Source organism: Mirounga angustirostris, unplaced genomic scaffold (assembly GCF_029215605.1).
Source record: "Mirounga angustirostris isolate CCGP_5_RB_7025 unplaced genomic scaffold, mMirAng1.0.hap1 SCAF_12, whole genome shotgun sequence".
Classification (NCBI taxonomy): Eukaryota; Metazoa; Chordata; class Mammalia; order Carnivora; family Phocidae; genus Mirounga; species Mirounga angustirostris.
In genome coordinates, this window is record NW_026991720.1 from 5,033,438 (window position 1) to 6,045,193 (window position 1,011,756).

A 1,011,756-nucleotide genomic window follows, 5' to 3' on the forward strand; every position below is an offset into this window, starting at 1 on the left:
GCGGTGAGGTCAGCGGCGGCGGCGCGTCCGCGGGCGGCGCATGCGCGGAGCGAGCCCTGTGAGTGGCAGCGGCGGCGCGCGGGGGGCGGTGGGGCCGAGGAGTGGGGGAGGGGGCGGGGGCGTCGCGGCGGCCGTGTGTGGGCGAGACGGCGGCGAGTTTGAGAGGTCTGTGGTGCGGGGCGCCCGGGGGAGACCCGGCGCGGCCCTCGCGCGACGGCCACGGTCGTGTGTGTGTGTCTGTGTGTGGCACACGCACACCCGCAAAACTTCCTCCTCCCCGGCCCGGGAGGGCGGGCGCGGGCGCTGAGGGGCCGGCGCTCGCGCAGCCCGGAACCCACAACAACAACTGGAGCAGCTGTCAAAACTTCGCCGCGGCCGCCCGGCCTGACGCGGCCCGCGCGGGGGAGGGGCGGCCGGCGGGGCCGCGACCCCCCGCCCGCCCGCCGCCGCCGCCGGCGGGCCCGCCGCCCCCCGCGCCGCGGCCGCTCTCTCCTCCCGCCCGCGGGCGCTGGGGGAGGGGCGCGGGCGCAGCCCCGGCCGGCGCCCCCCGCGCCCCCTCAGTCGCCCCGCCCCGCCCCGCCCGCCCGCACCGCCCGGCCCCCGCCCGCGCCCCGCGCCCCGCCCGCCGCCGCCGCCGCCGCCGCCCGCACCTCCCGCCCGGCCGGCCCCTCCCTCCCTCCCGTCCGCGCCCCGCCCGCCGCCCCCCGCCCCCCCGCCCCCCGCCCGGCCCCTGCGCGCCGAGGTGCGCGCGCCCGCGCGTATGTGTGTGAGTGCGTGTCCTGCTCGCTCCATGTTGCCGCCTCTCCCGGTACCTGCTGCTGCTCCCGGGGCTGCGGGAAATGCGAGAGGCTGAGCCGGGGAGGAGGAACCCGAGCAGCAGCGGCGGCGGCGGCCGCGGCGGCGGCGGCGGCGGCGGGAGGAGCCCCCCAGGAGGAGGACCGGGATCCATGTGTCTTTCCTGGTGACTAGGATGTCGTCGGAGGAGGACAGGAGCGCGGAGCAGCCGCAGCCGCCGCCACCACCCCCCGAGGAGCCCGGAGCCCCGGCCCCGAGCCCCGCAGCCGCAGACAAAAGACCTCGGGGCCGGCCTCGCAAAGATGGCGCTTCCCCTTTCCAGAGAGCCAGAAAGAAGTAAGTTGAGTGTGAGGGAGCCAGGCCGGGAGCCAGCCGCGGCGCCGGGCCGGAGCTGTCACCGGCGCGCCCGGCCCCCTGCCCCCGCGCGCCCCCGGCCGCCCCCGCGGGGTGGGGGTGGGGCCCGCCGGCCGCGCGGCTGCGGCCCGGGGCGCCCGCCCGCCCCGCGCCCCGCGCCCCCTGCGCGGCCGCCCGGCCCGGCCTCCCGCGGGCGCCCGCACCCCACTCGGCCCAGCGGGCTCCGACGGCCCGCGCCGCCGCCGCCACACTTTACTTTCTAGTTTGGCCCTTGCGCCGGCTTTCCTGGTGCTTCTGTCTTTGGAGAGATTTCCCGTAGATTCTCCGCGGCCGAGCTGGGTCACTGCAGAAGCCCCCAGCGGGGCACACCTAGGTCGTCCCCGCACGAGCGCCTTGTCAACTACCAAGCAGTCCGCGGCGGGACACTCGCGGAGCTGTCAAAGCGCCGGGGCCAGGTGGTCGCCCCGCCGGCGTCGCTGGGGGAGGAGGGCACGGGAGGAACTCGCGCTGCCTCCCTTTGTCAGCCGGCTGCCCCCTTAACTTTCCGTGCTCCCAAACCTGCGCTTGCCTCCTGTAACGACACGTTAGGAAGTCGTTCGACTTCCTCCTGTCCCCCTCCCCCACCGCCGAACCGCACTGCCCAGCGCGGGGGAGCTCGGCTCCTGTGGGATCGCGCAGCTGAGGCCAGAGCGTGCAGAAGTTTTGGAGGCGTAGCCAGGATTCCCACACCAGGCCGAGCGGCGAGAGCACATTTATTCAGAGAGAGGACAGATGCGAATGTTGCCCAACTTCTCTCCGAGTCGCCGCTCTGAGCCGGGACCGGCTCGGGAGGGGCTTTCGTTTGGTTTCCAGCGCGCACGAGGACTTGGGCTCGGGCTATTCGAGGACTGGCAGTGCCTCTTTGCAAAATGGCCATTCGGCAACTTTGCCTGGGAATTAAGAAACGCGAGTCGCTCAGCTCTCGTGGCTCTGGAGGGTGCTCTGGAGGAGCTGTGAATGTCTTCGAAGTTGTAGAATGGCGTGTATTGCTTACTCATTTCGCTATATGATCGTCTCATTGAACTGTCGGCGGTGGCAGGGGCACCGGGACGCGCAGGAAAGCGGCACGTTTACGGAGAGTCTGCTGTTGTGCTGTTGTCGTTCGGGCGCGTTCGTTTAGTCCTGTTAGTGTCACGTTTGGGGAGGCACAGTAAAGAAAACAGTAGTGTTCACTGAGGCAGAGCAGAGCAGGGTAGTGGGAAACCCACGAAGCCCCGGCTGGGTGTTCTCTTTTTCTGCTTTGCTCTCCTGTTACTATGAAAATGATTCAGGCCCTTTAACCTGCCTCCATGTTTTATTTCCAGCTCTTACCTGTGACCAATCGTGAGAGAAACAAGGACAGGATATGTATACGTTATTGCATTGGCCTCTTTGTGATACAAAGTTAGGGTTTATTATGCCACTGGCAAGCATTGTAATGAAGTGTCTGCTGTAAAAATGCCATTATTATTCCCCTATTACGTGGAATTTGGAGGAGGAAGGTGGAGTTTTAAGTAACTTTAAACTTTGTCACTTTTTTGTATCCTTTAGAGCAACGCATATCAAGCCCTACCCGGGTTTTAACTTAATTGCTTCCCATTTTGACTATTTCTTCTTGGTTTCTTTCTGAATATTAATTTGGGATTATTGTATGTTTTAGATTGGCTTTTAAATTATTACTCTAGGAAGAGTGGACCCATCTGTTGTCACGCCCCTCACCCATACACATGCAAGTGCACGCGCACACACACAAGCAAACACACACACACAGGCACAAACACATGCACAGCTCCCCTGAGATCGAAGGGAGTTCATTTGTATTAGTGCATCTCCTGGGTGTACCGGAGGGAAGGTTGGATTAGGGTATTACCACTGTATTATTTTAATTTTTATCTCAGTTTATGAATAAAGAAAAAGTGGCCCTTTGAGAAATTTGCAGATTTCTACAGAGTGATGCTAACATTATAAAAACAACACTTTGGGAAATGTTTAGTACAATTCTAAGTCTTAGGAAACTTTTCTCTCTTGGATTTGAGAACTGGTACAGCATTCCTCACACGAAATTTAGTGGTAACTTTGATGATTCCAAACTTTTTAGTGAATTTTAAAAAATTTGGTGTGTCTTTTGAAGGGAATGGAGTCTCTACTTGTTTTAGAAACATACAAGTGGAAACTAATATGTGAGCTGGAAAGCAAAAGGAAGCATTTTCAATTGTGTATCTCAGTACAGTGTTGGGATACACTGTAGAAAAGACTGCAGTTGGGTAGTGAAGATCCTGAAAGTGAAACTGCAGTGTAACAAATGTAAATTAGGTTTGTAAATGCTAAAATTACAGGGGATTGCAAATAATTATCTAAGAAATGAAAAATAATGTTTTCTTTTTTTTTTTTTGTGAAATGCAGTGGAGATACAAGTTTTTAAATTGTCCATGTTATTTAGATGGTCACTAAGTGGGTTGTTTTACGCTAGAGAAGATGTCTTACGACACTATTTTTTTTTTTTAAGTGTGATTGTGTTTTTGTCTTTGGATTTAGAAAAAGAGGGTGGCCATGCACTGCTAATTACACTTTTTTTTGAGTTTGAATTTTTGAATGTTTAATAATTAGGTAAGTAAACTTAGCATTTTCTTGTTTTATACTGTTAGATAATTTTTGTTTTATCACATTTAGAAAGTCTAGGCTATATAGTTAACTAGTTTTAATTAACTATTGTTATCTTAAAGTTGTTTACTAAAATCAAGAATTTTGAACTGTAGCTATTGATCTTAGAGGCAGAGTTTGAAAAGTAGGTATATAAATTAGGATTTCCTGTTGCACAAACGTGAAGTGGGACAGTGAAGTTTACATTTGTTTAGAAGTTCTCCTTGGCAATAAGGACTATCTAATTGGTTATTTGGAATAGCTTATAATCTTTATCAGAGATACAGGTCTTTCCATTGGTGAAGAAGCTCCTGCCACAGAGTAGGCACATACTAGAGGTCTAATTTTCTGTTAATATTTGGGAAACTTTTCCCAAAGCTTTGATTTTATTTTTCCTTCTTGGGAATATATATTCACATTACTAAATTGGGAAGACAACCATTCTACCATATTTTTTACCAAGTCAACAAAGTTAATGTTAGGGATGGGGTGGGTGGGTGTGGGGGTGGGGGTGGTGGAGAAGCAGGTGGTGAGGATAGGATTTCTGAGGCACTATCCTTGACTCTTTTTGAAAAACAAAAAAAAAACAAAAAAAAACCAAACTATATTCTGAACCACTTTCTTTTCAGAGAGCAATTACTGTTATTAGAAAGCCACCTTGAGCCTTATTGTTGTAGAAAATTGGGCACAACCAGTGATGTCATACAAGGGACAGCAAAAAAATGGCTCTGCAGCAGATGACTGTTGCTATTCTTTTTTTTTTTTTTTTTTTTTTTTTAAAGATTTTATTTATTTATTTGAGACAGAATGAGAGAGAGAGAGCACATGAGAGGGGGGAGGGTCAGAGGGAGAAGCAGGCTCCCTGCCGAGCAGGGAGCCCGATGCGGGACTCGATCCCGGGACTCCAGGATCATGACCTGAGCCGAAGGCAGTCGCTTAACCAACTGAGCCACCCAGGCGCCCGACTGTTGCTATTCTATATTTGTAAGACCCCTCCCCCAACAAAATCTCATTTCCATAGCTGTGAACTTGAAATAAGTAATAAAAAGGTGTATTGCATTGTAATATATGCAGTTTCATAAAGCAACAATTTATAGTTGGAAGATACCACTATTATTCATGCTTCTTGAGATAATGCAAATTTGTATGATAGTAATTCTTTTTCTTATTTTTCAAGAAATTAGATACATGGAAATTTTGGCAGCTACTGGTTTCTGGCACTTAATAGGCATTGAAATGTTTTAATGTACTTGAAAAGCTGGTCCAGGAATGGCAGCCTCTCATCTGTTAAGCGGTTGTTCTCTAACCTGACCTCATTGTAGTTTGCTCTTGTCCTGTTGGTCTTGTTCATGGAATTTCTAGTCTTTGAGAATATGTTATTAGTGTAATGTACAATTTTATGTTCAGTATATTGGTTATTATTATGTAAATTTGATAAACAAGGGTTTCCATGTAAATTTAAAAGTATCAGAATAGTTTCTTTTCCTGGGGCGCCTGGGTGGCTCAGTCGTTAGCGTCTGCCTTCAGCTCTGATCATGATCCCAGGGTCCTGGGATCGAGCCCCACATTGGGCTCCCTGCTCTGTGGGAAGCCTGCTTCTCCCTCTCCCACTCCCCCTGCTTGTGTTCCCTCTCTCGCTGTGTCTCTCTCTCTCAAATAAATAAAATCTTTAAAAAAAAAAAAAAGAATAGTTTCTTTTCCCATTCTGAAAACAGTGATTTAATACATTTTCTTACTATCAGTTAATTCTGCCACGCCAGGTTTGTAGTCCATTTGCAGGGTGACAAACAAACTGCTCTACCCTTCCTCTCTCCCCCACCTTTTTGCAAAACTTCATGGTATTCCCCAGGCCACAATCAGATTTCCTTTGGGCAGGTAGTGATTGTCCAACCTTGTTTCCTTAAGCCTCTTGCAGATATGACTGAGGGGCTTCCATGAAACCTCATTTCCAAAATGAAAATGGTCAGTGTGGGGCGTCTGGGTGGCTCAGTCTTTAAGCGTCTGCCTTCAGCTCAGGTCATGATCCCAGAGTCATGGGATCAAGCCCTGCATTGGGCTCCTCGCTCAGCAAGGAGCCTCCTTCTCCCTTTCCCTCTGCCTGCTCCCCCTACCTGTGCTCGCTCTTTGTCAAATAAATAAATAAATAAATAAATAAATAAATAAATAAAATCTTAAAAAAAAAGGTCAGTTTTTAGTTATAGATAATATTAGATGCTCTCTGTGCTCTTGCCTGGTGGGGAGGTGTGAGATACCTTGGGTAGGATTTGATACAGTTTTTAATCCATGAGATGGTTGGACTGAACGTAGTTTTTAGCTGATATAGAATAAATTTACCAGTCTCTGTGTGTTGTGTGTATTTCCCTTTCTTTTTTCTTTATTGTTTTGTCCCATCTTTTAATTTCAGCAAGCTGATTAATCCCTTCCTCCTCTTTTTAAAAATTGTCTTTATCATGTTTGTGCTACAGTGTCTATTTTCAGAACTTCTTGGCAGTATGAGTTGCAAAAGTTATGGAGTGAAATAGGGACAATTTCTTTTTCTTTTTCTTTTTCTCTTTCTCTCTCTCTCTTTTTTTTTTTTTTTGGCGATGGCCTGCATATAAATGTATGCTTGTGGTTAGTGTGAAAATTTAGTAGAAAGACCAATTCTGAATTTGTGATGGGAAGTGTCAGTCTCTCTCTTTGCAGAATTCGAAGGACTTAACACAAGAGAAACAGGAATGACACAGCTCTTTTCGCACTTGTCTAGAGAAAAATCTCATGTAAAAGATGGGAAAATTGTTTGACTTTGCTTTTGCTGTTAATTTTGTGATAGCAGTAACTATGTCTGATACACAAATGCTGAAATTGTTTAAGAAGCCCGGGAAGTACTCTTCTATAACTTTTTAGATCTTTCATTTGGCACGTGTTATTCAAGGAGCATGTAAGTGTTAAGTGTATGTTGGGGTGAGCAGTCAACTCTGGAAGAAGGTTCTTGTGGCCAAGAGGGGTCTCTGCAAAGATTTGGAGGAAGCAGTACTTGAGTTAGAACTTGAAGGATTGATAGGATTTAGCCAAGCACAGTGAGAAAGTTAGAGAGTGTTCTGGGGTAGCAATGTAACTGAAATTATTGAGGCGGGAAGTGTAAAATGTGTTTTCTTGGTGGAGTGTGACTAGAACAGAGGCTTAATGTGGGAGTTGGGGCCGTGCCATGATGGTCCTTGAATACCAGGCTAATGAGTTTGGGCTTTGTAGTCCAGGGGTTATAAACTGTTTACAGGGACCAGGTAGGTAATTTAAATGATTGCATGTAGCTTGTAAGATCCTGAATGACAGCTGACATAACTTAAGGCCTTGAGTTGGGGAAAAAATGGTGAGTAAAAACTGCCTGAGGGGTTCTAGGAATCTATGCCTTGCTTAGGTGCAACTGATAGACAGTTCTGGCTGATGGTTGCCATGTGAGACTATCAGATGTTGTTTTTAGATACTCTGGTTTTTCCGCAGAGACTGGGGACTTGGAATTTTATGTGAAATCTCTTTTTAAGTATCTTTTTAAGTATCTTCCATTAAGATCTAAAACACTATTTGGGACTACACCTTGTGGGTTAGGTTTAATCTATGGACCGCCAGCGGGTTCTTTTATTTATTTTTTTAAAGATTTTATTTATTTGACAGAGAGAGACACAGCGAGAGAGGGAACACAAGCAGGAGGAGTGGGAGAGGGAGAAGCAGGCTCCCGCGGAGCGGGGAGCCTGATGCGGGACTCGATCCCGAGACCTTGGGATCATGACTTGAGCCGAAGGCAGACCCTTAACGACTGAACCACCCAGGTGCCCCCAGGTTCTTTTCTTTTATTTATTTTATTTTTATTTATTTTTATTTTTATTTTAAAGATTTTATTTATTTGACAGAGGGAGACACAGTGAGAGAGGGAACACAAGGGGAGTGGGAGAGGGAGAAGAAGGCTTCCCGCGGAGCAGGGAGCCCGATGTGGGGCCCGATCCCAAGACCCTGGGATCATGACCTGAGCCGAAGGCAGACGCCCAATGGCTGAGCCACCCAGGCGCCCCTCTTTTATTTTATAAATTAAAGTTTTAAAAGCAGATATTTGCAGTTTTCCAGAGGACAGGAACATTATTAAATTACTTTGTATTCTGTGTGCGTTTTATACAGTTGAATGTAGGTATTCTAGTACTTGGTGATTTGCTGGCAGTTATTTTAGGAAAGCCACACTGGTAATAATATGAAGAGAGGAGTTACCTGGAGGCAGAGATTAACAGCCTGTTGTAATAGTCATGGTGTGAGGTGATCAAGGCAGACAGTATATTGTTGGTAATGTGGATGGAAAGGAAGAGAGATTTCAGTCAATGCAGAGGAGGAGTTTTGAAGTTTCTGGCATAGATGTCGAGGAGATAGAAACGTCTGGGAGTATTTGGGGGTGTAGCATTGAAGCTTAGGAGCTTGATTAGGATAGGTGATTAAAGATGTGACTTCCTTGAAGTCACTGAGAATATGGAGGGTGTGTGGAATTTAGTAAAAGAATTAGGATGCTTACTTCTCTTAGGACATGGTGGTGGGGTGGGAAGGGAGGGACCAAGAAAGTCCATAGAAATGAGGAAGGAAATCAGAATATGCTCCTACAAAATGGGCAAGTATATACATGCAAAGATGCTCATGGCAGCAGAGAAAAGTAGAAAACAAGTAGAGAAAAATTGGCTACAGCAAAATACCCATCAGTGCACCACCATGCAGTTTTTCTCAGGACAGAGAGGTGGACCTGTGGGTACCAAAGTGGGAGAATGTCTATGATACATTTGTAAACTTGAGGAAAAGTTTTCTAAAAGTTGCAAAGCAGTAAGTTTAGTACTATTTTGTAAAGAACACACAACCCCAAACTATGCATGTATTTTGTGTATAGAAAATTATTTGGAATTGGAGGGAGAGATGAACCATGAGAGACTATGGACTCTGAGAAACATACAGGGTTTTAGAGGGGAGGGGGGAGGGGGGATTGGTTAGCCCGGTGATGGGTAATAAGGAGGGCACGAACTGCATGGAGCACTGGGTGTTATACGAAAACAATGGATCGTGGATCACCACATCAAAAACCAATGATGTATTGTATGGTGACTAACATAACATGATAAAATTAAAAAAAAGAAAATTATTTGGAAGAATACATAGCATCATTAATACTTCTGTGGAGTATATAATCTTGTATGTACATCTATGCACTTTTTATTTATTTTAGAGAGCTAGCAGGGGCAAAGGGAGAGAATCCCAAGCGGACTCTGTGCTGAGCATGGACCCGGATACGGGGCTTGATCTCACGACCCTGAGATCATGACCCAAGCCAAGATCAAGAGTTGGACACTTAACTGACTGAGCCACCCAGGTGCTCTCTATGCAGTTTTTAAAAAGCCAATAGCTTAAAACCATAATCTTGTTTTAGGAATGAGAAAACCAAGTTCTGGGGGACATCACAGATTCTAGCACCAAGATTGCCTGGGTTCAAATCCAGTTTCTGCTACTTATTAACTGTTTGATATTGGGAAGTTGCTGGACTTTTTGCTGCCTTGGTTGCCTCATCTGCAAAGTAAACATACTAGCACACCTAGTTTAGGATTGTTGTGAATTTATGTATGTGTAGAATTTAGAACAGTGTCTGGCACAAACTAAGTGCTATTAAGAGGTACTATTACAAGAATTTGCTAATATTTGTTATTGCCACTACCATGAGTTATCAATCAATCATTTGCCTGATATCCTAGAACTTGTTAGTTACAGACGTGATGAGATGCCAGACTTACTCTAAAAATGTCATGGCATAAAATAATGTAGTAGTTATTAGGGGTGGGAAAGGACAATAAAGATTTCCTTTCTGTACAGATGTCCCTAATAAAGACAAAAAGAAGAAAGATAAAAAAGCTAGGTCAGCAGAAATCTCTATAGAATGTTTCTTATTATGAGGAACACATGAAGAACAACAAAAAGCAATTCCCTCAGAACCGTGTATATAGTACTGTTAGTACAGAATTATTAAAATTTTTTCATTATCCAAACTTGTGAATGTGGTCATAGTGATCTTTTTATATTACAACTGTGCCAGCTGTTTTTATTAGTAGTTCTTCCTAAATGAGACTTCCTATCAGGTGGTTTTAAAATGATTTATGTCTTTCATACTGGGTCGTTTTTACTCTTTGCATCTCAGTGTAATCATTTGCATGAGAAGCAGTATAGCCAGTGGTCATAGGAAGTCTTTGTGATTTTGTGGATTCCATCTTTTAGTGGAGCCTACCAACAAATGAACAAACAACTTCCTTGATTTCCTGATCTTGGGGATCCTAGTGGCGTATACCACATGTCTGGATTAGCTTCCAGTTGCATTATAAAATAACAATATGAAACATATTAAAGAATTAATTGTATTTTTTACCTTAAAGCTTCATCATCTAATTGTTCTACCAAGGTTGAAGTATTTGGTTAGTATGGCCAAGTTTTTCTCATATCAGACGTACATACTTAGAGACTCATAAAATGTTAAAACCAGATGAGCATTTTAAGAACATTTCATCTAGTCCCTCATTTGCAGACAGCTGAGCCTCAGAGAGGTGATCGCATGCCATAGATCATCCATCAAGGTCTTAACCTGCATAGTAAATAAAGGGGGAAAAGGTAGTCTGTTATGTTGGTGACCCCCAATGAACCATGCCTGCTGGGATTTATGCTATTGTATGGTCACCACCCCATGTATCTTGTCTAGCCCAGTGACTCACTTTAACCAGTAGAAGGCAGCAAAAATGGCACTGTGCTAGTGTGGGGCCAAAGCTTTAAGAAGGCCAGGAACTTCCACTCTTGCATACTTGGGAGCCCTCGTCACCATGAAAGAAGGTAGGTCCTACCCTGCTGGAGAGACCATGTGCACAGGGAGGGATTCTGGACTACAATGAAAAAGAGAGGCCCAGTTATCCCAGTGTCCCAACTGAGTTCAGCCTATTGTCAAATTCCTTGTTGAATGCAGCTACGAAAGTGACCACTGGTAAAACTAGCAGAGGAACCAGCCAGCTGAGTGTTGTTTTAATCTGTTCGATTTTGTGGTGGTTTGTTATAAAATGGAAGCAGATGGTTTTGTGAATTAAGGCATTGTAAGAACAAAAACTATTCGAGATACAAATGATAAAATGATAAAAATCATTATTGTTTTCCAACTTCTTTTACTGAGATAGTTAAATGAGGCTGCCCCCTAACCTTTGCCCCTCATTTCACTAAGGTATTTTGGGATTTTTATTATTGGGGAATTTAAATCGTATTTAAAAATTTAGCTGTCACAGTGTAGATCAGACTATAATTAGATAATATGTAATGGAAAGGAAATAATTATGGTTATCAGCTTTCAAAAGATACGATTTTACTTTTTTTTTTTTAAGATTTTATTTATTTATTTGAGACAGAGAGAATGAGAGACAGAGAGCATGAGAGGGAGGAGGGTCAGAGGGAGAAGCAGACTCCCTGCCGAGCAGGGAGCCCGATGGGGGACTCGATCCAGGGACTCCCGGATCATGACCTGAGCCGAAGGCAGTCGCTTAACCAACTGAGCCACCCAGGTGCCCCGATTTTACTTTTTTGACTTTTACAGATATCTTCTACATATCTGGAGGTTTATGGACTCTGTGTCGGGATACCTGGGTTCTGTTCCTGGGCCTAGATTAGGTTTGTCTTTATGTGACACTTTATGTGTCACTTTAAGTAACAGTGACTTGACTAGGAATGTTTATTTCTCTCACATCAAAGTCTGGAGGGTGGGCGCTAGTTCTGGTTTGGTGTCTCTGCACTGCAGAATCATCAGGGACTTGGTTCCTTTTCTCTCTCTGCTCAGATGTTTCTAGGATATGGCCTTTGCCCTCAGACTCCATGATGGCTCCTAGAGGACTACTCATTACACCCATGTCCGTTGAAGTAGACTGGAGGAAGAGTAGACCAAGGGTGCAATTCCTGTCTTTAAAACACCCTTCTGAGAAGTACCATATGCTTCAGCTTGTTTGTAATTGGTTGGAGCCTAGTCATATGGCCATGTGTGGCTGCAGAGGAGCCTGGGAACATAGTCCTTTAGCTGAGTGCATTGCTGCCTAGAATAGATTTAGAGTGTTGTTGCTAAGGGAGGGAGTGGACACTGCAGAAACAGACAGTAGTCTCCACCACTGTGAGCAACCAGTTTAACTCTAGAGACTTCTCGAGTGTGAGAATGATGATACAGAACCGCTTGAGATGGCAGATAGATTTCATACTGAGGGCCAGCCTCAGTTGATTGGTAGTGACTACTTGCAGTGTTCTGTGGAACCCCGCCTGAGTCCTAGTTGTTGCCCTCAGCAGGGTGAGGAAGTAGAGGAAGGATTTATTTTGGGTAAATAGGGGAATGATAGCATGCTGTCGTGTTTATGCTATGCTACATACTTTAGCCTTTTTTATGTGTAGCTACTTCAATTTTTAAAATCTTTTCATTGAAAATATTTGCTTATTTTGCTAACCTTTGGACTGTCTTTTTTTTCTTCCTCTTAAAGACATCCTAAAATTCATTCCGTATGTAAAAATTTTGCTAATAAACCTGAGTCCCAACTTTGTGCAGAACATTCTCAAAACTGGAGATTGGGATGATGTAGAGAAATACTAAACTTTTTTATATAGTGTATATCAGAATAGCTAGAATATGTGGGAGTAACAAACAGCCTCAAGTCTTAGTTGCTTCAGTCAGCAACAGTTGATTTCTTGCTTGTGCTATGAGTTCCTCATGGGCTGGCTTGGAAGCTTTGCTCTACAACATCTGTACCAGGCTGAGGGGGACCCCATCTCTGTCCTCCACTGTTGCCAAGGCAGGAAAAGGAGAACATCGTAGGTTGTGCTCTGGCTCTTTTTTTTTTTTTCTTTAAAGATTTTATTTATTTGACAGAGAGAGTGACAATGAGAGAGGGAACACAAGCAGGGGGATTGGGAGGGGGAGAAGCAGGCCTCCGGCTGAGCAGGGAGCCCGATGTGGGGCTTGATCCCAGGACCCTGGGATCATGACCTGAGCCAAAGGCAGACGCTTAATGACTGAGCCACCCAGGCGCCCCTGTGCTCTGGCTCTTAAAGACTTAAATCAATGGCATATGTTGGTTCTGTTTACCTTTCATTGACCTGAGAAAGTCACATGGTAGCACCTAACATCATGAGGGCACAGAAGCGAACTCCTATCATATTTCTGGAGGGAGAACTAGAGATATTTGGTGAAGAGCACTAGTAAACACCACACAGGGTAACATTTATTTTCATGCAAAAATTCGTATTTCACTTTGGAGTATGTTACCTATATGGAGGTTTGTTATGTTTTGTTTTTATCTATAATTGAATATGACCATCTGGTAGACTGCTATACTACAACATATTGATTAAGGTGATGTGTTTAATAATGCTGTTAAATATACAAAACATTTTCCAGAGGTAGAAATAATACAGGAATCCTAGGGCTTGGGTTCTTGATTCTTTCTCTACTGTACTTCATGCTTGTTTCCTTTCTTCTGCCCACCTGAAAGGAGGAAAGGCATCAAATGTTAAAATTGGTATTTAATGTTAGTAAGATTATAGATGATTTAAAATCTGTTTTTTTCAAAGTAAGTTTTTACAACATGTTTTATTTTCAGTCTGGGTTACTTTGTCCATTTGTTTTCTATTAATTACCCAAGGAAGATGTTACTGAGCATCTAGTATGCACTGTGCACTGGAGAAACCAAAATAAGACAATCCCCCTACCCTCAGTTTCTACCAGTTCAGTGCACACTATTAGAAAGTGACCAGTCCTGTGATGGAACATTGTGCAGAGTGCTAGGGAGCTCGAGAAGGAAGAACTTACGGCAGGGGAATGAAGACATGAAAACATCTGAGTTGGGGGCGCCTGGGTGGCTCAGATGGTTAGGCGTCTGCCTTTGGCTCGGGTCATGGTCCCAGGGTCCTGGGATCGAGCCCCGCATCGGGTTCCCTGCTGAGCGGGGAGCCTGCTTCAACCTCTCCCTCTGCCTGCTGCTTCCCCTGCTTGTACACTCTCTGCGTGTGACAAAAAATAAATAAAATCTTAAAAAACAAAACAAAACAAACCACATCTGAGTTGAGTCCTGAAGAATGAAAACAAACTTTACTGAAGAGAGGAGGGGGGTAATACTGTTTCACAGGCGAAGGAGCTGTTCAGGAAGATCACATAGTTGGTAAGTGATGCAGTCAGGATTTGGGTCCAGGTGTGTCTGACTCTGGTCTTTGCTTTTTAAGAAACTCCAATCTAACTTTCAGCTGTGAATTAAGTTTGAGGGTCTAACGTATAACATGGTGACTATAGTTGATAACAGTGTACTATAGAATTGGAATTTGTTGTGAGAGTAGAACTTAAATGTTTTCACACACAAAAAGAGGATAAATATGTGAGGTGATGTATTAACTAGATGGGAGGAACCCTTTCACAGTGTATATGTATATCAAATCATGATGTACACTTGGAATATCTTACAGTTTTGTCAGTTATACCACAATAAAGTAAAAAAAAAACACTAACCAAACAAACAAAACCCAGGTTAGTATGTGAGAAAATGAGGAGGGAAAGTAAATTGGGAATTTTGAATATTTACTGCAGGCAGTAGGGAGCCATTGAAGATTTTAAACAGAAGAGTGACAATGTAACTTGGTTAGAAAATAGCCTTGGCAACAACAGGGAAGATGGTACAGAGGGAGTATATATCCCATGTGTCATGGTACAGGGACCAGAATGAGAACCCAAAGTGATTTTCCATACTCTTTTTCATCAAGAAATAATACTTGCCTAACTTTTGTTTTCAAATTATCCAACCTCAGAACTAGAAAGACCTTCACTGTCATCAATTCCAGTGTCTTCAATTTATGGATTAGGAAATGGAGCACCGACAGCCAGGTTTGACATTTGAGATTACACTTTAAGATCCAGAGATGATGGTCTTTTTTGTTAATAACTAGTACTTATCCTAGATTCCATTAGCTAACAACGAAATGTAGACCTATGCCTGGAAAAATGTCTTTGAGGTCCATTCATGTTGTGCATTTATTAATAGTTTGTTTCTTTATGTTGAGTGGTATTCCACTGTATGGATGGACCACATTTTATCAGTTCACCAGTTGATGGACATTTGGATTGTTTCCAGCTTTTTGTCTCCTGTGAACAATGCTGGAAAATGTTTTGGACAAATAGTTTCATTTCTCTGGGTAGGTACTTAGGAATAGAAATTGCTTGCTTATATGGTTAGTGTATATTTAACTTTTTTAGAAACTTCTATACTTTTCCAAAGTTCCTGTACCATTTTATATTCTCATTAACATTGTATAAAGGTTCATATCCTTGCTGATGCTTGGAATTGTAAATCCTTTTGATTTTAGCTGTTCTAGTGGGTGTGTAGTGATATCTCATTGTGGTTTTAATTTGCATTTCTCTAATGATTTATGATGTTGAGCATCTTTTCAAAGGCTTATTTGCCATTTCTATGATAAAGTATCGATTCTATTGGTGAAGTATGAATTTAAATATTTATCCCATTTTGGGTGTGTATGTGTCTTAGTTTTGAGTCATAAAAGTTCATTATATATATGTATACATATCAGACTTTATTTTTTTAGAGCAGTTTTAGGTTCACAGCAAAACTGAGAGGAAGATACAGAGATTTCTCATAGAAATCCCTACTCCCACACATACACAGCTTCCCCCATTATCAACACCCTCTGTTAGAGAGGTACATTTGTTAGGGTTGATGAACCTGCCTCGACACATCATTATCATCCAGAGTCTATAGTTGACATTAGGGTTCACTCTTGGTGTTGTACATTCTATGGGTTTTGACAAATGTGTAATGACATGTATCTACCGTTAATATACAGAATAGTTTCACTGCCCAAAAAATCCTTCGTTCTGCCTATTTCACCCTTCCCTTCCTTCCCCTGGCAACTACTGCCATTTTTTTAAACTATAGCCATAGTTTGCCTTCTTTTTATATATTTTTTAAAGATTTTTATTTATTTATTTATTTAACAGAGATAGAGAGAGAGCACAAGTAGGCAGAGCGGCAGACAGAGGGAGAAGGAGAAGCAGGCTCTCCGCCGAGCAGGGAGCCCGATGCGGGGCTCGATCCCAGGACCCTGGGATCATGACCCGAGCTGAAGGCAGCCGCTTAACCGACTGAGCCACTCAGGCGCCCCCCCCCTTTTTTTTTTTTTATATTTTTATTTATTTATTTATTTAACAGAGATAGAGAGAGAGCACAAGTAGGCAGAGCGGCAGACAGAGGGAGAAGGAGAAGCAGTTCTTTTTATATTTTTAATACAAGTCCTTTATGAGTTATATGCTTTACAGATATTTTCTTCCAGTCTGAGGCTTATTCTTTTTTTTTTTTTTAAAGATTTTATTTATTTATTCATGAGAGACAGAGAGAGAGACAGAGGCAGAGGGAGAAGCAGGCTCCCCGCAGAGCAGGGAGCCCGACGCGGGACTCGATCCCAGGACCCTGGGATCATGACCTGAGCCGAAGGCAGATGCTTAACCGACTGAGCCACCCAGGCGTCCCTCTGAGGCTTATTCTTAATCAATTTTTATTTTATTTTATTTATTTATTTTTTAAAGATTTTATTTATTTATTTGACAGAGAGAGACACAGCGAGAGAGGGAACACAAGCAGGGGGAGTGGGAGAGGGAGAAGCAAGCTCCCCGCAGAGCAGGGAGCCCGATGCGGGACTCGATCCCAGGACCTTGGGATCATGACCTGAGCTGAAGGCAGTCGCTTAACCAACTGAGCCACCCAGGCGCCCCTCTTAATCAATTTTTAATGATGTCTTTTGAAATGCTAAGGTTTCTAATTTTGATGAAGTCCAGTTTATCAGTTTTTTTCCCTTATGGAATTATGATTTTTGTGAGGCCTAAGATTGAAAAGATCTATGTTTACTTCTAGAATCTTTTATAGTGTTAGGTTTTACATTAAGGTCAGTGATATGTTGAGTTAATTTTGTATATGGTGTGAGGTAAGGTCTAAGTGTATTATTTTGTGTATGGATGTTCAGTCATTCCAGCACCATTTTTTTTTTTTTTTAAGATTTTATTTATTTATTTGACAGAGAGACAGCGAGAGCAGGAACACAAGCAGGGGGAGTGGGAGAGGGAGAAGCAGGCTTCCTTCCGAGCAGGGAGCCCGATGTGGGACTCGATCCCAGGACCCTGGGATCATGACCTGAGCCGAAGGCAGACGCTTAATGACTGAGCCACCCAGGCGCCCATCCAGCACCATTTGTTGAAAACTGTTCTTTCCTCATTGAATTGTCTTGGCATCTTTGTTGAAAATCACTTGATCATAAATGTGTGGGTTTATTTCTGGACTCTTCCATTGATTTGTATGTTTATCCTTATGGTAATATTATATTATCTTGATTAATATAGCTTTATTGTAAATTTGAAATCAGGTAGTCTAATTCCCCCAACTTTGGTGGTGGTCTCCAAAATTGTTTGCCTGTTATAGGTCTTTTGCATTTTCATGTAAATTTTATGGTTAGCCCGCCAGTTTCTACAAAAAATGTATTGGGATTTTAACAGGGATTGTATTGAATCTGTAGGTCACTCTTGAGAGAATTGATACCTTACTATTTCTTTTAAAAATTTTATTAAGTAATCTCTACATCCCACGTGGGGCTCGAACTCATGACCCTGAGATCAAGAGTTGGCATGCTTTTCTGACTGAGCCAGCCAGGTGCCCCGATACCTTTCTATATCAATACATGAGATTACATTGAATCTGTAAATCAATCTTTTTTTTTAATTTAATTTTAATTTATTTGATAGAGGGAGAGAGCAAGCACAATGGGGGAGGGGGTGAGAGAGAAGGCTCCCTGCCATTGCGGGGCTCAATCCCAGGACCCTGAGATCATGACCTGAACCCAAGTCAGGTGCTTAACATACTAAGCCACCCAGGTGCCCCTTACTTTTAAGGTCTTTCTCAAATTGAATAGTTCACCTGCATGATTGGCAGCCTAGCAGAGATGAGTCTTTGACAACAAAATCATTTCATTTTCTCTGACTCAGGTGAGGGTTAAACAGAAAGATATATTACCTAAGAGAAGAAGGAAATGTGCACACAGCAAATAGCCATTTCTCATTTTGAGAAGTTTTACAATTTTCAAACAGAACAGCTCTGTGACACTTGGCAAATGACTTCTTGGGCTTTCAGTTGCTTGATCTAAGTGGGATAATAATTGTACCTACTTCATAGGGTTGTTGTGAAAATTAAATAAATTAATGTGTGTAAAGCACTTATACTGTAAGCACTTTATTCGATTTGTTAATTTTATTAACATTAAATAGGAGGAATTAAGCAGGAAGCTTAAGAAAGGAAAACTGCCTAACTGATCAGATCATCATAGTGTGAGTTAAATCTTGGGGGGGTTCTTAATCTTTTTTGGAGTTACAGATCCTTTTGGATATATCCTCACATTCTCAGAAGAAAGCATGCATGGATATAGATATACAAATTTGTATAATTTAAGGGGGAGGTTTTAGTGAAGCTTATTCTAAAAGTTTTGTAGAAGTTCATAGCCTCCAGAATAAGAAACTGTCTTCTGGGGCGCATGGCTGTCTTAGTTGGTAGAGCATGTGACTCTTGATCTCAGGGTGGTTAGTTCAAGCCCCACATTGGGTGTGGAGCCTACTTACTAAAAAAAAAAAAAAAAGAAAAAAAGAAAAGAAACTTTCTTCTAAAGATAGTGTACCATCTGAAGGAAACTGCCTTGGTTCCAGAAAGAGATGGAGGTTTTTATCTCCTCAAAACGGAGTCCTTGGGGCACCTGGGTGGCTCAGTCAGTTAAGCATCTGACTTTTGACTTAGGCTCAGGTCATGATCTCAGGGTTGTAGGATGGAGCTCCACATCCGGGCTCTGCACTGGGTGTGGAGCCTGCTTAAGATTCTCTCCCTCCCTCCGCCTGCCCCCTCTAAAACAAAACAAAACAAAACAAAACAAAACTTTGAAAAAAACCCTGAGTCCTTGAACGGAACAGTTTAAGTAAGAAGTAAACACAGCATCAGTGCTTTATTCTTTTAGGAAATCATTTGACAGATGATGTTCAAGGGAAGGTGCTCTTGTATGAGTATTAACAGATTTTGATAGATTGTGGGTAATGTGCATTTCAGAGTATATATTATGATTATACCCAAGAAAGCATGTTAAAATACGAGTGGGAGTGAGTTTCTTACAGGGATAACCCTAACTGCTCTAATTTATTTTAAAGTAAATTTTCACAAACTTCAGTACTTCAAATATAAATAATAAAGTACTTGTGGCAAACCTTATGTTGCAATATCTAGACTGAGAACTGTTACTCTAAGCTTCAGGATTTTTGCAGGTAAGCTAAGACACAGTTGAAGGAAATAATAGATCAGACTGAGCTTCTTGAAGATGGTGCCTATGATTTTCAACATTGTGTCCCCAGTAAACAGTGTGCAAAGTTTTTGATATCCTTATGTTTACACATTTGTTGGATTTGGTTTTTGTAAGGGTAATGAAGGTTGGGAATAAACCAGAGTGTAGATTTTTTTCCCCTGAAAGTAACTAATTTAAATCAGGAATTATTTTCCCTTTCTACTGTTGGCCTAACTTCCCTGCTTTTATTTTTCCTTTGTCTTTTTTTTTTTTTAATATTTTATTTATTTGACAGAGAGAAACACAGCGAGAGAGGGAACACAAGCAGGGGGAGCAGGAGAGGGAGAAGCAGGCTTCCCGCAGAGCAGGGAGCCCAATGTGGGGCTCGATCCCAGGACCCTGGGATCATGACCTGAGCCAAAGGCAGACGCTTAACGACTGAGCCACCCAGGCGCCCCACCTTTGTCTTTACCATATAACCCACGTACTATCCTCTTTAGTGACCCTTTACTCCTCCAACTAACCCTTGTTTAGCTTCTTCATGTTCTGGTTCATTGTTCCTGGGGCAGGAGGAACTGTTCGTGAGGAGTAGCTGGGCTCTGGCAACACTGCGTTAGCGGGTGACAAGTATCCTGAGATTCTGGGTATTTGCCAGTGCTGCCATTGGAAAATGATGCCGGGTGAAGAACTTAATGATCATTTCAAATTTTAAAAATTATTTTTAGGCTCTGCTTATCGCCAGAATTCTATATCGAATCTCTGTTTATGAGATCTATTTATATTCTTCCCAGTCCTAGTACTTTTGAATCCTAATCCAGTTCAGGGTAACTTTTAACCTACCTGTGTTAAGAGGCTATTGTCAAATGTAGGCCTTTTCTTTCAGGGTCTTTGGGAGAATAGTGATGGGTTGGCATTAATTTGAACTTAGGTTAAAATAGAATTCATTTAGTTTAAAATTACCATGATTGAGATTATAATTCTTTTCTAAAATTTTAAAAATATAACTAGGTTATCCTTTTGTTTACTAAAACATGTCAAAACACTTGTCCTTTTCAGTTTGAATCTGAATTTCTTCTATCATCATAGAACCTGTGCATTTCTAATCATAGGAGTCTTATTTCAAATATTTTTCCATATAAAAAATTGGTTTTTTGTTATAGAAAATGTGGAACATGAAGAAAAAGAAATAAAAATTTAGCCCTTTTCATTCCACTCTAACAAAGACACTGTTATTTTGACCTGTTTTCTTTCCAACTTTTTTCATATGCATATTTTGTTTTTGTTGTATTAATGATGGTATATATAGAATTTTGTAACCTACTTTCTGCCTTGACATGTGGAAGAAAATTTCCATGTTGTTAATCTCCATAACATTTTTGAAAGGTGCTTAATTTTCCACTGAGTAAACTGATGTAAACACCCCTCAGTCACCTCTATTTCTCTACTTAATATTATTATTTTGTTTATTATTATACCATGTAAAGTGCTTTGGCAGACTTTTTTGTAGATAAAATCCTTTGCGTATTTTTGGATTATTTTTTTAACTTTTTTTTTTTTTTTTTAAGATTTTATTTATTTGAGAGAGAGAGAGATAGCGAGAGCAGGAACACAAGGCAGCGGGAGTGGGAGAGGGAGAAGCAGGCTTCCCGCCAAGCAGGGCTCGATCCCAGGACCCCGGGATTATGACCTGAGCCAAAGGCAGACGCTTCACGTACTGAGCCACCCAGGCCCCCTGGATTATTTTTATAGGACAGATTTCCATGGGCAGGATCACTAGCTTAAAAGAAAGAAGCTTTTTGTGATTCTTGATCCATAAAGGTGAGTGCTCTAATGTCCAATTGGTGGGTCTGAAATTCTGGCACTGTTATTTTCTGCTTGTGGGACTTGGTATAAAAAAATTGAATCTCTCTGTATTAGTTTACTCACCTATAAAATGGGGAGGATGATAAAATCCCTGCCATAGGGTTATTGAGAGAATTCAAGAGGGTACATGTTCTGAAAACTTTGCAACAGTGTCTGTTACTCAGTAAGTTCCTACTAAATAACTATTTTTATTAAAATTTTAAAATGCTCCCCCAAAAGGGCTGTATCAGATTTTAATGTCACCAGCAGTGTGTGTTAGGACCAGTTTCACTGAACCTTGGTCATATATAGTACATTAAAAACCTTTATCTTCTTAGTTTAGTAATTGAAAACTATATATTTCAGTTTTAATTTTTTACTTATTTGATTAGTAGGAGTATTGAACATTCTTGAAATTCACTACTTATATTTCTTGAGAATTGCTCAGTCATGTTTTGTGCATAGTTTGTTGGAGGAGGAGAATTCTTAATGTTTTTCCTATTAATTTAAGCTCTTTATATAACATTTTAAGACATTGGATGTAAGTAGTTTGCCTCCTTTGGCTATATAGAAAATTACCTTTTGTGTAAGTTATTCAGTTTTATTCACCTCTTAGTAGAAGAGAATTAAGAAAAATCTTTGTAGATTAGGATAACAATGCCATTAGGATTTCTGTTTTTTTGGAAAGGTAGAACATTTCATTTAATGTCCTTTTTGTTCAATCCCATTCTCAATTAGTAGTGTACAACAGGAGAAACTCCTTTACGTTTTAATCATGGTATTGTTCCTTTTTTTTTTTTTTAATAACTTAAGACTAGTAATGAACCTTCTATCAGTGTATATATTGAGAAGTTAACTTATTTCAGTGTTAATGAAAAATAGTTAAATACTTCGAGAGTCACAAATAAACGTGTTACCTAGGGATGCCTGGGTGGCTCAGTTGGTTAAGCGTCTGCCTTCGGCTCAGGTCATGATCCCAGGGTCCTGGGATCGAGTCCCGCATCGGGCTCCCTGCACCGCAGGGAGCCTGCTTCTCCCTCTGCCTCTCTCTGTCTCTCATGAATAGATAAATAAAATCTTAAAAAAAAAAAAACACAAAAAAGTGTTACCTAAACTCATAGTGGTTCTATTTATTTACCACCACATATTTCCTTTCTTTAACTCTTACTGCTTTTATCGCTTAATATTTATAGTGGTAGCTATATGCTCCCACAAGGTACCTGACTGCACTGTGCTTATGTTTTTTGTAGCTTGCTTTTGCATGTGATATTTAGGATTGTGGGGGAAGTTGTGGGGGAAGTGAGGGGAACCATGGAGTGGATGAGGGGAAGTGATAAGTTAATTAAAGCCATGGTAGTTGATTAATCTTTCTGTTGCTGACAAGATTCCATTACACAGAGTAAGCCATTGTGTAGCATCTTAGTTTTTGCTTCAAGACCAAAATGATTAAGTGAAGGCAGTCTGTTAATTGATGATAATAAAAATGATTTCTCCAAATACAGCATTTTTGTTAAATCTTACTGAGTAGTTTTTACCCTTGGCAAATTTTTGTCTGTCGCATACATTTTCTAAAAGACTTTTGTAAAAGTTAATTTAATTAGAATAAAAATCTTGGAATTGAACTGGGTAGAATTTTATTCATGTTTGCAACCTATTATGTTACAGTGGAAATAAAAACTAGAAACTGTTTTGCACTGTGTCTTCTAAAACCATTTAAAATAATTTCACAGTTCATTATAGATTTATTGGAATTGTTTGACTTTGTTATAATAAAAGAATAGATTATTTTTCAGTGGTTTGTTTCTGACCAAAAAACTTGGGTTTCTGTGCAGTCTGTCCATCTGCACACACATATTGGTCAAGCAGTCAGCATCTTTATAGAAGGGCTGTTTTCTTGGTTACAGTTTAAATCTTAACTCCTTCACTTTCATTCTGAAGTTTAGCAGGATTACTATAACTTTAGATTTGAAGAATAGTACATGAAAGATGATGATCTATTATCTGAGTTGGTAATATTTTATAGGATACCAGATCTGAAAAAGGAGATTTCTTGACCTGGCCTTTGTGGAAACAAAGTCAAGAACTTGGATCCCATTTACCCTGCTACCCACCCCCCCCCATTGATAGTCTTTAAAATATTCTTTGGTAACCAATACCCCTGTTAAATCATCATTTAAGCTAGTTTATTAGAACAACAGAGGTAGACAACAGTTACATAATATTTCTATTTGTTCAGTGCCAGGAGTACAAAACACTTGGCCAGCTTTATAGAGGATTAGAAAGTTTGAGGAGGAAAAGTGGAATTGTTTGTTTATTGAGCAGGAGGGTAATTGTCCATAATTACAGATGCTTGTTTTGAGGTTTGGAAAGGGTGGTTAAAAAGAAACAAAACCATATATTTAAAAAAAAAGATAAACATCTATAAATAAAAAGAGGAAGAAAAAATTGACAAAAATGGTCGCACCATGTTAAGTAGGATTGTTTCAGGAAAAATTCTTGTTAAATGGGGAAAAAAGGATGTGGTTTTGGAGAGTGAGACCTGAGTAGGAAATTTTTGGTAGACATTGAAGACCGTTTTAGGTGGTTAATATTTCAATTTTGTCCTTCTTACTCCAGGGATATTAGATTAGAAAGGATTTGGAGACTTACTGGTAGGGTTAACGTAAGGTCTTAACCATTTTGATGCAAAATGATTCGAAAGGTGTTTGTTTCCCTTTGTTTTATATTCTTGGCTCCTAACAAAATTCATTAAATAGCATAAAACAATAACATGGACTTACTTGAAATTAAGCCTCAGAGGGGAGAGTTCCTGTAAACGGTTAGCAGAGAGTTAACTTTGAGGGCTTTCTGTTGGTTGTCTGTAGCAAGGTTCCCGATCTGGGCTTTGGAGAAATCCATCCCACCTTTTTGAGGCGCCCGCTACACACGGATCTACTTTCTCTAGACGTGCTTTTTCCTCCACCTACCTTCCCCCTCCTCTTTCTTGTAAGCTCCCTCAAGTGTGTCTGTATATGTGTTTGGTGGTGGGTGTGTGTGGCGGGAGATTCTCAGAGCCGTGGGAGAAGTTGCAAGGAAGAATCTTAATGCTCATTTGTTTTGTCTTGTATGGGTGCTGCCGTGGGATCAGGTTGGCAGGACTTGGTTGGGAGCCATGGAGCCTGCCTTTTTGAATCGAGCTGCCGGAGGTTGGATGGTGAGGCTGAAAGTGTTCCTATCAAGTGGCATTGGCTCTGGCAGGGTAATATGGCTGATCCAAGTCTTGGTAGCAAAATGTAAAATGACAATAAAAAGCCAGAACTCCAAATGCCCTAAAGGTGAAAAGTTTTCGTTTCTTTTCAGAGGATCATAGTTTTGCATCTAATTCCGGAGGGTGGCTTGGCTTGTTACCCTTAAAAATAAACAAAAAACTATTTTATTTCTCTGTTATGTATTAAAGCATTACCTGTGAAGGCAGTGGATATTGAGATGTGTGTTTTTGTCACGGAATCAAATTTAGGTTTGAAAATAAGGAGAGAACACAGTCTTAAAAGTTTTATATTCTGGATTTGGAAGTTAATTGATAGAGTAATGGTAATATCTTTGCCTCCTTGGTTCTCAAGATTTTTCACTTAGTTTCTTAAGTAGTAGTATTAGTTATTCTAGAATAATTCAGCATTTTGATTCCAGTTCTGTATAAATTGTGTGTATGTACCTAAGAATAGGTATATTTCTGTAAAATTTTTAAGGGGTAATACGGATTTAACACATTTTGAAATATTTATATAATTTGAAAACTCTGAAAACATTTTGATTGAAGTATTTCATTACAGGTTTGAGGATTTCCACCTATTTCTTCATGGGTGTTTAATTCCCAGTTAGAAAAGAAAAAAAGGAGAAGTACGACCTTTGGTTTCTTAACCAGCATTTTAATCTCTCTCTTCTGGTAATCCACTAGAATTTAATAAGAAATTTTAAAAAGCCCCAAACTATAATGTAGCTAAAGTGCTTTAGAGAACTTGTTTCAAGCTGAGAGAAAAAGTTTGATGAGTTAAATACAAGTTCTCTTTTTGTTAAGTAAGACTGTGATAGTAGAGGATTAACTGCATTGTGTGCACAACTAAACTATCACCTTACTTAATCTAAAATATTTAATATTTAAATGTATTTAATGTGTTTTAATATATTTAACCTCAGGTGGCATTAATTACATCTTTTTTTCTTATAGAACCTTGTAGTATATGTTAAGTGTGATGAACTACCTCTTCTAGAATAATTTTTATTATATAGTGAAGCAGCAGTATCTAATTCACAAGTAGAAATCTTTTTCTTTTTTTTTAATTAAAAAAATTAATAGGCTCCACATCCATAGTGCAGCCCAACACAATTGAGACCTGAGCTGAGATCAAGAAGAGTTGGAGGCCTAATGGACTGAGCCACCCATGCTCCGCCCCACCCCCCTGCCCCCTCTCCCCCACTTTTTTTTTTTTTTTAATGGCATCAAGTCTTGCCTGGCCACTTTTCTTTTCTTTCTTTTTTAAAAATATTTATTTATTTATTTGACAGAGACACAGCGAGAGAGGGAACACAAGCAGGGGAGTGGGAGAGGGAAAAGCAGGCTTCCTGTGGAGCAGGGAGCCCGGTGCGGGGCTCAATCCCAGAACTCTGGGATCATGACCTGAGCCGAAGGCAGACGCTTAACGACTGAGCCACCCAGGCGCCCCTCTTGGCCACTTTTCTAAAGGTTAAATAATAGTGAAGTATTTGTTTTAATTTTTGTAAGGACCATTGATTTGGAAACAGTGTATTCTAACAAGATAAGTTTGAATTTTAACTTTCTGATACTGTATAATTTAGAATAAACAGTTGCTGCTTCCAGTGTAAGGTGTCATACTTGTTAAAAAATTATTGTTCTACTTGTAGTTTTCTCATGCACATGTTTTTACCATTTAGACCTATGCAAAATGTAAAATAAAAGATTAATGTGATACAAGTGTGTTCTTTCTAAGCTACCCAATGCCTTATTAAAGAGCACTGAACCATTTTTTCTTTGATTCATTTTAATGACAATAAAAATGTAAATTCTCTAAAGTCTCAAAATATGCAATAGCTTCCTGTATTTTGGTTTGAGAGGAGTTTGGTAAATTACTTTTTAGTGTTTCTTAGTCTTATGTTGCATGGATAATGGAAAAGTGGGTCTGTGACTTGACTGAATTGTGATATGTGACATGTGCATTTTGTGGGCTGCCACGGACATTTGGCTCCTAATGGGGAAGTGGACCCTCATCTGTTCTTCTTGGGAACAATTCCACAAATGTATGGTTTAACTGGTATTGATGACACACTGCGATGTTAAAGAAAAATGTTGTCATCATATGAGGATTCATCACAATGTAATTTATATTTTGAGCAATAAATCCCAGTTTGTTTTTATTTGTTTTATGTAGAGGCAAAGCTTCTGTTTTTTGAGAATATTTTAAACACCACAAACCGTAATGCCGCAGGCCTCCCCTTCAGCTGCTTTACTCCCTACAAAAAGAATCCACCACCATCTCTATCAACAGAAAAAAAGTCAAAAACCTTTTTTTATCTGGGAAAACAAATGGCGTATTTAAGATTTTCCTATTGCCATTTTTGATACTTCACTTGAATCTTCCATGATAGGTTGAAATCGGGTATATTTCTCCTAGAATTTGGTCTTATTTTACAATATTTGGTCCTGCTACCAATCTATTCTGTAGTTTTGCATCTCCTTCTTTGTTTTAACTAAATTGTTTTGAATAGTAATAAATAAATTGCTCCTTTTTGCATCTTGTGTTATATATAAACTTTAAGAAATATCTTTCCTCTTCAAGTTCTAACACATTAAAAAATAAATAATGAAAAAATTTTATATTACTTAAAAATTTGTAAAAAGCACAAAGGAAAAGATGGTATGACAACTGAAGTAAATTTAGATTTGTTGAATTCAAAATACTGTTGCATATGCCACTTACAGCAATAAAATCTAAAGCAATCTAGAAAAAAGGTGTTAAAGACACATTTCCATATTTTTGGTAAAATAAGTACTAAAATTGAGAGACCACAGATATGGATGATTTGGCTTGGTTTGAAGTGCTGTGAATTAAATTTAAGTTACATTTTACTTAGATACGGAGTATTGGTCCAATAATTTTTATAATGGTAATATATACATTTTGTAATTTGACTTATTTTTCTATTATAAATACCTATAAAGATGATTGTAAAACTTCAGAAATTATTTAGCCTGGCACCTAGGAATATTAGGAAAAAGAGGAAATTTCATCCATTATATCATCGAGATAAATTAGGCAGGATGTGTGTGTTACACATTGTGTTTTTCATGAGATCAGTATTTCTTGAGGCTTTTTCTTAAATCCATTTAAAAATTTTACAAAGTAATATGTGTATAGTTGAAAGAAGTTAGATAGACCAGGGCACCTGGGTGGGCCTGGGTGGTGCAGTCGGGTGAGCGTCTGCCTTTGGCTCAGGTCACTGCTCTGCTCTGCTCAGTGGGCAGTCTGCTTCTTCCTCTCCCTCTGCCCCTCCCCCGCCTGTGCTTGCTGTCACTCACTCATTCTCTCTTTCAAATTAATAAGTAAATCTTCAAAAAAAGAAAAAAAAGTCAGGTGGACCAGAATGATTATAATAAAGGTCAACAACCTTTCTCATCCTTAGTAACACTCTCCAAAGGAAATTTTTAAATTGTTTCATTCTGTGATATTATTGTATCTAAATAAGCTTATTTTATGATTTATCAATTTCAGGTTGATTTTTGCTTTGATAACTGTGGATTTGGCTCCCTCATACTTTTTCCTCAATAGATACTCTGTTATCCTTAATTTATGTGATATAATAGACTTTTCTTCTTGTTAATATGGATTGTCTGTCTTGATTTCCCAAGTAGTAAAACGGAGGATATTAGCACTTCTACTTTTCACCTTTTTCTCCCCCTTTAAGCCCTTGCGTCTGTCATTTCTACTTTGGCGTTATCAAGGTTGAGAACATTTATACTCTGTCTTGTATTCCTTTATACTTTGCCAATGACTTGGTTTTAGTAGTTGAAAATCAATGAGTAGTGTCTACCTTGTTGCGGTGATACAGTATTATTCATAGCAGAGGCGAGGAGAATATGATTACATTTCCTGCATTGTTTCTTGGTTTTTAATTGGTAATTGCCTTTTTGTTGCCTGTCAGTTTTTTTTTCTGTGTTATCAGCTTTATAAGCCATTTGTATTTAATCACTGCTATTTTATGTATATGAGTACTTTCCCCCTGAGAAAAGGTTCTCCCAGTTCTTTTCATTTTTTGACTAGCTGTTACCTCCATGTGTTGCATACTGCTTCTAGTGTTGAACTTCGCTTCACTGCCTTTGCATTTTGGTGGTTCTGTTAACTGGACCTTTTTTCTTTCCTGAGTTACTTCCTTGTTTTAATGCAGTGCACCCCTCACATAAATTTCTTGGGAAGAATATGTGGGAGATAAGTTTTTTAATCCTGGCATATCTGAAAAAGTCTTCATTAGCCCTTATAGTTGACTGGGTATTATTTTGTTCAAGCCAAACTCAGTTGAAGATTATTTTCCTTCGGAGGTTTTGAAGACTGCTCAAAGGTATTCTAGTACCCATTGTTGTTGCTGAGGAGAAGTCTGATACGTTGTGATTCTTGTTCCTTTGTGAATAATGTTTTTGTCATCCTTCATGGAAGCTCTTTAGAGCCTTATTTTGTCCTTTTTATTTTTTTTATTTTTTTGTTTTTTAATTTATTTTTTTTTTTAAGATTTTTATTTATTTGACAGAGGAGAGACACAGCGAGAGAGGGAACACAAGCAGGGGGAGTGGGAGAGGGAGAAGCAGGCTTCCCGTGGAGCAGGGAGCCCGATGTGGGGCTTGATCCCAGGACCCTGGGACCATGACCTGAGCCGAAGGCAGACACTTAACGACTGAGCCACCCAGGCACCCCATTTTGTCCTTTTTAAATTGAAATTGCTCAAAGATGTCTGGATGTGGTTCTTTCGATTATTATTAAACTAATGACTGATGTTTTGTAGTTCTTGGAAATTCTCTTATTATTGCTTTAATTATCTCTCCATTCTCTCTTTCTGTTACTTCTTTTATTTTTAACTGATATTTTAAAATTCAGGTATAATTAACATACAGTGTTATATTAGTTTCAGGTATACAGTGTAATGATTTAACAATTCTGTGCATTACTCAGTGCTCATCATGATAAATGTACTCTTAATCCCTTTCACCTATTTTACTCATGCCTCCTTTCCCCAACCTGTCTCCCCTCTGGGAGTTTGTTCTCTGTATTTAAGAGTCTGTTTTGTTTCATTTTTTTTTTTGGTCTCCTTTTTTTATTTGTTTAGTTTCTTAAATTCCACATATGAGTGAAATCATAACGTATTTGTCTTTCCCTGACTTATTTCAGTTACTGTTATACCCCCAGATCCATCCGTGTTGCAAATGGCAAGATTTCATTCTTTTTTTTTTTTTATGGATGAGTAATATTCTCTTGTATATATATGCCACATCTTTTTTATCCATTCATCTATGGATGGATACTTGGGTTGCTTCTATGTCTTGGCTATCATAAATAATGCTGCAGTATAAGGGGTGCATGTATTTTTTCAAATTAGTGTTTTTGTTTTCTATGGATAAATATTCAGTAGTGAAATTATGGAATCTTATGCTAATTTTGTTTTTAATTTTTTTGAGGAACCTCCATACTATTTTCCACAGTGGATGCACCAGTTTGCATTCTTCCCAGCTGTGCATGAGGGTTCCTTTTTTCCCACATCCTCACCAACACTTGTTTCTTATATTTTTGATTTTAACCATTTTGATAGGTGTGGGGTGCTACTTCATTGCGGTTTTGATTTGCATTTCCCTGATGATGAGTGATGTTTAATATCTTTTCATGTGTCTATTGGTCTTCTGTATGTCTCCTTTGAAAAAATGTCTATTCGTATGTTCTGCCTGTTTTTAAATTGGATTTGTTATTATTATTATTACTTGGTCTTGAATTGTATAAGTTCTTTATATATTTTGGATATTAACCTATTATCAGATATATCACTTACAAATATCGTCTCCCATTTGATGGGTTGTCTTTTTGTTGTATTGGTGGTTTCCTTCACTGTGCAAAAGTTTTATATTCTGGTGTAGTCCCAGTAGTTTGTTTTGGTTTCCCTTGCTCCAGGAGATGTGTCTAGAAAAATTATTCTACAGCTAGTAAGTATCCAAGAGATTACTGCCTATGTTTTCTTCTAGGAATTTCATGGTTTCAGGTCTCACATTTAGGTCTCTATCCATTTTGAGTTTACTTTTGTTTATGGTATAAGAAAGTGGTCCAGTTTCATTCTTTTACATGTAGCTGTCCAGTTTTCCCAATAGCATTTGTTGAAAAGACTGTCTTTTTCCCATTGCATATTCTTGCCTCCTTTGTCATAGATTAATTGACTGTATAATCATGGGTTTATTTCTGGGCTCTCTATTCTGTTCCATTCATCAATGTGTCTGTTTTTATGCCAGTACCATACTGTTTTGATTACTACAGCTTTGTAGTATATCTTGAAATCTGGGATTGAGAAACCTCCAGTTTTGTTCTTTTTCAGTATTGCTTTGGCTCGTTGGGGTCTTTTGTGGTTCCATAGACATTTTAGGATTATTTGTTTTAGTTCTGTGAAAACTGCTTTTGATAGGGATTGCATTAAATCTATCGATTGCTTTGGGTAGTATGGACATTTTGACAATATTTGTTCTCCCAATCCATCAGCATAGAATCGATCTTTCCATTTGTGTCATCTTCAATTTCTTTCATCAGTGTTTTACAGCTTTTGGAGTACAGGTCTTTTACCTCCTTGGTTAAGTTTATTCCTAGGTATTTTGTTATTTTTGGTGCAATTGTAAATGAGATTCTTTTCTTAATTTCTCTTTCTGATGCTTCATTATTAGTATATAGACATGTAACAGATTCCTGTATATTGATTATGTATCCTGTGACTTTATGAATTCATTGATCAGTTCAAGTAGTTTTTTTGTGGAATCTTCAGGGTTTTCTATATGTAGTATCATGCTATGTGCAAGTAGTGAAAGTTCTTCCTTACCAATTTGGATACCTTTTATTTCTTTCTATAACTCCTTTTAGTTGGTTGTTGGACTTCCTGAAGTAACTCCTGCCCCCTTCCCCCTTCCTTTTGTCTTTTTGTTCTGTTCCTCTGGGTATTTCCTCTATTCTTAGACTCTCTAATTTTAGTTTGGCAGTTATATTTTAAATTTTCAAGAATTCTCTCTCTCTGCACCCCCACACCAGCAATTCTTTTCTCATTTTTTGGGTTCAGAATCTTCTTGAATCTCTTTGAAATGTTAATAAGAGTTTTCTTTAAGGTTGTCACCCTCCCCTTATCTGTTTTAGGGTAATGTTGTTGTTGTTGTTGTTGTTTATCTTGATCTCATTTATATGGTGGCTTTTTACCAAACAGTTGCTGATTCTTGGTATCACTCAGACTTTTTTTTTTTTTTAAAGATTTTATTTATTTATTTGAGAGAGAGAATGAGAGAGAGAGAGCACATGAGAGGGAGGAGGGTCAGAGGGAGAAGCAGACTCCCTGGTGAGCAGGGAGCCCAATGCGGGACTCGATCTTGGGACTCCAGGATCATGACCTGCGCCGAAGGCAGTCGCTTAAACAACTGAGCCACCCAGGCGCCCGGTATCACTCAGACTTAAGAGTTAGTGGAAGGGCTTGCTATGAGATCTTGGTGACAGTTAATGATGGGTAAGCTTTTTACTTTAGGGGTAAGCTGATAATTCTGCTTTTTTTTTTTTTTTTAAAGATTATTTGTTAGAGAGCACGAGGGGGGGGCGGTGGGCAGGCAGAGGGAGAAGTAGACTCCCCACTGAGTAGGCAGCCCAATGCAGGACTCAACCCCAGGGCCCTGGGATCATGACCTGAGCCAAAGGCGGATGCTTAGGCGACTGAGCCGCAGGTGTCCCACCGCTCTTGTATTCTGACGTTTAGGAGTCTGTTGTTTTATCCCAAAGTGCTGACCCCCACACTAGACCACTAGTTCCCTCTCCCCAGCCCATTGATTTCTTTTCTTTGGAAAAAAAAATTCTCCATTTAAAAAAAAATTTTTAAGCAACAATATTTCTTTCTTTTTTTTTTTTAAAGATTTTATTTATTTATTTGAGAGAGAATGAGAGACAGAGAGCTCGAAAGGGAAGAGGGCAGAGGGAGAAGCAGACCCCCTGCTGAGCAGGGAGCCCGATGCGGGACTCGATCCAGGGACTCCAGGATCATGACCTGAGCTGAAGGCAGTCGCTTAAGCAACTGAGCCACCCAGGCGCCCTAAGCAACAATATTTCTTAAAGTTTTTTAAGTTACTGTTTAAATAATCTTCTATTGAAGGGAGGTAAGTGTGTATGTTTGAACTGCTATTTGAACCAGAGATTCTCCTTCAGCTCTTAGACTGGACTAGAGCAAAAACTAATAAGATTCAGATACTTATTTATACAGTATTTCAGAATGTGCTAGGTTGTAGAAATGTAATAGAAACTCTAAGTTGTGTGTGGTGTTCTGGCTGTTTAGGAAAGAAAGTACCCACTGTGTGTGTTGGACTTTTTACAACAGTTGGAGGATTAGGAAAGGTGTCCCAAAAAACTTATGAATGTGATACACGCTGGTAAAAATATTTAAATAGCTCAGGAGAGCATGACTTAGGTGAAAGGCCCCTTCCTCTCTTCTTCAGCCCCAGTTTTCCGAAATAACTACTTTTAACTTACTTTGTGTCCTTGACTTTTGCTATGCATATATGTTTGTTTTTGTATATAATGTGCTCATATTCATTTTATACAGATGGATCACTTTGTGTATATTGCTTTGTGATTTGTTTTTGTCACTTACCAGTGTATCTTGGACATTTTTCTGTTTTAGCATATACATATCACTCTTTTTTTTTTCCCCCCAAAACTGCATAATATTCATGAGCCAATATGAGTAAAGTGCTTGCTTATGCCAAGGAGTATTCTGGATTCAGGGGTGAACAAGAGGGACCAAGCCCTTGCCTTCATGGACCAGTATTTCAATGGTGAGAGATACAAAATAAGTGCATTCCTTGTAACTAATTTCAGACAGTGGGAAATATTATAAAGAAAATAAATTATAGTCATGGTATGGACAGTATCTGCTGATGGCTCTGGGAGACAATGATGTATGTGGCTGGGATAGTTAGGAAGGTCTCTCTGAAGTGATGACATTGAAGTAGATCTGAATGATGAGGAGCCAGTTAAGAAAATTTAGGAAGAATATGGTTCATTGTGAAGGCTCTTCAACAAGAATGAGCGTGTCATACTCAAGGGACCATCCTGCCTCCTAAAATAAAAGGCTGGTGTTATTGGATAGTAAAGAGAACTTAGAGGAGATCCCATCTGATACGTAAGCAGGGGCCTGATCATACAGTGCTCTTCATGCCATGGTGAGGGACAGGGATTTTGTTCTCAGTGCAGTGGATGCCATTGGAGGGTTTATACTGACCAAATGCCCTCCAAAAATGAGGTCCCACAATAGAGAGGGTCTTTTCCCCAATAGCATGTGCAGGCCGGGCATGCATTTCTGAACGTGGACATGGTGGTTCTAATGGAATTGTTTCTTTACTAAGTCACTTAAGCACTTTGTTCACAGGATGAAAATCAGCACAGTCCTTTCCCTTTCAGTGTCCAGAAGTCAAAGCCTAGAGTCTCTGGCGGAAGTTTCCTCTAGCTGCTAGTCTCACAGCAGGTGGCCAGTCCTTCCAGCTTTAGGAAGCCCTTCCGCACTATTATGGTTATAGTGACAGTAAAAGCTATTGATTGTGTGACATGTGCCAGGCAGTGAGTGTCCTAAGTGCTTCACATGTGTAAGTGCCGTATTAATTTATGTAATCCTCACAACAATCTAAAAAGTAAATACTATTATTATCTTCATTTTTTTTTTAAGTTGAGAAAACTGAGACAAAGGACTTCCACCAATCTTTGATTGTCTTTTCATTTTATCTTTTTCTGTCAAAGGGTTTCCTTCTGGTAAGTTTGGCACAGTCATTTGAATATCTTTTGTTAGTTGTTATGAGTCAGAACGCAAACATAATATAAATGGCAGGGAAAAAAGGCACTGGTGGAGTAAATGTGTTGCTCAGTTTGGGAGAGTGCTCTGCTCATTGGCTGATACTATTGCAGAGATCTTGGTGGACAAAACCACCGGGGTTCAAACTCTAGTCTCCTAACTTAGTAGCTGCTTGAGTTGTGGCTGGTCCTTGATCTTTCTGTAGCTGTTTCATCAGCTTTAAAATGGGATAACAGTAGTGCCTATCTTGTAGGGTGGTTGTGAGCAATAAGTAATGCATGTAAAGGTGGATAGCATGAGACTGAGTTTAGAGGAAATACTGCATCAGTTAACTATTGTTTTTACACTGTTGGCTAAGAGCACTCAAAGTATGGGGAAAAATACAGGCAATGGAATATCACACTCTTTCAAGTTATATTTGTATATAAAATTTTAAAAGTACTAAATTTAGTGTTTTAGTGAGTCATGTTGAATGGGATATGTATGTATTAAGCTTTTATGTTTTTGCTGCATGACATTATTTTGCGGTTTAAATTGCATGTCTTATGAATGAATTAAATTGAATATATTTGTCACTAGCATTTCTTCTTTTGCAACTGTCCACCTGTATTCTGTATCAGTACCTTTTGGCTTCAAATAACAAAAATCTTAATTTAAAATGCCTTAAACAGTGAGTAAAATTTTATCTCACGTGACCAGAAGTCCAGATGTAATTAAGTACTCAGTGAAATTTTCAAGGACCCAGATGCTTTCCCTTTTCCTGTTTTTTAATCTTCAGCTTGTTATTGATGGTTGATCGATTAAGTCACTTAAATCATTATTCAGTACCTACAGGGTACCAGGCAGTAGTTTAAAGTATGGGAGGTATACTTATGATGAGCACTGAGCAATGTATGGAATGGTTGAATCACTATATTGTATACTTGACACTTATATAATACTGTATGTTAACTATACTGGAATTAAAATAAAAAACTTAATAAAAAGTAAAGTATGGGAAGTATAGCAGTGAACAAACAGACCCCTCAGGGAGCTTATGTTTTGGTGGGGGCAAAGAAGGGATACACAAGTAGGTAAAATAAATCGTTTTTAAGAAGATATTAAGTGTTAAGGAGAAAAACAAAGTCAAAAAATAAAGTAATAAAAATAAAGTAAATAAAGTAATAAACAGACCAGGCTGAATTGGGTTATTTTAAGTGGAGTGATCAGGGAGGGCTTCAGTGAGGTGATGTGAGTCTAGTCTTATAGGTAGTCAGAGTGCAGGGGCAGGGGTGTGGGGGAAGAGCATGTCAGAGGGAATGATGTGTGCACAGGCCCTGAGGCAGGAGTGTGCTGGCCTGTTCAAAGAACTGACAGGAGAGCCAGGGGCAGAGCTGAGCACTGGAGGGAGAGAGAAGCAGTGAGTCAGAGCATGCGAGGCCTTGTAGACCATTGTGAGATCTTTTTGGCTTTTATTCTGCCTGAGATAAGATACCCTTGGGGGTTTGGGGCAGAGCACTGACCTTATCTGACTGTGACTCTAGGAGGTTCATGCTGGCTGCTGTGTTGAGAAGAGAATGAAGGGGATAAAGGTTGAAGCAGGAATGGCAGTCACAAGAGCATTGCAAGCAGACAGGTGAGAGATGATTTGGAAAACGATAGGAGACAGAGAAGTAATTCTGTATGTTTTGAAGGTCGAGCTGAAAGGATCTGTTGAGGAGTTAGAGGTGAGAAGTAGAGAGGAGTCATAGTTCACATATCCAGTAGTCCCCATGACCACAGCCCGTGCAAACGAAGTCTGTTTGTTCATGCACTACTCTTTTATTTACAACAAAAACCTACCTGGAAGCCCTCAGCAGATTTTTCCTCAGATCCTATGGCTGTGGTTGGTCATGTACCCACGTCAAAGGTATGCATGAGTCCAGGAAAGCAAAAACCTTTTCCTTTCAAGGCCTTATGATGGGCAATGGACTCTGACAGCAAGAACAGTTGTGAGGGGGGTGACTGTTGGTTGTGTAGCCAACAGTGACTTCTGTATGTCATTGCCCATTTTCTGTTGTGTTGGTCATCTTTTTTTTTTTTTTAAGTGACTTGTAATGCTCTTTGGGTGTTAAGAAAATAAACGCTTATTGCAGTAGATTCTAAGTATTTCTAAACCATATATTTTAATGAGTTTTTTACTCTGAGACCAGTTTTCTAATTTTGAAATAAATGAATCCTTTCAAAGTTACGAATAGGGACAGGTGAATGTAGAGTCTGATGCATAATTTATAGTTTTTCCTACTAAGGGTTTGTCATTTTAATCCAAATGCTGGCTAGTCATTCATTATAAAGCTATTGTGGTGGTATTATAAGGGGCAGCAGTGGAGTGGATGGGAAAACCCTAAGTGCCTTGATTCCTCTGTACCCCCTAGATCTCTCTGTTGTTACTGCTTCCTGCCACTGAAGATGTGCACTTTCATCCAAGGCAAGTTCTTCAGTAGGGTTTGCTTTTCAGTTTCTTGCTTGTCTCTTCAGTAGTCCTTACCTATTGACTCTACTCCTGATCCCCTTTTCTCTCTTTACCAGCAAGGCTGATAACTGGGTTATTTATAACAAGATATTTTTGTTTTACTGTATGATTAATTGTTCATCCTTCAATTTCAAGATGGGAGGTGGTATAGCTTTAAACTTGTGTGTTCTTTCTCATCAGATCTGGCAGAGTTTTTGAGCTTTAACTCCGCTACTTATTAGCTTGTGACCCAGACCAGTTCATTCATTGCACAGCTCCACTCATGTTGTGCTGGGGATGCCATTCATATGAAATACAATGCAAATGCTGCTTCTTGGAGTTACAATTTGGTACTTCTGATTGACTTTAGGCAAGTTAATTAAACCACGAGCTTTCAGTGAGATAATGTGTGCTGAATGCTAAACACTGTGCCTTTAAGACACTTAAGGGGAAGTGCTCCTTTTTGCTTTTTTTTTTTTTTTTAAAGATTTTTATTTATTTATTTGAGACAGAGCACATGAGAGGGGGGAGGGTCAGAGGGAGAAGCAGGCTCCCTGCCGAGCAGGGAGCCCGATGGGGGACTCGATCCAGGGACTCCCGGATCATGACCTGAGCCGAAGGCAGTCGCTTAACCAACTGAGTCACCCAGGCGCCCTCCTTTTGGCTTTTGACTAAGGGTTGATTACCAGTAACTACCTAGGTGAGTTATAAGTGGGGGGGGGGGGGGGGGGAAGTAGAGTCATTTGAAGTAGCTGTGAGCTGTTATAGGAGATATTTTTAATTTTTAATTTAATTTATTTTTTTAAAAGATTATTTGAGAGAGAGAGAGGGAAGGAGAGTACAGAGAGAAAATGAGAGGGAGAAGCAGACTCCCTGCTGAGCAGAGAGCCCGATGCGCAGGGCTCGATCCCAGGACCCTGGGATCATGACCTGAGCCGAAGGCAGACGCCTAACGACTGAGCCACCCAGGCGCCCAGGAGATACTTTTTAAAAAGCTGTATTTTCCCCCTTCTAACTATATATCACTTCATTGTTCAAGACAAAATTGTGAGTATATGAATTTGAGCCATTTCCACAGTTACGCAGGTGTTCTGAGACCTTCCCAATTTTCCATCATATTGAAGATAGACAGGGCTGTGGGAGCACAGATGGGTGAGATACATCTACATCTTTTGCATATGGTAATTTAGGCACAGCTGAAAGAGAATTCAGTGCAGGCCAGTAAAAATATATTTAGTTCTTTGTTTTCAGAGTGTTCACTTTAATATACTTTTGGTAGGATATTAGAATAATTTCTAAATTCCAAGTTCTGTACTTAAAACAACAGATTCTCTGAGGAAGTCACCTGGTTTACTTTCTACCATAATGTGAATAGTTACCACACTGTTAAAGCAGTTGTTGGGTGTCTAGTGTGTTAGGGCTCAAAAATAAATACACATTCACTTACATCTTTTTCGTGAGGAATATTTTTTACTGGAAGATTTAAGTGTAGATTTACAAGGAAAAAATCAGTTTAGTATGTATTATATACAGTGTATTCTATCTGATCAAGATTTGCCCAGAGGAATGTTTTTCCAGAAGGTACAGAGGGGAGTGTAATGATAAACAATATCATTTTCTTTAATGAAGTTATATCTTAGGGGAAGAGAAAGGTACCTGCATTATTCCTTATATTAGCCCTATATTATGATTTGACTTATAAACTCATAGCTGTAGATTTATAGGGTTGTTACTAACTGCCTCTCACTATGCACACAACTGGAAAGGCTACATGGTAAGTGAATGGATATTTGCTGAGAAGGGTAGGAATTATGTGTTCGTGGGTGCCCAGACAGAAGGAACAACTTAAGGATAGGTGGCATAGAAGTGGGAAATTGCTAGGCCTATTTGTAGTGTTTAGTGTTGATAAAAATACAATACACTCTATGTCACAGTTCCCAAATGGAACTTAACCATAACTAATGATATAATTGTGGCTTTAAAGCAGTTGTTTCCAAGCTTATATTTGAATAATTCCCCCATTATTAAAAATTTGAATCCATAAACCCAGCATTTATATCTTTTTTTTTTTTTTTTTTTTTAGTAGGTTCCACACCCAACATGGGGCTTAAACTCATGACCCTGAGATCAAGAGTTGCACGCTCCACTGAATGAGCCAGCCAGGCACCCCATTTTTCTTTTTGAAATAAGTTGTATACATGTATTATAAACAGTCCATACATTAAGTAGTAGAGTTAAATTTTATATTCCTTATTATTATTAGTCTTAAGTTCTAGCATTTTCAGGCCTGTGATTAGGACATGTGTTTTGTGTGCATTTCACTTTGGAGACCATTATTCTAAAAGACTATGTTATAAAGAAGCTTCAGTGTTAAGTAGTTAAGTAGGTTTGAGTGTTAAGTAGTATGTCTTTTTTTTTTTAAAGATTTTATTTGAGAGCGAGAATGAGAGACAGCATGAGAGGGGGGAGGGTCAGAGGGAGAAGCAGACTCCCTGCCAAGCAGGGAGCCCGATGTGGGACTCGATCCCGGGACTCCAGGATCATGACCTGAGCCGAAGGCAGTCGCTTAACCAACTGAGCCACCCAGGCGCCCCCTTAAGTAGTATGTCTTGTAGAAGAACGGAATAGAGTGATAGGTGAGTGGAATCTTTGAATACTGCTGAGGCCATTGGAGAAATCTCAACACTAATGAAATAGAAAGTTTGAGTTCTGGGTCTGCTTGTCTAGAAGGTTGTAAATGAATATTCGTATTTGATGAACGTTTATTTAGTGTGCACTGTGTGTCAGGCACTCTTCTAAGCACTTTCATGTATATTACTTAATCCATAACCGTTTACTATGAGGAATCCAGTTTGTTAATTTATGTAGGTGAAAAAGCCAGAACTTTTTCAGGTTTCTAACTCAAAGGTCTCTGTTTTCCCTTTTATGTTACAGCTCTTTAGAGGAACTTTAAAACCTAGTTACAGAGGTAGGAAAAACACACATGCAACAGAATGTTAGGGAGGAGATTCTAAGTCCTTGAGAATAGTGACTATGTTTCTTGAGTCATGGCTCTGTCTTACATACCTGGCAAAGTGCATAGAGCAGGTGTTTAATAAATATTTGTTAAGCATTCAAGGGCTCTTAGTATCAAGCAGCATGGGAGTTTAAGACCTAGAGACTTGGGTTTGAGTCTTAGCTCTTCAACTTCCTAACTGTATGACCCTGGCCAGTGACTTAATCTCTCTGTGCCCGAGTTTCCTTACCTAAAAAATGGGGGAATTTTCATCTCTGCTGCTCTGTCTGGGTTGTTATGTGAATTAAGTGATAATGTATGTAAGAGGCCTAACTCACAAGATCTAATACGTGGTGCCTAGTTGCTACAGTGACTATTTACCGCAGTACAAGAAGGATTCAGTCATGCGGCTGTTCTATACTTTATAACTGTTGGTTCTCTCATCTCCAGGGATGTATGTATGTGTGTATGTTTGTTTATTAGAGATTTTATTTATTTGAGGGAGAGAGCACGAGCAGGAGGGGTAGAGGGAGAGGGAAAAGCAGACTCCCTGCTGAGCAGGGAGCCCAATGCGGGAGCTCAGTCCCAGGACCCCCGAGATCATGACCTGAGCCAAACGCAGATGCTTAACTGACTGAGCCATCCAGGCACCTCCAGGGATATGTTTACAGTAGTGCTCTTCTCCAGTGTCTACCTCACCAGTTCCTTTGTGGAGCTGGTAAAAATTAGAAAATACCTTATTTTAACAACATTATATATTATTTTGTTTCAAATGAAAAATAGTAAGATAAAAATGTGGCTTTTGTGGTCAGAGTATGGTCAACTCTGATGTCTAGGATATTCAGTTATGCCATTTAATTTGATAACATTTTGTTAGGTTTTTAGTTTTTACTATTCTTTTTTTTTTTTAAATATTTATCTGATAGAGAGACAGCGAGAGAGGGAACACAAGCAGGGGGAGTAGGAGAGGGAGAAGCAGGCTTTCCGCTGAGCAGGGATCGGGCGATGCGGGGCTTGATCCCAGGATCCCAGGATCATGACCTGAGCCGAAGGCAGACGCTTAACGACAATTCCCCTATTTTTTAATATTCTTTAAAGATTTATTTATTTTAGAGAGCACGTGCATACAAGTGGGGGGAGGGGCAGAGGGAGAGGAATAGTCTCAAGCAGACTCCGCACTGAGCTTGGAGCCCAAAGTGGGGCACAATCTCACCACCCTGAGATCATGACCTGAGCTGAAACCAGGAGTCGGATGCTTAGCCAGCTGTGCCACCCAGGTGCACCTTGTTAGGTTTTTAAATACAAAGCAACATAAAGAAGAAGGTGAAAATGTCCATAATCCCACTGCTCATTCACATATTCTTGTTGGCTTAGAAAAAATTCCATGTACTTGATGAGGAAATTAATTAAAAATTTTTTAGAGGAAATCTAAGTATTATAAACCAGAAGCCCCCTCTGTTATTGAGCTCGGGCTGTCATGACAAAGTATCACAGGCTGGGTGGCTTCAGCAGCAGAACCTACTTTCTCACGGGTCCGAGGGCCGGAAGTCCAAGAGGAAGGTGCCGGCAGGTTTAGTTTCTCCCCAGGCCTCTCTCTTTGGCTTGCAGATGGCTGCCTTCTCTCTGTGTCCTCACATGGCCCTCCCTCCGTCTGTGCCTGTGTCCTAATCTTCTAAGTTAGGTTTAACATAACCCCTGTCATTTGGGGTTATGGCCCAACCTAATAACCCCATTTTAACTAATTACCTCTTAAAAAGGCCCCATCTCCAAATACAGTTACATTCTGGGGCTTTGGGGTTAAGACTTAAACATAAGAATTTGGAGGAGGGGGGCAATTCAGCCTATAACACTGCCCTACTCCAAAACCACTAGCAACTTTTATTTATATATTTCCAGAAAAGTCTCCTGTCCTTGTATCTGTGGGCATATGAATTTATATGATTATGGGTAATTAGTTTCTTTGAACTCAGTGTGAGCAGTACACATAGCAGCAAAGAATTACTGTCGGGTTGTATTAGGTTGGGGAAGTGAACTTGTTATATGGGACCAGACATGATCTATTTATGGGGGGTGTGTTTGTGAAGCATCTATGTGTTTGTATATGTCTGTGTACATCCCAGTATATTAAAGCCTCTTCAATATAAATTGATTTTGTATTTGTCTTAAGTGCTTGATGCACTAAAACCTTTTATGCGTGTATGTCAGCCTGTGAGTTTATTTACGTGGTACTTCTTGAGTATCGACTCCTTTGTGAGGTGCTACAAATGCCAGGTGTTGGAAGCATACGTGGTCCCTGACTTGGGTGGTTTGACTTACGAGGGTTCCATTTACAGTGGTTCCACGTAGGATTTCGTAACTTCACAGAGGTGCAAAAGTAGTATGCATTCAGTAGAAACCACACTTTGAATTTGGAATTTGGATCTTTTCCCAGGCTGCTGGTACGTGGTGTGATTCTGTGTGGTGATGCTGGGCGGCAGCAGCAGCCGCAGAACCCCGATCAGCCACGTGATCAGGAGGGTGAATAACCCGTACGCTGACATCCATCCTGTACCCGTAACACCATTCTGCTTTTCACTTGCTGTACAGTATTTAATAAGTTACATGAGATATTCCGACACTTTATTGTAAAACAGGCTTGGTATTAGATGATTTTGCGCAACTGTAAGCTAATTTAAGTGTTTGTGTTTAAGGTAGGTCAGGCTAAGCTGTGATGTTTGGTAGGTCTGTGGTATTAAATGCATTTTTTACTTAAAATACTTTCAACTCATGATGCGTTTATCAGGTTAAGATTTGTATGCAGAATAAGATGAGACCCCTGCCCATAAATTCTAAATGAAGGGCAGGAGTAGAGGTCCATTTGGAGAGGAGTCTGCGTACTGCACTGACGCCCCCTGAGGCTTACACGAAGTTTTCCTGGGAGAGGTAACGCTTCACCTGAAGCTTGTGAGGACTGCCCCAAATGTATTTTAGGCAGAGGGAATAATAGCACATGTAAAGGCACAGAGGTTTGTTTTTTTTTTTTTTTTTTAAAGATTTTATTTATTTATTTGAGACAGAGAGAATGAGAGACAGAGAGCATGAGAGGGAGGAGGGTCAGAGGGAGAAGCAGACTCCCCGCTGAGCAGGGAGCCCGATGCGGGACTCGATCCAGGGACTCCAGGATCATGACCTGAGCCAAAGGCAGTCGCTCAACCAACTGAGCCACACAGGCGCCCCAAGGCACAGAGTTTTGAGGGGGATGATAAAAGGTGGAATATGATGAAAGTAGAACATGTAGGGAAGTGACGGCAACTGAGGCTGAGTGTGTCGGCCAAGGTGGCATCGCGGAGGGTTTTTTATGTTGTCGTAAGAGGTTTATATTTCTGTCTCTAAGGCTCGGAGTATGTGACCATTGAAAGACGAAGAAAGGAGAGTGCCAGCATATTTGCATTTTCAAAATATCTGTCTAGCATTAGTATGGGGATAAACGGAGGGAGATTGGAAGTAGTTGGTGTTGGCAGGTGTGAGAGGAATGAGTACCTGAAGTAGCTTTGTGGATGAGGGAGAGGCAACAGATTGAAAAGAGGTTTTAGAGGGAGGATTAATAGGAGGTATTTAGGAAGAGGAGGACACCACAATGATTTAAGTTTCTAGGTGGATGGAACAAATTGGGTAGATGCTAGATGATGACGATTCAGTTTGGGATTTGCTGGAGTTACGGTGCGTGTATTACATTCACGTGAAGATGGTCACTGGGTGTTTGGATATGTGGCTGGTGGGTGTGAACTGGAGAGCCAGGAGTCCATGTAAAGGTGGATGTTGAGGAGAGAGGAGAGAGATTTGGAACTGTATTTCACGGGTGGTCAGAAGGAAACATTGTAGAGGCTGTGAGGGAACAGCCAGACAAGCCAGGAGATTGTGTGTAATGTACAGTGTCAGTTGTTCTAGAGATAAGTGTGGGGGAAGGTAAGGACAACTCCTTGAGGGTCTGATAGATCTGACAGTCTGTCTAATATCCATGAAATAGTGGGTTTGTTAACCAGACTGCAGGAGTTTTGGTGGTAAATTAAAGAGGAAGTATAGGCATAAATGATGAGACTTTCTAAAGAACCTTGGCTCTGAATGTAAAGTATATGGTGTCTAGAGAAGCAGGAACAAGTTCAGGAATTAATAGACATTTAGCGGTAGGTAAGGCTGTGGCTCATTTCTAGATTTAGGAGATGGGACAGTGGTGGGGAGAGGCTAAAGACACACATGTAGAGCTCTCTCCTTTTCTCTGTCATTGTGGTGTGTGCTTTTGACTGTTCCTGGCCATGTCTTCTCACAAGACTTTCAGGACCGGCCAAGAAACAAAAGCAGAATCATCCCATTGCCCAGTGGATTCAGATGAAAACTGGTAATAAAATCAGGTACCACTCCAAGAGGAGGCATTGGAGAAGAACCAAGCTGGGTCTGAAAGGAATGGCACATGAGATGGCACACATACTTAGGCTATGTGAAGGTCAAACATCACTACCACCTGAACAATACACACGTTTTATTGGGGAAATGATTTTTCTCTGTTACTGTTCTTCTGCACCAGTAGGTTGGTCCAGTAATAAGTATGTGAGACCTTTTGTTTGGGGGGAAAAAGAAAAGACAAACATATAATTTATACTATTTTGCAGATTCATCTTTTCATAGTGTGGCTTTATTTTTAGTCAACTTTGATTTAGAATTTTCAAACTATCAGGAAGTTTCTCATACTTAAATAAATGGGTTAAAAAGACACTTTAAAGCCAAATAAAATTTATTTTGAATGCTTGCTATTTTTGGATTATTTTTGCCATAATCTCTCCCTCCCCAGTTCCATTAACACAGATAATAATAATTTGTTCCCTGTCTCACTATTGTACAGTTGCATAAAATTCTAGATTAAGGAACATTTATCTAAACACATTTTAATTACAATAATAATAAACCCTGGGCTCTACACAAATACTGTTTTGATGAATGTGATATAATTTTACATTAATCTATAACAGTGCTTAGGACGCAGGTCCTTGAAAAATGAGATTTGATTCTGAATCGCTCTTTTCTCTTTGAAGGGTCTGAAACATTTGAAGAAAGCCTAAAGACTAAAATAGTCTCCAGACATCTAGTTTGGACCCCAAAAGAGAACTGTTTTTAAAATTCTAATATATTGTTTGTCCTGATATAATCCCAGATATTCTTCAGGTTAGAACAAAATTTCATTAAAAGAAATGTGCTTGGTTAACTGTTGTCAAAATCCCCTGATTAGAATATACTTAGAGTGTGTGTGTGTGTGTGTGTGTGTACTTAAGTGTTTTATAATAGATTTACTTGGGGCGCCTGGCTGGCTCAGTTTGTAGTACATGCGACTCCTGATCTCTGGGTCATGAGTTCAAGCCCCACATTGGGCATAGAGCTTACTTAAAAAAAATTAGATTTACTTGTAGATGTCTACATATATATCTCCATATAAGTGCAGCTGATCAAATGATATATTCATTATGAAGGGCTACAGTTTTTTCCTAACTATTAAAATGTTTTAAAATAGATTTACTTATAGATGTGTCAACATATGTATTCATATAGATGAGTGAAATTGATAAAATGATATATTCATTATAAAGGGCTATAATTTTTTTTCTCCCAACCTATGTGTTTCCCTTCATATCATGGTAATTTGGGATTTTGGGAATTTGATAACTTTACATTACTGTAAATCATAGATATATCTTTTAAAAAGTATTTCTTATTCTAAAAGTATATGTGTTCATCATAAATTCAGACTCTAACTAAAGGTATAAATCATGGGCTTAGTTCTACTCCCTCCCCAGCGGTAATTACTGGAAACTTTCTTATATTTCTTTCCAGATACTTTTCAATTGTAGATAAGAGATGTATGTCCATAGAAAAGAAAAAAACAGATGTAGATGGAATTATGCTGTAAACACTGTTACATAATTTCTTTTGCTTAATAGTATATCTTGTACATCTTTTGTAGGTGCATCTTGATTAATGATGTAAATCCAGTTCAGTGATGATTGAAATAAAATGATTTTTCCATTTATTAAATCCTATTTAAAAATTACTAAGGTTATAAAATCATGTTACATAATTCTCAATAAATAGGGATGGCTCAGGTAAAATCAAGTGGGAAAAGTTGGATTAAAATATTAAAACTTGGGGGCGCCTGGGTGGCTCAGTTGGTTGGGCGACTGCCTTCAGCTCAGATCATGATCCTGGAGTCCCGGGATCGAGTCCCGCATCGGGCTCCCTGCTCGGCGGGGAGTCTGCTTCTCCCTCTCCCACTCCCCGTTTGTGTTCCCTCTCTTGCTGTGTCTTTCTCTGTCAAATAAATAAATGGAATCTTTAAAAAAAAAAAAATTAAAACTTGGGGCACCTGGGTGGCTCAGTTGGTTAGGCGGCGGCCTTCAGCTCAGGTCATGATCTCATGGGTCCTGGGATCAAGTCCACACTGGGCTTCTTACTCGGTGGGGGTCTGCTTTTCTTTTCTCTCTCTGCCTTGCTCCCCACCCCACTCATGCTCACGCTCTCTCTCTCTCAAATAAATAAAATCTTTTAAAAAATAAAAATAAATAAAATACTAAAAATGGGCTATTTGTTGGGGCGCCTGGGTGGCTCATTTGGTTAAGCGGCTGCCTTCAGCTCAGGTCATGATCCTGGGGTCCTGAGATTGAGCCCCATGTCGGGCTCCCTATTCATCAGGGAGTCTGCTTCTCCCTCTGCCTGCCTCTCTGCTTACTTGTGCTCTCCCTCTCTCTCTCTGTCAAATAAAATAAATAAAATCTTTTAAAAAAGGGGGGGGCTATTTGCAAGGATAAGGAAGCGTGGTCTCTTTAATGTACATGGTTTTTTTTTTTTTTGGTATATGGTGTTTTTAAAATATCTTATTCCGATGTGTTTCTTGTTTGTTGTAAAGTCTTTCTGCTTTAAGATAACTACACTGTCCTGTAGTTACTCTTTTTTTAAATTTTTTTTTTTTTAAGGTTTTTACTTATTTATCTGAGAGAGAGAATGGGAGACAGAGAGCATGAGAGGGGGAGGGTCAGAGGGAGAAGCAGACTCCCTACCGAGCAGTGAGCCCGATGCGGGACTCGATCCCGGGACTCCAGGATCATGACCTGAGCCGAAGGCAGTCGCTTAACCGACTGAGCCACCCAGGCGCCCCCTGTAGTTACTCTTCTGAGAGATTAAAGTGAGTGTTTTAGGAATGCATAACAAAATTTTTTTTTTTTTAAAGATTTTTTTTTTATTTTTATTTATTTGAGACAGAGAGAATGAGAGACAGAGAGCATGAGAGGGAGGAGGGTCAGAGGGAGAAGCAGACTCCCTGCTGAGCAGGGAGCCTGATGCGGGACTCGATCCCGGGACTCCAGGATCATGACCTGAGCCGAAGGCAGTCGCTTAACCAACTGAGCCACCCAGGCGCCCAGGAATGCATAACAAAATTATATATTAAACATATCTATTGTAAAATAGAAATCCTGGTGCCACTTACTGGTCTTATGACATTTAAGAGCCTGGGGTCTGTATTAAGCCATTGCTGATTCAAATCCTGGATGCACCACTTAATAATTGTGTGACCATGGCCCTTTTTAAGCTTCAGTTTTCCTGTCTGTAAAATGAGGAGTAATAATTGTTGTGATGGGTCTATAAAAAGTATGTTAATTGAAGTTATGTCAGCTGCTATAACAGATAAACCCTGAAATCTCAGGGGTTTAGGACAGTAACAGTTTATTCTACTGGGACTGTACGCTAATCTGTTCTCTGCTGTCTTCAACACTTGACTTCCAGGATTGCCTTGGGCATTGATACCCACCTGGTGGATGGGGGAAATATGGGGTGTGGGAGATTTGGGGGCAGGGCCTGGGAACGATGAGGAGGTATCCAGTCACTTTGCCTACACTTCATTGTTTGGAAGTCATACACATAGAAGGGAAGTTGGGAAATGTAGTCTAGCCACATGTCCTGCAGGAAAGGGAAATGTGTTTGGTGACTAGCCAGCCAATCTGCAGTGAGTACTCAGTCTAGGAGATGGTTGTGAGGTTGTTCTTGAGCAAGTCACTTTTTACCTCTTGGGGGTCTGTGTTTCCATCTGTACAGTGGGGAGGGTGGTGACAAGGCAGGGGACAGTTAACATGTATCACGAGCTTCTGTGAAATACTGTTTTAGGACAACTGTATTAATTCATTTAATTCTACAGAAGTCCTCAGAAGTAAAGACTATTATTGTCCATTTTTAAAATCTTTTTTTTTTTTTTTGAGATTTTATTTATTTATTTGACAGAGCAAGAGAGCACAGGCACAGGGAGCGACAGGCAGAGGAGAGGGACAAGCAGACTCCCCGCTGAGCAGGGAGCCCAATGCGGGGCTCCATCGCAGGACCCTGGGATCATGACCTGAGCTGAAGGCAGACGCTCAACCAGCTGAGCCACGCAGGCGCCCCTAAAATCTTTTATTAACTTCTGAGGAAACAGAGGCACAGAGTGAGTTGTAGAGTTAGGATTTGAACTCAGGCAGTGTTCACTGCAGGGTCTGTGCTTTTAATGCTCTGCTGAAAGTCTTGTGCACACACGCTTCAGTTAACCTGCACTCTACTGTGTCCCCAATGTTTCTTATCTTGGTGTCTTTTCTTTAGCAAAGGTATTTGTGCTAAAATAATTTCTTTCAAATTGCTGTCACCTCCATCTGTGATCATTTTTCCTTCCCTGCACTTGCCCTGGTATTCAGTAGACTTATGTTCACTTCTTTTCCCTTTGTTTTTTTTTTTTTTTTTTTTTTTTAAGATTTTTAAAATTTATTTGACAGAGAGAGATCACAAGTAGGCAGACAGGCAGGCAGAGGGAGAGGGAGAAGCAGGCTACCCGCTGAGCAGGGAGCCAGATGTGGGGCTCCATCCCAGGATGCTGGGATCATGACCCGAGCTGAAGGCAGACGCTTAACGACTGAGCCACCCAGGCGCCCCGTTTTTTTGTTTTTTTTTTAAATTATTTTAGAAAATTTGCCCATATACAAATGTGTACAGAATGGTATAAGGAAGCCCTGAGTACCCGACACCTCTTTTAAACAATTATCAACACATGGCTAATCTTGTTTCATTTATACTGTTACCTACTTCTCATGTTATTTTGAAACAGATTGCAGGCATAATGTAATTGCATTTATAAATGTTTGACCATGTATTTCTAAAAAGCAAAGATAAAAAAAAAATAATACCACTGTCATTCCTAACAGTTAAATCCATAATGTCATCAAATATTCAGTGTTCAGCTTAAGCAGGTCTCTCTCTCTCTCTCCTTTAATAGTTTGTTGAATCAGGATCTGCATAGGCCCACACATTGTGATTCAGTCTCTTCTTAAACTATAGGCTACTCCCCTCCTTTTCTTGCAGTTTATTTACCCCATAGAGTTTCCCACCATCTGGATTTTGCTGATTGTATCCCTGAGGTTTAACATGTTTCTCTGGTTCTGTGTATTATTTCCAAATGAGTAGGTAGAACTTGGTCAGATTCCGATTCAATTTTATTTTTCGTGATTGCTTCTTAGGTGGTGGTGCATTCTTTCCCAGGGGCACATAATGTCTGGTTGTCTCTTTGTGATATCAGCAGCTATTGATGACCAGTACCCAGATCTATTGATTTGTCAGGGATTGTAAAATAATGATGTACTAATTCTGCTATTCCTTCAGTTTATTTGCTGGAATACTTTTATTTATTTATTTATTTATTTATAAAGATTTTATTTATTTGAGACAGAGAGAATGAGAGACAGAGAGCACGAGAGGGAGGAGGGTCAGAGGGAGAAGCAGACTCCCCGCTGAGCAGGGAGCCTGATGCGGGACTCGATCCAGGGACTCCAGGATCATGACCTGAGCCGAAGGCAGTCGCTTAACCAACTGAGCCACCCAGGCGCCCTGCTGGAATACTTTTATAAAGAGAAAAATCCTAGCACAACAGTTTGTATAGGAAAGGCAGGATAAATGTTTGATTTTTTCTCTTTCTTTACCAGTCTGCAGTCTAATCAGTTGGTTCATGAACATTTCCCAGCTGTGATTAATAAGTTTTTCTTATTCTTATTTTCTTATGTATTAGTCACTATGCAGGAAAGTATCTGAGAATTAACAGATAAAGACAAGATCCCTCGATGGAGTCACTGGCTAGTAGTGACCAGTACAGTGTGACAGAGCAATATGATTTATAAGAAATACATGTTTGGTCATTCAGATGACCAAAATATATTTTTCAGATATATTTGGTCTTCATCCACAGTTCCTAAAAATATTTCAGGGCCATAAAGGTGAATTGGGGGTCTTGTTATTAATGGTTACTTTTGGACTCCACCCAAGGGTGGGGGCTGGTTGCCAGAGGACCGTGTGAGTAGAGGGTTGGAACTTTCAGTAGCCCTTCCCCCCCAATAGGAGGGGAAGCTGGAGGATGAATCAGCCAATGGCCAGTGACTTAGTTAATCATGACTATGTAATGAAGCTTTTATAAAAATCTAAGAGAATAGCTTTTAGGCCTTTTTTTTTTTGAGAGGTTCCATGTTTGGGGAACCAGAATGCTTCCACATGCCACTGAACTGGGCCCCAAGCTCTTGAAGGACAGAAGCTCCTTTGTTTGGGACCTTGCCCTGTCTATCTCTTCATCTGGCTGTTGATTTGTATCGCTTATCATGTACTTTAATAAAGTGGTAAATGTAAGTAAGTGTTTCCCTGAGTTCTGTGAGCTGCTCTAGCAAATTAATCAAACCTAAGGAGAAGATCATTGGAACTTCCAAGCTGTAGCCAGTAGGCTAGAAGCATAGGCCACAGCCTGGGGTTTGTTCACTGGCATCTGAAGGGGGTAGAGGGACACCCTGCTGGCGTCCGAGAATTGCTTTGTTTCCCCCCTTCCACACACACACGTTGGAATTAGGTCAAGGAGCCTTAAAAGAGGCAGAAATAGTGTTGTGCATATAGTGGGGAGCACACAGCAGAGGTACTTAGCTTTTGAAGGTCAGGAAAGGGCTCTGGAGTTGATCTTGAGCTGTGTTTTGCAGGAGGAATAGCAGTTTGCTTCTGTTGGAGGAGTTGGAGATTACTTTCCAGGCAGAGGAGGCAGCACATGCAAAGGCTGAGAAGTGAGTGAGTTTGTAACTAAGGAAATTTAGTATGGCTAGAAGCTGGGTGTGCTTGTGGAAGGGAGTCAAGAGATGAGGCTGCAGAGGTAGTATGGATTTTAAGTCAGTTTAAGGAATAGTTTTGATTCAACTCCACAAAGTCCATGGAGAGACCAGGAAAGATTTTATCCAGGTGAAGGACGTAAGAAACACGTTTTATGAAGATCACTGAGGCAGCATTGTGGGGAGTGACTCATGGTGCCCTTTTCCTGAACTGCTTATACAGACTTGGTTTTCTTTCTTGATATACTCCCTGCTCCTGTCCCCCCCACCCCCCCACCCCAATGCCCCCTACTCCCCCGTGTCAGACCTCCTTCTAGAGTCCTGGCTCAGGTTCTTTTCCAAGTGTGGGCCACTGGCAAGGAGAGGAAGTAGGCTAAGAAAGTGCAAAAGCACAGCAGCAGTGCCTCTCAACCACCAATCACTGGTTGCTGTTTGCTTCCTATCATCAGGGGGTGATGGATGTACTAGCTGTAGTAGATGAATAGGTGCCCTCGACTGCAGTGGCAGTCACTGCTCTTGACATGCTGTTGTCCCCATTATACGGGGGAGCAAACACGCAGGGGAAGTTAAGTGACTTGCTCAAGGTTACACGTCAGGTAGGACGCAGGGGTGACATTGAGCCTAAGCATTTGGCCTCTGGAAGTCATGCCCACAGCGTTCCACTATATTGCCTTTCGGGTCTGATGACACCGTTCTCATCTCCATTTGTTTATGCTTTGTGCCCAACACACACAAACCATTCCACATAGCATGTGTCATTTGATCCCTCCGTCCCAGGCTTTCCAGGCCTCTGTCCTCCCCTTGGTCTTAAATCACCAGATTCTTTCCTAGGGCTTCTGGTCGATTCGCCACCTAGCTTATGTCAGGGTGAGAACGCCTAGTGTAGCTGATGACACCGGGTGACTTTGAACTGTAGGGGTGTGTTTTAGTGTTCTTACTGAAAATGTTTTTGTCACAGATACATTAAGCCGAGCTTTCTTAGGTTTTGTAAGATTATGGTTTAAGTATAAATAGGCCTTAGAAATGTTTATTGTATCCATAAAATTTAATACAGCCAAAATATAAATATTCATTAACAAAAGAAAATGAAGATATTTGTCCTATTTTAAGGTTTACATACACTTATTAATATACATTTTGACACATAAATTACATATGTATATATACATATGTATAAAAATTTTAGAAAAAATAGGACACACATAATATATAAAAATATAAAATAAGATATATGGGTCATATTATTTATATTTTTTCACTTAAGAGGATAATCATAAAAAGATTCCATGTCAATTCCCATAGTACTATAGGCTTTTAGTAGCTGCAGAGTCTTACATTGCTTAAATAAATGATTCATCTGAATAGTCTTTTCTTGTTGGACAAGGAAGTTTTGTTTTGTTTTGCTTTTTCAATCTCTGAGAATTAGAAACAACATGCAAATGAATATCCTTATAGCTAACCCTTTGTGCACTTTATTATTTACTGATGATAGATGATAAATTCCCAAGTGAAATTCCTGCACCAAAAGGGTATACAGATTTTAAACTTTCAGTATTAACAAATATCAGTATAGCATAATTGTACCAATTTATATTCTTACCACTAATATGTGAATGTACCCTGTTCTCTTGCCAGTCCTGGGAATTGTGATTTAAAAAAATTCTTCTAAAGAACATTGAAGATTGGTTTGGAAATGTGAATTCCCCACTTATCCCCCATTCGGCTTATGAATGAATCAGTCATAATTTTAGCTGTCTGGATACAAAAGAGAAGTAGTAAAAATGAAGTGATATTTCATTGCCAAATACATAAAATGACCTGAGAGCCACAGGTATGGGATGTGCTGGGTGGGCAGATGGTGGTGGTAGAGATGACTCTGCTGTGAGAATTTCTTGAAAAGGTGGGAAATTTGAAGAGGAAGATGAGTTCAGAGAGGTGGAAAGGCAAATAGGGGATGTTCTAAGTAAGGACAGTGAGCCAAGGGGGTTAGGGTTATCTTTCATTAAAAAAGAGCTGTGGAGGGGCGCCTGGGTGGCTCAGTCATTAAGCGTCTGCCTTCGGCTCAGGTCATGATCCCAGCGTCCTGGGATCGAGCCCCGCATCGGGCTCCCTGCTCCGCGGGAAGTCTGCTTCTCCTTCTCCCACTCCCCCTGCTTGTGTTCCCTCTCTCGCTGTGTCTCTCTCTGTCAAATAAATAAAATCTTAAAAAAAAAAAAAAAAAAAAGCTGTGGGTAGATCAGGATTCCCTATAAGTTGATCCCTTATTGCTATCCTGAGAGTTAAAAGCCTATCTTTTATCTGAATGAAGCCTGAGTGGCTTTTGATTTCTCTGATGTGGAAAGGTGGTTTCTGTGCCCCAGAATAACTCATTTTGCTGAGAGAGGATATTCCCCAAGGAGACCATTGGGAAAAAGAATTGGAGAGGTGGATTGTGGCCAGATGAAAAAAGACCTTGAATGCTGAGTATCAGGAATTAGGTTTTTATTTGGTAGGTTGTAGGCAACCTTATGGAATTTTGAGCGAGTGAAAAATGCAGTGCTAGTGAGTAGGGTAGCTTGGGAGGGAGGAAGATAGAAAGGGAGGGAGGGAGACACACCAAGAGCTCCAGGGAAAACAGTGAAGTATTTTAGCTGATGGCACTGGGAATAGAAAGTTGAGATATGAGGCATTACATGGAAAGAAGTGGCAGAATGTGGTGATTAACTGCTGTAGGGACACAAAAGGAAAAGGAATAATCAAACATTACTTGAAGCTTTTAGCTTAAGTTTTTGAGAACAGTAGATGTCAGAAGAGGAAGATAATTTTATTTCCAAAAGTTAATGTAAAATAAATGTAGCTTATAAATTTTTTTAAGCCAAATCTCAAAATTCTTGGTATGTTTGGTTCCACTTGCCCAATTATTAAAATGTGTTGTGCATTTCTTAGGTTATCATAAGACCTTTATTTTGGAATAGAAATAGAAGATGGAAGGGGTGCCTGGGTGGCTCAGTCGTTAAGCGTCTGCCTTCGGCTCAGATCATGATCCCAGACTCCTGGGATCGAGCCCCGCATCGGGCTCCCTGCTCAGTGGGGAGTCTGCTTCTCCCTCTCCCACTCCCCCTGCTTGCTTGTGTTCCCTCTCTCATTGTATCTCTCTCTGTTAAATGAATAAATAAAATCTTAAAAAAAAAAAAAATAGAAGATGGAAGTAACATGCATTAAATGGTTGTCTAGGGAAAGGGAATGGAATGTGCTTCTCTCCAGCAGGGTTTCCCCTCCCTGGCACTGTTGACATTTGGGGCTGGCTAATTCCTGATTGTGGTGGGCTGTGCTGTGTACTGAGGGATGTTTAACAGCATCCCTAGATCCACTAGATGTCTCTAGACATTGCCAGTTGTCCTGGTGGGGAGCAGCAATTGCTCCCTTTCCACTTGCCAAGTTGAGAACCACTGTTCTAGAGTATACAGCCAGGACTACTAGATAGAAGTTATTGGCATGCCTAAAACAGTGCCCAGTGCATAACCAGAATTCAAATATTTTTTGAATAAATGAATAACCAGATTTTGGCTCTGAATAAACAACAGAACAAAACTTGGTGAGTGTTCAAGCTGCCGAAGAGCAGAATGGGGTGTCCATCGAGCAGTTCTTTCAGATCTCATTTTCTCATCTGGATTATTAAACTGATGAGGTTATTTTTTCCAATGTATAATTGGTTCTGATTTTTTTTTTTGCTGTAAAACGTCCTTTCCCTATCCTGGGTCTGTTTTACTTGTCAACACTTACTTGTTCTCTTGTGAACATGGCTGATTTCTAGCCTTGCCTCTGTCTACTCACGCCATTCTTGCTACCTGAATCACTTTCCTCTCCTCCCCTCCCATTTTCCTTCCTGTTTTCTGGTCTGAAGCCCTAAGCATTCTTCTTGGTGAAGTCTTTACTGATCATAGAGTGGTTTCTCTCCTCTCAACTGATCTGTTTGCTTTCCTTGCACTTACGACGTTCTGTTATTTCCCATGTACACATGCCGTTAGTTTGATGAATGTCTCTCATTCAGACTTGTATCTCCAGCAGATGCAAAGTATTGTTACATGCTGTGTATTGATAGAAGTAGAGGCTGGACGTCTTGCCTGGGATGTTGTAGTAGTTCATTCGTTCATTGGGTAATAAGTTGAATAAGCCCTGCTAATACGAAGATTTTATGACATTACTTCAGATACACTTTTAGTCATACAGTTGAGATCAAGTAGTAAATGAGTATTTCTAAAACTTTTTGTTATGGAATTTGAAACGTATATAACAGTTATAGAGTTTTTATTGAACCTCCCGTGTTTCCATCACCTACTTTTAATGGTTTAACAGTTACCTCCTTCTGGGCAATCTGGCATGTTTCATCCCCTGTCCCCTCCCTGGTTATTTTGAAACAAGTTCTAGGTTTCAATTATCAATAAATATTTCAGGATGTATCTAGGTATTTGTTTATAAGACTTCTTCAAAATGCTTTGGGAAAACTGGTTCAACTGAAAGAATGGCAAGATGGAGATTAGAAAATGCTCAAAAAGTGATCTTGAAAGCACTCTCATTGGTGTTGGGAGGTCCTTGGATTGGGGGTGAATGGGAGCTGAGGAAGTGGACGAAAGCAGCGTATGGATTCTTTTTGGAAGCGAGGCTATGATAGGAAGAGTTCAGGAGAGCTTTCTTTGAAGATGGGAAAACTAAACAACTTTTATATATTTGATTCCTTGCAAGTCTTTAAAGGCAGTAAGAGTGCTTGTATCCTTATTTTACTGGAGTTAAAAATAGAGCATAGGAGATGCCTGGGTGGCTGAATCAGTTAAGCGTCTGCCTTTGGCTCAAGTCATGATCCCAGGATCCTGGGATCAAGTTCTGCATTGGGCTCCCTGCTCAGTGGGGAGCCTGCTTCTCTGCCTCCCTCTGCAGCTCCCCCTGGTTGTGCTCTCTCTCTTGCTCAAGTAAATAAACAAAATCTTAAAAAAAAAAAAAAAAAAAAGGGGAAGAAAAAGAAAATAGAGCACAGAAAAGGTAAGATGCAGTGCCCCCAAAACCCAGGACTTCTGACAATATACTGAAGAGAATATGTTTCAGAGTGAGGAAACAGGAACTGGAGTTTGTTGTTTACTGGAACTTGAATTTGTTAATTGGGTTGCATGCTTCATAATTATTGTTTCATATTAACAGGTTAAGGAACACGCACGCAGCTGGCAAGTAAATATCTAGGTGTATATGCAGATGTAAATCTAGAATTGGGTATAAAATGAATAAATATCAGAATATCTACCTTGTACAAACCTGCAGTTTCTGTGCAGGGTGGGAAGCCCAAAAGAAGTATGTCTGCCTTAGAGAGCTTACAGTCTAGAAAGGAAACAATAAGTAAAAAGAAAAGAAAAAAATCCATTGCTTGAATAGTTAACAAATCACAGTTTAAATGATAATGAAAGGCATCTGTAAAAGATGTCAAGATAGGACATAATTAATAATAGTAATTAATTGAATAGGCCTTGAGAGAAGAAGAGGAGATGTGTAGGCAAGGATATTTTAGAAGTCTGTAATTAAGGATTGGAAGAATCCGGGATATTTGGAGAGGAGGAGATTGCTTTTTAAGTTAACCCTTTTTTTTTTAAGATTTATTTTTTATTTTAGAATGAGAGCATGAGTGCGGGGAGGGGCAGAGGAAGAGGGAGAGAATCTCAAGCAGACTCCCTGCTAAGTGCGGAACCTGATGGGGGGGGGGCTTGATCTCACAACCTTGAGATCACAACCTGAGTCAAAACCAAGAATCAGACGCTTAACCAACTGAGCCACCCAGGTGCCCCTTAAGTTTTTAAATTTAGTGAAATTTCATATTCCTTTCTTGTATATGTAATTCTGCATATAATTATATATAGTTTAAAGAATAACACACTTTTGTGTAACTGCCTTATAGTTTAAGAAATAGAGTATTCTTAGAAGTTCCCTAAAATGCCTTTCCATGATCATACCACTTCTTTTTCTTCGGAGTAATAACTCTGAAGTTTGAGTTTAACATTTTCTTGGTTCTTATTATAGTTTCTAAAAACCACATATGTATCTATCCCTATACAATGTATGTTTAGATTTGTGTGCTTTTTACATTTCTCTTAATGGAGTCATATATTGTATTTACCGTATACAGTCTTGTACAACTTGCTTTTCTCATTTTTGTGTGATTTGTCAGTGTTTATGTACATAACTGCAGTTTATTCATTTTCACTTCTGCATTGAGACTTTTTCCCCATATTTCATCTCATGTTCATATTTCCACTTTGGTAGTTACACATTTTATGTGTATTGTTTTTGTCTCTACCCTAGAAATATTAACATACATATTTATCTAAAATGTAACATGAGTCAATAATTCACCTTACTCCTGAGCAGCAACAACTTTAAAATGCTTTACCTCTGATTACCCTGCCTCCTGACACACATGCTCTTGTTGTCCATCATCTGAGTCCTTATTGTATCCCATATACCAGACCTTACTGTCATCTTCTTTCTTGAAATCAGTTTTGTTTAGAAATAGTAACAAGTTCAACTCTTCTTTCCTTACTATTCCCTCTTTCATCTCAGATTTTCCTTGTGGGAAAGTTTTTCTTCTTCCTGAAACTTGAGGAAATTGGTTGGCGTCTTTTGAGGGCACAAAAATCTCTTATGTTTTTCTAAAAACTTGCCCTCCTCTTTGAAAGATAGTTTTACTTCTGTATAGTACTTTATTTATGTACTTGGTCACAACTTAAAATATATTTCTTACTCTCAATTGTGGTTACAAAACATGTCAGTGCATCTAAGGTATGTACATAGGTGAACTTTCCTGGGTAATAGTGAGTGCTTTTCAGAATGATCATACCAGTTCACATTTTGCCATCAATTAGAGGCTGACAGTCCCTGTTGCTTTAGTTTCTTACTAGCTCTTGATATTATCAGATGTAAAACATTTCCAAGGACATAGGTAAGATATATCTTAATACTGTTTCAGATTTCATTTTTCTCATTTTCTGTGAGATTCATCACCTTTTCCATCTTTTTCTCTTCACTTTGTTTTTCAGTTGCTCTTTGTCTTTATGTTTAGATGTTTTTATAGGTCAGAACTATTTTGTTCATAAATCTACTCTGGTCATGTTTGTCTTTTTGCTGAGGAGTTTAGTTCATTTGCATGTTTTGTAATTATTGGTACATGTGTGGATTTATTTTTATCATCTTATTTTATACTCATTATTTATACTTATTTCTGTCTGCTTCGTGTTTGTTTTTATTTTGAGTTGTTTTCTACTTACAATATTTGTGTTGAGAAATTTGGTGGCTTTGATTCTTGATCCTTTGTAAATATATTTCCCTTCCTCACAATAATTTTAGTACTTTTCTTTATCCTGTCTTTTTATATTTTGCAACAAAACATGGTTTTGAAAATAATTTATTTGGAACACAAGAAGATTTTTTAAAAAATGGGTTAATACTTTTTAAAAAATAGACCTGATTTTTTTAGGGCAGTTTTAGATTTATAGAATTGCACAGAAAGTAGTTTCCACATACCCCTCTCCTCAAGAAGATTTATTTATTTATTTATTTATTTATTTATTTAAATTTTTTTTTAAAAGATTTTATTTATTTATTTGTGAGAGAGAGAATGAGAGAGAGAGAGCACATGAGAGGGGGGAGGGTCAGAGGGAGAAGCAGACTCCCCGCTGAGCAGGGAGCCCCATGCGGGACTCGATCCAGAGACTCCAGGATCATGACCTGAGCCGAAGGCAGACGCTTAACCAACTGAGCCACCCAGGCGCCCCTCAAGAAGATTTAAAAGGAAATTTCAGGCAAACAAAGTAGATGTTAATTTTAAAGTTTGTCATTATTTTTATTTTTTAAAGATTTTATTTATTTATTTGACAGAGAGAGACACAGCGAGAGAGGGAACACAAGCAGGGGGAGTGGGAGAGGGAGAAGCGGGCTTCCCACTGAGCAGGGAGCGCAATGCAGGGCTCGATCCCAGGACCCCGGGATCATGACCCGAGCTGAAGGCAGATGCCTAATTACTGAGCCACCCAGGCGCCCCATGTTTGTCATTATTTTTAATTCAGGGACCTTCTGAAAAATTGTCCTTGTGGGTTTTTTTTTTTTTTAATTTTTGAACTGTCATTCTTAACAAATGCTCAAACTTCACAACTATCTATCATTGGAAAATTTTCTGTGAATTACTGTGAACTCTTTCATTGTAAAGTGTTAAAATAACAGTAAAAAATTATCTTTTAGGTATTTCTTAGGAAGTTTTTAATTTATGATAACTATGATACATACTTATTCACTCCAAATGTTTTAGTCTTTGTGAAACCTAAACCTAGCTAAACAGTCACACATGTAGACACTATTGTATGTAATTATCATCTATAAGTACACCTGGTATAAAGATCTCACATTGATTATATAGGAGGGATGATGCCATTTTAAAAGATTATGCCTATTTTGAGCTGCTGTGATGTTTACTGGCTATTTAATGGGAATATGTTTACTCTTGATTTTTCTTTGCTTTAGCTTTAATGCCCTTTTTGCTACATAAATTTGCCTTGGCAGTGCCTTGGCACTTGTATGGTGTTTTAGTTTTTATAATTATCAAAAGATTTTTCTCTCAAACCTTTTGACACAAGAGACTGAGAGCTATATTCTATGCTCTGTATTTAGGATATTTTTAGTTGGTCATCCAGTTTACACTCTTCATAGTGTCTGTGTTTCTGTAACTTGCCCAGCTGAAGGTGTTCTCACTCTTTGCTAATTTGATATGTAAAATGATATCTCCTTGCTTCAATTTCCATTTTTAAAATTGTGAGGTTGAATGTCTTGTGTTTAAAGACCATTTCATTCTCTTTTTCAGTTGCTGGTCATATTCTTTGTTTTTCTACTGAGAATTTTTTTCTCTTTTAAAAATATTACTGTATTCCTAATATATATATTTTTTAAGATTTTATTTATTTATTTGACAGAGAGAGAGAGAGACAGCGAGAGAGGGAACACAAGCAGGGGGAGTGGGAGAGGGAGAAGCAGGCTTCCTGTCGAGCAGAGAGCTCAATGTGGGGCTCGATCCAGGACCCCGGGATCATGACCCGAGCCAAAGGCAGGCGCTTAACGACTGAGCCACCCTGGCGCCCCAGTATTCCTAATATTTTTAAGAGAAATTATTTAATATCCAGTAAGTGACATATGTTAGGTGGAATAAAGTTCAGATTATACTTTGACCATAGAATGGTAATGCTGTGACTTGTGTTTCATTGTCTGTGTGTATATACTCATACGTAGATATAAGTCAAATTATTGAAGAAAATAGTTACACGTTTTTTTTGCATCTTATAATCCAAATAATAGTGGGTACAAATTTTTAGTTTCCAGGTGGTTTTTGGCATTATATGGTTTCAGTAATGGTTAAAAGTATTAGATTCAGTAATGGTTAAAAGTATTAGAGGTTGAAAATTAGGCCATAGGCTTTGGTCACAGAGGCATTTCTAACTATCATTATAAACAACCCCAGAAACCTTAAACTATTCCTTTATTTTTGCATATGACTCCTAAGAAGTACCATTAGATGAATGCTGTATGATTTTGGGAGGTTTGCTGTATATATAGAGTGGGATAAGAAATGACCCCTGAACTACTAGAGCATAAAAGATGAAACACTTTTCCAGTGGTTCCCAAGGAAAAACATCATCTTTTAACTCCAGCCCATTTATTAAACTGTGGATGAATGTGTACTCTTTATAAAAAACTCATGAGGAGTAAGAAATGAAAGGCCCTTCCTTGGCCCCCCGTTTTCCTCCATACCTCTAGAGAAAGTCATTGTTACAGGGGGCATATTCTAGATATTTTGCTGTGTATTTGTATGTGTGTACACATATACAAATGTACACACATAAAACATGTGCACGTTTATGCATTTGTATACACTTATAAAACACTCCTGAAATTGTATTTTCTGTAATGTACTCTTTTGCATGAGACTGTCATAGAGATCCTCCTAAATTAGTATAAATACATGTCTCATTGTTTTGATGACTAGAGATGGAAAACCATTGAATGGATAGAGCATACTTTGTTCCCTTTGACCAGTTTTTATGTTTGTACTATAGTGAACATCCTTACATGTATCTCTGTCTGTTATCTCAATATGCACGTGAGGTAATATACATTTCTATATATGAAATTGATAAATGGTGTACATCTTTTATATTTTAATAGATATTGCTGAATTGCCTTCCAGTATATGCTGTTCCATTTACATCTTTGCCAGGTGTTATGTGTGAGTCTTTGTGTCTCCTGTATTCCCACTACTACTGAATATTATCGGTATTTTTCATTTTTCATTTCATTGTTTGATTTCCCTGATTACTTGGTCACAGATTGAACAGTGTCATTTTTTACAGGTCCATTCATTTTGTCTCTGAATTGCTTGTTTGTATTCTTTGTCTTGTTTTCTGTTAGGTTTCTCTCTTAATTTGCTTGGTTCTTTCTTTGTGTTCTTGAGTAAAGTTATACTATTTCTTATTAAAATTATTCTGAGAAACTTAATTTTTGTATGTCTTTTCAGGTCAGTTTGCATTTGAATTGATTATTGTTGCTGTTCAGCATGATGTATAGGAAGGCTATTGTGTTACATGTTCTATGTTGATCTGACAGTCTTAACTCAGCTTTTCATTTGATTAACTTTTCTCTTTCTCTTTTAAAGATTTATTTATTTTACAGAAAGAGAGAGCATGAGTGGGGGCTGCAGAGGGAGAGGGAGAGAGAATCCTTAATCAGACTCCTCGCTGAGTGCGGGGCTTGACTCAGGGCTCAATCTCATGACTCTGAGATATCGACCTGAGCTGAAACCAAGAGTCCAGTGTCCAGGCACCCATCTCTTTCTCTCTTTTTTTAGTATAGTTGACACACAATGTTATATTAGTTTCAGGTGTACAGCTTAGTGATTTGATAAGTTTATACATCATGCTACATTCACCACAAGTGTGGCTACTGTTCATCTGGTTACATTGCTATTACAGTATTGTTGGCTGTTTTCCTTATGCTCTGCCTTTTATTCCTGTGACTTATTCATCCCATAACTGGAGGCTGTGTCTCCCTCTCCCCCGCATCCATTTGGCCCAACTCTTCATCTGCCTCCCCTCTGGCAACCATCAGTTTGTTCTCTGTATTTATAGGTCTTGGTCTGCTTTTTGTTTGTGACTTGTATTTTTAAACTAGATGCTGGTGATGTTATCTGCCAACAAAGACAGTTTTGTTTATTCCTGAGTGATATTAAACTTTTAAAAAAAATTTATCTTAATGATACAACATTCAGTATTATGTTACATAGCTTTCTTTTAAAGTTTGACTCCATATGAAACTTTCTGTTGAACAGGAAGCAGAAGTATAACTTGCTTGTCTTCAGAATGGTTAGGTAATAATCTCAATTCTAGTTATTAGAGTTATAAAACCATTGCATTCATTCAACAAAACACGTATTCAGTGCCTGTGTTATGTCAAGTGCTGTTAGGAGTACAGTAGTGAAAAGAACTTCCAGCCCTCATGGAGATTACATTCTAGTTTAAGACACAGATTAATAAAATGACAAGAAAATATAATGTAATGTTGGACATGAACACGAATGAAGCAGGGAAATGGATGGTGAGTGACAGGCTCTATTTTGTGGATTTGCTAGTAAAAAAAGTCCTCTCTGAGGATGGGACATTTCAGTAGAAACCTAATTGAAGGAAGAGTAGTATGTGAGTATCTGGAGAAGGGTGTTCTGTGTAGAGGAATCCGTAAGTGTAAGGCCCTGAAGTGGAACATATTAGGTATGTTTGTGAAAGAGCAAGTTTGCCAGTATAGCAGGATGGTAGTTTAGAGGAGAATGTTTGCCTATGAGGTAAGAAGGACAAGCACATCACGTAAACCCTTGTAAGACATACAGACTTTGGGTTTTATTCTAGGTATGATGAGAAATAATTGGAGGGTTGAGAGGAAGGGAGTGACCTGATTGATGTAAGGTTTAAAAAGGTCATTCAGAATTGTCTGGGGAGCCTCTGGGCCACAGAGAAAACAGGGGGGCCATTAATTGCAATATAGCCAGTGGCTAAGAATGTTGGTTATGGAACCAGCCCTGTTAAATTTGGGCATATTCCTTATCTTCTCTGAGCTTCATATGACTCATGTGTAGAATAAAGATGGTAATAGAAGAGTGCCTCTTACATACTAAATTCCCAGTAAAGGTTAATTGTATAATTCCCAATTAAACAGTAATAAAAAAAAATGATGATGACGTTAGGCTGTTAGCAGTGTAATGGTGAGAAATTTTATATTTGGACTATATCTTGAAGGTAGAGCTGACAGGATTTGCTGATAAGATATATGGGGTATGAGAGAGGAATCTGAAGTATGAAACTGAGCTACTTGGGTGGCTCCAGTTGCGATGGGAAACACTGGAAAAAGAGCAAATTGCAGAGGTATGGTGTGGTGTGAAAGTTGTTTTTTTGCATGCTAACTTTGAGATGCTTGTTTGACTCCAAGTGGAGATGTTGAATAGACAGTTAAATATGAGCTGTAATTCATTGGAGAGGTAGAGGACTGAGGAATTTGAGGATTATCAGCATATATGAAAAGGGACTGGGTGAAATTACTGAGGGAATGAGCCTGTTGGATAAAGAGAAGAGGTCAAATGACTGAGTCCTGGACACTCTACTTTTCCTGGTTTAAATAACCAGAAAAGAAAGTGAGGTGGAGCAGTCAGTGTGGTAGAAAAATGGGGGAGAGTTTTGTCCAAGAAGCCAAGGAGAAAATGATCCCTTGTATCATGAGCATTTGACAGATTGAGAATTGCCCATTGGAATTGGTAAGCTGTAAGTCCTTGGTAGAGTAATTGACCAAACCAAGAAATCTTTGAATGTGACAGGAACACAATCATTATGCCAGATGACAGGCCTAAACTGGAACTGTCCAGGCAAACCCAGTTGTATGGTCACCTTAGTGACCCCGATTACAGACATTTTAGTGGAATGTGGGGAAGGACACTGAGTTGGAGAGGCATAGACCTGAAGAGGAGAACATGGTACAGAACTTTTTCAAGGACTTTGCTGTAAGGAAGGTGCAGAGAAGTGGAACAGTAGCTAGGGGAGGTTGTGGAGTCCAGAGAGGATTTTCTTTTCTTGGAAGGTCATTGTTAATTGCAGTAACTTTATATGCTGATGGGACTGATTTTCAGAGTAGGAAAAACTGATAAAGCAGGGGAAGAAGAGAATAGCTATAGATGGAAAGTTCATGAAAAGGAGTATGTGATCCAGAACACATGTAGAGGGATTGGTGTTAGCTAGGAACATAGATAGTGTGTTTAATAGGAAAGAAGGTAGGGTATATATACGGGAAAAGAATTCAGGACAATTGGAGGATTTGGTAGGAAGAGGATATGGAAGCTTTTTTGACTACCTCTGTTTTGCCATTGAAGTTCTATCAACTGAAGGGTGAAGAATGGAGTCTTAAATGTTTGAAGACAGAAAGGTATGAAACAATTCTGTAAGGTAATAGTAAACTGACCAAAGTAGAAAGACTGCTGGGTGGTGGTGAGTGGCTGCTTGAGGTGTGGGGTTAGAAGTACAAAGTTAAAGTAGTAGCCCCAGTTGTGTCTTTGTTCCTCAGCTTGAATTCAGGGCCAGAGTAAAAGAAGGGTTTGATTTAGTCAGGATTGACTTTGCCAGGCAAATATAACTGAATGAAATGAAGGCAGAAATTACTGAGGATATTTGGAACTAAACTACTGACATGGGATCCAAGACGGGGAAAGAGGTTATAAAGATAAGGGGAACAGGAGAGGGTCACAGTGATGATAGCTACTGATCAGTGCCTACCAGGTAACTGGCATTGTAAATACTTTGCATTAAACAAATTTCTTTTTATTACTGAAGTACAGTTGACATACAATGTTATATTAGTTTTAGGTGCACAGTGTAGTGATTCGACAATTCTACATATTACGCGGTGCTCACCATGATAAATGTAGTTACCGTCACTGTGCAATATTATTACAATGTCATTGGCTGTATTTCCTATGCTGTATTTTTCATCTCTGTGACTTATTTTATAACTGGAAGTTTGTACCTCTTAATCCCCTTCACCTATTTCACCCATATCCTTGGAGTAATTCTGTGGGGGTAGTGCTATTATTACCATTTTAAAGTTGAGGAAATTGAGGGCGCCTGGGTGGCTCAGATGGTTAGGCGTCTGCCTTCGGCTCAGGTCATGATCCCGGGGTCCTGGGATCGAGTCCCGCATCAGGCTCCCTGCTCCTTGGGAGCCTGCTTCTCCCTCTGCCTCTCTCTCTCTCTGTCTCTCATGAATAAATAAATAAAATCTTTAAAAAAAAAAAAAAGATGAGGAAATTGAGGCACAGAGTTTCAGCAGCTTGCACAGGGTCATATAATTGATAGTTAGCTTTTTTAACCCAGGCAAACTCCAGAGTCCATGCTTGTAACTGCTACATTACAGTTGCTTCTTAGTTGGACTGTGGGAAGCTGGTAGGGTGGATGAACTGGCAGATCCTGTAAAGCTGAAGGATTATTGGAGGGAGGTTCTGGAAGGAATATACTGCCGTGAAAATAGATGTACAATTATCTGTTTAGGTCCCTACTTTTAACTTCTTTTTTGAGAATATGTGGGTTAATGTGTCCCAGACCAGTGTAGTCAAATTCTAAAACACTTAGAGGAGAGGTGGACTCTGAGCTTATAAGATCTTTTCCTTACCCATTTGATGTGTGAAGGCCTGAATAGTGGAGTTCTGAATTAAACCTACGGCTTTGGTAGTAAATATGGGCACTTGCCCTAGGTAGCTAGCTACCCCACTTCTAGCAAATTGTTTTTAATTAGGTTTTGGAGGAACCAGTAGTTTTATAGACCTCAGCAGGAGGAGTTCATGGATCTCTCTCCAGTATGTCACCCTCACTGCTGTTTAGCTTCAGCCAGTTAAGTGACTTCCAGTAACTTATTTAACCTTTGTGAATTTGAATGTGCTTATCTGTAAAATGGGAACAGTAGTACCTACTTCAGCAGGATAGTTAAGAGGATTCAGTGAGAACAATGTAGTGGTGTATTGTTGTTGTTGTTGTTTTGTTTTTTAAGTAAATTCTGCCCCCAACATGGGACTAGAACCCACAACCCCAAGATCAAGAGTCACATGCTCTACCAACTCAAGTCAGCCTGGTGCCCCGGTAGTTTTTTTTTTTTTTTTTGTGTGTGTGTGTGTGTGTTTTGTTTTTTTTTGGCGGGGGGGGGGGGTCATGTATTTTGAAGTTCTCTTGTTACGTGCATACACATTCATAATTATGTGTTGTTGGTGAATTGACCCTTTTAATTTTTAAAAGGTATTTATTGAGAGAGAGACAGAGTGTGAGTGAGGGAGGAAGGACAGAGGGAGAGGGAGAAGCAGATTCCCTGCTGAGCAGAGAGCCGGAGGCGGGCTTGATCCTAGGACCCTGAGACCATGACCTGAGCCAAAGGCAGACGCTTAACCTACTGAACCACCCAGTCCCTTGGCCCTATTATTAATAAGTCATGTCCCGGGGTGCCTGGGTGGCTCAGTTGTTAAGCGTCTGCCTTCGGCTCAGGTCATGGTCCCAGGTCCTGGGATCAGCCCCGCATCAGGCTCCCTGCTCCGCGGGAAGCCTGCTTCTCCTTCTGCCACTCCCCCTGCTTGTGTTCCCTCACTCACTGTGTCTCTCTCTGTCAAATAAATAAATAAAATCTTAAAAAAAAAAAAAGTAATGTCCCTCTTTATCCCTGGTACCTTAAATTTTTTTTTTATTTGAGTATAGTTGATGCATCTGGTAATTTTTTTGTTTTGCTTTGAAGTCTGCTTTGTATGATATTAGGATAGCCACTCCTGCTTAATTTGGATTAGTGTTGCATGGTATGTTTCCTTAAATATGTCATTAAATTTGAATTGAGTTTCATGTAGATAGAATATAGTTAGGTCATTTTTTTTTAGTCGAGTCTGACAATCTTTGTATTTTAATTGGAATAGTTAGTCCACTTACATTTCGTGTAATTATTGTTTCAGTTTAGACCTGTCATTTATTGTTTGTTTCTAAGAATAGTTTATTATTTGTTTTGATTTTTGTAATTTTTATTTCTAAAATTTCCAGTTGATTCTTCTTTATATCTTCTATTTCTTTGCAGATATCTTTTTTTAAATTTTTTTATTTTTTAAAAGATTTTATTTATTTATTTGACAGAGAGAGAGCACAAGCAGGGGGAGCAGCAGGCAGAGGGAGAGGGAGAAACAGGCTCTCCGAGGAACAGGGAGCCCGACGTGGGGCTCGATCCCAGGACCCTGGGATTGTGACCTGAGCTGAAGGCAGCTGCTTAACCGACTGAACCACCCAGGCACCCCAAGATATCTATTTTAAATTTTGTCTTCAGAGTTTTCAAAATTGTTCATTTGAACATTTAATAATAGCAGCCTTAAAGTGCTCATCATTTTAATTCCAACCTCTCTGTGTCATTTTATCATTGGCCTTTATTCATTGTATTTTTTCATGTGATTTGACATTTTGTGTATCAAGTAATTTTGGATTGTTTTCTGAGCATTTTGAATCTTTTGTTACAAGACTGTGGGTTTTAAAGACACCTTATGGAGAATGTTGATATTTTTAATTTAGTGGGCACTTGGCCTGGGTATGCAAGGCTACAGGTTTGAACCATCCTTTTGTGGGCTGTGGTAAGTTCAGTTTAGCTTTCAGAACTTCTGCAGTGCTTTCTGTCTGCACTGTGTGTTGCAGTACCAAGTGGTCAGTCTGCAACCTGGCCAGAGGTCTGTTAGCTCAGCCCTGAAAGTCTTTGTTGTACTTATTAGGATCAGGTCCACTGTGAGTAGGTTGTGGGTTAGCTCAGTCAGGCTCTCTCTTTCTGCATCTCAGCACTCACTTCTGGGTGTCAGACTGTGCTGAGCTCAGGCCAGGGGATAGGTAGAGGTAAAAACTGGAGAGGTAAAATAGTAAATTCACTGATACTTTGGCAGTTCTTTGAATTCTGGTGTCTGTTTCTGATCATCCTGCTGTTCTATATTTTTAAGGAAACTCAAATAGTTGTTCCATGCATTATGTGTGTGTGTGTGTGTGTGTGTGTGTGTATGGTGGGCAGCAAAGCAAGGTTTATTGAGTGACAGCAAAGTGATAGTACAAAGCTCCTGAGGAGGGAGGGGACCTGAGAGGGTTGCCCTATATCCATGTTTTGTAGTTGCATTCAGTGGCAGTAAAAGTTTGGCACATATTCCTCCATCTTATCTAGAACTGGAACCCCTTGATAATCTTTTGTCATTTTTATATGTGTATTTAAAGCGAAAAACGGGTTATAATTTCATTTTCTTGCATTATCTTTATTTTGATTTGGTATGGCAGTTGTAATATATGTAAAAAATTGATGGTGGAGTGTTGTGGTTTTCATTCTATGGAACAGGTGTTTATGATGGATATTGGTTTTATGTATAATGTCTTTGATTTTGCTGTCAATGTAATGCCAACCTCAAAGAGTTGGGAAGTGTTCCTTCCTTCATTATTTCCTGGAGATATAGTGTAGGATTAGTATTATTTCTCAAACATTTGATAGAATTTGTCAATAAAGACATCTGGGATTAGAATTTTCTTTGTGGGAAGATTTATACTTACAAATTCAGTTTTAAAAATAAACATTGGGTTATTCAAATTTTCCATTTCTAGTCTTGAGTCTTTGGTAATTTGTGCTTTCCAAGGATTGTGACCATTTAAGTTATTGATTTATTGACGTAAAATTATTTATATTTTCTCATTCTCTTTCTAATGGGTATTGTCTTTCTAGTGATAACCCTTCTTTCAATTTTTTCTGTTGGTAGTTTATTTTTTTCTCTCTTCATAATTTTTGCTGGCAAATCACCTATTTTATTTTTTCAAAGAACCATCTTTGAATTTCCTTGATTTTTTTGGGGGGGGTGATTTCATTAATTTTTAAAAATTCTCTATTGTGTTTTTATGTCAGTGATTTTGATTTTTATTATTTCTTTCCTTATTATGGTTTTGATTTGATTTTTGTTTTCTAATTTCTTTTTTTAAGATTTTATTTATTTATTTGACAGAGAGAGCCTCTCTGCCTAGCAGGCAGCCCCATGTGGGTCTCAATCCCAGAACCCTGGGATCATGACCCAAGTTGAAGGCAGATGCTTAATCGACTGAGCCACCAGGCGCCCCTGTTTTTGAATGTTTTAAAGTGGAGGCTTATGTTATTATTATAGTTGAGATCTTATTTTCTGATACAACTATTTAAAACTATAAATTTCCCTTTACTCACTGCTACCTGAATCTTATAAATTTTGAAATGCTGTATTTTCATCTTCATTTAGTTCAAGCTGTTTTCCAATTTCCTTCATTTCTTTCTTGCCTAGTGGGTTATTTAGAATTGTGTGTGTGTTTACCAGATGTTTGAAGATATTGCTTATATCTTTTTTGTTTGTTTCCAATTTAATTCCATTAGGGCCAGATAATATGTTTGGTATGATTTCAGTCTTTTTAAATTTGTTGAACTTTGTGTAAAGGGCTACAGTTTGGATTATTCTGGGGGTTGTATACTTGAAAAGAGTAGGTATTCAGTTGTTATTAGGTAGGGTGTTCTGTAATGGTCAATTTAGGTCTACTTGGTTGATAGTAGTCTTAAGTATTCTTTTATTGAATTTTCTGTGTACTTATACCAATTACTGAGCAGTGTTGTAGTATACAAGTATAATTGTGGATTTAAACATTTTGAAGCATTGGGTGCATACATATTTAGGATTATTGTCTCATTAATTGGCATTTTTATCATCATGTAACGTCTGTCTCTAGTTCTTATAATATTCCTTGTTTGAAGTCTGCTTTGTTTAATAATATAGCCCCTGTAGCTTTCTTTTGATTAGTATTATCACATTATATTTTTCTGTCTCTTTGTTCTTTTATCCTATAAGTGTCTTTCTAAAGTTTGTGTCTTATAGACTGCATATAATTGGGTCTTGCTTTTTAAATTTAAACTGATAATTTCTGCTTTTAAATTTAATATAATTTTTTCATCATGCTAAGTGTAGTCTTTAATTCCCATCACCTATTTTGGCCATCGCCCCGTCTGCCCTCTGATAACCCTCAGTTTGCTCTCTATAGTTAGGAGTCTGTTTCTTGGTTTGTCTCTCTCTCTCTCTCTCTTTTTTTCCTTTGTTCATTTGTTTGTTTCTTAAATTCCACATATGTATGAGATCATCTGGGATTTGTCTTTGACTGACTTATTTTGCTTAGGCCCTATACTCTCTAGCTCTATCCATGTTGTTGCAGATGACAAGATTTCATTCCTTTCTATGGCTGAATAATAGTCTATTGTAAATGTATACCTCATATTCTTTATCCATTCGTCTATCAGTGGACACTTGGGCTGCTTTCATAGTCTGGCTATTGTAAATAATGCTACTATAAGCTTAGGGGTTCATGTATCCCTTTGAATTAGTGTTTTTGTATTTTTTGGGGTAAATACCCAGTATTGTGATTACTGGATCATAGGGTAGTTCTATTTCTAACTTTTGAGGAACCTTCGTACTGTTCTCCACAGTGGCTGCATCAGTTTGCATTCCCCCCAGTAGTGCATGAGTGTTCCTTGGTCTCCATATCCTGGCCAACACCTGTTATTTATTTTTGATTTTAGCCATCTGACAAGTGTGAGGTGATACCTAATTGTAGTTTGGATTAGTATTTCCCTGATGATGAGTGATGTTGATCATCTTTTCATGTGTCTGTTGACCATCTGGATGTCTTCTTTGGAAAAATGTCTGTTCATGTCTTCTGCCCATTTTTTAATTGGATTATTTTTTCGGTGTTGAGTTGTTTAAGTTCTTTATATATTTTAGATACTAATCCTTTATCTGATATGTCATTTGTAAATATCTTCTCCCATTCTGTAGGTTGCCTTTTAGTTTTGTTGATTCTTTCCTTCGCTGTGCAGAGCTTTTTGTTTTGATGTAGTCCTAATAGTTTATTTTTGCTTTTATTTCCTTTACCTCAGAAGGCATGTCTAAAAAAATGTTGCCGTGGCTGATATCAGAGAAATTACTGACTGTGCTGTCTTCAAGGATTTTTATGGTTTCTAGTCTCACATTTAGGTCTTTAGATCATTTTGACTTTATTTTTGTGTATCATGAAAGGAAATGGTCCAGTTTCATTCGTTTGCCTGTAGCTGTACATTTTTCCCAACACATTTGTTGAAGAGACTGTCTTTTTCCCATTGTATCTTCTTTCCTCCTTTGTCATAGATTGACCATATAATTGTGGGTTTATTTCTGGGTTTTCTGTTCTGTTCCATTGATCTGTGTGTGTTTTTATGTCAGTATCATACTGTTTCAATTACTACTGTCTTACAATATAATATGAAATTGGGAATTGTGATACCTCCAGTTTTGTTTTTCTTTTTCAGGATTGCTGGCTATTGAGGTCTTTTTGGTTCCATACAAATTTTAGGATTGTTCTAGTTCTGTGAAAAATGCTATTGGTATTTTGATAGGGATTCTATTAAATCTGTAAATTCCTTTGGGTAGTATAGACATTTTAACAAGATTTGGTAATTTCTGCTTTTTAATTGTAGTGTTAAGCCTGTTGACACTTAACAAAATTATTGATGTGAATGCACTTAAATCTACTTGTTTTGTATTTTATCTCTGTCCCATTTTTTTCTTCATTCCCTTTTATTCTTTTCCTCCCCTTTTTGGGTTAATGGAATATATTTTTTTTAGGATTCTAGTCTATCTGTATTTGACTAACAAGGTGTGCATGTGTGTGTTTTCATAAGGAGTTGCTCTAGGGTTTATGTTATTTTTAATTTATATGAGTCTTCCTCCAAGTAACATTTTATCACTGCAAATGTACTATAAGATCTGCATACCGGTATACTTTCGTTTTTACTCTCCTGTGTTTTGAACTATTGTTGCCATACACTTTAATTTTTATTTATTTTATTTTTTTTAAAGGTTTTACTTCTTTATTTGAGACAGAGAGAGAGCAAGTGTGCACAAGGCAGGGGGAGAGGTAGAAGGAGAGAGAAAGGGAGAAGCAGACTTTCTGCTGAGCAGGGAGCCCGATGAAGGGCTCGATCCCAGGTCCCTGGGATCATGACCTGAGCTGAAGGCAGATGCTTAGCCAACTGAGCCACCTAGGCACCACCTGTTGCCATACAACTTAATTATATATATTATGTACTCTGGAATAAATTGTAGTTTTTGCTTTAAATGGTGATTTAACTTTTAAGGAGATTAAAAATGAGAAAAAGGTCTTTTATATTTACATACTTAACCATTTCCACCACTTTTTATTCCTTTGCATACAGATATCTTTTTTTTTTTTTTTTAAGATTTTATTTATTTGACAGAGAGAGAGAAACAGCGAGAGCAGGAACACAAGCAGGGGGAGTGGGAGAGGGAGAAGCAGGCTCCCCGCTGAGCAGGGAGCCCGATGTGGGACTCAATCCCAGGACCCTGGGATCATGACCTGAGCTGAAGGCAGACGCTTAACGACTGAGCCACCCAGGCGCCCTGCATACAGATATCTTGATCTAGATTCTTATTAACTGTCATTTTCCTTTTGTCTGAAGACTTTCCTTAACTTGCCTTATAATGAAGGTTTGTTGAAGAATTTGTTTGAAAAGCTTTTACATTACTTTTGTTTTTGAAGGATGCATTTTGCTGCATGTTTTATTTAAGATTTATGGTTTTTTTTCCTTTAATTTTTTCTCCAAGCACTTCAATTATGTTATTTCACTGTCTTCTGGCTTACATAGTTTCACATGAGAAGTTTGTAGTTACTCTTATTTTTCTTACTCTGTAAGTAATACATCTTGCTTTTTTTTTTTTTTTTTTTTAAGATTTTATTTATTTATTTGACAGAGAAAGACACAGCGAGAGAGGGAACACAAACGGGGAGTGGGAGAGGGAGAAGCAGACTCCCTGCCGAGCAGGGAGCCCGATGCGGGACTCGATCCCGGGACTCCAGGATCATGACCTGAGCCGAAGGCAGTCGCTTAACCAACTGAGCCACCCAGGCGCCCAATACATCTTGCTTTTAAGATTTTCTTTTAGTACTCTATTTCAGCAAATTGACTATAAAGTTACTGGTGTGTGTGTGTGTGTGTGTGAGAGAGAGAGAGAGATTTTGTTGTGCTTCTTGAATCTGTAGGTTTATAATTACACAGTTTGCAAGATTTACAGCCAGTATTTTACTAAATATGTATATTTTTTTGTCTGCTTCCCTCCAACTTCAACCTCACACATTAGATTGGTTGCTATCATCCCACAGGGCTCTGTAGCTATGTTTGTCTTTTTTCACTTGTCTTTTATGTTGGGTAGGTATTATTTGCCATATCTTTAAGGTCAGTCATCTTTTCTTTTGCCATTTCTGTCAGATGTTAATCAGTCAAAGTGAAAGTTTTATTTGTTTTTTTTGTTACCTGTGAGTTCCATTTTTAGTATTTTTTACTATCTTCCATTTCTCTTCTCTCATTCATTTTCCATTACATTCTTAAACATATGAGACATATTGATAATAGCTGATTTAATGTCCATGCTTGTCTCTTCTATCATTTCTTTTGTTTTCTTGTTTTATTCCTTGATTTTTTCCCTGGTCATTGCTTACATTTTCCTCCTTTTCTGTATAGTTTGTAAATTTTCATTGGATGCCATACTTTGTGATTTTTTTGTTGAGAGCTAGATTTTGTTGTAGTACACAAATGCTGTGTGTGTGTGTGTGTGTGTGTGTGTGTGTTTGCCTGTTAAGTTAGTTGTGGAAAATTTTGATTCTGTTGAGGCTTATTTGTGAACTCCTTTAGGGATGGTCTAGAAGATAAGTTGTTGTAGGTTTCATTTAGCCTACTTTTAAAGTCATGTTCTATTCTAGTCTCTACTGAATGTGTTAACATAGTCAATGAGGTCTTGGCACTCTGGGTAGAGGGAACACGACTGATTCCTGGCTCTGGGAGCTTTGGGACTTGTTTGTATTGCAGCTGTGCTGTAATTGTTCTTTCCTTGGAACTTGTTCTTGTTTAGCCTTTTGGGGTTTTATACCACTTTTATACAGATTGGTATTCAGAGAAAAACTTAAGGGTACCTTTATGCAGATGTCTGGATCTGCTTCCCTGTACAACTCCCTTCCCTTGTGTACTCTCTCCCACAGTTTCTAGCCTGAACTGATGATTTCTGTGTCCTCATTTCAGTACAGTTGCCAGTCTTTGAGTTCCCCTCTCTGTGCTACAGTTTGCAAATTAATCCATGCAGAAAGCCTTTGTGATGGTAGGGTTCACCTTGTTTGTTTCCTATTGTCCAGGGATTACAGTCCTGTCCCTGCCTTTTGTTTAATGTTTAATAATTCCCCCCTCCCCCCCCATATTTTGTCTGGCTTTCTAGTTGTTTATGGCTGGAGGGTAATTTGAACCTCCTCCTTACTCTCATGTGGCTTTAAATAGGAGTCTACTATATTATTTTAGGAACTCAAATTAGCTTTAATTTATAGTATTAATATGGAACATTGGATTTTTGATGGAAAAGTTTCTCAAGTTGTTAGTGGTATTATTTTACTTCAAATTTCCTTGCAGCAGAATGAATCAAAATTAAAATGAAAGGTTAAGAGATACAAAAGAAAAAGAGAAGGAAGAAAAGCCGAAGAAAGATTGGAATAAATAATTGTTAGGTTGCCATTTGTAATGAGACTTCAAAGTTCTATTAAAAACCCAAACTGGGAACATCTGAATGCAATATGGAAATGTAAAATGTATACATCTATTTTTACTGATACGGATTTGACAAAGTATGACCATTATCTGTTGCATTCAGAAAAAAATAAATTCAGCATTTGATTAATCAGAACAATCACATACCAGAAGCCAGTGATCAGCAATAAAAAGATGTGAATGAAATATGGGAAATTTAAAAATGACATGATGTTGGGGCACCTGGGTGGCTCAGATGGTTAAGCGTCTGCCTTCGGCTCAGGTCACGATCCCAGGGTCCTGGGATCAAGCCCTGCATTGGGCTCCCTGCTCAGTGGGGAGCCTGATTCTCCCCCTCCTTCTGCCTCTCCCCCCACTCATGCTCTCTCTCTCTCTATCTCTGTGAATTGAATGAATAAATAAAAAAATCTTTTAAAAAATAAATAAAAATAAAAATCACACGATGTTGATAAGTTGGTCCATTGAGCAAAAGGAAAAAAAATTCTGATGGATTGATGAATGTAAAAAGCATGCCTTATTGGTGCCAAAACCAGGAATTAAGAGGAATAAGAAGGAAAAGAAGCAAAGCAAAAATTAAAAATTTCTTTTTGAGGAATACAGACAAGTGATACACATGCACACACTCCCTGCTCCCACCTTTAGATAAAATAAGTTTGAAATAAAGCCAGTTGTGCCAAAAAAACAATAACTTTGCAAGGGTCAGGATAGTGGAGGAAAAAAACATAAAACAGAGCAACAAACACTGGCTTGAAAGATTAAATGGCAAAGACAGCTAAGTCATACATGTTTTCCTTTCTTCAGCAGTGAGTGTTCATAATCATGAAGAATCATAAAGAAAAGATTAAAAGTAAATTCTGTCTCCATAATATCTCTTGAATTAATTCCTTATTCTCAATTCCACTGTAGCAGTCATGTTAGGATTATTTCAAGAATTTCCAGTCTCTTTGTACATAGTCCTTATATTGGTGTATAGGTTTCTAAAAAAGGTCATCCCTTTTAAAAAAAAATTTCTTTGGCCTCATATCTCCCTACTGCCCCTCTCACTCACTCTGTTCCAGCCACACTGTATTTTTCAACACTGGAAACACTGTTCTTCCAACTCTCACATACTCATAACTTTGCATTTGCTGTTTCTTCTACTGTAGTGCTCCTTTGCCAGATATCTGCATGGTTTGGTTTCTGTTGTACTTCATATCTCTACTGAAATGTCTCCTTACTCATATTAAATTTTAATTCATAAATTTTATAAGTATCTTATTTTAAATGGTAGGCTGTCATACTTCTTTTTTTTTTTCATTTGTATTTTCTTGATGTGTGTTTTGTTTACAAGAGTAACAGATATTTCTTTTCACTAGAATGTAGTTTAGTGAAGGCAGAGATTTTGTTGTTTAACGCTGTATCTGGTGTTTTAACAGAGCCAGACACAGGAGGATTGTTCGAGTTGTCCAATGATGCTTGTTAAATATGTTGTCCAAGTAATTGCTTAAAATGTTTCTAACTATATTTCATCTCAGTTTCTGAGAGTGAGATGTGAAAATTTCTCATGATTGTGAATCTATCAATTCCTCATTGTTCTGTAAATGTTGCTTTATACAATGTGAGTAGTTCTGTTTTGTTTTCCTGGTAAATTAATCTTTTAATGATTAAATAATGACAGCCAAGTTTAAGCCACTTATATTTACTGTGATAACTCATATTTTTATTTAAATTTTTATTTTATTTTCTATGTATTATGTATTTTTTATTTTCCTTTTTGCCTCCTGTTGGATTGGTCAGACTTTCCTCATCCCATCTGTTCTTCCCCCTTTGATTACTTTTTTTCTTTTTTAATTTATTTATTTGACAGAGAGAGAGACAGCGAGAGAGGGAACATAAGCAGGGGGAGTGGGAGTGGGAGAGGGAGAAGCGGGCTTCCTGCCGAGCAGGGAGCCTGATGCGGGGCTCGATCCCAGGACCCTGGGATCATGACCTGAGCCGAAGGCAGACGCTTAACCGACTGAGCCACTCAGGCGCCCCTAACGTTTTCTTTTAAATTTAACATAACTGGGGCACCTGGGTGGCTCAGATGGTTAAGCGTCTGCCTTCGGCTCAGGTCATGATCCCAGGGTCCTGGGATCGAGCCCCACATCGGGCTCCTGGCTCAGTGAGGAGCCTGCTTCTCCCTCTGCCTCTGCCTCTCTCCCTCTGCTCATGCTTTCTCTCTCTCTCTCTGTATCTCTGTGTCTCAAATGAATAAATAAAATCTCTAAAAAAAAAAATTTAACATAACTATTTAATAAATCTTGAAGATAATTATCCTCTCCCTTTTTTCATGTGTAGAACAATCAACCTTGGAATCCTTCAGCCCCAGTAAGTCAGTTTAGACTCTTACTCAGTTCTGTCTCTTTCCCCTTTGCTCATGAAGTTTGAAACAATGCTGTTTTGGCTCTTTGATCTACTCTGTTATATTGACTAATTTCTAATATTAAATCATACTTGAATGTTGATAATATTTACTAGTATTTTACTTAGGTTTTGTTTTTTCAACATAGATTTTTTTTTTTTCAACCATAGTTTTTGGATATATTTGTTAGGATTTTGGTTCAGGTGTTTTCTTTTAAAGTTTTTTTGGGGTAAGGATGACTTTCTGACAATTTGCGATAATTCATGTATAAAACTACTTAGACTCTGTTTGCTTCAGCTTCAAAAAATTCTTATGTTACATCTCCTTTTTTGGTTTTGATTAATATCATTTAAAGGAAAGACTTAAATAGATTTTCAATTGCTTAAAAAAGCTTTTTAATTTTTTCATATTATTATTCCTTTATTTTCTGCCCTTAGTGTTTTTCAACTTAAATTACAGAGTTTGTGTCTTTTTAAGTAATGAAATAATTTAAAGCTCTGAAATTATCTGAGTATTACCGTCAGTTTCTGAATTTTTAAAATATGTGATTTCCTGCTTTTTCTTATTTTATGTGTTCAAAAAATTTTTTTTTAACTCCTATCCTTAAGTTCTGAGATTTCACAAAATTTAAAGGCATTAGTGTGTTTTGTTTTGTTTTTTAAATTGGATTGAGTCAAAGAATCTCACCTTACCATGACTCTTACTTTACTGAAGTGAGTTTTATAAATTAAATTGCATTACATTTGTAAGATGTGTGATTAGATTATGTTCAGTATTTACAAAATTTTTTTTTGAGTGGTTTGCAAGGATGTGCATCACTTTCATGTATGGAAGTGTCTTAAAAAATACACTTGTCTGGGCATCATTCTTCAGTTTCACTAGATATAGAGGTATAACTTGGTGCATGAATTTTGCAGATAACCCAGGTGGTTTCTAACCACCACTGTAGACAGAGGGTCATCTCAAGGTCAGCTCAAAAGAGGGACAAAGCCTAATATAAAGAATACTTAAAGAAGTAAGTTATAATGACAAAATATATTAATCTGGGCCTATCCTCACATTTATGTATAAGGAAGGGCTGGGTTTGAGGGAAAAATGACTCTTAAATGTGATATTTACTATTTGATTTGGTAACATGTAGTAAAAATTGCCAAAATTATTTTATTATGTATACCTTCAACTTCCTTATGTTAAATACAATTGTAATCTTTAAAATTTAACTTTTAACTCTATGTCCTTACTTCTATGTAGGCCTCGAAGTAGAGGAAAAACTACAGTGGAAGATGAGGACAGCATGGATGGCCTGGAGACAACAGAAACAGAAAATATTGTGGAAACAGGTATCAAACTTAAGAGATTTTTAAAAATCTACATCATAATTTGCACAGTTAGCATTTGTCTATATACTGAGTTCTAAACTCTCCATGTGCTGAAATAGTTTGATAGGCCATGACAGTGAAAAAATTTAGTTCTCTCTCTCTCTCTCTCTGTTTCCTACAGCCCTGATTTAGTGGAAAGTATATAATATCTGTAGACAAATATCTTATTAAAGTAAAATTAAAACTGGAATAAACAGTAATTCCAGGCTGTTAATGTGATAATTTATAGTATATTTCTGCTTTTGAACCATCCAGCATTTGTTTGAAGCTGATTGTGTTAGTATATGTGTGAGGGAAAAAAAAATATGTTCCATTAAAGAATAATATTGTGAAATGCTGGGTTAAACCAGACCAAATGCTTTCTGGTCTGCTGGACATTTAGGTACCTTAAATAAGCTAATGTGTATTATGTATCTGCAAAAGGAAGATAGAGTAGGTTGCCCAAAGTAATTTCCACAATTTATAAAGTTAATGATTTAAGTTGTCAAAGGGATGAGGTTTCATATTATATTCAGAGACGATCTGTGTGAGATGGTCTCTCATGGGCAATGTTTTTTTTTTTTTAACAATTGTTGGATAGAGTTTAGGCACAGTGATAGGCTTTTTCTCTGAAGTTGATTGTCCTTTTCTTGTTGTTTACAGAGTATCATACAGTTTTTAGAGAAGAGTTAGAAATTGCTGTATCTTGAAATACAATTTTCCATAAAATACTTTTGGTTGTCAGTGTGTTGCAGCTAGATGGCTGTAATTCTTGGAAAGTCTTCAAATGTTCTGTAGTTCTCATCCATCTTTTCAGTAGGGTCTTACTAGGTAGAGTGATGACTGAAGGTTGGAATGCAGAATTCTACCTTTTGCTGTTTTGCTGCAAATTCCTTACCACATTGTTTTAAACTTGAATTTATGTAAATTCTCCACTAGTTATTTTTCATGATTTCTTTTCCATAAATTTTTTCTGTACCATATACTATTACTTTCTAGTGAAAGGGTTTTTTTTTTTTTTTCCAAGTTTTAAGTGACATTTTTCAACATAATGATTACTTACAGGTTGCTTTAAACCAGTGCTGCCAGACTGTACGCCAGGCCCCCTTTTCTGCATTTAACAACAGTCTTCCTGAGTAATTTCCCTCTTTCTCTGAAGATTTAACACCTGCCTTTCTATTTCCCTCTGCTTCTCCCATTGTGATGTTAATAATCTATTCAGTACCCAGGCCTCTTTCTCCTTGATTTCTCAACATTGTGATTCTCCAGCCTACCTTAGCCTGTCTGTCTTCTGGTCATATGTGATCAACCTGTGTCATTCATTGTCTCACTTGCTATGACAATTGCTGTTTCACTTCCAGAATCTCGACATCAGCTGTTCTACCCTCTGACTACTACCTCTTCTTTTTCCAGCTCATTTTCTCCTAGTATAGCACCATAATAATTCTTGAACCATACTGAGTCCTCCAATCCAGTGATCTTAGTGATGGGGTTGTTACCCTCCTGTGCTAGCTTAGAGTCTGATCCACTGTTGGAGTCCTTCTCTTATTCACCTTTGACGCCTTTACCATTGTTCCACTGTTTTGTTTTTATTACAGAACCCAAATTCTGCAGCTGATAATGGCTGTTGAAAATCATAACCTTGCTGACTGGTTTCATTTTAAATTTATGACCTCAAATCTCAAGTGGGTATGATTGCTACTCTGCACTCATTCTACTTTTATATAGAAATTTCCTCTCCCATTATCAATGATGGTTATTTCACCACCTTCTCTTCTCTCTTCAAATTTCCAACACCTCCTCCTGTTTTTCATTCTTCAGATATGATGATCTTGCTTATTTCAATGAAAAAAAGAAAAAATAGAAGTAACCAGGAAAGAAATTCTACACTCACCCACATTTCCTGCTTGTAGCTCCTCCCATATATTTTACCTTCCCTACTGTTAAAATGGGATGAAAAGTCTCTGGTTATCAAAGGCCAGCTCTTCTGCTTGTGTCCTCTATTCTAACTCTTCATCTCTTAGGGACTTTACGCCTTCAGTTTTCCTGGGTTTCTTGCATCATGCATTTCCTGTCTCAGTGAATGATTTCCATTAGCATTTGAACATGCAGTATTACCTTTCTTGAACATGAACACCTTCTCTTGATCAGATATCCCTTTTCAGCTACTTTATTGCTTTTTTGCTCACCTTTATAGGAAAAATCCTTGAAAGAGTTGTCTATACTTATGGCTGTAGCTTATTTTTGCCAAGATGTCATTTTCTCATGAACCTCATGAGAGGTTCTCATGAATCTACTCCAAGTTGGGCTTTCTTCCTCCCACTCCACTAAAATCATTCTTGTCAGTGTCACCCATGATCTCATCTTGCCAGAGCCAGCTTTTAGTCTTTGTTGCCCTTAACTATTCAGTATTGTTTCACACAGCTAACCACTTTCAGTAGTGACAATTTATTTTTTTTACTTGATTTTCAGGACACCACATTCTCTTGTTTTTTTTCCTACATCACTGGTGTCTCTTCATTCTCTTTTGCTCATCTTCAGTTTAGTTGCTTTAAATATTACCTATGTGGGGGCGCCTGGGGGGCTCAGTCGTTGAGTGTCTGCCTTCGGCTCAGGTCATGGTCCCAGAGTCCTGGGATTGAGCCCCGCATCAGGCTCCCTGTTCAGCCGGAAGCCTGCTTCTAGTTCTCCCCCTCCCTCTGCTTGTGTTCCCTCTCTTGCTGTGTCTCTCTCTGTCAAATAAATAAAAATCTTTAAAAAAAAAAAAAAAAATTACCTATGTGCTGTGACTCCAAAAAGTATATTACTAGCTCTTTTCTTGCTTTGAGCACAACCTATATCTTTAGGTTTCTTCTTAACATTTACTTTTACATGTCTAAAGAGGATCTCAAACTTAATGTGTTTTCTGTGGCACTATTTTTTGTTATCCTGAACCTTCTTTTCCAGTGTTTCCACCTCATTAAATGACATCATTATTTTTCAGGCTGAAAATATGGAGCCCATTGGAAAATCTTTTGGGCTTTACTTTCACAATATATCCTATTTCAAACACTTTTCGTCTCCTTTACTAATCTCATTCCACTACTTTCCACCACCACTCCTTGTGTGGACTACTGTAAGAGCTTCCTGTCTTCATGCATTTGCTCTTTATTCTGGTCTTATTGTCCCCATAGTAGTCAAGGATCTTTTTGAACCAAACTAAGAGTCTTATTTCCCTCTGTCAACCATCCAGAGTCTCCAGTGATACTTAAAATCCAAAGCCCATACCATGATCTTCAGAGTGTATTAATCTGACCTTGGCTGCCTGTCCAACCACATCTCCTACTCTTCCCCTTGCTCACTGGGCTCCAGCCATACTGGCCTATTTGCTATTCATAGAGTCCACTAATCACATTCTTTTATAAGGCTTTTGCACTTTTCATATGCCTTGTTTAGAACCCCTGTTCCCAGATACTCATATTACTTATTCTCTTAATTCATTCAGGTCCTCGCTCATTTGCTGTCTCCTCAGGCCTTTCTTGACCAACTTGTCTAACACTTGTCACTCTATCCTTTTCTCCTTTGTTCCTAGTATTTAAACAGATAAGACATCGTATGACATATTTGTTTATTACGTGCCTTCCACCCTAGACTGCAAGTTTCATGAGGTTAGGGATTTGTCTTCTTCATTGATTTATTCCCAGTGCCTAGAATACTTCTAGACACATGGTAGGCTTCAGTTCACTAACTGAAGAAGTATTACATTCTTACAGTTTTTTTTGTTTTGTATTTTCTAAGCTACTGCTGTTCTTGGAACATCACCACAAAACTAAAGTTCTGACATTTAATTTTTCCTTATGTGATGAGTACTAAGCCCCACAAATGGACTGTCCTCTCATACTATCTCTTAAGAGGTATCAAGGCAAATAAAGTTTAGTGAAAGGTTTTAACAGGAGCAGGATATTTTTCTTATTCTGGCCTTTTATACTAAAATTAAATAAAATCAAGTGAGTTAGTCTTTGCTCTTTGTCCTTGGAAAGACCTTCATCCAGTTGTTTTAGTGAACATGGAGGGCAAGGAGAATAGTAAAGAAAAGAATAGAGAACAGTTGTTAAAAACTAAGCTACAGGGGCGCTTGGTGGGCTCTGTCAGAGGAGCATGTGACTCTTGATCTCGAGGTCCTATGTTCAAGCACCATGTTGGGTGTAGAGATTATTTAAATGTGAAACTTAAAAAAAAAAAATCTATTAAGCTATAAATAAACCCAAGCAAAGAGAAGAGTTCCATACATTTCTAGTCAGTTTAAAAGCACATTTGAGTTGGCTGCAAGGTTTTAACATGTGCATGTCTCAAGGCCCAAGGTTTATTGGAAGGTCTCTTATATCTGTAAATTTTGTGTCTTGGTACATTTGTTTAATGACTTATAGTAATGTAAGAGAGTATTTATTAAAATGAGTATAGGGGGTTTGTGTGTGTCGGGGGGTGGTAAGTGGTGGGAATGAGTATCCTGTAAGTGGCCATTGGGAAAATCACAAGAAATTTCACAAATCAGTTTTTTTTTTTAATTTAAATTCATTTAATTAACATATAATGTATTATTAGTTTCAGAGGTAGAGGTCAGTGCAGTTTGTTATGTTTTTATGGTAAGAAAATCCTATGGGTTTTTTGGAGGTGGTGGCTGTTACTACTCTGTTTTTTCCCATATAAATTAAATCAACTCGAATGAAGTGCAAGTTAAGAAGAGAAATTCCACTTTTCTTTCAGAATCATTATATAATCAGGGCTTTGCAAACTTGTTTTAGTTAATTATAATTGGTTAATTATGATTTAGCTAATTATAATTAAAATTTTATTTTGACTGTTGTGGTAGTTTGGCCAGTAGGAGTCTCTTTTCAGCTGGCTTCTAAGTCCTTTTTATTATCATCTCAAAAGGACTTCTAAGTCCTTATTATCATCTCAAAATGTTTCAAAGCTCAACAATATTTTTCAGGCCCATCTTTAATTTTCTCTACCCCAGGATATGAAGTAGACTATTCTCTAAGAACTCTTAGTTCTTTTTAGCTGAAAATAGTATTAGAGATAAAAAAGTGGGCTCTAAGGATGCGTATTATATTGTTTTTATTGAGAATTAATTATGTTAGTCCATTTTAGTGATATATTAGTTATTGCATAGATGTGAGAGTGTATTCATCTGCTTATAAATACTTGTTCACATTAATACTTTCAGTTACCTCTAGTATAATTTTTTTAATAGAATTTATTTTTTAGAGCAGTTTTAGGTTCACAGCAAAATTGAGTGGAAGGCCCAGATACTTCCTATATGCCTCCTGCCCTTACATATGCATAGCTTTCCCCATTGTCAACATCCCCCACAGCATGGTATATTTGTTATAATTGACGAAACTTCAGTGACACGTCATTATCGCCCTAAGTCCATCGTTTACATTTTGGTTCACTCTTGGTGTTGTATATTCTCTGAGTTTGGACAAGTGTGAAATGATATGTATTCATCATTGTAGTATCACACAGTATTCTCACTCTCCTAAATCCTCTGTGTTCCACCTATTCATCCCTCCCTCCCCTTTAATCCAAGGCAACCACTGATCTTTTTACCATCTCCATAATTTTGCCTTTTCCACTATGTCATACAGTTGGAGTCATACAGTAAATAGCTCTTTCAGATGGACATCCTTCACTTAGCAGTAGGCCTTTAAATTTTCTCCATGTCTTTTCATAACTTGAGAACTTTCTTTTTAGCACTAAATAATATTCCATTTTTGGGATGGACCACAGTTTATCCATTCGTCTGCTGAAGGACACCTTGGTTGCTTCCAAGTGTTGGCAATTATGAATGAAACTCCTGTAAACATCCACATGCAGGTTTTGTGTGTACGTAAGTTTTCAAGTCCATAAGTTTCAACTCCTTTGGATAAATACCAAGGAGCATGATTGCTGGGTCATATGTTAAGAGCATATTTAGTTTAATAAGAAAGTGCCAAACTGTCTTCCAAAGTGGCCGTACCATTTTGCATCGCCACCAGCAATGACTGAGAGTTCTTTTGGCTCCAAGTTCTTACCAGCATTTGGTATTGTCAGTGTTCCTGATTTTGGCCATTCTAGTAAGTGTGTAGTAGTAGTATATCATTATTTTAGATTACATTTCCTTGATAACATATCATGTGGAACATCTTTTTGTCTGGTTATTTGCCATCTGTGTATCTTTGGTGACCTCTCTGTTATATTTATTAGCCCATTTTAAAATCAGGTTGTTAGTTTTCTTATTGTTGAGTTTTAAGAGTTCTTTGTATATTTTGGATAACAGTCCTTTATCAGATATGTCTTTTGCAAATATTTTCTCCTAGTCTATGGCTTATGTTTTTATTCTGTTGACAGTGTTTTAAGCAGAGTAGAAATTTAAAAAAAAATTTTTTTATTTATTTGACAGAAAGAGACAGCAAGAGAGGGAACACAAGCAGGGGGAGTGGGAGAGGGAGAAGCAGGCTTCCCGCTGAGCAGGGAGCCCGATGCGGGGCCCTATCCCAGGACTGTGGGATCATGACCTGAGCCAAAAGCAGACGCTTAATGACTGAGCCACCCAGGTGCCCCTAGAGTAGAAATTTTTCATTTTAATGAAGTCCAGTTTATCATTTGTTTCTTTCATGTATCATGACTGTGGTGTTATATCTAAAAAGTCACTGCTAAACCCAGGGTCATCTAGATTTTCTCCTAAGTTCTAAGAATTTTATAATTTTGCATTTCACACTTACTTTTTTAACTTCAGTAAGGACGTATGGTCTGTGTCTAGATGGATTTGTGTGTGCGCATGTTCAGTTCCAGCATCATTTGTTCAAAAATACTATTTCTTCTACATTGTATTGCCTTTGTGTCTTGTTTCAGTGACCAGTTAAATATTTATTTGGGTTTATTTCTGGCTTCTCCATCCCATACTATTGATCTATTTATTCTTCTGCCAAAATTACACAGTCTTGATTGCTGTAGCTATATAGTAAATCTTGAAGGCAGTTCTTCAACTTTGTTCTTCTCCTTCAATATTTTGTTAACTAGTTTGGGTCTTTTGTTTCTCCATAAAGTTTTTAAAATCAGTTTGTTGATATCCACAAAATAACTTACTGAGATTTTGATTAGAATTGCATTGAATCTATAATTAAAATTGGCAGGAACAAATGTCTTGGAAATATTGAGTCTTCCAATCCATGAACATGAAATATCTCTACATTTATTAATTCTTCTTTGATTTCTTTCATCAGGGTTTTGTAGTTTTTATCAGACAGATTTTATGTGTGTTTTGTTAGACTTATACGTGTTTGATTTTTGGGAAATGCTAATTTTAAATGGTATTTAAAAAAATTCATATTCCACTTGTTCATTGCAGGTATATAGGAAAATGATGGACTTTGTATATTAACCTTGTTATCTTGCAACTTTGCTATAATTGTTTATTAGTTCCAGGGCTTTTTTTTTGGTCTTTGTTTGTGTTTTTGTATATCCTTTTGGATTTTCTACATAGATGATCATTTATATCTGTGAACAAAGACAGTTTTATTACTTCCTTCCCAATCAGTATACCTTTTATTTCCTGTTCTGGTCTTATTACAATAACTGGAAGAACTTCTTTTACAAGGTTGGAAAGGACTGGTGAAAGGGTGACATCCTTGCCTTAGTGGGAAAGCTTTTAGTTTCTCACCATTAAATATGTTGTTGCTGGGCGCCTGGGTGGCTCAGTTGGTTAAGCGACTGCCTTCGGCTCAGGTCATGATCCTGGAGTCCCGGGATCGAGTCCCGCATTGGGCTCCCTGCTCAGCAGGGAGTCTGCTTCTCCCTCTGACCCTCCTCCCTCTCATGCTCTCTGTCTCTCATTCTCTCTGTCTCAAATAAATAAATAAAATCTTTTTTTTTAAAAAAATATGTTGTTGCTTGTAGGGGCTCTTTTGTAGATATTCTTTATCAAGTTAAGGAAGTTCTAGTTTACCGAGAGTAGTTTTTATCATGAATGGGTGTTGGATTTTGTCAGTACTTTTTTTGTATCTACAGATAGGATTATGTGATTTTTCTTTTTTAGCCTATCAATGCAATGGATTACATTAATTAATTTTCAAATGTTGAACAAGTCTTGCATACTTGGGATAAATCCTACTTGGTCCTGGTGTATAATTTTTTTTTATACATTTTTGGATTCACTTTGCTGATATTTTGTTGAGGATTTTTAAAATTTATTTTTATTTTTTATTTTTTTTAAAGATTTTATTTATTCATTTGACAGAGACACACAGAGAGAGGGAGGGAACACAAGCAGGGGGAGTGGGAGAGAGGGAAACAGATGTCCCGCGGAGCAGGGAGCCCAATGCGGGGCTCGATCCCAGGACCTTGGGATCACGACCTGAGCTGAAGGCAGATGGTTAATGACTGTGCTGCCCAGGCACCCCTTGTTGAGGATTTTTGCATTTATGTTCTTGAGAGATACTTGTCTGTAGTTTTTGTTGTTGTTTTATTTTGTTTTCTTGTATAATGTCTTTGTTTTTTGGCATTAGGGTAATGCTGCTCTCATAGAGTGAGTTAGGTTCCTTCTGCTTCTGTCTTCCAGAAGAGATTATTGAGAATTAATATAGTATCTTCCTTAAGTGTTTGGTAGAATTCACCAATGAAGCCATCTGGGCTAGGAGTTTTCTGTTTTAAAAGGTTATTAATTATTGATTCAACTTCTTTAATAGGTATAGGTGTATTCAGATTGAATCTTTCTACTTGTGGTGAGTGTTGTCAAATTGTGTCTTCTTTTCATTTTAATTAAAAAAAATTTTTTTGAGAGAGTGAGTCGAGCAGCGGGGGAGGGGCAGAGGGGGAGAGAGAGAAAATCTCAAGCAGGCTCCATACTCAACATGGAGCCTGATGTGGGCTTGATCTTACAACCCTGAAATCATGACCTGAGCCAAAATCGAGAGTTGGACCCTTAATCAACTGAGCTACCCAGGTGCTCTGCAAATTGTGTGAAGTTTATCTAGGTTATCAAATTTGTGGGTATAGAATTATTAATTGTATTTCTTTATTGTCCTTTTAATGTCCATAGGACCTGTAGTGATGTCCCTTCTTTAATTGCTATTATTAATAATGTGTTCTCTACCCTTTTTTCTTTCAGTAAACCTGGCTAGAGGCTGATTGATTTTATTGATCTTTTCAAAGAAGCAGCTTTTGGTTTCATTATTTTTCTCCATTGATTTCCTGTTTTAAATTTCATTGATTTCTGCTGTAATTTTTGTTATTTCTTTTTTTCTGCTTACTTTGGATTTAATTAGCTTTTTTTTCCTAGTTTGATTGATTGCTTTTAGATCTTCTTTTCCAATATATACATTCAGTGGTATAAATTTCTCTCAAAGCACTGTTTTCACTGCATCTCACAAATTTTGATAAGTTGTGTTTTCATTATTATTTAGCTCAAAATATTTAAAAATTTCTCTTGAAATTTCTTATTTGATCCATATGTTATTTAGAATTATGGTGTAGGGGAGCCTGGGTGGCTTAGTTGGTTAAGCATCTGCCTTTGGCTCAGGTCATGATCCCAGGGTCCTGGGATTCCTGCATTGGGCTCCATGCTTATCGGGAAGCCTGTTTCTCCCTCTCCCTGTCTCTCCCCTTGCTTGTGCGCACACGCACTCTATCTCTCTCTCTTTGGGGGGGGGGGGGAAGTGTGTTGTTTAGGGGGTGCTTGGCTGGCTCAGTTGGTAGAGCATGTGAGTCTTGATCTCGGGGTTATGGGCATGGAGACTATTTAATAAATAAAATTTAAAAAATTAAAAAGAAAAATGTTGTTTAACCTCCAAATATTTTGGAATTTTCAAACTATCTTTCTATTCCTGATTTCTAGTTTAATTCCTTTGTGGTTTGAGGGCAGACATTGTATGATTTCTATTATTTTAAATTTGTTTTGTGGCCCAGAATGTGGTCTGTTGGTGAATATTCCATGTGATCTGGAGAAGAATGTATATTCTGCTGTTGTTGGATGAAGTAGTCTATAGATGTCCATTTTATCCAGTTGATTGATGGTGGTGTTGGGTTCAACCATGTCGTTAGTAATTGTCTGCTTGCTGGATCTATATTTTTGATAAATGGGTGTTAACATCCCCATATGTAATAGTGGAGTCATATATTTTTCTCTGCAGTTCCGTCAGTTTTGCCTCATGTATTTTGACACTCTTGTTAGGTGCATATGTGTAAAGGATTATTATGTCTTCATGGAGAATTGACCCCTTTTTCGCTAGGTAATGGCACTGTTTGTCCCTGATAACTTTACTTGCTATGAAGTCCGCTGCATCTGAAATTAATATAACTTTGCTTTCTTTTGATCTGCAGTCTACTCTCAGCAAATTTCTACTATTCAGTTCAGTATTATTAACTATAGTCATCATGTTGTTACATTAGCTCTTTAGACTTATTTATCCTATGTAACTGCAACTTTGTGTGTTTTGGCCAATATTTCCCTATCTCCACCCACCCCCCCCCTCCCCCAGCCCCTGGTAGGTACCATTGTACTCTGCCAATTTTACATTTTTTTATTAGAATTTTGACTTGATTTGTTAGTCTCTCTAGGCTATACAGACTTTTCAATGTTTGACTGGAAGGAACTTTTCTCAGATTATCCCTGATAACATCAGTTTCACTCTCAAGAATCTAAAGGGTCAGTGAGCATTTGCTTGAATCCTTCCTTCCATATTTCAATTAACATTACACTATGTGACACCTTTAGACTACATTGTCAACAGTTTTATCCAGAGTTCTTACTTCATACTAGACTTGAGGCTTGCCCAGGGGACCTCATTTCTCACAAACGAAGTTCAACATATTCAGACTGAGTGCATGCTTGTGTCTTTGCTTTCACTTTGTGTAGATCAGTCTCTCAATTACCCAAGTATTTTTATAAGAATCACCTCTTCTTTGTGAATGCCTACCCTGCCCCCCTTTTCAGAAATTCTGCTTTGGTCATTAGACTTCACTAAGCCTATTTTTCTAGAGCTTTTACATATCCGGAAGTGTTTGTACCTTACTTCAATGGGGAGAGGTTTTTAGTGGATATTGCATTTTACCTGTAACTCTAGACATGATATTTAAATTTTATTTCTGAACAAGTCTAGTAGATCTGGAAGCAAAGCTTATTACTAAAAACCCTGAGCAGTTTTTGTTTGTTTGGCTTTTTTTCATTACCTCCAAAACTCCTTTGTGCTGTTTTTTTTTTGTTTTTTGTTTTTTTAAAGATTTTATTTATTTATTTGAGAGAGAGAGAATGAGAGACAGAGAGCATGAGAGAGAGGAGGGCCGAGCAGGGAGCCCGATGCGGGACTCGATCCCGGGACTCAAGGATTATGACCTGAGCTGAAGGCAGTCGCTTAACCAACTGAGCCACCCAGGCGCCCTGTTTTCTTTAATTTTTTCACTTCAACTCACACTCTTCACACACTTTAGCTAAGCAATGGTTAGCAGTTTTAGCTCTGGAACCAGACTGCCTGTGTTGGAATCCAGGCTCCTCTGCTAATTGAATTTTTTTTTTAAGTTTTATTTTTAAGAAATCTCAACACCCATTGTGAGGCTCAAACTTACAACCCTGAGATCAAGCGTTGCATGCTCTACCGACTGAGCCAACCAGGCGCCCCTCTACTTAATTATTCTTGAGCAAAGTTCCTTAATCTCTTACCTTGCTTTCTTATCGGTAACATGGAGATGTTCATAGTAGCTACTGTTGGTAGATACTCCTCCATGGTCTCTTGCACTTGACATATCTTGTTGTGTATCCCAAGAATGTAAGGCCTTGACTGTCCCTTATCTGGCCATTTCTCAGGGTTCTGTTCACAGTGAGTAGTCTTGAAGAAGAGGCAATGTCTCCCTCTGGGACAAAGAGCAGGCATGTTTAATGCTTACTATAAAAGCAGTGGGTTCCCTATGCTCTTTGTTCCTTCTTTGTGATGCATTTCACTGCAAGGACAGGCATTTATTTGGGCCATGGTGTGACCCCCATAAGACTTGGGGGCCAAAAGGGAACTGACAGCAATATCCTCATGTTTGTGCTGCTTGCTGTGCAGTGAGTAATGAAGTCCTTGGTCTTTGATCCAGGAGTCTGTGTTTTCTGCAGCATCTATGGAACAGTAACAGACTAACTTATTAGCTTGTGTAAAATCCCAGACTTAGAAGCTATCTTCATATGGTTGTTGTAAAGTTTAAATGAGTTAACACATGTTAATCACTTACAGCATTGCCTCGGACATAGTGAGCATTTACTGAAAGTTAGCCATGAAGGTTTTAAGTATTTTCGTATTCTCTGCATTGAATTTTTAGGCCTAAGTAAAGATAAGGCTCAGAAGATTAAGATTGCTGTACATAACGATTATATGGTGAAGATGTATATTGTAATTTATTGGTTTTATTTTAGTTTCTTGTTTTTTTTTTTAAGATTGATTTATTTGAGAGAGTGAGAGCACACATGGAGGAGAGGGGCACAGGGAGAGGGAGAGAGAGTCCCAAGCAGATTCTGTGCTGAGCGCAGGGCCAGATGCAGGGCTTGATCCTGTGACCCTGAGATTACTACCTGAACTGAAACCAAGAGTTGATTGCTTAACCAGCTGTGCCACCCAGGTGCCGCTAGTTTCTTGTATTAATTGCAAACCATGAATATCCATTAATAACACACTTTAAAAAAGTCATACAGAAAACTAAACAAAATACTTTTATAACTAAATAAAACATCCAGAGAGCAGTTGAATTTTAACAATTACTATTTTAATTAACATCAGTGTATTCTTTGGCTCTTGATAACTGTTGGACTCTTATTCTTAATGTTTTTGTACTGCATTTCTAAAAATCACATTAAAATTATAACAGTGATGTGTATTAGTGAAAATTTATAGAACTGTGGATAAGTATAAAGAGACTAAGTTAGCCGTAGAAGTGTTAACTCCAAGAGAAAACCAGTATTTCACATTTTTGTGTATTTTTGGTTGCTTACATGTTAAATCTTTACATGGCTCTGTGAAAGTAGTGACTATCTTCATGTTATTAGTGTCAATATTTTAAGTAGTTTAGTGAATAAATATAGGGTAACTGTTTCTAAAGAGTGCTAATTCTTCCGCTGTACAACACATTTTGGATGTAGTGGATACACTAGATTCAGTAAGATACAAACAGAATGTAAAATAGAACTGTCAGAATGCAGGCTTATTTTGACCACTGCTGTTCAAAAGAAGGAAAGGGTGTGATTACACAATTTCTTAGATACGTTTTATTCTGTAGTCTTAGTATAAAGAAAGCATGAAAGGCATCACCATTCTGTGGAGGTAAAGGAAGTTAGGAGAGAGAAAAAATTTTTATTCTATTTAATGTTTGACTAAAGCACCAGCAGCAAGGCATGTTGTTTGGATAAGAAGTAGACAGTGAGTGCTGGTGTTCGTTAACATAATTAGTAAATACTAGCATGTTTAAAATATTTTGTATGTTTTTCTCTGTGCTTTTTGTGATTCTTTATGTACATGTATACAGTAAGATTTTTCTGCTTGCTTGATATTAATTACACCACATGTAATTAATCAGTTATTGGGTATCATCCAGATTTTGCTCTGAATGGTTTGTAAAACAGATACATTGCCTGTTTCTATAGAGTGCATCATCTGGTAGGGTGTCATTGACACCTTTGCCAGGCTATTTTCCAAATAATGTTTTTAAATGAATAAAATAAAATACATACGTTTGCAAAGATAAATGATTATATTGAAATATTGTCAAAATAGTAAAAAGCCAAATTTGTAATTTCATAATGTGTTTTTAAAAATTTATACTTAAATTATAAATCCTAATTTAATTTTAATAATTACCATAATTTTCAAGTAGTGATGAAGGTAAATGATATTGTGGGATATCTGCAAACACTGAATGTGATAAGAAATTACCTGCTTTCTGTTGGTGACAGAGATATAGTTGCTCTATCACTCTACTTGTGCATATATTCATAATGAAAGGAGTTTTTAGGATTCTAAATTTCAAAGGTTAGTAAAAAATTTTTCCCTCCTAATATCCTAGAACCCCTGATTAAGTAAATACATTTAAAAAATTTTTTTATTTTACTTTTTAATTTTTTGAGTGGGGGGCGGGTAGAGGGAGAAAGCAAATGAATCTCAGGCAGACTCCATGCTGAGCGCAGAGCCTGATGCTGGGCTTGATCTCAGCACCCTGAGATCACGACCTGAGCCTAAACCAAGAGTTGGATGCTTAACTGACTGAGCCACCCAGGTTGCCCCTAAATAAATACAATCTTTAAAATTCATTCAAAGATAGGGTGCTTTGAAAGAATGTGTTATGTATCAGTAAGGGAGGCCATACGTAGACGCTGGAATAGTTTTGACATTGACAGTCTAATCTGTCAGGTCGGTGAGTTTACTGCATATATTTTTAGGATACATACAGAGAATTACTTAACCTTTGAGGGAAATAATTTCCTAATTGTCCAAAATCAGAATGTATTATTTCCATGAAGTTGGCTGGGAGGTAAATGCTCTCTTTACTCAATAATTTTACTCAGCACGGCTTTAAAAATAAACAGAAATACACTGTATTTTCAGTTTTCATTTCATATTCTTCATATTCAACAAATGCTTCCTCAGTAACATGGTGCTAGTAAAATATTAACATTTCCCTTTAACGTTAATCTATTCATAAAACCTCTGGGCTCTGTGAGAGACTGCCGGGAGCACACGGCAGTTAAGTGAGCAGGGGTGAGCATCCCTGTGCCTTGGAAGCCCATTTTGCTTCATATTAGCTATGTGATCTCTGGCTTGTTGTTTAACTTCCTGACTTTAGTTTCCTTACCTTGTAAATGAGGATAATATGTCAGATATTACTGTTGTTTTTTAAAAGAGAAGAATTAAATGAGAGAACTATTAGGTGCACACCTCTATTTGTCTTTTCAGTTTTAGCTGGCTTTTAATGCCTTTTTGAAGCCTTTCTAAGCTGTACTCCCACCTCTTCCATTGACTCTCATCACACCTGTACCTCCATCCTGACAAGTGTGCTATCCTATTATTATTTATTATTCACTGTCTCTCCTGACTAGATCCATTGAGGGTAGAAATCCTGACTCTGTTATAGAAACTGGCTACTATTTGAATAGAATATATGGTACACAGTAGTTACTCAAAGTTTTGTTTGGTAAAAATCATTCTAAAGTAATGATTTATTAACTTCTCAGCAGAGAGCCAGAAGCTGCCTAAATAAATGTTCTCTTTATTCTTATCACTTCCCACAATATAATGTAATCATGTGTGATCTGGCATCGAGAGTTTGGTATCTTAGGGAGTGATACCTAACTAGATGGGGAAGTAAATAGATAGTTAAAATATCATGTGTGAATGTCGATAATCAGAATAGCAACCACATACCTACCCTTACCATATACTTAAGGCATTGGGCTGAGTGCTTTACGTGTAATATCTATTTTACTCCTAAAGGGAGTTTTATACTAGGTGGTATTAGCTATCTTTTAAGTGATTGACGAACTGAAATTGAGATGAGCTAACTTGCCAAGGGCACATGGCTTGCAAATGCAGATTCTGGACCATTTGATTCCAAGCCTTTGATTTTAACTAATACCTCAGACTAAACAGCCTTTGCTATTCATTCACAGAAGCAACTGTTTGGGACTATAAGTAAGAGTCATGGGAGGACTGGCATTGTTTAGGGGCAGGGGTTGGATCTGATTTACTGGTGCATCCCCAGAGATTTGCACAGCACTTCGGCCATGCCACTGAATGAAGTACACAGGCCGTCCAGGTTCTCTCCGAACTTCCTCACACATGATTGGGTTCTTTAGGATTGTTACCTCTGCACATACGCCACCTAGTGGTTCAAGATTGCACACAGGTAGGGGCTGCCGATAAAATCCTCTCTCTGTCATCCCTGTGGTCAGTGTGGACTCTTCTGGCTTTAAAACATTTTGTGACCAAGTAGCATTGCCTTTATTTTAGGTCAAGTTCAGAGTAAGGAGAAAGATACACCAAATATTTTATATCAAAGAAAAATATAACATGGAAAATTTTAAAATGTAAAAAGTGCCTGCTTACTCCCATTTCATAGTTTTAGACTGTTAGGCATTTGAACGAATAGAATGCCATGAAAGGCAAAAACTCTGCAAAGTAGCCGAGCCTGGGCTCTTTTACTAGTTGAATGGCTAGCTTTTGTGGTTTTGGCACAGGCCCAGGATGGTGTTCAAGAGTGCATTTTTGGTAGTGAACTGTGGATAAGCAAGTACTGGCATCAGAACTCTTCCTTCAGTTGTCATTGAGTTTACAGTCATTTCACCAGAGCATTTCTGGTTGATATCTCTGGTTGGATATTTGGATGGCATCATTTTCAGCCAGAGCAATCTGTTTCAGGAGAAGAGAGAGACATAAACATTAGTTTAATTGTCCTGGCTTGACTTTGACAGATAGTAAGATCTAATTTTTTCTACTAAACGAAGAGTGACAATTAAAAAAGATAGGTTCGATCTTTATGTATAGTTTCACATATTTAGGGATACTTTTTCCTGTTTCTGTTTTGTGGCTGGAACTGCTCCCTAGGAAGCAGTCATAAGATTCCTCTTTATTTCTCCTTATTCCTTAAAAAACAAATGACTAAAACAACAAAATCCAAACCAAAAACCCAGCCCAAACCCATCAATCTCTAGTATGTCTTCAGCAGATCCAGGGTAGGATCATGGGGCAGACCCAGTAATAGCTGGAAGCAAAAGGAGAACAGGATGAACTCGTGAAGCCTGCCTTACTATTATCCTCTTTGTGGATCAGGCCAGTTCCAGATCCCATTAGGGGAAAAAAACTCCCTCTAGTCTGAATCTGTTTTTTGCTCCTCTGAAATGCAAGGAGCCTAATTTCTAAAGGTTGTGTACCTGAATACCTACCAGCCTACCATTAACATTTATGCTTAAGGGCGCCTGGGTGGCTCAGTTGGTTAAGCGACTGCCTTCGACTCAGGTCATGATCCTGGAGTCCCGGGATTGAGTCCCACATCGGGCTCCCTGCTCAGCAGGGGGTCTGCTTCTCCCTCTGCCCTCTTCCCTCTTGTGCTGTCTCTCATTCTCTCTCTCTCAAATAAATAAATAAAATTAAAAAAAAAAAACAAACCAAAAAACCATTTATGTTTAACCTTGCCATCTCTTTCTGATCTAATTTGAGAGAAGGAGAGGGAGAGAGAGACAGAGCAGACAGACACTGAGAGATTGACACTGAAACCTACTGGTTTCCCCTTAGTTATAAGCAACAAAAAAGCTCCTAAACATACTGAAAGTGTTCTGTATTTTCTTTCTGAAGGAGAGCAAAATAAGGAAGTAGTTGGGATTGTGCTAGTTTGCCTGGAGAAGAATTTTGACGAGAGGCCATACGTGGTAGATAGCAGCATATATCAGAGAGCAGACAGGCTGCACCCTGTTGGAGGGAATGCAGTTTAGGGATGGAGGCTAGGAGAGCTAGCTGGCCCTTAGGAGAAAAGTCTCCCAGGGCAATATAATGGCACATGACTCTGGTCCATGTGGCTCAGGATCTATGAGCTTCTGAGGTACTCTTGTTATTACTCCTCTTATCTTGACTCTTACCCTTCCTTATCACCTAGTAATAGGAATCGTACAAAAAGAGCATATCCCACATGTGCTCAGGGCATCTCTGGGTAGAAATGAAATGCTTCCTTAAAGGCATTTTTATATATGGTCATTTTATAGTATTTTGAATATAATAGGCAGAGGACTCTGTCTCGTGGAACCATGTTACTTTCTGTCTTTGGTTATAAAAGCACATAGAGGGCAGGCAACACAAAATAACTTTTGGGTCTTTCCACATGCTTTCCCTAGACCTATAGGCTCTGGAGGCACCTGGTCTGCTTTCCAAGTTATTGCAGGTCACAGATCTACCAAATATTTTGATACAGCATAAAAAGGGTCAGTTGGTTTCCAAACTCTAGTATCACTGTTCTCATTGCCTGATCACCAACCCACATTTTAAGTGTTTGTTACTGCAGTTCCCCACTCTTGTGTTAATTGGGGCATGGGCTAAAATGCTGTAAACAGAGACCCCAAAATACAGCAGTGGCGTAAATAAAACAAATTAATTTTTTTTTCATGCAGAATTTCTGAAAGTGAGAGGTTCAGGCATCTTTGCTCCCTGTGGTTGTTTATGGACCTAGACTCCTTTCATCTTGTTCTTCTGCCCTTCGTGAGAGTGTTGTTCTCATCGGCAGCATTGCATCTGGGTTGCTGATGTGTCTGTGTTCCTGTCCATAGGAAAGAGGGAACATAATTTAGTCTAGAGCAAATCCCTGCCTGTTAGGTGACGTAGAAATTGCACGGTCACTTTCGGTCATACTGTATTGGTGAGAATTTGCCACAATTAGCTACAAAGAAGGTTGAGAAATAGTAGCTAAGAAGTTATGTGCCCTTTTGAAATTTGGGTGTAAAAGAAATCCTCTGTCCATTTTTCTGTAGGGTAATGTGCCTTGTTCATCTTTCATGATGCAAAGTTCTTTACATATTCTAGATTTGAATGCCTATTTGTGGATACAAATCACATGTATTTTCTTTCAATCTATGATGTACTTTTTCATTTTGTTCATGATATCTTTTGTTATATAGAAGTTTAGTATTTTAATGTAGTAAAGTTTGCAAATCTTTTTATAATCCTTTGATACAAATATACTTTGTAGATTTGATTCTAGGTACTCTCTCAGTTTTGTGGCTAGGGGTAGACAGGACAGACAACATGATTGATCGGCCAGAAGCACTTGATTTATGGTCAACTTTACTATTTCAATTTAAGAAAGAACAATTATTATTATTATTTTTTTAAGATTTTATTTATTTGACAGAGAGACATAGCGAGAGAGGAAACACAAGCAGGAGGAGTGGGAGAGGGAGAAGCAGGCTTCCTGCTGAGCAGGGAGCCGGATGTGGGGCTCAGTCCCAGGACCCTGGGATCATGACCTGAGCCAAAGGCAGACGCTTAACTACTGAGCCACCCAGGCGCCCCAGAACAATGTTATTTTATTTTTTAAATATTTTATTTATTTATTTGAGAGAGAGAATGAGAGATAAGAGAGAGCATGAGAGGGGGCAGGGTCAGAGGGAGAAGCAGACTCCCTGCTGAGCAGGGAGCCGGATGTGGGACTCGATCCTGGGACTCCAGGATCATGACCTGAGCCAAAGGCAGTCGCTTAACCACCTGAGCCACCCAGGCGCTCAGAACAATGTTATTTTAAATAGAACCAAAACTGTCTGAAGCATGTTTGATGCTTTATTTCATCATTCATTTCATGATTTGACAAGACTTATAATTATTTGTAGTTTTTCTAACTGAACAATTAATAGTTCTCAAAGTTATTTGTCAAAACACTTACCTAAACTTCCTTATGAATTTAGGAGACTTTGATAGTTATAAAAATAGGAAAGTCAGATTGAAGAGCTGATCTGAGAGATGTGAGATCAAAATTGGTGTGGAATTTAGTGTTCAACTGCTGGATATGTCCAGAATGCAGTTCAAGTGTGGTCTCAAACTCAAGAGAGGAGCCAGGCCTGCAGATGTCAGCTGATGACCAGGAAGTCCAGAGGAGACCGTTGAAACCTGGATAATCATTAAGTTCTTCAAGAAGAAAGAGCAAATAAGGACATCCTAAGGGCTATTCCCACATGTAGAGGTTGAAAAGAAACCAGATGAAGAGACAGATATTAGGTCATTTAATTTTCGTTAGCAACCATGTGAGATACATGGTAGCGTTTTGGTTTTGCAGGTGAGATGTGGAGAATTTGGGAGATGACTTTATATAAATTGTATAGACAATAGCTGGTAGAACTGGTACTTGAGAGCCTTGATGATTCTGAAGCCTGTAGGAATCCATTACATCTCCTGCTTATAGAAGGTGGGAGAGCCTTTCACTGAGGAGGAGGTTGTCCTTGGTGCCAGATGAATTTCTGGGAAGTTGAAAGGCTTGCAAGGAACCCCTGGATTGTGAGTTCTGTTGCTGTCGGTCGTGGTGGGGAGAACAGCATTGCAGTGGGAGGATGCCCATTAGGAAGGTAATGGAGTGCGGCCCCTCCAAAGTCCCATTTCCTGAATTTTACTGGGAGAAGGAAAGAAAGAGAGGAGGAGTTTGAAGGACTATAAGTGCTTGGTATTTGTTTCTTTGGTTTGGGGTGGTGGTGCGGAAAGGTCTAAGTAAATTTCGGGTTAGGAAAGAAGGACCGACTGGAGCGTGGGATTGCATCAGGAGCACTGGTGGAGGGACAGCGCCTGTTCATGTCTGGTGATGCAGTCTCCAAGAGTGGATAGATCGTTTTTATTTAAAGAGACACATGATATTATGGGTGATAGTGTTTGTTAACTTGCCTCCTACGATAGTATGTGTGAAGTGTTTGGGGTTGGAGTCTTGAGGGTAAATGAAAAAGGCAATGGAGTCAAGATGTGTTCTCTTCAATTATTTACCTTTAGAATGGCTATTAATTAGGCTGTAATGATTGTTTTAAATGAATGATAATTTTGTTTATAAATTGTGAAGAACCTTCTTTTAAGTGTGTCACTTTGAAATACATTTGTTCTGTAGATGAACTGCTATAATCCTACAAATAAAGTTCTTAACAGTTATTACTAAGATGAAACTCCACTGAGTCAGTTGTAAAGTGCACACAAAAAAGTGTGCTATGTTTCACATTATTTCAATGATCATGTTGCAATAGAGAGTAAATATAAACCATGCCATTACATACATAAACTTTTCCTGTATTAGTGAAGTGCTGCCATTGCTCTTTGAATCTTCTTCCCATGCCATGTATGCTTTACAGATAAATTCACCAAAGATTGATTTAAATGCAAAAATGACTTTTTTAATCCTCTTGTTCACTATTAAGCAGAAATCAAAGAACAGTCTGCAGAAGAAGATGCTGAAGCAGAAGTGGACAACAGCAAACGGCCGATCCCAGTCCTTCAGCGTTCTGTGTCTGAGGAATCTGCGAGCTCCCTGGTCTCTGTTGGTGTAGAAGCCAAAATCAGGTTAGAGAATGAATGCAGCTGGATTGGGGATTAGTGACAGGTGGGGAGCTGCTATAGAGAGAATTCAGAGAGTACAAGCTTAGATGGGATTTTATTATTTAATAGTTTTAGATTTATGGCTGATGCCTCTGTGTGTTGTTGGGGTAAAGTGTCTGTGGGCTTAGGTGATTATAGAACAGACCAGTAGACTAGCATGTACCCCTCCACAGACCAGAACAGAGAATCACCAGCACGCTAGTCCTAGCCAAAGAAATAACTCCAAGCTTTTAGTGTAAGGATTGATTTTTGATATTTACCTGTAAACTTTTATACTCTTGTTCCTTACTCTTTCTTCATTCTTTAAAAAAAGATAGAGGACATTATAACCTATCTGTGTATACTTCAGCTTTGAAGTCTTGGAGTTTTTTAGACCTTATTTGAAAGGCATGAATAAAACTATAAAATCATTTATCAGTTGAATACTCCCATCTTCTTGAAATGTTTTTTTTCTTTTGCTTTCGACACCCCTGCCTCCTCATTTTTTGCTGGCTTTTGCAGAGACTCCCTGCTTTTAAAAGGTTGGGTCCTCAGTGGAGTCTTCAGCATGCATACTTTTATCTCTACTCGCACTCTGGGAATGCTCATTCAGTGTGATGATGAACCCCATATTTATATTTCCAGGACTGACCTTTCTCCAAACTGCAGACCTTCCTATCCGTCTGTTTGACATCTCCATTTGGAGGTGTATACTAGATACCTCATCCATACATGGTTTGTTCCCCACTTTGCGGAAGGTTTGAAAATTCTCAAAAGAGTAGGCTGAAAAATAAAACAATCCCCAACAGACTTTACCCATTAATCCTGCTTTCTTTTTCTTTTCTTCTTCTTCTTTTTTTTTTTTAAAGGTTTTATTTATTTATTTGAGAGACAGAACATGAGCATGAGCAGTGGGGAGGGGCAGAGGGAGAGAGAGAAGTAGAATCCCCGCTGAGCAGGGAGCCTGATGTGAGACTTGATCCCAGGACCCTGGGAACATGATCTGAGCTGAAGGCAGATGCTTAACCAGCTGAGCCACCCAGGGGTCCCCACTGCTTTATTTTTCTTAGTAGCACTTGTTATTTCTCAACAGTTCATTTGATTATTTAATTATCAATATCATGTGAGTTCTGTGAAGGCAGTACTTTTTTCTGTTTTCTATTGGATTGATAATTATTTTCTATTGATTATACATTATATTTTGTTTTTTAAGATAGTTTCCCTTAAAAGTCAAACCTCATCTCTTTACCCTATTGAATTTAATTTTGAAAGAATTCAAACTTACCATTCCAATTGGTTTCTTAGTCTTAACAGTGTAAGTGCTTTATCATATTTTCATCTTTTTGCATCTCTCATCTAGCATCTCATGCTATAGTTATTTTATTTTTATTTTATTTTAGATTTTTTAATTTATTTGAGAGAGAGAGCAACAGAGATACTGAGAGAGAATACGAGCAGGGAGGAGAGGGAGAAGCAGGCTCCCCACTGAGCAGGGATCCTGATGCAGGACTTGATCCCAGGACTCTGGGATCATGATCTGAGCTGAAGACAGATGCTTAACCCACTGGGCCACCCAGGCGCCCTCATGCTGTAGTTATTTTAGATTACATTCTTCCTTATTTCTGTTTCCCTTGTCTTGACCCCCTAATTTCCCCCCCAGTTTTAAAAATTGCTTGACCCCCTAATTTCCCCCCCAGTTTTAAAAATTGAGGTTTAATTTATATACAGTGAAATTCACCCATTTCGTGAGTTGACAGTTGTGTACAATGACATAACCACTACCACCACGAGATGAAGAACAGCCCATCATACTGAAAAAGCCCCTGAAGCCTGTTTGTTGCCAACCCTGACTCCAGCTTCCACCCTTGGCAGCTGCTTGTCTTCTGTAGGTCCCTGTCGTTTTGCCTTTGCAATAACATAGAAATGGAATTGTAGAGTATGTGTTCTTTTGATTTTGGCCTTTTTTACTTAGCTAAAGCCTTTTTTACTCTTTTTCTGGCCTTTTTACTCATCTGTGTTATTGTATGTATCAGTAGTTGCCTCCTTTTTATTGCCGAACAGGATTCTTTTTTATGGAGGCTCCTACCACAGTTTATCCATTTCCTAGTTTAGGAATATTTGGGTAGTTTCCAGTTTTGGGCAATTATGAATACCATTGGTATAAATATTCACTCACAGGTTTTGGTGTGAACATAGGGTTTTTATTTCACTTAGATAAATACGTAGGCTAGGAGAAAGGTAATTTGAAAACGCCAACGTGTCTTCCATGTGTGGCCCTGCTGTTTTGCGTTCTCACTAATGATGTATGAGAGTTGCAATGAGAACACGGATTACAAGAACCATTTTTTTTCCCTTTCAACCTTATTTTTCTAAAAGTAGACCACATTTAAGTGTGTGTATGTATATGTGTGTCTTTCCGTCTATTTCAGTGGACAACACAGTTTATCATGAAATTGAAAAACGTAAATAGGTAATTAGTTGAGGGGCACAATTTGAATTTAACTTAAGATAAAAAAAAAAGTTCCCTAAAAATATTATAGTTTATCACCTGTAATGTAAGACATTATGAAAGTTCATGGAGTAGATAGTACGAGGTTATGGTGCAAACTTCAGTGCCTGAGAAGTAAGGTTTGGGTGCAGCAGCTGTAAATATAGTCATGAAGAGAAAATATATCCAAGAGGAGCAGTCCTTTTATTCTCTTTATTATAATTTTTAAATATTTTTTCATTTTTATGGTGACAAAAATTTAAGTAATACTTTAAAACAATTTATTTTTTTAAAGATTTTATTTACTTGAGAGTAGAGGGAGGGGCAGAGGGAGAGCCAGAATCTCAAGCAGACTTCCCACTGAGTGCAGAGCCCAATCTCACATGACCCTGAGATTATGACCTGAGCTGAAATCAAGAGTCAGATGCTTAACTGACTGAGCTACCCAGATGCACCTAAAACAATATTTTAAAAAATTTAACATCAATGCAAAAAAATCCATAATGAATGAAATATATTTTTTTTTAAAGCTAAGAAATACTGTTTTTCTTTATTCTGGTATTTTTTTAAAGTTTTTATTTAAATTCCAGTTCGTTAAAATACAGTGTAATGTGGGGCACCCGGGTGGCTCAGTTGCTGGGCGGCTGCCTTCGGTTCAGGTCATGATCCTAGGGTCCTGGGATCGAGCCCCACATCGGGCTCCCTGCTCGGCGGGAAGCCTGCTTCTTCCTCTCCCGCTCCCCCTGCTTGTGTTCCTGCTCTTTCTGTGTCTGTCAAATAAATAAAATCTTAAAAAGAAAATACAGTGTAATGTTAGTTTCAGGTGTACAGTAGTGATTCAACACTTCCACACATCACCCAGCGCTCATCACAACAAGTGCACTCCTTTTTTTTTTAAAAAAGATTTTATTTATTTATTGACAGAGAGAGACACAGCGAGAGAGGGAACACATGCAGGGGGAGTGGGAGAGGGAGAAGCAGGCTTCCTGCCAAGCAGGGAGCCCGATGTGGGGCATGATCCCAGGACCCTGGGATCATGACCTGAGCCGAAGGCAGCCGCCCAGGCACCCCACAACAAGTGCACTCCTTAATCCCCATCACCTGTTTCTCCCGTCCTCCCACCCACCTCCCCTCTCCCAACCAGCAGTATGTTCTCTGTAGTTAAGAATCTGTTTTCTGTTTTGCTGCTCCCCCCGCCATTGTTCTTCTGTTTTGTTTCTTAAATTCCACATATCAGCAAAAGGAAAAGAAAAAGTAAAAGAGAGTGACACAAACCATGAAACAGACTCCTAACTCTAGAGAACAAACTGAGGGTTACGCAGGGAAGGTATGTTTCTGGGGAATGGATGAAATAGGTGACGGGGATTATAAGGAGGGCACTAGTCCTGATGAGCACCTGGTGTTGTATGGAAGTGAAGAATCACTAGGTTCTGCACCTGAAACTAATTAACTGCACTGTGTTAACTAATGGGAATTTAAACAAAAACTGGAATAAAATAAAATACTCCATCATAAATAAAAATAAAATAAGGGGTGGATGGATAAAATGAGAAAAACAAAATACTGCTAACAGGTAAAGCTGATTGATGGGTTCATGAGCATTTGTGAACTATTATTCTACTTTTATATCTTTGTTCAAAAGTTTCTGTAATAAAAAGTCAAAGATGTACGTGATCTTTAAAAAACAAAACCCCCAAAACAACAACAAAATTCCACATGAGTGAAATCATATTGTATTTGTCTTTCTCTGACTTATTTCGCTTAGCATAGTAGTCTCTAGCTCCATCCATGTTGTTGCAGATGGGAAGATTTCATTCTTTTTTATGGTTAATATTCCATTGTATGTATACCACATCTTATCCATTCATCAGTCAGCGGACACTTGGGCTGTGTCCATATCGTGGCTATTGTAAATAATGCCGCAGTAAACGTAGGGAGTGCATGCGTACCTTTGAGTTTGTGTTTTTGTATTCGGGTAAATACCCAGGAGTGTGATTGCTGGATCATAGAATAGTTCTATTTTTTACTTTTTGAGGACCCTCCATACTGTTTTCCACAGTGGCTGCACCAGTTTACATTCCTACCAGCAGTGCAAGAGGGTTCTCCTTTCAAGGAGCAGTCTTTGAATTCTATTCTTTCTAAGGTCCCTTATTAAGCATCTATTCCATAAGCATATATTGTTTTTGTCTTTTAACTTTTTAATTTTATTGTAGTTAGTAGATGTTATTGTTTAGAATAAATTTACGTTTTCAGAAAAATTGAGCAGATGGTACAGAGTTCCCATTCCCAGCCCACCCTCCTTCCCTGAGTTTCCCCTTTATTAGCATTGTGCCTTAGTGTGGTACATTTGTTACAATTGATAAACCAGTATTGATACATTACTAATAACTAAACACCATAGTTTACATTAGGGTTCATTCTTTATCTTATATAGTTCTATCAGTCTTGACAAATGCCTGATGTCATGCATTTGCCATTACAGTGTATCATGGGAAATAGTTTCACTGCCCTAAAATCGCCTGTGCCCTACCTATTTATCCCTTTTCCACTCCTATTGAACTCTTTCACACACACCCCTCATCACTGACTACTTACCCCAGTAAGCCCTTAAATCTACATTTTTATGTCTCTATGTTCGCGTGTGTTTTGTATCTGTGTCATGCATAAAGAATGGTCCATCAGGTGCTTCAATAAAACTTTGTCATCACAGGTTTTCCAGCTGGTATGTTGTCCAGTGGCCATTAAACTCTTCCCTCTTTCCCAGTCTCAGCTTTACCTTCTTTATTCTTCTTTATTACTTCCATTTTTCTTGAATTAGATTAAAATAAAATTGTTCTTTTAAGTACAAGCTGGAATTTTTTGATTTGGTAGGTCTACTTTAAAAAGTCATGCTATGAATTGCTAATGTATAATTGATTATTAAACTTAATTGTTCTTATAGCCTATACATACTCAAGCTTAGCTTGCGCTAACGTCGTAATATTTAATTTTAAAGCACAAGTACCTATGGTCTGTCACTTTACAAATAGTTGAATAAAACTACTTTCTCCTTCTCTGTCTTTCTTACTTTTCATTTCAACCAGTGAACAGCTCTGCGCTTTTTGTTACTGTGGTGAAAAAAGTTCCTTAGGACAAGGAGACTTAAAACAATTTAGAGTAACGCCTGGGTTTATGTTGCCGTGGAAAAGCCAGCCTTCTAGCAAGAAGGACATTGATGACAACAGCAATGGAACCTGTGAGAAAATACAAAACTCAGCACCACGAAAACAAAGAGGACAGAGAAAGTAAGCAATTTTGAATAAATGGTTGGACTGCAGTAAGGCTATCTATAATGTATTTTCATCTCAGCGAATAGATAAATGGGGTTGTTACTGAATCATTTCTCATGTTTTTCAACATTCGTAGGATGCTTTATGCCTCACCATTACCACCATAAAACACTCCATTTCTCAAAATTTCTTGTGTAAAAAAGTGTGTTATCTTAATCGTATTTTAAAATCAGTGTGATCACAAAAGTTAACCTTTAGAAGAAATCTTTAAAGAACATAACATAAACCTAGAAGGAGTTTATGGAAGGAAGGTAAAATAGATCAGTGAAGTCTTTCTTTTGTTCTTTGAATAAGTTTTTGATTGTAAGAATATAACCTAACAGAATGAGAAAACCAAGATGGTTTTCTCTACCCATGTTCTTTTTTTTTTTTCCTTTACCCATGTTCTTAATTTGTCATTTAAGTTATTTTTATGGTTCAGAGAATATTGAGCTGTCCTATAATCTGTTATAATACAGGGTTAACTTTCTAAGTAATTGTATGCTCAGAATGCCCTTTCTAAAGTTAAAGAAGAAGCTCTTTTCTTTTTTAATGAAATAATTTACTAAAGTATTTGTATAACTATACATGTGTGTCTGTATTCATCAACATTATAGTTACCTAAAACTTCTCTCTGATATGTTTAATTTTGGAGTTAAAAAAATTTTTTTTTGTATGTTGCTAAGTTTTGTTTAAAGGCTATCTTAATATGTGGATTTGGCTCTGGTAGTTAAGGGAGTAGAAGTTTCTGTAGTCCATGAGAAAGTGTAAAATTAATTTAGCTTGGAAGGCCAACCAGCTCTGCCCCTTGAGGGTGATGATGTAATCATCCAAGTGCTTATCTGGCTTCTATCCAAATTTAGGTACTAAGGCATTGTTGTGCTGTCCTTATGTGATTGGCTCCTTCTTTTGGACTGCTGCCAATGCCTTGAAGACCTGAAGTAGGAAATGAAACAATAACAAGAAAGAATCTTTTAAAAAATTTAAGGTGGAACAGCTTAAGGAAGTTTAGAAGTCCTATGTTTAGTGTCTTGATGTTTGAAAGGCCAGAGCTAGATCATACAGAAGAGCTTTTCCTTTTGGAATCAATTGAGTGCTCACATCCTAATAAAATACATCAAAAGTCTAGCAAACTTGTAATGTCCATCAGTAATTAGCAAATCTAATGGACCGAACCAGCTTATATCTCATATCCTCATGTTCTGCCTTTGAATAATGGCAATTACATAAACATTTATTCTGGGAAATACAGTTGGGCTTCGTTTACTTATTTTATAAGCTGAGTTAATTTTTGGTGAAAACTTTTGTGGGCTAAGATAAGTATGTAAAAAGGATCCTTGGTTTAGTCTTTATATACACTTAGTGTTTACCAATGTATTAAGTAATGATAACAAGACAGTTAATGGACTTTAGGAATAAAACACATTTATAAAATTTGGAATTCATTTAGGGGTAGACAATTTGGTAATGATTTTAAATAGTTATAAAATATATTACTGATGAATAGAAACCACATAAGTTTGTTTTTGTTTGTAATATGAAAAGGAGGTTTTAAAAAGAATTTTTCTCTCTTGATGGCATTAAATTGTAAGAATATGTAATTGGGGGTTCTTTTTCTCTTTTGTTTTAGACTTAAATTTTGGGGGTATGTGTTTCAGCTGTCTTCTCCTGATGGTCTTTCCTAAGTTGGGCTGCTGTCATCCTTAGGGTTGACATCAGCATCTTACTGATATGGTATATCCATAAAAACTGGTTGCAGAACCTAAAGATGAAATATGATTAAGCTAGTGGTTAGGAATTGGTTAGTAATAGACTGATTAGTCATTTCATTAGTTTTTATACCCATCTCCCCCATCAAATACTGGTACAAAGGAAATATCTTAGAACAGTACATTAATCTTTATAGATGAACTGTTCGTCTTTTTCCCCTCTCCCAACAAAAGAACAATGATTAGTAATGAAGAATCTATTTGTAGGAATGGAGATCATATTTATAGGAAAGAGTTTGTTCTCATTATATTGGGGGCATTTATAAGAATGAGAATTTAAAGTTAGAATAGCATGCTAAAAAAGTGAGTCTATGCATTTCTAATGCTGAACATAAAAAATACTGGTTATTTTTATATGGTTTGATATTTAAATGTACTTATTGAAATATGTTAATACTTTTTTTCTTTCAATGATTCCAGGTATAAAAATGTTTAGTACCCTGGTCATTGTGCTGATTTTCTCTTAATAGGAATCATGATAAATATCCAGCATACAGAAGTGCAGTGAGTTATGATCTATATTCAATAGTGATTTAATCCAGAATTATGATCAGGTTAAATACTATGATATCAGGAGAAGATTAAAGTTTTAGTGCCAGTCATCTGATTTCCCATATTTAATGTTTACTCAATTAGTAGCTGAAGTTTGAAGGCTTTGAAAGTCTGAAATCGCCCATGTGTTGTATGCTTTATTATTCAGTGTTCATTTCTATACTGCTGTTTTTACTGTTACATTGTCTTCTTTATTCCCCACGCCACTAGTAGCTATTTTGTTTTTGCATTTTACTTCTGACTTGTGAGGTCAAGTCTTACTAGAGAGTACTTGCAACATCATGCCACAGACCAGCTGTCGAGATTTGTTGAGAGGCCTGTAAGAAAGCTACAGCTGACACGTCTGCTCCCACCACCTCCCTCTTCACACTTTGTAGTGGGTTTTCATTTCCCCTGGGAAATAACCTTTCTTCACATAACGTTAACTGCCAGCTCCGTTATGCTAGTGCTCACAATAAAGCAAATTAAGATTTCTGATCCAGTTATGTTTCATAAGCGTTTAAGTAAGGCTGAAGGGAATATTTATTTTATGTGATAAAATATAGTTCCTGGTTAGAATATTAGAGTGTCATTAAAAAAATTATAGAATGGCAAAATAAATTTGTAACTGTAATTTTTAACACTTCCTTATGGATTTGGTACTTTCTTTTTAGTTGTTGCTTACATGATAAAATATAGCAACCCAGTTTTATATTACACTATGAATAATAACAGTTGTATTCTACAAGTTGTTTTATGACAGTTTATGCCTAATAAATTAAAATTGATTTGGCAATACATTATATTAAGTTGTTATAAACAAAATAATTATCTACTTGTTACCACTTTCACATTTGTTTTGTTTTATTTTATTTTTCCAGAGAACGGTCTCCTCTGCAGAATACAGTATCTTGTGTAAGTGTAAGCACGCAGACCACTTCAGATGATCAGGCTGGTAAATTATGGGATGAACTCAGTCTGGTTGGCCTTCCAGATGCTATTGATATCCAAGCCTTATTTGATCCTACAGGTAGGAGCTGGTCTTCAGTGGATAACTGTCTCTTGATTCTGTAGACATTTTTTATTTATTTATTTTTATTTTATTATGTTAATCACCATACATTACATCATTAGTTTTTGATGATTCTGTAGACATTTTAATTTTAGTGAGTTATCAACTTAATAGTAATTACCTTTTATCTAGAAATAATTATGATCACATTGTAAAAAATGTCATTGTTTAAGTATGCTTGCTTAGGTAAAATAAATTGTCTAATTGTGTATATGTAATTTATTTAGTATCTGCACAGGGCCAATGCTGAGCTGGATGCTTTTATAAATCTTTGTGTTTATTCTTATGTAGACAGTAGGGCCATGGAGGTTTGATAATTGAGGAAAGAAAATTTTTAAAAGGAACTGTGAGAAGTTGGGGAACTTGGATGTCTGGGCCTATTTAATGCAGGGTGAAAGACAGTAGATCTTAGCCGTGTGGCTATCTTATAACCCATAATCATGATATGGTGCTTTTGGGATTTTGAGTTAATTTCAGTTGAACTACATATTGATTGTTAGTGGTTCAAGTGTTGTGTGGTAGAGAATTGAAAGACTGAACTGTTTTTAGTGATTGATGTGGGCTCTTGGTGTGGGATGAAGCAGACTGGAGGTGTATATGTAGCTTATTTGCCATTCATCCTTTTTGTCATAAAGTATTATATAATGTCCTTTATTTTTTATGTAAAGATACCAAATAAAATATAGTAATATTTAAATAAAATGACTAAGAACTCATTTTTTGTTGAAATAATCACTCCTTCAGTGATTGTCAAACTTGTGTGCATCAGAATCACCTAGAGGGCTTGTTAAAACATAGATTTCTGGGCGCCACTACAAAACTTTTTGATTCAGTGGGTCTTGGTTGTGATATGATATTTTGCATTTTTAAAAAAATTTTTTTTTTTTTTTTTTTTTTTTTTTAAAGATTTTATTTATTTATTTGAGAGAGAGAATGAGATAGAGAGAGCATGAGAGGGAGGAGGGTCAGAGGGAGAAGCAGACTCCCTGCCAAGCAGGGAGCCCGATGCGGGACTCGATCCCGGGACTCCAGGATCATGACCTGAGCCGAAGGCAGTCGCTTAACCGACTGAGCCACCCAGGCGCCCTAAAAAAATTTTTTAAATATTAGAGAGCACGACTGTGCGCAAGAGCATGGAGGGAGGGCCAGAGGGAGAGGGAGAGGGGGAGAGAGAATCCTCAAGCAGACTCCCTGCTGAGCACAGAGCCTGATGCGGGGCTCGATCCTGGGACCCTGAGATCATGACCTGAGCCAAAATCAAGAGTCAGATGCTTAACTGACTGAGCCACCCAGGCACTCTGATATTTTGCATTTCTAACAAGTTCCCAGATGATACATTTGGGAAGGGCTGACTGCTTTAGTGTGATCACAAATACAGGGTGCCATTGTGTGTCTACATGTCAGAGTTAGTTTGGGGGCTTTACATCTTATTAGCATTAATATGCTTCATGTTTATTCATTTGCTTCTTTTCACTTCAACCATTTTAGGCACTTGTTGGGCCCATCACCGTTGTGTGGAGTGGTCACTGGGAGTGTGCCAGATGGAGGAACCATCATTAGTGAACGTGGACAAAGCTGTTGTCTCAGGGAGCACAGAAGTAAGTAGAAGTAACAAATATTTAATTAAGCCACAGTTTCATAACATTTACTCTAGTCAACATAAAGGTTCACTTGCAGGAATTGTTTATTAAATGATTACTATAATGTAAAAACCCTTAAAATAGGAATTTTTAATTTTATATCCAAGCGTAGTTTGTGCATACCAGTAGAATATATATATTAAGCTGTGCAATAAATGTAGATCTTAAAAACAAATATTTTACATTTAAATCAGAAGTTAAAAATTTTAGAAATGAGAATTTCTAACTATATTTATATATCTGTGTGGTTACTCTTTAAGACAAAACGATTCGATTAAGATTTAACATTAAGAGACAGCATTTGACAGGTCTTTAGTCCACAATGTGCGTTAGCTCTGTTAGTTGTTTTAAAAATTGATCCAGATCTTTCTTTACAGTCAAGTTGGCAGTTCAGTTCATCTTTTTGGCACCATCCCAAAGTAATACCATGTACACAGTCTACTGTTTTTTAAAGTTTTCACTGAGATTTGCATGTGGTTTTGAAACGAGCACAAAAATAAATGCAACATTTACCTTCCATCTATAAAGGAAACAAACCCTATGAAGTGAAATTGCTAGCTGCCTACAAATTCCCTTTGATTTTTGACAGTTATATTTGAGAGACGTGAAACAGCCTTTCCAAAGGAATGTTAAAAATGGAATTTGATCGTAGAAATTATGTGGGCTTTAGCAGATGGAGTATAGGTAAAACTTTTCAAAGTGTAGTCAAGATAGGGACTTAGATTCAAATAATTATTCAATTGGTATAATATTAGCTTTACTCAGATTATTAAAATGACCTAAATTTCATGGATGAGTAACTCCCACCTTAAGCTTAGTCAAATTAGAGTGCTTGTTTTGGAAATGTGACATTACATTGAAATGCTTATGTCATGAAATTGTGAACAGTATAATGCGTAATAATAAATTCTGCAATCTGGACATACTTAGATGGCCAGATCAAGACTGTGATAGATCAGTGAGCACCCTTTTTGTCACAGACTACTTCAGAAGTAGTGTTAGATTATTTTGTGGAAGTGAAAAATATTATAGCAAAGGCAATGAACAAAGGCTAAAATGAACTTTGTGGTGTTTGGAATCAGGGAGTCCATGTAAACTCCTGGTTTTTAATATTTATACAAATACAGAAATATAGATGTGTGTATACATGTGAGTTAGTATGTATACATCTATTTCCTGGCTCTGTTCACTAAGACGGTAGTTAAAAGCTTGCCTCCCCCTGTCCTTTTTGGATAGAAGATACCATCTTTGTGTTTTAGATACTTACTGATAAATATTTAAATGGGATTTAGAGACGAAGTCTGTGCCCTACTGCTGGCAGAGGAATCAAGGGCCGTGGGAGACCTGCACTCCATATCTTTATGGAGGCATTGGTATGGAGTGGGCAGGAGTGGTGGAAGAGGAGCCCGTGTAGACGGAGCGGTGGGGCCCCAGGGCGACTGTTGGCACATCGTCAAACCATCACATCTTCACTCAGTTAAGTCAGTCCAGACTTAGGGTAGCATCAGTCTTCTGTTGCCATTTCTACAGTTTTTTGTTTGTTTTGTCTTTTGGTTTTCTCCATTATCAAATAGGCACAGGCCTTAGCTAGAACTTTTCTCATTTGCTTGTCCCTAGAAGAGTTTGTCTCACTGACAGAAATTCAAACCCATAACAACACATTTGTTAATAAATCTGTGGGGAAATAGGCACTCTTTTTTATTCCTTGCTGATAGGATGCAAATTGGTATAAATCTTCTGGAGAACAATTTGGTGATATCTAAAAACTACTAATTTTGACCTTTCTAGGATTCTGTCCTGAAAATATGCCTCCAATAATGCAAAATACTTGTGGTATTAAAAGTTAATAATTGCAGCATTGTTTAACTTGCAAAATACTGGAACCGCATAATAGAATGATTGAATAAACTATGGTATGGTTCGTACGGTGAAATATTGTGTGTGTAAAAATACAGTGAGGAGTATCTCTATGAAATGATGTGAAGTTGGTTCCAACATGTATTTTTAAGTGAAAAAAGAGTACAAAAGACCATTTATGATGTGCATCCTTTTATGTAAGAAAGGATGAAATATAAGAAAATATATGTGCATATGGTCATTTTGGAAAAGAAATACAGGAAGGATAAACAAGAAACTGAAGAGATTGGTTACCTATGGCAGGTGAGTAGGAAAGAGGTGGAGAAGAAATGGGAAAGGGTCTGATGTAGTATGGGTGAGGTGTGACAGACACTCTGAGATATCTCTCTTTGTATAGCTCCTCTGACTCTTAGAACCATAGGAGTGTTTCACATACCCCCTAAATAATCAATTACAACTATCTAGGATATGGGGGAATCCAAAAAGGAATATCAGAATTCACAGTAAAGGGAATAGGGACGAAAAGAACTAACCTGAGTAACTGGCAAACAGTATCTTGACTGGTTAGCCGGAAAGCAAAGGACAAAAAGCACAGCATGTATGTGCTGTAATCCAGTGAGTAAATGTGTTTCTCACAAGGGTATGGGTTTGCAATTCTGAAACTACTTTATGTGTATACTGTAAGTGAACAAATTAGTTAAATATATGGTTGATAATGAGAACTAGGTTTTTCAGTGTTGGAGAAAGGAGCTACAAATAAGGAAAAGCTAAAATGAATTTTGTGTTGAAATGGAATCACAAGTATCAGTATAAACTCACGGTTCTTAATATTTATGTAGACAGATACAGAAATATAGATGTGTAGATGTGTGTATACACATGAGGCAGTATGCTTTCATATAATTCCTAGTTCTGTCCTCTGTGAAGGCCTAGACATAGTGACCCTCAGTAGCTGTGAACACACCTGGTGCCCAGATCTTGGTTCCTAACCACTATTCGCCAATAAAAGGAACCGGGTTCCTTGAGAAGTAGTTCATGGTACGGGGAAAATACAGCCTGAGGTGCCAGAAAGTAAGGAAGTGCTCAGAAAGGTGAAGACTTGTTGAAGACACACAGGAGCCAACCTGAAGGAGCTCCTACGAGCTAGACCAATTTGAGCCACAACAAAAAATACAGTATTGGGTTTTCATTCACAGAATAAATTAAGTACACATGAGTCCATACTGATATGAATGAATGAATGAATGAATGAATGAATAGCGTAAGTCAGTCATACCACTCTTCTACCTACCACACTTCAGTACTGGACTTCCTGTTTCATTCAGAGAAAGAGAGAGAAAAAAAAAAAACAGTGCTTGCTACCTGACAGGGCTCTTCGTGATCTTCACCAACCCTATAAGTACTTCTAAGATGTCACTCACTCACTATGACTCTGCCCCTCATTTGCTTCCCTCAACCATACCAGCTCCCTTCGTCTTCCTCAAATGCGCCGGACATCTCTTCCCTCAGGGCCTTGGCACTTCCGGTTCCCTCTCTGTTGACTATTCTTCTTGGATATATGATGGCTTGCTTCCTCATGTCCTTTAGGAGTTTATTCAAGAGTTGCCTTGTCGGCTAGGGCTTTGCTCGGCTCCCTATTGAGAGTTTCAAGGGTCTCAGCCTCAAATAACATCCCTGTTCTGTGGTTTTCTCCTTTGTACTTGTTGCCATCTAACATAGTATATAATTACTTAATGATCTTGTTAATCTTTCCTTACTAGAGTGATACTGCCAAGGATCTTTTTCTGTTTTGGTTATTTCTCAATAGATTATTTGTAGCCTAAATGAATAGCACTAGAGGTCATTCATGGAATCACTCATAGTTACAGGAAAGATCCAAAGTGCCAGAGTGTTAATGGAGGTCACTAATGTAGTTAATTTTATAAAAATGTATGAATACATAATTGTCAAAGAAACCTCTAAAATAGAGTAAAGCTTTACAATTCTACCTAAGTGATGTGGGGTGGAGAGCAATGACAATGAAAATCTTTGCTATCTCAAAATGTTCTCTATGGGTCAAATTATGTAGAAGTGCTGTTGAACTTGGAATACATTTTTATTTTACCAGAAGACAGATGTTCTAAATTTGTTGACCTTTATTTTGATGACATGTGGCTGAATGTATTATGATACCTACCTCAAAGAAAATAAACATTTCATCTGCCTCTTCAAAATAAAGGTGACATTTCAGCAATGAGAATGTAATGACTTCAAAGGAACATGTGCTGGGGGTTGAGCATTTTGAAAATGGATGTTTGTAACAATTTCTGTTTGATATTTTATCACTAGGATAGCAGTAAAATTGTTTTACAAACAATGAAAGTTTGTAAAAAACAAAAATTCTCACATTTGTCAAAAAATTTTGGACACAGAATTTTCTGTTCTGTTTAAAATATTCTGAAGTGGGCGCCTGGGTGGCTCAGTTGGTTGGGCGACTGTCTTCGGCTCAGGTCATGATCCTGGAGTCCCAGGATTGAGTCCCACATCAGGCTCCCTGCTCAGCAGGGGGTCTGCTTCTCCCTTTGACCCTCCCCCCTCTCATGTGCTTTTTCTCATTCTCTCTCTCTCAAATAAATAAATAAAAAATCTTAAAAAAAAATACTCTGAAGAGTTTTAGTATGTTTCAAACCCATTTGTTAAAAATAAAAAAATTAATACTTGATTATGGAAGGTGAAAATTTAACTACATTTTGATAATTTTGGTTGGGATTGAAAAACAGTTTTAGAAATGATGCACGATTTCTGTTTAGATCTTATTTTTGTTAGAATCATTTGTTTTTAACTCATGACGGATAGTGAAATAAACTCGTTAGAATCAGGCCTTTCAACCTAAGAAGACAGAGGAGAACAAGATACAAAGGTCAGATGGAGCGGTTGTAGTGCTCTGTAAACTTTTTGATTGTCAATATCTTTTAATAAGAAGTATTTGAGCCTGCATCATTATTATACATTCTTACTGGAATATGTATCTCTCATTTATGACACTTTACCAACATTTGTAAGTTTACACTGTTGGTGTGAGTCTTTTATTAATTTCAGTTGCCCCCCGCCCCCAGGGCTGTACGCACCATGAGCACATGGATAATATCTGTTTTGGTTTATCATTTTATCTCCAGTGCTTAGCACAGTACCTGGAACACAAGCGAGTTATTGATCGGATAAATGTATGCATGAATGAAATCTACCAAGGAAGGGCAGTTAGCTGAACTGAGCGGGAAGTGTTTACCTGCACCTAATGGCTGCCGCTGAAGCCCCAGCCGCATGCAGGCCAGTTTCCCATGGCAAAGACCTAGCCAGTCTTGCTGAGGTTGAGAGATTCTGGTTTAATTAATATTATTCCTATTTAAAAATTAACATTTAATATAATTCAGTTTTTGGTTTTATTTATTTATTTTCTTTCTGAATTATTCAAGAAGGTGGGGAGGACACATAGGGTACTGAGCTGAGGCCTGAGTCCCTTATGATTTCCTCAGTTGTTTTTTTTTTTTTTAAGATTTTATTTATTTATTTGACAGAGAGAGGCACAGCGAGAGAGGGAACACAAGCAGGGGGAGTGGGAGAGGGAGAAGCAGGCTTCCCGCAGAGCAGGGAGCCCGACGCGGGGCTCGATCCCAGGACCCTGGGACCATGACCTGAGCTGGAGACAGATGCTTAACGACTGAGCCATCCTGGTGCCCCTGATTTCCTCAGTTTTTAAATGGCATTCTATATCAGATTGTTTAGTTTTTCTGTAATTTCCTTCAGATTGTTTTCAGTTTTTCCAGGGGGACCTTTATCTTTTGCTAGATTGAAGAATATGCTATACTGTGAACCTATGTTTCAGGAAAGGTAATGGTGTTTTTCTTTTAAATTCCTCTTTGGAGCCCTGGGGTGCTACCAACATCTTGGAGATCTGGATAATTTGGATATTATTGATGGAATAGTTTGATTCTGAATGCTACAGATGTTTGATCATTTATTTACCTGAAGCCCGCATTTCCTGCACTCTGCTCATTGCCCTCCAAAAGATATTACCAGTAATCTTCCAACACATACTTCTGTTCTTTTGACTAGTTCTGAATCAGATGTTCAGTGTATTACTCTATAAATAAAACATTAAAAATTAATAATATTATCTCCCTACTTAGAATTGATAATTTCTTATGTTTTCTCCCTCACCTCCTGCCACAACTCCATATTGAAATTCCATTGTATTATACTGATTTTCGGCCAGGTGTTTTGTATAAAACCAATTTAGTTCTGTGAGAAGAGTCGTAAGTTTTTTATATTTTTGATTCTTTTTGTAGATTGCAAAAAGAACAAAAATAGCTTCTCTATCATGAGGTGGGTGGCAGTACACATTGAGAATGTAGATAAGCAATGTAATGTAATTTTGGTAAAAAAACCCATTTTTTTTTAAACAGTATATGGTGGAAGTCTCTCCACACCCATCCTCTAAGCAACTGGGAGTAGGTTTATATAAGATTATTTAAATATTGGACTGCATCTTTATGTAAGGTGATTTGCAGGCACCTATTTTATCAAAATGATGTCCAATACTGTTATTTTTTATATAATCCTAGTAATGTAAGTGTAAAGAAAGCATCAAGTTATGTATTCTTCATTTTGCCCTATAGTTTTTTAAGAGGAAGGGCAAACATTCACAGATCTGAATTCTGTGTTTGCTGGGGGTCCATGAGAATGCCTTCACATTGGAGAATCACTAGGAAAACTAATGTCATGCACCATAAAGTTGTAATTGTGGCTAAGATTTACTGCCGTGATATAGTGAGGATATATAATGGAAGGATCTCAGTGGAAGAAAAATATTGACAGGGTCTGGAGGAAATCACATACAGCCTTCCTTAGGTGTTCACCCTCCTATGAGGGGTTACACAGAGCACCCTCTTGTCTTTGCAGTGAAAATGTAGCAGTATGTGTGTGATGCTCCTGCCCTGAGAAGCTCAAGGTCTTTGCTGGTGGCTAGTCACATAGGCACCCTTTGCCTAGCACACACCAGAAGGGAAGTCACATTGTTTGCACAGTTAGTATAGGCACAGTAAACTGCTCTTTACACTGAGGGAGTCATGGCAACCCTCCCAAAATTCAGGTTCGCAGGGACCAGCTGTGCAGACAGGCCTTTCTAAGGAGAGTAGTCTCAAGACAGCTGTGTTAACCCTTTTTAGCACAGAACTAAAACTGTATATCAACGGTAACATGTCTGTTCTCTGGACTGTAGTAGGTACACATCATTGAGTATTCCCCATCATAGAGAGGCTGTGTTAAGTGCTCTAGTGGTTATATAGAACTTTGTAACTTTGATCAGAGAAAGATCCTGATAAAGATACTTTTGACTCTAACAGAGAAATACTGTGTTTAATTCTGAAATCTACTTTGTCTTATATTAATGTATCCACTGCAGCTTTCTTCTGACTAGTTTAAGCATGGTATATCTTAGTCCATCCTTTTATTTTAATTCTTTGTGTCTTTATATTTAATGTATGTTTTTTGTAGGCAGTGGTTTTGCTTTTTAAAAGCTAACCTGACAATCTCTGCTTTTGTAATGGGAGTATTTAGGACATGTATATTTAATGTGATTAAATTTTCCTTTTTTTTTTTTAATCCTATTCTTTGTTTCCTTTTCTTGCCTTCTTTTAGATTGAATATTTTTTATGATTCCATTTTATCTCCTTTTTGGATTATTACCTATAACTGCTTTGTTATTTTATTGGTTGCTTTAGGGTTTATAGTATACATCTTTTATTATCAGTCTACCTTCCAGTGATATTATAATTTCATATATAATAAAAATGTGCTTTTGTTTCCTTCCATTTTTCCTCTCCTGGAATTTGTGCTATTGCTCTCATGCATTTGACTTTTACATGTGTTATAAATGCCATAAAGTATTGTTATTTTTTTAAAGATTTGTTTATTTGAGAGAGAGAGCAAGCACATGGTGGGTGGAGAGGCAGAGGGAGAGGAAGAGAAAGTCTCAAGCAGACTCTGTACTGAGCCTGGAGCCCAACACAGGGCTTGATCTCATGACCCTGAGATCACAACTTGAGCTGAAACCAAGAGTCAGATGCCCAACTGACTGCACCACCCAGGCACCCCAAGATAATGTTATTTTGATTAAGCTGTCAGATATCTCCTAAAGAGACTTAAAAAAAAAAATAGAGTTACCCCTGTTGTTACCAGTTCTGATGTTCTTCATTGCTTTGTGTAGATGCAGATTTTCACCTTCTGTCATTTTCTTTGTGTCTGAAGATGTCCTTTAACATTTCTTGCAGTACAGGTCTGCAGGTGATGGATTCCTTTAGTAGTTACACTTCCAAAGTGCTTTTATCTTACCTTCATATTTGAAACATATTTTTGGCAGGTACAGAATTCTAGTTGACTCCCTGCCCCCCCCCCCCCCCACTACTTTAAAGATATCGTACCACGGTCTTCTTGCTTGCACTGTTTCTCATGAACTGTCTGGTATCATCCTTATCTTTGTTCCTCTGTACATGTCTTCTTTTTTTTTTTTGAGATTTTATTTATTTGAGAGAGACACAGCGAGAGAGGGAACACAGGCAGGGGGAGTGGGAGAGGGAGAGGCAGGCTTCCCGCTGAACAGGGAGCCCTATGTGGGACTCGATCCCAGGACCCTGAGATCATGACCTGAGCCGAAGGCAGACACTTAATGACTGAGCCACCCAGGCGCCCCCGTACATGTCTTTTTATCTGTGTACTCATTACTGTGTTACCAGTTTTGGACAGTTTGATTATGTTATGCCTTGGTGTGATTTTTTTCATGTTTCTTGTGGTTGGGTTTGTTGAATTTCTTGAATCTGTGAGTTTACAGTTCTCATTATGGTTAGAAAGTTTTTGCCAATTATTTCTTCAAATATTTCTTCTGTTCCCCCATCTTTCCTCTCTTTTGGGGACTCCAGTTACCTTAAAATTAGGCCATTTGAAGTTTTCCCATTGCTTATTAACGCCCTTTTTTTTCTTCATTTTTTAATATATTTTTTTCCTTTTTATGTTTCATTTTAGTTTCTGGTTTTTTTTCTTCAATTCAGTAATCTTTTCTTCTGTAATTTCTGATCTTTTAATCATATCCAATGTAATTTTCATATCAGATGTTATTTTTATCTTAAGTTTGATTTGAGTCTTTTTATATCTTCTATATCTCTATTTAGCTTTTTGAACATATTGAATACACTTATAGAACTATTTTAATGTCTTATCTCGTAACTGGTAATTTTTATTTGGATACCAGGCTTTGTGAATTCTACCTTGTTGGGTGCTGGGTTTTTCACAGTAGGAAATCAGGACTTAGGGTCATGGCTAAGTTCAGTGGCATTGTGATGCCAAGTTTCCAGGTTCTTACTATCTCTACATTGTGCATCCACAGTGTATTGGATTCTTCCATGGTCCAGTTCCTCTCATAGTCCAAAGAGAGTGGGCAGGAACTTTAAGTATCATACCTTCATGATAACCTTCAGAGATGGTGGGGGACATCTTTTCTTCATTATAATTATTATTTTAATTAAGGAAAAACCCTTTTCAAATGGTTTCCTCTACCCTAGCAGATTTCTTCTAACATTTCGTTAGTTAGAATTACCTCCCATGTTTACATCTTAAACCAATAATCAGTAAGTGTTGGGGCAACCACCATTTGATTAAACTGTGATTGTCCTTTGGGACCATGGATGGTGCCTGCTTCCTCTGAAGCACACTGTTAATTAACTACAAAACATTCATTCCACCTTCTTCCTTCCTAAGGATCTCAATTTTGTTCAGATATCTACTCTTAACCCTCCTAGCCTTTTGTAGTTAAATTGGAGAGGTTTACTTGAAGACAAAAATATTTAGGATTACTGTTGTAATTTAAGGTCAATGAATGTAAGTTTCTGAATTTAGGTATTATGTGTAAAATGTAAAGACCGAATGTTGTTGGGATAGAATGAGTTATATTTGATGTAAGAGGAGTTGCAAATGTCTCTAGTTTCAAGCCTGAGCATGTGGGAGAATCAGGAGTTTTGTTTTGACTAGGTTGAGCCTTAAACTCCATGAAACATCTTTGGGACTAAATGTCAGGGTTGGACTCATAGATGGTTTTCCTAACTAGTAGTGACAGCAAAGCAAACTGCTAAACAAGAGGAGAAAAGAAGGTGGAAGATTGGACCCTCTGGTCAATGTTCAGAGGAAGAAGTCCTGTGAAAAGATGGATGTGACATAGAATAAAAGTTATAGGAAGTTTACCAGGAATTACTGAGTCTGGATTAATATATTTAAGGACATGTGGCCAATGATTTCGAGTGTGTTTTTGTATTATAATGTTTTCTAAAAATATTTTCTAAATAAAACATTATTATTATATTTAAAGGGTAAGAATCAGGAATGTCTTGTGACATCTTTACCAAGTCATGCTACCTATTTCTACCCAGTTTCTTCATTTTGCTTAGTAAGAAATTACATTATCTCTTCAGTCTAAAATGCAAAGCTATATCATCAAAGATCTATTATGGATGATTTTGTTAGAATACTAAGTACAAAGTATGGATACAGCAAAAAATTTCTAAGATTTGACCTTGGAATGCTGTTAGGTATACCTATACCTAAAAATTGATGTATTTGTTTCCTTATACCTTGGCAACTTGATTCTTAATTTTTTTTTTAAGGAATAAAGTTGGGTAGAGCTGAGAGGAAACTGGAAATTTCTGTTTTAGAAAATTAAGAGTTTGATATGCCTGTTGGTAAAAGACAAATTTGGATGGCCCATTTAGTGAAGATGTCCTTGGCCTTAGTTTTTTTCTCAGTAAAAGTCATAATTTATTTGTAATCTTTTTTTTTAGTTTTAATTAAGCTTGATTTAAAGAAATTAATTTACCTTTCTGATAAGGTGAGTGGTAGGTATTCTTTGATACAATAAAGAGCCCCTTTGACGTGGGGGTGGAAAATGACCTGAACTTATATAAACACAAAATATATTTTGAAGGCTACATAGGAAACTGGTAAAATTCTTTGGCTCTGTGGAATTTCTCCTGTGTGGCTCTGTACAGGGCCACTTTCCATTTTATTATACCCCTTTAGAAAGTTTTGAATTTTGAACTTTGATTATTTATTTCAAAAATTAAAATGCTTACGTAGTTTCTTTTTTTTTTAAATATTTTATTTATTCATGAGAGAGAGAGGCAGAGGGAGAAGCAGGCTCCCCAAGGAGTAGGGAGCCCGATGCGGGACTCGATCCCAGGACTCCGGGATCACAACCCGAGCCAAAGGCAGATGCTCAACCATCTGAGCCACCCAGGCACCCTGCTTACAGTAGTTTCTAATGTGTCCTTAAAAAATATATTTCAGAAGTTCATTTCTGTAGTTTTTCCCTAACATTTAGGTATTTTTGATTTTTATGTATTGTGTCATATAGGAGTCCAGTGTCCTTTTCTCATATATGGAGAGCCAGTTGTTAGTACGTTATCTATTGAAACCGCTTTTTTCCCCCCCACATATTTGAAAGATAACTTCTGTCACCTAGCACATGTTCAGTGTATGTGTGGATTGTTCTTAAGCTCTCTGTTTTAATTCATTTGCATGCTTATGTCACCCTGGTGACAGTATCACACCACCATGGTTCCTATAGCTTCCCAATAAGTTTCAGTATCTGGTAGGGCAAATACTGCTTCCACCTCCATGTATAGCAGAGAAACTTGTATTACATCAGCTTTCCCACTGAGAACAACTAGAAGAGTTGGGTAAAATAGCTTTTCAAAGAAATATTTAAAGGCATCAGAGGACTGTCAGAGAGATGAGGACTTGAGGCATGGAGAGCCCAGAGGGAAGGATTAAGCCTTGAGGTCAGCCTGATGTTAACTTTCCTTTTCCCCTTGAGGCATTTATCCAGTTCATAAAAGACCGGCTGAGAGGCTGGAAAACTGAGAAGAGCTTCTGGTAGTCTATAGAGTTAGGAAAACAAAAATAGGATTTAGGTACCATTAATTCTGTAGACTTCCATTTGGGATGCCCGAAGGCTACATCAGAGGTTAGCAAATTATGGCCTGTGGGTCAAATCCAGTCCACTACCTGTGTTTATAAGGCCCACAAGCCAAGATAGTTTTTACTTTTTATTTATTTTTATTTTTTAAGTAGGCTGCACCCCCAGTGTGGAGCCCAGTCACGACCTTGAGATTGAGACCTGAGCTTTGATCAAGAGTCAGACACTTGGGACGCCTGGGTGGTTCAGTCGGTTAAGCTTCTGCCTTTGGCTCAGGTCATGATCCCAGGGTCCTGGGATCAAGCCCCACGTCGTCAGGCTCTCTGCTCAGTGGGGAACCTGTTTCCCCCTCTCCCCTCTGCTTGTGTTCTCTCTTGCTATCTCTCTCTGCCTCTCTTTCTTTCTCTGTCTCTCAAATAAATAAAATCTTAAAAAGAAAAAAAGAGATGCTTAACTGACTGAGCCATGCAGGTGTCCCAGTTTAGTTAAAAAAATTCAAAGAATATCTTTTATAACACATGAAAGTCATCTGAAATTCAAAGTTTTGTGTTTGTAAATAGTTTTATTGGAACGAAAGTCACACATTAATTTGCATATTACCTATGGCTTCTGTTGTGCTGCCTTGACAGATCTGAGTTGTTGCTGCAGAGACCACACGTGCTTTGCACTGGTCTGGGCATGCTACAGATCACAGTGCCACAATGACAGTTCATCAGTGTTTGATTGACACATGTATTGTCTCAGCAGCTTACTGATTTCTTTTATTACTGGTGCATACTTAGCATGTTAAAACAAGAGAAGAAGAAAAAGTGGACTTCATATGTAGTACTTTTGAGGCATAATGGAATAAATTCTATTGTTATCAAATTAGATGGCAAAGCATTATATTTATTATGCTGGGACAATGTAGTTGGGGAAAAGAATACAATATATGTCAACGTTACCAGACTGAGCACTCATCATACTTTTCCAAACTCACAAAAAGGTAATGATCAGAAAAAAATAGTAAATGAAAATGGACTATCTCATCACAGCAGAAATTCTTTACAAAAGTGAAAAATGAAAATGATACTAAAACTAAAATAAGTTTCTGAGTGGCTCATTTGTTAGCCAACCACAGAAAGCCATTTATTCAGATGAGTTAATTAAATCATGTTTGACTACAGCAGTCAAAGAAATGTGTGCACAGAAAATAAACTCAGCCTTTGAGCAAGAATAGTTTTAAAAGTGAGGACATTATGAGCAATATCAATAGTCATTTTAAAAATGGGTCAAATGATTTCTAGTGGTTTTCCTAGGCTGTTGATGTATCAGTAGATATTGCAGTACTGTTCAGTTGTTTATTCTAGAGGTTGATGCTGAGTTTGAAGTCACTGAAGATTTAGGTTTTATGAATTATCTGCATGAAACAATTATAGACAAAATATTTTCAAGGAAGTTGAGAAAAAACTAATTCACTATAACCTGAAGTGGAATCTGCTAAGATGTGTTAAAATTAATAGTGGTAAAAATAAGTATGGAGCAGTATGGTTTAGTTGGACAAATTTATGAACTTCTTAAAACATAATGGTGTTTAGAAGCCTGTGCGTATTCATTATATTTATTCATCAGCAGGTACTTTGCAGAAAACACTTAATCTCTTGTGGTTTATTAAACTAATGGTGTTAATAATGAATTTCATTGGCTCTTGTGGATGTTGGTATCTCAGGTCTAGGAATTTTTGTTAAAAATAGAAGCTGAAAGTACTGAACTGCCCTACCATGCAGCAGTTTGATGATTTTAGCAGTGGTAAAGTTTTATTGCACAATTTTGAATTTAGGGTTGAGATTAATTTTTTTCTGAGTAAGAAGATTGCCCTCAACCTCTAATGAAATACCTAATGGATCTGGAAGTTAACTTTTGCTGCAAAATTGATAGCCTAAAATTACAAGACAAATACTGCTTTTATGTGAAACTTAAATTGTGGTAAAGTCATTCTACAACAGTTAGTGGTGTTCGAATCAGAAGTAATGTCAAGCTGCTTTATACACTTTTTCATGCCATCACAATTTAAAATAAAAAGCATCTCCATTCCCACATAAATTTAGTATGGAAATTTTTCCAAGCTCAAACTACGGTTTAGTAACAGTTTTTGGACCTCGAGGAAGGAAATTTTCAAATTTCAAAATCCATTTAACTGTAATTGAGGAGCTTCGACCTCTCCTTTAATTGAAAGTGATTATTCTGAAATATAATGGCATGCTAAAAGCAAAGATCAAAAGATTTTAATAAAATTTTATAAATGCTTTTCAAAGACGAGTATGCTCAGATAAAATTATGCTTCTGTATTGATATCAGTATTTGGCAGTACCTCTGTGTGAAAAGATATTTTCAAAGATTGATATGTAGGGGCGCCTGGGTGGCTCAGTCGTTAAGCATCTTCCTTTGGCTCAGGCCATGATCTCAGGATCCTGGGATTGAGTCCCACATCAGGCTCCCTGCTCAGCGGGAAGCCTGCTTCTCCCTCTCCCACTCCCCCCTGCTTGTGTTCCTGCTCTCACTATCTCGCTCTCTGTGAAATAAATAAATAAAATCTTAAGAAAAAAGATTGATATGTAAAATTTCATTGTATATCATAATGAATAGATGAATATTTTGCTATCAGTTTCGATAGAAAAGAGTAGCTTTTTGAACTTTAGTTAAGTAAAATGTTATCCTCCTTCCAAATTCCGTTCTTTTCACAAGCAGCCTGTATTACCAAAAAAGAAAAACATGCTCAATTGTTACCATATTCTTAAAAAAAGATTTTATTTATTTATTTGTTTATTTATTTATTTGGAGAGTGTACAAATGGGGGGAGGGGTCAGAGAGAGAGAATCCCAGGCAGACTCCGCGCCAAGTGTAGAGCCCAACACAGGGCTTGATCCTGTGACCCTGAGATCACGACCTGAGGTGAAATTAAGAGTTGGACGCTTAACTGACTGAGCCACCAAGGCACCCCAATTGTTAACATATTTTGAATAATAACAATAGTTATAAAATTTTTGTGAAAATTTATTTTCTTTCTTGGTAGATAAGTACTCACAGAATATCCTTGATTTTGCCTCTTGTCCCACAAAGATGTCCCTAAAATATTTACTATCTGGCCCTTTTTAGAAAAAGTTTTCTGATCCCTGAGCTACACGATTAGAATAAGGGAAAACTGGGGAGGGGGGTCAGGGGAGTGAAAATCTGTCTTCACAAAGACTTGAAAACCAGCTTCAGGGGCACCTGGGTGGCTCAGTTGTGAAGCCTCTGCCTTCGGCTCAGGTCATGATCCCAGGGTCCTGGGATCGAGCCCTGCATCGGGCTCCCTGCTTGGTGGGAAGCCTGCTTCTCCCTCTCCCACTCCCCCTGCTTGTGTTCCCTCTCTTGCTGTGTCTCTCTCTGTCAAATAAATAAATAAAAAATCTTAAAAAAGAAGTAAAACCAGCTTCAAATCAGCTCATCTGCAGATTGAATTAAAGTGATCCTCTCTAGCCTAAGTGCTGGTTTGAAGGAAAAAAATAAATCCTCTCTGGTTGAAAATAGCATAATTTAGTGTCTCCAGATATCTCTATAGTTTAAAAAAAAAAGTCAACAATAAGTCAAATTGCCAGGTATATTAGAAAATAAGGGGCACCTGAGTGGCTCAGTCTTTGAGCCCCGCATTGGGCTCCCTGCTCAGCGGGAAGCCTGCTTCTCCCACTCTCACTTCCCCTGCTTGTATTCCCTCTCTCGCTGTGTCTCTCTCTGTCAAATAAATAAATAAAATCTTTAAAAAAAAAAAAACAAACTTAAAGAAAGTAAGACCAAATCACTGAAAAACTAGAGAAGGAACAAATAATAGGAAAATGTCCTTGAGTTATTTTTTTGTCCTTTGCATTTCCACGTAAAATTATAAAATTTTGAAAAGATAATACAGGAGAATATGTTTACAAAGTAAGTCTTAAGATACAGAAAGCACTGGCTATAGAGCAACAAGTATGGCCAATGAAAGGAATCATTTCTAGAATACATAAAATAACTACAGTAAGAAAAACAAAGACAACCCAGTAGAGAAATGGGCAGAGGATTTAAATAGGCTATTTACAAAAGACATAATCCAAATGTCCGGTAAGCATATGAAAAGGTGTACAATCCCATTCATAATCATGAAATGCAAATTGAAACTGCCCTGAGATAGCCTTACATTCCTATCAGATCAGCAGAATTGAAGTCTGAGTGTAGTCAGCGTTGGCCTGGATTCAGATCAGTGGGAACTCTAATGCTCTACTGGTGAGGGAGAGTGAAAACTCCAACAGTCATTTGGGAAAATAGAGTATAACAACTAGTAAAGCTGAAGAGACAGCAGTTTCACTCCTACTTATACACCTTTATGACAAAGTTCTCAAACTTTTTGGTCTCAGCACACCTTTATACTCTTATTTTGAAACATTGATGTCTAGCTTCATAGAAGACAGCTGAATTCTTTTTTTTTTTTTTTTTTTTGAAGACAGCTGAATTCTCATATCTGCTTCTGCATTCCATGTTGAAATATGTTATTTTGGTTGAAATACATGAAGAAAATCCAGCCACAAAAAGATACGTAGTAGGAAAAGGGAAACTTACTTTAACAGCCACTTTAGATAATTATAAGTATTTCTGGTTGATATTGTACAAAACTTGAGAAGTAGTTAGATTCTTTAAGATTTGGTCCAAAGTGGAATCTGAAGCCTGATCAATGAACATTTCTTTACTCTTTAATATTATAATCTATTATCTTGCAATTTCAACGGGTTTCTTCCTCATGTATGATTTTATAACATTATTAATTGGTATTTTGGGAAATACAGGTTCATTGATGCAGATATTCTAAATATTGACGCATTTTAATAAATAACAAAATACACATTTGTTATAATAACCCTGATCTCATCAGAAAGGTCTAAGTATTGGGAAGCAGTCAAGCTCACTGTGGTAGATACATGTTTGTTTAGTGTTGTCATTGGCTGTAAGTGGTCTCAGTTGTTTTCCTTGGAGTGATAGGCTCACTGTATTCATTTTTGAAGAAATAGTTTTCAAATAAGCCTGAATAGTCATTTGTCAGTTTTTCTTCGAGGTACAATTTATGTATCATAAAGTTATTTCAGCTTACCGATCAAATGAGCACAGAAGTGCCTTTCTTCCAGAAAGCCTTCATACTTTGGTGCAGCACAATTACTTGATGCTCGGGGCGCCTGGGTGGCTCAGTCGTTAAGCGTCTGCCTTCGGCTCGGGTCATGCTCCCAGGGTCCTGGGATCGAGCCTCGCATTGGGCTCCCTGCTCGGCGGAGAGCCTGCTTCTCCCTCTCCCTCTGCCTGCCGCTCTGCCTACTTGTGCTCTCTCTAGCTCTCTCTGTTAAATAAATAAATTAAAAAAAAAAATCTTAAAAAAAAAAAAACCAATTACTTGATGCTTTCCCATTTTGTCATACAAATATTAAAAGGATGTGTGCTTATGGATTGAGATTTTGAAAGCTAATAACTGTACTGCTTCATCAGTGATACTCTTCAATGAAACTAGCGTTATTTACGTTTACTGCAGTTGCAGAGCGAGTTGCGATGTCGTGGCTGCTAGTTTGGCTACTGAAAAGGCAGCAGCACTTGTACCCACCACTGCGTTTGCACCACATGAAAATAGCAGCACAGTGGAAATGGTAAATAATGTCTTACCAGGAGCAGAGCTTTGGCCTCACGGGTCCCTTGAAAAGGTCTGAGATACATTCACCTCCCAGGTCTGTGGACCATACTGTGAGAACTCCTCCACAGAAAAATACCTGCACATGTGTGTCAGGATATATGTTTGAGAATGTCTAGTGTATATTTAAAAAAAATTTTTTAATGATAGCTGCAAACTGGAAGCAATGTGAATTTCTTGGTGATTAAATTAGGATATATGCATCCAAAGGAATACTATCTAGCAATGAAAATGCATGATCTACAGCTACAAAAATCAGATGGTTGAATTCCACAAATGCACGCTGAGTTGAAGCTAAGTCACAAAAAAATCTTATAGTATGTTTATATTTAAATGCAGTTCAAAATAAGCAAACCTAAATTATATTGTTTGGAGATATACATGTAGCTAGTAAGACATCCAAAGAAAAGCAGAAGGTTAATTACTACAAAACCCATAATAGTCTGTACCTATGAGGAGGGGTTTGGAATAATCATATAAATGGTTTCACTGACAGGATTCCTGATGTTATCCTATGTGTTGATATACAGATACTCTCTTAATAATTCCTTAAATTACAAAAATACACTTTTCTCTATGTGATACGTTTCTCAGTAAAAGATGGAAGCAAAGAGAATAAAAGCACAATATGTCCCCTAACTTAATGTATAAACTTAATGTAATTTTTATGAGATTTAAATTTCAATAGAAAAAAAAAACCAGCTGTAAACATCCTTAAAATAAAGAAAAATGAAGAGGTAGCAGCCCTTACAGATGTTAAAAACATATTAGAAAGCTACAGTTACAACTGTGGCATTAGATTCATAAGTAGATTGCTGGAACAGAATAGAAAGTCCAGATGTAGACCAAATATATAATAAAAAGTTACTTCATGGTAAAGATATCATTTTAAATCATTATCAGTCCAGTTTTTCTCACTTCTTCAAGTTGGGTAATTTCTCCATTCCATTGATAAGCCCTTTCAGTTCTTTATTTTTGTTAGTGTATTTTTCACTTCTAAAGTTGCATTTGTTTCTTCATGATATCTTATATTTCTTTGCCAAGACTTTGTTTCTTTGCTGAAACTTTGTATTTCTTTAAAAATTTGCATCAAGCTTGTTCATAATTTCTTAGTAAAGCATTTTTATAACGTATACTTTGAAGTATTTGGGAAATAACTAATATGTATGCCTTCACATATATGCTCACATTTACTGATTGTCTTTTCTTATTTTAATTGAAATGGTTTTTATTATTATGGTATGATAAGTTATTTTTGATGAAATCCTTTATATTTGTAGTATTGTGTTATAAAACTATATATTATTTAATACCCCCCCTTTTATCTGAAGCAGATTTTATCTGAAACTGCTTTTGGGGTGAAAACCAAAAGGGGCAGCACACAGTGTTATTCCTGAGTGTGTGGAAATTCCAGTTCCATAATCGACCTCCACTGATTGTTGGGGAGGAGCCTCTAGTGGATGTTGCCGAAGAGTGAAAGTTTAGACTCTCCTCTGTGCTTTGCTGATACCACCCTGGCTTAGAAGTTTCTTGCTTTTCAGCTGGTCCCCAGTGACACTGCAGTGGGAGTGGAGGGGGGCATGTTAGCTCTGGGCAGTGGTTTAAGTTCTGATTCTCCAGTAGGTGTCCCCTGCCACCACCCCAATGAGGAGGTATAGGGTTAGGGACACCTTATGATCACTGTGTGGATGTTCAACTCCGGGCTTCCCTCTTTCTCTCCACTGACATGGTGGAGGAAGGAGGCCTTATTCCTGTCCAGTGGGTATGAGTGTCCTGGCTCCCAACCTAGCCTTCTGTATATCACCCTGTCCGTGGGGCGAGGGGGTGTCTGGGTTCTCTTTGGCCTTTGCTGTGGGGTGTGGGATTTGTGTTCAAGAGGTTGGTTATCATCTAACAGTTTTCTGTCTTGCTAGCCTGCCACTTTCCAGCTCTTTTGGTTAGAGACAGCAGGCATTTCTTGGGCTCTTTTTGTTGTGTACCTGTTAGTGTTTCTGGATTGTTGGCTTCTTTAGCACCTCTTCTGTATACGAATCAGAAAGCAAACCTAGGGAATTTATGCTTTTTTAATTCTTCAGCGCCTGAGGCTCTAGTTGTTCTGCCACTTCTGTTCTACCTTTTAATGTCTTCTTGTGTTTGTCTTATGTGTCGTGTTCAAGGTTTATAGCTATACTGAGTTAAAATGTAGGGAAAGGTTCATCTCTCCTCCATTGTGTCTGGAGGTAGAAGCCTGCATTTGGTTTTGAAGATTTTTTTCCCCCTGAATATATAGTTCTGGGTTGATTTGTTTTTCTTTTTTTTTTTTTTAAGATTTTATTTATTTATTTGAGAGAGAGAGAGAGGAGCATGAGCAGGGTGAGGGGCAGAGAGAGCAGCAGACTCTCCACTGAGCAGGGAGCCCGATGTGGGGCTCCATCCTGGGACTCCAGGATCATGACCTGAGCCAAAGGCAGGTGCTTAACCAACTGAGCCACCCAGGTGCCCCTTGATGTGTTTTTCTGTGAATATTTAAAAGAGGTTCTTGCATTGTTTCCTGTCTTCCATCGTTTCTGATGAGAAGTCAGGTGTATTAGTATCATTATTCCTATGTGTATAATGTTTTGATTATTCTCTGGGTGCTTTCAGGATTTTCTTTTTATCTTTGGTTTTCAGCAGTCTATGATGTGCCTAGGTGTGATTTTCTTTGTATTCTTCCTGCTTGGGGTTTGCAGAGCTTCTTAAAACTGTAAGTTGATTTTTTTCACCAAGTTTGTATGAAGTTTGACCTTTATTTCTTATTCTTTTTCTGTCCCATTTTCTCTTTCCTCTGCAACTCCAATTACATTCATGTTAATACATTTGGTATTGTCCCACAGGTTACTGAGGCTCTGTTAATTTTTTTCAATAATTTAATTTCTCAGAATGGATAAATGATTCATTTATTTTCAACATCACTGACCTTTTTTCTGTCCAATCTCTTGTTAAACTTATCAATTGACATTTTTATTTAAATTATTTTAATTCATAGTTGCAGAATTTCCATTAGGTTTTCACGTTGTAATTTTTATGTCTCTTTTATTATGCTACTCTTTGTTGTGACCAGCTTTTTCTGTACATTGTTGAACATGTTTCTGATAATTGCTTTAAAGTCTTTGTGCATCTTGTCATTTTTTTATTTGAGTAATTTTTTCTTCCTTCTGGGTCCCATTTTCTTGTTTTGGTTTTTCACATGTCTAGGAATTTTTATTGTGTACTGCACATTTTAGGGGGTAGATTATAGATTCTGGATTCTCTTACCTTATCCTGTTCAATGGCAGATTTTGTTCTGGGAGGCTTTTATGATGGCTGGACTTATACTCCAATCTACATCATCTCAGCCGTCAGCATGATGAATCTCTGCTGGGTTTCTTCAGCAGTTCAGGTGTTGCTTTTCCTGAGCTGCTCAGAGTCCTTCTGTGAAGGTACACGTTAGGGGTATAAGGAAAATTTGAGAGTTTATTCTCATCTGGGGGCTCCCTTCCCTGTGGCTCCCTCCTTTCAAGGTTTCCCTTCAGTTTCCAATCTCCATAGCCCTGAGAACTTCATCTGTCTTTTCACATCAGTATACTGAAGCTTATGTGAGGTCTGGTTCCAGTCTCCCCCTTTCCATGCACATGAGGAAATGTCCGTAGCTAAACATTTGTTTCAACACAGATCTTAGCCAGCAGTGTTTTCTTCCAAGCATCAAATGTCCTTCCATTCCCATCTTGCTTTTGGTTATTCACAAGTGACTTCTAGTAGTTAGGCTTTATGTTTTATTCAGATTTTACAAATTTTATTTTCAAAAAAGTTACTCTGATATTAGTCTGTCTGCCATTCACTACCCAGTAAATAAATTTGGAGGTTTTTTTCTGCGTGAGAGTTGTTCTTTTAAGGTATATTTTACATACAATGTAAGTCCTTCTAAAGACAGGTACAGTTGAATGTTTTGAGAAGTATGTACAGTCATGTATATAACTATAATCCATAATCAAAATATAGGATGTTTCCTTCATCCCAGAATGTTCTCTCATGACCCTTTATGTTCTGTCCCCTCCTAACACTCTAGTTCCTGGCAGTCACTAATCTGTTGTTCTTCTTGTAGTTTTGCCTTTTCTAGATTGATATATAAATGGAATCATAGAGTATGAAATCTTTTCTGTCTGGCTTTTGTACTTAGCATAATGGTTTTGAGATTCATCCATTCAGCAGCTGAAAGTTTTCTTCCTCTGTGTGGCTATTATTTATAAAGCTGCTATGAACATTTATGCAACATGATACATCTTTTTATGTTTCTTGTGGAAATAATTAGAACTGAAATTGCTGATTTCTTGGAAAGTGTGTGTCTAACTTTGGAAGACAGTTTGACAGTTTCTTCAAAAGGGTCTGCATACTTTTCCATTTCTACCGCTAAGATTCCATTTGTTCTCCATTTTTCTAGGACTGGTTATTGTCAGTGTTTCTAAATTTCAGCCATTCTGGTTGGTGTTTAATGATATTTCATTGTGAGTTTGATTTTGTATTTCCTGATGACTAGTGAAATTGAACATCTTTATGTACTTACTTGCCATTTTATATCCTCTGTGAGTTGTCTGCTCAAATCTTTTGCGTCTACCCCCCCTTTTCCAATCGATTTGTCTTCTCATTACTATTGAGTGAAAAGTTTTTTATATATTCTACATAGAAATCATTTATTAGAGATGAATTTTTTAAGTATTTTTGCCTAGTTGCTTCTTGCTTTCATTTTTTTTAGTGCTTTTTGATGAGCAGACAGTTTAATTTTTTTTCTTTTTTTAGATTTTATTTATTTGACAGCGAGAGAGGGAACACAGCAGGGGGAGTGGGAGAGGGAGAAGCGGGCTTCCCGCTGAGCAGGGAGCCCGATGTGGGGCACAGAGGGTTTAATTTTGATGAAGTATGTCATTTGTCAATTTTCAAATATTTTCTTTTAAGGATTATGCTTGGTATGCCTTATATAAAAATATTATTGCATATTCCAAGGTTACCTTAAGGTTATTTATTCATTTTATAGTTAAATTATGTGTATGGTGTGAGAATACAAGATATAAGGTTCAAGGTTCTTTGATTTCCATGTGGATATTCAGTTGTTCCAGCATCATTCTAAAAGGCTATTGTTCCCCTGAATTATCTTGAGTACTGGTCAAAAATAAATCACATAAAGAAAAGATATTTTTCAGGGCTCCTGGGTGGCTCAGTTGGTTAAGCGACTGCCCTCGGCTCAGGTCATGATCCTGGAGTCCCGGGATCGAGTCCCGCATCGGGCTCCCTGCTCAGCAGGGAGTCTGCTTCTCCCTCTGACCCTCCCCCCTCTCATGTGCTCTCTCTCTCATTCTCTCTCTCAAATAAATAAATAAAATTAAAAAAAAAAAAAAGAAAAGATTTTTTCAAAATCATGAGTTCATATTGATATTTTTCTATTTAATTCAGTAGTTCTTTATATCTTTAAAAATTTTTATTCCCTTATCCAATCTATAATTGTATCTTTTCTTTTAAATTTAGTTAATTTTTCCTGTGATTGAAAAGTTACTAAAAGAAAAAGGAAAATTATTGTTTATTTTGTGCATCATATGACTCTTGGTCTCGGGATCATGGGTTGGACATAGAGATTTCTTTTTTAAAGATTTTATTTATTTATTTGAGAGAGCGAATGAGAGACAGAGAGCATGAGAGGGAGGAGGGTCAGAGGGAGAAGCAGACTCCCCGCCGAGCAGGGAGCCCGATGTGGGACTCGATCCCGGGACTCCAGGATCATGACCTGAGCCGAAGGCAGTCGCTTAACCGACTGAGCCACCCGGGCGCCCCGGACATAGAGATTTCTAAAAAAAAAAAAAATTAAAAAAATTAAAAAATCGAAATAAACACCCAAAGGTAGTAGATCAGTAATGAGATTTAATATTTTCATTGCTTTTTGCTATCATCCTTTGAACCCATGAGTGGCGTACAACACATTTGAGTTATTTGCTATGATTATATAAATACTCGATATATAATTCAGCTGCTACAAGCATTTTAGTTTGTTAATATTTTTACTGATATTTATGTGATCCTAATGTTTGCCAGCGTGCTTACTTGCTGAGTAGCATTTTGTCAGTGGACAGTAATGGAAGTCTGCTCTGTCACTTCTCTGTGAGATAGGTGGGAAACACAGTTTGGTCTCCAAAGTCAGGTATGAGAGTTTTATTCATCCAGAATCTGGTTCACCTATATTGACTGTGTGGATATATTTACTAGCTTTTTATAAATATAACTTCTGTTTGGATGACCTTATTCTATTAGTTTATTGTTTGTAAGAATAAACGGTTCTTATACTACTGTTGGAATCTTTTATGAAGGTGGGCATCCTCCTTGTAAAGGTTTTAAATGTGGGCTAGGGGCACCTGGGTTGCTCAGTCGGTTCAGTGGCAGACTCAAGTGATTTTGGCTCAGGTCATGATCTCAGCTGACTGAGGTCCTGGGATTGAGCCCCACATTGGGCTCTGTACTCAGTGGGGAGTTCTGCTTGAGTTTTCTCTTTCTCCCCCTTCCCCACCAACCACGCACTCATGCACCCTTTTTCTCTCTCTCAAATAAATAAATCTTTAAAAAAGATAAATGTGGGCTAAATCTACTAATTGACATCAAAATTTGGACCAAATGGCATGCAAATATAGCTGTTCTTAAGTTTTTAAAGGACATGATTTAAATGCATCCAGTTAACTGTAATCATATTATGTTTGTGTTTACCTGTACTGACATAAAAGCTTTTAAATTCTTTTAGAAGTTTTAAACTCTTCTATGCAGTGTTGTCTTGCTAACTCTAGTATCATGTTAAACTTATGTTTAAATTAAAATGTTTCAGTTTTCAAATACTCTAATTTTCAAACAATCATTGTTATAATGTGATTGATAATGTGTACTACTTCATTCTGTGCTCTTAGTAATAACCAAATAATAGATGGTTTATGTGGTAGTTATATGTATTCCTTTCCTTCCTCCTTTCTTTCCTTTTTTTTTGGCTAGGGACGAATATCTTAGAATTAGATTTACAGTGCATTCATCCATATTATTCTCTGAGGTAATATCTTAATATACTGCAGGTTACTGGAGATGAATAAGAAATTTTAATCCACTGGGGTGCCTGGGTGGCTCAGTTATTAAGTGTCTGCCTTCAGCTCAGGTCATGATCCCAGGGTCCTAGGATCGAGCCCCTCATCCGTCTCCCTGCTCGGCGGGAAGCCTGCTTCTCCCTCTCCCCCTGCTTGTGTTCCCTCTCTCGCTGTCTCTCTCTCTGTCATATAAATAAATAAAATCTTAAAAAAAAATTTTTTAATCCACTGATAGAAACACATCAGGGGGAATAGTGTATTTATGTCGAATTTCATATGAGAAATAAAAGGGCAAATATTATCCCTTACCAGTTTAGTTTTCACCTTAAATTCTCTAAATTTTCTTTTCTTTTCTTTTTTTTTTAAGATTGTATTTATTTATTTGACAGAGAGAGATAGCGAGAGCAGGAACATAAGTAGGAGGAGTGGAAGAGGGAGAAGCAGGCTTCCCGTCGAGCAGGGAGCCTGATGAGGGACTCAATCCCAGGACCCTGGGATCATGACCTGAGCCAAAGGCAGATGCTTAACGACTGAGCCACCCAGCCACCCCTAAAATTCTCTTAATTTTCTAAAAAACTTTTTATTGAAGTATGATACATACACAGCAAAATGTACTTATTACAGGTGTACATTTCTTTTTCTTTTCTTTTTTTTTTTTAAAGATTTTATTTATTTGAGAGAGAGAGAATGAGAGAGAGCACATGAGAGGGGGGAGGGGCAGAGGGAGAAGCAGACTCCCCGCTGAGCAGGGAGCCCGATGCGGGACTCGATCCCGGGACTCCAGGATCATGACCTGAGCCGAAGGCAGTCGCTTAACCAACTGAGCCACCCAGGCGCCCTATAGGTGTACATTTCTGTGAACACCCTTAAATAAGATCAATGTGCATAAACTGAGATTAGTTCAAGAAATGAATAATAGCACCCCAGGATTCTGTTCCTTTTGGTCACTACTTTTAACTCCCTAGAGGCAAGCATTATCATTATTACTAACCTCATAAATTAGTCTTGTCTGTTTTTGTACTTTATATAATTGGACTCATACAAGTACTGTTTTCTCTTTTCACATGCCATTCTGTTGGTGAGATTCACCAAATGCTAATTGTAATTGTCATTCATTTATTCTCATTGATTGTAGTATTCTGTTGTCAGAATACTGTAATTTACCCGTTTTACTGTTGGGCATTGGGGCTTTTCAATTTGAAAGTATTATGAATTGTGTTTTATGAACATTATAGTGTATTTCTTTTGGTAGTCAGTGAGGATTAGTATTTTATGGAATTCACATCCCAAAGTGGCTACCTTCTCCTGAGAGTGAGGATATAAGTGAGACAAACTATTCAGTGTGTTAATGGAATTTGCATTAATTACCCATATCTAACTAATTATGAACTCCTCCAGTTCAATTCCTCTTTCACTTCCTGGCTTTGTAAGGGAGGGCAAGGAATTCAGTCTCTCTGTGCCTCATTTGTAAAATGAGAAGTAATGGTATCCACCTAAAATGGTGGTTTGTTAGACTTGAATAAGGTCATTCTTGTAAAGTGGTTGACCTGGTTGCTCGGAAATAATGTTCACTAAATCCTGCATGTTAAATATGTTTTATTGGCCCACTTTATGTCTTCCCTAAATTATGTGCTTCTATAAAGTGTCATTGTCTATTTTTAAGTTGTACTCATTTTTATAATTTCTAAACTTTTATATATTCAAGATACTAGACATTTGTAATTCAAATTGCAGGTTATTTAAAAAAATTTTTTTTGTCATTTGATTTTCTCTGAGATATGCATGGTTTTTAACCATATAAAAGTTGAAAAGTTTTATGTAGTCAAATTTATTCATGTTTTTATTTATGGTTATGTTAAAGATTATAGCGATTATGGTTATTTAGGGTTTCTGATTTATGTATGTTGTTATCAACTAGAGAATTTACTATTTCCTTGATGCAATAGATAGAGGGCACATTTGTGTACTCGGAATGCTTGACTCAGAAATGGTTATGTTAGGAAAGTTTCTCTTAGGTTTTGCTGCTTCATTACTAGGATGGAGTTTAAAATATTTACCCTATTTACTTAATAGTTTTGCATAAAGAAGACACTGTGTAATGTAAGTATAATAGAAAAATTTTCTTAAAAATACAAATAGTGATTTGGCAGAGAAAAACCACTATGTGAAATGGGGTAAATGTGAGCTATTGCTATATAATAAATTACCATAAATTTAATGGCTTAAAGCAGCCCCCATTTATGAGGTCATACTTCTCTCGGTCAGAGGTTTGGGCAGGCTCAACTGTGTTCTTTGTTTAGGGTCTTAAAGATGTCTACCAGCCTGGGTGCTTATCCAAAGGCCCTGGGGGAGAATTCTCTTCTAAGTTCATTTAGGTGAGGGTAGAATTCTGTTCTGTGCAGTTGCAATACTGAGCTCACCATTTCTTTATTGGCCATTTGCCAGTTGGCCAGTCTTACTTGAGGTTGCTGTCAGCTCCTAGAGGCCACTCCTGGACCTTGCATGTGGCTCCTTTTGTCTTCAAAGATAGCAGTGATGTATTGAATCCTTCCCTTGTTTTGAATTTCTCTGACTTTCCTTTCTCCTACCAGCTGGAGAAAACTTTCTGCTTTTAAAGGAATTGTGTAATTTGAGTAGACTAATCTCTCCCTTGATTAATTCAGCATCAGTTGAATAGCAGCTTTAATCACATCTGCAAAAAATCCATTTGCCATGTAATATAATCTGTGGCATGATATTTCATCATATATATATATATTTTTTTTTTTTACAAGTCTCTGGATTAGGGGTGGACATGTTGGGGGTAAAAGTGGGGAGTACAGGCATTTTAGGAGTCTACCTGCCATAGTCCCATATTGAGGAGATTGGACCTGATCCAGAAGTATCTGGGACTCCCTTAGAAAGACCGTTGTGTCAAAGAGGTTACTGTCTATGTTCTCCTCTAGGATTTTGATGGATTTCTGTCTTACATTGAGGTCTTTCATCCATTTAGAGTTTATCTTTGTGTATGGTGTAAGAGAATAGTTGAGTTTCATTCTTCTGTATATAGCTGTCCAATTTTCCCAGCACCATTTATTGAAGAGACTGTCTTTTTTCCATTGCATGTTTTTTTCCTGCTTTGTCGAAGATTAGTTGACCATAGAGTTGAAGGTCCATATCTGGGCTCTCTGTTCTGTTCCATTGATCTATGTGTCTGTTTTTGTGCAGGTACCATGCTGTCTTGGTGATCACAGCTTTGTAACATAGCTTGAAATCGGGCAACGTGATGGCCCCAGCTTTGTTTTTCTTTTTCAACATTTCCTTGGTGGTTCGGGTCTTTTCTGGGTCCATACAAATTTTAGGATTGTTTGTTCCAGCTATTTGAAAAATGTTGTTGGTATTTTGATAGGGATTGCATTGAAAGTGTAGATTGCTCTGGGCAGCATAGACATTTTTATAATGTTTATTCTTCCAAACCATGAGCATGGAATATTTTTCCATCTTTTTGTGTCTTCAGTTTCTTTCATAAGTGTTCTGTAGTTTCTAGAGTATAGATCTTTTACCTCTTTGGTTAGGTTTATTCCGAGGTATCTTATGGTTTTTGGTGCTATTGTAAATGGAATCAACTCCCTAATTTCTCTTTCTACAGTTACATTGTTAGTGTATAGTTCTAGTAATCGGCCACAGCAACTTCTTTCAAGACACGTCTCCAAAGGCAAGGGAAACAAAGGCGAAAATGAACTTTTGGGACTTCATCAAGATAAAAAGCTTCTGCACAGCAAAGGAAACAGTCAACAACACTAAGAGGCAGCCCATGGAATGGGAGAAGATATTTGCAAATGACACTACAGATGAAGGGCTGGTATCCAAGATCTATAAAGGACTTCTCAAACTCAACACCCAAAAAACAAATAATCAAATCAAAAAATGGGCAGAAGACACGAACAGACACTTCTCTAAAGAAGACATACGAATGGCTAACAGACACATGAAGAAATATTCAGCATCACCCAAAAAACAAATAATCAAATCAGAAAATGGGCAGAAGACATGAACAGACACTTCTCTAAAGAAGACATACGAATGGCTAACAGACACATGAAAAAATGTTCAGCATCATTAGCCATCAGGGAAATTCAAATCAAAACCACCTTACACCAGTTAGAATGGCAAAAATGAACAAGGCAGGAAACAACAAATGTTGAAGAGGATGTGGAGAAAGGGGAACCCTCTTACACTGTTTGTGGGAATGCACTTGGTACAGTCACTATGGAAAACAGTTTGGAGGGTCCTCAAAAAGTTAGAAATAGAACTGCCCTATGACCCAGCAATCGCAGTACTGGGTATTTACCCCAAAGACACAGATGTAGTGAAAAGAAGGGGCACATGCACCCCAATGTTCATAGCAGCAATGTCCACAATAGCCAAACTGTGGAAGGAGCCGAGATGCCCCTCAACAGATGAATGGATAAAGAAGATGTCCATTTATACAATGGAATATTACTCAGCCATCAGAAAGGATGAATACCCAACTTTTACATCAACATGGATGGGACTGGAGGAGATTATGCTAAGTGAAATAAGTCAAGCAGAGAAAGACAATTATCATATGATTTCACTTATATGTGGAACATAAGGAATAGTACTGAGGACATTAGGAGAAAGAAGGGAAAAATGAAGAGGGGGAGTCAGAGGGGAAGACGAACCATGAGAAACTGTGGACTCCAGGAAACAAACTGAGGGGTTCAGAGGGAAGGGGGGTGGGGGGATGAGTTAGCCTGGTGATGGGTATTAAGGAGGGCACGTATTGCATGGAGCCTTGGGTGTTAAACGCAGATAATGAATCATGGAACACTACATCAAAAACGAATGAAGTATTGTATGGTGACTAACATAACATAATTAAAAAAAAATTTTTTTTTAATTAAAAAATTAGTAAAAAAAAAAAACACCTTTGTGACAGCAGTGAGGAAGATGGGTCAGAAAGGGAAGATACTAGCGGGAAAAAAATCTCATTCACAGCACTGTCCATTTTGATTTTGTAATGTTATTTAATTTTTTTTGTTTGTTTGTTTTAGCAGATGTTTCGGTCAGAAATGTATGTTTGTTAGTGTACAAACCAGAATAATTAACTGGGCCAGAACAGCAACAACAAATCACTCATCAAGATATTCATGACTAAGACAATTTATATATAAAATTTTTTGGTAGCTTTTTATTTATTTATTTATTTATTTATTTAAAAGATTTTATTTTATTTATTTGACAGAGCAAGAGAGGGAACACAAGCAGGAGGAGTGGGAGAGGGAGAAGCAGGCTTTCTGCAGAGCAGGGAGCCCAATGCGGGGCTCGATCCCAGGACCCTGGGATCATGACCTGAGCCGAAGGCAGACACTTAATGACTGAGCCACCCAGGCGCCCTTGATTTTTATTTCAGTCCGTTCTATTTTAAGCATATTTTTTTCTAAAGCAAACACTAATTCTTTTGATAGAGACTTTAACACCCGAATCTCATGAATGACATCTTCTTAAACACAATTTTAGGGTGGGTTTACTTCCTGAGATGTCTAATCTCATGCAGTATCTGTTGGTTCTTACTTGCTTCAGTTTTTAAATCTAGCTTCATTTATTTTTATCCTTTGGTCTTGAGTTTTGCATTTTTCAAGCTGAATTTTTTTCATAACCAAATTTGCCACATCAAAGATTTTGACATGTTTCTTATTCAATCGTTTAAAAAATAATGTTTTTTCTTTAGATTTAAAAGAAATCTGCTTTTTTTGAGTTTGTTGTAAATTCATAATTATTAATGTATCCGGTATAGGAAATACCTGCTTTTTTGAATATGGGCTAGGAAATATTTGATTCTTTGAATTTGTGGACTTTTTTTATGGTTATATGTATAGTGAGTTAAAAATAATTCTGAAAAATAAAAGAATTCTCTGTACGTTTGAATAGGATATATATTCTCTGGTTTTGGATTATGGAGATCTGTGTATGTGTAAGTTTGAATCAAACTTGATCACTGTTATTATTTATTTCATATCTGTATCTTTATTTCTGAGAGCTGTATTAAAGTCTGACTTATTCATGTACATATTTCTACTCAGTTTTACTTTATATGTCAAGGAAATTCATACGAGGTATGTAAACTTTAATGACTGTTTCTTGTTCTGTTGGAATTTTTTAACATAAGACTTATTTTAATGTGAACTTTATCTTTGCCCTATTCACCACTTTTTGGTTTGGATCCAATTTTCTTTGCTATAGCTGCTTTCTTTTTGATAGCATTTGTTGGTGCTTTTCCCTTCAGCTCTTATTTTTGAATTTGCTGTGTCACTGTGCCTCATGCACATATATGTACCTATACATACATACATACGTGTATATATGTACAAACATACATAAATAAAATGTGTGTATATATATTTAGCATGTGTGTGTGTGTGACATGTATAAAGTATATTTTGTACATTTTGAAAGTTACTGTTTTTTTAATAGGGAATTTAACCTGTTTATGTTTATTATCCATGGACTTGAATGTAAACTTAGCAGGTATTAAAATTTTAGCTTCAAATAATTTTTTTGTCGACCTCGGATGATTTTTTTTTGTTTTTTTTGCATTGAATATTGCTAATGAGAAGTAATGACTGATTCTTTCTTTGTAGCTGGCCTGTTTTCTTTTGTGAGGCTACTGGAATTTTTCCTTTTCTTCGTTATCTTAAAATTTTGCCAGTGTTTCTAGGTGTGAGACATTTTAATCTGAAGTGGGTATTTTCCGATTAGAGAGGCAATGTGGCAGATACTAAGCTTAGGTGCTTTTATAGTGATACAAAGATCAGTGAACAGAGAGAAAGACTCCTCTGGCTCCCCCACCTGTTCAATGAAATTATGCTTAGTACTTGTTAGCTTTTATTATTAGATACTTTCATAATTTTTTTTAGAATAATTTCTCTGGTTATAATCCTTCTATTTTCTCTCCTTTTGGTACTCTTGCTTAAAGAGACACTGGATTTTGTGGATCAGTTTTCCATGTCATTTTTCTTGTTTTTCTTACTTTCTGTCCTTATTCTTTATTCTGCCTTCAGCATTCTGTGAGAATCCCAGCTGACTGATAAGAAAAGTTCGGGAAAGGTTAAAAAGTTTGGTATATGGAAAACCTATAATATTATCTGATGTCTCCTCGAGCACTTAGCCCATAGCCATAGTTGATACAGAATAAATACTTCATAATTAATTGGACGAACTTTGGAATAGCCTCAAACTTTTTGTTATTGTTTCATAACTCATCTTTAACCTTAATCTCTGAAATTTTGTTGATTCTGCTTTGTTTTGTATTGCAGATTTATTTTGAGAGAACCTTCCTTATTTCAGTCTAGTGAAATAAAAGTTTTTGGAAGTTCCTCAAACTTATTCTTTTTTTTTAAAGATTTTATTTATTTATTTGACAGAGCGAAAGAGCACAAGCAGGGGGAGCAGCAGAGGGAGAAGAAGAAGCAGGCCCCCTTCCGAGCAGGGAGCCTGATGCGGGACTCGATCCCAGGACCCTGGGATCATGACCTGAGCTGAAGGCAGATGCTTAACCATCTGAGCCACCCAGGCACTCCCCTCAAACTTATTCTTAACAGTAGTTGGCAATACGAACTCTAATTGAGAGTTTTTTCTTGGATGTGCTCTTGGACAGTTGTCAAGATATTATAACACTTTTTTTCCTCTATCTCTCTTTTTCTTTTTTTAATGATTAAAAAAAGAAAAAATAAAATGCTATTTAGGGGTTTTAAATACTGATTCAAATAAATTGTTTAGTTGGTAAACGATTTAAGAGCTATTTACTTTACTTCCCTCTCCCCAAATGTTAATTAGCTTTGTAATTGTTACTTAGTTTATAATTTGTTTCATTTCTAATATGTGTTGTACAGGAATGCTAATGTTAGAGAAGTTCCCTGTGGAAATCTATTCTTTCATAATTTCCACAATTTTACAAATGTTTTTATTTTGTTCAGAAAGATCTATTCCAGTCTATATATCAAGGATACATTTTCTTTCAATGCCAAATGTCTTTCATTAGCTATGTAATTATAACAGATGGGCTTGAAACGTTCACTTAAATGCAGTTAGTATTTTATTTCCCTTCCTTTATTCCCTGTATCTTTATATATTATTGTAAATTAGTATGTTGGATACATTCCAGGACTTCTCATAGTAGTTTAGCTAATGTCACGTAATATTTTCCATTGCAAATGTGATTAAGAGAACATGTTGATGTTTTTAAAATGATATAGACATTGGGAAAAGGATCAATTTAAATTATTTTGTTTCCTTGTTATGCACTTAAATAAAAGTCATATTTTATTTGCCAAAATTATTTTTAGTGCAAAAGGCTTCTGTACAACTTGCCATATGCTAAAAAATAACGGAGATTCTAGATTTTAACAGTTTAGCTGAAATTATTTTGTTATGTTAATGAGTTAATGTAAAAACTTTTTAGTGATCACTTGGACATACAAATGCACTTTCCTCCTTCAGCATTTTCTTGGTCTTTCCAGTATGACTCAAGGATACTCAGACTACTTAGATGTTACACATGTTGTTAATTCTGGGTTGTGTTACTGTTGGTGGGAATGCAAGCTGGTGCAGCCACTCTGGAAAACAGTATGGAGGTTCCTCAAAAAGTTGGAAATAGAGCTACCATACGATCCAGCAATTGCACTACTGGGCATTTACCCCAAAGATACAAATGTGGTGATCTGAAGGGGTATGTGCACTCTGATGTTTATAGCAGCAATGTCCACAATAGCCAAACTGTGGAAAGAGCCAACATGTCCATCGACAGATGAATGGATAAAGAAGTATATATACACAATGGAATATTATGCAGCCATCAAATGGAATGAAATCTTGCCATTTGCAACGACGTGGATGGAACTGGAGGGTATTCTGAGCGAAATAAGTCAACCAGAGAAAGACATGTATCATATGACCTCACCTCACTGACATGAGGAATTCTTAATCTCAGGAAACAAACTGAGGGTTGCAGGAGTGGTGGTGGGTGGGAGGGATGGGGTGGTTGGGTGATAGACATTGGGGAGGGTATGTGCTATGGTGAGCGCTGTGAATTGTGTAAGACTGTTGAATCACAGACCTGTACCTCTGAAACGAATAATACATTATATGTTAAAAAAAAAAAAGATAGCAGGAGGGGAAGAATGAAGGGGGTGAAATTGGAGGGGGAGACGAACCATGAGAGACGATGGACTCTGAAAAACAAACTGAAGGTTCTAGAGGGGAGGGGGGTGGGAGGATGGGTTAGCCTGGTGATGGGTGTTAAGGAGGGCACGTTCTGCATGGAGCACTGGGTGTTATACGCAAACAATGAATCATGGAACATTACATCAAAAACTAATGATGTAATGTATGGTGATTAACATAACAATAAAAAAATAAATTCTGGGTTGTGTTAATACACTAAACATATTTAGAGACCCTGAGACGTCATAACATAAAAATAATAATCAGAAAAAGCTGGTTATTACACTTTAGAAAGAGAAATAAAGCTTGCTTTTCTTGTCTTTTTAATGATGTAGCACCCATAAGTACAAAAAGAGAAGTGAAGTGTTTATTAGTCTTTGAACTTGTGGACATTATAGACAACAGAAATGCCACTATCAGATATAACTAGTGTTTATGAGTCACCTAGATGCTATAGTGGTCTATTGACAGTACTCAAAATGTGTAGAAGACTCATCAAGAGATACTAAACTTTGTTACATTGGTTCAATGCCATGGACTGATGGAAGAATTTGATGGCTCCTTATATAAAATGCTGGAATGAATTATAATTTAAAAACTATTGTAGGGGCGCCTGGGTGGCTCAGTCGTTCAGCCTCTGCCTTCGGCTCGGGTCATGATCCCGGGGTCCTGGGATCGAGCACCACATCAGGCTCCCTGCTCAGAGGGGAGTCTGCTTCTCCCTCTCCCACTCCCCCTGCTTGTGTTCCCTCTCTCGCTGTGTCTCTCTCTGTCAAATAAATAAATAGATAATAAAATAAAACTATTGTATTCTCTGATAGACTAGCAGAATATAGAGTAAGTATGTTAGCATGTGAAGATCTTCTTGGGGCGCCTGGGTGGCTCAGTCTGTTAAGCCTCTGCCTTTGGCTCAGGTCATGATCTCAGCGTCCTGGGATTGAGTTCTGCATCGGGCTCTCTGCTCAGTGGGGAGTCTGCTTCTCTGTCTCTCCCTCTTCCTCCTCTCTGCGCCACCCCCCCCCCATGCTCTCTCTCTCTTCTAATAAATGAATAAAATCTTTAAAAAAAAAGATCTTCTTAGTAATGTTAGCAACTTCTTTTAGGAGGGCCAGTTTTACCACAGATTGTCCCATTTGGCTTCTGTTGTTTCAATTATGCTTTCATGAACCACACTTAACAATGAGATTACCAACAGTGAAGTCCATTTAGTACATATAAATATGAACACCTGTTTATTAGGGCTTTCTGTGTCAAGTGGCATTCACCGTGCTACAGATACAAAGATAGCAAAATATGTGCCTCTCCTCAAGGATCCAGGACTAGGATGAAAAGACAAGTAAATAATTCTCATGCAATGGCATGAATGCTAAAACAGAAGCCTATACAAGATAGACAGCTAGGCATCTGCAGAAGAGAGATTTTATAATGTACGATGCAGGCTATCTGGCAAAAGACCCACAAAGAAAGTGATACCCAGAATTACCTTGGGAGGATGAGGGAGAGTTTATTAATCATTCTTAGGGAAAGCTGAGTAAGTACAGGTCACATTGTAGGCAATTTGTATTGACTTCTTACACCTTTAGTTGCCCTGCACTTCCCCTGTGTTTGTATTGGAGCTTCCTTCTCTGCTTTTACCACTAGCAAGAGAGTAGAGGCAGGTTGAAATAGGGAAAGGAGATACTCAGATGATACAATTTTTCTTCCCATTCCCAGTTTTTATTAAGAAACTTGAAACTAATTGCTACAGGGAAATGTGTAGATTTGTAGGTATACCTTTAATCCTAGGATCGTCCCTTATTAACGTATTCTATGATTGAGTGTGGTTTATTTCACACTTATTATTAGGTAGGGTGAAAATAGTAAGAGGTTTTGTAAACAGTATAGATTCATTTTAAATAGTTTGTTGGTGGGATTTAAAATGTGTTGAAATAACCCACAACTAGACACACCTGCCTTTTCAACCGTATTACTAATTTAAAAAGTTTTTAGTTGTTTTTGGCAAAAGTCAGTAGAAAAAAGTGAAATGCTCACTTTCTAAACTTGAATGGATGAACCTGTATTATAGCAAGCATTCAACTGAGTACTTTAGATTTTCTCATTTTTGATGGATCCTTTATTTAGTATTACGGAGGTTTACATTATTTTACTAGTAGTGAACGCAAGACTTTTTTTAAATACCTTCCTAGCCCCACATTTGAATGCTCCTTCTCCAGGTCTTATAAAGAGATTTCTTTCCCGTTTGCCCCCTTTCAGCGATGTGCATTTTGTAAGCACCTTGGAGCCAGTATTAAATGCTGTGAAGAGAAATGCACCCAGATGTACCATTATCCTTGTGCTGCGGGAGCTGGTACCTTTCAGGACTTTCGGAACTTCTTCCTTCTGTGTCCAGAGCACATCGACCAAGCTCCCGAAAGATGTAAGTTTACTATAGACCTACTTTTTAAACATTTATCAGTGTACTTACTTCAAATAACTAATATTGTAAACTCCCTAATTGTTATTTTGCTTGTATTAAAAGGTAATATTATATAATCTTGATAATCTAAGGGATCTTTGCCAGAGATCCTCGGGGTGGGGGGGGAATCTGTTATCACCAGTATCACTGAAAAATACCAAAGGTATTTCCTTGAAATTTCAAAGACAATTTGCATGTTTTAAATTCTTATTAAAAAAAATTTTTTTAAACCACTGTAGAAAGAAATACTGAGTATAAAGTATTTTAGTATGTACTATAAAGTCATTTAAAAAGTTAAACAGTATTCAGTGTCTTCTACACCAAACTACCATCCAGTTAGAGAATTAGAAGATGATTCACTCAGGTGTTATTTCAGGGTGTACATTAATAGGCTCAGCAAACACTTTTGAAATTCTTGGTAATTGTATAGCCCTAATAATCATAATAGAAATCTCTGTTAGTGCTTCTTCTTGATTTATCTATCTTGGTTACCTGTAATCCTCAGTTGTGCTTTTTTCCTTTCTTTTCTAAACAGTATTTTATAACTACATGAAAATATTTAAATGTTTGAAATTTGTTGTACAGAAAATTATAACTCTTTCCTATCTTTATTGTTAAACAGAGATCTTGCCTTTTTCTTAGTATATGGATTTCCAATGAACATGTATACTTTGGGATTTTTTCCCCCCTGGAAAATTGAATTTCCAGTCTCATTGTAAAATCTCTGTGATGTTTTATTCAGTCTTTTTTATGTTACCTGTTAGTTACCTTAGTGTTAGCTTTTATCTGTATCTTAGCAATATTGATGAAAGCTTTTTTAAAAAAATCTTTTCCAGGTCTGTGAAACATAAATATAGCTACCTCGGGCTTAAACTTAAATAGTCTCAAATACAGTTAGATTGTATAATCTCAGGAACATAATTTCATCTTCAGTTAAAATTATTTTTGTTTACGTGTATAATCATGTTGTCCTTAATCACTATACAGACAGAAATTACAGGTAGGGCAAACTGAAATGTGAGATTGTATTTAGGTGAATAAGGGATTTAAAATTTAAAATATGTTCATGATTACATATTTAAATCCGGGAGAAAAAGAATATTCATGCACAGTAGCTGTCATGGGTGTTATTTATTTTAAGACCTCATGTAGTGAATTACTTCACACAGGTGCACCAACTGTGATGTTGGTGATCAGAGTTGATTATGTTCCGGGTGGTATAATGCCCTTTGCCAGTCAAATAAAACAACTGTATGTGTGTTTAAGAATCTGAATTTTATTCAGTGTTTTGTACTTAGTCATACTTCAGACCTCAGTAAACAATATACAGACTTTCCTGGGACCACATTTCTAATATTAAATGTTTTGTTAGTTAATGGCCATCCTACTTTCTACTGCAGACTGTGTTCTGATAGTCTCATTTATTGTTCGAGGCCATAGTAGACATTGTGTAAAGTCATGAAGTGTAAGGACTGAGAGGAGATGAGCTGCTCTCACCACACATACAATGAGAGGTCTGTGTTGGCACACAGAGCTAAAAGATACCCTGAAATTATTGGCACTGTGCCTTGTTCCAAAACAGATTTATGGAGACTCATAAAAATACACGAATAGTAGGATAAAATAAAACTAAAAATATGGAAGGAAATTTGGCCATGGGAAAATAAGGATAGTATAAATATGAAGATAACAGTGACACTAGTATTTTGGGAAATAAATGCATACTTTCTAGACCTAAGCCACAAACTTGGCTCCAGAGCTTTCCAGTAATCAACACAAAGAAGGGAGTATGAACAGTGACGTGATTCATAGTAATGGCAAAAGAATTCACTTTATACTAAGACTATATATACATTATATACTGTAGCAAAACAAATCCCACAGGGCAATTTCTTATAACAGCCCTCAAAATAAGCCAGTGATATGAAACCAAAGCCCAGTTGAGTAAATTCTATTCCTCGAGGATCTTAACCAGTGCAGTATATATACACAGCTTTCTGACCGCCTGTCTTAATCCAAGGATATAGAGAATTTTGCAGGTAGAATGTATTGTAGTAATTTACAAGATGATGCAATAGTCTTCATAAAATCTTTCCTAAGTATTTTTAGCTGATCTAATTGTGTGTCAGAGCACAAGGTACTTATTATTTTTAAAAAATGGGGCTTAAATACCAACGTTACTATGAGGGTTAAATAACAATTAAGGGAAACCATGTAGCATTTTACTTTGTGTATATGAATTGCTTTACAAAATGGTAGCTATTCCAGCTCTTATCTAAGACCCAAATTATATGTATACATTGCATGTAATTCTTTATGCTGCTGGCTAAGTGTAGAGCAATATGCTTGATAGTTAGCTGAGTTAGGAGTTAGATTGACATCTTTTCATGAGAGTTGAATAAAAAAATAGACCTCATTAGAAAGAAATCCCAGCAAAGAGAGAACCTATAAGCAAGGCCAAGATTTTCATCAGAAAACAATTTTAGGGTGCTTTGTCATAGGTAAATGCTGGTCCTGGCTTCATCATTACTTTCATGATGATGCAAATAATACACTAACCTTGTCTAGGAATTTTACACTAAATACCATCTTGGAGACATAGCCAGATACACTTACCGAGTAGTATTTTGCCTCTCAGGGAAAGCCAAATGGCAAGGAGCCAACCATGTAAGATCAGAGGAAAGCACATTCCAGAAAGAGTGAACAACTGCTGTACAGGTCTTGAGGAATGGGCCTGGCAAGATTGTGGAATGACAGCTAGTCACTGTGCCTGGAATATAGTGTCTCCTAGGTGGACAGTAGAGACAACATCAGAGTGAACAAAGCCTAGATCACCTAGGTCTTGTGAACAAGGGAAGGGTTTAGATATTCTGTCTGCAGTGAGAAGTTTTGGAAGGGTTCAAACGTGAGAGTGGTGTATCTCTTCATTCCCTCCTCTTCCCAGTGTATTCACTCATCACTCAGGTTTAACTTCTCTTACTTCATTTTCTTGGGTGCCTTTGTATCTCTTGATACCAAGTCCTGCTACTTTTCTATTACCCTAAATTCTGTCAGTCCCTGAACTTTCTTACCTACCTGCTTGCTCTGTGGGCCAGCCTCTCTGGACAACATCCATGATTTAGTTTTTCTTGCTAGTGATTCCATTTAGTTCAGTGCAGTGTCCTGCCAGGAATGGAAGCAGAGATGATAGGTGCTGTGATGTTGATGGAAGTTACAAAGCTGTGAGGATGGAGTCTGGCAGCAATGTGACTTCTCTTGTTCTTCACCAGGGTTTATATTCTCCTGCGTAAGCAGTAGTCTCACCTTCCAGCTTGACCAAGTGTCTCTGACACGGTCCCTTCTCATTTAGGCTCAGTGTTCTTGTCTTTTCCTCCATCTCTTCTCTTGTCGCAGCTGCCACAGGATGTGACCTCGTTCACAGCTGATCCTTCTGTTTTTCCTGCTCTTTTCTTGCTCCTCCTCCATCATTTAGCTTCTTCATTCTATGCCTCTGCTGGCACTTTCCTTCTTCCTTCTGTACACGTGCAGATACTCTTCACCTTATTTGCCCTTCCAGTGGGAGTAAATATCGATTTGTAAAGAGCATGATCTTTGGAGCCAAATTGGCCTGGATGTAACTCCTGTCTTCTCTTAAGTTAGCTTTAGCTTTAGTCTTCTACTCAATCTCTTCTACCTTTTCAACCGCTTAAAGAAAAATTTCACTTCATTGATTATTGCTTCAAACTTAATATCTCTGTGGGGCATATATGTATGTATATGTTCATATGCTTATTTCTGACACAACACTTAAGCTATGTAGTAATATTTTTTGCATGACCTCCAAAAGGCTGTTTTGGTATTTCTATACTTATCTTCTTCCTGATTGGGGAAATGGTTGGAACCAACCTCATTTCTTGATGTAGTGCTTTTTTTCTATTATTATTTTTACATAATGCACAGGAAATGTTTTTAGACTGAATGTATCATGTGGATGTTTTTCTTTGTCTAACTTATTACCAGTGATCCATACTAATCGAACAACATGACAGTATTGCCATTAAGGAATTGTTGCAAACTATCATAGAGGAAGAAGTAATCTCTGCCACAGTGATATACACAGTTATCTTATTGTAGAATGGGCTTTGCTGTATAAAACAGTGCTGTGCAACAGAAATACGATGTGAACAATAGGAGTAATTTAAATCTTTCTAGTAGTCATGTTAAAAACTTTTAAAAATTACAATTAATTTAAAAAATACATATTTAACCCAGTATATCCAGAATATTAGTATTTCAGCATGTAAGCAATAAAATTTTTGAGATATTTGATGTTATTTTTTTCCTAGTAAAGTTTGGATAATCACCTTTCAGTTGCCCAGTAGCCACATGTGACTAGTAGCTGCTACGGCAAGTTAAGTGGCAGAATAGTAAACCCTGGAAGATTTCACAGAAGCATTTAGACAGTGTTCCCTGCAAATTACAGTAGAAAGATGAACTGAGTATCTGATAATCAGAGCACAGTATTTGCTTCAATTTCTGTAAGTTTTGAGGAGAGGCAAAAAATCAAGGGTTAGTTTTTAAATGTACATAGTTTGAGTAAATACTGGCACTGTCTCTTAGTATTAAAAAAATTCACCCTATTGTGTTATTTCTACTTTTTTTTTTAAGATTGTATTTATTTATTTGACAGAGACAGACACAGCGAGAGAGAGAACACAAGCAGGGGGAGTGGAAGAGGGAGAAGCAGACTCCCCTCTGAGCAGGGAGCCCTATGCGGGGCTCGATTCCAGGACCCTGGGATCATGACCTGAGCCGAAGGCAGACACTTAACAACTGAGCCACCCAGGCGCCCTGTTGTGTTATTTCTATCAAAAATGAACTAATTTATGACATTTCCATTTTTAAATTAATGCTTTATTTTAAATGCTGCTCAGAGAATCATTAAAAGTGATTTTAGAAGTTCTTCATTTAAGATATTTAATAAGACTTGATTTGTGCTAGGAAATTGAGGATACAAAGTTGAACAAAACAAGGTCCCTACCCTTTAAGGGTTCCGAGTATTATGTTATAATTACTTGATTATATAACAGTGTATTCTCAGTATATGGGGAAAAGGAATATTCAACAAATGGATGGATCTTTAGGTGTGGTGATGTTAGATATTCAGGAATGTGTATGAGCAGAGTTTTGAAGGCTTCTTTGGAAAGAGCTAGGGGCACAGCACAGCAAAGGAACAATATTTCAAGCAGTGGGGAGCAATGTGTATGAGCACTGAGGAGCATGTTGTGTGAATGTGCATTGCAAACTTCTTGGTATCACCAGGAATACTGAGTGGCCATGAGATTCTGTTGGAAAGGGAGGTAAAGGGCTTTTTTTTCCCCCTTTCCCTTATGCTAGAAAATTTTGATCTTTTTTTCACGTGAAAAAGGAGTTATTGGTAAACAAAAGCAGGGCATAACAGTTAGATTCACAATTTTGAAAACTTGCTCTAGATGTGTAGAAGATGATTAGGGAAAGGTCAACAAGCAGGAATTCCTTTTAGAAGACAGTATAATTACAAGGCAGAATGGACTGAACTGAACTGTACAAATAGAAGGAAAAAGGATATATAGGAAGTTGACTCAGTCAGAATTGGTGTCTGGCTGGATGTGTTGGGTCAGGGAAGAGTAATAGTGATAGTAGAGTTTCTGCCTTTACCCAGCTGGTTGAGAAAAAAGGGAGAGGTTTAGGTTTTAAAAATGTTTTATTTTAGAGGTGTTGAGTTTTGAGTATTTTTTAGAACATCTGGCTGTTGAGGTCCCATGAGACTTGAAAATACATCTTGTAGTTTAGAAAGAAGTTTGGGGCTGGTGATACAGATTTGGGAATCATGGTGGTATTTTATAACATGGGGGTTGGTGTGATCACAAAGGGAAACCGTGCGGAATTTTAAAAGAAGGAACAGGATAAAATCCCAAGACACTCCAGCATGTAGAGGAATTGTAGGGGTACAAAGCCAACACAGAGTGACAGGGAGGCATGAGCGACCTAAGGAGAAATCAGGAGAAAGCTGCCATTACAGAAGCCAAGGTACTGTCATATGGGAGTGGAGAGGAATGGAAATGCTGCAGAGTGCAAATAAGATAAGGTCAAAAGGTAACCTTTGGATTTCGTAGATCATTGGTAGCCTCATGAAGGTAGCGCCAGGTGAATGGTGGGTGCGCAGCCCCCAGGGTTCCAGCTGGCCATCCAGATAAATTCTGGGACTTGGTTTTGTACTGCCTTCAAACCATGAATTGTTTTTACCATTTTAAAAGGACTTTAAAATAAAAACAAAAAGTCTCTGTGCCAGAAATTCTATCCTGTAAAACTGGTTTGCCAAGTAAAAGGAATAGATTATTAGTCTGTTTCAAGATGCTTGACTGAGGAAAAAAAAAGAAGGTAGAAAGGGCTTACAGCCAGAGGGGACTGACCAAACCTTCAAAAAATAAAAGAGAAAAAAAGGTTCGTATATACAATTTAAAACAGTCTTTAGATAATCAGCTAATCAAACCATTTAGTTGAGAACATCAATGTCAGATACACATATATATCATCAAATCGGTGTGATTTTAGACACATTGTTTTTCTTATGTACATGAGTTTAACTGTGTAGTTGGCAAGGCAGGTTATTCTTACATTTATTTTTTGTTTTAGGTGGTAAAAGAACTTAAAAAGTGCTCTTTTAATCCACATTTAGGGATAGATGATATCCATAATTATATAGATTTTAATACCTTTTTACAGACTGGCAATTAATATAGATGAATATAGAATTAGTAATGAAGTTTTGTATTTGTGTATGAATATGTAGTTTCCATCTTTAATGTTCTCCTTCATACGATGTTTTCCAGGATTAAAAAAAATATATATTTGCTATGAATAAAAATTAGTGTGTTTATGCTTAAGAAGCATTTAATTTAATTGATCTTAACATTCTTAATTTTGTCTCGACTTACCTTGTTAATTTTAAAATATATTTAACATCCAAATAAAATGGTTATTTTTGCACCTGAAGGCATTTCTCAGTTGATATTTTCCTGTTTGGTTCTTTTCAGCAAGTGTATGTTGAGCATTAAGTAGGTGCCCAGCATCAATATTGGTACCAGGGATATAAAATTAGATAAGAACTGCTTATGGTCTCAGGTAGATGGAGGGACAAATATGCAAAACTCTATGATTAACAGTGGTTTTCCTGAGACCTTCTTCTGATTGGATATCAGTTCAATGTGCATAACCTCCAGTGTCTGAAAGATTGACCATGCAAATTCCCTTCAAGTGATTTTTAAATTGTAAAGTCAGAAAAATATTAAACTCTTATACAACAATTTCATTGTTTTACTGTTAATTATAGCAAAGGAAGATGCAAACTGTGCAGTGTGCGACAGCCCGGGAGACCTCTTAGATCAGTTCTTTTGTACTACTTGTGGTCAGCACTATCATGGAATGTGCCTGGATATAGCGGTTACTCCATTAAAACGTGCAGGTTGGCAATGTCCTGAGTGCAAAGTGTGCCAGAACTGCAAGTAAGTTTTAATTTCAACTCAAAGGTGTGTATTGAGATTAAGAGAGACCCTATTACTAGGTGCTAAAGGTTTGTGTAATATGATAAAGATTGCTCGTACTGCAGCTCCATTCATTCCCACTGACTTCGTCATGTTTTAAAAAATTACTAGGTATTTATTAACATTATTTTGAAACAAGTCTAAACAGAAACTAATTTTAATAATTTTAAATTCCTCTGGTTGCCTAAAAAGCTAATTTCAGTTTGCCAAACATTTTAAATGAATGATACTAACAATTTAAAAGAAATAAGCATTGGAAAATAAAGCAACTGTTTTTGAGAGAGACTGGGGTGGAGATTTAATAGGAAAATAAACCTCCAGTTGCAGAAAGTAGTTATGAGAGTGAGTGAAAGAATCAGTGATATGTTTGAATTTCCATTCCAGGAAGAACAATTTATGCTAAGACTACTTAAGGAAAAAAAAACAACCCTATATCTATCTGAAAAACAGTTACCTTCAGTCGATCCTAGTTTGTAATGGGTTTATCCTTTCCTATTTGTTGTATTCCATCCTTTGGTTATTTCTCCAATCTTTTCTGTGATTTTTTTTTTTCTCCTGCTACTAATTAGCATGATAATTTGGAGAAGTTATCTGCATCTATAGCAGTCTTCAAATTGTTTACAAGCTGAGGACTTTTGTAACAGGAGAAATTATGCCCACCACTGCCATGATCAGTCTGTTTTATTTGTAATTTAATTTGATAACAATAAGCATCAATATCTTACAATTATGTGGAATAAATAGGACAATATGCTTTTATATTTTGGCAAAAATTAAAATACCAGCAAACACTTATTTGATATCTTATATCTGTGCCTACTTTCTTGGGAAGGAATAAGAGAACTTGAAGAAAGATTACCTTTCCTCTAAGATCTTTCCATGTAGCTAAAGAGATAAAACATGCAATTTTATATGTAGAATTTGTTTAAACTGAGTAAGAAAGAACTGGCGGCCAACTAACCCATCTTCCTTTTTACTTCTATTTGTCCCCAGGTTTTACGCAGGGCTCCTCTCTCAGCTCTTCTTCTTGCATTCCCCAGTTTTTCTTTTCCCCTCCTCTTGAATTAAATTCTTAGTCTCTGAGAGTGGTTGATAGCCAAGAATCAAGGCAGAGCTCATGCTGTAGGCCAGGGGCCCAATCTTTGGGGCACAGGAATGTTCAGGGAAAGAGTTTAGGTTTTTGACTATTCTTAATAATTATTACAATTCTTAATAATTATTCTTAATAATTATTACAAGATGATTCTTACACCTGTTTATTTAGCACTAATGTTTACAGAATATTCTAAGCTCTTCAACCAGAATTATATTTAATTCTCAGTGTCTTTATTGTTCACATTTTATTCCTGAAATGAGGACTAAGCTTATTTTGTTCAGAAATCACACAACTAGAAAAACAGCAGTCTGAATACAAATATAGGTCTGATGCCAAATTCGATCCTCTTTATTGTATGACAGTGTCTTTCCAATTCCCGATGACAAGATTTGTTCCTTCCCATGCAGCGTCACCTATCAGTTACAGCTCCTTACCCTAGAAAGGATATTTACTGAGATATTTAAAAAGTAAAGGTCAGAGTCATTCATCTTGTTGCCCCTCCTTCTCTGCAGGAATCGTAACATGGCTAAAGCAGGTTCACCATAGGTGAGCATTCAGTTAAGATAATCCTGTAGGGACCTTAGGAAGATGTCTGTCTCGTCCTTTAGGGGTTACCTCTATCATTATCTGGGCATAGACAAAACAGACACTGAGGTATTGATGAACTGGGCAGTTCCTAGGATTGATTCTTCTCATGATTACTTATGTTATAAACATAAGTTTAAAGATAAGGCATCATTAATGCTATCTTATTTTTTAGACAATCGGGAGAAGATAGCAAGATGCTAGTGTGTGATACGTGTGACAAAGGGTATCATACTTTTTGTCTTCAACCAGTTATGAAATCAGTACCAACCAATGGCTGGAAATGCAAAGTAAGTTGTTTGTTTTTTCAAGAAAAATATCATCTGTATGCTTTTTATATAGAGCAGACAAATCGGATACCTATTCAAATCTATACAGTATCATCAACTTGTTAAAAAACAGCTTTATTGATGTATAATTGATACTCAGTAAACCGCAAGTATTTAAAGTTTGCAATTTAACTTGACACGTGTACATTTATGAAACCATCATCACCTTCAAGATAACAACCAAATTCATCACCCCTAAAAGTTTCATGGTGCTCTTTGGGAATCCCTCTTTTCCAACTGTTCACCCATTCCCACCTCCCCGCCCCTTGTCTTCCAGGCAGTCTGCTTTCATTCACCATCAATTAATTTGTGTTTCCTAGAGTTTTATATAAATGACATCATATAGTATATACTCTTTTTTGGGGGGGAGAGGTCTAGCTTTTTAAACTCTGCATGATTATTTTGAGAATCAGCCATATTTTTGTGCATACCGTGAGTGATTCCTTTTTATTGCCAAGTAGTGGCCATACCACAAATTGTTTATCAAATAACTTGTTGGTGAACATTTGGATCATTTACATTTTAGGCTATTATGAAAAATGTTGTTATGAAGATGTAAACATATGTATGGTGCTTAATGGCTTAGAAATTGTTTTTGAATGATTTATCTTTAATCTCAGAAACTCTCAGAAGTGTAGTGGTCCCATGAGGATACCAAAACACAGAGCAATAGTTTTAAAATCCATTAATTTAAAATCCAGAACTAAAATACACTACATTTTGATGATTATGTAGTGATTTTATATGTACATCACATTTTTTATGTGTATAAATACACTTGTATTAAATATTTGGAATCCTACTATATATGCATATGTATATTGCCCCTCCCCTGTGGTAGTTTTAATGATTATTTACTTAGATATTTATTTTATAGATGCTGTTTAAAGATTCTCTTGGTTTTGAGAGTTAGAGGTCTGTAGACATTTTTCCATTTTTTTCATTGCTTAGGATACCAATCTTTGGTGTGACACTTTTAAGATGTATTTTCAATTATTTTTAATTTTTTCTGGATACTCTTTTAGTCAGTGATTCTCCCTTCTTTCATCTATTTTGTTATTTGCATCTTTATGACCTTATGTTCTATGCTGCTCTCTTTACGCTTCCTGAGGAATTTACTGAGGCTGTCATCTGTATCTCTAAACCCTGTAGGTTGGCTGACAACTTTACCTACTGGGCAGAGTTATTTGTACACCACCAGGTGAACAGCAACACATTTTAGAAGTGTTTTCCATGGAAGCACAAAATATTTAAACTCTTAAAGTGAAAGTAGAAGAATAAAACAGATTTATCTTTAATTCTCAACCGACTGAATAAAACTAATTTTTTTTTTTCCTGTTTGGAAGATATTTACAAACTATTTACTATGACTTTTCTTTAAATGTTCTCTATGATGGATCCGTCTTAAAAGTAGTTCATGTGCTTCCTTTGAAATCTATATAGGCAAACTTAATAAATTGTAGATGAGAGCTGGTGAGGCCCTAGTGGTTAATTGTCCAACTTTACTTATTTATAGAAGCAGAAAAGGGACTAAAACTCAGGTTTCCTGTCTTATAATGTTTTGTTCTATATATGATGCTCTCTCCCTATGCTGTCATACTTATTGAGTAGCAGGGCTTTTCTTTCTTTTTTTTTTTTTTTAAAGATTTTATTTATTTATTTATTTGAGAGAGAGAGAGAGCACATGAGAAGGGGGAAGGTCAGAGGGAGAAGCAGACTCCCTGCCGAGCAGGGAGCCCTATGCGGGACTCGATCCCGGGACTCCAGGATCATGACCTGAGCCGAAGGCAGTCGCCCAACCAACTGAGCCACCCAGGCGCCCAGGGCTTTTCTCTTTAATTAAGAAATATTTCTTTAAAAAAAAGAAAAAATATTTCTTGATCTAATTTTTTTTTTTTTTTTTGTATTAGGGTGTAGACCTAAGGACTCTAGATCCATAGGCTATCTCTATACATCCCCCAGGTTGAGCTGGTTGTTTTTCTGTTTTTTGTTTTTTTTAATATCTAAATTTTATAGAACAGACATGAAACTAGGCATAAACTTTATCTTCAATAATTACACGGACTTTTAAAAAATAAAACTAAATAGAATTTATAAAGTAATTACTAATTTCATCTGACATTAAGTTGCCAAGATTGGGGTTTAATAGAAAGATATTTTCTCATGCCCAGTTCAGTGTGTAAGCTTTTCCTTTGGCTTTAATAATGTCAATACAGAGAATGCCTTTTGTATTTATATAAAAATAGTATTGATAATGCTATGACCCTGTTTACTAGTTCAGAATAATGAGAGACCTCAAAGTGCCAGCAGGCAGTCCTTCAGCATTAGATGTAATGAAGTGTCACTCAGTAAGTATCAAGTTTTTTGTTCATGAGTGCACCATCGTGGTACAATTGAAATCTGTACTAAGTGGGGGAATCAATCCAGTTATTTCTAAAATATGGAACATTAGTTCTTTATTTTAAGTTACTGGTATGTTGTTTGTCCTTTACCTGTTGTCAGTTGATGTGTATGAAGATGAGAATCCTCTCTGCTGGCTCCGTGGATGCCGCATTGTTCCTGTGTCATCCCAGCAGCTCATTCTTTTTTTTTTTTTTTTTTTAAGATTTTATTTATTTATTTGACAGAGAGAGACACAGTGAGAGAGGAACACAAGCAGGGGGAGTGGAGGGGGGAGAGGCAGGCTTCCCGCCGAGCGGGGAGCCCGATGCGGGGCTTGATCCCAGAACGCTAGGATCATGACCTGAGCCGAAGGCAGGCGGTTAACGACTGAGCCACCCAGGCGCCCCCCCCCCCAGCAGCTCATTCTTTTTACCATAATTTTACTGTGTAAAAATCTTGCATCTTTTGTACGCCCTTGACGGCACTTGGGACTAACATGATAATAAATACAAATGCTAAATGCAGGCATTAAAATCTGCATTGTGGTAACCTTGAAGGTCAGTTAATTTTTTTTTTATGTTAGCATTTCTATGAAAACTTCCCACTTTTCAGAAAACAGCCCTCCCAGGCTGCATCTGTGATTTCTCTGCATCCTCACACTCTTGTCCCAGCGGCACAGAAACGCGCTCCTGTTACCTTCGCTCGGCTCTTCTGTTGACTTGGGCGGGGTGGGCTTCAGAGGGCTGGGGTGGAGCGGGTGCCCGAAATGGTCCCTGGAACCCGAGGGTAGGGGTCACTCTCCAGGGGAGGCTTCGTGGGCTGCTGGGATTGCAGGCCGTGAGGTGGCGCCAGCGGAGGCTTCCTCCGAAGCTGGAAAGGCGTTCCGGCCGCGGGAGGGAAGCGCTGGCCGAGTCGGGGTTGGGGGCCGTTTGCCGTCCTAGGAAGGCCCTGGAAAGGGGGGCGAGCTCGCCTGGGGGGCCCCGAGGATGGGGTCCGGGTGCGGGGTGGCGAGAGGAGACGCGGAGGAGCCGAGCACCTGCGCCGCGGCCCGCCATCGCGGCTGGGGGGCACCTGGACCTTGCGGCGCGACCCCTGGTGCTAGGGCGGCGGGCGGGGGTGCGGGGCGGCCGCGGCGGGAGGGTGGGGCCTGCAGGGGAGGGGCCCTCTGCCCTGGGAACGGGAGCCTGCGGTAACTGCCCTCCGGGGTGGCTCCGGGAAGGCGGGGCCTGCGGGCGGGCGAGGTGCGAGCTGCCGCCGGCCGCCCCGCGGTTCCGGTTCTTCCCTGTGTGCGGGGCCGGTGCTTCCAGCGTGTCCTCGCGGCGTCGTTATCGGGCCCTGAAAAGCCGGCTGTCGGCAGATCTGTATGTTTATGCTTTCGTCTCCTCCGCACACCTTTACTGGCCTTGTTTCTTTTCTGAAATAGGGAGCTGAATTCGCAATTCGTTTTCTTTACTTTCTTAAGGAAAAAGGTGTATTTTTTAAAGACTATAAATTTACCTTTGATTATAGCTTTGGCTGCAACCAGATACGTTGTATTTGTAACTATCTCTGTGTACATCTGACCTAAGCACTGTATCTTTTGGTTTTTCAGTTGTGCTTAAGCATGTTAACTTCTGCTTTAATTGTATTTAACCCAATAATTAACCAGCGTGGTTTTCTTTTTCACAAATATTTTTATACTTGAAGTAGTGACTTTAAGGCTTAATATTTGTGTTTATTAATTTTATTTAGATAGATGAAGTCATTTTTATTTTTTGACTAGTTGGTTGGACAACATATTAGGATGTAGATGAAATTGACCACTGCAGATTTCCTCAGTTTCTCCTTGTATTTTACTTTTTCTTTTGTAAACAATACTAATTATTTTTTGGTTGTGATTTACCAGGTAGGTCAGGTCAGTGTTGATTTTACTTTTTATTAGTGTAAAGCTACTCTATTGTGTAATGCCTTTTTTTTTTTTTTTTTTGAACCAGCTCTTTTTGTCCGACAATATGGCCTCCTAGGGCTTTAGTTTTCCAGTTGAATGTGATCTATTCACATCTTTTTTATTTTGGGTCCCTTTGTGTCATTTTATTTAGGTTAATGGTTGCAACTGAAATGTTTGGCTGTTTTAAGACAAACTAGTTCTTTTGATTTCCTTTCTGTTTTTCTGTTCCTTTTATTTTCTGCAGTGACTTGCAATTAAGAATTTTATTTTGTGAGTATTGTTATAAATGTTGAAAGTATAAATGTTTTCTTCCCCCACTTACCAGTGAAAATGGAGAAATGAGCAATTTTCTTTTCCTTTCTCTCCCCTCTGTTTTAAATCAACTGAGACTGTAAACCTTGTCACTTTTTCCTTGCAAAAAAAAATATATATTTTCTATATAAATTCCAATCTCATTAAACCCCAGTCTTTTGGATTCTTGGTTATGCTCCATTAAGGTATAGCAATTTTTCTGAAATCCTACATATCTGAAAGAGACTGTTGTCTTCAGACTATGATAAGAACTTGGTTTGGTATCATTTCATTTTACAATTTTTTCTTTTTTAAGCTGTAGAAACTCCCCCCCCCCCCCCAGTTTTCCCAGTTTGTGGTATCACAGAAGAAAAGTCTTACCCCCCCACTTTTTTTAAATGTTCACTTAACTATAATCCTTTTTTCTACTTAAGAGCTTTGGGATCTTTATTTTTGCCAGTTCTTTGAATTTGCTTCCAGGTTGTATCTGATTGTGGTTCTACATTAATTAGTGTTGCCTGGAACATGTTGACCACTGTCAGTCTCTAGTCAGGCCCAAGAAAAGGTCTAAAGAAGTGTTGGTTAACTTTGGTTTTTTTTTTATAAATATTTGCCATCTTTACAGTCTCTTAAATAATGTTTAGTAACATCTAGATAATTTTGTTTCCTGCTTTTAATTCATTATCTTCTTTGTTAGGTTTTTCATTATCTTGGAAAACGTTTTCAGAATTCTGGGTTTATTTCTCAACCTTCTCTTTTATCTTTGTCTTGCTCTCTTACTAATTTGCTCTCTATCATAGTCTGCTGTGCTCTTTCACAGTGACTGAATCATGTATAATATTGCTAAAAAGACAACTGGATAGTTTTTTTTGTTTGTTTGTTTTTTAATCTGTTCTGTGGAGGTATATAATGTTGGTAAAAGATTAGGCTGTAGAGTCAGATCTCCACTTTTCCAGTTACTAAATACAGGATCTTTGGCAAATTATTTGACTTCCTTAAGCCAATTTTTCCCCTGTAGAGAATGTTATTAGAACTTACCTCACAGGGGTGTTAGATTTAGTGAGGTGATGCCTATAAAGTGTCCATCGTAATGTCTATATTATGTATGCAATGAATTATCCTGGAGTTTTTCATAGGAAGCCTTATCCACTGAGTAATTTGAAGAATGATCCTTTTCCTCTACTGTTAAATTCTTTCATAGATGTCTATAGTCTTTAGTCATAATTCGTTCATTTATTTAACATTTGAAGGCCTACTGTGTGTCAAACACTGTGGAGGGGCCAGAGATGAACCTGGGCAAATAGGTCTGCCTTCATGTGGGGTGTCAGACTAGTGAGGCTGTTCACACTGAAGTAAGGGTAATCTTTTCAGGAACTTTGTTTTATACCAGTCATTGTCAGGTAGGTTTCTTTTTCCTGTTTCTCTGTCAAGAATGCTTGTGTGTTGGTATATCATGAATTTTTAAAAAATAATTTCAAACTTTAGAAGTTGGAAAAATAAAAATATCCGTATGCCATTTACCTTTGTTAGGATTTCCATATCATTGCATGTACCCTTTTTCTCTCTTCTTCTTCCCTCTGATCTCTGTTTTTTTGCCCTGAACCATTTGAGTGTAAGTTACATGTACTGTGCCCTCTTTACCCTTAAACACTTCAGTGTGTATTTCCTAATCATAGGGATATTCTTACATAATCACAGTGCTGTTATCAACTTCATATGTTTACATCAGTGTAAGTATTTTCATCTAATCTATTATCCATATTTCAGTTTTGTCACTTGATCTAACATCCCATATAGCATCTCCCCCAGTGTAGGTTCCAAGATCTACTCTAGGGTAGGCTTTTATATTTAGTTCTCACTTTGGACTCTTTTCATCTGGAAAATTTCCTGAGTCCTACTCTGTCTTTTTGATACTGACATTTTTTTGAAGAATAGAGTTCTTCCCCACATATCTGGGGTTTTTTCTGCCAAATAGAACTTTTCTCACTTTGTCTTTGTCTGCTACTTCTTCACAGTTATATGGAGTTTTGCATTGTTGGCCAGAATACTGCCAAAGTGATGTTGTGCCCTTGTCTGGGTGCCTCTGCTAAAGCACCTGGTGCTCATCTCGACCTCATGGGTGATGCGCATTCTAATAATTCGGTCACCCTGCTGTCAAATTGCTCCAGTTTTTTTTTCTCTCATAATTAATAAAACATTATATGAGAAGATATGTAAGACCATGTGAATATCTTGCCCCTCAAAATTTTGATTTTACTTTCACAGTTTCAGACTCCAAGTCATTTGGAGTGGGTCATGATAGTTCTTCAGTTTGAATTCTTGCTTTTAGTTCCTAAGCTACCTACAAGCAAATGAAATGGTTAAGAAGCATCAGTTTGTTTTCACAATCCAGAGTCAAATAGACTTATTCCACATAAGCTACTTTGCACATAAGCTACTTCCTGATTCTGGGATATGTTTCTTATTTGTTCTTGGTTTTCTTCCTTCCCTATTTATGTTTTCTTGGATGTCTCTCGCCCCTATTTACATTTTCCTGGAGGTTTCAGTGCAAATTGAATGATGTCACATCAGACGTTCAAAACACACTGCTTTTTCAAAACCATATACCCTAAATTAGTGTCATGAAAATTAAAGCTTAATGTATAATGTACAAATGTTCCATTGATTTCAGAAAGGTTCACACCAGAACTGCAATACAAATGCATAACAAACTGTTTTTGTTTTCATTTTTTTCTGGTGTTTAGAATTGCAGAATATGTGTAGAGTGTGGCACACGATCTAGTTCTCAGTGGCACCACAATTGCTTGGTATGTGACAGTTGTTATCAACAACAGGATAACTTATGTCCTTTCTGTGGGAAGTGGAACCATCCAGAATTGCAGAAAGACATGCTTCATTGTAATATGTGCAAAAGGTAAGAAGGTACAATTTTTCCATTGAGTTTTTGGTCAGTTTTCTTATCCATGTGATCATTTGTGCTACCATGTATCTTTGAGTTCCAAACTTTTATCACTAATGATCCTCTGGGTACTGAGTGCTGTTAAAGATGAAATTAAATTACATATTTATGAGTCTGAAAGGCATAAGGAAGTGAATGGGCGAAAGACCAGAAATGAGCATTAAGAGGGAAATGTAAGGAGGAAATGGTTTAAAAATAAGGAAGTAAAAATACGTGAACACCTTTAATGACCTCTGAAAATGCCAATTTCTTTTCTAGAACCTTCACCAGTTGCCAACCTCTATAACCTCTCTTCTGTCATCCTTAACCCTTCCTATACCCAGTTTTCAGCAGTTGCCTCTTTTTTCCCTGGATAGTAAATTGTCTTTAAATTAGAAAATTTTATTTAAATATATTTGTCACTGCAGATGGGTTCACTTAGAATGTGACAAACCAGCAGATCATGAGCTGGATTCTCAGTTCAAAGAAGAGTATATCTGCATGTATTGTAAACACGTAGCAGCTGAGATGGACCCATTACAGGCAGGTGATGAAGTGGAGATGGCTGAAGTCACTGCAGGTAATCTTGAGAATTTTGGGTTTTTGTTTTTGTTTTTTTTTGATGTTGTGCCAACCAGTCTCCAATAAATAATTTTATTAATGATGAGGGAATCCTGTGTATCAGGTCCCATCTTATTCTTAATTTCTCAACCTTTAAGTATACATGTGATTGGGTCATCTCTGAATCTGATGGCGGACATCTTTGAGCAGCAGTGCAAGTTGTCAGTGTTTGGCTGTATGACCTGGTTTCTGCTTTATAACCTGGGTTCTTTCACTCCAAACAAATTTTAGTTTTATAATGTCCTTCTTAAATGTTAGTTCATATCTTTTGAGCCCAAAATTTTGTTTAGGTAATTTTAGTAGTATATTCTTGGTTGAAACATAATAACAAGTTTTTTGGTGGTAAAGAAAACAGACGTTCTTACAGATAGTTTTTCCTTTTCATCAATATGAATGGCAACTTTTAAAAGTCCTGTGTTATCATCTGTGAGAGGTTTAAGTAGACACATCTTAATTACTAATGCTTTGTTTCCAGGATGCCATCAGTATACAGTTGTGGAATGTCCTTTTAAAATAATATGTCAGTAACCTTTTAATTCTTAATTTAGATGTTTTTCCATCTACATCTAAAATGTAGATATATTTATGGTTGAAAATTTAAAAATGTGAAGAATATGGCATTTTGGGTGATAATTTACCCTCACTATAGCAAAATAATAACTATTTACATAGTTAACAAAGACAGAAAAACTTATTCTAAGCTAAAGAATAAATAATATTCTGTTTAGATTATAACAACGAGATGGAAGTTGAAGGACCTGAGGACCATATGGTATTTCCAGAGCAAGCAATTAATAAAGACGTCAATGGTCAGGAGTCCACACCTGGAATTGTTCCAGATGGTAAGAATATTTTTGGTAATGGATATAGTTTATTTTCCGAAGAAAACGTGTATATACAGTGAATATGTGAAATTTACTATATGTTTACTATTCTAAATAAAATGAGCCACAACGTGTAGTCACTTAGGAAATTGTTTAGAGAGGAGCTTTCTAGTAAAATAACATTAGAAATTAATAGGGGAAAGGGCATATATATATTTATAGTTCAGTTGTAATCTAGACCCCAATCATAAATACATACTTTGGGGGCCAAGTGATTTTCATTAAAAAGCAATTTATTATTTTCTCTTTCTTTAGTTATACTTGTAATTACTAACTAGAGCTGTTACTGATTGTGAGATGTTTCATGCTGAGATAATGAAAAATTTATTGTTTTAGATCGTCTCAGTGGTTCTCTTGAGGGTATTTCAGTTATTTCAGTGATATTTCAATTAAGCTTTTTGCAATGTTGATAATAGCTATTACTGTACTTGAGGATGTGGAATTAGATAAGGTTGGGGAAAAACTACTTATTAAATTTAATCTTGGGCTCATCTGACAGTATGGGATTTTATGTGAAATTTTATATAGATTGAGTGTATACACACAAAGCCTCAGATTGTCTGAGTTTCAGTTTTGTATTTAACAACTTTCACTAAAAGGTGTATTGCATAAGATGTAAAGTGAAGAAAAATAAGACAAAGCTAACTGTAACAATAAATCTTGTCATAGTGCATAATCAGATTCCTAATTTCATCTCCATACACTGCTTACTAATAAATAGTAACAGTGTGTTTTGTACTTACATTGAGAATTGACATTTGGTAGTAGGATAAAAATCTTCCTCAACTTACTATTGAGAGAGCAGTGTTAGAGAAATTTTGAGTCCTTGCTAGAGATTCCATAAATGTGTCATTCACAGCAGTTCACATCCACACAGAAGAGCAGCAGAAGAGTAATCCACCAGAAAGTCTTGATACACATGGTCTTCTCATTTCTGGTAAGCATACTATCTAATTTGATGGAATTACAGCATAATGCTTTTATGACTGCTTTGCAGATTTGAGCCACGATCTATTAAGTTAATTTTTCAAATGAATTATCCCAAAGAATTATTTACTATTGCCATATACACATTACAGTAATGAAATCTTTTAGTTAAGTGATCCTTTTCTTAAAGAGAATTGGCATTGGATTTCTAAAGGAGGTTACAGTCTCTGTAGAGTTGCTAAATCAAATGTTCATTATTAAGTTAAAATCAGGGGTGCCTGGGTAGCTCAGTTGGTTAAGTGGCTACCTTCAACTCATGTCATTATCTCGGGGTCCTGGGATCAAGCCCCACGTCAGGCTCCCTGCTCCGCGGGGAGTCTGCTTCTCCCTCTGCCTCACCCCCTCTTTGTGTGCATGTGCACGCACTCTCAAATAAATAAATAAAATCTTTGAAAAAAATAAGTTAAAATCATTATAGAAGACTAGTAGTGGAACATAATAGAACTGCTTGTGATGAAGAGCATGTTTACGTTTGTATTTTAATACTTCCTGCCTAGTGTACAAAAATAATATACTTGTGGTCTGCATGGGTGTTGCATATTTTCTTCTTTTCAGTGAGACTTGAGGTAATGGTCTTCTATTAACCACAGTTTAGGCTTCATGTGGCATCAGGATAAGTTTTTTCACTTGAGTCACTCAAATGATGGCACTCATTATTTATGTGTAATTTTCTGTTTTAAAAGTGTGTTTTTTAATCATTTATTTATTTGAGAGAGAGAGAATGAGAGACAAAGCATGAGAGGGAGGAGGATCAGAGGGAGAAGAAGACTCCTGCTGAGCAGGGAGCCCCATGAGGAACTCTATCCCAGGACTCTGGGATCATGACCTGAGCCACCCAGGCTCCCTTTAATCATTCCTTTTTAATGTTAAGCTTTTTAAAGCATTTTTGTGTGTAAAAATATTTGGTATGATCAGATCTGTTATTTGATGGTTTTTTCTTTATCCTGAACTGCAGTCTTTCATGGAGTAGGAATGAAAGTTGGATTTCATTTTGATATCAGAACATAGATTAAGTGCAGTCACCACAGTAAATAGTAAATGAGGAAATTAATACCTCTGTCAACGTAACTTAGAAATTACCTTGATAGTATTTGAAATAAGTGTTTTTTATCTAGTGATCTTTCCTGATAGAGCCATGTAGAACTCATGTAAATTGGATCTCTGACTTTTGTTTTCAGGCATGATTGGGTTAAAGGCTTAACACACTAGCACCCTGACTTAAAATTTACCGATTAGTGACTTTTGATATTTCTGATACCTAATTATGTGTATTGACTTGCTAAGATTTGACTGTTTAATTATCGATGATGAGGAAATACAAAGTTTATATCCAAAAAATGTATTGTGTATGTTAGCAGGTACAGCTAATAAGTAAAATAAGTCTTCTATCTGTGATGTTACTCATCTGAGTCTGCAGAATGAGTTTCAGTTATTTCAATGATACTTCATTTGAGTTGTTTACATCTGAGTGCCTCCTGTTGCAAAATTGCTTTATATTCAAGACTAGTCTTTTTTACTTTTTAACTTGGATACCTCATGTAAGATCACTGAGCCTCCTTTTTGTAGCTGTTGAAAGAGTATAACTTTGCCTGCAAAATTGTAAATCTTTTTGTAAATGTTCAAATTGTAAAACATCATATATGTTCAATAGAATTATATTAGAAATTCTCTTTTAATATTTTTACCAGAAACCACCTTAAACTCTGGGGATCTTATTAAGGCGATGTTTTTATAGCTTTTCTGGCTTGATCTGTGACCAGTTCTAATTCATGAATCCTGGTATATTTTGGCCTTTATTAACTTGATAATTGTTCTTTTTTGATAAATACCTTCTGTTTTAAGTCAGGATTTAACCATAAGTGTGCTTTGGAAATCCCTTGTCTCCCTTCTCCCTGCCCAAGCCTATTATTTTTAAGTCAGAAAATTAAAAAATTTTTAATCTATAAGTACATTAACGTAACAAATATTCCAAATTTTGTAGAACCAGCCCAAGATAAAATGAATCCTGAAATGGAAAATCAGATTTCTCATGAAGTTGATAGTGAAAAGATGGAAATGTCTTCTACAGTGATGCATATTTGTGAAGATCAAAATGAAAACAAAATGGAAGTGACAGAAAACGTTGAAGTCCGTACACACCAGATCATTGTGCAGCACAAGGACCTGCAGTTAGAGGAACCCAAAATGTTGGCGTCCACAGAAGAATCACGGCCTCCAAAATTCACCATTGAATCTGCCTCTGTTCCACCAGAAACCGTAGTGTCCCCGTGTAAGGAAAGTACTTCTTTATGTTCTAAGGAACAGTTGGCTGTAGAAAGGGTACAAGAACAAATGGAACAGAAAGCAAGTTCTGAATCTTCCACTGCATTTATGGACTTTGAAATGACCCCTACAATGGAGAGCTGTGTGAAAGGTGGTTTGTGCCGAGAAGACAAATCTGTAAAATCACCCTCTGAGATGGAGTTCTCATTTCTGTCAGCAGCAGACGTAAGCAAGGCACGTGTGTCTTCCCCTCCACTTTCTGCAGACTTGCCTTCCCAGGACATACTGCACACTTACCCTTCAACCCTCAGTGCTTCTGTTGGAAACACTATGCCAACAACCTATATCTCAGTCACTCCAAAAATCGGCATGGGTAAACCAGCTATTACCAAAAGAAAATTTTCTCCTGGTAGACCTCGGTCCAAACAGGTAGGGTGATTTTAATGATATAGACAGAAAAATCTGTTGGAGCAATTATATAAAATAAGGCGTACGTGGAACTTTGGAGAATAATTTTTCCTGTTTTCAGGTAGAACTTAAATGTAATGTTGACCAAAGTGTTTTGGCCAGTTTTTTTTTTTTAAAGCTGTAATGAAGACTAATTTATTAAACTTAAAGTGATCTTATAATTTCCACTTAGTTGGAACATACAAATGCAACCTATTTGATTACAGTTTCTAATAGAAAACACTTAAATTTTAAAATTCTATGCCACAGAAACAATAGAGCCTTAAACAGTGAAGTTTTAGGTATATTGTAACTGATGTTTATTTTTTCCCCTCTACGATATTTGTTTATTGATATTATTCTTTGTCTATATTTTTAACTGTTTAAGCATCAAAATTTACTAAGGGAGTTTTTCATGGTGGGTTTTTCTCAGTTTGATTTTTCTATTAATTGCTAACTTCTTTGTGATCCCCCCAACCTAGGACTTATTTCAGTGTTCTTATGGAAAAGTCTTAGAATTGCATTGTTGATCTTTAGGAAGTGAGGGGAATTCTTCCCATGACCTAAGTAGTGTGGATTCTACCCTTTAAGGGTAAGTTCCAGTTCTTTTTAGTGGGATTTAAACTAACCAGAAGACAAAGTGAGATGCTGTAGCTAATATTTATTCTACAAAATTTCTATTTTCTGAAGTTCTTATAAAATGGCAAGATATCCAACAGTGTAGTGTTTAGTCACAGTGGTAATCTGAAGTTTCACGTCTCATGATTTAAATTGCTTCCAGTGATTAAAGTTTGACTTTATAGGAGTAGTATCATCTTGATCTTGATCATCCAATTTTGGAATCCGAAGATAAGTAGAAAAATAGAATTTTATTTTAATGTGAGAATTAGTTTCCTCTAAATTCCAGATATATTTTATTCTCTGAAGACAGGAAGTTACACACCAGAGGCAAAGTAATTGCCTCATGGAAGAGAACTATTTCTGTGTGGCAAAGACATATGCAGTAAACTAAGACACTCCTTCCTATATGCCTTTCTCTAAGTATTTCCCGTGATACTTATTTTATGTTCTACCAAGAGAGGGTATTCTTCTCAAACCAGTTCTCCTCCTCCCTACTCTTGTTTTCTTTTTTTAAAATAATTGTTAAGTAACAGTTACGTGGTTTTGGCTCTGAAAAAACTTTAGCAATAGAAATTTGAACCTCAAATTTAATTTTGGTTAGATATTTACATTCTTTTAAAGATACTGCTTCATAAATATTCCTGTCAAATTTTACTATATAGAGACTTCTACTCCAACTGAGAAACCATTAGGATTATTTTTCTGTTGACTTAATGTTCTAAGATTTATGTGCATGTGAGTCTGAGTGTGTGTTAATGTATGTGTGTGAGAGTGTCTTCCAGGTTTATCCCATTTTATGTGACCCATGTCCTAATATTTGTTATTGCTTCTGCTGTATTCTCTTTTAGTTCCCAATTCTGGTAGTATTCTGTTTTCTGTTGCCATTGTCTCATTACTGCTTCATAACTGCTGCTAATCTCATAAACAGTTCATAGGCATGTTTAACCTTTTAGCTTGGTTTTAGTTGTGTAGCAAACAGCCTTCACTTGGTGATGCATAGCTTGCTGATGTACTGCTGTTTTTGTGGAGAGTATGAATTGGATAGAACAAGACAGCTCTTTTACTTTTTATCATTGCTGAGGTGCTGAGGTCATAACTTCCAGGGAATATTCCAGTGTATATCTTTATGTTGGAAATCCTGAAGTCTGTTACTCTGTTATATGAGTTTCTTTGATGTCAAGAATTCCTGTGTTATATCTTTAGGTTTGTGTTTATTTTGCATATTCTTGGTAGTGGGGACTGGGTATAAAATGAGATGGATGTTCATGGCAATGATTGTGATATAAGCAAGATTCTTTGGTGTTCAGCTGTGTTTTGATGGTTAACAGTAGTGTTTCCATATTTTGTTGAAGGTTCTCTGGTCTTTACCAGTATAGTGAAGACTCTCCTAACCAAAGAACTGCATATTTCATTGATTAAATTCTTTTTCACAGTTGTCAAATCTTTATGTTCATCTCAACCATTTTCTAATATGTGAGCTTTTCTAAAGAATTCACTTGGAAATTAAATGAATAATTAGAAACAGAAAATCTGGAAGCTTAAATTTGAGGTGTCAGCTAATGATTGGATTATTGAATGTTTTTTGGAGAAAGGAGTTAGCCAGTAGAAGGGTAAGCCTGTGCTGTCTAAGAGAAATATAAGGCAAGCCTCATAGATCTAATTTAGAAATTTCTAGTAGTCCCACTTAAAAATAAAAATAAGCAGGTGAAATAAATTTTAATGTTTTAACTTAATATCTTAAAAATGTTAGTATTTAATCTTTTATATATAATAAATTATATAATAAATATATGTAGTATAACTATAAATTGTATTATATATAAATTATAATAACTATAACATAACATATATAAACAGACATGTATATAATAAAATTATTAATGAGATCTTTTACATTCACTTTTCATGCTAAGTGTTCAAGATCTGGTTTCCCACCACATACATTAGAAGTACTTTGTAGTCTCATGACTAATGGCTACCTTATTGGACAATGCAAGGGCAAGCATTTTTTTTTTTTTTTTTTAGCTTTAATTTATTTTTGACAGAGAGAGAGACAGCAAGAGACGGAGCACAAGCAGGGGGAGTGGGAGAGGGAGAAGCAGGCTTCTCTCGGAGCAGGGAGCCTGATGCCGGGCTCGATCCCAGGACCCCAGAATCATGACCCAAACCGAAGGCAGACGCTTAATGACTGAGCCACCCAGGCGCCCCAAGGGCAAGCATTTTTAAAAACAGGAAGATTTTAGTTCCAGAAGGAACTACATTTGGAAAGAAATACCAACTGAATTTAAGAGTGATAAATTAAGAATGGTGCTCTATTTTCACTACTTTTAAGTACTGAAGTAGAAATAGTCTACAACACATTTTATTTTATTTTATTTTATTTTATTTTATTTTTTTAAAGATTTTATTTATTTGCTTGACAGAGACACAGCGAGAGAGGGAACACAAGCAGGGGGAGTGGGAGAGGGAGAAGCAGGCCTCCGGCTGAGCAGGGAGCCCGATGCGGGGCTCGATCCCAGGACCCTGGGATCATGACCTGAGCCGAAGGCAGACGCTTAACGACTGAGCCACCCAGGTGCCCCTACAACACATTTTAAAATGAATGATAAAAACGATTTGTTGTAGCAACAATTCACTGTGTATTTTCAATGTGTAATAGATTATCAATATAGAAGTCATATATATGTGCCCATATATGTTCATATTCTCTTGTATATACACATATAAGTACATATATATGAGTATGTGTGTATTGATACTGGAGTATGGATGGGTATATAAATCACTATTCTGAGTCAGAGATATCAGGACACAGACCGGGGAATCTGTACAGGATTATTTTCCCTTTAGAAGAGATTAATCATTCAAGTTTAGTGTTTTATATTACACTTTTTATATGGAAGGTTTAGGTGTTATTTGTACTATATTCTTCATGAGATGTTTTAAGTATATCTCAGATATATGCTTCATCCTTCTTAATATAGGAACACTAATGTAAGTTTTTCTGATGGTTGTGGATAGAAAAAGTTTATTTTTCTTGTTTTCTTCCTCATTTCAGACACAGGATTTCACAAAGATAAAGAGGAAGAGTATAGACATGATAGGTAGTAGGAGAAGAAAATTGGTGGAGCAATGACAGGGAGCCAGCCAGTTGGTCATGGTTTCATATAAATTGTCCCAGTGAACAGTTGAGATTTCTTTCTTTCATCCTTTATTGAAGTTATTCATTTGTATATATTTTAGTGTTTCATTTTTTTAGTATTTTTATGGGTATATCCACTTTGGACCTTCTATATTGATAATCTGTTACACATTTAGGTATAGAAAAGTCATTATTGGCCAACTGCATGTTATAATTGCCTGGAGAGCCTTAAAAACATATCAGTGCAATGACCCCACCCTACAATTAAAACAGCCCTACAGTCTTCTTTCATTTTAGCCCTGGAAGTAGAGTCCTGAATTAGGGAAATGTGCTACTCATTGTTACTTGTATGCATACAACTTACTATAGGAAATGATTCTTAAAAAGCAGTGGAAAATAGGATGGAAACATTTTTTATTTCAGCATATCAAATAACAATGTGTTTTTCATTTTCTACTTACTTCTCTCATTCCACAGTTGTATTTATCCATTTTAATTTGGAAATTCTGAAATAATAGTAATCTCAGCCCATCTTCTGTTATTTATCCTATTTGTATCACTTTATTTTATGGAAAAATATTTCATATAATCACATGACTGTGCTCTGCTTTAGACACTCATGTACTAAGTGCTTTCATGATAGTATTGAAAGAGGTTTATTAAACCTATGAAATAGGCTTTATTGAAATATTAAATATTTCAATGAAATTTCATAAAAATAAACTTAAGTACTTAACTGTATTTTGAAAACTTCCAATTCTAGGAATTTTTTCATTTTTATTTTTACCTTTCCATCATTTTTTGTTGCTAAAATCATATATATGGAAACCTTAGAAATTTCCATTAAGTTCTAAGACTGAAATTTATTGAGGGGTTCTCAGACAAAGTGAAATTTCTTCAATATAGTAGGTTTCCAGGATAGTACTTCATTAGATCATAACCACTTTTCCATTACATTGTGAAGTGGATATTTATTAATTTAACTAATTTTATTATGAACCATAGAACTTTATGACATACTTGCCTACTGCAATAGCATTTTGAATGAAGTGTTTTGAGTTAACAAATCAGTTTCATAGTCTATTCTTGTGAGAGAAAAACAAATCTCCAAGGTGGTGAGCTGTAGAGGATTGTAGTTTTATTAACCATTAATTACAAGTAAGCACTTTCTTTTTTAAAATAGTAGACACCATTTCTAGTTTGTAAATAAAAATCCTTTAGTAAGAAGCACTGTTGATTTTTTAAATTTTTGTTTTGTTTTGTTTTTAAGGTTTAAAAAAAAAAGGCATATCTATAAATCATACTGTCCAAATAAGGAGAGGTTTAGTTCTTGTTAAATTACTTCACATCCAGCTTTTAATTAAAATGTTTGAATTTTGAAGCATTACTTGATATAACTTATACACGGTGATATTCACTAAAAGGAAAGAAATTACCCTGTGTAGTTTTAATTGTCCCTTCTTGGATACCTATTAGGTAAGGTAAAACCTACATTTGTGATACTTTGTCTTAGAGTCTATTAAAGGTTTCATGAGTAAACAGATAACACATTTCTGTATTCTTTATGGAGAATAAAAGATGCACTGTAGTTGCCCAGAGTGATTTTCCACTTATAGTCTAGTCTAAATACTATGCTGCCTTTTTAAAAAGTGACTTTTAAGAAGTATTTTGTATTGTTTACATCAGGTTTTACTGTAACTGATACCAGGAAAGATTGGTTACTATAAATTCAGCATGCGCATTTCCATAGTGCAATTATTTGGATTCAGATCCTTATTTTCCATTATTGTCTGTGTGACACTAAGCACGTTACCTTGCCAACTGTCTTGTTTCTTCATCTGTAAAACTACCTCATACGGTTGATGTTGGAATTTAACAATAACACATATACAGCATCTGACATGTAGCAAGTGGTAGTGCTGCCCTGCTTGCTTTCTTGAATTACAGAGTAATGCATATATTCTGTGAAAATGACGACTTGAGATAATAATCCTGTATTAAATGTAGCTCTGGAGAACCAATCAGATCGACTGATATTTATACTGAAATGTGCCAATGAAAATAACTGTAGGCCTTGAGTGAGTCAAATACTGGACACAGTAAATACAGTGTGTAGTAGGTTTCTTGAGTTCAAAGCCAAGTAATGGCTGCACAGATTTTGGAACTGAACAGCCTATTAATTATACTGTGTGTGATATGTCCTGCAGGAGAGGAAACCCAGGGTACTATGGAAAAGCAGAGGGGGTGAGAGGAAACTCAACTCAGACTTGCATGCTGTGCAGCTAAAGTCCAAGAAACACTGCTCTAAATCCCTGAAAAACTGTAGTTTTAAACTTAAAAAGTGTCTAGCCCTCCGGGGTGGCAAGCTGCATACACATACAGATCAGAAACATCCCTTTTCTCTTGGTTTCCTTGTGCCTATTGTGATATTTCCGAAGTTGTCACCAAAACCATTGCTAGCACCAGCCATATTCACATTCCTAAATTATTGAAGGCTAAAGCTGGTAACAGCTGTTTTTGTATTTTTATAGCATCTTATCAAAGCACTATCAGGACTAAATTTCTTGTTCCATTTGATGTTGAACTCAGTTTTGTATATGAGACTTATTTATGTGAAAAGAATTCTCTAAGTCATAAAAGTGAGTCGTTTGCTGCTGTGGCTGTAATGTACGTGAGTGAATGTATATACCAAAAAGGAATTATAAATGCTTAGGTTTTCTGTTTCTCTTGCTGATTGTCCTTTCTGCTCTCTCTTCATCGTTTTCGCTTTCTCTGAGTCAGACTTCCCCTTCAGTAGCAACCTTGGTTTCACAGAGCATGGTGGGAGGGGCTGGACCTGAGTGAGGATGACTTGCAGGTGCTAAGTCTGCGCAGGAGACACCAAACCTCTGGCTGCTCTTGAAACTTTTTCAGTAGATTGGGATACTATTGGGCTCTAATTATGACATTGATCATGTTAACAGCCAGCAACCAACAGGATTAGGCTTCTAATAATAGAAAGTTGACCTTAATAATCCTTTTCTCCGCTTGCCATTATTGTTTCCATTTTCCTATCCCACAGCCCTTGTAACAGCTGTATAATTTACCAGGTTGATAAATTTACCTGAAAAGTTGGCCTCCGGTAGAAAGAAGCTTAATACCAACTTTAAGCAGGTTTTGGGTTCAATAATTATTGTTAGAATCTAACTGAATCTCAACCTAGTAGTATTTTTTTTAAGTTTCTCTAGGATTTGATAGCAAGTTGCTTCTCTTTAGCTCTCTTTACAGCTTAATTTCTTGATGGCTACATTTTGAACCCTTTTGCTTTTAATTCATTATAGTTTAAGAGTAGCACTGCATTGGATGGGTTGGTAATTTTTTTTTAAGGTGAGGAAATTCAGGAATGTAGGCTATATCTGATGGGGGAATTAGTATGTTTCAAAGTACAATGCTTATTGATGCATTTACTCATCTGAAAAAACATGCCCAGTGGAAAAAAATAGGCATTCAATAAGCACTGAATAGAATGCTTAACGTAGCAGTGAACAAAAAGAATGGTCTTTTCTCATCAAGCTTCTAGTCCAATGGCAACAAATAAATACAAATGTAGTAAGTATAAATTCAAGTGTAACAGCAGTGTAAACCATGTTTCAGTAGACAGGGCAGCTGACCTCTGAATTGTCTGTGTAAATTCTTTTCCATCAAAGCTGAGATCTGTAGGATAATTTTTAACTAAAGTTGATAATTACAGCTGTATATTAGTTTTAAGGTCTAAAGAATATATTAGGTAATTTTTTCATTGTCAAAACATCTAAGTATAATCATAATTTTTCTCCAGTTCCTATAAAATTGCACACAGTCTATCTTCCAATGTCTTATGATAATATAGTTATTAAAATTCATAATGTAATTACCCAAGCTTTTATTATATAAGTTCTTCATAGCAGTTGAATGGTTTTCTAATTATTCCTGAAATGGCATCCAAACATTCTTGATCTATGGAGCCCTTCATTTTGTTCATCCGTGTTCTATGAAGTGTAAATGTTTTTAAAATTAGACACAATTTTGGCATCAAAGCTAACTTTTAAATTATGGTGAATAATATATTATCTGAGAGTATGACTTTTTATAATATGTTTTAAGAGTTTTGTACTAACATTAATTATCCACCAAAAGGAATTTTATCAGAGAAAATATTATCAGAGAAAAACCAATGGAAACCTTGAGAGAACTAAATTTAGATATCTCTTGCCCCCATTCTCTACCAGTAGATAATCAGAAACAGTAAAACATAAGACCCCAAATTTCAGTCAGTGAGAAGATGCAAAACATGTTGTAAGGTAGAGGATAGTTCAGCTGGAGCGCTGAAGAAAGGCATCTTTGATGAGGAAATGTCTGAGCCCATACGTGAAGAATCAGAAGAAGAAGCCATCCATTGGAGAGTTGCAGTTGTTCTGAGTCAGTTAGCCCCCAAGTGGTGAAGAGCTTGGCATGTTTGAAGGAAACCAGGGTAGCTGGGGCATAACAATCATGAGAGAGGGCCACAGGATGAGGTTGGAAAGGTTTGAAGTAAACTAAGTGCGCCGGGGAGCTGTTGGAAGGGTTTGAAACAGGGTAGTGTTACGTTTTTGCCAAGTCCCTCTGGCTGCTGTGTAGAGGAGGGCTTGAGGGGGTTGCGGGGTAGGGAGATTGAATATACTGATTTACTGATGGTTTGGATTGAAGGAGTGGCAGGGGAGAATGATGAGGGAAGAGAACAGATCAGATGATTCCCCATTTTCTGACCTGAGGTCTGGAATCCGTTTCTGAAGAGAGGGAAGATTGTGAGACGGAACTGGGTAAGGGAGAGATTTTAGATGTGGTTAAGTTGAGAGGTTTGGTGTGACAGAATGGACGTGCTAAGGAGGAAGTTGAAAACCATACTAACTTCTGCAAGAACATGTTGGAACTAGAAATGTGAATTTGGGAGACAACAACAGTCAGGATGGTGTTTACAGCCCTCATGATAGATCATACCATTTAGGAAGAGACTACACAGAAAGGAACATTGTCCCGGCCTCAGCCCTGGGAAACACTGGAGCTTTGGAGGTCTTGTGGAGGCAGAGCATGCATGGGGGACTAAAGGTCAGCAAGGAATGGCAGAGAAACATTCACAGGTGTGCTGCATTGAACCCAGCAGAACTGAATGGTGATATTGACAGTTGGAGTACAATGAGAATAGAGAAATGACTTCTGGCAGCAATACAGGTTACCCGGAGACCCTGGATGCAGCAAGAAAGAAGACATAGGTGTAGATGCAAGTTGATCTGATACTGGGAAAGCGAGGTAATTTACCTGTCAGTAAAATCAGGATAGCCATTCACTGAGCTTGAGGGTAGGTTAATTAAAAGTGAAACCAGTCTCTTCCTTGTGTGGTTTTTCTCAAAATACTGTTATTGCATTAATTATCTGCAATATAAAGGGTAGTCAAACTCTAATTTTGGTTATTTAAATTCCTGGTGGTAGTTTTATGTGATTCATAGGCCACTACTTGTTAGTTTGATAATATTCTAGAAACCTGGTAAGTACTGTGTTTCTTAAGTTTGGGTCATTTAAGTGGTAAAAGTTATAGCATATGGTATGGAATTGCCTAATTCAAAATAGGTTCTTTATTGTTTGACATTTGTTCTGTGTTTTTCTTTAAAATATTATCTTTGTGAAGTAGACCTTTTTATTTATGCTGCTTAGCATCTTCATCAGATTAGTTCAGGTTAATGCTGAATGTGGTTATTAAGAAGTAAAATGTCTTACTTTCATTTTAACTATTTGAATAAGATACTATTTCTTGTATAAATAACCAAGTTTAGGCATTTTAATTTGCAAATTTAGGACAATTTGCTTTAACGTTTTTCACTGTACAAATTAGTCCCTTGGATATAATCTAAGGATAATAGTCCCCTAAATAAAAATAAAAACTGAAACTACAACTAGTGGTCACTGGAAGGAAGAGTAGTTAAATGCTAGGATTATAACTGATATCTACATCTTAAGATTGCAAACTAACTTTCCACAATTTAAAGTGAATGTGTCTATCAGTTACTCATGTTTCTGATTGCATTTGTTTGCCTACTGCTTTGGTTGTTTATAGCAGTAGGTGTACGTAACATTCTTTAAGGTTATTTCTCTCTTCCAGGAGAGTGATAGTTGTTAGAAGAAAATAATCCCCAAATAGTTTCTTACATAAAGTGTTAATTCTTAGAGTTTAATTGACTTTTATTTATGTTTTGGTTCTATAATTGCAGTTCATGAGTCAGTGTTGATGTCCTATAAAGCCTAATTCCCAGTATGTTTCATTGTACTGATGTTTCCATCTGAATAAAATACTTAATGTAAATTGTAGCTGCAAACATTTAAGTATAAAGTCATTGTAAGCCATAAGCTTCGTGTCCCTATCTTGAAGCAATTTGTCCTAAATTTCCATATGTCTGCATTTGTTTTTGCTGTTCTAAAATTCCTCAGTTGCTGGCTTTGACCTTTTACGTTGCTGAGTTTTATACATCTATTTTCTCACCTGCCATATCCTAGGGGGCTTGGAGTACCCATAATACAGTGAGCCCACCTTCCTGGTCCCCAGACATTTCAGAAGGTCGGGAAATTTTTAAACCCCGGCAGCTTCCTGGCAGTGCCATTTGGAGCATCAAAGTGGTAAATAAAATTGCATTTACATTCATATATCATTTCTTTCTAGTTGGTTTTGTCCAAGTAGAAGTTAAGAATTAAGCCTTTCTTTTCTAGATAAATAGTTCAGATTCCAGAACCACTTTTTTAATCTAAAAATTTTAGTATGAAGAGTCAACATGGTTGCACTTAAAGATCTGGATTAGAAGGAGATTATATTGCAATTTTACATGACTGATTTTAAGTGTGAATTTTTAATAACTTCTTTTTATGGTTGCTTTTTTTATGTTGTAATTACCAGTGTTTCTATGGGGGAAAATCCTTGTCGCATAGGCTATAAAGTAATTTAGGACTTGCTCATTCACGATAATCATAAAATTTTGTTGCTTAGAAAAGAACAAAAGAAAACTACACTAATCTATTATGTGCTAATGGAGAAGAAATACCAGAATCACAGCAGATTTCACTGTCTGTGTTAATAAGCTCACAATTATAGGGCCTCTCTCTCATGTCATTGATGGAGGACTCTGCTAGTCCTTGAAGTAAGTTATGTAGTCTGATGCATTTTAGAAGGTAAAAAATTAATGTGAAAAGCATTAATTGTCTGAGATGTTAAAATATTTTACTACCTAGAGAAGATAATTTTCTTCATCTTCCGTATTTTATATTCTGGAATAAGGCTGTTTATTTTAGACTAATCAGGGATTTCAAAGGAGTTCTCAATTCTACTTTCTTATTTCTATCACTATTAGAACTTTTTCAGCTCACTCTGATATGCAAGGTGTTGAAAGTAGAGATAAATCTTTCATACTTATCAATGGGAAAACTATTCAGTTCAATCCTCCCTATCCTTTGTTCAAAAAAGCACAAGAGATCTAAAAGAAGAGCAGTTTAAGAGAACAAGGAGATGCAATTTGTAATTATCAACACTGAAGGGAAACAAAGATTACCCCCTTCCTTTTTGTTCATGTGTATTTGTTTTATGCTCACATTATAACCATAAATTATCAACTTGGAAACTGTTGTGCTAAATAGGTAACGAGTTCAGCATTTCAGACTACAATAAAAATGGTATCAGTTGAAAACGTGACATTATTATTTAACTTACTGTGGAAAAAACATCAGGATTTTCCTGATTATTTTAATAATTTTAGATATACAGAATATTATAAATATGTGTTGATGTCAGGCTTTTTCAGAAAGTAATACATAAGTCGGAGTATAAACAAGAAAATGACAATAACAAGTAACCCTAGTATTTATTTGTTAGAATATCAGAGAATTTAACCTGTTTTCCTGTAGAATATTTTTGTGTGTTGGGTAAAAATTCAGATCAGTTATTTGCATTTCAAGTAATTATTATCCAGATGAGTTAAAGCAAGCTGTTTACTTTCTTATCAGCTTTCCTATAAACTTTAAATACATTATCCTCTAAATACTGTGGTAGAGTGAGGTACACCTGTTCAGTTCATACAGATAGCTATTGAATAGTAGGGAAATTGACAAATTTAGTGACAGGAAAAATACTGTTGTACACTAGCAAAAATTAGCTTTCATGCAGTGTATTAGCATTGCAGAATACTGGTTAAGAATGTGGACACGAGCCAGAGTTGTTAGCTCTAGACTTTGGACAAGTTACTTTTTTTTTTTTTTTTTTTAAAGATTTTATTTATTTGACAAAGACACAGTGAGAGAGGGAACACAGTGGGAGAGGGAGAAGCAGGCTTCCCGCAGTGCAGGGAGCCCAGTGCGGGGCTAGATCCCAGGACCCTGGGACCATGACCTGAGCCGAAGGCAGACGCTTAACGACTGAGCCATCCAGGCGCCCCTGGACAAGTTACTTTTTTATCCTTCAGTGCTTTTATCTCTAAAATGGGGATAATAAAATAGTACTGACCTTATGAGATAGTTGCGAGTAAAACGTGCTTAGACCAGTATACCGTCAGTACTCAATATATGTCCGCTATTGCCATAATTACTGAGAGAGCAGTTAGTGAGTCTTTCCTTATACTTGCTCTATATTGAATACAAATTGGATGGAGTTAGTGGCTGTTGAGCCACCTAGAATGTAGGATTAGGAAGTGGAAAAATAAGGCCAAAGCTTGCTAGTACAGGGCATTCACAAAACAGACCTAACATTTGATTCGAAGGTCATAGGCATTTTATGTTTATACTTTTTAAGTTGCATAATACGTGTTGAAAGATAAAAATAATAAGCCTGGTCTCTTTAATATTTATCATCTAATCAGAATAAGAGAGAAGCAAGTATTTGTGTAACCTTTAATAAAATGTTTTATCTCACATTGGATTTTAAAATTTTTTTGGACTTTTGCAGAATGCTGATTTTTCCTTATCTGTTACGTAGGGCCGTGGGTCGGGATTTCCCGGGAAGCGGAGACCCCGTGGTGCAGGATTGTCAGGACGAGGTGGCAGAGGCAGGTCAAAATTGAAAAGTGGAATTGGGGCAGTTGTGTTACCTGGGGTAAGGCTCATTTCTCATATCCTTTATCTTTGCTATAATCCTTAATTTGTTGACTGATGATGATAATCTCATTTGTAAAATTGTTAGATTGTAAGAGTCACATAAATAAGCCAGAATTTTTATTTTACTCTACTTCTGCCTTCTTTTTAACTTTTAAACTTTTCTTAATATTTTGTTTCCCATCCTCTCTTTTCTTACCTTCCTTTTTGACTCTGATCTTTCTATAGCAACCATTGCCAAAAGTATATATGTAATATATTTGCTCCTTTATTTTTTATAAAAGCAAACTCCTGTTATATTATTGAGCTTATTTGAAAAACTTAAGTTGATGTTTTAAGTTTTTTATTATAATACAGCTGACAGAAGAAACTAGAAATATTGCAGATTACTACATACTCTAAAGATGTTGATTTTATGACTATCTTTGATATATTTTAATGCAAGATTGATAAATATTTGCTCATTGGCATGTGTATGAGGCTTTAAGTGTGTATTGAAAAAAGTCTGTATTTGGCAAACAGTGGCAAATATTTCATGTGGTAACTATATTATTTTATCAAAATCTTGTTTTTCAAAGTCTAATCGTCATTTTAAGTTCAGGAGACTAGTGGATTGTTTCGTTTGTGCCACAATTTGTATATCTGTTCACCTATTAAAGGATATTGTGGTTGCTTCCATTTTTTGGCTGTTAAAAACAAAACTGCAAAAAAACGCCTGCTATGAACTTTTATGTTTAAGTCTATGTGGACATATGCTTTGTTTTCCATGAATAAATATCTAGGAGTGGAATGACTGGAAACATGGTAGGTGTATGTTTAGCTTTTTAAGAGGAGTCTGCTTTCTAAGTTGGGTGTGACATTGTATGTTTGCAAAGTACATGAGATTCCTGTTTCCTTCATATACTCACCTGTACTTGCTGTGGTTAGTCTTCTTCATTTCAGCCACTGTAGCAGGTATGTTAATAATATTGCATTTGCATTTGTCTCATGACTAATGATGTTCGCACATTTTTAGGTGCTTATTTGTATATTTCTTTGATAAAGTCACTCTTCAAATCTTTAGTACATTTTAAAAAATTTGAACAGTTTTTTAACTTACTGAGTTTTGTATTTTCTTTATGTATTCTGGACATGGTAAAGAACTTGTTTGGAACAGCAAATGTTTTAATTTTGATGAAGTCCCATTTATTAATTTTTTTTTTTTTTAAGATTTTATTTATTTATTTGAGACCGAGAGAATGAGAGAGACAGAGAGCACATGAGACGGGGGAGGGTCAGAGGGAGAAGCAGGCTCCCTGCCGAGCAGGGAGCCCGATGCGGGACTCGATCCCGGGACTCCAGGATCATGACCTGAGCCGAAGGCAGTCGCTTAACCAACTGAGCCACCCAGGCGCCCTGTTAATTTTTTTTTTTTATGATTGTGCTTTTGGTGTCAGAGATAATTGCATAACCCAAATTTACAAACATATTCTGTGACTTCTTCTAGAAGTTTTATGGTTTTAGGTGTTACTTTTAGCTGTATGATCCAATTTGAGCTAATTTTTATGTATGATATGAATATAGATTGAAGATCATATTTTGAATATCCAATTGTTTGAGCACCATTTCTCTGAATTGCCTTTGTATCATTCTTAAAAATTAGCTATCTATGTATTTGTGAATCTAATTTTGGAATCTCTATGCTATATTGATCCATTTCTCCATCTTTAGGCCAATACTATACTGTATTGACTATTTTTACTTTATAACTACTATTGAAATCAGACAATTAGTTTTCCTTTTTTTTTTTTTACCTTTTCAAAGTTGTTTTGGCTATCCTAAATCCTTCATGTTTCTATATGAATATTACCATTGGCTTGTCAAGTTCTGCAAATAAGCCTGCTAGGATCTTGATTGGGTTTGCATTCAAACTATAGATGAATTTGGGGGAAGTTGATGTTTTAACTGTGAAGAGTCTTTCAACCCATAAACATTGTGTATCTCTGTTTCTTTGGGTCTTTTTAAATTGTCTCAGTGATATTCTTTAGTTTACAATATAAATGTCTTTTGCATTATTTCTCAGATTTATCTCTAAGTTTTCTACATTTTTTATGCTCTTGTAAATGGCAGTGTTATCTCAGTTTCAAATTATAGTTGTCTGTTGCTAGTATCTAGAAATAATCATTTTTGTGTATTGATTTTTGTATCCTACAGCCTTACTAAACTCCTGTATTACTTGTACTTGTTTATTTGTAGAACCCATTGAGTTTTCTACACTATGACACTTATGATCATGTTGTTTGCAAATAAAGTTTTCTGTCTCTTTAATCTGGAGGGTTTTCATTTCTGTTCCTTATTGCATTTGCTATAACCTTCATACAGTGTTGGTTAGAGGTGATACGATAACCTTGTCTTTTCAATCTTGAGGAGAGAAGACATTTAGTCTTTCGTCATTGAATATGGTGTTAGCTCTAGTTTTGTTTTATTTTTAATTTTTTTAAAGATTAATTTGTTCTAGAGAGCGCAAGAGAGAGTGTTGCACGAGTGTGTGGGGGGGTGGCAGAGGAAGATGGAGAGAGAGAATCTCAAGCAGATTCCCTGCTGAGCCTGGAGCCCAGTATGGGTGATCTCGTGACTGTGAGATCATGACCTGAGCCAGAATCAAGAGTCAGTCGACCCATTAAGCCACCCAGGTGCCCCTTGTTTAATTTTTTTAATAGACATCCTAAATCAGTTTGAGGAAGCTCCTTTCTATTCATAAGTTGCTGAGATGTTTTTCTTTTAATCAGGTGTAGATGTTGGATTTTGTCAAACGCTTTTTCTGCACTTATGGCTTGTTTATTGATATGAAGTATATTGATTGGCTTTTTTTGTATGCCAACGCATCCCATGTTCTTGCGATAAACTGCACTTAGTCATGATGTTTTTTTCTTTTTCATACATTGTTGGATTCAAATGGCTAAAAATTTTAGACTTCTTAAGTCTATGTTCATGAGGGTATTGGTTGGTCTATAGTCTTATTTTCTTTTAATTTCTTTGATTTTGGTATTGGCATAATGCTGGCTTCCTTGAGTGAATTGGGAAATAGAATCTTCTCTTCAATTTTCTGGAAGAGTTCTGTGGTATTGGAAACATTCTTCCTTACAGTATTTATAGAATCATTAGTGAAGCCATTTTGGCCTGGAGTTTTCTTTGTGAAAAGGTTTTTAAAAAGTTTTTATTTTAATCACCCAGTGCTTATCGTGACAAGTGCATTCCTTAATATCCATCACCCATATCACCCATCCTCCCACTCCCCTCCCATCTGGTAACCATCAATTTGTTTTCTATAGTTAAGAGTCTATTTCTTACTTTGTTTGTCTCTCTTTTTTTCCCCCTTTGCTCATTTGTTTTATTTCTTAAATTTCACATACGAGTGGAACCATATGGGAGTTGTCTTTGTCTGACTTATTTCACTTAGCATTATACTCTCTAGCTCCATCCATGTCTTTGCAAATGGCAAGATTTCATTCCTTTTTATGCCTGAACACTATTCCATTGTGTGTGTGTGTGTGTATCTTCTTTATCCATTCATCAGTCAGTGGACACTGGGGCTGTTCCTATATCTTGACTATTGTAAATAATGCTGCAGTAAACATAGGGGTGCACGTATCCCTTTTAATTAGTATTTTTGTATTGTTTGGGTAAATACCCAGTAGTGTGATTGCTGGATTGTAGGGTAGTTCTATTTTTAACTTGTTTGAGGAACCTCCATACTGTTTTTCACAGTGACTGTACCAGTTTGCATTCCTACCAACAGTGCAAGAGGGTTCCTTTTTCTATATCCTTACCAACACCTGTTGGTTGTTGTGTTTTTGATGTTAACCATTCTGACAGATGTGAAGTGATCCCTCATTGTAGTTTTGATTTGCATTTCCTTGATGATAAGCTATGTTGAGCATCTTTTCATGTATCTGTTGGCCATCTGGATGTCTTTGGAGAAATGTCTGTACATGTCCTCTGCCCATTTTTTAATTTGATTATTTGTTTTTTTTGGTGTTGAATTCTATCAGTTCTTTATTTATTTAGGATACTAATCCTTTATTGGGTATGTTATATGCAAATATCTGCTTCCATTCTGTAGGTTGCTTTTAGTTTTGTTGATTGTTTCCTTTGCTGTGCAGAAGCTTTTTATTTTGATGTAGTCCCAATCATTTATTTTTGCTTTTGTTTCCTTTGTCTCAGGGGACCTATCTAGAAAAATGTTGCTACGGCCGGTGTCAGAGAAATTACTACCTATGCTCTTTTCTAGGATCTTTATGGTTTCAGGGGTCACATTTAGATCCATTTTGAATTTATTTTTATGTATGGCGTAAGAAAGTGGTCCAGTTTCATTCTTTTGCATGTTGCTGTCTAGTTTTCCCAAAAAGATATGTTGAAGAGGCTGTCTCTTTCCCTCTTCATGGGAGGATTTTTAACTATATATTCAGTTTCCTTGGTAGGTATAGGGCTTTTTAGGTTATCTATTTATTCTTACATGAATTTGTCTTTCAAGGAGTTTATCCATTTCATGTAAGGTGACAAATCTGTTGGCCTGTTATCCTTTTAATATCTGTAGAATATGTAGTGATGTCACCTTCCTCATTCCCAGTGTTGGTGATTTGTTTCTTCTCTCTTTTTTCCTGATTGGTCTTGCTGCAGGTTTATCAATTTTATTGATCTTGAGCCAGCCTTTGCTCTTATTAATTTTTCTCTGTTTTTTTCTGTTTTTCATTTCATTGATATCTACTCTGATCTTTACTATTTTCTTCCTCTCACTTTGAGTTTAATTTGCTCTTCTTTTTTTGTTTACTTATTATGTCCTTGCTTGGAAATCCCCCACTTGTGAGGTTTAGCTTAGAGACTTCTGTCACCTTTAGGATAAATCAGAGTAATATGTATGTAGGCAATACTAGGACACTCTCTCAAAGATTGTCTTCTTTACCTTTGAGGTAGGTTTTATATATCTCGTAGTTTAAAGGTCATGAAATGAAGTATAAAAAAAAAACAGTGGGTCATTAAGCTACCTGATACTGTTTTCCTTCTTACATGTACAGTTGCTGTTCAAAATCCTTGATTTTTTTAGCACTTATAATTGAAATATGCTCTTTGAATCTAGGTGATATTGCAGCTTTCTGTACAGACTTTGTTTCTGGTTTGTACTGGGAATACTGTAGTCCATCCTTGTTTTTTATTTCAAATAAAAGTGTTCTCTGATTTCTCTAAATTTGTCTTTGAAAATAAGATTTTATCATTTCTTTGAGCCTATTCACTAGGTATCATCCAATTATAAAACCGGTTTTGTTTTCTGTGTTGCAGATGGGGATATAGAAATGGATACTTTTTATTTTTGTTAGCTATATTTTATCTATTGTCATAGTTTTCATATTTTAATAAGCTTTCAGTGCATCTTTAGTCCTTTGGGTGAATTACTGGTAACTTCACTTTTGGTAGACACTTAATTATTATGAATGAAATGATATTTTACTTTATGAATCATCTTGTTCAACTTGCTAAAATCTTAAAATGCTAATTTTGAGATACACATTTTTTTAAATTTTATTTTGTTAAGAGAGTGAGGGAGAGAGACACGGAAGGAGGGGCAAAGGGAGAGAGAGAATCTTAAGTGGGTTCCATGCCCGGTGCAGAGCCCATTGTGGGGCTTGATCTCACAACGCTGAGATCATGACCGAGCTGAAATCAAGAGTCAGACCCTCAACCTACTGAGCCACCTGTGCACCCCAAGATGAACATTTTGGAATATATTTCCTAAAAAAAAAAAGTACAAAATACTGTTAGATCAACAGTACCGCTGCTGCCTCTTGAATCTTGATTTTTCTTCCTTTTACCAGTTTGGTGTCTTTACATATTAGGTTGATCCATATGAAGTTGCCAGCCTTCAACCATTTTTGACCTGGAAAAACAGCAATTTCTTATTATTCAACTTGTTATATGTGCCAGTAGACTACGTATAATTGCTTTGCATGTTTTTGTACCATAGTGTTCTACCTCACATATGATTCTGCAGCTTATTTTTCTACTCAGCTAAGTGGCTTGGTGATTTTTTTTTTTTTTTTTTGATGGAAATCAAAACAAATTTCTACCACTGCTTTTTAAATGCTGCATAATTTTCCAGTTTGGATTTACCATGGTTTTAGTAACTCCCTAGTGATGACTATGTAGGTTGCTTACAGTTTCCCCTTGTAGTCTTTAGACTTATTATGACTGTAAATTGCTTTTATGGTTGATTCTATAATAGTAGTACTGGCCATTAAAACTGCTTTTAAACTTACTTGCAATGAAAAATATTATTTCTGTAATATATTCCTTCTTTTTAGTTATTCTTTCAGTCATTCCTCAAGAACAACAATACTATTACTTTTTATTTTGAACTCAACCTATTATGTTTCATGTCTGTCCTTCCAGGCTAGATTGTAAGGGAAGAGGATCGTATTTTAAAATTTTGGCATTGGTCTCCCTGTTCTCTTTTTTAGCAACTAATTTAGAGCTTTTTTCATGATAATCATTCTGGAAATAATTATTAACAAGCCAGTAGGTACTTAGTTGATTGGTAAAATTTAGCCATGTCCAGAAATGAATATCTGTGGTTGGTAATCTTTTGGCTAAGACTGAAATTTTGATAAGTTATTCAAAATAATATTTTAAAGCAGTGCTGTCCAACAGAAATATATGTATATCACATATGCAATTTAAAACTTTATAGTAGCTACATTAAAAAAGAAAAGAACAGGTGTAATTTAACTTTATACCTTTTGACCCGACATATCCAAAATACTACTATTTCAACATGTAGTGTATAAAATAGGCAAAATTATTTATGAGCTATGTTTATGTTCTTTTTTGTTTGATACTTAAGTCTTTAAGACCTCGTAGGTATTTTATACTTACAGCACATCTCAGTTTTGACTAGCCAGATTGCAGGTTTTAGAGTCTCTAAAACAGAGTGATACATATCTATGTGAGTATATGTATGTATAGATACATAGGATATACACATACACAAATATAATACAGTTTCTTTTGTTTCCTCATTAAAATTTCTGACTAATTAAGTCTTACTAAAGATAGTTTATATTTTCTCACTGCTCCTGATCTATGGGACTTGTAGTTCTAAAGAGACCATTAGGTAATAAAGTGTCAGGACTTACACCTTTATGGTATTATCTTGGTAATAATAATAATAATCTAATTTGGAATTGTTATTCTGGGCCTTGGCAAAAATTGTATTTTGAATATGAATCTTCTCACGCTTTTCATTTAAGTGTGCTACAGGTTTAAAGTATGACTGTGCACTCTGTATTTTGCTTTTTATAGGTGTCTGCTGCAGATATTTCATCGAATAAGGATGAAGAAGAAAACTCCATGCACAACACAGTGGTGCTGTTTTCTAGTAGTGACAAGTTCACCTTGCACCAGGTTTGAGCTCAGTTATGGTCTTCCACTCTTGAGTTCCTCTTTCCCCCTTTCTGCTTTATCCTGTATGCACTGAAGTCATTTACTATTTAGCTTTAGAGCTATAATAGCTAAGAAGGTAATTTAAAAAATAAAACTAGTACATTCTTAGCTGAGTCTCCAACCTAAATTATTATGTTCATGTGTTTTTAATTTCAGGATATGTGTGTAGTTTGTGGCAGTTTTGGCCAAGGAGCAGAGGGAAGATTACTTGCCTGTTCTCAGTGTGGTCAGTGTTACCATCCATATTGTGTCAGTATTAAGGTAAATATACTTGAATTTAAATCAGTTAAAACTATATTGAAATTTGATATGAGTAGTATCATGCTGTTTCCATTTCTTATAATTAGTTATTGTTTGTTAGTATCATTAGACATACGTGACAGTATTTAAGTATGTAATATTTAAATACTGCCTTTCAATGTTACCTGAAAAAATTAACTCCTATAAATCTGTGGTCTTAAATTGTAGTGGTTATCCTGCTGTCTCAAAAAACTAAAAATAAAAATGCATGTCTTTAAAAGATACTTTATACTTTTATTTGCTAAGGCATGAAGTTTAATTGATCCATTCTGTCTACTGATAATAAAAAGTTGACACCAACCACGGAACTTAATAAAAATCCATTCATTCACCTGGTCTCTTCCCCATGTTCATTCTTCTCAACTCTCACCTGTATATGAAGGACATTTTCTGTTAGGCTTCTTGGATCAGTGGGTTGGTGTTTTTAAATCAGTTTTGGAGCAATTTTGGCCATTTCTTCATATTTCTTTTTCTGTTCCCCACACCCTCCTTCTGAAATTTTAGTTGTATGTGTACAAAATTGTATGATATTGTCCCCAGATTGCTCTCACTTTGATTTTTCTGCAGTTGCTTTTCTTCCTGCTACTTTAGTTTGTATAGTTTCTGTTACATTCCCCAAATTCACTTAAAAAAAAAAAAAAGCTTTATTTATTTATTTGAGAGAAAGAGAGTGACCATGCTCGAGCATGAGCAGGAAGGGCAGATGGAGAGGGAGAAAGAATCTCAAGCTGACTGTGCCCTGAGCGTGGAGCCTGATGTGGGGCTAGATCAGTATCAAGACCGTGAGATCATTCCCCAAACTCACCATTTATTTATTTATTTATTTATTTATTTATTTATTTATTTATTTATTTATGTTAATCACCATAAATTACATCATTAGTTTTTGATGTAGTGTTCCATGATTCATTGTTTGCATTCCAAACTCACTTTTATTATGCAGTGTCTAATCTATTTTTAAACCCATCCAGTGGATTTTTCAGAGATGATTGTATTTTTTAATCACAGTTTTATAGTTTATCTTGTAGTTTAAATTTTTTTCTTCATTGAGATTTTTTTTCTTTCAAGTCCTTGTATTTGTTGTTAATTCTACCATGTCTGACATTTCTCATTATTAGTTTATTATTACTAGTATTAGCTTACTTCCTCCTTACAAGGATGTATATTTTTTTTTTATTTAGTAATCTTTGATTGTGGCAGTTGTACATTTTGGTATTGTTGGCAGTTTGGATTTTGTTCCTTTAAAAAGTATGGAGTTTTTGCAGGCAGTTATTGTAGACATTTGAAGCTTCTCTAGGCTTTCTGGGGTAGGTCTAGAGAACCTTCACTTTGAGGTGGCTGTTCTCAGACTTTTTGGTCTTAGAACCATTAACAGTCTAAAATTATTAAGGACCCCATAGAGTTTGTGTTTATGAGAATAATAACTTGAATATTTACCATTTTATTAAATTAACTGGGAATATTTTAAAACCTAAATATACAAGCATGTTTGTTATGATGTCATGCAATGATGTTTTCTATTTTATATATCATGTAGCCCCTGCAAAACATCACTGTGAGTGGATTAAAGTGAAAAAGGCAAATAACATCTTAACATCATTATGAAAATAGTTTTGACCTCACAGACCCACTAGGGTTTCCTAGACCACACTGTGGTAACTGCTTTTCTAGCTCGAGTTTAATCTGAGACATGAGGTGTGGCCTTTATGACCTCTCTATTGAATTCTCCCCATATCCTTCCCGCACTAGCTCCCCATGACCCCCCTCGCTAGTATCTCTTTACTTTGACTGGTTGAGATTCAAATGTCTTCAGCATTGTGGGAGCTGTTAGTTGTTCAACTTAGAAATCCCCAGTAGCTGTTCTTGTCCCAGTTGTGTCCTTGTTTGGCCTCCTATACATGCAGCTTGGTGTTTGGCCAAACACTTGAGGGAAATTCTGTGTAGGTTTCTAGAGCTCTTTCTCTTTATTGCTCCTTCCTTTCCAGGACTCTGTCCTGCCAGTTGCAACTGCTTCAGCCTCCCAGAACTCACTCCATCATGTGTCCTAAACTCAGTGAGCCCATTGTACTCTGCTGGAGTTCTCCCTCTCTGGGCAGCATTCCGGAAACTGTCTACAGCAGGATGTTGTAGGACTCACCTCACTTGTTCTCTCTTCTCAGAAACCACAGTCCTGTACTGCCTTTTGTTCAGTATCTGAAACAAGTGTTTCATACATTTTGCCCTGTTTGTTAGTATTTTGTGGTGGGAGAAAGGTCTCATCCCAGGTACTCCATCGTAGTTGAAGCAGATAATCTCACAGACTATTAAGCACATCTATCAGAACTTTAGACCTGGTGCCATGAATGAAACCCTGGATAATTCCTTTCTTGAAAGAGCTTTTGAAAATAAAGACTAAACCAGTTCAGTGGGAGGAAAAAAAAAAAAGTTGATGTTAGCGTTCCACAAACTCTGCCAGGAGCTGGGAGGGCCTTTCCATGGCTGGGGGAGGGGGGCGCTGTCCAGACGGGGCAGTGCTCCAGAGAGCTCAGAGAATGGGACACAAGCATGGCGGCAGCCCAGGGTTGGGAGGGAGGAGGTCTGGACTGACTGACTTGAGGGGTTTGAATGGTGGTGGGCATAGTAACCAGACTGAGGTGTGTTGAAGAGTGAATATTGCTGAGTAACTTGAGAATTTGGCCGTAAAGGGCCACAGGGTAGGTGTCTATGAAATAGGAAAACTTAGTAGGAATGAAGATACATGATGGCATGGATCTGTCTCCTACTTTATCTTCATCTTACTGTTCCTCTCAGTCAGAGATCGGTCAGTCGCACCACACAGGCCAAATATGGCGTACTACCTGTTTTTATAAATGAAATTTTATTGAAACATAGCCGTGTTCTTATGTTGACGTAGTCTGTTGTGGGCTTCACACCATAGTGGTTACACGTGTGTAGTTCAGGGCCCATGTGCCCCACAAAGCTCAGAGTATTTACTATCTGACCCTTTATAAAAATAAGTTTGCTGGTTACTGCTCTAAGTCACCCTGCTCCTTCTGTCCTAAGCTCTTTCCTCCATTTCGGTAAATAACATATAACTTGATAATCTGTGACTAATTTAAAAGAATCAGTAGGCTAATCAAAGTAATAAATATACATACTTACAAATCAAATAGCTTTAAAAGGCTTATGATGATTGGCCAGCCTCTGTCCTACTCTGCCTCCATGTTTCAGTCTTGTCCCCCAGGCAGCCACTACTGATCCTTGCAGGTCCTTCTTAGAGTTACCTTGAAAGCTCTAAATAATACGCTGCTGCTTCTGCTGTGTCTGTGTTCGATTTTCTTGACTTTCTGCTATGAATAAATAAATGCCGATTTAGGTCTTAAAAATATACCCCCTTCATTCTCCAGCATCCTCCCAATGTAGTTGTTTTACTACATTTAGTTAATAAACAGTGTTGGTTATGACTCAGTACGTGTTCACTGGAGACCTAAATAGTTTACTATGGCTTTGTCTTGGAATTTTTAGTAGCAAAAAGAAAAAAATCATTCATGATTCTTCATTAGTTTTTGTTGTTGTTTATTTTTACCTACTATAGAAGCATGATCATATTAAATTATTTTGGCAAGTAACTTTTTCTGGAAAAAGTCCTACCACCTCCTGACACTCCCATTTTCTCTCTCCCCATCTGTGCTGGTAGCTTCTAGGTCTGTTACTCAGCTCTCATTCTTCAACTTCCCTGGGCTGAGGTCCTTTGTTGGGTTCATTGTTTCCTGCATCGCATGTCTTCCTTGTTCTTGGTATCGCCCTTGTTTTATTCCTCATGTCTCAAACTTCATTAGAAGAGTTATTTGGGAGCTGAAGTTTGAGTCCTTGTATCCCAAAAAGGTATTCTGCTTTCACACTTAATTTGCTTGTTTACTTGGTTAAGATTTGTATCTTGAAAAGTGTATTCCTGTAGAATTGGAAACTATTATCCTATTTTAGTATCCAGAGTTGGAAAGTTTGATGCCATTTTGATAGTTGTTCTTTAGTTAGCTCTTTTTTTTTTGACTTTCTTATTCCTCATGATCTCAATTTTTATTCTGTGTTTTTAACTGCTTGCTATTTCATTATAACACAACTACTTTGTTGTCCTATCTTATAGATTCTAGTTTTTTGAGAGTTTTCTTTTGGTTCCAAATTCATAATTGTACATGGTGTGGCTGCTTTGAGGAGTTTATCAGAAGTATAGAGATTCTCAAACTTTCCTGCTAACTTAGACCCTGTGGCAGAGGAGAATCAACAGAGGGGTGATGAAATTCAGAAGTCCCAGCTTCATGGCCTAAAATCCTCCAAGATTGTGAAGTGTCCTTGGGATGTATTTTCTTGGGAATTCATGTTTTACTGTAATTTTTTTAGGTTTTTAAATATTGATTTTAATATACAGATCCTTTTGCAATGTACACAAGTTTCAAAAGTATGAATTCGTGAAACATCACAGATGGAAACTAGGCCAATACATTTTCAGAACTTGTATTAACGGGAAAGGGGCGGTATACTCGATTTCTTCAAAATCTAGTCATCACATCTGTAAGTGGACATGAAGTCCAGAGGACGAGGTAGTTAACGTGGTCTGACAAGGGGCATTAAAGTGTGTACTGCTTTCTGTTATTCTGTCCAGCCGGGGAACTAGTGACAGTACGTGCTCGCAAGCCAGGGTGGGACCACGGTTGGTCCTCAGTGTAACGTGTTGCTTGCTTGCCTTTCCTCTGCTTTCTGGTACGTAAGCCCCACCTACTCGTTTATATGGCATATGTGATCATGCAAAATGAGGAGTGGGTCAGTGTGAATCACTTGGATCGGTGGTTTCTTTTACAGATCACTAAAGTCGTTCTCAGCAAAGGTTGGAGGTGCCTGGAGTGCACCGTGTGTGAGGCCTGTGGGAAGGCGAGTGACCCCGGAAGACTCCTGCTCTGTGATGACTGTGACATAAGCTACCACACCTACTGCCTCGCGCCTCCTCTGCAGACCGTGCCCAAGGGGGGCTGGAAGTGCAAATGGTACTCCAGGACTTCCCCCCTCCTCAGCCTCTCAGGCGCACAGTGTTCCCACAGTTGTTCTTAAACACTAGCCACAGCCACTTCATTGCACAATAACCTGTTGAGCGGGAGAGTATCATGCCACTACCCAGAAGAATGTTCAGATACGCACCAAATAATTTCCCCCCGTTCTGTTCTCCTGTAGCTCCTTGAATGCTAGTAACTACATAAACCACATAAATAAAACGGCGTCTTGTTGGGGGGGTGTTGGATTTCAGGTGTGTTTGGTGCAGACACTGTGGAGCGACATCTGCAGGTCTGCGATGCGAATGGCAGAACAATTACACACAGTGTGCTCCCTGTGCAAGCTTGTCTTCCTGCCCAGTCTGCTATCGGAACTATCGAGAAGAAGACCTTATTCTGCAGTGTAGACAGTGTGATAGGTATTGTGCTACTTTTTAAATTCTTTTATCTCTTGCAAGCTTTTCTCTTTGAAATATAGCAAAAGGAAATTGGAAAATAACTTCCTTCCATCTCAAATTTAAGAAACAAGACTTTTTGCTTTCCAGATTTTCTGTCAGTTAGAAACTTACACAGGTTTCCTGTTTTATATCCACAATTCCAGACAAAGATTTTTTACTTGGGGCTTTTAAGGGTTTATGAATCCCTTGAAATTAGATGCAGAATTATTGCCTGCATATATGCACTTTTCTGTGCAGTGTTTTTGAATCTTTCATTAGATTCTACAAATGATCTCACACATTTTATTTTCCTTAAACTATTTTTTCTTAAAGCTCTAGCTACTCAATGTCTAGATACTGTACATGAGCTCCCACCCTCTTTCAGTAGTATGTGAGCAGCTTCAAAATCAAGAATGTTTTCTTTGGTTTCAGTGGTATATTATTGTGCTCTGTTAATAGTTAGCAATGTACGTGTAACATTAGCAATGGTATTATTTCATCAGTAATACAGGATTCTCAGGACTCTGCCTGTCAATTCTTTGTTCAAAGGCAAGATAACTCCTTTTATTCCCAGTTAACATTCAGCCTCAAATACATTAGCTCTATCAGCTCCACAGTAGATGCACATCACATGGAGCACATACGTGCTAAACCGTTCACAGACTTCTGAATTCCTTCATACTTGCCCCAACTAGCCTCCTTGCTGTCTCTGATATTTTCACTGTATTATCTTAAAACAGTTATCCTATCCTCCATGTGCTTTTGCTTCCTTCCTAGTACTTGATCTCATTCCTTTTTCTTTGCTTATTCTCGGCTCTGATAGTTTTTGTGGGTCAGTAGGCATGGTTAGGAGAAAGAGCAACATGGGCAACATAGGCACGTCCGAACCTTAGGGGCTTTCAGTGTGGCAACTGTCAACTCCTGCGGTTTTGTTTTAATGTACAAAATATGGTCTTTTTAGATGGATGCATGCAGTTTGTCAAAACTTAAATACTGAAGAGGAAGTGGAAAATGTAGCAGACATTGGTTTTGATTGTAGCATGTGCAGACCCTATATGCCTACATCAAATGGTAAGAAAAGACTGTCAACAGTGGGTCTGTGCTCCTATAACTCCCTTATGCCGTGCTGTCCATGCCCAGTGAGTGGGCTTGCCTCTTTTTTTCTTTTTGTGAAACAGTTATTTGGACAAGTATTTTGTGAAAAATAAGTTATTTTAGTTATATATAAATTAACTCTTTTTATCCCAACTTTAATATGTTAAAACCATTGGCTTACATAAAGAAAATAAATTAAGCATGTATTATAGATATACAATGTAATTTTCCCTTCATGACTCATCATCTTGTAGTTATTAGGAATGTGTAGAAATCCAGTGTGCTGGTTCTTATCTTGGCCATTTCTGCCTCCATGATGTGTGTTTCTTCCACTACTTCTCGGTGTTTTTAAAGGCAGCCTTTAACTCTATTTAGTGTTTTAAGTATTTACTTTCATAAAATGGGTACAGAAATAGAAAATTTAATTATATGTAAATCCTTAAATATTCCTTTTCTAAAAAAAATTACACAATTTTTTTTTTCTTTTCTATTTCAGTGCCTTCCTCAGACTGCTGTGAATCTTCCCTTGTAGCACAGATTGTCACAAAAGTGAAAGAGCTAGGTAAAACCTGAAGCACTTTACTTGACTGTCCTTTACAGAGAGCATGTAAATGCAGAATTATTTATACACCCGACCTGTCACATGTTCCACAAAACCCGCCTTTGTCATATGAGTGTTCAGCCCGAGTTCCCTAATGTTGTAAATCATATCTGTGATTGACACGTATAATGTTCGTCTTTTTTTTTTTTTTTTTTAATGTTTTATTTATTTATTCATGAGAGAGAGAGAGAGGCAGAGGCAGAGGGAGAAGCAGGCTCCCCACCTAGCAGGGAGCCCGATGCGGGACTTGATCCAGGACCCCGGGATCATGACCTGAGCCGAAGGCAGACGCTTAACCATCTGAGCCACCCAGGCGCCCTAATGTTCGTCTTATCCAGCTTTCGTGTGACACTATTCCTATCAATCTCAGCAAAATAGCAGTGAAGTAACCACTCAAAATAATTGTTGACTCCATGCTTGCTTTGGTTTTATTGATATATTACTGTGCTTAGTAATCACTTAGCAGAAAATAAGGCTGGGTTAGCAGACAGTGATTTTCCTTTTTTATTTTTATTTTTTAAATAATTAACTCAATTTCTTACTGTTTTTTTCTGTAATGGATCAGCTAGAGTGGTGATTAATAGGATACTTTTATTAAATTATCGTTCTTTTGTCTAATTCTATTTGATATCATTGGATAAAAAAACATTTGGATAGTACAGAAATTGTCCTAGTGGATAGCAGTTTTGTACATTTAAAAATTTGCAGGATTTCTGCTTATTCATCACCTCTCCCCGTCACTGATTATATTGATACTTGGCTCTCCAAATGGGCTTCAGTAGTATTCTTGTTTCTCTTATATAAATTGATCCTCACCTTTTAGTCTGAGAAGATGCTCTGGGAAAAGGCTCATAGTCGAGTAGCTGAAGCATTGCTTTTAGTTTCAGTGCTCTCTTTCTAAATCCTTAATTTGTTAGGTGAGAAAAAAATGCCAGGTAGACCTTTGTAACCTTTCTGCTTATAATCCAAGGAAGTTCGACCAGTTTTCTTAGTTTCAGTTGAGTACTGTTAATTATTTGTGCATTTCACAATCGCTTTATAGTCACATTCCCTTCACATGGTATTTTGGAACACCAGTCAACTTATCAATTCAAATTAAGGTGAGAATTTTAATGTGTATCCTTGGGATATTGTAATTTTAGATCCACCCAAGACGTACACCCAGGATGGTGTGTGTTTGACTGAATCAGGGATGACTCAGTTACAGAGCCTCACAGTTACAGTTCCACGAAGAAAACGGTCAAAACCAAAGTTGAAGTTGAAGATTATAAATCAGAATAGCGTGGCTGTCCTTCAGACCCCTCCAGACATCCAATCAGAGCATTCAAGGGATGGAGAAATGGATGATAGTCGAGGTAATACTGATTTATTTTCCATTCAATACGTTCACAAGAATTAAATCATATAAAATAGCTTTTAGAATACTTACATGTTTTATCTCAGGGTAAGTTCTACTGACTTAGGTAACCCTTGATATGACCCTTGGCCTTTCTAAGTGAGTTGTCTCCTTGGACTTTTTAGATTCTCTTCCTTCACATATTCTCTAGAACAGGCTTATTTACATTATAGAAATCTCCAGGAATACCATATCTTTGAGGATCACAGATAGGAAAGTTCAGAGGGCTGGACTCGAGGTTGCTAGGTGGCAGCATGAACTTCAGATGCTGTGAGCTCAAATGCCATGGCTCAGTTGAAGTAGAGCTTGATCCATGCAATCCTACATGGAAAAACCATTATTAATGTTCAAGTGCAAATTTATAGTCATAGGTGTTTATCATAAACTTAACTTTTTATAACTATTTTCTTGATCACAGTAGATATTAAGGATTTTCTAGCTGAGTCCTTGAGATGACAAAATAATTTTAGTAGTATTAAATTCAACGAGTTATAATTTTGCTTATCTCTGAAGAAGATTACCACAGTGACTTGTGTTTCTTTTAGGTTGGCTGGTTCTTTTCAGTTGACTCAGAAACAAAGTAAAAAATACTTTTGTTCCATCACATTATCCAACAGTATTGAATCCTACTCTGTGCTGGATGTTGGAAGTAATGTCAATGAACAAAGCAGATGAAATTCTCTGCTCATGGAACTTATTTTTAGTGTTAGAAAAGATTACTTAAAAAAAACATGTAATAAATGAGTTGATTATAATGTGTTTGGCAAGTGCTGTAGAAAAACTAGCATTGGAGTAAGAGGAATTGGCAGTGCTTATGGTGGTGTGAGGCATCAAGTGAACTGGAAACAGTATGTGAGCACAGACGTGAAAGAGGTGAGTGAGTGAGCCTTGGATTATCTGAGGGAAGAGCATCCCAGACAGCAAGAAGTGCACAGGCTGTGGGCAGGAGTGTGCCTAGCTAGCATGTTTGAGGAACGTCATGAAGACCAGTGTGTCCAGCAGTGGACAGAGGTGACAGCAAGAGATGCCGAGATCAGAGGTATAAGGAGAGAGAAGGCATGACTCAATAGGTAACACAGAACCATAAGGCTATGCTTAAGGAATTTACATTTCCTGTGGATGGACTAGGAGGTAATTGGAGGTTTCTGAGTGAATAGTGGCTTAGTCTTACTCATTTTTAAAAGGCACACTCGGCTGTAATGTGCCTAGACTACTGAGCCCAGGAGTTGTGGCGCGTGGATCAGATAGGGGGCTGTTGGAGGAGGCAGGTGAGAGGTCATTCTGGCTGAGAGTGGATGTCTTTTACCAGTTAGTCCTCACATTTCCTTCACAGTGGTGTGTTTTTGGGTCTGTGTGGTTGGGAGAAAAACTTTCTGATGCTTATGTATAACTGATGTTCAAATACTGTTAAACAGGGAGTTTGATTTTAAAGTTTTGGTAATTTGTGGCTTGTGAAGAAATAGTCTATATCTGGGAGGAATTGATCAGATTACCATCAACCAGAGCACAGTGAAGAATTCTAGTTTCTATGGACAGTAGATGTCTGAAAAATGATTCCATATTTACCCAGATCTGGGAAATGCTGCATTTCACAAAATTTGGAACATTTCTTGACAGTACACATTGATTCCCAAAGTATGAGATTATAGAACCTTTTAAAAACTTGGCAAAACAACAACAAAAAGGCCTGAGAAGGATTTCCCTTTGACTACTGTTTTGTACCACGATTTCGATGGATGTTTCTTCAACTGGGCAGTTTCCAGATGGAGGCAGTCTGAAGGTACATCCCCATAAAAATAACAAGTAACGTCACACGTGATATTATATGTAAATACATAGTGGATTCCACAGGAGTCTATAAAGGCCAAATGAACTTGGGATGTTCCTGAAATATTCTAACAGTGCCCCTTTGTTGTTGCTTTTGCTAACTGTTGACTCTTCTGATAAATGTTTCTTCAGGAAAATAAGTTAAAAACAGTCACCTTAGCATATCAGAAACAAATTCTTTGTGCAACAGAAGCAGGCTTTTTTCTAACTCACTTACTATGATCTGGGATCTGGAAACCTTGTTAGTACAAAAAAAAAAAAAATCCCAAATCTAAAGCAAACAGAAACACTGTGTGTGTCTCAAGAGTGGGAACACCGTGCCTCCCCACTCTAGGTGGCTCCCTCAGCGTGGACCCTCCCAGTGTGAGGGGGACACCTGGAGATGTGGGCTTAGGGTTGCCTTCAGGCTCTAGCAGGCAAGGGGGGAGGGTAGGTAGCATGGAGCCAGGAATGGTATTTAGTGGGAGGAGAAGAGAGGAAGCAGCCAGGTAGGTAGGTTATTACTGCCTGTGACGTTAACACTAATTCTCTCAAATTCTTAAATTTGATTTGTGGACGAGTAATACATTCACATGGTGTAAAACTAAAAAAGAATACGGGTAAGTAGTGAAAAGTGTCACTCTCTCCCCTGTCCTCAATATTGGGTAGAGAGGTTTTGGTAACTAGGTGATAATCACAGCTATAGTTGGACTTCAGGAGAGGGTTCTAGGCTAGAGAGAGAGACAGCCTTAGGGTCCTGAACCTGAATATGTAATTGAAGGTAAGGGAATGACTTGTTAACTGCAAAATGATTTATAATTGTCTTTCTGAGCATTCTGTGTGTGTTTCCCCTTCCCTGATGCTGATCTTTCATTTCCTGAGAACAGTGCATTAAGCAGCATGAGTTCTACAACCATCTGGGGCCTTTTCCATCTTTTTCTATATTTTCCCCACCTACTGGGATGCACAGTTAGAATGGCTCAGTGGCCACTTTGACTTGCATTTCCTATTACACAGGAATTCTATATTTGATAGATTTTTCTGATTTTATCTGTACATTTACTTTTTTTTTTTTTTTTCCCCAGAAGGAGAACTTCTGGATTGTGATGGGAAATCAGAATCTAGTCCTGAACGGGAAGCTGTGGATGATGAAACTAAGGGAGTAGAAGGAACAGAAGGTGTAAAAAAGAGAAAAAGGAAACCGTACAGACCAGGTATAGTCCTGAGCTAGACATTTTAATATATTCAAAACTTAGTTAATTTAAGAAAAATATAATATTGGGCGCCTGGGTGGCTCAGTTGGTTGGGCGACTGCCTTCATGATCCTGGAGTCCCAGGATCGAGTCCCGCATCGGGCTCCCTGCTCAGCAGGGAGCAGGAGTCTGCTTCTCCCTCTGACCCTCCCCCCTTTCATGTGCTCTCTCTCTCTCTCTCTCTTATTCTCTCTCTCAAATAAATAAAATCTTTAAAAAATATATATATATAATATTGAGGGCTTCAATTTTAATTAAATACTCAAGATGAAATGTAGCTCCTTAACAACTCTCTAAACTAAAACTTGAATGTAGAAATTGAAAGACTGAACTATTTCAATATGCTTTTAAGGTGGAAATTCCTTAGGTTGAGTATGTGAATACTTCACAATAAATCATTATTTTAATGCCTTATTCCAAATGCTGTCCATTATATTAAATGCTTTACTACATTGGCTATTATTTGTACTTGGACTTTTAAAGCCACTTATTTATTTTTCCCTTGATGTGTACTTCTGTAATTCTTTTAATTTTCAACATCCGTTCTTAATATTCTCTGTTTTTGAAACTTAATTCTGTGTTTGTGCAGGAGCCAGTAAGTGTACAATTAGGTAAACAGGGTTCTTGTGCCTCCTAAAATACATAGTTCAGTTAATATATGACTGATAAAATTCTCTCTTATTTCCCCACTGCCTCAGAGGCAGAGGAAGAAGCTGTCTTGTTTGTCAAATTTTATTTGCCTTACTAGAAAAAATTACTGAACTGGTCACAATGCAGAATGTGTAGGCTTTCTTTAGGCAGTTTATTAATGTCTATTTACCAGTCAATGAGACATTAGATGGAATCAGTTCGGTCTTTATCCTTCTGACTGCTTATATTTTATTGATAAGAGTGTCCTAAATATCTTTTGATGTGCATGGAAAAACTTTCTCACTGTTGTTTGTATTCTGCAAGACCTTAAAGGTAACCTTCCATAAGACGGGCCATATCTGTAACATGGACCTAGATTAGCTTCGTCCAAGTCACTGTATGAAAATCATTTCATCTCTTCCTAATTAGGAGGCTTACAACTACACAAACTTTTTTAGACTGCAAACTCCTTCTAGGAGCTTATATTTATTGTGTTTTTTTTCCTCTCTGTTTCTGCCTCCTTTGGAAGTCATCCTTGTGACTGAGGGACCCATTAGGTCGGAAAGTGTATTAGATGGCTGTATCCTGTGACGAAAACTGTTAGTGTTTGACTAAGTATATGTATGAGGAGGTGAGGTGCTAGACGCTATCCCTGTTATTATAACAGTGAGGGAACTGAAGCACTAAAAAGTTAGATAACTTGCCCAGAGTCAGGTAGTAACTAGAATTTCCCAGAGTCAGGTAGTAACTAGAAGTAACTAGAACCAGATTCTGTGCTTTTGACTACAGAGCTGTTTGTGTCTCATGTCCAAGAGCCTTAACTAGACATGTTACCCCTGAAGTCATAATGATTTTGTTTGGATCATTTAGTTTCATTTATCTCTTGTGTATCTATTCTCCCACAGCTAATGTACAAGTAATTTGAATGATAATATGAGTTACTTAATATTTGTTAAACAAGTACAATTTACTCTACTATTTACTTTGACACTGTTGAGAAGAGGAAATGCATGCATTCTTTCTCTACTATAATAATGTATTTTTATACCTGTTTGGTTCGTGATAAGGTAACAGTCAGTAGCTTTGACGTCTTTTAATTTGCTTATTTCCAAACCCTATTGATTTAAATTAGCCCATATTGAATTTGGGAAATGCCTCCAAGCAATTTCACCCTACTTTGAAAATACAAGGAGAAATCAATTATTTACAAAGTTACCCAATTTCTTTTTTGGATAGGTATTGGTGGATTTATGGTACGGCAAAGAAGTCGAACTGGTCAAGGAAAAACAAAAAGATCTGTCATCAGAAAAGATTCCTCAGGCTCTATTTCTGAGCAGTTACCTAACAGAGATGATGGTATGGTACTGATTTTGTTGGATTTAACCCCCTTTTCTTGCTATCCCTATTGAAAAGAACCATCCTAAATAATGCTGCAGTCACAACCTTATTGCTTCTTATTGATCAAAGGATGTGAGTGCCTGTAGAGTTCATACCTATAATACAGAAATTAGGTTTGATAAGGAAAAGGTTTAAGTCCAGTAAAGTATATTCCTCTGAGATTTTTTTTTTTAACAACTTTTTGTTTTTCTTAAGTTAAATACAAACAGTGTAGGGACTGGATCACTTAGTTATACTAGGTGCTTCCCATTCATCTCACAAAAGGCATTTCTTTGCCTGTCTTAGCTCCTTGGTATAAAATTGGAGACTTTAGACTATTTTGTTGAAAGTCACAGGCTACTCCAACAATTTTTAACAAAGTTGTATAATATTTTAGAAATATGTCTTCCAATTAATATTCTGTCATCTTCACATAGATCTTCAAAGAAAGCTAAATCATTGCTTAAGTCATAGCTTGAGAATTGGTTCTAATGAACACATTGTGTGGGTATGGTCACAATCTGTATACTTTACGTATTTTAAACGCTTTCTGTAGGATGTGAAGGAAAGAGATGTTTTCAGCATGTGCTCTGATTAGAGTTCTTCCATTATTATGGGGTGGGGTTTTGACCTGTGAATTAATGAAAATTACAAATTGTGTTTTTGAAAGGAAGCACCAGATGGTTTTAAAGGAATTTCTAATATGATTTATTATGGCTGTAAGAAGCCCAAAGAAATGTGACCCGTTCAATGAGACTGGTTTTGTGTTTTCCATCTTTCTCTGTTGTCCTCTAATTTTAGTTCTGTTAGGTCAGTATTTTACCCTTCATCTGTGGCATCTGGAGTCATCTGTTGAGTGTTTATTGTATTATGCATTGTTTCCTTTTCTGAGTTGCCTTTTTAGTATTTTAACACTTTCTAGTTTCTCCTTACAGCTCACTCCCCCTCGTCTCAGCGCTCTGTTACTTCTGTGTGTCTAAGTGATGCACAGTATGAAGTATTAACACCTTTGCACATGTGATTCTCTTGTGTGTCTCTCCTGGCCCCTTCTCCTAGTGACTCATTTCATTGTATTTATTGTCTGAGATACATACATACACATAATATATTAAATTTTTTTTTTTTAAACCATGAGCTCATATTCTGTAGAACATTCTCTGAACTTTTTTGAGGACTGAACTGTAGGTGGCTTCTTTCAGAGAATATCTGCATCTGTTAACGCCAGGAACATGAGGAGCTGCTACCCCAGAACTTCTTTAGCTTAAAGGATTTAGCTTAAATTCTTGCTAAACTCTTGAAGTTTTTTGGTCCACCTGTGTTATAAATTCAGGTTTCTTACACATTAGGGCTATACTGAGTTTATGAACTCTCAGGGGAGATTTTCACTTTTTGCCTTTCTACCCAGCTCCAAATTCCATGACAAGATGACAAACAGTTTTCTTTGCTGTTGGTGGGGGGGGGGGGGAGGGGGAGGTGAGTGATGTATGGGGGAGGTGGGGGTTGGGAGGGTGTATTTCTTGTTAAACCAGCTCCGAGCATGGAATCCTTCAGGATCTCACCTTTATAGGAGGCACCTCTGGTTAATCTCTCTGCCTTGAGGGGAGAGGCTTTAAACTTTGTCTTCTAGTCCCCATTCCTCATGACGCTCTGAAAATTGGAGCTCAAGGTCACTGGATTTTAGCAAAATTTCAGAGAACTTTACTTAGTTTTTTGCTTATTTCTTTCTGTGGTTCCTGTTTTACTTAATTTTTGGTCTTTGAGGATTCTTTATTTTCTGGTAGATTACATTTAAAAAGATTGTTTAAAGAATGTTTATCCACCATTTGTAGTTTTCAGAAGAGTCAGTCCGCTTACATATTCTGGCAACAAAAGTGCCTGCATTGATTTTCAGAAGGGGTGTGCTATTTGCCTTGGGAATATGAGCCTGTCGTTTGATGGCTCACCTATCTGCTTTAAATAGTGTACTTACTTCTTTGCTAATTTCATAGATCAAAATTTTGTTTTCTTTCCATTTCTCTGATTGATTTTAAGATTGGGTATTCATAGCATGTTTATGAGTATATTTGTAGATAGTAATATATGTTTACAATATATATGTACTATAAAAACCTAATTTGCAATAAATCCCTGAACTTGGAATTGCTTAATTGAAGAACACACATTTTTGAAAAGACTTTTGTTGGCTATGCCCGAGGAACTCTCCAAAAGGTTGTTCCTGCTAAATTGCCTTTAGTAATATATATGAGTAGCCATTTCCCCCAGACTCATGAGCATTGTATATTTTCATTATTTTAATTTTTAACACAATGTTGATGTTAAAACAATTTGCTGCTTTGCGAGTAAGGAAATGCTCATTAAGAGACAATAGTAAATGGATATTGATACTAGATAGACATGCAGTGTATTTTTATGATAATTAAAGCTTGCTAGTAAACTTGCTTTGACATCTTTTTGTGAAAAACTTGTTTGTCAAGTCCTGCTGTACACGTTAAATTTACACAGTATTGTATGTCAGTTATATCTCAATAAAACTGGAGAGAAAAAAAGAAAAACCCCTTGTTTGTTTATATGGATCTGATTATATGTTGATAAGCTATAAAGTTACTTTGGGTGGATTTGTCTGAAAATTTTAAATACCACATACTTATAAATGTGATTACTTTTTCAGGCTGGAGTGAGCACTTACCAGATACTCTAGTTGATGAATCTGTTTCTGTTACTGAAAACACTGAAAAAATAAAGAAGAGATACCGAAAACGGAAAAATAAGCTTGAAGAAACTTTCCCTGCCTATTTACAAGTAATGCTTTGCTTTACATTGTATTGTGTAGTTGATTAACAAAAGAAATGTAATGTATTGAGTTTTTGAAAATGGTTTTGTTATTTTTGTTAATGTTTTACTTGTTTTAATTCGTGCTTTTACCTTTCAGAGGCCCACAAAAATTAACATTTACCTTTTTTGTGCCTTGATACTTTTCATAAAGTTCTTTTTTATCCCAGTTTTTCACTTCCAAATATTTCATAAGACATACAAGGACATTTTGAACTGGGGAAAGCTCATTCTTGTAAACCATTTGCACCTGTGTGCTCCCCAAACCCATGTCCCATGGACAGCTCCCTTTGCCAATACAGGTCAGGGTAATTATATTCACTGAATAAAGATCCTTTTTAGCAGCCAAGTTATAGCTTTAATAATTGTTTACCACTTTTAGAGGCCAGTGACCAAAGCTTTAAGTAGAATTGTTTTTGTTTTCTAAAATATACATCAGAAAAACATCCCTCAACATGAAGACATTGTTTACTAGGTATAGGCTGCATGAAAATAGAAATCTTTCTAGCTCATCTGTAAGCATGAAGTCACAGAAGAGTTCCAAACCCCATGATGTTGTACTGGAGAAGACCCGATATTAGAGATAGGACTGGGCTAGTCCTCTCTCTTCAGGTGTGGAAGTGGGTTTGGAGCGGACCATTATGGAGTGTCCATCTGGTCTGTTCCTTCTACAGTATAATGGCCTACAGAGTTACTGCTTTATTGCTTGAATCGTAGTTATTTTTTTTACCCTAATTTTTCCAGTTGGCTCTTACTGGTTTAAAAATACATTTCTGGGGCGCCTGGGTGGCTCAGTCGTTAAGCATCTGCCTTCGGCTCAGGTCATGGTCCCAGGGTCCTGGGATCGAGCCCCGCATCAGGCTCCCTGCTCGGCGGGAAGTGTGCTTCTCCCTCCTCCACTCCCCCTGCTTGTGTTCCCTCCCTTGCTGTCACTCTCTCTCTCTCTCTCTCTCTGTGTCACATAAATAAAAAAAAAATAAAATCTTTAAAAATAAATAAATAAAAATACATTTCCATTTAGCTAACATCCAGCTTCTTCAGTTTTCTCTTTTGATAATTAGAAGTATAAAAATCAAATGCTCATTTGAGTAACAAGTCATCTGTGTTTAATAAAACTTTTAAGTGTAGTTGTATGTAGTAATGTACATGAGTATAAATTTTTATTAGACAGCTAATACCTTAAGGGCAGTGTCCATTTTAGAGTTGAGTCTTTAAGGCTGGAGTCCTGGGTTTGAATACCACTCTGCTACCAGTTAGCGATGTGATCTCATTCTGCTCACCATCTCTGTGCCCCAGAAACGTTGAGAGATTGAACAGGAACTATGTGTGTAAATCACTTAACTTGTGCCATACATGTTGTCTTTCTTTAATAAATGTTTTATTTTCCCTGGGTTCCCTTCAAATACCCACTCAACTGTACCCCCTTTTTAACATTAATAATAGTCATTTTATTGGTCAGGAGATAACCCCCCTTGTTTAGATTATCTTTCATTGCATCCTTTTTGGTTCCTCTCATCCCCTCCCCCTCTCTTTTAATAATCCTTTCTTGGGAATATCTAACATGCTTCTCCACCTCCGCCTCCTCCTATTGAACCTTCTGTAAAGTGCAATATGTATTTAGGAAGCCTTTTTTAGCTGTTTATGAATATATGAAAACTGACCATTTTATACTTTGGAAAAGAGCTTTAAAAGTAGTGGATCTGATTTCCTAATTACCGCTATAATCTTAATCTGTTGAGCTGGATTGTTTCCTCTGGTGTACATCAGTAATACCTAACCTTTCTTTGGGCAGGGGGGTGTGAAGGAAACCTTTGTAATGCTCCTGTTTCTTGGGCATCTTGTGGTAGCCGTTGTATTTTCCCCCACTGATTGATGGAATACATAGTGATGAAAGCCCACAGGAATTCAGTAGCCATTTTCCAGTTTTTCTTTATTAATCTTAACAGTGTCAGGATAAACTATAAATAATTGTATAATCTACCCAATATTTATGTGGTCTCCTAAGGCCTAGTGCTGCTATGTGACCTTAGGAACCCTGGTAGTACATTTAAAATCCCCAGTTTGTTCTGGGAGTCACATTATCAAATCTGAAGCCATGTGGAGCCATTCCTTTATATAAAGTTAATAAAAAGCTATCAAATTAATAAGAATGTTACAGTTTTTTATAAATAGCATTAAAGTCTTCATGAGTCAAAGAAAAAGTGTCTTGCTAATCATGGTCTCAGACTTATACCAAAGGCATGAAATAAATGATCTCTAAAGTTCTAAGATGCTCTGCTATTCAGTATCTTTCCTAATGATAAAACCATCGCTCTTAAGAAGCAGACCATACTTTACCCGGTGCTCTAACTTCGCTGATTTTCAAATTTCTTTTTTGTAGTGAAACAGCTTGTTCATTTAAAAAATGTGAAAATTTCAAATCAAATATATCATACCTCTGTCGGACTTCACATACCTCCTTCCCCATCCCTTTGCAGAAGTTAGCATTGTTCACAGTTCGGTATTTATCTTTTCAGAACTTGTTTTATAATTTATTTTTGCATCGTGAGAGTAGTCTCGGTTTGTTTTTGATGTTTTGTTGGACACTCAACTTGCTTTCTTTTAATACTGTATTTTAAAGCTTTGCTTTGACAGCATAGCTCTAGATCCTTTTAAACAATTGATATGTTTTATAGTTTGGGTATCAGTAATTTGTTTAGTCATAATGCCTTTTGACAGACATTGAAGCTGCTTTCACTTGGTATTATAAAAATATATAAGGTGAACCTTTTCTGTATAGGTATCTTTGGCAAGAGTATATTAAATGTTGAGTTTCTGCAAAATTGTCCTCTGCAAAGGATCCTTTTTCTAGACAGAACCACCATACAGAAAATAGACTAGAACTTCTGCTCTGGTTGTTGGGTTGGGGGTGGGGGGTGGGGTCTCAAGGGCTTCCTTTTGTCCTCCTTATTGATCCTTGAGAAGTTTTGGAGAGATCCTCCAGTTGTAAGCAACTCAGCTTGAAACACTGGTCTCTAGGGTAGAGGAAATATATTGAAATAGAGAAATGTTAATATGAGTAAATGAATAAAAAGCCAAAAGTCTTTAATAGTAGTAAATTTTGTACACGTAGTATGGTTCAAATGACTATAAAAACCCTCTTTCAGATTTATATCATGTTAAGTCTTTAATGTGGTTATGTGAATCAATAGGAGGTTACTAAATCTACCTGAAGTATGTAAATATTAAAGCTGTAGATCAAACCCTTGTGCTATTCTCTGCAAGTAATCTATAAATATTAATAATATTCATGAAGCCTTAGTTTTTCTTATAATACGTATTAAAGTGCCAATAGTATTATAAATTTATCAGTTTTTAAATTTAATTGTTGCCTAATCTGGAATTACTGGATTATTATATTGCAGTTCCTAGAAACACATTTGACATAATTATGTGGTTTTATTTGCATAATTTGTCTCTAGTAAAATGACAAAAAGATCTTTTAAAATAAGGGGAAATCTGTATAAAGCAATTGACAGGTTATTTCTATATTGTTCATATAGTTCTGTATTCAATTTCTGTATTCTTGAATACCAAGATTAGCAAGACACTTTCTTTGACTCATGAAGACTTTAATGCTATTTATAAAAAACTGTAACATTCTTATGTTTTTGTGTTATTTCTGCCTTCTTGTCAGAAATGGCAGAATTACCTGTTAGCATTTTAGAGTTTTATAACTAAATCAATCATTTTCATATGTGCTTATCTTTATCTAGGAAGCTTTCTTCGGAAAGGATCTTCTAGATACAAGTAGACAAAACAAGCTAAGTTTAGATAATCTATCAGAAGATACAGCTCAGCTTTCATATAAAACAAACATGAACACAACTTTCTTGGATCCTTCCTTAGATCCACTACTTAGTTCATCCTCAACTCCAGCAAAACCTGGAACTCACGGTATGTGGAATAATTTACAGATACCTTCTTTATCACATGACATTTGTATTGCTTGTAATTAAACTTTTGAAATGCTTTAGTTTGGCCTCATGCATTTTAAATGTTAGCCTCTTTGAAGTATAATATGCATTCAGTAAATGCAACTATTTTGAGTGGATAGGTTTATAGGATTTGGCAAATAAATTTATCTATGTAACTGCCACCAAAATTAAGGGTTGCAGAGGAGAATGTTCAGTTTATAATATGCTAAGGATAATGTAAGGAGGTGTAATTTTGCCATAGTCGGTGAGTAATAAATGTAATAATCTTTGACTTAAGTGAGATAGATTTTTGTTAATTACATGACCCAAAGAAATTCAAAAGAGGGGGGAAAAGAATGCTGTAGCTGGGAACTTGCTGACAGACTGTGTTAATTCAATGAAATATATTGTGTTAGATCACAGTTTCTTACTACTTACAGTTTGGGCCAGATGCACCTTTGTTGGAGGGAGGCCCTGTGGTGCATTGTGGGATACTTGGCAGCATCTCTCTCAAGAGCATCTCCAGATACTGCCAATTGTCCCTTGCAAAACCGCCCCTGATTGAGAACCACTACCTAGGTATAGTGAATGTGGGAACTGTTTAGAATCAGGGAAAGGTATGAGAACTTAATACATTTATAAAGTGATATTAATGTCAACAAGGCTCTAGGAGTTTAACTAGTTCAGTATGTAGGAGTTGTGATCACAGAGTTTCTTCCCCACGTCTAGATTTTTATCTACTATCAGTTATAAATTAATGTTTTTCTGACAAGCTTCCTTTTTACCATTGATTACTTTTTTTTAACTCAGTGAGTTTTATAAACTCAATTTGTAAAATAATCTTAAGGTGACTTTTTACTGAGAGATGACTTTTGATATATTACAGCTCCATTTATTTGGCATTACCCTGGATTGACATATAGGCTTTTATTTTAACTTCTCAAAATAATTAGAAGCAGTCTTACCCGCTCTTATACACATGCAAGATGTCTAGTCTTTGTTATTGTTGGCAATGGGGAAAACACTGATCTAAAGGCCATGCTTTTTGTTTATCTTAGCAGATGATTTTACTTTTACTTAAATTCTGTTGCTTTAAGTGCTTACCTCCTCTTATCCATGTCAATATATTGTTAATATATAGCAAAAGACTTGTGGATCCTTCAAACAGTATCTTACTGTGAAGAATATCTTACTGTGAAAATTTTGACTAGCCATTTAAAAACTTAACTAGAACTTATTTGCACTTGAGTTTTTATAAGGAAGAGAACTGAGGTTGGACAGAAGGCATATTGTGGCAGGAAAAACATTGATAAATTCACAAAACTGCAGAGAATGGTTCAGTGGTGAAGCCAGAATGTGGAGGACTAGAACAGCACCTGTTCCAATACCCAGGCTAAATGGGACATTCTCTGCAGCCGAACTACTCTGGCCTTTCTAACGGGGAAACTTTCAAGTAGCAGCTTGTTGTTGTATTTCATTCAGTATAATCTATCACATCAGTTCTAATGATTTGTTGGTAAGATAGAAAAATCCCTTTCTTCAGGTAGGGGTGAACTTTTAAAACATTTTTGAAAAAATGTTAGTTGTAATTTATGTAGTAGAATTCCATTGGTTTCATACACACACACACACACACACGCACGCACTAAGTGCCTGAAAGAATTCAGATTTTTTTTCCCCTTAAAGTGTCTAGAGATATACTATTGAAGTAATTTTATTTCCCTAAAAACTTTACAAATATTTGGCACTTAATTTACATTAGTGTTTGGTTTGAAAAATTATAGTATTCTTTTTTTTTTTTTTTTAAAGATTTTATTTATTTATTTGACAGAGAGATAGAGAGCACAAGTAGGCAGAGAGAGAGGGAGAAGCAGACTCTCCACTGAGCAGGGAACCTGACGCGGGGCTCGATCCCAGGACCCCGGGATCATGACCTGAGCCGAAGGCAGCCGCTTAACTGACTGAGCCACCCAGGCGCCCCAAATTATAGTATTCTTATGTATGGATTCTGTTTGAGAAGTATATGTTTAATGGGACAAGACTATTTGTGTCTTATAGGGATATTTGATCTAGGATCTTACGAGTATTTTATGTCTCCCCCCCCTTTAAAGTAAAAACACAGTTGACATAGATTAAAAAATGCAGATGTTTCTTAAGTGACTAATATAATTATTAAAGCTAGCCTATTGTCTTACTGATGAGTCCAGAAGTCAACTTTGGAGTCCTCCTTGACTCTTTATTATCTCACACTTCACAGTGGATACATCCACAAATTTGTCTCTGTCTTCAAAATGTAGCCCAAAGTCAACCATGTCTTACCTCCGCTCTCCCGCCTGCCCCAGAGTGCTCGCTGTCGCCCCCTCTTAGACAGCAGCGGCTTCTGGAACTGATCTCCAGGCCTCCCCTGCTGCCAACACTCCCTACGCCCACCTCCCCCAGTCTGTTCTACACCTGGAAGCCAGCGCTTTCCCTTTCAGATATCACTCCTATCCCTTCTAGCCATCAGCCTTCCAACAAGTTCCCATGCTGCTTCATATTTCAGTATAAAGCTCAGTCTTCACCACGACTTGTAAAACCATACATAATCTCACTTAGCTGCCTTTTATTTCCAGCACTCCTTCCCTTCATTACTGCAGTCAACCACACTGACCACACTTGGCAAAACCCTAACTGCTCCCGTCTTTCCATCTGCTTTTCCCTTTGCCTGGAGTGTTCTCTCCATCTTTATGCATATTACTCCCTTATTTCATTTACATTTATCCTTGGTCATGTCCTTTAAAAGGTCTTCCCTGACGACTCTATCTAATACTTTATCATCTCCACCTCTTATTCTTAATCCTTTGTCTTTACTGTTACCTTTCTAGCACTTACACTGCAATCATTTATTTGCTAACCTCTCTGAGAAAGTAAACAAAGTAGGCATGCACTTTGTTATAGTTATTCTGAATTCCCAGTGGCTGGAACAATGCCTGTTAACATAATCCATAGACATAATTCTGTGGGTACTGAAATATTTTTTGAATAAGTTGAGTGAATGATTAATCAGTATTAAGATCAAAGTTGGAACTGGGCATCTAACTAGATGGTACCTACTTTATATTTTACAAGGAATTTCTAAATAATGCATTTGACTTTGATATTTATCTTCTGTATTTTATTTTCTAGATGTCACTTTTAGAGATGCCACTTTCTTAATGCATTTTTTTTTTTGCTTTCTTATAGCATTCTATTTCACTTTTATTGCCTTTATTTCTCTTATTGGTCTTTATTTTAAATTTTATTTTATTGTTAATGAACAGTCACAAAACAAAAATAGTCTTAATTTTTAATGTTTTGTTATTCAAAACATTGGTGTGTGTTTTCTTTGAAAAATTCCTTACTTTAGAAGTAATAATCTTATGATTCTAGCACTTAACTCAGCATCTCCGGTAGTCTAGATGTTTAGTGAATGGTTGAATGAGTGAGTGTGTTTTAGAACTTAATGTCTAGGACAATATTGAGACTTTAAAAATATACTTGCTATGCTTAGGTACGACTGATGACCCCTTAGCTGATATTTCTGAAGTCTTAAACACAGATGATGACATTCTTGGAATAATTTCAGATGACCTTGCAAAATCAGTTGATCATTCAGGTATATATGTCTATATTTGTCTAGTGTCTGTTTTATGATAACGATGAGGTGTGTGTGTGTGTGTGTGTGTGTGTGTAACAAGTTTAGTCTTTTCTCTGAAACGGAAAGAAAGTTTGTTTTGGCTTTGTCAAAGAACTCATCATTTTATTTGATCTACCTCAACTTTTCTGCTTTAGGAGAGGAAATAGCAAGTTAATTTCTGTTGTCTTTCTAATTGCATCAAACTTAAGGCTTGTTGCCCTACAGTCTTGCTGTATCTTGTTTCTTCTTTTGTTTGCATTGCTCCTCACTTCCCACCCCTGTGGTAATCATCCATTTTATTTGGTTTGGGTCTTGTAGGTCTTGATTTATGCACTTTCCAGGTTGAGAGCTCACCTTTTCCATTTGGTAAGAAACTGAGCAATGGATGACGGCTGACTAGAAGTAGTCTTTTTTTATAGTGATTTCAGCTGAAACAACCTGTAGGTGCATGCATATTGTTATAGCGCTAATTTGTCACTAATCCATACTTGCTTTTCCCTTTGTGCGTGCAGCTAAAGCATGGTACAGCTGTGCTGTGCTTTGGATGACTTTATCAGTAGTTTTTTTTTTTAAGTGATGATTTTATTCTTCTTAATATGTAATTTATAATATTACCCACATGTTATAGAGTTAGTTCCTAATACAAGATCATATAAGGGCAGACTAAATTTTAGTTTTTAATAGTAGTAATTTTGAGAGAGCATGATAAAGTAGATGGTAGACCACTTTTAAATGTGATTTTTGCCTGAAAACCAATTTGTATGAAATAAACCATGTTACATTATAAACATAATCTGTATCTTGTTTTGTGACTACAGAGTATTTCCAAAATATGATCTGTAGTTGAAATTATTCACAAAAGGACAATGTTTACTAAACATTGAGAATTTTACAGCATTTCATTAATTTATGTGAAAGTCTATCCCTCCTTTGTCACACACCATAGGTGATAGTTGAACTGTACATTGGAAACCACTGTTTTTCAAGCTAAGGCAATCACTTACACCTTAAATACTGTATATTGAATCTTCTTATAGATTACTATATTAATGATGTAGTGCTTATTTTTGTGGAAGTTTAGAACCAGGTGTGTTCTTCTATTCCTCAGGAAATGTATTTACTTCGATTAAAATATAACTTTAAGTGGCACCTAAGTTTACAAATACATTGTGCCTGATTTTTACTGATTGACTATTCAAATTGATATAAGAACCATGATTAATTTATAATTACAAACTTTTCATTGCTCTATTTTAATCATATTGTTGTGTATTAATGAGAGTAAATAGTGCTGTGCATTTTACGTGAATATTCAGAATTTACTTGTAATCTGTTTACTTTGCTCCTCTAGCTGGAATAGATATTGGTCCTGTCGCTGATGATCCGTCCTCTTTGCCTCAGCCAAGTGTCAATCCGAGTTCACGACCATTAAGTGAAGAGCAGCTAGATGGAATCCTCAGTCCTGAGCTAGACAAAATGGTCACAGATGGTAAAATATTTGCCCTACATCTAGGCTTTCTAAAAGACATGAGTAAATATGATTTTCAAAGATTTTTGCATGCTTCTTAATAATTTAACTTCTCTTCTGATCATTTCTGTGTCAAATGCTATTTTGTGTCAGTACGCTGAAATGGTAGTTGTTAATATTTGTGTTTCTTTATTTTATCCTAGGAGCAATTCTTGGAAAGTTATATAAAATTCCAGGTATTTGTGTTCTTTCTGTATTTCGAGTTTATGAAAATGGCATTCCATCTACTTTGGCTCTGATAGTCTTTTATTTTAATCTTACTATCACTGTAATTCTGTCTCACAGAGCTTGGAGGGAAGGATGTCGAAGACTTGTTTACTGCTGTGCTTAGTCCTGCGACCACTCAGCCGGCTGCGTTACCACAGCCTCCCCCACCCCCAGTGCCTCAGCTGGTGCCCATACACAGTCAGGGTATGTCACCTCTAGAAAAGTTTTGTAAGTACGCTCATGCAGCATATGTGCCTTCGCTAAAGCAAATTAGCCTTGTCCCTTAGAAACAATGTATATAAACTGATAGGAGAAAACCCTCTTTTATGGCAGTGGAACAATACTTCGTCTGAATTTATCTCATTCACCTATCTCCGTGAACTTCCCCAGCCCTCTGTGATCCTTTGTCACCAGAGTTCTTTCGCTCTCTTTACTGGCAGTGGGGAGAACAGTGCCTCCCTGCTTCCCTTCACCAGTCTGGCTCCCCTTCACTCAGCCCTTCCTGCACACACGTTTGGAGAATGACCCCCCTCCCGCCCCTCCCCACACCTGACTGCCTGGTCTTGGCTTCCCTTTCCTTTCCTGAGTCAGTAGATCACCACCTGCACACCCAGCCCCGTCTTTCCACTGCGGCAGGGAGCACAGATATGATGCCTGTTTGGGTAGTTACAGTTTTTCCTTCAGACTGTGAGGTCCTTGAAGGCTAGGGTCATGTCCTCCCCATCACTGTCTACTCTGCCATGGAGTGTGTGTACAGCACATCCTTTCAGAGTAAATCTGCCACCTTTCTCCACTGTCAACTTCAAATCTCTAATTTTGTGGAAATCTGCCTTCTTTGTTTGATGAGTTTTCTTCTACCTACTTGTAACTAGTTGCCAGATAAGTTTAAGGCTTTAATTTCTCTGTGTTTCTGGAGAGCTGAAATTGGACAACCTAGACTTAAAATTTGTGGAGGTAGGTGAGGAGAGCGCCACGGGGGTGGGAATCCCCCGTCGGGGTGGTTGGAGTCCTGTGGGGTGGTGTGGGTCTTTGGCGATTCGAGCATAGAGTCATGTCTCTATATCCTGTTGTCACTGCTTCATGATATACTGAATTAAGTAATTTAATGATACTTTTATAAACCCTTACACTGTTTTTGTATAAGTGCTGAAATATGCAAATAATTTAATGTTATCTTTACTACCAATTTTATGTATACATGAAAAATGTCATAATGCACATAATTAAGATATTTTCATTTCTGCCAGTTTAGCCTCTAAACATAAATTTACCTTGATTTTTGCTAGACTAAACATGTGATTTACATTTGGATAAAACAGACTCATCATAAGTGCTTCTTGTCTTAATTGTTCCCGTATGTTTTCTTAATGATTAAGAATGCAACACTTCAGTATTTCTCTTCTCAACATATTAACCAAAAACCCCTATCTTCATGTTTTCTGAAATGGAAAGTATATATTTTAGAAATCAAATCAGTTAAAGATGCATTTTTTTTTTTTTTTTTTTTTTTTGAGAGAGAGAGAGAGCGCATGCACGGGCAGGGGGTTAGGGTAGGAGCAGAGGGAAAGGGGGAGAGAGAGAGAATCTTAAGCAGGCTGTACACCCAGAGCATAGCCTGGTGTGGGGCTCAGTCTCATGACCCTGAGATCATGACCTGAGCTGAAATCAAGAATCGGATGCTTAACCGACTGAGCCACCCAAGGCACCCCAAAGATTCAATTTTTTAAAAAGATTTATTTGGGCGCCTGGGTGGCTCAGTTGGTTAAGCGACTGCCCTCGGCTCAGGTCATGATCCTGGAGTCCCAGGATCGAGTCCCGCATCAGGCTCCCTGCTAGGCAGGGAGTCTGCTTCTCCCGCTGACCCTCCCCCCTCTCATGCTCTCTCTATCTCATTCTCTCTCAAATAAATGAATAAAATCTTTAAAATAAAAATAAAAATAAAATAAAACAATAAATAAATAAAAAGATTTATTTATTTTAGAGAGCAAGTGAGAGAGAGAAGGGGCAGAGGGAGAGAGAGAGAATCCTAAGCAGGCTCCATGCCCAGTGCGGAGCCCGATGCAAGGCTTGATCTTACAACCCTGAGATCAGGACCCAAGCCGAAATCAAGAGGCAGAGACTCAACCAATTACACCACCCAGGTGCCCCAAGATACGTTTTTTAATAAACGATCTTATTATCATTATTTAAATCCTTTCACAGTGTAGGCTCATTTTTGAAAGGTTTTGAAGGAATGCCTTTGTCTTGTTAGATGCTTATGTGTAATACAAAGATGAGTGAGACTGCCGACCCAAAGGAGTTTATAATCCTAGTATTGTAGACTTTCAGGTATATAGCTAATTTATATCATAGTTGACCATGATTCAAGTAGAACCTTAAGAGTCATTAAGATTTCAAGTCATGTTTCAAAGAATAATAATTCTTTCTTAAGAACAAAGCGTGATCAGGCCACATACACAGTGGCACATAGATACTCAATAATGGCAACTTGAACATTTTCCAGAGCAAAGGAGAAGAGTAAGTGGGTGGTGTTTAAGGAGCAAAAGTAGAAAATGCACATTGGGTCGAGATTGTATGTAAATGGCTGTGAAAATAGACAGTGGCAGTTGGCCTTTTCTTCTGCAGATTTTTTGCTTAGAGCCATCCAAGATCTCCCACCAGTGAAATGACCTGATGGGTCACACATTTTGGCAAGGTCCCACTGCTGTCAGTATTGGAAATGAATTTGAGACAACAAGGGTTGTACTAATGAGTTTATTGTGGTTGGGACTAAGTGAAAGTTCGGGTTCCATGCATGTAAATATATATGCAGTGCTAAGTGAAAGAAGCAATGGATATGAGAGACAGTGATGTTAGAATACGTAGGACTCTGCTACTGAATGGCTGTAAGATACAGGGAAAGGTGGGACACAAAGTGAATTAGACTGTATGTGAGCCAGGCTTGCCTACAGATAATCAGGCTATAAACTAGAAACACGGAACAGAGAGGAGAGAGAGAGAGAGAGTGTGTGTGTGTGTGTATTAGAGGGCAGTGGAAATGTAACATTTAGTTTTAGACCATCGTTAGTTTGTTAGAAATGGGACATATACATTGTTCTGACTTACAGGCAGACTTACTTGCAGTTGTTCAAGGCTATATATAGGTGGAAATTTATAAATTGTGTGTGGGGTGGCACTAGTTGGAGTTGTGGGAAGGGTGAGATTTCTTAAGAGAGCACACTGCTGTAGAGTATAGAATCTTGAAGGACTCTTTAATTAAATGTGATGAGTTACATGCTTAACTCACTGGTTTATCTTAGATAATGCAATTATATGTTCCTTTTCTTTTTCCTTTTTAAGGGTTAGGTGAAAGTGAAAAAACAGTGATGGAGACTGCATGAGAGGCATAGGATCTTAGAGATGAGGATCGTTAGAGATAGGTTATAAAGTCAGGTAGGATGAGTGCTTGAAAGATGTTTCATTGGACAGTAAAATTGTTGGAAATCTTCCATAGAGTAACTTCAGTAAGAGTGGTTAAGGAAGGATGCCAGAATGTAATGTCAGCAGTAATACAGAAGGTCAGAAAGTGGAGAAGGGAAATTTCAAGATTGAGATAGAGTAACTTGAAATCACTTTAGCTGAAGGTTAAGTGAAGTAACTTTTCTGTCATTAGTATGATTCATGCCTTGAGAAAGATTACTTTTATAAGCTGGTAACATCAGGTTGAGTTGTATGGTAGACGAGAGAGAGAGACAGAGACAGAGAGAGACACCACTTCTTAATTAAAATAGTAATAAAGGAAAAATGCTTTGCATTTACTTCTGTGTCCTTGCACAAGTGATTTAACCTCTGGGTCTTTGCTTCAAAGGAGCTACATGTAATAACCCATTTCCCAGGTGGTTGTGAGGATCAAAGAGTTAATACATATAAAGCTTTCAGAACAGTGCCTGGTATATAGTGAAGTGCTTAATAGGCTATTATTATGAACGGTTTTGATATGGTCATGTTGTGGTTAAGATAGTGCTGATGTGGATCACATTGTCATTACCAATAAAGAAGCTTTTGTTTATCTTAATTACATGAAGGACATTTGACATTCTTCAGTCAAACCTCATATTCCTTAATGGAAACTACTTTCCATTGAAACTGAAAATAGAGGTAACATTCTACTTGGAAGAAAAGCAGAAATGTTGCTTCCTAATCTCATCCTTGAAGTGAACATAGATGTCCTGAGACACTTGTCACTGTAGTATTCTGATCCAGTGGGCCCAGCTCTGCCATTTAGTAGAATAAGCCCTAATTTGGAAGTCAGATAGCTCTTAGAAGTCCTTGAGACAAAATCCTGAAAACAGACCTCCTGGTAGTCAGCCCCAGTATCCTCACATAGGAACTGGAGCTGTCTATCCTCAGAGTTGTTCCAGTTAGAGGGTCTGGTTCAGGTGATAGGACAGATGCAGTACAAAACATGTGGGTGAGACGCTGCTGCTGGTTATGCTTTTTTCTGATGGCATGGCAAAGTCATTGTTAGGAGTTCTCTGTCATTACACCAGTTGGGCCAGTATTAGCCACCTCTGTAACTGTATTTCCATTTGTATCATTGATTGGTGATGTGGATGTGGTCTCCTAGTGTTGTTCTGGGTGTTGCAACAGAGGCCATGCATTTATTACTTCAGAGTAGGTCTCTAAATTGGGAGGAGGTTTTTGAAGGTGCAGAAAACTGTGCAGATAAGGACAGTTGGCTATTCCTCAATAATTCAGACCAGAAGAAGGTCTTATTAATCAAGGTTGGAGTTAATAAGCTTGAGGAGAGTTAGGGGAAGCACAAGGTGGTCTTGTTTGGTTTGACAAATGGCTGTTTAGAAAGATGATGATCAGGGATTTGAAGCTTGTGAATAAGCTGGAATGAGAGTTAAAAAAGGGGGGGGGGTGCTGAAACTGTAAGCACAGTAAAGAAAACTAGGCCCAAAACAGAATGTATGTATTTTTAACAATAATCATCTATTTGATATGGTAGATGAAATATTGCTTGTTCCAAACAATTTTAGACCATGTACCAATTTAAGAATCATGGATAGTTATTTGTATTAATAGCAACAAGAGTAAAATGTAAAGAACCATCTGTTTGTAAATTTTGAATGAAGAAGAGAAAGAATATTTGATAAAATGTACTAGCATTTGCTGTGAGATCATTCTTTTTGTGGAGCTAATATGTATTGAATAGCTCACTGCATGCCCAGGCACTATGCTGAGAACTCCACGCACATTGTGTCAGTAACATTACAGAGTACCTTCATGTTATAGAAATAGTAATTGACGGGCGCCTGGGTGGCTCAGTTGTTAAGCGTCTGCCTTTGGCTCAGGTCATGATCCCAGGGTTCCGGGATCGAGCCCTGCATTGGGCTTCCTGCTCGGCAGGAAGTCTGCTTCTCCTTTTCCCACTCTTCCTGCTTGTGTTCCCACTCTCGCTTTCTCTTTCTCTCTGTCAAATAAATAAAATCTTCAAAAAAAAAATAGTAATTGACTCTCTGTTAACAGGTAGCAAAAATTAAGCTTCAAGCCCAAGGCTATCAGACTCCAACAAAACACATGCTATCTGCAGTATACCATGATGAAGTAGAGAGAAGTACAGAGACCATATTGCAGAATATCATAACCAAAAATTACTCTTTATGCAGTATTTTAGTTAAATATTGGAATAAAAATCCTACTTTTAAAGAGTGTTAGAAGTTTTTATTTAGAAATATTACTTATAAATAAGCTACTTTTTTATTATTTATGAATAACATGCACACTGAATTGTTTTCTTCTTTAAAGATGTTTTTTCCCGGATACCACTCATGAACGGCCTTATCGGACCCAGTCCTCATCTTCCACACAATTCTTTGCCTCCTGGAAATGGATTGGGAGCTTTCTCTGCCATACAATCTCCTTACACTGACACCAGGTAGCATAGGCTTCATTTTCCATGGAAACTTAAGTTACACTAATTTTTATCATATAAATGTTAATTGGTCTGTTTTAAGTTGCTGTGTACTATATAAGTGCATGTTATGTATATTGGGATTTTGGCTAAAAGTTATCTAACATTTTAGCTACTTTGTAATAAGAAGAGGTCTTAATGAAATTGTACTTGACTACAGTATTTAGAAAGTAATTTTATGTGTATGAAGTCAAGTTATTTATTATTTCCCAGGGATAAAAATCCAGCATTTACTGCAATGGCAAGTGATCCTAACAGCTCTTGGACATCATCCACTCCCGCGGGGGAAGGAGAAAACGATACAATGTCAAACGCCCAGAGAAGTACACTGAAGTGGGAGAAAGAGGAGGCTCTGGGTGAAATGGCCACAGTGGCCCCTGTTCTCTACACAAACATTAATTTCCCCAGCCTAAAGGAAGAATTCCCTGGTAATTCACGGATATTGTATTGCTCTTTGTGTTGCCAGCTTTCCTGCATGTGTAATACCTGTTTGTTGTTTTGTTACGATAGTAGAAATCCATGCATCAACACTAAATTTCATCAGGTATGACTGTGTACAGTGTGAAGGTTCCATAAATGTCTGGAAACATCTTGCACTTTCTCAGTCCTAGACCCTATATCCATTTCTGTATTTCCTAAAAGTTAACTTCAGTTAATGAAATAATCTATTTTCCAGCTCTTAGCAGTCTTCCTAAACGTGGAACTCAGTGTTGTCTTACGTGTGTAACTCGACCAAAAAAAAATTCCTAGAACAGAAACTTAACATTTAGTCAAAAGTATTGTTAGGCTAAATCAGACTCCATTCTAGGAGTCTGTTCCCAACCAAGCTAACGCAACAGTATTTCCCCTACTCCCCATCTGTCCAGTCTGTTTGAAGAAGTCAGATGGTATAATGGTGCCATTTTTGAAAATTCTGATTAACCAGAGGATGAACTATTTGGATTAGTGGAATGTCATTTATAGAATATTTGTAACCAAACATTGTGTAACTATGGTGAGTTCACATTGCCAGACAGACCAGGACGGAAAAGGTCATTCACACTCTGTCTTATAGTAGTTTCCCTGCTGTCAGCACATAGCTGTTTTAAATTACCAGGGGTTACCCAGAAGTGGATTTTCTTACAGATGACACCTGTCTTTTGGGTGCCTCTTTGTGATACTCTATTCATTATATATAGAAATAAATGCTACCTTATCCAACAATAAAAATCAGTGGTCTAGTACAGGGTCGTCTGTTAAAGGAATGTACATACTCTTCAAATACGGTTTTATCCCACTTTTATTTGCTGTTTACAGATGAGCATATCTGGCTCTATTAAGTCACTTGGTATCAATATAAATTATCCTCAGAGTAGAGCTATGATTTTTTTTAAAGTGATTTTCTTTAATAATTTTACTATGTGATCTAGAACCTCCTGAGATGCCATGTTAAGGCTGTTCGTATGTCACCATTTTCATTTCCATTTCCATTGGCTTTCTTGAAGCTTTTTTTTTTAATGGCTAAATCACTTCTACACTTATCATTGTTGATTTCACCCATATTTCATTTTGTTTACTGTCCTGACACTGTGAATTTCATAGAAATGGCTTGAAATTGTTAGTTTTCCATGTCTTTGTTGTCCACAAATGCTGGTGAGATGCTTATTTATAATTATGATTACTTCTTTTGGTCAGGTTGATAGACTTCTCTTGAGTACAGATGTTTTACAAAACTCTTAGCTTTGGTTCTGGTAGCGTCTTACATGGTTGAGGGAACTTGTTATGTTTGGCTTAACTTTATTTTGGCTGCTTAGCCCCTTTGATTTAAAAGCTTCCCCACTCTACATCAAAAACTAATAATGTAATGTATGGTGATTAACATAACATAATAAAATAAAAATAATAATAAATTAAAGCTTCCCCACTCTACAAGTGAGATGGTTAATAAGGCAATACTTCATTTGGCAAATATTTGTTTGGCCTACTGTGTGCCTGGGATTTTATGCTATACAAAGAACTGGACTTAGGGCTACTCATTTTATGAGAACACAGCCAGACTAAGTTGAGCTGTCAGCACCACGTGGCGATGTATCCTGACCTCAGCTCTGTAAATGTGTGCACCATGCTTTTGTGTTGCAGACTGGACTACTAGAGTGAAGCAGATTGCCAAGCTGTGGAGAAAAGCGAGCTCCCAGGAAAGAGCACCTTACGTGGTATTTACCGAAACTCCCATGTGTCATACTCTTAAATACAATACCTAAATCTTACTTTTATTGTCTTAGGTCAATAAAAAGATTTACCGTTGCACAAAATACATATTAATACTTGCACAGCTAATAAACAACTTTGTTTTTATAGTGATTTCCTAATTCATTATATCTTAAGGTAGAATCTGGTGTTTTCATAAGCTAGTTAATAGAACCAGGATATTGAAGGTTGAAATCAGTTATTTCAGGGGCATGTTTAATTCATTTCACTTTTTTTAAAAAACGGTTTCATTTATTTATTTGAGAGAGGGAGAGCGCACACAGAGGGACAAGCAGACTCCCTGCTGAGCGGGGAGCCGGTTGCAGGGCTCAATCCCAGGACCCTGAGATCATGACCTGAGCCGAAGGCAGATGCTTAACCACCTGAGCCACCCAGGTGCCCCTCATTTCACTTTAAAATTCTTTTATCTCTTCAAAAGAGAAATTTTTGAGGCTGCATTAGTGTGCCTCAGTTTCTTCCATAATAAGCTCTTTTTGTGTTAGGTTTAGTGAAGAATCTTTGTGTATCTTGAAAGAGACGTACCTAGACACCTTTACACACTCTGTCTTATAGTAGTTTCCCTGCTATCAGCACATAGCTCTTTTGAATTTTGTGAGGAATAGTCAGGATATTTTATAATAAGAGTTACAGTTTAGATGGTGAATTATTTTCTCCCAAAAAGCCAAGTTAAGATTGTCAGCTGGATCCAAATCCTTGCTTCCATTTTAAGGCATATTAAATGGACAGTATAGTTTTGAAAAATATATGCATTTATTTTCCAACTTGGCCTTCAGTGCATATATTGTCAGAGATAATGATTGCTTGGGTAAAGCAAAATCATGTTTTTCATGTGTTGATAATGCCTTGTTTCGTTTCACCTTGACGGTAGTAAGGTGATGGCAGGATATTTTTAGTTGTTTCTCAGTTGTTTTCTTTAATGCTAAGCTTCAAATTCCAGATTTTAGATTTAGAGGATTGATTTGATATTTTCCCTTTCTCTCAATTAGGGGAGAGGTTGATTTTCCCATTTTTTAATTTTATGAAGATTGGGACTGAAAGTAGTGGGTTACTGGGTTCTCTAGCCTGGTACAGACAGAGGTGGAAGCCCATCCTCCGCTGAGGTGTGACGTGCATTAAAAACGGGGCAGATGGGCTCGTGTCCAGAGGCTTTCACATGAGAGTCGGGAAGCTCGTGTCGACTGCTTAAGCCACCTTCTTCATTCGCATTCATTTTACTTTGTTTTGTTTCTTGAAACGTGTTACCTCTGCTGGGAGATAGCTTTCTTCTCCTTTTTCCAAAGCAAAAGGCCAGGGATAACAGAGCTGCTTTACGCATTAATAAAGTGCAGATGTGCAGTGACCCCCTGAAGAGACAGCAGCAGCAGGACAGCATCGATCCCGGTTCCCGGATGGACTCGGAGCTCTTTAAGGACCCGTCAAAGCAAAGAGAGTCGGAACATGAGCAGGAGTGGAAGTTTAGACAGGTACGGGTTTTCCGTTCTTAAGTAAGTAGCCTCCAAATTGCATGTTTACCCTTTGAGGGGAGAGCATTGTTCCAGGAGCGAGCTCCCACCAGAGTATGTAAAGACGAGATTAGAAGTAGACTTCCCCTCCGCAGGAGGCTGCACTTGGTTGACGTGGGACGCGCGCTGGGCCAGGGCAGCGAGGTCCTGCCGGCTCGAGGGAGGTGCGCGGTGACGGGCGGCCATGTCTGCCCTTCGGGAGCCGGTACCCTGACGTCAGAGCACAGATTGGTTCGAGGACGTCAGACAGACTCCCCTTTGTCGCTTTTTCCTCGCGTGACTGTCGCGTTCTTTTCTCGACCACTGATGGCTTTCTCCCCCGTGTCACAGCAAATGCGGCAGAAGAGCAAGCAGCAGGCCAAAATTGAAGCCACGCAGAAGCTGGAGCAGGTCAAGAACGAGCAGCAGCAGCAGCAGCTCGGGGCCCAGCCTGTCCTGGCCCAGCCCGGCTCGGACGCACCCGGTGCTGGGATGCAGAGCCCCCTGGCCCCTCAGCCGGGCAATGGGAATGCGTCTCCTGCGCAGTCCTTCCAAAAAGACCTGCTGGCGAAGCAGCTGCCCGGCACCCCCACCTCTGCGTCGTCGGATGACGTGTTCCTAAAACCACAGGCTCCCCCTCCTGCGGCAACCCCATCCCGCGTGCCCGCCCAGGAGGGCCTGCCGCAGCCTCAGGCTTGCCAGCCAGCCTCCCCGCAGGTGTTCTCACCAGGACCTTCTCACTCCCGACCTCCATCTCCAGTGGATCCTTACGCGAAAATGGTTGGCACCCCAAGGCCACCTCCTGGGGGCCATAGCTTTCCCAGAAGAAATCCTGCTGCGCTGGGGGACAGCTGTGCCCCACCGCCTTCAGTAGCGAGGCCGGCTCAGATGAGTGAAACAACAGCGAATAGGCCGTCCCCAGTCAGAGATTTATGTTCCTCCTCCACAACGAATAGTGACCCCTATGCAAAGCCTCCAGACACACCTAGACCTGTGATGACAGATCAGTTTCCCAAACCCTTGGGCCTCCCCCGGTCTCCTGTAGTTTCCGAACAAACTGCAAAAGGTCCTCTAGCAGCTGGAACCAACGATCACTTTACTAAACCATCTCCTAGGACAGATGTGTTTCAAAGACAACGGATACCTGACCCATACACACGACCCTTGTTGACCCCTGCCCCTCTCGATGGTGGTCCTGGACCTTTTAAGACTCCAATGCAGCCCCCTCCATCTTCCCAGGATCCCTATGGATCAGTGTCGCAACCACCAAGGCGATTGTCTGTTGATCCTTATGAAAGGCCTGCTCTGACACCAAGACCTGTAGATAACTTTTCTCATAACCAGTCAAGTGACCCATATAGCCAGCCTCCCCTAACCCCACATCCGGCAATGAATGAATCTTTTGCCCATCCTTCAAGGGCTTTTTCCCAGCCTGGAACCATATCAAGGCCAACATCTCAGGACCCATATTCCCAACCCCCAGGAACTCCACGACCTATTGTAGATTCTTATTCCCAGCCCTCAGGAACATCTCGCTCCAATCCAGACCCTTACTCTCAACCTCCTGGAACTCCCCGGCCCACCACGATTGATCCTTATAGTCAGCAGCCACCAACCCCAAGGCCGTCTACACAGGCAGACTTGTTTGTTACCTCTGCCACTAATCAGAGGCATTCGGATCCATATGCCCATCCCCCTGGAACACCAAGACCTGGAATTTCTGTTCCTTACTCTCAGCCACCAGCAACACCAAGGCCAAGGATTTCGGAGGGTTTTACTAGGTCCTCAATGACAAGACCAGTCCTCATGCCAAATCAGGATCCTTTCCTGCAAGCAGCACAAAATCGAGGAGCAGCTTTATCTGGCCCATTGATAAGGACACCTGATGCATGTTCCCAGACGCCTAGGCCACCTGGACCTGGTATTTCAGACACGTTTAACCGAGTCTCTCCATCTGCTTCTCGTGATCCCTATGATCAGCCTCCAATGACGCCAAGATCTCAGTCTGACTCTTTTGGAACAAGTCAGGTTGCTCATGATATTGTTGATCAGTCAAGGCCTGGATCAGAAGGGAGCTTCAGTGCACCTTCAAACTCTCCAATGAGTTCTCAGAGCCAGCAGTTTTCCGGTGTCTCCCATCTTCCTGGACCTGTACCAACTTCAGGAGTCACTGATACACAGAATACCGTAAATATGTCACAAGCAGATACAGAGAAATTGAGACAGGTAAAAACACATCATATCTTCACGGATGTTTTAAATGTATTATTTGAGAATGCTGTTCATTTCATCAAACTTGAGTAATTTCTACACAGATGTTAAAGTTTATCTTACTCTGTAGAATTTGTCATACTGCAAAGAAGAAAAAGGAAATTGGTAAAATTAATACAATTGAATTTGATTTATTCTGTGTCTCATTTTTGATCTTCATGAATTTGTATGGGAATTCTTCAGTATGAAAACATTTATCATTCTTGTGTGGCAAGGAAAAGGACCCAAATTATTACTTTGTTTTTATAACCTGCTGAATAGTTAAGTGTAACTGGTGTTATCAAACTTGTAAACATTGGGATATTTTAAGCGTTACCATAGTCACATGTTGGAAGTATTCAGACTTAAAAAGCCATCAGCTCATTATCAGAAGTCCCCATGATTTTCGTTTCTTTCCATCCAGCGGCAGAAGTTACGGGAAATCATTCTCCAGCAGCAGCAGCAGAAGAAGATGGCAGGTCGACAGGAGAAAGGGTCGCAGGATCCAGCGGCAGTGCCTCATGGGGCCCCCCTGCAACACTGGCAGCCCGAGGGCATCGGCCAGGCCTTTAGCAGGCCTCCACCCCCCTATCCTGGGAACATCAGATCGCCTGTTGTCCCTCCTCTAGGACCTAGATACACAGTTTTCCCGAAAGATCCACGTGGACCTTACCCTCCTGACGTTACTGGTATGGGGATGAGACCTCACGGATTTAGGTAATGCTTTTAATTTCACGCCAGATTTAAACTGGTGGGAGGGAATAGAAAAATGAAGTTACTCTTTATTTTTTTGTTTATTTTTTATTTTTTATTTATGATGTTAGTCACCATACGGTACTTCATTAGTTTTTGATGTAGTGTTCCATGATTCGTTGTTTGCATATAACACCCAGTGCTCATCTTAAGACCCTGTTAGTGCTTTTTACTTTTTGATTCCTTTGAGATATAGTCAGTGTTATTTTCCACTTATGAGAGGTCATGGATTTTTCTTTTTTTAACCTCTGAGAACTCTACAGACTCTTAAAACCTTCCTTCTGTCATTAAGTATTGACTGTATTAGGTTTACATTGCAGCCACAGGGAAGTAGTTTATCAACCAGTCAGATCTCTAGCATGTAACTGCCACATTCTGTGAAAGCTTTCTATGATGTGATGGGTGAATATTGTCCTTGCCCCAAATTTTCCATTTTAATTTACATTGTAAATAACTGTGGAGATTTCCAAATTGATGGGGTGTTTTCCTCTAGGAGCTTTTTTCTTGATGAGAGAGGGCTGTAAAGTTAGTGGTATTATTTGTTTATTTTTGTGTGTGAAATGGCTGGTACAGGGTCAAAGCCAAACATGTTATAATAAAGAGAGTTCTTTAGGATATGCTTTGGTTTTGTCATGTATGTTTTTTTAGTCTAATACCTATCTCCATGTTACAGTCTTAACTTGATTTTCCTTTTTTCTTCCTCAATTATAATTTATGCCTGTTCTGTTTTATATTTATTTATAAATTACCTTTAATTCTTTCTAGAATGAGGTACAGTATAAATAATAAAAATAGTCCTGTAATTTATTCATCTAAGTTTTTACAGGTGATGCCTGGCATTCTTTATCTCTTGCTGCTTCCTTTCCTCATTCCCTTTAAGCAAATAGATTAGTCTATCCAGTCATCATACCTGTGCCTTTGTCTTCTCAAGGACAGACCTAGAAGTCTCTCTAGTATAATTTGTTAGACCACCTGCCTTCTTCAAGCATCCCCCCCATATCAGCCTTCCCTTACAGCCAGCCTCCCTAAATAAAGAAAAAAGAGACTTACTCAACTCCAGTAGTATTACACTTATTTCTAAACATTTGATTCCATCTGCTTATTGGCAGTTAGATTATATGCCTTTAGAGCTCAGATATGGTGAGCATTATAGGGTACTTAGTAAAAGTTACTTGCATATAGATACTTTGTAAGTGTTTTCTAATGGTAATAATTTTGTTTTGCTAAGTTGTTGTATTTGGCAACATTAATTTTGTATATGAGTTAAACCTCAAGCTCTTCCTTTTTCAACCTAACTCTAAAATCAACATGATTCTTAATGATCTGCTTTTTTTTTTAGATTTGGATTTCCAGGAGGTAGTCATGGTACCCTGTCAAGTCAGGAACGCTTCCTTGTACCTCCTCAACAAATACAAGGATCTGGGGTTCCTCCACAACTGAGAAGATCAATATCTGTAGATATGCCGAGGCCTTTAAATAACTCACAAATGAATAATCCAGTTGGCCTTCCTCAGCATTTTCCACCACAGAGTCTGACGGTTCAGCAGCATAACATACTGGGCCAAGCATTTATTGAATTGAGGCATCGGGCCCCTGATGGAAGGCCACGGCTGCCCTTCACTGCTTCTCCTGGCAGCGTTATAGAGGCACCTTCTCATCCAAGACATGGAAACTTCATTCCCCGGCCCGACTTTCCAGGCCCTAGACACACAGAGCCTTTGAGACGACCTTCTCAAGGTCTACCAACTCAGCTACCTTTGCATCCAAGTTTGGAACAAGTGCCACCATCTCAGCAAGACCAAGGTCATCCTGCTCATTCATCTTCTATGGTCATGAGGTCTCTAACCCATCCCTTAGGTGGTGAATTTTCAGAGGCCTCTTTGTCAACATCTACACCAGCTGAAACAACACCTGATAATTTACAGATAACCACCCAATCTTCTGATGGTCTCGAAGAAAAACTTGATTCTGATGACCCATCTGTAAAGGAACTAGATGTTAAAGATCTTGAGGGGGTTGAGGTCAAAGACTTGGATGATGAAGATCTTGAAAATTTAAATCTAGATACAGAGGATGGCAAGGGAGATGAATTGGATACTTTAGGTAATTTGGAAACTAATGATCCCAACCTGGATGACCTCTTAAAGTCGGGAGAATTTGATCTCATTGCATATACAGATCCAGAACTTGACCTAGGAGATAAGAAAAGCATGTTTAATGAGGAACTAGACCTTAGTGTTCCGATTGATGATAAGATAGATAATCAATGTGTATCTATTGAACCAAAAAAAAAGGAGCAAGAGGACAAAACTGTGGTTCCTCCTGATAAACATTCTCCGTGGAAAAAATCCGCGGGTACCGGTGAGATAAAAATAGAAGTACCATCTCCAAATTCTAAAGGGGAAACCAAATGCGGAAGGGAGAAAAGTGATGAGAGTAAGGATAATGTTGACACTCCCTGCTCACAGGCTTCTGCTCACACAGACATAAATGATGGAGAGAAGGCTTCCTTGCAGTCCTGTGGTACAGATCTACTTGAGAAAAGAACTAATCGAGAAACTGCTGGCTCCAACACCAGTGGTGTTCGTGGCTCCGCTCCTCCGCTGCCCGCTGAGGATGTAATAAACTCTTGTGGCATAACTGGAGCAACTCCAGTTCTCTCGAGTTTACTTGCTCATGAAAAATCCGATAATGCAGACATTAGGCCGTTGGGATCTCCACCACCAGCGTTGCCAGCCTCACCATCCAATCACGTGTCGAGTTTGCCACCTCCTTTGATGACACCGCCTGGTCACGTTTTGGATAGTACCGTGAATTCTAATGTGGCAGTAGTCTCTAGAGTAAACCATACTTTTCCTCAGGGTGTGCAGGTAAATCCAGGATTCATTCAGGGGCAGTCAGCAGTTAATCACGGTTTTGGGACAGGAAAACCTACAAATCAAACTGTGCCTCTAACAAACCAGGCTGGTACCAGTGGCATGTCTGGACCCCAGCAGCTAATGATCCCTCAAACATTAGCCCAGCAGAATAGAGAGAGGCCCCTCCTTCTAGAGGAACAGCCTCTACTTCTACAGGATCTTCTGGATCAAGAGAGACAAGAACAACAACAGCAGAGACAGATGCAAGCCATGATTCGTCAGCGGTCAGAGCCATTCTTCCCTAATATCGGTAGGAATTCCCTTGGATTTCAGTAATTGCTGTGGGCATTAGGGTGGCATGCAGTAAGTTTCCAAGATTTCGGTATTAAAATTACATGTGGACCAGAGCAGTGAGGGTCATATTTTTGTTCCTCATTCAGCTTTACAATGAAAGCAATAAAGTCCTCCCAGGGATCAAGAGATTCAAAGCTCTGAGTTTCAGACCTTCTCACTTCTATTACTTACGGTATTGTTTAACAGAAATCAGACTCATCTCCTTTAGTTCCCTCTAACCATTATTACCATGTATTTTCAGAGTCATTGAAAAATGAATTTAAAGAAGTCATGATAGAAATAAACGTCTTGCTGTCTTTGGTGTATGATAAATGCTTGGCAAAATTTTTCATATAAAGCTCTTTAACTTATATCCAGTACCTTATTAATTTGAAAAAAAACAAAAACAAAAACCATAAAATAGCAATGGAATTAAAATACTGGAGTGCCTCCAGTAGTAAGAATTTGCAGTCAAAGCGCATGTGTCAAAGGAATGCTTTCTTCTAAACAGTAAAACTGACGTTCTGTCCTATAGGCATTACCAATTTTATCATGGGGGGGGGCATTTCTTTTTCATCTATATGCAAAGAGGTCTTTTTTCCAGTAGTCTATCCTTATTGCAAAGGTATACCCTCAAGAAATAGATACATTTTTCTTTTAAAAAGCGACAACTAGGCTTAGTGGAATTCCTTAGTATTGGAAATAATGGTAATTGCTTGTTTATGATGTTGCATTACTAAAGAAGCCATTCTGATCAGCATTGCAAAATTTTGGATGGAAAGGAATCGCATTGCTTTATATCATTGCTACCGTCTCCCTTAAATGTGGCAAGCTTCTTGCTCTGATTTTTGCATGACTGAGGTATGCAAGCATTATGCAAGTATGGATTAGTGAGATGAGCTTAGATTCAGGATGAGGTTTTTATTATCTCATAATTCCTTAGTACAGAAACCTATAACAGCAATTATTATAATAAGGAATAAGAGTCTATAAATTACACGATGTTTGTGATAGTTAAATTACCTCTTAGTGTTAACTTGAACCAAGTACTATGAAATAAGTAACTTCAAAATATTTCTTCTTTAGATTTTGATGCAATTACAGATCCTATAATGAAAGCCAAAATGGTGGCCCTTAAAGGCATAAATAAAGTAATGGCACAAAACAATATGGGCATGCCACCCATGGTTATGAACAGGTAGGTGAAGACATTTCTCATTTTTACTGTGCATCAAGAAGTACATGAATTATTACTAGTTTCTGGAAAAAACATACAGTAACTCAAAAACCTGTGTTCTAGGAATGAACAGTAAATACTTAAATTGGTTGTGATGTCAGCTGGATATGATCAAATGTAAAATGTTTTACAAGTGTAAGGATTTAATTTCTATTAGTTTCAAGGTAAAAGATCAGGGAATGATTGGAAGGTTGACTTCATTAATCAGGAAATCAGGGTATTTAAGTGTGTTTTTTTAAGTAGTTTTAGAATAGTTAATCTAACTAAAGGCTTCTTGAGACAGAGATCTTTCATCCAAAATAGAGGAAGATGAGAAAATGAAACAGGAAAATAGAAATTTAACTGCTCTTTTGAGAAAAGAAGATAGCTTATTTAAGCCTGTGAGTATTTTTTATTCCATCAAAGGAACAATGCAGAGAAAAAAGTGGGACATTTCAGTAAAGATCCCCAGTGGTTAAGGCAACTGTGAATTTATTTCTAAAATAAAATGTCCCCAGACTGAATTTGAATCAGGAAAGGAAAAGTCAAGAGGATGGTTGAAAGTTAGCAGTTGGAGAATTTGTAAGTCTTTTCACTGTTAGCAGAGAAGTGGAAATTATGCATTAAACAGGACTATAAGAATTATTAGATTCTGGATTTCTGAAATTAGAGTATGCCCCTGAAGGTATATTAGATAGCTGCTGGGCAGTCTGTCTTAAGTTTTGATTATGGACCGCCATCAGAATTATGTGGTAGTTGTTTAAAAGTTCAGGTTCATTGACTCACCTGCAGATCTCCTGAATCTCAGAGTATCTGGAAATGGTGCTGGTGTATATGTATTTTTGATGAGCACCATGAATTATTCTGATGTGTGTTGCGGTTGAGAATCTGTCAAGAGAGTAAGCATGGAGCCTCAGTTTAACCTAATTACCTTGTTGAAGAACTTTTTTTCACAAAAAGGATTATGGGTAATTATGGAATTGAATATAAAATCTACATGAATTTAAGATAAACGTGTTTACTTCAGGTAAATTGGGAAGCCTTAAAGGTATATTTCTTCGTAGTTGTTGAGATACTTTGGAAATGGTCCAGAAGCATTGTTGAGATCAAAGTAGAGATAGTAGTCTCTAATGATTTTCATTATTACATGGCATCTATTACCACAATTTCTCTGTCACAGGGGTTTTTAACTTTTTTGTCATGAACATTATTGACAATCCAGTGAAACCTTTGAATTACCTCTCAACATTTTGTATGCAAAACCAAAAGATGTAGCATTACAGGGAAATCAATTATATTTGAAATAGTTATTTAAATTTAAAATTACGATATATGTGCTTCTTAATGCATTAACAAATTTAGCAGTAAGTCTAATAACTACCATTATTTCATAGTATGTAATGATGAACCTAAGTGACCAAATCAGGTATGTGCAGCAACTTTTGTTATGAATGTGAATTCTGGTGATAAAGTCATGGTACTGCTAATAATAGTGTAGTTTGCTGCCATAGTCAAAATAGAAGGAAAAGCCAATTTCATTCGCACTTAAAGTAGGGACCTCAAGTTTAAAAAAAAAAAAAAAAAGCCTCAGAATCAGACCCCTGATCTTTCAGCATTGACACCTCAACCAGTGAGAGACACATTGGTACATTAGTTATGTCTTAGGATGTTGTTTACTCTTCTGCTGAGTGCTTTGAAGAAGTGGTGATGGTCCCTCCTTCAAGCAGTGTCCTGTGTTGACTGAGGATGATAGACTGTGGTATTTGCATCCAGAGATCATTCCAGATGAGGGTTGTTGTAGGGGGGACAGGGGGTTGATAAATAAATTAAAAAAAAAAAAAAACCTGAGTAAAAAAATTTAAAAGCATATGCTCTAAATTGTAATAGTATAATACTAATGTATAATATTTTATACATAATTTGGAAATTATGCTTGTTATATTAAAGCATTTGGTAACTCTGGAGGAAGTGTTTTCATTAAAGCAGTAATGTTTCTATGAAGTTTTTATAGCTGTAATTAGAATAAGTCACATTTTGCCGAACATTTTTATTTATTTATTTATTTAGAGAGAGAGAGGGCGTGCACTTATGGCGGGGTGTGGCGTGGGGCAGAGGGAGAGGAGAGAGAGCATCATAAGCAGGCTCTAAGCCCAGCGCCGGGCTCCATTTCACGACCCTGAGATCATGACCTGAGCCAAAATCAAGAGTTGGACACTTAACCAACTGAGCCACTCAGGCGCCCCTGCCGGACATTTTTAACCATATAGATTTGTTCTTGGTCAGTGACAAATTTTTGATTTGCCTTAACATTAGATATAGAAATGTACAAAAATGTATGAAACTTTTAAATTGAGATACATCTTTTGTTTTAGAATACAAAATAAGCTACCAATTATTTTTTTATTAAAGAATAATTGACTTTGAGTATTGTATTAGTTTTAGAAGCACAACCATACTGATTTGATATTTATCTACATTATGAAATGGTCACCACAATAAGTCTAGTTACCATCTGTCACCATACAAAGTTGTTAAAGTGTTATTGACTATATTCCCTCGGCTTACATTCTCACCTCCCTGTTCCTTATTTTTATTTTATAACTGGAAGACTGTACCTCTTAATTGCCTTCACCAATTTGTCCATTCCCCCCCACTCTCCGCCAGTAATAATTGAAACAAGAAATAATTTTCTAAGAATGTATGTAGTAAATGAAGACTTGAATTAATTTTATTTTAAGGCATAGCGAGACCTGTAATAGAGAGTGAAGCCCCGGGAGCAGCCTAGTTGGCTTCTTATCCCAGCCGCTTGGTTCTTGTGGTAGAAGTTAAGTAATCTCTGAGTCTTCCTCTCATCATAAATGAAACGGGAGTAGAAAGAGTCCACACCTCAGAGCTGCAGGGTGAGGATTAAACATGGGCAGACACCACAAAATGGGGCTTTTGTACATAGTTTTGATGCCATTGCTCTTTCTCCCCGGAAGAGGAAATTATTAAACACTTAAAATAATTATCATTCCAAATGCTCCTCATTTTGATACTTGGAACTTTCTTTTCACAGGTTCCCCTTTATGGGCCAGTCGGTGACGGGAGCTCAGGCTGGTGAAGGGCAGAGTCTGCTCCCACAGGCCCTCGTGCAGGTACTGCTGCTTGTCGCTAGTCACCCGAGAGGGGGCGCTGTCCTGTGTGTCTCACCAAACCCTACTCTTTAGAGGGAGGCCACTTGTAGAGAGCGGTAGAAACCTTAAAATCCTGCCGAGTGCATTCTCGGCTCAGCATAAATGAAGACGTTTTATTACTTTTTTTAAAGGAAAGCCAAACTGAGGTTAAAAAAATTGACAGTTTCTGAAAAGGACCCCTATATTTACGAGTTAGAAAGTCACTTGGAGGGAAACCAAATGCTTAGGGTTTTGGGTTTTGCTTTTATTTACTTTCAACTCCACAAGAACATTTTCATGTCCTGCATTTTGGAATTAATCCATAACATGTGAAACTGCAAAATAATGACTGTAATCATTCGACTTGGCTGTCGATAGTCATGTTCTGCTATTTATTCCTTGGAATAATTTAGCTTTTTAAGATATTTTCCATTCATAATAATCAGCTTTAAGTGTAATATTTAAATGTCTAGTGTCAAGCAGTGTCCAGGAAAGTAGAACTGTTCATTTCATAAGGTGTTTTTTTAATTTTATTTTATTATGTTATATTAATCACCATACATTACATCATTAGTTTTTGATGTAGTGTTCCATGATTCATTGTTTGCGTATAATACCCAGTGCTCCATGCAGAATGTGCCCTCCTCAATACCCACCACCAGGCTAACCCATCCCCCCACCCCCCTCCCCTCTAGAACCCTCAGTTTGTTTCTCAGAGTCCATAGTCTCTCATGGTTCGTCTCCCCCTCCGATTTCCGCCCCCTTCATTTTTCCCTTCCTACTATCTTCTTTTTTTTTAAACATACATTATTTGTTTCAGAGGTACAGGTCTGTGATTCATCAGTCTTACATAAAAATTCACAGTGCTCGCCATAGCACATATAAGGTGCTTGTTTGTTTTTTTTTTTAAGTTACCTGCCTAGGAAAAAAAAAGAGAAAGCTACTTACTATATGTCTTTGAAATTTTCTTTTTTGCCATGAGAGTTGTGCCTTAGATTTACTATGCTGATAATTATATTCTTTTCATTATTAAAAGAAGAGAGCACCATCTGATACAGTGGAAAAAGCATAGACTTCATAGTGGAGTTAAAAAAAAAAATCTCAGTTCCACTATGAATTTACTGTGCAACATTGGGCAAGGTCTTTAACCCCTGTTTTCTGATCTTGCAAATGTTACACCACTTCTTTGCAGTATTATAAGGATTACAAGAAGTATTCTGGCTGCTAGGAACGTTGATAATTGTTACCTTGTGTGCAGCTCATGTCTAACAGAACTTGAAACAGCTGAGTAAATGTTTTTTTTCAAAGTTAATTTTATTTATCAGAGTATTGCCAGGGAATTTTTAGGTTAATAACTATTTAGTCAGTCTCCCTGGAAGAAACAAGATATTTAATTAGAAAATAAGACTAATATTTTTAGTAAGTGTATATTTTATTATTTGTGCATGTTAGGGACAGTAGTTCTTGTTTGTGAATAACTTTGTGTTATAGAGTGGATTTTAGTAAATCTGGAACCCATATTTATGTCTTAATTGCAGAAAAAGCCAGGTAGACTTCATCAAAAAGTGGGATTTTATGTGGATCTCTAGCTAAGGACTAATGATATTTGACTTGCCCTGATACTATATTTCTGATGAGTAATCCCTTACCTCAAACATAATTGTTTTTCAACTAAAATCTAGAAAATAAAACAGTTCAGAGATAGTTTTAAATTTTCAGAAATTAGTTTGTCACCACAAAATTCATCCTACTTTTTATAAAAATCAAAGCTTTAAAAATGTCTTAGGAAATTAAGGGGTTTTTTCCTTCCATTTCTTTTTTTCTTTTTTTCTGTTTCTTTTTTTAAGTTTTCCCCCCTTTAACTGAAATGTGGAATAAACCTATTTGTAAATTTTACTTATTTTAGGATGGCAGTATAACACATCAGATTTCTAGGCCTAATCCTCCAAATTTTGGTCCAGGCTTTGTCAGTAAGTATGAATCTAATAAGTTATGTGTTCTCTGGGGATTGCTTGTTTGCGCTATATTTGTGTTCTTCTAAACAAACAAACAAAATTGGAGTTAGTGTAGATGTGTTATTTTAAGTCTAAGTGCCCTCATCTTTTATGGAACATCCCTGCCCTATTAGAAATCTGTTTCTGAAGGCATGTGTTTTCATTGCTCTTTTTCTCTGTGCATGAAGAATTCTAGTTAGAGATCGATATTTTAATACAGAAAAACCGTCTTCCCCATTCTCTTCAATACTGTTGTTGCTATTTTTATGTATAGATTGGGCACTTTACAATCTGTAGAATTAAACCACTTCTTGTTCTAATGACTGTCTGCCTAAGTGACAAGGACACTAAATGGGAACAACGAAGGGAATAGGCTTAGAAATAAGTTGGGTTAGCAGCATGGTGTGAAGGTCAAGGATGCAGGATGCCACGGAATCCTTTCTAGTTATCTTCAGGGGTCCCAAGGTGGTTCAGGATAGTGTTTAAAGTTCTCCCCAAACTGAACCTTTCTGAAATCTTCAGACTGTTTAGCTAACTTTTTTTTCACCATTATTTTTCATTTTGCTCACCTCTGCTCTCCTGGTTCCAGAAACCAGAAAGGCTTTCCTTGCGGTAGGTCTCATTCTACCAGAAGCAGAACTTCTGAAATCTTGTGAAAAAGCCTGTTCTTGAAAAATGCCCTTCAAATTTAGTAGACTAGATTTCAAGTTCATACATGTACTGGAACTTCTGGGTTTAGGAACAAACCCAAAGTCTGGCCTTTTGAAATTAACCCCTGCATTTAATCATAATTATAATTTGAGTACATATATGCATTAAAAACAAGTATACTGCTATAACCAACTGGCTTTTTCTGGCTTTACTGTGCCCATTGGCTTTGGTTGGATTCTTACTGTATGACAATATTCTGTTATCATTGATGTAATTTTTCAGCTAATGTCCTTCTTGGAATTGTATTTATTCATTTCTTTGTCTTATAGTGAGTCAAAAGGTATATTTTGAATTTTACTACCATAAGATGACTTTTTTTTTTGTTTTTGGGATTTGGCATCAGTGACGTAAAGTGCCCTTAAAGAATAAAGAAGGAATATTGGTACAAAATGAAGAGATATAACTATTTGGGGAGATATTTATGACAGTCATAAAAGTAGAAAAGATTTTACCTGGTTAATAATTATTCCATACCTTTGCTTATTTATAGAAATATAAATTACAAAATTCATAAAAGTTAGCAATGTTTTTAACTTACGTATTTCCTTTATGAAACATAGACTTCATGTTGGTCCCCTCTGAAAGAGTTTAGGTTCCCTTCCGCAAAGTTTAGGGTATTTTTTCACTTTTAAGAAATAAGAAAACCTTATAAGCTTAGGAAAATTAGCATGGGAAATGATACCTAATCCATGCTCTGGTGATAATGTATACCCAACTTTGTTTCTTCAAAACAAAACATTTCTAAAAAATGTCTTTAAAAAAACCAAAATTATTTACATTCTGTAAAGTTGAATTAATAACAATACATATATAACTTAATAGATAGTATGGCATGTGGGTTAGAGAAAAGCATTCCATTAGATAAAAGTCTTCTGTTTTTCAAAGATTGGATTTATAGTATTTCTGAGTATGAAGTTAACGCTGTACTAGGAACATGCATATTTCGCTTTCCTCAAATAAATGTTTTTCTAAAGTCTCCTATTTGATAAAGTTAAATTATGGTCTAATATTTAGTATTATGTTTTAATGACACCTATTACAAGACAAGGTCATGGTAAAACTGCATTTCCTTACAAAATGGATTTGTATAACTTTTACATTGTTGGATCCTTTAGAAAATTAACACAGATGAATTTTTCATTTTTTCCTTAGATGATTCACAGCGTAAGCAGTATGAAGAATGGCTTCAGGAGACCCAACAGCTTCTTCAGATGCAGCAGAAGTATCTTGAAGAACAAATTGGTGCACACAGAAAATCTAAGAAAGCCCTTTCAGCAAAACAACGTACTGCCAAGAAAGCTGGGCGTGAATTTCCAGAAGAGGATGCAGAACAACTCAAGCATGTTACCGAACAGCAAAGCATGGTTCAGAAACAGCTAGAACAGGTAATGTGAAGTATTCTGGTTATTCTTTTTCATATGGGGTGTTTTTATTATTTCTTCTCAATATTTTGGTTTTATTTTATTTTATTTTATTTTTAAAGATTTTATTTATTTATTTATTTGAGAGAGAGAGAAACAGCATGAGAGGGGATAGGGTCAGAGGGAGAAGCAGGCTCCCCGCCGAGCCGGGAGCTTGATGCGGGACTCGATCCCAGGACTCCAGGATCATGACCTGAGCCGAAGGCAGTCGCTTAACCAACTGAGCCACCCAGGCGCCCCTCAATATTTTGTTTTAAAATACATTGGTATATCTTATGTAAAAGACACATTCCTGAAAAATGAAACCTTTTTTTTTTTTTTTTAAGATTTTATTTATTTATTAGAGAGAGAGAGAGAGTGCACGAGCACAAGCGGGGTGGGAGGGAAGGGTAAAGGGAAAGGGAGAAGCAGAATCCCCGCTGAGCAGGGAGCTTGGCGCTGGGCTTAATCCTAGGACCCCGAGATCATGACCTGAGCTGAAGGCAGATGCTTAACCCTCTGAACCACCCAGGTGTCCCAAATGAAACCATTTTGCTATTACCTTCCATTATAAACCAGATGTTTCTCAAAATGCTTATACTGAAATAATAATTATACTTAAAAAGAAGTAAAATTTAAACTTTTATTTAAAGTAAAACATTAGAAGTGTTCAAAATGGGTTAAGAGCCCACTCCTAGTAATTACCCAAGTGAATTAAAAACTTAGGTTCACATACAAACCTGTATACAAATATTTATAGCCACTCTACTCATATAGTCACCAAAAACTGGGAACACTCAGGTATCCTTCAGTGATGAATAGTTAGACAAATTCTGGTATGTCCATACACTGAAATAGTGCACAGCAATTAAAAAAAACAAACTATTGATATAGAATAACCTGGACGGATCTCAAGAGCCTTATGCTGAGTGAAAGAAGCTAATTCTGGAAGGTTATATACAGATTCCACTTATATAACATTCTTGAAATCACAAAATTGTAAGGATGGACAATGTTTAGTGGTTGCCAGGGCTTAGGGATGGGGGAAGGAGGGTTTGGCTATAAGTGGGTGGCATGAGGACACTTTTTGGGGGTGACAGAGCTCTTCTGAATCTTGACTGTGGTGATGGCTACTCTAATCTCTAAATGTCAGTTTTACTTTTTATCAATTTTAATTTTTTAAAGAAAATTGAGAAGTAATCCAAATGTTAATAGTAGAAAAGGAGGAGTTCAGAGTAGATTGACTTAATAAAACTTGGAGTACTGTCAGTGTAGTGAAGACTCTGGTAAACATACTCAAGTATGTTGTCTTATTTAACCTTCTCTACAACTTCTGAAGAAGCTAGTATTGTCACTGTCTTACACAACAAGAGTCTCTTGAGTCCTCACAGAGGTAGGTGACATGTTCGCTCCTAGCTGATTCTCAGTTGGGTTTTTTTTGGTTCAGATGTCTCATTTCCAAGCCATAGCAACCACAATAATGTTCCAACAGTAAGGTGATTGTAATGTAATCCCTATTGTTTAAAACTACGACAGTTCTGGAATGAGATGGTTCTTCTCTCTAAATTTACTCTATGGGTCCATGTTTGTTGTGAGTGAAATTCTTTTAATGGTAGGTATTTCCTGCTAAATAATTTTAGCACTTTTATTGCCTGCTGGTGTCTTTCTATAAATTCCTTATGATGAGGGCCTGGCTTTTGCATACCCATGGATCAAATCCTATTTAGAAGCTAATACTGTACTTGGAAAATGGAACACATCATCTGTTACTGTATAGTTGCCAACAATCCAGTGTAATCCCATTAAGATAAGCAGCTGATAACATGTTTTAAAGTATTTTAAAATGTCATGGGAAAGGCATGGATGACCCCCTTTCTGTATTCCTAATACTTGTACTCCTGCTTCACCAGTCCCATGGTAATCCCTCAGTTCCAGCCAGGCACCTGGTCAGGAAAGAAGAAAATTAGATAGTTCTACAGCCACTGGAGACCCACCAAAACCATATTATGTGCAGAGAACATAACATGCTAGTTGTCTGGGAAACTGAAGAAAATAAGTTGAAAAACCATTAGAGCTGCTGGCCTCAGTGTACTAGTATAATATACATCTCAAATTGGATGGTTACAGAGGACACAGGTAACACCGGGCATCACCTTCTCCCCTTCCTGAGCAAGGTGCATCCTAAGGACATGGGTTGCATCTTTATTGATATTTGTCCGTAGCATCTGGTACATTGTGGTGGCACAAGGGTTTTTGGAATGAATTAATGGACACGAGTCAGTCATTATATTAGGAACTATTTCAAATATTACCTCAGAGTTTTGTATATTTTTTAGAAATTATAATTTGAGTATGTGATCCCTTAAATTCGAAGAGTTTCACCAATCTAGTCTTTTTAACTGGGAGGCGGGGTGGTGTACCTGCTAGTATTTCATCTTGTTTTAATATCTTTTGTGATTTTTGTATACTTAAGAAATGAAAACTTGTGGGGCGCCTGGGTGGCTCAGTTGGTTAAGTGACTGCCTTCGGCTCAGGTCATGATCCTGGAGTCCCGGGATCGAGTCCCGCATCGGGCTCCCTGCTTGGCGGGGAGTCTGCTTCTCCCTCTGACCCTCTTCCCTCTCATGCTCTCTGTCTCTCATTCTCTCTGTCTCAAATAAATAAATAAAAAATCTTAAAAAAAAAAAAAGAAATGAAAACTTGTTTTAAATGGTTCAAATTTGAGTTAAATCTTGGTTATTCTGACCTTGTGTATTAATGTAACTTCTAAGACAGGTCAGTTTGCTGATTCCTGTGTAGCCTTTGTTTATTGTCCTATTTTACTTTTTGATGTGTAGCTTAAATAGTTTATGACTTTCGTGGTAAGGTTTTTAAAGTATTTATTTCAGAAAAATATATTTCGAATTTGTTTTTGGTATATCATATGTAAAGAAGTTTTACAAATGATTTAGGAAGATTCTGTTGTTAAAAAGATCCGCAGTCTTTCGTTAGTGCTTATCGATCCAGTTTTTTTTCTTTTTTTTGCCACTGCCTGAGCAAAATACTTTTGCGTCCGCAAGATCTGCCGCATATATAACCCCCACCGTAATCATCAGCCGGTGATCTAGTTTGATACCTGCGGTATAAATAAGTGAGTAAGCCTGACTTTTTGATTCCAGATCCGTAAGCAGCAGAAGGAGCATGCCGAGTTGATTGAAGATTATCGGATCAAGCAGCAGCAGTGCGCCATGGCCCCGCCTTCCGTGATGCCAGGTGTCCAGCCGCAGCCGCCCCTGGTCCCAGGTGCCACGGCACCTGCCATGAGCCAGCCCAGCTTCCCCTTGGTGCCACAGCAGCTGCAGCACCAGCAGCACACAGCGGTCGTTGCGGGGCAGTCCAGCCCTGCTAGGATGCCGAGTGGACCTGGCTGGCAGCCTTCCAGTGCTCCTGCCCACCTCCCCCTCAATCCTGCTAGGATTCAGCCTCCCGTGGCCCCGTTACCAATAAGAACTTGCACGCCAGCACCAGGGACGGTGTCTAGTGCAAATCCACAGAGTGGACCACCACCACGGGTGGAATTTGATGACAATAACCCCTTCAGTGAAAGTTTCCAGGAGCGGGAACGAAAGGAACGTTTACGAGAACAGCAGGAAAGACAACGAATCCAGCTCATGCAAGAGGTAGACCGACAGAGAGCTCTGCAGCAGGGGGTGGGGATGCAGCCGCACGGCTCGCTGCGCTCCCAGATTCCGTTCTACAGTTCTGAGCTGCCTTGTGACTTCCCCCAGCCTCCCAGGCCCCTTCAGCAGTCTCCACAGCACCAACAGCAAATGGGGCAGGGCTCACAGCCGCAGAGTATGCAACAGGGGTCTATTAATTCCCCTCCCGCCCAGACTTTCATGCAAACCAGTGAGCGAAGGCAGATAGGACCTCCCTCCTTCGTTCCTGATTCACCATCGATTCCGGGTGGAAGCCCAAATTTCCATTCTGTCAAGCAGGTACATGGAGGTCTTTCTGGGGCCAGCTTCCAGCAGTCCCCAGTGAGGCCTCCTTTTACACCTGCTTTACCTGCAGCACCTGCAGTCGCTAACAGCAGTCTCCCTTGTGGCCAAGACCCTGCAGCAACCCATGGACAAAGTTATCCAGGATCAGCCCAGTCTCTCATCCAGTTGTATTCCGACATAATCCCAGAAGAAAAAGGGAAAAAGAAAAGAACAAGAAAGAAGAAGAAAGATGAGGATGTGGAATCCACCAGGGCGCCATCCACCCCCCACTCAGATATAACTGCTCCACCGACCCCGAGTATCTCAGAAACTACCTCCACACCTACAGTGAACACGCCTGGCGAGCTTCCTCCGCAAGTCGAACCCGAGTCAGCGGAGCCTGTCTGCCCGTCAGCTCCCAACACGGCAGCCGGCCAGCTATGTACAGAATTGGAAAACAAGCTGCCCCACAGTGATTTATCACAGGGAACTCCAAATCCACAGACTTATGCAAACCCAGAGGCGGAGAAGCTGTCCATGGAGACCCCTGCCCCAGCTGAGGAGGTCAAACTAGAGGCGGCTGAGGCGCAGCAGTGCCCGGGCCAAGATGGGCCTGAGCCCGAGGAACAGACAGGCAGTAAGGCCGAAGAAAGAGTGGTGGCTGGTCCTGTCTCCTCAGGGCAGAGTCCTCCCCAGTCTGCTGGGGCCCCGGCTCCCAAGGGAGATGCGGGCAATGAGCTTCTGAAGCATCTGCTGAAAAATAAGAAATCATCTTCCCTTGTCAGTCAAAAACCTGAAGGCAGCTTTTCTTCAGAAGACGACTGTACAAAGGATAACAAACTAGTTGAGAGGCAGAACCCAGTCGAAGGATTGGTAAGTGTGCTCCCTGAAAACTACAACTTCCTTGTCTCCCCTTCGTTTTCAATTACAGTTAAGCCGATTAGTGCCAACCACGATACTAATTTCAACAAGATTTTGCAACTTTTTACTCTAAAGGACAAATTCTAATTTTGCTGTTTCTACCTCTGAGGAGCCCATGTTTTGACTCATACCCATAACCCATATTAAGTCATAATTTGTTTACTTTTTCTTCAAAAATCAAAGACATGTACTAATGCATTTAATATGTAACACGTGCCTGTCAGCTGATTATTACCACATTGAGCTGATCTAACTAAGGCAAAAAGTGAATGTCTGTGTATCTTTATTGCAAATCAGTATGCAGTTTCCATTAACCTCTTCGAAGTACAGAAGACAGCTCCTGCACTCGCTAATACCCGGGGGGACTCGCCTCTCGGGTAACCCGTGTTGGGAATCCATTGTGTTGCAGTGTATTAATACTTGATTTTATACAAATGGAATCTTATACTATTTTATCTTTATGGTTTTCCTTGTGTCAATATTCTCCCTTTTTAAGATACAAAACATTGAGTTTGCTTTTTTGTTTTTTCATTTTTTTTTTGTTTGAAGAGGTTCTTTGAAAATATACCTTTACAAGATTCCATCCCCTGCATTTCAGTGAACTTCCCTGAGCTATTCCCAGACTGGGGTTTCCAGGTTGTAAGGTTGGTCTGCTTGAATGCTCGTGCTTCCTTACTGGCGTATTCCTAAAGCTTTCCCTGTAGTGCTTCTCAGTTGGGATTGTACAGTTTTCATTTCTTAATTGAATGGGGTGAAGTGGTATATTTCGCTCAGATTTTCAATTTTAAGGTTGCTAATGAAGCTGTTCTTTTAGCAAAAGTGTTGTCTTACTCTTTGTTTTCTCTTAGTTGTGTGTTTGACCATTTTGGAGAGATTGAGTGCTGGAGTGATAGAGTCCGGTAACTTGTAAACTCCAGTGGTAATATTTCTTCAGTCATATTTGTCGCCACCAAATATGCCCAGTCTCTAACCACTTTCTCCACTGCATTCTGTCCCCCTAGGAATACTGAGCTATTTGCAATCCCCTTGCAGGTCTTTCTGATCTCACCACATGCTGCTGTTTCTGCCTGTTGCTGTCCTTTCTTTTTCACATCTGGCCAACGTCTTCTTTTCTTTTAAAACTCAGTTCTAGAATCATCTTCCCCACACCTTTCTCAGCTCAACCATTCTCAGATGTGTCGATGCCCATGTGCTCACATAGCAGTTTTTATAATGCCACTCAAATAGCTTCTTGAAGGGCATAGGCTGCATCTTGAGCACCTTTGTGTTCTCAGTACTTACTACAGTATTAGCACATAATAAGTACTCAGTGTATGGAATTGAAGTTAAGTCTTAATACTGATGATTATGTTATATAGAGAGGATGTTAGGATAGAAAAAGGAATGAGATCACTTGTATATGTATAAATGTTTGGACTGTGTCACGTATTCTCATATCCATTTAGGAGGGTGGCAAGGGGTCGGGTACCTTATTACTAGGGGTAGTGGTGATGCCTTACCGTATTCCAGGTAGGTATCCTATGCTGAGCATTTACCCGAGGTACTAGTTAGTCATTTGGCAGGAACGGTTATTATCCCCGGTTTACAAATGACGAAATCCGTTTACTTTCTAGTCACACGACAGGCAAAATTATTGTGGCAATAGTTGGATACACCAAGTTTTCCTCCATACTGAGTCTGTTTCTTTACATGTAAGTTGGGGTTAGGAGAAGAGCACCTTCCTAGTTGCTGTGCAGTGAGTGGTAGAGCCTTTTTGGAAAGTTTATGAGGTTCCTACTCTGCCTGCATTAAGTTCATGTGTCATCACTTACCAGGAGGATGGTCTGGGCAGGTTCGGTCCTTTCTGTATCTTGATTTCCTCATCTGTACACAGGAGTAATACTATTCCCTGTTATGTAGGGTTGCTGCAAGGATTAACAGAGTTAAAACACATTCTGCTGATAAAGTCTGGAAAAGGTGCATATCTTTGACCTGCTCATTACGTATTGAGGAATCTGACATAAGGAATATAAAATTCTAAAATACGCAAAGATGTAACCACATGAATAGCTAATGTCCTGTCTGCTAGTAGAGGGAAAAAAATGAGAGAGAGAATTTAAGAGAAAGAAAGTCTAGTACAGTAGTTATTAATTAAATTATTTCTATAAAGCTATATCTGAATGAGTTGTTTTTCCATTTTTTTTGCAGCCACTACAATTTATGCTGTATAAGGATGTTTAATGTCATGGGAAATAATGTCAAGCCACTAAAATAAAAGAATACAAAGTGTCTCCATTGTGTTTTAACACAGTGTATGTAGGCATAGGTAAAAGACTGAACACAGATACATTAAAATGTTAACTTTTTATCTCAGGCAGACATTTGGATGATTTTTAACCTTCGTGCTCTCCTATAATGAGAAGTATTCTTTGAAATGTAGTAATACGTGCTTTTTAGGGTAATTGTGAGGATTAGAGATAACGTCTGCAATGCACTTAAAGTGCTTGACCCAAATGTACTTAATAAGCAACTACATTATTAATCTCATAAGCCAATAAGAAATTCTTAGGTCTTTGCTACTCAGAAGTGCAGCCCTTGGGGATCAGTAGCATTGAGCTTACCTGGGAACTTTTTAAGAAATGCAGAATCTTATTCTCCAGCACAGACTTACCAATCAGAATGTGTTTTTTAATAAGAGCCAATGGAGAGGCGCACAGTTCTAGGCTTGTGGTTCCCAAAACTTTAATATATCAGTATCACCTAAAGGGCTTATTGAAACAAAGGGCACTGAGCCTCACTCCTAGAGTTTCTGATTCAGTAAGTCTGGAGTGGGACCAGGGAATGTGCATCTCTAACCATCCCCAGGTGGTACTCCTTTTGCTGCTCTGGGGACTGCTTTTTGAGAACCATTGATCTCATCCTGGGATGGGTAGTCTGAGCCTGCTTAGACCTTTTACCCTTTCTTTTTTGAGCTTAGGATGGTTTTTACATTTTCAAATGGTTGAAAAAAAAATCTAAGGAAGAATAATATTTCACAACATGTGAGCATTATATGAAATTCAAGTTCAGTGTCCATGAATTTAAAAAGTTTTATTGGACCACGGCCACACTTGTTCATTAATGAATGCTCTATAGTTACTTTGGTGGTAGCAGGGCAGAGTGTTGAGTAGTTATGATAGGTACTGTATGGACTGCAGAGCCTGAAATATTACTGTTTGCCTTTTTACAGAAAAATGTTGCCATGCATGCTCCAAGCCAGTTAGAATAAAACTGGAAACTATAATCTTCAAACCTTCAAAGATTCAGTGCAGAACACATCAAAATAAGTCTAGCAACTGTAGTTACCTATCTAACAAAGTGTAACTGTAAAGTTTAGAAATACTAGCCCCTAAAAAAATTCCCATATTTTTAGATATTGATAGCAGTACCTTTAAGAACCTCTTCAGGGTTCTTAGCCATTAAGTAAAGAGAAAGGTTTAAAAGAAAAGGGGGGGTGGTTATTTGCTAGCATATATGTAGGCCCTTTCATTGACTTTAAGTATAGAGCAGTTATTACTCAATCACATTTGTGATCATGAGCTAATTTTGATGACCAGTGTTGTTTGTTTTTAGTGATCTAACTGTTCCTCTCAGCGAAGGTGCATAGGCTATGGAACTTACCTGTTGTTCTACAGACCTCGTATTTCAACTGTTCCTAAGGGGAACCCAAAATAACTCCCCAAGACCGCAGTGCAGGGGCTGTCACGGCCACCTGGCTAAGAGCACGCCTTCCTCCACAGCTTCCAGAGAGCAGGACCGAGGAGCTCTGGTCTACACTGGCACCCCTGTGGTCCCGCCTGAGGAATAATGCTTGCTCTGAGAGGGAAAGTAGCCACACTTAAGAATTCTGCTCTTTCCTCGAGCTTTGCAGCTTACCAATTTCTGTGCTTGAGAATAATGCTTGGAAAGGGGATGATATTTCAGAAAACAGACCATTTGAGGCCACTGCCTTTCCTCAACTCTTAGTACCCCTGTTAGGAATGTGGGTCCTAGAACGGAACTGGATTAGCATGAACTGCAAAATCCAGCATGTGAATAGTTCACTTATCTCTTAACCTTTCCAATTACATTAGCAAACTTTGGGGGCTCAAATGCAAGGTGGTTTTGGATGTGGCAACAACCAATTGCCAAAAACAGATGGAGGAAGTGAAACCAAGAAACCTCGAAGCAAACGGACTCAGAGGACAGGGGAGAAGGCTGCACCTCGCTCCAAGAAAAGGAAGAAGGATGAAGAGGAGAAACAGGCTATGTACTCCACCACCGACACCTTTACCCACCTAAAGCAGGTGAGTCGCTTAGAGCAGCTCCTTTAAAAAGTCAAGTGAGGCATCAAATGCTTTTTCAACCCTATTAAAACTGAAATTTTCTCTATATTACCATATTTCCTAATTAAAGTAGTTACAAGGATAAATGATGTCTCAACAAGGAGTCTAGTAGACTTCCTAATTGCAAGCAAAACTGCACCATATCCTATTGGCACCCGAAAATGGCAGTAAGATAGATGGATTGGTAGGTGATGGTCAAGATTTACTTGTGTTCAGAAGGAGCAGCCTCAGCACCAAGAAAAACCTGTCTGTGTTACTTGTGACTCTGGATGCAAGGAAATGCAGCTGCCGGTCTCCCTGCAGTAAACTCTATTCTTACACCTTTGTGGTTGTTACAGAAGGTGGGAGACAGCCACTAAGAGTGCCACTGGGGGTACCTGGCCTCCCTTCACGCCCCGATTCTTGCTGAGCAAAGATAAGGAACGTGTTTTTCTTGTTAGATGCCTGGCAGCATCCCTTTAAGACAGATAAGAATAAAGCTCATTTTTAAATATATCCTAGAGATTCTGTGGTCTCTCTCACTTACTTACTCCAGCATTTTGATACTCGAAATTTTTAAGTCTTGTTTTTCTCAAGCCTTATTGGACTAAGTTGCCTTGGGTCTTAGAAAAGTTGCGAAACGCTCTGTTTTGTTGACCGTGTACATTACTCTTCAATGTGTTTTTTAATAGCAGCTCTCTCTGCTCCCTCTAATGGAACCAATCATTGGAGTGAACTTTGCGCACTTTCTTCCTTATGGCAGTGGCCAATTTAATAGTGGGAGCCGACTTCTAGGAACTTTTGGCAGTGCTACCCTTGAAGGGGTTTCGGATTACTATTCTCAGTTGATCTACAAGGTATGTTTCTTCACCAAGGTCTTACCTTGCTTCCTCTTTGGATACCATATCAGAATTGGTAGAGCTTGTCTTGTTTTTCATCTAATCTTCCAAGTTTCATTTAAACTTCATTAGTTTAGCTAAAAGGTGACAATTTCACTGGATGAAGAGTTTCTAACATAAATATTTGTAATGTTTTATAGGTAAGACTACAAATAGTGAAGAACATCCATTATGTATTTCCATGGTAGAGAAAATACCTGTTTTCCTATAACTTATTAACTCTTAAAATGAATCCAAATACATAGTAAATAGAATAAAAAAAGTAGTTAGCAATTTTCCCTGAAAAATGAAATGAAAAAAATTGAAAAGTGTATTTTGTCTGATGATTTAACTAGACATTAATTATAACTAGACATTAATTCTTTTTTTAAGATTTTATTTATTTATTTGAGAGAGAGAGACTGAGAGAGAGAGAGCACATGAGAGGGGGGAGGGTCGGGAGGGTCGGAGGGAGAAGCAGACTCCCTGCCGAGCAGGGAGCCCGATGCGGGACTCGATCCTGGGACTCCCGGATCATGACCTGAGCCGAAGGCAGTCGCTTAACCAACTGAGCCACCCAGGCGCCCAGACATTAATTCTTAAACTAAAATATCAAACTAACTCAAATTTATCTTTTGGTATTATTATTTTAGCAACGTTTTATAATAGCCTTATTAGACATTCTTTACTTCACATCTGACTTATGTAAAATGCTCTTTTTGCAAAAATATTTGAGAGTATCATCGGTTTTCTGGAGGGCTTCTCTTCTTACTTTAGTATTAAAGTCATTCTCTTGTGATGCTCCATTTATTATCACTATCGGCTTTTCTCTTCAGTTAGAACCTGTCCTAACTCTTGTAAATGCCTTCTCTTCTGATGCAACCTGTTCTCCAACACAACTTCATTACTTTCATGAAATCCCAGATCTTTGCAAGATTTGTAATTTCACCTTGCACTTGATTCTCATGGTATTATTGGTAGATTCCAACAATCCCTGAGAGACTGATCACTTAATCAACAAAGGACAAACTGATGACATGCTAAGCGGAGAGAAATGTTTGGAGGGGACTCCCATTTGTTAATGATTTAGCCATTTCCGTGTTATTGCTAAGACTTTTGCTTCTTATAGAGGTTTTGGACAATCCAGATTCTAATATTGAGGATATGAGTTGTAATTATAGGATTAGGACCACAAATTCTTAAGTTGTTTGTTTGTTTTTTAATAGAACTGGGGCATATTTTAATGAGAATTGAATAATGGAATTTTTGAGAACTTTTACAATTTATTAAAGCTGTCTTTCACTGGCTATAACAATGAAATTTGAAAAGAGATGTACAGAATAGAATAATGTAACTTTGCTTCTTAATTTCAAGTACTCAAACTGGGCAGAGTAAGCAAATGGCTAATTTGTCCATATGAGCATGAGTATTTCTCCCACCAAAAAACCTCCTGGCCTTGTACATTTATTTATCTTCTTGGTGTGCATTTAGGAATGAAGATGCATATTGATGACATGTCTATAGCCTTGCTTCCATGTGCTAAAAATTCACAGAACTAAGTTTTAGCAAGGTCATGGCATATTTGCTCTGTAGCATATAATTTAAAATTTTTTGGTCTCCTGCAGCAGAATAATTTAAGTAATCCTCCAACACCCCCTGCCTCTCTTCCTCCTACACCACCTCCTATGGCTTGTCAGAAGATGGCAAATGGTTTTGCGACAACTGAAGAACTTGCTGGAAGAGCTGGCGTATTAATGAGCCATGAAGGTATGATGCTACACCTCCGAGTTGTACACCTTTGCAGAGTGTGCCTTTGTCAGCTGTGTCTGGTGAAAAGGCAATCGTGTGAGGTTCTCCCCATGTATCCGTTTTGACTAAATCTATTTTTGGTTCTGTGTTTTCGCTTTTCCAGTTACCAAAAGTCTAGGACCCAAACCGTTTCAGCTGCCATTTCGACCCCAGGATGACTTGTTAGCCAGAGCTATTGCTCAAGGCCCAAAGACCGTTGATGTTCCAGCTTCCCTGCCAACACCACCTCATAATAATCAGGAAGAATTAAGGTAGAGGTCCTTTTTTCCTTTTTTCTCACGTATTTTTTAGTTATTTCATTTTTTAAAAAAATACATATATTTAGCAGAATGTAGGGATAGCATGTAAAAACATTGAAGGGGTAAAAATTTGGTGAATAGTTTTCTTTAGGACTTAGTTTATAAAACATTCTTACTATTAAATGTAATTAGTTTGTACATTTTTAAATTCTTAGATGGTATAGGAAGTTCAGCAAATAACCAAATAGACATTAAGGCAACGGGAGTCTCTATGCAAAATACTTCACAGATCACTGTCACTTAGTGATGTTCCCAGATGTCTAAAATAAAAGAGCGGCAGTCACCGATACCAGAGAATGCTTTTGGGGAAGAGAATTTAAGGACTATCCCGCCCAGAGTTTTGTACTTCTTTGTATCAGCTTTTTAGACCCAAGATTCTGACTGGGGAGAAACCATCGTCCTTAGTAGATAACCACAACCCACCTAGTTAGATCTGGGAAAGGCTCTTATGTACTTCATCAGGTGATTCCTTTTTTGGATAATCTGGTAACTACCCTCTATTTGATGAGACATCATTTAGATTAAGTCCCTTACTTTACTAATGAGAAGACTGTGGAACAAAAAGGAGAAGTTTCTCATCCAGATTTAGAATCCAGGTCTCCTTGCTCTCTCCTGCATCTTATTGCTAGAAGTTGCTAGATTTGTGAATCGGGAGCAGTTGTGGGAGGCAGCCTCCTAGGTGTGCATGTGTGGTGCCCTGGGGCAGGACACCACTGGATGTCACAGGGACTGCGTCTGGAAGCCACTCTCGGGTCGCATCGTAATGCTGCTGCTCAGCTTCTCTCCACATAACAGGGTCTCCTTTGTGGGGGGAGAGTGGGAGGCCCCAGGTTTGGGGGCATCCCATAGCATTCGCTTGAGCCCACACTTGCCCTCTGATCTCAGTCACCCTAGTTAACCTCTAACTTCTTGGGCTAGACCATTCTCTTCTTCTTTTCACCGTACTTGATCAGTTAGGAAAAATAAAGGCCCATGAGGCTCTAGTGACCGAGTTTTCCCTGCGTTTCCACTATGAGCAAAAGCACAGCGGGCTCTGCGGCTGTGCCCGCGGGGTGTGCGAGAAGGCTCTTTCCTTTTCCGGCTGCAGACTATTCCTCATCTCAGGGATCTGGAACTTGGCAGAGGTGTAAGTCTTCATCCTTTCTCCACTGTGTTGTAATCTGAACGTCTTCTTTCTTTGGCAGGTCTTTAAACTTTGATGTTGAAGTTCCGTCAGGAGGAAACCTACTGTTTAAATTGCTTAACAGTTGAATGTGTTTCTTAGGGTCTGAGAGATTTCTTGTTTGGCCCCGAACCTATTCTTTGTCTTCTTACATCGTTGCCATTGTCCAAGGGAACCTCGTAGTCATACTCGTAGACAGGGCTGGGTTGTGCAGGAAGCCCCAGTGATGGGTTTGCCCATGTTGACATGTTATCTTTGTTCTTCTCTCAGGATACAGGATCACGGTGGTGATCGGGACAGTCCTGACAGTTTTGTCCCCTCATCCTCTCCGGAGAGTGTGGTTGGGATGGAAGTGAGCAGATATCCAGATTTGTCCTTGGTCAAAGAGGAGCCTCCAGAGCCTGTGCCATCCCCCATCATTCCGATTCTTCCTAGCAGTGCTGGGAAAGGTAGGGAAAGTACTCAGCCGAATTATTTTTCTTTACAGTATGCCAGTTTACTAACGTTCATAATTTGATTTTGAAAAGCCATTAGTACTCAATCCATCTTTCCTTCCTCCCTTCCTTCTCTCCCTCCTTCTTCCCTTTTTTCTCCCCCCCCCTTAAGGTTTGGAATCTAGAAGGAATGACATCAAAACTGAGCCAGGCACTTTTTTTTTCACACCGCCTTTTGGTTCGTCCCCAAATGGTCCCAGATCGGGTCTTATATCTGTGGCAATTACTCTGCATCCTACAGCTGCTGAGGTAAAGATGAAATAGCTTTTTTAACATTATAAACTGTGTCCCCATTCTTAAGGAGGGTCAGGTGGCTTAGAGCAGGGTCATGGCGGACAGAAGCTCTCAGAGCTGGGATGAGCAGTCATTCGGATGTCTGGGTTGCTTCTGAGCACTCTGAATAAAGCATCACATGGATCTCAGCTGAAGCCGGGGCAAAATGAAGTTAGTGTTGTCGTGTTTTTATTAAAGGGTGTGTCCTTTAGAGAGAAATCTCTCGATAATTACACATAGAAAATGAAGCCATGGAAAAGAACTTTTTACAGAAATAGTGTCAATGTTCATGTAGCAGTTGCTCATATCAAACACTAATAAATTGCTGAGAATTTTTTTCTGTCTGATTCTGTGAGGATATTGGAAACCATACTGATGGTCCAGTGATAGGACATTTTGGCTGTCAGTATAACTCAGCCCTGGTGTGACAGCATTCTCGTGGGCTGTTGCAGACCTCTGCCCAGAGCCGGACAGAGTCCACTTGAAGGAAGTTTCTGCCTAGCTGTGAAACCTGATGCGGTGTAGCTCCCTCCTTACGGCGGTGTCCTGTAGCTAGAATACTGTAACGCTCGCGCACATACTCAGTGTTAATAGGGGTCCCTGCGTGAGGATTTCTGTTTAGGAAAGCTTGATGGGGATACTGGTCCATTAAAATGATTTTTTTTTTCCTGAGACTCTTAAGTCTGAATGAAAGTGGTTGGATTTGCTTGCACGGTCTGTGTCCTGCAGAGAGCAGGTACCTGAAGTTCGCCTCTGTGGCTCACTCCTGCCTTCGGGGGTGACACAGTGTTCACACTCTCGTTTTAGAACATTAGCAGTGTGGTGGCTGCATTTTCCGACCTTCTTCACGTCCGAATTCCTAACAGCTATGAGGTTAGTAATGCTCCGGATGTTCCGTCCGTGGGTTTGGTCAGTAGCCGCAGAGTGAACCCAGGCTTGGAGTGTCGACAGCATGTATTTCTCCGCGGGCCGCCGCCAGGACCTGCAAACCCTCCCCGACTAGCCTGCTCGTACCGGCTGAAGCAGCCCAATGTGCCGTTCCCTCCAGCAAGCAATGGTGAGCTGGTTTACGTGTGCCACGCTCAGGTTCACTTTCCATTCACAGGTTAAGCTGATGCTCTGTAAAATCCCACTTCAGTTTTGAACGAGTAACAGCGTGTTGGTATGTAGTCGTGGGTAACCGAACCTTCTGTGGTGGGATCTGATGTCCCCAGGAAGTCGTGGAACGCCGGCTCTCTGTGCAGGCTGCTGACCCCCCGCAGCGTTGGCTTCTGCGTCCCCCCGAGGGCCTGCCGCCCCCACTGCCTCTCTGGCCGGTGCACATGAGGCCGGCCAGTGGCTGCACTTGTGTTCTCTCTTCCTTCTGTGCCCTGCGCCCCCTCTTCCCTCTCGTTGGGCCTGTGCACTGTCTCCGTGGGCCCTGCTCTTCCCAGGGACGAGGCCTCCTCACCTCACTCTCTCGGAGTCTTGTTTTGGTCCTTGCCCTGCTCTCAGGACCTGGCAGCTCCTCGCTTCTCATCCGTGAACTCAGGGAGAGCTGCCTGTGCTGGGTTTTTGAGCTCGGCCTCCAGCTGCTTCTGCCTTACTCATGTTTCCCTGTTCTCCCTTCTGCCTCCAAGCCCCGCATGGATGATGAGCTCCAAATGTGACCACGTTTTCATCTTGGGCCCGGGACTCTCTTAGCCCTTTACCACTTTGCAAATCACACTCATTTAAGACTCTTGTACATGTAGCTCTTCATCTTTCATAAAACATTTTTTATCGTCTTAACCCTCAAACAAAAGTAGTACCCCCCACCCCACTCGCTTTGCACTTTTGGGGGACTATTAATGTCATGGTGAATTGGTTTTCTCTTGTGCTCCTCGTGTACGAGCATTGTTTCCCCAGCTGCTTGAGAATAGCTGTGTCCCTCCATTTATACTCCAGGGCCATGCATGTAACAGATGCCCTGTAACCACTTTTATGCTGAGAAGATAAGATTTTTATGAATAACGAATAGTATCAGGAAAGTTAAATGACCCATGTCCTAAGTTGATTTAGGGCAGTTTTACACCTTGTACTACACTGTGTTATTGGTTAATTTGAATCACTAACAAAGTCTTCTGCACTTAGGTCTCTCTGGATGTCGGGACTCTGGGCGTGGCGGCGCAGAAGGCGTGGCACTCAGACCACAGTGGTGCTGTCACTGCAGGGTGGTTATTCTCGGGAGCGGCGTCAGGAAGTCTCTCCGAGACCTGGCCTCTATGAACAAGGTGCCTGCTGTTCCTCCGCTGGGGTGTCCGGCACAGGGCTTGCTCCTTGTCGAGAAGAGCCCCTCTGTGGTGGCCCTGTGGCCCCCGGGAGGTTCCACCAAGTAGCCTCAGCATGTATTTCACGTGTTTAGCTGCAAACCAAACAGTGACAGCAGACTGGTAAACTGGATAATATGAGACCCACATATGTCTAAATAGAGTGAAATACGGATAATAAAGTTTATTTTTGTACATTTATTTTTTCTTTGGCTAAATTACATGCTAAATATTGGCAGGGAGTTACTTTTTTACTTTTACAATAGAGAACTACTTTCACTTTTAACATAGCATAAAAACCAACAATGGATGGATCTTGTTTTTATGAAATTTTGACTTGAGATCCCCACACGTTTCTCTCTGCCTTTCAGGATTCCCGAGAAAGCTCCAATAGAGTGGAGAAGGACATTGTCTTTTGTAGTAATAATTGCTTCGTTCTTTATGCATCAACTACACAAGCAAAAAATGCAGAAAGCAAGGTAAGATTAGGATAGTCTCAGTGAACAGTGTATAATGAGTGGTTTCCGTGATTTGGGGTTACATTGATTGGATAGAACAGGTTCCTAGCATTCTGTGTGCAGGAAATCCCGGCACATGTTACGCGGGCAGAGGAAGGGCAGCCCGTCTTGCTATTCCAGATAAATTCAGCTTATCTGATGAGAAGGGGGGTAGACTTGAATTATATCTTAGAAGTTCAGAATTGAATAAAACACTAATACTAATAACATCTTTAGTTTTACTTAATTATAAATATCTTATTTTAATTACAACGGTAAGACTTACAACTTTTATTGATCTTACCTGATGGGAAAACCTGCTCACAAACACATTGTAAGTCTACTCCTGTATTTTGGGGGAGAAAGCATTTTGCTTGTCATGGTGGAAATGGTCTACTGTACCTGATTCTGTGTGATTTAAGTGTATCTAAATGTGTGGTTGATATGGGTAGACATTTTTGACTGTTTGTGTTGAAGGAAGCCTTCCCGTGCTGTGATGCCACTAGTCATTCCTCCCTGCATATCGTTGCTCTGCTGTCTGTTCTGGGAGAATGTTCTGGAGACTTATTTTTGTAATAGGCAGTAGTCTCCAGTATAATGAAATCAAGCTATATGCCAAATAGGTTTAGACTTTAAATTAAAATATGTTGGGGCGCCTGGCTGGCTCCGTCAGTTAAGCATCTGCCTTCTGCTCAGGTCATGATCTCAGGGTCCCGGGATCGAGCCCCGCGTCAGGCTGCCTGCTCAGCCGCGGGTCTGCTGCTCCCTCTGCCCCTCCCCCCTGCTCATGCTCTCTCAAAATAAATAAATCTTTTAAAAAATTAATATGTCAGCTTCTATAAGAGGAGGAATTGCTTTTTTACCAGATAATTTTTAAATTTGGTGTGCAGTTCCTGCGTGCTCCTGGATTTATGTGAGGTGTATCTTCTCAGATACCCCGTGGAGGGGGCTGTGTGAAAACGGGGAACCTGTGGGTACCCAGAGAGAAAGTCCCGGGGCTTGTCTCTGAGCTCACCTCTTCCAGCAGCTGGGTCAGAGCTGGGCAGCGCCAGGGAAGAGTCACGTGTGATATATGTTGATAGGGGACCACTGCCCCTTCTTTCTTCACATTTATGCCAATTAATTCAGCCTAAGATGAACAGACATGAATTTCGGAGAGTGGGGATAAGCTCAGAGAAGATTATGTTCTGAAGTTTTATTTGGTCCAACAAAAAGCACCGTTCCATTGTACAAATTAAACTAGCTCCTCTCTTCAGCGTTGATTTTTCTGGCTTTATTATGGTTAGAGAGGAGTGTCCAAGAAGGTTTAGGAGCAGAGCATTCTCCAGAGGTGCAGCCTTGTCGAGAAGGCCTGGGGCGGGACTCCCCGACCCGGCTCTGCTCTCGTCAGCCCGTGGGTATTTGTCAGCACCTTCAGTGTTCGGTGTCCGCCTCTGCTCAGCCCGGAGACCCTGGGGGCACAGGCCCCGTGACACCTGCTGCTTGGCTTCCTGCTCTGGGATGACCTGCTCTCCTTACTCCTGTTCCCTTTCATTGTGCAGGAATCTGCCCCGCCATTGCCACAGTCGCCTGTGAAAGAGACGCCTTCCAAAGCGTTCCATCAGTACAGTAACAACATCTCCACTCTGGACGTGCACTGTCTCCCGCAGCTCCAGGAAGAAGCTTCGGCCCCGGCATCACCCCCCATCACTTTCCCTCCGGCGTTTGAAGCAGCCAAAGTAGAGGCAAAGCCAGACGAGCTCAAGGTAACGGTCAAGTTAAAGCCTCGGCTCCGGACTGTCCACGGCGGGTTTGAAGACTGTAGGCCAATCAATAAAAAGTGGAGAGGGATGAAGTGGAAGAAGTGGAGCATTCACATCGTAATCCCCAAGGGGAGCTTCAGACCCCCTTGTGAGGACGAAATAGATGAGTTTCTGAAGAAACTGGGCACGTCCCTTAAACCGGACCCTGTGCCCAAAGACTACCGGAAGTGTTGCTTTTGTCACGAGGAGGGAGATGGGTTGACAGACGGGCCAGCAAGGCTGCTCAACCTTGACTTAGACCTGTGGGTCCACTTGAATTGTGCGCTGTGGTCCACGGAGGTCTATGAGACCCAGGCTGGGGCCCTCATAAACGTGGAGCTGGCGCTGAGGCGGGGCCTGCAGATGAAATGTGTCTTCTGCCATAAGATGGGCGCCACCAGCGGATGTCACCGATTTCGGTGCACCAACATTTATCACTTTACTTGCGCCATTAAAGCACAATGCATGTTTTTTAAGGATAAAACTATGCTTTGTCCCATGCACAAACCAAAGGGAATTCATGAGCAGGAGTTAAGTTACTTCGCAGTCTTCAGACGGGTCTACGTTCAACGTGATGAGGTGCGACAGATCGCTAGCATCGTGCAGCGTGGGGAACGTGACCACACCTTCCGCGTCGGAAGCCTCATCTTCCACACGATCGGCCAGCTGCTGCCGCAGCAGATGCAGGCATTCCACTCGGCTCACGCCCTCTTCCCTGTGGGCTACGAGGCCAGCCGCTTGTATTGGAGCACCCGCTACGCCAACAGGCGCTGCCGCTATCTCTGCTCCATCGAGGAGAAGGACGGGCGCCCGGTGTTCGCCGTCCGAATTGTGGAGCAGGGCCACGAAGATCTTGTCCTGAGTGATTCCTCCCCCAAAGGTGAGAGCCACATTTGTATGCCCTGCAGAGCCGGCTCCTGAACGTTTTGTGTCCTTGTTTCCTGGTTTTCTCTTTTGGGGTCATGTTTTATGGAAACAGACATGGATTTTTCATTTACAAACACGACGTTTAGCTTCTTTGTGTGACCGTCCCTGCTGTCTCTGCTGTGCCACCTTCTCAGCCCTTGCTACACTGACTCGAAATCAGAATATGTATTTGAGCACACAGTTGAGAAAGCAGTGATTTGTAGATAAAGGTTGCCTGTTGTTTGCGTTGGGGACTCTCCTAATGGCGGAAGGCAGGAAACCATATTTACAGCATATTGTGTACGTTGTCTTTCATGAGTATTACCAGGTATTAAACAAATTTGGAGCTAGAAATAGGACACTTAATTCCAACTGTAGGCTGTCATTTTATTGTTGCACAAAGTACCGGGGAATTGGTTTTTTTTTAAAGTCTAGCTGTTTTTAAAAGAAAGTATGAAAATGCCCTGAAGATAATTCCAATGGAAATATCAATTTCATATTTTAATTTAAATCTGAGGGGAAAGAAACATACTTCTAAGTACTGCTAATTAGATTAATTAGTTAATTAGTGCCTAAAGTTAGGCACCTTGTGTGAAAATGAATTAAGTTCTTGCATGAATTTGTTACATTAAACTTTCTTTTCCACTTTCATTGTTTAATTTCCTTAATGTAACACATTCTTTTCCCCAACATTTCATAAAGTCTTCAAAATAAACTGCCATTTGATAAGCAGGTAATAACAGGGTGGTTAGATTACCACCTCCAAGGCTTTACCTGGAAACTGGTAAGTCTTTGAGTGGTTGGTCCGTCTTTAGTTTGCTGTTTTATATTGCATCCTGTTTTCCAGAGAGCAAGTTTGTTCTAAATTGTCTTTTTGTTTTGGCCATATGTAGGTGTTTGGGATAAAATATTGGAGCCCGTGGCATGTGTGAGAAAACAGTCTGAAATGCTCCAGCTTTTTCCAGCGTATCTAAAGGGAGAAGATCTGTTTGGGCTCACGGTATCTGCAGTGGCACGGATCGCGGAGTCAGTGAGTGCCTCGGGCCCGATGTGTCGTCGGGAGAGCCTTTGTGGTTGCACGTAGTGGTCCCCCCCAGTGTGACCGTTTGACACGGGCTCTAATAGGATACTCTGAGGGAGCACTTTGCTCTCTTCGTGTGTCTCAAGGCATCTGATTCATCTGGACACCTCAGTAAATGTTAATGTTCCCTCAGGGAGGAGGCTCACAAATTTCAGGTTCTCTTCGAGGGTGCAGATGAGGCAGAGCGAAGGGCAGGGACGCTGTTTTGTCCTCAGGCAGTGCTGGTAAGGGGACTACTGTCCCCTTTGCTTCCTCACGTTTTCCTGCACTGACCCTGATCCCCGGGTGTTTGTAGCCACTCTCCTGCCCCCGCGCCCGGCCATCACCAGAGGGCAGTGACCGCAGGAGCACTGGGTCTTCTCTGACCTTTCTTTGCAGTCTTTTAAGATTATGAGCGTGTTTGCCAGTGAGTCTGCACACAATGCTTTTGAGAAGTTGCATGATTATAAGGCATTATTTTGAACAAGAAAAAAATCATCGATGGTTGGTGGGGTTTGTTTTTTTTCTCTTTTTATGGAGAAGCAGAGGACACCCAAAAAGCCACCGAGTTCTAGGTCTACTTGCTTTCTTTGGTAGAGCTCTGCCTAAATGATATGAATCTTTTATGTCTATAGAGAAATATGTTCACAAGAAGTGTATTCTGGAAAAGACCTTTAACATAAAATTATTTTACAGGTAAACCTTAACTTACCACGTGCACTCTCGGGGCATTGAGTGTGATAACCTCATTGTAGTCAAATCGGAAGAAGTGAGAAATCAAGACAGTAAAGCATATAAATGATTTTTAACTATATTTAATTTTTAAATTCCAAATATATGAAAGTTGAAAGAACGAAGTTGCAAGTCAGTACATACTGGGTTGGGATAATCAGATCTAAAGTCACACAGGCATGTATGTTGGTTGGCCTGTGGTGGTTCTGTGGGTTAATACTTTTCTTCAAGGAGCATTTGCCAGAGTTTATGAAAGTGCCACTTTGAAACTGAAATCGGTGTATTAATATTGAAATAGAGCTGAGTGCAGGCTGGTTATGTTAACATAAGTTAAAAGACCATTTTGTCCCCAGGGAATATGTTGACAAGTTATTTCCACAAAAGTTCAAGTTGGGCCATCCCTTGGGCCAGCTCAGGATTGTCTGCAGTCATGGTCAAATAAATTAACCTTGTGTCTGTTTCGCTCCTTTTCAGCTCCCTGGGGTTGAGGCGTGTGAGAACTACACCTTTCGGTATGGCCGCAATCCTCTCATGGAACTCCCTCTTGCCGTTAACCCCACAGGCTGTGCCCGTTCCGAACCTAAAATGAGTGCCCATGTCAAGAGGTTTGTGTTAAGGTATTTTGTTTTAACTTCACATAGTACAGCCCAGGGTTTCTAGGCGTATTAGTGGTTTTTGTGCTTGATTTGTCTGCTGCTTACAAACCCTGCTGTCTCTGGCTGTGTCTGTGCCGACCGCATCAGAGAACTCGCCGTGTGGCTAGGCGGCTTTCCGTGTATGTTCCCGTCAGTAAGAGTTCGAATCAGCGTGGCCTGGGGCGTCATTCGGAGATATCTTCAGTTTTCCTTTTACTCTTTCCTGTTGACGCGCCATCGTGTGCAGGCCTCACACCTTGAACAGCACCAGCACTTCCAAGTCCTTCCAGAGCACGGTCACGGGGGAGCTGAACGCGCCGTACAGTAAGCAGTTCGTCCACTCCAAGTCCTCGCAGTACCGGAAGATGAAGACCGAGTGGAAATCCAACGTCTATCTGGCCCGGTCTCGTATCCAGGTAAGGAAATAGTCTGTCCTTGGGAAGACGAGAGACAGGGCGGGGTCTGGCGGTCAGAAGATACTGGCATCCATATGTGAAGAAGGGTTTCACACGGCTACAGGATTAGAATCATGTTTTTAAAATCCTATCACATCTTGTTAGTTTGTAACAGTAGTGACTGAATACGTCTCTTTGAGCCTGGATGCTTTTCTTCCCCCAGTGGGAAGACCTCTGGAATCCACATCTTTGCATCTCGATGAGCACTCATGGGAAGCAGGTAGCACTGTATTTTGTACTCACTGGATTTGTGGAGCGTTCACTAGAGCGGTTTCAAATTCTTGTGAGAAATACAAATGAGGGGCGCCTGGGGGGCTCAGTTGGTTAAGCAGCTGCCTTCGGCTCGGGTCATGATCCTGGAGTCCCGGGATCGAGTCCCGCATCGGGCTCCCTGCTCGGCAGGTAGTCTGCCTCTCTCTCTGACCCTCCCCCCTCTCATGCTCTCTCTCTCTATCTCATTCTCTCTCTCAAATAAATAAATAAAATCTTAAAAAAAAAAAAGAAATACAAATGAAAATATTTTTCAAAAGGTGCTCCAGTGTGGGCAGTTCTCTTTTGGAAGCCATCTCTTCACGAGAGCACTGTATTTTCTGGTGCATAGATTGTGAAATACCTTATAGATCATCTGCAGGCTAAGCATGTAAATTTATATCCATAGTCCATACTTGCTTAACTGCTGACCTAAAGAACCCAGCCTATTCAGCATCTCCCCCTTGGATGTCCCAGGATGGAAGTACAAAGCTCACTTTGCCGAACATCTCAGTCCCTAAGCCTAATTATTCTAAGTGGTGTCCCCGTCCACGAGTTGTGTACCTTGGCCCCATATGCCCAGATCCAGAGCATCCTCAAGTGCTCGGTTGCCTTTCCCCCTCAGAAGAGCTCTCTCAGTCCACGCTCTGGCTCCGCCACAGTGTTTACCTGCCATAGTGTCTTGTGTGCATGGCCGGTGGGTCTGGCTGCCCACCTCCTCTCGCCCAGTTCCACTCACACCCACTGTGATTCCTTCAGAATATAAATCTGATCTCTTTCCATTGTCTGTACTCAATTTGGATTCTTGTTCCTTTGTTGGAACCTTGTTTCTCCTCTTGAGAAAATTGTAGGATCTTTTTGTTAGTCTTGATGTTTGGACATTTTACAAAAAATGTGCCTAGATTCGGGTCATTTTCTTTTTTATTGCTTTCCTTATTTGATGACCCTTTTCGACCTGGAGCATTGTGGCCTTCAGTCTGAGAAGTGTTTCTGTATTAATTCTTGCAAGGTCCTACCTCTATTTCTTTCTCTTTGAACCTATAGACAAATTCGGACCCATGAGATCTGGGCTCTCATAGGGTGGACCCCAGACTAGCAGCAGCGTCAGCTGGGACCTGGCCCCTGCGGTGGGGCCCCCAGATGGCCAGTGCGAACACAGACGGGAACTTCTGTCTCCGTAGCCCTCCTTCTCTCCCCCTTCTGGTTTTGGTTCCCTTGTCCTTGTTCTGTGGCTTCTACTTTATCTGCTGATCTTTCTTTTGTGTTTAAAAAAAATAAAAACAAAAAACTAAGAGCCCTTTCTGCTCTTGATCTTTTTATCTGATACTGTGTGTTTAAATTACACATATGATCTCTTTCTTTTCTTTTCGCTGTTGCGTCAAGAATGGAGCCGCTCCAGCTCCTGGGTCCGCTCCCGGTGGTGTGTCTTTCTCATCTGCGCCATCGACTATTTTCCCATTTTAAACGTTCCCAAGTAGCTCGTTTACTTGGTACCATTCCTATTTCTGTGTCACTTTTATTCCCTTACTGTCATTTCAGTGATTTCTTAACCCCCGTGTTTGGTGTGTTCCTTGCCACTGTCCTGACCGTGCAGGCATGTCTGTGATGGATGTTCCGGTGGACTCATTCCCATACACTGTTCTGCAGTCTTCTTTTCTCACTTATCCTCTACAGCAACTGAGGTGGCTCTGTTTCATTCTTTCATTCTCCTTAATGGCTTTGTGACGTTCCCTGACGTTGATGAACTGTAATTAAGTAAACCGTTCCACAACTGGTGAACATTTATTTTGCTTACAGTTTTTCCCAAAATAGCATTGCCATCAATATGTTGTACAAATATCCCCACGTATTGCTATATTCACTCCTTTGGAGAATATTCCCACCAGTGAGATTACTGTGTAAAAGTACGTATGTACTTTTCATCTTAGCAGACCTTGTTGGTTTTCCGGAAGGGCTGTCATTGCACATTTCTTGCTGCGTTTGGGAGACACTCTCTCTTCTTTCCCCATTTGTCATGCTGCTGTCCTTTTCTATGTCCCCCAGCCTGATAGCGCTCCCTTCACTGCAGTTTCTAACGGCTCACCAGTGAGCAGCGTTCCATGCTTACCGTTTGAATTTGCTCTTCTGTGAATTACATATTCGTCCTTTGCCCATTTTCTAATTTGTAAGAACTTGTGCTAATAGATGTTCTCCCCTAACCAAACACCCTGTGCCTACTAGGAAGTATGGTATCTTTTTTCTTATAAAAGTTTCAGTTTTTGCATAGTTAAATGTACATAATTTTCTGTAGTTTCTAGTCTTGTTTAAGACAGTAGATTTTATTGTATATGTAGTCTCTTGGATTTCTTGATTTCAGAAATTTTAAGTGTTAGTTTAAGACTATTTTCTTCCATTGAGTAACTAGTTGAAAAGCACCATTTAGTAAATAACCCTTCCATGTTGCACTGAATTGTGACGCCACCATACTACTAAATAACTATTACACATTAAATTTTCACATATGCATGGATCTACTTGGATTCTCTGTTCTTTTTCACTGATCTTGTCTGTTCTTATACCAAACTCTATTGATCTCTATACATACTACTTTTTCGTGTATTCTGGTTCGTTCACCTCAGTTATGTCTGGAATTGAACAGATAAATTGCATAAAATTTCTTTTCCTAGAAGATAATTCGGTTGACACACCAAAGTCTCTGAGATGGGCCTCTGGGACCGTGTGCCCCACGGCGGGGCTTGATGCAGCTGTACCTGGCCGACTCCCCATTTAGCACACGCTCTTCCCTGCTTGGCTACTGCGGTCTTCCGGCAGCCAGCTGGAGTTGAGAAGGCAGAAACTCACATTGGGACAAGAAAATATCACATATTCTTGGAAATTATCTATTTTTTTCAGTATGTTATTTTTCCAGAATTCGTAATGCTAAAAACTTAAAAAGTACACAAACAAATCATAGTATGTGATTCATTAGGCCTCTAGCATAGATAGTACGAGCTGCCAAATGAGAGACCCGCGGCAGTGTTTCTCGACAGGTCACATTCCCGTACATTTCTCTCTGGCCTCCGAACTTCAAATTATGGGAGAAAGTCACCTTTCTGAAGAACTTTATTTCTTTCTAGCTTTCCTGGTAATCAGAGCAGAGTAACTTGTGCTTCTCCTTTTGCTCTGGCTTCCAGGAACTCCTAGCCAAATCCGAAACCTGACTATAGTATTCACAGTCCCTTGTGGTTAGCCCTATTTCTTATCGATTAAGTTTATTGTCCTGTCATATTCTTTTAGAAACAGTAATGGGATAAACACCAGAAGCTATTAGCCTGTTTAGTTGGTGGGATCTTGGCATGAATGGAAGAGAAGATGGCGTGGCAGAATGTGGTGGCCAGTCAGTGGTACAGCTTTGTAAATATGCCTTCAGAATTTAGTAAAAGAAAGACACAAAGCAGGATAGTAATGGCATGACTTTAAGTGGTAAGATTGTTTCAGGTGATAGTATATTCAATAAAAAAGACCATTCGAGTTCAGGTGAAATCTTCAGTGTGGCTTTTGATGTGGCCTTTGTATGAAAGGGAATCGGGTTTGTTGTCCAAGAAATCAAAGTGATTTTTGAAGTACATACACACACATTTTCCCCCCCATTTTTTATTTCTTTTTTTTGCAGGGGCTGGGCCTTTATGCTGCTAGGGACATCGAGAAGCACACCATGGTCATCGAGTACATTGGCACGATCATTCGAAATGAAGTTGCAAACAGAAAAGAGAAACTGTATGAGTCTCAGGTAAGGGCCAGTCCTCCTGTGTCCCTGTGCCATTGAAAAGCTGGAAACAGGGCCAAGTCGCACTGTCCTGTGAGGTTGTTTTGAACAGAAGCCATATCTGGATATTTTTTAAAATTTATTTGAGAGAGAACGCACGCACGCGCGAGAGAGAGCATGAGCAGGGTGAGGGGCAGAGGGAGAAGCAGGCTTCCTACTAAGCAGGGAGCCTGGCGCGGGACTCAATCCCAGGACCCTGGGATCATGACCTGAGCCAAACACAGACACTTAACCGACTGAGCCACCCAGGCACCCCCCTCCTTTTTTAAAAGATTTTTATTTAACATCTGGATATTCTTGTTTTTTCCGTCAGTCTCACCTTATCTAGTTGGTGTTATTGTTCACATAGATACAGCTGTAGATTAATGAGCCTGGCGTTGCGAGCAACCTCCCGATCCATTGATTTCCATCCCATTCCCACCACGGACATACATGTCCCCTGACGTGGTTGTGTAACACCCACAGTGAGTGCGATCGGGCTGTGTTTCCATTCACTCGCAGCTGAGTCTTCCTGCTCTGAATGTGCACGTGGAGGAGTTTCTGACTTTTCTCTTTCAGAACCGTGGTGTGTACATGTTCCGCATGGATAATGACCACGTGATCGATGCGACACTCACAGGAGGGCCTGCCAGGTGAGGCAACGGGAATCTGGTCAAGGAAGTTCTGCCCAGTGGGTCCATGTGCCCACGACAGCCTCCATGATTAAAAATTCAGGGCAGATAAGTTTTGAAAAGAATTTTCATTTAAAATCGTGTGTGTTCTTGTTCTACGAATGGGCACGTAGAAATGTAATCAGGAAAAAGTTTTCCCGACGAACTGAATGTTTGTAAAGCTTCCAGCTGCTCCATAATCAGTAGTTTCTGACACGGTGGCTTGCAGATATATCAACCATTCGTGTGCGCCTAATTGTGTGGCTGAAGTGGTGACTTTTGAGAGAGGACACAAAATCATCATCAGCTCCAACCGGAGAATCCAGAAAGGAGAAGAGGTAAGAGTGTGGGATCCCGTCTGCTCTGCTCATACCCCCGCGTGCAGCTCGCTGCTTGATGCGGTCGGCCGGCCTGGGGGTTGTCCATTGCTTTAGTGCTAGAAAAACTCTTCCTTGTGGTGGGTCAGAGGGTGCCACCCCGTCACTTCCCCGGGACATCCACGTGCCGCCTTCCTCCTCGTGGCAGCATTGCAAGTGTGGACTACCAGCTCCCCCTGATTCCCTCACTCTGTGCTTCCCAAACTCCACACATCCCTGCAGCACCCATGTGGCATCACTTCCCTGTGTCTTTGGGCTCCTGCCTGACCCCCTTGGTCACAGATTGACAGGATTCCTCTCTTTAAAGATTCTACCTGTCATCCCACTGATGGGATTGTGGCCTCTGTGGTCTCCAGGAACATGATGCTCACGCGAGGCCACTGGAAGGCTGCAGGCGGCCGATTTGGGGGCAGCATGTGGGTCCAGATCTCCTGTATTCGCACTTAGCATCAGTACAAGCTTACAGATTTGTCTCAACGTATTTTCAATTTGGCTCTTTTGTTACAATCTTTTCTCTTCAAAATGCTGGATGCTGAACTTGACATTTGTTTCTCTGGTCTCTTTCACCTGTTAAAATTATTACTAGTCCAGACCACTTATGTTTCCCTAATTTGTCTTCCACAAAGGCGATTAGCACACATTTCGAGGTGCTCTAGGTGGTGCCGCTGAGCAGTGTGGGTTTCTGTAAGAGCCTCTCCTGGGCCAGGGGATGAGGGGCCTGAGTGTCTATGTTGGAACCCCCCAACCCTTTGGATCAGAGCTAGGCGATGATTTCTTGTATTTTTTGGTCATCTTTTTGGGATTCCCTTTTTAAATCAAAAATTTACCCAATGCCCATGGCGCATCTCGAAGTATCTCAAGGAGTAAATCAAAGTATGTGAGAACCCAGCATGGTGCCAGCGACCACCAGGGGCGTTGGGACAGATGGAGACCCCCCGAGCTCCGGGTCCTTCCTTCCCCTTCCTGAGTATTCTTGAGTAGGTCACTTAACTTCTCCGAGTCTCTGCTTCATTTATATGAAATGGCGCAAGTCTCCCTGAAGAACTCTGCAAGTACCTAGCAAAAGGTACTAAGTGGTTTTGTTACTGAGAGAAGCTACCCAGTAAATGTTGGTGTCTTCTGTTTCAGTGTAGAAAGGAAGTCTTTCCAAACAGCCCCTCACTTAGGACGTTTGTGACAGAAGGCCCTCGGATTGGGCCTCCCCTTCTTCTGGCAGAGTCAGGGGGGGTCGGGGGCTTGGGCTCCAGGGCAGCAGGGCTGGTCTGAGATGTGCACAGTAACTTGATGACCCTAAGTAGACCTTTTTTAAACATTCTTTTAAGTGAGGAGAGAAGAGAAGCTGTCAGCCAGCAGGGGTGGTTGGTCCCTCCCCCAGGTGGGGAGGAGGAAGGCCTGGGGGTGGGAGTGGGGGGGAGCCGCGAGGAGGTGTGGGAACGCAGCTCTCCCCAGCGGCCTCGCCTTCCTCAGATGTGGTGCAGCCTGAAAGCGTTGCCTGCCGATGTCTCTGTCCCGTGGGGACCCCAGGTGGGCTTCTGTCCGAGGCCCACGGGGCGGCCGCGGCTCGGGTGCTTTGCTAGGTTGGCTGTGCTGCAGGGTTTGCGGATCGGGCAGATAGAGGCAGGACCCCCCCGCCCCCAGCCTCTCTCACACTGTGTCTTTGCCGTGGGCAGCTTTGCTATGACTATAAGTTTGACTTTGAAGATGACCAGCACAAGATTCCGTGTCACTGCGGGGCCGTGAACTGCCGGAAGTGGATGAACTGAATGCATTCCTTGCGGTCTCGGCGGGCGGCTTGTCCCTAGGAAGAAGCGATTCAACACACCATTTGAATTTTGCAGACAGAAAGAGATTTTGTTTTCTGTTTTATGACTTTCTGAAAACTCGCCTCTGGGAGTTCTGATCCCCTCCTCAGTCCTTTGGGCCGGAGTGGCGCCAGGACCACAGAGCAGTCAGCACTTTTGTTTTCTTCTTCTTTCTTTCCTCCTTCTTTCTGTGGGTGGGTTTTGTTTTGTTTTGTGTTTTTGCGTCTCGCTGAGGAGACCCTTGGGGGCGAAGAGCCGCCTGCCGCCCTACCCCGGGGTGGGGGCCTTCCTATGAATGTACAGACTGAGATCACCAGCGAAAGGGGGACGGACGTCCAAAGTGCTGGCCACGGCCTTATCTGAAACAGGGGCAGGCCCTCTAACTTAAAGATTTTTTAAAATAAAGTAGACACCACTGAACAAGGAATGTACTGAAATGACTTCCTTAGGGATAGAGCTAAGGGGTAATAACTTGCACTAAAATACATTTAAATACTTGATTCCATGAGTCAGTTTATTGTAGTTTTTGATTTCTGTAAAATAAGAGAAACTTTTTGTATTTATTATTGAATAAGTGAATGAAGCTATTTTTAAATAAAAGTTAGAAGAAAGCCAAGCTGCTGCTGTTACCTGCAGAACTAACAGACCCTGTTACTTTGTACAAATATGTAAATATTTTGAGAAAAAAATACAGTATAAAAATAGTATTGACCAAATGCTACCAGGCTCTGCAGCAGCTCGGGTGCTTATAAAATGTTCATGGGGATGTCACAATATAATTTTGTGTTATTAAATATGCCGTTATAATTACGTAATAACCAAAATTTCAACCTAGAGCATTTGGGGTTTTTTGGAAACTACGGTCTATTAGTACTTAATTGTTTTATACACCTTCTGATAGAACGGAGTGTAGGCTAAGACTACGACTTTTATAGCTGTTTTGGTAATTTAAACTAACTTTTTCATATTATATTGTTGCATCCCTACTTCTTCAGTCAGGTTTTTTTGTGCTTACAATTTGTGATAACTGTGAATAATGCTTAAAAATACACCCAAATGGAGGCTGAACTTTTCTTCAGCGGATGTAGTTTTGATTAGAACTTTGTTTCAAGCCACAGAGAATCATGTATACATACTAGATCGTGTAGCAGGACTCCAGCCTAACTCTAGCCTTCTATTTAACACAAAAATTTGAAAAGGAAAAAAAAAAAAAAAAAGAGTTGTGGTCACACTTGCAGCTGCAGGACCCCGACAATAGGGTTTCGGAAGATGTAATTTTAAAATGTGTTTGTATGAACTGTTTGTTTACATTTCTTTAATAAAAAAAAAAAAAGCACTGTTTTGTGTTTGCTTGTAGAAACTTAATCAGCATTTTGAACCAGGTTAGCTTTTTATTTTGTACTTAAAATTCTGGTACTGACACTTCACAGGCTAAGTATAAATGAAGTTTTCGTGTGCACAATTCAAGTGGGCTGTAAACTGTCGGTCTATCAGTGACGCAGTTCTGAACTTGTAATGTATATGGCATGATGTATTTTTATCTTACAGAATAAATCAATTGTATATATTTTTCTCTTGATAAATAGCTGTATGAAATTTGTTTCTTGAATATTTTTCTTCTCTTGTACAATATTCTGACATCCTACCAGTATTTGTCCTACCGGGTTTTTGTTCTCTGTTCTGTATAATAGTACCTAATGTTGGCAAAAATTGAATTTTTTGAAGTATACAGAGTGTTATGGGTTTTGGAATTTGTGGACACAGATTTAGAAGATCACCATTTACAAATAAAATATTTTACATCTATCCAAGCGCCCGAGTCTGTGTTCGCCTGCCCGCCTTGGGCTGGAGCTGTGGAGGGGCTGGGTGCTGGCCGTGGGCCTGCCCACGGGCTCAGCCCTCAGCTCCCGGGGTGCGACGGCCGCGGTTCTCTTTCTTTCCAGATAACGAGTTTACGTGAAGTCGTAGGTCCTTCCAAATGGAGAGACTGTGTTCCCTGCAGCTGAGCAGAGACGGGAACTTCAGTTTCACCTGAGGGGTGTTTACCAAGGTGTCCTGTTCCCTTGTTTAAAGTCTCTCTTTGTTTCCTTGTTAAATTTAGTCTTCTGGGCTTTTTTGAGGCAGGCTTTTTCAGATTCATTCTGTGACAGAGACTCGATTTCCATCGTACTGAATGTATGTGACATTGAAGGGGATTGCTAAGAATTAAAATAGTTCAGAATCCCCCTCACAGTTTCTAAAACCAGTTTTCAGCTTGTGCTTCATGAACACCCCAAAATAAGCTTTTCTACTGCGTGGTTCTATAGAAATTCTCAAAGCACTTCTCTGACAAAAGGGTTTAAAAAATACTCTCAAGCGTCTCCCATTTGCAAAACCGCCAGCTTGGTCGGGGCTGGAGTGGTGCGGGTCCGCACCGGGTGGCGAAGCCCTTACCTGGTGCAGTCTTTTCCCCCGACCTAGTGGATCTCTCACGATCCGACCCGTGAGGAAGGAAACCCCTCGAGTCCTCGCAGAACCCGAGCTCCGCTCTCGGCTTGAGTGGGGTCCCCCCCCTCATTCCGGGTCAGGGCCAGGAAAAGCACGGAAGGGCACTGTGGCCGTCGGATCTCCGGATGTGAACGCAGGTCCCCAGGGCAGGGGGCGCAGGAGAGGCAGTGCGAGGGTGACGGATCTCTAGGAGGAAGCCGCAAAGCCCCATGGGGGCCGCCTGGTGCCTCCCCCCTCGGAAGAGTGCCCTTGCAGTGCGTCCCAGGGAGCCAGAGCAAGGCGCTGTCCCTCCCGCGGTGGACGGGACTGGTCAGCTGCCACGGTGGCCGTATTCGTGGACCCTGCACTCGCCACATTTATGAAAAGCCTGAAAAGCCCTGGGACGTCACAGCGGAGACAGTATCACTGAGCTTGCACTGGGGAGACCGAGAGAGGCCATTTTTAAGATGGAAATCCGGTGCGTTGGGCCGGGCGTGGGGAGGGGCCTCCCCAAGGAGTGAAGGGGACCTCACGGGAGGTACAAGGCAGGAGCTTGTGCAGGAGCCAGGGCCGGGGGGCGGGGCTTGAGAGGCTGAGTGTGGGAAGCCAAGAACACAGGGTGGCAGGAGACGAGGTCAGAAGCAGGGCCGAGTCGTGAGGTCCAGGTGGGCAGGTGCAGTGGGGGCTGCCGGAGGCAGTGCCGTGACCCTGACCGCACCGAGGGCGAACTCGTGTTCTGTGCTACGGGGGGTGCTGGACGCGGGAGCTGAGCTGACGCATGGAGGCCAAGGCCCTGCGCTAGTCCAGGGAGAGCCGGCGGCGCCCCAGGCGGGCAGGAGAATCGCATGCAGTCCGACTGTTCTGCAGAAAGACCTCGGCTCTTCCTCTGCGTCCCTACCCCGGCCCCTCCTGTCCTCCCTCGTTAACACCGTCACCTGGCGCCGCACCATCCTCCCTCCGGTCACCAGGCAGGCACCCTTCGTCTGGTCACGTGCTACCGAAGGCAGCAGGTGTGTTTCGGGCCAGTAGAGTTTCTTGTCCTGGGGGACACTGTTGACCATGGTCTCTCTGAAACCCTAACCCTTGTGTTTGTGGCCCTCCACCCTCTCCTGGTTTTCCTCCCATCTCTTTGCTCTAATCTTCTCCCTAAAAGCACTCCGCCCCGTTTGTTAAACTTTAAAAAGGGTGATGTTCTCCATCTGAAATATAGCTCCTGAAAGATCTTCTCTTCCAGGAAACCCCAGCTCCCCGGTGACCCTCGGGCTCTGCTGAGGGTGCCCCAACACCGGCCTGAGCTCAACTTCTCAGACGTCCGAAAGCCAGGCCGGCGGCTGCCAGCGAGCACCAGGAAAAGAGAAGCGCAAGGTCATGGACGTGGAGTGGACCCACCTGCACGGGCACGGGCGTCCCGTGGCACTGAGAGTCCCCGCGTCCTGGCAGCTCGGCAGAGCAGGCAGCCAGGCCCCCCGTGGCCCGGTGTCATCACACGCGCTGGTGGCAGCTCCGACCCAAGAGCTGCTCCCTCCCTCTCCCGGCATAGGAGTTAAGGAGACCACGTTTCCTTCCAGCGACACGCTACCACTTCAGGAGACCAGGGCTCCCGAGAGACGCCTTTGCCGGCGTCCCGCGGAGCTGCCAGTGCCTGCACCCAGGTATCCAGGAGCCACGCTGTAGCCTCCTGGCCGAGCGCGAGGGCCGTGTGCCGCGTGCCTGAGGAAGCTGGGTCGCTCCTCTTTCTGTTCCACGGTCCGGTCAGGGTCGCCACATGGCCTTTGGTCATGACGTTTCCTTAGTCTGTGGTGTGTGACAGTAACTCAGGTTCGCCTTGTGTGACCTTGAGAGTCGGGATTTCACAGCTGTGTTCCTCCTCCTAAGATTGTCCTTTCAAAGTTTTAGCACACCGAGCCCACGGGTGATAGGTGCTTTTAGTATCACTGTCTGCTAATTCTATCATCTCTTTTATTTCTGGGCCCATCTTACTGATGGATCTTTACTCCAGGCGACAGGTCCCATTTTCCTGCCTTTTCCGTGTCTGGTTAATTTTTCTTGGATTCCAGAATGTTGAGTGCTGGATTGTGTTGCGTTCCTTTAAAGGGTGTTAGACTTTATTCTGCCGGCAGCTGAGAATCTGTTTCCTCCTTTCAAAGCTTGTTCTTTACACATTTTTAAGATAAGCCTAATTTACTTATTAAAAGATTTTATTTATTTTAGAGAGAGGGCGTGGGAGCACACGTGAGGGGAGGGGCAGAGGGAGAGCGAGAGAATCTCCAGCACACTCCCTGCTGAGCGCAGAGCCTGATGTGGGGATCGATCTCAAGACCCTGCGATCATGACCTGAGCCGAAACCAAGTCGGATGCTTACCCGACAGCCACCCAGGAGCCCCAGATGAGTCTAATTCAGCCCCAGCACTGGGGTATGGCCCTTTGGGGAACATACTGGATGTCCTGGATGTTCCCTGAGGTGTACCCACTGGGCTGCTGCTAAAGCATTCCCAGCCCCGTGTGATCTCCTTCCCGGGGACTTGCTCTTCCCTTGAACCTGTTCTCGGCAGGGTCTGGTGGAGTCACACTGCACCTGTGGACAGACAGGCGTGCAGCCGGACTCTGCGGAGACCCTGTGCAGATTTCTGGGTGCTTTCCCTGTGTAGCTTTCTCCTCTCCTACATTCTGTGCTGCTCATTCGGCCGCTCTGGCCTCCCTGCACTCCGTCTCCGGTCGCCACGACCACCAGCCTCTTGGAGGCTGGCCTCCTCCCCTGCTCCTCCACAGCATTCTGGTCTGGGGGGAAAGCTGGGATGAGTCCAGACTCACCGTGTTTCTCAGGAGGCCGTCCTGCGGTCCCTACCAGCCTGGAGCTAAAGAGTCGTGTGTGTGTTTTGTTGTGCTTTTCTAGCTGCTTAGCCCAGGAGGACAGGCCCAGATCCTGTTCCTCCCTCTTGGACAGAAGACCTTTTCTCATTTATTTTTGATTTAAAATTTTCCTTCCTGTCAAATTCTATTTCCTTTCAAGGCATTAGGTATCATGTTTCTTCACCCCGTGTTTTTTACTCATTCCTCAACTTATTTTTTAAATTTCGAATGCCTGCTTGAGTCCTGCCACACTTCTGAGTTGTCAAATTCTGCTTTAAATTGTCATTTCCTGTTAGTGTCCTTTGGCTTGTTTCGAGCGGCATGGGACAGTTTTGCTCAGCTTTGTGAGCGTCTCTCTGTGTACTTTGTCATCCACTTGTCACCGCAGCTCCTTTTTCTTTGCCCCACGTGGTCCAGTGGTCCCAGGACCAGGGCTGCAAGCACCGGGGCTGGAGGCCCATCACCCCGTCCGGCCGAATCGGGGTCCACAGTGCCCGCTCTGCACTGGCTGCGGGGGACAGCCCCCCAGGTCTGCACTGCAGCAGCCTCACCGAGCGAACCCACTGGCCCTCCTGAACGTCAGAAGTCTGCGTGTAAATGGAGAGGGGGAGAAATAGTAGCTGAGAGGACGGGAGTGAATAAATGGGCCGTCATGAGGGAAACCCAGTGTTACATTAACACCTTGAGAGGGATCGGCAGCGACGGTACCGTCTCTCAGCTCGCGTCTTCCAGCGCCTGCCAGGGTGACGTCCTGTGTTGCTGAGACCACTCCCGCTGTTGAACCCTGAGCAGATCGTACAGACAGACGCCTGCGAACCGGAGTGGCCGCATCCTGTGAGACATTTTCATAGAATGCGAAGGACTAGATGGTTATCATGACGGATGGGATTCTAGTCACATGCCAGCGTCTCTTTGTCTTACTATTAGGAATCTGTGTTTGAAGACAGGGATAAACTAGGATATTGCAATTTGTCATAAGCAATATAGATTTGGTCTTTATCCCCATTTCTGGCCTAGAGTTCCTAAAACCCTTGGAACTTCAGTGAGGAGAGGGAAAGAGGCGACTGTTACGTTAATGAGGGGACTTCGAGAAAGCACCAGGGGAGTCAGCCACGTGATTAGAGGTGGCGCTTTCGATCCTACCCCAGGACCTCCAGGGAGGGGAGGAAGCTGGAGGTTGGGCTGACTCATTCTCCGACGGCCAGCGCTTTAATCAGTCAGGCCAAAGGAAGGAAGCCTCCACAAAACCTACGAGGACGGGAGGCGCGGAGCTCCGAGGCTGAGCGCGCGGAGGAGGCGCTGGCAGTGTGGCGCCCAGGCAGGACACGGAAGCTCGGGAACTTTCCCCACGCCTTGCCCAACGCATCTCTTCCATTGGGGTGTTCGTCTACATCCTTTATCATATCCTTTCAGAATAAACCAAAACGTAAGTAGTGCATTCCCGAGTTCTGGGAGTCGCTCTAGCAAGTTCACGTGGAGGGTGGGGGGTGTCACGGGACCCTGCAATCTACAGCTGGTGGGTCAGAAGCACAGGTGACCTGGACTGGCGACCAAGCGGGCAAAGGGGGTGGGGCAGTCTTGTGGGACTGAGCCCTTACCGGTGGGTCTGACACGATCTCTGGGTAGTGTCAGAATTGACTTTAATTGGAGGACACCCAGCAGGTGTCACAGAGAATTGCTCGCTGCCACCAACCTCCACGTTCGGTGACCAAAGTGTGCGAAGTGTAGCAGGAAATGGGGCTCACAGGACAGCGTCAGGGAAGAGCTGCTTTTCCCTGCGCAGGAGGTGGGCCACGAACAGGGTTTCCCCCCCTTTCAGTAACTCTGTACGGGATTTGACAGTGATCCCCTTCGGGTGCTCCTTTGACGAGGACTTCAGTTTTCCCGGACCTCGTAGGACGTGTGGCTCAGAAGCTTCTCCGTGGAGCGCCGGCTCCTGCAGCTGTGCTCCCACCGCGCAGGCTGCTCGGACCCGCTTCCCTCCCCCACGTACCCCAGCTTCATCCCTCCCCTCTATCACCCCTACGCTGCTCAGTCTTTATTCCCTCCCTGCGGTTCCTCCAGAGTCGGGGGCCCTGACCTCAAAGTCCTGGGCTGCAAAGCCACGGCGGGGCGGGCAAATCCTGCCGGGCTCCTTGCTGTGCGGATCCCGCCGCGTGTCTCCGGTGGAAGCCTGCGCCCGTTCCCGCTCTTACTCTAGGATCCGCTGGCTGCCCTGCGCTTTCCTCCTGCCGTGTCCACCCGGGCGCCGGTAACGGGTCTCACGGCCGTCCGCCTTCCCACATTAGGGATTGTGAGGCTGCCTTGCCACTTGGTTACTGTGAAAATGCCATCCTTGGGTTTGGTCTCTCCCCGTACATGGGCTGTGACCATCTTCCCTGTCCCTTCCCAGGCTCCCCTGCGGCGGTCAGTATCCCAGCCATTCTAACGGGCGGGAAGAGGGATCTGTGGTTTAGTCTGCATTTCCCTCATGACTGCACTGAATACCTTTGCATGTGCTGAGCCATTTATACATTTTTGGCCAATGGTCTATTCAAGTATTTTGCCCATTTTAAAAATTGGGTTTTTTTAATTGAACTTCAAGCACTATTCATACACTCTGGATACAACTGTGTTGCTTACCTTTACTTTTTTCAATGTCTTGAGCAGCTTTTAATTTTGATGAAATCCAATGCATTAATCCTTTATGACTAGTTCTTTTAATGAGTCAAGAAATCTTTGCCTACCTTAAAGTCACAAAGATTATCTTCATTTTACTCTAAAAGCATTATGCTTTTTTTCTGTTTAGATCTATGACTCATTGTCAAGTAATTTTTGTGTATGGTGTAAAGAAGGGGTCATTATTTCATTTTTCTCCATAGGCATATATAATTTTTCCAGCACCATTTGTTGTATTTTTCTTTTTTTTAAAGATTTTATTTATTTATTTGACAGAGAGCTAGAACAAGTAGGCAGAGAGGCAGGCAGAGGGAGAGGGAGAAGCAGGCCTCCCGCAGAGCAGGGAGCCCGACACGGGGCTCGATCCCAGGACCCCGAGATCATGACCTGAGCCGAAGGCAGACGCTCAACGACTGAGCCACCCAGGCGCCCCCAATTTTTTTTTTTTTTTTTAAGATTTGAGAGAGAGCAAGCATGAGCAGGGGGGAGGGGCAGAGTGAGAGGGAGAAGCAGACTCCCTGCTGAGCAGGGAGCCCGATGTGGGACTCGATCCCAGGACCCTGAGACCATGACCTGAGCTGAAGGCAGATGCTTAACTGAGCCACCCAGGCGCCCTACTTTCATGTTTTTTAGGCTGTTGTAAATTGCGATTACAATACCATTATTTTCCATTCTAAACTGCTTGTTGTATAGAAGTACAATCCATTTTTATATTTACCTTTTATTTTGTGGTCCTGATAAACTACCTTACTGTGTCTAGTAGTATTTTTGAAAACTCCCTAGGATTTTCTAACCTTGATTGTGGTCTGCAAATACACTTTTACTTTTCCAATGAATATACCTTTTATTTAATTGCCTACTGCACTGGCTGAGGCCTTCACCACAAATGTTGAATGGAAGTCTAAGTACAGGCATCCTTGCCTTGTTCCAAATCTTCAATTTTTTTTTTTTAATGAGACTACCTATAGTTTTTTCATAGATGCCCTTATCAAGCTGAGGACTTTTCCTGCCATTCCTAGTTTGCTGAGTTCTTTTTGTAGATGGGTGTTGAATCCTGTCAAATATTTTTTTTCTGCATGATCATATGCCTTTTCCCCTATATTAACATCATAAACTACACTGATTGTCTAATGTTAAAGGAACCTTGTATTCCTGGGATAAAACCCACTTGTTCATAATGTATCATCCTTTTGTACATATTGCTGGATTTGATTTGCTAGTATTTTATAAGGAAATTTTGCTTCTATATTTATGAAGGATATTGGTCTGAAGTCTTCTGGTATACTGCTTTTATTTTTTTTTTAATTTTTTTAAAAAAAGATTTTACTTATTTATTCATGAGAGACAGAGAGAGAGGCAGAGGGAGAAGCAGGCTCCCTGCAGAGCAGGGAGCCCGATGTGGGACTCGATCCCAGTACCCTGGGATCATGACCTGAGCTGAAGGCAGAAGCATAACTGACTGAGCCACCCAGGCGTCCCTGTACTGCTTTTAAATGAATAGTTAAGCCTTGCTCATAATATAAAAAATTGACACAAGTTTTCCAGAAGAGGTTGTGTATTATTGGTATAATTTTTTCTCCACTGTTTGATCAAATTCATTCATGAAACCATCTGTGCCTGGAGTTGTCTTTGTAGGAAGGTTTTTAAACTACAAATTCAATGTATTTCATAGCTGTAGGGCTATTCAGGTTGTCTATTTCTTCAGAGAAATTGGATAATTTGTTTCTAGTAATCTGTCCATTTTATTTCAGCCCATCAAATTTACTGGCATAAACTTGGTCATAATCATCCCATCTACAAAACTGAGCAGAAAGTACTGAACACACAGCCCACAATCAACCTTCCACATCAGAGTGGTACCTTTGTTACAACTGATGAACCTGTATCGTATCATTATCCTCCAAAGTCCAGAGTTTACATTAAGGTTGTGTGTATTGTGTCCTGGTTTTGTGTATTCCATGGGTTTTGACTAACGTATCATGACTCGTATCTACCATTATAGTGTCATACATAATAGTTTTATTGCCCTAAAAATCCTCTGTGCTCTATTCATCTCTCCCTCCCCCAACCTGTGGTAACCACTGATCTTTTACTGTCTCCATAATTTTGCCTTTTCCAGAATGTCATAGAGTTGGAATCATACAGTATGTAGCTTTTTCACATTAGCTTCTTTCATTGAATAATATGCATTTAAGTTTCTTCCATGCAAGTGGCTTGTTAAGAGTTCATTTCTTTTTTGCAAGAATATTACACGGTTTACTTATCCACTCACCAACTGAAGGACATCTTGATTGCTTCCCTGTTTTGGCAATTAGGACTAAAACTGCTATAAACATCCATGTGCAGTTTTTTGTATGGACCTAAGTTTCAACTCTGTTGGGCAAATATCAAGAAATTTGATTGCTGGATCGTACGGTAAGAGTATGTTTGGGGTTTTTTTTGTTTGTTTAGATTTTTTTTTTAAGGTTTTATTTGTTTATTTGAGAGAGAGAGAATGAGAGAGAGTGAGCACATGAGAGGGGGGAGGGTCAGAGGGAGAAGCAGACTCCCTGCCGAGCAGGGAGCCCGATGTGGGACTCGATCCCGGGACTCCAGATCATGACCTGAGCTGAAGGCAGACACCCAACCAGCTGAGCCACCCAGGCACCCCAAGTATGTTTGGTTTTTAAGAAATTGCCAAACTGTCTTCAGAAGTGGCTGCACCATTTTGCATTCCTACCAGCAATGAATGACAGTTCCTATTGCTTCCTAATCCTTCTTTAACATTTGTAGAATCTCTAGTGAGGTTACTACCACTCTCATTCCTGATGTGGATAATTCATGTCTCTTTTTGTTGGTTTTTGATTAGAGGCTTGTAAGTTTTAGTGATACTTTTTTAACCAACTGAGCCACACAGGCGCCCCTGGTGATACTTTTTTAAATTGAAGTATAGTTAACACACAATGTTATGTTAGTTACAGGTACATAACACAGTGACAAGTCTATACATTATGCTCACCACACACATAGCTCCCATCTGTCACCATAAAACGCTATTACAATATCACTGGCTATATTCCCTATGCTGTGCCTTTCAACGTTGTGACTCACTCATTCCATAACTGAAAGCGTGTACCTCCCACACCCGTTCATCCATTTTGTCCCCCCCCCCTCCAACGCCCTCCTCTCTGGCAACCCCTAGTGCTATTTTTTTATGCATCTGTTTCTGCTTTGTTCATTTTGTTTTAGATTCCACATAAAAGTGAAATCATATGGCATTTCTCTGATTTATTTCACTTAGCATAATACCCTCTAGGACCATTCATGTTGTCACAAATGGAAAGATCTCATTCTTTTTTATGGCTGAGTAATATTCTATTGTGTATACATACACATTTTTATCCATTCATCTATCAATGGACACTTGGGTTGCTTCCATATCGGCTACTGTAAATAATACTGCAATAAACATAGGGGAGAATATATCTTATTTTTTTTCTTTGGGTAAATACCCAGTAGTGGAATTACCATATCACATGGTATTTCTTTCCTTTTTTTTTTTTTTTTTTAAAGATTTTGTTTATTTATTTGACAGAGACAGAGTGAGAGAGGGAACACAAGCAGGGGGAGGGGAGAGGGAGAAGCAGGCTCCCCGCTGAGCAGGGAGCCCGATGCGGGGCTCGATCCCAGGACCCTGGGATCATGACCTGAGCCAAAAGCAGCCGCTTAACGACTGAGCCACCCAGGCGCCCCTCACATGGTATTTCTAATTTTAATTTTTTGAGGAACCTCCATACTGTTTTCCACAGTGGCTGCACCAATTTACATTCCCACCAACAGTGCATGAGGGGTCCTTTCTCTCCTTTTTCATCCCTACCAACACTATGTTGCCATAGTTGATGTCTAAGAGATTACTGCTGTGTTCTCTTCTAGGAGTTTTATGGCTTTAGGGCTCACAGGTCTTTAATCCATTTTGAGTTGATTTTTGTGTATGGTGGAAGTGTTTCATTCTTTGGTATGTAGCTGTCCAGTTTTCCCAGTAGGATTTATTTGAATGTACCATTTTCTCTCCATTGTATATTCTTGTCTTTGTTGTAGATTAATTGGCCACATAAACATGGGTTTATTTACGGGCTCTTTTATTCTGTTCCATTGATCTGTATGTTTATTTTTGTGCCATAACCACACGGTTTTGATTATTACAGCTTTGTAATGCATCTTGAAATCTGGGATTGTGATACCTTCAGTGTTGTTCTTTCTCAAAATTACTTTAGCTTTTTGGGGTCTTTCTGGTTCCATATAAATTTTGATACTCTAGTTCTGTAAAAAGTGCTACTGGTATTTTGATAAGGATTGCTTTGAATCTATAGATTGCTTTGAGTAGTATGGACGGTTTAACAATATTCTTCTAATCCACGAGCATGGAGTATCTTTCCATTTGTTTCATTTCAATGATGTTCTTAATCCGGCTTTAATCTTTTTTTTCCATTATTTTTGTTTTCTGTTTCATTTGTGTTCTGACATTAAATATTTCTTCTGTTTCTTTACTCTTCTAACTTTAGCTCTTTTTCTGTTTTAAGGTGGAAGCTTAAGTCATTGATTTTAAGCTTTTATCCTTTTCTAACATAGGTGCTTGTGCTATAAAATTTTCAAGTACTGCATTAGCTGCATCCTTCAGTCTTTGGTAGGTTGTATTTTCATTTTCAGTTAGTTCAAAACAGCTTTATAACTTCTTTGACCCACAGGATATTGGGAAGTGTGTTATTGGTAGATTTTCACATATCTGAAGATTTTCCACGTATGTTATTTACTTATATTATTGTTGGTTTCTAATATAATTTGCACGAGTTGGATTTGTATAAATTTATTGAGACTTAATATCCCAGGACATGACCTATCTTGGTAGATGTTTCATGTTTAATTGAAAAAAAGGCATATTCTGTCTGGTGTTAGGTAGAATGTTCCATAATTGTTAATTGTGTCAAATTGGTAGATAGTATTGTAAAGTCTTCTATATCCTACTGTTTTTTTTTCTACTTATTTCCTCAATTATTGAGAGGTATGTTGAAATCTTACTATAGTTGTAGATTATGTCTTTCCTGGCAGTTCAATTGATTTTTGTGGCAAGTACTTTGAAGTTGTTATTAGGTATTATCGTAACGTTAGGATTATTTCCTCTTAATTGACTCCTTTATCACTAGGAAACAACCCTTTCCATCTCTAGTAATGTTCTTTGCTTTGAAATCTTCTTTGTGTAATATTAATACAGCTACCTCAGATGTCTTTCAATTAGTGTCCCATGTGCATATATTTTACCGTACTTATGCGTTCATATTTAAAGTGAGTTTCTTGAGGCACCTGGGTGGCTCAGTTGGTTAAGCATCTGCCTTCAGCTCAGGTCATGATCCCAGGGTCCTGGGATTGAGCCCCACATCAGGCTCAGCAGGGGGTCTGCTTCTCCCTCTACCTCTGTCCCCTCTGCCCCACTGCTTGTGCTCTCTCTCAAATAAAATCTTTAAATGCCATCTTGCTGCTTTCTGTATGTACCATCTGGTCTTTGAAGTTGAATGACAAAAAATATATAGAATATATTATTCTCCAACATGTTTCTAATATGGTGCTTTGTGGTTTAAGATAAAATAACTGAAAAGGACTCTATATAATATAGACTCTCCTCTGAGATGCAATTTTGGCGGAAAAAACCTCCCACTATATTTGGACATCTGCAGTATGAAAAGAGGATTCCTAAATTTCTTTTTTTTCGTTATGGTAAATGTACTCTTTAATCCTCGTCATCCATCACCTATTTCAGCCATCCCCCCACCCACCTTCCCTCTGGTAACCACCAGTGTGTTCTCTGTATTAAGAGTCTGCTTCTTGGTTTGTCCTTTTTTTTTTTGCCTTTGCTCATTTGTTTTGTTTTTGAATTCAACATGAGTTAAGATCATATGGTTTGTTTTTTTTTTTTAAAGATTTTATTTATTAATTTGAGACAGAGAGAATGAGAGAGAGCATGAGAGGGAGGAGGGTCAGAGGGAGAAGCAGACTCCCTGCCGAGCAGGGAGCCCGATGCGGGACTCGATCCCGGGACTCCAGGATCATGACCTGAGCCCAAGGCAGACACCCAACCAGCTGAGCCACCCAGGCGCCCAAGATCATATGGTATTTGTCTGACATTTCACTTAGCATTATATTCTCTGGCTCTGTATGTTGTTGCAAATGGCAAGATTTTCTTTTTTATGGATGAATATATATATATATATATTTTTTTAGATTTTATTTATTAGAGAGCGAGCGAGACAGAAACAGCATGAGAAAGGAGAGGGTCAGAGGGAGAAGCAGGCTCCCTGCCGAGCCGGGAGCCCGATGTGGGACTCGATCCCAGGACCCTGGGATCATGACCCGAGCCGAAGGCAGTCGCCTAACCAACTGAGCCACCCAGGCACCCGGATTGTGTGTGTGTGTACATATAAATTTTGGTATATACATACACACCACATCTTTATTCATCTATTGGTGGACACTTGGGCTGCTTCCATGGTTTGGCAATTGTAAATAATGATGCAATAAACATAGGGGTCCATGTATCCCTTTGATTTAGTGTTTTTACATTTTTTGTCAGTGCAATTACTGGATCACAGGGTAGTTTTATTTTTAATTTTCTAAGGAACCTCCATACAGTTTTCCACAGTTGCTGCACCAGTTTGCATTCCAACCAACAGTTCAAGAGCACATCTTCACCAAAATTTGTTGTTTCTTGTGTTTTGGGTATTAGCTATTCTGACAGGTGTGAAGTGATAGCTCATTGCAGTTTTGATTTGCATTTCCTTGATGATGAGTGATGTTGAGCATCTTTTCATGTGTCTGTTGGCCATCTAGATGTCTTCTTTGGAAGAATGTCTTCTACCCATTTTTTTTTAAAGCATTTTTTTTTTTAATAAAGATTTTATTTATTTATTTGAGAGAGAGAGAATGAGAGACAGAGAGCATGAGAGGGAGGAGGGTCAGAGGGAGAAGCAGACTCCCTGCCGAGCAGGGAGCCTGATGCGGGACTCGATCCCGGGACTCCAGGATCATGACCTGAGCTGAAGGCAGTCGCTTAACCAACTGAGCCACCCAGGCGCCCCCATTTTTTTTTTTTAAGATTTTATTTGAGAGAGAATGAGAGAGAGAGAGCACAAGAGGGGGAGAGCGGGAGAGGGAGAAGCAGACTCCCCACTGAGCAGGGAGCCCAACACGGGACTTGATCCCGGGACTCCAGGATCATGACCTGAGCCGAAGGCAGTCACCTAACCAACTGAGCCATCCAGGCGCCCCTACCCATTTTTAATTGGATTGTTTTTTGGATGATGTTGAGTTGTGTTCTTTCTTTATATATTTTGGATACTAACCCTTTATTGGATATGTCATTTGCAAATATCTTCTCCCATCAGTAAGTTGCCTTTTAGTTTTATTTCTTTCACTGTGTAAAAACCTTTTGATGTACTCCCAATAATTTTTTTACTTTTAATTCCCTTGCCTCAGGAGACTGTATCTACAAAAATGTTACTATGACCAATGTCAGGGAAATTACTGCCTGTGCTTTCTTCCAAGGATTTTTATGGTTTTAGGTCTCACATTTAGGTCTTTAATCCAATATGACTTTATTTTTGTTTTATTGTGAAAGAAAGTGGTCTAGTTTCATTCTTTTGCCTATAGCTGACCAGTTTTCCCAACCACATTTGTTGAAGAAAAATTTTCCCATTGTTGTATTTATTCCTTCTTTGTTGAAGATTACCATATAATTGTAGGTTTACGTCTGCATTTTCTATTCTATTCCACTGATCTATTTTTATGTCAGTATCATATTGTTTTAATTACTACCACTTTGTAATAGAACTCAAAATCTGGAATTGTGATACCTCCAGTTTTTTCTTTTTCAAGACTGCCTTGGCTATTTGGGGTCTTTTAGAATTCCATACAAATTTTAGAGGACTGTTCTAGTTTTGTGAAAAATGCTTTTGTTATTTTGATAGGGATTGCATTAAATCTGTAGATGGCTTTAGATAGTACAGACATTTTAACAATATTATTTGTTCTTCCAGTCCATAAACATGGGATGTCTTTCCACTTTTTTGGGTCATCTTGAATTTCTTTAATCAATATTTTATAATTTTCAGAGTACAGGTCTTTTACCTCTTTGGTTAAGTTTGTTACTAAATATTTTATTGTTTTGGGTGCAATTATTATAAATGGGATTTTCTTAATTTCACTTTTTGCTGCTTCATTATTAGTGTATAGGAATGCAACAGGTTTCTGTACATGGACTTTGTATCCTGTGACTTTACTGAATTCATTTATCAGTTCTAGTGGTTTTTTGGTGGTCTTTTGGGTGTCCTGTATATAGATAGTATCATGTCATCTGCAAATAGAGTTTTGCTTCTTCCTCACCAATTTGGATGCCTTTTATTTCTTTGTTGCCTAACTGCTGTGGCTAGGACTTCCAGTTGAATAATGTTGAATAAAAGTGGTGAGAGTAGACATCCTTGTCTTATTCCTGACCTTAGGGGAAAAGCTATGTTTTTCACCTCTGAATATGATGTTAGCTCTGGATTTTTCATATAAGGTCTTTACTATGTTAAGGTATGTTCCCTCTAAAAAGTTCCCTCTAGACTTACTCTGTTGAGGGTTTATATCATGAATGGATGCTGTACTTTGTCATATGCTGTTTTCTGCATCTATTGAAATGATATGATTTTTATCCTTTCTCTTACTGATGTGATGTATCATGTTGTTGTTTGTTTTGTGAATACTGAACCCCTTGCATCCCAGGAATAAATCCCACTTGATCCTGGTGTATGATTTTTCAGTGTATTGTTGGGTTAGGTTTGCTAATATTTTGTTGAGGAATTTTTGCATCTATATTTATCACAGATACTGGCTTGTAGTTCTCTTTCTGTGGTGTCTTTATCTGGTTTTGGTATCACAGTGATACTGGCCTCAAATAATGAATTTGGTAGTTTTCCTTCCTCTTCTATTTTCTGGAATAAAGTTTGAGAATAGGTATTAACTCTTCTTTAAATGTTTGGTAGAATTTGCCTGTGAAGCTGTCTCATCTTGGACTTTTGTTTTTTGGGAGTTTTTTTTGATTATAGGTTCAATTTCATGGAGGTTAATTCAAATACATGAAGGCTAAATAACATGCTACTAAAGAAATGAATGGGTCAACCAAGAAATCACAGAATAAATAAAAAATTACATGGAAGCAAATGAACATGAAAACACAACAGTCCAAAATTTTGGGGATGCAGCAAAAGTGCTTCTAAGAGGGAAGTATATAGTAATGCAGGCCTACCTCAAGAGGCAAGAAAAATCTCAAATAAACCACCTAACCTTACACCTAAAGGAAATAGAAAAAGAACAAACAAAACCCAAACCCAGCAAAAGGAAGGAAATAATAAAGATCAGAGCAGAAATAAAGGATATGGAAACTAAAAAAACAAGAGAACAGCTCAATGAAACCAGGAACTGGTTCTTTGGAAAGATGAATAAAATTATCATTCTCTAGTCACACTCATTTAAAAAAAAAAAAAAGGACCCAAATTAACAAAGGCACTAATGAGAGAGGAGAAATAACAACCAATACCACAGAAATACAACTGTAACAGATTATGAAAACCTATGATATGCCAACACATTTGACATCTTAGAAGAAAGATAAATTCCTAGAAACATAACATACCAAAACTGAAGCAGGAATAGAAAATTTGAACAGACCAATTACCAGCAGTGAAACTGCATAAGTAATCTAAATTTGTATTTCTGAGATCTATGTTCTGGGATCCTGACCTCTATAACAAATGCCTATTTAACAACTCTACCTGGATGATTCATAGGCAGTAGAAACTATCCAAATTCACAGACTTTCAGCATCAAATTCACAAAGTTCAAGCTAAGGAATGGTGCTGTGACCTAGTTTATTGGCTCATTAGCTGAACCCAGGTATCCTGCTCACCATATGATATACACAGCACAACACAGATCAGAGACCCCAATACAAGAGCAGACCAAAAGTCCCACGTAAGTCATCAAAAGGACCCTTTATTTTAAATGTCGATAGTACCATAATTCATCAAAATAATTTATAATAGTTAACTGCCTCTTAAATATATAATCTTATAAATGAGGCCTTCTGAAGTTAAAAGTAATGTGGATTCAGTTTGTTTAAAATTATTTAGGACATGATAATAGAAGTAAAAAAAAATTGTTTCCTATGCAGTCCTTCTAAAAAAGGAAATCATGACAAGTTCCTGATCAGACAAATGCCATTCCATTATTAAAAGGATTAAAAAGCATAAATAAGTTTGAACAGAAATGTCAATTTCCTGGGTTTGTCCTTCTGTGCAAACCTGACCCTTTAGAGAGTTAAAATTGTATTCTAGTTTCTCACCATAAGCAAGAAATTCCTTAGCAGCTCAGAAATGATGTTAATGTCTTGGTAAAACAGATTCCCTCACTCTGATGATCACTCTGTGTTCCAGTCTCTAGGATATCTGCTGTCTCATCCTCTCAAAAATGGTTCTACTTAATCAGGAAATCAGGGATTTTCTTGTACCAGCAACTTCTCAAGCCTCACACCTTACAGAGGAGGCAAACACTGATGAATTACCATGCCAGCCACAGCGTCCACTTTAACCTTCCAGATGCCACTGTTGTGAGGAAGAACCATCACAGATTGCCACTGCAACATAGCCTTTGTGGCTCAGTGGATCGACCACTCTCAGGCACTGTCCAACTGACACCTGGTACAGCCGATTACTCTTCTGGAAAAAAGGTAGCAAGAAAAATACACCACTAGTTAATTGCTTTAATTTAAAAACCTTGCTGCCAGAATGTGGTAGAGAGGATACAGAAATCCAGAAGAGGTGTGGAATATCTCAAGATGCTTTACTTACCTAAGGGATACTACAAACTCAGAACTACTTTCTACAAGGTAAACGAGGAGTGCATCTGCCATGCTCCACCCTTAGCCCTGCCTGCCTCCTCACACACTCCCATCCTCACTAGCAAGCTCCTCACCCCGAAGGTCCACTGCTGGGATCCTCCTGACCCGTGGCACTTCATGAGTCGTGGTGGGTCTGACGAGCGAGTTTCTGACATATCCAGGCAAAGGAGGTTATTTAAAACCAACTCGTGTTCTTCATTATAAATCCAAATCTAAGGAAGAAAATCAAAGATCAAAACTCCAAGGTCCGCTTTAGATTTTGGAATTCAGACTGCACCCCAGGTCACGTATCTGTGGAAGAAGAACGGGGTTATTCTAGGTGGCCTCAGAGCAGGGAAAGACCAACGAACCTGAGTCACACGCAGGCAGCATCAGCGCCGTTATCTGAAAATGGAAGGAACCGAACACAGGAAAATGAAGTGTGATCCCAGGAAGAAACCGAAATCAGTGGTGAACTTTTGTTCGCTGAATTTAACCTAACTGACTGAAGTAACTGAACACATGACTGTAGACATTTTCCAGTTCTAGGACTTCACAATCGCACAGTGCTCTCCATCCCCGGGGCCCATCCCTGGATGGCACAGCCCCAGAGGTGCCCCGCGGGCCTGTGGACAGAAGCACACAGGCGCTCGCTCACAGAGGTTCCTCTTCTGCTGGGCAGGGCTATGGGGGGGCCACTATGTTACATCATCCTGGGGAAAGTTCTACTCTAATCCGAGATCACGACAGCATTTGGGCTGAGATGATGATTTCATCAGAGGGCCCAGAAGCAGGGTTTTCTTTAGATGTGCAGATCTTTGAGGATAGTCTTCTCTATGGTCTCTCAGATTATCTTCAGGTCAAAGGCCTAAAATTGGCTGAACTGGACAAGTGCGAGGAATAACTTATTTTCCAAACTGCACCCTCACTAAATCTACAAGGAATACACTTTTGTCTCCAAATTATTTTACTCATTGGTATTTCTGCCCCCAGGCCCAAAATGTATGTGTGCTGTCTTCATTAACATGAAGAGTTCTATAAACAGAACTTTCTGCAACAATGCTGTTTTACAACCTATGTTGTCCAACATGGGACCCACATGTGGCTAGTATGACTGAGGAAAATAGTTAATTTCATTGTAATTAAATGTGAAGAGCTCCAGGTGGCTGGTGGTTACAGTATTAGTACAAATCTATGTGATCCCAACAAACAGGAGTATAATTCCATCTCCTCAAATTTCTTCCATTTTCTGGAACAAATCTCAACTATCTCATCCCACTGTGACGGAAACCACCAAAGCATCGCTAGAGTGTCCACGACCCTGATACCTCTCAGACCCAGACACAGCACAAAACCCCTTTTAGATCCTATTTTCCGGTGTGGACAACATCTTCCATCCTTTGCAGGCTCCCCTAGAAATAAAAGGTCTTCTATGAAATTTCAGAGGACACACGTGATCTATCCTTTTTAATCTTGAGTGACACCATCCCCAGCACTCAAGTAGAAATGAAAATCACCTCCTTGTGTATGTGCTGCCGAAGCGAGCACAAAATCGCCTCCTCATGACGTGTGTTCAGCACCACAGAGGCATGAGGTTCTTCAACTAGGGGATTAGACTGCCATTATCAGATACAAGTCAGTCTGAAGTTATAGTTCCAAACCCACGTAAGTTTTTTGCTTATTTTTAGGTCTACTTTAACACCACTGAAAAGATTCTGTGAATGAAATGAACTGATATTTTGTTGTGGTTTCTTCTGATGGGACTACTAAAACTCACAGAAATGTGATTTCAGAGGAAACTCTACAGAAGATATTAATTCATCTCTCGCAGAGTTAATGTGCTTGCCCAGAAGGACGGGGAAGTTCCTCTGCCTCTTCTAACCTTCACGGAGCTTTCAGGCTTTCCATGTACTTCTAACAAATAGTGAGCAAAGGGAGGAAAAATATACAAAGGAGACAAAAACAGTTGTATTGCATGATCTCTAAAGTCATTCCCAACTTAAACCAGATCATCTAAGGAAAGTCAGATTAAAATCTTCAGGGTCCCCTCCAGTCCCCTCCTCAGGGACCTCCAGCAAGTTCCCTTCCCTGAAGGACACTTTCCAAGGACTGGCTGAGTCCAGAGACTTGACTCACCTGACTTGGGTCACTGTAGTCACATGCTTTAAGTACCACCAGGCCTCCTTTCTGACTTGGGCGGCCCTGGGCCACCAGACACTTGTTGGTCTGGAGGTGATAGAGCTGTAAAAGGAGAGATTGCTCTTGTCAGAAGACACCTTAGAATGCTAGATAATGTGAAAATATTACTCCAAAGCTATGAATTTCAAAGGTCATAAAAATAGAGGCATTTTTTAATTCCTAAATTCTAGCTTCAGTACATAAGGGTATCACAACAGACTTCCAGGTTATAGGCAACTTTAACAAAATATGCAAGCAGTGTCAAGTAGAAATTCTACCTGAAGATATAGGTTTACTAATTCTACTATAAGGGAGAAAGGAAATTAAAGCATCTCTGCCCTAAAGAACCTTAAAATGAAATCGAGGAAATAATAAAAGGCACAAACCACACAGTACATAACCGAATGTAATGTACATGCTAAACTGAGATAAACACAGATCAAGAACTGCAGAGGTGAGACACAGAAAAGCAACAGAGCGTATCTAGTTTGGGTAAAGGATTACTGTGAGTGTTAAAGGAGCTTAGATGTACGAGGCAAGAATGGAAAGAATTTCCACTATATGGACAAACCTGATACGCATTTTTCCTTAAAAAGAGAACACCTTGACTTTGTTTTTAATTTCGTAAGAGGAAGGAGAAAGCTCTAGTGAGCAATCACGGAAGGAAAGATGGCATCATGAACGATACTAAGGAGCAACTTCTTAACACAAAAGAAAACTGGGCAACAATCAGAGTATCTACACTTTCAGAAAGCAAATTCTAAGAAGCGATTCAGGAAAAAGGTATGATTTTATGACTAGACTCCTAAAATTTAAACATGATACAGAACTGTGAAGAAACTCCTTCAGAAACAAAAGGGAGCATCTACAGAAACATGAGCGCTCGGCCCAGCGGCTGGAGCCGGAAGGCCATGCCGCCATCTTTCACCTGCTGTCTGGAGCCGGTTCCAGAGCTTCGGTCCAACAGCAGAGAGCGGCCCCATTTCTCCTTTTGTTTTCCTTTTGGGACTGGTCTCTGCCAAACGAGTTTTATACTCACTCACAGTGCCTTTAATGGTCTGCTCACATTTATATCCATCCTTTTGGAAGCTAGCACAATCTTATAGAAGTCATGCGCTCTTTACCGCTGCAGGTGAAGGATGTTAACATTAACAGTGAAGATATTAACATTTCTAAGGTCCTGAGTGGAGGAAGGTCCCACCAAAAGAATACAATGGAAGCAAGCCAAAGTCTATCACTAAAAGGATACTTGAAGTCTAAACTGTCATTTACTATACCATACAACTTTTAATCAAACACTCTGATGATATTACTTCCTTACCCTTCCACGCTGAAGGACTTTGGGGCGTTTTGGCCCTCTATTGATAAAAATGGGTTGCTGGGGTTTGGCGTTGGGCCCAGATATCTGCATCTCTGGGTAAATATTATCCAGATACCATTTAAATGATTTACAACCCAACTTCTTCCTCAATTCAACACGCTCACTGATATTTCCATAGCTTTTGGTCCTCAGATCAGGTCTTAAGGAAAAATACTGCTCCTGAATTTTAAAAAGAAAAGTGAAAAATAAGAGAATAGCTTTTTTGTTTAAAATGGGTATTACCAATTATACCTGACATTTAAAGAACTGAAAAAAAAATGGATTATCAGCAAAAATATTTTTCATGACCGTGTTTTCTTGATTTTGCCAAAAAATGTCAACATAAAATTTTCACACAGTTAGGTCCATCACTGACAGTAAGACATCTTAAATTCTAAGATACATCCCAATTTCAGAAACGGCAAACATGTAAAACATGATCTCAGACTCGAGGCAGGTGACGCTGAGGCTGGCGGTTCTCGGACTCCCGTCAGGACTCTGGAATCTTAAAAGATGAAGACTCCAAGGAGCTTCTGTTTGTGTGAGTTGCATCTACTGGTATGTACCATATGAAAAGCTAAAACATTTGTTAGTTCATTAAAAATAACTCATTACCCATCAACATAAACGCACTCTGAACAACAAAAAATGTAATGAGAACAGTGACACTGCTTCACAGTTTTACAGCTTTACACGTGCAGAGTCTGGCTAAAAAGAAGTCAGCTGAATTCTCATTTCTGCATTCAACCTGTTACTGTCATGTTGTTTGGTTAAATATATTTTTAAAAATATGAGTGTATGAAAATACATAGTTTAAAATGGAATTTTTTTTGGAAGGAATATTTTAATAGCAGTTTCAGAGAATTACGGCTATTCTTGACATATTTCTTTAATATTTTATTATTTATTTGACAGAGAGAGCATGAGCAGGGGGAGCGGCAGGCAGAGGGAGATGTAGACTCCACGCTGAGCAGGGAGCCCAATGCGGGGCTGGATCCCAGGACCCTGGAATCAAGACCTGATCTCGTTTAACCAACTGAGCCACCCAAGTGCCCCTCTTTTTTTGGTATTTTACCAAAACTCTAACTTTTCATATTCCACATTGTAACTAATCTTTAAATCATATCATTGAGGTTTTTGTACCGTTGCATTAAAATTTACTGCTCTATCCTGCTCTTTGAATGGATTTTTTTACCCATCCAAGATTTGTATACCATCATGCATTAGTCATTTGGAAAACACTGCTCCCTGGGTTGTGAAGTTCCAAATACTGGCAAATGTCATTATATAATATAAAATGTTTTATTCATAAATATTCCTAATCTCATCAAATAAGCATTTAAGTACTGGAAGCCATCAAGCTCACAGGGATGGATACAAGTTTTCCACTTACAACAAATGCTATCACAGTTGAAGTGAGAGGCTAAGTTATTAGTTCGTTTTTGAGAATGTCTGCCAAATATCCAAATATAAATAACCATGGTTTGTGAGCCATTCTTTTACATAAAAAGTGTTCCATGGAGAAAAGTGACTAGTTCAGCTCACAACTCAAACAACTGCACACATCTTCCCCTGAAACGAGCACTGTATTTCGGTCTACAGCCAAAGGTGCTTTCTGGGCCGCCTGGGGGGCTCAGTCGTGAAGCGTCTGCCTTCGGCTCAGGTCAGGATCCCAGGGTCCTGGGATCGAGCCCCGCATCGGGCTCCCTGCTCTGCGGGAGGCCTGCCTCTCCCTCTCCCTCTGCTGCTCCCCCCGCTTGTGCGCTCTCTCTGACAAATACATAAATGAAAATCTTTGAAAAAAAAAAAGGTGCCTTCTGCGCACTCCGCGTGCTCACGGCACCTGGAGCACATCGAGACTCAACACAATTACTCCTGCCACTCAGGTGCCTTTGCAGCATCAGTGCAAAGTCAACATGGTGAAAATGGCAAATACTGTATTATCCGGCTATGAAAACAGCTTTGCCCTGGCAAACCTCCTGAAATGGTGGCCAGGATTTACATGGGCCTGTGAACCACTTTCTGAGAGCTGCTGGGAGACAGTGTGACTCAAAGCTGAGGAACACGGAGAACGAACTCGGAGTCTAGAAGGGGGAGAAGGGAGGAGACCTGCAGTGTGCCAGGAGCATGACCAAAACCAAGTAGTGATGTTCTCCCCACAGTACATGGCACATACCTCCACGCCCAGTATTGCACAATGTGAAGTTACTGCCTTCCCTCGGCCATCTCTGACTCTCCCAAAACCCAACACAGAGCCTGGTATATAGTAGATGTTCAAACGCTTGTTTAAAAAAATTAACTGTGCACAAATGTTCACAGCAGCATTTCTCATAACTCATGAATGGATAGTGTGTATTCACGCAATGGAATATTATTTGGCAATAAAAAAGAATGAAGTAACGCTACATGGTACAATATGGATGAACCTGAAAACATCATGCTTACTAAGATGGTCACAAAAGACCATGTGTTGCAGGATTCCGTTCGTAGGAAATGTTCAGAATAGGCAAATCTAGAGAGTCAGGAGGCATACAGGTAGTTGTCTAGGGCTGCAGGAGATTAGGGAGTGATGGTTGAAAGGATATGGAGTTTCTTTTTGGGGTGATAAAATGACTTGTGAATTATACCTCAATAAAGATGTTACAAAGGAAATATCACAGCAGAAGAGAAAGTGGGAAGGAACACTACATGTGCAGATTAAACAGGGGAAGTGGTGAGACTGCGACACAGCGAAGCCCAAGGAGCAAAGAAAAGGAGCCACGTTCTGTGGGAGTCAGAGGAACAAAGACACTGAAAAGAGAATTTCTTCTGATGTTAAGCTGTATTTCCTTTTATAGAGTGGTCACTTGGAAAATTAAAAGGGTCACAACAAAAAAATGAGAGGAAAAAGAAATGTAGAAAGGGATGGCCGTCCCACAGAAACATGCCAGAGTGAAAAGACAGGTAAGCAGAGCCGTCTGCAAAGAAGCAACAGCCTAGTGGCCCCTTCCAACACAGTAACTGAATCTCACCTTATATTCATCCAACCAAACATGTGCCAGCCTCAGGGAGTTGTGGGTCATGGTGTCCTGGCCTTCAGGAGAACCATACGGTCGCCTTTTTCGGAAAATGTGTCCGACTCTAGAGCAAGGGATGATGAAGAGTTTACCTCCACACATCCAAATCTGGTCAGGAGCAAAATATGTATTAATAGTTGCCTCGCATTGCAATGAAATCAATGTATGTGTTTTCTTGAAATTAATCTTTATTAAATAGGTGCTTATGAGACTTTGCAAGATGTTTTATGTAACTATCAAATACAAGAAAGTCAAAGGGTACATTAAAAAAAATATGTCTTTATGATTAAAAAGAAACTAAATTCTAAAAAAGTGTAATATTCTTTTACTACTCTGTGTCTAAAATCGCACTTACCATGTACTTTGCTGTTTTAACAGATCAAGGAACTTGATCCTCAGGACTTAAGGACAAAGAATGCTTACTGGCTGGTACTCTAATCTCAGTTTCCTGGTACTTTCTTATAACATGTATATATACAGGAATAATGAAATATACTGAATAATTCTATTACGATTCAAAAGATCTTAGTTCTCGTCTAAATTCTGCTTGGCCATCTGGATTACTTTATATGGTTATTTTAGTTTTTGTGGGACACCATTACCTTATGTCCAAAATAGGACTGAACTAACGATATCTATTATTTCTTTCAACTTTAAAATTCTAAAGACTATGTAGGAAAAACTACCTTTTAAAAACACTGTGGTCATTACACTGCGAAAATACAAAATGACAAATGCACAACATACTGTGATATTGTGGGGGTTCTGCTGCGCAGCCCAGGAGCTGGGAAGTGGAGGTGAGGACATCTGCTAGTACGCAGAGGTCCGCCTTCTTTCCCGGGCCCTCACTCTGCCCTTGGCAAAGACTGTCCTCCAACCCCCAGTTCCCGGAGTTCCAGACCCCACCTATACCACCATCTTCCCAACGTTTGCAGCTGGAGAAGAGACCCAATTACGAAAGATTGATTCCTTCCTCGGGCTGGACGGACTTGTATATGTAAAGGATTCTGCTAGCTACTTCTGAAAGTGGGATAGGGAACTATTAATAATTTTCCTGGGAGAAGAGGTGTGAACCAGGATGGTCTTGAGCAATCAAGGAAATCCAATCACCCTAAATATATGTGTCTAGGGTTAACAAATAAGATTAATAAACTGACAAAGAACAAAATTAGATTAAATGCACGTTTAGGGGCGCCTGGGTGGCTCAGTCGTTAGGGTCTGCCTTTGGCTCGGGTCATGATCCCAGGGTCCTGGGATCGAGCCCCGCGTCGGGCTCCCTGCTCCACCGGAAGCCCGCTTCTCCCTCTCCCACTCCCCCTGCTTGTGTTCCCTCTCTCGCTGTGTCTCTTTCTGTCAAATAAATAAAATCTTTAAAAAAAAATAAATGCACGTTTAGACAGCTGAAATTATACCCAACCATTCACTACATCCTTTTCAAATTCTTATAAAATAAAGCTGCTTAAATACTTTCCACCCTTTGAATGGATATTATCCACATCACGGATTATGATGAAGTAGTATTCATTAAGGACAATTTGTTAACAAAGATAATCAAAGAGAATTGACAGAAAATATGAGATTGTAGATGAAAATTATATTCTACTACACAGAGTTAAAGATGAAAAAATTACCCGAAATGATATTTCTAAATTTTCTCCTCCCCATATATCCATGCCACTGTCGTACTGTCCAAGTTCATTGAAATAGTGTCTGTTCATGGCAAACAATCCTCCAGCCATTGTAGGTGACCTAGAAAAGGAAATAATTACTGTACCAATTCTACACAGCCAATTATCTATCATCTTTGTTTTAAAAAAAATTCAGCACACCTTTGTAACATCACTAATGAAAACCAGATTAACCATTATGAAACATTTTATCTAACATCAGGGAATGAGCTGGGCCACGTAACTGAATTTCCTAGATCGCCAATGATATACTAGATATCTGGCAAATGAAGGCTACTTTTCTAAGCATCAAAAGTACTTTTTAAATTATAACACTGTTCTTAGAAAGAGGTATGAATTAATTCCTTCTGACAGTCTCACAGAACAGTGGGATAAAAACTGGACTCCAGAGCCTACCAAGGGGAGACCAGACAAACTTTGACTTAGACCAGTGGCTCTCAAACAGGATGATTCTGTCCCCAAGCAAACATTTCATTAATGTCCGGAAACATTTTTAGTTGTCACAATGGGGGCGGAGGGAGTTCTACGGCAACTGATGGGCTGCAGCCGAGCACGCTACTGCATATTCTAAAATGCACAACAGAGCGCCCACAACAGAGAAGGATCTGGCCCAAAACGTCAATACTGCTAAGACTGCGACTGTTAATGAGAGAATGTGAAGGAGCCTGGCCCTCAAGGAGACACAAGCTCAGCTTCCAGCTGTCTCACTTCCTGAAACTGAGTTAAGGTGATGGTGGATTTCAGCGTCCCAAGCTCCCTGCTAGAAGTGAAGCAAAACTTCTCTGCAGGCAGAAAACACCATCTCAGGTATGAATGTATTTCCATAATTTTTCATGACAGTGTCCGCCACCAAGCAAAAGTAAATAAGCAACTAAACAAATAAATAACCAGGCAATCAGGAAGATAAAGCACATGAAAGAAAAACAAGAGAAACAATCTACAAGACAAACAGATGTGCAGGGGTTTCAAATAATGTAGTTATCAGGCAGAGACTTTAAAATAACTGCTCAATATATGCAAGGATAAAAGACAAGATGCAAAATTTGGCAGATAGCTAGATATAATCAAAAAAGAAACCAAATTTATGCATATCTGAAAAACCCTTCTGACAAAGAGAAGAAATTCAAGCAGCCAATGAGAGGCTGCCTTCAAAAATAAGAGTGTTGCTGGCTTCTCACCAAACAGTGGAAGCCAGTGGTTCTTGAATGATTACCTTCAAAGCCCCAAGAATCTACCCACCAACGTAGAAATGGGTATGAAGTAAAATTATACTTCAAAGTAATCGTGAAAGGAAGACATTTTTACAAAAAGCCAGAGAGAAGTAATCACCAGAAGGTCCAGCCAAAGGAAATACATTTAAAATGTCTTCTTTAGTCAGAATGAAAATAATCCCATATGGAAGTTTGCAGATGCAGAGAGAATAAAGAGTAAAATAAAAGGGGAAGTATGTGGGTAAACCTAGATGAATAATGGCCACATAAAAAATGTCTTGTAGGGTTAAAACACACACACACACTTCAACAATATAAACTGAGGGGAGATAAACTGGAGAATGAACATTCTCAGAACCCTGCATTGTTTGAAGTACCAAATTATGTTGCAAGAATGTACGCCGTATTCTCTATGGTAATCACTACAAGAGTAGTATTAAGAACATATAACATCTAATAATGGGGTGGCAGTTGGGAACAGAATAATAAAAAATCCAAACTCAAGATCAAAAGAAAGCAAGAGAGGAAGGGGAAGAAAAGACCACAGTGCCACTGTAATCATAAGCACAAAATACAAGTAATATTCAATGTAATCAACTGGAGTAAAAGGAAGTTTTTCACACTGGTTTAGCAACAAATCATAATACAAAAGCAACTACATGCTCCTTGCAAGGGACACATCGAAACAGAAGACCACAGAGACTGACAACAAAAGGAAAGTTACACGATGCAAATATTACAACAAAGCTAAAATAGCCATATTAATGTCACTATAATGCAAAAGTTTTACTATTCTGAAAGTCTAGAATAAATGGTTTCATTCACAAGATCTAATAATTTAATAACTCCAAATTTTCAGACGTCTATGGAGACAGAAGACAGCCTCAAAACATATGAAGAAAACAGATAAAGAACTACAAGGAGAAACAAATACACAATTGCAGTGAGAAACTTTAATATACCATATTTAATAACTGATACAAGTGTAACTACACTTATCACGGTGCACACTGTGTAATGCACAGAACCACTGAACTGCTATGTCGTGCACCTGAAACTAATATAACACTACATGTCAACTATGCTTCCATAGTTTTTTAAAGAATTAACAAAAGTACAGAATATCTGAATAATATAATAAACTTGACTGAATTGATATAGAATCCCATTTTTTAACAACCACAGAAAATACAAATTTTCCAGGCACAAAAAGAACATTTACAAAAATTACTCATGTGCTTGGCCACAAAGCAAATCTCACCAATTTTCGAAGAATTAAAACCATACAGAATATTTTTTGATCACAGTGAAAAGCTAGGAATACACAATTATAAAATCCTCATATACCTGGGGAATAATAAATGTACTGCTAAATAACCTATGGGTCAGAAAAACCGTCACAATGAAACTATTTTAAAATAAATGACAAAAGGGCGCCTGGGTGGCTCAGTTGGTTAAGCGACTGCCTCCGGCTCAGGTCATGATCCTGGAGTCCTGGGATCGAGTCCACATCAGGCTCTCTGCTCAGCAAGGAGTCTGCTTCTCCCTCGGACCCTCCCCCCTCTCATGCTCCTCTCTCTCTCTCTTTCTCTCTCAAATAAATAAAATCTTTTAAAATTTAAAAAAAAAATCACAAAAAATAGTAATTTGTGGGATACAGCTAAAGCCATGGTTAGAAGAAAGTTTATCACCTTCAATAACTGTATTAGGAAAGGAAAAATGATGAACAATTTAAAAATCTAAACATCCACCTTAAGAAGTTAGCAACCCTGAAATCCCAAAAGTGAGAGAACTCACAGAAGAACTGGGAGAAAAGTGGGGGAAAGCGGCAGGAGGAGGAAGGGGCACTAATGTGCTCGCCATGCGAGGAGGAGGGTCAGATGGTGCTGTCCCAGTCCTCGAGTGCCGCTTTCTCCCGCTACCAACAGAAACGTGCACACTACATCACCAGGCCAGAGAGGAGAAGACAGTGACACAGAGGAACAAAATCTTCACTTTGCCCACAGAAAGGACCTAAAGTCAGTTTGACATTGAAAAGAGGAATAGGTTATTCATCTAGAGTGAAAAAAGCAATAAATGGAAGACCCAAAATAAAAAGTGATAAGAATTAGCCTCTGGGGAGAAGGACTGAGAACAGGGAGCGAGGAGGGAGCCAGCCACTCCTCATCCAAAGTTCTTCTATACTATTTTGTTACTGAATACATGTTTGTGATTAAAAGTATTAAAAATTAAACGATGACAACCAACGCCCACAAAGACGGTGAAACAGGCAAGAACTGGCAGGAGCACGAACGCAGAGAGCGAGCAGCAGCCGGGGCACCGTCTTCCTGCGCGGTGCGTCTTTACCTTGTCACAGAGAGCACCACGGACAGCTGGGAGGACAAAATGGAGTCACCGCTGCCTGCCTCCAATCACAGGACGAGCGGCTGTAGAGACCAGAAACACAGACGGACAGTCCCCAGATGCAGCCCTGCTTTCCCGAGTGTCAGGTTCTGACACAACTTAGCAGGAGCTGCAGCAGATTCTCACACAAAGCACGAGAGAGCAGAAGACGGCCCCGCTCGGCCAGCAGACCACATCAGGCCCCAGGAACTGGCCGAGGTCTCCCTCCAAGTCTGGGTCAGATGAAAGGAAGCTGGCAAGTCCCCACAGGCCAACTGCAGAGCCACCTGAAGTGCTGGGAAAACATCATCTCCTAAAGGTAAAAAGAGGCATGCCCCACAACCAGGCAGTTTTCTTCTTAAACTAGGAGGTGGGAATAACGGTGCTGGTCACAGCACCATCTGTGACATTAAAGAAAGACAAGTGAAAACGGCCCAACCTGCCCTCCAACAGTAAACTGGGTAAGTTTGGACAGAACATATCATAGAACATGATCCTCTTTCACTGCTGTATAAAGTAGAGCCATACACTGTAATACAGATGAATTTTTTAAAGCAATGTTGAGTAAAAGCAGCAAGACAAAATGAGTCCAATGGCTTCATTTTATACCAAGTCCAAGAACAGACAAAACTGAACTATATTGTTTAGAGATGCACGCAGAGATGGTAAAACTCCAGGAAGGCGAGGAAATGATCACCAGGTCAGGGTAATGACAGCTCTAGGGCCAGGGGCTGTGACTAGGAACAGGGGTACAGAGGGCATCTGGGTGCTGTGTCCTGACCTGGGTGGTAACTGCACAGATGTTATTATAACCATTTATTAAATTGTGTGCATAATACATACATACCTATGTGTACTTTTTATATATGCTATTTTGTCACAAGTGAAAAAAAAAACAAAACTGTAGGTCCAAGAATGTTAAAAAGTAGAAACAGACAAACCTCTCTGAAATCCACGAGAAATTTAAAACAAAAAATAATAAATAATATATAAGCAGATTTGTAACATTGAGAATATGAATGAGAACTGAAAATAATTTCTACACTGTGACTTTTAACTGTACTAGCAGGAATCCATCCTAAAAATCCTAATTATAGAGAAGGCTTATATAGCAAATGTTCTTCACAACACCACTCATACTAGCAAAGAACTGAAGGTAAGCAGATGACAAAGGCAATAAACCATGATAGTCAGCATAAAAAACACCGTTATCCTATGCAACCATTATCCCAAGATACTGCTCTTATTTGTCTGCCCTTCTAAGTGATACATCCTTGAGGACACGAATAATTCCGAATTCACAAATCTTTCCTTAGGAGTTGGCACAGCATATAAAATTCAGTGAGCACTCAAGAATTTCTAGCGGACAAATTAAGCCAACACTTCCGCTCCCTGCGAAGAACGGATTCTCTTTTGAAGAAGTACTGACAGGAACTTTTCAAATCTAGAGGAGAAACCTCACTTTATTGGTGCAGTAGCTCCTGCTGGTCCTCCGAGCTCAGAAAGGGGAACAAGATCCCACTTGAAGTGCAGACCCCAGTTGAAACCTCCCCGCACGACAGGGGACGAGCTGTAGGCGAGCGTGTCCGCGCTGATGATATCGATGACAGGGCACACCACGGTCCGCTGGTCCTGCTCGATGGCAGCCAGCAAGGGCTGCAGCCACATCACGTTTACTTCACAGTGGCTGTCCAGGAACACCAGGACTTCTCCTGAGGAGGCAAACAGAGGACCAGCCCTCCATTGAGGTATGGCCGCCAGTTCGGTCAGACGACGCGTTCACATGGTATGAAATATAATCGCCACCCCTCCAGCCCAACAATTATTCCACTACTCTACGGCCAATCAGGAAGAGAGGAGGACTTTTAGCCAGGAATTCTGCCTCAACTGTACTGCTATGACTGAGAAACATGTACACGTAAATTCCGATTCTCCTCAGTGAAAAGATTCAAAGTCTCACAGGAACAATTCTGTTCGTTGGACAGAAAGGTATGGGGTGCGGTGCAGGGACAGTGGCCACTTGTGTGTAGTTATTATTACACTTACCGCAATCAAAATATTTCTAAATTTGGGGGCACCTGGGTAGCGCAGTCGGTTAAGCGTCCAACTCTTGGTTTCGCCTCAGGTCATGATCTTGGGGTTGGGAATCGAGCCTCGAGTTGGGCTCTGCGCTCAGCAGCAGGGAGTCTGCTTGAGATTCTCTCTCTCCCTCTCCCTCTGCCCCTCCCCCTTCTCTAAAAAAAAAATTCTAAATTTAGGATACATTTCCCTGCCTTAGTGAACAGAGGCTAGAGAACATTAACTGTTTCCACTGGTGACTCAGAAACATGACCACATTATCGACCATCGCCACAACACAGCAGTTCTCTCAGGAGTGCGAGAACCATGTACCCCTTCCGCCATGCCAGGGACATGGGCTCCCCTGTCCTCTGAAGTCACCACTCAATGGCCACATGCTCATTTCTTCTTCCATTTGCCGCCTTTCCTTCCTTTCCCCAACCTGGTTGGCTGTAACGGCTCTCGTGAGCCAATGGGATAGCTTTTCTTCTAGCTAGTAAAATAAAAATCATAACGATTTTATCCAACATTTTTAACTCCTTTTGATAAACGTGAGCAGAAGTGCGGGTTTCTTTGATAATTCCAAATTTCTTTGATAACTTTATGGTGATTCTTAGCAACTGAGAAACTTAGAATCTCATCACCAGGTGGCATTATTCTTCTTCTAAAGGTTTATCCATGAAATGCATCAATATAGATTTTTATGAATTCCTTAAAAGCACCTATTTTAATAAGATGCATCCTACTTCAACTAATGATAGCAGAAATACCTCAGGCAAGAAAGCTCACCAGATGTCCTTTAATACAGAAAGGCAAAATGCTCAGCCTATACACTATTCAAGGTGAAGTGAAGTCAATTCAATCAAGGTTCCTTTGAGGAGAAAAGGTATTCATAGCTTTTCTTAATTCTAAAAATGTTACTTTTTTTGATTTAACTAAAGGAAGTAAGATTATACCTGGTTACGCTGAACCTGAGACTGACTTCCCCAAAACTGGCTTGCTTCTTTTTTCATTTTTTAAAATTTATTTAAATTCGACTAGCCAACATATAGTACATCGTTAGTTTCAGATGGAGTGTTCAGTGATTCATCAGGTGCGTGTAACACACCCGTGCTCATCCCATCACATGCCCTCCTTAATGCCCATCACCCAGGTACCCCATCCCCCCACCCCCTCCCCTTCTGCAACCCTCAGTTGCTTCTGACAAACCCTAAACTACATTTGAACAAGGACCAAAAGACCATAAAGAAAAAAACTATTGTTATCTGAAAAATACAAACTTTCAGTAATAATGTAACAGGACATTTTGAATGGCATAATCTTGCCATTCCCCACAATTTTCTCTTTATCTCAACTCAGCCAAGTCATTAGGTACTTATTTGACTAGACTTCTAAAGAAAAAATCATAGGCCTTGAATTCATTCTACATATGACTGTAGACTGGATGCCTGTGAATTACTTCAGTTTGTTGTGGCTTTAAGAGAAAGGAGGGAAGAAAGACTAAAACACGAAGTCCCGCCTACACTCAGCAAGTAGGCCAGCGGGTGTGCAGGAGGGTGGCAGACAAAGCAGTGCAGCCACTGTAAACCCTCGTGACCGGTTATCTTGATGCACGGGGCAGACAGGGAAGGTGGGAGATGTCACTACAAGGCCCCAACTCAAGTTCTGGAATTCTCAAATTACCTTCATGGGGGGTTTTTTTGCCACAACCATACACTACCTGCACTATTATACACCTAATATTTTAAAACTGATTCATTTAACTTAAATAAAATTTTAAAAGGAAAATTTTATCAAGATCATAAATGAGGGCGCCTGGATGGCTCAGTTGGTTAAGCGTCTGCCTTCGGCTCAGGTCATGATCCTGGAGTCCCGGGATCGAGTCCCGCATCGGGCTCCCTGCTCGGCAGGGAGCCTGCTTCTCCCTCTGATCCTCCCCCCTCTCATGTGCTCTCTCTCTGTCTCATTCTCTCTCTCAAATAAATAAATAAAATCTTAAAAAAAAAAAAAGATCATAAATGAAAATCAGGATCACTAACCTTACAAAGGCAACCGCAAAAAGAAATAACAATGGATTCAAGGTCAGGTAACGGAGGACTGACCAGATATATTTTCTGCAAAAGACTAAATTTGATACCAGTTGTTTTTTTTTTTAAAGATTTTATTTATTTATTTGAGAGAGAGCAAGAAAGAGAAAGCACAAGGAGGGGTGAGGGGCAGAGGGAGAGGGAGAGGGAGAAGCAGGCTCCCTGCTTATGCCCAGGAGCTAAAGGCAGACGTTTAACCAACTGAGCCACCCAGGCGCCCCCCTGTTCTTTCTTTTTCTAAGGGGAGATGAGTATACACTGGAAATGTTTTAAAGATGTAATTTGTAATGGAGACTTTATCTTCGATGGAATCAGAAGGATTGAGAATTTTTTTTTAAAGATTTTTATTTATTTGAGAGAGAGACTGAGAGAGAGAGAGCATGAGAGGGGGGGAGGGTCGGGAGGGTCAGAGGGAGAAGCAGACTCCCTGCCGAGCAGGGAGCCCGATGCGGGACTCGATCCCGGGACTCCAGGATCACGACCTGAGCCGAAGGCAGTCGCTTAACCAACTGAGCCACCCAGGCGCCCCGAGAGAGAATTTTAAAGAAAGTACCTTTATAGTTTTATAAATCAATTTTTATTTTTATTTTATTTTTTAAAGATTTTATTTTTTAAGTAATCTCCACACCAGCATGGGGCTTGAACTTATAACCCCAGAGATCAAGAGTCGCACACTCTACTGACTGAGCCAGCCAGGTACCCCTGTAACTCAATTTTCAACATTATGTCCATTTATCCAACAAAAACCATGATGCATTATCACCAGAGGTATGTATTTGTACTTGAGAATTATTGGCATAACTCAAATCAAACAGTCTAAGTACACATATTTTAAATTTTGTATTTAAAAAAAATTACAGGGGTACCTGGGCGGCTCCGTCTGTTGAAGGGCCATCTGACTCTTGATTTCAGCTCAGGTCATGATCTCAGGGTCATGGGACTGAAACCTCTGTCAGGTTCTGCACTCAGTATGGAGTCTGCTGCAGATTCTCCCTCTCCCTTCTCCCTCTGCCCCTTTCCCCTGCATGCTTGCTCACTCTCTCAAATAAATAAATCTTTTTTTTTTTTTAAAGATTTTATTTATTTTTTTGACAGAGAGACACAGCGAGAGCAGGAACACAAGCAGGGGGAGTGGGAGAGGGAGAAGCAGGCTCCCTGCTGAGCAGGGAGCCCGATGCGGGGCTCGATCCCAGGACCCCGGGATCATGACCTGAGCCGAAGGCAGACGCTTAACGACTGAGCCACCCAGGCGCCCTCAAATAAATAAATCTTTAAAAAAAAATTAAAAGTAAAAAAAATTACAAAGTTCAGTTACATATTGTTTTACTCTTCTCCTTATATAAGTAAGCAAGATACAGACCTACATGAGGAACAATAATTCGCAATAAGGGCCACTATGAAAACAGACCAGCTTGGACTCTAGAGCTCACCTCCTTGGAGTCTGTTTTGGGACAACCGGGGTAGAGTTATAAAGAAACCCTTTCCAAAGTGAACAAGCCTCCTATCACTTTTCACAGATCTCAGCACAATCAGGAAAGACCAAGGACAAAGCCCTTGTTGCCAACACCCACTGAGAAGAGCAGCAGAAGTTATACCTGTAGCGTGAGCTGCTCCAATCATCCTTCCTCGAATCAATCCCTCACGCTTTGGGTTTCTTATTACTTTAATTTTTCCAGGGAGATATTTTTGGACATATTCCTCTAGTTCTCCTTTCAGATCATCTGAAAATAGAGTCCCATAATAAAACCACAAGAGACATATACAAAGATTTTTTTTTTATAGCTACTCTAAGATTGTATCTGGTGCTTAAATTATCAAATATAGAATCTTCTGCTGCTTTATTTAAAAAAAATATAATAACTTATCTTGTAAGGAAGAAAAAGTAAAGAAATGAAGGGTTAAGAGTTGAAACACTAGCCAAGAAGAATACTTACCTTGAGTGACTGAATGTTCAGCTGACTGCATTCAATCAGATTTAAAACCAAAAAAATGAGGTGTGTCTTTTGTTTCAAAGTAATTTACTGTTACTCCATTTCAGAATAGTTGTAACAACTTCTATTGCCCCTACCAAGAATTATATAATAACAGCAGTAAATAGGTCCTTTTATTAATTTAGTACCTTCCAAGGGCACTAAATATTTTTTAAAAATTCTAGCTCATTTACCTTTAAATTTCATAACTTCGGAGAGCATATAAGTAATTCTTTCCATTGTTAGTAGATAAACCATTCTAAGTTATCATGAGTTTTCACTTTGAAAAATAGCTATAAACTGAAAAACAAAATACAGATTAAAAAAAATTCACCACTGTAAATTCTATAATTTAGTACTTAGCCAGTCTTCTATTTGATGCAGACTCACAATCTTGGCTTTTTAATTATTCATTTTTGAAATTAAGTTTTGTTTTCTATTAACCTTTCTAAATTTCTCTTGTGCTGTTTCAATATTTGCAAGGTGTAAGCATTTTGTTCCCATTGGGCTCAGTGTACATTTCTTTGCTTTATATATTCAACTGGTAGACCAATTCTGTTGTTGATAAGAGTTGCTAATAAGCTCTTGAGTAATGAAAAATCTGTAACTGGCATACAATTTATCATGCATACAATTTATTAATGTACTTCTGCAGCTTGCTGTAATGAAAAGAGCAGAAGGCTTAGACCTATGTGGACCAGGGGTCTAATTTCAGCTCTACCACTTAACAGCTATGGGACCTCAAGCAAATTACTTAGTATTTCCTCCTCTATGAAATGAGGATACAACCTATCTCTTAAGGTAGCTTAGAGCCAAATGAGTAGCATAAAGAGTCTTCTGTGTGTACATGAAACCATTCTTAAGAGGTCTATGTTGAACTGAAGAAAGGTATATAAAATACAAATTTCCAGTTACAAAATAAGTCGCAGAGATGAAAAAATACAGCAGAGGGAATATAGTCAATGTTGTAGTAACACTGTAATGGTGACAGATGATGACTACACTTATTGTGGTGGGCACTAAGTAATGTACAGAACTGTTGAATCAATATGTTGTACAACTAAAACAAATCTAAAACGGTGTGTCGATTATATTTCAATACATTTTTTAAAAGTGTATAAATAGGGGCGCCTGGGTGGCTCAGTTGGTTGGGCGACTGCCTTCGGCTCAGGTCATGATCCTGGAGTCCCGGGATCGAGTCCCGCATCGGGCTTCCTGCTCAGCGGGGAGTCTGCTTCTCCCTCTGACCCTCCTCCCTCTCATGCTCTCTGTCTCTCATTCTCTCTCTCTCAAATAAATAAATAAAATCTTAAAAAAAAAAAAAAAAGTGTATAAATACCGAATCATAAAACACTGGCATTCAGAGATCATCTAAGAGCTATCTCAATGCAATCCACTTTTATCTGGGGATAGTTCATATAACAGACTCATTAGATAAATATAAGCCCAAGGCATTACACCAAGAGAAAAAAGCCAATGTTGAAAGGTCACATATTGTATGATTCCATTTATGCAACCATTCTTAAAATGACAAAATCAGAGAAAGAAATAAAATCACAGAGATTAAGGCTGTCAGGGATTAGGGATGGAGTGGGTCAGGGAGGTGGCTGTGAGTATTAGAAGGTAGCGCGAGGGGGATTTTCGCGGTCATGGAGTCGTCTTTATCGTGACCACAATGGTGGTTGCAGGAACGTACACACAGGATAAAATGACACAGAACTGTACACACACACTGTACCGATATCAACTCCTGGTTTTGATGTTGCCCTGTAACCACATTAACTATACCAATGGGGGAAACTAGGTGAAGGGGAAACAGGACCTCTTTGTAACCCACTGTTACTAATCTACAGTTATTTTGAAATAAACATTTTTTAAGAATGTACGCCAAGGGAAAAATTTCAAGGGCCAAACTTAAAATAGCACAGTCTGTAAAAAGATCACAAAGCTCATGCTGTTTCCTCAAAATTATCCTCTAATCAACAAACAGATACTTACTTGTTGCTAACTCTACTGCAACTGTGTGGACCAGGGTCCCACCCCCGTCTGAACTGTCAGCTGATGCTGCTGATGCTAATCCTACCGTGATCAACAGCCCAGATCCCACAGTATCAGCTACAACATCCCTTACCGAAGTCACTGTCATCGTCCACAAGGATGATTTCATGAAGGAGCTGGGCTGGTGTGCGGTCTAGGACGCTGTGCACAGTACGGAGCAAGGCAGACAAGGCTTCGTTGTAGAAACAGATAACAACACTAGCGACTGGCAGGTCCACAGGGTAAGACTTGTCTTTACATCTGTAAAGACACATATGAGAAAATGTGACATCTTAAAAGGCTCAAATGTTTTACGTCATTATTCACTAAATATTAACTGCCTCCTGCTCAGCCTCTTTCCTACATTATAACAAAAGTTTCTTAAAAAGCACTTAAGAATACATTGTGGTGTCACACTCAACAGTTTTACAGTTTGTTAATAACTTCTCTCTCCAATACCTGCTACTCTGCTTATTTTTAGATTAACATTTAAAAAATGATTTTTTTTTCTTTTTTTGGTACAGAGGTTATATAAAAATGTGTTATTTGTATGAAATCACTACGTTTTTAATGCAGTATTCATAAGTTAATGTAATGTTCGCTTCTCCACAACGAACATTCAAAAGGAAACAGAAATATAAAACTTTGTAGTTGAAAATTTTATTTCTTACCCAGTAATAGAAAAAGATTTGAGTAAACTAGTATATAAATCAAGATCATGGGGGCGCCTGGGTGGCTCTGTCGTTAAGCGTCTGCCTTCGGCTCAGGTCATGATCGCAGGGTCCTGGGATCGAGCCCCGCATCGGGCTCCCTGCTCAGCGGAGAGCCTGCTTCTCCCTCTGCCTCTGCCTCTCTGCCCGCTTGTGCTCTATCTCAAATAAATAAATATCTTTAAAAATGACAAAAAGGGTTATGTGGCTTCGAGCAACAATAATAAAAAATCACTAACTTAAAGAACAAAATCCAGAATTCCATGTTCTTTTGCATGGCATACAAAGCATTCCAACATCTGGGCCCTGGCTACCTCCAGTCTCCTGACATTCTTCCACTATGGCCGTAGTGAACAGTTCCAGGGCTTTTCCGAGTACTGTAATGCCTCAGTCTGTTCGCACAGGAGCAGTCCCCTGCGCGTTGCTCAGCCAGCACCCTCTAGGAGGCCTTCCCTTACGTCTGGTCTCCGGTTCCCCACTTCATCACCAGTTCCTACCATAGCCCTCATTCTTGTACTACTGCAATTACCCATTCCCGTATCTATCTCCCCTGCTAGACCCTAAACCCCGTGATCCCAGGGACTATGTCTTCCTCTACTTACTTCCAAGACCTAATACAGTGTCTAGAAAACAAAGATGCTTAAAAAGGTCTGTGGAGGGGCGCCTGGGTGGCTCAGTCGTTAAGCGTCTGCCTTCGGCTCAGGTCATGATCCCAGGGTCCTAGGATCGAGCCCCGCATCGGGCTCTCTGCCCTGCGGGGAACCTGCTTCTCCCTCTCCCACTCCCCCTGCTTGTGTTCCCTCTCTCTCTGTCTCTCTCTGTCAAATAAATAAAATCTTTAAAAAAAAAAAAAAAAGGTCTGTGGAATGACTGACTGACCAACCATATGAATGAAAGCCTTTGAAACAACAAAAATGACAAAGACAAAAAAGTGAGATGAGTGAAATTCTTCAATGATTTTTAATTCCTTTGCCAAAAATACAATAAACATTTCAAACAAATTTATGCTCAGAAGGTTATCTAATTATATGCAGTTAGTACCTCTTGCCTTTCCCCTCTGATTTAAATTTCAAGAGAGACAGTAAGCTCTAGAACTCTGTTAGTACAATCTCAGGCTTCAGGTGTCACAGAGTGGAAATCTGTCTTAATTTTTCCAGTATCCTGAATAATGAAGCCTAAATGCACTGATTAGCACCATCCTCACGACTTACTATAATGCCACTAAAAGCAGTCATTAAAACGCAGCAGCATCAACTAATGAGCAACGTACGCAGCATTCCTGGTGTCTGGCACGTCCCGGTGGTAGCCCAAGCGGTTACTGATAAGCATGTTGAAGGCATGTTTCTGATAGCCTAAGTCTCTCAACTCCTGATCACGTTCATTAAAAATCATACCTGCAAAAGATTGAAGTTACAGTCAGTATGTTAAATCTGGAAAGGATTGCTGCAGTTACTGTTATATTATGATCCTAAGAAAATCCTGACTTTAACCCTTTGTAACCAAATAGCCATGTTTCTCAATTCTAACTTGTCTCCATTTTCAAAAAAGTAAATTGAAGAGTCAAATTTTTGTCAGTCTAGCTCAAAAAGCAGGTATACCTTAATCATAAATACCTGCTCACTAGCCATAATCTTTTTTTTTTTTTTAAGATTTTATTTATTTGACAGAGCACAAGCAGAGGGAGAGAGAGGGAGAAGCAGGCTCCCTGCTGAGCAAGGAGCCTGATGTGGGACTCGATCCCAGGACCCTGGCATCATGACCTGGGCCGAAGGCAGCCGCTTAACCGAATGAGCCACCCAGGCGTCCCTCACTAGCCATAATCTTAAGAATATTTTCAAGAAAAATACTTACATATGGACAGAAATAAAAGAATGATTATTTTTCCATAAAAGCAATAGATTATAGAACCCATATGGGCAACAGGTCCCAATGACAGGCAAGTTTTGTTTTGTTTTGTTTTAAGACTTTTTATTTATTTATTTGACAGAGACAGTGAGAGGGGAACACAAACAAGGGGAGTGGAAAAGGGAGAAGCAGGCTTCCCGAGGAGCAGGGAGCCCGATGCAGGGCTCGATCCCAGACTCCGGGATCATGACCTGAGCAGAAGGCAAACGCCCAATGACTGAGCCACCCAGGCACCCCGACAGCCAAGTTTTTATAGGAGCCCTGCCCCTAAAATAGAGATTATTGATAAGCCTTTCTACAAAGTCTCTGATTCCAGACTTTAATCAGCTTCATAGTCAAGAAAGGCAAGAAATTCCCTGGGGAGATCCCATCAAAATCACTACAATTTAACATTCCTGCTCTAACATTCAGAAACTTTACCTTTACATAGAAGGATAATGTCTCTTTTCGCTCTCTTTCCCATATCAAACCTTTAACCTCTCCTCACAGGATGACTCCCTTGTCCCAGCATTTCCCAAAGTCTGGTCACAGAAATCTAATTCCACTGGACATTAACAGATGTTAAAAAGAAAAAAAGGATTTCATGGTCAAACAATCCAGAGAAACAATGGATTTTGAAAGTCCAATAGGTTTTGTTTTGTTTTATTTGGAATGGAAGGATAGTCCTGATCCTTTAATGATGTTGACTGTTTTACAGATACCCAGGTGTGAGGGGATGGGATACAGAATGCATTGCTTCCACAATTTATTTGACCACAGATGACTAGAGTCCCCAGATCCACTTTGGGAAACACTACCTCTTAATATGCTTTTTTCTATGAGCTTTCAAAGCTGGAATACATTTTTTTTTTTTACAGAATATTTTCATTACTGATAGAACTCTAGAGACTTCATTTTAAAGCAGTATTTAGTGTCCTTGCATACTCTGTTCTTATTGGCTGTATAATAATGAAAACAAAATTCCATGTTTTGCTTCCATTTTACAGTGTTTTTCATGTATTAAGATACCCCTAAATAGGGATTCTCAATCACCTGATTACTTTCAGTCTTTGTCAATAACTGACATTTTTAACTGTTACTAGTTAACTTTTCATGGTTTTAGACTGTAATATAGACTTTTACTTTTTTTTAAGATTTTATTTATTTGACAGAGAGAGAGAGCACAAGTAGGCAGACAGGCAGGCAGAGGGAGAGGGAGAAGCAGGCTCCCTGCTGAGCATGGAGCCCGATGTGGGGCTTGATCCCAGGACCCTAGGATCATGACCTGAGCCAAAGGCAGACGCTTAACAACTGGGCCACCCAGGCACCCCTGTACTATGGACTTTTAAGAGGAAATTCTAGTACAGTTAACATACAGTGTTGTATTAGTTTCACGTGTATAATATACATACCTTACTCAGTTCTCATCATAATAAATGTACTCTTAATCCCCTGCACCTATTTCACGCAGCCCCACCCACCTCCTCTCTGACAACCACCAGTTTGTTCTCATTAAGAGTCTGTTTCTTGGTTTGTCTTTTTGTTTCTTAAATTCCACACAAGTGAAATCATATGGTATTTGTCTTTCTCTGACTTATTTCACTTAGCATTATACCCTCTAGATCCGTGTTGTTGCAAATGGCAAGATTTTATTCTTTTTTATGGCTGAGTAATACTCCATTGTGTATATATACACCACATCTTCTTTATCTACTCATCTATCAGTGAATACTTTGGTTGCTTCTATAATTCGGCTAAATAATGCTGCAATAACATATGGGTAACATGTAACCTTTCAATTTAGTGTTTTTGTATTCTTTCGGTATACACCAAGAAGTGGAATTACTGGATCATATGGTAATTCTACTTTTAGTTTTTTGAGGAACTTCCATACTGTTTTCCAAAGGTGGCTGCACCAGTTTGTATTCTCACCAACAGTGCATGAGGGGTCCTTTTTCTCCACATCCTCACCAACACTGTTTCTTGTGGTTTTGATTTTAGCCTTCCTGACAGGTGTGGAGTGGTAGATCATTGTGGTTTTGATTTGCATTTCCCTGATGATGAGTGGTGTTGAACATCTTTTCATGTATCTGTTGGCCATCTGGATGTCTTCTTTGGAGAAATGTCTGTTTATACCTTCTGCCCATTTTTAAATTGGATTTGGGGTTTTTTGGTATGGAGTACATCCTTTTTTAAATACAAAAGAACGAAGCTCCATTAACATTTTATAAGAGGATGCAAACTCCATGACAGCAGAGACTTTGATCATGTTCAAAACATAAAATAAAAATTGCTTGATACCCAGCACCTAGGACAGTGCCTTGCATAAACTAAATTCTCAATAAATATTCCTTGATTCAATAAATCAAAGAACTAGCTCATACTGGATACTGAAAGGATTATTTTCTAATATATATCTTTTGATGAAAAATTATTCCAGGGGCGCCTGGGTGGCTCAGTTGGTTAAGTGACTGCCTTCAGCTCAGGTCATGGTCTCAGGGTCCCTCTCTGCTTGTGTTCCCTCTCTCGCTGTCTCTCTGTCAAATAAATAAAATCTTAAAAAAAAAAAAAAAAAGAAAAATTATTCCATATTAAGAGATTACGTCCATTGATAGGTGAATGGATAAATAAAATGTGGCACGCCCCCCCACACCATGAAAAAAAGGGAAAGCCTGCCATTTGTGACAACATGGATGGACCTTGAGGGCATTATGCTTAAGTGAAACAGAGAAAGACAAATACGTAATACTGTATGATCTCACTTTTATGTGGAATCTAAAAAAAGAGAACTCCTACAGACAGAGAACAGATGTGGTTGCTGAGGTGGGGTGGGGGAAGGTGCAGATTGGGTGAAGGTTGGTTAAAAGGTACAAACTTCTAATTATAAATAAGTTCTGGGGATGTAATGTACAGCATGGTAATGGTGGGTAATAATACTGTATTATATATTTGGAAGTGGCTAAGAGTAGAGCTTACAAGTTCTCATCCCAAGAAAAAAACATTTTTAACTATGTGAGATGATCGATATTAACTAAACTTACTATAGTAATCATTTCACAATATATACTTATATGAAGTCATTATGTTATATACCTTAAACTAATACAATGTTATATATATCACTTTTATCTCAAAACTGGGGGGGGGGAATCACTTCAGCTTACTTTTGTCCTTCCCCTGCTCATATAAAATCACAGCCAATTAACTAGCATGCTGGAGGAGCTATCTTTTTTAACTTAAAAAATTTTTTTCAGTATGACCACAGCAATTTTAATACTACATTTGAAAACAATATAAGCAACATATCAAATAGCAAAATGATTCAATTAAACTAGTACTTGGAAGCTCCTGCAAGCTTAGTATTAGTTCATTGATTTGTATCCACTTTAGAAAATGATAAGCTATGAAAAACTCCCCATACCATCACAGGCATTTACAGGTGTCTGGCTGTGTAAACTACAGATAAAAAGAACATGGTATTATTCAGCCATGCCTCCGAGGAGCTGTTCCAGGTTCTTTATAATTAACTGCAAATTAAATTAGAAAATCTATTTTTAATTTTAAATTCACTGTTGATAATCTTTCTAAAATGTACAAGTTCTTTCCCCTGACTGTTTAAAGATAAGGCCCTATTCAGCAATCACCATACTTTTAACTATTACTATACTGATTTATATTAATTCCTTCTAAATCAAGTTTTCTTTATAGAAGTTGAGTGTGTTTTTCCATTTTTGTCATTGTGGCAAAAGGTACATAACACACAGTTTACCTTCAGTGACACCGAGCACATTTACAATGTGGTGCAGCCGGCACATCCAGCCGCAGCTACTCACAGCCCCACCCCAAATGAAACTCTATACCCATTAAAGCAAGCCTCTCCCCCTCCTGCCTCCCCAGCCCCCTTAGCCACTAATCTGCTTCTAGTCTCCACACATTTACCTATTCTAGACATTTCATATAAATGAAATCACGCACTGTTTGACCTCTTGTGTCCTGCTTCTTTCACTAATCATAACATTTTTAGGGTTCCTCCTTGTTACAACAGGTGTTGGAACTTCATTCCTTTCTGTGTCTGAACAAATCCCTGTATGGAAAGACATGTTGCTTGTCCTTTCATCAACTGATGGACATTTGGGTTCTCCCCATCTTTGTTCATTGAGAATAGTGCTGCTATGAACATCTGTGTACAAATTTTTGTTTGAACATCTGCCTGCAATTCTTTTGGGTATATACCCAGGAGTGGAATTGCTGATCATATGGTAACTCTAAGTTTAACTTACTGAGGAACCAGCAATGAACGAAGGTTCCAATTTCTCTGTATCCTGGCCAACACTTGTTATTTTCCTTTTTAAAAAATTATAACCATCCTACCAAATGTAAAATGGTATCTCACTGTGGTTCTGATTTGCATTTCTGTAACTATGCTGAACATCTTTTGTGCTTGTTTGTCTTTGGAAAAGTGTCTATTAAATTCTTTGCCCATTTTTAAATTGGGTTGTCTTTTTATTGTTGTACTGTAAGAGTTCTTTATATATTCTGGATAATGGACCCCGATTAAAGACAGGATGTGAAAACATTTTCTCCCATTCTGTGGATTGTCTTTTTTCTTTCCTGGTTGTTTTCTTTGATGTACAAAAGTTTTTAATTTCAATGAAGTCCAATTTATTTTTTTCTTTTGTTAACTTGTACTTTTGGTGTCATGTAAGAAATCACTACCAAACCCGAGGTCAAGAAGATTTATCTCTAGGGTTTCTTCTAAGGATTTTATAAAGGTTTTGGCTCTTATATTTAGGTCTTCAATTGATTCTGAGTTAATTTTTACATATAAGGGTTCAACTTTACTCCTCTGTATCTGGATATCTATTTGTCCCAACAGCATTTGTCGAAGAGACTATTTTTCCCCCATTAAACAGTCTTGGCACATTTTTAAAAGATCAAGCGGCCAGAAATGTCATAGGGTTTATTTCTGGACTCTCGGTCTACCCACTGATCTATACATCTGTCCTTAGGCCAATATCACACTGTTTTGATTCCTATAGCTTTGTAGAGAGTTTTGAAATTGGGAAGTGAGCCCTCCCCTTTGTACTCTGCCTAGATTGTGTTGGTTATTCAGAGCCTCTTGTAATTCCACATTAATTTTAGGATCAGCCGTTCCATCTTATTTTGATAAGGTTTGCACTGAATCTATGGATTGCTTTGGGTAGTACTAGCACCCTAACAGTATTTAGTACTCTAATCCATGAACCTAACATGTCTTTCCATCTATTTAGGTCTACTTTTATTTCTTTCAGCAGTTTTGTAGTATCCAGTGTACAAATCTCACACCTCCTTGGTTAAATTTATTCTTAAGTATTTTATTCCTTTTGATACTACTGTAAATGGAATCGTTCTTAGTTTTATTTTCACACCGTTTGCTGCTAATGTACAGAAATACAACTGGTTTTTGTGTGTTGATCTTCTGCCGTGCAACTTAGCTGAATTCATTTATTAGCTATAACAGGTTTTTTGTATACCTGTTATAAAGCATTTAGTTTTTCAGCTAAGCAATTTGAGTTTGTCACAGATATTCGAAGGCAAATACAAGGTCCATTCAAAACAGTAAACCCAATGTTACTTCTTTATAAAAGTTTTTTGCCGGAGTAACTAAGAATAAAGAAGCTAAAAATTTTCCTATTAATGCTTTTAAAGTATCTAAATTGCAGTATGAAAAAAGATTGGAAGGTATATTTTATGAAAATCAAGGTATTAGTTTCCATTTCCTCATATAATTTTAAATATTTTCAACTCTATGTATTAGAAAATCATTAAGTCCCAGAAACTGATTTTATTTCTTTGAAACTATGATCAAATGAAATGTTTTAACATTTCCTTTATATTTTATGAATCTTTCAATCTCTAAAAATCTTACTTCTAAATTACTTATTATTTGAGATTTCCAGGACAAGATTAAAGACCTTTAAGTTTTAAAGATAACCAAAATGGCTCATTTATCCCTTAAAATAAAATTTGCGAAAACCAGAATTCTAAAATTATAGTATGCAGAAGGCATATGCAGTAGATCCTTGCTGCCAAATTGAACAGAATATAATTTTTTTTTAAAGATTTTATTTATTTATTTGACAGACACAGCAAGAGGGAACACAAGCAGGGGGAGTGGGAGAGGGAGAAGCAGGCTTCCGGCGGAGCAGGGAGCCCGATGCGGGGCTCAATCCCAGGACTCTGGGATCATGACCCGAGCCGAAGGCAGATGCTTAATGACTGAGCCACCCAGGCACCCCAAGAATATAATTTTTGAAGAAAAAAGTTTCCCTTTATACTAAGATTTTATAAACTCCTATATTTAATATACTCCAGCACCTTAACAATTCTTGTAAGTAGAACTCTTATTAGATATAATTTCAGCTTATCTCTAAACCTCATAGTGTATGTTCTGTTTTAATTAACTCTGCTTTCAAAATATGTTATATATAGTCTAGTTACCTTTCAACCATTTCTTTCCCTTATTAAATAATGCTAACAATTAAAATCTTCCCCCATAAGTTCCATTTTCTTTCTTTTTCTTTCATTTCTACACTGGACCTTATTACTTTCTCCCAAGTCCTCATAAAATATTAAAGTCAGAAATGGATAAATTAGAATGTAACTCCCCACTGAATCTGCAAAATCCTAAAACCTCAGCTAGTTCATTAACAAAATAAATTGGAGGGGGAAAATGACCCATTTCTAATCCCCTGAGCAACACGTGATTTAAAGAATAACTGAATTTAAACTTCCAATGATTAAATACTCTGACATGCTACTAGAAGTCCAATACACTTACCCAATTCAGAAGAGAATTTCATGTTGCCTTTTTCTGGATCTTCAACATGATTATCTATTGTATCATCAATTCTGTTTACTTTGAACTGTGATTCTAACACTCGACTTGGGCCTCGAGTGAAACGGGGATAGAATTTTTTGGGAAATGGTCCATGGGGCCTGGACCCCTTGATGGGCACATTCTTAAGCGGCTGAGTCACTTCACTGAAGTTGAAATAAATAAAAAGCAAAACTGTCCAGGTCGCAGATGTAAAAAGGCATCCATAACAGAAATATCGAACTGTGACACTTCCCATTATAGACCTAGCATAGCTGAAGGGCCATCTTCAATCTCCTGGAAGAGAAGGACAGCTATGTTAGACCCTTCGGTACACTTGTAAATCATCCACCAAGTTCACAGTCAGTTTTCCAACAATCAAGTAGAACTTCTCAACTATTTACTTAGGACCCCTAGGCATACCGTTAACAGAGACTCAAATAAAAGAAGATATGTGGATAGCGCTGAATTTAAAAAAAAAAAAAAGATTCAACAATTAAAACGACAGGCCAATGTCTTAGTGCTTGGAAAATCAATGGTAGCAAAATAATTGACTTCATTTGCCCGTGTTAATGGATATTTTGCCTTTGGTCTGGATTGCTTTCAGTGTGGTAATTTTTTTTTCAGATTCTGCCTTTTCATGAGGAAAATACAAGTACCTTATGTATCATGGCAGTCTATCTAAAGTCTGGATTTCCACTACAAAATTATAGGACTCTTTCAACCCAAGGATCTTAAAATCTGTTATTAAAAATGAGCAACCTGAAGAAAACAGTTCTACTTTCCAAAGATTAAACCTGCCCTAATGCCTACTCTAGATTCAACAGTTCAAATTTATAAATGAGAGTAGAGGTAAGGTTAAGGAATCTATAGCTTTGATAATAAGCTTCCTAGTGAACTCTGATGCACAGCCAGATTTGGGAACCAATGATATAATGAAAAGACAAGATTAAGTTCTAATCCCATTCTGTCACATACTGGCTATGCAACTTTAGACAAATTACCAAATTTCCTTAGCCTCACTTTCATCAACTGTATGCCAAGTTAATAATACTGTCTATCTCGCTGGATACTTAGAATTAAATGAAATACTCAGAATTATATAAATTATGTAGACTATCAAGTACAATCATTAACACACAAAACACAGCAATTTGCACTGGATCAAGAGAACCTCCACAAACACTGTGGCTAGCTTTTGTTTCATTTGTTCACTGTATTCCCTCACTTAGCACAATGAATGGCACATAAAAGCTGTTGAACGATATCTACAGAATGAAAGAATACAGCACAAATTCAACGTTAACGTTTTCCTCCTTCTCATTAGGTCTAAATTTAGTATGTAATATGAATGGTATATGTGACGACCATCTGTTCCTTACAATGACCCACATGTCCCTACCTTATCTGGAATTACCTCTCTGACCATATTTTCTGTTATCTCCCTCCTCATTCATTTCATTCTAGACATAGGTCTCCTTATGGGTCACCAAATGTGTCAATCATACTCCCACTGAGGGATTATGCATCGGTTCTTCCCTCTGCCTAGAATACTTTTCATCCTAGCTAACTTCACCTCTGTTGAATCTTTGCTCGAATATCACCTTCTCAGTAAGTTTCTACACTACCATATTTAAAACTGCAACTGCACCACCAAACACTAGCACTTCTGATCTTCCCAACTCTGTGAAACTTCCACCTTCCTACATAGGACATAATTACTTACTATTTCTCGTCCATCCCCCCTGCTAGAATGTAAGCTTCATCAGCAAGAGCTTTTGTCTGTTCATTTCCTGTAGTATACCTTGAGCTTACAACAATGCCTGGCATGTAGCGAACACTTAATAAATATTCACGGAAATTAATGAATTACTGTAATACAGTTATCAATGTTTGCAAAATGCTGGGTATTTATAAGCGAATGTATTGCTGTCACATTCGAGCCAAGCAGAAAAAAAGATCATGACTACCTTATTTCAATATGAAACTAGGCAGAACAACAGTCATAGTTAATATTAGAAAAGGTACAAAAAACAACAGGCTCTCATTGTTCAATTTCATAAGTTAAATAAAGGTCTTTGTGATAAAAACAGGAGTCCACTTTCCATTTTGTCCACTGCATGCACTTGGCTGCCAGGACCTATGGGCGAAACGAGAAAGTTCTCAAGACCTCACCCACAGGATTTGGCCAACTCTGTCCAGATTTTTCCCAGAATACCCCTCCCAATCCTAACCACAAGAGCCCAAACATCAAGAGTCCTTGCTTCCTGAACTGTAAAATGTATTAACTCTCAACAATTCTCCTCAAGCTATATTATGATAAGTATTTAGAGAACATTTTTCACATAATCAATCCTTATACTAAACTAAGAAACCTATAAAAATGAGAGGAATTTATAAAATCAGATCATTTGTTTTATATAATTAACCACAATAGTCTTCAGAAACAAAGACACTATCAGTTTTTAGACGGGTCAAAAAGTTACTAACAAATATGAATAAAATACAAAGCAATTAGATACCTGTTATTTAATAAAATAACAGGTTCTTAACTACTTAAGAAGTTAAAACGTGCAAACAAAAACCAAAAGATGAAATTTTAGTCTAATCTATGCTAACAAAGACAATAAAGTTTTTCTGCTTTGTGCTGTTTGCTATTCCTTCTATAGGCAATTACTCATGGCTTCAATATCCAAGGCTGAAAGCCTTTAAAAGGAGGGTCAAAGCGAACATTTAAGGTTAGTTAATACAAAACAACTAGTGAACAAATTCTTTCAATCATAAACTTGAGCAGTTAATAAAGCCAAAACTTCAGCACTTAGATGTCAACGTAATACATTTTTCAAAAGTTAAATGAATAAAAGGCTAACCAGCTGTGTACAGGAATTTCCAGTGAGACCAGGCAGTCATGGTCTGGTAGCTGCTGAGGGACAGGTGTCTTGTAAGCAGAGAGTCAGGATTTCACCAGGGAGGTACAGAAGCAGCGGTCTGGGGAGAAGTACGTGCAATGTGCTGATTAGGATGACAAACTACAGATGTAAGCCAGGCAAGGAGAAATGTGAGGACGTGGAAGAATGACACAGGATGAAAACCTGTGCAGGGCCAATGGACCTGAGGTCCTGTGTGGCTGAGTAACTGCTGGAAAGAGTAACAGGGAAAAACTGAATGTGGTGGTTGGAAAATGAGATGCCAACACTCACACTGTGGAGAGGTACAGTTACTGATAGAGGAGTCCTTTCCAGATGCATGAACTGGAGATATCCCAATAAACACTGTGCCTATTGGGTAAGCACTACTATACATACCATAAGCAACAGGGGTCATTTCTGTCTTCTCAAGCCCATTATGTTTACCAAGCACAGTGTCCAGTATTAAAAATTAACAAGTACTTGTCTGTGTCATTAAAAATTACACAAAGTGTATTTCTGTTCCAGAAAAGGTTCAGGACCTTGATTCTGTGCAATGTAAAAATCTTAGAGAAGAGTATGATGTGAGATGAGCACAGCCTGGGGAATAAACGTCCACTGTCAAGAGGAGGAGGTGAAGGAGCAGAAGACAGCTAACCAGTTTAAACAGTTTCATTAGACACTGTCTTTATTAAGCAAAATATTCAGTATGCCAGCAGAAGTCCCAATTCTTCCATTCTCAGTCTAAGATTTCTTAATGATAAATTTGAATCACTGCAAATTTTATGAATCAAGAGATAGCTTCATGTAATTCCATGCATATGAATTTGAAAACCTAGAAGAGTACATTTTAAGGAAAATACAACTTACTCAAATTAACCCCAGTCCCAACAGAAATGCGAACAGACCAGTCATCACAGAAGAAATAATACTGTAAGAGTTTCTCAAAACATGGGATGCCTGGGGTGGCTCAGTTGGTTAAGCGTCTGCCTTCAGCTCAGGTCATGATCCCAGGGTCCTAAGATCGAGTCCTACACTGATCTGAGCAAGGAGCCCACTTCTCCCTCTGCCTGCCTCTGGGCTCTCTTACAAAAAAAAAAGTGCTATTAAGAGTTTCTCAAAAACAACAACAGAAACAAACCACCACGCAGACAGAGTTTCACAGGGGAATTCTACCAGTCCTTTAAAGATCTAATCATCCTAGTGCTACCTAAGCCACTAAAGAGCATAAATAATAATAATAAAGAAATCTTCCAAATCTGTTTCACAAAATGAGGACACTTATCTCAAAATCTGACAAAAACTGAACCTCCCAAAACACACATCTCATTTATGAATATCAATCTTATGAATATAAAAAATCTTAAGGATAAATACTAATCATAACTTAACAAGCAATGTCTTAAACATGTATGAGGAAAACCTTAAGACACTCCTGAAAGCCCCAAAAGAAGACTTGATCACATGGAAAGATGTACCTTACTCTTGAATAGAGAAACCCCAAATCATAAAAGTCAGCTCTCCTTAAGATAACTTATATATGCTACACATATATACACGTATATGGCAAAATACTAACAGATTTTCTTCTGGAGCTAAACAAGTTGATTATTATAGTTCATTTGGGAAAGAATGAACAAGCAGGGAATAGGCAGGCAAACCCTGAAAAACAAGTACAAGCAGGGGTGAGCCCTACTGGATAATAAGCTTCAGGGTTTCTCTACCTAAGCGGCACAGCATGACACATGCACAGACTAAAAACCAATGGGGCAGGATGAAAAACTGAGAAACAGACCCAATTACATTTAGAAATTTAGCATAAATGATTATAGATAACATCACATGCCAGTGAAAAAATGAATGACTTTTTGCTAACTGGTTTTGGGACAACTGTTTAGCTGTATGTTGAAGGATACACTGGGGTCCACTCCTCACACCATTCACCTAGACACATCTGATATGAACTTGATTTTTAAATGTAGATGAAAAAATAAACTATTGGGACCATCAAAATAAAAAGAGTCTGCACAGTGAAGGAAACAGTCAACCAAATAAAAGATGACCTTCAGAATGGGAAAAGCTATTTGCAAACGACATATCCAATAAAGGGTTAGTATCTAAAATATATAAAGAACTGATATAACTCAACATCCAAAAAAACCCAAATAATCCAATTAAAAAATGGGCAGAAGACATGAACAGACATTTCTCCAAAGACATCCAGATGGCCAACAGACAATGGAAAAGATGCTCAACATCATGCATCATCAGGGAAATCCAAATCAAAATAACAGTGAGATACCACCTCACATCTGTCAGAAGGGCTAAAATCAAAAACACAAGAAATAACTGTTTTGGAGAAGACGGGCAAGGATGTAGAGAAAAAGGAACCCTCGTGCACTGTTGGTGGGAATGCAAACTGGTACAGCCACTGCGGAAAACAGTATGGAGGTTCCTCAAACCGTGACTACCCTACAATCCAGTAATCCCACTACTGGGCATTTACCCCCCAAAAATACAAAAATACAAAGTCAAAGGGATACATGCACCCCTATGTTTACTGCAGCATTATTTACAATAGCCAAATTATGGAAGCAGCCCAAGTATCCATCAAGAGATGGATGGATTAAAAAAAAATGTGGTATATATACAATGGAGTATCCAGCCATAAAATGACATCTTGCCATTTGAAACAACATAGATGGAGCTAGAGAGTATAATGCTAAGTGAAGTCAATCAGAGAAAGACAAATACCATATGATTTCTTTCGCCCCTATGTGGAATTGAAGAAACAAACGAGCAAAGGAAAAAAGGGGGGGAGGGGAGAGAAACCAAGAAAGACTCTTTTTTAAAAAATTTTTTATTTAAATTCGATTTAATTAACATATACTGTACTATTAGTTTCAGAGGTAGAATTCAGTGATTCATCAGTTGCATATAACACCCAGTACTCATTACTTCAAGTGCCCTCTTTAATGCCCATCACCCAATTACTCCATTCCCGCCACCGCCCCCCCAGCAACCCTCAGTTTGTTTCTTATAGTGAAGAGTCTCTTACGGTTTGTCTCCCTCTCTGATTTCGTCTTATTTTATTTTTCCCTCCCTTCCCCTATGTTCATCTGTTTTCTTTCTTAAATTCCACATGAGTGAAATCATATGGTATTTGACTTTCTCTGACTTATTTCACTTAGCATAACATCCTCTAGTTCCATCCACATCATTACAAATGGCAAGATTTCGTTCTTTTTGATGGCTGAGTAATATTCGATTGTCTATATATACCACTCTTCTTTATCCATTCATCTGTCCGTGGACATCAGAGGTCTCTCAATATTTTGGCTATTGTGGACATTGCTGCTATAAACACTGGGGTTCACGTGCCCCTTTGAATCACTATGTTTCTATCCTCTGGATAAATACCTAGTAGTGCACTTGCTGGGTCACAGAGTAGTTCTATTTTTAACTTTTTGAGGAACCGCCATACTGTTTTCCAGAGTGGCTGCACCAGTTTGCATTCCCACCAACAGCGTAAGAAGGTTCCCCTTTCTCCACATCCTCGCCACCATCTGCTGTTTTCTGTGTTAATTTTAGCCATTCTAACTGGTATGAGATGGTTTCTCATTGTGATTTTGATTTGTATTTCCCTGATGCCAAGTGATGTTGAACACTTCTTCAAGTGTCTGTTGGCCATTTGTATGTCTTCCTTGGAGAAATGTCTGTTCATTTCTTCTGCCCATTTCTTGACTGGATTTTTTGTTTTTGGGGTGTAAAGTTTGGTAAGTTCTTTACAGATTTTGGATACTAGCCCTTTATCTGGTAAAACATTGCAAATATCATCTTCCACTTCTAGGTTGCTTTTAGTTTTGTTGACTGTTTCCTTTGCTGTGCAAAAGCTTTTTATCTTGAAGTCCCAACAGTTCATTCTTGCTTTTGTTTCCCTTGCATTTGGAGACGTGTCTAGCAAGAAGCTGTTGCGGCCAAGGTGGAAGAGGTTGCTGCCTGTGTTCCCCTCTATGATTTTGATGGATTCCCATCTCAGATTTAGGTTTTTCATCCATTTTGAGTTTATTTTTATATACAGTATAAGAAAGTGGTCCAGTTTCATTCTTTTGCATGTGTCTGTCCAATTTTCCCAACACCACTTGTTGAAGAGACTTTTTTCCATTGCATATTCTTTCCTGCTTTGTCAAAGATTAGTTGACCATAGAGTTGAGGGTCCATTTCTGGGTTCTCTATTCTTTTCCATTGATTTATCTGTCTGTTTTTGTGCCAATATCATACTGTCTTGATGATTACAGCTTTGTAATATAGCTTGAGGTCCGTTACTGTGATGCCTCCAGCTTTGGTTTTCTTTTTCAACATTCCTGTGGCTATTCACGGTCTTTTCTGGTTCCATACAAATTTTAGGATTATTTGTTCCAGCTCTGTGAAAAATGCTGATGGTACTTTGATAGGGATTGCACTGGATAGCTTAGGGTAGCATAGACATTTTAACAATATTTGTTCTTCTAGTCCATGAGCATGGAATGTTTTTCCATTTCTTATGTCTTCCTCACTTTCTTTCATAAGTGTTCTACAGTTTTCAGAGTATAGATCTTTTACCTCTTTGGTTAGGTTTATTCCTAGGTATCTTATGGTTTTTGGTGCAATTATATGATGAGCAGTGAATAATGTATAGAACTGCTGAATCACAATAACGTACACCTAAAACTAATATAACACTGTATGTTAACTATACTGGAATTAAAATAAAAAACTTTAAAAAATACAGATGATGAAACCATACAAATAACAGAAGAAAACAAAAGTAAGTTCCTCTATTCTCTGGAAGTAGGCAAAACTTTTCTAGCTGTAACTGAAAATCCAAAAACAATCCTGGAAAAGACAGATAAACTAGATTATACAAGAACAAAAAAACTGGGGGTCGCAAAAGACACTAAAAGAAAAATAAAAAGGCAATGAGAAAAAAAAAATGCACGCAACTTTTAACAAAAAGATATGTATCATCTTGGTATTAGGTATCTATTGCTATGTAACAAATTACCACAAAAACAACACACATTTATTATCTCACAATTTTAAGCAGCAAGCCTCTGAGCACAGCTTAACTGGATCCTCTGCTCAGGGTCCAGCAAGTCTTCGAGCTAACTGTCAGCCAAACTCCTTTCTCACCCGGAGGCCTGATTTTGGAAGAACTGCTGCCAAACTCATCAAGTTGTTGGTAGAATTCCTTTCTCATGGCTCTATGACAAAGGGGCCCTGTCAGTTGGAGGCCACCCTCAGACCCCAGCAGTTATCGGCAATTCCTTGACATGTGGGCGTCACCACAGTCCCTAACTTCATCAAGTCAACAATGAGGAGTCTCCTCCAGTCTGAAGACTGAGTCGTCGTCTTCTTTTTTTTTTAAAGATAGGTATTTATCTATTTATTTAGTGAGAACGCACGTGCATGTGCACACACAATCATGGGAAGGCAGAGGAAGAGGGAGAGAAAGAATCTCAAGCAGACTCTGTACTGAGCGTGGAGCCCAAAGCAGGGGGCTCACTCCCACAACCCTGAGATCATGACCTGAGCTGAAATCGAGTTAGACGCTCAACCAACTGAGCCACCCAGGTGCCCCAAGATGGAGTCTTATAATCACAAGAATGACATCCCATTATCTTTGCTATATAACCTAAGCTAATCAAGAAACTGACATTCTATCATCTTTGCCATATGTTGTTGGTTAAAAGCAAGGCCCAGGTCCCACGCCCACTCATGGGGAGAGAATTACAGAAAGTGAGGGCAGAAGGTGGCAGGAAATCCCTGGGGGATCACCCTTCAGTCTTGTCAGCCGCAATGAAAAAGGACCAACACCCCTTCAGACCATTCACAGAAATAGAAATACAATTGGTTCTTAACCCTGTGAAAAAAAATGCTGAACCTTGCTCATAATAAGGGAAAATAAGCAAAATAAGCCTTCACTGAGATACAATTCCCCACCTGTTGGATTTATAAAAATCCAAAAGCCTGACGACATAGTCTGATAGTAAGGCTGTGGAGAAGCTCTCATATGTGGTACAGTATCTACCCAGGGCAATTTGGCAACATCTACTAAAATTACATATGCATTTACCCTTTGACCTAGCAATATGACTCCTAGGAATCTATACCACAGAGGGAAAAAGTAGGAAACAATGAATGCACAAGGCTATTCGCTACAGGACTATTTGTAATAAGCAAGAGGCTGGAATCAATCCAATTGTCCACTGATAGAAGACTGGTTGAACAAATTAAGGAACAATAAATATGCAGTTGTAAAAAGGAAAGAGAAATGTCTCTACATATTACTATGGTGTTATTGCTACATACGTTGCCAGGTGAAAAAAGTAAGATGGAGAAGAGCATATATAGAATGCTACATACAAATATATCTGTATTCATACATGTAACTGCTTATATTATAAAACAAAGGATAGATAAAGCAAAGGAAGGACAAAAGCATAATACTGAGTTGATGTCTAGCATTCTTCCATAAACCATTAAAAAAAAGTTGAAGCTCGTTAGGAGACGGAGGAAACAGAATGGAGGGGCAGGACTAAAAGGCTGACTTCATACTCATAGGCGAAAAGCTGCCCTGCACTACTATGCAATTCAGGAAATTAGAAAGATATGCATAAAAAATATGCAAGTAACAATTTAAGCACATAAATACTTTTTAGTCTACTCAAAAACTGATCACTGCTACTGTTAGCATCTACTGTTGTTATATCAAAAATGCTTTCTGGCAAACTACATAGGACAAAGGCCGAAAATCTCATGAGATCTCACTCAATTTAAACTCCATCGAGGTGCCTGGGTGGCTCAGCTGGTTCAGCGTCCGACTCTTGGTTTCGGCTCAGGTCATGATCTCAGAGTCATTAAGATTGAGCCCTGCGTCAGGCTCTGCGTTTGGGGCAGTCTGCTTAAGATTCTCTCCTTCTCCCTACCCCTCTTCCCTTTGCATACACATGCTCTCAAATAAATAAAACAAAATAAAAACAAAACTCCAGCATCATTATCCATTACAATGAGGGGTATTTCTCAACAGCACAACTGTCTGAGCTAAGAAAACCCATTTTGAGATGCTTTCCATAGTCATCCTTAACTTCTACTAACAAAGAACACAGTACACACCAGTTACTAAATTATGTTCCATAGTTAAATTACGTAAAGTTCACTAAGACAATGCCTGTTATACAATGTCACTCTATAGATGATACTTTAAACCATTCATCTTCCAGTCATAGCCTATTAAATGTACTAAATAATAAAACATTTTTCTTCTGAAAATCATTAAACAATCCTCAAGAAAAGGCTAACAATGGGAACATCGTAGAGCTCTATATGTTAGACACCATGCAAGGTAGTGGGGATTGATATTTTAAGCTCTGCTACTATGCTTAAAAAAAAAAAAAAAATCAGAAAATACAGATAAGTAAAAAGATAAAAAAAAAAAAAACCACCTGAAATTTCACCACTGCTAATGTTTTGCTATATATTCTAATACTTATTTTTCATCTTTCATACTATCTAAAATGTTACACTGTTATTGGCAATTATGGAAAAATAAACTTAATAGAATCAGCTTAGTGGTATCATAAATAATTTTCTGTTGACTTCCCTTTATTTAAAACATTTTTTATAAAGAATATGTATTTCTTAAATAATCAAGGTAAAAAATTTCTTTTTTTAAAAAAATACTTTATTTATTTATTTATTTGTCAGGGAGAGCGAGAGAGCACAAGCAAGCACAAGCAGGGGGAGTGGCAGGCAGAGGGAGAAGAAGGCTCCTCGCTGAGTGGCACTCAATCCCAAGACCCTGGGATCATGACCTAAGCGGAAGGCAGGCTTAACTGAGTCACCCAGGCGTCCCAAGGTAAAAAATTTCTTAACCTAATTTAAAAATATAAGAACAACTCTGGAAAGGATTAAGTATTTTCAGGCTTTGAAATAAATATAGCCTTTCCTTTTAACTTCAGAAGCAAAGGGGATTTTAGCACATTAAAAGAAAGACTATTTTCTTTTACTCCATTAATTTGTCAAAAACTTGAGAATAAAATCTGAACACTGAACAAGTATTCTAAAAGCACGATCTGAAAAACTTTTTCCTCCACAAATCACTAGTCTGAATTCATCTGCCCAATATCCAACTTCTGGTACTCCAGATGTAATGAGACCATACTACCTAACTCACACACAGTACAGCTTTCATTTTCTTTCAACACAAAATTTTCATAATGTTTAATGAAGTTCAAAATGTCTCTCTTTTTTAAAGATTTTATTTATTTGAGAGAGAGCGTGCCCACAAGCATGAGCAGGGGGAGGGGCAGAGGGACAAGCAGCCTCCCTGCTAAGTGTAGCTCCTGACTCAGGACCCTAAGATCATAACCTAAGCCAAAGCCAGACACTCAACTGACTGAGCCATCCAGGGGCCCCTAAAATGTCCATCCTTGAATGATAAGTCTTTACCTTTCAGTAGTTTCTGGCTATTTTCTCGTTGGTCTCTTCTACATTCCAAGTTGTCAAACAGCAAGCATCTGTTAGCTTTTTCCATAAAAGAGACACATTCATATTTTAAGTGAGCTACAGTCATGTGAGTACAAATGCTGATTTACAACAGTGCGCTTCTCACAGACCCCTGTGAAATTACCAGGTGATGACAACACACATACATACAAAATTCTGTTTCTCTTTCCTTATCTACCTGAAAGACTAGAAGAAAACACTGCCTCTAACATATTTCATAACTACAAGTAAGGAGATTACTGAATTAGGAAAGCTTCAGAGCAAATTCCAGACATCATATGCTTTCCCGGGAATAATCCTCTGACATCCCTCAAACATTTATGAATCTCCTCTCTGTAACAAAATCAGAAAGAACATAAACACATGTAGTGTCTATATACTATATCTTAAATGCAGAGGAAAACCACATGGTAATGTTGATGGGAGAAAGCAGCAAATTTAATTAAACACCGAAGAAAAGGAAACTAAAAGGACAGCTAATAGGACAAAGCACGTAAATCAATCTTGGGACACCTGCTTGGTCGAAAGTTCGATCAGCCTCCAGACTGCAACTCCTGCAGGGGTGCATAGAACGAATATGGAGTAACAATTTACAACCCCCACAATTATGAAAACTGTTATTTCTTGTTCCCCTTCTGCCCATAAAAAGGAGAATTAAACCCAAAGTACATCAGATGAAGAACAAATAGGTGAATAGGAAAAAGGATGGTTACTAGAAACAAGTGTTCTGAAATATCCAAATAACTAAGGGACTAAAATGGCTTTAAACACACCCAATATAAACAAGCATCTGTATATCCACGATCCACATGGCCTTCTACAGCCGGCTCTGTCCCAGGACCAAGGGGGTATGAGCAGAGCTGACTCGCCCTAAACCCCGGCTGTTGAGTGTGTTACTCTGCTGGCGTGTCAGGAGTCTCCAGGAGTGGACAGAGCTGACAAAGCACCTTACCTACACAAGTCAAGTATGCAAATCAAAACTAACAAACAAAGAAAATACTAGTCCCAAGTGTAAAACAGAAAAAAAAAAAAAAAAGGCTTATCTTTTTTCCTCTTGATCTTAGAGAAATTAATTTGCTTTAAGGATGTCCTATGCAGCTAGGAAGGAAGGGGAGGAACTGAGATTTGAATCCCAGTCATCTGATGTCAGACCTATGTCCTTAAGGATTTTGTTGTACCACCTGGCAAGGAAGAGGCCAGTGATTTCCTGCTTGCCATCCTTTAAAAAACAGAAGTCATCCAGTAACTTTTTTAAACAAAAATTTATGTTTCCCACAAGATTAAAGATATGGGGAACCCCTGCCCTTGGGGTTACCTACAATGACCGTATGTCCAGGTGTCTGTGACAAGTACGAGTTCCCCCTTGTTCTCCAAAAAAAGACCTCGCTGGCAGCCCAAGCACACTTCTGTTCCTGAGGTGAGTATGCCTTTCACCTGTGAGAGGCTTTCTGACTAGCCGTCCAGGGGAGACAGGGTAGGAACTACCTGTCCCAAGAGGGCTGGGCAGAGGCTCTGTCCCCTAAGTGCCCACTCTGCCTGAAATCCCTGCATTACAGAATCATTTCTTTAAGTCTGGAAAGCTTATCTTGTCTTCCATATTTTCTTATCTCAATGGATTTCAATCCAAATAGCAGCTGTATCTTTTTTCTAATCAAAATCTTTGGAACCCCAGCATAAATTATATAAATGTGATAAAAGACCATGTAATTCTTCATGTGAGAAAAGCATTTACCCTCAGCAGAATACGGAAAACTACTGCTAAAACTGGAAAGAGAGGGAGGATGGAGAGCAGGCAAGCAAACAAACTCACGTGAAGGAAAACGTTAGGATCTGCTATTCCATGGATTGATATGTTTTGTCAGTTTTCAAAGTTCTCAGCCATCTTCTCTTCAAATATTCCCCTACTCCCTTGTCCCCCCCCTCCTCCTAGGATTCCAATCAAACACATGTTGCACTTTGTCACTACATCCTATATAGTTTTTTTTTTTTTAAGATTTTATTTATTTATTTAACAGAGAGAGACACAGCGAAAGAGGGAACACAAGCAGAGGGAGTGGGAGAGGGAGAAGCAGGCTTCCCGCGGAGCAGGAACCCCGATGCAGGGCTCAATCCCAGGACCCTGAGATCATGACCTAAGCCGAAGGCAGACGCTTAACGACTGAGCCACTCAGGCACCCCTACATCCTATATAGTTTTTACGCTCTCTTCAGTGTTTCCCAGACTCTTCTTCTCTCATACTTCATTCAAGGAAGTTTCTTCTGATCTTTCAGTTCATTACTTTTCTAATCTGCTATTAGTCCAATGAATCCTCAATTTTGGTTATTGTATTTAGATCTCGTATTTAGCTGTGTCTTTTTCAAATCTGTTCTGTCCCTTTGCTCTGATTCACTGCTGATATGTTTAAGTTCAGCTTTTATCTCCATAAACATCCTAAGCAATGTTTTATAGTCTCACTGTCTAAAGTGGCTGCTTCTGTTGCCTATTGCCTGTGTGGGTTCTTGTTCAGGTGGTCTCCTGGTGCACCTGAGTATACTGATTTGATTGTGTGGACACTATTTGAAAAATCATCTCAGAAACAACTTGAGACCTAAGATGTTATCTTCTTCTGGAGAGCATCTTCATTTGCTTCTGTTAGGTACCTGCCATAGCCAGCAATCTGAGATAGGAGACATACCAAATCCCTAAATGACACAGCAGAATTTCATTTCAGGCAAGCCCCGTACACTCCCAATCCACCTGTATTCCAGCCTACAGCCTTTCAAGATTCCAACTTTACCCATGGTCGGCTCAGCAGGATTCTCACCCATGGCAAATCCTGGACTCCAACTTCTGTTCCTCCACCCTGTGAGTCTGTGGATACACTGCTCAGCTTTTCAAATGCTTGTCCATAATAGAGCAAATACCAGGGACAAGAGCAGCCCAAGCAAGGTGTTCACCTCTCTGGATTTCTATTATCTCCCAAACCTCAATCCAGTAATTCTTTACTATCTTGTGAATTCTGATGCTTTTCAGCACTGACTGATTTCAACTAGGTCCTGCCAGTCTGCCATTACCAGAAGCATGAGGCCAGGGTCATTTTCTAAACTACTGCTTTATTATTTCAAAGTGAACCGGCTAGGTATCACCAAAAAGAGAGTATCAGAAAATCATGTGACAGAATCTTCAGCATTTTTCGGAAAACTCATTTCTGAATGCAATCTACCAGCTCAAGATCAAGAGGTTTAGAAAGCTGACAAACTTACTAATCGATTGGACAAATGGCCAATTTCTACCCCAGCTCATCCTGTTGGATCAAGCTGTGGGAAATCAATATAGCAGACACTGTCATTTGCACATCCTCTTGAGTCTTACCATCCGGCACAGGTCTGACTTCCAACGGCCAGCATCTGCATCTCTGGTGCCTGGAGCCCATCTGCCCATGTGCAGTGCAGGCCCAAAAGTATATGGGAATATGTACCTTCCTAAGGGCAGCCTTCAACAACAGACTGGTACAAATACCCTAGCTCCCTTACACGCTTCCCCTGGACGCTAACTCTAACACCTGTATTCTATGCTGGTTCTCAGAGTTCCCCAGTATGAGTAAGCTTTAGGAGCCTACAGTGGAAAATGGCTTGAAATCCATACCCTTCCTAGCTTCCTCTCCTAGGTCTTTTACTTCTTCATTCTCCTACTGGTGTGTCCTGAGATTACCTCACAAATAAACAAGGTGAACTGAAATTTTTATCTCAGGATTCTGGAGAAACCCAAACTAATAAAATCAGGTTTCAAGAGAAAAGAAATAGCTTGACAAGTTCTTGTATGTACTGTTTTTTTACTTTTAAGTAGAAAATTTAATAAAGACAGGGCCTGTATAGCTTTTGTTGCCTATAAAATGCAAAATAATGCATACAAAAAGTTTTTCTGAATAGTTGCAAGGTATTTTTATAGTTGCAGGAAAAGAACTTTGAAAGTGATAAGCTTTTCTCAGGAAAACAAAAGCTATCGGGCAGTATAGCTTGAAATCGTTATTAATCAGGTGATAAATATGAAACATCAAATTTAACCTGCGTGATCAAATCTAGATACAATACCACAGTCCTGGATCTGTGCATATATTTCACTGAAGATGGTAACAAGTCATAAACCCTAAGTTAAAAAAAAAAAATGGAGCTTCCAGCTGCAACATGAGAAGAGCTTACAAGCCATCACTCATAACCTTAGAAGAAAAAACTGGACAAACTGAAAATCAATGACGCTTTTGTACCATCAGAGAACCGAGCTCATAGGGCAAAGTGCCACTTGAAACCTAGAGATAGACAGCTGCTATCTTCTTACCTGGAGCAGAAGCTGGAACAACAAACTGGTGCTGCAGACTGTGTGACCTGGCGTGAGAGAGAGAAACTCTGGGAAAGCAGTCGGCGGGGGGTGGGGGGGGGGGTGGGCGCGGGCTCCTACACTTCTATGGGCTTTACCTCCAGGAACCCTACCAGCCAGGTCCTCACCGTTAAGGTGGAGATACAGAAAGATCCCCTCTGACTCTGACCCGGGAAGAAAAGAGTAATCCTTGTGCAACACCAGAGAGCTGCCTCCAAGGCAAAGGGATTTGCATTTGCTCCAGGGGAAAAGACGCTGCCAGAGCTTTCTCCTAGTTGGGAAAGGGCACTTCTCCCACTCCAGCCCCTGCTAGCCTTCCAGTCAAACCTAAGAGGAAAAGATCAACAAAAGGTCACGGCTTCCAGGAAACAGCCTGGGAATTCTGCAGCTAGGGAGGGGAGGAGGTTGCAGGAGGAAAAAAGCTACACCACTGGCAAACACTAGTGACGGTCGTATCTGCAGATGACAGAACTCTCACCCTCCCTCATACCTGACCACCACACCAATGGCCTCCATATATAATAAAAGTGAGTTACAGCTGAGAGAGCTGCAAGACACAGACTCTCTGGAGAAGGGTACTCAGAAAATCCCAAAGTCAAGAGGGCAGATAAAAACAAGGACACTGGAACAATTTGAGGCCTCTGGCATCTGTACCTACAGCAAACATTAAACAGCCAAACCCCTAGCTAGATCACCATAAACCCACACACTAAAGGTCTATCACTTCAGTTCCTATTAACTGATGCAACATGTCAGGTTTTCAACAAGGCATACCAAAAAGCAAGCGAAAGTAAGGTCTGAAGAGACATAAACAATCATCAGAACCAGACTTAGATGACACAGATTTGGAGATCATCAAACAGAATTTTAAAGTATCTAGGGGCACCTGGGTGGCTCAGCCTGATAAGCGTCTGACCCTTGATTTTGGCTCAGGTCATGAGCTCAGGGTCGGGAAATCAAGCCCACATCCGGCTCTGCGCGGGGCATGGAGGCTGCTTAGGACTGTCTCTCTCCCTCTCCCTGCACTCCCTCACCGAACAAATAAATAAATAATAAATTATCTATAATATGTTAAGAACGCTAATGGGGAAAAAAAGACAACATGCAAGAACAAGTGAAAAATATAAATAGGGAGATGGAAACTCTAAGACAGAATCCAAAGGCAGGGCTAAACTATCAAGAACACTGTAGCAGCAATGAAGACCACCTTCCATGGGCTCATCAGTAGCCTTTACATGGCTGAAGAAAAAAGCAGTGAGCCTGGTCACTTCTCAAACGGAAATGCAAAGAGGAGAAAAATAGTACATCCAAGAACTGTGGGCAATTTCAGAAAGTATAACATATAAAGTATCGGATTATCAGAAGGAGAAGAAAGAAAAGAGGAAGCAGAAGAAATATCTGAAGTAACAATGGCCAAGAACTTTCCAAAATTAATGAGAACCCAAAGCAGAATAAATACCCCTCAAACTCTCACCTAGGTATATACCATAATCAGAAAATCAAAAGACAAACAAAAATCTTAAAAGAAGCCACAGGGAGGAAAAAACTTTATGTACAGAGGAAAAAAAGGGTAAGAATTACAGTGGGATTTTCCTCAGAAATCATGCCAGCAAGAGATGGACTGAAACAGTTCCTGTATGAAAGAAAAAATCCGCCCACCTTAGAATTCTATGCCCACTGACATTATCCTTCAAAAGTTAGGAAGAAATACCTTCTTGAACAAAAACTGAGGAATTTATCACCAGCAGACCTGCCCTGCAAGAAATGTTAAAAGGAATTCTTCAAGCAGAAAGAAAATGACATAGGTAAGAAACCTGGATCTACATAAAGAACATCAGAGAAGAAAAAAACGAGAATTTTATTTTTCTTATTCTTAATTGATTTAAAAGAAAATGTTCAAAGTAACATAAGTCACAATATACTGAGTGATCACAGCATACTGGTAAGTGAATGACAACAATGTCACAGAAATGGGAGGGAAATATTGGGATGGTCTTTATTAATAAGGTACCCATACAACATGCTAGCAATATACTGTTACGTGAAGGCAGATTCAAACTAGTTTAAAAATGTATATTGTAAACTCTAGGGCGACCACCAAAAACTTCTTTACAAGAAGTGTAACTGATATGCTATGTGGAGGTAGAATAATGGTCCCCCAGCGATACCCACATCCCAGGAATTAAGGTTGCTAATCACCTGACTTTAAAATAGATTATCTTGGATTATCTGGGTGGACCCAGTGTAATCTCAGGATCCTTAAATGTGCAAAAGGGAGACAAAACAGGAGATCAGAATAATGCAACATAAGAGGAACTCCACTGCTGTTGCAGGCTTTCAAATTGGAGGAAGAGGGCCACAAGCCAATGACTGTGTGTGGTGTGCTGAGAAGCAGAGCTGGTGCACTGAATTAGGAATGAGGGGGCATAACCTACCACACCAGGGGTGGGGGGGGCCTGCAGGTCACTTCCTCAGGACCTGAGCTCGCACTTTGGGGACGTGAAACCCCCAGCAACCTTTGGATTGAAGGTGCAATTTCAATATACCCACACAAAGGAAGTAGAGTCACAAGATTTATCACTTAAAGCTCCCAGAACAGGGGGATAGAGAGTGCAACGAGCTGGGGAAAGGGCAGTCCTACATCCCAGGTTACCAGGGAGCAGGAGATAGAGAGCAGAGTAGCAAGCAGCTATTACTTCTAAGGTGGTTGGGGCAGAGGTCACTAACTTTTCCCAGATTCACTTGAAGTGGTTATTTTAAAAGGTGCCTTGGGAAAGACAAAGCATTAACTTATGGCAGGCATCCTAAACCCAAGTCCCTACCTAAATGTCCAGACTCTGGGTGTGAGTAGCATTATCATAAATGTAAAATGCCTAGGCAGCAACTCAGAAACACAAATTTTTCCCTAAAAGGTGCTTTTCTCAAAAGTTGTTTTTCTCATCACAATTAACCCCGTGATGCCTAGGCATTAATCTTTAGCGGAAATCACAGGTACTATCTGGACAGTGGAGATATTAAAAGCCACTGGAATGGTTTTGGTCACCCAACGCATGAAACATCTAAACAAAGCAAGAATCCCAATCAGCAATATCAACAGACAAAAATTCAAAATCCTGTCCATAACCATTCTCCCCAGTTGCTGGGGTCCAGCCAAGAAAATAAAAGCCCCTGGATAAAGGTTAAATTGGTATTTGATTAAAAACCCTGGGTGAAATTACAGAGTATTTGTACCCGTTCAGCCTTACTGATTTGTTGTTGTACGCCCCGAGCAGTGGCGACTAGCCTAGCCCATGTGAGGGACAGCGGCAGACCTACTCCTAATATCATGGGGATAAATACTACATACACTTTTGACAGGAGGGGGCAGCAAGAGAGGCAGATCAGAGGTCCTGTTCAGTAATTAAGGGTAGTCCCAGGGAGATTAAAGTATATTGGTATGAACAGACAGGACTGCCTGGAGGCCGGCATATGTTAGGGGTTGAAGGAAAGAGAAGTACGAAGATGTGTGAAGGCTCCAAGGCACTCGACCCACAAGCGGACACCAACTGCCTGATCAGGGAAGCTGAAATAAGTTGGGGTTCCCCCGGGATGGCTAGGCCATGAGGCCCAAAACTGTGGGGATTTTGTTCCTTGGGATGAGGTGTAGGTCATGTTCATCTACGCGGTGGTGTTACCCGGGCAGATATGGAGGATTACAAAGGGCATGTCGGGGCTCCGGTCAGATGCCACATTCTGCACTGCAAAGTGTCCTGCATGGGAGCAGCTGAACATCACAGAGTGGCCAGGTAAGCTGCAGGGGCATGTGAGGTGCCTTCTGCCGGGCAAATGGGACCGGGTCAATAATCAGCCGGTAGGCCACTAACTCCAGAAACAGTCTTCTTTGTTGAGCCTGGTAATGTGCCCAGCAATTATGGTGGCCTAAGAAATGAGCTCCAGTTTCTGCCTACTGTATAAAAACATTAAGTTTATTGGAGGGCTTGCACAGGAAGATTATGGAGCCCTGAGTGGTGACCATGGGAAGGGGTCCTTTTGGGGGCACAGGGAAGCGACGCTGCAGCTGTGCTTCTGGAGGGTGTAGAGGGGGATGCTGTGGTGGAGGCACCTGCAGCTGGTAAGGGGTCCCGGCGACAGAAATTAAATTCACTAACTCTCCATAGGATGCAATGTGGGCCAGTCCAATGAGGAAAGCAAAGGGAAACAACTAAGTGAAGGGTTTAAAGGGGTCCCCCGAAGGTTGTGAGACTCGACACATCCCGAGGCCTTCCGAAGCTCAGAGGTGAGTGCTCAGAGAGCAGCTTGGCAGTCAGTACCACCCGCATTAGAGCGGCGAGCACTGCAGTAAGTAGAGCGTCCTGGGGTACACACATGGTTAGCTCTGCGAAATGGCATGCAATGGGATCGTCACAAGGAGTCAGTTCAGCACCCAAGTCCCAGGGAGTGCTTGCCCTCATCAGCCACTGCCATCAGTCTCCTCAGTGTCATCTCTGCTCTACTGGAAGGCTGTGCAGGCAGCATTCAATATGAGGCTGGGTCCTGCGATTCATGGGCAGGGACACTGTCATCGTCAGGACTGGGCACCAGTGGAGGAAGCCATCCCTGAAGGGTGGCTCTCCCAGGTAGGGGAACTGAGGGGCAGGGGATCGAACAGGATCGCACAGATTTGGGATGTCCCGATTAAGGTTTGCTTGCACCACTGGGAGCATTTACTGGTATCACAAGTTTTCAATAAATTCGGGGGGGGGTCCCCAGAGGCACACTTCGCAAATGACTGGGTGGTGCTCTCCTGAGGCGTAGGAGGTATCCACTTGTGAAGAGTAAAGGCTGGGGACACATATGAAGCCTTGTTTTAAAGAAAATTTAGTTGTATGTTCCCAATAATTTAATGTTTGGCCCTGTATCACCAGAGAGGGGTAAGAACTGCATAAGCTTATCAGCCAATGAGGGTTGAAATTAGGGCAATGTAATGGCTAGTGCCCAGATGACAGGATGTTGGTGGCCAACTGGGCAGGGCTGAGGATCTTTAAACATTTGTGCCATTGGTCCCATTTAAGATAGAGGTCTTGAATCACCCAGCTAGGACCCACACCTGGTGGCATTTTGGGCGCTGTCCTCCCACTCTGGAGTGGAAATGCTATCTAATTATGAGAAAAACATCAGACAAATCCCAAGTGACAGACATTTTACAAGACACCTGACAAGTATTCTCAAAACCGTCAAGGTCATCCAAAACAAGGGAAGTCTGAGAAACTGTGAGAGCCAAGAAGAGCCTAAGGAGACAAGATGACTATGCAATGTGGTATCCTGGATGGGACCCTTCATTTTTACCTAATGTCCTTAGAACAGGGGGAAAAAAAAGAAAGAGAAACTAAGGAAATATGAATAAATCCTGGATGTTAATAATAATGTATCCGTATTGGTTCATTAATTGTGACAAATATACCATACTAATGCTAAGTTGTTAATAATAGGAGAAACTAGGCATGGGATATCAAAGAACTCTCAGTACTACTTTGCTATTTTCTATAAATCTAAAATATTCTAAAATAAAATTTATTTTAAAAAGAGACTAGAGGAGTGCTTAGGTGGATCAGTTGGGTTAAGCGTCCGACTCTTGGTTTCGGATCAGTTGGTTAAGCGTCCGACTCTTGGTTTCAGCTCAGGTCATGATCTCAGGGTTGTGAGACTGAGCCCTGTGTAGGGCTCCACACTCAGGGGGGAATGTGGCTTGAGATTCTCTCTCCCCCTCTCTCTGCCCTGCCCCCCGCCCCTCACTCATGCCCATGCACACACACATTCTCTCTAGAATAAATAAAATCTTAAAAAAAAAAAAAACAAGGAAGACTAGAAGTCAGAATGAGCTTATTTTATACAGCTAAAATAATCTAATCCCATGATACCTGAGATTTGCTTCAAATTAACCAACAGGAGGTAAGACAAGTGGGGTTACAGATGAAAAAAAGACTGTATGAAAAACTTGAAAAAATTTTATTTTAGAAGCTGATATTTAAATTTGGTTTTAAAAAATAAGACTTCAATGGCCAAATACTGAAATATTTTGAGGAGAAAGTTCAAGTCTTGGAAAACTGCAACATGTATTTCTTTTCAGTTTTCCAAACAGAATAGCAAGTAGAACGACTGGCTATAATGAATAGATTGGCTGGTTAAGACTAGTGGAAGGTAATTAATTACTTCTGAGGACAGGCTGGGGCTCTGACCCTGAGGATGAGAATTAACTTGTTCTGCATGCAAAAAAAAAAGCTAACTAATGTCTTTAAGCAAATATATCTTAAGAGAAAATTCTAGCAGCAGTGTATTTGGGACAGAGGGGGGAAAAAATCTAGCTTGAAATTCAAATCTAAGCCTCAGAGCGATGTTAAAAATAAACACCAGGTGGCATCTGGATGGCTCAGTCGTTAAGCGTCTGCCTTCGGCTCAGGTCATGATCCCAGGGTCCTGGGATCCCATCGGGCTTCCTGCTCTGCAGGAGGCCTGCTTCTCCCTCTCCCACTCCCCCTGCTTGTGTTCTCTCTCTCGCTGTGTATCTCGCTCTGTCAAATAAATAAAATCTTTAAAAAATAAATAAACTAAAATAAAATAAACACCAAAATTTTAGTTCAAGTTCCATGGAAATAATAGCAGAAGAGGGTTTACGTAATGGATTAGGGACCAAGCACTGAACCTCTGGGGACATGCACATTTAAAAATCTGGTGGAAAAGGAAGTACTAATAAAGGACATGAGAAGGATCACAAAATCGAGACCCTCAAGAGGGTGTACTGACCAGCAACATGAGGTGTCACAAAGATTTAGAGGTCAAGTCAGCAGCAGTTGAGGTGGGGCCATCAGATTTAGCCCTAGCAAGGCATGAAGGTCTTAAAAAAGCAGTTTAAAAATGTGAAGGGTTTGTTAGTTCCTCAGAAAGTCGAACAGATATACCATATGATCCAGCAATTCCACTCCTACATATACACCCCAAAGAATCAAAAACAGATATATGTAACCTCATGTTCCTAGCAGCACTATGCACAAACCAATAAACAAACTGTGATATAGACAAAAAATGAAACTATTATTCAGCCACAAAAAGGAATGAACTCTAACGGATGCTCACCATGTATGAAATTTGGAAACAATACATGAAATAAGCCTGACACAATTAAGACAAATATTGTATGATTCCACTTGCATGAGGTATCTAGAGCAGTAAACTGAGAGACAGAAAGGGTCTGGGACAAGGGGGAAATGGGAAGTTATTGCTTAATCGTTCCAGAGTTTCTGCTTGGAGTGATTAAAACGTTTGGAAATAGTGGGATGGTGACACAATACTGTGAAAGTACTTAATGCAGGTGAACTGTGCACTTAAAAACGGTTAAAATGGGGGCGCCTGGGTGGCTCAGTCGTTAAGCGTCTGCCTTCGGCTCGGGTCATGATCCCAGTGTCCTGGGATCCAGCCTGGCATGGGGCTCCCCGCTCAGCGGGAAGCCTGCTTCTCCCTCTCCCACTCCCCCTGCTTGTGTTCCTCCTCTCACTGTTGTCTCTGTCAAATAAATAAATAAAATCTTTAAAAATATATATAAAAAAAACGGTTAAAATGATAAACTTCATGTTATATATATTTTACAATTTAAAAAAGTTTAAAAAAGCAAAAAACTAGAACCCAAATTGCAAGGAACAAACAGCACAGAAATTGTCAAGAGAAGATGTGAAAACCGTGGGTTACTCTTTCACCACCTTTAACTTGAAAAGCTCAACTGATACATACTGAGAGTGGAGAGAAGTTTTATTTTTCTTAAGGCAGAGCAGATTTCGACATACAAATTTCTAGATAAACGGAAAGAACTGAGTGGAGTAAAACAAACACACTTTAAAGTCCGGTCTAGACCTGTGATTTGGGGTAAGAGAGTGCACAGCAATACTATGAAAAGCACATTCAAAGTCACAATTTCACTTCTATTTGGAAAACCGACCAACCAAACAATTGCTTTCATAATACAAAGTAAAAAAAGGATGCGGACCCAAATCTTTGATGGTAAAAATAAACGAAACTAGTCTATCATGAGCATATTAAGAGTCCTCAAAGGATGAAGTCTTTCAGACCTGGAGGACACGGCCTTGGTATTTTCAGATTTATCCAACAGCCACGGAATTTAAGGACGTGGGAAATTATACAAGACAAACAACCCAATTTCTACAACAAGTATATTGCAAACAAAAATAAAAGAGAAACTAGAGGCACATCAACCAAATGCCATGTGTAAATACAAGTTGTTGAGCCTTCCCGGGAAATGCGCGCGGCCTGGATATTGTGGCGGCCGAGGGAGGAGGGGGAGGACGGGGCAGGAGGAGGGAGGAGGGGGAGGAGGGGGCAGGAGGGGGAGGGGGAGGAGGGGGCAGGAGGGGGAGGGGGAGGAGGGGGCAGGAGGGGGAGGAGGGGGCAGGAGGGGGAGGAGGGGGGAGGAGGGGGAGGAGGAGGAGGGGGGAGGAGGGGGAGGAGGAGGAGGGGGCAGGAGGGGGAGGAGGAGGAGGGGGCAGGAGGGGGAGGAGGAGGAGGGGGCAGGAGGGGGAGGAGGGGGAAGGAGGGGGAGGAGGGAGCAGGAGGGGGAGGGGGAGGAGGGGGCAGGAGGGGGAGGAGGGAGCAGGAGGGGGAGGGGGAGGAGGGGGAAGGGGGGAGGAGGGGGAGGAGGGGGGAGGAGGGGGAGGAGGGGGCAGGAGGGGGAGGGGGAGGAGGGGGCAGGAGGGGGAGGAGGGGGGAGGAGGGGGAGGAGGGGGAGGAGGGAGCAGGAGGGGGAGGGGGGAGGAGGGGGAGGAGGGAGCAGGAGGGGGAGGGGGAGGAGGGGGAGGAGGGGGAGGAGGGAGCAGGAGGGGGAGGGGGAGGAGGGGGGAAGGGGGGAGGAGGGGGAGGAGGGGGGGAGGAGGGGGGAGGAGGGGGAGGAGGGGGCAGGAGGGGGAGGGGGAGGAGGGGGAGGAGGGGGGGAGGAGGGGGGAGGAGGGGGCAGGAGGGGGAGGGGGAGGAGGGGGGAGGAGGGGGGAGGAGGGGGGAGGAGGGGGAGGAGGGGGGAGGAGGAGGGGAAGGAGGGGGGAGGGCCGGGGGAGGGTGCATCATTCACTCCTCTCCAGCGTTGGACATCTTCCGTTACCATTTCTGCCGCACCACTTTCTTCGCTTGGAAGACCCAGCCGCGGGGCTCCGGCCCTCGTTCCCCAAAACACAGGCGGGAGACCCGGGCCCACGGCTCCGCGACCTCCGCCCAGCCCCCGCCCACATGGGCGCGCCGGGCCCCGCAGGGGGTTCCTCCGTCCACACCCAGTCCCCGGGGGCCGTGCTCGCGCGGGTCTGGCACTGCAGCCTGCCGCCGGCAGCGCCAGGCTCCGGTCGCGGCCGGCAGCCCTCGGGGTCTCGGGGCCGCGCGCCGGAGCCGCTCGCTGGAGGCACTGAGCGGACGACGCAGGCCGCGCGGGCTCAGACGCCGCCGCGCCAGGCCGCGCGCTACTCACCCCGACGCCGGCAGCGCAGGATCCCGGCCCTCTGGGACTCGGGCCGTGGCATCTTCCCTCCCGCCACAGCCCGGGTCCGAGCCGCATTAGCCACCGCGGGCGGAGCCGCTCGGGAGGGAACGCTGCACCCGGCGCAGTGGCGGCCGCCGCGCCGCAGTCTCGCACCGAGCGCGCGTGCCCTTGGGGTCACGTGATAGGAGGCACCGCGCCCCCCCCCCGCGCGGGTGACGTCACCGTCCGCGCCTGGCGTGTGCGCCCCGCGGCGCCCGCGACGTCCTGAGCGCTCGGGACGCGCCCGGCTTGGCGGTGGCCCTGAAGGTCTGTGACCGGCGGCTTGGATTGTCCCCTCGTATACGAAAGGCCTCCTTAAGGACAAGCGGGCTTGTACAGCTTAAAAGATGAACAACTTCAGCTTTTGCTCAAAGAAATGTGGGTTCAAGCGTGAGGGCCTTGCGGTGTGCCTCTCCGAAGCCGTGGAAGAACCTCACGCCGGTGGTCAGGTGCAGAAGGGAGGCATCCTGAGGGACAGCGGCCGCAGCAAGCCGCGTCGGTGTCACCTGGGGGCTGGTTGGAACTGCAGAATCGGAGGCCCCTTGCCACACCTACCTAGCAATCGAAATCTGCGTTTTACCAAGAGCTGCAGGAGACTCAGGCAAACTGAAGTTTGGAATCCGCGTGCCAGCGAACAAGTCAGAGCCTGAGCTGCCGCTGCTTCACCTGCTCCCGACCCTTGATAGCGTCAGATGCTTAAATGTTGGCCTTCTGGAACGGAATTTTTTTCTAGCTGTTATTTATTTTTTTTTAAGACTTTATTTATTTATTCATGAGAGACAGAGAGAGAAGCAGAGGGAGAAGCAGGCTCCCAAGGAGCAGGGAGCCCGATGTGGGACTCGATCCCAGGACCCTGGGACCATGACCTGAGCCGAAGGCAGACGCTTAACCATCTGAGCCACCCAGGCGCCCCTCTAGCTGTTATTTTAACCAACTGAGCCACCCAGGCGCCCTCTAGCTGTTATTTTAAACGGGTTTATATGCTATTCCATCAAATTAATGTATAATGGTATAATTCTAGCCATTGAGGTTTGTGTTAGCTCCAGTTTTACTGTTATGAAGAATGACTAAAATGCTCTTTGCAGCCTAACGTTGTGGTGAAGCCCAGAGTCTGAGACTGGGCTGATTCTGCTACTATATGGGCTGTGTTAGTTTGTGCCCAGATAAAGTTACCAGATGAAATACAGGATGGCCTGAAGTTTGAATTTCAGAGAAACAAAGAACAATTTTGTGGTATAAGTATGTTCCGTGGAATATGTGAAATATACTTCTAACAAAACATTGCTTATTTAAAATACAAATTTCAAAGACAGAGCATCCGGTATTTTTGTTTGCTAAAACTGGCAACCCCAACCCGGGACAAATTCTAACTTTGGTTTTCTCATCTATGAAATAGCAGTAACGGGGCGCCTGGGTGGCTCAGTTGGTTGAGCGACTGCCTTCGGCTCAGGTCATGATCCTGGAGTCCCTGGATCGAGTCCTGCATCGGGCTCTCTGCTTGGCGGGGAGCCTGCTTCTCCCTCTGACCCTCCCCCTTCTCATGTTCTCTCTCTCTCTCTCTCTCATTCTCTCTGTCTCAAATAAATAAATAAAATCTTTAAAAAAAAAAAAAAGAAATGGCAGTAACAGTAGGGCCTATTTTATGGTGTGGTTGAACTGAGAATACTTACCACTGTGTATGAAACGTAATGGGAGCTCAGTTTCATGCTGGTGTGTCTTAGGCTACATTCCAAGAAGTATGCTTTAATTAGAGAACTCCCAGGCTTACTTTAAGCCTTGTCTGAACATTAGATCATACCAAAAACTGTGTTTTGAGAATAGCTTTGAGTGGGTTAGCAGCTACTTCTCAACTAGCTCCACGATAGAAATCAGATTTTTAAGTTTCCACATGAAACAGAAAATTGCCACCTATAGGCTAATATGGATTTCCTTTCAATCACACCAATACTTGGATGTTTATTCTGATTTCTATTCCAGAGTCAATATTCAAAAGAAGTTAAGGAACATACTAGATCATTTCTAAGACTTACATTGTTATCTGGTACCTGAACCAACATTCACATTAAAAAACTAAGACTAAAGGGGCGCCTGGGTGGCTCAGTCTGTTGAGCGCCTGACCTTTGGATTCAGTTCAGGTCATGATCTCAGGGTCTAGATCAAGCCCTGTGTCGGGCTCCCTGCTCTGCGGGGAGTCTGCTTGAGATTCTCTCCCCCTCCCTCTGCCCATCTCCTCCAGCCCCTCTACCCCCATGCCTGCACATGTGCCCTCTATCTCTCTAAGGAGAAAAAAAAGAAAACGAAGACCTACTATTAGGCTTCATGGCTCTAAGAACATTTGTCTTTTTCTTTTGGCAAAGCTGATACTTACAACATCCTCCTTTATGCTTACCAAAGAAAAAAATTATTCTCAGATTTCAAAACTAGAAAAAAGTTATTTCAAAATCATGGTTTATTTATACTAGAATTCTTTTTTCCTTCTGCTACAGATTTCTATTTTGTATTTTACACTAATTTTAAGATTCATGGGTTTATTATAATCATTTTTTATTACTTTCTAGAAGCAGGTAAGGTATAAATATGGGCCAAGAATATAATCATAATGTGGTGCTTATTTTGTGTTGCCAGATTGACTTTTTAAAGGCTCAATCAAGTTACCCTGGCCACCTGTAATATATGAGCCTGGATTTTCCCCATGTCGTTCTAACAACAGATTCTATAGAGTATTTTACTAAATACATATGTATAAGGAGATTATATAAACTCCCCATGAAGGGAGGGATGTTTTCCTGTTCCCTTGTCCGCTGCGTCCCAGCACCAAGAAGGATATCTGGCCCTGGAGGACCACTCAGTTGTTGACTGAGTGAGCATAATAGATAAGTTGTCTCCTTCTGTAAAAACTAGCTTATGTGCTAGGTTTAGTGATCCTACCCCAAATCTCCCCCATTCCTTTTATTCCTTTCAATGTGTTATTTCCCTCATTTTCTCTGTGAATTAAATATATGTCCCCTTTCTAGCCACCTTCACCAGGGTGAACACAACAGCCATCCCTCTAACCCAAAAGAAGTACTTTAGACATTTGGAAGTATGTTCACACAGGGTAGGTGGGGAACTTAGCTACTTCTTCCCCAGTCCCAGCTAAACAGTTCTTAGCCAGAACATAGATTAACAACAGAGTACACAATCCAAGAAGTATCAGGAGAGCTACAGGCCAGAGCCATAGGAGGGGAGAAATATGAACAAGGCAAAATCAGAAGCAGGGAAGAAGGACTGTCTCCAAGTGACAAAAGGACTGACAGGCACAAACTGGAAGGGTGGCCTAGAGAACTGGACTGGGACACCACGGCAAGTGGATGGGACATCAGAAACTCAGGAACCCAACCAAGCAAGGAATCAGCACCAAAATCTACACTGGCAGCAAGAGAGGAGCTCAATACAGTTGAGCCACAGTTGGTACGTACCAACCAAGGCTCTCTGTGAACGTCTTACTGAGAAGGCCACCAGGCCAGGTCACCTGCCTGGAGTGGAATGGAGTTGACAAAGGCTCCAAGAGTGGAGCATTCCCTGTGGTCTAATGGGACCAAGTGAGTTTGGCAAATAACGAAGAGAATACACTTTACCTTGCTCAATTGTATGATAGTCTTAACTGTGTGACCGTGTATATTTCTAATGTTCAAGGTTTTGCCACCCCAGAAATTTAGTGGCATGTGTAACAAAGTGTTAAGAAGTATTGTTAAAAGAAGACGGAAAGGCACTCTTGTTCTAGAGCACTCTGGTTGTATTTCTTACTGCATGTCACATCATTTCATGATGTTCCAAACTTGCACTCTTCTCTGTGTTGAAGACCTAGGGGGATTTTTAGCCCTTCATTAATGAAAATGATTTGTTTCCTTTTCATTGGCTGCCCTTAGATGTCTCCAGTTCTGGGAAGACATTTTCCAAATACCACTGAAATGATTTGCAACCCAGTCGTTTCCTCAATTCAACACGCTCACTAATGTTTCCGTAGGCAACAGATTTCAGACCAGGTCGCCGTAAAAAAAACTGCTCCTAAATGGAAATAGAGAGTCATTTCATTAAACCAGACAAGTCATATCTAACGTAGGAGCATCTATTTCTATCACCCGAACTAAAAAAATAAAAACAGAAGACCTTCCGATTCCATCCATGGAGTGAGGGCAGAGACACACGTGGTACCTGGGATTCACCTGCCCCACAAGTATTCACAGTATGTTCTGTGACAAACTACGGCGAGATGATGTAGAGGGGTCCAGGAAGGGAACCAGGGATCCAGGTCCTGCTTCTTAGGAGCCCAAGAATCCCAGACACCTGTTGTGATATATCCCCTTTCTCCTGCTCTTTCAAGACTCAAGGACAAAACCCTCACTCCCTGGTCCCAGTCAACACTTTCATGGTTTCAGAAATGGGAGATGGGAGAGGGGCTAACGGCAAATTGACTCTGGGGGAAGACAGCCTGGGTTCACATTCTTGTTCTGTTATTTATTATGTGGCCTCTGCCCCTACCCTCGTGAGGTTGTCGTGAGGACTGAACCCTCTATCTAATACCTGCAGAGCACTGGGGAAAAAAGGCTGGCATATGGTGTCATGTCAGCACGGACCATTATCACCACCACACCTGGTTTGTCTGTTATATGCTCTGATTTAAGACAGTATTAAGTACGGATGTCTAGTGGATTCAGTCTGCCCCATATTAAAAAAGAAATTCTAAATGGACTGAAGCCTTGTATTTTCATCTGAGTTTCCCAGTGCCCAGAATATAGTACAGTAATATTGTTGAACAAGAGAAGGAACTTGCTTCTCCAAGCTAGTGTATTATGGGCATGTCATGTTGGATTCTCCCCGGGACACTTGACCATTGTAGGTCTTTGCCATCATGTCTTGCCACTCCTAGTTGCCAGGGCAGATCGATGCAGGGGATGGGCCTGAGGATGGGAGGGGGTATTGCTGTTGGGGAGCAAAGGCAGAGAGGACCTTAGACGACATTTTGTGCGAAGCCCTCTCTTGTCTAATGTCACTCACTACAGTTTCCAGTGCTCCGGGTCATACATCCATTGATTTTATGCCAAACATTATATGCTTTTTAGGTTAGATGGACCTTTTTGTCACTCTATCCTCTGTGAAATTCAGTAAACTACTCAGTCCTAGATGTGTTCAAGTCAACTGCTTAAGTCTGTGGCCAGAATTCACAGGAAAAAAATCAACAAACATAAAAATAAGCTCAAGATCTCTCATAAATAAATGCAATATAAGATAATAATAATTTCCAACCTATCAGATTAGAATATAAAGTTTAATTAAAATCAGGGTTGGAAAAGTTGTGAGGAGACAGGCACTTATGTATTTGGTGATAGCGATGGTAGTTGGCAGAGCACTCTGATTATATCAGAATATAAAATGCACCTCTCATGGCCCAGCAAGTCCATGTTTTGAGACTTACTCCAGAGATATATCTGCACAAATGTACAAAAAGATAGTGTAAAGGATGCGCATTTCAGCAATGTTAAGGATTAATAAAAAGCTGAGATAATCAGAATGTTTATCTGTAGGGGGCTATTTATTAATGGGATCAATTTTAGGAGATCCATTCAAAGGACATATTTAAAAGAATGATATGTTAATATGTTCAGATTTTAAAAGACTTTGAAAGTATGTTTTTAAAATATACTAACAGGTAGGGGCACCTGGGTGGCAGTCAAGCTAAGCATCTACCTTCAGCTCAGGTCATAATCCCAGGGTCTGAGGATTGAGTCCCTCATCAGGCTCCCTGCTCAGCAGGGAGTCGGCTCTCCCTCTCTCTCTGCCCCTCCCTCCCCTCCACTTATGCTTTCTCTCTCTCTCTCTTTCTCATAAATAAATAAATAAATAAATAAGATTTTTAAAATAAAATATGCTAACAGGTAGAAAAATTGCAGAACAAAATATTGTGTGAATCTAGTTATGTAAAAAGATATATATTTGTTTTTAAATGTGTGTTAACAAGAAACTATTAGTCTTAGTGATTACTAAATTTAGTGATTTAGTGATTGCTAATTTAATGTTACTTCTGAGGGGTGGAACTATGGTCTGAGAAAGTTTGCTTTTCACTTAGTACTCTTTCAATACTGTATGACTTTCAAACAGAGTATGTTTTACCTTTTAAAAAATAATTTCTTTTATAAATTGGGAAATATAATAAGCATACAAAAAGTACATAAAATTAAATGTGCAACTTAATGAATTGCTGAAAAATCAATCCCCGTCATATTGACTAGGTCAAGAAATAGAACATAAATGGCATCCCCGAAGTCCCCTGCCTTTCCCGTCCTGAGCATAGGCTTTCCCTTGGTTTTAAATGGTATCTTGATTATGTATTCATGTCTTTGCTTTTCTTTTTAGCTTTATCTAACTGTGCACCCATAAATTACATGGCTTAATTTTACCCATTTTTAACTTAATAGTAAATGGAATAAATCAGTATATACTCTATTGTGTTTGGCTGCTTTTGTTCACCATTATGTCTTTAAGGTGTACTGTACTGTTGTATGTCTATCTACGGTTGGTTCATTTTCATGGCTGTATAGAATTATATCAATTAAATACGTCACATTCATCCGTTCTACTTTTGAGGAACAGTTGGGTTGTATTTAGTGTTGGATAACACCAACAATGCTGTTTGTAAACACTCTTGTTCACGTGTTCTTCCTGCACAAAAGCATGCCTTTCTGGGGTGTATGCACAGAATAGAATTGCTGGATCATGGGATATTCATGATCTTTACTTGATTTTGCCAAACTGTCTTCCAAGGTGAGTTTGTAATAATGAATACTCCCACATGCGGTGTCTGAAAATTCCTGTGTTTGCCCATACTTGGTCCTATCAGGCTTGAAACATTTTGGCCAATCTAAGTGGCTATGTAGAAATATCTCATTGAGGTTTTAATTCACATTGCCCTGATTACTAGAGAAAGAGTGTTATTACTTTTATAATTTAAAATAATAAAGAAATATTAGATTGAGACCAGAACATAGAATATCATAGAGAGATTCTTACATATTTCTCCCCATGTATCTGAAATGAGGTCTTGTTGGGGTTACCACCATATTGGTTCGTGCATGGATCCTGGAGGGACAACTTTCAAATGAGGCCACAGCTACGTGTTCTCTGTCTGTGCACCCTTTTAGGTCTTGGCTAGGGACTGAAGCCTTAGGGAGGTGCACAGGTGAAGGGGCAAGGCTTTGATAGAGAAATCTTTGACTGTCGGTAGAAAAGAGATAGTGGAGGTTCTTGCGCGGTCTCCAGGTCACAGTAGCTGCATCCCTTGAGAACTTGGTAGTAGAGGAAGAGAATCTAAAGAGTTGCCTGTGGGGAGGGAAGCAGGGAGAGGTGTTTGCTTCAGAGGGGCAATCCTTAGGGGGAAAAATAGATCTGGGCGAAACAAACAAAACAAAACAAACTTCCTATGGTGGTTGATTTACTTCTGAGAAACTTGAGCTTCCCTAGAAATTAAAAAGTAATGCTCCAGTGTAATAGGTTAGAATAAACCAATCAAGAATAGGGTCTGGGGAAGGTAGATGAGTGGCTGAAGGCTAATTTAAGGAAAACAGAGAAAAAAACCCCAAAACTTGTTATCTAGAAAGATAGTAGCAGGTTTCTTTTAGAGCAAGTCCCATTCTGTATTCTTCCTTGTCTTTCCAAATCAGAGACACTTCCTTTACCTTGTATTCATCCAGCCAAACATGCACCAATCTGAGATTGTTATATGTCACGGCTTTTACAAGCCCAGGTTGATTTGGAAAGTGCGGCTTATTGATGTGTCCCACTCGAGAGCAGGGGAGTATAAAGAGTTGGCCTCCACACATCCAGATCTAGACAAAACCGGAAAACATTAATGTATGTTTGCTAGTACAAGGCAACTGCAGAATTTTTTTTTTTTTACAAACATAAGAATAGCTAACATTTCTTAAGTTGTTCATTTAATCCTCACAACAACCCTATAATGAAGGTACTGTGATTATCCCCACTTTACAGATAAAGAAATTAGTACATACGTTGGTTAAGAAACTTGCCCAGTGATAGAGAATGCAGGGTTTAAACTCAGGAAGTTTGGCCTCAGAGCCAGCTCTCCAAATACCAAGTGATTCTGTCTCCCTCATATGTGACCAGTTCTTTGGGGTTTTTTTGTTTGTTTTTTAAAAGATTTTATGTATTTATTTGACAGAGAGAGCGAGTGAGAGAGAGCGTGTGCACAAGCAAAGGGAGTGGCAGGCAGAGAGGGAGAAGCAGGCTCCCAGCTGAGCAGGGAGCCTGATGCGGGGCTCGATCCCAGGACCCTGGGATCATGACCTACACCGAAGGCAGACACTTAACCAACTGAGACACCCAGGCGCCCCATATGTGACCAATTCTGATGCTGACTGTGTATGAAAAATGGCAAGATATTTTGTCTTCAAATATTCTCAAACGATATTCTGAGTGTGACTAAGTATTGCTGGATGTCAGCAGGGAACAAGAGAAATACTAATCAGGGCTAAATTCAATAATTCCTCTTTTTTGTACTTAAAACACTTTATAACACTTATTTTTAACAGCTTTTTTACTGCACAAAATATGCCCATTGAAAAATCAACAAATGTGAAAAGTACACAGAAGAAATTAAAAATCACTTCTTGTCCTGATAGTCTGTTAGTCAATATTAATCCAGGTCCGTGTTTATACACACATATGTACACAACATTGGGATAACTTGTGGGTTTTTTTCATTTAATGGTGTGTGAAGTTATTTTACAAGTTTTGTATTATTCAGATATTTTGGTAGTTTCCAATTTTTAGTATTACAAATAATAACACAATGTGCTTATAGGATAAGTCTTGTGCATACACTTACATATCTCACAGTATACTTGCCATGACTTTTTTGTTTACTCTAATTCTGTGATTCTTGCATTGTCCCCAAACTAGCAGCATCATACCACTCAGAAACTTCAAAATGCAAAAGCCTTAGGCCCACCCAGACCTACTGCACCAGGGACTGTGAGTCTGGGCCCAGAAATCTGTATTTTAATCCGCTCCTCAGGTGATTCTGATGCTCGCCACAATGAAAATCACTGTTCAGACTGGCCAAGACCATATAGCCCAGTTTTATAGACAATTTCTTATAAAATCCACCTAATCATTTAGGAAACAGTAATAGGAAACAAGGCTTTCACTGAACACAATACTCACATTGTTTGTAAGAACAATACTTAGGGTGAAGTATATCCCCCAGGTAGTCAGAAGGGATGATGTTTAAGAAAATGCATCTTCTGACATAACATGAGACCTAATGACCCATGCAACTAACCTCTAGATTTCTTTAGAAATAACCAGAAAAAGCCCCTCAGAATGTCTAGAAAAATATCTACGGAATTCCTTTTCCCTTAGAAAAACCGTTAGATCAGAATTCCAAAGCATTAGGTTTTTTATCAGATCAGCCACATGCTTATGATCAGACACATCCTCTCTGGATCTCACTTTCTTTCTTTCTTTTTTTTTTTTTTAAGATTTTATTTATTTATTTGAGAGAGAGAGAGTACACAAGTGGGGGGGGTGGGGAGAGGAGCAGAGGCAGAGGGAGAAGCAGACTCCCCGCCGAGCAGGGAGCCCGATGCGGGGCTCGATCCCAGGACTCTGAGATCATGACATGAGCCAAAGGCAGACGCTTAACCAACGAAGACACCCAGGCACCCCTGGATCTCATTTTCATCTGAAATTGAGAACTACATAGTTGTTCATTTAAGCTACTGTTTGGGGGTGCTTTGTTATATAGCAAAAGCTAACTGGTACTAGCTATCTATAATGTTTTATTCTCTTTTTTTAAAGTGAGAACTTAAGGAAATTTGGAAGATCATTAATATCTGTTTAATAATTAGACTGGAGAAAATCACTGTTTATTATATGTTTGAAATGTTTCTTGACTAGAAAAGAAATCTGGCATACAGAATAGAAAACAAAAGTAATCAAAGTGATGAAAGAGGTACAAGAGTAAAAATTTTATCAAAAAACTTTCTTGGGGCGCCTGGGTGGCTCAGTCATTAAGTGTCTGCCTTCGGCTCAGGTCATGATACCAGGGTCCTGGGATCGAGCCCCACATCGGGCTCCCTGCTCAGCGGGAAGCCTGCTTCTCCCGACACTCCCCCTGCTTGTGTTCCCTCTGTCAAATAAATAAATAAATAAATAATCTTAAAAAAAAAACTTTCTCAAAAATCATGGGGTGCCTGGGTGGCGCAGTCAGTTGAGCACGTCCGACTTTTGGTTTCAGCTCAGGTCATGATCCCAGGGTCATGGAATTGAGTCCGTGGAGTCTGCTTGGAATTCTCTCTCTCCCTCTGGCCCTCCCTCCCTGCTTCTGGAAGAAAGAAAGAAAGAAATCTTTAAAAAATATATCAAATTGAAGGAAGCTAAAGCAATTTAGCCTAATCTTCATAGGGCTCATGTGTTTGTTCTTTTACTCTTGATTCATTCTCAAGAGGGACATGATCCATCTGAACATACATTTTGCTGGGTTCACTGTCCATGGAGATGATGGTCATCTTGCTTCCTCAGATATTTTGCTGGAAGTTGTCCATCCAGCTCCTTGATTCTACTGTTATTATTATTAATAGTAGTAGTAGTAATAACACCAGTACCCCACTGAGAGTTAGGCTAACGCAGTGGATAAGAGCACAGACTCTGGGGCTGTGCAGTATGGTTCGAGTCCTCCAACGGCTATATGAACTAAGGCAAGTTACTGCAGCTATTCAACCTATTTGTGCCTCAGTTTCCTCACCTGTAAAGTGAGCATAACAGTACTCACCTCATGGGATTGTTATGAGCATTAGATAATTTGATACTTATAAAATGCTTAGAGATGGTGTTTGTAAATAAGCGTGTATCTCTGCAGTAGTCAAGCGTGGTAGGTTGCAAGAATGGCCACAGATCCTCTTCATTCCTATATGCACACTTCTGTGCGATGTAACATTGTACCTCATTCCATCAAGAGGTAAAGCTTATTTCTCCATCTCTTAAATCTGGCCTTGGCCTCATGATTTGCTTCGGCCAATGCGACCTTAACAAATGTGACACAAACAGATGCTTGCAAAGTGTTTGCTGCATGGCACTTGCCTTCTCTTGCTACTCTTGGGAACCTTGTGACCATTTCACTGGAAATGAGCCTGAGCTAGCCTGACTGATAGAAGAGACAAATGACCAGTCATCTCCACTGCCCAGCTATCACCATGTCTAGACATGCAAATGATGTCATCCTAAACTTGCCGGCACCAGCTGAGCCTCCGGATGAACACAGATGTAGAGGCAACAACAGTATAAATAGCCATCCTGTCTATGACCAGAAAAGCCACTCTAGCAACACAGTGAATTATGAGAAATAACAATTGTTTGCTCTTTTAAGCCACTGTGTTTTGGGATAGTTTGTTATACAGCAAAAGCTAACTGATACACGAGGGGACATTTTTCTCTTAACTGCAGTTTTACTCACTAAGTAAAACAGACCTCCATCCACTTGGTTGTTTATTCCAGAAACTTGGTGTGATAGATGGAAATATTGTTCCACAAATATTAGCTCACTCCCCCATCCCTCACCTTTATTTCTCTGACATCCTGACTTTGGGCTTGTCCCTCTGTTGCTTTGGCCAACAGAACAGGAGCAGGCATGATGCATGCTGAGGCTTTAACTATGCTGTGTGGTTTGGCTTGACTTTTGCATCTTTGCCCAACCAAATGAGAAGAATATGCTGAGTTGATACTAGTTACCACTCGTATACCAGTACTACAAATACTAGTAGAATAGTAATACTAGTAGAACACTAGTAAAATTTTAATACTTAGAATGATGAACAGACCTGAACAAAAGTCAAAGACTAGAGCCAAGCCCAGACCATCTAAATTCAGAGGCAGAGTCATCCTGGCCAGCCCATGAACATATGAAAGAAACAACCTAACGCTTATTGGTCTAAGTGATTCAGTGTTGAGCTGGTTTGTAACATAGCATTGTCACGGCATTAGCCGACTGATAATGGCTCGTCTGGGACACCACTTTCTCTTAACATCCATCTTACCTGCTTGGTCTCTAAGTTCCAACCACTCCACTCATAAGATATGCCTGGAATCTGTTTAGTCTTTCCTCCTCCATTACCACCACTCTAGTTCCATCCAAGGTCACCCTTTGTCCAGATCATCACAAGAAGCTCCTGCTCTCCCTGCTTATCCTCCACTTTGTTCATCTCCATCACTGTCTACTTAAAACCTACCTGCAGCATTCCACCGTGCATAAGATACAATCTAAGTCCTTACAAGGTCCTGTGGCGTCCTGCCCTTGCCCCCTCTCCGGCCTTCCTTATTCTTCTCTCCTTACATCATGGTCCAGCCTCACTGGCCCTGCTCCACTGACATATATGGGTTGGAAGGCTGCCTATTCTCTGAGTCTGCAGGGAGAAATCAGGGCATTACTAAGTATTTTCTTATTTCTGTAATCTGTATTTGTTTTTGTGAGGTGACGTAGGGGCACCTCATGTGACCAAGCCAGAGTCGGATTTTCTCAGGCTGTCCCATTGGCCTCACAGTTATGGGGCTGCCTTCCAGATTCAGGCAGTCCATCAGATTTCTTTTCTAGTGGGATCCCACTTTCTCCAGTCTCCATAAACATCTCAGCAGAAAGTCAGGAGAGGCTGCTAGCCAGCTCCCATTTAGAATGAGAACTCTGAGACAGCTGTCACATAGAAAGAAAGGAACTGACATTGGCTGAGGGCACATTAGGTGGCAGACCCTATTTTAAATGCCTGATGCGCATTGCCTCAGTGGATGCACATGATTATTCTGATCATTTAGACATGAGGCTTCTTAGACTCTGAGTAGTTCAACCACTTACAAATATTTCCCAACCACTTTTTACGTGGTCAACATACCAGGTGCTGAGGGACACAGTTGTGAGCAAGTCAGATCGTGTCCCTGCCCCAACAGGACTCACGGTCTGGTGAGTACACAGATCGATGGGGCCCAGCACAAAATAAAAATGGAGTCTCTGATTCAAAAATTATAATGAGTTTCAGGAGTATTCCACTAAGTGAGGGGTCCCTCCAAACGTGGCCCCCTGCAACCACACAGGTTATATGCCCACAGAGCCTGCCCTGAACACACAGACAAGTGACAACTAGGGTACGGCAGAACAGGTGCTGTAATGGGTAAAGTACACGCTGTGATGTGTGAGCACACAAAGGAGAAGAGACCCCAGACTTGGATGTGTGTGTGTGTGTGTGTGCGTGTGCACGCGCGCATGTGCGTGGGCATGCAGGGGGAGTGAGGATAAGGTCAAGAAAGCCTTCCTGAAGAGATTACACCAAAGCTGTAACTATGGACTGTGGTAGTGGGAAAGAGCAAAGCGGACAGAGGTGAGTGATGACTTAGACCTAGATCTAACCGTACATGGTGGGCGGAAGTGGGGCATGAAAGGGAGAGTGGAGACCAAGAAGGTCCTCTGGGGGAAAGGGGGATGGATGGTTGCAGGCAGGTGGAGGGCAGCATATCATCCATCCAAAGAGGAAAGGAACACGAGAGGAGGAATGGGTTCAAGGGGGTAGAAAGAGCTCTGTTTTTGAAATGTTGGGTTGAGGATACCCATGGGATATTCATCCTACAGGAGAGTAACCTGTAGGCAATTAGATGCACAAGCTGATGGCACAGAAGGACTTGGGAAGGAGCTAGAACTGGGTCATTGGCATGTAGTCATTGAAGTGTGGTGTGGATAAGATTACTGAGAGGGTAGAGGGAGAAGAGAAAGAGGGCCTTGGGGCAACCCACGAGAGGTGGAATTTCTGAGGACATGGAAGTAACCCGTGGCGAGCTGTGGTCAGAGAGCAGGGGGCTGCTGAGGAGCATGCTCAATCCCCCCTTATGTAGACTCTAATAATTTGGTCTACCATACCTCTATTGTGAGTGCATGGTTTGCTTTCAAATCACAGCATCCAAAGAGGTTTGGCCACCTTGGGCTGAATCTAAGCTGGCTTCAACATTAGATGTTGGTGTCACCCCGTCCCACGTGAGGCCGGTGATCCTCAGAGTATATGGCAGGGCTCTGGGTCTGGAGCAGTGCACCTTGCCCGTATCTGGGGCCACCAGGATGGAGCAGCAGGCCATGCAGGCTGTCGGGGACTGCTGGAGGCCAGCCTCCACTCCACCAGGACACCGAAGTGTGGATCTGCAGCCCAGTTAGGAAAACCATCCTGAGGCTGGGGGTGAAGCTGCAGCTCCGTGGGCACCCAGCCCATCCCCACTTTCCAGAGTGACCGTAACAGGACAACTAAAACAAATTCAGAGCTTTGGAGGCTTCCAGAGAGAAATGACTTAGGGAGAATAGAACGGAGCTGGCGAGGTCTCCAGACCTCAAGCTGAGTAGATAGTACAAAGCAGGACACAATAGGTTTGGAGAATATACCCTCAGGTTCCGTGAATCGAGGCAAGTTATTCCACCACTTTGTGCCCCAGCTTCTCCACTGTAAGTAGGAGATCATGCACCTAGGTCACAGACTTATCAGGAAGATTAAATAAGTTAATATCTGTTAGATTCCAGAGCAGTGCATGTCACATACATAAGACCTTGTCAGATAAATGAAATACATCTTTATCATTTACCCCATAACTTAAAAATGCCATTTCTGCAGGGAAGCCATCTAAGACACACACCTGCCCCAGCACAAGGCTAGAGTCCCCTTTTATCTGATCTCGTAGTGCTCTGTATTTCTCCTTCATTGCATTTAGCAAAAACAAGTAACTCATCACCTCTCTCCACTTCAGTGCACGGCGCTTCAGGCCAGCAGGAGCCACATTTGCTCTGTGTGCCGCTGTATTTGGTACTAACAGAGCACTTTGCACGCAACAGGTTCTCAGTATTGCTGAGTGAGTGAACGGAAGGATGAGGGCTGTGCCTTCTCACAAATGCCCAGCGTGCGGCATAGCCCAACATAGCAGGTGCTCCTGCATAAAGGCTACACTGGACCTAATTAGAACTCTTGAGAGAGTCCTAACCTTAACAAACGTAGGCCTGGGTACTGTCACCACACAGGTGTTAGTGAGAATCATGGGAGTTGATGCAGGTGTGCCCTGAAAAATATTAGCAAGGGATGACACAGACCCAGGCCGCTCAAAACAGAGGCGCGACAACGGGTCGCGTGCCCCTGCCCTGCCCGGCGCTGTCCCTTTAGTTGCTGGTCATGGAAAGCTCATGGATCCATGAGGTTGGTGGGCTGCCTGTGGGCAGTATTCAGTTGGCTCAGGGTCAAAGTTCTTCCCCACCAGGTAAGGAAATATTGCACCATATTAACAACCACTGTGGCTTCGTGGGTACAAAACAGCTGAAGTCAGCCCTGAGCCCTGAGGAGCACATGGGCCAAGAAGGGACAGCGGACAAGAACACCAGTCTCGGGAATACGCATGCTTCTGGGATGCACAGAAGAAACTCCTGCGGACACCGAGAACAGAGCTATGGAAGAGGAACCGGGGTCGTTGTTCTAAACTCCAAGAAAATGCCTGGAAAAAACTGGTCTACATTTGTCAAATATTGCAGTGACCATGGGTCACTGAGAGAGAGTGGGGGATGGGGGAAACAGGTGATAGGGATTAAGGAGTGCACTTGTTCTGATGAGCACCAGGTGATGCATGGAATTGCTGAATCCCTATATTGCATATCTGAAACCAATATAACACTGTGTTAACTATCCTGGAATTTAAATAAAATTTTAAAAAACCACAAAAACACAAAAATCTTCACAAAATTCTGAGAATGGCATTTATATTTATTCCTATTTACCAGGTGAGGAAATAGGGAATTAGAAAAACTAATGGCTGACCCAGCAAGTTAGTGACAGAGCTAGGACCCATTCTGATGCCTAATGTCTAGTGATCTAATATCACGGGAATATTTAAAAGTCAAATCTACTTTTAGATTTGAGATGTAATTCACATTCTACAAGAAATTCACCCTTTCACAGTATACAATTCAGTGACTCTGGGTATTTTCACGAGGTTGTCCAACCAACACCTCTATCTCATTCTGGAACATTCTCACCACCCCCCAAAAGAGCCCTGGGACCCATCAGCATTCATTCTTCTTCCTCAAACCCCTGGCAACCGCTAATCTACCTTCTGTTTCTATGGATTTGTTTAGTCTGCACATTTCCTAGGAGTAGACTCATTCATATAAATATGTGGCCTTTGGTGTCTGGCTTCTTTCACTCACCATGTTTTCAAAGTTCCACCCACGTTGTAGCAGGTACCCCGGGATTGAAGAGTTGAGAGACAACCTAGACACCCCCTACCGAGTCTTCTCAATTTGCAGACGGGGAACTGAGGCCTGACATAGCCTGTAGAGTTAGTGTACCCAAGTCCCCCACTGCCTCATCCTGTTATTTCCACCATACCACAACCACCAAGACAATCAGTATAATTAAGAAGAGCTTTCACAAATAAATAAAAACATTACATTAGTTCAATATGCCATACATTAGAAATAATAAAACAGGGGTGCCTGGGTGGCTCAGTCGTTAAGTGTCTGCCTTCGGCTAAGGTCATGGTCCCGGGTCCTGGGATCGAGCCCTGCATCGGGCTCCCTGCTCGGCGGGAAGCCTGCTTCTCTCCCTCCCACTCCCCCTGCTTGTGTTCCCTCTCTCGCTTTGTCTCTCTCTGTCAAATAAATAAAAAAATCTTAAAAAAAAGAAAAGAAATAAAATATACAGTAATAAAAGCTGGTTTTTTACTAATTATTGTCACATCTTGCGAGGAGTCCCATAGATCATTTATTTCACGTGATATGGGAACGGTACCAGATGCACAGGCAGGAAAACCGAGCCAAAGTTTGAAGTCAGCGTTCGCTCTCTTGGTACAAAGGTAACTATTTAAAAAGCCAAGTATGAATTACCCTTAGTGAAAGTTCCAAATTTTCTGTTCCCCAGAGTTCCATGTCCTTGTCATACTGTCCAATCTCATTAAAATAATGCCTATTTATAGCAAAAATTCCTCCAGCCATTGCAGGTGACCTAAAAAGGACACATAAATATTAAATTACAGATTCGGTCATTCTGGATTTTTTGCCAAAATTATATTGAATATTAGCAATAACATAAAAACTAGAAACTAGCAATACTGATACCAAAATTGTTTATATTTAGATATGTAAAATTAGCAAATTGAAACCATAACTACCTAACAGTACACAGTAACTTTTCTTTTTTAAGATTTATTTATTTATTTTAGAGAGAGAGAGAGAGCACGCGGGGGTGGGGAGGGGCAAAAGGAGGGGGAGGGAGAAACTCAAGCAGACTCCTCATGGAATGAAGAGCCCACATTTAACCAACTACACCACCCAGGCGCCCCCTCAGTAACTTTCACTTAGCTCTCACCGAATTGTATAATGGTATCTTCTAAATGTTGTCTTTTCCTTGAAAGGGAACATTATCTTTAGAATGTGAGTTACCCCTGTGGACAAATATTGACTTGGGTATTAGAGTTTACAAATCTCCCTTTCTAAACACATTAAGTGAATTATAATATTTACTTTTGGGAAAAACATAATGTTACAAAGCATCTTTTTTTTTTTTGTCCACCAATAGCAGGGCCCGATAACACTAAAGTAAGTAGTTCGCAAATGATCACATGTTCATCTACTCTTTCATTTTTTTAAAAGTATGTATTAAACACCTACGATGTGTTAGAGATACATTAGTGAGTCAACAGGCCAAGGTCCCAGCTCTTGTCGGGGCAAAAGGGTGGAAACAGGGATACCAGTCGCAGCAGTGGTCCCGGAGGAAGAGGATAGGATGGTGGATAAGGGTCCAGCAATGAGGGCAAATGAGATGCAGTCCAACTCCTGATGTAGTTTGAAGCTGGAACCAGCAGATTTGCTTATGAGTGGGATGTGGGTATAGGAGGGAAGAGAAGGGTGAAGGCTGACCCCAACATTTTGGCCTGGGTACCTGGAAGGTGGAGTTGCCATGCACTGAGGTGGGGATGCTGGGGGGTAATCAACTGTTTATGTTATCAGTAAGGCTTTCAGTCAACAGTGGGCTCTTAGCAGTTAAGTTTTTGGGGAGTCAAAAGCTACATTCAGAGTTTTGACTGCACAGGGTGGTCAGCGTGCCTACCTCCCATGTTGTTCAAGGTGAACTGTAGGTTATAACACAGATCACATGTATAATATATAGTCTATAAGTAATTGGTATCATGCTAAGTTCTTTTATGGCTTGATTTTTTAATTAGCATATTGTGAGAATTTGCCTTTTATAGTAATTAGCTTTCAAAAAACTTTATACAATATTCTACAAAATATGAATATAGTTTTTAACCATTTCACTATTGAACATAAATGTTCATTTATGTTGTTTTTATTTTTAACCAATATAAATGCCACTGCAATAGATGTCTTTGTACTTACTTCTCATTAACTCCTCAGGGAAATATTTCAAGAAGTGGAATTACTGCATTAAAGAATAACATTTATAAGATTGTCAAATTGTTTTCAAAAGCATGTGTGACTACATCTATACTAACAGTGTCTTGGAGTTCCAAAAATGTTACTACTCAGCAAGTATCAGGAATGGTTTCCCTATTGAAATTTTTAGAGCCTAAAGCATGTCTGATATGTGACATATGGAAATATTATAAAATTATGTCAATTTTTTTTGTAAATGGAATACTGCAACTACTTCTTACTAAAAGTAACTTTATTTTAAATTAAATAAGTTCATTTTGAGATGAACTCCAAAGATTGATGCTTTATTTTTTTATTTTTGAGTAAATCAAGATTTTTACATATTAAATTTTACTTAAATGAAGTGTTATCTTTATTCTTTTTCATTCTGAAGTCTATAACAGTAACAAGAGCAACCATTTATATTGATCACTTCCCCTGTGTCAGACCTTAGGCTACGTTCTTTACAAGCACTGGCTTATTTAATGTCCTCGATAATCCAGAGAGGTATGCATTTTATTATCATCGTCATTTTATAGATGACGACAGTGAAGCTGAGAGAGATAACCGGCCCAGCAGAGGGCTGCCTTATTGCACAACTCCAGGGATGCCAATCACCTATGATCTGTATGAACAATGCCTCGTGGAGATGTGCAGTACACAACCTATACAGCTGTACACAGAGTCCTAAACAGCTAACAAATGATGCTGGAACAAAGCAAAGATCAGAGTTACACACAGTGGAAGGTGCACGAAGGGATCTAGTATCCTAAAAGCAAAGGAAAGACATTTGGTGACATGTGCAAAGTAGGGTTTTAAGAAAGTTACTATAACAACAGAGAGATTGGCATGAGGGAAAGGAGCCTGCAGGCCAGACTGTCCCTTACAGCATAGAGTCTAAGCCTGGAACAGTGTGGGCCTGGACCACAGGGACAGGCAGAGAGATGGACAGATGTCATGTCAGAGTCATCACAAAGGCTGAGTCCCCTGGAGCTGGTTAATCACTGGGTTAGAGTAGGCTGCGGAAGCCTGCAGGTGTAGTCATGCTTCACGGCTACATAGTATCCCGTTATGGTTCCAGCATAAAGTACTAAATAATTTCCCAGTTATTCTTCCTGATTCTTAGTCTTTATTTCCTCTCCCTCTGTCGCTCCCCCTGCTTGTGCTCTCTCGCTCTCTCTCTCAAATAAAATCTTAAAAAAAGAGAGAGAAGAAGAAAGAAACCATGAGGGGTAAAAACAGAAATCAGAGAACTGGAGATCCCGATGATGTCCAGGGGTAGGTGTGGGTGGAGCATAGCAGGAAAAAATTAGGAACATCTTAGGCTGTGGCCAAAGAAACAGATATCTGGTAATTTAGAAGATGAAAGGCCCAGGATATGGCTACAGGAATAATAATAGCAAACAATGATAAACACTGATATAGTACTCATCATGGACAGATATTGTTCTAAGCTTTGATATACTAAGTCATTTTCCTAACAACCCTGTGAAGTATCATTAACCTCCAGACTTCACATACAAGAAAATAAGGTGCAGAGAGGTTAAGTAATTTGCACAAGGTCACAGAGCTCTAGTTAAATTAAAATAGAGACGGAGATCAAGGACTTGCTAGGCTGCAGTGTTAGAAGATTTACTCGTGTGATTTGTAAAACAAAGAGCTTAGTAGTAGAGGAAGAGGAGGAGCCAGGCATCGGTTATCAGTAAATGTGGGGAGTGACCTGGAGGAAGTCTCTTCAGAAATTAGCCTCATAGATGCAGTTAAAAGTCACATCAAATTGTTCTCCTTTAGAAATATATTTTCCAAGACTCATAATCCAGGAAAATCGTATTCATCTCTATAAAGTTATAGAGGAAAGCACTTAGATAAATGTTTTATATATGACTTTAGCAAAGACATCTACTTTTTCTGGGCTATCCATAGTGCTAGCATTTCATTCATTGACCACATGCAATTAGCTCCTGAGAACCAAGCCCACATTCTAAAGACAGACACCTGAAACCAGAGGGACACTATCCATGGCAGTGTTCTTAACTGGGGTGAGATGCTCATTTCCAATCAAAGAAATTAAAAACCTACCAAATCCTATAATCATAGACTTTTAGAAACAGGATAAATAACAAAATATTTTTCTTCATTAAGCCCAAGAAATGCAAAGAATCATCTCTAACATCTTTTTCTCCCCAGGTCCCAATACATATTCCCATAACCTGAAGAAATCTCCTACCGGATGGGTCTAGTGGGTCCTTCTGGTCCATCCATCTCATAAGAGAAAACATTATCCCATTTAAATTCTAGATGCCAGTTGAAAGCACCCCTTATGACCGGAGAGGGCCGGTATTCTAGGGTCTCATAGTCAATGGGATCTATCAGAGGACACACCACCATTTTGGGGTCCTTGGCAATGGCGTGCAGCAAGGGCTGTAGCCACACATGATTCACCTCACAGTGGCTATCCAGGAACACCAGAACATCCCCTGGGGAGGCAAGAATAGGCTAGTGTTAGCACACATGGATAAGACAGCTGACAACCCAAATCAAAGTTCAGTGCAAGGAGTATTTGTTAAGCATTTATTATGTGTTTGGCTTTTACAGTGCTTCCAGATTCACTGGGGGTGGGTGGGGACTAGAAACATATGCTTTATTCTGTACTACATCATGTACCATGATGTGCCATAGATGTTCAGAAGAAGCTGGTGAACTGTGGGTTAGAGAGTGGTTTGGGTAAGATTCTAAAGAAGCAGGTGGAACTGAATTGGGCTTTAATTAAAAAAAATATTACTTTAGTGTGGCCTTGATTGATTGACTCAATTTAGCCAATGTTTAATGCAAGGATAACTTGTGTATTTTTTGGCGCTTGGGATACAAAAATGCATAATTATTTTTGCTCTTGAGTTCAAGCTTTAATGAGCATCTGCTTAGAGAACATGGGGAAAATTGGCATGGCCAAAATGAAGAATGCATGTTGTGAAAGTACCCTAATGGGCTCAAATTGGAAGGGACCCCAAAATTTAGGTGCAGAGTTTGGATAAAATCATAGGAAGGTATGAGAAACATTCCATGGTTGACCAGAAGACTTAATATTGTTGAAGTGGTAATACTGTCCAAATTGATCTCTAGATTCCGTATAATTCTTATCAAAATCACACCTGGTTCTTTTGCAGAAACTGACCCTAAAATTCATATGGAAAGGCAAGGAACCCACATTAGCTAAAAAGATCTTGAAAAAGAAAAAAATTGAAGGACTTCTGGATTTCAAAACTTACTACAAAGCTATAATAATAAAACAGTTAGATACTGGCACAGGGATAACAAAGAGACCAAAGGGACAGACTTGAGAGCATAGAAATAAACCAAACATCTGTGGTTAGTTGATTTTTGACAAGGGTGCCCAGCCAATTCAATGGGGGAAAGCATAGTCTCTTCAATGAATGGTCCCAACACAGCTGGGTATCCACATGAAAAAGAGGGGCACCTGGGTGGCTCAGTGGGTTAAGCGTCTGACTCTTGATTTCAGCTCAGGTCCTTATCTCAGGGTCATGAGTTCAAGCCCTGTGCTGGGCTCCACACTGGGCACGGAGCCTACTTAAGAAAAAAAAAAGAAGAAGAAGAAAAAGAATGAATTTGGATTCCCTCACGGCAAACATAAAAACTAAGTCAAATGACTCACAGACCTAAAAAGGTCAGAGGTAAAACTATAAAACTCTTAGAAGAAAACAGAGGCACCCATTTCTGACCTCAGGTTAGATGATTTCTTAGATATGACACCAAAAATACAAGTGACAAAAGAAAAAATATATAGGACTTTATCAAAATTAAAAACTTTTGTGCTTAAACTGACACCATAAAGTTGAAAAAAAATCCACGAAATGGGAGAAATTATTTGAAAATCACACATCTGATAAAGGACTTGGATCCAGAACATATAAGGAACTCTTACAACTCAATAATAAAAAAAAGACAACTTAATTTAAAAAATGGGCAAAGGAGGGACACCTGGGTGGCTCAGTCAGTTAAGCATCCTACTCTTGATCTTGGCTCAAGTCTTGATCTTGGCTCAATTCTTGATCTCAGGGTTGTGAGTTCAAGCCCCATGTTGGGCTCCATGCTAGGTGTAGAGCCTACTTAAAAAAAAATGGGCAAAGGATTTGAACAGACATTTCTCCAAAGATATACAAATGGCTGATAAGCATATGAAAAGTGCTCAACATCTTTAATCGTTAGAAAAAGCTAACCAAAATCACACTGAGATAATACTTCATATCCACTAGGATGGCTGTAATCAGAAAGGCAGACAATCACAAGTGTTGATGAGATTGTGGAGGAATTCGAACCCTTGTCCATTGCTGATAGCAACGTAAAATGTTGCGGTCTCTTCTGAAAATTATGTGGCAGTTGCTCAAAAGTTACACATACAGCTGTCATATAGCCCAACAATTCCACACCAAGGTACACAAATACCCAAGAGAAAGAAAACTTAGGTTTATACAAAGTCTTGTACATGAGTGCTCATAGCAACATTCTTCCTAAGAGTAAGAGTCATAACTCAAATGCCCATCAATGGATGAATGGATAAACAAAATGGGATATATCCACATAATGGGAATATTATTTGGCAATAAAAAGGAATGAAATACTGACCCATGCTACAACATGGACGAACCTTGAAAACATCATGGGAAATGAAAGGAACCAGTTACAAGAGACCACATATTATATAATTCCATTAAATGAAATGCCTAGAATAGGTAAAAATCTGTATGTATAGAAGGTAGATTAGTGGCTGTGGAGGGAATGGGATGAGAGGCGATGGCAAGTGACTGCTAATGTGTATGGAGTTTCTTTGGAGTAGGAAAAAATTTTTTCTAAAACTGTTATGGTGATGGTTGCATAACCCCAGGAATATACTAAAAAACACTGTATTGCATACGTTAATGGGTGAATTACATGTGAATTATATCTCAAAGAAAACCCCACTAACATCCTTAGGAAAGAAAGAGTACATCCTCTACATCTTAACCAAAGTGCAATTATTCTTATGTGCAATTCACATGGTATTTTAAATCATTAAAAGTGATAGAAACTTGATCCCTCAGCTCAGCTCACTGGTTTCTTATCTACCCATCCAAAATGGCATCTACGTGTTCATGTTTATTCTACCGAGTTCTTGAATAAGCAGGACTCTTCGGAAGAGCCACTTTATTTTGTTCCTTTCAATCCCCAGGGAGGACTGGTCCTTTCCCTGCCCTTGGTTACAAACCAGAGCAGGTCCAGAGCAGGTTACTCTTTGGTTAACTGAAGGTCTCACAGTTACTTGAAGTTGGAAACACTCTCTCCGTTCAGCAATTAGGATTTCCAGTCCCATGTTAGAACCCAAACTTCCATGACTGCCTGACTGTCCCCTCCCCCCCAACTAGGGGGATACATGAAGAGGTGCTCAACATCACTCATCATCAGGGAAACGCAAATCAAAACCACAATATTACTTCACACCTGTTAGAATGTCTATTATTAAAAGGACAAGAAATAAGAAATGTTGGCAAGGATATGGAGAAAAGAGAATCCTTGTGTACTGTTGGTGGGGATGTAAATTGGTGCAACCACTACAGAAAATAGTATGGAGTTTCCTCAAAAAATTATAAAATAGAACTACCATATAATCTAGCAATTGCACTTCTGGGTATACATCAGAAGGAAATGAAATCACTATCTTGAAGAGTTATCTGTCCTCCCATGTTCATTGCAGCATTATTTACAAAAGCCAAGACATAGAAACAACCCTAAGTGTCCATCAACAGATGAAGGGATAAAGAAGTTTGTAGTATGTACACAACGGGATATTATTATCATATCAGCTCTAAAAAGAAGGAAATCCTGCCATTTGTAACATGGATGGACCTTGAGGGCATTATGCTAAGTGAAATAAGTCAGAGAAAGACAAATACTGTATGATCTTACTGACATGTGGAATCTAAAAAGACCCTGAACTCTTAGATTAGAGAACAGATTGGTGGTTGCCAGAAGGAGAGAGTGGCTGAGATAGGTGAAGGTGGTCAACAGGTTCAGATTTCTTGTTATAAGATAAATAAGTCCGGGGATGTAATGTACAGCATGGGGACTATAGTCAACAATACTGCATTGTATTTTTGAAAATTGCTAAGAGAATAAATCTTAAAAGTTCTCACATCACAAGAAAATATGTGAGGTAATGAATGTTAACTAGGTTTGTTGTGATCACTCCACAATACATACATGTGTCACATCATTATGTCGTACACCTGACATGAATACAATGTTTTATGTCAATTGCAGCTCAATTAAAAAAACCCATCTTTTTAAAATTATCATTAGTGAGGTTGAACATTTTTCAGGTGATTAGCCATTAGTAAAGGAAATGTTTATATCCTTTGCGCATTTAGGTGTTGGAGCCCTGGGTTTTTTTTTTTTTCTTTTTTTAACGGCTTTGTAGATACATTTTACATACTGAGGATATTAATTTTTTTTCTATGGAAGTCGTACGAATTCCCCTAGTCTACTGTTACTTAGTTTTATCATTTTTTTGTTCACAATAGGTTTACTGTTTTGGGAGTCAGCTCTGTCCTTTCCCTCAGGTTTAAGCTTCGAAATTTCTTCATTATTCATTGAACAGGTGAGTATTGATCTAGGTTTTCTTTTTGTAATTTTAAAGTTCTTATAATAATTTAATGATTTAGTTTTTAAAAACTAAAATTAATGATATAGCTGGAATTTATTCAGATTACAGTATGAGATGAAGATTAAAAATTTTCCCAAATAACTAATTGTCTCCCAAATAACCGAACCACCACCACGACAGCAACAACAAAGAGGCCCTTCTTCCCATACTGACTTGTGTCTTATTTATCATATGTAGTGTATGCACCCTTAGCATTTAAAGATTTTAATATTTCTTTTTTTTTTTAAAGATTCTTTTTTTTTTAAAGATTTTATTTATTTATTTGAGAGAGAGAATGAGAGAGAGAGAGCAGGAGAGGGGGGAGGATCAGAGGGAGAAGCAGACTCCCTGCCGAGCAGGGAGCCCGATGCGGGACTCGATCCTGGGACTCCAGGATCATGACCTGAGCCGAAGGCAGTCGCTTAACCAACTGAGCCACCCAGGCACTCAGATTTTAATATTTCAACTTCCGACAATTTAATGACCTAGAAAGACCACAAGTATAGTGTCAAGTTGCAAAAGAAATTAACATTATTCTAGGTGCAATATCAAGCTTTTCCTAATTCTAATGTAAACTGTGAAGCCTATGGACACAAGCTACCCGGCACCTCCATTCCAATGAACAGTACTGTTTTTACACTCATCCTAAAGCATTTTATGGGGGTACTTTACACACCATAACGAACACAGAGTGGCATGGGATTCCTCTTGGAGGAGTCCTACACTCACAGGAAGATTCCGTGGGAATCTCAAGTTTATTGCCAGGAAATGGAGCATTTGTTCTGCATCCATTGGCCTCCGTTATAGGAAGAATAATGCTCTTTCGTGTTCACAGAGATAGCCTGTTAGAGGTAATTCATCTGAATCCCATTTAATCCCAGATTGGCATCTTCCCCGATTAAGCCAGCTTCTCCATAGGGCCTACAGTGAGTGAGGGGCATGGGGTCAAATCCACCTGATGAGGAGCCTTCCCTGCCTTTCTCCCAGAGTGTGTGTGTGGGATGTGCCAAACCCCTGACTGCTCACTTCACCTTCCCTGCAGAGAGACCTGCTTTGTCGCCTGCAATCCAGGGGCACTTTCTCTCTCTGGTCGTGGCTGGTTTTAGAAAACAACACATGCCTCATCAGCCTCACACAGGCTCCTCCTCCTTCATTTTCTTTTCTTTTCTGCCTGTCTTTAGTTTCTACATTTTTTTTACATTTAAACGTAGCTCATTACATTTAGTTTATTTTAAATAACATTAAAATATTCTCTTTTTTTTTAAATGTTTTTTTTTGTTTTTTTGTTTTAAAGATTTTATTTATTTATTTGACAGAGAGAGAATGAGAGAGAGAGAACACATGAGAGGGGATAGGGTCAGAGGACAAAGCAGACTCCCTGCCGAGCAGGGAGCCCGATGCGGAACTCGATCCCGGGACTCCAGGATCATGACCTGAGCCGAAGGCAGTCGCTTAACCAACTGAGCCACCCAGGCGCCCCAACATTAAAATATTCTTGATTTGGTCTCTGAAGCAATCATTTTTAAGATGTTAAAATGTTTTCTTTTTTCCTTGGGGGGGCAGGGGAGGGGCAGAGGGCGAGAAATATTAAGCAGGCTCCATGCCCAGCACAGAGCCCATGTCAGGGCTTGATATCACGACCCTGGGATCACGACCTGAGCTGAAGGTAGATCCTTCACCGACTGAGCCACCCAGGTGTCCCAATTTTAATATTTTCGTATTTTTTATTTCATACTTTTATTTCACAACTTTTAGTTGTAAGAAACATGTATATAAAAAAAAGAGATAAAAGATAAATGTAGAGCTCCATGATGTATCAGAAAGTAAACACAAATAGAACTACCACTTAATCAAAACTTAGAACATGGTTAGCATCCTAGGATTTTGTGTTCCCCAATTCCTACCACCTCCCATTCTACACTCTGATTTAACCAAAGGTTTATGGCAATAACTTACTGGTTGTTGTGGGGTTTTTTTGTTGTTGTTGTTTTCGTTTTTCCTCTAACTATGCATCCATAAAAATACTGTAAGCTTAGTCTTGCTGATTTTCCAACTTTATTCTTTTGCATTTAGCTTCTTTTGCTCCCTCAAAATGATATGTATTCATCCGTGAAATTGGGTATAGTGTAGGCCATTCATTGTTACTAAAGTATTCTTTTTTTTTTTTTTTTTAGATTTTTATTTATTTATTTGACAGAGACAGAGATAGCAAGAGCAGGAACACAAGCAGCGGGAGTGGGAGAGGGAGAAGCAGGCTTCCCCTCGAGGAGGGAGCCCGACGTGGGACTCGATCCCAGGACCCTGGGATCATGACCTGAGCCGAAGGCAGACGCTTAACGACTGAGCCACCCAGGCGCCCGTTACTAAAGTATTCTATCATTTGATTATCACTAGTCTGTCGTCACCTAGTACATCAGGACATCTGCATACTCCCTAACCAAGCAATTCCACTTCTAGACATACGCACTATGGAAATGCTGCGCGTATCTGCCAAGAGACAGGGACTCAAGGATTTGTATATTTGGTAAGAGCCCCAAATAGAAATAAACTAAATGTGATTCAGCAGTAGAATGGAAGAATAATTTAGCATAATCAAATAACAGAACACTTTAAGGCCTTTAATTTTAATCACATGTGCCACATAAGGTACATTAGCTGGTTCTGGGGATCAGGAAACCTCCTCGGGGGAGGGCATTGTTCTGTCTCTCACACTAGACAACAAAAGTCTCTCATTCTGTATCAATGTCAAGCAACAGTGCGCGCTCTCAGCGCCAGGCTAGATTTGAACCTTCTGCTTGTAGGACAGCAGCTGAAATCAACACCTCATCTCTGCCTTCTTGGCTGCTTGCTGACCATCCAAACCAATTCAGTGAAAGATGCTCTCTTGTGTTCTCACCCCCAAGGCTGCCCTGTACTCCCCCAAAAACCTTTTCTTCCACTGTGGGCCACCCTTTTACCCTTTCCAAAGGTCCCTCATGTAAAGTAAGTTTCTCTACACTAATTTTTTCCACAAAATTCTCTTACAGTCTTCTTGCCTTATATAAACCCTGACCCTCCCTAGAAGATGCTGCTGGCCCCCATCGACGTTCTGGATAGGAAGCTCCTCCTTCTCCCCCCAGATGGCAAAAATCCTTGGGTCCAGGGAAACACTGGCATTTCCTACTTACCCATGGCTCCCTCCAAACCATATCGACTCTGCTCCCATGCAGAAAGAAAAAAACCCCAAAAAACCCAAAAACCTTTCCTTTAGATTCATACCATCTGATGATAGCTCTCTCCTTCTCATTTGCAAAATGCCTGCCTTCTGATTCTCCCAATGGAGCGCTCTCCCCAAACCTGGTCATTTCCCTTCATTCCCAGGGGCACAACACAGAGTTCACAGCGCGCTGTCTCAGCTCCTGTGGTTTACAGGCAACTTCCATCATCCTGTGGGCAGCACCACCAACCCAGACAAATGACAGGCAGCAACAAATACCAGAAAGAAAAACCACTCAGGGTAAGAATGGTGGAGAGAGACAGAGGTTTGCTATTTCACACAGGGTGGTTGGGAAAGGCCTCTCTGATAAAGTAGCATTTGAACAGAGAACTGAGCAAAGTGATGCGGCAGGTCATGAGGACACGCGAAGAAAATTCCAGGGGCAGAACATCATGCGCCAAGGCTCTGAGATAGGAGGATGCTCAGTGTCTCTGAGGAGCAGCAAGAAGGTCAGTGCATCCGGGGTAGAGTGAGGGGAGTTGGGTAAGTGACAAAGTCTGAGCGACAGACAGCTGGGGACAGATCTGCGGGCCTCCACGGCAGACAGTCACTTCATGATGACGCAAATACTAACTCCTCTGGAAGGTAACGGTTCTACACATGCACACACACACACACGTTAATGTCACGTGAAAACCCATCTCCGTGCTCAGTGGGTAGAATTTATATAAAGTGTATCTCAGTAGAGTTGATACAAATGAAGAAAAAAAGAATAAATATACATCGACAGCACATAGTAGGTGCTAGATAAATCCTTGACTGGATGAGTGAACATGTGACTAAATCAATGAGGGCTCAAAAGCTGCTGCCCACCTCCCCTACCGCTTTGAAGCTGGGAGCATGCCTACGTCATGGGTGGGGGCGGCGGGCAAATATGGATAGATGGGTACATAGGAAGCACTGACGAAACTGCAGGGAGAGACAGATGGACAGATCTAGAATCACAGTCGAAGACTGCAACACAACTATGGATCGAGTCAAATCAGATGGATGAGAATATAGAATATTTGAAAAACAAAATTAGACATAGATGGAACCTACAACCAAGAAGATAAAATTTATTCTTTTTAAAAACACATAGAAGTTTTGGGCGCCTGGGTGGCTCAGACGGTTAAGCGTCTGCCTTCGGCTCAGGTCATGATCCTAGGGTCCTGGGATCGAGTCCCGCATCGGGCTCCCTGCTCCTTGGGAGCCTGCTTCTCCCTCTGCCTCTCTCTCTCTCTCATGAATAAATAAATAAAATCCTTAAAACAAAACAAAACAAAACAAAAACACATAGAAGTTTTGAAAAATTGACCTAGCTTTAAGACGCAAGGGAAATCTCAACAGAACAGGCCACAAATTCCAACCACAATAGGAATTAAGCTAATAATCAAGAATTTACTTATGTTTGAACACTTTAAAATTCACTCCTCAAAAAATACCTGGATTAGAGAGGAAACCAAAAAAAGATACCAGTGCCTTGACAGTTTATAGGACAATTTTATGTAATTTTCCAAACACAGATAATCTGTTTAACATAGATATTCACCCCATACAATTCATTCTGTAAGTCTAGTAAAGCAAAGTATAAGAAAAGAGTTCAAAAAAAGAAGAGTATAAGCCAATCTTACTTTTGGACACAGATGCAATGTGTGTGTGTGTGTCTGTGTGTGTGTGGAGTGGGTATTGTAAGATATTAACATCTAGTGAATCTAGGGGAAGGTTTATGTAAGTGTTCTGTGGGTTTGAACATTTCAAAGTAAAAATGAGTAAGACTTTCTCCTTAAAAAACAAAACAAAGACACCCAAAACTCTATGGTAGTATTATGTGTTGAATTGTGTCCCCCCCCCCCAAAAAAGATATATGCAAGTCCTGACCCCCAGTACCTGAGAAGGTGACTGTATTTGGAAATAGGGTTGTTGCAGATGAAATTCATTAGGATGAGGTCCTGCTCGAGTAGGTGGGCCCTTAATCCAAGGGAGATGTGGACACAGGCGGACACAGGGAGGAGGCCATGTGACCACAGAGACAGGGATGGGAGTGATGCTGCTGCCTCTCAGCTCAGACTCCCTTCAAGGGAACCTGCTGTGTGAACCGGTCTGACAGCTTCCCAGGCTTTGGGATCTGCTGCAGTATTCACACCAAGGCCCCCCAGCCTCCCAGGGACTCGCAGCCAATGACTAAGCACACTGTGTGTGTGGGGGGGGCGTGGAAAGCCAGAGCTGGACTCCTCTCCTGGGCCATCCGTGCTCTGGAGCTCCCCACTAGCCCACCTGACCTTTGGAGACCCACACAGCCCACTGGAGCTCCTTGGCTTTGGGGTTTCCCATGCACGGGCCGCTGCACCACAGCCCCCCACTGTCCCCATAAAGTTTTGCTCTCCTGGCTGCATGTACAGCTCCATCTCAGTCTGTATCTGGGGGAACTCATCCTATAACGGGGGCTGACACTATGGCCCCTGCAATAAAATACCTTCTTCCATCTGAAATAAGGAATCTACATTTTGAAGCAGAATGCGTACTTTCAGGGTCCAAAGATTCATCAGGCTAAAAGGCATTTCCACTCTTTTGTTTATACTGGTGGAGACTTGGAGGGGGCCCCATGAAGATTATTTCTGCACTGGCAGGAAGGTCTCCGGGACACAGATATTGGGTCAAGTCCCGAAGGAAAGGCTCATACCTGAAGCACGAGAGGCTCCAATCAGCCTTGATCGGATCAGTCCCTCTTTCTTTTTGTTTCTTATTAATTTAATCTTGCCCCGAAAAATTTCCAGGCGATGGTCTAGTTTCTCTTTCAAATCATCTGGGAAAAAAACAAAACAAAACCCAACACTTGACAATGTATAAACTAGAACTACAGAAAATGAAACAATTCATCACAATTTTGACTGATTCCTAAAAACCATGTTCTTCCACAAAAGTTCTAACTTTAAAAACTTCACCCTACAGGAGGAAGAGAAAGAAACATGATTCAGCATTGAGATCAACTGCACATATTCTGTGTTTCTAGTGAAATACCTCTATTTTGATAAATCGCTATTGTAATTTTAATAGAACAAACATGATTTGTGGCGCTCTGGAGAAATCCAACTTTCTCGCTCTCAGCTGTTCCTTCTGACTCAGCAACAACTCAGGCAAGGTGTCCTACCCGTGGGGGAGTCTCAGCTCTGTCCCCTGTGAGGCGGGCTATCCACCAATGCCTTGCAGGACCGTGGAGAGAGGGACAGATATGTCACGCAGCACAGGGCCTGGTACTCACTGGTCCCTCAGTATTTGGAGGGTGTTATGATGATGGTCAAGGGGGCTGGGCTCGGGCTCCTCAGGGTTCTTAGGAATCTGCATCAAGAGGTTGAGGATCCATGGAAGCAGGTTTATTATAATCTTGGCAGAAGGAGGGATCTCCTGCTTGTCTTTAAAAAGAGTGCCAGGGCCCCCCTTCCCCCAACTCAGAGGCCGAACACAGGCTGCAGGGCTGCAGGGCTGCACCTGCAGGGTGGGGGGCAGGGGGCTTGCAGCCCAGAAGTCTGCAAACACTTCTCCCACATGCAGAACGCAGAGGAACTCTGTGGGCCATAGCTCAGGGGAAATAAGGGCAGTTCTGGCAGCAGTGATCGCTGACATGACGTGGAGGGCTTGGCTTCTTCAGGAGATGGTCATGTTGTTGGCTTGTGCTCAAGAGGGCCCAGGACCATGAGAAAGATGCATGGCAGCAGGTCAACTCTGGACATGCCTCTCGCATAACTCAGTGGGCCCCCCGTCCACTGCTGCCCAGGCTGAGGGAGTCCAGCAGCAGTGCCTACTGGTATCAGCTGGGAAGGACAAGATGAAGTTCGCATCGTTCTCCTAGAGCCCGTGTGAAACCACTGTGAACTAAAGCAGGAATGTGAGTATCCTGAGCCCCATCAGAGTACAGAACACCCTGTTTCCTGTGTGTGTTTGAGCTTCTGCACGGGTCAAACAGTAGCCTCCTTGGTGGAGCAGGTGAAATCACAAACTAGGTGAACATGGATTGAGGAGGAGAAGTCACGGTATCTGGTCTGGCAGCACACCCAGATGTTGGGCATCAGTGGTGATTCCCCTGGTGCCTAGAGAACTTATGAGCGGTCACAGGGTGTGTCTCTGAACTCATGGCGTGGTTCTGAAAGGCTTGGGGAGGTGTCCCATGGCCATCCTGGAACTGTATGTCCGTAGCAGGACCCTTGTCCTTGTAGGTGAGCAGTTAGAACTCCACAGTCTAGCAGAAGATCCCCTCCACCCCGTCCCCTGCCCAGCATGCGGCCAAATCTGCTGCTCAGTGCTACTGATCCCATTAGGAATCTGACCATCTCCACACAGCCCCTCCTGTGCACAATCGTAGAAACAGCGGCTCCTGAAGAAATAATGTCATAAACAGTAGTGGCTGGCCAACATGTGAAATCCCTAAATGTAGCCGACATTAGCTTGAGCTATTTTCCACCTTCCACTTGACACACCTAAAGTCCCTTCCCCTCAGGTGAATCTCCTGGGATGTCCTGCCTGTTCATCTTCCTTCTGTCTCTCCTCATTTCCTTTCCCAGCCCGCAGTGGGTCAGATTCACAGAGGAATAGGTTAACTTTTAGGCAGGAAACCTATCCAATACTGAAAATATTGCTTCCATGGGAAATGGACCCCATAGGGACCTGCAGACTCCAAGAAGCTTTTCATTAATCTGGGTCCCCTTGGCTTGCCTCGGGTTTATAATTCGGTTGTAAAAAGGACAACTCATTTCAAATGCCAAGTGCATTTAATCAGATTTTGTGCTAGTATCACAACTCTTTAAAACCAGTGAGCAGGGAGGAACATGCACTTGACTGCAGTTAGTGTGATTAGAATTCATTCATGGGGGGCGCCTGGGTGGTGCAGTAGGTTGAGCTTTTGACTCTTGGTTTCAGCTCAGGTCTGATCTTAGTTTAGGGTCATGGGATCAGGCCCTACCTTCGTCTCCGCACTCAGTGCAGAGTCTGCTCGGGTCTCTCTCTCCCTCTCCCTTGCCTCTCCCCCCATTCTCTCTCTCAAATAAACAAATCTTTAAAAAAATTTCAAAAAAAAAAAAGAATTATTTCCTGAGGAGGACTTGGGTCATGTCACTCCCCTGCATTAAGCCTGTAATAGCACTCCATTTCTCCAGAGAAAATTCCAACACAAGCCGTGTGGCCTTTTTTTTTTTTTTTAATTTTTATTTATTTATTTATTTGACAGAGAGAGATAGCAAGAGCAGAAACACAAGCAGGCGGAGTGGGAGAGGGAGAAGCAGGCTTCCCGCATAGCAGGGAGCCCGATGCGGGGCTCGATCCCAGGACCCTGGGATCATGACCTAAGCCGAAGGCAGACGCTTAACTGACTGCGCCACCCAGGCGCCCCCCATGTGGCCTTTTTATAGCTGTGGTTTTCTGTCCACCCCCTCCCCCAATGCTATACTCATACATATACTACATAAAGTACAGGACTATTCCCACCTCACCACGTCACCTCTGGCCTCTGGGCCTTTACGGTGCTGTCGCCTCTGCCTAAAACACTTTCCTCCTCCTCTCCATCTGGACAACTCAGACCTCAGTTTAGATGTCGCTTCTTCCTGAATGTCATCCGTGATCTCTGAAGACCAGGTTGGTGCCCCTACATTCAGCCACCTCACGGAAGCGCTAACCACCCGTGAGCCCAACACCACAGGACAGGGACCGGCGTTTACATCCCCACCGGTGTACCAACAGCGCCTGCCTCGACACCCGCTGAATGTAAAATGTCTAGAAAGTGTAAAATCACGCAAGTGCCATCAGAGGTCGCATTGCCTTCAAAGCAGATGACAGGTGGATGGCGTTCTGTCTTACCAAAGTTGCTCATGTCATCTACCAAAATAATTTCTTCAAGGATGTGTTGTGGCGTGAGGTTTATGACACTAGACATGGTCCGAAACAAGGCGTTAAATTCCTCATTGTGGAAGCAAATAACCACACTGGCAGTGGGTAGGTTGGCTGGGTAATGTTTTTGAAGACACCTGCAGGCATAAATAAAAGGAAAGAAAAAATGATTTGGGGTCTCGCTGAAGCACTTTTCTTTATTTGCATTTTTTCTCTTTATTTCCTTAATTGATCATTATAATAAGGTGACACTACAGTTGAAAATACCAAAATTAAAATACAAAAGCTTCTTTAACTGCTTATGCTATTCTAATATTTTCTAAATCACTCCCTTCTTAATATCAGTAATAATTGCTCTTCCCTGGAGACTCTGTTTTGGCCATCATAAGTCTATGTTGAACATAGTATAAACATGAATTATACCTATATTTTGGTTTCTATTATAAAAGTGTATTAATACACTTATACACATTGAAAGGTTCAAATTAACTTCATTGTACTATCTTCAAAGAAAATCTTGTGCTTTAGTTTGTTGTGGCAAAGAAATGCAGTGGATATGGTGTAATTGGATTTCTTCCAAGGATTTGACAAAAATGTGTTATTATTTTTGTGCACGAGAGAAAAAAACAAGAGCTGAATTCTAATGATATTAGTAATTAGCTATTAATTATTGTTTGAATTGCTACATGAGTTGGTTGTATTTTGAAATACTTTGGTTGTAAATGACAGGCCCACTGGAGCTAGCTTAAGCATAAGAAAGGGAAGTATATTGGAAAGGGACCCAAATGTCCCACAGGACGTAGTGACAGTTGTTCCGATGGAAACTTCAAGAATGACTGGAGTTAGAGGCTTGAAAGTCACCTGGACACTTGGTCCATTTCTGTTCTTGCCTTTACATCTGGGAATAATAGTAACTGTAACAACATCAGCCTACCTCATAGGTTGGGAGGGTTCAATGAATTAAAACGTCAGATGTTCAGAACAGTGCCTGGCAGATAGATAGAATCACACCAGGCTCATTATACAATTCTTATCCTCTCTCTGCAGCCTGGCTCATTTCCACTTCTTTATTCCACAGAGTGGGAAATGTGGCCAACATCAGCATATCTTATGGTCCAGCACCCAAGGAGAAACTGGTAAGACTTGCTTTTTCTCAAAAAGTCAGAGGTGAGGATTCACTGGCCCAGCCTGGCTCAGGTGCCCATCGCTGGGCTAATGGACTGTGGCCAGCGAGTGGGGTCAAAATCGAAGTCACTATTCCCACTGCAACTTTGTGGAAAGAGAAGTGGGGCAGGAAATGCCAGTAAAGGAGGCGCTGGGTGGGGGCAAGCCTACAGGTATCCCACACAGACCCACAGCATATGCATGGGCAGGTGTCACCATGGAAGAAGAGGGACTTCCCTAGTGAACACTTTTACCCAAGACTAGATGAAGATGTGCCTACCACGTAGATGCTGCCATCGTGCTCCAGGGAGTGGGACCAGGGAGAGGGCTGAGCGGCTGGGAAGGGGGCGGGGGGGAGCACATCCTACACATGTGGCTTCACAGAGACAAGTAGGAGAACGACCCACAGGCTTAAATTCCGGGAAGATCACTGAGTTCTCAAAGAGGAAGTAGGATGAGAGAGACGGGGTGGGGGGCAATGAAAGGACAACACAAGAATGAGGGACACGATGGTCCAGGGTGAACTGGTGCTACTTAGGTCACATCTCTAGCATTATATCCAGTCCTGGGCATCTTTTTAAGAAAACTGTAGATAAACAGAGTCCCTTCGGAGGAATGAGACATTGATAGTGAAGGGGCCTGAGACTATGTCACACCAGGTCTCTTTAGGCCCCTGGGTGTATGAGTCTCTCCAAAATTAATTGATAAATGTTGCTGTGGTCTTTTCTGACCTAAACTTTTCTCACCTAAGTAAGCAGTTTTTCAGGGTAAAAGAAATTTGGACAAGGCCCAAGTTTGGTGGTCCTTGGTTAGCCGCTCTATTCTTTGCTGATCATACAGATCAACAAGAGTACAGTATAAAGCAGGACTATTGTGGGTTGAATTGTGTCTCCCCCAAATTCATACGTTGAAGTCTGAACCCCCAGTACCTCAGGATGTGGCCTTATTTGGAAATGGGATTGTTGCAGAAACGATGAGGGAGATGTCATTAAGGCGACCTAGTCCAATAGACTGGTGTCCTTGCAAAAAGGGAAAATTAGGGCACAGAGGCAGACACAGAGTGTATTGAGTAGGGAGGGAGGTTATTGGCTTACACACCTTGTGCACTAACACAGGAGAAAAAGCAATAGGACTGGGGGTATGCTGACTTGCCCCTTTTTGTGTTTTTTTTAATATATAAATGCCAGGTTTTCTGTGATTAACATTTAAAAGAAATCTGAATACTTATTAATTACAAAAGGCTAAATAATCATTTTACACTGCAGCAATTTGACAGCTTCTGTTTCAGTCAAGTGATTGAAAATAATTTCACCCGCAGTCACTTCACTGGTAATGGGACAAATGGACATCAAGTGCCTCCTGATGCAGTGCTCTGAGGATGACACACAATCACGTCTATGGTATTCCTGCCAAAAAGCATGACCCGGATTTGATCGCAAGGTAACATCAAACTCAAACTGAAGAACATTCTAGAAAATAACTGGTTAGACCTCATGAAAGATAAAGACTTAGGAATGGTTTCAGATGAAAGAAAACCAAGGGCTTGGGAACACCACAGGCAATCTGGGGTCTTGGGTTGGGTCCTTCCAGAAAAAGGACGTCAGTGGGGCAACTGTAAACATTTGAATCATGTCTGTAGATTAGCTAATGGTATTGTATCAATGTTAATTTCCTGGTTTTGTTCATTGTTCTGGTTCTGAGGGTATGGAAGAGGTTAACATTTGGGGAATCTAAGAAAAGGCTATATAGGAATTCTTTGAGGTATTTTTGCAACCATTTGTAAGTCTGAAATTATTTCAAAATTGAAAAGTTAAAAGATAAAAAATTAAATCAGAAGACCAAGCAACATAAAAAATGTACTCTTCAAATATCTGTATCAAATATTTCCATAGCTAGTGAAAACAATCATGTGAACTTTAAGGCACAGCTGAAATGGAAATCCCACTTAATGGAATAATAGGATTAATATAACAATGGCTGAAAATCTGCTTGGACTCCAATAGTAGTTGAAATTTATTTTAAACACAAGTGTACCCTGTACATAATTGAATTTCCTATTAAATAAGTTAATATTCTGAATACTCAAACTTCCAAGTTCACTTCTCTCTTTGGACTGCCTCTCTCTAAAGTTTCTGGTTTTCCTAACAATCATGTGGATGGGGGAAAGGAAGTAAAGGTAGCTGCACTATTTTAGGAGATGAGATTTAGGGAGAAGAGTTGATTTTGTGGCAAGAAATTCATAGCTTACAGACATTCAAAAATATTGGCTTTCCTTTGTGGTAGTTCACTATCCAGTTAAGAAAAAAGTTGTCCCCAGGGGTACCTGGGTGGTGTTGTCAGTTAAGCTTTTGACTCTTGATTTTGGCTCAGGTCATGATCTCAGGGTCATGAGGTGGAGGTCTGGCGTCGGGCTCCACGCTCAGCGGAGAGTGTGCTTAGGATTCTCTCTTCCTCCCCATCTGCCCCTCCCTCCCCCTCAAATAAATAAATAAATCTTTAAAAAAAAAAAGTCCTCTAAATTAAATTCATATCATGTTCTATGGCTTGAATAAATTTAAATTCTTTTCCTTTGTGTCATCACATGTAAACACGACGTCCCTCGAGTGTGCCTCATCTTAAGTGGCACTTAGCTACCTAGATGCTTTATTGATTCGTATATTTGTGGTTTGAAGTGTTCGTGTTACACACAAGTCGCAACAAGACACAGTGGGCCCCACTTTCTCCTGTTTCCTGGAGCTTGGATTTTGTCTCCGCGTTACTGGAAGATGCCTACATTCCTTAAGTGCTTCTCATTTAGTTAAGAGAGAGTGCCAACCCTCTTGAGCTGGAGCCCTCAGAACCACTGAGGCACACGCTACAACGTGAACGAATCTTGGAGACATTACGCTACGTGGAATAAGTCAGGCAAATACCGTATGATTCCATTTCTACGAGGTACCTAGAGTAGTTAATATTCACAGAGATAGAAAGTACAGGGGATCAGAGGGAGGAAAGAATGGCGAGTCCATGTTTAATGAAAAAGTTCTGGAGATGGGTGGTGATGATAGTTCTAAAACGATGTGAATGTACTCAATGCCACTGAATTGTACAGTTAAAAATGGTGAAAATGGTACATTTTACTTTATGTCCAGTTTACCACAAGTTTAAAAAAAGGCATCAACACAAATGAGAACAATGAGAAAAAGCAGATTTTGAATAAAAAAATAAGTAGCTGTCTGAAGCATTTTGTATAAGAAATATCCCTTTGGCCAAATTTAATAAAAAGATCTTATGGGCAACACAATTCTTGTAAATCCCTAGAACACATTTGGTGCAACTGGGGAAGGTGTTCTCCACACTATAAACTCTAGAATTTTGAAATAGGCTCTTGAATTATCTGACTCCAAGTCCTAAAAACAGGAAAACTTCTAATATGCCAAAATTAAAATATGGTTAGTAACTGTTTATTTAAAAAACTAATATGTATTCACTGATAGACTTGTACACTGGAAAACTATAAGACATTAGTGAAAAGAAATTAAAGAAGACACAAACAAACAGAAAGATATTCTGTGCTCATAGACTGGAAGAACTTGACATTGTTAAGATGTCCATACCCAAAGCAATCTACAGATTCAGTGCAATCCATATCAAAATTCCAATGGTATTTTTCCTAGAAATAAAACAAAGAATCCTAAAATTTGTATGAAACCACAGAAAATGCTGACGAGGCAAAGCAATTTCGAGAAAACAAGAACAAAGCTGGAGGCATCACACTCTCTGATTTCAAACTCTATTACAAAGCTATGGTAATTAAAACAGTTTGGTATTGGCATAAAAACAGACATATAGATCAATAGAACAGAACAGAGAGTCCAGAAATAAAATCATGCATATATGATTAGTTAATTATGACAAAGGAGCCAAGAATATACAATGGGGAAAGGACAGTCTCCTCAATAAGTGGTGATGGGAAAACTGGACAGCCACATGCAAAAGAATGAAACTGGATCACTATCTTACACCATACACAAAAATTAACTTGAAATAGATTAAAGACTTGAATGTAAAACCTGAAACCATAAAAATCCTAGAAAAAAACAGAGGCTGTAAGCTTCTTGACATCAGTCTTGGTGATGATTTTTTGGATCTGGTACCAAAAGCAAAGGCAAGAAAAGTATAAATAAATAAGTGGGACTCCATCAAGCTAAAAAGCCCCCACAGAGCAAAGGAAATCATCAACAAAATGAAAAGGCATCCTACTGAATGCGAGAAAATCATATATCTGACAAGGGGTTTATATCTAAAATATATAAAGAATTCATAAAACTCAATAGCAAACAAACAATTCAATTTAAAAATGGGCAGAAGATCTGAATAGATATTTTTCCAAAGAAGGCAGACAGATGGCTAACAGGTACATGAAAAGGTGCTCAACATCACTAATGATCAGGGAAATGCAAATCAAACCACAATGAGATATCCTCTCACACCTGTTAGGATGGCATTACCAAAAAGACAAGAAATAACAAGTGTTGAAGAGGATGTGAAGAAAAGCGAACCCTTGTGCACTGCTGGTGGGAATGCAAACTGGTGCAGCCACTGTGGAAAACAGCACGGAGGGTCCTCAAAAAATTAAAAATAGGGGTGCTTGGGTGGTTCAGTTGGTTAAGCATCTGCCTTCGGCTCAGGTCATGATCCCAGGGTCCTGGGATCGAGTCCCTCATTGGGCTCCCTGCTCAGTGGGGAGGCTGCTTCTCCCTCTCCCTCTGCCTGTCGCTCTGCCTATCTGTGCTATGTCTCTGTCAAGTAAATAAATAAAATCTTTAAAAAAAATTCAAAAAGGGGCTAAGATAAGATCCAACGCTTTCAATTCTGGGTATTTATTTAAGAAAATGAAAACACTAACTCAAAAAGATACATGCACCCCTATGTTCACAGCAGCATTATTTATAATAAGCAAGACATGGAAACAACCTAACTGTCCATCAGTGGATGAATGGATAAAGAAAAATGTGCTATTATATACACAACGGAATACTTTTCAGCATAAAAAAGAATGACATCTTTCCTGAGGGCATTACACTAAATGAAATAAGTCAGAGAAAGATAAATACCATATGATCTCACTTACATGTAGAATCTAAAAACAACCAACCAACCAAACCTCCAAAACCCAACCTCATAAATACAGAGGACAGACTGGTGGTTGCCAGAGGAAGGCGGTGGGCAAAACAAAGCTCTATTATAAAATAAGTAAGTCATGGGGGATATAATGTCCACAGGGTGACTATAGTTAATATTACTATACTGCTTATGTGAAAGTGGCAAAGAGAGTAGATCTTAAAAGTTCTCATCACACACACACAAATACCTTTTGTAATATGCATGGTAGCCAATGTTATCTAGACTTATTGTGGTGATCATTTGGCAATATATATAAATATCAAATCATTATGTTGTACACTGGAAACTAATATAATCTTATATGACAATTATACCTCAATAAAAAAATGAGGATTAACATACATTTTATTCCTGGTATCTGGCACATCTCTCTCACTGCCCAAGCTTTCACTGAGAATGGCATTAAATCCATATTTTAAAAATCCAGCAATATATTCTGGTTTTGAATAGTTAGAATCCTTACCTGCAAGAAAAGGTAATTACAGTTACCTAAGTACAGATTTACTCCCATCACTTTGATAAAGGAAAATAAGAACAACCATATCCTGAATTCACTCTTTTTATAATGAGCCAGTCATTTTCCTGGAACCTACGCTACCTCCAGATGATAAGGCTAAAATCGAAGCAGATTCCTTAGCAAAGTATGAAAAACAAGCTAGCCTTTGGATATTCAGTCTCTTTAGGGAAGGAAGTGCTTGGCCTCCTTGGTTCCATCATGATTCACAACTGTCGTGTGAAATAACTGTAACTGAGGGATTTAGGAAAGGTGGGAAAGGAGAGCTAAAACCCCTCTCCTGAAATTCCATTGCAGAGAATAAAACAAGATGCCAGAGGCCAACCCAAACATACCAGTCATAACAATTAATGAAGATGGAGTAAATTTCCTATTAAAAGATAAAAACTCTTAGATGTCAATGAAGAAACAAAATATAATCAGGAAAGATAAACAGCATGAACTAAATGCTTAAAAGAATGGTCTAAGAACACAGGAGTCAAAATATCATTTAAAAAAGTACAGAATTCATTGGAAGGAGCATCTGGAAAGTCATTTTATACTCACAGTAAGAATAAGTCACAATAAAGACTAAATAAGAATTAGCTTGCAGACATCAAATATTGCTGCAGTAAAATACTTACATTAAAATCATTAGAAATATCAATATATATTGCCACAAATAAACAGTAATGGAATATTTTAAGAACAACTCTAAATCAGAGAGAAAGAAAGAATTTGATTAATGTAATTCATTATATTTCCTTAGTGGATTTATATTTTGCTTTGTTTTTGAAGAATAAACTTTCTTTTCCAATGCTTATGAAGTGCTTTCCAAAACAGATATAAAAGGCTATATTATATATAAAAGGGATTCTCTTCAAGATGCAGTAACCCCATTTCCACTAGGCCCTCTTTCTTGCACCTGAGAAATCCTGGACATGACACAACAGATAAGGATAGGAGGTTCTCTGAAAGGTCGAAACGAGCAGGCAGATTCCTGAGGCAGACCTCAGGAAGGGAGGAAGGACATGGTGAGCTCCTGATTTCCCTGCTGCCTCCCATAAATCCCAGACAGAGGTCTGTAGAAGCCTCCAAGTAGAACCACCAATAGGCACACACACATAAAAACTCCAAGATAAGCCTGGTCCCTTTAGCCACACGGCCATGGCCGGACCTACTCTAGTCAAGTCAAGCAGCAGTGGGAGAACCACACCAACCCCTGTGGCTTCAGTGCAGTGGGCAGGGAGTGGGCGTTTCACCACACCCAAGGGAGCAGCAGGCAGTGATGTGGGGGGTCCTGAGCAGAACCTACCCTTTTTGTCCCCCTTCCTGGCAGAAGCAGGCAAAGCTCTGATTACCTACACGTGTGGTGTGGGCAAGCTGAGCAGGGAGCTGGTCCTCCATAAGCTGGTCTGGGGGAAGCCGGTGGAACTCTGATTCTCCCCAAGATAGTGCCATGTTAATGGCATGCTGAGCCTCCAAGCCCACATGGCAGCAACAAGGCTCATCCAGGGGGTGAAAGGTGGGACTAGTCACACTCCACATACCCTCTGCCCCTCATGTCAGCAGGGCCCAGTGGAAAGCTAAACCTCTATCCCACCTGGTGGCAACAAGAGAGAAGCAGTTTATGCAAAGCTGGGTAGTGACACTGCTTCCTGTCTCCTAACCCTGGTGTCCATGAGGCCTACTGGGGAGCCAACTCAGAGACAACAATTTCATGCAAGTCTATGCCCCATGTTACCAAAGGGGGAGCTGAACTTCCCCCCACACTCAGGGAGGCAGTGCACCTGCTCCCTGGTTGGTGGGGTGGTGTCCACAGGCCCAGCAGGAAGCCTAGAATACCCACCCACCCAACACTTGACCCTTGTGCTGCATCTCAGTAGGGGATGGCCTGCTAATAAAGAAGCTTAATTAGGACCCAGAGTTTCACAATATTCAAAACACCCAAAATACAACAGAGAATCCTTTGTCATACTAAGAACCAGAGATCTCAAACTGAATGAAAAGACAATCAAGAGGTGCCAACACCAAGAAGAACCAGAGGTCGAATGATCTGACCAGGATGTTAAAGCAGCCTTCATAAATGTGCTCAGAAACAAATGGAAAAGGGAAGATCTCAGCAAAGAAATGGAAGTTATAAAAAAAAAAAAAAAAAAAAAAAAAAAAAGGAAAGTATAGAACTAAAAACTACAATAGTCTAAATAAAAAATTCGCTGGGCAGGCTTAATAGCAGAGTGATGGCTGATCAATGGAATCCACCCAATCCGAACAACAGAGAAAACAAGAAAAAAAACAGTCTCAGGAACTTGTGTACCAACAACAAAAGAGCTGATCTTTGTATTATCAGAGCCCTGGAAAGAGAGGAGTCATAGTGGGACTGAAAAAGTACTCTCGGAAATAAGGCTGGAAACTTCCCAAATTCAATGAAAGCTGGACATCTATAGACTCAGGAGGCTGAGCAAACCCCCAAAATAGGATAAACCAAAGAAATCCATGGCAGGACACATCATAATTGAACTTCTGAAAACTGAAGACAAAGGACAACTCTTGAAAGCAGCCAGAGAGAAAAAACGCAGGACTCATAGAGGAACAATCCGAATGACTGGATTTCTCATCTGAAATCATGGAGGAGAGAAGGAAGTGACAGAACATTTTTGAATGCTGAAAGGAAAGAACTGTCAACATCAAATTCTATACCCAGCAAAAATATCCTTTGGGAATTATGAGAAAACGAAGACACTCCCAAGTGAAGAAAAACTAAGAATTTGTGACTAGCAAACCCACCCTTAAAGAGGAGCAAAAGAAAGTTCTCTAAACAAGGAAATGGTAACAGAGGAGGGTTGGAACTTCAGAAAGGAAAAAAGAACATCAAAATGGATAAAAATAGGGGTAACTATGATAGACTCATTAAGAAACTCTCATGAGAGGGGCACCTGGGTGGCTCAGTTGGTTAAGCGACTGCCTTCGGCTCAGGTCATGATCCTGGAGTCCCGGGATCGAGTCCCGCATCGGGCTCCCGGCTCGGCGGGGAGCCTGCTTCTCCCTCTGACTCTCCCCCCTCTCATGTACTCTCTCTCATTCTCGCTCTCTCAAATGAATAAATAAATCTTAAAAAAAAAAAAGAAACTCTCATGAGTTTCCTAAATCATATTTGACTTTTGAAGCCACAATTATAACACCATCTGATGTGGTGCTCAATACTGAAGACAATCATATTTTTAAATTGAGGAGGCTATGGGGCGCCTGGGTGGCTCAGTTGGTTAGGCGACTGCCTTCGGCTCAGGTCATGATCCTGGAGTCCCGGGATCGAGTCCCGCATCGGGCTCCCTGCTTGGCAGGGAGTCTGCTTCTCCCTCTGACCCTACCCCCTCTCATGTGCTCTCTCTCTCTCAAATAAATAAAATCTTTCAAAAAAAAAATTGAGGAGGCTAAGGAACTGTTTACACTTTACTTGAAGAGGCAAAACATTGATTCAAGGAGACTGTGGTAAGTTATAGATGTATCGAGTAACACCTACAGCAACCACTAATAAAACCATACAAAGCAATCTTTTAAAAAACACTTTAAATAAATCAAGATGGAATTTTGAAAATGTTCAAGTAACTCACAGAAAGATAAGAGAAACAGAAGATTGAGAAACAGAGGAAATAAACAAAAAATAAATAAAATGGCTGAGAAACTCTGACATCAATAATTGTCTTAAATGCAAATGATCTCAATATACTAGTTAAAAGCATAGATTAACAGAGTGGATTTAAAAAGTGTTCCAACAATATGCTATCTACAAGAAACTTACTTCAGTGAAACATAGGTAGATTGATAATAAAAGGACAGCAAAGGATGTATTTGCAAATATTAATCAAAAAAGCAGCTGTGGTGCCTGGATGGCTCGATCGATAGAGCATGTGACTCTTGATCTCAGGGTTGTGAGTTCAAGCCCCACTTTGGGCATGGAGCCTACTTAAAAAAAAGTAGGAGTGGCTATATTAATATTAGATAAAATAGATTTCAGAGCAGAGAAAATTAGTAGAGACAGAGACATTACCTTACGATAAAGATTCAGTGCACCAGTGAGACATAATGATTTCAAACAGAAACACGTCAAAAAACAGTCTCAAAATACATGAAGCAAAAACTAATAGAGATAAAGTAGAACCTGACAAATCCACAATTATAGTTGGGGTCTTCAACACCCTCTCCTAGCAACTGACAGAACTACTAGCCAAAGCCTCGGCAAGGACATAGAAGAACTGAACAGTACGGTAAACCAACAGGATCTAGTTAATGTGTACGTAAAGACTACTGCACCCACAATAGCAAATACACTGTTTTTCCAAGTGTGCATGGAGCAGTCACCAGAGACGGACCATATTCTGGATCATAAAGCAAACCTCAAAAAACCTAGAAGAATTGAAATCATACAGAGTATATTTTCTGACTATAATGGAATCAAATTGGATGTCAGTAGTAGACAGTAGAAAATTACTAGATTCTGAAGTTAAACAATCTACTTCCAAATAATCCAAAGAGAAAGTCTCAAAGGGAATATAAAAATATAGAGTACTGAATGAAAATGAAAATTCAACATATCAAAATATGTGCCATACAGCTGAAGCCATATTATAAGATGTCAGTTCTCCCCAAATTGATCTATAGAGCCAATGCAATTAAAAATACCAGCAGTCTCTTTTGAAGAAATTGACAAACTGTTTCTAAAACCCATCCGAACAATCTAACAACCTAGAATAACCAAAACAATTTTGGAAAGAGTGAGAATAGAATTCAGAAAGAGACCCAACAAAAACAGTCAGCTGATTTTTGAAAGGTGCCAAGATGAAAAAAGGGAGATTTTTTTCAAGAAATGATGCTGGACAAAATGGATATCCACACAGGAAAAAATGAACATTGATCCTTACCTCCCATCACAGAAATTCACTCAAAATGGACCATGGTCCTAATGTAAAATGTAAAGTAAAACCTAAAATCTAAAATTTCTAAAAGAAAACATAGAAGGGAATCTTTGTGAACTTGAGGTAGGCAAAGGTTACTTCAATAAAACATAAAAAAACAGGAACCGTACAAGAAATTGGGATGAAATGAACATCAAAATTTAAAATTTTTCTTCTTGAATGACATCATTCAAAAGAGAATAAAAAATGTACAGTATGGAGACTATGGTTAACAATACGATATTGCATATTGAAAGTTGCCAACACAGATCTCATCACAAGAAAAAAAAATTCTGTGTGTGATGGATGTTAACTAAACTCACTGTGGTGATCATTTTGCAATATAGACATGTATCAAATCATTCTGCTGTACTTCTAAAATTAATAAGGTGTTATATGTTAATTATGTCTCAATTTTAAAAAGGAATAAAAAGACAAGGCACAGACTTGTACAAAATATTTGCAATTCACATATCAAAGGACTTGAATCCAAAATACATTTGAAAAAATCTTAAAAATCAAAAGACAAACATCCCGATTTAAAAATGGACAAAGGACTTGAAGAGACACTTTACAAAAGAAGATATATGGGTGGCCATTAAGCACATGAAAAGGTGCTCAAAATCATTAGTCATCAGGGAAATGCAAATTAAGGCCACAATGGTACCATTACTTACCCATTAGAATAGCTAAAATCTAAAAAGCTGACCTTGTCAAATGTTAGTAAAGATTTGGAGCAAAGGGATTCTCATACACTGCCAGAGGGTATATTAAATGGCATAGCTATCTTGAAAACATGTTGTCATTTTCTTTAAAGTTAAGCATATACCTACAGTACATTCCATCTGTCCCAAACCTAAGAGAAATAAAATATGTCCATACAAAGACTTATAATCCATATTCACGGCAGCATTGCAATTCATTAGGAGTATCTACAAACACATTAAAAATACATAATAGTGTATTTTGCTAGAGATCATACATAAAGGAAGGGAAGAAAGATATCTATCAACTCAGATTAACTACCACCTCTGAGGGTAAAGGGAGTAGAAGGAAGGGGGTGAAGTCTTTAATGGTACCTATTAACATTTATTTCTGTGAAAAAACAACACTTTCTGAAATAAATATAGCAAACTATATTAAAAATTGTTAAATTTAGGTGATACATGCCTGTTTCACTATTTTCTGTATATATGCAAAATATTTTATAATTTAAAAACTGAATTGCTCTAAGACATTCTTTGCCTCTTCCAAATATTAAATGTATGGTATATTTCCCCCTTAAAATAAGGCTAATAGAGAAAATCAAAATACTTACCCGATTTTAAAAAGGTTTGGTATTCTGCAGTTTCATCTTCGTCAGGCCTTTCAAATCTTACACGTGATCTTGGGATTAGCTTGTCGTCATGGGTAATTTGCTGTTGGAATTTTTTTCCAAGGGACCAAATTAAAGCAGGCCCCTGGGGTTTCTTCTCCAAGTTGCTTACATGATTATGGTGAATATATATATACAATAGAGCTGTCCAGATCCCAAATGTCAAGGATCCATAGAATAAACACTGAAATATGACACCTCTCATTGTAAACCTAGCATTTTTGAAGGTCCATTTTTAAATTTCCTAAGTCAGAAGAATTTAAGAGAAACTATATTAGATATCTCAATGATTTATAGATCATCTACTTGGCTTAAATTCAATTTTCAGTGTCTTAAGAACAGGATCATTTTGATATGTATTTACCCATATACTTGGATGAGATAAAGTATATCTTGTTTTTTATTAGTGAAAACTCTTAAAACTGATATTCAGAAGATCACTTAACATCAAAACACATGCTTATAAAACATACACTCATTTAAAGTAATTGCCACACACTCCTGAGCCTACAGCTAAAGGAAATATAGTGAAAGCAGGTTTACTCATCCCTTATTCATGCTCAACCCATCTTGAAGTGTTAACCTAAATCTCTACTTTTAAAAATCTGATTAGACACCAATTCAAAAATATAAAAAAACACAGTTCACATGCTGGAAGGAAAGTGGGCAATGATAACTGGTCCAGCACTGATGGGACTATGAAATGGTACCACCATTTTAGCAGTTATCTAGTTCAGGGGAATTTAAGCAAATGGTATGCTGATGCATTTCTATGCCTAGGAACATGCCCTGAAGCGACTCTCACAGGTATCATGAGATCTGTGCAAGAATGTTTACTGCACAGGGGCGCCCGGGTGGCTCACCCGGTTAAGCGTCTGCCTCCAGCTCAGGTCATGATCTCAGGGTCCTGGGATGGAGTCCTGCCTGGGGCTCCTTGCTCAGCGGGGAGCCTGCTTCTCCCTCTGCCTCTGCCCCTCCCCCTGCTCATGCTCTCTCTCTGACAAATAAACAAATAAATCTTAAAAAAAAAAAAAGAATTTACTGCAGTAATGTTTGTAGTCGAAACTACATGCAACTCAAGTTTCCCTCAATAGGAGAATTAATAAAGTGAACTATTCCCTCAACACAGGAAACAGATCAACTGGAGCTACACGTATCAATATTGTAAACACAATAACGTCGCACAAAAAACCAATCAGGGTGTGATGCATGTTTTCCATGCATATGGAAAACATGAAAAGCAGCGCAACTGTTTATGGATACACCTGTATGCAGCAAATGTTGGGGAAAACCCATGCAGGCAAATGGTCCACCAAATTTAGGATGTGATTACTCCCAGGGGGGAGGGCACTGGGAAGAGGGAAGGGCTCCTACTGTGTTCTTAACACTTATTTTTTTTTAATCTCTTAAGTAAATATGGCAAAATTATAAGGTTTGATAAAGCTTGATGATGTGTCCACCAGTGTTCATATTTTTCTCTATATTTCCCTTTTGTTGGAAATATTTCCTAATTTATCAAAAAGGAAAAGTCTTGAGAAGCTTCCTTTAGAGATGACAGATTGAAAATGTGTGTCTGTGCCTCTCCCCTTGACTCAATTGTGAATAAAAACAAATCTAAAAACTCCCCTGGGAAAAGAGTGGTAGAGGGAAGCTCAGTGCACTTGAGATTTCAACACAGGTTTGGAAGACTGGAAGCTGCTGGACATGAGGTAACAAGCAGGAAGCCGGAGGAAGCCAGGACCCCACGCACACAGGGAAGGGACTCTGAGGTGGAACCCCAGGGCAGCCAGGGCCCTGGAGGTGCAGGCAGGTCAGATGCAGAGTGGGGAGGCTTTGGGAAGACCACATGTTTATACACACAGCAGTCAGCTCTCTTCACCCCTCCCTGTGCCTTAAAATCAAGATGGGAGCGTGGCAATTTCTTCTCTGGAGACATGGGACTGAGGAGGCTCAGCCTCTACAGAGGGAAGGTCAGGGCTGAAGTCAAGGGGGTCCCTTGGATCCAGAGGGTTTGATCACCCTGCCCACTTCCCCATCTCACACACAGGCTCCTGGCAGCCAGGTCGCTACACCTGAGGTAGGAGACAGGAGAATTGTTCTATGGTGAGAAGATAGGTCCCCCACATTGAAATGGAGTGCCCAACAAAGCAGCCAGCCCCGTGTGTCACTTGAAGATAGCGCACCTGTGGCCGTGGTCAGAGATTCCCATCAGTGGGTTAGTGTCTCGTTTTTCAACTGGAAGAGAATGCTGTTATGCTCTGAGTTGTGTCCTTCCTAAAATCATATGTTGAAGTACTGGCTCCTAAAAAGACCCTATTTGGAGATAGGGTCTTTAAAGAGGTAACTGAGTTTAAATGAGGCCACAAGGGTGGGCTGTAATCCAACTGGACCGGTGTCCCTGTAAGAGGAGGAAGAGACACCTGGGGTGCATGCCCAGAGGAAAGGCCATCTGCAAGCCAAGGAGAGAAGCCTCAGAGGAAACCAGCCCTGCTGGCACCTTGATGTTGAACTTCCAGCCTCCAGAATGGAGGGAAATAAATTCTGTTGTTTAAGCGCCGCCTGTCCCCCACCCCCAGTCTGTGGCACTTTGTTATAAGAGCCCTAGCAAACTGATACAAATGCCAAGGATCGACCTAGGCATTTGAAGAAAGCCTCCAGAAAGAGGGAAAATACACATAGAACCAGGAAAGGGGAACAAATAAACGAGAGCTTTAAAAAAATCAAAACACTGGTTTTGATTGCTCACAGAGAGTCAAGAAGATACTACACCCATAAAACCAGGGAAGCAGGCTATGATATAGAAAACATTACAGAACAAAAAAGGGTTGCTGAAACCTAAAACATGATGGGGAAAACTAAAAAAAAATTATTGGAAGGTTGGAAAATAGTGTGAAAGGAATATTCTGGAAGGCATAACAAAATGACATAAGGGGAAACATAAGAAAAAATGGAGAGATGTGGTATTTCATTCTAGGAGGTATAACATCTAACTAGTAAAAAGAGTTCCAAAAGGTGATCAGAGAAAAATGGAGGACAGGAAATTATTAAATAAGTAATATGAATATTTCCCCCAGAACTAAAAGGGCTCACAAAATGCCCAATGCAATGAACGTAAAAGTATCCTAAAAGCTTCCAGGTGCAGAAGAAACGGTTGACATACAGAAGGAGTTTCAGAAGGATATCAAACTTCTCAACAAAAACACTGGGTTCTTATTTCTTTTAAAGATTTATTTATTTATTTGAGAGAGAGAGAGCGCACAAGCTGGAGGGAGAGAAAATCTCAGGCAGACTTCCTGCTGAGTGCAGAGCCCAATGCAGGGCTCAATCTCACAACCCTGAGATCACGAACTGAGCCGAAACCAAGAATCAGAGGCTTAACCGACTGAGCCACAGAGGTGCCCCAACACTGGGTTCTTAAAGACTATAGAGAAATGGCTTCACAATTCTAAGTTAAATGGTATTTCACCTAGAATTCTTTAGTCAAATTTTAATTAAGCTTGAGAGAAGAATAAAGATATTTTCAGATCTGTAAAGGACTCAGAAAGAATTACACTCCATCTATTCTTTTTTGGGAGACTACATGTGGATTGCAAATGCCAACAAAACAAAGAGTAAACAAAGAAGACATGGCCCAGGGTGGTGGATCCAACCCAGGAGAGAGGCAGAGATGGCCCCAGAGGGTGGCTGAGCTGGGGGGGCCCTGGAAGGCGGTTGTCCACATTGGAAGAGGCTATAGTGAACTCTGGCACTCCACCCCTCCCCAAAAATGAGATGGGTCAAAAGAATATCAGATTTGATAGATGATATGGGGTGGGGAAATGCAAGTAGATGACTTATCTGATGCTAAAAATTAAGGAATGATATTTGTAGAGTGATGTAACACACTGGCTATAGATTCATAAGGAAAATAAGATTCTAAAAAATGGAAGGCATGTAAGAAAAATGAAGTTGATATGTGAAATAAGCCAAGAAGTAGAAGCCTAAAAATATTATTTAAAATATGAAGGCAACTGTCCTACAAAATATATTAAAAGAGTTGAAAGTCATTGCTTTTGGGGAGTTGTACTGAGGATTAGGGTGGAAACTGGGCAGGGACCTGCTGACTCTATAAGATTTTGTTTTTATTTTAGGCTTTATTTTTTAATGTATGCCTTACTTTAACAAAAAATTAAAAATGGAGATTACACACAGTACCTATCAAAAGGCAACCATGCTTGTAAACACATGCATAGAGCAGCCCCTTCTCTCCCACCCCAACCCTTTAAATAACATGACAGCCTGGTGGCGGAAGAGGGAATCAAGGATATGAGCCTCCGAGCTCTCCAGTATCACCCTCTTTCTAGGAGCCTCTGGTGTGGGTCCTCTTCACGCTCTGATTCTTCCAAGTGTCTTCCTGCATCTGACCATTTTGTATTGTCTCCCATTTTTATCCGATTTCTCTGACTGGAGGAAAGAGTCTGGCTTCCAGTTTTGACCTTAGGCATGCACTAGGAACAAGCCTGCATACGCGCTCTTAGTCTTACTGCCTTTTTTTTTTTTTTTTTTTTTTAGAGTGAGAGAGAGCACCAGAGCGGGGTGAGGGGCAGAGGGGCAGAGGGAGAAGCAGACTCCTTGCTGAGCAGGGAGCCCGATGTGGGGCTCATCCCAGGGTCCTGGGATCATGACCTGAGCCCAAGGCAGACGCTCAACCACTGAGCCCCCGGCTCTTACTGCTCTTGTTCACAGAAGAGACCATTCCTGCCCCACAGAACCCAGTACTCTCAACAAGTGCATGGCGTCAAACCACCAGGGCAGCACCTTGCCCCCAAAGAGACCCGAACACACCTGGATACAATGTCTTATGCAGTGGTGCTGTGTGGTGCCCCTAGATCATACCTTGGGGCTGGGGCGCCCATTCCACCCTACTGCCCCGAGTACTGGCTCGCGGCCGCGTCCCTTCCCCACACCTACCTTTGGTGGGGCAAGCTGCTTTGCCCTAGGTTCCGCCTCCCCGAGAGAACTCGTGTTTAAAGACTGCCTTGTTTCAACTTGGGATGACTCTGAAGACCCATCCAGCCCAGAGCTGCCCATGGGACTGACTGAGGTCCCTCCTGCAACCTCATCACAGTCTAGCCTCTTCCTCTTGTGACAATAAAAGAAAATCTCCTTTAGAAGGGAGTCAGGAGGCCGCAGGGGGAGCTCTCCTGCCCAGCACTCCTTGTCAACTGCTGACCCAACAGGAAAACAGGCACCTTGTAGGGTTAGTATTTTATTATCCCAGCAAGAGGAAGGAAAGTTCCTCCTCCCCTGGCCCAGCCAATGAGGTTCTGTGACCATAGCCCAGCCAAGGAGGGACAGTCACCGCTCAGCCAATGAGGGACTGTGACTACAGCCCAGCCAAGGAGGGACAGTCACCGCTCAGCCAATGAGGTTCTGTGACTACAGCCCAGCCAATGAGGGACAGTCACAGCTCAGCCAATGAGGAACTGTAACTACAGCCTAGTCAGTGAGGGACAGTCACAGCTCAACCAATGAGGGACTGTAACTACAGCCTAGTCAGTGAGGGACAGTCACAGCTCAACCAATGAGGGACTGTGACTACAGCCTAGTCAGTGAGGGACAGTCACAGCTCAGCCAATGAGGGACTGTGACTACAGCCCAGCCAATGAGGGACAGTCACAGCTCAGCCAATGAGGAACTGTAACTACAGCCCAGCCAATGAGGGACAGTCACAGCTCAGCCAATGAGAGACTGACTAACTGACTACAGCCCAGCCAATGAAGGACAGTCACTGCTCAGCCAATGAGGGACTGTGATACGGCCCAAATGAACTTTTTATTACCGCCTTCTCAACATCCCCTTTATTCTGTAAAAGACCATTCTTCTGTTTGTTCTGCAGACTTGCCTAAGATTATGCTATAGCTTTCTTGTCCTGGGTTGCAAGTCTCTGCTATTCCTCAAACCCATTTTTGCTGGCAAAATAACTGGTGGTCTTATTTTTAAGGTTAACACTCTGCTTGACCCAGTTTCCTTCACTTGCAGATGTTGGCTCCCAAACCCATGCCAATAAAGTACCTGCATGCAAATCTCCGTCTCTGAGCCTGTTTCCTAAGGAACTGGAGCTACAACAGTTGGTAGTGGGGGTGGTCCTGGGAAACAGACACCAAAATGGGATTTGGGGGCTGGATCACCCCTAGCCGCCTGGCCCTTAAGACCCCATTGCTGGTGGGAAGGCGGTGCTCTGACAGCCGCTGGTGGGCTGAAGCGGTGCGCTTTGTCCAACTTCACTGGTGGGGAACTGGAATGGAATACTGGTGGAAAGGAACGTTCTGGTTGGAGCATTTGAGAGATGGGGCAGGGAGTACTAAATATAAAAACCGTGGAATCGGGGGCCTGGGTAGCTCAGTCGGTTAAGTGTCTGCATTTGGCTGGAGTCATGATCTCTGGGTCCTGGGATCCTGCCTGTGTAGGGCTCCCTACTCAGCGGGGAGTCTGCTTCTCCCTCTCCCTCTGCTCCCGTTCGTGCGCTCTCTCTCTCCCAAATAAATAAAATTAAAACACACACACACACACCAAAAAAACCTGTGGGGTTAAAATGGCTGCTGTTGGATGCATTTGACAAAGGCAATGAAAGGCTGAGGGTGATTAGTCCCCACTTGAAGGCGAACTTTCAATCTGGCCTCCTTAGCGACACATAAAGAGACACTCATCTACGTGGGAAGGGCAGAGAAAGCTGAGAACCGAGTGCAGGGCTTGGTGGTAAGGGAAGGTGGCTTCTCAGATCTGGCTCTTCTGTCCAGGGAGAGAGGGAGGCACTGAGACTCGGGATGGGGGTGTATGGGTGGAGGGCCATGGGGCCCCACCCTCTGGGCCTATAGGAATGGCCCACTCACCCCTGTTAAAGGCCAGCTCTGCTCCTTTGCTTGAGGATACTTCACAAGCAACACATGCCCTCCCTCCGGACCACCCCTCCCCCTACCCAGTCCCCTCCTGGCCACCTGATCAATAACTAGGGTCAAGTTACAGCACAGCCTGGCTGGGAAGGTGCTGGGCCCAGCTCAGGGAGGAAAGAAAGTGTCCCCAAGGAACTGCAGAACCCCCCCCCCGCCCCCCCCAGGCATCAGGACTCAATGGAATCAGGGGCCTGTGCATGGGCTTAGTCCTGAGGATCCTAGATCAAGGGAGGCGGTATAAAACTGGATTGGGTGTTTATTCATATTGGAGCATTCCAAGACATAGGCTTTTACACCCTGACAAATCCTCATTGCACAGTGAAGTCTCCTTGATTGGACAAATTACACTTTAAAAAAGAAATCTTTGGGGAGCCTGAGGGATTCAGTCAGTTAAGTGTCTGCTTTTAGCTCAGGTCATGATCCCAGGGTCCTGGGATTGAGCCCCTCATCGGGCTCCCTGCTCAGCGGGGAGCCTGCTTCTCCCTCTCCCTCTGCCTGCCACTCCCCCTGCTTGTGCTCTCTCTCAAATAAATAAATAAAATCTTTAAAAAATAAAAACGAAATCTTTGATTATGCAAAGAAAAAGTGTCAAATGTTTAAGAGGAGAAGGTAGCCTCTAACTGGGGGAAATGGATGGATTAAAATGAGTGGGAAGAGAATGAAGCTGGTTAACTTCTATTACCACCACTACTTCTGATAAATGTCACCTGCTGAGACTGTTTTAACTTCCACCAAACACCAAAAGCAATTAGAAACTAAGGAAGAAAGTAAGCGAGGGGAGGCACCCAAATTGAATGGACAACATATGCATGTGGGTTCATGATAGGGTTAGTGCTGGAGAAGGAAATAAATCCATATTCTCTAGGAGGATTCTATATTAAGAAAATTAAGGAAATTCTCTACATGTGAACACTTAGGAAAATTACCCTCATCCAATTTTTTTATTTTTACGAATGTAAGTTTTCTTATACTACAGTTTCTTAAAGCAGAGCTCCCCCTGGTTCTCTGGACTATGCGCCTCATCTCTCCCCCATCCCCTCCCCCCCAGCCCCACCCCCACTCCCACCAAATGCACAAACACACACATACAGGTACACACTGAAAAACCGAAACCCTAAACTAAATCTGGATTCAGTTATTGGGTTTGTTTTAAAGTGTCTTTTCAGAGTCAGAAAAACAGACTATGCTTTAGATGATGTCACAACTAAATTTTCTATAAATAATTAGATTTTCAAGAACTGAAGTCATTATAAATGCCCTGCCTACCTCTAGAGTGGCATAATCCAGCCTGGTAGCCATAACCTCTTTTTTAAAACTCAGATCTTCTTTTTTTTTTTTTTTTTTAAAGATTTTATTTTATTTATTTATTTGACAGAGAGAGACACAGCGAGAGAGGGAACACAAGGAGGGGGAGTGGGAGAGGGAGAAGCAGGCTTCCCGCGGAGCAGGGAGCCCAATGCGGGGCTCGATCCCAGAACCCTGAGATCATGACCTGAGCCGAAGGCAGATGCTTAACGACTGAGCCACCCAGGCGCCCCAAAACTCATATCTTCTTAATCCTAATCCCCAGAGCCAGCATTCCATTCAAGATTCAGTGATTTGATGTGCGGCTTCCACTGATTCCAGATGGAAGGAGCCCCCCCACGTTGTTCCCACTTTTCAAGACACCGAGCTCCCCCACCTACCATTAAGACATTGACTGCTCTGTAGTTGATAAACTGTCTAAGCTGAGTCACAGGTGAAATTAGGCAGGAGTCTAGGTTGAATGATCTGAAAGACGAGATATTTTTCTGAATGGCTGACTTTATAGTGCCCGGATTCTGAGCAAATAGCTGATTGTGCGGAGCTGCCCTGCCTGCGTGGTATTACACTAGATACAGCATTGGGTGTGTCACAAAGCCCTTGTGATGTCACATGGGGCATCGCCAGCAGCCAGGGGCCCCTGCCTGGAAGCTCCGAGCAGCAGGTAGAATCTGGAACTTCCAGAGTTCAAAGGGTCCTTCCAGGGAGTCTTAGAATCCTCATTCCTCAGCCAAGGAAATAGGAAAAGCCTCGTCTTGGGCAAAATCTAGGCTAGATCTCATTTTTAGCTTTTTTTTTTTTTTTTTTAAATCAACATGAAAAAAAAAAGTTTTCAGAACACCTCAAGGGACTCAAAGATGAGCCAAAGGGTTGTTTGGCTGCCTTTTAATTTTTTACTCTGTATTACTCAATATTTAGATATTAGTACATGAGTTCAGCCAAACGCTTGTGAAATGTCTTCTTAACATGTCTGAGCAGATTTGAACTTTCCCCCACTGAGGAGGCTGACTCTGTTCAGCCTGGGACCAGACATCTGCTTCAAAGTAGGTAGGAGGCAGGGGTGGGGGTGGGGAGGGTGGGGGGGTGGGGGAGGATGAGTTGGGTTCTTCCTGGAGGACCAGGAATGAGAGAACAGAGAACATGCTAGCCGTCCAGTATTTTTCTGTAGTTATAAGGGACATAGAAGTCATGGTGCTACCCAGGGGTTGCTTAAGGGAGACAGAATAATCATGTGAGAAATTAGGGGGAGATACAAGATAAGAAGTGTATTGAGTTGCTACAGGCTGGTGTCTCGAAGAACCAAGAGTCAGGGGGCACAGTTATCAGAACCAATTCATAAGGGGGAAAGGATAATGCAACAAAAAACCCCACAAAAGGCATAGAACAAAGTTATGACCCTAGGCAGGTAGCTGGTAGGAGCTGAAGAGAGGAGGTTCGGAGGAGGAAGATGAAAATTGCAGAGGGGAAGGAATGTGGGGGAGAGAGTAAGGTGCATTTGTGACAATGATGGTCAATTCCATGGGAGTGACCAGAAAGCCTGGAACCTTCCCTATGGGTAAAAAGAAAGTAGGAGGCTGAAACAGTGCATGTTTTATCTCAAATTAGCAGGCAAGTTTTATCCTAGTTGATCTTAATTAAACAAGTATAAGGAGAAACACAACAGCCCTGAGTTTTACTTTCAGTTTGAGAAGGAAAAGGGAAACATATCTTACCTTTCTTATGAGAGGTTAAAACTTCAAACTGAGAGCCAGGAAAACCATCTTCTTTCTGGGCTTGTGTCTTCTGAGGGATAAAAGCAATGCTTAAAACAAAGGGTACCAAAAAACCCCACAACAGAACAAAAAACAAAGGGCAGAGAAACAGAAATAGGGAATGCAAATCAAAAGAAAACAGGCAAAAACATTTCAGTATAAAACTTGCCAATTATTGCATACCATCCCAAGCATTTTGGGAGACTGTAAGCACTTGGAGGAGAAGGTCCCAGACTAGTCAATCTCTACGCTCCATGACGCTGTACCTAACATGGGATATGTGCTGGTCGACATTCACTAAATAAATCCTCAAGTAACGGTGACTCGTAAGACAAAGGAATTGGTAAGCAATGACAAAATGTGAATATCTTTGGGGGTAAAAAGGAAACAGAAGAAGGAAAAAAGGGAATTAAAAATTAATGCAATAATCTTAGTCTCAGCCCTGCCTGGCTCCCTCCCACCAGCCCAATTGGGCTCATTCATCTAAAAACTCTCTCCTGACTGATTCTTTGCTCCAGTGACAAAGGCCTACAAACCCTCCCCACACACTGCTCTTACCTCGAAATTCCTCCACATCCTATTGGTCAAACTCACCAACCTATGTTCTTTGTCCTAAGAACCCTTCAGAAGAATCCAGTCCCCATCCACTCTGGTTCCCAGCCATTCAAAGCATCAACTGCAACCATCCTTTGGATCTCTGTCCATCTCAGGGTCCAAATAGCATTTCCCTCAATAACCATGTAGTAAGCTTTTCCCATGGAAGTGTGCAGTTATCTTAGGCAACCCACAAGAGGGGTTGTGACTTGAGAGGTTCCCTCTAGAAATTAATGGCGCGCTGTCTTAGAGTGTGGGGGATTATTGTGGGCCCAGGGCTGGGGCTGTGGAGTTGGGGAGAAGGGAGAATCTGGTAATAAATGCCAGACAGAGAACTTCCTTTGGCTAATATCCAAGGAGGTCCATCTTATTTGGTAGATCATGTGCTGGTTGCTTCTGTCACAAACCAATGTTTTGTTTATTTGATTCAAGGTTATAACACTTAGTACAAGACAAAGGAATGTGTAAGCAAGGACAAGATGTGAATACTTGGGTGTGGGGGAAGATGCTTTTTATCTTTAGGTACCTACCTCCTGGTTAAAGTAGCTAAAGGCACTGTGTCCTGAGACCTGTGGTACTCTATACCAGGGACACAAAGAAAGCATCTGTAATCCCTATCCCAGAGTGGCTCACATCTCCAGTAGGGAAGAAGACATTGTTCAAGACATTGGTTCAAATTCTATTAATAGATTTGGCCAAATGAGACCAGTTCCCCTGGATAAATAATACCAAAATTGCTTTTGGTAGATGTCTATCAATGGCCTCTTGAGTGAACAATCAGTTTCGTCTTCAATTAATTAAAAAAAACCCAAATCATAATCTTTGGTTCTGAGAGGCCAAGAATATCTGCCAAAGATGCTCTAAAGATGAGAATTACATAAATTCTAGGGCCCTAAGGTTAGTTATTCAAAATATTAATAATTTAATGAGAAATAGACTATTTGGAGACTTCTGATGTGGGTAGCTCCGTTCACATGGAAAATAAGAATCTTGTTATACAGCATTATTCAGAATAGCTGAAACATGGAAGTAACCCAAGTGTCCATCAGTGGATGAATGAGTAGGCAAAAGGTGCTATCCACATATGATGGAATCTTATTCAGCCTTAAAAAGGAATAACGTGGGGCACCTGGGTGGCTCAGTCATTAAGTGTCTGCCTTCGGCTCAGGTCATGATCCCAGGGTCCTGGGATCGAGCCCTGCATCGGGCTCCCTGCTCGGCAGGAAGCCTGCTTCTCCCTCTCCCACTTCCCCCGCTTGTGTTCCTGTTCTCGCTGTGTGTGTCTCTCTCTCTGTCAAATAAATAAATAAAATCTTAAAAAAAAAAAAAAAAAAGGAAGGACATTCTGACACCTGCTACAATATGGATGAATTTTGAGGATATTATATTAAGTGAAATAAACCAGACATAAAAAGACAAGTACTGTATGATTTCACTTACATGTTGAGAGTAGTCAAAATCATAAAGAAAGTAGAAAGGTGGTTGCCAGGGGCTGGGGGAGGGACGGGGAGGGGTGCGGGGAGTTCTTGTTTAGTTTTACAAGATGACGAGAGTTCTGGAGATGGATGGCAGAGATGGAGATACATAATGCATTTTATACCCCTGAACTGTATACTTAAAAGTGGCTAAGATGATAAATTTTATGTCATATGTATTTCATGACACATAAAAAACTGAGGGAAAAAAGTACATGAAGTGATTTATATTCTTTGACTTATGCTAAGAAAACTACCCCCTCACCAGCTATGCTCTTGATGTGTTTTTTGAAAAGTTTTTCATTTCCATACCCACACTTTTGGCTTCCTGTCGACTTCCTGTAATGCTTGTTAACATTCACTTCTGGTTTGCTTCGACTGCTCTGTTTCGGGTGTCATTTTCTTTTTAACTAAAGCAAACATTAAAACCTCGAATATACAATGGACATATTTTTGTAAAATATATAGGCTAAAACCAAAACAAAAGCAGACAAGCACCCTAGCGTTTTTCTCCTGTAAGTAGATGTCCAAACTTCGATGAAATATCAGGCTCCGTTGATTTCTGGAATACTGAAGTCCTTCTTACTTAAAATAAAAGGGGGAAGTTTCTTTAGAAACTGTGCAAAACCAAGAGACAAAACATGATGCACAGCTCTACAAGGGGCTGAGCAGAGAGCAGCTGTATAGAATACGTTTCCCTTGTCTCCTTTTCTTTCACCTCACATTTCTGTTTTTCTCTTTGTTTCCAGTCAGCTACCCAGGCTGTCACCTCTGGTAATATGGTCCTCGCCATCTCTGCAGAATATACTGTGGTATTCATACGATCACCACACTGGATTGAAGTCAGCTCGGCCAAGCACAGGGGAAAGCAGATTTCCGTCATAAAACGATCACTGATTCCTCGTAATTGAAGGGAAAGCTAATATATAATTTAAAAAAAAACAGTTTTTCCAATATAATTTTTTCTTTTTTTTTTTAAGATTTTATTTATTTTTTTGAGACAGAGAGAATGAGAGACAGAGAGCATGAGAGGGAGGAGGGTCAGAGGGAGAAGCAGACTCCCCGCCGAGCAGGGAGCCCGATACGGGACTTGATCCCGGGACTCCCGGATCATGACCTGAGCCGAAGGCAGTCGCTTAACCAACTGAGCCACCCAGGCGCCCTCCAATATAATTTTCTAACAGGGATGTGTTTTCCCCCCGTAGGTATCTGGATGTCTTAATTTCTGTTTTTCTCCCTTCTTACCCCCGGTTCATTTTATTGCTTTTCCTTACTAATACATTCGTGTTACGTATGCTCTTGTGTATGTATGCTGACTTTCATAATTTAAAAAATTAAATGCAAATATCTTCTCCCATTCTGTGGGTTGCCTCCTTGCTTTGTTGACTGTTTCCTTTGCTGTGCAGAAGATTTTTATTTTGATGAAGTCCCAGTAGTTCATTTTTGCTTTTGTTCCACTAGCCTTTGGAGATGAATCTTGAAAGAAGTTGCTGTGGCCGATGTCAAAGAGGTTACTGCCTATATTCTCCTCTAGGATTTTGATAGATTCCTGTCTCACATTGAGGTCTTTGATCCATTTTGAGTTTATTTTGTGTATGCTGTTAGAGAATGGTCAGGTTTCATTCTTCTGTATATAGCTGTCCAATTTTCACAGCACCATTTATTGAAGAGACTACAGATAAAGGGCTGGTATCCAAGATCTATAAAGAACTTCTCAAACTCAATACCCAAAAAACAAATAATCAAGTAAAAAAATGGGCAGAAGACATGAACAGACACTTCTCCAAAGAAGACATACAAATGGCTAACAGACACATGAAAAAATGTTCATCATCATTAGCCATCAGGGAAATTCAAATCAAAACCACATTGAGGTACCACCTTACACCAGTTAGAATGGCAAAAATTGACAAGGCAAGAAACAACAAATTTTGGAGAGGTTGTGGAGAAAGGGGAACCCTCTTACACTGTTGGTGGGAATGCAAGTTGGTACAGCCACTTTGAAAAACAGTGTGGAGGTTCCTCAAAAATTTAAAAATAGAACTACCCTATGACCCAGCAATTGCACTACTGGGTATTTACCCCAAAGACACAGATGTAGTGAAAAGAAGGGCCATATGCACCCCAATGTTCATAGCAGCAATGTCCGCAATAGCCAAACTGTGGAAAGAGCCGAGATGCCCCTCAACAGATGAATGGATAAAGAAGATGTGGTCCATATATACAATGGAATGTTACTCAGCCATCAGAAAAGATGAATACCCAACTTTTACATCAACATGGATGGGACTGGAGGAGATTATGCTAAGAGAAATAAGTCAAGCAGAGAAAGTCAATTATATGGTTTCACTTATTTGTGGAACATAAGGAATAGCATGGAGGACATTAGGAGAAGGAAGGGAAAAATGAGGTGGGGGGGAATTGGAGGGAGAGACGAACCATGAGAGACTATGGACTCCGAGAAACAAACTGAGGGTTCTAGGGGGGGGGGGGGGATGGGTTAGCCCGGTGATGGGTATGAAGGAGGGCACGTACTGCATGGAGCACTAGGTGTTATATGAAAACAATGAATCATGGATCACTACATCAAAAACTAATGATGTATTGTATGGTGAATAACATAACATAATAAAATAAAAAAAAGAATTTCCATCGAATTTTATCAAACGCTAAAAAAAAAAAAAATTTAAATGGTGGATCCTTTCTTCTCTCTTTCAGCTCTCAGCAACCAGATGGACAGGCTGCTGTGGGAGGGGCATCTCCCTCCATCCCTCTCTACCCTGGGGGCGGCGGGGGGGGGGAGGGGAGGGCGGGACTCTTTACAGGTGTTTGCACACAGCTCTGGGTCAGGTTTAGTGCCGCTTTGCAGCTTGTTATCTTGTGGCCTCGGGCAGATTCCTGGACTGCTCTGGTTTCTTGTAAACAGGCCAATGCCTGCCTCAGAAGACTGTTGTCATCACTAAAGGAGAACGTTCTCGCTAAGGCGGCTAATATGACTAACACGGTGCTCAGTTAGTGGTGGGGATTGCTCCTGCCACCTGGCAGATGAGAGAGAGACAGGAAGGTAGGGGGCTGTAAATAGTGCGATCCTTTCGAGAGCTACTTGGCAATACGGAGAAAAGTTGCACATGTGCACCAAACATGATGACCCAGCAATCTGCCCTTAGGATGTACCCTAGAGAAATACACAGGAGGCGAGTTAAGAATGCTGGGTACGACCTTGCTTGTTGTGGGGAAAATTCAAAACAACCTAATAAACCAGATAAAGGAATCGGTAAATATACCGTGGTATTCATACGATCAGCAATATACGGGAGAGGGGTGCCTGGGGGCCTCAGTCGGTTCAGCGTCTGCCTTTGGCTCAGGTCAGGATCCCAGGGTCCTGGGATCGAGCCCCACATTGGGCTCCCTGCTCCGTGGGAAGCCTGCTTCTCCCTCTCCCACTCCCCCCTGCTGTGCTCTCTCTCACGCGCACACTCTCTCTCAAATAAATAAATAAAATCTTAAAAAAAAATAGACGGGAGGAAAATGAGAGAAAAGGAATAACAAGGATACACTTTACCTGTATTACACTGAAGGGGAAGAACAAATTGTAAAGAAGACACCCAGTGTGATAGCATCCCTCATGAAGTTGAGAAGGTGAAAAACAATAGTTTGTACCGTCTTGACACACATGTATGTAGGGAAATATAAAAATATGTGCGGGAGTGATGAATACCAATTCAGAGTAACTGTTACCTGACGGAGGAGGCGTGTGCAGAAAGGGAGGGTACACAGGGGCCCAACTTTTCTATTTTAGTTTAAAAAAAAAAAAAGATTTACAGTACATATGCAGCAAAATAAGATTTCATAAAGCTGGTGTGGGGGTGCATGGGTATTTTCATATTCTTTACATACTTTTTATAGATTTATCACATTTCATAATAAAAACAGTGAAAGGTCCCAATCAACTCACAGGATTCACAGAAATTGATTCCTTATCATCTACGAGATTCTTCATCCCATCTGTTAGATATAATTGGTGTGTTTTATTCGTCGATGGCCCACAAGAGGGAGATCTAGAACAATTCAGCAACCAGATGTGTAGCTGTATAAACTTCTATGAGGACGCACAGCATCTTGGGCAGCTTTGCTGGAGCTCCTCTGGCTGAGGCAGGGCACTTTTAACACGCTCAGAAATCTACACAGCAACCACTCGTGGTAAAGAAGACACATCGCAGGATGCGGCGGTAAACCAAACAGTGTTTAAAACATGCGATTTCATGAGATGGTTGCAGAGAATGAAGCACAGGGCAGCAAGAGGAAAATAGATCAGTGGGGTGCAGAAGCAGGGGGGACACACGGTGTCCTTGGGAGCCTGTGGCCAGGCGCTCGGGGGCTGTTACCCTGGGACAGCACGGGAAACCAGAAACTCCTGCTGTTTATTCATGGAACACCGAGAAATACCGACATAGCTATTCTTGTCACTGTAGCTACAGAAGTCCAAGTGGTGATAAACACATCGTCTTATGGCTGTGATTGAAATTTTCCATTAGGAGCACCCCCTCAAAGACATAAAGTACGTATAGTGATTTGCAAGCTTTTCTATTAATATTTCTGTTACTTATTCATTTTTTTAAAAGATTTATTTATTTATTTATTTATTTTAGAGGGGGAGGGGCGGGGGGGGAGAGAGAGGGAAAGAATCTCAAGCAGACTCCCTGCTGAGCATGGAGCCCAATGTGGGGCTCAATCCCAGGACCCTGAGACCTGAGTCGAAATCAAGACTTGGATGCTTAACTGACTGAGCCACCCAGGCACCCCTCTGCTACTTATTCATTTTTTATTTTTTTAAAGATTTTATTTATTTATTTTGACAGAGAGAGACACAGCGAGAGAGGGAACACAAGCAGGGGGAGTGGGAGAGGGAGAAGCAGGCTCCCTGCTGAGCAGGGAGCCCGACGTGGGGCTTGGTCCCAGGACCTTGGGATCATGACCTGAGCCGAAGGCAGACGCTTAATGACTGAGCCACCCGGGCGCTCCTACTTATTCATTTTTAAAATCAGGTGCCAAAGGTTTTATTAAAAATTGTGGAGGATACATAAATTAGGAATAGTCATTGGTGTCTCTGTGAACTTGAAAGAAACTGCCATTACTTTTGGCCATTATTATTAATGCTTCTTCACCTCTGGGTGGGGACCTCCTAGTCTACCTCAGTAGCAATCTTATCTCCAGGAGCAAGCACCGTGCCGGATACATCACTGGCACTCAGAAAATGTTTGTTGAATTAATTCTATAGCCAAGTGTTCATTGGCAGACGAATGGAGAAGCAAAGTGCGGTCTATACACACATGGAATAGTATCCAGCCTTCGAAAGGAAGGTGCCAGAACATGGATGAAGCTTGAGGACGTGCTGCTATGTGCAATAAGCCAGTCACAAATGCTGTGTGATTGCACTCATATGAGGTACCTAGAGACAGAAAATTCTTAGAGACAGAGAGTAGAAGTGTGGCTGCCGGGGATGGGGGAGGGGAATGGGGCATTAGTGTTTCATGGGGACAGAGTTATAGTTTGGGAAGATGAAAAGGTTCGGGAGAAGGATGGTGGTGATGGTTGCACAACAGTGTGAATGTACTTAACACTACCAAACTGCACAGTTAAAAGTGGTTAAAATGGTAATTTCATGTATATTTTATAACGATTTAAAAATAAATATGGAAAGATGAATGCTATGGAGAGAAACAACTGGGGAGAGTCAAATTCTTCTGTTCAGGTAAAACATGCCGTGTTCCATCCAGGAAAGGCTCTGGATGGTTCTAAACTAGGGAAGTGGGTCATCCTGGCCCACTAGAGGATGGAGCTGAGCTGCAAAGCAGTGTGATTTGGAGCTTGTCGAGCTGTCTCCTCACTGGGCCCTTCGGGGGGGAGGTGCGGACAGGCTGAAGCTGCGCTCCCCTCTAAACTCAGGAAGCTGAGTCTGGCTCCGGGTCCAATCACGTCTGGTCCTGCCTCCCCCCAAACATGGCCCCTTCGGGGTTATCACCAAGAGACGCTGTGACCAACAGAAACCAAAGAGGAAACGTGAGAAACCGCCCAGTGATTCAAAGTGTCCCAGGTAAGTGGGGTCACAGAAGCCACCGAGCGGCCCAAGGCGCAGTGAGGGAAAAACAGTGAGGTCTTTGTGCTGAGGTCCCGGAGTGTGGCTTCCTTCCTTGCCGCCCAAACTCAGCAGGGCACAAGTTTGAAGGTGCACAGAACACTGCTCCCACCTGAGAAACAGTGGGTAAAAGGGAAGAAAAAGCAAGGGGAAAGAAAACCACCACAGGAAGAGTGCAAATCGAGCATCTCTGAATTTGCAAAAACAGAAGGTAGATTCTGCAGCCCATACGTGAGTGACTTGGATGTTGGTTCCAAGCAAGCTCTTAGATCGAGGTTCTAGGAGAGTAAACAAAGGGCCTCTTCAAAGGAAGATTTATCATGGGGAGAGATCCTGCTCCTCCAGAATTTCTCAGAAAAAGGCTCCCAACTGCCCAATTCATCAGTAAAGGGTTTTTGTTACACAATCATATAGTAACTATGATCTGAGAGCTGACTTTTGTCCCACAAGTCCGGCTAATGCCCCGTGAGATAACAGAACGTATATATATTGGTCTCTGCCTCAGGTTCCTGGCACAGAGCTCCCTAAACCCTTGTAACTTCCTAAGTGATAAGAACACCAGCAGCATCTTTTGTTATAATATTTGGTCTTTGGCCCTGGCTTCTGACACAGAACTCCTAAATTCCTTGGAATTCCCTGGGTGATGGCAGTCGTTGGAAGCTTGGAATTTTCAGCCCTGCCTCCCACTCTCCTGAGAGGGACGAGGGGCTGGAAATGGACTTAGTGATCTATCACACTTATGTGATGAAGCCTCCATAAAACCCCCAGAGTATAGGGTTCAGAGAGCTCCTGGGGTGGTGAACACATGCAGATTTGGGGAGAGCGCTCAGAAGCTAAAATGTTTCTAAAACACACCCAGACAGGGACGCCTGGGTGGCTCAGTCAGTAAGAAGTCTGCCTTCGGCTCAGGTTAGGATCCCAGTGTCCTGGGATCGAGCCCCACGTCGGGCTCCTTGCTCAGCGGGAAGCCTGCCTCTCTCTCTGCTTGTGATCTCTCTCTCTCTGACAAACAAACAAGTAAATAATTATCTTTTTAAAATAAATAAAACACACTAGACAGAGAAGAGGGACAGTGTCTGGCTGCCTTTAGAGGATGGGCTTCCTACTGGGGGTGGGGCATCTCCACCAAGACATTAGCTACCGGAAACCAGGAGTGAGCCTCAGAAAGCAGTCAGCTCCACCCCTCTCCGTGCGCCTAGCTGGCTCGCTCTCTGCAATGTAGTTCACGGTACAGGAAGAAAGCACAGACTCTCAACTGAGACAGGCTGTGCCTGTGAATTCGGGTGCCAGCACTTACTAATTACATGGCCTTGGGAAAGTTAACTACCCCCACTAAGCCTCCGTTCCCTTCCTTTGTCAAACTGGGATGATGTGACTTTTATCATGTGGCTGGGGCCCCAAGAATGAAGTAGGTCTTAGTAGAAGGTTTTCATTCATTGATTGGTGTTTAAGAACCCACAGTGTACCAGGTCAGCGATTGGCTTCACAGATGTTTCTTTTTCTCTTCGTCTAAGCCAGGGAGAAAGGGATTTGCTCAGCACTATCCTGTAGGAGGATGATAAAAGTCTTTTGCTCCGATATTGGTTCTATTGCATTGATACTGATATTTATATGTGTGTGTGTGTGTGCATAAATACATATACCAATATATATGTGTATATATACACGTATACACTTGTATATCCTATGGTATTATACTATAACCTGGTTTCCATCAAGGATTTGTATCGTTTCAGAAAAAAACAACAACGGGATAGTAAAAAATGGTGCATTCATTTAAATACCCTTATGCTCTGCTGGTGGCAATGCCAATTAGTAAAATGGTCCTGAAATGTACTTTATTATATCAGGAGTCTTTTTTTTTTTTGTAAGATTGTATTTATTTATTTGAGAGAGAGAATGAGATAGAGAGAGAGAGCATGAGACAGGGGAGGGTCAGAGGGAGAAGCAGACTCCCTGCCGAGCAGGGAGCCCGATGCGGGACTCGATCCTGGGACTCCAGGATCATGACCTGAGCCAAAGGCAGTCGCTTAACCAGCTGAGCCACCCAGGCGCCCTATATCAGGAGTCTTAAAATCTTTAAGTATTTTGGCCACTTCTAGAAATTGATCTTAAGGAAATATTGAAATTTTTTTAAAAGATTGTTTTAAAAAGAGTTTATTTTTTAATTTTTTAAAAGATTTATTTACTTGAGAGAGAGGGAGAGCAAGAGAGAGAGAGCATGAGGGGTGGGGGGTGTAGGGGTAAAGGGAAAGGGAGAAGCAGACTCCCCGTTGAGCAGGGAATCCAACCTGGAGCTCTATCCCAGGACCCCGGGATCAGGACCTGAGCCAAAGGCAGATGCTTAATCAACTGAGCCACCCAGGCGCCCGTTAAAAAGAGTTTATTAAAGCCATTATTTATAATGGCTAAATCTGGAAAATGCCCACATTTAGAACCATGAAGAGAGAAGATAAGTAAATAATAGGAAATGATATTAAGTGAAAACTCAGGACACAAACTGTGTCTACAGTATGACTGCACGTATGTAATGATATTAGCTGTACACTTGTCGGAAAAAAGACTGGAAATACATGCATCCAAATGTTACCAATCATGGTGGAATTATAGGTGAATATTATTTTCAAATTCTGCAAGTTTACTTTTATCAAAGAAAATATAAACATAAAGCTAAAACAACAGAAAACAGTTTCTGTAAGAGAGGTAAGAAACTTCCAGTGCCTTCCTGCATGTCAACCCCCCAGCCGTTTTTGGTCTACATCCTGTTTGATCTTACCGAGTAAGCATTTGACTCTGTTGACCAGCCTATCTTCTAGAAATCCTTTTCCTTTGACTTCCGCAGCACTGGGCTCTGCAAGAGAGAGTGCTGTGATCGATCAGCAAGGCCTGCTACAGGCAGGGGAAGGGAGGTGGGGACACGCATGCTACACATCTGCTGTCTTTGCTTTAGCTACTTTCCCCTTAATCTCCTATCCTCACATCACTCACCATATCTACGCTAATGAATCCAGCCCCAAATCCCAGTATCTTTCATTCCCTCACCTTCCATGCCCATCTCTTCAACTTCCTATGTTCTTGACGTCAGGCATCTTGAACTTAACAAACTGAATTGGTTTTCTTCTCCTATAAACAAAGTAAATAATGTCACTCACCTGCTTCCAACCTCGTTGCCTCCCTTGGACTGCAGGATAAAGATCTAAAGTTTTAGAATCACCCAGGAAGACCTCTGCAGCCTGCTCCGACCTCACACGCCATCCCAGCTCCTGGCCCACATGCCCCCTTGTTCTAGCCATTGCAGTGAATATCCCACAGCCGACACCCCGTTTGGGGCCTTGAACTCCAGTGGTATTTGCTCATTGGAATCTCCTTGTGAAACATCTGCTCCCCCAGCTCCCAGGTCACTAAGAAAGGACATTCCAGGAAGTGTGGGTGCCTATGACAAGCATAACAACCTTGGTCTTTGTGTCTGAGCTGCTCTTTTCTTGTGAGCTCGTGGAAAAGGAAAATAGCCCATTCCTCCACCAGCATGCATCAAAGTCTCAATGTACTTACACCTTAAAAAAAAGTGACACCTTGTGTATGAAAATGGCTTTCAACTGCAGATTATCATTGTGAAGGAAGAGTTTTAGCTTATTAATTATAAAATAATTGAATATGACTACAGCATGACTTATCCTGACCCCTGTGTGTCAGGGGACAAGTCCAGGGTCATCGATGCATAGAGATCAGCACCCCAATGTCCTCGTTGGGGTGTGCTACACACTGAATATTTGTGTCCCTCCAAAATTTATATGTTGAAACTGAGTCGGCAATATTAAATTAGATGCCTCTTGAATGTAGATTTCAGTATTTCTCTGGCACTAACTTTATCCCAATGTGATGGTATATGGACATAGAGCATTTGGGAATGATTAGGTCATGAGGGTGGACCCCTCATGAATGGGATTAGTGCCCTTCTAAAACAGACCCCAGAGAGCTCCCTCTGCCTTTCTACTGTGGGAGGACACACCAGGCAATGGGCATGCACCAGACACTGAATGGGCTGGTGCCTTGATTTTGGACTTCTAGCCTCCAGAACTATGAGAAAGAAATTTCTGTTGTTTATAAGCCACTCAGTCTATAATATTCTGTTATAGCAGCTCAAGTGGACTAAGACAGGGCAAGTTTTCACCTGTCATTATTCCTTGAGCAGCCTAAGCTGGATTAGGCACCCCAGTTCCACCCTCTCTCTTGTCCAGACCTGTAGGATATGGAAAAATTAACCAATGGAAGTAGGAATGCTGTATGAGACAAAGAGATTGGATGAAGACTGTAGACCCTCCACCCTATTTGCCCTGTACATCAAAGCAAACCGCATCTTCCCAGGTCCTCCAGAGAAGGACTGCCTGTCTCACAAGGGAAGGTCACCTTCCTAGTGGCCCAGAGCCTACAAGAAGCTCCTGTCTCTAGGACACCAAGCCAGGGTAGCCTTAGCATGGACTGATTAAAGGCAACAGAGATTTCAAAAACCAAGACACCATCATGGCAGTGGGTTCAGCCCCTGATCTGCCTTTACCCCCCTGGCTGCCAATTTATTATCTCCAGGTAGAGAGTGAATGGAGGGTAATTCTACCTGGTTGTGGTGCTGATGGCTCAGATTACTGTATCTTCAGTGATTCAGATAGCTCCTCAAGATCTATTTGTCAAAAGCATGTGTTCAAGAGGTTAGTCTCAAAGGAGCTCTCAAACCACCTGGGGCCTTGACAAAGTCAAATAAGAGTTGCTCTCATCTATTAAGCTCTTGTGTGCTAGGCATTGTGCTAAGCACTGTATTAATTAATACTTCACAATTAGTGTGGACAATTAATGTCTCAAGAATCATCCCAACGTTCAGTGGCTTAAAACAATGGCTATTCAATCAGGTGTCATAATTCTGTGGGTTGACTAGACTCAGCTGGGCATTCTGTCCCACCTGGGGGCTGGCCTGGCTGGCCCATTGGGGCTGGGGCCCCCGGCATGCACAGCTGGAAGGCCAGGCTGAGCTGGGATTCTGGGGTGGCAGGGCCTCTTTCTCTTCTCCCTGCCTCTCCATGTAGATTCTTCTCATGGGCTTGCTAGTAGGCAACCTGACCTCTTCCATGATGGCTCAGAGCTCCCCAAAGCATAAAAGAGGAGGCCACCAGGTCTTCCTCTGGCTTAGAGTTGGAACAGCACAGCACCACTCCTGCTGTTTTCTGCTCCTAAGTGGGTCCCTGAAGTGGAGTGGGAGGACCACACAGGGCATGGGAAATGGGAAGACGGTGTCCACCCAAGGAACCAAGGTACAGATGGATGTGGTCACTTGAGTTCACGCAGCTCCTGCCAAGATTCAGGATTCAAACTCAGGTCAGCCTAACTTCAAACCTACATTCCCGATTCCTGTTAGACTGGTCATGAAGGAGGGGTAGAGGAAAAACCAGTGTCAAGAAAGCAAACAGCCACCGAGCACTAAGGTTCCCAGGTGATGTTGGGTCAACTTTCAAAATAGATTTTAGTTATGCTCAGAGAAACAAGAAAGAGCCCCCCCCTCTCCCCGAGACAGACGGTGAAATTTAACAGATGAAAACACAGAGCTGCTGAACTCATTTGGTCTCTATTCTATCAGGGATCATGGTCTCCAAAGCATGGAGGGCAGAACCAACAGTGGCCAGAGAGAGGCTGCACTATGCATTAGACTTTGGGTCAGGAGACCTGAGGTTTGCCCTGCCCAGCTGCTGTAACGGGAGGGAACCACACACACCCTCTGAGCTTGTGTCCTCGTCTCTAAGAGGGGATGACAAAAACAAGCACACAGGTTGCTCAGAAGGTTAAACATGATATCATGAGGATTAATAGGTGGCACGGATCTAGCACTGCATCTTAAGTTTTATGGGAGAGATCACGGGACTTTGAACATACTAAATTCTGGAGGGCTAGAAAAGTATATGGAAGACATTGGTGAATGTCTGATGTGCTTGAAAGAATGTGGGAAACAGCAGAAGCAACAATAGTCCTGAGCTCTGAAAAGCAGAAGCTACTTCCAGAAAATAGAGGCCAGTACATTTGATTTTGACCCTGGACAAGATTCTAGAAGAAACTTTCAAAAAACATAAATCATGATACAACCCTAAAATGGAAAACTATGCAATTGTTAAAAATTAAGTTGTAAAAGCATCTTTAATGACAAGGAAGAATATTCTCAAAACAGCAAATTGTAAAAGTGATGGCAGAACAGTATGTATCTACAATTGCCTTAATTTGGTTGAAAAAGTTCTAAGCGCATCTCTGATGAACACCACCGAGGAGGTCTTCCTTTGATGCTCTAGGAGCTCCTTCTACAGGGTCCTTTGCTGGCCCCCCTCCTCATCTCCCTAACGTGACCACTTGGCTCACTCAGGGCCCAGCTTGAGCCTTCTCTCTCCTTGGGCGGCCTCATCTTTCCCATGATTTTAAACACGTCCAGATGCCAAGGACATTGTGTACATGGATACCCACGCTCTTTTCTGCTTTCCAGGCTGGCACACCCAGCTGCCTGCCCTTACGCTACATCTCCACTTGGCTGTCTTTCAGTATTCCAAAACACTGGAGATAAAATGGAATTCTAAAGAAGTTCAAGTAACCCACAAGAAGATCCAAAAAGAGAAACAGGAATGAGGAACTGGATCTCTCATCCATTGCTGGTGGGAATGCCAAATGGTAGCCACGAATTACCAGGACCAAATGGCCAGTCTGGAAAATAGTTTAACAGTTTCTGACCAAACCAAACATGCACTTACCATATGACCTTAGGCATTCATCCATGAGACATTAAAATTTATGTTCACACCAGAACTTATATGTGAAGGTTCATAGCAGCTTAATTCATAATAGCAAAATACTGGAAACAACCCAATGTTCTTTTACGGGTGAATGGTTGGATAAGCTCTGGGACATTTGCATAGTGGAATATTCCTCCGTAATAAGGATTGAACTACTGGTAGGCACAGCAAGTTTGACGGACCAGAAAGGCATTATGTTTAGTAAAAAGAAGTCAATCTCCACAAAGAATTACCAATACTATGTAATTTCATTATACAACATTCTCAAACTAAAAGTATAGACATGGAGAAGAGATCAGTGGTTTCCAGGGCGTGGCCCTAAGGAGTGAGTGCAATACAAAAAGACAGCTTAAGGGGGTTCTGTTCTGATGACAGGACAGTTCTCTATCTCGATGATGGTGGTGGACGTATGAGTCTGTTCTTGGGATAAAACTGCATAGAACTGCACATACATCCATACAGGCAGGTGCAGATTTTAACATGCTGAGAACTGATGTCTGCAGTCAGGTTACCAACCGTGCAGCAGCATCCATCTCCTGGTTTCTATATTGTCCTAGAGCCATAGAGGATCCACCATGGGAGGATGCTGGGTGTGGAGCATATGTGAGCCTTTGGGCACTATTCTTGCTACTTCCTGTGAGTCTATAATTATTTCAAAGTAAAAAGTTTAAAAAAATAAAAATATATCTCATATTTTCTAATTGTGAGAGTAATTCATGAGTGTATTACTCAGGAGTCATTTGGTTGAGTTCATTCAAGCTGATTTATGTTAAAAGGTCGGGGGGGCGGTTATTACAAGGCCTTAGGGCTGAGTGTCACAGGTGTCAAGATGCCGTGATGCCAGGACTTAGGAAGGGGCTAGAACTGGGGTTCTATTCAACCAACTATTTTCCAGGGTCAAGGGCCATTTCGTGTCCTATTTCTTTCTTTAACTCCTCTTTCTTTGTTCATAGGATATCTCTCCACCAAGATGGGGCAGGCTTTCTCCAGTCCCGACTGGACCTTCCAGGAAAGAGCATCTGGCGGGCCCAGCTGGTCTCTGGTCTCTACTCCAGACTAACCAGTTATGGGTCCACCCTTGCGATTGGATAGATGATTCTCAGAGGAAATGAGGAGTCATGATTTCACTAGATGCCCCAAAAGGTGACTATTATAGAAAACTAGCAAATCACACGAGAGAACAACACAATGGTTCACAATCCCACAAATGGGTTGGCACCACAACTTAGGTCTTTGGGAAGAGATTAAACACGGGCCCATTTATAAGGGTGTGGGCAGGATGTAGAGAAGCCCCCAAGGTGATGCAGAACCCTGGAGTTGCTAACAGCAAGGCCCCTTTCCTCCCTAGGCCTGAGGAGGTACAGGGCACTAGTTACTAGAACCTGCAGGAACCTTGGTGGGGGCAGGAGACCAGCCAGACTAAGGCCAGCGGCAGCGAAGGAGCAGGAGGAGCAGATTCCCGACTTCGCTCTCCTCCCTCCATCCAGAGCCTCCCTCTGGTCAAAGCCAACGGAAGCCAGAGGCCGCACAAGTCAGTAGCCAGGGCGCGGAGCAGGTGGAGAAAGGTGGAGAGTGGATCTTGGGGTGGCAAACAGAAGGTAGTCAGCTAACCTCTAGAAGGATTTTGGTTTATAAAACAATATCATGGGTATCAGACCTCAGATTCAGTTTTGAAGTCTGCCTTTTTCACTGGGCCTCGTGTTGTGAACATTTTTCTCAGGCCTCCAGGAACGGTATTTTAAATGGCCGATGAGCATCCTATTACCTGGCCATGGCATTGAGCCCTTATTTAGCCTTTGGGCTCTTTCCAGCACTTCACCCAGATGCCCAGAGGTTTGGTTATGGGTCTGTTGCGGAGCGGCTTGGCATCACCACTCTGTGGGTGACTGTTTGCTGTCTGTCTGCCTCTGTCCTAGGCTGTGACCTCCTTGGGTGTCTCATCTTCGAAGCGTCAGCTCCGAGCACAGAGTATTCATTCCTCAGTAAATATTTGCTGGACCGAAAAAAAAAAAAAAAAGAAAGAATGACAAGCCAGCAAAGTGAAGGCTGAGTACGGGCACCATGTCAGAATCCCTCTCATCTTTGATGACCGCCAGGGGTGCTGATGAATGCAACAGCCCGGGCCACCCCATCATGGGGAGGAGGCAGCCGGATACACAGGCGAGGGCTGGGCTTCAACTCTCGGCTCCCATACTTCCCGGGTTTTAAGAGCAAGTCAGGTAATATATCTCTGTAATATATTGGTGTCTCTCAGTTCCTGCTGCAAGACGGGAACACTAGGGTCCTTACAGGGGTCACCCCATTTCTAATCCTTGCAACCTTGTCAGTATTAACATCTCCCCTTTCTCAGGAGCCACGATTACCAGAGATCTTGTCCGCCAATTGCATAGAGGGAGGAAAAAAGAGAGGCATGCACACACAAAAAGATTGTCAATCTGAGTTCTTGATCAAGGAAAGTCTAAGATTATGATGGAAAGACACAAAAGACGAGTCACCAGAAGGAGACGGGAGTGGAGTTGTGACTGAAGATGCCCCTTTGCCAAGACAAACACATCTGTCACGTTCACCTCTAATTTCTACAAATACTTCATTGTTCAATGTTTAGTAAATCCATCTCTTGGAAAACCCTGATTCACTTGAGGAAATCTTATCCAGTGAACTGTTTTTATATTGCGAGATTAATGATCAGGTAAAACAAGTGAAAATTTGTTCCCAGGGCCTCAGAAATATTAAGCTAGGAGCAAATTCTCATTGGCTTTATTTTGAGGGGACCCCTTTTACTGGGACCCCTGTTCTGTTAACTGTTTCCCTCTGTTAACGTCTGGTTCCTTCCTTCCCAACGCCATTTCCACCTCAAACTGCATTTCGGGCTTTCACGTTAGTCTATTTCCAGTGTTTCCATTCTCCAAGTAAGCTGAGGTGCTTCCTGGGCCCTCCTCCCTGGCCGGCACAGAACTCTGGCTTTATGTCCCCCAGTTGTGCGAGACCACTAGCAAGTCTGCCCCGCCTCTGTGTGGCCGCTCTCCGCTTGGTTTCTGGGCCTCACCCCCGTGCAGTTAGGATTTACAAATGCCCTGAAGCCTGGAGGTGGGAAAGACTGCTTGCTTCCCTAGAGACCCCTTTTCTCTGGGTTTTTGGCCCCTCAGTTCCTGGCACTGAATGTTGACTTTCTTTCCTTTGCCTTTTATTTCCCCTCATGGAGGGGAAAAAAATCAAATAAGCCATATTTTTTTCTTGCATTAGCATATTCCTATTGGATCCCTACACTCTGGCTCGCCTCCTGGTTCCCTGCCTCCTCAGCTCTATCCACACATATGGCCAAACACTAGACTCTGTCACAACCAAACACTGTACCACTTCCAAAAGCTCAATCTCAAACACAACTTTTTTCTTAAAGATCTATTTATTTGAGAGAGAGGGAGAGGGAGAATCCCAAGCCCACTTCCCCCTGCGTGCGGAGCCTGACGAGGGGCTCGATCCCAGAACCCTGAGACCACGATCTGAGCCGAAATCAAGAGTTGGACACTCAACCAACTGTGCCACCCAGGGGCCCCTCAAACACACCTTTTTCATCACAGCTCACTTGCTCTGTGCTCCTGTGTCCACAGCTCTCCTCCCCAAATGGACTTCCAATCCACAGCCCTACATCTGTCCACTTGCCAGAATCTCCCAGGCTCCCACTCCTGCCTCACCAAGCCCACATCTCACCGTAACTGTTCCTTCAGGAGCACCCTAATCTCCCTTTCTCATTTTTCCTCTGCCAGCACCCTAACTATGACCAAACTCAACCATGGCCTCACCCTACATCTGTCCGAGTTGCTGCTCATCACTGAAGAGACTACAGAATACACTCCGATTCTGAATGGGCCCCGACACAGCCTGACCACCTACTGAGGGTCGCTGGTGCGCCCACTTCCTTCTCTCTAAGTCCTGGACTTCACGACCACACTCTGCTCAAACCCAACATCCTTTCCCCAATTCCCAACTGTTACCCATATGGACAGGTGATATACGTGTGATCCAATGAGAGCTCACTGTCTTCCCAACACTGGGCCCACTGATGTCCCTGAATGGGTACCGAGAAACGTTGCCCTCCCTCCTATTACTATGATTGGCCCATTTCTGTGTGCAAAACTCCAGTCCCTCACAAGGTCAAGGACTTCACTTCAGATGGAACCCCTTCTCTCCTCTGCATGATCAGCTTCTCCCCCGCTACTAGACTCTGCTGGACACCACCTGCATGCCAGCAAGCCGCCATTCCACACGTCTTTTCAACTGTCCCTCGCCCCATGTCTGTGCTCCCTTTTTTTCACAGAAAAAGATGTCTCTACTTACTGTTTTTATAGTTTCAGCATCCTCACTCTGTCTTCAACCCAACATAATCATGTCGTGGCCCTATCGTTTCACAGAAGAGTCTTTTTAAAAGTTGCCCACTATTTCCACATCCCCAAAGCCAAAAGTCAATCTGCCCTCCATCCCCAAGCTAGTTAACCAGGTGAAACTGGTTAGTCTCCATAACCACCAGCAGTGTGCCACGTGGTTGATACCTCATGGTATGCCTCTCTAGACAGGAGACACAGCCTGAGCCTGCACCCATGTTCTCTCCTCTCTCGGGACCCTGAAGTTCTGTCCTGAGCCGCCTTCTTGTCCGTCTACACTCTTTTTCTAGGTAACTGCACTGCGTTGCCTAGTGTCCCCACATGTCTATCTGGAACCCGGAAAGGTGGCCTTATTCGGAAATAGGGTCTTGGCAGATGCAATCCTGTGAAGATGAGGTCATACGGAAGGAGGGTGGGCCCCGGTCCGATGTCTGGGGTCCGCGCAAGGAGAGGGAGACTGGGACACAGTCTTGAGGAAGAATGCCTCTGGCAGCACTAGGAATTACCATTGGTCATGCAGCTAGCTGCAAGCCAAGGACGCCAGTGACACAAAAAATTGGCCTGAAGCTGGAAGAGGCCAGGAAGGATTCCGCAGTAGGCCTTTCAGAGGAAGCACAGCTCTGCTGACACCTCGATTCAGCCTTCGGGCCTCCAGAACAGTCAGGGAATAAATTTCTGTTGTCTGAAGCTGTGCAGTTTGTGGCACTTGGTTATAGCAGCCCTAGGAAACGAATACCGCCATCCTAGCCAGTCCCATGACTCCATCTACCATCTCTGCCTGCATGGCTCTGCACTATCTAACTCCAGTCCTGGCCTGGGATCTGAGTCCCATGAGGACCATCTGACTGTCTGCTCCGAGTCACCTCTTGGATGTCAAAAGGTGTCTCAAACGTAACATGGCCAAGAGAGAGCTATGGAATGCCCGCAAATCTGCTCCCCACAAGTCTTCTCCCTACTCAGTATATGAAACCCATGCAATTTCTCAGCCAAAACTTAATAAGCTCTCCATATCTTAGCTCTGCCACCTTTGATGCTAAAACCTGAATCCAGGTTTATGAAAATTATCCCTCACATGAACCATCTCTTCCATGTTAACCATCATCCTTCACCTGGACCATCATTCTTGACCTGGACCACCACCCCTCACCTGGACCATCATCCCTGACCTCGACCATTTTCTGCGTCTCAGCTACTGCGCTTACCCTGCATATATAGGGCACCCACATATAGCTGTTGGGGCAATTGATTTACAGAATTTTGCTGTTCCCAATATTCTTATGGTAAAAGGCACACTCTTTTTATTTTATTTTATTTTTTTTTTAATTTTTATTTTTTGTTTTTAAGATTTTATTTATTTATTTGAGAGAGAGAGAGAGAGAGAAAGCACAGAGGGAGAGTGTGAGGGAGAAGCAGGCTCTCCGCTGAGCAGAGAGCCCGACGCAGGACTCAATCCCAGGACCCTGGGATCATGACCTGAGCCGAAGGCAGACGTTTAACCAACTGAGCCACCCAGGCGCCCTAAAAGGCATACTCTTGATGAAGGATGTCAGGCCACGCACTGCTACTTCCTGCCCTCCCCACTATCATATTGTCTCTTGGCTAGACTAAGCTGGCTCCGACATTGTTCTGCTTTGAAAGCTTCCCCCAGGTCATTGCTGGATCCCCCCTCCTCACTGGAGGCTCTGCCTGAGCTCCGCAGCTGAAGCAGCCATTCTGTGCCACGTTGCTGTTTTGTCTTCCTTGTAGCCCCTGGCTGCACCTGAAATGATCATCTTTTCTTGTCTACTTCCTTCGGTCACCCTCCCTCTACTGGAATGATGGATGCTTCTTGAGGACAGAGACTGAGCTTTGTTTCTGTGACATCTTTGCTCCTTTGACCAGGGCCTGAGCTCTGTTAGATGGAAGGTTCTCCACATTTATTTGTTCACCGAGGGACAGAGTCCATAGAACAGATACTATGGGACTGGACTTACTCTCTGAACATACAGTTCCATTTGAAGAACAAGAAGGAAAAAGAGTCTACTTATACAGGGTTTTCCCTGGACCTTGGCCTTCAAAAAGAAATGTTTCCTCTGAGGGCCTCCAACACCAGTGAGATAAAATCTAGGATCTGTATGCAGTCAAGGGCATCCCTGACACATCTGGTGGCCAGCTCTGCCCACAGCACATCCAGTCCATCCCTTGCCCACAGCATTAGGGACGGACATAGAATCCCTCCACAGGGTTAATTCTCACTCTGCGAATAGACTCTCTCCCCTGCGTTACTACCTAGAATTTACAGGGTGCTTAATGTTTACACAGTGCTCTGTTCTATTTTACTGAAGGTAGAGCAAACATACACGTGTAGATAAAAATATTGCATCAGGAAACCTTGGATTTATTCCCAGGTTTGTTTCTGGCTTATGCGGTTTCTATAAAGGTCATCTGATTTTTCGATGCACATAGAGTAAAACTTGCCCTTGCTTTACTACACAGGCAGGTCATAAAATCATATGAGACTGTGAAATGTCTCAGGTGCTTACAATGACAGGATGTACTCTCACTCCCCTGATTGTCTCACCAAAGATGTGTCACTAGAATCACTTTATAGAAAACTATGGCAACCATAATTTGATTTCAGCCTGGGGTGCCCATGGGCACTTCACCTGGTATGTGTGGGGCTTACTTTTGTGTTGATCAGGAAGGCTTGTGGAGGTAAATAGGGCCTGAGGAGTCCCTCACTCTGGCAATGCATTGTTAGCTGTCCACGCACCAATACTGAGATACAGTCTTGATGCACCCCTCTTCCTAAACAAGTCCTGCTTCTTTATTTTTCTGCACAAGTTTCCCTTTGTCCCTTCCTTTTCATTTCACACCACTATTCCCTTTGCTGCTACCTGGACCTCTGAGGTCATCTCTTAAACAGGTCCCCTAACTGCCTTCTATATATTCTGCCTGCTACCAGATTAATAATCCCCAAACATTGCTTGGCGTGCTCCTCTCTGCTCCAAAACTTTCTATGGCTCCCCATTGCTTAAAGCATAAAATCCAAACTCTTTAGGGAGGACTATAATCTGGAAATAAGATTGCCTTCCCTACTGAGGGTCGCTGGTGCGCCCACTTCCTTCTCTCTAAGTCCTGGGCTTCACGACCACAATCTGCTCAAACCCAACATCCTTTCCCCAATTCCCAACTGTCACCAGTATGGACAGGTGATATACGTGCGATCCAATGAATCATTTCCCGTTTCTCCCTCTTGGACACCTCTCTACCTTTTACACACCTGGGCTCCCCGTGTTACAGGTTTCCTCTCCTCTCGATGGCTCTCCTCAGCTCCACCTGGATGATACGCGTCCCATCTACACCTCAAGATCCACCCAAAGAGCAACCACCTCCGGTCTCAGCTCTGAAGACACTGGAGTCCCTGCAGCTCCTTTCGTACTCAGCCAGGTGCGTGTGCACATGTGTGTGTATGCACACATGTGTGCATGTGCCTGTGTATGCAAGTATGTGCACGTGTGTTTTCTCTCCACCACGCCTATCGCTGTTTAAAAGAGACATGGTGCATGATGCATTATTTCACCAGTTCTAAGACATGCCTTTTTTGGCACTGTGACAACTCTGAAATTGGGATACACTTTAAAAATTGATATACATCCCAGTTTGTCAGGGTGTTTCTTTCTTGGAAGTACCTAAAATAATGGTGTGCCACACAATCAACTGTGTCTTAAGTTGGATGAAAGAGATGCTTCTTCAGATTCCCTGCAGGTCCCCGCACAGGTTTTGCAGGCGGAAGGTGATTTAAAAAAGTCTTACGATCGTCTGATGAATGGAGGCGCCTTCAGAGGACAGCACAGAAGTAGGTTCTGAATGTATGAGAGCCCACACCATAGACACAGTTCTTGCCACTCTCTGCCGTTCCTCCTGAAGCAAAAAACAAAAACGATGATCTGCTCAAATGGGAGAAAGGAAATGGGAAGGAAAGTGTTGGGGGTCAAAGTGTGTCCCCCCTGAAAAAGACGTGTTGAAGTCCCAACCCCTAGTACCTCAAATGGTGACTTTATTTGGAAACAGGGTCATTTTAGATGTAACTAGTTTAGACGAAGTTATCCTGGAGTAGGGTGGACCCCTGATCCCATCTGATTGGTGTCCGTATAGGAAGATGGCCATGTGAAAACAGAGCTACACAGGGAGAACAGCATGCGAGCACAGAGGACTGGGGTAATGCATCCGTGAGCCAAAGGATGCCAAAGATCGTTGGCAGAGCACCAGGAGCTGGGAAGAGGCAAGGAAGGATTCTTCTAAAGGTTCAGGGAGAGGATAGCCCTGCTGATATGCTGAGTTTGGACCTCTAGGCTTCACAACTATAAAACAATGCATTTCAGTCATCCAGTTCATGCTGCTTTGTTACAGCAGCCCTAGGAAATGAATACACGGAGGAATAGAAAAGCATAGGTTAATACCTTAAAATACCCTCCCCCACAAATCATGAATAAACAAACAAAAATTACTAGAGTTGCCAGTAATTGATTAGAGGGGGACTAGATTTGGAGAGGTAACGGATGAGTTAAAGAGCAGTAAGGGATCAGGGAGGGAATAGAGATAGCTTTGGGGGCAGAACCGGGGGGCGTGCTTTGGGGAGAGGTGGTGAGGGTGGACAGGCAGGGTGGGGCTTGAATGTTGGGGGTCTTTAGACTGGTTGGTTTAGGTAATGGGAAATCATTAAGTTTTAACGCTGGGAATTGTTATAGTAAAGAAGTTTTTAAACAAAATGTAGTGAGAAAAAAATAAGAACTCTGAAATTTGGACCAGGTTCAAATGCTAGTTTTCCCACTTACTAGTCGTGTGACTTAAAGCAAATTAGTTAATCTCCCTGGGAATTCAGCCTTCTCAGGCCATAAAAAGGAGATAGCAGGAGAATTCCTAGGCGATGCATAGTAGGGGTTGCAGCATCGTCTTTGGGTCCTCCCAATTCCCCAAATAAAAACAGAACAACTAGATAGAAAAAACAAAAACTCATGCACAACATGTACAGGATAATTAGCTGTGAAGGCATCTCCATTAACGCCCAAATAAAAGCAGGTGGGACAAACCACTACAGACATGAGACCTGCACGGTACTAACATCTGTGTGGGAGAACTCAGGGAAGTCACGGGGCATCTAATAGAACAACAGGTAGAAGCCAGCAGACCAATTTGTGGACAATGACTGAAACAAGGAGAGGTTTGCCCATTTCAATAGAGAGAGAGAGCATACGAAGGTCCTGCAGGAAAACCTCAAAGGCTGGATCAGTCCAACCTTATAAATGCTTGAAATTGGCCCAGCAAGGTTCCCTTCCTGATTGAGGCCCCACACTATGGAGAAACTACTTGGAGTAAAATCAAGATTGAGGAAAATGGGGATAACTGAAGTGAAGAAAAGAGAACGTCCAGATAACTGAGAACTAAGCCAATAAATGTCATCAAGCAAGCTGTTACATGAAAACAACAGAAGGATCTTTGTTAAGCTTGAAAAAAAAAAGCTATTAGAACCAAGCCTTCTTATAAAAGTTCAGGAAAACTAACTTCATATAAAAATCAATAGCACAAAATATCAAGGTCAAATCTCATACAAAGTTACTATTTAGAAAAAGATGAAGAGAAATAGAATGACATACAATCCACACAATGAAAGCATGCTGGAAAGACATGCACATTGAACAGGGAGAAACTATAATGCACCGTGTTCATTTTCTATTGTGGCATAATGAATTATGAACTTAGTAGCTTAAAAGATATTTATTATCTTGCAGTTTCCATAGGCCAGGAGTTCAAGCACAGACTAGCTGGGTCCTCTGCCTGGAGTCTCATGAAGCTGAAATCAAGGTGTTAGCTGGGACTGTGTTCCTACCTGAGGGTTGAGGTCCTTTTCTAAGCTCACTGGTGTTGGCTGGGTTTAGTTCCTTGTGGTTGTAGGACTCAGACCCTCAGCTGCTAGAGGTCGTCTCTTGTCCCCAGTGACATGGCCCTCTCCAAAACAGAGCAGCTTGCATTTTCAAGACCAACAGGAGAGTATCTCTGCTACTTTGAATTTCTCTGACTTTTCTGTCTCTGACCTTTAGACTCTCATTTAAACAAGTCTCCTGATTAGGTCAGGCTCACCCAGGATACTTCACCTTGATTAACTTAAAGCCAACTGATTAGGAATCTTAATCACAACTGAAAAATCCTCTCGCTTTTGCCATAAAATGTAGCCTAATCATGGGAACGAAATCTCTTATAGTCACAGGTCCTGTCCACAGGATGTACACCAGGCGGCTGGTCTCTTGGAGGCTATCTTAGAAGGTACTTCAGAAAAAGCTAAGAAACATTAAGAAAATGACACAAGATGAGAAAGAATGGCGTAAGTCACAATCAGAAAAATCTCAGAGTTGAACTGACAGAAATAAAAAAGAACTAAAACAGAAGGAACAAATCTTAGAAGTGAAGACTGAACCAGAAGGAACACAAGAATGCAAGGTGGTGCAGCCACTCTGGAAAACAGTATGGAGGTTCCTCAGAAAGTTGAAAATAGAGCTACCCTATGAGCCAACAATTGCACTATTGGGTATTTACCCCAAAGACACAAATGTAGTGATCCTAAGGGGCACCTGCACCCCAATGTTTATAGCAGCAACGTCCACAACAGCCAAACTATAGAAAGAGCCCAGATGTCCATCAACAGATGAGTAGATAAAGATGTAGTGTATATATATATACAATGGAATATTACTCAGCCATCAGAAAGGATGAAATCTTACCATTTGCGTCATTATGCTACGTGAAATAAGTCAACCAGAGAAAGACAGTTATCATATGTTCTCACTGATATGTGGAATTTGAGAAGCAAGACAGAGGATCATAGAGGAAGGGAGGGAAAAATGAAACAAGACAAAACCAGAGAGGGAGACAAACCATAAAAGACTCTTAATCTCAGAAAACAAATTTGAGGGTTGTTGGAGGGGAGGGGGGTGGGAGGGATGGGGTGGATGGGTGATGGACATTGGGGACGGTATGTGCTATGGTGAACGCTGTGTGTTGTGTAAGACTGATGAATCACAGATCTGTACTCCTGAAACAAATAATACATTATATGTTAATAATAAAAAATAAATAAAAATTAAAAAAAAAAAAAACCACAACAAACAATGACAAGAAAAGTAGAAGGGAAAGGGAGAAAAAATTTCCAGAATCCAGAAAGGATAAGAAAAAGGTAAACGTATTTGAGAGTGTGAAAATATCGAAGATAGAAGAAGAAGATCCAACACATGAGAACAGGCGTCCTTAAAGTAGAAAATCGAAAGCAAGGGATCAGACCAGGTACTAACAACTATAATTCAAGAGAACGTTTCTCAAATTACAAAGATTTAAACTACATATTGAAAGAAAACACACTGTACCATCTGGGAATAGTTATCTATGAAAATCAATGCCGAAGCATATTCTAGGAAAAGTACAGGACTTTAGGGAAAAAGAGAAAATGCACCTTGAGTATCTTGATAAAAAAGAGAAAGTGACTTGTAAGGAGTATAGGCTTATCATTGGGCTTTTCAACAGCAATGCTCTATGCCACAAGAACAATGTATTTTGGGTACTCAAGGAAAGATGGGGACTGTGGATTTTAAAACAGTAAAATACTTTTCAGTATAAAGAGCACACATTCTGGTGAGCATGAAGAACTCAGGAAATAGTGTTCCCATGAGCTCTTTGTAAGGAATTTAGTAGAGAATGAACTTTAGACAACTAAATGTCGGCAAACATCAGCACAGGGACGGCTGCTTAGCATTAAATATATAGTTACTCGTAAAACTAAGAGAGGGTTTAAAAGCAGAGATTGTAGTATGTGATGACTATGTGATCTGATGACGTAAATCATAACAAAATAAGTCAACAAAATAAATCAACAACTAAAGGGAGAATGGGGATAACATAGGCAGACAAACTTGTTAAGTGTTTTCAGTAATCATAATCAATGTGCTAGGATTAGTATTGTTGCTCTGAGACCATAGTATGTGTCATGTGGGATGAAGCAAATGAGAAGTTATGGGGTATTTTTTTTTAAAGATTTTATTTATTTATTTGAGAGAAAGAGAGAGAGAGAAACAGCATGAGAGGGGATAGGGTCAGAGGGAGAAGCAGGCTCCCCGCCGAGCTGGGAGCCCGATGTGGGACTCAATCCCAGGTCTCCGGGATCATGACCTGAGCCGAAGGCAGTCGCTTAACCAACTGAGCCACCCAGGCGCCCGAGAAGTTATGGGGTATTTTAATTCTATTCTTCCCCGCATCACTGAGAACTAAGAATCTCAGTGTGAAAGAAAGAAGATACAGATGGAATATAGAAGTGGTTAAGTAAAAACCTTGTTTTCTTAACTTGAATTGAAAAATTCTCTATGAACTCAAGGAAGATAGATAGATGGTGGATAGGTAGATATCTCCATAAATAGATACACATTCATAAATATGTAAAGTTTCAAATATATATATGAACAAAAAGTACATCATTTTGGTTGTACTATGTATCATTTGGATGTACTATGGATAATCATTGCATTCTGGCTGGTCATTGTTTCTATATTTTTGTCTCTCTCTCTATATATATTCATATTTTTATACATAGCCATAGCCTCTAGGTTGTACTCTTAAAATATCATTCTCTATTGGGATTCCTGGGTGGCTCAGTTGGTTAAGCATCCAACTCTTGATTTTGGCTCAGGTCATGATCTCAGGATTGTTAGATCGAGCCCCTTGTTGGACTCCACACTGAGCATGAAGCCTGCTTAAGATTCTCTCTCTCCTTCTCCCTCTGCCCCTCTCCGCTCACGCTCTCGCTCTCTTAAAAAAAAAAAAAATCATTCTCCATTAAAAGAAACCAGAGATTCTAGGAAAATGGCTGATTCTGGATTGGAGGTAAGAAATGTTCCAGAAGAGTCTGGAACATCTCAAGATACCAAATAGCAAAGAACTACCAAAGACTATTAAGGCCGTGTCCAAATGACTCAGGAGTTCCCACTGGCCAAAAGGTGGGACAATTTGAGATTCAATAAAGACAGGAATTTCAGTGGATTGAAACACATCAAATATAAGTCCATAAATTTATAATGATATTAATTTATTTTTATTTCTATAGATTTTATTTATTTATTTATTTGAGAGAGAGAGCATGAGTGTGGGGGTGGGGAGGGAGGGGCAGAGGGAGAAGCAGGCTCCACACTGAGCAGGGAGCCTGACATGAGGCTTTATCCAAGGACCCTGGGATCACGACCTGAGTTGAAGGCAGACACTTAACCGAATGGGCCACCCAGGTGCCCCTATAATGATATTTAAATAAGAACTATCACCTTTTGAGGATGACAGGCAACCAATTCATTATCCTGAGAACTGAGTGAACAAAAGCAAAGGAAAAGCATTTACTGTCTTTCCTATATAAATGGTACGCTAGACAACCAAACAGTAGATGAAGGGATGGATCACCTTGTAAAGTAGTATAGCTATTAAAAATTTTTAAACTGCAGAATTCAAATACCACCAGCTTGTAACTCCAAATGAATTTGTTAAAGGAGCAGAGACCTGAACATCATTTGCTGCTAAACTGAAATAGAACAAAAACCACACACATCCTGAAAAGAAAGCAAGTCACTTATAGTGTTTGCCAAAGGAATGGAATCTGAGCCTGACCCAGCTGCTGGATTCAGCCGCCGATTCGTGGCACATCCAGAAGACGAAGGAAAATGTTCAACTGTACCATTAGGACCTAGTCAGCAAAGTCCTGCCTTAGGAAATTTCATGGGTCAAAAGGCCAGAGCTTAACAGATACATTGTAATTAAAAGAAATGGATGGAGCATGTATTAGTCTGCGATTGCTACTGTAATTATGATAAATATGGTGGCTTAAAACAACACTAAGTTATTATCTAACCGTTCTGGAGGTTCAAAGTCTAAAATGAGTTTTGTGGGGCCAAAATGTAGATATTATGAGGCACCCGGGTGGCTCAGTCGTTGGGAATCTGCCCTCGGCTCCGGTCATGATCCCAGGGTTCTGGGATCGAGCCCTGCCTCGGGCTCCCTGCTCAGCGGGAAGCCTGCTTCTCCCTCTCCCACTCCCCCTGCTTGTGTTCCCTCTCTCTCGATCTCTTTCTGTGTCAAATAAATAAATAAAATCTTTAAAAAAATAAAATAAAATGTAGATGTTGTTAACAAACCACCTGCATCACAAGGCCCATGTGATGATCAAGTAACACATTGAAAGTGCTTCCAACTACCTAGAACAAGCTCACTGTCAATACACATTAGAAAATGTTATTTACAAAAAAAGTCCGGTGGCATATGCAGAACAGGCTTCTCTCTGCCCCGCTTCCCATGTTCTGTCTCACGAGTGTGGGAGGAAATGTCAAGAGTGGGCCGGGTCTCGTTCAGGCACACCCATCCTTGATTTCCTAGCATATGGAAGCACCCGTGGACCGCCCATCATCCCATCGAGAACAACTTAAATGTTAGACAGTTGGTAATGCTACTGAGAACAAATCTCACCCTCACTGGCCTGGTTTAACTCCCGGGAACACCGCAAAATAAGCCTGTTCCCTTGTCCATTGGGTAGGTGCCCAAGCAAGAGGTAGCTCTCAGATTTTCTCCTATCCACCACCCTGCTTTTTCCGAAGGGGCGAAGTAACAATCAGACTTTTCAAAACGTGGGCTATAACCACTCTTGGTGGTGGGTGGTGTTGCTAGGCAGCAGCTGCCTCGCCTGGTCTAGCCTTGCCTGCCCGTCTTCCTCGCCCTCCCCTCCTCCTCCCTCCTTCCGTTGTCCCCCTCTCTGCCTTTCCTCCTGCTACAGGGAGTACTAATAAGCATAACTAACAGTTTGGGGGTTTTCGATGCACCGGATACTGTTGTAAGTGTTTTATATGAGTTAACTCATTTATTCCTCATCCCAGGCCTAGGAGGTAGGCACTATCACTGCCTCTGCTTTATAAACGAGACACCAGGAAACTTGCCCACGGTCATATGATTAGTCATACGGTGGAGGTAAGACTCGAGCCCAAGCTCTGCGAGTTTGGTTCCAAAACCTGTGCGTTTCGGCTGCCTCTAGGCCTGGTACAATCAAGGTTTAGGGCTGGGTCTCAGAAAGGTGACGTGGAGGGCTTCGTGGCCTCCTTTCATCAGAAGCCTAAAAAACTAGGGTAAGGGAATGCTTGCTGAGGTCCAGCCCAGCTAACAGAAATTCTCTGCACCTGATTAGAGAACCGATCAAGGCCCCCATCGTAGAGTATTATTTTCCTTTATCTTGCCACTCTTCTTTGCATGTGAATATTCCTGGGGAGTGGCTGGCCAAGGTCTGGCGCAGAACCTGCCCCCTGCCCCCCAATCCCCAGCCCTCACACCACCACTGTATCTAACACAGGCTGCCCTTCGGCATGTGAGGCCCTCTGGCCCATGCCCAGTGCTCTCTCCCCCAGGCTGAACGAGCTTCTGTTCCTTCAAACACGTCCCCGTGGGGCAGCAGAACGATGCCTCGGCGCCTCGCAGCCCACCAGCCCAACCCGGAGCTCCGCGCAGCTCAGAGGCCGACCCCACGAGCTCAGAATGGCTCCTGTGTGACCTACTCCGCTCTGGGCACAGGGCCTTCCATCCAGGCCTGCCTGTTTTAGGCCCCAGCAGAACCAGGCGTCCTTGGCAGTGACCCTGATAACACACACTCATGTTGTTTTCCTTCTTCTTCTGAGACTCCTTCCTGTTCAATCAGTCCTGCTTCTCAAGATCAGTTCCCAAATCACTTACTTGGTTGCAGGTTCTTTGTCTCAAGCTCTGCTTTTGAAGGAAGTCACACTGAGACGACTGGTGTCCAGACAGGCCCTCACACTACACTTCTGCTCAGAAATGTGCTGCCTGTTCGTGGTGGAGAGATTTGGGGGTGCGGGCAGAGTTGCCACGGCTTTGTGGGGGATGGGAGCAGCAGTCTGGCCAGGTTAGAGGTCCTAGGAGCCTCTCTCACAGCCAGAATGTGGGGCTGAAAGCAAATGCCGGGAGCATACCTAAGGAGACTGACTGGGTGGGTCTGCAGACGTGCTTGGGACAGACAAACTTACAGGCCCTACACACATACTGGGATGGCACCAACTTCTGCTCGAGGTTCCACCTGTCAGCCGGCCTGGATTTCAGAATCGCCAGCCCCCAGCACCACATGAGCCAATTCCTTAAAATAAAAAAAATACATCTATCAGTCTGGGAAACCCTGACCCATACAGGTGTGCTGATTTTTATTAATCTACGTTCACCCTGTATGAACCTGGAGGAGTGGGTAAAGCGATTGGTATGTGTGATCAGTCCTGGGCCTCACCTAGTGCTAGATGACTTCCTAAATATTGCTGGGAATTAGCTGGCCAATTCCGACAGGTTGCCCTTGAGTTTTTCTGCATCAGAGTTCAGGTTTTGACACAGATTTGCTGATGTCAGGCTTCACGACCACGTGGCCCTTACCGGCTGAATCTGAGATGGAAACTCAGCAGATGGAGATCGCCAGGAGCCTGGTCCTTGTAGGGTCTCTGCGTTGGGAAGTGGAGCTGTAGCTGCTGCATGATGAACCTGCATGACAAACTTGGAGGAGGCTCAGCTTTGAAAAACAGCAACACAACATCCTCACCCACCCACAGGGCTAAGGCCCAACTCGTGTTAGAATTCTTTAAAGGTTTGGTTCTTGCTCCCATTGTTACTCATCATTTTAACGATGAAACGTGGTTCCCTCACGGGGCCCATCAGCTGAACGGGGACCAGCCAGCAGCCAGGCTCCCATCTGTCTCTTCCTCACCTTCCAGTCACCGTGACGCTGGGGTCAGGAGGCACTCTGGCGGCAGCGGGAAGAGCCAGGGACTGCTGACTGTTGGGGACAGTGACCTCGTGGTAACAAATACTGGGAGATGGGAGGCCAAAGTGGGGAAATGAGGCACCTGTGGGGCTTCTATTTCGTTTTTATTTTTACCATAATTGTACACAAATACTGCTGCAAGAGTCAAATCCGTTAAAAACTCAAATAAAGACTCAAAAATTGGACAGACTTATTTAACAAACAAACCAAACAACAAAGCTGCCTGCTCCCAACTTTCTCTAGGGAGCAACTACTGAAAGTTGTTTTAAAGTGGCTTGTTTGGTATTTGGCTCCGTATCGCATATCCCTGTGGGCTTTTCAAGGTTAAGAGCCCCTACGTTTTATAATTGATTCAGTCCGCGAGGTGGGATAATCATTGATGGTTGAAAGGCAATTATCCAAATGATGACAGTTCATTACTTAAAGCTTCCATAGAGGTTTTCCCTGGAGCAGACCTGAAATGTCAGAGGCAATTTCCAGGAAATGTATTTTTTTAAGTTCTTTCTGAAAATGTTGCCTCTTTGCAAGGACTCATCCTGCTACCTGCGGTAGTATTTGTCCTGAGAGAGCCCCTGTGCCATGGTCTCTGCAATCCTACAGCGAGGATCGAGGGCGGCAGGGCGCGCGGGGGCAGAGACCCTCCCCGCCAAGAGTTCAGGGTCCTCGAATACAGATGCTTCACATTGCAGGTTCAGGCTCGCAAAAATGTGGACCCTTCGAGGAGGCAGTCTGCTGTTCACGAAGAGCCGATAATGACTTCCCAGCGGTCCTTTCAGCAGATTTTTTTTTTCCATTTAAGACAGGGAATACTTTACTCAAACCCATCAGAGAAATGGACAGCTTGGGTCTGTAACAGAGTCGTGTTTTAAAGCATAGGTCAGTAATTGCATATGAGAGTATACACTGCTACCTACAAATGAACGGATCAGAGCACAACTTTTCAATACTTAAAACAGAATGAGCTTCCCCATAAAGGCAGCAGCTTTGTGACACTTTTTTTTTTTAAAGATTTTATTTATTTGACAGAGAGACACAGCGAGAGAGGGAACACAAGCAGGGTGGAGGGGCAGAGGGAGAGGGAGAAATGGGCTTCCCACTAAGCAGGGAGCCTGACGTGGGGCTCGACCCCAGGACCCCGGGACCATGACCTGAGCCGAAGGCAGACGCTTAAGTGACTGAGCCACCCAGGCACCCCGCTTTGTGACATTTTTAACTGAAGTAATTCCTCTCTTTCTGCAGAAAGACGCACAGCCGTGTGTTTGTCGTGGCGAGGGTGCCCTTTAACCCTCCGGTTCCCTGGCTCAGAGCACACGTTGGCGACCTCTGCTACAGAAGGCTGATGGTGGGAGGCTTTCTCAGCAGATGGGGCCAGAGGGAATTGGATGCGGAGACAGGGCACCAGGCTGGTCTGGACTTCCAGGCTCCGTCAACCCTAAGGGAAGCAGTGATGGAGGACACAATTTGACCTATCAACCCGTTCAGGCTAGTGTAGGTTGGGCGTTCAGTATGGAGGTTTCTACACGTCATAGATGGGCTCGTTGTCTACCATGAAGGCACAATCAGAGCACTCTAGGGTGGTGTGGGTCATGAGCATGGAGTTGTAGGGCCCAACTACAGCTGTGGAAACCTGGGTGGAGGGTAAATGGAGAACTCCAGCTTGGACTTGTTGCCATAATGGCCAGAGAGAGGTTCCATCAGCAAGGAGGTGAACCCAGACCCCATTCCTCCTCCAAAGCTGAGGAAAACCAAGAAGCCCTGAAGACCTGTGCACCTGTCAGCCAGTTTCTAAATTCCATCCAAGACAAGGTCAATGATCTCCTTACCGATGGTGTGGTGCCCTCGGGCACAGTTATTGGCAGCATCTTCCTTGCCTGTGATGAGCTGTGCAGGGTGGAGGAGCTGGTGGTGGGGGCCGGTGTGAACTTCAACAACTGTGGGTTGGAGGTAACAAATGCTGCCCCGGACACATGCCCGTCAGCCCCGGTCTCACTGAAGACGGTGTTGACGGAGTCATCTCCTCCCCCAGTGGTCTTGTCACTTGGCGTCTGACCATTGGGCTAGAGGCTGAATTCCAGGCAACAGAGCTCCCAGCAGCCACTGCCAATCTGGACCCCAGCCTGGCCAGTGTGGATGCAGATGCACTCACACACGGTTGCTGCTTTGCGGCTGCCCAGCGAATGGCTGAGAGGAAGGGGAGAGAGGTGGTTGCTTCTTACAGCACGGGTGGATGTAAGAGAACCTCTCCGAGATTACTTTTCTTTTTTTTAATTTAAATTCAATTAGCCAACATATAACACATCATTAGTTTTTGATGTAGTGTTCAATGGTTCATGAGTTGCGTATAACACCCAGTACTTTTAACGGAAGACACGAGTGTGAGTTCCTGCCAGGATGTCCATTTCATCTTCCTGGGACCCAGAGGTTTCATGTTCTCTCCTTCCTTCCCCATCCCATAACCTGCTTTGGAAGGAACTGGAGAAGCCGTGTTACCCTGCGGAAGCAGTCACTGACAGCCGCCACTTTAACAGTGACCGCATTATCATATAAAATATATAAATGATTATCCGTGATTTGAAGGATCATGATCATCATGTATGACACGATCACTAGGGTTTCACTGACCTGCATGCTTCCTGTTGTCCCACGACTATATCTTTTTAGGATTATACTATGTAATACGTACAATCAGCTGAAGAAATTCTCTCCTAACCACCCCTCCCCAACCATTAATAGATTCTCTCCTATATTTATTCTTCTGGAGAGACTTTAAAAATACACATTCCAAATTTTAAAGTCCTGTGTGTGTGTGGTGGCGGGGGTGGTGGTGATAGGATCTGATTCTGTTCGATGGACATGGTATTCCAGGAAGTAGGGCTGGTTTCACTGCTCCGGGTCTCCCCTTCCAGGAACATGCCCCCCCTTTGCTCTGGTCCTCTTCCAGCCTCCCACCAAGGTCTGTCATGTCCCTTGTAAAGGAGCTGCACATTAACTTCTGTGAGCCACATCTTTCTTCCCTCTAATTTTCCAGCTGGTTATTGTTATTATTTTTTTTTAAGATTTTATTTATTTATTTGACAGAGAGACAGCTAGAGAGGGTACACAAGCAGGGGGAGCAGGATAGGGAGAAAGAGGGCTTCCCGCCGAGCAGGGAGCCCGACGCGGGGCTCGATCCCAGGACGCTGGGCTCATGACCTGAGCCGAGAGCAGACGCTTAACCGACTGAGCCCCCCGGGGAACCCCTGGTTATTGTTATTATATAAGAAAAGCATTACGCTTTGGATATTTATTTTCCAGCCAGTCACTTTACAGAATTACCGTATTCATTCTAAGTGTTTTCCAGTCAATTTTAATTTGTTTCCTAGGTAGGTGATTATATCATCAAAATCTTGTCTCCTTTTCAATATTTATAATTCTTGGACCATTCAAAATTGAATGAGAATACCTCTGGTGTTCCAATGATTTTGTTAGATATTTTCTATTATGTTAAATAAATAACATTTGATTACTGTTTTACTATGGATTTTTTTTAATTCTGGGAAATTTTTAAAATTCTTTTTTAATGCTGGATTTTGTTCAGATAAAGACTCTGTAGCCAGACTTTGGGGTCAGGTCCCACTGAGCAAGTGGAACGTGGAATGCTGAGTGTCAGGAAGACAAATCCGGTATCAGCGCATACCCATATTTAAACGTCCAGAAAGCTTCACTAGTTTCCCGGGACAATGGGACAGCATATTTGGAATTAGATTATTCCAGATAACCCAGGACTGTTCCAGGTGAGATTAATAGCATGCCCCCTCAACCACCTTTTGCTCTCCCATCTATCCCTGCCCTCCCTGCCCTGTCCACCCCTCATTGTAGGGACATGTCCCAGGCCCCCGCGAACCCCAGTCCCCCTCTGCCCCACTAATGGAGGCATTGAAAGAAAAAAAAAGGGGAAGCTGAAGGAGGTCCAGAGTATTTCTCTGCTTTCTGGGGTGTCCCTGGAAGAGAAGCTGCAACACCTCCTTGGTGGCCAATTACACTCCCCTCCTTTGATGGCCAAGCGACAGTCAGATGACCCTGGTTTGGGGGCTTCTGGTAGAACCACCTCCAACCACCTCTCCTCCTATTGGAGTCCCAGCCCAAAGGGTGGCAGGAGCAGCAGGGCCGGCTCCGCGGGCTTGCCAGCCCACAGCCAGGCAGGGACCGTGCTGGGTTTGATGCTCCATATTAAATTCTTTCTGGCTGAGATATGTGCAGTGGCCCCTGACTAAGAGATGGCCATTATAGTCTTCCGTGGCTGCAGACGACACTCTCGTCTTCAGCCTGAGTCCCGATGTAGGTGTTGGGCTTTCTCGTGCACACTTCTCTGCTGGGGGTGTGTGTGTGTGTATGTGTGAGCAGTCTTGAGTCCTAGCACCAGGACCTCTCCTTCCCAGATCGGCCTGGAGGGCTGGAAACAGCTGCTGGGAACCTGTCCTTCCTACGACAAGCTCCACAAGGCCGTACGGTTGGCCCAGAGCACGGAGGACTTCAGACAGGCCTTTCCGCAATACACTAGGAGTAAGGGGTGGTGCCATAGGCTTCGGAGAGGGCCGATGGTCCATCCTTGTTGAAGGAAATGTGTTGATGGGTATGCCGATCACCTAAATTCTTCCTTTCTCAGCAGCTTAACCACTATGTTGGGGGCAAAGCCAAGTCCAGCTTTTCTGTGGATCTCAGTCAATTCTTCCACAGTCCCTAACATGGCCTTAGCCTCAAAGACCTTTCCTTTTCCTATTTAGTTGGAGGAAGAATATCCACTATGGTGGTTAAGAGCTTGGGTGTGAATCCAGCTCGGCTACCTACTAAGTGTGCAGTCTTGAGCGAATTACTTAACCTCTCTGTACCTTAGTTTTGTTGTCTATAAAATGGGATTAATAGCAGCACCAACCCTTCCTCAGCTTTAAATCTCTCCCTGACTCCTTGCCCCCACCAGCCAACTCCAAGTCTTCAGTGTGCAGCATGAGGACGCCCTCCCCATCTGCCCACCTCTGCTGTGTTTGGAGATGCCATGCTAGAGGCGTGCAGACAGCCAGCCTCACTCAGCTCAGCACTGACGTGCAAGGCAGTCTTACTGAGGTGAGGAGAGCACGTTTAGACAATGAGGGAACTTGCCCATTACCCGTGCGTGGCAGAGCCGGGCTTAGCGTAGTGTCTGCAGATGCCAAAGTCCTTCCTCCCCACCTGGCCCCTCACAGCCCCAAGTGCTTCCAGAACATTCCATGCTGTTTCATTCCTCTGTCTCCTGGCTTATACACTGTTCTCCTCCCTGGTGCATCTAGAAAATTATGAGAAAGTGAATTTGGCCAAAGCAAGTGGTGCAGACGTGAGGGAGTGAAGACAGTAGACAAGAGGAGGGAGCCACGGAGGGGCGCAGTCAAAGCTGTTTTCAGAGATTTTCGAGCAGCGGGGTGAATACGCCCCCATGCCCTCCCTTTCCTGAAGGGCGAGCCGTGGCCTTCTCCTTGGGTTTCTGGCATGAAAACCTGTGGCTTCCACGTTTCAGGCTGAGGTGGAAAAGTGCACACAGCGTGTCTGCATCTGATACGCCGAGTGAGACTCTGGCTTGGTCCTGACTGTGCAGTTGTCATGGCAACACATAATTGTGACTGGAAACGGGGATCAATGCCCAATCACTGACCACAGATCTGCACGTCTTTTGTTTCCGTCTCCACAAAGAATTTCCTTCAAGACAGGTACATCCCCAGGAAAACACAGACGGGATTCCTAACCCTCCCTGTGAAGCACTGTGTCGTCTTGCTGGGGACCGAGGACGGGCGGGGGGGAGGGGGCCTGGCAGCTCGTGGTGGGGGCCAAGGATGGGGGGCCTGGCAGCTCGCCGCAGCACCCACACGTTCCAGGAGACTGTGTCCCTGCCTCCGGGCTTGCTTTCACATCCCACCTCCTCACCCTACCTCCGGTTCGGCTTTTCCAGGGCCGTCCTTCCTCTGAGAGCAGAGCTCTGACAAAATAGTTCCTAGGATTTCATGAGTCCCCGTTGCTTATCCCAACTGTTATTACTATCGTTAAAGACTATCCTCCCTTCAAGGTTCAGCTCTGATCTTCTTCAGGAAGCACTCCCAGCACCAAATATTAGTGATAATCCCTGTGGAACCAAACGAGGCCTTCTTCCTCCCTTCACCATCCCCCACAGCTCCTGGTCTGCATCACATTCGTTCATTCAAGAAACACTATTGACTGTCTCCTAAGCACCAGGCACCGTAGTAGATTATGGAACACTGAACAAAACAAACATCTCTGACCTCATGGGACTTAAAACCTCCTGTGGGAGCGGACAATAAACACAACATATAAGTAAATTAAGCATTGGGAGATATTAGGTATTAGGAGGTGACATGTGCCAGAGATGATAAATGAGCAAAGAAGGGAGATGCCAGGAAAGACTATTTCAATTTTTAAAAGGCCAATCTGGGAAGGACTCACTGAGAAGTGGAATTTGAGTGGGGAGCTGGAGGAAAGGAGAAAGTAGATCATCCAGATACCTAGGAAAAGCACATTTCCAGGCAGAGGGAGTAGTCCATGCAAAAGAGCCTGAGGTAGGAGGGAGTCCGGCATGTTGGAGCAAGAGCTTGGAGAACAGCTAGCCAGCTGGAGAAGGGGCGAGGAGGGGACAAATGGAAAGCCCATCATGAAGGCCTTGTAGGTCATCGTGGGGACATGGGCTTTGACAAGAGTGAAAGGTAGAGCCTTTGGAGGGATTTTGGTAGAGGATCACTCTAACTATTGTTTTGAGAATGTACCAGGGGAGGGGGGTGGAAGTAGAAACCAGTTACCAGGTGATAGACGATCCAGTTTGGACCAGACTGGCATGGAAGATGGGTCAGAAGCAAAGGTTCTGGATACACTTTGATGCAGGACCCCCTGGATTTGCTGATGGGATTGGAAGTAGGCATTAAGAAGGTAAGCAATCCGCATGGAGCACTGGGTGTTGTGCACAAACAATGAATCATGGAACACTTCATCTAAAACTAATGATGTAATGTATGGGGATTAACATAAGAATAAAATAAAAAAAAAAAAAAGAAGGTAAGCAATCCAAGACAACTCAGTTTTTGGCTTGAGTAACAGGAAGGCTGGTAAGGCTGTGGTGTGGTGGGTAGAAGGGCAGGACCCCGGTTTGGGGTATGTCTGGTTTGAGATGTCAGAGAGATCCCCACGTGGAGAGGTCAAGTGGGCATCTGGATATACAAGTCTAGCGCTAAGAAAGAGGTCAGACCAGAGATCCAATCTTAGGGAATGGATGACTTATAAAGCCCTCAGGCTGAGTGAGCACAGCAAAGGGTGAGTGTACCCGGGGAAGAGAACAGGTCCCAGCATGGAGACCCGGGCCACCAAGAGTCGATCAGGAGGAACCAGCAACGGCCAGCGAGGTAGACGGAGAGCCCCAGCGAGAGGTCAGGGAGCCAGGGAAGGAAGTTCTTCAAGAAAGAAGGAGAGACCGACTGCTCAGTGCTGCTGGAAAGTGAGTAAGATGAGGACTGAGGGCTGACGTGGTGGGGGGGTGTCAGCAGCTGGAGGGGCATGGGTGGGAGAGAGCTGGCTGGTGGGCGCCCTAGGAAAGCTGGCTCTCGGCTGCGGATGCTGGGCACAGTCAGCGTCATGACTCCGGACGCCTGGGGAGAACTCCAGGCTATTCCAGTCCAAGTCTGTAGGAACAAGGCCCCCATTCATTTTGTTTTCAAGCTCACTGGGTGCCTCCAAAGTGTAGCCAAGAGGAAGAACCACTGCATGGGCGAGAGAAACATTGATGGAGCAGGAAAGAGAGGGAATGATGGCTCGAGGAGAGCAGAATGGCGGTTGCTAGCAAAGAGAGAGTCAAGAGTCGTCTGTGGGAGTCGCTGCTGGTAGGGGGTCCGTGGGGGAGGGAGCCTGGCAGAAGTCCCCTTCTGACTGTCCCTTTGCTGGAGAAGTAGGAGGAAAGATTACTGGCTGGAGTGAGGGGAGGGGAGAGTCTGAAAGGGCTGTGGAGGGGAACGGGAGAGGGAAGGTACCTCGGAGGCGCGCTGTGGTCCCAGGCAGTGCAGGGGTCCCTGTCGCTTGTAGCCGGTCCCTCAGGGTGCGACCACAAGGCCCGGCCACCCCCTCCCTGCTGCTCCGTGGCTCTGGGTGTCTGCCTCAGGGCCCCACACACCTGCTGGAAATCCAGGCTGTCCGGTCCTGGTTGAAGCTCTCTGGCCCTTGCTCCGGCACCATCTTGACCACAGTTAGTGTCCCGGATCTCTATGTCTTCATCTGTGAAACAGTGACAGGACCCTCCACCGAAGGACGTGTGAGAGGTCACAGGTGGGCCGAGAGCACCCAGCACAAAGCTGTCCCACACAGGCACATAATAAATGTTAGCTCCTGTGACAATTCCCGCTGGTCAGGGACTGGCTGCATTCCTCCACGAGGGCCCCTCTCATCTCCTCTTGGTGGGTGTGGGGCCTGCACTTTTTCCTGTATGTCCTCCAGGGAGCACGGTCCGTGCTGGCCGCGTGGAAATGACGTGGTCAATAAATGCCTTTGGCCGAATCATTAGCTACTTCCTGAGCGCCTGTCTGGCCGAAGCTACAGGGTCATCGAAACCAAGGGGAAGGCAAAAACGAGGTGCCAACAGCAGCCTGTTTGCCCAGCATCTTTTCCTCCACATTCCTCCCCAATTTATACACTCTGATTCTGATCTTCGCTGCAGTTATAAATAAGATGGGTGATCTGTACCTCTCCTACTCAGGAGAAAACCATCTGAGATCATGTACAGTAAAAGGCACAATATAATAGAGCCACTAAAACAAGGATCAGAAACAGGACTGGACAGCAAGCTGGGGGGTAGCACCAGAGACCCCGGCACCGCAGAGAGCCGAGCGTCCTGATCTCTGCACTTCCTGAGGTTGAGGAAGGGTACCTGCCTTTCTGAAGACAGCACTGCTAAATTTGCAGGCGTATATTTGTGAATTTGTGATGAACTGTGATTTTTTTCCTACGTGTTTTGGAAAATGCTCTTTATGACCCAACTTCCTCTGGGCTGGGTGGGAGGTGGGCACTGGTTTCACACCCCCCCCAAAGCCCACTGATGGTGAAAAGGGTGGGACGTTTCTGTCCCTGGGCTAGTTAAGAACAGCCTCAGGGGAAAGAGGCACCCAGCCATCCTAATACTGTAAGGCAGGAAGGCTGGGTTTCGGGGGTCCTGTCTGTAAACCTCCAGGATTGCCTGAAGTGGAGGGCTGTCCTTCGTGAGGAGCCTGAAGACCCCGTCCCTGTGGGAGGAGGCCACAGCACCGGATGGGGAGGGGCCAGCCTGGCACCATTCGATGGGGGCTGTGACGTCACTGCAGATTCTGTAACCAGAAGGATCGCGCGGGGCCCAGACATCCTAGGGCCGAGGCCCACGTCCTGGTCCCACGTGGTCAGCTGCCTCTGCTCCAGCTGGACGTCACTCCTGCCCGGGGTCTCTGAAACGCCCCTCCCAGCAGGCACGACAAAGCAAAGGATGACAGTTTCACAGGCTTCTCTGACACACGGGACATATGGGGATGATGAGCAATTTAGAGAGGGCTTCACGTCCTGCAAACTGCTGGCCCACACACCTCCTCCTTCAAGGCTCAGAGCAAAGGGCCAGGTGAGGCAGATGCCCACTGTGCAGATGAGGAAGCTGAGGCACGCACGGCTGTCGGTGCTGGGGTGGGAGCGGGTGACAAATCTTTCCCCACCAAAAGGGGAGACAGAGCGGGGGCCTCGGAGGGTCCCGTGATGGGGTTGTTGCTACACTCAGCTCACACACTGCAGGTCAGAAGGAGTCCTCCGGGAGGCAGGGCACAGCCACCGGGCGCCACCAAGAGCACAGCTGGTCCCCAGCCGGCTGTCACACCAGGGGCTCCCCGCAAAGCCGCTCTGCCAGATGACATGATGTGTCACGAGAATGTGCTAATTCTCTGGCCTTGATTGGAGATGAGACACTCTGCCTTAATTAAAATTGAAGCTATGGGTGCTAAATGTGGCTGTTGCTAAATGTAAATTGTCCTTGATTTACATTTGGAATGGGTCCTCCTGTCCCCTTCCTGTGCATTAACTTTCACATGGTAAGATCTGCGTTTTGTTTTTTTTTTCTCCTGAGAGCTATTAAAGGACCTTCGGAGTTAGAGGCTCGGTGGGTTCAAATATGGGGCTCGGCCCAAATCCCCAACAGACTGCGTCTCTCATAGCCTCTGGTGTGGTCCCCGTGCCACTCGGGCTGGTTAAATCACAGAGTCAGAGCCTTGAAGACTGACCATAACAGAGCATCGAGTCAGATGCTGGGCATGGCTGGGCCCCCGATAGCTGGGTTTTTCGGAGGCCTGCACCCCTGTGATCCGGTCCCCTCTCAGGCAGGCCCTAACCCCACGTGGAGACGTGCCGTGTGCTCTCTACCCTGAGGGCTGAGGTCAGACCCTACTTGGTTCCAAAACCAATCGGGGCAGTCTTGAAAAATACAGCAGAAATAGCCTTTTAGCCAGCAACGGGAAGCAGCAGCTGCCTAAAATCCTTTCACGGAGCCAAGTGGGAAATACACATAAATCAAGGGGGCAGTTTAAAATTAAGTGCTAAGGGGTACAGCGCCGCCCGTAGATGGAAGAACGCAGCAGGGTAGGGGGTGAGCGAGAGCCCGAGTGTTCCAAGGGAAATTTGGGTGCCCCGACAGGGACAAAGGGAGTGGTGGGTACGTGGAGGAGAGGGGGAGGGGGGCTTCCAGGCAGGAGAGGACGCAGGACAAAGTGCAGGGGGGCAGCCGAGAAAGGTGTGTGTATCAGTTTCCACGGCTGCTGTCACAAGTGTCACGGCCTGGGTGGCTCATAACATAACTCAGTCCCTTGCAGTTCTGGAGGCTAGAAGTCCGAAATCACGGGTCACCCGGGCCATCAGCAGAGCCCACGAGGCTCTCAGGGAGGAGGTGCTCGGTGCCTGGCTCTCAGATCCTGGTGCTGCATCACTCCGACCAGTCTCCACCCTCACGTGGCTTCTGTGTGGCCTCCGTGCGCGTGCGTCTTCACAAGGCGTTCCCCTCGCTGCGTGTCTGTGTCTCCTCTCTTCTCATAAGGACCCCGTCATCTAGGTTAGGGGCCACCTTGATGACCTCCCCCTAGTTAACCAGATGACATCGGCAATGACCCAATTTCCAGGCAAGGTCACATTCACAGGTGCCAGGCATATGGTTTCAACATGTGTCTCTGGGGGATACAATTCAACCCCCATAGCATGCTCATGGGCCACAGAGGCCAGCCTGCCCACCTCCTGGGGGAGACACTGCCAGGTAGAACTGGGGAATGGGGCTGGGGGAGAGCTAGGGCAGGTGGGGCTGGTGGCCTGGGAGGGGGTTGATGAGTCCACGGCAGTGGTGGGGGTCTCAACAGCGGGAGTAAATGCAGCATGGAGGTCATGACCAGCCAGGGGAGAATCCCAATGCAGGAGCAATGGTCTGGAGCACGGCCATGCCAGCTACAGCAGGGAACCATGCTCCTTTTGAGAAATAGGCTCCTGGTAGAGGGAACACTTGACCCTGGAACACCAACTGTGCATGCACCTGGAAGGGCCCCCGGGGGACCTAGGGCCTATGGGACCCACCGAGTCACAAGGCTGAACAGACGAGCAGCAGTCCGTTGCAAGAGGATGGAGGCTGAGCAAAATCACAGGGCGTGAGGAAGCTGCACGAGCTGGCATCTCAGACTGCCGCGTCACTCACAACGGTTTCACCGGCAGCCCCCTACCAGCCCGCTCCTATGGCCATGTGGGGAGTGGGGCGTCCTATATGACCACTGTAAGGAGCAAATAAAAAAATCCCAGCTTGACTGACAGATGGCCATCTTGGGGGAGGAATCTGAAAATGTTCGGCAGCTGCGTTCCAGTCATGTTCCGGGGCAGCCCTGAATGACCCAGGCAACAGCTCTTCCCAGTGGGCATGTGCTCACCCACGTGTGTGGAAATCTCTTTCCAGACCAAGGTGCCTGGGCTGTGGCCAGTGGCCCAGCTAGCTGGTTAGGGGTCTGGAAGGAAAAAGGCTGGAGGGTCAGGGACAGAAAGGTCTGGGGAGAGGCAGGTGGACGGACATATGGGAGCGGACACAAGGTGTAAAGATGTTTGAATCCCATGTTGGTGCCCACCAGAGAGCACCTGCCGTGCAAGACCCTGGGGACAGTCAGAGGAACGCATGGCCTCTGAGGCTAAGCAGGAGGCTCTTGGTCCCCAGAGAGCCAAGTGTGCAAACTGCCTCACTGGTCAATGGCAGCTAACCTTTGTCACCAGCCACCCCGGGACTGGCGAGGTGGGTACATGAATGGAGCAACCAGAGTGGCAGAGAAGGAGGCTACGCGTGGGCCTGACAGCAGGACTCCCATTTATCTAGCAACTGCCCCCTCGGGATTTCCAGTCAGTCAGCCACTGAGACTACTGCTGACCCCAGGCGGTGCTATTCCTTGAGGAGACCATCTGCCTGGTAGCAAGGTGGCCACATTAAGCCCCTTACATCTCGGAAGGGCCAGCAGTTCATCTTACAAGGATAGATACCTATTCCAGGTGTGGATTATGTCTTTCCTGCCCACAGAGCCTCAGCTAGCACCACTGTCTAGGGGTTTTATGGGACAGTGGCCAAGCATGGACTCCACACAACAGAGCATCCAACAGATCACTTTACAGCTAAGAAGGCGCAGGAGTGGGGCCATGACTATAGGGTGCACTGGTCTATCGCACCATCCAGAGGCAGCCAGGCTCACAGAGAGCCGGGATAGGGGATTGAAGGAGTCCCTGAAGCTCGGAGGGGATGCTGTGCAGGGTTGGGAAGGAACACCTTGCAGGTGCATCGTGTGCTTTCAATCGGAGACCTCTCCGTGGTGCTGTGTCTCCCGTGGGAAGAACACGTGGACACGTGGACTATGGAGTCGCCCCCGTGACCTGCTGGGAGACTCTTTGCTTCCTGCCCCTGCAACTCTGGGCTCTGTAGAGCTAAAAGTCTGGGTTCCAAAAGAGGACATTCTCTTGCCAGGGGACACAGCCAGGGTCCTACTGAACTACAGGCTATAGCTATCACCAGGACACTTCTGGCTCCGCACAGCCAGGGCCCGGTGGGCAAGGAAGGAAGTCACTCTCCTGGTGGGGTAAGTTGACCTTGATCAGCAGTAGGAGTTAGCGTGCTTTCGTACAATGCGCTGGGGGAGGAAGACACGTGGAAGCCACGGACCTGTGCGGCTCCTCCCTCGTGCGGGCTCAGCATGACTGTGAGCCCTGCAGCCCTGGCCCAAGGACGGTGTGGTTCTAAAGGACTCCGAGCCCTCAGGCCAAGGTCTGGGTCACACGCCCAGGCAGGCCATTTAGACTGGATACTGTGGGGGTTGGGCGGGGGGGAATGGGCACCCATGGGGCACCCAGACCAGCCGCAGCAATTGTGGCTTACAGTTAATCCCATCCATCCCCTTCTAAGTATCCCCAAGAGTGAGAGGAGAGACCTAAGAAACCACAGGGGAGTTGCTCCCTACACATGCACAGAATCGTGCATCCATGTGTTGCAACGGGGGATGTGGTGGCCACGGAGATGACACCCAGCTGTCCCTCCAAAGGCCCTGCCACGGAGGCACCCTTGACTGAAGCCCCAGAGCCTCCCGCTTAGCCTCAGAGGCCGTGCCTTCCTCGGGCTGTCCCCAGGCAACGACATAACACATGGGGTCCACAGTATGTCTTTGACCACTCGTGTGTGTTGACCACCCCCTCCTTGGTCTGGCTGTGAACAGTGCTCAGAACTGTGCTGATCTGAGGCTTTTCCTACCCAGCCCTTTCCACTGTCCCTCAGACCTGGGCCATGGGCTGAGGCTCTCCCCAACTACCGCTGCTCGTTCTCCTCTGCACCCTGCACAGACAGTGCCCCCATTCAATCTCGTACGTGTCTTAATTCTTTTTTTTTTTTTTTTTTAAAGATTTTATTTATTTGACAGAGAGAGCACAAGCAGAGGGAGAGAGAGGGAGAAGCAGGTTCCCCGCTGAGCAAGGAGCCCAATGTGGGACTCGATCCCAGGACCCTGGGATCATGACCTGGGCCGAAGGCAGCCGCTTAACCGACTGAGCCACCCAGGCGTCCCCATGTCTAATTCTGTCTTGGCATCCACCTCCCCGAGGATCCCAACTGACACAGATATGCCGGCAAATGGGAGCCTCTGAAGTTACTGTTTCTTTGTCTAATGAGGGAGAGAGAGATGAACTGAGTAATCCCTGGGATCCTAGCAATTCAGCCTGAAACAGATCCAAGTTTTCATTAATAAGGGTCAGCTGGAGCAACATTCACTGGCTAGTGGGATGTGGACAGACACTGTAATGTGGGAATTTCACTACTGGATCCTTTGCGTGCCTCATCTACGCTGACGATTTGGCTAGATGTTTGCACAAGTATTCCACTGGAAGTCTAATGACATTGGTATTTTTGCTTTTTTGCACCTCACAAACTGCCCTAAATTTACAAAAGGTTTAAAAGGATTTCCAAAATATTTTGAGCAACAGGAAAATCATTCGAGCAAATGCAGATCTTCCCAGTGGACTATTACAATGCTCTTATTTGTGTGCTGTTCGCTTGCTCTCAATGAAAGCAGAACACTGGTAGAACAGGGAGGCAGGGCATTTTGCGATCTCATGTAGCCCTAAGATTAGCCACTTGGTGAATCTGGATGTAAAAACACAAAGAGATACAAGGATTAAAAAAAAAAAAAAAATGAGGATGTGGTAAGAGTAAACCAAAAGGAAAATGGGCTCTTTTTCATCAGGTCTTGGTAATTCTCTGAACCAGAAATCTGACCATTTACATCAACCCAACAACCCTTCCGTCCTGGAGCAGCCTCTCCTCCCAGCCCGGAGGTATCTGGTTACAGAGCCACGGGAGTTTAGCCAGAAATAAAAAGGACTGAATTCTGTCTGTCGAAGCAAATGACCAACGTGCGCTTGATGATGCTGGGTCTTAGCTTCTGTGATCACTGTTTTTTTTTTTTTCTTGCTCAGGTAACTTGAAAAATTACCAGTGGACCTTGATAATCCTAGTCATTAGTAAGCTTAAGCAGGCTTTCTTCAAGCGCAAAGGGCAAAGTTCTTTTCCTATGGGAGAAGATTTATGCACTCCGATCCCATCAGAGATACCAGACCTGCAAGATTATCCAATGCCTCTGCTAGAGCTGAGCCTCTGAAAATGGCCCTAGCATCCCGCAAATACTGTGTGGAGTTGGGAAGCTGACCACCCACATGGATGGCAGGTCTCACAGCCTCGGAGGCTTCCGTTCCCACCGATATCCAGAATGGGCTTGGGAATCAACAGCCTGGTCCTGCAGGGCCTTCGGGAGGCTGCTGGCCACGAGGGCCAGGCTACCTGACCACAGTGAAGACTGTGGCCAAGGTGGCCGAGGGGCAGAGGGGTCAGGCTGTAACAGCCAGATAACAGGCACTCCTGTGGGCTACAAACTCTGCACATACAGCCTTCCCTTCCTTCTTTGCTTCTCTCCTCCCTTCCTGTGTCCCTTCTTTTCCTCCCCACCCTGTTCTAGAAAGAATAACAAAATTAAGTTAATTAAAAGTGAGATGCTTGTTAGTCAAGACTCTTGTCTTGCAAGAGGCAGAAATCCAACCTTATCTTAGGAAAAGATGGAATGTTGTTGGCTCACAGGGAGAGGGAGAGGAGGAAATGGTGTTGGGGTGAAGGGGCCAAGGCTTCCATGTCCCCCCTTCCCTACTCTTTCTGAGAGCCCTACTCTTCAGGGGCCAAGGCTACTGTCCTTTGAGGGGGGCAGCTCCAGATGGAAGCCTTGCAGCCTTGGGGTGGGGAGGAAAGGGGCTTGGTCAGCTCCAGTTAGAATCCCAGGGCAGGGCTCTGTTTGGCTCCCCAAGTGAGGGTGGTTGTGATTGGCTGAGCCGGTGGGCAGGGACCAGAACCGTGAGGCGGAGGGACAGCCCCTTCAGCAGGGGAGGCAAGATCCCCCAAAGAGGAGGATAAAGCAATGAATGGACACCACACATGTGGGTGGGTTCCAGCTTTCAGCGTTGATGCTCTGTGCTCGGCCCACCCATGAGAAAGACATGAGGGTCCATTCCAGGGCCCACGAGGACCAAATGAACCAAGAGTTTAGGAGAAAGACCACTGTGGTTGGTTTTAAGACCAAACAGGAATTTCTCTCTGGAGATCTTAACATACGGCTTTTTTATGTTTCATACTATCACATCCCCATGTTGGCTAGCCACACTCAGCCCCTGCCCTAATAGAATCGAGTCCTGTCTGTCGGGGTTTCAGACACAGCTCTGGTTGGACCAGTTCTAGGTAGAAACAGACTTCTCTGCAGGGTCTCATGCCCTCCTTGAAACACCACCCCCAAATAACTCCATTGCCCTTCTCCCTCCGGAGTCCCAGTGCAACGCCTACCATACTTTCTAAAATCCCATGTGATCCCTTTTCCGCCTTCATAAAATTCCCTCTTTCCACTTGGGCCTTAAGTGATATCTCACTTCCAGGCCTCTGACTCATTCTTCTGTTGTTCAATAATGTAAAAGTCTCTAGAGAGACTTATAAAGTCAAAAACCCTAAACTCACATTTACATCTCATACAACATAATCTCTCTTCAGGGAAGCCTTGGTGCAGAGGTCGTGCACGTGAAATGGAAAGGGGGTGCATGTTGGCATCCCCTTCCCCACCTGTCCCCCCATCGGGACTTAGACAGGCTTTCAGCGCACACAGCTGGGAGGGCGGCTCAGTTCAGCTCCGGGGGAAGCAGCTGTGCTCTCCCGCCTGGTGACCCTGGGGGACGGGCTCTTCTCGAGGGCACCCTCCATAGCCACACACCTTCTGGTGGGTGACAGGCAGGCACCGTGCCTGCAACTCTCTTGGCTGGAAAGACAGAGCAAATTGTGCAGCTGTTGTGTCCCTGGTTCCCAAAGTACTTTCCAAGAGAAGGATCGCTGGAAGGGTCAGACCAGCAGGTCTCAAACTTCAAACCAGCAGGTGCACACGGCCTACCCCAAACTGCCCAATCAGAGCGTGGGGAAGGAGCTCAGTGCCTGAGGGCTGCACTGTGAGAAATGCTACCTCTTCTCTGAGGAGCCAGGCTCTCGGCTGCCCCGGGACCGACGGCAACTTTGGAACAGGCTTCTAGGACATAAGCTCTCCTCTGGGGTGAATATATCGCCTCTGAGCACAGGCCAGGTGGACTTCAGGGGGCCACAGGGCACATGCCCAGGAAATTATGGGTGCTGTGATTTTCCAGAAGAATTCCGGAAAGCAAACAGCAAACATGCCGTTGCTGTGCGCTCTGCTTTTGGGACTGACGTTGAGGAAGAGAAAGGGGCACGTCCCACGTGCAGGTGCTTACGCACTCCCAGACACTCATCCTGTGTTTACCAAGTGGTTGTGCAACGTGCCTGCAGATACACCACCGGGGAGTGGCAGAGGCAAGTGTGAGTCCAGAGCCTGTCCCCTCCCACCACACTCCTCTGTATGTGACAGAAAACCTCAGGAGCCATGGAAATAAATCAGTAACACAAACCACATAAAAAGGGGAAAATCCTGCATGCAAAAAAAAAAGGCAAGATAAACAAAGTCAGAAGACAAAGAGACCGGGAAGAAATGCTTGCGATCCACGGCACTGACGGGGCTAATTCTGTGAAGGTATAAAGAGCCCCTGCAAGCAGGTGAGAGAAAGAGCTAGCTCCAGCAGGAGAAAGGGCCAAAAGCACAGACAGATAACTCACGGGAAGCAAATACGAATGCACAAAAGCTGTTCCTCATTCAGAACAAGAAAACTACACAGTCCAAGTACGAGACACTATTTTCAGCAAATATCAAAAAGTTAGAAAAGCGACTTGGCTGCTGGACCTCATGAGACAGGCCTGCACGCGCCCTGTTGGTGGGACTGCATGCCGTCCACCTAAGAAGGACAGACGGCCTGCCTCTCGAGGTGGACGGTGCAACACCTGCATCACTCGGAGTGCGGGTCCCTCACAACACCACAGTGTGTGTCAGCATTCCAGCACTGGGAGCAAGCTCAATTCTCATCAGGAGGGGACTGCTTAAATAAACACATGTAATAAATAACAAATCACGATCAAGTAAGTTATGCGGCGTTTCTACAGTGGAATACTACGTCGTGGCCAGTTCCGGGAACAGGGCAGCTCTCTGCAAACTGCTAGGCACACCCTCCAGGACATGCTGCTGAGTTAGCAGATGCACACCGCGTCCTTCCACTCGTGCGCGGAAAGGTCCCCACGCGGCGCCTCCCCGCTCTGCTTTCCCGTCTCTCCTCCAACCCCTGCACCTTCTCTGCCATCACGGGGTCCACTGCTCCATATTCCTGGGGAAACCAGAATCCCCCAGCTCCCTGCCCGTGCCTCTGGGCACCCCTCCCTCCAGTCACGTGACGAGCCTCCTGTCACCCGATGGACTGTCCCCCCCACTCCATCCATCCATCTCTTCCCACTTCTGGACTGAAATGCCAGGTGGGCTGATGTCTCCAGCCAGACTTCTCCCTGTGGCTCAGGTATCTTCGCTTAGGTCCCTACAGGCACCTCAGACTTACTACAGCCCAAAGCAGACTCCCCGCTTCCCCGGCCTCACCCTGAGCCTCCCTTCCTAAGAAATAGGATCATTCTAGCTGCTCGGGCCAAGACCCTCAGAGCCATATGTCACCTGTTTCCTTCTCTCAGACCCTGTGCCCAATCTATCAGCAAATTCTGGGGATTCTGTCTTCAGAATATACCCGGAGGCAACTACTCCTCACCGCCCTGCCTCTCCCTTCGTGATCTGAGCCACGGTGTCTCTTGCTTGGGTGACGGTCACAGCTCCTTTTACTCTCTCCTTCACAGAGCCTCCAGGCCAATCCTTCAGAACAGAAGCCAGATCGTGCCATTCTTCTGGCTGATGTTCCCCAACATCATCCCCACATAAAGCCCCACCTGTCCTCCCACCACCCGCAGCCACACTGCCCTCCTGACCTGTCCTAAAATCTTCCCCCGCAGCTGCCCACCTGGTTCCCTCCCTCATGTCCCCCTGATTTCCACTCAAATGTCCACTGGGCTCTGGGACCATAGTCAGGGTGGCCTGGCAGCCACTGAGGGAGGGTCTGGCTGGTGGGGCTGGAGCCACAGAGGAAAGAAATGCTCCCCAAGGCAAAACAAGGCAAGAAGAACCCCTGGCCTCCCTCCTGCTCCCATACTCCAGTCTCCCGAACTGCCCCCCTCTGGCCAAACGTGGCCAGACACGAAGTGGGATCAGTTGGCTAAAGATCCTGGGACATTAATTCCCGGCAACCCAGAGTAGGGGCGGGACAGAGACTGGCTCTAAGGGTAGAGGGAAAAGACCACACAAGAACACCCCCCTCCCCCCTGCAAAAGAACAGATCTTCAGACAGGCTGAAAAACCAGTCTCTCACAAGGGAGTGGTTAAAATGACCCAATTCTCTAGCTATCTCCGTTCTTGGCGAACAAATTATGTCAATTTCTTAAGGCTGCAAAGCTAAAGAAAAGACTCAGAACCAATGATCCTACCAAGATGTAGACTCTCGTCGAAGCTCGGGTTGAAGCTTCTGTGCTCACATCCTAGCCACAAGACTGGACAGGTTGCTGGCCTCGGTTTGACCAGCGTGAGCACGGGGGTCTCCGCGAGTGCTCCATATTAGCACTGAGCCCCACACACAAGCCTGGCTACACTCAGTGTCCTTCCGGTTGTCCCAAGAAACTCTGCACCCATGTCCACAAGATTCTCGAAACCCCTTGCATCATGTGTGAATAAGCTACGATGACAGGAAAGTGTTCTCTCAGGCTGGTCAAAGAACAATGAACTTTGTAATTATGCTTTACTTTTTCACCTAGAGGGTAAAATGCTACAATGAATAGGGATAGAAAAAAACAAAAACAAAAACAAAGTAAATCCTTTTGCACAATGGTGCACTGGGAGTGTGTGTTGCAATGATTTAAAATGACCTTTAGCAAGCCCACGGCACGGCACAGAGTTTCTCTCCCAAGCCCTCATGCAACTCTTCAGAGTTATATTTAGGAACATCTTACAAAATACATTTTTGACCCACATGGCATAAGGAGGATTGTCAAAAATCACCGTGTCCTTGACAGCCTCCTTGTACAACCAGAGCCCTTGAGCTGAGCATCTTGTAAGGCTCTGTCCGTGTACCAAACAGGCATTTATTGATTGTGATATGAAGTGCTAAGGTTCAAGGACAGGGATAGACGCTGGCAAGTTTGTGCACGGGTTTAACTCCAGGTGTGGCTGGGCCGTCTGGGAGGGACACAGCTTTCTGAGAGTCAGGATGGAAACTGCATCTGCGGTGACGGGTAGATGTCAAGAGCTCTAGTCTGTAAAACACCTGAAAATCCAGGACACGCTGGAGCTCCGCTCTCCAAACATGGCCAATCCTAAGGCGCTGTAAATGGATTTTTCCTGCAGTCTTTTGAAAAACCATATCTGACATTCTAGTGGCCAGGTCTGGATATCAGCTGCAAGTTACACGAGCAAATGGTTGAGTCGTGCCGATAAACACCCTCTCATGCAAGTTAATGTTTGTATTTGTACTGCAGCATATGAACTTTGGGGCTAGTAGAACTGCCAAAGAAATTTTATTCGCTTGGGAAATTACTGTAATTAATTTGCATTATTTTATCATTCCCCAAAATGATAGGTTGAGTGAGAGGTCAGAAGTCAGTCATGAGCCATATTCCAAGCTGATAGTGCGTTCAAAGCTCAGAACGAGGTCGAGAACCAACATACACAGACCTTTAGTCAAATCCTGCAGCCCAGGGAGCCCAAACCTACTCCCTGGATGGGAGGAAATGCTGGATCACCAGAACAAAAGTTACATGGGCACTCTACAAAGCAGTTATGAAAGCAGCCATTGGTGGAACCAAAGACTTCATTCCCAGCTAATGCTGTTTACGTGACTACTACCCTTAGTCAAGGAAGGGGACATAATTGCTGGGATTACCTATTCTTTTATTTAGCAAATAGATGCCTCTCCACTGCACAGTGCTGTGGGTCACACATATCCTGCCTGCTGAATCTGTCATTCTTTAGAACTGCTGAGTGTGTGTTTAGGCCCCGAGCCGGTCAAGACACCAGGCTGTTCTCTAGAGAAAAAAAGTGAACAGCAAGTCTGTCCGTTGGGAGAATATTGCCACAGAGCTTACCTTTATCTTAATCCAAAGTACTTGTTGGATTGCACGAGCAGGACGACCCATGGTCAACTGGCATTATGGAGGAAGAGCAATCTGAAACACAGAAAAAGGAGGTGGCTTGTGTGGGTCCCCGTAAAATCAAAAGGGACCCAGGAAAATGTTGTCAAGGGATAGGCCGCCCCAAAGCAGCTCTCCCCAGCTGGTCGGGAGTGCGTCTCCACCTCTACCCTCACGTTGACATTAGTGGCCTCGGTGGCAGCAAAAGCTTTCACAAGGTTACATAATCAGTGCCCGTGTTTAAAGGAAAATAAACATTTGAATGTGACCCTTAGCCTTGGTTTTCGTGATGAAGTGACATCATCTGCCTCCCTGGTATCCAACGCATTAGCAAAGCATTCACAGAGTCCACAGGCCAGACCCTGTTTCATTTTTCCGAGAGGTGCTTTCTGCACAGAACTGAGCGACTGGTTTCCTAAATATACAGACCTACGCAGCTGAGCTGTTGATGCCTGTCCAAGGTCACCCTGAAGGAGTTTCCTAAATAGTACCGCTAGCCTCATACAAAGCTTTTAAAAGCAGAGGGGGCCATGCTTTTTAGTTTCTTTCCAGAGGGCCCTGCAAATTAAAATCAATAGACAGAAGTGAAATGGATATCAGAGCACGCTCTGACAGCTGGTCTCGGTTTCCCTCCTCTGTAAAATGTCTCTGAGAGTTCTAGGGGATTTTAATGGGAAAAACTGTGGACCAGCAATTACACAAACACACGTGTGATATAAAATGGGGTTAATAGCATCTCCTCCCGTAGATGTACTAAAACCTGTAAAACAGCCCCAGCACTGGCACATAGTAGGTGCTGTATACCTGTACCTCTCATTGTTATCAGCCTGGACTAGTGATACCCCAGTGGAAACATCTTCCACAAGCCCCCTTTCTCTGAGAAGCACTGTCCTAAGCCATCTGTGGTGAAGGACCAGAGCTCTTTTGTTTGCTTGTTTGTTTTTAATTTTCAATTCATTGTGCAATGGCATTTCTGAAAAGCTAAATAAAAAAGGGATTACCGGAGCAATACAATTAACAAAGATGTATAATATATATAATCAAGACAAAACACAAGCTCCCCATTAAAGAGGCCTTAGAAATCGTCAGAAGATTCTCTCGCAGAAGGGGGAAGGAAGTGACTTGCTCACAGTTACATAGCAGATCAGTGGCAGTGCTGGGGTAGGACTGAAATCACACTCTTGGAACCTCCAAGGTGCTTCCCACGGCCCCCCACAATCCTGGCCAGCCTCTACTTCTCATCCTTCCATCAATCAGAAGGACAGGGCCACACCAGGGTGAGGTGGATGCCTCTGGGTAAAAATTTAAGGGGGTGCCAAAAAACTCAGTCATCATAAGTAATATTTCAATGCAATTTTTTTTTTATAGGCAAGGCGATGCTGTGGAATCAAAATCTCAGTGGCTTAACCCACTTCAATCAAGTCCGAAGCAAGTTGCCCTCCCCTTTCTTACTGGACACCATCCGGAACATGTGGTCTTTAAGATGATGGCAGCAGAGGAAAAGAAAAGTGAGGGAGACATACTGACTCTTCACTGCCTGACTCAGAAATAATACACACTAAATCTACTCACATTTCATTGGCCAGAATTATTTACACATTCTTAGCCTAACTGCCAGGGCACCGGAAAATGTAGAGGACCACACAGATATTTGGTGACTTAAGACTTTACTCAGACCCTGTGCGCTAGCTTCGCTATATATATAATGCATTATAAACTTATATATGAACATATATATAATCTTTATATTTCACGTATAAATACACATATAAGGTTATTATGTATATAAACTTGTTATATATATAATCTATAGAAACGTATATGTATATAAACTTTATTTTATACCCCCAAAGTCAGAATTTTTCATAAAGACAGGATCAGTAATGGTGTTGACCTGAGCAAAAGGCAAACTCAGGAATGCTTATCTTTATTTTAAATTTTGATATTGTGCTCAGCACAGATCGTATTGCATTATTTTTGAGAAGGGAGTCATAGGGCAGCGCATTCAGTAACAATCAAGTAGCAAGGGTCATCATATGGATGCAGTTGCTTGGCATGCAGCGTTCAGCCACTGGCTAAAATAACTGTGTGTGCAGCAAGGGGGAGGCAAAGATGGGGTTTCAGAAGGCACCCCAAAGCAAAACAATCACAAAAACTCAATTCTAAGTCTCCACTGATTGGAAGATATATGATCAATTTATTAATATCTTTTCAGAAGGAAAAAGAATGTCTGGTAAGCTTCTTCTTTGGTGTGGTCTATAAGAAACACGCAGATCTCAGAACTATTAACATATGTAATAACAACAACAACAAAAGGCTCTTAAAATGCAGGCAGTATGGTACAACATTTTAATTTAGGATCCCCAGGCCCTGAAGTCTGCACTCCGCAAAATAAACTCAGAGAACACATCAATTTTATTAGTGAATGATTGGGCATATTTATACAAAGCAACTGACAAAAATACCTATTAGAACTGCTAACCACCGCCCATCAACCAGGACAGGCCCCAGGCAAAGCCTTTATTGACAGCAATAACAGTGGCTTCCTGGTTCTGAATCCTCCCTGGTGGCTCTTCCTGACTTCCCTTCTGTCTACTTGCTCCTGCCCACCTCTCCATCTTTCCTTCCCAAATCAGTTCTCGTCAAATGGGGTGATTTCCACGCCCTGGAAAATTATTATTGTGACAGGGATTAAAATGTTAAGCTAAAGAGATGAAATTTATGTGACAGTTGGGGAAGATTTTGAGCAGGTAAGGGTGGGCTCCTTTAGTCACAAGGTAAAGCACCCCCCCACCTCCTTTTCTGCTACTAAGCAGTGTTTCCAGCATTTAGGAGAATAACGCAGGCTCATGTCACCCCCCCCCCCCCAATAGCCAGTCAGAAAAAGGTCAAAGTGTGAAATTCCACACCCGTGGGGCCAGAATGGCCACTTGGTTTTTGAACCCAGACTAGTTCCCTCCAGAGCATCTTTACCTTCTGTCAAGCAAGGAGCGCTCCAGGATTTTCCAGTCTGGCTTCATTCTGGACTAGAGAGCAGGGGAGAAAGAGAAGGAAGATATAAAACCCCATTGAACCAAGGAACCACCCAGACTGCAGGGGATTGCACACCAGATGATGGAAGGAACACAGGAAAGATGGCTGAAACACCTGGCTTCTGGCTGGGTGGGAGGCGCCACCTAAGGGGTGTCCCCGAGGCGGGCTAATCCCTCCTCCTCTGAGGAGAGAACTCCTCAAATCCCCACACCTGGACAAGAGTTAAGGCCGCCTCCTCACGTTCTTTCTCTGATGAGGGGGAGAGGCGGAGCTGACGCCAGCATTCAGGGCGCTCCAGTGACTTTTGGGGTCACTACGTCCTCAGAACCTAGAGCGGGGAAGGAGGCGTCTCCCGACCGAGCATTCATCCCATTTCCAGCCGCGAGCCAAGGTCGCGCCATCCCGGGGCGCTCGGAAGGGGGCCCGCACCACCCAAGCCCCCCGGCCCTCGGCTACTACGGGCCGCCCCAGAGTGGCGACGCGGTGGCACGTGGAAGCCTCGCCCGGGGTTTCCAGCCCTCTCCGCACCCACTGCTTTCCGCAGTCCTAGGAACTCCGCGTTTTCCGCGGGCCGGGCTGCGGATATCGCGCCCGCACTTAGCGCCGACCCACTGCGCAACTCTGGGCGAACCCGAGATAAGCCGGGGGGGGGGGGGGCGGGTAGGGTGGGCTGGGAAAAGCCGCACTCCCGGCAACACCGACCGCGCTCCGGGCGCATTGGGGTCCGCCCGCCGGGTGGAGAGGGACGGGGGACCGCGGTTTCCCCGGAAGCAAGTGCGGGTCAGTGCGCATCCCCACGCAACCCGGGGCTTCCGCCGCAGCGGGGGTGGCGGGGCAGGGCGCGGGGGCGCGTTTCCGAGGGTCGGGCGTAGACAGTGGCGGGGGGCCGAGATGCATCAGAAATCGGCTCCCAGCGAGTCCCGCGCCGCCGCGGCCGCAGGGGAGGGCAGACCCCGCCCGCAGGGCAGGCGACCCGGGGGCGGCACGGGGAGCGGGCGAGCGGCGCGCGCCGTGCACTTCCTGTTCAGTGCACGCGGCCTTCCACCGCCCCGCGCTCGGCGAGCCTGCGTCCGGCCGCGCCGCCCCGCACTGCCGGCTCCCTGTCCCCGGGACGCGGCGCGGCGGAGGGACGCAGCGGGCGCGCCCTCCGGCTGGCGGGGCCCGGCGAGCCGAGCCGCCGCCAGAACTTCTGCGTGCAGCCGAGCGGGAGCCCAACTGCCGGGGCGTTCGCGTTTGCGCCTGCTCCTCCCTCCTCCCCTCTCTCGCCCAGAAGGGGGACGGGCCGAGTTCCAGGCTCCCGGCTGGTTCATTCTGCGGCCGAGGCTTCTATTTACATACAGACTGGCTCCCTCTCGCCGGACTGTCCGCTTCGGCGCAGGCACGGGAGGCTTGTTTTCCACGTTACTGTCTTTACTTTGCACCTGCCTTTCAGATCACCTCTGGGAATCTGTGGGAGGAGCTGAGAGGGTGGAAAATGTTGCTTCGCTTTGCAAAAGGGAGAAAACTTTGTCACCCAGCGGGAGACCTCTGCCACGCGTAACCCGGAGAGACACCAGCCCCAGGACAGCCTCTGGCTTTGATTTTGCACCGCTGAGCCCGCAAGGAGGAAGAGGACACGTGAACTCCGCGCTCACGCCGACCGCCATCCGGGCCCAGTGGCGGCGGCCCGAGGTACCTGCGCCACCTTCCCTCCCGGGGAAGTCCCCACGCGGTGTCTTCGGGTGGAAGGATAATAATAAAGAGCGCGCGGCTCGAGGCCGACAGCAGGGACCGGGCTAGGAAGGAGAGGACCGAACTGCAGGAACGAGTCACCCGGAATTAACTTCTGGTTCAAGTTATGGGAAGCGCGGCCATGGACACCAAGAAGAAGAAAGATGTTTCCAGCCCTGGCGGGAGCAGTGGCAAAAAAAACCCCAGCCAGAAGAGGCGTTCGCTGCGAGTGCACATCCCGGTGAGTGCCCGCAGCGCGGTCCCCAGCTCCCCACCCTCGAGTCGTTGTCGACCCCGGCGCCGAAGCGGTTAACGCGGGACGCCCCGCGCGCGCCGTGCGTGCCCCTCCTGTCACTTGGGGCGCTCGGGGATGGGTGGCGGCGCAGGGTCGAGCTGGGCCGCCGAGCCTAGGCTCCGGCTCTGTCCCCAGCTGTGTGCGGCCGGGGCTCGGCGACCGACTGCGGCGGGGACGCGGGAGGGGGCGCGGGGCGCGGCTGGTGGCGGGCTGGGCGTAGCCCCGGATCCCGCCCGGTGCGGGTGCTGTGGGCGGTGCGTAGTGTTGTTTTGTTGAAAAAGGACGGTGTGGACTGCGCTCGGGAGAGGTGGAGCCGCGCGCGGCTGCCGGGGACGCAGGGGAGGGGCGGTGGGCGGGGACAGCGGGCGAGGGGTGTGTGGCTGTGTAGCTGCGCCCCCAAATGGACCTTCCTCCTGCCCAATTCCCCTCGCGGTGTGCCTGGGCGCGGGTCGGGGAGCTATTCTGCAGCTGTTCCCTTAGCCCGCCCCCCCCCCCCCCCGAGCACATTTCGGGCATTTGGGGACTCGGGATTCCCTAACGCGTGCAGAGCTGCGTCGAACTTCAGCCCCGGCCACGCCGGCAGCCCCGCCCGGACTTTGGCGACATCGATCGGTCTGCGGCTCGACTTTGTCCATCCCGAGGGAGCGCCGGACAGGGTCGTGTGCCCACCCTGGGTTTTGCCTACCCAGGTAGCCCGCGACCTTCCCCAGCTTCCCTGTGGACAAGTCAGGTGGTAGGACATGCGGCGCAGCCCTTACCTGCACCCGAAAGAAACCCCCGACTGGGTCACGCCCCTGGCCTCCACCAACCAAGTGAATGTTTGTTCAAACACACTACACGCAGATGCACGCGCACAGACACCCGCATACGCAAAGAGTAGAGGGCTCCATGAAGAATGTGGTTTTGTTCTCTCCGTGGGGATGACAGGTCCTGGGCACAGGGTGGGAGCGCACAGTGAGTCCCGCCCTCCGAGGCCCGCCTCCGACTGGGCAGGACTGGGGTGGGGCTGCTTGTCACTCACTTCCCACTGAACCCCCTGAGGCACTTTCCTTCAGCGTCTGTTGAACGCAGCTCCTTTCCCTTCCACGTGTGCCCACACCCTCATGGAGAAGGTCTGATGGGTACTGGAGGGAGCGGAGGGAGCAGCCTTTAGTTGAGAGGAGGTGAGGAGGTAGCCAGCCCTTCCTCGCTGGGGGAAGCTCAGGGAGCAGGTAACTAGCTGCTGCGTGGCCACCAGGGTGGTGACCCAAATATGCAGGAGTAAGCATTCTATTTTAGAATGGATGATTCTTGTTTACACTGCTAACATGAGACGTTTTTAATCATGTTTGTAAATGAAAAATTAGACATGGGTGTTAAAAGTCTCCCTGGAGCGGTGATCCCTTGAGGGAGCCTTTTACCACTCACTTTCTCCCATTTGTCAGAGATAATAATTTGCTTTGCCTACCTTGTGGAGATGTGAAATAAAATAAGTCATGGGAATGCTCTTGCAAATTTAAAGGGATATAAACATGTATGGCTACCATGTTGACATCAGAGCAACTGGTTTTAAAGAGACATAGAGAAAAAAAAGGGACACTGTCCAGTGTCAGGCCATATTGTACTGAGGCCAACTACAGTGTGGGGTATATGCTTGGGGTCGCTGGAGGGGTGCAGCTAGTGGTTAGTGTGGGACAAAATCCAGAACCCAGAAAAGGACTAAGAGGCCACACTGTGAGAGGGGAAAGGCCACGGTGTAGCTGGAATACTCTGACCACCCTTCTTGCTTGCTGGACATGATTTTGGCTGCTTTAAACAACCTTCTGGCATGATCCATCCCTTACCGAAAGTGCTGTTGACTCAATTATTCCACAACACATGTGTACTGCTCTGGTTGATGGTGAGATCTAGGGGAGCAAGAGTGGGGCTCTGTCTCCCTCCTTATAGGGCTTGCATTTGCTGGTGGGACCAGGGGGTCTTCTCACTGACCATCTAGTAATGGCCTGTTGATCACTGTGTCAGGCTAGGTGAGATTTATACTCTAGGTGGGAAAATACGGCGTTCAGACAAATGCTAGCACATGACCCAAGGGCATCAGATGACTGGTGCTGGCAGCACCCCTTTTCAGAGGGGAGATTGGGAGAGGGGACAGCAGACTGACGTGTTCACGGAGACATTCAACCCAGAGCTGGTGGGCGGGACCGAGACACGTGTGAGAACCTGGGTTACTCCCACCAGGGAACCAGCTTGAGCACCTCTGTGAGTTGGGGGTTGGATGACTGCTTTCAGGTACAGCACAGAGCCCCTTCTTGTGGAAGAAAGGGTTTGAGAATCAGGGTACTCAGAAATGGATTGGGGCCCGATCAAGGAGGACTCTGAAGCAAGGTTGCCAGGCTTAGCAAATAAAAATATTAAATGACCAGTTAAAGTAGAATTTTAGATAAACAACAAATAACTTTTTTTTGTATATGAGTATCCCGTGGACCATTTGGGAAAATTTACAGTAAAAAAAAATCCTTCACTGTTATCTGAAATCCCAATTGAACGGGTGTCCTGCCTTTTATCTGGCAGCTCTACCCCAGAGGGCACCCTGAGGGAGTGAGGACTTCCTTCTGAAGGCGTTGGGAAGCTGCCATGGATGCACTTGATGCCCTGCCCCACTCCCCCGTGGCTCACCCAGAGTTCATGGAGCCTTGCTGGACAGCTCCACTCCACGCCACAGTTTGCCTCTGGGTTTCTTGAAGGACTCCTCTTGGATGGTGCCAGTTTGCTCAGCCCCGATGCAGCCTGGGTGAGAGTGAGGGATTGGGATTATGCCCTAAGGGGCAACCCTCAGCCAAGGAGGGATGCGGGTGGGGTGGTGCCCCCTGCCTCCCCATTCCCTGGTGCCATATGTTCCACAGGAAACCCCGGAGGGTCCCAGCGGCGTCCAGGAATGGTTGCCCACACTGGTGTCCATTTATTAATGTACCTTACTGGCTCATCTGGCTCTCCTGCCTCATTCCCTCACTGCCTAGGATAGACTGCTGAATCTAAGTCAGCGTCTTGCTGTCTTGGCGGGGGTGGGGGTGGGTGGGGGGGGAGGGGATTCCGCATTAAGAAGCAGTTAAAGGTGATGAAAGCAACATCAGGAGAGTTAGCCCCTGGAGCAGAGCCCAAAGTGCCTTCGTGGAAGGAGGGCTAGTGGCCAGGGGACCAACTCAAATGCTCTTGCAAATATCCAGAGATTAGGGTTTGAGGGGCTGAACACAATACTGATAGGAGCAGATTGGTGAGGGAAGACGTGAGACATTGGAGGGAAGGGTGGATGAGCCGTGTGCCTGATGGATGGGGAGGAAGCCACGGATTGAGTTAACCTGATGGCTTCAGGGTAGTTGGTATAAGGAAGCAAGGGAGAGGTGGGGAGTTCAGGCCCAGCCATGGTGAATCAGAGGGAAATCGTCCACTTCCTCAGCCCTAGCACCAGCTGATCTCTGATGTCCCGGGAAGGCCATTTCCAAGGATGTTTGGGATTCTGAGGAGTGGCTTCTGAGATACCATGGCCCTGGCAGTCCTGTGGGTGGGTCATTGGGTGGCATCCAGTCCACCAGCAGGGTGAAGGCTTCCCGGGGTCTCTAGTGTGTCCACACAGCTTGTCTATGCACTGAATTGGCTCAAGTCCCTTTTGGACACAATTGGCCTCAGTCTCTACCCCATATCTGGTGCATAAACAGAACCATGACCTAGGGTGTTGGGTGTTATAACCCCTGCACACCTCCATCCCAGGCTCTGATTGTCTTAACCATCTTTACCCTCCTTGCTACCAAGAGCACCTGCTGTGCCCTGAGGCACCAGGAAGGAGGAGTCCATTTTAGGGGAGGCCCTCCGGCCTACGGGCTATAGCAGGTCATGGGGACTTGGAATCAGCCACTACAGTAACTGATGAATTGAATTTCATCGAAGGGAGAATGGCCATTGGGCCTAACGGAGGATGAGGCCTGGCTTGGTGTTAGCTTCTGTCTTAGGTAGCTGGGATCACCTTTCTGGGAAAACGCTCTCAGGTCTTGTCAGGGGAAAGGGAAGGTGGAAGGCAGGAGAGGAAGCAGAAGGGTGAGTGTGGACTCCTCTGAGGTTGCACTGGGCCTTTAAAGGAATGGGATGGGCGCCTTGTTTAGAGTCACTGTGGGTTGGCGCCTTGCCCTGGTTCTCTTTCCTTAGCCTTCATCCCGAATGTAAAGCAGGAATAACAATGAAGGTGGTGGGAATGGTTTTGGAAAATAGCTCTTTAGAAGCCTAGCTGGGTGTGGCATTCAGCCAGAGCTTTGCCAGAGACACTGATGGCCTGAGCAGGGGTGTTCTTTTCCTTTTTTTTCCGTCTCAGAAGAAATTCCTTCCCTATTAATGCTGAAATTCATATATCGCAGCTGTATTTTACTTGATGACTGTTGGTCAGCATATTGTGGGTCTTTGGAACTGTTGACAAGCCAGTGACAGAGCAGGAGGCCACAGGGGAGTGGAGGGCTTCAGAGAGAAGGACCCTGCAGGAGCCTGTGGGGACACTGAGGCAGGCATAGAGGAGCTCGGGCTTGAGGCAGTGGCCCAATATTTGCCACGGACGGGAGGCACCTTTCCCTGGGCCTCTTGGGAGTGGTGCTCCAGAAATCCTTCACAGTCACTGTAGACAAACTAAAAATAGAGCCAGGAGTAGCTGGCTGGTCGCAAAAGGTTGTGGAGACACCACTTGGCTTGGACAGTCCTGTCGCTAGTGATGACTTTGCCCGTGGAGTCCCCAGAGGGAAGCCTCGCGCTGCTTGAGACCTGGCGCCCTCCACACTGGAGGGGGGCCTGTGACTTCCATCCAACCAGATCCACTCTACCCAGGGACTCCAGAAAGGAGGGGGGCATGGTCCGGCTGCAGGTGGGAATGGGAGCTATCCTGCTGCCCCCTGGGGCGGAGGACCGCGTGCCCTGAGTGCTCACTACCTGGGGTCACATCACCAAAACACCGTGGACTGAGCCTCAGGGAAAGGAAAGGGGTGCTATGCAGGATAGTGGGGGGTATCAGTTTTGATCTTGGCCTTGACCTTGGTCAGTTTCCACCCCTTGAACAAGATTTGTGGGGTGAGGGTTTTAAGCAGGGTTTTTCAAAGTGGGGTTCCTGGACCAGCTTAAGTCCAAGTACCCAGTGTGTGTTTGAGATATAAAATCCTAAGCATCAGCCCAGACCTACTGAATCAGAACAGCTGAGGAGTGGGACCGTGGTTCCATGTTTCTGATAAGTTCTCCAGGTGCTTCTTATGCCTACAGTGATTTAAAAACAATCAGGTTCCAACTTCCCCAGTGTTAATACTAATCTGTTTCTTCTGTCCCTGTGAGTTTTTCTTTCTATCTGTTTAGGTATCCGTTCATCCATCTGTCCATCCATCCATCTACTTACGTATCTGCCTTTCTATCTATCCATCTATCATTATCTACCATGTGCACTTTTTCAGTTGTCACTGAGATGTCCTTGGCTGCTAAACATAGGATACTGCTGGCTTCCAAATAAAGATGAGAGCCTGCATCAGCCCCCAGCCAGGGTAGCCCCGTATGGGCCAGCCTGTTAGGCCACAGTGTTTCTTGATTCAGCCCTCTGGTGCATCTTGGGTGCCCTGAGCGTAAGCTCTTGTAGAGCCCGGAGTATGATATCGGGACCTTCAGGCTTCAAGCCAAATCCCTCGATGATGGAGCCCCTGACAAACCCTGTGGCTCCAGGGTTTGTCAGTGAGGACTGGGTACACCTCCATAGCTCGCAGGATGTGAATATGGCAGAACGGTGAGTGCCTGCCCTCCAGCCTCCCAACGCGTGCGCAGAGCATGTTGGCTGAGTGCCACTAAGGCGTAGGCCAGCCCTGAGCCTCTGGAGGGAAATGGCAGGAAGAGAATGGATAGAGAAGTCCCCTTCTTTGAAGCCTCTACCCTGCAGAGTGTGCACAGATCTCCATGGACCAATTCTAGTGATATAATCACAGCGTGCACAAAACTCAGGGATTTGCTGAATCACCATTCCGTGCCTCGGGGTGTACCCTAGTGCTGGGATGTACCCTTTTCTTGTCCTCTTGTCCCCACTTTACAAATAGCCCAGCTGAGAACAAGCACATCCCCCATGGTTGGATGACACGGGGAAGCAGAATGTATTCTTTATTCTAGCCTAGCCTTCCTGTCCGGTTCTCACTCTTAGTACCCATCAGTGGAGGGGTTCAAGACCCTTGTGCAAACCAGACTCTGACTACTGCCTAGTGCCCTAATGACCACTGCTGACATCATGGATCATTATTTCACCCAAAGGACATCTCAAGTAGTCAGGTAGCAAAGCCAGAAGCAGCCACCCAATATAGTTTGTGTGCTCAACATTGCATCTTTCCACATACCATGTTAGGATTCTCGTTGCTTGATAAGTATCTCTCCCTGCCTGTATTTTTTGTTTTTGGGGTTTTTTTTTTTTTTTTTTTTTGGTTTTTGAGCTGCCCTCTTCCAATGAACCCCAGCAAAGCTATGTTCTATGGTTAATCTCCAGCCAGGGGTTACACTTCTGGGTGTCCTAACCACTCGATGGATGGGAGGACCATGGAGGCACTTTGTACTTGTGAGCACCTTCTCGCCTGCTCAGACTTCATCCCGTGACTTCTAAGTCGGTTTGTATCCCCTAAAACCATTCTGACAAATACATGTGCTTTTAGATGATGCTGTTTCTTGACTATTTTCTTTTACTTTTCCGGTTTTCCCGTTTTGATTTGTTCAGTTCACGGCCGACAATGTTCTGTGTCTGGGCACCATTTTACTTTTATGGGGGCGACTCAGGTTACTGAGCAGGGCAGTGGACACTCCTCAGACCTGGGTCAGGATCTGGTGCTCTTTTCCCCATTCTCCTCCAGCTACCCTCCCTCTGACCCTGAACAGTGAATATGATCGCACATGAAATACCTGTTGTCTCCTCCTTCTTTCAAGCCGGTGGACCAACCCATCTTGAAATGCCACGACACCAAACCAAATGTCAAAATGGTGTCAAGTCTTTTAAAATGTAGGACAAAGGCCAGTGAGATGCTGAGCAAGCAAGAGCTGAGGCAGAGTCCTTAATTTGCTTGGTTGGCTGCCTGTGATCTTGCTCTGAGATGGGCAGAGGAGACACATGAGAGTCAGGCTGTGTCCCTGAGGCTTGATCACGGGGAACCCTCAGAGACCCCACTGCAGAGTGTGTGCAGTGGAGCAGAGGAAGTGGTTGGATCTTTGGGGGCCCTGCCTGCCCTCCAGCCGGTGTAGCCCAAAGAGGAATGGTTAATCCCAATCTCACTCTCTCTCTCTCTTCCACTGCCTACTTTGAAAATAATTTGATCTCCATTCTTTTCCTTCCTGTTGACAGGAAAGCCTTCTCTGCCAGCTCATGGCTTGTCACAGACCAATCAAATACCATCCAGGCTTTGGGGTTTCTGCCAGGGCCTCTGTGTTTTGGTATACTCTGACCTGGCAGCAACATTGCTGGTGAATGTACCAGAAAGACCAGTTTGCTCTTGGTAACCCCCGGGGTCCAGCCTTTTTTCCCATGAGGCTGAGCTGTGGGAAGCCCTGCAACTCTGTTACCCTCCTCCAAGGAGGAGGAGCGGGGGCTGGGCCTGCTGCAGGGTGCAGCTCAGGGCAGCCCCAGAGTGACCCCATTTGTGCCCGGTGGGAGGTGGGGGGTGCACGCAGGAGGAAGGATGCAACCGGGCCAGGGGAGAATTTAGAAAGTGGGACACCAACTTCTCCATTTTGAAAGAAAGAGAGGGCTGGGGAATTGCCGGGAATCATATTTATAGGTAGGCAGGGTTAGAGCTAGTTCTGGGAAACCAGTCAACTCCTATCTGTTTTCCAGGTGAGGTGGTGGCCCTGAGAATACAGAGATGTGCAGGGTTATGGGGTTGAATTATGTCCCCAAAAAGATATGTTGAAGTCCGAACCCCTGGTGACTGTGAATGTGACCTTATTTGGAAATAGGGTCTCTGTGTGTATAATTAGCCCAGTTAAGATGAGGCCATTAGGCTGGGCCCTGAGTCCAGGATGACTGGTGCCCTTCTAAGCAGAGAGCTATGTGGGCACAGACACTGAGGGAAGGTCCTGTGAGGACAGAGATAGGGATTGGAGTGGGGCAGCCACTAGCCAAGGCTCACTGGGGCCCCTGGAAGCTGAAAGAGGCAAGAGTGGATCCTCCCTTAGAGGGTTTGGAGGGAGCATGGCCCTGCAGACACCTTGATTTCAGACTTCCGCTTTCCGGAACTGTGAGAGAATACAGCTCTGTTGTTTTAAGCCACCTTGCTTGTGGCATCATGTTGTGATGGCCTCAGAGATCGAATACAACAGGGTCCCTGCCTTCGAAGCATGCTGGGGCAACAGACCGAGAACTACCAGTCGTGTTGTGGCAGAGCCAAACGAGCAGGTGCTTCGAGGGGCCAGGACACCCCAGCACTGCCCAGGAGGGTAGCCCAAGGCCTGCCGGTCTGTCTTGGTTTCTGCTGTCCACCACTCATTGACTGCATTTCCCCCAGATCTGGGTCTTGCTTCCCCTCCTCTCTGTGACTGGAAATCCTAGCAGGGTGGGTGGGGCTGGGCAGGGCATCGAGAAAACGGAGGTGTAATGAGGCTGGGGTAGCAGCTCCAGGATCCTGCTTGTCCGGAGTACCTTCTCTTGGACCTAGAGTGGAGACAGGGGGAGAGGGAGCAGGCAGCCCAGCTCGGTCTCCAGAAGGTCTGGCAGCTCTCTGTCTGTTGGGCTGACTTGGAAACCCTCCGCCTAATTCCATGCTGCCTTGCGGCATGGGCCATGCACACAGCCTTTGGGTCATGGGCTTGAGGCTCTCATCACCTGGCCCCATTCTTGTCTACAGCCTACGGTGTAAACAAACACCCCAGAGGTTCCTCCTCCAAATTCAAGCATCCCTCAATGGGTAGTTTCATTCATAGTAGCTATGATTTATCAATCTCATTGATTATCACATACCATCTGGGATGGCATGGTTGTCATCAGATTTAGCTAATATTGATGGAGCACTTGCTATGTGGCTGGCATGTACTTTTATATAAGCCATCTCTCTATCTCAAAAACAAGCCTGTGAAATAGCATTACTCTTATTATAAGGGTTCCTAGCCTCACCATGGACAAACGAGCCTAGGCTGTCCATGCCTCACCACTGTTCTCGCCCAGCCTGCCTGGAAAACTCTCGGTTGTGTTTTAATTGGGCTTTTGATGTCTCTGCTTGGCCCCACCCCAGCCCTGGCTTCTGATGCCCCGTGACCAGTCCAGGCAGCGTGAGGGTGGGCGGTGAGGACCGCTGGGTGGGAGCAGACACCACCCACATGAGGGGCACACGAAGACAAAACCCCTGGTCTGGCCAGCTGCCTTCCAGCGGTTTGCCCTTGGGGTTGACTAGGTCTCTGTACTCTTTACATGGCTTCTAAATTTTTAGATGAAGGTCACTGAAAGCAATTCTTTATCCTTCTCATCTCAAAAATAATCTGCCTTCTATAACTGCATCGGTCTTACTCTTTGGTGCTTTCTCATTTTTTCTTTAATTAACAGAGTCTTAGATTAAGTGCTAAACCAGGAATTGGGAAATCCTATGTTGGGTCTTCTGCCAAATAGCTGCAGAGCTTTCTCTTATTAAGTTAGCAGACACTTATCGAAGGCAGGTTGTGTGCCAGGCACTGTGCAAGGCTCAGAGAGGACAATTGGAACCCTTCCTTGGTAAGGCTTAGAGTCTGCAAAGGAGCCTCGAGCATCTCTCACCATTCAGTTCACCTTTGCTATCAAATATCAAAACACCCTAAAACATAGTGACTTAAAACAACACACATTCGCTCTTTCTCAAAGACATATAATGTATATAATAATTAATATTATATATGATCAGTCTATTGATTACATTGTTACATAATTATATATTAAAATATAGCTATAAATATAACCTAGTAACACGTTACTCAATTATAATGTGTAATAATTAATATATTAACATCTTAAATAGGTTTATATGTGACATAATTAATGATATTATTTAATAACTAATGTTATACAATTAATACATACTTATTTTAGTATAACATATAGAAATATATATAACATATACACATAATTTTTTAAAAGATTTTACTTATTTTAGGGAGAATGAGAGAGAAAAAAAGAGTGCGGGAGTTAGGGGAGGAGCAGAGGGAGGGGGACAAGCAGACTCCTTGCTGAGTGTGGAGCCTGACACGGGGCTCAATCCCACGACCCTGAGATCATGGGCTCAGGTCATGAGGCAGACAAAAGGCAGATGCTTAACTGGCTGGACCACCCGGGGGACCCTGCATAATTCTTAAATTCTGAGAATGTAGAAGAGGACTGCAGGCTGGGTCTCCATGAGGCTCAGGCACCATGACTGTAGGGAAGCAGGGCTTCCTGAAGGACAGGTGGGCTTCGAGGGGCCATGAGTGAGGCAGGAGCCACAGAGCTGGGGTCCTTCCAACGCCGGGCATTTGACAGTGCCACCCAAGCTTCCACTTCCTCGCCGGAGACGGGCCAGCATCGGAGATGCTGGGTGCTCCTGGGGCGAAGCGAGTGCCAGGAGAACAGAGAAGCTCCTTTTCTTGTCACTTTTCTCTTCTTTGCTTGTTAAGTGTATTTTGAGATTCCGAAATGAGCGTGGGGCACAGGTAATAGGATATTCTCAGCTCACAGGCAGAGGGAAATGCTGGGCAGTGGTACCAAACCGGTCTAAGGGAATACCTCAGCCGGGTGACTTCCCCGCCAGGTGCCAGAGAAGGTGGGACTCACCGGGGACCCCTCATAATGAGGAGGCAGCCTGGAGGGGGGGAAGGGACTTGCCAGGGGTCACAGGGTTGGCCAGGGGCAAGGCCGAGAGGACAACAAGGGTTTTCTCCTGGAGGAATGTTGGGGCAGGCAGCATTTGACGGCTACAGGGGAGGGAAGGCTTCTGGGGAGCCACAGGCCCATCTGCTCTCCGCCAGAGATGCCTACACCTTGTGTTAGAGCAGAAAACAAATTCAAAGCAGTTCTGTTTTCAGTGGCTCAAAACCAAGGGCTGTGGGCGGCAGCCAGGAAGCATGTAGTCCTTTCAGAGTGGGATTCCTGGCTCCAGGCTTGCAGTATGTCCATTCGGCATCCATCTCCCTCCTTCTCTGGATGCGGCAACACCAGCTTTTGGGAAAGGCTCATTGCGAAGCTCTGTAGGCTTGGCCTGCAGACATAGAATTTACTACCGTAATAAAATAATATTAAACATAGTACAACAACTTCAGGTCAAATGGACCTATTTGTTTATATTCCTTGTTTAATGGTGAGCTCCCATCACATGATTTTTGTTACCTTCACCTTAAAATTCAACCTCTGCTGACCTGCTGGAACATTCTGGAACTGGGATGGCCCTTCAGCATTGTCCCACATTGGGGCAACGGTGGCCAAACTTCTGTCTCCTTAATGAGACCACATGCTCCTCAAGGATGGGGTGCATCTACACCTTTCATACCCTTGCCCTGGGAAACCACCTCCCACACGGCTGATTCCATGATGATGATGATGATGATGGTGAGGAAATGTAAAAAGCCCAACTCACTGGGGAAAAGAAAAAAATATGGACATTCTTGGGGCTCCTGGGTGGCTCAGTCGGTTAAGCGTCTGCCTTTGGCTCAGGTCATGATCGTAGGGTCCTGGGATCGAGCCCTGCATCGGGCTCCCTGCTCCACGGGAAGCCTGCTTCTCCCTCTCCCACTCCCCCTGCTTGTGTTCCCTCTCTCGATGTCTCTCTCTCTGTCAAATAAATAAATAAAACCTTAAAAAAATATGGGCATTCTTTGAGAATCTAAATGCTTCGTTAACTCTGTGAACTAATTTTGAAAAATCTGGGTGAGTCCGTTATCTGCAAATCTTATGAAAAAATAATTTTCAGGCAAACCGTGTTTTGTTGGTAAGGTAAAAGAGCAATTTTTAGGAATGTTATTGTACTAGTTTTTTTTTTCCTTCGTCTCCTACCCAAGAAAGTTTTATTGGGCTTTTGCTCAGGCAAATTGACTAGTAAGAGCATCATAAATATGCCAGGGGGTTTTAGGTGACATGATAATCCTTTGATTAGAAACCAGTCTAGCTCCTAGACTGACCTCAGATGTGGAGCAAAAGCAGGGAGGGACGGGATGGTTGGCCCAAGGTCAACCCAAGGTTGGCCTCACGGCCTTCAACCATAGGAGGAGAGAGCATCCACCCAGCCCCGGGCCGACATGGACCCAACTGTCATTTGTGCAAGAGTCTCTAGAACAGAATCCTCGCCTGAGCAGGGAAGACATGCTGGGTTTCCTCTGCTCTGTAGAAGGGTGACATGCTGAGGGGGTGTAGGTCTGGGCCTCACAAGCCAGCGTTGCAGCATGCTTATGTCACTGTTTGCTCCCGTGTCTCTTGGCAGTTTCCCCATATTTTCTGAGCCTCGATCTCCTCACCTGTCAGAGGTGGGTAAAATAATCCCCACCGCACAGGGCTCAGGGGAGACTGAAATGAGATACACGGGGAAAAGCAGGAAGGGGGTGTCCCGGGAATGTTGGTTTTGTCTCCCCTGTAAAGGGGCCCATGGGAAAGATCCCCCTAAGAATATAGCCTGCCACCATCCCACTCCAGGTAAGACAATGTTACTCTTTTCAGTGGAGGTGATTCTTAATTATACCTCAAAATGGGAACTTGTTTGTATCCCTTGTAATGCTTTGGCTAAATACATTTGCAAATTTGTTTTTGCAGATTTCCTTATTTACAGGGAGATGGTCCACAGGGCCCAGGGCCTGAGCCCAGAGTGAAAGCCACTGTGAGCCCCGGGGGCTGAGAGGTTGAGCCCTTAGCTGAACATGGTTAGACCTGGCCTCTGGCAGGAACTGGAAGGCCTGGGTGGGGTTCCTGAGAGCCTGGGGGTGGTGGGGTGCAGTGGACCCAGCAGGCTCCACGTGGGAGCAGAACACTGCACCTGCCTGCCTCCACCTCCTTGTACCCCGGAGCCAACAGGGCCCATAGAGTCTCTCTGCACAGAGACAGGCCGGCAGGCTCTGGGGGTGTGAGTGCTCCGGCGGGTGAGAATAGTAGAGTCTAGAAGGCAATAAGCAACTGGCATTGCTGGGAATTGGTGTACCTGGTTTCTGTCCTCAGCCCCATGGGGCATTTGCCATCCAGTAGGGCTTTCCTGGGGATTTTGCATCTTGACTCCAGAGGGTGAGTGTTATGGGGCTTTTGGGGGGCACTCGGGCCCCCAAGTCCTATCTCCTCTAGTCCTCAGGGGGATGGGGTGGGCTGGGCTCTGCCTTGTGTCTTCTAGTTCATCCCCCATGAGTTGAGACCAACACCACCTAGCACGCCCGAGACCTCGGGCACCGTGTGACTCTCGGGGATAGAGTCTCTGTGGCTTCTGTTTCTCATCTCCTGCTGGTACAGGAACCGACTAGAACACTCTATAGGGAGTGAATGAAGGAGAGGTGGTAGCAGAGCCGGGGCGGGGCTGGGAAGGCCGTGGGGAAGGAGGACCCTCGTGGACGTGCAGGCAGGGAGCAGAATGGGAGGGACATTGGGTTTTAGCCAGCGCTGTGTATCTCTGTCACAAAGAACAAAGGGGGGCTCTTTGCAGCCTATATTTTTGCCTTCCTGGCTCCCCCCCTCCCGGCCGAAACTCTCCGGGCTGGGGGAGCCTCACAGGCTGCTGACGACCAGTTCTCACTTAAGGGAGGGATGAAGGATCTGATGGGGAGATAGAGCCTTGACAGGGACTGGAAGGGCCCCCCGGCCCAGGTCCAGTGTTCCCCGATTTTGTGATACCTGCCGAACTGCAGGTGTCCAGCCGTCAGCTGTCCCTCCCAGCCCGCAGCCCCAGGAGGCCAGGGCTAGGGGCCACCGTGGAAGGAGTCTCTGACCACATGGCAGGAGGGGGTTCCAGCTCCAATCCCACATCCATCCTCCAGCTTTGCTGACTTGGGCAAGTCCTATAACCAGAGATTTCCCTCTGATATCGCTGATGACCTCTGTCTAAGTGGGGACTGGGCTGTTATTCACCACCCATTTTGCTTCTGGTCCCCGACGGCGATGTGCATGAACCCCCAGTGTATTCGCAAAAAGTTCTCACCTGGAACAGGCGGGTCCAGTGGGGTCACTTTGGAAGGCCAGGAGGATGCCTTCCTCCCACGGTTCTGAGAAGGCTGATGGGGCCAGACAGGAGGAGCCCGGAGTGATCGCGCTGAATAAATGGGGACTCACTCTCTGTGAGGCCACCCAGCTGGTGGGTGTCTGAGTGAGTGTGAGGGAGACGAGTGAAGTGTCACAAGCCACTTGGCTCTGACAAAGCAAAGGGCAGCCCTGGGGACAAAGCCTCAAACGGGCGGGGACAGGAAGGCGGCCTAGCCGCCTGGCAGGTCACCCCTGGAAAGCCCTTCCCAGCGGCTCCTGCTGCAGGTCAAGCTTCATGAGCCACGTGGGTGAAAATCCCAGGAGGGGCCAGGCCCTGCCTGCCCGCGGAAGACCACGACTGGCTCCTCCCCCCCGTGGCTACTTTCTTTAGAGAATCACACATCTCCAAGGGGGGCTCTCTGGGTCACCCCTTTTTCCACATGCGGGACTTGTGTTGAGAGGAAGGGAAGGCAGGGATGACTATGGCTTGGTCAGCCTGTGGCCACCTGCATTTGCAGTGGGTGCCGGTTGGGAACAGCCTGGTTGTCACTGTCCCCCAGGTCAGTGGTCCTGGGCGACGTGGTGACGTTACCCACAGACCCACTGTCCTCTCCCCGTGGAAGCCTCAGGGGCCTGCTTTTTCTGAGTCTGTCCTGTGACAGATGGGAGAGGCCTGGCCTGCATCCAGCCACTCCTCAGAGGACTCTGGTTCTCTCAGTTTCTATGATCCGAGAGCTTTTGAAAACTCCCCTTGAGTGATGGAGGCCAGGGGCGGCTGGACCTGCCGTTTGTATCTCAATCTTGCAGGAAGAGGATCCCTCCTCCCCTGCACCTGGACTCATCGGTGGAATTTACGTTCCCTCGGTCTTTCTGGTCCCTCAAGACACCCATGTGTCGTGGTTGGGCTCTTGGATGAGCAGACTCAGACACGGGGATGAGCGTGCAGATGTTTCCATCAGCACGAGGGGAGGAGGGCCTGAGGCATGCCCTAGTCTCACGAAGGCCTCAGTAGACGCTTCAGAGTTGTTCTGAGTTAGTCATTCATCAGATCAGGGCTGCCCGGGGCCTGGGCACGGTGGCCTCCTCAGCCCGGACACTCCTCACAAGGGGCAGGCAGCCGAGCACCACCACCCAGCGGCTCGGCCAGCAGCCGGAACGAGCCTTTCATTCCCGGGGAGGGCTCCGGAAGGCGCATCCAGATGCTGGACCTTTTCAGGGACAGCTGAAGGGCCAGACCTGCTAGCCTGTGTCTCCTCTATCCCATTCCTTCCTGGGGACAGAAACAAAGGTCAGAGTTGCATCCAAAGTGGAAGGAGTGGTCATGTCTGCCCTGCGCTGGGCCATCTGGGTGGCATTTGGCTCAAATGATTCTCAAGGTCAGCCTCGAAAGAAAAGAAGAGAAACCGTGGCTAAGAGAAATAGCTCACACTCGCCGAGCCGGCATGCCTGAGGATGCATGTGCCTTAGCTTACTTGAGCCAAGGGAGTAAGTGCTATCATTGTCCCCATTCTACAGGTGGGAAGGTAGGCACACAGAGGCCAGGCTCCAGGCCGGAGCTGCCTGGCACCTGAGCCCTACAGCCCCAGGGTCTGGGAGGCAAAGTGTACCCTGAGGACACGTGTAGAGGGGATGAGGGTGTTTACCTCCAGCCATCGTTGTAGGCTGACTGTAGACGAATGAAACTGAAGGCTTTCTTTGGGCCTGCTGACGGGGCCCCTGGAGCTGGAACACAGCTTCTCCGTGGCAGGCGGCCCCCCAGCGCCAGGCCCGCGTACCTCAGTGGTTTGCAGCGGGGAGCCAGCTGGCACGAGAAGACACGTCCTGAATGCCCCCCGGGCAAAGGAAGTGACCTGTCGTGTCCTCTTGTATATGGTGCTGTCCTTCCCCTGCCTCTTGTCTCGGCCCAGGACGGGCCCTGACTCACCTTCTTGGCCTCCGCCCCTGACCTCTCTTCATCCTCAGCAGACATCCTTTACGACGGTGACCACTCCTTGGCTACTTGAGAATTGATGGGTCGCGGGGTGTTTCCTAAAGTTGCTTTCCACAAATGACCCTGGTTGGTGTCTTTGGATCCATGAAAGAGTGCCCTTGTTATCAAAGCTGAGAGACGCAGGTGGACGCTCAGGGCTCAGGCTGCCCTCCGGTAGTTTCTCTTGTCATCTGTTCCCTTTTCCCCTCCTTTGCTCTATTTTCTCTCCCACTTTGTGTTTCTTTTTCATGTTTTCATTTTCTTCTGTCTCCCTGCCCTAAATCTCTTCTCATCCTTTGTTTTGTTTCTTTGGAGCTAGGTTTCACCAGGCTTGAAAAACCTGCCTTCTGACCCGATTCTCTTGCTTTGGTGACCACACCCGCCGAGGGGCACTGGCGAGGCAGGTTCCTGTGGGGACACGGCCCTGGTGCCAAGGGGCTTGTCTGATTTTTCCTCTGACCGTCAGGTCACCTTTGAATGAAAGTGTGAGATACGTGTTTATGGGGCACTTTGATGGCCTCTACCACGTATTAACTCTTCATCAGTTCAGTCAGGCTCATGTTACTGCCCCCATTTTTACACTTGGGGAAGCTGAGGATCAGAGAGACTGAGTGATTTGCCCACGAGACACAGCAGGTGAGGAAAACCCAACATTTGAAGCAGGTGTGGTTGCCTCGAAAATCGTTCCCTGTAAGATTTCTTCTCATTCACCCTGCAAGTCCTAATGGGTGTGTGTGTGCAGAAGGTTCTAGAAATGCCTGCCCAGCTGCAAACACCAGGAGCTGGTATTGCCTGTCACCTGTGCGTTTCCCAAGGGCCCTTCCTTAGATGAATGGGTCTTGTAAGGATCACAACAAGGAGTTTTGGGGACCTGGGTTTTCCACCTACTGTATCTCTAACTAGATGAGCCCCTTGGCCCTGCTGAGTCTAAGTTGCTTGGTTTGTAAACCAGCAGTAAGAATGCCCACCTGAGGGCTGTTTTGAGAATAAAATGACATCACATGAATGCCTGGCATGCAGCAAACTTGAGTGAATTGTAATTATTAAAGTATCTTCTTCATTTGTTGGCTGTGATGTTGGAGAATCCCTGAGAGCAAATGTGTGGCCCGTGTCTGCCAGGCCAGGACTCATGGCTCTGGGTACAGCATCACTCTGGACCTGCCCTGCTTGGTTCTTCTGTAGCTGCTCTTGTTCCTACTTATAATGTGCTTTATCCTACTGCATTGCAGCATGCTTTTGGTAATGAGACAAACTATAAATAAGTATCACTGGGTCTCGATAAAGTCTTTTTTCTTCTTCTTTTTTTTGATAAATTCTAATTAAGCAAGCAAACAAACAAATCTCCACGGGGCCGTATGCCAGGTGGAGTGTGGAGCTGGGCCCATTCCTAGTCCTTTTTATTTCTGCCCTCCCTTTTCTTCCCTCCTCCCAACCACCCCACTTCCCTGATGGCACATCCCACACGCACCGATCTTCCTGCTGTCTCCTTGGATGGTAGAGTGTGGACCCTGGGGTGTAGAGAGTGGGGTGTGTGCAGTGGGGTGTGGATGGTGGGGTGCATGGACAGTGGGGTGCGTGGATGGCAGGGGGGGGGGGTGGGGTGCATGGATGGCGGGACATGGGTCGTGGGGCGCGTGGCCAGCGGGGGTGGGAGGTGGAGTATGTGCAGTCAGGTGGTTGGGATCCCAGTGCCCAGTCTCAGCCCAGGAAGAGCAGGGTCCCACAGCCATCTCCAGCTAAGCAGAGAGGCTGTCCCCTGCTGGGACTCTGTCCTTTCTTGCAGCATGCCCCTGCATGTCCCCTGGTTCAGTGGGCTTCCGTGTGCTCATATCTCCCTCAAACCAGTGGTTTGAGAATCAAAGGAGATGGGACAGAAGGACAGGGGACTCTGATCCTTGATAGTCCCTGTGTCTAGGTGAAAATGCTCTGTCCCCTGGGACCAGGAGAGCTGAGTCCCAGCTCAGTTGTACAAGTTCAGATGGGGTCACCTAACCCCTGTGGACTTCATCCTAGGAGGCCTTTACGACGCTGTGAACCCTCAGGCTCCAACATCAGGTGCTTGTCCTTATTCCCCGTTGCAGAGGCGGGGGCTGCATGGTCGTCTCACACAGTCCTTCTGCTCAGGGCACCCAAGTCTGCCTCCACATGCCTAGGACGTGCCGGGTGATGCACACAGGCGCCCGGGAAGGGCTGCACTTGGGGCAGGGGCTCTCCGGACCCAAGCCTCACACGACCCTGGAGGAAGTGGAGGACCATGCCACCCTCAGCCTCATAGCTGGCGACATGGGCTCATGCACTTCCTGAGCACTAGAGGGTCACATGTATGCATGTGTGTGCACGTGTGTGTGTTGTGTGTAGAGAAAGAGATTGAGAGAGTCATGTAGATACAGACATATGGACATAGACCAGGAGACAGAGAATGTCCTGGGTTCAGTTTTCTGGAATTTGCAAGTTGAATCAAACTGCTTGGAGGTTCAGTTTATTTTATTTTATTTTATTTTTAAAGATTCTGTTTATTTGAGAGACAGAGAGTGAGAGAGCATGCATGAGCTGGGGGGACAGGCAGTGGGGAGAAGGAGAAGCAGGCTCCCCGATGAGCAGAGAGCCCAACTTGGGGCTCGATCCCAGGACCCCAGGATCATGACCTGAGCCGAAGGCAGATGCTTCACTGACTGAGCCACCCAGGCGCCCTGGAGGTTCATTTTAAATACGATCTTTAGAGGAATAAATGACAGTAGCCAGAGTTACAGGAGGACTTTATGATCTGAGTTGGGCACAGCAATGGTGATGTTGTGCAAGGAGAAGGGAGCTGGGGTAAAAGAAGTGGATTTTGGCTTTGGTTTTGTGGCTGATTATCGGCTGTCCTGGGGCAGGTGGCTGGGCCTGGTCCTGAGGCCGCAGTTTCTGTGTGTGTGACGTGAGGGGGCCTGGATTCTGTCATGGTTTAGGGGCCGGAAGCCATGCGGTGCGTTCTCGGGAAGAGCCTGGATTGGGAGGGGAAGTCTTGGTTTGAGTCCCATCCATTCCTTGTCATCTTCGTGCCCCGTGTCCTCGGCAGTGAAAAGCAGTTGATCATATGAGGTTCAACCAAATGAAATAACCCATATTTGACCATGTTTTTAACCTCAAGAATGATCATCTTAGAGTTCAACCTAATATCTGGTCCATCCACCGTATAAAATTGTTGAAATTGACATACAAAAATGTATCTAAGGATCATTTTTAAACAGCTAGGACTCAAGACTGTGCATTATTTTATTGCCAGTCCTGGCATTTTAGTTGCCCCCACCTTGGCTGAAACTGAGTGTTTCTCTTCCTTTTTCTGGCTCCTGCCGCGAGGCTGGGCTAAGCCCTGCGGGTCCCACCCCCCTCAGATGCGGGCCTGTGAACGGGGAGCCACACGCGGCCAGCCCCGTCAGCCTTGTCACAGTTGTCACCTATTTTTTAAAAGTTGTCATGTCACGTCTCCCGGTGGCGAGCTCTGCAAGGGATTCCTGAAACACTGACCTAGGCCGGATTCCAGAGGCATCCAGTGTACACCCGGAATGCTCAGGGTGAAATTAAATTTAGTCCAGAGCTGGAACAAATGGTCCAGATAGCCCGTGCCTTCCTGGGGTGCCCTCCGAGGGCCGGTGTCCCTCCTCCTGCTGGTGGATGCTGAGTCAGGGCCACATGAGGTGGAGAAGAGGAAGAGCCGGGGCCCTGGCTTTCTGGGAAGGGGGGTCAAGATCTGAGCCACTTCTTTCCCATGTTTCTGTGGGGCAGGGGTGCTCAAGGTGATGGCATTCCTGTGGGAGCCCCAGAGGGGGCTTGGGGGTGGAATCTGCCCTCCTGGGGCAGAGCCCTTCTTCTCATAAGCTGACCCCCGTGACCGTAATGCATCGCGACAAGTGATGGAGTGCTTCCTGCATGCCCTGGACTGGCCCTGGGCTCGGCAGTGGGATTGCAGATGTGCAGGGCGGCCGGGCTCCTGCCCTCGGGTGGTTACTCTCCTAAGGCTGCAGCCGCTCCCACCCCCAGGGGCCAGGCTCCCACCAGTGTCTTTTTAGGCACTTATCAGTCTGCAGGCTTTGGGCAGGTGTCTGGGTTCTGAGGTATCCATCCACTCATTATCAGTATTTATTGACCGTTTGCATTGAGGTGGGTATTCTAGAAACAGGAGAAGGGAGAGGTGCAGGAGGTGGACAGGGCCTGACTTCCCATTTTGGTCTTGCCCCATGTGGGGCTCACGGGAAGGCTTCTCTGTGCTGTGTCTGTTGCCCCTGGGCTCCCGCTGAGGGGAGTGGAGGTCAGCCCCCCACCTGGGCCAACGTAGGGCACGGCCCCAGTGCCCCTTCATGTCTACACCCCTGGGGAAGCCAAGGAATCTGAGGAGCGAGTGGGTTTCGGAGGTGATAGGATTGAAGATGCACTCAGTTTGCAGAAGGTAGTAATACAGAGTAAGACATTTGGACGTGAGGTGTGGAGGAGGATCTATGAAAAGTGAGGCTTCAGTGCTTCTTTCCAGAAGCACCCAGCCTGGTAATCCTGGTACCTGAGAGCTCCCAGCTTCGTCAGCAGCCAGGAGCCCCAGGAATGTGCCCCAGGCTGTTTCCTTTAGGGTGTCAGGGGTTAATGGTTAATGGTTTGACAGTGATGATGAAACCAAAGTCTGTAATTTCTGCTGAACAGGGGAATACGGAAATTTCCACTTGTAGCCGACTTCAGAGAGAAACATCAACATCAGAAAAAAACAACTCGCCCACAAGTGAACTGTTTATGATGTGCGTCCCAGAGCCTGGCCAGCGACGGAGGCGGTGCCCCTGACATTGAGTGGGGGAGCAGTTTCCAGGAAAGGGGAAGCCAGCTTTGGCAAAAGCAGAAGCGACTTGTTTGCAGAGGCCCCAAACTGGCTAGCCTCAAACGGGGAAAACCTGTTCTCAGCCAAGTGCCCAAGTGCATTATGTCCGCAGGAAGACGCACTCCCACTCCGGAAAGTTGTGGGTTTGGCCTTTCACAATTGATTGTCATAACCAGGCTGAACTCCGGCCTTTGCTTTTGAGTTGGTTTTTCTTTTTTTTCCCCCTTTGCTCGGTGTGTGTTTATTTTGTGATGTTTCCCGCCTAGGCCATTAAAAATCTGCTAGATGATGGTTGTCTTAGGAGGAAGAGTGTAAGTCATTCGTTTCTCAGAATAAGGCGTTCGGGCAGAGAGAAGAGAAAGCATTCTGCTCAAGTCCTGGCCTTCACTGCTGGAGGAACTTGAGCCCGCAGTCTGCAGCCCCGCTGCGTTCTTGGGGTGGAGGAAAGTGGGGGTCAGTGGCCTTGGAGTCTGAGAAGCTGGCTCACTGAGGACTTCTGATTCGCTGTTGTCACACTTGGCTTCCAATCAGATTATTGTCAGCCTCTGTGAGAAGCGATCAGGGGCATGTTCCTTTTCTCCTTGGCACCCAGGGTCCTCCTGTGCTTCCGTGGCAGATCATGTGGCGAGGTGGGCAGGCGGGATTGGGGATGGGCATTCTTCCTGGACACAGGACTGTGGAGGTGGGGTGAGTGTGAAGGAACTTAGGAAACCTTAAGGGTTTTGGAATGCGAGCACCTGAGTTCAAATCCAGGCTCGGGATGCTTCCACTGGCTGTGAGGTTGGGCTGGTTTATCCCAAGAGGACGATTGCTTCTCTGAGCCTCAATTTCCCACCAAACTCTGAAAGAGAGGGAATAGCCACCACATCAGATTATTCTGAGGCAGAGCATAGGACGAGTCACCTTGCACCTGATGTTCGTTTCTTCCCTTTCTAAGTTGAAGTGATACCATGTTCTATAGTCAGTTACTTTGCAATTTAAATAAACAGGCAGACTGAGTCTCTTCTTCCAGCAGAAACCCTCTGACAGGGTACCTTTCTTGAGGGTTTAACCTTGAGTTAAACCCTCAAGAAACTCTCTAGGTAAGGGAACTGTCCCTGGTTTGTCCTGGACATGCCTGGTTTACCCCCACTGTCCCAGGGTAGTTGTTCAGAGTGCCCTGTATGGACAACAGTGGCATGTTTCTATGGCATCCTCCTGCCTCATTCTGCAGTCCCTGAGCTGCCTGCGTCCAGGTCCCCTGGGTCTGCGGTGCCAAGGGTCTCAGCCTCGCTGGTGCTGCTTACCCCGGGCCCGTGCACTGCCCTCCGGAGCCCAGGGCCCCCCAGCCCAGCAGTGCCCCTCTTTGGGATAGCTACGCTGTCCTCTGGAAAACCACTGGGGTGTGACCATGGTGGGATTCCCCAGACTGGCCACGCCCAGCAATAGCAGGTGCTGTGAGCTGAATCGTGTCCCCCAAAAAGATATGTGGAAGTACCTCAGAATGTGGCCTTATTTGGAACTAGGGTCATTGCAGATGGAGTGGGTTATGAGGACAAGGTGGGCCTCTCACCCAGTCGGACTGTGTCCTTTTGAGAAGAGGAAGCACCGCCGCAGAGAGGAGGCGGCAGAGACTGAGTGCCGGCCACCACCAGAGGCTGCAAGAGGCAAGGGACAGTTGTCCCCTCCAGGCCTCAGAGGAGTTCTGCCGACACCTGATTTGGGCCTCTCAGCCTCCGGGACTGGGAGAGAATACATGTCTGTGGTTTGGAGGCCCCCCCGCCCCCCGCCCCGAGTGTGGTGCTGTGTTGTGGCCGCCCCAGGATGAGGATACAGCAGTTTGTGTTTCTCTTCACCCTCTGTCTTGGGCTCTCCTGACCCTCTCGACAGAGGTGAACAGAGACACGGAGAAACTGAGGCAGGCAGTGCCTTGACCCTGAGCTTCCCCACCCATCCTCTGGTATCTGGAGATCCCTCGGACTCCAGCAGGTGAGTTCAAGGAAACCGGTTTGTTACCAGCCCTGCCTGAGCCGCGAGGGTGGGAGAGCGCTCTGACCGCCAAAACTTTCTCCAAAGACGCTTCTTCAGGCAATCCTCTCCCTAAGCAAGTCGCCTCTCCAGGCCTGAGAGCGTGCCAAGGCGGCGGAGTGTGCCCGTCCTTGCGTCTCTCCCTCGACGCGGCTGACCTCCCCCGTTTCCATCAGGGATCACAAACAACTTCCTAAACAGTAATTAGTTTTTATTCAGGAGGAGGCGCCGTTGGGAAGAGCACTGTGGGAGCAGGCAGCCTGGCCCCGGGCCTGCCTGGGCCGGTTCCGTGCGGCCCCACCAGCCCCCGCCCCTTCCTCACGGGTGATGGGGTGTGGAGGAGACATGACATGATGTGTGCAAGGTGAATGTGAGCTTAGAGTTACTTAGGATCCTTAGTTTTGTTTTCTCATTTCGCGATGATCAGAACATGCAAAGTGTTTGTCCAAGGTTCCGTCTGGTCAGTGCATAAGTTGTGTTGTGAAGCCTGGCCTTTGCAGTTTGGCTCCGCGGTCCGGGATGGGGGAGGAGGCTGGGGTGCACCTTCGCAGCATGGTCTAAGGGCCAGTGGGCTGCTGGTAAATGGTTAACACCTGGCTGAGAAGAGCGGTCAGATTTGTGGGGCATGTGAATGGCCTGCATGTCAGCTGCCCCAGTGGGATCCCGCTGGTGCGACGTTGGAGGGTTGTACCGCCTTTTCTCTTGACCTGGAACCCGCAAGGAAGGAAGCCTTGTGTCTGGAAGGAAAGCCACTTGAAAAGATTTCCCATGCAGGGCAGGAGGAAGGTCTGCTGGGGGTAGGGAGAGGGCCAGGCCAGCCCTCATGGGGCGCATTGTCAGCTCTTTGCCATTCAGTTTAGCAGATTAGCTCATTGTCACTTTGGAAGATCTGCATCTTCAGAGGATGACAAAGGGATGGAGGACAGGGATGGAGATGGGAAGGTACGAATCAAGGGGGTGCAGCCTGAGCAGAGTGCTCCACTGGGGTCTCAGGCTTCGAGGGCCTAAGAAAGACTAGCTCCTGGACAGCGGCCAGGTGGGAAGTGCTAGGGTCTACCGTCCCATGACGATATGGCTTGAAAAAAGGAACAGAGCTGACAATGGAGGGAAAGTCACCTAAGACCAGCCTACGTAACTCATGTCTGCGCGTGGAAGCCCCCCAACCCCACCCCTACTGGTTAACCACAGCTGACCCTTGGCTGGGGAAATTACCAGCAACCCAGGGACTCCCCTTCCTTGCTTTGCCCAGGAGGGATATTTCTGCCAGCCCCAGCTTGGCCACACAGTGCAACTAGTGATGTGTGCCCAGCATGACACCAGGTAGCCAGAGGCCCCAGCAAGGGACACAGTCTTCCTGCAAGGTCCCGGCGGTTTCCCTGGGAGGTTCCATAACCAACCCACCCATTCTTCCCTCGTAGGCAGCCCCCTGCAGACCCAGGCTTTGCACATGGGAAGCTCTCCCCAACATTTTACCCCCATGCCCACTTCTGTTATCAGAGCCTTAGTGATTTTGCAAGAGAACAATCTAATAAGCAGGTAGGGACTCACATTTGTGTCAGTAAAACACAAATTCCCTTACAAAACAACTGGATCCCATTCCCAACTGTGGGCTCTGGGGGACCCTCCTCATCTCTGAGCATGTTTCACAGAACAGTCATGGAAACATCCTCAGACCAAACTTTGGAAAAGTGCAAATATGGAAAATGTATTAGAACATACTATTTCCTGAAACCTGTGCTGACTGTTAAGAGTAGGATTCATTTTACGAAGGTAATTGGAAGAATGCTCACAGCTCCACACGCACACACGTGTATATACACATACACAGCTGCATGCACAAGTACACACACAGCTACACGTATGCACACACAGTTGCACACATGCATCCATGCCTGGGCTGAAATGCCATCTCCCTCTCGTGTCCTCAGTTACTGACCCCTCAGGGAAACAGAGAACAGAGGCAGCATCGTGGGATAGGTTCAGTCCCAAACTGCAGTGATTCACTGAACCTACACAGTTTGTATCCTATCTAAGTACTATTTTTTAACTTAAATCTTTTTTTTTTTTAAAGGTTTGTTTATTTATTAGAGAGAGGGCATGAGCGGGAAGCACAGAGAGGGAGGGAGAGAAAGAATCTGGAGCAGACTCCCCAGTGAGTGCAGGGCCTGATCTCACGACCCTGAGATCATGACCTGAGCCAAAACCAAGAGTCAGACACTTAACCGACTGAGCCACCCAGGTGCTCCTCTTAAATCTATTCTGAAAAGAAGCATCCCGGGACTAGCAGAAATGGAAAGCCAGTGTGGCTCACGATAAACCGTGACAACAAACACGGAAGCATTCGGGTAAGCTGAGTCCGTCAGGGAACCGCCTGAAAGCCCCACTGGGGCTTCTCGGCTCCCTGCCCTCGGCTGGCCGGCCTCTCTCCAGAGACCCCTCCTTGCCCTCTGCTAGGATGACCTCCCACCTTTGCTCCGCTGGCCAGGCCTCTGGCTCGTGGGAGAACCTGGCCCCAGAAGGAAGGCAGGGGCCCCCGAGCAGCAGACTCCCACCAGAGAGCAGTGGAGCGGATGAGCTTGGGAGTCCTGCCACTGGGGAGCTGGAAGCACTCTGACCTCCTAGGTGGGTCCTTTTCCCCCGCCACACCGTTTTGGCAAATACCCTCCCCAGCCTCCAACTCTTGGTGCCCAGTAACCTGGCCTCCTCCGCTGCTGGTAAGGAGGGTGGGGAGGCGGGCAGAAGCCTAAAGATGTCCCACACCACCTTTCCTTTCATTTCTCTCTCACCTCCTGGTCACCGAACTCGCCTCTTCAGGAAACGATACTGATGCCTTTGTCCAAACGTACTTCTTGGCGTTTAGCTGGCACCAGGCACTGTTTGAGATGCCAGGGCCATCGGTGAGCAAAACCGTCGGCAATCCCTCCCGCACGGGGCTCGCGTTCCGGTGCGGGGTAGACGCATCGACAACAGCTCATGGACGTGTACTTCAGTGAGTGTGCTGGTTCCCGGTGGCTTCGTGCTGCGATTTTGTTCGGGCCGCGGCCTGCAGCAGAGACAAGAAGAATGCCTTATGCTTCCATCGTGCTTACTTTGTGCCCGCCACCACGACAGTCTCTCTTCAGTTGCGTGTCATTTTTAAAAAACTGGTGGGGATGGCCCACTTCAGACAATTTTATGATCTACTAGAGGGGCCAGTGTTCGAAAAACACCGCTCAGGTAGGTACCCACCCCTCGTTGGGAGGGTCTTCTTGCCCAGTCCAGTCCTGCCCCCCTGTTAAATGGCAGACCTCTTCCCCTCTCCTCCAGGAAGCCCACTGACCTCACAGAACCACAGGAGCTGAGAGCTGGACTGGTGTCCGAGATGAGAGACAGCCTAGTAGCATCTCCCCGTTTTACAGAAGAATAAGCTGAGGCCCAGAGGTCACCGGCAGACGGCAGACCTGAGTACTGGCCTCTGAGGGCAGCTGCCTTAACTTTCCCACGGCCCCACCACACCCCTATACTTCCCCGTCCTACACAGGGTAGGACTGGTGGGAAAGGCCTGGGGAACGGAAGGATTGATTTCTGTGCTTCCTCCCTGACCTCCCTCCACCTGCACCCCCACCTTCCCAACCCTGACCAAGAGTCGAGGTTCAGGACGAGGCCTTGGAATCTGAAATGTTGAAAGCTTCTCAGCCAGTCTGTCCACGGCCAGACGTGGAGCCTAGGCCACAGATAGGCGTGCCCTTGCGGCCCACTGCCGCCCCCTTCGTGGCCTGCTCTCCATGGCCCCTGGTAGCCTCCTGAGGCCTGAGTCTTGTGTCTTCTTCTCAGGCTCCCCGGCCCAAGGCTGAGGGCGTCGGCGCCTGAGGTCATGGCCCTTCAGCTGATGGGAGATGTGAAGAGGGTGGATTTCCATCTGCTCTTAATCAAAGAGAGCATCAGCTCTGGTCCAGATGTTTGAAAGGGGTCCAAGTCTTCCTGACCTTGAGTCTGCTGATTCCACAAATTTATCTTGTTAATTTGTTTGGTAATAAGTGGTCTCACGCTCCAGGCTAAACTTCCTTGGGAGGCCTCACCCCACCGTGGACAGAGACAGGCTGTGTGATCCCAGGTCCTGGAAGGAGAAGGACAAGTCCATTCATTCTCTTTGGAAGCGCACCAGCAAGATAGCACTTCAACTTTGCTCCAGAAATTATTTTTTTGGTGACATAATTTATTAAACTTTTGGGAAAACAACAACAGGGCAGCACATCTGAAACCCTAGCAACAGCCACAGCTGTGTCATAGTTCAGCCTGACTTGGATGACTTTTCCCCGCCGCAGTCCTTACGAAGGGCAGGCCCAAGGTCTGGGATACGGTGTCTGGTGCATACAAGCTTCAGAACTTAACAAAATGAAATACAGCCTTGCTGCGGGGTTCCCTTTGCTTTCAGATGCCAGCTTTATGGTTTCTTCTAGGTTCTAGATGCGTGGCCCATCTGTTGACCATGGGCACTACCTGTGTGTGCATGGACCTGTGTCGAAAGCTCTCGGTGCACCAGAGCACCGCGTATGTAAATTCATGTGCACATATGTAGGTGTCCACGCCTGTGTGTTTGCACGAACGTGGAAGTATCTGCTCGTATGTGCTTGTGGGCACTGTCCAGAATTGGACGTGCAAGAGCATCCCACAGCTGACCCGTTCTCTGTCCTCGAGATGCACCTGCACCTGAATTCTAAGACCGAGGACTCGCTTAAGAAGGAAATTTGTACAGAGAGTGCCGATAAGTGAGCTTTAGGAACGTGTTAATAGTCCGTGTGGGCTGGACTTCCCCTTCCCTCCCCACCCCCATCGCTGCACTGGGCCACAGCCCTTGTCCCACACCCCACCCTCTGGGGTTAGGAGCCACACTCACAGCTCTGACCCGAAATCTCCGAGTCCTGTGTTCACTTTACATTCTTTAACAAACTTTGTATTCACATTTGACAGCTGAGGACCCTGAAGCTCAGAGAGGGTAGGCACCTGGTCTCCACACACCACACTGGGGGGACGTCAAGTCTCCCTCTTGAGCCAGTCTCCCCGCCCCATTTTCCAGGAATCCTTGGGCATGTGCAGAGCTCCAGAGAGTGCACTCAGCCTGCACTGTGGAGGCTTCTTGGCCCGCACGATGTCACGGCCTCTGCAGAGATCGCCCTGGGGTGTGAGCCACTCCCCTTGCCCGGTGACATCCAGGTGTGACAGACAGCTTGGGGCTCGGCACGTTGGGTCCGGACAGAGCTCCAGCGGGAGCGCGGATCCAGCTGGGACCAGGTCTTCCATCGCCTTCCTCCCCTCCTTCCTCCCTGAGTGGTCACCAAAGCCCCAGGCAGCCTTTCTTTCACACCCTTATTCCCTCATTGAAGGAATAAATGGTGCAGGTGAAGCACATGGCAAACCACAAAGCAGTGTTAAAATATCAGACGTGAGCCAGGTGTGCCCAAAGCTTTTGGAATTGTAAACACTACTGTTCTTATGCATCCTCAGCACGGAATACGACTTTGCTGAGTGAGAAAGAACGGAAGTAACAGGTTCATGTAAAAAAAAAAAAAAAGTAACAGATTCATGGACCATAATTTTCTAGGTTAGGGAAACTGAGGCCCAAAAGCTGGGGCAGGGAATGTGTGCAGAGCTGCAGACAGCTCCTTAGCTGCAAACCCGGGTGCGAATCCCAATCCGATGGCTTTGCCAAGCTGCTCTGCCTGTCCATCAATCATCATTGATTTCTTCTTTCTTTATGCCTCCCTTCTTCCCTCTTTCCTTCCTCCTTCCTTCCTTCCTTCCTTTTTTCTGGTCAGTCTCTGTAATTGGCTCATGACTGAGAAGATTACTACCTTTTTGATTCTTGAAAAAACTGTTTTCCTCTGTAGATTTTGGTCTGGTGAGCGCTGGGTGGCCAGAGGTGGGGACATGTAAGCACGTCGTGTTCCACTCCTAGACGATTAGGAAATGGCCCGATTCGTGTATCTGGCAGCGGTAAGTCTATGGACTTGGCACTGGAGGAACCCGCTCTTTTTCATGTTGACCTTGCCTCCAGTTAAGTCAAGCGGGACACGTCCAGGAAACGTGCTTGCCCGACACCAAGGTGACAGCCTGAGGCTGCTCAGGCTGAGTGCGCCCGGGGGACAGATAGGGGACAGACGGAGGCCACGCCTGGTGGAGCTGCGGTGTTGCCCGGGACCAGGGGACACCAGGCCCTCTGCAGTCTATGAAACAGCCGCGTGATTGTGCCACGCCCCGGCCCCTGCTGACCCCAGCCCAGCGCGCCCTAGAGCTAGGAGTTGGTCTCCAGTCTTCTAGTCTAGTGTGTCACCATTGCTGCTTCTAGAAACGGAGGAGCCACCTGGACGGGGCAGAAAGGTGGATTTCAGGTTGTAGGATTTCCTGCTCCTTAAGCCCTCCTGCCCTGGCCCGTGCTCACCCCCGGAGCCCCAAGCCTTCACAGAGACTCCGTTGCTGACTCCCACGCTAGCCCTGCCCTCACCGAGGTCTCTCCTCCATTCCGCTTTGCCAGGAGTACCTGCCGTTAGCACCCCACACGCCGGGTTGGTTTGGTGGCAGGTGGTGGGACACCACGGTCCCTGTCCCTAACCCTTCAGAGGGGCCTTCTGCAGAAGGAGGAGCGAAGGACCAGGGCAAGGTCGCTAGAAATAGGGCTTCATAGATCATTAGCACCTTAAAGGGAAATGATAAAGGTGTTAACGCTCCAAAGCTGACTGCCAGCAAGGTGGGCAGAGCAGCACTGAGCCTAGAACCTTCTAAGTCCTCTCTTTCCCCCTCTCGGCTTCATGATTGCCCCCTTTCTCGGGACAGCGTCCAACCTTTAAAAAATATTTATTTTAACTATTTCTGTGTGCCTCAATTCTATATGGACTATTTCTGTATGATTATGAACCATTTTCTGCTTCTCTTGTGACGTGCACTCACCTTTGGGACTGTGGCCGGGAGCAGATGACTCGGGGATGTCACCTTGTCGGGGCCACTGTCCCAGGACCCCGTTGGTTCCCTCCCGGTTTTCTTCCATGATTGGGTCCTCCTGCCCACTTTTCCTCTCCCTCCCCATCACCCGTGGGTTGGCTCCCACCTGGAATTGACAGCCATCCCCATCTTTGCCCCCAACTGTCTGCTCTCAACAGGGGGCCGGAGTGATCGGGTTGCAATATGTCAGGTCATGTCTTCCCTGATAGAACCTTCCAGTGGCTCCCTGTGGTGTTCAAATGAGTATGGTTTCACCGCCTTTCTGACCCCGTCGATTACCTCAGCCACACGGGCCACTGCTGGGACGCAGACAGGCCTGCTTCCTCATGCCTCTGGGCCTTTGCACTTGCCGTTCCCTCTGCTGGAAACCTCTCCTGAAAGAATCCACATGGTGAAGTAAGGAGAGGACGCGGTCTCTGACCTTAGGGAAAGGCAGAGCCGCTCATGGCCTTTCCCGTAATCCCAGCCCATCTTCCCAAACACCATCCCAACCCCTTCCTCCTGCAGGCTTGTCTTGGTTTCCTGTTTTTCCCTTGCTTTCTGCATGACCAGGGCTGTGGTCGATCTGGTCACTCACTGCCTCCTGGATTGGTATCAGTGACCTCAGCTGAGCTGGTGATGTGCCTGCCAGTTGCGGGTCTCCCGAGGACACTGAGCCAAGCGCATGGGGCAGTGTGTGGGCTGGCCTATGCAGACAGCACTGGGTGTCCCGGTGAGGACAGTGCCTGGGCACGTACCGTGGCCCAGACGCAGACATGGATGCAGGCAGGGTCCGGTGTGCTCACGTGCCCCCATGCACGCTCGTGCGCTTCCATTAGCTGTCACCAGATTTCCCTCGGGGAGGGTCGTATCCATTTGCATTTGCAATAGCAACGTGTGAACACAGCTATGGCCTCTTTTCCCACAGGCTGGCTGACAGAATGTATAGTCCTACTTCATTTTTGCTGCTCAGATCGGTGACAAATGGGTCTCAGTGTTGTTGCTATGCTGTTGTTTGACCTATTTTTTTCGAACAGCCTTATTGAATACAATTGACAGAGCCACAATTTACCCGTGTAAAAGGCCCAATTCGGTGGTTTTTAGGATATTTGCGGATCTGTGCAACCATCACCACAGTCAACTCTAGAATATTTTCATCCCCTCCGAGGGAACCCCCTGACGCTGAGGCTATTACCAACGGGTTCCTTCACCCCCCTGCCCGCCCGCCCGCCCCCAGGCAACCACGACGTGACTCTCTGCTTCTGTAGATCTCCCTGTTCTGGGCTTTCATATAAATGGGATCCTATAATGTGGTCTTTGCCCCTGGCTTCTTTCACTTATGTTTTCAAGCTTCACCCATGTTGTAGATCTATCAGCACGTCACTCCTTCTTTGTGGCTTCACAATATTCCATGGTGTGAATACACCTCACTTTGTTCATCAGTTAAAGGACATCAGGGGTGGTTTCCACCTTTTGGCGATGAGGAGTAATGTTGCTGCGAGCGTTCATGTGCACATGTCTGGGTGGACATGTGTTCTCATTTCTCTCGGGCTTATACCCAGGAGCAAAGTGGTCGCTGGCTGGTGGAGTCACTGTGCTTCACTTCTGAGGAAGTACCAGAAGGTTTTCCAGATGGGTTTGCCGGCTGGCATTCCCCCGGTGGTGGACGCGGCTCCAGGCTTGTGCGCATCCTCGCGGGTGGGAAGTGGGGTGCCTCGTGCCTTCGATCTGCATTTCCCTAGTGCCCGCTGGGGTCGAGCATCTTTCCCTGGGCTTCCCTGGAGAAATGTCCGTTCATACCCTGTGCGTGTTTTGAAATTGGGTTGTCGTTTCACTGTTGAGGTTGAGAATTCTTTAGATATTCTGGATGCAAATCCCTTATCAAATACCTGGTTGGAAAATGTTTTCATTCATTCTGGGGGTTGTCTTTCCAACCCCTGTCTGTTTTGTGGTGTCTGTTGAAGCATGCCAGTCTTGAATTTTGAAGAAGCCCAATTTATCTCTTTTTTGTCTCTTGTTGTCTGCGCTTTTGCTGTCGTGTCCAAGAATGCGCCCAACCTGTCAGAGCGCGTAGGGCACCCCCCCGTGGGCGCACATGGTGGTGGTGTCCTGCCAATTGGGATCTCCGTGAGGCCGAAGGCCCTGGAAGGGATGAGGAACGTTTCCAAAATCTGCAGAAATTCCTTTTTTCCTCTCATTTTTGCTTTTCCAGACTTTCTACTGCAGTCATCTTAGCGAGATGAGCTTTCTGTCATTTGTTTTTTTTAGGCATTATTCGTTCTCTCTCTCAACAAATATTTGCCGAGCACATACTGTTTATCAGGCCCTGTACGAGGCCCGATGAATCAGATGTTGGCCCTGCTCTCAAGGACAGCCCCACCCCCACTTGTGCAGCTGGTATTTGATGTCCATCCCAATATCCTCCTCTCAGGACTCTTACACGGCTACCCTGACCCTTGGGACTTGCCTCAAGGTTCCATGGAAAGGACATGCAGGTCCTCCTCACACAAGCGTGGAGACCCATGGACAAGGGATTGCACTCATTTCAGGGTTATGGGCGGGGGCTCCCCCTGGGCGGCAGGGGCTCCTTATTACTTGTTGAATGAGTAGTGGTGCCCAGAGCCCTCCATCCACATGCGATTCACCCTCCATTCTAAGAGGAGCTCAGAACCCAGGCTTGCGTTGCCCTGCATCACTCTGCCGGTCTTTTTCTGGACGGGACAAGCAGGGCAGGTAAAGCAGGGTGAGGCAGGGTTCACTGCATCTGCACTGGGGAGAAGCAGCACCAGGATGGGTGCCCTGTGACCCCCTGGGGCTGCGCTCAGGGACGTACGGGGCCTGGTGCTGGAAGCCACACCAGGAAAGGCTACTGTAATCCGGGTTTTACTCAAAACCATCTCAAGAAATCTCTATGGAAACGTGTGTCGGGAAAAGCCCGTGTTTCTACCCAGGAACTGGTCTGTTCTCTCTCTGTGTAAAATGGGCACCTGTAACCCATCGTGTTATTATTTTCCTTGGTCTTACTGCCGTGCATCTCGAACTTGGCTGCACGTCAGGCTCACCTGAGGGGCATTTAAAACTCCAAGTGCCCAGCTGCTCCCCAGGTGAATTTAATTAGAAACTCTGTTGTTGTTGTTTTTAATTCCCCAGATGATGTGTGTCTGAGGTTGAGAGCCAGTGGGACGCGGGCAACTTGGAGCCAAATGTCTGACTTGACTTGAATGTGTCCCCCACCCCCACTTTCTCTGTTTCTCTCATTCTGGCTTCCCATCCTAAGCTGTCTCTGATCCTGGTTTCTGTTGGCCGATGGGCAATGAAGTGGCCTCTGGCTTAAACATGGCCTTTCGTGGCTGCAGTCTCTGCTGTAACGTGGCTTTGCCGTGCTGGGAACACGCTCGCTGGGTGGATGGGGCAGTGGATGTAGGAATTAAAAAGCAAGAGGCAAAATGGAATTGCAGTGGTGTTTTGTGTATCTCTAAAATTGCATTTTATGAAAAGTGGGCTTGTTCAGAGGAGGAAAAAGAGCTAAATGGACAATGTCACAGGAATCCCAAATCCTTCTAGACATCCTCGATATTTCCGGGAACGTGGGGACCCTGGTAATTAGGTTACTTTTGTTTTCGCTTGCAGTAATTACTTTTTCCTGATGAACACAAGTCCTTGGCTCTCTTCTTATTCAATGATTAGGGCTAATTTTTACCAAATAAATCAAACCCCGAGAGGAAGGGAAAGGTGGGAGGGTGTTTCCTCCTTTACCAAAGGGCTGGAAAGTGGCAACGTTCATGGAACTGGAAGTCAGGAGAGACAGGAAGTGGGCATGGGTGTGGGAGGTCCGGCCGGTGGTGTGGATAGACGCGCAGAGGTGCACACCGCCTCTCGGGAGGGGGAGGCCTGAGGGGGGTGCAGGGCAACAGCCTCTGTCCCTTGGGCGGACCAGCTGTCCAGGTTCACCAGGGACTGAGGATTTCTTGGAATGTGGGACTTTCTGTTTTAAAATATGATCAGTCCTGGGCAAACCAAGACTTAGCAGCCGGTCACTGTCAGTACTGGTTGCTTGGTTACTAATTTTTGTTTGGAGGCAGTTGTGGGCAGGAAAGGGAAGTGAAGGAGTCCTGGGGTGGGGGCAGGAAGTTAGGCCTGGCTAGCAGTAGCATGGCTTTGAAGCTCCAGGGTCTCTGTTCTGGGTAGACCTTTACCTAACCCGTTTGTCCTAAGGAAAGGGTAACACCGAATAAATCCCTGATTGAGGGGTGGACCCGAGGAGAGCCCCAGAGAGACACAGACGGCTGAGAAAACAGGCTTTGGCCTTTTAGGCAAAAACACCTGTCTTCGAATGTCTTCTTTCCCCCTGAAACTAGGACTTGCTTAAGGGGCCGAGACTTGGCCCTCCATCTTTGTACCCTGGTCACCCGTGTGCCTGGTACACAGGGAACGTCTAGTACGTGTTTGTCGGATTAAACCCAGCCGAGAGAGCACGTGTTTGGTATCTGGCTCTACTTTAAGGGTTATGAGTATTTACAGAAAGATTGTCATAATATTGTCTTAAGATATCACAGAGGACACAAATCATACAAAGTATTAATAATTAGTAGGAGAAAGTGAATTTGTTGAATTGTGTTGTTATTTGGGTTCAAGGCCGTCTCGGGGGCCCCTTCGATCCAGACTTGATTCAGATAGCATCACAGGGGGATACGCCAAGAAAACCACATTTCCAGCCACAGCAAGTTTGTGAGCTGAGCTTCTGTAGGGAGAGGGAAGAGGGTCCCAAGAAAGACGGGAGGAGGGACAGTGACAGTGAGTGTCAGCTCGGTGATGCTGGGCTAACAAATGACCCTAAATCTCAGTGGCGAGCAATGACAGAGGTTTATTTCTCTCCCAGGCGGCATGTCCTGTTTGTTCCGGGGACTCAGGCTGCAGGAGCCGTCCCTGAGTCCTTGCTGTCAGAGGGATGAGAGACGGTGTGTTAGAACACAGGAGAGCTTCCAAACCTTCCTTTGGGAAGCGGCACTCATGCCTCCTGGGAAAAGCCTGCTTCGTGGCTGGGCCTGACGTCAGGGCTGGGGTGTGGGGCAGGGATGTCTGTCGGAGGGCGGGGCCCGCCAGGGCCACTGGGGTCTCATGACAATTCAGAGAACGGTGCCCGCCTGCAGCTCCCGAGTGACCACTGTCTCTCTTATTAGCCGCGGCCCAGGACTTTGTGGGGTCATCTGCCGTGCATTGCACAGGCCTGGGTGTTAGACCAGTCCGCACAGCCCAAGTACATCTCTGTCTTCTCAGAATTTGGATGTCAGGAGACAGGCAGAACGACACAGAGCAAAGTGCAGCCCGAGCTGGGACCTTTGACCTGAGCCAGTTATGAAGCCTTCTAAGTCATTATAAACATTCTGAACTGAGAGCGATTGACTGCACTGCCCGTGAGCATCCTAAGGCCACGCGATTGCTTTTTAGTTTGCTTTGATTCAAAACCGGATGCTTTCCTAAAGGGAAAGCTCCGATTCCTGACTTCATATCTCCCGTCTCAAAGGCACCTTCAATTTTGAGGACGAATGATGCCGTGAACCACCGTGTTATTTCCCTGCCTTTACCATGTGGTGCTGGCTCTTAATTAGGGTGCATTTTGGCCCCCTGAACCCCTGTTCTCAGCCCTAGAAATTCTGAGGGAGTAGCTCTCCAGACAAATCTGGGCATCCATGTTTTGATGAAATAGTGCCCCCAGGGCTTCTGATGGTCCCTGCAGGTTCGGAGCATCAGACGAAGGATTTCGCCAGAGCTGACTTGACCTCCCTTCCAGCTCCCACCCACTGGAATGGCTCTGGGCCTGCCTCTGGGCCCAGCCCTGGTGGAGGACTCCAGGACCAGGCTGAGGAAGCTGGAAGAGCAGACCAAGGGCGTCATTTATTGTCCTCTCCCTCCCCAGCCTCTGACGTGGCTGAGTTGTGAAGCTTCTGGGGCAGGTGGGGCAACTGCTAGTCTGATGGTCCCAGACTCCATCTCCTCCAGTTCATGGCGGAGGGCCCTGTGCTCACTGCCACCCTGCCTGGTACATGGTGAGTGCTCACAAATTGCTGTGGGGAGACAGCGAAGAGTTCCCCATCACAGAGCTTGTGCTTAGCCACCACCCCCCGCCCCCTGCCACACACACACATGCTAACTAGCAAGTGGGTGATGAGCTGGTCACAGACGTATGGATGGTGGTCAGGCTCCTTCCGAGACAGGGCAGCAGATGAGACGTCTCTGGAAATGAGAGTGTCTTTAGGGGCCCCTGGGTGGGCTCAGGTGGTTAAGCGTCTGCCTTCAGCTTAGGTCACGGTCCTGGGGTCCTGGGATCGCGTCCCGCGTCAGGCTCTCTGCTCCGCGGGGAACCTGCTTCTCCCTCTCCCTCTGCTGCTCCCCCTGCTTGTGCTCTCTTTCTCTCAAATAAATAAATAAAATCTAAAAAAACAAAAACAAAAAAACCTGAGAATATATTTAGAAGCTGATAGTGAGGAGGGGGCCAGAAGAATCTAATCAAAACAGTAATGATTTGTGTGCAGAACCCAGCACTGGGCTACCTGACATAAAACTTTTTTTCATCGACTACTAGGAAAGCTCAGCAATTTGGGGAATTCCGTGGAAGGGCCCACAAGGCCCTACCTGCCCAGCACCCCAGTGCCATCTCAGTAAAAGACAACTTTAATAAAGTGGCACTGAGTCTTCAAGGCACGAGAAGGGGACGAACAGTGCGTAGAACTAGGGTTGCAGGCCCACATCCCCGGGCCCCGTGAAGCTACAGCCCCCCCACAGATCAGGGGGGACCCTGGGTCAGACAGGCGAAGAAACACACTTAAGGGCACAGAGCGCTTCGAACTCTGATCTTCGAGCCAGGGGGTTTCCCCTGTAAGGTACTGACTCATGTTTACATACCCAGGCTTATTCCAGTTAAGAAAGGAAGAACCCACTCACAAAAGACCACATGGTGAATTATTCCTTTTATAGGAAACGTCCAAATCAGGCAAGTCCGCAGACACAGAAAGGAGCTCAGTGGTTGCAGGGGGCTGGGGAGCACCCAGGGGAATGGAAGTGATGGCTAACGGGCATGGGGTTCCTTTCCGGGGTGATGGAAATGTCCTAAAATTGGTTGTGGTGATGGCTGCGCAGGCCTGTGAATATACTAAAAACTGTGCACTTTAAGTGGGTGAACTTATGGTGACTAAGTTGTGAATTCTGTCTTAATAAAGCTGTTGAGGGCGCCTGGGTGGCTCAGTTGGTTGGGCGACTGCCTTCGGCTCAGGTCATGATCCTGGAGTCCCGGGATCGAGTCCCGCATCGGGCTCCCTGCTCGGCGGGGAGTCTGCTTCTCCCTCTGACCCTCCTCCCTCTCATGCTCTCTGTCTCTCATTCTCTCTCTCTCAAATAAATAAATAAAATCTTTAAAAAAATAAAATAAAATAAAATAAAGCTGTTGAAACACAAAGGGGGAAAAAAAAAAGCATGTGTGTCAGTTTCCAGGGGTGGTGGTAACAGAGCCTCACACACCGGGGGGCTTGGAGCTACAGAAATGGATCACGTCACAGCTCTGGGGTCGAGCGTCTGAAATGCAGGTGTGGGCAGGGCTGTGCTCCCTCTGACAGCCCTTGGGGGATCTGTTCCAGGCCTCTCTCCTCGGTTCCTAGGCGGCTGTCTTCCCTGTGGCTCTTCCCTCTCTGTGTGTCTATGTCTGGGTCCAAATTTCCGCTTTTTATAAGGACACCAGTCATATTGGACCAAGGCCACCCTAGTGCCCTCGTTGTAAGATCACCTCTGTAAAGACCCTCTTGGCAAATAAGGTCACATTCAGAGGTATTGGGGCATTAGGGTTAGGACACAAGTCGACCCACGACAGCAAGGAAGGGTACAGTGCATTCTCCTTTTAAAAGTGTTAAAATGTTTAAAAAGTTTTAGCTGAATTTTTAGTGTTCGTTCAATTTTCAGAAAAGTTCACGGAGATGGAATTCAACAAACCCGGAGACGTGAACCTTCCTGTTCTTCCATCTTTCCTGGGGATGTCTGCAGGCAGGCGCTGTACCAGGACCACGCCTGGCCACGTGGGAGGGCTGCCTGCACCCCCACCCGTGGAACCGGCTCAGGCCCTGGGCTCCTGCCCGAGGCGGCGCGAGGTCAGGGAGCAGGCTTTGCTGCTGAGGTGCATTCCTCCTGCTGTGGGCGTGGGAGGGGAAGGGGATGATGGGAGTGGAAAACCAGGTTTCCCTGAGGTGTCCTAGGGACACTTAGATGTCCGCAGCGATGCCCCGTGCTGGGCAGAGGCTCAGCTCCCCCAACGCTGATGCATGCAGGAGGGTTGTTTTTTTAAGTCAGGGCTGACATTTTTCTGTTGCGGACTCACTGTTCTCCCCTTCCCCAATAGCCATTTATTTGTGAGAAAGAAGGGAAGCCTGACCTCAGGGTGTGGCACACCCCCTGCCCCCCCACCAACTGGGGTGGCTGGTCGCATCCTACCAGCCCACTCCCTGGTCCCCAGCTCAGAGCCTTCAGCCCAAAGGGACCCGTCCTCTCTGAGCATACTGGACACGTGTCTGTCGAGCTCATCACATGGGCATGTTCTGCAGCTCCGTGCCTTGTTCCCCCCGCCCCCCGTGGGAGTCCATAGCTTCTCTAGGGCTGGGCCTGTGTACAGTTCCTGTGTGGCTCCATCAGGGGAAGGCTCCCTGAACCCTGGTCAGTGGGTCCAGTCAAGGAGGTGGTGGCGGTATCCAAACCCGTCTCCAGGCCCTGCTGCCCCTTCTGTTGCTAGGGGCTTCCGTTGGGCATCCCCAGTTCTGCTCCTACCCCAGATTTGCCCCAGAGGTGATTGCAGGCGTGTGTTTCCAGAGCTTTCTGTTGATTACCTTTCGCCACTTCCTACTTTACCCTGAGGTTCAGTCTCTGAGGCTCTGTCTCCAATGGCAATTATCATAGCATGAGATGCCAAGTAGGGCTCCTTTAACACCTGCGTCAGATGTCATTAAAAGGACCGTACTGCCTCCCAGGCTGTTGGTTCCCATCGGCTCCCAGGCCCTGTTCACCCCCTTAAGACTCAGAGTCAGCACCCACACAGCCCATGCCATGCGCCAGGCTGTGTCTCTGTATTTCGAATACAGATGTGTGTATGCGCACACGTGTGCCTCGCTCCATGTACATCACATACGGCAACCCTGTGGGGTAGGTATGGTTGTCATTAATCCCATTTTACAGAAGAGGAAATTGAGGCACAGAGGTTCGGTGCTTATCCAAGGTCACCGTGCTAGTAAAAGGCAGAACTGGAGTTGGAATCCGCAGAAAAGTAGCGTCCGTTTAAAAGGACGCGTGAAGATTCTTACCCTTCACGGTCTGCTCCAGAAGATGCATCCAGCCGGAGAGAGGACATGCCTTGGGGCATGGTGATAGAGGGCAATCTGGAGGAAGAAATTGCTTTATGCCCCAGTGTGATTTGTGTTGGTTTCAATTAAATCGGGAAGACTGGTGCGTGTTAGGCAGAGGCCGGCCTTCTGCCACCTGGGCAGCCCGGAGCCTTCTGTTCAGCGGTGCCTTTGCGGTGGTTTTAGGTCACAGACGTTCAGAACTAGAGCGCCTGCTTGACATGGCCAAGCTCGGCCCCTCAGCGTTCAGCTGTGGATGTGCCGAGCCTGGCTTTGGGCTTAGAAGAACTGGTGGCTGTGAGCCTTCCTTTGGCAGAGTGTCCGGGGGCAGGAGAGGGAGCATGTACTGGGGAGCCTTACAAATTCAAAGACTCTCCCACACCTCTTTTCTTAACCTGCTCCTGCTTACCACTCAAACCCTCAGCCTCAACCTTACTGTTTTCAGGAAGCTCTTTTTTATGACTTTCTTCCAAAGTAGCCACTGCTGGAAACTTCTAGGGAGGCTGCTGTCTGAACCGCATCAACCTTGAGCTTGCTTATTCCTTGTCTCCGTGACTTTCCCCCCAGCCAGGACTCAAGTCCCCGAGGTCGGGGGTCTCTGTCTTCAGTTTCTCCTGTGTTCTGTGGTCAGGGGCTCCGTGAGTGTTTCTCAATAAGAGAGGGACCCCCAAGAGGTGTGGAGCAAGAACCGTGGGGGGCTGTGGGGACAGACCAAGGGAACATGGTGTTAAGGGAGAGGCCCATCCTGTTCTTAGCGACAAAATGAAAGAGGAAAATGGGGGCTTCCCAAGTGCCAAGGGGTTTCTGTTGAAGGTGAGGACACTGCATCCCAGATGGTGGACTCCCACTTCTTGGGTCTGAGGAGCGTTCTCCTTGGCTGGCTGGGGACCCTGGATGAGACAGAGACTGTGCAGTGTTCAAAACAGTGTGTACTCCCCCCAGAGCTATGGGCGGGCCCCAGCAGCTAACACGATGGACGCTGGAGGAACCGGGGCAGGGGGCACGAGAGAGTCTCTGTGGGGCTGGGGGTGGGCTCAGAGAAGAACCTGGGAGGAGGAGAGGTCCGTGCGTGCTTTGGCAGGCAAACCGCTAAGCATGTGTGCGTGCGTCCGAGTGTGCACGCATGTGTCTTATTTACCCCCGATCCGCCGGTACGCCCTCAGTGTGCATCACCATTTCGGCTGCTGGCACAGATGGCAAATCCTTCCCTTTCTACCATCTGTTCTCTGTACCTTCCACACCTTGGACTTGTTCAGACTCAGTCTGGAGAGGTCAGCACAGGGCCACGGGAACAAGCCTGGCGAGCGTTCTGGCAGGCAGGGCTAAGCCCTTCCTTGTCAGTTCTGGGGTCAAGATCCCAGCCCCCTCAGCACCCAGCTGCGTGGCCTGGGGGGCAGGTCACCTCCCAGTTGGTCGCCTGGGATTTAGGGCTTCTGTACTCACTGGCTTAGCTGAGAGCTGCAGCTCTACAACGGGGGAGGTGGTGGGCCTCCAACTCACACTCCCCCGGTCTGCACACACAGCGCTTCTGGAGGGGGTGCTCAGAACCTGCTCCGCAGTCAGCCTGGGGGAGACTGAGGCCCGAGAGCCATCTCCACACGAGCAGCTCCACGAAGTTGTCTGAGTCTCCGGAAGACTTCTGAGAGTCCAGAACTTGGTTGTGAAGGACGGAGAGATGGTTATCGTTTGAGGGATGGGGTTTGGTTCTGGTTCCTCTCCATGGAAACCAGGGCATGAGAGCTCCAGGGCTGCACGTGAGCTTACGGTCCAGGAGTTGCCGAGCTGCTAGTTCTGCTCGGCTGGCGGGGTCCCGTGAGGGGCTGCGGGGCACACAAGCCCAAGCCAGCAAACATCCGGGTGCTTTGGTACGTCGTGATGGCCTCCAGGACTGGAGGTGAGTAAGGCCATGTGTCCCCCCTCCACCCCACACCCCAACAGCCTTGGTACCCAGTGGTATATTACAATGAAAGGAAATCTCAGACCGGAGTTTGCCAAACCCCCACAGATGATTTTATTTCATTTATTTGTTTATTTATTTTAAGATTTATTTATTTAAATGCAATGAACATATAATGTATTGTTGGTTTCAGAGGTGGAGGTCAGTGATTCATCAGTCTTATATAATACCCAGTGCTCATTAATCACATCACGTGCCCTCCTTAATGCCCATCCCCCAGTTACCCCATCTCCCCACCACCCCTTCCCCTCCAGGAACCTCAGTTTGTTCCCAGTGATTAAGAGTCTCTTACAGTTTGTGTCTCTCTCTGATCCCACAGACGATTTTAGACAGGTACAACCTATTCCTGTAGCTCAAAGGAAGTCTTGCGGCTGCCTTGGGCAGACTCGCTAGCTGATTTATTCAGAGGTACTTGCGCCCTGCGCCGTCCTTACCGAGCCAGCCTGAGCTAGCATGCACTTACCTTGAACACCACTCACTCCACCGAGAGAAAAGAGCTCCGACCTTTCTTGAGCTGATTCACAAGTCTTCTGGTATAGATTTTAGTAAGGGTGTTGGATGTGCTGAATCGTCCTCTTTGTCGTCTTGATTCCTAGCTGGCATATTCTAGAAGCTACCAAACTGTCCCCAACATATTGCAGAGTGCAAAGAGATGCAGGAAGGCTGGCCTCAGGCTGTAGGAATGGGATCCCAAAGTGAAGTGCTGCAACCATCAGCATCCCTGCCTCACCCAGTACGTCTCAGATGCCGTTTCTGACGGGTGGCTAAGCCAACACCATGCTAACACCATGCCGTGCCCTCTCTTCCGGGCTGCCGAGCTCCCGACTGAAATACACGTGCAGCCAGGAGCCGGGCACCAGGCCCAGGGAACCCTCTGGGTTCAGTGTCTCTGGCTTCCCCGTGCACAGATCCGGCAGCCCCAGGATCGCTGCCGAGAATGCAGGGCTGGCACCAGCCACCTACAAAAGGAGGGAGATAAGGCTTTGCTGAGCAGCTGCTGTTGGTCTGCAGGTTTCCGCGAGCGGCGTGGCACACGGGCTTGGTGCCGTGGCCAGTATGGACGTGGCACTGTGGGTGGTTAGGGCTGTGGCTGCATTCCTGCACTTGGCGCCTCGTCACGGGACGAGGTTGGCATGCAGCGTTTGGCGTTTAGGCTCACGGCTGAAGGTGGCATGGGATTTGGCAAAGGGTATGTTCTGGATTCCTGGGATGCTCAGAAATTGAACCCAGGTCTGTTACCCATGACCAGGGCGGGAGCACCCTCCTCCTCCTGTGTCACATGTGTTTCTAGCCTTCTGTGGCTCTTACACAGCTGAGGTAATGCAGGGAACAGTCTGGGGTTTTCCTGCCACATTTCCCGTGTTAATTGTAGTCTTTGAAGTCACTGCTGTGATTTGCTGTGATTTCCTTACCCCGCAGTGCATGACTCCATCAGAACACACTTGACACGAATCTGTGCTTGCACGTGGAGGGGCGTCAGCGCCTCCACTTCTGTGCATGAACCTCCACTTGCATTTCAGATTTTCTTTGGGACGGACCCCTAAAAGGGAACTTTCCAACTTCAAGAGTGAGTATATCCTCTTATTTTTAATTACGTAATACACAATCCTGTGCTACAGAGAAAAACCAGAAGATACAAATAAGCAAAAATAAATAAATAAAAGGGGGGTGGGGTTGTGACCCTATTAAAACAGTGTGGAACAGAGCCAAGCTCTGGAGGGGATGCACCTGTGATTAAATCCTGGCATTGTCACTGCTGTGTTCGTAACCTTGGCAACTCAGCCTCTCTGAGCTACAATTTCCTTGTTGATTAAAAAAAAAAGGTATTATTTTACCCATTTACCTGTTGTGCAAGTTGAGATAGCATTTGTCAATACCCAGTACTAAAGTACACTCAAGAAATCAGTTCCAGGAGAGAGGCCAGGTACTAACCTACAGATGTCGGGAAAGTCTTTTGGGAGTAGGAGGGCCCCATGAGGACTCTGGGATGCAAAACTGCAGAGTAATGTGCAGGCATGGGGTGCTGACGGGCCCGTGAGGACCCTGGGTGATAGCTTCGTGCAAGCTGGAGCGGCTGGAAGGATGGGTGGATGTGGTGCTTCGACGTCTGCGGCCTCACTGACCCAGGGTGGACCTCCTGCCCTGGGTTAGCCACTCCCTGGAGAGGGTGAATAGCTCACCTGGGAGCACGCCTTTCAGACGCAAAACAGCCCATCCGGAGCACGGAGCACGCACGCCCTGACCTCCACTGCGGGGTAAGGAAATCACAGCAAATCACAGCAGTGACTTCAAAGACTGCAATTAACATGGGAAATGTGGCAGGAAAACCCCAAACTAAAACCCCAAACTGTTCCCTTAATTACCTCAGCTGTGTAAGAGCCACAGAAGGCTAGAAACACACGTCACACAGGAGGAGGAAGAGGGTGCCTCCCCCTCCCCCCCAGGAATCCCATCATGGGCCTGGTTTCCTTTACTGCAGAATGTAGCTTTGTTCTGCAGGTAGCATGGAGCTAGTGTTCTGATTTTTTGTTTTATTTTGTTTTTGCTTTGTCTTTTTTTGGTCTGGTGAGTGTGCTAAGGGCAATGCTCAGAAAGCAGTGTTTAGGGAGATTAATTAGGGAGAGGGAGGTGAGTCAGAGGGGATGTCTCACAGGCAGGATATTCCCAAGACCATAGATCAGGCCAACAGTGGTCTTTGGCTGTTACAAATGTCTTTGATCTACGGGGCCTCTCCTCTCCAGGGAGTAGGTGGGAAAGCTCCAAGCCTGAGGAGGAAGTAGGGACACAGGGTGCAGTGGAGATTTGGGGAGTGGAAATGATGCAGGTGAAAGCGATAACCATATTTGTGGTTGGGAGCTTGCAGGCTGGAGTGGGGTTGTCGATGCTCCTTGATCTCTGACGCATAATGCCAGGTACCTGACACATGGGATCACTGGCTTTCAGAACTGCAGAAGGTCACTCACACCCCGTAAGCCATCTGCAGGCACTTGTCTCCAAGTGCAGACGGCCTTGGAACACTTGGGATGGTGAAGCCCATTTCCCTGGCATCTCCAGCCTTTCCAAGCAAAACTAATTAGGTTTTTTCCTCCAGCTTATTTGTATACTTTGGAATAAAGAACTAAATTAAACAAGCCCAGCAAAGCCAGCGAGCCCAGTTCCAGAACCAGCGGGAGAAAATGTTGTGATTGGCGGGGTCTCTGGCGGACCACTAGTCCCAGAGCCAGGGGGCCAGCTGCAGGGTGGTGGTGCTCCACTCATCACAAAATGGCACCAGCTTTTTGCTAAGCCATGAGTTTACACTGGCATGGCCCTCTGGTTCCAGAATTACCCTGTACATCCCAAGTTGCTGCTTATTTTTGTCCAAATGCTTGCTCGTCCTTTATCCCAACAGCAGCCCTGGGAGATGTGCAGAGTGAGTGTTTTCACTAAGATTAGTTTCTTGGAGGAAGACCTGAGATCCAGGGAAATGGTTTGGATCCAAGCTGTTGTCACAGAAGGTCTGTGTTTAGGTCCCAGAGGGCCCGGAGGTCCTTTGGTAACAGTTGCTCCTTCTACAGGCAAGAAAAGTGTTGTTCTAGGCAACTTTCTCATGTAGGCCTCAGCATTCCTGGTGCCCAGAGGGACCCTGGCCCCATGCCCAGTGCCTCTGATCCCTTCTCAGACCTCGGAATGGACCATGGGGTCACAGTGACCAGCCCGTACCCTCTCCGCAGAAAGGAACCTTAAGAAAGCCACAGACTTCCAGCCCTATTAGGAGTTACCCGAAGTCCCAAACTCTTAGTTGCCTTTGGGTTCATGAGCCTTGGAAGCCATGCAGCGTTCTTTTCTCCCCATGAAGCGTCCTGCATCCCTCATCCACAGCTGTCACCCTTTCCTGAACCACAAATCTGCCAGCTAAATCATGTCATAGGATCGAAGAACAGATTCTTTGAGGAAGATTCCTCTTCTGCCTGTAGACCGGCAACCGTGAGTTGCTCACTGTCTTTCAAAGCAATTTCTCCACTGATGAAAGGTTGAAGTCATTAGTAAGTTTAATAGTTAACATTGCAGGGTTCTGAAGTGAGGATCCTTTTTCTCCCTTTTTTTTTCTTTTTAAGATTTTTAAATATATATTTAAGTAATCTCCACACCCAACGTGGGGCTCGAACTCACAACCCCGAGATCAAGGGTCACACACTCTCCCAACTGAGCCGGCCAGGAGGCGCCCCCCCTCAATTTTCTCCTAATCCAAATTCTTCCCAACCAGCTTGCACACTCCCCAGTGTGACAGTGATGTAGGGACGACATTAGGGTTCGAAGCCGAAGAAAGAATTCTTGAGACGTCTTTGGTGCAAAAAGGTGATTTTATTAAAGCACGGGGACGGACCCATGGGCAGAAAGAGCTGCACCGGGGTCATGAGGAGTGGCCCATTATATACTTTCAAGTCGGGAGGGGGTTAGGGACAGTGTAAGTCTCTAAGGAATTTTGGAAGCAAGGTTTCCAGGACCTTGAGAGGGCTAGCTATTGTTGAGAAAAGGTCATTTATTACAGTCTAATAAAACCTTTGTCAGGAGACCCTTCAGATGTATATTGGTGGGCCATATGCTTGGGGGATGGTGGCCAACACATATCTTGGGGAGTTTAGAGATAAAGGAAATTTCTAAAGGAATTCTTACACGTTAAAGTAGACTTACAGGATCCTGGGGGTCAGGCTAAGGTTGCTTTTTGCCCTTAGCAAAGTATTAACATGGAGGCAGTTGAGTCCCTAGAGGAATGTCACTCCGCCTGTTTCAAGGACTTGTCAGTGGGCTGTAGGTCGTAACAAATTTAATAATTTCTCTCCTGCCTTTGTTTCCCACGTCAAAGGCTACCCAGGATTCATTTTAATCAGGTATGGTAAGACACGCAGACACCAAAATAACTGTCGTGAAGCAAGAACTTGACCATACTCACAGACCCCTAGAAACAGGGGGCTCAGCATGCCAGGCGGGACCAGGTGAAAAGCCCGGGGCTGGGTCAGGGGGCGCAAGGTGTGGGAGGAGGCTGTAGGCAAGGGCCTTTACTGTGGTTGCTGCTGGACGGCACGGGCGCGGCAGGGCAAGTGGGTTTGGGGTTGGCGGGTTTGAACCATTTCTCGGGCCCTGGGAGCAGCGGCGGCCGGGAGGTGATGGATGGGCGCAGAGGGAGGGGGTCAGGGCGTGCGCGCTCCGGATGGGCTGTTTTGCGTCTGAAAGGCGTGCTCCCAGGTGAGCCATTCACCCTCTCTAGGGAGTGGCTAACCCGGGGCGGGCGGTCCCGCCTGGGTCAGCGAGGCCGCACAGGTCAAAGCATCAGAACTACGGAAAAGAAGACGTGGTTAATCCAGGCAGGGCCCGGGTTGCCTTCCAGATGCTCAGGTTGTGTGCTCAGGGTGGAGGGCCCGGGTTTCCGATGGGAAGTTCCCCAGCAGAGCCTTTGGGAAGGGCCTCCGCCAGGATTCTCACCGGAGAGAAAACTGCGTTCTCTGTTTTGCAAGGGCAGGGCTCCCCGGGGGAGTCCGGGTGGCTGCAGCCGCCGCCGCGCTGTGTCCTCTGAGGCTAACAGGCCTTTGCCTGTGTCGATGGGGACCGGGCAGGGCCTATGCTGGCCTCAGGACCTCGGGCCCAGAGGCCACCGGCTGCCGCATCATCGGCCTCGCCTGTCTTCATTTGTCCTGCTGCCTGTCTTTTTAAGAGACCTGGCTCAGCCCTCCCTCCTGCTCACTTGCCTGTGTAGTACGGAGTTGCCTCCCCAGCAGCCCCTGGCGCAGGTGGTAATGACAGTTGGCGGCAGGCCCGTCACAGAGGGGATCTGCCCGTGCTCTGCCTGCGTGTTGAGCAGCGCTAGCCAGCAAGACTGTCGCCGGCGCTGTCTCGGGCCAGCTCGTGCTGTCTGCCGTCCGCTCGGTGTGCCGCTTGGGGGACTGGGAACCCGCCCAGCCCCGGTCCCCATCTGTTGCAGACGTGCAGCGGCCGGACCCTGGAACTCGCCTGTGCTGAGGGGGCTGGGACACCCCTTCTCTCATGGGCCGCGGGTGTAGGCAGCGGGATTTGTCAGAGCTGGGAGCGCTGTGTCTGCAGCACCAGCAGCCTGTGGGCCAGCGTCCTGCAGCCGGGCACCTGCCGTCCGCAGCCGCCGCCGCGGGAGGAGACCTCCAGGACCACTTGGGGCTGAGTAAGCGGACCCCCCGGAGCCGGATCCCCGAGTGCGTGGTGACAGTGCTTTTCCGTGTGTGCGGCTTTCCCCCCTTAGGATGCTTTTGTCTCCTCTCTTTGCCAGACTGATGCTGAATTGTCGCTTTGTTCTGTGGGGGCTCTTACTAAATTAAACACCCCCAGGTGGAACTCGGCGTTCTTACCCTACCTTGGAGCTATATGTTTTCTTACATAACTTTTCCTCGGGATTTAAAGAGGATGGTACTGAAGGTGGTGTGTGTGCGGGGGCGTGTTCGTCACTGTTCCCTCTCTGTCTTCTGTCCCTCCTCCCCCACCCGGCTGTCTGCCCAGGAGCTGGAGCTGCCTGCTCCTGAGTGCGGCTCTCCACCCCACCTTGCCACCTTGGCTTACAGTTCCCCGCTGACGCCTTAGCAGAGCTGACAGCCTCTGCTTTTCTTCTCCCACTTCCCGAGTCATCACTTATTAAATTTGTCCAGAGCAGAAAAGCTCAGGGATGATGTGGGAGCCTGTGGACACCACCTGTGTTGTCCCTTGGAAGGCTCATGACCACGTAGTCGACTGGCCTCCTGCCCGATGAGGGTGAGCTCTAGAAGGCATACTTGTTGCTTTTTAACTTATGGAGAATACATTGAAGAAACAGAAACTGGGAGGGAGCGGGCAGGAAGGGAAAAGGGGGAGATGGGAGAGGTGCTCACCCAGGACTGAGCCAAGGCTTGTCTATTCTCTGGGTGGGAGGAGACCGGTGGGGGCTGAGAACCCGAGCCTCCAGGGCAGCAAGTAGCTTTGCCACTGGGAAGGGCTGGAATCAGAGGCCGAAGGTGCTCTTGCCTCAGCCTCCACTGACACGGAGGCTTGCTGCTCCCAGCAAGCTGCTGAGTTTTTTTGTTCCCCTCCCCCTACAGCCCCCTCCATAAGCCGGGGGCAGCATTAGTCGTGTGTGACCGAAATTCAGCTCAGAGTTTATGATTGGTACTTGAATCCTGCTGATTGGGGGGGACTCAGCGGGGGTGGCGGGCAGGAAAATAGAAGAATGAGGCTTGATTCTGTGCTTCTGGACTTAACAATCTAGCGGGGAGAGAACAGAATATTAGATCAAGACTTGGGGAACAGTAGAGAATCAAGCACAGGATGGCGGCAAACACCAAGTGCTGAAGGCATGGGGCTAGTGGTCTGGGGGCAGCTGGGAGGGGGCAGCATGGAGGGGCTGGGGACAGTGGGATGCAGGCTTATGTCTGAGTGCAGGGGAGACCCCAAAACATAAATGGAGGGCCTTTCAGGTGCTGTCAGGTATGGCTAGGTGAGAGAAGTGTGGGGGCAGATTGGAAGGACGCGAGTGGTCAGCCAGGAAGCTTCCTAGGGAAGTGATGAACAGATTGCGGCGAGATTGGACCAGTGCCCGTGGGCCTGTCCGCCTCTCGGCCACGCTGACTGCTAACTCCGAGAACAGCCCAGCTCACTTCCTGACCCGAGAGGAGAGTAGTGCAGCCTCTCACCTCTCCTCTGCTTCTGTGGTTTGCACAGGAACTTCCGAGGGCTGGAAAAATCTTAGGTGGGGTTTTTTGTTTGTTTTTGGTTGATTGTTTTAGCCCAAAGTGAGGCCTAGGAGACAGGTGTTGACTCCTTTTTATGCAAGAGAACACTGAATGTAACATTCATTCAGCAGGGGTCACTGAAAAATCTAGCCTTCTTGTCTCACCTACAGTCACAGGATTGAACTGGGAAGAGAAACTGGGTGCCCCGAGGCCCAGTCTGGACTTCAGGATGAGGCAGGCATGGAGGGGGAAGGCGAATAGATTGAGGATGGCTGGGTGGATGTCCCCCCTCATCATGGACTTCTCCTGAGCTCTGGTCCCCAGGCCAGTATTAAGGTCTCAAGAGTCTGTCTTGAGTGCTATGTGTCAGGTAGTGGCCATCCAAGATGAGCATGATGCTTGGTCTTGACCTCATCTGTCAACAGCACTGGACAGCCGGGGATCCAGGAAAATGGACATTCTAATTTTGCATCCTGATTTCAGCTCAGCTGTTAACTAATAGAATCCTTCTTGGGTTTTTCCAACCTCTTCACTGTTCTCTTTCAAACCATATAGTTTTTTCTTCCTTTAAAAGTGTTGCAGTCTGGCCTCCCACAGGATGCCCACATTGAAAAGTCTTGACTTGTACCTTCTAGCAAACCCCCTTAGTATTCCCTCGTACACAGCCTGTGGACTAAGATGGGTTCATGCCTATATTTTCTGTTCTGTGCATTATTTTGTATTGTGTTCGGTTCGTTCTTATAGGTGGATTCATTCAATTGATAATTCCCTATGGTCAGTTAGGTTTTTCATTTCTTAAAGGGATTTGTCTCCATATCACCTGCTATTAGCCCTTTGTGCTTTGGTAAATATTTATTGACTTTATATTAGGTACCAGGTGCCACAGATGGCATTTTAGTGGGTGTTAATTATTATCTTCGTTCTCATGATGACCCCGGGGGGTTTGCCTCATTTTACACAGGAGGAAATTGAGGCTCTGTGAACTTGAACTATTTGCAGAGATTACATAGCTGGTATCTGACACACTAGGGTTCAGATTCTGGTCCTCTGACTCCGAAGTTGCTGCCCCCACTCCCCGCCTCCTCCCCTGCCCCCCGCACTGCACTCTTTAAGCACATGGCGAACTTCCAACAGTGAAAATGTGTGTCTTAGCCGCCATCAGGCCATGGCGACCAAGCAGGACTTACAAGGCCCTACACTTCCCCAGCGCTGAGGCTCTGAGGCCTTGCCATTCTACCGCCAGGGGTGGACAGCGTGAATCCATGGATTTTCTGTGTCTCTGGTAAACCTTTCCTCTGCCTAGAAAAACTTGTCTTCCACGAGCCTGACTTAAGGCTGTAGAGTCCTGAAAGAGGTTAATGACGGAGTACAGAGCTTTGATCTCAATGACTGAAATTGGGGGTTTTGAGAAGGGTGTAATCATAAGCACCTGATGTACGAGAACCCGGCAAAGTTTCCGCCTCACACCCAGAACCCTCGGCACTGGACTTGGGAGTCGGCCTTGGCCTTGAGCCTGTGTCCTGCTCTTCACCAGCTGGGGACCGTGGGCCAATTATTTCACCTTTCTGAGCCCAGTTTTTCTTCTGAAACTGGAGATGACCATAAGACCTCACAGGATTGGGGGGAAGACCCATGGACGAGGGCTAGTTCCCCTCCTGCATAGCTGCACAATCAGTAGCCGGCCTCTTCCTGTCGGTGAGTGGTCAGTTGTGACGTGCCCTCGCTGAGCCCCGCGGAATTCCTCCCAAAGCAGGGCCTTGAAGCGATCTGGTTTTCCGATAGAGTTCTCTGGGTCTTACCACTTCGATTACTCACCAGGGAATCAAGGCCGGAGGGCTGTGGGTTCTGTTGGGTTCTTGTAGTTTCGTCGCTGCTGCAGGCAAGCTAGTGAATTGCCCACCTGTCCTCGGAGCTGGTCAAGCCCGCTCCGCCCCTCCCGCCCCACCTGCCGCATGTGGACACAGCTGTCTGCTGGCCCTGGGTAGTTCCCCTTCCGCTGCAGGGTCCTGAAGGTCACAGGGGCATGTTTGCACTGTCTTCCTCGAATCATACATTGCTTTCTTGATTTCTTTTGGCATCTTTCACCCTAAGATAGAGCAATAAGGGGAAGTAGGGAGAAAGGAAAAGAAAACAAGACCAGACTGGGGTTCTTGTTTTGATTTTGCTTTGCGAGTGAGGTATGTGGTGGCATTTTATTGCTTCATGTCTGCTTTTAAGGGAGTCAGCCATCTGCCTGGTAATAATGGCTTCATCTCGTTAGTCATCCGTGAGTTAGAGACGCGCTGTACAGATTCCCGTGAATAAGAGAACAGACACTTGGCAAGTCGGAGCAGAGCCAGCCCTCCAGCATGCAGTTACCCCACTGCCATGTTGGGGGGCTGACAACATGATGGATTCCAGGCGGCCTGAGGAGGGTAGAACGGAGGCTGTGGAGTTGGGGCTCCATATTCTCTCCCAAGCTGGTCTACCTTTTCTTTTTGGTTCAGGACTGCTGTGGTTTGAGACCCCAAGGACAGGGTTTTGCTGCTTCTTGCAGAGAGAACCAGATACAGAAGCAGGAGCTAAGGAGCACCAAGACGAGCACCACGCCTCCTAAAACTCTACAGGGCTTTTTCTTTCCTCATAACCCAAACAGCTCCTGTATTTGACCTTAAATGCAGACATTCTCCTTGCTTTGTGAGTTACATTGGCTGAGTCACATTCATAGTCCCATTTTCATGGCTGGAAGTAAACTTGGGGCTGACACTTGTGGGCATTTGGGGTTTTGGAGACTTCCAGGGTGGAAGGCTGAGCTGGGAGGGACTGTGTTCAGGAAAAGGTCGTGAGGAGACAGGCGGAACGTTACCTTCACGTAGTGACGGGACAGTACAGAATCCTCCCCTTAACGGGGAGCAATAGGCAGAATCTCCCATGAGCCATGTCGGGCGTGGGACTCTCTCCAGAAGGAAAAAAGACGGCAGAACACAAGGTGTGAAAAGACGCCTACCTGGAGAGAGGTCATCTGGGCCTGGGCCTTGCCACCACCGCTCTGCCCCTGCCCTCCCTCTGGGGCTGGTGGAGGTAGAGGTCTTGGCGCTTCCCACAAACCATGGCCATCTGACAGTCAGATGCTCCCCACCCCATGCTCCTTCTCAAAGCTTTGAAATGTGTGAAGACACTTTTAGAAATATTTTCACCAGTAAGTATCAGAAGGATGGGGGCACCTGGGTGGCTAAGTTGGTTGAGCGTCCGACTCTTGATTTCAGCTCAGGTCATGATCTCAGGGTCATGGGATCGAGCCCCGTGTTAGGCTCCACACTGGGCTCAGAACCTGCTTGAGATTCTCTCTCTCTCTCTCTGCCCCTCCCCTGGCTTGCGCTCGCTCCCTCAAAATAAATAAATACATACATACATACATACATAAATACATAAATACATAAAATCTTAAAGAAAAAAAAGGGATGAGAAGGGTGGTTTCTGCTTATCCAAAAAGTCAAGTTAACTATAACTGTGATCCTTCAAGCACCATCACTCCTCCTGCCCTACACAGCTGTGACAGGGAGCAGGTAATTCTGCAAGGGTGAGTTTTCTGGATAACGGGACCTCCTCACAATAAGGAGTCTCTGCCAGGCTCTGAAGACAGATGAGCTTTCCTATTGCAGAGTCAAGACTGAGCCAACAGGGAATCTGGATATGTCCTTGGAGGGGTGTCTGCATTTTAGTAGAGAGCAGGAATATTATGCTTTTAAGGCCTGGCAGACAAAGATGAAAGGGAAACTTCCAGCGCCCAGATGCTGGGGTGGGAGGGCCTGGCACGGCACCCACACGGACCCCTCGACCACATGGGTTCTGACTTCTGACACAAGCACCGAGGGCTTCTTGATGACCCTGCAGCTGATGCTGTGCCGAGTCGGGGCTGGGTGGGAGGGGGCTGGACTGGGCCAGGGATTCGTCCATGTGAACAGATTTTCCACTCAGAATCCCAGAGCCCTCTATCCCCTGGTGGGATTCGCCCTTCATGTTAGGCCAAGACCCAAGCCAGGCGCTTACCCAGAACCAGCCAGGCCTGGCTCAGAGCTCGCTGCAGGCATCTGTCACCACCCACTCACTCTGAGTCATCCCACACTTATCTGCTCAAATCACAGAGCATAGAAATGCGTTTATCAGTTGGTCTTCCAACACAAACTCCAGAGGGACACTTGGAAAGAAGGGTGGGTCTTGGGGGACGAGGGGAGGGACGTGCTCCATCTGGCCTGTGGTGGGGCCAGGGGCTCTGAGTACCCTGCCCAGGGACCTGGGGACCCCTCTCTTATAGGCCCCTTGGGATAGTGTCAGGATGCCCCTCCAGGCCTTGTTAGTGGCCACATGGCAGCTTTCCCCAGGATGACTTGCTCCTTCTCCTGGCTGCATAGAGAGAGGGCACTGGGCCATGCCGCCATATACAAAATTTGTTTTTCCTCTTCCTTCCCAGATCCCTACTTGGTAGATGAGAACTATACCCCCACCAGACGCACACATATACACAACTGCCTCCGCTGTCTCCTAAATGGGGAGGAAAGACTTCTGCCAGTGGACCAGAGCCCTAAGTGTTTCTCACAGGGTGGCCCTGGGGGCTTGTTAAAGTGTGCATTCCTGGGTCCCACCCCAGCCTACCAAATGGGGTCCTCAGGAATCTGTACTTAGAGTGGATTGAGTTGGAGTCAGCATCATCCCTCCTGCTCCTTTATCTAAAAAGAAAATTCTAGGGGCACCTGGTGGTGCAGTCAGCTAAGTGTCTGCCTTTGGCTCAGGTCATGATCTCAGGGTCCTGGGGTCGAGCCCCGTGTCGGGCTCTGCACTCAGCAGGAAGTCTGCTTGTCCCTCTGCCTCTCTCCCTATTCACGCTCTTTCTCTCAAATAAATACAATCTTAAAAAAAAAGAAAATTCTAGACCTTCTTGCCCAAGGTCCAACTAGACACTGAGTCTAACAGTTTCCGCGCCCCCCCCCTCCCCCCCTCCCCACCCCAGTCAGCTTTCTCTCGTTTCATTCATGGAGATAGATAAGGAAAACATTGTGCAATTGCAAAAAAAAAAAAAAAATCCAAAGAGTATTTTTTAATAATTCCAAATGCCTCGGGACTCTGGTTAATCCAGAGTTCTGAGAGCTAGCAGCAATGTCTTATTTGCAATGTTAACTGTCAAAAAATATTAGAGATCTATAAATGCACTTAACAAACCTGACATCACCCAGTCTCTGATACTTTTAGGTCCTCGGTAATGATGCCACTTGGACAGAATCTCGTGTGCCAGTGGGTAAGGATGTCGGCTTGAGATAAGCTAGCTGTGATCGACATTCTTCATCACATTTAAACATCCCCTGCGTTCTTGGTGCTCAGTGATCCCTGCACTTCCTATTTGACTGGACGGACGGGGTAGTTAATAGGTGGTGGGGAATGGTGGCCTCAGCCCGTGAGCTCCTCTGGGCATCCCCTTCTCCACCCTGAGGGCCTTCATAGGGTCCCCACTCCAGTGCTCCCCAAACCGGCCTTATCCAAGCACTTTTTATGTCTGAACGAACCTCTCTCCTCCACCCGAATTTCTGTCTTTTCTTTCCTAGGCCGTCAGGGTCCTTTTCTGAGATTAACTAAACCAGTAATCCCTCAATTCAGAGAAGGGGTTCATTTCATGGGTTATCTCTATGGTTATTTAAATTTTGCCTTGATCCAAATAAAGGGCCTCAGGATAGGAAATTTAAGCACACATATAGGATTGTGACTCCTCACGCTATTGGGGTTTTACCCTTGGGAGAAATTGGGTTTTTGGTGTCCAATACATCTCTCCTTCTAGATTTGTAGCAACCGTGGGTCTGGACTGGGTTCCGGAAGATGAAAGGCCAGACTTTCAGATCCCAGGAAGGGGAAGAAGGGACAAATGTGTCCTATATGATAGGTGTAACCAGGTACTTTGTCACCAGGAGGGCAATTGAAACCAGAGCATTTTGCTGAAAATAGAGTATAACCATCACCCACACTGCACAGCTGCTTCCTGAAAATTCTACTCCCACTGCATGAAAAAGCACATTCAATATTCTAGGATTAATAATGTAGACATCTTCCCCATGTTCTGCAGACTGTACGTTTTTATTTTTTCTCTCCTAAGGTACGGGGATGGGTGGTGGCTGATGGGTCACTTCGGGCTCGGATTTCTTGACCTATAGTTTACATACAATAACATTCACCAATTTTAAGTGTGCAGTTAGATTGTGATAAATGTGCACGGGTATGCAACCGCCACACGACAGAGATCATTTCCATCACCCCGTAGGTCCCTTGGGCCCCTTTGCTGTCTGTCTCCTCCCCCAGCCCCTATCCCGAGACTGAGGAGGGGTGTGTGGCTTATCCGTGAATGCCCAGTTCCACACACACAAGGCTACCCAACCCATGTTTAAATGAATAAATACATCAGTAGCTCTTTTGTATTTTAAAAATCCTCCCAAGCCTCCTCTGCTTTCTCCCATTCATCCTACATTTTGAAAGACTGTCTGATAAGCACTTGCTAATAAGTAGTTTCTGCATTTAGTCATTCCTGATACCAGCCCCCTGATCAGCCTTAGACCATCAGCATTACCGGAGCTGATGAAATGAGAGGTGAAAGCAGGGGTTGGCTGTCCTCACTGCCCGCGTGGTCATGGGCACGTGTGCATTTCCTTTCCACCTCCTGAAAGACCGAAAGACATGGCAGGAGCGTCCCACCCCAGACTAGAAGCCCCCAGCCTACATCACCCCGCACCTTTCTCAATAATAACAGCATTCTGCTCTTATATAATAACATCTTGCCTGTAAAATGAGGGAAGTATCTTAAGGTAATAGGTAGCATTTTCCTGTAATCTCTTTGTATGTTAGCTCGAGTTATGTATTTACATATTTATATATGTTAACTCATAATCTGATAGGAACTCCTATGATTCCCATTTTATGGATGAGAAAACTGAGGCGCAGAGAAACTAACTTCCACAAGATTGCATTGTTTTCTGGTCATCTGTTGCTGTATCACAAGCCACCCAAAACTTAGAAATATGGTTGGGGATCATCGCAGATCCAGGGGTGGCCTGGCTCGCAGCGGGCCCAGTCCCCGCATAGCGTTCCGCCTGCGATCTCGGCCAGACGGCAGCTGAGAACGGAGCGCTCTCAAGGTCTCCTCACCCTGCGACAGGTGCCTGGGCTGGTTGACGGCTGGTTCTCGGTGCGGCCCTGCCCCTTGGCTAGCGTGGGCTTCCCTGTGGCAGGGTGGTCTCCAGGCAGTCGGGTTTTTAACAGCTGGTTTCCCCCAGGGCAGATTCCAGGAGATCCAGGGATAAGCCACCAGCTTCCTCTCTCGTGATCCTCCTGCTGCATTTCTGTTGATCTCAACAGCCCAAACTCAAGGGAGGGGAAGGAGGGACTTGGAGGGAGCGGCTGGCTTGCGTGTGCTGTGAGCCGTAAACTACCACACGGCCAACGCGCTGACTGCATGCAGCCCCCTCCCCAGCAGCCCGCTAACTTGAACCCTGGCGTCAAGAGCTTCACATCACCACTGGTCCGATAGACACACCATGAAACATGCTTCCTGGGGCACTGGTTCTATTCTATTAACAACAGCAACAAAGCCGGTTGGGACTGCACTGATGTCAGGACCCTCGTCGTACCTGCAAGTGGAGAAAGACTGTCCCACAGCTTACCAACTCAAGTACTGAGTCTGCCGAATGGCATGCCAGAGAGTAAATTAAACAGGTGAAGTGTAGGTGACACAGATGCCATTTCTCACCGATCTGAAGTCGGACAGCGTAGACAATCTATGGGTGAGGCTATGAGGGAGCAGAGTCTCCTCCCCCATGGTGAGGAGGGCAGAATGGCACAGTCCTAAGGAGGACACGTAGCAGTATTGTTCAGAAATCACAAATCCATGGCCCTTTGAGCCACAGTCACACTTCCGGGAACATATCCTAGAAACATGAAGAATGCACAAAGTTCTCAGGACAGCCTTGTCCTGATGGCCAAAGATTGGAGACTCGGCCTGCCACAGGGGCTGGTGCAACTAGAATGTTCCATCCAAAGGAGTGTGCGCCAGATGCCAGAAAAATCTCTCTGTGCCGATAGTGAGCGATGTCCCGGATAAGCAAGGTGTGGGGCAGAATGTATGCATAACAGGGATCCCTAGTATTAGAAAGTGTGCTCGTGCATAAAGAAGCCCTAGTAGGATGTGTAACTAAAGGTGGTTCCTTTGGGGGCACAACCTGGACGGGGCCAAGAGTGGGACTCCAACTTTTCCATTCTGCATCGTTTTGTTTTTACTTCTGAATCCCGTGAATTTAGCTCTTACCCACACGCATGCAAAAATTAGGGGAATCGCAGAGCTGTGGCCCTCAGAGGGCTCACAATCTCTACAGAGATAAAATTTATAGATAAACAGACAACGCTTGAGTGGTTTAAATTCTTAAAACTCTTCAACTCAAAACTCTTTAAATTCTTAAGTGAGGGGCGCCTGGGTGGCTCAGTTGGTTAAGCGACTGCCTTCGGCTCAGGTCATGATCCTGGAGTCCCGGGATCGAGTCCCGCATCGGGCTCCCTGCTCGGCAGGGAGTCTGTTTCTCCCTCTGCCCTCTTCCCTCTCGTGCTCTGTCTCTCATTCTCTCTCTCTCAAATAAATAAATAAAATCTTTAAAAAAAAAAAAAAAATCTTAAGTGAGTCTCCAAAAACTCTTGAAATGCGTGAGTTAGAGAAGGGTTCCAACGGGACTCGTTAGGAAAGGCGTCACGAATCTGTGGGACTTGAGCTAGTTCTTGGAGGGCGAGTAGGTCCTCTTACCAGTGGGTAAGAGAAAGAGGGGGGTTAGTCCAAACGGGGGTGTGCTGTCAGCTCGTACGCCTCAAACCGTCGTGTAGGGGGAGTCACGTGTCGGCCAAAGATGGCTGCGCTCTGGCTAGTTGAGCAAAGGTTGGCGTGAGCCCCATCGTGGCCGAGGGAGACAGGTAGAGCACCCTATGCTGTGAGGAGGCAACTTACTGGGTTAGAATTTCTCAGCTCGTCTTTAGAGAGATGTGATTTCCCATTTTGCTCCAGACTGTGTTTGCAGCATACCTTGGATCTAGACAATGGGAACGAATTATAAAGGCTCTTCAGTTACCTGAAACTGGCCTAGAAATTCCGTGACTGTTGAACAAATGTCAAGCCCAAAATAAAATGGTAATGCATAAAAAAAGAACATTCTTTGTGTGTCATAACCTTAACTGATGGCGCTGAATGTCAGGCCAGGGGTGTGGCGACTTCGCCCTCAGGCAGGAGGGACCCTACAGGTTTCAGCCAGCAAGGCTCCTGTTCAGCATGATTCCATTCTCCAAGCTGGGCGTGCAGAGGGAGGTGGCCCTGGGGCCTCATGGATGCAGAGGGCAGAGAGATACGTGGTCCAGAGGCTCCCAGGACACACTGGTAGTGACCACAAGTGAAAACTAGGGGCTGGCCTGGCTAAGGGACAGACAGTCCCACGGGGTCCTCTGGCTCTAGGAATATCCCCACAAGACCCGGTCCAGAATCCTCTGTGCTTTTTCAGCAAGAGATAAAGGTTTCAAAGCACTGAAGCAGGGAGTAGATGAGAAATGCAGAGGACATGCTGAGGGACGTGTTTCTTCCTAGCCCGATCCTGGCCCACAGGGAGGCACGCGTGGCCTGGGGACACATGCTACACACGGGGACATCTCAGTGATCAGATCCTCCTAAGAGATGATGGCTTTTAACCCAATTCTTAGGATGTGAGAAGCAGGCTTTTTTTCTTCCTTGAAAAAGCAAAGCCACAAACAACCCCTGTGTTTTGTACCTGATTCCCTGCGGCGGCAGCAGCTGATCTAGAAGTTTCTGCTGTTCTGGTGACTTTGGCCTCACGTCCAGCATTTTTCTTCCCTCCCCTACTTATATAACGAGCCCCTCCAGAACAGAATGGGTTTGTTGGCAGCAAAAAACAAAAAAACAAAAAACCTAGCAAATTCCTTGTTTGGATTCACTAGCACCATGGTTTGTGGCTTTGAGTCCCCGACCAGGAACCACGAGTTTCTCTGTGCCCACTCAGTCTCCAGCCTGGCACTGGGAGTTGTCCACCCACGCCACACATTCTGAGGCTGCCTGGTGACTCCGGCTAGCACCTGCTTCTATCAGGAGCATGAAGGCCCGAACCCCACCACTGGGTCCCCACTGGCCAGCTTGGCCTGAAAGAGGGGACCTGGGCTCTCAGAACTTCCTGGCCCTCGTGCTGCCTAACCCCACTGGTCACCTTATCTCCTCATTTATCTTTTCTGCCTGGAGCCTTACACTAGATCCTCTCCGCTCAGGACCTGCTCCCTTGCATTCTGGAAGGCCTCAGAGCCGTGGACGTGGGGGGAAGTGACCACGCACCAGCTCCTGTCCCCAAGTGGAGTGATGCATGGGCCTCTGAGAGGAGCTGTGCGCGGGCCCCTCAGCTAGACTGCAGGCTCCCTTCTGTCTCCTCATGCTAACGGCAGAGGGCGGATGCCGAGCCCAGTGGGATGGGTGATTGGTTGGCCCTTGGCACTGAAGTCAGCTCTGGCCCTTTGTTGCTCTTGCTTTTTTTCTTTCATTAATAGACCTCCTTTTGAGCAGTTCTAGATTTGCAGAACAATTGTACAGAAAGTACAGAGAGTTCCCACATACAGCCTTCCCCTCCCCGCCAGTATCCCTTATTATCAACAACTTGCATTCTGAGGTACATTTGTTAGAGTTGATGAGCCTTTATTAATACATTATTATTAACTAAAGCCCGGAGTTGACGTTGGGTTCGCTCTTGGTGTGGTACATTCTGTGGGTTTGGACGCACATATAGTGACATGCATTTACCATTTCAGGATCAGACAGAGTAGTGGGCCCTAAGAATGCCTGCTCCCCTCCCCCCACACCACGGTGGCTCTGACTTACTGCTGTTTGTCCTGGTGCCTCTGGAGCTGGACCCCGTGTCGGGTGGGGCAGCAAAACCCAGCCGTGTAGACAGGAGTCCTCTCGTCACAGGGCTGGGGAAAGGGATGGCCTGGAACAGAATTGGGGGGGTTTGGAGGATCTCTAGGGTTTGAGCCTGAACACCTCCTATCTCAAGTGAGGGAACCGAGGGCCAGACATGGGAAGTGGGTTTCCAGTCGACAGGGTGGGTTGGAGCAGAAGTCTGTACCCAGGGCTATCACGGAAGGGGCATAGGCCCAATTCAGCTGCTTTTTTAACAACAGGAGCTAAATTAGTGAACAGGACCAAAAAGTAAATTTTAAAAAGAGCCAGTCATTTGGCCATTTTGAGCGTCATTAACTTACCCTGGGGGCAGCTTGGGCCCAGGATGGGGTCCCTGGAAGCCCGTGGTCACGAGCTCTGTGGGAGGGCGCTCTTGTACCCGAGAACTCTGATTTCCCACGCGGAGCTGCCCGGCATGAGCCACACATGGCCCTCGGCAGGCCCGGCCCTGGAAGGAAGGGGAAGTGGCCAGATACCATCTCCTGGCCCGCTGGTCTCCATGTACCACTCTGGCGGGCAGCACCTGGGGCCCCTCCGTGCAGAGCACCCACCAGCCCTCAGTCAGCGGGACACTGAGGTTCCTGTGGGTCCAGTAAGTTCTTGGAGTAGCTGCTCACCCTGATGGCCTCCTCCACATAGAAGTGGAGGATTCCAGGAAGCAACACGTTCACACAAAGCTGATGAATGACAGAGAAGGGCAATTTGGAACCAGAACTTTGTCGCTGGAGGGAAGATGTGAAAATGCCAACAAACCTCCATCGGAGGATGGCCTGACCATGACTGACATTTACTGTGCGCCCAGGATGGCCAGGCCCACATGAGGGGCTCGCACTGGGCTGTGACTCTGTAAGGTCATTTTGTTGTCCTCTTATGTAATAGAAACATAAGCTAGAAAGTCAAAGTCAGCTAAAAAGAGCATCGCGCAACAGAGAACCCAGCTAGAAGTTGCAATACCAGGATTTGGTTCATGACTATGCAGCGTGGCTTTGAGCAACTCGGTCTGATCTCTCTTGGGACTCCATCCCATTACTCCACTTGGGATGGAAGGGGATTGATTGATTTGGAAGATTTTTTTTTTTTTTTTAAGATTTTATTTAAGAGAGAGTGTGCACATGGCAGGGGGGAGGGGCAGAGGGAGAAGCAGGCTCCCCACTGAGTAGGGAGCCTGATGTGGGACTCGAACCCAGGACCCTGGGATCATGACCTGAGCTGAAGGCAGACGCTTAACCAAGTGAGCCACCCAGGTGCCCCAGATTTGGAAGATTTCTGAGACCTTTTCCAACTGTCATATATTGTGACTGCATTACTTCCTTGGGCGTAGGTGTCAGGAGACCAGGGGGTCTGCCGCAGGTTTGGGCCAGGTGGGCACAGGTGCTGACAGATAGCACTCTGCAGGGGTGGGTGGTTGTCCCAAGGGCGTAACTGCTGTTCTGGGTCCAGTGGTGGCCAGGGCTGCTGGGGTTAGCGGAAGCCACACTGCCCATGCTGGGTCAGAGCAGCAGTGCCCACGGCTCACAGGGCCACAGGAGGGACGCAGGGGTTTGGATGAAAGGGAAGCAGGGAAGGAATTGCCCACCTCCCATGACAGTAAAGAGAGGTGGTGCTCTGTCTCTTTACTCCGTGCATATTTCTGGGCACAAAATTCTAGGAGAGGTCAGAAGACTCTGGCCAGGACAGAGGAAGACAGATGGTGCTCATCCTTCTCCTCTCTCATGACATCTCGAGGGACAAAGAGTCAGCTCCTCTCTGAAATCTACCTGTACCTGCTTCAAAGCTCTTTTAGTGCACAACTGTTCAGCCTCTTTTGTCCACAGTGCAGTAAGACGTGCATTATTCTATGTCCGTCTGTGTGTGTAATCAAAGATTTGATGAAACATTGAAAGGCATCCTTCTTTTGTTCTAATTCGTATTTTCATGGTCGTGTGATCCACTAAATCAATGTGATGGTCCACCGATGGGTTTGGACTGTTCGTTGGAAAACTGTGGCCAGATGCTTCTGGAGCAGCCAGTTCACCCAGGGGTGAACAAAGAAAAGCACCTCTCTTCATTATGCTTAGTGCAGAAAGCCTTTGAATTCTTTCTGCGTCCTTGGTGTTTGCTGCTTACTCTGAACGTCTTGTACTTTTCAGCGTGAGACGTGTTGGCCCAGAGCAGGTGGGTGGCACAGCAAGAGGGGATGAAGGAGGAATCCTCCTTTCCTGCAGAAAGCGGGAAGAACCTTTTAATACATGGTGTTACAAATAGGGACATTTGATATTCTGGAAATTGTGAGCTGGAAACCTTTGTGGCTATCAGCTTAGCTCCTGCGCGGAGCCCCAGAGCCACACTGGCTAGGTGGCTGGGAGCAGAAATGAGGTCTCTGAGCTTGCACAAGACTCTCCTGCAGAGCGGAGGGTATGTCTCAGAACCAGCCAGCAGCGCCGTGACCTTATAAAAATGTTCCCTGGGTGCCCAGTGGTATTCTAATCCGCAGTGTCCCTCCTGCAGTTTGCCTTCAAGCATAGACCCAAACCGTCTGCTTTTCCCTGTGGTGCCAGGGCTGTCTGCAGGGCACTAGGCTGGGTGGGGGGGCAGTGTCCTCGGGGCTGACGCAGGGCCATTCGGGTCTGTGGGACAGACCCAGCAGCACCTCCACTTCCCTCGTGGTTGGTGTTTTTCCTCATGAAGGGGACATTAAAGTGGGGGAGCCCCCCCTGACCAGGGTCACCCAGTTGGCCAGGCAGTGCATGGCACCCACAAAGGGTTCACCCTCAAGGTCACCACAGTCTTGGTTGGTGGTTTGGCATTTTATTTGTGAGTAGATAAACCCTCTCCAGAAGCCCAGGCTTGGTCTTTTCAAGCCCTATCATAAGATCTGTCTTAGCAAACTAGTAAAATGTCAGAGCTGAAAACAGCCCTGGAAATTACGGGCTATTGCCCTTCTCACAGATGGCTGGCGTACTCAGTCTGTCCTCGCCTTCGGAAGGCCGAGCAATCCAAGATAGCCCCGAGCGTCACTCCCTTATCCTCAGATCTCCGTGTGTAGCGCACTGAGCCGTCATCAGTCCCCGATACCGCAGTACGAAGGAGCTCATTAGCACCTTTTTTGGTATCAGTTTTGTTTCTCGGAAAGACAAACTCTCCTTTGAGTCCTGCTGTGTGCCTGGCACGGTGGCGGAACGAGTCGCTCAGGTGAACCAGGCGAGGTCCTTGCTGTCCGCCGACCGCTGGTGTCGGACAGGAGCCGGGCTCTCAGACACACTACGCGTGAGCAGGTGCGGCGGAAACCCGTCACCCAGCCAGGGACAGAAGAGTGGTTGCTTCCACTTCGCAGGCAAGGCTTGAGGAGGTGAGGCTATAACGTGATCGCGGGACTTTCCTAAATCTGCTGCTCTCCTTTATGTGCGGCAAAGGTTCTTCCAGGACAGTAAAAATAGGCCTACTTGGGCTGCGTCCTGGTTTTTCCTAAATCTGCTGGGATGGACAACCTATCCTATCCGTCTGTATCCTCTCATCCAGCTACTTCCTTCGGGGATTTCGTGTGGCCCTTGGCAAAGTGAAGGCTCAGCTAAGTGTACAGAGACCCCCTCCGACCGACTGAGCCCCACTCTCCTTCCCAGGGGTGGCCAAGAGCCTCTCCACCGCTGCCCCTGCTGCCTGGATCCTCACCCGCGGCAGGCGCCTCCTCGTGAGGAGGTATGGGACTCTGGACCAGTCATGGCTCTCTGGGGAAACAAGATGAGCCTCCCCCATCTGTGACGTCTCCCTCCTCATCACCTGGCTTGGGCTGGAGATACCACCTGTGGAGATACGGATTGTTCTGGACTGAGGCAGCAGCCAGCAATCCAGGTCACCCTGGTAGCCTGGGGGGGAATGGCTGCCCTAGACCAGAGCCTTGCTCCTCACTGTCTCCTGGGCCTTCCCAGCCCCTTGCCTCCCTCCTCACCGCCGACCTGAGCTGACTCAGACCCCTGGAGCCTCCACCCAACCTGCCGTCCCACTCCCTTCTTCCAGGAGGAACTGGGTTGGGAGAAGACAAGAAACAGGGTTGATTCTGGTTCCTAATCCTCAGTGGTTCGCAGGGGCTGGACCTCAACCTGGTCTGGAGCATGTGCCTTTAAGGGGTCACTCCAGGAGCCTGAGTGAGGAGGGGATTGGGAGGGGGCCCCGGGCATGCGGACTGGGGGCCCTCAGGCCTTCCCGAGCACAAGTCCCTGGAGGCCACGGACAAGGCACCGTCCCCTCTGCTCAGCGTCCTCGGCTGTAAGGCCGGGAGCCCGTGGGGACCTTCCAGTTTCTGTTTAGCTCTAGTCAAGCTGCGTACAAGGCGGGCAAGGCCCAGCTTCCTTTTAACAAGAGGACAGCAGGGGCAGCCCGTCCTTGGTAACCCCCTTTACAACAGTTCACCCAAGTTACCAATCAACCTGTTTCTCAGCGTGGGGACGGGGTAAAGGCTGCTCTCTGATTACAAGGAGGAGCAGCTAGTCTTTGTTTTTTTTTTTAAGATTTTATTTATTTGTTTGAGAGAGAGCATGAGTGGGGGGAGGGGCAGAGGGAGAAGCAGACTCGCTGCGGAGCAGGGAGCCCGATGCGGGGCTTGAGCCCCAGGACCCTGGGACCGTGACCCGAGCCGAAGGCAGATGCTTCACTGACTGAGCCGCCCAGGCGCCCTGCAGCTAGTGTCTTTGCAGAACATTTGCAACTGGATTTCAGGCCTCAGTTGAGCAGGGCCTGACAGACCACCTGGGCTTCCCAGGTGGATAGTTGACCTGGGATTCGGGGGGGTGTCCTGGTGACGTCCTGTGTCCTCTTCAGTCTTGACTGGGTAAGGCCAGGTATGTCCCTGGCCAATGGCTCTCACAATCCCAATGCTGCACGATAACCTGTGATCCAACCTCGCTTTATGGACTGAACACCCGAGACTCCCAGAGGCTAGAACGATCTGCTGCCTTCGACAGCTGAGGGGGAATGGAGGCCTCTTGACCACCCCAGTCTAGGCGTTCTGTTGAGAAAAGACTCTACTGTGTGATGCTGCTGTGAGCTAGCGAAGCCACTGGGTGGGAACTGGCAAGAGCAGCAGGACCGAGTACTTCCTCAGCGCCAGGACCGAGTACTACCTCAGCGCCAGGAGGGAGTACTTCTTTAGTGCTGGGATCGAGTGCTTTCTCAGCGCCAGGACCGAGTACTTCCTCAGGGCCAGGGCCGAGTACTTCCTTAGGGCTAGGACGGAGTACTTCCTCAGCGCCAGGACCGAGTACTTCCTCAGCGCCAGGACCGAGTGCTACCTCAGCGCCAGGACCGAGTACTTCCTCAGGGCCAGGGCCGAGTACTTCCTTAGGGCTAGGACGGAGTACTTCCTCAGCGCCAGGACCGAGTACTTCCTCAGCGCCAGGACCGAGTGCTACCTCAGCGCCAGGACTGAGTACTTCCTCAGCGCCAGGACCGAGTACTTCCTCAGCACCAGGAGGGAGTACTTCTTTAGTGCCAGGATCGAGTGCTTCCTCAGCGCCAGGACAAGGTACTTCTTCAGGGCCAGGACGGAGTACTTCCTCAGCGCCAGGACAGAGTACTTCCTCAGTGCCAGGATGGAGTACTTCCTCCAGGCCAGGGCTGATGGAGTACTTCCTCAGGGTCAGGATGGAGTACTTCCTCAGGGCCAGGACGGGGTACTTCTTCAGCACCAGGAGGGAGTACTTCCTCAGCGCCAGGACAGAGTACTTCCTCAGTGCCAGGATGGAGTACTTCCTCCAGGCCAGGGCTGATGGAGTACTTCCTCAGGGTCAGGATGGAGTACTTCCTCAGGGCCAGGACGGAGTACTTCCTCAGCACCAGGACCGAGTACTACCTCAGCACCAGGAGGGAGTAATTCCTCAGCACCAGGAGGGAGTACTTCTTTAGTGCCGGGATCAAGTGCTTCCTCAGCACCAAGACCAAGTACTTCCTCAGCACCAGGAGGGAGTACTTCTTTAGTGCCGGGATCGAGTGCTTTCTCAGCGCCAGGACCTAGTACTTCCTCAGGGCCAGGGCCGAGTACTTCCTCAGCGCCAGGACCGAGTACTTCCTCAGCACCAAGACCAAGTACTTCCTCAGCGCCAGGACCGAGTGCTACCTCAGCGCCAGGACCGAGTACTTCCTCAGCACCAGGAGGGAGTACTTCTTTAGTGCCAGGATCGAGTGCTTCCTCAGCGCCAGGATAAGGTACTTCTTCAGGGCCAGGACGGAGTACTTCCTCAGCACCAGGACAGAGTACTTCCTCAGGGCCAGGGCCGAGTACTACCTCAGCGCCAGGACCGAGTACTTCCTCAGCACCAGGAGGGAGTACTTCTTTAGTGCCAGGATCGAGTGCTTCCTCAGCGCCAGGACAAGGTACTTCTTCAGGGCCAGGACGGAGTACTTCCTCAGGACCAGGATGGAGTACTTCCTCCAGGCCAGGGCTGATGGAGTACTTCCTCAGGGTCAGGATGGAGTACTTCCTCAGTGCCAGGACGGAGTACTTCCTCAGTGCCAGGGCTGAGTACTTCCTCAGGGCCAGGACGGGGTACTTCTTCAGGGCCAGGGCTGAGTACTTCCTCAAGGCCAGGGCCGAGTACTTCCTGGGGGCCAAGACGGAGTACTTCCTCAGTGCCAGGATGGAGTACTTCCTCCGGGCCAGGGCTGATGGAGTACTTCCTCAGGGTCAGGATGGAGTACTTCCTCAGTGCCAGGACGGAGTACTTCCTCAGTGCCAGGGCTGAGTACTTCCTCAGGGCCAGGACGGGGTACTTCTTCAGGGCCAGGGCTGAGTACTTCCTCAAGGCCAGGGCCGAGTACTTCCTGGGGGCCAAGACGGAGTACTTCCTCAGGGCCAGGATGGAGTACTTCCTCAGTGCCAGGGCCGAGTACTTCCTCAGTGCCAGGGCTGAGTACTTCCTCAATGCCAGCATGGAGTACTTCCTCAGTGCCAGGATGGAGTACTTCCTCAGTGCCAGGGCCGAGTACTTCCTCAGTGCCAGGGCGGAGTACTTCCTCAGTGCCAGGGCTGAGTACTTCCTCAATGCCAGCATGGAGTACTTCCTCAGTGCCAGGACGGAGTACTTCCTCAGTGCCAGGGCTGAGTACTTCTCAGGGCTAGGACGGGGTACTTCCCCAATGCCAGGGCCAAGTACTTCCTCAGGGCCAGGGCTGAGTACTTCCTCAAGGCCAGGGCCGAGTACTTTCTGGGGGCCAAGACGGAGTACTTCCTCAGTGCCAGGATGGAGTACTTCCTCTGGGCCAGGGCTGATGGAGTACTTCCTCAGGGCCAGGATGGAGTACTTCCTCAGTGCCAAGGCCGAGTACTTCCTCAGTGCCAGGACAGAGTACTTCCTCAGGGCCAGGGCCGAGTACTTTCTCAGGGCCAGGGCCGAGTACTTCCTCAGGGCCAGGACGGAGTACTTCCTCAGTGCCAGGATGGAGTACTTCCTCCAGGCCAGGGCTGATGGAGTACTTCCTCAGGGCCAGGACGGAGTACTTCCTCAGTGCCAGGGCTGAGTACTTCCTCAGGGCCAGGACGGAGTACTTCCCCAATGCCAGGGCCGAGTACTTCCTCAGGGCCAGGACGGAGTACTTCCCAATGCCAGGGCCGAGTACTTCCTCAGTGCCGGGATGGAGTACTTCCTCAGTGCCAGGGCAGGGTCAGGCTGCTGTACTTCGGCCTTTCCCGGGGCCCAGGACTTCTTTCTTTGGAGAAAGGCCAGCTCACCCCAGCGGCTGAGGTACTTTCCTTGGCACAAAGGTCCAGGGCAGTTGGTTGGGGAGCCCAAGCCAGCCGTGTCAATCAGTCAGGACCCCCAGGTGGGGGGCATGGGGCAGGCAGGGTGGCTGCAGGAATGAAAAATAGTGGTTTTCTTTTCTTTTTTACATCAGGAAGTCTCTCAGACTGCAGTCAGAAACCACGATGTCCTCTGTGGAAAATAAAGAATTCTGGAACTTCTCTGAGAGTTAAGTTCAGGCTTTCCCTAATTTGGCCCCTGTCCCTCCCCTGTTGCTGAGTTCCAGTGATTCAGGGTTTGTTCCTTATTTTTCTGAGAGCAGTTATATAATGTGAATGTTTTTCAAGGGCTCCAGTTGACCATGGCTCTGGTCACCACCCCCCACATTGGTACCAAGAACTGCCTGTTGGGCGGTTTTGAGGGATTGCGCAAACCCAGTCCATCTGGAGACACCTCACGTGTGCCTCCCACCTGAGGTGCCTGCCAAGGCCCTCACTGCAAGAGGTGAACTTCAAGCCGCCGTACCCACAGATCAGACGTAGACGAGGCTAACCCACGTGGGCAGCTGCCCTGTGGGGTGATGGGGACCAGGAGAGCCGGGGGGATGGGTAGGGCAGGGGCATCCTATGTGGGACCTGAGTGACTGGGCACCCATGATTCTGAGGACGCTACTCACGGCTCTCCTGGGGTCACGCCAGGCATCCATAAGGACGCACCTGGCATTTGTGCAGATGACCCAGGTGCTCGATGGGCAGACCTTAGAAACCAGTTGAGACCAGAAGGTTAGCACCTAGGAAGCAGATTAAGAGGTACGTCACGGGGCGCCTGGGTGGCTCAGTCGTTGGGCATCGGCCTTCGGCTCAGGTCATGTCCTGGGGTCCTGGGTTCGAGCCCTGTGTCAGGCTCCCTGCTCGGCTCAGCAGGAAGCCTGCTTCTCCCTCTCCCACTCCCCCTGCTTGTGTTCCCTCTCTTGCTGTGTCTCTCTCTGTCAAATAAATAAATAAAATCTTTAAAAAAAAAAAAAAAGAGGTACGTCAAGATAGACGTGTGGCCGGGTCATAACCACCTCACCTCTGAGGTACCAACAGGGAGCACAGGACATGCCCCAACCCCTCCACTGGTGCAGCCCATGTTCCTGCAGACTCTTCCCCCAAACCCTGAGCTTCGAAAGCAGGGGAGATTATTTGGTAGTCTGAGAGTAGAAGAAAATTATTTTTATGACTCCTCATAGGAGGTGAGAAGCTGCATTTTATTCTCAATCCAGCACTACTTCTTGAAAGTGCTCCCAGGATTCCAGGATGATGTTTAGTTCGGCGATAAAAACTGAAACAGCAGGAGCTAAAAGGGCTCTTCCGGAATCTTCTAGTTACACCGTCTCACTTGACAGATGAAAAACTGAATTCAGACATGCCTGAGACCCCCCCACACAGTGAACAACAGAGCTGGGGCTGGAACTCAGCCTCCTGGCTCCTTCCTCATGCACGGGTCGTGTTCTTGTGGGCGGAGGGATGTGGGACGCAGCTATGCTGTTCTCCCAAGCCCAGGGTGGCTCCTGATGTCGCTTGGTGCTCTGTTTACTCAGGACTGCTCGGCAGGAGCAGAGAATGAAAACCATCCTACATGTGTTCCTTCCTCAGCAGGAATCAGCCCGCTGGTAATTGCACTGGAATGTTCTATTGTGACCCTGATAACTAAAACCCCCAGTCGGCCCTCAGGTGCAGGCCACGGGCCCCTGACATTGGCATCCTTTCTGTTTGTCCTGTATTTGTGCTTTTGTCAGGCCTCTGCCTGGGGTGTCCCAGCTGCATCAACAAAGGCGTTTTATAAGACGAAGCATCAGAAATACGGAAAGGCCAGACTGCATCTGATCAATACACGCTTACCTCGCACCTTCTCTCAAGGCTAAAACATGAGTGAAACAGCCTCTGTCCTTCGGGAATTCACAAATCAGTTCGGGATATGTGGCCGGGGGAGTGGGGGAGCTGCACACAAGACCCCAGAGTCCACAAATTGTAGACATGCCATCATGTGGAGTGATGGCATTTGGTGGTGGGACACTGCTCTTTAACCACAGCGGCGTGCATTACTTTTCATTAAGAGTAGGCCCTAAAGAGAAAGCATCATAAGCTGCTTTGGGAATGAGTCACTGAACTATACAAATCCTCACTCATCCTTCTCCTCCCCTGAAGTTGCACCGGGCCAAGGCTCCTCATTTTGCAAGGAAGAGTTCTACATCTTCACAGCCTCTGATACCGAGTTGGTTTCTGTTAATGGAGCTGAGCCTCCCGAGGAGGCGGTGGGACTTAACAGAAGGAGCTCTGAGCTGGGAGTGGCTGGTCCTGGCGTAGAGGGCCTGCTTGCTGTCCAGTTGTCTGACTTGGGCAAGTGGCTTCATGTCTCTGACTCTCAGTATCTTCAGCTCTAGGCTGCGATGATGCCACTTGCCCTTCCTACTTGTATGGGCTGCTCTAAGGACCAAAATAAGATTGAAGAAGGGCACAGTAATGGCAGATTATTGACAGCGCTGTTGCTGATACCTTTTTTGTGGTAGAATGTGGGCTGTTGCCTGAATTTCTGAAGAGGGGTGGGGGTGGGGGGTTAAATGGGCTACCTTGAAGGTCAGCTCACATCTCGGGAATCTTCTCAAACTTGGGGCTTTTCTCTTTTATCCCTGTGCTTTCCTGACAGGCGACTTTAGCAGCCCAGATCCTGAAATTCACTTTCCCCAAAGATCCTGATACCCATCTCCAGAGCCTGTGGTCAAGGTCTAAAATGTAGTGTGTGCAGCTAATGAGAATCCCAGAGTCTCTTGGCAGCAAGCAGCTCTTAATGTCTCCTGGAGCCTCAACATTGCCCAACGAAATGCCCACCCAGCGCCAGGACTGGCCTGCCTGGCTGGCAGACCAGAAAAGGAGGTTCAGGGATGGCAGGGAGAAGAGAAATCTGTGAGGAAAGCACGAAGCTCTGCTGGGAGTTTAATATTTAGAAATCACATGAACAGGGCAGGCTCCAGGAGCCTGGGCCTTCTGCAAAGTCAGCTGAGCTAGGAGGCCAGGTCTCAATTCTTGCACCAGCTAATAGTTTCGTGGCCATAGCTGCAGTTAGAGATTTTCCCATACCTGGCCTCCAAGGTGTGCACTGTTTCTTGGTGAGCTCTGAGAGATGAGAGCCAAGATTAGATTCGTGGAATGTGGGGTGGAGGAACCTTCCAGCAAAGCCCGCCACTCCTGCCAGGTGACTTCCCTGTAGGGATGCTCGACCGAGCAGGCATGCAGGGCTGAGGGGTGGGCGCGCGGCCGTGGTCAGAGGGACTCGATGCTTTCAGGAGCTCACACTGGTCAGAAATAGCTGCAGGGGCCATGCTGCAGCCCCTCCTGACGGCTGCCTGGGGCCACCAGCTGCCCATGATGGGAGCTGGACCAGCATCCTAGTCTCTCCTCTTTCCAGACTGTCTAACATGAGTCATTTCACTGCTGGGGGCCTCGGTGGCTAGAACATGATGGCTCTATGAGGAACAAGTATTTGTGAAAAGGCTTTCGCATGTGGAAACTGTTGTACCGCACGAATGTTCAAGGGTAATGATTATTTGCAACCGGAGAGGAATGTACTCATTAAAATGGGAGATAAGCACCCCACACCTGGTTCCTCCTCCTTCCCAGTGAACTGGACTGCATGGGGCCTGCTCGTTGGCCGGCCCGTCAGCACAGACCGTGCAGCCCCCCATGCTGGCCGCCAGAGGGTAAGGGGGTGCGGATTCAAACACGTCTGCATGCCCGCTACGTGCCAGGCAAATACAGGCAGAGAATAGTGACACGGATAGCTCTCCCTTGCCCCTGATGAACTCGAAGTCTAGCTAGAGAAATAGACTGATAGATGATCATAAAATGGCCTGATAAGTCCTGTAATAAAGGTCTGTCTACAGTTGTGTAGGAACACAGATAAGAGAAGAATTCATTCTGCCTGAGGGTGGGTCCCCGCCAGAGCTAATGTGTGAATTGGGCTTTGCATGGCCCATAGAAGTTCACCCTGTGAACCAGGATTGGCGGTTGGGGGGTGAAGGGCAGGAAGAGCTCCGAAGCCTGGAGGGGGCAAAGAGCTTGGGGCATGTGGACATTGGCAGCCAGCACTGGCCATTCACGCATGGCCCTGGGCCAGGCTCTGTGCTAGTGGCCAGCCCTGTCCTGGAGGGACTAAAGAAATAAGGCTGCAGAGGTTGGCAGATCCATGGGGCCTGGACCAGAGGCTGCAAGCCTGGCCGAGAGCCCCTGTCCATGGCTCCTCCCAACGGTCACCTGTGGGAATCTAGGGGCTCTCCATCTGGGCTGCTGGCTGAATGATGGAGATGCCCATACTGCATTGTAGACTAATCAACTCCACTTCTGTGGCGGGACTCAAGCTCCTCAAGTGCCACCAGGCCTGAGACCACTGACATGAACACCAGAGAGGCTGAGTCTGGAATCTACACACAGAAGAGCTCACCAGCATGTTCTAGTCAACCAGGTGTGGAAGCCGTTGCCAAGTCCCCAGGGCGTGAGGGGAGAGGCTGACGTAATATAAGACCCACACCTTCAGGGATCACTCTTTGGCAGAGGTTTGGAGATGGCCTGAAAGGGGCAAGGCCGAAAGTCTTGGAGAATAATTAGGCAGCCCAAGAGAGAGCGGGCACCTTTTTGGGGAGAAATGGAAAAATCTATCATAAATCCTAATGGATTTGTATGGAAATACTCAAGGAACCCTGAGTAGCCAAAACAAGTGTGAAAAAAAAAAAAAAGAATAAGGGTGCCTGGGTGGCTCAGTCATTAAGCAGCTGCCTTTGGCTCAGGATGATCCCAGGGTCCTGGGATCGAGCCCCGCATCGGGCTCCCTGCTCCGCGGGGAGTCTGCTTCTCCCTCTCCCACTCCCCCTGCTTGTGTTCCCTCTCTCACTGTGTCTCTCTCTGTCAAATAAATGAATAGAATCTTTAAAAAAAAAAAAAGAATAAAGTAAGATGTTTCATAGTTCCTGATTTCAAAACTTACTACAAAGTTATAGTAATTAAAACAATGTGGTGCTGGCATGAAGAAAGACATATAGACCAATGAAATAGAATAGAAAGCCCCCAAATAAACCCTCACATATGTGGCCAAATGATTTGTGATAAGAGTACCAAGAACATTCACTGGGAGAAAGTCTTTTCAGTGCATGGTGTTGGGGACATTATGCACGTGGGGAAGAACGAGGTTGGGCCCGCATCTTATAGCATAGAGAAAAACTAACTCAGCACAGATCACAGACCTAAACGTAAGAGCTGAAGCTAGAAAAGTCTTGGAAGACAACACCGGGGAAGAGCTTCATGACATTGGATTTGGCACTGAAGTCTTGATTATGACACCAAAAGCACATGCAATGAACTAAAAATAGATCAATTGGACTACCTCAAAATCAAGAGCTGTTCCTCAAAGGACACGATCAACAGAGTGAACGGCAGCCTACAGACTGGGAGGAAATGTTTGCAGATCATGTATCTGATAGAAGGTTAGTGTCCAGAATATAGAAAGAACTCCTACCAACTCAACAACAAGCAACCTGGGTTTAAAAATGGTCAAAGGACTTCTTGAACAGACATTTTTCCGAAGAAGATCCATCAGTGGCCAAAAGCACCTGAAAAGAGGCTCAACATGATTAATCATGGGGGAAACTCAGATCCAAACCACAATGAGATACTACCCGACACTCGCTAAGATGGCTTCTGTAGAAACAAAACCAAACCCAGAAAGTAGCAAGCATTGGTGAGGATGTGGAGAAGTTGGAACACTGGTGCCCTGTTGGTGGGAATACAAAGTGGGGCCTCTGCTGTGGAGAATGGGCTGGTGGTTCCTCAAGAATGTTAAAAATAGGATTACCATGGGATCCAGCAACTCCACTTTGGGGTGTTTACCCAAAAAATTGAAAGCAGGATTGCAATGAGATGTGTGTATACCTATTCGTTTGCTAGAGCTGCCGTTACAAAGTACCACAGAACTGGGGAGCTTTCTGTTCTCACCATTCTGGAGGCTAGAAGTCCGAAACCAAGGTGTTGGCAGGGTCGGGGTCTTCTGAGACCTCTCTCCCTGACTCATAGATGGCCATCTTCTGTCTGTGTCTTCATATGGTCTTCCTTCTGTGTCTGTGTCCTAATCTCTTCTTCAAGGACGGTAGCCACACTGGATCAGGGCCCACCCATATGACCTCATTTTAACTTAATTACCACTTTAAAGACCCTATCTCCAAAGACAGTCACATTCTGAGGTTCTGGGAGTTACAACTTCAATCTATGAATTTGGGCAATTATGGGGGAAACACAGTTCAACACCCATATTCACAGCAGCATTATTCACAACAGCTAAAATGTAGAAGTGACCCGAGGATCCATTGATCGTTGAATGAGTAAGCAAAATGCAGTACATTGATAAAATGGAATATTATTCACTTTTTAAAAAAAATTTTATTGTTATGTTAATCACCATACATTACATCATTAGTTTTTGATGTAGTGTTCCATGATTCATTGTGCATAACACCCAGTGCTCCATGCAGAACGTGCCCTCCTCAATGCCCATCACCAGGCTAACCCATCCTCCCACCCTCCTCCCCTCTAGAACCCTCAGTTTGTTTTTCAGAGTCCATCGTCTCTCATGGTTTGTCTACCCCTCCGATTTCCCCCCCTTCATTCTTCCCCTCCTGCTATCTTCTTCTTTTTTTTTTTCTTAACATATATTGCATTATTTGTCAGAGGTACAGATCTGTGATTTAACAGTCTTGCACAATTCACCATGCTCACCATAGCACATACCCTCCGCAACCAATGTCTATCACCCAGCCACACCATCCCTCCCACCCCCTCCCACTCCAGCAACCCTCAGTTTGTTTCCTGCGATTAAAAATTCCTCATATCAGTGAGGTCATATGATACATGTCTTTCTCTGATTGACTTATTTCGCTCAGCATAACACCCTCCAGTTCCATCCACATCGTTGCAAATGGCAAGATCTCATTCCTTTTGATGGCTGCATAATATTCCATTGTATATATATATACCACATCTTCTTTATCCATTCATCTGAATACTGTGGAATATTCACTTTTAAAAGGAAGGAAACTCTGACACAAGCTACATCATGGGGGAACTTGTAGACATTATGCTTACATAGAATATTCCAGTCACAAAAAAGGCAAATATTGCATGATTCCACTTACATGAGGTGGTGGCCTTGTCATGTTCATAGAGACAGAAGGTAGGATGGTGGGTGCCAGGCTCTGGGGGAAGGGGATGGGGAGTTGTCTTATGGGGACAGAGTTTCTGTTTTGCGAGATGAGAAAGTTCTGGAGGCAGATGGTGGTGATGGTGGCACAATGTGAACGTATTTAACACTGCTAAACTGTATGCTTAAAATGGTTAAGATGATAAGTTTTACATTACATGTATTTTACCACAATAAAAAGCAGGAAAAAAGAAAGGTTAAGGACTCAGGCAAGTTATCCTGGTAGACTTCCCCCAGGGGGCTTCTTTCGGGCTCTGGAGGTAGTGACTTGGTGAGACCAGGGGGTGGAGGAGCAGGACTGATGGGGAAGTGACCCGGGTTTGGGCACTCGCCACTCCTCTTGGCCACGGTGGTACCCAGCTTCATTGACCATCCCCAACTCCTCAGCCGCCAGCCCCATGCTCCTCCCCATGAGACCCTGTCATCTCTCCCAGGAAGACGCACGTCCTGGACCACTTCCTCGAGGCCCCATGTTCTGTGTCCTGAGATGAGGTTCTGTCCGTCAGCCGTTCCCAAGATGCTGAGAAGCCTTTGCTCTCCACTCCTGCTTTCCTCCTGGGACGCTTTCCCTCCTGCCTCCAGTCCCAGCCTCTTCTCCTTGCTCCTCCCCCGTGGTGATGGGGGGCAGTGTAGCCTTATGTTCTGGAGGGGAATGTGAGCATGGTCAGGTTCTATGAGGAAGCTAGCATGTTGTCACCCCTCCTTTTACTCCACTTGCATCCACACCCCTCCCTGGGGGTCGGTGCTCATGGAGGACTCAAGAAGGGGGCAGTGGCATGTGCATGGGGCCAGTGCTGCCCTTGGACGAGGCTGGATGGGCAACTGAGGGCCACTCCATTGACCATATGCTCTCTTTCCATCCAGGACCTGAGTTCCTTTGCCATGCCGCTCCTGGACGGAGACCTGGAGAGCTCAGAAAAGCATTCTTCTCGTAAGGTAAGGCCACCTTTCTCACAGCTTCTCACGGCTCACCCGAGGTGCCACTGAGGCAAGACTCCCTCAGTGAGAGCCCAGGACACGTGTCCACCTGCTTATCCACCTCTGCTCCCACCTGCACATCCACCTCTGCTCCCACCTGCTCATCCACCTGTGCTCCCCCTTGCATATTCACCTGTGCTCCCCCTGCATGTGCACCTGTGCTCCCACATGCATATCCACCTGTGCTCCCACCTGCTCATTCACCTCTGCTCCCACTTGCACATCCACCTCTGCTCCCACCTGCACATCCACCTCTGCTCCCACCTGCACATCCACCTCTGCTCCCACCTGCTCCCACATGCATATCCACCTGTGCTCCCACCTGCTCATCCACCTGTGCTCCCACCTGTGCTCCCACCTGCTCCCACATGCATATCCACCTGTGCTCCCACCTGCTCATCCACCTGTGCTCCCACCTGCTCATCCACCTGCACATCCACCTCTGCTCCCACCTGCTCATCCACCTGCTCCCACCTGCACACCCACCTCTGCTCCCACCTGCTCATCCACCTGCTCCCACCTGCACATCCACCTCTGCTGCTACTTGCACTCCCACCTGCTTACCCACTGGTGCACCCACCTCACATGGCCATGCCCCTCATACCTGCTGGCTGTCTAATTTGAGAGCCTCTTGGGCTTTGCTCCTTTCGCTTCTTCTCCATCTGGGTTCAGCCATGGCCCCCTAGACTCCCCAAAGTAGGCAGAGGTAATGTGGAAGATCAACAATAAGCCAAGAGAAGAGGCTAAAAGTATCAGTAAATGGGAGATTTGGAGACCATCCGAGGCTTTCAGCTTGTCCCATCCTGGACAGGAGTTCCTTCCGCCTGCCATGCCCCCACCCTCGCCCTGTTCCAGGCCTTCCTTCCCTTTGGTCTCCATGCCACTTTTCCTTGCCTCTCTTTAGCTCACTGCCTCCCCTCCCCCACTGGCTGGTCAGCAACTTAATAAGGCTGGTGGCCATGTCGGGTCAGGCAGCCAAGGAGGAGTGTGTATCCTGTAAGGGTCTTTGGGCATGGTGAGAAAGGGGAGGTCAAGGCAGCCTGCAGTCAAGACTGAGGGGGTGCACAGGGAGCTGGGTGGCAAGTCCTTCCTGGGCCCCATTACCCACAGCCTGGTGGGAGGTGGCTTCCAGAGGGGGCTAGCCTCCCGTGTGCCGTGAGCAGTGACTGAGAGTGGAGATACAGAGCCACACAGTTCTTTGGCTCTGGGTACTGCCAGCCTGGGGTTGGGGCGGGAGCCCCAGTGCTGGAAAAGCTAGCCTGTTCTCTAAGGATTCTGAATTGCACACAATTAAGGCAACATAGTGGTTTAGGCCTGTGGGTTTCCATTGGCCTCAGCTCCCGGTCCTGAATGAGCAAGTGACCTGATGAGCAGTCATTGTGGCCCAACCCGAGATGGTGCTCAGAGGATGTCCTCAGGAAGGAGCTGCAGAGCTCCCAGCCCAGTGGGGCAAGGTCCGAGGCTGCAGGTGGGTTCTTCCTCCTCACAGGCTGGCCGCTTCCAAGGGTTTGACTCCGCGAAGCCCTTCTTTCAAGTGAAAACCTAAGGCAGAACTGTGAACGCAGTAAAGACCCACAGTGAGGACTGGGGCTTCATCCAGCCCCACCGGCCCCCACTTTGGGGGCTCCCATAGCAAAATCACTGTCACAAATGAGTGACTCCAGAGCCAGAGAGGGACCTTGGAGGGTTTACTATATCCTTGGAATGCTGCAGGACATTGGTGATGGTGATGTGTAGGACGCGGGCCTCGCTAGCCTGTGGCCTCGCGGGAAAGGAGGGTGTGAACTCCTGAGAAGGCAGAGAATTGTTCCAGAGGGTCTGACCAACACAGGAGATGGGGGTACCTAAGTGCCTGGTTAGCTGGGAAGGCGCTTCTCCCCAACACAACCTGGAGACAGGCCTCAGATGAAAACCATGCTGGATGCAAGTGGACAGGGCGGGGATGCTTGGGATTCCCACTGACCTTGCTGCCCGTGGCCTTCCCTTGGCCTCCCCACACCCACCCCTGCCCCATCCCCAGAGGGCAGGCCTTCCCTCCTCCTGACCCTTGAACCTTGGCAATTCTCCTTTCCATTAGACTCCAGTGACCTCGAATTATATAGACATAGGGCCAGTCTTTCTGAAAGGAGAGTTAGGCCACTACTGAGAAGAATTTCCAAACTGCCTTGGAGGGGCGGCCCTCTTCCCCTGCCAAATTCCATCCTTTCGTCTTCGCAATCCAGATCGAAATGTAAACACCCCTGTGAAGGGGAATGTGAGTTAGGTTCTCCCGACAGCTAGACCTTTCTGCGGACGTGATGTGGGCGGCCAAAGAGGGCGGGAGGTGCCGCTAGGCTCCTCGGGCGCAGATGTGTGGGAACAGTTAGATGCTTGGCATCCCCCTCTGCGTCCCAGGAGCCCATGCGTAGTGAGACAGATGGCCCCACCTGGGCTCCCCTTCACAGATGTCCCTGACTACTCCAGGACCCCAGCCTGGCGTTCCATAATATCAGTTCATGCAATCTCCCAGGCCCCCTCACTTTACCCCTGTCTGTGCTGCCCCTGCCCCCTGAGGCGACAGCTCTTTTTCACATACCGTGTGTCTGTGAGGAGCTTCTGGTCCCCTTGACCCCGCACAGCTGAGGTATGTAGTTCCCAGGCCAGCCTCTGGGGGAAGGTCAATGCCAGGATCTCCAGATCGCCCCCCATTAGCTCCTGCACAGCCTGCACCCACTTGGGGGTCTCTGGGCCCTTTTGTTCATCCCAGTGCAGGGAACCATCCAATGACATTTATCAAAGTTCTGTTTGATCGCAGCTTGCTAATAGGCATGAGCCGAGGCCCTGTCCCTGGCAGCTTCTGTTGGCACCCAGATCGGCATCACCCCCACCCAGCGGGCGGGGAGCAGATGGTGGGCATGCTTGGCCATCTCGTTTTCCCACTGCTGGGGAGCATGATTAGGCTCTCCCGGTCCCCCCCATAGGAGAAGGCTAAGCCAGGCCATGTCCACCGTTATTTGGTCTTTTTGGGGAAAGGTCTACTTTCTGTGGGTTCCCTCCTCAGTGCCTGACCCAGTTGTCCTGGAAGTCTCAGTACAGAATGGACTCCCAGGCAGGAGAACCCTAGAGTTCCCCCTGGTTTATTGAAGGAGGTTCAAGCCAGCACTCAGGCCCTCTGTGACTGGCTCCCCGGTGGCGTTTGGCCCCACCCATCTGTGGCAGCCCAAGAAAGTGGCTCTCTGTGCTTCCCGTTCTGTCTCCTTCTCAGGCTCTGGTTGCCCTCTGCCCATCAGCCTGTCCAAAGCCCATCAGCTTTCAGGGTCTTCTCTGACTGTGTCCAGGTCACCCTTTCTTCCTTGGCTTCGTGCTCATGGCAGCAACACCTGGCCTGCCATCCTCCGTCTTGTCCCCCGCCAGACTCGAACACGAGCACTTGCTCCGCGGTCCTGCCTTCTCCCTGCAGAGCTCCCAGCACCGTGCAGAACATAGCAAACACTGGGCTCCCCTGTGGGGTTAGCCTTGCAAGTAGTTCCTAAACGTGACTTTCTGCCTCTGCCCTCAGACTTGATCTTGACTCCATTTTGCATCTGCCAGGCTGCTCTCCCTCCCAGCTATTTCTGCCACTCTCGGGAGGGATATGGTGTAAAGGTTAAGGCCATGGGCCCTGAAGTCCCATGCCGCCACTTACCAGCTTTGTGACCTTCACCCTGCCTCCAGCTGGCCGCTTCTCCTGGCTTCGGGCTAGTGGCACCCGGCGAGTGATGGGAGAGGCTACCAGATGGTCTGCCCTGCACGAATCTGATTATGCCACTCCCTTGCTAAAAAGCCTCAAAGAAGAGTGAGGTTCTTACACCACATGTGGCGTCCTTCCATAATTCGCCCCGGCCTCCCTGACTTCCACGAATATCAAGCAACTATTCCTTTCAAATTCGTGACGAAGAGCATGGATCAAATATGCATGGAGGACTTACCGTGTGCCAGAAAGTGTACCAGATGCTTCCCTGTCGTAGGTCCCGTCAACGACAGACCCTGTGAGTCGGCCTCATAGCCCCACTGGATGGAGGAGGACCCTGAAGCTTAAGTCACTTGTCCACACTGCCGGAAACTGAGCCGGGATCCCAACTCCAGTCCCTGTGTCCAGACTCCTTGCTTGTGTGCTGTAGGGTCATTTTCCAACCCCTGTGTGCTGTTCCCTGCCCCCGCCCCCACCTCCCATGTCCACGGGCACATCTCCTGCCTGGAGAGCTTCTCCTTGGGGTTCAGAAAAACTCCAGAAAGCCTGAGTCCCATAGGTAGGGGGGAGAGTGGCAAGACCCGGAGCTCTGAGGACAGGGATTGGAGGATTAAATGCTTTTCATATTAAATGGATAACAAAAAACTTAGCCTCTCTAGAAGGAGACGTGCTTGCGTGATGTGGCTGTTGTGCGTGGCCCCCGGCTTGGAAACTCACTCGCCCAAGGGACTGGCACGGGGCCAGCCTGTGCACCCTCCATGTGGCCACGCGGGCCCTTTAGCATAGCGTGGGGAGTTGCAGGGAGAAGTGACTTGTGACTGAGTGTCACCGAAGGGGTCCCCACGAGGGCACAGCCTCCTGGAAGGAGCCGCAAGCCCAGTTTGGGGTGCCCTCTGTGGTGGGACAGCTCACAGGGGCCCTGGGCCCCCCACGGGCACCCCGTGCAGACAGAGGCCAGAGCCGCACAGATGCTGCCCCTGGGCGCGGGCTCACCTACCTTCGTGTGCCTGTGGCCACCTGCCATGTGGCATCCCAGGGTCTCAGCGTGCTGGCTGCTTCCCTGCCCAGCATCCTCTGTGCCCCATGAGCCCTGCAGACAAGCCGCTGTTCTTTCCTTCTGTGGGGTCAGGTAGGCCCTGAGATCCTTCTGGACCCTGTGTTGCAAGTTTGCCACAGCAGCTGGACGTGCAGAGTATGGTTCCTGTGCATCAGGGGTGGGCACGACACCTGGTCTTACAGATAAGGAAACTGAGGCACAGCGAGACTAAGTGACTCGGGATGGCCCAGTGAGGGGTGAGCTGGGGTCCAACCCTTCCCCTCAGGCTGCAGGTGCCAGCCCCTGAGCCCCCCAGTAGGACACATTCGATGTTCCTCAAAGTCTGTGAGCTGTGTGCCTCGGCTTAAAGTTATAGACGGAGTCCAGAGGTTTCTCAAACCGTCAAGGTCGTGTCATCAAAGAAGTGTGCCTCCAAGGTTATGGGCCTTGTTCACCTTCTTCCTGAGCTCTGTCAGCAACCCCTTGTCGTCCCAATGCCACAGGAGCTTGGAGGGGAAAATACATGCTGCCTAGCGCCGGGTCACCTCAGGCCGGAGCCCCAGGCCCACTGGGTTTCAGATGCCCATTTCCTCCTTCAGTGAGGGCCAAGAGAACATCACGCCAGTGTAGTAAGACCTCGAGAAAGAAAAATGTCGGGTTTTAGGAAGTAAAGGCCAGGGGACGACCTACAGAGAGGATGCATCGTCTCGAGCCATCTTGCTACCTTTCTGGTCCTCCCCTCCGCTCCAGGAACCTCTTTCTAGAGAGCTGGCGACGGAGGTCAGTGGGCCTCTGGGTGGTGCTGAGGAGCCTGTGGATGGGCCATCCTTGGGTCAGGTGCTTTCCTCCAGACCACGGGGCGGCCACCTCTGTTGGTACAAAAACTCAGGGCTGTTTCTGGGGCAGGGTGCCTTGGAGGAGCAGCCTGATGATAGAGAACGTTGGGAGGGACAGATCCGTTCAGGGCTGAGGGCTGAGTGCCTGTGCTCGGAATGACCCATCCGTTTGTCTGTCTCTCCCCAGGTGGACAGCCCCTGCAGCTCGGGCAGCCCCTCCAAAGGGTTCTTCTCTAGAGGCCCCCAGCACCGGCCCTCCAGCCCCGTGTCTGCTCCCGTGAGGCCCAAGACCAGCCCTGGCTCTCCCAAAACCGTGTTCCCGTTCTCCTACCAGGAGTCCCCACCCCGCTCCCCACGCCGAATGAGCTTCAGTGGGATCTTTCGCTCTTCATCCAAAGAATCTTCCCCCAACTCCAACCCGTCTACCTCACCCGGGGGCATCAGGTTCTTCTCCCGCTCCAGAAAAAGTAAGACATTGATGCTATTGTTTCAGGTGGGTGCTGGGCTGCTGGGGACCTTCTAGGGCCAGTGGGCCATGGTGCCATTTGCAGGGCGCCCGGGCTGGCCGGGTGGCTGTCGGTGATGTGTGACTTGGTGCTGAGTGCATGTGTCTTGTCTGCTCCCCCAAGGACAGCTGTCTCTCCAGAACATGGTTGGTTTCCCCCGTCACTTTCTTCCTACACGAAGCGGTCGCTATAGGGGTAACTGCAAACATCCCAACACTCACAGTGTGACTTGTAAGGACAGCCACATGAAACCTGGGCCCATAGCCTTCCCTGAAATCAGTAGCGGCAGCAAGCTAAGCTTCGGCGCATACCCAGGGCCAGAGGGCCCAGACCTTGGTTTGCTCTGCCAGACGTGGCCCTCACTACTTGTAGGTGGCATGGTTTGGCGGGGTTTGAATGGACCTGTTTCTGGCAGATCCTGACTTTCTGTTTGGGGTGCTGGGCAGCTAGGGTTGATTTACTAGAGAAACAAGGGAAGGGAATGTGGGTTTAGGAGAGAGTTCTTTAGGCTCATGAGTATCTGTGACCTAAAGATAAAATACTCTCAGTTGGGAGCACTGTTGATCATAACCGGAAGTATAAGAGGCAAACCATAAAGTAGATGGAGTTGATTTTCTCCTTCCCCGTGTCTTAGGCATCTCCCCATGCCTTCTGAGTCTTTCTGATGACGCAGAAAGCTCCTATTTGGGACGGCAGTGATTTGGAAAACAAACTTGCCCTTGGGCATCAGAGGTGTGCGGTCGTCTTCCTTTCTTTCCAGATTGCATGTACACTTAGGACCTGCAGAATAAAGCAGCACTTGATCGGCACAGCCAAGGCACAGAGTGCAAATTCAGTCTCCGTGACTTAGAAGGAAAGGGTGGGGGGCTCTTTTCCTTTTTGTGTGGTGTAAGGTATTGTTGCTAGTACCCCTAACATCATCCCCCTCAATGACTGGACCTAAGCGTAAATGCACAAGTGTCATGGGACAGAGTGGCCCTCCAGCAAACATTACTGAGTGACATGCAGTTGGGAATTATGTATACAAAGCCCAGTAGGGAGGGGCGTGTCCGGGCACTGACATCCTAATGCTCTAGAGAGCATCCCCAGCTTCCTTGACAGAGATCCTGAAACTCTCAAATATCCTCTAAGAGGAGGGGACGGCAGGCAGATCTACATCAGGATATCTTGTTTCTTCAACGGCGGCATCACGCCTGTGTTGGTTATAACAGAACTAGGTTGTATTAGCCTCCCAGAGCTGCTGTAACAACTGGGTGGTTTGAACAACAGAAGTTTATACCCTCACATTTCTGGAGGCCAGAAGTCCAAATTCAAGATGTTACTAGGGTGGTGCTCCCTCTGAAGGGTCTCGGGAAGAATCTGTTCCGTGTCTTCCTCTGGGCTTCTGGTGGTGCCAGCAACCCTTGGTGCCCGTTGGCTTAGAGAAGCATCATTCCAAACCCTGTCTCTCCCTCTGTCATCACAGGGCATCTTTCGCTCGTGTGTCTGTGTCTTTGGGTCTCTGCTCCTCTTCTTGGAAGAGCTAAATCTTGGGTTAACAGACCATCCTACTCTAGTATGATTTCATCTCATCTTAATGAATTATATCTGCAATGACCCTCCTTTCAAAGAGGTCACATTCTGAGGCTCCTGGAAAGGCATGAATTGGGGGGACACCGTCAACGCCAGTACACGGGTTATATAGGAAAAGCCAAGATGGACAGGTCACGTCATGGGCTGGGGATGGAGAGGATTTGTGGGTGTAGAGTGGTCAGGCTGTGAAGACCAAGGTCATTTCTGAAGGGAGAAAGGAGCAGCCAAGATACAGGGTCGGGGAGGGTGGGATGTTGGCTGGTGAGGATGGGCTGGCCTTTCAGCTCCCTGGGAAGCGGAAGTCCATGCTGCCTTTTTCTGTTGGGCATTTTAAAAGGCTCTTCGATGTTCTTTGCCAGAAAATACTGTCTCAAAGGTCTGTCTTCTAAGATGTTATGGAGTAGGAAAGCTTGTCAGGGCTCCTCCCTACCATCTGGCCAGGCAGCTGTAGACTGAGCTCAGGAAGGCCCTGGTTGGCTGTGGTTGCTCATGAAGACAGCATTGATTAGGTGGGGGTGGGTGCTTGGCTTCTCCACAGAAGCTCCCCAGGAGGGGATATTCACACCAGAGTAGGCCTGGCCCCAAGGTGACTGCCCACGCTATTGCCCTTGAACCACCGAGCCCAGGACCTTGGCTTTCCCCAAATGGAAGCCAACCCTGCCAGGCCTGTCATTAATGAAGGTCTGTTTCCAGGGGAGGTGCCCTACTTCCCTGGGAGGAGGATCACCTGGGCTTCTTGCCACTTGGTCTACAAGTGTGCTCAACGGAGGCGTGCTTGGAGGTTATGCCATCTTTTTCCTCCTACTTGAATCAGTTCCTGGATCAAGGTCCCCAGACGGTATATTTCTCCCTGCTGCCCCAGTACTGATTTCACATGATGGAGCCTTAGAGTAATGTCACTCATCAGTCTGCGTGGAGGGTCTTTACGAGAAACAGCCCGTGAGACCCACTGTGTCCGTTGGTAGAGCATCACAAAGACATTGTTCATTCCACAAGGCCCCGGGGAGACCATTCCTGTCCAGCCTTGGTCCCAAGAATAGCTGAACTTGTGAGCAACTGGGTTGTTTTGTCTGCAGTGGACACTGATCACGTCACAGTTCTGTTACATGCTGGCCATCTCAGAGCTGCCTTTGTACAAGGGCTGTGAAGGGTGCGTCTCTAGCCTCGTTTCTGAATCCAGTTTTGGTCCCCAGCCTTTATTTTCATACCACTTTTTTTTAAAAAAAAAACGAAAAACAAGGAAGACAACTCATTGGAAGGATTTGGGGGTATTTATAGAATTCAAAGAAGAGCTGACTGCTCAGGACTCAGGGAGGGAGGGAACAAGGCCGCTGTGTGGCCTTGGCAGCAAGAGTGCATGGATCTTTCCATGAGATCCAGACAATTCCTCATCTCTGTGTCTCTCCTCTTGCCATGCTAAAGTCATCATAGGATATCTGATTAGCCCAGTTAGGGTCTCTGAACCAGTCGGTTGTGGGGGGAGGGGCAGATCCTGTAGCAAGAGCAGAATGACCGATGATCCCTGCCCCCCACACCGGACATGGGCCGGAAGTTCCCAGAGAAGAGCCCAGCAGGCAGCTCTCCCACTCTACTCTCCCAGTGCCCAGCGTGCGTGTGCGTACACAGCGCCCCTTTTTACAAAGACACCTCGTGGGACTCCTTCCAGTCACCCTCCATACACTTGTAAGTGTGCACACCGCTTCCTCAGTAGGCGGCAGCCCTGCGTTGTGTCCCACCGGCACAACTAAGGATGTAAGCACAACTCTCAGGGCCATGCCCATTTCCCCTTGAGTTCTGTCTGCAGCCTGTCTTTCTACCGTGTGACTCAGGGCCCACATGGTGGACGTAGAATCTAAAGGTTCAGCAGCTCCTCAGGTGGCGCTGATAGTTGAGCTTGATAAACACCGTTATCAATGATCAGGGGCAAAGGAAGAAGGACGATAGAAATTATGAGCACAGTCATCTTCCAAGGCGACATAAAAAAGGAAAAGGAGATAATTCAGTCTTCAGACACTCTGAAAACAAGAAAGGGAATACGGGTGGGAGTTATAGATCTAGATGCTACATCTGGTCTTGGGACCTGTAGTTTCCTAGGCTGGCTGGTGTTCGTGGCCCAGGAAAGAGAACTTTGTTCTAGAAGGATCTATCTCGTGGAGGACCTGCTGATGTGGAGTGGCTGCCGTCTCTCACTCCCTCTGGTCTACTGGTCTAGTGGCATGTGGATTCGAGACATGTCGTGGGGATTCTGGGTTTTTATCATCCTCCCTCCAGCCCCACTGTGTAGCAGCAAACCTATTTCTCTTGATGGTCAGGGTCTTACCCCACCCAAAACAATCATCTGCTCTTCTGCCTCTTCCTCTAATACAGTGGTGGACAAACCACAACCTGGGGACAAAATCTGACCTGCCACCTGTTTTTATAAATAAAGCTTCATTGAAACAGTCATGCTGACTTGGTTCTTTGGATTGTGGCTGCCTTCGTGTTACAACAGCAGGATCTGGCCCGCAGAGTCTGAAATGTTTGGACCTTGTCTAGCAGCTCAAGAAGTCTGAAGCGCTCATGTGGCGGCAGAAGCTTCCGGAAAGGTGTTTTAGAACTGGATCTTGCTTTGGAGATGAGGAAAGGAAAGCCTGGTCAGAGTGTTCATGAACTCAAACAATAAGATTAAAGTTTTAAAAAATAATAACAAGATAATTTTGGACAGACAGCAAGGCAAGGACCTCAAGAATGGCTTAATGTCATGTCACTAAACTTTGCTTTCTAATCATTGTAATTACAAATACTATGCCTCACAATCATAAATAATGATAAGTGCTTTTACTGCATGCCTCCTAAGTACATCATACATGACAATTGTTTTAATCCTCGTACAAAACTCTATAAAGTTACGTTTTTACCATTTTTATCAAAATAAAAACTGAGCCACAGAGAGGGTAAGTCACGGAACGAAGGCCACACAGCTGGTAAGTGGTAGAACCAAGATTTGAACTCAGGTGGTCTAACTCCCTAATCTACTTTTAACCCAGATGCGAAGACTCTGCTTTGAAGGAGTGGATTTTAGGAATATATAAGCCAATAGTCGGGCAACAGCAAGCCATTTAGGAGAAAGGAAAAGAGAAGGGTTTCCCTGGAGATTCCTTACACCAAAATAATTTCCATATGGAGCAAAACTTTATATGTTATTCAAGTGTCCCTCCAAATGGAAAAATATCATAATCTTTGGGTGTCAGGCCTTTGTAAAGGGTGCAAAAATATGTTCATAAATGTGAGGTAAACATTCACAGCTTTCTCACCGTTGCTGGAAATTTGCAGGCTTGATGCTCAGAGCGTCAGTATGGTGATCCGGGTAGAGAAGAGCTGGATGGCCTATATGAGAAAAGGCAGGGAACGTTCCAAGGTAGAAATGTGTACGTCCATGATGGGTGGTCAGATGAGTGAAGGCAAGACTCCAGAAGGTGGATCTGAGCTGGGCTGGATGTGGGAGTTTTGGCAGCGAGACCAGAGACGGAAGCCCAGTCACTGCGCTGGGTTGGACAGAGGGGAAGGGACGGAGGAGAGAAAGGACACATCTAGAGGGGCGTTCCCGTGTTCGGGGAAGACCGCCGCACCCCAGGCTCCCACCCTGCCTCTTAACGCCTCCTCTTCAGCAGGGCCTTCCTCTGGTGTCTGCACAAAATGATGCATTCTGCACATTACATGCTGCTTCTCCACCGCGACTACTGTGAATTGACTGGTCCCCTTGGCTGCCTTCCCCACCGGAATGTACGCTCTCCGAGCAGAGGGGCTCTGTTTGGTCCCAGGCTCTTTTCTCAGTGTCTAGAACAGTGCCCAGCACCTGGGGGGCATCCAGCAACCCCTGTACCTTGGTTCACCCTGAGTCCACCCACTTTGCTCTGCTCTCAAGCTTGGGCCCCTGCTCCTTCTGAATGCTGGGCATTGTGAGCGTTCACCCAGAGGTTCCAGCAGCTCGAGTGAGCACGACTATCTCAGAAATGATAAAGGACAGACAAACGAAATGGTAGAGGGCTTCTAGCTGGTCATGTCTGCAGACGTTCAGGTCCTGCGCCCCTCACGGGAGTCTCGAGCCAATCTCACCACCAGGTGTAAAGTGTAAAGTGCCTTGAATCCTTTGTGGAGCAAGGCAGGCTCTGAATTATGAGCACATAAGCTTCCATTTTTCTTGATGATGCTTTTGAAACTGGGCAAGATTCGGTTATGTGGGGTCTATACCATGCTCCACTTGACAGAGGACTGTAGAACTAATGGATTCTCTCACCTGATGAACACTTCTTTGTTAGTCATTACAACTTAGCCCAGATCTCTCACCTCCCCTGACATTCTTTTTTGGAACCCAATGCAGGGCTTGAACTCACGACCCTGAGATCAAGACCTGAGCTGAGATCAGCAGTTGGAATCTTAACCGACCAAGCCACCCAGGTGCCCCCCCCCCGACATTTCTAGAAGAGTTCCCCTCTCTTCTTGGGATTCAAGACTGTATCTCCCAGGCTCCTTTCCAAGCCTTCCTGAGAAGAAGGAAGTGTGCATTTTGTTTAAAGGGAGATGCTTCTTTGGGGGAGTATTTACATTTCCATCAGAAACAAAGACCTTGTTTTGGCTTAATCCCGAAGAATGATTTTCTGATTATGAAATTGAGTATCTGAGCGCTAATGGCTCAGCCTCTGAATGACCACCAACCTCCAGAGAAATCAGGTCCTGTTTACTTCCTCCTGGGGAAGGGCCCTGGAAATTTGACAAGGCGGTTAGGCAGCTCACCTCTGCACCCATATTGACACGATGTATACGGCGTGCTCATGGGTGACAGCAGGGAGAATGAGGCTTGGTTGCCCTCCCCTTGGGCTCCTTGAGCGAGGTGGGACCAGGGAGGAAGCCAGTCATCTTGAAGCCAGGAAGCCTGTATGATACCCTGGACAATCTCTCCCTCCTTCAACAACAAGGAACCGTAATTCCTCACGTTTGGGGAAGTCTTAAGAGCTGCCTTCAGAACCATTATCTATTCTTTTGGATGCTTTTAGTGATGGGCAATCTTTGGCTTTTGAGGATGGATTTTCTTATGGTAAAGGGATCTCTGGGCAAATAATGTTTTGGCTCAAAAGTTAGGATAAAGATATGATAATAGAAATGCTAAAGCACAGCCACGAGACCCTGCTTTTATTAACTGTAAATTACTTTTAAAAGTTTGGGGGTGGGGGCACAGACTTCCTGTGTAGCAGGACGCCCACTGGTTTCTCCACAGCGAGCCCTGGACTCGTTGCTTTGGCCACACGGCTCCCAACTCGCTTCTCTTTGCCCTCTCACACTAGGGACTGTTCTTCTGATGTGATGTCACCATCCACAGTGTGAGGTTTGGGGATAGTTAAAGGTTTCTCTGCTTTAATTCCTAGTCTAGGGCAGAGCATAAAACTCCCTAATAAAGGTTTTTTTCACCTTGGATCCTTCTTTTTTCTTTCTCTTTGAGTCCCACTTAGGGACTCTGAGCAAAGTTAGGGCCAGTGAGGGGCCCCAGGGGTTGACACCTGGCTTGTCAAATGCATTAAGTCGCAAACCACAGAGGCATTGATGCTAATATAGTTTCTGTCCCTTTCCCTCCCCACTCAGGGGCTGTCTAAACTGGCATGATGATACCCAGCATACGTACCAGCCCCAGAACACTGGGGACAGAATGGGGTTCTGGCCTTAGCACTGGAGACACCCTTGTCCTGGGGCTTACCTTTGGGGTGTCCAAGTGTGCAGGATGGTTCGGTTGTCGGAGGTCCCAGGAGGGGCAGGGAGGTGTCTGGGCTGTGACTCTTCCCTGATACAGAAGCATTTTCCTCTTTTTAACGGGCCTGGAGCATTGCCGGCCACACATCGGCTTTGCTAACACATTTTCCACCAGCTGTCCTGTTAGCGTCAGGTTCTTGGGGGAATCATTGGCTTTTTCTTTCCCCTCTGAATGGCTTTGGCTGGGAGACTAGTCTGTGGCCAGCAGAGTCTCAGCACAGACACAGGGCGGAGACCGGGGCCCCTTCTCCTGGGACACCAGCTGCCAGGTGTTCACAGGCAGGGGCCCGCGGCCGCTGTGACCCGACTCGCCATCCTCAGTCAGAGAAGACCTGGTTTGTCAGAAAGACCACTTCTGACACCTGGGGGTAGGAGGGACTTCCTGGAAGGTGAATTTTGTAATGGCCTCACTTCCTGCCTCCACACCACCCTCCCAATTTCCCACCTAATATGGTTTACTCCAGAATTTCTCCTTTTGACAGGCGTCTTTCTGCATCCCCCTCTCCCCTGGGCCCCCCATTAAAAGGAGATGGATTCTGATAAATGCTGTTTTTTGCCAAGAGTGATGCTAGAACGGAGACTTGAGGCCTACAGCCAGCCCCTTCCTCACCCTCACACTGAGTTTGCGTGAGAATTGATGATGGCATCTTGTGATCTATCTAGAAGACTGGGGGGGAAGGGGCTGAGTTTTCTGTTTTGTGGACTGTCACGTGGTGTCACAGAGGAAGGAGCTGAAATGGAGTCTGAAATTGCTGTTTATTATAGTTCCTGGAGGTACATTACTAGCCTGCAGGCTATTGAGTGACTTATTATCCATGTTAGGAAGGCACTGGATCCAGCTGCAAATGGCCATAGGCAGCATCAGATTAGTGGGGCAGAGATACAGGGGTCATGTAGGAATCAAAGTCAAGTTACCAGGCAAGGGCTTGTTGGAGAATCAGGTAAGATAAATAATCTATTTCAGACCCTGTTATGTAGATTATAAAAATATACCAGTTCATTTAATCCTTATAATAACTTTTCTGCGTTTACCTTTGTCCCCTCAAAAGGGGTATGTTGAGGTCCTAACCTCCGTATCTCTGAATGTGACCTTATTAAAATAAAGTCACTACAGATGTAACTAGTTAAGATAAAGTCAACCTAGAGTAGGGCGGGCGCCAAATCCAACATGATTAGTGTTTTATAAGAAGATGGGGCTGAAGCCGGGTGACAAAGGCAGAGTGGAGGGATGTGTCTAGACCCGAGGAGTGCCTGGGGTTGCCAGCAAGACCGGACGCTGGAAGGGGCAAGGAGGGACCCCCACAGCTTTCAGAGGGAGTGGGGCCCTGCCAACACCTTGATCTCCGACTTCTGACCTGCAGACTGTGATGTACTTTGGTGCCGTGACCTTCCACGGGACAGCGATGCCATCTCACAGATAGGAAACAGGTGTTCACGTCAGGTTTGGCTCCAGATCTTGACATCACAAGAACGCCTTCAGGGAGGGCAGTTGCCACATGACTCAGATGCCCCCACTCTGGGAAAAAGGAGGCTCGTCCTGAGGCCTGTTCCTCGTGGCCTGACTTCAGAATCATGGGTGATTTCCAAGAGAGCCGTTTCGGTAGCTGGGAAGGGAAGGAGAGCGTGTTACCCGGCCGAGGGCTGAGTCGGAGATGTCTTCCTTCAAGGCATGTGGCTTGGAAGGGAAGGGGAGCGAGGGGTGGTGGAGCCGGAGCCCATCCGTGGTACGCATTCCTCTGCTTCTCCCGCCCCCTCCCTGTAGCTGGGTTGGGACCACGGTGCTGAGGATGCAGGAGGCATTCAGCCCAGATCTGGCTTCTCAGTGGGGAGGGCAGCCCAGGGCCAGCTGCCTCCCTGTGTGGGACGGCAACCTGAGCAAAAGAAACCCTTTTTATGTCAAACCACTGAGAACCTGGGGCTCATTTCTTGCTGTGGCCTCGCTGAGCCTATCCTGGCAAATGGAGGTAGACTGGTAGGAAGTGGACGGATTGGAGTTAAGGGAAGTTTTGGATTGACCTGTTTACTTCAAGATAGGAGAGTTGAACGCATTTACAGGCTGAGAGGCAAGGAGCTGCCGGGGGGCCTCCTGAAATGCACGGACGGGTTGTAAGGGGCAGGGACACGAGCCTGTGTCCATCTCGGGTGTTGGCTTCTGTTCTCCATTAGACGGCTGGGTTTTTGCTCTGGGGACACCTGTTTGTCCTCATGGCCCCAACAAGGCTGTCTGTCCACCCAGAGCTGCCATCACTCCACGTCAGCCATCTGGGCCCCTCTGGGCTGTTCAGGGATTTGCATCGCTGGTGTGTGGATGTCCTGTTTGCACCATGAAGCACGTTTCCTCGGGTGGCGCAGGCGCCGTGCCTTTCGTGCTGCCACCCGGCGTTTAACTGAGCTCTTGGCGTAGACTCGAGTTCAGGTCTGCACACAGAGCCTGCTTCTGCCTCATGGCACCCCTGCAGGGCAGCTGCTTCTCCCCGACCCAAGTGCCTCGTTCAGGGTCACAAAGCTCGGTGGTGGCGTTGGTGCATGTGAGCTGGTCTGCCCCGAGCACGGTGGGTGCTAAGCAGAGTTTGACCCGTCCCTTTCCTAAGAGGAACCCATCAGCCCCTCTGACCTCACTGGATTAACTCTGCCTCTGGAGCCCCGAGGAGCTACCATAGTCTTTCTTGTACCTGTTTGGTCCTTACACATACGCGTATATTTTAGAGCATGTGCGCACATCTGTGTAAATACTGTCAGATAGCTAAGCCCCCTTTGTCCATTAAATACAGTCTTAGAAATGTTTTCCTGCCTGTTGCTGAGATCATCTCTAGCTCTGGAGACACAGACCGGTGGCCGTGCTGCCCTTGGCTCTTTCTCTTACCTTTTCTGCCCCCATCCCTTGGTCCTTCCTTCTCCAAAGTTCCAGTGCGTGGTTTCGTCCTTACCAGGTGTTGGCGGACTCTGATAACCCATCTGATAGCTGCTCCACCTTTCTTCGTAACAGAGCCTGGTTTTATTCAGGACCCACACCAGGGCAGGACTTACTGGTCTAGATCAGTTGGAATTATCCCTTTCCCATTTGGGGAAGTGCCTGGCTTTGGGGTCACTGGCCTTGGGGTAAACCAGGCACCTATGTCTTGCTAACAAAATATAAGGAGAACTCCGTGAGGGATCAAAGAAAAGGCACCTCCCCCAACAAAGAGAGATACACAAGGACTAACTCCCTCTCCTTACTTGGACTGTGGTATGAGGACGTGGTTTCCCTGTGACCATGGCCAACATGCAAGATGGTGGAGCAGGAAGGTGGGAGTGTGATCCTCAGTGCGGGTGCATCACTGAGCTCAGTATTCTAGGTAATAGACATCCTTGTCGTTCAGTCTCTTTTAAGTTGTATTTTTCTGTTATATGCCATTAAAGCATCCTGGCTGATATGCATCTCTTTGGTGACAGAGGTGAGATTCATCCAGATTGGGCAACCAAAGCAAAGCTATAGGAGCTAACCGAGAATATTCCAGATGGAGGGCTGGGGGAGGGAGGAGAATTGGCACGCAGACAGCCTTTAGTCCGCCCCACCCCCGCTGTGAAGAAAAACAGCAGGGTACAAGGGCCAATGGGGGTGGGTGCTGTTTTGTGTAGGATGGTGAGCGAAGGAGCAGTCCCGTAAGGGGACCGTGACCAAGCCAGCGAAGAGCTGTACAGAGGTCTTGAGACATAGCGAACGCTTGGTGCAGATTTGCTAATCCGCACTCTACATGTCTGTTCCCAGCTTTTTTTCCTACCAAATTCACCCTCAATGAAGTCAATAAGCAAGTGAGCAAGCTTATCAGGCAGACTTTTGGCAAGGTCTGATTATTAGGTCTGAGCTCTGCCTTCTGTAAATTCACTTCTTTTATGTGCCACTCATTCCACGGTTTCCTTTAAAAAGAAAAGTTTCCTTTTGAAAAGTTCCTACGTAGTGGTCAATGCCTGGCGAGGCTCTGAAGGGCTGGCTTCCTCCCCTTCAGCCAGAATCCCAGGGCAGCTGGTCTCTGCGGAACGGCAGCAGAATGAAGGCTGTCCGTATTAAATCTCTCCCATATTCAATTTGACAAACAAGGCAGAGGATCCTAGGGGAAGGGAGGGAAAAATGAAACAAGACAAAAGCAGAGAGGGAAACAAACCATTAGAGACTCTTAATCTCAGGAAACAAACTGAGGGTTGCTGGAGTGATGGGGGTGGGAGGGATGGACATTGGGGAGGGTATGAGCTATGGTGAGTGCTGTGTGTTGTGTAAGACTGATGAATCACAGACCCGTACCCCTGGAACAAATAATACATATATGTTAATTTAAAAAGTTAATAAATCTCTCCCACATTCAAGACAAGATGAGTTTAATATGTGCCCTCCTTTTGCCTCTATATCCTGAATGCTCATTTGAACCTGATTTTCCATAGAAAAATGTGGGGGCATTTTTCTGGCTCTGTGGCCAAGTGACCACTAGGGGGCGATATAGCCCCACGTGCTGAGCCTTCTGCCCCTGCAAGTTGGCCCCGCCCAGAGGACCTGCTGTCCCTGCCTGGTTTTTCCAGCTTGGAATGTTTCACCTTCAGATGCACGCCGCAAACAGAAGAAAGCTGATGTTACCGAGCAGACAGGTGGACCTCACACCTGACCAGCCCCACCAGGGCTTTTAAAGGGGGGGGGAGGGTCTTCTCACATTGACTACATCTGTTCAGTCAGTATTTAATGAGAACCTGCCAGGCCCTGGGGACACAGCCAGGAACAAATGACTTCCTGCCCTCGTGGGGATTACCTTCCAGGGAGGAGAGAGGATGAGCCATATGTATTGTGTGTACAGAAATGTTGCATGGTACCGAGAATAACGGGGGTAAAGGGGTAAGGGTTGGAGGGTGCTGCTCTAGGCCGGACCGCGGGATATGGAGGCTCTGAGCGGGGGTGGGACGGAGCCAGGGAGTGGTGCAGCCCGATGGATGTGTGGGGCCACTGAGCCTAGCAGAGGGAGGAGCCATGCAAATGTCCTGAGCAGGGGCCACCGCTAGTTGGAGTGGCTAGAACTGAGTGGGGGGTGAGGGAGAGGGCAGTGAGGTCAGAGAGGTGGGTGGGGCCTTGCAGTCCAGGCCAGGATTCCGGGTTTTCACGGAGTGATCCGCAAAGCCATCAGCACCTGTCGCTGGGGGAATGTCCTGCGCTCTGGCAGACTGAGTTGGCTACTGGGCAGGGGGAGTGGGGGACCGGCTGGGGTCCACTGGAATAGACCTGGAGATCGCTTTTGGTGGCCTCCCACCTCCTTTGAGACCTCCTGGGGCCCTGCCACCTCCAGAAAGCCTTACCTGACTATGCTTGCCTTGAGCAGTCTGCCACAGCCCTGAAATATGTGTTATTTTCAGCATCTGCACAGTCTGTGTTCCCTTGTGATATGCTTCTGTTACCTTCAGGCTGTGGGGAAATCGTGTGTTTAAGGTTTCATGTGCTTGCCTCTTACTTCCCCACATTCTTCCAGGTACCCCCCCCCCCCCGCCCCAGTGCCACTTAGAGTCTTAAGCAACACAGCCCCCGAGGCTTCTGATTGCTCCTCTCCCCGAGGAGAGCAGAGCACGGGGATCTGGGCTGAGGATGCTTCTGGATGAGCAGGTGTGTCTGGAGGAAGGATGGAAGGCTATTGTAACCTGCAGAGAATGGGCTGGCCGTCATTGTTCCGTAAAGGGGCAAAGTCATTTTGGGGACCCTGGAGCTCCCTTTTCTATCTTCTTCCTCCCAGCTCTGAGAGCTGCAGTGCCTTATCCTTTCCCCCCACCCTCAGACCAAAACTAACTTTGGGAAGGGTCTGACAAAAGTATTCAAACTAAGATGTGCGTTATAGAAGCTAAAGATTACATATTTTGGGGGTTGTTGACACATTGAGCGTATAACTAAGGGAGAATTTCTAGCACCCAAACCAGACTTTTTTGGAAGCACTTGTCTTCCCAGAACACCACGATTGTGCAGGGATGGCTCTTGGCTGCTCGGATAGGGTGGCATTTTGCCAGCTGCCCCCCCCCCCCCCCACACACACACTGAGCAAAAAATGGTATCTTGTCCTACATGGGCAGGGGTTCACACCAAGTGGCCACTACTGACAGAAGTCAGCCCCGCCAGGCACTGGAACGTTATCTTTGTCCTACTAGAAGAAAGCATTGAAAATCGCTGACCTGGACAGCCACCTACTCTGATTACACTCATGGCTACTCAAGGTCATGACCATGGTATCTGCAGAACGGGCTAAGAGGAAATGGTGGAGGACAGACCCTGGCACTCAGGGAGTTTGCATCAGCCCAGTGGGAGGAACTTACAGCTCGGGGCATGACGATGAGGCCGGCAGCTTCATCGCAGTGGCGTTTGGAATGTCTTTGCAACCCCCAGCAAGAGACACTTTTTATGCTGTAATCCAGCACATGTGTACATACGACTGAAAACCATTTCTCAAGAACAGTACTGACCCTGGCCTAAGCATTCTATTTTCAATGCAGTGCTCATTTGTTCTAAAAGCATGCTTTCTCTGCCCCAACAGCTGGTTTCATGGTGGGGCGGGGCTGGGGGGTGCACTTTGGAAGGTACCACCGTAGATGGTCATAACCCGCAGGATGAGTGTGGAATGCCTGCGAAGGCAGTCTGGCCAGGAACCTCTAGGGCACAGAGAATCAGTGGGGTGGAAGGAAGCGCTGGGGTTTTGCCAGAGATGTGCAATGCTAGATGTTCGAACTTTCTGTTTCTAAGACCCGCTCACTGCTGTGACTGAGGTCATGGGTACTTTGAACACCCAAAATAAATGTAACTTTCTGTTCGTACTTAAGCTGAAACAGCGGAATCCCTCCACGGATGACTGTCATCCTGAAATAGGTTAGTTACGTCTCCGTGCTTTAAACCCGGCTCCTTGTCTGTGGCTCTGTATCAAAAGGATGCCATGACAGGCGTTTGAAATTCGCACGAGCGTTCCAGAGAAGTTTGTTTAACTTGGAAAACTTCTGGTCCTTTCACACCATGTCTGTCTTGGATCACAGACAGCAACTCCTTTCTCTCCCAGCAACTCGAGTTTATTTTTCAAATAAAAGTTTGTTTTCCCGTAAAATGCCAGAGGTTTTGTACTGTGTGCAGAGGAAAGAACTTCAATTTAGAGCCTCAAGTCTCTGATTCACACGCCAAGGGCTTCCCGGTGCCGAGAAGCTCCCTGCCCGGGCTTGTCCGTGGAGCCCGCCAGCCTGGGAGTGCCAGGAGCCTGATGCGCCCGCACGCGGGGAGGGGGCCGAGACAGTGACTTGCGTCCCCCAGCACGTGGGTCTGGACCTCGAGGCTGGTTTCTCTGCAGAACGCCTGTGCTGACCATGTTCAGGAATCTGTTCACGTTACATGTCAGTCGGAGTCCCTGTGTATTTAAAACAGCCAGACCTTCATGGCTGTATGGTTATAAAGGTTAGGGAGCTGCTGAGAAGGCGAGTGAGAGTCAGGGAGGCTAATCAGAGATTAGTAAAAAGCCTGTGCCCTCCTGGGTAGCAGAGGCGAAGGGAGGAGGGCAGCACGGGGCAGGCACGCAGGCATGACCTGTGGGAGCTGGGACCGGGAGCCGGAGGGGATGCAGCCACCCAGGGCCTCTCTCTTGCCCTAGTTGGAAGCCCGCCGACAAGGGAGCCTGGGCCGCACGGCTGCAGGGGCAGCTCGCTGTGTGCCCCGCGGATGGAGCAGGGCACCCGCTAGGAGTGCAGGTGAGGACCAACCGCAAGGGGCCAGCCTCCAAGCAGACTGCACGCACTGGGTGCCCATGCGTCCAGGCGTACCCCCCAGCGCTGTGGGGACAGGAAGCCGAGAGGCTCTCAGGGAAACCTCTGTGGCACCTCCATTGAAAGGAGTCTGGGATGTCCTTGATATGTGGTCCCGCCGCCACTTCCTCGTGTGCAGATCCCTGTGTTTGCTGATTGCTCACAGGGCGTCATTTGCGGGCCTGGTTTTGCACCTCGCTCTCAGAGGGGGTCCCGGGACCTGTCCATGCGTCAGCAGCTAGAGGCCGGAGGGCGGGGGCGGGGGGCGGTGGTGGCTCGGCCAGCAAGCTGCAGCCTTTCCTAGACACTGAGAGTACGTGGTGAGCAGGGAAATTTTGCCCCATGACACGCTGGAAGGGGCCCTAAAACTCTCCCTTCCCAGCCAGGCTCTAGGGTGGGCAGACCCCGGCTTCTTCCCACCCCTACCCCAACCAGACAGTGCTCACCTTTTTCACACTCTCCCAAATTCCACCTGCCCCTCTCGCCCATGCCTCTGGCCTCTGGGACCCCCTTTGGGACCTGACTTTCTTTTCTTCCACACATTTTCTTCTCATACACAGCAGCTTATCTTTTGGACTCCATCTGTGTGGCCCTCTTCCTTCCCATGACGGACGCAGGGAAGTGCCCAGAGGCTTAGCAGCACACACAGGGGCCTCATCACAGGGTTAGGCAGGGCCAACGTCAGGTGGAGGCTGGGCCAGCTGCTCCCGACATGGGCGGAGATACCGAGGACCGTCCCTCCCCTGCTCCGGTGACCCCCTCCTGCCTGGGAGGCCCCGACAGCCCGGGAGCAGCCTCTTGGCAAATGTGGGTGACACATATATATTACATATGCAAAAGAATGTAAACTCAGCCATTAAGCCAAGTGGTGTGAACGTGGGGGTGAGTACTGGGCAGGGTCTCTAGGGACCTCGGATCCCGTGGGAGCCATCCGGCTGCTGGAGAGATGGTGGAAAGAGAGGGTCTTCTCAAACCGGGGCTGGCGAATGTTTTCTGCACAAGGCCAGATGGGAAATATTTTAGGCTTTGTGAGTCCCCTGATGTCTCTTGCAGATACTCAGCCACAGACAAAATGTAAACTGCGTTCTGATAAATCTTTATTTATAAAAGCAGGTGGCCAGTGGGATCAGGCCCCCCTGTTTTAAAACATAAATCTGATCATCTTATCCCCTTTTCAACCCCCCCCCCCAATCCTCCCCACCACATTCAAGTGGAAATCTGAAGGCTCACCGCGTCCTCCACACCCTGGCCCTTGGCTGGCTCCGACCCCATCTCGCTGCATGCCCCCCTGGCCTCTGACACTCCCAGTCCAAGTGATGGACACCATGCTCTGCCTCCCGGATTCCCCTTCAGGAGTGAGGGACTCAGTCCTTGATCTTCTGGCCGTGCCCACAACAGAGAACCACCAGACACAGGGTCCTGCCCCTTCCTGAGCTGGCCTGCACCTGACAGCTGGTTAGCATGTGGGTGTAAAGGACTGGCCCCCTTGCCCCACTCAGGACAGCTCTGAGGGGTCATCCCAGCTCTGGAACTCTCTGTAGGGGCCTCTCCAGGTCCTCATTGCCCTTCAGTTTTGTCTCCTTCCTTTCCTCGTCGTGGGTGTTGGTCCCAAAATACACTTCCTACCCACCAGTTCCCGTCTCGGGTCTGCCTCTCAGGGCACCTGCAACACCTCTTCTTCCAGTTAGGTGCAGGTGTTGGCCCTCGCTTCAGCTCTCTGCCCCCGGGGCCCGCGATCAGAGCGGCCATTTGAGTGAATGAAGGGGGAGGGAGCAGTGGATGAACAAATGAAGGGACCAGCGAGGCCTGAAGGACTGGTAGGCTCTGATGAGGTGCCGTGAGGTGGGAGAAGGCAGCGGGGGGCCGTGAGCCAGGGCCCAGCTCTCCCTCAGGGCCACTGCGGGTGGGCGTCCCAAACGTTGCCAGAATGCAGAGTTACACGAGCTTTACCCTGTGCCTGGCTAAGTGAGATTTTCCCTGGGGCGCTCGTGCTCCTGAGTGCTGCACCCCGTCCTCAGACCGCCCCTGAGCCGCTCTGGCTCACCCGCCGCTGCTGGAGCCGTCTGGATCGGGGCAGCTGGTGAGACTGAATCCTGGGGCCGAGCCGACTTCAGAAAAACATGACTCATCTCGCCTACCCACAAAGAAAGGAAAAGTATGTGTGGCATCCAAGTTTCCTGAAAAGTTCAGCCAACACATTGCAGAGCTATGTGGAGGCCTGGCACCCAGTGTGGGTCCCCTGGGAGAGCGCCCTCTGCTGGCGATCATGCAGGTGTCCGTGAAACGTGTCCCCGGGCTGGGCTGGGGGGAGGGGGGTATTATCATAATGGGCGGTTGTTGTTATTTGGGAGAAGCCAAGGGGAAATTTCCAGAAGAATCTCCTTTCCCTCAGAGAACTGTAGGGCTCGCCAGCGCTCTAAGGGCCTGCTTGGGCGATTGTGGGGCGGAGTGGAAGGAGATGCTAATAATGAACCCTTCATTCTTGCCCTGCTGCTTTATTTCTGAATTCTTTTATTTATTTATTTATTTATTTTATTTTATTTTTTTAAGATTTTATTTATTTATTTGACACAGAGAGAGAAAGCACAAGTAGGCAGAGAGGCAGGCAGAGAGAGAGGGAGAAACAGGCTCTCCACCGAGCAGGGAGCCGGACGTGGGGCTCGATCCCAGGACCCAGGGATCATGACCCGAGCCGAAGACAGACACTTAACCGACTGAGCCACCCAGGTGCCCCTGAATTCTTTTTTTTAAATAGCATTTCATTTTGGCTATTTCAAGCTTACAGAAAAGTTGTAAAAATAGTACAAAGAATGCTCATATACCCTTCATCCTGATTCCCCAATGTTACCATTTTCACGCACTGGCTTATGTCCCCCCCTCTGAATACGTAAATATTTGTGTGTTTATATAAAATCGGAACCATCAAGAATCAGTTTAATGATGAAAATCAGGAAATTGACATTAATCTGATAGTATTCGCTGAACTACAGGCTATATTCACCATTCACAGATTATCTCAATAGCATCATATTTTGGGAGAGGAAACACCCAGTCAGGCATTGCCTGTGATTCTCCTTTCTCCAGAGACTGAGTCCGGAACAGCCCTCAGTCTTGTCTCTCATGATCTCAGCATCTTCCAAGACCCCAGACCAGTTATTGTGCAGACTTTGCCTCATTCAGGGTTTGCCTGGAGCATCCTTACAATTAGATCTGGGTTTGCTGGGTGGGCAGCAGTGCCACATGTCTCGTGCCCTGTCCTGGCGTCATAGTGGGAAGCACGTGATGTCACTCAGACCCACTCCCAGTGATGCAGACTGATCACTGGGTTAAGGGAAGCATCTGCCACGGCGAGATCCTAACAAAATTACTGTTTTTCCCTTTGCAAGTAATACTACTTTGGAGTTATGTAAATATCTTCTTTCTCATCAAACGTTCACTTGCTAGTTTTAGCATCCATTGATTAGTCCTGCCTCAGTTATTACTATGGCCAAAAGGTGATTTTCTGATTTCATCACAAATTCTGTATTGATTGGTTGGAATTCTACTAAGGAAGGAAATTTCCTTTCCAGTGTATGTATGTACATATGTACTCACGGACTCCTGTTTTATTCAGTGATTTGGTTTGTCATGATCATATTTTGACGTTCAAGTTGTCCTAGACTTGGCCTGCAGGAGCCCCCCAGGTTGGTCCCTTTTTCCTGGGACTGTCCCCATTGTCATGTCAGAAGCAGTGCCTTACTTTCTGGTAAAACCAAGTCTTCCAGGGGCACCTGGGTGGCTCAGTCGGTTAAGTGTCTGCCTTCGGCTCAGGTCATGATCCCAGGGTCCCAGTGGATAGCCTGCTTCTCCCTCTCCCTCTACCCCTCCCCCTCCTCGTGCACTCTCACTAGCTCACTCGCTCTCACTCTATCTCAAATAAATAAATAAAATCTTTAAAATTAAAAATAAAAGTCTTCCAGCCTCATCTTGTCCTTTCCCTGCCCTGGCCTGGAATTGGCCATTTCTCCAAAGAGCACTTGCTACTTTTACTGGCCAGTAGTATCTAGAAATAGGGTCCGGTGCTAAGTGTGCTTGTGAATACTGAGGCATCACTGCTTTTAGGTCCTCTGAGCAGACACACTGGAAATACGCTTGCATCTAGGAGAGTAGTTGGATACAACAAAGAAGGGATGTCCACACAGTGGAGTACTATGCGGCTATGAAAAAAACATAAAGATGATATCTCTGAGCTAATATGGCAACAGACATAAATAGATGATTTTCAAGAAACATAGAAATGGCCCTTTGACCATAGGTAAAAGCACTTAGACATCAATAGAAAGCCTTTCCCTGAATCGGATTATAGAGGAATTCACGTATATTTTCCTCTACTATCTGCATGGTCTAATATAACTCTTTTTTGTGTGGTAAAATACAACATATCATTTGCCATCTTAATATTTTATTTTATTTTATTTATTTTATTTTATTTTAGAGGTGGGGGCGCAGAGGGAGAGGGAGAGAGAATCCTAAGCAGACTCCCCGTTGAGTGCAGAGCCCGACATGACACTTGATCTCACGACCCTGAGATCATGACCTGAGCCAAAACCAAGAGTCCGACGCTCAAGCGACTGAGGCCCCCAGGCGCCCCATCTTAACCATTTTATTTATTTATTTATTTTTAAAGATTTTATTTATTTATTTGACAGAGAGAGACACAGCGAGAGAGGAAACACAGCAGGGGGAGTGGGAGAGAGACAAGCAGGCTTCCCGCTGAGCAGGGAGCCGGATGCGGGGCTCGATCCCAGGACCCTGGGATCATGACCTGAGCCGAAGGCAGACGCTTAACGACTGAGCCACCCAGGTGCCCCCCATCTTAACCATTTTAAAGTGTACACAGTTCAGAGACATTAAGTACGTTCCTATGGTTGTGCATCCTTCACCACCCTCCAGTTTCAGAACTTTTTCATCACCCCAAATGGAAACCTGATACCCACGACTCCCCATGCCCCTTCCCCCCAGCTCCTGGCAACACTGATCTATTTTCTGTGTCTTTGGATTTGCCTCTTCTGGACACTTCATATAAATAGAATCATGCAAAATGTAGCCTTTTGTGCTTGGTTTCTTTCACTCAGCATACCATTTTGCAGATTCATCCATGTTGTAACAGGCGTCAGTGTTTCGTTCCTTTTTATGGATGAATACTATTCCTTGTACAGACAGACCTCATGTTGTTTATCCATCTGTTGACGGACGTTTGGGTTGTTTCTACCTTTTGGCTACCGTGAACAATGCTGTTATGAACATCAACGTCCAAGTCTGTGTTTGAACACCTGTCTTCAGTTCTTTGGGGTAGATACCAGGCGAGGAGTTTCTGGGTCCTATGGTAATTCTCTGTTTACCTTGAGAGGAATGGCCAAGCTGTCTTCCACAATGGCAGTGGTATTTTTCATCCCCACCATTCACTTGCTAGTTTTAGCATCCATTGACTAGTCCTGCCTCAGTTATTACAACGTCTGAGGCTTCCAGTTCCTCCACCCCTGCTCCAACACCTGCAGCTCCTCACTTGATCCCGTTGCCCCAACACCTGCAGCTCCTCACTTGATCCCGTTGCCCCAACACCTGCAGCTTCTCACTTGATCCCGTTGCCCTGCTAGTGGATGCCAGGGGCTATCTGACTGTGGTTTTGACCTGCCCTTCCCTCAGGACATCAGGCATCTTCCCATGCACTTATTGGCCATTTGTGTATCTTCTCTGGGCACATGTCTGTTCATTTTTCCATTGGGTTGTCTTTTTGTTGCTGAATTATAGAAGTTCTTTCTACATTCCAGATGCTGGACACTTACCTGACGCATGCTTTGCGGATTTCTTCTTCTCCCTTTCTGCGGGCGGCTTTTTCTCCCTCTTAATCGTGTCCTTCGCGGTAGAAAAACTTACTTTTGATGAGAGCAAGGTCTTGATGACCAAAAATACCTTAACGTGTTGCTCCTTAGTCCTTGGCCAGTATGGACGCTTAGACTGGTTGAAATGAAGGGGTGAGGGTGCCAGTGACTGCAGCTCATTGACTTTGGAGACGCCAGGACAGGCTGATGGAGGAGGGGACTGCGTCACTGTCACCACATCGTGCCGGGCTGGCTCAGGGTCTGACCATCCCCTTAGAGCCTCCAGTGAGGGGAGAGTGAAGACAGCAGATTCTCCAGAGCATCCTTTCTGAGTTTCATCCTCTGACCTTCAAGGAGCCCTTGCCTGACTGCAGTGGGTCTAGTTTCTTCCCAGGGTTTCCTCTCGGTGGGGACATCGGAAGGGCATGCTGGTCCAGCTCTTGTGGCTCGTAGGCCTCTGGGAGGACCTCCCACCTTCCCCCTCGACCTCTGATCCTGCAGGGACCCTTGCTCCACCAGCCCCAAGCTGCCTGAAGCGCGGGAAGCTGTGTTATTAGCCCATTCTCCTCACTGGGGGAGGGTTGGGATAATGTTCCCCGCTAATCTTCCACCTCTGGGCCAGAGATAAGAGATAAAAGCCAGATACGGGCATGCATGCCAGGAGATGCTCTTTCTTCATGGTGCTGCTTACAACACTGTTTCCCAACATTTGGCTTTTCTTTTTTTAGCCTTTGCTGAAGCAACGTACTGAGAATGCACCTTGCTGATTTTCCCTGCTGTAGGTACTGATCCCCGTCTACGAGATTCTGTTTGTGTTTTATTTTGTTTTCTCCTCTTTACGTTTGAGTTTTCAGTAAAGCAGTTCACTCACATGATTAGAAAATCAAACAAGTTGCCATGAGAGATATTGAAAGGCAATAATCCCTTACCCCACGCCACCAAAACCTAAAACGAACCTTTTAAAATCGGGTACATATTCAGTTGTTTTATGGCTTATCAATGTTACAGCTTATACGTTGTCTTATTATGATGGATGATGACTACTCACCCCTCCAATCTTCAGTTTCCCGTCTGCTTTCCTTTTTTAAATTAATCAGCCTTTTCTTTTTTTACACCCGCAAAGAGCCTTCTTAGACATTTGTTTCTAATTACCCCCTTGCAATTTTAGCAGAACAGATATACCATATATTATTTATGTATTATGTGTCTCTCTGTGCTTTATATGTGAAAAGAATACATCCCCCTTCCCAAGAGCCATTTTCACCCCTTAGGGGCAGTAACGCCCCCCGACCCCAAGAATAATAATGTAATGGGAAAGGAAGTCGAAGTGAGTGATGTCAGTGACTACAGTAACATCTGACTGGTTTGGGATAAGGCCAATCTGAATTAGCCAACAATCTCAATTATGGAATACCATTTTTATATTTTGCCAACATCAAGAAGTGAACCAGCCACCCAAGTTAACTTTCTAGATATTTGAAACTTAAACCATTAAGCACCAAAACATGCATCTTTTTAAGTGTTCGATGCACTGTACACTTTGTAGTTTTCTCATTCAAAAGATATGAACTATAACTTCACTCTTTACAGAGGATTTAGGGTCCTCGCCAGATTGCCTGTGATACAACCTCGCGTATCCAGCCAGCACTGAGATGCAGGAACTACGCTCTGTATCATGAGGGCTTCTGACTCTCATCCTTCCCGTCTCCTTCCTCGGGCCAGCTACATGCTCTGCGGCAGTGTTCTTGCCTAAATAGCACCTCCCCCCTCCCATTGCAATGCGCTGCTAAGAACCAGTATTCTTTGTGCGTGTGGTTAAAAAGAGTAAATTATTAGTAGCGAAGTCCCTTGGTTCCTCATTGAAGAAATAAAATGCTTATGCTGTGAGTGTTATGGCTGATGAGCAGGGTTTTGTCCAATTACTTCTGACTTCTGGGTCGGGATCAGGAGCAGGAACGGCACATGGGCTGCTCCTCGCTCAGGTCCCAGCCCCTGCCCAGCCAGCCAGGCTAGCGGATCCAGCACCCTCCCCCGAGACGCAGAGCCAAGGCAGCCAGCCCTGGGTCGGCGCCCAAGGAGGCGCCTTTCGGTAACTGAGGCTTTGCTCTGGCTTTTCCCACCGTGTCCTTGAGGCACTCAGAGTCTGAGCCCAGAGGAATCTTTCTGTGAAGGTTGAGACGATGCTCTTTACCTGTGAAATGCTCTGCAGCTTTCAAGATATTTTTTGCAGTTTTATCTAATTTGATTTGCTCAAAACTTCCGTGGAAGTTTTAGGGGAGAAAGGTGGAGGAATAAACTAAATGGCTCAAAATCACATCCTGGTATGTGAGCCTACGTGCTTCGTTTGACCTAAGTATTTCAAACCTTCCTTTTTATCGTCTTGTTTGGTAATATATTTCACTTTGCCAAAGAAACAGATTAAAGGCAAGCTTCAGCTCAGATCTCATAGTTTAAACCCATGGCTTCCAAATATTAGAAGTGGAAAAGCCCGTGGGGCCTCCTTGAGGAACCCCGGATTCTGGAAAAGGGAAACCGTGCTTGGCTGCTCGGGAGGTGAAGGCCTAGGTGGCCATACTCTGTGGGAGTTGATGAGGTCTTGACCCTTGCCAAGGATTTTTGCACAGTTCTTTACCACTTTGGCCTTTCCAAGACATAACTCAGAGGATGAACTAAATGGAAAATCCAGATGCTCGGCTTCTAGAATCTTTGGAATCTAATTTTTGAAAGCCCCTGCTCTTCAGCCCCTGAGCCCAGGGTTCACCCTGAATCACCTGAATGCTGGGGTTAGGAGCAGCTCTGGTCTCTGGCACCTCTCTTGGCCTGGCAGAGAGACCCTAGAGCCTGGAAGGGCCATGAGGAGGGATTAAGTAAGGCCCCCACTGGGGGGCCCCATAGGGCACGTGATGCCCCATGGAAGACTTTAAGATCATCTAAGGATTCATACTTTTAGGTGTTGCACTTGGGCATGCTAAAAATAATTATTGTCATCGCTTTTCTCTCTTCCTGAACACTTCTGTACTCTGAAAGATGATACCCCTATTGTCACTGGGTTTAGGTGTCACTGGTGTGAGTTGAACTCTTTAGGCTGAGGTGGTTTGTCTTTGCCAAAAAAATCACCCTCTTGTCGCTCAAACTGGAACCTCTAAACTCCAGCTCGTGGGGGAGCGGTGAGTGACCGTGACCGCGCTGGAGTGACGCACGAGTGGGCATGGGTCCCTGAGTCAAGGTGAGGATGCGTCACTCTCCGGAGCCTTGGCCGCATAAACGTCTCTGGGAAGGGACATGGAAGGCCCCGAGGAGGTGACACGGCAGTCTCACTCGGAGTCAAGTGCCACGGTGACCTTTAGAACTTTCCATGAAATATGACACAGTCTTTCGCAACCAGCGGGACGGCACTAGCAACTATGTGTGTCCCCACACACTGCAGCTCCCACGCCCAGGGCACCCACTTTCCTCTTCCACAATGGGATTTTGTTTGGCTCGCAGACTCTCAGAGACCTGGGTGCTTTTCAGGTACTGTCACATGATCCTCAAAGGTTTTCGGAGTCAGTTTTCAGTCCAAGTGTCTTTATTTACTCTTCCCACATCCCGACAGAGAAGAGGCAACCCGAGGTCCTAAATGCCACTGGACGGGGGTGGTGGGGGGCAGTGACCCCATGTCTAACCCCAGCCCTACCACTGGCCTCCCCTGGGATCCTGGGCAAATCAGTTTGCTTCTCTGAGCCTCCGTTTCTTTTTATTAATTAAACGGAATTGTACGGGCTGGCCTCCGACCTCCCTGCGTGGTGGGAAGCCCTGAGGAAAAGTCTGTATCCTCTGTTCCAGCAGAAGGCGTCCCTAACAGGGTGAGACCCCGCCCCCCCCCCCCCCCGGCAGCCAGGCTCCGCCCTGCTGGCTGCTTCTGTCTGCACCTGGGCCTCGTCCACAGCCCTGCAGCCCCAGGTGCGAGGGCACGCTTGAGGGGTGCATCGGGCTTGTGACCCCTTGTGACCGTCCAGTGAGTCGTTCACAGCTGACCCAACACGGTCCACAAGTGGCCTCCATGATAAAGTTTTGGGCCTTGGAAAAATTTTATTTTAATATAATTGGAAATCCAGAGGGAGGGTGGGCTTCGGGGGGATTGATTGCTCCCGTGGGTCATCCCTGGACTGCCCCGCCTGAGCTTCCAAAGGAGGAGGATGGGATGGTCTCTGTGACCTGCGTGGCCCCATGAGGACCCCCTCAGCGGTAGGGCCCCCTGCTGCTGCACATCTGTGTGTATAGGGATGGGGTGACAAGGGGAGCTTGGCATCAACCGGGGGGTCTACCGCAGAGAGGGGACGAGTCCTGGTTGGAGCCATGACCACAAGCCTGGAATGGGACCAAGTTATGGGGACCACAGATGCCTTATGTCTTAGCGCTTGCCCCCAGGCTGTGGGAACAAGGCCTCCCGGATCACTAGTGGATTGCCCTGGGTCACGTGCATTTTAGGGCCACTGGGGACACCAGAGAGGTCTCACATACAGAGCTCTGTGAACGTGTAAATGCTCACGGCATGGAGAGAGAGCGGGCCGCACAGGGAGGGCACAAGAGCTTTCTGTCCGCCGGCATCCTGAGACAGTGGTGAGGGAGCGCTGTCTGAGGACAGTTCCATCTTGGGAGCCATTAGTTCCTTTTTTTTCCCCAGCCCTCTCTTAAAAAAAATCCCCATGTAAGGAAAACTTTCCATCGGAACATCCTCCCGCTAGCTGAATCACAGTTGCGGAAAGCCATGTTGCCCTCGTTCGTTTGAGACCATCAGCTGGTGGAAACGTTGAAGAAGGCAGTGAGTGACCATCCCTTCCAGCTCCTCAGTCACAGTACTGAAGGCAAGGTCCTGGGTCACTTCACCTGCAGTGTGAATGTGTCCTCTCTGCCGGCGCATCAGCGTTTGTCTCTAATTGTGGAATAAAAAGCGTTGTCCCCAGTTGAAGGAATTCCAGGCACGTATGAGTTGAACAGGAAGACCCCAGTGGTGAGCGAGCCAGTTGTTAAATTATCAGGAATTTCTCAAGTCTGTCCGTGCCCCATTGGTGCCTTGAAATGGGCCACTGTTGGAGCATTTATACCATGGAATGTGGCCAACCACGTCCTCCCTCTCCCCGCCTCCCAGAGATCGGCCTGCTCAGCACTTTCCAGGACACCACTGCTTCTCCGTTTCTGAAATCGGGTGTCGCCAACTGCTTTTTCCTCTGCTCTTGGGTAAAACTGACCCTGGGAAGAACATTTCAAGTGAGGTCAAAAGTACATGTTGGCGTAGGTGGGGTCTCTTTGGGGATTTGTGTCCATGTCAGGCTGAAAGCTGCACTTAACCTTCTATCTCAAGCTTTCCAGGATCCATCATGCAGGACAGGGAACTATCCTGGGCCAAAACCTTTTTGCGGAATCAGACCAAGTCCACCATTTCTTTCCAGAATGTTCTGTTACCATCTCAGTAACAGAACAGTGGTCCTGAATGATCTGGGTAATACTTTTCTTCTCTCTGCCTAAGTTGTCACATCCTTACGCGCCTCCTCTCCAAGGCCCCAGACACTCCTGTTGAGTGAATTCTGACCGTGTGGAGCCCAGAGCTGAGCACAGCAGCAAGTTCCGGCCAAGCCGCGCAGAGGAGACAAGTTCTCCCACTTATTAGCTGTGTGATCCTGGTAAAGCTACCTCTCTGACTCTGTTGTTGATCTTTTTTTTTTTTTTTTAAGATTTTATTTATTTGAGAGAGAGCATGAGCAGGGGGAGGGGCAGGGGAGAGGGAAAAGCAGACTCCCTGCTGAGCAGGGAGCCCGATGTGGGACTCGATCCCAGGACTCCGGGATCATGACCCGAGCCGAAGGCAGATGCTTAACCTATTGAGCCACCCAGGCGCCCCTGTTGTTCATCTTTAAATAAAATGGTATTAATAATGCCTGCCCCACATGATGGTGGGAAGATTGCAATAATATGATAACTGTGAGGTGACCAGCACTCCAACTGGCTTGTGGTGGGCACTCAACAAATGGGATTTATTATTTTACTAATTAACAGTTCTTAGAGGACAAGAATGTCTTTGAATTATTCATAGCACTAATCTCCTCCATCAGCAACTGTCCTGTACATTTGGTTTAATAACTACTTGATGAGTGAGTGACCACAAAACAAAGCACAGAACTACCAAGCACACCAAAGTCACTGTTTACTTTCCACGCGAATTTACACTCGCTCATGTTTAGCCGCCAAGCTTTGAAATGTTATCTCTCACTATATTCTTTTTCATATAGTACAAGAATATTATATTGGCTTCGACAAAAACTTTTCATTTTCCTTTTAATGAAATATGCCCCTTTGTTACTGAAACACATGTTTAGTAGCCTTTTCCTAAAGAAGTTCTGCTTTGCTTTTATTTTTTTTTAAGATTTTATTTATTTGATAGAGAGATAGAGAGAGCCAGAGAGCACAAATAGAAGGACAGAGGCAGAGGGGGAAGCAGGCTCCCCAGCGAGCAGGGAGCCTGATGCAGGGCTCAATCCCAGGACCCTGCGATCATGACCTGAGCCGAAGGCAGACACCTACCCATCTGAGCCACCCAGGCGCCCCTGCTTTTATTTTTTTAAGTGAATTTTTACTCATTATTTTTTTTCTTTTTATGTAATTTCTATGCCCAACGTGGGCCTCGAACTCATGACCCTGAGATCAAGAGTCACATGCTCTACCGACTGAGCCAGCCAGGTGCTCCTGCTTTGTTTTGTTTTAATTGATAAGATATTAAAAAAAGAAAGAAACAAAGAAACAAAGAAATCTCAATGGGAAAAACCTACCTGTGCTTCTTTTTCAGAGTTTAATCCCAGTAAGTATGGGCTACCATATTTAACAACGGAGATGATCCACTCGTACATTGGGAGACCCAGCTGGGGGTAGGTCTTGTGACTTGTTCTGGGGGCTTCTCCTTTCCTCTGGACTCTCCAACCCTCAAGGCCAGCTCACGCACTCCCTTCCAAGGGGGGCCATGCAGTTGCCCCTCCGTCCATCTGTGCTGATGGCACTCATTGTCCAGACTGACCACTTGCCGTTGATCACATACAGCTTTTTTTATGCAGTTTCTATTGCTTTACAGTTTATCCTTGTCATTTGCAAATTCCTTGAGGGCAAAACTATTTTGTTTGTTCATTCATGCTTCCTTGCTACAAATATTTGATCACTGTTTCTGTCCATCAGTCCCAGCAGGAAAGAAAAGGCACACCGAACAGCCATTTAGAAGTTCAGACTTCTGGAAGTCGACGAAATCCTAATGTGATCGAGTCTTGTCTTGATACACAGAGGGGGGAAACTGAGACCCAGAAATGGGAAGTAACTGTTCAAGATCAGAAAGCTAGTCAGTAGCACATCCTGTAACTTCCCTTTAATCTAGTGAAGATATCAGCAAAAAAAAATTTTTTTAATATAAAAGTTATTTTTCTATCTCATATTTTTATAGTTTGGTTTATTAGTTGCAAAATGCATATGAGATCTTTGTTGTGTTTTATTAGATCGGGGTTTGGCTTAGGAGTCAAGGAGATTGGAATTCTAGCCCTGGTTCTGCCATTAGCTACAGGACCTTGGGCAAGTCCCACCCCCTTCCTGAGCCTCAACTTCCCCATCTGTAATGGAAGGGGGTTGGACTAGATCCTTTCTAAAATCTGTGTCTAAAAGCTGTCATCCGAGGGGGGTGCCTGGGTGGCTCAGTCAGTTAAGTGTCCAACTCTTGAGCTTAGCTCATGTCTTGATTTCAGGGTGGTGAGTTCAAGTCCCATGTTGGGCTCCCCGTGGGCATGAAGCCTACTTATAAATACATAAATACATAAATACATAAATTAAAGCAAGCTCTGTCATTCTACAGTTCTTAAGCCCAGGGCTCAAATTGTGCATTTGCTAAAGAACCTTCCGGCCCCCCGTATCCCCGTCTCACAGGTGGTCTTGCATCTTTCATCGCGAAGGAGCATGAGCTGAAATAGATTCAGTGATTTCCAGCCCAGGGACCTGTGGCTCCTCCACCAAGACGCAGCCGGAGCCTTCTGACCCCGTGGAGCTCTGGAACACATGAATCAAAATAGTTGTGTGATGTCATGTCATAATGGGAATGTGCTCTGGCCAATTGGTGCCAAGAATTGTCTGTCCAGGGCGGTTTCCTTTTACAGTCTTTTTAAAGAGACATCTGCAGATCTGCACATGACCGGCAGGCCTGGGCTCCTCCGCTTGCCTATTTAGTCTTACCTCCTTCTCTGATTTTAAGGAGGAAAAAGCCCTGCAGTGTCTGAGTGCGCAGCTGACCTTAGCTACATAAACAAACCCACTGGCAGCGTCTGCCCGTGCTTCCGGCAGCTTCTTGCCTACTTCAGGACAGCGGGCTGCTCTGGCGGCTGTGGCTGGAGGTGTGGAGGGGAGGACGGCTGCGCTCTTCCTCGGAGGAAGGACTGCAGTGGGATTGCCCCACGAGTCCCGCGGCGGCTGCTGGCCCCGAGAGTGACCTGTCCTGTGTTGGGGTGAGGGCTCCCGGCCAGGACACCTGGACTCATGGGGCCGTGTCTCTAAGCTCTTGGTGCCTGAGGCTGCTGGGTGCCCCACACCAGCCGGCTGATGCTGCACCCCTCCTGGCTCCCTGCCACCTGGTGCTGACCCGGGTTCGACGGGGCTTGGTATGGTCACCTGTCGCTGCTCCTGTGGCCACAGCTCCTCATGAAGCGTTTCGGCAGTCTCAGGGGGAACAAGAAGCACAAGGACCCAAACCGGAGCACTGAGAGGCGCCAGTCGGAGCCCCATGGCCTTTTTGGTAGGACGCTGCCCTTTGCCCCATCCTCTGCTGGTCCGTGCTGTGGGAGGGAAACCCCATGGTGTGCGTGCGTGTGTGTGCATAGCCTCCTAAGCGGTCGCTGTGTGCGGATGTAATTGCCAGGCAGGAGTTAGAGGACCAGGTTGACAGGTGCCTCCTTATTGATGGTAATGCTTATCATGAATTGCCCAACGCTGTTCTGAGACTGTTTTACCCCACCTGGCCCAATGAGGTTAGCGATCAGTTGGATTGTCATCCATTTAGGCAAAACCAGCGGCTTGGGAAAAAGAAGGAGTGGGTTGGAACTGTTATTCTTGGCTGTTCAAGATGAAATGTGGGTGTGTAGAGAAAACGAGTGTTGGGGGTCAAGGGGACGGACCCTTCGCCCGTATGGCTGAGGAATCAGACAGATCAAGGGTTAATGTGGGAGGGAAAAGCACCGGCCTGATGTATGTCCCCTGGGGGAGAAGTTTGCTTTGTGGTCTCCCTGGCTTCTGGGACCTTCCACAGCCTCTTCACACACGAGGGTTGGCACCACTGTGACCAGGACATGTGGGGGAGGGTCTGCGATTCAGTACTTCCAGTGACTATGGATTTGGGGTAGGTTCCCCTCTGGCTGAAAGTGTTCTTAGCTCACAGAGGCCTGGCTAAGACCTGCCCGCTCAAAATCAAATGGTAGTCTTCTTCATTTTAAGTTCCTGGTGGCTACTGCCTTTCTGAGGTGGGATGTTCCCGAGCACCCCGCTGTGAGATGGAGCAACAGAGCCCCGCACACATCCCAGAGATAGTGAAGATGGGGAAGCAGAGCAGTGCATTAAATTGTGTCCCTTGAGTGGCACATGACATGGTACATGGCAAAAAAATATAGTCCTTGTGTATAGTGGGGAAATGACTTTGGCAAAACATCTAGGCAGTATGCGAAAATAAAAAGGTGAATATAAAACTCGCTGACATAGCTTGCTAATCCAATTTAACCAGCTACTTCCAGAAAGCCTCTGGTGGCCCTGGTGGGAGGATGGTGACCCTGGGAAGTGTGACCAGCTCTGGAACCAGGAACTAAGGAGTAGTATCTGATCGGACGCTATGGGGAAGCTAGGTGGGAGCTCAACACCTGCTCCTTGCCTGGGGAAGGAATGGCAGATGTCTTGGACTTGATTCATAGATGTGGTTTAAAAAGAAGACTTTTTAAAAAAATAATATAGTAAGGGGCGCCTGGGTGGCTCAGTCGTTAAGCATCTGCCTTCGGCTCAGGTCATGATCCCAGGGTTCTGGGATCGAGCCCCGCATCGGGTTCCCTGCTCTGCGGGAGGCCTGCTTCTCCCTCTCCCACTCCCCCTGCTTGTGTTCCCTCTCTCACGGTGTCTCTCTCCATCAAGTAAATAAATAAAATCTTAAAAAAAAATTAAAAAAAATAATAAAAAATATATAGTAATAAACACTCATTTACCTTAGAATTAAATCTGAACCCAATATTTAACTAAAAGTCTCATTTTGCTAATGGGGACGGGCAGGCCCATTATTAAGAGCCTATTATTTGCCAGACTGTGGTTTCTCCTCTTGCATTTAAAATGTGGCTGTCATCATGTCTCCTATGCTTCTAAGATCAAAAATAATATTTGCATGTCGACCAAGTTTTCTAAGTGCTCACCTGCAAATGCCAGCTCTGACCATGACCAGGGTCAGGAAAATCAGGGCTCCCTCCAGAGCATTCCTCTGGGGTTTGGGAAGCAGGCTGAGGCCACTCAAGGTGGCCGGAGTGCAGGCATCCAGGCTTGTGGTGTGTCCGGTTTTCTTTTTGTCAGGGCCTCCATGCGCAAGGAGCCAAGAGCAAGGCCACATGGCAGGTGTTGGGCGGGGAGACATCAAATGAAGAAAAAACAGTGTGTCCACTGGGCATTCTCCACCCTCTGTGCCTCGCTAACCCTCACCCACCTCTCCAGACTCGGCTTAACCATCCCTCCCCTAAAGCCTGGTCACCCGTTCTGTGATCTCCTGGCTTCTCAGGGACAGGGATGGGGCGCCAAAGGAGCATTCAGTCCGTCGTTGTGACCCCATCGCATTATGCTCTCGCTGCAGAATTACTGGTCATGGGATACCTTGTTCCTGGTTGTCGAGTAGGTATTGCTTCGGGGTTCTTATTTTCCGAACTCTACTCCTTCCTGTGGTTATTCCCGTAGCAAAGAATTCCAGAGGGGGTCTCTTCTGCCCCCAAGAAAGCTCCCGTGAGGGTGGTGACCATGTCTGTCCTGTCCTTGTGCTCCATTTCCCTCAACTCAAGCACACTCCCGTAGTCGGCATGGGCTCCGTGCGCCCCAGGGCCGTGCCCCCTGTCCCAGGAGCCGCTCACTGTGTCCTCGGCTCCAGTGGAGGGTGGAGCTGTGCCCCGTGGGACGAGGTGCGCTTTGTCTCACTGGCTGGTGTCCCTGCAGTTCCTCAGGCCGAGACAGCTCTTTGCTGCACACGTGTGTACACTTACGAGCATGCACCCACTTGCACCCAGCTGTCTCCACAGCCTCCCGACCGGCCAGAGCGACTGGGAGAATCAGGCCACAGCCGATCAGCAATCACGAAGCCCATTTGTATTTGCCTGGATGGCATTTTCCTTTGGAAGTACGGGGCTCTCGTTGGGATTTGGAACCCTTCAAGCCTTGCGATAAAACACCCTTGAGGGTTCGGATTCATGAAAATCTCATCCCTTTTGACCTCAGAGGCTCGCGTCTACCCAGCTCCCCTGCAAAGCAAAGCAAGCGGCTCAGGTTTTCATTCTCCGTGTGATCTATAAGTAATGATTTTGACTTTTCCAGCCTCTCTGGTCCACAGACATCCAGATTATGTAGACAAAGGGCCTGTGGCGATAATAATAAAAATGTAAAAGGAAGATTAGGAAGGATCATGCTAATCAGATGAGAGAATTGGCTGCAGCAACTTTTCTATCCTCTGCAATTAGAGTGGAGTAGTAGTAAAAGATATATGTACCTGGAGTCTTAAGAGATCCCTTCTGAGGACCATCCTAGAGATGGGAAGCCAAGGGGTGCGTCAGGAAGCTGGCGCTCTGTCCCCATGCCACCAGGTCTAAGTGACGCCGAAGACCGGAACCTCTGGTGCGTCTTCGTGCTGCAGGGAGCCTCCCCTTCCGTTAGCCCTCCTCCGGGTAAATATATAATCACTTCTGGAACAAAACTCCAGAGTTCCTCATGCCCAGATACACTCATCTTCCCACACTGCCCGTCCCAGCAATCCTGTCCTCTGTGAATGCAAGCAGAGCCCACAGCAGGGCACGGTGCAGGGGGAAGTATCCCTCGCTCTTTGCCTCAAGCAGCAGGCTGGGCTGGAAAGTGATGTCGTCTGTGGTCCATCCTGCCTCCCCCAGCTGTCCCCTCTGCTCCCTGCTCGTCCCTCATGGTCTTCGTGCAATTGCAGCTGCCTTGAAAGATACCACTCCTCCTTCAGTCTCATTCAAATACATATCCTTACCACTCTGTAATGGAAATCCTCAAGTATATAGAGAAGTAGAGAGAACAGCGTCATATACCCATTGTCAGGTTCAGTGAGGCCCGGTGCTCTGCCAGTCCCACCAGCGTCTGAGCTGATGTTTTAAGTTGTGGTGAGATAAGATCTACCACCTTCCCCACTTTTAAGTGCACAGTTCCAGTAGCAGTAAGTACATTCACACTGTTCAACTATCATCATCATCCATCTCCAGAACTTTCCGTCATCCCCACCTGAAACTCCGCACCCATGAAACACCACCTTCCATTCCATCCTTCCCCAGCCCCTGGCACCCACCTTTCAACTTTCTGTCTCTCTGAATTGACACTCTAGGACCTCATACAAGTGTAGTCACGCAGTGTTTGTCCTTTGCGTCTGGCTTGTTCAACAGACAAGTGAGCCTTCGTTTGCGATGCTAGGTGGTGGTGAGTGTGGTGGAGGAAGAGGCAGGCCGAGGGGCGGCCAGCTGGGCAGGAGGTCTCCTCTGCCAGGGCTTGAGGGGCAGGAGGAAGTGGGCCGAGCAGACCCCGGGGGTCAGGTCCCTCCAGACAGATGGAAGGCCAGGCACTGAGGAGGGACACCCTTGCTGTGTTCCAGGAGCAACAACAGGCCAGTGTGTGGACAGCAGGAAGCAGAGCCAAGTGCTCAGTGGGAGACTGAGCGTGGTCTCCCACCACGTGGGAGGGGGAGCCCGGCAGCCAGTTTATTCACGGTCATGTGGGCATGCAGAGGACTCGGGGTTGTACCTGCACGAGATGGAGCCCCCAGGGGCCTGAGAAGAGCACTGATGGGCTCTGAGGGCTGGGCCTTCCCCACGGCCACATGCAGGGGCAGCCCTGGGGCTGAGCCCCCACCCTGCCTCTCCGTGGGCCTGGTGCCCGCCTGGAACCGCCCAGCCCCGGCTCCCATTCTCTGTGCTGAATTTGTGCTCACACAGAAGACTCCTGGAGACCCAGCATCTCGTCTGCAGGGATCAAGGTTGGGGCGTTCTGGGGGTTTCAGACTCCGTAGGAGTCAGGGGTGGAGGTGTTTGGGATTACAGGAGGGCATTTCCTGGTATTCCTCAGAGCAGTGCACAGTTTAGGTGCTCATCTCAGCTAGAACTCGAGAGAGGCCTGGCTCGCTGGCCCCCTCCATCCCACCTGCGCCCAGCTGGAAGAGCTCTTCATTCCCCTTCCCGCCCTCCCTTGTGCAGCCGTCACCAAGCACTGCTCGGCGGTCCCGGGACACGGGCCCCTGGTAGACAACAGGTGGAAGGCATGGCCCGGATGAGGGCTTCCTGGGAAAATCTCAGTTAAGCACTTCCGGATTCATCCTCTCTCTGCAGGCTCCCTGGATCCCTGAGCAAGTCAGGCGGTCCACACCCAGCAGGCAGGCGGGCGGCGGAGTGGCTGCAGGTGGGCATTTCGCGGGCAGCGTGCTCACCCGCTCTGGGCCTCGGCTTCCCATCCGTGCACTGACGGCTTCAGGGTTGACTGAGGCCTGGGGGAGGCAGTGGGGGCTGGGGCTGTCCCTGTCCACGCCCCTTCCCTCCTCCATCCCAGCAGGACAGAGAGGAGCATCCTAGCAACAGGCCGAGGACGACAGAGACAGGGAAATGGGTGTTCGTGGGCCCCGGGGGGTTAGGCAGCACGCCAGCAGTGTGGTTCCGAGAGCTGCTGTCCTCTGGGGAGCCCTGGTCTGAACAGAGACGCTCAACCCTGCACAGATGATGCGGGTACTGCGGACGTCTGAGGCAGTAGGACGAGATTGCGAAGCCCATGGAGTACATAGAGGAGTAAGGGAGAGAGAACGTTCAGGAAAGGGGCTGGATTTAAACACGGTGACCCTGGATAGCGATGGAGGAGTGACTCGGCTCAGGGCTGGAATGCCTGGCTGGGGTCAGACCACTCCTGCTGCTTTGTCATCCAGACCCTCCCGGAAGGACCTGGCCCAGGCTGGGTCTTAGGGCCCAGGAGCCTTGGCACCTGAAGGCATTGTATGGGCCTCCCGCTTCTAGATGAGGTCAAGAGCTTGGTACATCTAAAGAGCAGGACGAATTCTGTCCTCCAGTAATAATTTGTCTTTAATGATTGAGAATAAAAAACACACAGGGTCCAAATGTTCTCAGGAACCAATCAGCATGGATGTTCCCTGAGGGCCGAGCTGGCTTCTGGGCCCACCGTGTCCCTGGCCTCCTCAGGTATCCCATGGCAGTGGTGGTGGTCCAGAGTGTAAGTCCCCAGGAAGGCGTGTCCTCTCAGTTAGGCCCCAGGTCAGACCTGTGCTTGGCCACTGGCTGTGAGAGTGGGTGCACAGGAACCCGGTCTTGGGGCTCCAGCTCAAGGGCACTGCTGGGAAGGAAGACGTAGAGGGTTCAAGGCAGATTCAGAAGCAATTCTAAAATACTTGGCCGAGCCCCACGCTGGGCTGAAAGATACAACACAAATCAGCTAATACCAGGGATTTCATCAAGAACAGCAAATAAGTGATAAAACCCCTAGGACCCAGCTTAGCCTATGTTCAGCCTCCCTATAGCTTTCGTATCTATAAACCAAATCACGTATAGCCCCTTCCTCCTAGAAACTCAGCTTTGCTGGGAGGCGAGGCTGAACCGACCAGAAAGCAGGACCCCTGAGCTCCAAATGGCTAGCTTGGCGCCGGTTGTCTTTCTCTGCTCTCAGTACTCGGGAAAGTGAAGGCCTTGGGAAACCACTTCAGTTCGGGTGCCCTTCATCAAGGGTTTCTGAGAAATTCTCTGTTAGTTGGAATGAATGCATGTTTCCCTGGAAGGTTTTATGGTGACAGTTTATTGTGTGTATATATATTGAGAAATCTTTTAATGTCTGCCAGTCCAGAGCAAAGAAGGAAACAGGGAAATACGTAGATGATGGGGAGATGTGTTTTCATACATAGGTTTTATTATTATTCAGGTTCGCTGAGGCCAACAGACAAGTCAGGGGATGCTGCCATGAACTGATGGTTCCCAACAAGGCCACGGCACACCGTGGGGAGTCACACCAAGCACCAAGGTGGATCAGGAGACAGAAGGCTATCTGGTTGAGGGGAGGGGATGGTCAGGAGCCTTTATGGTGGTTTCCATGGGAAAGGCAAAGCCAGGCAGGGTCCGCAGGTTTGGAATTGGAGGACTTGGACAATTCCGGCAGGCTGCGGGGTGTCGAGCCGTCTCTGGCTGTCTGGTCCCTGGCCCTGGGATGGTTAGCTAGGGCAGGGGGATGGTGCCTTCTGAGCGTAAGAACTGGGCAGGGGAGGGGGTTCTGAGTCTGGGCTCTGGATTGGTTTGTTTGCATACGAAAGTCTAAGAATTGGCTGGCCTGGGAGGGGCAGTCTCTCCCTGGTAGGTGAGGATCCAGATGCCAGAATAAGAACACAGAAAAGAAGAAAATAGAGTTCATATGAGGTATCATCCCCAGACTTCTCACTCCTCTTCACCTTTCACTTCCAAGTGTTTTCAACTCTGCTGGGTGGCCATCTGCCCTCCTTGAGAGCTGAGCCTCCAGCATGCAGGGTCCTGGTGGAGGGGCTTGTGTCCCCCAAGTCCAGACACCCTGGCCTCCTGGGCCTTCCATGCCCGGCTCCCCCTTGGGTTACTTCCTTCTGGGCACGTGTGTCTCCCTTTCATTTCAAGGACACCATCTTTTTTGCACCTGTGGACCGAAGTGAAGGGCTGTCTGTCCTGAGGGGGTGTCTTTAGGCCACAGAAAGTGCCACGTGAGCATCTGTGGACAAGTGTGCCGTGCAGCCTTCTCTCCCATTGTTGTAGACAGTGTTCCACGAAAAAGCCACCTGCCTGGTGGTGGGCAAATGACACGGATGCTTTGTGTCCATTTGCATGGAGTCTGGGACTCACCTAACCGTGCCCTTAATTCTGGAAGAAAGCGACAGGAAGGTGTGGTCAGACCAGCACAGGGGCCCACGGAGGACCCGGCATTGCCCTGCAGGCCCTCAGGAGACACAGAAGAGACCGGTTGACCTGCAGATTTCTTCCATTCTGAGGTCTCCTTGAGCCTCACCAACCTGACTCCTGCTTGGTGCAACCCCTCCGCCCAGCCTGTGCTCTCTCCCTGCGTCTCTGCCCTGCCTCGGCCCCCAGCATGGGCATCGCCGACCCTTCCGGTGCTTGCTTCCTGCTCAGTCTCCGTGGTTTGCTCCTGTAAGTTCCAGCCGTGGCGTGTGGGACTTGGGTGCTGGGAACACAGTGGGGAAGCATGTAGACATTGAACAAACATGCATAAATAGGTCACAAAAGTGTATGATAAAAGATGATACAAATTAGAGGGTAAATGGAGATTTCGTCAGAAGGGTCTGATTTCGATGTGGGAGATGGGGAGGGGAAGGTCGCTCTGGGCAGAGATCACCAGCTGGGTGTCTCGTGGAGGGGAGAGGAACAGGAGGGGAGTGGAGAGGGCTCCAGGCGGGGCCTTGTGCGTCACAGGCCTTTAGCAGGGTTGCCCAGAGCTCAGGGGAACAACACAGGTGTCTCAGTGCCTAGAAGGTCATCCTCGGTGGCACCCACCCAGCACAGCACCCCTCAGACACATTTGGCCCCGACCTCCCCCTCTTGACGTTCCTGCTGAGATCAGTGTGGCCTCTCCGGAGGCAGGTCCCCAGATCCACCCTAGAAAAGCAGGTTTTCTCCCAAACAAGAAACAGTGGAGCTCTGTTGGAGGTTTCCACTGTGCGGCTTTGGCAGGCCCCAGTCCACCTCCGCATTGTTTGGGTTGGTCAAGGGTGCCGAGTGTCCAGATAGCCATGGCCCCTGGGGAGTCTGCTCTCATTCCAGGCTGATAGAAAAGACAAGGAGGCCCCGAGAGTGACTTCTCTGGGTCACGTGGCTGACGGGTCCCCTCTGGCTCCACGTTGTCTTCAGAAGATAAGCTAAAGAGAATGGGGCTGAGTGTGTTGTTCCCCTTGCTGGATGAACCCTCCTTGGCCTCCTTGCCCTCCTCTTCCAGGCCCACCACCCTCTCGGTGCTTTTCCACAGAATCTCTCCCAAGTGCTCCAGGACCCACCACCATCTTGCTCACATTGGCAGTAAGACAGTAACTCGGCGCAGTGTTTGGTTAGTCTGGTTGGGCTGACTCGCCAAACTCCTCTGGTGTGGAGACTGTGTCTTGTTCTCTCTGCCTGTGACAGATCTCCGATTGTTGCCCACATTCATGACCTGCCTTCCTCAATAACAGGACCCCAGTTCTCATTCTGTGGCCTGCATATGGCTCGGGAGGGCCTGTGACAAAGTTATTCACTGAGCTATAAAGGGGAATGTTGTTTACGCTTATGGGAAAGACTCGTAAAAGAGGGGCAGGGTGGGTCCCCATTGGTCCTTCTTCCTTCCCCCTACCTTGAATGTAGCTGTGATGACTGGAGCTCTGGCAGCCATCTTGGACCCTAAGGTGACTGCTGAGGATGAAGACACACACACTCAGGACAGTGGGATCTAGAGACAGGAGTCTGGGTTACCAGAGAACTCTGGACTGCTTACCTGTCAGGCACCCTTTGTGTGAAAGGAGAATAAACCACTCCCTTGCTGAAGCCACTGTGATTTTGGATTTTTCTGTGAAATGAGAACAAACTGAATCCCCGTGATATAGCTGAACATGGACCTTGATCCACACTGGGCACTCCATAATGACTTGAGGACCACACAAGTGATCTGTGAGCTTCTCCCCACGTGGAGATGCAGCTCCTTCAGACTGAGGACGCTGAGGCTCGGTGGGTGGGGGCGGCCCAGGCGGCAATAAGGGCCCTGTCTCTGAGGCCACGCCATTGACCTCTGTCCAGCTCCATATTCCTTAGAGCTGTGTGTTCACTCTGTGCACTCTGATAATCTAAATTTATAGTAATAAAAATATATGAGACCTGTTGATGCTTTATACAAATCGGTCATTTTCTTGAAATTACTAGTATCCCTTTCTGTGGATTTAAAATAGGACTTAGTTTGAATAGATTCCACCACAGAGAGAGATGGATATGATCTTTCAACTGCAGGTATGCTGGCAAATTTCAGACCAGCCTGTTGGGCCGCAGTCTGGACTCTGTACGAACCAGGTTTTGACGCATTTCTTTTATGATGTGTATCTGGCTGCACATGATCAGATAAGCCAGAAATTACGAGTTAATCCATCTGATAAAGGTACGTATCATGTGTGCACGTTAGCCTGGTGCTGAAAATGAGGTGAGCGTGTGAGATGCGGCTCACGGCTGCCTGCAGTCTAGCCGGGGGACCCCGGCCTACAGAGGAGGCCCCTCAGATGGGCACTGGTGCCCCATGCTCTGGGGCTCAGGTGGAGTTGGGCTCTGTGTGCACTGGACCCAGGAGGTGAGGTTGGACTGGTGGAGACATGAGGGGGAGGGGCAGTCAAAGAAAATTCCAGAAAGAGAAAATGGGGCCAGGTTGGACAGAACCGAGGATGCCAGGCTGGGGCTCCCGGAAGGGGTGTCAGCCAGGGAAGGTGTTAGGAGAGGGCCTGGGGGAGAGAGCCAGGGCTGGTTCTGCATGAAAAGCATCCTCCCTGGGCTTCCGCAGCAGCTTCCCCCAGGCTCCCCCCCCGGGAGAGGGGCTGCAGGTGTTTCCAGCCCCTGGGACAGCCCCTGCCTTGCACCACCTGCCACTTGCTTATGGGCAGCCCCGTTGCATGGCTCTACAATGTTTTATGTTCAATAACTCTGTTAAGGCAGGAAGAGGAGATGGTGGAGGGGTGTTCTCGTTTTACAGATGGGAGAACTGAAGCCCGGAGAGGCCAAGGGATATGTCAGTCCCACGTGGCAACCTGTCAAAGAAGATGAGTGTCTCCGCCCACTGCAGGCAGCCTCAGCCCCAAGACCCTGGGCACCCTTTCCATAGGGCTTCCCTCTACTGACTATGCGTGAGGTGGGCCACGGGTACCCCTCCCCTCTGCTGCAACGACACACAAAGCCTCCCCTTTCTCTGCCACATTCTTTTTTTTTTTTTAAAGATTATTTATTTATTTATTTGAGACAGAGAGAATGAGAGACAGAGAGCATGAGAGGGAGGAGGGTCAGAGGGAGAAGCAGACTCCCCGCTGAGCAGGGAGCCCGATGCGGGACTCGATCCTGGGACTCCAGGATCATGACCTGAGCCGAAGGCAGTCGCTTAACCAACTGAGCCACCCAGGCGCCCCACTCTGCCACATTCTTCACCCACACTCCGGCTGCTACCCCAGGCAGTCCATGAGTCATGGGGGATGAGTCAGAAGTCCCCTGTCCTCCCTGCGGCTCATTCCTGAGGGACTCAGCCTGGTCACAGTACAGCCAAAGCTGATCAGAGGAGAAACAGAAGTGGCCGTAGCCTCGAGGTGACCTCTGAGCAGCGGTGGCCGTGACCTGAGGAGATGCCCAGATGGTGCCCCAGAAAGACGAGTGAAATGCTGTCTCTTCAGGCTGGCACCTGTGGGCCAAGAGCCTTCAAGGTGCGCCCAGCCTGGGGGTGATTACCGTCGCCTACCAAAGCCCGTCCAGGGTCCCCCTTCCCAGGGGTCTCCTGTGACACTAGCATCCCTTCTCCTGGATGGCTCCACAGCAGGGCTCCCATGCTGGTGGTAGGTCACCTGGAGTCACCCCATCCTTATGACCAGGTCTGGCACTTCTGCGCCTGGACTTGCTGGAACCAGATGGGGCTTGGGTCCACGCATCCCAGCAGGTCCCAGCACCCACAAACAGATCTACCTCGGGCACTACGTTGTTGAGATGGACTAACAATGCAATACTAACTTTTAAAACCTCGTTAACGTAGATGTTATGAAAGTAGAAGCATACATAAGCATGTACAAATCGTAGGTGGTAAATGTGCAATTGGAACACATGCGTGTAACCGACATGCAGATCAAGGAACAGAGCATCACGAGAGCACCCCGGAAGCCTCCCCCCACTCCCTCCAGGGCACTTCCCCGCAAGATCAGCACGGCGTGGTGCTGAACTTTCTGTGCTGGGTCCGTACGAGAGTTCTTTTTCACCCGGCTTCTTTCCCTCGCACCCTGTGAGATGCAGCCCAGCTGATGCTGTTGCTACCGTGCATCCTCCTTGGCCACCCCGTCCCCCGCATGGACCACAGCCCCTTCTCCACCCGCCTGCACCGGCATGGCGGCTTCCGGCTCGGGGCTCTGACGGAGTGCTGCTGCGAATGTTCTCGTACGTCTGCATGCTTCTGTTGCGCGCATACGACGGCTGCTAGTCGTCGCACGCACACACGGGCGGCCTCAGTCAAGAGCTCAGCGTTCGCTGTGTGTGCCCCGCCCGCCGGGCTAGTCTCTGAGCAGAAGCCAGGTCTGCATTTTTCCGAGCTTCCTCACCTGGTGCCCTGCACTCACAACCAGCCTCCTGCCCATCATCCAGCGCTGCACAATCGCAGGTGTTTTTCCTCGCCTGGGGATGGAGGTGTAGCGTCCGTCAGTCCCCGGTGAGGCAGTGAAAGCAGTGTGCATCCCACGTCCTGGTCGGCTTCCCCGCTAGCGAGGACTCAGGCTCAGCCTATACACCGCACACGGCGAAGCATAGCAGGTGGGGTCCCCGGCGGATCCGGGAGGAACTCCCGTCTCTAAGGCTGCATGCTTCCTGGGGCTCGGCGTTTGGGATTTATTTATGACGGGGAACTGTAGCAGGACCTGGTTTGTAACCACCAACTGTCGCTATAGCAACTTCTCCCTCACAGCAGCCTCTGCACTAAAAATAGATCACCTCATCCCTAGGATAGAAAAATCAAAGAAAATCGAAGTGGGGGAGGGCCCAGTCCGCTCAGCTGTGAGTCCCCAGACAGATTTCGAGGTGTGGTGATGTAGCTGTTCGGGCCTTTTTAACCACCCACCTAAAAGCAGAAAGGCCTGGGGTGGGATGGCCAGTCCCCTGCAAGCATTCTCGGGGCCACGGGGCGGGGGGGGGGGGGGCGGGTCACGGAAGCCTCCCCCTGCTTAGACCTCCTCTGTCTTCTCCTTCATGGTCCGAGCCACAGGGTTTAATACTGAATTATTAAGTCATTCCAGGTGGGCCTTATTCCATTTCTTAATCTTAAATTTTAATTCTTCTATGGGATTGTAAACATTTTTCAAGGTCAGGGACTTAATTATCAGGGTGAAACGAGACCTGAAAATCCTGTCATATGAAAAGGAGTTGAAAGAATTGGAACTGTTGGCAGGGACAGGAGTGAGCTTAGCGAGGGGTGAGAACAGCCCTCAAGGATTTGAAGGAGTGTCCAGTGAAGCGGGATTACCTGGTTCTCATCCTGGAGGGAAACAGAACTCAACTTCGCAGGAGAGAAATACCCACCACCCCCACCATGAAGATATATGTATTTTTTAAATGCATTTTACTACGTTTTAAAAATCTGAAACCTAAAACACAATGTCAGAGCGTTGGGAAGCCAGAAGAAGTCCCCCACAATCACGAGCGTGCACGGTGCCCCAATATCGCTGTGGGCCCCCAAGGGGGACAGCGTTCTGGAGGTGGCGGCCGCAGCAAGAGGGCGCCCACCCGGGCAGGGCTGGGGTGGGGCTGCGGCCCTCCAAGGGGGAGCACCCTGCCCGCATACCGTAGGCACTGAGCAGTGTTAGTCGTTAATACAAGGGGTGTTCCAGCCAAGCGCGAGTTTTTAAACACTGGCTGAGAGATTTGTTGAGACCCTCTCAAGGTCCTGGCGCTGAGATTCAGGCAGAATAGAACATGGACGAGGGTAACAGCAAGAAGTAAGCTTGAAACGGGGAGCGGTTGGAGCCAGAGGTACTGCAAGTAGCCCTCGGGGCCCAGGCCTGGGGCAGGTGGGGGCACCCGGGCTCCTGGGATTTGGACCTTCCCAGGGAGTCCCCTCTACGCTCCGCTGGAACCCTCCATGCCCGTGAGCCACACGTGGTGGCCGTGAGTGACATGCCACTCCTTATTTTCATTTTGGCATTTCTTTACGCTGTGGTGAAAAACATGTAACCATGAAACTGACCATCTGTCTATTTTTGAGCATATGGTTCTGGGGCATTAATTACGTTCACACTAGTGTGCAGTCACCACCGCCATCTTCCCCGAACTTTCTTCTTGCCTCCATTAAACATTAACGCATCCGTTCTCTGTCCCCTGTAGACCCACTTTCCTATCTTCCGTCTCTGTGAGTTGGACTGTTGTAGTAACTCACGTAAGTGGAATCCCGCGCCATTTGTCCCTTTGTGACTGGCCTCTGTCACTGAGCACGGTGTCCTCAGGGTTCATCCATGTTGTGGCGTGTGTCAGGTTGTCCTTCTTTTTTCAGGTGATGTAGGAGTCCATTGTATGTGGACACCATGTTTTGCCTGTCAGTCAGTGAACATGGCCATCTGTCCCCACCGAGCCTGCAAGCCCTTCAAGTGTGCGCCCACAGGCGGGAGGGCCTCCTGACTCCCGCCGCTGTGTGTAATGAGAAGGTGCTGAGAGTCTGGAGACCACCTCTGAGTTATCGCTGGGGTATCGGGCCCCTGTGGGAACCTGAGGGGCAGCCACCTGCAGTGTGATCCCGGGGACACAGTGAGCAGCCCCAGGTCCCCAACATCTGATTTTCTAAAGGTGCAAGTTTCAGCTCGGGTGGCATGTGTTTGGATCCTGGCATCATCTGCTGTTGCATTATCCTTCCCAGAGGCTTCTGTGTCTCTTAGAGCCGGTACAAATCGGCATTTAGCAGCTAAGCACCAATTAGCCCATCACACAGAGCAAGGCACTGGGGATGGAAGAGGAAGAGGCATAGAAGCTCTGGGTTGGGAGATGTGCAGGAGGCTAGGAAACTGGCCTGGCCTGGGGAGGTGGCCTGGGGCCATGGGGGTCCTTAGAAAAAATGATAGAGAGAGGCCCAGAAAGCCGGGGGGAGGTTCTGCGGGGGGGCGGGGGGGCAGTGGGACATGGAGACAGGCCTGGCATTCGTCCCAGGAGAGAGAGGACCAGCCCTGCCTTCTAAGGGTTCTTGCGGGATTTCCTGACCCAGGGGACTCAGGGCAGAACAGCCCGTGGGAGTGTCCCCTCTTTCCTTGGGCGTGTTGCCTCCAGGAGCAGGGCTGAGCTGACTCCCTCAGTGGAGATGCTCGCTCCTGGGCTTGCCGAGGGGTTGCAGAAGGGCTCTAGGGGCACAGAGGGCTCTGCAGTTTGTTTGACTGAAACATGGACCCAAGGGTCTGACACTATGGGACTCCCTAGCGGAAGGGATCCAAAGGCTTCGGGACGTTGGAATGCGAGAGTAGATTATCATGTAAGACCCGCTCGCCACCCTCCACCCCCACCCCAGGAGAATCCGGAGGACACACTTTTCACTGAGACCATGACAAATACTTGATAAGGGGAGCCCCAGCTCCTTGGAAAAGCTCTATGGTCACTCTTCTCTGCGGATCCGAAATTATAGTGGGAAGTGCCCCCATTGCCCCGGAAATCCTAAATGCAATGGGGGACAGTTAGGTCCCAGCTGGCACCACTTAATCACCAGAGACAGGATGGGCTTGGTTACGGTTCAGGACAGCAGAGGTGGAGCACGATGGGAGGAGTCTGCCTCACACAGACGAGGGGGTCGCTACTTGATGGCGCTGGTCCTGGGAACGAGACGGAGGGGAAGCCTGATACATTCTTGTCTGCATAAGGGGGCGAGTCCTAGGTCAAGTGCATGAATGTCTAACTCAAATCGTAGCAACAGGGTCACGGCCCCTTAGTTCCCAGACCTGAGCCCGTTTAGACCCAGAACCCCTTGCATGAAGGGGAGTCCAGGGCCCCTGACTCGGAACTGATGCCAATCCCAGGAGACTCAGAACGTCTCCTCAGGTGCTTGGGGGAGAGAAGAGCAGCACAGAACTCCAGCTCCCCCTCAGAACAGGGTGGCAGCCTCTCTTATCCTCAGTGCTTGGCTTCCCTGGGTCTGCAGGCAGAGACCCCAGGGAGGATGGGAGGGGAGGACGTGGGGCTGGGGTGACAGGCTCGGAAGTGGGGAGCTGGTCAGAGGACTCAGAGGCCTTTGGGAAGGGAGGAATGTCCTTTAGTCACCACCAGCTCCGGTGCGCCAGCGACACCATCCGAAACAGGAGCATGCCGGCTGACGTGACAGCCGCGAGCGGGGACTGGTGCTGAGCTGTTGGCTGACAGCAGGGAGGCCAAGGCCAAGTGCCCTTGCTGCTCGAGAAGCCCAGGGAGGCAGGGCTCTGGCTCCGTGTGTCCCACCAGAACCCAGCTGCTTTCAGGACAGAGGGAATTCTCCTTTCGCCCTGCCGGTTAACAACTAGCATGTCGTTATCAAAGCAGAGTCCTCCTTTCCAATGAGAGATGAGCCCTCAAGAGGAGCCACCAGTGAGGGAGAAGGTGCAAGGGACTGAGAATAGGTTTTTTTCCTGGAGCAGGTTTTGATGCTGGAGGGAGAAGAGGAACCCGGGGGGCAATATGGCCTTGTGTCTAGAGGAGAAGGCTCTTCCTGCAGGACGTGGGACTCCGAGGGGCAGCTCCCCACCCACCTGGCCAGAACATTCTCAGAACCGTGCTGCCTCTTAGGCTCTTGCTGCCGATCCCCCCTGCCCCCTCCGTGCCCGGGTGTCAGCCTGCACGCGGCCTGGGGCTCTCCCCACCTGTCCCTGCTCCCTTCTTTCAGCCTGCCCCGGAAACCAGGATGGCTCTGGCGTGCTGGATTCCGTCCTGGCATCCGCTTCCTGCAGCCTGTCAAGGCTCCACTTCGTACCCAGTTTCTGCCAAAGGGATGCCTTCTCGTCCCCTGTACCGTCCCTCTGGGCCTGTGTGCTGCTTCGTCCCCCCCAGAAACTGGAGGCCTGCCCCCGACCCTGTACTTTGCCAGCTCCCCGGGGGCACCTCTGGGGTCACCCTGGTCAGTCTGTGTCTTGTGCTCAGAGTCCTCCCCGCTGGCTGGACTTGCTTGCTCGCATCTGCTGAAGGGTCACTCCCAGCCCAGCCCGGCTCCTCCCGAGCTCCTGAGCACTTGCCCAAGGATGGCCAGCTTCTCTGACAAACTGGGGGTTCGGACAGACTTGGCAACCAGTCTTGGCCCAGGCTGAGTGCTGTTGACTGGGGTTGGGGGCTGCCATTCCAAGGTGTGGGGCAGTGTTCTTCCTTCTTTCCCTCCTCCCGGGACACAGGCATAGACACTGCCCCAGCTGCTGGCAGCCGTCTGTGACCATGAGCAAAGGGAGCTGAAGCCCAGATGGACAGAGAGAAGACACACAGCCGCACGCTGGACTTCCTGTCCCAAGGCAAATGTTTTTGTTAAAGCCAGTTTGAATTAGACTTTCTGCTACTTGGAGCCCAAGAGCACCCTTCGCAGGAGATTCTAATGTAGCGACACCATGAGAGGGAGGAGGAGGCGGGCCTACCTTCACATATGGTGAGCAAGAGCCAGAGACTCCCCTTCAGAAATTCAGAGAAGCCAGCTTTGGACTCTGTGGAAAGGGGTCCTATTTGGCCTGGCATCAGAGTTCTGAATTAGCCCAGAAATTAGTTCTAGCTGTTTAAGTGGACCCCCCCCCCCCAAATTATCAAAGGCTATTGAGTAGCTCGCAGAATCCCCAGCATGCAAAGAACAAAGCTGCAAGCTGTGTGTCACCAAGAGGTGCCCAAAGTCACTTCCAGAGCAGGGGCAGTGGACTCCCAAGCAGCACTGGGAGGGCCAGGCCCCGGGCACACCAGGACGACCCTGCCACTGCAGTGCCCCCCAATTCGTGCAGTGTGCCCCCAACCCGCCATGTGACTGCATTCAGAAATAGGGCATTTAGGAGATAATTAAGATAAAATGAGGTCACAAGGGTGGGGACCTAATCCGATAGGATTGGTGGCCTTATAAAATGGGGAAGAGGGAGACTCTCTACCATGGGAGGACACAGCGAGAAGGCAGCTGTCTGCAAGCCAGGAAGAGAGACCTCACCAGAACTTGACCATGCTGGCACCTTGACATTGGACTTTCCAGCCTCAAGAACCGTGGGAATATTAATTTCTGCTGTTGAAGGCACCCGGTGTATACTACTCTGTTATGGCAGCCTGAGCAGATTTATCCAGCCAGCCATCTCTGGAAACCAGGGGATCCTGCTTTGCACCTGCTTCTGACAAGTTTGGCTTGGGATGTCCAAGGGTCAGTCTAGGTCTCCTGGTGGCATGCCATTGCCACAGGGGGGCTGGAAAAGTGAGTCTTGAGGGAATCCCCCCACTTCGGAGCCCCTCTCCGCCTCTCTAGAAGCCAATCGTAGGGAAGATGCAAAAGACACTGGGTGGGCAAAAACCCCTTCTGACCTAGGACGGTAAATGTGAGGGAGGTCCCCAGCACAGTTGAGACAAGCTGCCAAGAGACCTCTCCCCCATGGTGACGTTTCTTGGTGGGTCACCAGGTCTCAGGATGGGTCATCAACTTTGTAGGCTCAAAAACTCGCTCTCTTCAGCACACCAAGAACACGCCTGTTTCTCCGTTCATCAAACCATCAGGACCTAAAGCTTTCTCATCTCTGTGGTACAGATGATGGGCACACGTAGGTATGTGGACCAGGGTGCAGACACCAGCATCCTAACCTGCCGAGTGACGTGGGGAGCCAGCCCAACAGCTGCTGGGTGAATTCGAGTGTGATCTAGGATGTTCTGGCACCCGGCCACCCTTCCCTTGGACCGTGTGCGGAAAGGCATTTGGAGCTTCCTGTTTTGTGCCCTTGGATGACCATCCTTCCACCGTTCTCTGTGCTTGGAGTTTCTCCAAAGAGTGTCTGCTTGCTAAATTGGAGTAAAATATTATTTCTGCCTCCCTGCAGGTGACCCCGGTCACCTTGAGTGGAGTTATGGGTGTTCCCAAATTCTTGAGCCATGTAATCACAGTCTCTTGGGCAACTCTCATCAATGGCTAATTACGTCTCCTTTTTATGTGCTTTTCAAAACTTAACTTTATAAGGGCAACCTCTTTCCTTCTTTTGTTTCCTCAAATTCTTACGGAGCAAGTTGCTGCTACTCTCATTACTGCCAACACTCCTTTCCCTAAAAGGGTATGGAAGCTGTCCCTTCTCCTGGATCCATGTGCGCTCCCACCTGCCCCACAGGTATTTAAATCTTTGAACCAGTTGCCTGCCTCGGGCCTCCATGCTTTCTGAAATGCTCTGCGTTGTAGAAACTTTTCCTTAGAGGAGTTCAAACCAGTAGCTAGGACAATGGCATTAATCCCTACTATTCTCTAAATGAATTTCTATGGAGCCACAGGAAGCTTGATTTTGTGTAGGCCTCGGTTTCCACGGTGATGTAATGGAAACCATGTCCCCCATCTGCCTTTGTAAGTGATTGCTGCGGGCCTACTGTGTGCGGGATGGGTTGAGCTCTGTGCATGACAAACAGGGCGGTAAGGTTTACAACTGGATCCAGTCCCGGCTGGACAAGGTGGGCCTGCTGTGCCCAGCCCCCTGCCCCTTTCATGAATGCCCAGAGTCACAGTGGGGGCTAGGATGACAGGGCATTATTGCCAAAGGTCTCTATCCATTCCCTCGGTATCTGATAGTAAGTCGCTCCACAGGTATCCTCCTCTGATCTCCTTGAGTTGTCTTAAGAAAGGACAAGGGAACCTCAGGTTCAGTGTCATATCTGACCCCTGGGGGCCAATAGCAAGATGGGAACTCCTTGGTTTGTGTATTGCTTTTTTTCTCTGTTGGTCAGTGGCCCCAAACAGAAATGCATACCCTTGCCTTGGTGCCAAGAGATGGCAGAGCTCATAGATTTGGACAAATCCCCCACAAAATCTCCATCTTGGGTGCCTGGTTGGCTCAGCCAGGGAAGCATCCAACTCTTGATTTCGGCTCAGGTCATGATCTCAGGGTCGTGAGATCGAGCCCCACGTCGGGCTCCCCACTGGGTATGGAGCCTGCTTAGGATTCTCTCTCTCCTCTGCCCCCCCAGCCGCTCCCTCTCCTTCTCTCTCTCTCTCTTCCTCTCCCTCTCTTAAAAAAAAAAAAAAAATCTCCATCTTGGTGTACATTTTCCCCCGGGGTTTGGGAACCAACCACAGTGATGCAGGACAATAACATTGGGTGTGTGATGGGCATTTGCCATGTGTCAAGCACCTTTCTCATGCACCGTGTTTATTCCTCCGAACAACTGAATAATATCTATATTCGGATGGAGATGACAGCTGAGAAAGTGTAAGATGCTGCCCAAGTGAGCCGGCCCCCACCTTCCTCAGGGGTGAACCCCACACTCCCCGTGCATGAGAATCCTGTGGGGGAACATATGGGGAAAGTACGGATTCTCGGACTCTAGCCCCTAAATTGACAGGTACTCGGTCTGGGATGGGGCCCAGGGAGTTTTAACAAGACTTCCAGGTGATTCCCTGGCAGGCAGTGGAGAGACGACGCTCACACAACTGTGTCCGTGAGTTTGCAGTTCTTGAAGCTGGGTGAGGGGAAGATGGAGGTTCGTGATTCTGTTCTACCTTTGTTATGTGTTCACATTTTTCCATGCTAAAAAGTAAAACAACACTGCATTACACATATGTAAGAGACTCCGGGCACCGAGGCCCTGAAGAAACAGCCTGGCTTGCGATTAGGGGTGTGGAATTGCCAAGGCTCTGGAATTAAAGAAGAGAGTCTGTCTTGGGGGCCACAGCGGGGCGGGGGTGGGTGGGAGTCAGAGCAAAAGATAACAAAGCCCCAAATTCCCTCCACTCCCAGAAGGCAGTTTAGGGCATTCAGATTTGCACACCAGCATATCTGATTTCTAAGATGTCAGGCTCCGAATTCTCTCTTCCCCGACCCGCTGCCCTTCTGGGATTTTTGCCTTTGAGTCTTCCCTTCCCCGTGTCCAACATATTCTGTTATCCCGCCTTGATTTAATTATCCAGCCACAGAAAGGAGAAATTCGAAACTGCTTCACCTCCAGAGGCAGATCGGTGCACCAGGGTGAGGAGTGTTTGTGGAGGGAGCGGAGAGAACACCCGCTTGCACCCCTCTCCTCCGTGGCCTGGCCACTCTCCTCGAACACACAGGGCACCCCATAAATAGGATTTGCTTTGGGTGCTGGGAATCTGCTGAAAATATCCTATACCCAAATGAGTGATGGAAAATGTAAATGCAAGTGGAATGAATTTGCATGACTGGACCATTTTTCTCCTCTGAATCCTTGACCTGTGCATAAGCCTCCACGAAAGATGAAGACCGAGGTAGGAGAGGATCGTCACATCTTCCCTCGGGGAACCGTGCTGGGTAACTGACCACGTGGCTGGCACAGTGGCTCTTACCCAGCATTGACCCCCTTCGGTGGTAACAGGAAGCTCATTTCACCCAGGCTCCCCTCCTACGTATGGCAGTGTCTCCTGGGCAGGCCAGTGGGCAGCTCGCACCCTGGCCCTGGGGGCTTTGCAGGTGGGGTTGGCTTCCAGAGCCGAGAAGGGCAGTTTGTCTTGTCTCATCAGTGGGGGACAGGGACTCTCTCTCTCCCAGGGGACCAGAACAGAGGCCCTTGTAGGGCTGTCCCCGTCGCTGCCATCTGCAGCTTTATGGGTCCCAAGAGGAGGGTCAGTTCCAAGGAGTAGGGAGAAAGACCCCACTGTGGCCACCTCATCTGACCCCCAGATCCAGCCGTGCAGAGGCCCAGGCTCAGTGCGCAGGCCCCTCCTGTTTATGACAGAGTTGGCAGCGCAGTGGGGGACACCGGGGGACGTGTGAGGGTGGAGGTCACGAGCCACCTGGTCCTATTACAGCACGTGACAGGCAGGCTGTGGGAGGAAGGCCGGACCCCAGGTGGCCAGTCACGCCCTGACACTGGATCCTCCCAGCTGCTCGTCACCTGAGAGGTGGCCCCACCACCGGCTGGGGGTGACTGCCACCACGACGCAGCACCAGGGAGTCCCAAGTCCCTCAGGGAGGGGAGGCCCCTGGGATGGTGGCACTAAACCCGACCAGGGACGCTCCCCCAACCCTTGGCCTGCATCCCGCAGTCACTTGGCCACCGTGGGGCCCAGGTGAGGAAGAGTCCTGGGTCTGGACCCGGGGCCTTGAGTCCACGGACAGGCCAGTAGCTCTCTTGAAAATCTCATCCCTGCCATAATCGCCAGGCACCCTAACAAGCAGTCCTCGGCTCCTGTTTGCACATTTCTAGAGATGGCTGACTTGTTCACTTATTCATTCAACAAACGTTTATTAGACATCTGCAGCTGCTTACCCTTCCTGGGCCTCGGCGTCACCGTCTGTGTGATGGAAATGATAGTGCCTACCCCAGAGGCTCTGCGGAGGAAACGAATAGGCAAGGTGTTTAAATAGACTAACCCACTGAATATGAATGCAAATATTTTCTGAAGTGCATACACCAAAGTGCTGACTGGTTCCTCGTATTTCTAGTTTTCCTGGTTGTCCCTGCCCCTCCCCCCCCCCGCCCCCTGCCCATCATCGTAACTGCTGTGCCTGCCCCTGGGGCCACCAGCACAGAGGTGCAGAAAGCCAAGTGCCCGGCCCCGGGAGCCCATCACCAGTGGGAGGAGGCCATGGGGTTTTACAGGTTGTCGTGTGTCTGTTTGTGTATTGAGTCAGGTAGCGGTAAATGGAGTAAAGGAATCAAAGCGGGTGGAGGGAGTGTGTGATGAGTGAGGGCTGTGCCCTCCTGGACGGTTTGGGGAGTGAGGCCTCCCCCTGAGCGGGAGCCCGGGTCAGGGCCAAGGCACCTGGGGACCAGAGGGTGAAGGGGCAGAGGCCCGAGGGGGAAACGTGGCTGTCAGTCAAGGCTGGGGGTGGGGGGCCCACTGGGGGTGAAGGCGGAAGGAAATGAGGGCCGGTGGGACCCCATCCGTGACCCTCAGATTTCTTCTAGGCGTGATGGGGCCGTCACAGAACTTCGAGCAGAGGGCCACCAGGAATGGCTCCTGTTCTGAAGACTCAGGCAGCTTCTGTGTGCGGAAGATGGGCGGGGCGCCTGGGGGGCTCCGTCGGTGAAGCGGCCGACTCTTGCTTTCCTCAGGTCGTGATCTCGGGGTCCTGGGATCGAGCCCCACGTCAGGCTCCATGCTCAACACAGAGTCTGCTTGTCCCTCTTCCTTTGCTCCTCCCCTAACTCTCTCTCAAATAAATAAATAAATAAAATCTTAAAAAAAAAAAAAGGAGGAGGAGGAGGACTGCCGAGGGGTTGAGCGAGTCCTGGGAGCAAAGGAGGCCCCATGTGTGCACCTGTGCATGGACAGGAGGGGTGCGGCTGGGAGGGAGAGCCCAGGTGGGGCTTGGCGGGTAGCAGGTGTAGAACTAAGATTTAGAATCTGGTTGGAGATGCCTCTGTCGTATCTGCACTTGCACGTACGAGCTCAGCGGGGAGAGGCCCAAAGGCCTGGGATGGTTGCTCTCCCCAGGAAATTGAGGTTGGAACATCATGTAATTTCCATTCCCTGGCCTTGGCTCAGCTTTCTGGACTGCTCTTTATGGCCCCAGTGTAAACGCTTTTCCTCCTGAAAGACCCTCTGAATGTGCGGTGGTCATGGAATCCGCCAGGATTGGGCGTAGCTCGCCCACTGGGTGCCCAGCAAGCAGTGACAGCTCTCCTCTTGGGCATTCGGTTGACTCCGGGCAGCCCAAGGCCACACTGGCTGTCCGAGCGGCCACACTGAACTTGAATTATCTGCACCACTGAGGGCTTCCCGTGGATGTAGTTACGAGCCGTCACTGTCCTGTGCTTGGCCGGTTACATTTCCATATAGAATTTGCCGTGCTGCCCGGACATTTCACTGTTCTTGTGGTTGTTGGTAGCATTTGCTGGGTCACATTGCTGTAAAAAGAGGAAAATACATTCTATATGGACAAGGTTTTGTCACTAACTGGCCATCTGCCAGAGCTGCTCTGGGCTGGGGCATGCAGGCTGCTATTGAGCACCATGTGCCCCTGGCCTAGGTCGTCCACCTCGCTGACTCAGGACCTTAAACACCGTCATGGCAAATGTTCCCCGGTGCCAAAACGAGAAGGTTAAAGAACTAAAACATCTATGCTCCTTAGAAGATACTCATATTCTCCATTTTCTATTTCCTATTTTCACTGATGGTAGGAAGGCCTCCAGTGGTCATAGGACGATGGAGAAGCAACAGAACGCCTCGTTGAACAGTTTAGGCTGAGGACAAGCCCTGACATCAATAGTGCCCAGAATTCTGAGCTCATTAATTTGGCCTCTCAGAGCCCAGTTAATAAAGAAGAAATAATAATCATAATGTCCATCGTACTTTTCCTTCTCGATATTGAACAGGAGCTGACTATGTGGCGAGTTTCAGGACCAAAACAATTCGGCTTTGGAGGCAGGAAGTCCTGGATTTGGGTCCAGCCCTGTGACAGGCGGTTGCTAGCATCCTGTGCGTCGAGGGCGGCTTGCCGAGATCGATGCTCGGGAGGCTGTCCCTGCACACCTTTACCCCACCCTTTTGGGGTTTGGATGAGCGTTTTCTAGCTAAGTATCAACCCTGTTCCCTCCTGGGGCTCCCTGTGCCTTCCGACCACCTCCACCTTTAGGCAGGGCTTTGCGGTGGCCCTCGGGGGTCCCACAGGCTCAGCTGGCCCCGTTTGGAGTCCTCTGTTGAGCCGGGTCCAGCTCACTGACTGGCCCTGTTTAACTTGGCTCTCGGTCAGGCACTGGATCCTTCGTGTGTCCTGTGTTTGCCACTGGGGGGGAGCAGGAACCTCATCAGGGGCCCGGCCCCCCTTGGTCTCCTTTCACAGCGTTGAGGTGCAGGGAGCAGGTGGGGCATCGATGGCTGGCTTGTTGAGAGAACTGGATCACCTTCTCGGCACCCCCACCGCTCCCCTCCAGGAAGAGATGGTTGCTGCCTTTGAATTCCCCTTCCTCTCCCCCCGCCCCCTTGCCGAGACAGCAGCTTTGGAGACCCTGGGGCAGCTGACAGGCAGGCTAGAAGGTGGGGTGGGTTGCTCGGAATGGTGCCCCGTGGTTCACTGGTTACTGTAAGGGACCCCTGGACATGGAGCAGCCTTTGCAACGCCCCCCAGGCCCCCCACCCCCTGCCACCAGCTGCATGCTGTGCCCCCCAGGGTTTTGCCCCAGCAGGGTCTCCAGCTCATCGGTTGGTCCGGTGAGGTGACGTTGCCCTTAGTTCTCCTGCAGCAAGCTGCTGTCTAGCCCAGGCAGAGACACCCCGAGTTTGGGAAGCTTCTGAGAGCTGGGGACCGCACTTAGTGACATGACCTGATTGTTACCCAGGTGCCTAAGGTCGTCCTCTGACCAGGGGCTAAACCTCCTGGGAGGAGTAAACAACTTCTGGTCCCTCCCTGAGTCTCTCCCTCAGAAACAGGGAGAACGCAGGACTCACTTAGGCTGGAGCTCCCGGGACCACCGGGAAGGACCCGCACCGTGGGTCCTTCGGCTGCTGCAGGCTGGCCCAGGAGGAGCCGTCTTCCCTCCAGCGAGATGCCGCTGGGGTATGGATCCGAGCCCTGGCCAGCCTGGCTGACTCCACCCCGCTGTGGGGAGATGCTCCCACCCTTTCAGGACCCTTGGGGCGTGGCCTGGGGAGACTCATGAAGGCGCACACTTTGAGAATCCGACTGGCCAGAGATGGGGCGAGCCGGGGCCTGACTTCCCAGTGAGGGAGGGCTGTGACTTACGACCCCCACCTCTAGCCAGTCACTGCTGTCTATGTGTGAAGCTTGACTTGTCCTTTGGCTCTGCAGGCCTGGAGACAGGAGCCGCCAAGGGCTGCGAGCCTGCACTCTGGGACCAGACTGCAGGGGTGTCTGCAACTCTGACGGCCGCCGGCTGTGCGGCCCCGGGCAAGTCCCGCGATCTCCCTGGGTCTCTGTTTCCTCCTCTGCAGTGGACCACAAAGCCTCCCTCCAGGGGTGTTGGGAGATTAGATCAGCTACAATTTGCAAATCACCCTAAACAATGCCTGGTATGGAATAACCACTTTATAAGAGGGCTGGAGAACCCGCTTTCTCATCAATGAGTCTTTGAAAGAACTGAAATTTGCCCTTCAAGTGTTCCATTCCAATGGCATCTTTCTAGAATATTCTCCCATGCACCCCTGCCTTCCCAGGTGGCAAAATACTGCGCTAACTATAATTAGCCTTCTTTTATGACTCGGCACCATCACTGTGAATGGCTGGGCGTCCTGCAGGCAGGCTCCCTCCAGTTTCCCCTGGGCCCCTCTAGCTTTCTGCTTCTCACATACCATGGCTGAGGTTCCAGATCCAGCAGCTCAGGTGGCGTTCCGTGGCAAGAGCAAATGTGCCGCACGGGCCCCAAGGACTCCTGCTGAGTCAGGCCCCCCGTGGCATTGTAGGCCTGCTGTTCTAGCTGTGGTTACAGTAGGGACGGTGGCCCGGGGTGTGACTGCTAGAGAGACCGCAGAGTCACGGCCTCTCCCTGGCCACGCCTGCTGATGGCCCAGGTAACTTTTAGTGGTTTGTAGTTGCGCTCTGTTGGTCATGTGCCTGGGGGTGGCCAAAGAAGGAATCAGCACTGGGGAGGGCCTAACTCAGCTTGGAGAAATGGGGCCTCTGATAAGGCCTGGTGAGTTTGAAACCAGGCCCCCCGCCCCTTGCCCAATCCAAACCCCTTCGGGCTGATTTTCCCTAGGATGAGGATCTGCTGCTCTAGGTCACACTGCAGCTGTATGAACAGTTGGTATGGAACCTTTCACTCCAAGGAAGGATGCCATCTCTTTCCCACCTGCCATACAGTGCACAAAGCAGGTTGTCATTTTGTACCGTGAGAAGCAGGACTCAGGAGACTCAGGCTCCAGGCTTGAAGTCCTACCCTCAACAACACCGACCTTGGGGGCGAGGTCATAAAGTTGCTGTGTGGGTATGTCAGGTCAGAAGGCAATAGGTAAGGTGCCGTTGGCCGAGAAGGGCCACTTTGAGGCCAGCCCTGTCCCTGAGACTACCAAGGGTATGAAGCCAGCAGGAGAAAGGCAGATCCATGGCTCTGGCTTTAACTTCCGCTGGGGCCCCCAGAGCCTGGGGGACTTAGGCAGAGAAATGGAAATTCACTAGAATATTGGATGGTAAAGCCAGGAGCTTAGGGAGCTGATCTTTTGGACGAATAGAGTGATTTTCTCTCCAGGCCCTTGAGAACAATGACCACCTGCTCTCACACCGCTTCTGTCTCAGAGAAAAGTCCCTGTTTCCCTTACCGGGGCTCAGTTGGCCAGATTCGGCCACATCCGCTGTCCCTTACATAAGAAAGTGTATCAGGAGCTGGCCTGGCAGGGACACGTGGCTTCCAAGTCTGCCTTCCAGATTGGCTGAGTGTGGCCATCCCTTACACCTGCCGGCAAGTCCTTCCTGGGCAAAGAGACCCTGCCTCACCCAATGACAGCACAGCAGAAAAAGCCGCAGAACGATCTTGTGTGCGTTTGTAGCGTCTTAAGTAGCCGCGTACAGACATAGCCCCTCCTCCGTCTGTCTCCCCAAGGAGTGTCTGTCACACACAGCTCATCTGCGGCAGGAACTGTCCCTGATTGTCCCAAGGCCAGCTTCGTGTGATGATGGATGTCGGCAGCCGGATGCTGGGGTTATCCTGTTCGGGGCTTAGTGGTCTCCAACCAACCTTCCTGGCAGGATTCACCTCCAGTTTGCGTGTGTGTGTGTGTGTGTGTGTGTGTTAACAATCGGATTGAGAAAAGAGAACATAGGCACTGATCCTTTGTTTTCTTGGTGTTGCTCAAAAGGAAGTGGATTTTTCCCTTATCATCAGGAACGAAAAGGAAACCTAACATCCTCAGCCAACTCGGAGACCAGGGGTTTCCGAAGCGGCTCATAGCAGCACATTCGTCATGTGCCCCTGATGCCAGGGCCTCTGTTCGGGGCAAGTACAGTCTGACTGCATTTACACTTTATCAGAACACTGAGAAGTTCTCACTAATCTGCTATTCGTCAGTCATGTGGTCGGCATTCGGCCAGCACGTCCAGTGGCGTATCTGACGGCAGGTGGCATCTGCTACCCCATGAAGCCTTGCTTGGCTCAGGGTTCTTGGTTTCCTGTGGCCAAGGCTGCCAGGGTCGGGCTGTTGAGTGCTAGCATTCTGGGACATGCTGCATCTGCTAAATCACAGGTTTGGGGCTTGGTCAGAAGGATCCAAACCCTGGGCCCCCAGCCTTACTCCTGCTGTGCCTCCCTCAGCCGGAACGCACACAGCCTCCAAGCCTCAGCAGTCCAGGTACAGAGGGGTCAATGCCAACCCCACAGGTGGCACGTGGGTTCCATCAGATGAGGTTATGTAGGCCCAGCACATGGTAGATGTTCCGCCAATGCTCCAGCGCTAGGCTCCTCCCCTCTCCTCTCCCATGACGTTTTCGTGCTGAATGACCACATCACATAAAAGCAAGCGGCGCCCCCACAGAAAGCGTGCGTGCCCCCCGGTGAGTGTGTGTATAGAATGTTCAGGTAGCAGCGTTCATCAAGGCCCTGACGTGGAAACCACCCAAGACGCCCAACAGCCGTAGAGATGACAGATACACACTGCAATCAGTTCACACCATGGAATATTCTGTAGTAATGTGAATAAACAGCCTGCAGCAACGTGCAGCAAATATAATGAACCTCACAAACAATGTGAGCAAGAGAAGCCTGATGTGGCAGAGTCCGCACTGTCTGGTTCCATTTGTAGAACCTACAAGAACAGGCTAGAGACACAGACCTATTTGCCCATCGGTAAAGTAAGCTGGAAACACACGGGGAAAACAGCCGGGGGAGTTCTGCAAACAGATTTTCTTGCTTAGGGCTGCTGCAATCTCTTTGCAGAGCAGTATTCATTATATGGAGAAGGGCCGATTTTAATTCTTTCTTCTTTGCCTCTGGCACCCACTGATGAGTAAGGCAAAGACCATCCAGTGGCATGAAAGAAACATGAGCCGTTTTCGGCAACAGACAGTGTGAGAGCCTGGAAGGAGGGGCGGGGGCAGGCAGATATCCTTCTGCCCGGCTTTCCTGTCCTCTGGGCAAGCTGGCGTGTGCTGGGCTGGAGAGATTGGCCAAAGAGAGGAAATGGGTCCAGGGAGAGGAGAGTGGTGAGAGGCTGTGTAGGAATGGGCTTGTTCTGGGGCTCTGGTTCTCGGGCTCAGTGTGGACCCGCACCCTCACCATCTACTCTCAGCATTTAGGAAGAGGGGGCCTAAGTGTCAAGGTCTACTTTCTCAGGTCAGGGAGGAGAGCCACTCTGTGCCCCTGGTTTCCCCTTGACAATGACGGGCCCCCTCCCTGTGGAAGGACTGGGACTGAGGATATGGACAATATGGAAGACGGGATTGGGCCAACCCAACAAACGTTGACTTTTTCTGAAAACCAACTATTCATCTTTGCTTCTTTCTCCTAAAGGCATACTGTAGAATGACACTGTCCAACAGAACCTTCTGCAAAGATGGAAGTGTGTCTCCATCCGTGGTAGCCCCTGGCACGTGTGGCTTTTGGGGGGGGGCGTGAGTAGCAGGAACACGGACAGTGCGCCTGCGTTAATTAGTGCCCAAGGTTGCAGTAACAAAGCACCATAGACTGGAGGGCTTAAGACAACAGGAATTCTCTCTCGAGGTTCTGGAGGCCAGAGGTCTGAAACCAAGGTGTCAGAGGTTGGCTCCTGCTAGAGGTTCGGAGGGAGAATCCATTGCAGGCCCATCTCCCACCGCTGGTGGTGGTTGGCAATCCCGGGCACGGAGCTGCTCGCCCCACCCCTGCCTCCATCCTTACAAGTGTGTCCAGATTTCTCTCCTCTCACAAGGACACCAGTCATTTTGGACGAGGGCCACCCTCATGACCTGATTTCAACTCGATTACCTCCGTGAAGACCCTATTTCCAAAAAAGGTCACACTCACAGGTTTTGGGGGGTCGGGACTTCAACACATCCTTTTGGGGGACATAATTCAACCGCTAAAAGTGATGAGGAACTGAAGTTTCTATGTTATTTAATTTTAAATATCAGCAGCCACCTGCAGCTAGCGACGGCCTCCTGGTCAGCCCAGCGGCAGACTGTCGGGGGAGAATTGGGTAATTCGGCGTTTCAGTTTAGAGCCACCCTTAGCCGCGTGACACCTCCAAGCTGGGGCCACCTGCTTGCTCCCGTGAGGCTTCTCCAGGCAGCAGCCCCTGAGGGCTGGGAGGGAGGAAGGGGCAGACTGGCCCCTGAGACATGAGGGAGGAGGGGACTCTGATGGGCCCCCAGTGCATCTTGGGACCTCACTCGCACAACAAGGCTGCCTCCAGTCCTTTGTGGCCTTGTCTGCATGGAACACCCGGGCACCACGGAAGATCCCGCTCAGAGGTCCCAGGGAGGTGGCCTGGGTTCTGCAGAGGCGTCTGCTCTCTACTTGGGCAGGACGGGAGCTGAGGATCATCTGGGGCCGGGCACAAAGCCAGACTCTTTCTGAGTGGAGGGAATGGGTGTGGAGAGTAAGGAACTGGCCATGCAGGGAAGCCGCTGGCCTGCCTCTCCTGGAGGGGGGGCCAGGGGCTTCCTCAGCTTCACCGGAACCTGAGGGAGCCCTCAGAGCACTAGGCTCTCAGAGCGTGGGTGCCCAACCGGCTCACCACCCGGAAACTCAGGAGCTTGTCAGAAATGCAGAGTCCCGGGGTCCACCCCAACTACTGAAGCCCAGGCTCAGGGGGTGGGGCCCAGAGGACTGCGGTCCCGCCAGCCTGGCAAGAGATGATGCTCCTCGGTCAAGTCTAAACCACTGGCCCAGAGCCAAGCTGCACGAGTCACCAGAGGATCTCGTTAAAGGCAGATTTGGATTCTGTGGGTCTGGGGTGGGGCCTTGGAGTCTGCATGTCTGACAAGCTCCCGGTGATGCCAGGGGGCTGGTCATGAGACTACACTCCAAGTAGCCAGGGTCCAAAAACCTAAGCTCCGCGAGGGCTGGGCGTCTTCTCTTGCTCACTGTTCCCAGCCCCCAGAACAGAGGCAGGCCTACAATATGCTTCTTCCCTATTCATTCAACTGAAAATATTTTGGTGCCAGAGAGAGGGCTGCCAGAACTCACCTCATATCCCCTTGTGGGGGAAGAAAACATTTCACGATGACTTATGCAATGGCCTGTTTCCTACTAAATATGAAGACGGAAGCCACGCTGCTCAGAACCGCAGTGCAGGATTTCACTGGGACTAGTTCATTAATCTTGGATGCAGCAAAACATTGGCCGGCGTGGACGTCTCCTGTTCTTGCAGTTTGGGAGTACTAATTTGTGATTGTCTGGCACCATCCCACTTCCCCTCCGCCACCCTCTTCCTTCCCTACCCCTTTCTCCCGCAACTTCTGTGATTCGAATCATTCTCAAAGACCAACCTCTTCCAAGAACAGCCCACACCCTCCATGCCTACATCACTTTGCCCCGCTGTACCAGGCTCCTTATCTTAGGATACTGTGACGTATTTATGAACACTTTTTCCTTTTCCAGAGAGGATTGATGCATACTTAATCATATGTTTCCTTGCACCAGGGCTTAATGGACTCGTACATTTCTTCCTGTCCCTGGACCCGGTTCCATCACCCCAAGCACAGGATCCGTGGCTCATGCCTTCTTTGTACGCCTCCAAACACTTCACTCTGCAGTTGGTGCCCAGTAAACACCCATTGCCTCACTGATTAACTGATTACTTCAAAGCAAAAATTCTCGGAAAGGCCCCGGTGCCATTTCTTAATCAAAAATAAACATCCACAGCAGGAAGGGGGGTCCTCCTTATACCAGCCTCCTTTATCTAAAGTTGAAGAGAAGTGCTTTGCCATCTCAGCCCCAGTGACTCTGGGGTGCCGCTGGTCTCCCCAGCTCCTCTTTCTCAGCAGGGGGCCGAGACAGAAAACCTGCGGGCACCCTGTGGCCTCGGGCCAGCCAGGCGGCATCTCCCCCACGTCTCTAGGGACTCGGCCAGCAGCAGCCTCACCCCCGGGGGGAGGGTGGCCTTTGAGGGGGATCCTCAGGAATCACCAGGCAGGACCCCCCGCCCAGAAATCCTGACAGCTGCCTTGCCTTCAACGTAACTATTCGTTTGGTTCCTTCAAGAGTCACCTGCTGCAACGCAGGTGAGCTTTCCCGGCTGTCGACAGGAGACAACGTGGTGCACAGGGGGGTGGGTGGAGCTCAGAGATGGGTGGCCTCACATCTCCTCAGGGCATTTAGGGACACTGCCCAGATTTTCTGGAAGGGCTGCTGACTTGCAGGTTACTTCCTTCGCTCTCTGAAACTCTGCCAGTGACCGTTCAAGCTTGGCAACCGTGTATATGGGAGTGTGCCTGGACCTCCCACAGACGGGGTGTTCACAGGGACCCTCGCTGCATCTCAGCCTGCCTCGGTCGGGGGCGGGGGGGCAGAAGGCCATGCTCCTGGTGTCTGGAGACGCTCTCTTCTTCCCAGGTGTGCAAGGGTTCAATGCCAGTGTTATGGCATCCATTCCCCTCAGAATGTGGATTCCCTCAAAAGTGGTCTCAGAGACAAGGGCTCAGGGACAAGAAGTTTGTTTGGGTTTGTCTCAGTCCTCTGCACCCACCCTTCTCTATTGTGGTGCCCTTGAACCTGTGTGTCAGGAGGTGAAAAGGTGGAAGGCTGGGCCATGTCCATGGCTCCGATGGCCTGATCCATCAGTTCTCTCTTCCCCACACCTGCCTTGGCCCATTCTGTGCTCGGCACTCCAGTGAGGTGTGATGGCGGGCCCATCGGGCGACAGCCTGCCCGCCTGCCATACTTGCTGTTGGCTCGGAGTGAAGCCCACCTGAGGTCAAGGCCTTCCGCGGGCCTGCCTGAGCAGCCACAGCTGAACCCCCACTTTGTTCAGGCCCTGGAGTTCCCTATGTGCCCCGCCCCAACCCCCAGGCTGCCACCCTCCCCCTGGGCTGTTCTCAGGCATCCTTTGGGAATTGGCTCCGACCACCCCCAGGCTGAGCCTCCCACAGCGCCTGGACTCCCTGACCCAGACATGACTGACCCCCTGCCTGACTGTTTGTCTCCCTTCCAACAGTTCCCTGAGGGCAGGGCCCATTTCTTCCTTTCTCTCAAGGAATCTGTGGCGGGGGAGCCAGAGGGAGGGGCTCAGTCTGCAGGTGGCAGCCCCAGGCCCCGGCAGAAGCCTGGAGAAGGAGAGCTGCCCTGCTCAGCGGCTCAGCAGCTCAGCGCACAGGGCCTTCCAGAGTTCCACGGAGGAACTGGCCAGCCCGAGACCGGCCATGGGCTTGCTCCTCTGCATGGCCCCTTCAGCTTCTCTTTCACACCCTGTCCTTCCAGCTGGCTTCATTCTGACTTGAAAGGACAGGGAGGTTTGCCCCAGCCCCACCCTCACCTGGATCTCAAACCTACTTTTCAGACTGGGGGGTTTAAAACCTAAGAGCCTGCATTTTTGAAAGTGGATGATGGACGGGAGGTTGAGGGGAACCTCTGTAACGTTTCACAACTGAGGGTGATAGTTTCCCCTTGGCCATACGATATTCAGGCAAGAAAAAGAGGCCCTTGTTCCGAGTCACGGGAGGGATGACGGCCCTCGGGGCTGCGCGATGCGTGGCGGGAGGCCCAGGCCGGCAGAGCAGATGACCACAGCAGCCAAGGCCTGGCTTGGGCCCCCGAAAGCCCTCCACTTTCCCACTTGCCCCCGGTCTCCAGAACAGCCGCTTTGCCACATCCACGATAAGGTCCCATGCCACCACGGAGCCCCGTGCTCAGGCTGCCACGGACACAGTGAGAACGCCCCGGGTGGACGATGGTCCACGATGGTCTCTGTCGCGTAGTAGGCGCAGCAGCAGCTGGTCAGAGCCACACTCCGAACGGTAAAGAACAAGGGGGAGGTATTTGGGGGCTGAAATAGAAGGAAGGTCTGTGGCGCTCCCACAGCCCTGGCCCGGGCTGGGCAGGAGACCTGACGTGAGGCCAAGCCACTGGGCACCTCTAGCAGGCCGCACTGGACCCTGGTTCTGGCATCGAGCGCGCGCCCTCAGACCCTGGAAGAGCTGGGGTGGTACGTACACAGAGGGCGGCCTACCTGCTCGTCAGATGACCCAGACGGTTCTTGCCGAGCTGAGTCTGGAGGATGTGGCGTCCACGGTTTCTCCCTGGGACTAAAGCCCCCGGGTGGGCCTAGTGTGAGGGTCTGCGGACCGGGGCTGCCCTTCACAGCGGGCTAAAGGTGAAGCTGGCATCCAGCCTGACAACTTGGGCGCAGACCACTCTGAAGAGGACCGGCTTTCAGCAGCTTTGGGAGCTAAGTTGCCTCGCTACCCAAGGGAGGTATCCCATTCAGGAGTTCTTTCTTTTTTCTTTTCTTCTTTTTTTTTTTAAGACAGAGAGAGAGCGAGCGAGTGCGGAGGGGCAGAGGGAGAATCTTAAGCCCCGACGCGGGGCTCGATCTCACGACCCTGAGATCATGACCTGAGCTGAAATCAAGAGTCGGACACTTCACCGACTGAGCCACCCAGGCGCCTCTCAAGAGTTCATTTTTGATTTGTCCATTTCACTGAGAGCTAAACTGAGGCCCAGGGTGTACGTGGGCCACGCTGGTTCGCGGTAGAGCTAGAGTTTGTGGCTGAAGTGCCCGCAGGGTGAGTTGAGAGAAGGCAGGGGCTGTGTTTCCTCGCAGGTGCCTCCGCAGCCCCTGGTCCAGCACCCAGCTCCATGCTGGCCCCCATGAGCCCCCCGTGAGCCCTCGTGAACCCACAGAACGGCCTGTCCCAGGCACCTGCTAGGAGGGGCTTGTCCCCTCTGGGGACCCCTCCAAATAACCTGCCTATGGTATTTGTGTCATCCTCCCAGGAAGACGATAGGGATTTTCTCGAACGGCTTTCTTGAAGAGACCCCTGTGCCTGAGTGACCGACATGGTAGGGGGGTCACATCAGGGGAGCAAGGTCAGCTGAGACAGGGAAGATCAGGTGACTGTTGCTTTAATTTACACAACAGCGAGTCATCGGACTGGGCCCCGCTTGGCAGGCTCTCTGCCCAGGGGACACACCCCCAACCCTCCCCCCTCCAGTTATGTCACTGCCGGCAGCCTCCCCAGGTGTCATGGAAATGTCACATTGCCCTCGGCAGGGCTTTCAGAAACTTGGCTACAGGAAGGCAAGGAATGTCTGACATCTCCCCGGACTCCCTCCCACTGCAGGCCTGGGTGACCGGCGCGGGGTCCTGTGACCGCGGCCCAGCACCCCACACACGTGCAGAGCCCAGAGGGAAGGGGCAGGCAATAGCCCAGCTAGACAGACATTCTGACCAGGAGGGACCGTGGGGGCGTCCCCAGCGGGTCTTTAGGAGTGGCGTAGGCATCGCACTCCTGACTCCTCGTTCCGGGCCTTTCGTGCCCCACCCAAGGGGCCATGCAGAAACTGGACTGTGGGAGTCACAGCAAGACTGCTGCCAAAGGGGAGGGCGGTTGCACGCCAGGAGGGTTCGCCATCTCTTGAGAGAAACGAAGCAATAGCAAAGCTGGAAGCGAGTTTTAAAGGAAAGCACTGTGTGAGGGGCTCCTGGGTGGCTCAGTCGGTGAAGTTTCTGACTCTTGGTTTCGGCTCAGGTCATGATCTCAGGGTTGGGGGATCAAGCCCCGCATCGGGCTCCCTGCTCAGGGGGGAGTCTACTTGAGATTTTCTCTCTCCCTCCCCCTGCTCTCTCTCTCTCTAAAAATAAAAGAATAAATCTTTAAAAAAGAAGGAAGGAAGGGAAAGGGAAGGAAAGGAAGTACTATGTGTCTGGCCATACAATGGAACAGTATTCAGCCTTAAAAAGGAATAAATCCTGACATATGCTAGGACATGGATGAACCTTGAGGACATTATGCCAAGTGAAATAAGCCAGTCACAGAAGGACAAATCCTGTGTGATGCCTGTTCAGGAGGACCCTGGAGTGGTCAGATCCACGGACCCAGAAAGTAGAGAGGTGGGCACCAGGGGCTGGGGGAGGGGACGGGGATGCGTGTTTCATAGGGACAGTTTCAGTTTGGGAAGATGAAGAGTTCTGGACATGAGGGTGCTGATGGTTGCACAACAGTGTGAATGTACTTCATGCCCCTTAATTGTTCACTTAAAAATAGTTAAGATGGTAAATTTTATGTTCTTTGCATTTTATGATTAAAAAAATTTTTGAAGATGTTGTGATCCACAAATTAGCTTACTCAGAAAGTTTACTAAGATATTCTCAGATATTCATGACTATTCCTGTACTTGGCATATAAGTTTTTAAAAACCAAAGCAAAACCCTTATTTTACCACGATGTTTTAAAATGGGGAAAGCGGGGCGCCTGGGTGGCTCAGTCGGTTGAGCGTCTGCCTTTGGCTCAGGTCATGGTCCCAGGGTCCTGGGATCGAGCCCCACATCAGGCTCCCTGCTCCGCGGAGAGCCTGCTTCTCCCTCTCCCTCTGCTGCTTCTCTGCTTGTGCTCTCTCTCTCTGTGTCAGATAAATAAATAAAATCTTTAAAAATTTTTAAATAAAATGGGGAAAGCCCCCCACAGTGATGCAATTGTGCAGAAACCTCCTGGGCCTGCAGGGGCCTCCCTGGGGAGCCAGACAAAGACTCCCAGGGAGAGGGATGGACCTGGGAGGGGAGGCAGGCATCGAACGCACTCTGTAGTGCTGCTCTGGGCAACGCCCAGCTGTGTCTGTCCAGCGGCCTTGAATGTGAGCTTGGGTGACCTGTCTGCCAGAGCCTCACTCGGCCTGCTTCTCTCTGCGCACTCTTCAGGGACTTTCTTCCCTTCCTCCAGCCTGACCTTTGAACTCTCCTCATCTGCTCCCCTTCCCAATGGGCCTGAAGGGCACAGGCCAGCAAGCTCAGGGGCTCCCAGAGCCCAGAGCTCACTTTCCCCCTGCTTAGCCATGGTCACTCCATACTGTTTCCCAAAACAATCTTCTGGCCAGAGGGGGGGGAGTCTAGCTGCTATTTGTAACTGAGCAGCTCTTGGGTCACATGCCAGGGTCCCACCTCAACTGTAATGTTGCATTACATGATTTACATATGGGTAGGGCTGGGATGCAGACACGGGATGCATCCCAGCCCTACCCATATGTGCGTCATGGCCCTACCCAAGTCTGCATCCCAGCTCCGCCCAGGTCTGCATCCCAGCCCTACTCAGGTCTGCATCACGGCCCCATCCGGGTCGGCATCATAGCCCTACTCTACCCATCTCTCCTTCAGGGCCCAGGGAAAATGATACCTGGTCCCCCCATTAGCCCAGGCTGCATAGATAGCCGCCCTCAAAGTCATATTAGAGCTTTTTTTTTTTTACAGTCAGGTTTACTGACGTATAGTTTACACACAGTAAAATTCACCTTTTCCAGTGTACAGTTCTGTGAGCTTTGACAAACGTGTATAATTGTATAGTCACCACCACCATCGAGATATGGAACCCAAAAAATTCGCTCATGCCCCTTTATAATTTTTATAACCTATAATTTTCTCCTCCCTGTAATTTTGCTTTTTCCCCTATAATTTCTATTTAAATGGTAAAATCTAGTGTACAGTCTTCTTTTATTTAGCAAAGTGCATTTGAGATTCATCCGTGATGCTGCATATCTCAATGGTTCCTTCCCTTTTATTACTGTGGAATGTTCCATTTGGATGCACCAGCTTGTCTATTAATTCACGAGTTGAAGGGCTTTGTGGGTTGTTTCCAGCTTGGGGCAACTATGAATAAATCCAGTATAAACATTTGCATGCCAGTTTTGTATGAACGTAAGTTTTTACTTCCTTTTCTAGTGGCTTTGTGGGGCTGTACTGTAAGTATATGTTTAGCTTCGTAAGCAATTGTCCAACGGTTTTCCAAACTGGCTGCACCATTCTGAACATATGAGAGTTCCTGTTCCTCCATATCCTTGCCAGCACTTTGTATCGTCAGTTTTAGAGAGAATTAGCTAGTCTCCTAGGTGTGCGGTGGTATCTCATTGCTGTCTTAAAGTGGGTACCCCTCATGACTAATAGTTAATAAGCACCTTTCAGCGTGCTTGTCATTTGTATGTCTTCTTGGCTGAAGTATCTGTTTTAATCTTCTGTTCACTTTCTTTATTGAACCATTTTTCTTTTATTATTGAGTCTTGAGAGTTCTTTATATATTCTGGATACAAATCCTTTAACATGTATGTTTTGCCGATATTTTCTCCCTGCCACTTATCTTTCCTCATTTTCCTAACGGTATGTTTTCAAGAGCTTAAGTTTTAAATTTTAATGAAACCCAGCTCATTTGTTTGTTCTTTTATGGACTGTGCTGGTTGGGCATTCTGTTGAACTAAGGTGTGCCACATAGGCACTGTGAACAATGCTGGGATTATGTACCAGGCTGGGGCACCATGGTAAATGAAACTCACTATCAATCATGCTTAGTGAAGGAGACAGGATATGTAAAGAAGTAACTACAGCATACTATAATTCGTAATACTGGAATGTGCAAGGTGCATAAAAAGGAGGAATAAGTTAACTCGAGAAACCGGTGATCTCAGGGTGCCTGGGTGGCTCAGTCAGTTAAACATCCAACTCTTGGTTTTGGCTCAGGTCATGATCTCAGGGTCGGGAGATCGAGCCCCACGTCAGGCTCCTCAGCAATGGGTGAGGAGCCTGCTTGAGAGTCTCTCTCTCCCCCTCCCACTGGCCCTCTCCCACTCATGCACGCTCAAGAGAAAGAAGGAAAGAAAGAGAGAAAGAAAGAACAAGAGAGAGAGGAAGAAAGAGAAAGAAAGAAGGAAGGAAGGAAGAAAGAAAAAGAAAGAAAGGAAGGAAGGAAGGAAGAAAGGAAGGAAGAAGTCGGGGTGCCTGGGTGGCTCAGTCGTTAAGCATCTGCTTCGGCTCAGGTCATGATCCCAGAGTCCTGGGATCGAGCCCCGCATCCGGCTCCCTGCTCTGCAGGGAGCCTGCTTCTCCCTCTCCCACTCCCCCTGTTTGTGTTCCCTCTCTCGCTGTGTCTCTCTCTGTCAAATAAATAAAATATTGAAAGAAAAGAAAGAAAGGAAGGAAGGAAGGAAAGAAAGAAAGAAAGAAAAGAAAGAAAAGTCAGGGATCTCTAGAAACCAGCTTTACAAAAGATGAGTTTAGCCAACAATAGATGCTGACGCTATGGAGTGAATCAGAAGGTAAATGGGGAAAAACCTGCTCCCCTAATAACAGCGTTCTGATATCATTTCTCCTGCCCCAATTCTAGAAACCCAGGGAGGAGAGCACCAGAGAGAAAATGAGGTAGAGGCAGAGTGTGCTAACTGGGTACAACTGAATCCAGAGCTCCAGCCCCTGTCCTTCCTCCCCTCACTCACCTTCCCGGGGACTGCACCTCCTTGCTGTCATTTGTAGGGTAACAGTATCCGGGCCAGACGCCATGAACCGGGCATGCAGTCCTTTAGGTAAAAACAACATGGAGAAAGGGGAGGCTTGGTCACCAGAGAGATTGATGGAGTAGATGAGGTATTTGGAAGAGGTCAAGGGACCTTCCAAACCTGAACGTCATACAAATAGGAGGCTGGCTTCTTCTACCCATAAAACGAGCTTGGACAGTGGTGGTTAATGTCAGACACTGGAAGGTGAGGAATTCTGGGCTCCCCAGGAGGACAGCGCCTTTGCCAGTCCCCTCCGGTTGACTCGTTACTGCTCTACTAAAAGCACAAGGAAAAATTCAGGTCTGATGCTGTCATCTTTGACCCTCAATTCCCAGAACTGCTGTGGGATTGTTGGATTGCTGTGGTGTTTGTCGAGGGCCGAGGCAGATCCTGGGCATAAGGTTCTGGATTGCCTTTGAAAGGACACAGCCAGGACATGTGTTTTCAGCATGAGCTGCCTGATTCCCTTCTGTCTGCGGCTTTCCTTCCTCCCCTCTTCCTCCTTCACAGGGAATCTACCCATTAATTCCCCGGGAGCAGGCCCACAGTCCCTTTATTCGCGAGGTGAATGAGGAGAGCGGAGAGCCCAGACCAGCACCACAGAAACCAGCGCTGGTGGCAGAGGTGGCCTGGACGCCGGCCCGGCCCGAGGCCTCCCTGGCCCCTCACACACCCGTCCAGTCTCCCTGGCACCTCACACCCAGAGGTCCTGGCGTGTGGTGTCAGGTGATGTGTTGAGTCAACAGGCCACAGGAGAGCCCTGGTCGGAGTCCCGTGGCAGCCGGCTACAGCCGGCGCCCCTGGAAGGGAATGCCCCCAGCTGGCTGCCGGCCACCACCTGGCCTGCCCGGAGCCCCGGCGGGAGGGCGAGAGCCAGGCCGGAACCGCTCACCCACAGACCATCTCCCCAGCTCCCAGCCTCTACCTCCCCCTCCTCCTGCTTTGCTAAACATGGCTTCCAGAGTAGAGGTTTGGAAACCATCGTGCCTGGTAGAATAGTGTGTCTTGCCCATCTGGAAATTACCCAAGACTTATCTCAGGGAAGGGACGGTGGCTCCGAGCACCTTCTAGATCACCCACATCCCCTTGTCACTGGGATTGAGCCCAGAGCGTAGAGGCAGGGGGGATCGGGAGCGCCCCCCCAGGGTAAGGTTAAAGAACCCAGGAAACTCCAGAGTGGGGCATCAAGCAGAGCCGCAGGGTCCCCGTCACTGGCAGCCGGGGCCTGCGGTCTGTGGCAGGGAGGAGCTCTCCTCAGGCGTACTGATTAGATTCAAATAGCCCACATTATGGAAAGTGTAGGAAGAGCTCAAGGTCCGGTTTCTGATTTTATTTTTTTATTTTTTTATTTTTTTTAAAGATTTTATTTATTTATTTGAGAGAGAGAGAATGAGAGACAGCATGAGAGGGAGGAGGGTCAGAGGGAGAAGCAGACTCCCTGCCGAGCAGGGAGCCCGATGCGGGACTCGATCCCGGGACTCCAGGATCATGACCCGAGCCGAAGGCAGTCGCTTAACCAACTGAGCCACCCAGGCGCCCTGGAATTCAAATTCTTAAAACCTGGCCTTTGGGGAGTTAGACTGCCATGTGATTATTTCAGAAAGAGAATAATTTGTGTATCTGTGCTTCATTTATCAATTTCAGCAGACTATACAAGGGTCCTGGGACCCAGACACACTCGCAGAATCCCTTCCCAGTTTCTGGGGACTTTCCCCAGTAGCTAGACTAATAAGCAGATGGTAGATGACGAGGAATTCCAAGAGGGGCTGGAGACGGAGCATGGGGAACAATGGCACGTCCATGTTCCCGGCACGGGGGGGCAGGCCCGGTCAGAATGGGGGTGTTTCAGGCAGAAGCTCTCCCGGTGGAGACCTCTCGCCACGAGGCATGCTTTTGGAGCCTGGGGGTCTTGACCTTCCCTCTGGTCACATATCAGCAGAGTTCATTCCCAGCGTGCCCTCCAACCAGATCCGCCATCTTATATCCCAGTGATACCTGCATGTGCTAGACAGGCTGGCTTTGCCAGAACGGTTTGCCGGAACGACAGTGTTATAAGCAGGCATCTTGGAGAAATGGAGGTTAGAAAGACTTGTCTGAACGTGCATAGAAAGCTAGTCCTGACCGGGGAGCACATCCGAGCAGGGCAGGGCGCTGAGGGGGGCTCCTGCCCAGAAATCTTCCAGTCCCCGCTGTGGCCAACACCAGATAACCTTTCCCCTGCCCACTGGGCACCTGATGGAGTCTGAAAGCCCATGGGTCTCTTACTGAATTAGTGTCCTTCCCTTATGTTCTCTCAGGAGATGGCAGTCGCCATACTGACCCAGGAAGGAACCTTCCCTTATGTTCTCTCAGGAGACGGTAGTCACCATATTGACCCAGGAGGGAACCTAGAGTCACCTCATTTCCTCCTCCCAAATCCAGTATGTCCTGGTCATGGCTTCCCACTACCTGCTCCATCCCCCCACCCCCACCCCCACCGTGCAGGCTGCAGGAGCTCTGGGGGTGGCTGGCGGACATGGGAGGAGGAGCGTGGGGCAGGCCAGAGAGAGCCTGAGTGCAGCAGTGTGGACCACAGGGGTATCCTTTGCGTCCCACCCTCCCACCTCTGACTCCAAGCACCTGCCGGCCTCCTGTGTGAGCACATGCTCTTTTCTCTCACCTACACAGATGGTGTCCTCCCTGACCCTCCACGGTTGTGAAGCCGGTGTCTGAAACCTCTCTAACACCAGACCGGGGGTCTAAAGAGCCATGTCATTGCTGTGCGTGGCCCTGCTTCTGACCCAGCTGTTGCCCCTGGACCTGACACTTCACTTTCAGGGCCTGCACTTTCTCCACTGTAAAATGAGGCCATGGGATGTTTATCTGCTGAGGTCACTGGCCGCTGAGTCCCCCTATGATTCTTTAGGTGGGGACTCTTCTCATTCAGCTGAATTAATCTACAGAGTATCAATTAACACCTGTTGCTTCTGTGATTCCACAAAGATCGTCATCAGAAGGGACCAGCATCACTGTTCTCCCCTCATTGGCAAATCCTTAGCAAGTTGCTTGTCAGAATCTGTTTTGAAATGGATTGTTTTAGAATCTCTGCCTCTTACAAAGGACCTGAGGGCTTAGGATTGTTCTAGAGTCTCTCCCTTTTACAAAGCGATGGAGGGCTTTTTTTTTTTTTTTTTTTTTTCTCTCCTTTCCTCAAGGATTGCCTCTTAGCTTCAATATCAAAAGGCACATATACTTTTGTGAAGTATCTAGGGTTGCATTTTGGATCCATGAAGCAGAACTCAGACCTCCGGATGAGCATGAAGAGGGCACAGCTCTTCTAAAGGCCGGGGCAGGCACCAGAGGCTGGGACCACCCTGTAGGGGCTGATCTAGAGTCAACCCCTGCCAAATTCCCATTTCCTTCTCCATCCCTGTCTTGGTTTTGTTTTCTTTTCCAGTTTATTATGCAAATATCAATATGCTTGAGCCTGCTACCTAACAACTAGGTCCAGAATGCTATGGGGTTTTCAGAGCCCTGTAAAACTAGTTTTTCCTGGATGCCTTCTAGGAGAATAAGAACCTTAGAAAATGTCCTAAAAGGATTTTTGTGTTTTTTTAATAGAAAGAATTTTTCACCCACTGAATTACCATAATGCTTTGATTCCAAAATGACTCTAGACAGGCTCCAACATATTTTGAATAGTTTCAACTATTAAAGATTATAAAACATATTCTCAACTTGTGGCCCAGGCACTGTGTCCAGTGTGTCCAGTGTGTTGGGCTAACTCAGTGAAGATGGAGATCAGGGACTGCCCAGACCAAGGGTTTTGAGCAAAACCTTCCCATGTGAAATGAAGGCAGAAAGGTGTCCAAAGTGCAATGAAAAACATTTGGGGACTCTTCAGGAATATTCTACACAGAACCTCAGAGCAGATCACTGGATTGGGGCAAACCCAGACCATACATGTACCAGGGACAGTCGGCCAAACCCTCCTCATGAGCAAGTAAGAATGGCTGCTTATGTTTGCACCCATTGCAACCCCAGCCCACTGAGGCCAGAGAAGTCTAGTTTTACCCCACAAGTAGAGTTCATGCCCCAGAAAGTCCAGCTGCCATAAGACGTGATTGGTTCCTTAAAACCAAGAAGAACCTGGAAACCTACCATCAGGGTTCAGATCTCAAGGCCTAGGATTCAAGAGGGTCTCAGGTTTTGACCCACATTTCCTGATAGTGAAGCTTCTTACTCCTTTAGACACAGAGCCTCCACTGCCTTTGGTATCCCCCGAGCTCCCCCAGGCTCCTCAAGGGGGAAACCCAGGGAGAAGAGATGGGAAGGGATTTCTTGTCCTTCTGAGTTCCCCTCTTGGGTAGGTCTCATCTCGGTTAGTTCCTACCTCGGGTAGGTCTCACCTTGGGTAGGTCCCACCTCAGGTAATTCAGGGCAAAAATGAAGGGGATCGTGGAGGGCAGTGCCAGGAGGAGCAGAGGATAACCAGGGCGCCTGGGTGGCTCAGTCGTTAAGCATCTGCCTTCGGCTCAGGTCATGATCCCAGGGTCCTGGGATCGAGTCCCACATCGGGCTCCCTGCTCCGCGGGAAGCCTGCTTCTCCCTCTCCCACTCCCCCTGCTTGTGTTCCCTCTCTCGCTGGGTCTCTCTCTGTCAAATAAATAAATAAAATCTTTAAAAAAAAAATAAAAATTGAAGCAGTAAATTTACTTGTGGAGAAAAGCCATCCTAAGCAAAGCGAGTGGCAGACGGGCTTTTTCTCGAACCACACCAGACCCAGCACGTGCAGCATCGGTTGTGCTGCTCCTATTACCGGGCTTTCTGACCCTTTAAGTGCCCCTCTTTGTGGCACGGTTCCTGAGCAGCAGGGACTCCTGCCTCTCCCTGCATGTGCCACCATCCCCCCCACCCCATGACCCTCGTCATCATCTCTTCAAAGTTAGGAACAAAAGCCGTAAGTCCCCTCATCTCTGTAACGAGTCGTTAGTTGTTTTTAGAACTGCATCTAAGTAAGCCTCCCATCCAGCGTAAATTGAATATTTGCTCTTCTCATGAGACAATGGTCAGCAAGGACGTTTAAGAACAGGAACAGAGGGGCGCCTGGGTGGCTCAGTTGGTTAAGCGACTGCCTTCGGCTCAGGTCATGATCCTGGAGTCCCGGGATCGAGTCCCGCCTCGGGCTCCCTGCTCGGCGGGGGTCTGCTTCTCCCTCTGACCCTCCCCCCTCTCATGTGCTCTCTCTCATTCTCTCTCTCTCAAATAAATAAATAAAATCTTTAAAAAAAAAAAAAAAAAAGAACAGGAACAGAATGAATTTTATCCTTGTTATTTCAGACCGTATGCATGTGCTGCCCAAGGGCAGGGGGGAGGGGGAGCATGTGCACCCCAAACAGCCATCTGGTCTACCTGGTTTATTTTTTTTTTTACCGACGCAAGGGCTTGATTTGCCTAAGGGCCCATGGCTGCTTAGTGGCAAAACTAGGCCTAGAACTTGAGGCTTCTGAAATCCAGGCCTCCGCTTTCCACACCACACTGCTGTCCTTCTGCAAACGTCTGCTCACTTTCTTCCAGGGGCGCCCCTGTGCCGCCTCCTCCCCCATCTCTGTAGACGTAGCTCATGCCAATACAGCCTGGCCCTGTGAAGTCACCAGCTCATGGCTCCCTGGTGTCTGGAGCCGCTTGCCTGGTGTCCTGTGTGGCTGCCAGGAGCCGTTTCTGCTCACTCACTGTGCCTATTCACTCGTCCTGGCTGCTACCCCAGGAGAATCAAAGGCATTGTTCACTCTCAGAGGCTGACAGCGATCCTAAACAAAGTCCTTAAGAAGCAGAAGAAGGAGGGAAAGCCTTCTCAGAAGAACAAAACGGGGGAACCCTGTCTGCTCTGGGTACTGTTGCTGCAGCCCAGTCTTGTCTGGGCCCTTCGGAAGGTCGCCTTAATTGGGGGGCAGATTTGTTTTGTTTTCCAGATTGCAGGCCCAGCTCTTTTCTGGTGTCTCTACTGGGCTTTCCCACCCCTTCTCCGAGCATCTCCTGCTCTAGTGTTCCACGCATTTAACTCCCCGTGCTCCCTGCATATGGTATGGTGTGTTTGGGTTTGGGTGTGGTTTTTGCCTCACTTTCCCCAGCCGGACTGAAAGGTGGGATTCATCGGATTCATGGAACACACCCCCTCCTCCACGCCTGCACACGCTTGGCCCCTGGCAGCTGGATGAGCAGACCCTGGTCTTCCTGAAAGCTTGTGGCTTGGCAGTTGGCCCCGTGATTAGGAAATAAATTGGTCTATTTCAAAGTAATGGGGGATTGCACTGCCCCATTCTCCTCTTCATTTAAGAATTGTGACATCAATAATCAAAAGAAGAAAAAAACTTAGGGATGTCATTCTTACCCTCCCGCTTTCTTTCATAAGACATCCCCCCTTTTCCTGGTAAAACATCATAAATGCGAGTAAAAGTCTCCTCCACGTTTCCACTCTTGCTGGCTGACAAGGAAGCCCACCCCATGGGAGGAAGCCCACCCCATGGGAGGAAGCCCACCCCATGGGAGGAAGCCCACCCCATGGGAGGAAGCCCACCCCATGGGAGGAAGCCCAAAAAGCTCCAAGCCCACCTCTCCTCCTGTCCCCCTTTCCCTCCTTCCTACCTCTCACTTCCCTTCTGCACCCAGTGCTTTCTAAGCTGTCCTGCCCGCTGGCCTGTGAAATCCCACTTTCGCACACCCAAAATGTTGTTTTAAGTCTTTGTGATCTCCCTGCAATCTCCCTATTCAATGCTGGCAGAAGGGTTTAGGATTTGGAGTCAGGACGCTGGTTACAGGTGTGCCCTCTGCCATTATTTACTCACTAAAGGACCAGGGACCAGCAGCTTCTCGGGTCACTGGTTTCTCCCTCTACAAAGTGGGAAAATAAAGCTGCCCCCAGGGCATGGCTTCAGGGAGCAAATGGGGCAAGAGTGTGTAGGAGCACTTTGTAAACAGTGAGGCATTATGCAAAAAAAGATGTCGCTATTGCAAGACTCTACCCCTCTTAACGATGGTTCATGTATCAGGGAAAAGAGGGGGCATATTTTTGGCCCTAGGAAGGTTCTTTCCCTGTACCTTAAACTACACATATTGCTAATCCTCACATCATTTTACCTGTTCCCTCCCCCTCTAGAGTCCAGAGCATCATCCCGTTTTCCCCAACGAGACCACCCACTCCAGAAGGGGGCAGAGAGGAGACAGGAAGGCCGGGTGGAAAGATGGAAGCATTTTTGAACTTGGAGGGACTTCGCTGAGGGGAGCTTTCCTGGGGGCGTGGAGAATCATTCTGTTCCGCTAGAAGCCAGTTGTTACCCCCACCAGACAGGAAGCCCACTTAGCTTCTCCTCACCCCAGACAGCTCAGCAAGCTTGTGTCCAGGGCTGTGGGTGTCCTGCACCATCCTCCTTGCCTCTATAGCACCAGGTTCAGACCATTCCAGGACGCAGAGGATGGCCCACAGAGGATGAGCCATAGGAGAAGCAGAAGCCACCATTTGGGCTTTAAAGAGCCCTCTTAGGGGGCAGCTGCTTAGTCATGTTCTCTTAAATTATTTACACTTAGGAAGGAATATTCTATGCCCAAAGAGCTTGCAAGGAAGTCTGCCAGCTTTGAATGTCCCTTACATAATGACAACTGGGCTTCATCCCTGAAGAATGTTGTGAATGGGACAGCCTCTTGTAGAGAGAGAGGGAGACTGACCAGGCCCTGCCCTCGGAGTGCTTCCATCCTGGGGCGGGGGGGGGAGGAGAGGGGGAGAGGGGGAGATAGACCTCCCCAGAGCTGGGGGCAGGCAGCTGGGATCAGGGCAAGAGGCGGGAGGCGCATCTATATGGTGTCAGCCAGCCTCTTGGCTCAAAAGCTGAACAGGGGCTGAAGAAAGTAATTTTCTGAGTTGCCAGGCATCCACATGATATGAAAGTTGTAAAATAGGAAAGGGTGGACGATGACAGTTGTCCCTTCCCTCCCTTCCTGTCTCCAGCGGTGCCTCCGCATCCTCCCCGAGATACTCTGGGCACGTGCAGACGGGCCGAATATTCGTATGTACGTTCTTATCCCCCTTTCTGAGACTGTGAGTGGGGTCATTCTGTGCAGATGGCTCTGGGGGTTGCCTTTTCACTTCCCGCTCGGTCTCAGAGGTAAGAAGGAGGCAGCAGTCCGTCGCGCCCGTCAGGGAGCCATGGCTGTCTGCGTGGATGTGCCGTCGCCGTGTTAGCCCCTTCCTGCCGACGAGCATCTGCACCTGCAGTCTCTGCTTTTGTTTTTTTTTTTTTTAAAGATTTATTTACTTATTTGAGAGAGCGAGAATGAGAGAGAGAGAGAGAGGTCATGAGAGAGGGGAGGGTTAGAGGGAGAAGCAGGCTCCTTGCCGAGCAGGGTGCCCGACGCGGGACTCGATCCAGGGACCCCAGGATCATGACCTGAGCCGAAGGCAGTCGCTTAACCAACTGAGCCACCCAGGTGCCCCACAGTCTCTGCTTTTAAAAGCACCACTGTGACGAATGACCCCGCACGCTCGCCTTCAGCAACCACGCAACTGCATCTACGGAAGGAAATCCCAGAAGCAGACTGTTGGGTCAAGGAGCATGTGCCTTTGCAGTTTTGGTAGACGTTGCTGGAATGCCTCCACAGAGGCATTTTTGTCCCAGCTTCTGAAAACAGCCCTGGGGGTGTGGTTGGAGCCAGAGTCCGAGCTGGGTCTGGGGGTAGAGTCACAGGCAAGATGGGGGGGCCGGTTTGGATTGTGCCCTGTGTTTGGACAGATGCGGGCGCGTCCTCACTGAGGGCGGCCCCTCCTTAACATGGAGAGCCAGGCCCCCACAGGGGCTTCACCCAAGGGGCTCTCACAGGCTGTTAGAACGTGGTTGGTGGCACCAGCTTTGAGTTCAAATGCCCCCCATCCCTCTCTGTTTCACCCGTCTGTTGGGTCTCTAGTACTCGCCCCTGGAAGCACCCAGGGGGCGTCTGTGTCCAGTGGTTGCGGCGAGCGTTGGGAGCACAGAACATAAATTCCCTGTTAGCCTGTGACGTGAGAACTAGCCTGTTCTGGGCTGCTCTGTGAGGAACGAGGCTAGTGGGCCAGCTGAGGACTCTTGCTGGAAGAACCATGGGAGGATGAGCCACCACCCCTGGGGGCGTGAGGCCCATGGGGTGCTGGGCTCCACAGAGTAGCACATGAGCTTCCCTCTTCTGCCCCCCAGCAGAGCCCTCTGAAAGGCCCAGGCACGCCCCCTCTGAGCCTTGGCGGGCATCTCCATTCCTCACTGCTCTGTGGGCACCCCTGGGGAGCATCGAAGCCGTGACACTAGAGAAGGGCCCAGACGTGGGCCAGGCAGCTCCTCTATCACCCTGCCTGCCGGGCCACCCCTCCCCCAACAGCTGGAAACCACCAGATCTCCTGCTTTTAATCCTCCCTCTCCTTCCTCCCCCATCCCCAAGCCCTACCTCAAAACGGGCTTTGCTTCTCAAGACCTTTGGGGGAAAATTTTTGTTTCTAAAAGAGTTGGGGGCTTTCCTTTTGGAGGCCTTTGGTATCTTAAGTTTTGAGACCCACAAAACCATGGGTGATCAAGTGTTCTATCTCCTGCTTTCACCTAGACCTGCTTCCCAGAGGTCATCCCACTTGGGATGGCTTCATGGGAAAGGGGGTTCCCTAGAAAATGACCCTCCTCCTTTGATTGGTTCCTTCCGAAATTCCCACCAGGGAAATATGTACCCTGAACACTCCCTGGGCAAGGGGACGGAGAGAAGACACCCACAAAGCTTCAGCCTCACACCCTTCCGTGCTCCCTTCTCTCGCCTTGCCTGTTGGGTGGCGAGGATCTTCCAGGCACCCTCCCCCCACCAGGGCAGCACTGGCTGCTGTGGGGACCTAAAAGGCCAACCCAGAACCCCTGCCCCAAAGACAGATGGGGGATTTTGTTGGGGACGGGAAACTTACATACTTTCACATTTGGTTTCGGTGTTAAATAGCGTGTTGTGACATCATGTGGGTGATATGTGCTCACGAGTCCAGGGTAGAGGGGTCACAGGGCTGGAGAGTCAGAAGAAAGGGGTTGGTTGAATTGATTCCCGAGGAATAGGAGGTTCCTCCGGGGAGCAAAGGTGGAAGCAGAGAAGGGAACACACATGTGTACAGGGACTGTGGACTGTGAGGAGAGGGCTCTGGAATTCCGGACGGAGTAGCCCTGCAAAGGAGGTCCAGGCTTACAGCTCTGCAGCCTGATGCGTCTTTGTCTGGGTCAGAAGCGGCGAGTGGCAAAGAGGTAGCCCTTGGTACTGACATCTTTGCTTTGACTCCCATGGTTTAAAAATTTTAAATATCAAATTTAAAATAAAAAGTTTACTGAGTTATCCAGAAATGTGAGACACCAGACCCGAATCCAGATTCTGCTTCTCTTGGAAAACAAATCCAGCCACTGGACTCTATGAGTTTTCTAGAGCTGCCATAACAAAGTACCTCACACTGGGTGGCATAAAACAACGGAAGTTTCTTCTCCCGGTTAAGAGGCTAGAGGTCTGAAACCAAGGTGTCAGCCGGGCCGTCCTCCCCTGACACCCTGGAAAGCGTCCTTCCTCACCGCTGGCTTCCGATGGTCACCGGCTGCACTCGGCGCTCCTTGGCCCATAGATGTATCACTTCGGTCTCTGGCTCCCAGTGACATGGCTTCTCCTCTGAGTGTGCGTCTAGGTTTCCATGTCTTCTCCTCTTATATGGACACTGGTCTCGTTGGGTTAAGAGCCAAGCTGACTCCAGTGTGACCTCATTTTAACTTGATGACATCTGCAAAGACCCTATTCCCAAATCTTCACAGGTGCCAGGGGTTAAGGCTTCAACACAGCTATTTGGGGGATGCAACGCAGAAATAAATAAATAAATAAATAAATAAATAAATAAATAAATAAATAAGTTGGGGGATGCAACGCAGAAATAAATGAATGAATGAATGAATGAATGAATGAATAAATAAATGAATAAATGAATGAATGAATGAATAAGTAAGTAAGTAAAAACTTGTCCCCAACATTCAGGATTTAATAATGCCGATTCTTGCCGTTTGAGATTTTTGGTACCAAGAAACGGAAGCGCATTCTCGGCCTTCCTCTGCCTCAGTCAGACTTCTAACAGCGCTCTGTGGTCTCCCCCGCAGCTTCGGGCCTCTCTTCCTCTCCGTCCACACCCACCCAGGTGGCCAAGCAGCACACCTTTCCTCTCGAATCCTACAAGCATGAGCCTGAGCGACTGGAAAATCGCATCTACGCCTCGTCTTCCCCTCCGGACACAGGCCAGAGGTACTGCCCGTCCTCCTTTCAGAGCGTGGCCAGGCCTCCAGCAGCATCGCCGACATACTATGCTTCCCCCAGAACCGTAAGTCTGGCCCCGTCCTGTGGGCCGGGCCTCCAGGCATCGGGAGGGGGGCACTGAAGCCGAGGCTGTGCACCCCTGACGTGTGGGGTGTATTTTATCATGAGTCCCGGGCTGAGAAAGAAACGCAGAGGGTGCAGCAGGCAAATGGCAACAAAACAGAACGTGGTAATGCCTGGAACCTGACCAGAAAGTGTGTGTTACCTCAGCCTCTTTTAAGTAGTCAGTCATAAAAAGCTTTATTTGAATTTATCTAGATTGGGAGCCTAGAGAAAGAAGTGATAGGCGAAGCAAAAAAAAAAAAAAAAAAGGTTTTTTTTTTTTATTTTTTTGGTTTTTTAAATTTTATTTTATTATGTTATGTTAGTCACCATGCAAGGTTTTTTTTAAATTGAAGTTTTATTTTGGAGTTTTAAGATTTCATTTGTGCTCAGAAGCATTCTTGAAAAGATGAGGCTCTCGGAGGGCGGTGGTGTGGCGAGCCAGGCGGCTGAGCCCCCGCAGAGGCTGAGGGTCAGTGAGTGCGGATGGAGGAAGGCGGCTGAGCAACGGGACCCATGAGCTCTGAAGCGTGGAGACGCTCTCCATCCCTGCCTGGGTCCGACGAGGAACGTGGGTCCTCAGTGTTCTGCCTGTGCCCAGCGAGGACAGAGGAACCGTGTCCCTGAAGTCCATCTATGTGGATGGGACCGTGGGGTCTGGTGGCTGTAGTCGTCCCCTGGGGTTGCTGGAACTAAGTGGCATGAACCGGGGGGCTTAAAAGAACCAGAAGCTATTGCCTTGTCGCTGCGGAGGCTGGAGGTCTGAAGTCCTGGTTTGGGCAGGACCATGCTCCCTGCAAAGTGTCTGGGGGTGGGCAGGAGCCTTCCCTGGTTCTTCCAGCTTCCGGGAGCCCCGGCTGTTCCTTGGCTTGTGGCAGCATCACCCTGATCTCTGCTTCTGTCCTCACGATGTCCTCTTCTTACAAGGACACCACTCGTGTTGGAGTAGGGCCCACCCTGCTCCAGTGTGACCTCGTCTTCACTTGACCACATCCACAGTTTGTATTTCCAAACAAGGTCACATTCACAGGCATCAGAGCCTAATACCTCACTGTGGCTTTCTGGGGACACTGTCCAACCATAGGCGTTGTTACCTTTGGAGAGAAAGGAGGTGTGTTTGTCATGCAGAGAACATGCCGTCGCTATTCTCCTTGTTCATTCAGCGATTGCTTTATGAGATGTAGGCTTCACAGAGTGTTGTTTGAGGTGCTGAGGGATCAAATGCAAGGTGTCATCTCTGCCTTCTAGGGCTTCCTGTCTTACTGGGAACAGAGTAACACTCAGATGAAAGAGTTAAGTCAAAGCGGAAAGGAGGTTGGCGGGGGGCGGGGGGGGGGGGTAGAGAGTCCGCTCTAGAGGAGGTGGGGAAGGGAAACGTGTGGTCTGATAAGGTCTGCGAAGGCCCCTGTGCAGCCCAGTAAGCTGGGCCTTGCGTAAGTGGTGGGCCTTGACTGAGGGGAGAGGTGAAGGGAAAGCCTTCCAGAGAAGAAAAGTTGCCACGACTTGAGTGGGAATGAGGGGGACGTGCAGCATGGAGAAGGAGCGGGCTGTGGGCCATGTCTGAGGGTCAGGAACGTAGCAGCAGACCAGGAGGTAGACTGGAGACAGGAAGACCCAGAAGCAGAGGAACAGTCCAGATGAGGAGCAGGACAGGGCTTGGCCCTGGAGAGCTATGGGCCTTGGAGGAAGGTCATCCACGTTCTTGGGTGGGAATGAGAGAAGATCTAGAAAGGCTCTCCTGGGCACTTCACAAAGAAACTTGGTTATAGAGACAATGGAACAAAAAAAGAATCCAAAAAGGGAACCGTGAGGCAACCCAGATTGTCAAAAGCAGGAAGCCATTACTCCTCTGGGGCTAGAGGGGCAATGAGAGGTGGTGGGGTTACCAGAGCCCATCCGTTGGGAGTAGAACCTGGTGTGTCTGCCCGGTAGGAGCTGGAGCACAGAAGAGAAGCAGCGCCTGGCCAGAGATGCCCTTTGGGGCAGAGGGATAGAAATCCTCCAGCCTTGTGCCAAACCTACCCCGAAGCCTATGGGCGAGGCGATCTGGTACAGAAGGAGCCTGTGGGGGCCGGGAGCAGAGGAGAGGACCGAAGAGGGAGGTGACCAGCAGAGAGGCTCCCAAAGATAAGGAGATATAAAAGTCTCAAGATATTGGCTTCTTCTCATTATTTATTAGTGATAGTTGAGAGAATAACCCCATTTAGGAAGAGACACCGATTTGAAGAGAAAACAGTTATTTGGGGTTTAAATCATTGGAAGTTATGCTGACAGACACAAGGCTTGTCCATGATTGCAGAAGTTTACTGCTGGCTTTTCCCAGTTTAAATAAAAGAGAATCCAGAGAGTGCTTTCGGTCCCGTGTCAGCTTTTTTCCTCTGACAATAATGACTGGGAAGTGGTGTTCTTAGCTGTTTACACCTCACACAACTCAGAAGCCCATGGCTGAGGCCAACGAGCCGGAGTCCTTCCGGGATTTCCGAGGCGGTTCTGGGGCCAGAGTGGAAGTATCCTCAGCTATATCCCACACTCAGTGATGGATATGCCATGTGCCTGGTCAGGGCCTGCGATCCCACACACACGGCTGACAGTGAGTGTGACATTTCAGCGACATTTCAGCAACCATCCCCATGTCCCGAGGGGAGGGTCAAGATGTGGTCATTCTGTACAATGGGATCTTACTCAGCCTTAAAAAGGAAGGACATCCTGATACCTGCTACAACATGGATGAGCCTTGGGGACATTATGCTGAGTGAAATAAGCTAGTCATACAAGGACAAATCCTGTGTGATTCCACGTGTCTGAGGTTTCCAGAGTAGTCAGATTCACAGACACAGAAAATAGAAGGGTGGGCGCCAGAGGCTGGACGGGGAATACTGGAGAGTCGTTGTTCAGTGGGGCAGAGTTTCAGTTTGGGAAGATGGAGAAGTTCTGTAGATGATGGGGGTCACGGTAGCACAACAGTGTGAATGTACTCAATACCACTGAATCATACTTTTAAAAGTGGTTAAAATGGCAAATTTTATATTACGTGATCCAGGCAAGACTACAATGTTTATATAGTTTGAGCTTCAGAAAATCTGGGTGGTCACCAGAGGCTCCCCACTGACGTTTTGCAATGATACATTTCAAAATCGGAAGACAATGTCCCCACTGGCCCCCTGACATTAGACAGGCTTGATCCCATTGGACAGCTTTCTTTCTTTTTATTTAAAAGATTTTATTTATTTATCTGACAGAGAGATAGAGAGAGAGCACAAGTAGGAAGAGCGGCAGGGAGAGGGAGAAGCAGGCTCTCCGCGGAGCAGGGAGCCCGATGTGGGGCTCGATCCCAGGACCCTGGGATCATGACCCGAGCTGAAGGCAGACACCCAACCGACTCAGCCACCCAGGCGCCCCCCGTTGGTCAGCTTTATCACCGGAGGCATCCCCGGGGGCCCCTGTCATGGCCTCTGCAGCCATTATTGAGCTGGGTCTGTCCCGCTTTGCGCAGGGCTGGTGGTCATTTCAAGTTTCTACGAAGTGCACTTCTTTATCACTGGACTATGTTGATTGTCTTAAGTTCCTTAAGAGCTTGGCTGATTTCATAAATTTGGCTACCAGCATAATCTTCATTGGAGAAATGTGATTGCTTAAAGACTTCTGTCAGCCTGAAAATACTCAGATATAATTTGTCTCTGCCCTTTGGAACAAAAAGACGCTTTCTGTAAACATTGACCCCAAAGATCACTTTTATAAAATATGTTCCCATGAGTCTTATTCTAAAATTGGAATGGGGATAAGGGTAATTAGTTTGTCTTTGGTAGAAAGTACTCATTTTATCATTTATTTACTCAGCAAAGACTTACTAAGCAACTTCTGTGTGTCGTAAACTGTGCTCAGAAAGGGCAAGTGGGTGACAAACGTATGAGGAAGAGACATGTTTGTCCTTTTCACTACTTGATCAAGGGCGCATTATGCATGGGAGGGCTTCGAAAAATAGCTAATAACTAGTTGAACAAAGGAGGGAGATTTGTCTCTCCGGGGGATGCAGGCAGGTAAATAATTACAACAGAGTTTGATAGAGCCTGGGTTATAATGGGAGGAAACACCCAGTCCAGTGTGAGTGCCTGGAAGAGCCAATCCCAGAGGAAGGAAGTGGACTTTTTTTCAGCAGAGAGCAATAATCAGTTTTGCAGCTTTGGATGATCTGTTCCGGATGGATATGGAAACAAGACTGGATTTGAGTAAGACGGGAGCTCAGACGGGACACAGTGTGAAATTATCTGCGCCTGGTGGTAGCTGACGGTGGAACAGAGTGGACCAATGTTAAGAAGTTAAGAACTATTTAAGAGGTTGAATTGAAAGGAATTTGGAATGCAGTGATTGATGGGTTGAGGGGGAAAGGGAAGAATCAAGGATGATTCTAGAAGTTTTGCCTTAGGAAACTAGATGAATGGTAGTTGCAGTTGCTGGGATAGGGAACAGGGGAGGAAGAGGAGCAGGCTATGGATGTGTGCGTGCATGCATGCATGTGAGCAGGTGTGTGTGTGTGTGTGTGTGTGTATTCAGGTGGTGGTATTATAATAAGGTGCCCATGGAACATTCAAGAGGAGGTATCCAAAGGACAGTTGGATATGTGCATCTGGAGCTAGAAATTAAGATTGAAAATCATCAGGACATGAAAGGTAATTTATGCCACAGTTGTAGATGAAATAATCTAGAAAAATACATGGTAGGTGAGAAGAGAGCCAGAAAAACGTGGACATTTCAGGCACAAACAAAGGAAAAGGATTCTAGATTGCCTTGAGATTAGGCAGAAAAGCAGGCAAACACAGTATCATGGAAGCAAAAGGAATGTGTTTCACTGTGTCTCACACATTCGGAGGGAATGACCAGTGACGTCAAATGCAGTTGAGTGGCCTGCAATGTAAGGACTGAGGTCGGCCCCGATGACATTGGCAGGAATACTTTGGTCACGTGCAGAAGCCATGGAATGTGGGCTGAATGGTGAAGAGTGAAGAAGTGGAGATCTCTAGTGTAGATCGCTCGAGGATCCTGACTTTGAAGGGGAGGAGATAGGGCTGTCGCTGTTAGAATGGAGGTGATGGTTTTTTCCTATAACTGGGAATAGGTTTAAATACTAATCGGGACACGGTTAGTAGGAAGGAAGCAGTAAAAGACCAAAGGGAAAAGGCGAGCCTTACGTTCTGCTCTTGTCAAGGAAACGGGTAGGATTTCTTGCGTGGTGGCAGGTGTTTGTCTTGGGCCAGTGGAAGAATCATCTTCTGTTGCACTGAAGACTTGACATGAAGGTATTCGAGGCATCAGTGCTTTTCCGGTTCCCTTTCCACAACACTCATTCCCCCACTCCTCCCCTTTTTCTTCCAGGAATTTCACTCTTGACCTACGTCTTGGGTCAGAGTCCCTAGAAGCAGAGTCTGAGATGGGGTTTGGGCTGCAAGTTTGTCAATTGACTACAGAGTGCTCAGAATAAACCTGTAGGTACAAGGGGAGGAAAGAAGGAAGGCGAGTATGTGGTTTGGGATGAGATGTAGCCTCAGCCTGATGACAGGAGAGCTCTGGAGCGTAAACTGTGCCAGAATTTGCCCTGCCTGGAGGCAAGGAGGCTGGCCTTTTTACCCTCACACCAAGCAGCCGTTAGTTTTGTGATGCCCCAGGTGGAGGGAAATGCACCTCCAGCTGGGATCATCTGAGGACAATCCTGGAAGAAGTTTGCAGGTTTGAGCCATCAGCAGCAGCCCCTGAGCCAGTGACAGGGGACGCAAGGCATCGGCTGAGGCCTGGTCTCTCGTCTTCTCTTGCCTGGTTGGTTCCTGTATCGTCCCCGTTCTTCTATTGCCACATAAAAACCTCCCCAAAACTTAAGACAGCAACCGTTTCTTTAGCTCACAATCCTGCAGGCTGTCAATTCGGGTTGGGCATTCTTCTTGTCTTGGCCGTGCTTACTCACACGTCTGTGGTCACTTACGAGGTTACTTGGCGGCTGGTCGGCCCTGAGCGGCCTCAGCTGGAATGTCTCACCTCTGTTCCGTGTGGTCTCTCCTCCCCCAGCAGAGGCTGTCCCAGACTTGTTCTTATGACAGTGGCACGATTCCAGGAGGCAAGTCTTCCTGAGGCCTCGGCTCAGAACTGGTACCCTAACTCCTACCTGAGGTAGAATCTGTTTCCTCTCCCCTTGAAGCTGGGTTGGGTTTTTTCCTTGCTTCGGCCACCAGAAAGAAGCAGAAATGACAAAGTCCCACTGCAGAGAGCCTGGATACAGGAAGACGTGAAGAGTGTGGGCCAATTTTCAGATCTCCCACACGCCTTATCACTTGATTTCAACAGCCGGGCCTGTCGTGGAACACAACATACTGGAGTCGAGAGGTTCATTTATCTCTGTATGAGGAGTCTAATTTAGACGGTTAACTCTTTTGAGAGTAATTCCCTGAAAAGGACGCTGCTGCAGTTTGTGTTCCCGGAGAAGCAGACTCTAGCCAGAAACTAGTGTGCAGGGTGTTCATTAGGAAGCGTTCTAAGGATCAATGCCTGAGGGAGAAAGGAAGGAGGGAGGCAGGTCTGAGGGAGAAGCTGCGAAGCAGGGCTGTCTCGACCAGGTCCTCGGCAGACCCCCAGGAGCCCTAAAACTGGGGCAGCTCCCCAGACTTGTCCCAAGTTGGGGCAAAGGAGCCAGGCCCTTCTACCGTTGCATCAACCACTCATTAGATGGCAGCTCTCCTGGAAGGGGGTTGACCGTGGCCAAGGCAACTCTCCTCAGCCAACTGCAGTGCTAGCTAATAGTTGAAGGCCATCACTTGGCAGATTCCCAATAGCTGGGGGGAAATCCTTCACTTCTGAAAGGGGATCTGAGTGGTACATCACAACCTCTAACCATGGGCTTATAGTCTCTACTTTTTTTTTTTTCTATTTATGATCCCAAAATTCTGATAGGTGAAAACAAGGGCTATCATATTTCTTCTTATGATGTATTTAAAACGTAACTAAACTGAAGAAAAGGGTTCAGGATGGTTGGTTGGGGATGAATGAAGAGGGTTTTATTAGGCCCAGGGCGAGAGGAACTAAGGCCCCAGCCAACACCCATCACCAACTCCCCGCCTGTGGGAGTGAGCCACCATGAACGTGAATCCTCCAGCCCCAGTCAAGTCTTCAGATGAGACTGTAGCCCCAGCCAATACCAGAGATCCAGGACCACCCATCTGAACTGCTCATGAATTCCTGACCCACAGAAACTATAAGAAATAATGTATTGTTCTGCTATGGCTACTACAACAGAATGCCACAGACTGAAGGTTTTAACAGAAATTCATTTCTCGGGGCGTGTGGGTGGCTCAGTCAGTTAAGCATCTGCCTTCAGCTCAGGTCATGATCCTGGGATCCTGGGATCGAGCCCCACGTGGGGCTCCCTGCTAAGTGGGGAGTCTGCTTCTCCCTCTCTCTCTCTGCTGCTCCTCCTGCTCATGCTCTCTCTCTCTCATAAATAATTAAGAAAAAATTTTTAAAAAAAGAAAAAATTCATTTCTCACAGTTCTGGAGGCCAGAAGTCCAGGCTCAGGGTGTTGACAGGATCCGGAGGCCTCCTCTGCTGCAGATGCCACCTTCCTGCTGTGTCCTTATGTGGTCTTTCCTCTGTGCGCATGCATCCCTGGTGTCTCTTCCTCCTCTTATGAGGACACCAGTCCTATTGGGTTAGGACCCCACCCTATGACCTCACTTAACCTTAGTTATTTCCTTAAAGGCCCCATCCCCTAATACACTCACACTGGGGGTTAAGGGCTTCAGCCTATGAATTTGGAGGTGGGGGGACACAATTCAATGCATCACAGATAATAACTATTATTCTCTTAAGCCACTGAGTTTTGGGGTGATCTGTTATATATCGAAAGATATCTAGTACCTGTTTTATCATGTATCTGGGGAGATATTAAACTCAGAAGTTTGGGGTTCGTTTTAAAAATTGATTGTCTTGCCACTGAGTCACTCTTTAAGATCCCTGGTTTTCCTAGTATGAATATTTGGAAGGAAGTCACCAACCAGTCTTTCAAGATTGTTATTTGGAATAATTAACCTTTTTTATTTTTTAAGATAGGAAAGCACTCTAAAAATCTAAAAATATTTAAAATCACTTGACCTTAAGGAATAGATAAGATTTTAGAGGCTCTATTTTGTTCTTTTATTCCCATCTACCATTTTAAATACCAGATTACAACCTAATAAGATCTTGGTGTTAAGACCATCTGCCCAGAAATGGCAAACTAACAGTTCCATAGTCCGTTACTCACAACAGATTAGATATTTTAAAAATAGTTTGGGAAAGATTCACATTGGGTCGAGGAGTAAGGAGCGCCAGCGAGAACTGATTCATATTGGGATTGGTTATCACGAGAGTTGTTGCTTACACAAGTGTTGCCAGCGTGTTGAAGAGGCAGGCAGGGAATATCTACTCTCCCGGCTGTCAAAAGAAGGTATTATCATTGGCATCCTTCCTGGGTCCCTGCACTGGTAGGATCATGACTTCATGAGCAGAGAGAAGGCAGAGCCCAAATAAGAGAGATGTACTTGGCTGAGCACTTGGCCTGTTTTTTCTGAGCACTGGCCTGGGTCTGTGGGATTCTTATTTATTCTGTTCCCCAAGGTAGCTGAGCTCCAGGAAAGGATGTTGAATCTTTTTACCTCAATTTTTCTTTAATTTGACAAATGGCCTACCTCTGTCACCTTCCCGGGACCCATGCGGGAAATGACTCGTTCAATGGTGGTTTCCTAAGATGCCATCATTTGCCTGACAGCAGGCTAGGTACTGAGTGCTCAGGGACAGTTGAGAGCATTTCTGCCTCAAGAGTCTCAGCAAGTGCAGGTCCCATGGAGCTGGGATCCAGGGCTAAAGCGGCTGAGGGGTGCCTCCACCTCTTCCCTCACGGACCACAACCTAACAGATGCGGGATATGCACTTGGCATCACTGTGATCACGAGGGCACAAATGTACATTTCCCAGAGTGAGTTATTTGGCTGTCTCGGTTGATAGAGCCAACCCTTCTGTTGGTCAAATGTGCCATCATGACAGCAGGCCCTTCAGGATTCATCTTGAACTTTTCCACCCAAAAGGAACAACGCTGGACAAGGGAATGGTTAAAATATTGGGGTCCCGTGGAGTTGGGATGCTCACTGGAGTTTCTCAGGATGATCTATAGATAAGGCCTCTGCCGGAGGAGGACTACGTGGCAGTTCGCTTTTTCCTTCCCTTGGGCCGGCATTGTCAAGGACGCCACCTAACTGTGCAACAGGCCTTGACTAAATGTATCTCTTGTTGAAGAAACCATCTTGATCATGGCTGTCTATAAGCTCAGGGCAGAAGCCAGCCTTCCGGGAGCCACTAGGTGAGTGTGCGGTGACAAAGGGTAGATGGAAACAGCTTTGTCATGAAGTTTGGAGTGAAGAGGAGCCATGAGTGAGGGCCAGGGCTGGCGGGGAGCCAGAGGGCATTTCTCTCAAAGATGGGCCTGGCCTGAGCATGTGAACGTGCTGATGGAGGGAGGTAAAAGTTCCCGAACCTCCCACCCTCTCTACCCACTCCTCTGTCCTCCAAAGATGTAGGCTTTACGTGAGGATCGAAGGAGAGCGTGTGTGTAGGCTTCCCGAAGCTCCGTTACTAGCAAACACTGAAGTCGAGCCTTGAACCAAGGGAACGGGACTCCAAAGCCCATGTTCGTGGTGTGACTTCCTACGGCCTCTAGAGAAGTCCGGGCTTCTCGGCCCACCCGTTGCACGCGGACACAGGGTCTTACCGCACCTACGCCTGGTTCAGGGGCTGGCCCCGGGGCCAAAGCTGGCCCATCATCTCTTTCTGTAATTCAAGTTTTCTTAATACACAGCCACGCCCATTCGTTAATGCCTCGTCTCTGGCTGCTTTCACGGGGAAGCAGAGGTGAGTACTTGTAACAGAGACCAGAGGGCCTGCAAAATGCACGATATTTATCATCTGGCCTTTTTTCGGGAAAAAAACTTGCCAGCTCCTGACTAATTTGTGCCAGAGCCTCCCTTTCCTGCATCTCATTAATTAATAGGACCTCCCACGCCAAGTGCCAGGGTGAGACTAGTCCCCAGACAGGCAAGAGGCCAGTGGCAGAGCCCTGCCCCACTGAAGGCTCAGCGCCAGTCCCACGGGAGAGCGCAAGGGAAGTTAGTCATCGGGCCTGCCCGCCACAGGCCCCGCCCGAAGCCGGGCTGCCCGTAAAGTTGACAAACTGACCGGTGGTCCTGTAGAGTTGGGACTGGGGGATCTGCATTCCCCTTACCCTCTGAGCATTATGATGTCATACAGTCCGCTTTGGGACTGGATTGAGGAGATTATGGGGGAATATAAATTTAAGGTGGAAGGGCCCTTATTCATCCCCTTACTCTCGTTGAGTGAGGAAAGGATGCAAATTTGATGTAAATGGCACAAATGGGCCTCGTGAAGTCTTCGTTGCCTACCCTGGCAGCGGTTTCGAGGAATGAATTGGTCAGCTGAGCAGTTTTTTCCCAAAGATTTTATTTATTTATTTGAGAAAGAGAGAGAGCACGAGCGAGGGGCGGAGCAGAGGCAGAGGGAGAGAGAGAATCTCTCAAGCAGACTCCACACTGAGCACAGAGCCCGACGTGGGGCTCCATCTCCCGACCCTGAGATCGTGACCTGAGCCGAAACCAAGAGCCGGACGCTTCACTGACTGAGCCGCCCAGGTGCCCCCACAGCCATGTATTTTAATAGAAGGATTGCTCCAGGGACAGGCTAGAGGCCAGAGGAAGCCTCCAGAAGACTAAGCAAGCAGACCCATTAAGAAAGGACAACGGTAGTCCAGTGAGACACAACAAAGGGCTGAATTAAGGCCACAGGAGTGAAGACATAGAGGAAGGGGTTAATTATGAAGGCATGTAGCAGATAAAATCAGCTGGCCTGGGTGAGACCCAGGGACATGGCGTGTGGGAGGAGGGCTCGAGGTGACTCTCCAGTTTGTGGCATGAAATGTTGGAGGACAGTGTCCTTAAACTGGGAGGGGAAGTAGATCTTGGGATGAAAGTTAACTCCGTTTGTGCCCCACATTCTTTGATTCCAGGGGCCTGGATATGTAAGCCTGGGGCAGAGAAGCAGAGGTTCAAAAATGATTCTCTTTGTCCCTTTTACGGGCCATGCGTTAAATCAAAGAAATCAAGACTCTGAACACCTTTACCTTTATAGCTGCTGATGCAGCAGAGAAAAGCAAGCAGAATTTCATTCTTTTTTTTTTTTTTAAGATTTTATTTATTTATTTGACAGAGAGAGAGAGACAGCAAGAGAGGGAACACAAGCAGGAGGAGTGGGAGAGGGAGAAGCAGGCTTCCCGCGGAGCAGGGAGCCCGATGCGGGGCTTGATCCCAGGACCTTGGGATCATGACCTGAGCCGAAGGCAGACGCTTAACGACTGAGCCACCCAGGCGCCCCCAGAATTTCATTCTAATGAGGGACACTTTTTACCAATACAGCTGTATGAAAATGCACTTGGGGGGCTGAACGTTAGATGGTGGAAAAATTACTGTACCTACTCATGCATTCTAGACGGGCTTGTCTTGATTTGCATTTAGATGGGAATTCCTTCAGCTCAGAACCAGGATTGTCCTCTAACCCACCGCACTCAGAAAAGCATTAACTTGGGCTGGTGAAGTGTTGTTGGTACAACAGCGACCCAGACCCTAACACCAACCAGTATTAATAGTGTTGCTTAATGACTCCATAGAAATGAGCCACTGGAATGGTGGAAAAGTTTAGAACAAGCCTCCTCCAGCAGGTGCCTGAGACTGCAGTGTGTAACCTGTTAATGAGTGACTACCCAAACTCCCCAGCAGTGCTCCACCCGCTTCAGGAGGCGGTGTGTTGTCTTCCTGCTATTTCTGAGGCTGAGCACAGAACCCGAGGGCACCATCGGGTGGAGTCCTGAGTACGAAGGACATCTGCACATCATGAGCATGGTTAGAGGCGGATCAGGAACAACTCTCTACGGAACTACACAGGGTAAATTCCAGGATGATCTCTACGCCTCGGCCGACGAGTTCCTCTTCTCGCATTGTATCAAAAGCAGATTAAAAACCCATTGCCTATCATGTGTTCATCTGCAAATTGGAAAGGCTATTCAATTACCTTGGGTTAGTCTGATTATGCCGTTCCGTTGGCCGTCTTTGCATTTAATTTTTAAAATTAGGTACATCTGGAGAAGTCTTTTATTATCTCTTTTTAAAATAGCATTCCTAGGCGCCTGGGTGGGTCAGTCCATTGAACATTTGCCTTCGGCTCAGGTCATGATCCTGGGGTCCTGGGATCAAGCCCCGCATCGGGCTCCTTGGTCAGCGGGGAGTCTGCTTCTCCCTCTGCCTGCCGTGCTCTCTCTCTCTCTCTCTCTCTGTCAAATAAATAAAATCTTAAAAAAAAAAAATAGCATCCCTCTGGGATGAGGGAGTCCTGGAGATTGGTGGCAGCACAACCATGTGCGTGTACTTAACACGACTGACCCGTGTGCTTAAAAATGGTCAAGAAAGGGCGCCTGGGTGGCTCAGTTGGTTGAGCGACTGCCTTCGGCTCAGGTCATGGTCCCGGGGTCCTGGGATCGAGCCCCGCGTCGGGCTCCCTGCTCTGCGGGGAGCCTGCTTCTCCCTCTCCCACTCCCCCTGCTTGTGTTCCCTCTCTCGCTGTGTCTCTCTCTGTCAAATAAATAAATAAAATCTTTAAAAAAAAATGGTCAAGAAGGCAAATTTTATGTTATTTTACCACAATTCGAAAATTTTTAAATAATAACATTCCCCTGATTATAAAAAGAAAAGCATAAAGGGAAGAAAAACTTTGCACACAGTTCTGCCATGCTGAGACAGTTGAACTGTGCTGGGGCATGTTTTGCTTGCCCTTCGCTGTGCACTCGTACATACAGCCGTAGCCGTGGACACGTGACAGACTTAAGCCTGAGCACTCCGCTGAAGGGGTAATCAGGCCCTTGTCTTCAGTTTACAGAGTCTGGCTGTCAGGAGGATGTCATTTTTAAAGGTCTCATTTCATAAAATTTGGTGGTCACACCGTATTAAATATTACTTTATACTATTCAAATTATGAAGCAGACCGCTGGGTCTAACCCAGTAAACGATAAATATTACATGTAGCTTGGAGAGCACGTTTAACATACCCAAAGCCCTTGGGGCGCCTGGGTGGCTCAGTCGTTAAGCATCTGCCTTCAGCTCAGGTCATGGTCCCAGGGTCCTGGGATCGAGTCCCACATCGGGCTCTCTGCTCAGCGGGGAGCCTGCTTCTCCCTCTCCCTCTGCTGCTCCCCCTGCTTGTGCTCTCTCTCTCTTTCTCTCTCTGTCAAATAATTAAATAAAATAAAATCTTAAAAAAGAAAAGAAAAAAAGAAAGTTACAAAAAAAAAAAAAAACCCACAAAAACACAAACAAACATACCCAAAGCCGTCAGAGATCGTAGTGATATTCGGATAAAAGATAGTACAATCTCGGGCGCCTGGGTGGCTCAGTTGGTTAAGCGACTGCCTTCGGCTCAGGTCATGATCCTGGAGTCCCTGGATGGAGTCCCGCATTGGGCTCCGTGCTCGGCAGGGAGTCTGCTTCTCCCTCTGACCCTAACCCCTCTCATGTGCTCTCTCTCAAATAAATAAATAAAATCTTAAAAAAAAAAAAAAAGATAGTAAATCTCATGAGACTTATTCACTAGCAGTCAGATTCTTTTAAAAAAAAAACCGAGTATACAACACTTGAGTACCGGGAGGCTGTAGGGGTTCCAGAGCTGTTTGCCTGCCGGTCGGGGACTCAGCTGCCGCTTTGAGGAGTCAGGTGAGCAGGTGAATGAAAGGAACACGTTTTCCCATTCTTAAGATCTGTCCTTGTTCGTGGACTTGATTCTGGCCTTTCACTTTTATCATGTCTGGCAATTGAGGATTGGTTTGGGGGGAGGATCCCCAAATACAAATTTACGTGCTCACTACCCGTATTTGAAGATGCTAGAATTGGGATGTAAAATCAATATAGTTTATTCTTTTCCAGAATGTAAGAATGATTGCAGAAATAATTTTCCACTAGTGGAAAAAATATACTTACTCATTCGGGATTTTCCCTAGTGTCCCCCCCCTCCCAAGGGGCTGTATATAGCACTGCATGCTGAAATAACAACAGAATTTCTCTTCAAAATAGAGACCTGGTGTTAGTGGTTCAAGAAAGAGTCTGTGCCACTCTCCCACTTCCCCTGCTTGTGTTCCCTCTCTCGCTATGTCTCTCTCTGTCAAATAAATAAAATCTTTAAAAAAAAAAAAAAAGAAAGAGTCTGCGATCCTTCCTGCTCTCGGGACACGTGTCCATAGATGGGGCTGTCTTATCGCTCTGCCTACCCACTTACTCAATCTGACAAATGGGCAATTAAAGAAAACGTCTATTTCCCACTGGGCATAAACTGTAGACTGCATTTGACTTATGCATTAGGTTCGCATGCATCTGCGGCGACTGGGCAAGGGCCCCTCATGTTAAGGTATCTGTGTGATATGACAGGAAAAGCCATAAAGTCAACATAAACACTCATCCATTACCTGTTTATAAGATGGTAAAAGCAAGTATAGAGGGCCTGTAAGCTCCGAGGACTTAGAGCATCTCCAGCATTTAGTTCGTTGACCTGACTTACATGGAGGGAGGTGTACCTACTCCCCTCAACAAAGCAAAGTCATTTTTTAATTTTTCTGAGAACTAGGAGGCAGAAACAGAAGTAGAACACGGAATACGTTGCCTAGATAAAACAAACACAAGTAATAAAAGGTCTATTCAAAACAAAAAATATAAAGAGACTGTTTTTTAAATAAGCCACCGAGACCAAATGTGAGAAGATCGAGTTGTATTTACAAATATATTTCGTTGAATAGTTAAGTGCATAGAATAAGGTCAAATTTTATTTCCATTCCAACAGCACTGCAACAGGTTAGTTTGGATTGTGGTTGATTGCTGTGTCACCAGATTTCCCCCAGCGCTTAGAGAATCAAGCAGGATCTTCATGCACCTTAGTATGGCACCAGAAATTCTGTAACCATCAGTAATACCTCATTCTCTTCTCCAATTTGAATTACATTCTGAATTGACTCATAAGACCATCAGATCCTGTGCGTTATTTCCAGTTTGGTCCTTAACACAAATGCACAGCAGTTGAAATAATATAAACCAGCTCCTTAGTCATCTACACCAGAAATAACCTTGGTGGAATGATTATAACACACTGTTCTAGATGCTTCGTGATACTCATTGTAGGTTAGTTAAAATCATCTTATAACATGTTCCTCATTTGTGGGTTTGGGATAATCCTGTTTCATAGTGTTTCTGCATGTGTTCTCAGCCCAGTATTTAATTAGATAAGGCACATTTGGTGGCAAATAATTTATGAAGTGTCGTTTTCAGGGACACTTGGGTAGCTCAGTTGGTTAAGTGTCTGCCTTCAGCTCAGGTCATGATCCTACGGTCCTGGGATCAAGCCCCGTGTCGGGCTCCCTGCTCAGCAGGTAGCCTGCTTCTCCCTCTCCCTCTGCTGCTCCCCCTGCTTATGTTCTCTCTCTTTCTTTCTCTCTCTGTCTCTGACAGATAAATAAATAAAATCTTTTTTTTTTAAGTGTCATTTTTCAGTCTTAAAATTATCTTCAGTGGACTTGGAGAACGCATAGGATGACAATAGGTGCTCTGGGATCTGTGGAACAAATTTATCCACCGTTCTTTGAATATAATATCGTTTATTATTCCTTCTTTAAAATAATAAGCATTCGGTGCATTGATTTCTTACACCCAGTGCAAGTTCTTTGACTTCCCATCCTCACAACACAATACAGTCACTCTCTCCTGCCTGGTTTGCAGATTATGAAATTAGGGATGCAGTCAAAACCCACTTGTTGATGCCTGTTAGGAGCCAGGCATACGCTATCCCGGCCAGATCTCTGCTAGCTCTGCAAAGGAGGCGTTTTCATCTCTATTGTGCAGGTTAAGAATCAAGATGTAGAAAAATTATGTAATCTGCTCGAGACTTTGCCACTCATAACTAGTAGAGACATGGTGCACATGGACACCTACCTTTGAGACCCAGTACCGAACAACAGTCCCCACACTAAGAGCAGCAATCATTCATTGGCAACCAGCCAGAGGGGAGAACCCCACATTGGCACGCACCTCGGAGAGGGATGTGCTGGACCCCCAGCCAGCATGTGGCAGAGCCGGGACTTGCAACCGGGACCGCTGCAGGCCTTACGAAGGGCATGAGCTTTGAGGTCAAATACACCTTATTCTCATCCACACAACTTGCTTTCTTCATTTTTTTCTATGCTTTGGGCACCTGTTTCGACTTTGACATCCGTCTTAGAAGTCTTACCTGAAAGAAGTAACACCTGATGAATAATACCCTTTTGAGATTTTTGTCAATACTTGGCTTCTGAATTCTGTGATGTTACTTGCATTAAAACACTCGCCCAATGCAACCAGGTCACCTCCCCTTCTTTTTTTATCTTTGTTTTCTTTTTTTTAAGTAGGCTCCACACCCAACATGGGGCTTGAACTCATGACCCTGAGATCAAGAGTCTCCTGCTCTACCCACTGAGCCAGCCAGGTGCCCCAAGTCACCTCGCCTTCCTAAGGCAGGAAACTATAATGAAAGAGAAGGCTGATGCTGGCTTGATTCACACGTGCTCCCCAAGACATGGCGTCCCCTTCCTCAGATCCTTAGTCATGCATCCCAGCTTTCAAAGATTTATGCTTGGCCGAGTATATTGCTGGACTGAGATCCTTGCCTGTGAACTAAGCTGTGGTTTTTTGCATGGTCAGGAGGCGTATCTGGTATTGTCATCTGTTTTAAACTTTTAGTTATTTCCGGTTTCTCTTGACTCATCAGACAACGCATGTATTTCTCCGTGTCCATGATACATAAGGATGTGCTTAACATTTTTTTTAGCTTATCCTCAAAAGTGAAGCCCAATATGGTGCTACTCGGGCTTTTGGATGAGACTGAGTCTTCAGTCATCAGAGTTTATCCACTGATAAAATCCCAGGATTGATTGATTGATTGATTGATTGATTTATTAAAGATTTTATTGATTTATTTGACAGAGAGAGACACAGCGAGAGAGGGAACACAAGCAGGGGGAGTGGGAGAGGGAGAAGGAGAAGCAGGCTTCCTGCCGAACAGGGAGCCTGATGCGGGGCTCGATCCCAGGACCCTGGGATCATGACCTGAGCCGAAAGCAGACGCTTAATGACTGAGCCACCCAGGCGCCCCAAAATCCCAGGATTTAAAAAGCATATCACCCTTGGCCATATTGTTGTTAATCAGATTTATAAAACTGGATTTGTCTGTCACCATAATCACAGAGAACTAGCTGGCTGGATTTTCACCAAATTTGGACAGTATGTTCGAGATGGTGTGACTTGAAGTTGAGGCTATGTGGGCGTATGATGGTAATGTCTTGAGCTCTGGCTAAATGCTGGTGCAAGTGCTTTATGTTAGTCAACTCGCATATCCCTCACGGCCCCACAAGGTAGGTCCTGTGGGACCCCTGTCGTACAGATGGGGACACCGCGGCACAGTCAGCTCCACGGGCATGTGGCCTACGCAGTTGCCCTGTGCTTATGAGGGCCCCTTCCTGCTTTAAAGCTCTATCTATTGTCATCTTGAAATTCTTCATTTTTGAGCAAGGGGCCCGTGTTTTCATTTCGCTCTGGGCCTGGCAAGTGGGGCAGCCGGTGCTGGGATCCGTACCACGTTCGAGTGAGAGAACCAGGATTAGGCCCCGGTGGTCTGCTCCAGAGCCTGCACTCCTTACCCATGCTGACCTGCCTCCCAGAGAGTAAGTTCTAGTCCAAGAGGGGCCGCCTTGCTATGATGCCTCTGGATTTCTCCTCCAGAGAGCTACTTTGCACACACTCTGTTCAAGGTGATGATTGTTTGGGTGCAGCTGTGGGGAGAGGTCACTGACAACGGCTCATGACTCCAAGGAGGCATCAGCTAGGCTCTAATGTGTCCTTTTAAAGAAGAACCCAGGGAGGGCGCCTGGGTGGCTCAGTCGTTAAGCGTCTGCCTTCGGCTCAGGTCATGATCCTGGGGTCCTGGGATCGAGCCCCGCATCGGGCTCCCTGCTCGGTGGGAAGCCTGCTTCTCCCTCCCCCACTCCCCCTGCTTGTGTTCCCTCTCTAGCTGTCTCTCTCTGTCAAATAAATAAATAAAATCTTTAAAAAAAAAAAAAAAAAGAAGAAGAACCTGGGGAGAGTGATGCCTGGCGGCATGCTTTTGGGCCTGGTGCCTCCCAAACAGTGGCACAAGGCTGCCCGGAGACCAGCACTCTAATTTCTCTTACTTTGGCCCCTTTACAAGTATAAGACTGTTGCTGTTCTTATGAATGCCCATGGAAACTACACAGAAGGAGAAGAATAAAAATATAATTACTGGTTCACCTATTTTCTGAGTAATACTGATAATTCGGGTGACTCTCCTCAGGTGAAATTTGGGAATAATTTCATTTTCACAAGTGAATTCACAATAGCAGGACCAGACCTGGAGCTTCTGGATGCTTGTCCTCCTCCTCCTCCCCTGCTTGTCTGCATCTCCTGCCTCAGGCACGCTCGCAGATGTCAGACCAAGGACGAAGTTTGGGAGAAAAATGGCAAGTCTCAGCAACCTGCCTCTTCACATTCCAGATACCTCAAGTGGATCGCTCTTCCTTCTACTCTGAATAATTGTTCTGCTTTGGAAATCTAAACTGCTGCACGCCTCCTGAGCCTCCTTGCCGCCCTGTTCTCCTGGCCGCTCCCGAGCCTGTGTTGCCTCGTTTGCAAAGAGCCCTCACTACCAACCCAACAGCAGACACCCAGACACTGTGACCAGTAGCTGGTGTCGGTTCCAGGAGGGAGAGGGGAGGGAGGTCTCGAGTTGCTAAGGATCATGAAGCTTTTTTTTTTTTTTTAAGATTTATTTATTTACTTGGGGGGTGGGAGGGACAGAGGCAGAGAATCTTTCAAGCAGATTCCCTGCTGAGCGAGGAGCCAGACACGGGGCTCGATCACATAACCCATGAGATCATGACCTGAGCCGAAACCAAGAGTCAGACACCCAACCAACTGAGCCACCCAGGCGCCCTGACCAAGTTAAGTTTTTTAAAAATAAATCTTGTAATTGTTTAAAAAAAACAAAAACAAAAAAACAACCCTTAGCACTATTTAGGGTCACTCCAGGAATACAGTGCGAATTTTCAAGTTGCGTTCTTTTCAGGAGAGTCTAAAACTGCAGAGAATACTGAGACTAAGCCTCAGATTTTAAAAGCCAAGCAATAAAAAGGTGCTGGCTAAGGCCTTCGATAAATAAGCAGGTAACCTCAAGAAGCTTTGGAGTGATATTTATAGCCACACTGTGTGGCTTTTGTGATCTTGTCAACATTCCTTTATTGGCTTTCTTTTGCTTCCATAAAGACTTCATTGCTATATTTAAAGGCTTCTTTTTTTTTCTTTTTAAAGATTTTATTTATTTATTTGACAGAGAGAGACACAGCGAGAGAGGGAACACAAGCAGGGGGAGTGGGAAAGGGAGAAGCAGGCTCCCTGCAGAGCAGGGAGCCGGATGCGAGGCTCGATCCCAGGACTCTGGGATCATGACCTGAGCCGAAGGCAGACGCTTAACAACTGAGCCACCCAGGCACCCCATTTAAAGGCTTCCTTTGATGAATGCCTCTATTTTTAATTATTGCTCTTCTTGAAAAACTCACTTTCAAATGAAATGGGAGCGTGGGGACTCTGGCTCGAAGGCACTGGTTATCTCTGAAGATGAGGCTGCCAGTTTGTTTGAAAGTTAATATACAGAAATCCCAGATACTTGCCCTCACAAGAAGAGTACTTGCTCATGGAAGATGGGTTCCAAAAAGAGATTAAGTAAAAGCCTCTAGGTGGACTAATGGGCCCTCCTGCATCCCTGCTTGGCTTCCAGAATGTTGGCAGCAGGGTTTTTCTCATGTGCACCCAGCCACGCAGAGAAGGAGGATTTCTCTTTAGAGAAAAGATCTGCAGACCCTGAAACTTTCAGCTTGCCACTTCCATTTCACTATGGAGAAGCCCACCCGTCTCCGACTCCCATCCTCACGTACAGACCTCCTAACCTAGCTTCTTAGGGTCTTCCTATTAAATATGCAGCCAAAGAAAACCAGGCATTTGAGGAAACTATTATGAAAGACAGAGACAAATGCAAACAGAAAAAAAGAAAGTCTGAAAAAGCAAAAAAGGGAGCAAAGGATACTGCAGCCATGAAGTAAGAGCAGGAGGCTCTAAAGATTGAAAAGGGGTATTCCAAGACCAAGAGTTCTGGGAAAGCAAAACTATGCAACCAAATACACATATATATCTATACACACATGCACTGGAAGATAAAATTGAGGGGCACCTGGGTGACTCAGTCAGTTAAGTGTCTGCCTTCAGCTCAGGTCATGATCCAAGGGTCCTGGGATCAAGCCCCACATCGGGCTCCCTGCTCAGTGGGGAGTCTGCCTCTCCCTCTGCCCCTCCCCCTACTTGTGCACTTTTTCTCTCTCCGTCAAATAAATACATAAAATCTTTTAAAAAATAAAAAGAAGATAAAATTGAGCATATCTCCTGGAAAGTAAACCCAAAAGGCAAAGACAGAAATTGCTTTAAAGAAGGAAGAAAGGAAGAAGGAAGGAGGAAGGAAGGAAACTAAGTAGGAAGGAAGGCGGGAGGGAGGAAGGAAGAATGGGAGGGCATGTGGGCATCAGTCTAGGAGGCTCAACCTCTTGATCCTACGAGTCCAGAGAGGAAGAACAAGGAAGACAGGAGAAGAATCAGGAGAACAAGTGAAGGGCATGAGTTCCCAGACTGATGCCCAGCACAAAACAAAAAGAAAGGGGGGAAAAAAAACAGGAAAAAAAAAAGACCTACACCAAGACACAGCATCATGAAATTTCAAACCAGCAGGGATAAAGAAATGAGTTAAAGCTTCCAGAGAGGAGGCGGAAACAGAGTTTACTTAAAAGGAGGGAGAGACTGGAAATCAGAACGGAGTCAGACTTCAGAACAGCAGAAGCTAAAAGGCCACGAACGGGGTAGGCTTTCAAAATGGAGGGCAGATGATTTCAAAGTTGGGACTTTGGCAGGATGTGAAATTGAGAGCCATTCTCAGACATGCAAGGTCTCAAATAAATCACCCCCATGTACCTTTCCTGGGGAAGTTCCTGGAGCATCTGGTCCCTCACGATAAGGGCAGAAATTAAGACCCGGGCATTAGGAAAGATGCCCAGACTGTTGGGGGAGGGAGAGGCCACCACGTGGCGGGTCTGGATGGCCTCTCAGGCCTAGAGAGCCTGGGACAGCGTCTCCAAGCAAAGAACAAAACCCGCAGATCACCTTATGTATCTGATCACGTTGAGAGAAGAGTTCTGGCTTTGGCCGAGTTTGGGGATGATTTCGTGATAGACACATTGAAAATTTAACTCCCAGAAAGCATTAAATTGGATAGAAAGGAAGGTGGATCATAACACAGGATGCAGCTTGACTGCGGTGCACAAGATTCGCAGAGTCATGACAATGTTAAGCCTTGAATGTTGACACAACACAAAGGGCAGGTAACTGAGTGTGGACGGTGGGCGCGGGAGTGGTGGGGGTGCAGCTGAGTGGTCACCTTGACCTTCTGCACAGGAAGCGGGGTCAACACCACAGTAGCTGAAAATGCCTCGCCCTGGAAAATACATACAATGAAAAGCATTTAGGCAAGAAGTTAATGTCTTTTTTTTTTTTTTTCCCAATAAGCAAACTTCATAGGAGTTTGAAAAAAATGATGCGTTATGTGAGTGGGATAAAAAGGACGGGACTCGTTGGTTCATAAAAGGTGCTGTGAATTTGGATGGTAGCTATGCTGGGTGTTACGGTGATGATTAAGAGTTTCCCTTTCAATAATCAAAGTGACTCCCTCAATAAAAATAGAAAGAAATGCCTACCTAACACAATCTAAGGCCTTTAACTCCGGAGAAGAGGATGAAACGGGTATTTCCTTTAATTTTTATGAGTGCAGGAGTTATTTCTGAGTTAGGTTGGGCTGTTGTGCAGTCAGCCTGCTGTTCTCAAATGTATTGGGTGTCAGGACCCTTTTCCATTCGTGATCAGTGAGGACCCATTGGGCTTTTTTATTTGTGTGGGTCTCATCAATTGACAGTTACCATATTAAAAATTAAAACTGAGGGTGCCTGGGTGGCTCAGGTCTGCCTTCGGCTCAGGTTATGATCCCGGGGTCCTGGGATCGAGTCCCACATCGGGTTCCCTGCTTGGCAGGGAGCTTGTTTCTCCCTCTTCCTCTGCCCCTCCCCCCTGCTTGCGCTCTCTCACTCTCTCTGTCTCAAATAAAGTCTTTGAAAAAAAATTAAAACAGAGAAATTTGAAAATATGTTTATCTAAAATATCAATAATAAACTCACGACATATAACCATAGGCATATTTTTATTCAAAACAGTTGGAAGAGAGGCATTGTTTTGCATGATGGCAAATCTTGTCAAGACCTGGGTGAAAGAACAGTGGGACTCTCCTGTCTACTTCTGCATTCATTCTGTTGCCATATATATGTTGTTTGGGATGAAGTATGTGAAGAAATTTCAGCCTCAAACAGATAAATGGCTGGAAAAGGGAGGAGTATTTTATTTTATTTTTTAAATAATTTTTATTTATTTATTTGAGAGAGAGAGAGAGCACCAGCGGGGTGAGGGACAGAGGGAGAAGCAGACTCCACCCTGAGCAGGGAGCCCGACATGGGGCTCAGTCCCAGGACTCCAGGATCATGACTCGAGCCCAAGGCAGATGCCCAACTGACTGAGCCACCTACGTGCCCCAAGCGAGGAGTATTTTAATAGCCTCTTAGAAAATTGTGGATAGTCTTCTGGACAAGTAGTAGTTTCTTATAACGTTAGTTGCAATGTGGAATCTGAAGCCATATTAATAAATCTTCACAGCCTACATAACAGGATCTATTCTATTACATTAAAATCTACCCATCTCTCCTGCACTGTGAGTGGATCTTTACCCCATGCATGATTTTGTAATATCATGCATTGGTCATTTGGAAAATACTGGGTCACTGACTAATGCAGATCTTCCAAATGTTGACCCATTTCATTACACAGTATTCAAAAAGCAAAATCAGGGGCGCCTGGGTGGCTCAGTCGTTAAGCGTCTGCCTTCGGCTCAGGTCATGATCCCAGGGTCCTGGGATCGAGCCCCACATCGGGCTCCCTGCTCAGCGGGAAGCCTGCTTCTCCCTCTCCCACTCCCCCTGCTTGTGTTCCTTCTCTCTCGCTGTGTCTCTCTCTGTCAAATAAATAAATAAAACCTTTAAAAAAAAAAAAAAAAGCAAAATCACCTTTGTTAATAACACCACCCATCTCCTTCCGAGAAGTCTCTAAGTATTGGGAAGCTGTCAAGCTCATTATGACAGACCCAGCTTTTCCAAAATTCTAACTTCTGCTTGAAAACATTGCATCGTTGGCAACAAATATGGTCAGTTGTTTGCCTTGAAGTGACAGGCTCCCTTTGTTCATTTTGGAAAAAATGTCTGCCAAATACCCAAGTCTGAGAAACTACAGTTTGTTGGTTTTTCAATGTCTCATTTAAAAGGCAGCTCAACCACACGCATGTTTTTCTTCAAGAATACCATCGTATTGCGGCTTGAAACACGAGTATTTTCTGTGTACTTCTTGTTTTTTCACACAGAATATTAAAATGACACGTACTAAAGGGTTGAGATTTAATAAAATGAATAAAATTTTTTTCAAGAGAGGGAGAGAGGTGGGGTGGGGAGGGGCACAGGGAGAAGGAGAGAGAGAATCTGAAGCAGGCTCCATGCCCAGCACAGAGCCCGACACAGGGCTCGATCTCACCACCCTGAGATCATGACCTGAGCTGAAATCAAGAGTGGGACCCTTAACTGACTGAGCCACCCAGGCGCCCCTAAAATGAATACATTTTACTGCACCCTCAAGGATGCTCTTAAGTGAAACTGGCTTATTTCCCGCGCAGTGGAAGGTTAGTGTTATTTGCCGCCAGCTCGGTGTGAGATGAGGTTCTGGAGTTTTCCAGGGCACAGACTTCGATGGGGCACGGGCAGTGGTGGGGAAACAGCAGATATTGCCTTCATGTTATCATGAGACGTTTTGTTTTGGTTTTTTGTTTTTTTTTTTTCATGAGACGTTTTGACCTAGACTCCCTGGAAAGGTTGCAGGGACCCCAGGAGTCCTCTGACCATGCTTTGAGAACCACCAGTATAACTCAGAGGTGTTTCGCTGCTGTTGCAAGGTGTTCCTGCGACCCATACATCTCTCAGAATTCCACTGACAGAGACAGGGACTGAGGAGTTGCATAGGATTTAGGACCAGAACCTTGTCCCCCATTTGGACCTAATCTTAACACACAAGCCACTCCCTGGAGGGAAAGGGTTCTTAACCACCCGCGTTTCAGCAGGAAAATAATAAGCCATTACCATTTTCCTTTAAAATTATTCATGTTTGATAAAAGGAGAAATGCTAAGTCGCCTTTATTCTTTGCCACTCCCATATTTGTGTGTGTGTGTGTGTGTGTCCACGCGTGTGCACAGGTTTTCTCCCAGATATGTAGACTCTATACCTGAATATACCTTTAAAAAGTGCCAACTGACATGTCTGAAGAGTTTGGTCCAGATTCATTTTCCCTCTATTGTGCCTTAGAAAATGAATGAGTTGAAATCATTTTTCCCTCAGGCCGAACTTAGTCCTTATAGACACCGGCTACTCTGTGTTGAAGGGAAACTTGATGATGTTTAGTGACAAACAACACTTCCTGTGACTCATGTCCCACACGTATGACTAAATCTTCCAACCCAGGGTTCTTCAGGAGTTATACACCGTCTCCCTTTATTATCCACTTTATGACTAAAAACTACAGTAAGAAAAAATCTTGACCCACGACTCACACACATGTACATATAACTAAGACAGCTTTCTTGAAACAATGATCCCCCTCAATGCAAATTGATATGTCTATGATATTTCATTTTTTTAAGATTTTATTTATTTATTTGTCAGAGAGAGAGAGAGCACAAGCACAAGCAGGGGTAGTGGTAGGCAGAGGGAGAAGCAGGCCTCCGGCTGAGCAGGGAGCCCGATGCGGGACTCGATCCCAGGACCCTGGGATCATGAGCTGAGCCGGAGGCAGACGCTTAACCAAGCCACCCAGGCGTCCCAATGATATTTCATTTTAAACCACGCCACTCCTGACCCATTAAACTACTTTCATTACCCATGAGTGGGTCACACTCTGCAGCTTTTGAACCACTGGTTTAGACTTGGTTTCTTACAGGCTGGTTTTTCATGTTCCACTTGTAGTAGATGTGCTTGTGCTGAGTGACAAGGAGCTGCTTCTTGTCAAACGTGTCTCTTCTCTTTCTGTCTCTTGACTTCTCTTCTTGCTTTCTTGAGAGGACCCTGTCTTCTCATTGAAAGTATCCCCCTTTGCCCGTGTGGATGCCAACCCTGGAGTTCTGGCTCTCGGTGCTGACTTCTCTCATTCTCCTAGAGCAGTTTTCCCAAAGTGTAGGATGAATACCCCTAGGGTATGCAAGATGATTTTAGGTGATATAAGGAAGAACATTTTAATAGCTACATATTTGTGTATCCGGAAAAAAATATATCTAGACCATCCATACCTACAATTTCCTGGAATTGTTGCCTAAAGACTAATTTTTTTAAAGTCAGTTTTGAATAATTGTGCAGGTTGTGTGGAAATATGATGAAATGGCACCTGACTGGAGTTTGGGAAGCAGAACTGATGAATCCAGGCCCTGTTATTCTCACCCAACACGGCATACACCGCCCACTCCACTCACATAATCATCGCGACCCTAGTTACCTACCAAGGGTACTTCTTAGACGGCCAATCAACATTGGAAATTTTGCTGGTTTACCCCAGCATTTCTCCTTTCTTCTTACCTCAACTAGCTCATCCTGTCAATTTCCCTGATATCCTAGTGTCTTCTATTTCCTGATCCACTGAAATATCAAGTCCAAACTCTTTTTTTTTAATCTCTGCAATACTTCTCAGAGTAGCTTGCTTGATTTTTACATTCATTGTAAAAACATCGTAAACATTCTTGCTGGTTCCAGGCTCTCCCATATCCATCCCTTTCCACTCAACACCGGCATTACGATCTTCTGATATTGTCCAAACAGTCTGAGAAGATTACATTCGCCCCTCGAGTCCTACCTCATGAAATCTAATTCTATCCCCTTGGCTCCCAGGGGTCCCCACTGATCTGTCCCTAATTTCTCTACAAGAACACTCCGCTCTCGGATAAAGGCCATTCACCTGTTGTGTCCTGCCAGTGTCTTCACCTTTAGAGCTTTTCCTCTGCTGTGGCCACCACCTGAAGTGCTCCCCCACCCCTCACTTCCTTCCAATCTGCCTCAATACGTCTCCTAAAGGAAGCCTTACCTCTCAAAGTGTTCCTTAGCATTTGCATACACTATGCTGTTGCTAGAGTTGGTTGTTTTTGTATGTGTGTGTGTGTTTTCTTTTTACTTAAACTGCTTTGTCATTTTTTTAAGATTTATTTATTTAGAGAGAGAGAGTTTGTGCACAAGATGGGGGAGCAGCAGAGAGAGAGAGAACAGGGGTAGGGGGCAGATGGGGGCAGAGGCAATGGGAGAGAGAGAATCTCAAGCAGACTCCCCGCTGAGCACGGATCCCAATGAGAGGCTCAGTCTCACGACCCTGAGATCATGACCTGAGTGGAAATCAAGAGTCGGACACTTAATGGACTGAGCCGCCCAGGCACCCCTCCTTTGTAATTTTGACAGAAATACAGTTTTCATAATTAGGCTAAAACCTCTGCCCAATTAGCGTATCACCTCCTGAGGGCAGGGCCTAGATCTAATATAATTCCCAAATATCATGTAGGATGTTTTGGCTGTAAAGTAACAGAAATGGTACAGGTCTGCTCGGTGACATCACCAAGGACCCAAGCTCTTTCTCGGCACTGGCTTCAGCTGAAGGCTGGTCCTCAGTAGCAGGCAGCGTCCTGTGCTCTCCGTGGCAAGCTGCGGTGGGGCGAGGTTGTGCATGCCTGCGTGCGGGCACCAGCTCTCTTCAGCCGTAAGCCCTTCCTTTTACTCCGGGACAGTAAGAAAGACTGTCACCATCGTGACTCATGTAAGGAAAGGGTATATACGGTGACAAAATTCGGGCCTTATTCTAGGAAAGAAGGTGGTAGAAGAATGGATGCTATGTAGACAGTCAGTAGTATCCAGCACAACATAGCACAATGTGCCACACTCTGAGGGGTACACAGTGCTAATACGGGGTATGCAGCTGAGCCTAAAGTGGGGTACATGTGCGTATATATGCATGCCCATATACACACATGTATTCTTATTTATGTAATCCATAATTATATCACATTCATACATAATTCATAATTACATATATAACATGCTGCAGAGTATGAGAAATACTATCTCTTCTGAATCAAGGACTAAATCAAATGACACATTGAGCTAAGAATCAGAATGTACGTATAACACACAAAACACATAAGAATAAATAGAATGAAAAAAAAAAAGAATAGATAGAATGATACCATGTCACGGAACTACAGCGTAAAGAACTAAAGGTAAGAGGCACTAGATGACATGACTGCTTGCGTGGAAAATCCTAAATAACCAGCAAAACAGCCACTAGAACTCACAAGTAAATTTATTAAGGTCACAGGGTACAAAGCTAATATACAAAAATCAGTGATATCTTTATGATATGCTAGCAGCAAACAATTGGGAAATGAAATCTGAAAAACAAGTTCATTTCCAAAAGCATCAAAAAAACCCCTAAGATACTAAGGAATAAATTTAGTAAAAGATATGTAGGACCTCTACACTGAAACCCACAAAAGATGACTGAGAGAGATCAAAGACACAAAGGAACAGAAGGACCCACCATGGTCCTGAATTGGAAGGCCTGACATTGTTAAGAGGTAAATTCTTGCCAAATTGACTGACAGATCAAACGCAATCCCAACCAAAATTTCAGTAGGCTTCTTGTTATTCTGAAGTGTATGTGGAAATGCAGAGGACTTAGAGGAGCCAAAGCGATTTTTTAAACGAAGAACAAAGTTGGAGAATGCTCATTATGTGATTTCAAGTCTTACCACAGAGCTACAATAATCAAGAAAGGGCGGTCATGACAAAAGTATAGATATACATCATTGAGCAGAATGGAGAGGCCGGACTTAGATGCCCGATGTATGGTAGGTTGATTTTAGATAAATGCTGAAGCTATCTTTTATTTTCATTGGGGAACATAAAGTCTTCTTAATAAACAATATGGAACAACTAGATATCAGCATGGGGCGGGGGGTAATGAACCTAAGCTCTTACCACACATCATAATAAAAAAATTAAACCAAAATAGATCAGAGGCCTAAATACAAAAGTCAAAATTTAAGAATTCTAGAAGGAAATATTGAAGAACATCTTCACAGTCTTGTGGGGGGCGGGCAAAAATTTCTTAGGATGCAAAATGCATGAATCATAAAAGGATAAATTGGATCTTATTAAAATTTTAAAATTTTGCTCTCTGAAAGACATGGTTAGGAATGTGAAAAAGCATAGCACAGAATGGGATAAAATGTTCACAATACATGTATCCGACAAAGGGTCAGACCTGAAGGCTCCACTGGGGAAGGATCCATTTCCAAGCTCATGTGGTTGATGGCAAGATTCAGTTCCTTGCAGACTGTTGGAGAGAAGACCCCAGTTACTTGCCACATGGGCCTTTCCAACATGGTAGTTTGCTTCATCAAAGCCAGCGAGGGACAGAGTCTGAGAGTAAGACAGAAATCACAGTTTCATGTAGCCTAAACATGGAAGCAATATCCCATCACCTTTGCTTGTTCTGTTGGTCAGAAGCAAGTCATTATATCTAACTTACATTCAGGGAGCAGGAATTACACAAGAACATGAGTCCCAGGAGGTGGGGATCATCAGGGGCCATCTTAGAGTCTCCTGCCACATTCATATAACTCAACGTGGACAAAAGAAGTCTGATCAAAAAGTGGGCAAAAGATGTGTACAGTCACTTCACTAAAGAAGATACATGAATGTCCAATAAACACATAAAAAGATATCATCAGGCCTCAAGGAGATGTAAATTAAAACCACAAGGAGAAACCATTACCCACCCACTAGAATAACTAAAGAAAAAGAAAGAAAGAAAAACAAAAGGACCATACCAAGTTTTGATGAGGATATGCAACAACTGGAGTTCTCATATGGTGAAGGGTAAAATGATCCAGCCAATATGCAAAACTGGCTGTTTCTCATGTTAAACGTATACCTCCCATATGACCCAGACGTTCTACCCTTTGCTATTTATCCAAGAGGAATGAAGTTGTGTCCACACAAAGATTTGACTGTTTGTTTATAGCAGCTTTATTCACCATGGTCAAAAATTGGAAACATCCCAAGCTCCATCAACAGGTGAATGCAAAATATGGCGGATCCATGCAATGGGGACACTACTCAGCAGCAAACTGAACAAAGGACTGTTATACTCAACCATGTGAATGAATCTCAAAATCCTTATGCTAAGTGAAGTAATCCAGGTGCAAACAAGTGTTTACCAAATGCTTCCATGTATATAAAATTCTGGGAAATATCTATGGCAGCAAAACCGAGACCACCGGTGGCCCTGAAACGGCAGAAGGAAGGAGGGATGAACCACACAGGGGCAAGAGGAAACGTTCGGGGTGATAAAAATATTTTGTATCTTGATTGTAGTGGTGGTTTTATGTTGGCTGATCAGACTGTGCACTTGAAATGGATCCGGTTTATTGTAGGTAAATTATATCAATAAGAAAGAGACTCTATCTTTCTTAAAATTTTGATTTACAGTTTGCGGTATGCAGATCCTGCATCTGCATTTAGCTGGTCGGCTCTGTGTCCCCCCTCTCCCCACCCCGTTCACATCAATCCTCCTGATAGCTATGTAACACCATAAATAACAGTGAATAAAGATCACTGAATTCCCCAGAGCCAAGGGCAGAAGACGCAACAGAAGCATTAACCAGGCCCCTTTGATTTCAGCTTGACTATTGGACTTCCTTCTGAACACTTTATGTAGAACAGAGCAGAAAAAATGGAAGTAGTCTGTTAATCATTTCTGTAACTTTTCACCAATTTCTGGCCAGAGTTTCTATAAATGAAGGGATTAAAAAGACAAAAACTATTATCAGTGGTCTGTTCTGGAAAGGGCTAACAAGTAGGCCAGTTGTAAGGGAAAGAGTAGAGAACCGTGAAAAAGCCTTCCTGTGACTTTAGATCATTTTTTGTGTTGCTTTATTTTTTTTTAAAGATTTTATTTTTAAGTAATCTCCACACCCACATGGGACTCAAACTCACAACCCCTAGATCAAGAGTCCCAGGCTCCACTGACTGAGCCGGCCAGGAGCCCCCTTTTGTGTTGCTTTATAACAGAAACCCAGCACAAAGTTTATGGCTTGATGCATTAAAAATTGAAAGGTTAATTGAACTTATTGAGCAATACTTATTTTTTTTATTGGCAAAGTATTATGGGATGACAAGAATTATCAAGAGAATAGAATATATTTAGCTCCCAGTAAATCCTGTCAAACACAAACCTAATAATAAAATATTTTGGTTAGCGGAAAATAAAACCAAATTTGGGTCTACTTGTCTAAAAGCAAGAGAAAAACATATTTCAGACCCTGACTCCTGGGTCCACAGAAGTGAAACTTGAAGAGTTACAGACTAACCCTATGTATGTGCAGGGTTCCTCCTTCTTTGATGTGAATTTCTAATCTTACCAGATATTTTAGTGACCCACCTACCATGGTGCCTGGCATGCAGCAGATATTAAATATTTGCTCAATGTCTGTCTTCAAAATCTTAACATTTGTCTACTTTTTGGAAGTTAGAAGATAGTTTAACAGAAAGAATCCAGGCAAAAGGGACTTTTTTTGTTTGTTTAGTTCATTTTCTTCATCTCTTATTTAATCGTCTGAAACAGACTTTCAGCAGACTTTAACTGTAAAATTGGTTACCACTCTGAAAAAAATATTGTGGAATAGATGCTCTCTAAAGGCAATCATACGTAAATGTTAGGAAGGAACCAAGTTTATTTGGTAGCATCTGAAATTGTTATTTGGAAAACTATCCAAATGAATAAAACCTTTTCTCCAAATACACTGATTGAAATTGATCAGAAGAATTAATAGTTATACTGTCAAATAGTTTAAGTTTTTGCGTTTTTATCAAATCTCTACACCACTTTAAAAAAGTCAATTGTTTTCACTTAACAGAAATTAAAGCTATGGGGTGGGGACCAGAACTGGCTGAGCTCCCCACCGATTTCCAAACCAGGATGTGGAGTGCTGTGGACAAGTCTCATCCTCGGAGGGAGTCTATTAAAATAAAAATGTTTCCTGCCACCCCTTCTTACTTAGCACAGGCACTTTGTTTTTTCTTCTAAATGTCAGTTCCATTGCTCAAGGGAAAGCAGCTATAAGCATTGGTAAATAGGAATGAGGTCCAGAAGAAACATGAGTAAATGGAATGAAATCATCTCTGAGCCCCTGAATGCTATCAAAATCAATTGTTTACCTGCCACGTTTTCTGATTTGCTAAGAATGAACAATTCACTTCACTCAATTATTTTTGGAACGCCTACTATGTGCCAGGCACAGGAGATAGAAAGATGATCAGTCTTCAGAGATTACGGGATTTGGGGAAACGGCAAAGTAAATCCCAACCCTGTGTTAAGTCCTCATAGAAAGAAATAGGTGGGTTAAGAGAAGCAGTTAACCAGGTGAGCTGTAGAAGAGGTCAAGAATCAGGAAGTGCTTCCTGGTGAAGGCTGAGCCTTCCTCCTTAAGACTCACTCTTTAAGGAATGGGGAGAACTAGCCAAGTGTCAGAAGTAGGGAGGGAGGCCAGAATGATCAAACCCTTAGTGCTCTGAGCCTAAGCGCGGGGGACGCAGAGAAAATTGGCAAGATAAGATGAAGAAATGAAAGGATCTGACCCCTGCTCTGCGCTAAGGAGCTCACAAGGCATCCCTAAAGGTCCCTAGAGCCATTGAATAGTTCTAAACAGGGGGTAACAGGAACAAGGCTGTATGTTTAAAAGGTCAGTCTGGCTCCAGCACGAGATGAGATGAGACAGGGGAAGCCCAGCTGAGCATTGCAGCAGAGATGGAGACCGGGGGGCGGCCTCTGAGGACAGGAAGACAGGTGGAGAGGACTCAGGGCTACTTTCGAGGGATGAGTTTGAGTTGTCCATAGAAAATTCCAGGACACCACCAGGAAGAAGTCCCGAGCTCAGGCTTGCTGGGAGCTTGTGATTGAGGCTTGGAAGTAGTCCGCGCAGAGGAGGGAGAGTCAAAGCTGGTCCGAGAGCCGAGCAAGTCGCAGAACAGGCAGCTCCTGTCCTGGCACTGGTGGGCGCCCCGTCCTACCTCCTCTTCCACACAGAGGACGCCTTTGTTCAAAGAAGACAGTGGGGGTAGGGGTGGGGAGGTGCGGGAACGGCAGAGCTGCAGGTTTCCACACGCTAAATTATTCAGGAGCTACTTATCCAGTATTTAAGGTTGATTTACTTCTTGCAGAAGCTATTTAAGATAAAATAAAAGGTAAAGTGAACTCATATCCGACCTCAGTGCCTCAAGGAAAGCTTTTTTGGCTGTCATTTCATGAATAGGTTTTCCTGCCCGATGGTCGTTCAGAATACACCTAGGCACAGTTATGTAAGACGAACCTTAATAATTTAGCATTTCTCACCAACCAGCAAGTCATACTGGTAATGGCTCCATGGTTTTCAGGCATCCTGTCCATAAAGTTCAACTCCAGCCTCCTGCTCCCTCCCATCACGCTGGAGGTTGGCCGCCCAGACCCGCTGCAGAAGCCTATAGAATACGGGTAGAAATACTGCGATCTGCACGAGGCCCAGCTAGGAAAACCCGTCTCCTCTCGACTATGATCTGCCAGTTTAGTTCTCAAGAGAGATGAGATGGCATCACACATGCAACCCCTTCTCTGCATGCAGCACGTTGCCCAAACCCTTCTCTTTCCTGGCTTCCCCGTCTCCCTGAAATAGCTCACATGGAGCCTGGCATATAAGTCAGTTGAGAGTTTAAGAAAACATCACCTAAAATATCACCACGACAGGGCAACTGACAGCCCCCAACTTTAAATTATTTGTGCTAACTAATCCATCGCGCATTTGACCCTGTCGACATGTATATGCATGCCTGAAACGCTCGGCAGACCCTCAAATTCCTGAAAATGACCTGGTGTATTACAGAGCAGTTTAATCCCTGAGATGTCTCACCAAGTGAAAGTAAGCTCCGGAAAAAAATTCTGCCTCGCTAACCTATAATACAGGAACGTTTTTATTTCTGTCTTCTCCTGCACACCCATGATCAAGTGGAGTGAAGCCTGAGAAACTCAGAGTAATTTGTTTTAATTTCCATTCTCTCCCAACTTCCACAGCAATGGGTACAGGACTTTTTAGTCTGAGGACCATGTTTGCACGCTCACTGCCTCCAGACACACATATTCCTGTTTATGGCCCATTTCTGCCTCCCAAAAAAACCCCAACTCATCCGGATTATAGGTGAAATTGATGGTGCTCCCAATAAACACCAATTAGGGATTTGTTTTTACAATTATACCAGAATTACTACAAGAAATTAAAACATAGATTTTTCAAAAATAAGGTTGACACTTCCACTATGTACCCCCGTGCTTTTTTTTTTTTTAATTAAGCTTTTTATTTTGAGCTCATTGTAGATTCACATACAGTTAGTTGTAAGAGATGAGTGCCCTCCACCTAGTTTCCCCCAATGGTAACATCTTGCAAAACTAGAGTGCAGGAGAAATTGAAACCCTCACACATTGCTAGTGAAAATTTAAAAAGGTGCAGCTTCTGTGGAAAACAGTTTGGCAGTTTCTCAAAATGTTAAATATAGAGTTACCATATGACCCAGAAATTCCATTCCTGGGTCTATACCCAAGAGAAATGAAAACATATGTCCGCACAGATCCTTGTAGTTGAATGTTTGTAGCAGCAATATTCACAATAGTCAAAACGGGAAGAACACCTAAATACCCATCAACTGATGAATGGATAAGCAAAATGTGGTATATGCATACAATGGAATATTATTCAGCAATAAAAAGAAAGGAAGTGTTGATCCATGTTAGAAAGTGGATGAACCTTGAAAACAGTATGCTGAGTGAAAGGAGCTAGAGATAAAAGACCACATATTATATGATTAAATTTCTATGAAATGGCCAGAATAGGCAAATCTATGGAGACAGAAAATAGGTTAGTGGTTGCCTAGGGCTGGGAATAGGGGTCAAGGGAGTGATAGGCAGTGACCACTAGAGGTTACAGGGTTTCTCTTTGGGATGATGAAATGTTGGAAACAGAGGTGGTTGCACAACTCTATGAATATACTGAAGACGTATTTTATGGTATGTGAATCCTATCTCAATAAAGATTTTTTTTAAAAGATTTGTTTATTTGAAAGAGAGAGTGCATGAGCAGGAGGGGCAGAGAGAGAGAGAGAGAGAGAATCTCAAGCAGACTCCACACTGGACCCTGAGATCAGGACCTGAGCTTAAACAAATTGGATGCTCAACTGACTACACCACTCAGGCGCCCCTCAATAAAGATTTTTTTTTTTTTAATTAACCCAATATCGGAGTGCCTAGGTGGCTCCGTCGGTTAAGTGTCTGCCTTTGGCTCAGGTCATGATCCCAGGGTCCTGGGATTGAGCCCTGCATCGGGCTCCCTGCTCAGCAGGAAGTCTGCTTCTCCCTCTCCCTCTGCCCCTCCACCCACTTGTGCTCTCTCTCTCAAGTAAATAAATAAGTAATCTTTAAAAAAAAAAAAAACCCAATTGGTTATTTTCTCCACACAATTAAATCAGCGTGGCTTGACTTGTGGGAGAAAGAATGTAGTACATCACAAGCAGAATGGTGACATTGATTCAGTGAAGATCCAGAATGGTTCCATCACCACAAGGATCCCTCATGCTGCCTTTTATAGCCACAGGTCCCTCTGTCCCCAATCCCCCCCCCAACCCCTGCACCCACTGATCTGTTCTCCACTTCTATAATCTTGTCATTTCAAGAATGCTATATAAATGGAATAACACAGTATGTACCTTTTGGGGATTGGCTTTTCATTCAGCCTAACTCCTTGGACATTCATGCAAGTAGTTGTATGTAACACAGTTCATTCCTTTTTGTTGCTGAGGACTATTCCATGGTTGGGATGTAACGTAGTTTGTTTAACCATTTGCCCGCTGAACGACATCTGGTATTTCCAGTTTGGGCTATTGCAAATGAAACATGGTATACAGGTTTTCCCGTAAACATAAGCCTTCGTTTCCCCGGAATAAATGCCCAAGATGGCAAATGATGTGTCATATGGCAACTGTATGTGTGGTTTCATAAAAAACTACCAGGTTGTTTTCCAGAGCTGTGGTGCGACTTCCCGTCCCCACAGCGATGCAGAAGGGATCCTGTTTCTCGTCATCCTCACCAGCATTTGGTGTTGCTCATTGTTTTTATTTTGGCCATTCTAATAGGTGTGTGGTCACAGCTTACTGTGGTTTTAATCTGTATTTCCCTAATGGCTGATGTTGTTGAACATCTTTTCATGTGCTTACTGCCATTCATCTTTTTCAGTGAAGTGTCTCTTCATATCTTTTGCCCATATTCTGAATTCTGACTTTTATTTTTCTATTATTGAGTTTTGAAAGGTCTTGACATATACCCGACGCTAGTCATTTGTTGGCTGTGTGGTTTTACAAGTATTTTCTCCCACTCTGTCTCTTGTCCTTTCATCTTCTTAACAGGGTCTGCCACAGAGCAAACATTTCTAATTTTAATGAGGTCCAATTTGTTCATTTTACCTTTTATGGATCATGCTCTTGATGTCAAGTCTTACTCTTTGCCTAGGAGATTCCAAAGATTTTTTTTTCTACAAGTTGTATAGTTTTACATCTTATTTTCAAGTCCATGACCCAACTTGAGCTCATTTTTGTATAAGATGTGAGGCTTATGTGAAGGTTTATTTTTTTGCCTATCAAGCTTTGCTCCAACACCACTGTTTTTGCACCTTCCTCAAACAACAGTTCGATATACTTCTGTGGGTCTATTTCTAGATTCCCTATTTGTTTCTTTTGATTATTGTGTCTGTCCCCCTACCAGTACCACAATGTCTTGATTACTCCCCCTTCGTTCATTTTCAAGATTGTTTTAGCTACTCTCCAGCCTATGCCTTTCTGTATAAATTTCAGAATAAGCTCATCTTGTCTACAGAAAATCTTGTTAGGATTTTGGTAGGAATTGCATTAAACGTAGAGATCAGTCCGGGGGAGAACTGACATCCTTACTAATTTGGGTCTTCCGAAACATTAACATGAGATGTCTCTCCATTTCTTTAGGTCTTCTTTCATTGCAATCACATATTGTAATTTTCAGCATACAGATCTTGCACATGGTTTCTCAAGTGTGGATCCCTTCTGCACTGGGAGGGAAACGAAGGCTTATGTTTACGGGAAAACCTGCACATTTAATTTTCTTTGCAGTGATTATAAATTATGTATTGTTTTTTGTATCACTTTACACATGGTCATTGTTAGTATATAGAAATGCAATTGATTTTTGTGTGTTGACATTGTAGCCTATGACTTTGCTGAACTCACTAGTTCTAGTTGCGGTTGTTAGGTTTTGGTTTGGTTTGGGGTTTTTTTTGTTTTTGTTTTGTTTTTCAGTAGATTCCTTGGAACTTTTTACAAAGACAACCATGTCATCTGCACATAGGAATGATTTTATTTCTTCCTCTGCAATTTGTATGCCTTTTCTTTCTCTTTATTGCCCTACTGCGGTGGCTGGAACTTCCAGTACTACCTTGAGTAAGAGTAGCCTGGGAAAAGAGGCATAGTAGCCTTGTTCCTGAACTTAGAGGGCAAGCATTCAGGCTCTTGCTGTTAAGGAAGACATAGCTGTAGGGTTTGCTGGGTTTTTTGGTTTGTTTTTTTACCACCAAAGGTCTTACAAAATTAGTTTTGTCCTCTCCTTGCCCCCCCCCCCCCCGCCCGCCCCTTTTAAGCAGAAGCTTAAGACAGGGCTTGGCCCAACTGAGATGACAGAGCAAAAAGGAAATGCAAAGGAGATTTTAGTACTTCCTTTTCCAGGCCAGGCTTGAAAGAGTGGTAAAACTAGCTTCCTTTCAAGGGGTGGGTGTGTGGGTGTGGGTGGGGGGTGCTTTACAGCCCTAATCAGCTTATCGCTGTCAGGCCTCTGCAGTCTGCTGTGAGTAAAGGGCACGCCATAGATGGGGCAGAAACTGGCTGTCACACAGGAGGGCCTCGGGAGTCGGGCGCCTGCCTCCTCTCCCGCGGCCCTGCTCTCTCAGGCAGCCCTGGCAGCCTCCCTGCCTGCCAACGTGAGCTGTCGATAGGAGAGTCTCAGATACCCAAGATCCAGGGTGACAGGAGTGGCCAGGACCAGACTGAGATTTGTGTGAGCTTTTGGCAGTGGCTCACCCAAACCAGAGAATCAGCTGTGAAGAAAGGAAGCAAATTAAGACTTGCATGGCTGGGTAAAACTGATAGCTACAAAGTGCATCTACAATACGTGTAACCCACGGAACATTTTTTTTTTTTCTCTTTTAAATAGGGGACGAGGATGCACAGTGTAATCTAAAATCAAAAAAAAAAGCAATCCCCCCCCCCGCCCCACCCCCGGGTGCGGTGCCATCTCCCTCTCCGGGGTCCCGCGGCCCCCAGCCCCTCTCCCAGGCGCGTCGCCCCGCCCACCCGCCGGCGCTCCCCTCTCGCCCCACCCCCGGGCTGGCCGAGACCACACCTGCGCAGGTTACGCCCGCGGGGACGCGCCGGCCGTGGGTGGCGGGGAAGGTGAGCGGACGAGCGCGGTGCGGAGGGAGAGCCGGGCAAGGACGGGAAGGCGCGCCTGCGCTAATGGCCGCCCGGCGGCCGTGGCGGGAAGGTGGGCCGCGGCCGGAGGGGGGCGCCCCGGCCGCCGTCGCGCGAGCCCTGCTCGGGCTCCGCGGGGTCCTCTTCCCACGCTTCCTCCTCGCCGGCCCGTACCAAAGCCGCCGGGGCCGGGGGGGGCGGGCCGTTCCACTCGGGGAGGGGCGCAGGTTCGGCCGCGGCCCGCGCCACCTGCGGCCCTCCGGGCGGGGGCAAGGCCGGGCCGGGGCCGGGGCGCGCCGGGGCCGCGCCGCCCTCTCCGTCGCGCTCCGATCCCGCCGCCCGCCGCCCGCCCGGAGGCCCCGCCCCGCGCGCCCCCGCCCCGCGCCCCCGCGCCCCCGCCCCCGCGGCCGGGACGAGCGCCGCCGAGCGCGTGCTGATCCCTGTCCTCCTCCTCCTCCTCCTCAGGCGGCGCTGGCGGCGGCCCCGGGACCCGCGGAAGCCGGCATGCTGGAGAAACTCGAGTTGGAGGAAGAAGGTGAGTGCCCCGCCGGAACGCGCTCCGTGCCGTCGCCGAGGGCCGGGGCGCGGGGACCGCCGGGGCGCACGCCCCGGAGGCCGTGCGGGCCGTGGCCGCCCGGCGAGCACGGCCGGGGATGCAGACGCCGAGCCGGCGCCCGGGGCGTCCGCGGTGGCCCGCGCGCGGTGCCGTTCGCGGCTGGAACCCCGGCCGGGTTCGGGAGGCGGGCGGCGCCAGCCGGCCACCCGCCCCGACACCGATGGGCGGCCCTTTTGTCCCTACGAGCCGAGCTCGAAGGCGAGCAAGGTGTCTTGCAGCGCCACGGTACACGTAGAGGTAACCCCCCGACTCTGTCGATGGCCCCCCCCTTAGATAACACCGACTGGCTCCCTTATCTGTGTTTCCGAAAATACCGCCAGCAGGGTGTGTCTGCCGGTTAATGGGGAAAGTTGAGTAGGAACGCCAGAAGCGGCTTAGTGCCTTGGTTTGGAGTTCAGGTGACCCTGTCACTCCCACCATTTCCGCCGCCTCTTCTCTCACTCGGTTCCTCTTTTTCCTGCCCTGTCCTCGTCTTACTTGCCTGGATCTTGTCTAGAAGCTGTTAAAATATGCAGGGGCGCGTTGGCTCTCTGGCAAAATTAGTATTTTAAAACGGAATAGGTGAGCGTTCACCTGGCCCTCATTTGGAAACTGTTAAAACTGGAAGGGGATAAGCTTGTTTTTTGGCAGAATTGACATTTGAAGTGGAATATGATGAGCCCAAAGTCGAAAAAGAACTTCGTACAAGATGTTTGACAATTTGAGGCGTTTATTTTGAAAGAACCCCACACTGCCTGGTGTACTTGCGTTATTTACTTGGTGACTTGTCTTTTTGCTGAGAGTATTGATGGAATAAAGCTCCTGGAACAAAGAAGGTGCCATGTGGATGCTGTGCCCTGTGCCAACTTTACTTTAACACTTGTGTTCATTTACAGTCAGGCGATCACTTAAATAAGCATACGCAGCCGAAGATGAGAATGTTAACCAGACAGTATTAGGCCAGTACCTACATTTATTTTATGTTTTACGTTCCCTGCAGCATTTCACAAATACGTTAGCTGGAAGATGATGCATGTGTGGTAATTATCGTTAAAAGTCTGCATCCGTATTTATTATTAACCAGCAGTTACACGATACATTTCAGAATCTAACTGGGACTTAATTTGCATTTTATCCTACTGAAAAATAATCCAGTATCTTAAATCGAATCCACCCCGTTACTCATCAGTTCCGTGTGGCAGGTCAAATTTTGACCACTGTCCACAGGGCAATATGGTGTGTCTCCCTTTGAACTGAGACTTTGAATGTCTAAACCATGGGGGTTTTCTTTGTCCCTGAGATCAGTAACGATGAGAGTCTATTGCATTTAAACTTTCTGCAGATTCATGTGAGGGCAAGAGGAGAGTGGAGAGCAGATGTGTTAGCAAGGTGCCCACAGTTACGGTGAAGAACACAGTCCCAGCTTCACGTCTTAGCTCCATTTCCTATTCAGCTCTGTGACTTTGGACAAGTTACTGAACTCTTCGGTGCCTTACTTTCCCTTTTTATAAAATGGAGCTAATACTGGGGTGTGTTGAGGATTAAATGAGGTAATTTGTGGAGTGGTAATACAGTGTAGACCCACAGTAAGTGCTCTGGAAATGTTACTATTATTTTTTAAGTGCTATTAACCACTTTACTGAATTCATGGACTTTTTAAGGCTTTTATTATTAATGAATCTTAATATAGAGATTGTTCTCAACATGGATTTGATGGGGGGGCGGTTTCTTACTTGAGATTTATTGATTTAATTATGTTGTATTTCTCAAAGCTGATACACAAGCCTTGTTTCTTTTCATTGTTTCTGCCAACATAATGAATGCGAAGTATTAAACCTAAGCATCTAAGAAAGGGATTTCCTGTTTTCTTCCATCTATTTTTATCTATATTGCTGTCATTACTTTAAAGCATGCTGAATCCCACAAATAACCCTGTCAAACTTTTCTAGATTTTTAAGGAGGCAGAATGTTAAGCACTCGCTTGGAAGCCGTTAGCAGAGCTGGAAGAAGAACTAGTGTTGGCGTGGTTGTCTAAAATGCTGCTTTGTTTCTTTTGAACTTTATATTGCTTATTCATCCATGGTATGGAAAAACTGAATATCAAGCAGAATCTTACATTTATTTGGGGGTGTGGGGGGGGGAGTCCTAACAGTTTAAGCCATTACACCTTTAAATATCCTGTGAACTGAGGTGTTAGCAGCCTACATGATAGATAGCTGTTGAATAGATCCTCATTAAATCTTTAAATTTCCTTCTTATCCAATTAATGTTGTAACGTATGTATGCCTTGCACTCTGGACACATTGCTTAGATGGAGATATATTTGCTACACACAGAAACACATGATGACTAATATTTTTGTTATCAAGTATTTTTCTATTTCCTAATAAATTATAATTGATACTATATTTGTTAGAAACAGTTTGGGGGCACTGGTGAAGTCAGAGTCATCTTTTAAAATGTCATTTGCTTCTGGGAAGGAGGAAGAAGCTGTACCACGAATCACCATGCCTGGTCACGGTCATCTTTTGCCTGGATTCTGACACCAGTGGCCTGCCCACTCTCTGCTGCCAACCCTTCTCCTTATTACACTCTGACGGAGGGACCACTCCTTTACGGGAAAATCTTTACCACTGTCTCCCGTCTATATATAGGATAAGTGCGTGCTTCTCTTCTTCTGCAGCCTCACCGCCTCCTCCCAGCCATACACACCAGTGATCAGAGAGTGTTCTGTGCCAGAAATCACCAGAGATCTTTTTAAGAGGCAGATACTAATTCTGGGGGTCTGGGGGGTGAGGGGGGGACCTGAGAGTCTGCATTTCTGCCAAGCTTCCCAGTGCTGCTGCTTCATAGACCCCTCTGTGAAGAACAAGGCTCTAGAACAGGCCTCGGCAAACTTCTGCAAAGGGCCAGATGGTCTCTGTCTCTGTCACGACTCCCCAGCTCGCCCGTGCAGCAGCTAGGCAGAAAGCCACGGAAGACCAAACTCAATCCAACAGACTACACTCCAATGAAACTTTATTTAAAAAGCAGGCCGGTGGGGCGCCTGGGTGGCTCAGTTGGTTAAGCGTCTGCCTTCGGCTCGGGTCATGATCCCGGGATTCTAGGATTGAGCCCCGCATCCGGTTCCCTGCTCGACGGGGAGCCTGGTTCTCCCTCTGCCTGCCATTCCCCCTGCCTGTGCTTGCTTGCTTTCTCTCTCTGTCAAATAAATAAAATCTTTTAAATAAATAAGTAAATTAAATTAAATACAAAGCAGGCCGGATTTGGCTCCCAGGTGTAGTTGGCCAGATCCCTGCTCTGTGTACCTCTCGTGGTCTCTGTACATTGGATGTCCCATCATACTGTGGGCAAGACCTCCTCTTCCTCTGTCTCCATCCTGCCAATCTTACTGATGCATCACCGCTCTGCCCAGATGTTGCCCTCTCTTTGAGGCCGTCCCCCTAAATCCCTTCTGTGCATCTTTCACAATCCGTCTTGCTGTTCCCCGTGCCTGAGATGGCTGGCGCATCGTAGGTGCTCAGCAGTGTTGGGACTCCTAGTGAGGACAGCATCTCCGTAAATGTTACTTTATGGGAGTGTTGGGAGGCCTCCATGGTTCTGCGTATGCAAAGTGATGAGAACAGTGCCTCACCCATAGCAATCACTGGATGTGTTTGCTTTTCCAGTTTTTTATTCACATGTCAATCATTTATGTTCGTTTTTATCAGGATTAATTGTCTTGGACTTATTTAATGGCGGGACCAAGCACAAGTACTTCGTAGGGACCTAAACACAGCCCAGGAATGCTTTCCGAAGTAGATAAGTGCCAGCCATTCATTCGTGATTAGTAAATCTATAATTCTGGCACCACTTCAAGAATTTAACAGCCCCTTGGAGCTATGTGTGTTATCTCCCAGCTTCCCTCTTGTCCCTTCAGCTGTCACGGACTCTTCGCTGAGTTCAGGTTTTCAGTAGCTTGCTGTGGATGTCTCGTCCCACTTAGCTGGCTCTCCCGCCAGCTTCTCCCCTCTTACCTCGCCATCTGACTCTTCCCTGATCCCAGACCACCCTTGCTGTCCTGGCTGTCCTTCTTCACCCTCACAGCATTTTCCAAAGCGTAATCTTCAGAACTCACTTCCAACTCATTTTTCTAGCAAGGCTGGTCAGCTGAGCCTGCATGGATCAAAAGTATGTAAGAAACAGGGACCACCTTTTTTAGGAGGGAAGCCATTATTTTTCAGTCAAGATTCTCGGAGTTTTAGGCCCAATTTGGTAATGAAGTAGCTGCATCCTCAGATAATCCATAGTCTCTTGGGGCTTTGCCGGCTTGTTTTGTTGCTGCTGTCGTTGTGAGTTTTCTGTCTAAAACAAGGCCTGGCACTTGGTGAACTTGAACTTTTCCTTCTAATTCAAAAATACGGCCTAAAGCAACTACCAGCCACCCTATAAAGAGAACCAAAATTTTGTGCCCACTCAAACTCGTTCATTCTGAGCTGGGGAGCAAAGTGAGCAAAGCTTGGTTCTTGTCAGGGGACAGAAGATCTTAGATGTCACGGTGGTTTGTGGCTCTCCAGAGGGCCACAGTACATGAACAGATACACAGTGTATCTGTGGCATTAAAATTTCATGGGGGAGGGACAATTAAGAGGGAAAATGTATAAGAAGAAAGTTTCAGAGGGGGATTGGACGGTGAAAAAGTTTGAGACACACTGCTCTGACTTCAGGGAGAATTGTCTGTGTTTTTGTGGTAACTACAGAGCATCCCCGCACCCCCTTTATCACCAGCCCTAGAGCCGCTGCTCAGTGAGGCTCAGCTGAGTCCACTTGGTCGGCGCTGGCACTGATGTGAGGAGTGCTGACCTCTGGTGGTAGAGAGGCCCCTGTGACAGGCTTGTCCTCACCCCTCCGCCGCTCCTCCGTAATGATAAGATTATTATAGATTATTGGAAGGCTCTGATAATCTATCATCCAAACTCTGTGCTTCCCTACTGAGTTTATATCCTCACCTTAGACAAGAGATTTTCTCTTAACTATAAAAGTAGTTACACTTTTATGAAACATTTACAATTAAAATTTTTCTTCTCCAGCTGGCCCCATACTTAAAAACTTGCCATATTTAATAGATTTTAAGGTATGCGTTTTCATATCTCTGAAGTCAGGCTGTAGCTTGACATTTGATGGTATCTCAGATTTGATGAGATAGAGTAGTCATCTTGTAGACTGGGGAGGTTTTGTTTCCTGAAATGGAAAGATCTTGACTACTTGAAATAAAGAGGAGAGTGCAGAAGACTGGGGGGCATTGGAGGGAGGGGCCTGTCTCCAGGCTTCACAAGTAACTGGAAAGTCATCAGGAGCTGAGGCAGCATTCTGCATGCATCTCTCCATGACGGATGGATCTCCATGACCTTCCCTCTCAAGACTGACTTTGCCTGCTCCTGGGTGGCACTCAGCTCCGACCCCACCAGTGCGCGGGCCATAGTCCAGACCCGCGATTCACACGGCGGGGCGGTGGCCGGGGATGGGCCCAGCCTACAGCTCTGTGTGGGCCGCAGAGTCCCCGAAAGATATTATACAGCATCTCTGTGACTTTAAGTTTCACCTGTAGGTTTTAAAGAGGGGAAACTCAATACTACAGAGCATTTGGAGTTTACTTGAAAGAAATGGAAGATTTTTTATATCCCTTTTTTGTGGTTCTCAGAACCAGCCTGTATGAAGCGTATCGAGTACTGTGTTCACATTTATCAAACCCTCAGAGCAGCCTTGAGAGGTAAACATTTTTATCATCCCTGTTTTATAGAGGAAGAAATCAAGAAAGTCAGAAGAGAGGGTGCCTGGGTGGCTCAGTTGGTTGAGCGACTGCCTTCGGCTCAGGTCATGATCCTGGAGTCCCGGGATCGAGTCCCGCATCGGGCTCCCTGCTCAGCGGGGGGTCTGCTTCTCCCTCTGACCCTCCCCCCTCTCATGCTCTCTCTATCTCATTCTCTCTCTCAAATAAATAAATAAAATCTTAAAAAAAAAAAAGTCAGAGGAGAAATAAATGACCTTGGGGCCGAATCTAGGAAGGTGGAGAAGCAGGATTCGAACACAGTCCTGTGCTGTGAGCCAATGTGCGTAACCAGCACGAAATCGTCTTTTATTCGGAAATCCTCTTTCTGTTTTCCCACCTCCCGTAACTCGCTTCCGCCTGAGCCCACGAGGTGCTTGCCAGTGTCTGCGTGGTGCAGACTCCACTGGACACCTGTCACGCCTCTTCTTGCTTTGAGCCCTTCGTGACGGTCCGCAGGGACGGCCTCTGCCCGCGCCCCAGAGCACCCTTGCAGGCCCCTCACGCACAGCCGGCGGGTGGCCGTGTCTCCTCGATGGTCTTTACTCCTCTTTCTCGAGCACCGGACGTTTGCTCGTGGGCCTTCGTGTTCCACAGCCTCGCTCGCTGCCGTCGCCTTACGGACCCTGGGGCCTGTTGCCCAGGGTTTGAACCCCATGGGTTTAATCACCACGATGCTTCGTGACTGGCGATGCCCGAGCAGACATCCCGAGCCCCCAGTTGTCTGCTCGACACCTCTGCTGACCCCGCGGTGGCCTCTGGGTTCTAGCCTCCTGCGCCCCGTCCTCCCTGGCTTTACCCGGCCGAGTTGGGCGAGCGGCGGCCCGTCCATCGAGTTGTTGTGTTAACCGGCACGACGCTCCGGCTCGCTCCCCCTCCCACGTCCTGGGGACGAAGCCATGTCACTGTCGCCACTGTCACCTCTGCCAGCGCTCGAGGCCAGGCTGGGGGTGGTGCTGCTCCCAGCATCATCTCGGCCCTCCAGTCGGGAGTCCCCGCCGCCCTTAGAGGTATTTTATCATGTCGCTCCCGGGCTTGAAAGCCTTCGGTGGTTCGCCTTTGCCTTTGGGCTGGAGTCCACATTTCCTCACCTGCTCTCTGCTCTCTGCCGTCCCCCGGCGCCCCCTCCGCACCTCTGTGCTCACGTCCCCCACCACCGGTCCTCGGCCGCCCCCCTGCCCGGGCTGGTCCTCCTCTCCCCTTGGCCACCTGCTAGTTTTCTTCAGATCTCAGCCCAGGCTTCACTTCTCTGGGGAAGCCTTTCCCGAAGCCCCAGACGGGACTTGATGGTCCTCTCTTGATCCCTCAGGTTTGATGGGGGCTGCGAAGGAGAGAGGCAGTTACCCGTGTTTCTTGGTCACTGACTTGTAAGCTCCGTGAGGATGGGGACTGCAAACTTACCGCTCACCATGTTTCAAAGATACGGTGATGAATGAGACTTCGTTTTCAGTACATACTTGTTCCATATTTGAACATACATGTATACGTGTGTGTGTGTATGTGTGTATTACGTGTATATATATTTTAAAGTTTTTAACTCTTACTCCAGCACGTAAGCTCAGTGTATTTCAGGTCATTAGAGTTATTTCTTATAAAGAAAGAAGGCATCTCTGTGAAAGACTGAGAGGAAATCCATCTGCCAAGTTAATGTGTGCCCCTCACAGAGCAGTGACAGCTGGGGGCATGCGGGGAGGACGAGGACTCGGGGTGCCGCCCAGAGGTGCAGAGCCCCCCCCCGATATGGAGGCAGAGCTCTCGGCGGCAGAACGACGGCAGCAGTGGGTGGAAACGGGGTGGCTCGCTTACGTAATCTGGTAACTGAGGAACACGTCTTTTAGGTCTTTCCTTTGTGGCTGGGATTGCAGTGGTACTGACGTCAGAGGAGAAGCAGCCTCGCTTATCCCTGACAATAGAAGGGCGGGGGAGTCAGTTTGGGGGAGGAAACTCATTTGGGGACCTTTTGGTTAAATTTTTGTCACTTTTTAATCTGTCCCACTCGAGCTGTTTCCTGTGAATCTGCATTTATGGAACTGCCTGATTCATGGTTCTACATTGGTCGTTTGTAACTAACGCTAAGCTGTTACCAGCAGTTTATAGATCATAGGCTACTTTTTTTGATGGAGTGTCTCATCATCCCAATAAGATCTCGAGAAGACACGTGTCCGCACTCTCACATGCTTATTTACACCCTGGTTTGCTCTCGCTTTTCCCACAACTTCTCTAGCTTTGGAGCAGGTGTATGGCGTGCCCTCTGCCCCGAGTTGTGTGTGTAATTAGCATCATAGTCAGAGTTGGTTTATCCCCATTCCTCAGTCACCCTGCAAGAAAGACGGTGTTATCCCCATTTTACAAATGAAGAAATGCAAGCTAAGGGCATGAAGTGGTTTGCCTGAGCTCACACAGAAGGCGGTGACAGTTCTCATCTAGGTTTGGTCCAGCCCTGCCCTCTTCTTCCTTCTACATTCTCTCCTGCCGGACCCCAGACTACCTGGAGTTCCCATTGGAGAAGACCCACCTGCTGCCTGCCAGGCCTGAGGGAAGCCCCAGAAGCCTGGGAGCCTCTAGACGGATCTTCTGTTAGTGCCTTACTCTGCAAATGATGTGCCGTGTTGGAAGTCACCAGAGGGTCCGCTGCAGAAGGATCCACCATATTGCTAAACCCCAAAGATGTGCGTGCTTTCACAGACAGATGTCCAAGCTCTGGCAAACTGTAGTGAGTCATAGGGGTTGGAGTAGCGTTCTGTCTGAATCTCAGACTGCAGCACGCCGGTGTGGGACTCTGCTGACGCACAGACTTCAGTTCACCTGATGGAATTGACTGCATTGGGCTGCCATACTTGTGACTCAAGATGATTTGCTGAATATATTCATGTATCTCTTTTCCCTCCTAAAATCCTACTGAAAGGCAGCAATCAATGAAATGGAATACAAAACGTAGTCTTGCTCAACACCACCAAAAGCTTACTTCTTGGAAGAGACCAAAGAAGTGGGCAAACCTCTGTCAAGTCTGTTCAGGAATGTAGTGAGTGAAAATGCAAATTTCAGAAGTGGGGGGGGGGGGTTCTTAATTAAAAATGCAAAGATTTAGGAAATAGCATTAAAAGAAACCTGAGTATAGCAAACTATATCGATAAACTTAGAATTCTTTTAAGTCACCATAAAAGAAATTTAAAATTAGTTGAATTGTACACTTTAAATAGGTGAACGGTATGGATGTGAATACTATCTCAACAAAGCTATTTAAAAAAAAAAAGTATTGAAAAGTCCTCAGTCTTCCTCTGCCTCTGCAAAAGAGGCCCGGTGTCCAGCCCGTCAGTGGGTGCATTCTGTAAGGCCTTCAAGGAGCGGTTAACATGGAGGCAATTTACTTTATTCAGGGGCATAGAAAAAGATGGCAGCTTCCAGCTCATTCTGTGAAGCGAGCTCGACCCTGACATCCAAACCGGTTGATGGCACACACAGAAGAAAACAGATGACTTAACCTGGCCTTGAGAATATGGGCAGAGCTCGAGTACACATCAGCAGGAGGAGCCCCGAGCTGCACGGTAACCAAGCAAGGTGTTGTCCCGGAAATGTAAGAAGACCACAGTTTACTAAGAAATCACCAAGGAATTAACATCTGCCAGTTAAAGGAGAGGAGCTTCTGGTCATCTCAGTAGATACCAAAATAGCACTAGAGCAAGGTCAGCATATGTTCCTTTAACAAAATCCTTAGTAAGCTAGAGGGAGAAGGAAACGTCTGTAAGTTGCTGGAAACCTACTTGGTGGAAGGTGCTGGTGGCCGCGAGGCAGTTGCTGGCATCGTCCCGGTCAGTGTGGCCCCATCCTGCCGGCGTGCCGGGTGCTCGGGGCTTGATCCTTACCGCGGCCTCAGCGGAGTAGTCTGTGTCCTGAGAACGAGGGAATGTTGGCTGGGGTGAACATTTCAGTCGTGTGGCTCCCAGAATTCAACATGAAGCCATTTTAAAGTGAACGGGAGTCACGTGTAATTTCAAGGTCACGGCTCTGTCTGTGATATCCCTCAGGCATTTATTACAGCCGGTTTTGAACTAGCTGGAGAGACTGTGTGCCTTTACCCACCCACACTTATTTCCTCCTGAGTCTTTGCCCTTCCTGGAAGAGCCCATGCACTTCCCCCTCGGTGGGGACTCGCTGCCCGTATGCACCAAACCGAATGCAGAAAGAATGGAGAGAAAAAAATCTAATGCACTTCCTTTATTTTGCTCCCTCTTAACGAAAGTAAGATCCTAGTTCTTGGAAAAGACCAATAAGGGGGTAAACCTTATACTGGTAAAATTATATTTAAGCATTGACTTTGTTAACATTTATGTTTCTAAGCACTTCAGGAAAACTTACATGAGTCTGGGCTTTCCCATATACTTTAAGTTCCATGTTCCCCATTTTTGCTTATTTCTTGCTCAACTATTTTAAATGGTTTTCTAAAAAATAAAAGATAGCATATGTGTATAGTAAACTTGTCTTTCAAAATGTAGAATAAAGAATAAAAGATACATTTTTAAAAAACTAACATTGATCTGGGGCACCTGGGTGGCTCAGTCGTTAAGCATCTGCCTTTGGCTCAGGTCATGATCCCAGGGTCCTGGGGTCGAGCCCCGCATCGGGCTCCCTGCTTGGTGGGAAGCCTGCTGCTCCCTCTCCCACTCCCGCTGCTTGTGTTCCCTCTCTCGCTGTGTCTCTCTCTGTCAAATAAGTAAATAAAATCTTTAAAAAGTTAAAAAAAACTAACATTGATCGTTTGTGCAATTACAATGAAATATCTATATATTAAGTTAAAATTATGGGGATTGGAAATGAGTTGGGGCTTTTGGTTTCAGGGGGGTTTTAAGTGAAGTTTGGGGTGATTTGTGAATTTTGTTTTTAAAATGCCTTCATCGGGGCGCCTGGGTGGCTCAGTTGTTAAGTGTCTGCCTTCAGCTCAGGTCATGATCTCGGGGTCCTGGGATCGAGCCCCGAATTGGGCTCCCTGCTCAACGGGGAGTGTGCTTCTCCCTTTCCTTCTTCCTCTCTCTCCGCTCATGCTCTCTCTCTTTCTCTTTATTCAAATAAATACAAATCTTTAAAAAAATAAAGTGCCGGGCACCTGGGTGGCTCAGTTGGTTGGGCGACTGCCTTCGGCTCAGGTCATGATCCTGGAGTCCCGGGATTGAGTCCCGCATCGGGCTCCCTGCTTAGCAGGGAGTCTGCTTCTCCCTCTGACCCTCACCCCTCTCATGCTCTCTCTCTCATTCTCTCTCTCAAATAAATAAATAAATAATCTTATTTAAAAAAATAAATAAAAATAAAATAAAAAAATAAAGTGCCTTCATCCTGGGGCACCTGAGTGGCTCAGTCGATTAAGCATCCAACTCTTGGATTTGGCTCAGGTCATGATCTCAGGGTCATGAGATCGAGCCCCGCGTTGGGCTCTGTGCTCAGCAGTGCATCTGCTGGAGATTCTCTTCCTCTCCCTCTGCCTCTCCCGCTTCTGCTTGCTCTCTCTCTCTTGCTCTCTCTCTAAAATAAGCAAAGAAATGCCTTCATTCTTACACACTCAGCTCTTTGAGACGTGGTTTGGATCTGTTGCTCTGACCTGTGATGACTTGAAGAGCAGTGTCGAGTTGTGGTAAAGGAAGGAGGTGGCACGAGGCTCTCAGTCACGCGTGCGTGCGCGTGCATGTGTGTGTGGCAGTCATGTGTGTGCGTGCGTGCATGTTGCAGTTATGGCCAAGCAGAGCCTCTTCTCTGGGTGGCTGGACAGTAGCTTGAAGAGCCGGCCCCCAAGGAGAGGCCACTGGTCCCTTTGAGAGCCTTCCGTCGGTCCTGTAAGGCCCAAGGCCCCACAGCTCTAAACTGTTAATAGACGGGCAGCCAGGGAGGATGCCCAGGGCTGACTGAGGGAGGACAGCACACCAACAGGAGCAGTCCCTCTCTCCTGTATGGGCTTGAGTGACATCCTCCGACTGGGAATCCGTAGAGAGGTTTGCTGGGAACTGGCTGGGTTGGGTGCCTTTCTGGTGGCTCGAGAAGCTACAGTCTAAAAAGGAAGGCAGACCCATAGCTTTGGTACAAGGCATACGACGACTCCAGAAGTGAATTACTCACAAAGCACTAACGGGAATGTCAAAACGAGCAGTTACTTCTGACTTGAGGTCCTCCGAGGAAGGTATTCCGGGCCCTTGAACTCCACTTGGAAGCTGCATCAGTTTCCTGAGGCCCCCACCACAAACTGCCACAGACATGGCAGCTTTGGAGAGGGGAGCTCTATTCAGGGGTTGGCGGCGTGGGTCCCTTCCGGCGGCTCTGGGGGGGCGTCTGTGCCCTGCCTCACTCTGGGAGTTGCCTGCAGTCCTCAGCATCCCTAGGCCCATGGCTGCATCACTCAGCCTCTGCCTCGTCTTCACATGGCCTTCTCTCTCTCTGTCTCATCTTCTCTGTTTTATGAGATCAGGGGTCTTTGGATTTAGGGCCCAGCCTAATCCAGGCCGATCTCATCTCAAGGTCCTTACTGTAATTACATCTGCAAAGACCCTTATTCCAAATGAACTCTCATTCTGATGTTCCAGCTGGGCATAGATTTTGGGGAGCCACTGTTCAACTAACAAAAGGCAGGCAGGATTTCCGTCGGCCAATATGGCAAGGGAAAGCGCGCTCACAGAAGAGAGAACAGCATGAGCAAAGCAGAGGCAGAAACCCAAGGGGCACATTCCCAAAGTTCAAATTCCCAAACTTCAAAAAAGCCTTTGAAAAGGAAGTATCTGTGCGATCTGAGAGTGGACAGTTCGTGGGGGTGCGATAGGAGAGAGGCTGGGAGGGTAGGTGGGGTGAGGTGGCTGGGAAGCTCCACTGATGTGCAGTGTGGTGCAGTCGTGAGGGCTTGTCAGAGGGGTGTGCGGTCAGATCCGCTCGAGGGCAAACGCTTGCTTTAACGCGGTCCTACCTGGCGTGTACGATTGCTTGCATTTAAACTTAGATACTGCATTCTCAAATTCTTTTGCCGGGACGCCTGGGTGGCTCAATCGGCTAAGTGTCTGCCTTCGGCTCAGGTCATGATCCCGGGGTCCTGGGATCGAGCCCCGCATCGGGCTCCCTGCTCAGCGAGGAGCCTGCTTCGCCCTCTCCCTCTGCCTGCCATTCCCTCTGCTTGTGCTCTCCCCCCGCCCCAGCAAATAAATAAATACAAATCTTTTTTAAAAATCTTAAAAAAAATTATTTTGTCAACCTTCAGAAATTAAACACTTGGACGTACACTTTCTACTTCCCAGTAGTGCTTGTTAACAGCTCCCTCACCTAGCGGTGGGTTGGCGTGCTGTTGGAGGGGTGGTGGGCTTTCACATCAGTCCCCGAGCAGGTTCCTCTCATACCCAGGAACGCCAGTGCCCGTGTAATGCTCTGTAATCCTGCTTCTGGGCAGTGACATAAAAAGCCAGAACGGAACCCTGATAATATCTTAACCCCAGTTATCCTTTGAATAAGGGGGGTTTGAACTTCTCGCATTCTCAGAAATTTTAATAATGCATTCCAAACAACCTGTTACTGTTGAATGGTTTGGGTTTTTTGGTTTTTATTCTTTTTTTCTTTTCTTTCTTTCTTTTTTTAAAGATTTTATTTATTTATTTGAAAGAGAACAAGTGGGGGGAGGGGCAGAGGCAGAGGGAGAAGCAGGCTCCCTGCTGAGCAGAGAGCCTGGTGGGACTCGATCCCAGGACCGTGGGACCATGACCTGAGCCGAAGGCAGACGCTTAACCAACTGAGCCACCCCGGTGTCCCTTTTTTTCTTTTTAGTTTAACTCCACATTACTCTTATTTTCCATTTCATTGTATCTCTTCAGTTGTAATTTGAGACTTCATAGTGAAAATAATACAGATGGTGCCACGTATAATCAGATTATACTCAGGCGCTTGGGTGGCTCAGTCGTTAAGCGTCTGCCTTCGGCTCAGGTCATGATCCCAGGGTCCTGGGATCGAGTCCCACATCGGGCTCCCTCCTCAAGGGGAAGCCTGCTTCTCCCTCTCCCACTCCCCCTGCTTGTGTTCCTGCTCTCGCTGTCTCTGTCTTTGTCAAATAAATAAATAAAATCTTAAAAAAAAAAAAAAGAAAGAAAGAAAGTTTATACTCAATGTAGGGAAGCCTTGACATTTTATAATAGTTCACTTTGTTTTCCTAATTTAAAATACTAATACCTTTGTTCTTGGTATGGTTTTGTTACAGCAGTAATAATCTCTATCCTTATTACAAACCAAAATAAATTTTACTATAATTTGTTTTACATATTTACATTTACATATTTAACATTTTGCTTTCTTTGGTCAGGCTTCTTACATTTTAAAAAAATGTTGTAGGTCCTTCTCCAAACCCATACTAACTGTGAGGAGCAGGTCAGATTCCCCAGCCAAGGGGCTTCCTGCCAAGTGCCTCCAGGGATTCCTCAAGACCATCAGAACAAGGAAGGTCCGGGAAAGTGCCTCAGCCAAGAGGAGCGTAAGGAGCCATGGCTGAATGTCATGTGCTATCCTGGAGGGATCAAAACTGAGCAATTCTGAATAACGAATGGAATTTGTTCGTCATTATTTTACCAGTTTGTGATCTGTAACAAGTACCATGCTAATAATGTCAGACTCTGGTGATGGACGAAACATGTCCCCCCCGTCACGGAGACTGGGGTGTGCTCAGACAGAGAGCGAGGGAGCCCCCTCACACCGCCTTCGCTGACTGAAGTGGCCCTCACCGAGGAGATCCCAGAGAGCCCAGCTCTCCACAGACTCCCGGCTGACGTGGAGGCCATGTGTCTGAGCAGGGAAGTCTGGGCGGCGGGGGGGGCATGCAGGAAGTCAGAGCAGGGCAGAAGGCTATCCGAACTTGGAGCATGCTCCCCAGCAGCACACAGAGCTGTCGGGGGGTGAACGCCGCGGGGGCTTCCTGACGCAAATAAGTATTATAAGTCCACACTGATACAGACAGACAGATAATTCTGTACAGAATAATTCCAAATAACGTATGGAGATGCTCTGTCCTCAAGGAGGTGGAGCCTAGCTCCTGACCTTTCAGTAAGGGCTGCACGTGGTGACTTTCTTGCAAAGACTGCAGGACAGAAGGTCAGAGTAACCAGAGTGCAGAAACCTGACTGACACTACCCGAGCCAGGCGATCCGGGTGGTGAGTCATGTTGCCACAGGTGCCCTTGCTATGGTGGGTTGAGATGGCATTTGACCTTTTGGTCTCCCTCCCAAAACACATCACCCCAAGACTGAGATCATGAGAGAAGGATCACACAAATCCAACTGACCAGCTTTCGGAGAACCACACAGAGACCATAGGCAATAAGTGGTTATTAACTAAATTCATTAATGTAGTAGATGAGCAAAGTCCTGGCCATTCAAAGGAGTGATCGGCCCAGAAGGAGAAGAGTTAGAGCTGCACAGATCACTACAAATGAGATGTGAAGTGACCGCTGATGAGAAGTATAGGTCGAGGTCCGCACGTCTTCAGAGGAGGAGGTCGTTAAACTTCCTTGCCTTTCTGACCCAGGGTTGGTTGTCCGCCCAGGTGATCTCTCATGGTCCAGGGCTTCTCCTGCCACGTGGCATATATCCGGGTGCCATCGTTCTCCACCAGCACGTGGGCTTGGAGGGCAGAGACTGCCTGTTGTGTTCACCTTCACATCTCAATACCAGGGACCTTGCCTGATGGAGCGCAGCACTCCACAGGCCTCTGTCCGACGTGTGCGTGCATTGATGTAGCTGCAGAGTTCTCTCGGGAAGTGTTGGGGTCCTGGATATAGGTTTAAATCCTGCTTCAGTTTAAATCCTGACTTTAGGCCAGCTCCCCAGCTTCTCCTCATCTCAGTTTGCTCCAATACGTAAAGCGAAGAAGTTAAGGCATACCCCTCAACGTTGTTATGTAAATTAAGTGAGGGATACGATATAAAAATGCTTGGCCCATAGTGAACATTCTGTGGACAATACGGCATTTGAGGTTGGGTTGAAATTGGACAAAGCGTAGAGAAGGATGTTTAAATTAAAGCAGAATGGACAAATACAAGAAAGTGAGATTAGATACAGTCGGGAACTTCGCAGGGAGCTGTTTGCCTGGACATGGGAACAGGAGGTAGAGGAATGAGGAGGTTCATGGATGCTAGACCAGGATGGCCGACTCTTGCTCAAGCAGGCAGGGAGATGCTTGAGAAGGAACTGGCCGGGAGGTGCGTGGAGCAGTAGGGTTATGCATTCCAGGACCTGGGAGAGCAGTCAGGATTGGAAATAGAGATTTGGGAGTGTTTGCATAGTTTGTCATGAAATTGGCAAACCAGGCAGCGTATGCGGAGCGTTTACTGTAGGACATACAGGGGATAACAAGCCCCTTCCACAGTTGAGGAACTTGGTTAGTGTCACGCTGTCCAACACTTACTTTGGTAATTACTAAACAATAGTTTTTTTCTTCCCAGATATTTCCCAGATACTCTCAATCTTCCCAAAATGTACAGATCAGTGTGGGCTAAGTGAGGTTGTCGAAGAAGTCCCTTGGAAGTAGTATACTTTACCCTCAACCATGAAGGCTGGTTAGGAGTTGGGCCGTTGCTGGCGGGGGCGGTGGGTGATCATCCCGGATAGGAACGCAGCTTTGGAATCGAGGCGTCCAGGTTTAAATTCTGGTTCCACAACTTCTCAGTCATGGCCTTGAGCACAGTCTAGCACAGGAGGGTTTAACGGGGCCAAGAAGAAATGGACAAAATGTTGAAGATGGAGGAGACAGTGGTTGAAGGCCCGTGGAAGAAGAGAGCCTAGCGTCTAGGAGGGATGAAGAGAAGACATGGTGACTGGACGCGCACTGGGGTGCGGGCCGTGACCTGCGAGGCTGGGGTGTCGGAGGGGCCACACCTTTCAGGCCGGGTCTCATAGGCTACACCAGGGATTCTGTCTTTTTTGAAACCCATTGAAGTGTTCTCAGCAGCGGAGTGACGTGATCAAATGTGCATCTGGCAAAACCATTCTGGATGCAGTGTGGACAGCTATTGAAGAGAACAGGACTGAACGCAGAAAGACCAGTTAGGAAGTGAGGGCATTTATCAGACCCAGGCCAGGGGCCGTGGAGGTGGGGAGAAGTGGATGAATTACAGAGAGATTTGCGGTAAACTCTGCAGGGCCCCATGATAAACCGGGGAGGGTGGCAGAGGTCATGTGATGAGGAGGAAGCCCAGATTTCTGCATCATCGGTTGGATGGTGGCACCACGCCGTTCGCTTATAAATATGCTGGAACCCCCACGAATCCTTGCCATCCTTTTGCCAACTGTCACTAACATTTACAGAGATTTAAAGAATCTGTGTATCTGTCCACATAGTTACCGTTTTCAGTGCCCTGTCTCCTTGGGTAGATCCGTATTTTCATTTAGTGTTTATTGTTATGTATTCATTTGTTTATTTATTTGTAAATTACGTGTTTCTTTATTTTTAGTAATGCTGCATCCTGTGACCTTGCTCGACTCATTTCTTTTAGGCCTGGGAGCTTCTTTTGTCGATTTCTTTGGTATCTTCTTTGTAAAAAAAATCATGATCTGCCAATAAAGACAGTTTTGCTTTCTCCTTTTCAGTCTGTACGCCTTTGTTTCTTTTCCTTGCCATACTGTCCAGGTGAGGATCTCCAGGGCGGTGTTGGATAGGATCTGCACGCATGAGCGCCCTTGCCTTCTCGCGCTTATGGGAAAACCTGTCACGGTGTCCATAAGTCTTTCGGCCACAGGTTTTCATACGTGCTCACCAGCTGATGAGCAAGCCCTTCGTTGTTGCTGATATTTGCCTTTTTTCTCTCCTTTTTAGCAGAAGACTCAGAAAGTGGTGTTTACATGCGCTTCATGAGGTCACACAAGTGTTACGACATCGTTCCCACCAGTTCAAAGCTTGTGGTCTTTGATACTACATTACAAGTAAGTGTGCACGGTCTTCACGAACTGCTGTCACGCTGTCCGCGTGGCTCTTTCGTCGGGGAATTCACAACCAGCGACACCAGCAGACATGTCGGGTGTCGCGCTGAGCTTTTGTCTGCGTTCTCCGTTCCCGTGGCAGCCGTGGAAGGAACGTGCTGTTACTGTCCTCTTTCTCCAGATAAGGAAAATCGTTCTAGAGTCATTGAACTGAAATCACAAAGTTTAGTCCACAAATCCTAGAATTTAGTGACTTAATCCACAGAGCTGGTGAATGATGGGGTCTGCCTGGTATGTTAGAGCCTGAGTTATTAACCATTAACCTCTACCACCTCCCTCCGTATATCCTGATCTTTTTTTCTCTTAGTTATTTAGTAGAATATGTAATAAATTAATTTTAAAGAGCACTGTTTAAAAAAAATTACTAAGGTAGATGATCTCTCAAGAAAGAACTTTATTGATCTCTTTGAGCAGAAAAAATTGAACCTTATCATTTTGGTATTAAAATTTGCTTATTGCAGCTCATTTTATACCCATATGATGTACAATCATATATGAAAAGTCCTAAATGATACATTCACTGCAACGATCAGGTTACATCCAACGTGATAAATATGCATATACACGTAGGGATCTAGTATCTGTGGTTGTACATAAATCTTTACAAGGGAGTGGCTTCACTTGTGCTCCCAGAAGCAGCCGCTGACCAGGAATTCATGGGGAGTCGGTGCTTTATTAGGGTGTGCTCCCGGGAGACCCCCTGAAGGACTGGGGGAGAACCCGGAGAGGCAGGAGCCCTGCCAGGTTGGCCTCAGCTGGCCCCTCGGCAGGACGTGGTAGGGGAAGGTGCCCTTGTGAGCTCACCCCTGCCTCTCCATTCGTCCAGGGCTGTCCTGGGAGAAAGGTGCCCAGACTCGGCCAGCTCTGCCCCTTGCTCCAGGGCCGTCCTCATCCCTCCCTCAGCCTGGTCTGCGGTCTTGCCAGCAGCTTGCCCCTGCGGCCTGCAGAGGACACCTGGGCTCTCAGGGCCACTTTGCCTGCAGTTGGTGCCAGCTACACAGGACTCTCAGGAATTGTTCTTGTTTAATTTCATTTGCCAACTGGTTTTTTGTCATCATACAGAAATACAACTGATTTTTGTAAATTGACCTTATATCCTATGACTTAGGTAAATTCACTTCAGACGAGGTAACTTTCACGGTTTCTCCTCAACCCCTAAGATTCTCTGATTCTTTGACACAACGAGGACAGGAAAGCATCCAGGACACTACTATATGGGGAACGTGACAGACAGCAACTTCGGAAAATCTAGTCTTTACAACTGTAACCATAGATTTCATAGTAAAAGAGCTAGAAGTTCTCAGTTCCCAAAGTAAAGAACTACTTGGTCAACCCCTCTCACCTTCGCTCCCATTCCCCAAAAGGCTCACTACTTTTTCAAGACCCAGATCTCCTGACCCTGGGTTTCCCACCAACAGCAAGGTCAGTGATGGCTGGTAAGACCTGTGTCTGCTTTCACTCCTACTCAGCTTGTCCCTTGCCACGGAATTGACTTTCTTCCGAATTTAAAATTTAGCCGAAGTTGGGGGATACATGAAAAATGTGCTATTTTTGTGGATTGTCGGAGGCCCCTGATCCAGTAATGTCACTTCCTGAGTTAATAGGAGCTATGTGTGCATCATCCCCTGGCGGTCGTGAATCTTGGGAGGCTCTTGGCTTTGAAGGAGCTGAACCTTATTACCAGGGAAATAGGGGGGTTGGGGGTTGTCATGGGTGGAGCAAAGTTAAACATGCATTTGAAAGGTATGAGTAGAGTATTTTCTAGATGCAGACTGCAGTAGTAGTCGTCGATACATCTCGAGAGCAAAGAAAGCTTGTAGAGAACACCACACAGGGATGACAGAGTACCAGAAACAACCCACATATCCTAAGAGATTGGTTCAATAAATCCTGATGTAGGCATCTCATGGAATAATACCACGTAGCCATTAAGAAGAACAGAAGAAGTGTTTGTCAAGAATATGTTTTGGGGGGCACCTAGGTGGCTCAGTCATTAAGTGTCTGCCTTCGGCTCAGGTCATGATCCCGGGGTCCTGGAATCGAACCCCACGTCAGGCTCCCCGCTCAGCCGGAGTCTGCTTCTCCCTCTCCCACTCTCCCTGCTTGTGATTCCCTCTCTCGCTGTCTCTCTCCCTCTGTCAAATAAATAAAATCTTTAAAAAAGAAAAAAGAATACGTTTTTAAGTAAAAAAGCAAGTTGCAGAAGAAGACACGTATTATGACCACATTATTCTGAGGGTACAAGTATCAGAGTCCTAACTCCTAGATGCACCCAGACCTGGGAGATGAGAGCACAGACGCATGGAGAAGAGTGGAGTGAAAGGCTCCCCCAGACGAGAGGAAAGAACAGTCTCGGACAGTTTCAGCCTCCAGCTTCTGTCTCTGAGAGGCCGGCTCGACTCTCCATGGTTGGGTTTGGCAGAATTCTCATTTCATACCGGAATTCACTGGGGACCAGCGTCCATCTCTCCGTCCCGACCGAGCGGAAAGCAAACGCACAGCCTGCGGTCCTGGGGCCGGCGTGCCATGAGAAGCGTCGGTAAAGCAAGCCAGTTTCTCCTCGTCGGCAGCGGTTTGTGAGGGGCACCCCGAGACCACGGGCGCAGAAGGAACAAGGGGAGGTAGCCCCGTCCCTGACGCACCGTTGCCACTTGCTGACCGCTGGCTGTGCTGCTCGGCGGTCAGAGGACAGCCCCCCCGCCACCCCGTTCATGGTGGGAGCTCGGCGTCTCACGGTTCGCTCCGTCTCTGCCAGGCCCAGTAGCAAGCCAGGAACTGTTTCTCGGAAGGACGGTAACTGCCTACAGGAGAAGGCATGGTTTCTCGCTGCTGCTTTTCTCAGCCCCCGACGTGTGCCCTAGGGGTCTCCTGCTGGTGCTCCGTGGGGCTTCGTACAGGATCCCTCGTGTGGACGTTGCTGGTGACAGGCCCGTGTGGACGAGGAGCCTGGACTTGCTGCCAAGCCTTCCCTTGCTCTGGTCACTCTGAAAACAATCATGGGCCACTCAGCGAATGCGTCAGGGTAACCACTTGGTGCGTGTTGCTTCCAAAAGACCTCCCCCTCGATGTGTAGCTGGCAGGGTGTGTGCAGAGCAACAACCTGAATTTCCCTTGCAGGGGCTGTTGCTAATGCTCCCAGCCTCCCCTCACCCTGGAAACTCACCCTCTGACGTCCTTACGTCTCACGGGGGCATCATCTGGAGTATTGCTTCTTCCTGCCCGTCAGCTCCAGTCAGCACGATACCCTCAGCGTCGTGGACCAGGGTGGCGTGCGGAAGGTCTAAAGGATGAGCGTCTCTGCAGACGCTTGAAGGCAGAGAGCAGGAGGGCAGCGCAGCCTCCAGGCACGTGGCGAGGGGTCCCGTGCCAGGTCCAAGCAGAGACTGCTTCTGGGGTTCCTTGAGAGTCGCTGTGGAGAGAAAGTATGTGTCCGGGCAGTCGTGGCAGGTCCCCCAAGATGCCACATCGGGAACAGTCACCGCAGCTAGTCACCACGCGATCGAGTTGACAGTAATTCACGGCTGATCCAGAGACAGTCACAGGCCAGACAGGAAAGGCCTGGAGCCGAGAGACAGCAGCTTCTTACGTGGCCCCGTGGAGAAGGAGGATGTGTCCCAGCCCTTCCAGAGAAGCCTGGTAGTTCAGAGAAAGATAGGAGTTAGTGCTTTCAGATTCTAAACAGTGATACCTCAGGAGTGATGAGAGGCTCAAAAACAAATAAAACTTCCCAAGATTGGGGGGTTGGGGAGCATCAAGAATTATGCAGGCCTTCCCTCACAACGGCAGTATGACTTTTTTAGCAATACTCTTAACAAACAATAACTATTTTTAATAGAATGTTTGTTCTAGAGTAGTTTTAGATTTATAGAAAAACTGTGAAGTGAGTCTGGACTTCCCAGGCACCCCATGCCCCGGTTCCCCCATTCCTGCCATCTGTCATCAGTGTGGCAAACGCTTGTCACAATTCACGAACCAGTATTGATACAGGATTATCACCTAAAGCCCATAGTTCATTCAGATTTCCTGACTTTTTACCTAATGTCATTTTTCTGTCTGAGGATCCCACCTAGGCTACCCCGTGACACTGGGTCACCACATCTCCCGAGGCGCCTCTTGGCTGTGGCCGTGTTTCAGACTTTCCTTGCTCCTGTAGTCTTAACGGTTTTAAGGAGCACTGAGCTGGTCTTCCGGGGGAGACCCCGCTGTTGGGATTTACCTGATGTTTTTCTCACCATCAGATTGGGATTATGCATTTTAGAAGGAAGACCACAGAGAATAAGGTGCCACTTCATCCTGTCCTACCAAGGGTGCGTACACTTAGTACCACTGTTGACCTTAACATGGGTCACCCGGCTGACGTGGTCTTCGTGAGGTTTCTCCGCATCTGTGCTGTCCTCCTAGGAAGTTACGGGGCACAGCACATGCGTGGGGTGCAGGGCTGCGCTCCACCCCCTGAGAGCACGGTAGATATGTAAGTTAGTTGGAATGCCTCTGCAAGGGACGTGTTATTTTTTCTCTCCCACTTATTTTTTTATTCAGTCATTTATGTCAGCACAGATTTGTGAACATATGTATCCTATTCAATTATGATCCATCACTATTTTGTTGCGTAAACTATTTCAGTCAGTATAACTTTTAATAAAACCCAAGAGCAAATGAAGGGGGGAAACAGGCAGGCATCCGAGTCACTGTGGGCTAAGGCCAAGTTCTTAGTAAGAACACCTAGAAAATAAAGAAGGAAGAGCATAGTATTAAAGCAAGCTTAGAGAGGGGCATGACAAGGAGGAGCCACCCAGGATGGTCTTAAGTGGGACTCGAATTGAGGTCCACAAGTGGGAGAGGGTGCAGGGCTTGCTTATTTCAAAAGTAAGAAGGGGGGGCGCCTGGGCGGCTCAGTTGGTTAAGTGACCAACTCTTGATTTAGGTCATGGTCTCATGGTCGTGAGATCGAGCCCTGCGTCAGGCTCTGTGCTGCGTGTTTAGCCTAAGATTCTCTCTCTCCTTCTCCCTGTGCCCCTCCCCGCCACCCTCAAAAAAATAAATAAAAGCAAGAAGGAATGAGAGAGCGAGGCCTCTTGCTTGGGATTTGTGCTGCAAGTGCCGATAAAGAGAAAGTAAAGCTCTTCAGCTCTTTTTGTACTTTTTCCCTATCAAGGAAAATGATCTTCAAAATGGAAAAAATGCAATAGATGGTGATTAGAGGAAATTGAAGCCTGAGATGGGTGTAGAGATTATGTGAGGGTGCCTGTCTGCACTAAACCAGTTTGCTTTCTGACCCAGATGAATCACATTCTAGTGCAATAAAGGGACTTAGAAAGCAGATTGCCAAGCTTGGTGATATCACAGGAACTGTGAAGAGTGTTCTGGGCCCCAGGCTAGAGATGAAAAAAAGAAAACAGATAAAAAAAAAAAAAAAAAACACAACAAACCTGTGGGTGGGGAATGTGGTGCCAGTCCCAGGTAAGATGTGTGAATGAATTATTAGTAAGTCAAAGAAGTAATCTCTAGGAACCTACCATGAATTGACAAACACAGGTCACAGAAGTCGAGCCCGATTTCTTTTCTGGGCAGTTCCATAGGTGAAAGCAGGACAGGCATAGCTCGGTTCCAGCTAGACAGCTGACAGAGCCTGGCATGGCGCCCCGATGGAGGAGACATCGAAGCGCGGTCTGTCGGCTCAGTGAGTGAATCCACGGCTCAGCGTGGACCTCACGAGAACTTTGAGGGTTTCCGGTTGCGTTGGATGCCTCTTGCACGCCATTTTAAAATCCTCTTTCGTCACCTGTGACTCCAGCCACCCCTCGCCTCACTCAGGGACAGTGGGGTGGCGCCTCAGCCCGGGCCCGCCGGCATACCTCCAGCCTCCTTCACTAGCAGAGGAGAGAAGCCAGTGGAGAAACGCCTCCACTTGCACCCTCGGGTGGAACTGAGCCAGCCTGCCCGTGCTTGGGGCCATGTCAGCCGCCCATCGGCACGCTGGCTCACCTGCTAGCCGTCTCACTCCCATCCTCCACACCTGCTCCTCGGGAACGGGCAAGCCAGGCTCTGCTTTCTGCGGAACCCAAGCCAAGAAACAGGATTCTTTTCCTCTCAGTTCATCAACGTTTGGGACAATGACTTCAGTACTGACTTTGCTGATGGTATCACGTACTTCACAGAGGACTTGAAACCAGGGGGATAGCTAAGAATAAAGGACAAAGATTCCTCGGGGCGCCTGGGTGGCTCAGTTGGTTAAGCAACTGCCTTCGGCTCAGGTCATGATCCTGGAGTCCCTGGATCGAGTCCCGCTTCGGGCTCCCTGCTCGGCGGGGAGTCTGCTTCTCCCTCTGATCCTCCTCCCTCTCATTCTCTATCTCTCATTCTTTCTATCTCAAATAAATAAATAAAATCTTAAAAAAAAAAAAAAAAAGACAAAGATTCCTCAACAAGCTACATTATTCTTAGGACCAGTGAGTGAATAAGTAGATGGTATACAGAACGAGGGACATGATAGCATATCAGTGTTCCAGAAAAGAATAAAAGTGGGGGCCGAGAACTGTGCTAAGAGTGGGGGGAAGAAGACACTGTGGCCCTGCCCGCAGCAAGCCTGCACTAACTAGGGAGGACGCCTGCTCAGCCCCACAGGCAGCACACTAGGGACCCGTATATGGGTTTTCAAAGAAGGAGATAGGAGTAGCTCCAGGGGTCAAGTAGTATGAAAAGCTTACAGTAAACACGGCAGCCTGTGTCCCCGTTCCTCACGCTCTTGTCACCCTGCCCAGAAACAACCAGTTCAGCTTTGAAACCTAGACTGGACTGCCATGTTACCTCAGTTCACGGACTTCAGACATGTTTTACTTCCGGTCGGGCAGATGGGGGTTCCTGCTCCTTGCGTGGCCTTCCTGCCCCCATCGTCCCAGCGTAGCCGGGTCTCAGGTGGCAGTGAATTCCTTCCTGGCTGTCCTTATTTTGACTGTGTCCGTTTTATTCACTGCTGAGCCCAGTGGAAACTAGTTATATTTACGTTTCCTTCTTTGTACAATTCAGTACACCTTCTGACTTCTGTGGTCAGACCTGTCGGACATGTTTTCAGCTCCATCTGGAGCCACTCCTTCTGGGTCCTTGGTCCTTGGTCTTCCTGCTCCGGCTTTCACTCCCCAACCTGCTCATCACTGTCTCCTGAGGCCAGGAATACCTCCTCCCGCTCCTCCATTGCAACACCCGTCTTTGAACACAAACTTTCTGCTTCTTTGATTTATTCCCTCTTTTGCGGGGGGAGCACATTTTTCCGTAGCTTCTATCTTAGCCCACTCGGGCTACCGGGCTACTCTAACACACCAGCACAGCCTGGGGGCTCACATAGCAGGGACTGACTTCTCACAGTTGTGGAGGCTGTAAGTCCAAGGTGGAGGTGGTGGTCAATTCAGTTCCCCGGGAGGGCTCCCTTCCTGGGTTGCAGATGGCTGCCTTCTCACTGTCCTCTCAGGGCAGAGCTCGGCCACTGATCCCATCATAGGGCCCCACCCGAGTGACCTCATCTAAACTTAATCACCTCCGAAAAGCTTACCCCCAGATACCATCAATATTGGGAGTGAAGGCTCCCACGTATGAATGCTGGGGGGACACATTCAACCCTAATTCTTCCCATGGACAGATGTACGGGAGGTCATTACGTGAAATTTTAAATATCTGTATCTACCCTACTCACTGTGTAGACTGCTGTGTATAGAATTCCATAATGAAAATAATTTTTATTTAGAAATTTGAAAGCATCATTCCACCACTTCTGGATGCAAGTGTTAAAGAGAAATCGGTTGTGACTTTTTTTTTTTTTTTTTTGTATTTATTCATTTGAGAGAGCGAGAATGAGAGAGAGTACATGAGAGGGGGGAGGGTCAGAGGGAGAAGCAGACTCCCCGCCGAGCAGGGAGCCCGATGCGGGACTCGATCCCGGGACTCCAGGATCACGACCTGAGCCGAAGGCAGTTGCTTAACCAACTGAGCCACCCAGGTGCCCCGGTTGTGACTTTTTAAAATTATGCTCCACCTTTACATGAGTTTTCCCCTCTGAAACTTTTGGGATTTTCTCTTTATATCTGATACTCCAGAATTTCAGACTAACATGCCTCATTGTGGTCTTTGTATTCCTCGTGCCGGGCCCATGATGCACCTTTGGAACCTGGCGTGCACGTCTCTTGGGTTTGTGTTCCTTGTGTCGCGTCTTCAGTAATTTTCTTCCTACTGTTTTTTTTCTCTGGGACTTCGATTCGTCTTGGGCTCCCTGAAGTGATCCTTTAATATTTCTATCCTGCCTCTTTCTCTCTCTGCCTTTGGTTCTACCTCTGGGAAGTTTTGTTTCCGTGTCCCTCCGAGGAAGATGTGTCCGTAGCTGGAGCGTCTGCAGCTTCAGTGCTCCAGGTCTTGTCAGGGGGCTGTGAATCTGGGCTGCCTATTCGGAATGAAGGGTGTGCAGGAACAATGTGCGTGGATGCACAAGTGGGCTTCTTGCCGGGTGTCACTGATCGGTTTCGTAGGCAGCCCCCGGTGTTTGTATCTCTCTGTACATCGTATTTGCCGAGGCGGTTGTCCAGAAAATGATCCTCGGGTGGTGGCAGGCGGCTGTGGCCATTCCCCGATCTGAACCAGGCTTCCTGTTCGTCTCTGGCCCCGTCCCCACCCCTGCCAGGGCCTCCAGTCTTGGGTCTTCCGCATGCAAGGAGAGGTCAGTCTGCTTCTCTCCCCACCTTGCCCCTCCCCAGCAAGGCTCTGTCACTCATTAACCTCCCTCCATCTGCTTGCTGCCCTACAGACCTCCTAGTTCATTCCATTTCCAGCTTCTGTCCCTGTAGTTTGGGGGGAACTTTTCAGCAGGAAAACGTGTCAGAAATGTGTTTACTTTGCCATTTTTAAGCCTAAGGAGACACGAGGGAAACTCCAAAAGTAACAGGAGCTGAATGAGGTACTGTGGGAGTAGAGAGAAGGGAATGTCAACCTTGACTGGAGTGACGTGGGTAACTTCGGTTGTGGAGTTAGAAATTAAAGGTCAACTGGGTTTTCATAGGTAGAATGGTAATAGGTAAGTGCACGTGAAGTAGAAGGAACTTTGTGACATAGAAGTGCCAAAAAAAAAAAAAAAGGGCAGACCAGTTCAACACGTCAGCTGGGCTGGAGCGTGGAGGTCGTGGGTACCTCACCTAAGAAGCCGGCCCCCTCCTCGTGCAGTGGAGAGCTACAGAGACGGGAGAGATGCTGCAGGTAGCGTTAAACCCACCGGACAAGCTCTGATGTAAAAATTTAGTAAGAAACCAAATTAGGTAGTTTTCAAGAGCTTTAGCTGTTCATCGGCGTTAATTTTAAAAGCCCTACGATCAGCTTAATTACTGAAAATCAGGGTAAAACTGTATAGAGAACAGTGAAGCGTCAGAGGAACCAGATTCCCATATTTTGGAACACAGATGTTCCACTTGGCATTAGACTGCCAGAATCTCTTAGAGCTTACGGTTTTAAAAAAATCATTTCTATATTAAAATTTTATTTTCCATCTTGCCTTACCTAATTATCACATTTGGTTGTTTGAGAATCCTACTGAAAAGTACATTTTAAAACTGATAACACTTTGAGCAAATTTCAGAGGTACTCAGGATCCCCCAAGAGTTTTTCCTGCAGATTGGAGCCGGGTTGAGCCAGCCTTCTTTTTATCCTGTTTATTGGTTCCCTGGTAACACCCTGTGCCTTCTGTCACTGTGAAGAACTTTCTAAGTATAGTCGGCAGTTGCTCTTCAGCTCCACGCACGTGGTGTCGAGAAAGCCGAGCTTCAGCGGCTCCGTCACGGCCGGGGGGCGTGGCCAGGCCCGGAAGCTGCCGTCAGCGGCGCCAACGCTCCGGAAGTGGGTCTCGTCCCTTCCGGTTGCCGTCTTGGGCCTTTGGAGCGTGGAGCTGTGCCTCCCGCCCCGAGGTGTGGCCATGCAGCGGAGCAGGCGGGTGAAGTCCGGACGGTGAATCTGTGTCTGCCTCTGGCTGGGTCACTCTAGGACACGAAAGCGTGTCCTCCTCGTGGCTCTTCGTGCTGACGCCCTGCTGAATATCGTCACATTCGAGGCCAGTTAGTGCGCCTCGTCACCTGTGGGGAGAACATCACCTGTTAGCCCCGTGTCGTAACTCAGAACGCCGAGGCGCGGAGAGGGCCAAGGACCCGAGCCCACACAAGTTTCTAGTGAGTCTGGCGATTCACCCACTGAAAAGAAGCGGGAGAGGGGCGCCTGGGTGGCGCGGTCGGTTGGGCGGCTGCCTTCGGCTCGGGTCGTGATCCCGGAGTCCCGGGGTCGAGTCCCGCATCGGGCTCCCTGCTCGGCGGGGAGTCTGCTTCTCCCTCTGACCCTCCCCCTCTCATGCTCTCTCTCATTCTCTCTCTCAAATAAATAAATAAAATCTTTAAAAAAAGAAAGAAGGAGCGGGAGGTATTTTACTTCCAAGTGTTCTCCTCAGTGTTGGGTTGTTTTACCTTCTCTTGCAGCAGTGATGGCTCTTCTCACGCTAAATTCTTAGCGTTCTCTTGGCCATTGGACTGCTGCCTCAGTGGGGGGGTTCTCACCCTCCACCGTCCACCCTCCGGCTGCAGCAGAATTCACGGACGCCGCACGCCCTGTCAGCGTCCGGCGTCCGTGGCGTGGCCCGCGTGTCCCCCGGGGTGGACCTGCCGCACTGAGAATCAGCGCTGCGCATCCTTCCGTCGGTGGTTTGTCTACACGGGCTGTTAGGCTCGAATACTCACCTCCTGGCAGTTAGGGCTGTTTAAGAGCTTTTCGGGTGAAGGTTGGTCAGGGAAATGATCCCCAGAGAAGCACCACTTCTGTGTGTTTCTGAAGAACAGTCCGTATATTCGAGAGCATGTACTGACGGACCCCTGCTGGGCTGTCAGTGGGGTTGCTGCTGCTTTGAAAGTGTCTTCGTGTCTTTTTTCTCTGCCTTGATCTTCTCCTGGCCTTTGATTCTTAGCGTCTTGTCAGTGATGTGTGCTTAGGTGTGGTCTTGTTTCTGTTTAACCCACCTGGGGTGTATTTGATTCTTTTTGATAGATTCCAATTTTCTGTTGAGATTCACCTATTTGAAGATGATTTGGAAAATGCCCACAAAAAATTCCAAAATGACTATCGCGTTCGGATCACGTGCTGCTCTTCTCCGGGGAGTTGTAGCTTCTCGAATCTTGCTTGCGTGGCACACGCCGGGCTCTCAGTGATCTGTATGTTTTGTACGGCTGCTGTAGTTACTTCATCTTGGGCAGACTTGCAACCTTCTGGGATGGGTTTTCAACAGCTGTGGTCACTTAGGGTGTCATGGATGGTCTTGCTAAATTATTTTAAATCTCTTTTTTGGGGGAAAACAATAAGTAATTTGGGGTTACAGGATACCCCCCACTCCCTTGCTACTCCAGCCGGTTTAGAAAAACAAGCTGAGTTCATATTTAATGTGTTTTAAAATCTGTTTCTCTGTGACTTCTCCCCCATATTCTTTTATAATATTTTCCGGGACCACAGTCAAGGGTTCCCAGAGCATCATCCAGGTAGAAATAGCAGACCTTACAAATTGGCCCATCATCCCTGGGTGCCATTTAGTTACAAGAGCAGCATGAGTGTTTTCGTGGTTCTTGATACATGCTGTGGTTCAAAAAATATTTGACCAGTTTATGGATGCCACCAAGTTGCTCTTTCTCTCTCATGTCACCTGAATGGCCCTACGCCTCTTCCCAGTCCTGTGCCATTCATTCAGCGGACAGGTGGAGTTCCCGATGATCTTGTACATCATCAGGACACAGTGCTGGACCGGGCTGGGACAAGTATAGAAAATAATTAACGAGATTTCCTCACCCACCCGTCATCCCTGAACTGAGCACCTACATAACTCCTGCCAAACAAAGGCAAAATGTGTTGTAATAAAGGCATAAACAGGTGCTGAATGACTAATCCTAGTCTGATAGGAAGGTCTGGGTTCCTGTAATTCTCTCATTTCTTTTCATTATTAAGTTAGCAGGGGTTTGGAATACAGTGGGAGAGAGAACCTTCTTTCTTAGTTAAAAAGAAAATATCACGTTGAAATTTTTTCAAAGAAACACACTATCACTGTCCCAGCTCCTAATACCATTTAATTTTTTGCTCACTTCTCTTTGACCTTTTTCGTTTAAACACATATTTTATATAATTGTAATGTATAATTGTATAGCCGATGGTTTTCACTGCCATAAGCCTTCTTTCTTTTACTTCAACATGGTCTTCCTAATTTTAGTATTTGATACTTCTTTCCCACTGGTAATCTAGTACTTAATGCATTTTCTTTTGTTGGGGGCAGATATTTTTCCAATTTCAATATTAGAAATAATGCCACATTGAACATCTTTGATTCCTACTCCTAAAATTTCGGATGACTACATAATTCAACAGAGAAAAAGCTAGCGCGCAAACTGTATGAATGTTTTCGTGATTCTTGGTGTGCGCTGTGGCTCCAGTATTTTTCTAATGATTTGCATTAGCTGCTGTAACCAAACAATATCGGCCTGTTGAGCAGCTCTAAGTGATACTTTAGAATTGCTTTAATCTTCATTTCTTCAGTTCTTAATAAAGGGAACCATCTTACCTGTGTTTATTTGTTCTGGGCATTTAGAGGGTCGTCTTCAGCACTGAGCTTTTGGCTTTTCACACACCACCCCCTCCGGTGCCATAGCAACCTGGTGTGGTGCCCCAGACGGGCTGTGTCGCCGGGGCTCACGGAGACGCCATATGTGAGCGCACCCTGAACAGGCTCCGGCACACGCTGAACATTTGTCTCTAGGACGATACCAGTGTGCAAGGCTATTGCATCTCTCATACCTCTTCTCAGCCTCCAGGAAGTGAGAAAGGATGCTGGTTTGTTTTGTCACTGAACATATGAGAAACAGATTTTCATTTCAGGTCATTTGGTATAACTTCAGTGTTTTGAAATGAACTAACAACCACATACAGGAGAAATTAAACTGAAGTTTAATTCTTTTATACGGTTTTAACTGTATAAAGTCTCTGTGTACAAAGTCTTTAGATACAATGAAAAATTTTTTGAAGTGAATTGCATTGTGTCAGTTTCAAAAAATCTCCAGGCTTTATAATACAAAAGTATTTTTGCCGATGTTAATAAATTCAGCTCTCTTTAGCCTCTCAAACTTATAAAACTTAACATTGAAAATAACTGGTAAGATCTGGTTGGATATTTTGGTTGAAGGTATTTTTCCCCCTGACGTATGGACTTTAAAGGATGTTTTTGTTTCTCCTGTTTGTCTTTAGGTGAAAAAGGCTTTCTTTGCCTTAGTAGCCAATGGTGTTCGAGCCGCACCTCTGTGGGAGAGTAAGAAACAAAGCTTTGTAGGTAAGCAGTGTGGGCCTGGGAAGAAATCTGAAATGGGAACCTAAAAGCAGAAAGCCCAAGGTATCCTAATAGGTGCTGGTTTGGAACTCAGCCTCGAAAACATACTGCCCGGCTAAAGGACTTCTGGCTTTTACGTCTGGGTCAGGTGGGGCCACTAGCAAATTCAAAACACTGAGGTGCTGCCACGGAGTTTCTTTTTCATATTTATTTAGTTATCCAGTTTCTTTTGATTCAGTACCTTTCTGGCTCCCTGAAGGAGCTTCTCTGCCTTTGCCAGTTGCCGTGAGGCCAGGGAACAGGGTGCGCAGGGGACGCTGTGCTGAGCCCTGACCGTGGGCCGCCTTTGCGCGCGTGTATGCGGGCAGCCCCTGCTCTGTGGACCAGGCAAATGAAGCCATGTAGACGTGACCGATGCCTGCGCTAAGTCATTGCTGTCCTATCGGAAACATCCTGTAACTCAGTATCTGAACTCCAGAATCTCTCATTGTACAGATCACAGTAGGTGGCGGATGTTGGCTCTCCTAGTATGCATTACGCTGATTTAAAACTACCAGTTTGTCTGCCTCCTGCTTTAGGTGACCGTTTCCTCAAAGTAGTTTCATATCTTCTTCATCTCTGTAGCCCTGGAATCTGGCCCATAGTAGGCACTTAATAACTAGGGGTTAAATCAATACTTAAAGAACTATCGTTTGTAGAATGCTTCTCAGGAAACAATCCAAATGCCCCCGGAAGTGTCCTGTGTGTAAAGCTTTTGGAATACCTTACCTTATTGTCAAGTATATTAAATTATTTACATGTAGCTGCAAGTCTTCTGTGAGGTTTTATGTTAATCAGTAAGTTTTCTATCACTGAATTGCCAAATACTGTGGTTGATTCCATTGTACTTATTGTCAGGTTTAATTTCAGCTAAATTTATCTTAGCTTGTTGTAGATAATTCACAGACTAATAGTCCTAAATAATATAATACATTAAACTGTGCTTGATACCTTTAAAGTATGTTTTAGAAGCTTTTCTAGAAAATATTCCAGGTTTGCTTATCCTGTGAAATTTTTCATAGTTTTATATTTAACATATAATTCTTTGTTCCAGGAATGCTAACAATTACAGATTTCATAAATATACTACATAGATACTATAAGTCACCCATGGTAAGTGCCAGAAATCCTTATGTCGGTCATGCATATGTGTAGAGGGGTGGTGGTGCTGGTAGTTGATTTTTACAAGTATGTATATAACGGGCAGGGCACATCAGTGTATATACAGTCACTAAATTTATGATCTTTATGACATTATGGGCGTGTTGCGGTGTTGTGACTGCGTGGACCCATGAATGGTCCGGTGCCACAGAGCTTATCTTCCCAGGCCTGTGTCCCTGGGAGTGCAACCTCATGCACTTACCCCCTAATTTTTTTCACGAGAACCATATGTACTCTGTGGTTTTAAAGAAGTAAACCTTAAAATTGGAGAAATTCAGTTTTGATATTTTTCTGCCAGTTACAAAAAGACTGCTGCTGGCTTACTTTAGTGGGAGAACTCCCTGGTCCCTGGTCCCTGGTCCAACTGTTTTATAAGAGCATAGTTTGAGGGATGCCTGGGTGGCTCAGTCGTTAAGCGTCTGCCTTCGGCTCAGGTCATGATCTCAGGGTCCTGGGATCGAGTCCCGCATCGGGCTCCCTGCTCAGCGGGAAGCCTGCTTCTCCCTCCCCCACTCCCCCTGCTTGTGTTCCCTCTCTCGCTGTGTCTCTATGTCAAATAAATAAAATCTTTAAAAAAAAAAAAAGCAGCATAGTTTGAGAACCACGTAAAGCCTTTTATCTAACACTATGATTTTTGTGATTCTACCAGCTTGTTTGGTTTTTGGTTTTGGTTTTTGTTCGTTGGGGGGTTGCTTGCTTTGTGGGGGGGATTGTTTTTTGTTTTTTGCAAGGGTGGGCAAGGACTGAATTGTATAATTTTTTTTCTTTATTACTATTTTGGGTATCTGAAAAGTAAAAGACAATCTAATTACTATTCTTTTTACATGTAATGGTTAATATTGCCCAATAATTAAATTCCTGTATAAAATGAGAAAGTAAAAACATAAGAGATACTCTTAGGGGGCACCTGGGTGGCTCAGTCGGTTAAGCATCTGCCATGGGCTCAGGTCATGATCCTAGAATCCTGGGATCAAGTCCCATATCGAGCTCCCTGCTCAGTGAGGAGTCTGCTTCTCCCTCTCCCTCTCCCCCTCCCCCCTGCTGGTGCGCTCTCTCACTCTCTCTCAAATAAATAAATAAAATCTATTTTTAAAAAAGATACTCTTAGGGGCGCCTGGGTGGCTCAGTTGGTTAAGCGGCTGCCTTAGGCTCAGGTCGTGATCCTAGGGTCCTGGGATCGAGTCCCACATCGGGCTCCCTGTTCAGCGGGGAGCCTGCTTCTCCCTCTCCCTCTGCCTGCCTCTCTACCTACTTGTGCTCTCTCTCTCTGTCAAATAAATAAAATCTTAAAAAAAAAAAGGATACTCTTAGAATTAAGTTTTACCAAAGACTTTGTATGTATCCCATATTTATTTTACATGAGGTATCTGATTTCTTAAATACTACCAATGCAGGTGAATATTGGTTTTCTTTATAATGATCGTATGTCTGCTTTTGAACTAGCAAAATCAACACAAATATGATTATTAACTGGATATATATTTTTTTAAGATTTTTATTTATTTATTTATTTATTTGACAGAGACACAGCGAGAGAGGGAACACAAGCAGGGGGAGTGGGAGAGGGAGAAGCAGGCTTCCCGTGGAGCAGGGAGCCCAATGCGGGGCTCGATCGCAGGACCCTGGGACCATGACCTGAGCCAAAGGCAGACGCTTAACGACTGAGCCACCCAGGCGCCCCAATAACTGGATATATTTTGATAAAATGCAGCTAAACCCCTATTAAAAATCTCAGCAAGGGGCACCTGGGTGGCTCAGTTAAGTGTCTGACTCTTGGTTTCAGCTCATGATCTCAGGGTTGTGGGATTCAGCCCACGTGGGGCTCTGCGCTCAGTGGGGAGTCTGCTTGAGACCCTCTCTCCCTCTGCCCCTCCCCACCCTTGCAAACACGCTCTCTCTAAAACAAGTCTTAAAATAATAAAATAAAAATCTCAGCAGTAGCTAATTAAATCAAAATTTCTATAAAAGCAGTTGTCTAAATATACAGTCCAAATTCTTTTTTTATTAAGTTATAATTGACATACAATATTATATTAGTTTCACGCATACAACATAGTGATTCAATATTTTTATACATTACAAACTGATTAGCATAATAGGTCTAGTTACCATCTGTCACCATACAAAGTTACAGTTTTATTTATATCCCCGTGACTTATTTTATTTTTAAAGATTTTATTTATTTGACAGAGAGGGAGACAGCGAGAGCAGGAACACAAGCGGGGAGTGGGAGAGGGAGAAGCGGGCTTCCTGCTGAGCAGGGAGCCCAATGTGGGACTCCATCCCCCCATGTGGGACTCGATCCCAGGACCCTGGGATCATGACCTGAGCTGAAGGCAGACACTTAATGACTGAGCCACCCAGGCGCCCCTATGACTTACTCATTTTATAACTAGAAGTCTGTACCTCTTGGTCCTCTTCACCTGTTTCTCTTGTCCCTTCACCCCATTCTCCTCTGGCGACCATCAGTTTATTCTCTGTATCTATGAGTATATTTCTGTTACTTGTTTGTTTTTTAGATTCTACATTAGGTGAAATCCTTTAGTATTTGTCTTTCTCTGTTTGACTTACTTCACTTAGCATAATTCCCTCTAGGTCCATCCACATTGCCACATTTAAATGGCAAGATTCCATTCTTTTTTATGACTGATATTCCTGTGTGTGTGTGTGTGTGTGTGTGCATTTGTTCAATCATCTATCAGTGGACACTTGGGTTGCTTCCTTATCTTGGCTATTGTAAATCATGCTGCAGCCTAGGACCCTGAGATCATGACCCGAGCCAAAGGAAGACGCTTAACCAACTGAGCCACCCAGGCGCCCCTGTTTTTAATTCTTTGAGGAAAGTCCATACTGTTTTCCACAGCAGCTGCACCAACTTTCATTCTCACAACAGTGCACAAGGGTCCCCTTTGCTCCACATCTTCGCCAACACTATTTCTTGTCTTTTTGATTCTAGCTGTTCTGACAGGTGTGAGGTGCTATTCAATTGTGGGTCTGATTTGCATTTCCCCGATGGCTAATGATGATGAGCATCTTTTCAAATGCTTATATTGGGGGGCCAGTTTTTAAGCTTTGTTAGAGTGTTAATCTTTGGTTCAGTTCTGTTACTTCTGGGATCTCCGTGGAATTCCTTGGTGGTTTAGCGAGGACTTTCCATTCTGCCTAGTCAAGACGCAATGTCTTCCATTCTGAGTCTTGGCCTGGCCTCCTGTCCTTTCACCCCGGGCACACCTGCTTAGTATTCAGTCAAAAACGCAAGGAGATCTCAGCGCCGCCTTCTCTTCTTGTTCTGGACAGCTCCTCCTGTCTGGTTTTCTGCCCACAAATTCCACTTGGCTCCATCTGCCCAGACTTTGATTTCTGTCTCTCTAACTCAGCAGGAGTGTCGTGCCCCAACTGGGCCACAGTCTCGAGAGAGAGAGGTGGTGATCGTGGGCTCAGTTTGTTTGCGTGCCTTCTCCCGGGCGTGGCAGTCCTGCCCTGCTGATTGCCCAACGTCTGAGAACTGCTCTTGCACATATTTCCCCCCATTTTCTAGTTGTCTGCAGCCGGAGACTAGTGTAGCCCTGTCCCCTCCGTCGTGGCTGGCAGAGCGCCACTGGTATTTCCCATACCTCTCCGCGCTGTACCGTTCTGGTTGCGGTAAGAATTTCAGAGTCCGCTTTCACTTCACACAATCTATTTGGAGCTAATACTGAGCTTTTTACATAAAATGTAGTTCCATTTAATCTGCCCTTATTTTTGTTTTAAACAAAATGAAGAGTAGAAAGAAAAAGCATTCATAGTTTTTATGCTGAGGTGCCGTCTCTCGCCGCTGCCTGTGGTGTGTGCACCACCCCCCCCACCCCGGCGCCCGCGGTCCGAGGAGCTCCCGTCTGGGCCACGCCGTCCAGTTCTCTTGTGACCAACCATCTTGGTTCTTGTTCATCTGACAATGTCCTGATGTCATCCTCGTGCCTGGAGAACACTTTTGCTGTTTTATAGAAACTGAGTTAACAGTTGTTTTTAACACTTTGAAGATGTCATTTCATTGTCCTTTGGCCTCCCACTGCTTAGGATCAGAAGTCAATAGAAAGGTTTATCTTTCTGTCCTCTGGATAGTCCGCTTCTGGTTCAAGACTGTCTCTTTCCTTCGGTTTCAGCGCTAGCGGCCACACGCCTGCGTCTGGTTTTCCTTGTGTGTATCCTGCTCCAGGTATGCTACGTTTCCATGATCTTCTAGGTTCGCTCTTCACCTAATTTGGGAAGTTTTTGACTGCTGTTCCTTCAGATGTTTTTCTCTGTCTCATTCTTTCTCCCCTGGGACTTCAGTTCCATGTGTATCAGGCCATCCCACAGGTCTCTGACCCTGTGTTCATCTTTCCGGTTCTAGTGTCGTTGATCGTACATGTGCTAATTCTTCCTTGGGTGATCTCCAGTCTTACTTTCAAACCTTATTCCTATTGAATTTTCAGTGAGATTGGGAGCTCCCACTTGAAAGATTTTGGAGGGTCTTTGTAAAATTTTCTATGGCTGGTTTTCCACAAAATGGAAATGGAAATTTTTTTTATTCTTTATTTAAATTCAATTTAGTTAACATATATTGTATTACTAGTTTCAGGGGTAGAATTCAGTATTTCATAAGTTGCGTATAGCAACCAGTGCTCATCACATCATGTGCCCTCCTTAATGCCCATCACCCAGTTACCCCATCTCCCCACCCACCTCCACTCCAGCAAGCCTGTTTGTTACATATATTTAAGAGTCACTTATGGTTTGCCTCCCTCTGTCTTTATCTTATTTTTCCTTCCCTTCCCCTAGGTTCATCTGTTTTGTTTCTTAAATTCCACATATGAGTGAAATCATATGGTATTTGTCTTTCTCTTATTTCGCTTAGCATAATACCCTCTAGTTCCATCCACGTCATTGTAAATGGCAAGATTTCATTATTTTTTTGATGGCTGAGGAATATATATATATACATACACACATATATATACACACACACGCACACACCACATCTTCTTTACCCATTCATCTGTCAGTGGACATCTGGGCTCTTTCCATAGTTTGGCTATTGCAGACATAGCTGCTATGAACATTGGGGTGCATATGGGCCTTCTTTTCACTACATCTGTGTCTTTGGGGTAAATACCCAGTAGTGCAATTGCTGGGTCATAGGGTAACTGTATTTTTAAGTTTTGGGGGAACCTCCATACTGTTTTCCAGAGTGGCTGCACCAGCTTGCATTCCCACCAACAGTGTAGGAGGGTTCCCCTTTCTCCACATCCTCGCCAACATTTGTCATTTCCTGTCTTGTTAATTTTAGCCATTCTGACCAGTGTGAGGTGGTATCTCTTTGTGGTTTTGATTTGTATTTCCCTGATGATGAGTGATGTTGAGCACTTTTTCATGTGTCTGTTGGCCATTTGGATGTCTTCTCTGGAGAAATGTCTGTTCATGTCTTCTGTCCATTTCTTGATTGGATTCTTTGTTCTTTGGGTGTTAAGCTTGATAAGTTCTTTATAGATTTTGGATACTAGCCCTTTATCTGATATGTCATTTGCAAATATCTTCTCCCATTCTGTGGGTTGCCTTTTAGTTTTGTTGACTATTTCCTTTGCTGTGCAAAAGCTATTTATCTTGATGAAGTCCCGGTAGTTCGTTTCTACCCTTGCTTCCCTTGCCTTTAGAGATGTGTCTAGCAAGAAGTTGCTGCGGCTGAGGTCGAAGAGGTTGCTGCCTGTGTTCTCCTCTAGGATTTTGATGGATTCCTGTCTCACACTGAGGTCTTTCATCCATTTTGAGTCTATTTTTGTGTGGTGTAAGGAAATGGTGCAGTTTCATTCTTCTGCATGTGGCTGTCCAATTTACCCAACACCATTTGTTGAAGAGACTGTCTTTTTTCCATTGGACATTCTTTCCTGCTTTGTTGAAGATTAGTTGACCATAGAGTTAAGGGTCCATTTCTGGGCTCTCTATTCTATTCCATTGATCTATGTGTCTGTTTTCATGTCAGCACCATACTGTCTTGATGATGACAGCTTTGTAATAGAGCTGGAAGTCCGGAATTGGGATGCCGCCAGCTTTGCTTTTCTTTTTCAACATTCCTTTAGCTATTCGGGGTCTTTTCTGGTTCCATACAAATTTTAGGATTGTTTGTTCCAGCTCTGTGAAAAATACTCATGGTATTTTGATAGGTATTGCACTGGATGTATACATTGCTTTGGGTAGCATAGACATTTTAACAATATCTGTTCTTCCAGTCCATGAGCATGGAATATTTTTCCATTTCTTTGTGTCTTCCTGAGTTTCTTTCATGAGTGTTCTGTAGTTTTCAGAGTACAGATCCTTTACCTCTTTGGTTAGGTTTTCCTAGGTATCTTAATGGTTTTTGGAGCAATTGTAAATGGGATCGATTCCTTGATTTCTGTTTCTTCTGCTTTATTGTTAGTGTATAGAAATGCCACTGACTTCTGTGCATTGATTTTATATCCTATGACTTTGCTGAATTCCCCTATCAGTGCTAGCAGTTTCTTGGTGGAGCCTTTTGGGTTTTCTACATAGAGGATCATGTCGTCTCAGAAGAGTGAAAGTTTGACTATTTCTTTGCCAATTTAGATGCCTTTTAGTTCTTTTTGTTGTCTGATTGCTGAGGCGAGGACTTCCAGTACTATGTTGAATAGCCGTGGTGAGGGTAGACATCCCCATCATGTTCCTGACCTTAGGGGGAAAGCTCTCCGTTTTTCCCCATTGAGAATGATATTCGCTGTGGGTTTTTCGTATATGGCTTTTATGATATTGAGGTATGTACCCTCTATCCCTATACTCTGAAGAGTTTTGATCAAGAAAGGATGCTGTACTTTGTCAAATGCTTTTTCTGCATCTATTGAGAGGATCATATGATTCTTGTTCTTTCTTTTGTTAATGTATTGTATCACGTTGATTGATTGGTGGATGTTGAACCACCCTTGCAGCCCAGGGATAAATCCCACTTGGCCGTGGTGAATAATCCTTTTAATGTACTGTTGGATCCTATGGGCTAGTATTTTGGTAAGAATTTTTGCATCCGTGTTCAATCAGGGATATTGGTCTGTAATTCTCCTTTTTACTGGGGTCTTTGGTTTTGAGATCAAGGTAATGCTGACCTCATAGAATGAGTTTGGAAGTTTTCCTTCCACTTCTATTTTTTGAAACCGTTTCAGAAGAACAGGTGTTAATTCTCCTTTAAATGTTTGGTAGAATTCCCCTGGGACGCCATCTGGCCCTGGACTCTTGTTTGTTGGGAGGTTTTTGATGACTGCTTCAATTTCTTTGCTGGTTATGGGTCTGTTCAGGTTTTCTATTTCTTCCTGTTTCAGTTTTGGTAGTTTATATGTTTCTAGGAATGTATCCATTTCTTCCAGATTGCCTAATTTGTTGGCATATAATTGCCCATAATGTCCTCTTATAATTGTATTTCTGGTGTTGGTTGTAAATTCTCCTCTATCTCTCCTTAGCACAGTTTAACCCTTTGTCCTTTAAACTAGAGTTGCTAAAAATTTTCTGTATCCTTAAAAAGAAGGAATGGGTATATATGTCCATTTATGTTTTAAAATTTAAGTGTATCAGAAATTTTCATATTAAAATAATAAAAATATTATAACTAGTTTATTTTTTTTTAAGATTTTTTAATTTTAGGGGCGCCTGGGTGGCTCAGTTGGTTAAGCGACTGCCTTTGGCTCAGGTCATGATCCTGGAGTCCCGGGATTGAGTCCCGCATCGGACTCCCTGCTCGGCGGGGAGTCTGCTTCTCCCTCTGATCCTCCCCCTCTCATGCTCTCTGTCTCCCATTCTCTCTCAGATAAATGAATAAAAAAAAAAATTTTTTTTTAAAAAAAAAAAAGATTTTTTATTTTTAAAGTAACTCTACACCCAGCGTGGGACGCAAACTCAAAACCCTGAGCAAAAGAGTCACACGCACCACTGACTGAGCCGGCCAGGTGCCTGAATTATGTTTTAAATTTAGAAAACATTTATCTTCAAAGAAATGTAGAGCATTTTATATTTCCAGTATTTCTGAATTATCTTGTTTCCACCTGCTGAATTATGGGACTCTGCAGTAGTTATGAAGTAATTTTTCTTATGTAGTATATGTTAACATTTGTAAATAAGAATTTTTCTCATTTGCAGGTACAGATTTATGAATTAGAGGAACATAAGATTGAAACATGGAGGGGTAAGCACAATTGGGCGTTAAAAATCTTTTAATATCAGGAAAAAAATGTTCTTAATGTGTAAAATGTTTTAACTTCATGGATCCTTCTCTCTCTGCTTAATAAACTACATGATTAAAACATTCCTATTTTAATCTCAGTAGTGTACCATACTATTATAAATACGATCCATTCTGTTGAATGGACATTTATGGAGAACCTACAGCGAGTCTGTATGCTAAGGCTGGGACATAAGGACGAATGAGCTCGCCTGGGCCCCAGCCGCTGCCCCCAGTGGAGTCACCACTCACTTCTGAGTGTGGCTGTCCTTGCCCGCAGACATGTCTCTATATAGAAAATGCAGCAGGGGAATGCCCCCTACAACTAACAAAAGCAAGGATCTGTTCTTAAATTTAATAATTATTTCTTTACAAATTATGGAGAAACACAGAACAAATGAACTTTAAACTGGAAGATTTGGATAAATCACATGAAAAAATAACCCTTTAAAATCACAGGATCTTTTCTGAAATGGAGCTACTTTTTAAATTCTCATTCTACGACTGTGTGATTGTTCTTAGACCCATCATGCTGGATCGGTGGCGGGGGGGGGGTGGATTGGACGGGGTGGGAGTCACTGAGGAACGCAGTCTGATGGACGTTGGGAGAGGGCTTGTGTAGGGGTCTCAGAGAAAAGCCTGCACAGAAACGGAGGGACCTGTAGACAGAAAAACATTAATTAAAAATGGAAAATCTGCTTGGAATGATAAGCAGTCTTTGTGAGTGGCAGCTGTGAAATCTGAACGTCCATTAGAATTCTCTAAAGGGCTAGGGGCTCTTTTAATTCCCTTTGACCTGTAAGTTTCATCGAATGATATAGTTGATTTCTAATGGCTTTATTAAGTCAAACCAAACAAACTCGGTCAACATGAAATCTGTATCTTAGCACTGCCTATTATGAATATATAACTTAACACCAAGAGAGATACTTCTTATCAAATTCTACATAAGTAATGTAAGACCAAGATTTATATTTATATTGTATATTTACAATTTGATATTACATGGTATTCGGAAGTAATAATGGTAATGTCAAGATATTCTTGAATGCTTTCTGTAGAGAAACCTCAGCAAGGCAATTACAGTGGATCTTTAGAAAGATAATTTCTATAGACTACAAAGATCCCCAAGATACAGATTTTGAGCATTAGTTTGGTAAAATAAAACTTAAGAACGCTTAAAGAACAAAGTTTGTTAAAACTTACGAAAATTAGTTTTAAAGGATTTCATGAGCGCTTCATCTCCGGAGGGTGATAGTAATTTGGTAGCATTCTAGTGACCTCTGCTGGTACTGCTTTTTCCGTCCAATTGCTTGACTTTTCTTCTCCTTAAAACATCTATTGTAATACTGTTTTCAAATATTTAATTTTTCCACAATGGCAACATCCTGAAAACAGTTTATAAGTTGTTTAAAATAGTCCTAACTATAATTTATACAGTAGTGTTAGGTAAAGTAGATTTATTTGATTTCGGTTTTTAATCCTTCTAATTGTTATCTGTAAACTGAAGAGAAATTTATGTAATAATTGCAAACGGCAAATGTGTTACTAATTGTATATTTTCTTTCTATAAAAACAGAGCTTTATTTACAAGAAACATTTAAGCCTTTAGTGAATATATCTCCAGACGCAAGGTAAACGTGTCAAGTTTTTCTCCTTTAAAAACATTCATTCAGATTCTCGTTTTGTTTCCATGATTGATGGATTTTTTTTTTTAATCTAGATAGGGGACAGCCTTCTTTATTTCATATATTAAACTTAATAAATTTAGAGACCATAGACTCAGCCATTGTTTGCCCAAAGGATTGATAAGAGGCTGGGAAGATGGTCATACTAAACAGTTTTAAAATCCTGATCACCTGCCGTACAAACCCTCTGGGGAGCTTGTTAATTCTGCCCATGCCTGGGCTCCACGTCCGACCTGCTCGGTGGCCTCTGGAGAGTAGTGCCCAGGAATGTGCATTACAGCAGCCCCCCCCCCCCCCCCGCCCCCAGGGGCTCTAATGTGCCCTGATGTTGAAGGGCAATCTCCGTTAGACATTGGTCCAGAGGCGGTCGGAAGAACGCGCCGCCCCTCAGTAGCGCTCTAGCACATACGTTGTGATCCAGGCCTTCTGGGACAGCTCTGATACATTTCCACATTGTATGAAAATGTTCTTCAAACTCTAAGCACGAATGAGAAAAAGTGGAATACTGATTTTTAGTAGTTTATTTCCAAACAACCAGGTAAACGCACCGGTCTCCTGGTTGGCGGTCCCGGAGTGGGCCGCACGAGGTCGGCCCCAGTGCGGGGCACGGTCCACAGCTCCCTGACGCTGCTGGTGTCCGTTAGCGGTCCCAGGGGCTCACCGCTGCCGTCCCTCGAACAGCAGCGTTAAACGCACTGCTAGAAACTTCTAGCGATCTGGAGCTGGCTCTTGTATCTGCCATTAACACAGACCAAAAAATCAAAACATTTGCTGAGATAGCCAGTTTAAAACTTTTCCAAAACACGGTTTTAAGTCAAGTCAACCTTTTATTATAAGCTATGATGTAAAAACACTGCAAATGCTTCTAAAGCAGGGGTGGTCCAGAGCGTTTTACATCTCTCTTTAAAGCCTCCTAACAACTCTGATGGCTTTTCCCGCAGCCTCTTCGACGCTGTATACTCGTTGATCAAAAATAAAATCCACAGATTGCCAGTTATTGACCCTATCAGTGGGAATGCACTTTATATACTTACCCACAAAAGAATCCTCAAGTTCCTCCAGCTTTTTGTAAGTAGTTTTTAGTGTTTCTAAAGATGTAGTTGCATCTACTTTAACTAATTTACTTCAAGTAAGTTGGCTCCTATCACCTCAGTAGGAGACATTAATTTTGGAATTGGGATTGTTAGGAGGTCTCCGTTTCTCAGCTGCAATTTCTCAACTTAGTTCTATTTAAATTGTACATTCTTCAAGTTGATTCCAATTAAAAAGCAATCGCCTTTCAGTGCAAGTATCAAAATTATAAAAACACTTGGAATTCTCTATTTAAATTAGAATATTTTATCACTTAAAGTATGAGGGCAGTAAAGCAATTTGCAAGTCAGTCTAAGAAAGTGCTGTGTAAGATAAATTGAGCCAGTATTTATAGCAAACTGCCTTATGATGCTTTATTGGTATCATGGTTTTGGAAACATTCAAAAAATACTGTCCCCAGGATTATCTAATTATAAATTGCTGTGATAGAAAAACACAAAGCAAATAAAATTTTGGCAAGAGAGTACCATGTTGGTCCAAATTCGGGCTGTGTTATCTGTAGGTTTTTTCAACTGTATTTGGAATGAGATGTCTTCATAATCATCCATAATATTGACCTCTTTGGTCAGTATTAAAAGAGGCTCAGAAGGACCAGAGTTTTTACAAGAGGACTTTAATTTTTTTCCTTTGGGTTACATGCACTGAGTTTGAGGTTAGAAGTAGTTGGTCAGCTGTGACCAGTAGGAGGCCTCATTCCTGCTTCAGAAGAGATCACATGAAGTTATTTTTTTTTTAAAGATTTTATTTATTTTAGAGAGAAAGGAGGACAGAGGGAGAAGGAGAGAGAGAATCCTAAGCAGGCTCCACACTGAGTGCAGAGCCCAACGCAGGGCTCCATCTCACACCCCTGAGATCATGACCTGAGCCGAAATCACAGGTCAGATGCTTAACCTACTGAGCCACCCAGCTGCCCCATGAAATCATTTTTCGAAAGAACTTAATAGACATTAAAAATCTACATCACATTAGCTTTCCCATTTCCTTCCACACAGCTTCAGTTACGGAAATAAACTCGCATTCTGGGGTGATGCAAAGGAGCCAAGGCTCCTCCTCCTGGGGCTCTGCTTCCATTTTGCAGGCAGAACCACAGGGGGTTTAGTAAGTGGGAGGAATCCCATGTCCATCAAGCCAGTCCTATATTTTAGTAGTTTACGGGTAAAACTAACACTCTCCGTGGTTAAATAAATGCTAAGAAAGACGGTAGGAAGTTTACTGAAAAGCACACAGTTTAGTGGAGAGACCGTGTCGGGGATAGTTAGGGACGTGTGGAGATGGCTGGACAGACGTCACCTCTGTTGTGCGCAGGCCTGTGCGCTGCTCGGGCCGCCACCTCGGTGTCCAGGCTGGACGGGACCCAGGCTGGGGCCGTGTATTCAGGGCCCACAGGCTTTCAGCCCCTCAGAGTAAGCATTGTAAAATAACATTAATTGTCAGAGCTACATACTCTTATGCATTGATGACGGGGCAGCTACTGTCCTAAGCACTTCCCAAGATACGGCTAATCCTCGCCTCTGCCCTCTCAGGTAGGTATATTGATTAATCCCATTTTATAGGTGGTGAAACTGCGAGGTGGAACGACTTTGCAGGTCACCGCGGGCACATGGCAGAGTGGTTTCCGCCCCGCGGCCTCTCGTGGCCTCCCTCCCCCTGCTGCCCCTCAGCTCGGAGGTGCCTGGCTCAGAGGGTTAAACCCGCCCCAGGTCTCCCAGGTGTGACGAGGTCGAGTCCAGCCCGTTTTCGAGGCTGCGCCCCTGCGGACGAGGAGTATCAGCTGGAGACAGGCCTTGGTGTTTTCTCTTCATAAAGAGTAGAGGAGGTGCTTCTGCCAGTACCGCCTTACATTTGGGCCAATATGGTAATTAAATCACGCTCTTAGACTATGCAGCGAGAGGTTTTCAGATTAAAATACAGAATTTTAAATAAATTTCAGATCCTGGTTTTTACTGAATTGAGATCATTTTCTGAGAAAAAGTGGCCTTACCCGTGGAGACTTTTGACAGTTAGCCTAGGCGTACAATATGGAACAGGGGTTAACCTGCATCAAGATGGGCTAGATGACCTAATAGGTCTTTCTTTTTTTCTCTAAATTTCTAGGATTCTCATGATTTGAATATTGATGAACTCTTTGACTTGAACATTTTGTTTCTTCTAATTGTTCATCTTTTCCTGATAATTATAAGGTACACCAGGAGGACGGAATCAACTATACCCTTTATACAAGGTGGATTTTTGAAACCATAGACCTTATTTTGTTTTAGTCAAACGTGACCCTAGACTTCTCTCTTCTGACTTCTCCCTCCTCCTCTAAAACAGCCCATGGAAAGAAAAGTGAACTTTTAAAGGTTCTTTTAATTCTGTTCAGTTGGCTTGTTCTTTGTTCCTAGTAATCACAAGTTAGAGTCCTCCAGAGGAGAGTTCAGGATGTAGGGTGGGATGGGGTGAGGACTTTCTTAGCCGCAACTCAGATCATTCCCATCAAACGCTCTGGGCTTGGAAATGTGTGGGTTCTTCGTAAATAATGCTGACGGCAGGACCAGGAATTTAACATAAATAACTAAGAATAAAGGATTCTTGGGTGGCTATGGGTCTTAATTTCCAAAGAGACCTCTTGTTTCCTCTTCCATCCATGTTTTCAGTGAGTGAAGGGAAAGGGAACCTTACGATCTGTGTGTTCTGCGGTATTTTACTGAGTAGTTAATTATAAGCTTAGAATAGAAACCAGTTTGAACAAAAACTACAATTCTTATACGTAACATTTCCATGTTAATTCAGACAGCCAGGTAGAATGCTAGAGAACACGAACTTTAATTTGTTATACGTAAGTTTTTTGTCCAAGTGTGGACATGTGAACATTAAAAAGGTCTGTTTGGGCTCTAGAGCATTTGTGTTTATCTTCCTGTTTAGATGTCTGATATGCCAAAGCCTGCCTTCATGAAGCAGAACCTGGATGCCCTTGGAATTGGGACCTACCACAACATCGCCTTCATCCACCCGGACACTCCCATCATCAAAGCCTTGAATGTCTTTGTAGAGAGACGAGTGTCGGCCTTGCCTGTGGTGGATGAGTCAGGTCTGTGGGTTTGATCATACCAGGGCCTCGGAGACCACACTTTGTCCCCTGGGGGCAAACTTACTGTTGAGTAGTCAGTGGATCAGATCCGATGGGTGGCGGGCAGGGGTTGGGGATGAAAATTTAGATAAGGCAGATCAAGTCAGCACCAAGGAGCCCTCAGGTTAATGAGAACTCTAACTGGCTTATTTTCACATCTTCCATTAACATGTGATTTCATGTTCATTTAAAGTTAGACAAGTTTGTTACTTAGCAATACTTAATTGCTAGTAAATATCTGGTTAAGATAGATTTTAAATGTTATTTTTTGTTTCTAGGACATTTTTCTAACCTCTGTTTTCATTTTTAGGAAAAGTTGTAGATATTTATTCCAAATTTGATGTAATTGTAAGTATTTTTAATTTTGTCACACCTGTCATCTAGAATGCATTTAAAACATACTTATCTGTTGCGGTTTTCCCTAATTTAATAGCTTTTGTGGATGTGTGGATCAGAGGATTCCGTAGACTGCCCATAGTCATTGTACTTAATGTTCACTGGCTTAGCAGTGAAAAATATGTATTTTATAGTTGTCCTTTCAGTATATGGATAGTTTATCCAGCACTATAGCATGTGTAAATACTTTAAATGGTCCTATTGCCATGCACAAGACATTCTTCATTCTGCCAGCAGGCAGGTGCTGTGCACACATGAATTTGTGGATCCCTTGCTAAGGATCCCATTGTTTGCTGATGGGAACAACCGTTCTAAAGAAGACAGCAAAAAGCATTCAGGAGAATGACTGGAGGTCCTATTTTTTAATCCCCAGCATAAATCTATTAGCGGTAGTGCTACATCTTTCCTCTGGCTGCTTTCTTTTCCCCATTTTAAATGTGCTTCCTTAGGGTTTTATGGTATTTCTAAGAAAGTGAACTGAAACTTTAGTAGCCCCAAATGTGCTCATCATTTTTGGCCCTAATGTTGATCGCAGTGTTAAATACTTCTTTGCAACCAGCTGTCTCAAACCCTTTTGTTTCATTTCTTCTGCTTAACGATAACAGACATCCCAAAACAGGCTGATTGGAATTTGGTTGAGTAGGACTGTCTAAGGCTAAAGCCCCGTGGGTCTGTGGGCCCTGTCTGGCCTGCTCTTCCTCCACGGCTGCTCGATCCCGGGGCTCCCTCAGCACCTTCCCAGCGGAAACCTGGCTCCCCGGGCCAGGGCACCCTGGGGCGCTTCTCACCCCTTACAAATGTTAGTCCATCTCTCCAAAGGCTTTATTCACGTGGGCTCTAGAGCCTCAGAGGATAAGAATGGGGGGATTCTTCTGAAGGCCATGCCGACGCTATGTCACAAGGGTGCTCCACGACGAAGGTCTACCTCGTAAGCTTTAGTTATTATTAATGATGAAATACTGCTAACAGCATGTGATAACCTGGCACGGTGATGAACATGAATGTTTTTAAAAATCAGGTCACTTGAAACTTACTTTATTACAGAACCTTGCTGCTGAAAAAACCTACAATAACCTAGATATCACAGTGACCCAGGCCCTTCAGCACCGCTCTCAGTATTTCGAGGGTGTCGTGAAGTGCAGTAAGCTGGAAATCCTGGAGACCATCGTGGACAGAATAGTGCGGGCTGAGGTGAGGCAGCGGGGCCACTCCTCCCTCCCCACCCCTGCCCCAGCCGCACTGCCCCAAGTACTCACTGGCCGGGGTGCCACGGGGGATGGATTGTGAATCGCAGGAACAGCCAGGGAAGCAGAGGCAGGTTCTGTCGGATATCGTGCTTTCCCTCTCCAGAACCTCGCGTGTTGCCTGATGCGTAGGTGATCTGGAAATGTTTATTGAATTGAATTGATAAGTCCTAATATCATAGTTGAATCAAACTGGTAAGAGACCTCCATGGTTTAAAAAATACATAATTAAGAAAACAAATATCCGGGGCGCCTGGGTGGCTCAGTTGGTTAAGCGACTGCCTTCGGCTCAGGTCATGATCCTGGAGTCCCAGGATCGAGTCCCGCATCGGGCTCCCTGCTCAGCGGGGAGTCTGCTTCTCCCTCTGACCCTCCTCCCTCTCATGCTCTCTGTCTCTCATATAAATAAATAAAATCTTTAAAAAAAAAAAAAAAAAGAAAACAAATATCCCAAGAGCTTTGAGTTCCATTAGGGTATTTATGAATTTGAAGTTAAAAATGTGTGATTATATAGTTTTAACAAAGTGAAGGATAAATCAAAATTATCTTTTGATCTTTTTAAGTTAATTTTCTCTCTTGCCTGATTTGGATAATAGTAGACAGTCTGATAACGTCACTTCCTGACCCTCAGCACTCACGTGCCCTCGTACTTTACTGCGTGTAGGATTTTTGGGTATACTAAAATAAAAGATGAGCGAGATCACTGGATAACGCATCTAATTCAGTATACCCACTCCCCAAATCATTTCTTTCCTTTTTTTTTTTTTTTTTTTTAGATTTTATTTATTTATTTGACAGAGAGAGAGATAGTGAGAGCAGGAACACAAGCAGGGGGAGTGGGAGAGGGAGAAGCAGGCTTCCCGCTGAGCAGGGAGCCGGACGCGGGACTCGATCCCAGGACCCTGGGATCATGACCTGAGCCGAAGGCAGACGCTTAACGACTGAGCCACCCAGGTGCCCCTCTTTCCTTTCTTATTAGCCAGGGATAGGAATGTTCTCCCATTTATCCCTCTCTAGGACTGAAGGATGCAGCAGTGTTCTTTCTGGAACAATCCCTGAGTAGGCAGAATCCATTCATAATGCTATCTCTGCTCTGGTACTTTTTACTGTAAATATGAGAATGCAGTCCAAGAAGAAAAGTCCCTGATAATTTTTTAGGCTAACAGGTGTTCTTAACATTACATATGAAGTAGGGGTCGCATCAGAAGACGGCCTCCCTTGCCGGAGCCGTCAGACAGAAACACAGCTCTGTTTTCATCATTGGGTACTGCAGACTTCCACCTTGCCCTGTGCTCACCTGAGGGGGGTCCCAGCCCCCATTACCACTACTGTGGCCTTTGGAACACATTTCACTAGCATCTCAGTATGAACTCCTAACCGTTTCTACTTGAATTTAATATCCATCAGTCTTGTTTCCCAAAGAGTTTTCATTGACTTAGGAATACATCTTAACTTTTAATAAGGTCCTTAGAATTACGTGCCTTTTGAAGATCATAGGTAATGATCCTATTTATAAGGACAATGGACATCCATATGATAGAGTCCCTCGTAACAGTGAAAAATGTTCTAGAAGAGTATTTGGTTGATATGAAAAAAAAATTAGCAATGTATTGCTAAGAGAAAAAGCCAATTACTGTATATAGTATGATTTTATTCATTTATATGCATATATGTGCAGAAGAGAGGTTAGAAGGACCCACAGCACAGTACTAACTGGCTGTTCCCGGGTGGCGGGGTTCTGGCTAATGTGGAGAACACGGGGAGTGCAGGGCTCCTCCATTCTGAGCTCTCTTGTTGGAGCATATATCCCTCAGGTAAAAGAAAAAAGGTAATTGGCTTGTCCTTTCAGTTCATCTGGCAAGCAAGCAGATACTTCTTTGTAATAGGAAATGGGTCATTGAGGAAAAGAAAGATGTAATTCAATACTTTTCTCATTATGCATCTTGACTTTTTTCCCCATTAAATTAATTTCTTGGGGCACCTGCGTGGCTCAGTTGGTTAAGCGTCTGCCTTCGACTCAGGACATGATCTCAGGGTCCTGGGATTGAGCCCCACATCGGGCTCCCTGCTCAAGCGGGAAGCCTGCTTCTCCCTCTCCTCCCCACTCAGTGTTCTCACTCGCTATCTCTGTCTCTCACTCTCAAATAAATAAAATCTTTTAAAAAAATTAATTTAAAAAAAAAAATTTCTTTCACCCAATGACTCCTTACTGGGGGACCAAGGCCAATTTTACCTTAAATACAGTTGTTGGAGAAAGGGCATACAGTATCAGCAATGATTTATTTTTATGACATAAATACCACACCAGCTTTTTGATACCCAGGAATATTCACTAGTTTAGACTCAGCAGCAAATGACAAGAAAATGTTTTTGGTGGTCATTTCTACCTGGTAGAATTAATTCTCTGGGTGAGATGGCCACCCCTTGACCTTCAGTAGTTCAAAAGAGAGTTATTGAATTAGCATTTTTTTTTTTTTTTTTTTTTTTTTTTTGAGACAGAGAGAATGAGAGACAGAGAGCACGAGAGGGAGGAGGGTCAGAGGGAGAAGCAGACTCCCTGCAGAGCAGGGAGCCCGATGCGGGACTCGATCCCGGGACTCCAGGATCGTGACCTGAGCCGAAGGCAGTCGCCCAACCAACTGAGCCACCCAGGCGCCCCTTGAATTAGCATTATTGATCGTTAACAAAATGTGTCTCATAGATGATAAAGCATTCTCTGATCCTAGATATAAGCTATTATTTTAATTTATAAATAATTGTATTGCAGAATTATTGAAGACCCTATAGTTTTTTAGAGCGATTTTTCAAGTTTAAGTAATCTCTACACCCAATGTGGGGCTCAAACTCAGGACCCGGAGATCAAGGGTTGCATGCTCTTCTGACTGAGCCAGCCAGACTCCCCTAGAAAAACTTTCAAAAGTCATGTCATGAGAAAGAACAAAGTCATTTTTTTTTAAACCCAAAGCAAGCTAAGATGTGAAAAGCATCCCCAACACAGTATCAGAGACAAATCTAAAAACAGAATTTCCTTCCCTTTCCATCTCCTTCCTGTGCCCCCCACAGTGTGTGGGGGGGGGAGGGGGGGTAACTGTTACATAGGGAGAAGAGGATCATCTCCAGGGTAACCAGCAGGTGTGTGGCTGCCTCAGGCCTAAGTGCTTAAGCTTGGAAGTCAGAGGTGCTCAGAGAAGCTTGATGCCTGCTCACTCCTTTCCTGTGTTAAGGATGCTTTGTTAGAGTAATACCTCTGGCCATTCGCTTATAAAAGACCTGAGTAGAACATGACATGTGAATATACTCTATTTCACTTTATTATAGCTCATTTATCCTCTGAACCATATGAACATATTAATATATGAACTTCGTGGAGAAAAGACTATAAAACAATGAACTGTGACCTGTTCTGTTCCAGCTCTCACTTGGATGTCTTTCCATGTAAATCAGTAGTGGATAGTTACTAGAAACTGAAATACTACTTTAAAAATGTAAAAACTTATGCTTAAAAGAGTATTATGACTACATCATAGTTCATGTTTTGGGTTGTATCATTCATATGTTAATATTCTAAAATCTGAGAATAGCGGGACATAGCTGGCAAATTTTTCCTACAAGTAGTTAAAGTCAGCATTGCATTTTAACTTTAGAGCCTAAGACCTTTCATGGTTCTGGACACGGTTTCTGTCTCTTATACGTGGGGTGTATTCCTTGTATAGTATATGAAAGACGTATTTGCTTATACCCATTGTAGGTAGAACCTTCTGTAAACTGACAGGGGAGCTACTTGTCTCGTTTGCAGGTGCATCGGCTGGTGGTCGTGAACGAAGCAGATAGCATCGTGGGTATTATCTCCCTGTCGGACATCCTGCAAGCACTGATACTCACGCCCGCAGGTATGCGTGCCGCCTGCCGGCCCTTCCCTTAGCACACAGGCCGAGCGGGGAGCAGGGCAGGCGCCTCCAGCAGCTGCTTCTCCAGCACCCACGCCTCTGGAAACCCCGTGCACTTTCTGTCTGGTTTTTCTTTGTAGTTTTACTGTTCTAGTTGGGTGAGAGAGAAAAGTTGATAGAAAGTATTCTTAGCATCCTATCCACGACCACAGTGCCTGAATAATTGAGGATTCGTTGCCAGATTCATAACCTTTTCCATTAAAAAGCTAAGATCTCTTTGGAAATTACATCAACTAGCGAACAGCACTGGTGGCTAATCTCGTTTTCTGCCAGGTCAACTCTGAGCAAGCGCTCACAGCGCAGTCAGGGAGCTTGCAGGGAGATGGGGGGGCCTCCAAAGAAAGAGGGGTTGGTGTGTCCTGTGTGCCGTGTTTAACGGCGAGGGGTGGGCTGCAGGGTCCAATAACCACCAGCCCTCCTTCTCCTCCCTGCTTCTCCCCTTCCCACCCCCATTAAGTACAAACAGTCCAGCCTGGGGCCGGACTAAGCTGTGCCAAGACAGGCCAAGACCACAGACTAAGTCACTTCTGAGAGTCTGAAGTGTGCATGTACTAGAGTATTGATTTTTCTTGAGTTCAGAAACCAAACTAGCCAAGACTAGGTTTCAGTCGGTTTATAACCTAAAGATGCTCATCTGGAAGGAATCCGTGGCACCAGTGAGAAACAGCCCATCCACGATGTGAGAGCAGCAACACCTGAGGGCCGTCCATGGAATCAGAAACTCTAGAGCTGGGGCCTCGGACAGTTTCAATTTCAGCTCTTAGGAAACCTGAAACTCACGATAATCTTCATAATCATGAAATAGTGATAAAATGACTAAATGAATATGAGACTGTTGACAGCATTATTTGTAATAACCCAAAGCTGGAAATAACCCAGACACCTAGCAGAAGCAGCAGATTGCATGACGTTTGTTCTGTGGAATGCCCCACACAGAACTGACCACGAACACACATTGCTGTATTCGACCTCACACACGTGACATCGAGCAGAGGAGCAAGACCAGTCCAGGGAGTGCGATGACACTAACCTACAACTTCCACAGCTCCCTCATGCGCAGTGGGAAAAGGCCTCCTCAAGAGCAGACTCCTCCTTGCAGGCACGTAGCTTCGCACCTTCAGAAAAGGCCCCCTACCCCGGGCAGCAGGCCTGGGCCAACGCACACATGTGCCCAACAGCGTCAGCGAGAATTTCAGCCCTCCTCTGTCCTGTGGCCAAGATTCTTCGTGCATTACAAACTCAAGAGCAAACAAGTCAAGTTCTTTATCGTCTTTATGCCTAGTGTCACAGGCCATAAGAATGAGAATGTTGCCTGGGGCTCCTGGCTGGCTCAGTCACTAGAGCATCAGACTCCTGATCTGGAGGTTGTGAGTTCAAGCCCCACATTGGTATAGAGATTACTTTAAAATAACTTTTTGAAAAGTTTAAAATGAGAATATTGGGCTGCATGAGTTTACATTTCCATCCACATTTGAGATTTTAAAAATTCTAAGTCCCTAATACTGCTCTGTGGGGAGGAACCCTGTTTCACAGCCAGAATTTGAAGTGTGCGTTACCACAGAAATAACGTTCTAAAGATAGTAGTTGAATTAGAATTCTCTACAATGTAATGTGTAGAACACTATTTAGGAAGACGCTCCGTGTTCCTAATAACCGGATGACAAGTGAACGTTTGGAGCAGAACTCTCCTGGAACACAGGGCCGGCCCGCCTCGGATCAGCAGCCCTTGAGACGCTCACACCGAGCGTGTAAGCATCAGACGAGTGCAGCCCGATGTGCCTGATTCCCCGCCTGCCCTCCGAGCTGCCCGAGTGTGGGCAAGCTGCTCAGCTCGTGTAGCCTCTGCCCACACAGCTGTAGAGCGAGCGGCCTGACACAGGCCTGCAACCCTGCAAAGATACTCTGAGTTGAAACCAAAACCGTGCACGAAGCGGCTTGTGCGCGACGAGGCACCATCCGTACCCAGGGGCCGCACCACCGGGTGGGTATTCACGGACTAGGCAGGAAGAGGCACTTTTAGAAAGCGGCCACTGTTACGCGAATAAAAGGTACCAGAGGTCATTCTTTTCAACAGCTGACAGACGCAGTCCTCCGCGGAGGATACCGACTTGCCATCACAACAGTTTAGCAGCAGCTACAGTAAAACTTAAGACCATCCAAAGGAACCACATATATGCACACACACCACCAGTGAGTACCTGATCTGGAAGCAGGAGCTACAACTCGCTAGCCCCTTGTTTTTATAGGTTGTTAATCTGTTTCCAAAGTCGTTTTGTGCCTGAAGCTAAAACAGGAGAAGCTGCTGTGATGAGAAAAATGGTAGCGCTCCCACCGGCCCATTTGGAAACGTGCCAGCCAGACAGGTGTTCCGTGCAAATATCCATAAATGTTACGCTTTTTAAAAACATTCTCATGAGTGTGTACAGGCGCACTTCAGAGATACTGTGGGTTCGGTTCCAGACCAATGCAATAAAGCGAATATCGCAATAAAGCAGATCCAAGGAATTTTAAAACGACCACGAGCAGGCCTTCACGGGAAGAGCCCTCCCTGCGGACGGGCCACCCGCCCCCGGAGCTCTCAGCGGGGCCGTCTTCCTGCCGGTGGAGGGTGGGGGCGGCGCTGGCGGCCCCTGAGCCCCCCCCACCCCCTCCCCCCAGGTGCTGGGCGCTGGAGGCCGGCACGGCCGCGCGGGTTCCCCGGACACCCGTGCAGTTCCCCGCACCGACGGCTCGCCCTCCGCGGGGGGCGCCTTTCCCCCCCAGGACAGCTGCCTTCGGAAGGGGGGTCGGTGCTCTCGGGCCCCGCCGCCGCCGCATCAGCCGAGCTGCTGTCACGCGCCGGGTCCTTCGTCCCCCCGGACAGGGAGGGGACTCGGGAACCCCCGTGCTCGGCCGGTCCCGTTTGCTCCCGAGCGTGCGGCCCGTCGGTGCCCGCGTCAGGCCGCGCTCCTCGTCCTGTTCTCCTCGGTTCGAGCGCACGGGCCGAGCGCGCTTAGCCTCGTCCTTGAGCACCCGAGGGTTTTCAGAACGGCCCCGAGCGCCGGCGTCGAGGGCAGGTCACCGGCCGCGTTGGCCCCTCGCGAGAGGGCGGCCTGTCCCGCGGAGCTGGGCAGCCGGGCGCTGCCTTCTCCTCTCCTGCTTTAGCTGCTGAACTGTGTTAGGGACTGGGAGGCTCGAGGAGAGGGATCGGGGTCGGGGAAAGGCTCGTCAGTGGAGCAGCGAGCACGCACACATTTATTAAGCTGCCGTCTTATATGTGTGGTTCGTGGTGCCAACAATTACAACAGTAACCTCAGACATCACTGAGGGGCGCCTGGGTGGCTCAGTTGGTTAAGCTCAGGTCATGATCTCCTGGGCCGTGGGATCAAGTCCCACATTGGGCTCAACGCTCAGCAGGGAGTTTGCTTGAAAGATTCTCTCCCTCTGCCCCTCCCCGCATCTCTCTCTCAAAATAAATAAATCTTTTAGAAAAAGATCACTGGTCACAGGTCACCATAACAGGTAAAATAATGAAAAACTCTGAAACACAGAATTCCCAGAATGTGACAGAGACACGGAACGACCGCTGTTTGGCAGACGGCACCAGTGGCTGGCTTGATGCAGGGCTGCTGCGGACCTTCAGTTTGTACGAACAGACTGCTCTGCAACGTGCAGTAAAGCGAAGCACAAGGAAGGAGGGTCTGTGTGACAGCACCGTGCACCTTCACTGAAACACATGCGTCCCTTCTCTTAAAAATGCTAGCAGTTCGGGGTGCCTGGGTGGCTCAGTCGTTAAGTGTCTGCCTTCGGCTCAGGTCAGGATCCCAGGGTCCTGGGATCGAGCCCTGCATCGGGCTCCCTGCTCCACGGGAAGCCTGCTTCTCCCTCTCCCACTCCCCCTGCTTCTGTTCCCTCTTGCTGTGTCTCTGTCAAATAAATAAAATCTTTAAAAAAAAAAAAATGCTAGCAGTTCTGCTGCTAGAACCCTTTTTTCTTTTTTTCAAACTGAATCTTGCATATTTTGACTTCTGACATGGTAACACAGATTCGAAGTGGGCTGCTGTGACTGCAGGTGGGGTGGGGCGCTTAGAGCCACCTGCTTGTCTCCTGTCCCCACCTCCCGACACCTAGAACATTCTCCTAAGGCACTGCAGAATACGTGTGAAGACCACCAAGCCGGGGGGCGGGGGGGGGGGGGGGAACCACTGCTCCTATGTGTAGGACAGGCCCAGCTGCGACGTGTTTTTCTGTTGCTTTGAGACTTTCATTTCTCCATCTACCAACAGGTGCCAAACAGAAGGAGGCGGAAGCAGAATGACCACTGTGAGTGGAGAAGCCCTTGGAGGAGAACCTGAACAGAGATTCTGGGTCACGCTTTGCCTCATGAACACTGACCGTGACAGAAGACAGTCAAATGGCTAAGAATGTATATCAGGGTTTAGCGATGGGTATTTTTTCCAGTGATACTGAAACTGAGCATAAGAAGCAGAGTTTATGTGTTTGGAGATTCAGGCTTGCATTAAAAGACTGTTTTCAGACCTTTGTCTGAGCGATTTCAAATGCTGTATGTTATTAAAGTGCACTGTGTCCTGAAATTTTTATTACTTTTCATTTCAAAGAATTCACTGGTCTGTAACAGGTAATATGACATAAGGCGAGCGCATGGCCTCTTCAGACCTAGTGCCTTATGTCAGAACACGCGACACGTCATCACCGCGGCCCATGGCAGCTTAGAGCCACACGGTGCTGGGGCGTGAAAGTCTGTGGACCTTCCAAATCAGTCTGTTTTCATTAGATTTGTTGAACAGTTGTAATTTGGATATAAATAATTACTTTATAAAACTTTAATGACAGTTTTATGTTCTGTCTGTTCTGAACTATGATGTAAACAAAATTGCTCTACAACAGCTTTATTTATTTTTACTTTCATGCAATTTTTTACACATCGTGGTGGGGAAGCTTCACCGTACCCATTAATAAACCATTGGTTGTTATTTTTAAATGGCAAATTTCTCATTTAAGTTTGCATCTGGAGAGGATAGGACTTCTAAAATAGCCACTGTTAGGTTTTAAAAGCTGAAGTGTCTGAAAGCACGTGTGGAAACTGGAAACAGGCAGCGGTTATGAGGAAACAAAAGTGCCGGGAAGATGTCTATTTTTTTCTTGTGTATTGAAATGTAAAATCATGATGTTTGTATGACTGCTGATGGAACTGTTTTTGTAAATTTTATTGTGGCATATACAGTATTGTCATATGGTTGAAAAGAAACACAATGTTTCCTAATGTAAGTGCTCTGAAAATGTCGACACTGTATATATATATATATACATATATATATATATGAGTATAGTTTGATTTTTTTTGTTTTGGGGTTTTTTTTTTTGGCAGATTGAAAAATTAAAATAAATCTTATTATCGACCATTTTGTTAAAGAAGTTCTTTAAAATACCATGTCTTTCAGCACATATTAAAAATCTACATGCAGTTTCCCATTCAGGTATTTCTCCCCAAATGAAGAACATGAATTCTCGTATCTTTTTCCATCATCAGAAAAAAAACCCTTAACGACTTGATCCATAAACTTTACCTCTCTCCATTATTAAATAGAGTATAGTTAATGAAAAACTGGTGTGCAGGTTGTCGTGTACCGAGCCATGACTTTTTTCATCTCCTGAGAGGCCGAATATGAGAGCGTATGGGTCCGTTTCCCCGGAGGAACAACTGTGGTCGTGCCTCAGGTTAATGGTAATGTTTGGGAGAGAGGAAGAAAGGCACAGAGCCCCTAAGGCACAGTTTTGAAACTCAAAACCGCTGTTTTCAGTCCACACGGTCTGTGTGGCGCACACGAGTGTGTACGAGTGCCCCGCGCCAGAGTTTGGGCCACACCTGCAAGTGTGAGCCTGCGCAGCAGCCTGAGTGGACCAGCCACTTGCCAGGCGGAGGGCTGTTATCCAGGAGCTGTTTCCAGCAAGTGAAAAAAGCCTGGGTTCCGGTAAGTGCCCTCTCGGTGCCCTTCTAGAAGGAAGGAAAAGTGCCACTTTAGCGAGATGAAGGAAGGATTCTAAGGGAAAGGCCTCACTGACCTGAGAGAATCCACCTTGGCACCGTTGCTGGACGACCCTCAGCTGTTTACAACACCTGCTCCCCGGGAGGCTCGAGGGGACCCCCTGCGCCGCCCGCTCACTGCCACTGGCTGGGCCTGCCCCCTGCCCCACCGCCCGCCCCGCCGTGGCCCTCACACCAAGGAGGAGCTCACGCACCCAAAGGCTTGTGAGCAAATGAGTGATGAATATGAAAGAGCGTATCAACACTAACCACATCTGTTCCAGAAAAGAAGGGCGTCCATACCGTTTTATATTCTAATCTCTAAGAAAAACTAAACAGATTTACTAAACCAATGACATTTCCTAGATTCTCCTACAGAAATGCATGAGCAGACAATCCTCTTAAACCACTGGTTCTCAACCAGGGGAGATGCTGGAGCCTAGGGCACATGTGGCCAAGTGGAGACATTTTTGGTTGTCACCACTAGAGGTGGGGGGTGGCGTGTCCTACTGGCATCTGGTGGGTAGAGACCACAGAGGCTACAGAGGATGGTCCCCATGACACAGTATCCAGCCCAAGATGTCAGTAAGGAATGAGCTTAGACACTCTGCCCTAAACAAGTATAATCTTCCGGGTATTTTGGTTATATTTGTTACTTCCTTACTGAATCCATCTGTCTTTGGGGAAGAAAAACTCAGCAGGCAGCCTTTCTGGGAAGGGAGACAGTCAAAATAATCCACAGGTGGATTCCAAAGGATTTACTTCCAAAGCTCTTTCACCAAAAAGAAAATATTGCTTTGCATAATAGCGCTCTCAGGAGAAAATTCCAACCCGGAGGGAAATACTTAGAAAATAAGTTTCACTTACATACACATAGCCTGATTTTATTTCTTGGACTTAACACACTGCACAGAATTTACCTTAGACATCGACCGAAGCAAGGGCATGGTACAATTATCACCTGGCTCTCAAAGGTACCTAGTTCCTTCTAGAACCTTCCGTGCTTGAAATACTGCTGCCCTCCACCTCCAAGAACTCACAGATGGGAATCTGAAGACTCGCTGAAACGCTGCTCTGATTTCAAGTATGGGCTTCCCTCTCTGGAAAGCCCGCATCACAATCACCTACTCTCCTCTGACACCAGAGCCTAAGGGGCACCTCCGTCTGTCTGGTAGGTTGGAGATGCAGGACTGGTCTCACAGCTGCCCCACTCGCCAGTGTCGGGAGCTTCTGGCCGTCTCCCATCCCCTGCTCCGGCAACCAGGAGACTGGTCACCACAACAGTCCCAGAAGGCAGGGAAACACCCCTCCTCCCAGCCCCAGGGAGAAAGGCGTCGGACCCTCCTGCAGGGGCAGAGCCTCTCCCCGCCAGCCGAGCGCACGTGCCTGGGAACAGGTCCCTTCCCTTCCTTCATGCCTCTTCCAAGCTGTGCTGCGGAGGCCTGGGAGAAATAAGAAGTGGCCCGAAGCCTCGCCCTGGGCTGCTTAGGGCCGCGGCCTCAGCTGTAAAGACCAAGGGAACCGCAAGCTGCTGCCCACGAGCCTTGGCGACCTCCCGGCCAGCAGACCCGAGGAGAGAGAGCAGGCCCCTGCCTGTGGCCCACGCACACCTGGCGCCCTCCTTGCTTTGGCTTCCTGGCCAACAAGGCTCCCCAAGCCATGGGGTCGGCTCCCTTCGGGCCGCGAGGCCTCCCCACGGGCTGGCCAGGGGGACGGGGAGAGGGTCACGCTCAGGAGACCTTAACCTCTATCTGCGGCCCCAGCCCCCAAACTCCTGCCCAGTCACCACCTTCTCCGAAACACCCCGCAGGCGCCTCACGTGGAACTCGCTGTCCTCACACACGAAGCAGAGATGCTGGCAACCTCCGAACCTTCCGGGAGCTTTTTAATCCTCCTCCTCTCCTTCCCGCCCCTTGAAAAGACCATAAAGTGGCAGCCTTTCTGACAGCCTTCGAATGCATCCAGACTGATAAGCCCCAAAAGCTGACCCTTCCAATTTACATTCGTCACAGCTGTTAAGTTGCATTTTTAAACCAAAACTCTCATCATCTTGGGCACCTGGGTTGCTCAGTGGTTGAGCGTCTGTCTTCGGCTCAGGTCATGATCCCAGGGTTCTGGGATAGAGCCCCACGTCAGGTGCTCTGCTCAGCGGGGAGTCTGCTTCTCGCTTTTCCTCTGCCCACCCCCCTGCCCCCGGGGCTCATGCTCTCAGTCTCAAATAAATGAATAAAGTCTTAAAAAAAAAAAAAAAAACTCTCATCAACTCATTTCACTGCTCAAAAACCATCATAGGCCCCACAGGAGTGGGGACCAGGCCCCCGCAGCCCTCTCCTCCTGCTGAGCCTCCGATGCACCTGCTCCCTGCCCTTCTCAAAGCACCAGGCCTTGCACGCCTGCCCACCGGCCTGAACTGGTCCCCCACCTCGCTTCCCACCTGCAGACATTCAACCACTTTCTCTGGGGCCAAATCAAAAGCTACCTCCACCGTGGAGGCTCGCAGGACTCTCCCCAGCTCACAGACGGATACCTCCCCGCTCCGACAACGGCGAGCCACACTTCCGGAGGCCTGGTCCACCCTGCCTCCTGCCTGGATGGCGGAGGGTGGTGCTGGAGGCCCCCTGGCACCTGGGGACAGAAGATGGGCTTCTCAGTACTGCCCTGCGCACCAGGAAACTGTTGTAAAACCCCTCGCCTTTCCTGACCTGGCTTTTCCCTCTGTCCAGTTACTGAGATGGACAAATACGTGTGCACACGCATACGGTCACGTGTAAGGTACCCCCTGAACGTGGAAGGACCTGCCAGTGTTAGCGGCAGGCCTTGTCCTCACTGATGCTGCGGTCCCCCGAGTCCCTCAAGGAAGGGAAGGGTAGCCCACTCGTCTCCATACTCTTACACTGGCTCATCCCTGGGCCCGAGAGGAGCTTCATGAATGTCCGCCCAACGTTTGATGAGTGGTTGGTAACAGCCAGTATATCCACTAGGATCAGGGGCTGGTGACATGCTCCAAGCACGTGAAGCCGTTCCCCTAAATTGCCAGGTTACTTCATAAAGGTAGAGAGGCGCCGCAGAATATGGAGTGTCATCTATAAATTCCGAGGCAGCCGTCTTCTCTGCCTTATGCTTTAACATTTGAGTTCCGGAGGCAGGCTCCTGAGGGCGTGCGCCCTGCTCCCTGACACAAAGGGCACCTCCTTCTCAGAGGAGGGGACGTGGATGCCCGCAGACCCCCCACCGCCTGTGAGCGGTCACAGCAGAGGGCTGCCCCGACTGGTTGGGATAGTAGAGCATGGAACAGCACAAGGGCCAAGCTCCCTTCCCGTGGGAGGAGAATGGAGAAAAGGACAGCCACGCCTGTTCAGAGACAAAAATGAGGCTGGCTTCCGGAGCTGGGAGTGGAAAAGACCAGAGAGACATGAGCACCAAGAGAGCCCTTCACACCTCCAGAGACGCAGAGGATTTGATAAGCTCACTCCTGACCCTCTTAAAATCCAGAAGCAGCCATTCCATATTTTGAGAATTCCCATGTACCATCTTTCTCTGCACCTTGTCTTCTTTTTAACAGCTGAAACAATTTCCAGAAACTTCCAAAAAAAAAAAAATGCTGTTTGAGGAACAGCCCTTGGGATAATTCATAATCAGAAGTAGCGGGTGGAAGGAGTTGGCAGGTGGAAGGGGGTCAGGTGGATGGTCCCTGGTTGGGGGATTTCCAATAAACCAGCCTGGAATGACATCATCCCTGTTACTTGCCAGAACCACATCAAAGAGAGTAGTTGTTTAGTAGTGATCAATTAGAATTCCATATTAATTAATTTATTTAGCAACTATTATGCTGTGCACAAAGCACCTATCACGGGCCAGGCACAGTCCGAGGGGTCTGGGCCCCATCTGTGAACACGACAAATCTCAGCCCTCAGGAGCCCTAGCGCACAGGGTGAAAATTTTAAAAGTAGAGCGACATCACAGCATCTTAAGGTTTTTGCTCCAGCGATTTTCTCTCCCTGGAACAGCACCCCCCCGCCGGCCCCGATTTCAGCTCAGCCACCTCCCTCACCGCACCTTCAAGCCTCGCTGCGACCTCGCCTTCTGGATGAGGCCGCTTCGACCACAATCTATTAATAACCACTAGCACCACAAATAACAACGCAAAGGACAAGAGGGAGGAGAAGCTACAAACCAGGGGGTGCATTTCCTGCCAGGCGCTCTCGGATCCTCACACAACATCTGAGGTAGTCTTTATCGGCTCTGAGGTGGTAACCCGGCCAGGCTGGTACCACTTGGAATTCGAGGACTTTGGGGCTTGATGACAGGCCTCATTCCAAAGCCCATGCTCTTAATCCCAGTTCTAAACAGCTACTGCAGGTTGAATTGTGTCCCCCAAAAAGACTCGCTGAAGTCTTCACCCCCAGCACCTGGGAATGTGGCCTTATGTGGAAACAGGGTCGTGGCACATGTGATCAAGCTCAGTGAGGTCACTGAGTAGGGCAGGCCCTAATCCCATGACTGAAGGCCATGTGACGACAGGGACAGACTGGTGGCTGTGACAAAGCTGGGCACCTAGCAGGTGCTTGAAATGGTCCACAATAAAAAGTTGTTTTCAAAACTTTACCAAAAAATTTTTACAAAAGTAAGCCATTTGCTTTCCTTTTAAAAGTAATTTTCTCTTAGCCTAGACATATTAAAATTAAAACACGCAAAAGGAAAGATATAACTGAGAATAAAAAAGCAGACATGTGGTTTCTCGGATGGCGACAGAGGTTCATTTTCTGGTACCGTGAAACCATTTGTTAGAAATAGGGCACACTCCTATTCTTAGCACATTGAAAGGAAAGTTGTCTTCAAAAGTAACCATATTATAGATTCCAGACATCTTAACACAACACTTAGTGATGAATAATTAAGATTTGTTCATTATACTTGTGCATCTGATGGTTCTACTTATTATACTATAAATTAGTTGACCCAAATGCTATTTTTTGAAATAAGCTTTTTTTAAGAACTGTAAACAGTTTTTAAAAGAGAACAGTGTGTACTTCTATTATTTGCGAATTGCCTGGAGGAAGAGTGCTCCCCACTTCTGCTGGTGAAACTAAGATGATAGTGTGAGCCATCAGGGAGCACAGCCTGCAGGGTAGGGAAATGACAAGCCGGCCTCCCCATCACCCTCCACCCCCCGCCAGAAGCTTCATCTGTGGCTTTGAACCCTCCTGCAGACCCACCGCCATTTTCAGGTGGCCATCACTGGGTCAAAGAACACAAACCTGGAGGAAGCCCTGCTCCTCCAGCCACCATCAGATCCCCCAGCCTCTTGCTCAAGTCCCTGTGAGCACCCCGCGCCCCAGCAGTCCCTCACAGTCTGACCCTCCAGCTGCCCTGCCTCCTCATCCAGCCTGACTCCACCCCTGTCCTCCTGAAAAAGCCCCACCCCACCGCACCCCACAGGGCCCAGACTGCCCCCCACCCCACCCCGTCCTGCCCCCCCACATCCTGCATGGCCCTGGCTGAAACCCCCTCCCTGCCCCTCCTCCCCCTAGGGCCCTGGCCGGCCCCCAGCTGTCTTCAGGTGCCTAGTTTTCCATCATCTACTCTTAATTTGTCTCCAAAGTCTCTGCAAGAAACACCAGTCTCCTCACCCTGAGTTCAAAAACGTGAGGTAACCCATCTGTTCCCTTCTTCTTAGACATATCACTTACGGGCCTTGCAGTCCTCCTGCATCCATCTGGATCAATGACTTTTCTAGACCTGCTGCCCAGCCAGATGCTTGCCAATTTTCTTCTTTCCAAAAACCAGCATTTTACTTTGTTAATAATACTTAATTCTGGGGGTGCCTGGGTGGCTCAGTCGGTTAAGCATCTGCCTTCGGCTGGGGTCATGATCTGGGGGCCTGGGATTGAGCCCCTCAGCGGGGAGCCTGCTTCTCCCTCTCCCTCTGCCACCCCCACCCCCTGCTTCTGCTCTCTCTCTGTCAAATAATAAAATCTTCAAAAATAATATTTAATTCTTTTCTATATCTTTCACTTCAGCTCTTTATTTTTCCTTCCTTCTGCTTTCCTTAAGTTTATTATATTCTTATAACTTCTTAAATGGGTCAGTAAACTCAGTAATGTTCAGCCTTTTTTTGTTGTTCTAATGTAAGCACTTAAGGTTAACTTTTCTCTTTTATGGCATCCCATAGGCCTCCTTTTGTAGCATTTTTATTATCAGTTTAAATAGTTTCTAATTTTCTTTATGATTTCTGTTTGACCCATGAATTATGCAGAAGTATATCTCCTACCTTCCAAATGGATGGGGTTCTCTATGTTTTGTTATTGATTTCTAGCTTGATTGCATTGTGGTCAGAGAATGTGGTCGACAGAAGTTCTTGGAAATGTGTTGAAGCTTGCTTTATGACCCTCTACACAGTCAATTTTCATAAATGGCTTATACGTGTCTGACAAGAAGGTATATTTCTTTTCCTTTGTTGAGAGCAATGTCCTACATGTGGTCATGGAACAACTTTGTTAATTCTGCTGTTCAAATCTTTTCTGTCCTTACTGATTGTTAAAAATGACCTCACCTATCAACTACTAAAAGGTATTAAAATATCCTATATGATTTCAATTTCTCCTTGCAATTCTGCCAAGTTTTGCTTAACATATTTTGCATAAACAGAATGTTATTGGTTGACGTAAAAGTTAAGAACTGTAATATGTTCCTGGTGAACAAAAGCTTTCACCATTATTTAGAGACTCTCTGTCCACAGTAATGGTTCTGCTTTAAAACCTATTTTATTTTGTATCAATGCAGCTTCACAGGGTTTCTTTCAGCTGGTATTTGGTTTAAACTTTTCCCAATTTTACTTTCAATTTTTCTGAATAATTTCATGAGTTCTTACAACCAGGGCGACTTAAAACCTGGAATTTAAAAAATCAGCAGGCTCGACTCTGAGCCTGGAGGGCAAGAGGAAACGGAGTCCCCACCGTTAGAGAGAAAGCACCACAAACAAGCCCGGAGATACAGCAGAGAGGCAGCAGTTTGAAAAACGCCTGGGCCGTACCAGAGGGAGCGTTGTTGTGGTCTCAGGGATCACTGGGGGAACTCCTCCAGGAACAGAGGAGCTGGCTGACACCGTTTCCCTCCCCTGCACCCCCAAGGCAAACACACGGCCACCTTCGGGAAGAAGCACCCCACCCACACTTGCTGCCTTACTTGCTAATAGCACAGCCCCAGGCCACCCCTCACCCCCCATCACCTCCCCACCCCATGCTGTGGCAGATCTGCCCCCTTCAGCCAGAACTACCTCAGTCCTGGCACTCTGGGTCCCCTCCCCTAGAAGACCAGCGTTTGGCAAACCTTGATAACACCGTACCTCCCCCAGCCCCCACTTGCTCTGCTGAGCCGCCCCCTCCAAGCCAGCTGGCCTCAGTTCTGCTTAGTGACAGGTCCCCTCTCGCAGCGGACCTACCCGCAAACCTCGCAAACACTGCACATCTCGCCCCGTGAATGTGGCAGATCCACCCCCTCCAATATGCTCTTGGCCAGAGCCCCTCCAAAGCAGTACCACAAGCCTGGCAATGTGTAAGCAGCTCCAACAGAGGCCAGCACCACTCCAAAGGGACCCCTGCCCTGGGGACAGGGAAAAGATAACCACGCACAGCAGCCAGACTGCCCCTCCGGCAGTGGCCTGGGGGCAGACAGCTGGTCTGACTACAGGCCCCACCCACCAAGGAAAACTTCTCAGGGCACAACACAGGGAAAGCACCCTGCACTTCAGTGCTACTGTATCTTGCAAACACCTGGTATGACTCCACTCAAACCTCAGGTGGCCCAGAACGGCACACTAACACCACAGGGACCAAACACTGCCCACAACAGGCAAAGTGAGCCACTGCAGACGACCAGACTAAGGGAAAAAGCAGCTCAGCTACAACAGCAGGATACACGCAACACACATAGGAGACACCCCTGAAGAACCAGGTTCTGGTGAACAGGAGACACTGCACTGCAGGGCACAAAAGGACTTCTTCAGAAGGCTACTACTTTCAAGAGCAAGAGACATAGCGGACTTTCCTAACACACAGAAAGAGACACAGAGTTAGATAAAATGAAGAGCCAGAGGAATATGTCCCAAATGAAAGAACAGGACAAAATAACAGCAAGAGACCTAAGTGAAATGGAAATAAGGAATATGCCTGATAGAGAATTTAACATAATGATCATAAAGATACTCACCGGACTTGAAAAAAGAGTGGAGGACCTCAGTGAGGCCCTCACAAAAAGAACCAATCAGAGATAAAGAACACAAGAAATAAATTAAAAATACACTAGATAGAATAAATAGTAGACTAGAGGAAGCAGAAGAACAAATCAGTGACCTGGAGGGCAGAGTAATGGAAAGTAATCAAGCTGAGCAGGAAAAAAAAAAGTTATGCGCAGTTGAGAGAAAAAAAAAGTTATGCAAAATGAGAATAGACTTAGGGAACTCAGCAACACCATCAGGCATAATAACATTCACATTATGGATACCCCAGAAGGAGAAAAGAGAGGAAAGGGGGCAGAAAATTTATTTGAAGAAATAATAGCTGAAAACTTCTCAAATCTGAGGAAGGAAACAGTATTCTAGATCCAGGAGCAAAGAGATCCCCCAGCAAAATCAACCCAAGCTGGTCCACACCAAGACACATAGAAATTAAAATGGCAAAAGTAGTGATAAAGAGAAATGTTTAAAAGCAGCAAGAGAAAAGAAAGCAGTTACATACAAGGGAAACCCCATAAAGCTATCAGCTGATTTTTCAGCAGAAACTTTTCAGGCCAGAAGAAAGTGGCATGCTATATTCAACGTAATGAAAGAAAAAAATCTGCAGCCAAGAATATTCTATTCCAGCAAGGCTGGAAGAAGGATAAAGAAGGAATAGAAGGAGCAATAAGGAGTTTCCCTGACAAACAAAAGTTAAAGAAATTCAGGACTACTGAATCAGCCCTATAAGAAATGTTAAAGGGGATTCTCTGAGTGGAAAAGCAAGACCATAAGAAAGAGTAAAGAGGGGCGCCTGGGTGGCTCAGTTGGTTAAGCAGCTGCCTTCGGCTCAGGTCATGATCCCAGGGTCCTGGGATTGAGCCCCGCATCGGGCTCCCTGCTGGGTGGAGAGCCTGCTTCTCCCTCTCTCTCTGTCTGCCACTCTGCCTACTTGTGCTCTCTCCCTATCGCTGTTGAATAATTAAATAAAAATCTTAAAAAAAAAAAAAAAAGAGAGTAAAGAAAGTAGGAGGCACAAAAACAGTAAAAATAAGTACATCTGCAAAAATCAGTCAAGGGACTCACCAAATAAAAGGATGTAAACTATGCCACCATAAACCTAAAATGTGGGGGTGGGGGGTGGGGGGAAGTAAGAATGCATTCCTGCTTAAGCAACTATCAGCTTAATATAGACTGCTATATGCAGAAGATGTTATTTACAAACCTAATGGTAACACAAATCAAAAACCAGCAAGAGATACGCAAAAAATAAAAAGAAAGGAATCCAAGTATATCACTCAAGGAATCCAACCAATCATGAAAGAAAAGAGCAAAGAAAGAAAGGAACAGAGAAGAACTATGAAAATAACCATAAGACCAAAAAAAAAGAAAAAAAAACCAACAACCATAAGACAAGCACCAAAATGGCAATAAATACATATCTATCAGTAATTACTTTGAATGTAGCTGGACTAAACACTCCAACCAAAAGACATAGGGTGACAAAATGGATTAAAAAAAACAAGACAGGGGCGCCTGGGTGGCTCAGTCGTTAAGCGTCTGCCTTCGGCTCAGGTCATGATCTCAGGGTTCTGGGATCGAGCCCCGCATCAGGCTCCCTACTCAGTGGGAAACCTGCTTCTCCCTCTCCTACTCCCTCCGCTTGTGTTCCCACTCTTGCTGTGTCTCTCTCTGTCAAATAAATAAAGAAAAATCTTAAAAAAAAAAAAGACCCATCTATATGCTGCCTACAAAAGACTCATTTCAGACCTAAAGACACATGCAAATTGAAAGTGAGGGGATGGAGAAGCATTTATCATGCACAGACATGTGAAAAAGAAAGCCATGATAGCAATACTTAAATTGGACAAAATAAACTTTTAAACAAAGACTGTAACAAGAAACAAAAGACACTATATAATCATGAAGAAAACAATCAGCAAAAAGCTAGAACTGTAAATATTTATGCACCTAACATGGGAGCACCAAATATATAAAGCAGTTACTAACAAACACAAGAAAGTAATCGATAGTAATACAGTAACAGTAGGGGATTTTAACTCCTCACTTACATCAGTGGACAAATCATCAAAATGGAAAATCAACAAGGAAACGGTGGCTTTGAATGACACATTGGACCCAGACATATTTAGAACATTCCATCCTAAAACAACAGAACACACATTCTTTTCAAGTGCACCATGGAACATTCTCCAGAACAGACCACATATTAGGTCACAAAACAAGTCCCAACAAATTCAAAAAGACTGAAGTCATACCATGCATCTTCTCTGACCACAATGCTATCAAACAAAAATCAACCACAAGGAAAAAATCTGGAAAGAGCACAAATACATGGAGGTTAATCAACATGTTACTAAACAACAAATGGGTCAACCAAGAAATCAGAGGAAATAAAAAAAATACATGAAGACATGAAAACATAACAGTCCAAAATCTTTGGGATGCAGTAAAAGCTGTTCTAAGAGCTTACAACAACAGGCCTACTTCAAGAAGAAAAATCTCAAATAAACAACCTAACCTGATACCTAAAGGAGCGAGAAAAACAAATAAAACCCAAAACCAATAAAAGGAAGGAAACAATAAAGATGAGATTAGAAACAGAAATAAACAAAATAGAAACTAAAAACAAAAACAACAACAAAAAAACCCACAACAGATCAATGAAACCAGGAACTGGTTTCTGAAAAAATCAACAACACTGATAAACCTTTAGCCAACTCACAAAAGGAGGAGGAGGAGGGGGGGGAGGGGGAGGATAAGAAGACCACGATGACCATGATGATGACAAAGAGAGAGAAGCCAAATTTAAAAAGGAGAAAGGAGAAATAACAACCAACACCTCAGAAACACAAAAGATTGTAAGAGAATATTAGGAAAAATTATATGCCAACAAAGTGGACAACCTAGAAGAAACAGATAAATTCCTAGAAACCTATGACCTCCCAAAACTGAATCAAGAAGAAACAAAATTTGAATAGGCCAGCAATGAACTCGAATCAGTAATCAAAAAACTCCCAACAAACAAAAATCCAGTACCAAACCACTTCACAGGTGAATTCTACCAAACATTTAAAGAAGAGTTAATATCTATTCTTCTCAAACTATTCCAAAAAATAGAAGATGAAGAAAAACTTCCAAATTCCTTCTGTAGGCCAATATTACCCTGATACCAAAATCAGATAAAGACACTACAAAAAAAAAAAAGAGAGAACTACAGGCCAATATCTCTGATGAACATACATGTAAAAATCTTCAACAAAATAATAATAAATCAAATCCAACAATACATTAAAAAAATCATTCACCACAATCAAGTGGAATTTATTCCCAAGATACAAGGGTGGTTCATTGTTTGCAAATTAATCAGTGTGATACATCACACATCAATAAGAGAAAGGATAAAAACCATATGGTTTCAATATATATAGGAAAAGAACCTGACAAAGTACAACATCCATTCATGATAAAAAACCCTCAACAAAGTATGTTTAGAGGGAACATACCTCAACATAATAAAGGACACATATGAAAAACACATAGCTAACATCAGTATTCAATGGCGAAAAACTGAAAGCTTTTCCCCTAAGGTCAAGAACAAGACAAGGATGTCTACTCTCACCACTTTTATTCAACATCATACCTGAAGTCCTAGCCACACCTATCAGACAAGAAAAAGGAATAAAATGCACCCAAATTGGTAAGGAAGAAGTAAAATTTTCACTATTTGCCAATGACATGATACCATATATAGAAAACCCAAAAGACTCCACCAAAAAAAAACTACTAGAACTGATTAATGAATTCAGTAAGATCACAGGAAACAGAAATCTGTTGCATTTCTATATGTTAATAATGAAGCAGCAGAAAGAGAAATTAAGAAAACAATCCCATTTACAATTGCACCAAAAAAAAAAAAAAAAATACCTGGGGAAAAAATTAACGAAGGAGGTAAAAGACCTGTACTCTGAAAACTATAAAACACTGATGAAAGAAACTAAGAACAACACAAACAAATGGAAAGATATTCCACACTCATGAATCAGAAGAACAAACATTGTTAAAATTCCATACTACCCCAAGCAGTCTACTAATTTAAGGCACTCATCAAAATACCAACAGCATTTTTCACAAACAATCCTAAAATGTGTATGGAACCGCAAAAGACTCCAAATAGCCAAAGCAATCTTGAAAAAGAAAAACAAAGCTGGAGGTATCACAATCCAGCTTTCAAGTTATATTACAAAGTTGTAGTGATCAAAACAGCATGGTTCTGGCACAAAAACAGACACATAGATCAATGGAATGAATAGAAAACCCAGAAATAAACCCACAATTATATTTTCAATTAATCTTTGACAGAGGGTGGAAGAATAGGCAATAGGAAAAAGACAGACTCTTCAACAAATAGTATTGGGAGAATTGGACAGCTATATGCAAAAGAATGAAATAGATTATACACAAAATACTTAGGCCATACGCAAAAGTAAACTCAAAATGTATTAAGGACCTAAATGTGAGACCTGAAATGATAAAAATCCTAGAAGACAGCACAGGCAATAATTTCTCTGATATCAGCCATAGCAACATCTTTCTAGATATGTCCCTCAAGCAAGGGAAACAAAAGCAAAAACTACTGGAACTACATCAAAATAAAAAGCTTCTGCACAGCAAAGGAAACAATCAACAAAACTGAAAGACAACCTACTGAATTGGAGAAGATATTTGCAAATGATGTAACTAATAAAGGGTTAGTATCTGAAATATATGAACTTATACAACTCAACACCAAAAAAAAAAAATAATAACCCATTAAACAATGGGCAGAAGACATGAACAGGAATTTCTCCAAAGAAGACATACAGATGACCAACAGTCACATGAATAGAAGCTCAACATCACTCATCATCAGGGAAATGCAAATTAAAAGTACAATGAGCTATCACCTCGCACCTGTCAGAATGGCTAAGATCAAAAACACAAGAAACAAGTGTTGGCAAGGATGTGGAGAAAAAGGAACACTCATGCAAACTAGGAATGCAAACTGGAAAACAGTGGAGGTGTGGAAAACAGTATGGGGCTTTCTCAAAGAGTTAAAAATAGAACTACCATATGATCCAGTAATCACACTACTGGGTATTTACCTAAAGAATACAAAAACACTAAATCAAAAGGATATACATACCCCTATGTTTACTGCAGCATTAGTTACAATAGCCAAATTATGGAAGCAGCCCAAGTGTCCATCGATAGAGGAATGGATAAAGAAGATGTTGTAGTATATTATATATATAATGGAATATTATTCAGCTATAAAAAGAATGAAATCTTGCCATTTACAACAACATGGATGAAGCTAGAGAGTGTAATGCTAAGTGAAAAAAGTCAGAGAAAGACAAATACCGTATGATTTCGCTCAGATGTGGAATGTAAGAAACAAAACAAGTGAACAAAGAGATAAATGAAAGAGACAAAATGAAAAAAAGAGACTAACCAAAAAACAGACTCTTAACTATAGAGAATAAACTGATGTTTACCAGAGGGGAGGAAGGGGCGGGGCGGGTAAAATAGGTGAAGGGGATTAAGAGTACACTTATCTCGTGGCCCTGCTCCTCGAGGCTCAGTTCATTGAGCTTCAGACTCTCGATTTTGACTCAGGTCATGATCTCAGGGTTGTGAAATTGAGCTCCATGTGGGGCTCCATGCTGGACATGGAGCCTGCTTAAGATTCTCTCTCTCCCTCTCTTTCTACTTCTCCCCACCATCTGTGTGTATGTTCTCTCTTTAAAAAAAAAAAAAAAAAAAAAAAAGATACACTTACGTTGATGAGCATTGAGTAATACATAGATTGTTGAATCACTATATTTTACACCTGAAACTAATTTAACACTGCATATTAACTGTACTGGAATTAAAATTTTTCAAATTAAGTTAAAAGAATCACACATTTAAAAAAAAAACTTTGTTAGATATGATCAAAATTTTCCCATGTATTTGGTGAAAGAGAAAAGTATGACTACATAACACTAGCACTAATTGGTCAAGCAGCTAGCATGTAATTCTATATTTTGCTCTTTGGCAGTAGGAATTTTTTTTTTTTTTTAAGATTTTATTTATTTATTTGAGAGAGAGAATGAGAGAGAGAGAGCATGAGAGGGTCAGAGGGAGAAGCAGACTCCCCACTGAGCAGGGAGCCCGATGCGGGACTCGATCCCGGGACTCCAGGATCATGACCTGAGCCGAAGGCGGTCGCTTAACCAACTGAGCCACCCAGGCGCCCCGGAAGTAAGAAATTTTAAACATTTTAAAAGATGAAATTAAAATGATTGAGTACCTATATTTCATGATGATTTGATAAAAGGGGTTTTAACATTTTTGAACAATGCATACCAACTGTGAAAGAAATATAAAAGTTGTATCCTTAGTTTCTATCCAATGTATATTAAAAATTTTGGTGGTTTAAGAAATTTTTTCAGCTACATTTAATGGAATCAGCTTAACTATCATGCTGCTCTAGCTATTTCAAAGTCTTTTCTTTCGAACTAATGAAAGAGTTGAGAGATGAATAATGAGAGAAATTGAAAAGAATTATGTTCTGATAAGGTTTTTTTTTCCAAAGCTGGTTTTGGGGGATATATTATTTTTTTTAATATTTTATTTATTTGACAGAGAGAGACACAGGGAGAGAGGGAACACAAGCAGGGGGAGTGGGAGAGGGAGAAGGAGAAGCAGGCTTCCCGCCGAGCACGGAGCCCGATGTGGGGCTCAATCCCAGGACCCTGAGATCATGACCTGAGCCGAAGGCAGACACTTAACAACTGAGCCACCCAGGCGCCCCATGGGGGATATTATTTCCTATCGACACTGTCATTGCTTTGCTCTCATAAAACTCTCCTTCAGAACTGATTTATGTTAACCAGTCCAGGGATTGGAAAAGGAAAGTAAATGAAAAATTATTGTTCTTACCACCCCTCCCCATATTATTTCTGAACATCTCTACTCAGGCCCAAATACCTCACTGAACACCAGACTTCAATCTTAACATGAACATATATGAGAAAAAAGAATATACAAAGTTCTAAGGGTCTGTGACATTTCCATTAATCACTAAAGGAGTTTTTCCCTTTACCTGGGGCTCCAATATTTTGTATGCCCAGGACAGTGCGACCTGGTAAGATTTAGGACTGGTGAAGGGTCTACCCGACTTCTGTAAAGTGGCAAAAGAACTACAATGAACTCAGGCATATTCCCAGGCAGACCCATGTAGGAAATAGTATACATTAAGTTGAAAATCTGGAATTTGATCCTCTTTAAATTACCTGTTCTTGTGTGTCTCTTGGAAAGCTTTTGCACCCTCCTAGGGCTACCTGTGCTCTTGTTTGAACACTTTGAATTTTTAAGTGTGTACTGATCCCTCCGGGGACTAGAATCGATTTGTCCCCCTTCTAAGTACATTTCCTAGATTTCTACCAGCTGACATAACACATTTAGAAGCCTCAATGAGAGTGCCATTAGAGCATCATCTGAGGAAATCTGGATTAAACTGGCCATTTCTCAGAGATAATCTCAATCAAATTGGAAAATATCTGCCGATTTCATTTAGCATCGCAATCGAACAATGTGGGAGGTCTGGTTTACCAGCTTAGGAACTCGCTCTGCTTCCAGGAGAAGTATTGTATTGGGTTCAAGTTACACCTAGCTAGCAGTTGCTAGAAATAACCTTTGCAAGGAGAGGTGCTTTGCTCTTCTGCAAGTGGGAATGACTGCTTTGCGACTAGGGAAAGGGGCACACTGGGTCTTATGCAGCACCCATAGTATGACTTTGGGGCATGGGGAAAGGTATAAGGGATGGGGTGGCATAGAGGCCCTAAAACAGGGTCTGGGAAGGAAAGACACTGTGCCTTCATCTCCTGGGTGGCACTGCCCCTCGAGGCTAAGCCTGGAGAGGAAGAGACACTGCCAGGAGCTGAGGAACTCAGCCAGAGGCCTCTGTGAAGCAGAGCTGCCTTAGAACCACGTGGTCTCCCAAATCCGGGAAGGTCTGACTACAGGAGGGGAACGGGGAGAATGAACACAGCAATCCCACCAACAACAGAATCAGCATACATTCTAACTTGAGTTTATTAAATGTCAGTGGGAAAGGCATAAAATTTGATTGCTTTTACTTTAAAAATGTGTTCTATGAAATTTAATGTTTATAAGATTTGATAAATTACATTTATACCAAAATAATGGTTGGCATATGTCTTTCTGGAAGCCACCAAAGTGCCCAAAGGTAGAAAGCACAAAAGCACAGTGGTTGGAAGTGCGGGTGCTAGAGTCAGACTCCTGACATTGTAGCCTGCACTTGATGGACGTGCACTCTATCAGGCTGACAGCCCTAAGCCTCGATTTTCTGTTTATTAGGTGAAGATACCAAATCATACCTATCCCCATAGAGCTGGCATGCGGATTAGTTGAGATAATGTATATAACGCAGTTGGAATCCAGTAAAAGCTCCATAAATTGCTATTCTCGTAGATCATGATACAGTCAGTCATACCATGGAATACTACGTAGTTATGGAGATGGGTACCTATTTGTCAAAGAAAGATGCATACATGGTATGGACAGTATTTCATTTTTTAGGCTATAGATAGACATGTGATTAGAAGTAAGTCTAGAAATGCATTATGCCAAAGCACTAATAGTGATTGCCTCTGGATAATGGATTTTCAAGAATTTTATTATTTTTATTTATTTTCTAGAGAGAGCAAGAGCGTGTGTGCAGTGAGGGAGGGGCAGAGGGAGAGAGAAAATCCTAAGCAGGCTCCCTGCCCAGCGCGGAACCCTACATAAGGCTTGATCTCACAACCCTGAGATCATGACCTGAGCTGAAATCAAGAGCCAGATGCTTAACCAACCGAGCCACCCAGGTGCCCCCAAGAGTTTTGTTATTTCTTCTACCACATGAGTATACAATAAGAAATCTGCAACCCAGAAGAGGGTCCTCACCCAACCATGCTGGTAACCTGAACACAGACTTCCAGCCTCCAGCACTACGAGATATAAATCTATTTTTTTTTAAGATTTTTTTTATTTATTTATTTGAGAGAGAGAGAATGAGAGACAGAGAGCACGAGTGGGAAGAGATCAGAGGGAGAACCAGACCCCCTGCCGAGCAGGGAGCCCGATGCGGGACTTGATCCCGGGACTCCAGGATCATGACCTGAGCCGAAGGCAGTCGCTTAACCAACTGAGCCACCCAGGCGCCCCAATATAAATCTATTTTTGTAAGCCACCCCATCTATGGCACTTTGTTGTAACAGCCCAAACAGACTGAGACACAGTGCCTTTAGAAGCCTGAATCAAAGGTTAAGCCTTTGGTTGTATGGACCTACTTAGTAATGGTGAGTAAATTTTTTTTCTTTTTCTTTTTTTTTTTTTTTTTGAGGATAGTTGACACACAATGTTACATTCGTTTCTGGTTTCTGGTGTACTAGTGATTTGACAAGTTTATACACCATGCTACGATCACCATAAGTGTGGTTACCATCTGTCCTGTTACATTGCTATTACAGTATCATTGACCATATTTTCCTTATGCTATGCCCTTTATTCCGATGACTTAAACATTCCATAACTGGAGGCTGTGTCTCCCTCTCCCCTGCATCCATTTTGCCCGACCTTCTATCCATCCCCCTCTCCCCACCCCTGCTCCAGCAACCATCCATTTGTTCTCTGTATCTATCGGTCTGATTCTGTTTTAGTTGCTTTGTTTTGTTTTTAGATTCCACTTATAAGTGGAATCCTATGGTATTTGTCTTCCTCAGTCTGACTTATTTCACTTTGCATAATACCCTCTAGGTCCATCCATGTTGTCTCAAATGACACGATCTCATCCTTTGCTGTTGTAAATAATGCTGCAATAAACAGAGGAATACATATATCTTTTTGAGTTAGTGTCTTAGTTGTCCTTCGGTAAATACCCAATAATGGAATGATTGGATCATATGGTATTTCTGTATTTAAATTTGAGGAAACTCTGTATTGTTTTCCACAGTGGCTGTATCAATTTACATCCCAGTGGTGAGTAAGGTTCACTGCCTCTGCTCTTTACCCTATTTGCAGCCAAATTACTTAAATGGGGAAAGAGGCTCATGAGGGAAAAAAATGAAATGTTGACTATTGTCAGAATCAACAATTCTTGTCTAATGGAAATCTACTTACACAATCCAAAATTTGAAAAGTAATGAACTGTCATAAATTCTATGATATATTCAATTCTACAGATTTTTAGTTACCCAACCCCCTAATATTTTTCTTGCCTGTAGTACTCACTTGTCCCCCCATCTCTCCCTCCCTACGTATCCTGGCTAAATACTGACAACACCCTCAGCCAACACTGTACCAAACTCACTCAATGATACCAAGAGTCACTTTTTGATAATTCTCACAATGTTTCAAATATTTCATTATTATATTTGCTATGGTGATTGGTGGTCTTTGATGTTACTGTGACCGCAGGCGGGTGACACAAATCACGCCCACATAAGATGGCGAACTTAAAAAACACCGTGTGTGTTCTGACTGCTCCACTGACCCGCCACCGGTGTCCCTAGTCCCGGAGACACAACAATATTGAAAACACGCCAACTAATAACCTTACAATGGTCTCCACGTGTTCAAGGGAAAGGAAGAAGCGCACGTCTCTCACCCTAAATCAAAAGTTAGGAATGATTAAGCTCAGTGAGGAAGGCATGTCAAAAGCCAAAGAAGGCCAAAAGGTAGACCTTTTTTGCCAAACAGTGAGCCAAGTTGTGAATGCAAGGGGCGCCTGGGTGGCTCAGTCGTTAAGCGTCTGCCTTCGGCTCAGGTCATGGTCCCAGGGTCCTGGGATCGAGCCCCGCATCGGGCTCCCTGCTCGGAGGGAAGCCTGCTTCTCCCTCTCCCGCTCCCCCTGCTTGTGTTCCTGCTTTCGCTGGGTCTCTCTCTGTCAAATAAATAAATAAAATCTTTTTTTAAAAAAAAAGTTGTGAATGCAAAGGAGACCTTCTTAAAGGAAATTAAAAGTGCTACTTCGGTGAACACATGAATAAGAAAGCGAAACAGCCTCACTGCTGGCCTGGGGACAGGGACAGTGGTCTGGACAGGAGACCACCCCGGCCACACATCCCCTTACGCCCAAGCCCAATCCAGAGCCAGGCCCGCACTCCCCTCCGCTCCGGGGCGGCCGAGAGGGGAGACGCGCACCGGGACACCTGACGCGGGCGGAGGCCGGCTCCGTAGCCAGGAGCGCGCGGAAGCGGCCAGTTTTCCAGAAGGTCGAGCTGAGCTGAGCGACGAAGGAGGCCGCGCGAAAGCCCGGATGCTCCGCGCCGGCGGAGCGGCCCTCTCTCCGGAGAAGACCAGCCGGGCCCTCCCCAGCCGCCGAGGACAAGGCAGCGCCGGCGGCCCAGCTCCGCGGGACAGGCCGCCCTCTCGCGAGGGGCCAGCGCGGCCGGTGACCTGCCCTCGACGCCGGCGCTCGGGGCCCTTCTGAAAACCCTCGGGTGCCCAAGGACGAGGCTAAGCGCGCTCGGCCCGTGCGCTCGAGCCGAGGAGAAGAGGACGAGGAGCGCGGCCTGACGCGGGCACCGACGGGCCGCACGCTCGGGACAAACGGGACCGGCCGAGCACGGGGGTTCCCGAGTCCCCTCCCTGTCCGGGGGGACGAAGGACCCGGCGCGTGACAGCAGCTCGGCTGATGCGGCGGCGGCGGGGCCCGAGAGCACCGACCCCCCTTCCGAAGGCAGCTGTCCTGGGGGGGAAAGGCGCCCGCCGCGGAGGGCGAGCCGTCGGTGCGGGGAACTGCACGGGTGTCCGGGGAACCCGCGCGGCCGCGCCCAGCACCCGGGGGGACGGGGGGGGGGGGCTCAGGGGCCGCCAGCGCCGCCCCCACCCTCCACCGGCAGGAAGACGGCCCCGCTGAGAGCTCCGGGGGCGGGTGGCCCGTCCGCAGGGGGGGCGGCCCGTCCGCAGGGGGGGCTCTTCCCGTGAAGTTCTGCTCGTGGTCGTGGCGGACGCAATGTCACCGCACAGCCCGCAGACCCCCCGCACTGGGAAACCAAAACATTCCCGGGACCCGCTTTCCTGCCCTATTAGCTGCCCCGCGGGGGTCGGAACCGAACCCGCAACATCTCCCAGGTGCGCCTGTGCTAAGAACAGGTCAGTTAAATAAGCTAAGCCTTTGTTGGTGTCCCGGGTCTTGTGAAGAAGCAGTAGGTTGGTGCCCTGGGGACGTTATGTTGAGAGGTGAGGCAGAGAGAAACCTCAGCCCTGCAGAGCTGCCATCTCGGAGCATGGCTCTCCCACTCTGGTCCAGCTGTCACCCCAGGAACAGCGGCAGCACCCACTCTTTCTATCTTGTGCCTTTCTCTGCTTTAGGCCTTCTGCTGCTCATGGCTCCCATCTCCCTGTGGGTCTTTCAGCTTCTACTGCTTCTAACAGCCAACTTTTCATGGTTTACATTCAAACTCTAAGAGGACCAGACTGAGCCAAACACCATGCAATACAGATGACCCTCTCGAGCAGAACTTTGAGCAGGCCACAGATCGACGTATAAATTGGCTCTCCTTGTTAGGTGCCCATCCTGACCCAGCCAGCAGTGGGCCAGAACTACAAAGTCACATTGCACACAACATGCCAACCCATGCAGAAATAAACCCCCAGAAGAGTCTATGGGCATGAATAACCTTCCAAGATCTCCCCAGAAAACAGCTGTATAATTAACCAGGGAACACCTGCCCTGATCTGCTCAGTTGAGTTGGAAATAAAACTATGCATACAGACACAATGTACTAATGTAGTGACCTTTATCTAATATTAGCTGGCAAGTTACTGATAAGCTTTTCTATCTCAGCAAACACTGAGATAAAGTTATACTCCAAATCAGAATGGGATATTTCAGTTTAGAATTTATGTATTGCTAAGCTAAACTCCATAAGGTAATCCACTGTTCAACCAGGGCACACAGCTTACTCCCCAAATTATCCGGTTTAAATATTTTTACCGTTTAGTATATGATACACTGAATGACAAATTTTCTTGAACCATTGACAGTTGACTAATTTTATGCTTGCATTAATCTTAAAAATTTTAATCCTCGTGGAAAGAAATTAACAGCCAAATTTTCTTATGCACAATAAATTCAAGCTGGCTTCTTTCCTTGTAGCTTATCTGGGCACATCACCAGTTTTTTTTTTTTTAAATATCTAACCCATATTGTAAGTTTCCTGTTTGACCCTGACCTTGGTCATGCTGACATCCGACTAACAAAGGAGACTTATGAATCAAGCCTGGCTTTGCCCAGGTCAGGGAAGACCTGTGTGCCACACACTGAGATCAGACTGCTTTCTTCCCCCAGCCAAGAGCTGCCTCCAAGGCTTTTGGTTGGTTCCTCTCCAGCTGGCTGTTCCTCTCTCCTCTTAACTTAAGCAGTTGGTTCTCTTTTCTTCTGGGCTACCTCCTTCAAGGTCAAGCAGTAAGAGCCCTCCCAACTTTATTGGCTCTGGGACGGGACCCCATTTAGTTCAGGGAAGCATTTGATACTCCTTTCATGTTTGTGTTTTGGTTGAGTTGCTTTAATTTCAAAATATTTATCCGATTAATCTTTCCTCCATTAAAATCAAAGGAAAAGTTGGCCTCCCTTCGGAAATGAAATCTTTAACCAAAACCACGTATTAAGAACAAGTAACAAGAAATGAACTACTATTATGAAAGAATTCAGGGAAAAGTCAATATCACAGAATAACCGGAAAATGAGATTAAGAGGAAACTTCATATTCAGTGTCCTAGCATACACTATATGTCACACTGAGGACAGATCAAGCATTTAATCCAATCCCAGAAAAGAGGAAAGGTGAGGGGAAGGGACAAGATGACAAGCCAAGCCTTCCACCAGAGTTAGATCACAGCAGGTCTGGGAGGCACAGAAGGTAGAGTAGCTTATCCAAGGCTGTGCAGACTTCAGGAAGCAGAGCAGGAATTCAAACCCAGGGTACTCATTTGAAACTGAAGTCCTTCCCTTGGTAATAGGCATTTCTCCAGAAACGGCATACCAGTCAATGTTTCTCTTTTCATAATGATTTAAGACACAAATATCTCTTGCTGAAGTCTGAGGGTCTGATCCAATTGTATCTTGTCAAATAAACACCACACTTAATGGTGGAATTTGGGTTGCTTACCCCCTAAATCAAGGACAAGATAAGGATGTCCGCTCTCACCACTTCTATTCAATGTTATAGTGTAACAAGGCAAGAAAATTATATTGAAAGCACCCAAAATGAAATGTTTCAAGTAAAAACTACATGATTACCTATGCAGAAAAGCCAATGGACTCTATGAAAAATCTACTGAAACAAGTTTAGCAAAGTTTTAGGATAAGAGATCAATAATCAAAAATCGTTGTATTTCTGTATACTAGCAACAATCAAAAATTGAAAATGCCTTAATCCCATTTATATTAGTATCAAAATATGAAATACGTAGAGTAAATTTTATAAGAGATATTTATAGCCTGTACAGTGAAAAATACTAAATATTGCTGAGAAATTCATGAAGACCTAAATAAGTAGAATGATGTCCCTTGCTGGAATGGAAAAACTCAGATTTTTCCTTTCTGAGTAGGGAAAAACCCAGTTCTTCTCTCCTGTGTTTCTCTCCTGGGAGTCTCCTTTACTCTTCACGGAGAACACTTCACTTCTGACACTTCTGGTCACCAAAATGTGTGAAGTTTCTCCCCCAAAACCAACAAGCAATTCTTGGTCGAGTATCCAAGAAGTCAACTCAATTCTGACACCATCTGCCTGGAGAGAGCATCAGGCTAAGAAGTCACTTCCACAGTACTGTCCCCACCCTCACTTCAGATGCCAACTGCAAGTCCATGTTGCGACCTGTGCTTCTGACTCATCAGCTATAAATCAGATATTCCCACAACCACTTCTCTCGGTTCAATTAATTTGCTGGAGCAGCTCACAGAACTCAGGGAAACACATTTACCAGTTTAGTAAAGGATACAGATTAACATCCCAAAAGAAAAGGTGCATAGGGCAAGGTATGAGAGAAGGGGTGCCACTCTCCCAGCACCTCCACATGTTCACCAACCCAGAAGCTCTCCGACCCAGTACTACTGGGATTTTATGGAGGCTTCCCCACATAGGCATGATCAATTATTAACCCCATTTCGGGTGCCTCTCCCCTTCTGGAGAAGATGGGTGGGGAGGGCTGAAAATTCCAAGCTTCTAATCATGGATTGGTCTTTCTAGAGACCAGCCCCCATCCAGGAGCCCACCCAGAGTAACCTCATTAGAACAAAAGGTGCTCTTATCACCTTAGAAATTTACAAGGGTTTTAGGAGCCCTGTGTCACGGATGGGGTCAAAGACAACTATTAGAACAAGAGATGCTCCTAATGTTCTTATCGCTTAATACGTTACAATGGTTTTTGTTTATTTGTTTGTTTTTAGATAAATGTTAAGTTTCTTTTTGTTTTTTTTTTTAAAGATTTTATTTATGGGGCACCTGGGTGGCTCAGTCGTTAAGCGTCTGCCTTCGGCTCTGGTCATGACCCCAGAGTCCTGGGATCAAGCCCCGCATTGGGCTCCCTGCTCAGCAGGAAGCCTGCTTCTCCTCTCCCACTCTCCCTGCTTGTGTTCCCTCTCTTGCTGTGTCTCTCTCTGTCAAATAAATAAAATCTTTAAAAAATAAATATTTTATTTATTTATTTGACCCAGAGAGAGCTAGAGAGAGAGACAGAGAGCAAGCACAAGCAGGGGGGAACAGCAGGCAGGGGAGAAGCAGGCTCCCTGCTGAGCAAGAAGCCCAATGCGGGACTCCATCCCAGGACCCTGGGATCATGACCTGAGCTGAAGGCAGACGCTTAACCGACTGAGCCACCCAGGCGCCCCTGTTACAAGGGTTTTACGAGTTCTGTGCCAGGAACCACGGGCATATATATATATATATATATATTTTTTTTTTTTTTTCCTATTATCTCACAGTTGCTCATGGGTCAGAAGACTCAATATGCTAAAATGCCAAATTGATTTATAGATTCAAAACAGTGCCAATCAAAATCCCAGCAGGATTTTTATAGAAAGTGACAATTCTAAAATTCATATGAAAATGCAAAGGACTAGATTAGTCACAATGACTTTGAAAAAGAAGAACAAGTTTGGAGGGATAAAACGACCAGATTTCAAGATTTATTATAAAGCTACAGTAATCAAGACAGTATAGCATTGATGTAAACACAGAATAATACATCAATGGAATAAAAGAGTGTCCAGAAATAGCCTTACACATATATGGGCAACTGAATTTTGACAAAATACAAAGGCAATTCAATGGATAAAGGGAAGTCTTTTCAATATATGGTGCTGGAACAATTGGATATTCATGTGGAAAAAAAAAAAAAATGAACTTTGCTCCATACATTTCTCTATATGCAAGTATTAAAACAAAGCTCGTTTTCAGAATCCAGAATTTTTATAATACATCCTCCATAAGGCCCACTACAAAAGTTACTAGATGTGAAAAAAAAAAGACCTATAATCAAGAAAAAAGTCACTCAAGGGGCGCCTCGGTGGCTCAGTCGTTAAGCGTCTGCCTTCGGCTCAGGTCATGGTCCCAGGGTCCTGGGATCGGGCCCCACATCAGGCTCCCTGCTCTGCGGGAGGCCTGCTTCTCCCTCTCCCACTCCCTCTGCTTGTGTTCCCTCTCTCGCTGTGTCTCTCTCTGTCTGATAAATAATAAAATCTTTAAAAAATAAAAAAATTTTTTAAAAAAAGTCACTCAATAAAAGCAGACCTATTAATGCTCCAGATGCTACAATTAGCTGATTTAAAAATAACAGTAAGTGTGTTAAACCTAGAGAAAACAAGGGTATGTTGGGTAGAAAGAGGAGAATTTCAGGAGAAAAGGGAAAGTATAAAAGAGAACCAAAGGGAAATCCTCGAAATGAAAAATGTTACCTGATTCTTTTAAAAATCACTAAATTAGCAAGGGGGGAAAATACAGAAAAGAACAAACAGAGGCTCAATGACTGGCAGAACACTATCAAAGTGTCTAATATGTCTGAAACTGGAGTCTCAAAAGGACAGAGTATGGGACAGAAAAATACTTGAAGAAATATTGACTGGGAAATTTTCCAAATCAGATCAAAAATAGTAACTCACAAATCTAAGAAGTTCAGTAAACTTCACATGGCATAAAAGCGAAGAAAACTACAAACACATCATAAACTCCGAACACCAAAAATAAAGAGAAAATCTTTAAAATTTTACAGTCTTGGGGCGCTGGGTGGCTCAGTTGGTTAAGCCTCTGCCTTTGGCTCAGGTCATGATCCTAGGGTCCTGGGATCAAGCCCCATGTTGGGCTCCCTGCTGAGTGGGGAGCCCACTTCTACCTCTCCCTCTACCCCTCTCCCCTGCCCATGCTCTCTCTCAAATAAAATCTTTAAAAATAAAAAGAATAAAATAGGGGCGCCTGGGTGGCTCAGTTGTTAAGCGTCTGCCTCCGGCTCAGGTCATGATCCCAGGGTCCTGGGATCGAGCCCCGCATCGGGCTCCCTGCTCCTTGGAGAGCCTGCTTCTTCCTCTCCCTCTGCCTGCTGCTTCCCCTGCTTGTACACTCTCACTCTCTGTCAAAAATAAAAATAAAAATCTTTAAAAAAAAAAAAAAGAATAAAATAAAATTTTACAGTCTTAAAAGCAGGTATTACATAAAGGAAATAATATAATCACTGATTTCTCATTAGGAAAAATTGGAAGCCAGAAGAAAATGGAACTTTAAAGTACTAAAACACACACATAACACATGCTATCTACCTAAAATTCTAAATTCAGCAAAAAAGTGTTTCAAAAATGAAAAGAAATAAAAGGATAACATGAGAAGATCTCTGTGGTGATGGGACAGCTCTGTATTTTGACTATGGTTTTGGTTACACAAATCTACACATGTAATAAAATTGAATAAAACCACATAAACACAAGTGCTTGAAAAACTGGTAAAAACCTGAATGAGTTCTGTGGACTGTATCAATTTCAATTTCTTGGTTTTGATATTACAGTATATTTATGTTAGATGTTACCATTGGGATATTGGTACACAGGACTGCCCTGTACTATTTTTAAAACTATCTATATATATTTTTTAAGATTTTATTTATTTGACAAAGAGAGAGAGCACAGCAAGGGGAGCAGCAGGCAGAGGGAGAAGCAGACTCCCTGCTGAGCAAGGAGCCCAATTCAGGGCTTGATCCCAGGACCCCAGGATCATGACCTGAGCTGAAGGCAGACACTTAACCAACTGAGCCACAAAGGCGGTTCCATCTATAATTATTTCAAATAAAAAGTTAAAGAAATGAAATAAAGACAATTTTCAGATAAGTTAAGGCTGAGTTTGTTGCCAGGAAACTCCAGGAAATGCCAAAGGAAATTCTTCAGGTAGAAGGAAACTAGGGTAAAGCATAATTAACTCCCCAGTTTGTGAGGGCTACACACAGTAATTCCCTTTCAAAGAAAGCAGTGTGGAGAAAAGAAAAAAAAAGTATAAAAATCTGACAAACACTACCTCAGCCAGGAGATCAAGGTCAACATCAACAGTGATAAGCCACGCTGATAGCCTGCACCCTTGATATGATGTGATGGAAATGCACTTTACCTCTGTGGTCTTCCTCTCAAACCCAAATTCCCAGTCTAAACCTGGGAAAAATATCAGACAAATACCAATCTACAAAACACCTGAGCAGCACTCCTCAAAACTGTCAAGGTCATCAAAAAATAAAGTCTGAGCAAACTATCACATCTAAAAGGAGCCTAAGGAGACGTGATGAGTAAATGTTGGGTGGGATCCTGCAACAGAAAAAGGACATTAGGAGAAAACTTTAGAAATCTGAATAAAGTATGGACTTTAGTTATTAATAGAGTAGCAATATTGGTTAATTCTAACTAATATACCACACTGATGTAAGATGTTAAGAATGAGGGAAACTGGGCACAAAGCATAGAACTCTCTATACTATCTTTGTAATTTTCCTGTACATCTAAAACTGTTCTAAAAAAATAAAGTTTATTTTTTAAAAACTTAAGACATATAGCAACAAACTGCATTATATGGGCTTTTTTTTGGATTTGAATTTGAATAAACAGTTAAATTATGAGTCATTAAAAGACATCGAATAGTCTGGATATCTGGTGGTATTAAAAAGTCCTTAACTGGTTTTGTTTTAGGTGTAAAAATGGTACATTTTATTTTCTAAAGAGAGTCATCTTTCAGGGAAAATACTGACATTTACGAATGAAATGATGTCTAGGATTTGCTTCAAAATGATCCATGGGCGGGTGGGAGAAGCAGGTATGGTATAGATGAAACAGGATGGTCCATGATTCAGTAAATACTGAGTAGGTAAGAGGCTGTGTGGGGCTCATTATACCAATCTCTCTAGTTTTATATATATGCTTGAAATATCCCCCCCCCCCAAAAAAAGTTGCAGAAAAACTTTATAAAGTCTGCCTTAGTGTTTTGGATGCTTAGTTTTTAAACATCTTGCTGTTTGTTAAGGGATACTCACTATGTATCATTAGCTAACATCAAGATGTAATTATACTTAGTCATCATTAATGATGTGGATGTGAATCTATATTTTAAATGCTCTTGTCAATTTTGACTTTTTTGTAAAAAAAAAAAAAGGTTAAAAATAAAAAATGTTTAAAAAAATAGAAATTTTGTTTTTCTTTTTTTCCCTGCACACCAATGAAAGAAACTCCCTGGATCCCAACATGCTAGAATAAACCCCACACTGAGATGTCTTCCCATAGGAGGAAGAACCAACAGTGAACACGTTCCTCAAACAGTAATTATAACTTCGGGTAGCTTGTGAACACCGTGAATAAATTCCACATCTAATATGCAGTTGAAGAGCTTATATAATCCAAGCCTGACTGGCACAAGCCATCACCTGTTTTATTGCACAGAATTAGCCTCCTGGCTCGTCTCAAGCATCCCCCAGGCTCTTAGGAACAGGTGTTCTGCTCCAGCCATCTTGCCTGACCACTACCAGGGACTGGTGAAAGCTCCTACGGGGTGCACTCTGGCTTTGGAGGTTAGGGATGAGGCCAATTTCATTCACGGCCCAGCAGAAACTAGATTCAAACTTTTAATGAAACTTTACTGATGATTTGAGGATAACTGATGGATTTCTTTTTCTTTTTTTTGGATTTTTTTTTTAATTCGTTTTCTAAGGCTGCCGTGACCAGGTGCCACAAGCTGGGTAGCTTAAAATAACATAAATTTATTCTCTTCCAGCTTCTGGGACCCCCAGGTGTTCCTTGGCTTGTGGCAGCATCATACCAGTCCCCGCCTCTGTCCTCACGTGGCTGTGGGCCCTGTGTCTGTGTGAGAGTCTCTTCTCCTCTTAGGACACCAGTCATATTGGAGTTGGGCCCACCTTTTTGAAGGACACGTTCAACCTCTAACAGCTGCAAACAATTGACAACTAGTGCATGTATCTAAACCTGTCCTCAGAGTTCCTTGCTGAGCCAACTTCCTCCCTTACGCGTGGCCTACCTCCATGGACCTAAGAGCCTTACTCCACTTCCCGCCTCTGGGGGCATCCCATGCAACTCTGTACCTCAGGGTTTGAGCCAGACTGATCCCAGGCATCAGAGAGAAAAGGATCTTTTTCATCCCAGTGCAGGTCGGGGACTTGCTTTCCCTAGGATGGCCTCCTGCTAGGATGCTGAGGACAGGCCTATCAGGATCCTGCTGAGAAAACCACTCTCTCATCCATAAGACCACACAATGCAATGACCTTGGCCTGTTTCCCCAAATCTGCACTGTTTGATTTGAATAATACCCTATATGAGCGAGACGTAACAGATCAGTCTAATTCAGCTTATGCCATGATTAAGAGTAGCTCTTTTCCAGTCTTCATCAAATATTGAGAAGCAAAACAAAAACAACAAAACGCCTTCATATCCACTTGCACTTAGGGTCACCCTTTCACATGTAAAAAGGTAAAATCATTTCCCAAAGTCCTTTTAGCAAAAGCAAGCACAGCAGTTTTACTCTTTGTCTAACCTAGTGTTAGATAAAAATAAGTTTTGTATAGTACCACAGGGAATTTAAAAAAAATGTTGAAGCTAGAAATAAGAGGTCATTGAACTTGGACATTATAATTTTCCCATAATAACGACGAGTTCATGCTTCAAAAAAATGCCATTAATTGCCATACCCAGCAATGCTGGAGGTTTAGGCCAATGGAGGCTTTCCTGGCAAATCTACAGGCTTAGCCTGAGCTCCTCACTCAAGGGATAGTGGTAATTAGCTGAACCAATCATGTCCTCTCTCTGGAATTTAAATGGAAGAGACAGAATTCTTAGATCCCAGGGAAATGGAATATAGTGGAAGGACACACAGAGGGAAGGCAGCATGCAGAGACCATAAGACAGAACGGTCCTGAAGAAGCAGAACCTGCAGAGGAGATATTGACTGGTGGCCGAAGTTCCAGCTGCTTAGACAGTTAACAAGTGATCTCAATCAGTAGAACTACTCTGAATTCAGAAGCAAGCACGTTTCTCCCCACCATGTTCCTGTAAGGTCTGGCTGCAGTCAGTCACTTCTACATGAATTCACACCGTCAATCACAAGTAATTTTAGGGAACCGGAGTCATTTCTTAAACCAAATAAATTCTCCCCATTCTGGATTAATGGAATCTTCACAATTCCTGGGTCTGACCTTAATGACTTTAGGACACCTGGAACATTTCTTTAAGGACTCTGTCCTTTACAATGGAGCTTCTCAGTCTGGACTCCTAATATTCCCAGGCTAGGGCAACACTTTCAAACTCTGTGAGGCAACTCACAGTAAGAAATACATTTTACAATGGAACTCAGTACCCAAAACACATATCACACATTTACAAATACATATACACACAACAAAACATCATGAAACAATACAAAACAATACTTACCAATTCGAGCAGTTTTCTGTTCTGTTCTTCTATTTAAGAAAATAAAAGGTAACACCCACAAATCTGATTTCACAGCCAACCAAGGAGTTTAGTAGCATCAGTTCATCAGTTTACTGTGGTAAGGGGCATCCGAGTTGACGGGATAAAAATGATACATTTTCCTGGAGATTCCCATTTTAAGACCTGAAGTTTTTAAATATCTCAACTAAATATAGAGTAGAATGCAAAAACCATTAAGACAAAACACAGAATTTCACAGATATTTCTCAGTTCCAGCTGGTTGTCTGGGACTTCAATCTGTAGAGTTCCTAGGATGTGAACCCACACTATTCCTCTCTTAGAAGCACTTCAGCAAGATGGTGGAAGGATTCTGCCCTAATGCCAGTGTTCTAACTCAACAGGGCATATTTATGGGACAGTCACACCTCTGAATCTTCATACCCAGGAATCCAATCCTGCAACTCCTCTGGGTTTCCTGGGAAAGGCGAAGGGCTGTGACCAGCAGGTGGTTGTCCCAACACGGTCAAACAGCCTGAGGACAGTAGGGGACATCTGTAGGAGTAGCAAGAGTATCTGCTTCTTCAGCAACCACCAAGGGCATGAAGCTCAAGCATGATGGAAGTCTCCCTGGCTGGAAAGGTCCCAAGCGCATCCTCATTTCTCAGGCCTGGCTTCCACCTTTATTTTCCATGACGAAGGCCTCCAGCGCTGGCTTCCCTCCCCCTACTCCAACACCCGTGCTCTTCGCGAGCACCAGTGGAAAAAGGGGTTGCCCGTGTGCTTTTTGTGGGAAATACAGCAGCGTCCCCTTCCCGGAGATGTCAGCCCGCACAGGAGGGCAGGCCCAGCAGACTTGACTCTCCCCCACCCCCCGCAAGGATGGTTCTGGAGCGTTCTCAGCCAGCGACGGCTGGTGTTGGAGTTTGCCTACTTAATCAGCCACTCAGGTGTTGACAGGTAAAGAGGTGTTGAATCGCGCTGGGTATTTTCTGTGAGGCGTGCCGGGTTCGCCCGTGGCAAGGCCGAGACCAGAACTGGGGAGGCACACACGTTTGTAGAGAAGTGTGTAAGATTTGGAATTAACGCATATTCCATTCTTCCCAGGATCTTTCATCCAAGGCTGACGCCTAGTAACCACCTACAACCTCAATCCTAGTCTTACTAACTCTAAGAGAGTGAAGGGGTTAAAAAATTAAAAATTAAAAAAAACACCAAGAAGGAAGCAGCCAATCCACAACCCAGCCTGCAAGAGCTACGTGCCTCGCGCCTTTTAAGGGCTCTGTGGGCGCGAGTTCACAAATCGCTCAACGTTCCACCAATCACCGCACTCCCCACAGTTTGCCCCGCCCCTCGCCCTCCTCCAACCAATCGCTGGGGAGTTAGTTTCTCTCCGCCCCTCACACCCGCCCCCCACCCCTGAGACGTCGGAATCCTTCAAACTTCACTCGCGCTCAACCCCGGGGTCGCAGCCGGAATTTATTTTTAGCTGTGGGCGAACAGCCCCGCCCTAGGCTCCGCCTCCTAGCCACCCCCAATCAGAGACGGAGTTTCCGCCGCGTCATCGCGCGGGCGGGCGGGAATCGTCCAATCAGCGCCCGGGGAGAATTGGCGTAATTAAACAGCGGCGGAAGAGGGTGGGAGGGTCATGACGCAGCGAGTTTCAGTCGTGACTTTTCCGGGGGCATCTTGGCGTCCCCTCTATTTCCCCTTAAAGTAAAACGTCGCACGCACCCCCGTGCGTTTCAAGGGCGGGGGCGGCCGCCGCGGCGGGGAGGGCGGTGCTGACGCGAGCCGCGGCCGGGCCGGCGGCGGCGGTCACGTGGGCGTGTTTGGGGGCGGGGCCGCGCGGCGGTTCCGGGCGGTTGGGCGCGAGAGCGAGGAGCCCAGGCAGCCGCGCCTGCCCGCGCCCGCCCGCCCCGCCCCTGGATGCCGCTCTGCCCCGGCGCGGCCGCCGCCGATCGCAGCACAGGAGCCGCTGCTGCCGCCGCGGTTGATGTGGTTGGCCCGGGGCTGAGGAGGCCGCCAAGATGCCGCAGTCCAAGTCCCGGAAGATCGCGATCCTGGGCTACCGGTCTGTGGGTGAGTGGCGGGCGCCGCGCGGCCTCCGCGCCCGGGCCCAGCCTCGCCTGGGCGCCGGGACGCGGCGGCCCGGCCAAGTTTGGGGTCGGCGCGGCCATGTGGCGGCCGCGCGTTTCGTAACCAGCCGCCCGCCCGCCGCCACCTCCATTTTGAGCGGAGGCGGCGAGGCCGGGCCCCGCGGGGCGGTGGCGGCGGCGGCGGGGGGCGGCCCGGGCTCGGGAGGACGTGCGTGGGAGGCCGCGGGCAGACGAGGAGGTCCAGGGTGGCCCGGGGCCGCCGAGCTGGCGGAGGGGGTCTGCTCCCGGCCGGAACCGCCGCAGGGAGCAGTCGCACCTGTCTCCTCTCCACCCCTTTGCTGCTGGCTGGCGTGATCTTGCCCGCGGCCTTTCCGCCCCAAATTAAATAAAGTCCGGGGGATTTTAACAAAGGGAACAGCACCTTGGGTTTTTTTCAATCCGTGGCGAAGTTCAGCGTTTTAGGGACCTAAAGGACATTTGGCTACTGAGGGCAAGTTTCCTACCGAAGAGACCCGAAAGAGCCCTCTTCGGAAAAGCCCCCTAGATGTGGCCGGCGACCGAAGTAGGAAGGCAGAGAAAACGAGATTTCTGATTTCTCGGTGTCCTATTTTTCTTCGGGAAAAAATAAGGCCAGGTACTTGCAACCGGGCTGTTGAAGTAATTCAGAAGTTTGCTGGGGTTCCCCCCCATCCCCCCAAAGGTTGACATATATTTGAAACTGTTCGTGGCAGTCGCCTTTTTGCCCAACGGGGGTGGTCTGTGGTGGGGTCGGGGGTGGACTGGGTGCCGGAAGACGAGTGAGAAAACAGCCGTTGAACTTAACCATGCTCCAGGGCGAGGCTTTATTGTCTTTGACAACCGGAAGCCTGGAGAAATCACGTTTATCTTTTAGTGTTGTTTTTAAGAAGTAACTGTCTAAGGAAAATGTGCACTTGATCGGGGGGGGGGGCGGTGAAAGCGAAGGTTTGGAGTCTACGGTGATTGCAGGAGGAGGCAACAATAACTGCCGTAGGAAAGCTTGTAACTGCCTGCTACCCACTGGATGAACTCCCCGACTCCGCTTTCTGTTCTGCTTCCTCACTCCCATTTTCCACCGCCGGTGCCAGGGTCTGTGCTCTTTGACCAAGATCAGCTACAGCATGCTTACTCATCCTTTTATCATCTCTCTCGTCAAAGTGCCGGGGGGGGGTGTGTGGGGGGATCATAAGAATGGGGGGAAATCAAAGGCTGAGAGATGCTCGTGTAGACATAGGGGGTGCCGAGAGTCAGAGGGATAACTCTTGTATGATGCAGTGCGAAATCGTGGGTCTGTATGTGGGGGAAGACTGGCTGAGGGGGCCTTAGCAGCTGCAGCTCTAAAGTAACCGTGCATCACATGGAGGCTTTTAAAAATCACTAGCAGTCCACTCCCCAAATGGCCGTGTAGAATCGAACCTTTATTGGCAGCCTGAATCACCCAGCCCTTGCTTCTCTGTTCTCTTTATTTCCTTGGCATTTTGAAGAGTGGGAAGAGGACATATCCTGTCTCTTGAGTGAGTTCTGATCAGATACATAGATACATAGTGCCCACTAGTTGAGGATAGCAATCTCTGAGTAATTTACAGGTGACATCTACCTGGGCTACCTGTTTTCAACTTGAGGGAATGTCCTAAAGATAGATGCTGACTTACTCCTTGAAATTCTCCAGATGGTGATTCTAGTTTTCAGTAATAAGCAAGTCTAGTGTTTTATTGCCATTTTGCTCAAGTTCCTTATATCCAGTTGAGATCCGTTCTGTTTTGTCTTCCATCTAATCATCCCCCTCAAAACCCAAATGTGACAGGTCACCCCTTGACCTTCTGTTCACAAACATTTATTTTAAACTGCTTTTGAAATACTGTGCTCAACTAACCTCCGGTGGGATACAGACTAAGTTCTGGTCCCCATTTTCTGTGCCTTCCATATGTCATATTACCGTATCCTACTTCAAGTGTAGTGATGATGAAACTAAAAGGTATTTTGGAGAGGTTAGATTATTCTCAACCTTTGCCTTTGATTTTAAAGTTGTTTACCTTTGTTAGGAACCAAGACACTTTGTGGTTTGTGGGTCTTTTGTTTTGCCAGCATCAAAAAAGGAAGTATTTCCCTGATGCTATGTACTAGCCACTCTTCAGAGAATTATTCAGTATTCAGACTTAATAGAGGTTACGGACAGTACTTGCTCACATGTGATGCTGTACTAGAGAAGTTTGAGTACACGTGTTTCTAGGTTGTGTTATTTTGCGATGCTGAGCTGTTGTGTCATATTGACTAAAGGTAAAGAGTGGTAGAAAAGGGGGCGCCTGGCTGACCCAGCGGAGTGCGACTCTTGATCTCAAGGTTGTGAGTTCCAGGCCCATGTTGGGTGTAGAGATTACTTAAAAGTAAAATCTTTTTGAAAAAGGTTCAGCTAGAAACCACACCTTTCTTAGAATGTTCTCTTGATTATGCCAGTTTGACAAGTAGGGTACTTGTCACTGTGACTTATGTCACAAACTTTAAAAGTTTGCCTTCAGATAAAACTACTAAATTCTATGATTGTTTTACTTGGCTTTCAAATTTTGCGTTTGTTTTTTTTTTTTTTTTTTTTTAACATTGATAAAACTACCACTGAGGAATGTATAGTTCTCAGGTAATTTATACAACCCTTTTTCCTGAAGTACTTTTCCTGTTATTTACAATGTTAAGCTTTTAAGGACACGTCACCTATAACGCAGTCTGGCTTTCTGGGAGTGCTTTGTATTAATTGTTTAGTGGTGGCAAATGTTTGAGCTCCCTTACATCCATTGTTTCTAACACAAACAAGGAGTCCTATGATAGGAGGTAACTAAACTTAAGTTAAAAATGTAGTGTCTGGTAATGATCCTTAAATAAAATCTGGTACATCCTTCGCTGGAATCTTCTGCAGAGAGCTTTAATAATCCAGTTTACCATCAGACTGTAATCAAAAAATTTTTTGTCCTATAAAAGTCTCTGAGGTTAACAAAAGGGGGAGAGGATCACAGGAATGTGAAAGATCATTAAAGAGAAAATGAAACAGCTCTGTGGTTTGGTAAAAGAATTCAGAAGTAACTCATCTTGCCAAAATGTTTTAGGTAGTAAAGAAGATGCACCTTTTAGTTGGATACTTCATAGGGAAAATGTCATTAAATTTGTTCCCAATAAAATACAATCCAGTTGTATTCTGATTTACTGTCTTTTTTAATTACTCTATCCTTTCCTGACACATTTCATTGAAAACGCTAAAGGTAAAACGTTCTTTGCCATATATGAAGTCAATTAACATGTGAAGTTCTGTTCAGGCACTCAGTAACATTTTGGTTGTGCACCTGTGGGTAGGGTAGTTCTATAGTGGCCACCTTGTGTTGAAGCTTGAAATTAACTTTTTTTTGGTGGTGATCATTTGTTCTGTACAAGAGGATAGTCAGAGCTTGCATTTGTGATTATGATATTTCAGTGCCGAATGCTATTTTGATGTCCATGTGGGTTGTATCTGTCCATAACCTTCATCACCCCAAAAAGAAACTCTATACCTATGGACACATTCCCCCACTCACCCCTGCCCCTGGCATCCATTAACCTGCTTTCTGTTTCTATGAATTTACCTATTCTGGACATTTCATATAAATGGAATCACATGTACATGGTCTTTTGTGGTGAGCCACTTTCATTTAACATGAGTATTTTCAAGGTTCATCCATTTTGTAGCATATACCAGTAATTCCCTTTTGTCACCAAGTAATTTTCTGTTATTTGAAAATGCCACATTTTATTTATACATTTGTCAATTGATGGACATGTGATTGTTTCTACATTTTGGCTATTATGAATAATGCTGTTATGGCTATTCCTATAAAATTTTTGTATAGACATATGTTTTCATTTCTCTTGGGTATATTCCTAAGAGTGGAATTGCTGGGTCATATGGTGACTCTATGTGTAACATTTTTTTTATATATATAAAGGTTTTATTCATTTGAGAGAGAGACCGAGAGAGTACAGCAGGGGAAGGGGCAGCAGGAGAGGGAGAGGGACAAGCAGACTCCCTGCTGAGCAGGGAGCCCAATGTGGAGCCCGATCCCAGGACCCCGAGATCATAACCCAAGCCAAAGTCAGACACTTAACTGGGTGACCGAGCCACCCAGGCGCCCCTGTGTGTAACATTTTGAGGAACTGCTAAAACTGGTTTCTACAGCAGCTGTGCCATTTTACATTCCCACCGACAGTTGAACATTGGTTTCAATTTCTTGACATCCTCATCAACACTTGTAATTGTCTTTTTTATTTTAGCCATGCTTATGGGTGTGAAGTGGTATCACATGAGACTTGCACATGATTTCTTCCATTCTGTGGGGTTGTCTTTTCACTTTCTTGACGATGCCCTTTGAAGCAAAAGTTTTTGATTTTTACAAAGTCCAGTTTATTTTTTCTTTGGTGACTTGTGCTTTTGTTGTCATGTCTGAGTAACCATTGCCTGACCCAAGGCCATGGAGATTTACTACTATGTTTTCTTCTAAGTGTTTTATCATTTTAACTTGGACATATTTGATCCACGATCTACTCAGAGTTAATTTTTGTATATGGTAGGAGATAGGGGTACAACTTTATTCTTTTGCATGTGGATATCAAGCTGTCCCAGCACCTTTTATTAAAGACAATTCTTACTGAATTATCTTGACATCCTTGTCAAAAACCAAGTGACCATACATGTTAGAGTTTATTTCTGGATTCTATTCCTTTGACCTATATGTCTGTCCTTACGCCAGTATCATATTATCTTGATTGCTATAGTTTTGTAGTAAACTTCAAAATAGGAAGTGTCCGTCTTTATACTTTAGTCTTTTTCAAGATTGTTTGGGCTATTATGAATCCCTTGCATTTCCATATGAATCTTAGGTCTAGATTGTCAATTTCTGGAAAAAAAAAAAATCCACTAGGATTTTGACAGGATGTTTTATAATTTTGCAATTATCTTTAAATGTCTGATTTTGAAACCCGCTGAATTCTCATATCTGCTTCTAAATTCATTCCATTGCAATATGTTATTTTATTGCAGTATGTGAAGGAAATCCAGCCTTGTATAGATACCTAGTTGGGAAAGAGAGGAGTATTTTTTTTTTAAAGATTTTATTTATTAGAGCGCACGAGCGAGGAGGGGGGGGGGCCAAAGGGAGAGGGAGAAGCAGACTCCCCACTGAGCATGGAGCCCGACATGGGGCTCAATCCCAGGACCCCGAGATCACCACCTGAGGGAAGTCGGATGCTTAACCGACTGAGCTACCCAGGCACCCCAGGAATATTTTAATACCTTTCTCAGATAATTGTTTCTGTTCTTTGCTACTCACCAGAACGCCATTGGTGTTGGTGGTAGTTTCAACTCCATAGGTGGTTGGTTGTTGTATACACAACCTGAAGTCATGTGGAGCAATTTTTTCTACGCTGTTACACTGAATTTCGTTGCTTTATTTTGCACTTTGAATGGATCTTCTACCCATGACTGATTTGGTAACGTCATATCTTGGTTATTTTGAAAAGAATGGCTCACTGTTATGCAAATCCTTCCACATTTTGATACATTTCAACATACAAACTTTTTTTTTTAAGATTTTATTTATTTGAGAGAGAGAGTGCACGTGTGAGTCAGCAGTGGAGGGGCAGTGGAAGAGAGAGACTCTCAAGCAGACTCCCCATGGAGCAGAGCCTGACCCGACGGGGGGCTCACTCCCACCACCCCAAGATCATAACCTGAGCCGAAACCAAGAGTCGGATGCTTCACCGACTGAGCCACCCAGGCGCTCCAACATACAAACTTTGTATTCACATTTTTTAGTATCACCATCAGTCATTTTATTTACGTTACAAAAAAATGTAACTATTAGAAAGCTTGAAGCTCACCATGAGTGATGCAAGTTCTCCAAAATTCGCATTTCCTCCTGAGGGTTTGAATTGGATCCTTGGCAAAGTGCTCCCAGTCTTACTTGAAGTGACAGTCTCATTTCTTTCATTTCAAGAAGCTGCCTGCCGAATACAAACTGTTTGAAATAATGATCGCTTGTTGGTCATTCCTGCAAGTAAAAATGCTGTTCTGTGATAAAAGTGGCTAATTTCAGATCACTTCACAAACAGCGGTGCACGTGCTTTTCTTCGAGGCAGCCGTCACACTTCAGTATCCGGGAGCGCTTGGTGTATACATCCCATTTGGTCACACAGTATTAAAAAGGCACACTTAAGGGTCAGGATAAAATTAATCGTTTTTACCGCTCCCTCAAGGACACTGTTAAGTGGAAATAGTTTGCTTTTGTAATGGCGGCAGCATGGCTGTGAAGACTGCCGTGCTTTCCACTACGGTGTGTGATCACGGTCTTGAGTCGAGCTGAGGGGTCCCACGCCAGCAGTGCCGCATTGCTTTTGCACCATTAGTGCAAATATGGACATGGCGGAAGAGGCAAATACTATCTTGGTATGGTGATGGAAACAGTTTGGACCTCATGAGCCCCCTGAATAGGGCTCCCGGGACCCCCCAGAGTGTCTCTGGCTGCACTCCGACTCCTTGAACCGTTGGTGTGCAGAACCTTGCCAGACTGCTCCTTGCAGTTGCGCAGAACTGGATCAAGAGGGGTTGCATCGTGGGTGCTACCACAGTGTCAGAGGAGCCTTCCGAAGAGGCCCTGTCGCCTGGCAGGAGAGAGGGATGGTGGGGCAGGAAAGAACTTAACGTGCTTGGGAGCTGAAGGAGGCAGGGTGACTAGCAGAGAATGTGGTGAGAGTAGGAAATGAAGTTAGTTGGAGGTGGTCAGGGGCCATGGATGAGGCAGGGCCTTGCAGGAGGTTCAAGAGACCATTCCTTCTGAGTAGTAAGCAGTGGGTTACTAGAGTATGGGGAGACTTAGGGTTCCGAAAGGCAGTTGAAGTGGCCTCTGATTGTGGTGCAGTTTGGAGTGAGTGTCGTTTTTTGATCTGGTAATGGTGAGGCTCCCAGAGATTAATAAAAATAGACATGGATGGCAACATATCAGGACCTATGTGCTAATAACACGGTTTTCCAGTACGAGCAGGAGAACTGGGGTGCAGGGGGGTACTGAACTACCAACAGCAACATTATCACAAAATCAGAAATGGCCATCTCTACCTGTGATTATGAAGTCAGTAATACCCAACACTTCTCTTACTTGGAGGTTTAAAATAAGGAGTTAACAACTTCAATATTGTCCATGAGTGGATTGTACTTTTATTTATTTGAATAAGTCAGAACTGCAGTTGGACATGATTGTGCAAGTTAAACCATTATCAGGTCTTGAGTGATCACCCTTGGGAGAACCTTTATTCTTAGTTCTAGAACTGTTTATCATGAAGTACCAGAGTAAGCCTTAAGTAATACAGTCCTCAGTCTGTCTTAACCTCATACCTGTCACAGTGCAAACTGGTGGGGACCTTTATCATGAATTGCTTGCTTGATTTGGAAATACAATTTTATATCTCAAACACAGAGGCCCTGGAATACTGTTTTTAGTATTTTAATATTGTTAAATGTATATTGGGCCTCTGATTAAAAAAAGGGTTCCATATAAGACATTGGAATTTGAAGTCTAAATTGAGATTAATTGAGAACAGAAGCGCTAGAAGCAGAAGTCTGGCGCTCTGTGGGCAAGTGAAAGCAGGGCAGTTTGAGGACCCTAATAAAATGAACTCCCTCATGTCCTCGGTTGGTTGATGTCCCCCTTAGCTCCCCGTCCCCCCTCCCTCGTTTTTCTTTTTGTTGTGCTTGCTTGCTTGCAGAAAGACTCCTCAGGGACTTTTGAAACAGAAACTGGTGTTTTAACAAGATCCTGCTTCTTGCAAGATCAGAAGTTGAATGTTAACTCTACAGCGTCACAGTAAATAATTTGTGCACGTGGAGATGAAAATACCGGCTCTTACAGTTAATATAGTTTGATGAAACAAAAATGCTTTTCTTAAGACTTGTATTAGATATAAATGCATCCAGTTACATTTAGAATTTATTTTAAAGAGAATATTTTAAAATATAGGTTCTTCTTTTTTCTTTTTTAAAGATTTTATTTATTTATTTGAGGTGGGGAGAGAGAGAGCACACGTGTGCGCAAGAGCGAAAGAATGGGGAGGGAGAATCAGGCTCCCCGCTGAGCAGGGAGCTGAGACATGGGGCTCAGTCCCAGGACGCTGTGGTCATGACCTGAGCCGAAGGCAGACGATTAACCGACTGAGCCACCCAAGCACCCTGGTTCTTTTTATTCTTGTTCATTCCTTGTATAGGTGCCTGAGTAAAAAATGTAAGTGGCAAAATTCAACCATGGTGGCTAACATCAAGGGGAAGGAGGGCTCAAGATGACCATGGCAAACCAGACGCACCAAGGTAAACTGTTGATGCTCTGTGGCGGCAGGGAAGTGGGAAAACACTAGAATCTCCAGTCCACATTCTAGACAAGAACTCTATGTGGTAGGGTGAATCTCTGACCAGGCTTGTGTGGCCTTGAGTACACCAGGGGGCTGGAATGCCTGACTCTGGAGACGGCAGAGCTCTGTGAACGGAGAACCAGAACATTACTGACATGGCTACTGGAGGAAAGGACGACCAGAAATGTAAAGTCTTGGGGCACCTGAGTGGTGAAGTTGGTTGAGCGGCCAACTGTAGGATTCAGCTCAGGTCATAATCTCGGGGTCCGAGGATCAAGCCCCACATCCGGCTCTGTGCTCAGCATGGAGTCTGCTTCAGGATTCTCTCTCCTTTCTCTCTCCCTCCCTCCCTCTCCCTCTCGCTCCCTCTCCCCCTCCCCTTCCCCCAGCTCATGTGTGCGTACTCTCTCAAATAAATCTTTAAAAAAAAGAAAGAAATGTAAAGTCTTATGCTTATGTTTCAGAAAAGGTCTCCTGAGTGCATACAGGTTGAGGACCTGGGTTAATTTTCTGGGCATTTTAGTTAACCAACACTCCTTCTGAACCACAAGTAGAGCAGTCTCTTCAGTGCTGAGTGTCACGTGTTGAGGAGCATTGCCAACTTAGAGGAGTGGTTCTTGGAGGTCATGAGCTTTCCCTGAAATCATGGGCCTATTTTCTGGGTAAAGAGTTGGCTTCTGTCAACTATCCAAAGGACTTCAGTCCCCCAGAAGATTGAGTTGCTAAAATGATGGGTTGAAGAGGACACTGTGTGGATTAGGTGTCATATGTTATTTAGATAGGTGTTCATTAAATGTTCGAATCAGCCAGACACTGTATACTTAGTCACAGAAGCAAAGACAGTCCTGATCCCTGCCCTCAGGGAGCTTCATCTAGTGAGGGAGTCACGGGAGACTGTACTGCTACTAATAATGTGGTGGTTTTTAAAGCATTAGTGGTATGGGGTGCCCTTAAACTCTGTGAGGTAGGTATTATGATGATGATGATGATGATGATGACGACGATGCCTGTTTTGCAAATGAGGAAACTGAGCAACAACAAGGTTAAATGATTTACCCAAGGTCAAACATTTATTAAGTAGCTGAGCCAGGATCTGAATTTAAGCCATAGTTCAAAGCCAGCACTCTCATTGGGCCACTATACAGATGATTATTTAAAGACAGTTGGGATAAATGCTCTGAGAGAAATCATCGAGGGGAGAGCTCCTGTAACCATGGGTGAGGGTAGAGAACGGTCCCTAAAGAACTGTCATTAAAACTGGAGTTAGCCAGGCAGAGGGTGGGGGTGACTGGGGTAGGGGAAGAAGGGCAGAACCTTCCAGTCAAAAGGAGCGGCATACGCAAAGCTCCCAAAGGATGAGTGGAGCTTGGCACAGTGTGGCTGGGCCTGGGAATGGTGAACGAGGCAGAGAAGAGTAAGATGGGAGTGGGCAAGGAGGGGTTTATCTGTGTGCTGACTGTCTATCAAGAACAGCCTTGGAGGCCTTGTTGTGGAAGTTTTAGTCTTTTCCCTAGAAAGAGAGGAAAGTCACTGACGGATTTTAAGCAACAGATAAGATGATCATCTGCGCCAGGATTGACAGACTTTTTCTATAAACATATTGTGTATATATATATGTATTAGATATTGTATTGTTGCAGTAAAGTAAGCTAGAGAAAAAATGTTACTGAGAAAATCATAAGGAAGAGAAAATACACGTATAGTACTGTAGTGTTATTTATTGGGAAAAATCTGCACATCAGTGGACCTGTGCAGTTCAAACCCATCGTGTTGGAGTCAGCTGTGCTCCTGCCTTTTGTAGCCAGCAAGAGGCTGTAGATAGTACGTCAATGAATGTAGCTGTGTGCCAGTGAAACCTTACTTACAGACACTTGACATTTGAATTTCATCTAATTTTCACATTGTGAAATATTACTGATTTTTTTTTTCAACCAGTTGAAAATGTAAAAACCACTTGGAGTTCCTAGGCTGTACAGAAAAAGACTGTGGGCCACATTTGGCCCCTGGTCTGTAGTTTGCTGATCCTCCTGTATCCTCAGATCCCTCCCCTCCCAAGCTCTCTGAGGTGGATGGGGCAGTGAGGGATCAGAAGTGCCAGGGCCAGCCATGTACTGAAGTTCACCGGCCAAGGTGTCAGGGACTGGTGCAGTACAGGCAGGATGATGAGACAGAGTTGAGAAGTGACGACGGGGGAATCGCCAAGGCTGTGGTGTGGGGATGTTAAGGATAACCTTCAGGTGGTTCGCACGAGGGCCTGAATGAACAATGGTGCCACTGGCTAAAGGGAGAAAGGGTGGACCAGGATTTGGGGGTGGACCACATTCATTTATGTACCTGCCAGATAGACGCACTCACCTTGCTTTCTGGGTATAGAGGCCCTAGCAGGGACCCACACAGTTCCCACGGTCCTAGAGATAGGTGGCTGTGCCTGCATCATGGACTCTGAGGGTATGCTGCTCCTGGGTCGTCATGTGACCCGAGGCTGTGCCCAAACACCTTCCTGCTGCGGCGTTGTTTCCCTGCTGCCTTGGACACCAGAGGTTGCAAGACCCGCTTGGCCCCACACACCCACACTGTTCATCCACCAGGCAGGTGGGAGATGGGGAGTTGGGCTTCATCTCTAGACTTTTTCTTTTTTTGTTTGTTAGTTTTTTAAGTAGGCTCCACGCCCAGTGTGAGGCTTGAACTCATGACCCTGAGACCGAGACCTGAGCTGAGATCAGGAGTCGGACTCCTAACTGACTGAGCCACCCAGGTGCCCCTAGACTTTTTGATTCTACATAACTGCTACCAAAATGTATGAAATGTGTTTTGTTTTGTTTTGTTTTTTTAAAGATTTTATTTATTTATTCATTAGAGACAGAGAGAGAGAGAGGCAGAGGGAGAAGCCCGATGCGGGACTCGATCCCAGGACCCTGAGACCATGACCTGAGCCGAAGGCAGACGCCCAACCATCTGAGCCACCCAGGCGCCCCTGAAATGTGTTTTTATAAAAGAAATTGTTTTCCTAATCCAACCATGTTTCTGTTATCCTAAAAAATTGGACTATACACAAAATGGACATAGCTTCTATTTTTTAAACTTCTGTGGAAGTCTTTTTGGTAGGCAGCTAAGTTCATACAAGTAGGATGTTCCTGTACCTTTAAACCATGGTGTAGAACAGCATTGTCCAACAGAAACAGAATGCAAGCCACATAGGGAATTTAAAATTTTCCAGTAACCACATTAAGCAAGTAAGAAATAGTTGGAATAATTTAAGTATAGCTTTAATTTAGCCCAATATGTCCAAAATACTATTTCAATATATATTGAGTATTTTTTATATTGTTACCTTTTTTTATGCTAAGCTTTCAAAATCTTATATATGTTTTACACTGTGTATGACACATCTCAGGACCAACCATGTTTCAAGTGTTCACTGCCTACTGACTCCCCACTGTGGGACAGCACAGGAATAGGAATGAATGAATTGGTGGTCATAAATGGATCATTGTAGACTCTTAAAGAACTTCTGAAGAAATAATTTTTATAAATAACCATTCGTGCTGATGTCCCATTTCATTTTCCTAATTTTTTGTTACTACTCTTGATGAGTCTTAAACTTCATGTTCTTTAATATATTAAAGATTGTGTTATAATTTGAGGATCTATCTCGTTTGCTTTTCCCTAGCTCTTTTCCACCCTGAACCCCAGCTTTCTCCCCAGTTTTGGCCACATATGTAGCAAAAGTCTTTCTTCATTGTTGCCAAACATTGAATTTCCTGCAGTTTATCAGGTCTGTCCCTGCCTTCCAGCTCAGCTGTATCTCTGAATCATCCCACAGAAATGGATCTCCTGTTTCAAAACTCTTCAGGGAGATGGTTCCATAGCCTTTCTTGGCAGAATTTTGTTTTTCTTTTAGTTTAGTAACCCTGACAGTTAATAACATTCTTCATTTATGTAGCTCAAATCTTTATGTTTTAAAGATTTTATTTATTCATTTATTTGAGAGAGAGAGAGAGAGTGCACAGGAGAGGGAGGAAGGTCAGAGGGAGAAGCAGACTCCCCGCCGAGCAGGGAGCCCGATGCGGGACTCGATCCCGGGACTCCAGGATCATGACCTGAGCTGAAGGCAGTCGCTTAACCAACTGAGCCACCCAGGCGCCCATCAAATCTTTATGTTTTATTTTTTTTTAAAGATTTTATTTATTTATTTGAGACAGAGAGAATGAGATACAGAGAGCATGAGAAGGAGGAAGGTCAGAGGGAGAAGCAGACTCCCTGCCGAGCAGGGAGCCCGATGCGGGACTCGATCCAGGGACTCCAGGATCCAGGGACTCCAGGATCATGACCTGAGCCGAAGGCAGTCGCTTAACCAACTGAGCCACCCAGGCGCCCCAAATCTTTATGTTTTAATATAAACTTATTTATTGTGTTCTCAGTGGCATACATCTGGTAGCATCATGCTTGGCAATAGTAAGCACCCTGGAAGTATTTGAATGAGTAATAATTTTATGAACCAATTTTGCTTGGTCATTCTGTCTTGTCTTTGTTGTAATAATAATTGCACCTTCCATTTTTTTTTCTCTCACCTAGCATCTATTTGAAAAAATCAGGAAGGGGGTGTGAGAAAGAATGAGATGATGTCATCCCTGGTTAACTCAGGAACAAATGAGATAATTCATACGAAAATGTTTTACAAACTCTTAAAACAGTGTCTGGCTTGTAGGTTCTAGTGAACAATTAAATTTTGGATTATCTGCATCACGTGCCTTCATCTGACTCTGATGGAGATGTTGTAGGGGTGGGTATGTATGTTAGAATAACGGCAAACACAGAACACACAAGAACTCTTTACGCACCGCCTTTTTAAATTAGAATGGTGAGGTAAGTGTATTTTTTCAAAAGGCTTCCTTGGTGACCCTGATATATGTATATGTGTGTGTGTGTGTGTGTGTGTGTGTATGTATCACCCCACCCCCTCAAAAAAGCAACAACCTGCCATTGACAGAACCACACATTTACTAAAGTGGGTGCGGTATTTTAGTAAGCGTCTACTTGGCATTGTGTATCATCTGAAGAACATTGTTGAACCTTTATACAGTTCATTGTTATTCTAGCCCTTTTAATAATGATATGTTCAGGTTGCAGTCCATTTATAACCCCAGGTGATTCTGCAGTCTTTCTGCTGTTTGCAAACTGGGTTGTTTTATTGATGTCCCTTCTATTGGTGGTTCCCAGAGAAACACCTTCCTGGTATTCATGCCCTTTCCCTGTGACACTCTTGAATTAGCAGAATGCTGCAGATATAATGATGGGCTGGTGCCAGACTTTACTCCTTAAGAAATCAGCAACTGCTGCTTTTGTGTTCTCTGGAACTGTTAGTAACATGTGGGCATGCTAGGCGAGGAGGATGTGTGGAAGGTGGAAGGCCCAGCTGGCCCAGCTTAGGCTAGCCACCCGCCCTCCCCCCCCACCAGGGAGTGACTGCCAGACGAGCAGAGGGCCCAGCTGAGCCCAGCTTTGGTTGTAGAATTCGAGAAGAGATGATGTAGCTGTTGGTATTAGCCACTGAGTTTTGTTTGTTTGTTTGTTACGCAGCAGTGGATGACCGAGCAGTTGGTCATTTACTGCTGGGGGGGTGTATTTTTATACTTATAAAAATACCGATTTCTTTATCGTGTTTTTTTTTTTAAGTAATCGCTACACCCAAAGTGGGGCTCGAACTCACGATCCAAGATCAAGAGTCACATGCTCCACCAATTGAGCCAGCCAGGCACCCCTGTCATGTTATTTTGAGGCCTTAGCTGAAATAGTTGTTAGTATCTGTCATTTTCTTAGATTACAGATTAATTTATTAGGAGTAATTATTGAATGCATTTTTCTCCAAAGCTGTTTAGTCTTAAGAGCAGTTAATAGTATTGCTACTAATGGGGACATTTAGTGAGGACTTACTACGTACCAGCTACTCCCCGCGTATTTTCATTTAAACCTGACAGCAATCTATAAGGTAGGTCCTGTTATTACCTCCAGTTTACAAACAAGGAGAAAGACTCAGGAAAACTGCCCGCAGTGACGTAGCTAAACTAGTAAATGTCTTCCTTTTTTTAATACACTTTTTTTAATCAACTTTTATTGATGTATTATTTACATATAATAAAGTATGCATTTTAAGTGTAAAGTTACATGAGTTTTGATAGATTTATTCACCTGTGCAACCATTACTCCAAAATACAAAACATTTCTGTCATCCCAAAACGTTCCCTTATACCCCACCCCCACTCCACTCGCAGGCAAGCATGGATCTGCTATCTATCACCAGGGATTAGATTTTCTTGTTCTACAGTTTTCATATAAATGGAATCATACAGTAAATACTCTTTTTGTCTGGCTGCTTTCAGAAAGCGTGATGTTTTTGAGATTCATCCGGTTGTCACATTTGTAAGTAGTTTCTTTTTATCGCTGAGGAGTATTCTATCATATGGCTATGCCATGATCTGTTTCTCCCATCACCTGTTGATTGTTTCCAGTATTTAACTACTAAGAATAAAGCTGTGAGAAGTATTTCTTATGTCTTTGTGGACGTGCGGTTATTTTTCTTTGGTAAATACCTAGGAATGGGGTTGCACAGGCTACATATATGTTAAGTGTATAATTTTGTTGGAATACCAAACTGTTTCCCAGTACATTTGTACCATTTTACACTTCCACCAGCAACAAATGAGAGTTCCATCCTCGCTGATGCTCAGTATCCTCGAACTTTTTAACTTTAACTAATGCTGTAGGTTGTGGTTTTATTTGAATTGTCCCAGTGACTGGGGAGGTTGAGCGTCTTTTCATTTACCTGTTGGTAATTCATAGATCTTTTGTGAAGTGTCTGTTCAAGTCTTTTGCCTCTTTTATTGGGTTCCTTTTGAGTTATTTTGCATAACAGACACAGAAAGTAGCTCAGTGGTTGTGGGGGGGCTGGGGAGCACCCAGGGGAATGGAAGTGACAGCTGACAGGTATGGGGTTCCTTTTTGGAGTCATGAAAATGTTCTAAAATTGGTTGTGGTGATGATGGCACAGCCCTGTCAATATGCTAAAAACTTAATTATGCTCTTTAAGTGGTTAAATTATATAGTATGTGAATTCTTTCATATTAAAGTTGTTCAAAATCAAAAGGCAAGAGAAGTGTATTCATTTCCCGGGGCAGCTGCAAGAGAGCAACCCAAATGGCAGGTTAGGGGGCTGGAACAACAGACCTTTATCATCTCACAGCTGTGGGCTCAGAAGTCTGAACTCAAGGTGTGACTTAGGGTGATCAGTTAAGTTTGAATTGGTTTCCTGAGGACAGTGCTTTCTTCAGCTTTAGTGTGCAGCTGAATGGGAGTGGAGCTTGTTAATACTCTCGGGAGGTTAGGTTGGGGCTCACTAATTTGCATTTGTAATAGGTTACCCTGGGATGCTTCTGGGACCACATTTCCACTACTATACTGCAGGAGGAAAGGGGGCTCCAGGGAGGATTCCTAAGGCCTTGGGACAGCCAGGGGGAAGGCGGAAAGACCATAGATTGAGAATAGTTGTTAACCAATCTGATTGCAGAATTTTTCTGCAGCTGAGCTCAACAGGCTCACCAAAAGGCAAATGATTAGATTAACATCAGAGGGTTTTTCAAGGAGCCCAGAGAAAGGAAATTGGAGGGTAGACAAGATAGTAGTGGACAGTGATTTATCTTGGGGCTTAAAGTGATAGGCAAAGAAGTGAAACGTGGTGGAGATTGGAGATTCAGGATAGTATCATTTAGAGTAGTATATTTCTGACCTTTGTGACTGCAGCGTGCAGTGAGAAACCCATTTTACATTGTGACCCAGTCATGAATGTTTGATAACTGAAAGAAGAATTTTAATAACTTTATTCTTTGCAGTCCACTCTGGTGTTCTCTTTCTTTAAAAACAGTGCTGATGATGGGGCGCCTGGGTGGCTCAGTCAGTTAAGCATCTGCCTTCGGCTCAGGTCATGATCTCAGAGCCCTGGGATCAAGCCCTGCATCGCATCGGGCTCCCTGCTCAGCAAGGAGTCTGCTTCTCCCTCTGTGCTCGCTCGCTCTCTCAAATAAATAAAATCTTTACTTAAAAAATAAAAACAGTGCTGATCATAGCTCAGTATATTAATTTCATGACCTGGTGGGTTACAGCCCCTGGTTTGAAAACATTGCTTCCAGAGATGTCCTCGATAGAGTCAGAAAGTAAGGGCGCTGGGAGACTGCGCCGTCCTGCTTGTGGTTGGTAAGAGGGAGGTTGCAGGTGTTGGAGGTGGAGTCGTGTGGGAGGGGTGACCAGCCAGTGTTCCATGTGCGCACAAGGTGGCGTGAAGATAATTATCAGTGGCAATACCAGTGAAGCTTTGAAGCTAAACTATTAGCTTATGTATGTGGACAGCGGGGTCCCATAAGGTGATGTTGAGAATTTGAGGTGTAAAGGAAAGCAGTCCTTGGAATGGATTGTGTCCCAGATACATTACATTGTTCCCATTGGACCCTTGTGCCAAATGACTTGACAGACTAGTTGATAGATTGAAACCTACTCCTTCCCATTAGGTCCCAATGAACACGTAACGTGTAAGCTGTTCCATAGTATGCTGGTTGGGGGTGTGAGATGGACATAATATGTAAGAGTAGTGGGGTTTTTTAGGAGAATAATCATGAAAACTAGTTCAGAATTAATCTGAAAGCTCTTAAAGTGTTTTATATACAATGCCTATTTTGCAGTAATCACAAGTGTGAGAAATTTGGTCAACAACCTTGCAGGTATGTCTTCTGTAATGAAAATACCAGGTGAACAAACTTAATGGCCGTATTATCCTTGGCAAGAAATACATAAATGCTGTGTTTACCTGGTAGAAGTTTAGAAGAAACTTACTAAAAATGATCTGTAGGATTTTTTTTTTTAAGTTAAGGTGGCCTTTAGTCTGGCAGAAGACTATTTCGAAGATAGTTGTGGCCTGTTGGGATATATTGTTTTCACACCTTTTAGTACGATGTTATTGTCATAAAAGGAGTAATCCGTGCCTCTCTGTGTATTGATAACACACATCTGGGTACACGCTGCCTTTCAGTTTATTTCAGATCACTCCTGGATTGTTTTCATTCAACATTTCTCCAGAGAGTTGATCTGGAATTTGAGGTCTTCCTCAGGTTGTACAAATTTATGAGCCTACTGAGAGAGAGCATGAAACATCTTCAGGAAATAACTATAGTGTTTCAGAATCTGAGTTTGATGAATGCAGAGGCCAAAGTAAATGTATGACATTATAACGAGGGGAAAATGTTAAAGGTGATGAGGTAAAGAACATCATTTGTACATCAACCGTGCCTCTCGTAGCTGCAAGCGAACTGCACAGAAGCGTGACCTAAGAGCCAAGCTGCTGCTATAGAGGACAACGATGTCCCTGGAAGCCAGAAACTGCTGGAACCAGGACTGGGAACATTATGAGCAGTGGGATTTGTTTACTAAGATTAATATGAAAATTTCAACACTAGTTGTTTAATAATTCTGCTTTTTAATGGAAACAGCAAAAAACCCGCTGTGTCATGTCAGCAAATGTAGTCTTCCTGTCCTTTCTTAATATAAATAATTAATGATCTCCCCTTAGGGGAGAGGACCAGGGAGGAGAGACCCAGGGGAGGCTCAGGCTTTTCTACAGTCCTGCCTCTGCTAATGGATAGTCCCCTTCTCCCAGGATCAAGCTGATTGAGAAAGGCAGTTTGCTCCCTACAGACTAGGGTTTTAAATTCAGGTGTCCCAGTTACTCGTGAAGACGAGAATTTGCCGTCACCCTGCATCCTGATTTGGGTTGGACTACACTGTCTGCTTGTGCTGGAATGATTCTTCGCGTTTTTCAAGTCAAATGTTAATTGAGCCTGCCAAATATTTTCTGCCCTTCATGATGCAAACAAGGAACTCTTTGGATAGGTACCAATAATTATATTTTTAAAACGTGGTCCCCTTGTTTATCTGAAACTCCATTGTTGCACTTAATCTCATGCGATCTTATTTAATGTAACTTTCTTCAGTTTCCTGTGATAACTCCTGAGGTTCTTGTCCCGTCCCTTCACTCCTGGGGTAAGGCCTATCTTTGACAGCTGTGTGTGCCTGCCCTCCCCTTGGGGGGCTTATGTACACCGTACTTAACCCCTTTCTTTCACTATTTTTAATCCAGTTCTACTTTGGAAAATGTGTAAAAATCCTTTTAATCCCTTGTAACTCTTGCCCATTTACCTTCAGAAAAAATTACTGTCTGCTTTCTTCCTTCCCTGTGTCCATTTACAAGCCAGAACCGCCCCCCCTCGTAGCCTACAGAAGGGTTTCAAAAGCCCACCAGAGTGCCTAGAAGTACTCTTCAGAAGCCCCAAAAGAAGTTTCTTCTCTCTCATTAAATTTCTTTTGCTTCAAGCCGTAGCATTCAATGTAAATAAGAATTTTCTTATTCCTTAAACTTAATAGTTTTTTCCTTGCTATTTCATTACATAAAATAGTTTTGCTGTATTTTAAGCTAAATGCTCTTTATGAGCTAGTTTAGATAACGTGGTTTCTTTTGAACACGGTCCCTTTGCAGTGTGTGGGCTCCTGGATGACCCCTGCATCCTGTAGAGCACAGGCAGGCCTGTGGTTGGCTACCAAATACGACAGAACTGTTTCTGAATTCCTGTTGAACTGTGTTTCCTGGTCACGTATGTATATAAAATTGAGATCTTGTGTAGTATCTGGAGTGTATGAGAGTGCCCTTAGGGCATGTGAGTTTTAATTTCAGTCACATGTTCGGAAATGACAGTGTCTGCAGTGCATCCGCCACCACGCTGGTCTCAGTGGGCTAATGAGTTGGAGATAACGTCTGATAACGTCAGGCACTAAAAAGAAACAAAGCAGGATGGCAGTGATCGCTGTGACCGGTAGGGAGTGGGCGCCACCATAGATGGGGCGGTCTTAGCGGAGGCTTCTCTGGTGAAGGGACGTTTGATCCCAGACCAGAATAATGACAAAGTGCGTCATGTGCGGAGATCTGCGGAGATGGCTGAAACAAAGGGACGGGGATGTGAGTGGGGCCTGGGCGGGTCTGGGGAGAGGGGCGGTGGCGGAGAGAGGTTAGGGTGATAGGCAGAGCAGGGCCTGGGCAGGGAGGGCCTGGTGTTGTGGGCCTTGGTTAGGAGTTGGGAATTTATTGTGATTGCAGTGAGGATTTTAAGCAGGGAGGTAACATGTAATTGTCAAAAGCTCTTGGAGGCTGCTTTGTAGAGAATGATTTCAGGTTTTAATAATTCCAGAAACATTTGAGCTGTGTGTTTAACTGCTTGTGAGGAGTAGAATAGGCCTGCCTACTTGGGGGTTTTTTAGTTGTCTCCCCACAGCTCCCGCTCTTAAACTGGTTTATTAATTCATTGATTTCTAAGTATGTAGGGCCTGCCTTTGTTGGGAAAACATGCCACCTGTCAGCTGCCCTCTGCACAGACTGGGGGAGGGCAAGCACAACCTAAACCCCAGGGGCAGAAGGTTCCTGGTACAGCCTCTCTCCCTGAAGATCTTTTGAGATGGAAGTTCAGTGAGATGCAGCAAGCGTGTGGAGCACGTGTTTAAAATTCATAGTGCTCTGAGGGGCCGCCTGGCTGGCTCGGTCAGAAGAGCGTGCGACTCTTGATCTCAGGGTGGGAGATTCAAGCCCCATGCTGGGTGTAGAGATTACTTATAAATAAAATGTTGCGATACCTGGGTGGCACAGTCCGTTAAACAGGCGACTCCTGGTTTCGGCTTGGGTCGTGATCTCAAGGCCGTGGGATGGAGCCCCACATCGGGCTCCACGCTCAGCAGGGAGTCTGCTTGAGATTCTCCCTCTGTCTCTGCCCCTCCCCCCAGCCCCTGTGCTTGCTCGCGCGTGCGCTCACTCTCTCAGATAATTAAATATTTTAAAACCATAGCATCTTTTTAAAATGTGCTCTGAGAATGTACAAGAGAAGAAAGGGTTTGGGGTGAAATTTGGGAGGGACCACTTCTGTCATTTCCTGGACTATTCTTGCACTGTCTTTATAGAGTCCCTTGGTCTAAAGTCCTTGAGTAGAAATTTTAGGTAACGAATAGAGGGGTGAGAACTTAGGGCTCTGGCTCTTGATTTCTTAGCACACAGCTCAATTATTAGCAGTGATTTTGTGAAGTCCAGAACATTTCTTAATTGTCTTCTGTGTGACAGACATCACTAGGCCTTTTGACACTGAATGGTGAAGACAGGATTTCTACCCTCAAGGAGTTTTTTATGTTTTGTTTTGTTTTTTTAAAGATTTTATTTGACAGAGAGAGACACAGCGAGAGAGGGAACACAAGCAGGGGGAGCGGGAGAGGGAGAAGCAGGCTTCCCGCGGAGCAGGGAGCCCGATGCGGGGCTCGATCCCAGGACCCTGGGACCATGACCTGAGCCGAAGGCAGACGCTTAACGACTGAGCCACCCAGGCGCCCCTTCAAGTAGTTTTTAAATAAAGACTTCTGTTACATATTCTCAGTTTCCCCTCTTTAAAAGCTGTACCTGGTAACATTTCTAACAGCCATATATGAAAGAGCCCAAAGAAATAAATCCTGTCTTACTAATTTCTGTATTAAAATTAATATCCACATTTCAGGGACACCAGGGGAAATTAGCTTAACTTTGACCTTATTTCAGAGTTTGTTTACCTTTAGCAGAATATGTGATATGCTTATTGGTCAGTAATATTTGTTAATGGGACAAAAGTGTTTAATTCATAATAGCTTAATTGCTTAAATTCCTCTCGTATAGAGCAAATTCATAAAATTTATTTCCTTTTTAAAATTGCCCAGGGGCGCCTGGGTGGCTCAGTTGGTTAAGCGACTGCCTTCAGCTCAGGTCATGATCCCAGGGTCCTGGGATCGAGCCCCGCATCGGGCTCCCTGCTCCTTGGGGAGCCTGCTTCTCCCTCCCCCTCTGCCTGCCGCTCCCTCTGCTTGTGCTCTCTCTCTCTCTCTCTCTCTCTCTGTGTCAAATAAAATCTTAAAAAAAAATAAAAAAATAAAATTGCCCAGAAGTTAATTAAAAGAGTGTGTTGTGATCCCAGTACTTTCCGTCTCTTCATCTTGTTAGAATGGGGTTTTTTGTAAAATAGTAGAATTAAATTTTTTGTTACTTTAATATGCCAATACATACTGAGCTTTTGCTCTCTTTTATAGGGAAATCCTCATTGACGATTCAGTTTGTTGAAGGCCAATTTGTTGACTCCTACGACCCAACCATAGAAAACAGTAAGTATTGTTTTGAAGGGTTTATAAACTGAGAAGCCTGCATTCTTCACACAAACAGCCATTGTGTGTTCCTGGAGGCTTTGATGGCAGGGCTTATTGGGGTAAACCTATAGATCTCCAACTGGGGTCCCAAAAAGCTTCCAAAAGTTTGATCCAATTCACACCAAATGGGTTTTTATTCAGTGTCCAGATCCCACCATCTAGAAATTGTTACTCAGTTCCATAGGAATCCAGTCCTACAGTGAACCTCCTATCCCAGACTCTGCTTCAGGAAAACAAGAATAGAGAGCACAATCTTTTTTTTCCCCCCTCCTTCTCAACAGTAGCCCTTCTTAAAGATTCCACGCTTGAAAAGAAAGGACGAAAACACTCCAGATCCTTTGTACCTTACTCTTATGGAATCACTAGCCCTTCCCCCACCCCTACCCCCCCAACCCCTTCCAATCCTGAAGAGTTGAAAGAAGGCTGTGGAGAAGTGAGCTATTCTGGGATGGGGAGAGCAGTTGCAGCATGAAAACAAAGATGGCTCTAAAGTCTATTGGCATTTCAGGCCATGTGCAGAAAACACCAGAGAACAGGACCAGCCACAACCTTTACCTTGTCCGCTTTCAATCCGTGGTTTCAGAATCTTCCTGAAGGATTCTAGGACCATGAGAGTCTTGATTCTAGGATCATGGAAGAAAACCTGAAGCATTTCATCTAGGGAGGCTGGTTTGTTGGAAGCTGGTCTTGTTTCAAGCGATCTTAAAACCCTAAGTAGACCCTAGAACCAGTCGTCTCAGATTCTTGATACCTGGACTTAACCCAGGATTGGTCACCAGGAACATACACATTTAAACATGGGATTCTTCAAAACCTGATGGGCATATTAGACATGAAGCTGACTTAATAGTCAGGTTCATACACTTCAGCAACTAGATTTGTAGACCTCACCTGCCCAGAGCTTGCAAGAGAGACTTCAAAAGAGGCTTACAACAGGGAGTTGACAAACTATGGCCTATAGGTCAGAAAGACCCACTGCCCTTTTGTACAGTGCATGCACAAAGAATGGTTTTTATTTTTTTTAATAATTAAAAAAGTCAAAAGCATGGGGTGCCTGGGTGGCTCAGTCGTTGAGTGTCTGCCTTTGGCTCAGGTCATGATCCCGGGGTCCTGGGATTGGGCCCCGCATCGGGCTCTCTGCTCAGCGGGAGGCCTGCTTCTCCATCTCCCACTCCCCCTGCTTGTGTTCCCCTCTCTGTGTGTCTCTGTCAAATAAATAAATAAAATCTTTAAAAAAAAAAAAAATCAAAAGCAGAATATTTGTGACCTGTGAAAGTTACGTGAATTTCACATTTCAGCGTCCATAAATAAAGTTTTATTGGAACACAGCCATGTGCATTCATTCATACAGTGTCTGTGGCTGCTTTTGTTCTACAATAGCAGAGTTGTTGAATACTTGGAACAGAGACTGTTTGGCCCTTTACAGGAAGAGTTTGCCCACCTCTGACTTAAAATATGCACCTATCCTTCATGTCCCAGTATTCTGGTGGCAAGGAAGCCTGTTGGTTGCTAACCCGACTCGGGGAAGACCCGGGTTTGAAAGTAACCTCTGTTGGTATCTGGAAAGGAGGAGTCCTGACTACATACACATCCTGTGTTGATTTGTTTGGCTGTCACTTACAGAATAGTAGGTATGCCAGTGGGAGGAGCAGATTCATTTGAATGCTACATGAACAAGTTTGGTTTTCTCTCCGTTGGAATAGGAACACAAGAAAATTGTGGTCATGGCCTTAATATTTGCTATATGTAACTGTTTAGAATTGTGTGTCCTTAAAGAGAGATAAGGCTCATTTGGGCATTTTATTCATAGAAGAGTAGAATATAGTTTTCTTGGTAGGCCCTGCTCATAAAAGTGGTTCTTACAATTGTGTGTCGTTGTACCACTTAAAGTTGAGGTGGAGGGAAAGTCGTGGTGTTGTATATAAATAGATTTTCTTTATATGTAAGTAGTCAATCCAGTGAATGTCCAGCTTTCTTACCTTGATATTGTCGCAGAAATTGAATGAGGTGACCCTACTTTGAAGGCTGTCGACATCATCTTTAACTGTGTTTTTAATGTTCCCTATCTAATACTTAGTGTTCAGTAATAGACTTTTTCATCTCAAAAATGGACTAAAAATATTTATTAAAGTCTTTAGGCAGGAGCGAAATGAATATCAGGGTAGATGAATGGCTTAAAAGTTCATGAGGCATATGCAGACATGAGTTTCTGTTTACCATGCTTCTGACCATCTAACCAAGGCAGAAATCCTTCCTCCACCTTATTCTCCTCTGTTTGGTCAAAAACACTGTTCAGTGATTACAGGGAATGAGAAATGGAACGGTTGTCGTAAGCCTGTTGCTAACAAATGAATGGATGGTTTTAAGAAGCACCGCATTCGGGCGCCTGGGTGGCTCAGTTGGTTGAGCGACTACCTTCGGCTCAGGTCATGATCCTGGAGTCCCGGGATCGAGTCCCGCATCGGGCTCCCTGCTCGGCGGGGAGTCTGCTTCTCCCTCTGACCCTCCCCCCTCTCGTGCTCTCTCTCATTCTCTCTCTCTCAAATAAATAAAATCTTTAAAAAAAAAAAAAAGAAGCACCGCATTCTGTAAATCTGGAAATAATCCGGTAATTATTTTACACTTAACTTTATAACCTAGAACAAGTGGTTCATAACAGACATTCAGTGGTGACACAGCTCTATGAAGCATCACCACAAAAGCAAAAATTCTGGGTCTGTGTCACCTTTTAAAATGGGATATAAGAAAATAACATCAATAAAACCATGTATTTTCTAGTTTGGGGAAATTTTTATACCAAAAATACTGCCTACGCAAATGTGCTTTTATTATCTACTGTATTGTTAATCTAACAACTCAATACAAACCAAATTGCTATGGTGAAATTTAGTAGCAGTAGTTTATAAATTAAGGAGGAATAGCAATTTACAACTTCTGCCATCTCAAGGTGGTATTGTTGATGCACTAATAAACCTTCCCAGAAAATTGGAAAGTTCTAATTAGGAGCTTTGCAGCATTATCAAGCATTGCATGGTGGGTGGGCTTCTCAGTAGGATATGAATTAGGAGTCCTCAATACACTTTAGTAACACAAATCTTACTTTATGAATTTCAAGTTTTAGAAATCTATTGTCTTGCTTATTTTAGTAGGCTTTACTAGTAAGTAGCTATTAGTCTGCTCAGGGCAATTTCAGGATTTTCTGTTGGAAATTGGATTAATTTCTCTAGTGATTGAAAAAGGGAGGGGGAGGGAGAGAGGGTTCGAGGAAAGTGAGACGAGGAGAAAGCCAGCTTTTTGCTGCTGCAGGAGGTTGAACACAGCACGCAGAAGAATTGGTTCCTAGTTTATGGAACTGACAGATCTCTTATTACACTTCCTTTTTTTTCTACAGTAATAAGAAGAGGCAGTTTTCCGTGACAGATGGAAGGGCCTCGATTTCATTTTACTGCTGTGCGTTGGAGGATTTACATCCTTTTTATGTGCAAGAATATACTAAAACATTGATTAATAATTTTATTTCTTACATCTTATGTACAATTACACGTCCTCCCTTTTTACTCTAAGCTCGTGGCCAGTATTTCTCCCGTCTCCTTGGCTGAGTCTTCATCATCTGGACCTGGCAGCGTAGGGTGCCCGTGGGATCCGACATCAGGCTCAGGCTTTCTCTCTGCTTGGTCACCAGCGATCAGCCCCTCTCTCCGGGAATTTGCTGGTCTCACAGTAGCCCCAGCCCCACCCTCTGCCCCAAACTCTGGGCTTTTTTATTTAGCTGCCCTCACTTCCCCTTGGGTGTAGGCTTCTTCGTTTCCGTCCTCCCCCATCCCCAGTGCTCCTCCCCCAGGCTTTCCCGAATTGGTAAATGGCGATTCATAGGTCTCCTTGCTCAGACCAAAAACCTTGGGAGGTGTCCTGCCTCTCCATCCTCTCACACCCTACTTCCAGCCAGTCAGAGATCCTTCTGGGCTCTACCTTTGACTACACCCAGAATTCCACCCTGGCTCTCCACTCCTCTCTGCCCCACTGATCCAGACCACTGTCGTCTTCAGATCCCCAGTCTGTATAGGCACTGTACTATGGGCTCCCACCAGTGGCCTCTGTCCGCTCTTGTCCATTTCTGTTACAGCATAGTTAGAGCCATCTCTTTTAAATATAAATCAGACCAGGTTACTCCCCTACTTAAAACCCTTGGTTTCCCATCACATTTAGAATAAAACTCTGAAGTCCTTACCATCTCCTATAAGGTCTTCTGCCTCCTCCCCAACCTGATTACCTGTCCACTACTGTCTCAGCCTCTGCTGTGCCGACCTTCTTGCTTTTTCTCATGGCGCTTTGTCATTCGCTGTTTGATCTCCGCCTGGATGCTCCTCTCCCAGAGAAGATGACTGACAGTGTCTGGGTCTGCCTTCCTTCCCCGGGGCTGGAAGCTCACTGAGGTCAGCTGCAGTATTTCGAGAGCACCCAGAACAGTGCTTCTGGGGATAATAGGTACTCAAGAAATAAATCTTGCATGAATGAATGATGTTTTCATAGTAATTACATTCTACTTCATAACCACAATTACTTAGTTCTAATTGGAGGTTACTTGTTCTATTGCTCACCGCTGTTACGTCCGTAATTTTCACCAAGTCTAAAATGCACATTTTGGGCTTACCTGAGTAAGGTGTCGAGGCAGGTATTCCCACAGGAATATCATGACTGCCCCCTGGCTGACAGTGATCGAAAGCGCAGTCAATGCAAGATGCATCCCAAGTTCAGAGAGGTTGCAATGTGGGGGAAAAAAATACAGTAGAATTTTTTCTTAGAATTGACGAAACCGAATATATTGGGTACTCCCTATCTTGAAATACTTGGATTCAGTTTTCATCTGATTTAATTATTCCCTAAAGTGGTCGTTTCCATCAAAGGCACAAGAATGAAAGTGTGGCAACCAGCTTGGGTGGCCTGGTCTGTGATTTTTGCCCACCTGCTTCCCGCACCCCTGCTTGCACTAGGAGGCTACGATGCTAGCATGAGCATCCCTTTCTCTCCCTGTGGAACTCAGCATTCAGATAAGATCTCTCTGTATCCCCCTTGTCACTTAAAGTTTTCTCTCCTAGTATTCCTGTGTCTGTTTCTGCTTTCCTTTTTGGCTGTGGGAGACCGTGGGCAACAGTGGGTCCTCTCCCAGCCGTGCAAGGGATAGATTCTGCTGCACAGTTCTAGTCAAGTAGAGTGGGCAGCCAGGAGATTGGAGGACGCATGTCTGAAACAAATGGCTGGGACTGGGAATGCAGAAGACATCAGTTCCCCTTTCGTTGCCAGGGTTCCAGATGGTTACACTTTAATAATCTGTTACTATTAATAGTTCTTTCCTCTTTTGTCTGCATTTGTTTGAAGTCTATCTCCTCAGAATTCTGAATTGACTTTTCCGGAAGTTACTTGAGTCTGGTTTTTTTTTTCCCCCCTTGGTAGGGAAAAGAAGTTGTCACAAAATTGCTTGGATCCTTAAGCTGAGTGGGCATGATGGCTTCACGCAGAACACCTGTTCCATTGCTGTTTTATCTGTCAATAAAATTGTTAATTTTTTTATGTACTGAAAGTTCTCAACACTGCAGTTAATATTGGCTCTTTGTGCTCTGACACCAGACTTCCTATAAATTAATGAAAAGTTTTGTGCTTTGGGTTCATTCTAGATCTCAAACTTAATGTCGTGTATCTCACTTTTTCACAAGAGGAAGGCTTAGCCATAGATAGAGCACTCAAATGCCTTATAGGATACGAATTGTTGCCTCATTTCAGTTCCTTTGATAAAGGTTCAAGGCGTACTAAACCTTGATTTTCATCAGTCAGCCAGTATTTCTTAGTTAAATTGTGGAAGTGGGGAAGAATCTGTAAACTCGGGGTGATCTGTTCCATTTTGTTTTATGGGATCTTTTTATGAACTTATTAGGGACTCTGCTTAGTTGGTCATCAGTGTTCAAGCTTTAAGTGATCTAAAGTCAACTTTTTAAACTAATATTTAATTCCTTTTATTCCCTGTAGCTTTCACAAAATTGATCACAGTCAATGGACAAGAATATCATCTTCAACTTGTCGACACAGCAGGGCAAGTAAGTCTCTAGTGTCTCAATCTTCTCGCTGTCCTTCTGTCTGGCAGTCCCGGCCCCACCATCGATGCTTCAGCACAACAGCAATGCCAAGGAAACCCTTTGGGGTTTATTAACGGGCTGTCTACCAAGACATTTATGGCAGTTTTTCCAAATCATTAACTTGCTCTTCTACTTTAGAATTGTGTGAAATATACTCATAGCATTGGGAAGGTTTGTATTTATCCGTAGGATAGTGTATTTCCGTTTTGTAAACTTGCGTTCTATATCAGGATCCTATTAGTACTTTTTTCTTCCTTTCTAATATGTATGTTACATCAAGACAAAAGTAAGTCTTTTCCCGAGGAAAGGCATGAGAAAGGTATAGGGCAGAAAGGAGCTGGTTTATTGATAGGTCACATGATTACTAGATTAGGGAGTGTAGATTTGATTTGTAGATAGTAGGTAATTGCCAAAGATTAAATAACCAAAAAAATAAAAATAAACCAACACCATAGTCACAGTTTAACATAGTAGGGATTTGAGGAATGGAAGACCAAGGGAATTGACTAGAAGCAGTGGGTGAAAGAAGTTCAGAGAACTTGAAGAGTACAAACAAACCCCTTAACCCTGATGGCTAAACTTCCCCATTCCCATGGCGCCCAGTCCAGCCTTTACTAGAAACCATTCTGTTGGGCTGAATCTGTTAAACAGCTGCTGGATGTGGGGATGTTGGTCTCTGAGTCCTTCCTTGCATTTTACAATCGACAAAGGATCAGACTAGCAGGAGGGTGCGTGTAGTGTAATCTGGTCTGCCATGTTAAATGGAGGCTTTTCTTCTGGAACCTGGGGAGATTGAGATAGACCTAGAATGGTGTGGCCTTCTTATGGGTTTGGAATGAACTCCCTCTGCTTTATGTTTTGAAGTGAACACAGAAGCAAAGTGTAGCCCCCTAGTGAGCAAGAAAATAGTTATATTGAGGGGGGTGAGCACTGAAGAAACCCTGGAGTTTCAATTCTGGAAGCTTCAAAGAAAATAAATGGGATGTGTATATCATAGAGATCTACCACGTGTCTCCCCCGCTCACCCTACACATGCCCCCTGGTGATGGGTGTAAGGGGCTTCCGTCACCAGACCTCACGATGGCTGTCTTAGAGCTGAGCCGTCCTAGGCTCTTACTCTGCAGGTACCTGTCAGTGACAGAAAGGGGGTATGGAGCTTAAAGGAACAAGGGGAGCAGGAGAAGTCTTCATAGGAGAATGAGGATGTGGAGGACACAGCTTATTTTAGAAGTTACCATAGAAGAGCCTCTGGGATAAGACATTGTATTGGATTCTCAGAGTTTGTATCTTTTATGGTTAAGGTGACTGTAATTTATTGCCTAAAACAAGACACTTTTAAGAGTGAAGGGAGCCCTGGTAATAATTATGCTGGGACAGCAGGTGTTAAACGGTAGTGTCCTGGGCGAAGAAATACGGCCACATCATTCATAGTGGGCCTCTGACATCATCAAGATTTGGGTTTGCTTTTTATATCTTCATTTTGAATTTTCATTAAGATTCTGGAAAGTGGGGATGAGGATGTAAATTGGCAAATCACTTTTATGTGACGTTATTGTAGAAGTACATTTTGTAGTAGGCCAGGAGGAGAACCAGTATTTCAGAGTTGTTGGAATGTGGATCTGCAGTCACGCTGCTGGGGCTTGAATCCTGGGTTTTTTTACTAACCAGCTGACCTTGAGAAAGTTATGAACCTTTCTGTGCCTCAGATTCTTCTTCCGTAAATTGGCGATGTAGTGCCTGCCTTCACAGGACTGTCGCATGGTCTAGAGTGGATGTGTGAGTTTCACGAGGATTTGGTCCTTATTTGTAGATCTTTGATGCTTCTAAGGCCAGAGGAGTGCCTAGCATGGCAACTTGATGTTGATGTTAACAAGACACTGAATGGAACAGTGAGGGTGTCGCTTATACTTGGAGTAGAGCTGTCCTTGAAAACATTTTTCTGGAGAGAAAATTTCTTTATGTTGACTCCTTATCAAAATAGAAGATGTGTTCCTCTAGGGTTCTGTTTTGCTCTAAAGTCTGAGTGTACACTGGAGCATCACATGCCTTTAACTGTTTTGATGACAGAATAATAAAGGATGCCCCCCCTCCAAAGAAGCAGAGATCTCGGGGAGTGAGTGTATGGTGTGAGGGATGGCAAAGGCAAGGTCAGTGACTAGCTCTGCCTGTCTTGCTCTTACGGCCAGATAAGAATAGTTAGAGAATTTTTGCACAGAATATTTCAGTTGGGAGACTATGGAATAGAAGGTCATGTTCGTATCTGTGATCCGTGATTATGCGATGCGCGCACTTCCTTGTGCTGTAGAACCACGTACACCTCGTTCGGTAGCAACTGGATGAGATGTCGCATTTACAGCTGCTCCAAGAGCTGTTTCTAAAATTGGATTCTGGGGCCGCTGGCTGGCTCAGTCGTTAAGCGTCTGCCTTCGGCTCAGGTCATGATCCCAGGGTCCTGGGATCGAGCCCCGCGTTGGGCTCCCTGCTGAGCAGGCAGCCTGCATCTCCCTCTCCCACTCCCCCTGCTTGTGTTCCCTCTCTCGCTGTGTCTCTCTCTGTCAAATAAATAAATAAAATCTTTAAAAATAAAAATAAATAAATAAAAAATAAACTCTTTGGTCCACAACTAGATTATGGAGGGTCTTGCATTTAGATTTTTTTTTTTCAAATAACAGTTTTATTGATGGGGCGCCTGGGTGGCTCAGTCGTTAAGCGTCTGCCTTCGACTCAGGTCATGATCCCAGGGTCCTGGGATCGAGCCCCGCGTTGGGCTCCCTGCTGAGCAGGCAGCCTGCATCTCCCTCTCCCACTCCCCCTGCTTGTGCGTGCGCTGTCAAATAAATAAATACATCTTTAAAAAAAAAAAAGAAAATCATTAAAATTAAAAAAGAAAAGAAAATTGGATTCCGCTGGGCTGGGGCTGAGACCCCCAGTGGCGGGGGAGATGATGAAGAAAGGACAGATCCTGTCACCGCCATCTAGAGCACATTTGTTCACTGGTGTACACGTTTTAGGAGTAAAACTGTAGCAACATATGATGGCAAATCCTATTTACTTAGTAGTTTATATCGTAGCTGGTTTCATTGCCCAGCAAGGGATGATGATGAACATAGTTAAATACAGGTCGATTATTTTTAGTTTGCATGAAAGATTTTGTTTGGGCCAAATTTAAGTAGACTCTGACAAGTGACTCAGTGGCAGTCGTGTTTATAATGTCAAATCCCCCCTTTTAAAACAAGTATTAAATTACAGTTTTTTAAAAATAGTACTAAATAGGGGCGCCTGGGTGGCTCAGTTGGTTGGGCGACTGCCTTCGGCTCAGGTCATGATCCTGGAGTCCCGGGATCGAGTCCCGCATCGGGCTCCCTGCTCGGCGGGGAGTCTGCTTCTCCCTCTGACCCTCCCCCCTCTCATGCTCTCTATCTCATTCTCTCTCTCTCTCTCAGATAAATAAATAAAATCTTAAAAAAAAATAGTACTAAATGCACATGTTACAGAAATAAAATAGCGCAAAACGGTAAATAGTAAAACTGCGGGCTTTCCCCGTCCGGCGGCATTAGCTCCACCCTCCGAGAGCAGCCCCATCACCGGTCTATGGAATGTGCTTCCCGGATATTGTCTGCATGAACGTACAGATAGAGTTGGGGTTTCTTTCTTTTTCTCGCTTGAAGTAAGGTATCTCCGTGTCTCCATCCTGGAGGTGATCCCACAGCCATACACACGCCGCGGTTTTCCGCCGCGTGGCTGCATGACCCGTGTCGCTTGGCTACGGCCCACTCGGACGACTGATGGGCCCGGACGTGGTTCCCAGCCTCGCTGCCGCCGGCGGGGGCCCGGGCCGTCAGCGTCTTGCGTCATTTGGGGCCGTGCGCGCGCGCGAGAGCACGTCCCCGGCCGGCAGTTACGTTCTCGCCCGCGAGGAGCGGGTGCGCGCTCTCGCCCGCACGCGCATGTGCGCAGTGTCTTCGCGAATCTCTTGTTAGTGCCGCCCCAGTGGGTGAGGGAGAGTATCCCGGTTAATAAGTACTGTTTTTCTCGTGAAGGAGTTTGAGCGTGTTTTCCTGTTGGAGGGCATTTGTGTCTCCTCCCCTGGGAGTTCTCCTGTCCGTGCACTTTGCCCTTCTTCTCTTGGGCGGAGCGTCTTGGCTTATTGGTTTGAGAGACCCCTTCATAATGCGCAGAAAATCAGCTTTGTATGTGACGTGAGCCGCAAGGTTTTGGTTTGAAAGGTTTTTAGTCATGAAGAACTTTCTCATTTTCATCTAGTTGAATTTATTAATCTCTTTTCGACTGATACTATTCTTTTTTTTGAGAGCGAGAGAGAAAGCACGAGTGGGGAAGGGGAGAGGGAGACGCAGACTCTCTGCTGATCAGGGAGCCCGACGTGGGGCCCCATCCCAGGATCTGGAGATCACAGCCTGAGCCCAAGGCAGTCACTTAACCAACTGAGCCACCCAGGCGCCCCCCGTGATACTTCCTAACTGGTGGCGGTTTGCACCACGCCTCTGAAATACGATGACTCTCTTCTTTATTTCCCTGTCTTCTCTTCAGGGAAAAGGTGGTTTGAACTCTGGATATACTGCAGCTCAGCTGGCGACTAAAATCATTTGGAATTTTGTTTTTAATCTGGGTTTAAAGACCTCTCATTCCATTAACAAAAATGCATTCTCAGAGTTTAACACTAAAATGAACTCAATTTAATGAAACTGATAATGAAAACAAAGGTTTTATTTTGCAAATGTGGTAAGCCCTGAGATGTAGAAACGCTGTCTTCTGATGAATGATTACTATTGATGATATCAAAGAGCTGAGAGTAAAACTTAATTTTCCTTTGATTTTTATTTTTTAAAGATACTTTATTACTATGGTAAATAGCAATAATTTGGGGCAGTAATTCAGGGCCATCATGAACATTAGTTGTAACCATACTGTGGAATTGCAAAGTTAACAGAGACAGTTACTTGATATAATGATGGTTTGACCTGATTTTCTATAATAGTGCTTAGGATAAGTGGCATGTTGATAATTATATTTCAACAGAGAATAAAATGTTTTATACCAGGCAGTGGCATTGTCCTAAAACAATTAGTATGCTTTAATAATTAGCAGCTTAGTATGCTAATTAGACCTTTAGTATGCTTTAATAATTCTAAAGCTGAGTTTTGAGTTTCCTAAAGCTGCTTTATGAAACTGGGTACTGATACATTGTTATGTAATGTGTACCTTTGTTTTTAATTCCTAAACTTGCTCAATAAATAACTGTTTGATCCTCAGAAGTCTGGGTACACCCGGTCTAGCGTTTTGATTTTCTCCTCTCTCCTCGCCCTCTCAAGTGCTGGGGACAACCCACTAACGACCAATAGACTGGCACTCCGGCCGTTGTGACTTACACGCAGAGAATAGGTTTAGTGAGGACGTAACAGTTTTAGGTAGGAAAATACAGATTTATGGAATAAACCAGAAGCACTCATGAATTTCCCATGAGAACTAAAGTTCTGGACTTTATCTCCATAAAAGAACTGTTAGTCCTTTTCGCCCCCTATAAGATCACAGGACCTGTTGTCTTGTCATTCCTTCCATCCTCTTTCCCCAGGAATTGCAGAAGTTACTAGCCTTCTCCACAAAAGTCTTAGAATAGCCAGAGACGCTTTTCGAATGTTGGCTTAAAGCAATTATCAGCCCCAAACCAGTCTTAAATAAGTCCTAAGTGTGTAGGCTGTGTTTCTAGAAGAATATTTTAATCCACTTTGTTTCCTTTGATTTCTTTGACCAGGTCATGTGTGAAAAACTTTGGGTACAGATTGCTTGTTATGCTACATGAAGACTTCTACTCAAATGGAATTATTTTTTCTCCCACAGGATGAATACTCCATCTTTCCTCAGACATACTCCATAGATATTAATGGTTACATTCTTGTGTATTCTGTTACATCAATCAAAAGGTAGGACTCACTCCTGCTGCTTGCTTGAGTTTGTTTGCTCTGCATAGATAGCATTCATCGTTTTAAAGGATCTGATGGAATTGGTTATAGCAACTCAGACTTACCAGACTAAATGTTTTTCAGTGATTGTCTTGTGGAGCAAATAGGTTGTTAAGGGAGAAAAAATATCCCAGTAGACGTTCTCTGACACTGATAGAATAAAAACTGTATTTCTTCCCTCCAGCTGCCTAGATAGTGATTGCACATGATCTGAGCTCTTTTGCTAATGGAAATGGGAACTACATAAATTGATTTACTTTTTGTGTGTTTTCACCATATTAATGTGGATCACAGGCTGACTGCTAGGGCCTTCTAGCTAAAGAACATCCTACAAATTGAGATTAAAATTCGTGTTTATGTGATTTGTCAGCCAAGTGTTAGACTTTCCCATTTAAATATCTCACCTATTTCATCTTGAATATTCTCAGTAAGGGTGTCAAATACATGCACACATGAAGAAAGATTTGTAGGAAAGAATTAAGGAATTCCTTGTGTTCAGGTTATTTTATATTAAAATGGTGAGTTGATGACATATGTTTTTCCCATGATAAACATTATATAACACTAAGATGGATGTCTTATTTCATGCTTCTGTTTTACAGTTTTGAAGTGATTAAAGTTATTCATGGCAAATTGTTGGACATGGTGGGGAAAGTGCAGTAAGTAGTAATAGTTTCTCTCTTTTGTTAGATACACTCCTTATAGTTCTGTCTTCTGAACAATAAGATCTGGCACTGACTAGTTTCCTTTGGCTTTTTTGTCTCACATTACTAGAATACCTATTATGTTGGTTGGAAATAAGAAAGACCTCCATATGGAAAGGTATGTAACTTCTGAATAATTGATTTATAAAATCAAGTCTGAGATGTATGCACTAAAGTACTTTTTGTAATTATTGTTCTCATGGTGAAAATATTCTTAGGTGTAGCATATCTGTGTTCAGAAATATGGCAGTGAGTGTACCCAAGCAGCAAAACCAATATAAAATCTCACCCGTCCTGACCAATGTTTTCTCTAGAAAAGAGGGAGCAAAGGTGGTAGGAAATTAGCTTTGGGTTCTTCCACCATTTTGTGCAAAGTGGACTCTAAAGAGACCACAGAAGCACTTATTCATTCAACAAATAATTTCTGAGTACTGCAGCCAGGATTAGGTCAGCGAACAGGGCCGCGGAGCCCAGTCTGGAGACGAGGAGACTCACCAGCTGGATGCCCGTCGCCTGCGCGCAGCAGAGTTGAGCTGTGGGCCCCTTCATGGCTGCCCTTCCTCGGGTACTCACAGCCCACCTCGCTGTGAAATAGTCCGTGTCCTGGGTACTGGGAAACACAGTCGTGTTCTCTGAACCTCGAGGGCTTGCTGGAGCATGGGTAACCCCAAAAGGCCACATCTGTCCCGTTCCCCAACTTAGGCATTAATAAAGTGCTCCTCTGTGGTACACACTGGATGATAAGACTGAGCAGAGAGAATTCTTCTGCATTACAAGAAAACAGTTGATAAAAGTGGAGCCTGGTTTGTTAATAATTATAGATGTTTTCTAAATAAAGAGCTCAGTACATTAATTAGAATTTTCTTTTTCCTCTAGGGTGATCAGTTATGAAGAAGGGAAAGCGTTAGCAGAGTCTTGGAATGCGGCTTTCTTGGAATCTTCTGCTAAAGAAAATCAGGTACCAAGTTTGTAGAACTCCTTTCATGCTGCAGCCGTCAGTCCCAGGCCTGTGTCCCCTCAGTCAGCCGAGCCCCGCCCTCCCTGCCTCTCCTGTTTCACCTGTGTCCTTCCTTCCACCACTCTCGTATCAGCCTTTGGGTTGCTATCAGGATTCTGCTTCCAAAGGGACCTAGAATATTTGTAGGATAAAACAGAAGTTAAGAGTGAAGGAAAGACTACTTTGTGAACATAGATTATTATTTTTGTTTTATATTAAAGGCTGGTACAGAAGTAAGTCCAGACGTAGAAAAGAAACGAGAATGATCTTAAATCATTTTGGCAATAATTTTGTGCCTACACCAAGCCCCTTTCTCTGTAGGATGAAACGGAGTGTGGTGGATGTATTGTTTCTCACATAGAAACTGTTAAGAACCGTTTTACAGGCCTCTGTTCCCAGGTCAGCCCGGCAGATGTTCCGTTAAAGGCACATCCTAGGAAGGCTGTCGGTTTTATCTGCGGAGGCTTCACACAGCCTCTCTTTCCTTTTCCTCCCAAGGCCTTACTGTAGCCCCGCAGCGCCCCAGCTCGCCTCCTGCCTCCATTTTCTCTCCAGTGTTTCTCTGCGGCCACTAACTTCTTAAAGCTGCATGTCAGATGGTGTCGCCCTCTGCTAGAAGGCCTGTCAGTGGGTTGCCTGTTGTCTAGAGAACAGACTCAGAGCCCTTAGTGATTCGGAGGGCGGACGAGATTGGTGCTCTTCCAGTTCCTCTTGTTGTGTCCCCGTCCTTTCTCAGTCCTTCTCAGGCATGACAGAGTACGCCCGCCACCTTCCCCACAAGGGACACTTGCCCAATGCGCCCTTCCTTCGTGCTCTCCTCAGACCTCAGCTGTCCTTTCTCGATTCACCACTTACATCCATATGGTGCTTTACAGCGTTTAAAGTCTTTTCCACTTGTTCTCTCATTTGATGCTCATATAAGAGTAGTTAATGTTCATGTCTGTGAGGAAACTATTCAGTAAGGGTGACTGGCGCATCCTGGGTAAGGATGGCTGGCACACTGTGGGCCTGGTGCCCGTTTTCCCCACCTCTGCCACTTTTCCCCTGGCCCTCAAGGTTCTTTTCTCTTAACCCCCTTAATTTGTTCCGAAATCCAAGATGTGTCGTTTACCTTTGTATTCTCCATAATGTCTAGCATGGCGGGCTCTATCGGCACATCTGTCTGGTAGGTGCTTAGTCAACCCAGGAACCCCTTGATAGTCCAATCCCTTTGTCCTTGGGTTCAGATAATGAGGGAGATTAAATCTGTGTAATTGGTTCCCAAGTGCCAGGTAACAAGGGATTTGTGTGACTCTGCTCAGCTCTTGAGTGCAGACAAGTAAGAATTCAGATACCAAGAGTTGAGATAGTAAGAGATACCTTCATTTCCTAATGGAATTAAATCAAACATTTATTGGGTGTCTAATCTGTCCTTAAAATCATTTAGTTGCACTATCTCATTTTGGAAGTGAGTGTAAGATCCAAAGAGGTCAGTGAGTTTTGTAAGATCAGTCTATTTATACGGCATAAGAATTAGGACTAAAGTTTAAATCTAACCACAATTTGGTCCTCTCTCCTCTACACCATGGTTTCCGATGGATTTGGAGAGAAGGCCTCGTGCATGACCAAAGCATAATAGAGATTAAAGTATTCTTGGGGAGGGATACAGATACAGACTGTCTGGATTACAGAGTCTGTGTGTCAGCCTTGATTGGAATCTGGTTGTAAAAACCTTGTAAAAAACATTTTTGGTCCATTGGAGAGATTTTATTATGTTCTGTATATATTAGGGAAATAATGTTAATTTCCCTAGATGCGGCGATGGTATTGGAATTATGAAGAGAATATACACATTCTTAGGAAATGCAAACCAAAGTATTTAGGGGCCAAGTTTCATAATGTCTGCGACTTACTTCCAAATGGGACAGATGGGTGGATGGACCAAGAGAGGGCAAGCAAATACAGCAAAGATGTTAACATTTGCTGAATCTAGAATAGTGGGGCTAGGTGATTATTGTACAGTTCTTTCCATTTTTCTGTATGCTTGAAATTTTGCATAATCAAGATTTGAAGGTGGTCAGAAGATAAAAACTTCTGCTTAGAAGATCAGTAAGTCTCGGACGTACTGTACAGCATAGTGGACTACAGTTAACGATACTGTGTTGTTTTTGTTTGTATTTGGAAGTTGTTGAGAGAGTAGGTCGTAGAAGTTCTCACCACAAGAAAAAAGAATCGTAACTTGTGGCAGTGAGTATGAACTGGACTTGCTGTGGGGCTCACTTCTCAGGATATACAAACACCGAATCGTTATGTCATACACGCAAACTCACACAGTGTTGTAGGTCAGTCATACCTCATTTAAAAAGCGGCTTTTGGGGTGGAGAAGTGCAGTCGAATGGCCCCGGCTGTCTTGGTTCTGTTTGCTGACTTCACTCTTTCTCTCTGGTGAAGGTCTGCGGGTCCTGATGCAGTCGTTCCGCTGGACACGGTCCTTCCATAGGCGGCGGCAGGATTGGGGCACTGTTGTGTGCGCGAGGGCAGCCCCGCATGCGTCAGTAGCTTGTGGGCCCTCCTCCAGCATGACTCGGGGGCTTTGCCCGGGAAGGCCCACCGCCTGGGGTTAATGTAGCTTTCTGGCGATGACCTGGGATGGTTTGCTAGAGCTACGTTATTACGCCACTGCAGGGTTTCAGGGTGCAGGCCTCCGCCGTCTGGTTTATGCCAAAGTATTTTGTGACGTGGCTTCCAGTTGTGACGTGGCTCTCCGTTGGGTCATTCTTCAATCTTGGCACTTCCTTTAGAAGGTAGCAAGACCCAGATAAAACATGAATCATGCTGAAGGCTCAGAGCTAAAGAGAAAGGATTCCAGCTACTGTGATTCTTCTCAGTTTTGATACATTTAGCAAATGGATCTGATAGTTGCCAAACATGTCAAGGGAGGCAAGGGTCCCGTATGGCCGCCTCACACAGCTCAAGCCAGAGAAGCACAAAGATGAGGTGATGCACTCGTCATCTGTTCTGTTGCGCTGCCCTCAGATCAGCAGGTTCCTCATTAGACGGGAAATGAATCCTTTAAGGCGAGAAGATCCTTGTGCCCAAATCAGGTAATACAGCAGTGACATGCAGTTCTTGGGACACTGACGACCTGAGCATTTATCTCAAAGGCGTGTCTAGAGATGCCTCTGCTCTCTGTCACGCTCTCGTACTCCTGCCCACGTGGGCTTGGAATGTGCTGAGGGGAATCAGGAGACCCTAAGCCTGGCGAGTCTCTCCCCACCCAAAGGGGAGAAACCAAGTAATTCTATTCCCTTACGTTAGAGGTGTAAGTGATTCTAACCCACACATGGGCCAGAATGCTTGCTATCATTGGTATGGAGTAGGGAGAGAATTTGTCTGTGTGGTAAAGACCATGCATGCACACACACCACACACCAAGTTCATGTGATTAGAGACCAGTCTGTGTGAACTACTCAAGCTTCTTATCTATGATTTTTCATATAGCTTGTTTGTCATTTGTATTACTTACCTAAGTAATACAGATTCAGTGGACTTTGTTAACAGAGTGCTTGCTGGAAAAAATGATCAAGTCAGTGAGAATCCTGTACTCTATTACTGAACTATGGGACGTGCTTGCAGTTCTGGCTTATTTCTTGTGGAGGCCTGCAGCTGTATTTTCGCAACGGGATGAAAGAACATACTTGGGCAGAGTCAGATCACACAGATAATCAAGGAGAATTCTGAGATTTATCTGGAAAGCCAAATTCCAGGCACACTGTTTTCTTGGTGAGAGTTTGGCACGTGTTTTTCCAAATATTTTTCTGTGCATTTTTGTACAGTGAAATAAACACTTTGTCTAATCATGGGAAAGGAGGAAACCTTACTGAAGCCAGTGACCTTGATTAGACAAGAGGGGTGGGATCTGGGGCCAGCTTTAGCTAAATTAGGGGTGCCTTGTCCATGGCAGCAGGGAAGGAGCCGGAGCCGGTGAGCCCAGACTCAAGGGTTGGTCAGTTTGGTGGACGGAGTATGTAGAGTTCTCTCATGAATGCTGCGAACTGGAAAACACAGTTACCAGCTGAGTGTGAGAATGGGGGAGAGGCTTTAGAAATCCCGGGGGAGAGGCTTTAGAAATCCCGGGAGAAAGTGAAGGCATGAAAGCTGCATCCGGGGAGTGACTAGCCCAGGGGAGTGCAGTTGGGTGGTGCCGAGGGTCCCCTCTGGAGTCCAGGTCCCAGCGGTAAAGTGAGCTGGGCCCCTCCGGCTGTGCGGCTGCAGGTGCCGAGCAGGCGACGGCTGGCCGAGAAGGAAGCTGCAGTACGGTGACAGCAGGCGTGCGCTGTGGGCCCAGTGCCGGCCAGGGAGGACAGTGAGGATGCGAAGTGGTTAAGGGACAGAGAAGTGTCCTCGGACAAAGGAAACCCTTCCCTGTGGGGCTGAGAACTGGGGAGTTTGGGGTATTGAGGGAGGGAGGGAATGAGAGCGAGAAAGAAGATGGGTGATGGAGGGTACTTGACATTGGGCGATGGAGGGGTAGCTGTTGGTATTGACGAGACCTAGGTGCTGCCCCTTGAGGCTTTTGAGAACAGGGGCAATTTTTGATTATCATCAGGGACGGGTGTTCTGCCTAAGAGGGGAATCCCTGCCCAGAATACCAGTGACTCCTCATGAAGGGCCTGTGGGGCTGCCCAGGCGGCTGAGCGGCGGCGGTGGGGAACGACCGGTCATTGGAGGAGAGGAGGCCACGGGGCTGAGAGCGGTGTTGGAGACAGTGCCGCCGCTCCAGAAGGGAGAGGGGAAACGACTCGGGGCTTGTATGGGCTCGAAGCTGGCTTACATCATTGCAGAGCTGCGTACGAGTTGAAGCTGAGCGTTTCAGGGAAGCGGGGGGCACAGGTCTGGAGGGGTTAGTGGGGTGCGGGAAGGGCGCCTGCCCTGCTGTCGGTCCCGTGGCTCAGGGCTGTGAAGAGGGAACCCTCCTCCCGGGAAAGCAGCGTTCAGATGGGAATGAGAGCTGACAGGTGAGCGGGTGCTCGTACCGGACCCTGAAACTCTAGAGGAACCAGAGCGGGGAGGGACTTCTTGGGCTGCGGCCGGTGAAAACGGGTCAGAAGCGTGATGCGAGGTTAGCTCCCGAGTCAGGAGGTGGCAGGGGTGAGGTGTGGGGCAGGAAGGGAGTCTGGGGACCTCCACCCGCCGGGGCGACGGTGGGCGGTGGGCCTTCTCAGTCCTGCCAGCAGTAGAAGTATTCATCAGGGTTCCACTTTAAAACTAATGCGGGCTAGTTTTCTCTTTGATTTTCAGACGGCCGTTGATGTCTTTCGAAGGATAATTTTGGAGGCAGAAAAAATTGACGGGGCCGCTTCACAAGGAAAGTCGTCCTGCTCGGTGATGTAACCCTGCTGCAGAACCGGACACTGGGAGTCGATCCTGCCCGAAGAAGCAGACTGCCCGTTACCCTTTAAGATAAACTCAGCTTCTTTTTCCTTCTGTTAACCTGAAAGATTTCATTTGGGTCAGAGCTTTCTCCTGCCCCACCCCCCTTTCAGATTATGTTAAACTCTGACTCTGTCCAAATGAGTTCACTTCCATTTTCAAATTTTAAGCAATCATATTTTCAATTTATATATTGTATTTCTTAATAATATTATGACCCAAGAATTTTATCGGCATTAATTTTTCAGTGTAGTTTGTTGTTTAAAATAATGTAATCATCAAAATGATACATATTGTTACACTACTATTAACTAGGCTTCGATATATCAGTGTTTATTTCATTGTGTTAAATGTATACTTGTAAATAAAATAGCTGCAAACCTTAACCCCTCGAGCTACTTGGTGTGGCCTTTAAAGAAGAAAACGTGGTCCCACTGAGGGAACCTTTCCCTGCCTCGGGGGGTGGGGGTGGGGTGGCCGCGGGCCGGCCCGCTGACCGCAGGGGCTCTGGGGCTCTGGGGCTCTGGCACCTGGCAGGCCCACCAGATGGCAGGGCCATGGGACGGTTGGGAAGAGGCCCAGAACTGGGCTGGCTCTCGATCGACCCCAGCTGCTGAGTGGCCTTGGAGGGTCTGTGAGGAGAGTTAGTCCCCAGTAGTGACTGTTCTCCCCTGCACCCTCAGAGCCCCCACCTTGAGTGGGGGGCTTCGTGCCGTGGGGGCACCGAGCAGAGCTAGAGCCTCCTCTCCCTGCTGCTTGCCCGTAGGCCACCTGAAGACAAGGGGAAGTTAAGAGTCACTTCCTGTTTCTCTTTGGGCCTTGCTTGATGTCCACCGCAGACAGGATCTGATTCAGATCCCACAACACTGAGTCGTTTCAAGGGCAGGGAATGTTGCCAGTAAGTGTTGGGGGGGGGGCTTGGGAGAACCTCCTTCAGACCCCGACCGCACCCCTCCCTCTCCGCAGGGACCAGCGAGAAGGAGGAAGGAGGGTTTCCTTTGCTCAGTGGCCACCACGTTGACTCTTAAGTCCCACTTGAGTGGCGCTTTCCCAGTGATGGTGCACAGAGCCAGTCCCGACCGCGAAGCAAACGTTATCACTGACTCTATTAATAAAATACAGTTTTTCAAATACTCAAAATCTTCTTGGACCGCACAGTACTGATTCTCATTAACAGGGTTTCTTCTTAGGCCTTGTGTTCTACATGGGTCCTCCCATTTAAATCTGGATCCACTTCACCCGGGCAGCCTTTTTCATCTGAAAAGAATTTCTGTGTAAATGGGAGCTTCGAACACCATGTTCGTGCCGGAAGCCAGCTCTCACCAAGTGATCCTTGGAGGACCCGGGCCCTGTCTGGAGGAGGTCTGGGCTTCCTTTATGTGGTGCTGTTCACCTAGTCACTCCGATAGTTACGTTCTTTTTTTTCCAAGTTTTTCTTTAAATGTCAGTTACCATGCAGTGAGACTGTTCTGCGTGTCATGAACACAGCAGGGAAACCTGCACCCTTAACAGAGCCTGCATCCAACCTTGAGCCTTGGAGATACTACGGGCCGGGCCGGGCCTGCTCCCCAGTGCGTTGATCCCGTCCGCAGGCAGCTGACTGACGTGCTGGATGGACTGAGCGTGTTTTGTGTTCCAAACGTGGTGCCGCAGCTCCAGATTTCAGTGACGAGGAGTTCATTCCCTTGAGGTGCCGATGGGAGGTGGTTGGTAGTCACCTGCGATGTGCTGATGTCCTGGTTTGCTTCCCAGCCGCCCTATTTACAGATGAGGAAACCATCTTAAAGGTGTCAGCAATTGGTTAATGTCAAGGACCAATACCATTGTGTGTCCTCTCTGCTCATGTGATACCTGAGCTTCTGAAGAAATGCTAGCAACTGCCAGATTTGACTTAAACTTTTTGTTACTTAATACTGTGTTCAATCACTCACTTCTAGGCCTTTTTTTCTTATGTTTTAGCATTTCTGAAATCAAAAATGAGTCTTAGGATCAATGAAAAAGCATCATGTTCGGCAAGATAATGTTTTTCTTAGTGGTGCATAAATGTGGTCTTAGATTCATTGAAGTACAGTACGTACAAATATAAAACCAGGTATGTATTCAAAACTATTTTGCAGGGGTGCCTGGGCGGCTCAGTCGGTTAAGTGTCCAACTCTTGGTTTCGGCTCAGGTCATGATGTCGGGGTCGTGAGATCAAGCCCTGTGTTGGGCTCTGTGCTCAGCGTGGACTCTGAGAGTCTTTCCCACTCTGTTTCTCCCCCCACTTGCACTCTCTCAGATAAATAAATAAAATCTTTATTGACATAAACTCTTCTGCAGCTCACAATTAATACAAATTATAAAATCACATTACAAATTTAAATTAACATGATGGAATTTTGCTCAAACTAGATTGTCCAGCCGCTTATACCGAGACCGCCACGTCTCAGCCATGCCACTGACGGCGCGGCCCGCTTGCCCAAACTGCTCACCACCCCCTTGTCAGCACACCCATGGGTCCTCCTGGTTGCTTTCTTGACCTTTCAGCAGCATCGCACACGGCTGGTGACTCCGCAAGCCTTCTCCCTGCTTCCATGAAACCATGTTCTCCGGGTCTCCTCTGGCGCACTGTGGGCATGAGTCTCCTTTGCTCTTTCCTTCTCTGCCAGACCTCGGTGGGCCCTTGTCCTCCCTGCATCCTCTTCCCTGGTTTCCCTATGTTTACTACCACATTTCCCGAAGGCCCCAAAGCTCACACCTGCCCCCCTGACCTCTGTGGGCTTTTCTTGTCTTAGATGTCTCGACCTCTCAGGTGTGTTATGTCAAAATTGAATACTTGATTTCCTCAGAAGCCTGGGCCTCCCCTAGACCCTGATTCAGGAAATCACACCGCTGCCCACTAGATACTAAAGCTAGAAAGTGGGGCGCCATCCTCTCCCTCTTCCTCGTCTCCCGTGCAGTCCACCCCGGTGCATACTGGCTTCCCGCGGTAGGTAGCACTCCCAACCCTTCACGTCGTGGACCAAGTCAACTTGTTTAAGACCAACCATTTCATGTCACTCAAAATTCTCTCGTAATAATCATGCCAAAATCCAAACTTCCAAAGCTTGAAGCCCAGCACGATCGAGCTGGTGCTTAACCTCATCTGCCCCCGAGGCCATGCTCCGGTCCCTTTGGCCTTGGTGGTTCCCAGACAACACGCTCTTCTCCCTCCAGAACGCCCTTCCCCAGACTTCCCACCCCCCCGGGCCACCACGTGGGCTCCTCTCCGCGAGTCTGAGCCCTCACGCTCTTGTCACCCGGTACGGCACCTGCCGCGCTCCATCACTGTGGGTCCTTGTGCACACCGTGTGTTCGCCGACTAGATCCACCTGGAGCGGACGCAGTGATCCATCTGTCCCAGGCACCCTGACTCCCCAGCGCCCCCGAGCACGGGGTCTCCTGAAAAAGATTGCCCAGTGCACTAGTTCACTCAGCCGTGTCTGTCATAACATGTATTTTTTTGTGATTTTCTTAGTGGTTGCCCTAGGAATTATAATGAACATCTTAATTCATAACCATCCAGTTCGGATTAATGCCATTTCAATAGTGTACAAAAACTTGGCTCCTATATATAGCTCATGCCCTCCTCCCCATTTGTAGTATTGTCCTACAAATTACATTTTTATGTGTTGTATAAAGTGAATAGATTTGTTATTGCTTTATGAAGTCATCTTTTAAATCAAATAGGAGAAAGAAATTACAAAAAAATACATTTATCCTGTCTTGCGTACTTACCTGTGTAGCGACCTTTCCCGGTGCTCTATAGTCATCCAGTTTCCTTGGTTCCAGCCTGAGACTCCCTCCAGCATTTCTTGCGAGCAGGTCTGCCAGCCCTGAATTCTCTGGAGGTTTTGTTGCTCTTCATCTTTCCAAGAAGGCCTTGTTGGATGTAGAGTTCTGGGTGCAGAGTGTTTCTCCTTCGGCCCTTCCCCGCCCCTTCTGGTTGAGGTTTCTCATGAGCAGGTGCAGGCCACGCGTGTGGTGTTCTGGGCTCCCAGGAGCCTGCTGCCTTTTCAAAGGCCCCTTGGACACCTCCTTTTCCAACATTTTTCTTTCTTTCTTTTTCTTTTTTTTTTTTTTTAGGCTGTTTTGTTAGCTTGCTGTTGGCCCCAATGTCAAATAAATGGCTGCCGACTGTTTTTAACAGACACCATGGGAAACAGCGGTCGGGTCAAATAAAACCAAGACTTGGCAGTGGGGGTTTTCCAGGGAACTGCTGGATGTGACAAATGAGTTTTCTGAATGCGGGGCTTTGAAAGAGCTCCAACCCCCTCTTGACCCTTCCGGGGCTGCCACAGTGCTGGTTTGTCCCAATTGCGGCTGTTGATTTGCAAGGCACCTGGGAGTTGGGGTCAGGGTCTGGCAAGAGGGCAAGTGATGATGCCCCAAGGCTCACTGGTGCTGAAAACCATTCGCTTTTCTTAAATAAACACCCCCTGGTTGTTGCAAGCCTTTAGTTAATGTCCAGAATCCTGAAGAAGTCAAATTAGGGGGGACGGTTTTTACTGGTGTTCTCGCTGGGTTCTCAAAGGTCCCTACGGCAGTGTTCCCAGTGACGTCCCTGCAGGGCCTGCGCAGTGGGACGGGTGAGTGGATGAACCCTTCTGTGGGCTGCCTTCTAAATGGTTCCTTTGAAATTGGCCCACGTCCATTGGGGTGTGGTTGAAATTCCCCACCACCCACACAGGGCGCTGGGACAGCCTCTACTCACTTCCTGAGCCTACCCCTTATGGGCTCATAAGAAGGAAGGTTGGTGCCGTCTGCCAGGGTCAATGCAAACAGCCTGGGACTCAGATGGCGGCAGTCCTTGGTCATCAGGAAGTCATTCAGATGACCCAGAATACACTGCTGCCTTTTCGGTTATCGTGGTTATGGAAGTACGGTTGAAGAGTTCTTGGAGAGGCCTGGACTCCAGGAAAGCCTCTCTGGCTCCTGTGGGCTGCGGCCGGCCTGAGCGGAGCCCCCCAGCCCGAGCCTCATCAGCCCTGCCTGCAGCATTTCCAGAGCGCGTGCCTGCCCCATGCCTCAGGCTGCCCTGGTAACCAGTGGACCAAGACTGTGGTGCATATTAATAGGGCCTGCCGGGAAGGCTGTACCAGCGGGAAACCAGGATGCCTCCCGAAGCATTCCTCCGGAGACTCCGGAACCATTCCCTCTCTCTTCCCCCTCCCCAAGAGGGCAAAGTTTTACATTAAGCAGAACTGCTGTGTTACCCATCCTGATGATCTTTCTGTCCCTTTGATGACTTCCCTAGTGTGGCAGGCGGTCTGCTCTGGAGTTAACAACTGGAAAGCTGAGAGCGGACTTAGCATCCCTGTTTCCAGAGGCCGGACCTGAGGCCCAGAGATAGCTCCCAGCAATTAGTCCATTAGTATGTACTATACCCCAGTACCCACCAGGAACCCCACGTAAGGTGGAGCTTCGGACTAAGACTCAGAACAGGGGCGCCTGGGTGGCTCAGTTGGTTAAGCGACTGCCTTCAGCTCAGGTCATGATCCCAGGGTCCTGGGATCAAGCCCCGCATCGGGCTCCCTGCTTCGCAGGAAGCCTGCTTCTCCCTCTGCCAGCCGCTCCCCCTTCTTGTGCTCTCTCTCTCTGTGAAATAAATAAATCTTTAAAAAAAAAAAATAGTAAGACTCAGAACAAAGCAGTTCTGCTCCCAGCTCCGCAGCTAAAGTGTGTCTTCGGGCAACTCCCTCACACTCTCTGGTCTTGATTGGCCAGGGACTGTTGTCATGCCACAAGGAGGAAAACCTTGGCTGTCCGCAAAGCCCTAATGAATGCAGCATCACAGTCCTGAGGATTGCGAGCCGCCCCCGCGCCAGCCCCAGGCCTGTACCTGCTGCCCGGGTCCCGCTGTTTCTGAAGCTTCCATGTGTGGCCAGCAGCACTGGGTATTGTGGGTGACTCCGGGATTCCCGCAGCCTGCACACCCAGAAAGACACGATGGAGAATCACCAGTGACCTCGACACGCAAGTTTACCAAATCCAAAAAAACGATTTCATTCCAGTCTGGCCCAAGGTGTCAAGAACACATGGGTGTCCAGCCAGGCTCATCGGGGAAATGCAGGTCTGCCACCGAAGGCCCCTGTCGGGACCAACGGAGCTCAGCCTCCGCCAGACCCTGTCGCGGTGCCGTGGAGAGTGCCCTAGTCTGTGGGCAGACAGCTTGCTCCCTCAGGTGCCGAGTGGGGACCTCAGTGCACCTTCCAAGGAGAAGAAGCCCGTGCGGAACACGGACTCCAAAGGCCCCTCCACCTCCCACATTCTGTTAAAGCCCAGGAAGCGGCCTTGGCTAAGATCTGTAAGGCATGAAGTTTCTCAGGAAATAGCCAAAGATTCTGGAATTATTATGGCCTCAGCAATCAGGACCTTTCACCCAGTTCTTCCTGCTGCCCAAGAACGGCCCAGGCCTCTCGATATAGTACAGAAACCGAACGACCCGCTCGGCTGCCTGCTCTCAGAGGGAGCACATCCTGCAGGACTCCTGGCTTGCTAGGGTTTGGCTTTACCCTTTTATTCCCTCTTCGAGCCCCTATCACTGTAGATTAGCCAAGGAGCCAAGTAAATCAACACCGTAATCCCTGGCTTTAGTATGTGGCACGGCTGCGGGCTTGTGCAGTCCTGAACTTTACCCTAAAAGGCTGACGCAAAGGGCCAGCGTGGCCGTGGCAGCTGGAGCAGCCGGAAAGCTTACATTCCTCAGCTCTGACGTGCCGATTTTTAGGATCCCGTAACCGAAATCATTCCGAGGCACAACCCTTTCTGTGCCTGTAACTGGCGCATTACGGGACGTTGTAAAGTGCTCGGAACAGTTGCAAGTCCACGGCTGGCTCCCCTGCGAAGCCCGGGGCAGGCAGCTCCAGCTCAGGTGGGTGGTTCTCGAACGTGGGCCTGCCTCGGCGTCACCGGAAGGGCTGGCTAAAACACACGGGGGCCTCAGCCCAGAGCTTCTGATTCTGGGGGTGCAAGTGGAGCCCGAGACATCCTCACTGCTACCGAGTACCCAGGGCTGCTACTGCTGCTGGTGGTTCAGGAACCATGTTTTGAGAACCGCTGACTTAGGCCATGATACCTACATAAAGGGGGACAGGCAGGAGTCCCGTGACTGTGGGATCTCAGATTGGGGGGGTGACCGAACGCCCACTCTGCCGGGGACTAGGGGGCCGCTGTAGGTTGAACTGGGTCCTCCAAAAAGCTATATTGAAGTCCTAATCCCGGGTACCTGTGAACGTGGCCTTACTTGGAAATAAGGTCTTTGCAGATGTCATCAGGTTCAGTGAGGTCATACCGGACTAAGGTGGGTCCCAGTCCGGTGGCTAACGTCCTTCTAAGAAGAAATCTGGATCCAGAGAGCCAGGACGCGCAGGGAAGCAGGCCATACGGTGACGGAGGCAGAGTGGGCAGGGGCAGAAGCGGGCAACAGACTCTCCCTCCGAGCCTCCAAAAAGGAACCAAGGCTGTCCACATCTGGATTTTGGACTTCTGGCCTCCAGGACCGGGAGAGGACCCCCCAGACTGTGGCTCTCTGCCGGGGCTGCCTAAGGAAACTCGGGCACAACTTGCACCGTGGGACTTCGGGCAAACCCGAGCGAGCTGGCCATCCCAAATGACACGTGGCCAGAACTCTGCCGTTGACAAAGGAAGAAACTAAAGGTCGGTGTTGTGACCTGCTGTCTAGTCCACTGGGGCCACCATGACAGAACGCCACAGCCTAGTGGGATTGGGGCAAGGTGTTATTTCTCATCGTCCAAAGGCTCCCATCCAAGATCAAGGTACACGCAGATTTGGTGTCTGGTGAGAGGCACTTCCTGGTCCGTAGACGCTGTCTTCTTTCTGCGTCCTCTCATGGTGGAAGAGCCAGGGAGCTCTTTCCTGAGGGCACTCTGGTCCCATTCATCACAGCTCCGCCCTCATAAGCTAAGCACCTCCCAACACCAGCACCTTGCAGATCAGCTGTCAGCACATGATTTGAGGGGGCACATACGTTCAGTGTACCGCTCCTGACGAGGGTCTCCTAGCAAATTCCTGAGACCCAAGCCTAGAACCCATTTTCTAAGAGTTGACCGTGACCCCCAGATGATTCCCGTACACACGAATGCATAGTATGTATACCCATGTATGAACCTATGGACGGCCGTCCAAGCGGGCGGGGGGGGGGGGGGCGCTTAGTGCACATTCAGTTTCTGTCCTTCTGGGATAGAGCTCTAAAATTTGCATTTCTGACAAGTGCAAAGTGATGCCAATGCCCTTGGACCAGAGGCCACACTGGCTGCGTTATACCTCCCCTTGGCAGCCCCTGGAATAAATAAAGATCTGGCACTGCTTGCCCGAGGACGGGGACCCACGTTCTCACCCTTGCTCTGCCACCAGGGGGATAGTCCACATTCCTGGATACACCTCTCTTTTCCCATCTGCAAAATGAAGAAGCATTACGGGCGCCTGGGTGGCTCAGATGGTTAAGCGTCTGCCTTCGGCTCAGGTCATGATCCCGGGGTCCTGGGATCGAGTCCCTCATCGGGCTCCCTGCTAGGCGGGGAGCCTGCTTCTCTCTCTGCCTCTGCCTCTCTCTCTCTCTCTCTGACTCTCATGAATAAATAAATTAAAAAAATAAAAATTAAAAAAAAAAAAATGAAGAAGCATTTGAACCAAATTGGTTGTTCCCAATTACGCATGTTTCTTGAGCTGGATGAAGATGTTCTGCTGCAAGAATTTAAATTTCCCAACTTTAAGCCAAAAAAATGTTTTTTCAACGTTAAGGCGTTTCTCCGCCCCCCCCCCACAATTTTTCTTTAACAGGTAGCAGGTGCAGCCACTTGCCAGTGTGATTGCACCCCAAATTATACCTGGATTTTAAGTGCTGTGTCAGTGAGTCAGATGCTTGGCGGGGCCTGGTAACTTCGGGGCTGCTTGAGAGCCGGCGGGAGCCAAGGTCCACGAGCCAGGTTTGTGCTGTCGCCCCCTCGAGTCTGAGAAAGGCACACATCTCTGTGCTGATTTCTTCTTCCACAGTTCCTGACCGTCCCTCGGCCGCTCCTGCCACTGGGTGGGGTCCTGAGGCCCGCCCTCTGCCTGCTGGGCGGTCAGCTTTTCCCCACACTGGGGTGGAGCTCCTGCTGCAGATGGTCTTGCTCCAAAAGCCAGACCTCTCTCCCAGCGTGAACTCCGCAAACTTTCCATCCTGTGATGCTGCTATGGAAATCGTGACCCCCGCTAGCGTTAGCCGACTGTGCCCTCATAACCTGCCCCCCTCCTTCCCGTTCTGCCTCTGCCCCCAGCTGACCCGACCGGCTCGCCCTCCCCAGTTCTCTGCCGCCATCAAGACTCTCACCAGGTGAAAGGAGCACGGGCCTGAAGCCAGGACGCAGGCCTCTGCCCCCCATTGCCCTACACACACCCCCAGCCCCCCTCCCCCCGTCCATATCCATGTTTGTGGTTTGTGCCCTGTGACCCGCTGGAGTGGGCTGGGACCCCGCTTGGCCCCACGCGAACCGGACTGGGTCCCTTTGTTCAGGTGTTGGGTTGGATACACTGAAGGAATGAGTCCACTGGCCCTGGGAGGCCGGGGGGTGGAGGCAAGTCAGGCCACCCGCTGCCGCAGTTACGATGGAGGAGAGCGAGCCAGCAGGCACGTGTGAGGAAGCACACGGGCTGAGGAGGTTGTTCAAACTGCCACTGACCTGTGCCTGGGCCACCCAAGATTGGTGCCATGGTGCTGATTTCAGGTGCCTCAAATTATATATAGACAGGGGCCCTAAAAAAAATGTTCGCCTGGGTCTGGGTCTGGGACTCAACTTACTCATCTGTAAAATGGACTAACTACAGAACTGTAGAGGGATGTAGGTTTGTCACGAGTGGTCATTAATAAACAATGAGAATGTATTAAATATCAAAAGAAAAAGTAAAGAAACAAATCGCTGCCATGCCCCCCCCTTCCCCACAACACGCTGCTCACTCTTACTTGCTGTAGTTCTGTGGAGGAGGGATTTTATTTGCCCCTTTCCCAGATTAGGGGATTGAGGCTCAGGGCCAGGAGCCAATCCAAGGGCGGTGTGGCTCGGTGGGGCCATCCTTCCTGCAGGCTGGGGCTTGTGGAATCTCAGAGGACACCTAAGGGCCCTGCTCTGGGGGACACGGGAGGATGACGCAGCTCTTCTCTTTGGTGTCTTCAAAGATCTGCCCTTTAACTGTGCTGTTCTGGAGCTCCACCACAGTGTGTCTAGATGTGCTAGTTATTTTTATTTATCTTGCTCAGTACTCAGTATTCAGAGTGCACTCTCAATCAGAGTTCAGGATCGCCTTCAATGCTGGAAAGTTCTGAGCCACTACCTCCTCAAATAGGGCTTCACTGCTGCTCTTTTGTTTTCTAAAGACTTACTTATTTGTTTGAGAGAAAGGTGGGGGGGAGGGGCAGAGGGAGAGAGAATCCCAAGCAGACTCCCCGCTGAGCGGGGAGCCAGACACGGAGCTCAATCACATCACTCTGAGATCTTGACCTGAGCCGGAACCAATTTAAAGATTTTTATTTATTGAGAGAGAGAGCGTGCGAGAGAGAACCAGCACGGGGAGGGGCAGAGGCAGAGGCAGAGGGAGAAGCAGGCTCCCCGCCGAGCAGGGAGCCTGAAGCAAGACTCTTTCCCAGGACCCTGAGATCATGACCGGAGCCGAAAGCAGAGGCTTAACCAACTGAGCTGGGTGCCCCTCTGCCACTCTTGCTGGTGCTTTTCTGGAATGTCCTTTAGTATATATTGGAATTATCAGCCTTCCATTCATGTCACTTAAATGTGTTTTCATAATTCTTTATTTGCTCTCTGTTTACTGCTTGGATGGATTTCTCAAAGTGGGCTTATCTTCAGCCTTTGAGTCATGAGACGAGGAAATGCTGAAGACTCGGATGAAGGAGGGGAGCTGGAGGAGGAAGGTCTGAAACAAGGACAGGAACAGACAAGCTAGACTGTAAAACAGCAAAATGCTAGGAGAATGTACGAACTGTAATCTCTTTGGAGATAAGGGCACGGACTTCGCCTTCAAATCGGAGCTCCACTGTTTACTGGCTCTGTGGCCTGGGGCCAGTTACTTACCGTGTCTCACTTCCCCTTTCTACAAAGTGGGAGTGTTAATAACACCTGCCTCTGAAGATTGCTGAAGGAATTAAGTGGCATGATATATGTTGTGTTAGTTGGTCCCTGGATGTATAAACACTGAAATGACTGTCCCTGCGGTTGAACGAACTGTAATTCCAAGCCCCGCCCCCAGCAATTGGGGATGTAGTTATTGTAACCACCACTAGGGGTCAGGCTTCGGCGCCGCGCACGTACCCAAGCCCGCTTATTCTGGGGTGGGAGATGGGGCCAAGGGGCCGTCTCCCAGAACCCAAACGTTCAGCTTTGGCACTCCCACCTCTTCCTTCCCTACCCTAATCCGATACTCGCCCCTCCACTGCAGACCTCTGGCCCCTCTTCTGGGAGGGAGATGTGTTCTGTCTCCTAGAAGTAGACCTGAAACAGGGCGGAGCCGGAACCCCAGGCTGGGGGGCTTGGCACTGAGCAAACCCCAGGAAGATTTCACTCCTTCTCCCAAGGAGGTTCAGGACCCCGCTGGTCCACAGACAGTCCTCCCCCCGACCCCACCCCCATTAGAAGGGCGCAGATTCTGGCTAAAGGAGCTCCGTCCCTCCCTGTCCACCAAAGGTCAGTGTGTCCCCAGGGCCGAGGCTGTCCCCAAGCTGCCCAGTGCACTTCCCGGGCACACACTAACCCCGGCCCAGGCAAACATCCTGATGGCTAACCCTGCACCATTGGTGTGCTTGCCCTCATTCACTCATGCATTCATGCAGCCTTGGCTGCTTCCAGTGGAGTTGAGGTGAGCTCATGCTTCACCCAGCGATTTCACACAGAGGTATGGCTCCCAAACGCGGTGGGATTGTTCCCTGAAGGCGTTTGGATATCTGAGGGTATTTCCATTTGTCACAATGATAGAGGAGGGACAGGCCTTTAGTGGATAGGACCCCGGGATACTTGATATCTTGCAACAAGCCATGAGGCATGGTCCCACAATTTCACCCCAAACACATTGTATTCTCTCTTGTTTTTAATAGACACTGAGTTTTCCTAGCATGCAATGTACTAGATAAATAGATGGAAGATTTTACTTGGTTCTCTGAGGAACTTACCAAGAGTTATCCATTCACTATTTCAGAAACTGGGGTCACAAACAAGAAGGTAACAAATTGCGGAAGGATACATGTACAGTGTTAGCCTATTGTAAAATGTACCTTATTTCCAGGTACACAAATAGTAAACGTATGAAAATAGTCAAAGAAATAATAAACATAAAAATCAGGATAGTGGGTATTTCTGGAGAAGGAAGGCTTTTGATGACATCTTTTTTTTAAGTTGTATTTATTTATTTGAGAGAGAGCAGGGAGGGGCAGAGGGAGAGGGAGAGAGAAACTTTAACAGACTCCTCGCTGAGCTCGGAGCCGGCAGGATCCTACAGTCTTGAGATCAAGACCTGAGCCTAAACCAAGACTCAGATTCTTACCCAACTGCGCCACCCAGGGGCCCCTGATGACTTCTTTCTTTAAAGAAAAAAAAGTCGACCTGACATAAAAATGGCAAAATGTTAAGATTTAACAAAGCTGGGTAATGGGTGTGTTCTTCCTTCTAGTACTCTCTAGACTTCTCTGTGCTCTAACTTACCCCAAAAGGGAAGAGTTTCGACAAAAACCCAAGGCAGGAGGATGGAAGCGGGCAGGTGGGCACTGGATCGGCACATGCCTTGCAGCTTTCCCACACTGAGCAGCTACTTGCAGCTTTTAAGTTTGCACATTGTTGAGATTTTCTTAAAATCAAGACAGCATCCTCAGACCTGCTCCTTCTACTGTCATCATTTTATTCTGAGCCATTCTCCTAGCATTTTGTCACCAACCAGCAGTCATATGTGGCTTAAGATCTCACCTATTTCAAGGTTCCTCTTAACAGTGCACTATTAAAGATGACTCACTCAAAGACCAGGCTCTGCAGCGGTGAGGTTTTGCCAGCCTGGCCTTTGCTTGTGTAGATAACTATTTGGGGCAGGGATTCTTCTTGGGCACAAATACATCATATGAGCCATGACAGACCTGACCTCCTTATAATGAAAATCCTGGGTGAGACCTGAGACATGGCGCTGGGATAGGGGAGTGGAGGTTAAAGTTGAAGAAATCTGATCCACCTGTTCATTTTTACCAATTCTTTTAGTGAGGCTGTGGCTTGTTGTTGTCCATGTATACTCTGCAGAAAACACCTGAAATTGCTGCTTGTGTTTTGAATCTCCCCACATCACCTGGGTGCATTGTCTGTGGGCTCTGGCCCTGGTGCTGTAAGGGCAAATACAAATTAAACTATGGACTTCAGGTGATAACGATGTGTCAGTGTTTATTCATAGTTGTAACAAATATAACACCCTGGTGGGGCGTGCTGATGATGGGGAGGCTGGGGAGGGCAGGGGATATATGGGACCTTTCTGTACTTGGAGCTCAATCTTGCCATGAACCTAAAGTTTATATTAAAAAAAATAAGAGGCTTAATTTTCCCAGTTGAAAATAAGGGAAGAGACTTTCCATCCCTCCTTTTTCTTTGTTTTTTTTTTTTAAGATTTTATTTGTTTGACAGAGAGAGACACAGCAAGAGAGGGAACACAAGCAGGGGGAGTGGGAGAGGGAGAAGGAGGCTCCCCGCTGAGCAGAGAGCCTGACGCAGGCCTCGATTTCAGGACCCAGGGACCATGACCTGAGCCGAAGGCAGACGCCCAACGACTGAGCCACCCAGGCACCCCCCCCCATCCCTCCTTTTTCTTCTAGAATTTCTTTCTTGGTTCTTTTTTTTTTTTTTTTTTTAAGATTTTATTTATTTATTTGACAGAGAGAGAGACCACAGCAGGGGGAGCAAGAGAGGGAAAAGAAGATTCCCTGCTGAGCAAGGACCCAGGCGCTTGGTTCTTATTACATGTATGCACATCTTTTAATGGCTAAACAAGCTGCTTGCCAGTCTGAAAACTCAGGAATGTTTCCTCCAGGAGCTGGGAGCCAACTCTTTGAAAAAGGAATCATCAAGGAAGATATCTCTCCACCTCCTGGTTTCCTGCGAGAGGAGAGGACTGGCTTAGCTCCAGCTGTCACCTTACTTTGAATTGCAAAACCTATCTGGAAGCACAAAGATACAAGAAAACCAGCAAATTCTCTTAACACATATGTAGTGAGTCGCATCTGCCTGTCTAGATAAAAAGGCTGAGGTTTCCTCGTCTTTGAAATCTCTTTAGCGGATGGCCTGTGATGCACATCACATTCAGGCTTAATGCTTATTCATTCAATCATACAACAGTTTTCTTCCTCTTCTACCTTTATGGACAGGCTTTTGGGGAGATATTGTTTTTAATTATATTTCCCCAGCAGGGCCCGGGTCGGGAGGCAAACGTTGGACTGGGTGGTTTGGCCAGTGTGGATGCCTGTGGGGGCAACAGCTGGGCCAGGGCCGCTGAGAGGCCTATCCTTGGACAGCCTCTCAGAACAGGGGCAAGGTCACCCCAAGAACTGCATGACTTCCTCTTCGGAGCCTGAAGCATCTCATCTGTGAAATGTGCTCAAAATTCTTCCCTGAAAGTGGAGAAACAATTCAGACTGTTCCCCACAGCATCCCCTCATCCCCTGGGACCCACTGCCCTGCCCTCCGTGAAGCCCCCTGGGGTCACCCCTGTGCAGATGAACTCTGTCTCCTTTGATCTCAGAGCTGGCCCCCAGCCCCAGGTAACGACCAGAGTTGCTGTTTGTTTTATGTATACACATCTCATCCCCCCCCAGCCTAATCCGGGGCTGCACATCTTGTGGGCTCAGTGTTGACTCTCTTCACTTCGCAATCTTTGAGCCTTTGTTGAGTGCCAAGAACTTCTGTGCCCTGAGAAAGTCTCACGCTGCAGCGGGGCTGCCTGTTTCCTTAAACTCATCCTTGTCGTCCAGGGTGGTTTGGGTACAGAGCACTGTGGACCACCAGCGAGGGCTGCGGGGGCAGGGCAGGTAACACGGAAAGGGATCGAGGATGAGCACTGGCGGGGTGGGGGACAGCATTCAGGGAGCAAGAACGCAGGAGGGGAAAAGGAAGGGGAGGACAACCTGGGATAGAGATGCAGGGGCGGGTGGGCCACCAGCGACCGGGTGCCGTTGGAGTGGAAAGTGTAGGGTGGGGCTGGGGGCTAAGACCAGAGCAGGAGGCGCTGGGGGGTGGGGGGGGGCAGTCAAGGGCTGTCCTCTTTGCTCCCAGGAGCTGGGTTCCATCCTTGGTCCAGAGAAAAAGCTCAGTCACAGCTCGAGCGCGGGTGACCAGGTGAGAAAGGGAGGGCGCGGGAGCTCGGGGAAGGCTTGGGCCCAAGGAGGGGAGGGGGAGGGGCGGCACTGCTGGAGAACCCCAAGGCAGAGGGGAGGCGGAGGGGCCCGGCGTGAGCGTGTGTGCGCGCACGTGTGTGCGTGTGCGTGCCCCTGACTCAGCAGGGACGGCGGGCGGCCGGGGGTCAGAGACGGAGGCGGCGGTGGGGCCGGCTGGGGGTTCGCGGGGCCGCCGGGACCGCGCGGGCGCCCGGCCGGCCGAGCCGGGCAGGGGGCGAGGCGCGTGGCGGGGCTCGCGGCGCCTGGGGGGGCGGGCGGGGAGCGGCGTTGGGTCCCACGGACGGGGCGGGGCGGCCCCTTGCGGGCTTAGGGCGCCGGACCAGCACTAACGCGCCGGCCAGCAAATCTTTTGTCCCGGGCGGCGCTGAGCCAGCAGGGCTGCGGCCGGCTATATAGGGGCCGGCCGCGGGCGGGGCGGGCACACCATGGCGCAGCGCTCGGGAAAGGTGAGTGGGGCCCCTCCGGGCCGGCCCGACGGTCACGGACGCCGCCCGCGCGCGGCCCGACACCCGCCGCCTTCCGCTGCTCCTCGTCCTCGGGAGGCAGGGGCCAAGCTGTTCCTTGAGGCGCCCTAAGCATCCCAGAAACCCGAGCAAAGCTGGCAAAATTTCCTACCCAAGCTGGGCGGCCTGGCGCCGGCAGAGGGCCTCTCTGGCGTGGGAGGCGGGACGGTCCCCGTCTCCCACGGCCCCCAGCACTGGCTCTGGGGGCGGTTTGAGGCATCTTGGAGTCCGGTGGGCGACCGGATCCCCCTGAATCTCTCTGCGCCATCGACCAGACCTGTCTTGTGCGGGAAGGTGGCACCCCCATTTTCTGCTGCCTCCCCTAGCTAATGTGGTGCAGCCTTTGGTCTCCAGGGGCTACGGTCAAGGTTAGCGGATGAGAACATTACTCAGTCTGCACAGGTTTGGTTATGCTTCAGTAACAAACAATCCCAAGAGCCCATCATGCCCCTGCACACCTTCCCCAGGGCCCCAGAGGGACCCAGAGAGCTGGGAAGTCACACCCTGGCTCTCATAGCTTCTGCCCAGGGGGCCCAGAAGGGTAGTCACTGGTGACAGGGCAAGTGATTACAGCAGTTACCAGCCCCTGGGCACCATTGTACTTTGCCAGGGCCCTTCTAGGAGCACAATTCTAGAAACCCAAAGAGTTATTGCGTGGTTGGAATTTCACGCTCCGTGGCAGAAAATGAATTTTGGGGCGCATAGTGTTGTGTAGTTTAGGGGCAAGGAGAACCTGTCAGTGTTACATTGCCATAGGATGCTGTGAACTGACCGCTGAGTTGGCAGTGTTCCAGCTCTGACACATGCCTGTCACCCAAAGGGGTGGCCCAGTAAACAAAGGGGTGAGTTACATTGAAAAAGCCCCCTTTTTAGCCATTAATCCCCACACCAGGCCCTGACTTGGCTCTGTTGCATTTAGCCTCTCCCGCTAAGGGGCCCAGTCCCAGGAACCTGACTTTCTGGTAATTCAGTGTTTGGTTATGATGGTGGGTTGGTGGGTGAAATGCTTTCTTCTAAAAACACTTCCTTGGATGTTATGATTTAACCATGAACAAAAACTGAGTTTTAAAAATGCAGTGAGAGGGTGCCTGGGTGGCTCAGTCGGTTAAGCGACCGCCTTCGGCTCAGGTCTGGGATCGAGCCCCACATCAGGCTCCCTGCTCAGCCGGGAGCCTCCTTCTCCCTCTGCCCCTTCCCTTGCCCATGCTTTCTCTCCCTCTCTCAAATAAATAAAATCTTTTTAAAAAATGCAATGGGAGTTTGAAAAGAGCCTGTTTTCAAATGGGCCCAGGGACTAGGGGGACTCCCTGTCCCCAAGTATCTTCTGAAATTAGTCTGCTCAACTGTGAGCCCCCCAGGGTGGGGAGGGCCAGGCCCTGGGTCTGACCTCAACCCACCATCCATGCGTTCTTTCACCCAGCTAATGGTGTTGAGCACATACTGTGCACAGCGGGCCTGGGAATCAGGGTTCAATCAAGGGTGTTGGACACCAGGTGTCTGCTCCCAAAACTGAAAGGAGAGAAGCCCCTGACCCCGAGCCCTCTAACCTGGCCTTTCTAGATCATCCTCTTTGAGGGCAAGCACTTCACCGGGAGGAAGCTGGAGGTCTACGGGGACTGTGACAACTTCCAGGACCGAGGCTTTATGAACCGGGTGAACTCCATCCGTGTGGAGAGCGGCGCCTGGGTCTGCTTTGATCACCCCGACTTCCGAGGCCAGCAGTTTATCCTGGAGCATGGAGACTACCCCGACTTCCTCCGCTGGAATGGTCACAATGACCACATGGGCTCCTGCCGCCCCATAGGAATGGTGAGTGGGCCTCTGGCTGGGGGCTTCCTGCCAGAGGGACTGAGGGTCGGTGCTGCTCAGCCCTGGGACAAATAATCTGGGAGCATGACCCTCCCAACTTTAAGATCTGACGAGGCCGTGGGATGTTTAAGAGGGAGAGATGCCCCCATGCAGACACACCACTCCCGTGTGTGGGATGGCATGGGACCGAACCCGAGAGCCCCTGGAAGTTTTTATACCTACATTTATCGGCATGTATCAGGCAATCACCTCCAATGTCCAATCCCAACATCTTGCTGCATTTTCCACTTAAAATGCTGTTGGAAATAATAGAAGTTTGGATTTGCAACCAGATGGGGGAGAATTAGGCTAAAGCCAGGCTGATTTGGGCCCGAGGTATCCACCCATGCAGGTCATCTTAGAGTGCTTTTCAAGAGACTTTGATGCTCTGACCGTGGAATGACTGAAGGAGGAGGCCTAAGTCACTAGCCAGTCCTCAGGAATTTGGGCGCAGGTCTCCTGGAGCTACACAAGTGGCCCGATGTGTGTAGGGAGAGCATATGAGGGGTGTCGCTACCCGTGGTGAAGGACGGTTCATGTCTAGTTGCCCTTACGAGGAGGGGCTGGTTTGAGGACTGAGCATTCCTATTCCTTTGGATTCTCCCAAGTTACACGTGCCAACTGAGCTGCTGGAAGGTCCACATGGTCAGGTGGGAAATGGCTGATCCCTGAACCAGATTCTCACCGGAGTCTCAGCCATGTGTCTGCAGAAGGATCTTTCCCTGGACATGGGGGCCAGGCCATGCTGGTGAACATCTGAGGAACCCCAGGGAGGGAGCCTCGTGTGTGTGTGGCGGGGGGGGCCTCTCTCTTTTCTACACGAGTTACAAAACCAGCTGGGCTTTGGCATCTCAAATTGTAAGAATGCTTTCTTAGTATTTCCACCAGGCTGTAGACATTTGGAAAAAGGAATTAACATGGCTGGCTCTGGATCTTGCATAATGCTATTTCTATGAAAACTCTCCTAGGTATTTTTTGAATGCTTTTCTCCTAAGAGCTATCCTTAGGGCCAGCTGTGATGCAGACCCAGCCCCTGCCGGAACCAGAGCCAGTTGGGAGCTGGCCCTCCTCTGTCTTTGGAAATGCAAGGAATCTTATAAGGGGCTATATACTGTCATCCCAGTGAGCCAGCAGGGATTTCAGCAAATGAGATCTGTTATTTGTTTTAGATTTTTGGCTTCCTGTTTTAATAAAAGGTTCTATTACAGTTTGTAAAATATTATCATTTAAAGGCTTGCCCCTGCCCTGAGGCCCCAGGGTGGGGATGACGGGCAGAGGAATGCGTTGGGGTGGCTGGGGCAGGGGTCCCCCAGTCCAGGCGCTAGAAGGGAGCCCCGTGGCCTAGGCCCTGGTCAGAGCATGGCCAGAGCCTCCCAGGTGGTCTGGCCCTCTCTAACCCTTGGATTCTTGAGTTGAAGAAACAGGAGAGTGGCCTGGTTCAGGGGCTTGGAAGCTTCTTAAAGTGATAGAGCCCTTTTGTCCAGCCAGATCTCAAGGTGCCAGAAAACGCAGGGTGCCGTGTTGATCCTTGTGCTGGGGTGGCGGGCCCTCACTGGCCCCCCAGCGCAGGAGCTCTTGGGTGCCCGGAGCCCTGGGCGACTCTGAGTTCCTGGCCGCACCGGCTTCTGTGTAGGGGAGGGAAACTCAGTGCCGTTTGCCATCTTTCCTCTGCTCCCATGGGGCCCACAGCACGGGGAGAACTTCCGCCTGGAAATCTTCGAGGGCTGCAACTTCACCGGCCAGTGCCTGGAGTTCCAGGAAGACTGCCCCTTCCTGCAGAGTCAGGGCTGGTCCAAGAACTGCGTCAACGCCATCAAGGTGTACGGGGACGGAGCGTGAGTACAGGCCGCAAGGCCGCGGACCACAGCCCATCTGGGCCCTGCACAAGCCAAGTGTGGGGAGGCTGCAGGGTGGATCAGACCCCAGCAGGGGGGGCAGCCTGGCCCCTGCCCTGGAGGCCCATTCCTTCCCTCAGTTGCCTTTACCCCAGTGGAGCAAAGGGGGTGGCTTCCTCCATGGCTCAAGAAGGCCTTCGTGAGGACACATGGGGCCACAGTAGGAGCAGAGGTAGGGAGGTACTTGGCAAACTAATGGTTCTCTGTGATTGGACTGATCTCATGGACTGTCCTCTGGTCTCCTCGAGCCAGGGGAACCCTGCTCGGAGAAGGGTAGCCCTGCCCACCCTGCACACCCCTTACTTACCCAGCAAAATGGACCCTTGAATTGGACCTCTCCTGCCAAGCAGGCAAACCCCCAGCACGCAGGCCTCCCAGGGGGATTGACGTCATGGTGGCTCACTTCTGGTGGACAGGCTGTGGCCAGGGGGGTTTTGCCCAGGCATAGAGGGGCTTGTCTGCCCTCCTGCAAGAGAGTCGTCAGAACCCCAGGCTAGCCTGGCTTCTCTTGGCCTCTGCACACTTGGTTCCTTCCATCAGCCGTAGGCAGCCTGTGTACCCATCAGACTCAGCCACCATATCTTCATGGTGGCCATCACCCATCTCCCATCCACCGAACCAGTGGATAGCGTTACCTCCTTTTACAGAGGAGTTAGCTGAGGCTCAGAAAGTGACCTTGCCCCGCTTGTGAGTGGCGCAGCTGGGACAGCAGCCAGGCGTTTGGCTTCAAGTCAGTGTCCCTGGTCTAGAGCAGAGAGCCTCCCAAGACCTCAGCCCCATCCCGTCTGCAGAAGAGCCCCACTCGGGCTCCGGGAACATGGCTCCTGTCACAACAGCTAAGGGATCCAGCTGCTGTCTGTGTGTCTGAGGTTTGGGATCAGGGAACACCTCAAGAGGTTCAAGACAGTGGTCACGGGAGAGACTGAATGAAGATAGTGGCTGAGCCAGAGGAAGAACTGGACCCCCCACCCCCTTTCCTCGGGGCCCCCTGACCCAGCGTCCCAGGGCAACTCTGCTCCATTCCTGCTCTCTCTGTCACTCTGGTTCTATCAGGATTCATTTTGTCACATCTGCCTTTCTCTGCCTCTTGGAAACCCCATTTGCCCTAAGTTGATGGTATCCAGGGATCTGAGGGATCAAATTCCAGAACAACAATCTGCCTGGAAAACTGCTGGCCAAATTGTGTCTCAGGAGGCCGAAGTCACGCCTTTGCATGGAAGGTGTCCTGAGACTCTCGCTGCCACCCCTACACCCACCCTGGGGGACCCCCGGGGCCTCTTGAGAAAAATGGTGGGAAGGTAGGAGCTAAGAGTTTCGACCACAGGGGCACAGGGTCTCCTGTAGGCCTCAATTTACCCAAGAGGAGATGGAGACTCAGCGGCTGCGTGTGGCCAACCCCACATTTGGACCCAGGGCTCTGCTCTCCTCCCTACGGCGCACTCACCCTTGGCCTCCTGTGACTTTAACTAGTTAAGAAAAAGAAAGAAAAAAGTAAGGAGAAGCTGCTCAAAGGCGATGGCCTGCATCACGTGGTCTAGTTGTGACCTCCTTCAGGGCCTTTCCTGGGGTCTGATGGGGGCCTCCAGGCAAGTCTTCCTACCGCCTCCCACATACCGGGAGTTGCTTTGCGCGGGTTCCCGAGTCAGCCCAGGACTGACCCATCCCCACAGACCCGTGTCCCGGAGGGCATTTGGAGGGAAATGTGCCACATCACTCTCCTTACTTCCTGCCCCCCAAGGGCATGGTCCCTGTGCTCCTGTGGATGGGCCATGCCCCCTCCTCCCTTCCTCCTCGTGCCCTGTCCTTGCCCAGAGTCACAGCCCGGGAGGAGAGGTTTACTGAGGAGGCCCAGCCCATGGGTGTGGGGAGGTTGGGGGCCGGGGAGGGGGCAGTTCGGGCACAGTGGAAGTCAGGGCGCAGGGAGGCTGGGGGTGTGGGAAGGCTGGGATAAACCAGGTCGGCCCTGAGCGACCCTGCAGCTCACACGCTGGGCCTCTCTCAGCATTCCTGACCCCTGACCCTTGTGCAGACCACACCAGGTACCAGATGCGGAGTCAGGATGGAGAAGGGGGCCCATGGTGACAGGAGAGGGGAGCGCTGGGGAAGCTGCCCTAAGCAGGCGACTCAGTGGGCTGTGTGGCCTTGGGCTGGATGGGCTCATAATTTCAGAGTCTGTGTCTCAGCGGGGAGAAAGTTCCTTCGACAGCAGAGCGCTTTGGGGTGGGAGGGCCAGAACTGTTCGGGCGACAGTGGGGGTTCACTGCAAAGACATAGTCAGAACACACCATGGCGTGGGCCCGGAGGGACCCCAGCAGCCAGATCCGGGCGTGTAGCCCCGCTTTGCTTCCCACGGTGAAAAAGCTGTTTTCTCTCCGTTCTGAGGGGATAGGGAGCATCAGAAGTGAGGAGAGAGGCCGGCCTGAGAAAAGGCGGTGGGACAAGTCAGGGGCAGCTGTGGGCCGCTCTCCCCCCACACCTCCACCCCCCAGCTCAGGCTCCAGACCCCAGCTGGGCCAGGAGAGGGGCGGCCTGGTGGGAGGTCTTCTCTCCGCGCTCAGCCGCCCGGGCTCACCTGGCCTCCCTCTGACCCCAGGTGGGTCCTGTACGAGGAGCCCAACTACCGCGGCCGCATGTACCTGGTGGAGCGGGGTGACTTCCGCAACTGCTCCGACTGGGAGGCCCACAACGCGCGCATCCAGTCGCTCCGCAGAGTGGTCAACTACTACTAGCCCGCCAGGACCCGGGCATGCCTGGGGGTCGGGGGCAGCCCCTTCCGTCCCCCACCCTAGGGCTCAGACCCTAGGGAATAAAAATCAGAGAAATGGAGAGTTGAGCTGGCCTGAGTGATTTCCCGGCCCCTCCCTGACATGGGGCAGCCGGTGGGGCACCCCAGGCCCTGGGCAGGAGGCTGCCAGAACTTGGGGCAGGGAGCTGGGGGGACCGGGAAGGGCGGTAGGGGGCACTGTGAGCCACCCATGGGGGAACACGAGAGCTGGAAGGGATCTAAAGGTTACGGAGTCGAACCCTTTCCCTTCACTCTTGAAAAGCCCATGCCCGGAATGGGGAAGGGCAGCTTCTGGTCCCAGAGCAAGCTTCCGGTGGAGCCAGGATAGGGCCCAGGTGCTTCCTCTGGCCCGGAGCCCCGGACCAGTTAGGCAGTTAGGGCGAAGGGGAAAGAAGTGCTGGGGGTGGGGGCAGGCCCCGGGGGTCTGCCGCTGGGGCCGCCTCCACCGCTCCCTCCTGGCTGTGCCTCTCCCTGACTCAGCAACTTGGGGCTGCCAGGCCATGTGGTCTGCTCTGCAGCCAAGAGCCTAACCCAGGGTTCATGAGTCTGGCTCTCCGGCTGATCTTGGCCTTGGGGTTTACCGGGAAGGCCCCCCTTAAAGGATGGGCTGGACCCGAGGGACACATTGCCCCTTATATCCTGTACTGGGGGCTTGGAAGATGCTCGAACACGTGGACTCGGAGGGAATGGAGGAGGAGACTTGGAAGGAGCCTTCGGGGGGCTGAAGGGAGTGTAGCACATCACTCCAGCCCCCAGCCTGCTCATGAGTCAGGGAAGACTCAGGGGCTGGGCTCCCTTCTCCCCCCTGGGTGAATCCATGGAACTTCTTTGTGGCCTGGGCCCTTTCCAGGACACCGGGTCCACCGTGTTGGGGGTGGGCTCAATGGAGGGGAGCACTGCCCCAGGGGCGGGGGGGGGCAGGGAGGAGCCTGTCCTGGAAGGTAGTGGGGTTTCTGGGAATAAGAGGGTCCTCGCTCGAGACACCTCCCCACCCACACTTCAGTGTCCAGCCTCCCCTCCCCCATGAGAGGGTGAGAACCTGCTGGACACTAGAAGTGGCCCCCTGCCTGAAGGCCCTCCCCCCCACCAGAATTCTGAACCATGGAGCAGCCTGGACTGACCCTGGCTGTTCAGATGGAGATGGAGATGCTCCTTCCACGTAGGTCCTCTCCTGTGGGCTGGGCCCCTCGTGGAGGTGGGGACCCCAAAGATGGCTGTCTATTCCCCACAGCACTGGGACCGAGGGCCCTGGCTGGAAGAGGGATCGGGGACTGCAGCAGCATGAATTGTCCCCAAGAGTTCTGACCATTGGCTCAAGCTTGTGGTGCCGCTTTCCAAACCCCCACACTCTGTGGTCCCGGGGTCCCCTGCCCCCCACAGTTTGCTTCTTGACTGGCCACGCAGGCTCCCACCCCCTCCTCACCACACATCTTGTGTGTTCTTTTCCCAGTAGGGGCAAGGATTCCCCACTGGGAAGGTTCCCTTCAGGCTGGCCACTCCCTCAGGACGCCTATGGGAAAGTACTTGAACCCTGGGATTAATACGTAAACTGGAATTGAGCTGTGGACAGGCTGGGGGTGGTAGAGGTGGAAGCTGGAGTTTAGGGAGGGCAACAGGGTCCGTGAAAGAAAGCCAGAAATCTCCGGGGTTGGATTCTGCTGAGGGTTCTGAGTGAGGAAGAGTGGGATGGTCGTCCTGGTGGACTGTGAGGGTGCAGTTGCCCTATTTCCTAGGTTCCGCCCCTACGCCCCACGTCCTCCACTGAGACAGAAGTGGAAAAGGTGAGTCATCAGGAGCTCTCACAGTTCACCCTGGGCAACGCCTGCCAAGATCTGGGTGGCAAAGGCATAGGGGACCCACGAGTCTACTGGGGGACCCCTCTAAGCAGAGGTTACACCACTGGGCGACCATCCACCTGCACAGGATGGCGAGGGGGCTGCCATCCTGCCATTTGTACGTGGGGTCCGTGAGGGGTGCGCCCTGCACCGAATGCCCCAGTCCACTCCCTGCAGCCCAGAGAGTGGAACCCCAGAAGCCCCTGGCACCTTGGGACTGAGGGCTGCCAGGTGCAGACCCTCTCCATCCAGACCCTCCCTCCTGAGAAGGCTCAGATCATGAACTTGAAGAAACCACCACACACTGACAGCAAACCAGTTCCCATCTCTAAGCCCGGATTGAATCAACTTTTAAATACACCGTCACTGTGTCTGAGTTGGGAAGAGCCTCTGTAGGAAATCATACTCTTGTTTTTTCATTTCTCTGCCAGTTTGTTCCAGGACGTGGGACTTTCTGTGTGAAGACAGCCACGCTAGTCTCTGCTTGTGTGGGCCCTGCCCGCGGCTAGGACCCTGTCCCTGCTCAGCTGGCCCCTCAACCCTCCACCCAGGTCTGGACTGGCCCCAGGCCTCTAGCGTCCCACACCCCTTTACCTGCTGATGGTGATGATGACCACTGAGCATTTATCGAGCTCTGTAAGGTTACTTATTACGTACACTAATCCCGAGATTATAATACTCCTATCATCACCCCTGCAAATGAGACAGTTTAAGCAACTTGCCTGAGGTCACACACAGGATTCAAACCCGGATCTGGCTGAGCTCTCTGCTCCCAACCAGCCTACTACACTGCTCCACACATTGGCGGGTTGAGCTGGATTTTACCATCGTTAAGGTAAGCGCCACTCCACCCGGTAGCAACCACACGCTCAAAGCACCATCCCCTGCACCCATCCACACTCCCTGTGATGGGGCGGGAAGGGAAGCTGGGATCCTTACCCTGGAGCGGGGCATGTGGGGAGAAGCAGGACCGGCCTTCTGCACCCACGCTGTGAACTGGGAGCAAAGCATAGGCAGACGCGCTGCGTAACAAATACCACCGCTGGGGGCGTCTAACCCTGTGGAGGCTGGAAGTCCAAGGTCAAGGTGCCGCGGGGAGGGCTTCTCCGGAGGCCTCTCTCCTTGGCTTGAGGACAGCCGCTTCCCTGTGCGTCTGTGTATGGGGACGCCAGTCACTTTGGATTAGGGTCCACCTGAACTACCTCATTTTAACTTAATTGCACCTTTAAAGATGCTGTTTCTAAATAGTCACATCTGAGGTTCTGAGGGTTAGGACATAGGAATTTGGGGAGGCATACATTTCGGCCCCTAACACAAACCAAACAGCCTCAGACCTCAGTGTCCTGCTCTGTGAAGTGAGTGCAAACCTATCTGTTGTTCCAACTGTATACAGTTGTAAAAACCGAGCAAGTAACCCGTGAGAAGGTGCCGTATGAATACGGGTCCTTGGTAGTAACCCATGTGCGCAAAGTCACCCAGTATGTTGGGACACAGGGAGAAGCAACTGTATCTTGTGGGAGCACTAAGAGCCAGTACTCCCTCCGACGTGACCTCAGACAGGCCACTGCTCCATGCCTCAGTTTCCCCTGCTGCACCCCCTCCTAGGGATTACGTGAGAACTGCTGATTGAGGAGCCCTCCCACAGGTCAAGTTCTCCAGAAGCCTGGCGGGGGGGGGGGGGGGGGGGGTGTATGCTGGAGCCAGGCCTAGCAGCCCCTCAGGCCTTCCGGAGGTTTCTCTTGAACTTGTCCCCTCTCCCCAGTGCTGAGGAATATCGGCACCTCATTAACGGGTGATTTAATGCTTCACCGAAAGGCTTGTGCTCCTGGGTGACCTCCCCTCAGCCCAGCCCCCTGCTCCCTAATCTGTCAGTAAATCTGCTTTCTCTATGGAAGAGGGAAAACAAGATTCCCACCAAAGTGCTTGTGGGCAGGATTGTAATTTGTCTGAAGTCGGTCCAGGGGGTTGGTAGACCGGGGGCCGGGGTGCCTTCTGAGGAGAGTCACACATGCTTCACATACCTCTGTCCCCACGCTGCGGTTTGGGAGGCCGGGACTTCCTCAGAGCCAGCCCTCCGTCCGCAGCCCACGGGCGACCCGCTGTTCCACAGGCCCAGTCAGACCCCAGGAAAAAAACCTTCCCTTTGAAGATGCAGATGTTCCCCGCCTGCAGGGGGCTGGCCCAGGGGTGTCCTGTTGGCGCATTCCTCTGCCCCCTGCATGTGACCCAGCTGTCCCCTGTGTCCTTAAGGACTCACCACAGTCTCGGCTGAGGGCCTCCTGTCTCTGCCGTTGCTCCACCAGGATGAGTCCTTTTAGACCCCGACATATCTTTGTTCCCCTCCAGAAACCATATGGGGTTTCCATTAAAATCTGCGGAATGAGAGACTTTTCAAAACGTCGCTCCGGAGTTCCAGTTTGGGCAGGTGGACATGATCCGGGGAGGATGGTGGCGATGGGTGCAGAGCCGTGGAGACGTGCCCCGTGCTGTGGGGCTGAACACGGAGACGTGGTGCGGGCGGGAAGGCTTAGGTTCTGTATGTGCGACCACAGAACACACACAAAGCTAGCTCCTCGTTGCTGGGGTGGTGGTTTGGATAGGAGAGACCCCCCCCCCGGATTCTAGAGGACCCTGGGTGCTCCCTGCCCGCACCGCCCCTGACCTGAAGAATCCGTCCCCTCGCTCTTGATCTCCTTTGGTTCCCCATCGAATACGGAGGGAACGGAAAGTGCATGAGGCAACGTTCCTTCCACAGGGTGGCTCGGGGCACCGGGGTGAGGCTGGGCTGCCCCCCAACTTCCGGAGCCCCAGCCCCCGCTCAGCCGAACTGGTGTCTGGGGGCAGCCTGGCGACACAGGAGCGAGTGACTTGCCTGCAGTCTGTGAACCCTGGACGTGTAAAACGAGCATTTTTGTAAACAGGCTCTTGGCTCCCCGGCTGCCTGTGGCTAAGCCCTTTTGGAATCAGTGATTGAAAACATCCCGAAGAGTCCAGCTGACGCTGCTCCTTCGCATGGGCTCTGTGTGAGAGGGGGCCGGGGGGGGCCTCCCTGGAAACTGAGACCAGCCCCTTGCTCGGGGTGGGTGGGGGCTGGCAGTCAGAGCTGAGCACCCTGCTCCTGGCCCACGCATGCCCAGCAGCCCCTCGGACTGCCTGCTCTGGGTGGAGCGGAGGGCGGGGGCCCAGTAGGGTGAGCCATCGACCGGGAAGGAAGGTCCCTGTTCAACCGGAGTGGGTTTGGCCTTTGTGTAGGACTGCTCTCACTGGGGATCAGAGTTCACTGGGCAGGAAGACCAAACCACACTCTCTCTTCACCCGTCTTGCCAGGCCCCCAACATCCAGAGCAGGGAGCCCACCACTTGGGGCTGAGAAAGTCGTCTCCTGGATCCCTTTCCCATAAAGGATTTGGGAGGCTGCACTGGGGGCCAGACCTGGGGAGCATGGGGGTCACAGCTGGGCCCAGGCCACCCTGGGCCCCGGGATTCCTGAACCACGTGGACAGAAAGGGCAGCAGGAACAGGCACCACCCAGGAAATGGGGCTACTGGCCAGAAATCCTTTCCTGAGGCTGGCCATCGTGAGCGGAGCCTCCAGAGAGAGCAGCCCCCCCCACCCCCAGAGGGAGCACTCAAGTGCCTCTTTATACATCAAGGAGACTGTGCATCAAAGCCAGGGGGTGTCCATCTTATTCAAAAAATAAGACAGAAAAAGTCTGTGAAGACATCTTTGGGATTTTGAAAAAGGTAGAAAAAAAAAAAGGTGAGGCCAGGATAAGGTTAGCATCCACCGTATGACATGGGGTACAAAGTCCTGATTCTTTGCTAGAGCAGGCCTCCTGACCGGGCCCAAGCAAGCAGGGAACAGCGTCGGTGCCATGCAGAGTCCAAAAGATTAAAAGAAACCACTTTCCCAGAAGGAGCCAGCCATTCCTGGGACTCAGGCCACAGAGAAATGTCTTCCATGGGTCCTCAGGACCTGTGCTGCCATCCACAAGCAGCATCCTCAACATATCCCTCTCGCAACGAAGATAACAAGTTCCCTAGGACTTTTGCTAATAACACCTCACAGGGCTAAGCTGATGGCATCACGCCAAAGTAAACTTTCTGTGGGGGCGAATATTTTCGCATTACTTGTTTACATAGGGACATGTAGCTACTTCTCGGTGAATCTAATTGGGCTGTTAAAGCAGGATTTGGCCATCCTTCGTTATCAGTATATACTAATCACAGCAACACAACTAATATTTATTGAGCAATTACTATGCCCAAAACACCGTGCTAAACCATGTTTACATGTGATGAGCTGGGCATGTTATTCTCTCTTTTATAGTTGAAGAAATAGATTTAAAAGATCGTCGTAACTTGCCAAAGTCACACCGTTGTTGCAAAAGACGCAAAGTGGCCCCCAACAGTCTGACTCCAGAGCCCGCACCTGACTCCTGCCTCTGGCCTTGCCGCAGTGGCTTTCCCATCTTTCTGACTAAACCTGTATGGGGTCATTATATACAACTGAAATGGCTGTGTGCTGTTGAACATCAATATTTTCTTTTAAAACCATGCTGGTCAGAGACCCACTAAATTAATTTCACAATCCCCAATGGGTCATATTTCTCTAGTCTGAAAAACAGTAGTCAACAAAGACTTAAGGAAATGTGACAGACATTGTAGACTAGTTAATCCAATCCCGGTCCGCTCCCCTGGCCTGTCTTCACCAACACATCTGGGAAACCGGCTAGTCTTTTCCCTGCCTCCCTTTCATGGACATAGCTCTGGGACACAGCCATGGGAAAAAGCTCTGGGCAATGAGATAAAAGCCAAAGACCGTTAAAAGGACTTCCAAAAAGTTTTTTGCTGTCTTGATAAAAGGTCCTTTCCTCTGGCTTCCTGCCTGGAATGAAGATGTGATGCCAGGAGCTCAGGCAGCCTTTTTGTAATCATGAGAGCAAAGCAGAGAGAATCTGGCTCCAACCTCATTAAGATGCTAAGCCAGGGTCAGCAACCATCCTTCTTGTTATGTTAGAGAAATTAGCCCCTATTTATTTTGCCAAGCTTAGGTTTTCTTTTTTGTTTTTTAAAGTTTTTTAAAAGATTTTATTTGTTTGTTTGTTTGTTTAGAGCATGAGCAGAAGGGGGGGCAAAAGGAGAGGGAGAGAGAGAATCTCTGGCAGACTCCACGCTGAGCAGAGAGCCTGACATGGCACTTGATCTCATGACCCCAAGATCTCAACCTGAGCCAAAACCAAGAGTCAGATGCTCAACCGACTAAGCCACCCAGGTGCCCCTGTCTTAGGTTTTCTATTCTCACATCTGAAAGCATTCCTAAATGGTAACAAACAAACAAGCAAACAGGTAGTTCCTAATATGGACATAGTTCTGTGCTTTGTATCTGGTGAATTATTAAGAACTTGTGGGGCACCTGGCTGGCTCACTCGGTAGAGGATGTGACTCTTGATCTAGGGGTTGTAAATCTGAGCCCCAAGTTGGGTAGAGATTACTTTAAATAAATAAATAAAATTAAAAAAAAAAAAGAAGAAGAACTTGCAGTTGGAAATACCAAGACAGATTTTTTTTTCCAGGACCGTGGGATCATGACAGCAGCCAAAGGCAGACACTTAACCGACTGAGCCACCCAGGCACCCCAAGGTTCTAGAACTCTTGAGAACATCTCTGCTCTGCAGCAAGTGGGCTAATAGTGTATTCAAAGGAGGGAAAATATGTGACTTAGTATGTATCTGTGGCCTCCTCGCCTTGTCTGGTGCACTCCAGTTGGCTAACCTTCCTGTGGTGTAAGCCACTGAGTTTGTGGTACTTGGTGTTGGCAGCCGCAGGCAAGAGATCCAGAAGGAAAGCACTACCTCTGGTAGAGAGGGGCAAAACAATTAGGTTACCAGCCGTGGCCAACTGGAACCAGGTGCCCACTGAGGCAGAGTCTTGAAGGACGGTACTGTTGCTGTCGTAAACAATTTTAAAGGGATGCAGAATGCAAATGCCATGGTGGAGAGTTGCTTCTAGAGCCCTGGGTATTTGGATACGCATCAAGATTAAATCTAGTAATTTCTGTGAACAGGCTAAAGATCTCACTGGAAACAAAGTTTGGAGACTGGTTCTGTAGGTTGCTACATGAAAACATCACTTGTATCCACAAACTACAGGTCTTTCATGTGAAATTTCAAGCACTAATGAGAGAAGAATGAGAGAATGAGACCCCCAGCTATTGGGATGGGGAAGGTTGGGGGGATTTGGAGGACTTGGAAAACCCCCAAATCCATCGAGTCTTTAGAAACCCTCCCCACTCACCTGAGGAAGATGCTTCTCCCTTGAAGGAGAAGTGAACAGTGTTCTTGCAGCTCTCCTCATTGTTGCCTGCCCAGTGATGGGGTTTCAGCTTGTACGCCGCAAACTGGAGGCAGAAAAGCAGAAACAAAGCAAGGAGAGAGACACCAGAGAAATTGCAAGGGTTCACGAATTTACACATCAGAAATTTGGAGAACGTGGGAATGGATTTTGAGGGTACTTGGCCAAGAAGGAGGAACACGATTCTGGATCCGATTGAGGTTATGGAGAAGATGATCCTGGCTTGGGGACTGTGGTCTATGTTCTAACAACTTAGTGGACTGGCTGAAGCCAACTGATGGCATTGAAATGACACAGAAAGGCTAGGAGGCCTTGCATAACACAGAGGACCAGGTTCTAAGACTGTGGGAGACAGGAATGCTGAGTTGGATCCACTCATGTGTACCCACGCCACCCACAGATTCCAACCCCCCCGCCTTGCCACAAGGAAGAAGGTGGTGATGGAAGTTCCAGAATCTTTAAAAAGGCTGTCTCTACTGGCTGTCAGGGAATGCTAACAGGAGGGGCTGTGATGGAAGTCTGGTTTCTGACGGGGTGGAGGAGCATCTGCTGGGAGGTACGGTGGGGCGGGCCTCAGAGTGTAAGGCAGGTGTGGAGCTTGGTTCTCTGGGAGTCCTGTTACCTTCCAGGATCTTGGGCTCTGGGTGATTAACGGGGATCTCCCAGAGTTAAATCAGTAAGCAATCCACCATAGTCGCCCTTGACCTTCAGGGTCAAGAAAGTGAAGAGAGGCCTGTCTTGAGGCAACATGTGAGAGATTCGCACAATTCCCAGACCTGCTTCTTTGGAGTGGGAGGACCACACATCTGAAGGAAGGGAAGACACCTGCCACAATGTCGCAGGGGCCTCCTGTGACTTCTTCCTAGTTTTTTAAAGTTGGACCTTGGGTCATTTCCTCAGATGAAGATGCAGGGGGAAGGTAAATAAATACTTAAACTTTTTTTTTTTTAAGATTTTATTTATTTATTTGAGATAGAGAGAGAGAGAGAGAGAGAGAGCAGGGGCAGGGGGAGGGGCAGTGGGAGAAGCAGACTCCCCGCTGAGCAGGGGACCCTGGGATCATGACCTGAGCCGAAGGCAGAGCCTTAACCAATGGAGCCACCCAGGTGCCCCTAAATACTTCAACTTTTAAGGGGCCTAGAGCACCACGTGTGAGGATGACCAGCAAAATGTGGCGGGGCCTCGCGGGAGAGCTACAGCATTGGCTGAGGGGTCTATGCCGACGCCCGGGGGGACGTTGCCCCCGCGCAGGGATAGCCTGGAGGTGTAGAGATGTGGCCCACGGCCTGAGCTCCAGTCCAGCCTCCACTCTGCTAGCTGGGTGAGCAGGGGAGAGTTACCTATTGCCTCTCTCTGTGTCTGCATTTGCCCACGATAAGATGGGATGTTAATAGTACCTCTTCAAAAGGTTATTATGAAGGGGCACCTGGCTGGCTCTGCTGGTAGATCCTGCGACTCTTGACCTCAGAGTTGTGAGTTCAAATCCCCACACTGGGCATAGAGATTACTTAAAAAAAAAAAAGGTTATTGTGAGGATAATGAAATAAAACATGTAAAGCACTTGTAACACATTCTAGCATATTCTAAGTGCTCAATAAATATTACTGTTGCCATTCTGATCATCATACTCCGCAACAAAGATAAACAGGACACAAAGACAACTGTATGCAGGCAGGGCCACCAAGGACTCAGTCCCCTCGGGAACAAAGATTGGGGTCTCCACAATCTCACCTGGCAGAGAGAGGACCCAGGAGCTAGGGGACCAGCAACGGGTCATGGGGACAGATGACTCAGATGTCAGTTCTAGAAATAAGAATGGAAGCCTCTGCCCTGTATTTCTTGCTCACTGGGTCACTTGCATCTTTAAGATGTTTTTCTCTTTGGGGGCGCCTGGGTGGCTCAGTCATTAAGCGTCTGCCTTCAGCTCAGGTCATGATCCCAGGGTCCTGGGATGGAGCCTCGCATCAGGCTCCCTGCTTGGCGGGAAGCCTGCTTCTCCCTCTCCCACTCCCCCTGCTTGTGTTCCCTCTCTCGCTGTCTCTTTCTCTGTCAAATAAATAAAATCTTTTAAAAAAAGATGTTTTTCTCTTTGTAGGTAATATAGGCTTTGGTGTTTGATTTTATTTCATCCATAGGTTGTAGGATATTAAGCCAATATGTAGTTGAGACGTGGACATACTCAGAGTTCTTGGACTCAGAGACCAGCGACCCTATTACATCACTTCAGAGCTCTGTGGATTGTCACCTGTCGGGAATGGGACAGTGTATGTGTGGTTCACATGTGGCAGTCACTGTAAAGTAGAGCATTTGGGGACTGGGACCGTGGAAAGAAGGGTGTTTGTGTGTGAGCTCTGGGCAGCCAAAGGGTGAACTGCAGTGACTTGGGGAACCCCACTAGGATTGCTGATGCTGATGAGGCGGAGGTCACAGGGTACTGCTCCCAACCAAATTAAACTCAGTGTAGACAGTTAACTTTTCTCTCCTTGGAAATGAAATCTGTTGCCAAATCACACCGGGAGAGAAGAAGCCTGGATCCAGGTCAACTTGTAACAGCATCCTACCGACAAATTCCATGAGTTCCAGCTGCTGAAACCCCAGCATTTCCCTAGTTCTTTCCTTTAATCTGGATGCTCATCCCTCCCTTCACTTGATATCCTTCTGATAAATCCCCTTCTCCTGCCAGTTCGCTAGCTTCAGTTTCTCTCACCACAGTCAAAGAATCCTGACAGACACCAGCTCGCTCCTCCTCTCTGCTCCCAGAAAAATAAAGGCAGGTACAGAGTTAGCGGCTCAGCTGGCCCTGCCTTCCATTCGGAAACACACGAAATTCATGTAAAATACCCATAGTAGGATTAACAACTCCAGTACGCATTAAACTTGGCTTCAGAATCCACCCAGAGAACAAGCAAATGCATCATTTTGTGGGCAGCTAGAAATCTTCTGGAATGAGTGAAAGCAGATGCTGCTAAACTAGCCTCCCTTGTTGTCCCTCCTAGTCACACACACACACACACACACACACACACACACAAGAACAGGCACACATGCACACACACAATCTAACCAGGATGCCTTGCTGGGTCCGATGAGAATAAAAGCCGCTGGCGAGAGGAGACATGCCCACAAGCAGCATGTCTGAGATCTCTGCAGAGAGCAAGAGTCTGGCTGTTGGCTTGCTCATCTCCATCCACAGAGAAATGCACTTAGCGAGGCGCCCACAGGTCCTTGTTGGGATATTCAGGGAAAGGCACTCTTGTCAGACCTTTGCCTGAGATTTCTCTCCAGGAAAATTCAGTGGCATTGGAGGGAAAGGAATTACCACAAGCCTTCTATGTCTTAGGCACAGAGGGATGGGCCTGCTCCTTTCAAGCCACTGATTCTCTTGCATTTGTGAACACAGATCATTTAGACGTGGTGCCTATTAGACCTGAATGCCCCACTCACTGAATGACTTTGTCTACTTACCCTCCCTAGGCCTCATTGTCCTTCTCCGCAGCAAAATCAAAAAGATAATATTTATCAAGAGAAGTTGTTATGGAAGTTAAACGCTATTACACAATGTGTAATCAATCGCGCCTGCCTTATCACTGTCACTTGATTATAGTGAAATAACATAAAAATTCCATTAGCGTAGGATTTCTTGTTTAGTGTTTGGGGAGGATAAAATATGTAGGAAAGATTTCTGCCAGCCTTGTAAATGATTACTTTCGTTCTGACGGTGGGAACGAATACAGAGACCTGGTTTTCTGTCATTATCTGATGCAGGCAAGATGCTGGCGAGCAGTGTGAATGGGGGGGTTAGTTTCAGGGAGTGATTTGCCGAGAGGCGTTAGCAGATTTGGCCCGAAACCATAAGCCAGACATGCTTGTTGCCTGTACAGTGAAAGGTCGGGAGTCTTGGGAAGGTCTCTCTGTCCCAAATAGTCCTCCCTCTGCCTTGTAAAGACTGAAATCTGGAATGTAGGGGAAAAACATATTTCCTTTTCTTTGTTTCAACAGCAAATGGTAGCTCAGAAATTCCCCTTCAAGAATTGTGTGGTATTCCTGTGTCAGGTATGGAGGGACGCTGACCTGGGGACAGAGAGGGTAAAAGGGATCAGACCGGGACCCAAAGGGAAGGAGCAACTGGACACCCCTGGAGCAACAGCCTGAGCAAGGGTCTTCTGTCTCCTTTGGATTTTCTTCTGAGCACCTGTATGGCCAACTGCCCATCGGTCTTCATACCTGGATGTTGCCATGGCACCTTCAAGTTCACAGGTCCTAAAAAGAACTCGGGCTCAGCCTGTAGGAGCATCTCCGGACACATGTCACCAGCCTCCCTCTACCCAGTCTTAGCATAGTGGAGACTCCCAGAGTCCTCCCTTCCTGCCTGCACGCACCCAGTTTCTCAAGAGTCCACCTCTAGAATACTTCACGGGTTTCTGCCTTCCTCTCTCCTGCTGGATCACACCCCCCTCCTGCCTCCTTTCAGGCCGCCTCTACAACTCCAAATCCCACTGCAACACGCCCCCCCCCCCCCCCACCCTACACCCTTCACTGGTGCTGGCTCCTTAAGCTTAACAGCAAGCTGACTCCCAAGATTAGGGAAAGAGTGGATTTCTCTGGTTAAGACGCTTGGAGAATAAATTGTCCCATGTGCTTTGGGACCCCATTATGGGGTTTTCTTTCGGAGTCTGGACATAGTCAGCCATTGGGAGAAGGTCTGGTTGTCGAGATGAAGGCTAGCTTTCTAAAGCTACCTTGTTCCCTCACCGCCCCCCCCCCGGCCCCCCTCCCCGCCTCTCGGGAAACCCTGCTACCTTTAGGACCTGGAGGATCCGAGTGAGGGAGGTGTCACCCCTCCCCGCCCCCCGCGAAGCAGGCACCGGAACAGCTCTAATGGGAACCAGCAGGCATTCCGGGAGGGCTCACAACCCGGGTGTGGGATTCCTGCAGAGACCTCAGGGGACCGTCAGAGGCGCTGGGGTGCGATGGGGGTGGGGGAGGCTGCCGAAAGATGCTGGATCAGTGGGTGGGGGCCCCAAACCCCCAGCACGAGAACAGCGGGAGCCCGTCGCCTAGGACCCCGCGGCCGCTCCAATGGGTGAACCTGACCTCTCCGGGAAGCCCCGCCGCGCCGCTCTTCCCTCGCTCGCCCGCCACCACCCCACTTACGGAACTTCTTTAGAATTCGGGGTGTATGTGTAATTTCCCAGCGAGAGCGGACCAAGGGCGCTCTCCAACAAGGGGGCCACCCCGAAGTCCCCCGAGAGCCTCTCTGGCAGGGTCCTCAGGGCTGGGAGCCAGCAGCGGGGCAGACTCGCCCGGTAGTGGCGCGCAGCCGCCGGCCCCAGTGAGCTCCATCCAGGGCGTGCGCGTCTCGCCCCCCGGGACCCCGCGCCCACCTCCCCCGCGTCGCCGCGGCCTTCCGTCCCGGCACCGGGCAGCGGGGAGGGTCGCACGTGGGCCGCTCCCCGGCGTCCCCGGGGAGGGGGCGGCAGGGTGGGGGCTGGGGCGCCGGCCCGAGAAGTGGGAGGGGACAGGTTGGGGGGTGGTCTCTGAGGAGGAGCCAGGCCCGACTGTATTGTTCCACACTCGCCGCCCCCAGCGCGCGGCGCCGGCCGGGGAGGGCGCGCGGGGCGCGGGGCGCTCGGCTTCCCGGGTGGCCCCCGCCGCCGGACCCCGCGACGAGGCCCGAGGCTGCCAGCGCGCGCGGAGACGCCTCTGCCGGGTCGTCGGGCTCCGGGGCAGGGCCTGCTCAGGTGGGGCGCGGGGAAGGGAGGCAGCCGGCGCCGGTGGGGCCGGGACCCCTGCGCTGCGGGAGCGGGAAGTCCCCGCGGGCCGCCCCCCGGCGCGCAGCCCCCCCGGGTCCGCGGGCCCGGAAGCCGGGGGGAGGCGGCGCGGGAGAGCGGCCCCCGCCTCACCTCCGCCGCACCCCGCGCCCCGCAGCCGCCGGGAGCCGCCGCGCGGATGCCGGGGCGCCCCTCCCTAGCGGGGCGCAGCCACCTCGTCTCGCGCCCGGCCGTCCGCATGGGGGGCGGAGGGTCGGCCCTGAGGGTCTGCGCCGACCACCGCGGGGGCATCAACTGGCTCAGCCTGAGCCCGGACGGGCAGCGCCTGCTGACGGGCAGCGAGGACGGCACGGCCCGGCTCTGGAGCACCGCGGACGGCCAGTGCTGCGCACTCCTGCAAGGTAGACCCTCCTGCTCTGTCCTCTGCGCCCGCTCGCCCGCCTCAGACCTCAGCCCTGCGGCCCGCAGACCCCTGCCCACGGCGGGGGCCCTCGTGGGGGGCGCTCGCCCGGCCGAGCCCGCGGCCACCGGGAGCGGTGGGCCGGGGAGCACCCGCGGCGGGGGGCTACCCTCACCTGGCAGCCCGCTGCAGGCAATCAGTGCCATGCCAGCGGCTTTCACGACAGCCCGGAGTGGCACCGCTGCGTCCTCCTCGGGCTAGGCAGCGCCCTCCCCCGTCTCACTGCCCGAGTGGCCTGTGGCCGGACATTTCCTCTCGGAGCCATTGTGGTAACCACCGGCGCCTGTGACGTGCGGGCGGCACGGAGCACTGCCCTGGGCAGCCCTCACACTGCTGTTATCCCGCTCGTGCAGACAGGGAAACTGAGGCAGGACGTAAGTTGCCCGGGGTCACACGGCCTGTGGGCGGTGGAGTTGAAATTTGAACGCCCCCCTTCTCCGTCCGGCCATTCTGCTCTGCTCCCTCTGCAGCCTCATTTCTTCTGCTGGAAAATGAGGGGGTGTGGGGGAGGGATGGATCAAAGTTTCTCAAAAGGGCCTTGTTAAACCAATTTAGCGCCTTTGGAAACATGATGCAGTGGCAGGAGGCACGCATAGTAGGCGTACATGTTGTTTTATAAAAGTTTCACAGATGCATACACACTGGTTTATACTTGTGTACTTAGTCACTGGAGGTGGACTATTTCCTACCCTGGGTCCCTGTCACATGCCTGCAGGGCGGGGAGGCCCGTCTCCTCCTCTGCCCCTGGTGTTGCCTGAGCAGCAGGTACGGTGGCCTGAAGCACAAGGCTCTCCACTCTGTGGTTATTTATCACCGCCTGGGTTTTTTCCACCATAATCGGCAAATCCTGGGTGGCCTCCCCAGGCCTTCCAAATCATGTAGGCACAGGGAGTGCAAATCAGCTTCACGATTGGTTGATATTGACCCTATTGGTTTTTTTATTTTTTAAAGATTTTATTTATTTGACACAGAGAGAGAGCACAAGCAGCGGGGGCTGGAGAGGGAGAAGCGGGTTCTCCGCTGAGCAGGGAGCCTGATGCGATGTGGGGCTCGATCCCAGGACTCTGGGATCATGATCCCAGCCAAAGGCAGACTCTTGAGCCACCCAGGCGCCCTGACCCTACTGGTTTTAAATAAAAGCAGTGTGGTAGATATTTCAAAGCCCAGAAGAGATGAATTTTGTACTGGGGGCGGGAGTGATACGGGAGAGTCAGTTACAAACTAACACCTTCCTCCTGCCACCCCCAAAGTCACCTCCAAAGTCACACAGATGGACAGGCACTAAACTGAGACTGGAAGATCTAAGATCTGTCCAACATTTATAATCCAACTGTATTGCTTCCCAAACATAAGACTCATCTGGAGGGCTTTCAGAAATGTAAATTCCCAGGTCCCAGTTTCAGTGAGCCCCTGGTGTAGGACTCTAGAATTTGCATTTCTAACAAGATTTTGGCTGGATCTGATGCACCCTGACCCGGGGAGCCCTGGGGCCTGGTGTCCATTGTGGGAGCCCAGTTTGAAGGTGGGTTTCCTCCCCAGTTGAGCTCCAGGCCCTTCCAGGGTGGTTCTGGCCTGGTGGGCATGGGTCTCTGCACCCAGGGCAGCTCTAGAGCCTAGACCATGCCTCCAGCGCCCACCCTCCTGTCCAGCTCTGCTCTGCCATCACCACTCAGCTCTGTGCCTGGCAGCTCCCCTTCACACCCATGTTGGTGGCCCTCACAGTGGCTTGTCCCCTCAGGATACCAACCCCTGTGTCCCGGTGAGGCTATGCCTGCCCCTCTGGTGGCCTGGGTGAGAGCCATCCCACTCAACAGGAGAGCTTTCAAACGAAACACTGCCACCCATTTCTACCAGAATTGTTTCTGCTGCTGTAAGGGTTGGTACTTTAAGAATTTTCATGGACAGGGGCACCTGGGTGGCTCAGTCGTTAAGCGACTGCCTTCGGCTCAGATCATGATCCCAGGGTCCTGGGATGGAGCCCGGCACTGGGTTCCCTGCTCTGTGGGAGGCCTGCTTCTCCCTCTCCCGCTCCCCCTGCTTGTGTTCCCTCTCTCACTGTGTCTCCCTCTGTCAAATAAATAAAATCTTAAAAAAAAAAAAAAAAAAGAATTTTCATAGACAGAAGAGATAGAAGTAACCTTTTCTTATCCGGAGACCGCACTATTAGATTTAACTTGAAAAAGAGTCTTTTTGGGCGTGCAGTAGTCCTTGCGTGACCCCCCAAAGAAAGCAAGGACTTTTTTGTTTTAGTGAAATAGTAATAAATGTCTTAGCATTTGCTTAGTATTCTATATTTTATTAATACCCCTCAATATACTTCTTGATCCTTTTTTTTTTTAAAGATTTTATTTATTTATTTGAGAGAGAGAGAGAGCACATGAGAAGGTGGAGGGTCAGAGGGAGAGGCAGAATCCCCGCTGAGCAGGGAGCCCAATGCAGGACTCGATCCTGGGACTCCAGGATTGTGACCTGAGCCGAAGGCAGTCGTTTAACCAACTGAGCCACCCAGGCGCCCGATCCATTATTATTAATACTCAAAACTGTGAGGTAGATAGAAATGACACCGGTTTATAGATGAGAATGGGCAGGCACAGATTTATTTACCAACACATGAGTATTCTAAGTGTTTTCTAGATCCTTAGCCTGTGAGGTAGGTTCTGTTGTCAGCATCTGAGATTAGAGTGGTTATGGGTCTTGCCTGAGGTCACACCGCAGGATTGCATGGATGGCTTCCCCCGCTCTAGGAGGCTCCTGCTCGCATCAGGACAATGCTGTAGGGCTGATCAGCTGCAGCCCAGATCCCCGGGGGTCTCCTGACCCCCACACCAGGCTCTTTCTACTTCTGTTGTGGAAACTGCCAGATTGGGGTGAGTGCTAGTGCCTGGTACAGCTCTGGGCCCCAAGAAGGCTCTGGAGAAGAGCCTGTTGGGGGGCCAGGCCTGGATTTCTTGGGCAGAGTGGCTGGAGTGGGCAGTTCCTGCCGTGCGTTCTCCTTCTGCACACGAGCTTCTTGCTCTGCTCAATTCCTGGGGGGGGGGGGGGGGGCAGATGCAGTTAGGGGCCCGAGGCTTTTCTGTGAATCTTGCAGGGTTTTGAACGTTTATGCCAAGGGATGCGCTGGAGAGGAAGAACAGGGCAGTCCCCTGTGGGTGGGGGCTTGGTGGGCAAGTTGTCACCCTTGGTCCTGGAGAGCAGGCTGCGTAACCAGGCCCCCCCAGCTTCCCTGGGGGGAAAACAGAAGCTCTGCTCTTTCGGTAAATGGAACTGGCTTTCAAATGCAGTTGATGAGCTCCAAGGCAAGAAGTAGGCTTACCTGCCAGTTATTCTGCTAAGGGAAGAATCATTTAATGGAATTATCCCTTCCCTCTCTTCTTTTATCCGTTGGGTGCCTACTCATCTGAGGCACTTTGTTGGATCAGTGAGATAAGCAGCATGTCCCAAGGTGGCAGTCCTTGTCCTGGTCTGTTCCCATGTAGTAAGGGACCCAGCCTGAAGGTTCGAACCCACTGTAGCTGTTCCATGAGCGTCCTTGTCTTCTAACAGCATCTTCTAGCATGATGGGGTGCTGTTTTTAATTCTGTGTGAACAAACTGCACACTTCTACTTACTGCAAGCCTGCTGGTGCCTGCCCATCCTGACGACTCCTGACCCCTACTTTCCACCAGGGAGCAGGAGGGGCCGTTGATAGTCAAGAGCCCGGGCTCTGGAGCTGGGCTGCTTGGGCTCAAATCTCATTACTTAACTTCTCGTGCCTTAGTTTCTTTATCTGTGAATTGGGGGTGATAAAATAGTCATCTACCCTTATGAGGTTATGTGGGGGGGGGGGCAGTAAACCAGTCAATAAATAGCTCCTGGCTCTTTCAGTGGCCTTGTCCTCCAGGCTCACATCAACAGGCCCGGACTGAGTAAGAGCATCTCCTTGGCACGGTGCCTAGCCAGCTCCAAAGCTCTTTGTCCTTTGCTTCTCACAGCCTGACTCCACCGTTCGAGGCTCTGAAGGGCTAGCCAGTCCTCCTGCGTTTATGCAGGCAGAGCGGCCCTGGGGGGAAGCCTGTCCTCCCTCCTGCTCCAGAGCCTTTGTCCCATTTGACTGTTGGCTTGACTGTGCTGGAAACATGTGTTAGATTCGAAGATGCTGCCCCAGGGAATCCTCAGGTTGGCTAAACTGAGGGGCTGTGTGCACTTGAACTTCAGATAAGCAGGAACTCTGAGCTGGGGTAGTCAGGGTTCACCTCTTGGCCCAGGTGGGCCTGGAATGGACCTGGGACAATTTTTAACTCTAATAGAAAACATGTAGTAGCAAATTTACCATCTTAACCATTTTTAAGTGCACAGTTTGAAGATAGTAAACATTGATAACGCACTGCCATTACCACTGTCCATCTCTAGAACTTTTCCATCCTGGAAAACTGAAACTGTGTCCCCTTCGAACAATAACCCCTTTTCTCCCTGCCCCCAGCCCCTAGTGCCCACCATTCTGTGTTCTGCCTCTGAATGTGACTGCTCTGGGGACCTCATACAGGCTCATTTCACTTAGCACGATGTCCTCGAGGTTCGTCCGTGTTGTAGTGCATGTCAGGATTTCCTTCCTTTGGAAGGCTGAGTACTGTTCTGCTGTGTGCGTTTTTTTGCCTATTCATCCATCAGCAGACACTTGGGTTGCTTCCACGTGACTGTGGTGAGAAAGGCCACTATGAGCTTGGGTGTGCAAATATCTCTTCCAGGCCCTGTTTTCCGTTCCTTTTGTAGATACCCAGAAGTGGGCTTGCTGAATCATCTCCTACATATTTTTTTTTCAAAGATTTTATTTATTTATTTGAGAGAGAGACTGAGTGAGAGAGAGAGAGAGAGAGAACGCACATAAGCCAGGGAAGAGGCGAGGGAGGGAGAAGCAGACTCTCCGCCGAGCAGGGAGCCCGAGGTGGGACTCGATCCCAAGACCCTGGGATCATGACCTGAGCTGAAGGCAGACACTTAACCAACTGAGCCACCCAGGCGCCCCATCTCCTACATATTTTTGAAAGAGCATGTGGGGGCACAGGGAAGGCTCTCAGACATAAACACATCCAATATTAACTTCATCCCAGTCAAGGAAGAATTCCATCAAAATGCAGTTGGTTTTAAGCACGGATGTGACGGAAGCCCAGGCGGGTAACCCATCCTTGAGCGCTTCAGACGCCGCCGTCCGCGGGTGGTGAGCTCCCCGTGGGTGCGGATTGGGGAGGTCACAGAGGGAGGCCGGAGAGCAGCCTGGTGGAGGGCGTGGGCTGAGAAGAGCTGGGCTGGAAGGACAGGCCCTGCAGTGGCACCAGTGGTAGGAGCATCAGCCTGTCCTGGCTGGGAGCTCGGGGCAGGAGGTTGAGTCTTCCTGGGCTTTGTCAGACACCATTTCAGCCACACCTTCCTTGCCCGGGACGCGCCGGTGTCACCGCTGGGGCTTGCTGGGCACACATCCGGAGGTGGCCCCCGCAGGCAGGAAACAAAATGGCACCCTCAACATAGTAGCTCAAGGCGAGTTTGGTAAAGAGGCCCTTGCCAAAGGTGGCCATGGTAGGGGATCCCCCGTACCTGCGGCTGGTACCTCTCAGCGCTCCCGGACGTGGATTAGCCAGGGCAGGGAAGCATTCACGGCCGCCCGGAAATGGCTGTGGAGAGGCCTCCAGAGAAGTGTGACCGTGGCTTGAGGTTTTGATGGCTGCAGGCCAACAGATCCTGCCCCAAAGTCTCCTGGGCTCCCAGCTGTCTGAACCCTGTGGGCAGTGGGGGGGATCAAAGAGCCCCCAGGGGGTGGGGGAGCCGCAGGGAGCAGGCTGGAGAAGAGGAGAGGGACCCGGACCGGCAGACAGAAGCCTTGCCAGCGACAGCAGAGGGGAAAAGGAGGCCCCGCTTTTCATGCCAAGTTAGTCAAACGAATGTTCCAGCTTGGCTGGTGCCCACGCCAACCCACCTCTGCCGCCGCAGACCCCGGGGGGGCCAGTGCCCTGAGCGGCTACTCCTGCTTGTGGAGGGGGCACTTGGACTCCGAGCCTCCAGCGAGTCCCAGGGTGTGCGGCCGGGGAGGCGGGGAGGGCCGACTGCCTTGGCAGAAAACCCTGAGCCTCAGCATGTCCTTTTGAACATAATAACTGCATCTTATCTGCATTCTTTATCCCTTCAAAAATGTTTATTTTTAGTTTGGCTTTTTTGCTTATTCTACACAATTCCAACAGCCCGTGGTGGTGCTGTGGTCCCTGGAGACAGGATGGGCCCTCCTGCTCCCCAGCCTCCCTCACCCATCCCCCCCGGGGGACCCTGTAGGCTGTGCACTGTGGACCCTGTCGTATGGTCTGTGGACTGTGGCCGGGAACACGCTCTGCAGCCTCTGCCGGCCGGGCTCCAAGCTGGGACTCGTCCAGTGTGGGGTGGGTGCCTGGTGAGCAGAGGAAGGGGCTTGTCCCTGGGAGGGCCTTGACTGCTGCAGGGAGCCTCAGCCAGCCCAGGGCAGAGGGTCAGCCTAGCCCAGCCTCAGAGGGGAGAGGAGATTTTTTATTTTTACACTGAAAAAATTCTTTTCATTATTGACTCTTCAAGTCTTTGTTATAGGTATTTATATATGTGTGTGTGTGTGTATTTAAAGGTTTGTTTATTTTAGGGAGGGGTGGGGGAGGGGCAGAGGGAGAGAGAATCTCAAGCAGACTCCACACTGAGCACAGAGCCGGACACGGGGCTCGATCCCACGACCCCGAGATCATGACCTGAGCCAAAATCGAGTTAGCCCCTTAACCGACTGCACCCCCCGGCGCTCTTACGGATGTTTATATTTTTATTGTATATATCCTTTCTTTCCCTGCTTCCATGGGTCCTACAGTTGGTCCCACATCCCTGGTCTAGTGGCTGTGGCTTCACTGAATACAGGTGCCACGGCTTACTGGCCACACCGCTTTCCAGCGCTTTCCTTGGCCTAATATACACTTGGCACATCGCCGTCCTGCTGTCAGAAGCTGTGGAGACGGGACGGAAGCAGCCAGGAGGGGGCTGATGCCCCTGCGGAAGCCTCTCCTGGCTTGGCTGGCGCAGGACGATGGCACAGGGTCCCAGGAGGACTGCGGGGTGTGGGGGGGTGTGCAGGGCCGCCTACTGCCCTCGGCGCGCTGGGCCGCCTTCCAGCCCGCCCTGGAAGCCAGGTGGTTCCTCAGGCACCGCCGAGCCCTCCCCATGGCAGCTCTGGTTTCAGGGAAAGTTTGTTGACTATCTTAAAATATTTTATAAACATTTTGGGTTGGCAAAAAGCTGGGCTGTGTTTTGCCAAACACATTTTGCCCTCGACTTTTAAACTGACGTGTATTTTAAGGAAACCTAATCTGCATCATCTTCCAGTGTTTACTTACTTCACACAAACGTCGTTTTCTTAGAGGCCTGGTACATGCTATCCGAGAAGACCGAAAAACATGTCTTCTTTTCTTTTGTTTTTTTAAATTCTCTTTCTTAGAACCCAGAGAGTTGGGTTCTTCCAAGAGTAACTGAGCTAAAACCCCAGGGCCAAAAAGTGCACATCAGCTTGAAACTGCCTGGAAGATTCTAAATCCCCGTCTGGGGGCGCCTGGGTGGCTCAGTCGATTAAGTGTCTGCCTTCAGCTCAGGTCATGATCCTGGGGTCCTGGGGTCAAGTCCCACGTCAGGCTCCCTGCTCAGCGGGGAGCCTGCTTCTCCCTCGCCCTCTACTCACTCTGCTTGTGCTCTCTCTCTGTCAAATAAATAAATAAAGTCTTAAAAAAAAAAAAAATCCATGTCTGTCTGATACCAGGCACCTAGACGAAATTTTAAAATTCAGTTGTGATCTTTAATGTAATTAATATATCCCACACGTCTGTGAAATGGATCTTAGGTGTAACATGCCTTTGATTCAATTGATTTTCTGGTTCCTGGATTCTCTTCAAATATACTCAGCTTCAGTTTGCTATCAAGAGTTGGTAATGGCGGAGGGGGAGGAGTTGTTATTGGGGCGCCTGGGTGGCTCAGTTGGTTAAGCGTCTGCCTTCGGCTCAGGTCATGGTCCTGGGGTCCTGGGATCGAGCCCTGCGTCGGGCTCCCTGCTCGGCGGGGAGTCTGCTTCTCCCTCTCCCTCTGCCGCTCCCCCTGCTTGTGCTCTGTCAAATGAATAAATAAAATCTTAAAAAAAAAAAAAAGAGTTGTCTTCCATCGGCCGCCAGCATGATGTGCGGGGTGCCCACCGCCTCGCAGCCCGCCACGGCCGAGACCCAGGCCATCGCTGACCAGGTGAAGCCCCAGCTGGAAGAACAGGAGAATAAGAACTATGCTACATTTAAGGCTGTGGAGTTCAGGAGCCAGGTGGTCGCAGGGATGAACTACTTCATCAAGGTTCAAGTTGACGATGATGAGTTTGTGCACCTTCGAGTATTTCGAAGTCTCCCGCATGAAAACAAGCCTGTGGCCTTGTCCAGCTATCAGACCAACAAAGCCAGGCATGACGAGTTGGCGTATTTCTAGTTCCCACTCTGAATAGGGCTCGTCCATGTGGTTCTGTCCTCTGTGAATGTGTCTGGGATCAAAAGTAAATGTCGTTTCTACACGGGGCCACTTGGGGAGGGGATGTCACCACCTCTTTTGCGACTGTTCCTGACTTTCAGCAGGAGAGACAAAGTCAACACAGTCACTGATCTTAATTACTTTCAAAGAGGGCTTATATTCTCTTTAAATCCATATTTTTAAATGTTTACAAACAAAAAAAGAGTTATCTGTGGTGGAAACATTTTAATACATATATGAGTCTCTAGAGGTATAGAAATAGAGGCTTAGGTAGTCTTTGCATATACGGGACTATGTCTGACCCATACATTCTGATTTTAGATTCTAAGTAGATTTAGATTTTATCACGTGAGACTTTAAAGGATTTTTTTGTTGTTTTTTAAGTAAACTCTATAACCAACATTGGGCTCCAACTCATGACCCCCAGACCCAGAGTCACACACTCCCCTGACCGAGCCAGCCAGGTGCCCTGAGGTGGAGCGATCTTTACCTGAAGGACAGGCCCTACTCTGACCGGGGGAGCTGAGGGCTGCCGGGGCTGCTTTGTAAGCCAGGCCGATAGTCACAACACTGACCATCGCCCCGATAAGATGGACGATCAGGGGCCCTTGGCCGAGCCCCCAGGCTCCGTGTGGCCCTCGGTCTGTCCTAGACCTCCACCCTCACTATGTGTGTGCCTTATCCACCATTTCTGCCAAACACCTAAATTCTGCTTTGGCATGTGCCATTTTCTCTCCCAGAACGCTCTGCTCCCCTCCCCTCCCCACGCAGGCCCTGTGTGGACCCTTCATGCCCTGCATCACAGGGGCTTCTGCTCGCTCCACTGACCACCGACATGCTCTGTCCAGCACCAGTCATTCATGTCGGCTGACGCTCTCCTTCTGGGCTCGTGCTCTCTCTGCAGGCAGGGGAAGTGTCTTAGTTTCCTGTGGCCGCTGTGACCAGTGATCCCACTGGGTGCCTTAAAACACAGGTTTCTTCTGGCGCAGTTCGGGAGGCCAGAAACCCAAAGCCAGCGTCAGTGGGCCCAGATCAAGGTGTTGGCAGGGCTGTTCTCGTTCTGCAGCCTGCAGGGGAGAACCGCTTGCCTCCTCGGGTCCTGGCAGCCGCTGGTGCTCCTAGGCTTGTGGGGCCGTCCCCCGTCTTCGGGGCCCCTTCAGGTCACTCCGCTGTCTCCACAGCATCCTCTCCCCGTGTCCTCACATCCCTCTCTGCCCCTTCTAACAGAGACACTTGTGGCATTCCTGGCCATAATCCAGGACACTCCCCACCTCAAAATCCCTACTTACATCTGCAGGTGTATCTTTTTTTCCAAGTAAGGTAACATTTCTAGTTTCTAAGAACTAGGATCTGATACCTCTCCCCAAACAGCCACCATCCAGCATTCACTCAGTCTGCGCACCTGCCCCACAAGATGGGGACTGTGCCTCTCCCCACGGCAGATGAGGAGATGGAGGTGTGCAGAAGTGAGTCGGTAGCAACACCAGGAGCTAGGCCAGGTGTTCTGGCCCCAAAGGCCAAGGCCCTGGGCCTCTGTACTTCCTGCCTCTGTGGCAGTGGGTTTGTTCAATGACTAAGTGAAGACAAGCAACTGAAGAGTTTGAAGAAGACCAACAGTAGCCCAGTAGCCGATGAAGGACGGGGAGGGAAGAAGAGGAGGGAGGAGGAAGAGAGAGTGGAAAAAGAGGGAACAAAAGGATCTGGGGGCAGGCGGAGTGCCCCCTGAATTTGTCCTGGCACCCCATAGCTCCTGAGACTCCCAGACTGAAATCGTCCCTCCGAAGGGCTGGTGATCCTGGACTCATCCCAAACACTCCCCACCCCTGCTTTCTTCCCGGAAGGAAGACGAGAGCTGCCATGGCCCCCGTGAGCTCACGTCACCCCCCTCGTCTGCAGGGCACGAGAGCTATGTGACCTTCTGCCAGCTGGAGGACGAAGCTGCCTTCACATGCAGCGCTGACCACACCATCAGGAAGTGGGACGTGCGCACTGGACAGTGTCTGCAGGTCTTCCGAGGACACACGTCCATCGTGAACAGGTCAGTGTGGCCGGGGCCCCAGGGTACAGAGGTGTAGGCTGTGCAGCCCCTGCCCCTGGAGGAACTTAGCTTCTCTGGGGAAGCCCACCTGCAGATGCATGTGTTTCAGGCACGACAAGGGCTGACTGCCCAGGGTTGCATTTGGGGGTTCGGGAGGCAAAGGTTGGGGAACGGAGGCACCACCGACACATTGATTGTGCCCGGACCCCGGCAGCGCACTGCCCACTGCTAGGCACCGGGAAAGGCAATGGAGGCCTCAGCTCCTACTGATGGCAACAAATTCCAGAGAAGGTGGTCTAATTGGTACCTGATGGTCGGCCCAGGGGGGATTGTTCTGAAGACGAGTCCAGAGTATTTGTAAACCTCACCTTTCCATGTTGTTCTTGAAATAACCCACCCCCGCCTTCTCAAGGGGGTTTGAATTTTTCCTTTCCTTATTGAATTTGGGTCTGAGCTGAGCCATGAAAATTCCTTTGCTGATCAGATCAATTTGACATATTTATGTAACTTGTGGTGGCCGACTTAAACTCCTGAGGGAGTGTCCAGTATGACCAGGAGTCTGGGCACCTGCCCGCGGGCCCTCAAGACCTCACTGATGGGGGCTGGGGGGCGAGGGGGTGCCTGGGGGCTGAGCTAAGTCCCTCAGGAAAAGGGCTCAGTGCAGGCAGGCATTTGGAGGGTCAGGGGCTGGGCTGGGCTGGGCAGCTGGAGGAGAGCTGTTCTCAGCCACAGGGATGCTGCCAGCCTGAGCTTGGTGCAGACCTGGCTTGGGGTGGGAAACGACTTGCCCAGCGGTTTAGTGCTTGCTGGGGTGGCGGGGAATGGGGGGCCCTGACCCACCACTGACTGGACTACTAGCTGCCTGCAGTCAGAACCGTGCACCCACAGGGCAGGAGCCAGGTACCGTCCCTCAGCAGACAGACGGCTCAGGATGGTTGCGAGTGGAGAAGGTCCCCTTCCCGCCCCTGAGCTATTCTGAATCCTGCCCCCGCCGCTAGAGCGGACAGGGCCGCCACCCGCCACCAGGGCCCAGCAGCTGCGGTGTGGAGGAGGGCACACCTCCTGCTCGTGGCTTCCCCACACCCTTCCTTGAGGAGGAAGTTTGTGAGTGAGCAGAGGTGTGGGTGTGCGGGAGTCTCGCGTTGTGAGGCCGGGGCGGGTGGGAGAGGCCACATCTCAGGACCGGCTTGCGCTCAGCTTGTAACCGGAAACTATCAGCTGCTCCTCAAGAGCAAACCTGGATAATCGAGGCTAGAAATTATGCTGTGCCGGGTTCAGACTCTCCTGAGCACACACACACACCATACACACACGTCCACACACGCCACGTTTGAGGGGTCGAGGTCCCAAACGGGTCGTTCTGGGCAGAGACTAAGGGTGACTTAGCAACTGGGTTGCATTACTAAGTAACATGCTCACAGATATGCCATATCCTTGAGCATTTCCATTCCCGAGGATGTGGAATTCACTTCTTCCCGTGTTTTCAGAGCCCGGCCGGGTGTGTGAGTTTTGGGGGGCACCGAGCATGCCTTCTCATGCCAGGCCAGACCGGGCAGGCCTCCGGCCCCCAGACCATCCCCCGCGGTGCCACGTGCTGTCACGTGGTCACTTTCCCTTGCACATTCGCGTGTCCTGAAGACCGTACGGACGGGGTGTTAGGGAAGAAGTGAGTCCGAAGCAGTGCGCACATCGGCGCGGTCGGCCTCCCCAGTTGCCTGTGGCAAGTGAGCACCGCGCAGAGGTGAGCGGCGTGGACGGCGAGCAGGCGGGAGGGCTGTTCTCAGGGCCCATCTCTCCCCGCACCTGGGCCAGGCTCGCCTCTGACCCCAAGACGCAAGGTCGCCACTGCTCCGTCCCCACACTTGTGACACACGCCGGTCCAGCTGCCCCTCCCGCCCCCCTTTGTGGCCTCCTCTTGGTGAGTGGGGGGGCTCAGGGCTTCCTAACAAGGGTGTGTGAACAGAGCCTTTGACGTCATGCAAAGCTCTATACTGAAGACCAACGTGTATTTTCTGGGGAGAAGTTCTTAGCATTCATCAAAATGAGACTGAGGATCGTGAATATTTGCTGCTCTGGAGGCCTCTCCTCCCCCTATGGGTGTGAACGGAGCTCCGCCCACACGAAGCTCCCCGGGCTCACTCAACACAGAGGGCCCTGTGAAGGCCTGCTAGGCACCCCTGCCTGCTCTGACCCCTGCCCCACCCCTGCGTGCTCTGACCCCCGCCCCTACCTCTGTGTGCTCTGACCCCTGCCTCTTACCCCTGTGTGCTCTGAGCCCTGCCCCACCCCTGCGTGCTCTGACCCCTCCTCTATCCCTGCCTGGTCTGACCCCTGCCCCAAACCCCTGCGTGCTCCGACCCCTGCCCCTTACCCCTGCATGGCCTGACCCCTGCCCCTACCCCTGTGTGTTCTGACCCCTGACCCTTACCCCTGTGTGCTCTGACCCCTGCCCCTACCTCTGCGTGCTCTGACCCCTGCCCCACCCCCACGTGCTCTGACCCCTGCCTCTTACCCCTGCCTGCTCTGACCCCTGCCCCACCCCTGCGTGCTCTGACCCCTGCCCCACCCCCGTGTGCTCTGACCCCTGCCTCTTACCCCTGCATGCTCTGACCCCTGCCCCTTACCCCTGCGTGCTCTGACCCCCGCCCTCTCCCTCTTCCCACCAGGATCCTGGTCGCCAACAACCAGCTCTTCAGCAGCTCCTACGACCGCACAGCTCGAGCCTGGAGCGTGGACGAGGGGCAGGTGTCCCAGGAGTTCCGGGGCCACCGCAACTGCGTGCTGACCCTAGCCTACTCTGCGCCCTGGGACCTGCCTGGGGCTCCGTGCGCCGAGGAGGTTGGGGGGCTCCTGGTGACGGGCAGCACGGATGGCACGGCCAAGGTGTGGCAGGTGGCCAGCGGCTGTTGCCACCAGACGCTGCGGGGCCACACGGGGGCCGTGCTCTGCCTTGTGCTGGACACGCCCAGTCACACCGCCTTCACCGGCAGCACCGACACCACCATCCGTGCCTGGGACATCCTGAGCGGGGAGCAGCTGCGGGTGTTCAGGGAGCACCAGGGCTCTGTCATCTGTCTGGAGGTGAGATCTGCCGGGGAGGCCCCCGGGTCGTCCTCTGAGCCCTACCCCGCGTGCTAGTTAGCTTGCCCGGGTAGCAGACGACCGCAGACGGGCGGCTTGCACGACAGAGACGGATGGTGTCACCGCTCTGGAGGCTGCAAGTCTGAGATCCAGGTGTTGGCCTGTAGCTGGCTGTATTCTCACGTGGTCGTCCCTCTGTCTCCAGACGTCCCCTTCCTATAAGGACACCAGTCCTACTGGATTAGGTTCCACCCGAATGACCTCATTTTAACTTACCTACCTCCTTAAAGACCCTGTCTCCAAATACACTCACATTCACAGATACGAGGGTTAAGGCTGTTGTCAACATAGGAATTTTGGTTTCTTTACATGTTAAGGGAGGATTATGTCTACCCAGAAACCCTGGTCCATAATTCCTAAATCCAAACGTTCCACAACACGAAGGTGTGTGTGTGTGTGTGTGTGTGTGTGTGTTTTTAAGGCTTGGCACCAAAACTTACTTGGCATCAAAGCCTGGCCTACACAGATAGGCTAGCTGGAGTTCACTTTACCCCTTTTCCTGGGACTATGAATTCCTTTGCTGTAGAAACATGAGCATGTTGCTAAAATCCAAAAACTTCTGAACTACATCTGGCCCCAAGATTTTGGACCAGGGATTCTAACGTGAAAGCGCCCGCCCTTGGTGGTCGTGAGGATCTCATAAACTAGTGGTGGACGTGGCCCAGACGTGACCCACATACAGGTGTCTGGTAGGTTGTGCTGTTGTTGTTGGGCATCAAACAGATATGCTGCCCATGCTTATCTTTTCTCATTTTACACATGAGAAGACAGAGGCTCAGAGAGGGTAAGCAACTTGTCCAAGGCCTCACAGCTGGTAAGGGGCAGAGACAGACTGGAACCCAGGACTGAACATGTAACCAGCAGCTTATTTATTTATTTTTTTTAAGATTTTAATCATTTATTTGAGAGAGAGAGAGTGAGAGAGAGCACAAGAGCAGGGTGAGGGGCAGAGGGAGAAGCAGACTCCCCGCTGAGCAGGGAGCCTGACGTGGGGCTCGATCCCGGGACCCCAGGATCATGACCTAAGCTGAAGGCAGACACTTAACCGACTAAGCCACCCAGGCGCCCCTAGCCAGCAGCTTATAAAGGCGTGACAGGGTCTGTACCTTGCCGGGGTGGGGGAGTCTTACCCCGGAGGCAGCGTGTCCGGAGCCCAGCTATGCTCTGCAGCCTGGCCCAGCGGCTTCATTCCCCTGCCCAAGTGCATCTGCTGCCGTGAGCTGAGCAGGGAGAGGCCCGCACCCCGGGGGCCCCCACAGCAGAGGCCTCGTCCTCCCATCTGCTTGGATGGATCGCAGGGAGATGGCCCCAAGCCCTGTCCCCTCAGAGCTGTCTTGGCTGAGGGAAGTCTTGCAGGCCCTGTCCTTCGTGACATGCCCCTGTCAGGGTCTGTCTGCTTCCCCATGTGCCTCGGGCCTCCCCGAGCTGCCCGGCTGCTCCCCAGGGATGTCCTCGTAGGAAAGCAGCCAAAGTGAACAGTGAGGTCTCAGGCAGCCAAGGACAACACGCTTGGAGCATTTCCTGGGCCTCTGGACTCATGACTTGTACTTTGAAATCGTGCCGCTGGGTCACTTTTAAACAGTGCGACAGGCCCCACGTTGTTGGGACACGCTGCGTGGGGAACAGGAGGTGTCATCCCTTTGCGCCATGGAAGCTCAGCGCCTTCCTTGCATGGGCTGAGCGGCGCAGAGGTGCCCCGTGTCCCATGGGGGCCTCCAGCCCGCAGGCTACTCACTCCAGCCCCCTTAATTTCAGGTCTGTGAGGCTCAGTGGGCAGTTTGGGAAGTGTGGTCCCTGGAGGCCTGGGGCTGCCTCTGGAGCGACGGCTGATGGGTCAGGACACATGGGGGCATGGGGCGGACACTGGGGCAGGAGGTCGTACGTGCTCCCCGAGACCCCACCGCCTCTGCCGTGGTGAATGGCCCAAAGCCAAGTTTGACCTGTGCTGTGGCTGGGGCAGAAATATAATCTGGACGAGTCAGAGTCCTGTCGTCTGGGATTTAAACTGGGAAATTATAGGGGGATCCTGGGTCAGCCGCGGGAACTGGAGTGGTAAGGGGCCCAGAGTGTGGCTGTTGTTGGGCAGGTGTGTGCTGGAGCTAGGAGGGCATGGGCCATGGCAAGGATGCCGGGGGCCTGTCCTCGCGCCAGGCCTGCTGCCCGCTGCCCCAGCAGAAGGGCCTCCTCTTTCCTAAGGCTCCAGGGGTCCCTGGGCCCCGGCTCTGGCACGAATGTCTCTCGCCAGGGCTCACAGCCACCCTCCTCACCTGATTTCTGGTTCTCCTCTGCCTCCCTGCTAACCAGAGCTGCTGGGTGGCGGCTCTCTTGGCTGCATGGGGATTTTGTCTAGAGGAACCTGCAGAAATATTTTATTCGTCTTCGCACTTTCCCTGGGCCAGAACACTGGCTGTCTTGGCAAGGGGTGCTCCTGTGAGGGGCCTCCCCCAGCCATGCCTTCTCTCCCAGGCCCTTGCTTTCCTCCTGCGACACCGAGCAGGGGTGTGAATGCCACTCTGGTCAGCTGGGGCAGGCGGGAAGTCGGGGAGCCTGTCTCCAGGGCTCCTCCCTCCCCACCCGGGCAGCCCCAGGAGCCCTTTCCTCAGCCGGGACAATCGAGGGAACGGCTGGGGCGGCCGGCCGTAGCTACAGGTGGATTCACCGGAACCTTTCAGGCGCCGACTGTTCAGCAGGAACCGCCGACGAGAGACGCCTGACAACAGTAACAACACGCGCGAACATTCCGTGCGCCTTACTCCTAGTGCTGAGCGCTGCGCGGGCCTTCTCTGCGCCCCCCACGGGAGCCTGGCGGCATGCCGACTTCCAGTGCGGGGGAGCAGTCAGTGACGGGGCCGAGGGCAAAGTGACAAGATTCTTGGGTGCTGGAGCCGGCAGCTGGGTGGGTCCTCACAGGCAGGGTCTTTCCCGCTCGTCCACGTTCCCAGTGAGACCTGCAGGGGCCCCTCCCCCGTCACACAGAGCGGTCTGGAGGGGGCTCCGAGTCCCCTGCCACGGCCAGCACTACCAGAGTCCAGCGCCACCGCCCCCCCCCCCCCGCAGCTCGTGAACCGGCACGTGTACTCGGGCAGCGCGGACAGGACGGTCAAGTGCTGGCTGGCCGACACCGGGGAGCGTGTGCGCACGTTTGCGGCCCACCGACACAGCGTGAGCGCCCTCAAGTACCACGCAGGCACCTGTAAGTGACCCCTGTCCCCGGCTGGCCCCACGCTGCCCCCACGCTGCCCCCACCAGCCCGCACCTGCCTGGGCTCGTCCCTCCTCGCCCCCAAATCCTCCCGCCCTCGGGGCCTCTGCGCCCTACTTCTTACCGGACCGTTCCCTCCTGAGCCTCAGAGGCCATTCGGGGTGGTCAGCAGCCGAGCCTCCTCCATGCACGTGTGCCTCCAGGGTTATTTTTTTTCCAGCTTTTTTTTTTTTAAGATTTTACTTATTTTTATTTATTTGACACAGAGAGAGAGTGAGAGAGAGAGCGCAAGCAGGGGGCGGGGCAGAGGCAGAGGGAGAAGCAGGCTCCGGGCTGAGCAGGTATCCCGATGTAGGACTCGATCCCAGGACCCCGAGATCATGACCTGAGCAGAATTCGGGCAGACGCTTCACCGACTGAGCCACCCAGGCGCCCTTCCAGGGTTATTTACAAAGAAGGTCCAAACAAGGGTGTGGGGCTTCCTCCCCAGCTTCACCCCACAAAAACATGCAGCAGCCTGAATGGCCAGGACGCCCAGGGTTAAGAGCATCGTCTCACGGACACATTCGAATTCTTGAAATGAGACCTTGACAGCACTCACTCCTGCCAGACTGGAGGGCCACATGGGTTTGACTTCACCTGGCATTAGGTTTGACAACAGATAAGAGAAAGCCCAGATAACAGTGCTTTAAATGAAATAGTGGTTTGTTTTTCTCAGGTAGAATTTCTGAGGCTGGCAGGCTAGGCAGGAATGGATGGTTCCACAAAGTTATCAGGCACCCAGTTTCCTTTGATCACTTTGCTTTCATCACCCTTAGCACATGTCTTCTATCTTTTAGGGGCCCTCATAGTTTAATATAGCTGCTGGAGCTCCAGCCACCGTGTCGTATTGTAGGCAGACAGGACAAAGAGGGAAGGGCAAAAGGATGTGTCTCTTAGCTGAGTGGGTGCCTTTAAAGATCTTTCTTGGAAGCCTTACCCAGAGACTTTGCATGCATCTCTTTGACCGCTGCCTACAAGAGGGACTGAATAATAAAATCTCTTATCTGGGGATATTGCTGCCAGGGTTAATCAGGTTATTTTGGATAGAAAGAAGGGCAGAATGGCTTATTGGGTAGGCAACAAGCTGTCCCACAGGTCTCAAACTGACACACCTGGGGTTTGCTGGCTCTGTCCTGCAGGCTTGGCTCATGTTCACACCCCAGACTCACCCAGAAGACAGACACTGTTCCAGGAAGCACCCCCCAAAACACACACACCTTACCACACCTACACGGGAGTGGGGCTCCCAGGTTACTGAACATCTCTTTCCCAAAACAATCCCCAGCATTATGTTTTGCCACCAGCCTCCCTCATCCCCGCTCTGTTTTCTCTCTCTGTCTCTCTCTGTCTCTCACTCTCTCTCAGGGAGCAGATGGGTGGGGGGGAGTCACAGCAGAAAATTCAAGTTGACTTCACAGCACAGATGTTAGATGAAGACAGAAGGTGGATCTATGAAAATAGAGCCCAAGATACCCTTGGGCTTTAGGTGTCTGACACGGGAAAATTATTTTTTCCTTCTTCCTGGGTCCAAGCCTGTGAGTGTGATGATGGCTCTGCTCCCAAGTCGGGACCTCTAATTTAAAAAGATTAAAGCCGCCCAGAGCGCCTCCCCTTGGCAGCAGCTGGGATGGACCCCATCTGCTGCCCACTATTAAGGAAATTGGTCCGTGGTCTTTGCCAATGGGCTGCAGGTTGATCAGACTTAATTCCTGGCCCTCTTCCTATCCACGGGATGCCCAGCAGCCACACTGGGTTGGGGCAGGCGAAGCAGTAAGTGGGATAAGGAAGAGATCCCTGAGGCTGGGGATCCCCCAGGGCTTGCTCAGGCTGCTGGGCGGGTGCGGCAGATGCTGTGCGTACCACCCCTGGGGCACTGCTTTCTGCTGCACCTCAGGTCCTCTGCCCTCCACTCTCTTCCTGTGAGGAGCAGGTGGGAGGAGGGCTGGGAGCTGACACCCACAAGAGGGGCCCTCAACCAGTGACTTGCCCCCCACCTCCCAGGGGCACAGCTCTGAGACGGGGTCTGCACCTTCTCCCAGGGTCCCCCTGCAGTCACCTGCTCACCCATCCTGTTTCTCCCCCCATTTCGTGGAATGCCCTGCCAAATGAAATGTTTGCACTCACATCCTAGCGTCAGGGTCAGCTTCTGGGAGAACCGAGGCGAGGACAATACGTAAACAACAGAGTTCTTCTGGTCCCTGTTCTCGGCGGGGTCGCCGTTCTCCGCGCGGTCCCTGTTCTCGGCGCGGTCGCCGTTCTCCGCGCGGTCCCTGTTCTCGGCGCGGTCGCCGTTCTCGGCGCGGTCCCTGTTCTCCGCGCCGTCCCTGTTCTTGGTGCGGTCCCTGTTCTCGGCGCTGTCGCCGCTCTCCACGCGGTCCCTGTTCTCGGCGCGGTCCCTGAGTGGCAGCAGCGGCATCTAGAACTGGTTAGACATGTGGGCTCTCAGACCCCACCCCAGACCTCCTGAGACAGAAACGCAGGTGGGCTCAGCAATCTGCCTTAACCACCCTCCAGGTGATTCGGGGGCTCACTGGAGTCTGAGAACTCTTGAACTAAGTTCTAATGTAGGAAAAGGCGCAAGGAAGGCCGAATCCCGGGGCTTCCCCAGAAGAGGTTGGGCAGGGGTGCTCTAGCGAACGCCAGAGGGTCTAGGCTCTGTTCGGAGCCAAGTTCGTTACTGAGGAGGGGAAGGATGGCATTACAGTAGGCAGCTCGGATGACGGGAGGTGGATGACCTCCCCCCCAACCCCAGGCAGGGGCTTTAGAGCGGGGAAGCCAGGCCTCACCAAAGGCTTTCACCAAACGGTCTGAGAGAGGGGACCTGGGCCGAGGTGGTACTCAGGAGGGACAGAAGGCCCGGAGAGGGCCGCTCAGGCAGGCCCTGCAGCCCAGGGCAGGTTCAGCAGCCGCAGTCCTGCAGAGCTGGCTGCAGGGAGGGGGGCAGGCCCCTGAGTTCCCAGGCACGTAGCACGAGAAAGAAGGTGCCGCCCCCTTCCTTGCAAGGAGCTCCTGCTAGTTCCCATTTGAACCTGAAGACCTCCCGGTGAGGCGGGCCACTTCCGGGCCTGCCCCGCCGCGCCCCCGCCCCGGCCCCGCGGCGTCCGGGAGGAGGCGGCGGCTCTCGGGCGGGAGGCCCAGCGGCGCCCTGTGTCCACAGTGTTCACGGGCAGCGGGGACGCCCGCGCGCGCGCCTTCGACGCCCGCTCCGGAGCGCTGCAGAGGGTGTTCCGCGGTCACGCCTTCGTCATCAACTGCATCCAGGTAGGCGTTCCCCGCCCGGCCCCTGGGCTCTGCGTCGGCGGGGAGGGCCAGGCCGCGCCCCACCCCGGCACCCCGAGGCCGGGCTCCCCCGGCGGCGAGGCCGCCGACAGTTGCGGGCACCGCGGAGGGGAGGGCGGCCCGGGCGCCCCCGCAGCGCCGCCCCACGCGCCGCCCCGCGCCCGCAGGTGCACGAACAGGTGCTCTACACCGCCTCGCATGACGGCGCGCTGCGCCTCTGGGACGTGCGCGGCCTCGCGTGCGCCCCGCCGCCGCGCCCCGCCGCCCCCGCGCGCAGCCGCTCCCGCCTCTTCAGCAACAAGGTGGGCTGCGCCGCCGCGCCCCTGCAGCCCGCCTGAGCGCCCCGAGACCGCGGGCCGACCACCCCCGCCCTGGGCGGGGCTCCGTGGACTTCTGAAGCCCCCTCCCGTCCCGTGGACGGCGACCGTGCTCGCCCTCGGGGACCACGTCTCTGTCCCCACCCCCTCCAGACCCAGCACCCCCCCCCCCCCCCCGCCGCAGAGCTGGCCTGCACTCAGGTCTGCACCTGACTCAGCGGGACCCTCCCGACCCAGGGTCTGCCGCCACACAGCCCCCAGAGCCTGAGGTCCCCAGAAGCCAAGCCCGTCCTGAAGGGAAATGGGATTTCTTCAAAAAGCCGCCCAGCCGCAGTTGTCATTGGTTTGGCAAACTGTCTTGAGGACACTAGTGAAGAACCGAAATACACGTCCTTCCAAGTGCTCTGGAATATGGCTTTTGTTCTGCAAACTCTCGGCTTCCTGTCGGGGGGGGGGGGTTCCCGGAACCGGGGGCCTCACACACCCGGCCTGGGCCTGCCCCTCCTCGAGGGGCTGCGGCCCGATGACCCCTGCAGTGTCACTCGTGTGGGGAGTGGCCACGGGAGAGGCCAGGGAGCAAGGAGCCGGCCCTTCGGCCCGTCTGGGTGACGACGGGGATCCGTCACCCCTGCTTTGGAGCTCGCAAGTCCGCATGAATCGAGGGGGGCCCTTGCCTCCGGCCTGGGTCTGCGGTAGAAAGGCCGGGGCAGTAGCCGCCTGGCCGCGTGCGCCGGAGCCGGCCCGACGCTGCGCGCGGTGAAGGCGTGGGCATCACTCCCGAGAGCAGCTGGAGTCCTCGCCCCGAGGGGCTTCACGGGGCAACGCGGCCCGGGCTCCGGAGAGGCCCCGACGGGAGCCGCCCCCAGCGGCCCTCTCATCCCCCGAAGGGGGCGCTCTGCCAGCCCTCGCCTGGTGCGGGAGAGGCAGCTTGGCAGTGCCTGCGGCTGAGAGCTCAGCATCTCGCCCGGGACGGGAGCCTCTGGTGCAGAGGAGCGGGCACCGCCCTGCCTTCACGCAAGAGCCGTTTCCTCAGCAGGATGCGCGGCAGGACCCGTGTTCCCCGGGGTGGCCAGGTCCAGGCCTGACGGCGGGTCCCCCCCGCCCCCCCGCCCATGAATACATACAGGATTGGCACCGGGGGCAGTAGGAAGGGACGCGTACCTTTGTGACTGTGCTCTAGGCCACACCCCCCAGCCCTGGGAACCGGGGGCCTCCCCAGGAAAGCAGGCTGGCTGGCGAGAAGCCCGCGCGGCCGCATCCTTGGCCTCGAGCGGTACCGGTGCTCCCGCCTCCGGGAGCCGTGCCTGGGGCGCGGGCTGCCTGGGGGGCCCGCAGCAGCGGCTGCAGCGGCTTGCCCACCGGCGGGGCTCCCGGGAGGGCCGGCAGACGGCCCACCTGGAGTACCCGCGCCAGGATTTCCACTGCGCGGACGGAGAGGCGGCTTGAGTAACCAGACGCGCACCGACGCTCACAGTCGCTGCTGCGCTCCTGCTCCCACGTCACCTCAGAGGCCCCATCTTATCCACGCGCTAGGATGCACCCGGGGAAAGAGCCCCGGGTGCGGATCATAGCACGCGAGCTGCTGGAGATTGGCTCTCCGGCCTGCCTCTCCTGGAGAGAGTAGGAAACGGAAACCTGTTTGTCGTTTGGTTTTTGTATTCATACAGCAGAATAAATTTGGGTGATTTTTATTTCTACAACACACAAGACTTTGTTAGATGTTGAGGGTGTTAAGACCAGATGACCAGGTATTCTTTGCCCTTGATAAATACGGCTGGATGGGGGTGGGGGGAAGGACAGTACTTATGGACACATGGGCAGGAAACGGGCGGGGAAGTGTCACCAAAGCCAAGGGCAGACGGAATTTCACAAGAAAACGATCAGCATCAGATGTGGAGTGCAGACATCCGCATCCCACTCCTGCTCGGAGTCCTCTAAGGGCCTGGGCATTCAGCCACTCCAATCTAGACCCCCTGCCTTTCAGGGAGCTCTGTAGTTGGACTCCGCAGTCCTTTCCACCTCATCCTCTGCCCCGCCCCACCCTCTGGTGGGCCTAGAACGGCCGTGACCTCATGAATATGGCACACTTGGCCTGTTCTACACCGACTATTACCTGCTCATTGGTCCCAGGTCTGGAATGTTCTTTCTTCTCAAACTCTCGGAGAGTCTGACAGGGAGCTGAGATGCCTCCAAGGCCCACCTCCTCTGTGACTCTTCTGGCCTCAGCCCACTCCTGTTTACTTGGGGACATTTTCATCACAAATGCCCTTTGCTGCTTCTCTTGCCCTCCAGAGCTGGGAGTGGCACTTGGCCACTGCCTGTCTAGTTTCACAAACCAGCTGGAGGCAAAGCCGGGACCAGAGCCTGTCTCCGGACTTGGGATGGGCAGCCCTCCTTATGTGAGAACGGGCTGAAGTGATGTCAGAGCCCCGCTAGCGTGCTTCTGCTTTCCAGCCTTTCTAGGGTCACTAAGAATGCATCTGGGAAGCTAGAAGCCACGCCTGGCCCAAGACCAGGACAGTAACTAGTTAGCCAGAAGCTGCAACTCAGGCCCGAAATCCGAGGATGACATGGTCCCGGCGAGGCTGGAAGACCCCCCGCATCACCTGGGCCGTCAGCCACTTCACCACCACCAGCGCACCCCCCTTCCCCTCCCACGCAGGCTCCTTCCCCGCCATCAGCTCCAGCTCTGCTTTCTACATTTCATCTTCTTATAACAGACATCGATGTGGCTTTCGATTTCTTCACAGAACGCCATGCAAGCACACGTCTTGAATCCAAACGAAGCTCTAGACACCCAGGCATTCTCAATACTTAGAACGGTTTAGGAGTTTGAGCAACTTATTGCAAAGTTAAGCTGACAATTTTTGAATATATTTTCCGCTTTTTATTTCCATTTGTATCATCCATTTTAAAAATGACAGAAAAGATTCCCACCCATTCAAACCGGACTGCCGTTCGAGCTTTACGAAAATGATTAGTGAAGAAGTCAAAGCATTTCAGCCCCTTGACGTCAGCAGTGTGACCATCTGCCCTCCGTGGCAGGAGCTTCCAGCGACTTCTGGAAGGGCAGGAAGAGGGCCAGGAACACACACTCGATTCAGCACCCTGCTGCTGCCAGCCGCGTCCTGGGGCTGGACCCGGCTTTCCCTGAACACACATCTCCAGAGGACGTACCGCACACGGAGTGTGCTTATTTGGGCCATGAAGAGGCTAACTACACACCTTTAGAAATAGTCCTCTGGGACACAGGTATGCCAAAACCCCCCACAAATCTGGAGAAAATAGATCTTACTCTCTGATAGATACCTCAGCGAGCAGTGAGTTTAATATGACAGCACAGCGTCTGAAAATGCTAATTAAAAATTAATTGCTTTGGCTAGACTTTCCCATTTAATAAAAGACTTTTTGTAAAGAATTTTGAACAGCTATAAATTCTCAACTTCAACCTTGAATTTCAAATACACGTTTTACTGAACTAAGAGTACAGAACACTGACTTCCAGGGGCCACAGTTCGGTGCAGCTACTGTAGCTGAGGCCTCATCTTTAGTCCCCCAAAGCGCCAGGAATGGCTGCAGATTTAAAGGACATTTTAGAGATGGGCCAGCGAGGCCGAAGCAGGAAGGCAGAGCTGCATCACGGGAGGAAGAGCTTGGCAGTGAGCTCAGAAGGGCAGGAGAGCTAGGCAAAATGAAGAGATGGATCTGGATGCTTCCCCTCCCCATCAGCTCTTCCTGGAGACCTTCCCCAGGGGCCACCCTATTCTCCAGAAGTAACTGCCCTTCCCATTTCCGGATGAAAAGAAACCAAGCGGGGAAGACCTGTTAGGGCTGCAGCATGTGAAGGCCGCCGGGAAGAACAGGACCAGGCCAGAGGCAGCTCCTTCCCCGAGGTCAGCATTGGGGACTGGCACCCCGCCCCTCCCCCAGCCTCCTCTTACCCTCACAGGAGCCCACCCCTCCTACACCCAAGGAGGAAGCACTCTTGCAGCAAAATCAGATAAAAAGAAGGAAAAAAAGACCTGCATTCGATTTTTCATAATCATAGAATTTATAAGCAGAAACTCAGTACTTATTTCTGCTCATTATTCAGTTTTTCTTTGTTGCTGACTTTATGTTTTCTACATAGGATAAGTACTCTGCAATAATAATTTCTTCATCTTCCAGAGTGGAGTCAAGATAATCTTCTTCGTGTTCTGGAATATCTTCCAATATTTCATTGACGGCTTCTGTCTCCGTATCTTCATCTGTTGAGGCACTAGAGGTACCTGCAATGGAGTAGCGTGGTCACAGCTGAGCAAGGGGAGAAGGGCAGGAGGAGGAGAAAACGCCACAGAAGGACGGAGCTGCCCCACGTCCATGTCCCCAGGGCCCTCCCTGGCCGCGCCGCGCAGACCAGCGCCCGCACCCGGGAGGGCAGGCCCTTCTCCCCGCGGCCGCTCCGGCTAGCAGGCCGCTCTCAGTTCGGATTTCAGAGAGCCCAGACCTACCTCCGGAATCAGAAGGGGATGTGGATGGTGTTGAGGAAGCGTCTTCCGCCGCGAGCTGCAGGTCAGGAGGAAGACTCCCCCCGTTGTGGGCCAGGGTCTGAGCGGCCAGCTGCACATTTCCCCTGAACACTCTCAGGGCAGCGCTGGCTGCCACCGCATCGAAGCCCATGTACACCAGCTAGGGGAGAACACGGGGCGGGGTGGGGGTGGAGAGTGGGGGCCGACCCACGTGCAGCACTCCGGCCCACCCCCTGGCCAGCGAGCCATCGAGGCCCACGTGCGCCAGCTCGGGGAGAACACGGGGCGGGGGCGGGGGGGGGGCCGACCCACAGCACTCCGGCCCACCCCCGGCCAGCGAGGACAGCCCTACAGGCAATACATGTCTAACCGCTGGCGTGGACAGCACGGGCCTCCTGTCACACTGCTCCTGAGCGCACAGCGTGTGCCCGGCGCCGCCTGGAAGGATCGAGGAAGACCGAGCCCAACATGCCCGGGCCCGGGCCTCTCAGAAAGGCAACGGGCTTGTGGGCCGACACGACGTGCTCCTCCTGGAGACTAGGGCCTTTAGCAAGGCAGTCACAACAGGCTCGGTGCGCTGATGGGGGAGGGAGACGTGGACAGAGGCGCCACGGCTGGTGGGTAAAGTACCGTGGCATGAGAGAGGAGAAAAGCCCACAGAGAGAACGTGCAGTTGCTCTATTTCCTACTCTCGAAGGAAAGACCTCCTGCTCGCCTTCCACCAATCGCAGCCGCGGGCTTGGCTGGCCGCCTACGGTGGGCCAGGGTCAGCCTGCAGCCCTGTCCTGCCGCCAGCCTTGTCACCCAGGCCCCCCCCCCCCCCACAAGCTGTACAGGGGGAGGGGCGCAAACACATCCTCACTTACCTGGTCAATGTTTTCCTGGGAAGGACCTTCTTGATGGTTGTTGGTTTCAGGATCCGAATCATTTAACCACCACATCTGAGGATTACTAAGAAGAATCTAAAAACACACAGGAATTTACTCCTCACACCTGCTCACCTACTCGGTGCTCGGCGGACAGAGACACAGGACACACCAGCAGACAGGGTAGGGTGCTGGGGGGCACCAGGCAAAGGATGTGAAGGAAGCAGAGAAAAGGGGCCCGAGCCCAGGGGCAGGGTGGGGATGCTGGTGTCAAAGAAGGCTTCCCGCAAAGGGAACATCGGAGTTGAGGTCTGAAGGAGGAGCAAGAGGAGCCGGACAAAAGATCCCTTCTGAGGAAGTAGGAAGGGACAAGAGTGAGCGAGAGTGAGCGGGTGGAAAGAAACCAAGAAAACAGCCCTTGTGTCAGAGCTCAGCCTCCAGGGCGACAGGTCCTGCAGGGCAATAAACAAAAGCTTCTTGGGCCCTGCAGGGCTGACCCATGTCATTTCTCTTTGGGAGTGTCATGAGCTAGATTGAAAAGGTCAAGGAAAGCAGAGCTTTTTGGACCCTTGATTTCGTATCACAGGATACCCTCTCTTAGCCTCACAAACCCTCGGGGAAATGTCCCTTTACCTACTTCTAGACTGGTGGCATGGGTCACGGTGCGACTCGTGCAGTCAAACCTATGGTGGGGCCTCATCAGTCGCCCAACGCGGGCAGAACCTCCTGCCTTTATATTGTTCCAACACAGGAGGCCAAACTAGGTACTCAAATCCATTTATAAATTATATGTTTATATATGTGTCTGTCTATATGTGTAAACATATAAACATAAACATTTACTTGTGGAAACTTCTGAGAAATGGACAGGAGGTCTTGAGAATAAAAGGCAAACGCAGGGCAGGCTCCAGTATGAACTCCTCGGCAGGGCAAACAAGGGGACCCCTGCCCACCCAGCCCCTGGCCCCAGCAAGCACAGCCCCGGCAGCTCCCCAGGGCACACGCTCCCTTGCGCCTCCAGCCCCATGCTGCCCTGTGGCTGCTCGGAGAGGCACCCCGCTTGCCTGCCTCCACAACTCAGCTGCCCCCTGCCCCCCACGTGCCGTGCTCCCACGCGGCGGCCTTTCCTCCACTCTGTTCTGTCTCCCCAGTACTCTGTGGGCTCTATGTACTGACAGAGAGGCAACATGTACTGACTGAATCAATAAATAAAACGATACTCAAACAAAACATTTTAATTAAAAGAAAACTATACTAAAACTTTCATCACTATTCTCTTCCTCCACATCACTGCTAAACTCTTGGTGTTGCAAACGGAAACCTTACAGTTCTGCCCCGTGGGCTCTGCCATTCTGGCTCCATCACTGGGTTCGAGAACGAGAGACTGACCCTTAGACCTAAACCGGGACTGAGGAGAAAGGCCCTGGCAGTGGGGCTCCACGCACCACGAAAGGACACTGGAGAGGAGTGTAAGTGAAGGAGGGGCCCCTTGGCCCACAAACAGGGGTGCTCAGGGCAGGCCAGGGGTGGGGGGGCGCTACCTTCAGGGCTTCATCCAGGTTCCCACTGGCCTGATGCAGGGCCTGCTTGGCCGCGTGAGCAGAGTAGCCCATTCCTTTCAAAGAGTTGATGTTCTCCAGCCGGCGTCTTTTCTTCTCTTTTTCCTCTTTCCTTATTTGGGCCAATTCCTTTAGGAAAAAAACAGTCACAGAGCTGGGGATTGAGATTCTGTAAGAAGCCTGCTCAATCTCTGGTCTGTAGGATTCTTGGGGTTACCAGGCAAAGTGAAAAACAAAAGAAGGGGGATGAACCTCTCTCTGGCCAATCAACAGTATGAGGGCTGCAAGGGTAGGGGGCCCGGCGCTGCTCCTAGGGCAGGCCAGGGGGAGCTGGAGACCCCTTAGAGGTCCACGGCGGGAGGAGCGCGCCTCTTGGTGACCACCACCCAGCACCAGAACAGGCTACTCAGAACCAGGAGCTCATTGCTGCCAGGCCAGAGAAGTGGACAGACCCTCTTCCAGGGAGGGGGTAGAGGAGCTTCCTGCATGGCTGGGAGGCCTTCTTGGCCCCTGGTTAATTCCTGGGGATCTTGTTAAAATGTGGAGTCTGGATGGGTGATGGGGGGCAGTGTCCTGGGTGATACCAAAGCTGCAGATCTACCCACCCCACTCCAGGTGCCTCCTAGGCCCTATGAGACTGTTTAAAACCTCCAGAATGCTCAATGTCAGGAGACAAAGGTCATCTAATCCCACAGTTCTTGACCCTGAGTCTCAGAAGTGCCTTCTGTTGCTGCAAGAGCCTGAGAAGGGCTACAGAGGGTTCTAGCCTCTTCTCTCCCATCCCAACCCCAATCAGGAGAGTTAAGAATTTGTTTTAAAAACAAATGTCATTCAAAAAAACGGATTTTGGGGGTGCCTGGGTGGTTCAGTCAGTTAAGTGTCCAACTCTTGATTTCAGGGTCCCAACGCCCTGGCCCCCAACGTCCCCACACTGCCCTTGTCCTGCCCACTACACAACCACATAGGCCAGCGAAGCGATTCCGTACCACTCGCATTTCGACTTGGATTCGCACCTACCCGCCGCATACGCTGCTTCTGATTTCAGCTCTTCCATTTATAGTCCGAAAGAAACGTGCGGAACATTCACACACACAGAACGGTGCTGCTGGCCAGCAGACACCGGGCTCAGGTTTCATCCCACCCGGATCTGACACAAAGTCGGAGCCTCTAAGTACTGTTCCTCTAAGTACGGATGTCTAGGCCGCGGGAGGAAAGTACTTTTTCTGATGTTTCCCTCTACACTAGAAACTGGACAAATAAAGCCGACGGGGCGGAGGATGGGGTAGCGCACTGCGCCATGCAGTGGAGGCGGCAGGGGAGACTTCCATGACTGGAGTTTACGGCTAGAAAGGGCTTGCGAGAAAATCGGTACCGACTTCCCGGAGAACACAGCGGCTCCACTTCTCAGTACCTCATCATTAACTCTCTCTCGACCTCAGCTCTTGTACTGTAAACGTAGCAACATTAGGTACGGTAACAGGCCCTCCAACTCCAAAATCTATAGTTTTTTTTAATCTACTTATTTGTAATTGTTTCAAATGACTGCAGTTTTGTACCTCTGCTTTCATAATGTTAATTGTTCCTGTGACTTGACTCATGTTTCTAGCTGAGAATGCCGTCCCAAACTGTCACAATGGCTCCATGGGAAAACAAAGCCCCCTTTAAAATGGTTTCCAGAAATCTACCACGGTGGAGAGAGAGAGACATGAACAGACAGGCTACTTGGATAATGTACTTATGAGCTATGGCCACCAGGGCAGGAAAGAAAATGAAGGAAACTGCACTGCCTGAAAATTAATGCAATTAAAAAGACAAATTTCTCCTGTTTCTTTCCAATCTGAAGTATAAGGAGCTCCTTGTGATTATAACTACCACAGAACACTATTTTTCTCTTCTTTCATACCCAAGAGCTATAGCATTTTGGAAACAGGCTTACTATTGCCTCAAGTTTCACATCTACGCAAAGGCCGAGACCCAGTGTCGCCGAGAGCATGTTAAGGTACCTCTCTGCGGTTGGTAATGTGGGCCGCCGCGTGGTCCACGTTCCCGTCACATGCCCTCAGGCCAAGCCGGGCCTCCTGGGCAGTAAACCCCAACTGCAACAGATTGTGAACTTTTGATGGATCAATATATAGCTCTTTAAAGAGTTGAAGTGCCTACAGACAAGAAAAAAAATACAAGAATCATGTAACTTTAACATTAGAGCTTAACACAAAGCTAAAACCCGAAAAAAATAAGCTTTGTACCCAATGTGAATTACGGTGTGTCAGATTTTTAGAGAAAAACTCTGAACTCTGCTTATTATCAGCTAGCTCAAAAAGAATACAGACACCACTCTGCCCACGTGATGTATCATAACGTAACAGAAGGAAACAGGCTGAGTATTATGGGAGGGGCTGGTATCCACTACCTGTTCCGTTTTTGTAATCAAATCCCCTGAATTTGAGCTGTGCACATGGCATTCCTCACCATCTCCTGCAACTGGGTGTAGCGAGGTGGTTAAGTGTAGGCCAGTGGCCTGTAGCAGGAGTGACAGCCCCAACTTCTGGTCCTTCCAGAGGCGGCCTGGGACTCTCTCTTGCCCCCTCTGCTGGCTGGAAGAGGACTGGCTGCCACACACAGGTAGGCGAGCAGCTCACCTCTACGCTGCTAGATGAGACATGGAAACTGGCAGCCAAGTCAAGTCCCTGTCTTTTTGAGGTTTCCTCATTACAGCACCTCACCTGCACCCTAACAAATACAAGTATGGTTCTGGCGTGTGTGAGGCAGAGGGCCCGGGGGACAGATGCATGTTCCTCACTAGTCACAAACTACTGACTTGATGAAACACTGAATGTTTGGGCATGAAAAAAATGGCTACAACTTTGGAGTGTTCATTTTCTTACCTTGTTGAGATAGTCACGAGCCTCTTCGCCATTTCCACTGTGATAATTTCGGATACCTTGAAGCAAGTAAAGTCTTAAAAACAATACCTTCTCTTTCCCACAGTTCCCCTAAAATTATTGGTGGGGGGAAAAAGGATAAAACTGTCTTATTTCTAATTACAGATCTGTAACATTCACACTTATAATCCCCTTCATCTCTACAGGGGCATCCCTACAATGTTTAGATCTTCCCTTACTGCTGAGGGCAAAAGTAGAGATCCTAGAGGACAAGAACACCCCCTGTCCCACAAGGAAGAAATGGTGCCAGAACACCTGTGTCCAGGCACCCAGGACAGTGGTCCTTCTGGTCAGAAAGGAAGTATACAAAAACCCAAACCAGGGATGTTTTATGCTGCCCTGAAATTTCCAAGCAGAATTCTGATGACACAGCTCTTGAGCTGTGACTCACTCGTGTAACTGTTACCATTCAAAAGGCCTATTTTGTCGGCATTTAAATCTTCCATAAGACCAGCTCTCTTGGTCGGGATGATCATCGACGGGGTTCTAGGCCTGGAAAACTGTGCTCCTCCAGCTAAGCACTGCACAGACCAAAGTTAACAGCCCAACTTGTAACACATTTCACAATCCCCTTCGAGGAGAGCTCAGAAAGAGCACCGTGCACACTTCTATCAAATCACCTTTTGGCAGCAGTCTAAATTTTTTAACAGGAATGAACTCAAGTGGTAGAAATGGGCTCAATAATACATAAAACAAATTACAGTAACATACTTTTATGTGGACCAGTCTCTGATGGTTTTCTCCGTAACAATTCTTAAAGCATTTCTGAGCCAAGTTTAATTTTTTTTCTGCATCGTCGAGGCACTCCAGTTGCTCCAAGCGGAAGTAGCACCACACAATATCCAGCTGGAGCACCGCGTAGTTATCTACCGTGTCCAGCAGCTCCCTGCAGCACGCACTGCGGAGCCAGGGGAAACGACACCACAGAAAAGGAGCATTAAAAACCTTTCTGTGGATTACCGGAAGTCCTTCCCAGGTTCTGCTGTATTCCCAAAGACTGACTAGTCCACAGCACAGACCCCAATGTTTACAAAGGGAGCTCTATTTATAATCAGAATCCTCCCAATGGGAAAAAAGCAGTTAGGGCTCAGGAATAAGTTTAATACCACCCCCCCAGGGGGGGCATAAACACACCCTTGCTACACTGGGAAGGAGGTTCAGCAGGAAGTGGAAATTGGCATCACTGTGTCAGAAAACATGAGGTCAGCAAACATGAGGAGACCACGGCTTAAACCAAAGGTTTCCAGCCCTGACTGCCAATCAGAATCACCTTGAAGTGAGGAATTTTTTTTCTTTTTGGGTCACACTGGTGCTGAGACCCCATCTACACCAAAATATAACAGAAACCTCTGGAGATAGGGCTTGGATATTGTATTTTGAAAATCTCCCTGGGTGATTCTAAAGTACAGCCAAAGTTGAGAACCAATGCTTTAAAGACCCCCCCCCCTTCACTACTTACTGCGAATGCCTCAACTGATGAAAACAAGGCATTCATGTCCAATCACAGTCAAGCTGGGAGGAAAAACAATCCAGAAAATGCCAGGTCTAAATGCTTAGCTGAGCTGGGGACCCAGGCGCAGGCTAAATGCTACTCTGTAGCTATCCCCAGCTCCAAAGAAGGGGGAAGACAAGACAATGGAATGTTGGCAAAGATGGACATCAAGCTTATTTATTCTGCTTTTAAAATGTGATTTTTAGAAATTCATAATGCAAACCTAGACCTCAAGTCAGAACTTTGTCAACAAAAAAGGAAAACATTCGGAACAAATTTGAAAGGTCTTGCCTGTTTGTTTTCCTGGGTATTCTATTAAAGATAAGACCACTCTTGTATAAAACTGCAAAACCTACATGCCCTCAAGCTTCCCACCTTGCCTATCAAAATCCGCTTGGAAGAAACAAAGAAAAACCAAAGGACTGTGCTGGTGTCATTTACACTGTGAAGCAGGAGTCTCCTGAGTGGGACGGTCTACTGGGATGCGGGAGAAATACACCAGAGCAGGCTTTTCAGTCACTTGCTGTATCTTTCTCTCACTGTTTCTACCCCTGGTGAAGGCTGTGTAAGGTGCCCACTACATTTCATACACATGCACACACACAGGTCCGTGCCTGGGTGGGGGGCAGTGTCTCTGAACTGCCTGCTCAGCCTGAGAACTTGCCTTTGAGGAGGAGGAAAAACTCTGTGGACTGTGGTCTGATCTTACATTCTAGACTCCTGTTTCTGTGACAGATGATCCTGCCGTCGCTGAGAAAGCAGGGGACATTCTGTCAGTTTTCGATGCCCTATCTGTGCGCGTGGGCTCATTTGTGTTTAATATGCATGAAGAGCAAGGACAGAAACTGCCTCATTTCAGGTAAAAACAGAATCATGTGTGCAAGTTCAGTCCAGAAGGGACTACTGTGCAGCATAAAAGCAAGCACAGGTCTCAGACTAGCGAAGGACATGTCATTCTTTTAGTTTCAAAAACACTTTCTATTCAGGTAGAGGCCTATAAAAGGGATCACAAAATCAACATTTATAGTTAATAATTTTGAAACTATTAGGCCTGTATTTGAACCTGATCATGTCACTCAGAAAAAAACAAAATGTTAATGCCTTGTATAAGATTGTATCTTAGAGCATATTTTTATTAATACTGCCTTGGCTTATGGTTTTAGTAGTTCTCACACTCAAGGGTCAGTAAGTTTTCTTGTTAAAAACATTAATTAAAATAAAAATAATAAAATAAATGAGCAACATTTATTTAAATTAAGCCTACTGAGCCTAGCTTTAGAAAAATTAAATCCCACTTGGGCTGAAGTCAGTTAATTAACAGAAATGTATTCTATTTGCCTTATGAGTTTTAAATTTTTACGTAAAATAAAGATACCAATTTCAAGAAAGGCAAGCTAAGCTTACGTATCTCCACTTTCTTTCTCAGGGAAGGTTGACTAAGAAGTCACTTTCAATCACTGGCTTGAAGGAATTGGATTACAGTGTGCCTCAGTGTGGTGTTTTTCCTATTTCTTGTACTTGGGACTCATTATGGTTCTTTCACCTGGGGGTTTACAATTTTCATCAAACTGGGAAAAATTTTGGCTATTATTCCTTAAGATTTTTGTGGGGGGGCCCAGCTGCCTCCTTCTTCAGGGACTACAATTATCCACATATCAGGTCATCTGAAACTGCTTTACAATCTCTGGATGTTGTGTCCAATTTTTTTATTTTTGTCTTTTCAGTTTCCTGTTGGACCATTTCTATTGCCCCATCTTCGGACATACCCACCTTTTCTTCTGTGGTGTCCAATCTGCACTGAATCCCACCCAGTGCCCTTCGCCTCAGACACTGTGTTACTCATCTCTGCAATTCCAGTAGGGCTCTTTGGTGGACGTTCCGTGTCTACTTAACATGCTCCATCCTTCCTCTACCTTCCAGAACGTACAGAATTCGGTTATAGTAACTGTTTCAATGTCCTAGCGATGAATTCTATCTTCCGTGTCGCTCCTGGGTCTGTTTGCATTGACTAGATTTTTCTCTTTATTATGGGTTGAATTTCTTGCTTCTTTGCATGACTGTTAATATTTAGTTGGTGACTGGATATTTCTGTATTGTGATATTACTGAGCTTTGTCTGGGATGCAGTTAAGTAACTTAAAAACAGGGTGATCCTTTTAAGGCTTGCTTTTAAGCTTTGTCAGGTTGGACCACAGCAGCCTTTAGAGATAATCTTGCCCTCCTGCTGAGGTAACACCCTTCTGAATTCTCTCTGTGATGCCCAGTGATCAAAAAGTTTGCTGTGGCTGGTGGGAGCACAAATTATTCTTGGCCTTCTGAATTCTGAAGATTGTTCTCTGCTCCTCTCCGGTGGGGTTCTCCCCTGCCTGGGGTGGTTTCCTCACAGGCATGTGTGGATCGTTACTCAACAGAATACTCCAGGGAGATCTTCTGAAGCTCTCGGACCTCCTCCCTCAGGCTGCTCTCCCCTCTTGCACTTTGGCCCGCCTGGATTCCTAGCTCCATTTCTCCAACTCCAGGGAGACCAGGAGGCCCCCGCTGGCTTTCTCGTGCCTGCACTGCAGTCTAGAGACTCTCTAGGCAGGGAGCAGAAACAATCACAGGGCTCCCCTAGTGTGTTTCCCCACCTTAGGAATCACTGTCCTAACCTGCCAGAGAACTGAAGTGTTCATACACTTTGCCCACATTTTCAGTTGTTGCAGGTGAGAGGGTACATCTAGTCCCTGTTAGTCCATCTTGGCCAAAGCAGAATTCCCACTTTCTGTTGTAAACAGGGGAAGAAAACTACACTTGGTCATACTACATACCATTCCCCAAGACGTAGAACAAAGTTCTGTCAGAACTTTCAGCCTACTTGGAGGTGGGAAAGGAATCAGAACTGAAGTCTCTTCCACCCACACATCCCTGACCTGCGCTAGAGCTGATCTCCTTTACTAAAAGGAAAAACTCACACTAAAATTATGCTAGTAAGTCAGCCTGAATAAGGAGAGCTTCAGGAAAAAAAATGTCATTCTCTACGGAGACACTGACTATTATTGGGTTATTATATCTACTACTTACTGAACATGTTAATGTACTGTGAACTGAAGATACAATTATTTTTATTCAGGGGTTCCTGGAGACCTGAAAATTATTTCAAGGATTTGTCTGGGATCAAAAGACTGAGAAAGGTTCACAGAGACAAATCAAAATCAGTGTCTCAGTAACTGCTGAAGCTGGATTAGAAGTGCACAGGAGGGCACCTGGGTGGCTCAGTTAAGTGTCTGCTCAGGTCATGATCTCAGGGTCCTAGGATTGAGCCCAGCATCGGGCTTTCTGCTCCTCCCTCTCCCTCTGCCTGCCGCACTCCTGCTCGTGTGCTCACTCTATCAAATAAATAAAAGCTTAAAAAAAATATATATATATATATAGGAATTCACTACACTAACCTTTATTTTTATATATGTTTGAAATTTTCCATAAAAATTACAAACAATTACGGGAGGAAATGAAAAATGCATCTGCGTCTGAAGGACCTCTGAGGCTGCACCACGTATGGCCAGCGAGAATGAAGACAGCGCAGTCGCGGAGACAAAGAAGCAGAGTAAGAAAACCCAAGAGGAACCAAGCCTTGTTCCGCTTACTTTCAGATTTGCCCCCTCCTCGCCAAACATCCCCTTTTTTGCTTAAGTTACTTTAAATTGGGATCTGTTCACTTAAAACCCAAGGGTGCCTGCTGCTAATATGGTTGGCAAACTATAAACATTTGTATTTATCCTCTTCAAGTGTACAGTGTATATTGGGAATTCATCAAAATGGAAAAGAAAATACCCTAAAGTTGTTAACTTTTCACCATTTTTAAATATCAAGGCTACTTTTCAAATGTTTCCTCTGCCAGGACTGTCGTGGCACCATTTCCCATCAAGAGGAATCAGGAGCCCCTGGGAAACCGCTGATCCCCGGTCTGGGGCAGGAAACACGCGGGAGGAGTCTGGAACACCTTTGGACACCAGATACCACTGGGATCAGGTCAAAAGGGTGCAGGACAGGACCCACCGGTTGGCCACAGATGGTCAACTTAAGCACCGAGGTTTGAAATACATCAGATGTGTTAAAATCCGAGTTCACATCGATACTTTAAAAAAAAAAAGGAAAGAGAACCTCACTGGTGATATCCTCTTTGGAGAATTCTAGGGAAGCACCTCATTTATTCTGAAAATAAGAAGAAAGAACCAAGTATTTTATTCTTTCTGTACAAACTGTACCTCATTGTAACCAAATAGCCGACGAGGAAAAACACTTCTTTTCGGAGGAATCCCAGCAATAAATGCAGAAGGAAAAATAAGGGATCACTATTTTGCAGCCCCTAGTGAAACAATGGATGTGGGGAATGGTCATCAACATCCACACCAAAACCACCCGGGGAAAATGATGGAGACGTATGACCATAGTGCAGGCCGACGACACGGCACAAAAAACAGACAGACCTCCTACGTGCGGGCTGTCCGTGTTTATAAAATTCTTTACAGGTTAATGTGAAGGGAGATTAGAAATCTGAAGGGATGAAATAATTCACAAACTGGTCTACATCACAACTACTCTCTTCACATTAACCACTGTCTTGGGTGAAAACCTCAAGTTTGAAGTGTACAGGGGGAAAGACGGTGCTGTGTATAATCTGGACTATCTTCCTTAAAACTGGTATTCACCAAGTACAAAAGTGCCTACCAGAAATATTTGTCAGCATCCAACAGACATGGCAAGGCTATTCCATATTCTTTTCTTTTCAGGAAAGCTCTGCCCTTCTCATGATATCCCATAGCTAACATAAGGGCCTAGAAAAAAATATGGATTTAAAAAAAAACATCACTTTAAACTATAATAAAACAAATTATATTAAAAGCATATCAAGTCTAAAGAAATCAAATAAAGATTTAAAAAAAACCCAAGATCACAACTCAATCCAAAAGCCAAAATTAAGAAAAATATAATCAAAGTTTCATTTCATTTCAATGCTGCTGAGATCAAGCACTCAATTTAATGTGGCCGACAGGGTCATAACTAGCACTTGTCCGTTTGTTTCCGTCAGTTTATTTTAGTATCTGCTGATTTAGATCTATTTCTAGTATCAGTAAGACTGAATAAATAAAAAAGTAGCTAGTAACGCTTGTATCTCTTTGAAAAAAAGCATTCATGGGGTGCCTGGGTGGCTCCAGTTGGTTAAGCATCTGACTCTTGGTTTCAGCTCAGGTCATGATCTCAGGATTGTGAAATCGAGCCCCGCGTCGGGCTCCACGCTAGAGCCTGCTTGGGATTCTCTTTACCCCCCTCTCTGCCCTGCCCCCTGCTCATGCTCTATCTTAAAAACAACAAACAAAAAAAACCCCATTCATTTCACTTTCTAGTTTTTGTTTGTTTGTTTTGTTTTTAATAAATATTTGAGAGAGAGTGCAGGGGGGAGAGTCAGAGGGAGAGGGAGAAGCAGACTCCCCACTGAGCTGGACATGGACACAGGGCTCGATCCTAGGATCCTGGAATCATGACCTGAACCTAAGGCAGACGTTTAACTGACTGAGGCACCCAGGCGCCTCTCACTTTCTAGTTTTAATCAAGTTTTTTTCTGAAGTATCTGTCAACTCTAGTATTCCTAAAACAATTTTTTAAAGGCAATCCATGGGTGCCTGGCTGGCTCAGTCAGTAGAGAATGCTATTCTTGATCTTGGGGCTGTGAGTTCAAGCCCCATGCTGGGCACAGAGCTTACTTTTAAAAAAAGGGCAATCCAAAAATGTTTTTAAGTTCGTTAATATTTAAATTTGAATTTTTATATAATTCAGTCTTGTAATGGTTTTCCAAAAAGTCTGGATATCTTTTTTTTTTTTTTTTAAGATTTTTTAAATTAATCTCTACACCCAATATGAGGCTCAAACTTACAACCCCGAGATCAAGAGTTGCATGCTCCACCAACTGAGCCAGCCGGGCACCCCTGGATATCATCATTTAATATGTTGTGGGCAAATGATTACCAACATTTTAAAAACAAACAAGCATCAATCCACTGATAGCTACCAAGTTCTCTTATTAAAACTTAACTTTAATCCTTCATTTTAAACAACGTAAGTCATATAGTGAAGCCTACTCATACTTGTCCTTTAAAGATAGAAAAATTAAAATTGACTTGACCCATAGTCATTACAGCTCTTCATTATCGGAAGCTACTGGACTCCAGCTCAGATACGAATCTCAGGGTCCCAGCTGTAGAATGCTGCTGTGAAGACCCCCTGGGATGTGTTCAAAGAAAAAACTACCTCCTGCCTATTCCAAATTAGCAAACGGGGAAACGGGAAGGCAGGGGAGAGATGGCAGAATCACCTGTCAGACTTTTCCCGAATTGCATGCCCCACTCCCCACCCCCAGCTCCCTATTCTGACCCATTCCTTAGAGGGCATGGCCCTCTGGTAAAAACAAAAAAAAACAAAAACCCACACCCAAACCAGCACTGCCACGGGGAGCCACCTGTGTGGAGGGCAGTGCATCACGTCACTTGGGAATGTTCGGTCACTGCTGCAGGACATGCCATTGAGCCGTTCTGTTCTACTGCACCGACAATCACAGGCTGAGTCTGCTGGATGCAAGTGCCATCACAGGCTTCCACCTGTTTAGAAGCTCCCACGGAAAACTGTTTCTAATCCTTTATGACAGTGCAAGATAAAATAGCTAGAAAACCACTTCTGTTCTGACAGCAAATCAACACGCCAGCCATAAATTTCTATAGTACCTACCTTTCTTTCTGAAGGAGGAATTCTGATCGATCTGCCTGTCTGGTTAGCTATGTCTAAATATGGTGTGGTTTCTGGATCCACCACCATCTCAGCTGCAACAAAACAGAAAGGAACTCCATTAATTCAACACTAGAAAGCAGTGATGGGCCATTACGAGTATTAGACTGTGGGGAAGACAAGTCCATAAGAACTGTGCCCACTGTGTGCACCCCCCCGGCCAGCGTCCCTTTACAGCCAGAGGGAAATAAAGAGCCCAGAGCTCTGTGTACCTCTCTCCGCCAGTATCTCCAGGCCTCTCTTGGTCCTCTGAATTCTTTTTTCTTTTAGTTCGGCCTCATTTTGCTCTTCTTCTTCAACCTGGAAGTGTTTCCTCACATCCTCTTCAGACTGTTTTAGTTCAAGCACCATAGCTTTCACATTGTGCGTCACTCCTTGTTCTTCAAGGGTTTTCCCTGTAAAAATCCAAAATGCTTATCATGGAAAGAGCCATAAACGCACTGGTCACAGGCCATTCTGTTAAATGGAACTCTTAAACCCAAGTCAGTATTCTCGAGCCACCACGCCACATGCTCGGTGAGAACACATGACGTCTGGCTGTATAATTCTGTTACTGTTAAGCAGAAGGTAAAATCGGCCAGTGAATATTCATACCCTCGAATCGGAGAAATAAGAGAGGAGAAGCCACAGTGCAGCGGGGCTCTGCAAGAGGTAATTCACTGTGGCGGTTCAAGGCAAACCTCTTGGGTTCTTTTTAACTCTGTGGTCCTGAGTTAAAAAGGCCCTTACACCTAGGACCTTACACATAAAATGTTAATAAAGATAGTGTCAGACATCAATGAAACAGCATGAAAGCATATTCACCAAATCAACAGCTGGTTCTGTGAAAAATTAATCAAATACACAAACCTATCAAAAATTAACTCAAAGATGCAAATAAACAGCCACCCAAATGAAGAATAAACATAGATGCATACAGATTTTAAAGTAATGAAATATTATGAACTATAAATATATAAATTTGAATACTTTTCTGGAAAACTCCGTTAGATTTTATTTTTTTTGAGAAACTTGACAAACATTCTAACATTTATGTAGAAAAATAAAGATACACCAATGGCCAAGTCACCTTGATAAAGAAGAGCCAAGAACAGGACTCATCTTATTAGATTTTAAAACTACAACAAAACCACAGTCATAAAAAAACTCTATAGGTGAAGGTGGTCAAAAGGTAGAAACTTCCGGTTACAAAATAAGTCCACCCTGGAACGTAACATACAGCATGTGACTAGAGTTAATAATACTGTATTGCTGTATTGTATATTTCAACACTGCTAAGAGAGTAGATCTTAAAAGTTCTCATCACAAGAAAAAAAAACGTTTAACTATGTGAGTTGACATTATTGTGCTCACTCCACAATATATACAAACACTGAATCATTACGTTGTACACCCGAAACTAATATAATGTTGTATGTCCATTATACCCCAATAAAAAAAAAACTTCTGGGGTTCTGGTCCAGGAATAAACCTACAGGTAAATGGAAAGAATGAGAAGTGCAGAAATAGAGTTCTAATAAAGGGGGCACCAAGTATCAGTGTGGAAAGGGCAAGTTTAGTAGGTGATATCAGAAGAATAAAGCTGGATCCTTAGCTTGTATATATACAAAGGGGGCCTCTGGACAGACTGAAGACCTTAAGACTATCTGTGTGTCCCTGGGCTTGGGGAAAGATTTTTTTTTTTTTTAAGATTTATTTATTTTTTGACACAGAGAGAGAGACAGCAAGAGAGGGATCACAAGCAGGGGGAGTGGGAGAGGAAGAAGCAGGCTTCCTGCTGAGCAGGGAGCCGGACATGGGCCTCGATCCCAGGACCCTGGGATCATGACCTGAGCTGAAGGCAGACGCTTAACAACTGAGCCACCCAGGCGCCCCAGGGGAAAGATTATTTAACACAAATGATAAGATGGAAATTGACAGATCTGGTAACAACAAAATCCAGGATTTCTGCCCAGTGAAGAATATCACAAACAGAAGTGTCACAGAGATGAGAGGACAATGAAAAGCTATCTATGACATCTGAAAGAGACGATGGGGAATGGCTCACGGAGAAGGCAGGCTAGGGCCATGTGCAGGCTGTGTTCCACCAAGCTAGGATGTGAACCTGACTCTCTAAGCCCTAAGAACCTACTGGAAACCAATTGTAGTGCCTGCCTGAGTGGATGCAACAGCTAACTGGTCTCCCAAGTCCGTTCATGCATCCTTCAAATCCATTCCCCTACTGCACCCAAAGGGATGTTTTAAAACCCAAATGTATCGTGTCACCCCCCAGCATCTGTGGCTTCCAGCCTCTCTTAGGACAAATATTCGAGCACTGCACGAGTTCACAGGGCCCAGGTTTTCTACACAGCAGCACCACTGACCTTGTGGGTCAAGGGAGTCTTTGTCGTGGGAGCTGTTCTGTGCCCTGTGTGATGATGGTTCAGCAGCATCCCTGGTCCTGACTCACTGAGTGACAGGAGCACAAGCCTCCATCCCCACAACCAAGTCATAATAACCAAAAATGTCTCCACACATTGCCAAATGTCCCCTGGGTGGCAAAATCGCCCCTGGTTGAGAACCACTGCCATAACCTTTTCATTGTGGCCTCTGCCTGGCCCTCCATCCTTAAAAAGCACTACCCTCCCCTCACTTTCTATACTCGGCTGTACTGGATCTTTTTCAATTGCTCAAACTGACATCAGGGGGCTCTGATATGAGGTTCTCTCAATCGGAACACGCCCCACTGCCCTCACTCAGCTTTAGCGCTTCTGCCTTGGAGAGAACTTACTGGAACCCCCGTTTCACTCTGAACACACCTACACTTCTGTTCTATAACATTTCCTCAGACATGTAATGAGCGTCTTTTCTTCCCACCAGCACAGAACAGACAGTAAATACTGATTAGAAGGGTTGTTTTCTACTTTACGTTTTTATTTTAATAAGCTCTACAGTAACGTTTTAGATTATATATGCAGTAAAACCACTAGAAATTTGTAAATAGAAAAACAGTGAGGAAAAAGATGCAGTCATTACATCAACTCGACAGAAAATCTGCACTTTGCCACGACATACCTAGTTGAAGCTGTTTCTTGTTTATGACAATTTTGATGTAATTTTCTTGAAATCCAAAGGTTTCAGCAATTCTGTAAAATAAACCGGTAGAGGCTGCAGGTAATCAATTTATTATTATCCATTAAATAGAGTTTAATCATGACAGCTATTTTAAACGTTTCACTCAGAAATGCCCAGTATTTCAATTTACTGTCTCCCAAACATCACTTACGACAAAGCCAGCCTACTAGATGGTTATTTGAAACTGTACGAGACAATGTTCTTTTTTAAATTATCTGCTTTACTACTTGTTTCCTTATGAAGTGGAGACCACTCGTGCGGAATATCCATCTGAAGAGGAGGGCCCTGGCTGCATGTCAGGAGAAAATCCATTCTCTATACTTTCTGCGGTCTCCTTGAAGGAGCCCATAATAGAGGGTTGTTCCAAACAATCTTCCACTCATGTGTGTTGAATGAATGTTGCTTCCTGAATCCATCCCTAACAGCCCTGATGTAGACCAAAGAAAATGAGAAAAATCAGCTTCAGAAACAAGGGCTGGCTAGCCCTGGAGGTACTCAAAACACTTACCATTTAAAAATACAGAAGTGGATGACATAACCAACAACCAGTTCTCAAAAGTGAGAACGTCACTAGTACGTGACAGGTATTTTTTCTTTTTACAGATGGGCCAACAGCCCGAAATTGGCTAAAACACTGCTGGATGTCACAGCAAGTTACGAATGCACTAAGAAATAAAATTCAAAGCTAATGATCTGATGAATATCAGGCTACGTATATCACTCATTGATTGATTCAAGCATGTTATCAAGTACCTGTTAAGTGGCAGGCACGGAGCTTCCACTGGTCTCGTTATACCAGGAAATGAAGGCAAATGGTGCCAGTCTTGAGTTCTCACTCTGCCCTGAACTGCCAGTGTGAGCCTGATCACGTTCTGTAACCGCAAAGCCTCAATATTCCTTTCCACTAAGTGAGGAGAATAGTACCTGCCCTATCTCTCTAACAGGATTGTCGCAAAGGATCCCATGAGCCACTGTAGGAGGGCCGAGAGCAGCTGGGGCACCGGGCAGACAGATACTTACTTCGACCTCAGTTCTCTGCCAGTGATGTGCAGTCGGGTCTCCAACAGGTTTTTCCTATCCTATTTAAAAAAAGGCAAAGAAACTGTACAGAAGGGTACATGAAGAACTAGAGGGTATCATGCTAGGCAAAACAAGTCAGTCAGAAAAAGACAAATAACCATATGATTTCGCTCACATGTGGAATTTAAGAAACAAAACAGAAGGTCATAGGGAAAAGGAAGAAAAAAATACAATAAGATAAAAACAGAGAGGGAGGCAAACCATAAGAGACTCTTAACTCTAGGGAACGAACTGAGGGTTGCTGGAGGGCAGGTGGGTGGGGGGATGAGATGATGGGGTGATGGGCATTAAGGAGGGCACGTGATGTGACGAGCACAGGGTGTTATATGCAACTGATGAATCACTGACCTTTACCCCTGAAACTAATAATATACCCTATGTTAACTAAACCGAATTTAAATTTAAAAATTTTAAAAAAAGGAAGAGAATGTACTTCAGCGTGACACTTTCTGGTGCTGTTACTCCGTCTATAAAATCAGGAAGGCTGGTATCAGAAAATGTTAAGGACTGAAGTGAGGCATGCCTGGCAGAGAAGCTACTGCACATGACCTGGCACGTGCTGACCTCGTGACCCCGCAGCCCTCAAGGGGGCAGAAGTGTGCACCCCAGGCCGGGTTCCAGCCTCCGGGGGGAAGCAAGATGTTCAGAGGGATTTGTGACGCGTCTTCATTCAAGGGAGCTAGCCTATACGACACACCTCAGCACGACAGCCACCCTCAGGGAACAAGACACGTTCCCTTGCACCATGCCCACTGAGCAGGGAGTGGCAAAACGCCATCTTGGAACCTCTTCATTCCCCACTGGCTGGGCGTAGGAGGAAAAACTGGAATCACTAGGAAAGCCTAGGAGACCAAGCGAATCTGCTCAGATTCCACACTCGCCAACCAGCCTTCTGACTGGTGGTCTGGTTTCCCAGGTGCTGGGTACTAGCAAAGAGGAGGCCTATCAGGTATATTACCCTTTGAACTCATGAACGGGCATCCTGAGGTAGATTCATATGTAATTTTCTTTTTCTCATAAAGCTCTTTATTTTTCCTAGAAATTTTTTTTTTTTTTAAGATTTTATTTATTTATTTGAGAGAGAGAGAGAATGAGAGACAGAGAGCATGAGAGGGAGGAGGGTCAGAGGGAGAAGCAGACTCCCCGCCGAGCAGGGAGCCCGATGCGGGACCCGATCCCGGGACTCCAGGATCACGACCCGAGCCGAAGGCAGTCGCTTAACCGACTGAGCCACCCAGGCGCCCTTTCCTAGAAATTTTTTAAAGCTTTAATGAGATACAATTTACATTTCATAAAGCTCACCTGTTTAAAATATGAGTCAGTCGTTTCCAGTACATTTATAAAGTTATACAACCATTACCATGATCAAATTTCAGAACACTTTCATCATCCTCTCCAAAAAATACCATATTTTGTGCCCCCTATTCTCTCCCTTTAACCCCCAAGCCCCAGGCAACCACTAATCTAGTCTCAGTGGATTTACTCATTCTAGATATTTCATACAAATGGAACTATACAACACGTGGCCTTTGTGTCTGGCTTCTTTCATAATGTTTCTGAGGTTCCGCCATGTTGAAGATGTGTCAGCACTTCATTCTTCTTCATGGCTGAATGATATTCCACTGTGTGGCTACAGTGCATTCATTTATCTGTTCACCCACTGACGGACATTTGGGGAATTTCCACCTTTTGGCCAAACAGAGCTCTTTTGTCAACAGAGCTGCTATAAACATTCATGAGCAAGTTTCTGCACGGACATGGTTTTCATTTCTCTTAGAGTAAAACTGAGTCCTGAGGTAGCTCTGACACACATATATATTTTTTCATATCTTTTGAAAATGATTAACACCTATCAGTCCTCAGAGGCCAGCGACCTTTGGGTTCCCTGCCCCAATACCATTTCTGGACTTGAACTACTGAGGACATGGCCCTGACAGAAGGTGGCCCCGCTTGAGCACTCAGCTGACCACCCTTTAGCCTCCATCAGCACAGGAAAAAAGGAGACATCCTTCCTGATGTGTCCTACCGTGCACGGTTTGGGAAAGCCGGAAGTACTCTTTTAATTCCCCATTATTTCTAAATGTTCATTCAAACTCTAGAAAAGGTAAGCATGTGATACATGGCTTTGTGAAGTTTGGAAGGCCTAAGAGGGACAAACCTACCCTGTATATGTTCCAGTTTAAGAATCCATAAAATTAACTTTGAAGTTGATAAACACTCAGCATTTGAAGTAACTTAAAAGAACCTTAACTTTGGATTGTAGCTTTAAAAAAAAATCATAATTGGGCGCCTGGGTGGCTCAGTTGGTTAAGCAACTGCTTTCGGCTCAGGTCATGATCCCAGGACTCTGGGATCCCACATCGGGCTCCCAGCTCGGCGGGGAGCCTGCTTCTCCCTCTGACCCTCTCCCCTCTCGTGCTGTTTCTCTCTCTCTCTCAAATAAATAAATAAATAAAATCTTAAAAAAAAAAATCATAATTTATCACTAAGTTAACAAAGCATTGCTACATGTACTTGTTTGGGAAAATTACTCACTTTTCTTAGCCGTGGAGGTAAAAAGACCTCAATCGTAGCAATTCCTGTTGTTCTATAGTTTTCATTTCCTGTGCCACGCTCGATTGCTTTGCAACGTATTTCTTCTATTATCTTTTCTACTTCATTTTCACAACATTCTAGCCTGTCAGAGTACTTCTTAGCAAGGTCCTGTGAAGCAAAATCAGAAAAGAGATCAATGTAGTGCCAACTCAAAAAAGGGGCACAGTACAGAACAGTGCATTAATAAAGGACTCTAAGGCAAAAAACTGCGGAGTGGTGGTCAGCCCATCAGAGGGAAATCCAGATGGGCTTGGCATCTAGAGAGGTACAGAGGCTAGAAAGGATCCAGGGAAAAATAAAAACAAATAAAGAATAGGAAAACAGACCCAACAGAAGATGCAAAAATAACTGGACTGTTCTAGTGGCAAAAGAAAGGTGGGCCATGACTTATGTCACTGTAATACATTACAAATTAAGGAACACTGAGGTCATCAACTCTCCTGGAGGGGACAGAAAGAGAAAAAAACAAAGAAAACAATCTCATTTTTCTAACTTGTGAGAACAAGTCAAGTTTGACTTAAATAACTTTCTTAACAGAAAATTCTGAATCACTGGTACTGGTTGTAAAATAATTTGCTAGAACGACTCGGCAGAACTCAGAAGAATGCTATAGTTACAATCATAGTTTGGTACGAAGGACACAGACGAGTGTCTAGGTGAAGAGGTACATACGTGGGGTCTGGAAGGGTCATGAGTGCAGGAGCTTCTGTCCCTGAGGAGTAGGGGTTTGCCGCCCTCTCAGCACATGGGTATGTTTGCCAATCTGGAAGCTCCCTGAAACCCATCATTTAAGGGCTTTTATGGGCGTTCCATTACGTAGGCATGATGGATTACATCATTGGCCTCTGGTGATTAACTCAATCTCCAGCCCTCTCTTCTCCCCAAGGTTGGAAAGTAGGCTGAGAATCTAATCTTTTTTCTCCTTTTTTAAAAGATTCTATTTACTTATTTGAGAGAGAGAGAGAGAGCATGAATGGGGGAAGGGGCAAGGGAGAGGGAGAGGCAGACTCCCCACTAAGCAGGGAGCCCGATGCAGGGCTCCATCCCGGGACTCTGAGATCGTGACCTGAGCCGAAGGCAGATGCTTAACCGACTGAGCCACCCAGGCGCCCTGAAAGTCTCATCTTCTAATTGAAGTTTGGTCTTTTTGGCCACCAGCCCCATCCTGAAGGTATTACCAAGAGTTGCCTCATTGGCACAAAAGATGCTCCTATCACCCTTACCACTGGGGCTATTCCAAGGGTTTTAGGAGCTCCGTGTCAGGCACTGGGGACAAAGACCAAACAGCTTTCTTATTATGCCATACCTAGCTTCAGAGCCAAGGGATTATAACAAGCAAATTCAGAAAAAAGGTCACAAGATGGGTTGCAAAAAATAAAAAGTGAGACCTGTCAGGAACGGGAAAGACAGGAAGGAAAACTCTTCCCTCCCAAGCACATCACTGTGTCACCACACTGGACAATATGATGCCCTTGTGACAATCTTTAGTTCCTGATAAACACTCCATCATTTATCTCAGGATACTTGGACGGAGAAAGCAAAGAAGTACATGCTATATTCCAAAATAAGAGTTCTGTCAAAAATGATTACTGTTTTTGTTTGAAAAAGCAGGCAAACTTCAATTTCTAGAAATCTCACTCACGTAAAGTAATGCCATTTCTGATGTCACCATAAAAAATTGACATGTAAGTATTAGAAAAATGTTATTTTGGACAAATGAACAGATAGCCATAGTATAAAAAAAGCCGGGGGAAGGAAACAATTGTTTTATAGCAAACCACGCTAGCAAGGAGAACAGAGAACCAACCAGCTGCTCCCCATAAACATGTGATACACGCTCTTAGTGGCATCAGGACTGTGCCCCAGCAGGGTAAAATCAGTTCCCAAGTTACTAACTCTATGTAAACACTGTGAAGGTATTAAAAATAGTATGTGCCTGGGAAATTAGAGAACATTCTCATATGAATAAAATCTTATTAAACAAAAATACGTTTGTCAATTCCTAGTAAAAAGTGGGTACCTGCTTATCACTAATACTTTTGATTATGCCAAAAATTTACACGGTTAAACCTGGAAATTTCCGGGGACTTCAGAATCTTATTTACCAAGGAGACTTACAACACTGCTATTTATTTATGTCTTAAAAGAAAATACCTTCAATGCCAAACCACCTTCTTTATTTTCATCTGTATATGGAGGTTTCCAAAGTTGAATTCTGTCTTCTCTTAAGAACTGGGTCAATTTTGCTTGGAGATATTTCTTTTGCGCCATTCTTGAAAGCAAAACAGTACATGAGCAATATCCCACACTACTTTCAAAGCATTTCATAACTTACCAAACACATTGATGTGTTCAATGTGGTAAGAAGAGCTCCCCTCCACACCTCCCTCTCCTGCTTAATCTAAATTACTTTTCATTTTATTTTTTTGTTAAAAGATTTTATTTATTTGACAGAGAGAGCGCGCGCACACGCAGGGGGAGTGGCAGGCAGAGGGAGAGGGAGAAGCAGACTCTCTGCTGAACAGGGTGTCCAACGTGGGGCTTGATCCCAGGACCCTGGGATCATGACCTGAGTTGAAGGCAGATGCTTAACCAACTGAGCCACCCAGGCACCCCTCTAAATTACTTTTAGATTAGGTTTTAACTAGCTCTAAACTTCTCTAAAATATACACATTCTATACACATGCTAAAATACGCTATATAGTTACAAATTATACGTTACATAAAATATGTACTTCAAAGTTGCTAATATGTAGCAAGGTTTATTATACTTCTCTATTTCTTAAACTATTGTTCTCTGATCTAAGAGAAAAGATCAAATGAGAGAAAGATGAGTCCCTAAAGCTGTTAACTTTCATAAACAATTCAACATAGATACATAAATTCTCTTGTATTTGTATTTTGGTGAGTCTAACACAAAGATCAACCACCTTGGTAGGGTAAACATAAAAGCTAGCTGGAACCGTGAACTATCAACATTCTCTATACCTGAATTTTTAAAATTAAAAAGTTTTGCTAGAAAAATTTTATATATTTTGCAATAAGCAAACAGCAGATCTATGTACTATTCAAAGCTAACACTAGTTGGATCATCATTTTACAGCTGAAAACACCCAGGCCCCAGGTTTGTAAAAATGACTTGGCCAAAGTCACAAAGTTCGGCAGCGCCATAGCCAGCCTGGGATTTCCGCCTACAACACTGGACTTTGCATTTTGTCCCGCAATCTTTTGCTGCTTGTCTGTCCTGTGTTACGTAACTAGTCTCTCCCAAAGAAGCCCCTGGCAGCAAAGGAGTTGTCTAACTCATCCCTCACTTAGCATAGCAATTTGAAGGGGTGGGGAAGGTTGCTAGAGAAGGAGTAAGAATCAGAGAAGGAGTAAGAAAAGTAAAAGGGTGATTAGCTTCTGAATGATGAAGACACGTTCTATAGAGTAAAAAATATATATAAGGGTTAACATAACCTTGATAAATAACTTTCTTTTTTTCTATATAGGGCCTGTAGTATTCCACACCCTCAAAACCCAGTTCACCTAATTTTTAAATCAAGTTTGTTAACTTCAATGTATTCCATAAATGAATACTTAAAAAGAAAATTCAAATCTATTTTATATCAGTCTGGGGGATAAGAAAGAGGGTCATTAGGACAGGGAGTAGGGAACAAACATGTCAATAAGGAGGTTGCTGTGCATCCAGGTGAACCACGAGAGAACCCTAGATCTTCAAGCACTAACAAACTGCTGCCCACACAGAAAAGCATGAGTACTTAGCTTTTCAAACACAAATAATTCACACAACCACTATACATAGTTCCCTACTCATAAATCTTCATGAATTCTGGATAAAATATCAATGGGGAGGGATGATCATTTCATGGGCTGCTTATGGAGGACTCTTTGGAAGGTCTGACTAAAGGCCCAAAGGGTTTCACAAACGCACTGTGTGTCCCACACTCTACCCACTGAGCAAATCAACAGCACAGAGGGAGGTCTACAGGCACGAGACTTAATGTTTAAAAAAGATTAATCTGCTGTTTGGAAATTTACAAAAATTTCAGTTAGAGACACCAGAATAAAAAGAGGATACATACTTGAAATCAAAAGAGAGAAGTTTAATCAACCAGTTTTCAATTTTAACTAGAGAACTGAGAGTTTCATTATGCATGCCATACAATGTTTCACATTACAGCCAAAAAGCAGTGATGTATGTCGATTATTACTCAATAAAACGGGGCGGGAGGGAGGAAGCCCAGAAATTCATCAGTATTACTGCTCCTAACTGAAAGTGAAACGTTGTAAACTACTTTAAAATTTTCACTTTCACTTCCGTACTGAATCGATCTATGGGGACCTTTACCCAAAGCTTTTCAAATATACATACAACATATAGTCAGAATACACTGCATTTCCTCTCCAGCGGAGTAATAAAAGATTCTTGTATTAAAAAATAAGAGTAAGGGAAGGAGATGAGAAATGCAGAACCAGCTGATCAGAGAAATGCAGAACCAACCATATTTTCTCATTAAATAGCAAAGAAAACCTAGCTCTGACTGCAAATATGAATCCCAAATGACATATATGGCACAGCAGTGTTAAGATTCAAGCTTTTTGTCTGGCTAACGAGATTTACTTCAGGGTATACATTTCTTCTGTCTCCCCCCGCAGAACAACTCCATGTAAACACCCCACCACCGGGCCCAGCCCAGCGCAGACCTAGGGCCGCGCGAACCGTCGGCGCGTCCCCAAGCCCCGGCCAGCCTCCGCGCTCGCCGCCCACCGCCCGCTGCCCGCTGCCCGCCGCTGCGGCCGCGCCCCGCCCCGGGCGGGGGAGGTGTCGGGGTCGTGCCGGGGACAGGGGCGCCAGACAGCGCCGGGGAGGCCCGGGTCGGAGACCGGACGCTCGGCCGCCGCCTCCTCACCTGCGCCACCACCGCGCCCGCCGCGACCCGCCGAGTACCCGGATGCGGCAGCGGCCGCCGTTTATTTTCATTCCGGGTGAGGCTGGCCCCGCCCCCGCCGCTGCGGCCGCCGCACCCCCCTCGCGCGGCCAGGAAGGAGGGTTGTGGGCGGGGTTAGAGGGTGGGTCGGAATAGGTTGGGGGCGGGGCTAACGTGGGGCGGGTGTTGGTGGCGGGTGGGCGGGGCTAAGACGGGGTGGGGTGGGCGGGGTGGGTGGGGCAAGGCGAGACGGGGCGGGGCCTAGCGGAGGCCTCTAGCCTCGGGCTCCGAGAGGGTTCAGCCGGGGCCGTGCAGGTCCGGCGCCGCGCCTGCGGGGGCCGAGGCGGTGTCCGGGCGGGACGGGACGGGGCGGGACGGGACCGCAGGCCCGGCCCAGTTTGCTCGACTTCAGAGGCAATTGCACCTGGCTTCACGTCTCCAAAAGCCTTGAAAAAGGCCAGCGGACCTTGCAGGAAGAACCCTTTCCCCCGGAGGGCGGGCTGTCCCCCTAGACGTCCGGTTTTCCTCCCGCTCTCCATCGGGCCTCCCCTCACGGTGAAATTAGGTTGCTTCACCCGAACTTCCCGGCTCCTCGCCCTGGCGCTTCTCTCCTGCGTCGCTGGCGGTGCTGACCAGGTATCCGTCGCATTACCACCCCCGAGGTCTCCGGAGAGCCGCCTACTCCCAAAGCGCTCTGCCCAGCGCTGTGGGAAATGCAGATAAATTTATGCCTGGGCTCTGTCCGTATGTCTAGGTGAGAAAATAAGGCAAGGGTGCATAAAAATTAAGGGCCACTTGTGAAATGCTCTGGGAACGTTGGTAGAACCCAGGTGGTTGGGCACAGGTTCTGGAAGAGCTTTGAGAGAGGCGGACGGGAAATGGAAGAAAGGTGTCCATCTCAGACCTCAGAAAGTTTGCTCCGGTGAGGCTGTTGGCCCATCCTTTCCGAATTCCGAAACCATCCTTGGGCTCTAGCATTGTGATGGCGTGGGGCTTGAGAGCTTACTCAGGTCCTGCTAGCTGGCAGCCAGCTCCAACAAGTGCCTGGGGGAACCTGGGCAAGCTGCTTAACTCTTCTATCAACGGGCATAATGATAACCCTGTCCCCGGGCCATGGTGGCTAAAATCTTGCGCAAGGATCTGTCTGCCCCTCTCACTAGGCTGTGGGAAACAAAGGCAGAGGGAATGTAGATAAAATCAAATCTCTTTATAACCTGCAGCCCATCGACAAATATTTGAGACAGGCAGGTTATAACATTCCTCCAGGATCCTGAAAGTCTTCTTGAACATATGAAAGTCCTTTAAGGATTTCTTGACTTCCGGGGCGCCTGGGTGGCTCAGTCATTAAGCGTCTGCCTTCGGCTCAGGTCATGATCCCAGGGTCCTGGGATCGAGCCCCACAAGGGGCTCTCTGCTTGGTGGGAAGCCTGCTTCTCCCTCTCCCACTCGCCCTGCTTGGGTTCCCTCTCTCCCTTTGTCTCTCTCTGTCAAAGAGATAAATAAAATCTTAAAAAAAAAGAACTTCTTGACTTCTCCCAACCCCAAGGTATAAAATCACTTGCTCCTCGTAATCCTGGGGCAGCAGGGAGCAATGGCAGCACCTCCTTCTGCCCATGGGTCTTGTCCCCATGCTTTAATAAAGCCACCATTTTGCACCGAAGACATCTCAAGAATTCTTTCTTGGCCATCGACTCCAGACCCCACCACCAACAACATTCAAGAACTACATCAACTACACCAGGACAACCCCCAGGACAGGATTAGCCCCAGCCATACATTTCCGAAATGATGTATTGGATCTAGAATAACACCAGGGGGCCTTGGCACAGACCATCTGGAAGGGGACCTGCACACCCTTGGGCAGCCCCTATCAGGAGAGGTGAGGCAGGACCCCTCCTCCTGGTGCCCTTCCATTCTCCGGCGGGAAGCCTTAGGTGGAATGTGTGCCAAATCCATTTTAAGGAGGAGAGACATGTTCCCAAAGGTGCTCTGTCTGCCAATGTTCCCGCCCATGATGGAGAGGACGCTGCACACACTATACAGAGCAATTTCAGTCCCCTTCTTCTCATCTCTTGGCTTGGAAGCATTGCCCATGGGCCCACCAGTGCATGCCAAGCTGGTGGATTTCTGTGTCTGTCCAAATAAGAGTCTTCTATCTCAATAGCCTCCTTGGGGCACACAAATACTTAGAAAATCCTCGAGATTAAAGTTCTTTTTTTTTTTCCCAAAGATTTTATTTATTTATTTGACAGAGAGAGAGATAACGAGAGCAGGAACACAAGCAGGGGGAGTGGGAGAGGGAGAAGCAGGCTTCCCGTGGAGCAAGGAGCCCGATGTGGGGCTCGATCCCAGGACTCCGGGATCATGACCCGAGCCGAAGGCAGACGCTTAACCACCGAGCCACCCAGGCGCCCTAAGATTAAAGTTCTTTACGTTGAACCAAATCAGCTGCTTAGTCAAAAGACAAACGGCAAAATTGGGGGGGGGGGGGCGGGAATATTGGCAAGTCACATCAAAGACAAATCTCTTTGGTACATAAAGAGCTCTTACAATTCAATAGGAAAAAGACCAAAATAGAAAACTGGGCAAAGGCTCTGAAAATATGGTTTCCTGAAGAGGAAATACAAATGGTTTATAAACATATGACAGATTATGTACCCTCACTCAAAATGAGATAAATATAAATTAAAACTACACTTGGGGCACCCGGGTGGCTCAGTCGGTTAAGCGTCTGCCTTGATTTGGGCTTAAGTCATGATCTCAGGGTTGTGAGATTGAGCCCCCCATCAGGTTCCGTGCGGGGCATGGAGCCTGCTTAAGAATCTTTCACCCTGTCCCTCTGCCTCTCTCTCTCTCCCTCTCTAAAAACAAAAACAAAAACAAACTACAACAAGATACCACCTTGCGCCTATCAGATTGGAAAAAAAAAAGTGACAGCCGGTGAAGGCAAGGCTGTGTGGAAATAGACACCCTCCTTAGTTACCCCAGGAAGGTGAAATTGGCATGTCTCCTACAAGGGCAATATGGCAGTAACTATCAAAATCAAAATGCATATTGTCTTTGACCCAGTAATTCAACTTTTGTCATTCTTGCTGTATTTTATTAACTGGCCTCCTTTCTGTTATTCCTAATGCTGACATTTAGTGGCTTCGACTGCAATTTCATAAGATGAGGAATTCTTCCTAATTTGTCTTTTTGTTTTTGTTGCTATGGGTTTCGTAGTAACAAGGAATCAAGCCACTTCTGCTGGAGTTGAATCAGGAAATCATTAAACATCCTTTACGTGACAGTGAAATTTCATGCTGAATGTTAACAGCTCTTGCTAGAAAAGTAACAGGAAGTTTCAGCAGGTCAGCTTTATTTAGAATTGCTTTGATCAGAACAACATACATGTGTTGAGTGAAGTTGTGCAGTAAACTAATTTTTTAGAGATGAAGAAGTGGATTTAAAAAGGAAACCAGTTCATTCTTGATTTTTCTATTTATAAATGGGAATTTGGGGGAAGTGGTTATAAACTGGAATTTTCAGGGAATTTGAATGATGACTCACACTTTCAGTCTGGTAGGTTTTCAATCACTGATAACCTTATTTGGAGACGTGGTCATTTTATTTAGCATCTTAGCTCGATGAGAAGAACACAGAAGGACAGAGTAACCAAACAGGTGGTGAGGGAGATTTGTTCCCCCTTAATTGGGAATACTTAATTTCAATCCCCCCAGAAGATAATAGAAGCTGAAAGAAATTTTGAAAATATCAGATATGAGAGTTTCTCTGATTCCCAGGAAACGTGGGCTGGGGGGGCTGGATCTCAGACACTGAGAGACTGGGTCGTGGGATTGAGCCCCGCATCCAATTTGGGCTCTGCGCTCAGTGGGGAGTCTGCTTCAAGATTCTTTCTCTCCCTCTGTCCCTTGGGCTCGGCTGCTCACCTGACTCAGGTAGCAGGTAGAATCCCTCTGAAAGCATGCAGTCCTCAAGTTCTGTGTCCTGGTTTCGAATCTCTGGCATGTTCTCCCAGATATTTAGCCCAAGTACCTCTGTTCATCTGTCTCCCAAGAGGTGGGTTGGTGATGTTCCAACTCTAAAAAGAAAAGAAATGAGGGCAGAGGTGGTAAAGTAAATTAAACCATGGTATTCATACTACTTTTTTTTAAGATTTTATTTATTTATTTATTTATTTATTTATTTATTTATTTATTTATTTGGCAGAGAGAGAGCAAGAAAGCGCAAGCAGGGGGAGCGGCAGGCAGAGGGAGAGGGAAAAACAGATTCCCTGCTGAGCAGAGAGCCCCATCTGGGGCTCTACCCTAGATCATAACCTGAGCCGAGGGCAGACACTCAACCAACTGAGCCACCCAGTTGCCCCGGTATTCATACTATTGAACTAAGTTCAGAATAATCTCTGTTTTATCATTTAACCTATTTTCAATGTTAAAAAGAATTTGATGTACAATATTAGTTTTGTGATTTTAAGTCCAAGGGTGAATGAAAACTAAGGTGAACACATGGCAAGAAAGTAGCTAGTCATTGCTGTAGGCTTATGGTTTGAGAACCTTCTGTGGAATGCTAAACTACTTTACTTTGTTTCTTTACTTGATTCCAGAAAATAATGACAAATCACATAGTATGCATGACAGTTAAAAAGGTAAAATCATTAGCTCAGGTCATGATCTCAGAGTGGAGAGATGGAGCCCCACATCGGGCTCCACGCTCAGCTGAGAGTCTGCTTGAGATTATCTCTCTCCTTCTGCCCCTCTCCCTGCTTGTGTGCTTTCTCCCTCTCTAAAATAAATAAATCTTAAAAAAAAAAAAAAAGGGAAAATCAGAAATCTCCACCATCCTTATTTTCTAAAAAAAACCTATTGCCTAAAACTTCGGGGACTGTCTAATTCAACAGGTGTATTTTCTTTTTCTTTTTTTTAAAGATTTATTTATTTTGAGAAAGAGAGAGTGAGCAAGCACAGAGTGGGGCAGAGGCAGAGGGAGAGAGAGAATCCTGAAGCAGACTCCCCACTGAGCCCCGAGTCCACGTCGGAGTCCGACGTGGACTCGGGGCTCAATCCCATGACCCTGAGATCATGACCTAGGCCAAAAATCAAGAGTTGGTTTCTTAACCGACTGAGGCAACCAAGGGCCCCTTGGCTCCTCTTTTGAGCTGGTTATCACATCTGCTTTGTTCCCTCATGAGTTCAATAAAATCTTTAACACAGGGAGAGGGGCAGAGGGAGAAGAGGACTCCCTGCTGGGCTGGGCTCAATCCCAGGATTCTGAGATCCTGACTTGAGCTGAAGGCAGACGCTTAACTGAGGGAGCCACCCAGGTGCCCCTTATTTTTTAATTATTAAAAAAATATTAAATGATAGGGGCGCCTGGGTGGCTCAGTCGGTTAAGCGCCTGCCTTCAGCTCAGGTCATGATCCCGGGGTCTTGGGATCGAGCCCCGCATCGAGGGAGGGCTTCTCCCTCTCCTACTACCCCTGCTTGGGTTCCCTCTCTCACTCTCTCTGTCAAATAAATAAATAAAATCTTTAAAAAAAGTTAAATGATAAAATGAGAAGATAAATATAAATCTCTCAATGTTTTGTTATCTAAACTATAATCATTATTAACATTTCCATGTAAAATGTTCCAGTATATTTTTCTTAATAAGAGTTTTTCTTATATATATAAAAAAATCCCATATATGCAATTTTAATCATACTTTAAAAAATGAATATATCTGAAGAGTTTTTATTCTTATTTCATACCTTCATAAGTATAATTTCAACAGCTACCTAATATCTCACCGAGTAGAAATACAATGGACCAGCCCATCAGCTCCTATTGTTGTTGGTCATTTGCATTTGTGTTAGTTACAATACAGACTTGCCTGCCGGAACAGACTCAAAATAACAAAGGGAAATTGAAATTTTGTTTGCTTGTCTAACAGCCCAGGGCTGCTACGGTGGCCCCAAGGTGCAGGGAAACAGACTCTTTCGATCTCATTGCTCTGCCATCTGCAGGGAGCTTCCCTCCTCTGCAGAGGGCTCGGGGGCCCCTTAGCACTTCCTCATTCTAGGCGGAGAGAAGGGAAGAGGCGAAGGGGGTGGGGCAACTCAGTCAGAAGTCACGTGCTTCACACCTTGCATCGCCATTGGCCAGCACTTGGTCACATGGTCAGAGGTGCAAAGGAGGCTGGGCAATGTAGAAATCAATCTGGAGAGCCCTGTGCCCCCCTAAGTGGGGAATTCCATTGCAATGTGAGAGGCAGAGAAATAGCTATTGATTGGGGAGGATTAGTCACAAGGTTGTTTCCAATTATTCATTATTTATAATGGTGAAGGTCATCTCTGATGTGAAGCTTTTTCTAAGGGGGTTTTGTTGTGGTTGTTAGTTCTATTTCCGTACATTACTACATCAAAGGTACAAATCGTAGACTTCCTATACTTACTGATACCTTTCTCTCTTCCAACAGAATGAGATATTATAATTATTTTATTTTATTTTATTTTATTTTGTTTATTTATTTATTTTTAAGATTTTATTTATTTATTTGACAGAGAGAGAATGAGAGAGAGAGCATGAGAGGGGGGAGGGTCAGAGGGAGAAGCAGACTCCCTGCTGAGCAGGGAGCCCGATGCGGGACTCGATCCCGGGACTCCAGGATCATGACCTGAGCCGAAGGCAGTCGCTTAACCAACTGAGCCACCCAGGCGCCCCGATATTATAATTATTTTAAAGATTTTATTTATTTACTTGAGAGAGAGAGAGCATGAGCAAGGGCAGAGGGAGAGGGAGAAGCAGGCTCCCCGTGGAACATTGTAGGGTTCATCTCAGGACCCCGAAATCATGACCCCATCCGAAGAGAGATGCTTAGCCGACTTAGCCACCCAAGCACCCCTAGATATTATAATTTTTTTTAAATTTACCTTTTCCGAGGGAAAGAGGGGGAGAAGGGGAGAGACGAAGAGGAGGAAAAATGTGAGCTTACATTCTTAACGACTAATGCTTACTTATTGTTTTTATTGCTTCATTTTTCCTGTGTTTGTTTTTACTGTTTGCAGAATACATACGAATGAATTTGCACAATTTTGAATAGAGTGTGACTCTAATAAGAAAAAATTAAAACTAAACTAAATGTTCATCAATAGAAGGCAAGGAGAAATAAATGAGAGGATGTTCTTACTATGGAACACGATAGCAGCCATTAGAAAGAACAGAGTAGATTTGCATGCATGTAGGACAGGGGAAGGTACAAAATTGTAAGAAGCAAGTTGCAGAACAATATGTCTATGACACTGCTGTAAAATATACTGTGTAAGTGTGTATGTGCGCTTACAAACACACATATATTGATCTCCAAGACCATTGAATCTGGAAGGGTATTCACCAAGAAGGATTGAGAAGGGGGTGAATAGGGACTTATACACTTTTACTCTGTATACTTCAAAACTTTTCATTTTGACAAGTATGTATTACTTCTAATTTTAAAAATTAAAAAAGGAAAACATAGGAAAAGAATTTATATCATGATAACAGGTTCATTTTGCATTTGATTCTATACGACTTTTTAGGACTTTTTATTTTCAAAACTTTATAGTGAATATGTGGATTCTGTATGATTTTTAAAAAGATTTTATTTTATTTATTTGAGAGAGAGTGAGAGCAGAGGGGCAGAGGGAGAGGGAGAGAAAGAATCTCAAGCAGACTCCCTACTGAGCACAGAGCCCCATGCAGGGCTCGATCCCACAGATCCCAAGATCTGGCCAAATCTCTGATTTGGCCAGAACCCAAATCAAGAGTCGGACGTTCAACCAACTGAGCCACCCAGGCATCCCTTGGTTCTATACTATTTTATTTGCTATCTTAATGTGTAGAATTCTTGTTTCCCCAAGTAAATTATCAGCTCTTTGAGGGAAGACAGACCTATATCTTAAATTTCTATTTCTTCCACCAGTGCCTAGCACAGTGATGAACACAGCAGATGCTTAGTCAACATTATTAATATATAATAATTCCCTAGGAAGAATTACTTGAAATTTCTATCTCTGATTTATGGCACATTACATGAGTGCAGAAATATGTATTGTCTCTGTTAGCAACTGCATATGCCCTTCCCATGATATGAAGACAGTGGCAGACCAGAAGGGACCATCTCTCCTGGAGAGGACCTGACCAAAAAGGACTGCCCATTGGTTCAAAGAGACTGCAACATGGGAGGTAAGCGAGGAGGGAGAGGCCCACCAGATTGGGAGAGGATGCTGGATGAGAATAGGCCCAGCGGTGTTCAAGAGAACAGAGAGGGACATCCCAGGGAACACTGAATAATAACCACAGAAGTCTAGACTTCATATCCTAAGAGATCAGAAACTTTGTTTTGTTTTGTTTGCAAAAGAGTAGCAGGGTAGAAGAGACATAAGTAAGACCAATCTGATAACTATGTGCAGGAAGGACTATAGAGGGGTCTGGACGTCACTACCATGGCTCAGGTAGAAGGAGATACAGACCTGGCTAAGGTTGTTAATGGAGGGGCACCTGGGTGGCTCAGTCGGTTAAGCGGCCCACCCTTGATTTTTTGGCTCACGTCATGATCTCAATCGTGAGATCTGAGCCCCATGTGGGGTTCCCTGCTCAGTGGAGAGTCTGTTTGAGGATTCTTTCTCTGCCCCTCCTCCCTCACCCCCCCATGCACACTCTCTCTCTCTTAAAACAAAAACAAACAAACAAACAAACAAACAAAAAGGTAGTTAATGGAGAGGACGAAATGGATGCAAATGCTTATAAGGAAAAGTACTTTACAGTGACTGATGATTACCTAGATGCAGGATGAAGGAACAGGTCAAGTTTTACCTACCTGGAAATTTTGTTGTAATGTGCTTTCACAAGTAGTCAATAACCAAATTCATGCCCTCAGAGGACAGAGCTCAGAGGCTTTCATCCAGGCTTTAATCGGCATCTCAACGTTGACCACTCTCACGCAGGTGTTCTCAGCTGTACAGAGCCCAAAATCCATTCTCAGCGTGCATACAGGAGTGTATTTGGTCAGCAGTGTGTCCTACTCTGGCAGATTGGAAAGTAAAAACAACCTCATCCACCTCACTAAGGGAGGCATTTCCAATGAAAATTGACTTTTTATGGGCGCCTGGGTGGCTCAGTTGGTTAAGCGACTGCCTTCGGCTCAGGTCATGATCCTGGAGTCCCGGGATCGAGTCCCAGGATCGAGTCCCGCATCGGGCTCCCTGCTCGGCGGGGGGTCTGCTTCTCCCTCTGCCCTCCCCCCTCTCATGCTCTCTGTCTCTCATTCTCTCTCTCTCAAATAAATAAATAAAATCTTAAAAAAAAATTGACTTTTTATGTTTAACAATTATCAAAATTTGCAACATATTTATGTTGATTTAGTGAGATATACGTTTACTAATAGTGGCAATGATAACCCTAACCAGAAAACACTTTGCAGTACATAGAGACTCATGATCACAGGATATAAAATTTCTTTAAGTTTTAATTTATATATATATATTTTAAAGATTTTATTTATTTATTTGACAGAGAGAGACAGCAAGAAAAGGAACACAAGCAGGGGGAGTGGGAGAGGGAGAAGCAGGCTTCCCGCAGAGCGGGGAGCCCTTAATTTATATTTTTGTTGCTGAGAAGTATGATAGGGACAATCCATGAAAGACTTCCAAAAGTAATATATATTCTACTATGATAAAATTAGATGAGGGAAGTGAATGGAAAAATAAGTTTATGAAGAAAGAGGAAGTTAAAAGAGAACTTTATATATTTTTAAATGGTGGGTATCAAATTGTATGGTATTTAGATACCACTGAACACATAACCAAGAGTCACATAATAGTTTTATTTTTAAAAATATGTATAACAACACTAGGCGGGGAGTTGCATCTCCTGCAGCCATTTAAACTTGTGAGGAAAAATTTAAGCGGAAAATCGAAATGTGCGAGGGTAACTTTGAAGTCGTCACGTGACCGAACTTCAGCCTCATCCTTAGTTTAGGGCTCCCTCTCGTGGTGAGATTCAGAATTTGTGTTGGCTCGCAGCTCAAGAGAAGTGTCTAGCAGGATCTAAAAGTGCCAGGTTCTACACGCCACGCCCTTCTGGTGTGTTCTCTGGAATCATCTCTACAAAACTTGGGTCGGATAGGATTAGGACACCTGTTCATATTGAGCCGTCGTGTCCTATTTCCACCTTGGCTCCCTTCCCCACAAAAGCAGGGAGAGGTTTCATTCCCCTAGCCAAGCCCAGAATCAGGAGAGAAAGAACAGGACAGAACGGTCCCTGCACACCTCACCAAGCAGGATCCTTGATGATCGTCCATTAATCTGACACATGTTTATTGAGTACCTACTATGTGCAAGCATGATACTCCATGATCTACAGGCAGGCTGCCATCCACTAGTAGAATCTGCCCTCTACTTCTCTCTTTTGAAAAGCTTGAAGAGGGGCGCCTGGGTGGCTCAGTCTGTCAGGCAGCCGACTCTTGATTTCCACTCAGGTCATGATCTCAGGGTCGTGAGATGGAGCCCAGAGTTGGGCTCTGCGCTCAGTGCAGAGTCAGCTTAAGACTCTCTCTCCCTCTCCCTCTGCCCCTCCCCCCACTCTCTAAAATAAATAAATAAATAAATAAATCTTAAAAAAAAGAAGAAGCTCTTTTAAATAAAAAAAGAATCCAGTGTTAAAAAGAAGGGGCGCCTGGGTGGATCAGTTGGTTAAGTGTCTGCTTTCAGCTTAGATCATGATCCCAGGGTCCTGGGATCGAGCCCCGCATCGGGTTCCTTGCTCCGCGGGGAGCCTGCTTCTCCCTCTCCCTCTGCCTCTCCCCCTGCTTGTGCTCTCTCTCTCCGTGTCAATAAATAAATAAAATCTTTTAAAAATAAATAAAGAAAAAAGAAAAAAGAGAAAGAAAAATACAGGCCCAAAGTAGGGTGGCGTAGGTTAAGGCCCCAAGTTGCTAAACCAAGACTTAATACCTAACCTAATTGCAGTTTCAACCCCCCAGAAATGTGACCTTTAACCAGTCAACATGGGAATTTCCTGGTCGGCACTAGGATAGACCCCCACTCCCCTCCACCTTGGCTAAAACAATGGATTCTTTGCTAATAATTTCCTTTTTTCCACTCCCTCTCTACCTTTAAAGATCTGTCCTTTTCTGTAGCCCTTTGGTACTCTTCGTCTCCTTGCTAGACAGGATGCTGCCTGGTTCGTGAATTGGTTAATAAAACCAACTAGATCTATAGAATTTACTCCATTGAATTTTTGTTATTAAACATCAACAATAACAAACAACCATAGGATTTTACCTCCCGAAATTAAAATGACCCAAAAACATTTATTTTTAAGTTTTAATTTAATTTTATTTAAATTCAATTAATTAACATATAGTGTATTATTAGTTTCAGAGGTAGAGTTCAGTGATTCATCAATCTTATATAATACCCAGTGCTGATTACATCATGTGCCCTCCTTAATGCCCATCACCCAGTTACCCCTTCTCCCCACCCACCCCCTCCAGCAACCCTCAGTTTGTTCCCTAGAGTTAAGAGACTCCTTTTGGGTGCCTGCCGCTCCCCTTGTTTGTGCTCTCTCTCTGGCAAATAAATAAATCTTTAAAAAACAGAGTCTCCTTTTTTTAAAAAAAGATTTTATTTATTTGAGAGATAGCATGAGAGAGAGAGAGCGCACAAGCAGGGGGGAAGGAGGAGGGAGAGGGAGAAGCAGGCTTCCCACTGAGCAAGGAGCCCGATGTGGGACTCAGTCCCAGGACCCTGGGATCATGACCTGGGCCGAAGGCAGACGCTTAACCGACTGAGGCACAGAGGCACCCTAGTTAAGAGTCTCTTATGGTTTGTCTCCCTCTCTCAGTTCATCTTATTCTATTTTTCCCTCCTTCTCCTATGATCCTCTGTTTTGTTTCTTAAATTCCACATGAGTGAAATCATATGATAATTGGCTTTCTCTGATTGACTTATTTCGCTCAGCATACGTTCTAATTCCACCCACATTGTTGTAAATGGCAAGATTTCATTCTTTTTGACGGCTGAGTAATATTCCATGGTCTATATACACCACATCTTATGTATCCATTCATCTGTTGATGGATATCTGGGCTCTTTCCATAGTTTGGCTGTTGTGGACATTGCTGCTATAAACATTGGGGTGCAGGTGTCCCTTTGTATCACTACATCTGTATCTTTGGGGTAAATACCCAGTAGTGCAATTGTTGGGTCATAGGGTACCTCTATTTCTAACCTTTTGAAGAACCTCCATACTGTTTTCCAGAGTGGCTGCACCAGCTTGCATTCCCACCAACAGTGTAGGAGGGTCCCCCTTTCTCCGCATCCCCGCCAACATCTGTCGTTTCCTGACTTGTTAATTTTAGCCATTCTGCCTGGTGTAAGGTGGTATCTCATTGTGGTTTTTTTAAATTTGTATTTCCTTATGCCTAGTGATGTTCAGCATTTTTTCATGTGTCTGTTGACCATTTATATGTCTTCTTGACCCACAAACATTTAAAAAGATGTTCAACCCCTCCAGTAATTAGAGAAACACAAATTAACCACAATGAGGAATCATTAGCTCTTATATTGGCATAGTCTCGATAATATCCAAGGTTGACGAGGTTGGGGCATCTGAGAAATATACATCTTCCTACTTTGTTAATGAGGCTATAAATTGGTACAACAATTTGAGGGAAAATGAAGAATATTACATTTTTTTAAGTTTGTACTTCTTGACCCATTAATTCCCCCTTTTAGACTATTGTTAGGACCTAGGCCCCAGCCTGCTGCTGAGATTGTCAGGAATTTTGGAAGGCTTTGATCACATGTCCCCAACCACTCTCATCTTTATTTTTCATTTTCATTTTTGAAAAGATTTTTTTTTTAAGTAATATCTATACCCAACATGAGACTCAAACTCCCAACCCTGAGATCAAGAGTCACATGCTCCATCAACTGAGCCAGCCAGAGGCCCCCACTCCGATTTTTAAAGAACAGACTCTTGGGGTTCTCCTCCCGACACACTTACCTGCACCAAGAATGGGGAGAAGGACAGATGACTGTCTCAGCCACCAGGGCCCAGGGGGACAGACTCTACTTCTCACTCCATCTCTGCCCTCCTACCCCATCACACACACACACACACACACACACACACACACACGAAGGGGAGAAAGAGCACTGAACTTAAAGGTGACACCCATGTGGCCTTGCCCCTCAGGGCCTTGAGGACATGCCCTTACAGGCCTCATTTCCCCCCGTCCCCTGAGGGATGACCTCCCTGAGTTCCCTCAACTTTAACCCTAGCTCTGTCCTCAAGGAGCTTATAATCTAGTCAAGAAGATAGGAGATCTATCTTAATTCATGCAATCGACATTTATTGAATGCTGCTAGGTGTTCAAGTTCAAATAGATAAATAACATGACCTCTTCCCTCTAGAGGTTTACAATCCAAACGATGGTCCAAAGTAGGAGGTGGCCATGGCTGTGAAGGAGATGGAGAATTCTCGGCACATTCCAGGAAAAGAAGACACATTTGTGTGAAGCTAGAAAGAAATTTTAGTTAAATAAAAATAGACAGTGGCGTGGGCTAGGTGCCCAATGAACACAGAGATAAAACAGTGCCTTTGACATAATGAGCAATATATATTTGCTCTCTGTCCCACTTCCTGGTATGTAACTTCCAAAACCTTGGAATCTCTGAAGTGACAAGTGTCTTTTTAGATGTGAAGGAGATGGCTGGGGCTGGGGGCTCCAGGATAAACCTCAGGATGGAGGCTGGTTGCCAGGGGAACCAACCTCCCTGATTAGAGGGTTGGTTTTTCAGCGCCCCCCACCCCCCGCCACCGCTCCAGGAGGGAGGGGAAAACTGTTGGAAGTTGGATTAATCATTAATGGCCAGTAATTTCATCCACTGAGCCTATGACATGAGGCCTCCATTTAAAACAAAAATCAACAAACCCTAATTGAAGGTGTTCAGAGAGCCTCTGGTTTGTTGACCATCTGGAGATGCCAGGGTGGGGTGGGTAGGGGTGGAGAGGACATGGAAGCTCAGCACCCCTTCCCCAAGCCTGGCCCCACCCATCTCTTCAATCTGGCTGTTCTGGACTTGTAACCCTTTAAAAAAAATTTTTTTTTAAGATTTTATTTATTTATTTGAGAGAGAGAGAATGAAAGACAGAGAGCGTGAGAGGGAGGAGGGTCAGAGGGAGAAGCAGACTCCCTGCCGAGCAGTGAGCCCAATGCGGGACTTGATCCCGGGACTCCAGGATCATGACCTGAGCCGAAGGCAGTCGCTTAACCAACTGAGCCACCCAGGCGCCCCTGGACTTGTAACCCTTTTTAACAAACTGGTAATTTTTTTAAAAAAAGATTTTATTTATTTATTTGAGGGTAAGAGAGAGAGTGAGAGAGAGCAGGGAGCCCAACGTGGGGCTTGATCCCAGGACTCTGGGACCACGACCTGAGCCAAAGGCATACGCTCAACCGACCGAGCCACTCAGGTGCCCCATAAACTGATAATCTAATAAGTAATCTCTTTCCCCAAGTTCTCTGATTCATTCTACCAAATTATCCAACCTGAGGAAGGGGTGGTAGGAACCTCTGATTGAAAGCCAGTGGGTCAGGAGCATGGGTGACAACGTGGACTTGTGATTGGCGTCTGCAGCGTGGTGGGTGCAGTCTTGTGGGACCGAGCCCTTCCCCTGTGGGATGTGATGCTCTGCCCAGGAAGGTAGTGTCAGGATTGGATTGAACTGTAGGACGCCCAGTGGGGATCACAGAGACCTGGAGAATTGCTTGGTGAGGAAAACCCATACATCTGGCTTCAGAAGACCTGCGTGTAGAGTAGTCCCCCTTTAGGGCCACAACCAGTATACGAAGGGGCCAAGTATCTGTGTAGCCTGAGGTAGTCAAAGAAGTTTCTGCACACGGAAGCTTTTCTGGATGAGCAACATTTACAAAAAGCTTGAAGGGAAGATCTCCCATGGGCAGGGGCAGATCCAGTTTGGGGGGCCCTGAAACTAATAGAATTTGGGAAGTCCCTTTATGAAAAAGAACACCGTGATTACGAATACGGTATTAGGAATGAAAGTAAATATTGGCTTAGAATGAGAAAAATAACGTTACCAATTTTTCAAAGTTGAAAGATACCCCAAAACATAAAATCCAGAAAAATAAAATACCCTCCTTAACTATCTGCTACACCTCTATAGTATTTTTTCTTGCAGTGTTTGGCTCTAAGTGGTTTGACTAGCTCTTCACTGACAAAATCTGATCAGAGAAATTGGGAAGATAGTCTTTCCTCTAGCACGGTGGATACAAAGTTAGTGATTTGTTAATCTAGAAAAGTTTCCTGCAGCTTCTGTGCCAGTTATCGAGTGACTGCGTCTCAGCTCCTAATATCCCTTGGCTGCCTGCTTTCGGGCGATTATGTGGACCCTGGAAAGTATGTACTGTTTGCCGACTGCTGTGTGAAGCTTTGTCAGCAGAGGGCGCTGGAGGGCCGCCGGAGGAGAAGGCTTCCTCTTCCCGGTGGGGGCGTGCTGCTCTGGGCCGGATCCTGCAGCACCTGGTCCCGACCAGCGCCTTCTGCAGCTTGTGTGGCTTGTGTGTAGCACCTAGCTTCAACAATTCCCAGCAGCCGGGAGCTTCCCCTGGCGTCCCCTGGGACAGCTTTGGAGGGTGGGGCATGACCAGCCTCCCCTCGTTTTCTCCTGTGGCTTTGGGGCAAGTTCTGAGATATGACACCTCCCTATGGATGGTCATTTGTCACCCCAGGGGGGAGGGTTCCAGCAAGTGCAGCCGACCTGGCAACTCAGTGACTTCTCTGCCACGCACTGAGCCACGCTCTCTCCAATAAGGTCTGGATCTCAGCCCTGCAGAGGGACCTCTTCACGGATGCTCGGTCTCCCCCACGGCGATGGCCACCCACTGGGTCTGAATCCTCTTTACTTCTTTCTAGCTAATCCCTTATTACTTCAATCCCCTGATCAAATTAATTCCTTACGTTAAAGCTTCCTTGTTCAAATTGCTACGTTCTTTCCGTTTCCTGATTGGACCCTGAGCAATACAATTTTACAATGCATTGCTGGTAATCATTACCATAAATATTAAGGATTTTTTTTTTTCACATTTGAGGAAATCTCTGTCAAGTTTCACATAAGAGTTTGAAGCTTGCAGTGCATTTCAAGTTATTTTTTTGCTCCGGGACTAATCTTAAAACCCTTTGAATTAATGACATTTATTAATCAGGGTGTCCCGGACAGCCTCCTTGAAGAGGTGCTGTAGGATTTTTATCTTTCTTTGTCAGTGTCTCCATTTCTTGTCAAAATTAGCAAGGAAGTTACATCCTTTCCCAGTGTGTTCATATGATTCATTAACTGGATTATCAAACAATCCCCAAACCTATTCATAGCTTCTATTCCAACTTTACCCCTTCCCCTGAGTTAATTAGTGCTTTTTATAAGATCTGAAAGTTTTTTGTGACAATTTGCTTCTCAAAGTCAGAATCATTTATATTGATTTTATCTCATTTTTATCACTTTTGTTTCAGGTTCCACTAATTTTAAGTTGAATTTAAAGATGACAAAAGAAGGTATCCTTTATATACATACAAAATCTAGAGTCTATAATTTCTCACTCATCGTATTAAAATGTTCCACAACAATTTTTGAAATTGCCATAAAAGGCCATATTCCAATGTCGCCAAAGATACCATTCCCAGCAAAAAGGGGGAGAACGTGTACGCTGCACGTAATTGTATACTCTGTTACAGGAGCGTAGAGAGGGCACGTCCTAACACCGTTTGCTACAGACAAGTCAGAACTTACGGTTCTCCCTGGGTCGCAGGACCGAACCTCTCATTGACTCTGTAATCCCCCGAGCATCGAAAGTTCTTCATCTATCTTAATACGTCTCTCTTCATCGATCTAGGGAAATCCTTTTATCAGGGAAAAATCCCTCCTACTCTAGAAGCAGAAAATGCCAGACACTCACCGTGGCAGCCACAAAGCAGTGTCAGAGAAAATCTTCCTCGGGTTAGCCGCACCCTCCCGGGCCTTAGCGGGAAGTGAGTGGCCGAAGGAGGTAAGGGCTGTGTGCCACTAACATTTAGCCCCGTCCACTTTGCAGAGGCAGCTGCAGGAGCGGTTCTGCCTGCCCCGAACGACAGAATATGGTGGAGGTAGCATTATGTGACGTCCAAGGCAAGACCATTCAAGTACCATGGACTTCTGTGCTCTCCTGTGACGCCAGCCCAAGCCACCCTGTGCAGAGCGACCAGATGAAGAGGCCATGTGTAGGAGTTCTGGATGACGGCCAGTCTCAGCTGTTAGACCTTATGTGAGTGAGGAAGCCTCCAGATGATTCCAGCCCTGGCTGCCAAGTCCCCCAGCCTTTCAGTTTTCCTGGCTGAGAAGCAGAGACTACTTGCCTCTCTTTGCCTTGTCTGAGTTCCTAGCCCCCCAGAACCCCAGAGAATCAATCTATCATCTATCATCTATCTATCTATCTATCTATCTATCTATCTATCTATCTAAGTAGGCTCCATGCCCAACGTGGGGCTTGAACTTACAACCTTGAAACTGAGAGTCTCATGCTCTACCAACTGAGCCAGCCAGGCGCCCCAGGAGGAAAATCTTGTTAGTGGAGCCCAGTGAGCTAGAGGTGGAGGAGGGCCCTCCCTGAAGGAACAATGGTCCTGAGCACCCAGATGAATCCCCCTCTGAGCTCCTACTGGGGGTACAGCCTTTGGGGCCAGCCTCTGAGCCACAGAGCAGGACCAGAAAGGATGGAGGATGAATCCAGGGGTGTGGTGGGGACGCTAGGGGGGGACACCCGCCCCACGGGGTGTGGAGTTGAGAAGTGTGACCCATGTGAAATCCCCCATGGAGGGCTGAGAGCAGGGACAGCAGGTGCCTCCCCAGCAGGCTTTACCAGTGTATGAGGAGCTGCCCATTTGTGGGCAATCCTGGGAAAAGGCCCGTGGAGTGCAGAGCTCAGTGAGAACCTCTTTGTGCCCCTCTCTTCTCTCAGAGCCTGGGCACAGCATTCACCGCGGATCTGTCAAGCCGCAGCCTCCAGACAGAAGGTTGGAGGGCTTTCTGGCTGCTCTGATGGCGGCTGCACCCACACATCTCCGAAGGAGGTGCATGGAATACTAAAAAATTTAAGTGCTGCAATCAGGACTCTGAAAGTAATGGAGCTGGAATTATTGAGGGAAATTTACAAGTTAAATAACCTAAAAGACTGCAAATGCAAATGACACTAAATTAGCAGGAACTTGGGGGGCACAAGAATGACTCGTCCTTTCTCAAAAAAGAAAGTGGTCAGAGATCCGATCACAAACCAGGAAGGACGGGGGGCCAAGCCCCACTGTTCCCCACGCAGCATCTGTGCATTACAGGGTGCCTAGCACACTGCGCCCTAAATGCCAGAAGCTCCCCAGTTCTTATGACAACCAAAAATACCCTCTGCACACGGCGTTGCCCTTGGGACAAGGAAGGCGTTTCCCAGGTGGGAGCGTGAGTGGTGGCAGCTCTCGCCGCCGCTGCTCCCTGGCAGCTGGATGGACACCCAAGCTTTCTTGCCACCCAAGTTCTGTGTAAAAGGCGCCATCCCAGACACCAAAGGGATATGGCCGCTGCCTTCAGGGAGAGGACCCCAGCCTCTGACAGTAAGCACCGCACGTCTGGCTTAGCAGCAACCTTTCTGCAAAACTGAGCGCCTGAGTCATTTCTCAACGGAATTCTTCTTTTGTTTGGCTCCAGTTCCTTCTGGGATCCAGCTGCCTGCCATGTGCTGTGCAGGGGCTCTCTGGCAGGGAGGCATCCAGAAGAGCCAGACCTGGGGAATATGGGTAACCAACACGAAGAGCCGTAGGATATTGAACGCACATGCAGAATGGACAGAACTGCCCTTGGCACTTACATCCTCAAAGGGAGCTTAAATTCAGATCCTAAATCACACAGCAAGCCCTCTGCTCTGGCCCCTCCTCCACCCCCCAGCTGGAGACCCGGTGACGCCCCCAGGGCTGAGCAGCTGAGTATAAGCAACCTTCAGATGAAAGGCCGCCTCTCCTGGTTGGGCACAGGCAGGCAGGCAAGAGCCCTGGGCGGGGGTCCAGAAATCTGGGTTCTAAACCCAGTTCTGTCACCAAAGAGCAGCATGACCTTGCAAATCCTGAACCCTGGCTGGCTGGCCTCTGCCCAGTGGCTAGGAGGCTCGAAGGTCCCTCCAGTGTCAGGATTCGAACTCCACGAGGAGGGCAGGGGGCTCGTGGGGCACCCTCACAAGGTGACTTCAAGAGGCAGGACCCCCTGCCCTGCAGTTCCCAAGAGGAACCTTTACCTGCTTATCGGGCCTCGGCTGCCCAGGGCCTCTTTGGTGTGATTGGGCTCAGGCTGAACACAGCGAGGGCATTGTTTTCTCTGTGGGAAGTTTCAGATAAGGAGCGGGGCTCCACCACAGCCAGATCAGGCCTGGGCTCCACGATCAGGTCCCACCTCACCTTATCTTGATACTTACTGCAGCCAGCCTGGCCTCCTGGTCCAGGGTACAGCCGCGCACGCCCCCCAGGGGTTCATTACAAGCCCAGTGTTTCCCTCTTGTGGAACACCTAGCCCTCTTCTCTGCCCACCCCCGCTTCACAAACCAACTCAAGTTTCACCTCCTCCACGAAGCCAGCCTGGACACAGTTTTATGCAGCAAATCAGCACCAATGCTTCCTCGTTTCAGTCATAGCACTTGTTGTCTGGATTGTACATTGAGGTCCAAATAATTTCTATGCGACATTTAAATGCAGCTTCAAACATGCAAACCGAGAGATGTCAACAGCTGGTGCCTGGCGCTGGGTCTCTGGTCATTCATCAGGTTGAGGACTCCCTAGGACTTTTCAATCTGTAGACTTAGTGATACTCTGTTCTGGGAAAGTTTTGTGTATTTTTACAAACTCACTTCCTTCCTATTATAGTCTTTTTTCCTTATTTCCAACACTTCGATTTGGACATCCTGGATTTATTTTCTAATTGTGTTTTCTTCCTTTTTTTTTTTTTAAGTTCTATTTTTTTTTTTTTTAAAGATCTTACTTATTTATTTGACAGAGAGATAGAGAGAGAACACAAGTAGGCAGAGGAAGAAGCAGGCTCCCTGCAGAGCGGGGAGCCCGATGCGGGACTCGATCCCAGGACCCTGGGATCATGACCTGAGCCGAAGGCAGCCGCTTAACTGACTGAGCCACCCAGGCACCCTAATTGTGTTTTCTCTTCTAAATTCCTAGAACTGGAAGTCGTGAAACACATATCGAAAGGATATTTCAAATCCTTCTACAATGTAAAATTAGACCCACTCAAAAGCACATCATCATGAGTTTTCAGGATACTAAGGATAAAGAGAATACTCTAAAAGCTTCCAAAAAGGAAAAAAAAAAAATTTAATAGGATGGACCATGGATGAGAATGGCCTCAGACTTCTCATCAATAACTACTAGATGGGGGCGCCTGGGTGGCTTAGTCGTTAAGCGTCTGCCTTCGGCTCGGGTCATGATCCCCGGGTCCTGGGATCGAGCCCCACATCGGGCTCCCTGCTCGGCGGGAAGCCTGCTTCTCCCTCTCCCACTCTCCCTGCTTGTGTTCCCTCTCTCACTGTGTCTCTGTCAAATAAATAAACAAAATCTTAAAAATAAAATAAAATAAAATAAAATAAAAAAATAACTACTAGATGGTAGCAGTACCTTCAAAACTCCGAGGGAAAGCGATTCCCAAGCAACAGTTATATATCCAGCTGAGCCACTAAGCATTAGGGCAAAATAGACATGTTTAGATACACAAGGTCTCCAGTGTTCACCTCTCAAGCATCCGTTCTCAGGAAGCTGCTGGAGGATATACTTAGTCAAAATGGGCCAACAAAGCAAGATGAGAAGAGGGATCCAGGAAATGTGCTGCCACCCCAGAGAGAGGCTGAGGGCATCTCCAGGATTTTCCCCGGGGCGCCAGCAGCTTTCAGCCCCTTTACATGGGAGCAGCCCAGAAGGCCCTGGGAAGGAGTTCCGCAGACGCCCAGATTAACAGAATATCTAATGTATTTTAATCTACACAACTTGTAAACTGGGAAGATTCTGGTAATAAGATAGTAACAAATATATAGAGAACTAAGCACAAGAAAATGCAAAACAATCATTAAATCCAGAGTAAACGAAAAGTTGGGGCAGAAGGAAAAAATAATCACGGCTCATCTGTGAATAGTAGTTAACGAATCTGTTGCCATAAACTCAGGACCAAATAAGCTACAGCTGGGAGGGGGTGGCAGCAGAAAAGTGTAAGGCGGGAAGGGTGAAGGAGAGCGGGAGTGTAGGGGCGTGGGGTGGAAAGTGAGGAAAAGCCCAGTTGCCATCGTCTGTCCTCAGCTGAAAACACCTGAAGTGGAAAACCTAAAATACAAGCCTGTTCTTCAGCGATGAGGGGTTAGACAGTGAAGGAATGGGCTCAACGTCGAGGCTCCCACTGCGGAGAGCAGCAAGCGGGGAGGTGGGAAATGCTCTTGTAACTCGGTGCCTCTAAACTGCGACAATCTTGCAAAATTACAGAAAGTGAGACCCTGACGGGTTGACTGGATGTGCCCAGTGCGGGGCCGGGCCTACCCGCCACCCCCAGGAGGCTCCCTGGCAAGCGTGGAGCGCGGAACCCCACAATCACCCGGTCAGCCCGGTCGTCCACACCCCACGACTGCTGGCCACGCGGCTCTGTCGGGGAGCGCGGAGGGGGGGCAGAGGCGGGCCCCGGGAGGGCAAGGTTGGGCTGGGGTGCCGAAGGGCCTTCCGGGGGTCAGGGCAGCCGCGGTGGGCCCGGGCGTTCGGCGTCGTGGTGTCCGGCTCGCTTGCCCGGCGGGCGCTCCGAGGGCCCGGGGAGCCCCCGAGGCTGTCGGTCCCGCGACGGCCGCCAGGTGGCACCAGAGCCCGCGCCAGCTCACAGCCTCCCGCGCGCGCCCCCCGCCCCCCTCCGACGCCCGGGTCGAGCTGCGCGACACGGACGAGTCTCCAGGTGTGTGTCTCCGGCGCCCACCTCGGCACCTCCAGGGGAAATTTTCCCTCTATGGCAAATTTCAGATACAAAAGCAGGCCGAACTGTATTACGAAGAGCTAATTCCGTTTCTCCTACCCCTGCGCCCTGTTTGGTTCTTAAAGCAAATCTCAGCCCATCATTTATTTCATCTTGTAAATATCTCCGTTGGTAGCTCTATAGAATAAGACTCAAACAAATCAGAGTCGCAGTGTCATTACCACAAACGATGAACAGACGGAAGTCCTGGATCAGGAATGCCAGGAATGGGGAGGGGGCAGGAATCTTCAGGCTCGGGTAGAGAGCCAGGAGCTCCAGACATGGCCCGGGATGGTTTCTTTAGGGCAGAGGAAGCCCCCCCTCCCCGCAGTGCCCACAGTAGGGTCGTGCAGAGCTGGGTCGGATGGACCCACCCAGGGTCCACTCTCTTCTGCCTCCAGACATTTTCAGTTCAGCTGGACAGTGAGGGGAAGGTGATGGGTAAGTGGTTCCTTCTGGGCTGTTCTGTCTCATCCCATAAGTTCAGTGCTAGTCTTAAAGCTTAAATCCTGGGCGAGTTTCTCTACTCAGCTGGTCCAGTGTGGCTGAAGAACTGACCAGCCCATCTCTCCCACCACCCCCTCCCCCACTCCCTCCTGGAGCTGATCCTCCCCTGGACTGGCTGAAGCCCAGGACCCCGCCCACTCTGCTCCTTCCTTGTGTCCTTTTACATCTCCCCATCTTATGGCCAGTCACTCCAAGGAACAGGTGGGGTGACAATAAGCACACACAGGCAGTTGTCAAGCGTTGTATTTCTTCCCGATCTCCCCCAGAACACTGCCTGGAGCTCTAAGGCTGGGCCAGGGGTCAGAGACCCGGGATGATACCTAGCTTTGCCCCACAAGCGGGCTGACCTTGAGCAGGCTACTTCACCTTTCCTGGGTGCGGGGCAGAGACAGTGGCACCACGAATAGCTTTCAAGCTTCAAGGGACAATCCTAAATGCTGAACTCAGTATCTGGCCTCTCCCAGATCCCCTTCTCAGACTGGCCACGCACTCCAGGCCTCTTGTGGCTCACTCATTCATCCCTTTGCAGAAATGTGTGTTGACCACCTACTGTGTGCTCTGTGCTGGGGATGCCGCAGCGAGCAAAACTGAGCTGATGCCCGCGCTCGCCCGGCTGGGTTTGAGAAGACAGGCTCCAGCAAGGGCCGTGTGAGTCGTGAGCGGGCAGAGCAGGATGTCCTGGGCCTCAGGAGGAGCAGGGCTTTCCCAGGTGAGATGGGCTGGCGGGTGGCCCCTCGGTGGGCTCACCTGACCTGTTCAGACAGCCAGGGGAACCCGTGGGATCTCTCCTAACCGCCCAGGCCCCATCTCAGGGGAAAGGGTGTCCCTGCGTGTTCTCTGCCCCTCTGCCCGTCTCTCCCCTCGGTCTCACGCTGCTCTCTTCCTCCAGCTCAGGTCACCACCTGAGGGCTTGAAAACGGGGCCCTGGGGGCTTGAAGAGGCTCTTTGTGGCCCAGCCACCTGGGGAGACATGGAGTCAGCCAGAACTCCCATCTGCTGCCCCAGACCAGTCAGCTATGGCCGGTTGGGCTACTTTCTACTAGAGGCCACGGGGCCCGACCTAGAGCTGTCAGGATGCAGGGAGAAGGCGGGTGAGTGCAGAGGGCCCGGCTCCCCTTGGCATGGCCTCCTAGCCCACCCATGGGGGCCCACTAGAAAACGGAGGTGAGGAAACCAAGGCATAGGAGGTGGATTCATTTCCTGTGGCTGCTGTACACATCACCACGGACTGAGTAGCTTTGAACCACAGAAAGGTTTTCTCTCTGGAGTCTGACATCGAGGAGGCAGGGCCACACTCCCTGTGCAGGCCCTGGTGGAGAAGCCGTTCCGTGCACCTTGCCCAGCTCCTGGAGGCTGCTGGCACTCCTTGGCTGGTGGCCACATCACTGCAATCTTTAAGGCTGACATCCGCAAATCCCTCCGAGCTCTGCCTTCATGGTACCTTCTCCCCTGGGTACCAGTCAGGTCTCCCTCTGCCTCTCTCTTATAGGACATCTGTGCTTATGTTTAGGGCCACCCAGATAATCGAGGATAGCCTCTCCATTGTCACGATCCTGAATTTATTTTTTTATTTTATTTTATTTTATTTTTTAAGATTTTATTTATTTATTTGACAGAGAGAGAGACGAGGAGAGAGGGAACACAAGCAGGGGGAGTGGGAGAGGGAGAAGCAGGCTTCCCGCTGAGCAGGGAGCCTGATGCGGGGCTCGATCCCAGGACCCCGGGATCATGACCTGAGCCGAAGGCAGACGCTTAACGACTGAGCCACCCAGGCGCCCACGATCCTGAATTTAATCACATCTGCGAAGACCCTTTTTCAACTAAGACAACATTTGCAGTTTACACTCATTAGGACCTGGTATCTTTGGGAACCATTATCGGTCTACCGTGGGGAGATAAGTAACTTGCTCAATGTCACACAGCTGATTAGGTGGTAAAGTTGACATGTAAACCCTAGTCTGCCAGACTGAAAACCCCAAGCTCTTGACACATTCTTATTCCCTTGTGCTCTGGAAGTTTCTATATGGGGACCACTATCAGAATAGCGTGTTCCATCCTCAACTCTGGTCACCAACTGGTCACATGAGTTGAGGGATGCTGAGAAAGCACCCCTGCCATAAGGCCTTTCCTCTCCTGGCCTGTCCCAGCCCAAGTCAGTAATCCTGCTGAGAGCCCGGGGCACCTGGGGGACAATCTGCAGAGCACTGGAGGCCATAATCTCGTTCATTCACTTATTCCTCACACTACAGGTGTGTATCATTACAGATCAGGAGTGCCAGGGTCAGGAAACATCCTGACTGACCCCTGGGGACAGGTCTGGGGAAACCACAGTGGACTTTTGGCAGAGAGGAGGACGAGGACACTGAGGACCCTGTCTCATCCTTCTCTTATATCTCCAAAACCAGAATCAGAGAGGAGCAGCAGTGTAGGATCAAGCACTGAATTAGTGAATCTATCGTTGATCATCAACTGCTGTTAATATCAGCAAAAGAGATCACCAGAGAGGGTGTGGCTCCTGATGGAAGAACACAGCAGTGCCTCACCGCGGTGCAACCAGCAAGACCCAGGATGGAGGCACCTTCCAGGGCAAAGGACCCAGTTCCTTCAGAAGCACGCACGTGCGCGCACACACACAGAGTCAAGAAACCTGTGGGCTGGAGGACAGCAAGGTATTTTTTAAATGACATTTGTAAGACAATTAGATATTTAAACACCAGGTATTTGATAAAACTAAGAAAGTAGTGTTACTTTTTAGGTGTGATGATGGTATTAGGTTTTATATTTTAAAAACTTATATTTTTATATTTATATGTTATTTATATTTAGGTAATAAATATGTATATATTTTATGTATTAGGTAGCTTTAAATATATTTATATAAAAAATATATATTTTTAAAGATTTTATTTATTTATATGACAGAGAGAGACAGCGAGAACAGGAACACAAGCAGGGGGAGTGGGAGAGGGAGAAGCAGGCTTCCCGCTGAGCAGGGAGCCCGATGTGGGACTCGATTCCAGGACCCTGGGATCATGACCTGAGCCGAAGGCAGACGCTTAACGACTGAGCCACCCAGGTGCCCTATATAAAAATATTTTAAAATTTTATTAAAATATCATATACATGTCTAAATTTCGTGTTTTATATTATTTAAAAATTTTTAAAAATATTTTGTATTTTTATAATTTTAATTTTAAAACTTTTAATAGTTTATAAAATAGATGTTTAGTGTTTTTCATAAAAACTTCATATATTTAAAAAAATTTTTATAAAACCAAACCCAGATCTTTTAGAGGTACACATTTTTACAAATGAAATAATATGAAGTCAGGGATTTTGTTTAAGTGAATACAAGGAGGGGGCCCTTGGCTGGCTCAGTTGGTAGAGTGTGCAACTCTGGATCTCGGTTCGTGAGTTCAAGCCCCGTGTAGGGCATAGAGTTTACTCACAAAAAAATATAAGGAAGGGGGAGTGGGTAGGAGCTGTGAGTTGAAGCTGAGTGATAGCTACATGGAGGTTCATTAGACCAGCCAGTCTACTTGTGTATATGCTTAATTTTTTTTATACAGAAAAGGTAAAGGTTTAAAAAAAGATAAAAGCATAGGGGTGCCTGGGTGGCTCAGTCGTTAAGCGTCTGCCTTCCGCTCAGGTCATAATCCCAGGGTCCTGGGATCGAGCCCCGCATTGGGCTCCCTGCTCCACGGGGAGTCTGCTTCTTCCTCTCCCACTCCCCCTGCTTGTGTTCCCTCTCTCGCTCTGTCTCTTTCTGTCAAATAAATAAATAAAATCTTTTTTTTTTAAAGATTTTATTTATTTATTTGAGACAGAATGAGAGAGAGAGAGAGCACATGAGACGGGGGAGGGTCAGAGGGAGAAGCAGGCTCCTCGCCGAGCAGGGAGCCCGATGTGGGACTCGATCCAGGGACTCCAGGATCATGACCTGAGCCCAAGGCAGTCGCTTAACCAACTGAGCCACCCAGGCGCCCCAATAAATAAAATCTTTTTAAAAAATTTAAAAAAAATAAATAAAATGAAAAAAGATAAAAGCATAAGGTGCATTCAAGGGCAATTTAAAGATGTTTCTTGTTCAATTCTTTTCCTCAAACTTTCTTGCTCCTGCAGCACCCCACAGCTGAGCACAAGGTCCTGTTCCTTGGGGGGCCACTAGGGGGGGCGTGGCCCCCCGAGCAAGGCCTGCTGAGGCCCAGCCACCCGTGGCACTTGAATCCTGAGGCCAAGCCAGCCTGGTTACATGTATGGAGAGGATTGCTCTAGAGTGGAAGGGCAGGGAGGGCGATGAAGTCTCTCATCACTATCGCCCCACCAGCACACTCCACCCCATCTCTTCCCAGCTTCCCTGGCACCTTCCTGGTAGGATTCTTTCTGTTGGAAGAGCAAGGAACACCCCGATAGAGGCAGGACTTGCATTTCACACCTTTCTCTTCCTGTGTGGGCCAGAGAGACTCCAGTGGGATCCAGCCCCCCTTCACAGGTGCCTTCAAAGGTTAGAAGAGGGGGCTTCTTCCACAAATTCACCAGAAGTCTCCTAAAATTTTAGAGAGTCCAGGCTCAGGAGGAAAGTTTGTGATGTGCTTGGAGCTGAGAGGAGTCCCCAGCTTGTGGTCATACCCACAAGTCTCCTTGGGCTTCTGGAACAAGAAGGTGAGAAATTAAACAAAAAGCATCTGTCTAGAGGCTTAAAAGCAGTCGTTTCATCAGTCAGCAAGTGGGGGAGACAGAGCAGGGGGTTCTGTGCCTGTGAGGCAGAGAACATGGAGAGCACCCTAGGCTTAGGGTGGAGGATGCCGAAGGCCTGTGCTGGTTTATGCTGCAGGGGTTGTGACACACCAGACACAGGCTAGCCTGCTCGAAACCAGAAGCCCATCCTTGACTGGACGAGGGGGATTTGCCTATATTCTATCTGGCTGCCAGCAGAAAACTGAAACATAAAATCCACAGCCTCTTTTGCAAATACATTGTCCAGAATTCACTTAAAAATTACCAGGCACAACTCAAAAAAAAAAAAAAGCAAAAGATCGGAACAAACACCTGACCAAAGAAGATCTACAAACGGCAAATAAACACATGCAAAGGTGCTCACCCTCAGTAGTCACTAAGAAAAATAAATGCCAATTAAAATGTGGTATCACTTCACACCCGCTGAAATGACTACTGCAGAAACACTGACAGTATCGAGTGTTGGCGAAGATGCGGAGCCACGGGAACTCACATGCTGCTGGCAACATAAACACTTTGGAATACAGCCTGGTAGTTTATTTAAGAGTGAAACGTGTGACCCAGCCACTCCTCAATGTGGTATTTACCCAAGAGAAATAAAAACATATGTCCATAAAAAGACTTATACAAGAATGTTCATAGCAGGTTTTTTTTTAAAGATTTTATTTATTTCAGAGAGAGAGAGTGAGCACAAGCGGGGGGAAGAGGCAGAAGGAGAGGGAGAAGCAGATTCCCCGCTGATCAGGGAGCCTGATGCGGGGCTCGATCCAGGACCCTGAGATCATGACCTGAGCTGAAGGCAGACTCTTAACAGACTGAGCCACGCAGGCGCCCCATAACAGTTTTTTTTTAATAGCCCCAAAGTGGAAGCAACTCAAATGTTCATCAACAAGTGTATCTCTGGGCGCCTGGGTGGCTCAGTCGTTGGGCATCTGCCTTCGGCTCAGGTCGTGATCCTGGGGTCCTGGGATCGAGCCCCGCATTGGGCTCCCTGCTCAGTGGGAAGCCTGCTTCTCCTTCTCCCACTCCACCTGCTTGTGTTCCTGTTCTCGCTGTGTCTCTCTCTGTCAAATGGATAAATAAAATCTTTAAAAAAAAAAAAACAACAAGAAAAAACAAGTGTATCTCCTGGAATACTACTTGGCAATACAAAGGAGCAAGCTCTTGATACATACAACCGCATGGATGCATCTCAGAATAACTATGCTGAGTGAAAGAAGCCAGACCAAAAGAGAGTCCATAGCATATGACTTGATTTATATAAAATTCTAGAAAATTAGAAGTGATCTAAAGTGATCTATAATGATAGTGGTTGCCTGGGGAAGGGGGAAGGAATAGAGAGGGATGTATTACTAAGGGACTCAAGGAAACTTTGGGGAGCATATTAGTCAGAGTCCTCCAGAAAAACAGAACAAATAAATATATATAGATATGTATATATATATTCATCATATATGTATTCTTATGTGAACATATATTCATATATTTTATATATTTACCATAGGAGGTGCATAACCACTGCAGTAAGTCTGACTCAGGAATGATCCTGAAAGACAGTGGTGAAGGGAAAGCCTCCCAGTAGATACATTTTGGCCAATCTGGTTGTGTGCTTTGGAGGTCTACACTGACTAATGAGTTATGGGTAATAGATTCACTGGCTGGTCAGGAAACCTAAATGGTCAAGACCAGAAGGCTTGTGACCGGGAAGTCTGGGAAAGAGGTACATGGATGGAAGCCCCAGGATGAGCACCATGTGAAGATACCAAGGTATCATGGATGTTCCCATCTGGGGCACCCACTGCAGAGCCCCCAAGCAGAGGTGCTTGATAATCAAGCTGATGAAATAATCAATCTGTCCTGTAAATGTCAGTCAGCCCATTTCCTCTGTCACCTCAGTGCATTATCAGTAAGTACCCTTCACTAGGGCTAATAGAGATATCATCTCCATTGAGTTCCCAAACTGCTAACTAACTACTAGTTAAGACCACCACCAAATCCCCGATATTGGGGGAGCCAGGCCGGTAACTTACATTGCTCCTTCATGGAGACAACCAGCAGTCTGCTCTCCTAGGAAGGGAGTCCTGTTCCAGATACAGACTTGCTTTTTCTACTTGCCATGCTTCTGCCAGCACCACCACTTGAAGGTTTTCAAAAAGCCCTATTCATTGTCATGGTAACCCACACAACATCATCTCCAACCAAGGAGTTCATTATATAGCAAAAGGCATGAGGCACTGAGTTCATGCCCATGGAATTCACTGGTCTGTGCATGGTTACTGAGATACTCAGTGGCAACTGTTTGAATGGACTGGGGAATGGCCTGCTGAGGGCTCAGTTATGGCACCAACTGGAGATACCTCCTCCAGGAGATACCACATCTATATGGTGCTGTTTCCCCCATAGCCAGAAGACGCAGTTTCTCTTCTTTGACAGGGTATCCCTAGAGACTCGAATTGGTCTGGAGTGTAACCTGGGGAGGAAATGTTCGAGATTTGAAGAGGAGAAGGTGTGACATGATCACTTAGGTTTATGGACGTGTACAAGGACTAGGGTGGAGGTGAAGTGATCTCTCTCACGATTTCACCAAACAATCCTTTTACAGAACATTGGTTTCCCTCATAACGTTGGACTCTGTAGGTTTGCAGGTCCTAGTGCATGTGAAGGAACATTCCCTGGAGAACACAATCTTGAACCCATTAAACTAGAAGCTCAGGTTTATGACTGGCCCTTTTGGGCTTCTTTTGGGCATCTCATGCTGCTGACCCAGCAGTCATTGAATGAAGTTCACTGTACTGGCCAGGTAGAACAAAACAGGGGCAAGGAGGACCGCATCTGAGCTGAGGATTTGTCGCATAGTCTAACCTGTGATCAGTGCCTGATAGGACTTGGTGTCTCCTCTGGGTGGGGGCCGCAGGCTTTATTCCTCTAAATAAAGGACAAAAACTCTCTCCGATTCATTTTCCATCCCTCTCTTGCCTGCTTTGTGCCCAGGAGGCTGACCACTACAGACTGTATCATCTAGGCTCTCTCATCTTCTGGCTTCCAGTTGGATTTGACCAAAGAGGCACGAGCAGGAGATGGTAGGTTTGGAGAAAAGGTATGCGAGGGGATTTATCACGATTCTGACTGGTTGCTTGCCCTTACTGCTCCTGATGGGATGACCTTCTTCCACATGGCTCTGATAGCATCATCCCTCTCTTTGTCCCCTTGGTCTCCCTTTGGTGCTAGTGTCTGGGTGTCTTATCATTATTTTCCCTTAGCCCTGCCCACATCTCATGAAGAGGGCCTTCATTAACTTTCTTCAATTAAACCTTCTTTCTGTGCTATATACTTCCTGCTGGTGGCCTCACTGATCCTGGGACCTTTAAGTAATTCACCTTCACTGAAGCATAAAGTTCATGGTGAGAGGAAATGCTAAGAAAGGAAGTTGTACAGGGAGGGTGATCGATTATGAGAAGTGTTGTACACTGGGGTAATGTCAGCTTCACATGGCATTGAGGAAACTAACCTCTTTGTGCCTCTGTTTCATCACCTACAGAATAAGGAAAACAACAGGACCCATCTTTTGGATGACTGAGAAACATTTAGAACAGTGCCTGGCACAGAGAGTGATCAACATAGTTAGGGACAGTGAATCACTGCAAGGTTTTAAGCAAGCAAGTGACCAGGTCAGATTTGGTGATTCAAAAAGCTATTCTGGAGGAAATGTGGAGAAGATACAGGGTTTGTCAGTGACCAAGTGGAGCGGAATAAGATTAGAGGCAGGAATATCAGTAAGGAGACTACTGCAAGAGTCCTAGCAAAATAAAGAAATACATATATACATAGGGATGCCTGGGTGGCTCAGTCAGTTGGGCATCCAACTCTTGGTTTTGGCTCAGGTCATGATCTCAGGGTCATGGGATCGGACCCCATGTCAGGCTCTGCACTCAGTGGGGAGTCTGCTTGTCCCTCTCCCTCTGCCCCTCCCTCCCCACTCAAATTAATTAATTAATTAATTAATTAATTAAAATCTTTTAAAAAATAAATATATACATACATAATAAAATTATGAGGATATACCATCCAAACAAAGAATTAAACTAAGAAAGAAAAAACATAGGATATAAGAAATAGGACTGCCAGCACAATATCTGGGACCTTTAGGTAGTTCAGTTTTGCTGAAATATAACGTGCAAGGTGAGGATCATGGTAGAGCTCCACACCTACATTGACTGAGGTCAGGAGAGACTCCTTCTAGCTTGCTGTCACTCTCTCCACCACCACTCCCGTCTTAATTCCTGATGACTTGAATATCCATATAGAGGATACTTCAATTCAGCTCCCCTCCTCCAATGACTCTGTCCTCCACCCCACCTCCCAGCTGCTCATTTTCATGGTCTCACCCCTAGACCTTATTACCAATAACGGCAACCTTCCCATGCCTGAGTCACCATCCATATCTTCTCCTCTCCACGTCCCCCCAAGATCTCTTCCCCATCCTCAAGATTAGTTGATGAGCATGCCCCCTATTTCACTGAGGAAATAGCAGCAGTCAGCAGGAAGCTCCCATAAGCTCCCACAACTGCCTGTCCCACCTGCCTGCCTCTGTGCCTGCATGCTCTTCCCTCTGGTTCTCTGCCAGCTCATCCCAGAGACCCCGACTTAATGTGCCGGGTGCAGCCTAGGCATGGAGGTCTTGAAATGCTTCCCAGATGATCTTAGCATACATCCAACATTGAAAGTTGCTACTGTGGATGGGTAGCCCCTGCTATCTCCCTTTACCTACTCCAGGAGATTGTTCCAGAAGTCGTTCTCTCCCTCCCAGCCTCATTGATTTTTCCCCTCTACTGGCTCTTTCCCACCAGCTACAAACATGCTATTAAGTTCCCCAATTTAAGGAAAACTTTTCAACCCCATTTCTTCCTCCAACTACTGCCCCACTTTTCTACTCCCCTTTGAAGCAAAAATTCTCTAAAGCGTTGTCCGTACTTGTGTCTGTAATTCCTTTTCTCCCATTTGCTCTCCAGGCTTTGCCCCACCGACCCACCAAAGCTGTTGTCATCAAGTTCACCAATGGCTTCTTCATTGTTGTCGTCAATGGCCAAAGACTAGTCTTCAACTTTAGTGGCCATCACCAACATCTGACACAACTCACTCCTCTCTCCCTAGAATGCTTTCTTGACTTGGCTTTCAGGATACCACATTCTTCCTGTCTTCCTCCTAATTCTAGATGGATCCATCTCAGCATCATTTTCTGGCTTCTCCTTATATCTGAGCCCTTAACACTGAACAGCCCCAAGGCTTAGGATTTGGACTTCCTCATCCTCTTAGGGCACTCGTCCAGTCTCCTGGCATTAATGCCATCTAAATGGTGACTCTTAAATGTATATTTCCAGCCTGAACTCCAGAATCCTACATCCAAATGCCACCTTGACATCTCTTCTTCTTTTTTTTTTTAAAGATTTTATTTATTTATTCATGAGAGACAGAGAGAGAGAGAGAAGCAGAGGGAGAAGCAGGCTCCCAAGGAGCAGGGAGCCGATGCGGGACTCGATCCCAGGACCCTGGGATCATGACCTGAGCCGAAGGCAGATGCTTAACTGTCTGAGCCACCCAGGCGCCCCAACATCTCTTCTTGAATGTCTAACTTATGTCCAAAATGGAGTTCCCTATCTTTCCCTCAAACACGCTCCTCCCAGGCTTTCCCATGTGAGTCAATGGCAGCTCCATCCTTCCAGCCAGGCTCAGGCCCCATCCTGTACCCATCACGACTCCTATATTTCTTTCCTACCCATGATCATTCTGAGAACAAATGCCCTTGGCTCTGCTTTCAAAATATACTCAGAACACAACCATTCCTCACCATCTTGATTACTACTTTGGGTTCGAACCTGCCATGGCCCATCACCTGAATGACAGCAATAGCCTCCTGGCTGGTCTCCCTGCTTTTGGCTCTCCCCATACAGTGTTTGCTCGGCATGGCTGCCATATTGGTCCATCATGTCCGTCCTTGCTCAATTCCTCCAGTGGCTTCCCGTCTCATTCAGAGTAAGACTCAAAGTCCCCCAAATAGCCTACAAGGCCCTGTATGCGCCCCCCCCACACAGAAGCCATTACCCCTGTGACCTCGAGCCTCTAGCTCTACAGTGGCCCCTCTAACACACCAGGCCCATAAACCCAGGGGCTTTGTACTTGGGGTCCCTTCCTCCCCCCATGGCAAGACTTCTCATCTCCCTTCTCTGCTGTTGTTATTGTTGGTTTTTTTTTTTTTTAAGATTTTATTTATTTGTTTGAGAGAAAGAGAGTGAGAGAGAAAGTGAGCATAAGAAGGGGGAAGGTCAGAAGGAGAAGCAGGCTTCCTGCTGAGCAGGGAGCCCAATTCGGGGCTCGATCCTGGGACCCTGGGATCATGACCTGAGCCGAAGGCAGACGCTTAACCGACTGAGCCACCCAGGCACCCTGAGCTGTAGTTTTTGTTGTTGTTTTTTTTAATTAAACTTTTTTTTTTTTTAAGTAAGCTCTGTGCCCAGCATGGGACTTGAACTCACAACCCCAAGATCAGGAGTCTCATGCTCTTCCAACTAAGCCAGCCAGAAACCCCTAAACTTTTAATTTGGGGATCATTGTGTATTCACGTGGAGTTGAAAGCAATTATACAGAGAAGCCCTGGGTATTCCTTATCCAGTTTTCCCCAGTGCTAACATCTTGCAAAACTATAGTACAGTATCACAACTAGGATATCACTGTAGGGTTGGATTAGGTACCTGTGGTCACTGTAACAATTATCACCAACTGGGTGGCTTAAAACAATAGTAATTTATTCTCGGGGCGCCTGGGTGGCTCAGTCGGTTAAGCGACTGCCTTCGGCTCAGGTCATGATCCTGGAGTCCCAGGATCGAGTCCCGCATCGGGCTCCCTGCTCAGCAGGGAGTCTGCTTCTCCCTCTGACCCTCCTCCCTCTCACGCTCTCTGTCTCTCATTCTCTCTCTCGCAGATAAAAAAAAAAAAAAAAAAAAAAAAATCTAAAAAAAAAAACCCCTCCTTGTTAAAAAAAAAAAAAATAGTAATTTATTCTCCCACAGTTCTGGAGGCCAGAATTTCTAAATCGAGGCATAGGCAGAGCCCTACTCCCTCCAGAAGGTCTAGGTGAGAATTCGTTCCTTGCTTTTTCCAGCTTCTGATGGCTGGTCGGCCCCATCTTTCTCGGCTCCGCCTTCACAGCACCTTCTCCTATGTGTGCATGTGCAATTTCCTGCCTAGCTCTTATAAGGGCCACTTGTGATGGCATGTAGAGCCCACAGGGATAATCCGGGATAATCTCCTCATCTCAAAATCTTTAATCTAATTACCTCCGCAAAGGCCTTTTTTCCAAATAAGGTAACACTTACGGGTTCCGGACATGAGGATGCGGACATACCTTTGGGAACCACCCGCCTAGCCTTACAGTGAAGACGTGGCACGTTTGCATCATCATGGAAGTCCTCAAACTGCCTTTCGGCTGCTGAATTTTCTCAAATGCTTTTTCTGCATCAGTTGATGTGATTATGTGATTTTTCTTCTTTAGCTTGTTAATATGGAAGATTACATTGATCGATCGATCTCTGAATATCGAACCGGCCTTAGAGGCCTGGAATGAACATCCCAAGTATTTTTCTTACCTGTTGCCTGTCCTTCCCCTCTGAAGGTAAGTTCCAAGGCGGGAGAAACATTTTGGTTCATGGTGTTGTTCATTGCTGTATCCCAGTACCTAAAACAATGCCCGGAAGGTAGTATGCGCTCAGTATCTATCCAATGAGGGGATTGAAGAACAGTAGAGAGGGGAAGGGAATTCTCAAGGTTATATTGAAAGGAAATTCCAGGATAACAGCTGTGGGCAGCCATGGAATAGCTCTCCTGGAGAGCCTATAGAATCTGAATGCCCTGAGAGGGAATTTAGATAGTCCCCTGAGACTTGGTGTTGAATTTTTTTTTTTTAAAGATTTTATTTATTTATTTATTTAATTGACAGAGAGAGAGAGAGAGACAGCGAGAGAGGGAACACAAGCAGGGGGAGTGGGAGAGGGAGAAGCAGGCTTCCGGCCGAGCAGGGAGCCTGATGTGGGGCTCGATCCCAGGACCCTGGGATCATGACCTGAGCTGAAGGCAGTCGCTTAACCAACTGAGCCACCCAGGCGCCCCTTGGTGTTGATTTTATAAGTACATAGAAAACTAAGGAAACGAACAAACAAAAAGATTTTTTTTTTTTTTCAAAGAGATAATTAGGGCGCCTGGGTGGCTCAGTCGTTAAGCGTCTGCCTTCGGCTCAGGTCATGATCCCAGGGTCCTGGGATGGAGCCCCGCATTGGGCTCCCTGCTCAGCGGGAAGCCTGCTTCTCCCTCTCCTACTCCCTCTGCTTGTGTTCCCTCTCTCGCTGTGTGTCTGTCAAATAAATAAATAAATAAATAAATAAATAAATAAATCTTTAAAAAAGAGAGAGAGAGATAATTATCATTGTGGTACATCCTTACAATGCCATGTTATTCTAAAAAGAAATGAGCTATCAAGCCACAAGAAGATATGAATGAGGAAACTTAAATGCATATTACTCCATGAAAGAAGCCAGCCTGAAAAGGATGCATACTGTATGTTTCCGACTCTATGGGATTCTGGAAGACAAAACTGTGGAGATCAGGGGTTGTGGGGAGGGAGAGAGGAATAGACAGAGCACAGAGGATTCTTAGGGCAGTGAAATTATTCTGTATGATACCATGGTGGTAGATACGTCATTATACGTTTGTCCAAATCCATAGAATGTACAAGGAAAGTGAACTCCAATGTCAACTGTGGACTTTGGGTGATAACGATGTGTCAGTGTGGGTTCCCTGATTGTAAAAAATGTCCCATTCTGGTGTGTGCCATTTTGTAGTTTGGGGGGGGTTGGAGGGAGGGGGGAAGGGTATATGGGAATTCTCTGTACTTTCCACTCAGTTTTACTGTGAAACTAAAATTGCTCTAAAAATTTGTTTATTTTAAAAAGGCTAATTACGAACTCTACGAACAAAAGTTGTCTAAGAAAGGAAGAGCACTCACAGTTCAGTACATGGCTCAGCCAGGACCAGACCGAGGTTTTGTGGGACCTGAAGCTTGAACAGGTTATCCTGAGGTGGGCAGGGCAGGAGGACTCGAAGAGAAGAAAAACACCAAATCAGAAATACATCTGACTAAATCTCAGAGCAATTTCTGGAATCTTTGTACCTTCCCTCTCCTGATCAGAGGGTATGGGGGAGTCTAGTTAACCATCACCTCACATAGTTACGATTTTTTTTTCTTGAAATGAGAACTTTTAAGATCGACTCTCTTAACAACTTTCAAATTGCAATACAGTATTATTAACCGGAGTCACCATGCTCTACATGATATCCCCTATTTTTATTTGTTTTAATTGTAATGGAAGACACATAACATCAAATTTTCCATCTTAGCCATGTGTAAGTGCGCTGTTCTGTGGCATTAAATACATTCACCCTGTTGTGAAACCATCGCCAACACCCATCTCCAGAACTTTTCATCTTGCCAAACAGAAACTCTGTCCCCATGAAACACTAACTCCCCCTCCCCCGTCCCCAGCCGCCCCCCGCACTCCCCCCAGCTCCACTGTACTTTCTGTCCCCTCCAGCACTGGGACTGGCCTCCGTGATTGCACTCCAGCCCTTCTACCTGGCATAGTGAGTTGTTCCCATGTCTTAATCCCCCATCCAGTCAAGAGGTGTCTCATTCATCCCTGCCCACAGAGCCTAGGACAGTGCTGGGCACACCAGAAGACAAGTTCGAGGCAGAAATGCAAAACAAGTAAAAGAAAGGGGGCGCCTGGGGAGGCTCACATGGTTAAGCATCTGCCTTTGGCTCAGGTCATGATCTTCGGGTCCTAGGATCAAGCCCTGTGGGCTCCCTGCTCAGTGAGGAGTCTGCTTCCCCCCCTCCCTCTGCCTCTCCCCCTTCTTGTGCTCTCTCTTTCTCTCAAATGAATAAATAAAATCTTAAAAAAAAAAAAAAGAAATTAACTGATGAAGAGTCCCATACAGGTTCATGATCAAAGGCACATAGATCTGTGGCCTAATTTTACATAGTAGGTGCTCAGTAATTTGAAAGTATAAATGATGATATGGGTGGTTTTTGTAAACTTTTACTTCTAAATTAAAAAGCTAAAAAGGAACACGCAGTGGAAAGCAAGTGTCCCTCTACCCAGCCTGCCCTCCAGATCCTCACCAGAGGCCAGTTCTTTTTGTACCCAGAGGACTGTGTGTTTATATGCACACGCACACACACACACGCACACACACGTGCGTGCACACGCACACACACGCACACACACACTAACATGCTTTACACACTGTTCTGCACGTCTTGCTTTTTTCACTCCCCTTATCTTTGAGATCCTGCTCTATCAGTCTATAGAGTGCTTCCCCATTGTTTGATAGCATTCACTGAATGATGTATTTATCTTGTCACCTGTTTATCCTGTCTCTTATCACCTGTTTACACCTGTCACACTATTTAATCTGTCACCCATTGGCAAACATTTAGGTATTTCCAATTCTTGCTACACGAGCCGTGCTGCAGGGAACAACAGCGGGCCTCGCAGATGACTGAATTTCGCCCCTCACCTCTAGCCCTGTCCCACCCAACCTCTGGCTCAGCCTCACCCCTGGCCCCCCAGGCCTTCACTGCCAGCCCTCCTGCCACCAGAGCCTGTCTGCCGGAAGCCTCCTCCAAACATTTACTGGGCCTTCCTCTGCACCCGGGTTGTGCTGGGCTGACAAACCCCAGTCCCACCCTCCTGGAGCTCCCAGTCCAGAAGGAAAGACGGACAAGGGATCAGTGACTTAAAAACTAATGCTGGGATAGAGACAGGCTGCCCCACCTACCTGGGAAGTCATAAAGAAGGGCCAGGGGCTTACCTTGGATAACTTTATCCCTGATGGACAGACTGTGAGTGGGAGGAGGAAAAGGGGGCCGCAGGGTGTGGGCACAGGGTTAGAAGAGGCAGGACTGCCCAACTGGCTCCCTGCCTGTCCTCTCTGGCCAGGCCCAGGCCAGCACTCAGCCAGCCTGCCTCCTTGAGGCCCCCTGTGATTGTGTCCGGGCTGCCTATTCTCCTTCTGGGGGCCTCCTCTGATGATCCCCCAACACACACACCCTCATGTCAGGACCCGGTCACCTCGCCTCACTTTCAGAACCAACTACTTGTCCCATCAGAAGGCCTTATTCTGCCAAGTTAATAACTGGTGTTGGTGGGAAGGGAGACGGCTGGGGGCGGGGGGTGGGGGACAAGAGGGTGTGTACCACCTCTAAATAGACTCCTCTCTGCCCAGAGGAGTGAAGCTCTAGTACTGACCTTGGCCCCAGGGTCTGGGTCATGGGAAGTCTTTCAAGCCCCCTCAGATCCCATTATCCAGACGGCTTTCCATGTCCCCCACCCCCCTAGGTCACTGAGCAAATCCTTCCCCACCTCAAAATATCCACTGTGCCTCTCTTTCCCCTGCATTTCCAAGAGTCCCTTGTTAGGAGATAAATGTTCCTAGGAAGGACAGCATCGAGCTGTTAGCAGGGACCCCGGGTCCCTTCACTAGAAGGGACACAGGAATACATTTGATCTAGCGCATTAAGTAAGCAAACTTGGGTAAAAAGGCCAAAGTGGGTCCTCTGAGTAGCCAAAGGTCTGAGGTCCTTTGGGGAAGGGTCCTGAAAATAGGATCACAGGTGCTGAAAGGCACTGGGGAGGACCGAGTGTGTCTTCCCAGGGCTGAGCGGGAGGGTGTTTCTGTCCAGTTTAATGGCAACATGTTTTAAAGGGCCAGAAAGTGGAATCAGCCCCAAATGTCCATGGACAAATGAATGGATAAACAAAATGTGGCTGATATCCACCCAGGGGTTGGATCCATCCATACAATGGAAGCTCGTTCAGCCTGAAAAGGAAGGCAGTGCTGACAGATGCTATAGCCTGGGTGAACCTGGAGGACGTTATGCCCAGCGAAATAAGCCGGTCACAAAAGGGCAAGTGCGTATGAATGTATTTATATGAGGTACCTAGAGTAATCAAATTCATAGAAACAGAAAGTAGAACGATGGTGCCCCAGGTCTGGGGGGGAGAGGAGAATTGTTTAATGGGTAGAGTTTCAGGTTGCCAAGATGAAAGAGTTCTGGAGATGGTCTGCACAACAAGGTGAATACACTTCACAGCATCGTACCGTACGCTTAAAAAGATGGCAAATTTTGTGTTCTGTGTAGTTTAACACAATTGGGAAAAAATTAAGTAAAAAAGTAAAACATAATGACCCCCCCCCAAGAAAAACAACCCCCGCAAAAAAAAAAAACAACCCAAAAAAACAACAAAACAAAAAAACAGTGGAGGTGGAAAAGCCTCTAAGTTAGCTCATGTCAGGGGCAGCGCAGGCCCAGGCAACGCTGGGAGCCCACCCCCCCAAATGCCCACAGTGTGAGGGAGTGGCCTGGATGGGGCTAGGCTAGGCATCCGGGACAGAGGTGAGAATCTGAGGGGGCAGGACCCCACCGACCTGGGTCTCTATCACAGCTCCTCCTCAGGGGCTGCCAGGACCCTGCCTCAAAGTCCTCACCTGCTGGATCCTCCATGTGGAGGCTCCCACTCCCTCTGGACCTTGCCTAGGTCTCTCTGAGGCTCATCCCTTTTAGCAGGTTAACGTGCTAGATCAAATGTATTCCTGGGAGACCCCATGGAGTGACCAGGGTCAGCTCCTGTGACTGGATGTGGGGCAAGGGCTTGTGCATAAAGGTAGGAGGAGGTGTCATCAGTCAGTGCCTGGCTCTGAACCTGGAGTGGAACCGATGCCCCCCTCCCCGTGTGTGTGTGTGTGTGTGTGTGTGTGTGCGCGCGTGGTCCGAGAGCAGGTAATGTCTGCGGTCACTTAGGATGCTCTGACGGTCTGTGGGAATCAGGGGGCGCGTAGGTGCACCTACAGACCTAAGCTCATCTGTGCACACGCTGAGGATCACAATGGACTTGGCCAGGGCGGGCGGCGATGCTCCCAGCGTGGCGATCGCGCTTTCGGATGGCTGGGGCGACGCTGCCTGCTCTGATCCCTAACTCATTATTAAGCTCCTCGCTCTTTGCAGACGCTCCCTGCGCCTCCCCCGCTCCGGGCTGCAGCGGCGCAGGCGCCGGGCCGAGCCGAGCGCGCCGAGCGGGGAGCGGGCGGCCGTGCTCCGGGCCGGGGTCCCGGGGGAGCAGGTGAGCGACCCGCGCTGCGCGGCCCCCAGGCCCTTGCGGAGACGCCGCCCGGCCGCGCTGCGCCGGCGCCCCCGCCTTCCCTGCCTGGCAGTACCCGTCCTGCCTCTGTTGGCATCATCCCTCTTTCCCCTGCCTGGCATCCCTCCTCCCCCCTGCCTGGTATCTCCTCTGCTCCCGCCTGCCTGGCATCCCTTCTTCTCCCTGCCTGGCATCCTCCTCCCCCCTGTCTGGCATCTCCCCCTGTCTGACATCCCCCTCCGCCCCCCTGGCCTCTCCCCGTTCTCCTCCCTGCCTGGCATCTCTCTGGTCTCCCCACTGCCTGACATCCCTCCTCCCCCCTGCCTGGCATCTTCCTTCTCACCCCTTCCTGGCACCTTCCTCTTACCTGGCACTTCCCCTTACCTGGCACCCCCCCCCCCCCCCCGCCTGGCGTCTTCATCCCCTCCTCATCTCCTGATCTCTCCCCCCACTCCTCACTCTCTTCCTCCCCCTGCCTGGCACCTCCCCCACCCTCAGCCTGGTATCTCTTCCTCCTCCCCCCTTTCTTGCACCTCTTCCATGACTGGCAGACTCCCATCATACCTCCTCTCTGATACTTCCCCCTTCTCATCTCTGCCTGGCGTCTTTCCTTCCTTCCCTACCTGGTACCTTCCCATCCTCCCTCCACCTGCATTTCCCCTCCTTCCCTTTGCTTGGCACTCTCCTGCCTGGCACCTCCCCTCCTCTCCCCTGCCTGGCACCTTCCCTCCTCCCTGATTGCCTTGCACCTACTCCTCCCCCTCTCCTGCCACCGCCTCCCTGCCTAGCGTGTTCCCATCCTGCTCCTGCCTGGCATCCTCTCCCTCCTACCCACTCCTCTGCCTGGCACCTCCCCTCCTTCCCTCTGCCTGGCACCTCCCCCCCTCCCCTGCCTGGCACCTCCCTTCCTCTCCCCTGCCTAGCACCTCCCCTCCTCCCCCACCACCTGGCACCTTCCCTCCTTCCCCTGCCTGGCACCTTCCCTGTCTCCACTTGGCACCCTCCTGCCTGGACACTTCTCTCCCATTCAGGTTGTCCCTCTCTCTCAGCCTTCCTGCAGGGCACCCCCCACCACCGCCCCTGGGCTGGTAACCTCTCCCCCATTGGCATCTTCCTCCTCTCATTGCTGGCCCTGCCTCCTCACACTTCTCGGAGTCACCTCCTGGCCAACACCACCCACATGTGACCCTGAACCACTCTCAAGCCCCACCCCGTACCTATAGCAATGCCTTTTCCTTGTCCCCCACACTCCACCTGCTCAAGGACTTGAGTTCACAAGTTGGGTCCTGACCCCAGCCTGTGGCCTTGCTGCTCTTGCAGGAGGGGTGAAACCAGGACGGCCATGCACACAGGGAGGGGTGGGCATGAGCACAGTGGGCACACTAAGAACAGGCCTACTTGATGCGCCTGCCGCCCCCAGGGATTCCCTCAGATGTCCCTTCTGGGCTCTAGGAGCCATCCAGGTCCCACCTGGGCCTGATGGTCATGCCCTGTGCCTCCAATGCCCAGCTCTCCCTCTTCTCTCCTGCCTATCGCCAAGTCCCCAAAACTTGCCTCTCCTGCTGGGCCTGGGTCTTGCCTGGGTTCTCTGCTCTGTCCTTCTAGCTTAGTCCTGCAAGACCTGGTCTCTGCCGACTGCTTCCTGCTCTCACACTGCTCCCGCCCCATGCTCCCCGTGCAGCCCTCGCTGGCCCTTGCCTGTCACCTCCACCCTGGTCCCTTTCTGCATACCTCCTGTTTTCTTTCTCAGACCTCCTTGTCCCGGACTTTGGTCCACCCAGCTGAGCCCCTCAGGTTTCCCCACCAGCCCTCGGAGGTCCATTTGGACTCTGCCTTTGGGGCTCAGGGTCTGGCCCACCCCTCCCACTGCCCTCTCCTTTCAGATTCTCCTCACAATGGCCCTTGGTGCTGCAGGTGCAGTGGGCTCTGGGCCCGGGCACCGAGGGGGCACTGGATGACTCCCCCACTGCAGGACCCTGCCACCTATGACTCCAGGCCTTCAGCACCCACCCGCCGTGGTACAGGTAGGCGCTGACCCCCGCCAAGCCCAGGAACAGGAGCCCTGGGACCCCACTGAATGGTGCTGGCTCTTGGCCTCCGGTCATACCCCAAGGCCCCCTCTTGGCATTTCTGCCCCGCCCGAGCCAGACCTATGACATGCTTCTTCCCATCCCCTCCCACTGCTGGGGCCATCCCCCAGCCCCTGCTGACATCTCCTTCCACCCTTCCACTACCTCTTCTGAGTGCCCCTCTCCTCCTGGCTCCCTGGCTCCTACCTATCAAAGCCAGTCTGCGCCAGGAACCAGCGAGCCTGAAACCAGTTTTTGGCTCAGGTGAAAATGGCCTGGGTCTCTGGCTTATTTCATCTCCTCCCACTCGCAGACACGCAGACACGTACCTCCTCCGTCCTCACCTGCGTGTGTGCACACATGCTCCCTGCTAGCTGGGGGGACCTGATGATGCCCAGCACACCTTGGGCTCTAGAAACCTAACCCCAAACCTGCCTTGGCAAACCTCTAAGATCCTTCCAGAACCCAGGCAGGGGTTTGTTCTTGGCGGGAGGGGGAGGTGGTGGTAGCCTGTTGCGTGGCCTCGGGTGGGGCCAGCCCTGTGCTGCCACCAGGCAGGCCTCGGACTCAGGGGTGCTCCAGGCCCATCGCACGTGAGTGGGACCTTCCTGGGCCTCCTCTTGGCAAAGTGTGAGGAGGTTGGCCGGGCTGGTATCACGTCGGTGCCCCTGGTCCAGAAGGAAGCACCGAGGCACCGGGTGGAAAGGCTGCCTGCCTGAGAGCCCCGTTCAGCTGTGGGAAAGGGCAGGAGTTGGGTCTGAGGCCTGCCCAGCCCCACCTGTCATCCTGGCCACCTCAGCAGTGGGAGTCTCCTGTGACAGGCTGGGTGCTGGGGGTGAGGGGGCCCTGGAGGTGTGAGGGACTTACTCCCTGCCCTCAGGACCCGAAGCCCGAGGGGAGTGCCCCAGCAGACCATTCAGGCCCCAGGGCTCTGAGGAGGGGAAAGGCCTCGAAAGGAGCAGCGTGAAGTGGGATTCCAGAGGACAAGGTGCTGGGTGAAATGAGGGTGGCTTTCCCAGCTTCTCCTTCCTCGAAAGGGCCGAGGAACTCTCTCTCTCCTGCCTGGGCTGTTCCCCTCCATCCCACCCCTGCGGCGGGCTTGTGCCTGGGCAAGATGGTGCCGTGGCCGCTGGCTGCGGGCGGGGACGAGCCCGGGGCTGTCACCTGGTGCCAGCCACTGGGGAACCATGCAGTGCAGTGCAGGAAAGTCAAGGCCCCGCACAAAGGTCCTGCCTGCTGCCCCACAACCTAACCACTGCCTTAGGTTAAGTGTGGACCTGTTCCCCAGCTTGCAGGGGCTGGTTTTTTAATGCAGAATCCTAAAGAGAAGGTGTAAGCTGGTGTACTTTCTGGGCAACCCTAAAGATGTCGGGTGTCTGAGGCTGGAGGCTTGCCGAGCAGCTGGGGTCCCTGGGAGGTACCCGAGAGCCGGGGCCCCCACGTGGTGAGTCCTTGTAAGTCGTGGCTTATTTGGGGTACACTGAGCTAAGCCCTAAGCTGGCTCCCCAGCAGCAGTAGGTCGGTGCCCTGGGTTGATCCAGACCTTGCCTGAAGGAGGTGATCCCCCCGAAGGATGGGCAGCAGGGGAGGGGAGGCGTGAGAAGCCTGGGGGGTTGGAGGCTCTGGGCGTGGTGGGTACATCCTAGTGACCCCTGGTCCCGGAGGGGCCTGGTCACAAGGTGAACGGAGGGTCCGTCGTGAGACTCCTGGGGCCTCTCCATGTGATGCAGGGGACAAGGGGTGAGGTGCTCGGAGAGGTTTCTGGCGTTTTGTTTTAGAACCACGTGAACATGAAACTGGGCTTCATTCAGCATGTGCAGTCCCAGGCATGGAGCCGGCTTTGACGCTTGGCGGCTCGGGCACGTGCTGTCATTTGGACGCTGACAGGCCCCGTGCAAGCGTCTAGACAGCGCAGGGGGCGCGAGGGCAGGTGTGCCGCAGCTGGAGGCTGTCTTCGCCCCGAGTGCCGGCAGTGTGATTGCAAGTGAGAGCTCGTTATTAGTGAGCGTTAAGTGGTGGAGGTAATGAGCTGGAGGTGTCACCAGGAGGGGGTGTCACGGGAGGAAGTGGCAGGAGGTGTCACGAGAGAAGGCCGAGTTGCAGACACGTGGGCTGAGTGAATGGCCCTCAGGTCCCGCTGGGTTCTGAGCCCTCTCGGCTGACCATGCTGGAGGCATCAGCCCGCTTCTGGTGGCCTCTGCTGAGGGACTCCTGGTGGGGGCCAGGGCTGTGGCTGGGATGTCCCTGGCTGGTGAGGGATGTGCAGACCCTTGGTCACTTGTGAGGACCCTGTGGGAGAGTGGTCGCTCACTTCGGCCTGGCCCACCTCTTGATTTGCTTCCCGAGCTGTGAAACCAATTCCTTTGTTACCTAAACTTAACCTCCAGGAAATTTGAGAATGTGTCTTATGAGCATGTGTCCCGCTCATGCCTTTCCTGGAATTTACAAACTTGGATCATCTCCCATGTCAACCTTCTTTCCAGACCGAAGAACGTTCTGGGGCCTGGAGCAAGGAGGAGCGGTACTGTGGGGAGGGGGAGAAAAACAGAGACTAGAAGATGCAGGAAGATGTGCTTGTGTTCTACCTCACTCGAGAAAAGGCTCGGAGGCACGTTGCAAAGACACGTGTAGGGAGGATGTCAGGACATTGGGAATACAGGGCAGGGAAGAGATGTGGCAGCCAAGGATGACATGAATGCACAAAACCCAAGCCCCAAGGCCCCGAGGCCCCCTCCCCAGTGAGAAAACAGGACGCTCGTGTCATTCACAGCGCCAGGAAGCCAAACCATTTGCTCAAAGACACTGTGATTTCGGGCCCTGTGACCCCGAGAAGTCTTTCCTGTGTGGTGACGTGAGGGGGACACTGGGTGGCAGAGCTCAGCACAGGTTTCCTAGGTGAAGGCAAAGACCAACAAAATAGCGTGCAGCCATGTAAATATCGCCGGTCATGGTCAATCCCGAGATAAAAGTTAGAAGGGCTACAGAGGAATTGCCTGCCTTCGGGAAGCGCTCTACACGCTACTATTTACAACAGTTTTGAGAACTGTCAGGCAGCAGGAAAGTCTGCTTAAAATCGGGAATTAAGTACAGAGGCACATTCTTGGGGAAGGGTCATATCCTTGTAGGAACCTGGAGACCTCAACCAGCACACATGCCCAGCAGGTGGGTTTGGGTATAGGGTGGGCCCAGTCACATGCCTTACACCGTAGGTCGTGAGCCCACTGAGAAGTAGGCCCGCGTGTCAGGGACATACATCAGCTTTACTGCAGGGCCAGCCAGACTAGAGAAAGAAGCTTGAGGGGCGCCTGGGTGGCTCAGTTGGTTAAGCGACTGCCTTCGGCTCAGGTCATGATCCTGGAGTCCCGGGATCGAGTCCCGCATCGGGCTCCCTCCTCGGCGGGGAGCCTGCTTCTCCCTCTGACCCTCCTCCCTCTCATGCTCTCTGTCTCTCATTCTCTCTGTCTCAAATAAATAAATAAAATCTTTAAAAAAAAAAAAAAGAAAGAAAGAAAGAAGCTTGAACCTGAGGCCTGGATGCAGCAGGCAGACCCGATACCCTAACTTGGGTTTGTTTATCTGGGGCATGGGAACAGCTTGAGATGGGCTCCCTCCTGCCAGCAGACGCACCCCAAAGGGAAGGGCAGGCTGCAGGGAACAGTCCTGATGTCACCACCCCTGGCCCAGGAGAACTTGTCTTGCAGATGTCAGACCCCCCCCCCCCCACCTCCTCAGGCAGAGAGCCCCTCCCAAGTGGTGGGAGAGGTGGCAGGATTATTCCAGAGTCTTCTCTCCAGAGGAGCAGAGTAGAGGTCTCCCCATGAACACACTATGACAAGAGCATGGAGTCCGCTCCACAGTGGAGGTGGGGCTGGCCATATGGCTGACAGCCACACAGAAGCTCAAGCCCAGACCTGGGAGTGACATCTGACCCTCCCCCTTCCTTCTCTCTCCCTTGGAACAATCACCTCTTCCTTTGATTTGATTTGATTTCCTAGATACATCTCAGTTCCATCCGCTTACGTCTCAGTAATGCCACTGTTGTCTCCTGCCTGGACCACCGAGGTAGCCACCCAAGTGGTGCCCCGCTCTCAGTCTGGGCCCCTGCCCCCAACCCCAGCAACACAGATCTGATCTGTTCTCTCTTCCGTTTCCTCACGGGCTGCAAGCGCCTGCCCTCACTCAGGGCTTTCCCACATGCTGTTCCCTTGGCCTGCAACACACTTCCAGCTCCCTTCACCTGCCTAAATCTGCCCATCCTTCAAGTCTCGACCTAAGTGCCACTTCTTCCAGGGACACTTTCTCCCACCCTGATTAGGTATGAAGTCCCACCTTCTTATAGCTTATAGCATGTACAAAAAATTTAAAGATTTCAGTGCAGTGCTCCTTAAAGGCACAGACTGCATCTATCTTTTTCAACACAATACAGAACAATATTTCATGAATGAATGAGGCAGGGGGTCAGGGGGGAGGTGGCTCTGACAGCTGATCTTAAGAGGACCCTGAGGGGCGCCTGGGTAGCTCAGTTGGTTAAGTGTCCGACTCTTGATCTCAGCTCAGGTCCTGATCTCAGGGTCGTGGGATTGAGCCCTGCATCAGGCTCTGTGCTTGGTATGGAGCCCGCTTGGGATTCTCTCTCTCCCGTTCCCTCTGCCCCTCCCGGGCTCTCTCGCTTGCTCTCTCTCTCTCTCTCTAAAAAAAAAAGAAGAGGACCCTGAGATCCCTTTGTATGGTTGGCCCTGTCCTCTCTACACCCCACAACCCAAGGGGGGGCCTTTCTTGCCTACCCACCTTGGCCTGCTGACACCTGAGCTGCTCTTGGCCCATGCCTGGGCAGCTGTCCCTTTCCAAAAGGACCTGTTCACCATGTTCACAGATGCTCCTTCCATATTTAGTTGGGTTTTTTAAAAAAGACTTATTTATTTATTTTAGAGAGAGAGAAAGAGAGCATGCCTGGGGGAGGGAAGGGTGGGGAGAGGGAGGAGGGGCAGACGGAGAGAGAGAATCTCAAGCAGACTCCCCACTGAGCACAGAGCCTGACACGGGCATTGATTCCCCCCCCCCCCCCGCCCCGCACTCCGACCCTGAGATCATGACCTCAGCCGAAATCAAGAGTGAGATGCTTAACTGACTGAGCCACCCAGGCACCCCATCTTTAGTTGTTCTTGTGGTGAGGAGAATCTTCCTTCCAGTGACCCTGGTCTTGCCCTTTGGAGTTCTAGAGAATAAACCCTTTTCTGCTTCCATGACATCTAACTGCCTCCAGACATTTGGAAGCAGTTGTCCACACTCCCCGGGTCCGCCTGCAGGAACTTTCAGGAACTGGCTTCCTCAAATGTTCCTCACCTGGGGGCCTGTGCAGGCTGCTCTCACCCTTGGTGCCCACTGGGAGAGCCAGAGGGGGGTGAGGCTGCCTGAGGCTAGCAGACAGGCTTCGGGGCTCCCAGGTCTCCGTTGGAAGGTGGGCTCTGCCCCTCACCAGCTAGGTGGGTGTGGGAAGAGGCACTTAGTTCTCTGAGCCTCAGTGGCCCATCTGTAAGGCGGGACTTGATGCCCCTTCTATAAAGATTCTGTGGAATGCTAAGTACTGAGCACTCAGCTCGACACCCAGCATGTGGTGAATCCAGAGTGCCCCTCATTGGCCCGTGGGTTAAAATGTGGTGCTCGGTGCCGCCCTGAGCACCACGGCATCCAGGTGTCATCGGTAGACCCTGTGACCCTGTCCCCCCTGGTTCCAGGCCCAGCTTCCTTTCTCGCTGCCCGTATACTGTGGGCTCATAAAGGCCTGGAATCAGCGAGCAGCCCCTGGGCCTTTCCACCCCTCAGCTGCGAACTCCATTCTCCCCGCTCCCACATCTTGAACTCAGAAGCAGAGTTATCTCGTTAGCTTTAGCCCAGCTTCCCAGCCCTGATGCAAGTCTGCATTATTTAAGAGCCCCGCCTTCTTTGCCTTCAGTGAAGTTTTGAGCTGGAAATAAAAAGTCAGCCAGCACGGTGGAAGGGAGAGCCCTGTGGTGCTCTGGCTGTCCTGGGCTGTGAGCAGATCTGATCCCCTGTCAGCAGCTGAATCCACAGCAGGAGCCCCAGTGGGTGGGCTCGGAGGAGGGGCCCCAGCAGGCGAGGGGCCGGAGTAGAAGGAGGAGAAGCTGAGCTCCAGCTCTGTCTGCAGACCCCACTCTACCCCACCCAGCAGGAAGCATTCTTTTGCTTTTGTGCCTCAGTTTCTTCTTTGACCCCTTACTTTTACCATCCAACCGCTATCTTACTCTGACCTCTTCCTTCAGGAGAAAACCATCTTAGACACACTTTTAAAGAATGCCTGTCTGGTGGACTAGAGCCCCACCTGTCCAGACGCCCCCACCCCACCCCCAACAGTCCCAGCCCTCATTTCTTCCTTCATCAGCCCCCGAGACTCCAGAGCAGCTCACACCAGAAGGAGAAGAGCCAAGCAGGCCTGGGGCAGAAGAATAGCAACCAGTGTTGATTGAGAGCTTATTGCAAGTTTTAGGAACTGTTTTAAGAATCTCTCATGGTTTAGCTGATTTATCCTCACCACAAGACTATGAGGTAAATGCTAATATTATCATCATCACTTTCAAGATGAGAAACTGAAACTAACTTCCCAATGGTTAGTGCAAGAGTCCTAGTTGGGGTCTGTCCACCACATCCAGCCCTCAGAGGTGTATAGTGACCCAAACCGGAGAGGCTCTCAAAGAGACAAAGCAGCCAGCCCTTTCTGTAGGCCCAGGCCAGCCCTTTGTACCCCAGCACGTAGACCCAAGGTCAAAGGCTAGTTGTCCTGGCGCTCAAAACTCACACCATTCATTTACATTCATTGCTGGGCGCCTAGGGCTTTAGAGTTTGCAACTCCCCACATTGGGGGCGGGGGGGGGGGGTTTGTAAATTGGAGAAGTCCTGCCACTTCAAAAAGGGAGAGCCCCTCCCCAATTCCATCTGATTGTTTCCAAGTATATCAGTGGGCTTGTGTTGCCAGATTTCCAGGTTTTTCAGAGATTCTGGAAATCTGGCTTTTTATGTGAAATCTCTCAATTTTTAAGATTTTAAAAAGTGTTTAAGAAAGACACTGTGTGGGCTAAGCCAAACCTGTCTGTTTTGCAGCTTCCTCCTTGGGTTCCTCTCATGCCATCACCCCCCGACTGGTCACCTCTTCTAGCCCTCGGGCCCAGAGCCCTAAATCTGCATTGCTAGCCCGGAGAACTCAAGGGTCCCAGGCATCATTGGACCCCAGGTTGAGAAGCACCGCATTGACCTAGGGTCACTTTAAGCAGTCTCTTGTCATCAATGAATTTTAAATAGAATGCAGAGAGTCTTGTCAAAAACTTGAGGGTCCTCCCCCTGTGGAAACAGGGATCCCAATAATGTGCTGCTAACAGGAAGGAATAGAGGCAGAATCCCCCTCAAAGCTTGAGTTTTAAACCCAGAACCGCAGCTGGTGAGGGAATTCAGGGCACCTTTGACAACCAATGGTGGGGGCCGGCGGGGGGGCAGTTCGATGACAAGCTGAAGAGAACAGGGACCTTGAGATCAGGACATGGCGGTCTGAGCCCCATCTTTGATGCTAGATCCCTGTCTGGCTCTGAGTCAATCATTAACCTTGTGTTCCTCATCTTTAAAATGGGTATAGTAATATTCAGCCCTGTAACTTCCTGGGATGTTGAAAGAACCAAACTAAATAATGCATACTGCACTGTTTTATAGGCTATGACGCTCCGTAAAGATGTATGTGTGAATTTGGAGGTGTTTGACAAAGTCTCTCCCAATATCTTGAGTGTGACACATAAACGTGGGCTGGATACAGTAGTGTGCGGGTAAATATTTAACAACTGGCTCTTGACAGGGTGGGAAGGGGGAGCTGAAATCTGATTTGTATTATTTGCCAATTTCCATGGTATAAATACTCCTACCACGGCTGATTTTAAACTACCAACAAGACATTCCACCACATCACTGCATGTTACTACGATTGAGTAAATTTGCTGCCAATTGAAGACTCGGCCCCAAGGTTGTAGATTGTCTGGAGAGAGGGCTTTGTCTGCCTGTCCTTTTCCAGTATGGTCAGCATGGACCTGGATGAGGAGAGAAGGTCATCCTCATGGATCTATGAATGACACACAGCTGGAAAGGGTGGCAAATATATCAGATAACCGAATTGAGATTCAAAGCATCTCAAGCTTAGAATAATGGGCTGATTCCTACAAGATGAATATCAACAGGAGTAAGTACAAGTTATCTGTTCTTGAATCCAAATAGGCAATGTTAGAAGTAGGGGATGGGAGACACGTTTCGGCACAATCAGAGTAGAAAGAGAATTGCAGCTTTAACTGACAGTGAGTTCAATAACAGTCCAAAGTGGGATGGATGGTTACCAAGGAGTGATATGTTACTAACAGTGATAGCTTCGTTTGGGCCTCTAGGACTTAACGAGAATTCCCACATGTGTCCTGTCAGTACTGTTTTGCTAGTCACAATAAGCCTGTGAGAGCTGAAGTGGCGCAGTACCCATTTTAAAGATAAACAGACTGAGGCTAAGACAGGTTGACATACCGTGGCCCTTTTTTTTTTTATTCTTATGTTAATCCCCATACATTACATCATTAGTTTTATTTTTTTTTCCGTTATTTTTTTTTAATTTAAGATTTTATTTATTTATTTGACAGAGAGAGAGACACAGCGAGAGAGGGAACACAAGCAGGGGGAGTGGGAGAGGGAGAAGCAGGCTTCCCGTGGAGCAGGGAGCCCGATGCGGGGCTCGATCCCAGGACCCTGGGATCATGACCTGAGCTGAAGGCAGATGCTTAACAACTGAGCCACCCAGGCGCCCCTACATCATTAGTTTTAGATGTAGTGATCCATGATTCATTGTTTGTGCATAACACCCAGTGCTCCATGCAGAACATGCCCTCCTCAATACCCACCACCAGGCTAACCCATCCTCCCACCCCCCTCCCATCTAGAACCCTCAGTTTGTTTTTCAGAGTGTCAGTTGGTGGTGGCCAGGTGTTCTGGCCCCAGGCTCAACCCTGCATCGTGCTCATAAGCACGTTGTTCTCAGTGCCTTTCAGTGGCTCCAGGCAGATCAGGGGATGCGAGGGGAGAGGCGGGTGGGCCTTGAACGGGCAGGCCGGTCATAGGAAGACCAACACAAGAGTAGGGAAAGCCTACTGGGGCGGCGGGGGGGGGGGGGGGGTGGGGCGGTGCTGGTGAGTCTAGAAATGTAGGGTAGGCTAGAAATGTATTTTCTGGAGGCAGGATGCCAGAGAACAAGGTGTGAGCAGGGGGCTGGGTTCCTTCTGAGGCCGTGAGGGCAGATTTGCCCCGGGCCTTGCTCCTTGACTTGAGGACGGCTGTCTTCCCCGAGTCACACGTCTTCCCTCTGTGTGTACCTGTCCGGGTGTCCTAAATTTCCCCTATCTTATGACAACGGTCATATTGGATTAGGGTCACCCTATTGACCTCATTTTAACTAGACTACCTTTGTAAAGACCCCATCTCCAAGTATGAACACATTCTGAGGGAGGGGTGTTAGGACTCCAGTAAATGAATTCAGTTGGGGGAGACACAGTTCAACCTGTGTGGGAGTTGGCAGGGGTGGGGGGGTGGACTATGATGACTGCCTTTGGAATTTGGAGGCGTGTCTCATGGAGGAGGGAGAAGATGAGCTCTAGGTAGCCAGAACCTCTGGGAGGTGACCCAGGCTCATGCGCGCCCCAGGAAGGACCGAGGTCCCCGCTGCCCCTTGGCCCTGGAATACCAGCTCCTCAGCCGGCTGTAGCTTTGCTCACGTGGGGCCACGCGCAGCCAGGAGGAGGCCCAAGCCCTCTGTTCCCACAGACAGCCCAGGCATTCGGCCGGTGTGCTCTGGTACATCCCCGCGGCGGGCTCCACCTTTGCCAGGGCTGGGGCGCAGCGCCTGGGGACGCCCTCGGCCACGGCTGCAGCTAGCTGCTGGCTTCTCCACCACGGCCACAAGGCCGGCCACCCAGCCAAGCCACAGCCCCTCTGATTGCCTCTTTTCCCCATAAGGAAGCCCAGAGCTCCGGAATGGGGTGCACCGCGCCTACACACACACACCCGCCCCCCCCAGCAGCAACTGTCCTGAGGCAGGAGCTGACTCGGGCTTCTCACCGTTCTGATGCCGCCAACCCCACCCATCCCTATCCGGTCCTCAAACTCGCTGTGTCCCCGGGGCTGAGGCTGTCTCATGGGTGGATGAGCTGCACTTGGCACCGAGCACTCACATGGTAGGCGCTCATTAAACGTGTGGCAGCAGAGGAGGAAGGGGACAGGCGCGGGAGGAGGCCCTGCTCTTGCTCCAGATGCCTCCAGTGGCAGCTCCTGGACCTCAGCTTCTCTTGGCCCAACGGTCGCCCTGACGAATTCTTCTCAGGTGTGAGTCCAGTGGCTTTGCCGCTTCTGGGGGGCTTCTGAATGTCTTCCTTCCCCCCTTTCCTGCAGTCCTTACCAAGTTTCTGAGCTTCCCATGTAAGACCCACCCCACATACTAATGCCACTTTCTGCACTCAAGGAAGCTTCCAGGGGTTGGGGTAGAACCCAGACTCCGCATGGGCTCCCAGAGCCACCAGAATTAGCCACTATGAGCAATTGCCCGGCTGAGCCCTCAGAGGTTCCCTCTGTGGTTTTGTGACGGCCCCGCAGCGGAGGGGCTCTGAGGGCTCCCTGTTTTCACCAGTCTCCTAGCTGGGGGTTGTTGGAGAGCAGGGCCGCCAGGACTCAGAGATGAGGCGGGGCCGTGGCAGCCACACGGGCAGGGTCGGGCAGACTCAGCATCAGGAGCTAGTAAGAGTGGCGACTGCTAATTGTCCCCTCTGTGTCAAGCCCTGTGCCCAACTCTGCTCGTGCATGGCTTCATTTTAAGCCTCACATCTACCTGCGAGTCAGGTGTGGGGCGCCCCAGGAAGACGAGGCTCAGACAGGTGAAGGGACTTGTGCGAAGTTATGAGCTGAGTGTGAACCTGGGACCGTCAGAAGTGGTCCTCCATCCAGGGCAATTGCACCCTCCAGGGACAAAGGACAACATTGGGAGATATTTTTGTTTGTCGCACTGGAGGGGGGGCGGGGGCGTGCTGGTAAAATTTCCTGGATAGAGGCCAGGGATGCTACCAACATCATAGGATACGTGAGACAACCCCCACAATAAAGAACTACCCAGCCCAAAATGTCAGTGGTGCTAAGGCTGAGAAGTCCTGTTCTGAAGTCTAAGCTCAGAGTCATCACACTGTGGTGCCTGCAGAGACCCCACCCAGGGCAGTGGGTTCAGGGCCTGGGGGAGGACAGGACCCCAGAAGAACTGGGGTGATGGGTAGGGTAGTAAGGCCTCATTGTCACAGCCCTGTCCCAAGACAGACTAGGTGGCAATGGCCAAAGCAAAAGCCCAGATCTGGGAGCAAGGGCAGGGGGTCAGGGCTAGCTGAGGGGCTACCTGGAGGGGATTCACTGGGGTAGGGGGCCACCAGCTGGCCTTAATTACAAAGGATTGTGCAACCAGGGGCTGTACACCAAGGAGGTCCTGAGACCATCCTCCTCCATCTCCTCCCTGCTGCCCACTCCCCAGCGAGTGTCTTCCTGAAGCCTCTTGGCCATCGCCACAGCTCTCTGAGCCCCGGAGTAAAGAGGGTATGTTGTGTGGGGACATGGGAGAGGCTGAGCCCGGCTTTGACTGGGAGATCCTTGATCATAGACCAGCCTCAAAGACCTCTTCTCAGACCCACGCACTTTTGGCCCTGTTCCCCCAAGAAACCTGCAGCCAGTCCTCTGCACACAGATGGAGCCTTTCGCCTTTTGCTCAGCTCAATTCTATCCTCCTTAGGCCAGGTTAGACCCTCTGAGTTCTCCAGGCCCATGGCCACCAAGCGGCCCCAGGGGAGCAGGACAAGGTGGCTCTGGGGCTGCCCCAGAGCACCGCCTGCTTCTGGCCTGTGGCTAGGACCACGTGTTCCCAAAGGAGGCTTGCACTGAGGTGGCTAGGTGGAAGTTCTTTGGAAGCTTCTGTGTCTCATGAAGGGGGTCAGCTGGGAATGGGGAGGGGGAGCAGGGGAGCAGATGTAGAAACTCACATCGGGAGCAGGGCGGGACAGAGTGCGCGTGGAGGAGGGACAGCCGGACAGCTGGGCAGCACGGGGCCAGGGTGCTCCTGAATACTGAGACCCCATCAGGGTGCTTGTGTGTCTCTCTCCAGCCACATTCAGGTGCCAGGTACAGGGCAGGAGTTGGTGAAAGCTGGATTTAACTCTTAAGTAAGAGAGTCAAGAGTATATGCAAAGGAGGTGAAGTGGTGAATTTTATGTTATGTATGTTTTATCATAATTTTTTTTAAAAAAGAATCATATGTAACGGTGTGGTTGTGATGAGGGGTGTGGGTCAGAGAAATGGACCAGAGGTTCCAGTGGAGTCACAGGCTTTGGGGATCAGGAAACCGGACAGAGTGAGCTGGAAGGACAGGAGATGGTGGTCAGAGTGAGGTGCTTAAAGCTGATATTGGGGCACGGGGCTGCTGCTGCTGGAATGACAAGACCCAAGAGGTGACTTGGAGCAAATGGCTGAGGGAAGGTGGGGGGATCTCTAGAGGAGAGGTGTCCGAGGAATGAGAGACCCGAGGTGTGGCAAGGGCCATCCATGAAGATCCCGAAAAGCAGCAAGAAGAGGACGGGCGTCAGTGAGTGTCCCCGAGTGGCGGGGAGGGTCTCTACCCCACCTCGAGGCCAGTGGTAGGGGTGCTCTGGGGAAAATACTGCCACGACCAGGGGCGGTTTTCGGGGGCAGTATGGTCTCTGGAGGGCTTCTCTCGCAAGAAGGCAAAAGGGCTGTTCACCGAAGTGGCCAAGCGTATTGGAAAATTTATTTCTGATAGACCACACAGTAAAAGGGTTCAGGTTGGGAGATGGGAGAAGAAGAGGGGCCACACCGAGCCTTACAGAGCTGAGGATGCAGCTGAAGGGAGTCCGGGGCCTTCTGTGGGGCCAGACACAATCAGGGAGGAAGTATGTCATGATAGGAAGGCAGGTGCACTCCAGGCTGACCGTGGGGAGGGACAGAGTGTCGGGTTAGGAGGGGAAGGGCAGGGCGCTCTCAGCCCCCACCCATGCAGTGTAAAAGTGCCCTCAGACCCTGTGGGCAGGGCAGGGCCCGCCCTTGACTCCTCACGGAGTTGCAGGTACCTGGGAGACCAGGTCCATGGGTGCCTCCAGGCAGGTTTTACCTATACATTCTGCTGCCAACTGACATTTGGTTTGATTTCCCCGAAACATTTGTCAAGGAAATGTACATGTATTTTTTTCTACTCATTTTTCTTCACTCAGGTGACATCCCAGACCTCAGAATGTAGTGGTTGGCAGAAATCCCTCTGACCACCTACCTGGTCAGAGCAGTAGCTGAGGCCTCAGAAGCTCCCTGGGGGTGAGGGGCAGGACATTAAGCCACAGGAGACTGTCCCCACACTGGTCATGAGGGAGCAGCGAGCTATAGGGGAGAGAGGAGAGGAATCAGAGGTGCTGGGATGGGGCTCCTGTCTGCCAAGAGAAAGGAGGGCCGAGGCCTGGGAACCATGGGGTACAAGCAGGACAGGAGTGATGGCTTCAGCCAGACATAGGCATTATGGGATGGGTGGGTTTCACGGGCCCTGGCTGGGGGGCAGCTAGGAGGCTGGTGGAGGGACATAGGCAGTGAGAAGGAGAGGCTTACTGCTCCTTGGAGTCTTGATAGCCTGCAAGTCCTGAGACCATGGATCCCTTATTTTTGCCCCTGCATCTAGCTAGATAGGCCAGTGTTGGTCCAGAGGGAGATGGGTGGGGAGCAAGCATGGTTCTGTGCCTCCGCACTAGGCAGAGCCATGACCCGTGTCCCACCCCCTAGGCTGCAGGACGGGAGCTGGGGCAGTCAGAGCACACCTCAGCATCCCATATAAATACCTCCCCACAGACCAACCCCATCCTGGCCAAAATGGGGAGCAGGCCAGGGTGGCTCGTTTTTGCTCAGTGCGATAAGCTGTTGGGTGTGGACTGCTATAAGGAACCATCTCATTAATGGCGGTCATGAGGGGAGAGTACAAAGCTACGACAAATCCAAAATGTGCCTCCCCTCTGGGCTGGTGGGTGCTCAGGACCCCAGTGACCAGCAGGTTCAACATGCTGACGTTTGCAGTTATCGTGTATACATGAGGTGTAGGTGAGGGGCAGGGAGGGGGCACAGAGCACCCCACTGGACTGAAGAGACCCACACAGAACAGAGAAGAAGGATTAACTCATTCCACTAACCTTTATCATACACCTGCTTACGGAGCAGGTCCCTGGAGACCCCAGGGCAAAGCCTTGCCTCGCTCCCAGGAGGCTGACAGCACAGCGGTGCACAGTGGTGAAGGCTCACCGGAAGGGTACTCACACAAGGACCAGGCTTCACCTTGGGTTAGCAGCATCCCTTAAATGGTGTGGGCCTATCTCTCTATGTCTCTGTCTCCCTCTCCCTCCCGCCTCGTCTGCCTTGGTTCCTGTCCCTGTCTTATGGAATCCTTGGATTTCAGGGCAGGAAAGGCCCTCGGAATCATCTGATTACCCCCTTCCCTTTACTCCTGACAAAGCTGAGGGGCAGGGAGATACAGCAACTTGCCCAAGGTCACACAATTATTTTGGTGTCCTAGTTTATCTTTGTGTTTTGCTTCTTTCTATCCTATTTGTCTTTCTTGCGTGTGTTTGCAAAACTGACACAAAAAGGCAAAGTCACACAAAGAGACAGACGGCCCCCTGGCTAGTAGCAGAGGGTGTCCAGGCACAGAAACATTCTTGCACAAAGAGGGAGGTACCCAGCGCTGCTCTGGCCTGGGAAGAGGAGTCAGGGGGGGAGCCAGGAGGAGGAGGAGGGGGATTGTGCCATAATGTCCCAGGCCTGGTCTGCCAGTGTCTTGTCTGCTGGCTGGAGGAAGCCCCTCACCAGAGGTGAAGATTCTCCTTTACCCATCTCTGGGGACTGGGCCTGGCCTCAAGGTCTAGCTGGAGTTCCCTGGGGGCCTGGGATTCAGGCCAGGCGGGTAGGCTGGGTCAGTGCTGCCTCTGGGACCCCTGGCATGCCCTGGGGTTTAGTGACCAGAGGAGAAGTTGGGGGCTGAGTTTAGCGATGGGCCAGAACACGGAAAACAGAGGTCCACAGCCTGAGAGCTCCAGGTGGCCTCACTGTGTTTCTGTCTCTCTGTCCCCCCCACCCCCCCCTCACACACACACACACACACACACACACACACACACACACGCTGATGCCCCAGTCAGTGAGGGTAATTTCATTTTGCTAAGCCAAGCTTTATTGCTGGGGCTATACAGAAAAGGGGGCAGCGGAAAGAGGTCTCTTCCTTCAGTCTGGTTTCCTTTGTTCCTCCCGCGCCTTCCTCCCTCTCCCCTTCCCAGCTTCCCTCCTCTCCTCCTAGCCTCCTTCTTCCATTCTCCCTCCCCTGCCCCTCCTCCCCCCTCCCCCAGAGCTTGGTCCCCGTAACAGGACCTACACGAAGGCGGGGAGGGGGGGGACCGCGGGCTCCGGCCTCAGCCTCGATGGCCATCTTCCCGCAGGGAAGGAGTTAAGTCTCTCCGCTGCATCCCTCCTCCCTCCTCCGCCTCCCCCGCCGCCACTGAGTCCTGCAGCTAGGCCCTGGGCTGACCTTCACCGGGAGGGAGGCCGCAGTGCGCATGCCCGGGCCGGCTCCCGTCCGGCTCCAGCCGCTGCTCCGGCCCCGGGCGGGCAAGGGCGAGGGAGGGCGGCAGCCGGCCGGGACGTGCTCCCGGCGCCAGGCCGCCCTCCTCTCCCGCGCGGTGCTGGTGATGGGGCGGGGGGGTGCGGGGACGCTGAGCCCGTCCCGCCGGCCGCCGCGCATCTCTCCCTGAGCGGGGAGAGGCGCTTTGCCATTTGGTGCTTGTGGTGCTTCGGAGGGAAGGAGAGATGGGGGGACGGCAGGGGGGACTCCGGCTCCGAGCCGCAGGGCGGCCGCCCTCTGCCCGGACACGCGCACGGTCTGCCCGAAGCACGGCGTGGGCCGGTTGGCCGAGGCTAAGGGCCCCGTCGGGCTGGGAGGAAGCCCCGGCCCGCCCCCCCGCCCCCCGCCAGCTGGAAGCGGGGCTTTCCCTGGACCTCCACCCACCCCGACCCGAGCCTGTGGCAGTGGCACGGCTGAGCGCTCTTCTGGGGCTGAGCCGTTGGGGATCCTGGCCTTTGTGAGGTGGGAGTCCTGGCTCGGGGCACCCACCCCTGCGCCTCTGCTTTCTGGTCTGAGGGCTCCCCCCGTGTCTGCCCCTGTAGAAGCAGCATGCAAATGTGCCTGCTGGCTGGTGCCTTGTCGGTGGCACCGTGTGAGTGTCTGTGGAGATGGTGGAGATGGGCCTGTGTGGGCAAATCCAGGTGGCTCCTTGTCCCTCTGGCATTTGCATTGGTGTGTGTGCCTGAGGGGCATGCGCCTGAGGGGCATGCATGCATTATGTATCCGTTGTCAGCGCTGGCACAAGGCTGTCTCCCAGAGAAGTGGCTGGTGGGGGGGACCCGATGCTGGGGTGGCCCAGGACAGAGTTAGCTATGGTCTTGAGTGATACTCACCAGCTCCCTGGGTATCACCAGAGCCTTTGGTCTAACCACCTCCTGCAATCTCCTCCCTTCCGGGACCAGTCCCCTCACAGATGCAGGGTATTCCCACTCTCCTTCATGTCCCTCCCTCAAACTTAGCTGCCCAAGCAGGGGTGCCCATCTGCCTCCTTTGCTGTCTTCTTTACCCAAAAAGCCTCTCCGAGAGTTAAGAACTCTGAGCTTTACACAAAGCCTAAAGGTGTCTGCCCCTGCCCCAATCCCCCAGAACCCCTAAGGTCTGTGGTTTCACGTGTCCATGCTAGAAGCACCCACAGTGGGTGGGGGTGCCCATGGCGACTCAGACCTTCAGGTAAGTGGCAGAGTATGAGCTCCATCCACTGGCCCACTGAGCTTTGGGTGGTTGCAACTGTTAGCAGGCATTTGATCAGAAGTCCCCGTGTCCCAGCATGGGGTGGGGTGGGGAGGATAGGGGGACTTAAAGACCAGTTCCTGAAATCAGGGGGCCGCATTTGGAAAACCAAACCTAACATCTCAGACACTGGTCAGGCAAGTGCCAATTCATGGCATAGCATAGATGGCAATGGGTATTCAAAGAAGAGAAATGTTGGTGCACAGGAGTGGAATCAGGGAAGGCTTCCTGGAGGAGGTGGGACCCACACTAGGCTTTAAAGGATGAATATGATCTGGATAGGCAGATGAGCAGTAGTAGAAGGATTCCAGGCAAAAGAATAGTGGGAGCAGAGGCTTAGACATGGGAATGAGTGAGGGGTTTTGGAGGTTAGTGGACAGACTGGAGAGGTTACCTCCCCCAGGTCACCAGTAGCCACCTTCATGGCCTCTGGCGGCCACCCACCCGTTCCCACCCTGCCAGGACCCAGTTTCTGCATGGGCGAGTCTAAGGGGATGCTGGGTAGAGATCTGGTAGGAAGGGGACCTCTAGGTTCCTTGCTAAGCCAGCAGAAAAGGAGGGTTATCCTGGGCCACTCTGGCCTTCCAGAGGACTGACCGTGGGCACCCAACTGGACGGTGACAGGAGCACAACTAGGGCCCAAGGAAATCAGGCTGCAGGCAAAAGCACTCTCCAGGCAGAACACTCCCGTAGTTCTTTGTCTGACCTCTGAAGGCATTCTGAAGGGGTTGAGGGTCAGGATCCCCCAGTGCAATTCTGGGTCTTCAAGGTGTAACTTCAAATAAGTTTTCCAACAAACTCCCCCAGGCATAGCCCCACCCTCACCTGGATGCAGCCCCAGGAGGCACGGAAACTTGACCCACTCTCTCATCCCAAAGCCCTTGGGCTCTTCCTCCAGAAGGAGGAGAGAGGGGTGTGGCCTTTGGGGGCCTGGGTGGTGCTATGGTTCCCAGCCTGGGGATCTCAGGATTTGCCCCTCCTGTTTCCGGCCCCTCCTTCACCCCAGGGACTGCTAGCTCCCTCCACACTGCCTCTTCTGGGGCTCCCTCACAATCCCACACTTAGCCCTGCTTTCTTTGGGGTCTTGAGGCTGGCCCTACCATGCCCAGCAGCCCCAGCACCTCTGGGCCCCCTACCCCCATCTCATGCCGGGTTCCAAAGCCATGAGGCTCTGCTTGCCTCATTCCCTCTGCCCATGCACCCAAGCGCCCACCCCAGCCCCTCGCCTGCCCTCACATTTTCTCTTCCTGTTCTCAGGAGTCGGATCCACCCCTCTTTTCCGAAATACTTCCCCTCTTGCCCTCACTTTCTCACATAGAGACAAACAAAGACTCCCATACCCAGAAATAGACTCACACGGAGCTGTAAGACACAGGCCATGTCCTGCCACACACGCACCCGCGAGCGGGCGCACGCACTAGAGGCTCTCGTGGAGGGAGGCACACAGAGAAGGCATTTGTCTGTGCACGCACATAAACATCCACACCCACAGCCGCCGAGCTGTGCCCACACCAGGGTGCAGACACACACGGCGGGCGAGACAAGGGCGCACACATCTGTGGACGCGAGGGGACACCGCCTCCCCGGGCACACCCACCACTGACGGCCTGGTGCAGGAGGAAGGCCTCCTCCGGGCTCCGGCTCCCCCCGGATTCCTTCCAGCGAATGTTTCCCTACTTGGCCTGCCAGGTCTCTGGGGAAAGGGCCTCAGAAATGCAGCAGGAGCCGCTTGGGGGACAGTTGGAACTGACTGTTCCCTGCCTGGCCCTGCCGGCGAATTCCCTAACCGAGAAACTATGTGTGGCGAGGGCCCGGGTGGCCGGCGAGCCCCCCGCCGCCTCCCCTCGCGTCCCCTCCCCGCGCCGCCTCCCCGCGGCCCTCGGGCGGCCTCCGGCTGCAGTGCCGCTGCCCAGCGCCCAGGAGCCGGGCTCGCCGGCGTGCCTCGCCGCTTATCTGCGCTGTTTGGACAGCGAGGGCTGGAAAGGCAGGCGTTTCTGTCCCCGCCGAGTCAACAGGCAGACCCCGGGCCGCCGGACTATTTCTGTCTTATCAGTGCAGGAATGCGGCAGCCGCGGCGGCGGCGGCGGCGGCGGCGGCGGCGGCGGCGGGCGGGCGGCGGCGGCGTGGGCCGTGGGCCGTCAGGGCAGCCCTGAAGGGGCCCCCTCCCCACTCCGCTCGAGTAGAAGTGTGAGAGAGCCCAGCAGGACTCAGAGGGGAGAGTTGGAGGAAAAAAAAAGGCAGAAAAGGGAAAGAAAGAGGAAGAGAGAGAGAGAGTGAGAGGAGCCGCTGAGCCCACCCCGATGGCCGCGGACGAAGTTGCCGGAGGGGCGCGCAAAGCCACGAAAAGCAAACTTTTTGAGTTTCTGGTCCATGGGGTGGTGAGTGGGGGAAAGTTAGCGGGGGAGGGTGAGCGAGCTGGCTCGGGCTGAATGGAGGGATGATCGGGAGGGGCCGGGAGGGGGCTCCCGCTCTCCCACCCCTCTGGCAGGGGCGCCTCGGCCCCGCGGCCCAGCCCCAGGACCGTGCCGGCGCCCTGGCACTCGAACACGTCGTCAGGCGGCGGGCCGGGGTTGGGTGCCCGGGCGGGGACGCGAGGCGTTTGCGTGGGTTCTTGTCAGGGGCTGGGGGTGGGACTTGGGGACTGTCCCCCCCAAGAGTGTGCGGGGGTCCCCTCTGTACCAGACGTGTTGTCTTCTGTTCTCTTCCTCGTGGGCCCAGGTGTTCCCCTGCCCTGGGGGTGGGGGTGGGGGACACGGCACTGGGTGGGCTGGTTGTCTGCTCATCCGTTGGGACAGTGTCTCTCGGATTGTGTCTCCGGGAGCAAGGAGCAGGTGACCCTGGAGGCACTGGGAGCGGGAAGCTCTCTGGCTGAACAACCTCTGCATCCTGGCAGGAGGGCTCTGGGGCTTTGCTGATGGCCTCTGCCATCAGGGTCAGAGAGAGACCCTCTCTAGGGACAGACCCCAAGTTAAGGGGTCCGAAGATCCCCTTGGCAGACTCAGCCCACCAGAAGCTGATGTCCTTAAATCCTCAAAGGTGTGAAGGAAGGGCTGCAGTCAGGGATGTGCGGCCTAGAGGCCAAAGGGGCAGGGCGGCACCTTCCTGCCGGGAGCAGACTTGGAAGGCACACAGGGAGCCTAAGGGAGCCCAGGGCGCCCTGAGGGGCTGGGACCTCAGGCTGAGGCAGCAGAAGCCGGGCTGGGAGAAGCGTGGAGGGCAGCAGAATGGGAGAGGCAGGGCCTGTAGGACTTGCAATGGCTACTGGGGTTGGAGCTGGGTGCAGAGGAGGCAGTCAAGTTGACTATGGCCAAATTTGGTTGTGACCCCAAAGAAGGCACGTTCTCAGCGAGGGAGGCCAGAGTCCCTAGAATCTTGGCCCTTCGTTGGGGTGGTCCCAGTAGCTGGCACAGCCCTCTGGGGGCTCTGGAAGCTTCTCTCTCGGGGCTTCTTCAGCAGATCAGCAAGTATCGCTGGCCTTGAAAAATGGGAGAGCAGCTGATTGGGTAAAGGGGCTTCCCTGGGGCAGCCTGTCCTCCAGTCCCAGAGATCTCTGAGGCAAGTTCCCAGGGGTGCCCACGTCAGTCAGCCAAGTTGCCAGTCTGAACCACGCTGTTGGGTGAAGTCCCTTTAAAAAGGCCCATCTAGGGGAGGGAGGGGGCTATACATGTGGGGGGTTTTGTTTTTGTTTTTGTTTTTAATTTGGCCAACTTAGAGCTTCGGTTCTTGGGTGGCTGCGAGTCCCACCGCTTCACTCCCAGTACCCTATCTGTACTGGTGGGGCTGGGCCTAGGCTCCATTCTGGGCCACCACTCTGGAGATATGAGTGACAGGGTCAGGTGGGGTGGGGGAGGCAGACAAATGGACGGGCAGTTTTCACTGTGGGAGAGATGGACAGAGACAGCTGGCTGGCTGGGAGTTAGGGTTAGACCTAGTACAGGGCAAGAGGGATAGGAGGGAGAGTTGGTCACCCAGCTCGGCTCAGGGCTCCTCCTTGTGCCAGGGGGCATCTGCACTCTAGGGGGCAAAGTGGGTAGCGTGTAAAAGGTAACAGGGACACTGGGGGTGCATCCCTTGCTCCCTAATCCCCTTCCTGCTCGCTTTGTCCCCTTCCCACCCACCCTCCACTTTACAGCCTCTCTGGCCTTCCCCAATCCCTGTTCTGGAATCTGGACAAGTGGGGTTTTAAAAGTCTGTGAAACACTTCACTCAGTGGATTTGCATCTCCTCTACATCCCATCTGAGGTGGCAGGGGAGCACACCTGCCTCATCTCGCTCTCCACGGCCCCCTTTGAGCCCTGACTTCCTACCTCACTGGGGCGGGGTGGGAAGTGAAGGAGTTCTGGAGGCGGACAGGAAGGGAGAAATGGATGGAAAGGAAAAGCCGCCGCCTTTGAGCTCTCCAAGCACTCTGGGCAGCCCACCTCCAGCCCAGCTGCCTCCTGTCCTGTCAAAGAATCCTGGTAGAGGGTGACCTCACCAGCTCCTGCTGCCTCCAGCCTTCACCTTAGGAGCAAATGGGGGGGGGGGGGGGCTAAGTCGTCAGAGCCCCTGGGTGTGGAGGTTTGGAATCAGCCAAAGGGGGTGTGGTTGGAGCTGAGGGGTCAAAAGCAGGGGCCCAGAGAGAAGGGCGGGTTAAGGTGGGGAGGGCAAGTGCACGGCAAGACAGCCCAGGAAGTGGACTGAGAAGCAAGGAGTGGAAAGAGGCAGAAGTCCTAGCAGGGAGCTGGGCCTCTAACCCAGATGAAGCTGCAGAGAGCAAACGGTCCTGGCCCCTCAGGAAACGGCGGTTCAGTGCTGCCTTTGCCAGGAGGAGCTGCGTGACCTTGGCTAGGTCGCTTTTCTCCTTGAGCCACGGTTGCCTCATCTGTCAAGTGGGGTTGGAAAGACCCCCTCAGTCTGTCTCGCAGATGAGCATGTGGATGTGAACATCCTTTGAAAAGGTTGAAAGGCGCCATTAATATTCATTTTCGCGGTACCTTCCGCAAATCCGAGGCTGGCGATGCCCAGTGCAGTTGCCTGGCTTCAGTTAGCTTCCTGCAGCGAGACGCAAAGCCCCCTGCGCCACGCCGCGCGGTTGCAGCGCCCCTGCCCCTCCCACCCCTCGCTCACGCTGGCGGCATCAGGGTCACCGGCCGGGGGGCGTGGGGTGGGAGAGACGCGGCTCGCCGCGCCTGGAACCGGGGCCCTGGTCTGACGGGCGGGCGCCAGTTTTCTGCTTCACCTCCGCCCCCGCCCCCGCCCCCCCACCAGCGCCCCGGGATGCCGTCTGGAGCCCGGATGCCCCACCAGGGGGCGCCCATGGGCCCCCCGGGCTCCCCGTACATGGGCAGCCCCGCCGTGCGACCCGGCCTGGCCCCCGCGGGCATGGAGCCCGCCCGCAAGCGAGCAGCGCCCCCGCCCGGCCAGAGCCAGGCCCAGAGCCAGGGCCAGCCGGTGCCCACCGCCCCCGCGCGGAGCCGCAGGTGAGTGAGGCCCAGCGCGGACGGGGGGCGGGCCACGGGACCCCAGGGACGGGGTGGGTGAGGAGCGAGATTGGAAGGAGCGAGGAAGAAGGATCAGCAAGGAACGAGCCGTCCTGGGTGGGATGCCCTCTGGGGAGGTGGGCCGAGGGGGCACTGGTCTGGTTCCTTTGTGTGCCCACCGTGGAGACCGAAGCTGCGGCCGTCGCGCCCTTGTCCTTGTCACCTGCTCGGTCCTTCTCTCCCCCCTTGTCCCCAGGTTCTGGGAGATGCTTCAGTCTTTGGGGTGGGGGTGGGGCTGGCGGTAGGACCGAGGGCTGAGCTTTAGGGACTGTGTTTCTTCAAGTGTGGCTGTCCAGTGCACCGTCCTCAGTACCCTGGCTTGACTCTTTAAAAGCCCCACTCCAGATATTCTCAATCTGACTCTCTGGCCAGGGGGGTGGAGCCTGGGGATTTGCCCTGTGGGTGGTCTCCTGCACAGTCCTGCTCTCAGGTGATTCCTAGGCACTCAGAGGTTGAAGAGTTGCCATAATCTGTCCTCGGGACCAGGTCTGCCCCACAGCCACCAGGGACCAGCCCGTCTCCCCGTCTGAGCCAGCTGGTGGCACCCCAAAAGCCCCTGCTGGTGTCTGGCAAGAGAGATGCCCCTCTGGGTTTCACTATTGAACCAAACACACATGCTTCCCTTTGCACACCAGATGGAGTCCTATAAAAGGAGTAATATGGATTTTACCTCATTATTAAATATTTTTTACACATCAAGGAAAATTCACCATTTATAGGAATCCTATGATGAATTCTTTTGCAAAGTGAATCATCCTTTTATACAGTAAACAAGTTCCCGATTTGTCTTGTATAAATGGAGAGTTTCACATAGGTAATTTCTTCAAAACAAATCAGACCTTTAATGAAAGGTGCTTACCTAGCCTTAGAATAGGCTTTTGGAAGGGAGGGGGCAGTGGTTATCACCACACAGGGATGGTACAGAGCCATCCTCCAGGCTGGGTTCTAATCTCAACTTGCCAAGGATTTTCTGGGGGTGCTTTTGGGAGTCAGAAGCAGCTAGCGGGTCAAGAAGAGTCCAGGTCCCAGCTGCCACCCCAAATCCAGCCTGCAGTCACACCCCACAGGAGAACCCTCTCTCTGGATCCCTCTGGGTGTGTTTCTGGACTCTGTTGGCAGGTGATCCGAGGGCCTTTCAGCATCCCCTTCCAAGTCCAGGGTGCCGGGGGTGCAAGTCCTCACCGGCTTCACCCATCACCCCCCTGCTCCAGGGATGGCAGAGGGTGTCTGACACGGCTCCCCTCCCTCTGAGCTCAGGCCACCTTGGGCTGTGCACCCCTGCTTAACAGAAAGGGAAAGTCCTCAGAATCCCTCCTCCCTCTCCTGTCCTCCCCCTCCCTAGCTTTTCTCAAACACTTTTGCAGCTTCCCCACCCCCCCCAAGTCTAAATTTCTCTGGCCTGAGGATATGGTGGGGGTGGAAAGGGGCTCCCGGGCTAGAGAAAGGACGGGGCCACATCTGCTCCCCACAAGAGGACGGAGCACCATGCCAGACAGCACTGCCGTAGCCCCTTGGGCGGGCAGACAAGCGGGCTGTGGGAACCCCAGCCAGGCGGGTGGAGATGTCGGGATAATTTAGCAGGTGGCCTCGTTACTCCCAGATCTGTCGCCATGGTAACCTGGTTTTTTCTTTAAAAAATGTACAGTGCCAAGAGGAGGAAGATGGCTGACAAAATCCTCCCTCAAAGGGTGAGTGCCTTTCACAGCAGCCCCCCAGCCCACCCCCCACCCTTCGCTGCTCTGCCTCCTCTCCCCCCCCACCCCCCCACCCTGGGCCGCTTCCCCTCCCCCCTTAGGAGCAGAGCTTCAGCGTCACAGCCACTTTCACTTTTTGTTTAAAAAGCTAATTAAGAAGTGGGGCTCCCGGGCCAGAGGGAGGGGGTGGGGCAGAGGGAAGGAGCGGAGCCGGAAGAGGTAGGGTACTGGGCCCGGGGTGCAGTGGACTGAGCTCCAGCAGCCCGCAGACATGAATACAGGTGTGGGACAAAGAGGGCACGAGAGCTAGGGGACCAAAGGCTGGCAGGGGGAGTGAAGGGAACTGAGGCTGGCCGGAAGGCCTGGATGTCATAAGTGAACCCAGGCCAAGCTAGGCGTGGGGCGTGGTACAGCTGAGACGTCAGGTGGAGCGACAAGGTGGGGTGGCAGGGTAGAGGCAAGCAGCGACACCCTCTGTCTCAGGCACCCCAGGGTCCCAGGCACTTTGCAGACACCCCAGGAAGGTCCAGAGGCCATGTGACAAGGGCAAGGACAAGATGAGGAGGTGAAGCCCTAGTTGCTGGGCTCCGTGGCTGCTGCGGCCGCCCCTAGTGATGAAATGCTTCTCCCTCGAGGGAGAAGCAGCGTGTATCCCTACATGTCGAGGTCCTTTCTGCTGGATACGCAGTCCTGGGGAGAAGTCCCCATTTGCACTCCCAAAGTTGCATGCCCAGAACCTGGCCAGCTCCCCTCTACGCTCTCTGTACCCTGGGACCGCATGACACGCACATTCCACCTACAAGACTGGCTGAGCCCCTGGTTCCCTGTCTTGCTCCTTCTCTTCCAGATCCGGGAGCTGGTCCCCGAGTCCCAGGCTTATATGGACCTCCTGGCATTTGAGAGGAAACTGGATCAAACCATCATGCGGAAGCGGGTGGACATCCAGGAGGCTCTAAAGAGGCCAATGAAGGTGTCTTGATTTGGGGGCAGGAAGAGGGCTCTCGGTCCTGTTCCAAGAATGGAGGAGTGGGATTGCCCCGGGAATGGGAGCACACAGCGTTGGCTCTGTACTACACTCTTTATTTCTACAGCAAAAGCGGAAGCTGCGTCTTTATATCTCCAATACTTTTAACCCTGCGAAGCCCGATGCTGAAGATTCTGATGGCAGCATTGCCTCCTGGGAGCTGCGGGTGGAGGGGAAGCTCCTGGATGACGTACGTCCTGGCCCAGGTCTCTCCAGGTGTCCTGGGGTGGGTATGGGGCTGAGCTGAGGACAGACGAGATGTTTGCGCCATGGGTTAGGGAGTCAGCCCCGGCCAGGGGTGGGCGGCCTGAAGAGACAGTCCAGGTGCAGAGGCCTGCTTCTAACCGTGCTGCCCTACCCAACCAGCCCCACCCGCCCCCAACTCATCCTGCCCCCACGGTCCCTGTCCTGCCCCCACGGTCCCTGTCCCTCTCCCACAGCCCAGCAAGCAGAAGCGGAAGTTCTCTTCCTTCTTCAAGAGTTTGGTCATTGAGCTGGACAAAGACCTTTATGGCCCCGACAACCACCTAGTTGAGGTAAGAGCCAGACCTCTTCTGCCCGGGAACGGCCACCTTTCCACAGACCACCGTCCCTCAGCCGCACGGAGTCCGGAGCAGGGAGCACCTGAGCGCCCCTGGGCCCAGCAGCCCAGATGGGCCTGTGAGGTGACCCAGCTGTCCTCCCCCTGGGCAGTGGCACCGGACACCCACCACCCAGGAGACGGACGGGTTCCAGGTGAAGAGGCCGGGGGACCTGAGCGTACGCTGCACACTGCTCCTCATGCTGGACTACCAGGTCCGTGGCCCTCCCCCCCCCCTTGCTCTTCGGGCAGGCCTCGGCACCCCGAGGGACCCCATGCTCTCCCAACCTCACCTTCTCCAGAGGCATGGTTCCCAGGAGCCCAGTCATCACGTCCCCCAGTCCCAAGCTGCCTGGCCCTGAGCTCTTCCCACTCCCTCGCTTTTACTTTCACGGCCATCTTTTCCCAGCCTCCCCAGTTCAAACTGGATCCTCGCCTGGCTCGGCTGCTGGGACTGCACACACAGAGCCGCTCGGCCATCGTGCAGGCCCTGTGGCAGTATGTGAAGACCAACAGGCTGCAGGACTCGCATGACAAGGAATACATCAATGGGGACAAATACTTCCAGCAGGTACCCTCTCCCCTGATCTCAGGGGTGTGGGGGGCCGGCAGAGGTCCCAGTAGGGGAGGTGCCTCGACTAACGGCAACACCCCCTCCCCCACTTCTAGATTCCTGGGTATCACAAATGGTAAGCAGGGTCCTAGTGCAGGCCCAGCCGTGGCGTAGCTCCGCGCCGCAGCCCATCCCTTTTAGCCAGGGCAGTTTAGAAAGATCTGGAACCTTAAAAGGCCAACAGTTTGGGGAACATAGTATTCTTGGCACTCGGGAGTTGGGATCCCTGGGTTCTAGTCCTGGATCCAGACTCCACCAAAGTAGAGATTATTATTCGTAAAGCTGTTTAAATAAACACGGCAGGTAAACCTGAGGAGTCAAATAGCAGCGGGTGTTTACTGAGCACTTGCCGTGTGCCAGGCACTGTTGCAGCGAGTGGGGGCTCACCCACTTAGTTCTCCCAACCACCCTGGTGGTTACCATCCCCACTCTGCACTTGAAGAAACCGAGGCCTGAGAGTTCAGGGGCCTGACCCGAGGTTGTGGGGTCAATGGAAGAGGCAGGATTTGCACCTCGGCGGCCACAGACCCAGGGCTGGTGCTTTCGACCACTGCACCGCACAGCCCACGTCCTTGTCCTCACTCCACCACCGACACCCACGTCCCCGGCCCAGCAGCACTGAGGAGTTAGACTTGCTCTTGGCGTCTTGTGGCCGTCCCAGAACGGAAGGATCTAGGGCTATAGTTACACTCTTTTCAAGCAGATGAGATTGGTCTCTTTCTCTCCTGCTTCAGATTTTTGATTGCCCTCGGCTGAAGTTTTCTGAGATTCCCCAGCGCCTCACAGCTCTGCTATTGCCCCCTGACCCTATTGTCATCAACCACGTCATCAGGTGAGGCCCCAGCTTGCTCCTCAGACCAGGGAATCATGGCAGTTCTGCCCTCCCTCTCCACCCCCTGGTTCCCTCCCACCACCACCGCATCTGCCCCTGGGACCCTCTGGCCTCTGTGGGAGCAGCGCGGATACCAAGGGCTGGACTTCCCTGGCAGCGTGGACCCGTCGGACCAGAAGAAGACGGCGTGCTATGATATTGACGTGGAGGTAGAGGAGCCACTGAAGGGACAGATGAGCAGCTTCCTCCTGTCCACGGCCAACCAGCAGGAGATCAGCGCTCTGGACAGTAAGGTGGGGCCAGAGCCCAGAGCTGGAGTGGGACATTAACCCCGAAATGACAAAATACAGATAAGAAATGAGAGCACAGGCCTATGGAGAGATGAAGGGGGCAGGTGGCCCTTCCCTTGCTACTTAGAGCTCTGCCCATCCCCCCTTCTCCAGGCCTGGACCCCAGGGATTGCCCTTCAAAGGAACAGCAGCAAACCCCTCGCCCGCTGGCCCCCCTCCTCCTTCCCCTTCTCTCCCACATCACCATGGCCAGGTGAAAGCGTCTTTTTTTCTACCTGTAGATCCATGAGACGATTGAGTCCATAAACCAGCTCAAGATCCAGAGGGACTTCATGCTAAGCTTCTCCAGAGACCCCAAAGGCTACATCCAAGACCTGCTCCGCTCCCAGAGCCGGGACCTCAAGGTGAAGGGGACGCAGGGAGCACTGGATGGAAGAGAAACACATTGGGAAGACAGTAAAGGTGGTTACACAAGGGCTGGAGGGGGTCCGGGCTCCGGGCTGACCCCGCTGCTCCCTCCCAGGTGATGACAGATGTGGCAGGCAATCCCGAGGAGGAGCGCCGGGCTGAGTTCTACCACCAGCCCTGGTCCCAGGAAGCCGTCAGCCGCTATTTCTACTGCAAGGTGTGGATGGGCCCGTGTACCTCAGGCCTCCCCACCCCCCAACTCCCAGAGAAGCCTCCCTTCCCAGCCCTGTCAGCGGCCCTTGCCGCTCCACCAACCCCCTCACTGCGCAGGCGCCCTCCCTGCCCCCAGATGCTCTTCTAGGGTGGCTGGGTGGTGGGGACTGGCCTGTCACTCACCAGCAACAGCGTAACCCTGCTACTGCTCTTATTTTCCTCAAGATCCAGCAGCGCAGGCAGGAGCTGGAGCAGTCGCTGGTTGTACGCAACACCTAGGAGCCCCCGCGAATGAGCCCACTGTGGGCCTCCGCGCCCCGGGCCCTGGCCCCCCGGGGCTCTGCCACACTCCTCTGCCACCTTCTGGGTGAGGCAGGGGAATGATTAAAGGTCATGCATCTGAGAGCAGACTTGTGTGTCATTGGCAACTGGGGAGGAAGGACAAGGGGAAGGCGGTGGGTCCCTCTGGGAAGACTGCCCACCCCCTCCCTCAGAGTCTTCTCTTTACTCCGTTTCCCCTAGACCTAAAAACAGTTTGGCAGAAGACACTTTTAATAACATTTATCTTATTAAAAAAATACAGCACAAGCTCTCCATCTGTCCGTCCGTTTTGCCTTGCCCTGCCGGGGCCGCGGCCGAGAGGGGAGCCGCACGGAGGGCCAGGGCCCCGGGCCGAGCTAGGTGCTGTTGGCCTGCTCGGGCTCAAACAGCGCCACGGCGAGCTGCGCCCGGCCCCCCAGCCCCTCCAGGTTGCTGAGGCGGCAGCGGTGGTAGAGCTCCTCGCTGAGCCGTGGGCTACAGTCCCGCAGGGAGAACTTCTGCACCAGCCCTGGCTCCACGGCCCGGAAGAGGTGGAGCCCTGAGAACCGGAGGAAAACATCCATCACCTCCAGCCCCTCCAGGGCTTCCTCCTCTTCCTGGCCTGCCAGTTCACCGGCCAGCCGGGCTCGGGCCGCCAGGTAGTCGGCGTTGTAGAAGCAGCCCTCCGCGGACGCCTGCCGGTCAAACCTGCCACCTACGGGAGCCCCCCGGGCAGGGTCGGCACCGGGAGGGGACGGGGGGTCAGGGCCGGCTCCCGGGGGCCCTGGCGGAGATCTCTGTGGTGCCAGGGCAGGGTTGAACTCCTGGAAATGCACCGGGAAGAAGGCCTGCCAGCCAGAGATGGCGTTCATTCGGCAACGGTTGAGGACTTCGGGCCCGGGCCTGGTCCACACGGTGGTGAGGAAGAAGAGTGTGTCCACGGGGTGCTTCTTAGAGACCACGTCCATGAGCCGCACCTGGGAAGGGGCCTCTGCGCGCACGGCGAGCCAGGCCAGCCTGGTCCCCGGGTACCGTCGCTCTAACTCGGCCGCTGCCGCCTTCACCCCAACGAATGGGTCTGGGGCCCCTCGGCCACCTTCCCGGGGTCCGTAGACCAGCAGCAGGGTGAGCAGCGCGTGGTCTCGTGGCTCCAGGACGCCGGCCGCAAAGGCCTCCAGGAAAGCCAGGGCTGCGGCGGCCTCGGCCGCCGGGAGTGGCAGCACGAGCTGCACGCGGGTGGCCTCCGTGACGTAGGGCATGGGCAGGATCTCCACCCGGCTCAGCGGCCGCAGCAGGCTGACCCTGCGGGCCAGGGCCCGCCGGTGCCCGCGCTGCGTCACGGCTTCCAGCAGGAGGTCCAGGGTGTACTCCATGCCCCGCGCCGGGTCGAAGCGCCGATAGCCGTTGAGCAGCCGCTGCTTCTGAAAGCGCAGGCGGGGCTGGTAGCGCCGATTCAGCTGCTCCAGAGCAGTCTCCACGGCGTCACCCACATCGGCCCTGCTGGCCCCCTGCAGTGGGCACTTGGGGGACCCGTCTGCACAGGAGAAGGTATGCTGCTCTGTGAAGTAGTCCCAGCCCAGCACCTCAAATCGAGAGTGTGGCGTGAAAGGGGCCGGGAGCCCGATGGGCCAGCTCAGCCCTGCCTCGCCCTCGGGGGTCAGCACGGTCAGGTTCTGGATCTGAGCCTAGGGTGGGAGGGACGCACAGTTAGGGCCCTCTCGGGAGTCAGGGCCCGACCCGGCTCTAGCGTCCTGGGTTCTGAGCTCTGTCCTGACTCTGTCAACACGTGGTGAGGTGCCCCCGGGCTAATCGTTTCATCCCCTTTCCATTCGTGTCTGTAAAATGCAGAAAGCATATGAATCCTACACACCTTATACAGTTGCTCTGAGAAGGAAGAGGTGGGAAATGTGCTTTTGCAGAGGTTAAAGCCCCGCAGCCTTTCTCTCCCATACCCACAGTATACCTTCTTCATGACCGAACCTTTGCTTTCACCTGCATTCCACCACTCACAGCCACGATCCACTGGAGCATTCTTCCACGTCTACCCTTGGGCTTTTTAAGGACAGTGCTAGAAATCCAGGGACTTCTAGGCTTCTGCGTCCCCAGTGGAGGGGCACTAAAACAATCGTGTCTAAGCGCTGTACTGAGCCCTAATCCTCATAGTGCACCTGTAAACCCTTTTAACTCCATCCAGGTCGGGCCAGGAGCTTCTCTTACGATTGACCTGGGTGCCCATGGGCCCCTTCTCCTTGGAGAGGTTTACACTTAGGTGTGGTCAGCCTCCCCGCTCACCCAGCTGCCCACTCACTGGGAGCTGACCTCCATCCGCGGCCCCAGGCTCACCTGCAGTTGCTCTATCTCGCTGTATGCCCGCTCCAGCTCCAGAGCACTGAAGCGCTTATGCAGCCTGTACATGAGGGCTCCCTCGGAGACGGGGTGCACTGCGAAGGCACTCAGGAAAGCCGAGCTCCCCTCCTTCTCCGGGTCCCTATTTTTGGCCAGTTCAAATGAACGATACTGCTGCCCCTAAAGGGACCAATCAGATCAATCAAAACCACGCACGGAGGGCTGCCTGTCCCCACCACCCCTAACCGGACTCCGCATTCACCCCTGTTGCTGCCACAGAACGGCGGGGGGGAACAGGAGCTCACTCCAGTGTCCCCTTAAGCTTGGCCTGACTCTCACCAGACTTGGGAAAAAAGAATGTGAAGTAGGCAATTAAGGATGCCCTCTTTGCCCAAAGAACCTCACTGTTTGAAGAGAATGAAAGCCATGAGCCAGAAAATGCTCCCCGACTCTGGTTTACCTTACTTCTCCAGGACAGTGGCCATCTCTAGGACATTCCCAGATCGTTTATGACTGTGCATGTGTCCGGGGAGGGGGCAAAGGGCACGGGGGGCAGATGGGAGGAGCTGGTGAGTAGGGGCACCTTTCTATCTTGCCCAGAGGGTCCCTGACAAGATGCCACTTTTGACAGCCCGAGGGTTCTAAGCCAGGGTCAGTGGCTAGGAAGGACAAAACCCCAACGCACTGCTGGGAAGGAGCCAGCAGCACCCACCCTGGAGACCAATCACTCAGTCACTACGAATTGTCGGGGACCGAGATGGACTTGAAAGGGCTGTCACCTGGTGCTGGGAGACACAGCCGATGCCCAGAGAGTCGATGAGGCAGCGGCCAAGCCACTCATCAGGACGGGCACTGAGAATGTCTCCTCGGCAGCCGTCCAGATGGGGCCGCAATCGAAGCAGGAGACTCCGTGACAACAGGTAGCCAAAGCCCCCGTGGCAGTACTGGGCCTGCTCGCCTGCGCCAATAAACTCCTCGGCTCGGCCCAAGTACAGGTCTTGGTTGATGCTGAGGTGGCCAGCAAGGGCTGCCAGGCGGGGGGCCTGTACATACGTGTCATCCTGCATGATGAAGAACCAGTCGTAGTCGGCCCCAAAGTGTGTGTGGAGATGGCGCAGGGTCTCTGACATGAGCCAGGCTGGCCGTTCGTCCCCGTGAGATACCACCTGCATTCCTGCAGGAGTCCGCGCCCCTCGCTGCCCCGTGAAGTACAGTAATCGGGGGAAGTGGTGGGCCACTGTGCGGTTGACAGCCACAGCCAGAGTGGACAGGGTAGCCCTGGAGGTCAGGACAGCCACCAGCAACCGCTCCCGAGAGCCCAGCTCTGTTTGGATATACCGAGTCCTGCGGAGGGACCAACAGGCCAAGGGTCAACTCCTTAATCTTTAGGAGCCCAGTCTGTCCAGCATATATGTCGCTCTAGGAATGCAGAGAGGAGGGACCTCCTCATTGATATTAATGAGCTACTCCAGTGAGCATCCACTGACACTGGAATTCACTTGAGGAGGGGTCTACTAAGGATGGACTGGATGATTAGGCGGTTAGATGCAATTCCTGCCCTGTTTAAGAACATCCAACACAAATTTAACACCAACGGGCAAGACTTTCTTAAACCTGAGAAGGGAAAAATAGGAACAAACCATGATGGGTAATAAGGCAAAGAATTGTTCTAGGAGCCTAACACTGATCACCAGTGAAGGCAGAGGCAAGGCCTTAGAGCCGCGCGTAAGTGGGGTCCGGGGACCATGTACACACACAGCTCTCACCTGAGCACCTTCTTATAGGGCTTGTTGGGATCCCTGTAGTAAGGGACAATCCGGGGTTTGAAGTCTTCATCACTTTGGTCGAGTCCAGTTCTTGAGTCTGGATTATGTGGCACTCCTGGTTCCCCCACAGCTTCTACACAAGGATCTTCTCCCTCACCCTGGATCCAGGAAACCCGCAAGAGGCTCAGGCTGCATCCCAGAGACAGCCCTAGGATGAGGGGCAGTGCTGGTCGAAGCACAGCCAACAGGGAGCTCAGTCGCATGGTGGTAGGCCCTGCCATACGTATGCCCCAGAGGGCACGGCTTGAAGGATCAATCAATAGGTTGGATGGGTATTAGGCCAATAGTAGGCCTGCAGTTTTTAACCAGGAAACCTAGGGTCAGTGAAGTCAACGACAGAGCAAGCTGTGCTTGCTTCCAGGCCCAGCATCCCCAGGAAGCGTATGGCTGGGCTTCAGTCCTCGAGGTGCCAGATTTAACCCTCAGTCTAAATGGCAATACATATTAGAGTCAATTTCACCCATGAACGGGATTATGGTCTGTCTTCCAGAAAGAGGAGGGAACAAAACTTAATCCTGCCAAATCTAACCCAAAATGAAGGACTACACACATCTGTAGACCGGATCTAAGTCGATACAGCAGCAGCTGATATAGAAAGGGTTGGGGAAAAGCACATACTCCATCAAAGTAACAGCCTCAACAAGAGCCTTCGTCAGTGGGCCTTTTTCAAAGAGCACCTGGCTGAGGGCACGGTTCTCACTCAGTTCACCGAAGGGGCTGCCGACTAGCTATTGAAGACTAGCTACTGAAGGCCAGCACGGGGGAAGGGTTAAGGGCCTCTTTCTACTCTACTCCTGAGTGTTAAGGAAACACACAGCTACTAGAGTAACCCCTCCTCCCAGGCAAGAGTGGTCAAGAGCCTCTGCCATGGTGCGCAGTTCTGCCCACCCACAGGAGGCGGACAGAGACGTGACTCAGCACTGAGAGCCTCTCAGAGGAGCACAACGGCTGATGGAACCATGCTGCGGGGCAATTCTCCGAATCCCAGCTGCTCAGAGGCCGGTGCCGTCCACCTTCTTCTGAGAGGAGACAGGAAGCGAATGACAGTAACTCTGGCCGTGTAAGAGCAGTTCAGCGTCTGGTTTTACCGGGACCCCTGGTACCCAAGCCAAACCAAAGTGGGAGGACGAGAAGCAGCTGAGACGACACCGGGATCCTGTGAAAGCAAACGGAGGCCCGGCCGGCTTCGGACGTGACCGCTGCCAGGACGAGCGCCGCCGCTCTCCCTCTCAGCGATCAAAGACCAAGTCCAGTCCTAGAAGGAAGGCCCAACGCGAGTTTTAGCTGTTAGTCTCAAAACAGAAATAAAACCGGCTGCGCCACGGAACTGTCGAGGAGGGGCTGGGGGGCTCAGCTCGGTTTGTTCGCGCGGAGGGAATGGAGGTCGCGGCTGGGCGAGGAAGGCAAAGACGCCGTTATCAGGCCCGTCGGCGGGGCAAAGGCCCTGCCTGCGCCAGCGGGCGAGGGACAGCAGGCACACCCGAGTCCCACAGGCGGAGGCCCTGCAGCAGGGCCAGGGGAGGCGGCGGACCGGTAATGCGCCGCCCGGTGTGGCCGATGCGGCCAGCGCCGTCCTGGGGAGCAGGGGCGAGGGCGTGGGGTGGGACCTGCTCCTGCCGTCGGGGGCTGCGGCCCTGTCGCCCCTGCAGGGGGAAGGGCGGGGAAGGGGAAACAGACCCCGGTGCCCGGCCGAGGCGCCCGCTCCGCCGCCGCAGCCGCTGCCACCTCACAGCCCGGCCCGCGCCTTCCTCTTCCGCTCGCCGTCAGTCCCGGTCTCTATGGTGACAGCATCCGGTCGCTCGCCCCGCCTCCGCCCCGGGTGGTCTCCCCGCCCGTTCCGCGCACGCGCAGCCGCCGCGGGGATGACGTGGCGGCCCCGCCAGGCGCCGGCTCCGAAGGAGAGGCGTGCGCCCCACAGACGCTAGTACGGGTGGGCCGGGGGGCGCTCCGCATCTTCAGGCTCAACTTTTGTCTGCCTTGGAAATAAAATGTCCTTCGCCTCAGTGGGCGCGGTTCTGCCTCCTCGACGACTTCTCCCGATGGGCTTCGGAACCCCATCGTCCGCTGAGTTATTTCAGAAATGTTGTTTGCCTACCAAGCTGCAGGCCAGCATTGAAAGTATTGAGTGAGGGGCGCCTGGGTGGCTCAGTCGGTTAAGCGACTGCCTTCGGCTCAGGTCATGGTCCTGGAGTCCCGGGATCGAGTCCCGCATCGGGCTCCCTGCTCAGCAGGGAGTCTCCTTCTCCCTCTGACCCTTCCCCCTCTCATGCTCTCTATCTCATTCTCTCTCTCAAATAAATAAATAAAATCTTTAAAAAAAAAAGAAAAAAAGGAAAAAAAAAGAAAGTATTGAGTGAGGGACGCCTGGGTGGCTCAGCCATTTAAGCGTCTGCCTTCGGCTCAGGTCATGATGGCAGGGTCCTGGGATCGAGCATCGGGCTCGTTGGTCAGCAGGGAGTCCGCTTCTCCCTCTGCCTGCTGCTCTTCCAGTTTGTGCGTGCGCTCTCACAAATAAATAAAATCTTGAGAGAAAAAAAAGAGAGAGAGAGAGAAGAAAAGAAAGAATTGAGTGAACAAGTGGTGGGCAAGGCGGGCATGGTCCCTGCCCTTTGGGAGCTGAGGGTTGAGAGAGACAGACATTAAACACACACTGACATACCAAAAATATGAACAGGTAGAAAGGAAATCACAACCTGTCATAAGTATCATTGCAGAAAGTAGAGACCAGCAGAAAAACATGACAGGAAGCATTAAATTAGATCGGGAATTTGGGAATGCTGAGATCCAAAGATTGAGTAAGTTACCTAGGCAAAAAGTGGAGAGGAGTTTTCTGGGCAAAGAGCAGAGCACATAGGACCTGAAAGAGGAAAGACACTGCCCTAGAGAACTGGGAAGGCCAGGGCCAGCTAAAGTCCCATGAGAGAGGCAAAAAAAGCCCAAGGGGAGGCTGGAGGGCTGGCCGGGCCTTCCAAAGAGCACAACAGGTTTCCAACAGGGAAGGCACATCCCTAATAGGCAATTTGCAAGTGTATGAGGGGGGCAATCTCGTTTTATGGTTGACGGGAGGAGCCAAGAATGCTACAAATCCTGCACTTTGCAAGACTGTCACACAAGAGGAAATCACCCAGCCCACACAGCTTTCAAATGTTCTCCTAAAAGTTCATGTAAGTGGAAAAAAAAGTTATAATTAACTAATCCTTGAACCTGTGCTTTATTTTTCAAAACATTTTATTTATTTATTTGGCAGAGAGGGAGAGCACAAGCAGGGGGAGCAGCAGGCAGAGGGAAAGGGAGAAGCAGGCTCCCCGCTGAGCAGAGAGCCTGATGTGGAGCTCAATCCCAGAACCCCAGGATCATACCCTGAGCCTAGCCGAAGGCAGACACCACCCAGGCGCCCCAAGAGCCTGTGTTTTATATATAAAAACAAAGTAATTTTGCAGGGTTGTAATATGTGCAGAATTTTCAAGGAATGTATCATGTAAATGGAAGGAAGATAATACTTCGTTTCATTCAGGAATTTACTAAGTTACTATTTTGGAGAACTGTATCACAGACAGCAGTGTCCTCCTGGCGTTCTGTCTGTATTTGTACTGTCACGTTCAAGGTGATCCTATATGCAGGTACAAACATATGACTAATCATGTTTTCTAGCATAGTGAAATAACAATTACTGGCAAGTCTCTCCTTTTTTTCTGTTATGGTTAAGACACAATAATTTTTTTTTTAATTTATGTGTGTAGTTAGGTTATATCATCTATGAACTTTATTTCAAAATAGTAAGGAGGTGTTATTAAAAAAAAGTTTGCTATTAAAAGGGAACATTGGGGCTGGTAGAGTTAAGAACCATCATTCTAGGAAGTATATAAGATAGAAGTTACCAGCATTTGTTTTCCTTTACTGTGTTTTGGTTTTTATCCTCAGTTAGACTGCAATTTGATCTCCCCTGAGCAACTGGCACATAATAAGTGGTAAGTGAATGATTTGTTAGAATAGACCCTGGGAAGCAGAGTATGGATGCTTACCTCGACTCTGGAAGATACAGGTTCCAGACCAGCATTGTCCAACAAAAATATAATGTGAGCTGTATATGTAATTTAAAATTTTCACATTTTTAAAAAGGAAAAAGAAACAGATGAAATTAATTTTAATAATATATTTATTATATTATTAAACATATCAAAATATAATTTCAACATGTAATCAATATAAAAAATTGAGATATTTTACATTTTTTCCCACGGACAATCTTTTTCTTTTTTCTTTTTTTTTTTTTTTTAATTCCAGTATAACATATAGGGTTATACTAGTTTCAGGTGTACAATATAGTAATTCAACAATTACATACATTACTCAGTGCTTGTTATAAGTGTAGTCTCTCCTTTTTCTTTTCTTTTTTTTTTTTTAAAGATTTTATTTATTTATTTGAGAGAGAGAGAGAGAGAGAGAGAAACAGCATGAGAGGAGATAGGGTCAGAGGGAGAAGCAGGCTCCCCGCTGAGCCGGGAGCCCGATGTGGGACTCGATCCCAGGACTCCGGGATCATGACCTGAGCCAAAGGCAGTCGCTTAACCAACTGAGCCACCCAGGCGCCCAAGTCTCTCCTTTTTCTTAAGATTTTATTTATTTATTAGAGAGAGAGATGGTGAGCAAGAGCACAAGCGGGGTGAAGGGGCACAGGGAGAGGGAGAAGCAGGCTCCCTGCTGAGAAAGGAGCCGGATATGGGGCTCCATGGGGGGGAGGGAAGGGGGGAATGGGGGGGCAATGGACAGGATTGAGATCATGACCTGAGCCAAAGGCAGACGCTTAATGACTGAGCCACCCAGGTGCCCCCTGATAAGTCTACTCTTAATCCCCTTTACCAGTCTCACCCATCCCCCCACCCACCTCCTCTCTGGTAACCACCAGTTTGTTCTCTATAGTTAAAAGTCTGGTTTTTTGTCTTCCTTTTTTGTTGTTGTTCATTTTTTTCATAAATTCCACACATGAGTGAAATCATATGGTATTTGTCTTTCTCTGACTGACTTATTTCAGTTAGCATTATACCCTTAGATCCATCCATGCTATTGCAAATGGCAAGATTTCATTTTTTATGGCTGAGTAATATTCCACCGTGCATATATATCACATTTTCTTTATTCATTCATTATCTGTGGACACTTGTGTTGCTTCCACATCTTGGCTATTGTAAATCATGCTGCAGTAAACGTAGAGGCACATATATCTTTTCGAATTAGTGTTTTTGTTTTCTTTAGGTAAATACCCAGTAGTGGAATTACTGGATCGTATGGTAATTCTACTTTTCATATTTTGAGAAACCTCCATACTGTCTTCCACAATGGCTGCACCACTTTGCGTTCCCACCAACAGTACATGAGAGTTCCTTTTTCTTCATGTCCTCACCAACACTTACTTCTTGTGTTATTTTAGCCATTCTGACAAGTGGGATGTGGTTTTGATTTGCATTTCCCTGAAGATTAGTGATGTTAAGCATTTTTTCAGGTAACTGTTGGTCATTTTCTTTGGAAAAAGATCTGTTCATGTCTTCTGCCCCTTTTAAATTAGATTATTCAGGGGGCGCCTGGGTGGCTCAGCTGTTAAGCATCTGCCTTCAGCTCACGTCATGGTCCCAGGGTCCTGGGATCGAGCCCTGCATCAGGCTCCCTGCTCTGCGGGAGGCCTGCTTCTCCCTCTCCCACTCCCCCTGCTTATGTTCCTTCTCTCTCTGTGTCTCTCTTTGTCAAATAAATAAAAATCTTAAAACAAAATAAATTAGATTATTCAGATTTTTTTGGTGTTGAGTGTATAAGTTCTTTATTTTACTTATTAACCTCTTATTGGATATATCATTTGCAAATATCTTCTCCCATTCGGTGGGTTGTTTTTTTGTTTTGTTTATGGTTTCCTTTGCTGTGCAGAAGCTTTTTATTTTGGTGTCGTCCAATAGTTTAATTTTGCTTTTGTTTCTCTTGCCGAAGAAGACATATCTAGAAAAATGTTTCTACGGCTGATGTCAAAGAGATTACTGCCTATGTTCTGGGAATTTTATGCTTTCAGGTCTTACATTTAGGTCTTTAACCCATGTTGAGTTTATTTTCATGTATGGTGTAAGAAAGTGGCCCAGCTTCTCCTCCTGCTCCTCCTCCTCCTCCTCCTCCTCCGTTTTTGCATGTAGCTGTCCACTTTTCCCAACACCATTTAGTGAAGAGACTATCTTTTTCCCATTGCATATTTTTGCCTCCTTTGTCTCCACACACAGTCTTTGAAATTGATGGTTATTTTACACTTACAGTCAATTCAGACTAGCCACATTTCAAGTGCTCCACAGCCATATATGGGTAGGGACTACCACATTGAACAACACAGTTCCAGACCCTTCTTGGTTACTAAGTTTCTAGGTAATTCTGGATGAGACATTTCCTTCTTTGGGTCTCAGTTTCTTCATGTTTTACTTTATTTTTTTTTTAAGTAGGCTCTACGCCCAACATGGAGCTTGAACCCATCACCCCGAGATCAGGAGTTGGACATTCCACCAACTGAGCCGGCCAGGTGCCCGTTTCTTCATATTTTAAATAAAGAGCCCAGACCAAATGTTTTTTCTTCCAGCACTGACCTGTGATTTTTTCAAACTTAACCAGTTCTTTTTTTCTCCTCTCTTCCCACATCTCTCTCACTCTCTCCCTCCCATTTTCCCAATTCTTTCTCCCCCATACCCAGGTCTGTTCCCTGCAAAAGATCAGAACCTTAGGTGAGAATGGCAGAAATTCTAGGTGGCCAACAATTTTTCTAAGCCACTCTTGCTGTGCTGAGGGAGACTCTGCCCAGCAACTGTTGATCATGGGAAATCATGGATGTGATTGGTTGCTATGTGGGTGGCTTCAGAGAAGTAGCTGGTTAATCTTTCTCTGGCCATCCCAAGCCATTTTACAAACCAGAAAATTCCAGCCTCAAATCCCAGCACTGTCTCCTACCAGCAGTGTTGTTTTATTAACAGCTCTGTGCTTTTGTTTTCAATCTGCAAAATGGTAATAATACCCACCTCAGAGTTTGGGAGGAGGGATTAAATGGGACAGCATAAAATGTAAGAGCATAATAAATGTCAGTTTTCTGTAACCTGCCTGTAACTACACATTTTAATGAGGCTGGGAGAGGGAGGCATATTGTCGACACTGCTCCCAAGAGGCTAGGTGCTTGGATGAGTGATTTTATGTGATCCACAACCATATATAACTTCTCTGCTTCATAAAGAAAGGCTTTGCAGGGGCGCCTGGGTGGCTCAGTAGGTTAAGCGTCTGCCTGCGGCTCAGGTCATGATCTCAGGGTCCAGGGATTGAGCCCCCAATGCACGGCTCTCTGCTCAGTGGGGAGTCTGCTTCTCTCTCTGCCTACCCCTCCCCCTGCTTGTGAGTGCCCACTCTCTGACAAATAAATAACATCTTTAAAAAAAAAAATGTTCTTTCTTAATTGTGAGCTCCCTGAGGTCAGGGAATAACTTGTCTCCATTACAACTCCAGGATCTAGCTCTGAGCCTGACATATGATGGGCACTTAATTGGTGGAGGATATTCTAGAAAAAGCTATACTCAAGGCATGAAGGCATGAAATAGCAAGGCTTGCTTGAAATACAAGTAGACCCTAGAGGAGCATCAAGTTTGAAGAGGAAAACTAGTTCATTCCATGGGAGAAGAGTGAGCTCTCTCTCTTTTTTTTTTTTTTTTACTGAGGTGGGGGCACTTTTGGAGAATGTGCTCAAAGGGATTAAAAGCTTCATTTGCCTCCCTCTAGCAGTATCACTGACAGTGGGGCGCCGCTGATCAAAATCCTGGAGAAGTAACAGGGATCACAAAAGGTCTTCCTTGTATTTGAGGCTACAAATTTGGGATTTACAATGTGGGCGATGAGAAGTCCGTGAGGGATTTTAAACAGTAAGACTCAAGAGGAAAAAAAAGGGCAAGGTTACAAGCCTAACTGGTGATACAGCTAAACTCAGAAAAGGGGACTTTTTTTTTTTTTAACTTCAGAACTCTTACCAGCAGACTTACACGGCTTTCATGGAAATCTAACAATTCTGGAGTGTGTAGGCTAAGCGGCAAAGGTTCAGGAACAGCGTTCGGCACCCTCTAAAAGTTTGGTTAACACAGGACCAGCATCTAAAATCTCGGTTCCATAAAACGAGGACGCCTTTCTTTCAAAGAGGAACTCTGTTCTTCGCATCATCTTCGTCGTGACGCGCCTCCTTCTCGACCCTCTCTTCCCAGTCGCCTCACTCTTCCTCCTCCCTCCTCCTCCTTCTCCCTCCACCCCTCTCCTCTCCTCCTCTCTCCTCTCCTCTCCCCATTGTTTCGACCCACTCCCTCCTGACGCATGCTGGGAAGTGTAGTCGCTCGCCCTGCTGTTTGAGCCGGCGCGGCGGCCCTATAAACTCAGTATCTGCACAGAACTCAACACATTTTTTGAGAGGTGGGGTAAAGCCTGGAAGGCCCCGCCCCTTATCCGAGGAGCAGTCTGGGAGTTGCAGTTTCCAGTCCCCAAAGCGGGCAGGGTGGGGGCCGGCTCTTGGACTCTAATCACGCCCGTCCTCGCGCATCCTGATGACGTCACGAGAGCCCGGCAGGTCCCTGCGATAGACGGTAGTTCTCGAGGAGGGGTCTCCGCCCTGGCTGCCGCGACTCGAGAACAACACTTCCCAGGAATCTGCGCGGCGGCGCGCCGACAGCCGCGCGATGCCGTGATTGGCTGGCGAGCCGGCCGCACGCGGAGCCCAAGGAGCAGCTCTGTTGCGACAGAGGCCGAGCGGCGAGGCCCAGTGAGTTGGGGGAAGGGGCGCCGGGGGGAGGGTGCTGGCCGGTGAGGGGGGAGGGAAGAAGAGAAGAGGGAGGAGGGATGGGGTCGGGATGGAGGAGGCTGCGGAAGAGAAGAAAGGGCCCAGGGAGGGACGCTGACGGGCGGGGGCTGGGGAAAGTCCCGGGGGTGGCGAGCGAGGGGACCCTGCGGGGACTCACCGAGGGGAAGACGAGTGCGTCCCGGGAAGAAGCTGGGCCCGACGGCTCGGTGCTGTAGAGGGGGAAACGGAGAGGACGACTGAGGCAGACGGGAGGAGGAAGCCCGGGAAAGTGAGGTGGCCGGCTGGAGCGCCGAGAGCCAAGTTGTGGGGAAACCGGAGACGGGGACCTCTGCCGAGGGGACAGACCCTGGTCCCTAACTGGAGGCCCTGAAAGGAGGAGCGTTTCCAGAGTGAGGCAGTCCGTGGGGATTGGTGGACAAAGCCCGAGGGAAGCGATGTTAAGATTAGAAGAGCGGCCGAGGACCAGAATTGGCTTGAGAGACCCTGACAAAATTTGGAGCGGCTAGGCGTGGGCGGAGCAGGGTATCCGAAGCTTGATAGGAAAATTCCTGAGCGGGATGGAGCAGGGCCCAGGCTTTCTACTACAGGTTCAGAATTGTGGGGTGTTTGCCTTTCTTCAGGCTCCGTGTAAGAACAGTTTCGTACCCCTGTGGTTCATCACCATGCCCTCTGACCTGGCCAAGAAGAAGGCAGCCAAAAAGAAGGAAGCTGCCAAAGCACGACAGCGGCCCAGAAAGGGACACGAAGAAAACGGAGATACTGTCACAGAACCACAGATGGCAGAGGAGAAACATGAGGCCAATGGCCGAGAGACCACAGGTGAATTGAGGGAGACGTGGGTTCCTGGGATGGTTGCTACAACTTAATGGATGCCCATACTGGAGTCAGAATCCTGATGCGGGGGGCACTGGAGAATGTATCTGGTGCCACAAAACTTTTCATGATGAACCAGACCCATAGAAGTGGAGCTGTGCCCTTTTGCTATTGATCGGGAAAACCGAACACAAGGTTCTCACATACCTAGTGGCAAACAAATGTATGGGTATTGTGCTATCTTGGTGCTCTGCATGCTAGCCTGAGGAGGAGGTCAATTCCTTGCCCTTTTCTCATTTTCCATTTCCACACGTGGTGGTCAGTGTGCCGGGTTCTTTGCCACATCATACCTCTGGCCTTCCAGGGGTGGTAACTCTACCAAGAGAGAAACTTATGAATTGCTTTTTTGGATTTTTCCTGGGAAAAGATGCTTTTCTGTTATTTATATTTTGGGAAATATTTATTGAGCACTTCTCAAGTGCTAGACACCATGCTACATACTGATGCACTTTGAACTGTCTGCTCTCTGATAACTTACAGTCCAGCTGGGGAAAGATGACAGTGTGTGACACAGAATTTTCCAGGCCCTTGGAAGTCTCTTCCTGACCTTCTTTCTGCCCCTCTGAAAATTCCCCAAACAGACCTGCTCCATCCAGACTATTATTGTGTCTTGACTAGTCATGACATTTTTGCCCTTATACACTAAGGTTCTTTTTTTTTTTTTAAAGATTTTATTTATTTGACAGAGAGAGACACAGCAAGAGAGGGAACACAAGCAGGGGGAGTGGGAGAGGGAGGAGCAGGCTTCCCACGGAGCAGGGGGCCCAACGCGGGGCTCGATCCCAGGACCCTGGGATCATGACCTGAGCCGAAGGCAGGCGCTTAACGACTGAGCCACCCAGGCACCCCACACTAAGGTTCTAAAGCCACAATTTTTGTGCTAGCTGCATTTGACATTGCTCTCGGGGCCCAGCTCAGGATAGCAAAACTTTCCGCATCAAACCTGACCTTTAAAATAATATCACTCACTCTACCCCTGTGCTGTCATATAGTGTTACTTTTTATGTTGTGTCTTCTCTTTGTTCATCAAAATCGTTTGATCTTTGAGTTCGGGGACCACGTTTCTTGGGTTATACTTTTTTGTAGGACTAACCTTGCAGATGGAGATACTAAGTAAATGTTTGAAGAGGAGAGCGAAATTACTAATACAAGTCATAACAGATAGGAATTCAGAAAAGGGGGAGTTAAAAGTGATTGAGAGGAGAGAGCTGAGTGGTAGGAAACGTCTCCAAAATAAGAATTATGGGAGAAAGCTGGTGCAGTAAGGTCAAGCCACAGGGAAGTTTTATTCCTGGCCAGAGTAGTGGAGGATTGCCAAGTTGAAAATGATGGGAGTGAATGAGGAGGCTGAGTTGTGATCTCTAAAATAGAGAGGTGGGGTCCCGTCTAGGTCCTCAGGAACCATGGTGAAGCAGTGTCTCTCATCAGCTTTCTCGCTGAATTGGAAAGGTAGCAAAGTGAATCCTACTTGAGACTATTGTCCACTGTTCCCATTACAAATTTCTCCTTCACTTTTGCCCCTTGGAAAATAGGATTTCCAGGGAACCCAGCTGTGGTATCCCCATCTCAGTAATAGGAGAGCTTTAGCTTTCACCTTTCTTCTTCAGGCAGCTGCTGTTCTGAAATGTGACATCTGTTTTCTTTCCAGCCCTCTTAAAACATTTCTTATTATCAGGGACCCATGTCGTTTCTGCTCCCTCTCCCAAGACTGAGTCCTCTCTCCTCGCTAAGTGTGAGATAACTTGATGCTGCAGGTCACCATTCTCCAACCTTTATTGATTGCCATTGTCACACAGTCTTCCTTAGGTAGTAAGGTATGGAAAGATCGAAATAAATATCAAAGAAAGTGACCTCTGACAGCTTAACCTTTAGAATGTGAGACTCTTCAGGGCAGACGCTGGAGTTCAGCTTGTCCTCTTGTTTGGGAAATGAGTAGAAAGGGACTTCTTGTGAAATCTACAGTATTCTGATGAAGTTTATTCCAGAATCCCTTTTCCATCTATTCAGTACTGTTCACTTGTCTTTAAGTGACAAGTGTTCCCTGGGATGCTGTAGGCTTAGAAAATGAGGTCTGTTTTAAGTCTCTTACTTTTGAAGCTTGGAAGGTGACTTAGGTCCTAGATGCCGTAAACTAGAAGAGGTCAAGAGAAAAGAGTATATAGCTTTTCCTTAATTTTGATCTTCCTCTTGCCTGAGCAGATGGAGAGCTAGACCGGGGATCGGCAAACTTTTTCTATAAAGATCCAGATAGTAAGTGTTTGTAGCTTTGTGAGCCGTATGGTCTCTGTCGCAGCTGTTCAGCTCTGCCATTGTAGTGGAAAGCAGCCACAGACACTCTGCAAATGATGAGCGTGGCAGTGTTCCAGTAAAACTTTATAAAAACAGGCAGTTGGCCAAATCTGGCCAGGCTTTTTTTAAGCTACCCCGCTCCTAAGCTAAGAATGGTTTTCTACATTTTTTAAAGTGGTTACATTTCAAACGTCTTGATTTTGCCACTTAGCCCATAAACCCTGAAATATTTAGCATCTGGCCCTTTAAGAAAAAGTTTACTAACTCCTGGTCTAGATCATAAACTTCTTCTTACTCCCATCTTCTCAGCATCTAGAATAGGGATTGGCATGAAGCGGAGTTGTGGGAAGCCTGAGACCTCAACCACGTAGAAAAGAGACTGGAAGTTCCTTCATTCAGTAAAAACAAGAACTTTGATCTCCATTCAAAAAGTAGTCGTCAGGCACTTTTATTGATGACACACTGTACTGGGAGCTGAGGTGGATATGGAGTGCCTGCCATCTGTCTAGAGGAGCAGTCCCTGCCCTTAGTGTGGACTCCTTGAAGGTAGAGCGGGTTAGTCCCAAGGTGGGTAATGGCGCCAGCACTAGAAATCACGTGACAGGAGGGGGTCTTCAGAGAGTGATCTCAGACTGAGCACCCCTCACCCTCTCTCTTGGAGTTGCTGTCCCCAAGGAGAGCGCTCTCTTCACCCCTCTACCCCATCTTTATTCCTCCTGAGGACAAGCACATAGTCTTTTCTCATTGCAGGGATTCTGTAAAATCACTAAGGGAACATAGGTAAGGGTGACAAAAACTAAAACACCAGAAGATTCTCATAATAGTGGAACCTCGTGTATAACTCCTGACTCCTTCCCAAAAAGGTAAATAAACAGCCTTATTCTCTTTTGGAAGAAGCTTACCAGGACTCCGTCTGCCCCCATGTCTGTCCCACTTCAATAATACTTCATGGGCACCTTCCTTTGTGTAAAGGTAGTAAGTGTAGTGACGTAGGTAAGATCATCTGGTTCAAATTCTGGCTCTGTCACTTACTAACTAGCTTTTTTTTTACTAACTAGCTTTTTTGACCTGGGCTGTGTTATTTAACCTCTTCATTTATAAAACAGGGATTATAAGTATGTATCTTACACGTGTTGTAAGGACTAAGTTAGCTGGGGAATGATGATGTGGCACAGTCTCGCACAGAGTAAACTCAACATTGAATCGCCATTAATATTAATCATTCTTCCCAAGCTAAAGATGTACTACTGCCTAAGAAACCACAAAGGCACAACAGCCCACGGTCAGTTTGCATCTCTGAAACCCTCCAGATTTAGGAACATCTGGTTTTCCCAGCCTTGGCTTCCCGCGTGTGTTGATCCCTTTATGCATTTTCTCACATTGGTCCCTTCTGTGCTGCTTAGAAGCATATCTGGAATATGGAATTCCACTAGGTCATGGAATAGCAGAATTGCGCTTCTGTAGCATCTGCTTTCTTTTGGGTTTTAGGACTGATTCTTTAACACATAGACATGAAGGAAAATTGGGAGTTCTAGCCATTCCCCTCATGCATTTATGTCATTTAAGAACAAGAGATGTTAGAATTAAAAGAACTAAGTTGTGAAGTAAAAAGTAGTCCATGAAAGGAGGGTATTCGGACAGATCTGTATACAATGTATACACTCGGTAAAGCTTGTGAAGCATCTGAGTCAGCTCCACTTGATCTTGAACCCAGGTCCTGCAGGGCATGCCTTTTTCAGCATTTGGGTCTTCGTATGATAACATTTGGTCACCTGAGGAAGGGGCAAAAACCTCCAATGCCCAAACAGGGACTCGAACCCTGGACCCTCAGTTTAAAAGGCTGATTCTCCACTAACTGAGCTGTCTGAATGCTCTTTTAGTGCGAGGGCGGGGTCTCTCTTACCCTCTTCCCAAACTTCTTTCCTGTCTCCAGAAGTGGATATGCTGACAAAGGAGCTAGAGGACTTTGAGATGAAGAAAGCTGCTGCTCGAGCTGTCACTGGTGTCCTTGCCTCTCACCCCAACAGTACCGACGCCCACATTATCAACCTCTCCCTCACCTTTCATGGTCAAGAGCTGCTCAGTGACACCAAACTGGAATTAAACTCAGGCCGTCGTTATGGCCTCATTGGCTTAAATGGAATTGGTGAGGCCCTTGGAAGGCGAGGTGGGAGGTATCTCTCCTTGGCTCGTCTGTCACTCAGCAAGTATTTACTTAGCACCAGCTATGTGCAAAGCAAGGAGTTTACAATATGGGTGGGAGACCACATATGTCCAGGGAAAAGGAACTAGCAGTACAGAGCAGTATGTGGTAAGTACCACATGAGTAGTTACAGATAGTAGGTGCTGGAGAAGTGGGTGGGAGGACAGCACTGTGGTGTGTGAGGCCGCTGTAGGTGATCTGACTGGACGGAAGAGGGGTGGGACAAGAATTGGAGGAAAGTTGGAAAGGTAGCACCAGAAAGCAGGGGGGTGGGGGTAACTAATAGTAGGATTTAAACAAATGAAAGGAAGGAAGGAAGGTACTAAAAACAATGGTGAGGTCATGGTTTGGCTAGAGTGGAGGAACTGGTACAGCGGATTGATAGGCAGACCTGTGCGGAGTGTCCTCTTCCCATTCTTTGCCTGCTGTTCTCAGGAAAGTCCATGCTGCTCTCTGCTATTGGGAAACGGGAAGTGCCCATCCCTGAGCACATTGACATCTACCATCTGACTCGGGAGATGCCCCCTAGTGACAAGACACCCTTGCAGTGTGTGATGGAAGTCGACACAGAGCGGGCCATGCTGGAGAGGGAGGCTGAGCGGCTGGCTCACGAGGATGGTAGGGCTCCAGACCTAGGGGTGGGGGTGGACCTCCTCCCAGGGAAGGCCCAGGGAGCCTCACGAACCATTCACTGCCCACAGCGGAGTGTGAGAAGCTCATGGAGCTCTACGAGCGACTGGAAGAGCTGGATGCCGACAAGGCGGAGATGAGGGCCTCACGGATCTTGCATGGACTGGGTTTCACTCCTGCCATGCAGCGCAAGAAGCTGAAAGACTTCAGTGGGGGCTGGAGAATGAGGGTTGCCCTTGCCAGGTGAGTTCCTTCCTCCTTCTCTACCCTCTGTAGCTCCCCATTTCCCTCAGGGTTGAATGCTTACTTCAGTGGAACTGTTGAGAACAGGGGTCAGAGAACAAGACATCAACGGTGTGGAGGGGGATGGTGTGCTTGGGCTAATGAGTGAGCTTCCTGACTGAAGTGATCATTGTTGGATTTCTGGCACAGTGTTTGGGAATCCTAGGATCAGCCCTAGGTAAAATGGTAACGTAGGTCCATTTCTTTCTTCCTGACTCCTATCCTTTCCTTTTTTGTGTTTCAGTCCTGATTCTTGCTATATAAAGATAAAATATATTAGGTAGTTATTAAGTAATCCGTCCTTATCTCTTGTGACCTGGACCCAAAGTGAGTTTGTAGAGACCATCGTTCCCTCAGCAGTCCCCCCAGAAAGTCCCCATGGGTGCTCCCTTACCCCACTGTTCTCTGCCAAGTAAATTGGTGAGGTTTGAGATGCTGCTTTAGCGAGGCTTTCTGTGTGTGCCTTAGACCATGAGAGCAGTGGTTCCACGTGCTAGCAGGGATTAGCTACCTCCAATTCCCCTAGGGAGCTTTAGAAGTACAGATTTCCTAGCCTCTTCTTCACATCCATGCAGTTGGGATACTGGAATTTGGTGCCTGGAAATCTTATTTCTAAAAAGCTCTGCAGTATGGTGACTGCGGGTATAGGATCCAGTGCTATCCCCTTGCTTCTGCTGACTTGAGATTCCACCTAAGAAGAGAACATTTTTTGGCCTCCTGGCTAAAGTCTGGCAACCCCATTGGATAAGTTTAACTTGAATACTTTTTGCTTTAGCAATTTATTTCCTCTCTCCTTTTGTCTTCCTGTTGGTCACCAACTTCAGCATAAAAGACTTTCCAGACTCATAAGGACTTTCACAACCTTATCCTCAAACTGCGCCATCTTTGTGCTTCTCAGCGCTGTTTTCTGCCCTTTCATCTCAGCTCTGGTTTCTCTCTTCGTTCTCTCCTTTCCATGAAGGTATAGAACCTAGAATTGATTTCAGGACTGAAGCCAGGCCTGACCAGAGTTGCAGGTAGCAGGCAGGGCAGTCCCCTCCTGTGTAGCCCCCAGCAGACTGAAGGGACTCTGTCTCCTTTCCTATTCTTCAGAGCCCTCTTCATTCGGCCCTTCATGCTGCTCCTGGATGAGCCCACCAACCACCTGGACCTCGATGCCTGTGTGTGGTTGGAAGAAGAATTAAAGACGTAAGGGGCTGGGGATGGGGGTTGGGAGTGGGCAGGTCCTGAAGGGGGGATTTGAGCAGAGTCTAAAGGAAATGGATGCGTGGAAACTGCAGTGATAGGGGAGCCGTGAGAAAAGGAACTGATGCAAGGCTGGGTGAAGGCCAGATTGAAAAAATGGTAAGCACCTTTAGGGCAGGCCTTTTTGTTTGATTGGTTATTTTTAGTCTGCAATGTGCCAGTTGTTTTTTTAACTTTCTTGGTTCTTCCCATTTAAAATACAACACCTTCATACTTCATACATGTCTTTAGACAGTATTTTTCCTTAATTGTATTTCTATGCATCGTGTAAAGAGGGGACTCCCACTTAAGATCATGATGCGGTGACATATGGCTAAAGAGCTGAATAACTGGAATATTGTACCAACTCTGAGGGCAGGCTTTTAGTGGTCTCTGCAATGACTTGGTAACGTGTTTCAAAAGGCAGAGTATAGTGATTTTTATCGGACCTGTTCAGTTCTTCCCACCCATTAGGGACATTTATGGATATGTTTGTGTAACACGCTTATTTTTACCATCAGTGGTAAACTACCATCTCCACCCCATTCTGCTGAAAATTAGAACAAAAGATTGAGGAAACTCAGAATGAAAGGCATCAAAGTGTCATTACAGGTGGATTGTGCCCTGGTGGCCTGGGTGGTTGCTGGGAGCAGGGAATTGGCTGTTAAATCTAAAGGGTGCTCCGGCATAAGGATGGGAAAAGATGAAGGTTGTCTGGGCCTCTCAGCTCCCCTGTTGTGGACCGTCACAGTTTTGAGTACCTCCCTGACTGGTTCTCTGCTTTACAGTTTTAAGCGCATCCTGGTCCTCGTCTCCCATTCCCAGGACTTTCTGAATGGTGTCTGTACCAACATCATTCACATGCACAACAAGAAGCTGAAGTATTACACGGTGAGTGGGCCGCAGCTTCTCCACGGCAACCTCTGTGCTTATCAGCTCCTTGAAGCTCTCCTTTAAAAAAAACAAAACAAAACAAAACAGACTTAGTAGCCCTTTTCTACCTATTGCTATAAGAAGATGTAGACAAGGAGTCCTGCAGCCTGTTCTATTTTAGTCTCAAAATAGTTGCTCTCAGGTTGTAGGCCATCGATTGGCAGCCTGTGTACGTGGTGTGTATTTGCTTTTTGGTAAAGAGGCTGACTTTTCATGGTGCCCGGGCAGTCCCTGTTGCTCCCTGCCTTCTTGAATGACTACTTAACTCTGCTTCATGACAGCACATTTACCCCTCCTTCCATGAAGAATGGGAGTCAGGATCTCAACAGCCCACTTGTCTGCCTTTCCTTTTCATTTTCTATATTTCAAAAAAGGAAAGAAAATAGAAGTCTTTTTCATTCATACTTATGCTCACTGTGGGAGTATTAATAATTTCTTGTATAGTCTTCCAGAGATTTCATGTGTACTTGCAAGGATTTGTGGAAAATTTCATGTATACATATCAGAACTGTAATGTTAATAATTGTTCTTTTCAATAGGTTGCTTTTACACTTTAATGTATCTTGTACTGCTTCCCATATGAATATGCATAGAGCTACCTCATTCTTTTCAGTAATTGCATAGTATTTCTTTGTGTAGCTATCTAGTAACTTATTTGTCAGGCCCTTTTTGATGAATATTTAGGTTGAGTCCAATTTTTTGCAGATAGAAACCATGGCAGTCCAATTGTGCAGTGTTTGCTACGTCCTAAATCTGATTGGTCTACTGTCTTCCTTTCTGGGTGCAGTTTCTGTAGCCTACATGGGGCTTCACCCTCTAAGCAGGGTGGGGAGGAATAGAAGGTGCTCTTGGAAGGCTGTGAGCCTCGTGATGTCCGTATGAGTTATGGTCAGGACTGCTGCCAGTGCTGTGGGTGTCTTTATGGCTAACCTGAAGATTTGCTCTGGAGTCCTGCTCTGGCTAAGCTAAGAGTGAGAGGCACACAATTAGAAAGATCTCTGATTCTGGGTTAGGGTATGCTTTGTTCATGTACTTCCTCTTTCCCTACCGCACAGTCTTTTTTTTTTTTTAAGATTTTATTTATTTATTTGAGAGAGAATGAGATAGAGAGAGCATGAGAGGGGGGAGGGTCAGAGGGAGAAGCAGACTGACTCCCTGCTGAACAGGGAGCCCGATGCGGGACTCGATCCTGGGACTCCAGGATCATGACCTGAGCCGAAAGCAGCCGCTTAACCAACTGAGCCACCCAGGCGCCCTACCGCACAGTCTTATAGGCAGGGCCAAGTCAGATGCCACCCCGCATCCCCCTAAACCCTGAGAACCAGGACCGAGGTTAAAGCTGCCTGCCTTGCCTGGCACATTTCTCTGCAGGGTAATTATGATCAGTATGTGAAGACACGGCTGGAGTTGGAGGAGAACCAGATGAAGAGGTTTCACTGGGAGCAAGATCAGATTGCACACATGAAGGTAAGAGCTGAGCTCACATTCTCCAGGAGAGTTGGATGAGGGTATTTGGGGAATTTAGGGGTGCTGGAAATCAGGAAGACATCCTCAGTATTTACCCCACGTTTATTTTTATTTATTTATTTTTTAAAAGATTTTATTTATTTGACAGAGAGAGAGAGAGAGCGAGAGAGGGAACACAAGCAGGGGGAGCGGGAGAGGGAGAAGCAGGCTTCCCGCCGAGCAGGGAACCTGATGCGGGGCTCCATCCCAGGACCCCGGGACCATGACCTGAGCCGAAGGCAGCCGCTTCACGACTGAGCCACCCAGGCGCCCCAGTATTTACCCCACATTTAAAATGAGTTGTTTGGCACCTGCCCGTCCTCCAAGCCCCATTTCTGGTCTCTTTCAGAACTACATTGCCCGGTTTGGTCACGGCAGTGCCAAGCTGGCCCGGCAGGCCCAGAGCAAGGAGAAGACACTACAGAAAATGATGGCATCGGGACTGACCGAGAGGGTCGTGAGCGACAAGGTGGGGTCTGCTTCGGTACAGTTAGTGGCCTACGGTGAGGTGGATAAGATACAACCTACCTTGATAAGCGCCCTCTCCTCTTCCTAGACACTGTCATTTTATTTCCCACCGTGTGGCAAGATTCCTCCACCTGTCATTATGGTGCAAAATGTGAGCTTCAAGTATACAAAAGATGGGGTGAGTACTCCTGTGTGGTTGGGAGGCTGGGGTGCATTTCACAAGGCGAGCATCAACTGGCTGAGCGAGTCCGCTGTCCTCTGCTGAAGCCCCCTGCTAACCCACGTGGTCACGGGATATTTCAGACATGGTAGCTTAGGTGCCTCATCAGGGTCTCACGGTGACCCCTCTTCACGTGCTTGGGAGGATAACTGCTCAGCTGAGGGGGTGGGTGGAAGCAGTGGGTTGGGGTCTGCTAGGAGAGCCGCCTCCCTCCTCCACACCCCCGCCGCCGGTGGTGACTGGGGAAATGGCGGGGTTATCAACCAGCCAGATTGATTGATGGGGAACCTAGCCTCGTATTGATCTCTCTCTCACACCCACCCCAGCCTTGCATCTACAACAATCTAGAATTTGGTATTGATCTTGATACGCGAGTGGCTCTGGTGGGGCCCAATGGAGCAGGGAAGTCAACTCTTCTGAAGCTGCTAACTGGAGAGGTATGGTGCCAAGTGGGCGTGTGGGATTTCTAAGAGTAGGTACTTACTGTGTCTGAGGAAGAGGGAAGGTGTGCAGGGGCCACTATGCTTGGAGGGGCTGAGCACACCAGTGGGGAGTGAGCCGGCTTCTGGGGTGGGGGATGTTGTCACTGGCAGTGCTGAAGTTTGGAGCTGTTTTCTCAGAGGGAGGGAGGGAAGGAGGATCTGTGTGTGTGTGTGTGTGTGAGAGTGTGAGAGAGAGAAAACATGCATGTGTCTCAACATTTTTCCTTGTTTTCAGTTAGAGCGTTTAGAGGAACATGTGCATTTAGAGACAATGTTTTTGTTTGAGAAAACCTATGTTGTAGGTATGTCCAAGTCCTTTGTTTTACAGGTCGTGCATTCTATAGTAGACATTTAATTACCAAGTATCTTTGCTCCCCTTGAGAACATCTGTTTGAGTGTAGCTTCCTAAATATTTTTAGAGTGTCCAGATTAGCAGTCTGTGAGGTGGTGTAGATTCTGTTTAGGAAGTTCTGCATCTTGTTCAGTGAACATATGCTTATTTTCCTACTCTGCTTATGTCTGCTTCTGACCGAGTTTCCCATTCTATGTGCTTATCTTTCCACCTAATACTCTTTTCTTTTTAGCTACTACCCACAGATGGGATGATCCGAAAACACTCTCATGTGAAGATAGGGCGTTACCATCAGGTAAAGGCCTTGGGGTATGGAATGATGTCCAGGGTGTGGGAAGGGGGCTGTGTGTGACCAAGTCAGCTTTTGCCTGCTTCTCCTGGAATCTTGAACAGGTGCCTGGGTAGAGGTAGAGTTACTCAGCAGTTAACCCAGCAGGGTTCCTTTTGAAGTGGGACACCAGTCACATCTGAGTGAATTCTCTTTTTCCTGTAGCATTTACAAGAGCAGCTGGACTTAGACCTCTCACCTTTGGAGTACATGATGAAGTGCTACCCAGAGATCAAGGAGAAGGAAGAAATGAGGAAGATCATTGGTCGATATGGTCTCACTGGGAAACAGCAGGTCAGCGAAGGGGATGTGGGGAACAACCCCAGATAACTGGGAGATTGTGCCTGTGTGGTTAGGAAACACTGTTCTGGCCACCTGGGGTCTCTCTCTTTTTTTTTTTTTCCTCAAAGTAGGTTCCATACCCAACGTGGGGCTTGAACTCACAACCCTGAGATCAAGAGTTGTATGCTCTACTGAAAAGTGTCTTCCTTTGATTCTAGCATCCAAGAGAACCCACTAGGTTTCCTTTGCCCTAGGTTGTATGCAGTTTAGTATTCAGGTCTCCTTACGAGGGAGCAGCAGGGATAGCATGCCAGTCTCTGACATGCCCTGGTCCCAGACTAGCAAGATAAACTGTAGTGCTTGAGGGCAAAGGAAATTGGAACCTAGAAAACAAGTTCCTGGATTCAGATCTGGATTGAGGAGCCACCAGATTGTTCCAATTAGTTACGATGTAAGTGCCGAGAGAGAGCAAGAGGTATGGCCTTAGTGATGGTAGGCGCTTCAGGCTTCCACATCTCCCCCTACAGGCCTGGAGAGACTGCCAGCTGTGTCACTGTCTCCCTCTGTGATCTTGGGCCTTCCTTTTTGTAGAATGGTGATAACATTAATGGAGGAGCAGTGGGGAGGGGTGAGTCATGCTGTGTGGTGGGAGTAACACCAAGTTCTATAAATGTCACGGTTCCACTCAGGTGAGCCCAATTCGGAACCTCTCTGATGGTCAGAAGTGCCGAGTGTGTCTGGCCTGGCTGGCCTGGCAGAACCCCCACATGCTCTTCCTGGATGAGCCCACTAATCACCTGGATATTGAGACCATCGACGCCTTGGCCGATGCCATCAATGAGTTTGAGGGTGGTATGATGCTGGTCAGCCATGATTTCAGACTCATTCAGCAGGTGAGGCCCCTGGCTGGAGTGGGAGTCAGGGCAGAGGGCATCAGGAGGTTGGGTAGTACACAGTCATGGCGTGTGTGTTGGAGGGGGGCACTTCATACATGTTTATTGGATGTGGGAAAAGGTCTCAGGACGTAAACAGGGTGATGAGGACCAGATTTTATGGCTCTCTGAGAAACTTAGAAATTCTTAATAGAAATACTTCATTTTTTTCAGTGGTTATTTGGGGATGTTAGCCTAATTGACATTTGGCATTTTTTTAGCCAGAATTGGTGAGGGAGTCAGGTAGAGAACAGGGTGCTTTTACTATTGCCCCAAGATTCTTTAGCATAGAAATAGTATTATACTAAGGAGGATTTGGATTAGACAAAGGGTTATCACCAGTCATTGCTGGAAAAGCTGCTGGTCATTTCTCTGAAGCTTTGGGGAAAGATGGGGTGGAGAAAAGGAAGCTGAGAGTGAAGCCTCTAAACAGATCTAGGCCCTGTTGGGGAAGTGGAGATGAGGAGACACAGCAGATCTTGGCTTGAAGGGCTCCAGACCTGCTGGCTACAGTACCCTTGGGTTAGGCATCCCAAAGAACCTAGAGATGGTGAAACTGTGAGCTGGATATGGGGCTGGGTGCTGGGGGTTTCTTCCTGGATTCGCCTGACAGTGGTCTTCTGGGCAGGGACGGGGAGAGTGCTGGCCAGGATTATTAAGCCTGAGATTTGCTTTCTAGGTTGCACAGGAAATCTGGGTCTGTGAGAAGCAGACAATCACCAAGTGGCCAGGAGACATCCTGGCCTACAAGGAGCACCTCAAGTCCAAGCTGGTGGGCGAAGAGCCCCAGCTCACCAGGAGGACCCATAATGTGTGAGCCCCTGCCCGGACGGGGCCGGGCCTCTGGGGCCACACTCCTGCATTGCTGCAATACCGCTCCCCAGCCCCTCCCCTGCCCCCACCTGCCTTAGCTGCACTCTGTGATCTTATCTACAGCTGGACAGTACCTGTCCGTTTCCTGTCCTTCCAGTTACTTTTGTCCATGTCTGGACGCGGCTGGCTCTCCTGCCAGCTCCTTGCTGGTTACTGACCTGATAGTGATGCAGCCAGAGGCACCTGAGGGTTAGCCCAAGGGCCCACATTGCTGGGTTGGCCTGTGAAAGAGCTTAGGGTCCTCGTTTTCTGGGTTTTGGTGATGTTGGAGGAATACCCCCCAGCCCACCGCCCCCATTCCTTTCTGCTTCTGGTTTGGAGCTCTGGGCCAGGGCTTTAGTCCTGGTCGGTTTTTAAATAATTATTTAACAGTGTAACTTTTAGACCTGCGTGACATCTACAAAGTGTCCAATAAAGAAAGAAGCAGCCATGGTCCCTACCTTCCTTTTCTGGTCTCTGGGCCCTTCACTTCCCTCCTCCCTGCAGGGCCAACACACTTAAGAGCTTGGGTGGGAATTGGTGGGATGGATGCAGACTAAAGACTAGTCTTTAGGAGCTGGAATAACTCTCCTTCCTTTGATTTGAAATTGTGCCTTGTGTTAGGCTGTTGTCTCACAACACACATCAGAATCACCTGGAAGACTCATTAGATCACCAGTCACTGGGTCTTGCCTCAGGGTTTCTGGTTCAGTAGGTCGGGGGTGAGACCAGGAATTATAAAGCATTTCTTACAAGTTTCCAGGTGCTGCTGATGCTGCTTGTCTGGGGCTCGAACTTTGAGAACCACTCTCCTGAGACATGTTTTTCAGAGTGGTCTGAGGCTCCCTTGCTGCGACCTGCACCACAACACTTGGAGCAGGTGGTGCTTGTTAAAATGCAGATCCCCAGGCCCCAACCTATTGATTCCATTTGGTGGGATGGGAGAGATGCAGAAATGGTCTGGAGTCTGCATTTTTCACACTGAAGTTTGTGAACCACCACTCCTGGGTGGGATACAGGAATTCTTGGTATTTTATCTGTCCATGGCCTTAATTTTTGTTAGCGTGGTCTCATTTACTTCCCGGCCAGGGCCCTGCATGACCTATCTGAACTTGAATAGCACTTGCAACCTTTGTCCATCAGGCACACCGGTGGCCATCTGTACTGATGCGGATTCATCATACCACCTCAGCAGCCGTCCCTGTGGGGAAACCTACACAGCCATGAGTTTTCAGTGCTGATTACAGTCCATCTAATCAGTCCCAGATGGTGTCTCAACTCCTAAGGAACTCACGATCTAATGGGGAAACCAACACTGACTAGAGAACACGATGGCATAAATCAGATGCTCAGTTGTGACTTGTTAGGAGACACAGAAGGATTCGAAAGGGGGGAAGGTTTCTTGTGAGTAGCTAGCTAGAAAGACAGGATTGGTGCTCTAACTTGAAAGGTGAATAGGACCTCAGATGGCCCTGAAGTCCAAGAGCGGCCCTGGGCAGGCGGAATGATGAGAGTGAACGTGAGGTGAGAAGCTGCAGCCGAGCCCTCGGCGGCGAGGCTGGAGTGAGGCTCAGACTCCAACCCTGAGGGGCCTGGCTTCGTCGCTTTGTGCCTTTGTGCCTAAGTCAGTCTGCTCTGAGTATCCAGAGACAGGTAGGGGGGAGAATGGCCTCAAGAATGAGCTGCTGGGATGATGGGAACAGAGATGAGAACTTCTGCTACTTCAGCCAAGGGAGATCCTGGGTATGTTCGTACCAATTCCCTTTGAAGTCCCTCAGGGTCTTCAGTGTAGAATACTTGAGGTGCTAAGTAAGGTTTCAGAACTGGAAGAATCGAAGCAGGCTATTCAGCTTGCCTGTCCCCCCACCCCTCGAAAAGCCAATTTCAGAAACTTCAAGAATGCTTAAAAAGCCCACTATATATATATATATTTCTACAAAGGCCTAAAATTAGCAGTGCTTTATTTTGGATTAAGAATTCCCTCCTGATCCTCTTAAACCTTAGCACGGAAGATGTAGCCGGATGTTGGGAAGCGGGTGAGGAGGTGAGATTAGTGAGGTGTTGGCTGCTCAGGCTTGCTTTCACCCACCCACAGGTGATGCTTGTCTTCACTACTCTCCCCCACCTCCTCCTGATTGGGAAAACCCTCTTTCCCCCAGCCCGTAGCTCTCCTGTTGCTCCAGGTTTCTTTAATCACAGCACTTAAGAACCTGAAATATCATTCACACGTAGGTGCAAAGTGAGAACTACTCCGTTGAACAGCTGTCTCTTCCCTTTGCAGCTTCCACGGGGAGCCCACATCACCCGCTTTTATGGAGAGCATCCAGTGTTTCTCTGCTCTGGCTCCTCCAGTCCGCCCAAACGCCCTCCCTGGCAGGCCCTCCCAGCCTGTGGTTTCCTGCTGCCTGCATCTGGTCTAGGCTCAGGTTCTGCTCCACTTCGGCTTTCCGTCCAAGCCTCGCTGTACTCGGCATGCATCGATTCCACTCTGCTTTCTCCACGGATTGTCCTTCTGTCATTCTCCCCAGTTAAACTAACCCCCCAACAAGACCAGCGTCAAATTCCCATTCCTTCCATGAAGCTATCTCTGGCTACTGTAGCCCTCACTAGTTTTTCTTTTTTTTTAAGATTTTATTTTACTTATTTGAGTGAGAGAACAACGATGGGGAGGGGCAGAGGGAGAGAGAGAGAGAGAAGCAGACTCCCTGCTGAGCAGGGAACCCAACGCGGAGCTCGATCCCAGGACCCTGAGATCATGACCGGAGCTGAAGGCCGACGCTTAACTGATTGAGCCACCCAGGCGTCCCAGCCCTCACTAGTTTTTCTTTTCTGAACTCTCTGTCCCTATACCCCCTCTTCAGTCCTTCTACTCTTTGCTGTGAGCCAGTCTGGCTTCTTCCACTGTATTGTAGGGCGCTGTGGGTGGGGGGTGGGGTGCCTTGTGTTCCTCCTGATACTCCCCTGCATTTCAAGTCATGCTGAGCACAATGGGTGTCGAGTGATCTCATGGCCTGGTTTGGTGGTGTGTGAGCTCTCACAAGTGTGTAGTACGCTGGGAGATGGTGGGGGAGGGCTTCTCATTCAGAGACAGGAAATCACTTGGGGGAGAGGTGGGAGCCATTTGCCTCTTTCAAGATTAACGGAGAGCATGTTCTGGATAGGGATGGGCCAAGCTCCTCCCCCCTCCCGCCCTCTCCATCCCAGGTGCTGGCCCCCAGGCCCACCTGGTGGGCAGCTGACTCCATAAAATACCCCAAGGAGCAGGAGGTGGCCGTCAGGAGGAGCAGGAGAATGAGCGCTGAGCATGGACAACAGCAGCAGTCTCGGGGCCGAAGGGGCCGTAGTTCTGGTGATAAGAAGTCCAGAAGGCGTAGCCGGCGCAAGGAAACCTACTCAATGTATATCTACAAGGTGCTAAAGCAGGTGAGAGTGGGGAGCTAACGTGTGTGCACGCGCGCGTGTGTGGGTGTGTGTGGAGTGTACTGGCCAAAGAGCCTTGAGAGAGCACTGGACAGAGAGTCCCGCTCTGTTTACTCCCGGCACTGCGGTGAGTGGCCTCAGGCACGCCGTGCCCCTCTCCACTCGAGCTCAGAGGCCCCTACAACCTCTCGGTATCTGTTGTGCACCTATGATAGGCAGGAGACCTTTAAAGCACGCCACCACCGTCCAGAAGCTTCCAGGGCTTTGGACAGACAAGATGATTATGTGGAACATTAGGTGGGACATAATTAAAAGACAGGGAAGACTGTAAGAAAGTGTGGGGCTGAAGGGTGATCGAATGCCAAACACGTTACGGTACAAGCAAGAGCTCCTGTTAGTGCTGGCCGGAGCACGGGGTGATGTGTGTGAGCTTAAGTCTTGGGGAAGGCCTTCCAGCCACACAGCACCCAGTCCCTGTCTACTGCACAGAGGAGGAACCTAAGGTCCATAAAGGCTCAGTGCATTGACTGAGTCACATGACCTGACAGCCGCAGAGGTACCCCCCCCCCCCCGCTCTGAGCAGGCCCCTCACCTACTTCCTGTTTGTCCCACCTCTTAACCCACAGGGGCTGTGCATGCTCTCTGTGCATGCCGCCTAGCAGAGCACCTACGAGAAGCACCTACTCCTGGCACTTGCACACTGACAAATATTTGGGGACATCAGTGGGCACCTGACAACAGTGTGTCAAGGATACAAGGCACCCTGGCCTCCAAGCCTCTGCCCCCTCAGCAGAACCAGGGCCAGGAGCCGGCAGAACAGCTATCTTTGCCTTCCCTGAGTCTCTACAACCTGCCTGGGTCTTATTACCCCTTTGTGAGAGTAGATGTAGACATGAAGCCTCTCTCCAGTCTGAGTCCCATTAGCAGTTTCAGGGACCTGACAAGCTGGGTCTCTGGGAATGCTTTTGTGGGATCAGGTTGGGGGCGGAACCAGCACGGTCGTAGACAGGCCGAAGGGCGCAGCAGAGGGCTGACTCCAGTGGCCTGAAGAGCATGGGGGTGGGAGGGAACACTGCTGAGCCCTGCAGCTCCGCCTAACCTTGGACTCAAAAACCGTGCGGCAAGGGTTGGCCCCGGGTTGGACTGGCGAAGGAGAGCTGCTTGCGGGGGAGGGGTCACCCACAGACGGTGAAGCTCACTGTGACCCCCTCAACCCCAAAGAGAAAAAGATGTGATGACAGCCTGAGGGGTTCAGGCTCGGATCCCCTGCTGCCGGTGGTATCCAGAGGCTGTGGGGAGAGCCCGAGTTCCCTTTCTGTCTCCACCACTGGCCTGATGTGTGTCATTGGCAGTTGCCCCTCCCACTTCACGGGGAAAATACTTCCTGTCTGCCCACTCCCACACTCGGATTGTTACCAGGCGCCCACCGCTTGCTTGTGTTACTGGAGGTCACCTAGGTCAAAAGCTTGGGTGACGGAGGAGGAAACTGAGGCCCAGAGGAAAGTGCCTCATTGGAGGTCAGACAGTGACTCACAGGCGTTCTGACCCCTAGTCTGGTGCTGAGATCGTGTCACATGAGTGTGCTCTCCGGACAATAATTTGGTAACAATCTGCCAAGTTAAGTGTGTAAACCCTTGGACCCAGGGGCCGTCCCGCCCCCGGGAACTTCACCGCTAGGAGTCCCTTTCTAAGAGTAACGCCATGCAAATACACTAAACGAGAAAAAGCAAAATGCTGTGTAACTGATTCCATTTGTCAAAGATTGATGCTTATATGTGCTCCTACAAGGAACTTAATAGCATTATTTTTACAGTTGGGAAAACCTTTTAACTTGGAGGTAGTAGTAAAAAACCCAACCCCTGTTTCCGTGTCTTGGCCTCTGGAGAGAGGCTGGTGAGGCAGCCTTGCAGTCCTGAGCCAGGAGCCAGGGCCGGGGCTGAGGCCGGGGCTGCCGTGGCAGGCAGAGCCTCCTCCTTAACAGAGTGGTCCCGCTGCTTCTCCAGGTGCACCCAGACATCGGCATCTCTTCCAAGGCCATGAGCATCATGAACTCGTTTGTGAATGATGTGTTTGAACGGCTGGCTGGCGAGGCTGCCCGGCTGGCCCAGTACTCAGGCCGAACCACACTGACATCCCGGGAAGTCCAGACGGCAGTGCGTCTGCTGCTGCCTGGGGAGCTGGCCAAGCACGCCGTATCCGAGGGCACCAAGGCCGTCACCAAGTACACCAGCTCCAAGTGACCCAGGGCCAAACATGAATAAAGAGTGAACTGCTCCCGCGCACTGTGGTGATTTGGAAAGGGGAGGTGTGACGTGGGGCAAGGGTATTGTCACTCTTTATGGCTACAGGGTAGAGTAATACTTATTCATACTTTTTAAATACTGCTTTCTGAGTGTGCCCCCTGAGCATCATGTGACAGTGCTTTGTAAACCCACAAAGTTCTAACCGAGCTTTAGCAGGACTTGGGATCTGGATTAGAATCCTCGATCGGCTGTGTGTTAAGTCTTTCAGGCCATGGTTTCATGATGCCTTTTCTGGCAAACTATCATTTTTGTCCTGTGTTGGCCATGGGAGCCCCATAGATCTTATTCTTCAAGACACAAAATGGAAGGGTTCTCAATAACCTGCTGGGATCTATAGGATGTGCTTCCTTTCCCCTAATGTTTCCTTCCCCCTAATTTCAGAACAAATTGGTAGGGATATTTGAGACTCCTCTTTTTCTCCAAACTTTATGTTGAAAAATCTCAAATCCACAGAAAAATTGCAAGAAAGTTCAATGACCACTTGTATATCCTTCACCTAGATTCACCACCTAACATTCGCTCACACTTGCTTTTTCTCTCTCATTCGGCCTCTGCTCTATCTTGTGGGCTTATGACCCACAAATTCTCTCCTAAGCTGTGAGGGGGTGGGGTGAAGGGGTTGCATTCAGGGAACAAGTCTAAAATCCTTTATCTTCCCTTTGCCACTGGATAGACACAGCTTGTCCCCTTCATGTACTGAATAGGCTCACTGTAACGGGGCCTGACATCTGGATGCCATCCTACATCCTTGACATATATTTTCTTAGAGGCCAAGCCTAACCTGGAGATGCCATGAGAGGGGAACCAATCACCCACATTTTAGTCCCACAGCTGGAAAGGAGAGGGCCCAGGAGACCTGGCCCCTGAGCCCTGGCTCTTCCCCACTCCCACTGAGTTTCATACCTTGCTCTGGTGTGACTCAGAGACCCAAGTCAGATCGTGGAATTAGCATCTGCACTTTTGACAAGATCTCAGGTAATTTGCGTGCACACGAAAGCCACAGAACTCCTCATCTCTTGCTCCTCTTTGCTGCTCTCCCCTTTCTTTCCCTTTCCTTTGCTCTGTGCTTTGTTTATTCATACGTTCCCGACTTAACACCGAATCAAGAAGGTCCCCCTCAGCTGACCAGAGTCAGGGTGCTGTTGCTATGTTTTGTATTTTTCCCAAGAATGGTCCCCTGAGCCTGTTGCCCTGATGGCTACAGCCACAGAGGGCTCAGAACCAGCCCCAAAGGCCACTGGGTCCCCTCTTCTACTCTTTCTAATGTCATTCTTTACACAGGCATCGTTCGCATGAACCATGTGAAGTGCGATCAGACCCCAGGGAAACAGGCGTGCTTGTGCTCATCTCAAGGTGGAGTCATGACTTTGCAGCCTGAACCCCAACCTTCTGACCCCAACTCCAGTGCCCCTTCCCCTTACATCACACCTGCCTCCAGGACAGTCATCAGTAAGAGCCAAGGAGGCTGGCTCTGAGTGAAGGAGTATAGGGTTCCTCCAGCTGAGAAGTGCAGTTGGAAAAATGAATGCCTTTAGGACTAACCTTCACCCAGAGCCTCACTGCTCCCAGGGTGACTTCAAATAGCGACTCCTCTTTTATTTGATCCTCACAAGAAAAGCAGCCACGGCTGACCCCACACTCTGCCCCAGCCTTCCAAGGCTTGATACGGGAACATCCTCTGAGATAGGGGTCCTCAGTCCTGTACCTACTGCCCCCTCCCCTCACAGCCTTAGAACATTGAGACAATGGGCCAGAACTCTCAAAACTGGGCTGTTCTGGCTTTCGGGGCATGGAGTCGAGGTGGAGGCACAGCTTCTGTTGACTGCATGACCAGCTCACAAAGGGAACTGTGAGAAGTGGGCACCATGTCTGAGGGGTGAGTGAGGAGCAGGAGTGGAGCCCCCAGGGCTGGGGCAGGTGGGTGAGGAGAAGGGGTGCCGGGGAGAGGGGTTTGTGTGCTGGGCCAGCCCTGGTTAGGCCCCAGACATTCACACAGCACCCCCTGGCTGTGCCGGTCTGTGGTCAGCTTTCCCTCTTCAGACTTTCCTTGAACTACTTATTCCAGAATCAGGGGAAGGGACCCTTCTCTACACTCACCCCTCACCCCCATTTCCCACTCACCCTTCTAGACGACTGCAGCATCCCTGGGCTGCACCCTCTCCCTGGAGGGACCGACTGCAGACTCCAAGAGACCTTTTCCTTACAGGGAGCCCCTGAGGGCCATGCCTATCCTTCACCTTCCTTGCTAATCCATCAGTGGCCTCCTCCCTCCCAGGGATCCCAATCTCCCACGTGCTGGAGGCCTGGACGTGTGTTCTCTTCACTACCACCTCACTCCCCCTCAGGACCCCTCCGGGCCATGAGTAACCTTAACTGCACACCTCTGGAACCCGGAGTTCACACTCCCCAAAAGGCTCAGTAGAGCCGGTCTTCCCCCCCTTCCCCCCCCCCACTCCTCCGAGGCGCAGATCCGAGGCCTGCTGCCCCCCTCCTCTCCAGAGCTTACCAGCGCCTCTGGGACTCCTCCCACGTGACCCTGCAAGAGCTGCTGGACCAGGAGCAGGCCCTGCTCGAACCCGTGCCCCCCAGGGAGCGGCAGTCGTTCCAATACAGGCTCTCGTCGATCTACCTGCACTACCTGGGGCTGATGCGCCGGTTCGACACCCTCTACGACCAGATGGTGCAGCCGCAGAAGCGGCGGCTGCTGCGGCGGCTGCTGGACAGCGTGGCGGGCCGCGTGCTGGAGCTCAAGGACGACCTGGTGCGCGCCGACCTGAGCGAGTACCACTGCCTGGACCGCGTGCTGCAGGACCTCAAGCTCACCCCGGTGCGCGGGCCGCGCTGCGGAGCCACGCCCACTCCAGCGGAGGGGCGGGGTGGCCGGTAGCCTTGACCTCCCGCGGACGCGGAGCCACGCCTCCACCACCTGGAGCGGGAGGGGGCGGAGAGGCCTGACCTCCCAAGGACAACCCTGGTGTTGGGACCTCTGCAAGGGAAGGGGAACGGGGCAGATCAGGGGATGGGGTTTGATCGGGAGAAGAGTTTCAGGAAGAGGGGGTGCATGCGAGTAGTTGGGGGATGGCGAGAGAGTCAGGCTGGAGGCTTCGCGGGGCTGGGAACACCCACCAACCGCAGGGGCTTGGTGAAGACAGTCCCCCAGAGGCCCGCTTCTCAAAGTGTGGTTCTTGGACCAAAAACATCAGCATCACCTAGGACTTTGTTAGAAATGCAGAATTTCGGACCACAGCTCAATCCCACTAACCTGCTTCTGCATTTTAACAAGCCTCTAGGGTGGTGTGAATGCTCCAGTCTCCAGGCTGCCCCAAGGGCATGGGCCACTGCTCCCCATCCGAAGCAGTCTCAAAGTTCCCAGACCCACTGCATCAAACTCAGCTGTGGACTTGAAAAAACAAACTAACAAAAACAGATTCTCCAGGCCCTGCCACTCTGATGTGGTAGTCTGGGAGGGCCTAGGAGTCTGCATTTTAAGAGCTTCCCAGTTGATTCTGATGCACAGTCAGGATTGGAACCACTGCCCATTACGTATCATGATCCTCCAGAATTCAACTCCGGTTACATGGTGGGGCAGGGAGATAGAGGGATGAGCTTAAGGGCATCTGCCCCTAACCCATAAATCTCCCACCCCAGAGCTCTAGGATGAAGGAAACCATCACCAGGATCTGTGTAAGCAGCTAAAATGGTAGCATCAGCCAGATGGCCTGGATTTTGAGTCCTGACCCTCCTTACCCCATATTGCCCCAAAGGCAGACCTGGAGGTTCCAATCCCCAAATACTTTCTGCTGGAGCAGTCCACCATTCTGAAGGAGCGAGGGCTGATGCTGGCAGAGATCCTGTCCAGAATGGAGCCAGTGACCTCTGAGGGGGTAAGTCAGGGACACACCCTCCCAGATTCCTCTCATACACCCCTCCCAGAACAGAGATGCCATCTTCCAGGACAGAGAGGATTTGCCCTGCCCTATTCCCACCTCAGAGTGCTCTTTGGGGAATCCCTGGCCTGCTTCAACGATGCTCTTGTGCTCCCTGAAACCTTCTGACACCGAGATAGAGGACAGGACTTGGGCACTCCACTGGGAGGACCATGTCCCCAGCATGTTGTTTGGTGGATGGTCTCCCAGCTGCTAGCCTGGGTATAAGCCCTCTCGCATCTTCTCCTGCTCCTTTGCCCCTGCGGTGGCCAGGGTTTTCCAGAAATGCACCGGACCGAGGCCATAATCCTACTGCAAAGGGCTGAGCGGGCTAGGCAAGGCCGGCTCCGAGCCACCTTCATGCGAGAGATTCGGAAAGAGGAGGAGCGCGATAGGAAGATTCGAGAGGACAGTTGGCACAAGTTCAATCAGGACCAAGCGGCTATCACCATACAGAAGGTAACCCCCCAGCACCCAGGAGGAAGGTCAGGCTTGAGTCACCTCTTCCAGGAAGACTGCCTGGCTCAGCAATTGAGGACAGAGGTGCAGGTGCTTGGATTCTGTTGCCCCCATAACCAGATCCTAAACTGGGGACCTAATCAGTTAATAAGCTTGTATCTTGTGCTGTATTTCATAAAAGCCCCAGAAACAGAAGGATCATTAAAATTAGAGGAGAAAGATCCATAATAAGGTAGCAGAACATAGTAGATGATCATTCCGGAAACTCGTAAGACTGTTATAGATGAGTCACTAAAATGGATCCTGAGACTCCTGGCAGCTGAGGTAAAAGGAATGGTGATGAATCAGAGTTTGAGAACTGATGTGATCCAGACGTCCTCAAGGTCTGTGCCATCTGGGTCACCCATGGAAATAACAGAATCGCATCCCATCCGCCCCACTGCAGAAAACCCAGCCCCATCCCTAGGTGTCCCTGTGCCTTCTTACCGTCCCGATGGTCACCCCTCTCTTCTACTCTGGATGGCCACTCCGTACCTCTCAGCCCTTGCTGTCCCCCAGCATGCGAGTGTGTGCGTGAGTGTGTGTGTGTGTGTGTGTGTGTGTCTTCTCTCATCACTGAGTCCTGCTGACTCAGGCTTACTCTGTTTGGTGCTGGTTACCAGCTTAAGGAGACTGGAGTGGCCCTCGGAAAATTCCAGTGCAGAAAGGGAACCCTTTGCTTCTACAGCATCGTAGCTCCTGAGACCACTGCCCTGCCCCATCACAGGACGTCCCTTGCCACTTTTTCTTTCCAAAAGCAGGCCCAGAACTGCTGACATGGGGCTGGTCTTTCTGTCTCCAATGAACGTCTTCTCCCAGCTTCTCTCTCAAGCCCCAGTGCCTCGGGAACTGTCTGCTAGCCTGAGAGAGGAAACTGAGAACTCCTTTCCGCCAAAGCCCAGAAGCAAACCAACCAATTAACAAATAATAACTCAAGAAGATATATGCCCTCCAAATGGGATAGATTTTTAGACTTTTTAAAAAAGATTTTGTTTATTGGGGCACCTGGGTGGCTCAGATGGTTGAGCGTCTGCCTTCAGCTCAGGTCATGATCCCAGAGTCCTGGGATCGAGTCCCGCATCGGGCTCCCTGCTCCGCGGGAAGTCTGCTTCTCCCTCTGCCTCTCTCTCTCTGTCTCTCATGAATAAATAAATAAAAATCTTTAAAAAAAAAGATTTTGTTTATTTATTTGAGAGAGAGAGAAAGAGCACAAGAACAGCAGAGGGAGAGGGAGAAGCAGGCTTCCCACTGAGCAGGGAGCCTGACGTGGGGCTCGATCCCAGCACCCTGGGATCCTGACCTGAGCTGAAGGCAGACGCTTAACTGACTGAGCCACCCAGGAGCCCCTAGATTTTTAGATTTTTAATCAATGCACGGAGCATGCCTATCTGAGCCCCGTGCATCTGGCTGACTTATTAATGTCAGGCTGGCCCACGGATGAGGAGGAGGCCCTGCCCCCAGGGCTCGCTAAAGCAAGCCCTTCGAGGAGGAAGGTCAGCCCCCAAAGAGAGACCCCCACTACTCCCCCTGAAAGCCGAAGCAAGTCATTTTGTCCCTGTTGCCAGACACCGAGAATGTGGAAATACTGCCGACAGAAGAGGCTGCTCTCTGAGGTTCTGTTATGGAACAGAAGCCACCTGGCCAGGCCCTGGTGCTGCCTCCCCTGCCCAGTGCCCCGCCCCCACCCCACTGGTACCCGGCTCTCCACGGGGCTGAGAGTGGCCAGAGGCCTGGGAGAAGAGCACTGGGCAAGGAGTCAGGAACCCTGGCCCTGTCTCAGCTCGGCCCAAATGGGCTCTTAGACCCAGGAGAGGCCATGTCCTATCTCCAGCCTCAGTTTCTTTGGGTCAAAACTGTAGGAATTCACCAGGGGAGCTCCATGGTCCTTACAGTACGGATGTCTATGTGCCCAGCAAGGCAGAGGGGGGATCAAGTGTGTATTCCAAATGCTGTAGGAATTCTGAGAAGTGAGAGTGGGAGTGCTTCTGGGAGAAGGTGGTATTTGAACTTGACCTCAAAAGAGACAGCAGATTAGACGGTGGGGATGAGAAGGAGGGAATTCCTAGGGGCCCCTGAGGGGGAAAGCCTTGGAGCTGGACTGCGTGGGTGCCTACCGGCCCTGCCCTGTCCTGCACTGCTCCTGCTCAGGGTGTCGCTTGCCCACGAGCAGCCCTGGGAGATGTCCTCCCCGGCACTCCTCCCCCACGTCCCACCCCAAAGCTCCCCTACCCAGACCTTCCCTTGTGAGTGGCTGGTGCTTCTCCCTGGGGCTGATGGCACGAGCCGCACCCCTGCAGAAATGCAGTGTGGGGCATGTCTGGGCCCATGTGTCCCCCCAGGTGTGGAAGGGTTACCTGCAGAGGAGACGTACTCAGCAAGACCGGCGAACGGAGATGGAGTTCATTGGCATGGTAAGTCCCTGCCTCGCTCCAGGCAGGGGCTCGGGCTGGGCTAGTTCATGGGGTCTCCTCCCCTCTTTTTTGTCCCTCTGAGCCCCCTGTACAGCTCCTCACTGCCCACGCCTCCCTCCACTCGGGACTGTGCTTGGCATGAGTGGAGGGATTCAGGCCTGGGGACCCTGGTTAAGGGATCCTTCAGGGTTCGAGAAAGAGCGAGAAGGACCAGAAAACTACCACCAAGCCCCGTCCCTTTCTACCCCTCCCTCTCTAAAACCTTTGGAAGGATCTCCCATGTGGGGCAGGATGAGGGATTGTAGCCCAGAGCATCCTGGACCTCATGTTCATGCCGCTGGTCGGAAGGAGAGGCTGAGTGCGTGCACCCAGCAGAGGGAGGAGGCCACAAGGCTAGTGGGGAACCCCCCCTCCAGGGCTCTTGCAGCCTCTGGGAGAACCACGGGGGCCAGGGTGGGTGGGGGCATACCCTTTCACAGCAGAGTGTTTCAGGCCACAGTCTCCCCACCTGCTCTGAGGGGCCCAGACTGGCTTCTCCTCTGCAATGCAGGGAGTCTAGCTGAGTGTTACCTGGGTCCATGAGCACGAGTGTGCAGCTAGGGGAGCGTGGGTGGTAGGAGGGGCAGGCCCCCAGTGCTTGGGCGGGCAGGCTAAACGGGCCCCACTCCCTGAGTAACACCTGTCCGCTACTCTCGGCTGGATCTTACTTCCGGCTAGTCTCTGCTGACTTCGGCCATGGCGGTGGTGAGGGGTGTGATCCCTGAGAAGGAGCCCTGCAGTGGGCAGAGCCTGTGAAGGCCTCCTGATACAGGGAGTTGCGTAGAGGCTGGGCTGGGGCACCAAAGGGATCAGAGACAAGGGCCCGGGTGGCTCTTCTAGGAGGCTTGGGGGCTTCAGAAGGAAGGAAGGATCAGGGGGCATGATGCGAGTGGAGGTCAGACTTGGGGGCCTGGAGAGCTGGACCCCCAGGAGGCAAGAGCAGGCAGAGGGAGGCCAGGGTCGGGCCTTGGGGGGAGGTGGGGGGGCATGGCATGGTGGTGGGTGAGGAATGAGCCTGGCCGCCCGGGCCCATCAACAGTGTGAGCTCAGCGTTTTCAGTAATTGTCTCTGCGCAGAGTGATATTTAAAATACATTTGCGAGCCAATGAGGCGGGAAAGTGGCTGCGGGAGCGGCTGCCAACACGGGCCGCTGGGGCGGGGGTGTGCGTGGGGGCTGGGGCCAGAGGCTCACAGGGGAGGGTGTGCTGGGGGGAACGGGCAGGGGGGCCAGCCCAGATGCATCTAGCAAACTCATTATCAGAGTAATTTACGCAGGCGAGTTTTGGCTCCAAACACGATTTCTCCCGACGCAGGCATGCCCGTTGTTCCATGTGGATGTGTATGCAGGGCCTTGCATGTGCGAGTGTGCTGGGGAAGAAGGGGGCAGGTGTGTGTGCCTGAGGCCAGGGGCTGCGCCCTCCCCACTCCCACTCCCACTCCCGACTCCCTGCGCCTCTTCCCCACTTCGCCAGCTCCCCTCGCCACCCAACCAGGTGGGGAATGTGGGTGTCGTGTGTCAAGCCGGCTTCGGGGAGGATATCCGGAGGATCCGCCAGACAGAGAAGGAGGAAGAGTTCCAGTTGGCGATGGTGAAGACCCATGACTCTCTCAAAGAGACAGAGGGGCCCGACATGAAGGAGAAATTGAAGGAGCAGATCCGACAGTGGTTTATTGAGTGCCAGTCAGTGTCTCCAGCCTCAGCTGACCCAACCTTCAACCCCTCTTTCCCTCCTCACCACCGTGTCCCCACATCTGTTCTGTTCTCTAGTCCAGACTGAGCCCTTTTCTCCATCCACTCCCATCCTCCTTCCCTCACTGCTCACACCCTGACTTAAACCTGGGGCCCCCAACTATCTCTGCACATGACTTCTCATTTCCCTGGATGGAAGAGAAAATGCCAAAACTAGATGAGGAAAGCATCCATGGATGCCCCCTGAGGAGTCTCTCCTTTCTAATCTGTAACTCTCTGCTCCTTCCCTCTTGTCCTCTATCCCCCTAGTCCTTTTTCTTTCTTCATCCTTCCCTCTATTTAACTATCCATCCATTCACCCACTCTTCTACCCCATCCATCCATCCACCCATCCATCCATCCATCCACCCACCCAACCACCCATCCACCCTTCCATCTGTCCATCCACCCATTTGTTCATCTCTCTGACCATTTTGTGTTTACTTAGTGCCCTTACTGGCCGATTCCCTGATTATCCAGATGAGTCTGTAGGTGGATCCTACCTGATCTTTGCAGACAAGACTCCAGAACAGGTACCCTATAGGTGGAGACAGGAGACTTTCTGTGGTAGGTGGGGTCTGAGGTTACAGACAGTCCTGAGTGTAAACTGAGGGTGGCAGTAGGGTTGGGGGGAAAGGTCAGTCTCAGCGGAGGCAGATGTGTTGGAGGAAATATATGTAGCTAGCAAGACTGCATGGGGGGTAGGGAGTGCTTGTGTCTGGAGAAGACATCTTTGGCCAGGGAGAGACAGCATGTCTGGTGAGTCTCTTTGTGACGTCAAATCCCCATGGGCCAAGAAAGAGCAGCAGCTCTGATCGGATCACCTCTTTCTTCTTGGACCCCAGTGAGGTCTCTGGACTCTTGACTATCTGGACCCTATGAGTGACCCCAGTCCACCCCCGTCTCAGGCCTGGGTTCTTTTGCTCCTATAGAATCCCATTGGTCTTCTCTGAAATGTCTTCCATCATTGGTCACAGGTAAAAATGGAACTGGAGGCACAGATCCAGGAGAGCAAAAAAAAGGACCAAGAGAAAAACAAGGAAAAAGAAAAGGAGAAAAAAGAGAGGAAGCAGAAGAAAGGGAAGAAAGAGAAGACCAGGAAGGGGGTAAACACCCACGTGGTGTGGGCCAAGTGGGCAGGGGGAACAGAGTCTGAGGAGATTCCTGGTGGGAGGCTGGTCTGAGGAGAGTAAGGGTCAGAGACCATGAGGGGGTCGAGATCAAAGGATGTTTCTATTCTAGGAAGCAGACACAATGCTGAAAGTGTGGCCATCCAAATTTATACCTGTGATTAATGCCGGACATGAGGAGTACATAAGTAAGGCGGGAGGGGGCTGGGGAAGACTGTCCAGGCCTTGTGAGGTCCTTAGGGTGACCCTGGGTCCTGGGGAAAGTGGACACATGCTCTGTGGATAGTGAGGTGGCAGTGTGGGTGTGTGGATGTGTAGGCCAAGGGGAGAATGCCAAAGGGGACAGAAGTGTGGAGTGTGATTCCCTGGGTGGGGGGAGTTATGCCTTTGATCTGAATCCTACGGATTCGGCTTTGGGGTCAGGCCTTTGTGGTCTGGGTAGAAGCAGGGCCAGACAGCCCTGTGAGGATGGAGGTACCAGCGTGGGTCAGGTTCCTGGTCCATGTATGCGTGTGTGTGAGACAGACAGACAGGTGCAAAGAGACAGAGCAAGAGAAAGGTGGACCAGGCTGGGTCAGGTTCCCGGCCGAATGTGTGTGAGTATGTGGGTGCCCTGGGACTCTGAACTTCATTCCTCTGTCCATCTCTCCATGGTTAGACCTGTGGAGGAACCAGTATGAGAGTATATACCCGAAACAGAGTTTTGACCCCGAGACGCTCCGGATGGAGAAGAGGAAGGAAGTAGAGCAGGAGATCCGGATACAGGTGAGTGAGCTGGCTCAGGGCCTCCTGGCGGCCCTCCCCCGCCCCCTCCCTGGACCTCCCCTGCTTCGGGCTCTTCCCCTCAAGCCCCTGGACTGCCTCTCTTCTGTAGCAGCCTCTCTGTGCTGCCTTTTCTGTGTCATTCTAGGTCCATCTTGGTCCATCTCGGTCCCCATCATCCTCTGCGTCTCTCTGGTCCCTCTCTCCCTGGGGTGTGGAGGGGCTCTGAGCCAGGGTCATGCCCACCATCATGCCCATCAACCCTTCAAGAGCTGCTGCCGTGTGGCTGCAGGGTGTACCTTGGGAGCCTTAGATCATGTGACCTTTCCAACACCCCTGAGGTGGGCGCCATGATTTTCCTGATGTCAGGAAAATGATTAACCTGCTCATGTCACACAGGTTTTAAAGGGTGGGTCTGGGGCTTGAACTGAAAGCCAACTGACTCCATCCTGGAGCTTCTCCCCACATTGATGCCAGGCGAGGGCTAGGCTCCTGCATGAGCAGGATATGGATTAGCATTGGGTGTGGACTGGTACAGGGACAGGGACAGGGGAAGAAGGGCAAAGCCTGCAGGTCCCAGAAGGGTGTGTAGGAAGGTTGTTGGCGGGCACCCCTGCTGCCTTCCCTGGGCTTGTCTCACTCTTCTCTGAGGCTGCTCTCCTCCTGTCCACCCCGTCCCAGTCCTCACCCCTCCCTCCTGTCCTCTCCAGCCCTGGCTGCCCCACCGAACTCCCTGCTGTCCCCCCAGGTGGATGAGCTGATGCGTCAAGAGCTGAAGACCCTGCGCCTGGCCGTGGACAGGGAGGAGGGGAGACCCTTGAAGTATCCGAAGGCAAGATGAGGGGTGAACGCTGGGACGCAGACGTGCCCACGGTGCGGGGGCGGGGGCGGGCAAGGACCAGAGGACAACTGCCTGTGTGCTTGTTTCCAACCAGAAAAAGACTGGGAAGAAAGCTGGGAAGAAGAAGAAGGAAAAAGATCTGACCCCAAACAGGTAGCAGACCCTTTACCTTATCGTGGGTGGTGAGCAAACCCTGGCCCAGGACCGATCTGACTTCTGGTCCTGGTTCTGTTGCTGTGTGGCCTGGAGAAAGTCACTTAACCTCTCTGACTCCCTGTCCTCGTTAACCAAGTACCCACCCTGCCAAAGGCACAAGATAGCTGTGAGGATCAAATAGAAGCCTGAGAAAATGCTTTGGAAATGATGGTGCAGGGGAAGATGTGAGCGGAGGATTGTCCTCAGTGCTCCCTCCTTCCTGTTCCCCCCTCCAGCCTTTTGCCTTAATCAGCTCTGTCCCTACCAAAGCCATCTCCCCCTGGATGCCACTCTGGGGCCTTGAGGAACTTGCCAGTGGTCCCTGCCTAGTCACTTCTTTGGTGAAGTGAGTCTCGAGCACGATGATGTCAGCTGCTTCCAGGAGTGTGTACACGAAATGTGATTTCTAGAAAGAGGGGGATATGTCGCCCAAATGACTGGGTTTCTGATGGTGAAACTTGGGGCCATGTGCAGACTGACGGAGGGAGGGTCGGAGGGCGCTGCTGCTTCTCACGCCCCACTCAACCCACAGAGCACCCACTGCCGGGCCAGTGGGTTGGTGCTGTGCCTTCTGGTGCTGGCTGTCACTATGGGTATTTCCGCACTCAAGCCTGTAGCATCACGCCACTCATCTCTGCCTCCACTTCCCTTCGTCCTTGGCGCCCCCTCCGTGCTGTCCTCTGCAGGTCCGTGGACTCTCTGTTTGAAGAGCTCGTGGTCTTTGGCTTTCTAAGGAAGAGCGAGACAGTGGCCTTGAAAGATTACATCGGTGAGACCCCCCTCCCCAGCGCCTGCTCCCTCTGCAGTGGCTGGCTTCTGCCCTCTGCAGTGAGCCCTCTCCCCAAGTGGCTCTCTCTTGGCCCTGCCCCAGTGGGTGCCACTCACCTGTCCCCCCAGGTGACTACCTCTATCTTGGATCCATTCTGAACCTGGCAAACAAGTTGCCTATGCCTTCCCTGTTTGACATACGACAGAATGTGGCCTTGTATGGGGTCCTTCGGCTTGGTGAGATGCCCTGGGGAGCGGGGAGAGCCACTCTGGCCGGTGGCTCTTAGGGGAGCCGGGGTGCGTGTCAGGGTGGCTGAGGTGGACATGTCCCCTGTGCCATGGATCTATGCTGGACTCCTCCTGCCTTCCCCAGGCCCTGCTGGAGGTCACACCCAGATTGGGCCACCCCAGAAGTCATGTGAACTCTTGACCTACCGAGGAGTCCACTTTTCCGGCCCCTCACCCAACCCCAAGTGATATCCCGTAGTCTGTCCCCATCCTGGAAGACCAGGATCTTTCTGAAGTGGTTGGTCATAGGTCCTTTAATTCTACCCCTTCATGATCCAGAAGTGGAAAGAGATGGTACAGAAAACCAAAGGGGCATTGGAAGGGGATAGAAGGCTCCCTCCTGCATCTAGCTCTTTATACTCGTACCTGGGGAGCCGATGGAAGTCCTCTGGGCGGCCTCTCTCAGCGTGCCTGCCTAGGGGATAGCTCGCACACCAGGGGACGGCAGCGTGCTGGGGTCCGAACTTCATCCCACCCAGCCCTGGGCCTCTGGCCTCACCTTACGCAGTGGCTTCCAGCCCGTCCCTTACCGGCCTACTGCCTGCCTCTGGCCCCTGTTTCCTCTCTCAGGCTCCCCAGATATACACTCCATGGCTCCCCTCATCCGCTCCATCCTCCTGGTGGGCCCCTCTGGCATGGGGAAGAAGATGCTGGTCAAGGCCGTGTGCACAGAAACTGGTGCCAACCTGTTTGACCTGTCACCTGGCAACCTGCAGGGCAAATATCCTGGCAAGATGGGGGTGCAGATGATAGTTCATATCGTCTTTAAGGTCTGAGTCCCCCGACTTTGGCATTTCTAGTGCTCAGGCGGTGCCCACAGAGCAGGGTGGGCTTTATGCTTAGGAGGTCACCCATCTGCCTATTTGGTGTGATTTCAGGAGCTGGTGAGGTCTCCCTACCAACCCCTGCTAGAAGCTTGTGGATTCCTGAAGCCCTGGGGGTGGGGGAGGTTGGGGGGAAGTGGGGAGCAGAGCAGTTTCTTTCACGGTAGAGCTGAGGCTTAATATGCAGCCTCCCCACGCAGGGAGGGCAGAGATTCTGTTCCCACGGAGGTGTGGTGGAGGGCCAGCAGGCTGAGAGGTGGGACGGGCCGCACGTGGGAAATGGGGGCCGAGCTCCAAGGCCAGCCCTTGGACCAGACGGGGAGGTGACCCTTGCCCAGGGACATCTGACGCCAGGTTTTTATTCTCTGACCTGTCCAGGTGGCTCGACTCTTACAGCCCTCCGTGATCTGGATTGGGAATGCCGAGAAGAATTTCTATAAGAGGGTCCCAAAAGAAGAGAAGGAGGTGTGGGGACCTGGGTAGCAGCATGAGCCATGGGCAAGGCTGGCTTGGGCTTGTTTAAGTCAACTCCAAACCTCGTCTGCCGTGGGGCCTTGGACAAGTTCCCTGTCCTCCTGATGCCTTTTCCTTATCCTGGAAGCAGGACTGGCCTCCTGCCTGTGTCGCCCCCAGTGTCCACGCGAGGCTGAGTGTGGGCATGTGCTTCGAGAGAACTCAGAAGCCCACAGAAGTCACACGTCTCTCCCCCCCATCTCCCCAGAGCAGATGGACCCAAAGCGAATAAAGAAGGATCTCACCAAAGCCCTGCGACTGCTGGGCCCAGGAGACCGTGTGATGCTGATAGGGACAACTGACCAGCCGCATCTGGCCGAGATGAAGGGGCTGTGCCGGACCTACGAACGGATCCTCTACATGCCGCGGCCTGATTACGCTTGTCGCTACGGTGAGGCCCTGTGACGTGAGGGCAGGCCGGACAAGGGATCCAGGGACCACCCCTGCCAGAGCCTCCTCACCCTTCTCCCCCTCCCCACTCTGCTCTGAGACCATGCCTCCATGGCAGGAAAGGGCAGCTAGACAAGCAGCCCAGTGGCCTGGGTCCTGGCCTGGCTCCGTGGACACGGGCAGGCCACATAAGTCCTCCGAGTGTCACTTCCTCGTGTTCAGTGGACAGGATGATGCTCAACTTCCTGGGAGGGGAGGCACTGATGTGCACAGAGCCGCTCTCCAGAAGCACAGACCTCATTCCAGATAGAGGTGGTTGCTTCTCCCTCACTGCTTGCTTCTCCCTGCCCTGTGTCCTTCCCCAACACCTGCAGTGCTCTGGAGGCAGATGATAGAGGCCCAGGGGGTCCAGGTGACCCAGAACCTAGACATCAGTGCCCTGGCCAAGGTGTCTGATGGCTACACACCCGGTCACATTCTCCAAGCCATCCACTCAGTGCTGACCGAGCGGCGGGTCCTGCAGCTGTCCAAGCGGCCCCTGGTGGCCTCAGAGTTCCTGGGGCATCTGGCCAAGCTGGAGCCCGTGTACCGGGAGGAGGAGGAGTCCCTGAAGGTGAGGCTTCGGGGGTGGGCATAGCGGGGAGGCCAGGAGCCAGCACTAACCAGGGAGTCAGCCCTCTGAAGCCCCCCTTAGACCCCTCCCTCTGCTCCCCCATGGAGTTGAGCTGGGAAGGGGACAGGAAATCACAGGGAAGGACATGTGGGCAGGACCAGCTTACCTGGTGTCCTCAAGGGCCGGAGCCCGAAAGTGCCACCTGGGTATTAAGAGCCCGTGGTTGGTCCTGACACCAGTGGACACCCACTTCCCCCACCTCAGTCGCTGCCCACCAGTGCCCCATGTGTGGCAGGATGGCCATGGAGAGAGGGCTTGCCCCCGACAATGGCTGACCCCGTGGCCTGGAGTATTTGGTGCAGAGCAAGGGAAACCGAGACTCTAGCAGGACGCCTGAGCCGGGGAAGAGAGGATGAGCCGGGGAAGAGAGGAGAACCGGCTGCTGCCGCGGAGGGCACATCGGTGGGAAGGGGAGGGCAAGGTCGGGAGGCAGAAGCCGGGGTGGAGCCAATGCACTCCCGCCTCCCCCCCTCTTCCCACCAGGACTGGTACTTCAAGACTCCACTGGGCAAGAGGAGGCTAAAACTCATCAAGGACCAGGACGCTGAGGAAGCCAAGCTGGCGAAGGAGAAGAAGAAAAGGAAGTGATGGTTGAGGCCAGGGTGCCCGAGGTTGGCAGGGGGACTGGGCGGCTCCCAGCCGTGGAGGGCCTGTGGCAGAGGCATAAACGGCCACGCAGCTCGGGGAGCGGCTCTCTCTGTCCATCTCCGCGCTTCCCGCCCCTGCTCCGCGCCCCCTGCCTGTGCCCAGCCTCCCCCTCTCGCCCCACCCCTGCTGGCCCTCCGTCCTCACCCACTCACAGCCTTCACCCTCAGGCCCCAGAGCCCTGTCCTCTGACCCTCACCCATGTCTTCATCTCCTGTTGGTTCCTGTCCTGGCTCCCCAGCTCTCTTCCTCCTTGGGGTTTTTAAGAGAGAAAAAAAATAGAAGAAAGAAAGAAGGAAAAAGAGAAAGGAAAAGGAAGGTCTACAGTAAGTCTGGAAAAAGAAAAAAAAACAAGTTTGGAAGTCAGCAGCCCCCGGTGTTAGCCCCACCTAGGTGGGAACTCCCTGTGTGATCTTGCACAGACCTTTCCTGTCTCCGGGCCTCAGTTTCCTTACCTGTAAAACAAGGAGAGGTTGGACAAGCCTCCAAGGTCCCTGGTACTCCAGGGTTTGATTATCCTTACAGAAGGGTGTCAGTGGGGTGAGGACTCTTAGGCAGCGGCGGGGTGGGGTAGAGGAAGGTTCTAGGGAGAAAGGGTGTAGTAGGTGGCCAGAACAAGGGCTCCTGGTAGAGAGCCAGTGCCTTCTCTGAGTGGTCTCCACGCCTTTCTGAAACATGCCTGCCCCCCCTCCCCGCCCCACCGGCCCAAGCTCTGCTCTCCTTCCTTTGACCCAGAGCCTGTCCCTCAGGGAGTGGATGGAACACAGCCTCCTGCCCCCAGGTGGAAGTTCATCTGTGGGTCCCCTTTGCTGGGGAAGGAAGAGTTGGGGTGCTGGAGAAGGAGAGCTCAGGGAGCAAGGGACAGTCGTGCCACCGAGGGCTGGGAGCCCCAGAGCTCTCTCAGAAGAAGCAGTGTAAAGAGTGTGTGAATAAAAGTTAAGGTGTGTTCTGCAGGTCATAGAGGCCAATGGGAGCCAGATGAAAGGAGACCACTAGGGCTGGAGCGGGCCCAGGGCCCGTGGTGGGCCGCCCAGGGGCTGGGATTTAAGTTCTCTTCCTCCCTGTTTTCCTGTTTATCTCCCCCAATGAAAGTAGTCTCGTTATCCTAATGTGCCTGAATGGGTAGAACCACTTTCTCCTTCTCACTCCCTGACTGAGACCCCTCTAACGTTGGCAGGTAGGGGTGGGAGATGGGGGGTCAGCACCCAGGGTGGGCACTGGGAGTTTCTATTGCTGCCTGTGGGCCAAGCCCTCTCTCCCCAAGGCAGAAGTCTGTCTTCCAGAGAACACCTGGAAGGAAAGCCTCATGGAGTGGGGCCTTTTCTGCCATTCGTCACAACTGTGGAGCCTTTCCTTGGGTTTGGGAGGGGGAAGGTGCAGGGCTAATTTGGGAGGGCAGGAAAAATCGCCCGGCACCCACATGCCCTCCCTCTGGGATCAGAGCCCAAGCCGCTGGAGGCTGGCTTGGTGAAGCACAGGATAGATGACGAAGAGTATGAAATGGCAGCTTGAGAGCCCCCACTCCCCACCCCCACCCCCATTCTAGTCCCGGATCTGACACAAGTTGTCACACCTTGGGCAAATGGCTTTCCACACCCAGGCTCCATGTTCCTTTACCTGTGAAACTGCAGGTTGGCTACCACGATCTGGGCGATCCCTTTCAAGCCTGAGGGCCGTCAACTCCAGGGTGAACTCAGGGTTGGAGGGCTTGAGCCTCACTCTGTTCTCCAGCTCCTCCCTAATGCCCACTCCAGCCTGAGGCCGCCTTCCCTGGGACGGGCAGCTAGGACAGCTGGGGCTATTTACAGCATGGCCTACGTGCACTCACTGCCCCTCCCACACTAGGCCTCTGCCTGGCTCGGGCCCGGTGCCTGCCCGACCAGTCGGTCAGTGGCATCTCCCTGCGTCCTGCTTCTTCGGCTCCCTCTCTCCCGGAGATTGGCTATGCCTGGGAGAAGGAGCTCCCCTCCCCGCTGGGGACGCCGTGTGGGGTGCCTTCCTTCTGCCCTGGCCTGCCGGGTCTGGGGGTCCCAGGCCTGTCCAGCCTGGGAGCCAACTCGGCGGTCGCCACTACTGTGCCGTGACATGGCCTTGCAGAATGCGCTGTACACCGGAGCCCTGGAGAGGTTACAGGAGCTGTTTCCCCCACATAGCACAGCCGACCTGCTGCTGGAGTCCCGGGCCGCCGAGCCTCGCTGGAGCAGCCACCAGAGGGGTGAGGGACTCTGGGGCTGGAGGGCTAAGGGCCAGGGGCCTGGGCTGACCCTGTCAGATACAGAGTTACCAAGTGCTTGAGAAAGAGGAGAAGCGTCTGGCTACGTCTCCCCTACCCAGAGGCTTGCCTAAGCCTTGGCCAGGGAGTGAAGTCATGTGGAGCCCAGAATAGCTTCTGCTAAACCGCGTGGCCGGGTCAGGCTCCACTCAGGGACACAGAGACCCTCTCCCGCCCTCTGTCCCTGTTCCCCTCCTCTTCTTCCTCTCTCTGCCTCTGACCCCTCCTTCTCCCACTCCTCTTCCCACATGCTCGTACTCTGTCCTCATGAGCTGGTCCCCAGAAGAATGCAGGGAGCAGGGAGAACCCCCCAGTGACAGACACGCCCTCTGTGCCAGGCTGGTGGAGAAGCCCAACAGAGGGTCTGCCGAGCACCCAGAGTCTGGCCCGGGACCCATCGTCACCCGGACGGCCTCGGGACCTGCCCTGGCCTTCTGGCAGGCCGTGCTGGCCGGGGACGTGGGCTCTGTCTCCCACATCCTCGCCGATTCCAGCACTGGCCTGACTCCGGATTCCATCTTTGATACCAGCGACCCAGAGCGATGGAGGGATTTCCGCTTCAACATCCGCGCTCTGAGTACGGGCCAGGGGCACCGGGGAGGGGGGCATCTGAGAGGGAGAGGGGAGGCTGGGGACGGAGCTCTGGGCTCCCTCTTCCCAGCCTCTGCCCATCTCCCCTGTTGCCTGGCCGCTCTTTGCCTCCCTCCAGGGTCTGAGGCCCATGTCCCCTCTCTCCCTAGGACTCTGGTCTCTGACGTACGAAGAGGAGCTGACCACCCCGCTGCATGTGGCCGCCAGCCGGGGCCACACGGAAGTTCTGCAGCTGCTGCTGAGGCGGCGAGCAAGGCCTGACAGCGCCCCTGGGGGCCGCACCGCCCTGCACGAAGCCTGTGCCGCGGGCCACGCTGCCTGTGTCCACGCGCTGCTGGTGGCTGGAGCCGACCCCAGCATCCCCGACCAGGATGGAAAACTCCCCTTGCACCTCTGCCAGGGGGCCGGCACCCTTGAGTGAGTGACCCCCAGTCCAGCCCCCATTCTAGTCTTGGGGCCAGGCAGAGCCATGACCTCAGGGAGGACGAGCGAGCCCGTCAGGGGCTGGCAGGCCCGCTGAGCTCAGCTCAGGTGGGGAGTCAGGATGTGATTACCCCCCAAACCCTCCTACCACTGGCCCTGGAACTTTGGAATGGCCTGTACTTGGGACAGTTTCTGCTTCCCCAGGGTGTAAAAGGACTGTGGCAGGGACCCAGCTGCAGAGCCTGTGTTGGGAAGTTGTCTGGACCCATTATGGGGAGGTGGTATACTGTAAAGTGTTAATTTTTCTGAGTCTATCCTGTGTTCCAGGCCTTGTGCTAGGTACAGCGGTGACTGAGGCATAATGCTGCCCTCAGGGAGCTGACAGTCCAGGAAAGGAGAGCAGCCCCCAGTTAGGGCTTGCATTGATCCCTGTGGACAGGTCTAGCATTTCCCTGTTGGTGGGTACCCTCAGATAAATGGGCCTAGGGATGGAACTCAACTAACTAAACTCACAAGAAACTGATAGATATACCCATGTTTCAATATATTATTTAGTGTAGGGAAAATTCCTTTATTATGACCCAAATAATTATGCCGTATGTGTAGGGAGACTTGGGGGACGAGTCCTCACTCAATTTTTTAAAGAAGATTTTATTTATTTATTTGACAGAGAGAGAGAGCACAAGCAGGGGGAGCAGCAGGAGAGGGAGAAGCAGGGAGCCCTATGCGAGGCTCGATCCTAGGACCCTGGAATCATGACCTGAACCGAAGGCAGACGCTTACCCAACCAGGCGCCCCCTCACTCAATTTTTTGATGAGCGTGGAATCCTGGCAAAGGGACCCTTGGCAGATCTATGAACTAACTGTACATGCAGTAGAGGCCCTCCCTCTACAGACTGCGCACCTGACAAATTTCACATCTTGCTCCGGAATGGTGCCAAATTTTTATCCCTTTCATCATGAGCTGGTTAACCTCCTGTTAACCTCATCATCCTTCAGCAGACTCCATTGACTTATTATGGTCAAAGATGTATTCTATCCCAGTGTGTCCCAATAGAATACAATGTGAGCCACGTATGTAATTTAAAATTTTTTAGTGGCCTTATCAAAAAAATGAACAATAATGGGGCACCTGGCTGACTCAGTCAGTAGAGCGTGGGACTCTTGCTCTCGGGGTTGTGAGTTTGAGCCCCATAGTGGGTGTAGAGATGACTTAAATGTAAAATCTTAAAAAAAATAGAAAAAGATGAAATTAATTTTTTAAATTCTGGTAAAATACATATAACAAAATTTACCATCTTGACCGTTTCTAAAGGCACAGTTCAGTGGCACTAAGCAGGTTTACATTGTCAGGTAACCGTCACCACCATCCTTCTCATGAACATTTTAAATTTTATAAAACAAATTCTGGGGCACATGGGTGGTTCAGTTGGTTAACCATCTGCCTTTGGCCCAGGTCATGATCCCGGGGTCCTGGGATCGAGTTCCGTGTCGGGCTCCCTGCTCGGCAGGGAGCCTGCTTCTCCCTCTCCCTCTGCTGCTCCCCCTGCTTGTGCTCTCTCTATCAAATGAATAAATAAAATCTTTTTTAAAAATCTTAAAAAAAACAACCCTGAAATTCTGTCCTCACCGAACAAAAGCTTCTCATTCCTCTCTCCCTCCAGCTTGTGACAGCCACCATTCTTCTGGTTTCCAGAATTTGACGATTCTAGGTACCCCATACAAGTGGAATCACAGGGCATTTGTCCTTTTGTGATCGCTTCTTTCACTCAGCACGATATCCTCAGGGTTCATCCATGTTGCAGCAGGTGTCAGGATATCCTCCCTTTTCCAGGCTAAATAAGATCCCATTGTCTGTAGATGCTACATTTTATCCACTCATCAGCTGATGAACACTTAGATTGCTTTCTTTCACATTTTGGCTGTTGTGATTAGTGCTGCGGTGAACATGGGTGTACAAATATCTCTGAAATGGGTGAAATTAATTTTAATAATATCTTTTATTTAACCCAGTATATCCAAAACGTTGCTACTTCAACATGTAATCAACATAAAGAACTAATGAGATATTTTACGTTCTCTTTTTTGTACCAAGTCTTCAAAATTGGTGTGTATTTTAACACTCACGGCATGTCTCAATTAGACATTGTCATAATCCAAGTGCTCGATAGCCATGTGTGATTGGTGCCCCTGTATCAGACAACACAGCTCTATACAATCCCGCATTTTTGGTTCTGGCCATGTTCTAGCCCAGCCTCATGGAGACCACACCCAGTGAGAATCATTCTTTCCTTTCCCGCGTAAACAGAAGTATTTTTTTAAATTATTATGGATAGAGCCTGGGTGGCTCAGTCGTTAAGCGTCTGCCTTCAGCTCAGGTCATGATCCCAGAGTCCTGGGATCGAGTCCCGCATCGGGCTCCCTGCTCTGTGGAAGCCTGCTTCTCCCTTTCCCACTCCCCCTGCTTGTGTTCCTGCTCTCGCTATCTCTCTCTCTGTCAAATAAATAAATAAAATCTTTAAAAAAAATTATTATGGATAATTTTAAACATGTAGAAAGGTGGGCAGGATAATACGATGGGCCCCCCTGATCCATCACTACCCACCCTCAAGGGCTGCCGTCATGGTCTTTCCAGGCACCATGCTGCTCACAACTTCATTAGGTCCAGGTATTAGCAAGTATCCCCATTCTTCAGATGCGGACACTAGCTCCAAGAGGCTAAGTTCCGTTCGCCTTGAATTTCCATGTTCACGTTCTTACAGGCACACACGACCTTCTGTGAGGGCCGTCTTGGAGCAAATCTGGCTGGCCAATTTTGGTTTTGTTGCTCTTTCTCCCGTGCCCCCAATTCCATCCACACCCACAGCCAGCCCCCCCCCCCCACTTCCTAGCTGCGTGAATGTGGGCCAGGTCCTCACACCCTCGGGGCTCAGTTTCCTCCTCGGGACCTAGGATGGAACAAGTCAGTTCGTGTAGAGCCCTCAGAAGGGCTCCTGTTCTCACTGCCTGAGGGCTGCACGTGACTTTCACCCCCATGAAGACTTTAGGGCACCGCTCCTGCAGGGAGCACGCGGGCTTGAAGAGAAGGCTTTGCTGACCCTGCAGCGCGCGGCTGGGATGACTAGTGACCGGCAGGATGGAAGGGGAGGGGCAGACAGAAGCAGGAGCCGCCCAAGAACTGCCCCCAGGTTTGCCCTGCTCAGACTGGTAGGAGTGGAGGGCCCTATTTTCCTCCCCACCACCGTCTCGCCCTTCCCAGGTGTGCGGAGCTGCTCCTGAGGTTTGGGGCGAAAGTGGATGGTCGGTCTGAGGAGGAGGAGGAGACCCCTTTGCATGTGGCCGCCCGGCTGGGCCGTGTGGAGCTGGCAGACCTGCTTCTGAGACGGGGGGCATGCCCTGATGCCCGTAATGCCGAAGGCTGGACCCCACTGCTGGCTGCCTGTGACATCCGCTGCACGTCCCCCGCCGACGCTGAGGCCACCACCGCCAGCTGCCTCCAGCTCTGCTCTCTGTTGCTCTCAGCCGGAGCCGATGCGGATGCTGCTGACCAGGACAAGCGACGGCCCCTGCACCTGGCCTGTCGCCGCGGCCACGCGGCCGTCGTGGAGCTGCTCCTATCCTGCGGCGTCTGCACCAATGCCATGGACTATGGGGGACACACGGCCCTGCACTATGCTCTGCAGGGCCCAGCTGCGGCCCTGGCCCAGAGCCCAGAGCACACGGTGCGAGCTTTGCTCAACCACGGTGCTGTCCGCGTCTGGCCTGGGGCCCTCCCCAAGGTATGGGGCTGGGGCCAGAGGGAGGGCCGTGAGGGTGAGGGGAGGGGAGACGCGGACCTGCTCCCACTCACTCCAGATGCAGCCTCCAACCCTTGAGCACACGAGTAAGTTCTCCTTTCATCAAGTAAGCAAAGCCCAAAAGGGGGCAAAGGCAAGGACGGAGACCGGCAGGAGGGGTGTGTGTGTGTAGGTATGTATGCACGTGTGCATACACGGGCTCCCGCGTGCATATGCACGCATGTGTGCATGCACAAGTGTATGTGTGTGTGTTGAAGGTGGCCTGAGCGCAGGAGGTCAGATTATCATGCATCTGAAAAGACAGGAGCCAGGACTGATGTGGGCGTCAGGGAGTTGTTTCTTCATCTGGGGAGCGAGCTGATGAGAGGAACATGCAGGAAGCTCAGCCTGGCAGTGGGATCCATTCAGTGAGACACTCTGCACAGGAGAGGCTCCCCCAGGGCAGAGCGATGAGCCTGGGTCATGAGGTTCAAAGCTTCCTGACCTTTTGCAGACAGACATAGTCCTTGTTTCTGAGAGCTTAGCATCACCCAGACCAGCAGCTGCTATCCTGGCACCAGAGAAAAAGCCTTTCACTGTCAATTTCCTGGCTGTATCTCATTTTATTAACATATTCCCAAAGTGGGTTCAACTTGAAGACCTGTGCTCCTAGATGCCCTCACGGGGGGCCCTGTCCCATACTGTGTCGTATCTGGAGGGGGCCATATAATGTCCAAGGGTGCTGGGACTGGGATGGGGACCGCTGTTCTCTGAGGAGCTGGGTCAGAACGGATACAGGGTAGCAGGCTGTGGGCAGATCCTTCTGCGCCATCTCGGGGCTTGAACTGTCCAGCCCTGCCCGGTCCTGGACACTCCTCTCCTGTCCCTGCCTTTCGCCTCCACTCACAAACCTAGAAGCATCTGTCTAGATTCCTAAGCAAGACCAAATAATTAAACAGCCCGAGAGTTCGGCAGATTGGTCTCCCCTTTGGGAAAATACAAGAAAATCAACAATTAACACTAATTAATCTCCTATTAACACCAGATAATTAGGAGACGAGCAATTCCCTGTAATCTGACAGTGGCTCTGACAGCTAATGATTTCCCCTTTGGGGAGGGGGTGGGAGGAGGAGGCAGAGTAGCAGAAGGATTTCCCAGGACCCCACTGCCCACCCCCGCCCCCAGCCCCGATCTGCCCTGCCTTCGGGACCAAGGGGGCCCGCACAGCCAAGTGCCCCATTCCTCCCCTTCGATTGGGTGCCGCGTCCCAGGTGATGGAAAAGTTCAGGAGGGAGTCTTCCTCCATCTCCTGCAATCCACAGCTGCTCCACGCTTGGCTGAGGTGCCTGTCTCCCTGCAAGGAGTCATCGGTGATCGCTGCCAGCCTCAGCCAGCTCTCCAGGAGCCACTGGGCACTCAGGAAACCTGCAGCCAGGGTCTGGTCTGATGCTTGTTCCTGTGACTATAGGCAAGTCACTGGAACGCTCTGAACGCATGCTCTTTGCAAGAATTATAGCTTCTAGCGAACAGTGATAAAAAGCTGTAGGAGCCCCGTGGGTTAACAGTGGGAGTGAGCACAGCCCTGACCACCACCAGACACTGTTCTATGGTGAGGTAGCTACGGCATAAGTGACGCCCAAGAGTGCAGGCTCCGGAGCCTGGCACACCAGCCACGTGACCCTTGGCAAGTTGCTTAATCTCTCCGGGCCTCAGTTTCCTCGTGTGTAACACAGGGGCATAAGAGTGTGCCTACTTCATAGGGTTAGGATGAGAACTGAGCTCATACACGTAAAGCCCTTTCAACAGGGCCTAACCTAGAGTTAGCTCATGTTCTTCTAAGTTAAATAATGTGTGGGAAAGCTGCTGGGCATTATGCCAACGTAGGGAGAGAGAGGTGCTGGTTGAAGAGCCGCAGGAAGCTTCCTGGAGCAGAGGGGACTTGGGATGGGCAGGCCTTGGAGATGGAGGAGGAGGAAAGCATAGGTATTCCAGGCAGAGGACAGAGGCAGGAATCAACGTGGGCTAGGAGGCACAGAGAGACCCCTCCTGAACAGCAGATAGACGTGACCTGCCTGTTCTTTCCTAGACCTAAGGAGGAGTAAATCAGAGACCCGCTCTGGGCAGACGGGATGGGGCAGCCACAGTGAGCACTGCTGAGTTGCAGGGCAAGAAGCAGAGGGGGCTCCGGGTGTGTGAGATGCTTTCCCCAGGGGCCCTGCTCCCCTGGCCCAGCAGCAGCCAGCCCATGCAACACTCCCAGCCTGCCAGGCAGTGGGGCTCCTTGTAGGCAGGGGGTTTTAAAGCCCCCAGTGCTGCATGCAAGTGTATGTGGGGAGAGGGGTGCCATGTACAGGAATGCTGCCAGAAAGATAGTACTTAGCTGTTCTCAGATTTTCTAAAGGGTTTGTGGCCGCTGCTTATAGCTTGAGACACAGCCAGAGATGGAGTGGATGAAGCACGCATCTGCTTCTAGCCAGTACTTGCAGACACGAGTATGATGGCATCTGTGTGTCCAGGCCGGCTGAGGCTGTCTTTCTTTCCATGTGGACAGTCTCTGGCACGGGCTGCTCCCCCAGCATGGCTCAGCCTCCCCTGCAGTGGGTCACCTCCTCAGAGAGGCTTTTCTTGACCACCCATCTAGGACAGCACCCTCCCAACACACTCAGTCCCCAAGCCTACTTATTTTTCATTGTAACGGCTTATCTGTGGTTGTTTATGTGTTGATATTATTTTCTCCCACTGAAATAGACCTTCCCAGCTGAAAGGACCTGTCTGTCATCCTCACTGCTAGGTCCCCAGGGCTCAGCCTGTAGTGGCCCTTAGTAATTATTTACTAAATGAAGACGTGAAAGAATGAATCTGGCTCCAACTTGATCCCACCAGGTCTCTGCCGGCCTCTTCCCTTCTCTATGAATCCTCTCCTTGATGACCTCATTTTAACTTCATCGCAACTGCAAAGATCCTATTTCTAAAGAGGTCAGATTTATATGTCCTGGGGATTAGGACTTCAAGATATTTTGGGGGGGGACTCAATTCAGCCCACAGTAGCTGTTCTATCACTGTCTCGTCATCCTGTGCAGACCGGCTGGGGACCTGCAGCATGGGGGAGCCCCGGAAGCACTGATGCATCTCTGCCCCCCCAGGTGCTGGAGCGCTGGTGTGAGTCTCCGAGGACCATTGAGGTCCTGATGAACACCTACAGTATCATGCAGCTTCCCGAGGAGGCCGTGGCCCTGGTGCCTCCTGAAATACTGCAGGTCAGGTTCCAAGACCCTGAACACACGCTCACTCAGCCTGGCCCCAAAGGACTCCACTGCCTACAGGGAAGCTCTGTTGGGTCCCCTACCCTGCCCCAGAGAAACGACCCAGAGACCCGCTCATGTCCCAGAAGAAGAAGAAAACACACAGAGTGAACACCCAAAACACTACTTCTAGAGGCTCCTGTAGACACCTGCTGGCCACCAGCCTCCCCTCCCCCCACCCCCCTGCCCGCTTTGGGAGGAAAGGGTGCCATTTGTCCAAGGCTGCCTCACTGAGCCCCTCATTCTGTCCCCAGAAGCACCACCGTTTCTATTCCTCCCTTTTCGCCTTGGTGAGGCAGCCCAGATCGCTGCAGCATCTGAGCCGATGTGCGCTCCGTGCCCACCTGGCCGCCTGCCTGCCCCACGCCCTGCCCCGCCTTCCCCTGCCATCCCGCCTGCTCCGCTACCTGCAGCTGGATTTTGAGGACGTGCTCTACTAGGTGAGTGCCGGGTTCTGTGGGCATTTAGAGGGATGGGTAGGAGGCAAGAGAAGAGTTGGGGGCAGGGCCTTGGCCAGAACCAGCCAGCCTCCTGGACCTTGGGACCTCTCTGAATCCACGCCTCTCTTTCCAGATGTCTGTCCACTGCCTTTTGAGAGACCTGAAAGCAGATGCCCCAGGGGGCTCCAGTCTGCGGCTCTCCGCACCTCCAACCCAGGACTGAGCTGAACTGATTCGGGCCGAGGTGGCTCTGTCAGCAGGAGGTCCAGCTCCTCGGGCAGATGTGGATGCTGCCATCCCCACCCAGGAGAGAGAGACAGACCATTCAGCCAGGTGATGTCTAACAGAGAGACAACTGGCACTCATGGCAAGTGAGGCACTCCTCTTGGTGGTCTGAGGCACCCCTCCAGCCCATCCGATCCCTGTATGAGCATTAAAAATCTGCAGGCCTGTGTTTTTTGGTGCTGTCTCCCGCAGGCCTTCCTCTGAGCTGCTCACTCAGGGGACTCAGGATGGGCAGACTTAGGGGCCCCCTCACCCCGATCTGCCCTATGGCGCCAGCGGGGTCATCCTCCCCCTTTGGCATCTACCAGCTGTTGAGCCGCCCCAGGCAATGATGTGGCACAAGGGCCACCAGGTGAGTTAATGTCAGGACAACCAGCCAGAGGATAGGTGAGCAAACAGGCTTGGGTAGAGAAGAGCTACTGCAGGAATGAGGCAGTGCGGATGGTGGGACAAGATGGGAAAGGCAGCCTTGGGGTAGGGAGGTGAGGGGAAGAGCAAGAAGGCCAGTGAAAAGTGGGTGCAGGTGTCAGCCACCAGGGAGGGTAACCGTGGTTCAGGTGAGAGTGGAAGTTTCAGGTTTGGAAAAAACAACTCTAGCTACTGCCTGTCCTAGAGGTCAGGGAGCACCGGACGCACGCCTGGTTCCTGCCTCTCTTGGACTTAGCTTTGTGGCAGCCGGAGGAGGAGCTGAGCGTTACGTCCGGGGGCTCAGCCATTCGGTTGTGGAACTTAAATTTCTTCCCCTCTCTGGGCTCAAGTTGCTCACATCCGTAAGACAAGAAAGGAGAGAGTCCCTGAGGGTCTTTGCAGTGCCAGGTTTTTTAAGACCTTGCAGGTGGTCAGCACGCAGGAGTCGGTCTGCAGCCACGGTAGAAAGACGGAGCTGACCGGTGTCGCAGAGCAGCCAATCAAGTGCACTGTGGTCCGTGACGTCAAGGGTCGCCGGGCAGGTTTCCCAGGGCCCCAGAGTGCGCAAGCGCCGGTGTTCGCAACTTTCCCGCCAACTGCGGGAACGAGGCGGCGGGGGCGGGGCCTGGAGGACGCAGGCGGCGGGGGCGGGGCTGGCAGGGCGCGAAGCCCCAGAGGGCCTGGAGAGAGAAGCCTGGGAGAAGCGGGGCGGAGGTGAGTGGCCCCGGGGGTTCTCACCTGGTCTCACGGGCCCTGGGCTGACCCGCCCTGTGGGGCGTGACGGGAGGACGGGGCCGCCAGACGGAGGCCCGGCCCCTCGGCTCTGGCGACGCTGGTTAAGTCCTGAGCGCTCAGGCCCCAGGCACAGGCAGGGGATGCGAGACAGGGCTCGGGCAGCGATTTCCCCGGGGCTCGCGCCTGTGCCAGTTCCCCTCACCGTGTGGGGCCTCTCCCGGAGAGCCCGTCTCGTCCGGGGGCGGAGGCCTGGGAGAATGCCCCGTGGCCCATGTTGGGCAAGGGCTTACGTGCCCCTGTGGTCCAGGTGCCACGCACACAGGCCTGGCTCTCCAGTCCCCCCCGGAGTACCTTCTAGGGGGAGGGGACCCTAAGCAAATGGGCGGCAAGCTGCCGCTGTGCTAAGCCCTCTGAGGAATTCACACGGTGATTGCCAGCTTGCTCGGAGCTATTGGAGACTGGGTGACAGGGAAGCCGCCTCTTGGAGGAGGTGACATTTGACCTGAGGCCCAGGCCCGTGAGTGGAGTGGGGAAGAGCCCGGGAGTGCCCTGAACTGATGTAGGTTTGGAAAGATCTCTGAACGGCTTTGGGGAGAGGGGAGAGGCCAGGAAGAATCAAAGACCATTAGGGGGCTCCTGCTGAAGTCGAGTCCCCGGAGATGGGGAAGCAGGAGGCGAGACTTGGGACCCTGTTTGGAGACTGGAGGAGACATGCTGATGGACTGGATGTGGGGGCTGAGGGAAAGTGTAATCCAGGATGAGACTCAGTGTTTGGGCTGAACAACTGGGTGGATGGTGGTGCTAATTACTAAGGTGGGGAAGATGAGCAAGGGGCAGGTGGGGGAGGAATGAGGCGGTCACTCTGGGAGGTATGAAGTCGGAGCTGTCTATTACACATCTCAAAGAGGCTAGGCTACAAGGTCGTTTAGATCTAGAAATCTGGAATTCAGAGACAAGGTCAGGTCTGGGGATATAAATGGGATCGTTGGCATGTGAAAGATGTTGAAAGCTCTGTTCTAAGAGAATCCTGACTCTCGAGGGGATGACTTTCCTGAGAGAGTTGTTTTGCACTTTGATGGAAACTTTATTTAATCCCATCCACATCATTCATTTTGCTCCTCCTGAGTCCCAGGTTTTAGGCACTAGATCTACAGCTGTGAACGAGACCAGTTCCTGCCCTCAGTGAATTTCCCATCTAGTCTGAAAAACAAGGGTGTGAATCACTAGTTGAAATACAAGGGGCAATTAAGTGAATGCAAAAGACATGTGGGAGCAGGACCTGAGGGCGTGTAGGGGCAGGGACCTGGGCAGACTTCACAGGAGGTGGTTGCCTCTCCCAAAGTGGTAAGAAGGGAGAAGGATTTCTGACCACACCTGAGAGTACTGGATCTTCGGCAGGATGCCTTTTTAAGGAGGGTAGCAGTAAGGGAAGAAAGACGATGTAGAGTGGGCAATATCTGTGGCCCAGCCTCACCCGTTCTGCCATTAGCAGGCCGTGTTAGGAAGGTCCTTTCTGGGGTTAGACATCCACAGACACTCTTGCAAGCCAGGGAGCTTCCTCCCTAGCCTCCTGGCTGCGGGTCCCGCGAGCCCAGAACTTCTCCCCGGTAATTGCTTTCCGTAATGTGTTTGCTCCAAACCAATTTCACGCCTCCGTGAGGACTCCGCCCTGCACTGGAGGCGCGGACCTCCCCACCACCAACCTACCCACGTGTGACGCGTGCGCACACACAAACGGCACACATTTTACACAACAGATACACGGGGTTCAAGTAACTGGACACGAAAAATATACCCGAACCTACACTCATGCATACTAGACTTTAAGACTCCTGGGTGCAATCCCCGCCGCCCAACCAGTGCCTTCACAGTTAAATACCCCGCAGCGGCACCCAGCGCGCGCGCCCCAGGAAGGCTCACCTGGTCGGGTTCCTGTGCCCTCGCACGTCTCCTGGACTAACGCCAGGGGGCGCTGCAGGACCCCGCACTTCACTCTCGCTGACGCAGTTGCGCGCTGCTGCCACCAGAGGGTGGCCGCGGGCAGGGCCCGACGCTGCCCATCCTGAGTGGACTCTCTCCCGCCAATAAGTGGAGGTACAGATACTTCGGCTTTGACTTTAGAATACTTCGTTCTTGGTATCCTGGGTGCTGGTTTCCAAACCACGAAGGGGAGGCCAGATGGTGAGGTCCGATATAGGGACAAGCAGAGAGAGGGTAGGTTCAAGATAAAATTCCTCTGTATGAGCCTTTACCCAACAGGTGAAATCGTGAGAGTGGGACAAGTTAGAGTATGT

At 46.1% G+C, this 1,011,756-nt stretch overlaps 15 protein-coding genes and 3 long non-coding RNA genes across 53 annotated transcripts; 11 read left to right on the top strand and 7 right to left on the bottom strand.

Moving 5' to 3' along the window:
* Nucleotides 1-729: 729 nt before the first annotated feature.
* Nucleotides 730-270,792, top strand: KMT2C (lysine methyltransferase 2C). 12 transcript variants are annotated; one of them, XM_064575699.1, is made up of 61 exons: nucleotides 730-1,131; nucleotides 78,186-78,274; nucleotides 99,198-99,339; nucleotides 104,926-105,126; nucleotides 108,332-108,480; nucleotides 110,011-110,120; nucleotides 146,311-146,473; nucleotides 153,864-154,035; nucleotides 155,931-156,045; nucleotides 163,429-163,598; nucleotides 164,051-164,202; nucleotides 164,972-165,085; nucleotides 165,987-166,064; nucleotides 168,096-168,805; nucleotides 179,130-179,249; nucleotides 181,588-181,704; nucleotides 189,036-189,137; nucleotides 189,333-189,437; nucleotides 194,313-194,494; nucleotides 194,752-194,916; nucleotides 195,896-196,005; nucleotides 196,526-196,591; nucleotides 197,773-197,985; nucleotides 200,918-201,046; nucleotides 202,952-203,071; nucleotides 205,761-205,891; nucleotides 209,677-209,857; nucleotides 213,407-213,511; nucleotides 213,851-213,898; nucleotides 214,884-215,021; nucleotides 215,204-215,236; nucleotides 215,346-215,495; nucleotides 221,061-221,190; nucleotides 221,440-221,654; nucleotides 223,345-223,418; nucleotides 224,754-224,936; nucleotides 225,306-227,180; nucleotides 227,629-227,921; nucleotides 229,297-231,125; nucleotides 232,235-232,346; nucleotides 235,423-235,501; nucleotides 237,426-237,489; nucleotides 239,377-239,609; nucleotides 242,783-244,459; nucleotides 248,599-248,811; nucleotides 249,525-249,686; nucleotides 251,333-251,474; nucleotides 251,620-251,767; nucleotides 253,248-253,426; nucleotides 253,584-253,720; nucleotides 254,552-254,801; nucleotides 255,857-255,996; nucleotides 256,404-256,511; nucleotides 258,071-259,190; nucleotides 260,110-260,246; nucleotides 261,483-261,625; nucleotides 261,891-262,059; nucleotides 266,000-266,116; nucleotides 266,711-266,784; nucleotides 267,032-267,140; nucleotides 268,850-270,792. In XM_064575699.1, the coding sequence occupies exons 1-61, from the start codon at nucleotides 971-973 to the stop codon at nucleotides 268,940-268,942; spliced, it is 14,946 nt and encodes a 4,981-aa protein (XP_064431769.1). In that variant the 5' UTR covers nucleotides 730-970; the 3' UTR covers nucleotides 268,943-270,792. The 12 variants fall into 12 exon arrangements, with proteins under 12 accessions (XP_064431769.1, XP_064431768.1, XP_064431770.1 ...); XM_064575698.1 differs by having other exon boundaries at nucleotides 200,921-201,046; nucleotides 249,522-249,686; XM_064575700.1 differs by having other exon boundaries at nucleotides 731-1,131; nucleotides 249,522-249,686; nucleotides 261,483-261,613.
* On the bottom strand, nucleotides 261,076-342,853 carry GALNT11 (polypeptide N-acetylgalactosaminyltransferase 11). 6 transcript variants are annotated; one of them, XM_064575706.1, is made up of 13 exons: nucleotides 342,674-342,838; nucleotides 320,245-320,362; nucleotides 317,339-317,671; nucleotides 309,905-310,028; nucleotides 308,019-308,185; nucleotides 305,513-305,638; nucleotides 301,235-301,484; nucleotides 296,123-296,240; nucleotides 294,447-294,599; nucleotides 291,397-291,615; nucleotides 290,034-290,138; nucleotides 287,993-288,130; nucleotides 261,076-287,736 (listed from the first exon to the last, which is right to left on the bottom strand). In XM_064575706.1, exons 3-13 carry the CDS (start codon nucleotides 317,631-317,633, stop codon nucleotides 287,605-287,607), a joined length of 1,827 nt encoding a protein of 608 aa, XP_064431776.1. In that variant the 5' UTR covers nucleotides 317,634-317,671; nucleotides 320,245-320,362; nucleotides 342,674-342,838; the 3' UTR covers nucleotides 261,076-287,604. The 6 variants fall into 6 exon arrangements, with proteins under 6 accessions (XP_064431776.1, XP_064431775.1, XP_064431779.1 ...); XM_064575705.1 differs by lacking the exon at nucleotides 320,245-320,362 and having other exon boundaries at nucleotides 342,674-342,837; XM_064575709.1 differs by lacking the exons at nucleotides 317,339-317,671; nucleotides 320,245-320,362 and having other exon boundaries at nucleotides 342,674-342,853.
* Nucleotides 342,854-346,244: 3,391 nt separating this feature from the next.
* Nucleotides 346,245-390,444, bottom strand: GALNTL5 (polypeptide N-acetylgalactosaminyltransferase like 5). Its single transcript, XM_045864015.3, is given in 9 exon segments — nucleotides 346,245-346,628; nucleotides 346,631-346,771; nucleotides 350,437-350,586; nucleotides 359,664-359,781; nucleotides 363,439-363,688; nucleotides 373,824-373,946; nucleotides 376,988-377,154; nucleotides 383,690-383,810; nucleotides 390,111-390,444. Coding segments are annotated over 9 exon segments (1,434 nt in total). The 5' UTR covers nucleotides 390,373-390,444; the 3' UTR covers nucleotides 346,245-346,526.
* A 20,122-nt stretch (nucleotides 390,445-410,566) lies between these two features.
* On the bottom strand, nucleotides 410,567-457,722 carry LOC123835153 (uncharacterized). The gene is made up of 9 exons (XR_010406695.1): nucleotides 456,890-457,722; nucleotides 456,619-456,671; nucleotides 453,601-453,681; nucleotides 440,441-444,214; nucleotides 431,632-434,588; nucleotides 423,223-423,454; nucleotides 416,938-417,165; nucleotides 411,400-411,480; nucleotides 410,567-411,208 (listed from the first exon to the last, which is right to left on the bottom strand). It is a non-coding gene; the product is annotated as an uncharacterized LOC123835153 (long non-coding RNA).
* A 289-nt stretch (nucleotides 457,723-458,011) lies between these two features.
* PRKAG2 (protein kinase AMP-activated non-catalytic subunit gamma 2) lies at nucleotides 458,012-716,653 on the top strand. 10 transcript variants are annotated; one of them, XM_045864016.3, is made up of 16 exons: nucleotides 458,012-458,629; nucleotides 534,493-534,564; nucleotides 540,375-540,654; nucleotides 620,305-620,522; nucleotides 659,069-659,138; nucleotides 676,816-676,922; nucleotides 690,267-690,348; nucleotides 691,439-691,497; nucleotides 699,697-699,742; nucleotides 701,358-701,412; nucleotides 702,408-702,534; nucleotides 705,463-705,628; nucleotides 705,978-706,015; nucleotides 707,108-707,254; nucleotides 711,104-711,197; nucleotides 715,520-716,653. In XM_045864016.3, the coding sequence occupies exons 1-16, from the start codon at nucleotides 458,516-458,518 to the stop codon at nucleotides 715,549-715,551; spliced, it is 1,707 nt and encodes a 568-aa protein (XP_045719972.1). In that variant the 5' UTR covers nucleotides 458,012-458,515; the 3' UTR covers nucleotides 715,552-716,653. The 10 variants fall into 10 exon arrangements, with proteins under 10 accessions (XP_045719972.1, XP_045719973.1, XP_064431782.1 ...); XM_045864017.3 differs by having other exon boundaries at nucleotides 676,819-676,922; XM_064575712.1 differs by lacking the exon at nucleotides 707,108-707,254.
* Nucleotides 699,760-748,859, bottom strand: LOC123835154 (uncharacterized). Its single transcript, XR_010406696.1, has 5 exons — nucleotides 747,507-748,859; nucleotides 707,320-707,444; nucleotides 702,015-702,201; nucleotides 700,985-701,166; nucleotides 699,760-700,437 (listed from the first exon to the last, which is right to left on the bottom strand). It is a non-coding gene; the product is annotated as an uncharacterized LOC123835154 (long non-coding RNA).
* A 341-nt stretch (nucleotides 748,860-749,200) lies between these two features.
* RHEB (Ras homolog, mTORC1 binding) lies at nucleotides 749,201-790,936 on the top strand. Of its 2 annotated transcripts, XM_045864023.3 has the most exons (8): nucleotides 749,212-749,585; nucleotides 771,218-771,289; nucleotides 777,353-777,420; nucleotides 783,316-783,398; nucleotides 784,040-784,096; nucleotides 784,212-784,259; nucleotides 785,018-785,099; nucleotides 790,419-790,936. In XM_045864023.3, exons 1-8 carry the CDS (start codon nucleotides 749,534-749,536, stop codon nucleotides 790,509-790,511), a joined length of 555 nt encoding a protein of 184 aa, XP_045719979.1. In that variant the 5' UTR covers nucleotides 749,212-749,533; the 3' UTR covers nucleotides 790,512-790,936. The 2 variants fall into 2 exon arrangements, with proteins under 2 accessions (XP_064431786.1, XP_045719979.1); XM_064575716.1 differs by lacking the exon at nucleotides 771,218-771,289 and having other exon boundaries at nucleotides 749,201-749,585.
* On the bottom strand, nucleotides 785,046-797,020 carry LOC135362217 (uncharacterized). The gene is made up of 3 exons (XR_010406697.1): nucleotides 794,307-797,020; nucleotides 787,471-793,970; nucleotides 785,046-785,270 (listed from the first exon to the last, which is right to left on the bottom strand). It is a non-coding gene; the product is annotated as an uncharacterized LOC135362217 (long non-coding RNA).
* A 9,231-nt stretch (nucleotides 797,021-806,251) lies between these two features.
* Nucleotides 806,252-813,061, top strand: CRYGN (crystallin gamma N). 2 transcript variants are annotated; one of them, XM_064575717.1, is made up of 4 exons: nucleotides 806,252-806,435; nucleotides 808,053-808,301; nucleotides 810,030-810,175; nucleotides 811,289-812,822. In XM_064575717.1, the coding sequence occupies exons 1-4, from the start codon at nucleotides 806,415-806,417 to the stop codon at nucleotides 811,347-811,349; spliced, it is 477 nt and encodes a 158-aa protein (XP_064431787.1). In that variant the 5' UTR covers nucleotides 806,252-806,414; the 3' UTR covers nucleotides 811,350-812,822. The 2 variants fall into 2 exon arrangements, with proteins under 2 accessions (XP_064431787.1, XP_045719980.1); XM_045864024.3 differs by lacking the exon at nucleotides 811,289-812,822 and adding an exon at nucleotides 812,829-813,061 and having other exon boundaries at nucleotides 806,257-806,435.
* Nucleotides 813,062-826,671: 13,610 nt separating this feature from the next.
* Nucleotides 826,672-849,770, top strand: WDR86 (WD repeat domain 86). 2 transcript variants are annotated; one of them, XM_045865069.3, is made up of 6 exons: nucleotides 826,672-827,379; nucleotides 837,861-838,002; nucleotides 840,669-841,083; nucleotides 844,201-844,336; nucleotides 847,544-847,647; nucleotides 847,833-848,133. In XM_045865069.3, exons 1-6 carry the CDS (start codon nucleotides 827,157-827,159, stop codon nucleotides 848,001-848,003), a joined length of 1,191 nt encoding a protein of 396 aa, XP_045721025.2. In that variant the 5' UTR covers nucleotides 826,672-827,156; the 3' UTR covers nucleotides 848,004-848,133. The 2 variants fall into 2 exon arrangements, with proteins under 2 accessions (XP_045721025.2, XP_064431789.1); XM_064575719.1 differs by having other exon boundaries at nucleotides 847,544-849,770.
* Nucleotides 835,616-836,053, top strand: LOC123835880 (cystatin-B-like). Its single transcript, XM_045865070.3, has one exon. It carries the CDS (start codon nucleotides 835,629-835,631, stop codon nucleotides 835,923-835,925), a length of 297 nt encoding a protein of 98 aa, XP_045721026.1. The 5' UTR covers nucleotides 835,616-835,628; the 3' UTR covers nucleotides 835,926-836,053.
* Nucleotides 849,771-850,805: 1,035 nt separating the features above from the next.
* NUB1 (negative regulator of ubiquitin like proteins 1) lies at nucleotides 850,806-878,010 on the bottom strand. Of its 2 annotated transcripts, XM_045864026.3 has the most exons (15): nucleotides 877,871-878,010; nucleotides 875,108-875,225; nucleotides 872,894-873,061; nucleotides 870,299-870,357; nucleotides 869,219-869,289; nucleotides 866,377-866,559; nucleotides 866,108-866,199; nucleotides 864,056-864,162; nucleotides 858,569-858,755; nucleotides 857,801-857,908; nucleotides 856,919-857,071; nucleotides 854,898-855,044; nucleotides 853,357-853,452; nucleotides 852,473-852,650; nucleotides 850,833-852,250 (listed from the first exon to the last, which is right to left on the bottom strand). In XM_045864026.3, exons 1-15 carry the CDS (start codon nucleotides 877,939-877,941, stop codon nucleotides 852,072-852,074), a joined length of 1,917 nt encoding a protein of 638 aa, XP_045719982.1. In that variant the 5' UTR covers nucleotides 877,942-878,010; the 3' UTR covers nucleotides 850,833-852,071. The 2 variants fall into 2 exon arrangements, with proteins under 2 accessions (XP_064431788.1, XP_045719982.1); XM_064575718.1 differs by lacking the exon at nucleotides 852,473-852,650 and having other exon boundaries at nucleotides 850,806-852,250.
* A 40,347-nt stretch (nucleotides 878,011-918,357) lies between these two features.
* Nucleotides 918,358-949,108, top strand: SMARCD3 (SWI/SNF related, matrix associated, actin dependent regulator of chromatin, subfamily d, member 3). 3 transcript variants are annotated; one of them, XM_045864029.3, is made up of 14 exons: nucleotides 918,358-918,446; nucleotides 920,348-920,488; nucleotides 942,780-942,991; nucleotides 944,697-944,739; nucleotides 945,593-945,715; nucleotides 945,837-945,959; nucleotides 946,210-946,305; nucleotides 946,463-946,564; nucleotides 946,759-946,920; nucleotides 947,697-947,794; nucleotides 947,952-948,087; nucleotides 948,366-948,488; nucleotides 948,608-948,709; nucleotides 948,931-949,108. In XM_045864029.3, exons 2-14 carry the CDS (start codon nucleotides 920,450-920,452, stop codon nucleotides 948,982-948,984), a joined length of 1,413 nt encoding a protein of 470 aa, XP_045719985.1. In that variant the 5' UTR covers nucleotides 918,358-918,446; nucleotides 920,348-920,449; the 3' UTR covers nucleotides 948,985-949,108. The 3 variants fall into 3 exon arrangements, with proteins under 3 accessions (XP_045719985.1, XP_045719986.1, XP_045719984.1); XM_045864030.3 differs by having other exon boundaries at nucleotides 918,374-918,446; nucleotides 920,379-920,488; XM_045864028.3 differs by lacking the exons at nucleotides 918,358-918,446; nucleotides 920,348-920,488 and adding an exon at nucleotides 939,421-939,907.
* CHPF2 (chondroitin polymerizing factor 2) lies at nucleotides 945,810-954,951 on the bottom strand. Of its 3 annotated transcripts, none has more exons than XR_010406698.1 (6): nucleotides 953,118-954,951; nucleotides 952,131-952,695; nucleotides 951,349-951,531; nucleotides 948,889-950,690; nucleotides 948,360-948,509; nucleotides 945,810-946,012 (listed from the first exon to the last, which is right to left on the bottom strand). XR_010406698.1 is itself a non-coding variant. In XM_054505150.2 (5 exons), exons 2-5 carry the CDS (start codon nucleotides 953,396-953,398, stop codon nucleotides 949,383-949,385), a joined length of 2,337 nt encoding a protein of 778 aa, XP_054361125.1. In that variant the 5' UTR covers nucleotides 953,399-954,432; nucleotides 954,855-954,949; the 3' UTR covers nucleotides 949,240-949,382. The 3 variants fall into 3 exon arrangements, 1 of the variants encoding a protein (XP_054361125.1); XR_010406699.1 differs by having other exon boundaries at nucleotides 945,810-946,076; XM_054505150.2 differs by lacking the exons at nucleotides 945,810-946,012; nucleotides 948,360-948,509 and having other exon boundaries at nucleotides 949,240-950,690; nucleotides 953,118-954,432; nucleotides 954,855-954,949.
* Nucleotides 954,952-961,794: 6,843 nt separating this feature from the next.
* ABCF2 (ATP binding cassette subfamily F member 2) lies at nucleotides 961,795-976,324 on the top strand. Of its 2 annotated transcripts, none has more exons than XM_045864031.3 (15): nucleotides 961,795-961,980; nucleotides 962,640-962,838; nucleotides 967,115-967,327; nucleotides 967,820-968,002; nucleotides 968,086-968,257; nucleotides 969,389-969,484; nucleotides 970,309-970,411; nucleotides 971,825-971,920; nucleotides 972,309-972,428; nucleotides 972,516-972,605; nucleotides 972,974-973,084; nucleotides 973,714-973,776; nucleotides 973,975-974,103; nucleotides 974,781-974,984; nucleotides 975,703-976,324. In XM_045864031.3, the coding sequence occupies exons 2-15, from the start codon at nucleotides 962,682-962,684 to the stop codon at nucleotides 975,838-975,840; spliced, it is 1,875 nt and encodes a 624-aa protein (XP_045719987.1). In that variant the 5' UTR covers nucleotides 961,795-961,980; nucleotides 962,640-962,681; the 3' UTR covers nucleotides 975,841-976,324. The 2 variants fall into 2 exon arrangements, with proteins under 2 accessions (XP_045719987.1, XP_045719988.1); XM_045864032.3 differs by lacking the exon at nucleotides 961,795-961,980 and adding an exon at nucleotides 962,212-962,541.
* A 140-nt stretch (nucleotides 976,325-976,464) lies between these two features.
* Nucleotides 976,465-981,573, top strand: LOC123835162 (histone H2B type 2-K1). Its single transcript, XM_064575721.1, has 3 exons — nucleotides 976,465-978,301; nucleotides 979,134-979,298; nucleotides 981,299-981,573. Exons 2-3 carry the CDS (start codon nucleotides 979,167-979,169, stop codon nucleotides 981,533-981,535), a joined length of 369 nt encoding a protein of 122 aa, XP_064431791.1. The 5' UTR covers nucleotides 976,465-978,301; nucleotides 979,134-979,166; the 3' UTR covers nucleotides 981,536-981,573.
* Nucleotides 981,574-982,890: 1,317 nt separating this feature from the next.
* IQCA1L (IQ motif containing with AAA domain 1 like) lies at nucleotides 982,891-997,418 on the top strand. The gene is made up of 19 exons (XM_064575625.1): nucleotides 982,891-982,899; nucleotides 984,021-984,425; nucleotides 985,363-985,482; nucleotides 985,798-985,983; nucleotides 988,362-988,433; nucleotides 989,945-990,153; nucleotides 990,650-990,734; nucleotides 991,179-991,307; nucleotides 991,444-991,519; nucleotides 991,990-992,096; nucleotides 992,842-992,925; nucleotides 993,029-993,087; nucleotides 993,816-993,898; nucleotides 994,027-994,134; nucleotides 994,756-994,955; nucleotides 995,388-995,474; nucleotides 995,736-995,913; nucleotides 996,287-996,525; nucleotides 997,069-997,418. The coding sequence occupies exons 1-19, from the start codon at nucleotides 982,891-982,893 to the stop codon at nucleotides 997,171-997,173; spliced, it is 2,541 nt and encodes an 846-aa protein (XP_064431695.1). The 3' UTR covers nucleotides 997,174-997,418.
* A 1,654-nt stretch (nucleotides 997,419-999,072) lies between these two features.
* ASB10 (ankyrin repeat and SOCS box containing 10) lies at nucleotides 999,073-1,008,488 on the top strand. Of its 2 annotated transcripts, none has more exons than XM_045864035.3 (6): nucleotides 999,073-999,445; nucleotides 1,000,243-1,000,510; nucleotides 1,003,776-1,004,295; nucleotides 1,007,436-1,007,549; nucleotides 1,007,849-1,008,034; nucleotides 1,008,168-1,008,488. In XM_045864035.3, the coding sequence occupies exons 1-5, from the start codon at nucleotides 999,175-999,177 to the stop codon at nucleotides 1,008,032-1,008,034; spliced, it is 1,359 nt and encodes a 452-aa protein (XP_045719991.1). In that variant the 5' UTR covers nucleotides 999,073-999,174; the 3' UTR covers nucleotides 1,008,168-1,008,488. The 2 variants fall into 2 exon arrangements, with proteins under 2 accessions (XP_045719991.1, XP_064431790.1); XM_064575720.1 differs by lacking the exon at nucleotides 999,073-999,445 and adding an exon at nucleotides 999,626-1,000,079.
* Nucleotides 1,008,489-1,011,756: the final 3,268 nt, after the last annotated feature.

Coding starts and splice junctions, on each gene's coding strand:
- GALNT11 (XM_064575706.1), bottom strand. CDS start 317,633: ATGGGAAGTGTCACAGTTCGATATTTCTGTTATGGATGCCTTTTTACA. Junction 294,600..296,122: donor ATTTAGAAATATCATTTCGG/GTAATTTTTTCA, acceptor GCTCCTGACCAG/ATTTGGATGTGTGGAGGTAA. Junction 287,737..287,992: donor CCCAGCAGTGGACCTTCGGG/GTGAGGAGCTTG, acceptor CCTTTTTTCCAG/AAGAGTAATCGGCTGTACCA.
- ASB10 (XM_064575720.1), top strand. CDS start 999,770: ATGAGCTGGTCCCCAGAAGAATGCAGGGAGCAGGGAGAACCCCCCAGT. Junction 1,004,296..1,007,435: donor GGCCTGGGGCCCTCCCCAAG/GTATGGGGCTGG, acceptor CTGCCCCCCCAG/GTGCTGGAGCGCTGGTGTGA. Junction 1,007,550..1,007,848: donor TGCCTCCTGAAATACTGCAG/GTCAGGTTCCAA, acceptor TTCTGTCCCCAG/AAGCACCACCGTTTCTATTC.
- KMT2C (XM_064575699.1), top strand. CDS start 971: ATGTCGTCGGAGGAGGACAGGAGCGCGGAGCAGCCGCAGCCGCCGCCA. Junction 166,065..168,095: donor ACATGGTCTTCTCATTTCTG/GTAAGCATACTA, acceptor CAAATTTTGTAG/AACCAGCCCAAGATAAAATG. Junction 244,460..248,598: donor AGAACCCAGTCGAAGGATTG/GTAAGTGTGCTC, acceptor CAATTACATTAG/CAAACTTTGGGGGCTCAAAT.
- SMARCD3 (XM_045864028.3), top strand. CDS start 939,830: ATGGCCGCGGACGAAGTTGCCGGAGGGGCGCGCAAAGCCACGAAAAGC. Junction 946,565..946,758: donor TCCTCATGCTGGACTACCAG/GTCCGTGGCCCT, acceptor ATCTTTTCCCAG/CCTCCCCAGTTCAAACTGGA. Junction 948,710..948,930: donor GCCGCTATTTCTACTGCAAG/GTGTGGATGGGC, acceptor ATTTTCCTCAAG/ATCCAGCAGCGCAGGCAGGA.
- IQCA1L (XM_064575625.1), top strand. Junction 993,899..994,026: donor GGCCTTGAAAGATTACATCG/GTGAGACCCCCC, acceptor CTGTCCCCCCAG/GTGACTACCTCTATCTTGGA. Junction 995,914..996,286: donor TGATTACGCTTGTCGCTACG/GTGAGGCCCTGT, acceptor CAACACCTGCAG/TGCTCTGGAGGCAGATGATA.
- ABCF2 (XM_045864031.3), top strand. CDS start 962,682: ATGCCCTCTGACCTGGCCAAGAAGAAGGCAGCCAAAAAGAAGGAAGCT. Junction 969,485..970,308: donor TTGGAAGAAGAATTAAAGAC/GTAAGGGGCTGG, acceptor TCTGCTTTACAG/TTTTAAGCGCATCCTGGTCC. Junction 971,921..972,308: donor ATCAGATTGCACACATGAAG/GTAAGAGCTGAG, acceptor GGTCTCTTTCAG/AACTACATTGCCCGGTTTGG.
- NUB1 (XM_045864026.3), bottom strand. CDS start 877,941: ATGAAAATAAACGGCGGCCGCTGCCGCATCCGGGTACTCGGCGGGTCG. Junction 870,358..872,893: donor TACCTCCACGGCTAAGAAAA/GTGAGTAATTTT, acceptor TTTTTTAAATAG/GATAGGAAAAACCTGTTGGA. Junction 857,909..858,568: donor AGAGACTGGTCCACATAAAA/GTATGTTACTGT, acceptor CAATAATTTTAG/GGGAACTGTGGGAAAGAGAA.
- RHEB (XM_045864023.3), top strand. CDS start 749,534: ATGCCGCAGTCCAAGTCCCGGAAGATCGCGATCCTGGGCTACCGGTCT. Junction 749,586..771,217: donor CCTGGGCTACCGGTCTGTGG/GTGAGTGGCGGG, acceptor TCTCTTTTATAG/GGAAATCCTCATTGACGATT. Junction 783,399..784,039: donor TCTGTTACATCAATCAAAAG/GTAGGACTCACT, acceptor TCTGTTTTACAG/TTTTGAAGTGATTAAAGTTA.
- LOC123835162 (XM_064575721.1), top strand. CDS start 979,167: ATGAGCGCTGAGCATGGACAACAGCAGCAGTCTCGGGGCCGAAGGGGC. Junction 979,299..981,298: donor TCTACAAGGTGCTAAAGCAG/GTGAGAGTGGGG, acceptor CTGCTTCTCCAG/GTGCACCCAGACATCGGCAT.
- LOC123835880 (XM_045865070.3), top strand. CDS start 835,629: ATGATGTGCGGGGTGCCCACCGCCTCGCAGCCCGCCACGGCCGAGACC.
- CHPF2 (XM_054505150.2), bottom strand. CDS start 953,398: ATGGCAGGGCCTACCACCATGCGACTGAGCTCCCTGTTGGCTGTGCTT. Junction 952,696..953,117: donor CCCTATAAGAAGGTGCTCAG/GTGAGAGCTGTG, acceptor GTCCCTCCGCAG/GACTCGGTATATCCAAACAG. Junction 951,532..952,130: donor GCTGTGTCTCCCAGCACCAG/GTGACAGCCCTT, acceptor TGGTCCCTTTAG/GGGCAGCAGTATCGTTCATT.
- CRYGN (XM_045864024.3), top strand. CDS start 806,415: ATGGCGCAGCGCTCGGGAAAG. Junction 806,436..808,052: donor TGGCGCAGCGCTCGGGAAAG/GTGAGTGGGGCC, acceptor TGGCCTTTCTAG/ATCATCCTCTTTGAGGGCAA. Junction 810,176..812,828: donor AAGGTGTACGGGGACGGAGC/GTGAGTACAGGC, acceptor CTCTGACCCCAG/GTGGGTCCTGTACGAGGAGC.
- WDR86 (XM_064575719.1), top strand. CDS start 827,157: ATGCCGGGGCGCCCCTCCCTAGCGGGGCGCAGCCACCTCGTCTCGCGC. Junction 838,003..840,668: donor CACACGTCCATCGTGAACAG/GTCAGTGTGGCC, acceptor TCTTCCCACCAG/GATCCTGGTCGCCAACAACC. Junction 844,337..847,543: donor CAAGTACCACGCAGGCACCT/GTAAGTGACCCC, acceptor CTGTGTCCACAG/TGTTCACGGGCAGCGGGGAC.
- PRKAG2 (XM_045864016.3), top strand. CDS start 458,516: ATGGGAAGCGCGGCCATGGACACCAAGAAGAAGAAAGATGTTTCCAGC. Junction 699,743..701,357: donor TAAGATTGAAACATGGAGGG/GTAAGCACAATT, acceptor CTATAAAAACAG/AGCTTTATTTACAAGAAACA. Junction 701,413..702,407: donor AATATATCTCCAGACGCAAG/GTAAACGTGTCA, acceptor CTTTTCCCGCAG/CCTCTTCGACGCTGTATACT.